Source organism: Cavia porcellus, unplaced genomic scaffold (assembly GCF_034190915.1).
Source record: "Cavia porcellus strain 051 isolate PalLab524CR breed Dunkin Hartley unplaced genomic scaffold, mCavPor4.1 scaffold_44, whole genome shotgun sequence".
Classification (NCBI taxonomy): Eukaryota; Metazoa; Chordata; class Mammalia; order Rodentia; family Caviidae; genus Cavia; species Cavia porcellus.
In genome coordinates this window covers 2,402,943-3,556,375 of record NW_026947527.1, presented here as the reverse complement: position 1 = coordinate 3,556,375, position 1,153,433 = coordinate 2,402,943, and positions in this window count along the sequence as shown.

The window sequence follows — 1,153,433 nt, the reverse complement described above, 5'->3', positions numbered from 1 at the left end:
CATGCTGACCATGCTGTGCTGCTTTTCTCCATCCTACATTGCCACTCACAGCCTATCCTAATTCAGGCCCTCCGATTCACACCACCTTCTGATGTTTTTTCACTCCTACTTGTGAATGGCTTGTTAGAAAGCCTTACAATGCGCACCACCCCGTGATGTTTTTAAGAAACCTATCCTAAATTGCCATTACATGTTTCCTGACCTCCCCATGTTGACCACCCCGTGGTGCTTTTCTCCATTCTTCATTGCCATTCACTGCCTAACCTAATTCAGCCCCTCCGATTCACACCACCCCGTGATGTTTTTCTCACTCCTACTAGAGAATGGCCTGTTAGAAACCCTTACAATGCGCACCACCCAACATTTTTTTTCAGAAACCTATCCTACATTGCCACTGCATGTTTCCTCACCTCCCCATGATGACCACACTGTGGTGCTTTTCTCCATCCTACATTGCCACTCTATGCTTATCCTAATTCAGGCCCTCCGATTCACACCACCCAGTGATGTTTTTCTCACTCCTACAAGAGAATGGCCTGTTAAAAACACTTACAATGCACACCACCAGGCGATGATTTTCAGAAACCTATCCTACATTGCCAATGCATGTTTCCTGACCTCCCCATGCTGACCACCCCGTGGTGCTTTTCTCCATTATACATTGCCACTCCCAGGCTATCCTGATTCAGGCACTCCAATTCACACCACCCCGTTATATTTTTCTCAATCCTACTTGTGAATGGCCTGTTAGAAACCCTTACAATGCGCACCACCCCGCGATGTTTTTCAGAAACATATCTTACATTGCCAATTGCTATTTCCTAACCTCCCCATGCTGACGACACCGTGGTGCTTTTCTCCATCCTACATTGCCACTCACAGCCTATACTAATTCAGGCCCTTCGATTCACACCACCCTGTGATGTTTTTTTCACTCCTACTTGTGAATGGCTTGTTAGAAATCCTTACAATGGGCACCACCCCTGATGTTTTTCAGAAACCTATCCTAAATTGCCACTGCATGTTTCCTGACCTCCCCAACATGACCACCCCGTGGTGCTTTTCTCCATCCTACATTGCGACTCACGGCCTATCCTGATTCAGGCCCTCTGATTCACACAACCCCGTGATGTTTTTTTCACTCCTACTAGTGAAAGGCCTTTTAGAGATTCTTACAATGAGCACCACCCTGCGATGTTTTTCGGAATCCTATCCTACATTGCCACTGCATGTTTCCTGACCTCCCCATGCTGACCACCCCGTGGTGCTTTTCTCCATCCGTAATTGCCACTCACTGTCTATTTTGATTCAGGCCCTCCGATTTACACCACACCATGATGTATTTGTCACTTCTACTATTGAATGGCCTGTTAGAAACCCTTCCAATGCGCCCCACCCCGCGATGTTTTTTAGAAACCTATCCTACATTGCCACTGCATGTTTTCTGACCTCCCCATCCTGACCACCCCTTGGGCCTTTTCTCCATCCTACATTGACACTCACTGCCTATGCTGATTCAGGCCCTCCGATTCACACCACCCTGTTATGTTTTTCTCACTTCTACTTGTGAATGGCCTGTTAGAAATCCTTACAATGCGCACCACCCCGCGATGTTTTTCAGAAACCAATCTTACATTGCCACTGCCTGTTTCCTTGCCTCCCCATGCTGAAAAAACCATTTTGCTTTTCTCCATCCTACATTGCCTCTCACAGCCTATCCTAATTCAGGCCCTTCGAATCACACCACCCCGTGATGTTTTTTTCACTCCTATTTGTGAATGGCCTGTTAGAAACCCTTACAATGTGCACCACCCCGCGATGTTTTTCTCACTCCTACTAGAGAATGGCCTGTTAGAAACCCTTACAATGCGCACCACCCAACATTTTTTTGGGTGGTGTTTTTCAGAAACCTATCCTACATTGCCACTGCATGTTTCCTGACCTCCCCATATTGATCACCCCTTGGTGCTTTTCTCCATCCTTCATTGCCACTCACTGCCTATCCTAATTCAGGCCCTCCGATTCACACAACCCTGTAATGTTTTTTTCAATCCTACTAGTGAAAGACCTTTTAGAAACCCTTACAATGAGCACCACCCCGCAATGTTTTTCAGAAAACTATCCTACATTGCCACTGCATGTTTCCTGACCTCCCCATCCTGAGCACCCCGTGGTGGCCTTCTCCATCCTACATTGCCACTCACTGCCTATCCTGATTCAGGCCCTCCGATTCACACCAGCCCATTATATTTTTCTCACTCCTACTAGGGAATGCCCTGTTAGAAACCCTTACAATGCGCCCCACCCCGCGATGTTTTTCAGAAACCTATCCTACATTGCCACTGCATGTTTCCTGAGCTCCCCATGATGACCATGCTGTGCTGCTTTTCTCCATGCTACATTGCCACTCACAGCCTATCCTAATTCAGGCCCTCCTATTCACACCACCTTCTGATGTTTTTTCACTCCTACTTGTGAATGGCTTGTTAGAAAGCCTTACAATGCGCACCACCCCGTGATGTTTTTAAGAAACCTATCCTAAATTGCCGTTACATGTTTCCTGACCTCCCCATGTTGACCACCCCGTGGTGCTTTTCTCCATTATTCATTGCCATTCACTGCCTAACCTAATTCAGCCCCTCCGATTCACACCACCCAGTGATGTTTTTATCACTCCTACTAGAGAATGGCCTGTTAGAAACCCTTACAATGCGCACCACCCAACATTTTTTTTCAGAAACCTATCCTACATTGCCACTGCATGTTTCCTCACCTCCCAATGCTGACCAACCTGTGGTGCTTTTCTCCCTCCTACATTGCCACTCAATGCTTATCCTAATTCAGGCCCTCCGATTCACACCACCCAGTGATGTTTCTCTCAGTCCTACAAGAGAATGGCCTGTTAAAAACCCTTACAATGCACACCACCCGGCGATGTTTTTCAGAAACCTATCCTACATTGCCAAAGCATGTTTCCTGACCTCCCGATGCTGACCACACCGTGGTGCTTTTCTCCATACTACATTATCACTCACAGCCTGTACTAATTCAGGCCCTTCGATTGACACCACCCGGTGATGTTTTTTTCACTCCTACTTGTGAATGGCTTGTTAGAAATTCTTACAATGGGCACCACCACGCGATGTTTTTCAGAAAACTATCCTAAATTGCCACTGCATGTTTCCTGACCTCCCCAACCTGACCACCCCATGGTGCTTTTCTCCATCCTACATTGCGACTCACAGCCTATCCTGATTCAGGCCCTCTGATGCACACAACCCCGTGATGTTTTTCTCACTCCTACTAGTGAAAGGCCTTTTAGAGATTCTTACAATGAGCACCACCCTGCGATGTTTTTCGGAATCCTATCCTACATTGCCACTGCATGTTTCCTGACCTCCCCATGCTGACCACCCCGTGGTGCTTTTCTCCATCCGATATTGCCACTCACTGTCTATCTTGATTCAGGCCCTCCGATTTACACCACACCATGATGTATTTGTCACTTCTACTATTGAATGGCCTGTTAGAAACCCTTACAATGCGCCCCACCCCGCGATGTTTTTTAGAAACCTATCCTACATTGCCACTGCATGTTTTCTGACCTCCCCATCCTGACCACCCCTTGGGACTTTTCTCCATCCTACATTGACACTCACTGCCTTAGCTGATTCAGGCCCTCTGATTCAAACCACGCTGTGATGTTTTTCTCAATCCTACTCGTGAATGGCCTGTTAGAAACCCTTGCAATGCACACTACCCCGCAATTTTTTTCAGAAAACTATTCTACATTGCCACTGCATGTCTCCTGTCTTCCCCATCCTGACCACCGCGTGGTGCTTTTCTCCATCCTACATTGCCAGTCACGTCCTATCCTGATTCAGGTGCAGCGATTCACACCACCCCGTGATGTCTTTCTGACTCCTGCTAGTGAAAGGCCTTTTAGAAACCCTTACAATCAGCACCACCCCGCGATGTTTTTCGGAATCCTATCCTAAATTGCCACTGCATGTTTCCTGACCTTCCCATTCTGACCACCCCGTGGTGCTTTTCTCCATCCGATATTGCCGCTGACTGTCTATCTAGATTCAGGCACTCCAATTCACAGGACACCATGATGTATTTCTCATTCCTACTAGTGAATGGCCTGTTAGATACCCTTACAATGCGCCCCATCCCGCGATGTTTTTCAGAAACTTATCCTACATTGCCACTGCATGTTTTCTGACCTGCCATCCTGACCACCCCATGGTCCTTTTCTCCATCATACATTGCCACTCTCTGGCTATCTTGATTCAGGCCCTCCGATTCACACCACCCTGTGATGTTTTCTCACTACCACTAGTGAATGGCCTGTTAGAAACACTTACAATGCGCACACCCAGTGATGTTTTTCAGAAAACTATCCTACATTGCCACTGCATGTTTCCTGACCTCCCCATGCTGACCACCCCGTGGTACTTTTCTCCATCCTACATTGCCACTCTCTGCCTATCTTGATTCAGGCCTTCCGATTCACACCACCCGGTGATATTTTTCTCACTCCTACTAGTCAATGGCCTGTTAGAAATCCTTACATTTCGCACCAACACGAAATGTTTTTCAGAAATCTATCCCACATTGCCACCGCATGTTTCCTGACCTCCCCATGCTGACCACCCCGTGGTGCTTTTCTACATCATACATTGCCACTCACTGCCTATCCTAATTCAGAGCATCTGATTGAAACCAGCCCGTGATGTTTTTCTCACTCCTACTAGTGAATGGCCTGTTAGAAACCCTTACAATGCGCACCACCCCATGATGTTTTTCTGAAAACTCTTCTCCATTGCCACAGCATGTTTCCTGACCTCCTCAAGCTGACCAACCTGTGGTGTTTTCTCCATCCTACATTGCCAGTCACTGCGTATCCTAATTCAGGCCCTCCGATTCACACCACCCCATGATGTTTTTCTCACTCCTACTAGTGAATGGCCTGTTAGAAACCCTTACAATGCGCACCACCCACGATGTTTTTCAGAAACCTATCCTACATTGCCATCGCATGTTTCCTGACCTCACCATGTTGACCACCCCATGGTGCTTTTCTCCATTCTTCATTGCCACTCAGTGCCTATCCTAATTCAAGCCCTCCGATTCACACCACCCCGAGATGATTTTCTCACTCCTACTAGTGAATGGCCTGCTACAAACCCTTACAATATGCAAAACCCTGCAATGTTTTTCAGAAACCTATCCTACATTGCCACTTCAGGTTTCCTGACCTCACCAGGATCACCAACCCGTTTTGCTTTTCTCCATTCTTCATTGCCACTCAGTGCCTATCCTACTTCAGGCCCTCCGATTCACACAACCGTGTGATGTTTTCTTCACTCCTACTTGTGAATGGCTTGTTAAAAGCCTTACAATGCGCAATACCTGGCGATGATCTTCAGAAACCTATGCTAAATTGCCAATGCATGTTTTCTGACTTCCCATGCTGACCACCCCGTGGTGCTTTTCTCCTTCCTACATTGCAATAACTGCCTAGCCTGATTCAGAACATCTGATTCACACGACCCCATGATGTTTTTCTCACTCCTACTAGTGAATGGCCTGTTAGAAACCCTTACAATGCACACCGCCCCAATTTTTTTTTCAGATACCTATTCTACATTGCCACATCATGTTTCCTCACCTCCCCATGCTGACCACCCTGTGGTGCTTTTCTCCATCCTACATTGCCACTCACTGCCTATCCTGATTCAGGCCACCCGATTCACACCACCCGGTGATATTTTTCTCACTCCTACTACTCAATGGCCTGTTAGAAACCCTTACAATGCGCACCACCCCTCGATGTTTTTCAGAAACCTATCCTACATTGCCATTGCATGTTTCCTGACCTCCCCATGTTGACCAGCCCGTGGTGCTTTTCTCTATTCTTCATTGCCACTCAGTGCCTATCCTAGTTCAGGCCCTCCGATTCACACCACCCCGAGATTATTTTCCCACTCCTACTAGTGATTGGCCTGCTACAAACCCTTACAATGTGCACAACCCTGCGATATTTTTCAGAAACCAATCCTACATTGCCATTTCATGTTTCCTGACCTCCCCATGCTGACCACCCCGTGGTGCTTTTCTCCATCCTACATTGCACTCACTGCCTATCCTAATTCAGAACATCTGATTCACACGACCCCGTGATGTTTTTCTCACTCCTACTAGTGAATGGCCAGTTAGAAACCATTACAATCTGCACCACCCATGATGTTTTTCAGAAAATTATACTACATTGCCACTGCATGTTTCCTGACATCCCTAGGATAACCACCCCGTGGTGCTTTTCACCATCTTACATTGCCACTCACTGCCTATCCTAAATCAGGCCCTCCGATTCACAACACACGGAGATATTTTTTCTCAATCCTACTTTTCAATGGCCTGTTAGAAACCCTTACAATGCGCACCAATCTGTAATGTTTTTCAGAAAGCTATCCCACATTGCTACTGCATGTTTCCTGACCTCCCCATGCTGACCACCCCATGGTGCTTTTCTACATCCTACATTGCCACTCACTGCCTATCCTTAATCAGGCCCTCTGATTCACACCACCCCGTTATGTTTTTCTGAATCCTACTAGTGAATAGCCTGTTAGAAACCCTTACAATGTGCACAACCCCGCGATGTTTTTCAGAAACCTATACTACATTGCCACTGAATGTTTCCTGACCTCCCCATGCTTACCATGCCGTGGTGCTTCTCTCCATCCTACATTGCCACTCACTGCCTGTCCTGATTCAGACCTTCCGATTCACATCACCCCATGATGTATTTCTCACTCCTACTAGTGAATGGCCTGTTAGAAACACTTACATTGTGCACCGCCCCGCGATGCTTTTCAGAAACCTATCCAACATTGCCACCGCATGTTTCCTGACCACCCCATGCTGACCACTCCGTGGTGCTTTTCTCTATTCTTCATAGCCATTCAGTGCCTATCGTAATTCAGGCCCTCCGATTCACACCACCCCGAGATGATTTTCTCACTCCTACTAGTGAATGGCTGTTGGGAGCCGCCGACACCGGTCGCCTTACTTGGCGGACGTAGGGCCTGGGTGTGGGAGCGGAGCCTGAGCTAGATTGCCCCTCCCATCGAGTGAGTCAAGTTGGCGCCTGCTTCCTGCCCCCTGATTGCGCTGGCGACTTAAACAACCCGCTCTGTAAGATAGTCTGCCTAGCAACAACTGATGTTAGCCAATCAGCCCGCATCGCGCGCTTTGAACTGATTGGCCACTGTCACCCTATAAAAGTGAATGCCTCTCCCGCCACGAGACAGGAAGCACAGAGAAAGCACAGAGAGAGATAGAGAAAGTCCACCGGCGAGAAAGGGCTGGTGGCAGAGAGGAGGCCTCGCGGGGCCCACGCGGAGACAAATAAAGGCAAGGTTGCACACCGCCAGACTTTGTCGTGTGTCTTTCCTGCCGGCCGGGAGCGACCCCGACATTTGGTGACCCGCTCGGGGACTGATCAACCCCGAGACACGGTGGTGGTGTGCAACGCTCCAGCGTGGTGCTGCCGGACAGGTGAGTTGGGGATAAGCCTGGGCTCTGGGTGGCGCGCACCTACAGGGCTTTTAGACTCCCCTCAGGCTCACGCGTAGGTGACGGGTTCTCTAAGTCACACGCGGTGAGTAACAGCCCTTAGAGGTTGAGGATGGGTAATTTACCGAGCGCGGAGGCGCGGCCCTTGGTAAAGGCCCTTAGGAAGCTTTTAAAAGCTAGAGACCTCAGGGTAGGTCAAAAAACACTGGAACTATTCATAGCAGAGATAGATAGGGTGGCTCCCTGGTTTTTACCCACGGGGCATTTAAACCTGCCGTCATGGGAGAAGTTAGGCGGGGACCTCGCCTCGGCGGAATTGGGAGGCGATATTTCGCCGGCTATTCGCCCCCTGTGGGAAATGATACATGCGTGCCTTGACTCCTATGCCGAGTTGCGCCGCAAATTGTGTGCGTGCGCCGCTCGAAAAAAGCAGAGAGAGGAAAAAGGACCCCCGAGAGCCCTCTGGCGGGGAGGAGATAGAGAGCCATCCGCTCCGCCCTGGAGCTCTTCTCCAGAAGCGGCTCCCCGCCGAGAGGCCGCTACAGGGAACCCTCCCTTCTCTCAGCCGGCACAGGAAGTGACGCCCCGTTCCACTCTGTCGCGACCGCCGTCCTATGACGTTGCGCTGCGGGGCGGACGGTATTTTCATGGGCGGCTACTCTGCTGAGCAGGCTGAGAAAAACGCCGGTTGAGGAAACGGGGGCTGGGGATTTAGCTTAGCGGCATAAGCGCCTGCCTTGTAAGCAGGCAATCGCGAGTTCGATCCCTGGCACCGATAAAAAAAAAAAAAAAAAAAAAAAAAAAAAAAAAACGAAAAAGACCAAAAATAAAAAAAAAATAAAAAATAAAAAATAAAAAACAAAAAGGGGGAGTAAGCCAAGGCCTGCCTCCAAAGGCGCGGTTATCTATGGCATGACAATGGATGGGCCCGGATCCGGTGGTTAGCTGGAACCGAGGCGCGGTTTGTGTTTTTCCGCAGGAACCGGGACGAAAACCACTGTGGGTCCCAGAGAGGTTGACGCGACAAGTCCCTCGACTAAAGATCAGGCCTGTTCCACCAGAGGCCAACCGCAGACCCAACAACAAGATGAGCCCTAAAAAAACTGCAGGACAATCCCTTTTTGGGGAGCCTGGAATGGCTTGCTCCCCTATGTTTTACCATTGTTAGGTCCCCTGTGCTCCTTGCTTCTGTTCTTACTTGTAGGACCATTCTTGCTCCGATGGGTCACATCATTTATTAATGGGCGCCTTGCGGCGGCCCGGCGTCAAGTACGCCTGGTTGCCCATGCAGCCCTGGCAGCAGCCCGTGATGGGCACAATGACCCCCAGGCCTACGCATGGCTCGCTCTGGCCTACGACCGGGTCTAGGTGTGGCGGGTCTTCCGCATTCCTTCCCTAATGACACCACACAGCAGGGTAGGTGAGTCAATGACGGGTAAGAGCGTGCCTCCCCAGCACGACTCGACCTAAGCCAGGCCCTACCCCATGGCGCACGAAAGCCGCTGGATTACTAGAATCTGACCAGATCTAGATGCCTCTCCGAGGGGATCACACGGAGGGGCATGAGTGCATGCCTATGTGCATCCAGGTTCCGTCCAGTTCACTCCTGGCCCTGGAAAAAGGACGAGGGTCTCAAGGCCTTGGCAGACCCGGGGGCGGCCGACCAGGGTCCAAGCCAAGGGCCTACGGTGGGCCTCAACACAGGGCATAAGCCTCTGCACTCGATCCAGGGCGGGCTGCGATGCATACATTCATTCAAAGTAAATAAAATAGGGGGAGATGTTGGGAGCCGCCGACACCGGTCGCCTTACTTGGCGGACGTAGGGCCTGTGGGTGGGAGCGGAGCCTGAGCTAGATTGCCCCTCCCATCGAGTGAGTCAAGTTGGCGCCTGCTTCCTGCCCCCTGATTGCGCTGGCGACTTAAACAACCCGCTCTGTAAGATAGTCTGCCTAGCAACAACTGATGTTAGCCAATCAGCCCGCATCGCGCGCTTTGAACTGATTGGCCACTGTCACCCTATAAAAGTGAATGCCTCTCCCGCCACGAGACAGGAAGCACAGAGAAAGCACAGAGAGAGATAGAGAAAGTCCACCGGCGAGAAAGGGCTGGTGGCAGAGAGGAGGCCTCGCGGGGCCCACGCGGAGACAAATAAAGGCAAGGTTGCACACCGCCAGACTTTGTCGTGTGTCTTTCCTGCCGGCCGGGAGCGACCCCGACAAATGGCCTGTTAGAAACCCTTACAATGCTCAACACCTGCGATGTTTTTCAGAAACCTATCCTACATTGCCATTTCATGTTTCCTGACCTCACCATGCTCAGCAACCCGTGGTGATTTTCTCCATTCTTCATTGCCACTCAGTGCCTATCCTAATTCAGGCCCTCCGATTCACACCACCCGGTGATATTTTTCTCACTCCTACGAGTCAATGGCCTGTTAGAAACCCTTACAATGCGCAATAACCCGTAATGTTTTTCAGAAAGCTATACCACATTGCTACTGCATTTTTCCTGACCTCCCCATGCTGACCAACCCGTGGTGCTTTTCTACATCCTACATTGCCACTCACTGCCTATCCTTAATCAGGCCCTCTGATTCACACCACCCCGTTATGTTTTTCTCAATCCTACTAGTGAATAGCCTGTTAGAAACCCTTACAATGTGCACAACCCCGCGATGTTTTTGAGAAACCTATACTACATTGCCACTGAATGTTTCTTGACCTCCCCATGCTGACCATGCCATGGTGCTTTTCTCCATCCTACATTGCCACTCACTGCCTATCCTGATTCAGGCCTTACGATTCACACCTCCAAACGATGTATTTCTCACTCCTACCAGTGAATGGCCTGTTAGAAATCCTTACATTGCGCACCACCCCGCGATGTTTTTCAGAAACCTATCCTACATTGCCAACGCATGTTTCCTGACCTCCCCATGTTGACCACTCCGTGGTGTTTTTTCCATTTTACATTGCAACTCACTTCCTATCCTAATTCAGAGCATCTGATTCAAACCCCCCCCCCCCGTGATGTTTTCAGTCCTACTATTGAATGGCCTGTTAGAAACCCTTACAATGCGCACCAGCCCATGATGTTTTTCTGAAAACTCTTCTACATTGCCACAGCATGTTTCCTGACTTCCTCATGCTGACCACCCTGTGGTGCTTTTCTCCATCCTACATTGCCACTCTCTGCCTATCCTAATTCAGAATATCTGATTCACACGACCCCGTGATGTTTTTCCCACTCCTTCTAGTGAATGGCCTGTTAGAAAAACTTACAATGCTCAACACCTGCGATTTTTTTCAGAAACCTATCCTACATTGCCATCGCATGTTTCCTGACCTCACCATGCTCACCAACCCGTGGTGCTTTTCTCCATTCTACATTGCCACTCACTGCCTATCCTAATTCAGGCACTCCGATTCACACCACCTCGTGATGTTTTTCTCACTCCTACTAGTGAATGGCCTGTTTGCAACCCTTACATTGCGCACCACCCCTCGATATTTTTGAGAAACCTATCCTACATTGCCATTGCATGTTTCCTGACCTCCCCATGTTGACCACCCCGTGGTGCTTTTCTCTATTCTTCATTGCCACTCAATGCCTATCCTAATTCAGGACCTCCGATTCACACCACCTCGAGATGATTTTCTCACTCCTACTAGTGAATGGCCTCCTTACAATGTGCACAACCCTGCGATGTTTTTGAGAAACCTATCCTACATTGCCATTTCAGGTTTCCTGACATCACCATGCTCACGAACCCGTGGTGCTTTTTTCCATTTTTCATTGCCACTCAGTGCCTATCCTAATTCAGGCCCTCCAATTAACACCACTCGGTGATGTTTTTTTCACTTCTACTTGTGAATGGCTTGTTAGAAAGCCTTAAAATGCGCACCACCCCGCGATGTTTTTCAGAAACCTCTCCAACATTGCCATTGCATGTTTCCTAACCTCCCCATGTTGACCACCCTGTTGTGCTTTCCTGCATTCTTCATTGCCACTCCCTGCCTATCCAAATTCAGGCCCTGCAATTTACACGACCTTGTTATGTTTTTCTCACTCCTACTAGTGAATGGCCTGTTAGAAACCCTTACAATGCGCACCACCCCATGATGATTTTCTGAAAACACTTCTACATTGCCACAGCATGTTTTCTGACCTCCTCAAGCTGACCAACCTGTGTTGTTTTCTCCATCCTACATTGCCAGTCACTGCCTATCCTAATTCAGGCCCTCCGATTCACACCACCCCATGATGTTTTTCTCACTCCTACTAGTGAATGGCCTGTTAGAAAGCGTTACAATGCGCACCACCCATGATGTTTTTCAGAAACCTATCCTACATTGCCATCGCATGTTTCCGGACCTCACCATGTTGACCACCCCATGGTGCTTTTCTCCATTCTTCATTGCCACTCAGTGCCTATCCTATTTCAGGCCCTCCGATTCACACAACCGTGTGATGTTTTCTTCACTCCTACTTGTGAATGGCTTGTTAAAAGCCTTACAATGCGCAATACCCGGCGATGTTCTTCAGAAACCTATCCTAAATTGCCAAAGCATGTTTTCTGACCTCCCCATGCTGACCACCCCGTGGTGCTTTTCTCCATCCTACATTGCACTCACTGCCTATCCTGATTCAGGCCACCCGATTCACACCACCCGGTGATATTTTTCTCACTCCTACTACTCAATGGCCTGTTAGAAACCCTTACAATGTGCACCAACCCGTAATGATTTTCAGAAAGCTATCCACATTGATACTGCATGTTTCCTGACCTCCCCATTCTGACCACCCCGTGGTGCTTTTCTCCATTCTACATTGCACTCACTGCCTATCCTGATTCAGGCCACCCGATTCACACCACCCGGTGATATTTTTCTCACTCCTACTACTCAATGGCCTGTTAGAAACCCTTACAATGTGCACCAACCCGTAATGATTTTCAGAAAGCTATCCACATTGATACTGCATGTTTCCTGACCTCCCCATGCTGACCAACCCGTGGTGCTTTTCTACATCCTACATTGCCACTCACTGCCTATGCTTAATCAGGCCCTCTGATTCACACCACCCCGTTATGTTTTTCTCAATCCTACTAGTGAGTAGCCTGTTAGAAACCCTTACAATGTGCACAACCCCGCGATTTTTTTCAGAAACCTATACTACATTGCCACTGAATGTTTCCTGACCTCCCCATGCTGACCATGCCGTGGTGCTTTTCTCCATCCTACATTGCCACTCACTGCCTATCCTGATTCAGGCCTTCCGATTCACACCACCAAATGATGTATTTCTCACTCCTACTAGTGAATGGCCTGTTAGAAACCCTTACATTGCGCACCACCCCGCGATGTTTTTCAGAAACCTATCCTGTATTGCCACCGCATGTTTCCTGACCTCCACATGCTGACCACTCCGTGGTGTTTTTTCCATTTTGCATTGCCACTCACTGCCTATCCTAATTCAGAGCATCTGATTCAAACCACCCTGTCATATTTTTCTCACTCCTACTAGTGAATGGCCTGTTAGAAACCCTTACAATGTGCACCAGCTCATGATGTTTTTCTGAAAACTCTTCTACATTGCCACAGCATGTTTCCTGACCTCCTCATGCTGACCACACTGTGGTGCTTTTCTCCATCCTACATTGCCACTCACTGCCTACCCTAATTCAGAACATCTGATTCACAGGACCCCGTGATATTTCTCTCACTCCTTCTAGTGAATGGCCTGTTAGAAACCCTTACAATGCTCAACACCTGCGATGTTTTTCAGAAACCTATCCTACATTGCCATTGCATGTTTCCTGACCTCACCATGCTCACCAACCCGTGGTGCTTTTCTCCATTCTACATTGCCACTCACTGCCTATCCTAATTCAGGCACTCCGATTAACACCACCCCGTGATGTTTTTCTCACTCCTACTAGTGAATGGCCTGTTTGCAACCCTTACAATGCGCACCACCCCTCGATGTTTTTCAGAAACCTATCCTACATTGCCATTGCATGTTTCCTGACCTCCCCATGTTGACCAGCCCGTGGTGCTTTTCTCTATTCTTCATTGCCACTCAGTGCCTATCCTAGTTCAGGCCCTCCGATTCACACCATCCTGAGATTATTTTCCCACTCCTACTAGTGATTGGCCTGCTACAAACCCTTACAATGTGCACAACCCTGCGATATTTTTCAGAAATCAATCCTACATTGCCATTTCATGTTTCCTGACCTCACCATGCTCACCAACCCGTGGTGCTTTTCTCCATTCTTCATTGCCACTCAGTGCCTATCCTAATTCAGGCCGTCCGATTCACACCACCCCGTGATGTTTTTTTCACTCCTACTTGTGAATGGCTTGTTAGAAAGCCTTACAATACGCACCACCCCGCGATGTTTTTCAGAAACCTATCCAACATTGCCATTGCATGTTTCCTGACCTCCCCATGTTGACCACCCCGTGGTGCTTTCCTGCATTCTTCATTGCCACTCACTGCCTATCCTAATTCAGGCCCTCCTATTTACACCACCTCGTGATTTTTTTCTCACTCCTACTAGTGAATGGCCTGTTAGAAAGCCTTACAATGCACAACACCCGGCGATGATTTTCAGAAACCTATCCTACATTGCCAATGCATGTTTCCAGACCTCCCCATGCTGACCACCCCGTGGTGCTTTTCTCCATCCTACATTGCACTCACAGCCTATCCTAATTCAGAACATCTGATTCACACGACCCCGTGATGTTTTTCTCACTCCTACTAGTGAATGGCCAGTTAGAAACCATTACAATCTGCAACACCCGTGATGTTTTTCAGAAAATTATACTACATTGCCACTGCATGTTTCCTGACATCCCTAGGATAACCACCCCGTGGTGCTTTTCACCATCCTACATTGCCACTCACTGCCTATCCTAAATCAGGCCCTCCGATTCACAACACACGGAGATATTTTTCTCAATCCTACTAGTGAATAGCCTGTTAGAAACCCTTACAATGCGCACAACCCCGCGATGTTTTTCAGAAACCTATACTACATTGCCACTGAATGTTTCCTGACCTCCCCATGCTGACCATGCCGTGGTGCTTCTCTCCATCCTACATTGCCACTCACTGCCTGTCCTGATTCAGACCTTCCGATTCACATCACCCCATGATGTATTTCTCACTCCTACTAGTGAATGGCCTGTTAGAAACACTTACATTGTGCACCGCCCCGCGATGCTTTTCAGAAACCTATCCAACATTGCCACCGCATGTTTCCTGACCACCCCATGCTGACCACTCCGTGGTGCTTTTCTCTATTCTTCATAGCCATTCAGTGCCTATCGTAATTCAGGCCCTCCGATTCACACCACCCCGAGATGATTTTCTCACTCCTACTAGTGAATGGCTGTTGGGAGCCGCCGACACCGGTCGCCTTACTTGGCGGACGTAGGGCCTGGGTGTGGGAGCGGAGCCTGAGCTAGATTGCCCCTCCCATCGAGTGAGTCAAGTTGGCGCCTGCTTCCTGCCCCCTGATTGCGCTGGCGACTTAAACAACCCGCTCTGTAAGATAGTCTGCCTAGCAACAACTGATGTTAGCCAATCAGCCCGCATCGCACGCTTTGAACTGATTGGCCACTGTCACCCTATAAAAGTGAATGCCTCTCCCGCCACGAGACAGGAAGCACAGAGAAAGCACAGAGAGAGATAGAGAAAGTCCACCGGCGAGAAAGGGCTGGTGGCAGAGAGGAGGCCTCGCGGGGCCCACGCGGAGACAAATAAAGGCAAGGTTGCACACCGCCAGACTTTGTCGTGTGTCTTTCCTGCCGGCCGGGAGCGACCCCGACATTTGGTGACCCGCTCGGGGACTGATCAACCCCGAGACACGGTGGTGGTGTGCAACGCTCCAGCGTGGTGCTGCCGGACAGGTGAGTTGGGGATAAGCCTGGGCTCTGGGTGGCGCGCACCTACAGGGCTTTTAGACTCCCCTCAGGCTCACGCGTAGGTGACGGGTTCTCTAAGTCACACGCGGTGAGTAACAGCCCTTAGAGGTTGAGGATGGGTAATTTACCGAGCGCGGAGGCGCGGCCCTTGGTAAAGGCCCTTAGGAAGCTTTTAAAAGCTAGAGACCTCAGGGTAGGTCAAAAAACACTGGAACTATTCATAGCAGAGATAGATAGGGTGGCTCCCTGGTTTTTACCCACGGGGCATTTAAACCTGCCGTCATGGGAGAAGTTAGGCGGGGACCTCGCCTCGGCGGAATTGGGAGGCGATATTTCGCCGGCTATTCGCCCCCTGTGGGAAATGATACATGCGTGCCTTGACTCCTATGCCGAGTTGCGCCGCAAATTGTGTGCGTGCGCCGCTCGAAAAAAGCAGAGAGAGGAAAAAGGACCCCCGAGAGCCCTCTGGCGGGGAGGAGATAGAGAGCCATCCGCTCCGCCCTGGAGCTCTTCTCCAGAAGCGGCTCCCCGCCGAGAGGCCGCTACAGGGAACCCTCCCTTCTCTCAGCCGGCACAGGAAGTGACGCCCCGTTCCACTCTGTCGCGACCGCCGTCCTATGACGTTGCGCTGCGGGGCGGACGGTATTTTCATGGGCGGCTACTCTGCTGAGCAGGCTGAGAAAAACGCCGGTTGAGGAAACGGGGGCTGGGGATTTAGCTTAGCGGCATAAGCGCCTGCCTTGTAAGCAGGCAATCGCGAGTTCGATCCCTGGCACCGATAAAAAAAAAAAAAAAAAAAAAAAAAAAAAAAAAAAAAAAACGAAAAAGACCAAAAATAAAAAAAAAATAAAAAATAAAAAATAAAAAACAAAAAGGGGGAGTAAGCCAAGGCCTGCCTCCAAAGGCGCGGTTATCTATGGCATGACAATGGATGGGCCCGGATCCGGTGGTTAGCTGGAACCGAGGCGCGGTTTGTGTTTTTCCGCAGGAACCGGGACGAAAACCACTGTGGGTCCCAGAGAGGTTGACGCGACAAGTCCCTCGACTAAAGATCAGGCCTGTTCCACCAGAGGCCAACCGTAGACCCAACAACAAGATGAGCCCTAAAAAAACTGCAGGACAATCCCTTTTTGGGGAGCCTGGAATGGCTTGCTCCCCTATGTTTTACCATTGTTAGGTCCCCTGTGCTCCTTGCTTCTGTTCTTACTTGTAGGACCATTCTTGCTCCGATGGGTCACATCATTTATTAATGGGCGCCTTGCGGCGGCCCGGCGTCAAGTACGCCTGGTTGCCCATGCAGCCCTGGCAGCAGCCCGTGATGGGCACAATGACCCCCAGGCCTACGCATGGCTCGCTCTGGCCTACGACCGGGTCTAGGTGTGGCGGGTCTTCCGCATTCCTTCCCTAATGACACCACACAGCAGGGTAGGTGAGTCAATGACGGGTAAGAGCGTGCCTCCCCAGCACGACTCGACCTAAGCCAGGCCCTACCCCATGGCGCACGAAAGCCGCTGGATTACTAGAATCTGACCAGATCTAGATGCCTCTCCGAGGGGATCACACGGAGGGGCATGAGTGCATGCCTATGTGCATCCAGGTTCCGTCCAGTTCACTCCTGGCCCTGGAAAAAGGACGAGGGTCTCAAGGCCTTGGCAGACCCGGGGGCGGCCGACCAGGGTCCAAGCCAAGGGCCTACGGTGGGCCTCAACACAGGGCATAAGCCTCTGCACTCGATCCAGGGCGGGCTGCGATGCATACATTCATTCAAAGTAAATAAAATAGGGGGAGATGTTGGGAGCCGCCGACACCGGTCGCCTTACTTGGCGGACGTAGGGCCTGTGGGTGGGAGCGGAGCCTGAGCTAGATTGCCCCTCCCATCGAGTGAGTCAAGTTGGCGCCTGCTTCCTGCCCCCTGATTGCGCTGGCGACTTAAACAACCCGCTCTGTAAGATAGTCTGCCTAGCAACAACTGATGTTAGCCAATCAGCCCGCATCGCGCGCTTTGAACTGATTGGCCACTGTCACCCTATAAAAGTGAATGCCTCTCCCGCCACGAGACAGGAAGCACAGAGAAAGCACAGAGAGAGATAGAGAAAGTCCACCGGCGAGAAAGGGCTGGTGGCAGAGAGGAGGCCTCGCGGGGCCCACGCGGAGACAAATAAAGGCAAGGTTGCACACCGCCAGACTTTGTCGTGTGTCTTTCCTGCCGGCCGGGAGCGACCCCGACAAATGGCCTGTTAGAAACCCTTACAATGCTCAACAACTGCGATGTTTTTCAGAAACCTATCCTACATTGCCATTTCATGTTTCCTGACCTCACCATGCTCAGCAACCCGTGGTGATTTTCTCCATTCTTCATTGCCACTCAGTGCCTATCCTAATTCAGGCCCTCCGATTCACACCACCCGGTGATATTTTTCTCACTCCTACGAGTCAATGGCCTGTTAGAAACCCTTACAATGCGCAATAACCCGTAATGTTTTTCAGAAAGCTATACCACATTGCTACTGCATTTTTCCTGACCTCCCCATGCTGACCAACCCGTGGTGCTTTTCTACATCCTACATTGCCACTCACTGCCTATCCTTAATCAGGCCCTCTGATTCACACCACCCCGTTATGTTTTTCTCAATCCTACTAGTGAATAGCCTGTTAGAAACCCTTACAATGTGCACAACCCCGCGATGTTTTTGAGAAACCTATACTACATTGCCACTGAATGTTTCTTGACCTCCCCATGCTGACCATGCCATGGTGCTTTTCTCCATCCTACATTGCCACTCACTGCCTATCCTGATTCAGGCCTTACGATTCACACCTCCAAACGATGTATTTCTCACTCCTACCAGTGAATGGCCTGTTAGAAACCCTTACATTGCGCACCACCCCGCGATGTTTTTCAGAAACCTATCCTACATTGCCAACGCATGTTTCCTGACCTCCCCATGTTGACCACTCCGTGGTGTTTTTTCCATTTTACATTGCAACTCACTTCCTATCCTAATTCAGAGCATCTGATTCAAACCCCCCCCCCGTGATGTTTTCAGTCCTACTATTGAATGGCCTGTTAGAAACCCTTACAATGCGCACCAGCCCATGATGTTTTTCTGAAAACTCTTCTACATTGCCACAGCATGTTTCCTGACTTCCTCATGCTGACCACCCTGTGGTGCTTTTCTCCATCCTACATTGCCACTCTCTGCCTATCCTAATTCAGAATATCTGATTCACACGACCCCGTGATGTTTTTCCCACTCCTTCTAGTGAATGGCCTGTTAGAAAAACTTACAATGCTCAACACCTGCGATTTTTTTCAGAAACCTATCCTACATTGCCATCGCATGTTTCCTGACCTCACCATGCTCACCAACCCGTGGTGCTTTTCTCCATTCTACATTGCCACTCACTGCCTATCCTAATTCAGGCACTCCGATTCACACCACCTCGTGATGTTTTTCTCACTCCTACTAGTGAATGGCCTGTTTGCAACCCTTACATTGCGCACCACCCCTCGATATTTTTGAGAAACCTATCCTACATTGCCATTGCATGTTTCCTGACCTCCCCATGTTGACCACCCCGTGGTGCTTTTCTCTATTCTTCATTGCCACTCAATGCCTATCCTAATTCAGGACCTCCGATTCACACCACCTCGAGATGATTTTCTCACTCCTACTAGTGAATGGCCTCCTTACAATGTGCACAACCCTGCGATGTTTTTGAGAAACCTATCCTACATTGCCATTTCAGGTTTCCTGACATCACCATGCTCACGAACCCGTGGTGCTTTTTTCCATTTTTCATTGCCACTCAGTGCCTATCCTAATTCAGGCCCTCCAATTAACACCACTCGGTGATGTTTTTTTCACTTCTACTTGTGAATGGCTTGTTAGAAAGCCTTAAAATGCGCACCACCCCGCGATGTTTTTCAGAAACCTCTCCAACATTGCCATTGCATGTTTCCTAACCTCCCCATGTTGACCACCCTGTTGTGCTTTCCTGCATTCTTCATTGCCACTCCCTGCCTATCCAAATTCAGGCCCTGCAATTTACACGACCTTGTTATGTTTTTCTCACTCCTACTAGTGAATGGCCTGTTAGAAACCCTTACAATGCGCACCACCCCATGATGATTTTCTGAAAACACTTCTACATTGCCACAGCATGTTTTCTGACCTCCTCAAGCTGACCAACCTGTGTTGTTTTCTCCATCCTACATTGCCAGTCACTGCCTATCCTAATTCAGGCCCTCCGATTCACACCACCCCATGATGTTTTTCTCACTCCTACTAGTGAATGGCCTGTTAGAAAGCGTTACAATGCGCACCACCCATGATGTTTTTCAGAAACCTATCCTACATTGCCATCGCATGTTTCCGGACCTCACCATGTTGACCACCCCATGGTGCTTTTCTCCATTCTTCATTGCCACTCAGTGCCTATCCTATTTCAGGCCCTCCGATTCACACAACCGTGTGATGTTTTCTTCACTCCTACTTGTGAATGGCTTGTTAAAAGCCTTACAATGCGCAATACCCGGCGATGTTCTTCAGAAACCTATCCTAAATTGCCAAAGCATGTTTTCTGACCTCCCCATGCTGACCACCCCGTGGTGCTTTTCTCCATCCTACATTGCACTCACTGCCTATCCTGATTCAGGCCACCCGATTCACACCACCCGGTGATATTTTTCTCACTCCTACTACTCAATGGCCTGTTAGAAACCCTTACAATGTGCACCAACCCGTAATGATTTTCAGAAAGCTATCCACATTGATACTGCATGTTTCCTGACCTCCCCATTCTGACCACCCCGTGGTGCTTTTCTCCATCCTACATTGCACTCACTGCCTATCCTGATTCAGGCCACCCGATTCACACCACCCGGTGATATTTTTCTCACTCCTACTACTCAATGGCCTGTTAGAAACCCTTACAATGTGCACCAACCCGTAATGATTTTCAGAAAGCTATCCACATTGATACTGCATGTTTCCTGACCTCCCCATTCTGACCAACCCGTGGTGCTTTTCTACATCATACATTGCCACTCACTGCCTATGCTTAATCAGGCCCTCTGATTCACACCACCCCGTTATGTTTTTCTCAAACCTACTAGTGAGTAGCCTGTTAGAAACCCTTACAATGTGCACAACCCCGCGATTTTTTTCAGAAACCTATACTACATTGCCACTGAATGTTTCTTGACCTCCCCATGCTGACCATGCCGTGGTGCTTTTCTCCATCCTACATTGCCACTCACTGCCTATCCTGATTCAGGCCTTCCGATTCACACCACCAAATGATGTATTTCTCACTCCTACTAGTGAATGGCCTGTTAGAAACACTTATATTGCGCACCACCCCGCGAGTTTTTCAGAAACCTATCCCACATTGCCACCGCATGTTTCCTGACCTCCACATGCTGACCACTCCGTGGTGTTTTTTCCATTTTACATTGCCACTCACTGCCTATCCTAATTCAGAGCATCTGATTCAAACCACCGGGTGATGATTTTCTCACTCCTACTAGTGAATGGCCTGTTAGAAACCCTTACAATGCGCACCAGCGCATGATGTTTTTCTGAAAACTCTTCTACATTGCCACAGCATGTTTCCTGACCTCCTCATGCTGACCACACTGTGGTGCTTTTCTCCATCCTACATTGCCACTCACTGCCTATCCTAATTCAGAACATCTGATTCACACGACCCCGTGATATTTCTCTGACTCCTTCTAGTGAATGGCCTGTTAGAAACCCTTACAATGCTCAACACCTGCGATGTTTTTAAGAAACCTATCCTACATTGCCATTGCATGTTTCCTGACCTCACCATGCTCACCAACCCGTGGTGCTTTTCTCCATTCTACATTGCCACTCACTGCCTATCCTAATTCAGGCACTCCGATTAACCCCACCTCGTGATGTTTTTCTCACTCCTACTAGTGAATGGCCTGTTTGCAACCCTTACAATGCGCACCACCCCTCGATGATTTTCAGAAACCTATCCTACATTGCCATTGCATGTTTCCTAACTTCCCCATGTTGACCAGCCCGTGGTGCTTTTCTCTATTCTTCATTGCCACTCAGTGCCTATCCTAGTTCAGGCCCTCCGATTCACACCACCCCGAGATTATTTTCCCACTCCTACTAGTGATTGGCCTGCTACAAACCCTTACAATGTGCACAACCCTGCGATATTTTTCAGAAACCAATCCTACATTGCCATTTCATGTTTCCTGACCTCACCATGCTCACCAACCCGTGGTGCTTTTCTCCATTCTTCATTGCCACTCAGTGCCTATCCTAATTCAGGCCCTCCGATTCACACCATCCCGTGATGTATTTTTCACTCCTTCTTGTGAATGGCTTGTTAGAAAGCCTTACAATGCGCACCACCCCGCGATGTTTTTCAGAAACCTCTCCAACATTGCCATTGCATGTTTCCTGAACTCCCCATGTTGACCACCCCGTGGTGCTTTCCTGCATTCTTCATTGCCACTCACTGCCTATCCTAATTCAGGCCCTCCTATTTACACCACCCCGTGATTTTTTTCTCACTCCAACTAGTGAATGGCCTGTTAGAAAGCCTTACAATGCGAAACACCCGGCGATGTTTTTCAGAAACCTATCCTACATTGCCAATGCATGTTTCCTGACCTCCCCATGCTGAACACCCCGTGGTGCTTTTCTATATCCTATTTTGCCACTCACTGCCTATCCTTAATCTGGCCCTCTGATTCACACTACCCCGTTATGTTTTTCTGAAACCTACTAGTGAATAGCCTGTTAGAAACCCTTACAATGCGCACAACCCCGCGATGTTTTTCAGAAACCTATACTACATTGCCACTGAATGTTTCCTGACCTCCCCATGCTGACCACTCCGTGGTGCTTTTCTCTATTCTTCATAGCCATTCAGTGCCTATACTAATTCAGGCCCTCCGATTCACACCACCCTGTGATGTTTTCTCACTTCCACTAGTGAATGGCCTGTTAGAAACCTTTACAATGTGCACACCCAGTGATGTTTTTCAGAAAACTATCCTACATTGCCACTGCATGTTTCCTGACCTCCCCATGCTGACCACCCCGTGGTGCTTTTCTCCATCCTACATTGCCACTCACTGCCTATCTTGATTCAGGCCTTCCGATTCACACCACCCGGTGATATTTTTCTCACTCCTACTAGTCAATGGCCTGTTAGAAATCCTTACATTTCGCACCAACCCGAAATGTTTTTCAGAAAGCTATCCCACATTGCCACCACATGTTTCCTGACCTCCCCATGCTGACCACCCCGTGGTGCTTTTCTACATCATACATTGCCACTCACTGCCTATCCTAATTCGGAGCATCTGATTGAAACCAGCCCGTGATGTTTTTCTCACTCCTACTAGTGAATGGCCTGTTAGAAACCCTTACAATGCGCACCACTCCATGATGTTTTTCTGAAAACTCTTCTACATTGCCACAGCATGTTTCCTGACCTCCTCAAACTGACCAACCTGTGGTGTTTTCTCCATCCTACATTGCCAGTCACTGCGTATCCTAATTCAGGCCCTCCGATTCACACCACCCCATGATGTTTTTCTCACTCCTACTAGTGAATGGCCTGTTAGAAAGCGTTACAATGCGCACCACCCACGATGTTTTTCAGAAACCTATCCTACATTGCCATCGCATGTTTCCTGACCTCACCATGTTGACCACCCCATGGTGCTTTTCTCCATTCTTCATTGCCACTCAGTGCCTATCCTAATTCAAGCCCTCCGATTCACACCACCCCGAGATGATTTTCTCACTCCTACTAGTGAATGGCCTGCTACAAACCCTTACAATATGCAAAACCCTGCAATGTTTTTCAGAAACCTATCCTACATTGCCATTTCAGGTTTCCTGACCTCACCAGGATCACCAACCCGTGGTGCTTTTCTCCATTCTTCATTGCCACTCAGTGCCTATTCTACTTCAGGCCCTCCAATTCACACAACCGTGTGATGTTTTCTTCACTCCTACTTGTGAATGGCTTGTTAAAAGCCTTACAATGCGCAATACCCTGCGATGTTCTTCAGAAACCTATCCTAAATTGCCAATGCATGTTTTCTGACCTCCCCATGCTGACCAACCCGTGGTGCTTTTCTCCATCCTACATTGCAATAACTGCCTAGCCTAATTCAGAACATCTGATTCACACGACCGCATGATGTTTTTCTCACTCCTACTAATGAATGGCCTTTTAGAAACCCTTACAATGCACACCGCCCCAATTTTTTTTTCAGAAACCTATTCTACATTGCCACTGCATGTTTCCTCACCTCCCCATGCTGAACACCCTGTGGTGCTTTTCTCCATCCTACATTGCCACTCACTGCCTATCCTGATTCAGGCCACCCGATTCACACCACCCGGTGATATTTTACTCACTCCTACTACTCAATGGCCTGTTAGAAACCCTTACAATGTGCACCAACCCGTAATGATTTTCAGAAAGCTATCCACATTGATACTGCATGTTTCCTGACCTCCCCATGCTGACCAACCCGTGGTGCTTTTCTACATCCTACATTGCCACTCACTGCCTATGCTTAATCAGGCCCTCTGATTCACACCACCCCGTTATGTTTTTCTCAATCCTACTAGTGAGTAGCCTGTTAGAAAGCCTTACAATGTGCACAACCCCGCGATTTTTTTCAGAAACCTATACTACATTGCCACTGAATGTTTCCTGACCTCCCCATGCTGACCATGCCGTGGTGCTTTTCTCCATCCTACATTGCCACTCACTGCCTATCCTGATTCAGGCCTTCCGATTCACACCACCAAATGATGTATTTCTCACTCCTACTAGTGAATGGCCTGTTAGAAACCCTTACATTGCGCACCACCCCGCGATGTTTTTCAGAAACCTATCCTATATTGCCACCGCATGTTTCCTGACCTCCACATGCTGACCACTCCGTGGTGTTTTTTCCATTTTGCATTGCCACTCACTGCCTATCCTAATTCAGAGCATCTGATTCAAACCACCCTGTCATATTTTTCTCACTCCTACTAGTGAATGGCCTGTTAGAAACCCTTACAATGTGCACCAGCTCATGATGTTTTTCTGAAAACTCTTCTACATTGCCACAGCATGTTTCCTGACCTCCTCATGCTGACCACACTGTGGTGCTTTTCTCCATCCTACATTGCCACTCACTGCCTACCCTAATTCAGAACATCTGATTCACAGGACCCCGTGATATTTCTCTCACTCCTTCTAGTGAATGGCCTGTTAGAAACCCTTACAATGCTCAACACCTGCGATGTTTTTCAGAAACCTATCCTACATTGCCATTGCATGTTTCCTGACCTCACCATGCTCACCAACCCGTGGTGCTTTTCTCCATTCTACATTGCCACTCACTGCCTATCCTAATTCAGGCACTCCGATTAACACCACCCCGTGATGTTTTTCTCACTCCTACTAGTGAATGGCCTGTTTGCAACCCTTACAATGCGCACCACCCCTCGATGTTTTTCAGAAACCTATCCTACATTGCCATTGCATGTTTCCTGACCTCCCCATGTTGACCAGCCCGTGGTGCTTTTCTCTATTCTTCATTGCCACTCAGTGCCTATCCTAGTTCAGGCCCTCCGATTCACACCACCCTGAGATTATTTTCCCACTCCTACTAGTGATTGGCCTGCTACAAACCCTTACAATGTGCACAACCCTGCGATATTTTTCAGAAATCAATCCTACATTGCCATTTCATGTTTCCTGACCTCACCATGCTCACCAACCCGTGGTGCTTTTCTCCATTCTTCATTGCCACTCAGTGCCTATCCTAATTCAGGCCGTCCGATTCACACCACCCCGTGATGTTTTTTTCACTCCTACTTGTGAATGGCTTGTTAGAAAGCCTTACAATACGCACCACCCCGCGATGTTTTTCAGAAACCTATCCAACATTGCCATTGCATGTTTCCTGACCTCCCCATGTTGACCACCCCGTGGTGCTTTTCTCTATTCTTCATAGCCATTCAGTGCCTATACTAATTCAGGCCCTCCGATTCACACCACCCTGTGATGTTTTCTCACTTCCACTAGTGAATGGCCTGTTAGAAACCTTTACAATGTGCACACCCAGTGATGTTTTTCAGAAAACTATCCTACATTGCCACTGCATGTTTCCTGACCTCCCCATGCTGACCACCCCGTGGTGCTTTTCTCCATCCTACATTGCCACTCACTGCCTATCTTGATTCAGGCCTTCCGATTCACACCACCCGGTGATATTTTTCTCACTCCTACTAGTCAATGGCCTGTTAGAAATCCTTACATTTCGCACCAACCCGAAATGTTTTTCAGAAAGCTATCCCACATTGCCACCACATGTTTCCTGACCTCCCCATGCTGACCACCCCGTGGTGCTTTTCTACATCATACATTGCCACTCACTGCCTATCCTAATTCGGAGCATCTGATTGAAACCAGCCCGTGATGTTTTTCTCACTCCTACTAGTGAATGGCCTGTTAGAAACCCTTACAATGCGCACCACTCCATGATGTTTTTCTGAAAACTCTTCTACATTGCCACAGCATGTTTCCTGACCTCCTCAAACTGACCAACCTGTGGTGTTTTCTCCATCCTACATTGCCAGTCACTGCGTATCCTAATTCAGGCCCTCCGATTCACACCACCCCATGATGTTTTTCTCACTCCTACTAGTGAATGGCCTGTTAGAAAGCGTTACAATGCGCACCACCCACGATGTTTTTCAGAAACCTATCCTACATTGCCATCGCATGTTTCCTGACCTCACCATGTTGACCACCCCATGGTGCTTTTCTCCATTCTTCATTGCCACTCAGTGCCTATCCTAATTCAAGCCCTCCGATTCACACCACCCCGAGATGATTTTCTCACTCCTACTAGTGAATGGCCTGCTACAAACCCTTACAATATGCAAAACCCTGCAATGTTTTTCAGAAACCTATCCTACATTGCCATTTCAGGTTTCCTGACCTCACCAGGATCACCAACCCGTGGTGCTTTTCTCCATTCTTCATTGCCACTCAGTGCCTATTCTACTTCAGGCCCTCCAATTCACACAACCGTGTGATGTTTTCTTCACTCCTACTTGTGAATGGCTTGTTAAAAGCCTTACAATGCGCAATACCCTGCGATGTTCTTCAGAAACCTATCCTAAATTGCCAATGCATGTTTTCTGACCTCCCCATGCTGACCAACCCGTGGTGCTTTTCTCCATCCTACATTGCAATAACTGCCTAGCCTAATTCAGAACATCTGATTCACACGACCGCATGATGTTTTTCTCACTCCTACTAATGAATGGCCTTTTAGAAACCCTTACAATGCACACCGCCCCAATTTTTTTTTCAGAAACCTATTCTACATTGCCACTGCATGTTTCCTCACCTCCCCATGCTGAACACCCTGTGGTGCTTTTCTCCATCCTACATTGCCACTCACTGCCTATCCTGATTCAGGCCACCCGATTCACACCACCCGGTGATATTTTACTCACTCCTACTACTCAATGGCCTGTTAGAAACCCTTACAATGTGCACCAACCCGTAATGATTTTCAGAAAGCTATCCACATTGATACTGCATGTTTCCTGACCTCCCCATGCTGACCAACCCGTGGTGCTTTTCTACATCCTACATTGCCACTCACTGCCTATGCTTAATCAGGCCCTCTGATTCACACCACCCCGTTATGTTTTTCTCAATCCTACTAGTGAGTAGCCTGTTAGAAAGCCTTACAATGTGCACAACCCCGCGATTTTTTTCAGAAACCTATACTACATTGCCACTGAATGTTTCCTGACCTCCCCATGCTGACCATGCCGTGGTGCTTTTCTCCATCCTACATTGCCACTCACTGCCTATCCTGATTCAGGCCTTCCGATTCACACCACCAAATGATGTATTTCTCACTCCTACTAGTGAATGGCCTGTTAGAAACCCTTACATTGCGCACCACCCCGCGATGTTTTTCAGAAACCTATCCTATATTGCCACCGCATGTTTCCTGACCTCCACATGCTGACCACTCCGTGGTGTTTTTTCCATTTTGCATTGCCACTCACTGCCTATCCTAATTCAGAGCATCTGATTCAAACCACCCTGTCATATTTTTCTCACTCCTACTAGTGAATGGCCTGTTAGAAACCCTTACAATGTGCACCAGCTCATGATGTTTTTCTGAAAACTCTTCTACATTGCCACAGCATGTTTCCTGACCTCCTCATGCTGACCACACTGTGGTGCTTTTCTCCATCCTACATTGCCACTCACTGCCTACCCTAATTCAGAACATCTGATTCACAGGACCCCGTGATATTTCTCTCACTCCTTCTAGTGAATGGCCTGTTAGAAACCCTTACAATGCTCAACACCTGCGATGTTTTTCAGAAACCTATCCTACATTGCCATTGCATGTTTCCTGACCTCACCATGCTCACCAACCCGTGGTGCTTTTCTCCATTCTACATTGCCACTCACTGCCTATCCTAATTCAGGCACTCCGATTAACACCACCCCGTGATGTTTTTCTCACTCCTACTAGTGAATGGCCTGTTTGCAACCCTTACAATGCGCACCACCCCTCGATGTTTTTCAGAAACCTATCCTACATTGCCATTGCATGTTTCCTGACCTCCCCATGTTGACCAGCCCGTGGTGCTTTTCTCTATTCTTCATTGCCACTCAGTGCCTATCCTAGTTCAGGCCCTCCGATTCACACCACCCTGAGATTATTTTCCCACTCCTACTAGTGATTGGCCTGCTACAAACCCTTACAATGTGCACAACCCTGCGATATTTTTCAGAAATCAATCCTACATTGCCATTTCATGTTTCCTGACCTCACCATGCTCACCAACCCGTGGTGCTTTTCTCCATTCTTCATTGCCACTCAGTGCCTATCCTAATTCAGGCCGTCCGATTCACACCACCCCGTGATGTTTTTTTCACTCCTACTTGTGAATGGCTTGTTAGAAAGCCTTACAATACGCACCACCCCGCGATGTTTTTCAGAAACCTATCCAACATTGCCATTGCATGTTTCCTGACCTCCCCATGTTGACCACCCCGTGGTGCTTTCCTGCATTCTTCATTGCCACTCACTGCCTATCCTAATTCAGGCCCTCCTATTTACACCACCTCGTGATTTTTTTCTCACTCCTACTAGTGAATGGCCTGTTAGAAAGCCTTACAATGCGCAACACCCGGCGATGATTTTCAGAAACCTATCCTACATTGCCAATGCATGTTTCCAGACCTCCCCATGCTGACCACCCCGTGGTGCTTTTCTCCATCCTACATTGCACTCACAGCCTATCCTAATTCAGAACATCTGATTCACACGACCCCGTGATGTTTTTCTCACTCCTACTAGTGAATGGCCAGTTAGAAACCATTACAATCTGCAACACCCGTGATGTTTTTCAGAAAATTATACTACATTGCCACTGCATGTTTCCTGACATCCCTAGGATAACCACCCCGTGGTGCTTTTCACCATCCTACATTGCCACTCACTGCCTATCCTAAATCAGGCCCTCCGATTCACAACACACGGAGATATTTTTCTCAATCCTACTAGTGAATAGCCTGTTAGAAACCCTTACAATGCGCACAACCCCGCGATGTTTTTCAGAAACCTATACTACATTGCCACTGAATGTTTCCTGACCTCCCCATGCTGACCATGCCGTGGTGCTTCTCTCCATTCTACATTGCCCCTCACTGCCTGTCCTGATTCAGACCTTCCGATTCACATCACCCCATGATGTATTTCTCACTCCTACTAGTGAATGGCCTGTTAGAAACACTTACATTGTGCACCGCCCCGCGATGCTTTTCCGAAACCTATCCAACATTGCCACCGCATGTTTCCTGACCACCCCATGCTGACCACTCCGTGGTGCTTTTCTCTATTCTTCATAGCCATTCAGTGCCTATCCTAATTCAGGCCCTCCGATTCACACCACCCCGAGATGATTTTCTCACTCCTACTAGTGAATGGCCTGTTAGAAACCCTTACAATGCTCAACACCTGCGATGTTTTTCAGAAACCTATCCTACATTGCCATTTCATGTTTCCTGACCTCACCATGCTCAGCAACCCGTGGTGATTTTCTCCATTCTTCATTGCCACTCAGTGCCTATCCTAATTCAGGCCCTCCGATTCACACCACCCGGTGATATTTTTCTCACTCCTACGAGTCAATGGCCTGTTAGAAACCCTTACAATGCGCAATAACCCGTAATGTTTTTCAGAAAGCTATCCACATTGATACTACATGTTTACTGACCTCCCCATGCTGACCAACCCGTGGTGGTTTTCTACATCCTACTTTGCAATAACTGCCTAGCCTAATTCAGAACATCTGATTCACACCCCCCCATGATGTTTTTCTCACTCCTACTAGTGAATGGCCTGTTAGAAACCCTTACAATGCACACCGCCCCAATTTTTTTTCAGAAACCTATTCTACATTGCCACTGCATGTTTCCTCACCTCCCCATGTTGACCACCCTGTGGTGCTTTTCTCCATCCTACATTGCCACTCACTGCCTATCCTGATTCAGGCCACCCGATTCACACCACCCGGTGATATTTTTCTCACTCCTACTACTCAATGGCCTGTTAGAAACCCTTACAATGTGCACCAACCCATAATGATTTTCAGAAAGCTATCCACATTGATACTACATGTTTACTGACCTCCCCATGCTGACCAACCCGTGGTGGTTTTCTACATCCTACATTGCCACTCACTGCCTATCCTTAATCAGGCACTCTGATTCACACCACCCCGTTATGTTTTTCTCAATCCTACTAGTGAGTAGCCTTTTAGAAACCCTTACAATGTGCACAACCCTGCGATTTTTCTCAGAAACCTATACTACATTGCCACTGAATGTTTCCTGACCTCCCCATGCTGACCATGCCGTGGTGCTTTTCTCCATCCTACATTGCCACTCACTGCCTATCCTGATTCAGGCCTTCCGATTCACACCACCAAATGATGTATTTCTCACTCCTACTAGTGAATGGCCTGTTAGAAACACTTAAATTGCGCACCACCCCGCAATGTTTTTCAGAAACCTGTTCTACGTTGCCACCGCATGTTTCCTGACCTCCACATGCTGACCATTCCGTGGTGTTTTTTCCATTTTACATTGCCACTCACTGCCTATCCTAATTCAGAGCATCTGATTCAAACCACCCTGTGATGTTTTTCTCACTCCTACTAGTGAATGGCCTGTTAGAAACCCTTACAATGCGCACCAGCGCATGATGTTTTTCTGAAAACACTTCTACATTGCCACAACATGTTTCCTGACCTCCTCATGCTGACCACACTGTGGTGCTTTTCTCCATCCTACATTGCCACTCACTGCCTATCCTAATTCAGAACATCTGATTCACACGACCCCGTGATATTTCTCTCACTCCTTCTAGTGAATGGCCTGTTAGAAACCCTTATAATGCTCAACACCTGTGATGTTTTTCAGAAACCTATCCTACATTGCCATTGCATGTTTCCTGACCTCACCATGCTCACCAACCCGTGGTGCTTTTCTCCATTCTACATTGCCACTCACTGCCTATCCTAATTCAGGCACTCCGATTAACACCACCCCGTGATGTTTTTCTCACTCCTACTAGTGAATGGCCTGTTTGCAACCCTTACAATGCGCACCACCCCTCGATGTTTTTCAAAAACCTATCCTACATTGCCATTGCATGTTTCCTGACCTCACCATGCTCACCAACCGGTGGTGCTTTTCTCCATTCTTCATTGCCACTCAGTGCCAATCCTAATTCAGGCCCTCCGATTCACACCACCCCGTGATGTTTTTTTCACTCCTACTTGTGAATGGCTTGTTAGAAAGCCTTACAATGCGCACCACCCCGCGATGTTTTTCAGAAACCTATCCAACATTGCCATTGCATGTTTCCTGACCTCCCCATGTTGACCACCCCGTGGTGCTTTCCTGCATTCTTCATTGCCACTCACTGCCCATCCTAATTCAGGCCCTCCTATTTACACCACCCCGTGATTTTTTTCTCACTCCTACTAGTGAATGGCCTGTTAGAAAGCCTTACAATGCGCAACACCCGGCGATGATTTTCAGAAACCTCTCCTACATTGCCAATGCATGTTTCCTGACCTCCCCCTGCTGACCACCCCTTGGTGCTTTTCTCCATCCTACATTGCACTCACTGCCTATCCTAATTCAGAACATCTGATTCACACGACCCCGTGATGTTTTTCTCACTCCTACTAGTGAATGGCCAGTTAGAAACCATTACAATCTGCAACACCCGTGATGTTTTTCAGAAAATTATACTACATTGCCACTGCATGTTTCCTGACATCCCTAGGATAACCACCCCGTGGTGCTTTTCACCATCCTACATTGCCACTCACTGCCTATCCTAAATCAGGCCCTCCGATTCACAACACATGGAGATATTTTTCTCAATCCTACTTGTCAATGGCCTGTTAGAAACCCTTACAATGCGCACCAATCTGTAATGTTTTTCAGAAAGCTATCCCACATTGCTACTGCATGTTTCCTGACCTCCCCATGCTGACCACCCCGTGGTGCTTTTCTACATCCTACATTGCCACTCACTGCCTATTCTTAATCAGGCCCTCTGATTCACACCACCCCATTATGTTTTTCTGAATCCTACTAGTGAATAGCCTGTTAGAAACCCTTACAATGCGCACAACCCCGCGATGTTTTTCAGAAACCTATACTACATTGCCACTGAATGTTTCCTGACCTCCCCATGCTGACCATGCCGTGGTGCCTTTCTCCATCCTACGTTGCCACTCACTGCCTATCCTGATTCAGACCTTCCGATTCACACCACCCCATGATATATTTCTCACTCCTATTAGTGAATGGCCTGTTAGAAACACTTACATTGTGCACCACCCCGCGATGCTTTTCAGAAACGTATCCAACATTGCCACCGCATGTTTCCTGACCACCCCATGCTGACCACTCCGTGGTGCTTTTCTCTATTCTTCATAGCCATTCAGTGCCTATCCTAATTCAGGCCCTCCGAGTCACACCACCCCGAGATGATTTTCTCACTCCTACTAGTGAATGACCTGTTAGAAACCCTTACAATGCTCAACACCTGCGATGTTTTTCAGAAACCTATCCTACATTGCCATTTCATGTTTCCTGACCTCACCATGCTCAGCAACTCGTGGTGATTTTCTCCATTCTTCATTGCCACTCAGTGCCTATACTAATTCAGGCCCTCCGATTCACACCACCCGGTGATATTTTTCTCACTCCTACGAGTCAATGGCCTGTTAGAAACCCTTACATTGCGCACCACCCCGCGATGTTTTTCAGAAACCTATCCTACATTGCCAACGCATGTTTCCTGACCTCCCCATGTTGACCACTCCGTGGTGTTTTTTCCATTTTACATTGCCACTCACTGCCTATCCTGATTCAGAGCATCTGATTCAAAACCCCCCCGTGATGTTTTCAGTCCTACTAGTGAATGGCCTGTTAGAAACCCTTACAATGCGCACCAGCCCATGATGTTTTTCTGAAAACACTTCTACATTGCCACAGCATGTTTCCTGACTTCCTCATGCTGACCACCCTGTGGTGCTTTTCTCCATCCTACATTGCCACTCACTGCCTATCCTAATTCAGAATATCTGATTCACACGACCCCGTGATGTTTTTCCCACTCCTTCTAGTGAATGGCCTGTTAGAAAACCTTACAATGCTCAACACCTCGATGTTTTTCAGAAACCTATCCTACATTGCCATCGCATGTTTCCTGACCTCACCGTGCTCACCAACCCGTGGTGCTTTTCTCCATTCTACATTGCCCCTCACTGCCTATCCTAATTCAGGCACTCCGATTCACACCACCTCGTGATGTTTTTCTCACTCCTACTAGTGAATGGCCTGTTTGCAACCCTTACAATGCGCACCACCCCTCGATGTTTTTCAGAAACCTATCCTACATTGCCATTGCATGTTTCCTGACCTCCCCATGTTGACCACTCCGTGGTGCTTTTCTCTATCCTTCATTGCCACTCAATGCCTATCCTAATTCAGGCCCTCCGATTCACACCACCTCGAGATGATTTTCTCACTCCTACTAGTGAATGGCCTCCTTACAATGTGCACAACCCTGCAATGTTTTTGAGAAACCTATCCTACATTGCCATTTCATGTTTCCTGACATCACCATGCTCACCAACCCGTGGTGCTTTTTTCCATTTTTCATTGCCACTCAGTGCCTATCCTAATTCAGGCCCTCCAATTAACACCACCCGGTGATGTTTTTTTCATTCCTACTTGTGAATGGCTTTTTAGAAAGCCTTAAAATGCGCACCACCCCGCGATGTTTTTCAGAAACCTCTCCAACATTGCCATTGCATGTTTCCTAACCTCCCCATGTTGACCACCCCGTGGTGCTTTCCTGCATTCTTCATTGCCACTCACTGCCTATCCTAATTCAGGCCCTGCAATTTACACGACCTCGTTATGTTTTTCTCACTCCTACTAGTGAATGGCCTGTTAGAAAGCGTTACAATGCGCACCACCTACGATGATTTTCAGAAACCTATCCTACATTGCCATCGCATGTTTCCTGACCTCACCATGTTGACCACCCCGTGGTGCTTTTCTCCATTCTTCATTGCCACTCAGTGCCTATCCTAATTCAGGCCCTCCGATTCACACAACCCTGTGATGTTTTCTTCACTCCTACTTGTGAATGGCTTGTTAAAAGCCTTACAATGTGCAACACCGGGCGACGTTTTTCAGAAACCTATCCTACATTGCCAATGCATGTTTTCTGACCTCCCCATGCTGACCACCCCGTGGTGCTTTTCTCCATCCTACATTGCACTCACTGCCTATACTAATTCAGAACATCTGATTCACACGACCCCATGATGTTTTTCTCACTCCTACTAGTGAATGGCCTGTTAGAAACCCTTACAATGCACACCGCCCCAATTTTTTTTTTCAGAAACCTATTCTACATTGCCACTGCATGTTTCCTCACTTCCCCATGCTGATCACCCTGTGCTGCATTTCTCCATCCTACATTGCCACTCACTGCCTATCCTGATTCAGGCCATCCGATTCACACCACCCGGTGATAGTTTTCTCACTCCTACTAGTCAATGGCCTGTTAGAAACCCTTACAATGTGCACCAAACTGTAATGATTTTCAGAAAGTTATCCACATTGATACTGCATGTTTCCTGCCCTCCCCATGCTGACCAACCCGTGGTGCTTTTCTACATCCTACATTGCCACTCACTGCCTATCCTTAATCAGGCCCTCTGATTCACACCACCCCGTTATGTTTTTTTCAATCCTACTAGTGAGTAGCATGTTAGAAACCCTTACAATGTGCACAACCCCGCGATGTTTTTGAGAAACCTATACTACATTGCCACTGAATGTTTCCTGACCTCCCCATGCTGACCATGCCGTGGTGCTGTTCTCCATCCTACATTGCCACTCACTGCCTTTCCTGATTCAGGCCTTCTGATTCACACCACCAAATGATGTATTTCTCACTCCTACTAGTAAATGGCCTGTTAGAAACCCTTACATTGCGCACCACCCCGCGATGTTTTTCAGAAACCTCTCCTACATTGCCACTGCATGTTTCCTGACCTCCCCATGTTGACCAGCCCGTGGTGCTTTTTTCTATTCTTCATTGCCACTCAGTGCCTATCCTAGTTCAGGCCCTCCGATTCACACCACCCCGAGATTATTTTCTAACTCCTACTAGTGAATGGCCTGCTACAAACCCTTACAATGTGCACAACCCTGCGATGTTTTTCAGAAACCTATCCTACATTGCCATTTCATGTTTCCTGACCTCATCATGCTCACCAACCCGTGGTGCTTTTCTCCATTCTTCATTGCCACTCAGTGCCTATCCTAATTCAGGCCCTCCGATTCACACCACCCCAAGATGTTTTTTTCACTCCTACTTGTGAATGGCTTGTTAGAAAGCCTTACAATGCGCACCACCACGTGATGTTTTTCAGAAACCTATCCAACATTGCCATTTCATGTTTCCTGACCTCCCCATGTTGACCACCGCGTGGTGCTTTCCTGCATTCTTCATTGCCACTCAGTGCCTATCCTAATTCAGGCCCTCCAATTTACACCACCCCATGATGTTTTTCTCACTCCTACTAATGAATGGCCTGTTAGAAAGCCTTACAATGCGAAACACCCGGCGATGTTTTTCAGAAACCTATCCTACATTGCCAATGCATGTTTCCTGACCTCCCCATGCTGACCACCCCGTGGTGCTTTTCTCCATCCTACATTGCACTCACTGCCTATCCTCATTCAGAGCATCTGATTCAAACCGCCCCATGATGTTTTTCTCACTCCTACTAGTGAATGGCCTGTTAGAAACCCTTACAATGCACACCAGTGCATGATGTTTTTCTGAAAACTCTTCTACATTGCCACAGCATGTTTCCTGACCTCCTCATGCTGACCACACTGTGGTGCTTTTCTCCATCCTACATTGCCACTCACTGCCTATCCTAATTCAGAACATCTGATTCACATGACCCCATGATATTTCTCTCACTCCTACTAGTGAATGGCCTGTTAGAAACCCTTACAATGCTCAACACCTCGATGTTTTTCAGAAACCTATCCTACATTGCCATTGCATGTTTCCTGACCTAACCATGCTCACCAACCCGTGGTGCTTTTCTTCATTCTAAATTGCCACTCACTGCCTATCCTAATTTAGGCACTCCAATTAACACCACCCCGTGATGTTTTTCTCACTCCCACTAGTGAATGGCCTGTTTGCAACCCTTACAATGCGCACCACCCCTAGATGTTTTTCAGAAACCTATCCTACATTGCCATTGCATGTTTCCTGACCTCACCATGCTCACCAACCGGTGGTGCTTTTCTCCATTCTTCATTGCCACTCAGTGCCTATCCTAGTTCAGGCCCTCCGATTCACACCACCCCGAGATTATTTTCTAACTCCTACTAGTGAATGGCCTGCTACAAACCCTTACAATGTGCACAACCCTGCGATGTTTTTCAGAAACCTATCCTACATTGCCATTTCATGTTTCCTGACCTCATCATGCTCACAAACCCGTGGTGCTTTCCTGCATTCTTCATTGCCACTCAGTGCCTATCCTAATTCAGGCCCTCCAATTTACACCACCCCATGATGTTTTTCTCACTCCTACTAGTGAATGGCCTGTTAGAAAGCCTTACAATGCGAAACACCCGGCGATGTTTTTCAGAAACCTATCCTACATTGCCAATGCATGTTTCCTGACTTCCCCATGCTGACCACCCCGTGGTGCTTTTCTCCATCCTACATTGCACTCACTGCCTATCCTCATTCAGAACATCTGATTCACACGACCCCGTGATGTTTTTCTCACTCCTATTAGTGAATTGCCAGTTAGAAACCATTACAATCTGCACCACCCGTGATGTTTTTCAGAAAATTATACTACATTGCCACTGCATGTTTCCTGACATCCCCATGCTGACCACCCCGTGGTGCTTTTCACCATCCTACATTGCCACTCACTGCCTATCCTATATCAGGCCCTCTGATTCACAACACCCAGAGATATTTTTCTCACACCTACTTGTCAATGGCCTGTTAGAAACCCTTACAATGCGCACCAATCTGTAATGTTTTTCAGAAAGCTATCCCACATTGCTCCTGCATGTTTCCTGACCTCCCCATGCTGACCACTCCGTGGTGCTTTTCTACATCCTACATTGCCACTCACTGCCTATCCTTAATCAGGCCCTCTGACTCACACCACCCCATTATGTTTTTCTCAATCCTACTAGTGAATAGCCTGTTAGAAACCCTTACAATGCGCACAACCCTGCGATGTTTTTCAGAAACCTATACTACATTGCCACTGAATGTTTCCTGACCTCCCCATGCTGACCATGCTGTGGTGCTTTTCACCATCCTACATTGCCACTCACTGCCTAACCTGATTCAGACCTTCCGATTCACACCACCCCATGATGTATTTCTCACTCCTACTAGTGAATGGCCTGTTAGAAACACTTACATTGTGCACCACTTCGCGAAGTTTTTCAGAAACCTATCCTACATTGCCACCGCATGTTTCCTGACCACCCCATGCTGACCACTCCGTTTTGTTTTTTCCATTTTCCATTGCCACTCACTGCCTGTCCTAATTCAGAGCATCTGATTCAAACCACCCCTTGATGTTTTTCTCACTCCTACTAGTGAATGGCCTGTTAGAAACCCTTACAATGCACACCAACCCATGATGTTTTTCTGAAAACTCTTCAAAATTGCCACAGCATGTTTCCTGACCTCCTCATGCTGACCACCCTGTGGTGCATTTCTCCATCCTACATTGCCACTCCCTGCAAATCCTAATTCAGAACATCTGATTCACACGACCCCGTGATGTTTTTCTCACTCCTACTAGTTAATGGCCTGTTAGAAACCCTTACAATGCTCAACACCTGCGATGTTTTTCAGAAATCTATCCTACATTGCCATCGCATGTTTCCTGACCTCACCATGCTCACCAACCCGTGGTGCTTTTCTCCATCCTACATTGCCACTCACTGCCTATCGTAATTCAGGCCCTCCGATTCACACCATTCCGTGATGTTTTTCTCACGACTACTAGTGAATGGCCTGTTAGAAACCCTTACAATGCGCACCACCCCTCGATGTTTTTCAGAAACCTATCCTACTTTGCCATTGCATGTTTCCTGACCTCCCCATGTTGACCACCCCGTGGTGCTTTTCACCATTCTTCATAGCCATTCAGTGCCTATCCTAATTCAGGCCCTCCGATTCACACCACCCCGAGATGATTTTCTCACTCCTACTAGTGAATGGCCTGCTAGAAACCCTTGCAATGTGCACAACCCTGCGATGTTTTTCAGAAACCTATCCTACATTGCCATTTCATGTTTCCTGACCTCACAATGCTCACCAACCCGTTGAGATTTTCTCCATTCTTCAATGCCACTCAGTGCCTATCCTAATTCGGGCCTTCCGATTCACACCACCCGGTGATATCTTTCTCACTCCTACGAGTCAGTGGTCTGTTAGAAACCCTTACAATGCGCACCAAACCGTAATGTTTTTCAGAAAGTTATCCCACATTGCTACTGAATGTTTCCTGACCTCCCCATGCTGACCAACCCGTGGTGCTTTTCTGCATCCTACATTGCCGCTCACTGCCTATCCTAATTCACAAAATCTGATTCACACGACCCCGTGATGTTTTTATCACTCCTTCTAGTGAATGGCCTGTTAGAAACCCTTACAATGCTCAACACCTGCGATGCTTTTCAGAAACCTATCCTACATTTCCAATGCATGTTTCCTGACTTCCCCATGCTGACTACCCCGTGGTGCTTTTCTCCATCCTACATTGCACTCACTGCCTATCCTAATTCAGAACATCTGTTTCACACTACCCCGTTATGTTTTTCTCACTCCTACTTGTGAATGGCCAGTTAGAAACCCTAACAATCCGCACCACTCCGTGATGTTTTTCATAAAATTATCCTACCTTGCCACTGCATGTTTCCTGACATCCCCATGATAACCACCCGGTGGTGCTTTTCTCCATCCTACATTGCCACTCACTGCCTATCCTAATTCAGGCCCTCCGATTCACACCACCCCGTGATGTTTTTCGCACTCCTACTAGTGAATGGCCTGTTAGAAACCCTTACAATGCGCACAACCCCACTTTTTTTTTTCAGAAACCTATCCTGCATTGCCACTGCATGTTTCCTCACCTCCCCATGCGGACCACCCTATGGTGCTTTACTCCATCCTACATTGCCACTCACTGCCTATCCTAAATCAGGCCCTCCGATTCACACCACCCGGAGATATTTTTCTCAATCCTACTAGTCAATGGCATGTTAGAAACCCTTACAATGCGCACCAACCAGTAATGTTTTTCAGAAAGCTATCCCACATTGCCACAGCATGTTTCCCGACCTCCCCATGCTGACAACCCTGTGGTGCTTTTCTCCATCCTACATTGCACTCCCTGCTTATCCTAATTCAGAACATCTGATTTACACGATCCCGTGATATTTTTCTCACTCCTACTAGTGAATGGCCAGTTAGAAACCCTTACAATCCGCACCACCCCGTGATGTTTTTCAGAAAATTATCCTACATTGCCAAAGCATGTTTCATGACATCCCCATGATAACCACAACATTGTGCTTTTCTCCATCCTACATTGCCACTCACTGCCTATCCTAATTCAGGCCCTCCGATTCACACCACCCGTGATGTTTTTCTCACTCCTCCTAGTGATTCGCCTGTTAGAAACCCTTACAATGCGCACCACCCCACTTTTTTTTTTTTTTCAGAAACCTATCCTACATTGCCACTGCATGTTTCCTCACCTCCCCATGCTGACCACCCTGTGGTGCTTTTCTCCATCCTACATTGACACTCAATGCTTATTCTAATTCAGGCCCTCCGATTCACACCACACCATGATTTATTTCTCACTCCTACTAGTTAACGGCCTTTTAGAAACCCTTGCAATGAGCACCACCCCGCGATGTTTTTCAGAAACCTATCCTCCATTGCTACTGCATGTTTCCTGACTTCCCCATGCTGACCACCCCGTGGTGCTTTTCTGCATCCGACATTGCCACTCACTGTCTATCTTGATTCAGGCTCTCCGATTCACACCACAACATGATGTATTTCTCACTCCTACTAATGAATGGCCTGTTAGAAACCCTTACAATGAGCACTGCCCTGCAACGTTATTCAGAAACCTATCCTACATTGCCATTGCATGTTTCATGACCTACACGTGCTGACCATCCTGTGGTGCTTTTCTCCATCCTACATTGCACTCACTGCCTATCCTATTTCAGAACATCTGATTCACACCACCCCGTAATGTTTTTCTCACTCCTACTAGTGAATGGCCTGTTACAAACCCTTACAATGCGCGCCACCGCATGATGTTTTTCAGAAAACTATCCTATATTGCCACTGCGTGTTTCCTGACCTCCCCATGATAACCACCCCATGGTGCTTTTCTCCATCCTACATTGCCACTCACTGCCTATCCTAATTATGGCCCTCCGATTCACACCACCTCATGATGTTTTTCTCTCTCCTACAAGTGAATGGCCTGTTGGAAACTGTTACAATGCGCACCACCCTGCTTTTTTTTTTCAGAAACCTATCCGACATTGCCACTGCATGTTTCCTCACCTCCCCATGCTGATCACCCTCTGGTGCTTTTCTCCATCCTACATTGCCACTCAACGCCTATTCTAATTCAGGACCTCCGATTTACACCACCCCCTGATGTTGTTCTCACTCGTACTAGATAATGGCCTGGTAGAAATCCTTACAATGCGCACCACCCCGTGATGTTTTTCAGAAACCTATCCTACATTGCTACTGCATGTTTCCTAACATTCCCAAGTCGACCACCCCGTGGTGCTTTTCTCCATTCTTCATTGCCACTCACTGCCTATCCTAATCCAGGCCCTCCGATTCACACCACTGCTTGATGTTTTTCTCACTCCTACCAGTAAATGCCCTGTTAGAAAACCTTACAATTCTCACCACCCGCGATGTTTTTCAGAAACCTATCCTACATTGCCACTGCATGTGTCCTGGCCTCCCCATGCTGACCACACCGTGGTGCTTTTCTCCATCCTACATTGCCACTCACTGCCTATCCTGATTCAGGCCCTCTGATTCAAACCACGCTGTGATGTTTTTCTCACTCCTACTAGTGAATGGCCTGTTAGAAACACTTACAATTCGCACCACCCCGTGATGTTTTTCAGAAACCTATCCTACATTGCCACTGCATGTGTCCTGACCTCCCCATGATGACCATCCCATGGTGCTTTTCTCCATCCTACATTGCCTCTCACTGCCAATCATAATTCTGGCCCTCCGATTCACACCACCCCATGATGTTTTTCTCACTCCTACTAGTGAATGGCCTGTTTGAAACCCTTACATTGCGCACCATTCCGCTTATTTTTTTTTTTTTTTTTGGAAACCTATCCTACATTGCCAATGCATGTTTCCTCACCTCCCCATGCTGACCACCCTGTGGTGCTTTTCTCCATCCCACATTGCCACTCAATGCCTATCCTAATTGAGGCCCTCCGTTTCACACCACCCCGTGATGTTGTTCTCACTCATACTAATGAAAGGCCTGTTAGAAACCATTACAATGCGTACCACGCATCGATGTTTATCAGAAACCTATTCGACATTGCCACTGCATGTTTCCTTGCCTCCCCATGCTGACAAACCCGTGGTGTTTTCTCCATCCTACATTGCCACTCACAGACTATCCTAATTCAGTCCCTCCGATTCACACCACCCCGTGATGTTTTTCTCACTCCTTCTTGTGAATGGCTTGTTAGAAATCCTTACAATGCTCACCACCCCGCTATGTTTTTCAGAAACCTATCCTACATTGCCACCGCATGTTTCATGACATCCGCATGCTGACCACCCTGTGGTGCTTTTCTCCATCCTACATTGCCACTCAATGCCTATCCTAATTGAGGCCCTCCGTTTCACACCACCCCGTGATGTTGTTCTCACTCATACTAATGAATGGCCTGTTAGAAACCCTTACAATGCGCACCAAGCTGTAATGTTTTTCAGAAAGCTATCCCACATTGCTACTGCATGTTTCCTGACCTGCCATGCCGACCACCCCGTGGTGCTTTTCTACATCCTACATTGCCCCTCACTGCCTATCTTTAATCAGGCCCTCTGATTCACACCACCCCTTTATGTTTTTCTGAATCCTACTAGTGAATAGTCTGTTAGAAACACTTACAATGCGCACAACCCCGCGAAGTTTTTCAGAAACCTATACTACATTGCCACTGAATGTTTCCTGACCTCCCCATGCTGACCATGCCCTGGTGCTTTTCTCCATCCTACATTGCCACTCACTGCCTATCCTAATTCAGACCTTCCGATTCACACCACCCCATGATGTATTTCTCACTCTTACTAGTGAATGGCCTGTTAGAAACCCTTACAATGTGCACAACCCCGCGATGTTTTTTCAGAAACCTATCCTAAATTGCCATTTCATGTTTCCTGACCTCACCATGCTCACCAACCCGTGGTGATTTTCTCCATTCTTCATTGGCACTCAGTGCCTATCCTAATTCAGGCCCTCCGATTCACACCACCCCGTGATGTTTTTTTCACTCCTCCTTGTGAATGGCTTGTTAGAAAGCCTTACAATGCGCACCACCCTGCGATGTTTTTCAGAAACCTATCCAACATTGCTACTGCATGTTTCCTGACCTCCCCATGCTGACCACCCCATGGTGCTTTTCTCCATCCGACATTGCCACTCACTTTCTATCTTGATTCAGGCCCTCCGATTCACACCACAGCATGATGTATTTCTCACTGCTACTAGTGAATGGCCTGTTAGAAACACTTACAATTGGCCCCACCCCCCGATGTTTTTCAGAAACCTATCCTACATAGCCACTGCATGTTTCCTGACCTCACCATCCTGACCACACTGCGGTGCTTTTCTCCATCCTACATTGCCACTCACTGCCTATCCTGATTCAGGCCCTCTGATTCACACCACTCTGTGATGTTTTTCTCACTTCTACTAGTGAATGGACTTTTAGAAACACTTACAATGCGCACCACCCCGAGAGGTTTTTCAGAAACCTGTCTTACATTGCCACTGCATGTTTCCTGACTTCCTCATGCTGACCACCCCGTGTTGCTTTTCTCCTTCCTACATTGCTAATCACTGTCCAACTTGATTCAGACCCTCCGATTCACACCACCCCGTGATGTTTTTCTCACTCCTACTAGTGAAAGGCCTTTTAGAAACCCTTACAATGAGCACCACCCTGCAACGTTTTTCAGAAACCTATCCTACATTGCCACTGTAAGTTTCCTGACCTCCCAATCCTGACCACCCCGAGGTGCTTTTCTCCATCCTACCTTGCCACTCACGGCCTATCATGAATCAGGCCCTCTAGTTCAAACCACTCCGTTATATTGTTTTTTCGCTCCTACTAGTGAATGGCCTGTTAGAAACCCTTATAATGCGCACCACCCCGCGATGTTTTCCAGAAACCTATCCTACATTGCCACTGCATGCTTCCTCACCTCCCCATGCTGACCAAACCGAGTTGCTTTTCTCCATTTTATGTTACCACTCACTGCCTATCCAAATTATGGCCCTCCGATTCACACCACCCCGTGATGTTTTTCTCACTCCTACTACTGAGTGGCCTGTTAGAAAGCGTTACAATGTGCACCACCCGTGATGTTTTTCAGAAACCTATCCTACATTGCCACTGCATGTGTCCTGACCTCCCCATGATGACCATCCCATGGTGCTTTTCTCCATCCTACATTGCCACTCACTGCCTATCATAATTCTGGCCCTCCGATTCACACCACCCATGATGTTTTTCTCACTCCTACTAGTAAATGGCCTGTTTGAAACCCTTACATTGCGCACCATTACGCTTTTTTTTTCCAGAAACCTATCCTACATTGCCACTGCATGTTTCCTCACCTCCCCATGCTGACCACCCTGTGGTGCTTTTCTCCATCCTACATTGCCACTCAATGCCTATCCTAATTGAGGCCCTCCGTTTCACACCACCCCGTGATGTTGTTCTCACTCATACTAGTGAACGGCCTGTTAGAAACCCTTACAATGCGTACCACCCAGCGATGTTTATCAGAAACCTATTCAACATTGCCACTGCATGTTTCCTTGCCTCCCCATGCTGACAAACCCGTGGTGTTTTCTCCATCCTACATTGCCACTCACAGACTATCCTAATTCAGTCCCTCCGTTTCACACCACCCCGTGATGTTTTTCTCACTCCTACTTGTGAATGGCTTGTTAGAAATCCTTACAATGCCCACCACCCCGCTATGTTTTTCAGAAACCTATCCTACATTGCCACTGCATGTTTCCTGACCTCCGCATGCTGACCACACCGTGGTGCTTTTCTCCATCCTACATTGCCACTCACTGCCTATCCTAATTCAGGCCCTCCGATTCACACCACCCGTGATGTTTTTCTCACTCCTCCTAGTGATTGGCCTGTTAGAAACCCTTACAATGCGCACCACCCCACTTTTCTTTTCAGAAACTTATCCTACATTGCCACTGCATGTTTCCTCACCTCCCCATGCTGACCACCCTATGGTGCTTTTCTCCATCCTACATTGCCACTCACTCCCTATCCTAAATCAGGCCCTCCGATTCAAACGACCCAGAGATATTTTTCTCACTCCTCCTAGTCAATGGCCTGTTAGAAACCCTTACAATGCTCACCAACCTGTAATGTTTTTCAGAAAGCTATCCCACATGGCTACTGCATATTTCCTGACCTCCCCATGCCGACCACCCCATGGTGCTTTGCTACATCCTACATTGCCACTCACTGCCTATTCTTAATCAGGCCCTCTGATTCACACCACCCCGTTATGTTTTTCTGAATCCTACTAGTGAATAGCCTGTTAGAAACACTTACAATGCGTACAACCCCGCGATGTTTTTCAGAAACCTATACTACATTGCCACTGAATGTTTCCTAACCAACCCATGCTGACCATGACGTGGTGCTTTTCTCCCTCCTACATTGCCACTCCCTGCCTATCCTAATTCAGATCATCTGATTCACACGACCCCGTGATGTTTTTCTCACTCCTACTAGTGAATGGCCTGTTAGAAACCCTTACAATGCTCAACACCTGTGATGTTATTCAGAAACCTATCCTACATTGCCATCGCATGTTTCCTGACCTCACCATGTTGACCACCCCGTGGTGCTTTTCTCCATTCTTCATTGCCACTCAGTGCCTATCCTAATTCAGGCCCTCCGATTCACACCACCCCGTGATGTTTTTTTCACTCTTCCTTGTGAATGGCTTGTTAGAAAGCCTTACAATGCGCACCACCCCGCGATGTTTTTCAGAAACCTATCCAACATTGCCATTGCATGTTTCCTGACCTCCCCATGTTGACCACCCCGTGGTGCTTTTCTGCATTCTTCATTGCCACTCACTGCCTATCCTAATTCAGGCCCTCTGATTCACAACAACCCGTGATGTTTTTCTCACTCCTACTAGTCAATGGACTGTTAGAAACCCTTACAATGCGAACCACCCCACTTTTTCTTCCAGAAACTTATCCTACATTGCCACTGCATGTTTGCTCACCTCCCCATGCTGACCACCCTGTGGTGCTTTTCTCCATCCTACATTGACACTCAATGCTTATTCTAATTCAGGCCCTCCAATTCACACCACACCATGATTTATTTCTCACTCCTACTAGTTAACGGCCTTTTAGAAACCCTTGCAATGAGCACCACCCCGCGATGTTTTTCAGAAACCTATCCTCCATTGCTACTGCATGTTTCCTGACTTCCCCATGCTGACCACCCCGTGGTGCTTTTCTGCATCCGACATTGCCACTCACTGTCTATCTTGATTCAGGCTCTCCGATTCACACCACAACATGATGTATTTCTCACTCCTACTAATGAATGGCCTGTTAGAAACCCTTACAATGAGCACTGCCCTGCAATGTTATTCAGAAACCTATCCTACATTGCCATTGCATGTTTCATGACCTACACGTGCTGACCATCCTGTGGTGCTTTTCTCCATCCTACATTGCACTCACTGCCTATCCTATTTCAGAACATCTGATTCACACCACCCCGTAATGTTTTTCTCACTCCTACTAGTGAATGGCCTGTTACAAACCCTTACAATGCGCGCCACCGCATGATGTTTTTCAGAAAACTATCCTATATTGCCACTGCGTGTTTCCTGACCTCCCCATGATGACCACCCCATGGTGCTTTTCTCCATCCTACATTGCCACTCACTGCCTATCCTAATTATGGCCCTCCGATTCACACCACCTCATGATGTTTTTCTCTCTCCTACAAGTGAATGGCCTGTTGGAAACCGTTACAATGCGCACCACCCCGCTTTTTTTTTTCAGAAACCTATCCGACATTGCCACTGCATGTTTCCTCACCTCCCCATGCTGATCACCCTCTGGTGCTTTTCTCCATCCTACATTGCCACTCAACGCCTATTCTAATTCAGGACCTCCGATTTACACCACCCCCTGATGTTGTTCTCACTCGTACTAGATAATGGCCTGGTAGAAATCCTTACAATGCGCACCACCCCGTGATGTTTTTCAGAAACCTATCCTACATTGCTACTGCATGTTTCCTAACATTCCCAAGTCGACCACCCCGTGGTGCTTTTCTCCATTCTTCATTGCCACTCACTGCCTATCCTAATTCAGGCCCTCCGATTCACACCACTGCTTGATGTTTTTCTCACTCCTACCAGTAAATGCCCTGTTAGAAAACCTTACAATTCTCACCACCCGCGATGTTTTCAGAAACCTATCCTACATTGCCACTGCATGTGTCCTGGCCTCCCCATGCTGACCACACCGTGGTGCTTTTCTCCATCCTACATTGCCACTCACTGCCTATCCTGATTCAGGCCCTCTGATTCAAACCACGCTGTGATGTTTTTCTCACTCCTACTAGTGAATGGCCTGTTAGAAACACTTACAATTCGCACCACCCCGTGATGTTTTTCAGAAACCTATCCTACATTGCCACTGCATGTGTCCTGACCTCCCCATGATGACCATCCCATGGTGCTTTTCTCCATCCTACATTGCCTCTCACTGCCAATCATAATTCTGGCCCTCCGATTCACACCACCCCATGATGTTTTTCTCACTCCTACTAGTGAATGGCCTGTTTGAAACCCTTACATTGCGCACCATTCCGCTTATTTTTTTTTTTTTTTTTCGGAAACCTATCCTACATTGCCACTGCATGTTTCCTCACCTCCCCATGCTGACCACCCTGTGGTGCTTTTCTCCATCCCACATTGCCACTCAATGCCTATCCTAATTGAGGCCCTCCGTTTCACACCACCCCGTGATGTTGTTCTCACTCATACTAATGAAAGGCCTGTTAGAAACCATTACAATGCGTACCACGCATCGATGTTTATCAGAAACCTATTCGACATTGCCACTGCATGTTTCCTTGCCTCCCCATGCTGACAAACCCGTGGTGTTTTCTCCATCCTACATTGCCACTCACAGACTATCCTAATTCAGTCCCTCCGATTCACACCACCCCGTGATGTTTTTCTCACTCCTTCTTGTGAATGGCTTGTTAGAAATCCTTACAATGCTCACCACCCCGCTATGTTTTTCAGAAACCTATCCTACATTGCCACCGCATGTTTCATGACATCCGCATGCTGACCACCCTGTGGTGCTTTTCTCCATCCTACATTGCCACTCAATGCCTATCCTAATTGAGGCCCTCCGTTTCACACCACCCCGTGATGTTGTTCTCACTCATACTAATGAATGGCCTGTTAGAAACCCTTACAATGCGCACCAAGCTGTAATGTTTTTCAGAAAGCTATCCCACATTGCTACTGCATGTTTCCTGACCTGCCATGCCGACCACCCCGTGGTGCTTTTCTACATCCTACATTGCCCCTCACTGCCTATCTTTAATCAGGCCCTCTGATTCACACCACCCCTTTATGTTTTTCTGAATCCTACTAGTGAATAGTCTGTTAGAAACACTTACAATGCGCACAACCCCGCGAAGTTTTTCAGAAACCTATACTACATTGCCACTGAATGTTTCCTGACCTCCCCATGCTGACCATGCCCTGGTGCTTTTCTCCATCCTACATTGCCACTCACTGCCTATCCTAATTCAGACCTTCCGATTCACACCACCCCATGATGTATTTCTCACTCTTACTAGTGAATGGCCTGTTAGAAACCCTTACAATGTGCACAACCCCGCGATGTTTTTTCAGAAACCTATCCTAAATTGCCATTTCATGTTTCCTGACCTCACCATGCTCACCAACCCGTGGTGATTTTCTCCATTCTTCATTGGCACTCAGTGCCTATCCTAATTCAGGCCCTCCGATTCACACCACCCCGTGATGTTTTTTTCACTCCTCCTTGTGAATGGCTTGTTAGAAAGCCTTACAATGCGCACCACCCTGCGATGTTTTTCAGAAACCTATCCAACATTGCTACTGCATGTTTCCTGACCTCCCCATGCTGACCACCCCATGGTGCTTTTCTCCATCCGACATTGCCACTCACTTTCTATCTTGATTCAGGCCCTCCGATTCACACCACAGCATGATGTATTTCTCACTGCTACTAGTGAATGGCCTGTTAGAAACACTTACAATTGGCCCCACCCCCCGATGTTTTTCAGAAACCTATCCTACATAGCCACTGCATGTTTCCTGACCTCACCATCCTGACCACACTGCGGTGCTTTTCTCCATCCTACATTGCCACTCACTGCCTATCCTGATTCAGGCCCTCTGATTCACACCACTCTGTGATGTTTTTCTCACTTCTACTAGTGAATGGACTTTTAGAAACACTTACAATGCGCACCACCCCGAGAGGTTTTTCAGAAACCTGTCTTACATTGCCACTGCATGTTTCCTGACTTCCTCATGCTGACCACCCCGTGTTGCTTTTCTCCTTCCTACATTGCTAATCACTGTCCAACTTGATTCAGACCCTCCGATTCACACCACCCCGTGATGTTTTTCTCACTCCTACTAGTGAAAGGCCTTTTAGAAACCCTTACAATGAGCACCACCCTGCAACGTTTTTCAGAAACCTATCCTACATTGCCACTGTAAGTTTCCTGACCTCCCAATCCTGACCACCCCGAGGTGCTTTTCTCCATCCTACCTTGCCACTCACGGCCTATCATGAATCAGGCCCTCTAGTTCAAACCACTCCGTTATATTGTTTTTTCGCTCCTACTAGTGAATGGCCTGTTAGAAACCCTTATAATGCGCACCACCCCGCGATGTTTTCCAGAAACCTATCCTACATTGCCACTGCATGCTTCCTCACCTCCCCATGCTGACCAAACCGAGTTGCTTTTCTCCATTTTATGTTACCACTCACTGCCTATCCAAATTATGGCCCTCCGATTCACACCACCCCGTGATGTTTTTCTCACTCCTACTACTGAGTGGCCTGTTAGAAAGCGTTACAATGTGCACCACCCGTGATGTTTTTCAGAAACCTATCCTACATTGCCACTGCATGTGTCCTGACCTCCCCATGATGACCATCCCATGGTGCTTTTCTCCATCCTACATTGCCACTCACTGCCTATCATAATTCTGGCCCTCCGATTCACACCACCCATGATGTTTTTCTCACTCCTACTAGTAAATGGCCTGTTTGAAACCCTTACATTGCGCACCATTACGCTTTTTTTTTCCAGAAACCTATCCTACATTGCCACTGCATGTTTCCTCACCTCCCCATGCTGACCACCCTGTGGTGCTTTTCTCCATCCTACATTGCCACTCAATGCCTATCCTAATTGAGGCCCTCCGTTTCACACCACCCCGTGATGTTGTTCTCACTCATACTAGTGAACGGCCTGTTAGAAACCCTTACAATGCGTACCACCCAGCGATGTTTATCAGAAACCTATTCAACATTGCCACTGCATGTTTCCTTGCCTCCCCATGCTGACAAACCCGTGGTGTTTTCTCCATCCTACATTGCCACTCACAGACTATCCTAATTCAGTCCCTCCGTTTCACACCACCCCGTGATGTTTTTCTCACTCCTACTTGTGAATGGCTTGTTAGAAATCCTTACAATGCCCACCACCCCGCTATGTTTTTCAGAAACCTATCCTACATTGCCACTGCATGTTTCCTGACCTCCGCATGCTGACCACACCGTGGTGCTTTTCTCCATCCTACATTGCCACTCACTGCCTATCCTAATTCAGGCCCTCCGATTCACACCACCCGTGATGTTTTTCTCACTCCTCCTAGTGATTGGCCTGTTAGAAACCCTTACAATGCGCACCACCCCACTTTTTTTTTCAGAAACCTATCCTACATTGCCACTGCATGTTTCCTCACCTCCCCATGCTGACCACCCTATGGTGCTTTTCTCCATCCTACATTGCCACTCACTCCCTATCCTAAATCAGGCCCTCCGATTCAAACGACCCAGAGATATTTTTCTCACTCCTCCTAGTCAATGGCCTGTTAGAAACCCTTACAATGCTCACCAACCTGTAATGTTTTTCAGAAAGCTATCCCACATGGCTACTGCATATTTCCTGACCTCCCCATGCCGACCACCCCATGGTGCTTTGCTACATCCTACATTGCCACTCACTGCCTATTCTTAATCAGGCCCTCTGATTCACACCACCCCGTTATGTTTTTCTGAATCCTACTAGTGAATAGCCTGTTAGAAACACTTACAATGCGTACAACCCCGCGATGTTTTTCAGAAACCTATACTACATTGCCACTGAATGTTTCCTAACCAACCCATGCTGACCATGACGTGGTGCTTTTCTCCATCCTACATTGCCACTCCCTGCCTATCCTAATTCAGATCATCTGATTCACACGACCCCGTGATGTTTTTCTCACTCCTACTAGTGAATGGCCTGTTAGAAACCCTTACAATGCTCAACACCTGTGATGTTATTCAGAAACCTATCCTACATTGCCATCGCATGTTTCCTGACCTCACCATGTTGACCACCCCGTGGTGCTTTTCTCCATTCTTCATTGCCACTCAGTGCCTATCCTAATTCAGGCCCTCCGATTCACACCACCCCGTGATGTTTTTTTCACTCTTCCTTGTGAATGGCTTGTTAGAAAGCCTTACAATGCGCACCACCCCGCGATGTTTTTCAGAAACCTATCCAACATTGCCATTGCATGTTTCCTGACCTCCCCATGTTGACCACCCCGTGGTGCTTTTCTGCATTCTTCATTGCCACTCACTGCCTATCCTAATTCAGGCCCTCTGATTCACAACAACCCGTGATGTTTTTCTCACTCCTACTAGTCAATGGACTGTTAGAAACCCTTACAATGCGAACCACCCCACTTTTTCTTCCAGAAACTTATCCTACATTGCCACTGCATGTTTGCTCACCTCCCCATGCTGACCACCCTGTGGTGCTTTTCTCCATCCTACATTGACACTCAATGCTTATTCTAATTCAGGCCCTCCAATTCACACCACACCATGATTTATTTCTCACTCCTACTAGTTAACGGCCTTTTAGAAACCCTTGCAATGAGCACCACCCCGCGATGTTTTTCAGAAACCTATCCTCCATTGCTACTGCATGTTTCCTGACTTCCCCATGCTGACCACCCCGTGGTGCTTTTCTGCATCCGACATTGCCACTCACTGTCTATCTTGATTCAGGCTCTCCGATTCACACCACAACATGATGTATTTCTCACTCCTACTAATGAATGGCCTGTTAGAAACCCTTACAATGAGCACTGCCCTGCAATGTTATTCAGAAACCTATCCTACATTGCCATTGCATGTTTCATGACCTACACGTGCTGACCATCCTGTGGTGCTTTTCTCCATCCTACATTGCACTCACTGCCTATCCTATTTCAGAACATCTGATTCACACCACCCCGTAATGTTTTTCTCACTCCTACTAGTGAATGGCCTGTTACAAACCCTTACAATGCGCGCCACCGCATGATGTTTTTCAGAAAACTATCCTATATTGCCACTGCGTGTTTCCTGACCTCCCCATGATGACCACCCCATGGTGCTTTTCTCCATCCTACATTGCCACTCACTGCCTATCCTAATTATGGCCCTCCGATTCACACCACCTCATGATGTTTTTCTCTCTCCTACAAGTGAATGGCCTGTTGGAAACCGTTACAATGCGCACCACCCCGCTTTTTTTTTTCAGAAACCTATCCGACATTGCCACTGCATGTTTCCTCACCTCCCCATGCTGATCACCCTCTGGTGCTTTTCTCCATCCTACATTGCCACTCAACGCCTATTCTAATTCAGGACCTCCGATTTACACCACCCCCTGATGTTGTTCTCACTCGTACTAGATAATGGCCTGGTAGAAATCCTTACAATGCGCACAACCCCGTGATGTTTTTCAGAAACCTATCCTACATTGCTACTGCATGTTTCCTAACATTCCCAAGTCGACCACCCCGTGGTGCTTTTCTCCATTCTTCATTGCCACTCACTGCCTATCCTAATTCAGGCCCTCCGATTCACACCACTGCTTGATGTTTTTCTCACTCCTACCAGTAAATGCCCTGTTAGAAAACCTTACAATTCTCACCACCCGCGATGTTTTCAGAAACCTATCCTACATTGCCACTGCATGTGTCCTGGCCTCCCCATGCTGACCACACCGTGGTGCTTTTCTCCATCCTACATTGCCACTCACTGCCTATCCTGATTCAGGCCCTCTGATTCAAACCACGCTGTGATGTTTTTCTCACTCCTACTAGTGAATGGCCTGTTAGAAACACTTACAATTCGCACCACCCCGTGATGTTTTTCAGAAACCTATCCTACATTGCCACTGCATGTGTCCTGACCTCCCCATGATGACCATCCCATGGTGCTTTTCTCCATCCTACATTGCCTCTCACTGCCAATCATAATTCTGGCCCTCCGATTCACACCACCCCATGATGTTTTTCTCACTCCTACTAGTGAATGGCCTGTTTGAAACCCTTACATTGCGCACCATTCCGCTTATTTTTTTTTTTTTTTTTCGGAAACCTATCCTACATTGCCACTGCATGTTTCCTCACCTCCCCATGCTGACCACCCTGTGGTGCTTTTCTCCATCCCACATTGCCACTCAATGCCTATCCTAATTGAGGCCCTCCGTTTCACACCACCCCGTGATGTTGTTCTCACTCATACTAATGAAAGGCCTGTTAGAAACCATTACAATGCGTACCACGCATCGATGTTTATCAGAAACCTATTCGACATTGCCACTGCATGTTTCCTTGCCTCCCCATGCTGACAAACCCGTGGTGTTTTCTCCATCCTACATTGCCACTCACAGACTATCCTAATTCAGTCCCTCCGATTCACACCACCCCGTGATGTTTTTCTCACTCCTTCTTGTGAATGGCTTGTTAGAAATCCTTACAATGCTCACCACCCCGCTATGTTTTTCAGAAACCTATCCTACATTGCCACCGCATGTTTCATGACATCCGCATGCTGACCACCCTGTGGTGCTTTTCTCCATCCTACATTGCCACTCAATGCCTATCCTAATTGAGGCCCTCCGTTTCACACCACCCCGTGATGTTGTTCTCACTCATACTAATGAATGGCCTGTTAGAAACCCTTACAATGCGCACCAAGCTGTAATGTTTTTCAGAAAGCTATCCCACATTGCTACTGCATGTTTCCTGACCTGCCATGCCGACCACCCCGTGGTGCTTTTCTACATGCTACATTGCCCCTCACTGCCTATCTTTAATCAGGCCCTCTGATTCACACCACCCCTTTATGTTTTTCTGAATCCTACTAGTGAATAGTCTGTTAGAAACACTTACAATGCGCACAACCCCGCGAAGTTTTTCAGAAACCTATACTACATTGCCACTGAATGTTTCCTGACCTCCCCATGCTGACCATGCCCTGGTGCTTTTCTCCATCCTACATTGCCACTCACTGCCTATCCTAATTCAGACCTTCCGATTCACACCACCCCATGATGTATTTCTCACTCTTACTAGTGAATGGCCTGTTAGAAACCCTTACAATGTGCACAACCCCGCGATGTTTTTTCAGAAACCTATCCTAAATTGCCATTTCATGTTTCCTGACCTCACCATGCTCACCAACCCGTGGTGATTTTCTCCATTCTTCATTGGCACTCAGTGCCTATCCTAATTCAGGCCCTCCGATTCACACCACCCCGTGATGTTTTTTTCACTCCTCCTTGTGAATGGCTTGTTAGAAAGCCTTACAATGCGCACCACCCTGCGATGTTTTTCAGAAACCTATCCAACATTGCTACTGCATGTTTCCTGACCTCCCCATGCTGACCACCCCATGGTGCTTTTCTCCATCCGACATTGCCACTCACTTTCTATCTTGATTCAGGCCCTCCGATTCACACCACAGCATGATGTATTTCTCACTGCTACTAGTGAATGGCCTGTTAGAAACACTTACAATTGGCCCCACCCCCCGATGTTTTTCAGAAACCTATCCTACATAGCCACTGCATGTTTCCTGACCTCACCATCCTGACCACACTGCGGTGCTTTTCTCCATCCTACATTGCCACTCACTGCCTATCCTGATTCAGGCCCTCTGATTCACACCACTCTGTGATGTTTTTCTCACTTCTACTAGTGAATGGACTTTTAGAAACACTTACAATGCGCACCACCCCGAGAGGTTTTTCAGAAACCTGTCTTACATTGCCACTGCATGTTTCCTGACTTCCTCATGCTGACCACCCCGTGTTGCTTTTCTCCTTCCTACATTGCTAATCACTGTCCAACTTGATTCAGACCCTCCGATTCACACCACCCCGTGATGTTTTTCTCACTCCTACTAGTGAAAGGCCTTTTAGAAACCCTTACAATGAGCACCACCCTGCAACGTTTTTCAGAAACCTATCCTACATTGCCACTGTAAGTTTCCTGACCTCCCAATCCTGACCACCCCGAGGTGCTTTTCTCCATCCTACCTTGCCACTCACGGCCTATCATGAATCAGGCCCTCTAGTTCAAACCACTCCGTTATATTGTTTTTTCGCTCCTACTAGTGAATGGCCTGTTAGAAACCCTTATAATGCGCACCACCCCGCGATGTTTTCCAGAAACCTATCCTACATTGCCACTGCATGCTTCCTCACCTCCCCATGCTGACCAAACCGAGTTGCTTTTCTCCATTTTATGTTACCACTCACTGCCTATCCAAATTATGGCCCTCCGATTCACACCACCCCGTGATGTTTTTCTCACTCCTACTACTGAGTGGCCTGTTAGAAAGCGTTACAATGTGCACCACCCGTGATGTTTTTCAGAAACCTATCCTACATTGCCACTGCATGTGTCCTGACCTCCCCATGATGACCATCCCATGGTGCTTTTCTCCATCCTACATTGCCACTCACTGCCTATCATAATTCTGGCCCTCCGATTCACACCACCCATGATGTTTTTCTCACTCCTACTAGTAAATGGCCTGTTTGAAACCCTTACATTGCGCACCATTACGCTTTTTTTTTCCAGAAACCTATCCTACATTGCCACTGCATGTTTCCTCACCTCCCCATGCTGACCACCCTGTGGTGCTTTTCTCCATCCTACATTGCCACTCAATGCCTATCCTAATTGAGGCCCTCCGTTTCACACCACCCCGTGATGTTGTTCTCACTCATACTAGTGAACGGCCTGTTAGAAACCCTTACAATGCGTACCACCCAGCGATGTTTATCAGAAACCTATTCAACATTGCCACTGCATGTTTCCTTGCCTCCCCATGCTGACAAACCCGTGGTGTTTTCTCCATCCTACATTGCCACTCACAGACTATCCTAATTCAGTCCCTCCGTTTCACACCACCCCGTGATGTTTTTCTCACTCCTACTTGTGAATGGCTTGTTAGAAATCCTTACAATGCCCACCACCCCGCTATGTTTTTCAGAAACCTATCCTACATTGCCACTGCATGTTTCCTGACCTCCGCATGCTGACCACACCGTGGTGCTTTTCTCCATCCTACATTGCCACTCACTGCCTATCCTAATTCAGGCCCTCCGATTCACACCACCCGTGATGTTTTTCTCACTCCTCCTAGTGATTGGCCTGTTAGAAACCCTTACAATGCGCACCACCCCACTTTTTTTTTCAGAAACCTATCCTACATTGCCACTGCATGTTTCCTCACCTCCCCATGCTGACCACCCTATGGTGCTTTTCTCCATCCTACATTGCCACTCACTCCCTATCCTAAATCAGGCCCTCCGATTCAAACGACCCAGAGATATTTTTCTCACTCCTCCTAGTCAATGGCCTGTTAGAAACCCTTACAATGCTCACCAACCTGTAATGTTTTTCAGAAAGCTATCCCACATGGCTACTGCATATTTCCTGACCTCCCCATGCCGACCACCCCATGGTGCTTTGCTACATCCTACATTGCCACTCACTGCCTATTCTTAATCAGGCCCTCTGATTCACACCACCCCGTTATGTTTTTCTGAATCCTACTAGTGAATAGCCTGTTAGAAACACTTACAATGCGTACAACCCCGCGATGTTTTTCAGAAACCTATACTACATTGCCACTGAATGTTTCCTAACCAACCCATGCTGACCATGACGTGGTGCTTTTCTCCATCCTACATTGCCACTCCCTGCCTATCCTAATTCAGATCATCTGATTCACACGACCCCGTGATGTTTTTCTCACTCCTACTAGTGAATGGCCTGTTAGAAACCCTTACAATGCTCAACACCTGTGATGTTATTCAGAAACCTATCCTACATTGCCATCGCATGTTTCCTGACCTCACCATGTTGACCACCCCGTGGTGCTTTTCTCCATTCTTCATTGCCACTCAGTGCCTATCCTAATTCAGGCCCTCCGATTCACACCACCCCGTGATGTTTTTTTCACTCTTCCTTGTGAATGGCTTGTTAGAAAGCCTTACAATGCGCACCACCCCGCGATGTTTTTCAGAAACCTATCCAACATTGCCATTGCATGTTTCCTGACCTCCCCATGTTGACCACCCCGTGGTGCTTTTCTGCATTCTTCATTGCCACTCACTGCCTATCCTAATTCAGGCCCTCTGATTCACAACAACCCGTGATGTTTTTCTCACTCCTACTAGTCAATGGACTGTTAGAAACCCTTACAATGCGAACCACCCCACTTTTTCTTCCAGAAACTTATCCTACATTGCCACTGCATGTTTGCTCACCTCCCCATGCTGACCACCCTGTGGTGCTTTTCTCCATCCTACATTGACACTCAATGCTTATTCTAATTCAGGCCCTCCAATTCACACCACACCATGATTTATTTCTCACTCCTACTAGTTAACGGCCTTTTAGAAACCCTTGCAATGAGCACCACCCCGCGATGTTTTTCAGAAACCTATCCTCCATTGCTACTGCATGTTTCCTGACTTCCCCATGCTGACCACCCCGTGGTGCTTTTCTGCATCCGACATTGCCACTCACTGTCTATCTTGATTCAGGCTCTCCGATTCACACCACAACATGATGTATTTCTCACTCCTACTAATGAATGGCCTGTTAGAAACCCTTACAATGAGCACTGCCCTGCAATGTTATTCAGAAACCTATCCTACATTGCCATTGCATGTTTCATGACCTACACGTGCTGACCATCCTGTGGTGCTTTTCTCCATCCTACATTGCACTCACTGCCTATCCTATTTCAGAACATCTGATTCACACCACCCCGTAATGTTTTTCTCACTCCTACTAGTGAATGGCCTGTTACAAACCCTTACAATGCGCGCCACCGCATGATGTTTTTCAGAAAACTATCCTATATTGCCACTGCGTGTTTCCTGACCTCCCCATGATGACCACCCCATGGTGCTTTTCTCCATCCTACATTGCCACTCACTGCCTATCCTAATTATGGCCCTCCGATTCACACCACCTCATGATGTTTTTCTCTCTCCTACAAGTGAATGGCCTGTTGGAAACCGTTACAATGCGCACCACCCCGCTTTTTTTTTTCAGAAACCTATCCGACATTGCCACTGCATGTTTCCTCACCTCCCCATGCTGATCACCCTCTGGTGCTTTTCTCCATCCTACATTGCCACTCAACGCCTATTCTAATTCAGGACCTCCGATTTACACCACCCCCTGATGTTGTTCTCACTCGTACTAGATAATGGCCTGGTAGAAATCCTTACAATGCGCACAACCCCGCAAAGTTTTTCAGAAACCTATACTACATTGCCACTGAATGTTTCCTGACCTCCCCATGCTGACCATGCCCTGGTGCTTTTCTCCATCCTACATTGCCACTCACTGCCTATCCTAATTCAGACCTTCCGATTCACACCACCCCATGATGTATTTCTCACTCTTACTAGTGAATGGCCTGTTAGAAACCCTTACAATGTGCACAACCCCGCGATGTTTTTTCAGAAACCTATCCTAAATTGCCATTTCATGTTTCCTGACCTCACCATGCTCACCAACCCGTGGTGATTTTCTCCATTCTTCATTGGCACTCAGTGCCTATCCTAATTCAGGCCCTCCGATTCACACTACCCCGTGATGTTTTTTTCACTCCTCCTTGTGAATGGCTTGTTAGAAAGCCTTACAATGCGCACCACCCTGCGATGTTTTTCAGAAACCTATCCAACATTGCTACTGCATGTTTCCTGACCTCCCCATGCTGACCACCCCATGGTGCTTTTCTCCATCCGACATTGCCACTCACTTTCTATCTTGATTCAGGCCCTCCGATTCACACCACAGCATGATGTATTTCTCACTGCTACTAGTGAATGGCCTGTTAGAAACACTTACAATTGGCCCCACCCCCCGATGTTTTTCAGAAACCTATCCTACATAGCCACTGCATGTTTCCTGACCTCACCATCCTGACCACACTGCGGTGCTTTTCTCCATCCTACATTGCCACTCACTGCCTATCCTGATTCAGGCCCTCTGATTCACACCACTCTGTGATGTTTTTCTCACTTCTACTAGTGAATGGACTTTTAGAAACACTTACAATGCGCACCACCCCGAGAGGTTTTTCAGAAACCTGTCTTACATTGCCACTGCATGTTTCCTGACTTCCTCATGCTGACCACCCCGTGTTGCTTTTCTCCTTCCTACATTGCTAATCACTGTCCAACTTGATTCAGACCCTCCGATTCACACCACCCCGTGATGTTTTTCTCACTCCTACTAGTGAAAGGCCTTTTAGAAACCCTTACAATGAGCACCACCCTGCAACGTTTTTCAGAAACCTATCCTACATTGCCACTGTAAGTTTCCTGACCTCCCAATCCTGACCACCCCGAGGTGCTTTTCTCCATCCTACCTTGCCACTCACTGCCTATCATGAATCAGGCCCTCTAGTTCAAACCACTCCGTTATATTGTTTTTTCGCTCCTACTAGTGAATGGCCTGTTAGAAACCCTTATAATGCGCACCACCCCGCGATGTTTTCCAGAAACCTATCCTACATTGCCACTGCATGCTTCCTCACTTCCCCATGCTGACCAAACCGAGTTGCTTTTCTCCATTTTATGTTACCACTCACTGCCTATCCAAATTATGGCCCTCCGATTCACACCACCCCGTGATGTTTTTCTCACTCCTACTACTGAGTGGCCTGTTAGAAAGCGTTACAATGTGCACCACCCGTGATGTTTTTCAGAAACCTATCCTACATTGCCACTGCATGTGTCCTGACCTCCCCATGATGACCATCCCATGGTGCTTTTCTCCATCCTGCATTGCCACTCACTGCCTATCATAATTCTGGCCCTCCGATTCACACCACCCATGATGTTTTTCTCACTCCTACTAGTAAATGGCCTGTTTGAAACCCTTACATTGCGCACCATTACGCTTTTTTTTTCCAGAAACCTATCCTACATTGCCACAGCATGTTTCCTCACCTCCCCATGCTGACCACCCTGTGGTGCTTTTCTCCATCCTACATTGCCACTCAATGCCTATCCTAATTGAGGCCCTCCGTTTCACACCACCCCGTGATGTTGTTCTCACTCATACTAGTGAACGGCCTGTTAGAAACCCTTACAATGCGTACCACCCAGCGATGTTTATCAGAAACCTATTCAACATTGCCACTGCATGTTTCCTTGCCTCCCCATGCTGACAAACCCGTGGTGTTTTCTCCATCCTACATTGCCACTCACAGACTATCCTAATTCAGTCCCTCCGTTTCACACCACCCCGTGATGTTTTTCTCACTCCTACTTGTGAATGGCTTGTTAGAAATCCTTACAATGCCCACCACCCCGCTATGTTTTTCAGAAACCTATCCTACATTGCCACTGCATGTTTCCTGACCTCCGCATGCTGACCACACCGTGGTGCTTTTCTCCATCCTACATTGCCACTCACTGCCTATCCTAATTCAGGCCCTCCGATTCACACCACCCGTGATGTTTTTCTCACTCCTCCTAGTGATTGGCCTGTTAGAAACCCTTACAATGCGCACCACCCCACTTTTTTTTTCAGAAACCTATCCTACATTGCCACTGCATGTTTCCTCACCTCCCCATGCTGACCACCCTATGGTGCTTTTCTCCATCCTACATTGCCACTCACTCCCTATCCTAAATCAGGCCCTCCGATTCAAACGACCCAGAGATATTTTTCTCACTCCTCCTAGTCAATGGCCTGTTAGAAACCCTTACAATGCTCACCAACCTGTAATGTTTTTCAGAAAGCTATCCCACATGGCTACTGCATATTTCCTGACCTCCCCATGCCGACCACCCCATGGTGCTTTGCTACATCCTACATTGCCACTCACTGCCTATTCTTAATCAGGCCCTCTGATTCACACCACCCCGTTATGTTTTTCTGAATCCTACTAGTGAATAGCCTGTTAGAAACACTTACAATGCGTACAACCCCGCGATGTTTTTCAGAAACCTATACTACATTGCCACTGAATGTTTCCTAACCTCCCCATGCTGACCATGACGTGGTGCTTTTCTCCCTCCTACATTGCCACTCCCTGCCTATCCTAATTCAGATCATCTGATTCACACGACCCCGTGATGTTTTTCTCACTCCTACTAGTGAATGGCCTGTTAGAAACCCTTACAATGCTCAACACCTGTGATGTTATTCAGAAACCTATCCTACATTGCCATCGCATGTTTCCTGACCTCACCATGTTGACCACCCCGTGGTGCTTTTCTCCATTCTTCATTGCCACTCAGTGCCTATCCTAATTCAGGCCCTCCGATTCACACCACCCCGTGATGTTTTTTTCACTCTTCCTTGTGAATGGCTTGTTAGAAAGCCTTACAATGCGCACCACCCCGCGATGTTTTTCAGAAACCTATCCAACATTGCCATTGCATGTTTCCTGACCTCCCCATGTTGACCACCCCGTGGTGCTTTTCTGCATTCTTCATTGCCACTCACTGCCTATCCTAATTCAGGCCCTCTGATTCACAACAACCCGTGATGTTTTTCTCACTCCTACTAGTCAATGGACTGTTAGAAACCCTTACAATGCGAACCACCCCACTTTTTCTTCCAGAAACTTATCCTACATTGCCACTGCATGTTTGCTCACCTCCCCATGCTGACCACCCTGTGGTGCTTTTCTCCATCCTACATTGACACTCAATGCTTATTCTAATTCAGGCCCTCCAATTCACACCACACCATGACTTATTTCTCACTCCTACTAGTTAACGGCCTTTTAGAAACCCTTGCAATGAGCACCACCCCGCGATGTTTTTCAGAAACCTATCCTCCATTGCTACTGCATGTTTCCTGACTTCCCCATGCTGACCACCCCGTGGTGCTTTTCTGCATCCGACATTGCCACTCACTGTCTATCTTGATTCAGGCTCTCCGATTCACACCACAACATGATGTATTTCTCACTCCTACTAATGAATGGCCTGTTAGAAACCCTTACAATGAGCACTGCCCTGCAATGTTATTCAGAAACCTATCCTACATTGCCATTGCATGTTTCATGACCTACACGTGCTGACCATCCTGTGGTGCTTTTCTCCATCCTACATTGCACTCACTGCCTATCCTATTTCAGAACATCTGATTCACACCACCCCGTAATGTTTTTCTCACTCCTACTAGTGAATGGCCTGTTACAAACCCTTACAATGCGCGCCACCGCATGATGTTTTTCAGAAAACTATCCTATATTGCCACTGCGTGTTTCCTGACCTCCCCATGATGACCACCCCATGGTGCTTTTCTCCATCCTACATTGCCACTCACTGCCTATCCTAATTATGGCCCTCCGATTCACACCACCTCATGATGTTTTTCTCTCTCCTACAAGTGAATGGCCTGTTGGAAACCGTTACAATGCGCACCACCCCGCTTTTTTTTTTCAGAAACCTATCCGACATTGCCACTGCATGTTTCCTCACCTCCCCATGCTGATCACCCTCTGGTGCTTTTCTCCATCCTACATTGCCACTCAACGCCTATTCTAATTCAGGACCTCCGATTTACACCACCCCCTGATGTTGTTCTCACTCGTACTAGATAATGGCCTGGTAGAAATCCTTACAATGCGCACCACCCCGTGATGTTTTTCAGAAACCTATCCTACATTGCTACTGCATGTTTCCTAACATTCCCAAGTCGACCACCCCGTGGTGCTTTTCTCCATTCTTCATTGCCACTCACTGCCTATCCTAATTCAGGCCCTCCGATTCACACCACTGCTTGATGTTTTTCTCACTCCTACCAGTAAATGCCCTGTTAGAAAACCTTACAATTCTCACCACCCGCGATGTTTTCAGAAACCTATCCTACATTGCCACTGCATGTGTCCTGGCCTCCCCATGCTGACCACACCGTGGTGCTTTTCTCCATCCTACATTGCCACTCACTGCCTATCCTGATTCAGGCCCTCTGATTCAAACCACGCTGTGATGTTTTTCTCACTCCTACTAGTGAATGGCCTGTTAGAAACACTTACAATTCGCACCACCCCGTGATGTTTTTCAGAAACCTATCCTACATTGCCACTGCATGTGTCCTGACCTCCCCATGATGACCATCCCATGGTGCTTTTCTCCATCCTACATTGCCTCTCACTGCCAATCATAATTCTGGCCCTCCGATTCACACCACCCCATGATGTTTTTCTCACTCCTACTAGTGAATGGCCTGTTTGAAACCCTTACATTGCGCACCATTCCGCTTATTTTTTTTTTTTTTCGGAAACCTATCCTACATTGCCACTGCATGTTTCCTCACCTCCCCATGCTGACCACCCTGTGGTGCTTTTCTCCATCCCACATTGCCACTCAATGCCTATCCTAATTGAGGCCCTCCGTTTCACACCACCCCGTGATGTTGTTCTCACTCATACTAATGAAAGGCCTGTTAGAAACCATTACAATGCGTACCACGCATCGATGTTTATCAGAAACCTATTCGACATTGCCACTGCATGTTTCCTTGCCTCCCCATGCTGACAAACCCGTGGTGTTTTCTCCATCCTACATTGCCACTCACAGACTATCCTAATTCAGTCCCTCCGATTCACACCACCCCGTGATGTTTTTCTCACTCCTTCTTGTGAATGGCTTGTTAGAAATCCTTACAATACTCACCACCCCGCTATGTTTTTCAGAAACCTATCCTACATTGCCACCGCATGTTTCATGACATCCGCATGCTGACCACCCTGTGGTGCTTTTCTCCATCCTACATTGCCACTCAATGCCTATCCTAATTGAGGCCCTCCGTTTCACACCACCCCGTGATGTTGTTCTCACTCATACTAATGAATGGCCTGTTAGAAACCCTTACAATGCGCACCAAGCTGTAATGTTTTTCAGAAAGCTATCCCACATTGCTACTGCATGTTTCCTGACCTGCCATGCCGACCACCCCGTGGTGCTTTTCTACATGCTACATTGCCCCTCACTGCCTATCTTTAATCAGGCCCTCTGATTCACACCACCCCTTTATGTTTTTCTGAATCCTACTAGTGAATAGTCTGTTAGAAACACTTACAATGCGCACAACCCCGCAAAGTTTTTCAGAAACCTATACTACATTGCCACTGAATGTTTCCTGACCTCCCCATGCTGACCATGCCCTGGTGCTTTTCTCCATCCTACATTGCCACTCACTGCCTATCCTAATTCAGACCTTCCGATTCACACCACCCCATGATGTATTTCTCACTCTTACTAGTGAATGGCCTGTTAGAAACCCTTACAATGTGCACAACCCCGCGATGTTTTTTCAGAAACCTATCCTAAATTGCCATTTCATGTTTCCTGACCTCACCATGCTCACCAACCCGTGGTGATTTTCTCCATTCTTCATTGGCACTCAGTGCCTATCCTAATTCAGGCCCTCCGATTCACACCACCCCGTGATGTTTTTTTCACTCCTCCTTGTGAATGGCTTGTTAGAAAGCCTTACAATGCGCACCACCCTGCGATGTTTTTCAGAAACCTATCCAACATTGCTACTGCATGTTTCCTGACCTCCCCATGCTGACCACCCCATGGTGCTTTTCTCCATCCGACATTGCCACTCACTTTCTATCTTGATTCAGGCCCTCCGATTCACACCACAGCATGATGTATTTCTCACTGCTACTAGTGAATGGCCTGTTAGAAACACTTACAATTGGCCCCACCCCCCGATGTTTTTCAGAAACCTATCCTACATAGCCCCTGCATGTTTCCTGACCTCACCATCCTGACCACACTGCGGTGCTTTTCTCCATCCTACATTGCCACTCACTGCCTATCCTGATTCAGGCCCTCTAATTCACACCACTCTGTGATGTTTTTCTCACTTCTACTAGTGAATGGACTTTTAGAAACACTTACAATGCGCACCACCCCGAGAGGTTTTTCAGAAACCTGTCCTACATTGCCACTGCATGTTTCCTGATTCCTCATGCTGACCACCCCGTGTTGCTTTTCTCCTTCCTACATTGCTAATCACTGTCCAACTTGATTCAGACCCTCCGATTCACACCACCCCGTGATGTTTTTCTCACTCCTACTAGTGAAAGGCCTTTTAGAAACCCTTACAATGAGCACCACCCTGCAACGTTTTTCAGAAACCTATCCTACATTGCCACTGTAAGTTTCCTGACCTCCCAATCCTGACCACCCCGAGGTGCTTTTCTCCATCCTACCTTGCCACTCACTGCCTATCATGAATCAGGCCCTCTAGTTCAAACCACTCCGTTATATTGTTTTTTCGCTCCTACTAGTGAATAGCCTGTTAGAAACCCTTATAATGCGCACCACCCCGCGATGTTTTCCAGAAACCTATCCTACATTGCCACTGCATGTTTCCTCACCTTCCCATGCTGACCAAACCGAGTTGCTTTTCTCCATTTTATGTTACCACTCACTGCCTATCCAAATTATGGCCCTCCGATTCACACCACCCCGTGATGTTTTTCTCACTCCTACTACTGAGTGGCCTGTTAGAAAGCGTTACAATGTGCACCACCCGTGATGTTTTTCAGAAACCTATCCTACATTGCCACTGCATGTGTCCTGACCTCCCCATGATGACCATCCCATGGTGCTTTTCTCCATCCTACATTGCCACTCACTGCCTATCATAATTCTGGCCCTCCGATTCACACCACCCATGATGTTTTTCTCACTCCTACTAGTAAATGGCCTGTTTGAAACCCTTACATTGCGCACCATTCCGCTTTTTTTTTTCAGAAACCTATCCTACATTGCCAGTGCATGTTTCCTCACCTCCCCATGCTGACCACCCTGTGGTGCTTTTCTCCATCCTACATTGCCACTCAATGCCTATCCTAATTGAGGCCCTCCGTTTCACACCACCCCGTGATGTTGTTCTCACTCATACTAGTGAACGGCCTGTTAGAAACCCTTACAATGCGTACCACCCAGCGATGTTTATCAGAAACCTATTCGACATTGCCACTGCATGTTTCCTTGCCTCCCCATGCTGACAAACCCGTGGTGTTTTCTCCATCCTACATTGCCACTCACAGACTATCCTAATTCAGTCCCTCTGTTTCACACCACCCCATGATGTTTTTCTCACTCCTACTTGTGAATGGCTTGTTAGAAATCCTTACAATGCCCACCACCCCGCTATGTTTTTCAGAAACCTATCCTACATTGCCACTGCATGTTTCCTGACCTCCGCATGCTGACCACACCGTGGTGCTTTTCTCCATCCTACATTGCCACTCACTGCCTATCCTAATTCAGGCCCTCCGATTCACACCACCCGTGATGTTTTTCTCACTCCTCCTAGTGATTGGCCTGTTAGAAACCCTTACAATGCGCACCACCCCACTTTTTTTTTTTTCAGAAACCTATCCTACATTGCCACTGCATGTTTCCTCACCTCCCCATGCTGACCACCCTATGGTGCTTTTCTCCATCCTACATTGCCACTCACTCCCTATCCTAAATGAGGCCCTCCGATTCAAACGACCCGGAGATATTTTTCTCACTCCTCCTAGTCAATGGCCTGTTAGAAACCCTTACAATGCGCACCAACCTGTAATGTTTTTCAGAAAGCTATCCCACATGGCTACTGCATATTTCCTGACCTCCCCATGCCGACCACCCCATGGTGCTTTGCTACATCCTACATTGCCACTCACTGCCTATTCTTAATCAGGCCCTCTGATTCACACCACCCCGTTATGTTTTTCTGAATCCTACTAGTGAATAGCCTGTTAGAAACACTTACAATGCGTACAACCCCGCGATGTTTTTCAGAAACCTATACTACATTGCCACTGAATGTTTCCTAACCAACCCATGCTGACCATGACGTGGTGCTTTTCTCCATCCTACATTGCCAATCCCTGCCTATCCTAATTCAGATCATCTGATTCACACGACCCCGTGATGTTTTTCTCACTCCTACTAGTGAATGGCCTGTTAGAAACCCTTACAATGCTCAACACCTGTGATGTTATTCAGAAACCTATCCTACATTGCCATCGCATGTTTCCTGACCTCACCATGTTGACCACCCCGTGGTGCTTTTCTCCATTCTTCATTGCCACTCAGTGCCTATCCTAATTCAGGCCCTCCGATTCACACCACCCCGTGATGTTTTTTTCACTCCTCCTTGTGAATGGCTTGTTAGAAATCCTTACAATTCTCAACACCCCGCGATGTTTTTCAGAAACCTATCCTACATTGCCAATGCATGTTTCCTGACCTCCCCATGATGACCAAACCGTGGTGCTTTTCTCCATTCTTCATTGCCACTCACTGCCTATTCTAATTCAGGACCTACGATTCACACCACCCCTTGATGTTTTTCTCACTCCTACTAGTGAATGGCCTGCTAAAAACCATTACAATGCCCACCACCCGGCGATGATTTTCAGAAACCTATCCTACATTGGCATTGCATGTTTCCTGACCTCCCTATGCACACGAACCCGTGGTGCTTTTCTCCATCCTACATTGCCACTCACTGTCTATCTTGATTCAGGCTCTCCGATTCACACCACACCATGAAGTATTTTTACTCCTACCAGTGAATGCCCTGTTAGAAAACCTTACAATTCTCACAACCCGCGATGTTTTTCAGAAACCTATCCTACATTGCCACTGCATGTGTCCTGACCTCCCCATGCTGACCACACCGTGGTGCTTTTCTCCATCCTACATTGCCACTCACTGCCTATTCTAATTCAGGCCCTCCGATTCACACCACCCCGTGATGTTTTTCTCACTCCTACTAGTCAATGGACTGTTAGAAACCCTTACAATGCGAACCACCCCACTTTTTCTTCCAGAAACTTATTCTACATTGCCACTGCATGTTTGCTCACCTCCCCATGCTGACCACCCTGTGGTGCTTTTCTCCATCCTACATTGACACTCAATGCTTATTCTAATTCAGGCCCTCCGATTCACACCACACCATGATTTATTTCTCACTCCTACTAGTTAACGGCCTTTTAGAAACCCTTGCAATGAGCACCACCCCGCGATGTTTTTCAGAAACCTATCCTCCATTGCTACTGCATGTTTCCTGACTTCCCCATGCTGACCACCCCGGGGTGCCTTTCTGCATCCGACATTGCCACTCACTGTCTATCTTGATTCAGGCTTTCCGATTCACACCACAACATGATGTATTTCTCACTCCTACTAATGAATGGCCTGTTAGAAACCCTTACAATGAGCACTGCCCTGCAATGTTATTCAGAAACCTATCCTACATTGCCATTGCATGTTTCATGACCTCCACGTGCTGACCATCCTGTGGTGCTTTTCTCCATCCTACATTGCACTCACTGCCTATCCTATTTCAGAACATCTGATTCACACCACCCCGTAATGTTTTTCTCACTCCTACTAGTGAATGGCCTGTTACAAACCCTTACAATGCGCGCCACCGCATGATGTTTTTCAGAAAACTATCCTATATTGCCACTGCGTGTTTCCTGACCTCCACATGATGACCACCCCATGGTGCTTTTCTCCATCCTACATTGCCACTCACTGCCTATCCTAATTATGGCCCTCCGATTCACACCACCTCATGATGTTTTTCTCTCTCCTACAAGTGAATGGCCTGTTGGAAACCGTTACAATGCGCACCACCCCGCTTATTTTTTCAGAAACCTATCCGACATTGCCACTGCATGTTTCCTCACCTCCCCATGCTGATCACCCTCTGGTGCTTTTCTCCATCCTACATTGCCACTCAACGCCTATTCTAATTCAGGACCTCCAATTTACACCACCCCCTGATGTTGTTCTCACTCGTACTAGATAATGGCCTGGTAGAAATCCTTACAATGCGCACCACCCCGTGATGTTTTTCAGAAACCTATCCTACATTGCTACTGCATGTTTCCTAACATTCCCAAGTCGACCACCCCGTGGTGCTTTTCTCCATTCTTCATTGCCACTCACTGCCTATCCTAATTCAGGCCCTCCGATTCACACCACTGCTTGATGTTTTTCTCACTCCTACCAGTAAATGCCCTGTTAGAAAACCTTACAATTCTCACCACCCGCGATGTTTTTCAGAAACCTATCCTACATTGCCACTGCATGTGTCCTGGCCTCCCCATGCTGACCACACCGTGGTGCTTTTCTCCATCCTACATTGCCACTCACTGCCTATCCTGATTCAGGCCCTCTGATTCAAACCACGCTGTGATGTTTTTCTCACTCCTACTAGCGAATGGCCTGTTAGAAACACTTACAATTCGCACCACCCCGTGATGTTTTTCAGAAACCTATCCTACATTGCCACTGCATGTGTCCTGACCTCCCCATGATGACCATCCCATGGTGCTTTTCTCCATCCTACATTGCCTCTCACTGCCAATCATAATTCTGGCCCTCCGATTCACACCACCCCATGATGTTTTTCTCACTCCTACTAGTGAATGGCCTGTTTGAAACCCTTACATTGCGCACCATTCCGCTTATTTTTTTTTTTTTTCGGAAACCTATCCTACATTGCCACTGCATGTTTCCTCACCTCCCCATGCTGACCACCCTGTGGTGCTTTTCTCCATGCTACATTGCCACTCAATGCCTATCCTAATTGAGGCCCTCCGTTTCACACCACCCCGTGGTGTTGTTCTCACTCATACTAATGAAAGGCCTGTTAGAAACCATTACAATGCGTAACACCCAGCGATGTTTATCAGAAACCTATTCGACATTGCCACTGCATGTTTCCTTGCCTCCCCATGCTGACAAACCCGTGGTGTTTTCTCCATCCTACATTGCCACTCACAGACTATCCTAATTCAGTCCCTCCGATTCACACCACCCCGTGATGTTTTTCTCACTCCTTCTTGTGAATGGCTTGTTAGAAATCCTTACAATGCTCACCACCCCGCTATGTTTTTCAGAAACCTATCCTACATTGCCACCGCATGTTTCATGACATCCGCATGCTGACCACCCTGTGGTGCTTTTCTCCATCCTACATTGCCACTCAATGCCTATCCTAATTGAGGCCCTCCGTTTCACACCACCCCGTGATGTTGTTCTCACTCATACTAATGAATGGCCTGTTAGAAACCCTTACAATGCGCACCAACCTGTAATGTTTTTCAGAAAGCTATCCCACATTGCTACTGCATGTTTCCTGACCTGCCATGCCGACCACCCCGTGGTGCTTTTCTACATCCTACATTGCCCCTCACTGCCTATCTTTAATCAGGCCCTCTGATTCACACCACCCCTTTATGTTTTTCTGAATCCTACTAGTGAATAGTCTGTTAGAAACACTTACAATGCGCACAACCCCGCGAAGTTTTTCAGAAACCTATACTACATTGCCACTGAATGTTTCCTGACCTCCCCATGCTGACCATGCCGTGGTGCTTTTCTCCATCCTACATTGCCACTCACTGCCTATCCTAATTCAGACCTTCCGATTCACACCACCCCATGATGTATTTCTCACTCTTACTAGTGAATGGCCTGTTAGAAACCCTTACAATGTGCACAACCCCGCGATGTTTTTTCAGAAACCTATCCTAAATTGCCATTTCATGTTTCCTGACCTCACCATGCTCACCAACCCGTGGTGATTTTCTCCATTCTTCATTGGCACTCAGTGCCTATCCTAATTCAGGCCCTCCGATTCACACCACCCCGTGATGTTTTTTTCACTCCTCCTTGTGAATGGCTTGTTAGAAAGCCTTACAATGCGCACCACCCTGCGATGTTTTTCAGAAACCTATCCAACATTGCTACTGCATGTTTCCTGACCTCCCCATGCTGACCACCCCATGGTGCTTTTCTCCATCCGACATTGCCACTCACTTTCTATCTTGATTCAGGCCCTCCGATTCACACCACAGCATGATGTATTTCTCACTGCTACTAGTGAATGGCCTGTTAGAAACACTTACAATTGGCCCCACCCCCCGATGTTTTTCAGAAACCTATCCTACATAGCCACTGCATGTTTCCTGACCTCACCATCCTGACCACACTGCGGTGCTTTTCTCCATCCTACATTGCCACTCACTGCCTATCCTGATTCAGGCCCTCTGATTCACACCACTCTGTGATGTTTTTCTCACTTCTACTAGTGAATGGACTTTTAGAAACACTTACAATGCGCACCACCCCGAGATGTTTTTTAGAAACCTGTCCTACATTGCCACTGCATGTTTCCTGACTTCCTCATGCTGACCACCCCGTGTTGCTTTTCTCCTTCCTACATTGCTAATCACTGTCCAACTTGATTCAGACCCTCCGATTCACACCACCCCGTGATGTTTTTCTCACTCCTACTAGTGAAAGGCCTTTTAGAAACCCTTACAATGAGCACCACCCTGCAACGTTTTTCAGAAACCTATCCTACATTGCCACTGTAAGTTTCCTGACCTCCCAATCCTGACCACCCCGAGGTGCTTTTCTCCATCCTACCTTGCCACTCACTGCCTATCATGAATCAGGCCCTCTAGTTCAAACCACTCCGTTATATTGTTTTTTCGCTCCTACTAGTGAATGGCCTGTTAGAAACCCTTATAATGCGCACCACCCCGCGATGTTTTCCAGAAACCTATCCTACATTGCCACTGCATGTTTCCTCACCTCCCCATGCTGACCAAACCGAGTTGCTTTTCTCCATTTTATGTTACCACTCACTGCCTATCCAAATTATGGCCCTCCGATTCACACCACCCCGTGATGTTTTTCTCACTCCTACTACTGAGTGGCCTGTTAGAAAGCGTTACAATGTGCACCACCCGTGATGTTTTTCAGAAACCTATCCTACATTGCCACTGCATGTGTCCTGACCTCCCCATGATGACCATCCCATGGTGCTTTTCTCCATCCTACATTGCCACTCACTGCCTATCATAATTCTGGCCCTCCGATTCACACCACCCATGATGTTTTTCTCACTCCTACTAGTAAATGACCTGTTTGAAACCCTTACATTGCGCACCATTCCGCTTTTTTTTTTCAGAAACCTATCCTACATTGCCACTGCATGTTTCCTCACCTCCCCATGCTGACCACCCTGTGGTGCTTTTCTCCATCCTACATTGCCACTCAATGTCTATCCTAATTGAGGCCCTCCGTTTCACACCACCCCGTGATGTTGTTCTCACTCATACTAGTGAACGGCCTGTTAGAAACCCTTACAATGCGTACCACCCAGCGATGTTTATCAGAAACCTATTCGACATTGCCACTGCATGTTTCCTTGCCTCCCCATGCTGACAAACCCGTGGTGTTTTCTCCATCCTACATTGCCACTCACAGACTATCCTAATTCAGTCCCTCCGTTTCACACCACCCCGTGATGTTTTTCTCACTCCTACTTGTGAATGGCTTGTTAGAAATCCTTACAATGCACACCACCCCGCTATGTTTTTCAGAAACCTATCCTACATTGCCACTGCATGTTTCCTGACCTCCGCATGCTGACCACACCGTGGTGCTTTTCTCCATCCTACATTGCCACTCACTGCCTATCCTAATTCAGGCCCTCCGATTCACACCACCCGTGATGTTTTTCTCACTCCTCCTAGTGATTGGCCTTTTAGAAACCCTTACAATGCGCACCACCCCACTTTTTTTTTTCAGAAACCTATCCTACATTGCCACTGCATGTTTCCTCACCTCCCCATGCTGACCACCCTATGGTGCTTTTCTCCATCCTACATTGCCACTCACTCCCTATCCTAAATCAGGCCCTCCGATTCAAACGACCCGGAGATATTTTTCTCACTCCTCCTAGTCAATGGCCTGTTAGAAACCCTTACAATGCGCACCAACCTGTAATGGTTTTCAGAAAGCTATCCCACATGGCTACTGCATATTTCCTGACCTCCCCATGCCGACCACCCCATGGTGCTTTTCTACAACCTACATTGCCACTCACTGCCTATTCTTAATCAGGCCCTCTGATTCACACCACCCCGTTATGTTTTTCTGAATCCTACTAGTGAATAGCCTGTTAGAAACACTTACAATGCGTACAACCCCGCGATGTTTTTCAGAAAACCATACTACATTGCCACTGAATGTTTCCTAACCTCCCCATGCTGACCATGACGTGGTGCTTTTCTCCATCCTACATTGCCACTCCCTGCCTATCCTAATTCAGATCATCTGATTCACACGACCCCGTGATGTTTTTCTCACTCCTACTAGTGAATGGCCTGTTAGAAACCCTTACAATGCTCAACACCTGTGATGTTATTCAGAAACTTTTCCTACATTGCCATCGCATGTTTCCTGACCTCACCATGTTGACCACACCGTGGTGCTTTTCTCCATTCTTCATTGCCACTCAGTGCCTATCCTAATTCAGGCCCTCCGATTCACACCACCCCGTGATGTTTTTTTCACTCCTCCTTGTGAATGGTTTGTTAGAAAACTTTACAATTCGCAACACCCCGCGATGTTTTTCAGAAACCTATCCTACATTGCCAATGCATGTTTCCTGACCTCCCCATGATGACCAAACCGTGGTGCTTTTCTCCATTTTTCATTGCCACTCACTGCCTATTCTAATTCAGGACCTACGATTCACACCACCCCTTGATGTTTTTCTCACTCCTACTAGTGAATGGCCTGCTACAAACCATTACAATGCCCACCACCCGGCGATGATTTTCAGAAACCTATCCTACATTGGCATTGCATGTTTCCTGACCTCCCTATGCACACGAACCCGTGGTGCTTTTCTCCTTCCTACATTGCCACTCACTGTCTATCTTGATTCAGGCTCTCCGATTCACACCACACCATGAAGTATTTTTACTCCTACCAGTGAATGCCCTGTTAGAAAACCTTACAATTCTCACAACCCGCGATGTTTTTCAAAAACCTATCCTACATTGCCACTGCATGTGTCCTGACCTCCCCATGCTGACCACACCGTGGTGCTTTTCTCCATCCTACATTGCCACTCACTGCCTGTCCTGATTCAGGCCCTCTGAATCAAACCACGCTGTGATGTTTTTCTCACTCCTACTAGTGAATGGCCTGTTAGAAACCCTTACAATGCGCACCACACCGCGATGTATTTCAGAAACCTATCCTACATTGACACTGCATGTTTCCTGACATCCCCATGCTGACCACACCGTGGTGCTTTTCTCTAAACTAATTCAGGCCCTCCGATTCACACCACCCCGTGATGTTTTTCTCACTCCTACTAGCGAATGGCCTATTTGAAACCCTTATATGGCGCACCATTCCGCTTTTTTTTCCAGAAACCTATCCTACATTGCAACTGCATGTTTCCTCACCTCCCCATGCTGAACAACCTGTGGTGATTTTCTCCATCCAAAATTGCCACTCAATGCCTATCCTAATTGAGGCCCTCCGATTTACACACCCCGTGATGTTGTTCTCACTCCTACTAGTGAACGGCCTGTTAGAAACCCTTACAATGCGTACCACCCAGCGATGTTTATCAGAAACCTATTCGACATTGCCACTGCATGTTTCCTTGCCTCCCGATGCTGACAAACCCGTGGTGTTTTCTCCATCCTACATTGCCACTCACAGTCTACCTAATTCAGTCCCTCCGATTCACACTACCCCGTGATGTTTTTCTCACTCCTACTTGTGAATGGCTTGTTAGAAATCCCTACAATGTGCACCACCCCGCGAAGTTTTTCAGAAACCTATCCTACATTGCCACTGCATGTTTCCTGACCTCCCCATGCTGACCACACCGTGGTGCTTTTCTCCATCCTACATTGCCACTCACTGCCTATTCTAATTCAGGCCCTCCGATTCACACCACCCCTGATGTTTTTCTCACTCCTACTAGTGAATGGCCTGTTAGAAACCCTTACAATGCGCACCACCCCACATTTTTTTTTTCAGAAAACTAACCTACATTGCCACTGCATGTTTCCTCACCTCCCCATGCTGACCACCCTATGGTGCTTTTCTCCATCCTATATTGCCACTCACTGCCTATCCTAAATCAGGCCCTCTGATTCACACCACCCTGAGATATTTTTCTCACTCCTACTAGTTAATGGCCTGTTAGAAACCCTTACAATGCGCACCAATCTGTAATGTTTTTCAGAAAGCTATCCCACATTGCCACTGCATGTTTCCTCACCTCCCCATGCTGATCACCCTCTGGTGCTTTTCTCCATCCTACATTGCCACTCACTGCCTATCATAATTCTGGCCCTCCGATTCACACCACCCATGATGTTTTTCTCACTCCTACTAGTAAATGGCCTGTTTGAAACCCTTAAATTGCGCACCATTCCGCTTTTTTTTTTTTCAGAAACCTATCCTACATTACCACAGCATGTTTCCTCACCTCCCCATGCTGACTACCCTGTGGTGCTTTTCTCCATCCTACATTGCCACTCAATGCCTATCCTAATTGAGGCCCTCCGTTTCACACCACCCCGTGATGTTGTTCTCACTCATACTAGTGAACGGCCTGTTAGAAACCCTTACAATGCGTACCACCCAGCGATGTTTTTCAGAAACCTATCCTACATTGCCACTGCATGTTTCCTGACCTCCTATGCTGCCCACACCGTGGTGCTTTTCTCCATTTTACGTTGCAACTCACTGCCAAAACTAATTCAGGCGCTCCGATTCACACCATCCCGTGATGTTTTTCTGACTCCTACTAGTGAATGGCCTTTTAGAAAGCCTTACAATGCGCACCACTCCGCTGTTTTTTTCAGAAACGTATCCTACATTGCCACTGCATGTTTCCTGAGCTCCCCATGCTGACCATGCTGTGCTGATTTTTTCTATCCTACATTGCCACTCACTGCCTATCCTAATTCAGGCCCTCCGATTCATACCACCCGTGATGTTTTTCTCACTCCTCCTAGTGATTGGCCTGTTAGAAACCCTTACAATGCGCACCACCCCAGTTTTTTTTTCAGAAACCTATCCTACATTGCCACTGCATGTTTCCTCACCTCCCCATGCTGACCACCCTATGGTGCTTTTCTCCATCCTACATTGCCACTCACTCTCTATCCTAAATCAGGCCCTCCGATTCAAACGACCCGGAGATATTTTTCTCACTCCTCCTAGTCAATGGCCTGTTAGAAACCCTTACAATGCGCACCAACCTGTAATGTTTTTCAGAAAGCTATCCCACATGGCTACTGCATATTTCCTGACCTCCCCATGCCGACCACCCCATGGTGCTTTTCTACATCCTACATTGCCACTCACTGCCTATTCTTAATCAGGCCCTCTGATTCACACCACCCCGTTATGTTTTTCTGAATCCTACTAGTGAATAGCCTGTTAGAAACACTTACAATGCGCACCACCCCGCGATGTTTTTCAGAAACCTATACTACATTGCCACTGAATGTTTCCTGACCTCCCCATGCTGACCATGCCGTGGTGGTTTTCTCCATCCTACATTGCCAGTCACTGCCTATCCTGGCTCAGACCTTCCGATTCACACCACTCCATGATGTATTTCTCACTCCTACTAGTGAATGGCCTGTTAGAAACCCTTACATTGCGCACCACCCCATGATGTTTTTCAGAAACCTAACCTACATTGCCACCGCATGTTTCCTGACCACCCCATGCTGACCATTCCTTGGCCTTTTTCCATTTTCCATTGCCACTCACTGCCTATCCAAATTCAGAGCATCTGATTCAAACCACCCCATGATGTTTTTCTCACTCCTACTAGTGAATGGCCTGTTAGAAACCCTTACAATGCGCACCACCCCATGATGTTTTTCTGAAAACTCTTCTACATTGCCACAGCATGTTTCCTGACCTCCTCATGCTGACCACCCTGTGGTGCTTTTCTCCATCCTACATTGCCACTCCCTGCCTATCCTAATTCACAACATCTGATTCACACGACCCCGTGATGTTTTTCTCACTCCTACTAGTGAATGGCCTGTTAGAAACCCTTACAATGCTCAACACCTGCGATGTTTTTCAGAAACCTATCCTACATTGCCATCGCATGTTTCCTGACCTCACCATGTTGACCACCCCGTGGTGCTTTTCTCCATTCTTTATTGCCACTCAGTGCCTATCCTAATTCAGGCCCTCCGATTTACACCACCACGAGATGATTTTCTCATTCCTACTAGTGAATGGCCTGCTAGAAACCCTTACAATGTGCACAACCCCGCGATGGTTTTTCAGAAACCTATCCTACATTGCCATTTCATGTTTCCTGACCTCACCATGCTCACCAACCCGTGGTGATTTTCTCAATTCTTCATTGCCACTCAGTGCCTATCCTAATTTAGGCCCTCCGATTCACACCACCCCGTGATGTTTTTTTCACTCCTCCTTGTGAATGGCTTATTAGAAAGCCTTACAATGCGCATCAACCCTCGATGTTTTTCAGAAACCTATCCAACATTGCTACTGCATGTTTACTGACCTCCCCATGTTGACCACCCCATGGTGCTTTTCCCATCCAACATTGCCACTCACTTTCTATCTTGATTCAGGCCCTACGATTCACAACACCCCTTGATGTTTTTCTCACTCCTACTAGTGAATGGCCTGCTACAAACCATTACAATGCCCACCACCCGGCGATGATTTTCAGAAACCTATCCTACATTGCCATTGCATGTTTTCTGACCTCCCTATGCACACCAACCCGTGGTGCTTTTCTCCATCCTACATTGCCACTCACTGTCTATCTTGATTCAGACTCTCCGATTCACACCACACCATGATGTATTTTCACTCCTACTTGTGAATGGCCCGTTAGAAAACCTTACAATGCGCACTACCCCACGATGTTTTTCAGAAACCTATCCTACATTGCCACTGCATGTTTCCTGACCTCCCCATCCTGACCACGCCGTGGTGCTTTTCTCCATCCTACATTGCCACTCACTGCCTATCATAATTCAGGCTTTCCTGTTCACACCACCCCGTGATGTTTTTCTTACTCCTACTAATGAATGTCCTGATAGAAACCATTACAAAGCGCACCACCCCGTGATGTTTTTCAGAAACCTATCCTACATTGCCATTGCATGTTTCCTGACCTCCCCATGCTGACCAACCCGTGGTGCTTTTCTCGAACCTACCTTGTCACTCACTGCCTATCCTAATTCAGGCACTCTGATTCACACCACCCGTGATGTTTTTTTCACTCCTACAAGTGAAGGGCCATTAAGAAAGCCTTACAATGCGCACCACCCAAGATGTTTTTCAGAAACCTATCCTACATTGCCACTGCACATTTCGTGCCCTCCCCATGCTGACCTCCCCTGGTGCTTTTCTCCACCCTAAATTGCCACTTGCTACCTATCCTGATTCAGCCCCTCCGATTCAAACCACACCATGATGTTTTTCTCGCTCCTACTAGTTAATGGCCTGTTAGAAACCCTTACAATGCGCAACACCCCGCCATGTTTTTCAGAAAACTATCCTACATTGCCAATGCATGTTTCCTTATCTCCCCATGCTGACCAACCCTTGGTGCTTTTCTCCATCCTACATTGCCACTCACTGCCTATCCTAATTCAGGCCCTCCGATTCACATGACCCCGTGATGTTTTTCTCACTCCTACTAGTGAATGGCCTATTAGAAACCCTTACAATATTCACCACCCCGCGTTGATTTTCAGAAACCTCTTCTATATTGGCACTGCATGTTTCGAACCTCCCCATGCTGACCAACCCGTGGTGCTTTTCTCCATTTTCCATTGCCACTCAATGCCTTTCATAATTCAGGCCCAACGATTCACACCACCCCCTGATGTTTTTCTCACTCCTACTAGTGAATGGCCTGTTAGAAACCCTTACCATGCGCACCACCCCGCGATGTTTTTCAGAAACCTATCCTACAGTGCCACTGCATGTTTCCTGACATCCCCATGCTGACCACCTCGTGGTGCTTTTCTCCAACCTACATTGCCACTCACTGCCTATACAGATTCAGGCCCTCTGATTCACACCACCCCGTGATGTTTTTCTCACTCCTACTAGTGAATGGCCTGTTAGAAACCCTTACAATGCGCACCACCCCCTAATGTTTTTCGGAAACGTATCCTACAGTGCCACTGCATGTTTCCTTACGTCCCAATCCTGACCAACCCGTGGTGGTTTTCTCCATTTTACCTTACCACTCACTGCCTATCCTGATTCAGACCCTCCGATTCACACCACACTATGATGTAGTTCTCACTTCTACAATTTAATGGCCTGTTAGAAACCTTTACAATCCGCACCACCCCACGATGTTTTTCAGATACCTATCCTACATTGCCACTGTATGTTTCATTATCTCACCATGCTGACCAACCTGTGGTCCTTTCTCCATTTTAAATTACCACTCACTGCCTATCCTGATTCAGGCCCTCTGATTCACACCACACCATGATGTATTTCTCACTCCTACTAGCTAATGGCTTGGTAGAAACCCTTACAATGCGCACCACCCCACGATGTTTTTCAGAAACCTATCCTACATTGCCACTGCATGTTTCCTGACCTCCCCATCAGGACCACACCGTGTTGCTTTTCTCCATCCTACATTGCCACTCACTGCCTATCCTGATTCAGGCCATCCGATTCACACCGCCCCGTGATGTTTTTCTCAGTCCTACTAGTAAATTTCCTGTAATAAACCTTACAATGCGCACCACCCTGCGATGTTTATCAGAAAACTATCTTATATTGTCACTGCATGTTTCCTTATTTCCCCATGCTGACCACCCCGTGGTGCTTTTCTCCATTTTACATTGCCACTCACTGCCTTTTCTAATTTAAGCCCTCCGATTCACATCACCCCCTGATGTTTTTCTCACTCCTACTAGTGAATGGCCTGTTAGAAACCCTTACAATGCGCACCACCCCGCGATGTTTTTCAGAAACCTATCCTACATTGCCACTGCATGTTTCCTGACCTCCCCATCCTGACCAGCCCGTGGTGCTTTTCTCCATCCTACATTGCCACTCACTGCCTATACAGATTCAGGCCCTCTGATTCAAACGACACCGTGATTTTTTTCTCACTCCTAGTAGTGAATGGCCTGTTAGAAACCCTTATAATGCCCACCACCCGCGTTCTTTTTGAGAAACCTATCCTACATTGCCACTGCATGTTTCCTGACCTCACCATGCTGACCACCCCGTGGTGCTTTTCTCCATCCTACATTGCCACTCACTGCCTATACAGATTCAGGCCCTCTGATTCACACGACACCGTGATTTTTTTCTAACTCCTAGTAGTGAATGGCCTGTTAGAAACCCTTATAATGCCCACCACCCACGTTCTTTTTGAGAAACCTATCCTACATTGCCACAGCATGTTTCCTGACCTCACCATGCTGACCACCCCGCGGTGCTTTTCTTCATCCTTCATTGCCACTCACTGCATATCCTCATTTAGGACCACCGATTCACACCACCCCGTGATGTTTTTTTCACACTTACTAGTGAATGGCCTGTTAGAAACACTTACAATGCGCACCACCCGCGTTGTTTTTCAGAAACCTATCCTACAGTGCCACTGCATGTTTCCGGACCTCCCCATCCTGCCCACCTTCTGGTGCTGTTCTCCATGCTACGTTGTCAATCACTGCCTATCCTTATTCAAAACATCTGATTCCACACCACCCCGTTATGTTTTTCTCACTCCTACCAATGAATGGCCTGTTAGAAACCCTTACAATGCGCACCACCCCGTGATGTTTTTCAGAAAAATATCCTACATTGCCAATGCATGGTTCCTGCCCTCCCCATGCTGACCACCCCTGGTGCTTTTCTCCATCCTACATTGCCACTTACTGCCTATCCTGATTCAGCCCCTCTGATTCACACCACACCGTGATGTTTTCCTCGCTCCTACTAGTCAATGGCCTGTTAGAAAACCTTACAATTTGCAACACCCCGCGATGTTTTTCAGAAACCTATCCTACATTGCCAGTGCATGTTTCCTGACCTCCCCATGATGACCAAACCGTGGTGCTTTTCTCCATCCTTCATTGGCACTCACCTCCTATCCTAATTCAGGCTCTCGGATTCACACCGCCCCGTGATGTCTTTCTCACTCCTACTAGTCAATGGCCTGTTCGAAACCATCACAATTCTCACCACCCCGCGATGTTTTTCAGAAACCTATCCCACATTGCCACTGCATGTTTCCTGACCTCCCCATGATGACCAACCCGTGGTGCTTTTCTCCCTTTTACGTTACCACTCACTGCCTATCCTGATTCAGGCCCTCCGATTCACACCACACCATGATGTAGTTCTCATTCCTACAAGTTAATGGCCTGTTAGAAACCATTACAATGCGCACCACCCCATTATGTATTTCAGATACCTATCCTACATAGCCACTGCATGTTTCCTGACTTCCCCATCCTGACCACGCCGTGGTGCTTTTCTGTATCCTACATTGCCATTCACTGCCTATAATTATTCAGGCCCTCCGATTCACACCACCCCGTGCTGTTTTTCTCAGTCCTACTAATAAATTTCCTGTTAGAAACTTTACAATGCGCACCACCATGCGATGTTTTTCAGAAACATATCCTAAATTGCCACTGCATGTTTCCTGACCTCCCCATGCTGATCACCATGTGGTGCTTTTCTCAATTTTACATTGCCACTCACTGCGTATCCTGAGTCAGGCCCTCCGATACACACCAACCTGTGATGTTTTTGTCACTCTTATTAGTGAATGGCCTGTTAGAAACCATTTCAATGCGCACCACCACAGGATTTTTTTCAGAAACCTATCTTACATTGCCACTGCATGTTTCTTGCCCTACCCAAGCTGACCACACATGGTGCTTTTCTCCATGCTACATTACCACTCACTGTCTATCCTGATTCAGGCCCTTTGACTCACACCACACCATGATGTATTTCTCATTCCTACTAGTGAATGGCCTGTTAGAAACCCTTACAATGGGCACCACCCCGCAATGTTTTTCAGAAACCTATCGTACATTGCCACTGCATGTTTCCTGACTACCCCATGCTGACCACCCCTTGTTGCTTTTCTCCATCTTACATTGCCACTCACTGCCTATCCTGATTCAGGCCCTCCGATTCACACCACCCCGTGTTGTTTTTCTCACTCCTACTAGTGAATGGCCTGTTAGAAACCGTTACAATGTGCACCACCCACGTTATTTTTCAGAAATCTATCCTACATTGCCACTGCCTTTTTCCTGACCTCCCCATGCTGACCACCCCATGGTGCTTTACTCCATCATTCATTGCCACTCACTGCCTATCCTAACTCAGGCCCTCTGATTCACACCACCCCGTGATGTTTTTCTCACTCCTACTAGTGAATGGTCTGTTAGAAACCCTTAAAATTCTCACCACCCCAAGATGTTTTTAGGAAATGAATCCTACATTGCCATTGCATGTTTCCTGATCTCCCCCTGCTGACCAACCCGTGGTGCTTTTCTCCATTTTACATTACCACTCACTGCCTATCCTGATTCAGGCCCTCCGCTTCACACCACACCATGATGTATTTCTCACTCCTACTAGTTAATGGCCTCTTAGAAACCCTTACATGCGCACCACCCCACGACGTTTTTCAGATACCTATCCTCATAGCCACTGCATGTTTTCTTACCTCCCCCTCCTGATCACCCCGTGGTGCTTTTCTCCCTCCTACATTGCCACTCACTGCCTATCCTGATTCAGGCTCTCCGAATCACACCACCCTCTGATGTTTTTCTCAATCCTACTAGTAAATTTCCTGTTAGAAAACTTACAGTGCGCACCACCCTGCGATGTTTACCAGAAACCTATCCTACATTGCCACTGCATGTTTCCTGACCTCCCCATGCTGATCACCCCGTGGTGCTTTTCTTAATTTTCATTTCGACTCACTGCCTATCGTGATTCAGGCCCTCCGATACACACCAACCCGTGATATTTTTCTCACTCCTACTAGTGAATGGCCTTATAGAAACCATTTCAATGGGCACCACCACACGATTTTTTTCAGAAACTTATCTTACATCGCAACTGCATGTTTCCTGACCTCCCCGCTGACGATCCCTGGTGCTTCTCCATGCTCTATTACCACTCACTGTCTATCCTGATTCTGGCCCTCTGATTGACACCACACCATAATGTATTTCTCACTCCTACTAGTGAATGGCCTGTTAGAAACCCTTACAATGCGCACAACCCCGCGATATTTTTCAGAAACCTATCCTACATTGCCATTGCATGTTTCCTGACCTCCCCATGCTGACCACCCCGTGGTGCTTTTCTCCATCCTACATTGCCACTCACTGCCTATCATAACTCAGGCCTTCCGATTCAAACCACCCCATTATGTGTTTCTCACTCCTACTAGTGAATCGTCTGTTAGAAATCCTTACAATTCTCACCACCCGGCAATGTTTTTCAGAAAACTATCTTACATTGCCACTGCATGTTTCCTGACCTCCGCATGCTGACCAACCTGTGGTGCTTTTCTCCATCCTACATAACCAATCAATGCCTATCCTAATTCAGGCCCTCGAATCACACCACCCCGTGAAGTTGTTCTCACTCCTACTAGTGAATGGCCTGTTAGAAACCAATACAATGCGCACCACCCTGCTTTTTTTTCAGAAAACTATCCTACATTGCCACTGCATGTTTCCTGACCTCCCCATGCTGACCACCCTGTGGTGCTTTTCTCCATCCTACATAGCCAATCAATGCCTATCCTAATTCAGGCCCTCCGATTCACACCACCCCGTGAAGTTGTTCTCACTCCTACTAGTGAATGGCCTGTTAGAAACCCATACAATGGGCACCACCCCGCGATGTTTATCAGAAACCTATTCTACATTGCCAATGCATGTTGCCATGCCTCCCCATGCTGCCAAACCCATGTTGCATTTCTCCATCCTACATTGCCACTCACAGCCTATCCTAATTCAGGCCCTCTGATTCACACCACCCCGTGATGTTTTTTTTCACTCCTCCTTGTCAGGGGCTTGTTAGAAAGCCTTACAATGCGCACCACCCCAAGATGTTTTTCAGAAACCTATCCTACATTGCCACTGCGTGTTTCCTGACTTCCGCATGCAGACCACCCAGTGGTGCTTTTCTCCATCCTACATTGCCACACACTGCCTATCATAATTCAATCCTCAGATTCACACCACCGCGTGATGTTTTTCTCACTCCTACTAGTGAATGGCCTGTTAGAAACCCTTACAATGCGCACCACCCGCGTTCTTTTTCAGAAACATATCCTACTTTGTCACTGCATGTTTCCTGACCTCACCATGCTGACCACCCCGTGGTGCTTTTCTTCATCCTACATTACCACTCACTGCATATCCTAAATCAGGAGATCGGATTCACACCACCCCGTGATGTTTTTCTCACTCCTACTAGTGAATGGCCTGTTAGAAACACTTACAATGCGCACAACCCCCTGATGTTTTTCGGAAACCTATCCTATAGTGCCACTGCATGTTTCCTTAAGTCCCAATTCTGACCAACCCGTGGTGGTTTTCTCCATTTTACCTTACCACTCACTGCCTATCCTGATTCAGACACTCCGATTCACACCACACCATGATGTAGTTCTCACTTCTACAATTTAATGGCCTGTTAGAAACCGTTACAATGCGCTCCACCCCACGATGTTTTTCACATACCTATCCTACATTGCCACTGCATGTTTCATGATCTCCCCATGCTGACCAACCTGTGGTTCTTTCTCCATTTTACATTACCACTCACTGCTTATCCTGATTCAGGCCCTCTGATTCACACCACACCATGATGTATTTCTTACTCCTACTAGCTAATGGCCTGGTAGAAACCCTTACAATGCGCACCACCCCACGATGTTTTTCAGATATCTATCCTCATAGCCACTGCATGTTTCCTGACCTCCCCATCCTGATCACCCCGTGGTGCTTTTCTCCATCCTACATTGCCACTCACTGCCTATCCTGATTCAGGCCCTCCGATTCACACCACCCCGTGATGTTTTTCTCAGTCCTACTAGTAAATTTCCTGTTAGAAACCTTACAATGCGCACCACCCTGCGATGTTTTTCAGAAACCTATACTACATTGCCTCTGCATGTTTCCTGACCTAGCCATTCTGATCACCCCATGGTGCTTTTCTCAATTTTACATTGCCAATCACTGCCTATCCTGATTCAGGCCCTCCGATACACACCAACCTGTGATGTTTTTCTCACTCCTATTAGTGAATGGTTAGTTAGAAAACATTTCAATGCGCACCACCACACGATTACTTTCAGAAACCTAACTTTGATTGCCACTGCATGTTTCCTGCCCTCCTCATGCTGACCACCCGTGGTTCTTTTCTCCATGCTACATTACCACTCACTGTCTATCCTTATTCAGGCCATTTGATTCACACCACAACATGATGTATTTCTCACTTCTACTAGTGAATGGCCTGTTAGAAACAGTTACAATTGCCACTTCCCCGCAATGTTTTTCAGAAACCTATCCTACATTGCCTCTGCATGTTTCCTAAACTCCCCAAGCTGACCACCCCTTGTTGCTTTTCTCCATCCTACATTGCCTCTCACTGCCTATCCTGATTCAGGCCCTCTGATTCACACCACCCCGTGATGTTTTTCTCACTCCTACTAGTGAATGCCATGTTAGAAACCCTTACAATGCGCACCACCCGCGTTGTTTTTCAGAAACCTATCATACATTCCCACTGCGTGTTTCCTGACCTTCCCATGCTGACCACCCCCTGGTGCTTTTCTCCATCCTACGTTGCCAATCACTGCCTATCATAATTCAGGCCCTCCAATTCAAACCACCCCGTGATGCTTTTCTCACTCCTACTATTAAATGGCCTGTTAGAAACACGTACAATGCGCACCACCCCGCGATGATTTTCAAAACCTATCCTACATTGCCATTGCATGATTCCTGACCTACCCATGCTGAACACCCCGTGGTGCTTTTCTTCATCCTACATTGCCACTCACTGCCTATCCTAATTCAGGCTCTCCGATTCACACCAGCCCGGGATGTTTTTCTGACTCCTACTACTGAATGGCCTGTTAGAAACACTTACATTGCGCACCACCCAGGCGATGTTTTTCAGACACCTATCCTACAGTGCCACTGCATGTTTCCTGACCTCCCCATTCTGACCACCTTCTGGTGCTTTTCTTCATGCTAAATTGCCAATAACTGCCTATTCTAATTCAGAACATCTGATTCACACCACACCGTGATGTTTTTCTCACTCCTACTAGTGAATGGCCTGTTAGAAACCCTTACAATGCGCACCACCCCGTGATGATTTAAAGAAAAATATCCTACAATGCCACTGCATGTTTACTGCCCTCACCATGCTGACCACCACTGGTGATTTTCTCCATCCTACATTGCCACTTTGTGCCTATCCTGATTGAGCCCCTCTGATTCACAACACAACGTGATGTTTTTCTTGCTCTTACTAGTCATTGGCCTGTTAGCAACCCTTACAATTCGCATCAACACGAGATGTTTTTCAGAAATCTATCCTACATTGACAATGCATGTTTCCTGACCCCCCCATGATGACCGACCCGTGGTGCCTTTCTCCATCCTACATTGCCACTCAGTGCCTATCCTAATTCAGGCCCTCCGATTCACAACACCCCGTGATGTTTTTCTCATTCTTACTGGTGAATGGCCTGTTAGAAACCCTTACAATTCTCACCACCCCGCGATGTTTTTTAGAAACCTATCCTACATTGCCACTGCATGTTTCCTGACCTCCCCATGCTGACCAACCCGTGGTGCTTTTCTCGAACCTGCCTTGTCACTCACTGCCTATCCTAATTCAGGCACTCCGATTCACACCACCCATGATGATTTTCTCACTCCTACAATTGAAGGGCCTTTAAGAAAGAATTACAATGCGCACCACCCAAGATGTTTTTCAGAAACCTATCCTACATTGCCACTGCATGTTTCGTGCCCTCCTCATGCTGACCTCCCCTGGTGCTTTTCTCCATCCTACATTGCCATTTGCTACCTATCCTGATTCAGCCCCTCATATTAACACCACACCGTGGTGTTTTTCTCGCTCCTACTAGTGAATGGCCTGTTAGAAACCCTTACAATGCGCAACACCCCGCCATGTTTTTCAGAAAATTATCCTACATTGCCAATGCATGTTTCCTTATCTCCCCATGCTGACCAACCCGTGGTGCTTTTCTCCATCCTACATTGCCACTCACTGCCTATCTATATTCAGGCCCTCCGATTCACACCACCCCGTGATGTTTTTCTCAATCCTACTTGTCAATGTCCTGTTAGAAACCCTTACAATATTCACCACCCCGCGTTGTTTTTCAGAAACCTCTTCTATATTGCCACTGCATGTTTCGAACCTCCCCATGCTGACCAACCCGTGGTGCTTTTCTCCATTTTACATTGCCACTCAATGCCTTTCGTAATTCAGGCCCTCCGATTCACACCACCCCCTGATGTTTTTCTCACTCCTACTAGTGAATGGCCTGTTAGAAACACTTACAATGCGCACAACCCCCTGATGTTTTTCGGAAACCTATCCTACAGTTTCCACTGCATGTTTCCTTACATCCCAATCCTGACAAACCCGTGGTGGTTTTCTCCATTTTACCTCACCACTCACTGCCTATCCTGATTCAGACCTTCCGATTCACACCACACCATGATGTAGTTCTCATTTCTACAATTAAATGTCCTGTTAGAAACCCTTACAATGCGCACCACCCTACGATGTTTTTCAGATGCCTATCCTACATTGCCACTGCATGTTTCCTGCCATCCCCATGCTGACCTCCCCTGGTGCTTTTCTCCATCCAACATTGCCACTTGCTACCTATCCTGATTCAGCCGCTCCAATTCACACCACACCGTGGTGTTTTTCTCGCTCCTACTAGTGAATGGCCTGTTAGAAACCCTTACAATGTGCAACACCCCGCCATGTTTTTCAGAAAACTATCCTACATTGCCAATGCATGTTTCCTTATCTCCCCATGCTGACCAACCCGTGGTGCTTTTCTCCATCCTACATTGCCACTCACTGCCTATCCTAATTCAGGCCCTCCGCTTCACACCAACCCATGATGTTTTTCTCACGCCTACTAGTGAATGGCCTGTTAGAAACCCTTACAATGCACACCACCCCGCGATGTTTTTCAGAAACCTATCCTACATTGCCACTGCATGTTTCCTGACATCCCCATCCTGACCACCGCGTGGTGCTTTTCTCCATCCTACAATGCCACTCACTGCCTATAGAGATTCAGGCCCTCTGATTCACACCACCCCGTGATGTTTTTCTCACTCCTACTAGTGAATGGCCTGATAGAAACCCTTACAATTCTCACCACCCGCGATGTTTTTCAGAAACCTATCCTACATTGCCACTGCATGTGTGCTGACCTCCCCATGCTGACCATCCCGTGGTGCTTTTGTCCATCCTATACTGCCACTCACTGCCGAACCTGATTCAGGCCCTCTGATTCAAATCACACCGTGATGTTTTTCTCACTCCTACTAGGGAATGGCCTGTCAGAAATCCTCACAATGCGCACCACCCCGCATTGTTTTGCAGAAACATCTCGTACATTGCCACTGCATGTTTCCTGACCTCAGCATGCTGACCACCCTGTGGTGCTTTTCTCCATTTTGCATTGCCACTCACTGCCTATCCTAATTCAGGCCCTCCGATTCACACCACCCCATGATGTTTTTCTGACTCCTACTAGTGAATGGACTGTTAGAAAGCCTTACAATGCGCACCTGCCGGCGATGTTTTTCAGAAACCTATCCTACAAGGCCAATGCATGTTTCCTGACCTCCCCATGCTGACCACCCCGTGGTGCTTTTCTCCATCCTACATTGGCACTCACTGCCTATCCTAATTCAGGCCTTCCGATTCACACCACCCCGTGATGTTTTTCTCACTCCTACTATTGAATGGCCTGTTAGAAACCCTTACAATGCACACCACACCATGATGTTTTTCAGAAAAATATCCTACATTGCCACAGCGTGTTTCCTGACCTCCCCATGCTGACCTCACCATGGTGCTTTTCTCCATCCTACATTGATACTCTCTGCCTATCCTAAATTAGGCCCTCTGATTCACACCACCCCGTGATGTTTTTCTCACTCCTTCTAGTGAATGGCCTGTTAAAAACCTGTACAATGCGCACCACCTGCGATGTTTTTCAGAAACCTATTCTACATTGCCACTGCGTGTTTCCTTGCCTCCCCATGCTGACCACCCCGTGGAGCTTTTCTCCATCCTACATTGCCACTCACAGCCTATCGTAATTCAGGCCCTCCGATTCACACGACCTAGTGATGTATTTTTCACTCCTCCTTGTCAATGGCTTGTTAATGCGCACCACCCCCACGGTGTTTTTCAGAAACTTATCCTACATTGCCACTGCAATGTTCCTGACCTCCGCATGTTGAGAACCTCTTCGTGCTTTTCTCCATTCTTCCTTGCCACTCATTGCCTACCCTATTTCAGGCCCTCCGATTCACACCACCCCGTGATGTTTTTCTCACTCCTGCTAGTGAATGGCCTGTTAGAAACCATTACAATGCGCCCCACCCCGCGATGTTTTTCAGAAACCTATTCTACTTTGCCACTGCATGTTTCCTGACTTCTCCTTCCTGACCACCCAGTGTTGCTTTTCTCCATCCTACATTGAAACTCGCTGCCTAACCTGATACAGGCCCTCCGATTCACACCACCCCGTGATGTTTTTCTCACTTCTACTAGTGAATGTACTGTTAGAAAGCCTTACAGTGCACACCACCGGTCGAAGTTTTTCAGAAACCTATCCTACATTGCCAATGCATGTTTCCTGACCTCCCAATGCTGACCACCCCGTGGTGCTTTTCTCCATTCTACATTGCCACTCACTGTGTATCCTAATTCAGAACATCTGAATCACACCACCCCGTGATGTGTTTCTCAATCCTACTAGTGAATGGCCAGTTAGAAACCCTTACAATGTGCACCACCCCGAGATGTTATTCAGAAAACTGTCCTACATTGCCACTGCTTCTTTCCTGATCTCGCCTTGCTGACCACTCCATGTTGCTTTTCTCCATCCTACATTGCCACTCACTGCCTATCCTAATTCAGGCACTCCGATTCACACCACCCCGTGATGTTTTTCTCACTCCTACTAGTGAATGGCCTGTTAGAAACCCTTACATTGCCCACCACCCCACGATGTTTTTCAGAAAAATATCCTACATTGCCACTGCATGTTTACTGCCCTCCCCATGCTGACCACCACTGGTGCTTTTCTCCATCCTACATTGCCACTTGCTGCCTATCCTGTTTCAGCCCCTCTGATTCACACCACACCGTGATGTTATTCTTACTCTTACTAGTCAATGGCCTGTTAGAAACCCTTCCAATTCGCACCACCCGCGATGTTTTTCAGAAACATATCCTACATTGCCATTTCATGTTTCATGATCTCACCATGCTGACCAACCGGTGGTGCTTTCTCCATTTTACATTACCACTCACTGCCTATCCTGATTAAGGCCCTCTGATTCACACCACACCATGATGAATTTCTCACTCCTACTAGCTAATGGCTTGGTAGAAACCCTTACAATGCGCACCACCCCACGATGTTTTTCAGAAACCTATCCTACATTGCCACTGCATGTTTCCTGACCTCCCCATCAGGACCACACCGTGTTGCTTTTCTCCATCCTACATTGCCACTCACTGCCTATCCTGATTCAGGCCATCCGATTCACACTGCCCCGTGATGTTTTTCTCAGTCCTACTAGTAAATTTCCTGTAATAAACCTTACAATGCGCACCACCCTGCGATGTTTATCAGAAACCTATCTTTTATTGTCACTGCATGTTTCCTTAACTCCCCATGCTGACCACCCGATGGTGCTTTTCTCCATTTTACATTGCCACTCACTGCCTTTTCTAATTTAAGCCCTCCGATTCACATCACCCCCTGATGTTTTTCTCACTCCTACTAGTGAATGGCCTGTTACAAACCCTTACAATGCGCACCACCCCGCGATGTTTTTCAGAAACCTATCCTACATTGCCACTGCATGTTTCCTGACCTCACCATCCTGACCAGCCCGTGGTGCTTTTCTCCATCCTACATTGCCACTCACTGCCTATACAGATTCAGGCCCTCTGATTCAAACGACACCGTGATATTTTTCTCACTCCTAGTAGTGAATGGCCTGTTAGAAACCCTTATAATGCCCACCACCCGCGTTCTTTTTGAGAAACCTATCCTACATTGCCACTGCATGTTTCCTGACCTCACCATGCTGACCACCCCGTGGTGCTTTTCTCCATCCTACATTGCCACTCACTGCCTATACAGATTCAGGCCCTCTGATTCACACGACACCGTGATTTTTTTCTAACTCCTAGTAGTGAATGGCCTGTTAGAAACCCTTATAATGCCCACCACCCACGTTCTTTTTGAGAAACCTATCCTACATTGCCACTGCATGTTTCCTGACCTCACCATGCTGACCACCCCGTGGTGCTTTTCTTCATCCTTCATTGCCACTCACTGCATATCCTCATTTAGGACCACCGATTCACACCACCCCGTGATGTTTTTCTCACACTTACTAGTGAATGGCCTGTTAGAAACACTTACAATGCGCACCACCCGCGTTGTTTTTCAGAAACCTATCCTACAGTGCCACTGCATGTTTCCTGACCTCCCCATCCTGCCCACCTTCTGGTGCTTTTCTCCATGCTACATTGTCAATCACTGCCTATCCTTATTCAAAACATCTGATTCCACACCACCCCGTTATGTTTTTCTAACTCCTACCAATGAATGGAATGTTAGAAACCCTTACAATGCGCACCACCCCGTGATGTTTTTCAGAAAAATATCCTACATTGCCAATGCATGGTTCCTGCCCTCTGCATGCTGACCACCCCTGGTGCTTTTCTCCATCCTACATTGCCACTTACTGCCTATCCTGATTCAGCCCCTCTGATTCACACCACACCGTGATGTTTTCCTCGCTCCTACTATTCAATGGCCTGTTAGAAAACCTTACAATTCGCAACACCCCGCGATGTTTTTCAGAAACCTATCCTACATTGCCAGTGCATGTTTCCTGACCTCCCCATGATGACCAAACCGTGGTGCTTTTCTCCATCCTTCATTGGCACTCACCTCCTATCCTAATTCAGGCTCTCGGATTCACACCGCCCCGTGATGTTTTTCTCACTCCTACTAGTGAATGGCCTGTTAGAAACAATTACAATGCGCACCACACCACGATGTTTTTCAGAAACCTATCCTACAGTGCCACTGCATGGTTCCTGACCTCCTCATCCTGACCACCTTCTGGTGTTTTTCTCCATGCTACATTGTCAATCACTGCCTATCCTAATTCAGAACATCTGATTCACACCACCCCGTGATGTTTTTCTCACTCCTACTAGCGAATGGCCTGTTAGAAACCCTTACAATGCACACCATGCCATGATGTTTTTCAGAAAAATATCCTACATTGCCACTGCATGTTTCCTGCCCTCCCCATGCTGACCACCCCTGGTGCTTTTCTCCGTCCTACATTGCCAATTACTGCCTATCCTGATTCCGCCCCTCTGATTCACACCACACCATGATGTTTTTCTCGCTCCTACTAGTCAATGGCCTGTTAGAAAACCATATAATTCGCACCACCCCGTGATGTTTTTCAGAAACCAATCCTACATTGCGTATGCATGTTTCCTGACCTCCCCATGATGACCAACCCGTGGTGCTTTTCTCCATACTTCATTGCCACTCACCGCGTTTCCTAATTCAGGCCCTCCGATTCAAACCACCCCGTGATGTTTTTCTCACTCCTTCTATTGAATGGTCTGTTAGAAACACGTACAATGCACACCACCCAGGCAATGTTTCTCAGAAACCTATCCTACATTGCCACTGCATGTTTCCTGACCTCCCCATGCTGAACACCCCGTGGTGCTTTTCTTCATCCTACATTGCCACTCACTGCCTATCCTAATCCAGGACCTCCTATTCACACCAGCCCGGGATGTTTTTCTGACTCCTACTAGTGAATGGCCTGTTAGAAACACTTACAATGCGCACCACCAGGGCGATGTTTCTCAGAAACCTATCCTACATTGCCACTGCATGTTTCCTGACCTCCCCATCCTGACCAACTTGTGGAGCTTTTCTCCATCCTACATTGCCACTCACTGCCTATCCTAATTCAGAACATCTCATTCACACCACCCCGTGATGTTTTTTCACTCCTACTAGTGCATGGCCTGTAAGAAACCCTTACAATGCGTACCACCACGTGATGTTTTTCAGAAAAATATCCTACATTGCCATTGCATGTTTACGGCCCTCCCCAAGCTGACCACCCCTGGTGATTTTCTCCATCATACATTGCCACTTAATTCCTATCCCGATTCAAACCCTCTGATTCACACCACACAGTGATGTTTTTCTCGCTCTTACTAGTCAATGGCCTGTTAGAAACCCTTACAAATCTCACCACCCCGCAAACTTTTTCAGAAACCTATCTTACATTGCCACTGCATGTTTCCTGACCTCCCCATGCTGACCACCCCATGGTGCTTTTCTTCATCCTACATTGCCACTCACTGCATATCCTAATTCAGAACATCTGATTCACACCACCCCGTGATGTTTTTCTCTGTTCTACTAGCGAATAGCCTTTTAGAAACCCTTACAATGCACACCACCCCATGATGTTTTTCAGAAAAATATCCTACATTGCCACTGCATGTTTCCTGCCCTCCCCATGCTGATCACCCCGTGGTGCTTTTCTCCATCCTACATTGCCACTTACTGCCTGTCCTGATTCAGGCCCTCTGATTCAGACCACACCGTGATGATTTTCTCGCTCATGCTAGTCAATGGCCTGTGAGAAAACCTTACAATTCGCACCACCCCGCGATGTTTTTCAGAAACCAATCCTACATTGCTATGCATGTTTCCTGACCTCCCCGTGATAACCAACCCCTGGTGCTTTTCTCTATACTTCATATCCACTCACCGCCTATCCTAATTGAGGCCCTCCGATTCACACCACCCATGATGTTTTTCTCACTCCTACTAGTGAATGGCCTGTTAGAAACCCTTACAATTCTCACCACCCCGCAATGTTTTTCAGAAACCTATTCTACATTGCCACTGCATGTTTGATGACCTCCCCAAGCTGACCAACCCGTGGTGCTTTTCTTCATTCTACATTGCCACTCACTGCCTATCCTAATTCAGGACCTCCGATTCACACCAGACCGGGATGTTTTTCTGACTCCTACTAGTGAATGGCCTGTTACAAAAACACTTACAATGCGCACCACCCAGGCGATGTTTTTCAGAAACCTGTCCTATATTGCCACTGCATGTTTCCTGAACTCCCCATCCTGACCAACTTGTGGAGCTTTTCTCCATGCTACACTGCCAATCACTGCCTATCCTAATTCACAACATCTGATTCACACCAGCCCGTGATGTTTATCTCACTCCTACTAGTGAATGGCCACTTAGAAACCATTGCAATGCGCACCACCCCACGATGTTTTTCCGAAAAATATCCTACATTGCCACTGCATGTTTACTGCCCTCCCCATGCTGACCACCCCTGGTGCTTTTCTCCATGCTACATTGCCACTTACTGCCTATCCTGATTCAGCCCCTCTGATACACCCCACACCGTGATGTTTTTCAGGCTCCTACTGGTCAATGGCCTGTTAGAAACCCTTACAATTTGCACCACCCCGCGATGTTTTTCAGAAACCTATCCTACATTGCCACTGCATGTTTCCTGACCTCCCTATGCTGACCACCCCGTGGTGCTTTTCTTCATTCTACATTGCCACTCACTGCCTATCCTAATTCAGGACCTCCGATTCACACCAGACCGGGATGTTTTTCTGACTCCTACTAGTGAATGGCCTGTTACAAAAACACTTACAATGCGCACCACCCAGGCGATGTTTTTCAGAAAAATATCCTACATTGCCACTGCATGTTTCCTGCCCTCCCCATGCTGATCACCCCGTGGTGCTTTTCTCCATCCTACATTGCCACTACTGCCTGTCCTGATTCAGCCCCTCTGATTCAGACCACACCGTGATGATTTTCTCGCTCGTGCTAGTCAATGGCCTGTGAGAAAACCTTACAATTCGCACCACCCCACGATGTTTTTCTGAAACCAATCCTACATTGCTATGCATGTTTCCTGACCTCCCCGTGATAACCAACCCCTGGTGCTTTTCTCTATACTTCATATCCACTCACTGCCTAACCTAATTGAGGCCCTCCGATTCACACCACCCATGATGTTTTTCTCACTCCTACTAGTGAATGGCCTGTTAGAAACCCTTACAATTCTCACCACCCCGCAATGTTTTTCAGAAACCTATTCCAGATTGCCACTGCATGTTTGCTGACCTCCCCAAGCTGACCAAACCGTGGTGCTTTTCTCCACTTTACAATACCACTCACTGCCTATCCTGATTCAGGCCCTTCGATTCACACCACATCATGATGTATTTCTCACTCCTACTAGTTAATGGCAAGTTAGAAACCCTTACAATGTGCACCACCCCACGATGTTTTTCAGAAACCTATCCTATATAGCCACTGCATATTTCCTGATTTCCCCATCCTGACCACCCCGTGGTGCGTTTCTCCATCCTACATTGCCACTCACTGCCTATCCTGATTCAGGCCCTCCGATTCACACCACCCTATGATGTTTTTCTCAATCCTACTAGTAAATTTCCTGTTAGAAAACTTACAGTGCGCACCACCCTGCGATGTTTACCAGAAACCTATCCTACATTGCCACTGCATGTTTCCTGACCTCCCCATGCTGATCACCCCGTGGTGCTTTTCTTAATTTTACATTGCCACTCACTGCCTATCCTGATTCAGGCCCTCCGATACACACCAACCCGTGATGTTTTTCTCACTCCTACTAGTGAATGGCCTGTTAGAAACACGTACAATGTGCACCACCCCGCGATGATTTTCAAAACCTATTCTACATTGCCACTGCATGTTTCCTGACCTCCCTATGCTGACCACCCCGTGGTGCTTTTCTTCATTCTACATTGCCACTCACTGCCTATCCTAATTCAGGACCTCCGATTCACACCAGACCGGGATGTTTTTCTGACTCCTACTAGTGAATGGCCTGTTACAAAAACACTTACAATGCGCACCACCCAGGCGATGTTTTTCAGAAACCTGTCCTATATTGCCACTGCATGTTTCCTGAACTCCCCATCCTGACCAACTTGTGGAGCTTTTCTCCATGCTACACTGCCAATCACTGCCTATCCTAATTCACAACATCTGATTCACACCAGCCCGTGATGTTTATCTCACTCCTACTAGTGAATGGCCACTTAGAAACCATTGCAATGCGCACCACCCCACGATGTTTTTCCGAAAAATATCCTACATTGCCACTGCATGTTTACTGCCCTCCACATGCTGACCACCCCTGGTGCTTTTCTCCATGCTACATTGCCACTTACTGCCTATCCTGATTCAGCCCCTCTGATACACCCCACACCGTGATGTTTTTCAGGCTCCTACTGGTCAATGGCCTGTTAGAAACCCTTACAATTTGCACCACCCCGCGATGTTTTTCAGAAACCTATCCTACATTGCCACTGCATGTTTCCTGACCTCCCTATGCTGACCACCCCATGGTGCTTTTCTTCATTCTACATTGCCACTCACTGCCTATCCTAATTCAGGACCTCCGATTCACACCAGACCGGGATGTTTTTCTGACTCCTACTAGTGAATGGCCTGTTACAAAAACACTTACAATGCGCACCACCCAGGCGATGTTTTTCAGAAAAATATCCTACATTGCCACTGCATGTTTCCTGCCCTCCCCATGCTGATCACCCCGTGGTGCTTTTCTCCATCCTACATTGCCACTACTGCCTGTCCTGATTCAGCCCCTCTGATTCAGACCACACCGTGATGATTTTCTCGCTCGTGCTAGTCAATGGCCTGTGAGAAAACCTTACAATTCGCACCACCCCACGATGTTTTTCTGAAACCAATCCTACATTGCTATGCATGTTTCCTGACCTCCCCGTGATAACCAACCCCTGGTGCTTTTCTCTATACTTCATATCCACTCACTGCCTAACCTAATTGAGGCCCTCCGATTCACACCACCCATGATGTTTTTCTCACTCCTACTAGTGAATGGCCTGTTAGAAACCCTTACAATTCTCACCACCCCGCAATGTTTTTCAGAAACCTATTCCAGATTGCCACTGCATGTTTGCTGACCTCCCCAAGCTGACCAAACCGTGGTGCTTTTCTCCATTTTACAATACCACTCACTGCCTATCCTGATTCAGGCCCTTCGATTCACACCACATCATGATGTATTTCTCACTCCTACTAGTTAATGGCAAGTTAGAAACCCTTACAATGTGCACCACCCCACGATGTTTTTCAGAAACCTATCCTATATAGCCACTGCATATTTCCTGATTTCCCCATCCTGACCACCCCGTGGTGCGTTTCTCCATCCTACATTGCCACTCACTGCCTATCCTGATTCAGGCCCTCCGATTCACACCACCCTATGATGTTTTTCTCAATCCTACTAGTAAATTTCCTGTTAGAAAACTTACAGTGCGCACCACCCTGCGATGTTTACCAGAAACCTATCCTACATTGCCACTGCATGTTTCCTGACCTCCCCATGCTGATCACCCCGTGGTGCTTTTCTTAATTTTACATTGCCACTCACTGCCTATCCTGATTCAGGCCCTCCGATACACACCAACCCGTGATGTTTTTCTCACTCCTACTAGTGAATGGCCTGTTAGAAACACGTACAATGTGCACCACCCCGCGATGATTTTCAAAACCTATTCTACATTGCCACTGCATGTTTCCTGACCTCCCTATGCTGACCACCCCGTGGTGCTTTTCTTCATTCTACATTGCCACTCACTGCCTATCCTAATTCAGGACCTCCGATTCACACCAGACCGGGATGTTTTTCTGACTCCTACTAGTGAATGGCCTGTTACAAAAACACTTACAATGCGCACCACCCAGGCGATGTTTTTCAGAAACCTATCCTATATTGCCACTGCATGTTTCCTGAACTCCCCATCCTGACCAACTTGTGGAGCTTTTCTCCATGCTACACTGCCAATCACTGCCTATCCTAATTCACAACATCTGATTCACACCAGCCCGTGATGTTTATCTCACTCCTACTAGTGAATGGCCTCTTAGAAACCATTACAATGCGCACCACCCCACGATGTTTTTCCGAAAAATATCCTACATTGCCACTGCATGTTTACTGCCCTCCCCATGCTGACCACCCCTGGTGCTTTTCTCCATGCTACATTGCCACTTACTGCCTATCCTGATTCAGCCCCTCTGATACACCCCACACCGTGATGTTTTTCAGGCTCCTACTGGTCAATGGCCTGTTAGAAACCCTTACAATTTGCACCACCCCGCGATGTTTTTCAGAAACCTATCCTACATTGCCAATGCATGTTTCCTGACCTCCCCATGATGACCAAACAGTGGTGGTTTTCTCAATCTGACATTGCCACTCACTGCCTTTCCTAATTCAGGCCCTCCGATTCACACCAGCCCGTGATGTTTTTCTCATTCCTACTAGTGAATGGCCTGTTAGAAACCCTTATAATTCTCACCACCCCGTGATGTTTTTCAGAAACCTATCCTACATTGCCACTGCATGTTTCCTGATCTAACCATGCTGACCAACCCGTGGTGCTTTTCTCCATGTTACATTACCATTTACTGCCTATCCTGATTCAGGCCCTGTGATTCACACCACAGCATGATGTATTTCTCTATCCTACTAGCTAATGGCCTGTTAGAAACCCTTACAATGCGCCCCACCCGACTAGGTTTTTCAGAAACCTATCCTACATTGCCACTGCATGTTTCCTGACGTCTCCAACTTGACCACCCCGTGGTGCTTTTCTCCATCCTACATTTCCACTCTCTGCCTATCCTCATTCAGGCCCTCCGAATCACACCACCCCGTGATGTTTTTCTCAGTCCTACTAGTAAATTTCCTGTTAGAAATGTTACAATGCGCACCAGCCTGCGATGTTTATCAGAAACCTATCCTACATTGATACTGCATGGTTTCTGACTTCCCCATGCTGATCACGCCGTGGTGCTTTTCTCCATTTTACATTGTCACTCAATGCCTATCTTGATTATGTCCCTCCGATACACACCAACCCGTGATGTTTTTCTCACGCCTACTAGTTAATGGCCTGTTAGAAACCATTTCAATGCGCAACACCACACGATTTTTTTCAGAAACCTATCCTACATTGCCACTGCATGTTTCCTGACGTCCATTTGCTGACGACCCCTGGTGCTTTTCTCCATGCTACATTAACACTCACTGTCTATCCTGATTGAGGCCCTCTGATTCACACCACACCATGATGTATTTCTCACTCCTACTATTGAATGGCCTGGTAGAAAACTTTACAACGCGCAACACCCCGCGATGTTTTTCAGAAACCTATCTTACATTGCCACTGCATGTTTCCTGACCTCCCCATGCTGACCACCCCTTGGTGCTTTTCTCCATCCTACATTGCCACTCACTGCCTATCCTGATTCAGGCCCTCCGATTCACACCAACCCGTGATGTTTTTCTCACTCCTACCTTTCAATGGCCTGTTAGAAAGCCTTACAATGCGCACCACCCACGTTGTTTTTCGGAAACCTATCCTACATTGCCACTGCATGTTTCCTGACTTCCCCATGCTGATCACCCCGAGGTGCTTTTCTTAGTTTTAAATTGCCACTCACAGCCTATCCTGATTCAGGCCTTCCGATACACACCAACCCGTGATGATGTTCTCACTGCTACTAGTGAATGGCCTGTTAGAAACCATTTCAATGCGCACCACCACACGATATTTTTAAGAAAACTATCCTACATTGCCACTGCATGTTTCCTGACCTCCCCACGCTGACCACCCCGTGGTGCTTTTCACCATCCTACATTGCCACTCACTACCTATCCTAATTCAGGCCCTCTGATTCACACCACGCCGTGATATTTTTCTCACTCCTGCTAGTGATTGGCCTGTTAGAAATCCTTACAATGCGCATCCACCTGCGATGTTTTTCACAAACCTATACTAAATTGAAACTGCATGTTTCCTTACCTCCCCATGTTGACAAACCCATGGTGCTTTTCTCCATTCTACATTGACACTCACTGCCTATCCTAATTCAGGCCCTCCGATTCACAGCACTCCATGATGTTTTTGCCACTCCTACTTGTGAATGGCTTGTTAGAAACCCTTACAATGTGCACCACCCCGCGATTTTTTTCATAAACCTTTCCTACATTGCCAATGCATTTTTCCTGACCTCCCCATGCTGACCAGCCCGTGTTGCTTTTCTCCATTTTACATTGCCACTCACTGCCTATCCTAATTCAGGCACTCCGATTCACACCAGCCCGTGATGTTTTTCACACTCGTACTAGTGAATGTCCTGTTAGAAACCCGTATAATGCGCACCACCCCGCGATGTTTTTTAGAAACCTATCCCACATTGCCACTGCATGTTTCCAGACTTCCCCATCATGACCACCCCGAGGAGCTTTTCTCCATCCTACATTGCCACTCACTGCCTATCCTAATTCAGGCCCTCCGATTCACACCACCCCTGATGTTTTTCTCACTCCTACAAGTGAAGGGCCTTTAAGAAAGCCTTACAATGCCCACCACCCCAAGATGTTTTTCAGGAACCTATCCTACATTGCCACTGCAAGTTTCCTGACCTCCCCATTCTGACCACCCCGTGGTGCTTTTCTCCATCCTACATTGCCACTTACTGCCTGTCCTGATTCAGCCCCTCTGATTCAGACCACACCGTGATGATTTTCTCGCTCGTGCTAGTCAATGGCCTGTGAGAAAACCTTACATTTCGCACCACCCCGCGATGTTTTTCAGAAACCAATCCTACATTGCTATGCATGTTTCCTGACCTCCCCGTGATAACCAACCACTGGTGCTTTTCTCTATACTTCATATCCACTCACCGCCTATCCTAATTGAGGCCCTCCGATTCACACCACCCATGATGTTTTTCTCACTCCTACTAGTGAATGGCCTTTTAGAAACCCTTTCAATTCTCAGCACCCCGCAATGTTTTTCAGAAACCTATTCTACATTGCCACTGCATGTTTGCTGACCTCCCCAAGCTGACCAACCCGTGGTGCTTTTCTCCATTTTACAATACTACTCACTGCCTATTCTGATTCAGGCCCTTCGATTCACACCACAGAATGATGTATTTCTCACTCCTACTAGTTAATGGCAAGTTAGAAACCCTTACAATGCGCACCACCCCACAATGTTTTTCAGAAACCTATCCTATATAGCCACTGCATATTTCCTGATTTCCCCATCCTGAGCACCCCGTGGTGCGTTTCTCCATCCTACATTGCCACTCACTGCCTATCCTGATTCAGGCCCTCCGATTCACACCACCCTATGATGTTTTTCTCAATCCTACTAGTAAATTTCCTGTTAGAAAACTTACAGTGCGCACCACCCTGCGATGTTTACCAGAAACCTATCCTACATTGCCACTGCATGTTTCCTGACCTCCCCATGCTGATCACCCCGTGGTGCTTTTCTTAATTTTACATTGCCACTCACTGCCTATCCTGATTCAGGCCCTCCGATACACACCAACCCATGATGTTTTCCTCACTCCTACTAGTGAATGGCCTGTTAGAAACACGTACAATGTGCACCACCCTGCGATGATTTTCAAAACCTATTCTACAATGCCACTGCATGTTTCCTGACCTCCCTATGCTGACCACCCCGTGGTGCTTTTCTTCATTCTACATTGCCACTCACTGCCTATCCTAATTCAGGACCTCCGATTCACACCAGACCGGGATGTTTTTCTGACTCCTACTAGTGAATTGCCTGTTACAAAAACACTTACAATGCGCACCACCCAGGCGATGTTTTTCAGAAAAATATCCTACATTGCCAGTGCATGTTTCCTGCCCTCCCCATGCTGATCACCCCGTGGTGCTTTTCTCCATCCTACATTGCCACTTACTGCCTGTGCTGATTCAGCCCCTCTGATTCAGACCACACCGTGATGATTTTCTCGCTCGTGCTAGTCAATGGCCTGTGAGAAAACCTTACAATTCGCACCACCCCGCGATGTTTTTCAGAAACCAATCCTACATTGCTATGCATGTTTCCTGACTTCCCCGTGATAACCAACCCCTGGTGCTTTTCTCTATACTTCATATCCACTCACCGCCTATACTAATTGAGGCCCTCCAATTCACACCACCCATGATGTTTTTCTCACTCCTACTAGTGAATGGCCTGTTAGAAACCCTTACAATTCTCACCACCCCGCAATGTTTTTCAGAAACCTATTCTACATTGCCACTGCATGTTTGCTGACCTCCCCAAGCTGACCAACCCGTGGTGCTTTTCTCCATTTTACAATACCACTCACTGCCTATCCTGATTCAGGCCCTTCGATTCACACCACAGCATGATGTATTTCTCACTCCTACTAGTTAATGGCAAGTTAGAAACCCTTACAATGCGCACCACCCCACGATGTTTTTCAGAAACCTATCCTATATAGCCACTGCATATTTCCTGATTTCCCCATCCTGACCACCCCGTGGTGCGTTTCTCCATCCTACATTGCCACTCACTGCCTATCCTGATTCAGGCCCTCCGATTCACACAACCCTATGATGTTTTTCTCAATCCTACTAGTAAATTTCCTGTTAGAAAACTTACAGTGCGCACCACCCTGCGATGTTTACCAGAAACCTATCCTACATTGCCACTGCATGTTTCCTGACCTCCCCATGCTGATCACCCCGTGGTGCTTTTCTTAATTTTACATTGCCACTCACTGCCTATCCTGATTCAGGCCCTCCGATACACACCAACCCGTGATGTTTTTCTCACTCCTACTAGTGAATGGCCTGTTAGAAACACGTACAATGTGCACCACCCCGCGATGATTTTCAAAACCTATTCTACATTGCCACTGCATGTTTCCTGACCTCCCTATGCTGACCACCCCGTGGTGCTTTTCTTCATTCTACATTGCCACTCACTGCCTATCCTAATTCAGGATCTCCGATTCACACCAGACCGGGATGTTTTTCTGACTCCTACTAGTGAATGGCCTGTTACAAAAACACTTACAATGCGCACCACCCAGGCGATGTTTTTCAGAAACCTATCCTATATTGCCACTGCATGTTTTCTGAACTCCCATCCTGACCAACTTGTGGAGCTTTTCTCCATGCTACACTGCCAATCACTGCCTATCCTAATTCACAACATCTGATTCACACCAGCCCGTGATGTTTATCTCACTCCTGCTAGTGAATGGCCTGTTAGAAATCCTTACAAGGCGCACCAACCTGCGAAGTTTTTCACAAACCTATACTAAATTGCCACTGCATGTTTCCTTACCTCCCCATGCTGACAAACCCATGGGGCTTTTCTCCATTCCACATTGACACTCACTGCCTATCCTAATTCAGGCCCTCCAATTCACACCACCCCGTGATGTTTTTTTCACTCCTACTTGTGAATGGCTTGTTAGAAACCCTTACAATGTGCACCACCCCACGATGTTTTTAGAAACCTATCCTACATTGCCACTTCATTTTTCCTGACCTCCCCATAATGACCACCCCAAGGTGTTATCTCCATCCTACATTGCCACTCACTGTCTATCCTAATTCAGGCCGTCCGATTCACACCACCCCTGATGTTTTTCTCACTCCTACAAGTGAAGGCCCTTTAAGAAAGCCTTAAAATGCGCACCACCCCAAGATGTTTTTCAGAAACCTATCCTACATTGTCACTGCAAGTTTCCTGACCTCCCCATTCTGACCACCCCGTGGTGCTTTTCTCCATCCTACATTGCCACTTCCTGCCTATCCTGATTCAGGCCCTCGGATTCACACGACGCCGTGATGTTTTTCTCACTCCTACTGATGAATGGCCTTTTAGAAACTCTTACAATGCGCACCACCCGCGTTGTTTTTCAGAAACCTATCCTACATTGCCACTGCATGTTTCCTGACCTCCCCATGCTGACCAACCCTTAGTGCTTTTCTCCATCCTACATTGTCACTCACTGCCTATCATAATTCAGGCCCTCGGATTCAAACCACCCTGTGATGTTTTTCTCACTCCTACTATTGAATGGCCTGTTAGAAACACTTACAATGCGCACCACCGCGCGATGTTTTTCAGAAACCTATCTAACATTGCCAATGCATGTTTCCTGACCTCCACATCATGACCACCCCAAGGTGCTTTTCTCCATCCTACATTGCCACTCACTTCATATCCTAATTCAGGCCCTCCGATTCACACCACTCCTGATGATTTTCTCACTCCTACAAGTGAAGGGCCTTTAAGAAAGCCTTACAATGCGCACCACCCCAAGATGTTTTTCAGGAACCTACCCTACATTGCCACTGCATGTTTTCTGACCTCCCCATGCTGACCACCCCGTGGTGCTTTTCTCCATCCTACATTGCTACTCACTTCATATCCTAATTCAAGCCCTCCGATTCACAGCACCCCTGATGTTTTTCTCACTCCTATCACTGAATGGCCTGTTAGAAACACTTACAATGCGCACCACCCCGCGATGTTTTTCAGAAACCTATCTAACACTGCCACTGCATTTTTCCTGACCTCCCCATGCTGACCACACCTGGTGCTTTTCCCCATGCTACATTGCGACTCACTGGTTATCCTGATTCAGGCCCTCTGATTCACACCACACTTTGATGTATTTCTCACTCCTACTAGTGAATGGCCTGTGAGAAACCATTACAATACGCACTACCCCGCGATGTTTTTCAGAAACCTCTCCTACATTGAACGGCATGTTTCCTGACCTGTCCATCCTGACCAACACATTGTGCTTTTCTCCATGCTACATTGCCACTCACTGCCTATCCTGATTCATACCCTCTGATTCACACCACCACGTGATGTTTTTCTCACTCCTACTAATGAATGGCCTCTAAGAAATCGTTACAATTCGCACCACCCGTGATGTTTTTCAGAAACCTATCCTACATTGCCACTGCATGTTTCATGATCTCCCCATCCTGACCACCCCGTGATGTTTTCTCCTTCCTACATTGCCACTCACTGCCTAAACAGATTCAGGCCCTCTGATTCACACGACACCGTGATTTTTTCTCACTCCTAGTAGTGAATGGCCTGTTAGAAATCCTTATAATGCCCACCACCTGCGTTCTTTTTGGAAACCTATCCTACATTGCCACTGCATGTTTCCTGACCTCACCATGCTGACCACCCCGTGGTGCTTTTCTTCATCCTACATTGCCACTCACTGCATATCCTCATTTAGGACTACCGATTCACACCACCCTGTGATGTTTTCCTCACACCTACTAGTGAATGGCCTGTGAGAAACACTTACAATGCGCACCACCCGTGTTGTTTTTCAGAAACCTATCCTACAGTGCCACTGCATGTTTCCTGACCTCCCTATCCTGCCCACCTTCTGGTGCTTTTCTCCATGCTACATTGTCAATTACTGCCTATCCTTATTCACAACATCTGATTCACACCACCCCGTTATGTTTTTCTCACTCCTACCAATGAATGGCCTGTTAGAAACCCTTACAATGCGCACCACCCCGTGATGTTTTTCAGAAAAATATCCTACATTGCCACTGCATGTTTCCTGCCCTCCCCATGCTGACCACCCCTGGTGCTTTTCTACATCCTACATTGCCACTTACTGCCTATCCTGATTCAGCCCCTCTGATTCACACCACACCGTGATGTTTTCCTTGCTCCTACTAGTCAATGGCCTGTTAGAAACTCTTACAATTTGCACCACCCCGCGATGTTTTTCAGAAACCTATCCTACACTGCCACTGCATGTTTCCTGACCTCCCAATCATGACCACCTCAAGGTCCTTTTCGCCATCCTACATTGCCACTCACTTCCTATCCTAATTCAGGCCCTCCGATTCACACCACTCCCGATGTTTTTCTCACTCCTACAAGTGAACGCCTTTAAGAAAGCCTTAAAATGCGCACCACCCCAAGATGTTTTTCAGAAACCTATCCTACATTGCCACTGCAAGTTTCCTGACCTCCCCATTCTGACCACGCCGTGATGGTTTTCTCCATCCTACATTGCCACTCACTGCCTATTCTCATTCAGGCCCTCGGAATGACACCACGCCTTGTCGTTTTTCTCACTCCTACCACTGAATGATCTTTTAGAAACTCTTACAATGTGCACCACCCGCGTTGTTTTTCAGAATCCTATCCTACATTGCCACTGCATGTTTCATGACCTCCCCATGCTGACCACACCGTGGTGCTTTTCTCCATCCTACATTGCCACTCACTGCCTATACTAATTCAGGCCCTCTGATTCACACCACGTGGTGATGTTTTTCTCACTCCTACTAGTGAACGGCCTGTTAGAAACCCTTACAATTCTCACCACCCACGATGTTTTTCAGAAACCTATCCTACACTGCCACTGCATGTTTCCTGACCTCCCCATGCTGAGAAACCCGTGGTGTTTTTCTCCATTATACATTACCACTCACTGCCTATCCTAATTCAGGCCCTCTGATTCACACCACGCCGTGATATTGTTCGCATTCCTGCTAGTGAATGGCCTGCTAGAAACTCTTACAATGCGCACCAACCTGCGTTGTTTTTCACAAACCTATACTAAATTGCCACTGCATGTTTCCTTACCTCCCCATGCTGACAAACTCATGGTGCTTTTCTCCATTCTACATTGTCACTCACTGCCTATCCTAATTCAGGCCCTCCGATTCACACCACCCCTGATGATTTTCTCACTCCTACAAGTGAAGGGCCTTTAAGAAAGCCTTACAATGCGCACCACCCCAAGATGTTTTTCAGAAAGCTATCCTACATTGCCACTGCAAGATTCCTGACCTCCCCATTCTGACAACCCCGCGTTGCTTTTCTCCATCCTACATTGCCACTCACTGCCAATCCTAATTCAGGCCCTCTGATTCACACCATGCCGTGATATTTTTCTCACTCCTGCTAGTGAATGGCCTGTTAGTAATCCCTACAAGGCGCACCAACCTGCGATGTTTTTCACAAACCTATACTAAATTGCCACTGCATGTTTCCTTACCTCCCCATGCTGACAAACCCATGGGGCTTTTCTCCATTCCACATTGACACTCACTGCCTATCCTAATTCAGGCCCTCCGATTCACACCACACCGTGATGTTTTTTTCACTCCTTCTTGTGAATGGCTTGTTAGAAACCCTTACAATGTGCACCACCCCGCGATTTTTTTCAGAAACCTTTCCTACATTGCCACTGCATGTTTCCTGACCTCCCCGTGCTGACCAACCCGTGGTGCTTTTCTCCATTATACATTACCACTCACTGCCTATCCTAATTCAGGCTCTCCGATTCACACCACGCCGTGATTTTTTCTCATTCCTGCTAGTGAATGTCCTGTTAGAAACCTATACAATGCGCACCACCCCACGAAGTTTTTTAGAAACCTATCCTACATTGCCACTGCATTTTTCCTGACCTCCCCATCATGACCACCCCAAGGTGTTTTCTCCATCCTACATTGCCCCCCACTGCCTATCCTAATTCAGGCCCTCCGATTCACACCACCCCTGATGTTTTTCTCACTCCTACAAGTGAAGGGCCTTTAAGAAAGCCTTAAAATGCACACCACCCCAAGATGTTTTTCAGAAACCTATCCTACATTGTCACTGCAAGTTTCCTGACCTCCCCATTCTGACCACCCCGTGGTGCTTTTCTCCATCCTACATTGCCACTTCCTGGCTATCCTGATTCAGGCCCTCGGATTCACACCACACCGTGATGTTTTTCTCACTCCTACCGATGAATGGCCTTTTAGAAACTCTTACAATGCGCACCACCCGCGTTGTTTTTCAGAAACCTATCCTACATTGCCACTGCATGTTTCCTGACCTCCCCATGCTGACCAACCCGTAGTGCTTTTCTCCATCCTACATTGTCACTCACTGCCTATCATAATTTAGGCCCTCGGATTCAAACCACCCTGTGATGTTTTTCTCACTCCTACTATTGAATGGCCTGTTAGAAACACTTACAATGCCCACCACCGTGCGATGTTTTTCAGAAACCTATCTAACATTGCCACTGCATTTTTCCTGACCTCCCCATGCTGACCACACCTGGTGCTTTTCCCATTCCTACATTGCCACTCACTGCCTATCCTGATTCAGGCCCTCCGATTCACACCACCCCGTGATGTTTTTCTCAGTCCTACTAGTAAATTTCCTGTAATATTCCTTACAATGGGCACCACCCTGCGATGTTTATCAGAAACCTATCTTATATTGTCACTGCATGTTTCCTTAACTCCCCATGCTGACCACCCCATGGTGCTTTTCTCCATTTTACATTGCCACTCACTGCCTTTCCTAATTTAAGCCCTCCGATTCACATCACCCCCTGATGTTTTTCTCACTCCTACTAGTGAATGGCCTTTTAGAAACCCTTACAATGCGCACCACCCCGCCATGTTTTTCAGAAACCCATCCTACATTGCCACTGCATGTTTCCTGACCTCCCCATCCTGACCACCCCGTGGTGTTTTCTCCATCCTACATTGCCACTCACGGCCTATACAGATTCAGGCCCTCTGATTCACACGACACCGTGAATTTTTTCTCACTCCTAGTAGTGAATGGCCTGTTAGAAACCCTTATAATGCCCACCACCCAGGTTCTTTTTGAGAAACCTATCCTAGATTGCCACTGCATGTTTCCTGACCTCACCATGCTGACCACCCCGTGGTGCTTTTCTTCATTCTACATTGCCACTCACTGCATATCCTCATTTAGGACCACCAATTCACACCACCCCATGATGTTTTTCTCACACCTACTAGTGAATGGCCTGTTAGAAACACTTACAGTGCGCACCACCCGCGTTGTTTTTCAGAAACCTATCCTACAGTGCCACTGCATGTTTCCTGACCTCCCCATCCTGCCCACCTTCTGGTGCTTCTCTCCATGCTACATTGTCAATCACTGCCTATCCTTATTCAAAACATCTGATTCACACAACCCCGTTATGTTTTTCTCACTCCTACAAATGAATGGCCTGTTAGAAACCCTTACAATGCGCACCACCCCGTGATGTTTTTCAGAAAAATATCCTACATTGTCACTGCATGTTTCCTGCCCTCCCCATGCTGACCACCCCTGGTGCTTTTCTCCATCCTACATTGCCACTTACTGCCTATCCTGATTCAGCCCCTCTGATTCACACCACACCGTGATGTTTTCCTCGCTCCTACTAGTCAATGCCCTGTTAGAAAACCTTACAATTCGCAACACCCCGCGATGTTTTTCAGAAACCTATCCTACATTGCCAATGCATGTTTCCTGACCTCCCCATGATGACCAAACCGTGGTGCTTTTCTCCATCCTTCATTGGCACTCACCGCCTATCCTAATTCAGGCTCTCGGATTCACACCGCCCCGTGATGTTTTTCTCACTCCTACTCGTGAATGGCCTGTTAGAAACCATTACAATTCTCACCACCCCGCGATGTTTTTCAGAAACCTATCCCACATTGCCACTGCATGTTTCCTGACCTCCCCATGATGACCAACCTGTGGTGCTTTTCTCCCTTTTACGTTACCACTCACTGCCTATCCTGATTCAGGCCCTCCGATTCACACCACACCATGATGTAGTTCTCACTCCTACAAGTTAATTGCCTGTTAGAAACCATTACAATGCGCACCACCCCATTATGTATTTCAGATACCTATCCTACATAGCCACTGCATGTTTCGTGACTTCCCCATCCTGACCACCCCGTGGTGCTTTTCTGAATCCTACATTGCCATTCACTGCCTATCCTTATTCAGGCCCTCCGATTCACACGACCCCGTGCTGTTTTTCTCAGTCCTACTAATAAATTTCCTGTTAGAAACCTTACAATGCGCACCACCATGCGATGTTTTTCAGAAACATATCCTAAATTGCCACTGCATGTTTCCTGACTTCCCCATGCTGATCACCCTGTGGTGCTTTACTCAATTTTACATTGCCACTCACTGCGTATCCTGAGTCAGGCCCTCCGATACACACCAACCTGTGATGTTTTTGTCACTCTTATTAGTGAATGGCCTGTTAGAAACCATTTCAATGCGCACCACCACAGGATTTTTTTCAGAAACCTATCTTACATTGCCACTGCATGTTTCCTACCCTACCCAAGCTGACCACACATGGTGCTTTTCTCCATGCTACATTACCACTCACTGTCTATCCTGATTCAGGCCCTTTGATTCACACCACACCATGATGTATTTCTCATTCCTACTAGTGAATGGCCTGTTAGAAACCCTTACAATGGGCAGCACCCCGCAATGTTTTTCAGAAACCTATCCTACATTGCCACTGCATGTTTCCTGACTGTCCCATGCTGACCACCCCTTGTTGCTTTTCTCCATCCTACATTGCCACTCACTGCCTAACCTGATTCAGGCCCTCCGATTCACACCACCCGTGTTGTTTTTCTCACTCCTACTAGTGAATGGCCTGTTAGAAACTGTTACAATGTGCACCACCCACGTTGTTTTTCAGAAATCTATCCTACATTGCCACTGGCTATTTCCTGACCTCCCCATGCTGACCACCCCATGGTGCTTTACTCCATCATTCATTGCCACTCACTGCCTATCCTAATTAAGGCCCTCTGATTCACACCACCCCGTGATGTTTTTCTCACTCCTACTAGTGAATGGTCTGTTAGAAACCCTTAAAATTCTCACCACCCCAAGATGTTTTTAGGAAATGTATCCTACATTGCCATTGCATGTTTCCTGATCTCCCCATGCTGACCAACCCGTGGTGCTTTTCTCCATTTTACATTACCACTCACTGCCTATCCTGATTCAGGCCCTCCGCTTCACACCACACCATGATGTATTTCTCACTCCTACTAGTTAATGGCCTCTTAGAAACCCTTACAAAGCGCACCACCTCACGATGTTTTTCAGATACCTATCCTCAGAGCCACTGCATGTTTCCTGACCTCCCCTTCCTGATCACCCCATGGTGCTTTTCTCCCTCCTACATTGCCACTCACTGCCTATCCTGATTCAGGCTCTCCGAATCACACCACCCCGTGATGTTTTTCTCAGTCCTACTAGTAAATTTCCTGTTAGAATCCTTACAATGCGCACCACCCTGTGATGTTTATCATAAACCTATCCTACATTGCCACTGCATGTTTCCTGACCTCCCCATGCTGATCACCCCGTGGTGCTTTTCTTAATTTTCCTTTCGACTCACTGCCTATCCTGATTCAGGCCCTCCGATACACACCAACCCGTGATGTTTTTCTCACTCCTACTAGTGAATGGCCTGATAGAAAACATTTCAATGGGCACCACCACACGATTTTTTTCAGAAACTTATCTTACATCGCCACTGCATGTTTCCTGACTTCCCCGCTGACGACCCCTGGTGCTTCTCCATGCTACATTGCCACTCACTGTATATCCTGATTCTGGCCCTCTGATTCACACCACACCATAATGTATTTCTCACTCCTACTAGTGAATGGCCTGTTAGAAACCCATACAATGCGCACAACCCCGCGATATTTTTCAGAAACCTATCCTACATTGCCACTGCATGTTTCCTGACCTCCCCATGCTGACCACCCCGTGGTGCTTTTCTACATCCTACATTGCCACTCACTGCCTATCATAATTCAGGCCTTCCGATTCAAACCACCCCATGATGTGTTTCTAACTCCTACTAGTGAATCGTCTGTTAGAAACCCTTACAATTCTCACCACCCGGCAATGTTTTTCAGAAACCTATCTTACATTGCCACTGCATGTTTCCTGACCTCCCCATGCTGACCACCCCGTGGTGCTTTTCTTCATCCTACATTGCCACTCACTGCATATCCTAATTCAGGACCTCCGATTCACACCAACCCGTGATGTTTTTCTCACTCCTTCTAGTGAATGGCCTGTTAGAAACAATTACAATGCGCACCACACCACGATGTTTTTCAGAAACCTATCCTACAGTGCCACTGCATGGTTCCTGACCTCCTCATCGTGACCACCTTCTGGTGTTTTTCTCCATGCTACATTGTCAATCACTGCCTATCCTAATTCAGAACATCTGAATCACACCACCCCGTGATGTTTTTCTCACTCCTACTAGCGAATGGCCTGTAAGAAACCCTTACAATGCACACCATGCCATGATGTTTTTCAGAAAAATATCCTACATTGCCACTGAATGTTTCCTGCCCTCCCCATGCTGACCACCCCTGGTGCTTTTCTCCGCCCTACATTGCAAATTACTGCCTATCCTGATTCCACCTCTCTGATTCACACCACACCATGATGTTTTTCTCGCTCCTACTAGTCAATGGCCTGTTAGAAAACCATATAATTCGCACCACCCCGTGATGTTTTTCAGAAACCAATCCTACATTGCGAATGCATGTTTCCTGACCTCCCCATGATGACCAACCCGTGGTGCTTTTCTCCATACTTCATTGCCACTCACCGCCTTTCCTAATTCAGGCCCTCCGATTCAAACCACCCCGTGATGTTTTTCTCACTCCTTCTATTGAATGGACTGTTAGAAACACGTACAATGCGCACCACGCCATGATGATTTTCTTTTTTTTTTTTTTTTTTTTTTACTTAAGAGGAAAAAGAGAAAAACACAAAACAAACCAAAGCAGTGTAAGGGTACACGTAATACAGAACTACAAAACAAAACAAAACAAAACAAAAACAAAGCAAACAAACAAACAAAACAAAAAAAAACATAACAGTAAGAAATCACCTGTTAGTATATTACATATTATCATCTTGAAAATAGTTCCTCAAATCACAGTATCAAAGAATACAAGGTGGACATTCAAACAGGTAGACTGCAAACATCTGTGTTCAATGATCCACAAACATTGATACAGTCAGCTATTTAACACCCCTAAACACACTTGCTGTTATATCCGTTAGAGCTCTTTTTTTTTTCTTCCCCTCTCTTTTTTACAACAAAATTCACACACTTTGGATTTCATTACTCCTTAGTGCTTATTACTTTTGGGGAAGGGGGGGAGAATACAGTCAAATATGGCAAAACAAAGCTGTCAGTCAATACCCTGAATGCGCCCGATCTCGTCTGATCTCGGAAGCTAAGCAGGGTCGGGCCTGGTTAGTACTTGGATGGGAGGCCGCGATGATTTTCAAAACCTATCGTACATTGCCACTGCATGTTTCCTGACTTCCCCATGCTGAACACCCCGTGGTGCTTTTCTTCATCCTACATTGCCACTCACTGCCTATCCTAATCCAGGACCTCCGATTCACACCAGCCCGGGATGTTTTTCTGACTCCTATAGTGAATGGCCTGTTAGAAACACTTACAATGCGCACCACCCAGGCGATGTTTCTCAGAAACCTAACCTACATTGCCACTGCATGTTTCCTGACCTCCGCATCCTGACCAACTTGTGGAGCTTTTCTCCATCCTACATTGCCACTCACTGCCTATCCTAATTCAGAACATCTGATTCACACCACTCCGTGATGTTTTTTCACTCCTACTAGTGCATGGCCTGTAAGAAACCATTACAATGCGCACCACCACGTGATGTTTTTCAGAAAAATATCCTACATTGCCACTGCATGTTTACGGCCCTCCCCATGCTGACCACCCCTGGTGATTTTCTCCATCATACATTGCCACTTACTTTCTATCCTGATTCAGCCCCTCTGATTCACACCACACTGTGATGTTTTTCTCGCTCTTACTAGTCAATGACCTGTTTGAAACCCTTACAATTCTCACCACCCCGCAAAGTTTTTCAGAAACCTATCTTATATTGCCAATACATGTTTCCTGACCTCCCCATGCTGACCACCCCGTGGTGCTTTTCTTCATCCTACATTGCCACTCACTGCATATCCTAATTCAGGACCTCCAATTCACACCAGCCCGTGATGTTTTTCTCACTCCTACTAGTGAATGGCCTGTTAGAAACAATTACAATGCGCACCACCCGACGATGTTTTTCAGAAACCTATCCTACAGGGCCACTGCATGGTTCCTGACCTCCTCATCCTGACCACCTTCTGGTGTTTTTCTCCATGCTACATTGCCACTTACTGCCTGTCCTGATTCAGCCCCTCTGATTCACACCACACCGTGATGATTTTCTCGCTCGTGCTAGGCAATGGCCTGTGAGAAAACCTTACAATTCGCACCACATCGCGATGTTTTTCAGAAACCAGTCCTACATTGCTATGCATGTTTCCTGACCTCCACGTGATAACCAACCCGTGGTGCTTTTCTCTATACTTCATAGCCACTCTCCGCCTATCCTAATTGAGGCCCTCTGATTCACACCACCAATGATTTTTTTCTCACTCCTACTAGTGAATGGCCTGTTAGAAACCCTTACAATTCTCACCACCCCGCGATGTTTTTCAGAAACCAATTCTACATTGCCACTGCATGTTTGCTGACCTCCCCAAGCTGACCAACCCATGGTGCTTTTCTCCATTTTACAATACCACTCACTGCCTATCCTGATTCAGGCCCTCCGATTCACACCACACCATGATGTATTTCTCACTCCTACTAGTTAATGGCAAGTTAGAAACCCTTACAATGCGCACCGCCCCACGATGTTTTTCAGAAACCTATCCTATATAGCCACTGCATATTTCCTGATTTCCCCATCCTGACCACCCCGTGGTGCTTTTCTCCATCCTACATTGCCACTCACTGCCTATCCTGATTCAGGACCTCCGATTCACACCACCCTATGATGTTTTTCTCAATCCTACTAGTAAATTTCCTGTTAGAAAACTTACAGTGCGCACCACCCTGCGATGTTTACCAGAAACCTATCCTATATTGCCACTGCATGTTTCCTGACCTCCCCATGCTGATCACCCCGTGGTGCTTTTCTCAATTTTACATTGCCACTCACTGCCTATCCTGATTCAGGCCCTGTGATACACACCAACCTGTGATGTTTTTCTCACTCCTCCTAGTGAATGGCCTGTTAGAAACCATTTAAATGCGCACAACCACACGATTTTTTTCAGAAACCTATCTTACATTGCCACTGCATGTTTCCTGACCTCCCCATGCTGACCACCCGTGGTGCTTTTATCCATGCTACATTACCACTCACTGTCGATCCTGATTCAGGCCCTTTGATTGACACCACACCAGAATATATTTCTCACTCCTACTAGTGAATGGCCTGTTAGACACCCTTACAATGGGCACCACCCCACGATGTTTTTCAGAAACCTATCCTACATTGACAATGCATGTTCCTGAACTCCCCATGCTGATCACCCCGTGGTGCTTTTCTCAATTTTACATTGCCACTCACTGCCTATCCTGATTCAGGCCCTCCGATACACACCACCCCGTGATGTTTTTCTCACTCCTACTAGTGAATGGCCTGTTTGAAACCATTTAAATGCGCACCACCACACGATTTTTTTCAGAAACCTATCTTACATTGCCACTGCTTGTTTCCTGACCTCCCCATGCTGACCACCCGTGGTGCTTTCCTCCATGCTACATTACCTCTCACTGTCTATCCTGTTTCAGGCCCTTTGATTCACACCACCCCGTGATGTTTTTCTCACTCCTACTAGTGAATGGCCTGTTAGAAACCATTACAATGGGCACCACCCCGAGATGTTTTTAAGAAACCTATCCTACCTTGCCACTGCATGTTTCCTGACCTCCGCATGCTGACAACCCCGTGGTGCTTTTCTCCATCCTACATTGCCACTCACTGCCTATTATAATTCTGGCCCTCCAATTCAAACCACCCCGTGATGTTTTTCCCACTCCTACTATTGAATGGCCCGCTAGAAACACGTACAATGTGCACCACGCCGCGATGATGTTCAAAGCCTATGCTATATTGACACTGTATGTTTCCTGACCTCCCCATGCTGACCAGCCCGTGGTGCTTTTCATCATTCAATATTGCCACTCACTGCCTATCCTAATTCAGGACCTCCGATTCACACCAGACCGGGATGTTTTTCTGATTCCTACTAGTGATAGGCCTGTTACAAAAACACTTACAATGCGCACCACCCAGGGGCTGTTTTTCTGAAACCTATCCTACATTGCCACTGCATGTTTCCTGACCTCCCCATCCTGACCAACTTGAGGAGCTTTTCTCCATGCCACATTGCCAATCACTGCCTATCCTAATTCAGAACATCTGATTCACACCACCCCGCGATGTTTTTCTCACTCCTACTAGTGAATGGCCTGTTAGAAACCCTTACAATGTGCACCACCCCGTGATGTTTTTCAGAAAAATATCCTACATTGCCACTGCATGTTTACTGCCCTCCCCATGCTGACCACCCCTGGTGCTTTTCTCCATCCTACATTGCCACTTACTGCCTATCTTGATTCAGCCCCTCTGATACACACCACACCGTGATGTTTTTCTTTCTCCTACTAGTCAATGGCCTGTAAGAATCCCTTACAATTTGCACCACGCCGCAATGTTTTTCAGAAACCTATCCTACATTGCCAATGCATGTTTCCTGACCTCCCCATGATGACCAAGCAGTGGTGCTTTTCTCAATCTGACATTGCCACTCACTGCCTATCCTAATTTAGGCCATCCGATTCACACCACCCCGTGATGTTTTTCTCAATCCTACTAGTGAATGGCCTGTTAGAAACCCTTACAATTCCCACAACCTCGCGATTTTTTTCAGAAACCTAACCTACATTGCCACTGCATGTTTCCTGACCTCCCCATCCTGACAACCCCATGGTGCTTTACTCCATCCTACATTGCCACGCACTGCCTATCCTGATTCAGGCCCTCCGATTCACACCACCCCGTGATGTTTTTCTCAGTCCTACAAGTAAATTTCCTGTTAGAAACGTTACAATGCTCACCACCAGGCGATGTTTATTAGAAACCTATCGTACATTGCCATTGCATGTTTCCTGACCTCCCCATCCTGATCAACCCGTGGTGCTTTTCTCCATCCTACATTGTCACTCACTGCCTATCATAATTCAGGCCCTCGGATTCAAACCACCCTGTGATGCTTTTCTCACTCCTACTATTGAATGGCCTGTTAGAAACACTTACAATGCGCACCACCCCGCGATGTTTTTCAGAAACCTATCTAACATTGCCACTGCATGTTTCCTGACCTCCCCATGCTGACCACACCGGGTGCTTTTCCCCATGCTACATTGCCAGTCACTGTCTATCCTGATTCAGGCCCTCTGATTCACACCACACTTTGATGTATTTCTCACTCCTACTAGTGAAAGGCCTGTTAATAACCGTTACAATACGCACTACCTCGCGATGTTTTTCAGAAACCTCTCCTACATTGCCACTGCATGTTTCCTGCCCTCTCCATCCTGACCACCACATGGTGCTTTTCTCCATCCTACATTGCCACTCACTGCCAATCCTAATTCCGGCCCTCCGATTCACACCACCCTGTGATGTTTTTCTCACTCCTACTAGTGAATGGAGTGTTAGAAACCCATACAATGCGCACCACCTTCGTTGTTTTTCAGATACCTATCCTACATTGCCACTGCATGTTTCCTGACCTCCCCATGCTGACCACCCCGTGGTGCTTTTCTATATCGTACATTGCCACTCACTGCCTATCATAATTCAGGCCCTACGATTCAAACCACCCCGTGATGTTTTCCTCACTCCTACTATTGAATGGCCTGTTAGAAACACGTACAATGTGCACCACCCCGCGATGATTTTCAAAACCTATTCTACATTGCCACTGCATGTTTCCTGACCTCCCTATGCTGACCAGCCCGTGGTGCTTTTCTTCATTCTACATTGCCACTCACTGCCTATCCTAATTCAGGACCTCTGATTCACACCAGACCGGGATGTTTTTCTGACTCCTACTAGTGAATGGCCTGTTACAAAAACACTTACAATGCGCACCACCCAGGCGATGTTTTTCAGAAACCTATCCTATATTGCCCCTGCATGTTTCCTGACCTCCCCATCCTGACCAACTTGTGGAGCTTTTCTCCATGCTACACTGCCAATCACTGCCTATCCTAATTCAGAACATCTGATTCACACCAGCCCGTGATGTTTATCTCACTCCTACTAGTGAATGGCCTGTTAGAAACCATTACAATGCGCACCAATCCACGATGTTTTTCCGAAAAATATCCTACATTGCCACTGCATGTTTACTGCCCTCCCCATGCTGACCACCCCTGGTGCTTTTCTCCATGCTACATTGCCACTTACTGCCTATCCTGATTTAGCCCCTCTGATATACCCCACACCGTGATGTTTTTCTGGCTCCTACTGGTCAATGGCCTGTTAGAAACCCTTACAATTTGCACCACCCTGCGATGTTTTTCAAAAACCTATCCTACATTGCCACTGCATGTTTCCTTACGTCTCCAACTTGACCACCCCGTGGTGCTTTTCTCCATCCTACATTGCCACTCTCTGCCTATCCTGATTCAGGCCCTCCGAATCACACCACCCCGTGAAGTTCGTCTCAGTCCTACTAGTAAATTTCCTGTTAGAAATGTTACAATGCGCACCAGCCTGCGATGTTTATCAGAAACCTATCCTACATTGATACTGCATGGTTCCTGACTTCCCCATGCTGATCACGCCGTGGTGCTTTCTCAATTTTACATTGTCACTCACTGCCTATCTTGATTATGTCCCTCCGATACACACCAACCCGTGATGTTTTTCTCACGCCTACTAGTTAATGGCCTGTTAGAAACCATTTCAATGCGCACCACCACACGATGTTTTTCAGAAACCTATCCTACATTGCCACTGCATGTTTCCTGACGTCCATTTGCTGATGACCCCTGGTGCTTTTCTCCATGCTACATTAACACACATTGTCTATCCTGATTGAGGCCCTCTGATTCACACCACACCATGATGTATTTCTCACTCCTACTATTGAATGGCCTGGTAGAAAACTTCACAACGCGCACCACCCCATGATGTTTTTCAGAATCCTATCTTACATTGCCACTGCCTGTTTCCTGAACTCCCCGTGCTGACCCCCCCTTGGTACTTTTCTCCATCCTACATTGCCACTCACTGCCTATCCTGATTCAGGCCCTCCGATTCACACCAACCCGTGATGTTTTTCTCACTCCTACCTTTCAATGGCTTGTTAGAAAGCCTTACAATGCGCACCACCCACGTTGTTTTTCGGAAACCTATCCTACATTGCCACTGCATGTTTCCTGACTTCCCCATGCTCGTCACCCCGAGGTGCTTTTCTCAGTTTTACATTGCCACTCACAGCCTATCCTGATTCAGGCCTTCCGATACACACCAACCCGTGATGATTTTCTCACTGCTACTAGTGAATGGCCTGTTAGAAACCATTTCAATGCGCAACACCACACGATTTTTTTCAGAAACCTATCCTACATTGCCACTGCATGTTTCCTGACCTCCACATTCTTATCATCCCTTGGTGGTTTTCTCCATCCTACATTGCCAGTCACTGCCTATCCTGATTCAGGCCCTCCGATTCACACCACCCCGTGATGTTTTTCTCACTCCTACTAATGAATGAGCTGTTAGAAACCCTTACAATGTGTACCACCCGAGTTGTTTTTCAGATACCTAGCCTACATTGCCACTGCATGTTTCCTGACCTCCCCACGCTGACCACCCCGTGGTGCTTTTCACCATCCTACATTGCCACTCACTGCCTATCCTAATTCAGGCCCTCTGATTCACACCACGCCATGATATTTTTCTCACTCCTGCTAGTGAATGGCCTGTTAGAAATCCTTACAATGCGCAGCAACCTGCGATGTTTTCCACAAACCTATACTAAATTGCCACTGCATGTTTCCTTACCTCCCCATGTTGACAAACCCATGGTGCATTTCTCAATTCTACATTGACACTCACTGCCTATCCTAATTCAGTCCCTCCGATTCATTCCACTCCATGATGTTTTTGCCACTCCTACTTGTGAATGGCTTGTTAGAAACCCTTACAATGTGCACCACCCCGTATTTTTTTCATAAACCTTTCCTACATTGCCAATGCATTTTTCCTGACCTCCCCATGATGACAACCCGTGTTGCTTTTCTCCATTTTACATTGCCACTCACTGCCTATCCTAATTCAGGCACTCCGAATCACACCAGCCCCTGATGTTTTTCACACTCATACTAGTGAATGTCCTGTTAGAAACCCGTACAATGCGCACCACCCCGCGATGTTTTTTAGAAACCTATCCTACATTGCCACTGCATGTTTCCAGACTTCCCCATCATGACCACCCCGAGGAGCTTTTCTCCATCCTACATTGCCACTCACTGCCTATCCTAATTCAGGCCCTCCGATTCACACCACCCCTGATGTTTTTCTCACTCCTACAAGTGAAGGGCCTTTAAGAAAGCCTTACAATGCGCACCACCCCAAGATGTTTTTCAGGAACCTATCCTACATTGCCACTGCAAGTTTCTTGACCTCCCCATTCTGACCACACCGTGGTGCTTTTCTCCATCCTACATTGCCACTTACTGCGTATCCTGATTCAGGCCCTCGGATTCACACCACGCCGTGATGTTTTTCTCACTCCTATCAATGAATGGCCTTTTAGAAACTCTGACAATGCGCACCACCCGTGTTGTTTTTCAGAAACCTATCCTATATTGCCACTGCATGTTTCCTGACCTTCCCATGCTGACCACCCCGTAGTGCTTTTCTCCATCCTACATTGTCTCTCACTGCCTATCATAATTCAGGCCCTCAGATTCAAACCACCCTGTGATATTTTTCATACTCCAACTATTGAATGGCCTGTTAGAAACCATTCCAATACGCACCACCCCGTGATGTTTTTCAGAAACCTCTCCTACATTGCCACTGCATGTTTCCTGACCTCTCCATCCTGACCACCACTTGGTGCTTTTCTCCATCCTACATTGCCACTTCCTGCCTATTCTGATTCAGGCCCTCTGATTCACACCACCCCTTGATGTTTTTCTCACTCTTATTAGTGAATGGCTTGTTAGAAACCCTTACAATGCACACCACCCGAGTTGTTTTTCAGAAACCTATCCTACATTGCCACTTCATGTTTTCTGACCTCCCCATGCTGACCATCCCGTGGTGCTTTTCTCCATCCTACATTGCCACTCACTGCCAATCCTAATTCAGGCCCTCTGATTCACACCACCCCGTGATGTTTTTTTCACTCCGACGAGTGAATGGCCTGTGAGAAACCCTTACAATGCGCACCACCCCGCAATGTTTTTCAGAAACCTATCCTACATTGCCACTGCATGTTTCCTGACCTCCCCATCATGACCACCCCAAGGTCCTTTTCGCCATCCTACATTGCCACTCACTTCCTATCCTAATTCAGGCCCTCCGATTCACACCACTCCTGATGTTTTTCTCACTCCTACAAGTGAAGGGCCTTTAAGAAAGCCTTACAATGCGCACCACCCCAAGATGTTTTTCAGGAATCTATCCTACATTGCCACTGCATGTTTCCTGACCTCCACATTCTTATCATCCCTTGGTGGTTTTCTCCATCCTACATTGCCAGTCACTGCCTATCCTGATTCAGGCCCTCCGATTCACACCACCCTGTGATGTTTTTCTCACTCCTACTAATGAATGAGCTGTTAGAAACCCTTACAATGTGTACCACCCGAGTTGTTTTTCAGATACCTAGCCTACATTGCCACTGCATGTTTCCTGACCTCCCCACGCTGACCACCCCGTGGTGCTTTTCACCATCCTACATTGCCACTCACTGCTTATCCTAATTCAGGCCCTCCGATTCACACCACGCCGTGATATTTTTCTCACTCCTGCTAGTGAATGGCCTGTTAGAAATCCTTACAATGCGCACCAACCTGCGATGTTTTCCACAAACCTATACTAAATTGCCACTGCATGTTTCCTTACCTCCCCATGTTGACAAACCCATGGTGCTTTTCTCAATTCTACATTGACACTCACTGCCTATCCTAATTCAGTCCCTCCGATTCATTCCACTCCATGATATTTTTGCCACTCCTACTTGTGAATGGCTTGTTAAAAACCCTTACAATGTGCACCACCCCGCGATTTTTTTCATAAACCTTTCCTACATTGCCAATGCATTTTTCCTGACCTCCCCATGATGACAACCCGTGTTGCTTTTCTCCATTTTACATTGCCACTCACTGCCTATCCTAATTCAGGCACTCCGAATCACACCAGCCCGTGATGTTTTTCACACTCGTACTAGTGAATGTCCTGTTAGAAACCCGTACAATGCGCACTACCCCGCGATGTTTTTTAGAAACCTATCCTACATTGCCATTGCATGTTTCCAGACTTCCCCATCATGACCACCCCGAGGAGCTTTTCTCCATCCTACATTGCCACTCACTGCCTATCCTAATTCAGGCCCTCTGATTCACACCACCCCTGATGTTTTTCTCACTCCTACAAGTGAAGGGCCTTTAAGAAAGCCTTACAATGCGCACCACCCCAAGATGTTTTTCAGGAATCTATCCTACATTGCCACTGCAAGTTTCCTGACCTCCCCATTCTGACCACACCGTGGTGCTTTTCTCCATCCTACATTGCCACTTACTGCCTATCCTGATTCAGGCCCTCGGATTCACACCACGCCGTGATGTTTTTCTCACTCCTATCAATGAATGGCCTTTTAGAAACTCTGACAATGCGCACCACCCGCGTTGTTTTTCAGAAACCTATCCTATATTGCCACTGCATGTTTCCTGACCTTCCCATGCTGACCACCCCGAAGTGCTTTTCTCCATCCTACATTGTCTCTCACTGCCTATCATAATTCAGGCCCTCAGATTCAAACCACCCTGTGATATTTTTCTCACTCCAACTATTGAATGGCCTGTTAGAAACCATTACAATACGCACCACCCCGTGATGTTTTTCAGAAACCTCTCCTACATTGCCACTGCATGTTTCCTGACCTCTCCATCCTGACCACCACTTGGTGCTTTTCTCCATCCTACATTGCCACTTCCTGCCTATTCTGATTCAGGCTCTCTGATTCACACCACCCCTTGATGTTTTTCTCACTCCTATTAGTGAATGGCTTGTTAGAAACCCTTACAATGCGCACCACCCGAGTTGTTTTTCAGAAACCTATCCTACATTGCCACTTCATGTTTTCGGACCTCCCCATGCTGACCATCCCGTGGTGCTTTTCTCCATCCTACATTGCCACTCACTGCCAATCCTAATTCAGGCCCTCTGATTCACACCACCCCGTGATGTTTTTTTCACTCCTACGAGTGAATGGCCTGTGAGAAACCCTTACAATGCGCACCACCCCGTGATGTTTTTCAGAAACCTATCCTACACTGCCACTGCATGTTTCCTGACCTCCCCATCATGACCACCCCAAGGTCCTTTTCGCCATCCTACATTGCCACTCACTTCCTATCCTAATTCAGGCCCTCCGATTCACACCACTCCTGATGTTTTCTCACTCCTACAAGTGAAGGGCCTTTAAGAAAGCCTTACAATGCGCACCACCCCAAGATGTTTTTCAGAAACCTATCCTACATTGCCACTGCAAGTTTCCTGACCTCCCCATTCTGACCACCCCGTGATGGATTTCTCCATCCTACATTGCCACTCACTGCCTATCCTCATTCAGGCCCTCGGATTGACACCACGCCTTGTCGTTTTTCTCACTCCTACCACTGAATGGTCTTTTAGAAACTCTTACAATGTGCACCACCCGCGTTGTTTTTCAGAATCCTATCGTACATTGCCACTGCATGTTTCCTGACCTCCCCATGCTGACCACACAGTGGTGCTTTTCTCCATCCTACATTGCCATTCACTGCCTATCCTAATTCAGGCCCTCTGATTCACACCACGTCGTGATGTTTTTCTCACTCCTACTAGTGAATGGCCTGTTAGAAACCCTTACAATTCTCACCACCCGCGATGTTTATCAGAAACCTATCCTACATTGCCGCTGCATGTTTCCTGACCTCCCCATGCTGACAAACCCGTGGTGGTTTTCTCCATTATACATTACCACTCACTGCCTATCCTAATTCTTGCCCTCTGATTCACACCATGCCGTGATATTGTTCTCACTCCTGCTAGTGAATGGCCTGCAAGAAATCCTTACAATGCGCACCAACCTGCGATGTTTTTCACAAACCTATACTAAATTGCCACTGCATGTTTCCTTACCTCCCCATGCTGACAAACCCATGGTGCTTTTCTCCATTCTACATTGTCACTCACTGCCTATCCTAATTCAGACCCTCCGATTCATACCACCCCTGATGTTTTTCTCACTCCTACAAGTGAAGGGCCTTTAAGAAAGCCTTACAATGCGCACCACCCCAAGATGTTTTTTTAGAAACCTATCCTACATTGCCAATGCATTTTTCCTCACCTCCCCATCATGACCACCCCAAGGTGTTTTCTCCAATCTACATTGCCACTCACTGCCTATCCTAATTCAGGCCCTCCGATTCACACCACCCCGTGATGTTTTTCTCACTCCTACTAGTGAATGGCCTGTTAGAAACCCTTACAATTCTCACCACACCGCGATGTTTTTCAGAAACCTATCCTACATTACCACTGCATGTTTCCTGACCTCCCCATCGTGACCAACTTCTGGAGCTTTTCTCCATGCTACACTGCCAATCACTGCCTATCCTAATTCAGAACATCTGATTCACACCAGCCCGTGATGTTTATCTCACTCCTACTAGTGAATGGCCTGTTAGAAACCATTACAATGCGCACCACACCACGATGTTTTTCCGAAAAATATCCTACATTGCCACTGCATGTTTACTGCCCTCCCCATGCTGACCACCCCTGGTGCTTTTCTCCATGCTACATTGCTACTTACTGCCTAACCTGATTCAGCCCCTCTGATACACCCCACACCGTGATGTTTTTCTGGCTCCTACTGGTCAATGGCCTGTAAGAAACCCTTACAATTTGCACCACCCTGCGATGCTTTTCAGAAACCTATCCTACATTGCCACTGCATGTTTCCTGATATCTCCAACTTGACCACCCCGTGGTGCTTTTCTCCATCCTACATTGCCAATCTCTGCCTATCCTGATTCAGACCCTCCGAATCACACCACCCCGTGATGTTTTTCTCAGTCCTACTAGTAAATTTCTTGTTAGAAATGTTACAATGCGCACCAGCCTGCGATGTTTATCAGAAACCTATCCTACATTGATACTGCATGGTTCCTGACTTCCTCATGCTGATCACGCCGTGGTGCTTTTCTCAATTTTACATTGTCACTCACTGCCTATCTTGATTATGTCCCTCCGATACACACCAACCCGTGACGATTTTCTCACTGCTACTAGTGAATGGCCTGTTAGAAACCATTTCAATGCGCACCACCACACGATTTTTTTCAGAAACCTATCCTACATTGCCACTGCACGTTTCCTGACCTCCATATTCTGACCATCCCTTGGTGGTTTTCTCCATCCTACATTGCCAGTCACTGCCTATCCTGATTCAGGCCCTCTGATTCACACCACCCCGTGATGTTTTTCTCACTCCTACTAATGAATGAGCTGTTAGAAACCCTTACAATGCGTACCACCCGCGTTGTTTTTCAGATACCTAGCCTACATTGCCACTGCATGTTTCCTGACCTCCCCACGCTGACCACCCCGTGGTGCTTTTCACCATCCTACATTGCCACTCACTGCCAATCCTAATTCAGGCCATCTGATTCACACCACGCCGTGATATTTTTCTCACTCCTGCTAGTGAATGGCCTGTTAGATATCCTTACAATGCGCACCAACCTGCGATGTTTTTCACAAACCTATACTAAATTGCCACTGCATGTTTCCTTACCTCCCCATGTTGACAAACCCATGGTGCTTTTCTCCATTCTACATTGACACTCACTGCCTATCCTAATTCAGGCCCTCCGATTCACACAACCCCTGAATTTTTTCTCACTCCTACAAGTGAAGGGCCTTTAAGAAAGCCTTACAATGCGCACCACCCCAAGATGTTTTTCAGGAACCTACCCTACATTGCCACTGCATATTTTCTGACCTCCCCATGCTGTCCACCCCGTGGTGCTTTTCTCCATCCTACATTGCCACTCACTGCCAATCCTAATTCAGGCCCTCTGATTCACACCACCCCGTGATGTTTTTTTCACTCCTACGAGTGAATGGCCTGTTAGAAACCCTTACAATGCGTACCACCCCACGATGTTTTTCAGAAACCTATCCTACACTGCCACTGCATGTTTCCTGACCTCCCCATCATGACCACCCCAAGGTCCTTTTCGCCATCCTATATTGCCACTCACTTACTATCCTAATTCAGGCCCTCCGATTCACAACACTCCTGATGTTTTTCTCACTCCTACAAGTGAAAGGCCTTTAAGAAAGCCTTACAATGCGCACCACCCCAAGATGTTTTTCAGAAACCTATCCTACATTGCCACTGCAAGTTTCTTGACCTCCCCATTCTGACCACCCCATGATGGTTTTCTCCATCCTACATTGCCACTCACTGCCTATCCTCATTCAGGCCCTCGGATTGACACCACGCCTTGTCGTTTTTCTCACTCCTACCACTGAATGGTCTTTTAGAAACTATTACAATGCGCACCACCCGCGTTGTTTTTCAGAATCCTATCCTACATTGCCACTGCATGTTTCCTGACCTCCCCATGCTGACCACACAGTGGTGCTTTTCTCCATCCTACATTGCCACTCACTGCCTATCCTAATTCAGGCCCTCTGATTCACAACACGTCGTGATGTTTTTCTCACTCCTACTAGTGAATGGCCTGTTAGAAACCCTTACAATTCTCACCACCCGCGATGTTTATCAGAAACCTATCCTACATTGCCACTGCATGTTTCCTGACCTCCCCATGCTGACAAACCCGTGGTGGTTTTCTCCATTATACATTACCACTCACTGCCTATCCTAATTCATGCCCTCTGATTCACACCACGCCGTGATATTGTTCTCACTCCTACTAGTGAATAGCCTGCTAGAAATCCTGACAAGGCGCACCACCCTGCGATGTTTATCAGAAACCTAGCCTTCATGGCCACCGCATGTTTCCTGACCTCCCCATGCTGACCACCCCGTGTTGCTTTTCTCCATTCTACATTGCTACTCCCTGCCTGTCCTAATTCAGGTCCTCCGATTCACACAACCTTGTGATGATTTTCTCACTCCCAGTAGTGGTAGGCCTGTGAGAAACCCTTACAATGCGCACCACCCCACGATGTTTTTTAGAAACCTATCCTACATTGCCATCGCTTGTTTCCTGCCCTCCCCATGCTGACCACCCCGTGGTGCTTTTCTCCATCATACATTGCCACTCACTGCGTATCCTAATTCAGTTCCTCCGATTCACACCACACCGTGATGTTTTTCTAACTCCTACTAGTGAATGGCCTATTATAAACCCTTACAATTCGCACCACACCGCGATGTTTTTCAGAAACCTGTCCTACATTGCCATCGCATGTTCCTGCCCTCCCCATGCTGACCACCCCATCTTGCTTTTCTCCATCCTACATTGCCAGTCAGTGCCTATCCTTATTCAGGCCCTCCGATTCCCACCACACCATGATGTTTTTCTCACTCCTACTAGTGAACAGCCTGTTACAAACCCTTACAATGGACACCAACCCGCGATGTTATTCAGAAACGTATCCTATATTGCCACTGCATGTTTCCTGATCTCACCATGCTGACCACCCCGTCTTGCTTTTCTCCATCCTAAATTGCCACTCACTGCCTATTCTAATTCAGGCCCTCTGAATCACACCACCCCGTGATGTTTTTCTCACTCCTACTAGTGAATCGCCTGTTAGAAACCCTTACAATGCACATCACCCCGCGATGTTTTTCAGAAACATATCCTACATGGCCACCGCATGTTTCCTGACCTCCCCATGCTGACCACCCCGTGTTGCTTTTCTCCATCCTACATTGCTACTCTCTGCCTGTCCTAATTCAGCTCCTCCGATTCAAACCACCCCGTGATGTTTTTCTCACTCTTACTATTGATAGGCCTGTGAGAAACCCTTTCAATGCGCACCACCCCGCGATGTATTTTAGAAACCTATCTTACATTGCCACCGCTTGTTTCCTGATCTCCACATGCTGACCACCCCGTGGTGCTTTTCTCCATCCTACATTGCCACTCACTTCCTATCCTATTTCAGGCCCTCCGATTCACACCACCCCGTGATGTTTTTCGCACTCCTACTAGTGAATGGCCTGTTACAATCCCTTACAATGCGCACCACCCCGCCATGTTTTTCACAAACCTATCCTACATTGCCATGGCATTTTTCCTGAACTCCCCATGCTTTCCATGCTGTCTTGCTTTTCTCCATCCTACATTACCACTCACTGCCTTATCTAATGCCGGCCCTCCGATTCACACCACCCCATGGTGTTATTCTCACTCCTACTAGTGAATGGCCTGTTAGAAATCCTTACCAAGCGCACCACCATGCGATGTTTTTCAGAAACCTATCCTATATTGCCACCGCATGTTTCCTGACATCCCTATGCTGAATAACCCGTGGTACTTTTCTCCATCCTACATTGTCACTCAGTGCCTACCTAATTCAGGCCCTCCGATTCACACCACCCTGTGATGTTTGTCTCACTCCTACTAGTGAATGGCCTGTTAGAAACCCTTACAATGCGGACCACCCCGTGATGTTTTTTGGAAACCTATGCTACATTGCCACCACATGTTTCATGACCTCCCCATGCTGACACCCAATGGTGCTTTTCTCCATCCTACATTTCCACTCACTGCCTATCCGAATTCAGGCCCTCTGATTCACACCACCCCGTGATGTATTTCTCACTCCTACTAGTGAATGCCCTTTTAGAAACCCTTACAATGCGCGCCACCCCGCGATGTTTTTTAGAAACCAGTCCTACATTGCCACAGCATGTTTCCGGAACATCCCCATGCTGACCAACCCGTGGTGATTTTTCTCCATCCTCCATTGGACTCAGTGCCTATGCTGATTTAGGCCCTCCAATTCACACCACCCCGTGATGTTTTTCTCTTACTAGTGAAAGGCCTGTTAGAAAACAATACAATGCGCACCACTCCGCGATGTTTACCAGAAACCTATCCTACATTGCCACCGCATGTTTCCTGACCTCGCCTTGCTAACTACGGGGTGATGCTTTTCTCCATCCTACATTGCCACTCACTGCCTATGCTAACTAAGGCCCTCTGATTCACACCACCCCGTGATGTTAATCTCACTCCTCCAAGTGAATGGCCTGATAGAAAACCAGACAATGCGCACCACCCCGCGATGTTTTTCAGAAACCTATCCTACATTGCCACCACGTGTTCCTAACCTCCCATTGCTGACCACACCGTGGTGCTTTTCTCCATCCTACATTGCCACTCACTTCCTATCCTATTTCAGGCCCTCTGATTCACATCACCCCATGATGTTTTTCTCACTCCTACTAGTGAATGACGTGTTTGAAACCCTTGCAATGTGCACCACGCCGCGATGTTTTTCAGGAACATATCCTACATTGCCACTGCATGTTTCCTGACCTCCCCATGCTGACAACCCCATGGTGCTTTTCTCCAAAGTACATTGCCACTCACTCCCTATTCTAATTCAGGCCCTCCGATTCACACCATCCCGTGATGTGGTTCTCACTCCTACTAGTGAATGGCTTGTTAGAATCCTTTACAATGCGCACCACCCAGCGATGTTTTTAAGAAACCTATCCTACATTGCACTTCATTTTTCCTGACCTCCCATGCTGACCACCAAATGGTGATTTTCTCCGTCCTACATTGCCACTCACTGCCTATCCTAATTTAGGCCCTCATTCACACCACCCCGTGCTGTTGTTCTCACTCGTACTAGTGAATGGCCTGTTACAAACACTTACAATGTGCACCACCCCGGGATGTTTTTCAGATACCTATCCTACATTGCCACCGCATGTTTCCTGACCTCCCCATGCTGACCAACCTGTGGTGCTTTTCTACATCCTACATTGACTCTCACTGCCTATCCAAATTCAGGCCCTCCGTTTCACACCAGCCTGTGATGCTTTTCTCACTCCTACTAGTGAATGGCCTGTTAGAAACCCTTACAATGCACACCACCACGCGATGTTTTTCAGAAATCTATCCTACATTGCCACTGCATGTTTCCTAACCTCCCCATGCTGACCATCCCGTGGTGCTTTTCTCCATTTTACATTGCCACTCACTGCCTATCCTGATTCAGGCACTCCGATTCACACCACACCGTGATATTTTTTTCACTCCTACTAGTGAATTGTCTGTTTGAAAACCTTACAATGCGCAACAACCCACAATGTTTTTCAGGAACCTATCCTACATTGCCACTGCATGTTCCCTGGACTCCCCATGCTGACCAGACCGTGGTGCTTTTCTACATCCTACGTTGCCACTCTCTGCCTATCCTGATTCATGCCCTCAGATTCACACCACCCCGTGATGTTTTTCTCACTCCTACTAGTAAATGGCCTGTTAGAAACCCTTACAATGCGCACCACCCCGCGATGTTTTTCAGAAACCTATCATACATAGCCACTGCATGTTTCCTGACCTCCCCATGCTGACTACTCCGTGCTGCTTTTCTGCATCCTACATAGCCACTGACTTCCTATTCTAATTCAGGCCCTCCAATTCACACCACCCCGTGATGTTGTTCTCACTCCTACTAGTGAATAGCCTGTTAGAAACCCTGACAATGCACACCACCCTGCGATGTTTATCAGAAACCTAGCCATCATGGCCACCGCATGTTTCCTGACCTCCCCATGCTGACCACCCCGTGTTGCTTTTCACCATTCTACATTGCTACTCACTGCCTGTCCTAATTCAGGTACTCCGATTCACACCACCTTGTGAAGTTTTTCTCACTCCTAGTAGTGATATGCCTGTGGGAAACCCTTACAATGCGCACTACCACGCGATGTTTTTTAGAAACCTATCCTACTTGCCATTGCTTGTTTCCTGCCCTCCCCATGCTGACCACCCCGTGGTGCTTTTCTCCATCATACATTGCCACTCACTGCGTATCCTAATTCAGTTCCTCCGATTCACACCACACCGTGATGTTTTTCTAACTCCTACTAGTGAATGGCCTGTTATAAACCCTTACAATTCGCACCACACCGCGATGTTTTTCAGAAACCTGTCCTACATTGCCATCGCATGTTCCTGACCTCCCAATGATGACCACCCCGTGGTGCTTTTCTCCACTTTACATTGCCACTCACTGCCTATCCTGATTCAGGCTCTCCGATTCACGCCAGGCCGTGACATTTTTTTCACTTCTACTAGTGAATGGCCTGTTAGAAACACTTACATTGCGCACCACCCCGCAATATTTTTCAGAAACCTATCCTACATTGCCACTGCATGTTTCCTGACCTCCCCATGCTGACCGCCCCATGGTGCTTTTCTCCATCCTACGTTGCCACTCACTGCCTATACTGATTCAGGCCTTCTGATTCACACCACCCCGTGATGTTTTCTCAATCCTACTGTGAATGGCCTGTTAGAAACACTTACAATGCGCACCACCCCGCGATGTTTTTCAGAAACCTATCCTACATTGCCACTGCATGTTTCCTGAACTCCCCATGCTGACAACACCATGGTGCTTTTCTCCAACGTCAATTGCCACTCACTGCCTATTCTAATTCAGGCCTTCCGAATCACACCATCCCTTGATGTTGTTCTCACTCCTACTAGTGAATGGCCTGTTTGAAACCCTTACAATGTGCACCACCCAGCGATGTTTTTCAGATACCTATCCTACATTGCCATTACTTGTTTGCTGCTCTCCCCATGCTGATCACACTGTGGTGCTTTTCTCCATCATACGTTGCCACTCACTGCCTATCCTAATACAGGCCCTGCGATTCACACCACCCCATGATGTTTTTCTCTCTCATTCTAGTAAATCGCCTGTAAGAAACCCTTACAATTCGCACCACCCCGTGATGTTTTTCAGAAACCTATCTTACATTGCCACCGCATGTTCCTGACCTCCACATGCTGACCACCCCGTGGTGCTTTGCTGCAGCCTACATTGCCACTCACTTCCTATCCTATTTCAGGCCCTCTGTTCACATCACCCCGTGGTGTTTTTCTCAATCCTACTACCGAATGGCCTGTTAGAAACCCTTACAATGCGCACCACCCCGCGATGTTTTTCAAAAAACTATCCTACATTGCCACTGCATGTTTCCTGAACTCCCATTGCTTACCACGCTGTCTTGCTTTTCTCCATCCTACATTACCACTCACTGCCTTATCTAATGCTGGCCCTCCGATTCACACCACCCCGTGATGTTATTCTCACTCCTACTAGTGAATGGCCTGTTAGAAACCCTTACCATGCACACCACCATGAGATGTTTTTCAGAAACCTATCCTACATTGCCACCGCATGTTTCCTGACATCCCTATGCTGAATAACCCGTGGTGCTTTTCTCCATCCTACATTGCCACTCAGTGGCTACCTAATTCAGGCCTTCCGATTCACACCACCCCGTGAGGTTTTTCTCACTCCTACTAGTGAATGGCCTATTAGAAACCCTTACAATGCACACCACCGCACAGTGTTTTTCAGAAACCTTTCCTACATTGCCACCGCATGTTTCCTGGCCTCTCCATGCTGACCACCTCGTGGTGCTTTTCTCCATCCTCCATTGCCACTCACTGCCTATTCCAATTTAGGCCCTCAGATTCACACCATCCCGTGATGTTTTTCTCACTACTACTAGTGAATGGCCGGTTAGAAAATCTTACAATGCCCACCACCCCGCGATGTTTTTAAGAAACCTATCCTACATTCCACCGCATGTTTCCTGACCTCCCAATGCTGACCACTCCTTGGTGCTTTTCTCCATCCTACATTGCCACTCAGTGCCTATCCGAATTCAGGCCCTCCGATTCACACCCCCCAGTGATGTTTTTCTCACTCCTACTAGTGAATTGCCAGTTAGAAACCCTTACAATGCTCACCATCCCGCGATGTATTTCAGAAACCTATCATACATTGCCACTGCATGTTTCCTGACCTCCCCATGCTGACTACTCCGTGCTGCTTTTCTGCATTCTACATAGCCACTGACTGCCTATTCTTATTCAGGCCCTCCGATTCACACCACCCTGTTATATTGTTCTCACTCCTACTAGTGAATAGCCTGTTAGAAACCCTTACAATGCGCACCACCCTGCGATGTTTATTAGAAACCTCTCGTTCATGGCCACCGCATGTTTCCAGACCGCCCCATGCTGACCACCTCGTGTTCCTATTCTCCATCCTACATTGCTACTCACTGCCTGTCCTAATTCAGGTCCTCCGATTCACACCACCCTGTGATGTTTTTCTCACTTCTACTATTGTTAGGCCTGTGAGAAACCCTTACAATGCGCACCATCCCGCGATGTTTTTTACAAACCTATCCTACATTGCCACCGCTTGTTTCCTGATTTCCACATGCTGACCACCCCGTGGTGCTTTTCTTCATCATACATTGCCACTCCCTGCCTATCCTAATACAGGCCCTCCGATTCACACCACCCCGTGATGTTTTTCTCACTCATACTAATGAATGGCCTGTTAGAAACCCTTACAGTGTGCACCTCCCCGCGATGTTTTTCACAAACCTATCCTACATTGCCACTGGATGTTTCCTGAACTCCCCATGCTTAATACGCAGTCTTGCTTTTCTCCATCCTACATTACCACTCACTGCCTTATCTAATGCCAGCCCTCCGATTCACATCACCCCGTGATGTTATTCTCACTCCTACTAGTGAATGGCATGTTAGAAACCCTTACCAAGCGCACCACAATGTGATGTTTTTCAGAAACCTATCCTACATTGGCACCGCATGTTTCCTGACATCCCTACGCTGAATAACCCGTGGTGCTCTTTTGCATCTGACATTGCCACTCAGTGGCTGCCTAATTCAGGCCCTCTGATTCACACCACCCCGTAAGGTTTTTCTCACTCCTACTAGTGAATGGCCTGTTAGAAACCCTTACAATGCTCACCACCCCGCGATGTTTTTCAGAAACCTATCCTACTTTGCCACCGCATGTTTCCTGACCTCAAAATGCTGACCAAACCTTGGTGCTTTTCTCCATCCTACATTGCCACTCAGTGCCTATCCGAATTCAGGCCCTCTGATTTACACCCCCCTGTGATGTTTTTCTCACTCCTACTAGTGAATTACCAGTTAGAAACCCTTACAATGAGCACCATCCCGCGATGTATTTCAGAAACCTATCCTACCTTGCCACCGCATGTTTCCTGACCTCCCCATGCTGACCACCTCGTGATGCTTTTCTCCATCGTACATTGCGACTCATTGCGTATCCTAATTCAGGCCTTCCGATTCACACCACCCCGTGATGTTTTCTAACTCCTACTAGTGAATGGCCTGTTAGAAACCCTTACAATGCGCAACACCCCGCGATGTTTTCTAGAAACCTATCCTACATTGTCACCGCATTTTTCCTGACCTCCCCATGTTGACCACCCTGTGGTGCTTTTCTCCATCCTACATTGCCACTCACTGCCTATCCTAATTCAGGCCCTCAGGTCCACACCACAACGTTATGTTTTTCTCACTCCTACTAGTGAATGACGTGTTTGAAACCCTTACAATGCGCACCACCCCGCGATGTTTTTTAGGAACATATCCTACATTGCCACTGCATGTTTCCTGACCTCCCCATGCTGACAACCCCATGGTGCTTTACTCCAACGTACATTGCCACTCACTGCCTATTCTAATTCAGGTCCTCCGATTCACACCATCCCTTGATGTTGTTCTCACTCCTACTAGTGAATGGCCTGTTAGAAACCCTTACAATGCGCACCACCCAGCGATGTTTTTCAGAAACATATCCTACATTGCACTTCATTTTTCCTGACCTCCCCATGCTGACCACCAAATGGTGATTTTCTCCGTCCTACATTGCCACTCACTTCCTATCCTAATTTAGGCCCTCATTCACACCACCCCGTGCTGTTGTTCTCACTCGTACTAGTGAATGGCCTGTTACAAACACTTACAATGTGCAACACCCCGCGATGTTTTTCAGAAATCTATCCTACATTGCCACTGCATGTTTCCTAACCTCCCCATGCTGACCACCCCGTGTGCTTTTCTCCATTTTACATTGCCACTCACTGCCTATCCGAATTCAGGCCCTCCGATTCACCGCAGCCCGTGATGTTTTTCTCACTCCTACTAGTGAATGGCCTGTTAGAAACCCTTACAATGTTCACTACCACGCGATGTTTTTCAGAAATCTATCCTACATTGCCACTGCATGTTTCCTAACCTCCACATTCTGACCACCCCGTGATGCTTTTCTCTATTTTACATTGCCACTCACTGCCTATTCTGATTCAGGCCCTCTGATTCACACCACGCCGTGATGTTTTTTTCACTCCTACTAGTGAATTGTCTGTTTGAAAACCTTACAAGGTGCAACAACCCACGATGTTTTTCAGAAACCTATCCTACATTGCCACTGCATGTTACCTGGACTCCCCATGCTGACCACACCGTGGTGCTTTTCTACATCCTACATTTCCACTCACTGCCTATCCTGTTTCATGCCCTCAGATTCACACCACCCCGTGATGTTTTTCTCACTCCTACTAGTGAATGGCCTGTTAGAAACCCTTACAATGCGCACCACCCTGCGATGTTTTTCAGAAACCTATCATACATAGGCACTGCATGTTTCCTGACCTCCCCATGCTGACTACTCCGTGCTGCTTTTCTGCATCCTACATAGCCACTGCCTGCCTATTTTTATTCAGGCCCTCCGATTCACACCACCCCGTGATGTTGCTCTCACTCCTACTAGTGAATAGCCTGTTAGAAACCCTGACAATGCGCACCACCCTGCGATGTTTATCAGAAACCTAGCCTTCATGGCCACCACATGTTTCCTGACCTCCCCATGCTGACCACCCCGTGTTGCTTTTCTCCATTCTACATTGCTACTCACTGCCTGTCCTAATTCAGGTCCTCCGATTCACACAACCTTGTGATGATTTTCTCACTCCTAGTAGTGATAGGCCTGTGAGAAACCCTTACAATGCGCACCACCCCACGATGTTTTTTAGAAACCTATCCTACTTGCCATCGCTTGTTTCCGGCCCTCCCCATGCTGACCACCCCGTGGTGCTTTTCTCCGTCATACATTGCCACTCACTGCGTATACTAATTCAGTTCCTCCGATTCACACCACACCGTGATGTTTTTCTAACTCCTACTAGTGAATGGCCTGTTATACACCCTTACAATTCGCACCACACCGCGATGTTTTTCAGAAACCTGTCCTACATTGCCACCGCATGTTCCTGACCTCACCATGCTGACCACCCCGTGGTGCTTTTCTCCATCCTACATTGCCACTCACTTCCTAACCTATTTCAGGCCCTCTGATTCACATCAGCCCGTGATGTTTTTCTCACTCCTACTTGTGAATGGCCTGTTAGAACCCTTTACAATGCACACCACCCCGCAATGTTTTTCACAAACCTATCCTACATTGCCACTGCATGTTTCCTGAACTCCCCATGCTTACCACGCTGTTTTGCTTTTCACCATCCTACATTACCATTCACTGCCTTATCTAATGCCAGCCCTCCGATTCACACCAGCCCGTGATGTTATTCTCACTCCTACTATTGAATGGCCTGTTAGAAACACTTACCAAGCGCACCACCATGTGATGTTTCTCAGAAACCTATCCTACATTGCCACCGCATGTTTCCTGACATCCCTATTCTGAATAACCCGTGATGCTTTTCTCCATCCTACATTGCCACTCAGTGCCTACCTAATTCAGGCCCTCCGATTCACACCACCCCGTGATGTTTTTCTCACTCCTACAAGTGAATGGCCTGTTAGAAACCCTTACAATGCGCACCACCGCGCGGTGTTTTTCAGAAACCTATCCTACATTGCCCTCGCATGTTTCCTTACCTCCCCATGCTGACCACTCCTTGGTGATTCTCTCCATCCTACATTGCCAATCAGTGCCTATCCGAATTCAGGCCCTCCGATTCACACCCCCCGTGATATTTTTCTCACTCCTACTAGTTAATTGCCAGTTACAAACCCTTACAATGCGCACCATCCCGCGATGTATTTCAGAAACCTATCCTACCTTGCCACCGCATGTTTCCTGACCTCCCCATGCTGACCCCCCCATGGTGCTTTTCTCCATCCTACATTGCCACTCACTGCCTATCCTAATTCAGGCCCTCAGGTCCACACCACCCATTTATGTTTTTCTCATTCCTACTAGTGAATGACGTGTTTGAAACCCTTACAATGCGCACCACCCCGCGATGTTTTTCAGGAACATATCCTACATTGCCACCGCATGTTTCCTGACCTCGCCTTGCTAACTACGGGGTGATGCTTTTTTCCAGCCTACGTTGCCACTCACTGCCTATGCTAATTTAGCCCCTCTGAGTCACACCACCCCGTGATGTTTTTCTCACTCCTACTATTGAATTGACTGTTAGAAACTCTTACAATGCGCCCCAACCCGTGATGTTTTGCAAAAACGTATACTACATTGACACTGCAAGTTTCATGACCTCACCATCCTTACGACGTTGTGGTGCTTTTCTCCATCCTCCATTGCAACTCACTGCCTATGCTGATTCAGGCCCACCGATTCACACCAACCCGTGATGTTTTTCTCACTACTACTAATGAATGGTCTGTTAGAAGCCCTTACAATTCGAACCACCCCGTGATGTTTTTCAGAATCCTATCCTACATTGCCACTGCATGTTTCCTGCCCTCCCCATGCTGACCACCCCATCGTGCTTTTCTCCATCCTACATTGCCAGTCAGTGCCTATCCTTATTCAGGCCCTCTGATTCCCACCACACCATGATGTTTTTCTCACTCCTACTAGTGAACGTCCTGTTACAAACCCTTACAATGGACACCAACCCGCGATGTTTTTCAGAAACGTATCCTATATTGCCACTGCATGTTTCCTGATCTCACCATGCTGGCCACCCTGTCTTGCTTTTCTCCATCATAAATTGCCCCTCACTGCCTATTCTAATTCAGGCCCTCCGAATCACACCACCCCGTGATGTTTTTCTCACTCCTACTAGTGAATCGCCTGTTAGAAACCCTTACAATGCGCATCACCGCGCGATGTTTTTCAGAAACGTATCCTACATGGCCACCGCATGTTTCCTGACCTCCCCATGCTGACCACCCCGTGTTGCTTTTCTCCATCCTACATTGCTACTCTCTGCCTGTCCTAATTCAGCTCCTCCGATTCACACCACCCCGTGATGTTTTTCTCACTCTTACTATTGATAGGCCTGTGAGAAACCCTTTCAATGCGCACCACCCCGCGATGTATTTTAGAAAGCTATCTTACATTGCCACCGCTTGTTTCCTGATCTCCACATGCTGACCACCCCGTGGTGCTTTTCTCCATCCTACATTGCCACTCACTTCCTATCCTATTTCAGGCCCTCCGATTCACACCACCCCGTGATGTTTTTCGCACTCCTACTAGTGAATGGCCTGTTAGAAACCCTTACAATGCGCACCAGCCCGCGATGTTTTTTAGAAACCAGTCCTACATTGCCACAGCATGTTTCCGGAACATCCCCATGCTGACCAACCCGTGGTGATTTTCTCCATCCTCCATTGGACTCAGTGCCAATGCTGATTCAGGCCCTACAATTCACACCACCCCGTGATGTTTTTCTCACTCTTACTAGTGAATGGCCTGTTAGAAAACAATACAATGCGCACCACTCCGCGATGTTTACCAGAAACCTATCCTACATTGCCACCGCATGTTTCCTGACCTCGCCTTGCTAACTACGGGGTGATGCTTTTCTCCATCCTACATTGCCACTCACTGCCTATGCTAACTCAGGGCCTCTCATTCACACCCCCCCGTGATGTTAATCTCACTCCTCCTAGTGAATGGCCTGATAGAAAACCAGACAATGCGCACCACCCCGCGATGTTTTTCAGAAACCTATCCTACATTGCCACCGCATGTTCCTGACCTCCCAATGCTGACCACACTGTGGTGCTTTTCTCCTTCCTACATTGCCACTCACTTCCTATCCTATTTCAGGCCCTCTGATTCACATCACCCCATGATGTTTTTCTCACTCCTACTAGTGAATGACGTGTTTGAAACCCTTGCAATGCGCACCACCCCGCGATGTTTTTCAGGAACATATCCTACATTGCCACTGCATGTTTCCTGACCTCCCCATGCTTACAACCCCATGGTGCTTTTCTCCAATGTACATTGCCACTCACTCCCTATTCTAATTCAGGCCCTCCGATTCACACCATCCCGTGATGTGGTTCTCACTCCTACTAGTGAATGGCCTGTTAGAATCCTTTACAATGCGCACCACCCAGCGATGTTTTTAAGAAACCTATCCTACATTGCACTTCATTTTTCCTGACCTCCCCATGCTGACCACCAAATGGTGATTTTCTCCGTCCTACAATTCCACTCACTGCCTATCCTAATTTAGGCCCTCATTCACACCACCCCGTGCTTTTGTTCTCACTCGTACTAGTAAATGGCCTGGTACAAACACTTACAATGCGCACCACTCCGCGATGTTTTTCAGAAACCTATCATACATAGCCACTGCATGTTTCCTGACCTCCCCATGCTGACTACTCCGTGCTGCTTTTCTGCATCCTACATAGCCACTGACTGCCTATTCTTATTCAGGCCCTCCAATTCACACCACCCCGTGATGTTGTTCTCACTCCTACTAGTGAATAGCCTGTTAGAAACCCTGACAATGCACACCACCCTGCGATGTTTATCAGAAACCTAGCCTTCATGGCCACCGCATGTTTCCTGACCTCCCCATGCTGACCACCCCGTGTTGCTTTACTCCATTCTACATTGCTTCTCACTGCCTGTCCTAATTCAGGTACTCTGATTCACACCACCTTGTGATGTTTTTCTCACTTCTAGTAGTGATATGCCTGTGGGAAACCCTTACAATGCGCACTACCCCGCGATGTTTTTTAGAAACCTATCCTACATTGCCATCGCTTGTTTCCTGCCCTCCCCATGCTGACCACCCCGTGGTGCTTTTCTCCATCATACATTGCCACTCACTGCGTATCCTAATTCAGTTCCTCCGATTCACACCACACCGTGATGTTTTTCTAACTCCTACTAGTGAATGGCCTGTTATAAACCCTTACAATTCACACCACACCGCGATGTTTTTCAGAAACCTGTCCTACATTGGCATCGCATGTTCCTGACCTCCCATTGCTGACCACCCCGTGGTGCTTTTCTCCATCCTACATTGCCACTCACTTCCTATCCTATTTCAGGCCCTCTGATTCACATCAGCCCATGATGTTTTTCTCACTCCTACTTGTGAATGTCCTGTTAGAACCCTTTACAATGCGCACCACCACGCGATGTTTTTCACAAACCTATCCTACATTGCCACTGCATGTTTCCTGAACTCCCCATGCTTACCACGCTGTCTTGCTTTTCTCCATCCTACATTACCACTCACTGCCTTACCTAATGCCGGCCCTCCGATTCACACCAGCCCGTGATGTTATTCTCACTCCTACTAGTGAATGGCCTGTTAGAAACACTTACCAAGCGCAACACCATGTGATGTTTTTCAGAAACCTATCCTACATTGCCACCGCATGTTTCCTGACATGCCTATGCTGAATAACCCGTGGTGCTTTTCTCCATCCTACATTGCCACTCAGTGCCTACCTAATTCAGGCCCTCTGAATCACACCACCCCGTGATGTTTTTCTCACTCCTACTAGTGAATCGCCTGTTAGAAACCCTTACAATGCGCACCACCGTGCGGTGTTTTTCAGAAACCTATCCTACATTGCCACTGCATGTTTCCTGACCTCCCAATGCTGAACAATCCTTGCTGCTTTTCTCCATCCTACATTGCCACTAACTGACTATCCTAATTCAGGCCCTCCGATTCACACAACCCCGTGATATTTTTGTCACTCCTACTAGTGAATGGCCTGTTAGAAACCCTTACAATGCACATAAGCCTGTGATGATTTTCAGAAACATATCCTACATTGCCACTGCAAGTTTCCTGACCTCCCCATGCTGACCACCCCGTCTTGCTTTTCTCCACCCTACATTGCCACTCAGTGCCTATTCTAATTCAGGCCTTCCGATAAACACAACCCCGTGATGATTTTCTCACTCCTACTAGTGAATCGCCTGTTACAAACCCTTACAATGCGCACCACCACGAGATGTTTTTGAGAAACGTATCCAACTTTACCACCGCATGTTTCATGAACTCACCATGCTGACCACCCCGTGGTGCTTTTCTCCATGCTACATTGCCACTCACGGCCTGTCCTATATCAGGCCCTCCGATTCACACCACCCCGTGATGTTTTTTCACTCCTACTAGTGAATGGCCGCTTTGAAACCCTTAAAATGCGCACCAACCCGAAATGTTTTTCAGAAACCTATCCTACATGGCCACCGCATGTTTCCTGACTTCCCCATGCTGACCACCCCGTGTTGCTTTTCTCCATCCTAAATTGCTACTCACTGCCTGTACTAATACAGCTATTCTGATTCACACCACCCCGTGATGTTTTTCTCACTCCTACTAGTTATAGGCCTGTGAGAATCCCTTACAATGAGCACCACCCCACGATGTGTTTTAGAAACCTCTCCTACATTGCCACTGCTTGTTTCCTGACCTCCACATGCTGACCACCCCGTGGTGCTTTTCTCCATCCTACCTTGCCACTCACTTCCTATCCTATTTCAGGCCCTCCGATTCACACCACCCCGTGATGTTTTTCTCACTCCTACTAGTGAATGGCCTGTTAGAAACCCTTACAATGCGAACCACCCCACGATGTTTTTCAGAAACCTATCCTACATTGCCACTGCATGTTTCCTGAACTCCCCATGCTTACCACGCTGTCTTGCTTTTCTCCATCCTACATTACCACTCACTGCCTTATCTAATGCCGGCCCTCAGATTCACACGACCACGTGACGTTATTCTCACTCCTACTAGTGAATGGCCTGTTAGAAATCCTTACCAAGCGCATCACCAGGCGATGTTTTTCAGAAACCTATCCTACATTGCCAACGCATGTGTCCTGACATCCCTATGCTGAATAACCCGTGGTGCTTTTCTCCATCCTACATTACCACTCAGTGCCTACCTAATTCAGACCCTCTGATTCACACCACCCCTTGATGTATTTCTCACTCCTACTAGTGAATGCCCTTTTAGAAACCCTTACAATGCGCACCACCCCGCGATGTTTTTTAGAAACCAGTCCTACATTGCCACAGCATGTTTCCTGAACATCCCCATGCTGACCAACCCGTGGTGATTTTCTCTATCCTCCATTTGACTCACTGCCTATGCTGCTTCAGGCCCTCCAATTCACACCACCCTGTGATGTTTTTCTCACTCTTACTAGTGAATGGCCTGTTAGAAAACCATACAATGCGCACCACTCCGCGATGTTTACCAGAAACCTATCCTACATTGCCCCTGCATGTTTCCTGAACTCGCCTTGCTAACTACGGGGTGATGCTTTTCTCCATCCTACATTGCCACTCACTGCCTATGCTAACTCAGGCCCTCTGATTCACAGCACCCCGTGATGTTAATCTCACTCCTCCTAGTGAATGGTCTGTTAGAAAACCATACAATGCGCACCACTCCGTGATGTTTTTCAGAAACCTATCCTACATTGCCACCACATGTTTCCGGACCTCCCAATGCTGACCACCCTTTGGTGCGTTTCTCCATCCTCATTGCCACTCACAGCCTATCCGAATTCAGGCTCTCCGATTCACACCATCTCGTGATATTTTTCTCACTCCTACTAGGGAATTGCCTGTTAGAAACCCTTACAATGCGCACCTCTACGCGATGTTTTTCAGAAACATATCCTACATTGCGACCGCATATTTCCTGACCTCCCCATGCTGAATAACCCGTGGTGCTTTTCTCCATCCTCCATTGTGACTAACTGCCTAATCTAATGCCGGCCCTCCGATTCACACCACCCCGTGATGTTTTTCTCACTCCTACTAGTGAATTGCATGTTAGAAACCCTTACAATGCGCACCAACAAGCGATGTTGTTCAGAAACTTATCCTACATTGCCACTGCATGTTTCATGACCTCCCCATCTTTACAACCTGTGGTGCTTTTCTCCATCCTACAATGCAACTCACTGCCTATGCTCATTCAGGCCCTCTGATTCAAACTACCCCGTGATGTTTTTCTCACTCAGACCAGTGAATGGCCTGTTAGAAAACCTTACAATGCACACCACCCCGCGATGTTTTTCAGAAACCTATCCTACATTGTCACCGCATGTTTCCTGACCTCCCAATGCTGAATAATCCCTGCTGCTTTTCTCCATCCTACATTGCCACTCACTGACTATCCTAATGCAGGCCCTCCGATTCACACCACCCTTTGATATTTTTCTCACTCCTACTAGTGAATGGCCTGTTAGAAACGCTTACAATGCACATAACCCCGTGATGTTTTTCAGCAACTATCCTACATTGCCACTGCAAGTTTCCTGACCTCCCCATGCTGACCACCCTGTCTTGCTTTTCTCCAACCTACATTGCCACTCAGTGCCTATTCTAATTCAGGCCTTCCGATACTCACAACCCCGTGATGTTTTTCTCACTCCTACTAGTGAATCGCCTGTTAGAAACCCTTACAATGCGCACCACCGCAAGATGTTTTTGAGAAACGTATCCAACTTTACCACCGCATGTTCCTGGCCTCACCATGCTGACCACCCCATGGTTCTTTTCTCCATCCTACATTGCCACTCACTGCCTATCCTAATTCAGGCCCTCAGGTTCACACCACCCCGTTATGTTTTTCTCACTCCTACTAGTGAATGATGTGTTTGAAACCCTTACAATACGCACCACCGCGCAATGTTTTTCAGGAACATATCCTACATTGCCACCGCATGTTTCCTGACCTCCCCATGATGACTACTTCGTGGTGCTTTTTTCCAGCCTCCATTGCCACTCACTACCTATGCTGATTCAGGCCCTCGGATTCAAACCACCCTGTGATGTTTTTCTCACACCTACTAGTGAATTGTCTGTTAGAAAACCACACAATGCGCACCGCTCCGCGATGTTTTTCAGAAACCTATCCTACATTGCCAAAGCATGTTTCCTGACCTCCCCATGCTGACCACCCCGTGGTGCTTTTCTCCATCCTAAATTGCCACTCACTGCCTATCCTAATTCAGGCACTCAGATTCACACAACTCCGTGATGTTTTTCTCACTCCTACTAGTGAATTGCCTGTTAGAAACCCTTACAATGCGCCCCAACCCGCGATGTTTTTCAAAAACGTATCCTACATTGCCACTGCAAGTTTTATTACCTCCCCATCCTTACGACCTGTGGTGCATTTCTCCATCCTACATTGCCACTCCCTGCCTATGCTCATTCAGGACCTCTGATTCACACTACCCCGTGATGGATTTCTCACTCCTACTAGTGAATGGACTGTTAGAAATCCTTACAATGCGCACCACCCCGCGATGTTTTTCAGATACCTATCCTACAATGCCACCGCATGTTTCCTGACATCCCAATGCTGACCACTCCTTGGTGCTTTTCTCCATCCTACATTGCCACTCAGTGCCTATCCGAAATCAGGCCCTCCGATTCACACCACCCTGTGATGTTTTTCTCATACCTACTAGTGAATTGCCTGTTAGAAACCCTTACAATGCGCACCACCCCGCGATGTATTTCAGAAACCTATCATACCTTGCCACCGCATGTTTCCTGACCTCCCAATGCTGACCACTCATTGGTGCTTTTCTCCATCCTACATTGCCACTCACTGCCTATGCTGATTCAGGCCTTCCGATTTACAACCTCTGTGATGTTTTCCTCACTCCTAGTTTTGAATGGCCTGTTAGAAACCCTTACAATGCGCATCACCCGGAGATGTTTTTCAGAAACCTATCCTACATTGCCACTGCATGTTTCCTGACCTCCCCATGCTCACCACGCATTCTTTCTTTTCTCCATCTTACATTACCACTCACTGCCTAATCTAATTCAGGCAATCCGATTAACACCAGCCCGTGATGTTTTTCTCACTCCTACTATGGAATGGACAGTTAGAAACACTTACAATGCGCACCACCCCGCGATGTTTTTCAGAAACCTATCCTACATTGCCACCGCATGTTTCCTGACCTCCCCATGCTTAATACACCATGGTGCTTTTCTCCTTCCTACAGTGCCACTCTCTGCCTAATCTAATGCCGGCCCACCGATTCACACCACCCCGTGATGTTTTTCTCACTACTACTAGTAAATGGCCTGTTAGAAGCCCTTACAATGCGAACCACCACGCGATGCTTTTCAGAATCCTATCCTACATTGCCACTGCATGTTTACTGACCTCCCCATGCTGACCACCCCATCTTGCTTTTCTGCATCATACATTGCCACTCACTGCCTATACTTTTTCAGGCCCTCCGATTCACACCACACCGTGATGTTTTTCTCACTCCTACTAGTGAACGGGCTGTTATAAACCCTTACAAAGGACACCACCCCGCGATGATTTTCAGAAACCTATCCTATATTGCCACTGCATGTTTCCTGATCTCACGATGCTGACCACCCCTTCTTGATTTTCTCCATCCTAAATTGCCACTCATTGCCTATTCTAATTCAGGCCCTCCGAATCACACCACCCTGTGATGATTTTCTCACTCCTACTAGTGAATCGCCTGTTAGAAACCCTTACAATGCACATCACCCCGCGATGTTTTTAAGAAACATAACCTACTTTACCACCGCATGTTTCATGAAATCACCATGCTGACCACCCGTATTGCTTTTCTCCATCCTACATTGCCACTCACTGCCTGTCCTATATCAGGACCTCCGATTCACACCACCCCGTGATGTTTTTTGACTCCTACTAGTGAATGGCCTCTTTGAAACCATTAAAATGCGCACCAACTCGAAATGTTTTTCAGAAACCTATCCTACATGGCCACCGCATGTTTCCTGATCTCCCCATGCTGACCACCCCGTGGTGCTTTTCTCCATCCTAAATTGCTACTCACTGCCTGTCCTAATTCAGCTACTCCGATTCACACCACCCCGTGATGTTTTTCTCACTCCTACTAGTTATAGGCCTGTGAGAAACCCTTACAATGCGCTCCACCCCAAGATGTTTTTTAGAAACGTATCCTACATTGCCACCGCTTGTTTCCTGACCTCCACATGCTGACCACCACGTGGTGCTTTTCTCCATCCTACATTGCCACTCACTTCCTATCCTATTTCAGGCCCTCCAATTCATACCACCCCGTGATGTTTTTCGCACTCCTACAGTGAATGGCCTGTTAGAAACACTTACAATCCGCACCACCCTACGATGTTTTTCAGAAACCTATCCTACATTGCCACTGCATGTTTCCTGAACTCCCCATGCTTACCACGCTGTCTTGCTTTTCTCCATCCTACTTTACCACTCACTGCCTTATCCAATGCCGGCCCACCGATTCACACCACCCCGTGATGTTATTCTCATTCCTAGTAGTTAATGGCCTGTTAGAAATCCTTACCAAGTGCACCACCATGCAATGTTTTTCAGAAACCTATCCTACATTACCACCGCATGTTTCCTGACATCCCTATGCTGAATAACCCGTGGTGCTTTTCTCCATCCTACATTGCCACTCAGTGCCTACCTAATTCAGGCCCTCCGTTTCACACCACCCCGTGATGTTTGTCTCACTCCTTCTAGTGAATGGCCTGTTAGAAACCCTTACAATGCGGACCACCCCGGGAAGTTTTTTACAAACCTATGCTACATTGCCACCACATGTTTCCTGACCTCCACATGCTGACAACCAGTGGGAATTTTCTCCATCCTACATTGCCACTCACTGCCTATCCTAATAGAGGCCCCCGATTCACACCACCCCATGATGTTTTTCTCACTCCTACTAGAGAATGCCCTGTTAGAAACCCTTACAATGCGCACCACCCCGCGATGTTTTTTAGAAACCAATGCTACATTGCCACAGCATGTTTCCTAACCTCCCCATGCTGACCAACCCATGGTGATGTTCTCCATCCTCCATTGGAATCACTGCCTATGCTGATTCAGGCCTTCCAATTCACACCACCCCGTGATGTTTTTCTCACTCTTACTAGTGAATGGCCTGTTAGAAAACAATACAATGCGAACCACTCCGCGATGTTTACCAGAAATCTGTCTTACATTGCCACCGCATGTTTCCGGACCTCCCCATCCTGACCAACCCATTGTGCTTTTCTCCATTCTACATTGCCACTCACTGTCTATGCATATTCAGGCCCTCGGATTCACACCACATCATGATGTATTTCTCACTCCTACTAGTGAATGCCCTGTTAGAAACCCTTAAAATGCGCAACAACCTGCGATGTTTATCAGAAACCTATCCTAAATTGCCACTGCATGTTTCCATACCTCCCCATGCTGATAAACCTGTGGTGCTTTTCTCCATCCTACATTGCCAAACACTGCCTATCCTAATTCAGGCCCTCTGATTCACACCAGCCCGTGATGTTTTTCTCACGCCCACTTGTGAATGGCTTGTGAGAAACGCTTACAATGACACCACCCCGTGATGTTTCTCAGAAACCTATCCTACATAGCCACTGCATGTTTCCTGACCTCCCCATGTTGCCCACCCCATGGTGCTTTTCTCCATTCTTCATTGCCACTCACTGCCTATCCACATTCAGGCCCTCCGTTTCACACCAGCCCATGCTATTGTTCTCACTCCTACTATTGAATGGCCGGTTACAAACCCTTACAATGCGCACCACCCCGCGATGTTTTTCAGAAACCTATCCTACATTGCCACTGCATGTTTCCTGACCTCACCATGCTGACCACCCCGTGGTGCTTTTCTCCAGTTTACATTGCCTCTCACTGCCTATCCTGATTCAGGCCCTCCGATTCACACCACAGCATGATGTTTTTTTTTACTCCTACAAGTGAATGGCCTGTTAGATACCCTTACAATGCGCACCACCCCATGACGTTTTTCAGAAACCTATTCTACATTGCCACTGCATGTTGCCTGACCTCCCCATACTGACCACCTCTTGGTTCTTTTCTCCATTTTACATTGCCACACACTGATTATCCTGATTCAGGACCCCCAATTCACACCACTCCATGAGGTTTTTTTTTCACTCCGACTAGTGTATGGCCTGTTAGAAACACTTAAAATGAGCACCAATCCGCGATGTTTTTCAGAAACTTATCCTACATTGCCAAAGCATGTTTCATGTCATCCCCTTGCTGACCACCCCATGGTGCTTCTCTCCATCCTACATTGACACTCACTCCCTATCCTGATTCATGCCATCCGATTCACACCACGCCGTGATGTTTTCCTCACTCCCACTTGTGAATGGCTTGTGAGAAACGCTTAAAATGACACCACCCCGTGATGTTTTTCAGAAACCTATCCTACATTTCCACTGCGTGTTTCCTCACCTCCCCATGTTGCCCACCCCGTGGTGCTTTTCTCCTTCCGACATTGCCAATCACTGCCTATCCTAATTTAAGTCCGCGTTCACACCACCCTGTGATGTTTTTCTCACTCTTACTAGTGAATGGCCTGTTAGAAAACATTACAATGCGCACCACCCAGAGATGTTTTTTCAGAAACCTATCCTACATTGCCACTGCATGTTTCCTGACCTCCCCATGCTGACCACCCGTGGTGCTTTTCTCCATTATAAATGCCACTCACTTTCTATCCGAATTCAGGCCCTCCGATTCACACCACCCCGTGATGTTTTTCTCACTCCTACTAGTGAATGGCCTGTTAGAAACCCTTACAAGGCGCACCTCCCCGCGATGATTTTCAGAAACCTATTCTACATTGCCACTGCATGTTTCCTGACCTCCCCATGTTGACCACCCCTTGGTGCTTTTTTCTATTTTACATTGCCACTCACTGCCTAATCTAATTCAGGCAATCCGATTGACACCACCCAGTGATGTTTTTCTCACTCCTAGTTGTGAATGGCCTGTTAGAAACACTTACAATGCGCATCACCCGGCGATGTTTTTCAGAAACCTATCCTACATTGCCACTGCATGTTTTCAGACCTCCCCATGCTGACCGCCCCGTGGTGCTTTTCTCCATCCTACATTGCCACTCACTGCCTATCCTGATTCAGGCCTTCCGATTCACAACACCCTGTGATGTTTTCGCAATCCTACTAGTGAAAGGCCTGTTATAAACACTTACAATGCGCACCACCCCGAGATGTTTTTCAGAAACCTATCCTACATTGCCAATGCATGTTTCCTGAACTCCCCATGCTGACAACCCCATGGTGCTTTTCTCCAACGTACATTGCCAATCACTGCCTATTCTAATTCAGGCCCTCCGATTCACACCACCTCGTGATGTTGTTCTCACTCCTACTAGTGAATGGGCTGTTAGAAACCCTTACAATGCTCACCACCCTGCGTTGTTTTTCAGAAACCTATCCTACATTGCCACTTCATGTTTCCTAACCTCCGCATGCTGACCACCCCGTGGTGCTTTTCTCCATTTTACATTGCCACTCACTGCCTATCCTGATTCAGGCGTTCCGATTCACACCACCCCGTGATGTTTTTTTCACTCCTACTAGTGAATGGCCTGTTCGAAACCATTACAATGCGCACAAACCTGCCATGTTTGTCAGAAACCTATCCTACATTGCCACTACATGTTTCCTTACCTCCCCATGCTGAGCACCCCATGGTGCTTTTCTCCATTCTACATTGACACTCACTCCCTATCCTGATTCATGCCATCCGATTCACACCACGCCGTGATGTTTTTCTCACTCCCACTTGTGAATGGCTTGTGAGAAACGCTTACAATGACACCACCCCGTGATGTTTTTCAGAAACCTATCCTACATTTCCACTGCATGTTTCCTCACCTCCCCATGTTGCCCACCCCGTGGTGCTTTTCTCCATTCTTCATTCCCACTCGCTGCCTATCCTAATTCAGGCCCTCCGATTCACACCAGCCAGTGCTGTTGTTCTCACTCCTACTAGTGAATGGCCTGTTGCAAACCCTTACAATGCGCACCACCCCGCGATGTTTTTCACAAACCTATCCTACATTGCCACTGCATGTTTTCAGACCTCCCCATGCTGACCGCCCCGTGGTGCTTTTCTCCATCCTACATTGCCACTCACTGCCTATCCTGATTCAGGCCTTCCGATTCACAACACCCTGTGATGTTTTCGCAATCCTACTAGTGAAAGGCCTGTTATAAACACTTACAATGCGCACCACAACGAGATGTTTTTCAGAAACCTATCCTACATTGGCAATGCATGTTTCCTGAACTCCCCATGCTGACAACCCCAGGGTGCTTTTCTCCAACGTACATTGCCACTCACTGCCTATTCTAATTCAGGCCCTCCGATTCACACCACCTCGTGATGTTGTTCTCACTCCTACTAGTGAATGGGCTGTTAGAAACCCTTACAATGCTCACCACGCTGCGTTGTTTTTCAGAAACCTATCCTACATTGCCACTTCATGTTTCCTAACCTCCGCATGCTGACCACCCCGTGGTGCTTTTCTCCATTTTACATTGCCACTCACTGCCTATCCTGATTCAGGCCCTCAGATTCACACCACCCCGTGATGTTTTTTTCACTCCTACTAGTGAATGGCCTGTTCGAAACCATTACGATGCGCACCAACCGGCGATGTTTGTCAGAAACCTATCCTACATTGCACTACATGTTTCCTTACCTCCCCATGCTGAGCAACCCATGGTGCTTTTCTCCATCCTACATTGACACTCACTCCCTATCCTGATTCATGCCATCCGATTCACACCACGCCGTGATGTTTTTCTCACACCCACTTGTGAATGGCTTGTGAGAAACGCTTACAATGACACCACCCCGTGATGTTTTTCAGAAACCTATCCTACATTTCCACTGCATGTTTCCTCACTTCCCCATGTTGCCCACCCCGTGGTGCTTTTCTCCATTCTTCATTCCCACTCACTGCCTATCCTAATTCAGGCCCTCCGATTAACACCAGCCCGTGCTGTTGTTCTCACTCCTACTAGTAAATGGCCTGTTACAAACCCTTACAATGCGCACCACCCCGCGATGTTTTTCACAAACCTATCCTACATTGCCACTGCATGTTTTCAGACCTCCCCATGCTGACCGCCCCGTGGTGCTTTTCTCCATCCTACATTGCCACTCACTGCCTATCCTGATTCAGGCCATCCGATTCACAACACCCTGTGATGTTTTCGCAATCCTACTAGTGAAAGGACTGTTATAAACATTTACAATGCGCACCACCCCGCGATGATTTTCAGAAACCTATCCTACATTGCCACTGCATGTTTCCTGAACTCCCCATGCTGACAACCCCATGGTGCTTTTCTCCAACGTACATTGCCACTCACTGCCTATTATAATTCAGGCCCTCCGATTCACACCACCTCGTGATGTTGTTCTCACTCCTACTAGTGAATGGGCTGTTAGAAACCCTTACAATGCTCACCACCCTGCGTTGTTTTTCAGAAACCTATCCTACATTGCCACTTCATGTTTCCTAACCTCCGCATGCTGACCACCCCGTGGTGCTTTTCTCCATTTTACATTGCCACTCACTGCCTATCCTGATTCAGGCCCTCCGATTCACACCACCCCGTGAGGTTTTTTTCAATCCTACTAGTGAATGGCCTGTTCGAAACCATTACAATGCGCACCAGCCTGCGATGTTTGTCAGAAACCTATCCTACATTGCCACTACATGTTTCCTTACCTCCCCGTGCTGAGCACCCCATGGTTCTTTTCTCCATCCTACATTGACACTCACTCCCTATCCTGATTCATGCCATCTGATTCACACCACGCCGTGATGTTTTTCTCACTCCCACTTGTGAATGGCTTGTGAGAAACGCTTACAATGACACCACCCCGTGATGTTTTTCAGAAACCTATCGTACATTTCCACTGCATGTTTCCTCACCTCCCCATGTTGCCCACCCTGCGGTGCTTTTCTCCATTCTTCATTCCCACTCACTGCCTATCCTAATTCAGGCCCTCCGATTCACACCAGCCAGTGCTGTTGTTCTCACTCCTACTATTGAATGGCCTGTTACACACCCTTACAATGCGCACCACCCCGCGATGTTTTTCACAAACCTATCCTACATTGCCACTGCATGTTTCATTACCTCCCCATGCTGACCACCCCATGGTGCTTTTCTCCTTCCGACATTGCCAATCACTGCCTATCCTAATTTAAGTCCGCATTCACACCACCCTGTGATGTTTTTCTCACTCTTACTAGTGAATGGCCTGTTAGAAAACATTACAATGCGCACCACCCAGCGATGTTTTTTCAGAAACCTATCCTACATTGCCACTGCATGTTTCCTGACCTCCCCATGCTGACCACCCGTGGTGCTTTTCTCCATTATAAATGCCACTCACTGCCTATCCGAATTCAGGCCCTCCGATTCACACCACCCCGTGATGTTTTTCTCACTCCTACTAGTGAATGGCCTGTTAGAAACCCTTACAAGGCGCACCTCCCCGCGATGATTTTCAGAAACCTATTCTACATTGCCACTGCATGTTTCCTGACCTCCCCATGTTGACCACCCCTTGGTGCTTTTTTCTATTTTACATTGCCACTCACTGCCTAATCTAATTCAGGCAATCCGATTGACACCACCCAGTGATGTTTTTCTCACTCCTAGTTGTGAATGGCCTGTTAGAAACCCTTACAATGCGCATCACCCGGCGATGTTTTTCAGAAACCTATCCTACATTCCCACTGCATGTTTTCAGACGTCCCCATGCTGACCACCCCGTGGTGCTTTTCTCCATCCTACATTGCCACTCACTGCCTATCCTGATTCAGGCCTTCCGATTCACAACACCCTGTGATGTTTTCGCATTCCTACTAGTGAAAGGCCTGTTATAAACACTTACAATGCGCACCACCCCGAGATGTTTTTCAGAAACCTATCCTACATTGTGACTGCATGTTTCCTGAACTCCCCATGCTGACAACCCCATGGTGCTTTTCTCCAACGTACATTGCCAATCACTGCCTATTCTAATTCAGGCCCTCCGATTCACACCACCTCGTGATGTTGTTCTCACTCCTACTAGTGAATGGGCTGTTAGAAACCCTTACAATGCTCACCACCCTGCGTTGTTTTTCAGAAACCTATCCTACATTGCCACTTCATGTTTCCTAACCTCCGCATGCTGACCATCCCGTGGTGCTTTTCTCCATTTTACATTGCCACTCACTGCCTATCCTGATTCAGGCGTTCTGATTCACATCACCCCGTGATGTTTTTTTCACTCCTACTAGTGAATGGCCTGTTCGAAACCATTACAATGCGCACAAACCTGCGATGTTTGTCAGAAACCTATCCTACATTGCCACTACATGTTTCCTTACCTCCCCATGCTGAGCACCCCATGGTGCTTTTCTCCATTCTACATTGACACTCACTCCCTATCCTGATTCATGCCATCCGATTCACACCACGCCGTGATGTTTTTCTCACTCCCACTTGTGAATGACTTGTGAGAAACGCTTACAATGACACCACCCCGTGATGTTTTTCAGAAACCTATCCTACATTTCCACTGCATATTTCCTCACCTCCCCATGTTGCCCACCCCGTGGTGCTTTTCTCCATTCTTCATTCCCACTCGCTGCCTATCCTAATTCAGGCCCTCCGATTCACACCAGCCAGTGCTGTTGTTCTCACTCCTACTAGTGAATGGCCTGTTACAAACCCTTACAATGCGCACCACCCCGCGATGTTTTTCACAAACCTATCCTACATTGCCACTGCATGTTTTCAGACCTCCCCATGCTGACCGCCCCGTGGTGCTTTTCTCCATCCTACATTGCCACTCACTGCCTATCCTGATTCAGGCCTTCCGATTCACAACACCCTGTGATGTTTTCGCAATCCTACTAGTGAAAGGCCTGTTATAAACACTTACAATGCGCACCACCCCGAGATGTTTTTCAGAAACCTATCCTACATTGCCAATGCATGTTTCCTGAACTCCCCATGCTGACAACCCCATGGTGCTTTTCTCCAACGTACATTGCCACTCAATGCCTATTCTAATTCAGGCCCTCCGATTCACACCATCTCGTGATGTTGTTCTCACTCCTACTAGTGAATGGGCTGTTAGAAACCCTTACAATGCTCACCACCCTGCGTTGTTTTTCAGAAACCTATCCTACATTGCCACTTCATGTTTCCTAACCTCCGCATGCTGACCACCCCGTGGTGCTTTTCTCCATTTTACATTGCCACTCACTGCCTATCCTGATTCAGGCCCTCCGATTCACACCACCCCGTGATGTTTTTTTCACTCCTACTAGTTAATGGCCTGTTCGAAACCATTACGATGCGCACCATCCTGCGATGTTTGTCAGAAACCTATCCTACATTGCACTACATGTTTCCTTACATCCCCATGCTGAGCACCCCATGGTGCTTTTCTCCATCCTACATTGACACTCACTCCCTATCCTGATTCATGCCATCCGATTCACACCACGCCGTGATGTTTTTCTCACGCCCACTTGTGAATGGCTTGTGAGAAACGCTTACAATGACACCACCCCGTGATGTTTTTCAGAAACCTATCCTACATTTCCACTGCATGTTTCCTCACTTCCCCATGTTGCCCACCCCGTGGTGCTTTTCTCCATTCTTCATTCCCACTCACTGCCTATCCTAATTCAGGCCCTCCGATTAACACCAGCCCGTGCTGTTGTTCTCACTCCTACTAGTGAATGGCCTGTTACAAACCCTTACAATGCGCACCACCCCGCGATGTTTTTCACAAACCTATCCTACATTGCCACTGCATGTTTTCAGACCTCCCCATGCTGACAGCCCCGTGGTGCTTTTCTCCGTCCTACATTGCCACTCACTGCCTATCCTGATTCAGGCCATCCGAATCACAACACCCTGTGATGTTTTCGCAATCCTACTAGTGAAAGGACTGTTATAAACACTTACAATGCGCACCACCCTGCGATGATTTTCAGAAACCTATCCTACATTGCCACTGCATGTTTCCTGAACTCCCCATGCTGACAACCCCATGGTGCTTTTCTCCAATGTACATTGCCACTCACTGCCTATTATAATTCAGGCCCTCTGATTCACACCACCTCGTGATGTTGTTCTCACTCCTACTAGTGAATGGGCTGTTAGAAACCCTTACAATGCTCACCACCCTGCGTTGTTTTTCAGAAACCTATCCTACATTGCCACTTCATGTTTCCTAACCTCCGCATGCTGACCACCCCGTGGTGCTTTTCTCCATTTTACATTGCCACTCACTGCCTATCCTGATTCAGGCCCTCCGATTCACACCACCCCGTGATGTTTTTTTAAATCCTACTAGTGAATGGCCTGTTAGAAACTCTTACAAGGTGCACCTCCCCGCGATGATTTTCAGAAACCTATTCTACATTGCCACTGCATGTTTCATGACCTCCCCATGTTGACCACCCCTTGGTGCTTTTTTCTATTTTACATTGCCACTCACTGCCTATCCTAATACAGGCCCCCCGATTCACACCACCCCATGATGTTTTTCTCACTCCTACTAGTGAATGCCCTGTTAGAAACCCTTACAAGGCGCACCTCCCCGCGATGATTTTCAGAAACCTATTCTACATTGCCACTGCATGTTTCCTGACCTCCCCATGTTGACCACCCCTTGGTGCTTTTTTCTATTTTACATTGCCACTCACTGCCTAATCTAATTCAGGCAATCCGATTGACACCACCCAGTGATGTTTTTCTCACTCCTAGTTGTGAATGGCCTGTTAGAAACCCTTACAATGCGCATCACCCGGCGATGTTTTTCAGAAACCTATCCTACAATGCCACTGCATGTTTCCTGACCTCCCCATGCTCACCACGCCTTCTTTCTTTTCTCCATCTTACATTACCACTCACTGCCTAATCTAATTGAGGCAATCCGATTAACACCACCCTGTGATGTTTTTCTCACTCCTACTATGGAATGGCCTGTTAGAAACCCTTACAATGCGCCCGACCCCACGATGTTTTTCAGAAACCTATCCTACATTACCACCGCATGTTTCATGACCTCCCCATGCTGAATACCCCGTGGTGCTTTTCTCCATCCTACATTGCCACTCACTGCCTAATCTAATTCCGACCCACCGATTCACACCACCCCGTGATGTTTTTCTCACTCCTACTAGGGAATGGCCTCTTAGAAATCCTTAGAATGCGCACTACCCAGAAATGTTTTTCACAAACCTATCCTACATAGCCAACGCATGTTTCCTGACCTCCCCATGCTGACCTCCCCGTGTTGCTTTTCTCCATCCTACATTGCTACTCCCTGCCTGTCCTAATTCAGCTCCTCCGACTCACACCACCCCATGATGTTTTTCTCACTCTTACTATTGATAGGCCTGTGAGAAACCCTTACAATGCGCAACACCCCGCGATGTTTTTTAGAAACCTATCCTACATTGCCACCGCTTGTTTCCTGATCTCCATATGCTGACAACCCCGTGGGGCTTTTCTGCATCCTACATTGCCACTCACTTCCTATACTATTTCAGGCCCTCCGATTCACACCACCCCGTGATGTTTGTCTCACTCTTACTAGTGAATGGCCTGTTAGAAACCCTTACAATGCGGACCACCCCGCGATGTTTTTTGGAAACCTATGCTACATTGCCACGACATGTTTCATGACCTCCCCATGCTGACACCCAATGGTGCTTTTCTCCATCCTCCATTTCCACTCACTGCCTATCCTAATACAGGCCCCCCGATTCACACCACCCCATGATGTTTTTCTCACTCCTACTAGTGAATGCCCTGTTAGAAACCCTTACAAGGCGCACCTCCCCGCGATGATTTTCAGAAACCTATTCTACATTGCCACTGCATGTTTCCTGACCTCCCCATGTTGACCACCCCTTGGTGCTTTTTTCTATTTTACATTGCCACTCACTGCCTAATCTAATTCAGGCAATCCGATTGACACCACCCAGTGATGTTTTTCTCACTCCTAGTTGTGAATGGCCTGTTAGAAACCCTTACAATGCGCATCACCCGGCGATGTTTTTCAGAAACCTATCCTACAATGCCACTGCATGTTTCCTGACCTCCCCATGCTCACCACGCCTTCTTTCTTTTCTCCATCTTACATTACCACTCACTGCCTAATCTAATTGAGGCAATCCGATTAACACTACCCCGTGATGTTTTTCTCACTCCTACTATGGAATGGCCTGTTAGAAACCCTTACAATGCGCCCGACCCCATGATGTTTTTCAGAAACCTATCCTACATTACCACCGCATGTTTCATTACCTCCCCATGCTGACCACCCCGTGGTGCTTTTCTCCATGCTACATTGCCACTCACGTCCTATCCTATTTCAGGCCCTCCGATTCACACCACCCTGTGATGTTTTTCTCACTCCTACTAGTGAATGGCCTGTTAGAATCCCTTACAATGCGCACCACGCCGCGACGATTTTCACAAACCTATCCTACATTGCCACTGCATGTTTCGTGAACTCCACATGCTTACCACGCTCTCTTGGTTTTCTACACCCTACATTACCACTCACTACTTTATCTAATGCCGGCCCTCCGATTCACACGAACACGTGATGTTATTCTCACTCCTACTAGTGAATGGCCTGTTAGAAATCCTTACCAAGCGCACCACCATGCGATGTTTTTCAGAAACCTATCCTACATTGCCACCGTATGTTTCCTGACATTCCTATGCTGAATAACCCGTGGTGCTTTTCTCCATCCTACATTGCCACTCAGTGCCTATCTTATTCAGGCCCTGCGATTCACACCACCCCGTGATGTTTGTCTCACTCCTACTAGAGAATGCCCTGTTAGAAACCCTTACAATGCGCACCACCCCGCGATGTTTTTTAGAAACCAAACATACATTGCCACAGCATGTTTCCTAACCTCCCCATGCTGACCAACCCGTGGTGATTTTCTCTATCCTCCATTGAACTCACTGCCTATGCTGATTCAGGCCCTCCAATTCACACCACCCCGTGATGTTTTTCTCACTCTTACTAGTGAATGGCCTGTTAGAAAACCATACAATGCGCACCGCTGCGCGATGTTTACCAGAAACCTATCCTACATTGCCACCCCATGTTTACTGACCTCACCTTACTAACTACGGGGTGATGCTTTTCTCAATCCTACATTATCACTCCCTGCCTATGCTAACTCAGGCCCTCTGATTCACACCACCCAGTGATGTTAATCACACTCCACTTAGTGAATGGTTTGTTAGAAAACCATACAATGCGCACCACTCCGTGATGTTTTTCAGAAACCTATCCTACATTCCCACCGCATGTTTCCGGACTTCCCAATGCTGACCACACCTTGGTGCGTTTCTCCATCCTGCATTTCCACTCACAGCCTATCCGAATTCAGGCTCTCCGATTCACACCATCTCGTGATGTTTTTCTAACTCCTACTAGGGAATGTCCTGTTAGAAACCCTTACAATGCGCACCACCAAGCGATGTTTTTCAGAAACCTATCCTACATTGCCACCGCATATTTCCTACCTCCCCATGCTGAATAACCGGTGGTGCTTTTCTCCATCCTACATTGCGAATCACTGCCTAAACTAATGCCGGCCCTCCGATTCACACCACTCCGTGATGTTTTTCTCACTCCTACTAGTGAATTGCGTGTTAGAAACCCTTACAATGCACACCAACCCGCGATGTTTTTCAGAAACTTATCCTACATTGCCACTGCATGTTTCATGACCTCCCCATCTTTACAACCTGTGGTGCTTTTCTCCATCCTACAATGCCACTCACTGCCTATGCTCATTCAGGCCCTCTGATTCAAACTACCCCATGATGTTTTTCTCACTCCTACCAGTGAATGGCCTGTTAGAAAACCTTACAATGCACACCACACCGCGCTGTTTTTCAGAAACCTGTCCTACATTGTCACCGCATGCTTCCTGACCTCCCATTGCTGAATAATCCCTGGTGCTTTTCTCCATCCTACATTGCCACTCACTGAGTATCCTAATTCAGGCCCTCCGATTCACACCACCCTGTGATGTTTTTCTCACTCCTTCTAATGTATGGCCTGTTAGAAACCCTTAAAATGTGAACCACCCGTGATGTTTTTCAGAAACCTATCCTACACTGTCACTGCATGTTTCCGGACCTCCTCATGCTGACTACCCCGTCTTGCTTTTCTCCATTCTACATTGCGACTCACTCCCTATCCTTATTCAGGCCCTCTGATTTTCACCGCACCGTGATGTTTTTCTCACTCCTACTAGTGAATGGCCTGTTAGAAACCCTTACAATGCGCACCACCCCGCGATGTTTTTTAGAAACCTATCCTACATTGCCTCTGCGTGTTTCCTGACCTCCCCATGCAGACCACCCTGTGTTGCTTTTCTCCATCCTAAATTGCTACTCACTTCCTATCCAAATTCAGTCCCTCCGATTCATACCAGCCCGTGATGTCATTCTCACTCTTACTAGTGAATGGCCTGATAGAAAGCCTTACACTGCTTGCCACCCCGCGATGTTTTTTATAAACCTATCCTACATTGCCACCGCTTGTTTCCTGAACTCCACATGCTGACCACACCGTGGTGCTTTTCTCCATCCTACATTGCCACTCACTTCCTATCCTATTTCAAGCCCTCCGATACACACCACCCCGTGATGTTTTTCTCACTCCTACTAGTGAATGGCCTGTTAGAAACCCTTACAAGGCGCACCTACCCGCGATGTTTTTCAAAAACCTATTCTACGTTGCCACTGCATGTTTCCTGACCTCCACATGTTGACCACCCCTTGGTGCTTTTTTCTATTTTACATTGCCACTCACTGCCTAATCTAATTCAGGAGATCTGATTAACACCACCCGGTAATGTTTTTCTCACTCCTAGTTGTGAATGGCCTGTTAGAAACCCTTACAATGCGCATCACACCGCGATGTTTTTCAGAAACCTATCCTGCATTGCTACTGCATGTTTCCTGAACTCCCCATGCTGACAACCCCATGGAGCTTTACTCCAACGTACATTGCCCCTCACTGCCTATTCTAATTCAGGCACTCCTATTCACACCACCTCGTGATGTTGTTCTCACTCCTACTGGTTAATGGCCTGTTAGAAACCCTTACAATGTGCACGACCCTGTGATGTTTTTCAGAAACCTATCCTACATTGCCACCGCATGTTTCCTGACCTCCCCATGCTCACCACGCCTTCTTTTTTTTCTCCATCTTACATTACCACTCACAGCCTAATCTAATTCAGGCAATCCGATTAACACCACCCCGTGATGTTTTTCTCACTCCTACAATGGAATGGCCTGGTAGAATCCCTTACAATGCGCACCACCCCGTGATGTTTTTCAGAAACCTATCCTACATTGCCACCGCATGTTTTCTGACCTCCCCATGCTGAATACCCCGTGGTGCTTTTCTCCATCCTACATTGCCACTCATTGCCTAATCTAATTCCGGCCCACCGATTCACACCACCCCGTGATGTTTTTCTCACTACTAGTAGTGAATGGCCTGTTAAAACCCCTTACAATGCGAACCGCCCCGCGATGATTTCAGAATCGTATCCTACATTGCCACTACATGTTTACTGACCTCCCCATGCTGACCACCCCATCTTGCTTTTCTCCATCCTACATTGCCACTCACTGCCTATACTTATTCAGGCCCTCATTTTCCCACCACACCGTGATGTTTTTCTCACTCCTAGTAGTGAACGGCCTGTTATAAACCCTTACAATGGACACTGCCCCGCGATGTTTTTCAGAAACCTATCCTATATTGCCACTGCATGTTTCCTGATCTCACCATGCTGACCACCCCGTCTTGCTTTTCTCCATCCTAAATTGCTACTCACTGCCTGTCCTAATTCAGCTACTATGAATCACACCACCCTGTGATGTTTTTCTCACACTTACTAGTGATAGGCCTGTGAGAAACCCTTACAATGCGCACCACCCGGCGATGTTTTTTAGAAACCTATCCTACATTGCCACCGCTTGTTTCCTCAACTCCACATGCTGACCACCCCGTGGTGCTTTTCTCAATCCTACATTGCCACTCACTTCCCATCCTATTTCAGGCTCTCCGATTCACACCACCCCGTGATGTTTTTCTCACTCCTACTAGTGAATGGCCTGTTAGAAACCCTTACAATGTGCACCAACCCGCGATGTTTTTCACAAACCTATCCAACATTGCCACTGCATGTTTGGTGAACTCACCATGCTTACCACGCTGTCTTGCTTTTCTCCACCCTACATTACCACTCACTGCCTAATCTAATTCCGGCCCACCGATTCACACCACCCCGTGATGTTTTTCTCACTACTAGTAGTGAATGGCCTGGTAAAACCCCTTACAATGTGAACCACCCCCGATGATTTCAGAATCCTATCCTACATTGCCACTGCAAGTTTACTGACCTCCCCATGCTGACCACCCCATCTTGCTTTTCTCCATCCTACATTGCCACTCACTGCCTATACTTATTCAGGCCCTCCGTTTCCCACCACACCGTGATGTTTTTCTCACTCCTACTAGTGAACGGCCTGTTATAAACCCTTACAATGGACACCGCCCCGCGATGTTTTTCAGAAACCTATCCTATATTGCCACTGCATGTTTCCTGATCTCACCATGCTGACCACTCCGTCTTGCTTTTCTCCATCCTAAATTGCTACTCACTGCCTATCCTAATTCAGCTACTACGATTCACACCACCCTGTGATGTTTTTCTCACTCTTACTAGTGATAGGCCTGTGAGAAACCCTTACAATGCGAACCACCCGGCGATGTTTTTTAGAAACCTATCCTGCATTGCCACCACTTGTTTCCTCAACTCCACATGCTGACCACCCCGTGGTGCTTTTCTCCATCCTACATTGCCACTCACGTCCTATCCTATTTCAGGCCCTCCGATTCACACCACCCTGTGATGTTTTTCTCACTCCTACTAGTGAATGGCCTGTTAGAATCCCTTACAATGCGCACCATCCCGCGACGATTTTCACAAACCTATCCTTCATTGCCACTGCATGTTTCGTGAACTCCACATGCTTACCACGCTGTCTTGCTTTTCTCCACCCTACATTACCACTCACTACTTTATCTAATGCCGGCCCTCCGATCACACGAACACGTGATGTTATTCTCACTCCTACTAGTGAATGGCCTGTTAGAAATCCTTACCAAGCGCACCACCATGCGATGTTTTTCAGAAACCTATCCTACATTGCCACCGTATGTTTCCTGACATTCCTATGCTGAATAACCCGTGGTGCTTTTCTCCATCCTACATTGCCACTCAGTGCCTATCTTATTCAGGCCCTCCGATTCACACCACCCCGTGATGTTTGTCTCACTCCTACTAGAGAATGCCCTGTTAGAAACCCTTACAATGCGCACCACCCCGCGATGTTTTTTAGAAACCAAACATACATTGCCACAGCATGTTTCCTAACCTCCCCATGCTGACCAACCCGTGGTGATTTTCTCTATCCTCCATTGAACTCACTGCCTATGCTGATTCAGGCCCTCCAATTCACACCACCCCGTGATGTTTTTCTCACTCTTACTAGTGAATGGCCTGTTAGAAAACCATACAATGCGCACCGCTGCGCGATGTTTACCAGAAACCTATCCTACATTGCCACCCCATGTTTACTGACCTCACCTTACTAACTACGGGGTGATGCTTTTCTCAATCCTACATTATCACTCACTGCCTATGCTAACTCAGGCCCTCTGATTCACACCACCCAGTGATGTTAATCACACTCCTCTTAGTGAATGGCTTGTTAGAAAACCATACAATGCGCACCACTCCGTGATGTTTTTCAGAAACCTATACTACATTGCCACCGCATGTTTCCGGACTTCCAAATGCTGACCACACCTTGGTGCGTTTCTCCATCCTGCATTTCCACTCACAGCCTATCCGAATTCAGGCTCTCCGATTCACACCATCTCGTGATGTTTTTCTAACTCCTACTAGGGAATGTCCTGTTAGAAACCCTTACAATGCGCACCACCAAGCGATGTTTTTCAGAAACCTATCCTACATTGCCACCACATATTTCCTACCTCCCCATGCTGAATAACCGGTGGTGCTTTTCTCCATCCTACATTGCGAATCACTGCCTAAACTAATGCCGGCCCTCCGATTCACACCACTCCGTGATGTTTTTCTCACTCCTACTAGTGAATTGCGTGTTAGAAACCCTTACAATGCACACCAACCCGCGATGTTTTTCAGAAACTTATCCTACATTGCCACTGCATGTTTCATGACCTCCCCATCTTTACAACCTGTGGTGCTTTTCTCCATCCTACAATGCCACTCACTGCCTATGCTCATTCAGGCCCTCTGATTCAAACTACCCCATGATGTTTTTCTCACTCCTACCAGTGAATGGCCTGTTAGAAAACCTTACAATGCACACCACACCGCGCTGTTTTTCAGAAACCTCTCCTACATTGTCACCGCATGCTTCCTGACCTCCCATTGCTGAATAATCCCTGGTGCTTTTCTCCATCCTACATTGCCACTCACTGAGTATCCTAATTCAGGCCCTCCGATTCACACCACCCTGTGATGTTTTTCTCACTCCTTCTAATGTATGGCCTGTTAGAAACCCTTAAAATGTGAACCACCCGTGATGTTTTTCAGAAACCTATCCTACACTGTCACTGCATGTTTCCTGACCTCCTCATGCTGACTACCCCGTCTTGCTTTTCTCCATTCTACATTGCGACTCACTCCCTATCCTTATTCAGACCCTCTGATTTTCACCGCACCGTGATGTTTTTCTCACTCCTACTAGTGAATGGCCTGTTAGAAACCCTTACAATGCGCACCACCCCGCGATGTTTTTTAGAAACCTATCCTACATTGCCTCTGCGTGTTTCCTGACCTCCCCAAGCAGACCACCCTGTGTTGCTTTTCTCCATCCTAAATTGCTACTCACTGCCTATCCGAATTCAGTCCCTCTGATTCACACCAGCCCGTGGTGTCTTTCTCACTTTTACTAGTGAATGGCCTGATAGAAAGCCTTACACTGCTCGCCACCCCGCGATGTTTTTTATAAACCTATTCTAAATTGCCACCGCTTGTTTCCTGAACTCCACATGCTGAACACCCCGTGGTGCTTTTCTCCATCCTACATTGCCACTCACTTCCTATCCTATTTCAAGCCCTCCGATTCACACCACCTCGTGATGTTTTTCTCACTCCTACTAGTGAATGACCTGTTAGAAACTCTTACAATGCGCACCATCCCGCGATGTTTTTTAGAAACCTATCCTACATTGCCTCTGCGTGTTTCCTGACCTCCCCATGGAGACCACGCCGTGGTGCTTTTCTCCATTTTACATTACCACTCACTGCCTATCCTGATTCAGGCCCTCCGATTCACACCAGGCCGTGATGTTTTTTTCACTCTACTAGTGAATGTCCTGTTAAAAACCATTACAATGTGCACCAACCCGCGATGCTTTTCAGAAACCTATCCTGCATAGCCACTGCATGTTTCCTGACCTCCCCATGTTGCCCACCCGGTGGTGCTTTTCTCCATTCTTCACTGCCACTCACTGCCTATCCCAATTCAGGCCCTCCGTTTCACACCACCCCGTGCTGTTGTTCTCACTCCTACTAGTGAATGGCCTGTTACAAACCCTTACAATGCTCACCACCCCGCAATGTTTTTTAGAAACCTATCCTACATTGCCACTGCATGTATCCTTACCTCCCCATGCTGACCACCCCATGGTGCTTTTCTCCATCCTACATTGACACTCACTCCTTATTCTGACTCAGGCCATCAGATTCACACCACGCCGTGATGTTTTTCTCACTCCCACTTGTGAATGGCTTGTTAGAAATGCTTACAATGACACCACCCCGTGATGTTTTTCAGAAACCTATCCTACATTTCAACTGCATGTTTCCTCACCTCCCCATGTTGCCCACCCCGTGGTGCTTTTCTCCATTCTTCATTCCCACTCACTGCCTATCCTAATTCAGGCACTCCGATTCACACCAGCCCGTGCTGTTGTTCTCATTCCTACTAGTGAATGGCCTGTTACAAACCCTTACAATGCGCATCACCCCGCAATGTTTTTCACAAACCTATCGTACATTGCCACTGCATGTTTTCAGACCTCCCCATGCTGACCGCCCCATGGTGCTTTTCTCCATCCTACATTGCCACTCACTGCCTATCCAGTTTCAGGCCTTCCGATTCACAACACCCTGTGATGTTTTCGCAATCCTACTAGTAAAAGGCCTATTAGAAACACTTACAATGCGCACCACCCCGCGATGTTTTTCAGAAACCTATCCTACATTGCCACTGCATGTTTCCAGAACTCCCCATGCTGACAACCCCATGGTGCTTTTCTCCAACGTACATTGCCCCTCACTGCCTATACTAATTCAGGCCCTCCGATTCACACCACCTTGTGATGTTGTTCTCACTCCTACTAGTGAATGGCCTGTTAGAAACCCTTACAATGTGCACGACCCTACGATGTTTATCTGAACCCTATCCTAAATTGCCACTGCATGTTTCATTACCTCCCCATGCTGCCCACCCCATGGTACTTTTCTCCTTCCGACATTGCCAATCACTGCCTATCCTAATTTAAGCCCAGGTTCACACCACCCTGTGATGTTTTTCTCACTCTTACTAGTGAATGGCCTGTTAGAAAACATTACAAAGCGCACCACCCAGCGATGTTTTTTCAGAAACCTATCCTACATTGCCACTGCATGTTTCCTGACCTCCCCATGCTGACCATCCCGTGGTGCTTTTCTCCATCCTAAATGCCACTCACTGCCTATGCGAATTTAGGCCCTCCAATTCACATCACCCTGTGATGTTTTCGCAATCCTACTAGTGAAAGGCCTGTTAGAAACACTTACAATGCGCACCACCCTGCGATGTTTTTCAGAAACCTATCCTACATTGCTACTGCATGTTTCCTGAACTCCCCATGCTGACAATCCCATGGTGCTTTACTCCAACGTACATTGCCACTCACTGCCTATTCTAATTCAGGCCCTCCTATTCACACCACCTCGTGATGTTGTTCTCACTCCTACTGGTGAATGGCCTGTTAGAAACCCTTACAATGTGCACGACCCTGCGATGTTTATCTGAAACCTATTCTAAATTGCCACTGCATGTTTCATTACCTCCCCATGCTGACCACCCCATGGTGCTTTTCTCCTTCCGACATTGCCAATAACTGCCTCTCCTAATTTAAGCCCGCGTTCACACCACCCTGTGATGTTTTTCTCACTCTTACTAGTGAATGGGCTGTTAGAAAACATTACAATGCGCACCACCTAGCGATGTTTTTCCAGAAAGCTATCCTACATTGCCACTGCATGTTTCCTGACCTCCCCATGTTGATCACCCCTTGGTGTTTTTTCTATTTTACATTGCCACTCACTGCCTAATCTAATTCAGGCAATCCGATTAACACCACCCTGTGATGTTTTTCTCACTCCTAGTTGTGAATTTCCTGTTAGAAACCGTTAAAATGCATATCACCCGGCGATGTTTTTCAGAAACCTATGATACATTGCCACTGCATGTTTCCTGAACTCCCCATGATCACCACGCCTTCTTTCTTTTCTCCATCTTACATTACCAATCACTGCCTAATCTAATTCAGGCAATCCGATTAACACCACCCCATGATGTTTTTTCTCACTCCTACTATGGATTGGCCTGTTAGAAACCCTTACAATATGCCCCACCCCGCGATGTTTTTCAGAAACCTATTCTACAATGCCACCGCATGTTTCCTGACTTCCCCATGCTGAATACCCCGTGGTGCTTTTCTCCATCCTACGTTGCCACTCACTGCCGAATCTAATTCCGGCACACCGATTCACACCACCCCGTGATGTTTTTCTCACTACTACTAGTGAATGGCCTGTTAGAACCCCTTACAATGCGACCCACCCCACGATGATTTCAGAATCCTATCCTACATTGCCACTGCATGTTTACTGACCTCCCCATGCTAACCACCCCATTTTGCTTTTCTCCATCCTACATTGCCACTCACTGCCTATACTTATTAAGGCCCTCCGATTCCCACCACACCGTGATGTTTTTCTCACTCCTACTAGTGAACGGCCTGTTATAAACCCTTACAATGGACACCGCCCCGCGATGTTTTTCAGAAACCTATCCCATATTGCCACTGCATGTTTCCTGACCTCCCCATGCTGACCACCCCGTGGTGCTTTTCTCCATCCTACATTGCCACTCACTGCCTAACCTGAATAAGACTCTATGATTCACACCACCCCGTGATGTTTTTTCTCACTCGTAATAGTGAATGTAAGTTTACACACCCATACAATGCGCACCACCCCGCGCTGTTTTTCAGAAACATATCCTACATTGCCACTGCATGTTTCCTGACCTCCTAATGCTGACTACCCCGTGGTGCTTATCTCTATCCTACATTACACTCACTGCCTATCCTAATTCAGACCCTATGATTCACACCACCCCGTGATGTTTTTCTCACTCCTACTAGTGAATGTAATGTTACAGACCCATACAATGCGCACCACCCCGCGATGTTTTTCAGAAACCTAGACTACTTTGCCACTGCATCTTTCATGACCTCCCCATGCTGACCAAGGCGTTGTGCTTTTCTCCTTCCTACATTGTCACTCACTGCCTATGCTAATTCAGACCCTTTGATTTACACCACCGCGTGATGTTTTTCTCACTCCTACTAGTGAATGTAATGCCTCAAACCCATACAATGCGCACCACCCCGCGATGTTTTTCAGAAACATATCCTACATTGCCACTGCATGTTTCCTGACCGCACCATGCTGACCACCCCGTGGTGCATTTCTCGATCCTACATTGCCACTCACTGCCTATTCAAATTCAGACCCTATGATTCACACCACCCCGTGATGTTTTTCTCACTCCTACTAGTTAATGGCCTCTTTGAAACCCTTAAAATGCGCACCAACATGAAATGTTTTTCAGAAACCTATCGTACATGGCCAACGCATGTTTCCTGACCTCCTCATGTGGACCACCCCGTGTTGCTTTTCTCCATCCTAAATTGCTACTCACTACCTGTCCTAATTCAGCTACTATGATTCACACCACCCTGTGATATTTTTCTCACTCTTACTAGTGATAGGCCTGTGAGAAACCCTTACAATGCGCACGACCCCGCGATGTTTTTTAGAAACCTATCCTACATTGCCACCGCTTGTTTCCTCAACTCCACATGCTGACAACTCCATGGTGCTTTTCCCAAACGTACATTGCCACTCACTGCCTATTCTAATTCAGGCCCTCCGATTCACACCACCTCGTGATGTTGTTCTCACTCCTACTAGTGAATGGCCTGTTAGAAACCCTTACAATATGCACGACCCTGCGATGCTTATCTGAAACCTATCCTAAATTGCCACTGCATGTTTCATTACCTCCCCATGCTGACCACCCCATGGTGCTTTTCTCTTTCCGACATTGCCAATCACTGCCTAACCTAATTTATGTCCTCGTTCACACCACCCTGTGATGTTTTTCTCACTCTTACTAGTGAATGGCCTGTAAGAAAACATTACAATGCGCACCACCCAGCGATGTTTTTTTAGAAAACTATCGTACATTGCCACTGCATGTTTCCTGACCTCACCATGCTGACCACCCCTTGGTGCTTTTCTCCATCCTAAATGCCACTAACTGCCTATCCGAATTCAGGCCCTCCGATTCACAACACCCCGTGATGTTTTTCTCACTCCCACTAGTGAATGGCCTGTTAGAAACCCTTACAAGGAGCACCTACCCGCGATGTTTTTCAAAAACCTATTCTACATTGCCACTGCATGTTTCCTGACCTCCCCATGTTGACCACCCCTTGGTGCTTTTTTCTATTTTACATTGCCACTTACTGCCTAATCTAATTCAGGAGATCTGATTAACACCACCCGGTTATGTTTTTCTCACTCCTAGTTGTGAATGAAACCCTTACAATGCGCATCACACCGCGGTGTTTTTCAGAAACCTATCCTACATTGCCACCGCATGTTTCCTGACCTCCCCATGCTCACCACGCCTTCTTTCTTTTCTCCATCTTACATTACCACTCACAGCCTAATCTAATTCAGGCAATCCGATTAACACCACCCCGTGATGTTTTTCTCACTCCTACAATGGAATGGCCTGTTAGAAACACTTACAATGCGCCCCACCCTGAGATGTTTTTCAGAAACCTATCCTACATTGCCACTGCATGTTTTCTGACCTCCCCATGCTGAATACCCTGTGGTGCTTTTCTCCATCCTATATTGCCACTCACTGCCTAATCTAATTCCGGCCCACCGATTCACACCACCCCGTGATGTTTTTCTCACTACTAGTAGTGAATGGCCTGTTAAAACCCCTTACAATGCGAACCACACCGCGATGATTTCAGAATCCTATCCTACATTGGCACTGCATGTTTACTGACCTCCTCATGCTGACCACCCCATCTTGCTTTTCTCCATCCTACATTGCCACTCACTGCCTATAATTATTCAGGCCCTCCGTTTCCCACCACACCGTGATGTTTTTCTCACTCCTACTAGTGAACGGCCTGTTATAAACCCCTAAAATGGACACCGCCCCGCGATGTTTTTCAGAAACCTATCCTATATTGCCACTGCATGTTTCCTGATCTCACCATGCTGACCACTCCGTCTTGCTTTTCTCCATCCTAAATTGCTACTCACTGCCTGTCTAATTCAGCTACTACGATTCACACCACCCTGTGATGTTTTTCTCACTCTTACTAGTGATAGGCCTGTGAGAAACCCTTACAATGCACACCACCCCGATATGTTTTGTAGAAACCTATCCGACATTGCCACCGCTTGTTTCCTCAACTCCACATGCTGACCACCCCGTGGTGCTTTTCTCCATCCTAAATGCCACTCACTGCCTATGCGAATTTAGGCCCTAGGATTCACAACACCCTGTGAGGTTTTCGCAATCCTACTAGTGAAAGGCCTGTTAGAAACACTTACAATGCGCACCACCCTGCGATGTTTTTCAGAAACTTATCCTACATTGCTACTGTATGTTTCCTGAACTCCCCATGCTGACAACCCCATGGTGCTTTACTCCAACGTACATTGCCACTCACTGCCTATTCTAATTCTGGCCCTCCTATTCACACCACCTCGTGATGTTGTTCTCCCTCCTACTGGTGAATGGCCTGTTAGAAACCCTTACAATGTGCACGACCCTGTGATGTTTATCTGAAACCTATTCTAAATTGCCACTGCATGTTTCATTACCTCCCCATGCTGACCACCCCATGGTGCTTTACTCCTTCCGACATTGCCAATAACTGCCTATCCTAATTTAAGCCCGCGTTCACACCACCCTGTGATGTTTTTCTCACTCTTACTAGTGAATGGCGTGTTAGAAAACATTACAATGCGCACCACCCAGCGATGTTTTTTCAGAAACCTATCCTACATTGCCACTGCATGTTTCCTGACCTCCCCATGTTGACCACCCCTTGGTGCTTTTTTCTATTTTACATTTCCACTCACTGCCTAATCTAATTCAGGCAATCCGATTAACACCACCCTGTGATGTTTTTCTCACTCCTAGTTGTGAATTGCCTGTTAGAAACCATTACAAGGCGCATCACCCGGCGATGTTTTTCAGAAACATATCCTACATTGCCACTGCATGTTTCCTGAACTCCCCATGCTCACCACGCCTTCTTTCTTTTCTCCAACTTACATTACCACTCACTGCCTAATCTAATTCAGGCAATCCGATTAACACCACCCCATGATGTTTTTTCTCACTCGTACTATGGAATGGCTGTTAGAAACCCTTACAATGCGCCCCACCCCGCGATGTTTTTCAGAAACCTATCCTACAATGCCACCGCATGTTTCCTGACCTCCCCATGCTGAATACCCCGTGGTGCTTTTCTCCATCCTACGTTGCCACTCACTGCCTAATCTAATTCCGGCACACCGATTCACACCACCCCGTGATGTTTTTCTCACTACTACTAGTGAATGTCCTGTTAGAACTCCTTACAATGCGACACACCCCACGATGATTTCAGAATACTATCCTACATTGCCACTGCATGTTTACTGACCTCCCCATGCTGACCACCCCATCTTGCTTTTTTCCATCCTACATTGCCACTCACTGCCTATACTTATTTAGTCCCTCTGATTCCCACCACACCGTGATGTTTTTCTCACTCCTACTAGTGAACGGCCTGTTATAAACTCTTACAATGGATACCGCCCCGTGATGTTTTTCAGAAACCTATCCCATATTGCCACTGCATGTTTCCTGATCTCACCATGCTGACCACTCCGTCTTGATTTTCTCCATCCTAAATTGCCACTCACTGCCTATTCTAATTCAGGCCCTCCGAATCACACCACCCCGTGATGTTTTTCTCACTCCTACTAGTGAATCGCCTGTTAGACACCCGTACAGCGCGCATCACCCCGCAATGTGTTTCAGAAACATATCCTACTTTACCACCGCATGTTTCATGAACTCACCATGCTGACCACCCCGTGGTGCTTTTCTCCATGCTACATTGCCACTCACTGCCTGTCCTATATCAGGCCCTACGATTCACACCACCCCGTGATGTTTTTCTCACTCCTCCTAGTGAATGGCCTCTTAGTAACCCTTAAAATGCGCACCACCCTGAAGTGTTTTTCAGAAACCTATCCTACATGGCCACCGCATGTTTCCTGACCTCCTCATGTTGACCACCCCGTGTTGCTTTTCTCCATCCTAAATTGCTACTCACTACCTGTCCTAATTCAGCTACTATGATTCACACCACCCTGTGATATTTTTCTCACTCTTACTAGTGATAGGCCTGTGAGAAACCCTTACAATGCGCACCACCCCGCAATGTTTTCTAGAAACCTATCCTACATTGCCACCGCTTGTTTCCTCAACTCCACATGCTGACAACCGCATGGTGCTTTTCTCCAACGTACATTGCCACTCACTGCCTATTCTAATTCAGGTTCTCCGATTCACACCACCTAGTGATGTTGTTCTCACTCCTACTAGTGAATGGCCTGTTAGAAACCCTTACAATTTGCACGACCCTGCGATGTTTATCTGAAACCTATCCTAAATTGCCACTGCATGTTTCATTACCTCCTCATGCTGACCACCCCATGGTGCTTTTCTCCTTCCGACATTGCCAATCACTGCCTAACCTAATTTAAGTCCTCGTTCACACCACCCTGTGATGTTTTTCTCACTCTTACTAGTGAATGGCCTTTGAGAAAACATTACAATGCGCACCAACCAGCGATGTTTTTTCACAAAACTATCCTACATTGCCACTGCATGTTTCCTGACCTCTCCATGCTGAATAACCCGTGGTGCTTTTCTACATCCTACATTGCCACTCAGTGCCTATCTAATTCAGGCCCTCCGATTCACACCACCCCGTGATGTTTGTCTCACTCCTACTAGTGAATGCCCTGTTAGAAATCCTTACAATGCGCACCACCCCGCGATGTTTTTTAGAAACCAAACATACATTGCCACAGCATGTTTCCTAACCTCCCCATGCTGACCAACCCGTGGTGATTTTCTCCGTCCTCCATTGGACTCACTGCCTATGCTGATTCAGGCCCTCCAATTCACACCACCCCGTGATGTTTTTCTCACTCTTACTAGTGAATGGCCTGTTAGAAAACCATACAATGCGCACCACTCCGCGATGTTTACCAGAAACCTATCCTACATTGCCACCCCATGTTTCCTGACCTCGCCTTGCTAACTACGGGGTGATGCTTTTCTCAATCCTATATTATCACTCACTGCCTATGCTAACTCAGGCCCTCTGATTCACACCACCCAGTCATGTTAATCACAATCCTCCTAGTGAATGGCTTGTTAGAAAACCATACAATGCGCACCACTCCGTGATGTTTTTCAGAAACCTATCCTACATTGCCACCACATGTTTCCGGACTTCCCAATGCTGACCACACCTTGGTGCGTTTCTCCATCCTGCATTGCCACTCACAGCCTATCCGAATTCAGGCTCTCCGATTCACACCATCTCGTGATGTTTTTCTCACTCCAACTAGGGAATGGCCTGTTAGAAACCCTTACAATGCGCACCACCAATCAATGTTTTTCAGAAACCTATCCTACATTGCCACCGCATATTTCCTACCTCCCCATGCTGAATAACCCGTGGTGCTTTTCTCCATCCTACATTGCGAATCACTGCCTAAACTAATGCCGGCCCTCCGATTCACACCACTCCGTGATGTTTTTCTCACTCCTACTAGTGAATTGCATGTTAGAAACCCTTACAATGTGCACCAAATCGTGATGTTTTTCAGAAACTTATCCTACATTGCCACTGCATGTTTCATAACCTCCCCATCTTTACAACCTGTGGTGCTTTTCTCCATCCTACAATGCCACTCACTGCCTATGCTCATTCAGGCCCTCTGATTCAAACTACCCCGTGATGTTTTTCTCACTCCTACCAGTGAATGGCCTGTTAGAAATCCTTACAAAGCACACCACAGCGCGATGTTTTTCAGAAACCTGTCCTACATTGTCACCGCATGCTTCCTGACCTCCCATTGCTGAATAATCCCTGGTGCTTTTCTCCATCCGACATTGCCACTCAATGACTATCCTAATTCAGGCCCTCCGATTCACACCACCCCGTGATGTTTTTCTCACTCCTTCTAGTGTATGGCCTGTTAGAAACCCTTAAAATGCGAACCACCCGTGATGTTTTTCAGAAACCTATCCTACATTGTCACTGCATGTTTCCTGACCTCCTCATCCTGACTACCCCGTCTTGCTTTTCTCCATTCTACATTGCGACTCACTGCCTATCCTTATTCAGGCCCTCCGATTTTCACCTTACCGTGATGTTTTTCTCACTCCTACTAGTGAATGGCCTGTTAGAAACCCTTACAATGCGCACAACCCCGCGATGTTTTTTAGAAACCTATCCTACATTGCCTCTGCGTGTTTCCTGACCTCCCCATGCAGACCACCTCGTGATGCTTTTCTCCATCCTACATTGCCACTCACTGCCTATCCGAATTCAGTCCTTCCGATTCACACCAGCCCGTGATGTCTTTCTCACTCTTACTAGTGAGTGGCCTGATAGAAAGCCTTACACTGCTCGCCACCCCGCGATGTTTTTTATAAACCTATCCGACATTGCCTCTGCGTGTTTCCTGACCTCCCCATGCAGACCACCCCGTGGTGCTTTTCTCCATTTTACATTATCACTCACTGCCTATCCCGATTCAGGCCCTCCGATTCACACCAGGCCGTGATGTTTTTTCCACTCTTCTAGTGAATGGCCTGTTAAAAACCATTACAATGTGCACCAAGCCGCGATGCTTTTCAGAAACATATCATACATTGCCACTGCATGTTTCCTGAACTCTCAATGCTGACCACCCCGTGGTGCTTTTCTACATCATACATTGCCACACACTGCCTATCCTGATTCAGGCCATCCGATTCACACCACCCCGTGATGTTTTTTTCACTCCTACCAGTGAATAGCCTGTTAGAAACCCTTACAATGTGCACCACCCTGCGATTTTTATCAGAAACATATCCTAAATTGACACTGCATGTTTCATTACCTCCCCATGCTGACAAACCCGTGGTTCTTTTCTCCAACCTACATTGCCATACACTGCCTATTCTAATTCAGGCCCTCCAATTCACACCACCCGTGATGTTGTTCTCACTCCTACTAGTGAATGGCCTATTAGATACCCTTACAATGCGCACCACCTTGTGATGTTTATCAGAAACCTATCCTAATTTGCCACTGCATGTTTCCATACCTCCCCATGCTGACAAACCCTTGGTGCTTTTCTCCATCCTACATTGCCACACACTGCTTTTCCTAATTCAGGCCCTCTGATTCACACCAGCACGTGATGTTTTTCTCACTCCTATTTGTGAATGGCTTGTTAGAAACTCTTACAATGCGCACCACCCCGTGATGTTTTTCAGAAACCTATCCTACATTGCCACTGCATGTTTCCTGACCTCCCCATCCTGACCACACCATGGTGCTTTTCTCCATACGTCATTGCCACTCACTGCCTATCCGTATTCAGGCCCTCCAATTCACACCGCCCCGTGATGTCTTCCTCACTCCTACTAGTGAATGGGCTGTTAGAAACCCTTACAATGCTCACCACCCCGCGATGTTTTTCGGAAACCTATCCTACATTGCCACTGCATGTTTCTTACCTCCCCATGCTGACCACCCCATGGTGCTTTTCTCCATCCTACATTGACACTCACTCTCTATCCTGATTCAGGCCCTCCGATTCACACCAGCCCGTGCTGTTGTTCTCACTCCTACTATGGAATGGCCTGTTAGAAACCCTTACAATGCGCACCACCCTGCAATGTTTTTCAAAAACCTATCCTACATTGCCACCGCATGTTTCCTGACCTCCCCATGCTGAATACCCCGTGATGCTTTTCTCCATCGTACATAGCCACTCACTGGCCAATCTAATGCCGGCCCACCGAGTCAAACCACCCCGTGACCTTTTTCTCACTACTACTAGTGAATTGCCTGTTAGAACCCCTTACATTGCGAACCACCCCGCGATGTTTTTCAGAAACGTGTCCTACTTTACCACCGCATGTTTCATGAACTCACCATGCTGACCACCACTTGGTGCTTTTCTCCATCCTACATTGCCACTCACTGCCTGTCCTATATCAGGCCCTCCGATTCACACCACCCCGTGATGTTTTTCTCACTCCTCCTAGTTAATGGCCTCTTATAAACCCTTAAAATGCGCACCACCCCGAAGTGTTTTTCAGAAACCTATCCTACATGGCAACCGCATGTTTCCTGACCTCCCCATGCTGACCACCCCGTGTTGCTTTTCTCCATCCTACATTGCTACTCACTGCCTGTCCTAATTCAGCTCCTCCGATTCACAACACCCCATGATGTTTTTCTCACTCCTACTATTGATAGGCCTGTGAGAAACCCTTACAATGCGCACCACCCCGCGATGTTTTTTAGAAACCTATCCTACATTGCCATCGCTTGTTTCCTGACCTCCACATGCTGACCACCCCGTGGTGCTTTTCTCCATCCTACATTGCCACTCACTTTCTATTCTATTTCAGGCCCTCCGATTCACACCAGCCCGGGAGGTATTTCACACTCCTACTAGTGAATGGCCTGTTATAAACCCTTAAAATGCACACCACCCCGCGATGCTTTTCAGAACCCATCCTACATTGCCACTGCATGTTTCCTGAACTCCCCATGCTTACCATGCTGTCTTGCTTTTCTCCATCCTGCATTACCACTCACTGCCTTATCTAATGCCGACCCTCCGATTCACACCACCCCTTGATGCTATTCTCACTCCTACTAGTGAATGGCCAGTTAGAAATCCTTACCAAGCGCAACATCATGTGATGATTTTCAGAAACCTATCCTACATTACCACCACATGTTTCTTGACATCCAATGCTGAATAACCCGTGATGCTTTTCTCCATCCTTCATTGCCACTCACTGACTATCCTAATTCAGGCCCTCAGATTCACACCACCCCGTGATGTTTTTCTCACTCCTACTAGTGAATGGCCTGTTAGAAACCCTTACAATGCACATATCCCCGAGATGTTTTTCAGAAACCTATCCTACATTCCCACTGCATGTTTCCTTACCTCCCCAAGCTGACCACCCCGTCTTGCTTTTCTCCATCCTACATTGCCACTCAGTGCCTATTCTAATTCAGGCCTTCCGATACACACAACTCCGTGATGTTTTTCTCACTCTTACTAGTGAATCGCCTGTTAGAAACCCTTACAATGCGCACCACCCCGCGATGTATTTCAGAAACCTATCCTACCTTGCCACCACATGTTTCCTGACCTCCCAATGCTGACCACTCATTGGTGCTTTTCTCTATCCTACATTGCCACTCACTGCCTATCCTAATTCAGGCACTCCGATTCACACCACCCCATGATTTTTTTCTCACTCCTACTAGAAAATTGCCTGTTAGAAACCCTTACAATGCGCACCACCAGACGATGTTTTTCAGAAACCTATCCTACATTGCATACTCATGTTTCCTGACCTCCCCATGCTCACCATGCCTTCTGTCTTTTCTCCATCTGACATTACCACTCACTGCCTAATCTAATTCAGGCAATCCGATTGACACCACACCGTGATGTTTTTCTCACTCCTACTATGCAATGGCCTGTTAGAAACCCTTACAATGCACACCACCCCGCGATGTATTTCAGAAACCTATCCTACATTGCCACCGCATGTTTCCTAACCTCCCCATGCTGAATACCCCGTAGTGCTTTTCTCCATCCTACATTGCCACTCACTGCCTAATCTAATGCCAGCCCACCGATTCACACCAACCCGTGATGTTTTTCTCACTACTACTAGTGAATGGCCTGTTAGAACCCCTTACAATGTGAACCACCCCGCGATGTTTTTCAGAATCCTATCCTACATTGCCACTGCATGTTTACAAACCTCCCCATGCTGACCACCCCTTCTTGCTTTTCTCCATCCTACGTTGTCACTCACTGCCTATCGTACTTCAGGCCCTCTGATTCCCACCACACCCTGAAGTTTTTCTCACTCCTACTAGTGAACGGCCTGTTATAAACCCTTACAATGGACAACACCCTGCGATGTTTTTCAGAAACTTATCCTATATTGCCACTGCATGTTTCCTGATCTCACCATGCTGACCACACCGTCTTGCTTTTCTCCATCCTCAATTGCCACTCACTGCCTATTCTAATTCAGGCCCTCTGAATCATACCACCCCGTGATGTTTTTCTCACTCCTACTAGGGAATCGCCTGTTAGAAACCCTTACAATGCGCATCACCCCGCAATGTTTTTCAGAAACATATCCTACTTTACCACCGCATGTTTCATGAACTCAGTATGCTGACCTCCCCGTGGTGCTTTTCTCCATCCTACATTGCCACTCACTGCCTCTTCTGTATCAGGCCCGCCGATTCACACCACCCCGTGATGTTTTTTGACTCCTACTAGTGAATGGCCTCTTTGAAACCCTTAAAATGCGCACCAACCCGAAATGTTTTTCAGAAACCTATCCTACATGGCCACCGCATGTTTCCTGACCTCCTCATGCTGACCACCCCGTTGGGCTTCTGCATCCTACATTGCAACTCACTGCCTATCCTAATTCAGGCCCTCAGATTCACACCAGCCCGTGCTGTTGTTCTCACTCCTAGTATGGAATGGCCTGTTAGAAACCCTTACAATGCGCACCACCCTGCGATGTTTTTCCGAAACCTATCCTATATTGCCACCTCATGTTTCCTGACCTCCCCATGCTGAATACCCTGTGATGCTTTTCTCCATCCTACATTGCCACTCACTGCCTAATCTAATGCCGGCCCACCGATTCACACCAACCCGTGACATTTGTCTCACTACTACTAGTGAATGGCCTGTTAGAACCCCTTACATTGCGAACCATCCCGCGACGTTTTTCAGAAACGTATCCTACTTTACCACCGCATGTTTCATGAACTCACCATGCTGACCACCCCGTGGTGCTTTTCTCCATCCTACATTGCCACTCACTGCCTGTCCTATATCAGGCCCTACGATTCACACCACCCCGTGATGTTTTTCTCACTCCTCCTAGTGAATGGCCTCTTAGTAACCCTTAAAATGCGCACCACCCTGAAGTGTTTTTCAGAAACCTATCCTACATGGCCACCGCATGTTTCCTGACCTCCCCATGCTGACCACTCCGTGTTGCTTTTCTCCATCCTACATTGCTACTCACTGCCTGTCCTAATTCAGCTCCTCCGATTCACAACACCCCATGATGTTTTTCTCACTCCTACTATTGATAGGCCTGTGAGAAACCCTTACAATGCGCACCACCCCGCGATGTTTTTAAGAAACCTATCCTACATTGCCACCGCTTGTTTCCTGACCTCCCCATGCTGACCACCCCGTGGTGCTTTTCTCCATCCTACATTGCCACTCACATTCTATCCTATTTCAGGCCCTCCGATTCACACCACCCCGTGATGTATTTCTCACTCCTATGAGTGAATGGCCTGTTAGAAACCCTTACAATGCACACCACCCCGCGATGCTTTTCAGAACCCATCCTACATTGCCACTGCATGTTTCCTGAACTCCCCATGCTTACCACGCTGTCTTGCTTTTCTCCATCCTGCATTACCACTCACTGCCTTATCTAATGCCAGCGCTCTGATTCACACCACCCCTTGATGCTATTCTCACTCCTACTAGTGAATGGCCTGTTAGAAATCCTTACCAAGCGCACCATCATGTGATGATTTTCAGAAACCTATCCTACATTACCACCGCATGTTTCCTGACATCCAATGCTAAATAACCGTGATGCTTTTCTCCAACCTGCATTGCCATTCACTGCCTATGTTAATTCAGGCCCTCCATTTCACACCACCCTGTGATGTTTGTCTCACTCCTACTAGTGAATGGCCTGTTAGAAACCCATACAATGCGGACAACCCCGCGATATTTTTTTGGAAACCTATGCTACATTGCCACCACATGTTTCCTGACCTCCCCATGCTGACACCCAATGGTGCTTTTCTCCATCCTACATTGCCACTCACTGCCTATCCTAATACAGGCCCCCCAATTCACACCACCCCATGATGTTTTTCTCACTCCCACTAGTGAATGCCCTGTTAGAAACCCTTACAATGCACACCACCCCGCGATGTTTTTTAGAAACCAATCCTACATTGCCACAGCATGTTTCCTAACCTCCCCATGCTGACCAACCTGTGGTGATTTTCTCCATCCTCCCTTGGACTCACTGCCTATGCTGATTCAGGCCCTCCAACTCACACCACCCCGTGATGGTTTTCTCACTCTTACTAGTGAATGGCCAGTTAGAAAACCATACAATGAGCACCACTCCCCGATGTTTACCAGAAACCTATCCTACATTGCCACCGCATTTTTCCTGACCTCGCCTTGCTAACTACGGGGTGATGCTTTTCTCCATCCTACATTGCCACTCACTGCCTATGCTAACAAAGGCCCTCTGATTCACACCACCCTGTGATGTTAATCTCACTCCTCCTAGTGAATGGCCTCTTAGAAAACCATTCAATGCGCACCACTCCACGATGTTTTTCCGAAACCTATCCTACATTGCCACCGCATGTTTCCGGACCTCCCAATGCTGACAAGCCCTTGGTGCGTTCCTCCATCCTGCATTGCCACTCACAGCCTATCCGAATTCAGGCTCTCCGATTCACACCATTCCGTGATGTTTTTCTCACTCCTACTAGGGAATGGCCTGTTAGAAACACTTACAATGCACACCACCACGCGATGTTTTTCAGAAACCTATCCTACATTGCCACCGCATATTTCCTGACCTCCCCATGCTGAATAACCCGTGGTGCTTTTCTCCATCCTACATTGCGACTCACTGCCTAATCTAATGCCGGCCCTCCGATTCACACCACCCCGTGATGTTTTTCTCTCTCCTACTGGTGAATTGCTTGTTAGAAACCCTTACAATGCGCACCAACCCGTGATGTTTTTCAGAAACTTATCCTACATTGAAACTGCATGTTTCATGACCTCCCCATCTTTACAACCTGTGGTGCTTTTCTCCATCCTACAATGCCTCTCACTGCCTATGCTCATTCAGGCCCTCTGATTCAAACTACCCTGTGATGTTTTTCTCACTGATACCAGTGAACGGCCTGTTAGAAAACCTTACAATGCACACCACCCCGCGATGTTTTTCAGAAACTTAGCCTACATTGTCACCGCATGTTTCCTGACCTCCCAATGCTGAATAATCCCTGGTGCTTTTCTCCATCCTACATTGCCACTCACTGACTATCCTAATTCAGGCCCTCAATTCACACCACGGCGTGATGTTTTTCTCACTCCTACTAGGGAATGGCCTGTTAGAAACCCGTTCAATGCACATAACCCCGAGATGATTTTCAGAAACCTATCCTACATTACCACTGCATGTTTCCTTACCTCCCCATGCTGACCACACCGTGTTGCATTTCTCCATCCTACATTGCCACTCAGTGCCTATTCTAATTCAGGCCTTCCGATACACACAACCCCGTGAAGTTTTTCTCACTCATACTAGTGAATCGCCTGTTAGAAACCCTTACAATGCGCACCACCCCGCGATGTATTTCAGAAACCTATCCTACCTTGCCACCACATGTTTCCTGACCTCCCAATGCTGACCACTCATTGGTGCTTTTCTCTATCCTACATTGCCACTCACTGCCTATCCTAATTCAGGCACTCCGATTCACACCACCCCATGATTTTTTTCTCACTCCTACTAGAAAATTACCTGTTAGAAACCCTTACAATGCGCACCACCAGACGATGTTTTTCAGAAACCTATCCTACATTGCAAACGCATGTTTCCTGACCTCCCCATGCTCACCACGCCTTCTTTCTTTTCTCCATCTGACATTACCACTCACTGCCTAATCTAATTCAGGCAATCCAATTAACACCACCCCGTGATGTTTTTCTCACTCCGACTATGGTATGGCCTGTTAGAAACCCTTACAATGCGCACCACCCCGCGATGTTTTTCTGAAACCTATCCTACATTGCGACCGCATGTTTCCTGACCTCCCCATAATGAACACCCCGTGGTGCTTTACTCCATCCTTCATTGCCACTCACTGCCTAATCTAATTCAGGCCCTCCGATTCACAGCACCTGACGATGTTTTTCTCACTCCTACTAGTGAATGGCCTGTTAGAAACCCTTACAATGCGCACCACTACTTGATGTTTTTCAGAAACCTATCCTACATTGCCACCGCATGTTTCCAAAACTCCTCATGCTGAATAACCCGTGGTGCTTTTCTCCATCCTATATTGCCACTCAATGCCTATTCTAATTCAGGCCCTCCGATTCTCAACACCGCGTGATGTTTTTCTCCCTCCTACTAGTGAATGGCCTGTCAGAATCCCTTACAATGCGCACCACCCAGAGATATTTTTCAGAAACGTATCCTACATTGCCACTTCATGTTTCCTGACCTCCAAATGCTCACCGCCCCATCTTGCTTTGGTAGATCCTACACTGGCACTCACTGCCTAATCAAATTCAGGCCCTCCGATTCACACCACCCCATCATGTTTTTCTCACTCCTACTGGTGAATGGCCTGTTAGAAACCCTTACAATGCGCACCACCCTTAGACGTTTTTCAGAAACCTATCCTACATGGCCACCGGATATTTCTTGACCTCCCCATGCTGACCACCCTGTGGTGCTTTTCTCCATCCTACATTGCTACTCACTGCCTCTCCCAATTCAGGTCCTCCGATTCACATCAACCCGTTCTGTTTTTCTCACTCCTACTAGTGAATGGCCTCTTTGAAACCGTTACAATGCGCAATAACCTGAAATGTTTTTCAGAAACCTATCGTACATGGCCACTGCATGTTTCCTGACCTCCTCATGTTGACCACCCCGTGTTGCTTTTCTCCATCCTAAATTGCTACTCACTACCTGTCCTAATTCAGCTACTATGATTCACACCACCCTGTGATATTTTTCTCACTCTTACTAGTGATAGGCCTGTGAGAAACCCTTACAATGCACACCACCCCGCGATGTTTTCTAGAAACCTATCCTACATTGCCACCGCTTGTTTACCTCAACTCCACATGCTGACAACCGCATTGTGCTTTTCTCCAACGTACATTGCCACTCACTGCCTATTCTAATTCAGGCCCTCCGATTCACACCACCTCGTGATGTTGTTCTCACTCCTACTAGTGAATGGCCTGTTAGAAACCCTTACAATTTGCACGACCCTGCGATGTTTATCTGAAACCTATCCTAAATTGCCACTGCATGTTTCATTACCTCCCCATGCTGACCACCCCATGGTGCTTTTCTCCTTCCGACATTGCCAATCACTGCCTAACGTAATTTAAGTCCTCGTTCACACCACCCTGTGATGTTTTTCTCACTCTTACTAGTGAATGGCCTTTGAGAAAACATTACAATGCGCACCAACCAGCGATGTTTTTTCAGAAAACTATCCTACATTGCCACTGCATGTTTCCTGACCTCCCCATTCTGACCACCCCTTGGTGCTTTTCTCCATCCTAAATGCCAATAACTGCCTATCCGAATTCAGGCCCTCCGATTCACAACACCCCGTGATGTTTTTCTCACTCCTACTAGTGAATGGCCTGTTAGAAACCCTTAAAAGGCGCACCTACCCGCGATGTTTTTCAAAAACCTATTCTAGATTGCCACTGCATGTTTCATGACCTCCCCATGTTGACCACCCCTTGGTGCATTTTTTCTATTTTACATTGCCACTCACTGCCTAATCTAATTCAGGAGATCTGATTAACACCACCCGGTTATGTTTTTCTCACTCCTAGTTGTGAATGGCCTGTTAGAAACCCTTACAATGCGCATCACACCGCGGTGTTTTTCAGAAACCTATCTTACATTGCCACCTCATGTTTCCTGACCTCCCCATGCTCACCACGCCTTCTTTATTTTCTCCATCTTACATTACCACTCACAGCCTAATCTAATTCAGGCAATCCGATTAACACCACCCCGTGATGTTTTTCTCACTCCTACAATGGAATGGCCTGTTAGAAACCCTTACAATGCGCCCCACCCCGCGATGTTTTTCAGAAACCTATCCTACATTGCCACTGCATGTTTTCTGACCTCCCCATGCTGAATACCCCGTGGTGCTTTTCTCCATCCTACATTGCCACTCACTGCCTAATCTAATTCCGGCCCACTGATTCACACCACTCCGTGATGTTTTTCTCACTACTAGTAGTGAATGGCCTGGTAAAACCCCTTACAATGTGAACCACACCACGATGATTTCAGAATCCTATCCTACATTGCCACTGCATGTTTACTGACCTCCACATGCTGACCACCCCATCTTGCTTTTCTCCATCCTACATTGCCACTCACTGCCTATTCTAATTCAGGCCCTCTGAATCACACCACCCCGTGATGTTTTTCTCACACCTACTAGGGAATCGCCTGTTAGAAACCCTAACAATGCGCAACACCCCGCAATGTTTTTCAGAAACATATCCTACTTTACCAACGCGTGTTTCATGAACTCAGTATGCTGACCTCCCCGTGGTGCTTTTCTCCATCCTACATTGCCACTCACTGACTGTTCTGTATTAGGCCCTCCGATTCACACCACCCCGTGATGTTTTTCTCACTCCTACTAGTGAATGGCCTCTTTGAAACCCTTAAAATGTGCACCAACCCGAAATGTTTTTCAGAAACCTATCCTACATGGCCACCGCATGTTTCCTGACCTCCTCATGCTGACCTCCCCGTAGTGCTTCTCCATCCTACATTGCCACTCACTGCCTATCCTAATTCAGGCCCTCAGATTCACACCACCCCATGATGTTTTTCTCACTCCTATAAGTGAATGTTCTGTTCGAAACCCTGACAATGCGCACCACCCTGTGATGTTTTTCTGAAATCTATCCTACATTGCCACCGCATGTTTCCTGACCTCCCCATGCTGAACACCCCGTGGTGCTTTTCTCCATCCTCCATTTCCACACACTGCCTAATCTAATTCAGTCCCTCCGATTCACAGCACCTGACGATGTTTTTCTCACTCCTACTAGTGAATGGCCTGTTAGAAACCCTTTCAATGCGCACCACTTCTTGATGTTTTTCAGAAACCTATCCTACATTGCCACCGCATGTTTCCAAAACTCCTCATGCTGAATAACCCGTGGTGCTTTTCTCCATCCTATATTGCCACTCAATGCCTATTCTAATTCAGGCCCTCCGATTCTCAACACCGCGTGATGTTTTTCTCCCTCCTACTAGTGAATGGCCTGTCAGAATCCCTTACAATGCGCACCACCCAGAGATATATTTCAGAAACATATCCTACATTGCCATTTCATGTTTCCTGACCTCCAAATGCTCACCGCCCCGTCTTGCTTTGGTAGATCCTACACTGCCACTCACTGCCTAATCAAATTGAGGCCCTCCGATTCACACCACCCCATCATGTTTTTCTCACTCCTACTGGTGAATGGCCTTTTAGAATACCTTACAATGCGCACCACCCTTAGAGGTTTTTCAGAAACCTATCATACATGGCCACCGGATATTTCCTGACCTCCCCATGCTGACCACCCTGTGGTGCTTTTCTCCATCCTACATTGCTACTCACTGCCTCTCCCAATTCAGGTCCGCCGATTCACATCAACCCGTTCTGTTTTTCTCACTCCTACTAGTGAATGGCCTGTTAGAAACCTTTACAATGCGCACCACCACGCCATGTTTTTTAGAAACCTATCCTACATTGCCACTTCATGTATCCTGATGTCCCATTGCTCACCGCCTTGTCTTGATTTGCTCGATCCTACATTGCCACTCACTGCCTAATCTTATTCAGGCCCTGCGATTCACACCACCCCATGATGTTTTTCTCACTCCTACTAGTGAATCGCCTGTTAGAAACCCTTACAATGCGCACCAACTCTTGCTGTTTTTCAGAAACCTATCCTACATTTACACCGCATGTTTCCTAACCTCCTCATTCTGAATAACCCGTGGTGTTTTCTCCATCCTACATTGCCACTGAATGCCTATTCTAATTCAGGCCCTCCGATTCACACCACCACATGATGTTTTTCTCATTCCTACTAGTGAATCGCCTGTTAGAAACCCTTACAATGCGCACCACCCCGCGATGTTTTTCTGAAACGTATCCTACTTTACCACGGCATGTTTCCTGAACTCACCATGCTGACGACCCTGTGGTGCTTTTCTAAATCCTACTTTAAAACTAACTCCTATTCTATATCAGGCCCTCCGATTCACACCAATCCGTGATGATTTTCTCACGCCTAACAGTGAATGGCCTGTTAGAAACCCTTACAAGGCACACCACCCCGCGATGTTTTTCAGAAACGTATCCTACATTGCCACCGCATGTTTCCTGACCTCCCCATGCTGACCACCAAGTGGTGCTTTTCTACATTCAATCTTGCCACTCACTGCCTATTGTAATTCAGGCTCTCCGATTCACATCACCCTGTGATGTTTTTCTCACTCCTACTAGTGAATGGACTGTTAGAAACCCTTACAATGTGACCACCCCGCTATGTTTTTGACAAACGTATGCTACATTGCCAAGGCATGTTTCTTGACCTCCCCAGATTGACCATCCCGTGGTGCTTTTCTCCATCCTACATTGCCACTCACTGCCTATCGTATTTCAGGCTCTCTGATTCACACCACCCCGTGATGTTTTTCTCACCCCTACTAGTGAATGGCCTGTTAGAAACCCTTACAATGCACACCACACCGCAATGTTTTTCAGAAACCTATCCTACATTGAAACTGCATGTTTCCTGACCTCCCCATGCTAACCACCCTGTTTTGCTTTTCTCCATCCTACATTGCCACTCACTGCCTATCGTAATTCAGGCCCTCCGATTCACACCACTCCGTGATGTTTTTTACACTCCTACTAGTGAATGGCCTCTTTGAAACCCTTAAAATGCGCACCACCCTGCGATGTTTTTCAGAAACCTATCCTACATTGCCACCGCATGTTTCCTGACCTCCCCATGCTGACCATCCCGTGGTGCTTTTCTCCATTCTACATTGCCACTCACTGCCTATTATAATTCAGGCCATCTGATTCACACCACCCCGTGATGTTTTTATCACTCCTACTAGTGAATGGCCTGTTTGAAACCCTTACAATGCGCACCACCCCGCGATGTTTTTCTGAAACCTATCCTACATTGCCACCGCATGTTTCCTGACCTCGCCATGCTGACCACCACGTGGTGCTTTTCTCCATCCTACATTGCCACTCACTGCCTATCCTAATTCAGGCCTTCATATTCACATCACTCCGTGATGATAGTCTCACTGCTACTAGAGAATGGCCTGTTAGAAACCGTTACAATGCGCACCACCCCACCATGTTTTTCAGAAACCTATCTTAAATTGCCACTTAAGCTTTCTTGATCTCCTCATGCTCACCGCCCTGTCTTGCTTTGCTAGATCCTACATTGCCACTCACTGCCTAATCTAATTCAGGCCCTGCGATTCACACCACCCCATGATGATTTTCATACTCGTACTAGTGAATGGCCTGTTAGAATCCCTTACAATGCGCACCACCTCTTGATGTTTTTCAGATACCTATCCTACATTGCCACCGCATGTTTCCAAACCTCCTCATGCTGAATAACTAGTGGTGCTTTTCTCCATCCTACAATGCCACTCAATGCCTATTCTAATTCAGGCCCTCCGATTCACACCATCCCGTGTTGTTTTTCTCACTCCTAATAGTGAATGGCCTGTCAGAAACCCTTACAATGCGCAGGACCCAGAGATGTTTTTCAGAAACCTATCCTACATTGACACTTCATGTTTCCTGACCTCCACATCCTCACCACCCAGTCTTGCTTTGCTAGATCCTACACTGCCACTCACTGCCTAATCAAACTCAGGGATTCCGATTCACACCACCCCATGATGTTTTTCTCACTCCTTCTAGTGAATGGCCTGTTAGAAACCCTTACAATGCGCACCACCCAGAGATGTTTTTCAGAATCCTATCCTACATGGCCACCGGTTATTTCCTGACCTCCCCTTGCTGACCACCCTGTGGTGCTTTTCTCCATCCTACATTGCTACTCACTGCGTATCCTAATTCAGGTCGTCCGATTCACACCACACCGTGATGTTTTTCTCACTACTACTAGTGAATGGACTGTTAGAACCCCTTATAATGTGAACCACCCCGCAATGTTTTTCAGAATCCTATCCTACATTGCCACTGCATGTTTACTGACCTCCCCATGCTGACCACCCCTTCTTGCTTTTCTCCACCCTACGTTGTCACTCACTGCCTATCGTAATTCAGGCCCTCTGATTCCCACCATACCGTGATGTTTTTCTCACTCCTACTAGTGAACGGCCTGTTATAAACCCTTACAATGGAAAACACCCCGCGATGTTTTTCAGAAACCTACCCTATATTGCCACTGCATGTTTACTGACCTCACCATGCTGACCACCCCGTCTTGCTTTTCTCCATCCTAAATTGCCACTCACTGCCTATTCTAATTCAGGCCCTCTGAATCACACCACCCCGTGATGTTTTTCTCACTCCTTCTAGGGAATCGCCTGTTAGAAACCCTTACAATGCGCATCACCCCGCGATCTTTTTCAGAAACATATCCTACTTTACCACCGCATGTTTCATGAACTCAGTATGCTGACCTCCCCGTGGTGCTTTTCTCCATCCTACATTGCCACTCACTGCCTGTTCTGTATAAGGCCCTCCGATTCACACCACCCCGTGATGTTTTTCTCACTCCTACTAGTGAATGGCCTCTTTGAAACCCTTAAAATGGGCACCAACCCGAAATGTTTTTCAGAAACCTATCCTACATGGCCACCGCATGTTTCCTGACCTCCTCATGCTGACCACCCCATCGTGCTTCTCCATCCTACATTGCCACTCACTTCCTATCCTATTTCAGGCCCTCAGATTCACACCATCCCATGATGTTTTTCTCACTCCTATAAGTGAATGTTCTGTTCGAAACCCTTACAATGCGCACAACCCCGCGATGTTTTCTGAAACATATCCTACATTGCCACCGCATGTTTCCTGACCTCCCCATGCTGAACACCCCGTGGTGCTTTTCTCCATCCTTCATTGCCACTCACTGCCTAATCTAATTCAGTCCCTCCGATTCACAGCACCCGACGATGTTTTTCTCACTCCTACTAGTCAATGGCCTGTTAGAAACCCTTACAATGCGCACCACTTCTTGATGTTTTTCAGAAACCTATCCTACATTGCCACCGCATGTTTCCAAAACTCCTCATGCTGAATAACCCGTGGTGCTTTTCTCCATCCTATATTGCCACTCAATGCCTATTCTAATTCAGGCCCTCCGATTCTCAACACCGCGTGATGTTTTGCTCCCTCCTACTAGTGAATGGCCTGTCAGAATCCCTTACAATGCGCACCACCCAGAGATATATTTCAGAAACTTATCCTACATTGCCACTTCATGTTTCCTGACCTCCAAATGCTCACCGCCCCGTCTTGCTTTGGTAGATCCTACACTGCCACTCACTGCCTAATCAAATTCAGGCCCTCCGATTCACACCACCCCATCATGTTTTTCTCACTCCTACTGGTGAATGGACTGTTAGAAACCCTTACAATGCGCACCACCCCGCGATGTTTTTCAGAAACGTATCCTACTTTACCACGGCATGTTTCCTGAACTCACCAAGCTGACCACCCTGTGGTACTTTTCTAAATCCTACTTTGAAACTCACTCCTATTCCATATCAGACCCTCGGATTCACACCACCCCGTGATGTTTTTCTCACTCCTACTAGTGAATGGCCTCTTAGAATCCATTACAATGCGCACCAGCTTGTGATGTTTTTCAGAAACATATCATACCTGGCCACCGGATGTTTCCTGACCTCCCCGTGCTGACCATCCCGTGGTGCTTTTCTCCATCCTACATTGCTGCTCACTGCCTATCCTAATTAAGGTAAAGGGATTCACACCACCCCGTGATGTTTTTCTCACGCCTACTAGTGAATGGCCTGTTAGAACCCTTACAATGTGCACCACCCCGCGATGTTTTTCAGAAACCTATCCTACATTGCCACCGCATGTTTCCTGACCTCCCCATGCTGACCACCCCGTGGTGCTTTTCTCCATTCAATCTTGCCACTCACTGCCTATTCTAATTCAGGCTCTCCGATTCACATCTCCCTGTGATGTTTTTCTCACTCCTACTAGTGAATGGACTGTTAGAAACCCTTACAATGTGACCACCCCGCTATGTTTTTGACAAACGTATGCTACATTGCAAGGCTTGTTTCCTGACCTCCCAAGATTGAACATCCCGTGGTGCTTTTCTCCATCCTACATTGCCACTCACTGCCTATCGTAATTCAGGCTCTCTGATTTACACCACCCCGTGATGTTTTTCTCACCCCTACTAGTGAATGGCCTGTTAGAAACACTTACAATGCACACCACCCTGCAATGTTTATCAGAAACCCATCCTACATTGAAACTGCATGTTTCCTGACCTCCCCATGCTAACCACCCTGTTTGCTTTTCTCCATCCTACATTGCCCCTCACTGCCTATCATAATTCAGGCCCTCCGATTCACACCACTCCGTGATGTTTTTCTCACGCCTACTAGTGAATGGCCTGTTAGAAACCCTTACAATGCGCACCACCCCGCGATGTTTTTCAGAAACCTATCCTACATTGCCACCGCATGTTTCCTGACCTCCCCATGCTGACCTACCCGTGGTGCTTTTCTAAATTCAATCTTGCCACTCTCTGCCTATTCTAATTCAGGCTCTCCGATTCACATCTCCCCGTGATGTTTTTCTCACTCATACTAGTTAATGGACTGTTAGAAACCCTTACAATGTGATCACCCTGCTATGTTTTTGACAAACGTATGCTACATTGTAAGGCATGTTTCCTGACCTCCCCAGATTGAACATCCCGTGGTGCTTTTCTCCATCCTACATTGCCACTCACTGCCTATCGTAATTCAGGCTCTCTGATTCACACCACCCTGTGATGTTTTTCTCACCCCTACTAGTGAATGGCCTGTTAGAAACACTTACAATGCACAACACCCTGCAATGTTTATCAGAAACCTATCCTACATTGAAACTGCATGTTTCCTGACCTCCCCATGCTAACCACCATGTTTGCTTTTCTCCATCCTACATTGCCCCTCACTGCCTATCATAATTCAGGCCCTCCGATTCACACCACTCCGTGATGTTTTTCTCACGCCTACTAGTGAATGGCCTGTTAGAAACCCTTACAATGCGCACCACCCCGCGATGTTTTTCAGAAACCTATCCTACATTGCCACCGCATGTTTCCTGACCTCCCCATGCTGACCATCCCGTGGTGCTTTTCTCCATCCTACATTGCCACTCACTGCCTATCATAATTCAGGCCATCTGATTCACACCACCCCGTGATGTTTTTATCACTCCTACTAGTGAATGGCCTGTTCGAAACCCTTACAATGCGCACCACCCCGCGATGTTTTTCTGAAACCTATCCTACATTGCCACCGCATGTTTCCTGACCTCGCCATGCTGACCACCACGTGGTGCTTTTCTCCATCCTACATTGCCACTCACTGCCTATCCTAATTCAGGCCTTCATATTCACATCACTCCGTGATGATAGTCTCACTGCTACTAGAGAATGGCCTGTTAGAAACCGTTACAATGCGCACCACCCCGCCATGTTTTTCAGAAACCTATCTTAAATTGCCACTTAACCTTTCTTGATCTCCTCATGCTCACCGCCCTGTCTTGCTTTGCTAGATCCTACATTGCCACTCACTGCCTAATCTAATTCAGGCCCTGCGATTCACACCACCCCATGATGTTTTTCATACTCGTACTAGTGAATGGCCTGTTAGAATCCCTTACAATGCGCACCACCTCTTGATGTTTTTCAGATACCTATCCTACATTGCCACCGCATGTTTCCAAACCTCCTCATGCTGAATAACTAGTGGTGCTTTTCTCCATCCTACAATGCCACTCAATGCCTATTCTAATTCAGGCCCTCCGATTCACACCATCCCGTGTTGTTTTTCTCACTCCTAATAGTGAATGGCCTGTCAGAAACCCTTACAATGCGCAGGACCCAGAGATGTTTTTCAGAAACCTATCCTACATTGACACTTCATGTTTCCTGACCTCCACATCCTCACCACCCAGTCTTGCTTTGCAAGATCCTACACTGCCACTCACTGCCTAATCAAACTCAGGGCTTCCGATTCACACCACCCCATGATGTTTTTCTCACTCCTTCTAGTGAATGGCCTGTTAGAAACCCTTACAATGCGCACCACCCAGAGATGTTTTTCAGAATCCTATCCTACATGGCCACCGGATATTTCCTGACCTCCCCTTGCTGACCACCCTGTGGTGCTTTTCTCCATCCTACATTGCTACTCGCTGCCTAACCTAATTCAGGTCGTCCGATTCACACCACACCGTGATGTTTTTCTCACTACTACTAGTGAATGGACTGTTAGAACCCCTTATAATGTGAACCACCCCGCAATGTTTTTCAGAATCCTATCCTACATTGCCACTGCATGTTTACTGACCTCCCCATGCTGACCACCCCTTCTTGCTTTTCTCCATCCTACGTTGTCACTCACTGCCTATCGTAATTCAGGCCCTCTGATTCCCACCACACCGTGATGTTTTTCTCACTCCTACTAGTGAACGGCCTGTTATAAACTCTTACAATGGAAAACACCCCGCGATGTTTTTCAGAAACCTATCCTATATTGCCACTGCATGTTTACTGACCTCACCATGCTGACCACCCCGTCTTGCTTTTCTCCATCCTAAATTGCCACTCACTGCCTATTCTAATTCAGGCCCTCTGAATCACACCACCCCGTGATGTTTTTCTCACTCCTTCTAGGGAATCGCCTGTTAGAAACCCTTACAATGCGCATCACCCCGCGATGTTTTTCAGAAACATATCCTACTTTACCACCGCATGTTTCATGAACTCAGTATGCTGACCTCCCCGTGGTGCTTTTCTCCATCCTACATTGCCACTCACTGCCTGTTCTGTATTAGGCCCTCCGATTCACACCACCCTGTGATGTTTTTCTCACTCCTACTAGTGAATGGCCTCTTTGAAACCCTTAAAATGCGCACCAACTCGAAATGTTTTTCAGAAACCTATCCTACATGGCCACCGCATGTTTCCTGACCTCCTCATGCTGACCACCCCATCGTGCTTCTCCATTCTACATTGCCACTCACTGCCTATCCTAATTCAGGCCCTCAGATTCACACCACCCCATGATGTTTTTCTCACTCCTATAAGTGAATGTTCTGTTCGAAACCCTTACAATGCGCATAACCCCGCGATGTTTTCTGAAACATATCCTACATTGCCACCGCATGTTTCCTGACCTCCCCATGCTGAACACCCCGTGGTGCTTTTCTCCATCCTTCATTGCCACTCACTGCCTAATCTAATTCAGTCCCTCCGATTCACAGCACCCGACGATGTTTTTCTCACTCCTACTAGTGAATGGCCTGTTAGAAACCCTTACAATGCGCACCACTTCTTGATGTTTTTCAGAAACCTATCCTACATTGCCACCGCATGTTTCCAAAACTCCTCATGCTGAATAACCCGTGGTGCTTTTCTCCATCCTATATTGCCACTCAATGCCTATTCTAATTCAGGCCCTCCGATTCTCAACACCGCGTGATGTTTTGCTCCCTCCTACTAGTGAATGGCCTGTCAGAATCCCTTACAATGCGCACCACCCAGAGATATATTTCAGAAACTTATCCTACATTGCCACTTCATGTTTCCTGACCTCCAAATGCTCACCGCCCCGTCTTGCTTTGGTAGATCCTACACTGCCACTCACTGCCTAATCAAATTCAGGCCCTCCGATTCACACCACCCCATCATGTTTTTCTCACTCCTACTGGTGAATGGACTGTTAGAAACCCTTACAATGCGCACCACCCCGCGATGTTTTTCAGAAACGTATCTTACTTTACCACGGCATGTTTCCTGACCTCCCCATGCTGAACACCAAGTGGTGCTTTTCTCCATTCAATCTTGCCACTCACTGCCTATTCTAATTCAGGCTCTCCGATTCACATCACCCTGTGATGTTTTTCACACTCCTACTAGTGAATGGACTGTTAGAAACCCTTACAATGTGACCACCCCGCTATGTTTTTGACAAACGTATGCTACATTGCCAAGGCATGTTTCCTGACCTCCCCATATTGACCATCCCGTGGTGCTTTTCTCCATCCTACATTGCCACTCACTGCCTATCGTATTTCAGGCTCTCTGATTCCCACCACCCCGTGATGTTTTTCTCACCCCTACTAGTGAATGGCCTGTTAGAAACCGTTACAATGCACACCACCCCGCAATGTTTTTCAGAAACCTATCCTACATTGAAATGGCATGTTTCCTGACCTCCCCATGCTAACCACCCTGTTTTGCTTTTCTCCATCCTACATTGCCACTCACTGCCTATCGTAATTCAGGCCCTCCGATTCACACCACTCCGTGATGTTTTTCTCACGCCTACTAGTGAATGGCCTGTTAGAAACCCTTACAATGCGCACCACCCCGCCATGTTTTTCAGAAACCTATCCTACATTACCACCGCATGTTTCCTGACCTCCCCATGCTGACCATCCCGTGGTACTTTTCTCCATTCTACATTGCCACTCACTGCCTATCATAATTCAGGCCATCTGATTCACACCACCCCGTGATGTTTTTATCACTCCTACTAGTGAATGGCCTGTTCGAAAGCCTTACAATGCGCACCACCCCGCAATGTTTTTCTGAAACCTATCCTACATTGCCACCGCATGTTTCCTGACTTCGCCATGCTGACCACCACGTGGTGCTTTTCTCCATCCTACATTGCCACTCACTGCCTATCCTAATTCAGGCCTTCATATTCACATCACTCCGTGATGATTGTCTCACTGCTACTAGTGAATGGCCTGTTAGAAACCGTTACAATGCGCACCACCCCGCCATGTTTTTCAGAAACCTATCTTAAATTGCCACTTAACCTTTCTTGATCTCCTCATGCTCACCGCCCCGTCTTGCTTTGCTAGATCCTACATTGCCACTCACTGCCTAATCGAATTCAGGCCCTGCGATTCACACCACCCCATGATGTTTTTCTCACTCGTACTAGTGAATGCCCTGTTAGAAACCCTTACAATGCACACCACCCCGCGATGTTTTTTAGAAACCAATCCTACATTGCCACAGCATGTTTCCTAACCTCCCCATGCTGACCAACCCGTGGTGATTTTCTCCATCCTCCATTGGATTCACTGCCTATGCTGATTCAGGCCCTCCAACTCACACCACCCCGTGATGTTTTTCTCACTCTTACTAGTGAATGGCCAGTTAGAAAACCATACAATGCGCACCACTCCCCGATGATTACCAGAAACCTATCCTACATCGCCACCGCATGTTTCCTGACCTCACCTTGCTAACTACGGGGTGATGCTTTTCTCCATCCTACATTGCCACTCACTGCCTATGCTAACTCAGGCCTTCTGATTCACACCACCCCGTGATTTTAATCTCACTCCTTCTAGTGAATGGCCTGTTAGAAAACCATACAATGCGCACCACTCCACGATGTTTTTCCGAAACCTATCCTACATTGCCACCGCAAGTTTCCGGACCTCCCAATGCTGACAAGCCCTTGGTGCGTTTCTCCATCCTGCATTGCCACTCACAGCCTATCCGAATTCAGGCTCTCCGATTCACACCATTCCGTGATGTTTTTCTCACTCCTACTAGGGAATGGCCTGTTAGAAACACTTACAATGCACACCACCACGCGATGTTTTTTAGAAACCTATCCTACATTGCCACCGCTTATTTCCTGACCTCCCCATGCTGAATATTCCGTGGTGCTTTTCTCCATCCTACATTGCGACTCACTGCCTAATCTAATGCCGGCCCTTCGACTCACACCACCCCGTGATGTTTTTCTCACTCCTACTAATGAATTGCATGTTAGAAACCCTTACAATGCGCACCAACCCACGATGTTTTTCAGAAACTTATCCTACATTGAAACTGCATGTTTCATGACCTCCCCATCTTTACAACCTGTGGTGCTTTTCTCCATCCTACAATGCCTCTCACTGCCTATGCTCATTCAGGCCCTCTGATTCAAACTATCCCGTGATGTTTTTCTCACTCATACCAGTGAACGGCCTGTTAGAAAACCTTACAATGCACACCACCCCGCGTTGTTTTTCAGAAACTTATCCTACATTGTCACCACATGTTTCCTGACCTCCCAATGCTGAATAATCCCTGGTGCTTTTCTCCATCCTACATTGCCACTCACTGACTATCCTAATTCAGGCCCTCCGATTCACTCCACCCCGTGATGTTTTTTTCACTCCTACTAGTGAATGGCCTGTTAGAAACCCTTACAATGCACATAACCCCAAGATGTTTTTCAGAAACCTATCCTACATTACCACTGCATGTTTCCTTACCTCCCCATGCTGACCACACCGTCTTGCTTTTCTCCATACTACATTGCCACTCAGTGCCTATTCTAATTAGGCCTTCCGATACACACAACCCCGTAATGTTTTTCTCACTCATACTAGTGAATCGCCTGTTAGAAACCCTTACAATGCGCACCACCATGCGATGTATTTCAGAAACCTATTCTACCTTGCACCACATGTTTCCTGACCTCCCAATGCTGACCACTCATTGGTGCTTTTCTCTATCCTACATTGCCACTCACTGCCTATCCTAATTCAGGCACTCCGATTCACACCACCCCATGATTTTTTTCTCACTCCTACTAGAAAATTGCCTGTTAGAAACCCTTACAATGCGCACCACCAGACGATGTTTTTCAGAAACCTATCCTACATTGCAAACGCATGTTTCCTGACCTCCCCATGCTCACCACGCCTTCTTTCTTTTCTCCATCTGACATTACCACTCACTGCCTAATCTAATTCAGGCAATCCGATTAACACCACCCTGTGATGTTTTTCTCACTCCTACTAGGGAATGGCCTGTTAGAAATCCTTACAAAGCGCACCACCCCGCGATGTATTTCAGAAACCTATCCTACATTGCCACCGCATGTTTCCTAACCTCCCCATGCTGAATACCCCGTAGTGCTTTTCTCCATCCTACAATGCCACTCACTGCCTAATCTAATGCCGGCCCACCGATTCACACCACCCCGTGATGTTTTTCTCACTACTACTAGTGAATGGCCTGTTAGAACACCTTACAATGTGAACCACCCCGCGATGCTTTTCAGAATCCTATCCTACATGGCCACCACATGTTTCCTGACCTCCTCATGCTGACCACCCCGTCATGCTTCTCCATCCTACATTGCCACTCACTGCCTATCTTAATTCAGGCCCTCAGATTCACACCACCCCATGATGTTTTTCTCACTCCTATAAGTGAATGTTCTGTTCGAAACCCTTACAATGCACAACCCCCGCGATGTTTTTCTGAAACCTATCCTACATTGCCACCGCATGTTTCCTGACCTCCCCATGCTGAACACCCCGTGGTGCTTTTCTCCATCCTTCATTGCAAATCACTGCCTAATCTAATTCAGGCCCTCCGATTCACAGCACCTGACGATGTTTTTCTCACACCTACTAGTGAATGGCCTGTTAGAAACCCTTACAATGCGCACCACTTCTTGATGTTTTTCAGAAACCTATCCTACATTGCCACCGCATGTTTCCAAAACTCCTCATGCTGAATAACCCGTGGTGCTTTTCTCCATCCTATATTGCCACTCAATGCCTATTCTAATTCAGGCCCTCCGATTCTCAACAGCGCGTGATGTTTTTCTCCCTCCTACTAGTGAATGGCCTGTCAGAATCCCTTACAATGCGCACCACCCAGAGATATTTTTCAGAAACGTATCCTACATTGCCACTTCATATATCCTGACCTCCAAATGCTCACCGCCCCGTCTTGCTCTGGTAGATGCTCCACTGCCACTCACTGCCTAATCAAATTCAGGCCCTCCGATTCACACCACCCCATCATGTTTTTCTCACTCCTACTGGTGAATGGCCTGTTAGAAACCCTTACAATGCGCAACACGCTTAGACGTTTTTCAGAAACCTATCCTACATGGCCACCGGATATTTCCTGACCTCCACATGCTGACCACCCTGTGGTGCTTTTCTCCATCCTACATTGCTACTCACTGCCTCTCCCAATTCAGGTCCTCCGATTCACATCAACCCGTTCTGTTTTTCTCACTCCTACTAGTGAATGGCCTGTTAGAAACACTTACAATGCGCACCACCCCGCCATGTTTTTTAGAAACCTATCCTACATTGCCACTTCATGTATCCTGATCTCCCCATGCTCACCGCATTGTCTTGATTTGCTGGATCCTTCATTGCCACTCACTGCCTAATCTTATTCAGGCCCTGCGATTCACACCACCCCATGATGTTTTTCTCACTCCTACTATTGAATCACCTGTTAGAAACCCTTACAATGCGCACCACCTCTTGCTGTTTTTCAGAAACCTATCCTACATTTACACCGCATGTTTCCTAACCTCCTCATTCTGAATAACCCGTGGTGTTTTCTCCATCCTACATGCCACTCAATGCCTATTCTAATTCAGGCCCTCCTATTCACACCACCGCGTGATGTTTTTCTCACTCCTACTAGTGAATCGCCTGTTAGAAACCCTTACAATGCGCACCACCCCGCGATGTTTTACAGAATCGTATCCTACTTTACCACGGCATGTTTCCTGAACTCACCATGCTGACAACCCTGTGGTGCTTTTCTAAATCCTACTTTGAAACTCACTCTTATTCTATATCAGGCACTCCGATTCACACCACCCCGTGATGTTTTTCTCACTCCTACTAGTGAATGGCCTCTTAGAAAACCTTACAATGCGCACCACCTTGAGATGTTTTTCAGAAACATATCATACCTGGCCACCGGATGTTTCCTGACCTCCCCGTGCTGACCATCCCATGGTGCTTTTCTCCATCTTTCATTGCTACTCACTGCCTATCCTAATTCAGGTAAACGGATTCACACCACCCCGTGATGTTTTTCTCACTCCTACTAGTGAATGGTCTGTTAGAAACTCTTAAAATACGCACCACCGCTCGATGTTTTTTCGAAACGTATCCTACATTGCCACCGCATGTTTCCTGACCTCCCCATGCTAACCACCCCGTGGTGCTTTTCCCCATTCTACATTGCCACTCACTGCCTATTCTAATTCAGGCCCTCCGATTCACACCACACCGTGATGTTTTTCTCACGCCTAATAGTCAATGGCCTGTTAGAAACCCTTACAATGCGCACAACCCCGCGATGTTTTTCAGAAACCGATCCTACATTGCCACCGCATGTTTCCTGACCTCCCCATGCTGACCACCCCGTGGTGCTTTTCTCCATTCCATCTTGCCATTCACTGCCTATTCTAATTCAGGCTCTCCGATTCACATCTCATCGTGATGTTTTTCTCAATCCTACTAGTGAATGCACTGTTAGAAACCCTTACAATGTGACCACCCCGCTATGTTTATGAAAAACGTATGCTACATTGCCAAGGCATGTTTCCTGACCTCCCCAGACTGACCATCCCGTGGTGCTTTTCTCAATCCTACATTGCCACTCACTTCCTATCGTAATTCAGGCTCTCTGATTCACACCACCCCGTGAAGTTTTTCTCACCCCTACTTGTGAATGGCATGTTAGAAACCCTTACAATGCACACCACCCCGCAATGTTTTTTCAGAAACCTATCCTACATTGAAATTGCATGTTTCCTGACCTGCCCATGCTAACCACCCTATTTTGCTTTTCTCCATCCTACATTGCCACTCACTGCCTATCGTAATTCAGGCCCTCGAATTCACACCTCTCCGTGATGTTTTTCTCACGCCTACCAGTGAATGGCCTGTTAGAAAAATTTACAATGCGCACCACCCCGCGATGTTTTTCAGAAACCTATCCTACATTTTCACCGCATGTTTCCTGACCTCCCCATGCTGACCACCCCGTGGTGCTTTTCTCCATTCAATCTTGCCACTCACTGCCTATTCTAATTCAGGCTCTCCTATTCACATCTCCCCGTGATGTTTTTCTCACTCCGACTAGGGAATGGACTGTAAGAAACCCTTAAAATGTGACCACCCTGTTATGTTTTTGACAAACGTATGCTACATTGCCACCGCATGTTTCCTGACCTCCCCAGACTGACCATCCCGTGGTGCTTTTCTCCATCCTACATTGCCACTCACTGCCTATCGTAATTCAGGCTCTCTGATTCACACCACCCCGTGATGCTTTTCTCACCCCTACTAGTGAAAGGCCTATTAGAAACCCTTACAATGCACACCATATGCAATGTTTTTCAGAAACCTATCCTACATTGAAACTGCATGTTTCCTGACCTCCCCATGGTAACCACCCTGTTTTGCTTTTCTCCATCCTACATTGCCACTCACTGCCTATCGTAATTCAGGCCCTCCAATTCACACCACTCCGTGATGTTTTTCTCACGCCTACTAGTGAATGGCCTGTTAGAAACCCTTACAATGTGCACCACCACGCGATGTTTTTCAGAAACCTATCCTACATTGCCACCGCATGTTTCCTGATCTCCCCATGCTAACCACCAAGTGGTGCTTTTCTCCATTCAATCTTGCCACTCACTGCCTATTCTAATTCAGGCTCTCCGATTCACATCACCCTGTGATGTTTTTCTCACTCCTATTAGTGAATGGACTGTTAGAAACCCTTACAATGTGACCACCCCGCTATGTTTTTGACAAACGTATGCTACATTGCCAAGGCATGTTTCCTGACCTCCCCAGATTGACCATCCTGTGGAGCTTTTCTCCATCCTACATTGCCACTCACTGCCTATCGTATTTCAGGCTCTCTGATTCCCACCACCCCGTGATGTTTTTCTCACCCCTACTAGTGAATGGCCTGTTAGAAACCGTTACAATGCACACCACCCCGCAATGTTTTTCAGAAACCTATCCTACATTGAAACTGCATGTTTCCTGACCTCCCCATGCTAACCACCCTGTTTTGCTTTTCTCCATCCTACATTGCCACTCACTGCCTATCGTAATTCAGGCCCTCCGATTCACACCACTCCGTGATGTTTTTCTCACGCCTACTAGTGAATGGCCTGTTAGAAACCCTTACAATGCGCACCACCCCGCGATGTTTTTCAGAAACCTATCCTACATTGCCACCGCATGTTTCCTGACCTCCCCATGCTGACCATCCCATGGTGATTTTCTCCATTCTACATTGCCACTCACTACCTATCATAATTCAGGCCATCTGATTCACACCACCCCGTGATGTTTTTATCACTCCTACTAGTGAATGGCCTGTTCGAAACCCTTACAATGCGCACCACCCCGCGATGTTTTTCTGAAACCTATCCTACATTGCCACCGCATGTTTCCTGACCTCGCCATGCTGACCACCACGTGGTGCTTTTCTCCATCCTACATTGCCACTCACTGCCTATCCTAATTCAGGCCTTCATATTCACATCACTCCGTGATGATTGTCTCACTGCTACTAGTGAATGGCCTGTTAGAAACCATTACAATGCGCACCACCCCGCCATGTTTTTCAGAAACCTATCTTAAATTGCCACTTAACCTTTCTTGATCTCCTCATGCTCACCGCCCCGTCTTGCTTTGCTAGATCCTACAAGCCACTCACTGCCTAATCGAATTCAGGCCCTGCGATTCACACCACCCCATGATGTTTTTCTCACTCGTACTAGTGAATGCCCTGTTAGAAACCCTTACAATGCACACCACCCCGCGATGTTTTTTAGAAACCAATCCTACATTGCCACAGCATGTTTCCTAACCCCCACATGCTGACCAACCCGTGGTGATTTTCTCCATCCTCCATTGGATTCACTGCCTATGCTGATTCAGGCTCTCCAACTCACACCACCCCGTGATGTTTTTCTCACTCTTACTAGTGAATGGCCAGTTAGAAAACCATACAATGTGCACCACTCCCCGATGTTTACCAGAAACCTATCCTACATTGCCACCGCATGTTTCCTGACCTCACCTTGCTAACTACGGGGTGATGCTTTTCTCCATCCTACATTGCCACTCACTGCCTATGCTAACTCAGGCCCTCTGATTCACACCACCGCGTGATTTTAATCTCACTCCTCCTAGTGAATGGCCTGTTAGAAAACCATACAATGCGCACCACTCCACGATGTTTTTCCGAAACCTATCCTACATTGCCACCGCAAGTTTCCGGACCTCCCAATGCTGACAAGCCCTTGGTGCGTTTCTCCATCCTGCATTGCCACTCACAGCCTATCCGAATTCAGGCTCTCCGATTCACACCATTCCGTGATGTTTTTCTCACTCCTACTAGAAAATGGCCTGTTAGAAACCCTTACAATGCACACCACCACACGATGTTTTTCAGAAACCTATCCTACATTGCCACCGCATATTTCCTGACCTCCCCATGCTGAATATCCCGTGGTGCTTTTCTCCATCCTACATTGCGACTCACTGCCTAATCTAATGCCGGCCCTCCGATTCACACCACCCCGTGATGTTTTTCTCACTCCTACTAATGAATTGCATGTTAGAAACCCTTACAATGCGCACCAACCCGCGATGTTTTTCAGAAACTTATCCTACATTGAAACTGCATGTTTCATGACCTCCCCATCTTTACAACCTGTGGTGCTTTTCTCCCTCCTACAATGCCTCTCACTGCCTATGCTCATTCAGGCCCTCTGATTCAAACTACCCCGTGATGTTTTTCTCACTCATACCAGTGAATGGCCTGTTAGAAAACCTTACAATGCACACCACCCCGCGATGTTTTTCAGAAACGTATCCTACATTGTCACAGCATGTTTCCTGACCTCCCAATGCTGAATAATCCCTGGTGCTTTTCTCCATCCTACATTGCCACTCACTGACTATCCTAATTCAGGCCCTCCGATTCACACCACCCCGTGATGTTTTTCTCACTCCTACTAGTGAATGGCTTGTTAGAAACCCTTACAATGCACATAACCTCAAGATGTTTTTCAGAAACCTATCCTACATTACCATTGCATGTTTCCTTACCTCCCCATGCTGACCACACCGTCTTGCTTTTCTCCATCCTACATTGCCACTCAGTGCCTATTCTAATTCAGGCCTTCCGATACAAACAACCCTGTAATGTTTTTCTCACTCATACTAGTGAATCGCCTGTTAGAAACCCTTACAATGCGCACCACCCCGCGATGTATTTCAGAAACCTATCCTACCTTGCACCACATGTTTCCTGACCTCCCAATGCTGACCACTCATTGGTGCTTTTCTCTATCCTACATTGCCACTCACTGCCTATCCTAATTCAGGCAGTCCGATTCACACCACCCCATGATTTTTTTCTCACTCCTTCTAGAAAATTGCCTGTTAGAAACCCTTACAATGCGCACGACCAGACGATGTTTTTCAGAAACCTATCCTACATTGCAAGCGCATGTTTCCTGACCTCCGCATGCTCACCACGCCTTCTTTCTTTTCTGCATCTGACATTACCACTCACTGCCTAATCTAATTCAGGCAATCCGATTAACACCACCCTGTGATGTTTTTCACACTCCTACTATGGAATGGCCTGTTAGAAATCCTTACAATGCGCACCACCCCGCGATGTATTTCAGAAACCTATCCTACATTGCCACCGGATGTTTCCTAACCTCCCCATGCTGAATACCCCGTAGTGCTTTTCTCCATCCTACAATGCCACTCACTGCCTAATCTAATGCCGACCCACCGATTCACACCACCCCGTGATGTTTTTCTCACTACTACTAGTGAATGGCCTGTTAGAACCCCTTACAATGTGAACCACCCCGCACGTTTTTCAGAATCCTATCCTACATGGCCACCACATGTTTCCTGACCTCCTCATGCTGACCACACCGTCATGCTTCTCCATCCTACATTGCCACTCACTGCCTATCTTAATTCAGGCCCTCAGATTCACACCACCCCATGATGTTTTTCTCACTCCTATAAGTGAATGTTCTGTTCGAAACCCTTACAATGCGCACCCCCCGCGATGTTTTTCTGAAACCTATCCTACATTGCCACCGCATGTTTCCTGACCTCCCCATGCTGAACACCCCGTGGTGCTTTTCTCCATCCTTCATTGCAACTCACTGCCTAATCTAATGCCGGCCCTCCGATTCACAGCACCTGACGATGTTTTTCTCACTCCTACTAGTGAATGGCCTGTTAGAAACCCTTACAATGCGCACCACTTCTTGATGTTTTTCAGAAACCTATTCTACATTGCCACCGCATGTTTCCAAAACTCCTCATGCTGAATAACCCGTGGTGCTTTTCTCCATCCTATATTGCCACTCAATGCCTATTCTAATTCAGGCCCTCCGATTCTCAACAACGCGTGATGTTTTTCTCCCTCCTACTAGTGAATGGCCTGTCAGAATCCCTTACAATGCGCACCACCCAGAGATATTTTTCAGAAACGTATCCTACATTGCCACTTCATGTTTCCTGACCTCCAAATGCTCACCGCCCCGTCTTGCTCTGGTAGATGCTCCACTGCCACTCACTGCCTAATCAAATTCAGGCCCTCCGATTCACACCACTCCATCATGTTTTTCTCACTCCTACTGGTGAATGGCCTGTTAGAAACCCTTACAATGCGCACCACGCTTAGACGTTTTTCAGAAACCTATCCTACATGGCCACCGGATATTTCCTGACCTCCACATGCTGACCACCCTGTGGTGCTTTTCTCCATCCTACATTGCTACTCACTGCCTCTCCCAATTCAGGTCCTCCGATTCACATCAACCCGTTCTGTTTTTCTCACTCCTACTAGTGAATGGCCTGTTAGAAACACTTACAATGCGCACCACCCCGCCATGTTTTTTAGAAACCTATCCTACATTGCCACTTCATGTATCCTGATCTCCCCATGCTCACCGCATTGTCTTGATTTGCTGGATCCTTCATTGCCACTCACTGCCTAATCTTATTCAGGCCCTGCGATTCACACCACCCCATGATGTTTTTCTCACTCCTACTAGTGAATCACCTGTTAGAAACCCTTACAATGCTCACCACCTCTTGCTGTTTTTCAGAAACCTATCCTACATTTACACCGCATGTTTCCTAACCTCCTCATTCTGAATAACCCGTGGTGTTTTCTCCATCCTACATGCCACTCAATGCCTATTCTAATTCAGGCCCTCCTATTCACACCACCACGTGATGTTTTTCTCACTCCTACTAGTGAATCGCCTGTTAGAAACCCTTACAATGCGCACCACCCCGCGATGTTTTTCAGAAACGTATCCTACTTTACCACGGCATGTTTCCTGAACTCAACATGCTGACCACCCTGTGGTGCTTTTCTAAATCCTACTTTGAAACTCACTCTTATTCTATATCAGGCACTCCAATTCACACCACCCCGTGATGTTTTTCTCACTCCTACTAGTGAATGGCCTCTTAGAAACCCTTACAATGCGCACCACCTTGAGATGTTTTTCAGAAACATATCATACCTGGCCACCGGATGTTTCCTGACCTCCCCGTGCTGACCATCCCGTGGTGCTTTTCTCCATCCTACATTGCTACGCACTGCCTATCCTAATTCAGGTAAACGGATTCACATCACCCCGTGATGTTTTTCTCACTCCTACTAGTGAATGGCCTGTTAGAAACTCTTAAAATACGCACCACTGCTCGATGTTTTTTCGAAACGTATCCTACATTGCCACCGCATGTTTCCTGACCTCCCCATGCTACCCACCCCGTGGTGCTTTTCCCCATTCTACATTGCCACTCACTGCCTATTCTAATTCAGGCCCTCCGAATCACACCACCCCGTGATGTTTTTCTCACGCCTACTAGTGAATGGCCTGTTAGAAACCCTTACAATGTGCACAACCCCGCGATGTTTTTCAGAAACCTATCCTACATTGCCACCGCATGTTTCCTGACCTCCCCATGCTGACCACCCCGTGGTGCTTTTCTCCATTCCATCTTGCCACTCACTGCCTATTCTAATTCAGGCTCTCCGATTCACATCGCATCGTGATGTTTTTCTCAATCCTACTAGTGAATGGACTGTTAGAAACCCTTACAATGTGACCACCGCGCTATGTTTATGACAATCGTATGCTACATTGCCAAGGCATGTTTCCTGATCTCCCCAGACTGACCATCCCGTGGTGCTTTTCTCCATCCTACATTGCCACTCACTGCCTATCGTAATTCAGGCTCTCTGATTCACACCACCCCGTGATGTTTTTCTCACCCCTACTAGTGAATGGCCTGTTAGAAACCCTTACAATGCACACCACCCTGCAATGTTTTTTCAGAAACCTATCCTACATTGAAACTGCATGTTTCCTGACCTCCCCATGCTAACCACCCTGTTTTGCTTTTCTCCATCCTACATTGCCACTCACTGCCTATCGTAATTCAGGCCCTCCAATTCACACCACTCCGTAATGTTTTTCTCACGCCTACTAGTGAATGGCCTGTTAGAAAACCTTACAATGCGCACCACCCCGCGATGTTTTTCAGAAACCTATCCTACATTGAAACTGCATGTTTCCTGACCTCCCCATGCTGACCACCCCGTGGTGCTTTTCTCCATTCCATCTTGCCACTCACTGCCTATTCTAATTCAGGCTCTCCGATTCACATCTCATCGTGATGTTTTTCTCACTCCTACTAGTGAAAGGACTGTAAGAAACCCTTAAAATGTGACCACCCTGTTATGTTTTTGACAAACGTATGCTACATTGCCACCGCATGTTTCCTGACCTCCCCAGACTGACCATCCCGTGGTGCTTTATTCCATGCTACATTGCCACTCAATGCCTATCGTAATTCAGGCTCTCTGATTCACACCACCCCGAGATGTTTTTCTCACCCCTACTAGTGAAAGGCCTATTAGAAACCCTTACAGTGCACACCACCCCGCAATGTTTTTCAGAAACCTATCCTACATTGAAACTGCATGTTTCCTGACCTCCCCATGGTAACCACCCTGTTTTGCTTTTCTCAATCCTTCATTGCCACTCACTGCCTATCGTAATTCAGGCCCTCCGATTCACACCACTCCGTGATGTTTTTCTCACGCCTACTAGTGAATGGCCTGTTAGAAACCCTTACAATGTGCACCACCCCGCGATGTTTTTCAGAAACCTATCCTACATTGCCACCGCATGTTTCCTGACCTCCCCATGCTGACCACCAAGTGGTGCTTTTCTACATTCAATCTTGCCACTCACTGCCTATTGTAATTCAGGCTCTCCGATTCACATCACCCTGTAATGTTTTTCTCACTCCTACTAGTGAATGGACTGTTAGAAACCCTTATAATGTGACCACCCTGCTATGTTTTTGACAAACGTATGCTACATTGCCACCGCATGTTTCCTGACCTCCCCAGACTGACCATCCCGTGGTGCTTTTCTCCATCCTACATTGCCACTCAATGCCTATCGTAATTCAGGCTCTCTGATTCACACCACCCCGTGATGTTTTTCTCACCCCTACTAGTGAATGGCCTGTTAGAAACCCTTACAATGCACACCACCCCGCAATGTTTTTCAGAAACCTATCCTACTTTGAAACTGCATGTTTCCTGACCTCCCCTTGCTGACCACCACGTGGTGCTTTTCTCCATTCCATCTTGCCACTCACTGCCTATTCTAATTCAGGCTCTCCGATTCACATCTCATCGTGATGTTTTTCTCACTCCTACTAGTGAATGGACTGTAAGAAACCCTTAAAATGTGACCACCCTGTTATGTTTTTGACAAACGTATGCTACATTGCCACCGCATGTTTCCTGACCTCCCCAGACTGACCATCCCGTGGTGCTTTATTCCATGCTACATTGCCACTCAATGCCTATCGTAATTCAGGCTCTCTGATTCACACCACCCCGAGATGTTTTTCTCACCCCTACTAGTGAAAGGCCTATTAGAAACCCTTACAGTGCACACCACCCCGCAATGTTTTTCAGAAACCTATCCTACATTGAAACTGCATGTTTCCTGACCTCCCCATGGTAACCACCCTGTTTTGCTTTTCTCAATCCTACATTGCCACTCACTGCCTATCGTAATTCAGGCCCTCCGATTCACACCACTCCGTGATGTTTTTCTCACGCCTACTAGTGAATGGCCTGTTAGAAACCCTTACAATGTGCACCACCCCGCGATGTTTTTCAGAAACATATCCTACATTGCCACCGCATGTTTCCTGACCTCCCCATGCTGACCACCAAGTGGTGCTTTTCTACATTCAATCTTGCCACTCACTGCCTATTGTAATTCAGGCTCTCCGATTCACATCACCCCGTAATGTTTTTCTCACTCCTACTAGTGAATGGACTGTTAGAAACCCTTATAATGTGACCACCCTGCTATGTTTTTGACAAACGTATGCTACATTGCCACCGCATGTTTCCTGACCTCCCCAGACTGACCATCCCGTGGTGCTTTTCTCCATCCTACATTGCCACTCAATGCCTATCGTAATTCAGGCTCTCTGATTCACACCACCCCGTGATGTTTTTCTCACCCCTACTAGTGAATGGCCTGTTAGAAACCCTTACAATGCACACCACCCCGCAATGTTTTCCAGAAACCTATCCTACATTGAAACTGCATGTTTCCTGACCTCCCCATGCTAACCACTCTGTTTTGCTTTTCTCCATCCTACATTGCCACTCAATGCCTATTCTAATTGAAGCCCTCCGATTCACACCACCCCGTGGAGTTGTTCTCACTCCTACTAGTGAATGGCCTATTAGATACCCTTACAATGCGCACTACCTTGGGATGTTTATCAGAAAGCTATGCGAATTTGTCACTGCATGTTTCCATACCTCCCCATGCTGACAAACCCTTGGTGCTTTTCTCCATCCTACATTGCCACACACTGCATATCCTAATTCAGGCCCTCTGATTCACACCAGCCCGTGATGTTTTTCTCACTCCTACTTGTGAATGTCTTGTTAGAAACGCTTACAATGCGCACCACCCCGTGATGTTTTTCAGAAACCTATCCTATATAGCCACTGCATGTTTCCTGAGCTCCCCAGTCTGACCACCCCGTGGTGCTTTTCTCCAATTTACATTGCCACTCACTGCCTATCCTGATTCAGGCACTCCGTTTCACACCACAGCATTATGTTTTTTTCACTCCTACTAGTGAATGGCCTGTTAGATACCCTTACAATGCGCACCACCCCGTGACGTTTTTCAGAAACCTATTCTACATTGCCACTGCATGTTTCCTGACATCCCCATCTTGACCACACCATGGTGCTTTTCTCCACACGTCATTGCCACTCACTGCCTATCCTAATTCAGGACCTCCGATTCACACCACACCGTGATGTTTTTCTCACTCCTACTAGTGAATGGGCTGTTAGAAACCCTTACAATGCTCACCACCCCGCGATGTTTTTCGGAAACCTATCCTACATTACCACCGCATATTCCCTGACCTCCCCATGCTGAATATCCCGTGGTGCTTTTCTCCATCCTACATTGCGACTCACTGCCTAATCTAATGCCGGCCCTCCGATTCACACCACCCCGTGATGTTATTCTCACTCCTACTAATGAATTGCATGTTAGAAACCCTTACAATGCGCACCAATCCGTGATGTTTTTCAGAAACTTATCGTACATTGAAACTGCATGTTTCATGACCTCCCCATCTTTACAACCTGTGGTGCTTTTCTACATCCTAAAATGCCTCTCACTGCCTATGCTCATTCAGGCCCTCTGATTCAAACTACCCCGTGATGTTTTTCTCACTCATACCAGTTTATGGCCTGTTAGAAAACCTTACAATGCACACCACCCCGCGATGTTTTTCAGAAACTTATCCTACATTGTCACCGCATGTTTCCTGACCTCCCAATGCTGAATAATCCCTGGTGCTTTTCTCCATCCTACATTGCCACTCACTGACTATCCTAATTCAGGCCCTCCGATTCACGCCACCCCGTTATGTTTTTCTCACTCCTACTAGTGAATGGCCTGTTAGAAACCCTTACAATGCACATAACCCCGAGATGTTTTCAGAAACTTATTCTACATTACCACTGCATGTTTCCTTACCTCCCCATGCTGACCACCCCGTCTTGCTTTTCTCCATCCTACATTGCCACTCAGTGCCTATTCTAATTCAGGCCTTCCGATACACACAACCCCGTGATGTTTTTCTCACTCCTACTTGTGAATCGCCTGTTAGAAACCCTTACAATGCGCACCACCCAGCGATGTATTTCAGAAACCTATCCTACCTTGCCACCACATGTTTCCTGACCTCCCAATGCTGACCACTCATTGGTGCTTTTCTCTATCCTACATTGCCACTCACTGCCTATCCTAATTCAGGCACTCCGATTCACACCACCCCATGATTTTTTTCTCACTCCTACTAGAAAATTGCCTCTTAGAAACCCTTACAATGTGCACCACCAGACGATGTATTTCAGAAACCTATCCTACATTGCAAACGCATGTTTCCTGACCTCCACATGCTCATGAAGCCTTCTTTCTTTTCTCCATCTTACATTACCACTCACTGCCTAATCTAATTCAGGCAATCCGATTAACACCACCTCGTGATGTTTTTCTCACTCCTATATGGAATGGCCTGTTAGAAAACCTTACAATGCGCACCACCCCGCGATGCATTTCAGAAACCTATCCTACATTGCCACCTCATGTTTCCTAACCTCCCCATGCTGAATACCCTGTAGTGCTTTTCTCCATCCTACATTGCCACTCACTGCTTAATCTAATGCCGGCCCACTGATTCACACCACCCCGTGATGTTTTTCTCACTACTACTAGTGAATGGCCTGTTAGAACCCCTTACAATGTGAACCACCCCGCGATATTTTTCAGAATCCAATCCTACATAGCCACTGCATGTTTACTGACCTCCCCATGCTGACCATCCCTTCTTGCTTTTCTCCATCCTATGTTGTCACTCACTGCCTATTGTAATTCAGGCCCTCTGAGTCCCACCACACCGTGATGTTTTTCTCACTCCTACTAGTGAACGGCCTGTTATAAACCCTTACAATGGACAACACCCCGCGGTATTTTTCAGAAACCTATCCTATATTGCCACTGCATGTTTCCTGACCTCCCCATGCTGACCAATATGTGGTGCTTTTCTCCATCCTACATTGCTACTCACTGCCTATCCAAATTCAGGTCCTTCGATTCACACAACCCCGTGATGTTTTTCTCACTTGTACTAGTGAATTGCCTTTTAGAAAACCTTACAATGCGCACCAAACCGCCATGTTTTTCAGAAACCTATCCTACATTGCCAATTCATGTTTCATGATCTCCCCATGCTCACCGCCCGTTTTTGCTTTGCTAGACCCTTCATTGCCACTCACTGCCTAATCTAATTCAGGCCCTCCAATTCACACCACCCCATGATGTTTTTCTCACTCCTACTAGTGAATGGCCTGTTAGAATCCCTTACAATGTGACCACCCCGCTATGTTTTTCACAAACGTATGCCACATTGCCACCGCATGTTTCCTGACCTCCCATGTTGACCACCCCGTTGTGCTTCTCCATCCTACATTGCCACTCACTGCCTATCCTAATTTAGGCCCTCGGATTCACACCACCCCATGATGTTTTTCTCACTCCTACTAGTGAATGGACTGTTGGAAAGCCTTACAATGCTCAACGCACTGCGATGGTTTTCAGAAACCTATCCTACATTGCCACCGCATGGTTCCTGACCTCCCCATGCTGAACATCCCGTGGTGCTTTTCTCCATCCTACATTGCCACTCACTGCCTATCCTAATTAAGGCCCTCGGATTCACACCACCCCATGATGTTTTTCTCATTCGTACTAGTGAATGGCCTGTTAGAAACCCTTACAATGCGCACCACCTCTTGATGTTTTTCAGATACCTATCCTACATTGCCACAGCATGTTTCCAAACCTCCTCATGCTGAATAACCAGTGGTGCTTTTCTCCATCCTACATTACAACTCAATGCCTATTCTAATTTAGGCCCTCCGATTCCCACCACCCCGTGATGTTTTTCTCACTCCTAATAGTGAATGGCCTATCAGAAACCCTTACAATGCGCAGGACCCAGAGATGTTTTTCAGAAACCTATCCTACATTGACACTTCATGTTTCCTGACCTCCACATCCTCACCGCCCCGTCTTGCTTTGCTAAATCCTACACTGCCACTCACTGCCTAATCAAATTCAGGCCTTCCGATTCACACCACCCCATGATGTTTTTCTCACTCCTCCTAGTGAATGGCCTGTTAGAAACCCTTACAATGCGCACCACCCAGAGATGTTTTTCAGAATCCTATCCTACATGGCCACCGGATATTTCCTGACCTCCCCATGCTGTCCACCCTGTGGTGCTTTTCTCCATCCTACATTGCCACTCACTGCCTATCGTAATTCAGGTCCTCCTATTCACAACACCCCGTTCTGTTTTTCTCACTCCTCCTAGTGAATGGCCTGTTAGAAACCCTTACAATGAGCAACACCCTGCCATGTTTTCCAGAAACCTATCCTACATTGCCACTTCATGTATCCTGACCTCCCCATGCTCACTGCCCCGTCTTGATTTGTTCGATCCTACATTGCCACTCACTGCCTAATCTAATTCAGGCACTGCGATTCACACCACCCCATGATGTTTTTCTCACTCCTACTAGTGAATGGCCTGTTAGAAACCCTTACAATGCGCAACACCTCTTGATGTTTATCAGAAACCTATCCTAAATTGCCACCCCATGTTTCCTAACCTCTTCATTCTGAATAACCCGTGGTGCTTTTCTCCATCCTACATTGACACTCAATGCCTATTCTAATTCAAGCCCTCTGATTCACACCACCCATGATGTTTTTCTCACTCCTACTAGTGAATGGCCTGTTACAAACACTTACAATGCCCACCACCCCGCAATGTTTTTCAGAACCCTATCCTATATTTAAACTGCATGTTTCCTGACCTCCCTATGCTAACAACCCCGTATCGCTTTTCTCCATCATACATTGCCACTCAATGCCTATTCTAATTCAGGCCCTCCTATTCACACCACCATGTGATGTTATTCTCACTCCAACTAGTGAATCGCCTGTAAGAAACCCTTACAATGCGCACCACCCCGCGATGTTTTTCAGAAACATATCCTACTTTACCAACGCATGTTTCCTGAACTCACCATGCTGACAACCCCGTGGTGCTTTTCTCCATCCTACATTGCCATTCACTCCTTTCCTATATCAGGCCCTCCGATTCACACCACCCCATGATCATTTTCTCACTTCTATTAGTGAATGGCCTCTTAGAAACCCTTACAATGCACACCACTCTGAGATGTTTTTCAGAAACCTATCCTACCTTGCCACCGGACGTTTCCTGAACTCACCATGCTGACCAGCCTGTGGTGCTTTTCTCCATCGTACATTGCCACTCACGGCCTATCGTAATTCACGTCCTCCGATTCACACCACCCCATTCTGTTTTTCTCACTCTTACTAGTGAATGGCCTGTTAGAAACCCTTACAATGTGCACCACCCCGCGATGTTTTTCAGAAACCTATCCTACATTGCCACAGGATGTTTCCTGACCTCACCCTCCTTACCACCTGTGGTGCTTTTGTCCATCTTACATTGCCACTCACTGCCTATGCGCATTCAAGCCTTTTATTCACACTACCCCGTGGTATTTTTCTCACTCCTACTAGTGAATGGCCTGTTAGAATCCCTTACAATGCGCACCACCCCGGGATGTTTTTCAGAAACCTACCCTACATTGCCACCTCATGTTTCCTGACCTCCCAATGCTGACCACTCATTGGTGCTTTTCTCCATCCTACATTGCCACTCAGTGCCTATTCGAATTAAGGCCCTCCGATTTAAAATCCTCTGTGATGTTTTTCTCACACCTACTAGTGGATGGCCTGTTAGAAACCCCAAAAAATGCGCACCCCCCAGCGAAGTTTTTCAGAAACCTATCCTACATTGCCACCGCATGTTTCCTCACCTCCCCATGCTGAATAAACCATGGCGATTTTCTCCATCTTTCATTGCCACTCACTGCCTATCCTAATTCAGTCCCTCCGATTCACACCACCCCGTGATGTTTTTCTCACTCCTACTAATGAATGGCCTGTTAGAAACCCTTACAATGCGGACCACCCCAAGATGGTTTTCAGAAACCTATCCTACATTGCCACAGCATGTTTCCTGACCTCCCCATGCTGAGCACCCCTTGGTGCTTTTCCCCTTTCTCCATTGCCACTCACTGCCTATGCTTATTCAGCCCCTCCAATTCACACCACCGCGTGATGTTTTTCAAAATCCTCGTATTGAATGGCCTGTTAGAAACCCTTGCAATGCGCAACACCCCGCGATGTTTTTCAGAAACCTATGTTACTTTACCACCGCATGTTTCCTGACCTCCCCTTGCTGACCACCCCATGGTGCTTTTCTCAATCCCACATTGCCACCCAATGTCTATCCTATTTCAGGCGCTCCGATTCACACCATCCTGGGATGTTTTTCTCACTCCTACTAGTGAACGGCCTGTTAGAAACCCATACAATGCGCACCACCACGCGATGTTTTTCAGAAACCTATGCTACATTGCCACCGCATGTTTCCTGACCTTCCCATGCTGACACCCCGTGCTGATTTACTCCATCCTACATTGCCACTCACTGCCTATACTAATACAGGCCCCCTTATTCACACAAAACCGTGATGTTTTTCTCACTCCTACTAAAGAATGGGCTGTTAGAAACCCTTACAATGCGCACTAGCCCGCAATGATTTTCAGAAACCTATGCCACATTGCCACCGCATGTTTCCTGCACTCCCCATGTTGACCACCCCATGGTGATTTCTCCATCCTACATTGCCAATCTCTGCGTATCCTAATTCAGTTCCTCCGATTCACACCACCGCATGATGTTTTTCTAACTACTACTAGTGAATGGCCTGTTAGGAACCCTTACAATGCGCACCACCCCACGATGTTTTTCAGAAACCTATTCTACATTCCCAATGCATGTTTCTTGAACTCCCCATGCTCACCACGCAGTCTTACTTTTCTCCATCCTACATTACCATTCACTGCCTAATCTAATGCCGGCCCTCCGATTCACACCACACCTTGATGTTTTTCTTATTCCTACTAGTTATTGGCCTGTTAGAAACCCTTACCATGCGCACCACCCCGCGATATTTTTCAGAAACCTATCTTCCATTGCCACCGCATGTTTCCTGACCTCCCCATGCTGAATACCCCGTGGTGTTTTTCTCCATCGTACATTGCCACTCAGTGCCTATCCTAATTCAGGCCTTCCAATTCACACCAACCTGTGATGTTTTTCTCACTCATACTAGTGAATGGCCTGTTAGAAACGTTACAATCCGCACCACCCTAAGATGTTTTTCAGAAACCTATCCTACATTGCCACCGCATGTTTCCTGACTTCCCCATGCGAACCACCCCATGGTGCTTTTTTCCATCCTAAATTGCCACTAACTGCCTATCCTAATTCAGGCCCTCCGATTCACACTACCCCATGATGTTTTTCTCACTCCTACATGTGAATGGCGTGTTAGAAACCATTACAATGTGCACCACCACGCAATGTTTTACAGAAACCTATCCTACATTGCCACCGCATGAATTCTGACCTCCCAATGCTGAGCACCCCTTGGTGCTTTTTCTCCATCCTACATTGAACTCACTGGCTATTCTAACTCAGGCCCTCCGAATCACACCACCCTGTGATGTTTTTCTCACTCCTACTTGTGAATGGCCTGCTAGAAAACATTGCAATGTGCACCACCCCTAGATGTTTTTCAGAAACCTATCCTACATTGCCACTTCATCTTTCCTGACCTCCCAATGCTCACAATGCCGTCTTGCTTTTCTTCATCCTACATTACCACTCACTGCCTAATCTAAGTCAGGTCCTCCGATTCACACCCCCCTGGGATGTTTTTGTCACACCTACTACTGAATTGCCTGTGAAAAATCCATACGATGCGAATCACCCCGCGATGTTTTTCAGAAACCTATCCTATATTGCCACTTCATGTTTCCTGACCTGCCCATGCTCACCGCCCCATCTTGCTTTTCTCCATCCTACATTACCACTCACTGCCTAATCTATTTCAGGCCCTCCGATTCACACCACCCCATCATGTTTTTCTCACTCCTACTAGTGAATGTCCTGTTAGAAACCATTACAATGTGCACCACACCGCGATGTTTTTCTGAAACCTATACTACATTGCCACCGCATGTTTCCTGACATCCCCATGCTGACCACCCAGTGGTGCTTTTCTCCATTCCACATTGCCTCTCACTGCCTATACTAATTCAGGCTTTCCGATTCACACAACCCCGTGATGTTTTTCTCACTCCTACTAGTGAATGGCCTGTTAGAAACACTTACAATGTGACCACCCCGCTATGTTTTTCACAAACCTATGCTACATTGCCACCGCATGTTTCCAGACCTCCCCATGCTGACCACCCCTTGGTGCTTTTCTCCATCCTACATTGCCACTCACCGCCTATCCTAATTCAGGCCTTCCGATTCACACCACCCTGTGATGATTTTCTCACTTCTACTATTGAATGGACTGTTAGAAAACCTTACAATGCGCACCACCCCGCGATGTTTTTTCTGAAACCTATCCTACATTGCCACCGCATGTTTCCTGACCTCCCCATGCAGACCATCCCGTGGTGCTTTTCTCCATCCTACATTGCCACTCACAACCTATCGTGATTCAGGCCCTCTGATTCACACCACGCCGTGATGTTTTTATCACTCCTACTAGTGAATGGCCTGTTAGAAACTCTTACAATGCGCAACACCCCATGTTGTTTTTCTGAAACCTATCGTACATTGCCACCGCATGTTTCCTAACATCCCCATGCTGACCATCCCGTGGTGCTTTTCTCCATCCTACATGGCCACTTACAACCTATCGTAATTCAGGCCCTCTGATTCACACCACCCAGGTATGTTTTTATCACTCCTACTAGTGAATGGCCTGTTAGAAACCCCTACAATGCGCACCACCCTGCGATGTTTTTCAGAAAGCTATCGTATATTGCCACCACATGTTTCCTAACCTCCTCATGCTGAATAATCCGTGGTGCTTTTCTCCATCCGACATTGCCACTCAATGCCTATTCTAATTGAGGCCCTCCGATTCACACCACCCCGTGATGTTTTTCTCACTCCTACTAGTGAATGGCCTGTTAGAAACCCTTACTATGCACACCACCGCGAAAAGTTTTTCAGAAACCTATCCTACACTGAAACTGCATGTTTCCTGACCTCCCCATGCTAACCACCCCATCTTGCTTTTCTCCATCCTACATTGCCACTCAATGCCTATTCTAATTCACTCCCTCCGATTCATACCACCCCGTGATCTTTTTCTCACTCCTACTAGTGAATGGCCTGTTAGAAACCCTTACAATGCACACCATGTAGCGATGTTTTTCTGGAAAATATCCTACATTGCCACCGCATGTTTCCTTACCTCTCAATGCCGACCACCCCGTAGTGCTTTTCTCCATGGTACATTGCCACTCACTCCTATCCTATATAAGGCCCTCCGACTCAAACCACCCCATGATGTTTTTGTCACTCCTACTAGTGAATTGCCTGTTAGAAAACCTTACAATGCGCACCACACCGCGATGTTTTTAAAGAACATATCCTACATTGCCACCGCATGTTCCCTGACCTCCTCATGCTGACCACTTCGTGGTGCTTTTCTCCATCCTCCATTGCCACTCACTGCCTATACAGATTCAGGCCCTCTGATTCACACCACCCCGTGATGTTTTTCTCACTCCTACTAGTGAATGGCCTGTTAGAAACCCTTACATGCACACCATGCAGCGATGTTTTTCAGGAAAATATCCTACGTTGCCACCGCATGTTTCCCTTACCTCTCAATGCAGACCATCCCATGGTGCCTTTCTCCATCCTCCATTGCCAATCAAATCCTATGCTAATTCAGGCCGTCTGATTCAACCCACCCCGTGATGTTTTTCTCACTCCTACTAGTGAATGGCCTGTTGGAAAACCTGACAATGCGCACCACACCGTGAAGTTTTTCAGAAACCTATCCTACATTGCCACCGCATGTTTCCTGACCTCGCCTTTCTAAGTAAGGGGCGATGCTTTCCTCCATCCTACATTGCCACTCACTGCCTATGCTAATTATGGCCCTCTAGTTCACACCTCCCCGTCATGTTTTTCTCACTCCTACTAGTGAATGGCCAGTTAGAAAACCATACAAAGCGCACCACTCCGCGATGTTTTTCAGAAAGCTATCCTACATTGCCAGCGCATGTTTCCTGACATTCGAATGTTGACTACCCCTTGGTGCTTTTCTCCATCCTACATTGCCACTCACTGGCTATACTAACTCAGGCCCTCCAATTCACACCACCCTGTGATGTTTTTCTCACTCCTACCTTTGAATGGCCTGTTAGAAACCCTTAAAATGCGCACCACCCTGCAATGTTTTTCAGAAACCTATCCTACATTGCCACCGCATGTTTCCTGACCTCCCCATGCTGAATACCCCGTGGTGCTTTTCTCCATCCTACATTCCCACTCAGTACCTATCCTAATTCAGGCCCTCCGATTCACACCACCCCGTGATGTTTTTCTCACTTCTACTAGTGAACGGCCTGTTAGAAACCCTTACAATGCGCACCACCACACAATGTTTTTCAGAAACCTATCCTACATTGCCACCACGTGTTTCCTGACCTCGCCTTGCTAAGTACGGGGTGATGCTTTTCTCCATCCTACATTGCCACTCACTGCCTATGCTAATTCTGGCCCTCTAATTCACACCACCCCGTGATGTTTTTCTCACTCCTACTAGTGAATGGCCTGTTAGAAAACCATACAATGCGCACCACCACGCGATGTTTTTCAGAAACCTATCCTACATTGCCACCGCACGTTTCCTGACCTAACCATGGTGACCACCCCGTGGTACTTTTCTCCATTCTCCATTGCCACTAACTCCCTATCCTAATTCAGGTTCTCCGATTCACACCACCCCGTGATGTTTTTCTCACTCCTACTAGTGAATGGCCTGTTAGAATACTTTACAATGCGCACCACACCGCGATGTTTTTCAGAAACCTATCCAACTTTGCCACTGCATGTTTCCTGACCTCCACATGCTGACCCCCCCCGTGGTGCTTTTCTCCCCACCAGATTGCCACTCACTACCTATCCGAATTCAGTCCGTCCGATTGACACCACCCCGTGATGTTTTTATCACTCCTACTAGTGAATGGCCTGTTAGAAAGCCTTACAATGCGCACCACCCCGCGATGTTTTTCAGAAACCTATCCTACATTGCCACAGCATGTTTCCTGTCCTCACCATGCTGACAACCCCGTGGTGCTTTTCTCCATCCTACATTGCCACTCACTGCCTATCCGAATTCAGGCACTCCGATTCACACCACACCGAGATGTTTTTCTCAAGCCTACAAGTGAATGGCCTGTTAGAAACCCTTACAATGTGCACGACACCGAGATGTTTTTTAGAAAGTTATCCTACATGGCCACCGCATATTTCCTTAACTCCCCATGCTTACCACCCCGTGGTGGTTTTCTGCATCCTACATTGCCCCTCACTGCCTATCGTAATTTGGGCCCTCCGATTCACACAACCCCGTGATGTTTTTCTCACTCCTACTTGTGAATGACCTGTTAGAAACGCTTACAATGCGCACCACCAAGCGATGTTTTTCAGAAACCTATCCTACATTGCCACAGCATGTTTCCTGGCCTCGCCTTGCTAAGTAAGGAGTGATGCTTTCCTCCATCCTACATTGCCACTCACTGCCTATGCTAATTATGGTCCTCTAGTTAACACCACGCCGTGATGTTTTTCTCACCCTACTAGTGAATGGCCAGTTAGAAAACCATACAATGCGCACCACTCCGCGATGTTTTTCAGAAAGCTATCCTACATTGCCACCGCATGTTTCCTGACCTCCGAATTTTGACCACCCCTTGGTGCATTTCTCCATCCTACATTGCCACTCACTGGCTATTCTAACTCAGGCATTCCGATTCACACCACCCTGTGATGTTTTTCTCACTACTACCTTTGAATGGCCTGTTAGAAACCCTTACAATGCGCACCACCCTGCAATGTTTTTCCGAATCCTATCCTACTTTGCCACCGCATGTTTCCTGAACTCCCCATGCTGAATACCCCGTGGTGCTTTTCTCCATCCTTATTCCCACTCAGAGCCTATCCTAATTCAGGCCCTCCGATTCACACCACCCCGTGATGTTTTTCTCACTTCTACTAGTGAATGGCCTGTTAGAAATCCTTACAATGCGCACCACCGTGCAATGTTTTTCAGAAACCTATCCTACATTGCCACCACATGTTTCCTGACCTCGCCTTGCTAAGTATGGGGTGATGCTTTTCTCCATCCTCCATTGCCACTCGCTGCCTATGCTAATTCTGGCCCTCTGTTTCACACCACCCCATGATGTTTTTCTCACTCCTACTAGTGAATGGCCTGTTAGAAAACCATACAATGCGCACCACCACGCGATCTTTTTCAGAAACCTATCCTACATTGCCACCGCATGTTTCCTGACCTAACCATGGTGACTACCCCGTGGTACTTTTCTCCATTCTCCATTGCCACTAACTGCCTATCCTAATTCAGGTCCTAAGATTCACACCACCTCGTGATGTTTTTCTAACTCCTACTAGTGAATGGCCTGTTAGAAACCCTTACAATGCGCACCACCCCGCAATGTTTTTCAGAAAGCTATCATACATTGCCACCACATGATTTCTGACCTCCGAATGCTGACCACCCCTTGGTGCTTTTCCCCATCCTACATTGCCCCTCACTGGCTATTCTAACTCAGGCCCTCTGATTCACACCACCCTGTGATGTTTTTCTCACTCCTAACTTTGAATGGCCAGTTAAAAACCCTTACAATGCGCACCACACTGCGATGTTTTTCAGAAACCTATCCTACATTGCCACCGCATGGTTCCTGACCTCCCATGCTGAATACCCCGTGGTGCTTTTGTACAAACTACATTGCTACTCACAGCCTATCGAATTCAGCCTCTCCGATTCACACAACCCCGTGATGTTTTCCTGACTCTTATTAGTGAATGGCCTGTTAGAAACCCTTACAATGCGCACCACCTCACAATGTTTTTCAGAAAGTTGTCCTACATGGCCACCGCATATTTCCTTACCTCCCCATGTAACCATCCTGTGGTTATTTTCTGCATCCTACATTGCCACTCACTGCCTATCCGAATTCAGGCCCTCCGATTCACACCCCCCTGTGATGTTTTTCTCACACATACTAGTGAATGGCCTGTTACAAACCCTTACAATGCACACCACCCCGCGATGTTTTTCAGAAACCTATCCTACATTGCCACCGCATGTTTCCCGACCTCCTCATGATGAATAACCCGTTTTGCTTTTCTCCATCCTACATTGCCACTGACTGCCTATCCTAATTCAGGCCCTCCGATTCACACCACACCATGATATTTTTCTCACTCATACTAGTGAATGGCCTGTTAGAAACCCTTACAATGCACACCACCCCGCAATGTTTTTCAGAAACCTATCCTACATTGCCACTGCATGTTTCCTTGCCTCCCCATGCTCACCACGCCGTCTTGCTTTTTTCCATCCTACATTACCACTCACTGCCTAATCTAATTCAGGCCCTCTGATTCACACCACCCCGGGATATTTTTCTCACTCCTACTAGGTAATGGCCTGTTAGAAACCCTTTAAATGCGCACCCCCACGTGATGTTTTTAAGAATCCTGTCTTACATTGCCACCGCATGTTTCCTGACCTCCCAATGCTGATCACACCTTGATGCTTTTCTCCATCCTACATTGCCACTCAGTGCCTATCCGAATTCAGGCCCTCCGATTCACACCCCCCTGTGATGTTTTTCTCACACTTACTAGTGAATGGCCTGTTACAAACCCTTACAATTGCCACCGCATGTTTCCTGACCTCCTCATGCTGAATAACCAGTTTTGCTTTTCTCCATCCTACATTGCCACTGACTGCCTATCTTAATTGAGGCCCTGACATTCACACCACCCCATGATGTTTTTCTCAATCCTACTAGTGAATGGCCTGTTAGAAACGCTTAAAATGCACACCACCCCGCGATGTTTTTCAGAAACCTATCCTATATTGCCACTGCATGTTTCCTGACCTCAATATGCTGACTACCCCGTCTTGCTTTTCTATCCCAAATTGTCACTCCCTGCCTATTCTAATTCAGGCCCTCCGATTCACACCACCCCATGATGTTTTCCTCACTCCTACTAGTGAATCGCCTGTTAGAAACCCTTACAATGTGCACCACCCAACGATGTTTTCCAGAAACATATCCTACTTTACCACCGCATGTCACCTCACCATGCTGACCACCCCATGGTGCTTTTCTCCATCCTACATTGCCACTCACTGCCTATCCTAATTCAGGTCCTCCGATTCACACCACCCCGTGATGTTTTTCTCACTCCTACTAGTGAATGGCCTCTTAGAAACCCTTAGAATGCGCACCACCACGTGATGTTTTTCAGAAACCTATCTTACATTGCCACAGCATGTTCCTGACCTCCCCATGATCACCACCCCATCTTGCTTTTCTTGATCCTACATTGCCACTCACTGCCTAATCTAATTAAGTCTCTCCGATTCACACCACCCCGTGATGTTTGTCTCACTCCTTCTAGTGAATGGCCTGTTAGAAACCCTTACAATGCGAACCACACCGCGATCTTTATTAGAAACCTATGCTACAATGCCACCGCATGTTTCCTGACCTCATCATGCTGACCCTCAATGGTGGTTTTCTCCATCCTACATTGCCACTGTCTGCCTATCCTAATACAGGCCCCCCGATTCCCACCACCCTATGATGTTTTTCTCACTCCTACTAAGGAATGGCCTTTTAGAAACCCCTACAATGCGCACTACCCTGCGATGTTTTTTAGAAACCTATCCTAGATTGCCACAGCATGTTTACTAACCTCATTCTGACCAACCCGTGGTGATTTTCTCCATCGTACATTGTCACTCACTGCCTATCGTTATTCAGGCGCTCCGATTCACACCACCCCGTGATGTTTTTCTCACTCCTACTAGTGAATGGCCTGTTAGAAACCCTTACAATGCGCACCACCCAGAGATGTTTTTCAGAAACGTATTCTACATTGCCAATGCATGTTCCCTGAACTGCCCATGTTCATCACTCCGTCTCGCTTTTCTCCAACCTACATTACCACTCACTGCCTAATCTAATGCGGCCCCTCCGATTCACACCATCCCGTGATATTTTTCTCACTTCTACTAGTGAATGGCCTGTTAGAAACCCTTAAAATGCGCACCACCACGCAATGTTTTTCAGAAACCTGTCCTACATTGTCACCGCAGGTATCCTGACCTACCCATTCTGACCTCCTCTTGGTGCTTTTCTCAATCCTACATTGCTACTCACTGCCTATGCTAATTCAGGCTCTCCAATTCACACCACCCCGTGATGTTTTTGTTACTCCTACTAGTGAATGGACTGTTAGAAACCGTTACAATGCGCACCACCCCGCGATGTTCTTTAGAAACCTATCCTACATTGCCACGTCATGTTTCCTGACCTCCCCTTGCTGACCACCCCGTGGTGCTTTACTCCATCCTACATTGCCACTCACTGCGTATCCAAATTCAGGCCTTCATATTCACACCACTCCGTGTAGTTTGTCTCACTGCTACTAGTGAATGGCCTGTTAGAAACACTTACAATGCGCACCACCCTGCGATGTTTTTCAGAAACCTACCCTACGTTGCCAATTCATGTTTCTTGACCTCCACATGCTCACCGCTCCGTCTTGCTTTGCTAGATCCTACATTAACACTCAATGCCTAATCTATTTCAGGCCATGCGATTCACACCACCCCATGATGTTTTACTCACTCCTACTAGTGAATGGCCTGTTAGAATCCCTTACAATGCGCACCACCTCTTGATGTTTTTCAGAAGCATCTCCACATTGCCACCGCATGTTTCCTAAACTCCTCATGCTGAATAACCCGTGGTGCTTTTCTCCATCCTACGTTGCCACTCAATGCCTATTCTAATTGAAGCCCTCCGATTTCACACAACCCCGTGATGTTTTTCTCACTCCTACTAGTGAATGGCGTTGTTAGAAAACCTTACAATGCACACCACCCCGAAATGTTTTTCAGAAAACTATCCTACACTGAAACTGCATGTTTCCTGACCTCCCCATGCTAACCACACATTCTTGCTTTTCTCCATCCTACATTGCCACTCAATGCCTATTGTAATTCACGCCCTCCGATTCACACCACCCCGTGATGTTTTTCTCACTCCTACTAGTGAATCACCTGTTAGAAACGCTGACAATGCGCACCACCCGGCGATGATTTTCAAAAACGTATCCTACTTTACCACCGCATGTTTCCTGAACTCACCATGCTGACCACCCCGTGGTGCTTTTCTCCATCCTACATTGCCACTCACTCCTATCCTATGTCAGGCCTTTGATTCACACCACCCCATGATGTTTTTCTCACTCCTACTAGTGAATGGCCTGTTAGAAACCCTTACAATGCGTACCACACCGCGATGTTTTTCAGGAACATATCCTACATTGCCACCGCATGTTTCCTGACCTCCCCATGCTGACCACATTGTGGTGCTTTTCTCTATCCTCCTTTGCCACTCACTGCCTATGCTAATTCAGGCCCTCCGATTCACACCTACCCGTGATGTTTTTCTCACTCCTACTAGTGAATGGCTTGTTAGAAAACCTTACAATGCACAGCAACCCGCGATGTTTTTCAGAAACCTATCCTACTTTGCCACCGCATGTTTCCTGACATCACCATGCTGACCAACCCTTGGTGTTTTCTCCATCCTACAATGCCACTCACTGCCTATCCGAATTCAGGCCCTCGGGTTCACAGCCCCCAGTGATATTTTTCTCACTCCTACTGGTGAATGGCCTGATAGAAACCCTTACAATGCGCACCACAAGCGATGTTTTTCTGATACCTATCCTACATTGCCACCGCATGTTTCCTGACCTCCCCATGCTGAATAACCCCAGATGGTTTTCTCCATCCTACATTGCCACTCACTGTCTAACCTAATTCTGGCCCTGAGATTCACACAACCCCGTGACGTTATTCGCACTCCTACTAGTGAATGGCCTGTTAGAAACCCTTACAATGCGCACCATGCAGCGATGCTTTTCTTGAAAATATCCTACATTTCCACCGCATGTTTCCTTACCTCCATATACCGACCACCCCGTGGTGCTTTTCTCCATCCTCCATTGGCAATCATTGCCTATGTTAATTCAGGCCCTCTGATACAACCCACCCTGTGATGTTTTTCTCACTCCTACAAGTGAATGGCCTTTTGAAAACCTGACAATTCGCACCACCCCGTGATGTTTTTCAGAAACCTATGCTACATTGCCACCGCATGTTTCCTGACCTCCCCATGCTGACAAGCCCGTGGTGCTTTTCTCCATCCTACATTGCCACTCACTGCCTATCCGAATTCAGGCCCTCCGATTCACACCACCCCGAGATGTTTTTCAACTCCTACTAGTGAATGGCCTGTTAGAAACTCTTACAATGCGCACCACACCGAGATGTTTTTCAGAAAGTTATCCTACATGGACAACGCGTATTTCCTTACCTCCCTATGCTTACCACCCCGTGGTGGTTTTCTGCATCCTACATTGCCACTCACTGCCTATCGTAATTCAGCCTCTCCGATTCATACCACCCCGGGATGTTTTTCTCACTCCTACTAGGGAATGGCCTGTTATAAACCCTTTAAAATGCGGACCACCACATGATGTTTTTTCAGAAACCTATCATACATTGCCACCGCATGTTTCCTGACCTCCACAACCTGAATACCCCGTGGTGCTTTTCTGCATCCTACATTGCCACAAAGAGTCTATCCTAATTCAGGCCCTCTGACTCACACCACCCCGTGATGTTTTTCTCACTTCTACTAGTGAATGGCCTGTTAGAAACCCTTACAATGCGCACCACACCGCGATGTTTTTCAGGATCATATCCTACATTGCCACGGCATGTTTCCTGACCTCCCCATGCTGACCACCTCGTGGTGCTATTCTCCATCCTCCATTGCCACTCATTGCCTATGCTAATTCATGGCCTCCGTTTCACACCACCCCGTGATGTTTTTCTCACTCCTACTAGTGAATGGCATTTTAGAAAACCTTACAATTCGCAACAACCCACGATGTTTTTCAGAAACCTATCCTACTTTGCCACTGCATGTTTCCTGACATTACCATGCTGACCAACCCTTGGTATTTTCTCCATCCTACAATGCCACTCACTGCCTATCCGAATTCAGGCCCTCGGGTTCACAGCCCCCGGTGATATTTTTCTCACTCCTACTAGTGAATGGTCTGATAGAAACCCTTAAAATTCGCACCACCCAGAGATGTTTTTCAGAAAATTATTCTACATTGCCAATGCATGTTCCCTGAACTGCCCATGCTCATCACTCCATCTTGCTTTTCTCCAACCTACATTACCACTCACTGCGTAATCCAATGCCGGCCCTCCGATTCACACCATCCCGTGATATTTTTCTCACTTCTACTAGTGAATGTCCTGTTAGAAACCCTTAAAATGCACACCACCATGCAATGTTTTTCAGAAACCTGTCCTACATTGTCACCGCAGGTTTCCTGACCTACCCATTCTGACCTCCTCTTGGTGCTTTTGTCAATCCTACATTGCCACTCACTGCCTATGCTAATTCAGGCCCTCCGATTCACACCACCCCATGATGTTTTTCTCACTCCTACTAGTGAATGGCCTGTTAGAAACCCTTACAATGCGCACCACACCGCGTTGTTTTTCAGGAACATATCCTACATTGCCACCGCATGTTTCCTGACCTCCCCATGCTGACCACCTCGTGGTGCTATTCTCCATCCTCCATTGCCACTCACTGCCTATGCTAATTCAGGCCCTCCGATTCACACCACCACTTGATGTTTTTCTCACTCCTACTAGTGAATGGCCTTTTAGAAAACCTTACAATTCGCACCAACCCACGGTGTTTTCCAGAAACCTATCCTACTTTGCCATCGCATGTTTCCTGACATTCACATGCTGACCAAAACCTTGGTATTTCTCCATCCTACAATGCCACTCACTGCCTATCTGAATTTAGGCACTCGGGTTCAGAGCCCTCGGTGATATTTTTCTCACTCCTACTAGTGAATGGCCTAATAGAAACCCTTACAATGCGCACCACCACGCGATGTTTTTCATAAATCTATCCTACATTGCCACCGCATGTTTCCTGACCTCCACATGCTGAATACCCCGTCGTCCTTTTCTTCATCCTACATTGCCACTCACTGTCTAACCTAATTCTGGCCCTCAGATTCACACCACCCCGTGATGTTTTTCACATTCCTACTAGTGAATGGCCTGTTAGAAACCCTTACAATGTGCACCATGTAGCGATGTTTTTCAGGAAAATATCCCACATTGCCACCGCATGTTTCCTTACCTCCCCTTGCCGACCACCCCGTGGTGCTTTTCTCCATCCTCCATTGCCAATCACTGCCTATGCTAATTCAGGCCCTCTGATTCAACCCACCCCGTGATGTTTTTCTCACTCCTACTAGTGAATGGCCTGTTGGAAAACCTGACAATGCGCACCACCCCGTGATGTTTTTCAGAAACCTATCCTACATTGCCAGCGCATGTTTCCTGACCTCCCCATGCTGAATAACCCGTGGTGCTTTTCTTCATCCTACATTGCCACTCACTGTCTAACCTAATTCTAGCCCTCAGATTCACACCACCCCGTGATGTTTTTCTCACTCCTACTAGTGAATGGCCTGTTAGAAACCCTTACAATGCGCACCACACCGAGATGTTTTTCAGAAAGTTATCCTACATGGACACCGCATATTTCCTTACCTCCCTATGCTTACCACCCCGTGGTGGTTTGCTGCATCCTACATTGCGACTCACTGTCTATCGTAATTCAGGCTCTCCGATTCACACCACCCCGGGATGTTTTTCTCACTCCTACTAGGGAATGGCCTGTTATAAACCCTTAAAATGCGGACCACCACATGATGTTTTTTCAGAAACCTATCATACATTGCCACCGCATGTTTCCTGACCTCCACATCCTGAATACCCCGTGGTGCTTTTCTGCATCCTACATTGCCACAAAGTGCCTATCCTAATTCAGGCCCTCTGATTCACACCACCCCGTGATGTTTTTCTCACTTCTACTAGTGAATGGCCTGTTAGAAACCCTTACAATGCGCACCACACCGCGATGTTTTTCAGGAACATATCCTACATTGCCACGGCATGTTTCCTGACCTCCCCATGCTGACCACCTCGTGGTGCTATTCTCCATCCTCCATTTCCACTCATTGCCTATGCTAATCCATGCCCTCCGATTCACACCACCCCGTGATGTTTTTCTCACGACTACTAGTGAATGGCATTTTAGAAAACCTTACAATTCGCAACAACCAACGATGTTTTTCAGAAACCTATCCTACTTTGCCACTGCATGTTTCCTGACATTCCCATGCTGACCAACCCTTGGTATTTTCTCCATCCTACAATGCCACTCACTGCCTATCCGAATTCAGGCCCTCGGGTTCACAGCCCCCGGTGATATTTTTCTCACTCCTACTAGTGAATGGCCTGATAGAAATCCTGACAATGCGCACCACCACATGATGTTTTTCAGAAACCTATCCTACATTGCCACTGCATGTTTCTTGACCTTCCCATGATCACCGCCCCATCTTGCTTTGCTTGATCCTACATTGCCACTCACTGCTTAATCTAATTAAGTCTCTCCGATTCACACCACCCCGTGATGTTTGTCTCACTCCTTCTAGTGAATGGCCTGTTAGAAACCCTTACAATGCGGACCACACCGCGATCTTTATTAGAAACCTATGCTACAATGCCATCGCATATTTCCTGACCTCATCATGCTGACACTCAATGGTGCTTCTCTCCATCCTACATTGCCACTCTCTGCCTATCCTAATACAGGCCCCCCGAATCCCACCACCCTATGATGTTTTCCTCACTCCTACTAGGGAATGGCCTGTTAGAAACCCTTACAATGCGCACTACCCCTTGATGTTTTTTAGAAACCTATCCTACATTGACAGAGCATGTTTCCTAACCTCATTCTGACCAACCCGTGGTGATTTTCTCCATCCTACATTGGCACTCACTGCCTATCGATATTCAGGCCATCCGATTCACACCACCCTGTGATGTTTTTCTCACTCCTACTAGTGAATGGCCTGTTAGAAACCCTTACAATGCGCACCACCCAGAGATGTTTTTCAGAAACGTATCCTACATTGCCAATGCATGTTCCCTGAACTCCCCATGCTCATCACGCCCTCTTGCTTTTCTCCAACCTACATTACCACTGACTGCCTAATCTAATGCCGGCCCACCAATTCACACCATCCCGTGATATTTTTCGCACTTCTACTAGTGAATGTCCTGTTAGATACCCTTACAATGCGCACCACCACGCAATGTTTTTCAGAAACCTATCCTACATTGCCAGCGCATGTTTCCTGACCTACCCATTCTGACCTCCTCTTGGTGTTTTTCTCCATTCTACATTGGCACTCACTGCCTATGCTAATTCTGGCCCTCCGATTCACACCACCACGTGATGTTTTTCTCACTCATACTAGTGAATGGCCTGTTAGAAATCCATACAATGCGCACCACTCCGCGATGTTTTTCAGAAAGCTATCCTACATTGCCACCGCATGTGTCCTGACCTCCGAATGCTGACTAACCCTTGGTGCTTTTCTCCATCCTACATTGCCACTAACTGGCTATTCTAACTCAGGCTCTCTGATTCACACCACCGTGTGATGTTTTTCTCACTCCTACCTTTGAATGGCCTGTTAGAAACCCTTACAATGCGCACCACTGCGCGATGTTTTTCGGAAACCTATCCTACATTGCCACCGCATGTTTCCTGACCTCCCCATGATGAATACCCCGTGGTGCTTTTCTCCATCCTACATTGCCACTCACTGCCTTTTCTAAATGAGGCCCTCAGATTCACATCACCCTGTGATGTTTTTCTCACTCCTACTAGTGAATTGCCTGTTAGAAAACCTTACAATGCGCACCACACCGCGATGTTTTTCAGGAACATATCCTACATTGCCACTTCATGTTTCGTGACCTCCCCATGCTCACCGCCACGGCTTGCTTTGCTAGATCCTACATTGCCACTCACTGCCTAATCTAATTCATGCCCTCCGATTCACACAACCCCGGGACGTTTTCTCACTCCTACTAGGGAATTGCCATTTAGAAACCCTTAAAATGCGCACCACCATGTGATGTTTTTCTGAAACCTATCCTATATTGCCACCGCATGTTTCCTGACCTCCCCATGCTGAGTACCCCGTGGTGCTTTTCTCCATCCTACATTGCCACCCAGTGCCTATCCTAATTCAGGCCCTCCTATTCACACCACCCCGTGATGTTTTTCTCACTTCTACTAGTGAATGGCCTGTTAGAAACCCTTACAATGCGCACCACCGCGCGATGTTTTTCAGAAACCTATCCTACATTGCCACTGCATGTTTCCTGACCTCCCCATGCTGACCCCCCAGTGGTGCTTTTCTCCATCCTGCATTGCCACTCACTGCGTTTTCTAATTCAGGCCCTCAGATTCACACCACCTCATGATGTTTTTCTCACTCCTACTAGTGAATTGCCTGTTAGAAACCCTTACAATGCGCACCACACCGCGATGTTTTTCAGGAACATATCCTATATTGCCACCGCATGTTTCCTGACCTCCCCATGCTGACCACCTCCTGGTGCTATTCTCCATCCTCCATTGCCACTCACTGCCTATGCTAATTCAGGCCCTCCGATTCACACCACCCCGTGATGTTTTTCTCACTCCTACTAGTGAATAGCCTTTTAGAAAACCTTACAATTCGCACCAACCCACGATGTTTTTCAAAAACATATCCTACTTTGCCACCGCATGTTTCCTGTCATCCCCATGCTGACCAACCCTTGGTATTTTCTCCATCCTACAATGCCACTCACTGCCTATCCGAATTCAGGCCCTCGGGTTCACAGGCCCCGGTGATATTTTTCCCACTCCTACTAGTGAATAGCCTGATACAAACCCTTACAATGCGCACCAACACACAATATTTTTCAGAAATCTATCCTACTTTGCCACCGCATGTTTCCTTACCTCCCCATGCTGAATACCCCGTGGTGCTTTTCTCCATCATCTATTGCCAAACACTGCCTATGCTAATTCAGGCCCTCTGATTCATCCTACCCCGTGATGTTTTTCTGACTCCTACTAGTGAATGGCCTGTTGGAAAACCTGACAATCCGCACAACCCCGTGATGTTTTTCAGAAACCTATCCTACATTGCCACCGCATGTTTCCTGACCTCCCCATGCTGACAACCCCGTGGTGCTTTTCTCCATCCTACATTGCCACTCAATGCCTATCCGAATTCAAGCCCTCTGATTCACACCGAGATGTTTTTCTCACTCCTACTAGAAAATGGCCTGTTAGAAACCCTTACAATGCGCACCACACAGAGATGTTTTTCAGAAAGTTATCCTACATGGCCACTGCATATTTCCTTACCTTCCCATACTTACCACCCCGTGGTGGTTTTCTGCATCCTACGTTGCCCCTCACTGCCTATCGTAATTGAGGCCCTCCGATTCACACCACCCCGTGATGTTTTTCTCACTCCTACTTGTGAATGACCTGTTAGAAACCCTTAAAATGCCCACCACACCGCGATGTTTTTCAGAAACCTATCCTACATTGTCACTGCATGTTTCCTGACCTCGCCTTGCTAAGTACAGGATCATGCTTTTCTCCATCCTACATTGCCACTCACTGCATATGCTAATTCTGGTACTCTAATTCACACCACCCCGGTATGTTTTTCTCACTCCTACTAGGGAATGGCCTGTTAGCAACCCTTATAATGCGCACCACCACGTGATATTTTTCAGAAACCTATCCTAGATTGCCACCGCATGTTTCCTGACCTCCCAATGCTGAATACCCCGTGGTGCTTTTCTCCATCCTACATTGCCACTCAGTGCCTATCCTAATTCAGGCCCTCCGATTCACAACACCCCGTGATGTTTCTCTCACTTCTACTAGTGAATGGCCTGATAGAAACCCTTACAATGTGCACCACCGCGCGATGCTTTTCAGAAACCTATCCTACTTTGCCAAAGCTAGTTTCCTGACCTCCCCATGCTGACCAACCCGTGGGGCTTCTCTCCATTCTACATTGCCACTCACTGCCTATCCTAATCCTGGCCCCCCGATTCACATCACCCCGTGATGTTTGTCTCACTCCTACAGGTGAATGGCCTGTAAGAAACCCTTACAATGCGCACCACCACGCGATATTTTTCAGAAACCAAATGTACATTGCCACCGCATGTTTCCTGACCTCCCCATGATGAATACCCAGTGGTGCTTTTCTCCATCCTGCATTGCCACTCACTGCCTTTTCTAATTCAGGCCCTCAGATTCACACCACCCCGTGATGTTTTTCTCACTCCTACTAGTGAATGGCCTGTTAGAAACCCTTACAATGCGCACCACTGCGCGATGTTTTTCAGAAACCTATTGTACATTGCCACCGCGTGTTTCCTGACCTCCCCATGATGAATACCCAGTGGTGCTTTTCTCCATCCTGCATTGCCACTCACTGCCTTTTCTAATTCAGGCCCTCAGATTCACACCACCCCGTGATGTTTTTCTCACTCCTACTAGTGAATTGCCTGTTAGAAAACCTTAGAATGCGCACCACCGCGCAATGTTTTTCAGGAACATATCCTACATTGCCACTTCATGTTTCGTGACCTCCCCATGCTGACAACCCCGTGGTGCTTTTCTCCATCCTACATTGCTACTCAATGCCTATGTTAATTCTGGCACTCTAATTCACACCACCCCGGTATGTTTTTCTCACTCCTACTAGGGAATGGCCTGTTAGAAACCCTTATAATGCGCACCACCACGTGATGTTTTTCAGAAACTTATCCTACATTGCCACCGCATGTTTCCTGACCTCCCCATGCTGAATACCCCGTGGTGCTTTTCTCCATCCTACATTACCACTCAGTGCCTATCCTAATTCAGGCCCTCCGATTCACACCACCCCGTGATGTTTCTCTCACTTCTACCAGTGAATGGCCTGTTAGAAACCCTTACAATGCGCACCAATGCGCGATGTTTTTTAGAAACCTATCCTAAATTATCATCGCATGTTTCCTGACCTCCCCACGCTGACCACACAGTGGTGCTTTTTTCCATCCTGCATTGCCACTCACTGCCTTAACTAATTCAGGCCCTCAGATTCACACCACCCCGTGATGTTTTTCTCACTCCTACGAGTGAATGGCCTGTTAGATACCCTTACAATGCGCACCAATGCGCGATGTTTTTTAGAAACCTATCCTAAATTATCATCGCATGTTTCCTGACCTCCCCATGCTGACCACACAGTGGTGCTTTTTTCCATCCTGCATTGCCACTCACTGCCTTAACTAATTCAGGCCCTCAGATTCACACCACCCCGTGATGTTTTTCTCACTCCTACGAGTGAATGGCCTGTTAGATACCCTTACAATGCGCACCACACCGCGATGTTTTTCAGGAACATATGATACATTGCCACCGCATGTTTCCTGACCTCCCCATGCTGACCACCTCGTGGTGCTATTCTCCATCCTACATTGCCACTCAGTGCCTATCCTAATTCAGGCCCTCCGATTCACACAACACCGTGATGTTTCTCTCACTTCTACTAGTGAATGGACTGTTAGAAACCCTTACAATTCGCACCAACCCGCGATGGTTTTCAGAAACCTATCGTACTTTGCCACCGCATGTTTCCTGACATGCCCATGCTGACCAACCCTTGGTATATTCTCCCTCCTACAATGCCACTCACTGCCTATCCGAATTCAGGCCCTCCGGTACACAGCCCCCGGTGATATTTTTCTCACTCCTTCTAGTGAATGGCCGTATAGAAACCCTTACAATGCGCAACACCACGCGATGTTTTTCAGAAATCTATACTACATTGCCACCGCATGTTTCCTGACCTCCCCATGCTGAATACCCCGTGGTGCTTTTCTCCATCCTACATTGCCACTCAGTGCCTATCCTAATTCAGTCCCTCCGATTCACACCACCCCGTGATGTTTTTCTCACTTCTACTAGTGAATGGCCTGTTAGAAACCCTTACAATGCGCACCACCGCGCGATGTTTTTCCGAAACCTATCCTACATTGCCACCGCATGTTTCCTGACCTCCCCATGCTGACCACCCAGTGGTGCTTTTCTCCATCTTTCATTGCACTCACTGCCTTTCCTAATTCAGGCCCTCAGATTTACACCACCCCGTGATGTTTTTTCTCACTCCTACTAGTGAATTGCCTGTTAGAAACCCTTAAAATGCGCACATCACCGCGATGTTTTTCAGGAACATATCCTACATTGCCACCGCATGTTTCCTGACCTCCCCATGCTGACCACCTCGTGGTGCTATTCTCCATCCTCCATTGCCACTCATTGCCTATGCTAATTCAGGCCCTCCGATTCACACCACCCCGTGATGTATTTCACACTCCTACTAGTGAATGGCCTGTTAGAAACTGTTACAATGTGCACCACACGCGATGTTTTTCAGAAACCTATCCTACTTTTCCACCACATGTTTCCTGACCTCCCCATGCTCACCACCCCGTGGTGCTTTTCTTCATCCTACATTGCCACTCACTGCCTCTCCGAATTAGGCCCTCCAATTCAGACAGCCACGTGATGATTTTATCACTCCTACTAGTGAATTGCCTGTTAGAAACAAGTACAATGCGCACCACACCGCGATGTTTTTCAGAAACCTATCCTACATTGCTACCGCATGTTTCGTGACCTCCCCATGCTGACCACCCCTTGGTGATTTTCTGCATCATACATTGCAAATCACTGCCTATCCGAATTCAGGCACTCCGATTCACACCCCCCTGTGATGTTTTTCTCACACCTACTGCTGAATGGCCTGTTAGAAAGCTATACAATGCGCACCACCCCGTGATGTTTTCAGAAACCTATGCTATATTGTCACTTCATGTTTCTTGACCTCCCAATGCTCACCGCCCCGTCTTGATTTTCTCCATTCTACATTACCACTCACTGCCTAATCTGATTCAGTCACTCAGAGTCACACCACCCCATGATTTTTTCTCACTCCTACTACTGAATGGCCTGTTAGAAACCCTAACAATGCGGACAACCCATGATGATTCTCAGAAACCTATCCTACATTGCCACAGCATGTTTCCTAACCTCCCCATGCTGAGCACCACTTGGTGCTTTTCTCCTTTCTCCATTGCCACTCACTGCCTATGCTTATTCTGGCCCTGCGATTCACACCACCGCGTGATGTTTTTCAAAATCCTCCTAGTGAATGGCCTGTTAGAAACCCTTCCAATGTGCACCACCCCGTGATGTTTTTCAGAAACCTATCCTACTTTACCAGCGCATGTTTCCTGACATCCCCATGCTGACCAACCCGTGGTGCTTTTCTTCATCCTACATTGCCACTACCTGCCTATCCGAATTAGGCCCTCCAATTCACACCACTTCGTGATGATTTTCTCACTCCTACTAGTGAATTTCCGGTTAGAAACAGTTACAATGCCCAACACACCACGATGTTTTTCAGAAACCAATCCTACATTGCTACCGCATGTTTCCTGACCTCCCCATGCTGACCACCCCGTGGTGCTTTCTCCATCCTACATTGCCACTCACTGCCTATCCGAATTCAGGCACTCTGATACACACCATCCCGTGATGTTTTTCTCACTCCTACTAGGGAATGGCCTGTTAGAAACCCTTACAATGCGCACCACCCGCGATGTTTTTCAGAAACCTATCCTACATTGCCACAGCATATTTCCTTACCTCCCCATGCTGACCACCACTTGGTGATTTTCTGCATCCTACTTGCCACTTACTGCCTATCATAATTAAGGCCCTTCGATTCACACCACCCCGTGATATTTTTCTCACTCCTACTTGTGAATGACCTATTAGAAACCCTTACAATGCGCAGCACCCCGCGATGTTTTTAAGAAACATATCCTACTTTACCACCGCATGTTTCCAGACCTCACCGTGCTGACCACCCCGTGGTGCTTTTCTCCATCCCACATTGCCACTCAATGCCTACCATAATTCAGGCCCTCTGCTTCACATCTCCCCGTGATGTTTTTTTCACTCCTACTTGTGAATGGCCTGCTAGAAACCATTACAATGCGCACCACACCTAGATGTTTTTCAGAAACCTATCCTACATTGCCACTTCATCTTTCCTGACCTCCCAATGCACACAACGCCGTCTTGCTTTTCTTCATCTTACATTACCACTCACTGCCTAATCTAATTCAGGTCTTCCGATTCACACCCCCCTGTGATGTTTTTCTCACACCTACTACTGAATGGCCTGTTAGAAAGCCATGCAATGCGCACCACCCCGCGATGTTTTTCAGAAACCTATCCTATATTGCCACTTCATGTTTCCTGACCTCCCCATGCTCAATGCCCCGTCTTGCTTAGCTAGATCCTACATTGCCACTCACTGCCTAATCTAATTCAGGCAATGCGATTCACACCTCGCCATGAAGTTTTTCTCACTCCTACTAGTGAATGGCCTGTTAGAAACACTTACAATGCGCACCACCTCTTGATGTTTTTCAGAAACCTATCCTACATTGCCACCGCATATTTCCTAACCTCCTCATGCTGAGTAACCCATGGTGCTTTTCTCCATCCTACATTGCCCCTCACTGCGTATCATAATTCAGTTATTCCGATTCACACCACCCCGTGATGTTTTTCTAAGTCTTACTAGTGAATGGCCTGTTAGGAACCCTTATAATGCGTCCCACCCCACGATGTTTTTCACAAACCTATCCTACATTGCCACGGCATGTTTCTTGATATCCCCATGCTCACCATGCAGTCTTACTTTTCTCCATCCTACATTACCATTCACTGCCTAATCTAATGCTGACCCTCCAATTCATACCACCCCATGATGTTTTTCTCACTCCTACTAGTGAATGGCCTGTTAGAAACCCTTACCATGCATACCACCCGGCGATGTTTTTCAGAAACCTATCATACATTGCCACCGCATGTTTCCTGACCTCCCAATGCGGACCACCCCATGGTGCTATTCTCCATCCTACATTTCCACTCACTGCCTAATCTAATTCAGGCCCTCCGATTCACACCATCCCGTGATGTTTTTCTCACTCCTACTTGTTAATGGCCTGTTAGAAACCCTTACAATGCGCACCACCCTGAGATGTTTTTCAGAAACTTATCAGGCAATGCCACTATATGTTTAGTGACCTCCCCATGCTGACCACCTCGTGGTGCTTTTCTCCATCCTACATTGCCACTCAATGGCTATTCTAATTCAGGCCCTCCGATTCACACCACCCCGTGATGTTTTTCTCACTCCTACTAGTGAATCGCCCGTTAGAAACCCTTACAATGCGCACCACCCCGCGATGTTTTTCAGAAACGTATCCGACTTTACCACCACATGTTTCCTGAACTCACCATGCTGACCACCCCGTTGTGTCTTTCTCCATCCTACATTGCCACTCACTCCTATCCTATATCAGGCCCTCCGATTCACACCACCCCATGATGTTTTTCTCGCTCCTACTAGTGAATGGCCTCTTAGAAACCCTTACAATGCGCACCACCATGAGATGTTTTTCAGAAACCTATCCTACATGGCCACTGGATGTTTCCTGACCTCCGCAGTCTGAACATCCCGTGGTGCTTTTCTCCATCCTACATTGCCACTCACTGCCTATCGTAATTCAGGTCCTCCTATTCACAACACCCCGTTCTGTTTTTCTCACTCCTCCTAGTGAATGGCCTGTTAGAAACCCTTACAATGGGCACCACACCGCATTGTTTTTCAGAAACCTATCCTACATTGCCACTTCATGTTTCCTGACCTCCCTATACTCACCGCCCCGTCTTGCTTTGCTAGATCCTACATTGCCATTCCCTGCCTAATCTAATTCTGGCCCTCCAATTCACACCACCCCATGATGTTTTTCGCAATCCTACTAGTAAATGGCCTGTTAGAAACTCTTACAATGTGATCACCCCGCTATGTTTTTCACAAACGTATGCTACATTGAAACTGCATGTTTCCTGACCTCCTCGTGCTGACCACCCCGTTGTTCTTCTCCATCCTACATTGCCACTCACTGCCTCTCCTAATTCAGGCCCTCCGATTCACACCACCGCTTGATGTTTTTCTCGTTCCTACTAGTGAATGGACTGTTAGAACCCCTTACAATGTGACCACCCCGCTATGTTTTTGACAAACGTATGCTACATTGCCACCGCATGTTTCCTGACCTCCGCAGACTGACCATCCCGTGGTGCTTTTCTCCATCCTACATTGCCACTCACTGCCTATCGTAATTCAGACTCTCTGATTTACACCACCCCGTGATGTTTTTCTCACCCCTACTAGTGAATGGCCTGTTAGAAACCCTTACAATGCACACCACCACGCAATGTTTTTCAGAAACGTATCCTACATTGAAACTGCATGTTTCCTGACCTCCCCATGCTAACCACCTTGTTTTGCTTTTCTCCATCCTACATTGCCATTCAATGCCTATTCTAATTCAAGCCCTGCGATTCACATCACCCCGTGATGTTTTTCTCACTCCTACTAGTGAAACGCCTGTTAGAAACCCATACAATGCGCACCACCCCGTGATGTTTTTCAGAAACCTATCCTACTTTACCACCGCATGTTTCCTGAACTCACAATGCTGACCACCCCTTGGTGCTTTTCTCCATCCTACATTGCCACTCACTCCTATCCTATATCAGGCCCTCTGATTCACACCACACCGTGATGTTTTTCTCACTCCTACTAGTGAATGTCCTCTTAAACACTTACAATGTGCACGACCATGAGATGTGTTTCAGAAACCTATCCTACATGGCCACCGCATGTTTCCTGACCTCCCCATGCTGACCACCACGTGGTGCTTTTCTCCATCCTACATTGCTACTCACTGCCTATCGTAATTCAGGTCCTCCTATTCACAACACCCCGTTCTGTTTTTCTCACTCCTCCTAGTGAATGGCCTGTTAGAAACCCTTACAATGGGCACCACCCCGCCATGTTTTTCAGAAACCTATCCTACATTGCCACTTCATGTATCCTGACCTCCCCATGCTCACCACCCCATCTTGCTTTGCTAGATCCTACATTGCCACTCACTTCCTATCCTAATACAGGCCACTCGATTCACACCACCCCGTGATGTTTTTCTCCCTCCTACTAGTGAATGGCCTGTTAGAAACCCTTACAATGCGCAAAACCCAGAGATGTTTTTCAGAAACTTATCCAACATTGCCACTTCATGTTTCCTGACCTCCACATGCTCACCACCCCATCTTGCTTTGCTAGATCATACACTGCCACTCACTGCCTAATCAAATTAAGGCCCTCCTATTCACATCACCCCATGATGTTTTTCACACTCCTACTAGAGAATGGCCTGTTAGAAACCCTTACAATGTGCACCACCCAGAGATGTTTTTCAGAATCCTATCCTACATGGCCACCGGATATTTCCTGACCTCACCATGCTGACCACCCTGTGGTGCTTTTCTCCATCCTACATTGCTACTCACTGCCTATCCCAATTCAGGTCTTCCGAATCACACCACCCCGTTCTGTTTTTCTCACTCCAACTAGTGAATGTCCTTTAGAAACACTTAAAATGCGCAACACCCCGCCATGTTTTCCAGAAACCTATCCTACATTGCCACTTCATGTATCCTGACCTCCCCAAGCTCACTGCCCCGTCTCGCTTTTCTCCATCATACATTGCCACTCAATGCCTATTCTAATTAAGGCCCTCCGATTCACATCACCATGTGATGTTTTTCTCACTCCTACTAGTGAATCGCCTGTTAGAAACTCTTACAATGAGCACCACCCCATGATGTTTTTCAGAAACATATCCTACTTTACCACCACATGTTTCCTGAACTCACCATGCTGACCACCCCGTGGTGCTTTTCTCCTTCCTACATTGCCATTCACTCCTTTCCTATATCAGGCCCTCCGATTCACACCACCCCGTGATCTTTTTCTCACTCCTATTAGTGAATGGCCTCTTAGAAACCGTTACAATGTGCACCACTCTGAGATGTTTTTCAGAAACCTATCCTACCTTGCCACCGGATGTTTTACTGACCTCCCCATGCTAACCACCCCGTGGTGCTTTTCCCCATTCTACATTGCCACTCACGGCCTATCGTAATTCAGGCCCTCCGATTCACACCACCCCGTGATGTTTTTCTCACGCATACTAGTGAATGGCCTGTTAGAAACCCTTACAATGCGCACCACCCCGCGATGTTTTTCAGAAACCTATCCTACATTGCCACAGCATGTTTCCTGACCTCCCCATGCTGACCACCCCGTGGTGCTTTTTTCCATTCTACCTTGCCACTCACTGCCTATTCTAATTCAGGCTCTCTGATTCACATCTCCCCGTGATGTTTTTCTCACTCCACTAGTGAATGGCCTGTTAGAAACCCTTACAATGTGACCACCCTGCTATGTTTTTGACAAACGTATGCTACATTGCCACCGCATGTTTCCTGACCTCCCCAGACTGACCATCCCGTGGTGCTTTTCTCCATCCTACTTTTCCACTCACTGCCTATCGTAATTCAGGAACTCTGATTCACACCACCCCATGATGTTTTTATCACTCCTACTATGGAATGGCCTGTTAGAAACCCTTACAATGCGCACCACCCCGTGATGTTGTTCTGAAACCTATACTACATTGCCACCGCATGTTTCCTGACCTCCCAATGCTGACCATCCCATGGTGCTTTTCGCCATCCTTCATTGCCACTCACTGCCTATCCTAAGTCATGCCTTCATATTCACATCACTCCGTGATGATTATCTCACTGCTACTGGTGAATGGCCTGTCAGAAACCCTTAAAATGCGCACCACCCCTCGATGTTTTTCAGAAATCTATCCTACATTGCCACTTCATGTTTCCTCACCTCCCCATGCTCACCACCCCGTCTTGTTTGCTAGATCCTTCATTGCGACTCACTGCCTAATCTAATTCAGGCCCTGCGATTCACACCACCCCATGATGTTTTTCTCACTCCTACTAGTGAATGGCATGTTAGAAACCCTTACAATGCGCATCACCTCTTGATGCTTTTCAGAATCCTATTCTACATTGCCACCGCATGTTTCCTAACCTCCTCATGCTGAATACCTCGTGGAGCTTTTCTCCATTCTACATAGCCACGCAATGCCTATTCTGATTCAGGCCCTCCAAATCACACCACACCGTGATGTTTTTTTCACTCCTACTAGTGAATGGCCTGTTAGAAACCATTACAATGAACACCATCCCGCGATGTTTTTCAGAAACGTATCCTACTTTACCACCGCATGTTTCCTGAACTCACCATGCTGACCACACCTTGGTGCTTTTCTCCATCCTACTTTGCCACTCACGCCTATCCTATATCAGGCCCTCCGATTCACACCACCCCATGATGTTTTTCTCACTCCTACTAGTGAATGGCCTCTTAAATCCTTACAATGTGCACGACCATGAGATGTTTTTCAGAAACCTATCCTACATGGCCACCGCATGTTTCCTGACCTTCCCATGCTGACCACCCTGTGGTGCTTATCTCCGTCCTACATTGCTACTCGCTGCATATCCTAATTCAGGTCCTTCAATTCACACCACCCCGTGATGTTTTTCTCACTCGTACTAGTGAATTGCCTTTTAGAAAATCTTACAATGCCCACCACCCCGCCATGTTTTTCCGAAACCTATCCTACATTGCCACTTCATGTTTCCTGACCTCCCCATGCTCAACGTCCCGTCTTGCTTTGCTAGATCCTACATTGCCACTCACTGCCTATTCTAATTCAGGCCCTGCGATTCACACCACCCCAGGATGTTTTTCTCACTCCTACTAGTGAATGGCCTGTTAGAAACCCTTACAATGCGCACCACTTCTTGATGTTTTTCAGACACCTATCCTACATTGCCACTGGATGTTTCCTAACCTCCTCATGCTGAATAACCCGTGGTGCTTTTCTCCATCCTACCTTGCCACTCAATGACTATTCTAATTCTGGCCCTCCGATTCACACCACCCTGTGATGTTTTTCTCACTCCTACTAGTGAATGGCCCCTTAGAAACCCTTACAATGTGCACCACCCCTCGATGTTTTTCAGAAACTTGTCCTACTTTACCACCACATATTTCCTGAACTCACCATGCTGACCACACCATTGTGCTTCTCCGTCCTACATTGCCTCTCACTGCCTATCCTGATTCTGGCCCTCCGATTCACACCACCCCGTGATGTTTTTCTCACTCCTACTAGTGAATGGCCTGTTAGAAACCCTTACAATGTGACCACCCCGCTATGTTTTTCACAAACATATGCCACATTGCCACCGCATGTTTCCTGTCCTCCCCATTTTGACCACCCCGTTGTGCTTCTCCATCCTACATTGCCACTCACTGCCTATCCTAATTAAGGCCCTCCGATTCACACCACCCCATGATGTTTTTCTCACTAGTACTAGTGAATGGACTGTTGGAAAACCTTACAATGCTCAACACACCGCGATGCTTTTCAGAAACCTATCCTACATTGCCACCGCATTTTTCCTGACCTCCCCATGCTGACCATCCCGTGGTGCTTTTCTCCATTCTACATTGCCACTCACTGCCTATCATAATTCAGGCCATCTGATGCACATCACCCCGTGATGTTTTTCTCACTCCTACTAGTGAATGGCCTGTTAGAAACTCTTACAATGCGCACCACCACGCGATGTTTTGAAGAAACCTATGCTACATTGCCACTTCATGATTCCTGACCTCCCCATGCTCACCGCCCTGTCTTGCTTTGCTAGATCCTACACTGCCACTCACCGCCTAATCAAATTCAGGCCCTCCGATTCACACCACCCCGTGTTGTTTTTCTCACTCCTACTAGTGCATGGCCTGTTAGAAACCCTTCCAATGCGCACCACCCCGTGATGTTTTCCTGAAACCTATCCTACATTGTCACCGCATGTTTCCTGACCTCCCCATGCTGACCATCCCGTGGTGCTTTTCTCCATCCTACATAGCCATTCACTGCCTAACCTAATTCAGGCCTTCATATTCCCCTCACTCCGTGATGACTGTCTCACGGCTACTAGTGAATGACCTGTTAGAAACCCATACAACTCGCACCACCTCTTGATGTTTTTCAGGAACCTATCCTACATTGCCACCGCATGTTTCCTGACCTGCCCATGCTGACCATCCCATGGTGCTTTTCTCCATCCTACATTGCCACTCAATGCCTATTGTAATTCAGGCCCTCTGATTCACACCACCCCTGAAGTTTTTCTCACTCCTACTAGTGAATGGCCTGTTAGAAACCCTTACAATGTGCACCACCCCGCTATGTTTTTCACAAACCTACGCTACATTGCCACTGCATGTTGCCTGACCTCCCCATGCTAACCACCCCGTCTTGAATTTCTCCATGCTACATTGCCACTCAATGCCTATTCTAATTCAGGCCCTCTGATTCACACCACCCCGTGATGTTTTTCTCACTCCTACTAGTGAATCGCCTGTTAAAAACCCTTACAGAGCGCACCACCCCGCGATGTTTTTCAGAAACGTATCCTACTTTACCACCGCATGTTTCCTGAACTCACCATGCTGACCACCCTGTGGAGCTTTTCTCCATCCTACATTGCCACTACTCCTATCCTATATCAGTCCCTCCGGTTCACACCACCCCGTGATGTTTTTCTCACTCCTACTAGAGAATGGCCTCTTAGAAACCCTAACAATGCTCACCACACTGAGATGTTTTTCACAAATATATCCTACATGGCCAACGGATGTTTCCTGACCTCCCCATGCTGACCACCCAGTGTTGCTTTTATCCATCGTACATTACCACGCACTGCCTATCATAATTCAGGTCCTCCGATTCACACCACCCCATTCTGTTTTTCTCACTCCTACTAGTGAATGGGTGTTAGAAACCCTTACAATGTGCACAACCCCACCATGTTTTTCAGAAACCTATCCAATATTGCCACTTCATGTTTCCAGACCACCCCATGCTCACCGCCCTGTCTTGCTTTGCTAGATCCTACATTGCCACTCACTGCCATATCTAATTCAGGCCCTCCAATTCACACCACCCCATGATGTTGTTTTCACTCCTAATAGTGAATGGCCTGTTAGAAACCCTTATAATGCGCACCACCCCTCGATGTTTTTCAGAAACCTATCCTACAATGCCACTGCATGTTTCCTGACCTCCCCATGCTGACAACCCCGTGGTACTTTTCTCCATTCTACATTGCCACTCACTCCCTATGCTAATATAGGCCCCCCGATTCACACCACCCTATGATGTTTTTCTCACTCTTACTAATGAATGGCATGTTAAAAACATTTACAATGCACACATGCCTGCTATGTTTATCAGAAACCTTTGAAACAATGCCACCACATGTTTCCTAACCTCCCCATAATGACCAACCCTTGGTGATTTTCTGTATCCTACATTGTCACTCACTGCCTGTTGTAATTCCGTCCCTCCGATTCACACCACCCCATGATGTTTTTCTCACTTCTACTATTGAATGGCCTGTTAGAAACCCTTACAATGCGCACCACCCAGAGATGTTTTTCAGAATCCTATCCTACATTGCAACTTCATATATCCAGATCTCCCCATGCTGAACACCCCGTGGTGCTTTTCTCCATCCTTCATTGCCACTCACTGCCTATGCTTATTCAGGCCCTCAGATTCTCACCACCCCATGATGTTTTTCTCACTCCTACTAGTGAATGTTCTGTTCGAGATCCTTACAATGCGCACCACCCCGCGATGTTTTTCTGAAACCTATCATACATTGCCACCACATGTTTCCAGACCTCCCCATGCTGAACACCCCGTGGTGCTTTTCTCCATCCTTCATTGCCACTCACTGCCTATCCTAATTCAGGCCCTCAGATTCTCACCACCCCATGATGTTTTTCTCACTCCTACTAGGGAATGTTCTGTTCGAAAACCTTACAATGCGGACCACCCGGCGATGTTTTTCTGAAACCTATCATACATTGCCACCGCATGTTTCCTGACCTCCTCATGCTGCACACCCCATGGTGCTTTTCTCCATCCTTCATTGCCACTCACTGCCTATTCTAATTCAGGCCCTCCAATTCTCAACACCACGTGATGTTTTTCTCCCTCCTACTAGTGAATGGCCTGTCAGAATCCCTTACAATGCGCACCACCCTTAGATGTTTTTCAGAAACCTATCCTACATCGCCACCGGATATTTCCTGACCTCCCCATGCTGACCACCCTGTGGTGCTTTTCTCCATCCTACATTGCTACTCACTGCCTCTCCCAATTCAGGTCCTCCGATTCACATCAACCCATTCTGTTTTTCTCACTCCTACTAGTGAATGGCCTGTTACAAACACTTGCAATGCGCACCACCCCGCCATGTTTTTCAGAAACCTATACTATATTGCCACTTCATGTATCCTGAAATCCCCATGCTCACCGCCTTGTCTTGATTTGCTCGATCCTACATTGCCACTCACTGCCTAACCTAATCCAGACCCTGCGATTCACACCACCCCATGATGTTTTTCTCACTCCTACTAGTGAATGGCCTGTTAGAAACCCTTACAATGCACACCACCTCTTGCTGTTTTTCAGAAACCTATCCTACATTGCCACCGCATGTTTCCTAACCTCTTCATTCTTAATAACCCGTGGTGTTTTCTCCATCCTACATTGCCACTCAATGCCTATTCTAATTCAGGCCCTCCGATTCACACCACCCCGTGATGTTTTTCTCACTCTTTCTAGTGAATGGCCTGTTAGAAACTCTTACAATGCGCACCACCTTGAGATGTTTTTCAGAAACCTATCCTACCTGGCCACCGGATGTTTAATGAACTCCCCGTGCTGACCATCCCGTGGTGCTTTTCTCCATCCTACATTGCTACTCACTGCCTATCCTAATTCAGGTAAACGGATTCACACCACCCCCTGATGTTTTTCTCACTCCTACTAGTGAATGGCCTCTTAAACCCTTACAATGTGCACGACCCTGAGATGTCTTTCAGAAACCTATCCTACATGGCCACCGCATGTTTCCTGACCTTCCCATGGTGACCACCCTGTGGTGCTTATCTCCGTCCTACATTGCTACAAACTGCATATCCTAATTCAGGTCCTTCGATTCACACCACCCCGTGATGTTTTTCTCACTCGTACTAGTGAATTGCCTTTTAGAAAACCTTACAATGCCCACCACCCCACCATGTTTTTCCAAAACCTATCCTACATTGCCACTTCATGTTTCCTGACCTCCCCATTCTCACCGCCCTGTCTTGCTTTGCTAGATCCTACATTACCACTCACTGCCTATCCTAATACAGGCCACTCGATTCACACCACCCCGTGATGTTTTTCTCACTCCTACTAGTGAATGGCCTGTTAGAAACCCTTACAATGCGCACCACCCAGAGATGTTTTTCAGAAACCTATCCAAATTGCCACTTCATGTTTCCTGACCTCCACATGCTCACCGGCCAGTCTTGCTTTGCTAGATCATTCACTGCCACTCACTGCCTAATCAAATTAAGGCCCTCCTATTCACACCACCCCATGATGTTTTCCACACTCCTACTTGTGAATGGCCATTTAGAAACCCTTACAATGCACACCACCCCGCGATGTTTTTCAGAAAACTATCCTACATTGCCACCGCATGTTTCCTGACTTCCCCATGCTGAACACCCTGTGGTGCTTTTCTCCATCCTACATTGCTACTCACTGCGTATCCTAATTCAGGTCCTCCGATTCACACCACCCCATTCTCTTTTTCTCACTCCTACTAGTGAATGGCCTGTTTTAAACCCTTACAATTCACACCACTCTGCCATGTTTTTCAGAAACCTATTCTACATTGTCACTTCGTGTTTCCTGACCTCCCCATGCTCACTACCCCGTCTTTCTTTTCTAGATCCTACATTGCCACTCACTGCCTATTGAAATTCAGGCCCTGCGATTCACACCACCCCATGATGTGTTTTTCACTCCTACTAGTGAATGGCCTGTTAGAAAACCTTACAATGCGCATCACCTCTTGATGTTTTTCAGAAACCTATCCTACATTGCCATTGGATCTTTCCTAACCTCCTCATGCTGAGTAACCCGTGGTGCTTTTCTCCATCCAACCTTGCCACTCAATGACTATTCTAATTCAGGCCCTCCTATTCACACCACCCTGTGATGTTTTTCTCACTCCTACTAGTGAATGGCGTGTTAGAAACCCTTGCAATGCGCACCACCCCCTGATGTTTTTCAGAAACCTATCCTACTTTACCACCACATATTTCCTGAACTCACCATGCTGACCACCCTGTTGTGCTTCTCCGTCCTACATTGCCACTCACTGCCTATCCTAATTAAGTCCCTCCGATTCACACCACCCCATGATGTTTTTTCTCACTCCTACTAGTGAATGGACTGTTGGAAACCCTTACAATCCTCAACACACAGCGATGGTTTTCAGAAACCTATCCTACATTGCCACCGCATGTCTCCTGACCTCCCCATGCTGACAATCCCGTGGTGTCTTTCTCCATCCTACATTGCCACTCTCTCCTATCCTATATCAGGCCCTCCGATTCACACCACCCCGTGATGTTTTTCTCACTCCTACTAGTGAATGGCCTCTTAGAAACCCTTACAATGCCCACCACCCTGAGATGCTATTCAGAAACCTATCCTACATGGCCAACGGATTTTTCCTGACCTCCCCATGCTGACCACCCTGTGGTGCTTTTCTCCATCCTACATTGCTACTCCCTGCATATCCTAATTCAGGTCATCCGATTCACACCACCCCATTCTGTTTTTCTAACTCATACTAGTGAATTGCCTTTTAGACACCCTTACAATGCGCACCACCCCACCATGTTTTTCAGAAACCTATCCTACATTGCCACTTCATGTTTCCTGACTCCACATGCTCAAGGCCCTGTCTTGCTTTGCTAGATCCTACAATGCAACTCACTGCCTAATCAAATTCAGGCCCACCGATTCACACCACCCCATGATGTTTTTCACACTCCTACTAGTGAGTTGCCTGTTAGAAATCCTTACAATGTGCACCACCCCGCCATGTTTTTCAGAAACCTATCCTACATTGCCACCACATGTTTCCTGACCTCCCCATGCTGACCACCCCGTGGTGCTTTTCCCCATCCTACATTGCTACTCACTGCCTATCCTAATTAAGGCCCTCCGATTCACACCACCCCATTCTGTTTTTCTCACTCCTACTAGTGAATGGACTGTTGGAAAATCTTACAATGCTCAACACACCGCGATGGTTTTCAGAAACCTATCCTACAGTGCCACCGCATGTTTCCTGACCTCCACATGCTGACCATCCCGTGGTGCTTTTCTCCATCCTACATTGCCACTCACTGCCTATCCTAAGTCAGGCCTTAATATTCACATCAATTCGTGATGATTGTCTCACTGCTACTACTGAATGGCCTGTTAGAAACCCTTCAAATGCGCACCACGCCGCGATGTTTTTCAGAAATCTATCCTACATTGCGACTTCATGTTTCCTCAACTCCCCATGCAGACCACCCCGTCTTGTTTGCTAGATCCTTCATTGCCACTCACTGCCATATCTAATTCAGGCCCTCCAATTCACACCACCCCATGATTTTTTCTCACTCCTACTAGTGAATGGCATGTTAGAAACCCTTACAATGTGCATCACCTCTTGATGCTTTTCAGAATCCTATCCTACATTGCCACCGCATGTTTCCTAACCTTCTCATGCTGAATAACCTGTGGAGCTTTTCTCCATCATACATTGCCACTCAATGCCTATTCTAATTCAGGCCCTCCGAATCACACCACCCCGTGATGTTTTTCTCACCCCTAGTAGTGAATGGCCTGTTAGAAACCCTTACAATGCGCACCACCCCCCGATGTTTTTCAGAAACCTATCCTACTTTACCACCACATATTTGCTGAACTCACCATGCTGACCACACCTTTGTGCTTCTCCGTCCTACATTGCCACTCACTGCCTATCCTAATTAAGTCCCTCCGATTCACACCACCCCATGATGCTTTTCTCACTCCTACTAGTGAATGGACTGTTGGAAACCCTTACAATGCTCAACACACCACGATGGTTTTCAGAAACCTATCATACATTGCAACCGCATGTCTCCTGACCTCCTCATGCTGACCATCCTGTGGTGTTTTTCTCCATCCTACATTGCCACTCTCTACTATCCTATATCAGGCCCTCTGATTCACACCACCCCGTGATGTTTTTCTCACTCCTACTAGTGAATGGCCTCTTAGAAACCCTTACAATGCGCACCACCCTGAGATGTTTTTCAAAAACCTATCCTACATGGCCAAAGGATTTTTCCTGACCTCCCCATGCTGACCACCCTCTGGTGCTTTTCTCCATCCTACATTGCTACTCCCTGCCTATCCTAATTCAGGTCCTCCGATTCACACCACCCCATTCTGTTTTTCTCACTCCTAGTAGTGAATTGCCTTTTAGAAACCCTCACAATGCGCTCCACCCCAACAATGTTTTTCAGAAACCTATCCTACATTGCCACTTCATGTTTCCTGACTCCTCATGCTCACCGCCCTGTCTTGCTTTGCTAGATCCTACAATGCAGCTCACTGCCTAATCAAATTCAGGCCCTCCGATTCACACCACAGCATGATGTTTTTCTCACTCCTACTAGTGAATGGCCTGTTAGAAACACTTACAATGTGCACCACCCTGCTATGTTTTTCAGAAACGGATCCTACATTGCCACCGCATGTTTCCTGACCTCCCCATGCTGACCACCCCGTGGTGCTTTTCCCCATCCTACATTGTTACTCACTGCCTATCCTAATTAAGGCCCTCCGATTCACACCACCCCATGATGTTTTTCTCACTCCTACTAGTGAATGGACTGTTGGAAAACCTTACAATGCTCAACACACCGCGATGGTTTTCAGAAACCTATCCTACATTGCCACCGCATGTTTCCTGACCTCCCCATGCTGACCACCCCTTGGTGCTTTTCTCCAACCTACATTGCCACTCACTGCCTATCCTAATTCAGGCCTTCATATTCACATCACTCCGTGATGATTGTCTCACTGCTACTAGTGAATGGCCTGTTAGAAATCATTACAATGCACACCACACAGCCATGTTTTTCAGAAACCTATCCTACATTGCCACTTAACGTTTCCTGATCTCCTCATGCTCACCGCCCCGTCTTGCTTTGCTAGATCCTACATTGCCACTCACTGCCATATCTAATTCAGGCCCTCCAATTCACACCACCTCATGATGTTTTTCTCACTCCTAGTAGTGAATGGCTAGTTAGAAACCCTTACAATGTGCACCACCCCGCGACGCTTTTCCATAACCTATCCTACATTGCCACCGCATGTTTCCTTACGTCCCCATGCTGACTACCCTGTGGTAATTTTCTCCATCCTACATTGCCACTCACTGCCTATCCTGATTCTGGCCCTCCGATTCCAACCACCCCGTGATGTTTTTCTCACTCCTACTAGTGAATGGCCTGTTAGAAACCTTTACAATGCGCACCAGGCCGCTATGTTTTTCAGAAACCTATGAAACATTTCCACCGCATGTTTCCTAACCTCCCCATACTGACCAACCCATGGTGATTTTCTGTATCCTACATTGTCACTCACTGCCTATTGTAATTCAGGCCCTCTGATTCACACCACCCCGTGATGTTTTTCTCACTCCTACTAGTGAATGGCCTGTTAGAAACCCTTATAATGCACACCACACCGCACACTTTTTCAGAAACCAATCCTACATTGAAACTGCAGGTTTCCTGACCTCCCCATGCTAACCACCCCATCTTGCTTTTCTCCAACCTACATTGCTACTGATTGCCTATCCTAATTAAGGCCCTCCGATTCACACCACCCCGTGATGTTTTTCTCACTCTTTCAAGTGAATGGCTCTTAGAAACACTTACAATGCACACCACCCCGAAATGTTTTTCAGAAACCTATCCTACATTTAAACTGCATGTTTCCTGACCTCCCCATGCTAACCTCTCCATCTTGCTTTTCTCCATCTTACATTGCCACTCAATGCCTATTCTAATTCAGGCCCTCCGATTCACACCACCACGTGATGTTTTTCTCACTCCTACAAGTGAATCGCCTGTTACAAACCCTACAATGCGCACCACCCCGCGATGTTTTTCAGAAACGTATCCTACTTTACCACCGCATGTTTCCTGAACTCACCATGCTGACCACCCCGTGGTGCTTTTCTAAATCCTACTTTGCCACTCACTCCTATAGTAAATCAGGCACTCCGATTCACACCACCCCGTGATGTTTTTCTCACTCCTACTAGTGAATGGCCTCTTAGAAACCCTTACAATGCGCACCACCTTGAGATGTTTTTCAGAAACCTATCCTACCTGGCCACCGGATGTTTCCTGACCTCCCCATGCTGACCATCCCGTGGTGCTTTTCTCCATCCTACATTGCTACTCACTGCCTATCCTAATTCAGGTACATGGATTCACACCAACCCGTGATGTTTTTCTCACTCCTACTAGTGAATGGCCTGTTACAAACCCTTAAAATACGCACCACCGCTCGATGTTTTTCAAAACGTATCCTACATTGCCACCGCATGTTTCCTGACCTCCCCATGCTAACAACCCCGTGGTGCTATTCCCCATCCTACATTCCCACTCACTGCCTATCGTAATTCAGGACCTCCGATTCACACCACCCCGTGATGTTTTTCTCACGCCTACTAGTGAATGGCCTGTTAGAAACCCTTACAATGCGCACCACCCCGCGATGTTTTTCAGAAACCTATCCTACATTGCCACCGCATGTTTCCTGACCTCCCCATGCTGACCAGCCCGTGGTGCTTTTCTCCATTCTACATTGCCACTCACTGCCTATTCTAATTCAGGCTCTCCGATTCACATCTCCCCGTGATGTTTTTCTCACTCCTACTAGTGAATGGCCTGTTAGAAACCCTTACAATTTGACCACGCCGCTATGTTTTTGACAAACGTATGCTACATTGCCACCACATGTTTCCTGACCTTCCCAGACTGAACATCCCGTGGTGCTTTTCTCCATCCTACATTGCCACTCACTGCATATCGTAATTCAGGATCTCTGATTCACACAACCCCCTGATATTTTTATCACTGCTCCTAGGGAATGGCCTGTTAGAAACCCTTACAATGCGCACCACCCCGTGATGTTGTTCTGAAACCTATACTACATTGCCACAGCATGTTTCCTGACCTCCCCATGCTGACCATCCCGTGGTGCTTTTCGCCATTCTACATTGCCACTCACTGCCTATCCTAAGTCAGGCCTTCATATTCACATCACTCCGTGATGATTGTCTCACTGCTACTAGTGAATGGCCTGTTAGAAACCCTTAAAATGCGCACCACCCCACGATGTTTTTCAGAAATCTATCCTACATTGCCACTTCATGTTTCCTCAACTCCCCATGCTCACCACCCCGTCTTGTTTGCTAGATCCTTCATTGCCACTCACGGCCTAATCTAATTCAGGCCCTGCGATTCACACTACCCCATGATGTTTTTCTCACTCCTACTAGTGAATGGCCTGTTAGAAAGCCTTACAATGCGCATCACCTGTTGATGCTTTTCAGAATCCTATCCTACATTGCCACCGCATGTTTCCTAACCTCCTCACGCTGAATAACCCATGGAGCTTTTCTCCATCCTACATTGCCACTCAATTCCTATTCTAATTCAGGCCCACATATTCACACCACCCCGTGATGTTTTTCTCACCCCTAGTAGTGAATGGCCTGTTAGAAACCCTTACAATGCACACCTCCCCGCAATGTTTTTCCGAAACCTATCCTACATTGAAACTGCATGTTTCCTGACCTCCCCATGCTAACCACCCTGTTTTGCTTTTCTCCAACCTACATTGCCACTCAATGCCTATTCTAATTCAGGCCCTCCTATTCACACCACCCATGATGTTTTTCTCACTCCTACTAGTGAAACGCCTGTTAGAAACCCTTACAATGCGCACCACAACGCGATTTTTTTCAGAAACGTATCTTACTTTACCACCGCATGTTTCCTGAACTCACCTTGCTGACCATCCCGTGGTCCTTTTCTCCATCCTACATTGCCACTCACTCCTATCCTATATAAGGCCCTCCGATTCACATCACCCCGTGATGTTCTTCTCATTCCTACTAGTGAATGGCCTCTTAAACACTTACAATGTGCACGACCCTGAGATGTTTTTCAGAAACGTATCCTACATGGCCACCGCATGTTTCTTGAACTCCCCATGCTGACCACCCCGTGGTGCTTTTCTCCATCCTACATTGCCACTCACTGCCTATCCTAATTCATGTCCTTCGATTCACACCACCCGTGATGTTTTTCTCACTCATACTAGTGAATTGCCTTTTAGAAAATGTCACAATGCGCACCACCCGCCATGTTTTTCAGAAACCTATCCTACATTGCCACTTCATGTTTCATGACCTCCCCATGATCACCGTCCCGTCTTGCTTTGCTAGATCCTACATTGCCACTCACCGCCTATGCTAATACAGGCCACTCGATACACACCACCCCGTGCTGTTTTTCTCACTCCTACTAGTGAATGGCCTGTTAGAAACCCTTACAATGCACACCACCCCGTGATGTTTTTCAGAAAACTTTCCTACATTGCCAACGCATGTTTCCTGACCTCCCCATGCTGAACACCCTGTGGTGCTTTTCTCCGTCCTACATTGCTACTCACTGCCTATCCTAATTCAGGTCCTCCGATTCACACCACCGCATTTTCTTTTTCTCACTCCTACTAGTGAATGGCCTGTTAGAAACCCTTACACTGCTCACCACACCACGATGGTTTTCAGAAACCTCTCCTACATTGCCACCGCATGTCTCCTGACCTCCCCATGCTGACAATCCCGTGGTGCTTTTCTCCATCCTACATTGCCACTCACTCCTATCCTATATCAGGCCCTGCGATTCACACCACCCCCTGATGTTTTTCTTACACCTACTAGTGAATGGCCTCTTAGAAACCCTTACAATTCGCACCACCCTGAGTTGTTTTTCAGAAACCTAACCGACATGGCCAACGGATGTTTCCTGACCTCCCCATGCTGACCACCCTGTGGTGCTTTTCTCCATCCTACATTGCTGCTCTCTGCCTATTCTAATTCAGGTCCTCCGATTCACACCACCCCATTCTGTTTTTCTCACTATTACTAGTGAATGTCCTGTTGGAAACCCTTACAATGTGTACCACCCCACCATGTTTTTCAGAAACCTATCCTACATTGCCACTTCATGTTTCCTGACCTCCACATGCTCACCGCCCCGTCTTGCTTTGCTAGATCCTACAATGCCACTCAATGCCTAATCTAATGCAGGCCCTCCGATTCACACCACCCCATGATGTTTTTCACACTCCTGCTAGTGAATGGCCTGTTAGAAACCCTTACAATGTGCACCACCCCGCGATGTTTTTCAGAAACCTATCCTACATGGCCACCGCATATTTCCACCCTTCCCATGCTGACCACCCCGTGGTGCTTTTCCCCATCCTACATTGCTACTCACTGACTATCCTAATTCAGGTCCTCCGATTCACACCACCCCGTTCTGTTTTTCTCACTATTATTAGTGCATGGCCTGTTGGAAACCCTTACAATGCGCACCACTCCACCATGTTTTTCAGAAACGTTTCCTACATTGCCACTTCATGTTTCATGATCTCCCCATGATCATGCCGGTTTTGCTTTGCTAGATCCTACATTGCCACTCACTGCCTAATCTAATTCAGGCCGTCCAATTCACACCACCCCATGATGTTTTTCTCACTCCTACTGGTGAATGGCCTGTTAGAAACCCTTACAATGTGACCACACCATAATGTTTTTCAAAAACGTATGCTACATTTCCACCGCATGTTTCCTGACCTCCCCATGCTGGCCACCCCGTTGTGCTTTTCTCCATCCTACATTGCCACTCACTCCGATCCTATATCAGGCCCTCCAATTCACACCACCCCGTGGTGTTTTTCTCACTTCTACTAGTGAATGGCCTCTTAGAAACCCTTGCAATTCGCACCACCTCCTGCTGTGTTTCAGAAACCTATCCTTCATGGCCACCGCATGGTTCCTAACCTCATTCTGAATAAACCGTGGTGTTTTCTCCATCCTACATTGCCCCTCAATGCCTATTCTAATTCAGGCCCTCCGATTCACACCACCCCGTGATGTTTTTCTCTTTCTAGTGAATGGCTCTTAGAAACACTTACAATGCACACCACCCCGCAATGTTTTTCAGAAACCAATCCTACATTTAAACTGCATGTTTCCTGACCTCCCCATGCTAACCACTCCGTCTTGCTTTTCTCCTTCTTACATTGCCACTCAATGCCTATTCTAATTCAGGCCCTCCGATTCACACCACCATGTGATGTTTTTCTCACTCCTACTAGTGAATCGCCTGTTACAAACCCTACAATGCGCACCACCCCGCGATGTTTTTCAGAAACGTATCCTACTTTACCACCGCATGTTTCCTGAACTCACCATGCTGACCACCCCGTGGTGCTTTTCTAAATCCTACTTTGCCACTCACTCCTATAGTAAATCAGGCACTCCGATTCACACCACCCCGTGATGTTTTTCTCACTCCTACTAGTAAATGGCCTCTTAGAAACCCTTACAATGCGCACCACCTTGAGATGTTTTTCAGAAATCTATCCTACCTGGCCACCGGATGTTTCCTGATCTCCCCATGCTGACCATCCCATGGTGCTTTTCTCCATCCTACATTGCTACTCACTGCCTATCCTAATTTAGGTACACGGATTCACACCAACCCGTGATGTTTTTCTCACTCCTACTAGTGAATGGCCTGTTACAAACCCTTAAAATACGCACCACCGCTCGATGTTTTTCGAAACGTATCCTACATTGGCACCGCATGTTTCCTGACCTCCCCATGCTGACCAGCCCGTGGTGCTTGTCTCCATTCTACATTGCCACTCACTGCCTATTCTAATTCAGGCTCTCCGATTCACATCTCCCCGTGATGTTTTTCTCACTCCTACTAGTGAATGGCCTGTTAGAAACCCTTACAATTTGACCACGCCGCTATGTTTTTGACAAATGTATGCTACATTGCCACCGCATGTTTCCTGACCTCCCCAGACTGAACATCCCGTGGTGCTTTTCTCCATCCTACATTGCCACTCACTGCATATCGTAATTCAGGATCTCTGATTCACACAACCCCCTGATATTTTTATCACTGCTCCTAGGGAATGGCCTGTTAGAAACCCTTACAATGCGCACCACCCCGTGATGTTGTTCTGAAACCTATACTACATTGCCACCGCATGTTTCCTGACCTCCCCATGCTGACCATCCCGTGGTGCTTTTCGCCATCCTACATTGCCACTCACTGCCTATCCTAAGTCAGGCCTTCATATTCACATCACTCCGTGATGATTGTCTCACTGCTACTAGTGAATGGCCTGTTAGAAACCCTTAAAATGCGCACCACCCCGCGATGTTTTTCAGAAATCTATCCTACATTGCCACTTCATGTTTCCTCAACTCCCCATGCTCACCACCCCGTCTTGTTTGCTAGATCCTTCATTGCCACTCACGGCCTAATCTAATTCAGGCCCTGCGATTCACACCACCCCATGATGTTTTTCACACTCCTGCTAGTGAATGGCCTGTTAGAAACCCTTACAATGTGCACCACCCCGCGATGTTTTTCAGAAACCTATCCTACATGGCCACCGCATGTTTCCACCCTCCCCATGCTGACCACCCCGTGGTGCTTTTCCCCATCCTACATTGCTACTCACTGACTATCCTAATTCAGGTCCTCCGATTCACACCACCCCGTTCTGTTTTTCTCACTATTATTAGTGCATGGCCTGTTGGAAACCCTTACAATGCGCACCACTCCGCCATGTTTTTCAGAAACCTATCCTACATTGCCACTTCATGTTTCATGATCTCCCCATGCTCATGCCGGTTTTTGCTTTGCTAGATCCTACATTGCCACTCACTGCCTAATCTAATTCAGGCCCTCCAATTCACACCACCCCATGATGTTTTTCTCACTCCTACAAGTGAATGGCCTGTTAGAAACCCTTACAATGTGACCACCCCGCTATGTTTTTCAAAAACGTATGCTACATTTCCACCGCATGTTTCCTGACCTCCCTATGTTGACCACCCCATTGTGCTTCTCCATTCTACATTGCCACTCACTGCTTATCCTAACTAAGGCCCTCCGATTCAAACCACCCCATGATGTTTTTCTCACTCCTACTAGTGAATGGACTGTTGGAAAATCTTACAATGCTCAACACACCGCGATGGTTTTCAGAAACCTATCCTACATTGCCAACGCATGTTTCCTGACCTCCCGATGCTGACCATCCCGTGGTGCTTTTCTCCATTCTACATTGCCACTCACTGCCTATCCTAATTCAGGCCTTCATATTCACATCACTCCGTGATGATTGTCTCACTGCTACTAGTGAATGGCCTGTTAGAAACCGTTACAATGCACGCCACCGCGCCCTGTTTTTCAGAAACCTATCTTAAATTGCCACTTAACGTTTCCTGATCTCCTCATGCTCACCACCCTTTCTTCCTTTGCTAGATCCTACATTGCCACTGACTGCCTAATCCAATTCAGGCACTCCAATTCACACCACCCCATGATGTTTTTCTCACTCGTACTAGTGAATGGCCTGTAAGAAACCCTTACAAGGCGCACCACCTCTTGATGTTTTTCAGAAACCTATCCTACATTGCCACCGCATGTTTCCAAACCTCCTCATGCTGAATAACCCGTGGTGCTTTTCTCCATCCTACATTGCCAATCTAATTCAGGCCCTCCTATTCACACCACCCCGTCATGTTTTTCTCACTCCTAATAGTGAATGGCCTGTCAGAAACCCTTACAATGCACACGATCCAGAGATGTTTTTCAGAAACCTCTCCTACACTGACACTTCATGTTTCCTGACATCCACATCCTCACCGCCCTGTCTTGCTTTGCTAGATCCTACACTGCCACTCACTGCCTAATAAAATTTAGGCCTTCCGATTCACACCACCCCATGATGTTTTTCTCACACCCTTACAATGCGCCCAACCAAGAGATGTTTTACAGAATCCTATCGTACATGGCCACCGGATATTTCCTGACCTCCCCATGCTGACCACCCTGTGGTGCTTTTCTCCATCCTACATTGCTACTCACTGCCTATGCTAATTCAGGTCCTCCGATTCACACCACCCCGTTCTGTTTTTCTCACTCCTACTAGTGAATGGCCTGTTGGAAAAGCTTGCAATGCGCACCACCCTGCCACGTTTTCCAGAAACCTATCCTACATTGCCACTTCATGTTTCCTGACCTCCCCATGCTGACCATCCCATGGTGCTTTTGCTCGATCCTACATTGCCACTCACTGCCTAATCTAATTGAGGCCTTGCGATTCACACAACCCCATGATGTTTTTCTCACTACTACTAGTGAATGGCCTGTTAGAAACCCTTACAATGCGCAACACCTCTTGATGTTTATCAGAAACCTATCCAACATTGCCACCGCATGTTTCCTGACCTCTTCATTCTGAATAACCCGTGGTGCTTTTCTCCATCCTACATTGGTACTCAATGCCTATTCTAATTCAGGCCCTCTGATTCACACAACCCGTGATGTTTTTCTCACTCCTACTAGTGAATGGCCTGTTACAAACACTTACAATGCACACCACACTGAAATGTTTTTCAGAAACCTATCCTACATTGAAACTGCATGTTTCCTGACCTCCCCATGCTAACCACCCCGTCTTGCTTTTCTCCATCATACATTACCAATCAATGCCTATTCTAATTCAGGCACTCCGATTCACACCACCATGTGATGATTTTCTCACTCCTACTAGTGAATTGCCCGTTAGAATCCCTTAAAATGCGCACCAGCCCGCTTTGTTTTTCAGAAACCTATGAAACATTGCCACCGCATGTTTCCTAACCTCCCCATGCTGACCAACCCGTGGTGATTTTCTGTATCCTACATTGTCACTCAATGCCTATTGTAATTCAGGCCATCCGATTCACAGCACCCCATGATGTTTTTCTCACTCCTTTGAGTGAATGGCCTGTTAGAAACCCTTACAATGCGCACCACCCAGAGATGTTTTTCAGAATCCTATCCTACATTGCCACTTCATGTTTCCTGACCTCCCCATGCTGACCATCCCATGGTGCTTTTCTCCATCCTACATTGCCACTCAATGCCTATTCTAATTCAGGCCCTCCGATTCACACCACCCCGTGATGTTTTTCTCCCTCCTACTAGTGAATGGCCTGTTGGAAAACCTTACAATGTGCACCACCCCGCTATGTTTTTCACCAACCAATGCTACATTGCCACTGCATGTTGCCTGACCTCCCCATGCTGACCACCCTGTGGTGCTTTTCTCCATCCTACATTGCTGCTCCCTGCCTATTCTAATTCAGGTCCTCCGATTCACACCACCCCATTCTGTTTTTCTCACTATTACTAGTGAATGTCCTGTTGGAAACCCTTACAATGTGTACCACCCCACCATGTTTTTCAGAAACCTATCCTACATTGCCACTTCATGTTTCCTGACCTCCACATGCTCACCGCCCCGTCTTGCTTTGCTAGATCCTACAATGCCACTCAATGCCTAATCTAATGCAGGCCCTCCGATTCACACCACCCCATGATGTTTTTCACACTCCTGCTAGTGAATGGCCTGTTAGAAACCCTTACAATGTGCACCACCCCGCGATGTTTTTCAGAAACCTATCCTACATGGCCACCGCATATTTCCACCCTTCCCATGCTGACCACCCCGTGGTGCTTTTCCCCATCCTACATTGCTACTCACTGACTATCCTAATTCAGGTCCTCCGATTCACACCACCCCGTTCTGTTTTTCTCACTATTATTAGTGCATGGCCTGTTGGAAACCCTTACAATGCGCACCACTCCACCATGTTTTTCAGAAACGTTTCCTACATTGCCACTTCATGTTTCATGATCTCCCCATGATCATGCCGGTTTTGCTTTGCTAGATCCTACATTGCCACTCACTGCCTAATCTAATTCAGGCCGTCCAATTCACACCACCCCATGATGTTTTTCTCACTCCTACTGGTGAATGGCCTGTTAGAAACCCTTACAATGTGACCACACCATAATGTTTTTCAAAAACGTATGCTACATTTCCACCGCATGTTTCCTGACCTCCCCATGCTGGCCACCCCGTTGTGCTTTTCTCCATCCTACATTGCCACTCACTCCGATCCTATATCAGGCCCTCCAATTCACACCACCCCGTGGTGTTTTTCTCACTTCTACTAGTGAATAGCCTCTTAGAAACCCTTGCAATTCGCACCACCTCCTGCTGTGTTTCAGAAACCTATCCTTCATGGCCACCGCATGGTTCCTAACCTCATTCTGAATAAACCGTGGTGTTTTCTCCATCCTACATTGCCCCTCAATGCCTATTCTAATTCAGGCCCTCCGATTCACACCACCCCGTGATGTTTTTCTCTTTCTAGTGAATGGCTCTTAGAAACACTTACAATGCACACCACCCTGCAATGTTTTTCAGAAACCAATCCTACATTTAAACTGCATGTTTCCTGACCTCCCCATGCTAACCACTCTGTCTTGCTTTTCTCCTTCTTACATTGCCACTCAATGCCTATTCTAATTCAGGCCCTCCGATTCACACCACCATGTGATGTTTTTCTCACTCCTACTAGTGAATCGCCTGTTACAAACCCTACAATGCGCACCACCCCGCGATGTTTTTCAGAAACGTATCCTACTTTACCACCGCATGTTTCCTGAACTCACCATGCTGACCACCCCGTGGTGCTTTTCTAAATCCTACTTTGCCACTCACTCCTATAGTAAATCAGGCACTCCGATTCACACCACCCCGTGATGTTTTTCTCACTCCTACTAGTAAATGGCCTCTTAGAAACCCTTACAATGCGCACCACCTTGAGATGTTTTTCAGAAATCTATCCTACCTGGCCACCGGATGTTTCCTGACCTCCCCATGCTGACCATCCCATGGTGCTTTTCTCCATCCTACATTGCTACTCACTGCCTATCCTAATTTAGGTACACGGATTCACACCAACCCGTGATGTTTTTCTCACTCCTACTAGTGAATGGCCTGTTACAAACCCTTAAAATACGCACCACCGCTCGATGTTTTTCGAAACGTATCCTACATTGGCACCGCATGTTTCCTGACCTCCCCATGCTGACCAGCCCGTGGTGCTTGTCTCCATTCTACATTGCCACTCACTGCCTATTCTAATTCAGGCTCTCCGATTCACATCTCCCCGTGATGTTTTTCTCACTCCTACTAGTGAATGGCCTGTTAGAAACCCTTACAATTTGACCACGCCGCTATGTTTTTGACAAACGTATGCTACATTGGCACCGCATGTTTCCTGACCTCCCCAGACTGAACATCCCGTGGTGCTTTTCTCCATTCTACATTGCCACTCACTGCATATCGTAATTCAGGATCTCTGATTCACACAACCCCCTGATATTTTTATCACTGCTCCTAGGGAATGGCCTGTTAGAAACCCTTACAATGCGCACCACCCCGTGATGTTGTTCTGAAACCTATACTACATTGCCACCGCATGTTTCCTGACCTCCCCATGCTGACCATCCCGTGGTGCTTTTCGCCATCCTACATTGCCACTCACTGCCTATCCTAAGTCAGGCCTTCATATTCACATCACTCCGTGATGATTGTCTCACTGCTACTAGTGAATGGCCTGTTAGAAACCCTTAAAATGCGCACCACCCCGCGATGTTTTTCAGAAATCTATCCTACATTGCCACTTCATGTTTCCTCAACTCCCCATGCTCACCACCCCGTCTTGTTTGCTAGATCCTTCATTGCCACTCACGGCCTAATCTAATTCAGGCCCTGCGATTCACACCACCCCATGATGTTTTTCACACTCCTGCTAGTGAATGGCCTGTTAGAAACCCTTACAATGTGCACCACCCCGCGATGTTTTTCAGAAACCTATCCTACATGGCCACCGCATGTTTCCACCCTCCCCATGCTGACCACCCCGTGGTGCTTTTCCCCATCCTACATTGCTACTCACTGACTATCCTAATTCAGGTCCTCCGATTCACACCACCCCGTTCTGTTTTTCTCACTATTATTAGTGCATGGCCTGTTGGAAACCCTTACAATGCGCACCACTCCGCCATGTTTTTCAGAAACCTATCCTACATTGCCACTTCATGTTTCATGATCTCCCCATGCTCATGCCGGTTTTTGCTTTGCTAGATCCTACATTGCCACTCACTGCCTAATCTAATTCAGGCCCTCCAATTCACACCACCCCATGATGTTTTTCTCACTCCTACAAGTGAATGGCCTGTTAGAAACCCTTACAATGTGACCACCCCGCTATGTTTTTCAAAAACGTATGCTACATTTCCACCGCATGTTTCCTGACCTCCCCATGTTGACCACCCCATTGTGCTTCTCCATTCTACATTGCCACTCACTGCTTATCCTAACTAAGGCCCTCCGATTCAAACCACCCCATGATGTTTTTCTCACTCCTACTAGTGAATGGACTGTTGGAAAATCTTACAATGCTCAACACACCGCGATGGTTTTCAGAAACCTATCCTACATTGCCAACGCATGTTTCCTGACCTCCCGATGCTGACCATCCCGTGGTGCTTTTCTCCATTCTACATTGCCACTCACTGCCTATCCTAATTCAGGCCTTCATATTCACATCACTCCGTGATGATTGTCTCACTGCTACTAGTGAATGGCCTGTTAGAAACCGTTACAATGCACGCCACCGCGCCCTGTTTTTCAGAAACCTATCTTAAATTGCCACTTAACGTTTCCTGATCTCCTCATGCTCACCACCCTTTCTTCCTTTGCTAGATCCTACATTGCCACTGACTGCCTAATCCAATTCAGGCACTCCAATTCACACCACCCCATGATGTTTTTCTCACTCGTACTAGTGAATGGCCTGTAAGAAACCCTTACAAGGCGCACCACCTCTTGATGTTTTTCAGAAACCTATCCTACATTGCCACCGCATGTTTCCAAACCTCCTCATGCTGAATAACCCGTGGTGCTTTTCTCCATCCTACATTGCCAATCTAATTCAGGCCCTCCTATTCACACCACCCCGTCATGTTTTTCTCACTCCTAATAGTGAATGGCCTGTCAGAAACCCTTACAATGCACACGATCCAGAGATGTTTTTCAGAAACCTCTCCTACACTGACACTTCATGTTTCCTGACATCCACATCCTCACCGCCCTGTCTTGCTTTGCTAGATCCTACACTGCCACTCACTGCCTAATAAAATTTAGGCCTTCCGATTCACACCACCCCATGATGTTTTTCTCACACCCTTACAATGCGCCCAACCAAGAGATGTTTTACAGAATCCTATCGTACATGGCCACCGGATATTTCCTGACCTCCCCATGCTGACCACCCTGTGGTGCTTTTCTCCATCCTACATTGCTACTCACTGCCTATGCTAATTCAGGTCCTCCGATTCACACCACCCCGTTCTGTTTTTCTCACTCCTACTAGTGAATGGCCTGTTGGAAAAGCTTGCAATGCGCACCACCCTGCCACGTTTTCCAGAAACCTATCCTACATTGCCACTTCATGTTTCCTGACCTCCCCATGCTGACCATCCCATGGTGCTTTTGCTCGATCCTACATTGCCACTCACTGCCTAATCTAATTGAGGCCTTGCGATTCACACAACCCCATGATGTTTTTCTCACTACTACTAGTGAATGGCCTGTTAGAAACCCTTACAATGCGCAACACCTCTTGATGTTTATCAGAAACCTATCCAACATTGCCACCGCATGTTTCCTGACCTCTTCATTCTGAATAACCCGTGGTGCTTTTCTCCATCCTACATTGGTACTCAATGCCTATTCTAATTCAGGCCCTCTGATTCACACAACCCGTGATGTTTTTCTCACTCCTACTAGTGAATGGCCTGTTACAAACACTTACAATGCACACCACACTGAAATGTTTTTCAGAAACCTATCCTACATTGAAACTGCATGTTTCCTGACCTCCCCATGCTAACCACCCCGTCTTGCTTTTCTCCATCATACATTACCAATCAATGCCTATTCTAATTCAGGCACTCCGATTCACACCACCATGTGATGATTTTCTCACTCCTACTAGTGAATTGCCCGTTAGAATCCCTTAAAATGCGCACCAGCCCGCTTTGTTTTTCAGAAACCTATGAAACATTGCCACCGCATGTTTCCTAACCTCCCCATGCTGACCAACCCGTGGTGATTTTCTGTATCCTACATTGTCACTCAATGCCTATTGTAATTCAGGCCATCCGATTCACAGCACCCCATGATGTTTTTCTCACTCCTTTGAGTGAATGGCCTGTTAGAAACCCTTACAATGCGCACCACCCAGAGATGTTTTTCAGAATCCTATCCTACATTGCCACTTCATGTTTCCTGACCTCCCCATGCTGACCATCCCATGGTGCTTTTCTCCATCCTACATTGCCACTCAATGCCTATTCTAATTCAGGCCCTCCGATTCACACCACCCCGTGATGTTTTTCTCCCTCCTACTAGTGAATGGCCTGTTGGAAAACCTTACAATGTGCACCACCCCGCTATGTTTTTCACCAACCAATGCTACATTGCCACTGCATGTTGCCTGACCTCCCCATGCTGACCACCCTGTGGTGCTTTTCTCCATCCTACATTGCTGCTCCCTGCCTATTCTAATTCAGGTCCTCCGATTCACACCACCCCATTCTGTTTTTCTCACTATTACTAGTGAATGTCCTGTTGGAAACCCTTACAATGTGTACCACCCCACCATGTTTTTCAGAAACCTATCCTACATTGCCACTTCATGTTTCCTGACCTCCACATGCTCACCGCCCCGTCTTGCTTTGCTAGATCCTACAATGCCACTCAATGCCTAATCTAATGCAGGCCCTCCGATTCACACCACCCCATGATGTTTTTCACACTCCTGCTAGTGAATGGCCTGTTAGAAACCCTTACAATGTGCACCACCCCGCGATGTTTTTCAGAAACCTATCCTACATGGCCACCGCATATTTCCACCCTTCCCATGCTGACCACCCCGTGGTGCTTTTCCCCATCCTACATTGCTACTCACTGACTATCCTAATTCAGGTCCTCCGATTCACACCACCCCGTTCTGTTTTTCTCACTATTATTAGTGCATGGCCTGTTGGAAACCCTTACAATGCGCACCACTCCACCATGTTTTTCAGAAACGTTTCCTACATTGCCACTTCATGTTTCATGATCTCCCCATGATCATGCCGGTTTTGCTTTGCTAGATCCTACATTGCCACTCACTGCCTAATCTAATTCAGGCCGTCCAATTCACACCACCCCATGATGTTTTTCTCACTCCTACTGGTGAATGGCCTGTTAGAAACCCTTACAATGTGACCACACCATAATGTTTTTCAAAAACGTATGCTACATTTCCACCGCATGTTTCCTGACCTCCCCATGCTGGCCACCCCGTTGTGCTTTTCTCCATCCTACATTGCCACTCACTCCGATCCTATATCAGGCCCTCCAATTCACACCACCCCGTGGTGTTTTTCTCACTTCTACTAGTGAATAGCCTCTTAGAAACCCTTGCAATTCGCACCACCTCCTGCTGTGTTTCAGAAACCTATCCTTCATGGCCACCGCATGGTTCCTAACCTCATTCTGAATAAACCGTGGTGTTTTCTCCATCCTACATTGCCCCTCAATGCCTATTCTAATTCAGGCCCTCCGATTCACACCACCCCGTGATGTTTTTCTCTTTCTAGTGAATGGCTCTTAGAAACACTTACAATGCACACCACCCTGCAATGTTTTTCAGAAACCAATCCTACATTTAAACTGCATGTTTCCTGACCTCCCCATGCTAACCACTCTGTCTTGCTTTTCTCCTTCTTACATTGCCACTCAATGCCTATTCTAATTCAGGCCCTCCGATTCACACCACCATGTGATGTTTTTCTCACTCCTACTAGTGAATCGCCTGTTACAAACCCTACAATGCGCACCACCCCGCGATGTTTTTCAGAAACGTATCCTACTTTACCACCGCATGTTTCCTGAACTCACCATGCTGACCACCCCGTGGTGCTTTTCTAAATCCTACTTTGCCACTCACTCCTATAGTAAATCAGGCACTCCGATTCACACCACCCCGTGATGTTTTTCTCACTCCTACTAGTAAATGGCCTCTTAGAAACCCTTACAATGCGCACCACCTTGAGATGTTTTTCAGAAATCTATCCTACCTGGCCACCGGATGTTTCCTGACCTCCCCATGCTGACCATCCCATGGTGCTTTTCTCCATCCTACATTGCTACTCACTGCCTATCCTAATTTAGGTACACGGATTCACACCAACCCGTGATGTTTTTCTCACTCCTACTAGTGAATGGCCTGTTACAAACCCTTAAAATACGCACCACCGCTCGATGTTTTTCGAAACGTATCCTACATTGGCACCGCATGTTTCCTGACCTCCCCATGCTGACCAGCCCGTGGTGCTTGTCTCCATTCTACATTGCCACTCACTGCCTATTCTAATTCAGGCTCTCCGATTCACATCTCCCCGTGATGTTTTTCTCACTCCTACTAGTGAATGGCCTGTTAGAAACCCTTACAATTTGACCACGCCGCTATGTTTTTGACAAACGTATGCTACATTGGCACCGCATGTTTCCTGACCTCCCCAGACTGAACATCCCGTGGTGCTTTTCTCCATTCTACATTGCCACTCACTGCATATCGTAATTCAGGATCTCTGATTCACACAACCCCCTGATATTTTTATCACTGCTCCTAGGGAATGGCCTGTTAGAAACCCTTACAATGCGCACCACCCCGTGATGTTGTTCTGAAACCTATACTACATTGCCACCGCATGTTTCCTGACCTCCCCATGCTGACCATCCCGTGGTGCTTTTCGCCATCCTACATTGCCACTCACTGCCTATCCTAAGTCAGGCCTTCATATTCACATCACTCCGTGATGATTGTCTCACTGCTACTAGTGAATGGCCTGTTAGAAACCCTTAAAATGCGCACCACCCCGCGATGTTTTTCAGAAATCTATCCTACATTGCCACTTCATGTTTCCTCAACTCCCCATGCTCACCACCCCGTCTTGTTTGCTAGATCCTTCATTGCCACTCACGGCCTAATCTAATTCAGGCCCTGCGATTCACACCACCCCATGATGTTTTTCACACTCCTGCTAGTGAATGGCCTGTTAGAAACCCTTACAATGTGCACCACCCCGCGATGTTTTTCAGAAACCTATCCTACATGGCCACCGCATGTTTCCACCCTCCCCATGCTGACCACCCCGTGGTGCTTTTCCCCATCCTACATTGCTACTCACTGACTATCCTAATTCAGGTCCTCCGATTCACACCACCCCGTTCTGTTTTTCTCACTATTATTAGTGCATGGCCTGTTGGAAACCCTTACAATGCGCACCACTCCGCCATGTTTTTCAGAAACCTATCCTACATTGCCACTTCATGTTTCATGATCTCCCCATGCTCATGCCGGTTTTTGCTTTGCTAGATCCTACATTGCCACTCACTGCCTAATCTAATTCAGGCCCTCCAATTCACACCACCCCATGATGTTTTTCTCACTCCTACAAGTGAATGGCCTGTTAGAAACCCTTACAATGTGACCACCCCGCTATGTTTTTCAAAAACGTATGCTACATTTCCACCGCATGTTTCCTGACCTCCCCATGTTGACCACCCCATTGTGCTTCTCCATTCTACATTGCCACTCACTGCTTATCCTAACTAAGGCCCTCCGATTCAAACCACCCCATGATGTTTTTCTCACTCCTACTAGTGAATGGACTGTTGGAAAATCTTACAATGCTCAACACACCGCGATGGTTTTCAGAAACCTATCCTACATTGCCAACGCATGTTTCCTGACCTCCCGATGCTGACCATCCCGTGGTGCTTTTCTCCATTCTACATTGCCACTCACTGCCTATCCTAATTCAGGCCTTCATATTCACATCACTCCGTGATGATTGTCTCACTGCTACTAGTGAATGGCCTGTTAGAAACCGTTACAATGCACGCCACCGCGCCCTGTTTTTCAGAAACCTATCTTAAATTGCCACTTAACGTTTCCTGATCTCCTCATGCTCACCACCCTTTCTTCCTTTGCTAGATCCTACATTGCCACTGACTGCCTAATCCAATTCAGGCACTCCAATTCACACCACCCCATGATGTTTTTCTCACTCGTACTAGTGAATGGCCTGTAAGAAACCCTTACAAGGCGCACCACCTCTTGATGTTTTTCAGAAACCTATCCTACATTGCCACCGCATGTTTCCAAACCTCCTCATGCTGAATAACCCGTGGTGCTTTTCTCCATCCTACATTGCCAATCTAATTCAGGCCCTCCTATTCACACCACCCCGTCATGTTTTTCTCACTCCTAATAGTGAATGGCCTGTCAGAAACCCTTACAATGCACACGATCCAGAGATGTTTTTCAGAAACCTCTCCTACACTGACACTTCATGTTTCCTGACATCCACATCCTCACCGCCCTGTCTTGCTTTGCTAGATCCTACACTGCCACTCACTGCCTAATAAAATTTAGGCCTTCCGATTCACACCACCCCATGATGTTTTTCTCACACCCTTACAATGCGCCCAACCAAGAGATGTTTTACAGAATCCTATCGTACATGGCCACCGGATATTTCCTGACCTCCCCATGCTGACCACCCTGTGGTGCTTTTCTCCATCCTACATTGCTACTCACTGCCTATGCTAATTCAGGTCCTCCGATTCACACCACCCCGTTCTGTTTTTCTCACTCCTACTAGTGAATGGCCTGTTGGAAAAGCTTGCAATGTGCACCACCCTGCCACGTTTTCCAGAAACCTATCCTACATTGCCACTTCATGTTTCCTGACCTCCCCATGCTGACCATCCCATGGTGCTTTTGCTCGATCCTACATTGCCACTCACTGCCTAATCTAATTGAGGCCTTGCGATTCACACAACCCCATGATGTTTTTCTCACTACTACTAGTGAATGGCCTGTTAGAAACCCTTACAATGCGCAACACCTCTTGATGTTTATCAGAAACCTATCCAACATTGCCACCGCATGTTTCCTGACCTCTTCATTCTGAATAACCCGTGGTGCTTTTCTCCATCCTACATTGGCACTCAATGCCTATTCTAATTCAGGCCCTCTGATTCACACAACCCGTGATGTTTTTCTCACTCCTACTAGTGAATGGCCTGTTACAAACACTTACAATGCACACCACACTGAAATGTTTTTCAGAAACCTATCCTACATTGAAACTGCATGTTTCCTGACCTCCCCATGCTAACCACCCCGTCTTGCTTTTCTCCATCATACATTACCAATCAATGCCTATTCTAATTCAGGAACTCCGATTCACACCACCATGTGATGATTTTCTCACTCCTACTAGTGAATTGCCCGTTCGAATCCCTTAAAATGCGCACCAGCCCGCTTTGTTTTTCAGAAACCTATGAAACATTGCCACCGCATGTTTCCTAACCTCCCCATGCTGACCAACCCGTGGTGATTTTCTGTATCCTACATTGTCACTCAATGCCTATTGTAATTCAGGCCATCCGATTCACAGCACCCCATGATGTTTTTCTCACTCCTATGAGTGAATGGCCTGTTAGAAACCCTTACAATGCGCACCACCCCGAGATATTTTTCAGAAACCTATCCTACATTGCGACCTCAGGTTTCCCGATCTCCCCATGCTGACCACCCGTGGTGCTTTTCTCCATCCTACATTGCCACACACTGCCTATCCTAATTCAGGCCCTCCGATTCATACCACCCCGTGATGTTTTTCTCACTCCTACTAGTGAATTGTCTGTTCCAAACCCTCATAATTCGCACCACCCCGCGATGTTTTTCAGAAAGCTATCCTACATTGCCACTGCATGTTTCCTGACCTCCCAATGCTCACCGCCCCGTCTTGCTTTGCTAGATCTTACATTGCCACTCACTGCCTAATCTAACTCAGGCCCTCCGATTCACACCAAACAGTCATGTTTTTCTCACTCCTACTAGTGAATGACCTATAAGAAAACCTTACAATGCGCAACACCCCGCGATTTTTTACAGGAACATATCCTACATTGCCACCGCATATTTCCTGACCTACCCATGCTGACCATCCCGTGGTGCTTTTCTGTATCCTACATTGCCACTCACTGCCTATCCTAATTTAGGCGAAAGGTTACACACCACTCCGCGATGATTTTCTCACTCCTACTAGTGAATGGCCTGTTTGAAACCCTTACAATGGCGCACCACCACGCAATGTTTTTCACAAACCCATGCTACATTGCTACCGCATGTTTCCTGACCTCCCCATGCTGACCACCCCGTGGTGCTTTTCTCCAAACTACATTGCCACTCACTGCCTATCCTAATACAGGCCCTCCGATTGACACCACCCCGGGAACTTTTTCTCTATCCTACCAGTGAATGGCCTTTTAGCAAACCTTACAATGCGCACCACTTCGCGATGTGTTTCAGAAACCTATCCTACATTGCCACCGCATGTTTCCTGACCTTCCCATGCTGACCACCCCGTGGTGCTCTTCTCCACGCTCCATTGCCACTCACTGCCTATGCTAATTCAGGCCCTCTGATTCAAACACCCCTGTGATGTTTTTTTCACTCCTACTTGTGAATGGCTTGTTAGAAAACCATACAATGCGCACCACCCCGCGACGTTTTTCAGAAACCTATCCTACATTGCCACCGCATATTTCCTGACCTCCCAGTGCTGACCACCCTTGGTGCTTTACTCCATCCTACATTGCCACTCACTGGCTATTCTAACTTAGGCCCTCTGACTCACACCCCCCTGTGATGTTTTTCTCAGTCCTACTTGTGAATGGCCTGTTAGAAACCCTTACAATGCACACCACCCCTCGATGTTTTTCAGAAACCTATCCTACATTGAAACTGCATGTTTCCTGACCTCCCCATGCTAACCACCCCGTCTCGCTTTTCTCGATCATACATTGCCACTCAATGCCTATTCTAATTCAGGCACTCCGATTAACACCACCATGTGATGTTTTTCTCACTCCTACTATTGAATCGCCCATTAGAAACCCTTACAATGCGCACCAGCCCGCTATGTTTTTCAGAAACCTATGAAACATTGCCACCGCATGTTTCCTTACCTCCCCATGCTGACTAACCCGTGGTGATTTTCAGTATCCTACATTGTCACTCACTGCCTATTGTAATTCAGGCCATCCGATTCACACCACCCTGTGATGTTTTTCTCACTCCTACTGGTGAATGGCCTGTTAGAAACCCTTACAACGCGCACAACCCAGAGATGTTTTTCAGAATCCTATCCTACATTGCCACTTCATGTTTCCTGACCTCCCCATGCTGACCATCCCATGGTGCTTTTCTCCATCCTATATTGACACTCAATGCCTATTCTAATTCAGGCCCTCCGAATCACACCACCCCTGATGTTTTTCCCACTCCTACTAGTGAATCGCCTGTTAAAAACCCTTACAATGCTCACCACCCTGAAATGTTTTTCAGAAATCTATCCTATATGGCCAACGGATGTTTCCTGACCTCCCCATGCTGAGCATCCCGTGGTGCTTTTCCCCATCCTACATTGCCACTCACTGACTATCCAAATACAGGCCCCTAGATTCACACCACCCCGTGATGTTTTTCTCACTCCTATTAGTGAATGGCCTCTTCGAAACATTTACAATGCGCACCAGCCCGCTATGTTTTTCAGAAACCTATGCAACATTGCCACCGCATGTTTCCTGACCTCCACATGCTGACCAACCCGTGGTGATTTTCTGTATCCTACATTGTGACTCACTGCCTATCGTAATTCAGGCCCTCCGATTCATGCCACCCCATGATATTTTTCTCACTCCTACTAGTGAATGGCCTGTTAGAAACCCTTACAATGCGCACCACCACGCGATGTTTTTCAGAAACCTATCCTACCTTGCCACTTCGTGTTTCCTGACGTCACCATGCTCACCGCCCCGTCTTGCTTTGCTAGATCCTACACTGCCACTCACTGATTAATCAAATTCAGTCCCTCTGATTCACACCACCACATGATGTTTTTCTCAGACCTACTAGTGAATGGCCTGTTAGAAAACCTTACAATGCGCACCACACCGGGATGGTTTTCAGAAACCTATCCTACATGGCCACTGCATGTTTCCTGACCCCCACATGCTGACCATCCCAAGGTGCTTTTCTCCATCCTACATTGCCACTCACTGCCTATCCGAATTCAGGCCCTCTGATTCACACCGCCCCGTGATGTTTTTATCACTGCTACAAGTGAATGGCCTGTTATAAACCATTAAATGAGCACCACCCCGCGATGTTTTCCTGAAACCTATCCTACATTGCCACCGCATGTTTGCTGACCTCCCCATGCTGACCATCCCGTGGTGCTTTTCTCCATCCTACATAGCCATTCACTGCCTATCCGAATTCAGGCCCTCTGATTCACACCGCCCCGTGATGTTTTTATCACTGCTACAAGTGAATGGCCTGTTATAAACCATTAAATGAGCACCACCCCGCGATGTTTTCCTGAAACCTATCCTACATGGCCACCGCATATTTCCACCCTTCCCATGCTGACCACCCCGTGGTGCTTTTCCCCATCCTACATTGCTACTCACTGACTATCCTAATTCAGGTCCTCCGATTCACACCACCCCGTTCTGTTTTTCTCACTATTATTAGTGCATGGCCTGTTGGAAACCCTTACAATGCGCACCACTCCACCATGTTTTTCAGAAACGTTTCCTACATTGCCACTTCATGTTTCATGATCTCCCCATGATCATGCCGGTTTTGCTTTGCTAGATCCTACATTGCCACTCACTGCCTAATCTAATTCAGGCCGTCCAATTCACACCACCCCATGATGTTTTTCTCACTCCTACTGGTGAATGGCCTGTTAGAAACCCTTACAATGTGACCACACCATAATGTTTTTCAAAAACGTATGCTACATTTCCACCGCATGTTTCCTGACCTCCCCATGCTGGCCACCCCGTTGTGCTTTTCTCCATCCTACATTGCCACTCACTCCGATCCTATATCAGGCCCTCCAATTCACACCACCCAGTGGTGTTTTTCTCACTTCTACTAGTGAATGGCCTCTTAGAAACCCTTGCAATTCGCACCACCTCCTGCTGTGTTTCAGAAACCTATCCTTCATGGCCACCGCATGGTTCCTAACCTCCTCATTCTGAATAAACCGTGGTGTTTTCTCCATCCTACATTGCCCCTCAATGCCTATTCTAATTCAGGCCCTCCGATTCACACCACCCCGTGATGTTTTTCTCTTTCTAGTGAATGGCTCTTAGAAACACTTACAATGCACACCACCCCGCAATGTTTTTCAGAAACCAATCCTACATTTAAACTGCATGTTTCCTGACCTCCCCATGCTAACCACTCCGTCTTGCTTTTCTCCTTCTTACATTGCCACTCAATGCCTATTCTAATTCAGGCCCTCCGATTCACACCACCATGTGATGTTTTTCTCACTCCTACTAGTGAATCGCCTGTTACAAACCCTACAATGCGCACCACCCCGCGATGTTTTTCAGAAACGTATCCTACTTTACCACCGCATGTTTCCTGAACTCACCATGCTGACCACCCCGTGGTGCTTTTCTAAATCCTACTTTGCCACTCACTCCTATAGTAAATCAGGCACTCCGATTCACACCACCCCGTGATGTTTTTCTCACTCCTACTAGTAAATGGCCTCTTAGAAACCCTTACAATGCGCACCACCTTGAGATGTTTTTCAGAAACCTATCCTACCTGGCCACCGGATGTTTCCTGACCTCCCCATGCTGACCATCCCATGGTGCTTTTCTCCATCCTACATTGCTACTCACTGCCTATCCTAATTTAGGTACACGGATTCACACCAACCCGTGATGTTTTTCTCACTCCTACTAGTGAATGGCCTGTTACAAACCCTTAAAATACGCACCACCGCTCGATGTTTTTCGAAACGTATCCTACATTGGCACCGCATGTTTCCTGACCTCCCCATGCTGACCAGCCCGTGGTGCTTGTCTCCATTCTACATTGCCACTCACTGCCTATTCTAATTCAGGCTCTCCGATTCACATCTCCCCGTGATGTTTTTCTCACTCCTACTAGTGAATGGCCTGTTAGAAACCCTTACAATTTGACCACGCCGCTATGTTTTTGACAAACGTATGCTACATTGCCACCGCATGTTTCCTGACCTCCCCAGACTGAACATCCCGTGGTGCTTTTCTCCATCCTACATTGCCACTCACTGCATATCGTAATTCAGGATCTCTGATTCACACAACCCCCTGATATTTTTATCACTGCTCCTAGGGAATGGCCTGTTAGAAACCCTTACAATGCGCACCACCCCGTGATGTTGTTCTGAAACCTATACTACATTGCCACCGCATGTTTCCTGACCTCCCCATGCTGACGATCCCGTGGTGCTTTTCGCCATCCTACATTGCCACTCACTGCCTATCCTAAGTCAGGCCTTCATATTCACATCACTCCGTGATGATTGTCTCACTGCTACTAGTGAATGGCCTGTTAGAAACCCTTAAAATGCGCACCACCCCGCGATGTTTTTCAGAAATCTATCCTACATTGCCACTTCATGTTTCCTCAACTCCCCATGCTCACCACCCCGTCTTGTTTGCTAGATCCTTCATTGCCACTCACGGCCTAATCTAATTCAGGCCCTGCGATTCACACCACCCCATGATGTTTTTCACACTCCTGCTAGTGAATGGCCTGTTAGAAACCCTTACAATGTGCACCACCCCGCGATGTTTTTCAGAAACCTATCCTACATGGCCACCGCATGTTTCCACCCTCCCCATGCTGACCACCCCGTGGTGCTTTTCCCCATCCTACATTGCTACTCACTGACTATCCTAATTCAGGTCCTCCGATTCACACCACCCCGTTCTGTTTTTCTCACTATTATTAGTGCATGGCCTGTTGGAAACCCTTACAATGCGCACCACTCCGCCATGTTTTTCAGAAACCTATCCTACATTGCCACTTCATGTTTCATGATCTCCCCATGCTCATGCCGGTTTTTGCTTTGCTAGATCCTACATTGCCACTCACTGCCTAATCTAATTCAGGCCCTCCAATTCACACCACCCCATGATGTTTTTCTCACTCCTACAAGTGAATGGCCTGTTAGAAACCCTTACAATGTGACCACCCCGCTATGTTTTTCAAAAACGTATGCTACATTTCCACCGCATGTTTCCTGACCTCCCCATGTTGACCACCCCATTGTGCTTCTCCATTCTACATTGCCACTCACTGCTTATCCTAACTAAGGCCCTCCGATTCAAACCACCCCATGATGTTTTTCTCACTCCTACTAGTGAATGGACTGTTGGAAAATCTTACAATGCTCAACACACCGCGATGGTTTTCAGAAACCTATCCTACATTGCCAACGCATGTTTCCTGACCTCCCGATGCTGACCATCCCGTGGTGCTTTTCTCCATTCTACATTGCCACTCACTGCCTATCCTAATTCAGGCCTTCATATTCACATCACTCCGTGATGATTGTCTCACTGCTACTAGTGAATGGCCTGTTAGAAACCGTTACAATGCACGCCACCGCGCCCTGTTTTTCAGAAACCTATCTTAAATTGCCACTTAACGTTTCCTGATCTCCTCATGCTCACCACCCTTTCTTCCTTTGCTAGATCCTACATTGCCACTGACTGCCTAATCCAATTCAGGCACTCCAATTCACACCACCCCATGATGTTTTTCTCACTCGTACTAGTGAATGGCCTGTAAGAAACCCTTACAAGGCGCACCACCTCTTGATGTTTTTCAGAAACCTATCCTACATTGCCACCGCATGTTTCCAAACCTCCTCATGCTGAATAACCCGTGGTGCTTTTCTCCATTCTACATTGCCAATCTAATTCAGGCCCTCCTATTCACACCACCCCGTCATGTTTTTCTCACTCCTAATAGTGAATGCCCTGTCAGAAACCCTTACAATGCACACGATCCAGAGATGTTTTTCAGAAACCTCTCCTACACTGACACTTCATGTTTCCTGACATCCACATCCTCACCGCCCTGTCTTGCTTTGCTAGATCCTACACTGCCACTCACTGCCTAATAAAATTTAGGCCTTCCGATTCACACCACCCCATGATGTTTTTCTCACACCCTGACAATGCGCCCAACCAAGAGATGTTTTACAGAATCCTATCGTACATGGCCACCGGATATTTCCTGACCTCCCCATGCTGACCACCCTGTGGTGCTTTTCTCCATCCTACATTGCTACTCACTGCCTATGCTAATTCAGGTCCTCCGATTCACACCACCCCGTTCTGTTTTTCTCACTCCTACTAGTGAATGGCCTGTTGGAAAAGCTTGCAATGCGCACCACCCTGCCACGTTTTCCAGAAACCTATCCTACATTGCCACTTCATGTTTCCTGACCTCCCCATGCTGACCATCCCATGGTGCTTTTGCTCGATCCTACATTGCCACTCACTGCCTAATCTAATTGAGGCCTTGCGATTCACACAACCCCATGATGTTTTTCTCACTACTACTAGTGAATGGCCTGTTAGAAACCCTTACAATGCGCAACACCTCTTGATGTTTATCAGAAACCTATCCAACATTGCCACCGCATGTTTCCTGACCTCTTCATTCTGAATAACCCGTGGTGCTTTTCTCCATCCTACATTGGCACTCAATGCCTATTCTAATTCAGGCCCTCTGATTCACACAACCCGTGATGTTTTTCTCACTCCTACTAGTGAATGGCCTGTTACAAACACTTACAATGCACACCACACTGAAATGTTTTTCAGAAACCTATCCTACATTGAAACTGCATGTTTCCTGACCTCCCCATGCTAACCACCCCGTCTTGCTTTTCTCCATCATACATTACCAATCAATGCCTATTCTAATTCAGGCACTCCGATTCACACCACCATGTGATGATTTTCTCACTCCTACTAGTGAATTGCCCGTTAGAATCCCTTAAAAGGCGCACCAGCCCGCTTTGTTTTTCAGAAACCTATGAAACATTGCCACCGCATGTTTCCTAACCTCCCCATGCTGACCAACCCGTGGTGATTTTCTGTATCCTACATTGTCACTCAATGCCTATTGTAATTCAGGCCATCCGATTCACAGCACCCCATGATGTTTTTCTCACTCCTATGAGTGAATGGCCTGTTAGAAACCCTTACAATGCGCACCACCCAGAGATGTTTTTCAGAATCCTATCCTACATTGCCACTTCATGTTTCCTGACCTCCCCATGCTGACCATCCCATGGTGCTTTTCTCCATCCTACATTGCCACTCAATGCCTATTCTAATTCAGGCCCTCCGATTCACACCACCCTGTGATGTTTTTCTCCCTCCTACTAGTGAATGGCCTGTTGGAAAACCTTACAATGTGCACCACCCCGCTATGTTTTTCACAAACCAATGCTACATTGCCACTGCATGTTGCCTGACCTCCCCATGCTAACCACCCCGTCTTGCTTTTCTCCATCCTACATTGCCACTCAATGCCTATTCTAATTCAGGCCCTCAGAATCACACCACCCCGTGATGTTTTTCTTACTCCTACTAGTGAATCGCCTGTTAAAAACCCTTACAATGCTCACCACCCTGAAATGTTTTTCAGAAATCTATCCTACATGGCCAACGGATGTTTCCTGAACTCCCCATGCTGAGCACCCCGTGGTGCTTTTCCCCATCCTACATTGCCACTCACTGCCTATCCAAATACAGGCCCCCAGATTCACACCACCCCGTGATGTTTTTCTCACTCCTATTAGTGAATGGCCTCTTCGAAATCTTTACAATGCGCACCAGCCCGCTATGTTTTTCAGAAACCTCTGCTACATTGCCACCGCCTGTTTCATAACCTCCACATGCTGACCAACCCGTGGTGATTTTTTTGTATCCTACATTGTGACTCACTGCCTATCGTAATTCAGGCCCTCCGATTCACGCCACCCCATGATGTTTTTCTCACTCCTACTAGTGAATGGCCTGTTAGAAACCCTTACAATGCGCACCACCACGCGATGTTTTTCGAAACCTATCCTACCTTGCCACTTCGTGTTTCCTGACCTCCCCATGCTCACCGCCCCGTCTTGCTTTGCTAGATCCTCCACTGCCACTCACTGCCTAATCAAATTCAGGCCCTCCGATTCACACCACCCCATGATGTTTTTCTCAGTCCTACTAGTGAATGGCCTGTTAGAAACCCTTACAATGCGCACCACACCGGGATGGTTTTCAGAAACCTATCCAACATTGCCACTGCATGTTTCCTGTCCTCCCCATGCTGACCATCTCGTGGTGCTTTTCTCCATCCTACATTGCCACTCACTGCCTATCTGAATTCAGGCTCTCTGATTCACACTGCCCCGTGATGTTTTGATCACTGCTACAAGTGAATGGCCTGCTATAAGCCATTACAATGAGCACCACCCCGCGATGTTTTCCTGAAACCTATCCTACATTGCCACCGCATGTTTCCTGACCTCCCCATGCTGACCATCCCGTGGTGCTTTTCTCCATCCTACATAGCCATTCACTGCCTAACCTAATTCAGGCCTTCATATTCACCTGGCTCCCTGATGACTGTATCACTGCTACTAGTGAATGGCCTGTTAGAAACCCTTACAACGCGCACGACCTCTTGAGGTTTTTCAGAAACCTATCCTACATGGCCACCGCATGTTTCCTGACCTGCCCATGCTGACCATCCCGTGGTGCTTTTCTCCATCCTACATTGCCACTCAATGCCTATTTTAATTCAGGCCTTCTGATTCACACCACCCCGTGATGTTTTTATCACTCCTACTACTGAATGGCCTGTTAGAAACCCTTACAATGTGCACCACCCCGCTATGTTTTTCACAAACCTATGCTACATTGCCACTGCATATTGTCTGACCTCCCCACGCTAACCACCCCGTCTTGCTTTTCTGCATCCTACAATGCCACTCTGTGCCTATTCTAATTCAGGCCCTCTGATTCACACCACCCCGTGATGTTTTCTCACTCTTACTAGTGAATCGCCTGTTAAAAACTCTTACAATGCGCACCACCCCGCATGTTTTTCAGAAACGTATCCTACTTTACCACCGCATGTTTCCTGAACTCACCATGCTGACCACCCCGTGGTGCTTTTCTCCATCCTACATTGCCACTCACTCCTATACTATATCAGGCCCTCAGATTCACACCACCTCGTGATATTTTTCTTACTCCTACTAGTGAATGGCCTCTTAGAAACCCTAACAATGCTCACCACCCTGAGATGTTTTTCAGAAATATATCCTACATGGCCAACGGATGTTTCCTGACGTCCCCATGCTGACCACTCTGTGGTACTTTTCTCCATCGTACATTGCCACTCACTGCCTATCGTAATTCAGGTCCTCCAATTCCCACCACCCCATTCTGTTTTTCTCACTCCTACTAGTGAATGGCCTGTTAGAAACCCTTACAATGTGCACCACACCACCATGTTTTTCAGAAACCTATCCAATATTGCCACTTCAGGTCTCCTGACCTCCGCATGCTCACCGCCCCGTCTTGCTTTGCTAGATCCTACATTGCCACTCACTGCCATATCTAATTCAGGCCCTCCAATTCACTCCACCCCATGATGTTTTTCTCACTCCTAATAGTGAATGGCCAGTTAGAAACTCTTACAATGCGCACCACACCTCGATGTTTTTCAGAAACCTATCATACAATGCCACTGCATGTTTCCTGACCACCCCATGCTGACCACCCCGTAGTACTTTTCTCCATCTTACATTGCCATTCACTGCCTATCCTAATACAGGCCCCCAATTCACACCACCCCAATAAGTTTTTCTCACTCCTACTAGTGAATGGCCTGTTAGAAACCCTTACAATGCGCACCACCCCGCGATGTTTTTCTGAAAAATATCCTACATTGCCACCGCATGTTTCCTGACCTCCCCATGCTGACCATCCCGTGGTGCTTTTCTCCATCCTACATGGCCACACACTGCCTATGCTAATTCATGTCCTCCGATTCACACCACCCCGTGATGTTTTTCTCACTCCTACTAGTGAATGGCCTGTTAGAAACCCTTACAATGCGCACCACCCAGAGATGTTTTTCAGAAACCTATCCAACATTGCCACTGCATGTTTCTTGACCTCCACATGCTTACCGCCCCGTCTTGCTTTGCTAGATCCTACACTGCCACTCACTGCCTAATCAAATTTAGGCCCTCCGATTCACACCACCCCATGATGTTTTTCTCACTCCTACTAGTGATGGCCTGTTAGAACCCCTTACAATGTGCACCACCCCGCAATGTTTTTCAGAAACCTATCCTACATTGGCACCGCATGTTTCCTTACCTCGCCTTGCTAACTACGGGGTGATGCCTTTCTCCATCCTACATTGCCACTCACTGCCTATGCTAATTCAGGCCCTCTGATTCAAACCCCCCTGTGATGTTTTTCTCACTCCTACTTGTGAATGACCTGTTAGAAAACCATACAATGTGCACCACCACACGATGTTTTTCAGAAACCTATCCTACATTGCCACCGCATATTTCTTGACCTCCCAGTGCTGACAACCCTTGGTGCTTTACTCCATCCTACATTGCCACTCACTGGCTATTCTAACTTAGGCCCTCTGACTCACACACCCCTGTGATGTTTTTCTCACTCCTACTTGTGAATGGCCTGTTAGAAACCCTTACAATGCACACCACCCCTCGATGTTTTTCAGAAACCTATCCTACATTGCCACTGCATGTTTCCTGAACTCCCCATGCTCCCCACGCCGTCTTGCATTACTTCATTATACATTACCACTCACTGCCTAATCTAATTCACGCCCTCCATTTCACACCACCTCATGATGTTTTTCTCACTCCTACTAGTGAATGGCCTGTTAGAAACCCTTACAATGCGAACCACCACGTGATGTTTTATAGAAACTTATTCTACATTCCATCGCATGTTTCCTGACCACCCCATGCTGAATACCCTGTGATGCTTTTCTAAATCCTACATTGCCACTCAATGCCTATCCTAATTCAGACACTGCGATTCACACCACCCGGTGATGCTTTTCTCACTCCTACTAGTGAGTGGCCTGTTAGAAACCCTTACAATGCGCACCACCCCTTCATGCTTTTCAGAAACCTATCCTACATTGCCACCGCATGTTTCCTGACCTCCCCATTCTGACCACGCCGTGGTACTTTTCCCCATCCTACATTGCCAATCACTGCCTATGCTAATTCAGGCCAACCGATTCACACCACCCCCTGATGTTTTTCTCACTTCTACTAGTGAATGGCCTGTTAGAAACCCTTACAATGCGCACCACCCCGAGATGTTTTTCAGAAACCTATACTTCATTGCCACCGCATGTTTCCTGACCTTCCCATGCTGACCAACCCGAGGTGCTTTTTCCATCCTTCATTGCCACTCACTGCCTATCCTATTTCAGGCCCTCCGAAGCAAACCACCCCGTGACGTTTTTCTCACTCCTACTAGTGAAAGGCCTGTTAGAAACCCTTACAATGCGCACCACCCTGCGATGTTTTACAGAAACCTATCCTACATTGCCACCGCATGTTTGCTGATCTCCCCAAGCTGAATAGCCTGTGGTGCTTTTCTCCATCCTACATTGCCACTCACTGCCTATCCTAATTCAGACACTCCGATTCACACCACCCCATGAAGTTTTTCTCACTCCTACTAGTGAAAGGCCTGTTAGAAACTGTTACAATGCGCCTCACCCCGCGATGTTTTTCAGAAACCTATCCTACATTGCCACCACATGTTTAATGACCTCCCCATTCGGACCACCCCGTGGTGCTTTTCCCCATCCTACATTGCCAATCACTGCCTATCCGAATTCAGGCCCTCCAATTCACACCCTCCTGTGATGCTTTTAACACTCCTACTAATGAAGGGTCTTTTAGAAACCCTTACATTGCGCACCACCCCGAGATATTTTTCAGAAACCTATCCTACATTGCGACTTCATGTTTCCCGGTCTCCCCATGCTGACCAACCGTGGTGATTTTCTCCATCCTACATTGCCACACACTGCCTATCCTAATTCAGGCCCTCCGATTCATACCACCCCGTGATGTTTTTCTCACTTCTACTAGTGAATTGTCTGTTTCAAACCCTCACAATTCACACCACCCCGTGATGTTTTTCAGAAAGCTATCCTACATTGCCACTGCATGTTTCCTGACTTCCCAATGCTCACCGCCTTGTCTTGATTTGCTCGATCCTACATTGCCACTCACTGCCTAATCTAATTCAGGCCCTGCGATTCACACCACCCCATGATGTTTTTCTCACTCCTACTAGTGAATGGCCTGTTAGAAACCCTTACAATGCACACCACCTCTTGCTGTTTTTCAGAAACCTATCGTACATTGCCACCGCATGTTTCCTAACCTCTTCATTCTTAATAACCCGTGGTGTGTTCTCCATCCTACATTGCCACTCAATGCCTATTCTAATTCAGGCCCTCCGATTCACACCACCCCGTGATGTTTCTCTCACTCTTTCTAGTGAATGGCCTGTTAGAAACCCTTACAATGCGCACCACCTTGAGATGTTTTTCAGAAACCTATCCTACCTGGCTACCGGATGTTTAATGAACTCCCCGTGCTGACCATCCCGTGGTGTTTTTCTCCATCCTACATTGCTACTCACTCCCTATCCTAATTCGGGTAAACGGATTCACACCACCCCGTGATGTTTTTCTCACTCCTACTAGTGAATGGCCTCTTAAACCCTTACAATGTGCACGACCCTGAGATGTCTGTCATAAACCTATCCTACATGGCCACCGCATGTTTCCTGACTTTCCCATGCTGACCAACCTGTGGTGCTTATCTCCGTCCTACATTGCTACAAACTGCATATCCTAATTCAGGTCCTTCGATTCATACCACCCCGTGATGTTTTTCTCACTCGTACTAGTGAATTGCCTTTTAGAAAACCTTACAATGCCCACCACCCCACCATGTTGTTCCGAAACCTATCCTACATTGCCACTTCATGTTTCCTGACCTCCCCATGCTCACCGCCCCGTCTTGCTTTGCTAGATCCTACATTGCCACTCACTGCCTATCCTAATACAGGCCACTCGATTCATACAACCCCGTGATGTTTTTCTCACTCCTACTAGTGAATGGCCTGTTAGAAACCCTTACAATGCGCACCACCCAGAGATGTTTTTCAGAAACCTATCCAAATTGCCACTTCATGTTTCCTGACCTCCACATGCTCACCGCCCAGTCTTGCTTTGCTAGATCATACACTGCCACTCACTGCCTAATCAAATTAAGGCCCTCCTATTCACACCACCCCATGATGTTTTTCACACTCCTACTTGTGAATGGCCATTTAGAAACCCTTACAATGCACACCACCCCGCGATGTTTTTCAGAAAACTATCCTACATTGACACCGCATGTTTCCTAACCTCCCCATGCTGAACACCCTGTGGTGCTTTTCTCCATCCTACATTGCTACTCACTGCCTATCCTAATTCAGGTCCTCCGATTCACACCACCCCATTCTCTTTTTCTCACTCCTACTAGTGAATGGCCTGTTATAAACCCTTACAATTCACACCACTCCGCCATGTTTTTCAGAAACCTATTCTACATCGCCACTTCATGTTTCCTGACCTCCCCATGCTCACCGCCCCGTCTTTCTTTTCTAGATCCTACATTGCCACTCACTGCCTATTGAAATTCAGGCCTTGCGATTCACACCACCCCATGATGTTTTTCTCACTCCTACTAGTGAATGGCTTGTTAGAAACCCTTACAATGCGCACCACCTCTTGATGTTTTTCAAACCTATCCTACATTGCCATTGGATGTTTCCTAACCTCCTCATGCTGAGTAACCCGTGGTGCTTTTCTCCATCCAACCTTGCCACTCAATGACTATTCTAATTCAGGCCCTCCGATTCACACCACCCTGTGATGTTTTTCTCACTCCTAGCAGTGAATGGCCTGTTAGAAACCCTTACAATGCGCACCACCCCCCGATGTTTATAAGAAACCTATCCTACTTTACCATCACATATTTCCTGAACTCACCATGCTGACCATCCCGTTGTGCTTCTCCATCCTACATTGCCACTCACTGCCTATCCTAATTTAGTCCCTCCGATTCACACCACCTCATGATGTTTTTCTCACTCCTACTAGTGAATGGACTGTTGGAAACCCTTACAATGCTCAACACACCGCGATGGTTTTCAGAAACCTATCCTACATTGCCACCACATATCTCCTGACCTCCCCATGCTGACAATCCCGTGGTGTTTTTCTCCATCCTACATTGCCACTCTCTCCTATCCTATATCAGGCCCTCCGATTCACACCACCCCGTGATGATTTTCTCACTCCTACTAGTGAATGGCCTCTTAGAAACCCTTACTATGCGCACCACCCCCCGATGTTTTTCAGAAACCTATCCTACTTTACCACCACATATTTCCTGAACTCACCATGCTGACCACCCCGTTTTGCTTCTCCGTCCTACATTGCCACTTTCTGCCTATCCTCATGCTGAATAAGCCGTGGTGCTTTTCTCCATCCTACATTGCCACTCAATGCCTATTCTAATTCAGGCCCTCTGATTCACACCACCCCGTGATGTTTTTCTCACTCCTAATAAAGAATGGCCTGTCAGAAACCCTTACAATGCGCACGACCCAGAGATGTTTTTCAGAAACCTATCCTACATTGACACTTCATGTTTCCTGACCTGCACATGCTCACTGCCCCGTTTTGCTTTCCTAGATCCTACACTGCCACTCACTGCCTAATCAAATTCAGCCCTTCCGATTCACACCAACCCATGATGTTTTTCTCACTCCTACTAGTGAATGTACTGTTAGAAACCCTTACAATGCGCACCACCCCGCCACGTTTTCCAGAAACCTATCCTACATTGCCACTTCATGTATCCTGACTTCACCATGCTCACTGCCCCGTCTTGATTTGCTTAATCCTATATTGCCACTCACTGCCTAATCTAATTGAGGCCCTGCGATTCACACCACCCCATGTTGTTTTTCTCACTCCTACTAGTGAATGGCCTGTTAGAAACACTTAAAATGCGCAACACCTCTTGATGTTTATCAGAAACCTATCCTATATTGCCACCGCCTGTTTCCTAACCTCTTCATTCTGAATAACCCGTGGTGCTTTTCTCCATCCTACATTGACACTCAATGCCTATTCTAATTCAGGCCCTCTGATTCACACAACCCGTGATGTTTTTCTCACTCCTACTAGTGAATGGCCTGTTACAAACACTTACAATGCCCACCACCCCGCAATGTTTTTCAGAAACCTATCCTACATTGAAACTGCATGTTTCCTGACTACCCCATGCTAACCGGGCGTCTCGCTTTTCTCCATCATACATTGTCACTCAATGCCTATTCTAATTCAGGCCCTCTGATTCACACCACCATGTGATGTTTTTCTCACTACTACTAGTGATTCGCCTGTTAGAAACCCTTACAATTAGCACCAACCCGCGATGTTTTTCAGAAACATATCCTACTTTACCACCGCATGTTTCCTGAACTCCACATGCTGACCACCCCGTGGTGCTTTTCTCCATCCTACATTGCCATTCACTCCTTTCCTATATCAGGCCCTCCGATTCACACCACCCCGTGATCTTTTTCTCACTCCTATTAGTGAATGGCTTCTTAGAAACCCTTACAATGCGCCCCACCCTGAGATGTTTTTCAGAAACCTATCCTACCTTGCCACCGGATGTTTCCTGAACTCACCATGCTGACCAGCCCATGGTGCTTTTCTCCATCGTAAATTGCCACTCACTGCCAATCGTAATGCAGGTCCTCCGATTCACACCACCCCATTCTGTTTTTCACACTCCTACTAGTGAATGGCCTGTTAGAAACCCTTACAATGTGCACCACCCCACCATGTTTTTCAGAAACCTATCCTACATTGCCAATTCATGTTTGCTGACCTCCCCATGCTCACCGCCCCGTCTTGCTTTGCTAGATCCTACATTGCCACTCACTGCCATATCTAATTCATGCACTCCAATTCACACCACCCCATGATGTTTTTCTCACTCCTAATAGTGAATGGCCTGTTAGAAACGTTACAATGCGCACCACCCCGCGATGTTTTTCAGAAAACTATCCTACACTGCCACCGCATGTTTCCTGACCTCCCCATGCTGACGACCCCGTGGTGCTTTTCTCCATCCTCCATTGCCACTCACTGCCTATCCTGATTCTGGCCCTCGGATTCACACCACCCTGTGATGTTTTTCTCACTCCTACTAGTGAATGGCCTGTTAGAAACCTTTACAATGCGCACCAGCCTGCTATGATTTTCAGAAACCTATGAAACATTGCCACTGCATGTTTCCTAACCTCCCCATGCTGACCAACCGTGGTGATTTTCTGTATCCTACATTGTCACTCACTGCCTATTGTAATTCAGGCCCTCCAATTCACACCACCCCGTGATGTTTTTCTCACTCCTACTAGTGAATGGCCTGTTAGAAACCCTTACAATGAGCCCCACCCAGAGATGTTTTTCAGAATCCTATCTTACAATGTCACGGCATGTTTCCTGACCTCCCGATTCTGACTACCCCGTGGTGATTTTCTCCATCCTACATTGCCACACACTGCCTATCCTAATTCATGTCCTCCGATTCACACCATCCCGTGATGTTTTTCTCAATCCTACTAGTGAATGGCCTGTTAGAAACTCTTGCAATGCGCACCACCACGCGATGTTTTGAAGAAACCTATCGTACATTGCCACTCCATGTTTCCTGACCTCCCCATGCTCACCGCCCCGTCTTGCTTTGCTAGATCCTACACTGCCACTCACTGCCTCATCAAATTCAGGCCCTCCGATTCACACCACCCCATGATGTTTTTCTCACTCCTACTAGTGAATGGCCTGTTAGAAACCCTTACAATGCGCACCACACCGCGATGGTTTTCAGAAACCTATCCTACATTTCCACTTCATGTTTCCTGATCTCCCCATGCTGACCATCCCGTGGTGCCTTTCTCCATCCTACATTGCCACTCACTGCCTATCGTAATTCAGGCACTCTGATTCACACCACCCTGTGATGTTTTATCACTCCTACTAGTGCATGGCCTGTTAGAAACCCTTACAATGCGCACCACCCCGCGATGTTTTCCTGAAACCTATCCCACATTGCCACCGTATGTTTCCTGACCTCCCCATGCTGACCATCCCGTGGTGCTTTTCTCCATCCTACATAGCCATTCACTGCCTAACCTAATTCAGGCCTTCACATTAACCTCACTCCGTGATGACTGTCTCACTGCTACTAGTGAATGGCCTGTTAGAAACCCTTACAACGCTCACCAACTCTTGATGTTTTTCAGAAACCTATCCTACATTGCCACCGCGTGTTTCCTGACCTGCACATGCTGACCATCCCTTGGTGCTTTTCTCCATCCTACATTGCCACTCAATGCCTATTGTTATTGAGGCCCTCCGATTCACACCACCCCGTGAAGTTTTTCTCACTCCTACTAGTGAATGGCCTGTTGGAAACCCTTACATTATGCACCACCCCGCTATGTTTTTCACAAACCTATGCTACATTGCCACTGCATGTTGCCTGACCTCCCAATGCTAACCACCCCGTCTTGATTTTCTCCATCCTACATTGCCACTCAATGCCTATCCTAATTCAGGCCCTCCGATTCACACCACCCGTGATGTTTTTCTCACTCCTACTAGTGAATGGGTGTTAGAAAATATTACAATGTGCACCACCCCACCATGTTTTTCAGAAACCTATCCAATATTGCCACTTCATGTTTCCTGACCTCCCCATGCTCACCGCCCCATCTTACTTTGCTAGATCCTACATTGCCACCCACTACCATATCTAATTCAGGCCCTCCAATTCACACCACCCCATGATATTGTTCTCACTCCTAATAGTGAATGGCCTGTTAGAAACCCTTATAATGCCCACCACAGCCCGATGTTTTTCAGAAACATACCCTACAATGCCACTGCATGTTTCCTGACCTCCCCATGCTGACCACCACGTGGTACTTTTCTCCATCCTACATTGCCACTCACTGCCTAGCCTAATACAGGCCCCCCGATTCACACCACCCGGTGATGTTTTTCTCACTCCTACTAGTGAATGGCCTGTTAGAAAACTTTACAATGCGCACCAGCCCGCTATGTTTTTCAGAAACCTATGAAACATTGCCACCGCATGTTTCCTAACCTCCCCATACTGACCAACCCATGGTGATTTTCTGTATCCTACATTGTCACTCACTGCCTATTGTAATTCAGGCCATCGGATTCACACCACCCCGTGATGTTTTTCACACTCCTACTAGTGAATGGCCTGTTAGAAACCTTTATAATGCACACCACACCGCAATCTTTTTCAGAAACCAATCCTACATTGAAACTGCAGGTTTCCTGACCTCCCCATGCTAACCACCCCATCTTGCTTTTCTCCAACCTACATTGCTACTGACTGCCTATCCTAATTCAGGCCCGCCGATTCACACCACACCATGATGTTTTTCTTACTGCTACTGGTGAATGGCCTGTTAGAAATCCTTACAATGCACACCACCCCGCGATGCTTTTCTGAAATCTATCATACTTTTCCACTGCATATTTCCTGACCTCCCAATGCTGACCACCCCATCTTGCTTTTCTCCATCCTATATTGCCACTCCTTGCCTATTCTAATTCAGGCCCTCTGATTCACACCACCCCGTGATGTTTTTCTCACTCCTACTAGTGAATCGCCCGTTAGAAACCCGTACAATGCGCACCACCCCGCGATGTTTTTCAGAAATGTATCCTACTTTACCACCACATGTTTCCTGAAATCAACATGCTGGCCACCGTGTTGTGCTTTTCTCCATCCTACATTGCCACTCACTCCGATCCTATATCAGGCCCTCCAATTCACAACACCCTGTGGTGTTTTTCTCACTCCTACTAGTGAATGGCCTCTTAGAAACCCTTACAATGCGCACCACCTCCTGCTGTGTTTCAGAAACCTATCCTTCATGGCCACCGCATGGTTCCTAACCTCCACATTCTGAATAACCCGTGGTGTTTTCTCCATCCTACATTGCCCCTCAATGCCTATTCTAATTCAGGCCCTCCGATTCACACCACCCCGTGATGTTTTTCTCACTCTTTCTAGTGAATGGCCTCTTAGAAACACTAACAATGCACACCACGCCGCAATGTTTTTCAGAAACCTATCCTACATTTAAACTGCATGTTTCCTGACCTCCCCATGCTAACCATTCTGTCTTGCTTTTCTCCATCTTACATTGCCAATCAATGCCTATTCTAATTCAGGCCCTCCGATTCACACCACCACGTGATGTTTTTCTCACTCCTACTAGTGAATCGCCTGTTACAAACCCTACAATGCACACCATCCCGCGATGTTTTTCAGAAACGTATCCTACTTTACCACGGCATGTTTCCTGAACTCACCATGCTGACCACCCCGTGGTGCTTTTCTAAATCCTACTTTGCCACTCACTCCTATCCTAAATCAGGCACTCCGATTCACACAACCCCGTGATGTTTTTCTCACTCCGAATAGTGAATGGCCTCTTAGAAACCCTTACAATGCGCACCACCTTGAGATGTTTTTCAGAAACCTATCCTACCTGGCCACCGGATGTTTCCTGACCTCCCCATGCTGACCATCCCGTCGTGCTTATCTCCATCCTACATTGCTACTCACTGCCTATCCTAATTCAGGTACACGGATTCACACCACCCCGTGATGTTTTTCTCACTCCTACTAGTGAATGGCCTGTTACAAACCCTTAAAATACGCACCACTGCTCGATGTTTTTCGAAACGTATCCTACATTGCCACCGCATGTTTCCTGACCTCCCCATGCAAACAACCCCGTGGTGCTATTCACCATTCTACATTCCCACTCACTGCCTATCGTAATTCAGGCCCTCCAATTCACACCACCCCGTGATGTTTTTCTCACGCCTACTAGTAAATGGCCTATTAGAAACCCTTACAATGCGCACCACCCCGCGATGTTTTTCAGAAACCTATCCTACATTGCCACCGCATGTTTACTGACCTTCATGCTGACCAGCCCGTGGTGCTTTTCTCCATTCTGCATTGCCACTCACTGCCTATTCTAATTCAGGCTCTCCGATTCACATCTCCCCGTGATGTTTTTCTCACTCCTACTAGTGAATGGCCTGTTAGAAACCCTTACAATTTGACCACGCCGCTATGTTTTTGACAAACGTATGCTACATTGCCAACGCATGTTTCCTGACCTCCCCAGACTGAACATCCCGTGGTGCTTTTCTCCATCCTACATTGCCACTCACTGCATATCGTAATTCAGGCTCTCTGATTCTCACAACCCCGTGATATTTTTATCACTCCTCCTAGGGAATGGCCTGTTAGAAACCCTTACAATGCGCACCACCCCGTGATGTTGTTCTGAAAACTATACTACATTGCCACCGCATGTTTCCTGTCCTCCCCATGCTGACCACCCATGGTGCTTTTCTCCATCCTACATTGCCACTCACTGCCTATCCTAAGTCAGGCCTTCATATTCACATCACTCCGTGATGATTGTCTCACTGCTATTAGTGAATGGCCTGTTAGAAACCCTTAAAATGCGCACCACCCCGTGATGTTTTTCAGAAATCTATCCTACATTGCCACTTCATGTTTCCTCAACTCCCCATGCTCACCACCCCGTCTTGTTTGCTAGATCCTTCATTGCCACTCACGGCCTAATCTAATTCAGGCCCTGCGATTCACACTACCCCATGATGTTTTTCTCACTCCTACTAGTGAATGGCCTGTTAGAAAGCCTTACAATGCGCATCACCTGTTGATGCTTTTCAGAAACCTATCCTTCATGGCCACCGCATGGTTCCTAACCTCCTCATTCTGAATAACCCGTGGTGTTTTCTCCATCCTAAATTGCCCCTCAATGCCTATTCTAATTCAGGCCTCCCGATTCACACCACCCCTTTCTGTTTTTCTCACTCCTACTAGTGAATGGCCTGTTGGAAAAGCTTGCAATGCACACCACCCCGCCACGTTTTCCAGAAACCTATCCTACATTGCCACTTCATGTATCCTGACCTCCCAATGCTCACTGCCACGTCTTGATTTGCTCGATCCTACATTGCCACTCACTGCCTAATCTAATTGAGGCCCTGCGATTCACACAACCCCATGATGTTTTTCTCACTCCTACTAGTGAATGGCCTGTTAGAAACCCTTCCAATGCGCAAAACCTCTTGATGTTTATCAGAAACCTATCCTACATTGACCCCGCATGTTTCCTGACCTCTTCATTCTGAATAACCCGTGGTGCTTTTCTCCATCCTACATTGGCACTCAATGCCTATTCTAATTCAGGCCCTCTGATTCACACAACCCGTGATGTTTTTCTCACTCCTACTAGTGAATGGCCTGTTACAAACACTTACAATGCACACCACACTGAAAGGTTTTTCAGAAACCTATCCTACATTGAAACTGCATGTTTCCTGACCTCCCCATGCTAACCACCCCGTCTCGCTTTTCTCCAACATACATTGCCACTCAATGCCTATTTTAATTCAGGCATTCCGATTCACACCACCATGTGATGTTTTTCTCACTCCTACTAGTGAATCGCCCGTTAGAAACCCTTACAATGCGCACCAGCCCACTATGTTTTTCAGAAACCTATGAAACATTGCCACCGCATGTTTCCTTACCTCCCCATGCTGACTAACCCGTGGTGATTTTCTGTATCCTACATTGTCACTCACTGCCTATTGTAATTCAGGCCATCGGATTCACACCACCCCGTGATGTTTTTCTCACTCCTACTAGTGAATGGCCTGTTAGAAACCCTTTCAACGCGCACCACCCAGAGATGTTTTTCAGAATCCTATCCTACATTGCCACTTCATGTTTCCTGACCTCCCCATGCTGACCATCCCGTGGTGCTTTTCTCCATCCTACATTGACACTCAATGCCTATTCAAATTCAGGCCCTCCGATTCACACCAGCCCGTGATGTTTTTCTCCCTCCTACTAGTGAATGGCCTGTTGGAAAACCTTACAATGTGCACCACCCCGCTATGTTTTTCACAAACCAATGCTACATTGCCGCTGCATGTTGCCTGACCTCCCCATGCTAACCACCCCGTCTTGCTTTTCTCCATCCTACATTGCCACTCAATGCCTATTCTAATTCAGGCCCTCCGAATCACACCACCCCGTTATGTTTTTCTCACTCCTACTAGTGAATCGCCTGTTAAAAACCCTTACAATGCTCACCACCCTGAAATGTTTTTCAGAAATCTATCCTACATGGCCATCGGATGTTTCCTGACCTCCCCATGCTGAGCATCCCGTGGTGCTTTTCCCCATCCTACATTGCCACTCACTGACTATCCAAATACAGGCCCCTAGATTCACACCACCCCGTGATGTTTTTCTCACTCCTATTAGTGAATGGCCTCTTGGAAACATTTACAATGCGCACCAGCCCGCTATGTTTTTCAGAAACCTATGCTACATTGCCACCGCATGTTTCCTGACCTCCACATGCTGACCAACCCGTGGTGATTTTCTGTATCCTACATTGTGACTCACTGCCTATCGTAATTCAGGCCCTCCGATTCACGCCACCCCATGATATTTTTCTCACTCCTACTAGTGAATGGCCTGTTAGAAACCCTTACAATGCGCACCACCACGCGATGTTTTTCAGAAACCTATCCTACCTTGCCACTTCGTGTTTCCTGACGTCACCATGCTCACCGCCCCGTCTTGCTTTGCTAGATCCTACACTGCCACTCACTGATTAATCAAATTCAGTCCCTCTGATTAACACCACCCCATGATGTTTTTCTCAGACCTACTAGTGAATGGCCTGTTAGAAAACCTTACAATGCGCACCACACCGGGATGGTTTTCAGAAACCTATCCTACATTGCCACTGCATGTTTCCTGACCCCCCCATGCTGACCATCCCGAGGTGCTTTTCTCCATCCTACATTGCCACTCACTGCCTATCCGAATTCAGGCCCTCTGATTCACACCACCCCGTGATGTTTTTATCACTGCTACAAGTGAATGGCCTGTTATAAACCATTACAATGAGCACCACCCCGCGATGTTTTCCTGAAACCTATCCTATATTGCCACCGCATGTTTCCTGACCTCCCCATGCTGACCATCCCGTGGTGCTTTTCTCCATCCTACATAGCCATTCACTGCCTAACCTAATTCAGGCCTTCATATTCACCTCGCTCCGTGATGACTGTCTCACTGCTACTAGTGAATGGCCTGTTAGAAACCCTTACAACGCGCACCAACTCTTGATGTTTTTCAGAAACCTATGCTACATTGCCACCGCATGTTTCCTGACCTGCCCATGCTGACCATCCCGTGGTGCTTTTCTCCATCCTACATTGCCACTCAATGCCTATTTTAATTCAGGCCTTCCGATTCACACCACCCCGTGATGTTTTTCTCACTCCTACTACTGAATGGCCTGTTAGAAACCCTTACAATGTGCACCACCCCGCGATGTTTTTCTGAAACATGTCTTACATTGCCACCGCATGTTTCCTGACCTCCCAGTGCTGACCACCACTTGTTGTTTTCTCCATCCTACATTGCCACTCACTGCCTATCCGAAGTCAGGCCCTCCAATTCACACCCTCCTGTGATGCTTTTCACACTCCTACTAGTGAAGGGTCTGTTAGAAACCCTTACATAGCGCCCCACCCCAAGATATTTTTCAGAAACCTATCCTACATTGCGACCTCATGTTTCCCGATCTCCCCATGCTGACCACCCGTGGTGCTTTTCTCCATCCTACATTGCCACACACTGCCTATCCTAATTCAGGCCCTCCGATTCATACCACCCCGTGATGTTTTTCTCACTCCTACTAGTGAATTGTCTGTTCCAAACCCTCACAATTCGCACCACCCCGCGATGTTTTTCAGAAAGCTATCCTACATTGCCACTGCATGTTTCCTGACCTCCCAATGCTCACCGCCCCGTCTTGCTTTGCTAGATCTTACATTGCCACTCACTGCCTAATCTAACTCAGGCCCTCCGATTCACACCAAACAGTCACGTTTTTCTCACTCCTACTAGTGAATGACCTATAAGAAAACCTTACAATGCGCAACACCCCGCGATTTTTTACAGGAACATATCCTACATTGCCACCGCATATTTCCTGACCTACCCATGCTGACCACCCCGTGGTGCTTTTCTGTATCCTACATTGCCACTCACTGCCTATCCTAATTTAGGCCCAAGGTTACACACCATTCCACGATGATTTTCTCACTCCTACTAGTGAATGGCCTGTTTGAAACCCTTACAATGCGCACCACCACGCAATGTTTTTCAGAAACCCATGCTACATTGCTACCGCATGTTTCCTGACCTCCCCATGCTGACCACCCCGTGGTGCTTTTCTCCAAACTACATTGCCACTCACTGCCTATCCTAATACAAGCCCTCCGATTGACACCACCCCGGGAACTTTTTCTCTATCCTACCAGTGAATGGCCTTTTAGCAACCCTTACAATGCGCACCACTCCGCGATGTGTTTCAGAAACCTATCCTACATTGCCACCACATGTTCCCTGACCTTCCCATGCTGACCACCCCGTGGTGCTCTTCTCCACCCTCCATTGCCACTCACTGCCTATGCTAATTCAGGCCCTCTGGTTCACACCACCCCGTTTGTTTTTCTCACTCCTACTAGTGAATGGCCTGTTAGAAACACTTACAATGCGCACCACCCCGCGATGTTTTTCAGAAACCTATCCTACATTGCCACCGCATGTTTCCTGACCTCCCCATGCTGACCAACCCGGGGTGCTTTTCTCCATCCTACATTGCCACACACTGCCTATCCTATTTCAGGCCCTCCGAAGCAAACCACCCCGTGACGTTTTTATCACTCCTACTAGTGAAAGGCCTGATAGAAACCCTTACAATGACCAGGACCACGCGATGTTTTTCAGAAACCTATCCTACATTGCCACTGCATGTTTCCTGAACTCCGCATGCTCACCACGCCGTCTTGCATTACTCCATTATACATTACCACTCACTGCCTAATCTAATTCAGGCCCTCCATTTCACACCCCCTCATGATATTTTTCTCACTCCTACTAGTGAATGGCCTGTTTGAAACCCTTACAATGCACACCACCCCTCGATGTTTTTCAGAAACCTATCCTACATTGCCACTGCATGTTTCCTGAACTCCCCATGCTCACCACGCCGTCTTGCGTTACTCCATTATACATTACCACTCACTGCCTAATCTAATTCAGGCCCTCCATTTCACACCACCTCATGATGTTTTTCTCACTCCTACTAGTGAATGGCCTGTTAGAAACCCTTACAATGCGCACCACCACGCGATGTTTTATAGAAACCTATTCTACATTCCAACGCATGTTTCTTGACCACCCCATGCTAAATACCCTGTGATGCTTTTCTAAATCCTAAATTGCCACCCACTGCCTATCCTAATTCAGACACTGTGATTCACACTACCCGGTGATGCTTTTCTCACTCCTACTAGTGAATGGCCTATTAGAAACCCTTACAATGCGCACCACACCGCGATGATTTTCAGAAACCTATCCTACATTGCTACCGCATGTTTCCTGACCTCCCCAGTCTGACCACGCCGTGGTGCTTTTCCCCATCCTACATTGCCAATCACTGCCTATGCTAATTCAGGCCCACCGATTCACACCAACCCGTGATGTTTTTCTCACTCCTACTAGTGAATGGCCTGTTAGAAACCCTTACAATGCGCACCACACCGCGATGTTTTTCAGAAACCTATCCTACATTGCCACCGCATGTTTGCTGAGCTCCCCATGCTGAATAGCCTGTGGTGCTTTTCTCCATCCTACATTGCCACTCACTGCCTATCCTAATTCAGACACTCCGATTCACAACACCCCATGATGTTTTTCTCACTCCTACTAGTGAATGGCCTGTTAGAAACTCTTACAATGCGCCTCACCCCGCGATGTTTTTCAGAAACCTATCCTACATTGCCACCACATGTTTAATGACCTCCCCATTCTGACCACCCCGTGGTGCTTTTCCCCATCCTACATTGCCAATCACTGCCTATGCTAATTCAGGACCTCTGATTCACACCACCCCGTGATGTTTTCCTCACTCTTACTAGTGAATGGCCTGTTAGCAAACCTTACAATGCGCACCACCCCCAATGTTGTTCAGAAACCTATGCTACATTGCCACCGCATGTTTCCTGACCTCCCAGTGCTGACCACCACTTGTTGTTTTCTCCATCCTACATTGCCACTCACTGCCTATCCGAATTCAGGCCCTCCAATTCACACCCTCCTGTGATGCTTTTCACACTCCTACTAGTGAAGGGTCTGTTAGAAACCCTAACATTGCGCACCACCCCGAGATATTTTTCAGAAACCTATCCTACATTGCGACCTCATGTTTCCCGATCTCCCCATGCTGACCACCCGTGGTGCTTTTCTCCATCCTACATTGCCACACACTGCCTATCCTAATTCAGGCCCTCCGATTCATATCACCTCGTGAAGTTTTTCTCACTCCTACTAGTGAATTGTCTGTTCCAAACCCTCACAATTCGCACCACCCCGCGATGTTTTTCAGAAAGCTATCCTACATTGCCACTGCATGTTTCCTGACCTCCCAATGCTCACCGCCCCGTCTTGCTTTGCTAGATCTTACATTGCCACTCACTGCCTAATCTAACTCAGGCCCTCCGATTCACACCACCCAGTCATGTTTTTCTCACTCCTACTAGTGAATGACCTATAAGAAAACCTTACAATGCACAACACCCCGCGATTTTTTACAGGAACATATCCTACATTGCCACCGCATATTTCCTGACCTACCCATGCTGACCACCCCGTGGTGCTTTTCTGTATCCTACATTGCCACTCACTGCCTATCCTAATTTAGGCCCAAGGTTACACACCACTCCGTTTGTTTATCTCACTCCTACTAGTGAATGGCCTGTTAGAAACACTTACAATGCGCACCATCCCGCGATGTTTTTCAGAAACCTATCCTACATTGCCACCGCATGTTTCCTGACCTCCCCATGCTGACCAACCCAGGGTGCTTTTCTCCATCCTACATTGCCACACACTGCCTATCCTATTTCAGGCCCTCCGAAGCAAACCACCCCGTGACGTTTTTATCACTCCTACTAGTGAAAGGCCTGATAGAAACCCTTACAATGCCCAGGACCACGCGATGTTTTTCAGAAACCTATCCTACATTGCCACTGCATGTTTCCTGAACTCCCCATGCTCACCACGCCGTCTTGCATTACTCCATTATACATTACCACTCACTGCCTAATCTAATTCAGGCCCTCCATTTCACACCCCCTCATGATATTTTTCTCACTCCTACTAGTGAATGGCCTGTTTGAAACCCTTACAATGCGCACCACCACGCGATGTTTTATAGAAACCTATTCTACATTCCAACGCATGTTTCCTGACCACCCCATGCTGAATAACCTGTGATGCTTTTCTAAATCCTACATTGCCACTCACTGCCTATCCTAATTCAGACACTGCGATTCACACCACCCGGTGATGTTTTTCTCACTCCTACTAGTGAATGGCCTGTTAGAAACCCTTACAATGTGCACCACCCCACCATGTTTTTCAGAAACCTATCCAACCTTGCCACTTCATGTTTCCTGACCTCCGCATGCTCACCGCCCCGTCTTGCTTTGCTAGATCCTACATTGGCACACACTGCCATATCTAATTCAGGCCCTCCAATTCACAGAACCCCATGATGTTTTTCTCACTCATAATAGTGAATGGCCTGTTAGAAACCCTTACAATGCGCACCACCCCTCGATGTTTTTCAGAAACCTATCCTACAATCCCACTGCATGTTTCCTGACCTCCCTATGCTGACCACCCCGTAGTTTTCTCCATCCTACCTTGCCACTCACTGCCTATCCTAATACAGGCCCCCCGACTCACACCACCCCGTGATGTTTTTCTCACTTCTACTAGTGAATGGCCTGTTAGAAACCTTTACAATGCGCACCAACCCGTTTTTCAGAAACCTATGGAACATTGCTACCGCATGTTTCCTAACTTCCCCATGCTGACCAACTCGTGGTGATTTTCTGTATCCTACATTGTCACTCACTGCCTATGGTAATTCATGCCCTCCGATTCACACCACCCCGTGATGTTTTTCTCACTCCTACTAGTGAATGGCCTCTTAGAAACCCTAACAATGCTCACCACCCTGAGATGTTTTTCAGAAATATATCCTACATGGCCAACAGATGTTTCCTGACATCCCCATGCTGACCACTCTGTGCTACTTTTCTCCATCGTACATTACCACTCACTGCCTATCGTAATTCAGGTCCTCCGATTCACACCACCCCATTCTGTTTTTCTCACTCCTACTAGTGAATGGCCTGTTAGAAATCCTTACAATGCGCACCACCCAGAGATGTTTTTCAGAAACCTATCCAACATTGCCACTGCATGTTTCCTGACCTCCACATGCTCTCCGCCACGTCTTGCTTTGCGAGATCCTACACTGCCACTCACTGCCTAATCAAATTCAGGCCCTCCGATTCACACCACCCCATGATGTTTTTCTCACTCCTACTAATGTATGGCGTGTTAGAAACCCTTACAATGCACACCACACCGCGATGATTTTCAGAAACCTATCCTACATTGCTACCGCATGTTTCCTGACCTCCCCATGCTGAACGTCCCGTGCCCTTTCTCCATCCTACATTGCCACTCACTGCCTATCGTAATTCAGACCCTCCGATTCACACCACCCCGTGATGTTTATATCACTCCTACTAGTGAATGGCCTGTTAGAAACACTTACAATGCGCACCATCCCGCGATGTTTTTCAGAAACCTATCCTACATTGCCACCGCATGTTTCTTGACCTCCCCATGCTGACCACCCCGTGGTGCTTTTCTCCAAACTACATTGCCACTCACTGCCTATCCTAATTTAGGCCCAAGGTTACACACCACTCCGCGATGATTTTCTCACTCCTACTAGTGAATGGCCTGTTTGAAACCCTTACAATGCGCACCACCACGCAATGTATTTCAGAAACCCATGCTACATTGCTACCGCATGTTTCCTGACCTCCCCATGCTGACCACCCCGTGGTGCTTTTCTCCAAACTACATTGCCACTCACTGCCTATCCTAATACAGGCCCTCCGATTGACACCACCCCGGGAACTTTTTCTCTATCCTACCAGTGAATGGCCTTTTAGCATCCCTTACAATGCGCACCACTCCGCGATGTGTTTCAGAAACCTATCCTACATTGCCACCGCATGTTTCCGGACCTTCCCATGCTGACCACCCCGTGGTGCTCTTCTCCACCCTCCATTGCCACTCACTGCCTATGCTAATTCAGGCCCTCTGGTTCACACCACCCCGTTTGTTTTTCTCACTCCTACTAGTGAATGGCCTGTTAGAAACACTTACAATGCGCACCATCCCGCGATGTTTTTCAGAAACCTATCCTACTTTGCCACCGCATGTTTCTTGACCTCCCCATGCTGACCAACCCTGGGTGCTTTTCTCCATCCTACATAGCCATTCACTGCCTAACCTAATTCAGGCCTTCATATTCACCTCACTCCATGATGACTGTCTGACTGCTACTAGTGAATGGCCTGTTAGAAACCCTTACAACGCGCACCAACTCTTGATGTTTTTCAGAAACCTATCCTACATTGCCACCGCATGTTTCCTGACCTGCCCATGCTGACCATCCCGTGGTGCTTTTCTCCATCCTACATTGCCACTCAATGCCTATTTTAATTCAGGCCTTCCGATTCACACCACCCCATGATGTTTTTCTCACTCCTACTACTGAATGGCCTGTTAGAAACCCTTACAATTTGCACCACCCCGCTATGTTTTTCACAAACCTATGCTACATTGCCACTGCATGTTGCTTGACCTCCCCATGCTAACCACCCCGTGTTGCTTTTCTCCATCCTACCATGCCACTCAATGCCTATTCTAATTCAGGCCCTCTGATTCACACCACCCCGTGATGTTTTTCTCACTCTTACTAATGAATCGCCTGTTAAAAACTCTTACAATGCGCACCACCCTGCGATGTTTTTCAGAAACGTATCCTACTTTACCACCGCATGTTTCCTGAACTCACCATGCTGACCACCCCGTGGTGCTTTTCTCCATCCTACATTGCCACTCACTCCTATCCTATATCAGGCCCTCGGATTCACACTACCTTGTGATGTTTTTCTCACTCCTACTAGTGAATGGCCTCTTAGAAACCCTAACAATGCTCACCACCCTGAGATGTTTTTCAGAAATATATCCTACATGGCCAACAGATGTTTCCTGACCTCCCCATGCTGACCACCCCATGGTGCTTTTCTCCATCGTACATTGCCACTCACTGCCTATCGTAATTCAGGTCCTCCGATTCACACCACCCCATTCTGTTTTTCTCACAATGTGCACCACCCCACCATGTTTTTCAGAAACCTATCCAACATTGAAACTTCATGTTTCCTGACCTCCGCATGCTCACCGCCCCGTCTTGCTTTGCTAGATCCTACATTGCCACTCACTGCCATATCTAATTGAGGCCCTCCAATTCACACCACCCCATGATGTTTTTCTCACTCCTAATAATGAATGGCCTGTTAGAAACCCTTACAATGCTCACCACCCCTCGATGTTTTTCAGAAACCTATCATACAATGCCACTGCATGTTTCCTGACCACCCCATGCTGACCACCCCGTAGTACTTTTCTCCATCCTACATTGCCACTCACTGCCTATCCTAATACAGGCCCCCAATTCACACCACCCCGATATGTTTTTCTCACTACTACTAGTGAATGGCCTGTTAGAAACCCTTACAATGCGCACCACCCCGCGATGTTTTTCTGAAACATGTCCTACATTGCCACCGCATGATTTCTGACCTCCCAGTGCTGACCACCACTTGTTGTTTTCTCCATCCTACATTGCCACTCACTGCCTATCCGAATTCAGGCCCTCCAATTCACACCCTCCTGTGATGCTTTTCACACTCCTACTAGTGTGGGGTCTGTTAGAAACCCTTACATTGCGCACCACCCCGAGATATTTTTCAGAAACCTATCCTACATTGCGACCTCAGGTTTCCCGATCTCCCCATGCTGACCACCCGTGGTGCTTTTCTCCATCCTACATTGCCACACACTGCCTATCCTAATTCAGGCCCTCCGATTCATACCACCCCGTGATGTTTTTCTCACTCCTACTAGTGAATTGTCTGTTCCAAACCCTCATAATTCGCACCACCCCGCGATGTTTTTCAGAAAGCTATCCTACATTGCCACTGCATGTTTCCTGACCTCCCAATGCTCACCGCCCCGTCTTGCTTTGCTAGATCTTACATTGCCACTCACTGCCTAATCTAACTCAGGCCCTCCGATTCACACCAAACAGTCATGTTTTTCTCACTCCTACTAGTGAATGACCTATAAGAAAACCTTACAATGCGCAACACCCCGCGATTTTTTACAGGAACATATCCTACATTGCCACCGCATATTTCCTGACCTACCCATGCTGACCATCCCGTGGTGCTTTTCTGTATCCTACATTGCCACTCACTGCCTATCCTAATTTAGGCGAAAGGTTACACACCACTCCGCGATGATTTTCTCACTCCTACTAGTGAATGGCCTGTTTGAAACCCTTACAATGGCGCACCACCACGCAATGTTTTTCACAAACCCATGCTACATTGCTACCGCATGTTTCCTGACCTCCCCATGCTGACCACCCCGTGGTGCTTTTCTCCAAACTACATTGCCACTCACTGCCTATCCTAATACAGGCCCTCCGATTGACACCACCCCGGGAACTTTTTCTCTATCCTACCAGTGAATGGCCTTTTAGCAAACCTTACAATGCGCACCACTTCGCGATGTGTTTCAGAAACCTATCCTACATTGCCACCGCATGTTTCCTGACCTTCCCATGCTGACCACCCCGTGGTGCTCTTCTCCACGTTCCATTGCCACTCACTGCCTATGCTAATTCAGGCCCTCTGATTCAAACACCCCTGTGATGTTTTTTTCACTCCTACTTGTGAATGGCTTGTTAGAAAACCATACAATGCGCACCACCCCGCGACGTTTTTCAGAAACCTATCCTACATTGCCACCGCATATTTCCTGACCTCCCAGTGCTGACCACCCTTGGTGCTTTACTCCATCCTACATTGCCACTCACTGGCTATTCTAACTTAGGCCCTCTGACTCACACCCCCCTGTGATGTTTTTCTCAGTCCTACACTGAATGGCCTGTTAGAAACCCTTACAATGCACACCACCCCTCGATGTTTTTCAGAAACCTATCCTACATTGAAACTGCATGTTTCCTGACCTCCCCATGCTAACCACCCCGTCTCGCTTTTCTCGATCATACATTGCCACTCAATGCCTATTCTAATTCAGGCACTCCGATTAACACCACCATGTGATGTTTTTCTCACTCCTACTATTGAATCGCCCATTAGAAACCCTTACAATGCGCACCAGCCCGCTATGTTTTTCAGAAACCTATGAAACATTGCCACCGCATGTTTCCTTACCTCCCCATGCTGACTAACCCGTGGTGATTTTCAGTATCCTACATTGTCACTCACTGCCTATTGTAATTCAGGCCATCCGATTCACACCACCCTGTGATGTTTTTCTCACTCCTACTGGTGAATGGCCTGTTAGAAACCCTTACAACGCGCACAACCCAGAGATGTTTTTCAGAATCCTATCCTACATTGCCACTTCATGTTTCCTGACCTCCCCATGCTGACCATCCCATGGTGCTTTTCTCCATCCTATATTGACACTCAATGCCTATTCTAATTCAGGCCCTCCGATTCACACCAGCCCGTGATGTTTTTCTCCCTCCTACTAGTGAATGGCCTGTTGGAAAACCTTACAATGTGCACCACCCCGCTATGTTTTTCACAAACCAATGCTACATTGCCGCTGCATGTTGTCTGACCTCCCCATGCTAACCACCCCGTCTTGCTTTTCTCCATCCTACATTGCCACTCAATGCCTATTCTAATTCAGGCCCTCTGATTCACACCACCCCGTGATGTTTTTCTCACTCTTACTAATGAATCGCCTGTTAAAAACTCTTACAATGCGCACCACCCTGCGATGTTTTTCAGAAACGTATCCTACTTTACCACCGCATGTTTCCTGAACTCACCATGCTGACCACCCCGTGGTGCTTTTCTCCATCCTACATTGCCACTCACTCCTATCCTATATCAGGCCCTCGGATTCACACTACCTTGTGATGTTTTTCTCACTCCTACTAGTGAATGGCCTCTTAGAAACCCTAACAATGCTCACCACCCTGAGATGTTTTTCAGAAATATATCCTACATGGCCAACAGATGTTTCCTGACCTCCCCATGCTGACCACCCCATGGTGCTTTTCTCCATCGTACATTGCCACTCACTGCCTATCGTAATTCAGGTCCTCCGATTCACACCACCCCATTCTGTTTTTCTCACAATGTGCACCACCCCACCATGTTTTTCAGAAACCTATCCAACATTGAAACTTCATGTTTCCTGACCTCCGCATGCTCACCGCCCCGTCTTGCTTTGCTAGATCCTACATTGCCACTCACTGCCATATCTAATTGAGGCCCTCCAATTCACACCACCCCATGATGTTTTTCTCACTCCTAATAATGAATGGCCTGTTAGAAACCCTTACAATGCTCACCACCCCTCGATGTTTTTCAGAAACCTATCATACAATGCCACTGCATGTTTCCTGACCACCCCATGCTGACCACCCCGTAGTACTTTTCTCCATCCTACATTGCCACTCACTGCCTATCCTAATACAGGCCCCCAATTCACACCACCCCGATATGTTTTTCTCACTACTACTAGTGAATGGCCTGTTAGAAACCCTTACAATGCGCACCACCCCGCGATGTTTTTCTGAAACATGTCCTACATTGCCACCGCATGATTTCTGACCTCCCAGTGCTGACCACCACTTGTTGTTTTCTCCATCCTACATTGCCACTCACTGCCTATCCGAATTCAGGCCCTCCAATTCACACCCTCCTGTGATGCTTTTCACACTCCTACTAGTGTGGGGTCTGTTAGAAACCCTTACATTGCGCACCACCCCGAGATATTTTTCAGAAACCTATCCTACATTGCGACCTCAGGTTTCCCGATCTCCCCATGCTGACCACCCGTGGTGCTTTTCTCCATCCTACATTGCCACACACTGCCTATCCTAATTCAGGCCCTCCGATTCATACCACCCCGTGATGTTTTTCTCACTCCTACTAGTGAATTGTCTGTTCCAAACCCTCATAATTCGCACCACCCCGCGATGTTTTTCAGAAAGCTATCCTACATTGCCACTGCATGTTTCCTGACCTCCCAATGCTCACCGCCCCGTCTTGCTTTGCTAGATCTTACATTGCCACTCACTGCCTAATCTAACTCAGGCCCTCCGATTCACACCAAACAGTCATGTTTTTCTCACTCCTACTAGTGAATGACCTATAAGAAAACCTTACAATGCGCAACACCCCGCGATTTTTTACAGGAACATATCCTACATTGCCACCGCATATTTCCTGACCTACCCATGCTGACCATCCCGTGGTGCTTTTCTGTATCCTACATTGCCACTCACTGCCTATCCTAATTTAGGCGAAAGGTTACACACCACTCCGCGATGATTTTCTCACTCCTACTAGTGAATGGCCTGTTTGAAACCCTTACAATGGCGCACCACCACGCAATGTTTTTCACAAACCCATGCTACATTGCTACCGCATGTTTCCTGACCTCCCCATGCTGACCACCCCGTGGTGCTTTTCTCCAAACTACATTGCCACTCACTGCCTATCCTAATACAGGCCCTCCGATTGACACCACCCCGGGAACTTTTTCTCTATCCTACCAGTGAATGGCCTTTTAGCAAACCTTACAATGCGCACCACTTCGCGATGTGTTTCAGAAACCTATCCTACATTGCCACCGCATGTTTCCTGACCTTCCCATGCTGACCACCCCGTGGTGCTCTTCTCCACGTTCCATTGCCACTCACTGCCTATGCTAATTCAGGCCCTCTGATTCAAACACCCCTGTGATGTTTTTTTCACTCCTACTTGTGAATGGCTTGTTAGAAAACCATACAATGCGCACCACCCCGCGACGTTTTTCAGAAACCTATCCTACATTGCCACCGCATATTTCCTGACCTCCCAGTGCTGACCACCCTTGGTGCTTTACTCCATCCTACATTGCCACTCACTGGCTATTCTAACTTAGGCCCTCTGACTCACACCCCCCTGTGATGTTTTTCTCAGTCCTACACTGAATGGCCTGTTAGAAACCCTTACAATGCACACCACCCCTCGATGTTTTTCAGAAACCTATCCTACATTGAAACTGCATGTTTCCTGACCTCCCCATGCTAACCACCCCGTCTCGCTTTTCTCGATCATACATTGCCACTCAATGCCTATTCTAATTCAGGCACTCCGATTAACACCACCATGTGATGTTTTTCTCACTCCTACTATTGAATCGCCCATTAGAAACCCTTACAATGCGCACCAGCCCGCTATGTTTTTCAGAAACCTATGAAACATTGCCACCGCATGTTTCCTTACCTCCCCATGCTGACTAACCCGTGGTGATTTTCAGTATCCTACATTGTCACTCACTGCCTATTGTAATTCAGGCCATCCGATTCACACCACCCTGTGATGTTTTTCTCACTCCTACTGGTGAATGGCCTGTTAGAAACCCTTACAACGCGCACAACCCAGAGATGTTTTTCAGAATCCTATCCTACATTGCCACTTCATGTTTCCTGACCTCCCCATGCTGACCATCCCATGGTGCTTTTCTCCATCCTATATTGACACTCAATGCCTATTCTAATTCAGGCCCTCCGATTCACACCAGCCCGTGATGTTTTTCTCCCTCCTACTAGTGAATGGCCTGTTGGAAAACCTTACAATGTGCACCACCCCGCTATGTTTTTCACAAACCAATGCTACATTGCCGCTGCATGTTGTCTGACCTCCCCATGCTAACCACCCCGTCTTGCTTTTCTCCATCCTACATTGCCACTCAATGCCTATTCTAATTCAGGCCCTCTGATTCACACCACCCCGTGATGTTTTTCTCACTCTTACTAATGAATCGCCTGTTAAAAACTCTTACAATGCGCACCACCCTGCGATGTTTTTCAGAAACGTATCCTACTTTACCACCGCATGTTTCCTGAACTCACCATGCTGACCACCCCGTGGTGCTTTTCTCCATCCTACATTGCCACTCACTCCTATCCTATATCAGGCCCTCGGATTCACACTACCTTGTGATGTTTTTCTCACTCCTACTAGTGAATGGCCTCTTAGAAACCCTAACAATGCTCACCACCCTGAGATGTTTTTCAGAAATATATCCTACATGGCCAACAGATGTTTCCTGACCTCCCCATGCTGACCACCCCATGGTGCTTTTCTCCATCGTACATTGCCACTCACTGCCTATCGTAATTCAGGTCCTCCGATTCACACCACCCCATTCTGTTTTTCTCACAATGTGCACCACCCCACCATGTTTTTCAGAAACCTATCCAACATTGAAACTTCATGTTTCCTGACCTCCGCATGCTCACCGCCCCGTCTTGCTTTGCTAGATCCTACATTGCCACTCACTGCCATATCTAATTGAGGCCCTCCAATTCACACCACCCCATGATGTTTTTCTCACTCCTAATAATGAATGGCCTGTTAGAAACCCTTACAATGCTCACCACCCCTCGATGTTTTTCAGAAACCTATCATACAATGCCACTGCATGTTTCCTGACCACCCCATGCTGACCACCCCGTAGTACTTTTCTCCATCCTACATTGCCACTCACTGCCTATCCTAATACAGGCCCCCAATTCACACCACCCCGATATGTTTTTCTCACTACTACTAGTGAATGGCCTGTTAGAAACCCTTACAATGCGCACCACCCCGCGATGTTTTTCTGAAACATGTCCTACATTGCCACCGCATGATTTCTGACCTCCCAGTGCTGACCACCACTTGTTGTTTTCTCCATCCTACATTGCCACTCACTGCCTATCCGAATTCAGGCCCTCCAATTCACACCCTCCTGTGATGCTTTTCACACTCCTACTAGTGTGGGGTCTGTTAGAAACCCTTACATTGCGCACCACCCCGAGATATTTTTCAGAAACCTATCCTACATTGCGACCTCAGGTTTCCCGATCTCCCCATGCTGACCACCCGTGGTGCTTTTCTCCATCCTACATTGCCACACACTGCCTATCCTAATTCAGGCCCTCCGATTCATACCACCCCGTGATGTTTTTCTCACTCCTACTAGTGAATTGTCTGTTCCAAACCCTCATAATTCGCACCACCCCGCGATGTTTTTCAGAAAGCTATCCTACATTGCCACTGCATGTTTCCTGACCTCCCAATGCTCACCGCCCCGTCTTGCTTTGCTAGATCTTACATTGCCACTCACTGCCTAATCTAACTCAGGCCCTCCGATTCACACCAAACAGTCATGTTTTTCTCACTCCTACTAGTGAATGACCTATAAGAAAACCTTACAATGCGCAACACCCCGCGATTTTTTACAGGAACATATCCTACATTGCCACCGCATATTTCCTGACCTACCCATGCTGACCATCCCGTGGTGCTTTTCTGTATCCTACATTGCCACTCACTGCCTATCCTAATTTAGGCGAAAGGTTACACACCACTCCGCGATGATTTTCTCACTCCTACTAGTGAATGGCCTGTTTGAAACCCTTACAATGGCGCACCACCACGCAATGTTTTTCACAAACCCATGCTACATTGCTACCGCATGTTTCCTGACCTCCCCATGCTGACCACCCCGTGGTGCTTTTCTCCAAACTACATTGCCACTCACTGCCTATCCTAATACAGGCCCTCCGATTGACACCACCCCGGGAACTTTTTCTCTATCCTACCAGTGAATGGCCTTTTAGCAAACCTTACAATGCGCACCACTTCGCGATGTGTTTCAGAAACCTATCCTACATTGCCACCGCATGTTTCCTGACCTTCCCATGCTGACCACCCCGTGGTGCTCTTCTCCACGCTCCATTGCCACTCACTGCCTATGCTAATTCAGGCCCTCTGATTCAAACACCCCTGTGATGTTTTTTTCACTCCTACTTGTGAATGGCTTGTTAGAAAACCATACAATGCGCACCACCCCGCGACGTTTTTCAGAAACCTATCCTACATTGCCACCGCATATTTCCTGACCTCCCAGTGCTGACCACCCTTGGTGCTTTACTCCATCCTACATTGCCACTCACTGGCTCTTCTAACTTAGGCCCTCTGACTCACACCCCCCTGTGATGTTTTTCTCAGTCCTACTTGTGAATGGCCTGTTAGAAACCCTTACAATGCACACCACCCCTCGATGTTTTTCAGAAACCTATCCTACATTGAAACTGCATGTTTCCTGACCTCCCCATGCTAACCACCCCGTCTCGCTTTTCTCGATCATACATTGCCACTCAATGCCTATTCTAATTCAGGCACTCCGATTAACACCACCATGTGATGTTTTTCTCACTCCTACTATTGAATCGCCCATTAGAAACCCTTACAATGCGCACCAGCCCGCTATGTTTTTCAGAAACCTATGAAACATTGCCACCGCATGTTTCCTTACCTCCCCATGCTGACTAACCCGTGGTGATTTTCAGTATCCTACATTGTCACTCACTGCCTATTGTAATTCAGGCCATCCGATTCACACCACCCTGTGATGTTTTTCTCACTCCTACTGGTGAATGGCCTGTTAGAAACCCTTACAACGCGCACAACCCAGAGATGTTTTTCAGAATCCTATCCTACATTGCCACTTCATGTTTCCTGACCTCCCCATGCTGACCATCCCATGGTGCTTTTCTCCATCCTATATTGACACTCAATGCCTATTCTAATTCAGGCCCTCCGATTCACACCAGCCCGTGATGTTTTTCTCCCTCCTACTAGTGAATGGCCTGTTGGAAAACCTTACAATGTGCACCACCCCGCTATGTTTTTCACAAACCAATGCTACATTGCCGCTGCATGTTGTCTGACCTCCCCATGCTAACCACCCCGTCTTGCTTTTCTCCATCCTACATTGCCACTCAATGCCTATTCTAATTCAGGCCCTCCGAATCACACCACCCCTGATGTTTTTCCCACTCCTACTAGTGAATCGCCTGTTAAAAACCCTTACAATGCTCACCACCCTGAAATGTTTTTCAGAAATCTATCCTATATGGCCAACGGATGTTTCCTGACCTCCCCATGCTGAGCATCCCGTGGTGCTTTTCCCCATCCTACATTGCCACTCACTGACTATCCAAATACAGGCCCCTAGATTCACACCACCCCGTGATGTTTTTCTCACTCCTATTAGTGAATGGCCTCTTCGAAACATTTACAATGCGCACCAGCCCGCTATGTTTTTCAGAAACCTATGCTACATTGCCACCGCATGTTTCCTGACCTCCACATGCTGACCAACCCGTGGTGATTTTCTGTATCCTACATTGTGACTCACTGCCTATCGTAATTCAGGCCCTCCGATTCATGCCACCCCATGATATTTTTCTCACTCCTACTAGTGAATGGCCTGTTAGAAACCCTTACAATGCGCACCACCACGCGATGTTTTTCAGAAACCTATCCTACCTTGCCACTTCGTGTTTCCTGACGTCACCATGCTCACCGCCCCGTCTTGCTTTGCTAGATCCTACACTGCCACTCACTGATTAATCAAATTCAGTCCCTCTGATTCACACCACCCCATGATGTTTTTCTCAGACCTACTAGTGAATGGCCTGTTAGAAAACCTTACAATGCGCACCACACCGGGATGGTTTTCAGAAACCTATCCTACATGGCCACTGCATGTTTCCTGACCCCCACATGCTGACCATCCCAAGGTGCTTTTCTCCATCCTACATTGCCACTCACTGCCTATCCGAATTCAGGCCCTCTGATTCACACCGCCCCGTGATGTTTTTATCACTGCTACAAGTGAATGGCCTGTTATAAACCATTAAATGAGAACCACCCCGCGATGTTTTCCTGAAACCTATCCTACATTGCCACCGCATGTTTGCTGACCTCCCCATGCTGACCATCCCGTGGTGCTTTTCTCCATCCTACATAGCCATTCACTGCCTATCCGAATTCAGGCCCTCTGATTCACACCGCCCCGTGATGTTTTTATCACTGCTACAAGTGAATGGCCTGTTATAAACCATTAAATGAGCACCACCCCGCGATGTTTTCCTGAAACCTATCCTACATGGCCACCGCATATTTCCACCCTTCCCATGCTGACCACCCCGTGGTGCTTTTCCCCATCCTACATTGCTACTCACTGACTATCCTAATTCAGGTCCTCCGATTCACACCACCCCGTTCTGTTTTTCTCACTATTATTAGTGCATGGCCTGTTGGAAACCCTTACAATGCGCACCACTCCACCATGTTTTTCAGAAACGTTTCCTACATTGCCACTTCATGTTTCATGATCTCCCCATGATCATGCCGGTTTTGCTTTGCTAGATCCTACATTGCCACTCACTGCCTAATCTAATTCAGGCCGTCCAATTCACACCACCCCATGATGTTTTTCTCACTCCTACTGGTGAATGGCCTGTTAGAAACCCTTACAATGTGACCACACCATAATGTTTTTCAAAAACGTATGCTACATTTCCACCGCATGTTTCCTGACCTCCCCATGCTGGCCACCCCGTTGTGCTTTTCTCCATCCTACATTGCCACTCACTCCGATCCTATATCAGGCCCTCCAATTCACACCACCCAGTGGTGTTTTTCTCACTTCTACTAGTGAATGGCCTCTTAGAAACCCTTGCAATTCGCACCACCTCCTGCTGTGTTTCAGAAACCTATCCTTCATGGCCACCGCATGGTTCCTAACCTCCTCATTCTGAATAAACCGTGGTGTTTTCTCCATCCTACATTGCCCCTCAATGCCTATTCTAATTCAGGCCCTCCGATTCACACCACCCCGTGATGTTTTTCTCTTTCTAGTGAATGGCTCTTAGAAACACTTACAATGCACACCACCCCGCAATGTTTTTCAGAAACCAATCCTACATTTAAACTGCATGTTTCCTGACCTCCCCATGCTAACCACTCCGTCTTGCTTTTCTCCTTCTTACATTGCCACTCAATGCCTATTCTAATTCAGGCCCTCCGATTCACACCACCATGTGATGTTTTTCTCACTCCTACTAGTGAATCGCCTGTTACAAACCCTACAATGCGCACCACCCCGCGATGTTTTTCAGAAACGTATCCTACTTTACCACCGCATGTTTCCTGAACTCACCATGCTGACCACCCCGTGGTGCTTTTCTAAATCCTACTTTGCCACTCACTCCTATAGTAAATCAGGCACTCCGATTCACACCACCCCGTGATGTTTTTCTCACTCCTACTAGTAAATGGCCTCTTAGAAACCCTTACAATGCGCACCACCTTGAGATGTTTTTCAGAAACCTATCCTACCTGGCCACCGGATGTTTCCTGACCTCCCCATGCTGACCATCCCATGGTGCTTTTCTCCATCCTACATTGCTACTCACTGCCTATCCTAATTTAGGTACACGGATTCACACCAACCCGTGATGTTTTTCTCACTCCTACTAGTGAATGGCCTGTTACAAACCCTTAAAATACGCACCACCGCTCGATGTTTTTCGAAACGTATCCTACATTGGCACCGCATGTTTCCTGACCTCCCCATGCTGACCAGCCCGTGGTGCTTGTCTCCATTCTACATTGCCACTCACTGCCTATTCTAATTCAGGCTCTCCGATTCACATCTCCCCGTGATGTTTTTCTCACTCCTACTAGTGAATGGCCTGTTAGAAACCCTTACAATTTGACCACGCCGCTATGTTTTTGACAAACGTATGCTACATTGCCACCGCATGTTTCCTGACCTCCCCAGACTGAACATCCCGTGGTGCTTTTCTCCATCCTACATTGCCACTCACTGCATATCGTAATTCAGGATCTCTGATTCACACAACCCCCTGATATTTTTATCACTGCTCCTAGGGAATGGCCTGTTAGAAACCCTTACAATGCGCACCACCCCGTGATGTTGTTCTGAAACCTATACTACATTGCCACCGCATGTTTCCTGACCTCCCCATGCTGACGATCCCGTGGTGCTTTTCGCCATCCTACATTGCCACTCACTGCCTATCCTAAGTCAGGCCTTCATATTCACATCACTCCGTGATGATTGTCTCACTGCTACTAGTGAATGGCCTGTTAGAAACCCTTAAAATGCGCACCACCCCGCGATGTTTTTCAGAAATCTATCCTACATTGCCACTTCATGTTTCCTCAACTCTCCATGCTCACCACCCCGTCTTGTTTGCTAGATCCTTCATTGCCACTCACGGCCTAATCTAATTCAGGCCCTGCGATTCACACCACCCCATGATGTTTTTCACACTCCTGCTAGTGAATGGCCTGTTAGAAACCCTTACAATGTGCACCACCCCGCGATGTTTTTCAGAAACCTATCCTACATGGCCACCGCATGTTTCCACCCTCCCCATGCTGACCACCCCGTGGTGCTTTTCCCCATCCTACATTGCTACTCACTGACTATCCTAATTCAGGTCCTCCGATTCACACCACCCCGTTCTGTTTTTCTCACTATTATTAGTGCATGGCCTGTTGGAAACCCTTACAATGCGCACCACTCCGCCATGTTTTTCAGAAACCTATCCTACATTGCCACTTCATGTTTCATGATCTCCCCATGCTCATGCCGGTTTTTGCTTTGCTAGATCCTACATTGCCACTCACTGCCTAATCTAATTCAGGCCCTCCAATTCACACCACCCCATGATGTTTTTCTCACTCCTACAAGTGAATGGCCTGTTAGAAACCCTTACAATGTGACCACCCCGCTATGTTTTTCAAAAACGTATGCTACATTTCCACCGCATGTTTCCTGACCTCCCTATGTTGACCACCCCATTGTGCTTCTCCATTCTACATTGCCACTCACTGCTTATCCTAACTAAGGCCCTCCGATTCAAACCACCCCATGATGTTTTTCTCACTCCTACTAGTGAATGGACTGTTGGAAAATCTTACAATGCTCAACACACCGCGATGGTTTTCAGAAACCTATCCTACATTGCCAACGCATGTTTCCTGACCTCCCGATGCTGACCATCCCGTGGTGCTTTTCTCCATTCTACATTGCCACTCACTGCCTATCCTAATTCAGGCCTTCATATTCACATCACTCCGTGATGATTGTCTCACTGCTACTAGTGAATGGCCTGTTAGAAACCGTTACAATGCACGCCACCGCGCCCTGTTTTTCAGAAACCTATCTTAAATTGCCACTTAACGTTTCCTGATCTCCTCATGCTCACCACCCTTTCTTCCTTTGCTAGATCCTACATTGCCACTGACTGCCTAATCCAATTCAGGCACTCCAATTCACACCACCCCATGATGTTTTTCTCACTCGTACTAGTGAATGGCCTGTAAGAAACCCTTACAAGGCGCACCACCTCTTGATGTTTTTCAGAAACCTATCCTACATTGCCACCGCATGTTTCCAAACCTCCTCATGCTGAATAACCCGTGGTGCTTTTCTCCATCCTACATTGCCAATCTAATTCAGGCCCTCCTATTCACACCACCCCGTCATGTTTTTCTCACTCCTAATAGTGAATGGCCTGTCAGAAACCCTTACAATGCACACGATCCAGAGATGTTTTTCAGAAACCTCTCCTACACTGACACTTCATGTTTCCTGACATCCACATCCTCACCGCCCTGTCTTGCTTTGCTAGATCCTACACTGCCACTCACTGCCTAATAAAATTTAGGCCTTCCGATTCACACCACCCCATGATGTTTTTCTCACACCCTGACAATGCGCCCAACCAAGAGATGTTTTACAGAATCCTATCGTACATGGCCACCGGATATTTCCTGACCTCCCCATGCTGACCACCCTGTGGTGCTTTTCTCCATCCTACATTGCTACTCACTGCCTATGCTAATTCAGGTCCTCCGATTCACACCACCCCGTTCTGTTTTTCTCACTCCTACTAGTGAATGGCCTGTTGGAAAAGCTTGCAATGCGCACCACCCTGCCACGTTTTCCAGAAACCTATCCTACATTGCCACTTCATGTTTCCTGACCTCCCCATGCTGACCATCCCATGGTGCTTTTGCTCGATCCTACATTGCCACTCACTGCCTAATCTAATTGAGGCCTTGCGATTCACACAACCCCATGATGTTTTTCTCACTACTACTAGTGAATGGCCTGTTAGAAACCCTTACAATGCGCAACACCTCTTGATGTTTATCAGAAACCTATCCAACATTGCCACCGCATGTTTCCTGACCTCTTCATTCTGAATAACCCGTGGTGCTTTTCTCCATCCTACATTGGCACTCAATGCCTATTCTAATTCAGGCCCTCTGATTCACACAACCCGTGATGTTTTTCTCACTCCTACTAGTGAATGGCCTGTTACAAACACTTACAATGCACACCACACTGAAATGTTTTTCAGAAACCTATCCTACATTGAAACTGCATGTTTCCTGACCTCCCCATGCTAACCACCCCGTCTTGCTTTTCTCCATCATACATTACCAATCAATGCCTATTCTAATTCAGGCACTCCGATTCACACCACCATGTGATGATTTTCTCACTCCTACTAGTGAATTGCCCGTTAGAATCCCTTAAAAGGCGCACCAGCCCGCTTTGTTTTTCAGAAACCTATGAAACATTGCCACCGCATGTTTCCTAACCTCCCCATGCTGACCAACCCGTGGTGATTTTCTGTATCCTACATTGTCACTCAATGCCTATTGTAATTCAGGCCATCCGATTCACAGCACCCCATGATGTTTTTCTCACTCCTATGAGTGAATGGCCTGTTAGAAACCCTTACAATGCGCACCACCCAGAGATGTTTTTCAGAATCCTATCCTACATTGCCACTTCATGTTTCCTGACCTCCCCATGCTGACCATCCCATGGTGCTTTTCTCCATCCTACATTGCCACTCAATGCCTATTCTAATTCAGGCCCTCCGATTCACACCACCCTGTGATGTTTTTCTCCCTCCTACTAGTGAATGGCCTGTTGGAAAACCTTACAATGTGCACCACCCCGCTATGTTTTTCACAAACCAATGCTACATTGCCACTGCATGTTGCCTGACCTCCCCATGCTAACCACCCCGTCTTGCTTTTCTCCATCCTACATTGCCACTCAATGCCTATTCTAATTCAGGCCCTCAGAATCACACCACCCCGTGATGTTTTTCTTACTCCTACTAGTGAATCGCCTGTTAAAAACCCTTACAATGCTCACCACCCTGAAATGTTTTTCAGAAATCTATCCTACATGGCCAACGGATGTTTCCTGAACTCCCCATGCTGAGCACCCCGTGGTGCTTTTCCCCATCCTTCATTGCCACTCACTGCCTATCCAAATACAGGCCCCCAGATTCACACCACCCCGTGATGTTTTTCTCACTCCTATTAGTGAATGGCCTCTTCGAAATCTTTACAATGCGCACCAGCCCGCTATGTTTTTCAGAAACCTCTGCTACATTGCCACCGCCTGTTTCATAACCTCCACATGCTGACCAACCCGTGGTGATTTTTTTGTATCCTACATTGTGACTCACTGCCTATCGTAATTCAGGCCCTCCGATTCACGCCACCCCATGATGTTTTTCTCACTCCTACTAGTGAATGGCCTGTTAGAAACCCTTACAATGCGCACCACCACGCGATGTTTTTCGAAACCTATCCTACCTTGCCACTTCGTGTTTCCTGACCTCCCCATGCTCACCGCCCCGTCTTGCTTTGCTAGATCCTCCACTGCCACTCACTGCCTAATCAAATTCAGGCCCTCCGATTCACACCACCCCATGATGTTTTTCTCAGTCCTACTAGTGAATGGCCTGTTAGAAACCCTTACAATGCGCACCACACCGGGATGGTTTTCAGAAACCTATCCAACATTGCCACTGCATGTTTCCTGTCCTCCCCATGCTGACCATCTCGTGGTGCTTTTCTCCATCCTACATTGCCACTCACTGCCTATCTGAATTCAGGCTCTCTGATTCACACTGCCCCGTGATGTTTTGATCACTGCTACAAGTGAATGGCCTGCTATAAGCCATTACAATGAGCACCACCCCGCGATGTTTTCCTGAAACCTATCCTACATTGCCACCGCATGTTTCCTGACCTCCCCATGCTGACCATCCCGTGGTGCTTTTCTCCATCCTACATAGCCATTCACTGCCTAACCTAATTCAGGCCTTCATATTCACCTGGCTCCCTGATGACTGTATCACTGCTACTAGTGAATGGCCTGTTAGAAACCCTTACAACGCGCACGACCTCTTGAGGTTTTTCAGAAACCTATCCTACATGGCCACCGCATGTTTCCTGACCTGCCCATGCTGACCATCCCGTGGTGCTTTTCTCCATCCTACATTGCCACTCAATGCCTATTTTAATTCAGGCCTTCTGATTCACACCACCCCGTGATGTTTTTATCACTCCTACTACTGAATGGCCTGTTAGAAACCCTTACAATGTGCACCACACCGCTATGTTTTTCACAAACCTATGCTACATTGCCACTGCATATTGTCTGACCTCCCCACGCTAACCACCCCGTCTTGCTTTTCTGCATCCTACAATGCCACTCTGTGCCTATTCTAATTCAGGCCCTCTGATTCACACCACCCCGTGATGTTTTCTCACTCTTACTAGTGAATCGCCTGTTAAAAACTCTTACAATGCGCACCACCCCGCATGTTTTTCAGAAACGTATCCTACTTTACCACCGCATGTTTCCTGAACTCACCATGCTGACCACCCCGTGGTGCTTTTCTCCATCCTACATTGCCACTCACTCCTATACTATATCAGGCCCTCAGATTCACACCACCTCGTGATATTTTTCTTACTCCTACTAGTGAATGGCCTCTTAGAAACCCTAACAATGCTCACCACCCTGAGATGTTTTTCAGAAATATATCCTACATGGCCAACGGATGTTTCCTGACGTCCCCATGCTGACCACTCTGTGGTACTTTTCTCCATCGTACATTGCCACTCACTGCCTATCGTAATTCAGGTCCTCCAATTCCCACCACCCCATTCTGTTTTTCTCACTCCTACTAGTGAATGGCCTGTTAGAAACCCTTACAATGTGCACCACACCACCATGTTTTTCAGAAACCTATCCAATATTGCCACTTCAGGTCTCCTGACCTCCGCATGCTCACCGCCCCGTCTTGCTTTGCTAGATCCTACATTGCCACTCACTGCCATATCTAATTCAGGCCCTCCAATTCACTCCACCCCATGATGTTTTTCTCACTCCTAATAGTGAATGGCCAGTTAGAAACTCTTACAATGCGCACCACACCTCGATGTTTTTCAGAAACCTATCATACAATGCCACTGCATGTTTCCTGACCACCCCATGCTGACCACCCCGTAGTACTTTTCTCCATCTTACATTGCCATTCACTGCCTATCCTAATACAGGCCCCCAATTCACACCACCCCAATAAGTTTTTCTCACTCCTACTAGTGAATGGCCTGTTAGAAACCCTTACAATGCGCACCACCCCGCGATGTTTTTCTGAAAAATATCCTACATTGCCACCGCATGTTTCCTGACCTCCCCATGCTGACCATCCCGTGGTGCTTTTCTCCATCCTACATGGCCACACACTGCCTATGCTAATTCATGTCCTCCGATTCACACCACCCCGTGATGTTTTTCTCACTCCTACTAGTGAATGGCCTGTTAGAAACCCTTACAATGCGCACCACCCAGAGATGTTTTTCAGAAACCTATCCAACATTGCCACTGCATGTTTCTTGACCTCCACATGCTTACCGCCCCGTCTTGCTTTGCTAGATCCTACACTGCCACTCACTGCCTAATCAAATTTAGGCCCTCCGATTCACACCACCCCATGATGTTTTTCTCACTCCTACTAGTGATGGCCTGTTAGAACCCCTTACAATGTGCACCACCCCGCAATGTTTTTCAGAAACCTATCCTACATTGGCACCGCATGTTTCCTTACCTCGCCTTGCTAACTACGGGGTGATGCCTTTCTCCATCCTACATTGCCACTCACTGCCTATGCTAATTCAGGCCCTCTGATTCAAACCCCCCTGTGATGTTTTTCTCACTCCTACTTGTGAATGACCTGTTAGAAAACCATACAATGTGCACCACCACACGATGTTTTTCAGAAACCTATCCTACATTGCCACCGCATATTTCTTGACCTCCCAGTGCTGACAACCCTTGGTGCTTTACTCCATCCTACATTGCCACTCACTGGCTATTCTAACTTAGGCCCTCTGACTCACACACCCCTGTGATGTTTTTCTCACTCCTACTTGTGAATGGCCTGTTAGAAACCCTTACAATGCACACCACCCCTCGATGTTTTTCAGAAACCTATCCTACATTGCCACTGCATGTTTCCTGAACTCCCCATGCTCCCCACGCCGTCTTGCATTACTTCATTATACATTACCACTCACTGCCTAATCTAATTCACGCCCTCCATTTCACACCACCTCATGATGTTTTTCTCACTCCTACTAGTGAATGGCCTGTTAGAAACCCTTACAATGCGAACCACCACGTGATGTTTTATAGAAACTTATTCTACATTCCATCGCATGTTTCCTGACCACCCCATGCTGAATACCCTGTGATGCTTTTCTAAATCCTACATTGCCACTCAATGCCTATCCTAATTCAGACACTGCGATTCACACCACCCGGTGATGCTTTTCTCACTCCTACTAGTGAGTGGCCTGTTAGAAACCCTTACAATGCGCACCACCCCTTCATGCTTTTCAGAAACCTATCCTACATTGCCACCGCATGTTTCCTGACCTCCCCATTCTGACCACGCCGTGGTACTTTTCCCCATCCTACATTGCCAATCACTGCCTATGCTAATTCAGGCCCACCGATTCACACCACCCCCTGATGTTTTTCTCACTTCTACTAGTGAATGGCCTGTTAGAAACCCTTACAATGCGCACCACCCCGAGATGTTTTTCAGAAACCTATACTTCATTGCCACCGCATGTTTCCTGACCTTCCCATGCTGACCAACCCGAGGTGCTTTTTCCATCCTTCATTGCCACTCACTGCCTATCCTATTTCAGGCCCTCCGAAGCAAACCACCCCGTGACGTTTTTCTCACTCCTACTAGTGAAAGGCCTGTTAGAAACCCTTACAATGCGCACCACCCTGCGATGTTTTACAGAAACCTATCCTACATTGCCACCGCATGTTTGCTGATCTCCCCAAGCTGAATAGCCTGTGGTGCTTTTCTCCATCCTACATTGCCACTCACTGCCTATCCTAATTCAGACACTCCAATTCACACCACCCCATGAAGTTTTTCTCACTCCTACTAGTGAAAGGCCTGTTAGAAACTGTTACAATGCGCCTCACCCCGCGATGTTTTTCAGAAACCTATCCTACATTGCCACCACATGTTTAATGACCTCCCCATTCGGACCACCCCGTGGTGCTTTTCCCCATCCTACATTGCCAATCACTGCCTATCCGAATTCAGGCCCTCCAATTCACACCCTCCTGTGATGCTTTTAACACTCCTACTAATGAAGGGTCTTTTAGAAACCCTTACATTGCGCACCACCCCGAGATATTTTTCAGAAACCTATCCTACATTGCGACTTCATGTTTCCCGATCTCCCCATGCTGACCAACCGTGGTGATTTTCTCCATCCTACATTGCCACACACTGCCTATCCTAATTCAGGCCCTCCGATTCATACCACCCCGTGATGTTTTTCTCACTTCTACTAGTGAATTGTCTGTTTCAAACCCTCACAATTCACACCACCCCGTGATGTTTTTCAGAAAGCTATCCTACATTGCCACTGCATGTTTCCTGACTTCCCAATGCTCACCGCCTTGTCTTGATTTGCTCGATCCTACATTGCCACTCACTGCCTAATCTAATTCAGGCCCTGCGATTCACACCACCCCATGATGTTTTTCTCACTCCTACTAGTGAATGGCCTGTTAGAAACCCTTACAATGCACACCACCTCTTGCTGTTTTTCAGAAACCTATCGTACATTGCCACCGCATGTTTCCTAACCTCTTCATTCTTAATAACCCGTGGTGTGTTCTCCATCCTACATTGCCACTCAATGCCTATTCTAATTCAGGCCCTCCGATTCACACCACCCCGTGATGTTTCTCTCACTCTTTCTAGTGAATGGCCTGTTAGAAACCCTTACAATGCGCACCACCTTGAGATGTTTTTCAGAAACCTATCCTACCTGGCTACCGGATGTTTAATGAACTCCCCGTGCTGACCATCCCGTGGTGTTTTTCTCCATCCTACATTGCTACTCACTCCCTATCCTAATTCGGGTAAACGGATTCACACCACCCCGTGATGTTTTTCTCACTCCTACTAGTGAATGGCCTCTTAAACCCTTACAATGTGCACGACCCTGAGATGTCTGTCATAAACCTATCCTACATGGCCACCGCATGTTTCCTGACTTTCCCATGCTGACCAACCTGTGGTGCTTATCTCCGTCCTACATTGCTACAAACTGCATATCCTAATTCAGGTCCTTCGATTCATACCACCCCGTGATGTTTTTCTCACTCGTACTAGTGAATTGCCTTTTAGAAAACCTTACAATGCCCACCACCCCACCATGTTGTTCCGAAACCTATCCTACATTGCCACTTCATGTTTCCTGACCTCCCCATGCTCACCGCCCCGTCTTGCTTTGCTAGATCCTACATTGCCACTCACTGCCTATCCTAATACAGGCCACTCGATTCATACAACCCCGTGATGTTTTTCTCACTCCTACTAGTGAATGGCCTGTTAGAAACCCTTACAATGCGCACCACCCAGAGATGTTTTTCAGAAACCTATCCAAATTGCCACTTCATGTTTCCTGACCTCCACATGCTCACCGCCCAGTCTTGCTTTGCTAGATCATACACTGCCACTCACTGCCTAATCAAATTAAGGCCCTCCTATTCACACCACCCCATGATGTTTTTCACACTCCTACTTGTGAATGGCCATTTAGAAACCCTTACAATGCACACCACCCCGCGATGTTTTTCAGAAAACTATCCTACATTGACACCGCATGTTTCCTAACCTCCCCATGCTGAACACCCTGTGGTGCTTTTCTCCATCCTACATTGCTACTCACTGCCTATCCTAATTCAGGTCCTCCGATTCACACCACCCCATTCTCTTTTTCTCACTCCTACTAGTGAATGGCCTGTTATAAACCCTTACAATTCACACCACTCCGCCATGTTTTTCAGAAACCTATTCTACATCGCCACTTCATGTTTCCTGACCTCCCCATGCTCACCGCCCCGTCTTTCTTTTCTAGATCCTACATTGCCACTCACTGCCTATTGAAATTCAGGCCTTGCGATTCACACCACCCCATGATGTTTTTCTCACTCCTACTAGTGAATGGCTTGTTAGAAACCCTTACAATGCGCACCACCTCTTGATGTTTTTCAAACCTATCCTACATTGCCATTGGATGTTTCCTAACCTCCTCATGCTGAGTAACCCGTGGTGCTTTTCTCCATCCAACCTTGCCACTCAATGACTATTCTAATTCAGGCCCTCCGATTCACACCACCCTGTGATGTTTTTCTCACTCCTAGCAGTGAATGGCCTGTTAGAAACCCTTACAATGCGCACCACCCCCCGATGTTTATAAGAAACCTATCCTACTTTACCATCACATATTTCCTGAACTCACCATGCTGACCATCCCGTTGTGCTTCTCCATCCTACATTGCCACTCACTGCCTATCCTAATTTAGTCCCTCCGATTCACACCACCTCATGATGTTTTTCTCACTCCTACTAGTGAATGGACTGTTGGAAACCCTTACAATGCTCAACACACCGCGATGGTTTTCAGAAACCTATCCTACATTGCCACCACATATCTCCTGACCTCCCCATGCTGACAATCCCGTGGTGTTTTTCTCCATCCTACATTGCCACTCTCTCCTATCCTATATCAGGCCCTCCGATTCACACCACCCCGTGATGATTTTCTCACTCCTACTAGTGAATGGCCTCTTAGAAACCCTTACTATGCGCACCACCCCCCGATGTTTTTCAGAAACCTATCCTACTTTACCACCACATATTTCCTGAACTCACCATGCTGACCACCCCGTTTTGCTTCTCCGTCCTACATTGCCACTTTCTGCCTATCCTCATGCTGAATAAGCCGTGGTGCTTTTCTCCATCCTACATTGCCACTCAATGCCTATTCTAATTCAGGCCCTCTGATTCACACCACCCCGTGATGTTTTTCTCACTCCTAATAAAGAATGGCCTGTCAGAAACCCTTACAATGCGCACGACCCAGAGATGTTTTTCAGAAACCTATCCTACATTGACACTTCATGTTTCCTGACCTGCACATGCTCACTGCCCCGTTTTGCTTTCCTAGATCCTACACTGCCACTCACTGCCTAATCAAATTCAGCCCTTCCGATTCACACCAACCCATGATGTTTTTCTCACTCCTACTAGTGAATGTACTGTTAGAAACCCTTACAATGCGCACCACCCCGCCACGTTTTCCAGAAACCTATCCTACATTGCCACTTCATGTATCCTGACTTCACCATGCTCACTGCCCCGTCTTGATTTGCTTAATCCTATATTGCCACTCACTGCCTAATCTAATTGAGGCCCTGCGATTCACACCACCCCATGTTGTTTTTCTCACTCCTACTAGTGAATGGCCTGTTAGAAACACTTAAAATGCGCAACACCTCTTGATGTTTATCAGAAACCTATCCTATATTGCCACCGCCTGTTTCCTAACCTCTTCATTCTGAATAACCCGTGGTGCTTTTCTCCATCCTACATTGACACTCAATGCCTATTCTAATTCAGGCCCTCTGATTCACACAACCCGTGATGTTTTTCTCACTCCTACTAGTGAATGGCCTGTTACAAACACTTACAATGCCCACCACCCCGCAATGTTTTTCAGAAACCTATCCTACATTGAAACTGCATGTTTCCTGACTACCCCATGCTAACCGGGCGTCTCGCTTTTCTCCATCATACATTGTCACTCAATGCCTATTCTAATTCAGGCCCTCTGATTCACACCACCATGTGATGTTTTTCTCACTACTACTAGTGATTCGCCTGTTAGAAACCCTTACAATTAGCACCAACCCGCGATGTTTTTCAGAAACATATCCTACTTTACCACCGCATGTTTCCTGAACTCCACATGCTGACCACCCCGTGGTGCTTTTCTCCATCCTACATTGCCATTCACTCCTTTCCTATATCAGGCCCTCCGATTCACACCACCCCGTGATCTTTTTCTCACTCCTATTAGTGAATGGCTTCTTAGAAACCCTTACAATGCGCCCCACCCTGAGATGTTTTTCAGAAACCTATCCTACCTTGCCACCCGATGTTTCCTGAACTCACCATGCTGACCAGCCCATGGTGCTTTTCTCCATCGTAAATTGCCACTCACTGCCAATCGTAATGCAGGTCCTCCGATTCACACCACCCCATTCTGTTTTTCACACTCCTACTAGTGAATGGCCTGTTAGAAACCCTTACAATGTGCACCACCCCACCATGTTTTTCAGAAACCTATCCTACATTGCCAATTCATGTTTGCTGACCTCCCCATGCTCACCGCCCCGTCTTGCTTTGCTAGATCCTACATTGCCACTCACTGCCATATCTAATTCATGCACTCCAATTCACACCACCCCATGATGTTTTTCTCACTCCTAATAGTGAATGGCCTGTTAGAAACGTTACAATGCGCACCACCCCGCGATGTTTTTCAGAAAACTATCCTACACTGCCACCGCATGTTTCCTGACCTCCCCATGCTGACGACCCCGTGGTGCTTTTCTCCATCCTCCATTGCCACTCACTGCCTATCCTGATTCTGGCCCTCGGATTCACACCACCCTGTGATGTTTTTCTCACTCCTACTAGTGAATGGCCTGTTAGAAACCTTTACAATGCGCACCAGCCTGCTATGATTTTCAGAAACCTATGAAACATTGCCACTGCATGTTTCCTAACCTCCCCATGCTGACCAACCGTGGTGATTTTCTGTATCCTACATTGTCACTCACTGCCTATTGTAATTCAGGCCCTCCAATTCACACCACCCCGTGATGTTTTTCTCACTCCTACTAGTGAATGGCCTGTTAGAAACCCTTACAATGAGCCCCACCCAGAGATGTTTTTCAGAATCCTATCTTACAATGTCACGGCATGTTTCCTGACCTCCCGATTCTGACTACCCCGTGGTGATTTTCTCCATCCTACATTGCCACACACTGCCTATCCTAATTCATGTCCTCCGATTCACACCATCCCGTGATGTTTTTCTCAATCCTACTAGTGAATGGCCTGTTAGAAACTCTTGCAATGCGCACCACCACGCGATGTTTTGAAGAAACCTATCGTACATTGCCACTCCATGTTTCCTGACCTCCCCATGCTCACCGCCCCGTCTTGCTTTGCTAGATCCTACACTGCCACTCACTGCCTCATCAAATTCAGGCCCTCCGATTCACACCACCCCATGATGTTTTTCTCACTCCTACTAGTGAATGGCCTGTTAGAAACCCTTACAATGCGCACCACACCGCGATGGTTTTCAGAAACCTATCCTACATTTCCACTTCATGTTTCCTGATCTCCCCATGCTGACCATCCCGTGGTGCCTTTCTCCATCCTACATTGCCACTCACTGCCTATCGTAATTCAGGCACTCTGATTCACACCACCCTGTGATGTTTTATCACTCCTACTAGTGCATGGCCTGTTAGAAACCCTTACAATGCGCACCACCCCGCGATGTTTTCCTGAAACCTATCCCACATTGCCACCGTATGTTTCCTGACCTCCCCATGCTGACCATCCCGTGGTGCTTTTCTCCATCCTACATAGCCATTCACTGCCTAACCTAATTCAGGCCTTCACATTAACCTCACTCCGTGATGACTGTCTCACTGCTACTAGTGAATGGCCTGTTAGAAACCCTTACAACGCTCACCAACTCTTGATGTTTTTCAGAAACCTATCCTACATTGCCACCGCGTGTTTCCTGACCTGCACATGCTGACCATCCCTTGGTGCTTTTCTCCATCCTACATTGCCACTCAATGCCTATTGTTATTGAGGCCCTCCGATTCACACCACCCCGTGAAGTTTTTCTCACTCCTACTAGTGAATGGCCTGTTGGAAACCCTTACATTATGCACCACCCCGCTATGTTTTTCACAAACCTATGCTACATTGCCACTGCATGTTGCCTGACCTCCCAATGCTAACCACCCCGTCTTGATTTTCTCCATCCTACATTGCCACTCAATGCCTATCCTAATTCAGGCCCTCCGATTCACACCACCCGTGATGTTTTTCTCACTCCTACTAGTGAATGGGTGTTAGAAAATATTACAATGTGCACCACCCCACCATGTTTTTCAGAAACCTATCCAATATTGCCACTTCATGTTTCCTGACCTCCCCATGCTCACCGCCCCATCTTACTTTGCTAGATCCTACATTGCCACCCACTACCATATCTAATTCAGGCCCTCCAATTCACACCACCCCATGATATTGTTCTCACTCCTAATAGTGAATGGCCTGTTAGAAACCCTTATAATGCCCACCACAGCCCGATGTTTTTCAGAAACATACCCTACAATGCCACTGCATGTTTCCTGACCTCCCCATGCTGACCACCACGTGGTACTTTTCTCCATCCTACATTGCCACTCACTGCCTAGCCTAATACAGGCCCCCCGATTCACACCACCCGGTGATGTTTTTCTCACTCCTACTAGTGAATGGCCTGTTAGAAAACTTTACAATGCGCACCAGCCCGCTATGTTTTTCAGAAACCTATGAAACATTGCCACCGCATGTTTCCTAACCTCCCCATACTGACCAACCCATGGTGATTTTCTGTATCCTACATTGTCACTCACTGCCTATTGTAATTCAGGCCCTCTGATTCACACCACCCCGTGATGTTTTTCACACTCCTACTAGTGAATGGCCTGTTAGAAACCTTTATAATGCACACCACACCGCAATCTTTTTCAGAAACCAATCCTACATTGAAACTGCAGGTTTCCTGACCTCCCCATGCTAACCACCCCATCTTGCTTTTCTCCAACCTACATTGCTACTGACTGCCTATCCTAATTCAGGCCCGCCGATTCACACCACACCATGATGTTTTTCTTACTGCTACTGGTGAATGGCCTGTTAGAAATCCTTACAATGCACACCACCCCGCGATGCTTTTCTGAAATCTATCATACTTTTCCACTGCATATTTCCTGACCTCCCAATGCTGACCACCCCATCTTGCTTTTCTCCATCCTATATTGCCACTCCTTGCCTATTCTAATTCAGGCCCTCTGATTCACACCACCCCGTGATGTTTTTCTCACTCCTACTAGTGAATCGCCCGTTAGAAACCCGTACAATGCGCACCACCCCGCGATGTTTTTCAGAAATGTATCCTACTTTACCACCACATGTTTCCTGAAATCAACATGCTGGCCACCGTGTTGTGCTTTTCTCCATCCTACATTGCCACTCACTCCGATCCTATATCAGGCCCTCCAATTCACAACACCCCGTGGTGTTTTTCTCACTCCTACTAGTGAATGGCCTCTTAGAAACCCTTACAATGCGCACCACCTCCTGCTGTGTTTCAGAAACCTATCCTTCATGGCCACCGCATGGTTCCTAACCTCCACATTCTGAATAACCCGTGGTGTTTTCTCCATCCTACATTGCCCCTCAATGCCTATTCTAATTCAGGCCCTCCGATTCACACCACCCCGTGATGTTTTTCTCACTCTTTCTAGTGAATGGCCTCTTAGAAACACTAACAATGCACACCACGCCGCAATGTTTTTCAGAAACCTATCCTACATTTAAACTGCATGTTTCCTGACCTCCCCATGCTAACCATTCTGTCTTGCTTTTCTCCATCTTACATTGCCAATCAATGCCTATTCTAATTCAGGCCCTCCGATTCACACCACCACGTGATGTTTTTCTCACTCCTACTAGTGAATCGCCTGTTACAAACCCTACAATGCACACCATCCCGCGATGTTTTTCAGAAACGTATCCTACTTTACCACGGCATGTTTCCTGAACTCACCATGCTGACCACCCCGTGGTGCTTTTCTAAATCCTACTTTGCCACTCACTCCTATCCTAAATCAGGCACTCCGATTCACACAACCCCGTGATGTTTTTCTCACTCCGAATAGTGAATGGCCTCTTAGAAACCCTTACAATGCGCACCACCTTGAGATGTTTTTCAGAAACCTATCCTACCTGGCCACCGGATGTTTCCTGACCTCCCCATGCTGACCATCCCGTCGTGCTTATCTCCATCCTACATTGCTACTCACTGCCTATCCTAATTCAGGTACACGGATTCACACCACCCCGTGATGTTTTTCTCACTCCTACTAGTGAATGGCCTGTTACAAACCCTTAAAATACGCACCACTGCTCGATGTTTTTCGAAACGTATCCTACATTGCCACCGCATGTTTCCTGACCTCCCCATGCAAACAACCCCGTGGTGCTATTCACCATTCTACATTCCCACTCACTGCCTATCGTAATTCAGGCCCTCCAATTCACACCACCCCGTGATGTTTTTCTCACGCCTACTAGTAAATGGCCTATTAGAAACCCTTACAATGCGCACCACCCCGCGATGTTTTTCAGAAACCTATCCTACATTGCCACCGCATGTTTACTGACCTTCATGCTGACCAGCCCGTGGTGCTTTTCTCCATTCTGCATTGCCACTCACTGCCTATTCTAATTCAGGCTCTCCGATTCACATCTCCCCGTGATGTTTTTCTCACTCCTACTAGTGAATGGCCTGTTAGAAACCCTTACAATTTGACCACGCCGCTATGTTTTTGACAAACGTATGCTACATTGCCAACGCATGTTTCCTGACCTCCCCAGACTGAACATCCCGTGGTGCTTTTCTCCATCCTACATTGCCACTCACTGCATATCGTAATTCAGGCTCTCTGATTCTCACAACCCCGTGATATTTTTATCACTCCTCCTAGGGAATGGCCTGTTAGAAACCCTTACAATGCGCACCACCCCGTGATGTTGTTCTGAAAACTATACTACATTGCCACCGCATGTTTCCTGTCCTCCCCATGCTGACCACCCATGGTGCTTTTCTCCATCCTACATTGCCACTCACTGCCTATCCTAAGTCAGGCCTTCATATTCACATCACTCCGTGATGATTGTCTCACTGCTATTAGTGAATGGCCTGTTAGAAACCCTTAAAATGCGCACCACCCCGTGATGTTTTTCAGAAATCTATCCTACATTGCCACTTCATGTTTCCTCAACTCCCCATGCTCACCACCCCGTCTTGTTTGCTAGATCCTTCATTGCCACTCACGGCCTAATCTAATTCAGGCCCTGCGATTCACACTACCCCATGATGTTTTTCTCACTCCTACTAGTGAATGGCCTGTTAGAAAGCCTTACAATGCGCATCACCTGTTGATGCTTTTCAGAAACCTATCCTTCATGGCCACCGCATGGTTCCTAACCTCCTCATTCTGAATAACCCGTGGTGTTTTCTCCATCCTAAATTGCCCCTCAATGCCTATTCTAATTCAGGCCTCCCGATTCACACCACCCCTTTCTGTTTTTCTCACTCCTACTAGTGAATGGCCTGTTGGAAAAGCTTGCAATGCACACCACCCCGCCACGTTTTCCAGAAACCTATCCTACATTGCCACTTCATGTATCCTGACCTCCCAATGCTCACTGCCACGTCTTGATTTGCTCGATCCTACATTGCCACTCACTGCCTAATCTAATTGAGGCCCTGCGATTCACACAACCCCATGATGTTTTTCTCACTCCTACTAGTGAATGGCCTGTTAGAAACCCTTCCAATGCGCAAAACCTCTTGATGTTTATCAGAAACCTATCCTACATTGACCCCGCATGTTTCCTGACCTCTTCATTCTGAATAACCCGTGGTGCTTTTCTCCATCCTACATTGGCACTCAATGCCTATTCTAATTCAGGCCCTCTGATTCACACAACCCGTGATGTTTTTCTCACTCCTACTAGTGAATGGCCTGTTACAAACACTTACAATGCACACCACACTGAAAGGTTTTTCAGAAACCTATCCTACATTGAAACTGCATGTTTCCTGACCTCCCCATGCTAACCACCCCGTCTCGCTTTTCTCCAACATACATTGCCACTCAATGCCTATTCTAATTCAGGCAGTCCGATTCACACCACCATGTGATGTTTTTCTCACTCCTACTAGTGAATCGCCCGTTAGAAACCCTTACAATGCGCACCAGCCCACTATGTTTTTCAGAAACCTATGAAACATTGCCACCGCATGTTTCCTTACCTCCCCATGCTGACTAACCCGTGGTGATTTTCTGTATCCTACATTGTCACTCAATGCCTATTGTAATTCAGGCCATCGGATTCACACCACCCCGTGATGTTTTTCTCACTCCTACTAGTGAATGGCCTGTTAGAAACCCTTTCAACGCGCACCACCCAGAGATGTTTTTCAGAATCCTATCCTACATTGCCACTTCATGTTTCCTGACCTCCCCATGCTGACCATCCCGTGGTGCTTTTCTCCATCCTACATTGACACTCAATGCCTATTCAAATTCAGGCCCTCCGATTCACACCAGCCCGTGATGTTTTTCTCCCTCCTACTAGTGAATGGCCTGTTGGAAAACCTTACAATGTGCACCACCCCGCTATGTTTTTCACAAACCAATGCTACATTGCCGCTGCATGTTGCCTGACCTCCCCATGCTAACCACCCCGTCTTGCTTTTCTCCATCCTACATTGCCACTCAATGCCTATTCTAATTCAGGCCCTCCGAATCACACCACCCCGTTATGTTTTTCTCACTCCTACTATTGAATCGCCTGTTAAAAACCCTTACAATGCTCACCACCCTGAAATGTTTTTCAGAAATCTATCCTACATGGCCATCGGATGTTTCCTGACCTCCCCATGCTGAGCATCCCGTGGTGCTTTTCCCCATCCTACATTGCCACTCACTGACTATCCAAATACAGGCCCCTAGATTCACACCACCCCGTGATGTTTTTCTCACTCCTATTAGTGAATGGCCTCTTGGAAACATTTACAATGCGCACCAGCCCGCTATGTTTTTCAGAAACCTATGCTACATTGCCACCGCATGTTTCCTGACCTCCACATGCTGACCAACCCGTGGTGATTTTCTGTATCCTACATTGTGACTCACTGCCTATCGTAATTCAGGCCCTCCGATTCACGCCACCCCATGATATTTTTCTCACTCCTACTAGTGAATGGCCTGTTAGAAACCCTTACAATGCGCACCACCACGCGATGTTTTTCAGAAACCTATCCTACCTTGCCACTTCGTGTTTCCTGACGTCACCATGCTCACCGCCCCGTCTTGCTTTGCTAGATCCTACACTGCCACTCACTGATTAATCAAATTCAGTCCCTCTGATTAACACCACCCCATGATGTTTTTCTCAGACCTACTAGTGAATGGCCTGTTAGAAAACCTTACAATGCGCACCACACCGGGATGGTTTTCAGAAACCTATCCTACATTGCCACTGCATGTTTCCTGACCCCCCCATGCTGACCATCCCGAGGTGCTTTTCTCCATCCTACATTGCCACTCACTGCCTATCCGAATTCAGGCCCTCTGATTCACACCACCCCGTGATGTTTTTATCACTGCTACAAGTGAATGGCCTGTTATAAACCATTACAATGAGCACCACCCCGCGATGTTTTCCTGAAACCTATCCTATATTGCCACCGCATGTTTCCTGACCTCCCCATGCTGACCATCCCGTGGTGCTTTTCTCCATCCTACATAGCCATTCACTGCCTAACCTAATTCAGGCCTTCATATTCACCTCGCTCCGTGATGACTGTCTCACTGCTACTAGTGAATGGCCTGTTAGAAACCCTTACAACGCGCACCAACTCTTGATGTTTTTCAGAAACCTATGCTACATTGCCACCGCATGTTTCCTGACCTGCCCATGCTGACCATCCCGTGGTGCTTTTCTCCATCCTACATTGCCACTCAATGCCTATTTTAATTCAGGCCTTCCGATTCACACCACCCCGTGATGTTTTTCTCACTCCTACTACTGAATGGCCTGTTAGAAACCCTTACAATGTGCACCACCCCGCGATGTTTTTCTGAAACATGTCCTACATTGCCACCGCATGTTTCCTGACCTCCCAGTGCTGACCACCACTTGTTGTTTTCTCCATCCTACATTGCCACTCACTGCCTATCCGAAGTCAGGCCCTCCAATTCACACCCTCCTGTGATGCTTTTCACACTCCTACTAGTGAAGGGTCTGTTAGAAACCCTTACATAGCGCCCCACCCCAAGATATTTTTCAGAAACCTATCCTACATTGCGACCTCATGTTTCCCGATCTCCCCATGCTGACCACCCGTGGTGCTTTTCTCCATCCTACATTGCCACACACTGCCTATCCTAATTCAGGCCCTCCGATTCATACCACCCCGTGATGTTTTTCTCACTCCTACTAGTGAATTGTCTGTTCCAAACCCTCACAATTCGCACCACCCCGCGATGTTTTTCAGAAAGCTATCCTACATTGCCACTGCATGTTTCCTGACCTCCCAATGCTCACCGCCCCGTCTTGCTTTGCTAGATCTTACATTGCCACTCACTGCCTAATCTAACTCAGGCCCTCCGATTCACACCAAACAGTCACGTTTTTCTCACTCCTACTAGTGAATGACCTATAAGAAAACCTTACAATGCGCAACACCCCGCGATTTTTTACAGGAACATATCCTACATTGCCACCGCATATTTCCTGACCTACCCATGCTGACCACCCCGTGGTGCTTTTCTGTATCCTACATTGCCACTCACTGCCTATCCTAATTTAGGCCCAAGGTTACACACCATTCCACGATGATTTTCTCACTCCTACTAGTGAATGGCCTGTTTGAAACCCTTACAATGCGCACCACCACGCAATGTTTTTCAGAAACCCATGCTACATTGCTACCGCATGTTTCCTGACCTCCCCATGCTGACCACCCCGTGGTGCTTTTCTCCAAACTACATTGCCACTCACTGCCTATCCTAATACAAGCCCTCCGATTGACACCACCCCGGGAACTTTTTCTCTATCCTACCAGTGAATGGCCTTTTAGCAACCCTTACAATGCGCACCACTCCGCGATGTGTTTCAGAAACCTATCCTACATTGCCACCACATGTTACCTGACCTTCCCATGCTGACCACCCCGTGGTGCTCTTCTCCACCCTCCATTGCCACTCACTGCCTATGCTAATTCAGGCCCTCTGGTTCACACCACCCCGTTTGTTTTTCTCACTCCTACTAGTGAATGGCCTGTTAGAAACACTTACAATGCGCACCACCCCGCGATGTTTTTCAGAAACCTATCCTACATTGCCACCGCATGTTTCCTGACCTCCCCATGCTGACCAACCCGGGGTGCTTTTCTCCATCCTACATTGCCACACACTGCCTATCCTATTTCAGGCCCTCCGAAGCAAACCACCCCGTGACGTTTTTATCACTCCTACTAGTGAAAGGCCTGATAGAAACCCTTACAATGACCAGGACCACGCGATGTTTTTCAGAAACCTATCCTACATTGCCACTGCATGTTTCCTGAACTCCGCATGCTCACCACACCGTCTTGCATTACTCCATTATACATTACCACTCACTGCCTAATCTAATTCAGGCCCTCCATTTCACACCCCCTCATGATATTTTTCTCACTCCTACTAGTGAATGGCCTGTTTGAAACCCTTACAATGCACACCACCCCTCGATGTTTTTCAGAAACCTATCCTACATTGCCACTGCATGTTTCCTGAACTCCCCATGCTCACCACGCCGTCTTGCATTACTCCATTATACATTACCACTCACTGCCTAATCTAATTCAGGCCCTCCATTTCACACCACCTCATGATGTTTTTCTCACTCCTACTAGTGAATGGCCTGTTAGAAACCCTTACAATGCGCACCACCACGCGATGTTTTATAGAAACCTATTCTACATTCCAACGCATGTTTCTTGACCACCCCATGCTAAATACCCTGTGATGCTTTTCTAAATCCTAAATTGCCACCCACTGCCTATCCTAATTCAGACACTGTGATTCACACTACCCGGTGATGCTTTTCTCACTCCTACTAGTGAATGGCCTATTAGAAACCCTTACAATGCGCACCACACCGCGATGATTTTCAGAAACCTATCCTACATTGCTACCGCATGTTTCCTGACCTCCCCAGTCTGACCACGCCGTGGTGCTTTTCCCCATCCTACATTGCCAATCACTGCCTATGCTAATTCAGGCCCACCGATTCACACCAACCCGTGATGTTTTTCTCACTCCTACTAGTGAATGGCCTGTTACAAACACTTACAATGCACACCACACTGAAATGTTTTTCAGAAACCTATCCTACATTGAAACTGCATGTTTCCTGACCTCCCCATGCTAACCACCCCGTCTTGCTTTTCTCCATCATACATTACCAATCAATGCCTATTCTAATTCAGGCACTCCGATTCACACCACCATGTGATGATTTTCTCACTCCTACTAGTGAATTGCCCGTTAGAATCCCTTAAAATGCGCACCAGCCCGCTTTGTTTTTCAGAAACCTATGAAACATTTCCACCGCGTGTTTCCTAACCTCCCCATGCTGACCAACCCGTGGTGATTTTCTGTATCCTACATTGTCACTCAATGCCTATTGTAATTCAGGCCATCCGATTCACAGCACCCCATGATGTTTTTCTCACTCCTATGAGTGAATGGCCTGTTAGAAACCCTTACAATGCGCACCACCCAGAGATGTTTTTCAGAATCCTATCCTACATTGCCACTTCATGTTTCCTGACCTCCCCATGCTGACCATCCCATGGTGCTTTTCTCCATCCTACATTGCCACTCAATGCCTATTCTAATTCAGGCCCTCCGATTCACACCACCCTGTGATGTTTTTCTCCCTCCTACTAGTGAATGGCCTGTTGGAAAACCTTACAATGTGCACCACCCCGCTATGTTTTTCACAAACCAATGCTACATTGCCACTGCATGTTGCCTGACCTCCCCATGCTAACCACCCCGTCTTGCTTTTCTCCATCCTACATTGCCACTCAATGCCTATTCTAATTCAGGCCCTCAGAATCACACCACCCCGTGATGTTTTTCTTACTCCTACTAGTGAATCGCCTGTTAAAAACCCTTACAATGCTCACCACCCTGAAATGTTTTTCAGAAATCTATCCTACATGGCCAACGGATGTTTCCTGAACTCCCCATGCTGAGCACCCCGTGGTGCTTTTCCCCATCCTACATTGCCACTCACTGCCTATCCAAATACAGGCCCCCAGATTCACACCACCCCGTGATGTTTTTCTCACTCCTATTAGTGAATGGCCTCTTCGAAATCTTTACAATGCGCACCAGCCCGCTATGTTTTTCAGAAACCTCTGCTACATTGCCACCGCCTGTTTCATAACCTCCACATGCTGACCAACCCGTGGTGATTTTTTTGTATCCTACATTGTGACTCACTGCCTATCGTAATTCAGGCCCTCCGATTCACGCCACCCCATGATGTTTTTCTCACTCCTACTAGTGAATGGCCTGTTAGAAACCCTTACAATGCGCACCACCACGCGATGTTTTTCGAAACCTATCCTACCTTGCCACTTCGTGTTTCCTGACCTCCCCATGCTCACCGCCCCGTCTTGCTTTGCTAGATCCTCCACTGCCACTCACTGCCTAATCAAATTCAGGCCCTCCGATTCACACCACCCCATGATGTTTTTCTCAGTCCTACTAGTGAATGGCCTGTTAGAAACCCTTACAATGCGCACCACACCGGGATGGTTTTCAGAAACCTATCCAACATTGCCACTGCATGTTTCCTGTCCTCCCCATGCTGACCATCTCGTGGTGCTTTTCTCCATCCTACATTGCCACTCACTGCCTATCTGAATTCAGGCTCTCTGATTCACACTGCCCCGTGATGTTTTGATCACTGCTACAAGTGAATGGCCTGCTATAAGCCATTACAATGAGCACCACCCCGCGATGTTTTCCTGAAACCTATCCTACATTGCCACCGCATGTTTCCTGACCTCCCCATGCTGACCATCCCGTGGTGCTTTTCTCCATCCTACATAGCCATTCACTGCCTAACCTAATTCAGGCCTTCATATTCACCTGGCTCCCTGATGACTGTATCACTGCTACTAGTGAATGGCCTGTTAGAAACCCTTACAACGCGCACGACCTCTTGAGGTTTTTCAGAAACCTATCCTACATGGCCACCGCATGTTTCCTGACCTGCCCATGCTGACCATCCCGTGGTGCTTTTCTCCATCCTACATTGCCACTCAATGCCTATTTTAATTCAGGCCTTCTGATTCACACCACCCCGTGATGTTTTTATCACTCCTACTACTGAATGGCCTGTTAGAAACCCTTACAATGTGCACCACCCCGCTATGTTTTTCACAAACCTATGCTACATTGCCACTGCATATTGTCTGACCTCCCCACGCTAACCACCCCGTCTTGCTTTTCTGCATCCTACAATGCCACTCTGTGCCTATTCTAATTCAGGCCCTCTGATTCACACCACCCCGTGATGTTTTCTCACTCTTACTAGTGAATCGCCTGTTAAAAACTCTTACAATGCGCACCACCCCGCATGTTTTTCAGAAACGTATCCTACTTTACCACCGCATGTTTCCTGAACTCACCATGCTGACCACCCCGTGGTGCTTTTCTCCATCCTACATTGCCACTCACTCCTATACTATATCACGCCCTCAGATTCACACCACCTCGTGATATTTTTCTTACTCCTACTAGTGAATGGCCTCTTAGAAACCCTAACAATGCTCACCACCCTGAGATGTTTTTCAGAAATATATCCTACATGGCCAACGGATGTTTCCTGACGTCCCCATGCTGACCACTCTGTGGTACTTTTCTCCATCGTACATTGCCACTCACTGCCTATCGTAATTCAGGTCCTCCAATTCCCACCACCCCATTCTGTTTTTCTCACTCCTACTAGTGAATGGCCTGTTAGAAACCCTTACAATGTGCACCACACCACCATGTTTTTCAGAAACCTATCCAATATTGCCACTTCAGGTCTCCTGACCTCCGCATGCTCACCGCCCCGTCTTGCTTTGCTAGATCCTACATTGCCACTCACTGCCATATCTAATTCAGGCCCTCCAATTCACTCCACCCCATGATGTTTTTCTCACTCCTAATAGTGAATGGCCAGTTAGAAACTCTTACAATGCGCACCACACCTCGATGTTTTTCAGAAACCTATCATACAATGCCACTGCATGTTTCCTGACCACCCCATGCTGACCACCCCGTAGTACTTTTCTCCATCTTACATTGCCATTCACTGCCTATCCTAATACAGGCCCCCAATTCACACCACCCCAATAAGTTTTTCTCACTCCTACTAGTGAATGGCCTGTTAGAAACCCTTACAATGCGCACCACCCCGCGATGTTTTTCTGAAAAATATCCTACATTGCCACCGCATGTTTCCTGACCTCCCCATGCTGACCATCCCGTGGTGCTTTTCTCCATCCTACATGGCCACACACTGCCTATGCTAATTCATGTCCTCCGATTCACACCACCCCGTGATGTTTTTCTCACTCCTACTAGTAAATGGCCTGTTAGAAACCCTTACAATGCGCACCACCCAGAGATGTTTTTCAGAAACCTATCCAACATTGCCACTGCATGTTTCTTGACCTCCACATGCTTACCGCCCCGTCTTGCTTTGCTAGATCCTACACTGCCACTCACTGCCTAATCAAATTTAGGCCCTCCGATTCACACTACCCCATGATGTTTTTCTCACTCCTACTAGTGATGGCCTGTTAGAACCCCTTACAATGTGCACCACCCCGCAATGTTTTTCAGAAACCTATCCTACATTGGCACCGCATGTTTCCTTACCTCGCCTTGCTAACTACGGGGTGATGCCTTTCTCCATCCTACATTGCCACTCACTGCCTATGCTAATTCAGGCCCTCTGATTCAAACCCCCCTGTGATGTTTTTCTCACTCCTACTTGTGAATGACCTGTTAGAAAACCATACAATGTGCACCACCACACGATGTTTTTCAGAAACCTATCCTACATTGCCACCGCATATTTCTTGACCTCCCAGTGCTGACAACCCTTGGTGCTTTACTCCATCCTACATTGCCACTCACTGGCTATTCTAACTTAGGCCCTCTGACTCACACACCCCTGTGATGTTTTTCTCACTCCTACTTGTGAATGGCCTGTTAGAAACCCTTACAATGCACACCACCCCTCGATGTTTTTCAGAAACCTATCCTACATTGCCACTGCATGTTTCCTGAACTCCCCATGCTCCCCACGCCGTCTTGCATTACTTCATTATACATTACCACTCACTGCCTAATCTAATTCACGCCCTCCATTTCACACCACCTCATGATGTTTTTCTCACTCCTACTAGTGAATGGCCTGTTAGAAACCCTTACAATGCGAACCACCACGTGATGTTTTATAGAAACTTATTCTACATTCCATCGCATGTTTCCTGACCACCCCATGCTGAATACCCTGTGATGCTTTTCTAAATCCTACATTGCCACTCAATGCCTATCCTAATTCAGACACTGCGATTCACACCACCCGGTGATGCTTTTCTCACTCCTACTAGTGAGTGGCCTGTTAGAAACCCTTACAATGCGCACCACCCCTTCATGCTTTTCAGAAACCTATCCTACATTGCCACCGCATGTTTCCTGACCTCCCCATTCTGACCACGCCGTGGTACTTTTCCCCATCCTACATTGCCAATCACTGCCTATGCTAATTCAGGCCCACCGATTCACACCACCCCCTGATGTTTTTCTCACTTCTACTAGTGAATGGCCTGTTAGAAACCCTTACAATGCGCACCACCCCGAGATGTTTTTCAGAAACCTATACTTCATTGCCACCGCATGTTTCCTGACCTTCCCATGCTGACCAACCCGAGGTGCTTTTTCCATCCTTCATTGCCACTCACTGCCTATCCTATTTCAGGCCCTCCGAAGCAATCCACCCCGTGACGTTTTTCTCACTCCTACTAGTGAAAGGCCTGTTAGAAACCCTTACAATGCGCACCACCCTGCGATGTTTTACAGAAACCTATCCTACATTGCCACCGCATGTTTGCTGATCTCCCCAAGCTGAATAGCCTGTGGTGCTTTTCTCCATCCTACATTGCCACTCACTGCCTATCCTAATTCAGACACTCCGATTCACACCACCCCATGAAGTTTTTCTCACTCCTACTAGTGAAAGGCCTGTTAGAAACTGTTACAATGCGCCTCACCCCGCGATGTTTTTCAGAAACCTATCCTACATTGCCACCACATGTTTAATGACCTCCCCCTTCGGACCACCCCGTGGTGCTTTTCCCCATCCTACATTGCCAATCACTGCCTATCCGAATTCAGGCCCTCCAATTCACACCCTCCTGTGATGCTTTTAACACTCCTACTAATGAAGGGTCTTTTAGAAACCCTTACATTGCGCACCACCCCGAGATATTTTTCAGAAACCTATCCTACATTGCGACTTCATGTTTCCCGATCTCCCCATGCTGACCAACCGTGGTGATTTTCTCCATCCTACATTGCCACACACTGCCTATCCTAATTCAGGCCCTCCGATTCATACCACCCCGTGATGTTTTTCTCACTTCTACTAGTGAATTGTCTGTTTCAAACCCTCACAATTCACACCACCCCGTGATGTTTTTCAGAAAGCTATCCTACATTGCCACTGCATGTTTCCTGACTTCCCAATGCTCACCGCCTTGTCTTGATTTGCTCGATCCTACATTGCCACTCACTGCCTAATCTAATTCAGGCCCTGCGATTCACACCACCCCATGATGTTTTTCTCACTCCTACTAGTGAATGGCCTGTTAGAAACCCTTACAATGCACACCACCTCTTGCTGTTTTTCAGAAACCTATCGTACATTGCCACCGCATGTTTCCTAACCTCTTCATTCTTAATAACCCGTGGTGTGTTCTCCATCCTACATTGCCACTCAATGCCTATTCTAATTCAGGCCCTCCGATTCACACCACCCCGTGATGTTTCTCTCACTCTTTCTAGTGAATGGCCTGTTAGAAACCCTTACAATGCGCACCACCTTGAGATGTTTTTCAGAAACCTATCCTACCTGGCTACCGGATGTTTAATGAACTCCCCGTGCTGACCATCCCGTGGTGTTTTTCTCCATCCTACATTGCTACTCACTCCCTATCCTAATTCGGGTAAACGGATTCACACCACCCCGTGATGTTTTTCTCACTCCTACTAGTGAATGGCCTCTTAAACCCTTACAATGTGCACGACCCTGAGATGTCTGTCATAAACCTATCCTACATGGCCACCGCATGTTTCCTGACTTTCCCATGCTGACCAACCTGTGGTGCTTATCTCCGTCCTACATTGCTACAAACTGCATATCCTAATTCAGGTCCTTCGATTCATACCACCCCGTGATGTTTTTCTCACTCGTACTAGTGAATTGCCTTTTAGAAAACCTTACAATGCCCACCACCCCACCATGTTGTTCCGAAACCTATCCTACATTGCCACTTCATGTTTCCTGACCTCCCCATGCTCACCGCCCCGTCTTGCTTTGCTAGATCCTACATTGCCACTCACTGCCTATCCTAATACAGGCCACTCGATTCATACAACCCCGTGATGTTTTTCTCACTCCTACTAGTGAATGGCCTGTTAGAAACCCTTACAATGCGCACCACCCAGAGATGTTTTTCAGAAACCTATCCAAATTGCCACTTCATGTTTCCTGACCTCCACATGCTCACCGCCCAGTCTTGCTTTGCTAGATCATACACTGCCACTCACTGCCTAATCAAATTAAGGCCCTCCTATTCACACCACCCCATGATGTTTTTCACACTCCTACTTATGAATGGCCATTTAGAAACCCTTACAATGCACACCACCCCGCGATGTTTTTCAGAAAACTATCCTACATTGACACCGCATGTTTCCTAACCTCCCCATGCTGAACACCCTGTGGTGCTTTTCTCCATCCTACATTGCTACTCACTGCCTATCCTAATTCAGGTCCTCCGATTCACACCACCCCATTCTCTTTTTCTCACTCCTACTAGTGAATGGCCTGTTATAAACCCTTACAATTCACACCACTCCGCCATGTTTTTCAGAAACCTATTCTACATCGCCACTTCATGTTTCCTGACCTCCCCATGCTCACCGCCCCGTCTTTCTTTTCTAGATCCTACATTGCCACTCACTGCCTATTGAAATTCAGGCCTTGCGATTCACACCACCCCATGATGTTTTTCTCACTCCTACTAGTGAATGGCTTGTTAGAAACCCTTACAATGCGCACCACCTCTTGATGTTTTTCAAACCTATCCTACATTGCCATTGGATGTTTCCTAACCTCCTCATGCTGAGTAACCCGTGGTGCTTTTCTCCATCCAACCTTGCCACTCAATGACTATTCTAATTCAGGCCCTCCGATTCACACCACCCTGTGATGTTTTTCTCACTCCTAGCAGTGAATGGCCTGTTAGAAACCCTTACAATGCGCACCACCCCCCGATGTTTATAAGAAACCTATCCTACTTTACCATCACATATTTCCTGAACTCACCATGCTGACCATCCCGTTGTGCTTCTCCATCCTACATTGCCACTCACTGCCTATCCTAATTTAGTCCCTCCGATTCACACCACCTCATGATGTTTTTCTCACTCCTACTAGTGAATGGACTGTTGGAAACCCTTACAATGCTCAACACACCGCGATGGTTTTCAGAAACCTATCCTACATTGCCACCACATATCTCCTGACCTCCCCATGCTGACAATCCCGTGGTGTTTTTCTCCATCCTACATTGCCACTCTCTCCTATCCTATATCAGGCCCTCCGATTCACACCACCCCGTGATGATTTTCTCACTCCTACTAGTGAATGGCCTCTTAGAAACCCTTACTATGCGCACCACCCCCCGATGTTTTTCAGAAACCTATCCTACTTTACCACCACATATTTCCTGAACTCACCATGCTGACCACCCCGTTTTGCTTCTCCGTCCTACATTGCCACTTTCTGCCTATCCTCATGCTGAATAAGCCGTGGTGCTTTTCTCCATCCTACATTGCCACTCAATGCCTATTCTAATTCAGGCCCTCTGATTCACACCACCCCGTGATGTTTTTCTCACTCCTAATAAAGAATGGCCTGTCAGAAACCCTTACAATGCGCACGACCCAGAGATGTTTTTCAGAAACCTATCCTACATTGACACTTCATGTTTCCTGACCTGCACATGCTCACTGCCCCGTTTTGCTTTCCTAGATCCTACACTGCCACTCACTGCCTAATCAAATTCAGCCCTTCCGATTCACACCAACCCATGATGTTTTTCTCACTCCTACTAGTGAATGTACTGTTAGAAACCCTTACAATGCGCACCACCCCGCCACGTTTTCCAGAAACCTATCCTACATTGCCACTTCATGTATCCTGACTTCACCATGCTCACTGCCCCGTCTTGATTTGCTTAATCCTATATTGCCACTCACTGCCTAATCTAATTGAGGCCCTGCGATTCACACCACCCCATGTTGTTTTTCTCACTCCTACTAGTGAATGGCCTGTTAGAAACACTTAAAATGCGCAACACCTCTTGATGTTTATCAGAAACCTATCCTATATTGCCACCGCCTGTTTCCTAACCTCTTCATTCTGAATAACCCGTGGTGCTTTTCTCCATCCTACATTGACACTCAATGCCTATTCTAATTCAGGCCCTCTGATTCACACAACCCGTGATGTTTTTCTCACTCCTACTAGTGAATGGCCTGTTACAAACACTTACAATGCCCACCACCCCGCAATGTTTTTCAGAAACCTATCCTACATTGAAACTGCATGTTTCCTGACTACCCCATGCTAACCGGGCGTCTCGCTTTTCTCCATCATACATTGTCACTCAATGCCTATTCTAATTCAGGCCCTCTGATTCACACCACCATGTGATGTTTTTCTCACTACTACTAGTGATTCGCCTGTTAGAAACCCTTACAATTAGCACCAACCCGCGATGTTTTTCAGAAACATATCCTACTTTACCACCGCATGTTTCCTGAACTCCACATGCTGACCACCCCGTGGTGCTTTTCTCCATCCTACATTGCCATTCACTCCTTTCCTATATCAGGCCCTCCGATTCACACCACCCCGTGATCTTTTTCTCACTCCTATTAGTGAATGGCTTCTTAGAAACCCTTACAATGCGCCCCACCCTGAGATGTTTTTCAGAAACCTATCCTACCTTGCCACCCGATGTTTCCTGAACTCACCATGCTGACCAGCCCATGGTGCTTTTCTCCATCGTAAATTGCCACTCACTGCCAATCGTAATGCAGGTCCTCCGATTCACACCACCCCATTCTGTTTTTCACACTCCTACTAGTGAATGGCCTGTTAGAAACCCTTACAATGTGCACCACCCCACCATGTTTTTCAGAAACCTATCCTACATTGCCAATTCATGTTTGCTGACCTCCCCATGCTCACCGCCCCGTCTTGCTTTGCTAGATCCTACATTGCCACTCACTGCCATATCTAATTCATGCACTCCAATTCACACCACCCCATGATGTTTTTCTCACTCCTAATAGTGAATGGCCTGTTAGAAACGTTACAATGCGCACCACCCCGCGATGTTTTTCAGAAAACTATCCTACACTGCCACCGCATGTTTCCTGACCTCCCCATGCTGACGACCCCGTGGTGCTTTTCTCCATCCTCCATTGCCACTCACTGCCTATCCTGATTCTGGCCCTCGGATTCACACCACCCTGTGATGTTTTTCTCACTCCTACTAGTGAATGGCCTGTTAGAAACCTTTACAATGCGCACCAGCCTGCTATGATTTTCAGAAACCTATGAAACATTGCCACTGCATGTTTCCTAACCTCCCCATGCTGACCAACCGTGGTGATTTTCTGTATCCTACATTGTCACTCACTGCCTATTGTAATTCAGGCCCTCCAATTCACACCACCCCGTGATGTTTTTCTCACTCCTACTAGTGAATGGCCTGTTAGAAACCCTTACAATGAGCCCCACCCAGAGATGTTTTTCAGAATCCTATCTTACAATGTCACGGCATGTTTCCTGACCTCCCGATTCTGACTACCCCGTGGTGATTTTCTCCATCCTACATTGCCACACACTGCCTATCCTAATTCATGTCCTCCGATTCACACCATCCCGTGATGTTTTTCTCAATCCTACTAGTGAATGGCCTGTTAGAAACTCTTGCAATGCGCACCACCACGCGATGTTTTGAAGAAACCTATCGTACATTGCCACTCCATGTTTCCTGACCTCCCCATGCTCACCGCCCCGTCTTGCTTTGCTAGATCCTACACTGCCACTCACTGCCTCATCAAATTCAGGCCCTCCGATTCACACCACCCCATGATGTTTTTCTCACTCCTACTAGTGAATGGCCTGTTAGAAACCCTTACAATGCGCACCACACCGCGATGGTTTTCAGAAACCTATCCTACATTTCCACTTCATGTTTCCTGATCTCCCCATGCTGACCATCCCGTGGTGCCTTTCTCCATCCTACATTGCCACTCACTGCCTATCGTAATTCAGGCACTCTGATTCACACCACCCTGTGATGTTTTATCACTCCTACTAGTGCATGGCCTGTTAGAAACCCTTACAATGCGCACCACCCCGCGATGTTTTCCTGAAACCTATCCCACATTGCCACCGTATGTTTCCTGACCTCCCCATGCTGACCATCCCGTGGTGCTTTTCTCCATCCTACATAGCCATTCACTGCCTAAACTAATTCAGGCCTTCACATTAACCTCACTCCGTGATGACTGTCTCACTGCTACTAGTGAATGGCCTGTTAGAAACCCTTACAACGCTCACCAAATCTTGATGTTTTTCAGAAACCTATCCTACATTGCCACCGCGTGTTTCCTGACCTGCACATGCTGACCATCCCTTGGTGCTTTTCTCCATCCTACATTGCCACTCAATGCCTATTGTTATTGAGGCCCTCCGATTCACACCACCCCGTGAAGTTTTTCTCACTCCTACTAGTGAATGGCCTGTTAGAAACCCTTACATTATGCACCACCCCGCTATGTTTTTCACAAACCTATGCTACATTGCCACTGCATGTTGCCTGACCTCCCAATGCTAACCACCCCGTCTTGATTTTCTCCATCCTACATTGCCACTCAATGCCTATCCTAATTCAGGCCCTCCGATTCACACCACCCGTGATGTTTTTCTCACTCCTACTATTGAATGGGTGTTAGAAAATATTACAATGTGCACCACCCCACCATGTTTTTCAGAAACCTATCCAATATTGCCACTTCATGTTTCCTGACCTCCCCATGCTCACCGCCCCATCTTACTTTGCTAGATCCTACATTGCCACCCACTACCATATCTAATTCAGGCCCTCCAATTCACACCACCCCATGATATTGTTCTCACTCCTAATAGTGAATGGCCTGTTAGAAACCCTTATAATGCCCACCACAGCCCGATGTTTTTCAGAAACATACCCTACAATGCCACTGCATGTTTCCTGACCTCCCCATGCTGACCACCACGTGGTACTTTTCTCCATCCTACATTGCCACTCACTGCCTAGCCTAATACAGGCCCCCCGATTCACACCACCCGGTGATGTTTTTCTCACTCCTACTAGTGAATGGCCTGTTAGAAAACTTTACAATGCGCACCAGCCCGCTATGTTTTTCAGAAACCTATGAAACATTGCCACCGCATGTTTCCTAACCTCCCCATACTGACCAACCCATGGTGATTTTCTGTATCCTACATTGTCACTCACTGCCTATTGTAATTCAGGCCCTCTGATTCACACCACCCCGTGATGTTTTTCACACTCCTACTAGTGAATGGCCTGTTAGAAACCTTTATAATGCACACCACACCGCAATCTTTTTCAGAAACCAATCCTACATTGAAACTGCAGGTTTCCTGACCTCCCCATGCTAACCACCCCATCTTGCTTTTCTCCAACCTACATTGCTACTGACTGCCTATCCTAATTCAGGCCCGCCGATTCACACCACACCATGATGTTTTTCTTACTGCTACTGGTGAATGGCCTGTTAGAAATCCTTACAATGCACACCACCCCGCGATGCTTTTCTGAAATCTATCATACTTTTCCACTGCATATTTCCTGACCTCCCAATGCTGACCACCCCATCTTGCTTTTCTCCATCCTATATTGCCACTCCTTGCCTATTCTAATTCAGGCCCTCTGATTCACACCACCCCGTGATGTTTTTCTCACTCCTACTAGTGAATCGCCCGTTAGAAACCCGTACAATGCGCACCACCCCGCGATGTTTTTCAGAAATGTATCCTACTTTACCACCACATGTTTCCTGAAATCAACATGCTGGCCACCGTGTTGTGCTTTTCTCCATCCTACATTGCCACTCACTCCGATCCTATATCAGGCCCTCCAATTCACAACACCCCGTGGTGTTTTTCTCACTCCTACTAGTGAATGGCCTCTTAGAAACCCTTACAATGCGCACCACCTCCTGCTGTGTTTCAGAAACCTATCCTTCATGGCCACCGCATGGTTCCTAACCTCCACATTCTGAATAACCCGTGGTGTTTTCTCCATCCTACATTGCCCCTCAATGCCTATTCTAATTCAGGCCCTCCGATTCACACCACCCCGTGATGTTTTTCTCACTCTTTCTAGTGAATGGCCTCTTAGAAACACTAACAATGCACACCACGCCGCAATGTTTTTCAGAAACCTATCCTACATTTAAACTGCATGTTTCCTGACCTCCCCATGCTAACCATTCTGTCTTGCTTTTCTCCATCTTACATTGCCAATCAATGCCTATTCTAATTCAGGCCCTCCGATTCACACCACCACGTGATGTTTTTCTCACTCCTACTAGTGAATCGCCTGTTACAAACCCTACAATGCACACCATCCCGCGATGTTTTTCAGAAACGTATCCTACTTTACCACGGCATGTTTCCTGAACTCACCATGCTGACCACCCCGTGGTGCTTTTCTAAATCCTACTTTGCCACTCACTCCTATCCTAAATCAGGCACTCCGATTCACACAACCCCGTGATGTTTTTCTCACTCCGAATAGTGAATGGCCTCTTAGAAACCCTTACAATGCGCACCACCTTGAGATGTTTTTCAGAAACCTATCCTACCTGGCCACCGGATGTTTCCTGACCTCCCCATGCTGACCATCCCGTCGTGCTTATCTCCATCCTACATTGCTACTCACTGCCTATCCTAATTCAGGTACACGGATTCACACCACCCTGTGATGTTTTTCTCACTCCTACTAGTGAATGGCCTGTTACAAACCCTTAAAATACGCACCACTGCTCGATGTTTTTCGAAACGTATCCTACATTGCCACCGCATGTTTCCTGACCTCCCCATGCAAACAACCCCGTGGTGCTATTCACCATTCTACATTCCCACTCACTGCCTATCGTAATTCCGGCCCTCCAATTCACACCACCCCGTGATGTTTTTCTCACGCCTACTAGTAAATGGCCTATTAGAAACCCTTACAATGCGCACCACCCCGCGATGTTTTTCAGAAACCTATCCTACATTGCCACCGCATGTTTACTGACCTTCATGCTGACCAGCCCGTGGTGCTTTTCTCCATTCTGCATTGCCACTCACTGCCTATTCTAATTCAGGCTCTCCGATTCACATCTCCCCGTGATGTTTTTCTCACTCCTACTAGTGAATGGCCTGTTAGAAACCCTTACAATTTGACCACGCCGCTATGTTTTTGACAAACGTATGCTACATTGCCAACGCATGTTTCCTGACCTCCCCAGACTGAACATCCCGTGGTGCTTTTCTCCATCCTACATTGCCACTCACTGCATATCGTAATTCAGGCTCTCTGATTCTCACAACCCCGTGATATTTTTATCACTCCTCCTAGGGAATGGCCTGTTAGAAACCCTTACAATGCGCACCACCCCGTGATGTTGTTCTGAAAACTATACTACATTGCCACCGCATGTTTCCTGTCCTCCCCATGCTGACCACCCATGGTGCTTTTCTCCATCCTACATTGCCACTCACTGCCTATCCTAAGTCAGGCCTTCATATTCACATCACTCCGTGATGATTGTCTCACTGCTATTAGTGAATGGCCTGTTAGAAACCCTTAAAATGCGCACCACCCCGTGATGTTTTTCAGAAATCTATCCTACATTGCCACTTCATGTTTCCTCAACTCCCCATGCTCACCACCCCGTCTTGTTTGCTAGATCCTTCATTGCCACTCACGGCCTAATCTAATTCAGGCCCTGCGATTCACACTACCCCATGATGTTTTTCTCACTCCTACTAGTGAATGGCCTGTTAGAAAGCCTTACAATGCGCATCACCTGTTGATGCTTTTCAGAAACCTATCCTTCATGGCCACCGCATGGTTCCTAACCTCCTCATTCTGAATAACCCGTGGTGTTTTCTCCATCCTAAATTGCCCCTCAATGCCTATTCTAATTCAGGCCTCCCGATTCACACCACCCCTTTCTGTTTTTCTCACTCCTACTAGTGAATGGCCTGTTGGAAAAGCTTGCAATGTACACCACCCCGCCACGTTTTCCAGAAACCTATCCTACATTGCCACTTCATGTATCCTGACCTCCCAATGCTCACTGCCACGTCTTGATTTGCTCGATCCTACATTGCCACTCACTGCCTAATCTAATTGAGGCCCTGCGATTCACACAACCCCATGATGTTTTTCTCACTCCTACTAGTGAATGGCCTGTTAGAAACCCTTCCAATGCGCAAAACCTCTTGATGTTTATCAGAAACCTATCCTACATTGACCCCGCATGTTTCCTGACCTCTTCATTCTGAATAACCCGTGGTGCTTTTCTCCATCCTACATTGGCACTCAATGCCTATTCTAATTCAGGCCCTCTGATTCACACAACCCGTGATGTTTTTCTCACTCCTACTAGTGAATGGCCTGTTACAAACACTTACAATGCACACCACACTGAAAGGTTTTTCAGAAACCTATCCTACATTGAAACTGCATGTTTCCTGACCTCCCCATGCTAACCACCCCGTCTCGCTTTTCTCCAACATACATTGCCACTCAATGCCTATTCTAATTCAGGCAGTCCGATTCACACCACCATGTGATGTTTTTCTCACTCCTACTAGTGAATCGCCCGTTAGAAACCCTTACAATGCGCACCAGCCCACTATGTTTTTCAGAAACCTATGAAACATTGCCACCGCATGTTTCCTTACCTCCCCATGCTGACTAACCCGTGGTGATTTTCTGTATCCTACATTGTCACTCACTGCCTATTGTAATTCAGGCCATCGGATTCACACCACCCCGTGATGTTTTTCTCACTCCTACTAGTGAATGGCCTGTTAGAAACCCTTTCAACGCGCACCACCCAGAGATGTTTTTCAGAATCCTATCCTACATTGCCACTTCATGTTTCCTGACCTCCCCATGCTGACCATCCCGTGGTGCTTTTCTCCATCCTACATTGACACTCAATGCCTATTCAAATTCAGGCCCTCCGATTCACACCAGCCCGTGATGTTTTTCTCCCTCCTACTAGTGAATGGCCTGTTGGAAAACCTTACAATGTGCACCACCCCGCTATGTTTTTCACAAACCAATGCTACATTGCCGCTGCATGTTGCCTGACCTCCCCATGCTAACCACCCCGTCTTGCTTTTCTCCATCCTACATTGCCACTCAATGCCTATTCTAATTCAGGCCCTCCGAATCACACCACCCCGTTATGTTTTTCTCACTCCTACTAGTGAATCGCCTGTTAAAAACCCTTACAATGCTCACCACCCTGAAATGTTTTTCAGAAATCTATCCTACATGGCCATCGGATGTTTCCTGACCTCCCCATGCTGAGCATCCCGTGGTGCTTTTCCCCATCCTACATTGCCACTCACTGACTATCCAAATACAGGCCCCTAGATTCACACCACCCCGTGATGTTTTTCTCACTCCTATTAGTGAATGGCCTCTTGGAAACATTTACAATGCGCACCAGCCCGCTATGTTTTTCAGAAACCTATGCTACATTGCCACCGCATGTTTCCTGACCTCCACATGCTGACCAACCCGTGGTGATTTTCTGTATCCTACATTGTGACTCACTGCCTATCGTAATTCAGGCCCTCCGATTCACGCCACCCCATGATATTTTTCTCACTCCTACTAGTGAATGGCCTGTTAGAAACCCTTACAATGCGCACCACCACGCGATGTTTTTCAGAAACCTATCCTACCTTGCCACTTCGTGTTTCCTGACGTCACCATGCTCACCGCCCCGTCTTGCTTTGCTAGATCCTACACTGCCACTCACTGATTAATCAAATTCAGTCCCTCTGATTAACACCACCCCATGATGTTTTTCTCAGACCTACTAGTGAATGGCCTGTTAGAAAACCTTACAATGCGCACCACACCGGGATGGTTTTCAGAAACCTATCCTACATTGCCACTGCATGTTTCCTGACCCCCCCATGCTGACCATCCCGAGGTGCTTTTCTCCATCCTACATTGCCACTCACTGCCTATCCGAATTCAGGCCCTCTGATTCACACCACCCCGTGATGTTTTTATCACTGCTACAAGTGAATGGCCTGTTATAAACCATTACAATGAGCACCACCCCGCGATGTTTTCCTGAAACCTATCCTATATTGCCACCGCATGTTTCCTGACCTCCCCATGCTGACCATCCCGTGGTGCTTTTCTCCATCCTACATAGCCATTCACTGCCTAACCTAATTCAGGCCTTCATATTCACCTCGCTCCGTGATGACTGTCTCACTGCTACTAGTGAATGGCCTGTTAGAAACCCTTACAACGCGCACCAACTCTTGATGTTTTTCAGAAACCTATGCTACATTGCCACCGCATGTTTCCTGACCTGCCCATGCTGACCATCCCGTGGTGCTTTTCTCCATCCTACATTGCCACTCAATGCCTATTTTAATTCAGGCCTTCCGATTCACACCACCCCGTGATGTTTTTCTCACTCCTACTACTGAATGGCCTGTTAGAAACCCTTACAATGTGCACCACCCCGCGATGTTTTTCTGAAACATGTCCTACATTGCCACCGCATGTTTCCTGACCTCCCAGTGCTGACCACCACTTGTTGTTTTCTCCATCCTACATTGCCACTCACTGCCTATCCGAAGTCAGGCCCTCCAATTCACACCCTCCTGTGATGCTTTTCACACTCCTACTAGTGAAGGGTCTGTTAGAAACCCTTACATAGCGCCCCACCCCAAGATATTTTTCAGAAACCTATCCTACATTGCGACCTCATGTTTCCCGATCTCCCCATGCTGACCACCCGTGGTGCTTTTCTCCATCCTACATTGCCACACACTGCCTATCCTAATTCAGGCCCTCCGATTCATACCACCCCGTGATGTTTTTCTCACTCCTACTAGTGAATTGTCTGTTCCAAACCCTCACAATTCGCACCACCCCGCGATGTTTTTCAGAAAGCTATCCTACATTGCCACTGCATGTTTCCTGACCTCCCAATGCTCACCGCCCCGTCTTGCTTTGCTAGATCTTACATTGCCACTCACTGCCTAATCTAACTCAGGCCCTCCGATTCACACCAAACAGTCACGTTTTTCTCACTCCTACTAGTGAATGACCTATAAGAAAACCTTACAATGCGCAACACCCCGCGATTTTTTACAGGAACATATCCTACATTGCCACCGCATATTTCCTGACCTACCCATGCTGACCACCCCGTGGTGCTTTTCTGTATCCTACATTGCCACTCACTGCCTATCCTAATTTAGGCCCAAGGTTACACACCATTCCACGATGATTTTCTCACTCCTACTAGTGAATGGCCTGTTTGAAACCCTTACAATGCGCACCACCACGCAATGTTTTTCAGAAACCCATGCTACATTGCTACCGCATGTTTCCTGACCTCCCCATGCTGACCACCCCGTGGTGCTTTTCTCCAAACTACATTGCCACTCACTGCCTATCCTAATACAAGCCCTCCGATTGACACCACCCCGGGAACTTTTTCTCTATCCTACCAGTGAATGGCCTTTTAGCAACCCTTACAATGCGCACCACTCTGCAATGTGTTTCAGAAACCTATCCTACATTGCCACCACATGTTCCCTGACCTTCCCATGCTGACCACCCCGTGGTGCTCTTCTCCACCCTCCATTGCCACTCACTGCCTATGCTAATTCAGGCCCTCTGGTTCACACCACCCCGTTTGTTTTTCTCACTCCTACTAGTGAATGGCCTGTTAGAAACACTTACAATGCGCACCACCCCGCGATGTTTTTCAGAAACCTATCCTACATTGCCACCGCATGTTTCCTGACCTCCCCATGCTGACCAACCCGGGGTGCTTTTCTCCATCCTACATTGCCACACACTGCCTATCCTATTTCAGGCCCTCCGAAGCAAACCACCCCGTGACGTTTTTATCACTCCTACTAGTGAAAGGCCTGATAGAAACCCTTACAATGACCAGGACCACGCGATGTTTTTCAGAAACCTATCCTACATTGCCACTGCATGTTTCCTGAACTCCGCATGCTCACCACGCCGTCTTGCATTACTCCATTATACATTACCACTCACTGCCTAATCTAATTCAGGCCCTCCATTTCACACCCCCTCATGATATTTTTCTCACTCCTACTAGTGAATGGCCTGTTTGAAACCCTTACAATGCACACCACCCCTCGATGTTTTTCAGAAACCTATCCTACATTGCCACTGCATGTTTCCTGAACTCCCCATGCTCACCACGCCGTCTTGCATTACTCCATTATACATTACCACTCACTGCCTAATCTAATTCAGGCCCTCCATTTCACACCACCTCATGATGTTTTTCTCACTCCTACTAGTGAATGGCCTGTTAGAAACCCTTACAATGCGCACCACCACGCGATGTTTTATAGAAACCTATTCTACATTCCAACGCATGTTTCTTGACCACCCCATGCTAAATACCCTGTGATGCTTTTCTAAATCCTAAATTGCCACCCACTGCCTATCCTAATTCAGACACTGTGATTCACACTACCCGGTGATGCTTTTCTCACTCCTACTAGTGAATGGCCTATTAGAAACCCTTACAATGCGCACCACACCGCGATGATTTTCAGAAACCTATCCTACATTGCTACCGCATGTTTCCTGACCTCCCCAGTCTGACCACGCCGTGGTGCTTTTCCCCATCCTACATTGCCAATCACTGCCTATGCTAATTCAGGCCCACCGATTCACACCAACCCGTGATGTTTTTCTCACTCCTACTAGTGAATGGCCTGTTAGAAACCCTTACAATGCGCACCACACCGCGATGTTTTTCAGAAACCTATCCTACATTGCCACCGCATGTTTGCTGAGCTCCCCATGCTGAATAGCCTGTGGTGCTTTTCTCCATCCTACATTGCCACTCACTGCCTATCCTAATTCAGACACTCCGATTCACAACACCCCATGATGTTTTTCTCACTCCTACTAGTGAATGGCCTGTTAGAAACTCTTACAATGCGCCTCACCCCGCGATGTTTTTCAGAAACCTATCCTACATTGCCACCACATGTTTAATGACCTCCCCATTCTGACCACCCCGTGGTGCTTTTCCCCATCCTACATTGCCAATCACTGCCTATGCTAATTCAGGACCTCTGATTCACACCACCCCGTGATGTTTTCCTCACTCTTACTAGTGAATGGCCTGTTAGCAAACCTTACAATGCGCACCACCCCCGATGTTGTTCAGAAACCTATGCTACATTGCCACCGCATGTTTCCTGACCTCCCAGTGCTGACCACCACTTGTTGTTTTCTCCATCCTACATTGCCACTCACTGCCTATCCGAATTCAGGCCCTCCAATTCACACCCTCCTGTGATGCTTTTCACACTCCTACTAGTGAAGGGTCTGTTAGAAACCCTAACATTGCGCACCACCCCGAGATATTTTTCAGAAACCTATCCTACATTGCGACCTCATGTTTCCCGATCTCCCCATGCTGACCACCCGTGGTGCTTTTCTCCATCCTACATTGCCACACACTGCCTATCCTAATTCAGGCCCTCCGATTCATATCACCTCGTGAAGTTTTTCTCACTCCTACTAGTGAATTGTCTGTTCCAAACCCTCACAATTCGCACCACCCCGCGATGTTTTTCAGAAAGCTATCCTACATTGCCACTGCATGTTTCCTGACCTCCCAATGCTCACCGCCCCGTCTTGCTTTGCTAGATCTTACATTGCCACTCACTGCCTAATCTAACTCAGGCCCTCCGATTCACACCACCCAGTCATGTTTTTCTAACTCCTACTAGTGAATGACCTATAAGAAAACCTTACAATGCACAACACCCCGCGATTTTTTACAGGAACATATCCTACATTGCCACCGCATATTTCCTGACCTACCCATGCTGACCACCCCGTGGTGCTTTTCTGTATCCTACATTGCCACTCACTGCCTATCCTAATTTAGGCCCAAGGTTACACACCACTCCGTTTGTTTATCTCACTCCTACTAGTGAATGGCCTGTTAGAAACACTTACAATGCGCACCATCCCGCGATGTTTTTCAGAAACCTATCCTACATTGCCACCGCATGTTTCCTGACCTCCCCATGCTGACCAACCCAGGGTGCTTTTCTCCATCCTACATTGCCACACACTGCCTATCCTATTTCAGGCCCTCCGAAGCAAACCACCCCGTGACGTTTTTATCACTCCTACTAGTGAAAGGCCTGATAGAAACCCTTACAATGCCCAGGACCACGCGATGTTTTTCAGAAACCTATCCTACATTGCCACTGCATGTTTCCTGAACTCCCCATGCTCACCACGCCGTCTTGCATTACTCCATTATACATTACCACTCACTGCCTAATCTAATTCAGGCCCTCCATTTCACACCCCCTCATGATATTTTTCTCACTCCTACTAGTGAATGGCCTGTTTGAAACCCTTACAATGCGCACCACCACGCGATGTTTTATAGAAACCTATTCTACATTCCAACGCATGTTTCCTGACCACCCCATGCTGAATAACCTGTGATGCTTTTCTAAATCCTACATTGCCACTCACTGCCTATCCTAATTCAGACACTGCGATTCACACCACCCGGTGATGTTTTTCTCACTCCTACTAGTGAATGGCCTGTTAGAAACCCTTACAATGTGCACCACCCCACCATGTTTTTCAGAAACCTATCCAACCTTGCCACTTCATGTTTCCTGACCTCCGCATGCTCACCGCCCCGTCTTGCTTTGCTAGATCCTACATTGGCACACACTGCCATATCTAATTCAGGCCCTCCAATTCACAGAACCCCATGATGTTTTTCTCACTCCTAATAGTGAATGGCCTGTTAGAAACCCTTACAATGCGCACCACCCCTCGATGTTTTTCAGAAACCTATCCTACAATCCCACTGCATGTTTCCTGACCTCCCTATGCTGACCACCCCGTAGTTTTCTCCATCCTACCTTGCCACTCACTGCCTATCCTAATACAGGCCCCCCGACTCACACCACCCCGTGATGTTTTTCTCACTTCTACTAGTGAATGGCCTGTTAGAAACCTTTACAATGCGCACCAACCCGTTTTTCAGAAACCTATGGAACATTGCTACCGCATGTTTCCTAACTTCCCCATGCTGACCAACTCGTGGTGATTTTCTGTATCCTACATTGTCACTCACTGCCTATGGTAATTCAGGCCGTCCGATTCACACCACCCCGTGATGTTTTTCTCACTCCTACTAGTGAATGGCCTCTTAGAAACCCTAACAATGCTCACCACCCTGAGATGTTTTTCAGAAATATATCCTACATGGCCAACAGATGTTTCCTGACATCCCCATGCTGACCACTCTGTGCTACTTTTCTCCATTGTACATTACCACTCACTGCCTATCGTAATTCAGGTCCTCCGATTCACACCACCCCATTCTGTTTTTCTCACTCCTACTAGTGAATGGCCTGTTAGAAATCCTTACAATGCGCACCACCCAGAGATGTTTTTCAGAAACCTATCCAACATTGCCACTGCATGTTTCCTGACCTCCACATGCTCTCCGCCCCGTCTTGCTTTGCGAGATCCTACACTGCCACTCACTGCCTAATCAAATTCAGGCCCTCCGATTCACACCACCCCATGATGTTTTTCTCACTCCTACTAATGTATGGCGTGTTAGAAACCCTTACAATGCACACCACACCGCGATGATTTTCAGAAACCTATCCTACATTGCTACCGCATGTTTCCTGACCTCCCCATGCTGAACGTCCCGTGCCCTTTCTCCATCCTACATTGCCACTCACTGCCTATCGTAATTCAGACCCTCCGATTCACACCACCCCGTGATGTTTATATCACTCCTACTAGTGAATGGCCTGTTAGAAACACTTACAATGCGCACCATCCCGCGATGTTTTTCAGAAACCTATCCTACATTGCCACCGCATGTTTCTTGACCTCCCCATGCTGACCACCCCGTGGTGCTTTTCTCCAAACTACATTGCCACTCACTGCCTATCCTAATTTAGGCCCAAGTTTACACACCACTCCGCGATGATTTTCTCACTCCTACTAGTGAATGGCCTGTTTGAAACCCTTACAATGCGCACCACCACGCAATGTATTTCCCAAACCCATGCTACATTGCTACCGCATGTTTCCTGACCTCCCCATGCTGACCAACCCGTGGTGCTTTTCTCCAAACTACATTGCCACTCACTGCCTATCCTAATACAGGCCCTCCGATTGACACCACCCCGGGAACTTTTTCTCTATCCTACCAGTGAATGGCCTTTTAGCATCCCTTACAATGCGCACCACTCCGCGATGTGTTTCAGAAACCTATCCTACATTGCCACCGCATGTTTCCGGACCTTCCCATGCTGACCACCCCGTGGTGCTCTTCTCCACCCTCCATTGCCACTCACTGCCTATGCTAATTCAGGCCCTCTGGTTCACACCACCCCGTTTGTTTTTCTCACTCCTACTAGTGAATGGCCTGTTAGAAACACTTACAATGCGCACCATCCCGCGATGTTTTTCAGAAACCTATCCTACTTTGCCACCGCATGTTTCTTGACCTCCCCATGCTGACCAACCCTGGGTGCTTTTCTCCATCCTACATAGCCATTCACTGCCTAACCTAATTCAGGCCTTCATATTCACCTCACTCCATGATGACTGTCTGACTGCTACTAGTGAATGGCCTGTTAGAAACCCTTACAACGCGCACCAACTCTTGATGTTTTTCAGAAACCTATCCTACATTGCCACCGCATGTTTCCTGACCTGCCCATGCTGACCATCCCGTGGTGCTTTTCTCCATCCTACATTGCCACTCAATGCCTATTTTAATTCAGGCCTTCCGATTCACACCACCCCATGATGTTTTTCTCACTCCTACTACTGAATGGCCTGTTAGAAACCCTTACAATTTGCACCACCCCGCTATGTTTTTCACAAACCTATGCTACATTGCCACTGCATGTTGCTTGACCTCCCCATGCTAACCACCCCGTGTTGCTTTTCTCCATCCTACCATGCCACTCAATGCCTATTCTAATTCAGGCCCTCTGATTCACACCACCCCGTGATGTTTTTCTCACTCTTACTAATGAATCGCCTGTTAAAAACTCTTACAATGCGCACCACCCTGCGATGTTTTTCAGAAACGTATCCTACTTTACCACCGCATGTTTCCTGAACTCACCATGCTGACCACCCCGTGGTGCTTTTCTCCATCCTACATTGCCACTCACTCCTATCCTATATCAGGCCCTCGGATTCACACTACCTTGTGATGTTTTTCTCACTCCTACTAGTGAATGGCCTCTTAGAAACCCTAACAATGCTCACCACCCTGAGATGTTTTTCAGAAATATATCCTACATGGCCAACAGATGTTTCCTGACCTCCCCATGCTGACCACCCCATGGTGCTTTTCTCCATCGTACATTGCCACTCACTGCCTATCGTAATTCAGGTCCTCCGATTCACACCACCCCATTCTGTTTTTCTCACAATGTGCACCACCCCACCATGTTTTTCAGAAACCTATCCAACATTGAAACTTCATGTTTCCTGACCTCCGCATGCTCACCGCCCCGTCTTGCTTTGCTAGATCCTACATTGCCACTCACTGCCATATCTAATTGAGGCCCTCCAATTCACACCACCCCATGATGTTTTTCTCACTCCTAATAATGAATGGCCTGTTAGAAACCCTTACAATGCTCACCACCCCTCGATGTTTTTCAGAAACCTATCATACAATGCCACTGCATGTTTCCTGACCACCCCATGCTGACCACCCCGTAGTACTTTTCTCCATCCTACATTGCCACTCACTGCCTATCCTAATACAGGCCCCCAATTCACACCACCCCGATATGTTTTTCTCACTACTACTAGTGAATGGCCTGTTAGAAACCCTTACAATGCGCACCACCCCGCGATGTTTTTCTGAAACATGTCCTACATTGCCACCGCATGATTTCTGACCTCCCAGTGCTGACCACCACTTGTTGTTTTCTCCATCCTACATTGCCACTCACTGCCTATCCGAATTCAGGCCCTCCAATTCACACCCTCCTGTGATGCTTTTCACACTCCTACTAGTGTGGGGTCTGTTAGAAACCCTTACATTGCGCACCACCCCGAGATATTTTTCAGAAACCTATCCTACATTGCGACCTCAGGTTTCCCGATCTCCCCATGCTGACCACCCGTGGTGCTTTTCTCCATCCTACATTGCCACACACTGCCTATCCTAATTCAGGCCCTCCGATTCATACCACCCCGTGATGTTTTTCTCACTCCTACTAGTGAATTGTCTGTTCCAAACCCTCATAATTCGCACCACCCCGCGATGTTTTTCAGAAAGCTATCCTACATTGCCACTGCATGTTTCCTGACCTCCCAATGCTCACCGCCCCGTCTTGCTTTGCTAGATCTTACATTGCCACTCACTGCCTAATCTAACTCAGGCCCTCCGATTCACACCAAACAGTCATGTTTTTCTCACTCCTACTAGTGAATGACCTATAAGAAAACCTTACAATGCGCAACACCCCGCGATTTTTTACAGGAACATATCCTACATTGCCACCGCATATTTCCTGACCTACCCATGCTGACCATCCCGTGGTGCTTTTCTGTATCCTACATTGCCACTCACTGCCTATCCTAATTTAGGCGAAAGGTTACACACCACTCCGCGATGATTTTCTCACTCCTACTAGTGAATGGCCTGTTTGAAACCCTTACAATGGCGCACCACCACGCAATGTTTTTCACAAACCCATGCTACATTGCTACCGCATGTTTCCTGACCTCCCCATGCTGACCACCCCGTGGTGCTTTTCTCCAAACTACATTGCCACTCACTGCCTATCCTAATACAGGCCCTCCGATTGACACCACCCCGGGAACTTTTTCTCTATCCTACCAGTGAATGGCCTTTTAGCAAACCTTACAATGCGCACCACTTCGCGATGTGTTTCAGAAACCTATCCTACATTGCCACCGCATGTTTCCTGACCTTCCCATGCTGACCACCCCGTGGTGCTCTTCTCCACGCTCCATTGCCACTCACTGCCTATGCTAATTCAGGCCCTCTGATTCAAACACCCCTGTGATGTTTTTTTCACTCCTACTTGTGAATGGCTTGTTAGAAAACCATACAATGCGCACCACCCCGCGACGTTTTTCAGAAACCTATCCTACATTGCCACCGCATATTTCCTGACCTCCCAGTGCTGACCACCCTTGGTGCTTTACTCCATCCTACATTGCCACTCACTGGCTATTCTAACTTAGGCCCTCTGACTCACACCCCCCTGTGATGTTTTTCTCAGTCCTACTTGTGAATGGCCTGTTAGAAACCCTTACAATGCACACCACCCCTCGATGTTTTTCAGAAACCTATCCTACATTGAAACTGCATGTTTCCTGACCTCCCCATGCTAACCACCCCGTCTCGCTTTTCTCGATCATACATTGCCACTCAATGCCTATTCTAATTCAGGCACTCCGATTAACACCACCATGTGATGTTTTTCTCACTCCTACTATTGAATCGCCCATTAGAAACCCTTACAATGCGCACCAGCCCGCTATGTTTTTCAGAAACCTATGAAACATTGCCACCGCATGTTTCCTTACCTCCCCATGCTGACTAACCCGTGGTGATTTTCAGTATCCTACATTGTCACTCACTGCCTATTGTAATTCAGGCCATCCGATTCACACCACCCTGTGATGTTTTTCTCACTCCTACTGGTGAATGGCCTGTTAGAAACCCTTACAACGCGCACAACCCAGAGATGTTTTTCAGAATCCTATCCTACATTGCCACTTCATGTTTCCTGACCTCCCCATGCTGACCATCCCATGGTGCTTTTCTCCATCCTATATTGACACTCAATGCCTATTCTAATTCAGGCCCTCCGATTCACACCAGCCCGTGATGTTTTTCTCCCTCCTACTAGTGAATGGCCTGTTGGAAAACCTTACAATGTGCACCACCCCGCTATGTTTTTCACAAACCAATGCTACATTGCCGCTGCATGTTGTCTGACCTCCCCATGCTAACCACCCCGTCTTGCTTTTCTCCATCCTACATTGCCACTCAATGCCTATTCTAATTCAGGCCCTCTGATTCACACCACCCCGTGATGTTTTTCTCACTCTTACTAATGAATCGCCTGTTAAAAACTCTTACAATGCGCACCACCCTGCGATGTTTTTCAGAAACGTATCCTACTTTACCACCGCATGTTTCCTGAACTCACCATGCTGACCACCCCGTGGTGCTTTTCTCCATCCTACATTGCCACTCACTCCTATCCTATATCAGGCCCTCGGATTCACACTACCTTGTGATGTTTTTCTCACTCCTACTAGTGAATGGCCTCTTAGAAACCCTAACAATGCTCACCACCCTGAGATGTTTTTCAGAAATATATCCTACATGGCCAACAGATGTTTCCTGACCTCCCCATGCTGACCACCCCATGGTGCTTTTCTCCATCGTACATTGCCACTCACTGCCTATCGTAATTCAGGTCCTCCGATTCACACCACCCCATTCTGTTTTTCTCACAATGTGCACCACCCCACCATGTTTTTCAGAAACCTATCCAACATTGAAACTTCATGTTTCCTGACCTCCGCATGCTCACCGCCCCGTCTTGCTTTGCTAGATCCTACATTGCCACTCACTGCCATATCTAATTGAGGCCCTCCAATTCACACCACCCCATGATGTTTTTCTCACTCCTAATAATGAATGGCCTGTTAGAAACCCTTACAATGCTCACCACCCCTCGATGTTTTTCAGAAACCTATCATACAATGCCACTGCATGTTTCCTGACCACCCCATGCTGACCACCCCGTAGTACTTTTCTCCATCCTACATTGCCACTCACTGCCTATCCTAATACAGGCCCCCAATTCACACCACCCCGATATGTTTTTCTCACTACTACTAGTGAATGGCCTGTTAGAAACCCTTACAATGCGCACCACCCCGCGATGTTTTTCTGAAACATGTCCTACATTGCCACCGCATGATTTCTGACCTCCCAGTGCTGACCACCACTTGTTGTTTTCTCCATCCTACATTGCCACTCACTGCCTATCCGAATTCAGGCCCTCCAATTCACACCCTCCTGTGATGCTTTTCACACTCCTACTAGTGTGGGGTCTGTTAGAAACCCTTACATTGCGCACCACCCCGAGATATTTTTCAGAAACCTATCCTACATTGCGACCTCAGGTTTCCCGATCTCCCCATGCTGACCACCCGTGGTGCTTTTCTCCATCCTACATTGCCACACACTGCCTATCCTAATTCAGGCCCTCCGATTCATACCACCCCGTGATGTTTTTCTCACTCCTACTAGTGAATTGTCTGTTCCAAACCCTCATAATTCGCACCACCCCGCGATGTTTTTCAGAAAGCTATCCTACATTGCCACTGCATGTTTCCTGACCTCCCAATGCTCACCGCCCCGTCTTGCTTTGCTAGATCTTACATTGCCACTCACTGCCTAATCTAACTCAGGCCCTCCGATTCACACCAAACAGTCATGTTTTTCTCACTCCTACTAGTGAATGACCTATAAGAAAACCTTACAATGCGCAACACCCCGCGATTTTTTACAGGAACATATCCTACATTGCCACCGCATATTTCCTGACCTACCCATGCTGACCATCCCGTGGTGCTTTTCTGTATCCTACATTGCCACTCACTGCCTATCCTAATTTAGGCGAAAGGTTACACACCACTCCGCGATGATTTTCTCACTCCTACTAGTGAATGGCCTGTTTGAAACCCTTACAATGGCGCACCACCACGCAATGTTTTTCAGAAACCCATGCTACATTGCTACCGCATGTTTCCTGACCTCCCCATGCTGACCACCCCGTGGTGCTTTTCTCCAAACTACATTGCCACTCACTGCCTATCCTAATACAGGCCCTCCGATTGACACCACCCCGGGAACTTTTTCTCTATCCTACCAGTGAATGGCCTTTTAGCAAACCTTACAATGCGCACCACTTCGCGATGTGTTTCAGAAACCTATCCTACATTGCCACCGCATGTTTCCTGACCTTCCCATGCTGACCACCCCGTGGTGCTCTTCTCCACGCTCCATTGCCACTCACTGCCTATGCTAATTCAGGCCCTCTGATTCAAACACCCCTGTGATGTTTTTTTCACTCCTACTTGTGAATGGCTTGTTAGAAAACCATACAATGCGCACCACCCCGCGACGTTTTTCAGAAACCTATCCTACATTGCCACCGCATATTTCCTGACCTCCCAGTGCTGACCACCCTTGGTGCTTTACTCCATCCTACATTGCCACTCACTGGCTATTCTAACTTAGGCCCTCTGACTCACACCCCCCTGTGATGTTTTTCTCAGTCCTACTTGTGAATGGCCTGTTAGAAACCCTTACAATGCACACCACCCCTCGATGTTTTTCAGAAACCTATCCTACATTGAAACTGCATGTTTCCTGACCTCCCCATGCTAACCACCCCGTCTCGCTTTTCTCGATCATACATTGCCACTCAATGCCTATTCTAATTCAGGCACTCCGATTAACACCACCATGTGATGTTTTTCTCACTCCTACTATTGAATCGCCCATTAGAAACCCTTACAATGCGCACCAGCCCGCTATGTTTTTCAGAAACCTATGAAACATTGCCACCGCATGTTTCCTTACCTCCCCATGCTGACTAACCCGTGGTGATTTTCAGTATCCTACATTGTCACTCACTGCCTATTGTAATTCAGGCCATCCGATTCACACCACCCTGTGATGTTTTTCTCACTCCTACTGGTGAATGGCCTGTTAGAAACCCTTACAACGCGCACAACCCAGAGATGTTTTTCAGAATCCTATCCTACATTGCCACTTCATGTTTCCTGACCTCCCCATGCTGACCATCCCATGGTGCTTTTCTCCATCCTATATTGACACTCAATGCCTATTCTAATTCAGGCCCTCCGAATCACACCACCCCTGATGTTTTTCCCACTCCTACTAGTGAATCGCCTGTTAAAAACCCTTACAATGCTCACCACCCTGAAATGTTTTTCAGAAATCTATCCTATATGGCCAACGGATGTTTCCTGACCTCCCCATGCTGAGCATCCCGTGGTGCTTTTCCCCATCCTACATTGCCACTCACTGACTATCCAAATACAAGCCCCTAGATTCACACCACCCCGTGATGTTTTTCTCACTCCTATTAGTGAATGGCCTCTTCGAAACATTTACAATGCGCACCAGCCCGCTATGTTTTTCAGAAACCTATGCTACATTGCCACCGCATGTTTCCTGACCTCCACATGCTGACCAACCCGTGGTGATTTTCTGTATCCTACATTGTGACTCACTGCCTATCGTAATTCAGGCCCTCCGATTCATGCCACCCCATGATATTTTTCTCACTCCTACTAGTGAATGGCCTGTTAGAAACCCTTACAATGCGCACCACCACGCGATGTTTTTCAGAAACCTATCCTACCTTGCCACTTCGTGTTTCCTGACGTCACCATGCTCACCGCCCCGTCTTGCTTTGCTAGATCCTACACTGCCACTCACTGATTAATCAAATTCAGTCCCTCTGATTCACACCACCCCATGATGTTTTTCTCAGACCTACTAGTGAATGGCCTGTTAGAAAACCTTACAATGCGCACCACACCGGGATGGTTTTCAGAAACCTATCCTACATGGCCACTGCATGTTTCCTGACCCCCACATGCTGACCATCCCAAGGTGCTTTTCTCCATCCTACATTGCCACTCACTGCCTATCCGAATTCAGGCCCTCTGATTCACACCGCCCCGTGATGTTTTTATCACTGCTACAAGTGAATGGCCTGTTATAAACCATTAAATGAGCACCACCCCGCGATGTTTTCCTGAAACCTATCCTACATTGCCACCGCATGTTTGCTGACCTCCCCATGCTGACCATCCCGTGGTGCTTTTCTCCATCCTACATAGCCATTCACTGCCTAACCTAATTCAGGCCTTCATATTCACCTCACTCCGTGATGACTGTCTCACTGCTACTAGTGAATGGCCTGTTAGAAACCCTTACAACGCGCACCAACTCTTGATGTTTTTCAGAAACCTATCCTACATTGCCACCGCATGTTTCCTGACCTGCCCATGCTGACCATCCCGTGGTGCTTTTCTCCATCCTACATTGCCACTCAATGCCTATTTTAATTCAGGCCTTCCGATTCACACCACCCCATGATGTTTTTCTCACTCCTACTACTGAATGGCCTGTTAGAAACCCTTACAATTTGCACCACCCCGCTATGTTTTTCACAAACCTATGCTACATTGCCACTGCATGTTGCCTGACCTCCCCATGCTAACCACCCCGTGTTGCTTTTCTCCATCCTACCATGCCACTCAATGCCTATTCTAATTCAGGCCCTCTGATTCACACCACCCCGTGATGTTTTTCTCACTCTTACTAATGAATCGCCTGTTAAAAACTCTTACAATGCGCACCACCCTGCGATGTTTTTCAGAAACGTATCCTACTTTACCACCGCATGTTTCCTGAACTCAACATCCTGACCACCCCGTGGTGCTTTTCTCCATGCTACATTGCCACTCACTCCTATCCTATATCAGGCCCTCGGATTCACACCACCTCGTGATGTTTTTCTCACTCCTACTAGGGAATGGCCTCTTAGAAACCCTAACAATGCTCACCACCCTGAGATGTTTTTCAGAAATATATCCTACATGGCCAACAGATGTTTCCTGACCTCCCCATGCTGACCACCCCGTGGTGCTTTTCTCCATCGTACATTGCCACTCAGTGCCTATCGTAATTCAGGTCCTCCGATTCGCACCATCCCATTCTGTTTTTCTCACTCCTACTAGTGAATGGCCTGTTAGAAACCCTTACAATGTGCACCACCCCACCATGTTTTTCAGAAACCTATCCAACATTGCCACTTCATGTTTCCTGACCTCCGCATGCTCACCGCCCCGTCTTGCTTTGCTAGATCCTACATTGCCACTCACTGCCATATCTAATTGAGGCCCTCCAATTCACACCACCCCATGATGTTTTTCTCACTCCTAATAATGAATGGCCTGTTAGAAACCCTTACAATGCGCACCACACCTCGATGTTTTTCAGAAACCTATCATACAATGCCACTGCATGTTTCCTGACCACCCCATGCTGACCACCCCGTAGTACTTTTCTCCATCCTACATTGCCACTCACTGCCTATCCTAATACAGGCCCCCAATTCACACCACCCCGATATGTTTTTCTCACTACTACTAGTGAATGGCCTGTTAGAAACCCTTACAATGCGCACCACCCCGCGATGTTTTTCTGAAACATGTCCTACATTGCCACCGCATGTTTCCTGACCTCCCAGTGCTGACCACCACTTGTTGTTTTCTCCATCCTACATTGCCACTCACTGCCTATCCGAATTCAGGCCCTCCAATTCACACCCTCCTGTGATGCTTTTCACACTCCTACTAGTGAGGGGTCTGTTAGAAACCCTTACATTGCGCACCACCCCGAGATATTTTTCAGAAACCTATCCTACATTGCGAACTCATGTTTCCCGATCTCCCCATGCTGACCACCCATGGTGCTTTTCTCCATCCTACATTGCCACTCACTGCCTATGCTAATTCAGGCCCTCTGATTCAAACCCCCCTGTGATGTTTTTTTCACTCCTACTTGTGAATGGCTTGTTAGAAAACCATAGAATGCGCACCACCACGAGACGTTTTTCAGAAACCTATCCTACATTGCCACCGCATATTTCCTGACCTCCCAGTGCTGACCACCCTTGGTGCTTTACTCCATCCTACATTGCCACTCACTGGCTATTCTAACTTAGGCCCTCTGACTCACACCCCCCTGTGATGTTTTTCTCAGTCCTACTTGTGAATGGCCTGTTAGAAACCCTTACAATGCACACCACCCCTCGATGTTTTTCAGAAACCTATCCTACATTGCCACTGCATGTTTCCTGAACTCCCCATGCTCACCACGCCGTCTTGCATTACTCCATTATACATTACCACTCACTGCCTAATCTAATTCACGCCCTCCATTTCACACCACCTCATGATGTTTTTCTCACTCCTACTAGTGAATGGCCTGATAGAAACCCTTACAATGCGCATCACCATGCAATGTTTTATAGAAACCTATTCTACATTCCAACGCATGTTTCCTGACCACCCCATACTAAATACCCTGTGATGCTTTTCTAAATCCTACATTGCCACCCACTGCCTATCCTAATTCAGACACTGTGATTCACACCACCCGGTGATGCTTTTCTCACTCCTACTAGTGAATGGCCTATTAGAAACCCTTACAATGAGCACCACCCCTCCATGCTTTTCAGAAACCTATCTTACATTGCCACCGCATGTTTCCTGACCTCCTCAGTCTGACCACGCCGTGGTGCTTTTCCCCATCCTACATTGACAATCACTGCCTATGCTAATTCAGGCCCACCGATTCACACCACCCCGTGATGTTTTTCTCACTCCTACAAGTGAATGGCCTGTTAGAAACCCTTACAATGCGCACCACCCCGCGATGTTTTTCAGAAACCTATCCTACATTGCCACCGCATGTTTGCGGAGCTCCCCATGCTGAATAGCCTGTGGTGCTTTTCTCCATCCTACATTGCCACTCACTGCCTATCCTAATTCAGACACTCCGATTCACAACACCCCATGATGTTTTTCTCACTCCTACTAATGAATGGCCTGTTAGAAACTCTTACAATGCGCCTCACCCCGCGATGTTTTACAGAAACCTATCCTACATTATACCACATGTTTAATGACCTGCTCATTCTGACCACCCCGTGGTGCTTTTCCCCATCCTACATTGCCAATCACTGCCTATGCTAATTCAGGACCTCTGATTCACACCACCCCGTGATGATTTCCTCACTCTTACTAGTGAATGGCCTGTTAGCAAACCTTACAATGCGCACCACCCCCGATGTTGTTCAGAAACCTATCCTACATTGCCACCGCATGTTTCCTGACCTCCCAGTGCTGACCACCACTTGTTCTTTTCTCCATCGTACATTGCCACTCACTGTCTATCCGAATTCAGGCCCTCCAATTCACACCCTCCTGTGATGCTTTTCACACTCCTACTAGTGAAGGGTCTGTTAGAAACCCTAACATTGCGCACCACCCCGAGATATTTTTCAGAAACCTATCCTACATTGCGACCTCATGTTTCCCGATCTCCCCATGCTGACCACCCGTGGTGCTTTTCTCCATCCTACATTGCCACACACTGCCTATCCTAATTCAGGCCCTCCGATTCATACCACCCCGTGATGTTTTTCTCACTCCTACTAGTGAATTGTCTGTTCCAAACCCTCACAATTCGCACCACCCCGCGATGTTTTTCAGAAAGCTATCCTACATTGCCACTGCATGTTTCCTGACCTCCCAATGCTCACCGCCCCGTCTTGCTTTGCTAGATCTTACATTGCCAATCACTGCCTAATCTAACTCAGGCCCTCTGATTCACACCAAACAGTCATGTTTTTCTCAGTCCTACTATTGAATGACCTATAAGAAAACCTTACAATGCGCAACACCCCGTGATTTTTTACAGGACCATATCCTACATTGCCACCGCATATTTCCTGACCTACCCATGCTGACCACCCCGTGGTGCTTTTCTGTATCCTACATTGCCACTCAATGCCTATCCTAATATAGGCCCAAGGTTACACACCACTCCGCGATGATTTTCTCACTCCTACTAGTGAATGGCCTGTTTGAAACCCTTACAATGCGCACCACCACGCAATGTATTTCCGAAACCCATGCTACATTGCTACCGCATGTTTCCTGACCTCCCCATGCTGACCACCCCGTGGTGCTTTTCTCCAAACTACATTGCCACTCACTGCCTATCCTAATACAGGCCCTCCGATTGACACCACCCCGGGAACTTTTTCTCTATCCTACCAGTGAATGGCCTGTTAGCAACCCTTACAATGCGCACCACTCCGCGATGTGTTTCAGAAACCTATCCTACATTGCCACCGCATGTTTCCTGACCTTCCCATGCTGACCACCCCGTGGTGCTCTTCTCCACCCTCCATTGCCACTCACTGCCTATGCTAATTCAGGCCCTCTGGTTCACACCACCCCGTTTGTTTTTCTCACTCCTACTAGTGAATGGCCTGTTAGAAACACTTACAATGCGCACCATCCCGCGATGTTTTTCAGAAACCTATCCTACATTGCCACCGCATGTTTCTTGACCTCCCCATGCTGACCAACCCGGGGTGCTTTTCTCCATCCTACATTGCCACACACTGCCTATCCTATTTCAGGCCCTCCGAAGCAAACCACCCCGTGACGTTTTTATCACTCCTACTAGTGAAAGGCCTGATAGAAACCCTTACAATGCCCAGGACCACGTGATGTTTTTCAGAAACCTATCCTACATTGCCACTGCATGTTTCCTGAACTCCCCATGCTCACCACGCCGTCTTGCATTACTCCATTATACATTACCACTCACTGCCTAATCTAATTCAGGGCCTCCATTTCACAACCCCTCATGATATTTTACTCACTCCTACTAGTGAATGGCCTGTTTGAAACCCTTACAATGCGCAAAACCACGCGATGTTTTATAGAAACCTATTCTACATTCCAACGCATGTTTCCTGACCACCCCATGCTGAATAACCTGTGATGCTTTTCTAAATCCTACATTGCCAATCACTGCCTATCCTAATTCAGACACTGCGATTCACACCACCCGGTGATGTTTTTCTCAATCCTACTAGTGAATGGCCTGTAAGAAACCCTTACAATGCGCACCACCCTGCGATGTTTTTCAGTAACCTATCCTACATTGCCACTGCATGTTTCTGAACTCCCCATGCTGACCACTCTGGTACTTTTCTCCATTGTACATTACCACTCACTGCCTATCGTAATTCAGGTCCTCCGATTCACACCACCCCATTCTGTTTTTCCCACTCCTACTAGTGAATGGCCTGTTAGAAACCCTTACAATGTGCACCACCCCACCATGTTTTTCAGAAACCTATCCAACCTTGCCACTTCATGTTTCCTGACCTCTGCATGCTCACCGCCCCGTCTTGCTTTGCTAGATCCTACATTGCCACTCACTGCCATATCTAATTCAGGCCCTCCAATTCACAGAACGCCATGATGTTTTTCTCACTCCTAATAGTGAATGGCCTGTTAGAAACCCTTACAATGCGCAGCACCCCTCGATGTTTTTCAGAAACCTATCCTACAATGCCACTGCATGTGTCCTGACCTCCCCATGCTGACCACCCCGTGGTGCTTTTCTCCATCCTACATGGCCACTCACTGCCTATCCTGATTCAGCCCTTCCGATTCACCCCACGACATGAGGTTTTTCTCACTCCTACTAGTGAATGGCTTGTTAGAAACCCTTGCAATGCGGACAAACCCGCGATGTTTTTCAGAAAGCTATCCCACATTGCCACTGCATGTTTGCTGACCTCCCCATGCTGACCACCCCTTGGTGCTTTCTACATCTTACATTACCACTCACTGCCTATCCTAATACAGGCCCCCCGACTCACACCACCCCGTGATGTTTTTCTCACTTCTACTAGTGAATGGCCTGTTAGAAACCCTTACAATTTGCACCACCCCGCTATGTTTTTCACAAACCTATGCTACATTGCCACTGCATGTTGCCTGACCTCCCCATGCTAACCACCCCGTGTTGCTTTTCTCCATCCTACCATGCCACTCAATGCCTATTCTAATTCAGGCCCTCTGATTCACACCACCCCGTGATGTTTTTCTCACTCTTACTAATGAATCGCCTGTTAAAAACTCTTACAATGCGCACCACCCTGCGATGTTTTTCAGAAACATATCCTACTTTACCACCGCATGTTTCCTGAACTCAACATCCTGACCACCCCGTGGTGCTTTTCTCCATGCTACATTGCCACTCACTCCTATCCTATATCAGGCCCTCGGATTCACACCACCTCGTGATGTTTTTCTCACTCCTACTAGGGAATGGCCTCTTAGAAACCCTAACAATGCTCACCACCCTGAGATGTTTTTCAGAAATATATCCTACATGGCCAACAGATGTTTCCTGACCTCCCCATGCTGACCACCCCGTGGTGCTTTTCTCCATCGTACATTGCCACTCAGTGCCTATCGTAATTCAGGTCCTCCGATTCACACCACCCCATTCTGTTTTTCTCACTCCTACTAGTGAATGGCCTGTTAGAAACCCTTACAATGTGCACCACCCCACCATGTTTTTCAGAAACCTATCCAACATTGCCACTTCATGTTTCCTGACCTCCGCATGCTCACCGCCCCGTCTTGCTTTGCTAGATCCTACATTGCCACTCACTGCCATATCTAATTGAGGCCCTCCAATTCACACCACCCCATGATGTTTTTCTCACTCCTAATAATGAATGGCCTGTTAGAAACCCTTACAATGCGCACCACACCTCGATGTTTTTCAGAAACCTATCATACAATGCCACTGCATGTTTCCTGACCACCCCATGCTGACCACCCCGTAGTACTTTTCTCCATCCTACATTGCCACTCACTGCCTATCCTAATACAGGCCCCCAATTCACACCACCCCGATATGTTTTTCTCACTACTACTAGTGAATGGCCTGTTAGAAACCCTTACAATGCGCACCACCCCGCGATGTTTTTCTGAAACATGTCCTACATTGCCACCGCATGTTTCCTGACCTCCCAGTGCTGACCACCACTTGTTGTTTTCTCCATCCTACATTGCCACTCACTGCCTATCCGAATTCAGGCCCTCCAATTCACACCCTCCTGTGATGCTTTTCACACTCCTACTAGTGAGGGGTCTGTTAGAAACCCTTACATTGCGCACCACCCCGAGATATTTTTCAGAAACCTATCCTACATTGCGACCTCATGTTTCCCGATCTCCCCATGCTGACCACCCGTGGTGCTTTTCTCCATCCTACATTGCCACTCACTGCCTATGCTAATTCAGGCCCTCTGATTCAAACCCCCCTGTGATGTTTTTCTCACTCCTACTTGTGAATGGCTTGTTAGAAAACCATACAATGCGCACCACCACGAGACGTTTTTCAGAAACCTATCCTACATTGCCACCGCATATTTCCTGACCTCCCAGTGCTGACCACCCTTGGTGCTTTACTCCATCCTACATTGCCACTCACTGGCTATTCTAACTTAGGCCCTCTGACTCACACCCCCCTGTGATGTTTTTCTCACTCCTACTTGTGAATGGCCTGTTAGAAACCCTTACAATGCACACCACCCCTCGATGTTTTTCAGAAACCTATCCTACATTGCCACTGCATGTTTCCTGAACTCCCCATGCTCACCACGCCGTCTTGCATTACTCCATTATACATTACCACTCACTGCCTAATCTAATTCACGCCCTCCATTTCACACCACCTCATGATGTTTTTCTCACTCCTACTAGTGAATGGCCTGATAGAAACCCTTACAATGCGCATCACCATGCAATGTTTTATAGAAACCTATTCTACATTCCAACGCATGTTTCCTGACCACCCCATACTAAATACCCTGTGATGCTTTTCTAAATCCTACATTGCCACCCACTGCCTATCCTAATTCAGACACTGTGATTCACACCACCCGGTGATGCTTTTCTCACTCCTACTAGTGAATGGCCTATTAGAAACCCTTACAATGAGCACCACCCCTCCATGCTTTTCAGAAACCTATCTTACATTGCCACCGCATGTTTCCTGACCTCCTCAGTCTGACCACGCCGTGGTGCTTTTCCCCATCCTACATTGACAATCACTGCCTATGCTAATTCAGGCCCACCGATTCACACCACCCCGTGATGTTTTTCTCACTCCTACAAGTGAATGGCCTGTTAGAAACCCTTACAATGCGCACCACCCCGCGATGTTTTTCAGAAACCTATCCTACATTGCCACCGCATGTTTGCGGAGCTCCCCATGCTGAATAGCCTGTGGTGCTTTTCTCCATCCTACATTGCCACTCACTGCCTATCCTAATTCAGACACTCCGATTCACAACACCCCATGATGTTTTTCTCACTCCTACTAATGAATGGCCTGTTAGAAACTCTTACAATGCGCCTCACCCCGCGATGTTTTACAGAAACCTATCCTACATTATACCACATGTTTAATGACCTCCCCATTCTGACCACCCCGTGGTGCTTTTCCCCATCCTACATTGCCAATCACTGCCTATGCTAATTCAGGACCTCTGATTCACACCACCCCGTGATGATTTCCTCACTCTTACTAGTGAATGGCCTGTTAGCAAACCTTACAATGCGCACCACCCCCGATGTTGTTCAGAAACCTATCCTACATTGCCACCGCATGTTTCCTGACCTCCCAGTGCTGACCACCACTTGTTCTTTTCTCCATCGTACATTGCCACTCACTGTCTATCCGAATTCAGGCCCTCCAATTCACACCCTCCTGTGATGCTTTTCACACTCCTACTAGTGAAGGGTCTGTTAGAAACCCTAACATTGCGCACCACCCCGAGATATTTTTCAGAAACCTATCCTACATTGCGACCTCATGTTTCCCGATCTCCCCATGCTGACCACCCGTGGTGCTTTTCTCCATCCTACATTGCCACACACTGCCTATCCTAATTCAGGCCCTCCGATTCATACCACCCCGTGATGTTTTTCTCACTCCTACTAGTGAATTGTCTGTTCCAAACCCTCACAATTCGCACCACCCCGCGATGTTTTTCAGAAAGCTATCCTACATTGCCACTGCATGTTTCCTGACCTCCCAATGCTCACCGCCCCGTCTTGCTTTGCTAGATCTTACATTGCCAATCACTGCCTAATCTAACTCAGGCCCTCTGATTCACACCAAACAGTCATGTTTTTCTCAGTCCTACTATTGAATGACCTATAAGAAAACCTTACAATGCGCAACACCCCGTGATTTTTTACAGGACCATATCCTACATTGCCACCGCATATTTCCTGACCTACCCATGCTGACCACCCCGTGGTGCTTTTCTGTATCCTACATTGCCACTCAATGCCTATCCTAATATAGGCCCAAGGTTACACACCACTCCGCGATGATTTTCTCACTCCTACTAGTGAATGGCCTGTTTGAAACCCTTACAATGCGCACCAACACGCAATGTATTTCAGAAACCCATGCTACATTGCTACCGCATGTTTCCTGACCTCCCCATGCTGACCACCCCGTGGTGCTTTTCTCCAAACTACATTGCCACTCACTGCCTATCCTAATACAGGCCCTCCGATTGACACCACCCCGGGAACTTTTTCTCTATCCTACCAGTGAATGGCCTGTTAGCAACCCTTACAATGCGCACCACTCCGCGATGTGTTTCAGAAACCTATCCTACATTGCCACCGCATGTTTCCTGACCTTCCCATGCTGACCACCCCGTGGTGCTCTTCTCCACCCTCCATTGCCACTCACTGCCTATGCTAATTCAGGCCCTCTGGTTCACACCACCCCGTTTGTTTTTCTCACTCCTACTAGTGAATGGCCTGTTAGAAACACTTACAATGCGCACCATCCCGCGATGTTTTTCAGAAACCTATCCTACATTGCCACCGCATGTTTCTTGACCTCCCCATGCTGACCAACCCGGGGTGCTTTTCTCCATCCTACATTGCCACACACTGCCTATCCTATTTCAGGCCCTCCGAAGCAAACCACCCCGTGACGTTTTTATCACTCCTACTAGTGAAAGGCCTGATAGAAACCCTTACAATGCCCAGGACCACGTGATGTTTTTCAGAAACCTATCCTACATTGCCACTGCATGTTTCCTGAACTCCCCATGCTCACCACGCCGTCTTGCATTACTCCATTATACATTACCACTCACTGCCTAATCTAATTCAGGGCCTCCATTTCACAACCCCTCATGATATTTTACTCACTCCTACTAGTGAATGGCCTGTTTGAAACCCTTACAATGCGCAAAACCACGCGATGTTTTATAGAAACCTATTCTACATTCCAACGCATGTTTCCTGACCACCCCATGCTGAATAACCTGTGATGCTTTTCTAAATCCTACATTGCCAATCACTGCCTATCCTAATTCAGACACTGCGATTCACACCACCCGGTGATGTTTTTCTCAATCCTACTAGTGAATGGCCTGTAAGAAACCCTTACAATGCGCACCACCCTGCGATGTTTTTCAGTAACCTATCCTACATTGCCACTGCATGTTTCTGAACTCCCCATGCTGACCACTCTGGTACTTTTCTCCATTGTACATTACCACTCACTGCCTATCGTAATTCAGGTCCTCCGATTCACACCACCCCATTCTGTTTTTCCCACTCCTACTAGTGAATGGCCTGTTAGAAACCCTTACAATGTGCACCACCCCACCATGTTTTTCAGAAACCTATCCAACCTTGCCACTTCATGTTTCCTGACCTCTGCATGCTCACCGCCCCGTCTTGCTTTGCTAGATCCTACATTGCCACTCACTGCCATATCTAATTCAGGCCCTCCAATTCACAGAACGCCATGATGTTTTTCTCACTCCTAATAGTGAATGGCCTGTTAGAAACCCTTACAATGCGCAGCACCCCTCGATGTTTTTCAGAAACCTATCCTACAATGCCACTGCATGTGTCCTGACCTCCCCATGCTGACCACCCCGTGGTGCTTTTCTCCATCCTACATGGCCACTCACTGCCTATCCTGATTCAGCCCTTCCGATTCACCCCACGACATGAGGTTTTTCTCACTCCTACTAGTGAATGGCTTGTTAGAAACCCTTGCAATGCGGACAAACCCGCGATGTTTTTCAGAAAGCTATCCCACATTGCCACTGCATGTTTGCTGACCTCCCCATGCTGACCACCCCTTGGTGCTTTCTACATCTTACATTACCACTCACTGCCTATCCTAATACAGGCCCCCCGACTCACACCACCCCGTGATGTTTTTCTCACTTCTACTAGTGAATGGCCTGTTAGAAACCTTTACAATGCACACCAACCCTAGATGCTTTTCAGAAACCTATCCGATATTGCCACTTCATGTTTCCTGACCACCCCATTCTCACCGCCCATCTTGCTTTGCTACATCCTACATTGCCACTCACTGCCTATCCTAATATAGCCCGCCCAATTCACACCACCCCGTGATGTTTTTCTCACTCCTACTAGTGAATGGCCTGTTAGAAAACCTTACAATGCGCACCACCCAGAGATGTTTTTCAAAAACCTATCCTGCATGGCCAACGGATGTTTCCTGACCTCCCCATGCTGACCAACCCGTGGTGCTTTTCTCCATTCTTCATTGCCACTCACTGCCTTTCCTAATTCAGGCACTCCGATTCACACCACCCCATGATGTTTTTCTCACTCCTACTAGTGAATGGCCTCTTAGAAACCCTTACAATGTGCACCACACCGCGATGGTTTTCAGAAATCTATCTTACATTGCCACCGAATGTTTCCTGAACACCCCATGCTGACCACCCCGTGGTGGTTTTCCCCATTCTATGTTGCCACTCACTGCCTATCCTAATTCAGGCCTTCTGATTCACATCACTCCGTGATGTTTGTCTCACTGCTACTAGTGAATGGCCCGTTAGAAAACCTTACAAAGAGTACCACCCCGCGACGTTTTTCATAAGTCCATCCTATATTGCCACTTCTTGTTTCCTGACCTCCCCATGCTCACCGCCCCATCTTGCTTTGCTAGATCCTACATTGCCACTCACTGTCTAATCTAATTCAGGCCCTAGAATTCACACCACCGCATGATGTTTTTCTCAGTCCTACTAGTGAATGGCCTGTTAGAAACCCTTACAATGCGCACCACCCCACGATGTTTTACAAAAACGTATCCTACATTGCCACAGCATGTTTCCTGACCTCACCTTGCTAACTACGGGGTGATGCTTTTCTCCATCCTACATTGCCACTCACAGAATATGCTAATTCAGGCCCTCTGATTCACACCACCCAATGATGTTTTTCTCACTCCTACTAGTGAATGGCCTGTTAGAAAACCATACAATGCGCACCACTCCTCTATGTTTTTCAGAAACCTCTCCTACATTGCCACCGCATGTTTCCTGACCTCCCAATGCTGACCACCCCTTGGTGCTTTTCTCCATCCTATATTGCCACTCACTGGCTATTCTAACTCAGGCCCTCCAATTCACAACCCCTGTGATGTTTTTCTCACTCCTACTAGTGAATGTCCTCTTAGAAACCCTTACAATGCGCACACCCCGCGAATTTTTTGAGAAACTTGTCCTACATTGTCACTGCATGTTTCCTGACATCCCCATGCTCACCACGGCTTCTTGCTTTTCTCCATCCTACATTACCACACACTGCGTAATCTAATTCAGGCCCTCCTATTCACACCACCCCATGATGTTTTTCTCACTCATACTAGTGAATGGCCTGTTATAAACCCTTACATTGTGACCACCCCGTTATGTTTTTCACAAACGTATGCTACATTGCCTCCGCATGTTTCCTGACCTCCCCATGCTGACCACCCAGTTGTGCTTCTCCATCCTACATTGCCACTCAATGCCTATCCTAATTCAGGCCTTCCGATTCACATCACTCCGTGATGTTTTTCTCACTCCTACTAGTGAATGGCCTGTTAGAAACCCTTACAATGCGCACAACCCAGAGATGTTTTTCAGAATCCTATCGTACACGGCCACCGGATATTTCCTGACCTCCCCATGCTGACCACCCTGTGGTGCTTTTCTCCATCCTACATTGCTACTCACTTCCTATGCTAATTCAGGTCCTCCGATTCACACCTGCCCGTTCTGTTTTTCTCACTCCTACTAGTGAATGGCCTGTTGGAAACCCTTGCAATGCGCACAACCCCCCCCCCACGTTTTCCAGAAACCTATCCTACATTGCCACTTCATGTATCCTGACCTCCCAATGCTCACTGCCACGTCTTGATTTGCTCGATCCTACATTGCCACTCACTGCCTAATCTAATTGAGGCCCTGCGATTCACACAACCCCATGATGTTTTTCTCACTCCTACTAGTGAATGGCCTGTTAGAAACCCTTACAATGCGCAACAGCTCTTGATGTTTATCAGAAACCTATCCTACATTGCCAACACATGTTTCCTGACCTCTTCATTCTGAATAACCCGTGGTGCTTTTCTCCATCCTACATTGGCACTCAATGCCTATTCTAATTGAGGCCCTCTGATTCACACAACCCGTGATGTTTTTCTCACTCCTACAAGTGAATGGCCTGTTACAAACACTTACAATGCACACCACACTGAAATGTTTTTCAGAAACCTATCCTACATTGAAACTGCATGTTTCCTGACCTCCCCATGCTAACCACCCCGTCTCGCTTTTCTCGATCATAAATTGCCACTCAATTCCTATTCTAATTCAGGCACTCCGATTAACACCACCATGTGATGTTTTTCTCACTCCTACTAGTGAATCGCCCATTAGAAACCCTTACAATGCGCACCAGCCCGCTATGTTTTTCAGAAACCTATGAAACATTGCCACCGCATGTTTCCTTACCTCCCCATGCTGACTAACCCGTGGTGATTTTCTGTATCCTACATTGTCACTCACTGCCTATTGTAATTCAGGCCATCCGATTCACACCACCCTGTGATGTTTTTCTCACTCCTACTAGTGAATGGCCTGTTAGAAACCCTTACAACGCGCACCACCCAGAGATGTTTTTCAGAATCCTATCCTACATTGCCACTTCATGTTTCCTGACCTCCCCATGCTGACCATCCCATGGTGCTTTTCTCCATCCTACATTGACACTCAATGCCTATTCTAATTCAGGCCCTCCGATTCACACCACCCCGTGATGTTTTTCTCCCTCCTACTAGTGAATGTAAAGTAACACACACCCATACAATGCGCACCACCCCGTGATGTTTTTCTCACTCCTACTAGTGAATGTAATGTAACACACACCCATACAATGCGCACCACCCCGTGATGTTTTTCTCACTCCTACTAGTGAATGTAATGTAACACACCCCCATACAATGCGCACCACCCCGTTCTGTTTTTCTCACTCCTACTAGTGAATGGCCTGTTAGAAACCATTACGATGCGCACCACTCCGCGATGTTTTTCAGAAACCTATCCTACATTGCCACCGCATGTTTCCTGACCTCCCCATGATGATCACCCCATGGTGCTTTTCTCCATTCTACATTGCCAATCACTGCCTATTCTAATTCAGGCTCTCAGATACACACCTCTCCGTGATGTTTTTCTCACTCCTACTAGTGAATGACCTTTTAGAAACCCTTACAATGAGACCACCCCACTATGATTTACACATACGTATACTACATTGCCACCGCATGTTTCCTGAACTCCTCATGCTGACCACCCAGTTGTGCTTCACCATCCTACATTGCCACTCACTGCCTATCCTAATTCAGGCCTTCCCATTCACACCACCCCATGATGTTTTTCTCACTCCTACTAGTGAATGGCCTGTTAGAAACCCTTACAATGCGCACCACACAGCGATGGTTTTCAGAAATCTATCCTACATTGCCACCGAATGTTTCCTGACCTCCCCATGCTGACATGACGTGGTGCTTTTCTCCATCCTACATTACCACTCACTGCCTTTCGTAATTGTTGCCCTCTGATTCACACCACCCGGTGATGTTTTTATCACTCCTACTTGTGAATGGCCTTTTAGAAACCCTTACAATGAGCACCACCCCGCGATGTTATTCTGAAACCTATCCTACATTGCCACCCCATGTTTCCTTATCTCCCCATGCTGATCACCCCGTGGTGCTTTTCCCCACCCTACATTGCCACTCACTGCCTATCCTAATTCAGGCCTTCCGATACACATCACTCCGTGATGTTTGTCTCACTGCTACTAGTGAATGTCCTGTTAGCAAACCTTACAATGCGCACCACCCCTCGATGTTTTTCAGAAGTCTAACCGACATTGCCACTTCTTGTTTCCTGACATCCCCATGCTCACCGCCCCGTCTTGCCTTGCTAGATCCTACATTGCCACTCATTGCGTAATCTAATTCAGGCCTTCGAATTCACACCACCCCATGATGTTTTTCTCACTCCTACTAGTGATTTGCCAGTTAGAAACCCTTACAATGCGCACCACCCCATGATGTTTTACAGAAGCCTATCCTATATTGCCACCGCATGTTTCCTAACCTCACCTTGCTAACTACGGGGTGATGCTTTTCTCCATCCCACATTGCCACACGCTGCCTATGCTAATTCAGGCCCTCTGATTCACACCACCCCGTGATGTTTTTCTCACTCCTACTATTGAATGGCCTGTAACAAACCTTTACAGTGTGTGCCACCCCGCGATGTATTTCAGAAACTTATTCTACATTGCCACCGCATGTTTCCTGACCTCCCCATGCTGACCACCCAGTTGTGCTTCTCCTTCCTACATTGCCACTCAATGCCTATCCTAATTCAGGCCTTCCGATTCACATCACTCCGTGATGTTTTTCTCACTCCTACTAGTGAATGGCCTGTTAGAAAACCTTACAATGCCCACCACCCAGAGATGCTTTTCAGGAACCTATCCTACATTGCCACTTCGTGTTTCTTGACCTCCCCATGCTCACCGCCCTTCTTGGTTTGCTAGATCCTACATTGCCACACACTGCCTATCCTAATTCAGGTCCTCTGATTCACACCACCCCGTGATGTTTTTCACACACCTACTAGTAAATGGCCTGTTAGAAACTCTTACAATGCGCAAAACCACGCGATGTTTTGAAGAAACCTATCCTACATTCCCACTTCATGTTTCCTGACCTCTCCATGCTCACATCCCCGTCTTGCTTTGCTAGATCCTACACTGCCACTCACTGCCTAATCAAATTCAGGCACTCCGATTCACACCACCCCATGATGTTTTTCTCACTCCTACTTGTGAATGGCCTGTTAGAAACCCTTACAATGTGCACCACACCGCGATGGTTTTCAGAAACCTATCCTACATTTCCACTTCATTTTTACTGACCTCCCCATGCTGACCATGCCGTGGTGCCTTTCTCCATCCTACATTGCCACTAACTGCCTGTCATAATTCAGGCCCTCTGATTCACACCACGCCGTGATGTTTTTATCACTCCTACTAGTGAATGGCCTGTTAGAAACCCTTACAATGCGCACCACCCCGCGATGTTTTTCTGAAACATATCCTACATTGCCACCGCATGTTTCCTGACCTCCCCATGCTGACCATCCCGTGGTGCTTTTCTCCATCCTACATAGCCAGTCACTGACAAACCTGATTCAGGCCTTCATATTCACCTCATTCCGTGATGACTGTCTCACTGCTACTAGTGAATGGCCTGTTAGAAACCCTTACAACGCGCACCACATCTTGATGTTTTTCAGAAACTTATCCTACATTGCCACTGCATGTTTCCTGACCTGCCCATGCTGACCATCCCGTGGTGCTTTTCTCCATCCTACATTGCCACTCAATGCCTATTCTAATTCAGGCCCTCCGATTCACACCACCCCGTGATATTTTTCTCACTCCTACTAGTGAATGGCCTGTTAGAAAACCTTACAGTGTGCACCACCCCGCTATGTTTTTCACAAACCTATGCTACATTGCCGCTGCATGTTGCCTCCTGACCCCCCCATGCTAACCACTCCGTCTTGCTTTTCTCGATCCTACATTGCCACTCAATGCCTATTCTAATTCAGGCCCTCCGAATCACACCACCCCGTGATGTTTTTCTCACTCCTACTAGTGAATCACCTGTTAAAAACCCTTACAATGCTCACCACCCTGAAATGTTTTTCAGAAATCTATCCTACATGGCCAACGGATGTTTCCTGACCTCCCCATGCTGAGCATCCCGTGGTGCTTTTCCCCATCCTTCATTGCCACTCACTGACTATCCAAATACAGGCCCCTAGATTCACACCACCCCGTGATGTTTTTCTCACTCCTATTAGTGAATGGCCTCTTCGAAACATTTACAATGCGCACCAGCCCGCTATGTTTTTCAGAAACCTATGCTAGATTGCCACCGCATGTTTCCTGACCTCCACATGCTGACCAACCCGTGGTGATTTTCTGTATCCTACATTGTGACTCACTGCCTATCGTAATTCAGGCCCACCGATTCACGCCACCCCATGATATTTTTCTCACTCCTACTAGTGAATGGCCTGTTAGAAACCCTTACAATGCGCACCACCACGCGATGTTTTTCAGAAACCTATCCTACCTTGCCACTTCGTGTTTCCTGACGTCACCATGCTCACCGCCCCGTCTTGCTTTGCTAGATCCTACACTGCCACTCACTGATTAATCAAATTCAGTCCCTCTGATTCACACCACCCCATGATGTTTTTCTCAGACCTACTAGTGAATGGCCTGTTAGAAAACCTTACAATGCGCACCACACTGGGATGGTTTTCAGAAACCTATCCTACATTGCCACTGCATGTTTCCTGACCCCCCCATGCTGACCATCCCGAGGTGCTTTTCTCCATCCTACATTGCCACTCACTGCCTATCCGAATTCAGGCCCTCTGATTCACACCGCCCCGTGATGTTTTTATCACTGCTACAAGTGAATGGCCTGTTATAAACCATTACAATGAGCACCACCCCGCGATGTTTTCCTGAAACCTATCATACATTGCCACCGCATGTTCCCTGACCTCCCCATGCTGACCATCCCGTGGTGCTTTTCTCCATCCTACATAGCCATTCACTGCCTAACCTAATTCACGCCTTCATATTCACCTCACTCCGTGATGACTGTCTCACTGCTACTAGTGAATGGCCTGTTAGAAACCCTTACAACGCGCACCAACTCTTGATGTTTTTCAGAAACCTATCCTACATTGCCACCGCATGTTTCCTGACCTGCCCATGCTGACCATCCCGTGGTGCTTTTCTCCATCCTACATTGCCACTCAATGCCTATTTTAATTCAGTCCTTCCGATTCACACCACCCCGTGATGTTTTTCTCACTCCTACTACTGAATGGCCTGTTAGAAACCCTTACAATTTGCACCACCCCGCTATGTTTTTCACAAACCTATGTTACATTGCCACTGCATGTTGCCTGACCTCCCCATGATAACCACCCCGTGTTGCTTTTCTCCATCCTACCATGCCACTCAATGCCTATTCTAATTCAGGCCCTCTGATTCACACCACCCCGTGATGTTTTTCTCACTCTTACTAATGAATCGCCTGTTAAAAACTCTTACAATGCGCACCACCCTGCGATGTTTTTCAGAAACGTATCCTACTTTACCACCGCATGTTTCTTGAACTCACCATGCTGACCACCCCGTCGTGCTTCTCCATCCTACATTGCCACTCAATGCCTCTCCTAATTCAGGCCTTCAGATTCACATCACTCCGTGATGTTTGTCTCACTGCTACTAGTGAATGGCCTGTTAGAATCCCTTACAATGCGCACCACCCAGAGATGTTTTTCAGAAACCTATCCTACATTTCCATTTCATGTTTCCTGAACTAGCTATTTTCACCGCCCCGTCTTGCTTTTCTAGATCCTATTTTGCCACTCACTGCCTAATTCAGGCCCTCCGATTCACACCACCCCGTGATGTTTTTCTCACTCCTACTAGTGAATGGCCTGTTAGAAACAATTACAATGCGCACCACCCCGCGATGTTTTTCAGAAACCTATCCTACATTGGCCCCGCATATTTCCTGATCTCGCCTTGCTAACTACGGGGTGATGCTTTTCTCAATCCTACATTGCCACTCACTGCTTATGCTAATTCAGGCCCTCTGATTCACACCACTCGGTGATGTTTTTCTCACTCCTACTAGTGAATGGCCTGTTAGAAAACCATACAATGGGCACAACACCACGATGTTTTTCAGAAACCTGTCCTACATTGACACCGAATGTTTCCTGACCTCCCAATGCTGACCATGCTTGTTGCTTTTCTCCATCCTACATTGCCACTCACTAGCTATTCTAACATAGGCCCTCCGACCCACACTCCCCTGTGATGTTTTTCTCCCTCCTACTTGTGAATGGCCTGTTAGAAACCCTTACAATGCACACCACCCTGCGATGTTTTTCAGAAATCTATCCTACATTGTCACTGCATGTTTCCTGACCTCACCATGCTCAACACGGCTTCTTGGCTTTCTCCATCCTACATTACTACACCCTGCCTAATCTAATTCAGGCCCTCAATTCACACCACCCCATGATGTTTTCCTCACTCCTCCTAGTGAATGGCCTGTAAGAAACCTTTACAGTTTGCACCACCCCGCGAAGTTTTTCGGAAACCTATCCTAAATTGGCCCCGCATGTTTCCTGACCTCCATATGCTGAATACCCCGTGGTGATTTTCGCCATCCTACATGGCCACACACTGCCCATGATAATTCAGGTCCTCCGATTCACACCACCCCGTGATGTTTTTCTCACTCCTACTACTGAATGGCTTGTTAGAAATCCTTACAATGCGCACCAGCGAGAGATGTTTTTCAGAGACCTATCCAACATTGCCACTTCATGTTTCCTGACCTCCACATGCTCAACGCCCCATCTTGCTTTGCTAGATCCTACACTGCCACTCACTGCCTAATCAAATTTAGGCCCTCCGATTCACACCACCCCATGATATTTTTCACACTCCTACTAGTGAATGGCCAGTTAGAAAGCCTTACAATGTGCACCACCCCGCGATGTTTTTCAGAAACCTATCCTACATTGGCACCGCATGTTTCCTTACCTCGCCTTGCTAACTACGGTGTGATGCCTTTCTCCATCCTACATTGCCACTCACTGCCTATGCTAATTCAGGCCCTCTGATTCACACCCCCATGTGATGTTTTTCTCGCTCCTACCTGTGAATGGCCTGTTAGAAAACCATACAATGCGCACCACACCGCGATGTTTTTCAGAAACCTATCCTACATTGCCACCGCATATTTCCTGACCTCCCAGTGCTGACCACCCTTGGTGCTTTTCTCCATCCTACATTGCCACTCACTGGCTATTCTTACTTAGGCCCTCTTACTCACACCCCCCTGTGATGTTTTTCTCACTCCTACTTGTGAATGGCCTGTTAGAAACCCTTACAATGCACACCACCCCACGATGTTTTTCAGAACCCTATCCTACATTGTCACTGCATGTTTCCTGACCTCCCCATGCTCACCACGGCTTCTTGCTTTTCTCCATCCTACATTACCACACACTGCCTAATCTAATTCACGCCCTCCTATTCACACCACCCCATGATGTTTTTCTCACTCCTACTATTGAATGGCCTGTAACAAACCTTTACAGTGCGCACCACCCCGCGAGGTATTTCAGAAACTTATTCTACATTGCCACCGCATGTTTCCTGACCTCCCCATGCTGACTACCCCGTCGTGATTTTCTCCATCCTACATTGCCACACACTGCCTATCCTAATTCAGGGCCTCCTTTTCACACCACCCTGTTCTGTTTTTCTCACTCCTACTAGTGAATGGCCTGTTAGAAACCATTACGATGCGCACCACCCCGCGATGTTTTTCAGAAACCTATCCTACATTGCCACCGCATGTTTCCTGACCTCCCCATGATGATCACCCCATGGTGCTTTTCTCCATTCTACATTGCCAATCACTGCCTATTCTAATTCAGGCTCTCAGATACACACCTCTCCGTGATGTTTTTCTCACTCCTACTAGTGAATGACCTTTTAGAAACCCTTACAATGAGACCACCCCGCTATGATTTACACATACGTATACTACATTGCCACCGCATGTTTCCTGAACTCCTCATGCTGACCACCCAGTTGTGCTTCACCATCCTACATTGCCACTCACTGCCTATCCTAATTCAGGCCTTCCCATTCACACCACCCCATGATGTTTTTCTCACTCCTACTAGTGAATGGCCTGTTAGAAACCCTTACAATGCGCACCACACAGCGATGGTTTTCAGAAATCTATCCTACATTGCCACCGAATGTTTCCTGACCTCCCCATGCTGACATGCCGTGGTGCTTTTCTCCATCCTACATTACCACTCACTGCCTTTCGTAATTGTTGCCCTCTGATTCACACCACCCCGTGATGTTTTTATCACTCCTACTTGTGAATGGCCTGTTAGAAACCCTTACAATGCGCACCACCCCGCGATGTTATTCTGAAACCTATCCTACATTGCCACCCCATGTTTCCTTATCTCCCCATGCTGATCACCCCGTGGTGCTTTTCCCCACCCTACATTGCCACTCACTGCCTATCCTAATTCAGGCCTTCCGATACACATCACTCCGTGATGTTTGTCTCACTGCTACTAGTGAATGTCCTGTTAGAAAACCTTACAATGCGCACCACCCCTCGATGTTTTTCAGAAGTCTAACCGACATTGCCACTTCTTGTTTCCTGACATCCCCATGCTCACCGCCCCGTCTTGCCTTGCTAGATCCTACATTGCCACTCATTGCGTAATCTAATTCAGGCCTTCGAATTCACACCACCCCATGATGTTTTTCTCACTCCTACTAGTGATTTGCCAGTTAGAAACCCTTACAATGCGCACCACCCCATGATGTTTTACAGAAGCCTATCCTATATTGCCACCGCATGTTTCCTAACCTCACCTTGCTAACTACGGGGTGATGCTTTTCTCCATCCCACATTGCCACACGCTGCCTATGCTAATTCAGGCCCTCTGATTCACACCACCCCGTGATGTTTTTCTCACTCCTACTATTGAATGGCCTGTAACAAACTTTTACAGTGTGTGCCACCCCGCGATGTATTTCAGAAACTTATTCTACATTGCCACCGCATGTTTCCTGACCTCCCCATGCTGACCTCCCAGTTGTGCTTCTCCTTCCTACATTGCTACTCAATGCCTATCCTAATTCAGGCCTTCCGATTCACATCACTCCGTGATGTTTTTCTCACTCCTACTAGTGAATGGCCTGTTAGAAAACCTTACAATGCCCACCACCCAGAGATGCTTTTCAGGAACCTATCCTACATTGCCACTTCGTGTTTCTTGACCTCCCCATGCTCACCGTCCTTCTTGGTTTGCTAGATCCTACATTGCCACTCAATGCCTAATCTAATTCAGGCCCTCCGATTCACACCACCCCATGATGTTTTTCTCACTCCTACTATTGAATGGCCTGTTAGAAACACTTACAATGCGCACCACCCTGCGATGTTTTTCAGAAACCTATCCTACATTGGCCCCGCATGTTTCCTTATCTCGCCTTGCTAAATGCAGGGTGATGTTTTCTCCATCCTACATTGCCACTCACTGCCTATACTAATTCAGGCCCTCTGATTCACACCAACCAGTGATCTTTTTTCTCACTCCTACTAGTGAATGGCCTGTTAGAAAACCATACAATGCACTCCACACCACGATGTTTTTCAGAAACCTGTCCTACATTGCCACCGCATGTTTCCTGACCTCCCAATGCTGACCACCCTTGGTGCTTTTCTCCATCCTACATTGCCACTCACTGGCTCTTCTAACTTAGGCCCTCCGACTCACACCCCCCTGTGATGTTTTTCTCACTCCTACCTGTGAATGGCCTGTTAGAAACCCTTACAATGCACACTACCCCGCGATGTTTTTCAAAAACCTATCCTACATTGTCACTGCATGTTTCCGGACCTCCCCATGCTCAGCACGGCTTCTTGCTTTTCTCCATCCTACATTACCACACACTGCCTAATCTAATTCAGGCCCTCCTATTAACACCACCCCGTGATGTTTTTCTCACTCGTACTAGTGAATGGCCTGTTAGAAACCCTTACAATGCACACCACCCAGAGATGTTTTTCAGAAACCTATCCAACATTGCCACTTCATGTTTCCTGACCTCCACATGCTCACTGCCCCGTCTTGCTTTGCTAGATCCTACACTGCCACTCACTACCTAATCAAATTTAGGCCCTCCGATTCACACCAACCCATGATGTTTTTCACAATTGTACTAGTGTTTGGCCACTTAGAAACCCTTACAATGCGCACCACGCCACCGATGTTTTTGAGAAACCTATCCTACATTGCCACCGCATGTTTCCTGACTTACCCATGCTGACCACCCCTTGGTGCTTTTCTCCATTCTACATTGCCACTCACTGCCTATCCTAATTCAGGATCTCCGATTCACAACTCCGCGTGATGTTTTTCTCACTCCTACTAGTGAATGGCCTGTTAGAAACCCTTACAATGTGACCACCCCGCTATGTTTTTCACAAACGTATGCTACATTGCCACCGCATGTTTCCTGACCTCCCCATGGTGACCACCCAGTTGTGCTTCTCCATCCTACATTGCCACTCACTGCCAATCCTGATTCAGGCCTTCTGATTCACATGACTCCGTGATGTTTGTCTCACTGCTAGTAGTGAATGGCCTGTTAGAAAACCTTACAATGCCCACCTCCCAGAGATGTTTTTCAGGAACCTATCCTACATTGCCACTTCGTGTTTCTTGACCTCCCCATGCTCACCGCCCTTCTTGGTTTGCTAGATCCTACATTGCCACTCAATGCCTAATCTAATTCAGGCCCTCCGATTCACACCACCCCGTGATGTTTTTCTCACTCCTACTAGTGAATGGCCTGTTGGAAAACAATACAATGTGCACCACACCGCGATGTTTTTCAGAAACCTATCCTACTTTGCCACCGCATATTTCCTGACCTCCCAATGCTGACCACCCTTGGTGCTTTTCTCCATCCTACATTGCCACTCACTGGCTATTCTAACTTAGGCCCTCCGACTCACACCCACTGTGATATTTTTCTCACTCCTACTTGTGAATGGCCTGTTAGAAACCCTTAAAATGCACACCACCCCCGATGTTTTTCAGAAACCTATCCTACATTGTCACTGCATGTTTTGGAACCTCCCCATGCTCACCACGGCTTCTTGCTTTTCTCCATCCTACATTACCACACACTGCCTAATCTAATTCAGGCCCTCCTATTCACACCACCCCATGATGTTTTTCTCACTCCTACTAGTGAATGGCCTGTAAGAAACCTTTACAGTGCGCGCCACCCCGCGATGTTTTTCAGAAACCTATCCTACATTGCCACCGCATGTTTCCTGACCACCCCATGCTGACTGACCCTTCGTGATTTTCTCCATCCTACATTGCCACACACTGCCTATCCTAATTCAGGTTCTCCGATTCACGTCACCCCGTACTGTTTTTCTCACTCCTACTAGTGAATGGCCTGTTAGAAACCCTTACAATGCGCACCACCCCGCGATGTTTTTCAGAAACCTATCCGACTTTGCCACTTCATCTTTCCTGACCCCCCCATGCTCACCGCCCCATCTTGCTTTACTAGATCCCACCTTGCCACTCACTGCCTATTCTAATACAGGCCCCCGATTCACAACACCCCGTGATGTTTTCTCACTCCTACTAGAGAAGGGCCTGTTAGAAACCCTTACAAGGCGCACCACCCAGAGATGATTTTCAGAAACCTATGCAACATTGCCACTTCATGTTTCCTGACCTCCACATGCTCACCGGCCCATCTTGCTTTGCTACATGCTACACTGCCACTCACTGTCTAATCAAATTCAGGCCCTCCAATTCACACCACCCCATGATGTTTTTCACACTCCTACTAGTGAATGGCCTGTTACAAAACCTTACAATGTGCACTTCTCCGTGATGTTTTTCAGAAACCTATCCTACATTGTCACAGCATGTTTCCTTACCTCCCCATGCTGACCAGCCCGTGGTGCTTCTCTCCATTGTACATTGCCACTCACTGCCTATCCTAATTCAGGCTCTCCGATTCACACCTCCCCGTGAAGTTTTTCTCACTCCTTCTAGTGAATGGCCTGTTAGAAACCCTTACAATGTGACGACCACGCTATGCTTTTCACAAACGTATGCTACATGGCCACCGCATGTTTCCTGACATCCCCAGGCTGACCAGCCCGTTGTGCTTCTCCATCCTACATTTCCACTCACTGCCTATCCTAATTCAGGCCTTCCTATTCACATCACTCACTGATGTTTGTCTCACTGCTACTAGTGAATGGCCTGTTAGAAACCCTTACAATGCGCACCACCCAGAGAAGTTTTTCAGAATCCTATCCTACATTGCCACGGCATGTTTCCTGACCTCCCGATTCTGACTACCCCGTGGTGATTTTCTCCATCCTACATTGCCACACACTGCCTATCCTAATTCAGGTCCTCTGATTCACACCACCCCGTGATGTTTTTCACACACCTACTAGTAAATGGCCTGTTAGAAACTCTTACAATGCGCAAAACCACGCGATGTTTTGAAGAAACCTATCCTACATTCCCACTTCATGTTTCCTGACCTCTCCATGCTCACATCCCCGTCTTGCTTTGCTAGATCCTACACTGCCACTCACTGCCTAATCAAATTCAGGCACTCCGATTCACACCACCCCATGATGTTTTTCTCACTCCTACTTGTGAATGGCCTGTTAGAAACCCTTACAATGTGCACCACACCGCGATGGTTTTCAGAAACCTATCCTACATTTCCACTTCATTTTTCCTGACCTCCCCATGCTGACCATCCCGTGGTGCCTTTCTCCATCCTACATTGCCACTAACTGCCTGTCATAATTCAGGCCCTCTGATTCACACCACGCCGTGATGTTTTTATCACTCCTACTAGTGAATGGCCTGTTAGAAACCCTTACAATGCGCACCACCCCGCGATGTTTTTCTGAAACATATCCTACATTGCCACCGCATGTTTCCTGACCTCCCCATGCTGACCATCCCGTGGTGCTTTTCTCCATCCTACATAGCCAGTCACTGACAAACCTGATTCAGGCCTTCATATTCACCTCATTCCGTGATGACTGTCTCACTGCTACTAGTGAATGGCCTGTTAGAAACCCTTACAACGCGCACCACATCTTGATGTTTTTCAGAAACTTATCCTACATTGCCACTGCATGTTTCCTGACCTGCCCATGCTGACCATCCCGTGGTGCTTTTCTCCATCCTACATTGCCACTCAATGCCTATTCTAATTCAGGCCCTCCGAATCACACCACCCCGTGATGTTTTTCTCACTCCTACTAGTGAATCGCCTGTTAAAAACCCTTACAATGCGCACCACTCCGCGATGTTTTTCAGAAACGTATCCTACTTTACCACCGCATGTTTCCTGAACTCACCATGCTGACCTCCCCGTGGTGCTTTTCTCCATTCTACATTGCCACTCACTCCTATACTATATCAGGCCCTCCGATTCACACCACCCCGTGATGTTTTTCTCACTCCTACTAGTGAATGGCCTCTTAGAAACCCCAACAATGCTCACCACCCTGAAATGTTTTTCAGAAATATATCCTACATGGCCAACGGATGTTTCCTGACCTCCCCATGCTGAGCACCCCGTGGTGCTTTTCCCCATCTTACATTGCCACTCACTGCCTATCCTAATACAGGCCCCCCGATTCACACCACCCCGTGATGTTTTTCTCACTCCTACTAGTGAATGGCCTCTTAGAAACCTTTACAATGCGCACCAGCCCGCTATGTTTTTCAGAAACCTATGCTACATTACCACGGCATGTTTCCTAACCTCCGTATGCTGACCAACCCGTGGTGATTTTCTGTATCCTACATTGTGACTCACTGCGTATCGTAATTCAGGCCCTCCGATTCATGCCACCCCGTGATGTTTTTCTCACTCCTACTAGTGAAACGCCTGTTAGAAACCCTTACAATGCGCACCACCACGCGATATTTTTCAGAAACCTATCCTACCTTGCCACTTCATGTTTCCTGACCTCCCCATGCTCACCGCCCTGTCTTGCTTTACTAGATCCTACCTTGCCACTCACTGCCTATTCTAATACAGGCCCCCCGATTCACAACACCCCGTGATGTTTTTCTCACTCCTACTAGAGAATGGCCTGTTAGAAAACCTTACAGTGCGCACCACCCAGAGATGTTTTTCAGATACCTATCCAACATTGCCACTTCATGTTTCCTGACCTCCACATGCTCAACAGCCCGTCGTTTTTTCTACATACTACACAGCGACTCACTGTCTAATCAAATTCAGGCCCTCCAATTCACACCAACCCATGATGTTTTTCACACTCCTACTAGTGAATGGCCTGTTACAAAACCTTACAATGCACACCACTCCGCCATGTTTTTCAGAAACCTATCCTACATTGCCACCACATGTTTCCTTACCTCCCCATGCTGACCAGCCCGTGGTGCTTCTCTCCATTCTACATTGCCAATCACTGCCTATCCTAATTCAGGCTCTCCGATTCACACACCCCGTTAAGTTTTTCTCACTCCTTCTAGTGAATGGCCTGTTAGAAACCCTTACAATGTGACGACCATGCTATGTTTTTCACAAACGTATGCTACATTGCCACCGCATGTTTCCTGACTTCCCCATGCTGACCAACCCGTTGTGCTTCCCCATCCTGCATTGCCACTCACTGCCTATTGTATTGCAGGCCTTCCGATTCACATCACTCCGTGATGTTTGTCTCACTGCTACTAGTGATTGGCCTGTTAGAAAACCTTACAATGCGCACCACCCCACGATGTTTTTCAGAATCCTATACTACATTGCCACCCCATGTTTCCTTATCTCCCCATGCTGATCACCCCGTGGTGCTTTTCCCCACCCTACATTGCCATTCACTGCCTATCCTAATTCAGGCCTTCCGATACACATCACTCCGTGATGTTTGTCTCACTGCTACTAGTGAATGTCCTGTTAGAAAACCTTACAATGCGCACCACCCCTCGATGTTTTTCAGAAGTCTAACCGACATTGCCACTTCTTGTTTCCTGAAATCCCCATGCTCACCGCCCCGTCTTGCCTTGCTAGATCCTACATTGCCACTCATTGCCTAATCTAATTCAGGCCTTCGAATTCACACCACCCCATGATGTTTTTCTCACTCCTACTAGTGAATTGCCAGTTAGAAACCCTTACAATGCGCACCACCCCATGATGTTTTACAGAAGCCTATCCTATATTGCCACCGCATGTTTCCTAACCTCACCTTGCTATCTACGGGGTGATGCTTTTCTCCATCCCACATTGCCACACGCTGCCTATGCTAATTCAGGCCCTCTGATTCACACCACCCCGTGATGTTTTTCTCACTCCTACTAGTGAATGGCCTGTTAGAAAACCATACAATGCGCACCACTCCTCGAAGTTTTTCAGAAACCTATCCTACATTGTCACTGCATGTTTCCTGACCTCCCCATGCTCACCACGGCTTCTTGCTTTTCTCCATCCTACATTACCACACACTGCCTAATCTAATTCAGGCCGTCCTATTCACACCACCCCATGATGTTTTTCTCACTCCTACTAGTGAATGGCCTGTTAGAAACACTTACAATGTGACCACCCCGCTAAGTTTTTCGCTAACGTATGCTACATTGCCACCGCATGTTTCCTGACCTCAGCATGCTGACCACCCAGTTGTGCTTCTCCTTCCTACATTGCCACTCAATGCCTATCCTAATTCAGGCCTTCCGATTCACATCACTCCGTGATGTTCTTCTCACTATTACTAGTGATTGGCCTGCTAGAAAACCTTACAATGCCCACCACCCGGAGATGCTTTTCAGGAAACTATCCAACATTGCCACTTTGTGTTTCTTGACCTCCCCATGCTCACCGTCCTTCTTGGTTTGCTAGATCCTACATTGCCACTCAATGCCTAATCTAATTCAGGCCCTCCGATTCACACCACCCCATGATGATTTTCTCACTCCTACTATTGAATGGCCTGTTAGAAACACTTACAATGCGCACCACCCTGCGATGTTTTTCAGAAACCTATCCTACATTGGCCCCGCATGTTTCCTGATCTCGCCTTGCTAAATGCGGGGTGATGTTTTCTCCATCCTACATTGCCACTCACTGCCTATGCTAATTCAGGCCCTCTGATTCACACCAACCAGTGATCTTTTTTCGCACTCCTACTAGTGAATGGCCTGTTAGAAAACCATACAATGCACTCCACACCACGATGTTTTTCAGAAACCTGTGCTACATTGCCACCGCATGTTTCCTGACCTCCCAATGCTGACCACCCTTGGTGCTTTTCTCCATCCTACATTGCCACTCACTGGCTATTCTAACTTAGGCCCTCCGACTCACACCCCCCTGTGATGTTTTTCTCACTCCTACCTGTGAATGGCCTGTTAGAAACCCTTACAATGCACACCACCCCGCGATGTTTTTCAAAAACCTATCCTACATTGTCACTGCATGTTTCCGGACCTTCCCATGCTCAGCACGGCTTCTTGCTTTTCTCCATCCTACATTACCACACACTGCCTAATCTAATTCAGGCCCTCCTATTAACACCACCCCGTGATGTTTTTCTCACTCGTACTGGTGAATGGCCTGTTAGAAACCCTTACAATGCACACCACCCAGAGATGTTTTTCAGAAACCTATCCAACATTGCCACTTCATGTTTCCTGACCTCCACATGCTCACTGCCCCGTCTTGCTTTGCTAGATCCTACACTGCCACTCACTGCCTAATCAAATTTACGCCCTCCGATTCACACCAACCCATGATGTTTTTCACAATTGTACTAGTGATTGGCCACTTAGAAACCCTTACAATGCGCACCACGCCACCGATGTTTTTGAGAAACCTATCCTACATTGCCACCGCATGTTTCCTGACTTCCCCATGCTGACCACCCCTTGGTGCTTTTCTCCATTCTACATTGCCACTCACTGCCTATCCTAATTCAGGATCTCCGATTCACACCTCCGCGTGATGTTTTTCTCACTCCTACTAGTGAATGGCCTGTTAGAAACCCTTACAATGTGACCACCCCGCTATGTTTTTCACAAACGTATGCTACATTGCCACCGCATGTTTCCTGACCTCCCCATGGTGACCACCCAGTTGTGCTTCTCCATCCTACATTGCCACTCACTGCCAATCCTGATTCAGGCCTTCTGATTCACATCACTCTGTGATGTTTGTCTCACTGCTAGTAGTGAATGGCCTGTTAGAAAACCTTACAATGCCCACCTCCCAGAGATGTTTTTCAGGAACCTATCCTACATTGCCACTTCGTGTTTCTTGACCTCCCCATGCTCACCACCCTTCTTGGTTTGCTAGATCCTACATTGCCACTCAATGCCTAATCTAATTCAGGCCCTCCGATTCACACCACCCCATGATGATTTTCTCACTCTTACTAGTGAATGGCCTGTTAGAAACACTTACAATGCGCACCACCCCGCGATGTTTTTCAGAAACCTTTCCTACATTGGCCCCGCATGTTTCCTGATCTCGCCTTGCTAAATACGGGGTGATGCTTTTCTCCATCCTACATTGCCACTCACTGCGTATGCTAATTCAGGCCATCTGATTCACACCACCCCGTGATGTTTTTCTCACTCCTACTAGTGAATGGCCTGTTGGAAAACAATACAATGTGCACCACACCGCGATGTTTTTCAGAAACCTATCCTACTTTGCCACCGCATATTTCCTGACCTCCCAATGCTGACCACCCTTGGTGCTTTTCTCCATCCTACATTGCCACTCACTGGCTATTCTAACTTAGGCCCTCCGACTCACACCCACTGTGATATTTTTCTCACTCCTACTTGTGAATGGCATGTTAGAAACCCTTAAAATGCACACCACCCCCGATGTTTTTCAGAAACCTATCCTACATTGTCACTGCATGTTTTGGAACCTCCCCATGCTCACCACGGCTTCTTGCTTTTCTCCATCCTACATTACCACACACTGCCTAATCTAATTCAGGCCCTCCTATTCACACCACCCCATGATGTTTTTCTCACTCCTACTAGTGAATGGCCTGTAAGAAACCTTTACAGTGCGCGCCACCCCGCGATGTTTTTCAGAAACCTATCCTACATTGCCACCGCATGTTTCCTGACCACCCCATGCTGACTGACCCTTCGTGATTTTCTCCATCCTACATTGCCACACACTGCCTATCCTAATTCAGGTCCTCCGATTCACGTCACCCCGTACTGTTTTTCTCACTCCTACTAGTGAATGGCCTGTTAGAAACCCTTACAATGCGCACCACCCCGCGATGTTTTTCAGAAACCTATCCGACTTTGCCACTTCATCTTTCCTGACCCCCCCATGCTCACTGCCCTGTCTTGCTTTACTAGATCCCACGTTGCCACTCACTGCCTATTCTAATACAGGCCCCCCGATTCACAACACCCCATGATGTTTTCTCACTCCTACTAGAGAATGGCCTGTTAGAAACCCTTACAATGCGCACCACCCAGAGATGATTTTAAGAAACCTATCCTACATTGCCACCGCATGTTTCCTGACCACCCCATGCTGACTGACCCTTCGTGATTTTCTCCATCCTACATTGCCACACACTGCCTATCCTAATTCAGGGCCTCCTTTTCACACCACCCCGTTCTGTTTTTCTCACTCCTACTAGTGAATGGCCTGTTAGAAACCCTTAGAATGTGACCACCACGCTATATTGTTAACAAACGTATGCTACATTGCCACCACGTGTTTCCTGACCTCCCCATGTTGACCAACCCGTTGTGCTTCCCCATCCTACATTGCCACTCACTGCCTATCCTAATTCAGGCCTTCGAATTCACATCACTCCGTGATGTTTGTCTCAATGCTAATAGTGAATGGCCTGTTAGAAAACCTTACAATGCGCACCACCCCGCGATATTTTGCAGAAGTCTATCCTACATTGCCACTTAATGTTTCCTGACCTCACCATGCTCATCGCCCCGTCTTGCTTTGCTAAATCCTACATTGCCACTCACTGCCTAATCTAATTCAGGCCCTCCGATTCCCACCACCCCATGATGTTTTTCTCACTCCTACTAGTGAATGGCCTGTTAGAAACCCTTACAATGTGCACCACCCCACGATGTTTTTCAGAAACCTATCATACATTGCCACCGCATGTTTCCTGACCTCCCAATGCTGAACAGCCCTTGGTGCTTTTCTCTATCCTACATTGCCCCTCACTGGCTTTTCTAATTCAGGCCCTCCTATTCACAAACCCTGTGATGTTTTTCTCACTCCTACTTGTGAATGTCCTGTTAGAAAACCTTACAATGCGCACCACCCGGCGATGTTTTTCAGAAACCTATCCTACATTGTCACTGCATGTTTCCTGACCTCCCCAAGTTCACCACGGCTTCTTGCTTTTCTCCATCCTACATTACAACACACTGCCTAATCTAATTCAGGCCCTCCTATTCACACCACCCCATGACGTTTTTCTCACTCCTACTAGTGAATGTCCTGTTAGAAACCATTACGATGCGCACCACCCCGCGATGTTTTTTAAGAAACCTATCCTACATTGCCACCGCATGTTTCCTGACCTCCCCATGATGATCACCCCATGGTGCTTTTCTCCATTCTACATTGCCAATCACTGCCTATCCTAATTCAGGCTCTCAGATACACACCTCTCCGTGATGTTTTTCTCACTCCTACTAGTGAATGGCCTTTTAGAAACCCTTACAATGAGACCACCCCGCTATGATTTCCACATACGTATACTACATTGCCACCGCATGTTTCCTGAACTCCTCATGCTGACCACGCAGTTGTGCTTCACCATCCTACATTGCCACTCACTGCCTATCCTAATTCAGGCCTTCCCATTTACACCACCCCATGATGTTTTTCTCACTCCTACTAGTGAATGGCCTGTTAGAAACCCTTACAATGCGCACCACACAGCGATGGTTTTCAGAAATCTATCCTACATTGCCACCGAATGTTTCCTGACCTCCCCATGCTGACATGCCGTGGTGCTTTTCTCCATCCTACATTACCACTCACTGCCTTTCGTAATTGTTGCCCTCTGATTCACACCACCCCGTGATGTTTTTATCACTCCTACTTGTGAATGGCCTGTTAGAAACCCTTACAATGCGCACCACCCCGCGATGTTATTCCGAAACCTATCCTACATTGCCACCCCATGTTTCCTTATCTCCCCATGCTGATCACCCCGTGGTGCTTTTCCCCACCCTACATTGCCACTCACTGCCTATCCTAATTCAGGCCTTCCGATACACATCACTCCGTGATGTTTGTCTCACTGCTACTAGTGAATGTCCTGTTAGAAAACCTTACAATGCGCACCACCCCTCGATGTTTTTCAGAAGTCTAACCGACATTGCCACTTCTTGTTTCCTGACATCCACATGCTCACCGCCCCGTCTTGCCTTGCTAGATCCTACATTGCCACTCATTGCGTAATCTAATTCAGGCCTTCGAATTCACACCACCCCATGATGTTTTTCTCACTCCTACTAGTGAATGGCCTGTTAGAAACCCTTACAATGTGACCACCCCGCTAAGTTTTTCGCTAACGTATGCTACATTGCCACCGCATGTTTCCTGACCTCCCCATGCTGACCACCCAGTTGTGCTTCTCCTTCCTACATTGCCATTCAATGCCTATCCTAATTCAGGCCTTCCGATTCACATCACTCCGTGATGTTTTTCTCACTCCTAGTAGTGAATGGCCTGTTAGAAAACCTTACAATGCCCACCACCCAGAGATGCTTTTCAGGAACCTATCCTACATTGCCGCTTCGTGTTTCTTGACCTCCCCATGCTCACCGTCCTTCTTGGTTTGCTAGATCCTACATTGCCACTCAATGCCTAATCTAATTCAGGCCCTCCGATTCACACCACCCCATGATGATTTTCTCACTCCTACTATTGAATGGCCTGTTAGAAACACTTACAATGCGCACCACCCTGCGATGTTTTTCAGAAACCTATCCTACATTGGCCCCGCATGTTTCCTGATCTCGCCTTGCTAAATGCGGGGTGATGTTTTCTCCATCCTACATTGCCACTCACTGCCTATGCTAATTCAGGCCCTCTGATTCACACCAACCAGTGATCTTTTTTCGCACTCCTGCTAGTGAATGGCCTGTTAGAAAACCATACAATGCACTCCACACCACGATGTTTTTCAGAAACCTGTCCTACATTGCCACCGCATGTTTCCTGACCTCCCAATGCTGACCACCCTTGGTGCTTTTCTCCATCCTACATTGCCACTCACTGGCTATTCTAACTTAGGCCCTCCGACTCACACCCCCCTGTGATGTTTTTCTCACTCCTACCTGTGAATGGTCTGTTAGAAACCCTTACAATGCACACCACCCCGCGATGTTTTTCAAAAACCTATCCTACATTGTCACTGCATGTTTCCGGACCTCCCCATGCTCAGCACGGCTTCTTGCTTTTCTCCATCCTACATTACCACACACTGCCTAATCTAATTCAGGCCCTCCTATTAACACCACCCCGTGATGTTTTTCTCACTCGTACTGGTGAATGGCCTGTTAGAAACCCTTACAATGCACACCACCCAGAGATGTTTTTCAGAAACCTATCCAACATTGCCACTTCATGTTTCCTGACCTCCACATGCTCACTGCCCCGTCTTGCTTTGCTAGATCCTACACTGCCACTCACTGCCTAATCAAATTTAGGCCCTCCGATTCACACCAACCCATGATGTTTTTCACAATTGTACTAGTGATTGGCCACTTAGAAACCCTTACAAGGCGCACCACGCCACCGATGTTTTTGAGAAACCTATCCTACATTGCCACCGCATGTTTCCTGACTTCCCCATGCTGACCACCCCTTGGTGCTTTTCTCCATTCTACATTGCCACTCACTGCCTATCCTAATTCAGGATCTCCGATTCACACCTCCGCGTGATGTTTTTCTCACTCCTACTAGTGAATGGCCTGTTAGAAACCCTTACAATGTGACCACCCCGCTATGTTTTTTCACAAACGTATGCTACATTGCCACCGCATGTTTCCTGACCTCCCCATGGTGACCACACAGTTGTGCTTCTCCATCCTACATTGCCACTCACTGCCAATCCTGATTCAGGCCTTCTGATTCACATCACTCTGTGATGTTTGTCTCACTGCTAGTAGTGAATGGCCTGTTAGAAAACCTTACAATGCCCACCTCCCAGAGATGTTTTTCAGAAACCTATCCTACATTGCCACTTCGTGTTTCTTGACCTCCCCATGCTCACCGCCCTTCTTGGTTTGCTAGATCCTACATTGCCACTCAATGCCTAATCTAATTCAGGCCCTCCGATTCACACCACCCCATGATGATTTTCTCACTCTTACTAGTGAATGGCCTGTTAGAAACACTTACAATGCGCACCACCCCGCGATGTTTTTCAGAAACCTTTCCTACATTGGCCCCGCATGTTTCCTGATCTCGCCTTGCTAAATACGGGGTGATGCTTTTCTCCATCCTACATTGCCACTCACTGCGTATGCTAATTCAGGCCCTCTGATTCACACCACCCCGTGATGTTTTTCTCACTCCTACTAGTGAATGGCCTGTTGGAAAACAATACAATGTGCACCACACCGCGATGTTTTTCAGAAACCTATCCTACTTTGCCACCGCATATTTCCTGACCTCCCAATGCTGACCACCCTTGGTGCTTTTCTCCATCCTACATTGCCACTCACTGGCTATTCTAACTTAGGCCCTCCGACTCACACCCACTGTGATATTTTTCTCACTCCTACTTGTGAATGGCATGTTAGAAACCCTTAAAATGCACACCACCCCCGATGTTTTTCAGAAACCTATCCTACATTGTCACTGCATGTTTTGGAACCTCCCCATGCTCACCACGGCTTCTTGCTTTTCTCCATCCTACATTACCACACACTGCCTAATCTAATTCAGGCCCTCCTATTCACACCACCCCATGATGTTTTTCTCACTCCTACTAGTGAATGGCCTGTAAGAAACCTTTACAGTGCGCGCCACCCCGCGATGTTTTTCAGAAACCTATCCTACATTGCCACCGCATGTTTCCTGACCACCCCATGCTGACTGACCCTTCGTGATTTTCTCCATCCTACATTGCCACACACTGCCTATCCTAATTCAGGTCCTCCGATTCACGTCACCCCGTACTGTTTTTCTCACTCCTACTAGTGAATGGCCTGTTAGAAACCCTTACAATGCGCACCACCCCGCGATGTTTTTCAGAAACCTATCCGACTTTGCCACTTCATCTTTCCTGACCCCCCCATGCTCACTGCCCTGTCTTGCTTTACTAGATCCCACCTTGCCACTCACTGCCTATTCTAATACAGGCCCCCCGATTCACAACACCCCATGATGTTTTCTCACTCCTACTAGAGAATGGCCTGTTAGAAACCCTTACAATGCGCACCACCCAGAGATGATTTTAAGAAACCTATCCTACATTGCCACCGCATGTTTCTTGACCACCCCATGCTGACTGACCCTTCGTGATTTTCTCCATCCTACATTGCCACACACTGCCTATCCTAATTCAGGGCCTCCTTTTCACACCACCCCGTTCTGTTTTTCTCACTCCTACTAGTGAATGGCCTGTTAGAAACCCTTAGAATGTGACCACCACGCTATATTGTTAACAAACGTATGCTACATTGCCACCACGTGTTTCCTGACCTCCCCATGTTGACCAACCCGTTGTGCTTCCCCATCCTACATTGCCACTCACTGCCTATCCTAATTCAGGCCTTCGAATTCACATCACTCCGTGATGTTTGTCTCAATGCTAATAGTGAATGGCCTGTTAGAAAACCTTACAATGCGCACCACCCCGCGATATTTTGCAGAAGTCTATCCTACATTGCCACTTAATGTTTCCTGACCTCACCATGCTCATCGCCCCGTCTTGCTTTGCTAAATCCTACATTGCCACTCACTGCCTAATCTAATTCAGGCCCTCCGATTCCCACCACCCCATGATGTTTTTCTCACTCCTACTAGTGAATGGCCTGTTAGAAACCCTTACAATGTGCACCACCCCACGATGTTTTTCAGAAACCTATCATACATTGCCACCGCATGTTTCCTGACCTCCCAATGCTGAACAGCCCTTGGTGCTTTTCTCTATCCTACATTGCCCCTCACTGGCTTTTCTAATTCAGGCCCTCCTATTCACAAACCCTGTGATGTTTTTCTCACTCCTACTTGTGAATGTCCTGTTAGAAAACCTTACAATGCGCACCACCCGGCGATGTTTTTCAGAAACCTATCCTACATTGTCACTGCATGTTTCCTGACCTCCCCAAATTCACCACGGCTTCTTGCTTTTCTCCATCCTACATTACCACACACTGCCTAATCTAATTCAGGCCCTCCTATTCACACCACCCCATGACGTTTTTCTCACTCCTACTAGTGAATGTCCTGTTAGAAACCATTACGATGCGCACCACCCCGCGATGTTTTTCAGAAACCTATCCTACATTGCCACCGCATGTTTCCTGACCTCCCCATGATGATCACCCCATGGTGCTTTTCTCCATTCTACATTGCCAATCACTGCCTATCCTAATTCAGGCTCTCAGATACACACCTCTCCGTGATGTTTTTCTCACTCCTACTAGTGAATGGCCTTTTAGAAACCCTTACAATGAGACCACCCCGCTATGATTTCCACATACGTATACTACATTGCCACCGCATGTTTCCTGAACTCCTCATGCTGACCACGCAGTTGTGCTTCACCATCCTACATTGCCACTCACTGCCTATCCTAATTCAGGCCTTCCCATTTACACCACCCCATGATGTTTTTCTCACTCCTACTAGTGAATGGCCTGTTAGAAACCCTTACAATGCGCACCACACAGCGATGGTTTTCAGAAATCTATCCTACATTGCCACCGAATGTTTCCTGACCTCCCCATGCTGACATGCCGTGGTGCTTTTCTCCATCCTACATTACCACTCACTGCCTTTCATAATTGTTGCCCTCTGATTCACACCACCCCGTGATGTTTTTATCACTCCTACTTGTGAATGGCCTGTTAGAAACCCTTACAATGCGCACCACCCCGCGATGTTATTCCGAAACCTATCCTACATTGCCACCCCATGTTTCCTTATCTCCCCATGCTGATCACCCCGTGGTGCTTTTCCCCACCCTACATTGCCACTCACTGCCTATCCTAATTCAGGCCTTCCGATACACATCACTCCGTGATGTTTGTCTCACTGCTACTAGTGAATGTCCTGTTAGAAAACCTTACAATGCGCACCACCCCTCGATGTTTTTCAGAAGTCTAACCGACATTGCCACTTCTTGTTTCCTGACATCCCCATGCTCACCGCCCCGTCTTGCCTTGCTAGATCCTACATTGCCACTCATTGCGTAATCTAATTCAGGCCTTCGAATTCACACCACCCCATGATGTTTTTCTCACTCCTACTAGTGAATGGCCTGTTAGAAACCCTTACAATGTGACCACCCCGCTAAGTTTTTCGCTAACGTATGCTACATTGCCACCGCATGTTTCCTGACCTCCCCATGCTGACCACCCAGTTGTGCTTCTCCTTCCTACATTGCCATTCAATGCCTATCCTAATCCAGGCCTTCCGATTCACATCACTCCGTGATGTTTTTCTCACTCCTACTAGTGAATGGCCTGTTAGAAAACCTTACAATGCCCACCACCCAGAGATGCTTTTCAGGAACCTATCCTACATTGCCACTTCGTGTTTCTTGACCTCCCCATGCTCACCGTCCTTCTTGGTTTGCTAGATCCTACATTGCCACTCAATGCCTAATCTAATTCAGGCCCTCCGATTCACACCACCCCATGATGATTTTCTCACTCCTACTATTGAATGGCCTGTTAGAAACACTTACAATGCGCACCACCCTGCGATGTTTTTCAGAAACCTATCCTACATTGGCCCCGCATGTTTCCTGATCTCGCCTTGCTAAATGCGGGGTGATGTTTTCTCCATCCTACATTGCCACTCACTGCCTATGCTAATTCAGGCCCTCTGATTCACACCAACCAGTGATCTTTTTTCGCACTCCTGCTAGTGAATGGCCTGTTAGAAAACCATACAATGCACTCCACACCACGATGTTTTTCAGAAACCTGTCCTACATTGCCACCGCATGTTTCCTGACCTCCCAATGCTGACCACCCTTGGTGCTTTTCTCCATCCTACATTGCCACTCACTGGCTATTCTAACTTAGGCCCTCCGACTCACACCCCCCTGTGATGTTTTTCTCACTCCTACCTGTGAATGGTCTGTTAGAAACCCTTACAATGCACACCACCCCGCGATGTTTTTCAAAAACCTATCCTACATTGTCACTGCATGTTTCCGGACCTCCCCATGCTCAGCACGGCTTCTTGCTTTTCTCCATCCTACATTACCACACACTGCCTAATCTAATTCAGGCCCTCCTATTAACACCACCCCGTGATGTTTTTCTCACTCGTACTAGTGAATGGCCTGTTAGAAACCCTTACAATGCACACCACCCAGAGATGTTTTTCAGAAACCTATCCAACATTGCCACTTCATGTTTCCTGACCTCCACATGCTCACTGCCCCGTCTTGCTTTGCTAGATCCTACACTGCCACTTACTGCCTAATCAAATTTAGGCCCTCCGATTCACACCAACCCATGATGTTTTTCACAATTGTACTAGTGATTGGCCACTTAGAAACCCTTACAATGCGCACCACGCCAATGATGTTTTTGAGAAACCTATCCTACATTGCCACCGCATGTTTCCTGACTTCCCCATGCTGACCACCCCTTGGTGCTTTTCTCCATTCTACATTGCCACTCACTGCCTATCCTAATTCAGGATCTCCGATTCACACCTCCGCGTGATGTTTTTCTCACTCCTACTAGTGAATGGCCTGTTAGAAACCCTTACAATGTGACCACCCCGCTATGTTTTTCACAAACGTATGCTACATTGCCACCGCATGTTTCCTGACCTCCCCATGGTGACCACCCAGTTGTGCTTCTCCATCCTACATTGCCACTCACTGCCAATCCTGATTCAGGCCTTCTGATTCACATCACTCCGTGATGTTTGTCTCACTGCTAGTAGTGAATGGCCTGTTAGAAAACCTTACAATGCCCACCTCCCAGAGATGTTTTTCAGGAACCTATCCTACATTGCCACTTCGTGTTTCTTGACCTCCCCATGCTCACCGCCCTTCTTGGTTTGCTAGATCCTACATTGCCACTCAATGCCTAATCTAATTCAGGCCCTCCGATTCACACCACCCCATGATGTTTTTCTCACTCCTACTATTGAATGGCCTGTAACAAACCTTTACAGTGTGTGCCACCCCGCGATGTATTTCAGAAACTTATTCTACATTGCCACCGCATGTTTCCTGACCTCCCCATGCTGACTACCCCGTCGTGATTTTCTCCATCCTACATTGCCACACACTGCCTATCCTAATTCAGGGCCTCCTTTTCACACCACCCCGTTCTGTTTTTCTCACTCCTACTAGTGAATGGCCTGTTAGAAACCCTTACAATGCGCAACACCCCGAGATGTGTTTCAGAAACCTATCCTACTTTGCCACTTCATCTTTCCTGACCTCCCCATGCTCACCGCCCCGTCTTGCTTTACTAGATCCTACATTGTCACTCACTGCCTAACCTAATTCAGGCCTTCCGATTCACATCACTCCGTGATGTTTTTCTCCCTGCTACTAGTGAATGGCCTGTTAGAAAACCTTACAATACGCACCACCCTGCAATGTTTTTCAGAAACGTATCCTACATTGCCACCGCATGTTTCCTTACCTCCGCATGCTGACCAGCCCGTGGTGCTTCTCTCCATTCTACATTGCCACTCACTAACTAACCTAAAACAGGGTCTCTGATTCACACCACCCCGTGAAGTTTTTCTCACTCCTACTAATGAATGGCCTGTTAGAAACCCTTAGAATGTGACCACCACGCTATATTTTTAACAAACGTATGCTACATTGTCACCACATGTTTCCTGACCTCCCCATGTTGACCAACCCGTTGTGCTTCCCCATCCTACATTGCCACTCACTGCCTATCCTAATTCAGGCCTTCGAATTCACATCACTCCGTGATGTTTGTCTCAATGCTACTAGTGAATGGCCTGTTAGAAAACCATACAATGCGCACCACCCCGCGATATTTTGCAGAAGTCTATCCTACATTGCCACTTATTGTTTCCTGACCTCACCATGCTCATCGCCCCATCTTGCTTTGCTAAATCCTACATTGCCACTCACTGCCTAATCTAATTCAGGCCCTCCGATTCCCACCACCCCATGATGTTTTTCTCACTCCTACTAGTGAATGGCCTGTTAGAAACCCTTACAATGTGCACCACCCCACGATGTTTTTCAGAAACCTATCATACATTGCCACCGCATGTTTCCTGACCTCCCAATGCTGAACAGCCCTTGGTGCTTTTCTCTATCCTACATTGCCCCTCACTGGCTTTTCTAATTCAGGCCCTCCTATTCACAAACCCTGTGATGTTTTTCTCACTCCTACTTGTGAATGTCCTGTTAGAAACCCTTACAATGCGCACCACCCGGCGATGTTTTTCAGAAACCTATCCTACATTGTCACTGCATGTTTCCTGACCTCCCCAAGTTCACCACGGCTTCTTGCTTTTCTCCATCCTACATTACCACACACTGCCTAATCTAATTCAGGCCCTCCTATTCACACCACCCCATGACGTTTTTCTCACTCCTACTAGTGAATGTCCTGTTAGAAACCATTACGATGCGCACCACCCCACGATGTTTTTCAGAACCCTATCCTACATTGTCACTGCATGTTTCCTGACCTCCCCATGCTCACCACGGCTTCTTGCTTTTCTCCATCCTACATTACCACACACTGCCTAATCTAATTCAGGCCTCCTATTCACACCACCCCATGATGTTTTTCTCACTCCTACTATTGAATGGCCTGTAACAAACCTTTACAGTGTGTGCCACCCCGCGATGTATTTCAGAAACTTATTCTACATTGCCACCGCATGTTTCCTGACCTCCCCATGCTGACCACCCAGTTGTGCTTCTCCTTCCTACATTGCCACTCAATGCCTATCCTAATTCAGGCCTTCCGATTCACATCACTCCGTGATGTTTTTCTCACTCCTACTAGTGAATGGCCTGTTAGAAAACCTTACAATGCCCACCACCCAGAGATGCTTTTCAGGAACCTATCCTACATTGCCACTTCGTGTTTCTTGACCTCCCCATGCTCACCGTCCTTCTTGGTTTGCTAGATCCTACATTGCCACTCAATGCCTAATCTAATTCAGGCCGTCCGATTCACACCACCCCATGATGATTTTCTCACTCCTACTATTGAATGGCCTGTTAGAAACACTTACAATGCGCACCACCCTGCGATGTTTTTCAGAAACCTATCCTACATTGGCCCCGCATGTTTCCTTATCTCGCCTTGCTAAATGCAGGGTGATGTTTTCTCCATCCTACATTGCCACTCACTGCCTATGCTAATTCAGGCCCTCTGATTCACACCAACCCGTGATCTTTTTTCGCACTCCTACTAGTGAATGGCCTGTTAGAAAACCATACAATGCACTCCACACCACGATGTTTTTCAGAAACCTGTCCTACATTGCCACCGCATGTTTCCTGACCTCCCAATGCTGACCACCCTTGGTGCTTTTCTCCATCCTACATTGCCACTCACTGGCTATTCTAACTTAGGCCCTCCGACTCACACCCCCCTGTGATGTTTTTCTCACTCCTACCTGTGAATGGCCTGTTAGAAACCCTTACAATGCACACCACCCCGCGATGTTTTTCAAAAACCTATCCTACATTGTCACTGCATGTTTCCGGACCTCCCCATGCTCAGCACGGCTTCTTGCTTTTCTCCATCCTACATTACCACACACTGCCTAATCTAATTCAGGCCCTCCTATTAACACCACCCCGTGATGTTTTTCTCACTCGTACTAGTGAATGGCCTGTTAGAAACCCTTACAATGCACACCACCCAGAGATGTTTTTCAGAAACCTATCCAACATTGCCACTTCATGTTTCCTGACCTCCACATGCTCACTGCCCCGTCTTGCTTTGCTAGATCCTACACTGCCACTCACTACCTAATCAAATTTAGGCCCTCCGATTCACACCAACCCATGGTGTTTTTCACAATTGTACTAGTGTTTGGCCACTTAGAAACCCTTACAATGCGCACCACGCCACCGATGTTTTTGAGAAACCTATCCTACATTGCCACCGCATGTTTCCTGACTTACCCATGCTGACCACCCCTTGGTGCTTTTCTCCATTCTACATTGCCACTCACTGCCTATCCTAATTCAGGATCTCCGATTCACAACTCAGCGTGATGTTTTTCTCACTCCTACTAGTGAATGGCCTGTTAGAAACCCTTACAATGTGACCACCCCGCTATGTTTTTCACAAACGTATGCTACATTGCCACCGCATGTTTCCTGACCTCCCCATGGTGACCACCCAGTTGTGCTTCTCCATCCTACATTGCCACTCACTGCCAATCCTGATTCAGGTCTTCTGATTCACATGACTCCGTGATGTTTGTCTCACTGCTAGTAGTGAATGGCCTGTTAGAAAACCTTACAATGCCCACCTCCCAGAGATGTTTTTCAGGAACCTATCCTACATTGCCACTTCGTGTTTCTTGACCTCCCCATGCTCACCGCCCTTCTTGGTTTGCTAGATCCTACATTGCCACTCAATGCCTAATCTAATTCAGGCCCTCCGATTCACACCACCCCATGATGATTTTCTCACTCTTACTAGTGAATGGCCTGTTAGAAACACTTACAATGCGCACCACCCCGCGATGTTTTTCAGAAACCTTTCCTACATTGGCCCCGCATGTTTCCTGATCTCGCCTTGCTAAATACGGGGTGATGCTTTTCTCCATCCTACATTGCCACTCACTGCGTATGCTAATTCAGGCCCTCTGATTCACACCACCCCGTGATGTTTTTCTCACTCCTACTAGTGAATGGCCTGTTGGAAAACAATACAATGTGCACCACACCGCGATGTTTTTCAGAAACCTATCCTACTTTGCCACCGCATATTTCCTGACCTCCCAATGCTGACCACCCTTGGTGCTTTTCTCCATCCTACATTGCCACTCACTGGCTATTCTAACTTAGGCCCTCCGACTCACACCCACTGTGATATTTTTCTCACTCCTACTTGTGAATGGCATGTTAGAAACCCTTAAAATGCACACCACCCCCGATGTTTTTCAGAAACCTATCCTACATTGTCACTGCATGTTTTGGAACCTCCCCATGCTCACCACGGCTTCTTGCTTTTCTCCATCCTACATTACCACACACTGCCTAATCTAATTCAGGCCCTCCTATTCACACCACCCCATGATGTTTTTCTCACTCCTACTAGTGAATGGCCTGTAAGAAACCTTTACAGTGCGTGCCACCCCGCGATGTTTTTCAGAAACCTATCCTACATTGCCACCGCATGTTTCCTGACCACCCCATGCTGACTGACCCTTCGTGATTTTCTCCATCCTACATTGCCACACACTGCCTATCCTAATTCAGGTCCTCCGATTCACGTCACCCCGTACTGTTTTTCTCACTCCTACTAGTGAATGGCCTGTTAGAAACCCTTACAATGCGCACCACCCCGCGATGTTTTTCAGAAACCTATCCGACTTTGCCACTTCATCTTTCCTGACCCCCCCATGCTCACTGCCCTGTCTTGCTTTACTAGATCCCACATTGCCACTCACTGCCTATTCTAATACAGGCCCCCCGATTCACAACACCCCGTGATGTTTTCTCACTCCTACTAGAGAATGGCCTGTTAGAAACCCTTACAATGCGCACCACCCAGAGATGATTTTCAGAAACCTATGCAACATTGCCACTTCATGTTTACTGACCTCCACATGCTCACCGGCCCATCTTGCTTTGCTACATGCTACACTGCCACTCACTGTCTAATCAAATTCAGGCCCTCCAATTCACACCACCCAATGATGTTTTTCACACTCCTACTAGTGAATGGCCTGTTACAAAACCTTACAATGTGCACTTCTCCGTGATGTTTTTCAGAAACCTATCCTACATTGTCACAGCATGTTTCCTTACCTCCCCATGCTGACCAGCCCGTGGTGCTTCTCTCCATTGTACATTGCCACTCACTGCCTATCCTAATTCAGGCTCTCCGATTCACACCTCCCCGTGAAGTTTTTCTCACTCCTTCTAGTGAATGGCCTGTTAGAAACCCTTACAATGTGACGACCACGCTATGCTTTTCACAAACGTATGCTACATGGCCACCGCATGTTTCCTGACCTCCCCAGGCTGACCAGCCCATTGTGCTTCTCCATCCTACATTTCCACTCACTGCCTATCCTAATTCAGGCCTTCCTATTCACATCACTCACTGATGTTTGTCTCACTGCTACTCGTGAATGGCCTGTTAGAAACCATTACAATGCGCACCACCCAGAGAAGTTTTTCAGAATCCTATCCTACATTGCCACGGCATGTTTCCTGACCTAACGATTCTGACTACCCTGTGGTGATTTTCTCCATCCTACATTGCCACACACTGCCTATCCTAATTCAGGTCCTCTGATTCACACCACCCCGTGATGTTTTTCACACACCTACTAGTAAATGGCCTGTTAGAAACTCTTACAATGCGCAAAACCACGCGATGTTTTGAAGAAACCTATCCTACATTGCCACTTCATGTTTCTTGACCTCTCCATGCTCACATCCCCGTCTTGCTTTGCTAGATCCTACACTGCCACTCACTGCCTAATCAAATTCAGGCACTCCGATTCACACCACCCCATGATGTTTTTCTCACTCCTACTTGTGAATGGCCTGTTAGAAACCCTTACAATGTGCACCACACCGCGATGGTTTTCAGAAACCTATCCTACATTTCCACTTCATTTTTCCTGACCTCCCCATGCTGACCATCCCGTGGTGCCTTTCTCCATCCTACATTGCCACTAACTGCCTGTCATAATTCAGGCCCTCTGATTCACACCACGCCATGATGTTTTTATCACTCCTACTAGTGAATGGCCTGTTAGAAACCCTTACAATGCGCACCACCCCGCGATGTTTTTCTGAAACATATCCTACATTGCCACCGCATGTTTCCTGACCTCCCCATGCTGACCATCCCGTGGTGCTTTTCTCCATCCTACATAGCCAGTCACTGACAAACCTGATTCAGGCCTTCATATTCACCTCATTCCGTGATGACTGTCTCACTGCTACTAGTGAATGGCCTGTTAGAAACCCTAACAACGCGCACCACATTTTGACGTTTTTCAGAAACCTATCCTACATTGCCACTGCATGTTTCCTGACCTGCCCATGCTGACCATCCCGTGGTGCTTTTCTCCATCCTACATTGCCACTCAATGCCTATTCTAATTCAGGCCCTCCGATTCACACCACCCCGTGATGTTTTTCTCACTCCTCCTAGTGAATGGCCTCTTAGAAACCCTAACAATGCTCACCACCCTTAAATGTTTTTCAGAAATATATCCTACATGGCCAAAGGATGTTTCCTGACCTCCCCATGCTGAGCACCCCGTGGTGCTTTTCCCCATCCTACATTGCCACTCACTGCCTAACCTAAATCAGGCCCCCCGATTCACACCACCCCGTGATGTTTTTCTCACTCCTACTAGTGAATGGCCTCTTAGAAACCTTTACAATGCGCACCAGCCTGCTATGTTTTTCAGAAACCTATGCTACATTACCACGGCATGTTTCCTAACCTCCGTATGCTGACCAACCCGTGGTGATTTTCTGTATCCTACATTGTGACTCACTGCCTATCGTAATTCAGGCCCTCCGATTCATGCCACCCCGTGATGTTTTTCTCACTCCTACTAGTGAAACGCCTGTTAGAAACCCTTACAATGCGCACCACCACGCGATATTTTTCAGAAACCTATCCTACCTTGCCACTTCATGTTTCCTGACCTCCCCATACTCACCGCCCCGTCTTGCTTTACTAGATCCTACCTTGCCACTCACTGCCTATTCTAATACAGGCCCCCCGATTCACAACACCCCGTGATGTTTTTCTCACTCCTACTAGAGAATGGCCTGTTAGAAAACCTTACAGTGCGCACCACCCAGAGATGTTTTTCAGATACCTATCCAACATTGCCACTTCATGTTTCCTGACCTCCACATGCTCAACAGCCCGTCGTTTTTTCTACATACTACACAGCGACTCACTGTCTAACCAAATTCAGGCCCTCCAATTCACACCACGCCATGATGTTTTTCACACTCCTACTAGTGAATGGCCTGTTACAAAACCTTACAATGCACACCACTCCGCCATGTTTTTCAGAAACCTATCCTACATTGCCACCACATGTTTCCTTACCTCCCCATGCTGACCAGCCCGTGGTGCTTCTCTCCATTCTACATTGCCACTCACTGCCTATCCTAATTCAGGCTCTCCGATTCACACACCCCGTTAAGTTTTTCTCACTCCTTCTAGTGAATGGCCTGTTAGAAACCCTTACAATGTGACGACCACGCTATGTTTTTCACAAACGTATGCTACATTGCCACCGCATGTTTCCTGACTTCCCCATGCTGACCAACCCGTTGTGCTTCCCCATCCTGCATTGCCACTCACTGCCTATCGTATTTCAGGCCTTCCGATTCACATCACTCCGTGATGTTTGTCTCACTGCTACTAGTGAATGGCCTGTTAGAAAACCTTACAATGCGCACCACCCCACGATGTTTTTCAGAAACCTATACTACATTGCCACCGCATGTTTCCTGACCGCCCAATGCTGACCACTTCTTGGTGCTTTTCTCCATCCTACATTGCCACTCACTGGCTATTCTAACTCAGGCCCTCCGATTCACAACCCCTGTGATGTTTTTCTCACTCCTACTTGTGAATGTCCTGTTAGAAACCCTTACAATGTGCACCAACCCGCGATGTTTTCCTGAAACCTATCCTACATTGCCACCGCATGTTTCCTGACCTCCCCATGCTGACCATCCCGTTGTGCTTTTCTCCATCCTACATAGACATTCACTGCCTAACCTAATTCAGGCCTTCATATTCACCTCACTCCGTGATGACTGTCTCACTGCTACTAGTGAATGGACTGTTAGAAACCCTTACAACGCGCACCACCTCTTGATGTTTTTCAGAAACCTATCCTACATTGCCACCGCATGTTTCCTGACCTGCCCATGCTGACCATCCCATGGTGCTTTTCTCCATCCTACATTTCCACTCAATGCCTATTTTAATTCAGGCCTTCCGATTCACACCACCCCGTGATGTTTTTCTCACTCCTACTACTGAATGGCCTGTTAGAAACCCTTACAATGCGCACCACCCCGCTATGTTTTTCACAAACCTATGCTACATTGCCACTGCATGTTGCCTGACCTCTCCATGCTAACGACCCCGTCTTGCTTTTCTCCATCCTACAATGCCACTCAATGCCTATTCTAATTCAGGCCCTCTGATTCACACCACCCCGTGATGTTTTTCTCACTCTTACTAGTGAATCGCCTGTCAAAAACTCTTACAATGCGCACCACCCCGCGATGTTTTTCAGAAACGTATCCTACTTTACCACCGCATGTTTCCTGAACTCACCATGCTGACCACCCCGTGGTGCTTTTCTCCATCCTACATTGCCACTCACTCCTATCCTATATCAGGCCCTCGGATTCACACCACCCCGTGATATTTTTCTCACTCCTACTAGTGAATGGCCTCTTAGAAACCCTAACAATGCTCACCACCCTGAGATGTTTTTCAGAAATATATCCTACATGGCCAACGGATGTTTCCTGACCTCCCCATGCTGACCACTCTGTGGTACTTTTCTCCATCGTAAATTACCACTAACTGCCTATCGTAATTCAGGTCCTCCGATTCACACCACCCCATTCTGTTTTTCTCACTCTTACTAGTGAATGGCCTGTTAGAAACCCTTACAATGTGCACCACCCCACCATGTTTTTCAGATACCTATCCAACATTGCCATTTCATGTTTCCTGACCTCCGCATGCTCACCACCCCGTCTTGCTTTGCTAGATCCTACATTGCCACTCACTGCCATATCTAATTCAGGCCCTCCAATTCACACCACCCCATGATGTTTTTCTCACTCCTAATAGTGAATGGCCTGTTAGAAACCCTTACAATGCACACCACCCCTCGATGTTTTTCAGAAACCTATCCTACAATGCCACTGCATGTTTCCTGACCTCCCCATGCTGACCACCCCGTGGTACTTTTCTCCATCCTACATTGCCACTCACTGCCTATCCTAATACAGGCCCCCCGACTCACACCACCCCGTGATGTTTTTCTCAAACGTACTAGTGAATGACCTGTTAGAAACCTTTACAATGCGCACCAGCCCGCTATGTTTTTCAGAAACCTATGGAACATTGCCACCGCATGTTTCCTAACTTCCCCATGCTGACCAACCCGTGGTGATTTTCTGTATCCTACATTGTCACTCACTGCCTATTGTAATTCAGGCCCTCCGATTCACACCACCCCGTGATGTTTTTCTCACTTCTACTAGTGAATGACCTGTTAGAAACCCTTACAATCCTCACCACCCAGAGAAGTTTTTCAGAATCCTATCCTACATTGCCACGGCATGTTTCCTGACCTCCCGATTCTGACTACGCCCTGGTGATTTTCTCCATTCTATATTGCCACTAACTGGCTATTCTAACTCAGGCCCTCCGATTCACAACCCCTGTGATGTTTTTCTCACTCTTACTAGTGAATGTCCTCTTAGAAACCCTTACAATGCGCACACCCCTCGAAGATTTTCAGAAACATATCCTACATTGTCACTGCATGTTGCCTGACCTCCCCATGCTCACCCCGGCTTCTTGCTTTTCACCATCCTACATTACCACACACTGCCTAATCTAATTCAGGCCCTCCTATTCACACCACCCCATGATGTTTTTCTCACTCCTACTAGTGAATGGCCTGTTATAAACCCTTACAATATGGCCACCCCGTTATGTTTTTCACAAATGTATGCTACATTGCCACCCCATGTTTCCTTACCTCCCCATGCTGACCACCCCGTGGTGCTTTTCCCCAACCTACATTGCCACTCACTGCCTATCCTAATTCAGGCCTTCCGATATACATCACTCCGTGATGATTGTCTCACTGCTACTAGTGAATGGCCTGTTAGAAAACCTTACAATGCGCACCCCCCCTCGATGTTTTGAAGAAGTCTAACCGACATTGCCACTTCTTGTTTCCTGACATCCCCATGCTCACCGCCCCGTCTTGCCTTGCTAGATCCTACATTGCCACTCATTGCCTAATCTAATTCAGGCCTTCGAATTCACACCACCCCATGATGTTTTTCTCATTCCTACTAGTGAATGGCCAGTTAGAAACCCTTACAATGCGCACCACCCCATGATGTTTTACAGAAGCCTATCCTATATTGCCACCGCATGTTTCCTAACCTCACCTTGCTAACTACGGGGTGATGCTTTTCTCCATCCCACATTGCCACACGCTGCCTATGCTAATTCAGGCCCTCTGATTCACACTACCCCGTGATGTTTTTATCACTCCTACTAGTGAATGGCCTGTTAGAAAACCTTACAATGCGCACCACCCCGCGATGTTTTTCTGAAACATATCCTACATTGCCACCGCATATTTCCTGACCTCCCCATGCTGACCATCCCGTGGTGCTTTTCTCCATCCTGCATAGCCAGTCACTGACAAACCTGATTCAGGCCTTCATATTCACCTCAATCCGTGATGACTGTCTCACTGCTACTAGTGAATGGCCTGTTAGAAACCCTTACAACGCGCACCACATCTTGATGTTTTTCAGAAACCTATCCTACATTGCCACTGCATGTTTCCTGACCTGCCCATGCTGACCATCCCGTGGTGCTTTTCTCCATCCTACATTGCCACTCAATGCCTATTCTAATTCAGGCCCTCCGATTCACACCACCCCGTGATGTTTTTCTCACTCCTACTAGTGAATGGCCTGTTAGAAAACCTTACAGTGTGCACCACCCCGCTATGTTTTTCACAAACCTATGCTACATTGCCACTGCATGTTGCCTCCTGACCCCCCATGCTAACCACCCCGTCTTGCTTTTCGCCATCCTACATTGCCACTCAATGCCTATTCTAATTCAGGCCCTCCGAATCACACCACCCCGTGATGTTTTTCTCACTCCTACTAGTGAATCGCCTGTTAAAAACCCTTACAATGCGCACCACTCCGCGATGTTTTTCAGAAACGTATCCTACTTTACCACCGCATGTTTCCTGAACTCACCATGCTGACCACCCCGTGGTGCTTTTCTCCATGCTACATTGCCACTCACTCCTATACTATATCAGGCCCTCCGATTCACACCACCCCGTGATGTTTTTCTCACTCCTACTAGTGAATGGCCTCTTAGAAACCCTAACAATGCTCACCACCCTGAAATGTTTTTCAGAAATATATCCTACATGGCCAACGGATGTTTCCTGACCTCCCCATGCTGAGCACCCCGTGGTGCTTTTCCCCATCCTACATTGCCACTCACTGCCTATCCTAATACAGGCCCCCCGATTCACACCACCCCGTGATGTTTTTCTCACTCCTACTAGTGAATGGCCTCTTAGAAACCTTTACAATGCGCACCAGCCTGCTATGTTTTTCAGAAACCTATGCTACATTACCACGGCATGTTTCCTAACCTCCGTAGGCTGACCAACCCGTGGTGATTTTCTCTATCCTACATTGTGACTCACTGCCTATCGTAATTCCGGCCCTCCGATTCACGCCACCCCGTGATGGTTTTCTCACTCCTACTAGTGAAACGACTGTTAGAAACCCTTACAATGCGCACCACCACGCGATATTTTTCAGAAACCTATCCTCCCTTGCCACTTCATGTTTCCTGACCTCCCCATGCTCACCGCCCCGTCTTGCTTTACTAGATCCTACCTTGCCACTCACTGCCTATTCTAATACAGGCCGCCCGATTCACAACACCCCGTGATGTTTTTCTCACTCCTACTAGAGAATGGCCTGTTAGAAACCCTTACAATGCGCACCACCCAGAGATGTTTTTCAGATACCTATCCAACATTGCCACTTCATGTTTCCTGACCTCGACATGCTCAACGGCCCGTCGTTTTTTCTACATACTACAGTGCGACTCACTGTCTAATCAAATTCAGTCCCTCCAATTCACACCACCCCATGATGTTTTTCACACTCCTACTAGTGAATGGCCTGTTACAAAACCTTACAATGCGCACCACTCCGCCATGTTTTTCAGAAACCTATCTTACATTGCCACCACATGTTTCCTTACCTCCCCATGCTGACCAGCCCGTGGTGCTTCTCTCCATTCTACATTGCCACTCAGTGCCTATCCTAATTCAGGCTCTCCGATTCACACACCCCGTGAAGTTTTTCTCACTCCTTCTAGTGAATGGCCTGTTAGAAACCCTTACAATATGACGACCACGCTATGTTTTTCACAAACGTATGCTACATTGCCACCGCATGTTTCCTGACTTCCCCATGCTGACCAACCCGTTGTGCTTCCCCATCCTGCTTTGCCACTCACTGCCCATCGTATTTCAGGCGTTCCGATTCACATCACTCCTTTATGTGTGTCTCACTGCTACAAGTGAATGGCCTGTTAGAAAACCTTACAATGCGCACCACCCCACGATGTTTTTCAGAAACCTATACTACATTGCCACCGCATGTTTCCTGACCTCCCAATGCTGACCACTCCTTGGTGCTTTTCTCCATCCTACATTGCCACTCACTGGCTATTCTAACTCAGGCCCTCCGATTCACAACCCCTGTGATGTTTTTCTCACTCCTACTTGTGAATGTCCTGTTAGAAACCCTTACAATGTGCACCAACCCGCGATGTTTTCCTGAAACCTATCCTACATTGCCACCGCATGTTTCCTGACCTCCCCATGCTGACCATCCCGTGGTGCTTTTCTCCATCCTACATAGACATTCACTGCCTAACCTAATTCAGGCCTTCATATTCACCTCACTCCGTGATGACTGTCTCACTGCTACTAGTGAATGGCCTGTTAGAAACCCTTACAACGCGCACCACCTCTTGATGTTTTTCAGAAACCTATCCTACATTGCCACCGCATGTTTCCTGACCTGCCCATGCTGACCATCCCATGGTGCTTTTCTCCATCCTACATTGCCACTTAATGCCTATTTTAATTCAGGCCTTCCGATTCACACCACCCCGTGATGTTTTTCTCACTCCTACTACTGAATGGCCTGTTAGAAACCCTTACAATGCGCATCACCCCGCTATGTTTTTCACAAACCTATGTTACATTGCCACTGCATGTTGCCTGACCTCTCCATGCTAACGACCCCGTCTTGCTTTTCTCCATCCTACAATGCCACTCAATGCCTATTCTAATTCAGGCCCTCTGATTCACACCACCCCGTGATGTTTTTCTCACTCTTACTAGTGAATCGCCTGTTAAAAACTCTTACAATGCGCACCACCCCGCGATGTTTTTCAGAAACGTATCCTACTTTACCACCGCATGTTTCCTGAACTCACCATGCTGACCACCCCGTGGTGCTTTTCTCCATCCTACATTGCCACTCACTCCTATCCTATATCAGGCCCTCGGATTCACACCACCCAGTGATATTTTTCTCACTCCTACTAGTGAATGGCCTCTTAGAAACCCTAACAATGCTCACCACACTGAGATGTTTTTCAGAAATATATCCTACATGGCCAACAGATGTTTCCTGACCTCCCCATGCTGACCACTCTGTGGTACTTTTCTCCATCGTACATTACCACTCACTGCCTATCGTAATTCAGGTCCTCCGATTCACACCACCCCATTCTGTTTTTCTCACTCTTACTAGTGAATGGCCTGTTAGAAACCCTTACAATGTGCACCACCCCACCATGTTTTTCAGAAACCTATCCAACATGCAGTTTCATGTTTCCTGACCTCCGCATGCTCACCACCCCGTCTTGCTTTGCTAGATCCTACATTGCCACTCACTGCCATATCTAATTCAGGCCCTCCAATTCACACCACCCCATGATGTTTTTCTCACTCCTAATAGTGAATGGCCTGTTAGAAACCCTTACAATGCACACCACCCCTCGATGTTTTTCAGAAACCTATCCTACAATGCCACTGCATGTTTCCTGACCTCCCCATGCTGACCACCCCGTGGTACTTTTCTCCATCCTACATTGCCACTCACTGCCTATCCTAATACAGGCCCCCCGACTCACACCACCCCGTGATGTTTTTCTCACTCGTACTAGTGAATGACCTGTTAGAAACCTTTACAATGCACACCAGCCCGCTATGTTTTTCAGAAACCTATGGAACATTGCCACCACATGTTTCCTAACTTCCCCATGCTGACCAACTCGTGGTGATTTTCTGTATCCTACATTGTCACTCACTGCCTATTGTAATTCAGGCCCTCCGATTCACACCACCCCGTGATGTTTTTCTCACTTCTACTACTGAATGGCCTGTTAGAAACCCTTACAATCCTCACCACCCAGAGAAGTTTTTCAGAATCCTATCCTACATTGCCACGGCATGTTTCCTGACCTCCCGATTCTGACTACGCCGTGGTGATTTTCTCCATCCTATATTGCCACTAACTGGCTATTCTAACTCAGGCCCTCCGATTCACAACCCCTGTGATGTTTTTCTCACTCTTACTAGTGAATGTCCTCTTAGAAACCCTTACAATGCGCACACCCCGCGAAGTTTTTCAGAAACATATCCTACATTGTCACTGCATGTTTCCTGACCTCCCCATGCTCACCACGGCTTCTTGATTTTCACCATGCTACATTACCACACACTGCCTAATCTAATTCAGGCCCTCCTATTCACACCACCCCATGATGTTTTTCTCACTCCTACTAGTGAATGGCCTGTTATAAACCCTTACAATATGACCACCCCGTTATGTTTTTCACAAATGTATGCTACATTGCCACCCCATGTTTCCTTACCTCCCCATGCTGACCACCCCGTGGTGCTTTTCCCCAACCTACATTGCCACTCAATGCCTATCCTAATTCAGGCCTTCCGATACACATCACTCCGTGATGATTGTCTCACTGCTACTAGTGAATGGCCTGTTAGAAAACCTTACAATGCGCACCCCCCCTCGATGTTTTGAAGAAGTCTAACCGACATTGACACTTCTTGTTTCCTGACATCCCCATGCTCACCGCCCCGTCTTGCCTTGCTAGATCCTACATTGCCACTCATTGCCTAATCTAATTCAGGCCTTCGAATTCACACCACCCCATGATGTTTTTCTCATTTCTACTAGTGAATGGCCAGTTAGAAACCCTTACAATGCGCACCACCCCATGATGTTTTACAGAAGCCTATCCTATATTGCCACCGCAAGTTTCCTAACTTCACCTTGCTAACTACGGGGTGATGCTTTTCTCCATCCCACATTGCCACACGCTGCCTATGCTAATTCAGGCCCTCTGATTCACAATACCCCGTGATGTTTTTATCACTCCTACTAGTGAATGCCCTGTTAGAAAACTTTACAATGCGCACCACCCCGCGATGTTTTTCTGAAACATATCCTACATTGCCACCACATGTTTCCTGACCTCCCCATGCTGACCATCCCGTGGTGCTTTTCTCCATCCTGCATAGCCAGTCACTGACAAACCTGATTCAGGCCTTCATATTCACCTCAATCCGTGATGACTGTCTCACTGCTACTAGTGAATGGCCTGTTAGAAACCCTTACAACGCACACCACATCTTGATGTTTTTCAGAAACCTATCCTACATTGCCACTGCATGTTTCCTGACCTGCCCATGCTGACCATCCCGTGGTGCTTTTCTCCATCCTACATTGCCACTCAATGCCTATTCTAATTCAGGCCCTCCGATTCACACCACCCCGTGATGTTTTTCTCACTCCTACTAGTGAATGGCCTGTTAGAAAACCTTACAGTGTGCACCACCCCGCTATGTTTTTCACAAACCTATGCTACATTGCCACTGCATGTTGCCTCCTGACCCCCCATGCTAACCACCCCGTCTTGCTTTTCGCCATCCTACATTGCCACTCAATGCCTATTCTAATTCAGGCCCTCCGAATCACACCACCCCGTGATGTTTTTCTCACTCCTACTAGTGAATCGCCTGTTAAAAACCCTTACAATGCGCACCACTCCGCGATGTTTTTCAGAAACGTATCCTACTTTACCACCGCATGTTTCCTGAACTCACCATGCTGACCACCCTGTGGTGCTTTTCTAAATCCTACTGTGAAACTCACTCTTATTCTATATCAGGCACTCCAATTCACACCACCCCGTGATGTTTTTCTCACTCCTACTAGTGAATGGCCTCTTAGAAACCCTAACAATGCTCACCACCCTGAAATGTTTTTCAGAAATATATCCTACATGGCCAACGGATGTTTCCTGACCTCCCCATGCTGAGCACCCCGTGGTGCTTTTCCCCATCCTACATTGCCACTCACTGCCTATCCTAATACAGGCCCCCCGATTCACACCACCCCGTGATGTTTTTCTCACTCCTACTAGTGAATGGCCTCTTAGAAACCTTTACAATGCGCACCAGCCTGCTATGTTTTTCAGAAACCTATGCTACATTACCACGGCATGTTTCCTAACCTCCGTATGCTGACCAACCCGTGGTGATTTTCTCTATCCTACATTGTGACTCACTGCCTATCGTAATTCAGGCCCTCCGATTCACGCCACCCCGTGATGTTTTTCTCACTCCTACTAGTGAAACGACTGTTAGAAACCCTTACAATGCGCACCACCACGCGATATTTTTCAGAAACCTATCCTACCTTGCCACTTCATGTTTCCTGACCTCCCCATGCTCACCGCCCCGTCTTGCTTTACTAGATCCTACCTTGCCACTCACTGCCTATTCTAATACAGGCCGCCCGATTCACAACACCCCGTGATGTTTTTCTCACTCCTACTAGAGAATGGCCTGTTAGAAACCCTTACAATGCGCACCACCCAGAGATGTTTTTCAGATACCTATCCAACATTGCCACTTCATGTTTCCTGACCTCCACATGCTCAACGGCCCGTCGTTTTTTCTACATACTACAGTGCGACTCACTGTCTAATCAAATTCAGGCCCTCCAATTCACACCACCCCATGATGTTTTTCACACTCCTACTAGTGAATGGCCTGTTACAAAACCTTACAATGCGCACCACTCCTCCATGTTTTTCAGAAACCTATCTTACATTGCCAACACATGTTTCCTTACCTCCCCATGCTGACCAGCCCGTGGTGCTTCTCTCCATTCTACATTGCCACTCAGTGCCTATCCTAATTCAGGCTCTCCGATTCACACACCCCGTGAAGTTTTTCTCACTCCTTCTAGTGAATGGCCTGTTAGAAACCCTTACAATATGACGACCACGCTATGTTTTTCACAAACGTATGCTACATTGCCACCGCATGTTTCCTGACTTCCCCATGCTGACCAACCCGTTGTGCTTCCCCATCCTGCTTTGCCACTCACTGCCTATCGTATTTCAGGCCTTCCGATTCACATCACTCCTTTATGTGTGTCTCACTGCTACTAGTGAATGGCCTGTTAGAAAACCTTACAATGCGCACCACCCCACGATGTTTTTCAGAAACCTATACTACATTGCCACCGCATGTTTCCTGACCTCCCAATCCTGACCACTCCTTCGTGCTTTTCTCCATCCTACATTGCCACTCACTGGCTATTCTAACTCAGGCCCTCCGATTCACAACCCCTGTGATGTTTTTCTCACTCCTACTTGTGAATGTCCTGTTAGAAACCCTTACAATGTGCACCAACCCGCGATGTTTTCCTGAAACCTATCCTACATTGCCACCGCATGTTTCCTGACCTCCCCATGCTGACCATCCCGTGGTGCTTTTCTCCATCCTACATAGACATTCACTGCCTAACCTAATTCAGGCCTTCATATTCACCTCACTCCGTGATGACTGTCTCACTGCTACTAGTGAATGGCCTGTTAGAAACCCTTACAACGCGCACCACGTCTTGATGCTTTTCAGAAACCTATCCTACATTGCCACCGCCTGTTTCCTGACCTGCCCATGCTGACCATCCCATGGTGCTTTTCTCCATCCTACATTGCCACTCAATGCCTATTTTAATTCAGGCCTTCCGATTCACACCACCCCGTGATGTTTTTCTCACTCCTACTACTGAATGGCCTGTTAGAAACCCTTACAATGCGCATCACCCCGCTATGTTTTTCACAAACCTATGCTACATTGCCACTGCATGTTGCCTGACCTCTCCATGCTAACGACCCCGTCTTGCTTTTCTCCATCCTACAATGCCACTCAATGCCTATTCTAATTCAGGCCCTCTGATTCACACCACCCCGTGATGTTTTTCTCACTCTTACTAGTGAATCGCCTGTTAAAAACTCTTACAATGCGCACCACCCCGCGATGTTTTTCAGAAATGTATCCTACTTTACCACCGCATGTTTCCTGAACTCACCATGCTGACCACCCCGTGGTGCTTTTCTCCATCCTACATTGCCACTCACTCCTATCCTATATCAGGCCCTCGGATTCACACCACCCAGTGATATTTTTCTCACTCCTACTAGTGAATGGCCTCTTAGAAACCCTAACAATGCTAACCACACTGAGATGTTTTTCAGAAATATATCCTACATGGCCAACAGATGTTTCCTGACCTCTCCATGCTGACCACTCTGTGGTACTTTTCTCCATCGTACTTTACCACTCACTGCATATCGTAATTCAGGTCCTCCGATTCACACCACCCCATTCTGTTTTTCTCACTCTTACTAGTGAATGGCCTGTTAGAAACCCTTACAATGTGCACCACCCCACCATGTTTTTCAGAAACCTATCCAACATGCAGTTTCATGTTTCCTGACCTCCTCATGCTCACCACCCCGTCTTGCTTTGCTAGATCCTACATTGCCACTCACTGCCATATCTAATTCAGGCCCTCCAATTCACACCACCCCATGATGTTTTTCTCACTCCTAATAGTGAATGGCCTGTTAGAAACCCTTACAATGCACACCACCCCTCGATGTTTTTCAGAAACCTATCCTACAATGCCACTGCATGTTTCCTGACGTCCCCATGCTCACCACCCCGTGGTACTTTTCTCCATCCTACATTGCCACTCACTGCCTATCCTAATACAGGCCCCCCGACTCACACCACCCCGTGATGTTTTTCTCACTCGTACTAGTGAATGACCTGTTAGAAACCTTTACAATGCACACCAGCCCGCTATGTTTTTCAGAAACCTATGGAACATTGCCACCACATGTTTCCTAACTTCCCCATGCTGACCAACTCGTGGTGATTTTCTGTATCCTACATTGTCACTCACTGCCTATTGTAATTCAGGCCCTCCGATTCACACCACCCCGTGATGTTTTTCTCACTTCTACTACTGAATGGCCTGTTAGAAACCCTTACAATCCTCACCACCCAGAGAAGTTTTTCAGAATCCTATCCTACATTGCCACAGCATGTTTCCTGACCTCCCGATTCTGACTACGCCGTGGTGATTTTCTCCATCCTATATTGCCACTAACTGGCTATTCTAACTCAGGCCCTCCGATTCACAACCCCTGTGATGTTTTTCTCACTCTTACTAGTGAATGTCCTCTTAGAAACCCTTACAATGCGCACACCCCGCGAAGTTTTTCAGAAACATATCCTACATTGTCACTGCATGTTTCCTGACCTCCCCATGCTCACCACGGCTTCTTACTTTTCACCATCCTACATTACCACACACTGCCTAATCTAATTCAGGCCCTCCTATTCACACCACCCCATGATGTTTTTCTCACTCCTACTAGTGAATGGCCTGTTATAAACCCTTACAATATGACCACCCCGTTATGTTTTTCACAAATGTATGCTACATTGCCACCCCATGTTTCCTTACCTCCCCATGCTGACCACCCCGTGGTGCTTTTCCCCAACCTACATTGCCACTCACTGCCTATCCTAATTCAGGCCTTCCGATACACATCACTCCGTGATGATTGTCTCACTGCTACTAGTGAATGGCCTGTTAGAAAACCTTACAATGCGCACCCCCCCTGGATGTTTTTCAGAAGTCTAACCGACATTGACACTTCTTGTTTCCTGACATCCCCATGCTCACCGCCCCGTCTTGCCTTGCTAGATCCTACATTGCCACTCATTGCCTAATCTAATTCAGGCCTTCGAATTCACACCACCCCATGATGTTTTTCTCATTCCTACTAGTGAATGGCCAGTTAGAAACCCTTACAATGCGCACCACCCCATGATGTTTTACAGAAGCCTATCCTATATTGCCACCGCATGTTTCCTAACCTCACCTTGCTAACTACGGGGTGATGCTTTTCTCCATCCCACATTGCCACACGCTGCCTATGCTAATTCAGGCCCTCTGATTCACACTACCCCGTGATGTTTTTCGCACTCCTACTAGTGAATGGCCTGTTAGAAAACCATAAATTGCGCACCACTCCTCAAAGTTTTTCAGAAACCTATCCTACATTGCCACCGCATGTTTCCTGACCTCACAGTGCTGACCAGTCCTTGGTGCTTTTCTCCATCCTATTGCCACTCACTGGCTATTCTAACTCAGGCCCTCCGATTCACACCACCCCGTGATTTTTTTCTCACTCCTACTAGTGAATGGACTGTTGGAAAACCATACAATGCGCACCACACCGCGATGTTTTTCTAAAACCTATCCTACTTTGCCACCGCATATTTCCTGACCTCACAATGCTGACCACCCTTGATTCTTTTCTCCATCCTACATTGCCACTCACTGGCTATTCTAACTTAGGCCCTCCGACTCACACCGACTTTGATATTTTTCTCACTCCTACATGTGAATGGCCTGTTAGAAACCCTTACAATGCACACCACCCCGCGATGTTTTTCAGAAACCTATCCTACATTGTCACTGCATGTTTTGTGACCTCCCCATGCTCACCACGGATTCTTGCTTTTCTCCATCCTACATTACCACACACTGCCTAATCTAATTCAGGCCCTCCTATTCACACCACCCCATGATGTTTTTCTCATTGCTACTAGTGTATGGCCTGTAAGAAACATTTACAGTGCGCGCCACCCCGCGATGTTTTTCAGAAACCTATCCTACTTTGCCACCGCATGTTTCCTGACCTCCCCATGCTGACCATCCCGTGGTGCTTTTCTCCATCCTACATAGCCAGTCACTGACAAAACTAATTCAGGCCTTCATATTCACCTCAATCCGTGATGACTGTCTCACTGCTACTAGTGAATGGCCTGTTAGAAACCCTTACAACGCGCACCACATCTTGATGTTTTTCAGAAACCTATCCTACATTGCCACTGCATGTTTCCTGACCTGCCCATGCTGACCATCCCGTGGTGCTTTTCTCCATCCTACATTGCCACTCAATGCCTATTCTAATTCAGGCCCTCCGATTCACACCACCCCGTGATGTTTTTCTCACTCCTACTAGTGAATCGCCTGTTAAAAACCCTTACAATGCGCACCACTCCACGATGTTTTTCAGAAACGTATCCTACTTTACCACCGCATGTTTCCTGAACTCACCATGCTGACCACCCCGTGGTGCTTGTCTCCATCCTACATTGCCACTCACTCCTATACTATATCAGGCCCTCCGATTCACACCACCCCGTGATGTTTTTCTCACTCCTACTAGTGAATGGCCTCTTAGAAACCCTAACAATGCTCACCACCCTGAAATGTTTTTCAGAAATATATCCTACATGTCCAACGGATGTTTCCTGACCTCCCCATGCTGAGCACCCCGTGGTGCTTTACCCCATCCTACATTGCCACTCACTGCCTTTCCTAATACAGGCCCCCCGATTCACACAACCCCGTGATGTTTTTCTCACTCCTACTAGTGAATGACCTCTTAGAAACCTTTACAATGCCCACTAGCCCGCTATGTTTCTCAGAAACCTATGCTACATTACCACGGCATGTATCCTAACCTCCCTATGCTGACCAACCCGTGGTGATTTTCTGTATCCTACATTGTGACTCACTGCCTATCATAATTCAGGCCCTCCGATTCACGCCACCCCGTGATGTTTTTCTCACTCCTACTAGTGAAACGCCTGTTAGAAACCTTTAAAATGCGCACCACCATGCGATATTTTTCAGAAACCTATCCTACGTTGCCACTTCATGTTTCCTGACCTCCCTATGCTCACCGCCCCGTCTTGCTTTACTAGATCCTACCTTGCCAGTCACTGCCTATCCTAATACAGGCCCCCCGACTCACACCACCCCGTGATGTTTTTCTCACTCCTACTAGTGAATGGCCTGTTAGAAACTTTTACAATACACACCAGCCCGCTATGTTTTTCAGAAACCTATGGAACATTGCCACCGCATGTTTCCTAACTTCCCCATGCTGACCAACCCGTGGTGATTTTCTGTATCCTACATTGTCACTCACTGCCTATTGTAATTCAGGCCCTCCGATTCACACCACCCCGTGATGTTTTTCTCACTTCTACTAGTGAATGGCCTGTGAGAAACCCTTACAATTCTCACCACCCAGAGAAGTTTTTCAGAATCCTATCCTACATTGCCACGGCATGTTTTCTGACCTCCCGATTCTGACAACCCCGTGGTGATTTTCTCCATCCTATATTGCCACTCACTGGCTATTCTAACTCAGGCCCTCCGATTCACAACCCCTGTGATGTTTTTCTCACTCCTACTAGTGAATGTCCTCTTTGAAACCCTTACAATGCGCACACACCGCGAAGTTTTTCAGAAACATATCCTACATTGTCACTGCATGTTTCCTGACCTCCCCATGCTCACCACGGCTTCTTGCTTTTCTCCATCCTACATTACCACACACTGCCTAATCTAATTCAGGCCCTCCTATTCACACCACCCCATGATGTTTTTCTCACTCCTACTAGTGAATGGCCTGTTATAAACCCTTACAATATGACCACCCCGTTATGTTTTTCACAAACGTATGCTACATTGCCTCCACATGTTTCCTGACCTCCCCATGCTGACCACCCAGTTGTGCTTCTCCTACCTACATTGCCACTCAATGCCGATCCTAATTCAGGCCTTCCGATTCACATCACTCCGTGATGTTTTTCTCACTCCTACTAGTGAATGGCCTGTTAGAAAACCTTACAATGCCCACCACCCAGAGATGCTTTTCAGGAACCTATCCTATATTGCCTCTTCGTGTTTCTTGACCTCCCCATGCTCACCGTCCTTCTTGGTTTGCTAGATTCTACATTGCCACTCAATGCCTAATCTAATTCAGGCCCTCCGATTCACACCACCCCATGATGATTTTCTCACTCCTACTAGTGAATGGCCTGTTAGAAACACTTACAATGCACACCACCCTGCGATGTTTTTCAGAAACCTATCCTACATTGGCCCCGCATGTTTCCTGATCTCGCCTTGCTAAATGCGGGGTGATGTTTTCTCCATCCTACATTGCCACTCACTGCCTATGCTATTTCAGGCCCTCTGATTCACACCAACCAGTGATATTTTTTCTCACTCCTACTAGTGAATGGCCTGTTAGAAAACCATACAATGCACTCCACACCACGATGTTTTTCAGAAACCTGTCCTACATTGCCACCGCATGTTTCCTGACTTCCCAATGCTGACCACCCTTGGTGCTTTTCTCCATCCTACATTGCCACACACTGGCTATTCTAACTTAGGCCCTCCGACTCACACCGCCCTGTGATGTTTTTCTCACTCCTACCTGTGAATGGCCTGTTAGAAACCCTTACAATGCACACCACCCCGCGATGTTTTACAAAAACCTATCCTACATTGTCACTGCATGTTTCCGGACCTCCCCATGCTCAGCACGGCTTCTTGCTTTTCTCCATCCTACATTACCACACACTGCCTAATCTAATTCAGGCCCTCCTATTAACACCACCCCGTGATGTTTTTTCTCACTCGTACTAGTGAATGGCCTATTAGAAACACTTACAATGCACACCACCCAGAGATGTTTTTCAGAAACCTATCCAACATTGCCACTTCATGTTTCCTGACCTCCACATGCTCACTGCCCCATCTTGCTTTGCTAGATCCTACACTGCCACTCACTGCCTAATCAAATTTAGGCCCTCCGATTCACACCAACCCATGATGTTTTTCACAATTGTACTAGTGATTGGCCACTTAGAAACCCTTACAATGCGCACCACGCCACCGATGTTTTTGAGAAACCTATCCTACATTGCCACCGCATGTTTCCTGACTTACCCATGCTGACCACCCCTTGGTGCTTTTCTCCATTCTACATTGCCACTCACTGCCTATCCTAATTCAGGATCTCCGATTCACACCTCCGCGTGATGTTTTTCTCACTCCTACTAGTGAATGGCCTGTTAGAAACCCTTACAATGTGACCACCCCGTTATGTTTTTCAAAAACGTATGCTACATTGCCACCGCATGTTTCCTGACCTCCCCATGGTGACCACCCAGTTGTGCTTCTCCATCCTACATTGCCACTCACTGCCAATCCTGATTCAGGCCTTCTGATTCACATCACTCCGTGATGTTTGTCTCACTGCTAGTAGTGAATGGCCTGTTAGAAAACCTTACAATGCCCACCTCCCAGAGATGTTTTTCAGGAACCTATCCTACATTGCCACTTCGTGTTTCTTGACCTCCCCATGCTCACCGCCCTTCTTGGTTTGCTAGATCCTACATTTCCACTCAATGCCTAATCTAATTCAGGCCCTCCGATTCACACCACCCCATGATGATTTTCTCACTCTTACTAGTGAATGGCCTGTTAGAAACCCTTACAATGCGCACCACCCCGCGATGTTTTCCAGAAACCTTTCCTACATTGGCCCCGCATGTTTCCTGATCTCGCCTTGCTAAATACGGGGTGATGCTTTTCTCCATCCTACATTGCCACTCACTGCGTATGCTAATTCAGGCCCTCTGATTCACACCACCCCGTGATGTTTTTCTCACTCCTACTAGTGAATGGCCTTTTGGAAAACAATACAATGTGCACCACACCGCGATGTTTTTCAGAAACCTATCCTACTTTGCCACCGCATATTTCCTGACCTCCCAATGCTGACCACCCTTGGTGCTTTTCTCCATCCTACATTGCCACTCACTGGCTATTCTAACTTAGGCCTTCCGACTCACACACACTGTGATATTTTTCTCACTCCTGCTTGTGAATGGCCTGTTAGAAACCCTTAAAATGCACACCACCCCCGATGTTTTTCAGAAACCTATCCTACATTGTCACTGCATGTTTTAGAACCTCCCCATGCTCACCATGGCTTATTGCTTTTCTCCATCCTACATTACCACACACTGCCTAATCTAATTCAGGCCCTCCTATTCACACCACCCCATGATGTTTTTCTCACTGCTACTAGTGAATGGCCTGTAAGAAACCTTTACAGTGCGCGCCACCCCGCGATGTTTTTCAGAAACCTATCCTACATTGCCACCGCATGTTTCCTGACCACCCCATGCTGACTGACCCTTCGTGATTTTCTCCATCCTACATTGCCACACACTGCCTATCCTAATTCAGGTCCTGTGATTCACATCACCCCGTACTGTTTTTCTCACTCCTACTAGTGAATGGCCTGTTAGAAACCCTTACAATGCGCACCACCCTGCGATGTTTTTCAGAAACCTATCCGACTTTGCCACTTCATCTTTCCTGACCCCCCCATGTTCACCGCCCCGTCTTGCTTTACTAGATCCTACCTTGCCACTCACTGCCTATTCTAATACAGGCCCCCCGATTCACAACACCTCGTGATGTTTTCTCACTCCTACTAGAGAATGGCCTGTTAGAAACCCTTACAATGCGCACCACCCAGAGATGATTTTCAGAAACCTATGCAACATTGCCACTTCATGTTTCCTGACCTCCACATGCTCACCGGCCCATCTTGCTTTGCTACATCCTACACTGCCACTCACTGTCTAATCAAATTCAGGCCCTCCAATTCACACCACCCCATGATGTTTTTCACACTCCTACTAGTGAATGGCCTGTTACAAAACCTTTCAATGTGCACTTCTCCGTGATGTTTTTCAGAAACCTATCCTACATTGTCACAGCATGTTTCCTTACCTTCCCATGCTGACCAACCCGTGGTGCTTCTCTCCATTGTACATTGCCACTCACTGCCTATCCTAATTCAGGCTCTCCGATTCACACCACCCCGTGAAGTTTTTCTCACTCCTTCTAGTGAATGGCCTGTTAGAAACCCTTACAATTTGACGACCACGCTATGCTTTTCACACACGTATGCTACATGGCCACCGCATGTTTCCTGACCTCCCCAGGCTGACCAGCCCGTTGTGCTTCTCCATCCTACATTTCCACTCACTGCCTATCCTAATTCAGGCCTTCCGATTCACATCACTCTGTGATGTTTGTCTCACTGCTACTAGTGAATGGCCAGTTAGAAACCCTTACAATGCGCACCACCCAGAGAAGTTTTTCAGAATCCTATCTTACATTGCCACGGCATGTTTCCTGACCTCCCGATTCTGACTACCCCATGGTGATTTTCTCCATCCTACATTGCCACACACTGCCTATCCTAATTCAGGTCCTCTGATTCACACCACCCCGTGATGTTTTTCACACACCTACTAGTAAATGGCCTGTTAGAAACTCTTACAATGCGCAAAACCACGCGATATTTTGAAGAAACCTATCCTACATTGCCACTTCATGTTTCCTGACCTCTCCATGCTCACAGCCCCGTCTTGCTTTGCTAGATCCTACAGTGCCACTCACTGCCTAATCAAATTCAGGCACTCCGATTCAGAACACCCCACGATGTTTTTCTCACTCCTACTTGTGAATGGCCTGTTAGAAACCCTTACAATGCGCACCACACCGCGATGGTTTTCAGAAACCTATCCTACATTTCCAGTTCATTTTTCCTGACCTCCCCATGCTGACCATCCCGTGGTGCCTTTCTCCATCCTACATTGCCACTAACTGCCTATCATAATTCAGGCCCTCTGATTCACACCACGCCGTGATGTTTTTATCACTCCTACTAGTGAATGGCCTGTTAGAAACCCTTACAATGCGCACCACCCCGCGATGTTTTTCTGAAACATATCCTACATTGCCACTGCATGTTTCCTGACCTGCCCATGCTGACCATCCCGTGGTGCTTTTCTCCATCCTACATTGCCACTCAATGCCTATTCTAATTCAGGCCCTCCGATTCACACCACCCCGTGATGTTTTTCTCACTCCTACTAGTGAATGGCCTGTTAGAAAACCTTACAGTGTGCACCACCACGCTATGTTTTTCACAAACCTATGCTACATTGCCACTGCATGTTGCCTCCTGACCCCCCCATGCTAACCACCCCGTCTTGCTTTTCGCCATCCTACATTGCCACTCAATGCCTATTCTAATTCAGGCCCTCCGAATCACACCACCCCGTGATGTTTTTCTCACTCCTACTAGTGAATGGCCTCTTAGAAACCCTAACAATGCTCACCACCCTGAAATGTTTTTCAGAAATATATCCTACATGGCCAACGGATGTTTCCTGACCTCCCCATGCTGAGCACCCCGTGGTGCTTTTCCCCATCCTACATTGCCACTCACTGCCTATCCTAATACAGGCCCCCCGATTCACACCACCCCGTGATGTTTTTCTCACTTCCACTAGTGAATGGCCTGTTAGAAACCCTTACAATTCTCACCACCCAGAGAAGTTTTTCAGAATCCTATCCTACATTGCCACGGCATGTTTTCTGACCTCCCGATTCTGACAACCCCGTGGTGATTTTCTCCATCCTTTATTGCCACTCACTGGCTATTCTAACTCAGGCCCTCCGATTCACAACCCCTGTTATGTTTTTCTCACTCCTACTAGTGAATGTCCTCTTAGAAACCCTTACAATGCGCACACACCGCGAAGTTTTTCAGAAACATATCCTACATTGTCACTGCATGTTTCCTGACCTCCCCATGCTCACCACGGCTTCTTGCTTTTCTCCATCCTACATTACCACACACTGCCTAATCTAATTCAGGCCCTCCTATTCACACCACCCCATGATGTTTTTCTCACTCCTACTAGTGAATGGCCTGTTATAAACCCTTACAATATGACCACCCCGTTATGTTTTTCACAAACGTATGCTACATTGCCTCCGCATGTTTCCTGACCTCCCCATGCTGACCACCCAGTTGTGCTTCTCCTACCTACATTGCCACTCAATGCCGATCCTAATTCAGGCCTTCCGATTCACATCACTCCTTGATGTTTTTCTCACTCCTACTAGTGAATGGCCTGTTAGAAAACCTTACAATGCCCACCACCCAGAGATGCTTTTCAGGAACCTATCCTACATTGCCACTTCGTGTTTCTTGACCTCCCCATGCTCACCGTCCTTCTTGGTTTGCTAGATTCTACATGGCCACTCAATGCCTAATCTAATTCAGGCCCTCCGATTCACACCACCCCATGATGATTTTCTCACTCCTACTATTGAATGGCCTATTAGAAACACTTACAATGCGCACCACCCTGCGATGTTTTTCAGAAACCTATCCTACATTGGCCCCGCATGTTTCCTGATCTCGCCTTGCTAAATGCGGGGTGATGTTTTCTCCATCCTACATTGCCACTCACTGCCTATGCTATTTCAGGCCCTCTGATTCACACCAACCAGTGATCTTTTTTCTCACTCCTACTAGTGAATGGCCTGTTAGAAAACCATACAATGCACTCCACACCACGATGTTTTTCAGAAACCTGTCCTACATTGCCACCGCATGTTTCCTGACTTCCCAATGCTGACCACCCTTGGTGCTTTTCTCCATCCGACATTGCCACTCACTGGCTATTCTAACTTAGGCCCTCCGACTCACACCCCCCTGTGATGTTTTTCTCACTCCTACCTGTGAATGGCCTGTTAGAAACCCTTACAATGCACACCACCCCACGATGTTTTTCAAAAACCTATCCTACATTGTCACTGCATGTTTCCGGACCTCCCCATGCTCAGCACGGCTTCTTGCTTTTCTCCATCCTACATTACCACACACTGCCTAATCTAATTCAGGCCCTCCTATTAACACCACCCCGTGATGTTTTTCTCACTCGTACTAGTGAATGGCCTGTTAGAAACCCTTACAATGCACACCACCCAGAGATGTTTTTCAGAAACCTATCCAACATTGCCACTTCATGTTTCCTGACCTCCACATGCTCACTGCCCCGTCTTGCTTTGCTAGATCCTACACTGCCACTCACTGCCTAATCAAATTTAGGCCCTCCGATTCACACCAACCCATGATGTTTTTCACAATTGTACTAGTGATTGGCCACTTAGAAACCCTTACAATGCGCACCACGCCACCGATGTTTTTGAGAAACCTATCCTACATTGTCACCGCATGTTTCCTGACTTACCCATGCTGACCACCCCTTGGTGCTTTTCTCCATTCTACATTGCCACTCACTGCCTATCCTAATTCAGGATCTCCGATTCACACCTCCGCGTGATGTTTTTCTCACTCCTACTAGTGAATGGCCTGTTAGAAACCCTTACAATGTGACCACCCCGCTATGTTTTTCACAAACGTATGCTACATTGCCACCGCATGTTTCCTGACCTCCCCATGGTGACCACCCAGTTGTGCTTCTCCATCCTACATTGCCACTCACTGCCAATCCTGATTCAGGCCTTCTGATTCACATCACTCCGTGATGTTTGTCTCACTGCTAGTAGTGAATGGCCTGTTAGAAAACCTTACAATGCCCACCACCCAGAGATGCTTTTCAGGAACCTATCCTACATTGCCACTTCGTGTTTCTTGACCTCCCCATGCTCACCGCCCTTCTTGGTTTGCTAGATCCTACATTGCCACTCAATGCCTAATCTAATTCAGGCCCTCCGATTCACACCACCCCATGATGATTTTCTCACTCCTACTAGTGAATGGCCTGTTAGAAACACTTACAATGCGCACCACCCCGCGATGTTTTTCAGAAACCTTTCCTACATTGGCCCCGCATGTTTCCTGATCTCGCCTTGCTAAATACGGGGTGATGCTTTTCTCCATCCTACATTGCCTCTCACTGCGTATGATAATTCAGGCCCTCTGATTCACACCACCCCGTGATGTTTTTCTCACTCCTACTAGTGAATGGCCTGTTGGAAAACAATACAATGTGCACCACACCGCGATGTTTTTCAGAAACCTATCCTACTTTGCCACCGCATATTTCCTGACCTCCCAATGCTGACCACCCTTGGTGCTTTTCTCCATCCTACATTGCCACTCACTGGCTATTCTAACTTAGGCCCTCCGACTCACAGCCACTGTGATATTTTTCTCACTCCTACTTGTGAATGGCCTGTTAGAAAACCTTAAAATGCACACCACCCCCGATGTTTTTCAGAAACCTATCCTACATTGTCACTGCATGTTTTGGAACCTCCCCATGCTCACCACGGCTTCTTGCTTTTCTCCATCCTACATTACCACACACTGCCTAATCTAATTCAGGCCCTCCTATTCACACCACCCCATGATGTTTTTCTCACTCCTACTAGTGAATGGCCTGTAAGAAACCTTTACAGTGCGCGCCACCCCGCGATGTTTTTCAGAAACCTATCCTACATTGCCACCGCATGTTTCCTGACCACCCCATGCTGACTGACCCTTCGTGATTTTCTATATCCTACATTGCCACACACTGCCTATCCTAATTCAGGTCCTCCGATTCACGTCACCCCGTACTGTTTTTCTCACTCCTACTAGTGAATGGCCTGTTAGAAACCCTTACAATGCGCACCACCCCGCGATGTTTTTCAGAAACCTATCCGACTTTGCCACTTCATCTTTCCTGACCCCCCCATGCTCACCGCCCCGTCTTGCTTTATTAGATCCTACCTTGCCACTCACTGCCTATTCTAATACAGGCCCCCCGATTCACAACACCCCGTGATGTTTTCTCACTCCTACTAGAGAATGGCCTGTTAAAAACCCTTACAATGCGCACCACACCGCGATGGTTTTCAGAAACCTATCCTACATTTCCACTTCATTTTTCCTGACCTCCCCATGCTGACCATCCCGTGGTGCCTTTCTCCATCCTACATTGCCACTAACTGCCTATCATAATTCAGGCCCTCTGATTCACACCACGCCATGATGTTTTTATCACTCCTACTAGTGAATGGCCTGTTAGAAACCCTTACAATGCGCACCACCCCGCGATGTTTTTCTGAAACATATCCTACATTGCCACTGCATGTTTCCTGACCTGCCCATGCTGACCATCCCGTGGTGCTTTTCTCCATCCTACATTGCCACTCAATGCCTATTCTAATTCAGGCCCTCCGATTCACACCACCCCGTGATGTTTTTCTCACTCCTACTAGTGAATGGCCTGTTAGAAAACCTTACAGTGTGCACCACCACGCTATGTTTTTCACAAACCTATGCTACATTGCCACTGCATGTTGCCTCCTGACCCCCCCATGCTAACCACCCCGTCTTGCTTTTCGCCATCCTACATTGCCACTCAATGCCTATTCTAATTCAGGCCCTCCGAATCACACCACCCCGTGATGTTTTTCTCACTCCTACTAGTGAATGGCCTCTTAGAAACCCTAACAATGCTCACCACCCTGAAATGTTTTTCAGAAATATATCCTACATGGCCAACGGATGTTTCCTGACCTCCCCATGCTGAGCACCCAGTGGTGCTTTTCCCCATCCTACATTGCCACTCACTGCCTATCCTAATACAGGCCCCCCGATTCACACCACCCCGTGATGTTTTTCTCACTTCTACTAGTGAATGGCCTGTTAGAAACCCTTACAATTCTCACCACCCACAGAAGTTTTTCAGAATCCTATCCTACATTGCCACGGCATGTTTTCTGACCTCCCGATTCTGACAACCCCGTGGTGATTTTCTCCATCCTATATTGCCACTCACTGGCTATTCTAACTCAGGCCCTCCGATTCACAACTCCTGTTATGTTTTTCTCACTCCTACTAGTGAATGTCCTCTTAGAAACCCTTACAATGTGCACACCCCGTGAAGTTTTTCAGAAACATATCCTACATTGTCACTGCATGTTTCCTGACCTCCCCATGCTCACCACGGCTTCTTGCTTTTCTCCATCCTACATTACCACACACTGCCTAATCTAATTCAGGCCCTCCTATTCACACCACCCCATGATGTTTTTCTCACTCCTACTAGTGAATGGCCTGTTATAAACCCTTACAATATGACCACCCCGTTATGTTTTTCACAAACGTATGATACATTGCCTCCGCATGTTTCCTGACCTCCCCATGCTGACCACCCAGTTGTGCTTCTCCTACCTACATTGCCACTCAATGCCGATCCTAATTCAGGCCTTCCGATTCACATCACTCCGTGATGTTTTTCTCACTCCTACTAGTGAATGGCCTGTTAGAAAACCTTACAATGCCCACCACCCAGAGATGCTTTTCAGGAACCTATCCTACATTGCCACTTCGTGTTTCTTGACCTCCCCATGCTCACCGTCCTTCTTGGTTTGCTAGATCCTACATTGCCACTCAATGCCTAATCTAATTCAGGCCCTCCGATTCACACCACCCCATGATGATTTTCTCACTCCTACTATTGAATGGCCTATTAGAAACACTTACAATGCGCACCACCCTGCGATGTTTTTCAGAAACCTATCCTACATTGGCCCCGCATGTTTCCTGATCTCGCCTTGCCAAATGCGGGGTGATGTTTTCTCCATCCTACATTGCCACTCACTGCCTATGCTATTTCAGGCCCTCTGATTCACACCAACCAGTGATCTTTTTTCTCACTCCTACTAGTGAATGGCCTGTTAGAAAACCATACAATGCACTCCACACCACGATGTTTTTCAGAAACCTGTCCTACATTGCCACCGCATGTTTCCTGACTTCCCAATGCTGACAACCCTTGGTGCTTTTCTCCATCCTACATTGCCACTCACTGGCTATTCTAACTTAGGCCCTCCGACTCACACCCCCCTGTGATGTTTTTCTCACTCCTACCTGTCAATGGCCTGTTAGAAACCCTTACAATGCACACCACCCCGCGATGTTTTTCAAAAACCTATCCTACATTTTCACTGCATGTTTCCGGACCTCCCCATGCTCAGCACGGCTTCTTGCTTTTCTCCATCCTACATTACCACACACTGCCTAATCTAATTCAGGCCCTCCTATTAACACCACCCCGTGATGTTTTTCTCACTCGTACTAGTGAATGGCCTGTTAGAAACCCTTACAATGCACACCACCCAGAGATGTTTTTCAGAAACCTATCCAACATTGCCACTTCATGTTTCCTGACCTCCACATGCTCACTGCCCCGTCTTGCTTTGCTAGATCCTACACTGCCACTCACTGCCTAATCAAATTTAGGCCCTCCGATTCACACCAACCCATGATGTTTTTCACAATTATACTAGTGATTGGCCACTTAGAAACCCTTACAATGCGCACCACGCCACCGATGTTTTTGAGAAACCTATCCTACATTGCCACCGCATGTTTCCTGACTTACCCATGCTGACCACCCCTTGGTGCTTTTCTCCATTCTACATTGCCACTCACTGCCTATCCTAATTCAGGATCTCTGATTCACACCTCCGCGTGATGTTTTTCTCACTCCTACTAGTGAATGGCCTGTTAGAAACCCTTACAATGTGACCACCCCGCTATGTTTTTCACAAACGTTATGCTACATTGCCACCGCATGTTTCCTGAGCTCCCCATGGTGACCACCCAGTTGTGCTTCTCCATCCTACATTGCCACTCACTGCCAATCCTGATTCAGGCCTTCTGATTCACATCACTCCGTGATGTTTGTCTCACTGCTAGTAGTAAATGGCCTGTTAGAAAACCTTACAATGCCCACCACCCAGAGATGCTTTTCAGGAACCTATCCTACATTGCCACTTCGTGTTTCTTGACCTCCCCATGCTCACCGCCCTTCTTGGTTTGCTAGATCCTACATTGCCACTCAATGCCTAATCTAATTCAGGCCCTCCGATTCACACCACCCCATGATGATTTTCTCACTCCTACTAGTGAATGGCCTGTTAGAAACACTTACAATGCGCACCACCCCGCGATGTTTTTCAGAAACCTTTCCTACATTGGCCCCGCATGTTTCCTGATCTCGCCTTGCTAAATACGGGGTGATGCTTTTCTCCATCCTACATTGCCACTCACTGCGTATGCTAATTCAGGCCCTCTGATTCACACCATCCCGTTATGTTTTTCTCACTCCTACTAGTGAATGGCCTGTTGGAAAACAATACAATGTGCACCACACCGCGATGTTTTTCAGAAACCTATCCTACTTTGCCACCGCATATTTCCTGACCTCCCAATGCTGACCACCCTTGGTGCTTTTCTCCATCCTACATTGCCACTCAGTGGCTATTCTAACTTAGGCCCTCCGACTCACACCCACTGTGATATTTTTCTCACTCCTACTTGTGAATGGCCTGTTAGAAACCCTTAAAATGCACACCACCCCCAATGTTTTTCAGAAACCTATCCTACATTGTCACTGCATGTTTTGGAACCTCCCCATGCTCACCACGGCTTCTTGCTTTTCTCCATCCTACATTACCACACACTGCCTAATGTAATTCAGGCCCTCCTATTCACACCACCCCATGATGTTTTTCTCACTCCTACTAGTGTATGGCCTGTAAGAAACATTTACAGTGCGTGCCACCCCGCGATGTTTTTCAGAAACCTATCCTACTTTGCCACCGCATGTTTCCTGACCACCCCATGCTGACTGCCCCGTCGTGATTTTCTTCATCCTACATTGCCACACACTGCCTATCCTAATTCAGGTCCTCCGATTCACACCACCCGGTACTGTTTTTCTCACTCCTACTAGTGAATGGCCTGTTAGAAACCCTTACAATGAGCACCACACCGTGATGTTTTTCAGAAACCTATTCGACTTTGCCACTTCATCTTTCCTGACTTACCCATGCTCACTGTCCCATCTTGCTTTACTAGATCCTACCTTGCCACTCACTGCCTATACTAATACAGGCCCCCCGATTCACAACACCCCGTGATGTTTTTCTCATTCCTACTAGAGAATGGCCTGTTAGAAACCCTTACAATGCGCACCACCCAGAGATAATTTTCAGAAACCTATGCAACATTGCCACTTCATGTTTCCTGACCTCCCCATGCTGACCAGCCCGTGGTGCTTCTCTCCATTCTACATTGCCACTCACTGCCTATCCTAATTCAGGCTCTCCGATTCACACCTCCCCGTGAAGTTTTTCTCATTCCTTCTAGTGAATGGCCTGTTAGAAACCCTTACAATGTGAGGACCACGCTATGCTTTTCACAAACATATGCTACATTGCCACCGCATGATTCCTGACCACCCCAGGGTGACCAACCCGTTGTGCTTCTCCATCCTACATTGCCACTCACTGCCTATCCTAATACAGGCCTTCCGATTCACATCACTCAGTGATGTTTGTCTCACTGCTACTAGTGAATGGCCTGTTAGAAAACCTTACCATGTGCACCACTCCGCGATGTTTTTCAGAACTCTATCCCACATTGCCAATTCATGTTTCCTGACCTCACCATGCTCACCGCCCCGTCTTGCTTTGCTCGATCCTACATTGCCACTCACGGCCTATCCTAATTCAGGCCCTACGATTCACACCACCCCTATGATGTTTTTCTCACTTCTACTAGTGAATGGCCTGTTAGAAACCCTTACAATGCGCACCACCCAGAGAAGTTTTTCAGAATCCTATCCTACATTGCCACGGCATGTTTCCTGACCTCCCGATTCTGACTACCCCGTGGTGATTTTCTCCATCCTACATTGCCACACACTGCCTATCCTAATTCAGGTCCTCTGATTCACACCACCCCGTCATGTTTTTCACACTCCTACTAGTGAATGGCCTGTTAGAAACTCTTACAGTGCGCAAAACCACGCGATGTTTTGAAGAAACCTATCCTACATTGCCACTTCATGTTTCCTGACCTCCCCATGCTCACAGCCCCGTCTTGCTTTGCTAGATCCTACACTGCCACTTACTGCCTAATCAAATTCAGGCCCTCCGATTCACACCACCCCATGATGTTTTTCTCACTCCTACTTGTGAATGGCCTATTAGAAACCCTTACAATGCGCACCACACCACGATGGTTTTCAGAAACCTATCCTACATTTCCACTTCATTTTTCCTGACCTCCCCATGCTGACCATCCCGTGGTGCATTTCTCCATCCTACATTGCCACTAACTGCCTATCATAATTCAGGCCCTCTGATTCACACCACGCCGTGTTGTTTTTATCACTCCTACTATTGAATGGCCTGTTAGAAAACCTTACAATGCGCACCACCCGGCGATGTTTTTCTAAAACATATCCTACATTGCCACCGCATGTTTTCTGACCTCCCCATGCTGACCATCCTGTGGTGCTTTTCTCCATCCTACATAGCCAGTCACTGACAAAACTAATTCAGGCCTTCATATTCACCTCAATCCGTGATGACTGTCTCACTGCTACTAGTGAATGGCCTGTTAGAAACCCTTAAAACGCGCACCACATCTTGATGTTTTTCAGAAACCTATCCTACATTGCTACTGCATGTTTCCTGACATGCCCATGCTGACCATCCCGTGGTGCTTTTCTCCATCCTACATTGCCACTCAATGCCTATTCTAATTCAGGCCCTCCGATTCACACCACCCCGTGATGTTTTTCTCACTCCTACTAGTGAATCGCCTGTTAAAAACCCTTACAATGCGCACCACTCCGCGATGTTTTTCAGAAACGTATCCTACTTTACCACCGCATGTTTCCTGAACTCACCATGCTGACCAGCCCGTGGTGCTTTTCTCCATCCTACATTGCCACTCACTCCTATACTATATCAGGCCCTCCGATTTACACCACCCCGTGATGTTTTTCTCACTCCTACTAGTGAATGGACTCTTAGAAACCCTAACAATGCTCACCACCCTGAAATGTTTTTCAGAAATATATCCTACATGGCCAACGGATGTTTCCTGACCTCCCCATGCTGAGCACCCCGTGGTGCTTTTCCCCATCCTACATTGCCACTCACTGTGTATCCTAATACAGGCCCCCCGATTCACACAACCCCGTGATGTTTTTCTCACTCCTACTAGTGAATGGCCTCTTAGAAACCTTTACAATGCCCACCAGCCCGCTATGTTTCTCAGAAACCTATGCTACATTACCAGGGCATGTATCCTAACCACCCTATGCTGACCAACCCGTGGTGATTTTCTGTATCCTACATTGTGACTCACTGCCTATCATAATTCAGGCCCTCTGATTCACGCCACCCCGTGATGTTTTTCTCACTCCTACTAGTGAAACGCCTGTTAGAAACCTTTAAAATGCGCACCACCATGCGATATTTTTCAGAAACCTATCCTACGTTGCCACTTCATGTTTCCTGACTTCCCTATGCTCACCGCCCCGTCTTACATTACTAAATCCTACCTTGCCAGTCACTGCCTATCCTAATACAGGCCCCCCAACTCACACCACCCCGTGATGTTTTTCTCACTCTTACTAGTGAATGGCCTGTTAGAAACCTTTACAATACGCACCAGCCCGCTATGTTTTTCAGAAACCTATGGAACATTGTCACCGCATGTTTCCTAACTTCCCCATGATGACCAACCCGTGGTGATTTTCTGTATCCTACATTGTCACTCACTGCCTATTGTAATTCAGGCCCTCCGATTCACACCACCCCATGATGATTTTCTCACTCCTACTAGTGAATGGCCTATTAGAAACACTTACAATGCGCACCACCCCGCGATGTTTTTCAGAAACCTATCCTATATTGGCCCCGCATGTTTCCTGATCTCGCCTTGCTAAATGCGGGGTGATGTTTTCTCCATCCTACATTGCCACTCACTGCCTATGCTAATTCAGGCCCTCTGATTCACACCAACCAGTGACCTTTTTTCTCACTCCTACTAGTGAATGGCCTGTTAGAAAACCATACAATGCACTCCACACCACGATGTTTTTCAGAAACCTGTCCTACATTGCCACCGCATGTTTCCTGACCTCCCAATGCTGACCACCCTTGGTGCTTTTCTCCATCCTACATTGCCACTCACTGGCTATTCTAACTTAGGCCCTCCGACTCACACCCCCCTGTGATGTTTTTCTCACTCCTACCTGTGAATGGCCTGTTAGAAACCCTTACAATGCACACCACCCCGCGATGTTTTTCAAAAACCTATCCTACATTGTCACTGCATGTTTCCGGACCTCCACATGCTCAGCACGGCTTCTTGCTTTTCTCCATCCTACATTACCACACACTGCCTAATCTAATTCAGGCCCTCCTATTAACACCACCCCGTGATGTTTTTCTCACTCGTACTAGTGAATGGCCTGTTAGAAACCCTTACAATGCACACCACCCAGAGATGTTTTTCAGAAACCTATCCAACATTGCCACTTCATGTTTCCTGACCTCCACATGCTCACTGCCTCGTTTTGCTTTGCTAGATCCTACACTGCCACTCACTGCCTAATCAAATTTAGGCCCTCCGATTCACACCAACCCATGATGTTTTTCACAATTGTACTAGTGAGTGGCCACTTAGAAACCCTTACAATGTGCACCACGCCACCGATGTTTTTGAGAAACCTATCCTACATTGCCACCGCATGTTTCCTGACTTACCCATGCTGACCACCCCTTGGTGCTTTTCTCCATTCTACATTGCCACTCACTGCCTATCCTAATTCAGGATCTCCGATTCACACCTCCGTGTGATGTTTTTCTCACTCCTACTAGTGAATGGCCTGTTAGAAACCCTTACAATGTGACCACCCCGCTATGTTTTTCACAAACGTATGCTACATTGCCACCGCATGTTTCCTGACCTCCCCATGGTGACCACCCAGTTGTGCTTCTCCATCCTACATTGCCACTCACTGCCAATCCTGATTCAGGCCTTCTGATTCACATCACTCCGTGATGTTTGTCTCACTCCTACTAGTGAATGGCCTGTTAGAAAAACTTACAATGCCCACCACCCAGAGATGTTTTTCAGGAACCTATCCTACATTGCCACTTCGTGTTTCTTGACCTCCCCATGCTCACCGCCCTTCTTGGTTTGCTAGATCCTACATTGCCACTCAATGCCTAATCTAATTCAGGCCCTCCGATTCACACCACCCCATGATGATTTTCTCACTCCTACTAGTGAATGGCCTGTTAGAAACACTTACAATGCGCACCACCCTGCGATGTTTTTCAGAAACCTTTCCTACATTGGCCCAGCATGTTTCCTGATCTCGCCTTGCTAAATACGGGGTGATGGTTTTCTCCATCCTACATTGCCACTCACTGCGTATGCTAATTCAGGCCCTCTGATTCACACCACCCCGTGATGTTTTTCTCACTCCTACTAGTGAATGGCCTGTTGGAAAACAATACAATGTGCACCACACCGCGATGTTTTTCAGAAACCTATCCTACTTTGCCACCGCATATTTCCTGACCTCCCAATGCTGACCACCCTTGGTGCTTTTCTCCATCCTACATTGCCACTCACTGGCTATTCTAACTTAGGCCCTCCGACTCACACCCACTGTGATATTTTTCTCACTCCTACTTGTGAATGGCCTGTTAGAAACCCTTAAAATGCACACCACCCCCGATGTTTTTTAAAAACCTATCCTACATTGTCACTGCATGTTTTGGAACATCCCCATGCTCACCACGGCTTCTTGCTTTTCTCCATCCTACATTACCACACACTGCCTAATCTAATTCAGGCCCTCCTATTCACACCACCCCATGATGTTTTTCTCACTCCTACTAGTGAATGGCCTGTAAGAAACCTTTACAGTGCGCGCCACCCCGCGATGTTTTTCAGAAACCTATCCTACATTGCCACCGCATGTTTCCTGACCACCCCATGCTGACTGACCCTTCTTGATTTTTTCCATCCTACATTGCCACACACTGCCTATCCTAATTCAGGTCCTCCGATTCACATCACCCCGTACTGTTTTTCTCACTCCTACTAGTGAATGGCCTGTTAGAAACCCTTACAATGCGCACCACCCCGCGATGTTTTTCAGAAACCTATCCGACTTTGCAACTTCATCTTTCCTGACCCCCCCATGCTCACCGCCCTGTCTTGCTTTACTAGATCCTACCTTGCCACTCACTGCCTATTCTAATACAGGCCCCCCGATTCACAACACCCCGTGATGTTTTCTCACTCCTACTAGAGAATGGCCTGTTAGAAACCCATACAATGCGCACCACCCAGAGATGATTTTCAGAAACCTATGCAACATTGCCACTTCATGTTTCCTGATCTCCACATGCTCACCGGCCCATCTTGCTTTGCTACATCCTACACTGCCACTCACTGTCTAATCAAATTCAGGCCCTCCAATTCACACCACCCCATGATGTTTTTCACACTCCTACTAGTGAATGGCCTGTTACAAAACCTTACAATGTGCAATTCTCCGTGATGTTTTTCAGAAACCTATCCTATATTGTCACAGCATGTTTCCTTACCTCCCCATGCTGACCAGCCCGTGGTGCTTCTCTCCATTGTACATTGCCACTCACTGCCTATCCTAATTCAGGCCCTCCAATTCACACCACCCCATGATGTTTTTCACACTCCTACTAGTGAATGGCCTGTTACAAAACCTTACAATGTGCACTTCTCCGTGATGTTTTTCAGAAACCTATCCTATATTGTCACAGCATGTTTCCTTACCTCCCCATGCTGACCAGCCCGTGGTGCTTCTCTCCATTGTACATTGCCACTCACTGCCTATCCTAATTCAGGCTCTCCGATTCACACCACCCCGTGAAGTTTTTCTCACTCCTTCTAGTGAATGGCCTGTTAGAAACCCTTACAATGTGACGACCACGCTATGCTTTTCACACACGTATGCTACATGGCCACCGCATGTTTCCTGACCTCCCCAGGCTGACCATCCCGTGGTGCTTTTCTCCATCCTACATAGCCAGTCACTGACAAACCTGATTCAGGCCTTCATATTCACCTCAATCCGTGATGACTGTCTCACTGCTACTAGTGAATGGCCTGTTAGAAACCCTTACAACGTGCACCACATCTTGATGTTTTTCAGAAACCTATTCTACATTGCCAACGAATGTTTCCTGACCTCCCCATGCTGACATCCCGTGGTGCTTTTCTAAATCCTACATTGCCACTCAATGCCTTTCGTAATTGTGGCACTCTGATTCACACCTCCCTGTGATGTTTTTCTCACTCCTACTAGTGAATGGCCTGTTAGAAACCCTTACAATGTGACCACCCCGCTATGTTTTTCACAAACGTATGCTACATTGCCACCGCATGTTTCCTGACCTCCCCATGCTGACCACCCAGTTGTGCTTCTCCATCCTACATTGCCACTCACTGCCTATCCTAATTCAGGCCTTCTGATTCACATCACTCCGTGATGTTTGTCTCACTGCTAGTAGTGAATGGCCTGTTAGAAACCCTTACAATGTGCGCCACCCCGTGATGCTTTTCAGAAACCTATCCTACATTGCCACCGCATGTTTCCTGACCTCCCCATGCTGACTGCCCCGTCGTGATTTTCTCCATCCTACATTGCCACACACTGCCTATCCTAATTCAGGTCCTCCGATTCACACCACCCCGTACTGTTTTTCTCACTCCTACTAGTGAATGGCCTGTTAGAAACCCTTACAATGCGCACCACCCCGTGATGTTTTTCAGAAACATATCCGAATTTGCCACTTCATCTTTCCTCACCTACCCATGCTCACCGCCCCATCTTGCTTTACTAGATCCTACCTTGCCACTCACTGCCTATACTATTACAGGCCCCCCGATTCACAACACACCGTGATGTTTTTCTCATTCCTACTAGAGAATGGCCTGTTAAAAACCCTTACAATGCGCACCACCCAGAGATGTTTTTCAGAAACCTATCCAACATTGCCACTTCATGTTTCCTGACCTCCTCATGCTCACCGGCCCGTCGTGCTTTGCTACATTCTACACTGCCACTCACTGCCTAATCAAATTTGGGCCCTCCGATTCACACCACCCCATGATGTTTTTCACACTCCTACTAGAGAATGGCAAGTTAGAAACCCTTACAATGTGCATCACGCCAGCGATGTTTTTCAGAAACCTATCCTACATTGCCACCGCATGTTTCCTGACCTCCCCATGCTGACCACCCCGTGGTGCTTTTATCCATTCTACATTGCCACTCACTGCCTATCCTAATTCAGGATCTCTGATTCACAACTCCCGGTGATGATTTTCTCACTCCTACTATTGAATGGCCTGTTAGAAACCCTTACAATGTGACCACACCGCTATGTTTTTCACAAACGTATGCTACATTGCCATCGCATGTTTCCTGACCTCCCCATGCTGACCACCCAGTTGTGCTTCTCCATCCTACATTGCCACTCGCTGCCTATCCTAATTCAGGCCTTCCGATTCACATCACTCTGTGATGTTTGTCTCACTGCTAGTAGTGAAGGACGTGTTAGAAACCTTAAAATGTGCACCACCCCGCGATGTTTTTCAGAAACCTTTCCTACATTGGCACCGCATGTTTCCTTACCCCGCCTTGCTAACTACGGGGTGATGCCTTTCTCCATCCTACATTGCCACTCACTGCCTATGCTAATTCAGGCCCTCTGATTCACACCAGCCCGTGATGTTTTTCTCACTCCTACTAGTGAATGGCCTGTTAGAAAACCATACAATGCGCACCACCCCGCGATGGTTTTCAGAAACCTATCCTACATTGCCACCGCATATTTCCTGACCTCCCAGTGCTGACCACCCTTGGTGCTTTTCTCCATCCTACATTGCCACTCACTGGCTATTCTAACTTAGGCCCTCTGACTCACACCCCCCTGTGATGTTTTTCTCACTCCCACTTGTGAATGGCCTGTTAGAAACCCTTACAATGCACACCACCATGCGATGTTTTTCAGAACCCCATCCTACATTGTCACTGCATGTTTCCTGACCTCCCCATGCTCACCACGGCATCTTGCTTTTCTCCATCCTACATTACCACACACTGCCTAATCTAATTCAGGCCCTCCTATTCACACCACCCTGTGATGTTTTTCTCACTCCTACTAGTGAATGGCTTGTAACAAACCTTTACAGTGTGCGCCACCCCGCGATGTATTTCAGAAACATATCCTACAATGCCACCGCATGTTTCCTGACCTCCGCATGCTGAATACCCCGTCGTGATTTTCTCCATCCTACATTGCCACACACTGCCTATCCTAATTCAGGTCCTCCTTTTCACACCACCCCGTTCTGTTTTTCTCACTCCTACTAGTGAATGGCCTGTTAGAAACACTTACAATGCGCACCACAACGAGATGTTTTACAGAAACCTATCCAACTTTGCCACTTCATCTTTCCTGACCTCCTCATGCTCACTGACCCGTCTTTCTTTACTAGATCCTACATTGCCACTCACTGCCTATACTAATTCAGGCCTTCCGATTCACATCACTGCGTCATGTTTTTCTCCCTGCTACTAGTGAATGGCCTGTTAGAAAACCATACAATGCGCACCACCCCGCGATGTTTTTCAGAAACGTATCCTACATTGCCACCGCTTGTTTCCTTACCGCCTCATGCTGACCAGCCCGTGGTGCTTCTCTCCATTCTACATTGCCACTCACTGCCTATCCTAATTCAGGCTCTCCGATTCACACCACCCCTTGAAGGTTTTCTCACTCCTACTAATGAATGGCCTGTTAGAAACACTTACAATGTGACCACCACGCTATATTTTTAACAAACGTATGCTACATTGCCACCACATGTTTCCTGACCTCCCCATGCTGACCAACCCGTTGTGCTTCCCCATCCTACATTGCCACTCACTGCCTATCCTAATTCAGGCCTTCGAATTCACATCACTCCGTGATGTTTGTCTCACTGCTACTAGTGAATGGCCTGTTAGAACACCGTACAATGCGCACCACCCCGCGATGTTTTTCATAAGTCTATCCTACATTGCCACTTCATGTTTCCTGACCTCACCATGCTCACCGCCCCGTCTTTCTTTGCTAGATCCTATATTGCAACTCACTGCCTAATCTAATTCAGGCCCTCCGATTCACACCACCACATGTTGTTTTTCTCACTCCTACTAGAGAATGGCCGGTTAGAAACACTTACAATGCACACAACCCCACGATGTTTTTCAGAAACTTATCCTACATTGCCACCGCATGTTTCCTGACCTCCCAATGCTGACCATCCCTTGGTGCTTTTCTCCATCCCACATTGCCCCTCACTGGCTTTTCTAACTCAGGCACTCCTATGCACAAACCCGGTGATGATTTTCTCACTCCTACTTGTGAATGTCCTGTTAGAAACCCTTACAATGCGCACCACCCTGCGATGTTTTTCAGAAACCTATCCTACATTGTCACTGCATGTTTCCTGACCTCCCCATGCTCACCACGGCTACTTGCTTTTCTCCATCCTACATTACCACACACTGCCTAATCTAATTCAGGCCCTCCTATTCACACCACCCCATGATGTTTTTCTCACTCCTACTAGTGAATGTCCTGTTAGAAACCCTTACAATGCGCACCACCCCGCGATGTTTTTCAGAAACCTATCCTACATTGCCACCGCATGTTTCCTGACCTCCCCATGCTGACAACCCCGTGGTGCTTTTCTCCATTCTACATTGCCACTCACTGCCTATCCTAATTCAGGCCTTCCCATTTACACCACCCCATGTTGTTTTTCTCACTCCTACTATTGAATGGCCTGTTAGAAACCCTTACAGTGCGCACCACACCACGATGGTTTTCAGAAATCTATCCTACATTGCCACCGAATGTTTCCTGACCTCCCCATGCTGACATCCCGTGGTGCTTTTCTCCATCCTACATTGCCACTCACTGCCTTTCGTAATTGTGGCCCTCTGATTCACACCACCCCGGGATGTTTTTATCACTCCTACTTGTGAAGGGCCTGTTCGAAACCCTTACAATGCGCACCACCCCGCGATGTTATTCTGAAACCTATCCTACATTGCCACCCCATGTTTCCTTACCTCCCCATGCTGACCACCCCGTGGTGCTTTCCCCATCCTACATTGCCACTCACTGCCTATCCTAATTCAGGCCTTCCAATACACATCACTCCGTGATGTTTGTCTCACTGCTACTAGTGAATGGCCTGTTAGAAAACCTTTCAATGCGCACCACCCCTCGATGTTTTTCAGAAGTCTAACCGACATTGCCACTTCTTTTTGCCTGACCTCCCCATGCTCACCGCCCCGTCTTGCCTTGCTAGATCCTACATTGCCACTCATTGCCTAATCTAATTCAGGCCCTCGAATTCAACCACCCCATGATGTTTTTCTCACTCCTACTAGTGAATGGCTTGTTAGAAACCCTTACAATGCGCAAACCCCACGATGTTTTTCAGAAACCTATCCTACATTGTCACTGCATGTTTCCTGACCTCCCCATGCTCACCACGGCTTCTTGCTTTTCTCCATCCTACATTACCACACACTTCCTAATCTAATTCAGGCCCTCCTATTCACACCACCCCATGATGTTTTTCTCACTCCTACTAGTGAATGGCCTGTTAGAATCACTTACAATGTGACCACCCCGCTATGTTTTTCACTAACGTATGCTACATTGCCACCGCATGTTTCCTGACCTCCCCATGCTGACCACCCAGTTGTGCTTCTCCATCCTACATTGCCACTCAATGCCTATCCTAATTCAGGCCTTAGGATTCACAGCACTCTGTGATGATTATCTCACAGCTACTAGTGAATGGCCTGTTAGAAACACTTACAATGGGCACCACCCCACGATGTTTTTCAGAAACCTATCCTACATTGGCCCCGCATGTTTTCTGATCTCGCCTTGCTAACTACGGGGTGATGTTTTCTCCATCCTACATTGCCACTCACTGCCTAATCAAATTTAGGCCCTCCGATTCACACCACCCCATGATGTTTTTCACACTCCTACTAGTGAATGGCCAGTTAGAAACCCTTACAATGCGCATCACGCCAGCGATATTTTTCAGAAACCTATCCTACATTGTCACCGCATGTTTCCTGACCTCCCCATGCTGACCACCCCGTGGTGCTTTTCTCCATTCTACATTGCCACTCACTGCCTAAACTAATTCAGGATCTCCGATTCACACCTCCCTGTGATGTTTTTCTCACTCCTACTATTGAGTGGCCTGTTAGAAACCCTTACAATGTGACCACCCCGCTATGTTTTTCACAAACGTATGCTACATTGCCATCGCATGTTTCCTGACCTCCCCATGCTGACCACCCAGTTGTGCTTCTCCATCCTACAATGCCACTCACTGCCTATCCTAATTCAGGCCTTCCGATTCACATCACTCTGTGATGTTTGTCTCACTGCTAGTAGTGAATGGCCTGTTAGAAACCTTAAAATGCGCACCACCCAGAGATGTTTTTCAGAAACCTATCCTACATTGCCACTTCATGTTTCTTGACCTGCCCATTCTCACCGCCCCTTCTTGCTTTGCTAGATCCTACCTTGCCACTCACTGCCTAATCTAATTCAGGCCCTCCGATTCACGGTGACTACCCTGTGAGGTTTTTCTCACTCCCACTAGTGAATGGCCTGTTAGAATCCCTTACAATGTGCACCACCCCGCGATGTTTTTCAGAAACCTATCCTACATTGGCACCGCATGTTTTCTTACCTCGCCTTGCTAACTACAGGGTGCTGCCTTTCTCCATCCTACATTGCCACTCACTGCCTATGCTAATTCAGGCCCTCGGATTCACACCACCCCGTGATGTTTTTCTCACTCCTACTAGTGAATGGCCTGTTAGAAAACCATACAATGCGCACCACCACGTGATGTTTTTCAGAAACGTATCCTACATTGCCACCACATATTTCCTGACCTCCCAGTGCTGACCACTCTTGGTGCTTTTCTCCATCCTACATTGCCACTCACTGGCTATTCTAACTTAGGCCCTCTGACTCACACCCCCCTGTGATGTTTTTCTCACTCCTACTTGTGAATGGCTTGTTAGAAACACTTACAATGCACACCACCACGCGATGTTTTTCAGAACCCTATCCTACATTGTCACTGCATGTTTCCTGACCTCCCCATGCTCACCACAGCATCTTGCTTTTCTCCATCCTACATTACCACACACTGCCTAATCTAATTCAGGCCCTCCTATTCACACCACCCTGTGATGTTTTTCTCACTCCTACTAGTGAATGGCCTGTAACAAACCTTTACAGTGTGCGCCACCCCGCGATGTATTTCAGAAACATATCCTACAATGCCACCGCATGTTTCCTGACCTCCGCATGCTGAATACCCCGTCGTGATTTTCTCCATCCTACATTGCCACACACTGCCTATCCTAATTCAGGTCCTCCTTTTCACACCACCCCGTTCTGTTTTTCTCACTCCTACTAGTGAATGGCCTGTTAGAAACACTTACAATGCGCACCACAACGAGATGTTTTACAGAAACCTATCCAACTTTGCCACTTCATCTTTCCTGACCTCCTCATTCTCACTGACCCGTCTTGCTTTACTAGATCCTACATTGACACTCACTGCCTATACTAATTCAGGCCTTCCGATTCACATCACTGCGTCATGTTTTTCTCCCTGCTACTAGTGAATGGCCTGTTAGAAAACCATACAATGCGCACCACCCCGCGATGTTTTTCAGAAACGTATCCTACATTGCCACCGCTTGTTTCCTTACCGCCTCATGCTGACCAGCCCGTGGTGCTTCTCTCCATTCTACATTGCCACTCACTGCCTATCCTAATTCAGGCTCTCCGATTCACACCACCCCGTGAAGGTTTTCTCACTCCTACTAGTGAATGGCCTGTTAGAAACACTTACAATGTGACCACCACGCTATATTTTTAACAAACGTATGCTACATTGCCACCACATGTTTCCTGACCTCCCCATGCTGACCAACCCGTTGTGCTTCCCCATCCTACATTGCCACTCACTGCCTATCCTAATTCAGGCCTTCGAATTCACATCACTCCGTGATGTTTGTCTCACTGCTACTAGTGAATGGCCTGTTAGAACACGGTACAATGCGCACCAACCCGCGATGTTTTTCATAAGTCTATCCTACATTGCCACTTCATGTTTCCTGACCTCACCATGCTCACCGCCCCGTCTTTCTTTGCTAGATCCTATATTGCAACTCACTGCCTAATCTAATTCAGGCCCTCCGATTCACACCACCACATGTTGTTTTTCTCACTCCTACTAGAGAATGGCCGGTTAGAAACCCTTACAATGCACACAACCCCACGATGTTTTTCAGAAACTTATCCTACATTGCCACCGCATGTTTCCTGACCTCCCAATGCTGACCACCCCTTGGTGCTTTTCTCCATCCCACATTGCCCCTCACTGGCTTTTCTAACTCAGGCACTCCTATGCACAAACCCGGTGATGGTTTTCTCACTCCTACTTGTGAATGTCCTGTTAGAAACCCTTACAATGCGCACCACCCCGCGATATTTTTCAGAAACCTATCCTACATTGTCACTGCATGTTTCCTGACCTCCCCATGCTCACCACGGCTTCTTGCTTTTCTCCATCCTACATTACCACACACTGCCTAATCTAATTCAGGCCCTCCTATTCACACCACCCCATGAGGTTTTTCTCACTCCTACTAGTGAATGTCCTGTTAGAAACCTTTACAATGCGCACCACCCCGCGATGTTTTTCAGAAACCTATCCTAAATTGCCACCGCATGTTTCCTGACCTCCCCATGCTGACAACCCCGTGGTGCTTTTCTCCATTCTACATTGCCAATCACTGCCTATCCTAATTCAGGCCTTCCCATTTACACCACCCCATGTTGTTTTTCTCACTCCTACTATTGAATGGCCTGTTAGAAACCCTTACAGTGCGCACCACACCACGATGGTTTTCAGAAATCTATCCTACATTGCCACCGAATGTTTCCTGACCTATCCATGCTGACATCCCGTGGTGCTTTTCTCCATCCTACATTACCACACACTGCCTAATCTAATTCAGGCCCTCCTATTCACACCACCCCATGATGTTTTTCTCACTCCTACTAGTGAATGTCCTGTTAGAAACCCTTACAATGCGCACCACCCAGAGAAGTTTTTCAGAATCCTATCCTACATTGCCACGGCATGTTTCCTGACCTCCCGATTTTGACAACCCCGTGGTGATTTTCTCCATCCTATATTGCCACTCATTTTCTATTCTAACTCAGGCCCTCCGATTCACAACCCCTGTGATGTTTTTCTCACTCCTACTAGTGAATGTCCTCTTAGAAACCCTTACAATGCGCACACCCCGCGAAGTTTTTCAGAAACATATCCTACATTGTCACTGCATGTTTCCTGACCTCCCCATGCTCACCACGGCTTCTTGCTTTTCTCCATCCTACATTACCACACACTGCCTAATCTAATTCAGGCCCTCCTATTCACACCACCCCATGATGTTTTTCTCACTCCTACTAGTGAATGGCCTGTTATAAACCCTTACAATATGACCACCCCGTTATGTTTTTCACAAACGTATGCTACATTGCCTCCGCATGTTTCCTGAACTTCCCATGCTGACCACCCAGTTGTGCTTCTCCATCCTACATTGCCACCCCATGCCTATCCTAATTCAGGCCTTCCCATTCACATCACTCCGTGATGTTTGTCTCACTGTTACTAGTGAATGGCCTGTTAGAAACCCTTACAATACGCACCACCCAGAGATGTTTTTCAGAAATCTATCCTACATTTCCATTTCATGTTTCCTGAACTCCCCATTTTCACCGCCCCGTCTTGCTTTTCTAGATCCTATTTTCCCACTCACTGCCTAATCTAATTCAGGCCCTCCGATTCACACCGCCCCGTGATGTTTTTCTCACTCCTACTAGTCAATGGCCTGTTAGAAACACTTACAATGCGCACCACCCCGCGATGTTTTTCAGAAACCTATCCTACATTGGCCCCGCATGTTTCCTGATCTCGCCTTGCTAACTATGGTGTGACGCTTTTCTCCATCCTACATTGCCACTCACTGCCTATGCTAATTCAGGCCCTCTGATTCACACCACCCGGTGATGTTTTTCTCACTCCTAGTAGTGAATGGCCTGTTAGAAGACCATACAATGCGCACCACACCACGATGTTTTTCAGAAACTTGTCCTACATTGACACGGCATGTTTCCTGACCTCCCAATGCTGACCACGCTTGGTGCTTTTCTCCATCCTACATTGCCACTCACTGGCTATTCCAACATAGGCCCTCCGACTCACACTCCCTGTGATGTTTTTCTCACTCCTACTAGTGAATGGCCTGTAACAAACCTTTACAGTGCGAGCCACCCAGCGATGTATTTCAAAAACGTATCCTACATTGCCACCGCATGTGTCCTGACCTCCCCATGCTGACTACCCCGTCGTGATTTTCTCCATCCTACATTGCCACACACTGCCTATCCTAATTCAGGTCCTCCTTTTCACACCACCCCGTTCTGTTTTTCTCACTCCTACTAGAGAATGGGCTGTTAGAAACCCTTACAATGTGCACCACCCCGAGATGTTTTTCAGAAACCTATCCTACATTGCCACTTCATGTTTCTTGACCTGCCCATGCTCGCCGCCCCTTCTTGCTTTGCTAGATCCTACATTGCCACTCACTGCCTATCCTAAATCAGGCCTTCCGATTCACATCACTCCGTGAAGTTTTTCTCACTCCTACTAATGAATGGCCTGTTAGAAACCCTTACAATGTGACCACCACGCTATATTTTTAACAAACGTATGCTACATTGCCACCACATGTTTCCTGACCACCCATGCTGACCAACCCGTTGTGCTTCCCCATCCTACATTGCCACTCACTGCCTATTCTAATTCAGGCCTTCGAATTCACATCACTCCGTGATGTTTGTCTCACTGCTACTAGTGAATGGCCTTTTAGAACACCGTACAATGCGCACCACCCCGCGATGTTTTTCATAAGTCTATCCTACATTGCCACTTCATGTTTCCTGACCTCACCATGCTCACCGCCCCGTCTTTCTTTGCTAGATCCTACATTGCAACTCACTGCCTTATCTCATTCAGGCCCTCCGATTCACAGCACCCCATGTTGCTTTTCTCACTCCTACTAGTGAATGGCCGGTTAGAAACCCTTACAATGCGCACCACCCCACGATGTTTTTCAGAAACCTATCCTACATTGCCACCGCATGTTTCCTGACCTCCCAATCCTGACCACCCCTTGATGCTTTCCTCCATCCTACATTGCCCCTCACTGGCTTTTCTAACTCAGGCCCTCCTATGCGCAAACACTGTGATGTTTTTCTCACTCCTACTTGTGAATGTCCTGTTAGAAACCCTTACAATGCGCCACACCCCGCGATATTTTTCAGAATCCTATCCTACATTACCACCGCATGTTTCCTGACCTCCCCATGCTGACCACCACATGGTGCTTTTCTCCATTCTACATTGCCACTTACTGCCTATCCTAATTCAGGCTCTCCGATTCACACCTCTCCGTAATGTTTTTCTCACTCCTACTAGTGAATGGCCTTTTAGAAACCCTTACGATGTGACCACCCCGCTATGTTTTTCACATACGTATACTACATTGCCACCGCATGTTTCCTGATATCCCCATGCTGACCACCCAATTGTGCTTCTCCATCCTACATTGCCACTCCCTACCTATCCTAATTGAGGCCTTCCCATTCACACCACCCCATGATGTTTTTCTCACTCCTACTAGTGAATGGCCTGTTAGAAACCCTTACAATGCGCACCACACCGCGATGATTTTCAGAAATCTATTCTACATTGCCAACGAATGTTTCCTGACCTCCCCATGCTGACCACCCAGTTGTGCTTCTCCATCCTACATTGCCACTCACTGCCTATCCTAATTCAGGCCTTCTGATTCACATCACTCCATGATGTTTGTCTCACTGCTAGTAGTGAATGGCCTGTTAGAAACCCTTACAATGCGCACCACCCAGAGATGTTTTTCAGGAACCTATCCTACATTGCCACTTCATGTTTCTTGACCTCCCAATGCTAACCGCCCCTTCTTGCTTTGCTAGATCCTACATTGCCACTCAATGCCTAATCTAATTCAGGCCCTCCGATTCACACCACACCGTGATGATTTTCTCACTCCTACTAGTGAATGGCCTGTTAGAAACCCTTACAATGCTCACCACCCCGCGATGTTTATTAGAAACCTATCCTACATTGGCCCGACATGTTTCCTGATCTCGCCCTGCTAACTACAGGGTGATGCTTTTCTCCATCCTACATTGCCACTCACTGCCTATGCTAATTCAGGCCCTCTGATTCACACCACCCCGTGATGTTTTTCTCACTCCTACTAGTGAATGGCCTGTTGGAAAACCATACAATGCGCACCACCCCGCGATATTTTTCAGAAAACTATCCTACATTGCCACCGGATGTTCCTGACCTCCCCATGCTGACAACTTCGTGGTGCTTTTCTCCATCCTACATTGCCACTCACTGCCTATACTTATTCAGGCCCTCCTATTCACACCACCCCGTGACGTTTTTATCACTCCTACTAGTGAAAGGCCTGATAGAAAACCTTACAATGCCCATGACCACAGGATGTTTTTCAGAAACCTATCCTACTTTGCCACTGCATGTTTCCTGAACACCCCATGCTCACCACGCAGTCTTGCTTTTCTCCATCCTGCATTACCACTCATTGCCTAATCTAATGCCGGCTCTCCGATTCACATCACCCTGTGATGTTTTTCTAACTCCTACTAGTGAATGGCCTATTAGAAACCCTTACCATGCGCAACACCCCGCGATGTTTTTCAGAAACCTATCCTACATTGCCAGGGCATGTTTCCTGACCTCCCCATGCTGAATACTCCGTGGTGCTTTTCAACATCCTACATTTCCACTCAGTGCCTATCCTAATTCAGGCCCTCCGATTCCCACCACCCCATGATGTTTTTCTCTCTCATCCTAGGTAATGGCCTGTTAGAAACCCTTATAATGCGCACCACCCCGCGATGTTTTTCAGAAACCTATCCTACATTGCCACCGCATGTTTCCTGACCTCGCCTTGCTAACTAAGGGGTGATGCTTTTCTCCATCCTACATTGCTACTCACTGCCTATCGTAATTCAGGCCCTTTTATTCCACCACCCCGTTTTGACATTATCACTCCTACTAGTGAATGACCTGTTAGAAACTCTTACAATGAGCACCACCCTGCGATGTTTTTCCAAAACCTATCCTACATTGCCACCGAATGTTTCCTAAACTCCCCATGTTGAACACCACATGTTGCTTTTCTCCATCCTACATTGCCACTCACTGCCTAATCTAATTCAGCTCCTCCGATTCACACCACCTGATTATGTTTTTCTCACTCCTATTAGGGAATAACCTATTAGAAAACCTTACAATGCGCACTACCCCGCGATGTTTTTCAGAAACCTATCCTACATTGCCACTGCATGTTTCTCGACCTCCCCATGCTGACCTCCCCGTGGTGCTTTTCTCCATTCGACATTGCCACACACTGCCTATCAGAATTCAGGCTTTCCGATTCACACCACCCCATGATGTTTTTCTCACTCCTACTAGTAAATGGCATGTTAGAAACCCTTACAATGTGACCACCCCGCTATGTTTTTTACAAACCAATGCTACATTGCCACCGCATGTTTCCTGACCTCCCAATGCTGACCACCCCTTGATGCTTTTCTCGATCCTACATTGCCTCTCTCTGGCTATTCTAACTCAGGCCCTCCAATTCACACACCCTGTGATGTTTTTCTTACTCCTACTTGTGAATGGCCTGTTAGAAACCCTTGTATTGCGAACCACCCCGCAATGTTTTTCAGAAACCTATCCTCATTGACACTGCATGTTTTCTGACCTCCCCATGCTCACCACGGTTTCTTGCTTTTCTCCATCCCACATTACCACACACTGCATAATCTAATTCAGGCCATCCTATTCACACCACACTGTGATGTTTTTCTCACTCCTACTAGTGAATGGCCTGTTAGAAACCTTTACAATGCGCACCACCCTGGGATGTTTTTCAGAAACCTATCCTACATTGCCACTGCATGTTTCCTGACCTCCCGATGCTGACTACCCCGTGGTGATTTTCTCCATCCTACATTGTCACACACTGCCAATCCTAATTCAGGTCCTCCGATTCACACCACCCATTATGTTTTTCTCACTCATACTAGTAAATGGCCTGATAGAAACCCTTACAATGCGCACCACCACGTAATGTTTTTCAGAAACCTATCCTACATTGCCATTTCATGTTTCCGGATCTCCCCATGCTCACCGCCCCATCTTGTTTTGCTAGATCCTACATTGCAACTCACTGCCTAATCTAATTCAGGCCCTCCGATTCACACCACCCCGTGATGTTTTTCTCACTCCTACTAGTGAATGGCCTGTTAGAAACCCTTACAATGCGCACGACCTCGCGATGTTTTTCTGAAACCTATCCTACATTACCACCGCATGTTTCCTGACCTCCCCATGCTGACCACACTGTGGTGCTTTTCTCCATCCGACATTGCCACACACTGCCTATCCGAATTCAGGCTCTCCGATTCACTCCACCCCGTGATGTTTTTCTCACTTCTACTAGTTAATGGCCTATTAGAAACCCTTACAATGTGACCAGCACGCTATGTTTTTCACAAACCTATTCTACATTGCCACCGCATGTTTCCTGACCTCCCCATGATGACCACCCCATTGTACTTTTACATCCTACATTGCCACTCACTGCCTATCCTAAGTCAGACCCTCCGATTCACAACACCCTGCGATGTTTTTCTCACTCCTACTAGTGAATGGCCAGTTTGAAACCCGTAAATTGAGCCCCACCCTGCGATGTTTTTCAGAAACCTATCCTACATTGCCACCGCATGTTTCCTGACTTCCCCATTCTGACCACCCCGTGGTGCTTTTCCCCATCCTACATTGCCAGTCACTGCCTATGCTAATTCAGGCCCTCAGATTCACCCTCACCCCGTGATGTTTTTCTCACTCCTACTAGTTAATGGCCTGTTAGAAACCCTTACAATGCCCACCACCCCGCGATGTTTTTCAGAAACCTCTCCTACCTTGCCACCACATGTTTCCTGACCTCCCCCATCTGACAACCCCGTGGTGCTTTTCCCCATCCTACATTGCCTATCACTGCCTATGCTAGTTCATGCCCTCCGATTCACACCACCCCGTGATGTTTTTCTCACTCCTACTAGTGAATGGCCTGTTAGAAACCCTTACAATGCGCACCACCCCGCGATGTTTTTCAGAAACCTATCCTTCATTGCCACCGCATGTTTCCTGTCCTCCCCATGCTGACCAACCCGAGGTGCTTTTCAACATCCTTCATTGCCACTCACTGCCTATCCTCTTTTGGCCCTCCGAAGCAAACCACCCCGTGACGTTTTTAACACTCCTACTAGTGAAAGGCCTGTTAGAAACACTTACAATGCGCACCACCCCGCGATGTTTTTCAGAAACATATCCTACATTGCCACCGCATTTTCCTGACTTCCCCATGCTGACCACCCCGTGGTGCTTTTCTCCAACCAACATTGTCACTCACTGCCTATCGTAATTCAGGCCCTCCGAATCACCCTAAACCCGTAATGTTTTTCTCACTCCTACTAGTGAATGGCCTGTTAGAAACCCTTACAATGCCCACCACCCCGCAATGTTTTTCAGAAACCTCTCCTACCTTGCCACCGCATGTTTCCTGAAATCCCAATGCTGAATACCCCGTGGTGCTTTTCTCCATCCTACATTGCCACTCACTGCCTATCCTAATTCAGGCCCTCTGATTCACACATTTCCGTGATGTTTTTCTCACTGCTACTAGTGAATGGCCTGTTAGAAACCCTTACAATGCGCCCCAAAAGGCAATGTTTTTCAGAAACCTATCCTACATTGCCACCGCATGTTTCCTGTCCTCACCATGCGGACCACCCTGTGATGCTCTTCTCCACCCTCCATTGCCACTCACTGCCTATGCTAATCCAGGTCCTCAGATTCACACCACCCCGTGATGTTTTTGTCACTCCTATTAGTGAATGGCCTGTTAGAAACACTAACAATGCGCACTATCTCGCGATGTTTTTCAGAAACCTATCCTACATTGCCACTGCATGTTTCCTGACCTCCCCATGCTGACCAACCCGGGGTGCTTTTCTCCATCCTACATTGCCACACAAAGCCTATCCTATTTCAGGCCCTCCGAAGCAAACCACCCCGTGACGTTTTTATCATTCCTACTTGTGAAAGGCCTGATAGAAACACTTACAATGGCCACGACCAAGCGATGTTTTTCAGAAACCTATCCTACATTGCCACTGCATGTTTCCTGAACTCCCCATGACCACCATGCCGTCTTGCATTTCTGCATTCTACATTACCACTCACTGCCTAATCTAATTCAGGCCCTCCGATTCACACCTCCCCATGATGTTTTTCTCACTCCTACTAGTGAATGGCCTGTTAGAAACACTTACAATGCGCACCAGCACGCGATGTTTTACAGAAACCTATTCTGCATTGCCACCGCATGTTTCCTGACCTCCCCATGCTGAAAACCCTGTGGTGCTTTTCTAAATCCTACATTGCCGCTCACTGCCTATTCTAATTCAGACAGTCCGATTCACACCACCTCGTGATGTTTTTCTCACTCCTACTAGTGAATGGCCTTTTAGAAACCCTTACAATGCGCCCCACCCGGCAAAGCTTTTCAGAAACCTATCCTACATTGCCACCACTTGTTTCCTGACCTCCCCTGTTTAACTACCCCTTGGTGCTTTTCCCCATCCTACATTGCCAATCACCGCCTATGCTATTTCAGGCCCTCAGATTCACACCACCCCGTGATGTTTTTCTCACTCCTACTAGTGAATGGCCTGTTAGAAACCCTTACAATGCGCACCACCCCCGATGTTTTTCAGAAACATATCCTTCATTGCCACCACATGTTTCCTGACCTCACCATGCTGACCAACCCGAGGTGGTTTTCTGCATCCTTCATTGCCACTCACTGCCTATCCTATTTCAGGCCCTCCGAAGCAAACCACCCCGTGACGTTTTTAACACTCCTACTAGTGAAAGGCCTGTTAGAAACCCTTACAATGCTCACCACCCCGCGATGTTTTTCAGAAACCTATCCTACAATGCCCCCGCATGTTTGCTGAGCTCCCCATGCTGAATACCCTGTGGTGCTTTTCTCCATCCTACATTGCCACTCACTGCCTATCCTAATTCAGACACTCAGATTCACACCACCCCGTGATGTTTTTCTCACTCTTACTAGTGAATGGCCTGTTAGAAACTCTTACAATGCGCGCCACCCCGCGATGTTTTTCAGAAACCTATCCTACATTGCCACCACATGTTTCCTGACCTCCGCATTCTGACCACCCCGTGGTGCTTTTCCAGATCCTACATTGCCAATCACTGCCTATGCTAATTCAGGAACTCTGATTCACACTACCCCGTTATGTTTTTCTCACTCCTACTAGTGAATGGCCTGTTAGCAAACCTTACAATGCGCACCACCCACGATGTTTTTCAGAAACCTATCCTACATTGCCACCGCATGTTTCCTGACCTCCCCATGCTGACCACCCGTGGTGCTTTTCTCCAACCTACATTGTCACTCACTGCCCATCGTAATTCAGGCCCTCAGATTCACACCTCCCCGTGATGTTTTTCTAACTCCTATTCTTGAATAGCCTGTTAGAAACCCTTACAATGCACACCACCCCACGATGTTTTGCAGAAAACTATCCTGCTTTGCCACTGCATTTTTCCTCACCTCCCCATGCTGACCACACCGTGGTGCTTTTCTCCATCCTTCATTGCCACTCACTGCCTATCCGAATTCAGGCCCTCCAATTCCCAACACCCCTTGATGTTTTTCTCACTCCTACTAGTGAATGGCCTGTGAGAAACCCTTACAATGCGCTCCACCCCGCGAAGTTTTTCGAAACCTATCCTACATTGCCACCGCATGTTTCCTGACCTCCCCATGCTGACCAACCCGGGGTGCTTTTCTCCATCTTACATTGCCACACACTGCCTATCCTATTTCAGGCCCTCCAAAGCAAACCGCCCCGTGACGTTTTTATCACTCCTACTAGTGAAAGGCCTGACAGAAACCCTTACAATGCCCATGACCACAGGATGTTTTTCAGAAACCTATCCTACATTGCCACTGCATGTTTCCTGAACTCCCCATGATCACCATGCCGTCTTGCATTTCTGCATTCTACATTACCACTCACTGACTAATCTAATTCAGACCCTCCAATTCACACATCCCCATGATGTTTTTCTCACTCGTACTAGTGAATGGCCTGTTAGAAACCCTTACAATGTGCCCCAGCCCTCGATGCTTTTCAGAAACCTCTCCTACATTGCCACCGCATGTTTTCTGACCTCCCCATGCTGACCAACCCGGGGTGGTTTTCTCCATCCTACATTGTCACACACTGCATATCCTGTTTCAGGCCCTCAGATTCACACCACCTCGTGATGTTTTTCTCACTCCTACTAGTGAATGTCCTGTTAGAAACTCTTACAATGCGCGCCACCCCGCGATGTTTTTCAGAAACCTATCCTACATTGCCACCACATGTTTCCTGAACTCCGCATTCTGACCACCCCGTGGTGCTTTTCCAGATCCTACATTGCCAATCACTGCCTATGCTAATTCAGGAACTCTGATTCACACTACCCCGTGATGTTTTTCTCACTCCTAATAGTGAATGGCCTGTTAGCAAACCTTACAATGCGCACCACCACCGATGTTTTTCAGAAACCTATCCTACATTGCCACCACATGTTTCCTGACCTTCCCATGCTGACCACCCTGTGGTGCTCTTCTCCACCCTCCATTGCCACTCACTGCCTATGCTAATTCAGGGCCTCTGATTCACACCACCCCGTGATGTTTTTGTCACTCCTACTAGTGAATGGCCTGTTAGAAACACTTACAATGCACACCACCCCACGATGTTTTGCAGAAAACTATCCTGCTTTGCCACTGCATTTTTCCTCACATCCCCATGCTGACCACCTCATGGTACTTTTCTCCATCCTTCATTGCCACTCACTACCTATCCGAATTCAGGCCCTCCAATTCCCACCACCCCTTGATGTTTTTCTCACTCCTACTAGGGAATGGCCTGTGAGAAACCATAACAATGCGAACCACCCCGCGAAGATTTTCCGAAACCTATCCTACATTGCCACCGCATGTTTCCTGACCTCCCCATGCTGAATACCCTGTGATGCTTTTCTAAATCCTACATTGCCACTCACTGCCTATCCTAATTCAGAAACTCCGATTCACACCACCCCGTGATGTTTTTCTCACTCCTACTAGTGAATGGCCTGTTAGAAACCCTTACACTGCGCACCACCCCTCCATGCTTTTCAGAAACCTATTGTACATTGCCACCGCATGTTTCCTGACCTCCCCAGTATGACTACCCCGTGGTGCTTTTCCCCATCCTACATTGTCAATCACTGCCTATGCTAATTCAGGCCCACCGATTCACACCACCCTGTGATGTTTTTCTCACTCCTACTAGTGAATGGCCTGTTAGAAACCCTTACATTGCGCACAACCCCGAGATGTTTTTCAGAAACCTATCCTTCATTGCCACCGCATGTTTCCTGACCTCCCCATGCTGACCAACCCGAGGTGCTTTTCTCCATCCTTCATTGCCACTCACTGCCTATCCTATTTCAGACCCTCCGAAGCAAACCACCCCGTGACGTTTTTAACACTCCTACTAGTGAATGGCCTGTTAGCAAACCTTACAATGCGCACCACCCCCGATGTTTTTCAGAAACCTATCCTACATTGCCACCGCATATTTCCTGACCTCCCAATGCTGACCACCACTTGTTGTTTTCTCCATCCTACATTGCCACTCACTACCTAACCGAATTCAGGCCCTCCGATTCATAACACCCCGTGATGTTTTTCTCTCTCCTACTAGTGAATTGCCTGTGTGAAACCCTCACAATGCGCACCACCCCGCGATGATTTTCAGAAACCTATCCTATATTGCCACTGCATGTTTCCTGACCTCCGCATGCTCACCGCCCCGTCTTGGTTTGCTAGATGCTACATTGCCACTCACTGCCTAAACTAACTCAGGCCCTCCGATTCACACCAAACTGTGATGTTTTTCTCACTCCTACTAGTGAATGGCCTGTTAGAAACACTTACAATGCACACCACCCCACGGTGTTTTTCAGAAACTTATTCTACATTGCTGCCGCATTTTTCCTGACCTCCCCATGCTGACAACCCCGTGGTGCTTTTCTCCATCCTACATTGCAACGCACTGCCTATGTTAATTCAGGCCCTCCGATTCACACCAACCCGTGATGTTTTTCTAACTCCTACTAGTGAATGGCCTGTTTCAAACACTTACAATGCACCACCCCGCGATATTTTTCAGAAACCTATCCTATATTGCCACAGCATGTTTCCTGACCTCCACATGTTGAGCACCCCGTGGTGCTTTTCTCCATGCTACATTGCCACTCACTGCCTAATCTAATTCAGACACTCCAATTCACACCACCCTGTGATGTTTTTATCATTCCTACTAGTGAATGGCCTGTTAGAAACCTTTACAATGCGCACCAACCTGGGATGTTTTTCAGAAACCTATCCTACATTGCCACCGCATGTTTCCTGACCTCCCCATGCTGACCACCCCGTGGTGCTTTTCTCCATTCTGCATTGTCACTCAATGCCTATCGTAAGTCAGACCCTCCGATTCACACCACCCTGTGATGTTTTTCTCACTCCTACTAGTGAATTGCCTGTTAGAAATCCTTGCAATGCACACCACCCCGCGATGTTTTTAAGAAAACTATCCTGCATTGACACCGCATTTTTCCTCACCTCCCAATGCGGACCACCCCGTGGTGCTTTTCTCCATCCTACATTGCCACTCACTGCCTTTGCTAATTCAGGCCCTCTGATTCACACCACCCCGTGATGTTTTTGTCACTCCTACTAGTGAATGGCCTGTTAGAAACACTTACAATGCACACCACCCCACGATGTTTTGCAGAAAACTATCCTGCTTTGCCACTGCATTTTTCCTCACATCCCCATGCTGACCACCTCATGGTACTTTTCTCCATCCTTCATTGCCACTCACTACCTATCCGAATTCAGGCCCTCCAATTCCCACCACCCCTTGATGTTTTTCTCACTCCTACTAGGGAATGGCCTGTGAGAAACCATAACAATGCGAACCACCCCGCGAAGATTTTCCGAAACCTATCCTACATTGCCACCGCATGTTTCCTGACCTCCCCATGCTGAATACCCTGTGATGCTTTTCTAAATCCTACATTGCCACTCACTGCCTATCCTAATTCAGAAACTCCGATTCACACCACCCCGTGATGTTTTTCTCACTCCTACTAGTGAATGGCCTGTTAGAAACCCTTACACTGCGCACCACCCCTCCATGCTTTTCAGAAACCTATTGTACATTGCCACCGCATGTTTCCTGACCTCCCCAGTATGACTACCCCGTGGTGCTTTTCCCCATCCTACATTGTCAATCACTGCCTATGCTAATTCAGGCCCACCGATTCACACCACCCTGTGATGTTTTTCTCACTCCTACTAGTGAATGGCCTGTTAGAAACCCTTACATTGCGCACAACCCCGAGATGTTTTTCAGAAACCTATCCTTCATTGCCACCGCATGTTTCCTGACCTCCCCATGCTGACCAACCCGAGGTGCTTTTCTCCATCCTTCATTGCCACTCACTGCCTATCCTATTTCAGACCCTCCGAAGCAAACCACCCCGTGACGTTTTTAACACTCCTACTAGTGAATGGCCTGTTAGCAAACCTTACAATGCGCACCACCCCCGATGTTTTTCAGAAACCTATCCTACATTGCCACCGCATATTTCCTGACCTCCCAATGCTGACCACCACTTGTTGTTTTCTCCATCCTACATTGCCACTCACTACCTAACCGAATTCAGGCCCTCCGATTCATAACACCCCGTGATGTTTTTCTCTCTCCTACTAGTGAATTGCCTGTGTGAAACCCTCACAATGCGCACCACCCCGCGATGATTTTCAGAAACCTATCCTATATTGCCACTGCATGTTTCCTGACCTCCGCATGCTCACCGCCCCGTCTTGGTTTGCTAGATGCTACATTGCCACTCACTGCCTAAACTAACTCAGGCCCTCCGATTCACACCAAACTGTGATGTTTTTCTCACTCCTACTAGTGAATGGCCTGTTAGAAACACTTACAATGCACACCACCCCACGGTGTTTTTCAGAAACTTATTCTACATTGCTGCCGCATTTTTCCTGACCTCCCCATGCTGACAACCCCGTGGTGCTTTTCTCCATCCTACATTGCAACGCACTGCCTATGTTAATTCAGGCCCTCTGATTCACACCAACCCGTGATGTTTTTCTAACTCCTACTAGTGAATGGCCTGTTTCAAACACTTACAATGCACCACCCCGCGATATTTTTCAGAAACCTATCCTATATTGCCACAGCATGTTTCCTGACCTCCACATGTTGAGCACCCCGTGGTGCTTTTCTCCATGCTACATTGCCACTCACTGCCTAATCTAATTCAGACACTCCAATTCACACCACCCTGTGATGTTTTTATCATTCCTACTAGTGAATGGCCTGTTAGAAACCTTTACAATGCGCACCAACCTGGGATGTTTTTCAGAAACCTATCCTACATTGCCACCGCATGTTTCCTGACCTCCCCATGCTGACCACCCCGTGGTGCTTTTCTCCATTCTGCATTGTCACTCAATGCCTATCGTAAGTCAGACCCTCCGATTCACACCACCCTGTGATGTTTTTCTCACTCCTACTAGTGAATTGCCTGTTAGAAATCCTTGCAATGCACACCACCCCGCGATGTTTTTAAGAAAACTATCCTGCATTGACACCGCATTTTTCCTCACCTCCCAATGCGGACCACCCCGTGGTGCTTTTCTCCATCCTACATTGCCACTCACTGCCTTTGCTAATTCAGGCCCTCTGATTCACACCACCCCGTGATGTTTTTCTCACTCCTACTAGTGAATGGCCTGTTAGAAACACTTACAATGCGCACCACCCCACGATGTTTTTCAGACACCTATTCTACATTGCTGCCGCATTTTTCCTGACCTCCCCATGCTGACAACCCCATGGTGCTTTTCTCCATCCTACATTGCCACTCACTGCCTATGTTAATTCAGGCCCTCCAATTCACACCACCTCGTGATGTTTTTCTAACTCCTCTTAGTGAATGGCCTGTTTGAAACCCTTACAACGCGCACCACCACGCAATGTTTTTCAGACACCCATGCGACATTGCTACCGCATGTTTCCTGACCTCCCCATGCTGACCACCCCGTGGTGCTTTTCTCTAAACTACATTGCCACTCACTGCCTATCCTAATAGAGGCCCTCCGATTGACACCAACCCGGGAACTTTTTCTCTATCCTACCAGTGAATGGCCTTTTAGCAACCTTTACAATGCGCACCACTCTGCGATGTGTTTCACAAACATATCCTACATTGCCACCGCATGTTTCCTGACCTCCCCATGCTGACCACCCCGTGGTGCTCTTCTCCACCCTCCATTGCCACTCACTGCCTATGCTAATTCAGGCCCTCTGGTTCACACCACCCCGTTTGTTTTTCTCACTCCTACTAGTGAATGGCCTGTTAGAAACACTTACAATGCACACCATCCCGCGATGTTTTTCAGAAACCTATCCTACATTGCCACGGCATGTTTCCTGACTTCCCCATGCTGACCAACCCGAGGTGCTTTTCTCCATCCAACATTGCCACACACTGCCTATCCTATTTCAGGCCCTCCGAAGCAAACCACCCCGTGACGTTTTTATCACTCCTACTAGTGAAAGGCCTGATAGAAACCCTTACAATGCCCAGGAACACGCGATGTTTTTCAGAAACCTATCCTACATTGCCACTGCATGTTTCCTCAACTCCCCATGCTCACCACGCCGTCTTGCATTACTCCATTATACATTACCACTCACTGCCTAATCTAATTCAGGCCCTCCATTTCACACCACCTCATGATGTTTTCCTCACTCCTACTAGTGAATGGCCTGTTAGAAACCCTTACAATGCGTACCACCACGCGATGTTTTATAGAAACATATTCTACATTCCAACGCATGTTTCCTGACCACCCCATGCTGAATACCCTGTGATGCTTTTCTAAATCCTACATTGCCACTCACTGCCTATCCTAATTCAGACACTGCGATTCACACCACCCGGTGATGCTTTTCTCACTCCTACTAGTGAATGGCCTGTTAGAAACCTTTACAATGCGCACCACCCTGGGATGTTTTTCAGAAACCTATCCTACATTGCCACCGCATGTTTCCTGACCTCCCCCTGCTGACCACCCCGGGGTGCTTTTCTCCATCCTACATTGTCACTCAATGCCTATCGTAAGTCAGACCCTCCGATTCACACCACTCCGTGATGTTTTTCTCACTCCTACTAGTGAATTGCCTGTTAGAAATCCTTGCAATGCACACCACCCCGCGATGTTTTTCAGAAAACTATCCTGCATTGACACCGCATTTTTCCTCACCTCCCAATGCGGACCACACCGTGGTGCTTTTCTCCATCCTACATTGCCACTCACTGCCTATGCTAGTTCAGGCCCTCTGATTCACTCCACCCGTGATGTTTTTCTCACTCCTACTAGTGAATGGCCTGTTAGAAACACTTACAATGCACACCACTCCACGATGTTTTTCAGAAACCTATCCTACATTGGCACTGCATGTTTCCTGACCTCCCCAAGCTCACCGCTCTGTCTTGCTTTGTTAGATCCTACATTGCCACTCACTGCCTAATCTAATTCAGGCCCTCCGATTCACACCACCCCGTGATGTTTTTCTCACTCCTACTAGTGAATGGCCTGTTATAAACACTTACAATGCGCACCACCCCACGATGTTTTTCAGAAACCTATTCTACATTGCTGCCGCATTTTTCCTGACCTCCCCATGCTGACAACCCCGTGGTGCTTTTCTCCATCCTACATTGCCACTCACTGCCTATGTTAATTCAGGCCCTCCGATTCACACCACCCCTTGATGTTTTTCTAACTCCTACTAGTGAATGGCCTGTTAGAAACCCTTAAAATGCGCACCAACCCGCGTTTTTTTCAGAAACCTATCCTACATTGCCACTGCATGTTTCCTGAGCTCCCCTTGTTGAGCACCCCGTGGTGCTTTTCTCCATCCTACATTGCCACTCACTGTCTATCCTAATTCAGGCCCTACGATTCGCACCACCCCGTGATGTTTTTCTCACTCCTACTAATGAATGGCCTGCTAGAAACCATTTCAATGCGCCCCACCCCGCGATGTTTTTCAGAAACCTATCCTGCATTGCCACCGCATGTTTCCTGACCTCCCAATGCTGACCACCACTTGTTGTTTTCTCCATCCTACATTGCCACTCACTGCCTATCCGAATTCAAGCCCTCCAATTCACACCCTCCTGTGATGCTTTTCACACTCCTACTAGTGAAGGGTCTGTTAGAAACCCTTACATTGCGCACCACCCCGAGATATTTTTCTGAAACCTATCCTACATTGCGACCTCATGTTTCCCGATCTCTCCATGCTGACCACCCGTGGTGCTTTTCTCCATCCTACATTGCCACACACTGCCTATCCTAATTCAGGCCCTCCGATTCATACCACCCCATGATGTTTTTCTCACTCCTACTAGTGAATTGTCTGTTCCAAACCCTCACAATTCGCACCACCCCGCGATGTTTTTCAGAAAGCTATCCTACATTGCCACGGCATGTCTCCTGACCTCCCAATGCTCACCGCCCCGTCTTGCTTTGCTAGATCCTACATTGCCACTCACTGCCTAATCTAACTCAGGCCCTCCGAATCACACCACCCAGTCATGTTTTTCTCACTCCTACTAGTGAATGACCTATAAGAAATCCTTACAATGCGCAACACCCCGCGATTTTTTACAGGAACATATCCTACATTGCCACCGCATATCTCCTGACCTACCCATGCTTACCACCCCGTGGTGCTTTTCTGTATCCTACATTGCCACTCACTGCCTATCCTAATTCAGGCCCAAGGTTACACACCACTCCGCGATGATTTTCTCACTCCTACTAGTGAATGGCCTGTTTGAAACCCTTACAACGCGCACCACCACGCAATGTTTTTCAGAAACCCATGCTACATTGCTACCGCATGTTTCCTGACCTCCCCATGCTGACCACCCCGTGGAGCTTTTCTCCAAACTACATTGCCACTCACTGCCTATCCTAATACAGGCCCTCCGATTGACACCACCCCGGGAACTTTTTCTCTATCCTACCAGTGAATGGCCTTTTAGCAACCCTTACAATGCGCACCACTCTGCGATGTGTTTCAGAAACCTATCCTACATTACCACCGCATGTTTCCTGACCTCCCCATTCTGACCACCCCTTGGTGTTTTCTCCATCCTACATTGCCACTCACTGCCTATCGTAATTCAGGCCCTTCGATTCACCCAACCCCATGGTGTTTTTCTCACTCCTACTAGTGAATGGCCTGTTAGAATCCCTTACCATGCGCACCACCCCGCAATGTTTTTCAGAAACTTTTCCTACATTGCCAAAGCATGTTTCCTGACCTCATCATGCTGACCACCCCATGGTGATTTTCTCTGTCCTACATGGCCACTCAATGCCTATCGTACATCAGGCCCTCCGATTCACACCACCCCGTGATGTTTTTCTACCTCCTACTAGTGAATATCATGTTAGAAACCCTTACAATGCAAACCACCCCACGATGTTTTTCAGAAACCTATCCTACATTGCCACCGCATGTTTCCTGCCCTCCCCATGCTGACCACCCCGTGGTGCTTTTCTCCATCCTACAATGTCACTCACTACCTATCCTAATTCTGGCCTTCCGATTCACACCACCCCGTGATGTTTTTCTCAATCCTACTTGTGAATTGCCTTGTAGAATCCCTTACAATGCGCACAACTCCGCGATGCTTTTCAGAAACCTATCCAGCATTGCCACTGCATTTTTGCTCACCTCCCTTTTCTGACCACCCCGTGGTGCTTTTCTCCATCCTACATTGCCACTCACTGCCTCTCCGAATTCAGGCCATCCGATTCACACCACTCGCTGATGCTTTTCTCTCTCCGACTAGTGAATGGCTTGTTAGAAACCCTTACAATGCGCACCACTATGCGATGTTTTTCAGAAACCTATCCTACATTGCCACAGCCTGTTTCCTGACCTCCCCATTGTCACCACGCCGTGTTGCTTTTCTCCACACTCCACTGCCACTCACTGCCTATCCGAATTCAGGCCATCCGAAGCAAACCACCCCGTGACGTTTTTCTCACTCCTACTAGTGAAAGGCCTGATAGAAACCCTTACAATGCTCACCACCCCGTGATGTTTCTCAGAAACCTATCCTACAATGCCACTGCATGTTTCCTGACCTCCCCATGCGGACCACCACTTGGTGTTTTCTCCATTCTACATTGCCACACACTGCCTATCCTATTTCAGGCCCTCCGAAGCAAACAACCCCGTGACGTTTTTATCACTCCTACTAGTGAAAGGCCTGCTAGAAACCCTTACAATGCGAACCACCCCGCGATGTTTTTCAGTAACCTATCCTACATTGCCACTGCATGTTTCCTGAATTCCCCATGCTCACCACGCCATCTTGCTTTTCTCTATTCTACATTATCACACACTGCCTAATCTAATTCAGACACTCCGATTCACACCACCCCGTGATGTTTTTCTCACTCCTATTAGTGAATGGCTTGTTAGAAACCCTTACAATGCGCACCACCCCAAAATGTTTTTCAGAAACCTATCCTACATTGCCACTGCATGAATCCTGACCTCCACATGCTGACCACCCCGTTGTGCTTTTCTCCATTCTACATTGCCATTCACTGGCTATCCTGATTCAGGCCTTCCGGTTAACACCACACTGTGATGTTTTTCTCACTCGAACTATTGAATGGCCTGTTACAAAAACTTAAAATGAGCATCACCCCGCGATCTTTTTCCAAAACCTATCCTACTTTGCACTGCATGTCTCCTGACCTCCCCATGCTGACCACCCTGTGGTGCTTTTCTCCATCCTACATTACCACTCACTGCCTATCCTAATTCAGGACCTCCGATTCACACCACCCCGTGATGTGTTTCTCACTACTACTAGTGAATGGCCTGTTAGAAAACCTTACAATGCGCACCACCCCGCGATGTTTTTCAGAAACCTATCCTACATTGCCACTGCATGTTTCTTGACCTCCCCATGCTCACCAACCCGTGGTGCTTTTCTCCATCCTACATTGCCACTCACTGCCTATCCTTATTCAGGCCCTCTGAGTCACACCACCTTGTGATGTTTTTCCACTCCTACTAGTGAATGGTCTGTTAGAAACCCTTGCAATGCACACCACCCCGCGATGTTTTTCAGAAACCTATCCTACATTGCCACTGCATGTTTCCTGACCTCCCATGCTGACCACACCTGGTGCTTTTCTCCATCCTACATTGCCACTCACTACCTATACTGATTCAGGCCCTCCGATTCACACCACACCGTGATGTTTTTCTTACTCCTACTAGTGAATGGCCTGTTAGAAACCCTTACAATGCGCACCATCCTGCAATGTTTTTCAGAAACCTATCCTACATTGCCACTGTATGATTCCTGAGCTCCCCATGCTGACCACCCGGTGGTGCTTTTCTCCATCCTACATTGTCACTCCCTGCCTATCCTAATTCAGGCCCTCCGATTTACACCACCCCTGATGTTTTTCTCACTACTACTACTGAATGGCCTGTTCAAAACCCTTACAATGTGCACCACCCCGCGATGTTTTTCAGAAAACAATCCTACTTTGCCACTGCATGTTTCCTGACCTCCCCATGCTAACCATCCCGTGGTGTTTTTCTCCATCCTACATTGCCACTCTCTGCATATCCTAATTCAGGCCCTCCGATTAACATCACCCGATGATGTTTTTCTCACTCCTACTAGTGAATGGCCTGTTAGAAACCCTTACAATGCGCACCACCTACATTGCCACTGCAAGTTTTCCTGACCTCTGCATGTTGACTGCCCATGGTGCTTTTCTCCATGCTACATTGCCACTCACTGCCTATCCTAACTCAGGCCCTTTGATTCACACCACAATGTGATGTTTTTCTCACTCCTACTAGTGAATGGCCTGTAAGAAACCCTTATAATGCGCACCAAGCCGCTATTTTTTTTCAGAAACCTATCCTAAATTGCCACTGCATGTTTGCTGACCTCTCCATGCCGACCACCCCGTGGTGCTTTTCTCCATCCTACATTGCCACTCCCTGCCTATTTTGATTCAGGCCCTCTGATTCACAGCACCCCGTGATGTTGTTCTCACTCCTACTAGTGAATGGCTTGTTAGAAACCCTTACAATGCGCACCACCCCAAAATGTTTTTCAGAAACCTATCCTACATTGCCACTGCATGAATCCTGACCTCCACATGCTGACCACCCCGTGGTGCTTCTCTCCATCCTACATTGCGAACCCACTGCCTATTCAGATTCAGGCCCTGGCATTCACACCACACCGTGATGTTTTTCTTACTCCTACTAGTGAATGGCCTGTTAGAAACCCTTACAATGCGCACCATCCCGCAATGTTTTTCAGAAACCTATCCTACATTGCCACTGTATGATTCCTGACTTCCCCATGCTGACCATCCGGTGGTGCTTTTCTCCATCCTACATTGCGAACCCACTGCCTATTCAGATTCAGGCCCTGCCATTCACACCACCCCTTGATGTTTTCTCACTCCTACTAGTGAATGGCCTTTTAATAACCATTACAATGCGCAACACCCCGCGATGTTTTTCAGAAACCTATCCTATTTGCCACTGCATGTTTCTTGACCTCCACATTCTGACCACCACTCGCGCTTTTCACCAACCTACATTGTCACTCACTGCCTATCCTGATTCAGGCACTCCGATTCACACCACCCCTTGATGATTTTCTGCCTCCTACAAGTGAATGGCCTTTTAGAAACCCTTACAACGCGCATCACCCTGCGATGTTATTCAGAAACCTATCCTATTTGCCACTGCATGTTTCCTGACCTCCCATCCTGACCACCAGTTGGTGTTTTTCTCCATCGTACATTGCCAATCACTGCCTAATCTAATTCAGGCCCTCCGATTCGCACAACCCCTTGAGGTTTTTCTCACACCTACTAGTGAATTGTCTGTTAGAAACCCTTACAATGCGCACCATCCCGCGATGTTTTTCAAAAACCTATCCTACATTGCCACTGCATGTTTCCTGACCTCCCCATGCTAACCACCCCGTGGTGTTTTTCTCCATCCTACATTGCCACTCCCTGCCTATCCTAATTCAGGCCCTCCGATTAACATCACCCCATGATGTTTTTCTCACTCCTACTAGTGAATGGCCTGTTAGAAAACCTTACAATGCGCACCACCCCGCGATGTTTTTCAGAAACCTATCCTACATTGCCACTGCATGATTCCTGACCTCCACATGCTGACAACCCCGTTGTGCTTTTCTCCATTCTACATTGACACTCACTGCCTATCCTGATTCAGGCACTCCGGTTCACACCACACTGTGATGTTTTTCTCACTCGTACTAGTGAATGGCCTGTTACAAACCCTTAAAATGAGCATCACCCCCGTGATGTTTTTCGAAACCTATCCTACTTTGCCACTGCATGTCTCCTGACCTCACCATGCTGACCACCCTGTGGTGCTTTTCTCCATCCTACATTACCACTCACTGCCTATCCTAATTCAGGACCTCCGATTCACATCACCCCGTGATGTCTTTCTCACTCCTACTAGTGAATGGCCTGTTAGAAAACCTTACAATGCGCACCACCCTGCGATGTTTTTCAGAAACCTATCCTACATTGCCACTGCATATTTCCTGACCTCCCCATGCTCACCAACCCATGGTGCTTTTCTCCATCCTACATTGCCACTCACTGACTATCCTAATTCAGGCCCTCCGATTCACACCACCCTGTGATGTTTTTCTCACTCCTACTAGTGAATGGTCCATTAGAAACCCTTACAATGCGCACCACCCCGTGATGTTTTTCAGAAACCTATCCTACATTGCCACTGCATGTTTCCTGACCTCCCATGCTGACCACTCCTGGTGCTTTTCTCCATCCTACATTGCCACTCACTGCCTATTCTGATTCAGGCCCTCCGATTCACACCACCCCGTGATGTTTTCTCACTCCTACTAGTGAATGGCGTTTTAGAAACCATTACAATGCGCAACACCCCGCGATGTTTTTCAGAAACCTATCCTATTTGCCACTGCATGTTTCTTGGCCTCCCCATGCTGACCACCACTGGCACTTTTCTGCATCCTACATTGTCACTCACTGCCTATCCTGATTCAGGCACTCCAATTCACACCACACTGTGAAGTTTTTCTCACTCCTACTAGTGAATGGCCTGTTAGAAAACATTACTTTGCGCACCACCCCGCGATGTTTTTCAGAAACCTACATTGCCACTGCATGATTCCTGACCTCCCTATGCTGACCACCCCGTGGTGCTTTTCTCCATCATACATTGCATGTTTCCTGACCTCCCCATGCTGACCATCCCGTGGTGTTTTTCTCCATTCTACATTGCCACTCACTGCCTATCCTGATTCAGGCCCTCCGATTCACACTACACTGTGAAGTTTTTCTCACTCCTACTAGTGAATGGCCTGTTAGAAATTCTTACAATGCGCACCACCCCGCAATGTTTTTCAGAAACCTATCCTACATTGCCACTGCATGATTCCTGACCTCCACATGCTGAACCACCCCATGTTGCTTTTCTCCATTCTGCATTGCCACTCACTACCTATCCTGATTCAGGCCCTCCGATTAACACCACACTGTGATGTTTTTCTCACTCGTACTTGTGAATGGCCTGTTACAAAACCTTACAATGCGAATCGCCCCGCGATGTTTTCCGAAACCTATCGTACTTTGCCACTGCATGTCTCCTGACCTCCCCATGCTGACCACCCCGTGGTGCTTTTCTCCATCCTACATTGCCACTCACTACCTATCCTGAGCCAGACCCTCTGATTCACACCACGTCGTGACATTTTTCTCAATCCTTCTAGTGAATGGCCTTTTAGAAACTCTTACAATGCGCATCACCCCGCGATGTTTTCAGAAACCTATCCTATTTGCCACTGAATGTTTCCTGACCTCCCCATGCTGAACACCCCTGGAGCTTTTCTCCATCCTTCATTGCCACTCAGTGCCTATTCTAATTCCGGCCCTCCAATTCACACCACCCCTGATGTTTTTCTCACTCCTACTAGTGGATGGCATGTTAGAAACCCTTACAATGCGCACCACCCGCCGATGTTTTTAAGAAATCTATCCTACATTGCCACTGCATCTTTCCTGATCTCCCCATGCACACCAACCCGTGGTGATTTTACCCCTCCTACATTGCCCCTCACTGCCTATCCTAATTCAGGCCCTCCGATTCACACCACCCCTGATGTTTTTCTCACTGCTACTAGTGAATGGCCTGTTAGAAACCCTTACAATGCGCACCACCCCGCGATGTTTTTGAGAAACCTATCCTACATTGCCACTGCATGTTTCCTGACCTCCACATGCTGACCAACCCTGGAGCTTTTCTCCATCCTCCATTGCCACTCACTGCCTATACTGATTCAGGAACTTTGATCCACACCACAACGTGATGTTTTTATCACTCCTACTAATGAATGGCCTGTTAGAAACCCATACTTTGCGCACAACCCCGCGATGTTTTTCAGAAACCTATCCTACATTGCCACTGCATGATTCCTGACCTCCCCATGCTGACCACCCCGTGGTGCTTTTCTCCATCCTACATTGCGAACTCACTGTCTATTCAGATACAGGCCCTCCGATGCACACCACCCCGTGACGTTTTCTCACTCCTACTAGTGAATGGCCTGTTAGAAACCCTTACAATGCGCACCACCACGTGATGTTTTATAGAAACCTATTCTACATTCCAATGCATGTTTCCTGACCACCCCATGCTGAATACCCTGTGATGCTTTTCTAAATCCTACATTGCCACTCACTGCCTATCCTAATTCAGACACTGCGATTCACACCACCCGGTGATGCTTTTCTCACTCCTACTAGTGAATACCCTGTTAGAAACCTTTACAATGCGCACCACCCTGGGATGTTTTTCAGAAACCTATCCTACATTGCCACCGCATGTTTCCTGACCTCCCCATGCTGACCACCCCGTGGTGCTTTTCTCCATCCTACATTGTTACTCAATGCCTATCGTAAGTCAGACCCTCCGATTCACACCACCCCGTGATGTTTTTCTCACTCCTACTAGTGAATTGCCTGTTAGAAATCCTTGCAATGCACACCACCCCGCGATGTTTTTCAGAAAACTATCCTGCATTGACACCGCATTTTTACTCACCTCCCAATGCGGACCACCCCGTGGTGCTTTTCTCCATCCTACATTGCCTCTCACTGCCTATGCTAATTCAGGCCCTCTGATTCACTCCACCCGTGATGTTTTTCTCACTCCTACTAGTGAATGGCCTGTTAGAAACACTTACAATGCACACCACTCCACGATGTTTTTCAGAAACCTATCCTACATTGGCACTGCATGTTTCCTGACCTCCCCAAGCTCACCGCTCTGTCTTGCTTTGCTAGATCCTACATTGCCACTCACTGCCTAATCTAATTCAGGCCCTCCGATTCACACCACCCCGTGATGTTTTTCTCACTCCTACTAGTGAATGTCCTGTTATAAACACTTACAATGCGCACCACCCCACGATGTTTTTCAGAAACCTATTCTACATTGCTGCCGCATTTTTCCTGACCTCCCCATGCTGACAACCCCGTGGTGCTTTTCTCCATCCTACATTGCCACTCACTGCCTATGTTAATTCAGGCCCTCCGATTCACACCACCCCTTGATGTTTTTATCACTCCTACTAGTGAATGGCCTGTTAGAAACCCTTAAAATGCGCACCAACCCGCGTTTTTTTTCAGAAACCTATCCTACATTGCCACTGCATGTTTCCTGAGCTCCCCTTGTTGAGCACCCCGTGGTGCTTTTCTCCATCCTACATTGCCACTCACTGTCTATCCTAATTCAGGCCCTACGATTCGCACCACCCCGTGATGTTTTTCTCACTCCTACTAATGAATGGCCTGCTAGAAACCATTTCAATGCGCCCCACCCCGCGATGTTTTTCAGAAACCTATCCTGCATTGCCACCGCATGTTTCCTGACCTCCCAATGCTGACCACCACTTGTTGTTTTCTCCATCCTACATTGCCACTCACTGCCTATCCGAATTCAAGCCCTCCAATTCACACCCTCCTGTGATGCTTTTCACACTCCTACTAGTGAAGGGTCTGTTAGAAACCCTTACATTGCGCACCACCCGGAGATATTTTTCTGAAACCTATCCTACATTGCGACCTCATGTTTCCCGATCTCTCCATGCTGACCACCCGTGGTGCTTTTCTCCATCCTACATTGCCACACACTGCCTATCCTAATTCAGGCCCTCCGATTCATACCACCCCGTGATGTTTTTCTCACTCCTACTAGTGAATTGTCTGTTCCAAACCCTCACAATTCGCACCACCCCGCGATGTTTTTCAGAAAGCTATCCTACATTGCCACTGCATGTCTCCTGACTTCCCAATGCTCACCGCCCCGTCTTGCTTTGCTAGATCCTACATTGGCACTCACTGCCTAATCTAACTCAGGCCCTCCTAATCACACCACCCAGTCATGTTTTTCTCACTCCTACTAGTGAATGACCTATAAGAAATCCTTACAATGCGCAACACCCCGCGATTTTTTACAGGAACATATCCTACATTGCCACCGCATATCTCCTGACCTACCCATGCTTACCACCCCGTGGTGCTTTTCTGTATCCTACATTGCCACTCACTGCCTATCCTAATTCAGGCCCAAGGTTACACACCACTCCGCGATGATTTTCTCACTCCTACTAGTGAATGGCCTGTTTGAAACCCTTACAACGCGCACCACCACGCAATGTTTTTCAGAAACCCATGCTACATTGCTACCGCATGTTTCCTGACCTCCCCATGCTGACCACCCCGTGGAGCTTTTCTCCAAACTACATTGCCACTCACTGCCTATCCTAATACAGGCCCTCCGATTGACACCACCCCGGGAACTTTTTCTCTATCCTACCAGTGAATGGCCTTTTAGCAACCCTTACAATGCGCACCACTCTGCGATGTGTTTCAGAAACCTATCCTACATTACCACCGCATGTTTCCTGACCTCCCCATTCTGACCACCCCTTGGTGTTTTCTCCATCCTACATTGCCACTCACTGCCTATCGTAATTCAGGCCCTTCGATTCACCCCACCCCATGGTGTTTTTCTCACTCCTACTAGTGAATGGCCTGTTAGAATCCCTTACCATGCGCACCACCCCGCAATGTTTTTCAGAAACTTTTCCTACATTGCCAAAGCATGTTTCCTGACCTCATCATGCTGACCACCCCATGGTGATTTTCTCTGTCCTACATGGCCACTCAATGCCTATCGTACATCAGGCCCTCCGATTCACACCACCCCGTGATGTTTTTCTACCTCCTACTAGTGAATATCATGTTAGAAACCCTTACAATGCAAACCACCCCACGATGTTTTTCAGAAACCTATCCTACATTGCCACCGCATGTTTCCTGCCCTCCCCATGCTGACCACCCCGTGGTGCTTTTCTCCATCCTACAATGTCACTCACTACCTATCCTAATTCTGGCCTTCCGATTCACACCACCCCGTGATGTTTTTCTCAATCCTACTTGTGAATTGCCTTGTAGAATCCCTTACAATGCGCACAACTCCGCGATGCTTTTCAGAAACCTATCCAGCATTGCCACTGCATTTTTGCTCACCTCCCTTTTCTGACCACCCCGTGGTGCTTTTCTCCATCCTACATTGCCACTCACTGCCTCTCCGAATTCAGGCCATCCGATTCACACCACTCGCTGATGCTTTTCTCTCTCCGACTAGTGAATGGCTTGTTAGAAACCCTTACAATGCGCACCACTATGCGATGTTTTTCAGAAACCTATCCTACATTGCCACAGCCTGTTTCCTGACCTCCCCATTGTCACCACGCCGTGTTGCTTTTCTCCACACTCCACTGCCACTCACTGCCTATCCGAATTCAGGCCATCCGAAGCAAACCACCCCGTGACGTTTTTCTCACTCCTACTAGTGAAAGGCCTGATAGAAACCCTTACAATGCTCACCACCCCGTGATGTTTCTCAGAAACCTATCCTACAATGCCACTGCATGTTTCCTGACCTCCCCATGCGGACCACCACTTGGTGTTTTCTCCATTCTACATTGCCACACACTGCCTATCCTATTTCAGGCCCTCCGAAGCAAACAACCCCGTGACGTTTTTATCACTCCTACTAGTGAAAGCCCTGCTAGAAACCCTTACAATGCGAACCACCCCGTGATGTTTTTCAGTAACCTATCCTACATTGCCACTGCATGTTTCCTGAATTCCCCATGCTCACCACGCCATCTTGCTTTTCTCTATTCTACATTATCACACACTGCCTAATCTAATTCAGACACTCTGATTCACACCACCCCGTGATGTTTTTCTCTCTCCTATTAGTGAATGGCTTGTTAGAAACCTTTACAATGCGCACCACCCCAAAATGTTTTTCAGAAACCTATCCTACATTGCCACTGCATGAATCCTGACCTCCACATGCTGACCACCCCGTTGTGCTTTTCTCCATTCTACATTGCCATTCACTGCCTATCCTGATTCAGGCCTTCCGGTTAACACCACACTGTGATGTTTTTCTCACTCGAACTATTGAATGGCCTGTTACAAAAACTTAAAATGAGCATCACCCCGCGATCTTTTTCCAAAACCTATCCTACTTTGCACTGCATGTCTCCTGACCTCCCCATGCTGACCACCCTGTGGTGCTTTTCTCCATCCTACATTACCACTCACTGAATATCCTAATTCAGGACCTCCGATTCACACCACCCCGTGATGTGTTTCTCACTACTACTAGTGAATGGCCTGTTAGAAAACCTTACAATGCGCACCACCCCGCGATGTTTTTCAGAAACCTATCCTACATTGCCACTGCATGTTTCTTGACCTCCCCATGCTCACCAACCCGTGGTGCTTTTCTCCATCCTACATTGCCACTCACTGCCTATCCTTATTCAGGCCCTCTGATTCACACCACACCGTGATGTTTTTCCACTCCTACTAGTGAATGGTCTGTTAGAAACCCTTGCAATGCGCACCACCCCGCGATGTTTTTCAGAAACCTATCCTACATTGCCACTGCATGTTTCCTGACCTCCCCATGCCAACCACCCCGTGGTACTTTTCTCCATCCTACATTGCCACTCACTACCTATACTGATTCAGGCCCTCCGATTCACACCACACCGTGATGTTTTTCTTACTCCTACTAGTGAATGGCCTGTTAGAAACCCTTACAATGCGCACCATCCCGCAATGTTTTTCAGAAACCTATCCTACATTGCCACTGTATGATTCCTGACCTCCCCATGCTGACCACCCGGTGGTGCTTTTCTCCATCCTACATTGTCACTCCCTGCCTATCCTAATTCAGGCCCTCCGATTCACACCACCCCTGATGTTTTTCTCACTACTACTACTGAATGGCCTGTTCAAAACCCTTACAATGTGCACCACCACGCGATGTTTTTCAGAAAACAATCCTACTTTGCCACTGCATGTTTCCTGACCTCCCCATGCTAACCATCCCGTGGTGTTTTTCTCCATCCTACATTGCCACTCTCTGCCTATCCTAATTCAGGCCCTCCGATTAACATCACCCGATGATGTTTTTCTCACTCCTACTAGTGAATGGCCTGTTAGAAACCCTTACAATGCGCACCACCTACATTGCCACTGCAAGTTTTCCTGACCTCTGCATGTTGACTGCCCATGGTGCTTTTCTCCATGCTACATTGCCACTCACTGCCTATCCTAACTCAGGCCCTTTGATTCACACCACAATGTGATGTTTTTCTCACTCCTACTAGTGAATGGCCTGTAAGAAACCCTTATAATGCGCACCAACCCGCTATTTTTTTTCAGAAACCTATCCTAAATTGCCACTGCATGTTTGCTGACCTCTCCATGCCGACCACCCCGTGGTGCTTTTCTCCATCCTACATTGCCACTCCCTGCCTATTTTCATTCAGGCCCGCTGATTCACAGCACCCCGTGATGTTGTTCTCACTCCTACTAGTGAATGGCTTGTTAGAAACCCTTACAATGCGCACCACCCCAAAATGTTTTTCAGAAACCTATCCTACATTGCCACTGCATGAATCCTGACCTCCACATGCTGACCACCCCGTGGTGCTTCTCTCCATCCTACATTGCGAACCCACTGCCTATTCAGATTCAGGCCCTGGCATTCACACCACACCGTGATGTTTTTCTTACTCCTACTAGTGAATGGCCTGTTAGAAACCCTTACAATGCGCACCATCCCGCAATGTTTTTCAGAAACCTATCCTACATTGCCACTGTATGATTCCTGACCTCCCCATGCTGACCATCCGGTGGTGCTTTTCTCCATCCTACATTGCGAACCCACTGCCTATTCAGATTCAGGCCCTGCCATTCACACCACCCCTTGATGTTTTCTCACTCCTACTAGTGAATGGCCTTTTAATAACCATTACAATGCGCAACACCCCGCGATGTTTTTCAGAAACCTATCCTATTTGCCACTGCATGTTTCTTGACCTCCACATTCTGACCACCACTCGCGCTTTTCACCAACCTACATTGTCACTCACTGCCTATCCTGATTCAGGCACTCCGATTCACACCACCCCTTGATGATTTTCTGCCTCCTACAAGTGAATGGCCTTTTAGAAACCCTTACAACGCGCATCACCCTGCGATGTTTTTCAGAAACCTATCCTATTTGCCACTGCATGTTTCCTGACCTCCCATCCTGACCACCAGTTGGTGTTTTTCTCCATCGTACATTGCCACTCACTGCCTAATCTAATTCAGGCCCTCCGATTCACATCACCCCGTGATGTCTTTCTCACTCCTACTAGTGAATGGCCTGTTAGAAAACCTTACAATGCGCACCACCCTGCGATGTTTTTCAGAAACCTATCCTACATTGCCACTGCATATTTCCTGACCTCCCCATGCTCACCAACCCATGGTGCTTTTCTCCATCCTACATTGCCACTCACTGACTATCCTAATTCAGGCCCTCCGATTCACACCACCCTGTGATGTTTTTCTCACTCCTACTAGTGAATGGTCCATTAGAAACCCTTACAATGCGCACCACCCCGTGATGTTTTTCAGAAACCTATCCTACATTGCCACTGCATGTTTCCTGACATCCCATGCTGACCACTCCTGGTGCTTTTCTCCATCCTACATTGCCACTCACTGCCTATTCTGATTCAGGCCCTCCGATTCACACCACCCCGTGATGTTTTCTCACTCCTACTAGTGAATGGCGTTTTAGAAACCATTACAATGCGCAACACCCCGCGATGTTTTTCAGAAACCTATCCTATTTGCCACTGCATGTTTCTTGGCCTCCCCATGCTGACCACCACTGGCACTTTTCTGCATCCTACATTGTCACTCACTGCCTATCCTGATTCAGGCACTCCAATTCACACCACACTGTGAAGTTTTTCTCACTCCTACTAGTGAATGGCCTGTTAGAAAACATTACTTTGCGCACCACCCCGCGATGTTTTTCAGAAACCTACATTGCCACTGCATGATTCCTGACCTCCCTATGCTGACCACCCCGTGGTGCTTTTCTCCATCATACATTGCATGTTTCCTAACCTCCCCATGCTGACCATCCCGTGGTGTTTTTCTCCATTCTACATTGCCACTCACTGCCTATCCTGATTCAGGCCCTCCGATTCACACTACACTGTGAAGTTTTTCTCACTCCTACTAGTGAATGGCCTGTTAGAAATTCTTACAATGCGCACCACCCCGCAATGTTTTTCAGAAACCTATCCTACATTGCCACTGCATGATTCCTGACCTCCACATGCTGAACCACCCCATGTTGCTTTTCTCCATTCTGCATTGCCACTCACTACCTATCCTGATTCAGGCCCTCCGATTAACACCACACTGTGATGTTTTTCTCACTCGTACTTGTGAATGGCCTGTTACAAAACCTTACAATGCGAATCGCCCCGCGATGTTTTCCGAAACCTATCGTACTTTGCCACTGCATGTCTCATGACCTCCCCATGCTGACCACCCCGTGGTGCTTTTCTCCATCCTACATTGCCACTCACTACCTATCCTGAGCCAGACCCTCTGATTCACACCACGTCGTGACATTTTTCTCAATCCTTCTAGTGAATGGCCTTTTAGAAACTCTTACAATGCGCAACACCCCGCGATGTTTTTCAGAAACCTATCCTATTTGCCACTGCATGTTTCTTGGCCTCCCCATGCTGACCACCACTGGCACTTTTCTGCATCCTACATTGTCACTCACTGCCTATCCTGATTCAGGCACTCCAATTCACACCACACTGTGAAGTTTTTCTCACTCCTACTAGTGAATGGCCTGTTAGAAAACATTACTTTGCGCACCACCCCGCGATGTTTTTCAGAAACCTACATTGCCACTGCATGATTCCTGACCTCCCTATGCTGACCACCCCGTGGTGCTTTTCTCCATCATACATTGCATGTTTCCTGACCTCCCCATGCTGACCATCCCGTGGTGTTTTTCTCCATTCTACATTGCCACTCACTGCCTATCCTGATTCAGGCCCTCCGATTCACACTACACTGTGAAGTTTTTCTCACTCCTACTAGTGAATGGCCTGTTAGAAATTCTTACAATGCGCACCACCCCGCAATGTTTTTCAGAAACCTATCCTACATTGCCACTGCATGATTCCTGACCTCCACATGCTGAACCACCCCGTGTTGCTTTTCTCCATTCTGCATTGCCACTCACTACCTATCCTGATTCAGGCCCTCCGATTAACACCACACTGTGATGTTTTTCTCACTCGTACTTGTGAATGGCCTGTTACAAAACCTTACAATGCGAATCGCCCCGCGATGTTTTCCGAAACCTATCGTACTTTGCCACTGCATGTCTCCTGTCCTCCCCATGCTGACCACCCCGTGGTGCTTTTCTCCATCCTACATTGCCACTCACTACCTATCCTGAGCCAGACCCTCTGATTCACACCACGTCGTGACATTTTTCTCAATCCTTCTAGTGAATGGCCTTTTAGAAACTCTTACAATGCGCATCACCCTGCGATGTTTTTCAGAAACCTATCCTATTTGCCACTGAATGTTTCCTGACCTCCCCATGCTGAACACCCCTGGAGCATTTCTCCATCCTTCATTGCCACTCAGTGCCTATTCTAATTCCGGCCCTCCAATTCACACCACCCCTGATGTTTTTCTCACTCCTACTAGTGGATGGCATGTTAGAAACCCTTACAATGTGACCACCCCGCTATGTTTTTCACAAACGTATGCTACATTGCCACCGCATGTTTCCTGACCTCCCCATGGTGACCACCCAGTTGTGCTTCTCCATCCTACATTGCCACTCACTGCCAATCCTGATTCAGGCCTTCTGATTCACATCACTCTGTGATGTTTGTCTCACTGCTAGTAGTGAATGGCCTGTTAGAAAACCTTACAATGCCCACCTCCCAGAGATGTTTTTCAGGAACCTATCCTACATTGCCACTTCGTGTTTCTTGACCTCCCCATGCTCACCGCCCTTCTTGGTTTGCTTGATCCTACATTGCCACTCAATGCCTAATCTAATTCAGGCCCTCCGATTCACACCACCCCATGATGATTTTCTCACTCTTACTAGTGAATGGCCTGTTAGAAACACTTACAATGCGCACCACCCCGCGATGTTTTTCAGAAACCTTTCCTACATTGGCCCCGCATGTTTCCTGATCTCGCCTTGCTAAATACGGGGTGATGCTTTTCTCCATCCTACATTGCCACTCACTGCGTATGCTAATTCAGGCCCTCTGATTCACACCACCCCGTGATGTTTTTCTCACTCCTACTAGTGAATGGCCTGTTGGAAAACAATACAATGTGCACCACACCGCGATGTTTTTCAGAAACCTATCCTACTTTGCCACCGCATATTTCCTGACCTCCCAATGCTGACCACCCTTGGTGCTTTTCTCCATCCTACATTGCCACTCACTGGCTATTCTAACTTAGGCCCTCCAACTCACACCCACTGTGATATTTTTCTCACTCCTACTTGTGAATGGCATGTTAGAAACCCTTAAAATGCACACCACCCCCGATGTTTTTCAGAAACCTATCCTACATTGTCACTGCATGTTTTGGAACCTCCCCATGCTCACCACGGCTTCTTGCTTTTCTCCATCCTACATTACCACACACTGCCTAATCTAATTCAGGCCCTCCTATTCACACCACCCCATGATGTTTTTCTCACTCCTACTAGTGAATGGCCTGTAAGAAACCTTTACACAGCGCGCCACCCCGCGATGTTTTTCAGAAACCTATCCTACATTGCCACCGCATGTTTCCTGACCACCCCATGCTGACTGACCCTTCGTGATTTTCTATATCCTACATTGCCACACACTGCCTATCCTAATTCAGGTCCTCCGATTCACGTCACCCCGTACTGTTTTTCTCACTCCTACTAGTGAATGGCCTGTTAGAAACCCTTACAATGCGCACCACCCTGCGATGTTTTTCAGAAACCTATCCGACTTTGCCACTTCATCTTTCCTGACACCCCCATGCTCACCGCCCCGTCTTGCTTTACTAGATCCTACCTTGCCACTCACTGCCTATTCTAATACAGGCCCCCCGATTCACAACACCCCGTGATGTTTTCTCACTCCTACTAGAGAATGGCCTGTTAGAAACCCTTACAATGCGCACCACACCGCGATGGTTTTCAGAAACCTATCCTACATTTCCAGTTCATTTTTCCTGACCTCCCCATGCTGACCATCCCGTGGTGCCTTTCTCCATCCTACATTGCCACTAACTGCCTATCATAATTCAGGCCCTCTGATTCACACCACGCCGTGATGTTTTTATCACTCCTACTAGTGAATGGCCTGTTAGAAACCCTTACAATGCGCACCACCCCGCGATGTTTTTCTGAAACATATCCTACATTGCCACTTCTTATTTCCTGACCTCCCCATGCTCACCGCCCCGTCTTGCCTTGCTAGATCCTACATTGCCACTCATTGCCTAATCTAATTCAGGCCATCGAATTCACACCACCCCATGATGTTTTTCTCACTCCTACTAGTGAATGGCTTGTTAGAAACCCTTACAATGCGCAAACCCCACGATGTTTTTCAGAAACCTATCCTACATTGTCACTGCATGTTTCCTGACCTCCCCATGCTCACCACGGCTTCTTGCTTTTCTCCATCCTACATTACAACACACTTCCTAATCTAATTCAGTCCCTCCTATTCACACCACCCCATGATGTTTTTCTCACTCCTACTAGTGAATGGCCTGTTAGAAACACTTACAATGTGACCACCCCGCTATGTTTTTCACTAACGTATGCTACATTGCCACCGCATGTTTCCTGACCTCCCCATGCTGACCACCCAGTTGTGCTTCTCCGTCCTACATTGCCACTCAATGCCTATCCTAATTCAGGCCTTAGGATTCACATCACTCCGTGATGTTTATCTCACAGCTACTAGTGAATGGCCTGTTAGTAACACTTACAATGGGCACCACCCCACGATGTTTTTCAGAAACCTATCCTACATTGGCCCCGCATGTTTTCTGATCTCGCCTTGCTAACTATGGGGTGATGTTTTCTCCATCCTACATTGCCACTCACTGCCTAATCAAATTTAGGCCCTCCGATTCACACCACCCCATGATGTTTTTCACACTCCTACTAGTGAATGGCCAGTTAGAAACCCTTACAATGCGCATCACGCCAGCGATGTTTGTCAGAAACCTATCCTACATTGCCACCGCATGTTTCCTGACCTCCCCATGCTGACCACCCCGTGGTGCTTTTCTCCATTCTACATTGCCACTCACTGCCTAAACTAATTCAGGATCTCCGATTCACACCTCCCTGTGATGTTTTTCTCACTCCTACTATTGAATGGCCTGTTAGAAACCCTCACAATGTGACCACCCCGCTATGTTTTTCACAAACGTATGCTACATTGCCATCGCATGTTTCCTGACCTCCCCATGCTGACCACCCAGTTGTGCTTCTCCATCCTACATTGCCACTCACTGCCTATCCTAATTCAGGCCTTCCGATTCACATCACTCTGTGATGTTTGTCTCACTGCTAGTAGTGTATGGCCTGTTAGAAACCTTAAAATGCGCACCACCCAGAGATGTTTTTCAGAAACCTATCCTACATTGCCACTTCATGTTTCTTGACCTGCCCATGCTCACCACCCCTTCTTGCTTTGCTAGATCCTACCTTGCCACTCACTGCCTAATCTAATTCAGGCCCTCCGATTCACACTACCCTGTGAGGTTTTTCTCACTCCCACTAGTGAATGGCCTGTTAGAACCCCTTACAATGTGCACCACCCCGCGATGTTTTTCAGAAACCTATCCTACATTGGCACCGCATGTTTTCTTACCTCGCCTTGCTAACTACAGGGTGCTGCCTTTCTCCATCCTACATTGCCACTCACTGCCTATGCTAATTCAGGCCCTCGGATTCACACCACCCCGTGATGTTTTTCTCACTCCTACTAGTGAATGGCCTGTTAGAAAACCATACAATGCGCACCACCACGTGATGTTTTTCAGAAACCTATCCTACATTGCCACCACATATTTCCTGACCTCCCAGTGCTGATCACCCTTGGTGCTTTTCTCCATCCTACATTGCCACTCACTGGCTATTCTAACTTAGGCCCTCTGACTCACACCCCCCTGTGATGTTTTTCTCACTCCTACTTGTGAATGGCCTGTTAGAAACCCTTACAATGCACACCACCACGCGATGTTTTTCAGAACCCCATCCTACATTGTCACTGCATGTTTCCTGACCTCCCCATGCTCACCACGGCATCTTGCTTTTCTCCATCCTACATTACCACACACTGCCTAATCTAATTCAGGCCCTCCTATTCACACCACCCTGTGATGTTTTTCTCACTCCTACTAGTGAATGGCTTGTAACAAACCTTTACAGTGTGCGCCACCCCGCGATGTATTTCAGAAACATATCCTACAATGCCACCGCATGTTTCCTGACCTCCGCATGCTGAATACCCCGTCGTGATTTTCTCCATCCTACATTGCCACACACTGCCTATCCTAATTCAGGTCCTCCTTTTCACACCACCCCGTTCTGTTTTTCTCACTCCTACTAGTGAATGGCCTGTTAGAAACACTTACAATGCGCACCACAACGAGATGTTTTACAGAAACCTATCCAACTTTGCCACTTCATCTTTCCTGACCTCCTCATGCTCACTGACCCGTCTTGCTTTACTAGATCCTACATTGCCACTCACTGCCTATACTAATTCAGGCCTTCCGATTCACATCACTGCGTCATGTTTTTCTCCCTGCTACTAGTAAATGGCCTGTTAGAAAACCATACAATGCGCACCACCCCGCGATGTTTTTCAGAAATGTATCCTACATTGCCACCGCTTGTTTCCTTACCGCCTCATGCTGACCAGCCCGTGGTGCTTCTCTCCATTCTACATTGCCACTCACTGCCTATCCTAATTCAGGCTCTCCGATTCACACCACCCCGTGAAGGTTTTCTCACTCCTACTAGTGAATGGCCTGTTAGTAACACTTACAATGTGACCACCACGCTATATTTTTAACAAACGTATGCTACATTGCCACCACATGTTTCCTGACCTCCCCATGCTGACCAACCCGTTGTGCTTCCCCATCCTACATTGCCACTCACTGCCTATCCTAATTCAGAACTTCGAATTCACATCACTCCGTGATGTTTGTCTCACTGCTACTAGTGAATGGCCTGTTAGAGAACCTTACAATGCGCACCACCCCGCGACGTTTTTCAGAAACCTATCCTACATTGCCACTTCATGTTTCCTGACCTCACCATGCTCACCGCCCCGTCTTTCTTTACTAGATCCTATATTGCAACTCACTGCCTAATCTAATTCAGGCCCTCCTATTCACACCACCCCATGATGTTTTTCTCACTCCTACTAGAGAATGGCCGGTTAGAAACCCTTACAATGCACACCACCCCACGATGTTTTTCAGAAACCTATCCTACATTGCCACCGCATGTTTCCTGACCTCCAAATGCTGACCACCCCTTGGTGCTTTTCTCCATCCCACATTGCCCCTCACTGGCTTTTCTAACTCAGGCACTCCTATGCACAAACCCGGTGATGTTTTTCACACTCCTACTTGTGAATGTCCTGTTAGAAACCCTTATAATGCGCACCACCCCGTGATGTTTTTCAGAAACCTATCCTACATTGTCACTGCATGTTTCCTGACCTCCCCATGCTCACGACGGCTTCTTGCTTTTCTCCATCCTACATTACCACACACTGCCTAATCTAATTCAGGCCCTCCTATTCACACCACCCCATGATGTTTTTCTCACTCCTACTAGTGAATGTCCTGTTAGAAACCCTTACAATGCGCACCACCTCGCGATGTTTTTCAGAAACCTATCCTACATTGCCACCGCATGTTTCCTGACCTCCCCATGCTGACCACCCCGTGGTGCTTTTCTCCATTCTACATTGCCACTCACTGCCTATCCTAATTCAGGCCTTCCCATTTACACCACCCCATGTTGTTTTTCTCACTCCTACTATTGAATGGCCTGTTAGAAACCCTTACAGTGCGCACCACACCACGATGGTTTTCAGAAATCTATCCTACATTGCCACCGAATGTTTCCTGACCTCCCCATGCTGACATCCCGTGGTGCTTTTCTCCATCCTACATTGCCACTCACTGCCTTTCGTAATTGTGGCCCTCTGATTCACACCACCCCGGGATGTTTTTATCACTCCTACTTGTGAAGGGCCTGTTCGAAACCCTTACAATGCGCACCACCCCGCGATGTTATTCTGAAACCTATCCTACATTGCCACCCCATGTTTCCTTACCTCCCCATGCTGACCACCCCGTGGTGCTTTCCCCATCCTACATTGCCACTCACTGCCTATCCTAATTCAGGCCTTCCGATACACATCACTCCGTGATTTTTGTCTCACTGCTACTAGTGAATGGCCTGTTAGAAAACCTTTCAATGCGCACCACCCCTCGATGTTTTTCAGAAGTCTAACCGACATTGCCACTTCTTGTTTCCTGACCTCCCCATGCTCACCGCCCCGTCTTGCCTTGCTAGATCCTACATTGCCACTCATTGCCTAATCTAATTCAGGCCCTCGAATTCACACCACCCCATGATGTTTTTCTCACTCCTACTAGTGAATGGCTTGTTAGAAACCCTTACAATGCGCAAACCCCACGATGTTTTTCAGAAACCTATCCTACATTGTCACTGCATGTTTCCTGACCTCCCCATGCTCACCACGGCTTCTTGCTTTTCTCCATCCTACATTACCACACACTTCCTAATCTAATTCAGGCCCTCCTATTCACACCACCCCATGATGTTTTTCTCACTCCTACTAGTGAATGGCCTGTTAGAATCACTTACAATGTGACCACCCCGCTATGTTTTTCACTAACGTATGCTACATTGCCACCGCATGTTTCCTGACCTCCCCATGCTGACCACCCAGTTGGGCTTCTCCATCCTACATTGCCACTCACTGCCTATCCTAATTCAGGCCTTCCGATTCACATCACTCTGTGATGTTTGTCTCACTGCTAGTAGTGAATGGCCTGTTAGAAACCTTAAAATGCGCACCACCCAGAGATGTTTTTCAGAAACCTATCCTACATTGCCACTTCATGTTTCTTGACATGCCCATGCTCACCGCCCCTTCTTGCTTTGCTAGATCCTACCTTGCCACTCACTGCCTAATGTAATTCAGGCCCTCCGATTCACACTACCCTGTGAGGTTTTTCTCACTCCCACTAGTGAATGGCCTGTTAGAAACACTTACAATGCACACCACCACGCGATGTTTTTCAGAACCCTATCCTACATTGTCACTGCATGTTTCCTGACCTCCCCATGCTCACCACGGCATCTTGCTTTTCTCCATCCTACATTACCACACACTGCGTAATCTAATTCAGGCCCTCCTATTCACACCACCCTGTGATGTTTTTCTCACTCCTACTAGTGAATGGCCTGTAACAAACCTTTACAGTGTACGACACCCCGCGATGTATTTCAGAAACATATCCTACAATGCCACCGCATGTTTCCTGACCTCCGCATGCTGAATACCCCGTCGTGATTTTCTCCATCCTACATTGCCACACACTGCCTATCCTAATTCAGGTCCTCCTTTTCACACCACCCCGTTCTGTTTTTCTCACTCCTACTAGTGAATGGCCTGTTAGAAACACTTACAATGCGCACCACAACGAGATGTTTTACAGAAACCTATCCAACTTTGCCACTTCATCTTTCCTGACCTCCTCATGCTCACTGACCCTTCTTCCTTTACTAGATCCTACATTGCCACTCACTGCCTATACTAATTCAGGCCTTCCGATTCACATCACTGCGTCATGTTTTTCTCCCTGCTACTAGTGAATGGCCTGTTAGAAAACCATACAATGCGCACCACCCCGCGATGTTTTTCAGAAACGTATCCTACATTGCCACCGCTTGTTTCCTTACCGCCTCATGCTGACCAGCCCGTGGTGCTTCTCTCCATTCTACATTGTCACTCACTGCCTATCCTAATTCAGGCTCTCCGATTCACACCACCCCGTGAAGGTTTTCTCACTCCTACTAGTGAATGGCCTGTTAGAAACACTTACAATGTGACCACCACGCTATATTTTTAACAAACGGATGCTACATTGCCACCACATGTTTCCTGACCTCCCCATGCTGACCAACCCGTTGTGCTTCCCCATCCTACATTGCCACTCACTGCCTATCCTAATTCAGGCCTTCGAATTCACATCACTCCGTGATGTTTGTCTCACTGCTACTAGTGAATGGCCTGTTAGAACACCGTACAATGCGCACCACCCCGCGATGTTTTTCATAAGTCTATCCTACATTGCCACTTCATGTTTCCTGACCTCACCATGCTCACCGCCCCGTCTTTCTTTGCTAGATCCTATATTGCAACTCACTGCCTAATCTAATTCAGGCCCTCCGATTCACACCACCACATGTTGTTTTTCTCACTCCTACTAGAGAATGGCCGGTTAGAAACACTTACAATGCACACAACCCCACGATGTTTTTCAGAAACTTATCCTACATTGCCACCGCATGTTTCCTGACCTCCAAATGCTGACCACCCCTTGGTGCTTTTCTCCATCCCACATTGCCCCTCACTGGCTTTTCTAACTCAGGCACTCCTATGCACAACCCCGTGATGGTTATCTCACTCCTACTTGTGAATGTCCTGTTAGAAACCCTTACAATGCGCACCACCCTGCGATGTTTTTCAGAAACCTATCCTACATTGTCACTGCATGTTTCCTGACCTCCCCTTGCTCACCACGGCTTCTTGCTTTTCTCCATCCTACATTACCACACACTGCCTAATCTAATTCAGGCCCTCCTATTCACACCACCCCATGATGTTTTTCTCACTCCTACTAGTGAATGTCCTGTTAGAAACCCTTACAATGCGCACCACCCCGCGATGTTTTTCAGAAACCTATCCTACATTGCCACCGCATGTTTCCTGACCTCCCCATGCTGACAACCCCGTGGTGCTTTTCTCCATTCTACATTGCCACTCACTGCCTATCCTAATTCAGGCCTTCCCATTTACACCACCCCATGTTGTTTTTCTCACTCCTACTATTGAATGGCCTGTTAGAAACCCTTACAGTGCGCACCACACCACGATGGTTTTCAGAAATCTATCCTACATTGCCACCGAATGTTTCCTGACCTCCCCATGCTGACATCCCGTGGTGCTTTTCTCCATCCTACATTGCCACTCACTGCCTTTCGTAATTGTGGCCCTCTGATTCACACCACCCCGGGATGTTTTTATCACTCCTACTTGTGAAGGGCCTGTTCGAAACCCTTACAATGCGCACCACCCCGCGATGTTATTCTGAAACCTATCCTACATTGCCACCCCATGTTTCCTTACCTCCCCATGCTGACCACCCCGTGGTGCTTTCCCCATCCTACATTGCCATTCACTGCCTATCCTAATTCAGGCCTTCCGATACACATCACTCCGTGATGTTTGTCTCACTGCTACTAGTGAATGGCCTGTTAGAAAACCTTTCAATGCGCACCACCCCTCGATGTTTTTCAGAAGTCTAACCGACATTGCCACTTCTTGTTTCCTGACCTCCCCATGCTCACCGCCCCGTCTTGCCTTGCTAGATCATACATTGCCACTCATTGCCTAATCTAATTCAGGCCCTCGAATTCACACCACCCCATGATGTTTTTCTCACTCCTACTAGTGAATGGCTTGTTAGAAACCCTTACAATGCGCAAACCCCACGATGTTTTTCAGAAACCTATCCTACATTGTCACTGCATGTTTCCTGACTTCCCCATGCTCACCACGGCTTCTTGCTTTTCTCCATCCTACATTACCACACACTTCCTAATCTAATTCAGGCCCTCCTATTCACACAACCCCATGATGTTTTTCTCACTCCTACTAGTGAATGGCCTGTTAGAATCACTTACAATGTGACCACCCCGCTATGTTTTTCACTAACGTATGCTACATTGCCACCGCATGTTTCCTGACCTCCCCATGCTGACCACCCAGTTGTGCTTCTCCATCCTACATTGCCACTCAATGCCTACCCTAATTCAGGCCTTAGGATTCACAGCACTCTGTGATGTTTATCTCACAGCTACTAGTGAATGGCCTGTTAGAAACACTTACAATGGGCACCACCCCACGATGTTTTTCAGAAACCTATCCTACATTGGCCCCGCATGTTTTCTGATCTCGCCTTGCTAACTACGGGGTGATGTTTTCTCCATCCTACATTGCCACTCACTGCCTAATCAAATTTAGGCCCTCCGATTCACACCACCCCATGATGTTTTTCACACTCCTACTAGTGAATGGCCAGTTAGAAACCCTTACAATGCGCATCACGCCAGCGATATTTTTCAGAAACCTATCCTACATTGTCACCGCATGTTTCCTGACCTCCCCATGCTGACCACCCCGTGGTGCTTTTCTCCATTCTACATTGCCACTCACTGCCTAAACTAATTCAGGATCTCCGATTCACACCTCCCTGTGATGTTTTTCTCACTCCTACTATTGAGTGGCCTGTTAGAAACCCTTACAATGTGACCACCCCGCTATGTTTTTCACAAACGTATGCTACATTGCCATCGCATGTTTCCTGACCTCCCCATGCTGACCACCCAGTTGTGCTTCTCCATCCTACAATGCCACTCACTGCCTATCCTAATTCAGGCCTTCCGATTCACATCACTCTGTGATGTTTGTCTCACTGCTAGTAGTGAATGGCCTGTTAGAAACCTTAAAATGCGCACCACCCAGAGATGTTTTTCAGAAACCTATCCTACATTGCCACTTCATGTTTCTTGACCTGCCCATGCTCACCGCCCCTTCTTGCTTTGCTAGATCCTACCTTGCCACTCACTGCCTAATCTAATTCAGGCCCTCCGATTCACGGTGACTACCCTGTGAGGTTTTTCTCACTCCCACTAGTGAATGGCCTGTTAGAATCCCTTACAATGTGCACCACCCCGCGATGTTTTTCAGAAACCTATCCTACATTGGCACCGCATGTTTTCTTACCTCGCCTTGCTAACTACAGGGTGCTGCCTTTCTCCATCCTACATTGCCACTCACTGCCTATGCTAATTCAGGCCCTCGGATTCACACCACCCCGTGATGTTTTTCTCACTCCTACTAGTGAATGGCCTGTTAGAAAACCATACAATGCGCACCACCACGTGATGTTTTTCAGAAACGTATCCTACATTGCCACCACATATTTCCTGACCTCCCAGTGCTGACCACTCTTGGTGCTTTTCTCCATCCTACATTGCCACTCACTGGCTATTCTAACTTAGGCCCTCTGACTCACACCCCCCTGTGATGTTTTTCTCACTCCTACTTGTGAATGGCTTGTTAGAAACACTTACAATGCACACCACCACGCGATGTTTTTCAGAACCCTATCCTACATTGTCACTGCATGTTTCCTGACCTCCCCATGCTCACCACAGCATCTTGCTTTTCTCCATCCTACATTACCACACACTGCCTAATCTAATTCAGGCCCTCCTATTCACACCACCCTGTGATGTTTTTCTCACTCCTACTAGTGAATGGCCTGTAACAATCCTTTACAGTGTGCGCCACCCCGCGATGTATTTCAGAAACATATCCTACAATGCCACCGCATGTTTCCTGACCTCCGCATGCTGAATACCCCGTCGTGATTTTCTCCATCCTACATTGCCACACACTGCCTATCCTAATTCAGGTCCTCCTTTTCACACCACCCCGTTCTGTTTTTCTCACTCCTACTAGTGAATGGCCTGTTAGAAACACTTACAATGCGCACCACAACGAGATGTTTTACAGAAACCTATCCAACTTTGCCACTTCATCTTTCCTGACCTCCTCATTCTCACTGACCCGTCTTGCTTTACTAGATCCTACATTGACACTCACTGCCTATACTAATTCAGGCCTTCCGATTCACATCACTGCGTCATGTTTTTCTCCCTGCTACTAGTGAATGGCCTGTTAGAAAACCATACAATGCGCACCACCCCGCGATGTTTTTCAGAAACGTATCCTACATTGCCACCGCTTGTTTCCTTACCGCCTCATGCTGACCAGCCCGTGGTGCTTCTCTCCATTCTACATTGCCACTCACTGCCTATCCTAATTCAGGCTCTCCGATTCACACCACCCCGTGAAGGTTTTCTCACTCCTACTAGTGAATGGCCTGTTAGAAACACTTACAATGTGACCACCACGCTATATTTTTAACAAACGTATGCTACATTGCCACCACATGTTTCCTGACCTCCCCATGCTGACCAACCCGTTGTGCTTCCCCATCCTACATTGCCACTCACTGCCTATCCTAATTCAGGCCTTCGAATTCACATCACTCCGTGATGTTTGTCTCACTGCTACTAGTGAATGGCCTGTTAGAACACGGTACAATGCGCACCACCCCGCGATGTTTTTCATAAGTCTATCCTACATTGCCACTTCATGTTTCCTGACCTCACCATGCTCACCGCCCCGTCTTTCTTTGCTAGATCCTATATTGCAACTCACTGCCTAATCTAATTCAGGCCCTCCGATTCACACCACCACATGTTGTTTTTCTCACTCCTACTAGAGAATGGCCGGTTAGAAACCCTTACAATGCACACAACCCCACGATGTTTTTCAGAAACTTATCCTACATTGCCACCGCATGTTTCCTGACCTCCCAATGCTGACCACCCCTTGGTGCTTTTCTCCATCCCACATTGCCCCTCACTGGCTTTTCTAACTCAGGCACTCCTATGCACAAACCCGGTGATGGTTTTCTCACTCCTACTTGTGAATGTCCTGTTAGAAACCCTTACAATGCGCACCACCCCGCGATGTTTTTCAGAAACCTATCCTACATTGTCACTGCATGTTTCCTGACCTCCCCATGCTCACCACGGCTTCTTGCTTTTCTCCATCCTACATTACCACACACTGCCTAATCTAATTCAGGCCCTCCTATTCACACCACCCCATGATGTTTTTCCCACTCCTACTAGTGAATGTCCTGTTAGAAACCTTTACAATGCGCACCACCCTGCGATGTTTTTCAGAAACCTATCCTAAATTGCCACCGCATGTTTCCTGACCTCCCCATGCTGACAACCCCGTGGTGCTTTTCTCCATTCTACATTGCCACTCACTGCCTATCCTAATTCAGGCCTTCCCATTTACACCACCCCATGTTGTTTTTCTCACTCCTACTATTGAATGGCCTGTTAGAAACCCTTACAGTGCGCACCACACCACGATGGTTTTCAGAAATCTATCCTACATTGCCACCGAATGTTTCCTGACCTCCCCATGCTGACATCCCGTGGTGCTTTTCTCCATCCTACATTACCACACACTGCCTAATCTAATTCAGGCCCTCCTATTCACACCACCCCATGATGTTTTTCTCACTCCTACTAGTGAATGTCCTGTTAGAAACCCTTACAATGCGCACCACCCAGAGAAGTTTTTCAGAATCCTATCCTACATTGCCACGGCATGTTTCCTGACCTCCCGATTCTGACAACCCCGTGGTGATTTTCTCCATCCTATATTGCCACTCACTGGCTATTCTAACTCAGGCCCTCCGATTCACAACCCCTGTGATGTTTTTCTCACTCCTACTAGTGAATGTCCTCTTAGAAACCCTTACAATGCGCACACCCCGCGAAGTTTTTCAGAAACATATCCTACATTGTCACTGCATGTTTCCTGACCTCCCCATGCTCACCACGGCTTCTTGCTTTTCTCCATCCTACATTACCACACACTGCCTAATCTATTTCAGGCCCTCCTATTCACACCACCCCATGATGTTTTTCTCACTCCTACTAGTGAATGGCCTGTTATAAACCCTTACAATATGACCACCCCGTTATGTTTTTCACAAACGTATGCTACATTGCCTCCGCATGTTTCCTGACCTTCCCATGCTGACCACCCAGTTGTGCTTCTCCATCCTACATTGCCACCCCATGCCTATCCTAATTCAGGCCTTCCCATTCACATCACTCCGTGATGTTTGTCTCACTGTTACTAGTGAATGGCCTGTTAGAAACCCTTACAATACGCACCACCCAGAGATGTTTTTCAGAAATCTATCCTACATTTCCGTTTCATGTTTCCTAAACTCCCCATTTTCACCGCCCCGTCTTGCTTTTCTAGATCCTATTTTCCCACTCACTGCCTAATCTAATTCAGGCCCTCCGATTCACACCGCCCCGTGATGTTTTTCTCACTCCTACTAGTCAATGGCCTGTTAGAAACACTTACAATGCGCACCACCCCGCGATGTTTTTCAGAAACCTATCCTACATTGGCCCCGCATGTTTCCTGATCTCGCCTTGCTAACTATGGTGTGACGCTTTTCTCCATCCTACATTGCCACTCACTGCCTATGCTAATTCAGGCCCTCTGATTCACACCACCCGGTGATGTTTTTCTCACTCCTACTAGTGAATGGCCTGTTAGAAGACCATACAATGCGCACCACACCACGATGTTTTTCAGAAACCTGTCCTACATTGACACCGCATGTTTCCTGACCTCCCAATGCTGACCACGCTTGGTGCTTTTCTCCATCCTACATTGCCACTCACTGGCAATTCTAACATAGGCCCTCCGACTCACACTCCCTGTGATGTTTTTCTCACTCCTACTAGTGAATGGCCTGTAACACAACTTTACAGTGCGAGCCACCCCGCGATGTATTTCAAAAACGTATCCTACATTGCCAACGCATGTGTCCTGACCTCCCCATGCTGACTACCCCGTCGTGATTTTCTCCATCCTACATTGCCACACACTGCCTATCCTAATTCAGGTCCTCCTTTTCACACCACCCCGTTCTGTTTTTCTCACTCCTACTAGAGAATGGGCTCTTAGAAACCCTTACAATGTGCACCACCCCGAGATGTTTTTCAGAAACCTATCCTACATTGCCACTTCATGTTTCTTGACCTGCCCATGCTCACCGCCCCTTCTTGCTTTGCTAGATCCTACATTGCCACTCACTGCCTATCCTAAATCAGGCCTTCCGATTCACATCACTCCGTGAAGTTTTTCTCACTCTTACTAATGAATGGCCTGTTAGAAACCCTTACAATGTGACCACCACGCTATATTTTTAACAAACGTATGCTACATTGCCACCACATGTTTCGTGACCACCCATGCTGACCAACCCGTTGTGCTTCCCCATCCTACATTGCCACTCACTGCCTATTCTAATTCAGGCCTTCGAATTCACATCACTCCGTGATGTTTGTCTCACTGCTACTAGTGAATGGCCTTTTAGAACACCGTACAATGCGCACCACCCCGCGATGTTTTTCATAAGTCTATCCTACATTGCCACTTCATGTTTCCTGACCTCACCATGCTCACCGCCCCGTCTTTCTTTGCTAGATCCTACATTGCAACTCACTGCCTTATCTCATTTAGGCCCTCCGATTCACAGCACCCCATGTTGCTTTTCTCACTCCTACTAGTGAATGGCCGGTTAGAAACCCTTACAATGCGCACCACCCCACGATGTTTTTCAGAAACCTATCCTACATTGCCACCGCATGTTTCCTGACCTCCCAATCCTGACCACCCCTTGATGCTTTCCTCCATCCTACATTGCCCCTCACTGGCTTTTCTAACTCAGGCCCTCCTATTCGCAAACCCTGTGATGTTTTTCTCACTCCTACTTGTGAATGTCCTGTTAGAAACCCTTACAATGCGCACCACCCCGCGATGTTTTTCAGAAACCTATCCTACATTGTCACTGCATGTTTCCAGACCTCCCCATGCTCACCACGGCTTCTTGCTTTTCTCCATCCTACATTTCCACACACTGCCTTATCTAATTCCGGCCCTCATATAAACACCACCCCATGATGTTTTTCTCACTCCTACTAGTGAAGTCCTGTTAGAAACCCTTACAATGCGCCACACCCCGCGATATTTTTCAGAATCCTATCCTACATTACCACCGCATGTTTCCTGACCTCCCCATGCTGACCACCACATGGTGCTTTTCTCCATTCTACATTGCCACTTACTGCCTATCCTAATTCAGGCTCTCCGATTCACACCTCTCCGTGATATTTTTCTCACTCCTACTAGTGAATGGCCTTTTAGAAACCCTTACGATGTGACCACCCCGCTATGTTTTTCACATACGTATACTACATTGCCACCGCATGTTTCCTGATATCCCCATGCTGACCACCCAATTGTGCTTCTCCATCCTACATTGCCACTCCCTACCTATCCTAATTGAGGCCTTCCCATTCACACCACCCCATGATGTTTTTCTCACTCCTACTAGTGAATGGCCTGTTAGAAACCCTTACAATGCGCACCACACCGCGATGATTTTCAGAAATCTATTCTACATTGCCAACGAATGTTTCCTGACCTCCCCATGCTGACCACCCAGTTGTGCTTCTCCATCCTACATTGCCACTCACTGCCTATCCTAATTCAGGCCTTCTGATTCACATCACTCCATGATGTTTGTCTCACTGCTAGTAGTGAATGGCCTGTTAGAAACCCTTACAATGCGCACCACCCAGAGATGTTTTTCAGGAACCTATCCTATATTGCCACTTCATGTTTCTTGACCTCCCCATGCTAACCACCCCTTCTTGCTTTGCTAGATCCTACATTGCCACTCAATGCCTAATCTAATTCAGGCCCTCCGATTCACACCACACCGTGATGATTTTCTCACTCCTACTAGTGAATGGCCTGTTAGAAACCCTTACAATGCGCACCACCCCGCGATGTTTATTAGAAACCTATCCTACATTGGCCCGACATGTTTCCTGATCTCGCCCTGCTAACTACACGGTGATGCTTTTCTCCATCCTACATTGCCACTCACTGCCTATGCTAATTCAGGCCCTCTGATTCACACCACCCCGTGATGTTTTTCTCACTCCTACTAGTGAATGGCCTGTTGGAAAACCATACAATGCGCACCACCCCGCGATATTTTTCAGAAAACTATCCTACATTGCCACCGGATGTTCCTGACCTCCCCATGCTGACAACTTCGTGGTGCTTTTCTCCATCCTACATTGCCACTCACTGCCTATACTTATTCAGGCCCTCCTATTCACACCACCCCGTGACGTTTTTATCACTCCTACTAGTGAAAGGCCTGATAGAAAACCTTACAATGCCCATGACCACAGGATGTTTTTCAGAAACCTATCCTACTTTGCCACTGCATGTTTCCTGAACACCCCATGCTCACCACGCAGTCTTGCTTTTCTCCATCCTGCATTACCACTCATTGCCTAATCTAATGCCGGCTCTCCGATTCACATCACCCTGTGATGTTTTTCTAACTCCTACTAGTGAATGGCCTATTAGAAACCCTTACCATGCGCAACACCCCGCGATGTTTTTCAGAAACCTATCCTACATTGCCAGGGCATGTTTCCTGACCTCCCCATGCTGAATACTCCGTGGTGCTTTTCAACATCCTACATTTCCACTCAGTGCCTATCCTAATTCAGGCCCTCCGATTCCCACCACCCCATGATGTTTTTCTCTCTCATCCTAGGTAATGGCCTGTTAGAAACCCTTATAATGCGCACCACCCCGCGATGTTTTTCAGAAACCTATCCTACATTGCCACCGCATGTTTCCTGACCTCGCCTTGCTAACTAAGGGGTGATGCTTTTCTCCATCCTACATTGCTACTCACTGCCTATCGTAATTCAGGCCCTTTTATTCCACCACCCCGTTTTGACATTATCACTCCTACTAGTGAATGACCTGTTAGAAACTCTTACAATGAGCACCACCCTGCGATGTTTTTCCAAAACCTATCCTACATTGCCACCGAATGTTTCCTAAACTCCCCATGTTGAACACCACATGTTGCTTTTCTCCATCCTACATTGCCACTCACTGCCTAATCTAATTCAGCTCCTCCGATTCACACCACCTGATTATGTTTTTCTCACTCCTATTAGGGAATAACCTATTAGAAAACCTTACAATGCGCACTACCCCGCGATGTTTTTCAGAAACCTATCCTACATTGCCACTGCATGTTTCTCGACCTCCCCATGCTGACCTCCCCGTGGTGCTTTTCTCCATTCGACATTGCCACACACTGCCTATCAGAATTCAGGCTTTCCGATTCACACCACCCCATGATGTTTTTCTCACTCCTACTAGTAAATGGCATGTTAGAAACCCTTACAATGTGACCACCCCGCTATGTTTTTTACAAACCAATGCTACATTGCCACCGCATGTTTCCTGACCTCCCAATGCTGACCACCCCTTGATGCTTTTCTCGATCCTACATTGCCTCTCTCTGGCTATTCTAACTCAGGCCCTCCAATTCACACACCCTGTGATGTTTTTCTTACTCCTACTTGTGAATGGCCTGTTAGAAACCCTTGTATTGCGAACCACCCCGCAATGTTTTTCAGAAACCTATCCTCATTGACACTGCATGTTTTCTGACCTCCCCATGCTCACCACGGTTTCTTGCTTTTCTCCATCCCACATTACCACACACTGCATAATCTAATTCAGGCCATCCTATTCACACCACACTGTGATGTTTTTCTCACTCCTACTAGTGAATGGCCTGTTAGAAACCTTTACAATGCGCACCACCCTGGGATGTTTTTCAGAAACCTATCCTACATTGCCACTGCATGTTTCCTGACCTCCCGATGCTGACTACCCCGTGGTGATTTTCTCCATCCTACATTGTCACACACTGCCAATCCTAATTCAGGTCCTCCGATTCACACCACCCATTATGTTTTTCTCACTCATACTAGTAAATGGCCTGATAGAAACCCTTACAATGCGCACCACCACGTAATGTTTTTCAGAAACCTATCCTACATTGCCATTTCATGTTTCCGGATCTCCCCATGCTCACCGCCCCATCTTGTTTTGCTAGATCCTACATTGCAACTCACTGCCTAATCTAATTCAGGCCCTCCGATTCACACCACCCCGTGATGTTTTTCTCACTCCTACTAGTGAATGGCCTGTTAGAAACCCTTACAATGCGCACGACCTCGCGATGTTTTTCTGAAACCTATCCTACATTACCACCGCATGTTTCCTGACCTCCCCATGCTGACCACACTGTGGTGCTTTTCTCCATCCGACATTGCCACACACTGCCTATCCGAATTCAGGCTCTCCGATTCACTCCACCCCGTGATGTTTTTCTCACTTCTACTAGTTAATGGCCTATTAGAAACCCTTACAATGTGACCAGCACGCTATGTTTTTCACAAACCTATTCTACATTGCCACCGCATGTTTCCTGACCTCCCCATGATGACCACCCCATTGTACTTTTACATCCTACATTGCCACTCACTGCCTATCCTAAGTCAGACCCTCCGATTCACAACACCCTGCGATGTTTTTCTCACTCCTACTAGTGAATGGCCAGTTTGAAACCCGTAAATTGAGCCCCACCCTGCGATGTTTTTCAGAAACCTATCCTACATTGCCACCGCATGTTTCCTGACTTCCCCATTCTGACCACCCCGTGGTGCTTTTCCCCATCCTACATTGCCAGTCACTGCCTATGCTAATTCAGGCCCTCAGATTCACCCTCACCCCGTGATGTTTTTCTCACTCCTACTAGTTAATGGCCTGTTAGAAACCCTTACAATGCCCACCACCCCGCGATGTTTTTCAGAAACCTCTCCTACCTTGCCACCACATGTTTCCTGACCTCCCCCATCTGACAACCCCGTGGTGCTTTTCCCCATCCTACATTGCCTATCACTGCCTATGCTAGTTCATGCCCTCCGATTCACACCACCCCGTGATGTTTTTCTCACTCCTACTAGTGAATGACCTGTTAGAAACCCTTACAATGCGCACCACCCCGCGATGTTTTTCAGAAACCTATCCTTCATTGCCACCGCATGTTTCCTGTCCTCCCCATGCTGACCAACCCGAGGTGCTTTTCAACATCCTTCATTGCCACTCACTGCCTATCCTCTTTTGGCCCTCCGAAGCAAACCACCCCGTGACGTTTTTAACACTCCTACTAGTGAAAGGCCTGTTAGAAACACTTACAATGCGCACCACCCCGCGATGTTTTTCAGAAACATATCCTACATTGCCACCGCATTTTCCTGACTTCCCCATGCTGACCACCCCGTGGTGCTTTTCTCCAACCAACATTGTCACTCACTGCCTATCGTAATTCAGGCCCTCCGAATCACCCTAAACCCGTAATGTTTTTCTCACTCCTACTAGTGAATGGCCTGTTAGAAACCCTTACAATGCCCACCACCCCGCAATGTTTTTCAGAAACCTCTCCTACCTTGCCACCGCATGTTTCCTGAAATCCCAATGCTGAATACCCCGTGGTGCTTTTCTCCATCCTACATTGCCACTCACTGCCTATCCTAATTCAGGCCCTCTGATTCACACATTTCCGTGATGTTTTTCTCACTGCTACTAGTGAATGGCCTGTTAGAAACCCTTACAATGCGCCCCAAAAGGCAATGTTTTTCAGAAACCTATCCTACATTGCCACCGCATGTTTCCTGTCCTCCCCATGCGGACCACTCTGTAATGCTCTTCTCCACCCTCCATTGCCACTCACTGCCTATGCTAATCCAGGTCCTCAGATTCACACCACCCCGTGATGTTTTTGTCACTCCTATTAGTGAATGGCCTGTTAGAAACACTAACAATGCGCACTATCTCGCGATGTTTTTCAGAAACCTATCCTACATTGCCACTGCATGTTTCCTGACCTCCCCATGCTGACCAACCCGGGGTGCTTTTCTCCATCCTACATTGCCACACAAAGCCTATCCTATTTCAGGCCCTCCGAAGCAAACCACCCCGTGACGTTTTTATCATTCCTACTTGTGAAAGGCCTGATAGAAACACTTACAATGGCCACGACCAAGCGATGTTTTTCAGAAACCTATCCTACATTGCCACTGCATGTTTCCTGAACTCCCCATGACCACCATGCCGTCTTGCATTTCTGCATTCTACATTACCACTCACTGCCTAATCTAATTCAGGCCCTCCGATTCACACCTCCCCATGATGTTTTTCTCACTCCTACTAGTGAATGGCCTGTTAGAAACACTTACAATGCGCACCAGCACGCGATGTTTTACAGAAACCTATTCTGCATTGCCACCGCATGTTTCCTGACCTCCCCATGCTGAAAACCCTGTGGTGCTTTTCTAAATCCTACATTGCCGCTCACTGCCTATTCTAATTCAGACAGTCCGATTCACACCACCTCGTGATGTTTTTCTCACTCCTACTAGTGAATGGCCTTTTAGAAACCCTTACAATGCGCCCCACCCGGCAAAGCTTTTCAGAAACCTATCCTACATTGCCACCACTTGTTTCCTGACCTCCCCTGTTTAACTACCCCGTGGTGCTTTTCCCCATCCTACATTGCCAATCACCGCCTATGCTATTTCAGGCCCTCAGATTCACACCACCCCGTGATGTTTTTCTCACTCCTACTAGTGAATGGCCTGTTAGAAACCCTTACAATGCGCACCACCCCCGATGTTTTTCAGAAACATATCCTTCATTGCCACCACATGTTTCCTGACCTCACCATGCTGACCAACCCGAGGTGGTTTTCTGCATCCTTCATTGCCACTCACTGCCTATCCTATTTCAGGCCCTCCGAAGCAAACCACCCCGTGACGTTTTTAACACTCCTACTAGTGAAAGGCCTGTTAGAAACCCTTACAATGCTCACCACCCCGCGATGTTTTTCAGAAACCTATCCTACAATGCCCCCGCATGTTTGCTGAGCTCCCCATGCTGAATACCCTGTGGTGCTTTTCTCCATCCTACATTGCCACTCACTGCCTATCCTAATTCAGACACTCAGATTCACACCACCCCGTGATGTTTTTCTCACTCTTACTAGTGAATGGCCTGTTAGAAACTCTTACAATGCGCGCCACCCCGCGATGTTTTTCAGAAACCTATCCTACATTGCCACCACATGTTTCCTGACCTCCGCATTCTGACCACCCCGTGGTGCTTTTCCAGATCCTACATTGCCAATCACTGCCTATGCTAATTCAGGAACTCTGATTCACACTACCCCGTTATGTTTTTCTCACTCCTACTAGTGAATGGCCTGTTAGCAAACCTTACAATGCGCACCACCCACGATGTTTTTCAGAAACCTATCCTACATTGCCACCGCATGTTTCCTGACCTCCCCATGCTGACCACCCGTGGTGCTTTTCTCCAACCTACATTGTCACTCACTGCCCATCGTAATTCAGGCCCTCAGATTCACACCTCCCCGTGATGTTTTTCTAACTCCTATTCTTGAATAGCCTGTTAGAAACCCTTACAATGCACACCACCCCACGATGTTTTGCAGAAAACTATCCTGCTTTGCCACTGCATTTTTCCTCACCTCCCCATGCTGACCACACCGTGGTGCTTTTCTCCATCCTTCATTGCCACTCACTGCCTATCCGAATTCAGGCCCTCCAATTCCCAACACCCCTTGATGTTTTTCTCACTCCTACTAGTGAATGGCCTGTGAGAAACCCTTACAATGCGCTCCACCCCGCGAAGTTTTTCCGAAACCTATCCTACATTGCCACCGCATGTTTCCTGACCTCCCCATGCTGACCAACCCGGGGTGCTTTTCTCCATCTTACATTGCCACACACTGCCTATCCTATTTCAGGCCCTCCAAAGCAAACCGCCCCGTGACGTTTTTATCACTCCTACTAGTGAAAGGCCTGACAGAAACCCTTACAATGCCCATGACCACAGGATGTTTTTCAGAAACCTATCCTACATTGCCACTGCATGTTTCCTGAACTCCCCATGATCACCATGCCGTCTTGCATTTCTGCATTCTACATTACCACTCACTGACTAATCTAATTCAGACCCTCCAATTCACACATCCCCATGATGTTTTTCTCACTCGTACTAGTGAATGGCCTGTTAGAAACCCTTACAATGTGCCCCAGCCCTCGATGCTTTTCAGAAACCTCTCCTACATTGCCACCGCATGTTTTCTGACCTCCCCATGCTGACCAACCCGGGGTGGTTTTCTCCATCCTACATTGTCACACACTGCATATCCTGTTTCAGGCCCTCAGATTCACACCACCTCGTGATGTTTTTCTCACTCCTACTAGTGAATGTCCTGTTAGAAACTCTTACAATGCGCGCCACCCCGCGATGTTTTTCAGAAACCTATCCTACATTGCCACCACATGTTTCCTGAACTCCGCATTCTGACCACCCCGTGGTGCTTTTCCAGATCCTACATTGCCAATCACTGCCTATGCTAATTCAGGAACTCTGATTCACACTACCCCGTGATGTTTTTCTCACTCCTAATAGTGAATGGCCTGTTAGCAAACCTTACAATGCGCACCACCACCGATGTTTTTCAGAAACCTATCCTACATTGCCACCACATGTTTCCTGACCTTCCCATGCTGACCACCCTGTGGTGCTCTTCTCCACCCTCCATTGCCACTCACTGCCTATGCTAATTCAGGGCCTCTGATTCACACCACCCCGTGATGTTTTTGTCACTCCTACTAGTGAATGGCCTGTTAGAAACACTTACAATGCACACCACCCCACGATGTTTTGCAGAAAACTATCCTGCTTTGCCACTGCATTTTTCCTCACATCCCCATGCTGACAACCTCATGGTACTTTTCTCCATCCTTCATTGCCACTCACTACCTATCCGAATTCAGGCCCTCCAATTCCCACCACCCCTTGATGTTTTTCTCACTCCTACTAGGGAATGGCCTGTGAGAAACCATAACAATGCGAACCACCCCGCGAAGATTTTCCGAAACCTATCCTACATTGCCACCGCATGTTTCCTGACCTCCCCATGCTGAATACCCTGTGATGCTTTTCTAAATCCTACATTGCCACTCACTGCCTATCCTAATTCAGAAACTCCGATTCACACCACCCCGTGATGTTTTTCTCACTCCTACTAGTGAATGGCCTGTTAGAAACCCTTACACTGCGCACCACCTCTCCATGCTTTTCAGAAACCTATTGTACATTGCCACCGCATGTTTCCTGACCTCCCCAGTATGACTACCCCGTGGTGCTTTTCCCCATCCTACATTGTCAATCACTGCCTATGCTAATTCAGGCCCACCGATTCACACCACCCTGTGATGTTTTTCTCACTCCTACTAGTGAATGGCCTGTTAGAAACCCTTACATTGCGCACAACCCCGAGATGTTTTTCAGAAACCTATCCTTCATTGCCACCGCATGTTTCCTGACCTCCCCATGCTGACCAACCCGAGGTGCTTTTCTCCATCCTTCATTGCCACTCACTGCCTATCCTATTTCAGACCCTCCGAAGCAAACCACCCCGTGACGTTTTTAACACTCCTACTAGTGAATGGCCTGTTAGCAAACCTTACAATGCGCACCACCCCCGATGTTTTTCAGAAACCTATCCTACATTGCCACCGCATATTTCCTGACCTCCCAATGCTGACCACCACTTGTTGTTTTCTCCATCCTACATTGCCACTCACTACCTAACCGAATTCAGGCCCTCCGATTCATAACACCCCGTGATGTTTTTCTCTCTCCTACTAGTGAATTGCCTGTGCGAAACCCTCACAATGCGCACCACCCCGCGATGATTTTCAGAAACCTATCCTATATTGCCACTGCATGTTTCCTGACCTCCGCATGCTCACCGCCCCGTCTTGGTTTGCTAGATGCTACATTGCCACTCACTGCCTAAACTAACTCAGGCCCTCCGATTCACACCAAACTGTGATGTTTTTCTCACTCCTACTAGTGAATGGCCTGTTAGAAACACTTACAATGCACACCACCCCACGGTGTTTTTCAGAAACTTATTCTACATTGCTGCCGCATTTTTCCTGACCTCCCCATGCTGACAACCCCGTGGTGCTTTTCTCCATCCTACATTGCAACGCACTGCCTATGTTAATTCAGGCCCTCCGATTCACACCAACCCGTGATGTTTTTCTAACTCCTACTAGTGAATGGCCTGTTTCAAACACTTACAATGCACCACCCCGCGATATTTTTCAGAAACCTATCCTATATTGCCACAGCATGTTTCCTGACCTCCACATGTTGAGCACCCCGTGGTGCTTTTCTCCATGCTACATTGCCACTCACTGCCTAATCTAATTCAGACACTCCAATTCACACCACCCTGTGATGTTTTTATCATTCCTACTAGTGAAAGGCCTGTTAGAAACCTTTACAATGCGCACCAACCTGGGATGTTTTTCAGAAACCTATCCTACATTGCCACCGCATGTTTCCTGACCTCCCCATGCTGACCACCCCGTGGTGCTTTTCTCCATCCTGCATTGTCACTCAATGCCTATCGTAAGTCAGACCCTCCGATTCACACCACCCTGTGATGTTTTTCTCACTCCTACTAGTGAATTGCCTGTTAGAAATCCTTGCAATGCACACCACCCCGCGATGTTTTTCAGAAAACTATCCTGCATTGACACCGCATTTTTCCTCACCTCCCAATGCGGACCACCCCGTGGTGCTTTTCTCCATCCTACATTGCCACTCACTGCCTTTGCTAATTCAGGCCCTCTGATTCACACCACTCCGTGATGTTTTTCTCACTCCTACTAGTGAATGGCCTGTTAGAAACACTTACAATGCGCACCACCCCACGATGTTTTTCAGACACCTATTCTACATTGCTGCCGCATTTTTCCTGACCTCCCCATGCTGACAACCCCATGGTGCTTTTCTCCATCCTACATTGCCACTCACTGCCTATGTTAATTCAGGCCCTCCAATTCACACCACCTCGTGATGTTTTTCTAACTCCTCTTAGTGAATGGCCTGTTTGAAACCCTTACAACGCGCACCACCACGCAATGTTTTTCAGACACCCATGCGACATTGCTACCGCATGTTTCCTGACCTCCCCATGCTGACCACCCCGTGGTGCTTTTCTCTAAACTACATTGCCACTCACTGCCTATCCTAATACAGGCCCTCCGATTGACACCACCCCGGGAACTTTTTCTCTATCCTACCAGTGAATGGCCTTTTAGCAACCTTTACAATGCGCACCACTCTGCGATGTGTTTCACAAACATATCCTACATTGCCACCGCATGTTTCCTGACCTCCCCATGCTGACCACCCCTTGGTGCTCTTCTCCACCCTCCATTGCCACTCACTGCCTATGCTAATTCAGGCCCTCTGGTTCACACCACCCCGTTTGTTTTTCTCACTCCTACTAGTGAATGGCCTGTTAGAAACACTTACAATGCACACCATCCCGCGATGTTTTTCAGAAACCTATCCTACATTGCCACGGCATGTTTCCTGACCTCCCCATGCTGACCAACCCGAGGTGCTTTTCTCCATCCAACATTGCCACACACTGCCTATCCTATTTCAGGCCCTCCGAAGCAAACCACCCCGTGACGTTTTTATCACTCCTACTAGTGAAAGGCCTGATAGAAACCCTTACAATGCCCAGGAACACGCGATGTTTTTCAGAAACCTATCCTACATTGCCACTGCATGTTTCCTCAACTCCCCATGCTCACCACGCCGTCTTGCATTACTCCATTATACATTACCACTCACTGCCTAATCTAATTCAGGCCCTCCATTTCACACCACCTCATGATGTTTTTCTCACTCCTACTAGTGAATGGCCTGTTAGAAACCCTTACAATGCGTACCACCACGCGATGTTTTATAGAAACCTATTCTACATTCCAACGCATGTTTCCTGACCACCCCATGCTGAATACCCTGTGATGCTTTTCTAAATCCTACATTGCCACTCACTGCCTATCCTAATTCAGACACTGCGATTCACACCACCCGGTGATGCTTTTCTCACTCCTACTAGTGAATGGCCTGTTAGAAACCTTTACAATGCGCACCACCTTGGGATGTTTTTCAGAAACCTATCCTACATTGCCACCGCATGTTTCCTGACCTCCCCATGCTGACCACCCCGGGGTGCTTTTCTCCATCCTACATTGTCACTCAATGCCTATCGTAAGTCAGACCCTCCGATTCACACCACCCCGTGATGTTTTTCTCACTCCTACTAGTGAATTGCCTGTTAGAAATCCTTGCAATGCACACCACCCCGCGATGTTTTTCAGAAAACTATCCTGCATTGACACCGCATTTTTCCTCACCTCCCAATGCGGACCACACCGTGGTGCTTTTCTCCATCCTACATTGCCACTCACTGCCTATGCTAATTCAGGCCCTCTGATTCACTCCACCCGTGATGTTTTTCTCACTCCTACTAGTGAATGGCCTGTTAGAAACACTTACAATGCACACCACTCCACGATGTTTTTCAGAAACCTATCCTACATTGGCACTGCATGTTTCCTGACCTCCCCAAGCTCACCGCTCTGTTTTGCTTTGCTAGATCCTACATTGCCACTCACTGCCTAATCTAATTCAGGCCCTCCGATTCACACCACCCCGTGATGTTTTTCTCACTCCTACTAGTGAATGGCCTGTTAGAAACACTTACAATGCGCACCACCCCACGATGATTTTCAGAAACCTATTCTACATTGCTGCCGCATTTTTCCTGACCTCCCCATGCTGACAACCCCGTGGTGCTTTTCTCCATCCTACATTGCCACTCACTGCCTATGTTATTTCAGGCCCTCCGATTCACACCACCCCGTGATGTTTTTCTAACTCCTTCTAGTGAATGGCCTGTTAGAAACCCTTAAAATGCGCACCAACCCGCGTTTTTTTTCAGAAACCTATCCTACATTGCCACTGCATGTTTCCTGAGCTCCCCTTGTTGAGCACCCCGTGGTGCTTTTCTCCATCCTACATTGCCACTCACTGTCTATCCTAATTCAGGCCCTACGATTCGCACCACCCCGTGATGTTTTTCTCACTCCTACTAATGAATGGCCTGCTAGAAACCATTTCAATGCGCCCCACCCCGCGATGTTTTTCAGAAACCTATCCTGCATTGCCACCGCATGTTTCCTGACCTCCCAATGCTGACCACCACTTGTTGTTTTCTCCATCCTACATTGCCACTCACTGCCTATCCGAATTCAAGCCCTCCAATTCACACCCTCCTGTGATGCTTTTCATACTCCTACTAGTGAAGGGTCTGTTAGAAACCCTTACATTGCGCACCACCCCGAGATATTTTTCTGAAACCTATCCTACATTGCGACCTCATGTTTCCCGATCTCTCCATGCTGACCACCCGTGGTGCTTTTCTCCATCCTACATTGCCACACACTGCCTATCCTAATTCAGGCCCTCCGATTCATACCACCCCGTGATGTTTTTCTCACTCCTACTAGTGAATTGTCTGTTCCAAACCCTCACAATTCGCACCACCCCGCGATGTTTTTCAGAAAGCTATCCTACATTGCCACTGCATGTCTCCTGACATCCCAATGCTCCCCGCCCCGTCTTGCTTTGCTAGATCCTACATTGCCACTCACTGCCTAATCTAACTCAGGCCCTCCTAATCACACCACCCAGTCATGTTTTTCTCACTCCTACTAGTGAATGACCTATAAGAAATCCTTATAATGCGCAACACCCCGCGATTTTTTACAGGAACATATCCTACATTGCCACCGCATATCTCCTGACCTACCCATGCTTACCACCCCGTGGTGCTTTTCTGTATCCTACATTGCCACTCACTGCCTATCCTAATTCAGGCCCAAGGTTACACACCACTCCGCGATGATTTTCTCACTCCTACTAGTGAATGGCCTGTTTGAAACCCTTACAACGCGCACCACCACGCAATGTTTTTCAGAAACCCATGCTACATTGCTACCGCATGTTTCCTGACCTCCCCATGCTGACCACCCCGTGGAGCTTTTCTCCAAACTACATTGCCACTCACTGCCTATCCTAATACAGGCCCTCCGATTGACACCACCCCGGGAACTTTTTCTCTATCCTACCAGTGAATGGCCTTTTAGCAACCCTTACAATGCGCACCACTCTGCAATGTGTTTCAGAAACCTATCCTACATTACCACCGCATGTTTCCTGACCTCCCCATTCTGACCACCCCTTGGTGTTTTCTCCATCCTACATTGCCACTCACTGCCTATCGTAATTCAGGCCCTTCGATTCACCCCACCCCATGGTGTTTTTCTCACTCCTACTAGTGAATGGCCTGTTAGAATCCCTTACCATGCGCACCACCCCGCAATGTTTTTCAGAAACTTTTCCTACATTGCCAAAGCCTGTTTCCTGACCTCATCATGCTGACCACCCCATGGTGATTTTCTCTGTCCTACATGGCCACTCAATGCCTATCGTACATCAGGCCCTCCGATTCACACCACCCCGTGATGTTTTTCTACCTCCTACTAGTGAATATCATGTTAGAAACCCTTACAATGCAAACCACCCCACGATGTTTTTCAGAAACCTATCCTACATTGCCACCGCATGTTTCCTGCCCTCCCCATGCTGACCACCCCGTGGTGCTTTTCTCCATCCTACAATGTCACTCACTACCTATCCTAATTCTGGCCTTCCGATTCACACCACCCCGTGATGTTTTTCTCAATCCTACTTGTGAATTGCCTTGTAGAATCCCTTACAATGCGCACAACTCCGCGATGCTTTTCAGAAACCTATCCAGCATTGCCACTGCATTTTTGCTCACCTCCCTTTTCTGACCACCCCGTGGTGCTTTTCTCCATCCTACATTGCCACTCACTGCCTCTCCGAATTCAGGCCATCCGATTCACACCACTCGCTGATGCTTTTCTCTCTCCGACTAGTGAATGGCTTGTTAGAAACCCTTACAATGCGCACCACTATGCGATGTTTTTCAGAAACCTATCCTACATTGCCACAGCCTGTTTCCTGACCTCCCCATTGTCACCACGCCGTGTTGCTTTTCTCCACACTCCACTGCCACTCACTGCCTATCCGAATTCAGGCCATCCGAAGCAAACCACCCCGTGACGTTTTTCTCACTCCTACTAGTGAAAGGCCTGATAGAAACCCTTACAATGCTCACCACCCCGTGATGTTTCTCAGAAACCTATCCTACAATGCCACTGCATGTTTCCTGACCTCCCCATGCGGACCACCACTTGGTGTTTTCTCCATTCTACATTGCCACACACTGCCTATCCTATTTCAGGCCCTCCGAAGCAAACAACCCCGTGACGTTTTTATCACTCCTACTAGTGAAAGGCCTGCTAGAAACCCTTACAATGCGAACCACCCCGCGATGTTTTTCAGTAACCTATCCTACATTGCCACTGCATGTTTCCTGAATTCCCCATGCTCACCACGCCATCTTGCTTTTCTCTATTCTACATTATCACACACTGCCTAATCTAATTCAGACACTCCGATTCACACCACCCCGTGATGTTTTTCTCACTCCTATTAGTGAATGGCTTGTTAGAAACCCTTACAATGCGCACCACCCCAAAATGTTTTTCAGAAACCTATCCTACATTGCCACTGCATGAATCCTGACCTCCACATGCTGACCACCCCGTTGTGCTTTTCTCCATTCTACATTGCCATTCACTGCCTATCCTGATTCAGGCCTTCCGGTTAACACCACACTGTGATGTTTTTCTCACTCGAACTATTGAATGGCCTGTTACAAAAACTTAAAATGAGCATCACCCCGCGATCTTTTTCCAAAACCTATCCTACTTTGCACTGCATGTCTCCTGACCTCCCCATGCTGACCACCCTGTGGTGCTTTTCTCCATCCTACATTACCACTCACTGCCTATCCTAATTCAGGACCTCCGATTCACACCACCCCGTGATGTGTTTCTCACTACTACTAGTGAATGGCCTGTTAGAAAACCTTACAATGCGCACCACCCTGCGATGTTTTTCAGAAACCTATCCTACATTGCCACTGCATGTTTCTTGACCTCCCCATGCTCACCAACCCGTGGTGCTTTTCTCCATCCTACATTGCCACTCACTGCCTATCCTTATTCAGGCCCTCTGATTCACACCACACCGTGATGTTTTTCCACTCCTACTAGTGAATGGTCTGTTAGAAACCCTTGCAATGCGCACCACCCCGCGATGTTTTTCAGAAACCTATCCTACATTGCCACTGCATGTTTCCTGACCTCCCATGCTGACCACCCCTGGTGCTTTTCTCCATCCTACATTGCCACTCACTGCCTATCCTTATTCAGGCCCTCTGATTCACACCACACCGTGATGTTTTTCCACTCCTACTAGTGAATGGTCTGTTAGAAACCCTTGCAATGCGCACCACCCCGCGATGTTTTTCAGAAACCTATCCTACATTGCCACTGCATGTTTCCTGACCTCCCATGCTGACCACCCCTGGTGCTTTTCTCCATCCTACATTGCCACTCACTACCTATACTGATTCAGGCCCTCCGATTCACACCACACCGTGATGTTTTTCTTACTCCTACTAGTGAATGGCCTGTTAGAAACCCTTACAATGCGCACCATCCCGCAATGTTTTTCAGAAACCTATCCTACATTGCCACTGTATGATTCCTGACCTCCCCATGCTGACCACCCGGTGGTGCTTTTCTCCATCCTACATTGTCACTCCCTTCCTATCCTAATTCAGGCCCTCCGATTCACACCACCCCTGATGTTTTTCTCACTACTACTACTGAATGGCCTGTTCAAAACCCTTACAATGTGCACCACCACGCGATGTTTTTCAGAAAACAATCCTACTTTGCCACTGCATGTTTCCTGACCTCCCCATGCTAACCATCCCGTGGTGTTTTTCTCCATCCTACATTGCCACTCTCTGCCTATCCTAATTCAGGCCCTCCGATTAACATCACCCGATGATGTTTTTCTCACTCCTACTAGTGAATGGCCTGTTAGAAACCCTTACAATGCGCACCACCTACATTGCCACTGCAAGTTTTCCTGACCTCTGCATGTTGACTGCCCATGGTGCTTTTCTCCATGCTACATTGCCACTCACTGCCTATCCTAACTCAGGCCCTTTGATTCACACCACAATGTGATGTTTTTCTCACTCCTACTAGTGAATGGCCTGTAAGAAACCCTTATAATGCGCACCAACCCGCTATTTTTTTTCAGAAACCTATCCTAAATTGCCACTGCATGTTTGCTGACCTCTCCATGCCGACCACCCCGTGGTGCTTTTCTCCATCCTACATTGCCACTCCCTGCCTATTTTCATTCAGGCCCTCTGATTCACAGCACCCCGTGATGTTGTTCTCACTCCTACTAGTGAATGGCTTGTTAGAAACCCTTACAATGCGCACCACCCCAAAATGTTTTTCAGAAACCTATCCTACATTGCCACTGCATGAATCCTGACCTCCACATGCTGACCACCCCGTGGTGCTTCTCTCCATCCTACATTGCGAACCCACTGCCTATTCAAATTCAGGCCCTGGCATTCACACCACACCGTGATGTTTTTCTTACTCCTACTAGTGAATGGCCTGTTAGAAACCCTTACAATGCGCACCATCCCGCAATGTTTTTCAGAAACCTATCCTACATTGCCACTGTATGATTCCTGACCTCCCCATGCTGACCATCCGGTGGTGCTTTTCTCCATCCTACATTGCGAACCCACTGCCTATTCAGATTCAGGCCCTGCCATTCACACCACCCCTTGATGTTTTCTCACTCCTACTAGTGAATGGCCTTTTAATAACCATTACAATGCGCAACACCCCGCGATGTTTTTCAGAAACCTATCTTATTTGCCACTGCATGTTTCTTGACCTCCACATTCTGACCACCACTCGCGCTTTTCACCAACCTACATTGTCACTCACTGCCTATCCTGATTCAGGCACTCCGATTCACACCACCCCTTGATGATTTTCTGCCTCCTACAAGTGAATGGCCTTTTAGAAACCCTTACAACGCGCATCACCCTGCGATGTTTTTCAGAAACCTATCCTATTTGCCACTGCATGTTTCCTGACCTCCCATCCTGACCACCAGTTGGTGTTTTTCTCCATCGTACATTGTCACTCACTGCCTAATCTAATTCAGGCCCTCCGATTCGCACAACCCCTTGAGGTTTTTCTCACACCTACTAGTGAATTGTCTGTTAGAAACCCTTACAATGCACACCATCCCGCGATGTTTTTCAAAAACCTATCCTACATTGCCACTGCATGTTTCCTGACCTCCCCATGCTAACCACCCCGTGGTGTTTTTCTCCATCCTACATTGCCACTCCCTGCCTATCCTAATTCAGGCCCTCCGATTAACATCACCCCATGATGTTTTTCTCACTCCTACTAGTGAATGGCCTGTTAGAAAACCTTACAATGCGCACCACCCCGCGATGTTTTTCAGAAACCTATCCTACATTGCCACTGCATGATTCCTGACCTCCACATGCAGACAACCCCGTTGTGCTTTTCTCCATTCTACATTGACACTCACTGCCTATCCTGATTCAGGCACTCCGGTTAACACCACACTGTGATGTTTTTCTCACTCGTACTAGTGACTGGCCTGTTACAAACCCTTAAAATGAGCATCACCCCCGTGATGTTTTTCGAAACCTATCCTACTTTGCCACTGCATGTCTCCTGACCTCAACATGCTGACCACCCTGTGGTGCTTTTCTCCATCCTACATTACCACTCACTGCCTATCCTAATTCAGGACCTCCGATTCACATCACCCCGTGATGTCTTTCTCACTCCTACTAGTGAATGGCCTGTTAGAAAACCTTACAATGCGCACCACCCTGCGATGTTTTTCAGAAACCTATCCTACATTGCCACTGCATATTTCCTGACCTCCCCATGCTCACCAACCCATGGTGCTTTTCTCCATCCTACATTGCCACTCACTGACTATCCTAATTCAGGCCCTCCGATTCACACCACCCTGTGATGTTTTTCTCACTCCTGCTAGTGAATGGTCCATTAGAAACCCTTACAATGCGCACCACCCCGTGATGTTTTTCAGAAACCTATCCTACATTGCCACTGCATGTTTCCTGACCTCCCATGCTGACCACTCCTGGTGCTTTTCTCCATCCTACATTGCCACTCACTGCCTATTCTGATTCAGGCCCTCCGATTCACACCACCCCGTGATGTTTTCTCACTCCTACTAGTGAATGGCGTTTTAGAAACCATTACAATGCGCAACACCCCGCGATGTTTTTCAGAAACCTATCCTATTTGCCACTTCATGTTTCTTGGCCTCCCCATGCTGACCACCACTGGCACTTTTCTGCATCCTACATTGTCACTCACTGCCTATCCTGATTCAGGCACTCCAATTCACACCACACTGTGAAGTTTTTCTCACTCCTACTAGTGAATGGCCTGTTAGAAAACATTACATTGCGCACCAACCCGCGATGTTTTTCAGAAACCTACATTGCCACTGCATGATTCCTGACCTCCCTATGCTGACCACCCCGTGGTGCTTTTCTCCATCATACATTGCATGTTTCCTGACCTCCCCATGCTGACCATCCCGTGGTGTTTTTCTCCATTCTACATTGCCACTCACTGCCTATCCTGATTCAGGCCCTCCGATTCACACTACACTGTGAAGTTTTTCTCACTCCTACTAGTGAATGGCCTGTTAGAAATTCTTACAATGCGCACCACCCCGCAATGTTTTTCAGAAACCTATCCTACATTGCCACTGCATGATTCCTGACCTCCACATGCTGAACCACCCCGTGTTGCTTTTCTCCATTCTGCATTGCCACTCACTACCTATCCTGATTCAGGCCCTCCGATTAACACCACACTGTGATGTTTTTCTCACTCGTACTTGTGAATGGCCTGTTACAAAACCTTACAATGCGAAACGCCCCGCGATGTTTTCCGAAACCTATCGTACTTTGCCACTGCATGTCTCCTGACCTCCCCATGCTGACCACCCCGTGGTGCTTTTCTCCATCCTACATTGCCACTCACTACCTATCCTGAGCCAGACCCTCTGATTCACACCACGTCGTGACATTTTTCTCAATCCTTCTAGTGAATGGCCTTTTAGAAACTCTTACAATGCGCATCACCCCGCGATGTTTTTCAGAAACCTATCCTATTTGCCACTGAATGTTTCCTGACCTCCCCATGCTGAACACCCCTGGAGCTTTTCTCCATCCTTCATTGCCACTCAGTGCCTATTCTAATTCCGGCCCTCCAATTCACACCACCCCTGATGTTTTTCTCACTCCTACTAGTGGATGGCATGTTAGAAACCCTTACAATGCGCACCACCCGCCGATGTTTTTAAGAAATCTATCCTACATTGCCACTGCATCTTTCCTGATCTCCCCATGCACACCAACCCGTGGTGATTTTACCCCTCCTACATTGCCCCTCACTGCCTATCCTAATTCAGGCCCTCCGATTCACACCACCCCTGATGTTTTTCTCACTGCTACTAGTGAATGGCCTGTTAGAAACCCTTACAATGCGCACCACCCCGCGATGTTTTTGAGAAACCTATCCTACATTGCCACTGCATGTTTCCTGACCTCCACATGCTGACCAACCCTGGAGCTTTTCTCCATCCTCCATTGCCAGTCACTGCCTATACTGATTCAGGAACTTTGATCCACACCACAACGTGATGTTTTTATCACTCCTACTAATGAATGGCCTGTTAGAAACCCATACTTTGCGCACAACCCCGCGATGTTTTTCAGAAACCTATCCTACATTGCCACTGCATGATTCCTGACCTCCCCATGCTGACCACCCCGTGGTGCTTTTCTCCATCCTACATTGCGAACTCACTGTCTATTCAGATACAGGCCCTCCGATGCACACCACCCCGTGACGTTTTCTCACTCCTACTAGTGAATGGCCTGTTAGAAACCCTTACAATGCGCACCACCAGGCGATGTTTTATAGAAACCTATTCTACATTCCAACGCATGTTTCCTGACCACCCCATGCTGAATACCCTGTGATGCTTTTCTAAATCCTACATTGCCACTCACTGCCTATCCTAATTCAGACACTGCGATTCACACCACCCGGTGATGCTTTTCTCACTCCTACTAGTGAATACCCTGTTAGAAACCTTTACAATGCGCACCACCCTGGGATGTTTTTCAGAAACCTATCCTACATTGCCACCGCATGTTTCCTGACCTCCCCATGCTGACCACCCCGTGGTGCTTTTCTCCATCCTACATTGTTACTCAATGCCTATTGTAAGTCAGACCCTCCGATTCACACCACCCCGTGATGTTTTTCTCACTCCTACTAGTGAATTGCCTGTTAGAAATCCTTGCAATGCACACCACCCCGAGATGTTTTTCAGAAAACTATCCTGCATTGACACCGCATTTTTACTCACCTCCCAATGCGGACCACCCCGTGGTGCTTTTCTCCATCCTACATTGCCACTCACTGCCTATGCTAATTCAGGCCCTCTGATTCACTCCACCCGTGATGTTTTTCTCACTCCTACTAGTGAATGGCCTGTTAGAAACACTTACAATGCACACCACTCCACGATGTTTTTCAGAAACCTATCCTACATTGGCACTGCATGTTTCCTGACCTCCCCAAGCTCACCGCTCTGTCTTGCTTTGCTAGATCCTACATTGCCACTCACTGCCTAATCTAATTCAGGCCCTCCGATTCACACCACCCCGTGATGTTTTTCTCACTCCTACTAGTGAATGTCCTGTTATAAACACTTACAATGCGCACCACCCCACGATGTTTTTCAGAAACCTATTCTACATTGCTGCCGCATTTTTCCTGACCTCCCCATGCTGACAACCCCGTGGTGCTTTTCTCCATCCTACATTGCCACTCACTGCCTATGTTATTTCAGGCCCTCCGATTCACACCACCCCGTGATGTTTTTCTAACTCCTACTAGTGAATGGCCTGTTAGAAACTCTTAAAATGCGCACCAACCCGCGTTTTTTTTCAGAAACCTATCCTACATTGCCACTGCATGTTTCCTGAGCTCCCCTTGTTGAGCACCCCGTGGTGCTTTTCTCCATCCTACATTGCCACTCACTGTCTATCCTAATTCAGGCCCTACGATTCGCACCACCCCGTGATGTTTTTCTCACTCCTACTAATGAATGGCCTGCTAGAAACCATTTCAATGCGCCCCACCCCGCAATGTTTTTCAGAAACCTATCCTGCATTGCCACCGCATGTTTCCTGACCTCCCAATGCTGACCACCACTTGTTGTTTTCTCCATCCTACATTGCCACTCACTGCCTATCCGAATTCAAGCCCTCCAATTCACACCCTCCTGTGATGCTTTTCACACTCCTACTAGTGAAGGGTCTGTTAGAAACCCTTACATTGCGCACCACCCCGAGATATTTTTCTGAAACCTATCCTACATTGCGACCTCATGTTTCCCGATCTCTCCATGCTGACCACCCGTGGTGCTTTTCTCCATCCTACATTGCCACACACTGCCTATCCTAATTCAGGCCCTCCGATTCATACCACCCCGTGATGTTTTTCTCACTCCTACTAGTGAATTGTCTGTTCCAAACCCTCACAATTCGCACCACCCCGCGATGTTTTTCAGAAAGCTATCCTACATTGCCACTGCATGTCTCCTGACTTCCCAATGCTCACCGCCCCGTCTTGCTTTGCTAGATCCTACATTGCCACTCACTGCCTAATCTAACTCAGGCCCTCCTAATCACACCACCCAGTCATGTTTTTCTCACTCCTACTAGTGAATGACCTATAAGAAATCCTTACAATGTGCAACACCCCGCGATTTTTTACAGGAACATATCCTACATTGCCACCGCATATTTCCTGACCTACCCATGCTTACCACCCCGTGGTGCTTTTCTGTATCCTACATTGCCACTCACTGCCTATCCTAATTCAGGCCCAAGGTTACACACCACTCCGCGATGATTTTCTCACTCCTACTAGTGAATGGCCTGTTTGAAACCCTTACAACGCGCACCACCACGCAATGTTTTTCAGAAACCCATGCTACATTGCTACCGCATGTTTCCTGACCTCCCCATGCTGACCACCCCGTGGAGCTTTTCTCCAAACTACATTGCCACTCACTGCCTATCCTAATACAGGCCCTCCGATTGACACCACCCCGGGAACTTTTTCTCTATCCTACCAGTGAATGGCCTTTTAGCAACCCTTACAATGCGCACCACTCTGCGATGTGTTTCAGAAACCTATCCTACATTACCACCGCATGTTTCCTGACCTCCCCATTCTGACCACCCCTTGGTGTTTTCTCCATCCTACATTGCCACTCACTGCCTATCGTAATTCAGGCCCTTCGATTCACCCCACCCCATGGTGTTTTTCTCACTCCTACTAGTGAATGGCCTGTTAGAATCCCTTACCATGCGCAACACCCCGCAATGTTTTTCAGAAACTTTTCCTACATTGCCAAAGCCTGTTTCCTGACCTCATCATGCTGACCACCCCATGGTGATTTTCTCTGTCCTACATGGCCACTCAATGCCTATCGTACATCAGGCCCTCCGATTCACACCACCCCGTGATGTTTTTCTACCTCCTACTAGTGAATATCATGTTAGAAACCCTTACAATGCAAACCACCCCACGATGTTTTTCAGAAACCTATCCTACATTGCCACCGCATGTTTCCTGCCCTCCCCATGCTGACCACCCCGTGGTGCTTTTCTCCATCCTACAATGTCACTCACTACCTATCCTAATTCTGGCCTTCCGATTCACACCACCCCGTGATGTTTTTCTCAATCCTACTTGTGAATTGCCTTGTAGAATCCCTTACAATGCGCACAACTCCGCGATGCTTTTCAGAAACCTATCCAGCATTGCCACTGCATTTTTGCTCACCTCCCTTTTCTGACCACCCCGTGGTGCTTTTCTCCATCCTACATTGCCACTCACTGCCTCTCCGAATTCAGGCCATCCGATTCACACCACTCGCTGATGCTTTTCTCTCTCCGACTAGTGAATGGCTTGTTAGAAACCCTTACAATGCGCACCACTATGCGATGTTTTTCAGAAACCTATCCTACATTGCCACAGCCTGTTTCCTGACCTCCCCATTGTCACCACGCCGTGTTGCTTTTCTCCACACTCCACTGCCACTCACTGCCTATCCGAATTCAGGCCATCCGAAGCAAACCACCCCGTGACGTTTTTCTCACTCCTACTAGTGAAAGGCCTGATAGAAACCCTTACAATGCTCACCACCCCGTGATGTTTCTCAGAAACCTATCCTACAATGCCACTGCATGTTTCCTGACCTCCCCATGCGGACCACCACTTGGTGTTTTCTCCATTCTACATTGCCACACACTGCCTATCCTATTTCAGGCCCTCCGAAGCAAACAACCCCGTGACGTTTTTATCACTCCTACTAGTGAAAGGCCTGCTAGAAACCCTTACAATGCGAACCACCCCGCGATGTTTTTCAGTAACCTATCCTACATTGCCACTGCATGTTTCCTGAATTCCCCATGCTCACCACGCCATCTTGCTTTTCTCTATTCTACATTATCACACACTGCCTAATCTAATTCAGACACTCCGATTCACACCACCCCATGATGTTTTTCTCACTCCTATTAGTGAATGGCTTGTTAGAAACCCTTACAATGCGCACCACCCCAAAATGTTTTTCAGAAACCTATCCTACATTGCCACTGCATGAATCCTGACCTCCACATGCTGACCACCCCGTTGTGCTTTTCTCCATTCTACATTGCCATTCACTGGCTATCCTGATTCAGGCCTTCCGGTTAACACCACACTGTGATGTTTTTCTCACTCGAACTATTGAATGGCCTGTTACAAAAACTTAAAATGAGCATCACCCCGCGATCTTTTTCCAAAACCTATCCTACTTTGCACTGCATGTCTCCTGACCTCCCCATGCTGACCACCCTGTGGTGCTTTTCTCCATCCTACATTACCACTCACTGCCTATCCTAATTCAGGACCTCCGATTCACACCACCCCGTGATGTGTTTCTCACTACTACTAGTGAATGGCCTGTTAGAAAACCTTACAATGCGCACCACCCCGCGATGTTTTTCAGAAACCTATCCTACATTGCCACTGCATGTTTCTTGACCTCCCCATGCTCACCAACCCGTGGTGCTTTTCTCCATCCTACATTGCCACTCACTGCCTATCCTTATTCAGGCCCTCTGATTCACACCACACCGTGATGTTTTTCCACTCCTACTAGTGAATGGTCTGTTAGAAACCCTTGCAATGCGCACCACCCCGCGATGTTTTTCAGAAACTTATCCTACATTGCCACTGCATGTTTCCTGACCTCCCATGCTGACCACCCCTGGTGCTTTTCTCCATCCTACATTGCCACTCACTGCCTATCCTTATTCAGGCCCTCTGATTCACACCACACCGTGATGTTTTTCCACTCCTACTAGTGAATGGTCTGTTAGAAACCATTGCAATGCGCACCACCCCGCGATGTTTTTCAGAAACCTATCCTACATTGCCACTGCATGTTTCCTGACCTCCCATGCTGACCACCCCTGGTGCTTTTCTCCATCCTACATTGCCACTCACTACCTATACTGATTCAGGCCCTCCGATTCACACCACACCGTGATGTTTTTCTTACTTCTACTAGTGAATGGCCTGTTAGAAACCCTTACAATGCGCACCATCCCGCAATGTTTTTCAGAAACCTATCCTACATTGCCACTGTATGATTCCTGACCTCCCCATGCTGACCATCCGGTGGTGCTTTTCTCCATCCTACATTGCGAACCCACTGCCTATTCAGATTCAGGCCCTGCCATTCACACCACCCCTTGATGTTTTCTCACTCCTACTAGTGAATGGCCTTTTAATAACCATTACAATGCCCAACACCCCGCGATGTTTTTCAGAAACCTATCCTATTTGCCACTGCATGTTTCTTGACCTCCACATTCTGACCACCACTCGCGCTTTTCACCAACCTACATTGTCACTCACTGCCTATCCTGATTCAGGCACTCCGATTCACACCACCCCTTGATGATTTTCTGCCTCCTACAAGTGAATGGCCTTTTAGAAACCCTTACAACGCGCATCACCCTGCGATGTTTTTCAGAAACCTATCCTATTTGCCACTGCATGTTTCCTGACCTCCCATCCTGACCACCAGTTGGTGTTTTTCTCCATCGTACATTGCCACTCACTGCCTAATCTAATTCAGGCCCTCCGATTCGCACAACCCCTTGAGGTTTTTCTCACACCTACTAGTGAATTGTCTGTTAGAAACCCTTACAATGCGCACCATCCCGCGATGTTTTTCAAAAACCTATCCTACATTGCCACTGCATGTTTCCTGACCTCCCCATGCTAACCACCCCGTGGTGTTTTTCTCCATCCTACATTGCCACTCCCTGCCTATCCTAATTCAGGCCCTCCGATTAACATCACCCCATGATGTTTTTCTCACTCCTACTAGTGAATGGCCTGTTAGAAAACCTTACAATGCGCACCACCCCGCGATGTTTTTCAGAAACCTATCCTACATTGCCACTGCATGATTCCTGACCTCCACATGCTGACAACCCCGTTGTGCTTTTCTCCATTCTACATTGACACTCACTGCCTATCCTGATTCAGGCACTCCGGTTAACACCACACTGTGATGTTTTTCTCACTCGTACTAGTGAATGGCCTGTTACAAACCCTTAAAATGAGCATCACACCCGTGATGTTTTTCGAAACCTATCCTACTTTGCCACTGCATGTCTCCTGACCTCACCATGCTGACCACCCTGTGGTGCTTTTCTCCATCCTACATTACCACTCACTGCCTATCCTTATTCAGGCCCTCTGAGTCACACCACCTTGTGATGTTTTTCCACTCCTACTAGTGAATGGTCTGTTAGAAACCCTTGCAATGCGCACCACCCCGCGATGTTTTTCAGAAACCTATCCTACATTGCCACTGCATGTTTCCTGACCTCCCATGCTGACCACACCTGGTGCTTTTCTCCATCCTACATTGCCACTCACTACCTATACTGATTCAGGCCCTCCGATTCACACCACACCGTGATGTTTTTCTTACTCCTACTAGTGAATGGCCTGTTAGAAACCCTTACAATGCGCACCATCCTGCAATGTTTTTCAGAAACCTATCCTACATTGCCACTGTATGATTCCTGACCTCCCCATGCTGACCACCCGGTGGTGCTTTTCTCCATCCTACATTGTCACTCCCTGCCTATCCTAATTCAGGCCCTCCGATTTACACCACCCCTGATGTTTTTCTCACTACTACTACTGAATGGCCTGTTCAAAACCCTTACAATGTGCACCACCCCGCGATGTTTTTCAGAAAACAATCCTACTTTGCCACTGCATGTTTCCTGACCTCCCCATGCTAACCATCCCGTGGTGTTTTTCTCCATCCTACATTGCCACTCTCTGCCTATCCTAATTCAGGCCCTCCGATTAACATCACCCGATGATGTTTTTCTCACTCCTACTAGTGAATGGCCTGTTAGAAACCCTTACAATGCGCACCACCTACATTGCCACTGCAAGTTTTCCTGACCTCTGCATGTTGACTGCCCATGGTGCTTTTCTCCATGCTACATTGCCACTCACTGCCTATCCTAACTCAGGCCCTTTGATTCACACCACAATGTGATGTTTTTCTCACTCCTACTAGTGAATGGCCTGTAAGAAACCCTTATAATGCGCACCAACCCGCTATTTTTTTTCAGAAACCTATCCTAAATTGCCACTGCATGTTTGCTGACCTCTCCATGCCGACCACCCCGTGGTGCTTTTCTCCTTCCTACATTGCCACTCCCTGCCTATTTTCATTCAGGCCCTCTGATTCACAGCACCCCGTGATGTTGTTCTCACTCCTACTAGTGAATGGCTTGTTAGAAACCCTTACAATGCGCACCACCCCAAAATGTTTTTCAGAAACCTATCCTACATTGCCACTGCATGAATCCTGACCTCCACATGCTGACCACCCCGTGGTGCTTCTCTCCATCCTACATTGCGAACCCACTGCCTATTCAGATTCAGGCCCTGGCATTCACACCACACCGTGATGTTTTTCTTACTCCTACTAGTGAATGGCCTGTTAGAAACCCTTACAATGCGCACCATCCCGCAATGTTTTTCAGAAACCTATCCTACATTGCCACTGTATGATTCCTGACCTCCCCATGCTGACCATCCGGTGGTGCTTTTCTCCATCCTACATTGCGAACCCACTGCCTATTCAGATTCAGGCCCTGCCATTCACACCACCCCTTGATGTTTTCTCACTCCTACTAGTGAATGGCCTTTTAATAACCATTACAATGCGAAACACACCGCGATGTTTTTCAGAAACCTATCCTATTTGCCACTGCATGTTTCTTGACCTCCACATTCTGACCACCACTCGCGCTTTTCACCAACCTACATTGTCACTCACTGCCTATCCTGATTCAGGCACTCCGATTCACACCACCCCTTGATGATTTTCTGCCTCCTACAAGTGAATGGCCTTTTAGAAACCCTTACAACGCGCATCACCCTGCGATGTTTTTCAGAAACCTATCCTATTTGCCACTGCATGTTTCCTGACCTCCCATCCTGACCACCAGTTGGTGTTTTTCTCCATCGTACATTGCCACTCACTGCCTAATCTAATTCAGGCCCTCCGATTCGCACAACCCCTTGAGGTTTTTCTCACACCTACTAGTGAATTGTCTGTTAGAAACCCTTACAATGCGCACCATCCCGCGATGTTTTTCAAAAACCTATCCTACATTGCCACTGCATGTTTCCTGACCTCCCCATGCTAACCACCCCGTGGTGTTTTTCTCCATCCTACATTGCAACTCCCTGCCTATCCTAATTCAGGCCCTCCGATTAACATCACCCCATGATGTTTTTCTCACTCCTACTAGTGAATGGCCTGTTAGAAAACCTTACAATGCGCACCACCCCGCGATGTTTTTCAGAAACCTATCCTACATTGCCACTGCATGATTCCTGACCTCCACATGCTGACAACCCCATTGTGCTTTTCTCCATTCTACATTGACACTCACTGCCTATCCTGATTCAGGCACTCCGGTTAACACCACACTGTGATGTTTTTCTCACTCGTACTAGTGACTGGCCTGTTACAAACCCTTAAAATGAGCATCACCCCCGTGATGTTTTTCGAAACCTATCCTACTTTGCCACTGCATGTCTCCTGACCTCACTATGCTGACCACCTCGTAGTGCTTTTCTCCATCCTACATTACCACTCACTGCCTATCCTAATTCAGGACCTCCGATTCACATCACCCCGTGATGTCTTTCTCACTCCTACTAGTGAATGGCCTGTTAGAAAACCTTACAATGCGCACCACCCTGCGATGTTTTTCAGAAACCTATCCTACATTGCCACTGCATATTTCCTGACCTCCCCATGCTCACCAACCCATGGTGCTTTTCTCCATCCTACATTGCCACTCACTGACTATCCTAATTCAGGCCCTCCGATTCACACCACCCTGTGATGTTTTTCTCACTCCTACTAGTGAATGGTCCATTAGAAACCCTTACAATGCGCACCACCCCGTGATGTTTTTCAGAAACCTATCCTACATTGCCACTGCATGTTTCCTGACCTCCCATGCTGACCACTCCTGGTGCTTTTCTCCATCCTTCATTGCCACTCACTGCCTATTCTGATTCAGGCCCTCCGATTCACACCACCCCGTGATGTTTTCTCACTCCTACTAGTGAATGGCGTTTTAGAAACCATTACAATGCGCAACACCCCGCGATGTTTTTCAGAAACCTATCCTATTTGCCACTGCATGTTTCTTGGCCTCCCCATGCTGACCACCACTGGCACTTTTCTGCATCCTACATTGTCACTCACTGCCTATCCTGATTCAGGCACTCCAATTCACACCACACTGTGAAGTTTTTCTCACTCCTACTAGTGAATGGCCTGTTAGAAAACATTACTTTGCGCACCACCCCGCGATGTTTTTCAGAAACCTACATTGCCACTGCATGATTCCTGACCTCCCTATGCTGACCACCCCGTGGTGCTTTTCTCCATCATACATTGCATGTTTCCTGACCTCCCCATGCTGACCATCCCGTGGTGCTTTTCTCCATTCTACATTGCCACTCACTGCCTATCCTGATTCAGGCCCTCCGATTCACACTACACTGTGAAGTTTTTCTCACTCCTACTAGTGAATGGCCTGTTAGAAATTCTTACAATGCGCACCACCCCGCAATGTTTTTCAGAAACCTATCCTACATTGCCACTGCATGATTCCTGACCTCCACATGCTGACCACCCCGTGTTGCTTTTCTCCATTTTGCATTGCCACTCACTACCTATCCTGATTCAGGCCCTCCGATTAACACCACACTGTGATGTTTTTCTCACTCGTACTTGTGAATGGCCTGTTACAAAACCTTACAATGCGAATCGCCCCGCGATGTTTGCCGAAACCTATCGTACTTTGCCACTGCATGTCTCCTGACCTCCCCATGCTGACCACCCCGTGGTGCTTTTCTCCATCTTACATTGCCACTCACTACCTATCCTGAGCCAGACCCTCTGATTCACACCACGTCGTGACATTTTTCTCAATCCTTCTAGTGAATGGCCTTTTAGAGACTCTTACAATGCGCATCACCCCGCGATGTTTTTCAGAAACCTATCCTATTTGCCACTGAATGTTTCCTGACCTCCCCATGCTGACCACCCCTGGAGCTTTTCTCCATCCTTCATTGCCACTCAGTGCCTATTCTAATTCCGGCCCGCCAATTCACACCACCCCTCATGTTTTTCTCACTCCTACTAGTGGATGGCATGTTAGAAACCCTTACAATGCGCACCACCCGCCAATGTTTTTAAGAAATCTATCCTACATTGCCACTGCATGTTTCCTGATCTCCCCATGCACACCAACCCGTGGTGATTTTACCCCTCCTACATTGCCCCTCACTGCCTATCCTAATTCAGGCCCTCCGATTCACACCACCCCTGATGTTTTTCTCACTCCTACTAGTGAATGGCCTGTTAGAAACCCTTACAATGCGCACCACCCCGCGATGTTTTTGAGAAACCTATCCTACATTGCCACTGCATGTTTCCTGACCTCCACATGCTGACCAACCCTGGAGCTTTTCTCCATCCTCCATTGCCACTCACTGCCTATACTGATTCAGGAACTTTGACCCACACCACACCGTGATGTTTTTATCACTCCTACTAATGAATGGCCTGTTAGAAACCCATACTTTGCGCACAACCCCGCGATGTTTTTCAGAAACCTATCCTACATTGCCACTGCATGATTCCTGACCTCCCCATGCTGACCACCCCGTGGTGCTTTTCTCCATCCTACATTGCGAACTCACTGTCTATTCAGATACAGGCCCTCCGATGCACACCACCCCGTGACGTTTTCTCACTCCTACTAGTGAATGGCCTTTTAGAAACCATTACAATGCGCATCACCCCGCGATGTTTTTCAGAAAACTATCCTATTTGCCACTGCATGTTTCTTGACCTCCACATGCTGAACACCACTGGTGCTTTTCTCCATCCTACATTGCCACTCAATGGCTATGCTGATTCAAGCCCTCCGATTAACACAACCCTGTGATGTTTTTCTCACACTTACTAGTCAGTGGCCTGTTAGAACTCCTTGCAATGTGCACCACCCCGCGATGTTTTTCAGAAACCTGTCCTACTTTGCAACTGCATGTTTCCTGACATCCTCATGCTGACCACTCCTTGGTGCTTTTCTCCATCCTACATTGCCACTCCCTGCCTATCCTAATTAAGGCCCTCTGATTCACACCACCCCGTGATGTTTTTCTCAATCCTACTTGTTAATGGCCTGTTAGAAACCCTTACAAAGCGCACCACCCCGCGATTTTTTTCAGAAACCTATCCTACATTGCCACTGCCTGTTTCCTGACGTCCCTATGTTGACCACCCGGTGGGGTTACTCCATCCTTCATTGCCACTTACTGATTATCCTAATTCAGGCCCTCCGATTCACACCACCCCTAATGTTTTTCTCACTCCTACTAGTGAATGGCCTGTTAGAAACCCTTACAATGCGCACCACCCCGTGATGTTTTTCAGAAACCTATCCTACATTGCCACTGCATGTTTCCTGCCCTCCCCATGCTGACCACCCCTGGTGCTTTTCTCCATCCTACATTGCCAATTACTGCCTATCATGATTCCACCCCTCAGATTCACACCACACCCTGATGTTTTTCTTGCCCCTACTAGTGAATGGCCTGTTAGAAACCATTACAATGCAAACCACACCGCGATGTTTTTCAGAAAGCTATCCTACAGTGCCACTGCATGATTCCTGACCTCCCCATGCTGATCACCCCGTGGTGATTTTCTCAATCCTACATTGCCAATCCATGGCTATCCTGATTCAGGCCCTCTGATCCACACCACACCGTTATGTTTTTCTCACTCCTATTAGTGAATGGCCTTTTAGAAACCCTTAAAATTCGCATAACCCCGTGAAGTTTTTCAGAAACCTATCCTATTTGCCACTGCATTTTTCCTGGACTCCCGATGCTGACCACCCTTGGAGCTTTTCTCCATCCTACATTTCCACTCACTGCCTATCTTAATTCAGGCTCCCGATTGATACCACTCCGTGATGTTTTTCACACTCCTACTAGAGAATGGCATGTTAGAAACCCTTGCAATGCCCACCACCACGCGATGTTTTTCAGAAACCTATCCTACATTGCCACTGCATGTTTCCTGACGTCTCCATGTTGACCACCCGGTGGTGGTTTTCTCCATCCTTCATTGCCACTCCGTACCTATCCTAATTCAGGCCCTCCGATTCACACCACCCCTGATGTTTTTCTCACTCCTCCTAGTGAATGACGTGTTAAAAACGCTTACAATGCGCACCACCCCGCAATGTTTTTCAGAAACCTATCCTACATTGCCACTGCATGTTTCCTTATGTCCCCATGCTGACCGCCTATGGTTCTTTTCTCCATCCTACATTGCCACTCACTGCCTATCCTAATTCAGGCACTCCGATTCACACCACCGCTGATTTTTTTCTCACTCCTACTAGTGAAGGGCTTTTAAGAAACCCTTACAATGCCTACCACCCCACGATGTTTTTCAGAAACCTATCCTATATTGCCACTGCATGTTTCCTGACCTCCACATGCTAACCAACCCTGGAGCTTTTCTCCATCCTCCACTGCCACTCACTGCCTATACTGATTCAGTCCCTCCGATTCACACCACACCGTGAAGTTTTTCTCACTCCTACTAATGAATGGCCTGTTAGAAACCCTTACTTTGCAACAACCCCGTGATGTTTTTCAGAAATCTATCCTACATTGCCACTGCATGATTCCTGACCTCCCCATGCTGACCACGCCGTGGTGCTTTTCTCCATCCTACATTGCCACTCAATGCCTATCCTGATTCAAGCCCTCCGATTAACACCACCCCGTGATGTTTTTCTCACTCTTACTAGTCAGTGGCCTGTTAGAAACCCTTACAATGCGCACCACTCCGCGATGTTTTTCAGAATCCTGTCCTACATTGCCACTGCATGTGTCCTGACCTCCCCATGCTGACCACCCCGTGGTGCTTTGCTCCATCCTACATTGCCACTCACAGTATATACTGATTCAGGCCCTCCGATTCCCACCACACCATGAAGTTTTTCTCACACCTAATAGTGAATGGCTGTTAGAAACTCTTACAATGCACACCACCCCGCGATGTTTTTCAGAAACCTATCCTTCATTGCCAATGCATGTTTCCTGACCTCCCCATGCTGAGCACCCCTTGGTGCTTTTGTCCATCTTACTTTGCCACCTACTGCCTGTCCTGATTCAGTCACTGCGATTTACACCACCCCGTGATGTTTTTCTCACTCCTACAAGTGAATGGCCTGTTTGAAACACTTACAATGCGCACCACCCCAGAATGTTTTTCAGAAACCTATCCTTCATTGCCACTGCATGTTTCCTGACCTCCCCATGCTGACCACGCCGTGGTGATTTTCTCCATCCTACATTGCCAATCACTGCCTATACTGATTCAGCCCCGCCGTTTCAAACGACCCTGTGATGGTTTTCTCACTCCTACTACTGAATTGCCTATTAGAAACCCTTACAATGCGCACCACCGCGCGATGTTTTTCAGAAACCTATCTACATTGCCACTGCATGTTTCCTGACCTCCACATGCTGACCACGCTGTGGGGCTTTCTCAATGCTGCATTGTCACTCAGAGCCTATCCTAATTCAGGCCCTCCGATTCACACCATCCTATGATGTTTTCCTCACTCCTACTAGTGTATGGCCTGTTAGATACCCTTACAATGCGCATCACGCCGCGATGTTTTTCAGAAACCTATCCTACATTGCCACTGCATGTTTCCTGCCCTCCCCATGCTGACCACCCCGTGGTGCTTTTTTCCATCATACATTGCCACTCACTGTCTATCCTAATTCAGGTGCTCTGATCCGCAAAAACGTGATGTTTTTCTCACTCCTACTAATTAATTGCCTGTTGGAAAACCTTACAAAGTGCACCACCCTGCGATGTTTTTCAGAAACCTATCCTACAATTCCAATGCATGTTTCCTGACCTCCCCATGCTGACCAACCCGTGGTGCTTTTCTACATCATATATTGCCACTCACTGCCTAACTTAATTTAGGCCCCTGATTCACACCACCCCGTGATATTTTTCACACTCCTACTAGAGAATGGCCTGTTAGAAAACCATACAATGCGCACCACGCCGCGATGTTTTTCAGAAACCTAACCTACATTGCCACTGCATGTTTCCTGACGTCCCTATGTTGACCACCCGGTGGTGTTACTCCATCCTTCAATGCCACTCACTGTATATCCTAATTCAGGCCCTCCGATTCACACCACCCCTAATGTTTTTCTCACTCCTACTAGTGAATGGCCTGTTAAAAACCCTTACAATGCGCACCAGCCCGGAATGTTTTTCAGAAACCTATCCTACATTGCCACTGCCTATTTCCTGACCTCCCCATACTGACCATGCCGTGGTGCTTTTCTCCATTCTCCATTGCCTATCACTGGCTATACAGATTCAGCCCCTCCGTTTCAAACCACCCTGTGATTGTTTTCTCACTCCTACTACTGAATTGCCTATTAGAAACCCTTACAATGCGCACCACCCCGCGATGTTTTTCAGAAACCTATCTACATTGCCACTGCATGTTTCCTGACGTCCCCATTCTAACCAAGCTGTGGGGCTTTCTCCATGCTGCATTGTCACTCAGAGCCTATCCTAATTCAGGCCCTCCGATTCACACCATCCTATGATGGTTTCCTCACTCCTACTAGTGTATGGCCTGTTAGATACCCTTACAATGCGCACCATGCTGCGATGTTTTTCAGAAACCTATCCTACATTGCCACTGCATGTTTCCTGACATCCCCATGCTGACCACCCCGTTGTGCTTTTTTCCATCATACATTGCTACTCACTGTCTATACTAATTCAGGCCATCCGATCCGCAATGCCCCGTGATGTTTTTCTCACTCCTACTCGTGAATTGCCTTATAGAAACCCTTACAAAGCGCACCACCCCGCGATGTTTTTCAGAAACCTATCCTACATTGCCACAGCATGTTTCCTGATGTCCCTATGTTGACCACCCGGTGGTGTTACTCCATCCTTCATTGCCACTCACGGCCTATCATAAATCAGGCCCTCCGATTCACACCACAGCTAATGTTTTTCTCACTCCTACTAGTGAATGGCCTGTTAGAAACCCTTAAAATTCGCATCACACCGCGATGTTTTTCAGAAACTTATCCTATTTGCCACTGCGTTTTTCCTGACCTCCCGATGCTGACCAGCCCTGGAGCTTTTCTCCATCCTACATTGCCACTCACTGCCTATATTAATTCAGGCACCCGATTCACACCACTCCATGATGTTTTGAACACTCCTACGAGAGATTGGCCTTTTAGAAACCCTTACTATGCGCACCACCACGCGATGTCATTCAGAACCCTATCCTACCTTGCCAATGCATGTTTCCTGACCTCCCCAGGCTTACCAACCCGTGGTGCTTTTCTCCATCCCACATTGCCACTCACTGCCTATCCTAATTCAGGCCATCCGATTCACACCATCCCGTGATGTTATTAGCACTCCTACTAGTGAATGGCTGTTAGAAACCCTTACAATTCTCACCACCTCGCGAGGTTTTTCAGAAACCTATCCTACATTACCACTGCATGTTTCCTGACCTCCCCATGCTGACCAACCCGTGGTGCTATTCTCCTCCCTACATTGCCACTCACTGCCAATCCTGATTCAGGCCCTGCGATTCACACAACCCCGTGTTTTTTTCTCACTCCTACTAGTGAGTGGCCTGTTAGAAACCCTTACAATGCGCACCACCCCGCGATGTTTTTCAGAAACCTATGCTACATTGCCACTGCATGATTCCTGACCTCCCCATGCTGACCACGCCATGGTGCTTTTCTCCATCCTAAATTGCAACTCAATGGCTATCCTGATTCAAGCCCTCCGATTAACACCACCCCGTGATGTTTTTCTCACTCTGACTAGTCAGTGGCCTGTTAGAAACCCTTAAAATGCGCACCACCCCACGTTGTTTTTCAGAAACCTGTCCTACATTGCCACTGCATGTTTCCTGAACTCCCCATGCTGACCAACCCGTGGTACTTTTCTCCATCCTACATTGCCACTCACTGCCTATCTTAATTCAGGCCCCCGATTCACACCACTCCGTGCTGTTCTTAGCACTCCTACTAGAGAATGGCTTGTTAGAAACCCTTACAATGCGCACCACCACGCGATGTCATTCAGAAACCTATCCTACTTTGCCAATGCATGTTTCCTGACCTCCCCAGGCTGACCAACCCATGGTGCTATTCTCCTCCCTACATTGCCCCTCACTGCCAATCCTGATTCAGGCCCTGCTATTCACACAACCCCGTGTTTTTTTTCTCACTCCTACTAGTGAATGGCCTGTTCGAAACCCTTACAATGCGCACCACCCCGCGTTGTTTTTCAGAAACATATCCTACATTGCCACTACATGTTTCCTAAACGCCCATGCTGACCACCCCTGGTGCTTTTCTCCATCCTACCTTGCCACTCACTGCCTATACTGATTCAGGCCTTCCGATTCACACCACACCGTGATCTTTTTCTCACTCCTTCTAGTGAATGACCTGTTAGAAACCCTTACAATGCAAACCACCCAGCAATGATTTTCAGAAACCTATCTTACATTGCCACTGCATGATTCCTGACCTCCCCATGCTGACCACCCCGTGGTGCTTTTCTCCATCCTACATTGCAAACTCACTGCCTATTCAGATTCAGGCCCTCTGATTCACACCACCCCACGACGTTTTCTCACTCCTTCTAGTGAATGGCCTTATAGAAACCATTACAATGCGCATCACCCCGCGATGTTTTTCAGAAACCGATCCTATTTGCCACTGCATGTTCTTGACCTGCACATGCTGAACACCACTGGCGCTTTTCTCCATCGTACATTGCCACTCACTGCCTATAATGATTCAGCCCCTCCGATTCACACCACAACGTGAAGTTTTTCTCACTCCTACTAGTGAATGGCCTGTTAGAAACCCGTACTTTGCGACAACCCCGCGATGTTTTTCAGAAACCTATCCTACATTGCCACTGCATGATTCCTGACCTCCCCATACTGATCACCCCGTGGTGCTTTTCTCCATCCTACATTGCCACTCAATGGCTATCCTGATTCAAGCCCTACGATTAACACCACCCCGTGATGTTTTTCTCACTCTTACTAGTCAGTGGCCTGTTAGAAACCCTTACAATGCGCACCACCGAGCGATGTTTTTCAGAAACCTGTCCTACATTGCCACTGCATGTTTCCTGTCCTTCGCATGCCGACCACCCCGCGGTACTTTTATCCATCCAACATTGCCACTCCCTGCCTATACTAATTCAGGCCCTCCGATTCACATCATGCCATGATGTTTTTCTCACTCCTACTAGTGTATGGCCTGTTAGATACCGTTACAATGCGCACCACCCCGCGATGTTTTTCAGAAACCTATTCTACATTGCCACTGCATGTTTCCTGACCTCCCGATGCTGACCACCCATGGAGCTTTTCTCAATCCTACATTGCTACTCACTGCCTATCCTGATTCAGGCCCTCCGATTCACAACACACCGCGATGTTTTTCTCACAACTATTATTTATTGGCCTTTTAGATACCCTTAAAATTCGCATCAACCCGCGATGTTTTTCAGAAACCGATCCTATTTGCCACTGCATTTTTCCTGACCTCCCGATGCTGACCACCCATGGAGCTTTTCTCCACCCTACATTTCCACTCACTGCCTATCTTAATTCAGGCACCCGATTCACACCACTCCATTATATTTTTAACACTCCTACTAGAGAATGGCCTGTTAGAAACCCTTACAATGCGCACCACCACGCGATGTTTTTCAGAAACCTATCCTAAATTGCCACTGCATGTTTCCTGACGTCCCCATGTTGACCACCCGGTGGTGCTTTTCTCCATCCTTCATTGCCACTCAGTACCTATCCTAATTCAGGCCCTCCGATTCACACAACCCCTGATGTTTTTCTCACTCCTCCTAGTGAATTGCGTGTTAAAAACCCTTACAATGCGCACCACCCCGCGATGTTTTTCAGAAACCTAACCTACATTGCCAGTGCATGTTTCCTGATGTCCCCATGCCTACCGCCTATGGTTCTTTTCTCCATCGTACATTGCCACTCACTGCCTATCCTAATTCAGGCCCTCCGATTCACACCACCGCTGATGTTATTCTCGCTCCTACTAGTGAAGGGCCTTTAAAAACCTTTACAGTGCCTACCGCACCACGATGTTTTTCAAAAACCTATCCTACATTGCCACTGCATGTTTCCTGACCTCCACATGCTGACCAACCCGGGAGCTTTTCTCCATCCTCCATTGCCACTCACTGCCTATACTGATTCAGGCCCTCCGATTCACACCACACCGTGAAGTTTTTCTCACTCCTACTTGTGAATGGCCTGTTAGAAACACTTACGTTGCGACAACCCTGCGATGTTTTTCAGAAACCTATCCTACATTGCCACGGCATGATTCCTGACCTCCCCATGCTGACCATGCCGTGGTGCTTTTCTCCATCCTACATTGCCACTCAATGGCTATCCTGATTCAAGCCCTCCGATTAACACCACCCCGTGATGTTTTTCTCACTCTTACTAGTCAGTGGCCTGTTAGAAACCCCTACAATGCGCACCACCCAGCGATGTTTTTCAGAAACCTGTCCTACATTGCCACTGCATGTTTCCTGACCTCCCCATGCTGACCACCCCGTGGTGCTTTCCTCCATCCTACATTGCCACTCACTGTATATACTGATTCAGGCCCTCCGATTCCCACCACACCATGAAGTTTTTCTCACACCTACTAGTGAATGGCTGTTAGAAATCCTTACAATGCACACCACGCCGCGATATTTTTCAGAAACCTATCCTTCATTGCCAATGCATGTTTCCTGACCTCCCCATGCTGAGCACCCCTAGGTGTTTTCCTCCATCATACATTGCCACTCACTGTCTATACTAATTCAGGCCCTCTGATCCGCAACACCCCGTGATGTTTTTCTCACTCCTACTCGTGAATTGCCTGTTAGAAACCCTTACAAAGCGCACCACCCCGCGATGTTTTTCAGAAACCTATCCTACATTGCCACAGCATGTTTCCTTACGTCCCTATGTTGACCAACCGATGGTGTTACTCCATCCTTCATTGCCACTCACTGCCTATCCTTATTCAGGCCCTCCGATTCACACCACACCTAATGTTTTTCTCAGTCCTACTAGTGAATGGCCTGTTAGAAACCCTTACAATGCGCACCACCCCGCGTTGTTTTTCAGAAACCTATCCTACATTGCCACTGCATGTTTCCTGACCTCCCATGCTGACCACCCCTGGTGCTTTTCTCCATGCTACATTGCAACTCACTGCCTATACTGATTCAGGCCCTCCGATTCACACCACACCGTGATCTTTTTCTCACTCCTTCTAGTGAATGGCCTGTTAGAAACCCTTACAATGCGCACCACAACACAATGTTTTTCAGAAACCTATCCTACATTGCCACTTCATGATTCCTGACCTCCCCATGCTGACCAGCCCGTGGTGCTTTTCTCCATCCTACATTGCGAACTCACTGCCTATTCAGATTCAGGCCCTCCGATTCACACCACCCCGTGACGTTTTCTCACTCCTACTAGTGATTGGCCTTTTAGAAACCATTACAATGCGCATCACCCCGCGATGTTTTTCAGAAACCTATGCTATTTGCCCCTGCATGTTTCTTGACCGCAACATGCTGAACACTACTGGCGCTTTTCTCCATACTACCTTGCCACCCACTGCCTATACTGATTCAGGCCCTCCGATTCACACCACACCGTGAAGTTTTTCTCACTCCTACTATTGAATGGCCTGTTAGAAACCCTTACTATGCGAAAACCCCGCGATGTTTTTCAGAAATCTATCCTACATTGCCACTGCATGATTCCTTACCTCCCCATGCTGACCACCCCATGGTGCTTTTCTCCATCCTACATTGCCACTCAATGGCTATCCTGATTCAAGCCCTCCGATTAACACCACCCTGTGTGGTTTTTCTCACTCTTATAGTCAGTGGCCTGTTAGAAACCCTTACAATGCGCACCACCCCGCGTTGTTTTTCAGAAACCTGTCCTACATTGCCACTGCATGTTTCCTGACCTCCCCATGCCGACCACCCCGTGGTACTTTTCTCCATCCTACATTGCCACTCACTGCCTATCTTAATTCAGGCCACCGATTCACACCACTCTGTGCTGTTTTTAACACTCCTACTAGAGAATGGCTTGTTAGAAACCCGTACAATGCGCACCACCACGCCATGTCATTCAGAAACTTATCCTACTTTACCAATGCATGTTTCCTGACATCCCCAGGCTGACCAACCCGTGGTGCTTTTCTCCATCCTACATTGCCCCTCACTGCCTATCCTAATTCAGGCCATCTGATTCACACCATCCCGTGATGCTATTCGCACTCCTACTACTGAATGACCTGTTAGAAACCCTTACAATTCTCACCACCCCGCGATGTTTTTCAGAAACCTATCCTACATTGCCACTGCAGGTTTCCTGACCTCCCCATGCTGACCAACCCGTGGTACTATTCTCCTCCCTACATTGCCCCTCACTGCCAATTCTTATTCAGGCCGTGCTATTCACACAACCCCGTGTTTTTTTTCTTACTCCTACTAGTGAATGGCCTGTTAGAAACCCTTACAATGCGCACCACCCCGAGTTGTTTTTCAGAAACCTATCCTACATTGCCACTGCATGTTTCCTGACCTCCCATGCTGACCACCCCTGGTGCTTTTCTCCATCCTACATTGCCACTCACTGCCTATACTGATTCAGGACCTCCGATTCACAACACCCCGTGACGTTTTCTCACTCCTTCTAGTGAATGGCCTTTTCGAAACCATTACAGTGCGCATCACCCCGCGATGTTTTTCAGAAACCTATCCTATTTGCCACTTCATGTTTCTTGACCTCCACATGCTGAACACCACTTGTGCTTTTCTCCATCCTACATTGCCACTCACTGCCTATATTGATTCAGGCCCTCCGATTCACACCACACCGTGAAGTTTTTCTCACTCCTACCAGTGAATGGCCTGTTAGAAACACTTACTTTGTGACAACCCCGCGATTTTTTCAGAAACGTGTCCTACATTGCCACTGCATGATTCCTGACCTCCCCATGCTGACCACGCAGTGGTGCTTTTCTCTATCCTACATTGCCACTCAATGCCTATCCTGAATCAAGCCCTCCGATTCACACCACCCCGTGATGTTTTTCTCACTCTTACTAGTCAGGGGCCTGCTAGAAACCCTTACAATGCGCACCACACAGCGATGCTTTTCAGAAACCTGTCCTACATTGCCACTGCATGTTTCCTGACATCCCCATGCAGACCACCCCGTGGTACTTTTCTCCATCCTACATTGCCACTCCCTGCCTATCCTAATTCAAGCTCTCCGATTCACACCATCCCAGGATGGTTTTCTCACTCCTACTAGTGTATGGCCTGTTAGATACCCTTACAATGTGCACCACCCCGTGATGTTTTTCAGAAACCTATCCTACATTGCCACTGCATGATTCCTGACCTCCCCATGCTGACCTCGCTGTGGTGCTTTTCTCCATCCTACATTGTCACTCAATGGCTATCCTGATTCAAGCCCTCCGATTAACACCACCCCGTGATGTTTTTCTCACTCTGACTAGTCAGTGGCCTGTTAGAAACCCTTACGATGCGCACCACCCCGCGTTGTTTTTCAGAAACCTGTCCTACATTGCCACTGCATGTTTCCTGACCTCCCCATGCCAACCACCCCGTGGTACTTTTCTCCATCCTACATTGCCACTCACTGCCTATCTTAATTCAGGCCCCCGATTCACACCACTTCGTGCTGTTTTTAACACTCCTACTAGAGAATGGCCTGTTAGAAACCCTTACAATGCGCACCACCAGGCGATGTCATTCAGAAACCTATCCTACATTGCCAATGCATGTTTCCTGACCTCCCCAGGCTGACCAACCCGTGGTGCTTTTCTCCATCCTACATTGCCACTCACTGCCTATCCTAATTCAGGCCATCCGATTCACACCATCCCGTGACGTTATTTGCACTCCTACTAGAAAATGGCCTGTTAGAAACCCTTACAAATCTCACCACCCCGAGATGTTTTTCAGAAACCTATCCTACATTGCCACTGCATGTTTCCTGACGTCCCTATGTTGACCACCCAGTGGTGTTACTCCATCCTTCAATGCCACTCACTGTATATCCTAATTCAGGCCCTCCGATTCACACCACCCCTAATGTTTTTCTCACTCCTACTAGTTAATGGCCTGTTAAAAACCCTTACAATGCGCACCACCCCACGATGTTTTTCAGAAACCTATCCTACATTGCCAATGCATGTTTCCTGCCCTCACCATGCTGACCACCCCTGGTGCTTTTCTCCATTCTACATTGCCACTTACTGACTATCCTGATTTCGCCCCTCCGATTCACTCCACACCCTGATGTTTTTCTTGCCCCTACTAGTGAATGGCCTGTTAGAAACCCTTACAATGCGCACCACACCGCGACATTTTTCAGAAACTTATCATATAGTGCCACTGCATGATTCCTGACCTACCCATGCTGACCACCCCTTGGTGATTTTCTCAATCCTACATTGCTACTCACTGCCTATCCTGATTCAGGCCCTCCGATTCTCAACACACCGTTGTGTTTTTCTCACACCTATTAGTGAATGGCCTTTTAGAAACCCTTAAAATTCGCATCACCCCGCGATGTTTTTCAGAAACCGATCCTATTTGCCACTGCATTTTTCCTGACCTCCCGATGCTGACCACCCCTGGAGCTTTTCTGGATCCTACATTTCCACGCACTGCCTATCTTAATTCAGGCCCCTGATTCACACCACTCCATTATGTTTTTAACACTCCTACTAGAGAATGGCCTGTTAGAAACCCTTACATTGCGCACCACCACGCGATGTTTTTCAGAAACCTAACCTACATTGCCACTGCATGTTTCCTGACGTCCCCATGTTGACCACCCGGTGGTGCTTTTCTCCATCCTTCATTGCCACTCAATGGCTATCCTGATTCAAGCCCTCCGATTAACACCACCCCGTGATGTTTTTCTCACTCTTACTAGTCAGTGGCCTGTTAGAAACCCCTACAATGCGCACCACCCCGCGATGTTTTTCAGAAACCTGTCCTACATTGCCACTGCATGTTTCCTGACCTCCCCATGCTGACCACCCCGTGGTGCTTTCCTCCATCCTACATTGCCACTCACTGTATATACTGATTCAGGCCCTCCGATTCCCACCACACCATGAAGTTTTTCTCACACCTACTAGTGAATGGCTGTTAGAAACCCTTACAATGCACACCACGCCGCGATGTTTTTCAGAAACCTATCCTTCATTGCCAATTCATGTTTCCTGACCTCCCCATGCTGAGCACCCCTTGGTGTTTTCCTCCATCACACATTGCCACTCACTGCCTATCCTAATTCAGGCCCTCTGATTCACACCACACCTAATGTTTTTCTCAGTCCTACTAGTGAATGGCCTGTTAGAAACCCTTACAATGCGCACCACCCCGCGTTGTTTTTCAGAAACCTATCCTACATTGCCACTGCATGTTTCCTGACCTCCCATGCTGACCACCCCTGGTGCTTTTCTCCATGCTACATTGCCACTCACTGCCTATACTGATTCAGGCCCTCCGATTCACACCACACCGTGATCTTTTTCTCACTCCTTCTAGTGAATGGCCTGTTAGAAACCCTTACAATGCGCACCACACCGCAATGTTTTTCAGAAACCTATCCTACATTGCCACTGCATGATTCCTGACCTCCCCATGCTGACCAGCCCGTGGTGCTTTTCTCCATCCTACATTGCGAACTCACTGCCTATTTAGATTCAGGCCCTCCGATTCACACCACCCCGTGACGTTTTCACACTCCTACTAGAGATTGGCTTGTTAGAAACCCGTACAATGCGCACCACCACGCGATGTCATTCAGAAACTTATCCTACTTTACCAATGCATGTTTCCTGACCTCCCCAGGCTGACCAACCCGTGGTGCTTTTCTCCATCCTACATTGCCACTCACTGCCTATCCTAATTCAGGCCATCTGATTCACACCATCCCGTGATGCTATTCGCACTCCTACTACTGAATGACCTGTTAGAAACCCTTACAATTCTCACCACCCCGCAATGTTTTTCAGAAACCTATCCTACATTGCCACTGCAGGTTTCCTGACCTCCCCATGCTGACCAACCCGTGGTACTATTCTCCTCCCTACATTGCCCCTCACTGCCAATCCTGATTCAGGCCGTGCTATTCACACAACCCCATGTTTGTTTTCTTACTCCTACTAGTGAATGGCCTGTTAGAAACCCTTACAATGCGCACCACCCCGAGTTGTTTTTCAGAAACCTATCCTACATTGCCACTGCATGTTTCCTGACCTCCCATGCTGACCACCCCTGGGGCTTTTCTCCATCCTACATTGCCACTGACTGCCTATACTGATTCAGGACCTCCGATTCACACCACCCCGTGACGTTTTCTCACTCCTTCTAGTGAATGGCCTTTTCGAAACCATTACAGTGCGCATCACCCCGCGATGTTTTTCAGAAACCTGTCCTATTTGCCACTTCATGTTTCTTGACCTCCACATGCTGAACACCACTTGCGCTTTTCTCCATCCTACATTGCCACTCACTGCCTATACTGATTCAGGCCCTCCGATTCACACCACACCGTGAAGTTTTTCTCACTCCTACTAGTGAATGGCCTGTTAGAAACCCTTACTTTGCGACAACCCCGCGATTTTTTCAGAAACCTATCCTACATTGCCACTGCATGATTCCTGACCTCCCCATGCTTACCACGCAGTGGTGCTTTTCTCTATCCTACATTGCCACTCAATGCCTATCCTGAATCAAGCCCTCCGGTTCACACCACCCCGTGATGTTTTTCTCACTCTTACTAGTCAGGGGCCTGTTATAAACCCTTACAATGCGCACCACACAGCGATGTTTTTCAGAAACCTGTCCTACATTGCCACTGCATGTTTCCTGACATCCCCATGCCGACCACCCCGTGGTACTTTTCTCCATCCTACATTGCCACTCCCTGCCTATCCTAATTCAAGCCCTCCTATTCACACCATCCCAGGATGGTTTTCTCACTCCTACTAGTGTATGGCCTGTTAGATACCCTTACAATGTGCACCACCCCGTGATGTTTTTCAGAAACCTATCCTACATTGCCACTGCATGACTCCTGAACTCCCCATGCTGACCACGCCGTGGTGCTTTTCTCCATCCTACATTGTCACTCAATGGCTATCCTGATTCAAGCCCTCCGATTAACACCACCCCGTGATGTTTTTCTCACTCTGACTAGTCAGTGGCCTGTTAGAAACCCTTACGATGCGCACCACCCCGCGTTGTTTTTCAGAAACCTGTCCTACATTGCCACTGCATGTTTCCTGACATCCCCATGCTAACCACCTCGTGGTACTTTTCTCCATCCTACATTGCCACTCACTGCCTATCTTAATTCAGGCCCCCGATTCACACCACTCCGTGCTGTTTTTAACACTTCTACTAGAAAATGGCCTGTTAGAAACCCTTACAATGCGCACCACCAGGCGATGTCATTCAGAAACCTATCCTATATTGCCAATGCATGTTTCCTGACCTCCCCAGGCTGACCAACCCGTGGTGCTTTTCTCCATCCTACATTGCCACTCACTGCCTATCCTAATTCAGGCCATCCGATTCACACCATCCCGTGATGTTATTCGCACTCCTACTAGTGAATGGCCTGTTAGAAACCCTTACAATGCGCACCACACCGCGACATTTTTCAGAAACTTATCATATAGTGCCACTGCATGATTCCTGACCTACCCATGCTGACCACCCCTTGGTGATTTTCTCAATCCTACATTGCTACTCACTGCCTATCCTGATTCAGGCCCTCCGATTCACAACACACCGTTGTGTTTTTCTCACACCTATTAGTGAATGGCCTTTTAGAAACCCTTAAAATTCGCATCACCCCGCGATGTTTTTCAGAAACCGATCCTATTTGCCACTGCATTTTTCCTGACCTCCCGATGCTGACCACCCCTGGAGCTTTTCTCGATCCTACATTTCCTCTCACTGCCTATCTTAATTCAGGCCCCCGATTCACACCACTCCGTTATGTTTTTAACACTCCTACTAGAGAATGGCCTGTTAGAAACCCTTACATTGCGCACCACCACGCGATGTTTTTCAGAAACCTAACCTACATTGCCACTGCATGTTTCCTGACGTCCCCATGTTGACCACCCGGTGGTGCTTTTCTCCATCCTTCATTGCCACTCAGTACCTATCCTAATTCAGGTCCTCCGCTTCACACCACCCCTGATGTTTTTCTCACTCCTACTAGTGAAGGGCCTTTAAGAAACCCTTACAATGCGCAACACTCCACGATGTTTTTCAGAAACCTATCCTACATTGCCACTGCATGTTTCCTGCCCTCTCCATGCTGACCACCCCGTGGTGCTTTTCTCCATCATACATTGCCACTTACTGCCTATCCTGATTCAGCCCCTGCGATTCACACCACACCGTGATGTTCTTCTCGCTCCTACTTGTGAATGGCCTTTTAGAAACCCTTACAATGTGCACCACCGCGCGATGTTTTTCAGAAACCTATCCTACGTTGCCAATGCATGTTTCCTGCCCTCCCCATGCTGACCAACACATGGTGCTTTTTTCCATGTTGCATTGGCAATCACTGCCTATCCTAATTAGGCCCTCCGACTCACACCACCCCATAATTTTTTTCTCACCCCTACCAGTGAATGACCTGTTAGAAACCCTTACAATGCAAACCACAACGCGATGTTTTTCAGAAACCTATCTACATTGCCACTGCATGTTTACTGACCTCCCCATGCTGACCACGCTGTGGGGCTTTCTCCATGCTGCATTGTCACTCAGTGCCTATCCTAATTCAGGCACTCCGATTCACACCATCCCATGATGTTTTCCTCACTCCTACTAGTGTAATGCCTGTTAGATACCCTTACAATTCGCACCACCCCGCGATGTTTTTCAGAAACCTATCCTACATTGCCACTGCATGTTTCCTGCCCTCCGTATGCTGACAACCCTTGCTGCTTTTCTCCATCCTACATTGCCACTTACTGCCTATCCTGATTCCGCCCCTCCGATTCACACCACACCGTGATGTTTTTCTCGCCCCTACTAGGGAATGGCCTGTTAGAAACCCTTACAATTTGCACCACCGCACGATGTTTTTCAACAAGCTATGCTACATTGCTACTGCATGTTTCCTGATCTCCCCATGATGACCACCCCATGGTGATTTTCTCCATCCTACATTGCCACTTACTGCCTATCCTGATTGAGCCCCTCTGATTCACACCACACCGTGATGTTTTTCTCACTCCTACTAGTGAATGGCCTGTTAGAAACCCTTACAATGGGCACCACCCCTCGATGTTTTTTAGAAACCTTTACTACTTTGCCACTGCATGTTTCGTGACCTCCCCATGCTGACCACCCCTGGTGCTTTTCTCCATCCTACATTGCCACTCAGTGCCTATACTGATTCAGGCCCTCCAATTCACACCACACCGTGATGTTTTTCTCACTCCTACTAGTTTATTGCCTGTTAGAAACCCTTACAATGCGCATCACCCCGCAATGTTTTTGAGAAACCTATCCTACATTGCCATTGCATGATTCCTGAAATCCACATCCTGACCACCCCGTGGTGCTTTTCTCAATCCTACATTGCCACTCACTGCCTATCCTGATTCGGGCCATCTGATTCACACCACCCCGTGATGTTTTTCACACTCCTACTAGAGAATTGCCTGTTAGAAACCCTTACAATGGGCACCACACCTCGATGTTTTTTAGAAACCTATCCTACATTGCCACTGCATGTTTCATGACCTCCCCATGCTGACCACCCCTGATGCTTTTCTCCATCCTACATTTCCACTCAGTGCCTATACTGATTCAGGCCCTCCAATTCACACCACACCGTGATGTTTTTCTCACTCCTAATAGTGAATTGCCTGTTAGAAACCCTTACAATGCACACCACCCCGCAATGTTTTTGAGAAACCTATCCTACATTGCCATTGCATGATTCCTGACCTCCACATCCTGACCACCCCGTGGTGCTTTTCTCAATTCTACATTGCCACTCACTGCCTATCCTGATTCGGGCCATCCAATTCACACCACCCCGTGATGTTTTTCACACTCCTACTATCGAATGGCCTGTTAGAATCCCTTACAATGGGCACCACACCTCGATCTTTTTTAGAAACATATCCTACATTGCCACTGCATGTTTCATGACCTCCCCATGCTGACCACCCCTGGTGCTTTTCTCCATGCTACATTGCCATTCAGTGCCTATACTGATTCTGGCCCTCCAGTTCCCACCACACCGTGATGTTTTTCTCACTCCTAATAGTGAATGGCCTGTTAGAAACCCTTAGAATGCGCACCAGCAGGCGATGTCATTCAGAAACCTATCCTACATTGCCAATGCATGTTTCCTGACCTCCCCAGGCTGACGAACCCGTGGTGCTTTTCTCCTTCCTACATTGCCACTCACTGCCTATCCTAATTCAGGCCATCCGATTCACACCATCCCGTGATGTTATTCGCACTCCTACTAGTGAATGGCCTGTTAGAAACAGTTACAAATAACACCACCCCGAGATGTTTTTCAGAAACCTATCCTACATTGCCACTGCAAGTTTCCTGACGTCCCTATGTTGACCACCCAGTGGTGTTACTCCATCCTTCAATGCCACTCACTTTATATCCTAATTCAGGCCCTCCGATTCACACCACCCCTAATGTTTTTCTCACTCCTACTAGTGAATGGCCTGTTAAAAACCCTTACAATGCGCACCACCCCATGATGTTTTTCAGAAACCTATTTTACATTGCCACTGCATGTTTCCTGCCCTCCACATGCTGAACAACCCTGGAGCTTTTCTCCATCCTCCATTGCCACTCACTGCCTATACTGATTCCGGCCCTCCGATTCACACCACACCGTGAAGTTTTTCTCACTCCTACTTGTGAATGGCCTGTTAGAAACCCTTACAATGCGCACCACACCGCAATGTTTTTCAGAATCCTATCCTACATTGCCACTTCATGATTCCTGACCTCCCCATGCTGACCAGCCCGTGGTGCTTTTCTCCATCCTACATTGCGAACTCACTGCCTAGTCAGATTCAGGCCCTCCGATTCACACCACCCAGTGACGTTTTCTCACTCCTACTAGTGAATGGCCTTTTAGAAACCATTACAATGCACATCACCCCGCGATGTTTTTCAGAAACCTATGCTACTTGCCACTGCATGTTTCTTGACCGCAACATGCTGAACACTACTTTCGCTTTTCTCCATCCTACCTTGCCACTCACTGTCTATACTGATTCAGGCCCTCCGATTCACACCACACCGTGAAGTTTTTCTCACACCTACTAGTAAATGGCCTGATAGAAACCCTTACTTTGCGACAACCCCGCGATGTTTTTCAGAAACCTATCCTACATTGCCACTGCATGATTCCTGACCTCCCCATGCTGACCACGCCATGGTGCTTTTCTCCATCCTACATTGCCACTCAATGGCTATCCTGATTCAAGCCTCCGATTAACACCACCCCGTAAGGTTTTTCTCACTCTTATAGTCAGTGGCCTGTTAGAAACCCTTACAATGTGCACCACCCCGCGTTGTTTTTCAGAAACCTGTCCTACATTGCCACTGCATGTTTCCTGACCTCCCCATGCCGACCACCCCGTGGTACTTTTCTCCATCCTACATTGCCACTCACTGCCTATCTTAATTCAGGCCCCCGATTCACACCACTCCGTGCTGTTTTTAACACTCCTACTAGAGAATGGCTTGTTAGAAACCCGTACAATGCGCACCACCACGCGATGTCATTCAGAAACCTATCCTACTTTACCAAGGCATGTTTCCTGACCTCCCCAGGCTGACCAACCTGTGGTGCTTTTCTCCATCCTACATTGCCACTCACTGCCTATCCTAATTCAGGCCATCTGATTCACACCATCCGTGATGCTATTCGCACTCCTACTACTGAATGACCTGTTAGAAACCCTTACAATTCTCACCACCCCACGATGTTGTTCAGAAACCTATCCTACATTGCCACTGCAGGTTTCCTGACTTCCCCATGCTGACCAACCCGTGGTGCTATTCTCCTCCCTACATTGCCCCTCACTGCCAATCCTGATTCAGGCCCTGCTATTCACACAACCCCGTGTTTTTTTTCTTACTCCTACTAGTGAATGGCCTGTTAGAAACCCTTACAATGCGCACCACCCCGAGTTGATTTTCAGAAACCTATCCTACATTGCCACTGCATGTTTCCTGACCTCCCATGCTGACCACCCCTGGTGCTTTTCTCCATCCTACAATGCCACTCACTGCCTATACTGATTCAGGCCCTCTGATTCACACCACCCCGTGACGTTTTCTCAGTCCTTCTAGTGAATGGCCTTTTTGAAACCATTACAATGCGCATCACCCCGCGATGATTTTCAGAAACCTATCCTATTTGCCACTGCATGTTTCTTGACCTCCACATGCAGAACACCACTTGCGCTTTTCTCCATCCTACATTGCCACTCACTGCCTATACTGATTCAGGCCCTCCGATTCCCAACACACCGTGAAGTTTTTCTCACTCCTACTAGTGAATGGCCTGTTAGAAACACTTACTTTGCGACAACCCCGCGATGTTTTTCAGAAACCTATCCTACATTGCCACTGCATTTTTCCTGACCTCCCGATGCTGACCACCCCTGGAGCTTTTCTCGATCCTACATTTCCTCGCACTGCCTATCTTAATTCAGGCCCCCGATTCACACCACTCCGTTATGTTTTTAACACTCCTACTAGAGAATGGCCTGTTAGAAACCCTTACATTACGCACCACCACGCGATGTTTTTCAGAAACCTAACCTACATTGCCACTGCATGTTTCCTGACGTCCCCATGTTGACCACCCGGTGGTGCTTTTCTCCATCCTTCATTGCCACTCAGTACCTATCCTAATTCAGGTCCTCCGCTTCACACCACCCCTGATGTTTTTCTCACTCCTACTAGTGAAGGGCCTTTAAGAAACCCTTACAATGCGCAACACTCCACGATGTTTTTCAGAAACCTATCCTACATTGCCACTGCATGTTTCCTGCCCTCTCCATGCTGACCACCCCGTGGTGCTTTTCTCCATCATACATTGCCACTTACTGCCTATCCTGATTCAGCCCCTGCGATTCACACCACACCGTGATGTTCTTCTCGCTCCTACTTGTGAATGGCCTTTTAGAAACCCTTACAATGTGCACCACCGCGCGATGTTTTTCAGAAACCTATCCTACGTTGCCAATGCATGTTTCCTGCCCTCCCCATGCTGACCAACACATGGTGCTTTTTTCCATGCTGCATTGGCAATCACTGCCTATCCTAATTAGGCCCTCCGACTCACACCACCCCATAATTTTTTTCTCACCCCTACCAGTGAATGACCTGTTAGAAACCCTTACAATGCAAACCACAACGCGATGTTTTTCAGAAACCTATCTACATTGCCACTGCATGTTTCCTGACCTCCCCATGCTGACCACGCTGTGGGGCTTTCTCCATGCTGCATTGTTACTCAGTGCCTATCCTAATTCAGGCACTCCGATTCACACCATCCCATGATGTTTTCCTCACTCCTACTAGTGTAATGCCTGTTAGATACCCTTACAATTCGCACCACCCCGCGATGTTTTTCAGAAACCTATCCTACATTGCCACTGCATGTTTCCTGCCCTCTCCATGCTGACCACCCCGTGGTGCTTTTCTCCATCATACATTGCCACTTACTGCCTATCCTGATTCCGCCCCTCCGATTCACACCACACCGTGATGTTTTTCTCGCCCCTACTAGGGAATGGCCTGTTAGAAACCCTTACAATTTGCACCACCGCGCGATGTTTTTCAACAAGCTATGCTACATTTTTACTGCATGTTTCCTGATCTCCCCATGATGACCACCCCATGGTGATTTTCTCCATCCTACATTGCCACTTACTGCCTATCCTGATTGAGCCCCTCCGATTCACACCACACCGTGATGTTTTTCTCACTCCTACTAGTGAATGGCCTGTTAGAAACCCTTACAATGGGCACCACCCCTCGATGTTTTTTAGAAACCTTTACTACTTTGCCACTGCATGTTTCGTGACCTCCCCATGCTGACCACCCCTGGTGCTTTTCTCCATCCTACATTGCCACTCAGTGCCTATACTGATTCAGGCCCTCCAATTCACACCACACCGTGATGTTTTTCTCACTCCTACTAGTTTATTGCCTGTTAGAAACCCTTACAATGCGCATCACCCCGCAATGTTTTTGAGAAACCTATCCTACATTGCCATTGCATGATTCCTGAAATCCACATCCTGACCACCCCGTGGTGCTTTTCTCAATCCTACATTGCCACTCACTGCCTATCCTGATTCGGGCCATCTGATTCACACCACCCCGTGATGTTTTTCACACTCCTACTAGAGAATTGCCTGTTAGAAACCCTTACAATGGGCACCACACCTCGATGTTTTTTAGAAACCTATCCTACATTGCCACTGCATGTTTCATGACCTCCCCATGCTGACCACCCCTGGTGCTTTTCTCCATCCTACATTTCCACTCAGTGCCTATACTGATTCAGGCCCTCCAATTCACACCACACCGTGATGTTTTTCTCACTCCTAATAGTGAATTGCCTGTTAGAAACCCTTACAATGCGCACCACCCCGCAATGTTTTTGAGAAACCTATCCTACATTGCCATTGCATGATTCCTGACCTCCACATCCTGACCACCCCGTGGTGCTTTTCTCAATTCTACATTGCCACTCACTGCCTATCCTGATTCGGGCCATCCAATTCACACCACCCCGTGATGTTTTTCACACTCCTACTATCGAATGGCCTGTTAGAAACCCTTACAATGGGCACCACACCTCGATCTTTTTTAGAAACATATCCTACATTGCCACTGCATGTTTCATGACCTCCCCATGCTGACCACCCCTGGTGCTTTTCTCCATGCTACATTGCCATTCAGTGCCTATACTGATTCTGGCCCTCCAATTCCCACCACACCGTGATGTTTTTCTCACTCCTAATAGTGAATGGCCTGTTAGAAACCCTTAGAATGCGCACCAGCAGGCGATGTCATTCAGAAACCTATCCTACATTGCCAATGCATGTTTCCTGACCTCCCCAGGCTGACCAACCCGTGGTGCTTTTCTCCTTCCTACATTGCCACTCACTGCCTATCCTAATTCAGGCCATCCGATTCACACCATCCCGTGATGTTATTCGCACTCCTACTAGTGAATGGCCTGTTAGAAACAGTTACAAATAACACCACCCCGAGATGTTTTTCAGAAACCTATCCTACATTGCCACTGCAAGTTTCCTGACGTCCCTATGTTGACCACCCAGTGGTGTTACTCCATCCTTCAATGCCACTCACTTTATATCCTAATTCAGGCCCTCCGATTCACACCACCCCTAATGTTTTTCTCACTCCTACTAGTGAATGGCCTGTTAAAAACCCTTACAATGCGCACCACCCCATGATGTTTTTCAGAAACATATTCTACATTGCCACTGCATGTTTCCTGCCCTCCACATGCTGAACAACCCTGGAGCTTTTCTCCATCCTCCATTGCCACTCACTGCCTATACTGATTCCGGCCCTCCGATTCACACCACACCGTGAAGTTTTTCTCACTCCTACTTGTGAATGGCCTGTTAGAAACCCTTACAATGCGCACCACACCGCAATGTTTTTCAGAATCCTATCCTACATTGCCACTTCATGATTCCTGACCTCCCCATGCTGACCAGCCCGTGGTGCTTTTCTCCATCCTACATTGCGAACTCACTGCCTAGTCAGATTCAGGCCCTCCGATTCACACCACCCAGTGACGTTTTCTCACTCCTACTAGTGAATGGCCTTTTAGAAACCATTACAATGCACATCACCCCGCGATGTTTTTCAGAAACCTATGCTACTTGCCACTGCATGTTTCTTGACCGCAACATGCTGAACACTACTGGCGCTTTACTCCATCCTACCTTGCCACTCACTGCCTATACTGATTCAGGCCCTCCGATTCACACCACACCGTGAAGTTTTTCTCACACCTACTAGTAAATGGCCTGATAGAAACCCTTACTTTGCGACAACCCCGCGATGTTTTTCAGAAACCTATCCTACATTGCCACTGCATGATTCCTGACCTCCCCATGCTGACCACGCCGTGGTGCTTTTCTCCATCCTACATTGCCACTCAATGGCTATCCTGATTCAAGCCTCCGATTAACACCACCCCGTAAGGTTTTTCTCACTCTTATAGTCAGTGGCCTGTTAGAAACCCTTACAATGTGCACCACCCCGCGTTGTTTTTCAGAAACCTGTCCTACATTGCCACTGCATGTTTCCTGACCTCCCCATGCCGACCACCCCGTGGTACTTTTCTCCATCCTACATTGCCACTCACTGCCTATCTTAATTCAGGCCCCCGATTCACACCACTCCGTGCTGTTTTTAACACTCCTACTAGAGAATGGCTTGTTAGAAACCCGTACAATGCGCACCACCACGCGATCTCATTCAGAAAGCTATCCTACTTTACCAAGGCATGTTTCCTGACCTCCCCAGGCTGACCAACCTGTGGTGCTTTTCTCCATCCTACATTGCCACTCACTGCCTATCCTAATTCAGGCCATCTGATTCACACCATCCGTGATGCTATTCGCACTCCTACTACTGAATGACCTGTTAGAAACCCTTACAATTCTCACCACCCCACGATGTTGTTCAGAAACCTATCCTACATTGCCACTGCAGGTTTCCTGACTTCCCCATGCTGACCAACCCGTGGTGCTATTCTCCTCCCTACATTGCCCCTCACTGCCAATCCTGATTCAGGCCCTGCTATTCACACAACCCCGTGTTTTTTTTCTTACTCCTACTAGTGAATGGCCTGTTAGAAACCCTTACAATGCGCACCACCCCGAGTTGATTTTCAGAAACCTATCCTACATTGCCACTGCATGTTTCCTGACCTCCCATGATGACCACCCCTGGTGCTTTTCTCCATCCTACATTGCCACTCACTGCCTATACTGATTCAGGCCCTCTGATTCACACCACCCCGTGACGTTTTCTCAGTCCTTCTAGTGAATGGCCTTTTCGAAACCATTACAATGCGCATCACCCCGCGATGTTTTTCAGAAACCTATCCTATTTGCCACTGCATGTTTCTTGACCTCCACATGCAGAACACCACTTGCGCTTTTCTCCATCCTACATTGCCACTCACTGCCTATACTGATTCAGGCCCTCCGATTCCCAACACACCGTGAAGTTTTTCTCACTCCTACTAGTGAATGGCCTGTTAGAAACACTTACTTTGCGACAACCCCGCGATGTTTTTAAGAAACCTATCCTACATTGCCACTGCATGATTCCTGACCTCCCCATGCTGACCACGCAGTGGTGCTTTTCTCTATCCTACATTGGCACTCAATGCCTATCCTGAATCAAGCCCTCCGATTCACACCACCCCGTGATGTTTTTCTCACTCTTACTAGTCAGTGGCCTGTTAGAAACCCTTACAATGCGCACCACACAGCGATGTTTTTCAGAAACCTGTCCTACATTGCCACTGCATGTTTCCTGACATCCCCATGCCGACCACCCCGTGGTACTTTTCTCCAACCTACATTGCCACTCCCTGCCTATCCTAATTCAAGCCCTCCGATTCACACCATCCCAGGATGTTTTTCTCACTCCTACTAGTGTATGGCCTGTTAGATACCCTTACAATGTGCACCACCCCGCGATGTTTTTCAGAAACCTATCCTACATTGCCACTGCATGACTCCTGACCTCCCCATGCTGACCACGCAGTGGTGCTTTTCTCCATCCTACATTGTCACTCAATGGCTATCCTTATTCAAGCCCTCCGATTAACACCACCCCGTGATGTTTTTCTCACTCTGACTAGTCAGTGGCCTGTTAGAAACCCTTACTTTGCGACAACCCCGCGATGTTTTTCAGAAACCTATCCTACATTGCCACTGCATGTTTCCTGACCTCCCATGCTGACCACCCCTGGTGATTTTCTCCATGCTACATTGCCACTCACTGGCTATACTGATTCAGGCCCTCCGATTCACCCCACTCCGTGATCTTTTTCTCACTCCATCTAGTGAATGGCCTGATAGAAACCCTTACAATGCGCACCACACCGCAATGTTTTTCAGAAACCTATCCTACATTGCCACTGCATGATTCCTGACCTCCCCATGCTGACCAGCCCGTGGTGCTTTTCTCCATCCTACATTGCGAACTCACTGCCTATTCAGATTCAGGCCCTCCGATTCACACCACCCCGTGACGTTTTCTCACTTCTACTAGTGAATGGCCTTTTAGAAACCATTACAATGCACATCACCCCGCGATGTTTTTTCAGAAACCTATTCTATTTGCCACTGCATGTTTCTTGACCGCAACATGCTGAACACTACTGGCACTTTTCTCCATCCTACATTGCCACTCAATGGCTATCCTGATTCAAGCCCTCCGATTAACACAACCCCGTGAGGTTTTTCTCACTCTTATAGTCAGTGGCCTCTTAGAAACCCTTACAATGCACACCACCCTGCGTTGTTTTTCAGAAACCTGTCCTACATTGCCACTGCATGTTTCGTGACCTCCCCATGCCGACCACCCCGTGGTACTTTTCTCCATCCTACATTGCCACTCACTGCCTATCTTAATTCAGGCCCCCGATTCACACCACTCCGTGCTGTTTTTAACACTCCTACTAGAGAATGGCTTGTTAGAAACCCGTACTATGCGCACCACCACGCGATGTCATTCAGAAACCTATCCTACTTTACCAATGCATGTTTCCTGACCTCCCCAGGCTGACCAACCCGTTTTGCTTTTCTCCATCCTACATTGCCACTCACTGCCTATCCTAATTCAGGCCATCTGATTCACACCATCCGTGATGCTATTCGCACTCCTACTACTGAATGATCTGTTAGAAACCCTTACAATTCTCACCACCCCGCGATGTTTTTCAGAAACCTATCCTACATTGCCACTGCATGTTTCCTGACCTCCCCATGCAGACCAACCCGTGGTGCTATTCTCCTCCCTACATTGCCCTTCACTGCCAATCCTTATTCAGGCCCTGCTATTCAGACAACCCCGTGTTTTTTTTCTTACTCCTACTAGTGAATGGCCTGTTAGAAACCCTTGCAATGCGCACCACACCACAATGTTTTTCAGAAACCTATCCTACATTGCCACTGCATGTTTCCTGACCTCCCATGCTGACCACCCCTGGTGCTTTTCTCCATCCTACATTGCCACTCACTGCCTATACTGATTCAGGCCCTCTGATTCACACCACCCCGTGACGTTTTCTCACTCCTTCTAGTGAATGGCCTTTTCGAAACCATTACAATGTGCACCACCCCGCGATGTTTTTCAGAAACCTATCCTACATTGCCACTGCATGACTCCTGACCTCCCCATGCTGACCACGCCGTGGTGCTTTTCTCCATCCTACATTGTCACTCAATGGCTATCCTGATTCAAGCCCTCCGATTAACATCACCCCGTGATGTTTTTCTCACTCTGACTAGTCAGTGGCCTGTTAGAAACCCTTACGATGTGCACCACCCCGCGTTGTTTTTCAGAAACCTGTCCTACATTGCCACTGCATGTTTCCTGACCTCCCCATGCCGACCACCCCGTGGTACTTTTCTCCATCCTACATTGCCACTCACTGCCTATCTTAATTCAGGCCCCCGATTCACACCACTCCTTGCTGTTTTTAACACTCCTACTAGAGAATGGCCTGTTAGAAACCCTTCAATGCGCACCACCAGGCGATGTCATTCAGAAACCTATCCTACATTGCCAATGCATGTTTCCTGACCTCCCCAGGCTGACCAACCCGTGGTGCTTTCCTCCATCCTACATTGCCACTCACTGCCTATCCTAATTCAGGCCATCCGATTCACACCATCCCATGATGTTATTCGCACTCCTACCAGTGAATGGCCTGTTAGAAACCCTTACAATTCTCACCACCCCGAGATGTTTTTCAGAAACCTATCCTACATTGCCACTGCATGTTTCCTGACGTCCCTATGTTGACCACCCAGTGGTGTTACTCCATCCTTCAATGCCACTCACTGTATATCCTAATTCAGGCCCTCCGATTCACACCACCCCTAATGTTTTTCTCACTCCTACTAGTTAATGGCCTGTTAAAAACCCTTACAATGCACACCACCCCACGATGTTTTTCAGAAACCTATCCTACATTGCCAATGCATGTTTCCTGCCCTCCCCATGCTGACCACCCCTGGTGCTTTTCTCCATTCTACATTGCCACTTACTGACTATCCTGATTTCGCCCCTCCGATTCACTCCACACCCTGATGTTTTTCTTGCCCCTACTAGTGAATGGTCTGTTAGAAACACTTACAATGCGCACTACACCGCGACGTTTTTCAGAAACTTATCATATAGTGCCACTGCATGTTTCCTGACCTACCCATGCTGACCACCCCTTGGTGATTTTCTCAATCCTACATTGCTACTCACTGCCTATCCTGATTCAGGCCCTCCGATTCACAACACACCTTTGTGTTTTTCTCACACCGATTAGTGAATGGCCTTTTAGAAACCCTTAAAATTCGCATCACCCCGAGATGTTTTTCAGAAACCGATCCTATTTGCCACTGCATTTTTCCTGACCTCCCGATGCTGACCACCCCTGGAGCTTTTCTCCATTCTTCATTGCCACTCAGTACCTATCCTAATTCAGGCCCTCCGATTCACACCACCCCTGATGTTTTACTCACTCCTACTAGTGAAGGGCCTTTAAGAAACCCTGACAATGCGCACCACCCGGCGATGTTTTTCAGAAACCTATCCTACATTGCCACTGCATGTTTCCTGCCCTCTCCATGCTGACCACACTGTGGTGCTTTTCTCGGTCATACATTGCCACTTACTGCCTATCCTGATTCAGCCCCTGCGATTCACACCACACCGTGATGTTCTTCTCTCTCCTACTTTTGAATGGCCTGTTAGAAACCCTTACAATGCGCACCACCCCTCGATGTTTTTCAGAAACCTATCCTACGTTGCCAATGCATGTTTCCTGACCTCCCCATGCTGACCAACCCATGGTGCTTTTTTCCATGCAACATTGGCAATCACTGCCTATCCTAATTAGGCCCTCCGATTCACACCACCCCATAATGTTTTTCTCACCCCTACTAGTGAATGGCCTGTTAGAAACCCTTACAATGCACACCACACCGCGATGTTTTTCAGAAACCTATCTACATTGCCACTGCATGTTTCCTGACCTCCCCATGCTGACCACGCTGTGGGGCTTTCTCCATCCTGCATTGTCACTCAGTGCCTATCCTAATTCACACCCTCCGAATCACACCATCCCATGATGTTTTCCTCACTCCTACTCGTGTATGGCCTGTTAGATACCCTTACAATTCGCACCACCCCGCGATGTTTTTCAGAAACCTATCCTACATTGCCACTGCATGTTTCCTGCCCTCCCTATGCTGACAACCCCTGGTGCTTTTCTCCATCCTACATTGCCACTTACTGTCTATCCTGATTTCGCCACTCCGATTCACACCACACCGTGATGCTTTTCTCGCGCCTACTAGGGAATGGCCTGTTAGAAACCCTTACAATTTTCACCACCCCGCGATGTTTTTCAAAAAACTATCCTACATTGCCACTGCCTGTTTCCTGACCTCCCCATGCTGACCACCCCAGGTGCTTTTCTCCATCCTACATTTCCACTCAGTGCCTATACTGATTCAGGCACTCCAATTCACACCACACCGTGATGTTTTTCTCACTCCTACTAGTGAATTGCCTGTTAGAAACCCTTACAATGCGCATCACCCCGCAATGTTTTTGAGAAACCTATCCTACATTGCCATTGCATGATTCCTGACCTCCACATCCTGACCACCCCGTGGTGCTTTTCTCAATCCTACATTGCCACTCACTGCCTATCCTGATTCGGGCCATCCGATTCACACCACCCCTTGATGTTTTTCACACTCCTACTATCGAATGGCCTGTTAGAAACCCTTACAATGGGCACCACACCTCGATGTTTTTTAGAAACCTATCCTACATTGACACTGCATGTTTCATGACCTCCCCATGCTGACCACCCCTGGTGTTTTCTCCATCCTACATTGCCATTCAGTGCCTATACTGATTCAGGCCATCCAATTCACACCACACCGTGATGTTTTTCTCTCTCCTAAAAGTAAATGGCCTGTTAGAAAACCTTAGAATGCGCACCACCAGGCGATGTCATTCAGAAACCTATCCTACATTGCCAATGCATGTTTCCTGACCTCCCCAGGCTGACCAACCCGTGGTGCTTTTCTCCATCCTACATTGCCACTCACTGCCTATCCTAATTCAGGCCATCCGATTCACACCATCCCGTGAGTGAGTGGCAGTGAGTGCCAATGGCACTCCGTTATGTTTTTCAGAACACGATGTTTTCCACGATGTTTTTCAGAAACCTATCCTACATTGCCACTGCATGTTTCCTGACCTCCACCTGCTGACCAACCCTGGAGGGTTTCTCGATCCTCCATTGCCACTCACTGCCTATACTGATTCAGGCCCTCCGATTCACACCACTCCGTGTTGTTTTTAACACTCCTACTAGTGAATGCCTTTTTAGATACCCTTACAATTCGCACCACCCCGCGATGTTTTTCAGAAACCTATCCTACATTGCCACTGCATGTTTCCTGCCCTCCCTATGCTGACAAACCCTGGTGCTTTTCTCCATCCTACATTGCCACTTACTGTCTATCCTGATTTCGCCACTCCGATTCACACCACACCGTGATGCTTTTCTCGCCCCTACTAGGGAATGGCCTGTTAGAAACCCTTACAATTTGCACCACCCCGCGATGTTTTTCAAAAACTATCCTACATTGCCACTGCCTGTTTCCTGACCTCCCCATGCTGAACACCCCTGGTGCTTTCCTCCATCCTACATTGCCACTCACTGCCTATACTGATTCAGGCCCTCCGATTCACACCACACCGTGTTGTTTTTAACACTCCTACTAGTGAATGCCTTGTTAGAAACCCTTACAATGCGCACCACCCCGCGATGTTTTTCGAAACCTATCCTACATTGCCACTGCATGTTTCCTAACCTCCCCATGCTGATCAACCGGTGGTACTTTTCTACAACATATATTGCCACTCACTGCCTATCTTAATTCTGGCCCCTGATCACATCACCCCGTGATGTTTTTCACACTCCCACTAGGGAATGGCCTGTTAGAAACCCATACAATGCGCACCACCCCGCGATGTTTTTCAGAAACCTAACCTACATTGCCACTGCATGTTTCCTGACGTCCCCATGTTGACCACACGGTGGTGTTACTCCATCCTTAATTGCCATTCACTGCCTATCCTAATTCAGGCCCTCCAATTCACACCACCCCTAATATTTTTTTCACCCCTACTAGTGAATGGCCTGTTAGAAACCCTTACAATGCGCACCACCTCGCGATTTTTTTCAGAAACCTATCCTACAATGCCACTGCATGTTTCCTGCCCTGCCCATGCTGACCACCCCTGGTGCTTTTCTCCATCCTACATTGCCACTCACTGCCTATCCTGATTCCGCCCCTCTGATTCACACCACACCGTGATGTTTTTCTTGCCCCTACTAATGAATGCCCTGTTAGAAACCCTTACAATGCAAACCACACCGCGATGGCTTTCAGAAACCTATCCTACAGTGCCACTGCATGATTCCTGACCTACCCATGCTGACCACCCCGTGGTGATTTTCTCGATCCTACATTGCCAATCCCTGCCGACCCTGATTCAGGCCCTCCGATTCACAACACACCGTGATGTTTTTCTCACTCCTATTAGTGAATGGCCTTGTAGAAACCCTTAAAATTCGCATAACCCCGCGATGTTTTTCAGAAACCGATCCTATTTGCCACTGCATTTTTCCTGAACTCCCGATGCTGACCACCCCGGGAGCTTTTCTCCATCCTACATTTCCACTCACTGCCTATCTTAATTCAGGCCGCCGATTCATACCACTCTGTGATGTTTTTAACACTCCCACTAGAGAATGGCATGTTAGAAACCCTTACAATGCGCACCAGACCACGATGTTTTTCAGAAACTTATCCTACAGTGCTACTGCATGTTTCCTGCTGTCCCCATGCTGACCGCCTATGGTTCTTTTCTCCATCCTACATTGCCACTCACTGCCTATCCTAATTCAGGCACTCCGATTCACACCACCGCTGATGTTTTTCTCGCTCCTACTAGTGAATGGCCTTTAAGAAACCCTTACAATGCCTACCACCCCACGATGTTTTTCAGAAACTTAAACTACATTGCCACTGCATGTTTCGTGCCCTCCACATGCTGAACAACCCTGGAGCTTTTCTCCTTCCTCCATTGCCACTCACTGCCTATACTGATTCAGGCCCTCCGATTCACACCACACCGTGAAGTTTTCTCACTCCTACTAGTGAATGGCCTGTTAGAAACACTTACTATGCGACAACCCCGCGATGTTTTTCAGAAACCTATCCTACATTGCCGCTGCATGATTCCTGACCTCCCCAAGCTGACCACGCCGTGGTGCTTTTCTCCATCCTACATTGACACTCAATGCCTATCCTGATTCAATCCCTCTAATTAACACCACCCCGTGATGTTTTTCTCACTCTTACTAGTCAGTGGCCTGTTAGAAACCCTTACAATGCGCACAACCCCGCGATGTTTTTTAGAAACCTGTCCTATATTGCCACTGCATGTTTCCTGACCTCCCCATGCTGACCACCCCGTGGTGCTTTGCTCCATCCTACATTGCCTCTCACTGTATATACTGATTCAGGCCCTCCGATTCCCACCACACCGTGAAGTTTTTCTCACACCTACTAGTGAATGGCTGTTAGAAACCCTTACAATGTGAACCACCCCGCAATGTTTTTCAGAAACCTATCCTCATTGCCACAGTAAGTTTCCTAACCTCACCATGTTGACCGCCCCATGGTGCTTTTCTCCATCCTACATTGCCAGTCACTGCCTATCCTAATTCAGGCCCTGCAATTCACACCACACCGTGATGTTTTTCTCACTCCTACTAGTGAAGGGCCTGTAAGAAACCCTTACAATGCGCACCAAACTTCTATTTTTTTCAGAAACCTATCCTACATTGCCACTGCATGTTTCTTGACCTCCCAATGCCGACCAACGCGTGTTGCTTTTCTCCTTCCTACATTGCCACTCAGTGCCTAATTTGATTCAGGCCCTCTGATTCACAGCACCCCGTGATGTTGTTCTCACTCCTAATAGTGAATGGCCTGTTAGAAACCCTTACAATGCGCACCATCCCGCGATGTTTTTCAGAAACCTATCCTACATTGCCACTGCATGATTCCTGATCTCCACATGCTGACCACCCCGTGGTGCTTTTCTCCATCCTACATTGCCACTCACTGCCTATCCTAATTCAGGCCCTCAGATTCACATCATCCCATTATGTTTTTCTCACTCCTACTATTGTATGGCCTGTTAGATACCCTTATAATGCGCACCACCCCGCGATGTTTTTCAGAAACCTATCCTACATTGCCACTGCGTGTTTCCTGACCTCCCCATGCTGACCACCCCGTGGTGCCTTTTTCCATCATACATTGCCACTTACTGTCTATCCTAATTCAGGTGCTCTGATCTGCAAAACCCCGTGATGTTTTTCTCACTCCTACAAGTGAATTGCCTGTTGGAAACCCTTACAAAGCGCACCACTCTGCGATGTTTTTCAGAAACCTATCCTACAATTCCAATGCATGTTTCCTGACCTCCCCATGCTGACCAACCCGTGGTGCTTTTCTACATCATAAATTGCCACTCACTGCCTAACTTATTTCAGGCCCCTGATTCACACCACCCCGTGATGTTTTTCACACTCCTACTAGAGAATGCCCTGTTAGAAACCCATACAATGCGCACCACGCCGTGATGTTATTCCGAAACCTAAACTACATTGCCATTGCATGTTTCCTGACGTCCCTATGTTGACCACCCGGTGGTGTTACTCCATCCTTCAATGCCAGTCACTGTATATCCTAATTCAGGCCCTCCGATTCACACCACCCATAATGTTTTTCTCACTCCTACTAGTGAATGGCCTGTTAAAATCCCTTACAATGCGCACCACCCCGCGATGTTTTTCAGAAACCTATCCTGCATTGCCACTGCATGTTTCCTGCCCTCCCCATGCTGACCACCCCTGGTGCTTTTCTCCATCCTACATTGCCACTTACTGCCTATCCTGATTCCGCCCCTCCGATTCACACCACACCCTGATGTTTTTCTTGCCCCTACTAGTGAATGGCCTGTTAGAAACCCTTAGAATGCGCTCCACACCGCGACGTTTTTCAGAAACTTAACATATAGTGCCACTGGATGATTCCTGACCTACCCATGCTGACCACCCCGTGGTGATTTTCTCAATCCTACATTTCTACTCACTGCCTATCCTAATTCAGGCCCTCCGATTCACAACAAACCATGATGTTTTTCTCACACCTATAAGTGAATGGCCTTTTACAAACCCTTAAAATTCGTATCACCCCGCGATGTTTTTCAGAAACCGATCCTATTTGTCACTGCATTTTTCCTGACCTCCCGATGCTGACCACCACTGGAGCTTTTCTCCATCCTACATTTCCACTCACTGCCTAACTTAATTCAGGCCCCAGATTCACACCACTCCGTTATGTTTTTAACACTCCTACTAGAGAATGGCCTGTTAGAAACCCTTACAATGTGCACCACCACGCGATGTTTTACAGAAACCTATCCTACATTGCCACTGCATGTTTCCTGATGTCCCCATGTTGACTACCCGGTGGTGCTTTTCTCCATCCTTTATTGCCACTCAGTACCTATCCTAATTCAGGCCCTCCGATTCACACCACCCCTGATGTTTTTCTCACTCCTCCTAGGGAATGGCGTGTTAAAAACCCTTACAATGCGCACCACCCCGCGATGTTTTTCAGAAACCTATCCTACATTGCCACTGCATGTTTCCTGATGTCCCAATGCTGACAGCCTATGGTTCTTTTCTCCATCCTACATTGCCACTCACTGCCTATCCTAATTCAGGCCCTCCGATTCACACCATCGCTGATGTTTTTCTCGCTCCTTCTAGTGAAGGGCCTTAAAGAAACCCTTACAATGCCTCCCACACCACGATGTTTTTCAGAAACCTATCCTACATTGCCACTGCATGTTTCCTGACCTCCACATGCTGACCAACCCTGGAGCTTTTCTCGATCCTCCATTGCCACTCACTGCCTATACTGATTCAGGCCCTCCCATTCACACCACTCCATGTTGTTTTTAACACTCCTACTAGTGAATGGATTGTTAGAAACCCTTACAACGCGCACCACCCCGCGATGTTTTTCAGAAACCTATCCTACATTGCCACTGCATGTTTCCTAACCTCCCCATGCTGATCAACCGGTGGTACTTTTCTACATCATATATTGCCATTCACTGCCTATCTTAATTCTGGCCCCTGATCACACCACCGCGTGGTGTTTTTCACACTCCTACTAGGGAATGGCCTGTTAGAAACCCATACAATGCGCACCACCCTGCGATGTTTTTCATAAACCTAACCTACATTGCCACTGCATGTTTCCTGACGTCCCCATATTGACCACATGGTGGTGTTACTCCATCCTTCATTGCCATTCACTGCCTATCCTAATTCAGGCCCTCCGATTCACGCCACACCGTGATGGTTTTCTCACTCCTGTTAGTGAATGGCCTTTTAGAAACCCTTAAAATTCGCATAACCACGCGATGTTTTTCAGAAATCTATCCTATTTGCCACTGCATTTTTCCTGAACTCCCGATGCTGACCAGCCCAGGAGCTTTTCTCCATCCTACGTTTCCACTCACTGCCTATCTTAATTCAGGCCCCCGATTCATACCACTCCGTGATGTTTTTAAAACTCCTACTAGAGAATGGCATGTTAGAAACCCTTACAATGCGCACCACCACGCGAATGTTTTTCAGAAACCTATCCTACATTGCCACTGCATGATTCCTGACGTCCCCATGTTGACCACCCGGTGGTGCTTTTCTCCATCCTTCATTGCCACTCAGTACCTAACCTAATTCAGGCCTTCCGATTCACACCACCACGGATGTTTTTCTCACTTCTCCTATTGAATGGTGTGTTAAAAACCCTTACAATGCGCACCACCCTGCGATGTTTTTCAGAAAACTATCCTACATTGCCACTGCATGTTTCCTGATGTCCCCCTGCTGACCGCCTATGGTTCTTTTCTCCATCCTACATTGCCACTCACTGCCTATGCTAATTCAGGCCCTCCGATTCACACCAACGCTGATGTTTTTCTCGGTCCTACTAGTGAAGGGCCTTTAAGAAACACTTACAATGCCTACCACCCCACGAAGTTTTTCAGAAACCTGTCCTACATTGCCACTGCATGTTTCCTGACGTCCCCGTGTTGACCACCTGGTGGTGCTTTTCTCCATCCTTCATTGCCACTCAGTACCTATCCTAATTCAGGCACTCCGATTCACACCACCCCTGATGTTTTTCTCACTCCTCCTAGTGAATGGCGTGTTAAAAACCCTAACAGTGCGCACCACCCCGCGATGTTTTTCAGAAACCTATCCTACATTGCCACTGCATGTTTCCTGACCTCCCCATGCTGACCACGCTGTGGGGCTTTCTCCATGCTGCATTTTCACTCAGTGCCTATCCTAATTCAGGCCCTCCGATTCACTCCATCCCATGATGTTTTCCTCACTCTTACTAGTGTATGGCCTGTTAGATACCCTTACAATTCGCACCACCCCACGATGTTTTTCAGAAACCTATAATACATTGCCACTGCATGTTTCCTGCCCTCCCTATGCTGACCACCCCTGGTGCTTTTCTCGATCCTACATTGCCACTTACTGTCTATCCTGATTTCGCCACTCCGATTCACACCACACCGTGATGTTTTTCTCGCCCCTACTAGGGAATGGCCTGTTAGAAACCCTTACAATTTGCACCACTGCGAGATGTTTTTCAAAAAGCTATGCTACATTGCCACTGCATGTTTCCTGATCTCCCCATGCTGACCACTCCATGGTGCTTTTCTCCATCCTACATTGCCACTCAGTGCCTATACTGATTCAGGCCCTCCAATTCACACCACACCGTGATGTTTTTCTCACTCCTACTAGTGAATTGCCTGTTAGAAACCCTTACAATGCGCATCACCCCGCAATGTTTTTGAGAAACCTATCCTACATTGCCATTGCATGATTCCTGACCTCCACATCCTGACCACCCCGTGGTGCTTTTCTCAATCCTCCATAGCCACTCACTGCCTATCCTGATTCGGGCCATCCGATTCACACCACCCCGTGATGTTTTTCACACTCCTACTATCGAATGGCCTGTTAGAAACCCTTACAATGGGCACCACACCTCGATGTTTTTTAGAAACCTATCCTACATTGCCACTGCATGTTTCATGACCTCCCCGTCCTGACCACCCCTGGTGCTTTTCTCCATCCTACATTGCCACTCAGTGCCTATACTGATTCAGGCCCTCCAATTCACACCACACCGTGATGTTTTTCTCACTCCTAATAGTGAATTGCCTGATAGAAACCCTTACAATGCGCACCACCCCGCAATGTTTTTGAGAAACCTATCCTACATTGCCATTGCATGATTCCTGTCCTCCACATCCTGACCACCCCGTGGTGCTTTTCTCAATCCTACATTGCCACTCACTGCCTATCCTGATTCGGGCCATCCGATTCACACCACCCCGTGATGTTTTTCACACTCATACTAGTGAATGGCCTGTAAGAAACCCTTACAATGCGCACCATCCCGCTATGTTTTTTAGAAACCTATCCTACATTGCCACTGCATGTTTCCTGACTTCCCCATGCTGACCTACCCGTGGGGCTTTTCTCCATCCTACATTGTCATTTACTGCCTATCCTAATTCAGGCCCTCCAATTCACACCACCCCTGATGTTTTTCTCACTCCTACTAGTGAAGGGCCTTTAAGAAACCCTTACATTGCGCAACACTCCACGATGTTTTTCAGAAACCTATCCTACATTGCCACTGCATGTTTCCTGCCCTCTCCATGCTGAACACCCCGTGGTGCTTTTCTCCGTCACACATTGCCACTTACTGCCTATTCTGATTCAGCCCCTGCGATTCACACCACACCGTGATGTTCTTCTCGCTCCTACTTGTGAATGGCCTGTTAGAAACACTTACAATGCGCACCACCCCGCGATGTTTTTCAGAAACCTATCCTACGTTGCCAATGCATGTTTCCTGACCTCCCCATGCTGACTAACCCATGGTGCTTTTTTCCATGCTACATTGGCAATCACTGCCTATCCTAATTAGGCCCTCCGATTCACACCACCCCATAATGTTTTTCTCACCCCTACTAGTGAATGGCCTGTTAGAAACCCTTACAATGCACACCACACCGTGATGTTTTTCAGAAACCTATCTACATTGCCACTGCATGTTTCCTGACCTCCCCATGCTGACCACGCTGTGGGTCTTTCTCCATGCTGCATTGTCACTCAGTGCCTATACTAATTCCGGCCCTCCGATTCACACCATCCCATGATGTTTTCCTCACTCCTACTAGTGTAATGCCTGTTAGATACCTTTACAATTCGCACCACCCCGCGATGTTTTTCAAAAACCTATAATACATTGCCACTGCATGTTTCCTGCCCTCCCTATGCTGACCACCCCTGGTGCTTTTCTCCATCCTACATTGCCACTTACTGTCTATCCTGATTTCACCCCTCTGATTCACACCACACCGTGATGTTTTTCTCGCCCCTACTAGGGAATGGCCTGTTAGAAACCCTTACAATTTGCACCACTGCGCGATGTTTTTCAAAAAGCTATGCTACATTGCCACTGCATGTTTCCTGACGTCCCCGTGTTGACCACCTGGTGGTGCTTTTCTCCATCCTTCATTGCCACTCAGTACCTATTCTTATTCAGGCCCTCCGATTCACACAACCCCTGATGTTTTTCTCACTCCTCCTAGTGAATGGCGTGTTAAAAACCCTTACAATGCGCACCACCCCGCGATGTTTTTCAGAAACCTATCCTACATTGCCACTGCATGTTTCCTGATGTCCCAATGCTGACAGCCTATGGTTCTTTTCTCCATCCTACATTGCCACTCACTGCCTATCCTAATTCAGGCCCTCCGATTCACACCATCGCTGATGTTTTTCTCGCTCCTTCTAGTGAAGGGCCTTAAAGAAACCCTTACAATGCCTACCACACCACGATGTTTTTCAGAAACCTATCCTACATTGCCACTGCATGTTTCCTGACCTCCACATGCTGACCAACCCTGGAGCTTTTCTCGATCCTCCATTGCCACTCACTGCCTATACTGATTCAGGCCCTCCCATTCACACCACTCCATGTTGTTTTTAACACTCCTACTAGTGAATGGATTGTTAGAAACCCTTACAACGCGCACCACCCCGCGATGTTTTTCAGAAACCTATCCTACATTGCCACTGCATGTTTCCTAACCTCCCCATGCTGATCAACCGGTGGTACTTTTCTACATCATATATTGCCATTCACTGCCTATCTTAATTCTGGCCCCTGATCACACCACCGCGTGGTGTTTTTCACACTCCTACTAGCGAATGGCCTGTTAGAAACCCATACAATGCGCACCACACTGCGATGTTTTTCAGAAACCTAACCTACATTGCCACTGCATGTTTCCTGACGTCCCCATATTGACCACATGGTGGTGTTACTCCATCCTTCATTGCCATTCACTGCCTATCCTAATTCAGGCCCTCCGATTCACACCACACCGTGATGTTTTTCTCACTCCTGTTAGTGAATGGCCTTTTAGAAACCCTTAAAATTCGCATAACCATGCGATGTTTTTCAGAAATCTATCCTATTTGCCACTGCATTTTTCCTGAACTCCCGATGCTGACCAGCCCAGGAGCTTTTCTCCATCCTACGTTTCCACTCACTGCCTATCTTAATTCAGGCCCCCGATTCATACCACTCCGTGATGTTTTTAAAACTCCTACTAGAGAATGGCATGTTAGAAACCCTTACAATGCGCACCACCACGCGAATGTTTTTCAGAAACCTATCCTACATTGCCACTGCATGATTCCTGACGTCCCCATGTTGACCACCCGGTGGTGCTTTTCTCCATCCTTCATTGCCACTCAGTACCTAACCTAATTCAGGCCTTCCGATTCACACCACCACGGATGTTTTTCTCACTTCTCCTATTGAATGGTGTGTTAAAAACCCTTACAATGCGCACCACCCTGCGATGTTTTTCAGAAAACTATCCTACATTGCCACTGCATGTTTCCTGATGTCCCCCTGCTGACCGCCTATGGTTCTTTTCTCCATCCTACATTGCCACTCACTGCCTATGCTAATTCAGGCCCTCCGATTCACACCAACGCTGATGTTTTTCTCGGTCCTACTAGTGAAGGGCCTTTAAGAAACACTTACAATGCCTACCACCCCACGAAGTTTTTCAGAAACCTGTCCTACATTGCCACTGCATGTTTCCTGACGTCCCCGTGTTGACCACCTGGTGGTGCTTTTCTCCATCCTTCATTGCCACTCAGTACCTATCCTAATTCAGGCACTCCGATTCACACCACCCCTGATGTTTTTCTCACTCCTCCTAGTGAATGGCGTGTTAAAAACCCTAACAGTGCGCACCACCCCGCGATGTTTTTCAGAAACCTATCCTACATTGCCACTGCATGTTTCCTGACCTCCCCATGCTGACCACGCTGTGGGGCTTTCTCCATGCTGCATTTTCACTCAGTGCCTATCCTAATTCAGGCCCTCCGATTCACTCCATCCCATGATGTTTTCCTCACTCTTACTAGTGTATGGCCTGTTAGATACCCTTACAATTCGCACCACCCCACGATGTTTTTCAGAAACCTATAATACATTGCCACTGCATGTTTCCTGCCCTCCCTATGCTGACCACCCCTGGTGCTTTTCTCGATCCTACATTGCCACTTACTGTCTATCCTGATTTCGCCACTCCGATTCACACCACACCGTGATGTTTTTCTCGCCCCTACTAGGGAATGGCCTGTTAGAAACCCTTACAATTTGCACCACTGCGAGATGTTTTTCAAAAAGCTATGCTACATTGCCACTGCATGTTTCCTGATCTCCCCATGCTGACCACTCCATGGTGCTTTTCTCCATCCTACATTGCCACTCAGTGCCTATACTGATTCAGGCCCTCCAATTCACACCACACCGTGATGTTTTTCTCACTCCTACTAGTGAATTGCCTGTTAGAAACCCTTACAATGCGCATCACCCCGCAATGTTTTTGAGAAACCTATCCTACATTGCCATTGCATGATTCCTGACCTCCACATCCTGACCACCCCGTGGTGCTTTTCTCAATCCTCCATAGCCACTCACTGCCTATCCTGATTCGGGCCATCCGATTCACACCACCCCGTGATGTTTTTCACACTCCTACTATCGAATGGCCTGTTAGAAACCCTTACAATGGGCACCACACCTCGATGTTTTTTAGAAACCTATCCTACATTGCCACTGCATGTTTCATGACCTCCCCGTCCTGACCACCCCTGGTGCTTTTCTCCATCCTACATTGCCACTCAGTGCCTATACTGATTCAGGCCCTCCAATTCACACCACACCGTGATGTTTTTCTCACTCCTAATAGTGAATTGCCTGATAGAAACCCTTACAATGCGCACCACCCCGCAATGTTTTTGAGAAACCTATCCTACATTGCCATTGCATGATTCCTGACCTCCACATCCTGACCACCCCGTGGTGCTTTTCTCAATCCTACATTGCCACTCACTGCCTATCCTGATTCGGGCCATCCGATTCACACCACCCCGTGATGTTTTTCACACTCATACTAGTGAATGGCCTGTAAGAAACCCTTACAATGCGCACCATCCCGCTATGTTTTTTAGAAACCTATCCTACATTGCCACTGCATGTTTCCTGACTTCCCCATGCTGACCTACCCGTGGGGCTTTTCTCCATCCTACATTGTCATTTACTGCCTATCCTAATTCAGGCCCTCCAATTCACACCACCCCTGATGTTTTTCTCACTCCTACTAGTGAAGGGCCTTTAAGAAACCCTTACATTGCGCAACACTCCACGATGTTTTTCAGAAACCTATCCTACATTGCCACTGCATGTTTCCTGCCCTCTCCATGCTGAACACCCCGTGGTGCTTTTCTCCGTCACACATTGCCACTTACTGCCTATTCTGATTCAGCCCCTGCGATTCACACCACACCGTGATGTTCTTCTCGCTCCTACTTGTGAATGGCCTGTTAGAAACACTTACAATGCGCACCACCCCGCGATGTTTTTCAGAAACCTATCCTACGTTGCCAATGCATGTTTCCTGACCTCCCCATGCTGACTAACCCATGGTGCTTTTTTCCATGCTACATTGGCAATCACTGCCTATCCTAATTAGGCCCTCCGATTCACACCACCCCATAATGTTTTTCTCACCCCTACTAGTGAATGGCCTGTTAGAAACCCTTACAATGCACACCACACCGTGATGTTTTTCAGAAACCTATCTACATTGCCACTGCATGTTTCCTGACCTCCCCATGCTGACCACGCTGTGGGTCTTTCTCCATGCTGCATTGTCACTCAGTGCCTATACTAATTCCGGCCCTCCGATTCACACCATCCCATGATGTTTTCCTCACTCCTACTAGTGTAATGCCTGTTAGATACCTTTACAATTCGCACCACCCCGCGATGTTTTTCAAAAACCTATAATACATTGCCACTGCATGTTTCCTGCCCTCCCTATGCTGACCACCCCTGGTGCTTTTCTCCATCCTACATTGCCACTTACTGTCTATCCTGATTTCACCCCTCTGATTCACACCACACCGTGATGTTTTTCTCGCCCCTACTAGGGAATGGCCTGTTAGAAACCCTTACAATTTGCACCACTGCGCGATGTTTTTCAAAAAGCTATGCTACATTGCCACTGCATGTTTCCTGATCTCCCCATGCTGACCACCCCATGGTGCTTTTCTCCATCCTACATTGCCACTTACTGCCTATCCTGAATGAGCCCTTCCGATTCACACCACACCGTGATGTTTTTCTCACTCCTACTAGTGAATGGCCTGTTAGAAACCCTTACAATGGGCACCACCCCTCGATGTTTTTCAAAAAGCTATGCAACATTGCCACTGCATGTTTCCTGATCTCCCCATGCTGACCACCCCATGGTGCTTTTCTCCATCCTACATTGCCACTTACTGCCTATCCTGAATGAGCCCTTCCGATTCACACCACACCGTGATGTTTTTCTCACTCCTACTAGTGAATGGCCTGTTAGAAACCCTTACAATGGGCACCACCCCTCGATGTTTTTTAGAAATGTATCCTACATTGCCACTGCATGTTTCATGTCCTCCCCATGCTGACCACCAATGGTGCTTTTCTCCATCCTACATTTCCACTCAGTGCCTATACTGACTCAGGCCCTCCAATTCACACCACACCGTGATGTTTTTCTCACTCCTACTAGTGAATTGCCCGTTAGAAAACCTTACAATGCGCATCACCCCGCAATGTTTTTGAGAAACCTATCCTACATTGCCATTGCATGATTCCTGACCTCCACATCCTGACCACACCGTGGTGCTTTTCTCAATCCTACATTGGCACTCCCTGCCTATCCTGATTCGGGCCATCCGATTCACACCACCTCGTGATGTTTTTCACACTCCTACTAGAGAATGGCCTGTTAGAAACCTTTACAATGCCCACCATCCCGCGATGCTTTTCAGAAACCTATCCTACATTGCCACTGCATGTTTTCTGACTTCCCCATCCTGACCTACCCGTGGGGGTTTTCTCCATCCTACATTGTCATTCACTGCCTATCTTAATTCAGGCCCTCCAATTCACACCACCCCTGATGTTTTTCTCACTCCTACTAGTGAAGGGCCTTAAAGAAACCTTTACAATGCGCAACACTCCACGATGTTTTTCAGAAACCTAGCCTACATTGCCACTGCATGTTTCCTGCCCTCTCCATGCTGACCACCCCGTGGTGCTTTTCGCCTTCATACATTGCCACTTACTGCCTATCCTGATTCAGCCCCTGCGATTCACACCACACCGTGATGTTTTTCTCGCTCCTACTTTTGAATGGCCTGTTAGAAACCCTTACAATGCGCACCACCCCACGATGTTTTTCAGAAACCTATCCTACATTGCCAATGCATGTTTCCTGACCTCCCCATGCTGACCAACCCGTGGTGCTTTTCTACATCCTAAATTGCCACTCAATGCCTATCCTGATTCAAGCCCTCCGATTAACACCACCCCGTGATGTTTTTCTCACTCTTACTAGTCAGTGGCCTGTTAGAAACACTTACAATGCGCACCACCCCGCAATGTTTTTCAGAAACCTGTCCTACATTGCCACTGCATGTTTCCGGACCTCCCCAAGCTGACCACCCCGTTGTGCTTTTTTCCATCATACATTGCCACTCACTGTCTATCCTAATTCAGGACCTCCGAAACGCAACACCCCGTGATGTTTTACTCACTCCTACTAGAGAATTGCCTGTTAGAATCCCTTACAAAGCGCACCACCCCGCGATGTTTTCCAGATACCTATCCTACATTTCCAATGCATGTTTCCTGACCTCCCCATGGTGACCACCCCGTGGTGCTTTTCTAAATCATATATTGGCACTAACTGCCTAACTTAATTCAGGCCCCTGATTCACTCCACCCCTGATGTTTTTCACACTCCTAATAGAGAATGGCCTTTTAGAAAACCTTACAATGCGCACCACCCCGCGATGTTTTTCAGAAACCTATCTTGCATTGCCACTGCATGTTTCCTGCCCTCCCCATGCTGACCACCCCTGGTGCTTTTCTCCATCCTACAATGCCACTTACTGCCTATCCTAATTCAGTCCCTCTGATTAACACCACCCCTGACGTTTTTCTCACTCCTCCTCGTGAATGGCGTGTTAAAAACCCTTACAATGTGCACCACCCCGCGATGTTTTTCAGAAAACTATCCTACATTGCCACTGCATGTTTCCTGATGTCCCCATGCTGATGGCCTATGGTTCTTTTCTCCATCCTACATTGCCACTCACTGCCTATCCTAATTCAGGCCCTCCGATTCACACCACTGCAGATATTTTTCTCGCTCCTACTAGTGAAGTGCCTTTAAGAAACCCTTACAATGCCTACCACACCAAGATGTTTTTCAGAAACCTATCCTACATTGCCACTGCATGTTTCCTGACCTCCACATGCTGACCAACCCTGGAGGTTTCCTCCATCCTCCTTTGCCATTCACTGCCTATACTGATTCAGGCCCTCCGATTCACACCACTCCGTGATGTTTTTAACCCTCCAAATAGTGAATGGCTTGTTAGAAACCCTTACAATGCGCACCATCCCACGATGTTTTTCCGAAACCTATCCTACATTGCCACTGCATGTTTCCTGACCTCCCCTTGCTGACCAACCCGTGGTACTTTTCTACATCATATATTGCCACTCACTGCCTATCTTAATTCTGGCCCCTGATCACAGCACCCCGTGATGTTTTTCACACTCCTATTAGAGAATGGCCTGTTAGAAACCCATACAATGCGCACCACCCCGCGATGTTTTTCAGAAACCTAACCTACATTGCCACTGCATGTTTCCTGACGTCCCAATGTTGACCACACGGTGGTGTTACTCCATTCTTCATTGCCATTCACTGCCTATCCTAATTATGGCCCTCTGATTCACAGCACCCCGTGATGTTTTTCTCAATCCTACTAGTGAATGGCCTGTTAGAAACCCTTACAATGCGCACCATCCCGCGATGTTTTTCAGAAACCTATCCTACATTGCCACTGCATGATTCCTGATCTCCACATGCTGACCACCCCGTGGTGCTTTTCCCCATTCTACATTGCCACTCACTGCCTATCCTGATTCAAGCCCTCCAATTAACACAACACTGTGATGTTTTTCTCACTCGTACTAGTGAATGGCCTGTTACAAAACCTTTCAATGCGCATCACCCCGCTAAGATTTCCCGAAACCCATCCTACTTTGACACTGCATGTCTCGTGACCTCCCCATGCTGACCACCCCGTGGTGCTTTTCTCCATCCTTCATTGCCACTCACTGCCTATCCTGGTTCAGGCCCTCCGATTCTCACCACACCTTGATGTTTCTCTGACTCCTACTAGTGAATGGCCTTTTAGAATCCCTTACAATGCGCATCACCCCGCGATGTTGTTCAGAAACCTATCCTATTTGCCATTGCATGTTTCCTGACCTCCCCATGCTGATCACCCCTGGAGCTTTTCTTCATCCTACATGGCCACTCACTGCCTCTACAGATTCAGGCGCTCCGATTCACCCCACACTGTGAAGTTTTTCTCACTCATACTAGTGAATGGCCTGTTAGAAACCCTTACAATGCACAACACCCCGCAATGTTTTTCGGAAACCTATCCTACATTGACACTGCATGATTCGTGACCTCCTCATGCTGACCAGCCCGTGGTGCTTTTCTCCATGCTACATTGCCACTCACTTCCTATCCTGATTCAGGCATTCCGATTCACACCACCCCTTGATGTTTTTCTGACTCATACTAGTAAATGGCCTTTTAGAAACCCTTACATTGCGCATCACCCAGTGATGTTTTTCAGAAACTTATCCTATTTTCCACTGCATATTTCCTGACCTCCCCATGCTGAACACCCCTGGAGCTTTTCTCCATCCTACATTGCCACTCACTGCCTAAACTGATTCAGGCCCTCCGATTCACACCACACCGTGAGGTTTTTCTCACTCCTACTAGTGAATGGCCTGTTAGAAACCCTTACAATGCACACCACCCCGCGATGTTTTTCAGAAACCTATCCTACGTTGCCAATGCATGTTTCCTGACCTCCCCATGCTGACTAACCCGTGGTGCTTTTTTCCATGCTACATTGGCAATCACTGCCTATCCTAATTAAGCCCTCCGATTCACACCACCCCCTAATGTTTTTCTCACCCCTACTAGTGAATGGCCTGTTAGAAACCCTTACAATGCACACCACACCGTGATGTTTTTCAGAAACCTATCTACATTGCCACTGCATGTTTCCTGACCTCCCCATGCTGACCACGCTGTGGGTCTTTCTCCATGCTGCCTTGTCACTCAGTGCCTATACTAATTCAGGCCCTCCGATTCACACCATCCCATGATGTTTTCCTCACTCCTACTAGTGTAATGCCTGTTAGATACCCTTACAATTCGCACCACCCCGCGATGTTTTTCAAAAACCTATAATACATTGCCATTGCATGTTTCCTGCCCTCCCTATGCTGACCACCCCTGGTGCTTTTCTCCATCCTACATTGCCACTTACTGTCTATCCTGATTTCGCCCCTCCGATTCACACCACACCGTGATGTTTTTCTCGCCCCTACTAGGGAATGGCCTGTTAGAAACCTTTACAATTTGCACCACTGCGCGATGTTTTTCAAAAAGCTATGCTACATTGCCACTGCATGTTTCCTGATCTCCCCATGCTGACCACCCCATGGTGCTTTTCTCCATCCTACATTGCCACTTACTGCCTATCCTGAATGAGCCCTTCCGATTCACACCACACCGTGATGTTTTTCTCACTCCTACTAGTGAATGGCCTGTTAGAAACCCTTACAATGGGCACCACCCCTCGATGTTTTTCAAAAAGCTATGCTACATTGCCACTGCATGTTTCCTGATCTCCCCATGCTGACCACCCCATGGTGCTTTTCTCCATCCTACATTGCCACTTACTGCCTATCCTGAATGAGCCCTTCCGATTCACACCACACCGTGATGTTTTTCTCACTCCTACTAGTGAATGGCCTGTTAGAAACCCTTACAATGGGCACCACCCCTCGATGTTTTTTAGAAATGTATCCTACATTGCCACTGCATGTTTCATGTCCTCCCCATGCTGACCACCGCTGGTGCTTTTCTCCATCCTACATTTCCACTCAGTGCCTATACTGACTCAGGCCCTCCAATTCACACCACACCGTGATGTTTTTCTCACTCCTACTAGTGAATTGCCCGTTAGAAAACCTTACAATGCGCATCACCCCGCAATGTTTTTGAGAAACCTATCCTACATTGCCATTGCATGATTCCTGACCTCCACATCCTGACCACACCGTGGTGCTTTTCTCAATCCTACATTGGCACTCCCTGCCTATCCTGATTCGGGCCATCCGATTCACACCACCTCGTGATGTTTTTCACACTCCTACTAGAGAATGGCCTGTTAGAAACCCTTACAATGCCCACCATCCCGCGATGCTTTTCAGAAACCTATCCTACATTGCCACTGCATGTTTTCTGACTTCCCCATGCTGACCTACCCGTGGGGCTTTTCTCCATCCTACATTGTCATTCACTGCCTATCTTAATTCAGGCCCTCCAATTCACACCACCCCTGATGTTTTTCTCACTCCTACTAGTGAAGGGCCTTAAAGAAACCTTTACAATGCGCAACACTCCACGATGTTTTTCAGAAACCTAGCCTACATTGCCACTGCATGTTTCCTGCCCTCTCCATCCTGACCACCCCGTGGTGCTTTTCGCCATCATACATTGCCACTTACTGCCTATCCTGATTCAGCCCCTGCGATTCACACCACACCGTGATGTTTTTCTCGCTCCTACTTTTGAATGGCCTGTTAGAAACCCTTACAATGCGCACCACCCCGCGATGTTTTTCAGAAACCTATCCTACATTGCCAATGCATGTTTCCTGACCACCCCATGCTGACCAACCCGTGGTGCTTTTTTCCATGCTACATTGGCAATCACTGCCTATCCTAATTAGACCCTCCGATTCACACCACCCCATAATGTTTTTCTCACCCCTACTAGTGAATGGCCTGTTAGAAACACTTACAATGCAAACCATCCCGCGATGTTTTTCAGAAACCTATCCTACATTGCCACTGCATGTTTCCTGACCTCCCCATGCTGACCAACCCGTGGTGCTTTTCTACATCCTAAATTGCCACTCACTGCCTATCCTAATTCAGGCCCTCCGATTCACAGCACCCCTGATGTTTTTCTCACTCCTATTAGTGAATGGCCTGTTAGAAACCCTTACAATGCGCACCACCCCGCGATGTTTTTCACAAACCTATCCTACATTGCCACTGCATGTTTCCTGCCCTCCCCATGCTGACCACCCCTGGAGCTTTTCTCCATCCTACATTGCCACTTACTGACTATCCTGATTCAGCCCCTCCGATTCACACCACACCGTGATGTTTTTCTCGCCCCTACTAGGGAATGGTTTGTTAGAAACCCATACAATTTGCACCACCCCACGATGTTTTTCAAAAAACTATCCTACATTGCCACTGCATGTTTCCTGACCTTCCCATGCTGACCAACCCGTGGTGCTTTTCTCCTTCCTACATTGCCACTCCCTACCTATCCTAATTCAGGCCTTCCGATTCACACCACAACTGATGATTTTCTCACTCCTACCAGTGAATGGCCTGTAAGAAACCCGTAAAATTTGCACCAACCCGCTATTTTTTTCAGAAACCTATCCTACATTGCCAATGCCTGATTCCTGTCCTCCACATGCTGACCACCCCGTGGTGCTTTTCTCCATTCTACATTACCACTCACTGCCTATCCTGATTCAGACCCTCAGATTAACACCAACCCGTGCTGTTTTTCTCACTCCTACTAGTGAATGGCGTTTTAGAAACAATTACAATTCGCATCACCCTGCGATGCTTTTCAGAAACGTATCTTATTTGCCAATGCATGTTTCATAACCTCCCCATGTTGACAACCCCTGGAGCTTTTCTCCATCCTTGATTGCCACTCAGTGCCTATCCTAATTCAGGCTCTCCGATTCACACCACCCCTGATGTTTTTCTCACTCCTACTAGTGAATGGCTTGTTAGAAACCCTTACAATACGCACCACTCCACGATGTTTTTCAGAAACCTATCCTACATTGCCACTGCATGTTTCCTGACGTCCCCATGCCGACCACCCCGTGGTGTTTTCTCCTTCCTCCATTGACACTCAGTGCCTATTTTGATTCAGGCCCTCTGTTTCACAGCACCCCGTAATGTTGTTCTCACTCCTTCTAGTGAATGGCCTGTTCGAAACCCTTACAATGCGCACCACCACGCGATGTTTTTCAGAAACTTATCCTACGTTGCCTCTGCATGTTTCCTGACCTCACATGCTGACCAACCCTGGAGCTTTTCTCCATCCTCGATTGCCACTCACTGCCTATACTGATTCAGGCCCTCCGATTCACACTCACTGTGTTTTTCTCACTCCTACTAGTGAATGGCCTGTTAGAAACCCTTACTTTGCGAACAACCCCGCGATGTTTTTCAGAAACCTATCTTGCATTGCCACTGCATGTTTCCTGCCCTCCCCATGCTGACCACCCCTGGTGCTTTTCTCCATCCTACAATGCCACTTACTGCCTATCCTAATTCAGTCCCTCTGATTAACACCACCCCTGACGTTTTTCTCACTCCTCCTAGTGAATGGCGTGTTAAAAACCCTTACAATGTGCACCACCCCGCGATGTTTTTCCGAAAACTATCCTACATTGCCACTGCATGTTTCCTGATGTCCCCATGCTGATGGCCTATGGTTCTTTTCTCCATCCTACATTGCCACTCACTGCCTATCCTAATTCAGGCCCTCCGATTCACACCACTGCAGATGTTTTTCTCGCTCCTACTAGTGAAGTGCCTTTAAGAAACCCTTACAATGCCTACCACACCACGATGTTTTTCAGAAACCTATCCTACATTGCCACTGCATGTTTCCTGACCTCCACATGCTGACCAACCCTGGAGGTTTCCTCCATCCTCCTTTGCCACTCACTGCCTATACTGATTCAGGCCCTCTGATTCACACCACTCCGTGATGTTTTTAACCCTCCAAATAGTGAATGGCTTGTTAGAAACCCTTACAATGCGCACCATCCCACGATGTTTTTCCGAAACCTATCCTACATTGCCACTGCATGTTTCCTGACCTCCCCTTGCTGACCAACCCGTGGTACTTTTCTACATCATATATTGCCACTCACTGCCTATCTTAATTCTGGCCCCTGATCACAGCACCCCGTGATGTTTTTCACACTCCTATTAGAGAATGGCCTGTTAGAAACCCATACAATGTGCACCACCCCGCGATGTTTTTCAGAAACCTAACCTACATTGCCACTGCATGTTTCCTGACGTCCCAATGTTGACCACACGGTGGTGTTACTCCATCCTTCATTGCCATTCACTGCCTATCCTAATTATGGCCCTCTGATTCACAGCACCCCGTGATGTTTTTCTCAATCCTACTAGTGAATGGCCTGTTAGAAACCCTTACAATGCGCACCATCCCGCGATGTTTTTCAGAAACCTATCCTACATTGCCACTGCATGATTCCTGATCTCCACATGCTGACCACACCATGGTGCTTTTCCCCATTCTACATTGCCACTCACTGCCTATCCTGATTCAAGCCCTCCGATTAACACAACACTGTGATGTTTTTCTTACTCGTACTAGTGAATGGCCTGTTACAAAACCTTACAATGCGCATCACCCCGCTAAGATTTCCTGAAACCCATCCTACTTTGACACTGCATGTCTCGTGACCTCCCCATGCTGACCACCCCGTGGTGCTTTTCTCCATCCTTCATTGCCACTCACTGCCTATCCTGGTTCAGGCCCTCCGCTTCTCACCACACCTTGATGTTTCTCTGACTCCTACTAGTGAATGGCCTTTTAGAATCCCTTACAATGCGCATCACCCCGCGATGTTGTTCAGAAACCTATCCTATTTGCCACTGCATGTTTCCTGACCTCCCCATGCTGATCACCCCTGGAGCTTTTCTTCGTCCTACATGGCCACTCACTGCCTCTACAGATTCAGGCCCTCCGATTCACCCCACACTGTGAAGTTTTTCTCACTCATACTAGTGAATGGCCTGTTAGAAACCCTTACAATGCACAACACCCCGCAATGTTTTTCGGAAACCTATCCTACATTGACACTGCATGATTCGTGACCTCCTCATGCTGACCAGCCCGTGGTGCTTTTCTCCATGCTACATTGCCACTCACTTCCTATCCTGATTCAGGCATTCCGATTCACACCACCCCTTGATGTTTTTCTGACTCATACTAGTAAATGGCCTTTTAGAAACCCTTACAATGCGCATCACCCAGTGTTGTTTTTCAGAAACTTATCCTATTTTCCACTGCATATTTCCTGACCTCCCCATGCTGAACACCCCTGGAGCTTTTCTCCATCCTACATTGCCACTCACTGCCTAAACTGATTCAGGCCCTCTGATTCACACCACACCGTGAGGGTTTTCTCACTCCTACTAGTGAATGGCCTGTTAGAAACCCTTACAATGCGCACCACCCTGCGATGTTTTTCAGAAACCTTTCCTACAGTGCCACTCCATGATTCATGACCTCCCCATGCTGACCACACCGTGGTGATTGTCTCCATACTACATTGCCACTCACAGCCTATTCTGATTCAGGTCGTCCGATTCACACTGCCCCTAATGTTTTTCTCACTCCTACTATTGAATGGCCTGTTAGAAACCCTTACAATGCGCACCACCCCACCATGCTTTTCAGAAACCTATCCTACATTGCCACTGCATGATTCCGGACCTCCACATGCTGACCACCCCGTGTTGCTTTTCTCCATTCTACATTGTCACTCACTGCCTATCCTGATTCAGGCCCTCCGATTAACACCACACTTTGATGTTTTTCTCACTCGTACTAGTGAATGGCCTGTTACAAAAAGTTACAATGCGAATCACCCCGCGATGTTTTTCCGAAACCTATCCTACTTTGCCACTGCATGTCTCCTGACCTCCCCATGCTGACCACCCCGTGGTGCTTTTCTAAATCCTAAATTGCCACTCACGGCCTATCCTAATTCAGGCCCTTCGATTCACAGCACCCCTGATGTTTTTCTCACTCCAATCACTGAATGGCCTGTTAAAAACACTTACAATGCGCACCACCCCTTGATGTTTTTCAGAAACCTATCCTACATTGCCACTGCATATTTCCTGCCCTCCCCATGCTGACCACCCCTGGTGCTTTTCTCCATCCTACATTGCCACTTACTGCCTATCCTGATTCCGCCCCTCCGATTCACACCACACCGTGATGTTTTTCTTGCCCCTACTAGTGAATGGGCTGTTAGAAAACCTTACAATGCACACCACACCGCGACGTTTTTCAGAAACTTATCCTACAGTGCCAGTGCATGATTCCTGACCTCCCCATGCTGACCACCCCGTGGTGATTTTGTCCATCGTACATTGCTACTCACTGCCTATCCTGATTCAGGCCCTCCGATTCACACCACAGGGTGATGTTTTTCTAACACCTATTAGTGAATGGCCTTTTAGAAACCCTAAAAATTCGCATCACTCTGCGATGTTTTTCAGGAACCGATCCTATTTGCCAGTGCATTTTTCCTGACCTCCCCATGTTGACCACCGCTGGAGCTTTTCTCCATCCTACATTTCCACTCAGCGCCTATCTTAATTCTGGCCTCTGATCACACCACCCCGGGATGTTTTTCACACTCCTACTAGAGAATGGCCTGTAGAAACCCATACAATGCGCACCACACCGCGATGTTTTTCAGAAACCTAACCTACATTGCCACTGCATGTTTCCTGACGTCCCCATGTTGACCACACGGTGGTGTTACTCCATCCTTCATTGCCACTCACTGCCTATCCTAATTCAGGCCCTCCGATTCACACCACCCCTAATGTTTTTCTTACTCCTACTAGTGAATGGCCTGTTAGAAACACTTACAATGGGCACCACCCCGCGAAGTCATTCATAAACCTATCCTACATTGCCAATGCATGTTTCCTGACCTCCCCAGGCTGACCAACCCGTGGTGCTTTTCTCCATCCTACATTGCCACTAACTGCCTATCCTAATTCAGGCCATCCGATTTACACCATCCCGTGATGTTATTCGCACTCCTACGAGTGAATGGCCTGTTAGAGACCCTTACAATTCTCCCCACCCCGCGATGTTTTTCAGAAACCTATCCTACATTGCCACTGCATGTTTCCTGACCTCCCCATGCTGAGCAACCCGTGGTGCTATTCTCCTTCCTACATTGCCCCTCACTGCCAAACCTGATTCAGGCCCTGCGATTCACACAACCTCGTGTTTTTTTTCTCACTCTTACTAGTGAGTGGCCTGTTAGAAACCCTTACTTTGCAACAACCCCGCCATGTTTTTCAGAAACCTATCCTACAATGCCACTGAATTATTCCTCACTTCCCCATGCTGACCACGCCGTGGTGCTTTTCTCGATGCTACATTGCCACTCAATGGCTATCCTTATTCAAGCCGTCCAATTAATACCACCCCGTGATGTTTTTCTCACTCTTACTAGTCAGTGGCCTGTTAGAAACCCTTACAATGCGCTACACCCCGCGATGTTTTTCAGAAACCTATCCTACATTGCCACTGCATGTTTCCTGCCCTCCGCATGCTGACCACCCCTGGTGCTTTTCTCCATCCTACATTGCCACTTACTGCCTATCCTGATTCCGCCCCTCCGATTCACACCACACCGTGATGTTTTTCTTGCCCCTACTAGTGAATGGGCAGTTAGAAACCCTTACAATGCACACCACACCGCGACGTTTTTCAGAACTTATCCTACAGTGCCAGTGCATGATTCCTGACCTCCCCATGATGACCACCCCGTGGTGATTTTGTCCATCGTACATTGCTACTCACTGCCTATCCTGATTCAGGCCCTCCGATTCACACCACAGGGTGATGTTTTTCTAACACCTATTAGTGAATGGCCTTTTAGAAACCCTTAAAATTCGCATCACCCTGCGATGTTTTTCAGGAACCGATCCTATTTGCCAGTGCATTTTTCCTGACCTCCCCATGCTGACCACCGCTGGAGCTTTTCTCCATCCTACATTTCCACTCAGTGCCTATCTTAATTCTGGCCTCTGATCACACCACCCCGGGATGTTTTTCACACTCCTACTAGAGAATGGCCTGTAGAAACCCATACAATGCGCACCACACCGCGATGTTTTTCAGAAACCTAACCTACATTGCCACTGCATGTTTCCTGACATCCCCATGTTGACCACACGGTGGTGTTACTCCATCCTTCATTGCCATTCACTGCCTCTCCTAATTCAGGCCCTCCGATTCATACTACCCCTAATATTTTTTTCACTCCTACTAGTGAATGGCCTGTTAGAAACCCTTACCATGCGCACCATCTCGCGGTTTTTTTCAGAAACCTATCCTACATTGCCACTGCATGTTTCCTGCCCTCCCCATGCTGACCACCCCTGGTGCTTTGCTCCATCTTACATTGCCACTTACTGCCTATCCTGATTCCGGCCCTCTGATAATCACCACACCATGATGTTTTTCTCGCCCCTACTAGTGAATGGCTTGTTAAAAACCCTTACAATGCGCACCACCCCACGATGTTTTTCAGAAACCTATCCTGCCTTGACACAGCATGTTTCTTGACCTCCCGAAGCTGAACAACCCGTGGTGCTGTTCTCCATCCTACATTGCCACTCCCTGCCTATCCTAATTAAGGCCCTCCAATTCACACCACCCCGTGATGTTTTTCTCAATCCTACTAGTGAATGGACCATTAGAAACCCTTACAATGCGCATCACCCTGCAATGTTTTTCAGAAGCCTATCCTTCATTGCCACTGTAAGTTTCCTAAACTCCCCATGTTGACCGTCCCAAGGTGCTTTTCTCCATCCTACATTGCCACTCACTGCTTATCCTAATTCAGGCCCTGCAATTCACACCACACCGTGATGTTTTTCTCACTCCTACTAGTGAAGGGCCTGTAAGAAACCCTTACAATTCACACCAAACAGCTATTTTTTTCAGAAACCTATCCTGCATTGCCACTGCATGGTTCTTGACCTCCCCATGCTGACCAGCCCGTGGTGCTTTTCTCCATCCTACATTGCCACTCACTGCCTATCCTGATTCAGGCCCTCGAATTCTCACCACCCCATGATGTTTTTCTGACTCCTACTAGTGAATGGCCTTTTAGAATCCCTTACAATGCGCATTACCCCGCGATGTTGTTCAGAAACCTATCCTATTTGCCACTGCATGTTTCCTGACATCCCCATTCTGATCATCCCTGGAGCTTTTCTTCATCCTACATGGCCACTCACTGCCTATACAGATTCAGGCCCTCCGATTCACACCACCCGGTGATGTTTTTCTCACTCCTACTAGTGAATGGCTTGTTAGAAACCCTTACAATGTGCACCACCCCGTGATGTTTTTCAGAAACCTATCTTACATTGCCATTGCATGATTCCTGACCTTCTTATGCTGACTACCCCGTGGTGCTTTTCTCAATCCTACCTTGCCACTCACTGCCTATTCTGATTCAGGCCGTCCGATTCACACCAGTCCGTGATGTTTTTCACACTCCTACTAGTGAATGGCCTGTTAGAAACCCTTACAATGCGCACCACACCGCGATGTTTTTCAGAAACCTATCCTACATTGCCACTGCATGTTTCCTGACTTCGCCATGCTGACCTACCCGTGGGGCTTTTCTCCATCCTACATTGCCATTCACTGCCTATCCTAATTCAGGCCCTCCGATTCACACCACCGATTATGTTTTACTCACTCCTACTAGTGAAGGGCCTTTAAGAAACCCTTACAATGCGCACCACCCCACGATGTTTTTCAGAAACCTATCCTCCATTGCCACTGCATGTTTCCTGCCCACCCCATGCTGACCACCCGTCGTGCTTTGCTCCATCCTACATTGCCACTTACTGCCTATCCTGATTCAGCCCCTGTGATTCACACCACACCGTAATGTTTTTCTCGCTCCTACTAGTGAATGGCCTTTTAGAAAACCTTACACTGTGCACCACCCCGTGATGTTTTTCAGAAACCTATCCTACATTGCCAATGCATGTTTCCTGACCTCCCCATGCTGACCAACCCGTGGTGCCTTTTTCCATCCTACATTGCCAATCACTGCCTATCGTAATTCAGGCCTTCTGATTCACACCACCCCGTGATGTTTTTCCTACCCCTACTAGTGAATAGCCTTTTAGAAACCCTTACAATGCACACCATCCTGCGATGTTTTTCAGAAACCTATCCTACATTTCCACTGCAGGTTTCGTGACCTCCCCATGCTGACCACCCCTGGTTCTTTTACCCATCCTACATTGCCTCTCACTGCCTATCCTAATTCAGGCCCTCTGATTCACACCACCCCGTTTTGTTTTTATCACTCCTACTATTGAATGGCCTGTTAGAAACCCTTACAATGCGCAACACCCAGTGATGTTTTCAGAAACCTATCCTACATTGCCACTGCATGTTTTCTTATCTCCCCATGCACCAACCCGTTGTGCTTTACTCCATCCAAATTGTCACTCACTGCCTATTCTAATTCACGCCCTCCGATTCACACAACTCCTGATGTTTTTCTCACTCCTACTAGTGAAGGGCCTTTAAGACACTTTTACAATGCGCACCACCCCACGATGTTTTTCAGAAACCTATCCTACATTGCCACTGCATGTTTCCTACCCTCCCCATGCTGACCACACCGTGGTGCTTTTCTCCATTCTACATTGCCACTCACTGCCTATCCTGATTCAGGCCCTCTGATTCACAGCACCCCGTGATGTTTTTCTCACTCCAACTAGTGAATGGCGTGTTAGAAACCCTTACAATGCGCACTACCGCACGATGTTTTTCAGAAACGTATCCTACATTGCCAATGCATGTTTCCTGATCTCCCCAGGCTGACCAACCCGTGGTGCTTTTCTCCATTCTACATTGCCACTCACTGCCTATCCTAATTCAGGCCCTCCGATTCTCACCACCCCGTGATGTTTTTCAGAAACCCATCCTCCATGCCACATCATGTTTCCTGACTTCCCCATGCTGACCAACCCATGGGGCTTTTATCCATCCTACATTGCCACTCACTGCCTATCCTTGTTCAGACCCTCCGATTAAAACCACACTGTGATGTTTTTCTCGCTCGTACTATTGAATGGCCTGTGAAAAAATCTTACAATTCGCATCACCCCGCGATGTTTTTCCAAAACCTATCCTACTTTGCCACTGCATGTCACGTGACCTCCCCATGCAGACCACCCCGTTGTGCTTTTCTCCATCCTACATTGCCACTCACTGCCTATTCAGATTCAGGCCCTCCGATTCACAACACCCCGTGATGTTTTTCTCACTCCTACTAGTGAATGGCCTGTAAGAAACCCTTAAAATGCGCATAACCCCGCGATGTTTTTCAGAAACCTATCCTATTTGCCACTGCATGGTTGCTGACTTCCCCATGCTGACCACCTGTGGAGCTTTTCTCCATCCTTCATTGCCACTCATTGCCTATCCTGTTTCAGGCCCTCTTATTCACACCACCCCTGACGTTTTTCTCACTCCTACTTCTGAATGGCGTGTTAGAAACCCTTACAATGTGCACCCCCCCGAGATGTTTTTCAGAAACCTATCCTACATTTCCACTGCATGTTTCCTGACGTCCCCATGCTGACCACCCCTGGTTCTTTTATCCATCCTACATTGCCTCTCACTGCCTATCCTAATTCAGGCCCTCCGATTCACACCACCCCGTGATGTTTTTCACACTCCTACTAGTGAATGGCCTTTAAGAAACCCTTACAATGCGCACCACCACGCGATGTTTTTGATAAACCTATCCTACATTGCCAATGCATGTTTCCTGACCTACCCTTGGTGACCACCCCGTGGTGCTTTTCTCCATCCTACATTGCCACTCACTGCCTATACTGATTCAGGTCCTCAGATTCACACCACCCCTTGATGGTTTTCTAACTCCTACTAGTGAATGGCCTTTTAGAAACCCTTACAATGCGCATCACCCCGCAATGTTTTTCAGAAACCTATCCTATTTGCCACTGCATGTTTCCTGACTTCCCCATGCTGACCACCCCTGGAGCTTTTCTCCATCCTATATTGCCACTCACTGCCTATACTTATTCAGGCCCTCCGATTCACACCACACCGTGATGATTTTCTCACTCCTAATAGTGAATGGCTTGTTGGAAACCCTTACATTTCGCACCACCCCGCAATGTTTTTCAGAAACCTATCCTACATTGCCACTGCATGTTTCCTACCCTCCCCATGCTGACCACACCGTGGTGCTTTTCTCCATTCTACATTGCCACTCACTGCCTATCCTGATTCAGGCCCTCTGATTCACAGCACCCCGTGATGTTTTTCTCACTCCGACTAGTGAATGGTGTGTTAGATACCCTTACAATGCGCACTACCGCACGATGTTTTTCATAAACCTATCCTACATTGACACTGATTGTTTCCTGATCTCACAATGCTGACCAACCCGTGATGCTTTTCTCCATCCTACATTGTCATTCACTGCCTATCCTAATTCAGGCCCTCGGATTGACACCAACCAATTATATTTTTCTCACACCTACTTGTGAAGGGCCTTTAAGAAACCCTTACAATGCGCAAAACCCCACGATGTTTTTCAGAAACCTATCCTACATTGCCAATGCATGTTTCCTGACCTCCCCATGCTGACCAACCCGTGCTGCTTTTTTCCATCCTACATTGCGAATCACTGCCTATCCTAATTCAGGCCCTCCAATTCACACCACCCAATGATGTTTTTCTCACCCCTACTAGTGAATGGCCTTTTAGAAACCCTTACAATGCACACCATCCCGCGATGTTTTTCAGAAACCTATCCTACATTGCCACTGCATGTTTCCTGACCTCCCCATGCTTACCAACCCGTGGTGCTTTTCTACATCCTAAATTGCCACTCACTGCGTATCCTAATTCAAGCCCTCCGATTCACAGCACCCCTGATGTTTTTCTCACTCCTATCACTGAATGGCCTGTTAGAAACCCTTAAAATGCGACCACCCCGGAATGTTTTTCAGAAACCTCTCCTACATTGCCACTGCATGTTTCCTGACCTCCCCATGCTGACCACTCCTGATGCTTTTCTCCATCCTACATTGCCACTGACTGCCTATATTGATTCAGCCCCTCCAATTCAAACCACCCTGTGTTGGTTTTCTCACTCCTACTACCTAATTGCCTATTAGAAACCCTTACAATGCGCACCACACCGCGATGTTTTTCAGAAACCTATCTACATTGCCATTGCATGTTTCCTGACCTCCCCATGCTGACCACGCTGTGGGGCTTTCTCCATGCTGCATTGTCACTCAGTGCCTATCCTAATTCAGGCCCTCTAATTCACAACATCCATTGATGTTTTTCTCACTCCTACTAGTGAATTTCCTGTTAGAAACCCTTACAAATTGCACCACCCCGAGATGTTTTTCAGAAACCTATCCAACATTTCCAATGCATGTTTCCTGACCTCCCAATAGTGACCAATCCTTGGTGCTTTTCTACATCATATATTGCCACTCACAGCCTATCTTAATTCAGGCCCCTGATTCACACCACCCCGTGATGTTTTTCACACTCCTAATAGAGAATGACCTGTTAGAAACCCATACAATGAGCACCACCCCGCGATGTTTTTCAGAAACCTAAACTACATTGCCACAGCATGTTTCCTGACGTCACTATGTTGACCACCCAGTGGTGTTAATCCATCCTTCATTGCCACTCACTGCCTATCCTAATTCAGGACCTCCGATTCACACCACCCCTAATGTTTTTCTCACTGCTACTAGTGAATGGCCTGTTAGAAACACTTACAATGGGCACCACCCCGCGATGTCATTCAGAAACCTATCCTACATTGCCAATGCAAGTTTCCTGACCTCCCCAGGCTGACCAACCCGTGGTGCTTTTCTCCATCCTACATTGCCACTAACTGCCTATCCTAATTCAGGCCATCCGATTCACACCATCCCGTGATGTTATTCGCACTCCTACGAGTGAATGGCCTGTTAGAAACCCTTACAATTCTCCCCACCCCGCGATGTTTTTCAGAAACCTATCCTACATTGCCACTGCATGTTCCCTGACCTCCCCATGCTGAGCAACCTGTGGTGCTATTCTCCTTCCTACATTGCCCCTCACTGCCAAACCTGATTCAGGCCCTGCGATTCACACAACCTCGTGTTTTTTTTCTCACTCCTACTAGTGAGTGGCCTGTTAGAAACCCTTACTTTGCAACAACCCCGCGATGTTTTTCAGAAACCTATCCTACATTGCCACTGAATTATTCCTGACTTCCCCATGCTGACCACGCCGTGGTGCTTTTCTCGATGCTACATTGCCACTCAATGGCTATCCTTATTCAAGCCGTCCAATTAATACCACCCCGTGATGTTTTTCTCACTCTTACTAGTCAGTGGCCTGTTAGAAACCCTTACAATGCGCTACACCCCGCGATGTTTTTCAGAAACCTATCCTACATTGCCACTGCATGTTTCCTGCCCTCCGCATGCTGACCACCCCTGGTGCTTTTCTCCATCCTACATTGCCACTTACTGCCTATCCTGATTCCGCCCCTCCGATTCACACCACACCGTGATGTTTTTCTTGCCCCTACTAGTGAATGGGCTGTTAGAAACCCTTACAATGCACACCACACCGCGACGTTTTTCAGAAACTTATCCTACAGTGCCAGTGCATGATTCCTGACCTCCCCATGCTGACCACCCCGTGGTGATTTTGTCCATCGTACATTGCTACTCACTGCCTATCCTGATTCAGGCCCTCCGATTCACACCACAGGGTGATGTTTTTCTAACACCTATTAGTGAATGGCCTTTTAGAAACCCTTAAAATTCGCATCACCCTGCGATGTTTTTCAGGAACCGATCCTATTTGCCAGTGCATTTTTCCTGACCTCCCCATGCTGACCACCGCTGGAGCTTTTCTCCATCCTACATTTCCACTCAGTGCCTATCTTAATTCTGGCCTCTGATCACACCACCCCGGGATGTTTTTCACACTCCTACTAGAGAATGGCCTGTAGAAACCCATACAATGCGCACCACACCGCGATGTTTTTCAGAAACCTAACCTACATTGCCACTGCATGTTTCCTGACGTCCCCATGTTGACCACACGGTGGTGTTACTCCATCCTTCATTGCCATTCACTGCCTCTCCTAATTCAGGCCCTCCGATTCATACCACCCCTAATATTTTTTTCACTCCTACTAGTGAATGGCCTGTTAGAAACCCTTACCATGCGCACCATCTCGCGGTTTTTTTCAGAAACCTATCCTACATTGCCACTGCATGTTTCCTGCCCTCCCCATGCTGACCACCCCTGGTGCTTTTCTCCATCTTACATTGCCACTTACTGCCTATCCTGATTCCGCCCCTCTGATAATCACCACACCATGATGTTTTTCTCGCACCTACTAGTGAATGGCTTGTTAAAAACCCTTACAATGCGCACCACCCCACGATGTTTTTCAGAAACCTATCCTGCCTTGACACAGCATGTTTCTTGACCTCCCGAAGCTGACCAACCCGTGGTGCTGTTCTCCATCCTACATTGCCACTCCCTGCCTATCCTAATTAAGGCCCTCCAATTCACACCACCCCATGATGTTTTTCTCAATCCTACTAGTGAATGGACCATTAGAAACCCTTACAATGCGCATCACCCTGCAATGTTTTTCAGAAACCTATCCTTCATTGCCACTGTAAGTTTCCTAACTTCCCCATGTTGACCGCCCCATGGTGCTTTTCTCCATCCTACATTGCCACTCACTGCGTATCCTAATTCAGGCCCTGCAATTCACACCACACCGTGATGTTTTTCTCACTCCTACTAGTGAAGGGCCTGTAAGAAACCCTTACAATGCACACCAAACTGCTATTTTTTTCAGAAACCTATCCTGCATTGCCACTGCATGGTTCTTGACCTCCCAATGCCGACCACCCCGTGGTGATTTTCTCCTTCCTACATTGCCAGTTAGTGCCTATTTTGACTCAGGCCCTCTGATTCACAGCACCCCGTGATGTTGTTCTCACTGCTACTAGTGAATGGCCTGTTAGAAAACCTTACAATGCGCAGAATCCCGCGATGTTTTTCAGAAACCTATCCTACATTGCCACTGCATGATTCCTGATCTCCACATGCTGACCACCCCATGGTGCTTTTCCCCATTCTACATTGCCACTCACTGCCTATCCTGATTCAGGCCCTCCGATTAACACCACACTGTGATGTTTTTCTCACTCGTACTAGTGAATGGCCTGTTACAAAACCTTATAATGTGCATCACCCCGTGATGATTTTCCAAAACTCATCCTACTTTGCCACTGCATGTCTCCTGACCTCCCCATGCTGACCACCCCGTGGTGCTTTTCTCCATCCTTCATTGCCCCTCACTGCCTATTCAGATTCAGGCCCACCAATTCACACCACCCCGTGATGTTTTTCTCACTTCTACTAGTGAATGGCCTTTTAGAAAGCCTTACAATGCGCATCACCCCGCGATGTTTTTCAGAAACCTATCCTATTTGACACTGCATGTTTCCTGACCTCCCCATGCTGGCCACCCCTGGAGCTTTTCTCGTTCCTTCATTACCACTCAGTGCCAATCCTAATTCAGGCCCTCCGATTCACAACACCCCTGATGATTTTCTCACTCCTACTAGTGAATGGCGTGTTAGAAACTCTTATAATGCACATCACCCCGCAATGTTTTTCAGAAACCTATCCTACATTGCCACTTCATGATTCCTGACCTCCCCATGCTGACCAGCCCGTGGTGCTTTTCTCCATTCCTACATTGACACTCACTGCCTATCCTGATTCAGGCCCTCGAATTCTCACCACCCCATGATGTTTTTCTGACTCCTACTAGTGAATGGCCTTTTAGAATCCCTTACAATGCGCATTACCCCGCGATGTTGTTCAGAAACCTATCCTATTTGCCACTGCATGTTTCCTGACATCCCCATTCTGATCATCCCTGGAGCTTTTCTTCATCCTACATGGCCACTCACTGCCTATACAGATTCAGGCCCTCCGATTCACACCACCCGGTGATGTTTTTCTGACTCCTACTAGTGAATGGCTTGTTAGAAACCCTTACAATGTGCACCACCCCGTGATGTTTTTCAGAAACCTATCCTACATTGCCATTGCATGATTCCTGACCTCCTTATGCTGACCACCCCGTGGTGCTTTTCTCAATCCTACCTTGCCACTCACTGCCTATTCTGATTCAGGCCGTCCGATTCACACCAGTCCGTGATGTTTTTCAAACTCCTACTAGTGAATGGCCTGTTAGAAACCCTTACAATGCGCACCACCCCGCGATGTTTTTCAGAAACCTATCCTCCATTGCCACTGCATGTTTCCTGCCCACCCCATGCTGACCATCCCTGGCGCTTTGCTCCATCCTACATTGCCACTTACTGCCTATCCTGATTCAGCCCCTCCGATTCACACCACACCGACATGTTTTTCTCCCTCCTACTAGTGAATGGCCTGTTTGAAAACCTTAAAATGCGCACCACCCGCGATGTTTTTCAGAAACCTATCCTACATTGCCAATGCATGTTTCCTCACATCCCCATGCTGACCAACCCGTGGTGCTTTTCTCAATCCTAAATTGCCACTCACTTCCTATCCTGATTCAGGCCCTCCTATTCACACCACCGAATGATGTTTTTCACACTCGTACTAGTGAATGGCCTGTTAAAAACCCTTACAATGCGCACCACCCCGCGATCCTTTTCAGAAACCTATCCTACATTGCCACTGCATGTTTACTGGCTTCCCCATGCTGACCTACACGTGGGGCTTTTCTCCATCCTACATTGTCATTCACTGCCTATCCTAATCAAGGCCCTCTGATTCACACTAACCCATTATATTTTTCTCACACCTACTAGTGACGGGCCTTTAAGAAACCCTTACAATGCGCAACACCCCACGATGTTTTTCAGAAACCTATCTTACATTGCCACTGCATGTTTCCTGCCTCTCCATGCTGACCACCCCTGGTGCTTTGCTCCATCCTACATTGCCACTTACTGCCTATCCTGATTCAGCCCCTGTGATTCACACCACACCGTAATGTTTTTCTCTCTCCTACTAGTAAATGGCCTTTTAGAAACACTTACATTGCACACCTCCCCGTGATGTTTTTTAGAAACCTATCCTACATTGCCAATGCATGTTTCCTGACCTTCCCATGCTGACCAACCCGTGGTGCCTTTTTCCATCCTACATTGCCAATCACTGCCTATCGTAATTCAGGCCCTCTGATTCACACCACCCCGTGATGTTTTTCACACCCCTACTAGTGAATGGCCTTTTAGAAACCCTTACAATGCACACCATCCCGCGATGTTTTTCAGAAACCTATCCTACATTGCCACTGCATGTTTTCTTATCTCCCCATGCACCAACCCGTTGTGCTTTACTCCATCCAAATTGTCACTCACTGCCTATTCTAATTCACGCCCTCCGATTCACACAACTCCTGATGTTTTTCTCACTCCTACTAGTGAAGGGCCTTTAAGACACTTTTACAATGCGCACCACCCCACGATGTTTTTCAGAAACCTATCCTACATTGCCACTGCATGTTTCCTACCCTCCCCATGCTGACAACACCGTGGTGCTTTTCTCCATTCTACATTGCCACTCACTGCCTATCCTGATTCAGGCCCTCTGATTCACAGCACCCCGTGATGTTTTTCTCACTCCGACTAGTGAATGGCGTGTTAGAAACCCTTACAATGCGCACTACCGCACGATGTTTTTCAGAAACGTATCCTACATTGCCAATGGATGTTTCCTGATCTCCCCAGTCTGACCAACCCATGGTGCTTTTCTCCATTCTACATTGCCACTCACTGCCTATCCTAATTCAGGCCCTCCGATTCTCACCACCCCGTGATGTTTTTCAGAAACCCATCCTCCATGCCACTTCATGTTTCCTGACTTCCCCATGCTGACCAACCCATGGGGCTTTTCTCCATCCTACATTGCCACTCACTGCCTATCCTTGTTCAGGCCCTCCGATTAACACCACACTGTGATGTATTTCTCGCTCGTACTATTGAATGGCCTGTGAAAAAATCTTACAATTCGCATCACCCCGCGATGTTTTTCCAAAACCTATCCTACTTTGCACTGCATGTCACGTGACCTCCCCATGCAGACCACCCTGTTGTGCTTTTCTCCATCCTACATTGCCACTCACTACCTATTCAGATTCAGGCCCTCCGATTCACAACACCCCGTGATGTTTTTCTCACTCCTACTAGTGAATGGCCTGTAAGAAACCCTTAAAATGCGCATCACCCCGCGATGTTTTTCAGAAACCTATCCTATTTGCCACTGCATGGTTGCTGACTTCCCCATGCTGACCACCCGTGGAGCTTTTCTCCATCCTTCATTGCCACTCATTGCCTATCCTGTTTCAGGCCCTCTTATTCACACCACCCCTGACGTTTTTCTCACTCCTACTTCTGAATGGCGTGTTAGAAACCCTTACAATGTGCACCCCCCCGAGATGTTTTTCAGAAACCTATCCTACATTTCCACTGCATGTTTCCTGACGTCCCCATGCTGACCACCCCTGGTTCTTTTATCCATCCTACATTGCCTCTCACTGCCTATCCTAATTCAGGCCCTCCGATTCACACCACCCCGTGATGTTTTTCACACTCCTACTAGTGAATGGCCTTTAAGAAACCCTTACAATGCGCAACACCACGCGATGTTTTTGATAAACCTATCCTACATTGCCAATGCATGTTTCCTGACCTACCCTTGGTGACCACCCCGTGGTGCTTTTCTCCATCCTACATTGCCACTCACTGCCTATCCTGATTCAGGTCCTCAGATCCACACCACCCCTTGATGTTTTTCATACTCCTACTAGTGAATGGCCTTTTAGAAACCCTTACAATGCGCATCACCCCGCGATGTTTTTCAGAAACCTATCCTATTTGCCACTGCATGTTTCCTGACTTCCCCATGCTGACCACCCCTGGAGCTTTTCTCCATCCTATATTGCCACTCACTGCCTATACTTATTCAGGCCCTCCGATTCACACCACACCGTGATGATTTTCTCACTCCTACTAGTGAATGGCTTGTTGGAAACCCTTACATTTCGCACCACCCCGCAATGTTTTTCAGAAACCTATCCTACATTGCCACTGCATGTTTCCTACCCTCCCCATGCTGACCACACCGTGGTGCTTTTCTCCATTCTACATTGCCACTCACTGCCTATCCTGATTCAGGCCCTCTGATTCACAGCACCCCGTGATGTTTTTCTCACTCCGACTAGTGAATGGTGTGTTAGATACCCTTACAATGCGCACTACCGCACGATGTTTTTCATAAACCTATCCTACATTGACACTGATTGTTTCCTGATCTCACAATGCTGACCAACCCATGATGCTTTTCTCCATCCTGCATTGTCACTCACTGCCTATCCTAATTCAGGCCCTCCGATTCGCACCACCCCTGATGTTTTTCTCACTCCTACTAGTGAAGGGCCTTTAAGAAACCCTTATAATGCGTACCACCCCACGATGTTTTTCAGAAACCTATCCTACATTGCCACTGCATGTTTCCTGCCCTCCCCATGCTGACCACCCCTGGTGCTTTTCTGCATCCTACATTGCCACTATCTGCCTATCCTGATTCAGCCCCTCTGATTCACATCACACCGTGATGTTTTTCTCGCTCCTCCTGGTCAATGGCCTGTTAGAGATCCTAACAATGCGCACCACCCCGCGATCTTTTTCAGAAACCTATCCTACATTGCCACTGCATGTTTACTGACTTCCCCATGCTGACCTACACGTGGGGCTTTTCTCCATCCTACATTGTCATTCACTGCCTATCCTAATTCAGGCCCTCGGATTGACACCAACCCATTATATTTTTCTCACACCTACTTGTGAAGGGCCTTTAAGAAACCCTTACAATGCGCAAAACCCCACGATGTTTTTCAGAAACCTATCCTACATTGCCAATGCATGTTTCCTGACCTCCCCATGCTGACCAACCCGTGCTGCTTTTTTCCATCCTACATTGCCAATCACTGCCTATCCTAATTCAGGCCCTCCGATTCACACCACCCCATGATGTTTTTCTCACCCCTACTAGTGAATGGCCTTTTAGAAACCCTTACAATGCACACCATCCCGCGATGTTTTTCAGAAACCTATCCTACATTGCCACTGCATGTTTCCTGACCTCCCCATGCTTACCAACCCGTGGTGCTTTTCTACATCCTAAATTGCCACTCACTGCGTATCCTAATTCAAGCCCTCCGATTCACAGCACCCCTGATGTTTTTCTCACTCCTATCACTGAATGGCCTGTTAGAAACACTTACAATGCGCACCACCCCGCGATGTTTTTCAGAAACCTATCCTCCATTGCCACTGCATGTTTCCTGCCCTCCCCATGCTGAACACCCCTGGTGCTTTTCTCCATCCTACATTGCCACTTACTGTCGATCCTGATTTCGCCCCATGATTCACACCACACCGTGATGTTTTTCTCACCCCTACTAGGGAATGGCCTGTTAGAAACCCTTACAATTTGCACCACCCCGCAATGTTTTTCAAAAAAATATCCTACATTGCCACTGCATGTTTCATGACCTCCCCATGCTGACCACCCCGTGTTGCTTTTCTCCATTCTACATTGCCACGGCCTGCCTATACTAATTCAGACCCTCCGATTCACACCACACCGTGATGTTTTTCTCACTCCTACTAGTGAATGGCCTGTAAGAAACCCTTAAAATTCGCACCAACCCGCTATTTTTTTGAGAAACCTATCCTACATTGCCTCTGCATGTTTCATGCCCTCCCCATGCGACCACCCTATGGTGCTTTTCTCCTTCCTACATTGACACTCAGGGCCTATTTTGATTGAGGCCCTCTGATTCACAGCACCCCGTGATCTTGTTCTCACTCCTTCTAGTGAATGGCCTGTTAGAAACCCTTACAGTGCGCACCACCCCGTGATGTTTTCAGAAACCTATCCTACATTGCCACTGCATGTTTTCTTATCTAACCATGCACCAAACCGTGGTGCTTTTCTCCATCCAAATTGTCACTCACTGCCTATCCTAATTCAGGCCCTCCGATTCACACAACTCCTGATGTTTTTCTCACTCCTACTAGTGAAGGGCCTTTAAGACACTTTTACAATGCGCACCACCCCTAGAAGTTTTTCAGAAACCTATCCTGCATTGCCACTGCATGTTTCCTACCCTCCCCATGCTGACCACACCGTGGTGCTTTTCTCCATTCTACATTGCCACTCACTGCCTATCCTGATTCAGGCCCTCTGATTCACAGCACCCCGTGATGTTTTTCTCACTCCGACTAGTGAATGGCGTGTTAGAAACCCTTACAATGCGCACTACCGCACGATGTTTTTCAGAAACGTATCCTACATTGCCAATGCATGTTTCCTGATCTCCCCAGGCTGACCAACCCGTGGTGCTTTTCTCCATTCTACATTGCCACTCACTGCCTATCCTAATTCAGGCCCTCCGATTCTCACCACCCCGTGATGTTTTTCAGAAACCCATCCTCCATGCCACTTCATGTTTCCTGACTTCCCCATGCTGACCAACCCATGGGGCTTTTCTCCATCCTACATTGCCACTCACTGCCTATCCTTGTTCAGGCCCTCCGATTAACACCACACTGTGATGTTTTTCTCGCTCGTACTATTGAATGGCCTGTGAAAAAATCTTACAATTCGCATCACCCCGCGATGTTTTTCCAAAACCTATCCTACTTTGCCACTGCATGTCACGTGACCTCCCCATGCAGACCACCCCGTTGTGCTTTTCTCCATCCTACATTGCCACTCACTGCCTATTCAGATTCAGGCCCTCCGATTCACAACACCCCGTGATGTTTTTCTCACTCCTACTAGTGAATTGCCTGTAAGAAACCCTTAAAATGCGCATCACCCCGCGATGTTTTTCAGAAACCTATCCTACTATTTGCCACTGCATGGTTGCTGACTTCCCCATGCTGACCACCCGTGGAGCTTTTCTCCATCCTTCATTGCCACTCATTGCCTATCCTGTTTCAGGCCCTCTTATTCACACCACCCCTGACGTTTTTCTCACTCCTACTTCTGAATGGCGTGTTAGAAACCCTTACAATGTGCACCCCCCCGAGAGGTTTTTCAGAAACCTATCCTACATTTCCACTGCATGTTTCCTGACGTCCCCATGCTGACCACCCCTGGTTCTTTTATCCATCCTACATTGCCTCTCACTGCCTATCCTAATTCAGGCCCTCCGATTCACACCACCCCGTGATGTTTTTCACACTCCTACTAGTGAATGGCCTTTAAGAAACCCTTACAATGCACACCACCACGCGATGTTTTTGATAAACCTATCCTACATTGCCAATGCATGTTTCCTGACCTACACTTGGTGACCACCCCGTGGTGCTTTTCTCCATCCTACATTGCCACTCACTGCCTATCCTGATTCAGGTCCTCAGATCCACACCACCCCGTGATGTTTTTCTCACTCCGACTAGTGAATGGTGTGTTAGATACCCTTACAATGCGCACTACCGCACGATGTTTTTCATAAACCTATCCTACATTGACACTGATTGTTTCCTGATCTCACAATGCTGACCAACCCGTGATGCTTTTCTCCATCCTGCATTGTCACTCACTGCCTATCCTAATTCAGGCCCTCCGATTCGCACCACCCCTGATGTTTTTCTCACTCCTACTAGTGAAGGGCCTTTAAGAAACCCTTATAATGCGTACCACCCCACGATGTTTTTCAGAAACCTATCCTACATTGCCACTGCATGTTTCCTGCCCTCCCCATGCTGACCACCCCTGGTGCTTTTCTGCATCCTACATTGCCACTATCTGCCTATCCTGATTCAGCCCCTCTGATTCACATCACACCGTGATGTTTTTCTCGCTCCTCCTGGTCAATGGCCTGTTAGAAATCCTAACAATGCGCACCACCCTGCGATCTTTTTCAGAAACCTATCCTACATTGCCACTGCATGTTTACTGACTTCCCCATGCTGACCTACACGTGGGGCTTTTCTCCATCCTACATTGTCATTCACTGCCTATCCTAATTCAGGCCCTCGGATTGACACCAACCCATTATATTTTTCTCACACCTACTTGTGAAGGGCCTTTAAGAAACCCTTACAATGCGCAAAACCCCACGATGTTTTTCAGAAACCTATCCTACATTGCCAATGCATGTTTCCTGACCTCCCCATGCTGACCAACCCGTGCTGCTTTTTTCCATCCTACATTGCCAATCACTGCCTATCCTAATTCAGGCCCTCCGATTCACACCACCCCATGATGTTTTTCTCACCCCTACTAGTGAATGGCCTTTTAGAAACCCTTACAATGCACACCATCCCGCGATGTTTTTCAGAAACCTATCCTACATTGCCACTGCATGTTTCCTGACCTCCCCATGCTTACCAACCCGTGGTGCTTTTCTACATCCTAAATTGCCACTCACTGCGTATCCTAATTCAAGCCCTCCGATTCACAGCACCCCTGATGTTTTTCTCACTCCTATCACTGAATGGCCTGTTAGAAACACTTACAATGCGCACCACCCCGCGATGTTTTTCAGAAACCTATCCTCCATTGCCACTGCATGTTTCCTGCCCTCCCCATGCTGAACACCCCTGGTGCTTTTCTCCATCCTACATTGCCACTTACTGTCGATCCTGATTTCGCCCCACGATTCACACCACACCGTGATGTTTTTCTCACCCCTACTAGGGAATGGCCTGTTAGAAACCCTTACAATTTGCACCACCCCGCAATGTTTTTCAAAAAAATATCCTACATTGCCACTGCATGTTTCCTGACCTCCCCATGCTGACCACCCCGTGTTGCTTTTCTCCATTCTACATTGCCACGGCCTGCCTATACTAATTCAGACCCTCCGATTCACACCACACCGTGATGTTTTTCTCACTCCTACTAGTGAATGGCCTGTAAGAAACCCTTAAAATTTGCACCAACCCGCTATTTTTTTGAGAAACCTATCCTACATTGCCTCTGCATGTTTCATGCCCTCCCCATGCGACCACCCTATGGTGCTTTTCTCCTTCCTACATTGACACTCAGGGCCTATTTTGATTGAGGCCCTCTGATTCACAGCACCCCGTGATCTTGTTCTCACTCCTTCTAGTGAATGGCCTGTTAGAAACCCTTACAGTGCGCACCACCCCGTGATGTTTTCAGAAACCTATCCTACATTGCCACTGCATGTTTTCTTATCTAACCATGCACCAAACCGTGGTGCTTTTCTCCATCCAAATTGTCACTCACTGCCTATCCTAATTCAGGCCCTCCGATTCACACAACTCCTGATGTTTTTCTCACTCCTACTAGTGAAGGGCCTTTAAGACACTTTTACAATGCGCACCACCCCTAGAAGTTTTTCAGAAACCTATCCTGCATTGCCACTGCATGTTTCCTACCCTCCCCATGCTGACCACACCGTGGTGCTTTTCTCCATTCTACATTGCCACTCACTGCCTATCCTGATTCAGGCCCTCTGATTCACAGCACCCCGTGATGTTTTTCTCACTCCGACTAGTGAATGGCGTGTTAGAAACCCTTACAATGCGCACTACCGCACGATGTTTTTCAGAAACGTATCCTACATTGCCAATGCATGTTTCCTGATCTCCCCAGGCTGACCAACCCGTGGTGCTTTTCTCCATTCTACATTGCCACTCACTGCCTATCCTAATTCAGGCCCTCCGATTCTCACCACCCCGTGATGTTTTTCAGAAACCCATCCTCCATGCCACTTCATGTTTCCTGACTTCCCCATGCTGACCAACCCATGGGGCTTTTCTCCATCCTACATTGCCACTCACTGCCTATCCTTGTTCAGGCCCTCCGATTAACACCACACTGTGATGTTTTTCTCGCTCGTACTATTGAATGGCCTGTGAAAAAATCTTACAATTCGCATCACCCCGCGATGTTTTTCCAAAACCTATCCTACTTTGCCACTGCATGTCACGTGACCTCCCCATGCAGACCACCCCGTTGTGCTTTTCTCCATCCTACATTGCCACTCACTGCCTATTCAGATTCAGGCCCTCCGATTCACAACACCCCGTGATGTTTTTCTCACTCCTACTAGTGAATTGCCTGTAAGAAACCCTTAAAATGCGCATCACCCCGCGATGTTTTTCAGAAACCTATCCTACTATTTGCCACTGCATGGTTGCTGACTTCCCCATGCTGACCACCCGTGGAGCTTTTCTCCATCCTTCATTGCCACTCATTGCCTATCCTGTTTCAGGCCCTCTTATTCACACCACCCCTGACGTTTTTCTCACTCCTACTTCTGAATGGCGTGTTAGAAACCCTTACAATGTGCACTCCCCCGAGAGGTTTTTCAGAAACCTATCCTACATTTCCACTGCATGTTTCCTGACGTCCCCATGCTGACCACCCCTGGTTCTTTTATCCATCCTACATTGCCTCTCACTGCCTATCCTAATTCAGGCCCTCCGATTCACACCACCCCGTGATGTTTTTCACACTCCTACTAGTGAATGGCCTTTTAGAAACCCTTACAATGCGCACCACCACGCGATGTTTTTGATAAACCTATCCTACATTGCCAATGCATGTTTCCTGACCTACCCTTGGTGACCACCCCGTGGTGCTTTTCTCCATCCTACATTGCCACTCACTGCCTATCCTGATTCAGGTCCTCAGATCCACACCACCCCTTGATGTTTTTCTAACTCCTACTAGTGAATGGCCTTTTAGAAACCCTTACAATGCGCATCACCCCGCGATGTTTTTCAGAAACCTATCCTATTTGCCACTGCATGTTTCCTGACTTCCCCATGCTGACCACCCCTGGTGCTTTTCTCCATCCTATATTGCCACTCACTGCCTATACTTATTCAGGCCCTCCGATTCACACCACACCGTGATGATTTTCTCACTCCTACTAGTGAATGGCTTGTTGGAAACCCTTACATTTCGCACCACCCCACAATGTTTTTCAGAAACCTATCCTACATTGCCACTGCATGTTTCCTACCCTCCCCATGCTGACCACACCGTGGTGCTTTTCTCCATTCTACATTGCCACTCACTGCCTATCCTGATTCAGGCCCTCTGATTCACAGCACCCCGTGATGTTTTTCTCACTCCGACTAGTGAATGGTGTGTTAGATACCCTTACAATGCGCACTACCGCACGATGTTTTTCATAAACCTATCCTACATTGACACTGATTGTTTCCTGATCTCACAATGCTGACCAACCCGTGATGCTTTTCTCCATCCTGCATTGTCACTCACTGCCTATCCTAATTCAGGCCCTCCGATTCGCACCACCCCTGATGTTTTTCTCACTCCTACTAGTGAAGGGCCTTTAAGAAACCCTTATAATGCGTACCACCCCACGATGTTTTTCAGAAACCTATCCTACATTGCCACTGCATGTTTCCTGCCCTCCCCATGCTGACCACCCCTGGTGCTTTTCTGCATCCTACATTGCCACTATCTGCCTATCCTGATTCAGCCCCTCTGATTCACATCACACCGTGATGTTTTTCTCGCTCCTCCTGGTCAATGGCCTGTTAGAAATCCCAACAATGCGCACCACCCCGCGATCTTTTTCAGAAACCTATCCTACATTGCCACTGCATGTTTACTGACTTCCCCATGCTGACCTACACGTGGGGCTTTTCTCCATCCTACATTGTCATTCACTGCCTATCCTAATTCAGGCCCTCGGATTGACACCAACCCATTATATTTTTCTCACACCTACTTGTGAAGGGCCTTTAAGAAACCCTTACAATGCGCAAAACCCCACGATGTTTTTCAGAAACCTATCCTACATTGCCAATGCATGTTTCCTGACCTCCCCATGCTGACCAACCCGTGCTGCTTTTTTCCATCCTACATTGCCAATCACTGCCTATCCTAATTCAGGCCCTCCGATTCACACCACCCCATGATGTTTTTCTCACCCCTACTAGTGAATGGCCTTTTAGAAACCCTTACAATGCACACCATCCCGCGATGTTTTTCAGAAACCTATCCTACATTGCCACTGCATGTTTCCTGACCTCCCCATGCTTACCAACCCGTGGTGCTTTTCTACATCCTAAATTGCCACTCACTGCGTATCCTAATTCAAGCCCTCCGATTCACAGCACCCCTGATGTTTTTCTCACTCCTATCACTGAATGGCCTGTTAGAAACACTTACAATGCGCACCACCCCGCAATGTTTTTCAGAAACCTATCCTCCATTGCCACTGCATGTTTCCTGCCCTCCCCATGCTGAACACCCCTGGTGCTTTTCTCCATCCTACATTGCCACTTACTGTCGATCCTGATTTCGCCCCACGATTCACACCACACCGTGATGTTTTTCTCACCCCTACTAGGGAATGGCCTGTTAGAAACCCTTACAATTTGCACCACCCCGCAATGTTTTTCAAAAAAATATCCTACATTGCCACTGCATGTTTCCTGACCTCCCCATGCTGACCACCCCGTGTTGCTTTTCTCCATTCTACATTGCCACGGCCTGCCTATACTAATTCAGACCCTCCGATTCACACCACACCGTGATGTTTTTCTCACTCCTACTAGTGAATGGCCTGTAAGAAACCCTTAAAATTCGCACCAACCCGCTATTTTTTTGAGAAACCTATCCTACATTGCCTCTGCATGTTTCATGCCCTCCCCATGCGACCACCCTATGGTGCTTTTCTCCTTCCTAAATTGACACTCAGGGCCTATTTTGATTGAGGCCCTCTGATTCACAGCACCCCGTGATCTTGTTCTCACTCCTTCTAGTGAATGGCCTGTTAGAAACCCTTACAGTGCGCACCACCCCGTGATGTTTTCAGAAACCTATCCTACATTGCCACTGCATGTTTTCTTATCTAACCATGCACCAAACCGTGGTGCTTTTCTCCATCCAAATTGTCACTCACTGCCTATCCTAATTCAGGCCCTCCGATTCACACAACTCCTGATGTTTTTCTCACTCCTACTAGTGAAGGGCCTTTAAGACACTTTTACAATGCGCACCACCCCTAGAAGTTTTTCAGAAACCTATCCTGCATTGCCACTGCATGTTTCCTACCCTCCCCATGCTGACCACACCGTGGTGCTTTTCTCCATTCTACATTGCCACTCACTGCCTATCCTGATTCAGGCCCTCTGATTCACAGCACCCCGTGATGTTTTTCACACTCCGACTAGTGAGTGGCGTGTTAGAAACCCTTACAATGTGCACTACTGCACGATGTTTTTCAGAAACGTATCCTACATTGCCAATGCATGTTTCCTGATCTCCCCAGGCTGACCAACCCGTGGGGCTTTTCTCCATTCTACATTGCCACTCACTGCCTATCCTAATTCAGGCCCTCCGATTATCACCACCCCGTGATGTTTTTCAGAAACCCATCCTCCATGCCACTGCATGTTTCCTGACTTCCCCATGCTGACCACCCCTGGAGCTTTTCTCCATCCTATATTGCCACTCACTGCCTATACTTATTCAGGCCCTCCGATTCACACCACACCGTGATGATTTTCTCACTCCTACTAGTGAATGGCTTGTTGGAAACCCTCACATTTCGCACCACCCCGCAATGTTTTTCAGAAACCTATCCTACATTGCCACTGCATGTTTCCTACCCTCCCCATGCTGACCACACCGTGGTGCTTTTCTCCATTCTACATTGCCACTCACTGCCTATCCTGATTCAGGCCCTCTGATTCACAGCACCCCGTGATGTTTTTCTCACTCCGACTAGTGAATGGTGTGTTAGATACCCTTACAATGCGCACTACCGCACGATGTTTTTCATAAACCTATCCTACATTGACACTGATTGTTTCCTGATCTCACAATGCTGACCAACCCGTGATGCTTTTCTCCATCCTGCATTGTCACTCACTGCCTATCCTAATTCAGGCCCTCCGATTCGCACCACCCCTGATGTTTTTCTCACTCCTACTAGTGAAGGGCCTTTAAGAAACCCTTATAATGCGTACCACCCCATGATGTTTTTCAGAAACCTATCCTACATTGCCACTGCATGTTTCCTGCCCTCCCTATGCTGACCACCCCTGGTGCTTTTCTGCATCCTACATTGCCACTATCTGCCTATCCTGATTCAGCCCCTCTGATTCACATCACACCGTGATGTTTTTCTCGCTCCTCCTGGTCTATGGCCTGTTAGAAATCCTAACAATGCGCACCACCCCGCAATCTTTTTCAGAAACCTATCCTACATTGCCACTGCATGTTTACTGACTTCCCCATGCTGACCTACACGTGGGGCTTTTCTCCATCCTACATTGTCATTCACTGCCTATCCTAATTCAGGCGCTCGGATTCAAACCACCCCTGATGTTTTTCTCACTCCTACTAGTGAAGAGCCTTTAAGAAACCCTTACAATGCTCACCACCACATGATGTTTTTCAGAAACCTATCCTACATTGCCCCTGCATGTTTCCTGCCCTCCCCATGCTGACCACCCCTGGTGCTTTGCTCCAACCTACATTTCCACTTACTGCCTATCCTTATTCAGCCCTCCGATTCACACCACACCGACATGTTTTTCTCCCTCCTACTAGTGAATGGCCTGTTAGAAACCCTTAAAATGCGCACCTCCTTGTGATGTTTTACAGAAACCTATCCTACATTGCCATTGCATGATTCCTGACCTCCACATGCTGACCAACCCGTGGTGCTTCTCTCAATCCTACATTGCCACTCACTGCCTATCCTGATTCAGGCCCTCCGATTCACACCACCTGTGATGTTTTTCTCACTCCTACTAGAGTGGATGGCATGTTAGAAACCCTTACAATGCGCACCACACCGCGATGTTTTTCAGAAACCTATCCTACATTGCCACTGCATGTTTCCGGACTTCCCCATGCTGACCTACCCGTGGGGCTTTTCTCCATCCTACATTGTCATTCACTGCCTATCCTAAGTCAGGCACTCCGATTCAAACCACCTCTGATGTTTTTCTCACTCCTACTAGTGAAGAGCCTTTAAGAAACCCTTACAATGCTCACCACCACACGATGTTTTTCAGAAACCTATCCTTCATTGCCACTGCATGTTTCCTGACCTCCCCATGATGACCACCCCGTGGTGCTTTTCTAAATCCTAAATTGCCACTCACGGCCTATCCTAATTCAGGCCCTCCGATTCACAGCACCCCTGATGTTTTTCTCACTCCAATCACTGAATGGCCTGTTAGAAACACTTACAATGCTCACCACCCCTTGATGTTTTTCAGAAACCTATCCTACATTGCCACTGCATATTTCCTGCCCTCCCCATGCTGACCAGCCCTGGTGCTTTTCTCCATCCTACATTGCCACTTACTGCCTATCCTTATTTCGCCCCTCCGATTCACACCACACCGTGATGTTTTTCTCGCCCCTACTAGGGAATGGCCTGTTAGAAACCCTTACAATTTGCACCACCCCGCGATGTTTTTCAAAAACTATCCTACATTGCCACTGCATGTTTCCTGACCTCCCCATGCTGATCACCTTGTGGTGCTTTTCTCCATCCTACATTGCCACGGACTGCCTATTCTAATTCAGCCCCTCCGATTCACACCACACCGTGATGTTTTTCTCAATCCTACTAGTGAATGGCATGTAAGAAACCCTTAAAATTCGCACCAACCCGCTATTTTTTTCAGAAAACTATCCTACATTGCGACTGCATATTTCCTGACCTCCTCATGCTGACCAACCTGTGGTGCTTTTCTCCATCATACATTGCCACTAACTGCCTATCCTGATTCAGCCCCTGCGATTCACACCACACCGTGATGTTTTTCTCGCTCCTACTAGTGAATGGCCTGTTAGAAACGCTTACAATGCGCACCACCTAAGATGTTTTTCAGAAACCTATCCTACATTGCCAATGCATGTTTCCTGACCTCCCCATGCTGACCAACCCGTGGTGCTTTTTTCCATCCTACATTGCCAATCACTGCCTATCCTAATTAGGCCCTCCGATTCACACCACCCAATAATGTTTTTCTCACTCCTACTAGTGAATGGCCTGTTGGAAACCTTTACAATGCACACGATCCCGTGATGTTTTTCAGAAACCTATCCTACAATGCCACTGCATGTTTCCTGCTCTCCCCATGCTGACCACCCCTAGTGCTTTTCTCCATTCTACATTGCCACTTACTGCCTATCCTGATTTCACCCCTCCGATTCACACTACACCGTGATGGTTTTCTCGCCCCTACTAGGGAATGGCCTGTTAGAAACCCATACAATTTGCACCACCCTGCGATGTTTTTCAGAAAACTCTCCTACACTGCCACTGCAAATTTCCTGACCTCCCCATGCTGACCACCCCGTGGTGCTTTTCTCCATCCTACATTGCCACTCCCTGCCTATCCTAATTCAGGCCATCCGATTCACACCACAACTGAAGTTTTTCTCACTCCTACTAGTGAAAGGCCTGTAAGAAACCTTAAAGTTCGCACCAACCCGCTATTTTTTTCAGAAACTTATCCTACATTGCGACTGCATGTATCCTGATCTCCATATGCCGACCACCCTGTGGTGCTATTCTCCTTCCAACATTGACACTCAGGGCCTCTTTTGATTCAGGCCCTCTGATTCACAGCACCCCGTGATGTTGTTCTCATTCCTACTAGTGAATGGCCTGTTAGAAACCCTTACAATGCGCACCACCCCGCAATGTTTTTCAGAAACCTATCCTACATTGCCACTGCCTGATTTCTGACCTCCACATGCTGACCACCCCGTGGTGCTTTTCTCCATTCTACATTGCCACTCACTGCCTATCCTGATTCAGGCCCTCAGATTAACACCACCTCGTGCTGTTTTACTCACTCCTACTTGTGAATGGCCTTTAAGCAACCTTTACAATGCGCACCACCCCGCCATGTTTTTCAGAAACCTGTCCTACATTGCCACTGCATGTTTCATGAACTCCCCATGCTGACCACCCCGTGGTGCTTTTCTCAATCCTACATTGCCACTCACTGTATATACTGATTCAGGCCCTCCGATTCCCACCACACCATGAAGTTTTTCTCACACCTACTAGTGAATGGCCTGTTAGAAACCCTTACAATGCACACCATCCCGCGATATTTTTTCAGAAACCTATACTTCATTGCCAATGCATGTTTCCTGAACTCCCCATGCTGACCACCCCTGGTGCTTTTGTCCATCTTACATTGCCACTCACTGCCTATCCTGATTCAGGCCCTGCAATTTACACCACCCCGTGAAGTTTTTCTCACTCCTACAAGTGAATGGCCTGTTAGAAACCCTTAAAATGCGCACCACCCCGGAATGTTTTTCAGAAACCTCTCCTACATTGCCACTGCATGTTTCCTGACCTCCCCATGCTGACCATTCCTGATGCTTTTCTCCATCCTACATTGCCACTGACTGCCTAAATTGATTCAGCCCCTCCAATTCAAACCACCCTGTGATGGTTTTCTCACTCCTACTACCTAATTGCCTATTAGAAACCCTTACAATGCGCACCACACCGCGATGTTTTTCAGAAACCTATCTACATTGCCATTGCATGTTTCCTGACCTCCCCATGCTGACCACGCTGTGGGGCTTTCTCCATGCTGCATTGTCACTCAGTGCCTATCCTAATTCAGGCCCTCTAATTCACACCAACCCATGATGTTTTTCTCACTCCTACTAGTGAATTTCCTGTTAGAAACCCTTACAAATTGCACCACCCCAAGATGTTTTTCAGAAACCTATCCTACATTTCCAATGCATGTTTCCTGACCTCCCCATAGTGACCAATCCGTGGTGCTTTTCTACATTATATATTGCCACTCACTGCCTATCTTAATTCAGGCCCCTGATTCACACCAGCCCGTGATGTTTTTCACACTCCTAATAGAGAATGACCTGTTAGAAACCCATACAATGAGCAGCACCCCGCGATGTTTTTCAGAAACCTAAACTACATTGCCACAGCATGTTTCCTGACATCACTATGTTGACCACCCAGTGGTGTTACTCCATCCTTCATTGCCACTCACTGCCTATCCTAATTCAGGACCTCCGATTCACACCACCCCTAATGTTTTTCTCGCTCCTACTAGTGAATGGCCTGTTAGAAACACTTACAATGGGCACCACCCCGCGATGTCATTCAGAAACCTATCCTACATTGCCAATGCATGTTTCCTGACCTCCCAAGGCTGACCAACCCGTGGTGGTTTTCTCCATCCTACATTGCCACTATCTGCCTATCCTAATTCAGGCCATCCGATTCACACCATCCCGTGATGTTATTCGCACTCCTACGAGTGAATGGCCTGTTAGAAACCCTTACAATTCTCACACCCCGCGATGTTTTTCAGAAACCTATCCTACATTGCCACTGCATGTTCCCTGACCTCCCCATGCTGAGCAACCCGTGGTGCTATTCTCCTTCCTACATTGCCCCTCACTGCCAAACCTGATTCAGGCCCTGCGATTCACACAACCTCGTGTTTTTTTTTCTCACTCCTACTAGTGAGTGGCCTGTTAGAAACTCTTACTTTGCAATAACCCCGCGATGTTTTTCAGAAACCTATCCTACATTGCCACTGAATTATTCCTGACTTCCCCATGCTGACCACGCCGTGGTGCTTTTCTCGATGCTACATTGCCACTCAATGGCTATCCTTATTCAAGCCGTCCAATTAATACCACCCCGTGATGTTTTTCTCACTCTTACTAGTCAGTGGCCTGTTAGAAACCCTTACAATGCGCTACACCCCGCGATGTTTTTCAGAAACCTATCCTACATTGCCACTGCATGTTTCCTGCCCTCCGCATGCTGACCACCCCTGGTGCTTTTCTCCATCCTACATTGCCACTTACTGCCTATCCTGATTCCGCCCCTCCGATTCACACCACACCCTGATGTTTTTCTTGCCCCTACTAGTGAATGGGCTGTTAGAAACCCTTACAATGCACACCACACCGCGACGTTTTTCAGAAACTTATCCTACAGTGCCAGTGCATGATTCCTGACCTCCCCATGCTGACCACCCCGTGGTGATTTTGTCCATCGTACATTGCTACTCACTGCCTATCCTGATTCAGGCCCTCCGATTCACACCACAGGGTGATGTTTTTCTAACACCTATTAGTGAATGGCCTTTTAGAAACCCTTAAAATTCGCATCACCCTGCGATGTTTTTCAGGAACCGATCCTATTTGCCAGTGCATTTTTCCTGACCTCCCCATGCTGACCACCGCTGGAGCTTTTCTCCATCCTACATTTCCACTCAGTGCCTATCTTAATTCTGGCCTCTGATCACACCACCCCGGGATGTTTTTCACACTCCTACTAGAGAATGGCCTGTAGAAACCCATACAATGCGCACCACACCGCGATGTTTTTCAGAAACCTAACCTACATTGCCACTGCATGTTTCCTGACGTCCCCATGTTGACCACACGGTGGTGTTACTCCATCCTTCATTGCCATTCACTGCCTCTCCTAATTCAGGCCCTCCGATTCATACCACCCCTAATATTTTTTTCACTCCTACTAGTGAATGGCCTGTTAGAAACCCTTACCATGCGCACCATCTCGCGGTTTTTTTCAGAAACCTATCCTACATTGCCACTGCATGTTTCCTGCCCTCCCCATGCTGACCACCCCTGGTGCTTTTCTCCATCTTACATTGCCACTTACTGCCTATCCTGATTCCGCCCCTCTGATAATCACCACACCATGATGTTTTTCTCGCATCTACTAGTGAATGGCTTGTTAAAAACCCTTACAATGCGCACCACCCCACGATGTTTTTCAGAAACCTATCCTGCCTTGACACAGCATGTTTCTTGACCTCCCGAAGCTGAACAACCCGTGGTGCTGTTCTCCATCCTACATTGCCACTCCCTGCCTATCCTAATTAAGGCCCTCCAATTCACACCACCCCGTGATGTTTTTCTCAATCCTACTAGTGAATGGACCATTAGAAACCCTTACAATGCGCATCACACTGCAATGTTTTTCAGAAACCTATCCTTCATTGCCACTGTAAGTTTCCTAACCTCCCCATGTTGACCGCCCCATGGTGCTTTTCTCCATCCTACATTGCCACTCACTGCGTATCCTAATTCAGGCCCTGCAATTCACACCACACCGTGATGTTTTTCTCACTCCTACTAGTGAAGGGCCTGTAAGAAACCCTTACAATGCACACCAAACTGCTATTTTTTTCAGAAACCTATCCTGCATTGCCACTGCATGGTTCTTGACCTCCCAATGCCGACCACCCCGTGGTGCTTTTCTCCTTCCTACATTGCCAGTCAGTGCCTATTTTGACTCAGGCCCTCTGATTCACAGCACCCCGTGATGTTGTTCTCACTGCTACTAGTGAATGGCCTGTTAGAAAACCTTACAATGCGCAGCATCCCGCGATGTTTTTCAGAAACCTATCCTACATTGCCACTGCATGATTCCTTATCTCCACATGCTGACCACCCCATGGTGCTTTTCCCCATTCTACATTGCCACTCACTGCCTATCCTGATTCAGGCCCTCCGATTAACACCACACTGTGATGTTTTTCTCACTCGTACTAGTGAATGGCCTGTTACAAAACCTTATAATGTGCATCACCCCGTGATGATTTTCCAAAACCCATCCTACTTTGCCACTGCATGTCTCTTGACCTCCCCATGCTGACCACCCCGTGGTGCTTTTCTCCATCCTTCATTGCCCCTCACTGCCTATTCAGATTCAGGCCCACCAATTCACACCAGCCCGTGATGTTTTTCTCACTTCTACTAGTGAATGGCCTTTTAGAAACCCTTACAATGCGCATCACCCCGCGATGTTTTTCAGAAACCTATCCTATTTGACACTCCATGTTTCCTGACCTCCCCATGCTGGCCACCCCTGGAGCTTTTCTCGTTCCTTCATTACCACTCAGTGCCAATCCTAATTCAGGCCCTGCGATTCACAACACCCCTGATGATTTTCTCACTCCTACTAGTGAATGGCATGTTAGAAACCCTTATAATGCACACCACCCCGCAATGTTTTTCAAAAACCTATCCTACATTGCCACTGCATGATTCCTGACCTCCCCATGCTGACCAGCCCGTGGTGCTTTTCTCCATCCTACATTGCCACTCACGGCCTATCCTGATTCAGGCCCTCGAATTCTCACCACCCCATGATGTTTTTCTGACTCCTACTAGTGAATGGCCTTTTAGAATCCCTTACAAAGCGCATTACCCGCGATGTTGTTCATAAACCTATCCTATTTGCCACTGCATGTTTCCTGACATCCCCATTTGATCATACCTGGAGCTTCTCTTCATCCTACATGGCCACTCACTGCCTATACAGATTCAGGCCCTCCGATTCACACCACCCGGTGATGTTTTTCTCACTCCTACTAGTGAATGGCTTGTTAGAAACCCTTACAATGTGCACCACCCCGTGATGTTTTTCAGAAACCTATCCTACATTGCCATTGCATGATTCCTGACCTCCTTATGCTGACCACCCCGTGGTGCTTTTCTCAATCCTACCTTGCCACTCACTGCCTATTCTGATTCAAGCCGTCCGATTCACACCAGTCCGTGATGTTTTTCACACTCCTACTAGTGAATGGCCTGTTAGAAACCCTTACAATGCGCACCACCCCGCGATGTTTTTCAGAAACCTATCCTACATTGCCACTGCATGTTTCCTGACTTCGCCATGCTGACCTACCCATGGGCCTTTTCTCCATCCTACATTGTCATTCACTGCCTATCCTAATTCAGGCCCTCCGATTCACACCACCCCTGATGTTTTACTCACTCCTACTAGTGAAGGGCCTTTAAGAAACCCTTACAATGCGCACCACCCCACGATGTTTTTCAGAAACCTATCCTCCATTGCCACTGCATGTTTCCTGCCCAACCCATGCTGACCATCCCTGGTGCTTTGCTCCATCCCACATTGCCACTTACTGCCTATCCTGATTCAGCCCCTCTGATTCACACCACACCGACATGTTTTTCTCCCTCCTACTAGTGAATGGCCTGTTTGAAAACCTTAAAATGCGCACCACCGCTCGATGTTTTTCAGAAACCTATCCTACATTGCCAATGCATGTTTCCTCACCTCCCCATGCTGACCAACCCGTGGTGCTTTTCTCAATCCTAAATTGCCACTCACTTCCTATCCTGATTCAGGCCCTCCTCTTCACACCACCCAGTGATGTTTTTCACACTCGTACTAGTGAATGGCCTGTTAGAAACCCTTACAATGCGCACCACCCCGCGATGTTTTTCAGAAACCTATCCTACATTGCCACTGCATGTTTCCTGACTTCGCCATGCTGACCTACCCATGGGGCTATTCTCCATCCTACATTGCCACTCACTGCCTATCCTGATTCAGGCCCTCTGATTCACAGCACCCCGTGATGTTTTTCTCACTCCGACTAGTGAATGGCGTGTTAGAAACCCTTACAATGCGCACTACCGCACGATGTTTTTCAGAAACGTATCCTACATTGCCAATGCATGTTTCCTGATCTCCCCAGGCTGACCAACCCGTGGTGCTTTTCTCCATTCTACATTGCCACTCACTGCCTATCCTAATTCAGGCCCTCCGATTCTCACCACCCCGTGATGTGTTTCAGAAACCCATCCTCTATGCCACTTCATGTTTCCTGACTTCCCCATGCTGACCAACCCATGGGGCTTTTCTCCATCCTACATTGCCACTCACTGCCTATCCTTGTTCAGGCCCTCCGATTAACACCACACTGTGATGTTTTTCTCGCTCGTACTATTGAATGGCCTGTGAAAAAATCTTACAATTCGCATCACCCCGCGATGTTTTTCCAAAACCTATCCTACTTTGCCACTGCATGTCACGTGACCTCCCCATGCAGACCACCCCGTTGTGCTTTTCTCCATCCTACATTGCCACTCACTGCCTATTCAGATTCAGGCCCTCCGATTCACAACACCCCGTGATGTTTTTCTCACTCGTACTAGTGAATGGCCTGTAAGAAACCCTTAAAATGCGCATCACCCCGCGATGTTTTTCAGAAACCTATCCTACTATTTGCCACTGCATGGTTGCTGACTTCCCCATGCTGACCACCCGTGGAGCTTTTCTCCATCCTTCATTGCCACTCATTGCCTATCCTGTTTCAGGCCCTCTTATTCACACCACCCCTGACGTTTTTCTCACTCCTACTTGTGAATGGCGTGTTAGAAACCCTTACAATGTGCACCCCCCCGAGATGTTTTTCAGAAACCTATCCTACATTTCCACTGCATGTTTCCTGACGTCCCCATGCTGACCACCCCTGGTTCTTTTATCCATCCTACATTGCCTCTCACTGCCTATCCTAATTCAGGCCCTCCGATTCACACCACCCCGTGATGTTTTTCACACTCCTACTAGTGAATGGCCTTTAAGAAACCCTTACAATGCGCACCACCACGCGATATTTTTGATAAACCTATCCTACATTTCAAATGCATGTTTCCTGACCTACCCTTGGTGACCACCCCGTGGTGCTTTTCTCCATCCTACATTGCCACTCACTGCCTATCCTGATTCAGGTCCTCAGATTCACACCACCCCTTGATGTTTTTCTAACTCCTACTAGTGAATGGCCTTTTACAAACCCTTACAATGTGCATCACCCCGCGATATTTTTCAGAAACCTATCCTATTTGCCACTGCATGTTTCCTGACTTCCCCATGCTGACCAGCCCTGGAGCTTTTCTCCATCCTATATTGCCACTCACTGCCTATACTTATTCAGGCCCTCCGATTCACACCACACCGCGATGATTTTCTCACTCCTACTAGTGAATGGCTTGTTGGAAACCCTTACATTTCGCACCACCCCTAGAAGTTTTTCAGAAACCTATCCTACATTGCCACTGCATGTTTCCTACCCTCCCCATGCTGACCACACCGTGGTGCTTTTCTCCATTCTACATTGCCACTCACTGCCTATCCTGATTCAGGCCCTCTGATTCACTGCACCCCGTGATGTTTTTCTCACTCCGACTAGTGAATGGTGTGTTAGATATCCTTACAATGCGCACTACCGCACGATGTTTTTCATAAACCTATCCTACATTGACACTGATTGTTTCCTGATCTCCCAATGCTGACCAACCCGTGATGCTTTTCTCCATCCTGCATTGTCACTCACTGCCTATCCTAATTCAGGCCCTCCGATTCGCACCACCCCTGATGTTTTTCTCACTCCTACTAGTGAAGGTCCTTTAAGAAACCCTTATAATGCATACCACCCCACGATGTTTTTCAGAAACCTATCCTACATTGCCACTGCATGTTTCCTGCCCTCCCCATGCTGACCACCCCTGGTGCTTTTCTGCATCCTACATTGCCACTATCTGCCTATCCTGATTCAGCCCCTCTGATTCACATCACACCGTGATGTTTTTCTCACTCCTCCTGGTCAATGGCCTGTTAGAAATCCTAACAATGCGCACCACCCCGCGATCTTTTTCAGAAACCTATCCTACATTGCCACTGCATGTTTACTAACTTCCCCATGCTGACCTACACGTGGGGCTTTTCTCCATCCTACATTGTCATTCACTGCCTATCCTAATTCAGGCGCTCGGATTGACACCAACCCATTATATTTTTCTCACACCTACTTGTGAAGGGCCTTTAAGAAACCCTTACAATGCGCAAAACCCCACGATGTTTTTCAGAAACCTATCCTACATTGCCAATGCATGTTTCCTGACCTCCCCATGCTGACCAACCCGTGCTGCTTTTTTCCATCCTACATTGCCAATCACTGCCTATCCTAATTCAGGCCCTCCGATTCACACCACCCCATGATGTTTTTCTCACCCCTACTAGTGAATGGCCTTTTAGAAACCCTTACAATGCACACCATCCCGCGATGTTTTTCAGAAACCTATCCTACATTGCCACTGCATGTTTCCTGACCTCCCCATGCTTACCAACCCGTGGTGCTTTTCTACATCCTAAATTGCCACTCACTGCGTATCCTAATTCAAGCCCTCCGATTCACAGCACCCCTGATGTTTTTCTCACTCCTATCACTGAATGGCCTGTTAGAAACACTTACAATGCGCACCACCCCGCGATGTTTTTCAGAAACCTATCCTCCATTGCCACTGCATGTTTCCTGCCCTCCCCATGCTGAACACCCCTGGTGCTTTTCTCCATCCTACATTGCCACTTACTGTCGATCCTAATTTCGCCCCACGATTCACACCACACCGTGATGTTTTTCTCACCCCTACTAGGGAATGGCCTGTTAGAAACCCTTACAATTTGCACCACCCCGCGATGTTTTTCAAAAAAATATCCTACATTGCCACTGCATGTTTCCTGACCTCCCCATGCTGACCACCCCGTGTTGCTTTTCTCCATTCTACATTGCCACGGCCTGCCTATACTAATTCAGGCCCTCCGATTCACACCACACCGTGATGTTTTTCTCACTCCTACTAGTGAATGGCCTGTAAGAAACCCTTAAAATTCGCACCAACCCGCTATTTTTTTGAGAAACCTATCCTACATTGCCTCTGCATGTTTCATGCCCTCCCCATGCGACCACCCTATGGTACTTTTCTCCTTCCTACATTGACACTCAGGGCCTATTTTGATTGAGGCCCTCTGATGCACAGCAACCCGTGATCTTGTTCTCACTCCTTCTAGTGAATGACCTGTTAGAAACCCTTACAGTGCGCACCACACCGTGATGTTTTCAGAAACCTATCCTACATTGCCACTGCATGTTTTCTTATCTCCCCATGCACCAACCCGTGGTGCTTTTCTCCATCCAAATTGTCACTCACTGCCTATCCTAATTCAGGCCCTCCGATTCACACAACTCCTGATGTTTTTCTCACCCCTACTAGTGAATGGCCTGTTAGAAACCCTTACAATGTGCACCACCCCGCGATGTTTTTCAGAAACCTATCCTACACTGCCACTGCAAGTTTCCTGACCTCCCCATGTTGACCGCCCCATGGTGCTTTTCTCCATCCTATATTGCCACTCACTGCCTATCCTGATTAAGGCCCTCCTATTAACACCACACTGTGATGATTTTCTCACTCGTACTAGTGAATGTCCTGTTACAAAATCTTACAATGCGCATCACCCCGTGAAGTTTTTCCGAAACCTATCCTACTTTGCCCATGCCTGTAACCTGACCTCCCCATGCTGACCACCCCGTGGTGCTTTTCTCCATCCTACATTGCCACTCACCGCCTATACTTATTCAGGCCCACTGTTTCACACCACCCCATGATGTTTTTCTCACTCCTATTAGTGAATTGCCTTTTAGAAACCCTTAAAATTCGCATCACCCCGCGACGTTTTTCAGAAACCTATCCTACATTGCCACTTCATGATCCCTGACCTCACATGCTGACCACCCCTGGAGCTTTTCTCCATCCTACATTGCCACTCACTGCCTATCCTGATTCAGGCCTTCTGATTCACACCATACCGTGAAGTTTTTCTCACTCCTACTAGTGAATGGCTTTTTGGAAATCCTTACATTTCGCGCCACCCCGCGATGTTTTTCGGAAACCTGTCCTACATTGCCACTGCATGATTCCTGACCTCCCCATGCTGACCACCCAGTGGTGCTTTTCTCCAACTTACATTGCCACTCAATGCCTATCCTGATTAAAGCCCTCCGATTCTCAACACCCGGTGATGTTTTTGTCACTCTTACTAGTCAGTTGCCTGTTAGAAACCCTTACAATGTGCACCACCGCGCAATGTTTTTCAGAAACTTAACCTAAAGTGCCACTGCATGATTCCTGACCTCCCAATGCTGACAACCCCGTGGTGATTTTCTCCATTCTACAGTGCCACTCAATGCCTATACTTATTCAGGCCCTCCGATTCACACCACTCCGTGATGTTTTTAACACTCCTACTAGAGAATGGCCTGTTAGAAACCCTTACAAAGTGCACCTCCACGCTATGTATTTCAGAAACCTATACTACATTGCCACTGCATGTTTCCTGACGTCCCCATGTTGACCACCCAGTGGTGCTTTTCTCCATCCTTCCTTGCCACTCACTGCCTATCCTAATTCAGGCCCTTCGATTCACACCACACCTGATGTTTTTCTCACTCCTCCTAGTGAGTGGCGTGTTAGAAACCCTTAAAATTCGCATCACCCCGCGATGTTTTTCAGAAACCTATCCTACATTGCCACTTCATGATTCCTGACCTCACATGCTGACCACCCCTGGAGCTTTTCTCCATCCTACATTGCCACTCATTGCCTATCCTAATTCAGGCCCCCCGATTTAAACCACCCAGTGATGTTTTTCACACTCCAACTAGAGAATGGCCTGTTAGAAACCCTTACAACGCGCACCGCCACGCGATGTTTTTCAGAAACCTACGCTACATTGCCAGTGCATGTTTCCTGACCTCTCCATGCTGACCAACCCGTGGTGCTTTACTACATCATATATTGCCACTCACTGCCTATCTTAATTCAGGCCCCCTATTCACACCACCCCTTGATGTTTTTCACACTCCTACTAAAGAATGGCCTCTTAGAAAGCCATACAATGCACACCACCCCGCGATGTTTTCCAGAAATCTATCCTACATTGCCACTGCAATTTTCCTGAGCTCCCCATGCTGACAACCCCGTGGTGCTTTTCTAAATCCTACATTGCCACTCACTGCCTATCCTAATTCAGGCCCTGCGATTCACACCACCCCGTGATGTTTTTCTTATCCTACTAGTGAATGGCCTGTTAGAAAGCCTTACAGTGCGCACCACGCCGCGATGTTTTTCAGAAACCTATCCTACATTGCCACTGCATGTTTCCTAACCTCCCGTTACTGACCACCCCATGGTGCTTTTTTCCATCCTACATTGCCACTCACTGTCTATCCTAATTCAGGACCTCCGATTCCGACCACCCCGGGATTTTTTTCTCATTCCTACTAGTGAATGGCCTGTTAGAAACACTTACAATGCGCACCACCCAACCATGTTTTTCAGAAACCTATCCTACATTGCCAATGCATGTTTCCTGACCTCTAATGCTGACCACCCCATCGTTCTTTTCTCCATCCTACATTGCCACTCACTGCCTATCCTGATTCAGGCCCTCCGATTCTCATCACCCCTTGATGTTTTTATGACTCCTACTAGTGAATGGCCTTTTAGAAACCCTTACAATGCGCATCACCCCACGATGTTTTTCAGAAACCTATCCTATTTGCCACTGCATGTTTCCTGACCTCCCCATGCTGACCACCCCTGGAGCTTTTCTCCATCCTACATTGCCACTCACTGCCTATCCTGATTCAGGCCCTCCGATTCACACCACACCGTGAAGTTTTTCTCACTCCTACTAGTGAATGGCTTGTTGGAAACCCTTACATTTCGCGCCACCCCGCGATGTTTTTCAGAAACCTATCCTACATTGCCACTGCATGAATCCTGACCGCCCCATGCTGACCACCCCGTGGTGCTTTTCACCACCTTGCATTGCCACTCAATGTCTATCCTGATTCAAGCCCTCCGATTCACAACACTCGGTGATGTTTTGTCACTCTTACTAGTCAGTTGCCTTTTAGAAACCCTTACAATGCACACCACCCCGCAATGTTTTTTAAGAAACCTATCCTAATGTGCCACTGCATGATTCCTGACCTCCCAATGCTGACCACCCGGTGGTGAATTTCTCCATTCTACATTGCCACTCACTGCCTATACTTATTCAGGCCAACCGATTCACACCACCCCAGGATGTTTTTCTCACTCCTATTAGTGAATTGCCTTTTAGAAACCCTTAAAATTCGCATCACCCCGCGATGTTTTTCAGAAACCTATCCTTTTGCCACTGCATGATTCCTGACCTCCAGATTCTGACCACCCCTGGAGCTTTTCTCCATCCTACATTTCCATTCACTGCCTATCCTAATTCAGGCCCCCTGATTCAAACCACCCCGTGATGTTTTTCACACTCCTACTAGAGAATGGCCTCTTAGAAACCCATACAATGCGCACCACCCTGCGACGTTTTTCAGAAACCTAACCTACATTGCCACTGCATGTTTCCTGACGTCCCTATGCTGACCACCCCTGGTGCTTTTCTCCACCCTACATTGCCACTCACTGCCTATCCTAATTCAGGCCCTTCGATTCACACCACCCCGTGATGTTTTTCACACCACTACTGGTGAATGGACTGTTAGAAACACTTACAATGCACACCACCCCGCAATGTTTTTCAGAAACCTATCCTACATTGCCATTGCATGTTTCTTGCTCTCCCCATGCTGACCACCCGTGGTGCTTTTCTCCATCCTACATTGTCACTCACTGCGTATCCTAATTCAGGCCCTCCGATTCGCACCACCCCTCATGTTTTTCTCACTCCTACTAGTGAAGGGCATTTAAGAAACCCTTACAATGCGCACCACCCCACGATGTTTTTTAAAAACCTATCCTACATTGCCAGTGCATGTTTCCTGCTCTCCCCATGCTGACCACCCCTGGTGCTTTTCTCCATCCTACATTGACACTTACTTCCTATCCTGATTCATCCCCTCCGATTCACACCACACCGTGATGTTTTTCTCGCTCCTACTAGTCAATGGCCTGTTAGAAAGCATTACAATGCATACCACCACAAGATGTTTTTCAGAAACCTATCCTACATTACCAGTGCATGTTTCCTGACCTCCACAGGCTGACCCAACCGTGGTGCTTTTTTCCATCCTACATTGACACTCACTGCCTATCCTAATTCAGCCCCTCCGATTCACACCACCCCGTGATGTTTTTTTCACTCCTACTAGTGAATGGCCTGTTAGATACCCTTACAATTCTCACGACCCCACGATGTTTTTCAGAAACCTATCCTACTTTGCCACTGCACGTTTCCTGACCTCCGGATGCTGACCAAACCTTGGTGCTATTTTCCTCCTTACATTGCCACTCACTGCCTATCCTGATTCAGGCCCTGTGATTCACACAACCCCATGATGTTTTTCTGACTTCTACTAGTGAATGGCCTGTTAGAAATCCTTACAATGTGCACCAAAACGCGATATTTTTCAGAAACCTATCCTACATTGCCACTGCAATTTTCCTGAGCTCCCCATGCTGACAACCCCGTGGTGCTTTTCTCCAAGCTACATTGCCACTCACTGTCTATCCTAACTCAGGCCCTCCGATTCACACCACCCCGTGAGGTTTTTATTATCCTACTAGTGAAGGGCCTGTTAGAAACCCTTTCAATGCGCACCAACACGCTATGATTTTCAGAAACCTATCCTACATTGCCACTGAATGTTTCATCACCTCCCCATGCTGACCACCCCTGGTGCTTTTCTCCACCTTACATTGCCACTCAATGCCTATCCTGATTCAAGCCCTCCGATTCACAACACCCCATCATGTTTTTCTCACACTTACTAGTCAGTGGCCTGTTAGAAACCCTTACAATGCGCACCTACCGCCATGTGTTTCAGAAAGCTTTCCTACATGGCTACTGCATGTTTCCTGACATCCCAATTCTGACAGCCTATGGTGCTTTACTCCATCCTACATTGCCACTCACTGCCTATCCTAATTCAGGCACCACGATTCACACAACCCCATGATGTTTTTCAAACTCCTCCTGGAGAATGGCCTGTTAGAAACCCTTACGAAGCGCACAACCACGCAATGTTTTTCAGAAACCTATCCTACATTGCCACTGCATGTTTCCTGACCTCTCCATGCTGTCCAACCCGTGGTGCTCTACTACATCATATATTGCCACTCACTGCCTATCGTAATTCAGGCCCCCTATTGACACCACCCCGTTATGTTTTTCACACTCCGACTAGAGAATGGCCTCTTAGAAACCCATACAATGCGCACCACCCCGGGATGTTTTTCAGAAACCAAACCTATATTGCCACTGCATGTTTCCTGACGTCCCATGCTGACCACCCCTGGTGCTTTTCTCCGACTTACATTGCCACTCACTGCCTATCCTAATTCAGGCCCTTCGATTCACACGACCCCGTGATGTTTTTCACACCCCTACTAGTGAATGGCCTCTTAGAAACCCTTACAATGTGCACCACGCCGCAATGTTTTTCAGAAACCTATCCTACATTGCCACTGCATGTTTCCTGACCTCCCCATGCTGAGCAACCTGTGGTGCTTTTCTCCATCCTACATTGCCACTCACTGCCTATCTTAATTCATTGCCCTACAATTCACACCACTCCGTGATGTATTTTTCACTCCTAGTAGTGAATGGCCTGTTAGAAACATTTACAATGCGCACCACCCTGCGATGTTTTTCAGAAACCAATCCTACATTGACACTGCATGTTTCCTGATCTCACCATGCTGACCACCCCGTGGTGCTTTTCTCCATTCTACATTGTCACTCACTGCCTATCCTAATTCAGGCCCTCCGATTCGCACCCCCCCTGATGTTTTTCTCACTCGTACTAGTGAAAGGCCTTTAAGAAACCCTTACAATGCGCACCAACCCACGACGTTTTTCAGAAACCTATCCTACATTGCCACTGCATGTTTCCTGCAATCCCCATGCTGACCATCCCTGGTGCTTTTCTCCATCCTACATTGCCACTTACTGCCTATCCTAAATCATCCCCTCCGATTCACACCACACGGTGATGTTGTTCTCGCTCCTACTAGTCAATGGCCTGTTAGAAACTCTTACAACTTTCACCACCCCACGATGTTTTACATAAACATATCCTACATTGCCACTGCACGTTTCCTGACCACCCCATGCTGACCAAACCGTGGTGATATTTTCCTCGCTACATTGCTACTCATTGCCTATCCTGATTCAGGCCCTGTGATTCACACAACCCGGTGATGTTATTCTCACTTCTACTGGTGAATGGCCTGTTAGAAACCCTTACAATGCGCACCACCCTGCGATGTTTTTCAGAAACCAATCCTACATTGACACTGCATGTTTCCTGATCTCACCATGCTGACCACCCCGTGGTGCTTTTCTCCATTCTACATTGTCACTCACTGCCTATCCTAATTCAGGCCCTCCGATTCGCACCCCCCCTGATGTTTTTCTCACTCGTACTAGTGAAAGGCCTTTAAGAAACCCTTACAATGCGTACCACCCCAAGATGTTTTTCAGAAACCTATCCTACATTGCCAGTGCATGTTTCGTGCCCTCCCCATGCTGACCTCCCCTGGTGCTTTTCTGCATCCTGCATTGCCACTAACTGCGTATCCTGATTCAGCCCCTCTGATTCACACCACACCATGATGTTTTTCTCGCTCCTCCTGGTCAATGGCTTGTTAGAAATCCTTACAATGCGCACCACCCCGCGATGTTTTTCAGAAACCTATCCTACATTGCCAATGCATGTTTCCTGACCTCAGCAGATTGACCAACCCGTGGTGCTTTTCTCCATCCACATTGCCACTCACTGACTATCCTAATTCAGCCACTCCGATTCACACCACCCCGTGATGTTTTTCTCACTCCTACTAGTGAATTGCCTGTTAGAAACCCTTACAATTCTCACAACCCCACGATGTTTTTCAGAAACCTATCCTACATTGCCACTTCATGTTTCCTACCTCCCCATGCTTACAACCCTGTGGTGCTTTTCTCCATCCTACATTGCCTCTCACTGTCTATCTTAATTCAGGCCCTCTGATTCACACCACCCTGTGATGTTTTTCTCACTCCTACTAGTGAAAGGCCTGTTAGAAACCGTTACAATGCGCACCACCCCGCAATGTTTTTCAGAAACCTATCCTACATTTCCACTGCATGATTCCTGACCTTCCCATGCTGACCACCCCGTGGGGCTTTTCTCCATCCTACTTTGCCACTGAATGCCTAGCCTGATTCAGGCCCTGTGATTCACACTACCCCTTGATGTTTTTCTGACTCCTAATAGTGAATGGCCTTTTAGAAACCATTACAATGCGCATCAACCCGCGATTTTTTTCAGAAACCTATCCTATTTGCCACTGCATGTTTCCTAACCTCCCCATTCTGACCACCCCGGGAGCTTTTCTCCATCCTACATTGCCACTCACTGCCAATAGTGATTCAGGCTCTCCGATTCACACCACACTGTGAAGTTTTTCTCACTCCTACTAGTGAATGGCCTGTTAGAAACCGTTACAATGCGCACCACCCCGCAATGTTTTTCAGCAACCTATCCTACATTGCCACTGCATGTTTCCTGACCTCCCCATGCTGACCACCCCGTGGTGATTTTATCCATCCTACACTGCCACTCACTGCCAACTTAATTCAGGCCACCGATTTAAACCACTCCGTGATGTTTTTAACACTCCTACTAGAGAATGGCCTGTTAGAAACGCTTACAAAGCGCACCACCACGCGATGTTTTTCAGAAACCTATCCTACATTGCCACTGCATGTTTCCTGACGTCCCCATGCTGACCACCCGGTGCTTCTTTTCTCCACCTTACATTGCCACTCAATGCCTATCCTGATTCAAGCCCTCCGATTCACACCACCCCGTGATGTTTTTCTTGCTCTTACTATTCAGTGGCCTGATAGAAACCCTTAAAATGCGCACCACACCGCGATGTTTTTCAGAAACCTATCCTACAGTGCCAATGCATGATTCCAAACCTCCCCATGCCGACCACCACTGGTGATTTTCTCCATCCTACATTGCCACTCACTGCCTATCCAGATTCAGGCCCTCCGATTCACACCACCCCTGATGTTTTTCTCACTCCTACTAGTGAATGGACTGTTAGAAACCCGTACAATTCGCACCACCCCATGATGTTTTTCAGAAACCTATTCCACAATGCCACTGCATGTTTCCTGAGCTCCCCATGCTGACCACCCCTGATCTTTTTCTCCATCCTACATAGCCACTCACTGCCTATATTAATTCAGGCCTTACGATTCCCACCACCCCGTGATGTTTTTTTCACTCCTACTTGTGAATGGCTTGTTAGAAACCATTACATTGCGCACCACCTCGCGATGTTTTTCAGAAACCTATCCTACATTGGCACTGTATGTTTCCTGACCTCCCCATGCTGACCACCCCTGGTGCTTTTCACCATCCTACATTGCCACTTACTGCCTATCCTGTTTCAGCCCCCCAATTCACACTGCACCGCGATGTTTTTCTCGCTCCTACCAGTGAATGGCCTCTTAGAAACCCTTACAATGTGCACCACCCCGCGATGTTTTTCAGAAACCTATCCTACATTGCCAATGCATGTTTCCTGACCTCCCATGCCTACCAACCCGTGGTGCTCTTCTCCATCCTACATTGCCACTCACTGCCTATACTAATTCAGGCCCTCCGATTCACACCACCCCGTGATGTTTTTCTCACTCCTACAATTGAATTGCCTGTTAGAAACACTTACAATGCGCACCACCCCGCGATGTTTTTCAGAGACCTACCCTACATTGCCACTGTATGTTTCCTGACCTCCCCATGCTGACCACGCCGTGGTGCATTTCTCCATGCTACATTGCTACTCACTGTCTATCTTAATTCAGTGCCCTCCGATTCACACCACTCCGTGATGTTTGTCTCACTCCTACTAGTCAATGGCATGTTAGAAACCCTTATAAAGCGCAACACCCTGGGTTGTTTTTCAGAAACATATCCTACATTGGTGCTGCATGTTTCCTGACCTCCACATGCTGACCAACCCATGGTGCTTTTCTCCATCGTACATTGTAACTCACTGCCTATCCTAATTCAGGCCCTCTGATTAACATTACCCCTGACGTTTTTCTCACTCCTACTAGTGAAGAGCCTGTTAGAAACCCTTACAATGCGCACCACCCCACGATGTTTTTCAGAAACCTATCCTACATTGCCACTGCATGTTTCCTGATCTCCCCATGCTGACCAACCCATGGGGATTTTCTCCATTTTACATTACCACTCACTGCCTGTCCTGATTCAGGCTCTCCGACTCACACCACACCATGATGTATTTCTCACTCCTACTAGTTAATGGCCTGTTAGAAACCCTTACAATGCACACCACCCCACGATGTTTTTCAGAAACCTATCCTACATTGCCACTGTATGTTTCCTGACCTCGCCATCCTGACCACACTGTGGTGCTTTTCTTCATCCTATATTGCCACTCAGTGCCTATCCTGATCCTGGCCCTCCAATTCACACCACCCCGTGATGCTTTTCTCACTCCGACTATTAAATGGCCTGTTAGAAACCTTACAATGCGCACCACCCTGCGATGTTTATCAGAAACCTATCCTACATTGTCACTGCATGTTTCCTAACCTCCCCATGTTGACCACCCCGTGGTGCTTTTCTCGATTCTTCATTGGCCTCACTGCCTATCCTAATTCAGGCCCTCCGATTCACACCACTCTGTGATGGTTTTCTCACTCCTACTAGTGAATGGACTTCTACAAACCCTTATAATGCGAATGACCCCGCAATGATTTTCAGAAAATTATCCTACATTGCTATTGCATGTTTCCTGACCTCCCCATGCTCACCAACCTGTGGTGCTTTTCTCCATCCTACATTGCCACTCACTGTCTGTCTTAATTCAGGCCCCCCGATTCACACCACACCATGATGTATTTCTCACTCCTACTCGTGAATGGCCTGTTAGAATACCTTACAAGGTGCACTACCCCGCGATGTTTTTCAGAAACCTATCCTACATTGCCACTGCATGTTTCCTGACCTCCCCATGCTGACCACACCATGGTGCTTTTCTCCATCTTACATTGCCACTCACTGCCTATCCTGATTCAGGCCTTCCAATTCACACCACCCCGTGATGTATTTCTCACTCCTACTAGTGAATGACCTGTTAGAAACCCTCACAATGAGCACCACCCTGCGATGTTTTTCATAAACCTATACTACATTGCCACTGCATGTTTCCTGACCTCCCAATGCTCACCATGACGTGGTGCTTTTCTCCATCCTACATTGCCACTCACTGCCTATCCTGATATAGGCCTTCCAATTCACACCAACCCGTGATATATTTCTCACTCCTAGTATTGAATGGCCTGTTAGAAACCCTTACAATGCACAGCACCCAGCGATGTTTTTCAGAAACCTATCCTACTTTGCCAATGCGTGTTTCCTGACTTCCCCATGCTGACCATCCCGTGGTGCTTTTCTCCATGCTACATTGCCACTCACACTGCCTATCCTGATTCAGGGCTTCCGATTCACCCCACCCTATGATGTTTTTCTCACTCCTACTAGTGAATGGCCTGTTAGAAACCCTTACAATGCGCACCTCGACGCGATGCTTTTCAGGAACTGATCCTAAATTGCCACTGCATGTTTCATGACCTCCCCATCCTGACCACCCCGTGTTGCTTTTCTCCATGGTACATTGCCACTCACTGTCGATCCTGATTCAGGCGCTGCGATTCACAGAACCCCGTGATGTATTTCTCACTCCTACTTGTGAATGGTCTGTTAGAATCCCTTACAATGCGCACCACCCCGCGATGCTTTTCAGAAACCTATCCTACATTGCCACTGCATGTTTCCTGACCTTCCCATGCTCACCGTGCCGTGGTGCTTTTCTCCATCCTACATTGCCACTCACTGCCTATCCTGATTCAGGTCCTCTGATTCACACCACCCGAGGTTGTTTTTCAAACTTCTACTAGTGAATGGCATTTAGAAACCCTTACAATGCGCACCACCCGTCGATGTTTTTCAGAAACCTATCTTAATTTCCACTGCATGTTTCCAGACCTCCACATGCTGTCCACTCCATGGTGCTTTTCACCATCCTACATTGCCACTCACTGGCTATCCTGATTAAGTCCCCCCTATTCACAACACCCTGTGATGTTTTTCTCACTCCTACAAGTGAATGGCCTGTTAGAAAGCCTAACAATGAGCACCACCTGCGGATGTTTTTCAGAAACCTAACCTACATTGCCAATGCATGTTTCCTGACCTCCACATGATCACCAGAACGTGGTGCTATTCTCCATCCTACATTTCCACTAACTCCCTATTATAATTCAGGCCCTCCAATTCACACCACCCCGTGATGTTTTTCTCACTCCTACTAGTGAATGGCTTGTTAGAAACACTTACAATGCGCCACACCCCACAATGTTTTTCAGAAACCTATACTACATTGCCACTGCTTGTCTCCTGACCTCCCCATTCTCACAACCCTGTGGTGCTTTTCTCCATCCTACATTGCCACTCACTGCCTATCCTGATTCAGGCCCTCCGATTCACACCACCCCATGATGTTGTTCAAACTTCTACTAGTGAATGGCCTGTTAGAAACCCTTACAATGCGAACCACCCCGCGATGTTTTTCAGAAACCTATCCTACATTTCCACTGCATGTTTGCTGACCTCCCCATGCTGTCCACCCCGTGGTGCTTTTCAACATCCTACATTGCCACTCACTGCCTATCATAATTCAGGCCCTCCGATTCACACCAGCCCGTGATGTTTTTCTCACTCCTACTAGTGAATGGCCTGTTAGAAACACTTACAATGCGCACCATCCCGTGATGTTTTTCAGAAAAATATCCTACATTGCCACTGCATGTTTCCTGACCTCCCCATACTGACCACCTCGTGGTGCTTTTCTCCATGCTACATTGCCACTCACTGCCTATCCCAATTCAGGCACTCCGATTCACACCAGCCCGTAATGTTTTTCTCACTGCTACTAGTGAATGGCCTGTTAGAAACCCTTACAATGCGCACCATCCCGTGATGTTTTTCAGAAAAATATCCTACATTGCCACTGCATGTTTCCTGACCTCCCCATGCTGACCACCCCTGGTGCTTTTCTAGATGCTACATAGCCACTCACTGTCTCTCCTGATTCAGGCCCTCTGATTCACACCACACCATGATGTATTTCTCACTCCTAATAGTGAATGGCCTGTTGGAAAACCTTAAAATGCGCATCGCCCCGCGATGTTTTTCAAATACCTACCTATATTGTCACAGCATGTTTCCTGACCTCCCCATCCTGACCTCCCCATGGTGCTTTTCTCCATTCTTCATTGCCCTCACTGCCTATCCTAATTCAGGCCCTCCGATTCACACCACTCTGTGATGGTTTTCTCACTCCTACTAGTGAATGGACTGCTACAAACCCTTACAATGCGAACGACCCCACGATGATTTTCAGAAACTTATCCTACATTGCCATTGCATGTTTCTTGACCTCCCCATGCTCACCAAGCTGTGGTGCTTTTCTGCATCCTACATTGCCACTTACTGTCTATTTTGATTCAGGCCCTCCGATTCACACCACACCATGATGTATTTCTCACTCCTACGAGTGAATGGCCTGTTAGAATCCCTTACAAGGTGCACAACCCCGAGATGTTTTTCAGAAACCTTTCCTACATTGCCACTGCATGTTTCCGGACCTCCCCATTCTGACCACACCATGGTGCTTTTCTCCATCCTACATTGCCACTCACTGCCTATCCTGATTCAGGCCCTCCGATTCACACCACCCCGTGATGTTTTTCTCACTTCTACTAGTGAATGGCAGGTTAGAAACCCTTACAATGCGCACCACCCTGCAATGTTTTTCAGAAACCTATCCTACATTGCCACTGCATGTTTCCTGACCTCCCGATCCTGACCACCCCATGGTGCTTTTCTCCATCGTACATTGCCACTCACTGCCTATTATAATTCAGGCCCTCCGATTTACACCACCCCGTGATATTTTTATCACTCCTACTAGTGAATGGCCTGTTAGAAACCCTTACAATTCTCACCACCGCGATGTTTTTCAGAAACCTATCCTACATTGCCACTGCATGTTTCCTGACATCCCCATGCTCACCATGCCGTGGTGCTTTTCTCCATTATACATTGCCACTCACTGCCTATGCTGATTCAGGCCTTCCAATTCACACCACCCCGTGATGTAATTCTCACTCCTACTAGTGAAAGGCCTGTTAGAAACCCTTACAATGCGCACCACCCCGCGATGTTTTTCAGAAACCTATCCTACATTGCCATTGCATGTTTCCTGACTTCCCCATGATGACCAGCCCGTGGTGCTTTTCTCCAACCTACATTGCCACTCACTCCCTATCATAATTCAGGCCCTCCGATTCACACCACCCCGTGATGTTTTTCTCACTCCTACTAGTGAATAGCCTGTTAGAAACCCTTACAATGCGCCCCACCCCACAATGTTTTTCAGAAAACTATACTACATTGCCAATGCATGTTTCCTGACCTCCCCATACTGACCACGCTGTGGTGATTTTCTCCTTCCTTCGTTGCCATTCACTGCCTATCCTAATTCAGAACATCAATTTCACACCACCCCGTGATATTTTTCCCACTCCTACTAGTGAATGGCCTGTTAGAAACCCTTACAATTCGAACCACCCTGCGATGTTTTTCAGAAACCTATCCTACTTTACCACTGGATGTTTCCTGAGCTCCCCATGTTGACCATCCAGTGGTGTTTTCTCCATGCTACATTGCCACTCACACTGCCTAACCTGATTCAGGGCTTCCGATTCACACCACCCCATGATGTTTTTCTCACTCCTACTAATGAATGGCCTGTTAGAAACCCTAACAATGCGCACCACCCCGCGATGTTTTTCAGAAACCTATCCTACATTGCCAATGCATGTTTCCTGACCTCCCCATCCTCATCACCCCGTGTTGCTTTACTTCATGGTACATTGCCAATCACTGTCGAACCAGATTCAGGCCCTCTGATTCACATCACACCATGATGTATTTCTCAATCTTACTAGTGAATGGCCAGGTAGAACCCCTTACCATGCGCACCACCCCGTGATGTTTTTCAGGAAACTATCCTACATTGCCACTGCATGTTTCCTGACCTTCCCATGCTGACCACACTGTGGTGCTTTTCTAACCTTTACATTGCCACTCACTGCCTATCCTAATGCAGGCCCTCCGATTCACACCACCCCATGATGTATTTCTCACTCCTACTAGTGAATGGCCTGTTACAAACCCTTACAATGCACACCACCACGCGATGTTTTTCAGAAACCTATCCTACATTGCCACTGCATGTTTCCTGTCCTTCCCATGCTCACCGTGCCGTGGGGCTTTTCTCGATCCTAGATTGCCACTCACTGCCTATCCTGATTGAGTACCTCCGATTCACACCACCCGAAGTTGTTTTTCAAACTTCTACTAGTGAATGGCCTTTTAGAAACCCTTACAATGCACACCACCCCGCGATGTTTTTCAGAAACCTATCCTACATTTCCATTGCATGTTTCCAGACCTCCCCATGTTGACCACCCCTTGGTGCTTTTCACCATCCTACATTGCCACTCACTGCCTATCCTGAGTCAGGCCCCCTTTTCACATCACCCTTTGATGTTTTTCTCACTCCTACTAGTGAATGGCCGGTTAGATACCCTTACAATGTGCACCACCCCGCTTTTTTTTTTTTCAGAAACCTATCCTACATTGCCACTGCATATTTCCTCACCTCCCCATGCTGACCACCCTATGGTACTTTTTCCATCTTACATTGCCACTCAATGCCTATCCTAATTCAGGCTCTCCATTTCACACCACCCGGTGATATTTTTCTCACTCCCACTAGTGAATGGCCTGTTAGAAACCCTTACAATGCGCTCCACCCCGCTTTTATTTTTAGAAACCAATCCTACATTGCCAATGCATGCTTCATGTCCTCCGGATCCTGACCACCCCGTGGTGTTTTTCTCCATCCTACATTGCCAATCACTCCCTATCATAATTCAGGCCCTCCGCTTCACACCACCCCATGATGTTTTTCTCACTCCTACTAGTGAATGGCCTGCTGGAAACCCTTACAGTGCGTCCCACCCCACGATGTTTTTCAGAAACCTATACTACTTTGCCACTGCATTTTTCCTGACCTCCCCATCCTGACAACCCTGTGGTGCTTTTCTCCATCCTACATTGCCACCCACTGCCTATCCTGATTCAGGCCCTCCGATTCACACCACCCCGTGATGTTTTTCTCACTTCTACTAGTGAATGGCCGGTTAGAAACCCTTACAATGAGCACCACCCTGCGATGTTTTTCAGAAACCTATCCTACATTGCCACTGCCTGTTTCCTGACCTCCCGATCCTGACCACCCCATGGTGCTTTTCTCCATCCTACATTGCCACTCACTGCCTATTATAATTCAGGCCCTCGGATTTACACCACCCCGTGATGTTTTTTTCTCTCCTACTAGTGAATGGCCTGTTAGAAACCCTTACAATTCCCACCACCGCGATGTTTTTCAGAAACCTATCCTACATTGCCACTGCATGTTTCCAGACCTCCCCATGCTGACCACCCCATTGTGCTTTTCACCATCCTACATTGCCACTCAATGCCTATCCTAATTCAGGCTCTCCAATTCACACCACCCGGTGATATTTTTCTCACTCCCACTAGTGAATGGCCTGTTAGAAACCCTTACAATGCACTCCACCCCGCTTTTTTTTTTAGAAACCAATCCTACATTGCCACTGCATGCTTCATGACCTCCGGATCCTGACCACCCCGTGGTGCTTTTCTCCATCCTACATTGCCATTCACTGTCTATCTTGATTCAGGCCCTCCGGTCAACACCACACCATGATGCATTTCTCACTCCTACTAGTGAATGGCCTGTTAGAAACCCTTACAATGCGCACCACCCCGCGATGTTTTTCAGAAACCTATCCTACATTGCCAATGCATGTTTCCTGACTTCCCCATGATGAGCAGCCCGTGGTGCTTTTCTCCAACCGACATTGCCACTCACTCCCTATCATAATTCAGGCCCTCCGATTCACACCACCACGTGATGTTTTTGTCACTCCTACTAGTGAATGGCCGGTTAGAAAGCCTTACAATGCGCACCACCGGCGATGTTTTTCAGAAACCTATCCTACATTGCCAATGCGTGTTTCCTGACCTCCACATGCTGACCACGCCGTGGTGCTTTTCTCCTTCCTTCGTTGCCATTCACTGCCTATCCTAATTCAGAACATCCAACTCACACCACCCCGTGATATTTTTTTCACTCCTACCAGTGAATGGCCTGTTAGAAACCCTTAGAATTTGCACCACCCCGCGATGTTTTTCAGAAACCTATCCTACATTACCACTGCATGTTTCCTGAGCACCCCATGTTGACCATCCATTGGTGCTTTTCTACATGCTACATTGCCACTCACACTGCCTAACCTGATTCAGGGCTTCCGATTCACACCACCCCATGATGTTTTTCTCACTCCTTCTAGTGATTGGCATGTTAGAAACCCTAACAATGCGCACCACCCGCGATGTTTTTCAGAAACCTATCCTACATTGCCAATGCAGGTTTCCTGACCTCCCCATCCTCACCACCCCGTGTTGCTTTTCTCCATGGTACATTGCCAATCACTGTCGAACCTAATTCAGGCCCTCCGATTCACACCACAACATGATGTATTTCTCAATCTTACTAGTGAATGGCCAGGTAGAATCCCTTACAATGCGCACCACCCTGTGATGTTTTTCAGGAAACTATCCTACATTGCCACTGCATGTTTCCTGACCTTCCCATGCTGACCACACTGTGGTGCTTTTCTAAAGTTTACATTGCCACTCACTGCCTATCCTAATTCAGGCCCTCCGATTCACACCACCCCATGATGTATTTCTCACTCCTACTAGTTAATGGCCTGTTAGAAACCCTTACAATGCACACCACCACGCGATGTTTTTCAGAAACCTATCCTACATTGCCACTGCATGTTTCCTGACCTTCCCATGCTCACCGTGCCGTGGTGCTTTTCTCGATCCTACATTGCCACTCACTGCCTATCCTGATTGAATACCTCCGATTCACACCACCCGAGGTTGTTCTTCAAACTTCTACTAGTGAATGGCCTTTTAGAAACCCTTACAATGCACACCACCCCGCGATGTTTTTGAGAAACCTATCCTACATTTCCACTGCATGTTTCCAGACCTCCCCATGCTGACCACCCCATGGTGCTTTTCACCATCCTACATTACCACTCACTGCCTATCCTGAGTCAGGCCCCCCTATTCACATCACCCTTTGATGTTTTTCTCACTCCTACTAGTGAATGGCCTGTTAGAAACCTTTACAATGCGCACCACCCCGCTTTTTTTTTTTTTTTTTTTTCAGAAACCTATCCTACATTTCCACTGCATGCTTCATGACCTCCGGATCCTGACCACCCCGGGGTGCTTTTCTCCATCTTACATTGCCACTCACTCCCTATAATAATTCAGGTCCTCCGATTCACACCACCCCATGATGTTTTTCTCACTCCAACTAGTGAAGGGCCTGCTGGAAACCCTTACAATGCGCCCCACCCCACGATGTTTTTCAGAAACATATACTACTTTGCCACTGCATTTTTCCTGACATCCCCATCCTGACAACCCTGTGGTGCTTTTCTCCTTCCTACATTGCAGCTCACTGCCTATCCTGATTTAGGCCCTCCGATTCACACCACCCCGTGATGTTTTTCACACTTCTACTAGTGAATGGCCTCTTAGCAAATCTTACAATGCTCACCACCCAGCGATGTTTTTCAGAAACCTATGCTACATTACCACTGCATGTTTCCTGATCTCCCCATGCTGTCCACCCCGGGGTGCTTTTCACCATCCTACATTGCCACTCACTGCCTATCATAATTCAGGTCCTCTGATTCACACCAGCCCGTGATGTTTTTCTCACTCCTACTAGTGAATGGCCTGTTAGAAAAAATTACAATGCCCACCACCCTGCGATGTTTTTCAGAAACCTATAATAAATTGCCACTGCATGTTTCCTGACTTCCCCATCCTGACCACCTCGTGGTGCTTTTCTCCATGCTACGTTTCCACTCACTGCCTATGCTAATTCAGGACCTCCGATTCACACCAGCCCGTGATCTTTTTCTCACTGCTACTAGTGAATGGCCTGTTAGAAACAGTTACAATGCGCACCATCCCGTGATGTTTTTCAGAAAAATATCCTACATTGCCACTGCATGTTTCCTGACCTCCCCATGGGGACCACCCCTGGTGCTTTTCTCCATGCTACATTGCCACTCACTGTCTATCCTGATTCCGGCGCTCTGATTCACACCACACCATGATGTATTTCTCACGCCTATTAGCGAATGGCCTGTTGGAAACCCTTACAATGCGCATCACCCCGCGATGTTTTTCGGAAACCTACCCTATATTGTCAGAGCATGTTTCCTGACCTCACAATCCTGACCTCCCCATGGTGCTTTTCTCCAACCTACAATGCCACTCACTGCCTATACTGATTCAGGCCCACTGATCCACACCATCCCGTGATGTTTTTCTCACTCCTACAAGTGAATGGCCTGTTAGAAACCCTTACAATGTGCACCACCCCCACTTGTTTTTCCGAAACCTATCCTACATTGCCACTGCATGTTTCCTGACTTCCCCATGCTGACCACCACGTGGTGCTTTTCTCCATCCTACATTGCCACTCAGTGCCTATCCTAATTGAGGCCCTCTGATTCACACCACACCATGATGTATTTCTCACTCCTACTAGTGAATGGCCTGTTAGAAACCCTTACAATTCTCAGCACCCCGCGATGTTTTTCAGAAACCTATCCTACTTTGCCATTGCATGTTTCCTTGCCTCCCCATGCTGACAAAACTGTGGTATTTTTCTCCAACCTACATTGCCACTCACAGCCTATCCTAAATCAGGCCGTCCGATTTACACCACCCCGTGATGTTTTTTTCACTCCTACTTCTGAATGGCTTGTTAAAAAGCCTTACAATGCGCACCACCCCCCGATGTTTTTCAGAAACCTATCCTACATTGCCACTGCATGTTTCTTGACCTCCCCATGTTGACCACCCCGTGGTGCTTTTCTCCATTCTTCATTGCCCTCACTGCCTATCCTAATTCAGGCTCTCTGATTCACACCACTCTGTGATGGTTTTCTCTCTCCTACTAGTGAATGGCCTGCTACAAACCATTACAATGCGAACAACCCCGCGATGATTTTCAGAAACTTATCCTACATTGCCATTGCATGTTTCCTGACCTCCCCATGCTCACCAAACTGTGGTGCTTTTCTCCATCCTTCATTGCCACTCACTGTCTATCTTGATTCAGGCCCTCCAATTTACACCACACCATGATGTATTTCTCACTCCTACTAGTGAATGGCCTGTTAGAAATCCTTACAATTCTCACCACCGCGATGTTTTTCAGAAAAATATCCTACATTGCCAATGCGTGTTTCCTGACCTCCCAATGCTGACCACGCCGTGGTGCTTTTCTCCTTCCTTCGTTGCCATTCACTGCCTATCCTAATTCAGAACATCCAACTCACACCACCCCGTGATAATTTTTTCACTCCTACCAGTGAATGGCCTGTTAGAAACCCTTAGAATTTGCACCACCCCGCGATGTTTTTCAGAAACCTATCCTACATTACCACTGCATGTTTCCTGAGCACCCCATGTTGACCATCCCGTGGTGCTTTTCTCCATGCTACATTGCAACTCACACTGCCTATCCTGATTCAGGGCTTCCGATTCACACCACCCCATGATGTTTTTCTCACTCCTACCAGTGAATGGCCTGTTAGAAACCCTTAAAATGCGCACCACCCCGTGATGTTTTTCAGAAACCTATCCTACATTGCCAATGCATGTTTCCTGACCTCCCCATCCTGACCATCCCGTGTTGCTTTTCTCCATGGTACATTGCAACTCACTGTCGATCCTGATTCAGGCCCTCCGATTCACACCACACCATGATGTATTTCTCACTCTTACTAGTTTATGGCCTGGTAGAATCCCTTACAATGTGCACCACCCCGTGATTTTTTTCAGAAAACTATCCTACAATGCCTCTGAATGTTTCCTGACCTCCCCATGCTGACCACACCGTGGTGCTTTTCTCCACTTTACATTGCCACTCACTGCCTATCCTATTTCAGGCCCTCCGATTCACACCACCCCATGATGTATTTCTCACTCCTACTAGTGAATGGCCTATTAGAAACACTTACAATGCACACCACCACGCGATGTTTTTCAGAAACCTATCCTACATTGCCAATGCATGTTTCCTGTCCTTCCCATGCTCACCGTGCCGTGGTGCTTTTCTCGATCCTACATTGCCACTCACTGCCTATCCTGATTGAGTACCTCTGATTCACACCACCCGAGGTTGTTTTTCAAACTTCTACTAGTGAATGGCCTTTTAGAAACCCTTACAATGCACACCACCCCGCGATGTTTTTCAGAAACCTATCCTACATTTCCACTGCATGTTTCCAGACCTCCCCATGCTGACCACCCCTTGGTGCTTTTCACCATCCTACATTGCCACTCACTGCCTATCCTGAGTCAGACACCCTATTCACATCACCCTTTGATGTTTTTCTCACTCCTACCAGTGAATGGCCGGTTAGAAACCCTTACAATGCGCACCACCCCGCTTTTTTTTTTTTTTTTCAGAAACCTATCCTACATTGCCACTGCATATTTCCTCACGTCCCCATGCTGACCACCCTATGGTACTTTTTCCATCTTACATTGCCACTCAATGCCTATCCTAATTCAGGCTCTCCATTTCACACCACCCGGTGATATTTTTCTCACTCCCACTAGTGAATGGCCTGTTAGAAACGCTTACAATGCGCTCCACCCCGCTTTTTTTTTTAGAAACCAATCCTACATTGCCAATGCATGCTTCATGTCCTCTGGATCCTGACCACCCCGTGGTGTTTTTCTCCATCCTACATTGCCAATCACTCCCTATCATAATTCAGGCCCTCCGCTTCACACCACCCCATGATGTTTTTCTCACTCCTACTAGTGAATGGCCGGTTAGAAACCCTTACAATGCGCACCACCCCGCTTTTTTTTTTTTCAGAAACCTATCCTACATTGCCACTGCATGTTTCCAGACCTCCCCATGATGACCACCCCTTGGTGCTTTTCACCATCCTACATTGCCACTCACTGCCTATCCTGAGTCAGGCTCTCCATTTCACACCACCCGGTGATATTTTTCTCACTCCCACTAGTGAATGGCCTGTTAGAAACCCTTACAATGCGCTCCACCCCGCTTTTTTTTTTAGAAACAAATCCTACATTGCCAATGCATGCTTCATGTCCTCCGGATCCTGACCACCCCGTGGTGTTTTTCTCCATCCTACATTGCCAATCACTCCCTATCATAATTCAGGCCCTCCGCTTCACACCACCCCATGATGTTTTTCTCACTCCTACTAGTGAATGGCCTGCTGGAAACCCTTAAAATGCGTCCAACCCCACGATGTTTTTCAGAAACCTATACTACTTTGCCACTGCATTTTTCCTGACCTCCCCATCCTGACAACCCTGTGGTGCTTTTCTCCTTCCTACATTGCAGCTCACTGCCTATCCTGATTCAGGCCCTCCGATTCACTCCAGCCCGTGATGTTTTTCAAACTTCTACTAGTGAATGGCCTGTTAGAAAATCTTACAATGCGCACCACCCAGCGATGTTTTTCAGAAACCTATGCTACATTACCACTGCATGTTTCCTGATCTCCACATGCTGTCCACCCCGGGGTGCTTTTCACCATCCTACATTGCCACTCATTACCTATCATAATTCAGGCCCTCTGATTCACAGCAGCCCGTGATGGTTTTCTCACTCCTTCTTGTGAATGGCCTGTTAGTAAAAATTACAATGCCCACCACCCTGCGATGTTTTTCAGCAACCTATAATAAATTGCCACTGCATGTTTCCTGACTTCCCCATCCTGACCACCTCGTGGTGCTTTTCTCCATGCTACGTTTCCACTCACTGCCTATCCTAATGCAGGACCTCCGATTCACACCAGCCCCTGATCTTTTTTTCACTGTTACTAGTGAATGGCCTGTTAGAAACAGTTACAATGCGCACCATCCCGTGATGTTTTTCAGAAAAATATCCTACATTGCCTCTGCATGTTTCCTGACCACCCCATGTTGATCACCCCTGGTGCTTTTCTAGATGCTACATAGCCACTCACTGTCTCTCCTGATTCAGGCCCTCTGATTCACACCACACCATGATGTATTTCTCACTCCTACTAGTGAATGGACTGTTGGAAAACCTTACAATGCGCATCGCCCCGCGATGTTTTTCAAATACCTACCCTATATTGTCACAGCATGTTTCCTGACCTCCCCATCCTGACCTCCCCATGGTGCTTTTCTCCATTCTTCATTGCCCTCACTGCCTATCCTAATTCAGGCCCTCCGATTCACACCACTCTGTGATGGTTTTCTCACTCCTACTAGTGAATGGACTGCTACAAACCCTTACAATGCGAATGACCCCGCGATGATTTTCAGAAACGTATCCTACATTGCCATTGCATGTTTCCTGACCTCCCCATGCTCACCAACCTGTAGGTGCTTTTCTCCATCCTACATTGCCACTCACTGTCTATCTTGATTCAGGCACTCCGATTCACAGCACACCATGATGTATTTCTCACTCCTACTTGTGAATGGCCTGTTAGAATCCCTTACAAGGTGCACAACCCCGAGATGTTTTTCAGAAACCTATCCTACATTGCCACTGCATGTTTCCTGACCTCCCCATGCTGACCACACCATGGTGCTTTTCTCCATCCTACATTGCCACCCACTGCCTATCCTGATTCACTCCCTCCGATTCACACCACCCCGTGATGTTTTTCTCACTTCTACTAGTGAATGGCCGGTTAGAAACCCTTACAATGAGCACCACCCTGCGATGTTTTTCAGAAACCTATCCTACATTGCCACTGCCTGTTTCCTGACCTCCCGATCCTGACCACCCCATTGTGCTTTTCTCCATCCTACATTGCCACTCACTGCCTATTATAATTCAGGCCCTCCGATTTACACCACCCCGTGATGTTTTTATCACTCCTACTAGTGAATGGCCTGTTAGAAACCCTTACAATTCTCACCACCGCGATGTTTTTCAGAAACCTATCCTACATTGCCACTGCATGTTTCCAGACCTCCCCATGCTGACCACCCCATTGTGCTTTTCACCATCCTTCATTGCCACTCAATGCCTATCCTAATTCAGGCTCTCCAATTCACACCACCCGGTGATATTTTTCTCACTCCCACTAGTGAATGGCCTGTTAGAAACCCTTACAATGCACCCCACCCCGCTTTTTTTTTTAGAAACCAATCCTACATTGCCACTGCATGCTTCATGACCTCCGGATCCTGACCACCCCGTGGTGCTTTTCTCCATCCTACATTGCCATTCACTGTCTATCTTGATTCAGGCCCTCCGGTCAACACCACACCATGATGCATTTCTCACTCCTACTAGTGAATGGCCTGTTAGAAACCCTTACAATGCGCACCACCCCGCGATGTTTTTCAGAAACCTATCCTACATTGCCAATGCATGTTTCCTGACTTCCCCATGATGAGCAGCCCGTGGTGCTTTTCTCCAATCTACATTGCCACTCACTCCCTATCATAATTCAGGCCCTCCGATTCACACCACTACGTGATGTTTTTGTCACTCCTACTAGTGAATAGCCTGTAAGAAACCCTTACAATGCGCCCCACCCCACAATGTATTTCAGAAACCTATACTACATTGCCACTGCATGTATCCTGACCTCCCCATGCTGACCACGCCGTGGTGATTTTCTCCTTCCTTCGTTGCCATTCACTGCCTATCCTAATTCAGAACATCCATTTCACACCACCCCGTGATATTTTTCTCACTCCTACTAGTGAATGGCCTGTTAGAAACCCTTACAATTCGAACCACCCCGCGATGTTTTTCAGAAACCTATCCTACATTACCACCGCATGTTTCCTGAGCTCCATATGTTGACCATCCAGTGGTGCTTTTCTACATGCTACATTGCCACTCACACTGCCTAAGCTGATTCAGGGCTTCCGATTCACACCACCCCATGATGTTTTTCTCACTCCTACCAGTGAATGGCATGTTAGAAACCCTAACAATGCGCACCACCCGCGATGTTTTACAGAAACCTATCCTACATTGCCAATGCATGTTTCCTGACCTCCCCATCCTGACCACCCCGTGTTGCTTTTCTCCATGGTACATTGCCAATCACTGTCGAACCTAATTCAGGCCCTCCGATTCACACCACCCCATGATGTATTTCTCACTCCTACTAGTTAATGGCCTGTTAGAAACCCTTACAATGCACACCACCACGCGATGTTTTTCAGAAACCTATCCTACATTGCCACTGCATGTTTCCTGACCTTCCGATGCTCACCGTGCCGTGGTGCTTTTCTCGATCCTACATTGCCACTCACTGCCTATCCTGATTGAGTCCCTCCGATTCACACCACCCGAGGTTGTTTTTCAAACTTCTACTAGTGAATGGCCTTTTAGAAACCCTTACAATGCACACCACCCCGCGATGTTTTTGAGAAACCTATCCTACATTTCCACTGCATGTTTCCAGACCTCCCCATGCTGACCACCCCATGGTGCTTTTCACCATCTTACATTGCCACTCACTGCCTATCCTGAGTCAGGCCCCCCTATTCACATCACCCTTTGATGTTTTTCTCACTCCTACTAGTGAATGGCCTGTTAGAAACCTTTACAATGCGCACCACCCCGCTTTTTTTTTTTTTCAGAAACCTATCCTACATTGCCACTGCATGCTTCATGACCTCCGGATCCTGACCACCCCGTGGTGCTTTTCTCCATCTTACATTGCCACTCACTCCCTATCATAATTCAGGTCCTCCGATTCACACCACCCCATGATGTTTTTCTCACTCCAACTAGTGAAGGGCCTGCTGGAAACCCTTACAATGCGCCCCACCCCACGATGTTTTTCAGAAACATATACTACTTTGCCACTGCATTTTTCCTGACCTCCCCATCCTGACAACCCTGTGGTGCTTTTCTCCTTCCTACATTGCAGCTCACTGCCTATCCTGATTTAGGCCCTCCGATTCACACCACCCCGTGATGTTTTTCAAACTTCTACTAGTGAATGGCCTCTTAGAAAATCTTACAATGCTCACCACCCAGCGATGTTTTTCAGAAACCTATGCTACATTACCACTGCATGTTTCCTGATCTCCCCATGCTGTCCACCCCGGGGTGCTTTTCACCATCCTACATTGCCACTCACTGCCTATCATAATTCAGGTCCTCTGATTCACACCAGCCCGTGATGTTTTTCTCACTCCTACTAGTGAATGGCCTGTTAGAAAAAATTACAATGCCCACCACCCTGCGATGTTTTTCAGAAACCTATAATAAATTGCCACTGCATGTTTCCTGACTTCCCCATCCTGACCACCTCGTGGTGCTTTTCTCCATGCTACATTTCCACTCACTGCCTATGCTAATTCAGGACCTCCGATTCACACCAGCCCGTGATCTTTTTATCACTGCTACTAGTGAATGGCCTGTTAGAAACCCTTAAATGCGCACGACCCCGTGATGTTTTTCAGAAAAACATCCTACATTGCCACTGCATGTTTCCTGACCTCCCCATGGGGACCACCCCTGGTGCTTTTCTCCATGCTACATTGCCACTCACTGTCTATTCTGATTCCGGCCCTCTGATTCACACCACACCATGATGTATTTCTCACTCCTATTAGCGAATGGCCTGTTGGAAACCCTTACAATGCGCATCACCCCGCGATGTTTTTTGGAAACCTACCCTATATTGTCAGAGCATGTTTCCTGACCTCACAATCCTGACCTCCCCGTGGTGCTTTTCTCCAACCTACAATGCCACTCACTGCCTATACTGATTCAGGCCCATTGATCCACACCATCCCGTGATGCTTTTCTCACTCCTACAAGTGAATGGCCTGTTAGAAACCCTTACAATGTGCACCACCCCCGTTGTTTTTCAGAAACCTATCCTACATTGCCACTGCATGTTTCCTGACTTCCCCATGCTGACCACCACGTGGTGCTTTTCTCCATCCTACATTGCCACTCAGTGCCTATGCTAATTGAGGCCCTCTGATTCACACACCATGATGTATTTCTCACTCCTACTAGTGAATGGCCTGTTGGAAACCCTTACAATTCTCAGCACTCTGCGATGTTTTTCAGAAACCTATCCTACTTTGCCATTGCATGTTTCCTTGCCTCCCCATGCTGACAAACCTGTGGTATTTTTCTCCATCCTACATTGCCACTCACAGCCTATCCTAAATCAGGCCGTCCGATTTACACCACCCCGTGATGTTTTTTTCACTCCTACTTCTGAATGGCTTTTTTAAAACCCTTACAATGCGCACCACCCCCCGATGTTTTTCAGAAACCTATCCTACATTGCCACTGCATGTTTCCTGACCTCCCCATGTTGACCACCCCGTGGTGCTTTTCTCCATTCTTCATTGCCCTCACTGCCTATCCTAATTCAGGCTCTCTGATTCACACCACTCTGTGATGGTTTTCTCTCTCCTACTAGTGAATGGCCTGCTACAAACTATTACAATGCGAACGACCCCGCGATGATTTTCAGAAACTTATCCTACATTGCCATTGCATGTTTCCTGACCTCCCCATGCTCACCAAACTGTGGTGCTTTTCTCCATCCTTCATTGCCACTCACTGTCTATCTTGATTCAGGCCCTCCAATTTACACCACACCATGATGTATTTCTCACTCCTACTAGTGAATGGCCTGTAAGAAATCCTTACAATTCTCACCACCGCGATGTTTTTCAGAAAAATATCCTACATTGCCACTGCATGATTCCTGATCTACCCATGCTCACCATGCCGTGGTGCTTTTCTCCATCCTACATTGCCACTCACTGCCTATCCTGATTCAGGCCTTCCAATTTACACCAACCCGTGAAGTATTTCTTACTCCTACTAGTGAATGGCCTATTAGAAACCCTTACAATGCACACCAACCCGCGATGTTTTTCAGACACCTATACTAAATTGCCACTGCATCTTTCCTGACCTCCCCATGCTCACCAGGACGTGGTGCTTTTCTCCATCCTACATTGCCACTCACTGCCTATCCTGATTCAGGCCTTCCAATTCACACCACCCCGTGATATATTTCTCACTCCTACTAGTGAATGGCCTGTTAGAAAGCCTTACAATGCGCACCACTGGCGATGTTTTTCAAAACCTATCCTACATTGCCAATGCGTGTTTCCTAACCTCCCCATGCTGACCACGCCGTGGTGCTTTTCTCCTTCCTTCGTTGCCATTCACTGCCTATCGTAATTCAGAACATCCAACTCACACCACCCCGTGATATTTTTTTCACTCCTATGAGTGAATGGCCTGTTAGAAACCCTTACAATTTGCAACACCCCGCGATGTTTTTCAGAAACCTATCCTACATTACCACTGCATGTTTCCTGAGCACCCCATGTTGACCATCCCGTGGTGCTTTACTCCATGCTACATTGCAACTCACACTGCCTATCCTGATTCAGGGCTTCCGATTCACACCACCCCATGATGTTTTTCTCACTCCTACCAGTGAATGGCCTGTTAGAAACCCTTACAATGCGCACCACCCCGTGATGTTTTTCAGAAACCTATCCTACATTGCCAATGCATGTTTCCTGACCTCCCCATCCTGACCATCCCTTGTTGCTTTTCTCCATGGTACATTGCAACTCACTGTCGATCCTGATTCAGGCCCTCCGATTCACACCACACCATGATGTATTTCTCACTCTTACTAGTGAATGGCCTGGTAGAATCCCTTACAATGTGCACCACCCCGTGATTTTTTTCAGAAAACTAACCTACAATGCCACTGATTGTTTCCTGACCTCCCCATGCTGACCACACCATGGTACTTTTCTCCACTTTACATTGCCACTCACTGCCTATCCTATTTCAGGACCTCCGATTCACACACCCCATGATCTATTTCTCACTCCTACTAGTAAATGGCCTATTAGAAACCCTTACAATGCACACCACCACGCGATGTTTTTCAGAAATGTATCCTACATTGCCACTGCATGTTTCCTGACCTTCCCATGCTCACCGTGCCGTGGTGCTTTTCTCGATCCTACATTGCCACTCACTGCCTATCCTGATTGAGGCCCTCCAATTCACACCACCCGGGGTTGTTTTTCAAACTTCTACTAGTGAATGGCCTTTTAGAAACCCTTACAATGCGCACCACCCCGTGATGTTTTTCAGAAACCTATCCTACATTTCCACTGCATGTTTTCTGACCTCCCCATGCTGACCACCCCATGGTGCTTTTCACCATACTACATTGCCACTCACTGCGTATCCTGATTCAGGCCCCCCTATTCACACCACCCCGTGATGTTTTTCTCACTCCTACTAGTGAATGACCTGTTTGAAAGCCTAAGAATGCACACCACCCGGGGATGTTTTTCAGAAACCTATCCTACATTGCCAATGCATGTTTCCTGACCTCCCCATGGTGACCAGCCCATGGTGCTTTTCTCCATCCTACATTGCCACTCACTTCCTATTCTAATTCAGGCACTCCGATTCACAACACCCTGTGATGGTTTTCTCACTCCTACTAGTGAATGGACTTCTATAAACCCTTACAATGCGAACGACCCCGCGTAGATTTTCAGAAACTTATCCTACATTGCCATTTCATGTTTCCTGACCTCCACATGCTCACAAACCTGTGTTGCTTTTCTCCATCCTACATTGCCACTCACTGTCTATCTTGATTCAGGCCGTCCGATTCACACCACACCATGATGTATTTCTCACTCCTACTTGTGAATGGCATGTTAGAATCCCTTACAATGTGCACTACCCCGAGATGTTTTTCAGAAACCTATCCTACATTGCCACTGCATGTTTCCTGACCTTCCCATGCTGACCACACCGTGGTGCTTTTCTAAACTTTACATTGCCACTCACTGCCTATCCTAATTCAGACCCTCAGATTCACACCACCCCATGATGTTTTTCTCACTCCTACTAGAGAATGGCCTGTTAGAAACCCTTATAATGCACACCACCACGCGATGTTTTTCAGAAACCTATCCTATATTGCCACTGCATGTTTCCCGACCTTCCCATGCTCACCGTGCCGTGGTGCTTTTCTCGATCCTACATTGCCACTCACTGCCTATCCTGATTGAGGCTTTCCGATTCACACCACCCGGGGTTGTTTTTCAAACTTCTACTAGTGAATCGCCTTTTAGAAACACTTACCATGCACAACACCACCCGGTGTTTTTCAGAAACCTATCCTACATTTCCACTGCAAGTCTCCAGACCTCCCCATGCTGAGCACCCCATGGTGCTTTTCACCATCCTACATTGCCACTCACTGCGTATTCTGATTCAGGCCCCCCTATTCAAACAACCCCGTGATGTTTTTCTCACTCCTACTGGTGAATGGCCTGTTAGAAACCCTTACAATGCGCACCAACCCGCTTTTTTTTTTCAGAAACCTATCCTACATTGCCACTGCATATTTCCTCTCCTCCCCATGCTGACCACCCTCTGGTGCTTTATCCATCCTACATTGCCACTCAATGCCTATCCTAATTCAGGCCCTCCGATTCACACCACCCCGTGATATTTTTCTCACTCCCACTAGTGAATGGCCTGTTAGAAACCCTTACAATGCCCTCCACCCTGCTTTTTTTTTTCAGAAACCAATCCTACATTGCCACTGCATGCTTCATGACCTCCGGATCCTGACAACCCCGTGGTGCTTTTCTCCATCCTACATTGCCACTCACTCCCTATCATAATTCAGGCCCTCCGATTCACACCACCCCGTGATGTTTTTCTCACTCCAACAAGTGAATGGCCTGCTGGAAACCCTTACAATGCGCCCCACCCCACGATGTTTTTCAGAAACCTATACTATTTTGCCACTGCATTTTTCCTGACCTCCCCATCCTGACAACCCTGTGGTGCTTTTCTCCTTCCTAAATTGCCGTTCACTGCCTATCCTAATTCAGGCCCTCCGATTCACACAATTCCTGATGATTTTCTCGCTCCTACTAGTGAATGGCCTGTTAGAAAGCCTTAAAATGCTCACCACCCAGCGATGTTTTTCAGAAACCTATCCTTCATTTCCACTGCATGTTTCCTGACCTCCCCATGCTGACAACCCCTGTTGCTTTTCTCCATGCTACATTGCCACTCACTGTCTATCCTGATTCAGGCCCTCTGATTCACACCACAGCATGATGTATTTCTGACTCCTACTAGTGAATGGCCTGTTAGAAACCCTTACAATGTGCACAACCCCGCGATGTTTTTAAGAAACCTATCCTATATTGCCAATGCATGTTTCCTGACTTCCCCTTGATGACCAGCCTGTGGTGCTTTTCTCCTTCCTATATTGCCACTCACTCCCTATCATAATTCAGGCCCTCCGATTCACACCACCCCTTGATGTTTTTCTCACTCCTACTAGTGAATAGCCTGTTAGCAACCCTTACAATGTGCCCCACCCCACAATGTTTTTCAGAAAAATATCCTACATTGCCACTGCATGTTTCCTGACCTCCCCATCCTGACAACCCTGTGGTGCTTTTCTCCATCCTGCATTGCCACTCACTGCCTATCCAGATTCAGGCCCTCCGATTCACACCAACCCATGTTGTTTTTCAAACTTCTACTACTGAATGGCCTGTTAGAAACCCTTACAATGCGCACCACCCCGTGATGTTTTCCAGAAAAATATCCTACATTGACACTGCATGTTTCCTGACCTCCCCATGGCGACCACCCCTGGTGCTTTTCTCCATGCTACATTGCCACTCACTGTCTAACATGATTAATGCCCTCCGATTCACACCACACCATGATGTATTTCTCACTCCTACTATTGAATGGCCTGTTGGAAACCCTTACAATGCACATCACCCTGCGATGTTTTTCAGAAACCTACCCTATATTGTCACAGCATGTTTCCTGACCTCGCCATCCTGACCTCCCCGTGGTGCTTTTCTCCATCCTACATTGCCATTCACGGCCTATACTGATTCAGGCCCATTGATGCACACCATCCCGTAATGTTTTTCTCACTCCTACAAGTGAATGTCCTGTTAGAAACCCTTACAATGTGCACCGCCCGCGTTGTTTTTCAGAAACCTATCCTACATTGCCACTGCGTGTTTCCTGACTTGCCCATGCTGACCACCACGTGGTGCTTTTCTCCATCCTACATTGCCACTCACTGCCTATCCTAATTCAGGCCCTCTGATTCACACGACACCATGATGTATTTCTCACTCCTACTAGTGAGTGGCCTGTTAGAAACCCTTATAATTCTCAGCACCCCGCCAAGTTTTTCAGAAACCTATCCTACTTTGCCATTGCATGTTTCCTTGCCTCCCCATGCTGACAAATCTGTGGTATTTTTCTCCATCCTACATTGCCACTCACAGCCTATCCTAAATCAGGCCGTCCGATTTACACCACCCCGTGATGTTTTTTTCACTTCTACTTCTGAATGGCTTGTTAAAAACCCTTACAATGCACACCACCCCCCGATGTTTTTCAGAAACCTATCCTACATTGCCACTGCATGTTTCCTGACCTCCCCATGTTGACCACCCCGTGGTGCTTTTCTCCATTCTTCATTGCCCTCACTGCCTATGCTAATTCAGGCCCTCTGATTCACACCACTCTGTGATGGTTTTCTCTCTCCTACTAGTGAATGGCCTGCTACAAACCGTTACAATGCGAACGACCCCGCGATGATTTTCAGAAACTTATCCTACATTGCCATTGCATGCTTCCTGACCTCCTCATGCTCACCAACCTGTGGTGCTTTTCTCCATCCTACATTGCCACTCACGGCCTATCCTGATTCAGGCCCTCCGATTCACACCACCCCGTGATGTTTTTCTCACTTCTACTAGTAAATGGCCTGTTAGAAACCCTTACAATGCGCACCACCCTGCGACGTTTTTCAGAAACCTATCCCATATTGCCACTGCATGTTTCCTGACCTTCCCATGCTCACCATGCCGTGGTGTTTTCTCCATCCTACATTGCAACTCACTGCCTATCCTGATTGAGTCCCTCCGATTCACACCACCCCGTGATGTATTTCTCACTCCTACTAGTGAATGGCCTGTTAGATATCCTTACACTGCGCACCACCCCGCGATGTTTTTTAGAAATCTATCCTACATTGTCACTGCATGTTTCCTGACCTCCCGATCCTGACCACCCCATGGTGCTTTTCTCCATCCTACATTGCCACTCACTGCCTATTATAATTCAGGCCCTCAGATTCACACAACCCCGTGATGTTTTTCTCACTCCTACTAGTGAATGGCCTGTTAGAAACACTTACAATTCTCACCACCGCGATGTTTTTCAGAAACCTATCCTACATTGCCACTCCATGTTTCCTGACCTACCCATGCTCACCATGCCGTGGTGCTTTTCTCCATCCTACATTGCCACTCACTGCCTACCTGATTCAGGCCTTCCAATTCACACAACCCCGTGAAGTATTTCTCACTCCTACTAGTGAATGGCCTGTTAGAGACCCTTACAATGCACACCAACCCGCGATGTTTTTCAGACACCTATACTAAATTGACACTGCATGTTTCCTGACCTCCGCATGCTCACCAGGACGTGGTGCTTTTCTCCATCCTACATTGCCACTCACTGACTATCCTGATTCAGGCCTTCAAATTCACACCACCCCGTGATATATTTCTCACTCCTACTAGTGAATGGCCTGTTAGAAACCCTTACAATGCGCCCCACCCCACAATGTTTTTCAGAAAAATATCCTACATTGCCACTGCATGTTTCCTGACCTCCCCATCCTGACAACCCTGTGGTGCTTTTCTCCATCCTGCATTGCCACTCACTGCCTATCCTGATTCAGGCCCTCCCATTCACACCACCCCATTATGTTTTTCAAATTTCTACTAGTGATTGGCCTGTTAGAAACCCTTACAATGCGCACCACCCCGCAATGTTTTTCATAAACCTATCCTACATTGCCACTGCATGTTTCCTGACCTACCAATCCTGACCACCTCGTGGTGCTTTTCTCCATGCTACATTGCCATTCACTGCCTATCCTAATTCAGGCCCTCCGATTCACACCAGCCTGTGATGTTTTTCTCACTGCTACTAGTGAATGGCCTGTTAGAAACCCTTACAATGAGCACCACCCCGTGATATTTTTCAGAAAAATATCCTATATTGCCACTGCATGTTTCCTGACCTCCCCATGCTGACCAGCCCTGGTGCTTTTCTCCATGCTACATAGCCACTCACGGTCTATCCTGATTCAGGCCCTATGATTCACTCCACACCATGATGTATTTCTCACTCCTACTAGTGAATGGCCTGTTGGAAAAACTTACAATGCGCATCGCCCTGCTATGTTTTTCAAATACCTACCCTATATTGTCACAGCATGTTTCCTGACCTCCCAATCCTGACCTCCCCGTGGTGCTTTTCTCCATTCTTCATTGCCCTCACTGCCTATCGTAATTCAGGCCCTCCGATTCACACCACTCTGTGATGGTTTTCTCACTCCTACTAGTGAATGGACTGCTATAAACCCTTACAATGCGAACGACCCCGCGATGATTTTCAGAAACCTATCCTACATTGCCACTGCATGTTTTCTGACCTTCCCATGCTGACCACACCGTGGTGCTTTTCTAAACTTTACCTTGCCACTCACTGCCTATTCTAATTCAGGCCCTCCGATTCACACCACCCCATGATGTATTTCTCAGTCCTACTAGTGAATGGCCTGTTAGAAACCCTTACAATGCGCCCCACCCCACGATGTTTTTCAGAAATCTATACTACTTTGCCTCTGCATTTTCCCTGACCTCCCCATCCTGACAACCCTGTGGTGCTTTTCTCCTTCCTACATTGCAGCTCACTGCCTATCCTGATTCAGGCCCTCCGGTTCACACTACCCCGTGATGTTTTTCAAACTTCTACTAGTGAATGGCCTGTTAGAAAATCTTACAATGCGCACCACCCAGTGATGTTTTTCAGAAACCTATGCTACATTTCCACTGCATGTTTCCTGACCTACCCATCCTGACCACTTCGTGGTGCTTTTCTCCATGCTACATTCCCACTCACTACCTATCCTAATTCAGGCACTCCGATTTACACCAGCCCATGATCTCTTTCTCACTGCTACTAGTGAATGGCCTATTAGAAACCCTTAAATGCGCACCACCCCGTGATGTTTTTCAGAAAAATATCCTACATTGACACTGCAAGTTTCCAGACCTCCACATGGGGACTACCCCTCGTGCTTTTCTCCATGCTACATTGCCAGTCACCGTCTATCCTGATTCAGGCCTTCTGATTCACACCACACCATGATGTATTTCACACTCCTACTAGTGAATGGCCTGTTGGAAACCCTTACAATGCGCATCACCCTGCGATGTTTTTCAGAAACCTACCCTATATTGTCACAGCATGTTTCCTGACCTTGCCATCCTGACCTCCCCGTGGTGCTTTTCTCCATCCTACATTGCCACTCACTGCCTATACTGATTCAGGCCCACTGATCCACACCATCCTGTGATGTTTTTCTCACTCCTACAAGTGAATGGCCTGTTAGAATCCCTTACAATGTGCACCACCCGCGTTGTTTTTCAGAAACCTATCATACATTGCCACTGCATGTTTCGTGACTTCCCCATGCTGACCACCACGTGGTGCTTTTCTCCATCCTATATTGCCACTCACTGCCTATCCTAATTCAGGCCCTCTGATTCACACGACACCATGATGTATTTCTCACTCCTACTAGTGAATGGCCTGTGAGAAACCTTTACAATTCTCAGCACCCCGCGATGTTTTTCAGAAACCTATCCTACTTTGCCATTGCATGTTTCCTTGCCTCCCCATGCTGACAAACCTGTTGTGTTTTTCTCCATCCTACATTGCCACTCACAGCCTATACTAAATCAGGCCGTCCGATTTACACCACCCCGTGATGTTTTTTTCACTCCTACTTCTGAATGGCTTTTTAAAAACCCTTACAATGCGCACCACCCCCCGATGTTTTTCAGAAACCTATCCTACATTGCCACTGCATGTTTCCTTGCCTCCCCATGCTGACAAACCTGTGGTGTTTTTCTCCATCCTACATTGCCACTCACAGCCTATACTAAATCAGGCCGTCCGATTTACACCACCCCGTGATGTTTTTTTCACTCCTACTTCTGAATGGCTTTTTAAAAACCCTTACAATGCGCACCACCCCCCGATGTTTTTCAGAAACCTATCCTACATTGCCACTGCATGTTTCCTGACCTCCCAATGTTGACCACCCCGTGGTGCTTTTCTCCATTCTTCATTGCCCTCATGCCTACCATATTCAGGCCCTCTGTTTCACACCACTCTGTGATGGTTTTCTCTCTCCTACTAGTGAATGGCCTGCTACAAACCGTTACAATGCGAACGACCACAGGATGATTTTCAGAAACTTATCCTACATTGCCATTGCATGTTTCCTGACCTCCCCATGCTCACCAACCTGTGGTGCTTTTCTCCATCCTTCATTGCCACTCACTGCCTATCCTGATTGAGGCCCTGCGATTCACACCACCCCGTGATGTATTTCTCACTCCTACTAGTGAATGGCCTGTTAGAAATCCTTACACTGCACACCATCCCGCGATGTTTTTCAGAATCCAGTCCGACATTGTATCTGCATGTTTCCTGACCTCCCGATCCTGACCACCCCATGGTGCTTTTCTCCATCCTACATTGCCACTCAGTGCCTATCATAATTCAGGCCCTCCGATTCACACCAGCCCGTGATGTTTTTCTCACTCCTACTAGTGAATGGCCTGTTAGAAACATTTACAATGCCCACCACCCTGCGATGTTTTTCAGAAACCTGTACTAAATTGCAACTGCATGTTTCCTGACTTCCCCATCCTGACCACCTCGTGGTGCTTTTCTCCATGCTACATTTCCACTCACTGCCTATGCAAATTCAGGCCCTCTGATTCACACCAGCCCGTGATCTCTTTCTCACTGCTACTAGTGAATGGCCTATTAGAAACCTTTAAATGCGCACCACCCCATGATGTTTTTCAGAAAAATATCCTACATTGACACTGCATGTTTACTGACCTCCCCATGGGGACCACCCCTGGTGCTTTTCTCCATGCTTCATTGCCACTCACTGTCTATCCTGATTCAGGCCCTCTGCTTCACACCACACCATGATGTATTTCTCACTCCTACTAATGAATGGCCTGTTAGAAACCTTTACAATTCTCAGCACCCCGCGATGTTTTTCAGAAACCTATCCTACTTTGCCATTACATGTTTCCTTGCCTCCCCATGCTGACAAACCTGTGGTATTTTTCTCCATCCTACATTGCCACTCACAGCCTATCCTAAATCAGGCCGTCCGATTTACACCACCCCGTGATGTTTTTTTCACTCCTACTTCTGAATGGCTTGTTAAAAACCCTTACAATGCGCACCACCTCCCGATGTTTTTCAGAAACCTATCCTACATTGCCACTGCTTGTTTCCTGACCTCCCCATTTTGACCACCCCGTGGTGATTTTCTCCGTTCTTCATTGCCCTCACTGCCTTTCCTAATTCAGGCCCTCTGATTCACACCACTCTGTGATGGTTTTCTCTCTCCTACTAGTGAATGGCCTGCTACAAACCGTTACAATGCGAACGACCCCGCGATGATTTTCAGAAACTTATCCTACATTGCCATTGCATGTTTCCTGACCTCCCCATGCTCATCAACCTGTGGTGCTTTTCTCCATCCTTCATTGCCACTCACTGTCTATCTTGATTCAGGCCCTCCAATTCACACCACATCATGATGTATTTCTCACTCCTACTAGTGAATGCCCTGTTAGAATCCCTTACAAGGTGCACTACCCCGCGATGTTTTTCGGAAACCTATCCTACATTGCCACTGCATGTTTCCTGACCTCCCCATGCTGACCACACCGTGGTGCTTTTCTCCATCCTACATTGCCACTCACTGCCTATTATAATTCAGTCCCTCAGATTCACACAACCCCGTGATGTTTTTTCTCACTCCTACTAGTGAATGGCCTGTTAGAAACACTTACAATTCTCACCACAGCAATGTTTTTCAGAAACCTATCCTACATTGCCACTGCATGTTTCCTGACCTACCCATGCTCACCATGCCGTGGTGCTTTTCTCCATCCTACATTGCCACTCACTACCTATCCTGATTCAGGCCTTCCAATTCACACAACCCCGTGAAGTATTTCTCTCTCCTACTAGTGAATGGCCTGTTAGAAACCCTTACAATGCACACCAACCCGCGATGTTTTTCAGACACCTATACTAAATTGCCACTGCATGTTTCCTGACCTCCCTATGCTCACCAGGACATGGTGCTTTTCTCCATCCTATATTGCCACTCACTTACTATCCTGATTCAGGCCTTCCAATTCACACCACCCCGTGATATATTTCTCACTCCTACTAGTGAATGGCCTGTTAGATAGCCTTACAATGCGCACCACCCGGCGATGTTTTTCAGAAACCTATCCTACTTTGCCAATGCGTGTTTCCTGACCTCCCCATGGTGACCACGCCGTGGTGCTTTTCTCCTTCCTTCGTTGCCATTCACTGCCTATCCTAATTCAGAACATCCAATTCTACCACCCCGTGATATTTTTCTCACTCCTACTATTGAATGGCCTGTAAGAAACACTTACAATTTGCACCACCCCGCGATGTTTTTCAGAAACCTATCCTACATTACCACTGCATGTTTCCTGAGCTCCCCATGTTGACCATCCCGTGGTGCTTTTCTCCATGCTACATTGCAACTAACACTGCCTATCCGGATTCAGGGCTTCTGATTCACACCACCCCGTGATGTTTGTCTCACTCCTACCAGTGAATGGCCAGTTAGAAACCCTTACAATGCGCACCACCCCGCGATGTTTTTCAGAAACCTATCCTACATTGCTTATGCATGTTTCCTGACCTCCCCATCCTGACCATCCCGTGTTGCTTTTCTCCATGGTACATTGCAACTCACTGTCGATCCTGATTCAGACCCTCCGATTCACACCACACCATGATGTATTTCTCACTCTTACTAGTGAATGGCCTGGTAGAATCCCTTACAATGCGCACCACTCCATCATGTTTTTCAGAAAACTATCCTACAATGAAACTGCATGTTTCCTGACCTCCCCATGCTGACCACACCGTGGTGCTTTTCTCCACTTCACATTACTACTCACTGCCTATCCTAATTCAGGCCCTCCGATTCACACACCCCATGATGTATTTCTCACTCCTATTAGTGACTGGCCTGTTAGAAACCCTTACAATGCACACGACCACACGATGTTTTTCAGAAACGTATCCTACATTGCCACTGCATGTTTCCTAACCTTCCCATGCTCACCGTGCGGTGGTGCTTTTCTCGATCCTACATTGCCACTCACTGCCTACCCTGATTGAGGCCCTCCAATTCACACCACCCGGGGTTGTTTTTCAAACTTCTACTAGTGAATGGCCTTTTAGAAACCCTTACAATGCGCACCACCACGCGGTGTTTTTCAGAAACCTATCCTACATTTCCACTGCATGTTTCCAGACCTCCCCATGCTGACCACCCCATGGTGATTTTCACCATCCTACATTGCCACTCACTGCCTATCCTGATTCAGGCCCCCCTATTCACACCAACCCGTGATGTTTTACTCACTCCTACTAGTGAATGGCCTGTTAGAAACCCTTACAATGCGCACCAACTCGCTTTTTTTTTCAGAAACCTATCCTACATTGCCACTGCATATTTCCTCTCCTCCCCATGCTGACCACCCTCTGGTGCTTTATCCATCCTACATTGCCACTCAATGCCTATCGTAATTCAGGCCCTCCGATTCACACAATTCCTGATGATTTTCTCACTCCTACTAGTGAATGGCCTGTTAGAAAGCCTTAAAATGCTCACCACCCAGCGATGTTTTTCAGAAACCTATCCTTCATTGCCACTGCATGTTTCCTGACCTCCCCATGCTGACAACCGTTGGTGCTTTTCTCCATGCTACATTGCCACTCACTGTCTATCCTGATTCAGGCCCTCTGATTCACACCACACCATGATGTATTTCTGACTCCTAGTAGTGAATGGCCTGTTGGAAACGCTTACAGTGCGCATCACCCCGCAATGTTTTTCAGAAACCTACCCTATATTGTCACAGGATGTTTCCTGACCTCCCCATCCTGACAACCCTGTGGTGCTTTTCTCCTTCCTACATTGCAGCTCACTGCCTATCCTTATTCCGGCCTTCCGATTCACACAACCCCGTGATGTTTTACAAACTTCTACTAGTGAATGGCCTGTTAGAAAATCTTACGATGCGCACCACCCAGCGATGTTTTTCAGAAACCTATGCTACATTTCCACTGCATGTTTCCTGACCTACCCATGCTGTCCACCCAATGGTGCTTTTCACCATCCTACATTGCCACTCACTGCCTATCATAATTCAGGCCCTCCGATTCACACCAGCCCGTGATGTTTTTCTCACTCCTACTAGTGAATGGCTTGTTAGAAACCCTTACAATGCGCACCACCCCGCGATGTTTTTAAGAAACCTATCCTACATTGCCAATGCGTGTTTCCTGACCTCCCCCTCCTGACAACCCTGTGGTGCTTTTCTCCTTCCTACATTGCAGCTCACTGCCTATCCTGATTCAGGCCCTCCGATTCACACCACCCCGTGATGTTTTTCAAACTTCGACTAGCGAATGGCCTGTTAGAAAATCTTACAATGCGCACCACCCAGCGATGTTTTTCAGAAACCTATGCTACATTTCCACTGCATGTTTCCTGACCTACCCATGCTGTCCACCCCGAGGTGCTTTTCACCATCCTACATTGCCACTCATTGCCTATCATAATTCAGGCCCTCCAATTCACACCAGACCGTGATGTTTTTCTCACTTCTACTAGTGAATGGCCTGTTAGAAACACTTACAATGCCCACCACCCTGCGATGTTTTTCAGAAAACTATACTAAATTGCCACTGCATGTTTCCTGACCTCCCCATCCTGACCACCTCGTGGTGCTTTTCTACAAGATACATTTCCACTCACTGCCTATGCTGATTCAGGAACTCCGATTCACACCAGCCCGTCATGTTTTTCTCACTGCTACTAGTAAATGGGCTGTTAGAAACCCTTAAATGTGCACCACCCCGTGATGTTTTTCAGAAAAATATCCTACATTGCCACTGCATGTTTCCTGACCTCCCCATCGGGACCAACCCTGGTGCTTTTCTCCATGTTACATTGCCACTCACTTTCTATCCTGATTAAGGCCCTCTAATTCACTCCACACCATGATGTATTTCTCACTCCTACTAGTGAATGGCCTGTTGGAAACCCTTACAATGCGCATCACCCTGCGATGTTTTTCATAAACCTACCCTATATTGTCACAGCATGTTTCCTGACCTCGCCATCCTGACCTCCCCGTGGTGCTTTTCTCCATCCTACATTGCCACTCACTGCCTTTCCTAATTCAGGCCCTCTGATTCACACCACACCATGATATATTTCTCACTCCTACTAGTGAATGGCCTGTTAGAAACCCTTACAATTCTCAGCACCCCGCGATGTTTTTCAGAAATCTATCGTACTTTGCCATTGCATGTTTCCTTGCCTCCCCATGCTGACAAACCTGGGGTATTTTTCTCCATCCTACATTGCCACTCACAGCCTATCCTAAATCAGGCTGTCCGATTCACACAACACCGTGATGTTTTTTTCACTCCTACTTCTGAATGGCTTGTTAAAAACCCTTACAATGCGCACCACCCCCCGATGTTTTTCAGAAACCTATCCTACTTTGCCATTGCATATTTCCTGACTTCCCCATGCTCACCAACCTGTGGTGCTTTTCTCCTTCCTACATTGCCACTCACTGTCTATTTGATTCAGGCCCTCCAATTCACACCTCAACATGATGTATTTCTCACTCCTACTAGAGAATGGCCTGTTAGAATCACTTACAAGGTGCACTACCCCGCGATGATTTTTGGATACCTATCCTATATTGCCACTGCATGTTTCCTGACCTCCCCATGCTGACCACACCGTGGTGCTTTTCTCCATCCTACATTTCCACTCACGGCCTATCCTGATTCAGGCCCTCCGATTCACACCACCCCGTGATGTTTTTCTCACTTCTACTAGTGAATGGCCTGCGAGAAACCATTACAATGCGCACCACCCTGCGATGTTTTTCAGAAACCTATCCCACATTGCCACTGCATGTGTCCTGACTTCCCCATGCTCACCATGCCGTGGTGCTTTTCTCCATCCTACATTTCCACTCACTGCCTATCCTGATTGAGGCCCTCCGATTCACACCACCCCGTGATGTATTTCTCACTCCTACTAGTGATTGGCCTGTTAAAAATTCTTATACTGTGCACCAGCCCGCGATGTTTTTCAGAAACCTATCCTACATTGCCACTGCATGTTTCCTGACCTCCCCATGCTGACCACACCATGGTGCTTTTCTCCATCCTACATTGCCACTCACGGCCTTCCTGATTCAGGCCCTCCGATTCATACCACCCCGTGATGTTTTTCTCACTTCTACTAGTGAATGGCCGGTTAGAAACCCTTACAATGCGCACCACCCTGCAATGTTTTTCAGAAACCTATCCTACATTGCCACTGCATGTTTCCTGACCTCCCGATCCTGACCACCCCATAGTGCTTTTCTCCAACCTACATTGCCACTCACTGCCTATTATAATTCTGGCCGTCCGATTCACACCACCCCGTGATGTTTTTGTCACTCCTACTAGTGAATGGCCTGTTAGAAACACTTACAATTCTCACCACCGCGATGTTTTTCAGAAACCTATCCTACATTGCCTCTCCATGTTTCCTGACCTACCCATGCTCACCATGCCGTGGTGCTTTTCTCCATCCTACATTGCCACTCACAGCCTATCCTGATTCAGACCTTCCAATTCACACCACCCCGTGAATTATTTCTCACTCCTACTAGTGAATGCCCTGTTAGAAACCCTTGCAATGAACACCAACCCGCGATGTTTTTCAGACACCTATACTAAATTGCCACTGCATGTTTCCTGACCTCCCCATCCTGACCATCCCATGTTGCTTTTCTCCATGGTACATTGCAACTCACTGTCGATCCTGATTCAGGCCCTCCGATTCACACCGCACCATGATGTATTTCTCACTCTTACTAGTGAATGGCCTGGTAGAATCCCTTACAATGCGCACCACCCCGTGATGTTTTTCAGAAAACTATCCTACAATGCCACTGCATGTTTCCTGACCTCCCCATGCTCACCACACCGTGGTGCTTTTCTCCACTTTACATTGCCACTCACTTCCTATCCTAATTCAGGCCCTCCGATTCACACACCCCATGATGTATTTCTCACTCCTACTAGTGAATGGCCTGTTAGAACCCGTTACAATGCACACCACCACGCGATGTTTTTCAGAAACGTATCCTACATTGCCACTGCATGTTTCCTGACCTTCCCATGCTCACCGTGCCGTGGGGATTTTCTCAATCCTACATTGCCACTCACTGCCTATTCTGATTGAGGCCCTCGGATTCACACCAGCCGGGGTTGTTTTTCAAAATTCTACTAGTGAATGGCCTTTTAGAAACCCTTACAATGCGCTCCACCCCCTTTTTTTTTTTCAGAAACCAATCCTACATTGCTACTGCATGCTTCACGACTTCCAGATCCTGACCACCCCGTGGTGCTTTTCTCCATGCTACATTGCCACTCACTCCCTATCATAATTCAGGCCCTCGGATTCACACCACCCCGTGATGTTTTTCTCACTCCTACAAGTGAATGGCCTGCTGGAAACCCTTACAATGCGCCCAACCCCACGATGTTTTTCAGAATCCTATTCTACATTGCCACTGCATTTTTCCTGACCTCCCAATCCTGAAAACCCTGTGGTGCGTTTCTCCTTCCTACATTGCCGCTCACTGCCTATCCTAATTCAGGCCCTCCGATTCACACAACCCCTGATGATTTTCTCACTCCTACTAGTGAATGGCCTGTTAGAAAGCCTTAAAATGCTCACCACCCAGCGATGTTTTTCAGAAACCTATCCTACATTGCCACTGCATGTTTCCTGACCTACCCATGCTCACCATGCCGTGGTGCTTTTCTCCATCCTACATTGCCACTCACAGCCTATCCTGATTCAGACCTTCCAATTCACACCACCCCGTGAATTATTTCTCACTCCTACTAGTGAATGCCCTGTTAGAAACCCTTGCAATGAACACCAACCCGCGATGTTTTTCAGACACCTATACTAAATTGCCACTGCATGTTTCCTGACCTCCCCATCCTGACCATCCCATGTTGCTTTTCTCCATGGTACATTGCAACTCACTGTCGATCCTGATTCAGGCCCTCCGATTCACACCGCACCATGATGTATTTCTCACTCTTACTAGTGAATGGCCTGGTAGAATCCCTTACAATGCGCACCACCCCGTGATGTTTTTCAGAAAACTATCCTACAATGCCACTGCATGTTTCCTGACCTCCCCATGCTCACCACACCGTGGTGCTTTTCTCCACTTTACATTGCCACTCACTTCCTATCCTAATTCAGGCCCTCCGATTCACACACCCCATGATGTATTTCTCACTCCTACTAGTGAATGGCCTGTTAGAACCCGTTACAATGCACACCACCACGCGATGTTTTTCAGAAACGTATCCTACATTGCCACTGCATGTTTCCTGACCTTCCCATGCTCACCGTGCCGTGGGGATTTTCTCAATCCTACATTGCCACTCACTGCCTATTCTGATTGAGGCCCTCGGATTCACACCAGCCGGGGTTGTTTTTCAAAATTCTACTAGTGAATGGCCTTTTAGAAACCCTTACAATGCGCTCCACCCCCTTTTTTTTTTCAGAAACCAATCCTACATTGCTACTGCATGCTTCACGACTTCCGGATCCTGACCACCCCGTGGTGCTTTTCTCCATGCTACATTGCCACTCACTCCCTATCATAATTCAGGCCCTCGGATTCACACCACCCCGTGATGTTTTTCTCACTCCTACAAGTGAATGGCCTGCTGGAAACCCTTACAATGCGCCCAACCCCACGATGTTTTTCAGAATCCTATTCTACATTGCCACTGCATTTTTCCTGACCTCCCAATCCTGAAAACCCTGTGGTGCGTTTCTCCTTCCTACATTGCCGCTCACTGCCTATCCTAATTCAGGCCCTCCGATTCACACAACCCCTGATGATTTTCTCACTCCTACTAGTGAATGGCCTGTTAGAAAGCCTTAAAATGCTCACCACCCAGCGATGTTTTTCAGAAACCTATCCTACATTGCCACTGCATGTTTCCTGACATCCCCATGCTGAGAACACCGTGGTGCTTTTCTCCATTGCCACTCACGGCCTATCCTGATTCAGGCCCTCCGATTCACACCACCCCGTGATGTTTTTCTCACTTCTACTAGAGAATGGCCTGTTAGAAACCCTTACAATGCGCACCACCGTGCGATGTTTTTCAGAAACCTATCCCACATTGCCACTGCATGTTTCCTGACCTCCCCATGCTCACCATGACTTGGTGCTTTTCTCCATACTACATTGCCACCCACTGCCTATCCTGATTCAGGCCTTCCAATTCACACCACCGCGTGATATATTTCTCACTCCTACTAGTGAATGTCGTGTTAGAAAGCCTTACAATGCGCACCACCCGGCGATGTTTTTCAGAAACCTATCCTACATTGCCAATGCGTGTTTCCTGACCTCCACATATTGACCACCCCGTGGTGCTTTTCTCCTTTCTACGTTGCCATTCACTGGCTATCCTAATTGAGAACATCCAATTCACACCACCCCGTGATATTTTTCTCACTCCTACTAGTGAATAGCCTGTTATGAACCCTTACAATTCGCACCACCCCGTGATGTTTTTCAGAAACCTATCCTACATTACCACTGCATGTTTCCTGAGCTCCCAATTTTGACCATCCCGTGGTGTTTTTCTCCATCCTGCATTGCCACTCACACTGATTATACTGATGCAGCGCTTCCGATTCACACCACCCCATGATGTTTTTCTCACTCCTACTAGGGAATGGCCTGTTAGAAACCCTTACAATGCGCACCACCCCGCGACGTTTATCAGAAACATATCCTACAATGCCACTGCATGTTTCCTGACATCTCCATGCTGACCACCACGTGGTGCATTTCTCCATCCTATATTGCCACTCACTGCCTCTCCTAATTCAGACCCTTCGATTCACAACCCCCTGTGATGTTTTTCTCACTACTACTAGTGAATGGTCTGTTAGAAACACTTACAATGCGCACCACCCCGCGATGATTTTCAAAACATATCCTACATTGCCACTGCAGGGTTGCTGACCTCCCCATGCTGACAACCCCATGGTGCTATACTTCATCCTACATTGCCACTCACTGCCTATTCTTATTCAGGCCCTCTGATTCACACCACCCCATGATGTTTTTCTCAATTCAGACTAGTGAATGGCCTGTTAGAAACCCTTAAAATGCGCACCACCAAGCGATGTTTTTCAGAAACCTATCCTACCTTGCCACTGAATGTTTCCTGACCTCCCCATCCTCACACCCCGTGTTGCTTTTCTCCATGGTACATTGCCACTCACTGTCGATCCTGATTCAGGCCCTCCGATTCACACCACACCATGATGTATTTCTCACTCTTGCTAGTGAATGGCCTGGTTGAAACCCTTACAATTCGCACCACCCCGTGATGTTTTTCAGAAAACTATCCTACATTACCACTGCATGTTTCCCGACTTCCCCATGCTGACCAGACCGTGGTGTTTTCTCCACTTTACATTGCGACTCACTGCCTATTCTAATTAAGGCCTTCCGATTCACACCACCCCGTCATGTTTTTCTCACTCCTACTAGTGAATGGCCTGTTAGAAAACCTTACAATGCACAACACCCCGCAATGTTTTTCAGAAACCTATCCTACATTGGCAATGCATGTTTCCTGACCTCCCCATGCTGACCACCCCGTGGTGCTTTTCTCCATCCTACATTGCCACTCACTGCCTAACCTTGTCAGAACATCTGATTCACACCACCCGTTGATGTTTTTCTCACTCCTACTAGTGAATGGCCTGTTAGAAACCCTTACAATGCGCACCACCCCGCGATGTTTTTAAGAAACCTATCCTACATTGCCGCTACATGTTTCCTGACCTCCCCATGCTCACCATGCCGTGGTGCTTTTCTCCATCCTACATTGCCACTCTCTGCCTATCCTGATTCAGGCCTTCCAATTCACACCACCCCATGATGTATTTCTAACTCCTACTAGTGAATGGCCTGTTACAAACCCTTACAATTCGCACCACCCCGCGATGTTTTTCAGAAACCTATCATCCATTTCCACTGTATGTTTCCTGAGCTCCCTATGTTGACCATCCCGTGGTGCTTTTCTCCATCCTACATTGCCACTCACACTGCCTCTCCTAATGCAGCGCTTCCGATTCACACAACCCCATGATGATTTTCTCACTCCAACTAGTGAAGGGCCTGTTAGAAACCCTTACAATGCGCACCACCCCGCGATGTTTATCAGAAACCTATCCTACAATGCCACTGCATGTTGCCTGACATCTCCATGCTGACCACCACGTGGTGCTTTTCTCCATCCTATATTGCCACTCACTGCCTCTCCTAATTCAGACCCTCCGATTCACAACCCCCCGTGATGTTTTTCTCACTTCTACTAGTCAATGGTCTGTTAGAAACACTTACAATGCGCACCACCCCGCGATGATTTTCAAAACCTATCCTACATTGCCACTGCATGGTTGCTGACCTCCCCATGCTGACAACCCCATGGTGCTATTCTTCATCCTACATTGCCACTCACTGCCTATCCTTATTCAGGCCCTCCGATTCACACCACCCCATGATGTTTTTCTCAATTCTACTAGTGAATGGCCTGTTAGAAACCCTTACAATGCGCACCACCCCGCGATGTTTTTCAGAAACCTAACCTACATTGCCACTGCATGTTTCCTGACCTCCCCATCCTGACCATCCTGTGTTGCTTTTCTCCATGGTACATTGCCACTCACTGTCGATCCTGATTCAGACCCTCCGATTCACACCACACCATGATGTATTTCTCACTCTTGCTACTGAATGGCCTGGTTGAAACCCTTACAATTCGCACCACCCCGTAATGTTTTTCAGAAAACTATCCTACATTACCACTGCATGTTTCCTGACTACCCCATGCTGACCAGACCGTGGTGTTTTCTCCACTTTACATTACCACTCACTGCGTATCCTAATTCAGGCCTTCCGATTCACACCACCCCGTCATGTTTTTCTCACTCCTACTAGTGAATGGCCTGTTAGAAAGCCTTACAATGCACAACACCACGCAATTTTTTTCAGAAACCTATCCTACATTGGCAATGCATGTTTCCTGACCTCCCCATGCTGACCACCCGGTGGTGCTTTTCTCCATCCTACATTGCCACTCACTGCCTAAACTTGTTCAGAACATCTGATTAGCACCAACCCTTGATGTTTTTCTCACTCCTACTAGTGAATGGCCTGTTATTAACCCTTACAATGCGCACCACCCCGTGATGTTTTTCAGAAAACTATCCTACATTGCCACTGCATGTTTCCTGACCTCCCCATGCTGATCACCCCATGGAGCTTTTCTCCATCCTACATTGCCACTCACTACCTATCCTGATTCAGGCCCTGCGATTCACACCACCGCGTTATATTATTCTCACTCCTACTAGTGAATGGCCTGTTAGAAACCCTTACAATGCGCACTACCCTACGATGTTTTTCAGGAACCTATACTACATTGCCACTGCATGTTTCCTGACCTACACATCTTGACCACCCTGTGGTGCTTTTCTCCATCCTACATTGCCACTCACTGCCTATCCTGATTCAGGCCCTCCGATTCACACCACCCCGTGATGTTTTTCAAACTTCTACTAGTGAATGGCCTGTTAGAAACCCTTAGAATGTGTACCACACCGCGATGTTTTTTAGAAACCTATCCTACTTTCCACTGCATGTTTCCTCACCTCCCCATGCTGACCACCCCGTGGTGCTTTTCACCATCCTACATTGCCACTCACTGCCTATCCTGATTCAGGCCCCCCTATTCACACCACGCCATGATGTTTTTCTCACTACTAGTGAATGGCTTGTTAGAAACCCTTACAATGCGCACCACCCCGCGATGTTTTTTCAGAAACCTATCCTACATTGCAACTGCATGTTTCATGACCTCTGGATCCTGACCACCCCATGGTGCTTTTCTCCATCCTACATTGCCAGTCACTACCTATCATAATTCAGGCCCTCCGATTCACACCACGCCCTGATGTTTTTCTCACTCCTATTAGTGAATGGCCTATTAGAAACCCTTACAATGCGCACCACCCCATGATGTTTTTCAGGAACCTATACTACATTGCAACTGCATGTTTCCTGAGCTACCCATCCTGACCACCCTGTGGTGCTCTTCTCCATCCTACATTGCTACTCACTGCCGATCCTGATTCAGGCCCTCCGATTCACACCACCCCGTTATATTATTCTCACTCGGACTAGTGAATGGCCTGTTAGAAACCCATACAATGCACACCAACCCGCGATGTTTTTCAGAAAGCTATCCCACATTGCCACTGCATGTTTCCTGACCTCCCCATGCTGACCACCCCGTGGTGTTTTTCTACATCCTACATTGCCACTCACTGCCTATCCTGACTCAGGCCCTCCGATTCACACCACCCCGCTATGTTTTTCTCACTCCTACTAGAGAATGGCCTGTTAGAAACCCTTATAATGCGCACCACCCCGCGATGTATTTAAGAAACCTATACTACATTGCCGCTACATGTTTCCTGACCTCCCCATGCACACCATGCCATGGTGCTTTTCTCCATCCTACATTGCCACTCACTGCCTATCCTGATTCAGGCCTTAAAATTCACACCACCCCATGATGTATTTCTATCTCGTACTAGTCAATGGCCTGTTAGAAACCCTTACAATTCGCACCACCCCGTGATGTTTTTCAGAAAACTATCCTACATTACCACTGCATATTTTACCGACATCCCCATGCTGACCAGACCGTGGTGTTTTCTCCACTTTACATTGCCTCTCACTGCCTATCCTAATTAAGGCCTTCCGATTCACACCACCCCATCATGTTTTTCTCACTCCTACTAGTGAATGGCCTGTTAGAAAGCCTTACAATGCACAACTCCCCACAATGTTTTTCAGAAACCTATCCTACATTGGCAATGCATGTTTCCTGACCTCCCCATGCTGACCACCCCGTGGTGCTTTTCTCCATCCTACATTGCCACTCACTGCCTAACCTTGTCAGAACATCTGATTCACACCACCCGTTGATGTTTTTCTCACTCCTACTAGTGAATGGCCTGTTAGAAACCCTTACAATGCGCACCACCCCGCTTTTTTTTTCAGAAACCTATCCTACATTGCCACTGCATGTTTCATGACCTCCGGATCCTGACCACCCCGTGGTGCTTTTCTCCATCCTACATTGCCAGTCACTACGTATCTTAATTCAGGCCCTCCGATTCACACCACGCCGTGATGTTTTTCTTACTCCTATTAGTTAATGGCCTGTTAGAAACCCTTACAATGCGCACCACCCCACGATGTTTTTCAGGAATCTATACTACATTGCCACTGCATGTTTCCTGACCTACACATCCTGACCACCCTGTGGTGCTTTTCTCCATCCTACATTGCTACTCAGTGCCGATCCTGATTCTGGCCCTCCGTTTCACACCACGCCGTGATGTTTTTCTCACTCAGACTAGTGAATGGCCTGTTAGAAACCCATACAATGCACACCAACCCGCGATGTTTTTCAGAAAGCTATCCTACATTGCCACTGCATGTTTCCTGACGTCCCGATGCTGACCACCCCGTGGTGCTTTTCTCCATCCTACATTGCCACTCACTGCCTAACCTTGTCAGAACATCTGATTCACACCACCCGTTGATGTTTTTCTCACTCCTACTAGTGAATGGCCTGTTAGAAACCCTTACAATGCGCACCACCCCGCGATGTTTTTCAGAAACCTATCCTACATTGCAACTGCATGTTTCATGACCTCTGGATCCTGACCACCCCATGGTGCTTTTCTCCATCCTACATTGCCAGTCACTACCTATCATAATTCAGGCCCTCCGATTCACACCACGCCCTGATGTTTTTCTCACTCCTATTAGTGAATGGCCTATTAGAAACCCTTACAATGCGCACCACCCCATGATGTTTTTCAGGAACCTATACTACATTGCAACTGCATGTTTCCTGAGCTACCCATCCTGACCACCCTGTGGTGCTCTTCTCCATCCTACATTGCTACTCACTGCCGATCCTGATTCAGGCCCTCCGATTCACACCACCCCGTTATATTTTTCTCACTCGGACTAGTGAATGGCCTGTTAGAAACCCATACAATGCACACCAACCCGCGATGTTTTTCAGAAAGCTATCCCACATTGCCACTGCATGTTTCCTGACCTCCCCATGCTGACCACCCCGTGGTGTTTTTCTACATCCTACATTGCCACTCACTGCCTATCCTGACTCAGGCCCTCCGATTCACACCACCCCGCTATGTTTTTCTCACTCCTACTAGAGAATGGCCTGTTAGAAACCCTTACAATGCGCACCACCCCGCGATGTTTTTAAGAAACCTATACTACATTGCCGCTACATGTTTCCTGACCTCCCCATGCTCACCATGCCATGGTGCTTTTCTCCATCCTACATTGCCACTCACTGCCTATCCTGATTCAGGCCTTCCAATTCACACCACCCCATGATGTATTTCTAACTCGTACTAGTCAATGGCCTGTTAGAAACCCTTACAATTCACACCACCCCGTGATGTTTTTCAGAAAACTATCCTACATTACCACTGCATGTTTCCCGACTTCCCCATGCTGACCAGACCGTGGTGTTTTCTCCACTTTACATTGCCACTCACAGCCTATCCTAATTAAGGCCTTCCGATTCACACAACCCCGTCATGTTTTTCTCACTCCTACTAGTGAATGGCCTGTTAGAAAACCTTACAATGCACAACACCCCGCAATGTTTTTCAGAAACCTATCCTACATTGGCAATGCATGTTTCCTGACCTCCCCATGCTGACCTCCCCGTGGTGCTTTTCTCCATCCTACATTGCCACTCACTGCCTATCCTAATTCAGGCCCTCTGATTCACACCACACCATGATACATTTCTCACTCCTACTAGTGAATGGCCTGTTAGAAACCCTTACAATTTTCAGCACCCTGCGATGTTTTTCAGAAACCTATCGTACTTTGCCATTGCATGTTTCCTTGCCTGCCCATGCTGACAAACCTGGGGTATTTTTCTCCATCCTACATTGCCACTCACAGCCTATCCTAAATCAGGCGGTCCGATTCACACAACACCGTGATGTTTTTTTCACTCCTACTTCTGAATGGCTTGTTAAAAACCCTTACAATGCGCGCCACCCCCCGATGTTTTTCAGAAACCTATCCTACTTTGCCATTGCATATTTCCTGACTTCCCCATGCTCACCAACCTGTGGTGCTTTTCTCCTTCCTACATTGCCACTCACTGTCTATTTGATTCAGGCCCTCCAATTCACACCTCACCATGATGTATTTCTCACTCCTACTAGAGAATGGCCTGTTAGAATCCCTTACAAGGTGCACTACCCCGCGATGATTTTTGGATACCTATCCTATATTGCCACTGCATGTTTCCTGACCTCCCCATGCTGACCACACCGTGGTGCTTCTCTCCATCCTACATTTCCACTCACGGCCTATCCTGATTCAGGCCCTCCGATTCACACCACCCCGTGATGTTTTTCTCACTTCTACTAGTGAATGGCCTGCGAGAAACCATTACAATGCGCACCACCCTGCGATGTTTTTCAGAAACCTATCCCACATTGCCACTGCATGTGTCCTGACTTCCCCATGCTCACCATGCCGTGGTGCTTTTCTCCATCCTACATTTCCACTCACTGCCTATCCTGATTGAGGCCCTCCGATTCACACCACCCCGTGATGTATTTCTCACTCCTACTAGTGATTGGCCTGTTAAAAATTCTTATACTGTGCACCAGCCCGCGATGTTTTTCAGAAACCTATCCTACATTGCCACTGCATGTTTCCTGACCTCCCCATGCTGACCACACCATGGTGCTTTTCTCCATCCTACATTGCCACTCACGGCCTTCCTGATTCAGGCCCTCCGATTCATACCACCCCGTGATGTTTTTCTCACTTCTACTAGTGAATGGCCGGTTAGAAACCCTTACAATGCGCACCACCCTGCAATGTTTTTCAGAAACCTATCCTACATTGCCACTGCATGTTTCCTGACCTCCCGATCCTGACCACCCCATAGTGCTTTTCTCCAACCTACATTGCCACTCACTGCCTATTATAATTCTGGCCGTCCGATTCACACCACCCCGTGATGTTTTTGTCACTCCTACTAGTGAATGGCCTGTTAGAAACACTTACAATTCTCACCACCGCGATGTTTTTCAGAAACCTATCCTACATTGCCTCTGCATGTTTCCTGACCTACCCATGCTCACCATGCCGTGGTGCTTTTCTCCATCCTACATTGCCACTCACAGCCTATCCTGATTCAGACCTTCCAATTCACACCACCCCGTGAATTATTTCTCACTCCTACTAGTGAATGCCCTGTTAGAAACCCTTGCAATGAACACCAACCCGCGATGTTTTTCAGACACCTATACTAAATTGCCACTGCATGTTTCCTGACCTCCCCATCCTGACCATCCCATGTTGCTTTTCTCCATGGTACATTGCAACTCACTGTCGATCCTGATTCAGGCCCTCCGATTCACACCGCACCATGATGTATTTCTCACTCTTACTAGTGAATGGCCTGGTAGAATCCCTTACAATGCGCACCACCCCGTGATGTTTTTCAGAAAACTATCCTACAATGCCACTGCATGTTTCCTGACCTCCCCATGCTCACCACACCGTGGTGCTTTTCTCCACTTTACATTGCCACTCACTTCCTATCCTAATTCAGGCCCTCCGATTCACACACCCCATGATGTATTTCTCACTCCTACTAGTGAATGGCCTGTTAGAACCCGTTACAATGCACACCACCACGCGATGTTTTTCAGAAACGTATCTTACATTGCCACTGCATGTTTCCTGACCTTCCCATGCTCACCGTGCCGTGGGGATTTTCTCAATCCTACATTGCCACTCACTGCCTATTCTGATTGAGGCCCTCGGATTCACACCAGCCGGGGTTGTTTTTCAAAATTCTACTAGTGAATGGCCTTTTAGAAACCCTTACAATGCGCTCCACCCCCTTTTTTTTTTCAGAAACCAATCCTACATTGCTACTGCATGCTTCACCACTTCCGGATCCTGACCACCCCGTGGTGCTTTTCTCCATGCTACATTGCCACTCACTCCCTATCATAATTCAGGCCCTCGGATTCACACCACCCCGTGATGTTTTTCTCACTCCTACAAGTGAATGGCCTGCTGGAAACCCTTACAATGCGCCCAACCCCACGATGTTTTTCAGAATCCTATTCTACATTGCCACTGCATTTTTCCTGACCTCCCAATCCTGAAAACCCTGTGGTGCGTTTCTCCTTCCTACATTGCCGCTCACTGCCTATCCTAATTCAGGCCCTCCGATTCACACAACCCCTGATGATTTTCTCACTCCTACTAGTGAATGGCCTGTTAGAAAGCCTTAAAATGCTCACCACCCAGCGATGTTTTTCAGAAACCTATCCTACATTGCCACTGCATGTTTCCTGACATCCCCATGCTGACAACACCGTGGTGCTTTTCTCCATTGCCACTCACGGCCTATCCTGATTCAGGCCCTCCGATTCACACCACCCCGTGATGTTTTTCTCACTTCTACTAGAGAATGGCCTGTTAGAAACCCTTACAATGCACACCACCGTGCGATGTTTTTCAGAAACCTATCCCACATTGCCACTGCATGTTTCCTGACCTCCCCATGCTCACCATGACTTGGTGCTTTTCTCCATACTACATTGCCACCCACTGCCTATCCTGATTCAGGCCTTCCAATTCACACCACCGCGTGATATATTTCTCACTCCTACTAGTGAATGTCGTGTTAGAAAGCCTTACAATGCGCACCACCCGGCGATGTTTTTCAGAAACCTATCCTACATTGCCAATGCGTGTTTCCTGACCTCCACATATTGACCACCCCGTGGTGCTTTTCTCCTTTCTACGTTGCCATTCACTGGCTATCCTAATTGAGAACATCCAATTCACACCACCCCGTGATATTTTTCTCACTCCTACTAGTGAATAGCCTGTTATGAACCCTTACAATTCGCACCACCCCGTGATGTTTTTCAGAAACCTATCCTACATTACCACTGCATGTTTCCTGAGCTCCCAATTTTGACCATCCCGTGGTGTTTTTCTCCATCCTACATTGCCACTCACACTGCCTATACTGATGCAGCGCTTCCGATTCACACCACCCCATGATGTTTTTCTCACTCCTACTAGGGAATGGCCTGTTAGAAACCCTTACAATGCGCACCACCCCGCGACGTTTATCAGAAACATATCCTACAATGCCACTGCATGTTTCCTGACATCTCCATGCTGACCACCACGTGGTGCATTTCTCCATCCTATATTGCCACTCACTGCCTCTCCTAATTCAGACCCTTCGATTCACAACCCCCTGTGATGTTTTTCTCACTACTACTAGTGAATGGTCTGTTAGAAACACTTACAATGCGCACCACCCCGCGATGATTTTCAAAACATATCCTACATTGCCACTGCAGGGTTGCTGACCTCCCCATGCTGACAACCCCATGGTGCTATACTTCATCCTACATTGCCACTCACTGCCTATTCTTATTCAGGCCCTCTGATTCACACCACCCCATGATGTTTTTCTCAATTCAGACTAGTGAATGGCCTGTTAGAAACCCTTAAAATGCGCACCACCAAGCGATGTTTTTCAGAAACCTATCCTACCTTGCCACTGAATGTTTCCTGACCTCCCCATCCTCACACCCCGTGTTGCTTTTCTCCATGGTACATTGCCACTCACTGTCGATCCTGATTCAGGCCCTCCGATTCACACCACACCATGATGTATTTCTCACTCTTGCTAGTGAATGGCCTGGTTGAAACCCTTACAATTCGCACCACCCCGTGATGTTTTTCAGAAAACTATCCTACATTACCACTGCATGTTTCCCGACTTCCCCATGCTGACCAGACCGTGGTGTTTTCTCCACTTTACATTGCGACTCACTGCCTATTCTAATTAAGGCCTTCCGATTCACACCACCCCGTCATGTTTTTCTCACTCCTACTAGTGAATGGCCTGTTAGAAAACCTTACAATGCACAACACCCCGCAATGTTTTTCAGAAACCTATCCTACATTGGCAATGCATGTTTCCTGACCTCCCCATGCTGACCACCCCGTGGTGCTTTTCTCCATCCTACATTGCCACTCACTGCCTAACCTTGTCAGAACATCTGATTCACACCACCCGTTGATGTTTTTCTCACTCCTACTAGTGAATGGCCTGTTAGAAACCCTTACAATGCGCACCACCCCGCGATGTTTTTAAGAAACCTATCCTACATTGCCGCTACATGTTTCCTGACCTCCCCATGCTCACCATGCCGTGGTGCTTTTCTCCATCCTACATTGCCACTCTCTGCCTATCCTGATTCAGGCCTTCCAATTCACACCACCCCATGATGTATTTCTAACTCCTACTAGTGAATGGCCTGTTACAAACCCTTACAATTCGCACCACCCCGCGATGTTTTTCAGAAACCTATCATCCATTTCCACTGTATGTTTCCTGAGCTCCCTATGTTGACCATCCCGTGGTGCTTTTCTCCATCCTACATTGCCACTCACACTGCCTCTCCTAATGCAGCGCTTCCGATTCACAAAACCCCATGATGATTTTCTCACTCCAACTAGTGAAGGGCCTGTTAGAAACCCTTACAATGCGCACCACCCCGCGATGTTTATCAGAAACCTATCCTACAATGCCACTGCATGTTGCCTGACATCTCCATGCTGACCACCACGTGGTGCTTTTCTCCATCCTATATTGCCACTCACTGCCTCTCCTAATTCAGACCCTCCGATTCACACCCCCCGTGATGTTTTTCTCACTTCTACTAGTGAATGGTCTGTTAGAAACACTTACAATGTGCACCACCCCGCGATGATTTTCAAAACCTATCCTACATTGCCACTGCATGGTTGCTGACCTCCCCATGCTGACAACCCCATGGTGCTATTCTTCATCCTACATTGCCACTCACTGCCTATCCTTATTCAGGCCCTCCGATTCACACCACCCCATGATGTTTTTCTCAATTCTACTAGTGAATGGCCTGTTAGAAACCCTTACAATGCGCACCACCCTGCGATGTTTTTCAGAAACCTATCCTACATTGCCACTGCATGTTTCCTGACCTCCCCATCCTGACCATCCTGTGTTGCTTTTCTCCATGGAACATTGCCACTCTCTGTCGATCCTGATTCAGACCCTCCGATTCACACCACACCATGATGTATTTCTCACTCTTGCTACTGAATGGCCTGGTTGAAACCCTTACAATTCGCACCACGCCATAATGTTTTTCAGAAAACTATCCTATATTACCACTGCATGTTTCCTGACTACCCCATGCTGACCAGACCGTGGTGTTTTCTCCACTTTACATTACCACTCACTGCGTATCCTAATTCAGGCCTTCCGATTCACACCACCCCGTCATGTTTTTCTCACTCCTACTAGTGAATGGCCTGTTAGAAAGCCTTACAATGCACAACACCACGCAATTTTTTTCAGAAACCTATCCTACATTGGCAATGCATGTTTCCTGACCTCCCCATGCTGACCACCCGGTGGTGCTTTTCTCCATCCTACATTGCCACTCACTGCCTAAACTTGTTCAGAACATCTGATTAGCACCAACCCTTGATGTTTTTCTCACTCCTCCTAGTGAATGGCCTGTTATTAACCCTTACAATGCGCACCACCCCGTGATGTTTTTCAGAAAACTATCCTACATTGCCACTGCATGTTTCCTGACCTCCCCATGCTGATCACCCCATGGAGCTTTTCTCCATCCTACATTGCCACTCACTACCTATCCTGATTCAGGCCCTGCGATTCACACCACCGCGTTATATTTTTCTCACTCCTACTAGTGAATGGCCTGTTAGATACCCTTACAATGCGCAATACCCTACGATGTTTTTCAGGAACCTATACTACATTGCCACTGCATGTTTCCTGACCTACACATCTTGACCACCCTGTGGTGCTTTTCTCCATCCTACATTGCCACTCACTGCCTATCCTGATTCAGGCCCTCCGATTCACAACACCCCGTGATGTTTTTCAAACTTCTACTAGTGAATGGCCTGTTAGAAACCCTTAGAATGTGTACCACACCGCGATGTTTTTTAGAAACCTATCCTATTTTCCACTGCATGTTTCCTCACATCCCCATGCTGACCACCCCGTGGTGCTTTTCTCCATCCTACATTGCCACTCACTGCCTAACCTTGTCAGAACATCTGATTCACACCACCCGTTGATGTTTTTCTCACTCCTACTAGTGAATGGCCTGTTAGAAACCCTTACAATGTGCACCACCCCGCTTTTTTTTCATAAACCTATCCTACATTGCCACTGCATGTTTCATGACCTCCGTATCCTGACCACCCCGTGGTGCTTTTCTCCATCCTACATTGCCAGTCACTACGTATCTTAATTCAGGCCCTCCGATTCACACCACGCCGTGATGTTTTTCTTACTCCTGTTAGTGAATGGCCTGTTAGAAACCCTTACAATGCGCACCACCCCACGATGTTTTTCAGGAACCTATACTACATTGCCACTGCATGTTTTCTGACCTACACATCCTGACCACCCTGTGGTGCTTTTCTCCATCCTACATTGCTACTCACTGCCGATCCTGATTCAGGCCCTCCGATTCACACCACCCCGTTATATTTTTCTCACTCGGACTAGTGAATGGCCTGTTAGAAACCCATACAATGCACACCAACCCGCGATGTTTTTCAGAAAGCTATCCCACATTGCCACTGCATGTTTCCTGACCTGCCCATGCTGACCACCCCGTGGTGTTTTTCTACATCCTACATTGCCACTCACTGCCTATCCTGACTCAGGCCCTCCGATTCACACCACCCCGCTATGTTTTTCTCACTCCTACTAGAGAATGGCCTGTTAGAAACCCTTACAATGCGCACCACCCCGCGATGTTTTTAAGAAACCTATACTACATTGCCGCTACATGTTTCCTGACCTCCCCATGCTCACCATGCCATGGCGCTTTTCTCCATCCTACATTGCCACTCACTGCCTATCCGGATTCAGGCCTTCCAATTCACACCACCCCATGATGTATTTCTAACTCGTACTAGTCAATGGCCTGTTAGAAACCCTTACAATTCGCACCACCCCGTGATGTTTTTCAGAAAACTATCCTACATTACCACTGCATGTTTCCCGACTTTCCCATGCTGACCAGACCGTGGTGTTTTCTCCACTTTACATTGCCACTCACTGCCTATCCTAATTAAGGCCTTCCGATTCACACAACCCCGTCATGTTTTTCTCACTCCTACTAGTGAATGGCCTGTTAGAAAACCTTACAATGCACAACACCCCGCAATGTTTTTCAGAAACCTATCCTACATTGGCAATGCATGTTTCCTGACCTCCCCATGCTGACCACAACGTGGTGCTTTTCTCCATCCTACATTGCCACTCACTGCCTAACCTTGTCAGAACATCTGATTCACACCACCCGTTGATGTTTTTCTCACTCCTACTAGTGAATGGCCTGTTAGAAACCCTTACAATGCGCACCACCCCGCTTTTTTTTCAGAAACCTATCCTACATTGCCACTGCATGTTTCATGACCTCCGTATCCTGACCACCCCGTGGTGCTTTTCTCCATCCTACATTGCCAGTCACTACGTATCTTAATTCAGGCCCTCCGATTCACACCACGCCGTGATGTTTTTCTTACTCCTATTAGTGAATGGCCTGTTAGAAACCCTTACAATGCGCACCACCCCACGATGTTTTTCAGGAACCTATACTACATTGCCACTGCATGTTTTCTGACCTACACATCCTGACCACCCTGTGGTGCTTTTCTCCATCCTACATTGCTACTCAGTGCCAATCCTGATTCTGGCGCTCCGTTTCACACCACGCCGTGATGTTTTTCTCACTCGGAGTAGTGAATGGCCTGTTAGAAACCCATACAATGCACACCAACCCGCGATGTTTTTCAGAAAGCTATCCTACATTGCCACTGCATGTTTCCTGACGTCCCCATGCTGACCACCCCTTGGTGTTTTTCTACATCCTACATTGCCACTCACTGCCTATCCTGACTCAGGCCCTGCGATTCACACCACCACGCTATGTTTTTCTCACTCCTACTAGAGAATGGCCTGTTAGAAACCCTTACAATGCGCACTACCCTACGATGTTTTTCAGGAACCTATACTACATTGCCACTGCATGTTTCCTGACCTACACATCTTGACCACCCTGTGGTGCTTTTCTCCATCCTACATTGCCACTCACTGCCTATCCTGATTCAGGCCCTCCGATTCACACCACCACGCTATGTTTTTCTCACTCCTACTAGAGAATGGCCTGTTAGAAGCCCTTACAATGCGCACCACCCCGCGATGTTTTTAAGAAACCTATACTACATTGCCGCTACATGTTTCCTGACCTCCCCATGCTCACCATGCCATGGTGCTTTTCTCCATCCTACATTGCCACTCACTGCCTATCCTGATTCAGGCCTTCCAATTCACACCACCCCATGATGTATTTCTAACTCCTACTAGTGAATGGCCTGTTACAAACCCTTACAATTCGCACCACCCCGCGATGTTTTTCAGAAACCTATCATCCATTTCCACTGTATGTTTCCTGAGCTCCCTATGTTGACCATCCCGTGGTGCTTTTCTCCATCCTACATTGCCACTCACACTGCCTATCCTAATGCAGCGCTTCCGATTCACACAACCCCATGATGTTTTTCTCACTCCAACTAGTGAAGGGCCTGTTAGAAACCCTTACAATGCGCACCACCCCGCGATGTTTATCAGAAACCTATCCTACAATGCCACTGCATGTTGCCTGACATCTCCATGCTGACCACCACGTGGTGCTTTTCTCCATCCTATATTGCCACTCACTGCCTCTCCTAATTCAGACCCTCCGATTCACAACCCCCCGTGATGTTTTTCTCACTTCTACTAGTGAATGGTCTGTTAGAAACACTTACAATGCGCACCACCCCGCGATGATTTTCAAAACCTATCCTACATTGCCACTGCATGGTTGCTGACCTCCCCATGCTGACAACCCCATGGTGCTATTCTTCATCCTACATTGCCACTCACTGCCTATCCTTATTCAGGCCCTCCGATTCACACCACCCCATGATGTTTTTCTCAATTCTACTAGTGAATGGCCTGTTAGAAACCCTTACAATGCGCACCACCCCGCGATGTTTTTCAGAAACCTAACCTACATTGCCACTGCATGTTTCCTGACCTCCCCATCCTGACCATCCTGTGTTGCTTTTCTCCATGGTACATTGCCACTCACTGTCGATCCTGATTCAGACCCTCCGATTCACACCACACCATGATGTATTTCTCACTCTTGCTACTGAATGGCCTGGTTGAAACCCTTACAATTCGCACCACCCCGTAATGTTTTTCAGAAAACTATCCTACATTACCACTGCATGTTTCCTGACTACCCCATGCTGACCAGACCGTGGTGTTTTCTCCACTTTACATTACCACTCACTGCGTATCCTAATTCAGGCCTTCCGATTCACACCACCCCGTCATGTTTTTCTCACTCCTAGTAGTGAATGGCCTGTTAGAAAGCCTTACAATGCACAACACCACGCAATTTTTTTCAGAAACCTATCCTACATTGGCAATGTATGTTTCCTGACCTCCCCATGCTGACCACCCGGTGGTGCTTTTTTCCATCCTACATTGCCACTTCCTGCCTAAACTTGTTCAGAACATCTGATTAGCACCAACCCTTGATGTTTATCTCACTCCTACTAGTGAATGGCCTGTTATTAACCCTTACAATGCGCACCACCCCGTGATGTTTTTCAGAAAACTATCCTACATTGCCACTGCATGTTTCCTGACCTCCCCATGCTGATCACCCCATGGAGCTTTTCTCCATCCTACATTGCCACTCACTACCTATCCTGATTCAGGCCCTGCGATTCACACCACCGCGTTATATTATTCTCACTCCTACTAGTGAATGGCCTGTTAGAAACCCTTACAATGCGCACTACCCTACGATGTTTTTCAGGAACCTATACTACATTGCCACTGCATGTTTCCTGACCTACACATCTTGACCACCCTGTGGTGCTTTTCTCCATCCTACATTGCCACTCACTGCCTATCCTGATTCAGGACCTCCGATTCACACCACCCCGTGATGTTTTTCAAACTTCTACTAGTGAATGGCCTGTTAGAAACCCTTAGAATGTGTACCACACCGCGATGTTTTTTAGAAACCTATCCTACTTTCCACTGCATGTTTCCTCACCTCCCCATGCTGACCACCCCGTGGTGCTTTTCACCATCCTACATTGCCACTCACTGCCTATCCTGATTCAGGCCCCCCTATTCACACCACGCCATGATGTTTTTCTCACTACTAGTGAATGGCTTGTTAGAAACCCTTACAATGCGCACCACCCCGCGATGTTTTTCAGAAACCTATCCTACATTGCAACTGCATGTTTCATGACCTCTGGATCCTGACCACCCCATGGTGCTTTTCTCCATCCTACATTGCCAGTCACTACCTATCATAATTCAGGCCCTCCGATTCACACCACGCCCTGATGTTTTTCTCACTCCTATTAGTGAATGGCCTATTAGAAACCCTTACAATGCGCACCACCCCATGATGTTTTTCAGGAACCTATACTACATTGCAACTGCATGTTTCCTGAGCTACCCATCCTGACCACCCTGTGGTGCTCTTCTCCATCCTACATTGCTACTCACTGCCGATCCTGATTCAGGCCCTCCGATTCACACCACCCCGTTATATTTTTCTCACTCGGACTAGTGAATGGCCTGTTAGAAACCCATACAATGCACACCAACCCGCGATGTTTTTCAGAAAGCTATCCCACATTGCCACTGCATGTTTCCTGACCTGCCCATGCTGACCACCCCGTGGTGTTTTTCTACATCCTACATTGCCACTCACTGCCTATCCTGACTCAGGCCCTCCGATTCACACCACCCCGCTATGTTTTTCTCACTCCTACTAGAGAATGGCCTGTTAGAAACCCTTACAATGCGCACCACCCCGCGATGTTTTTAAGAAACCTATACTACATTGCCGCTACATGTTTCCTGACCTCCCCATGCTCACCATGCCATGGCGCTTTTCTCCATCCTACATTGCCACTCACTGCCTATCCGGATTCAGGCCTTCCAATTCACACCACCCCATGATGTATTTCTAACTCGTACTAGTCAATGGCCTGTTAGAAACCCTTACAATTCGCACCACCCCGTGATGTTTTTCAGAAAACTATCCTACATTACCACTGCATGTTTCCCGACTTTCCCATGCTGACCAGACCGTGGTGTTTTCTCCACTTTACATTGCCACTCACTGCCTATCCTAATTAAGGCCTTCCGATTCACACAACCCCGTCATGTTTTTCTCACTCCTACTATTGAATGGCCTGTTAGAAAACCTTACAATGCACAACACCCCGCAATGTTTTTCAGAAACCTATCCTACATTGGCAATGCATGTTTCCTGACCTTCCCATGCTGACCACAACGTGGTGCTTTTCTCCATCCTACATTGCCACTCACTGCCTAACCTTGTCAGAACATCTGATTCACACCACCCGTTGATGTTTTTCTCACTCCTACTAGTGAATGGCCTGTTAGAAACCCTTACAATGCGCACCACCCCGCTTTTTTTTCAGAAACCTATCCTACATTGCCACTGCATGTTTCATGACCTCCGTATCCTGACCACCCCGTGGTGCTTTTCTCCATCCTACATTGCCAGTCACTACGTATCTTAATTCAGGCCCTCCGATTCACACCACGCCGTGATGTTTTTCTTACTCCTATTAGTGAATGGCCTGTTAGAAACCCTTACAATGCGCACCACCCCACGATGTTTTTCAGGAACCTATACTACATTGCCACTGCATGTTTTCTGACCTACACATCCTGACCACCCTGTGGTGCTTTTCTCCATCCTACATTGCTACTCAGTGCCAATCCTGATTCTGGCGCTCCGTTTCACACCACGCCGTGATGTTTTTCTCACTCGGAGTAGTGAATGGCCTGTTAGAAACCCATACAATGCACACCAACCCGCGATGTTTTTCAGAAAGCTATCCTACATTGCCACTGCATGTTTCCTGACGTCCCCATGCTGACCACCCCTTGGTGTTTTTCTACATCCTACATTGCCACTCACTGCCTATCCTGACTCAGGCCCTGCGATTCACACCACCACGCTATGTTTTTCTCACTCCTACTAGAGAATGGCCTGTTAGAAACCCTTACAATGCGCACTACCCTACGATGTTTTTCAGGAACCTATACTACATTGCCACTGCATGTTTCCTGACCTACACATCTTGACCACCCTGTGGTGCTTTTCTCCATCCTACATTGCCACTCACTGCCTATCCTGATTCAGGCCCTCCGATTCACACCACCACGCTATGTTTTTCTCACTCCTACTAGAGAATGGCCTGTTAGAAGCCCTTACAATGCGCACCACCCCGCGATGTTTTTAAGAAACCTATACTACATTGCCGCTACATGTTTCCTGACCTCCCCATGCTCACCATGCCATGGTGCTTTTCTCCATCCTACATTGCCACTCACTGCCTATCCTGATTCAGGCCTTCCAATTCACACCACCCCATGATGTATTTCTAACTCCTACTAGTGAATGGCCTGTTACAAACCCTTACAATTCGCACCACCCCGCGATGTTTTTCAGAAACCTATCATCCATTTCCACTGTATGTTTCCTGAGCTCCCTATGTTGACCATCCCGTGGTGCTTTTCTCCATCCTACATTGCCACTCACACTGCCTATCCTAATGCAGCGCTTCCGATTCACACAACCCCATGATGTTTTTCTCACTCCAACTAGTGAAGGGCCTGTTAGAAACCCTTACAATGCGCACCACCCCGCGATGTTTATCAGAAACCTATCCTACAATGCCACTGCATGTTGCCTGACATCTCCATGCTGACCACCACGTGGTGCTTTTCTCCATCCTATATTGCCACTCACTGCCTCTCCTAATTCAGACCCTCCGATTCACAACCCCCCGTGATGTTTTTCTCACTTCTACTAGTGAATGGTCTGTTAGAAACACTTACAATGCGCACCACCCCGCGATGATTTTCAAAACCTATCCTACATTGCCACTGCATGGTTGCTGACCTCCCCATGCTGACAACCCCATGGTGCTATTCTTCATCCTACATTGCCACTCACTGCCTATCCTTATTCAGGCCCTCCGATTCACACCACCCCATGATGTTTTTCTCAATTCTACTAGTGAATGGCCTGTTAGAAACCCTTACAATGCGCACCACCCCGCGATGTTTTTCAGAAACCTAACCTACATTGCCACTGCATGTTTCCTGACCTCCCCATCCTGACCATCCTGTGTTGCTTTTCTCCATGGTACATTGCCACTCACTGTCGATCCTGATTCAGACCCTCCGATTCACACCACACCATGATGTATTTCTCACTCTTGCTACTGAATGGCCTGGTTGAAACCCTTACAATTCGCACCACCCCGTAATGTTTTTCAGAAAACTATCCTACATTACCACTGCATGTTTCCTGACTACCCCATGCTGACCAGACCGTGGTGTTTTCTCCACTTTACATTACCACTCACTGCGTATCCTAATTCAGGCCTTCCGATTCACACCACCCCGTCATGTTTTTCTCACTCCTAGTAGTGAATGGCCTGTTAGAAAGCCTTACAATGCACAACACCACGCAATTTTTTTCAGAAACCTATCCTACATTGGCAATGTATGTTTCCTGACCTCCCCATGCTGACCACCCGGTGGTGCTTTTTTCCATCCTACATTGCCACTTCCTGCCTAAACTTGTTCAGAACATCTGATTAGCACCAACCCTTGATGTTTATCTCACTCCTACTAGTGAATGGCCTGTTATTAACCCTTACAATGCGCACCACCCCGTGATGTTTTTCAGAAAACTATCCTACATTGCCACTGCATGTTTCCTGACCTCCCCATGCTGATCACCCCATGGAGCTTTTCTCCATCCTACATTGCCACTCACTACCTATCCTGATTCAGGCCCTGCGATTCACACCACCGCGTTATATTATTCTCACTCCTACTAGTGAATGGCCTGTTAGAAACCCTTACAATGCGCACTACCCTACGATGTTTTTCAGGAACCTATACTACATTGCCACTGCATGTTTCCTGACCTACACATCTTGACCACCCTGTGGTGCTTTTCTCCATCCTACATTGCCACTCACTGCCTATCCTGATTCAGGACCTCCGATTCACACCACCCCGTGATGTTTTTCAAACTTCTACTAGTGAATGGCCTGTTAGAAACCCTTAGAATGTGTACCACACCGCGATGTTTTTTAGAAACCTATCCTACTTTCCACTGCATGTTTCCTCACCTCCCCATGCTGACCACCCCGTGGTGCTTTTCACCATCCTACATTGCCACTCACTGCCTATCCTGATTCAGGCCCCCCTATTCACACCACGCCATGATGTTTTTCTCACTACTAGTGAATGGCTTGTTAGAAACCCTTACAATGCGCACCACCCCGCGATGTTTTTCAGAAACCTATCCTACATTGCAACTGCATGTTTCATGACCTCTGGATCCTGACCACCCCATGGTGCTTTTCTCCATCCTACATTGCCAGTCACTACCTATCATAATTCAGGCCCTCCGATTCACACCACGCCCTGATGTTTTTCTCACTCCTATTAGTGAATGGCCTATTAGAAACCCTTACAATGCGCACCACCCCATGATGTTTTTCAGGAACCTATACTACATTGCAACTGCATGTTTCCTGAGCTACCCATCCTGACCACCCTGTGGTGCTCTTCTCCATCCTACATTGCTACTCACTGCCGATCCTGATTCAGGCCCTCCGATTCACACCACCCCGTTATATTTTTCTCACTCGGACTAGTGAATGGCCTGTTAGAAACCCATACAATGCACACCAACCCGCGATGTTTTTCAGAAAGCTATCCCACATTGCCACTGCATGTTTCCTGACCTGCCCATGCTGACCACCCCGTGGTGTTTTTCTACATCCTACATTGCCACTCACTGCCTATCCTGACTCAGGCCCTCCGATTCACACCACCCCGCTATGTTTTTCTCACTCCTACTAGAGAATGGCCTGTTAGAAACCCTTACAATGCGCACCACCCCGCGATGTTTTTAAGAAACCTATACTACATTGCCGCTACATGTTTCCTGACCTCCCCATGCTCACCATGCCATGGCGCTTTTCTCCATCCTACATTGCCACTCACTGCCTATCCGGATTCAGGCCTTCCAATTCACACCACCCCATGATGTATTTCTAACTCGTACTAGTCAATGGCCTGTTAGAAACCCTTACAATTCGCACCACCCCGTGATGTTTTTCAGAAAACTATCCTACATTACCACTGCATGTTTCCCGACTTTCCCATGCTGACCAGACCGTGGTGTTTTCTCCACTTTACATTGCCACTCACTGCCTATCCTAATTAAGGCCTTCCGATTCACACAACCCCGTCATGTTTTTCTCACTCCTACTATTGAATGGCCTGTTAGAAAACCTTACAATGCACAACACCCCGCAATGTTTTTCAGAAACCTATCCTACATTGGCAATGCATGTTTCCTGACCTTCCCATGCTGACCACAACGTGGTGCTTTTCTCCATCCTACATTGCCACTCACTGCCTAACCTTGTCAGAACATCTGATTCACACCACCCGTTGATGTTTTTCTCACTCCTACTAGTGAATGGCCTGTTAGAAACCCTTACAATGCGCACCACCCCGCTTTTTTTTCAGAAACCTATCCTACATTGCCACTGCATGTTTCATGACCTCCGTATCCTGACCACCCCGTGGTGCTTTTCTCCATCCTACATTGCCAGTCACTACGTATCTTAATTCAGGCCCTCCGATTCACACCACGCCGTGATGTTTTTCTTACTCCTATTAGTGAATGGCCTGTTAGAAACCCTTACAATGCGCACCACCCCACGATGTTTTTCAGGAACCTATACTACATTGCCACTGCATGTTTTCTGAGCTACACATCCTGACCACCCTGTGGTGCTTTTCTCCATCCTACATTGCTACTCAGTGCCAATCCTGATTCTGGCGCTCCGTTTCACACCACGCCGTGATGTTTTTGTCACTCGGACTAGTGAATGGCCTGTTAGAAACCCATACAATGCACACCAACCCGCGATGTTTTTCAGAAAGCTATCCTACATTGCCACTGCATGTTTCCTGACGTCCCCATGCTGACCACCCCGTGGTGTTTTTCTACATCCTACATTGCCACTCACTGCCTATCCTGACTCAGGCCCTGCGATTCACACCACCACGCTATGTTTTTCTCACTCCTACTAGAGAATGGCCTGTTAGAAACCCTTACAATGCGCACCACCCCGCGATGTTTTTAAGAAACCTATCCTACATTGCCGCTACATGTTTCCTGACCTCCCCATGCTCACCATGCCGTGGTGCTTTTCTCCATCCTACATTGCCACTCTCTGCCTATCCTGATTCAGGCCTTCCAATTCACACCACCCCATGATGTATTTCTAACTCCTACTAGTGAATGGCCTGTTACAAACCCTTACAATTCGCACCACCCCGCGATGTTTTTCAGAAACCTATCATCCATTTCCACTGTATGTTTCCTGAGCTCCCTATGTTGACCATCCCGTGGTGCTTTTCTCCATCCTACATTGCCACTCATACTGCCTATCCTAATGCAGCGCTTCCGATTCACACAACCCCATGATGTTTTTCTCACTCCAACTAGTGAAGGGCCTGTTAGAAACCCTTACAATGCGCACCACCCCGCGATGTTTATCAGAAACCTATCCTACAATGCCACTGCATGTTGCCTGACATCTCCATGCTGACCACCACGTGGTGCTTTTCTCCATCCTATATTGCCACTCATTGCCTCTCCTAATTCAAACCCTCCGATTCACAACCCCCCGTGATGTTTTTCTCACTTCTACTAGTGAATGGTCTGTTAGAAACACTTACAATGCGCACCACCCCGCGATGATTTTCAAAACCTATCCTACATTGCCACTGCATGGTTGCTGACCTCCCCATGCTGACAACCCCATGGTGCTATTCTTCATCCTACATTGCCACTCACTGCCTATCCTTATTCAGGCCCTCCGATTCACACCACCCCATGATGTTTTTCTCAATTCTACTAGTGAATGGCCTGTTAGAAACCCTTACAATGTGCACCACCCCGCGATGTTTTTCAGAAACCTAAACTACATTGCCACTGCATGTTTCCTGACCTCCCCATCCTGACCATCCTGTGTTGCTTTTCTCCATGGTACATTGCCACTCACTGTCGATCCTGATTCAGACCCTCCGATTCACACCACACCATGATGTATTTCTCACTCTTGCTACTGAATGGCCTGGTTGAAACCCTTACAATTCGCACCACCCCGTAATGTTTTTCAGAAAACTATCCTACATTACCACTGCATGTTTCCTGACTACCCCATGCTGACCAGACCGTGGTGTTTTCTCCACTTTACATTACCACTCACTGCGTATCCTAATTCAGGCCTTCCGATTCACACCACCCCGTCATGTTTTTCTCACTCCTACTAGTGAATGGCCTGTTAGAAAGCCTTACAATGCACAACACCACGCAATTTTTTTCAGAAACCTATCCTACATTGGCAATGTATGTTTCCTGACCTCCCCATGCTGACCACCCAGTGGTGCTTTTTTCCATCCTACATTGCCACTCACTGCCTAAACTTGTTCAGAACATCTGATTAGCACCAACCCTTGATGTTTATCTCACTCCTACTTGTGAATGGCCTGTTATTAACCCTTACAATGCGCACCACCCCGTAATGTTTTTCAGAAAACTATCCTACATTGCCACTGCATGTTTCCTGACCTCCCCATGCTGATCAGCCCATGGAGCTTTTCTCCATCCTACATTGCCACTCACTACCTATCCTGATTCAGGCCCTGCGATTCACACCACCGCGTTATATTATTCTCACTCCTACTAGTGAATGGCCTGTTAGAAACCCTTACAATGCGCACTACCCTACGATGTTTTTCAGGAACCTATACTACATTGCCACTGCATGTTTCCTGACCTACACATCTTGACCACCCTGTGGTGCTTTTCTCCATCCTACATTGCCACTCACTGCCTATCCTGATTCAGGCCCTCCGATTCACACCACCCCGTGATGTTTTTCAAACTTCTACTAGTGAATGGCCTGTTAGAAACCCTTAGAATGTGTACCACACCGCGATGTTTTTTAGAAACCTATCCTACTTTCCACTGCATGTTTCCTCACCTCCCCATGCTGACCACCCCGTGGTGCTTTTCACCATCCTTCATTGCCACTCACTGCCTATCCTGATTCAGGCCCCCCTATTCACACCACGCCATGATGTTTTTCTCACTACTAGTGAATGGCTTGTTAGAAACCCTTACAATGCGCACCACCCCGCGATGTTTTTCAGAAACCTATCCTACATTGCAACTGCATGTTTCATGACCTCTGGATCCTGACCACCCCATGGTGCTTTTCTCCATCCTACATTGCCAGTCACTACCTATCATAATTCAGGCCCTCCGATTCACACCACGCCCTGATGTTTTTCTCACTCCTATTAGTGAATGGCCTATTAGAAACCCTTACAATGCGCACCACCCCATGATGTTTTTCAGGAACCTATACTACATTGCAACTGCATGTTTCCTGAGCTACCCATCCTGACCACCCTGTGGTGCTCTTCTCCATCCTACATTGCTACTCACTGCCGATCCTGATTCAGGCCCTCCGATTCACACCACCCCGTTATATTATTCTCACTCGGACTAGTGAATGGCCTGGTAGAAACCCATACAATGCACACCAACCCGCGATGTTTTTCAGAAAGCTATCCCACATTGCCACTGCATGTTTCCTGACCTCCCCATGCTGACCACCCCGTGGTGTTTTTCTACATCCTACATTGCCACTCACTGCCTATCCTGACTCAGGCCTTCCGATTCACACCACCCCGCTATGTTTTTCTCACTCCTACTAGAGAATGGCCTGTTAGAAACCCTTACAATGCGCACCACCCCGCGATGTATTTAAGAAACCTATACTACATTGCCGCTACATGTTTCCTGACCTCCCCATGCTCACCATGCCATGGTGCTTTTCTCCATCCTACATTGCCACTCACTGCCTATCCTGATTCAGGCCTTCCAATTCACACCACCCCATGATGTATTTCTAACTCGTACTAGTCAATGGCCTGTTAGAAACCCTTACAATTCGCACCACCCCGTGATGTTTTTCAGAAAACTATCCTACATTACCACTGCATGTTTTCCGACATCCCCATGCTGACCAGACCGTGGTGTTTTCTCCACTTTACATTGCCAATCACTGCCTATCCTAATTAAGGCCTTCCGATTCACACCACCCCGTCATGTTTTTCTCACTCCTACTAGTGAATGGCCTGTTAGAAAACCTTACAATGCACAACACCCCACAATGTTTTTCAGAAACCTATCCTACATTGGCAATGCATGTTTCCTGACCTCCCCATGCTGACCACCCCGTGGTGCTTTTCTCCATCCTACATTGCCACTCACTGCCTAACCTTGTCAGAACATCTGATTCACACCACCCGTTGATGTTTTTCTCACTCCTACTAGTGAATGGCCTGTTAGAAACACTTACAATGCGCACCACCCCGCTTTTTTTTTCAGAAACCTATCCTACATTGCCACTGCATGTTTCATGACCTCCGGATCCTGACCACCCCGTGGTGCTTTTCTCCATCCTACATTGCCAGTCACTACGTATCTTAATTCAGGCCCTCCGATTCACACCACGCCGTGATGTTTTTCTTACTCCTATTAGTTAATGGCCTGTTAGAAACCCTTACAATGCGCACCACCCCACGATGTTTTTCAGGAACCTATACTACATTGCCACTGCATGTTTCCTGACCTACACATCCTGACCACCCTGTGGTGCTTTTCTCCATCCTACATTGCTACTCAGTGCCGATCCTGATTCTGGCCCTCCGTTTCACACCACGCCGTGATGTTTTTCTCACTCGGACTAGTGAATGGCCTGTTAGAAACCCATACAATGCACACCAACCCGCGATGTTTTTCAGAAAGCTATCCTACATTGCCACTGCATGTTTCCTGACGTCCCCATGCTGACCGCCCCGTGGTGTTTTTCTACATCCTACATTGCCACTCACTGCCTATACTGACTCAGGCCCTGCGATTCACACCACCACGCTATGTTTTTCTCACTCCTACTAGAGAATGGCCTGTTAGAAACCCTTACAATGCGCACCACCCCACGATGTTTTTAAGAAACCTATCCTACATTGCCGCTACATGTTTCCTGACCTCCCCATGCTCACCATGCCGTGGTGCTTTTCTCCATCCTACATTGCCACTCTCTGCCTATCCTGATTCAGGCCTTCCAATTCACACCACCCCATGATGTATTTCTAACTCCTACTAGTGAATGGCCTGTTACAAACCCTTACAATTCGCACCACCCCGCGATGTTTTTCAGAAACCTATCATCCATTTCCACTGTATGTTTCCTGAGCTCCCTATGTTGACCATCCCGTGGTGCTTTTCTCCATCCTACATTGCCACTCACACTGCCTATCCTAATGCAGCGCTTCCGATTCACACAACCCCATGATGTTTTTCTCACTCCAACTAGTGAAGGGCCTGTTAGAAACCCTTACAATGCGCACCACCCCGCGATGTTTATCAGAAACCTATCCTACAATGCCACTGCATGTTGCCTGACATCTCCATGCTGACCACCACGTGGTGCTTTTCTCCATCCTATATTGCCACTCACTGCCTCTCCTAATTCAGACCCTCCGATTCACAACCCCCCGTGATGTTTTTCTCACTTCTACTAGTGAATGGTCTGTTAGAAACACTTACAATGCGCACCACCCCGCGATGATTTTCAAAACCTATCCTACATTGCCACTGCATGGTTGCTGACCTCCCCATGCTGACAACCCCATGGTGCTATTCTTCATCCTACATTGCCACTCACTGCCTATCCTTATTCAGGCCCTCCGATTCACACCACCCCATGATGTTTTTCTCAATTCTACTAGTGAATGGCCTGTTAGAAACCCTTACAATGCGCACCACCCCGCGATGTTTTTCAGAAACCTAACCTACATTGCCACTGCATGTTTCCTGACCTCCCCATCCTGACCATCCTGTGTTGCTTTTCTCCATGGTACATTGCCACTCACTGTCGATCCTGATTCAGACCCTCCGATTCACACCACACCATGATGTATTTCTCACTCTTGCTACTGAATGGCCTGGTTGAAACCCTTACAATTCGCACCACCCCGTAATGTTTTTCAGAAAACTATCCTACATTACCACTGCATGTTTCCTGACTACCCCATGCTGACCAGACCGTGGTGTTTTCTCCACTTTACATTACCACTCACTGCGTATCCTAATTCAGGCCTTCCGATTCACACCACCCCGTCATGTTTTTCTCACTCCTACTAGTGAATGGCCTGTTAGAAAGCCTTACAATGCACAACACCACGCAATTTTTTTCAGAAACCTATCCTACATTGGCAATGTATGTTTCCTGACCTCCCCATGCTGACCACCCAGTGGTGCTTTTTTCCATCCTACATTGCCACTCACTGCCTAAACTTGTTCAGAACATCTGATTAGCACCAACCCTTGATGTTTATCTCACTCCTACTTGTGAATGGCCTGTTATTAACCCTTACAATGCGCACCACCCCGTAATGTTTTTCAGAAAACTATCCTACATTGCCACTGCATGTTTCCTGACCTCCCCATGCTGATCAGCCCATGGAGCTTTTCTCCATCCTACATTGCCACTCACTACCTATCCTGATTCAGGCCCTGCGATTCACACCACCGCGTTATATTATTCTCACTCCTACTAGTGAATGGCCTGTTAGAAACCCTTACAATGCGCACTACCCTACGATGTTTTTCAGGAACCTATACTACATTGCCACTGCATGTTTCCTGACCTACACATCTTGACCACCCTGTGGTGCTTTTCTCCATCCTACATTGCCACTCACTGCCTATCCTGATTCAGGCCCTCCGATTCACACCACCCCGTGATGTTTTTCAAACTTCTACTAGTGAATGGCCTGTTAGAAACCCTTAGAATGTGTACCACACCGCGATGTTTTTTAGAAACCTATCCTACTTTCCACTGCATGTTTCCTCACCTCCCCATGCTGACCACCCCGTGGTGCTTTTCACCATCCTTCATTGCCACTCACTGCCTATCCTGATTCAGGCCCCCCTATTCACACCACGCCATGATGTTTTTCTCACTACTAGTGAATGGCTTGTTAGAAACCCTTACAATGCGCACCACCCCGCGATGTTTTTCAGAAACCTATCCTACATTGCAACTGCATGTTTCATGACCTCTGGATCCTGACCACCCCATGGTGCTTTTCTCCATCCTACATTGCCAGTCACTACCTATCATAATTCAGGCCCTCCGATTCACACCACGCCCTGATGTTTTTCTCACTCCTATTAGTGAATGGCCTATTAGAAACCCTTACAATGCGCACCACCCCATGATGTTTTTCAGGAACCTATACTACATTGCAACTGCATGTTTCCTGAGCTACCCATCCTGACCACCCTGTGGTGCTCTTCTCCATCCTACATTGCTACTCACTGCCGATCCTGATTCAGGCCCTCCGATTCACACCACCCCGTTATATTATTCTCACTCGGACTAGTGAATGGCCTGGTAGAAACCCATACAATGCACACCAACCCGCGATGTTTTTCAGAAAGCTATCCCACATTGCCACTGCATGTTTCCTGACCTCCCCATGCTGACCACCCCGTGGTGTTTTTCTACATCCTACATTGCCACTCACTGCCTATCCTGACTCAGGCCTTCCGATTCACACCACCCCGCTATGTTTTTCTCACTCCTACTAGAGAATGGCCTGTTAGAAACCCTTACAATGCGCACCACCCCGCGATGTATTTAAGAAACCTATACTACATTGCCGCTACATGTTTCCTGACCTCCCCATGCTCACCATGCCGTGGTGCTTTTCTCCATCCTACATTGCCACTCTCTGCCTATCCTGATTCAGGCCTTCCAATTCACACCACCCCATGATGTATTTCTAACTCCTACTAGTGAATGGCCTGTTACAAACCCTTACAATTCGCACCACCCCGCGATGTTTTTCAGAAACCTATGATCCATTTCCACTGTATGTTTCCTGAGCTCCCTATGTTGACCATCCCGTGGTGCTTTTCTCCATCCTACATTGCCACTCACACTGCCTATCCTAATGCAGCGCTTCCGATTCACACAACCCCATGATGTTTTTCTCACTCCAACTAGTGAAGGGCCTGGTAGAAACCCTTACAATGCGCACCACCCCGCGATGTTTATCAGAAACCTATCCTACAGTGCCACTGCATGTTGCCTGACCTCCCCATCCTGACCATCCTGTGTTGCTTTTCTCCATGGTACATTGCCACTCACTGTCGATCCTGATTCAGACCTTCCGATTCACACCACACCATGATGTATTTCTCACTCTTGCTACTGAATGGCCTGGTTGAAACCCTTACAATTCGCACCACGCCGTAATGTTTTTCAGAAAACTATCCTATATTACCACTGCATGTTTCCTGACTACCCCATGCTGACCAGACCGTGGTGTTTTCTCCACTTTACATTACCACTCACTGCGTATCCTAATTCAGGCCTTCCGATTCACACCACCCCGTCATGTTTTTCTCACTCCTACTAGTGAATGGCCTGTTAGAAAGCCTTACAATGCACAACACCACGCAATTTTTTTCAGAAACCTATCCTACATTGGCAATGCATGTTTCCTGACCTCCCCATGCTGACCATCCCGTGGTGCTTTTCTCCATCCTACATTGCCACTCACTGCCTAAACTTGTTCAGAACATCTGATTAGCACCAACCCTTGATGTTTTTCTCACTCCTACTAGTGAATGGCCTGTTATTAACCCTTACAATGCGCACCACCCCGTGATGTTTTTCAGAAAACTATCCTACATTGCCACTGCATGTTTCCTGACCTCCCCATGCTGATCACCCCATGGAGCTTTTCTCCATCCTACATTGCCACTCACTGCCTATCCTGATTCAGGCCCTGCGATTCACACCACCGCGTTATATTTTTCTCACTCCTACTAGTGAATGGCCTGTTAGAAACCCTTACAATGCGCACTACCCTACGATGTTTTTCAGGAACCTATACTACATTGCCACTGCATGTTTCCTGACCTACACATCTTGACCACCCTGTGGTGCTTTTCTCCATCCTACATTGCCACTCACTGCCTATCCTGATTCAGGCCCTCCGATTCACACCACCCCGTGATGTTCTTCAAACTTCTACTAGTGAATGGCCTGTTAGAAACCCTTAGAATGTGTACCACACCGCGATGTTTTTTAGAAACCTATCCTACTTTCCACTGCATGTTTCCTCACCTCCCCATGCTGACCACCCCGTGGTGCTTTTCACCATCCTACATTGCCACTCACTGCCTATCCTGATTCAGGCCCCCCTATTCACACCACGCCATGATGTTTTTCTCACTACTAGTGAATGGCTTGTTAGAAACCCTTACAATGCGCACCACCCCGCGATGTTTTTCAGAAACCTATCCTACATTGCAACTGCATGTTTCATGACCTCTGGATCCTGACCACCCCATGGTGCTTTTCTCCATCCTACATTGCCAGTCACTACCTATCATAATTCAGGCCCTCCGATTCACACCACGCCCTGATGTTTTTCTCACTCCTATTAGTGAATGGCCTATTAGAAACCCTTACAATGCGCACCACCCCATGATGTTTTTCAGGAACCTATACTACATTGCAACTGCATGTTTCCTGAGCTACCCATCCTGACCACCCTGTGGTGGTCTTCTCCATCCTACATTGCTACTCACTGCCGATCCTGATTCAGGCCCTCCGATTCACACCACCCCGTTATATTTTTCTCACTCGGACTAGTGAATGGCCTGTTAGAAACCCATACAATGCACACCAACCCGCGATGTTTTTCAGAAAGCTATCCCACATTGCCACTGCATGTTTCCTGACCTCCTCATGCTGACCACCTCGTGGTGTTTTTCTACATCCTACATTGCCACTCACCCTGCCTATCCTAATGCAGCGCTTCCGATTCACACAACCCCATGATGTTTTTCTCACTCCTACTAGTGAAGGGCCTGTTAGAAACCCTTACAGTGCGCACCACCCCGCGATGTTTATCAGAAACCTATCCTACAATGACACTGCATGTTTCCTGACATCTCCATGCTGACCACCACGTGGTGCTTTTCTCCATCCTATAATGCCACTAACTGCCTCTCCTAATTCAGACCCTCCAATTCACAACCCCCCGTGATGTTTTTCTCACTTCTACTAGTGAATGGTCTGTTAGAAACACTTAAAATGCGCATCACCCCGGGATGATTTTCAAAACCTATCCTACATTGCCACTGCAGGGTTGCTGACCTCCCCATGCTGACAACCCCATGGTGCTATTCTTCATCCTACATTGCCACTCACTGCCTATCCTTATTCAGGCCCTCCGATTCACACCACCCCATGATGTTTTTCTCAATTCTACTAGTGAATGGCCTTTTAGAAACCCTTACAATGCGCACCACCCCGCGATGTTTTTCAGAAACCTATCCTACATTGCCACTGCATGTTTCCTGACCTCCCCATCCTGACCATCCTGTGTTGCTTTTCTCCATGGTACATTGCCACTCACTGTCGATCCTGATTCAGGCCCTCCGATTCACACCACACCATGATGTATTTCTCACTCTTGCTACTAAATGGCCTGGTTGAAACCCTTACAATTCGCACCACCCAGTGATGTTTTTCAGAAAACTATCCTACATTACCACTGCATGTTTCCTGACTTCCCCATGCTGACCAGACCGTCGTGTTTTCTCCACTTTACATTGCCACTCACTGCGTATCCTTATTCAGGCCTTCCGATTCACACCACCCCGTCATGTTTTTCTCACTCCTACTAGTGAATGGCCTGTTAGAAAGCCTTACAATGCACAACACCCCGCAAAGTTTTTCAGAAACCTATCCTACATTGGCAATGCATGTTTCCTGACCTCCCCATGCTGACCACCCCGTGGTGCTTTTCTCCATCCTACATTGCCACTCACTGCCAAACTTGTTCAGAACATCTGATTCACACCAACCCTTGATGTTTTTCTCACTCCTACTAGTGAATGGCCTGTTAGAAACCCTTACAATGCGAACCACCCTGTGATGTTTTTCAGAAATCTATCCTACATTGACACTGCATGTTTCCTGACCTCCCCATGCTGATCACCCCGTGGAGCTTTTCTCAATCCTACATTGCCACTCACTGCCTATCCTGATTCAGGCCCTCCGATTCACACCACCCCGTTATGTTTTTCTCACTCCTACTAGAGAATGGCCTGTTAGAAACCCTTACAATGCGAACCACCCCGCGATGTTTTTTAGAAACCTATCCTACATTGCCACTGCATGTTTCCTGACCTCCCCATCCTGACCACGCGTGTTGCTTTTCTCCATGGTACATTGCCACTCACTGTCGATCCTGATTCAGGCCCTCCGATTCACACCTCACCATGATGTATTCCTCACTCTTGCTAGTGAATGGCCTGGTTGAAACCCTTACAATTCGCACCACCCCGTGATGTTTTTCAGAAAACTATCCTACATTACCACTGCATGTTTCCTGACTTCCCCATGCTGACCAGACCGTGGTGTTTTCTCCACTTTACATTGCCACTCACTGCGTATCCTAATTCAGGCCTTCCGATTCACACCACCCCGTCATGTTTTTCTCACTCCTACTAGTGAATGGCCTGTTAGAAAGCCTTACAATGAACAACACCCCGCAAAGTTTTTCAGAAACCTATCCTACATTGGCAATGCATGTTTCCTGACCTCCCCATGCTGACCACCCCGTGGTGCTTTTCTCCATCCTACATTGCCACTCACTGCCAAACTTGTTCAGAACATCTGATTCACACCAACCCTTGATGTTTTTCTCACTCCTACTAGTGAATGGCCTGTTAGAAACCCTTACAATGCGAACCACCCTGTGATGTTTTTCAGAAAACTATCCTACATTGACACTGCATGTTTCCTGACCTCCCCATGCTGATCACCCCGTGGAGCTTTTCTCAATCCTACATTGCCACTCACTGCCTATCCTGATTCAGGCCCTCCGATTCACACCACCCCGTTATGTTTTTCTCACTCCTACTAGAGAATGGCCTGTTAGAAACCCTTACAATGCGCACCACCCCGCGATGTTTTTTAGAAACCTATCCTACATTGCCACTGCATGTTTCCTGACCTCCCCATCCTGACCACGCGTGTTGCTTTTCTCCATGGTACATTGCCACTCACTGTCGATCCTGATTCAGGCCCTCCGATTCACACCACACCATGATGTATTTCTCACTCTTGCTAGTGAATGGCCTGGTTGAAACCCTTACAATTCGCACCACCCCGTGATGTTTTTCAGAAAACTATCCTACATTACCACTGCATGTTTCCCGACTTTCCAATGCTGACCAGACCTTGGTGTTTTCTCCACTTTACATTGCCACTCACTGCCTAACCTAATTAAGGCCTTCCGATTCACACCACCCCGTCATGTTTTTCTCACTCCTACTAGTGAATGGCCTGTTAGAAAACCTTACAATGCACAACACCCCGCAATGTTTTTCAGAAACCTATCCTTCATTGGCAATGCATGTTTCCTGACCTCCCCATGCTGACCACCCAGTGGTGCTTTTCTCCATCCTACATTGCCACTCACTGCCTAACCTTGTCAGAACATCTGATTCACACCACCCGTTGATGTTTTTCTCACTCCTACTAGTGAATGGCCTGTTAGAAACCCTTACAATGCGCACCACCCCGCTTTTTTTTTCAGAAACCTATCCTACATTGCCACTGCATGTTTCATGACCTCCGTATCCTGACCACCCCGTGGTGCTTTTCTCCATCCTACATTGCCAGTCACTACGTATCTTAATTCAGGCCCTCCGATTCACACCACGCCGTGATGTTTTTCTTACTCCTATTAGTGAATGGCCTGTTAGAAACCCTTACAATGCGCACCACCCCACGATGTTTTTCAGGAACCTATACTACATTTCCACTGCATGTTTCCTGACCTACCCATCCTGACCACCCTGTGGTGCTTTTCTCCATCCTACATTGCTACTCAGTGCCGATCCTGATTCTGGCCCTCTGTTTCACACCACGCCGTGATGTTTTTCTCACTCGGACTAGTGAATGGCCTGTTAGAAACCCATACAATGCACACCAACCCGCGATGTTTTTCAGAAAGCTATCCTATATTGCCACTGCATGTTTCCTGACGTCCCCATGCTGACCACCCCGTGGTGTTTTTCTACATCCTACATTGCCACTCACTGCCTATCCTGACTCAGGCCCTGCGATTCACACCACCACGCTATGTTTTTCTCACTCCTACTAGAGAATGGCCTGTTAGAAACCCTTTCAATGCGCACCACCCCGCGATGTTTTTAAGAAACCTATCCTACATTGCGGCTACATGTTTCCTGACCTCCCCATGCTCACCATGCCGTGGTGCTTTTCTCCATCCTACATTCCCACTCTCTGCCTATCCTGATTCAGGCCTTCCAATTCACACCACCCCATGATGTATTTCTAACTCCTACTAGTGAATGGCCTGTTACAAACCCTTACAATTCGCACCACCCCGCGATGTTTTTCAGAAACCTATCATCCATTTCCACTGTATGTTTCCTGAGCTCCCTATGTTGACCATCCCGTGGTGCTTTTCTCCATCCTACATTGCCACTCACACTGCCTATCCTAATGCAGCGCTTCCGATTCACACAACCCCATGATGTTTTTCTCACTCCAACTAGTGAAGGGCCTGTTAGAAACCCTTGCAATGCGCACCACCCCGTGATGTTTATCAGAAACCTATCCTACAATGCCACTGCATGTTGCCTGATATCTCCATGCTGACCACCACGTGGTGCTTTTCTCCATCCTATATTGCCACTCACTGCCTCTCCTAATTCAGACCCTCCGATTCACAACCCCCCGTGATGTTTTTCTCACTTCTACTAGTGAATGGTCTGTTAGAAACACTTACAATGCGCACCACCCCGCGATGATTTTCAAAAACTATCCTACATTGCCACTGCATGGTTGCTGACCTCCCCATGCTGACAACCCCATGGTGCTATTCTTCATCCTACATTGCCACTCACTGCCTATCCTTATTCAGGCCCTCCGATTCACACCACCCCATGATGTTTTTCTCAATTCTACTAGTGAATGGCCTGTTAGAAACCCTTACAATGCGCACCACCCCGCGATGTTTTTCAGAAACCTATCCTACATTGCCACTGCATGTTTCCTGACCTCCCCATCCTGACCATCCTGTGTTGCTTTTCTCCATGGTACATTGCCACTCACTGTCGATCCTGATTCAGGCCCTCCGATTCACACCACACCATGATGTATTTCTCACTCTTGCTACTGAATGGCCTGGTTGAAACCCTTACAATTCGCACCACCCCGTAATGTTTTTCAGAAAACTATCCTATATTACCACTGCATGTTTCCTGACTACCCCATGCTGACCAGACCGTGGTGTTTTCTCCACTTTACATTACCACTCACTGCGTATCCTAATTCAGGCCTTCCGATTCACACCACCCCGTCATGTTTTTCTCACTCCTAGTAGTGAATGGCCTGTTAGAAAGCCTTACAATGCACAACACCACGCAATTTTTTTCAGAAACCTATCCTACATTGGCAATGCATGTTTCCTGACCTCCCCATGCTGACCACCCCGTGGTGCTTTTCTCCATCCTACATTGCCACTCACTGCCTAAACTTGTTCAGAACATCTGATTAGCACCAACCCTTGATGTTTTTCTCACTCCTACTAGTGAATGGCCTGTTATTAACCCTTACAATGCGCACCACCCCGTGATGTTTTTCAGAAAACTATCCTACATTGCCACTGCATGTTTCCTGACCTCCCCAAGCTAATCACCCCATGGAGCTTTTCTCCATCCTACATTGCCACTCACTGCCTATCCTGATTCAGGCCCTGCGATTCACACCACCGCGTTATATTTTTCTCACTCCTACTAGTGAATGGCCTGTTAGAAACCCTTACAATGCGCACTACCCTACGATGTTTTTCAGGAACCTATACTACATTGCCACTGCATGTTTCCTGACCTACACATCTTGACCACCCTGTGGTGCTTTTCTCCATCCTACATTGCCACTCACTGCCTATCCTGATTCAGGACCTCCGATTCACACCACCCCGTGATGTTTTTCAAACTTCTACTAGTGCATGGCCTGTTAGAAACCCTTAGAATGTGTACCACACCGCGATGTTTTTTAGAAACCTATCCTACTTTCCACTGCATGTTTCCTCACCTCCCCATGCTGACCACCCCGTGGTGCTTTTCACCATCCTACATTGCCACTCACTGCCTATCCTGATTCAGGCCCCCCTATTCACACCACGCCATGATGTTTTTCTCACTACTAGTGAATGGCTTGTTAGAAACCCTTACAATGCGCACCACCCCGCGATGTTTTTCAGAAACCTATCCTACATTGCAACTGCATGTTTCATGACCTCTGGATCCTGACCACCCCATGGTGCTTTTCTCCATCCTACATTGCCAGTCACTACCTATCATAATTCAGGCCCTCCGATTCACACCACGCCCTGATGTTTTTCTCACTCCTATTAGTGAATGGCCTATTAGAAACCCTTACAATGCGCACCACACCATGATGTTTTTCAGGAACCTATACTACATTGCAACTGCATGTTTCCTGAGCTACCCATCCTGACCACCCTGTGGTGCTCTTCTCCATCCTACATTGCTACTCACTGCCGATCCTGATTCAGGCCCTCCGATTCACACCACCCCGTTATATTTTTCTCACTCGGACTAGTGAATGGCCTGTTAGAAACCCATACAATGCACACCAGCCCGCGATGTTTTTCAGAAAGCTATCCCACATTGCCACTGCATGTTTCCTGACCTCCCCATGCTGACCACCCCGTGGTGTTTTTCTACATCCTACATTGCCACTCACTGCCTATCCTGACTCAGGCCCTCCGATTCACACCACCCCGCTATGTTTTTCTCACTCCTACTAGAGAATGGCCTGTTAGAAACCCTTACAATGCTCACCACCCCGCGATGTTTTTAAGAAACCTATACTACATTGCCGCTACATGTTTCCTGACCTCCCCATGCTCACCATGCCATGGTGCTTTTCTCCATCCTACATTGCCACTCACTGCCTATCCTGATTCAGGCCTTCCAATTCACACCACCCCATGATTTATTTCTAACTCGTACTAGTCAATGGCCTGTTAGAAACCCTTACAATTCGCACCACCCCGCGATGTTTTTCAGAAATGATTCCTCCATTTCCACTGCATGTTTCCTGAGCTCCCTATGTTGACCATCCCGTGGTGCTTTTCTCCATCCTACATTGCCACTCACCCTGCCTATCCTAATGCAGCGCTTCCGATTCACACAACCCCATGATGTTTTTCTCCCTCCTACTAGTGAAGGGCCTGTTAGAAACCCTTACAATGCGCACCACCCCGCGATGTTAATCAGAAACCTATCCTACAATGACACTGCATGTTTCCTGACATCTCCATGCTGACCACCACGTGGTGCTTTTCTCCATCCTATAATGCCACTAACTGCCTCTCCTAATTCAGACCCTCCAATTCACAACCCCCCGTGATGTTTTTCTCACTTCTACTAGTGAATGGTCTGTTAGAAACACTTAAAATGCACATCACCCCGCGATGATTTTCAAAACCTATCCTACATTGCCACTGCAGGGTTGCTGACCTCCCCATGCTGACAACCCCATGGTGCTATTCTTCATCCTACATTGCCACTCACTGCCTATCCTTATTCAGGCCCTCCGATTCACACCACCCCATGATGTTTTTCTCAATTCTACTAGAGAATGGCCTGTTAGAAACCCTTACAATGCGCACCACCCCGCGATGTTTTTCAGAAACCTATCCTACATTGCCACTGCATGTTTCCTGACCTCCCCATCCGGACCACCCGGGTTGCTTTTCTCCATGGTACATTGCCACTCACTGTCGATCCTGATTCAGGCCCTCCGATTCACACCACACCATGATGTATTTCTCACTCTTGCTAGTGAATGGCCTGGTTGAAACCCTTACAATTCGCACCACCCGGTGATGTTTTTCAGAAAACTATCCTACATTACCACTGCATGTTTCCTGACTTCCCCATGCTGACCAGACCGTGGTGTTTTCTCCACTTTACATTGCCACTCACTGCGTATACTTATTCAGGCCTTCCCATTCACACCACCCCATCATGTTTTTCTCACTCCTACTAGTGAATGGCCTGTTAGAAAGCCTTACAATGCACAACACCCCGCAAAGTTTTTCAGAAACCTATCCTACATTGGCAATGCATGTTTCCTGACCTCCCCATGCTGACCACCCCGTGGTGCTTTTCTCCATCCTACATTGCCACTCACTGCCAAACTTGTTCAGAACATCTGATTCACACCAACCCTTGATGTTTTTCTCACTCCTACTAGTGAATGGCCTGTTAGAAACCCTTACAATGCGAACCACCCTGTGATGTTTTTCAGAAAACTATCCTACATTGACACTGCATGTTTCCTGACCTCCCCATGCTGATCACCCCGTGGAGCTTTTCTCAATCCTACATTGCCACTCACTGCCTATCCTGATTCAGGCCCTCCGATTCACACCACCCCGTTATGTTTTTCTCACTCCTACTAGAGAATGGCCTGTTAGAAACCCTTACAATGCGCACCACCCCGCGATGTTTTTTAGAAACCTATCCAAATTGCCACTGCATGTTTCCTGACCTCCCCATCCTGACCACGCGTGTTGCTTTTCTCCATGGTACATTGCCACTCACTGTCGATCCTGATTCAGGCCCTCCGATTCACACCTCACAATGATGTATTCCTCACTCTTGCTAGTGAATGGCCTGGTTGAAACCCTTACAATTCGCACCACCCCGTAATGTTTTTCAGAAAACTATCCTATATTACCACTGCATGTTTCCTGACTACCCCATGCTGACCAGACCGTGGTGTGTTCTCCACTTTACATTACCACTCACTGCGTATCCTAATTCAGGCCTTCCGATTCACACCACCCCGTCATGTTTTTCTCACTCCTACTAGTGAATGGCCTGTTAGAAAGACTTACAATGCACAACACCACGCAATTTTTTTCAGAAACCTATCCTACATTGGCAATGCATGTTTCCTGACCTCCCCATGCTGACCACCCCGTGGTGCTTTTCTCCATCCTACATTGCCACTCACTGCCTAAACTTGTTCAGAACATCTGATTAGCACCAACCCTTGATGTTTTTCTCACTCCTACTAGTGAATGGCCTGTTAGAAACCCTTACAATGCGCACCACCCCGTGATGTTTTTCAGAAAACTATCCTACATTGCCACTGCATGTTTCCTGACCTCCCCATGCTGATCACCCCATGGAGCTTTTCTCCATCCTACATTGCCACTCACTGCCTATCCTGATTCAGTCCCTGCGATTCACACCACCGCGTTATATTTTTCTCCCTCCTACTAGTGAATGGCCTGTTAGAAACCCTTACAATGCGCACTACCCTACGATGTTTTTCAGGAACCTATACTACATTGCCACTGCATGTTTCCTGACCTACACATCTTGACCACCCTGTGGTGCTTTTCTCCATCCTACATTGCCACTCACTGCCTATCCTGATTCAGGCCCTCCGATTCACACCACCCCGTGATGTTTTTCAAACTTCTACTAGTGAATGGCCTGTTAGAAACCCTTAGAATGTGTACCACACCGCGATGTTTTTTAGAAACCTATCCTACTTTCCACTGCATGTTTCCTCACCTCCCCATGCTGACCACCCCATGGTGCTTTTCACCATCCTACATTGCCACTCACTGCCTATCCTGATTCAGGCCCCCCTATTCACACCTCGCCATGATGTTTTTCTCACTACTAGTGAATGGCTTGTTAGAAACCCTTACAATGCGCACCACCCCGCGATGTTTTTCAGAAACCTATCCTACATTGCCACTGCATGTTTCATGACCTCTGGATCCTGACCACCCCATGGTGCTTTTCTCCATCCTACATTGCCAGTCACTACCTATCATAATTCAGGCCCTCCCATTCACACCACGCCCTGATGTTTTTCTCAATCCTATTAGTGAATGGCCTATTAGAAACCCTTACAATGCGCACCACCCCATGATGTTTTTCAGGAACCTATACTACATTGCAACTGCATGTTTCCTGAGCTACCCATCCTGACCACCCTGTGGTGCTCTTCTCCATCCTACATTGCTACTCACTGCCGAACCTGATTCAGGCCCTCCGATTCACACCACCCCGTTATATTTTTCTCACTCGGACTAGTGAATGGCTTGTTAGAAACCCATACAATGCACACCAGCCCGCGATGTTTTTCAGAAAGCTATCCCACATTGCCACTGCATGTTTCCTGACCTCCCCATGCTGACCACCCCGTGGTGTTTTTCTACATCCTACATTGCCACTCACTGCCTATCCTGACTCAGGCCCTCCGATTCACACCACCCCGCAATGTTTTTCTCACTCCTACTAGAGAATGGCCTGTTAGAAACCCTTACAATGCGCACCACCCCGCGATGTTTTTAAGAAACCTATACTACATTGCCGCTACATGTTTCCTGACCTCCCCATGCTCACCATGCCATGGTGCTTTTCTCCATCCTACATTGCCACTCACTGCCTATCCTGATTCAGGCCTTCCAATTCACACCACCCCATGATTTATTTCTAACTCGTACTAGTCAATGGCCTGTTAGAAACCCTTACAATTCGCACCACCCCGCGATGTTTTTCAGAAATGATTCCTCCATTTCCACTGCATGTTTCCTGAGCTCCCTATGTTGACCATCCCGTGGTGCTTTTCTCCATCCTACATTGCCACTCACCCTGCCTATCCTAATGCAGCGCTTCCGATTCACACAACCCCATGATGTTTTTCTCACTCCTACTAGTGAAGGGCCTGTTAGAAACCCTTACAATGCGCACCACCCCGCGATGTTTATCAGAAACCTATCCTACAATGACACTGCATGTTTCCTGACATCTCCATGCTGACCACCACGTGGTGCTTTTCTCCATCCTATAATGCCACTAACTGCCTCTCCTAATTCAGACCCTCCAATTCACAACCCCCCGTGATGTTTTTCTCACTTCTACTAGTGAATGGTCTGTTAGAAACACTTAAAATGCGCAGCACCCCGCGATGATTTTCAAAACCTATCCTACATTGCCACTGCAGGGTTGCTGACCTCCCCATGCTGACAACCCCATGGTGCTATTCTTCATCCTACATTGCCACTCACTGCCTATCCTTATTCAGGCCCTCCGATTCACACCACCCCATGATGTTTTTCTCAATTCTACTAGTGAATGGCCTGTTAGAAACCCTTACAATGCGCACCACCCCGCGATGTTTTTCAGAAACCTATCCTACATTGCCACTGCATGTTTCCTGACCTCCCCATCCTGACCACGCGGGTTGCTTTTCTCCATGGTACATTCCCACTCACTGTCGATCCTTATTCAGGCCCTCCGATTCACAACACACCATGATGTATTTCTCACTCTTGCTAGTGAATGGCCTGGTTGAAACCCTTACAATTCGCACCACCCCTTGATGTTTTTCAGAAAACTATCCTACATTACCACTGCATGTTTCCTGACTTCCCCATGCTGACCAGACCGTGGTGTTTTCTCCACTTTACATTGCCACTCACTGCGTATACTTATTCAGGCCTTCCGATTCACACCACCCCGTCATGTTTTTCTCACTCCTACTAGTGAATGGCCTGTTAGAAAGCCTTACAATGCACAACACCCCGCAAAGTTTTTCAGAAACCTATCCTACATTGGCAATGCATGTTTCCTGACCTCCCCATGCTGACCACCCCGTGGTGCTTTTCTCCATCCTACATTGCCACTCACTGCCAAACTTGTTCAGAACATCTGATTCACACCAACCCTTGATGTTTTTCTCACTCCTACTAGTGAATGGCCTGTTAGAAACCCTTACAATGCGAACCACCCTGTGATGTTTTTCAGAAAACTATCCTACATTGACACTGCATGTTTCCTGACCTCCCCATGCTGATCACCCCGTGGAGCTTTTCTCAATCCTACATTGCCACTCACTGCCTATCCTGATTCAGGCCCTCCGATTCACACCACCCCGTTATGTTTTTCTCACTCCTACTAGAGAATGGCCTGTTAGAAACCCTTACAATGCGCACCACCCCGCGATGTTTTTTAGAAACCTATCCTACATTGCCACTGCATGTTTCCTGACCTCCCCATCCTGACCACGCGGGTTGCTTTTCTCCATGGTACATTGCCACTCACTGTCGATCCTGATTCAGTCCCTCCGATTCACACCTCACCATGATGTATTCCTCACTCTTGCTAGTGAATGGCCTGGTTGAAACCCTTACAATTCGCACCACCCCGTGATGTTTTTCAGAAAACTATCCTACATTACCACTACATGTTTCCTGACTGCCCCATGCTGACCAGACCGTGGTGTTTTCTCCACTTCACTTTGCCACTCACTGCGTATCCTAATTCAGGCCTTCTGATTCACACCACCCCGTCATGTTTTTCTCACTCCTACTAGTGAATGGCCTGTTAGAAAGCCTTACAATGCACAACACCCCGCAAAGTTTTTCAGAAACCTATCCTACATTGGCAATGCATGTTTCCTGACCTCCCCATGCTGACCACCCCGTGGTGCTTTTCTCCATCCTACATTGCCACTCACTGCCTATCCTGATTCAGGCCCCCTATTCACACCACGCCATGATGTTTTTCTCACTACTAGTGAATGGCCTGTTAGAAACCCTTACAATGCGCACTACCCTACGATGTTTTTCAGGAACCTATACTACATTGCCACTGCATGTTTCCTGACCTACACATCTTGACCACCCTGTGGTGCTTTTCTCCATCCTACATTGCCACTCACTGCCTATCCTGATTCAGGCCCTCCGATTCACACCACCCCGTGATGTTTTTCAAACTTCTACTAGTGAATGGCCTGTTAGAAACCCTTAGAATGTGTACCACACCGCGATGTTTTTTATAAACCTATCCTACTTTCCACTGCATGTTTCCTCACCTCCCCATGCTGACCACCCCGTGGTGCTTTTCACCATCCTACATTGCCACTCACTGCCTATCCTGATTCAGGCCCCCCTATTCACACCACGCCATGATGTTTTTCTCACTACTAGTGAATGGCTTGTTAGAAACCCTTACAATGCGCACCACCCCGCGATGTTTTTCAGAAACCTATCCTACATTGCCACTGCATGTTTCATGACCTCTGGATCCTGACCACCCCATGGTGCTTTTCTCCATCCTACATTGCCAGTCACTACCTATCATAATTCAGGCCCTCCGATTCACACCACGCCCTGATGTTTTTCTCCTATTAGTGAATGGCCTATTAGAAACCCTTACAATGCGCACCACCCCATGATGTTTTTCAGGAACCTATACTACATTGCAACTGCATGTTTCCTGAGCTACCCATCCTGACCACCCTGTGGTGCTCTTCTCCATCCTACATTGCTACTCACTGCCGATCCTGATTCAGGCCCTCCGATTCACACTACGCCGTGATGTTTTTCTCACTCGGACTAGTGAATGGCCTGTTAGAAACCCATACAATGCACACCAACCCGCGATGTTTTTCAGAAAGCTATCCCACATTGCCACTGCATGTTTCCTGACCTCCCCATGCTGACCACCCCGTGGTGTTTTTCTACATCCTACATTGCCACTCACTGCCTATCCTGACTCAGGCCCTCCGATTCACACCACCCCGCAATGTTTTTCTCACTCCTACTAGAGAATGGCCTGTTAGAAACCCTTACAATGCGCACCACCCCGCGATGTTTTTAAGAAACCTATACTACATTGCCGCTACATGTTTCCTGACCTCCCCATGCTCACCATGCCATGGTGCTTTTCTCCATCCTACATTGCCACTCACTGCCTATCCTGATTCAGGCCTTCCAATTCACACCACCCCATGATGTATTTCTAACTCGTACTAGTCAATGGCCTGTTAGAAACCCTTACAATTCGCACCACCCCGCGATGTTTTTCAGAAACGATTCCTCCATTTCCACTGCATGTTTCCTGAGCTCCCTATGTTGACCATCCCGTGGTGCTTTTCTCCATCCTACATTGTCACTCACCCTGCCTATCCTAATGCAGTGCTTCCGATTCACACAACCCCATGATGTTTTTCTCACTCCTACTAGTGAAGGGCCTTTTAGAAACCCTTACAATGCGCACCACCCCGCGATGTTTATCAGAAACCTATCCTACAATGCCACTGCACGTTTCCTGACTTCTCCATGCTGACCACCACGTGGTGCTTTTCTCCATCCTATAATGCCACTAACTGCCTCTCCTAATTCAGACCCTCCAATTCACAACCCCCCGTGATGTTTTTCTCACTTCTACTAGTGAATGGTCTGTTAGAAACACTTAAAATGCGCATCACCCCGCGATGATTTTCAAAACCTATCCTACATTGCCACTGCAGGGTTGCTGACCTCCCCATGCTGACAACCCCATGGTGCTATTCTTCATCCTACATGGCCACTCACTGCCTATCCTTATTCAGGCCCTCCGATTCACACCACCCCATGATGTTTTTCTCAATTCTACTAGTGAATGGCCTGTTAGAAACCCTTACAATGCGCACCACCCCGCGATGTTTTTCAGAAACCTATCCTACATTGCCACTGCATGTTTCCTGACCTCCCCATCCTGACCACCCGGGTTGCTTTTCAACATGGTACATTGCCACTCACTGTCGATCCTGATTCAGGCCGTCTGATTCACACCACACCATGATGTATTTCTCACTCTTGCTAGTGAATGGCCTGGTTGAAACCCTTACAATTCGCACCACCCCGTGATGTTTTTCAGAAAACTATCCTACATTACCACTGCATGTTTCCTGACTTCCCCATGCTGACCAGACCGTGGTGTTTTCTCCACTTTACATTGCCACTCACTGCGTATCCTTATTCAGGCCTTCCGATTCACACCACCCCGTCATGTTTTTCTCACTCCTACTAGTGAATGGCCTGTTAGAAAGCCTTACAATGCACAACACCCCGCAAAGTTTTTCAGAAACCTATCCTACATTGGCAATGCATGTTTCCTGACCTCCCCATGCTGACCACCCCGTGGTGCTTTTCTCCATCCTACATTGCCACTCACTGCCAAACTTGTTCAGAACATCTGATTCACACCAACCCTTGATGTTTTTCTCACTCCTACTAGTGAATGGCCTGTTAGAAACCCTTACAATGCGAACCACCCTGTGATGTTTTTCAGAAAACTATCCTACATTGACACTGCATGTTTCCTAACCTCCCCATGCTGATCACCCCGTGGAGCTTTTCTCAATCCTACATTGCCACTCACTGCCTATCCTGATTCAGGCCCTCCGATTCACACCACCCCGTTATGTTTTTCTCACTCCTACTAGAGAATGGCCTGTTAGAAACCCTTACAATGCGCACCACCCCGCGATGTTTTTTAGAAACCTATCCTACATTGCCACTGCATGTTTCCTGACCTCCCCATCCTGACCACGCGGGTTGCTTTTCTCCATGGTACAAGCCACTCACTGTCGATCCTGATTCAGGCCCTTCGATTCACACCTCACCATGATGTATTCCTCACTCTTGCTAGTGAATGGCCTGGTTGAAACCCTTACAATTCGCACCACCCCGTGATGTTTTTCAGAAAACTATCCTACATTACCACTACATGTTTCCTGACTTCCCCATGCTGACCAGACCGTGGTGTTTTCTCCACTTTACATTGCCACTCACTGCGTATCCTAATTCAGGCCTTCTGATTCACACCACCCCGTCATGTTTTTCTCACTCCTACTAGTGAATGGCCTGTTAGAAAGCCTTACAATGCACAACACCCCGCAAAGTTTTTCAGAAACCTATCCTACATTGGCAATGCATGTTTCCTGACCTCCCCATGCTGACCACCCCGTGGTGCTTTTCTCCATCCTACATTGCCACTCACTGCCTATCCTGATTCAGGCCCCCCTATTCACACCACGCCATGATGTTTTTCTCACTACTAGTGAATGGCCTGTTAGAAACCCTTACAATGCGCACTACCCTACGATGTTTTGCAGGAACCTATACTACATTGCCACTGCATGTTTCCTGACCTACACATCTTGACCACCCTGTGGTGCTTTTCTCCATCCTACATTGCCACTCACTGCCTATCCTGATTCAGGCCCTCCGATTCACACCACCCCGTGATGTTTTTCAAACTTCTACTAGTTAATGGCCTGTTAGAAACCCTTAGAATGTGTACCACACCGCGATGTTTTTTAGAAACCTATCCTACTTTCCACTGCATGTTTCCTCACCTCCCCATGCTGACCACCCCGTGGTGCTTTTCACCATCCTACATTGCCACTCACTGCCTATCCTGATTCAGGCCCCCCTATTCACACCACGCCATGATGTTTTTCTCACTACTAGTGAATGGCTTGTTAGAAACCCTTACAATGCGCACCACCCCGCGATGTTTTTCAGAAACCTATCCTACATTGCCACTGCATGTTTCATGACCTCTGGATCCTGACCACCCCATGGTGCTTTTCTCCATCCTACATTGCCAGTCACTACCTATCATAATTCAGGCCCTCCGATTCACACCACGCCCTGATGTTTTTCTCACTCACTCCTATTAGTGAATGGCCTATTAGAAACCCTTACAATGCGCACCACCCCATGATGTTTTTCAGGAACCTATACTACATTGCAACTGCATGTTTCCTGAGCTACCCATCCTGACCACCCTGTGGTGCTCTTCTCCATCCTACATTGCTACTCACTGCCGATCCTGATTCAGGCCCTCCGATTCACACTACGCCGTGATGTTTTTCTCACTCGGACTAGTGAATGGCCTGTTAGAAAACCATACAATGCACACCAACCCGCGATGTTTTTCAGAAAGCTATCCCACATTGCCACTGCATGTTTCCTGACCTCCCCATGCTGACCACCCCGTGGTGTTTTTCTACATCCTACATTGCCACTCACTGCCTATCCTGACTCAGGCCCTCCGATTCACACCACCCCGCTATGTTTTTCTCACTCCTACTAGAGAATGGCCTGTTAGAAACCCTTACAATGCGCACCACCCCGCGATGTTTTTAAGAAACCTATACTACATTGCCGCTACATGTTTCCTGACCTCCCCATGCTCACCATGCCATGGTGCTTTTCTCCATCCTACATTGCCACTCACTGCCTATCCTGATTCAGGCCTTCCAATTCACACCACCCCATGATGTATTTCTAACTCGTACTAGACAATGGCCTGTTAGAAACCCTTACAATTCGCACCACCCCGCGATGTTTTTCAGAAACGATTCCTCCATTTCCACTGCATGTTTCCTGAGCTCCCTATGTTGACCATCCCGTGGTGCTTTTCTCCATCCTACATTGCCACTCACCCTGCCTATCCTAATGCAGTGCTTCCGATTCACACAACCCCATGATGTTTTTCTCACTCCTACTAGTGAAGGGCCTGTTAGAAACCCTTACAATGCACACCACCCAGCGATGATTATCAGAAACCTATCCTACAATGCCACTGCACGTTTCCTGACATCTCCATGCTGACCACCACGTGGTGCTTTTCTCCATCCTATAATGCCACTAACTGCCTCTCCTAATTCAGACCCTCCAATTCACAACCCCCCGTGATGTTTTTCTCACTTCTACTAGTGAATGGTCTGTTAGAAACACTTAAAATGCGCAGCACCCCGCGATGATTTTCAAAACCTATCCTACATTGCCACTGCAGGGTTGCTGACCTCCCCATGCTGACAACCCCATGGTGCTATTCTTCATCCTACATGGCCACTCACTGCCTATCCTTATTCAGGCCCTCCGATTCACACCACCCCATGATGTTTTTCTCAATTCTACTAGTGAATGGCCTGTTAGAAACCCTTACAATGCGCACCACCCCGCGATGTTTTTCAGAAACCTATCCTACATTGCCACTGCATGTTTCCTGACCTCCCCATCCTGACCACCCGGGTTGCTTTTCTCCATGGTACATTGCCACTCACTGTCGATCCTGATTCAGGCCCTCCGATTCACACCACACCATGATGTATTTCTCACTCTTGCTAGTGAATGGCCTGGTTGAAACCCTTACAATTCGCACCACCCCTTGATGTTTTTCAGAAAACTATCCTACATTACCACTGCATGTTTCCTGACTTCCCCATGCTGACCAGACCGTGGTGTTTTCTCCACTTTACATTGCCACTCACTGCGTATCCTTATTCAGGCCTTCCGATTCACACCACCCCGTCATGTTTTTCTCACTCCTACTAGTGAATGGCCTGTTAGAAAGCCTTACAATGCACAACACCCCGCAAAGTTTTTCAGAAACCTATCCTACATTGGCAATGCATGTTTCCAGACCTCCCCATGCTGACCACCCCGTGGTGCTTTTCTCCATCCTACATTGCCACTCACTGCCAAACTTGTTCAGAACATCTGATTCACACCAACCCTTGATGTTTTTCTCACTCCTACTAGTGAATGGCCTGTTAGAAACCCTTACAATGCGAACCACCCTGTGATGTTTTTCAGAAAACTATCCTACATTGACACTGCATGTTTCCTGACCTCCCCATGCTGATCACCCCGTGGAGCTTTTCTCAATCCTACATTGCCACTCACTGCCTATCCTGATTCAGGCCCTCCGATTCACACCACCCCGTTATGTTTTTCTCACTCCTACTAGAGAATGGCCTGTTAGAAACCCTTACAATGCGCACCACCCTGCGATGTTTTTTAGAAACCTATCCTACATTGCCACTGCATGTTTCCTGACCTCCGCATCCTGACCACGCGGGTTGCTTTTCTCCATGGTACATTGCCACTCACTGTCGATCCTGATTCAGGCCCTCCGATTCACACCTCACCATGATGTATTCCTCACTCTTGCTAGTGAATGGCCTGGTTGAATCCTTTACAATTCGCACCACCCCGTGATGTTTTTCAGAAAACTATCCTACATTACCACTACATGTTTCCTGACTTCCCCATGCTGACCAGACCGTGGTGTTTTCTCCACTTTACATTGCCACTCACTGCGTATCCTAATTCAGGCCTTCTGATTCACACCACCCCATCATGTTTTTCTCACTCCTACTAGTGAATGGCCTGTTAGAAAGCCTTACAATGCACAACACCGCGCAAAGTTTTTCAGAAACCTATCCTAAATTGGCAATGCATGTTTCCTGACCTCCCCATGCTGACCACCCCGTGGTGCTTTTCTCCATCCTACATTGCCACTCACTGCCTATCCTGATTCAGACCCCCTATTCACACCACGCCATGATGTTTTTCTCACTACTAGTGAATGGCCTGTTAGAAACCCTTACAATGCGCACTACCCTACGATGTTTTTCAGGAACCTATACTACATTGCCACTGCATGTTTCCTGACCTACACATCTTGACCACCCTGTGGTGCTTTTCTCCATCCTACATTGCCACTCACTGCCTATCCTGATTCAGGCCCTCCGATTCACACCACCCCGTGATGTTTTTCAAACTTCTACTAGTGAATGGCCTGTTAGAAACCCTTAGAATGTGTACCACACCGCGATGTTTTTTAGAAACCTATCCTACTTTCCACTGCATGTTTCCTCACCTCCCCATGCTGACCACCCCGTGGTGCTTTTCACCATCCTACATTGCCACTCACTGCCTATCCTGATTCAGGCCCCCCTATTCACACCACGCCATGATGTTTTTCTCACTACTAGTGAATGGCTTGTTAGAAACCCTTACAATGCGCACCACCCCGCGATGTTTTTCAGAAACCTATCCTACATTGCCACTGCATGTTTCATGACCTCTGGATCCTGACCACCCCATGGTGCTTTTCTCCATCCTACATTGCCAGTCACTACCTATCATAATTCAGGCCCTCCGATTCACACCACGCCCTGATGTTTTTCTCACTCACTCCTATTAGTGAATGGCCTATTAGAAACCCTTACAATGCGCACCACCCCATGATGTTTTTCAGGAACCTATACTACATTGCAACTGCATGTTTCCTGAGCTACCCATCCTGACCACCCTGTGGTGCTCTTCTCCATCCTACATTGCTACTCACTGCCGATCCTGATTCAGGCCCTCCGATTCACACTACGCCGTGATGTTTTTCTCACTCGGACTAGTGAATGGCCTGTTAGAAACCCATACAATGCACACCAACCCGCGATGTTTTTCAGAAAACTATCCCACATTGCCACTGCATGTTTCCTGACCTCCCCATGCTGACCACCCCGTGGTGTTTTTCTACATCCTACATTGCCACTCACTGCCTATCCTGACTCAGGCCCTCCGATTCACACCACCCCGCTATGTTTTTCTCACTCCTACTAGAGAATGGCCTGTTAGAAACCCTTACAATGCGCACCACCCCGCGATGTTTTTAAGAAACCTATACTACATTGCCGCTACATGTTTCCTGACCTCCCCATGCTCACCATGCCATGGTGCTTTTCTCCATCCTACATTGCCACTCACTGCCTATCCTGATTCAGGCCTTCCAATTCACACCACCCCATGATGTATTTCTAACTCGTACTAGTCAATGGCCTGTTAGAAACCCTTACAATTCGCACCACCCCGCGATGTTTTTCAGAAACGATTCCTCCATTTCCACTGCATGTTTCCTGAGCTCCCTATGTTGACCATCCCGTGGTGCTTTTCTCCATCCTACATTGCCACTCACCCTGCCTATCCTAATGCAGTGCTTCCGATTCACACAACCCCATGATGTTTTTCTCACTCCTACTAGTGAAGGGCCTGTTAGAAACCCTTACAATGCGCACCACCCCGCGATGTTTATCAGAAACCTATCCTACAATGCCACTGCACGTTTCCTGACATCTCCATGCTGACCACCACGTGGTGCTTTTCTCCATCCTATAATGCCACTAACTGCCTCTCCTAATTCAGACCGTCCAATTCACAACCCCCCGTGATGTTTTTCTCACTTCTACTAGTGAATGGTCTGTTAGAAACACTTAAAATGCGCATCACCCCGCGATGATTTTCAAAACCTATCCTACATTGCCACTGCAGGGTTGCTGACCTCCCCATGCTGACAACCCCATGGTGCTATTCTTCATCCTACATGGCCACTCACTGCCTATCCTTATTCAGGCCCTCCGATTCACACCACCCCGTGATGTTTTTCTCAATTCTACTAGTGAATGGCCTGTTAGAAACCCTTACAATGCGCACCACCCCGCGATGTTTTTCAGAAACCTATCCTACATTGCCACTGCATGTTTCCTGACCTCCCCATCCTGACCACCCGGGTTGCTTTTCTCCATGGTACATTGCCACTCACTGTCGATCCTGATTCAGGCCCTCCGATTCACACCACACCATGATGTATTTCTCACTCTTGCTAGTGAATGGCCTGGTTGAAACCCTTACAATTCGCACCACCCCGTGATGTTTTTCAGAAAACTATCCTACATTACCACTGCATGTTTCCTGACTTCCCCATGCTGACCAGACCGTGGTGTTTTCTCCACTTTACATTGCCACTCACTGCGTATCCTTATTCAGGCCTTCCGATTCACACCACCCCGTCATGATTTTCTCACTCCTACTAGTGAATGGCCTGTTAGAAAGCCTTACAATGCACAACACCCCGCAAAGTTTTTCAGAAACCTATCCTACATTGGCAATGCATGTTTCCTGACCTCCCCATGCTGACTACCCCGTGGTGCTTTTCTCCATCCTACATTGCCACTCACTGCCAAACTTGTTCAGAACATCTGATTCACACCAACCCTTGATGTTTTTCTCACTCCTACTAGTGAATGGCCTGTTAGAAACCCTTACAATGCGAACCACCCTGTGATGTTTTTCAGAAAACTATCCTACATTGACACTGCATGTTTCCTGACCTCCCCATGCTGATCACCCCGTGGAGCTTTTCTCAATCCTAAATTGCCACTCACTGCCTATCCTGATTCAGGCCCTCCGATTCACACCACCCCGTTATGTTTTTCTCACTCCTACTAGAGAATGGCCTGTTAGAAACCCTTACAATGCGCACCACCCCGCGATGTTTTTTAGAAACCTATCCTACATTGCCACTGCATGTTTCCTGACCTCCCCATCCTGACCACGCGGGTTGCTTTTCTCCATGGTAATTTGCCACTCACTGTCGATCCTGATTCAGGCCCTCTGATTCACACCTCACCATGATGTATTCCTCACTCTTGCTAGTGAATGGCCTGGTTGAAACCCTTACAATTCGCACCACCCCGTGATGTTTTTCAGAAAACTATCCTACATTACCACTACATGTTTCCTGACTTCCCCATGCTGACCAGACCGTGGTGTTTTCTCCACTTTACATTGCCACTCACTGCGTATCCTAATTCAGGCCTTCTGATTCACACCACCCCGTCATGTTTTTCTCACTCCTACTAGTGAATGGCCTGTTAGAAAGCCTTACAATGCACAACACCCCGCAAAGTTTTTCAGAAACCTATCCTACATTGGCAATGCATGTTTCCTGACCTCCCCATGCTGACCACCCCGTGGTGCTTTTCTCCATCCTACATTGCCACTCACTGCCTATCCTGATTCAGGCCCCCCTATTCACACCACGCCATGATGTTTTTCTCACTACTAGTGAATGGCCTGTTAGAAACCCTTACAATGCGCACTACCCTACGATGTTTTGCAGGAACCTATACTACATTGCCACTGCATGTTTCCTGACCTACACATCTTGACCACCCTGTGGTGCTTTTCTCCATCCTACATTGCCACTCACTGCCTATCCTGATTCAGGCCCTCCGATTCACACCACCCCGTGATGTTTTTCAAACTTCTACTAGTGAATGGCCTGTTAGAAACCCTTAGAATGTGTACCACACCGCGATGTTTTTTAGAAACCTATCCTACTTTCCACTGCATGTTTCCTCACCTCCCTATGCTGACCACCCCGTGGTGCTTTTCACCATCCTACATTGCCACTCACTGCCTATCCTGATTCAGGCCCCCCTATTCACACCACGCCATGATGTTTTTCTCACTACTAGTGAATGGCTTGTTAGAAACCCATACAATGCGCACCACCCCGCGATGTTTTTCAGAAACCTATACTACATTGCCACTGCATGTTTCCTGACCTACACATCTTGACCAGCCTGTGGTGCTTTTCTCCATCCTACATTGCCACTCACTGCCTATCCTGATTCAGGCCCTCCGATTCACACCACCCCGTGATGTTTTTCAAACTTCTACTAGTGAATGGCCTGTTAGAAACCCTTACAATGCGCACTACCCTACGATGTTTTTCAGGAACCTATCCTACATTGCCACTGCATGTTTCCTGACCTCCCCATCCTGACCACCCGGTTTGCTTTTCTCCATGGTACATTGCCACTCACTGTCGATCCTGATTCAGGCCCTCCGATTCACACCACACCATGATGTATTTCTCACTCTTGCTAGTGAATGGCCTGGTTGAAACCCTTACAATTCGCACCACCCCGTGATGTTTTTCAGAAAACTATCCTACATTACCACTGCATGTTTCCTGACTTCCCCATGCTGACCAGACCGTGCTGTTTTGTCCACTTTACATTGCCACTCACTGCGTATCCTTATTCAGGCCTTCCGATTCACACCACCCCGTCATGTTGTTCTCACTCCTACTAGTGAATGGCCTGTTAGAAACCCTTACAATGCGAACCACCCTGTGATGTTTTTCAGAAAACTATCCTACATTGACACTGCATGTTTCCTGACCTCCCCATGCTGATCACCCCGTGGAGCTTTTCTCAATCCTACATTGCCACTCACTGCCTATCCTGATTCAGGCCCTCCGATTCACACCACCCCGTTATGTTTTTCTCACTCCTACTAGAGAATGGCCTGTTAGAAACCCTTACAATGCGCACCACCCCGCGATGTTTTTTAGAAACCTATCATACATTGCCACTGCATGTTTCCTGACCTCCCCATACTGACCACGCGGGTTGCTCTTCTCCATGGTACATTGCCACTCACTGTCGATCCTGATTCAGGCCCTCCGATTCACACCTCACCATGATGTATTCCTCACTCTTGCTAGTGAATGGCCTGGTTGAAACCCTTACAATTTGCACCACCCCGTGATGTTTTTCAGAAAACTATCCTACATTACCACTACATGTTTCCTGACTTCCCCATGCTGACCAGACCGTGGTGTTTTCTCCACTTTACATTGCCACTCACTGCGTATCCTAATTCAGGCCTTCTGATTCACACCACCCCGTCATGTTTTTCTCACTCCTACTAGTGAATGGCCTGTTAGAAAGCCTTACAATGCACAACACCCCGCAAAGTTTTTCAGAAACCTATCCTACATTGGCAATGCATGTTTCCTGACCTCCCCATGCTGACCACCCCGTGGTGCTTTTCTCCATCCTACATTGCCACTCACTGCCTATCCTGATTCAGGCCCCCCTATTCACACCACGCCATGATGTTTTTCTCACTACTAGTGAATGGCCTGTTAGAAACCCTTACAATGCGCACTACCCTACGATGTTTTGCAGGAACCTATACTACATTTCCACTGCATGTTTCCTGACCTACACATCTTGACCACCCTGTGGTGCTTTTCTCCATCCCACATTGCCACTCACTGCCTATCCTGATTCAGGCCCTCCGATTCACACCACCCCGTGATGTTTTTCAAACTTCTACTAGTGAATGGCCTGTTAGAAACCCTTAGAATGTGTACCACACCGCGATGTTTTTTAGAAACCTATCCTACTTTCCACTGCCTGTTTCCTCACCTCCCCATGCTGACCGCCCCGTGGTGCTTTTCACCATCCTACATTGCCACTCACTGCCTATCCTGATTCAGGCCCCCCTATTCACACCACGCCATGATGTTTTTCTCACTACTAGTGAATGGCTTGTTAGAAACCCTTACAATGCGCACCACCCCGCGATGTTTTTCAGAAACCTATCCTACATTGCCACTGCATGTTTCATGACCTCTGGATCCTGACCACCCCATGGTGCTTTTCTCCATCCTACATTGCCAGTCACTACCTATCATAATTCAGGCCCTCCGATTCACACCACGCCCTGATGTTTTTCTCACTCACTCCTATTAGTGAATGGCCTATTAGAAACCCTTACAATGCGCACCACCCCATGATGTTTTTCAGGAACCTATACTACATTGCAACTGCATGTTTCCTGAGCTACCCATCCTGACCACCCTGTGGTGCTCTTCTCCATCCTACATTGCTACTCACTGCCGATCCTGATTCAGGCCCTCCGATTCACACTACGCCGTGATGTTTTTCTCACTCGGACTAGTGAATGGCCTGTTAGAAACCCATACAATGCACATCAACCCGCGATGTTTTTCAGAAAGCTATCCCACATTGCCACTGCATGTTTCCTGACCTCCCCATGCTGACCACCCCGTGGTGTTTTTCTACATCCTACATTGCCACTCACTGCCTATCCTGACTCAGGCCCTCCGATTCACACCACCCCGCTATGTTTTTCTCACTCCTACTAGAGAATGGCCTGTTAGAAACCCTTACAATGCGCACCACCCCGCGATGTTTTTAAGAAACCTATACTACATTGCCGCTACATGTTTCCTGACCTCCCCATGCTCACCATGCCATGGTGCTTTTCTCCATCCTACATTGCCACTCACTGCCTATCCTGATTCAGGCCTTCCAATTCACACCACCCCATGATGTATTTCTAACTCGTACTAGTCAATGGCCTGTTAGAAACCCTTACAATTCGCACCACCCCGCGATGTTTTTCAGAAACGATTCCTCCATTTCCACTGCATGTTTCCTGAGCTCCCTATGTTGACCATCCCGTGGTGCTTTTCTCCATCCTACATTGCCACTCACCCTGCCTATCCTAATGCAGTGCTTCCGATTCACACAACCCCATGATGTTTTTCTCACTCCTACTAGTGAAGGGCCTGTTAGAAACCCTTACAATGCGCACCACCCCGCGATGTTTATCAGAAACCTATCCTACAATGCCACTGCACGTTTCCTGACATCTCCATGCTGACCACCACGTGGTGCTTTTCTCCATCCTATAATGCCACTAACTGCCTCTCCTAATTCAGACCCTCCAATTCACAACCCCCCGTGATGTTTTTCTCACTTCTACTAGTGAATGGTCTGTTAGAAACACTTAAAATGCGCATCACCCCGCGATGATTTTCAAAACCTATCCTACATTGCCACTGCAGGGTTGCTGACCTCCCCATGCTGACAACCCCATGGTGCTATTCTTCATCCTACATGGCCACTCACTGCCTATCCTTATTCAGGCCCTCCGATTCACACCACCCCATGATGTTTTTCTCAATTCTACTAGTGAATGGCCTGTTAGAAACCCTTCCAATGCGCACCACCCCGCGATGTTTTTCAGAAACCTATCCTACATTGCCACTGCATGTTTCCTGACCTCCCCATCCTGACCACCCGGGTTGCTTTTCTCCATGGTACATTGCCACTCACTGTCGATCCTGATTCAGGCCCTCCGGTTCACACCACACCATGATGTATTTCTCATTCTTGCTAGTGAATGGCCTGGTTGAAACCCTTACAATTCGCACCACCCCGTGATGTTTTTCAGAAAACTATCCTACATTACCACTGCATGTTTCCTGACTTCCCCATGCTGACCAGACCGTGGTGTTTTCTCCACTTTACATTGCCACTCACTGCGTATCCTTATTCAGGCCTTCCGATTCACACCACCCCGTCATGTTTTTCTCACTCCTACTAGTGAATGGCCTGTTAGAAAGCCTTACAATGCACAACACCCCGCAAAGTTTTTCAGAAACCTATCCTACATTGGCAATGCATGTTTCCTGACCTCCCCATGCTGACCACCCCGTGGTGCTTTTCTCCATCCTACATTGCCACTCACTGCCAAACTTGTTCAGAACATCTGATTCACACCAACCCTTGATGTTTTTCTCACTCCTACTAGTGAATGGCCTGTTAGAAACCCTTACAATGCGAACCACCCTGTGATGTTTTTCAGAAAACTATCCTACATTGACACTGCATGTTTCCTGACCTCCCCATGCTGATCACCCCGTGGAGCTTTTCTCAATCCTAAATTGCCACTCACTGCCTATCCTGATTCAGGCCCTCCGATTCACACCACCCCGTTATGTTTTTCTCACTCCTACTAGAGAATGGCCTGTTAGAAACCCTTACAATGCGCACCACCCCGCGATGTTTTTTAGAAACCTATCCTACATTGCCACTGCATGTTTCCTGACCTCCCCATCCTGACCACGCGGGTTGCTTTTCTCCATGGTAATTTGCCACTCACTGTCGATCCTGATTCAGGCCCTCTGATTCACACCTCACCATGATGTATTCCTCACTCTTGCTAGTGAATGGCCTGGTTGAAACCCTTACAATTCGCACCACCCCGTGATGTTTTTCAGAAAACTATCCTACATTACCACTACATGTTTCCTGACTTCCCCATGCTGACCAGACCGTGGTGTTTTCTCCACTTTACATTGCCACTCACTGCGTATCCTAATTCAGGCCTTCTGATTCACACCACCCCGTCATGTTTTTCTCACTCCTACTAGTGAATGGCCTGTTAGAAAGCCTTACAATGCACAACACCCCGCAAAGTTTTTCAGAAACCTATCCTACATTGGCAATGCATGTTTCCTGACCTCCCCATGCTGACCACCCCGTGGTGCTTTTCTCCATCCTACATTGCCACTCACTGCCTATCCTGATTCAGGCCCCCCTATTCACACCACGCCATGATGTTTTTCTCACTACTAGTGAATGGCCTGTTAGAAACCCTTACAATGCGCACTACCCTACGATGTTTTTCAGGAACCTATACTACATTGCCACTGCATGTTTCATGACCTACACATCTTGACCACCCTGTGGTGCTTTTCTCCATCCTACATTGCCACTCACTGCCTATCCTGATTCAGGCCCTCCGATTCACACCACCCCGTGATGTTTTTCAAACTTCTACTAGTGAATGGCCTGTTAGAAACCCTTAGAATGTGTACCACACCGCGATGTTTTTTAGAAACCTATCCTACCTTCCACTGCATGTTTCCTCACCTCCCCATGCTGACCACCCCGTGGTGCTTTTCACCATCCTACATTGCCACTCACTGCCTATCCTGATTCAGGCCCCCCTATTCACACCACGCCATGATGTTTTTCTCACTACTTGTGAATGGCTTGTTAGAAACCCATACAATGCGCACCATCCCGCGATGTTTTTCAGAAACCTATACTACATTGCCACTGCATGTTTCCTGACCTACACATCTTGACCAGCCTGTTGTGCTTTTCTCCATCCTACATTGCCACTCACTGCCTATCCTGATTCAGGCCCTCCGATTCACACCACCCCGTGATGTTTTTCAAACTTCTACTAGTGAATGGCCTGTTAGAAACCCTTACAATGCGCACTACCCTACGATGTTTTTCAGGAACCTATCCTACATTGCCACTGCATGTTTCCTGACCTCCCCATCCTGACCACCCGGGTTGCTTTTCTCCATGGTACATTGCCACTCACTGTCGATCCTGATTCAGGCCCTCCGATTCACACCACACCATGATGTATTTCTCACTCTTGCTAGTGAATGGCCTGGTTGAAACCCTTACAATTCGCACCACCCCGTGATGTTTTTCAGAAAACTATCCTACATTACCACTGCATGTTTCCTGACTTCCCCATGCTGACCAGACCGTGCTGTTTTGTCCACTTTACATTGCCACTCACTGCGTATCCTTATTCAGGCCTTCCGATTCACACCACCCCGTCATGTTGTTCTCACTCCTACTAGTGAATGGCCTGTTAGAAACCCTTACAATGCGAACCACCCTGTGATGTTTTTCAGAAAACTATCCTACATTGACACTGCATGTTTCCTGACCTCCCCATGCTGATCACCCCGTGGAGCTTTTCTCAATCCTACATTGCCACTCACTGCCTATCCTGATTCAGGCCCTCCGATTCACACCACCCCGTTATGTTTTTCTCACTCCTACTAGAGAATGGCCTGTTAGAAACCCTTACAATGCGCACCACCCCGCGATGTTTTTTAGAAACCTATCCTACATTGCCACTGCATGTTTCCTGACCTCCCCATCCTGACCACGCGGGTTGCTCTTCTCCATGGTACATTGCCACTCACTGTCGATCCTGATTCAGGCCCTCCGATTCACACCTCACCATGATGTATTCCTCACTCTTGCTAGTGAATGGCCTGGTTGAAACCCTTACAATTTGCACCACCCCGTGATGTTTTTCAGAAAACTATCCTACATTACCACTACATGTTTCCTGACTTCCCCATGCTGACCAGACCGTGGTGTTTTCTCCACTTTACATTGCCACTCACTGCGTATCCTAATTCAGGCCTTCTGATTCACACCACCCCGTCATGTTTTTCTCACTCCTACTAGTGAATGGCGTGTTAGAAAGCCTTACAATGCACAACACCCCGCAAAGTTTTTCAGAAACCTATCCTACATTGGCAATGCATGTTTCCTGACCTCCCCATGCTGACCACCCCGTGGTGCTTTTCTCCATCCTACATTGCCACTCACTGCCTATCCTGATTCAGGCCCCCCTATTCACACCACGCCATGATGTTTTTCTCACTACTAGTGAATGGCCTGTTAGAAACCCTTACAATGCGCACTACCCTACGATGTTTTGCAGGAACCTATACTACATTGCCACTGCATGTTTCCTGACCTACACATCTTGACCACCCTGTGGTGCTTTTCTCCATCCCACATTGCCACTCACTGCCTATCCTGATTCAGGCCCTCCGATTCACACCACCCCGTGATGTTTTTCAAACTTCTACTAGTGAATGGCCTGTTAGAAACCCTTAGAATATGTACCACACCGCGATGTTTTTTAGAAACCTATCCTACTTTCCACTGCCTGTTTCCTCACCTCCCCATGCTGACCGCCCCGTGGTGCTTTTCACCATCCTACATTGCCACTCACTGCCTATCCTGATTCAGGCCCCCCTATTCACACCACGCCATGATGTTTTTCTCACTACTAGTGAATGGCTTGTTAGAAACCCTTACAATGCGCACCACCCCGCGATGTTTTTCAGAAACCTATCCTACATTGCCACTGCATGTTTCATGACCTCTGGATCCTGACCACCCCATGGTGCTTTTCTCCATCCTACATTGCCAGTCACTACCTATCATAATTCAGGCCCTCCGATTCACACCACGCCCTGATGTTTTTCTCACTCACTCCTATTAGTGAATGGCCTATTAGAAACCCTTACAATGCGCACCACCCCATGATGTTTTTCAGGAACCTATACTACATTGCAACTGCATGTTTCCTGAGCTACCCATCCTGACCACCCTGTGGTGCTCTTCTCCATCCTACATTGCTACTCACTGCCGATCCTGATTCAGGCCCTCCGATTCACACTACGCCGTGATGTTTTTCTCACTCGGACTAGTGAATGGCCTGTTAGAAACCCATACAATGCACACCAGCCCGCGACGTTTTTCAGAAAGCTATCCCACATTGCCACTGCATGCTTCCTGACCTCCCCATGCTGACCACCCCGTGGTGTTTTTCTACATCCTACATTGCCACTCACTGCCTATCCTGACTCAGGCCCTCCGATTCACACCACCCCGCTATGTTTTTCTCACTCCTACTAGAGAATGGCCTGTTAGAAACCCTTACAATGCGCACCACCCCGCGATGTTTTTAAGAAACCTATACTACATTGCCGCTACATGTTTCCTGACCTCCCCATGCTCACCATGCCATGGTGCTTTTCTCCATCCTACATTGCCACTCACTGCCTATCCTGATTCAGGCCTTCCAATTCACACCACCCCATGATGTATTTCTAACTCGTACTAGTCAATGGCCTGTTAGAAACCCTTACAATTCGCACCACCCCGCGATGTTTTTCAGAAACGATTCCTCCATTTCCACTGCATGTTTCCTGAGCTCCCTATGTTGACCATCCCGTGGTGCTTTTCTCCATCCTACATTGCCACTCACCCTGCCTATCCTAATGCAGTGCTTCCGATTCACACAACCCCATGATGTTTTTCTCACTCCTACTAGTGAAGGGCCTGTTAGAAACCCTTACAATGCGCACCACCCCGCGATGTTTATCAGAAACCTATCCTACAATGCCACTGCACGTTTCCTGACATCTCCATGCTGACCACCACGTGGTGCTTTTCTCCATCCTATAATGCCACTAACTGCCTCTCCTAATTCAGACCCTCCAATTCACAACCCCCCGTGATGTTTTTCTCACTTCTACTAGTGAATGGTCTGTTAGAAACACTTAAAATGCGCATCACCCCGCGATGATTTTCAAAACCTATCCTACATTGCCACTGCAGGGTTGCTGACCTCCCCATGCTGACAACCCCATGGTGCTATTCTTCATCCTACATTGCCACTCACTGCCTATCCTTATTCAGGCCCTCCGATTCACACCACCCCATGATGTTTTTCTCAATTCTACTAGTGAATGGCCTGTTAGAAACCCTTACAATGCGCACCACCCCGCGATGTTTTTCAGAAACCTATCCTACATTGCCACTGCATGTTTCCTGACCTCCCCATCCTGACCACCCGGGTTGCTTTTCTCCATGGTACATTGCCACTCACTGTCAATCCTGATTCAGGCCCTCCGATTCACACCACACCATGATGTATTTCTCACTCTTGCTAGTGAATGGCCTGGTTGAAACCCTTACAATTCGCACCACCCCGTGATGTTTTTCAGAAAACTATCCTACATTACCACTGCATGTTTCCTGACTTCCCCATGCTGACCAGACCGTGGTGTTTTCTCCACTTTACATTGCCACTCACTGCGTATCCTTATTCAGGCCTTCCGATTCACACCACCCCGTCATGTTTTTCTCACTCCTACTAGTGAATGGCCTGTTAGAAAGCCTTACAATGCACAACACCCCGCAAAGTTTTTCAGAAACCTATCCTACATTGGCAATGCATGTTTCCTGACCTCCCCATGCTGACCACCCCGTGGTGCTTTTCTCCATCCTACATTGCCACTCACTGCCAAACTTGTTCAGAACATCTGATTCACACCAACCCTTGATGTTTTTCTCACTCCTACTAGTGAATGGCCTGTTAGAAACCCTTACAATGCGAACCACCCCGTGATGTTTTTCAGAAAACTATCCTACATTGACACTGCATGTTTCCTGACCTCCCCATGCTGATCACCCCGTGGAGCTTTTCTCAATCCTACATTGCCACTCACTGCCTATCCTGATTCAGGCCCTCCGATTCACACCAACCCGTTATGTTTTTCTCACTCCTACTAGAGAATGGCCTGTTAGAAACCCTTACAATTCGCACCACCCCGTGATGTTTTTCAGAAAACTATCCTACATTGACACTGCATGTTTCCTGACCTCCCCATGTCGTTCACCCCGTGGAGCTTTTCTCAATCCTACATTGCCACTCACTGTCCATCCTGATTCAGGCCCTCCGATTCACACCACACCATGATGTATTCCTCACTCTTGCTAGTGAATGGCCTGGTTGAAACCCTTACAATTCGCACCACCCCGTGATGTTTTTCAGAAAACTATCCTACATTACCACTGCATGTTTCCTGACTTCCCCATGCTGACCAGACCGTGGTGTTTTCTCCACTTTACATTGCCACTCACTGCGTATCCTAATTCAGGCCTTCTGATTCACACCACCCCGTCATGTTTTTCTCACTCCTACTAGTGAATGGCCTGTTAGAAAGCCTTACAATGCACAACACCCCGCAAAGTTTTTCAGAAACCTATCCTACATTGGCAATGCATGTTTCCTGACCTCCCCATGCTGACCACCCCGTGGTGCTTTTCTCCATCCTACATTGCCACTCACTGCCAAACTTGTTCAGAACATCTGATTCACACCAACCCTTGATGTTTTTCTCACTCCTACTAGTGAATGGCCTGTTAGAAACCCTTACAATGCGAACCACCCCGTGATGTTTTTCAGAAAACTATCCTACATTGCCACTGCATGTTTCCTGACCTCCCCATACTGATCAACCCGTGGAGCTTTTCTCCATCCTACATTGCCACTCACTGCCTATCCTGATTCAGGCCCTCCGATTCACACCACCCGTTATATTTTTCTCACTCCTACTAGTGAATGGCCTGTTAGAAACCCTTACAATGCGCACCACACCACGATGTTTTTCAGGAACCTATACTATATTGCCACTGCACGTTTCCTGACCTACCCATCTTGACCACCCTGTGGTGCTTTTCTCCATCCTACATTGCCACTCACTGCCTATCCTGATTCAGGCCCTCCGATTCACACCACCCCGTGATGTTTTTCAAACTTCTACTAGTGAATGGCCTGTTAGAAACCCTTAGTATGTGTACCACACTGCGATGTTTTTCAGAAACCTATCCTACTTTCCACTGCATGTTTCCTCACCTCCGCATGCTGACCACCCCGTGATGCTTTTCACCATCCTACATTGCCACTCACTTCCTAGCCTGATTCAGGCCCCCCTATTCACAGCACGCCATGAGGTTTTTCTCACTACTAGTGAATGGCTTGTTCGAAACTGTTACAATGCGCACCACCCCGCTTTTTTTTTTCAGAAACCTATCCTACATAGCCACTGCATGTTTCATGACCTCCGGATCCTGACCACCCCGGTGTGCTTTTCTCCATCCTACATTGCCAGTCACTACCTATCATAATTCAGGCCCTCCGATTCACACCACGCTGTGATGTTTTTCTCACTCCTATTAGTGAATGGCCTATTAGAAACCCTTACAATGCGCATCACCCCACAATGTTTTTCAGGAACCTATACTACATTGCCACTGCATGTTTCCTGACCTACCCATCCTGACCACCCTGTGGTGCTTTTCTCCGTCCTACATTGCTACTCATTGCCGATTCTGATTCAGGCCCTCCGATTCACACCACGCCGTGATGTTATTCTCACTCGGACTAGTGAATGGCCTGTTAGAAACCCATACAATGCACACCAACCCGCGATGTTTTTCAGAAAGCTATCCCACATTGCCACTGCATGTTTCCTGACCTCCCCATGCTGACCACCCCATGGTTCTTTTCTCCATCCTACATTGCCACTCACTGCCTATCCTGATTGAGGGCCTCCGATTCACACTACCCTGTGATGTTTTTCTCACTCCTACTTGTGAATGGCCTGTTAGAAACCCTTACAATGCGCAACACCGCGCGATGTTTTTCAGAAACCTATCCTACATTACCACTGAATGTTTCGTGACATCCCCATGTTGACCACCCTGTGGTGCTTTTCTCCAATCTACTTTGCCACTCACTGCCTATCCTGATTCAGTCCCTGCAATTCACACCACCCCGTGATGTTTTTCTCACTTCTACTAGTGAATGGCCTGTTAGATACCCTTATAATGCGCACCACCCTGCGATGCTTTTCAGAAACCTATCCTACATTGCCCCTGCATGTGTCCTGACCTCTCCATGCTGTCCACGCAGTGGTGCTTTTCTCCATCCTACATTGCCACTCACTGCCGATCCTGATTCAGGCCTTCCGATTCACACCACGCCGTGATGTTTTTCTCACTCGGACTAGTGAATGGCCTGTTAGAAACCCTTACAATGCGCACCACCCCGTGATGTTTTTAAGAAACCTATACTACATTGCCGCTACATGTTTCCTGACCTCCCCATGCTCAACATGCCATGGTGCTTTTCTCCATCCTACATTGCCACTCACTGCCTATCCTGATTCAGGCCTTCCAATTCACACCACCCCATGATGTATTTCTAACTCGTACTAGTCAATGGCCTGTTAGAAACCCTTACAATTCGCACCACCCCGCGATGTTTTTCAGAAATGATTCCTCCATTTCCACTGCATGTTTCCTGAGCTCCCTATGTTGACCATCCCGTGGTGCTTTTCTCCATCCTACATTGCCACTCACCCTGCCTATCCTAATGCAGTGCTTCCGATTCACACAACCCCATGATGTTTTTCTCACTCCTACTAGTGAAGGGCCTGTTAGAAACCCTTACAATGCGCACCACCCCGCGATGTTTATCAGAAACCTATCCTACCATGCCACTGCACGTTTCCTGACATCTCCATGCTGACCACCACGTGGTGCTTTTCTCCATCCTATAATGCCACGAACTGCCTCTCCTAATTCAGACCCTCCAATTCACAACCCCCCGTGATGTTTTTCTCACTTCTACTAGTGAATGGTCTGTTAGAAACACTTAAAATGCGCAGCACCCCGTGATGATTTTCAAAACCTATCCTACATTGCCACTGCAGGGTTGCTGACCTCCCCATGCTGACAACCCCATGGTGCTATTCTTCATCCTACATTGCCACTCACTGCCTATCCTTATTCAGGCCCTCCGATTCACACCACCCCATGATGTTTTTCTCAATTCTACTAGTGAATGGCCTGTTAGAAACCCTTACAATGCGCACCACCCCGCGATGTTTTTCAGAAACCTATCCTACATTGCCACTGCATGTTTCCTGACCTCCCCATCCTGACCACCCGGGTTGCTTTTCTCCATGGTACATTGCCACTCACTGTCGATCCTGATTCAGGCCCTCCGATTCACACCACACCATGATGTATTTCTCACTCTTGCTAGTGAATGGCCTGGTTGAAACCCTTACAATTCGCACCACCCCGTGATGTTTTTCAGAAAACTATCCTACATTACCACTGCATGTTTCCTGACTTCCCCATGCTGACCAGACCGTGGTGTTTTCTCCACTTTACATTGCCACTCACTGCGTATCCTTATTCAGGCCTTCCGATTCACACCACCCCGTCATGTTTTTCTCACTCCTACTAGTGAATGGCCTGTTAGAAAGCCTTACAATGCACAACACCCCGCAAAGTTTTTCAGAAACCTATCCTACATTGGCAATGCATGTTTCCTGACCTCCCAATGCTGACCACCCCGTGGTGCTTTTCTCCATCCTACATTGCCACTCACTGCCAAACTTGTTCAGAACATCTGATTCACACCAACCCTTGATGTTTTTCTCACTCCTACTAGTGAATGGCCTGTTAGAAACCCTTACAATGCGAACCACCCCGTGATGTTTTTCAGAAAACTATCCTACATTGACACTGCATGTTTCCTGACCTCCCCATGCTGATCACCCCGTGGAGCTTTTCTCAATCCTACATTGCCACTCACTGCCTATCCTGATTCAGGCCCTCCGATTCACACCAACCCGTTATGTTTTTCTCACTCCTACTAGAGAATGGCCTGTTAGAAACCCTTACAATTCGCACCACCCCGTGATGTTTTTCAGAAAACTATCCTACATTGACACTGCATGTTTCCTGACCTCCCCATGTCGTTCACCCCGTGGAGCTTTTCTCAATCCTACATTGCCACTCACTGTCGATCCTGATTCAGGCCCTCCGATTCACACAACACCATGATGTATTCCTCACTTTTGCTAGTGAATGGCCTGGTTGAAACCCTTACAATTCCCACCACCCCGTGATGTTTTTCAGAAAACTATCCTACATTACCACTGCATGTTTCCTGACTTCCCCATGCTGACCAGACCGTGGTGTTTTCTCCACTTTACATTGCCACTCACTGCGTATCCTAATTCAGGCCTTCTGATTCACACCACCCCGTCATGTTTTTCTCACTCCTACTAGTGAATGGCCTGTTAGAAAGCCTTACAATGCACAACACCCCGCAAAGTTTTTCAGAAACCTATCCTACATTGGCAATGCATGTTTCCTGACCTCCCCATGCTGACCACCCCGTGGTGCTTTTCTCCATCCTACATTGCCACTCACTGCCAAACTTGTTCAGAACATCTGATTCACACCAACCCTTGATGTTTTTCTCACTCCTACTAGTGAATGGCCTGTTAGAAACCCTTACAATGCGAACCACCCCGTGATGTTTTTCAGAAAACTATCCTACATTGCCACTGCATGTTTCCTGACCTCCCCATACTGATCAACCCGTGGAGCTTTTCTCCATCCTACATTGCCACTCACTGCCTATCCTGATTCAGGCCCTCCGATTCACACCACCCGTTATATTTTGCTTACTCCTACTAGTGAATGGCCTGTTAGAAACCCTTACAATGCGCACCACACCACGATGTTTTTCAGGAACCTATACTATATTGCCACTGCATGTTTCCTGACCTACACATCTTGACCACCCTGTGGTGCTTTTCTCCATCCTACATTGCCACTCACTGCCTATCCTGATTCAGGCCCTCCGATTCACACCACCCCGTGATGTTTTTCAAACTTCTACTAGTGAATGGCCTGTTAGAAACCCTTAGAATGTGTACCACACTGCGATGTTTTTCAGAAACCTATCCTACTTTCCACTGCATGTTTCCTCACCTCCGCATGCTGACCACCCCGTGGTGCTTTTCACCATCCTACATTGCCACTCACTTCCTAGCCTGATTCAGGCCCCCCTATTCACAGCACGCCATGAGGTTTTTCTCACTACTAGTGAATGGCTTGTTCGAAACTGTTACAATGCGCACCACCCCGCTTTTTTTTTTCAGAAACCTATCCTACATAGCCACTGCATGTTTCATGACCTCCGGATCCTGACCACCCCGGTGTGCTTTTCTCCATCCTACATTGCCAGTCACTACCTATCATAATTCAGGCCCTCCGATTCACACCACGCTGTGATGTTTTTCTCACTCCTATTAGTGAATGGCCTATTAGAAACCCTTACAATGCGCATCACCCCACAATGTTTTTCAGGAACCTATGCTACATTGCCACTGCATGTTTCCTGACCTACCCATCCTGACCACCCTGTGGTGCTTTTCACCATCCTACATTGCCACTCAATGCCTATCCTAATTCAGGCCCTCCGATTCACACCACCCCGTTTTATTTTTCTCACTCCTACTAGTGAATGTCCTGTTAGAAACACTTACAATGCGCACCACCCACGATGTTTTTCAGAAACCTATCCTACATTGCCACTGCATGTTTCCTGACCTCCCCATACTGACCAGACCGCGGTGCTTTTCTCCATTTTACATTGCTACTCACTGCCTTTCCTAATTCAGGCCCTCCGATTCACACCACCCCATTATATTTTTCTCAGTCCTACTAGTGAATGGCCTGTTAGAAACCCTTAGAATGTGTACCACACTGCGATGTTTTTCAGAAACCTATCCTACTTTCCACTGCATGTTTCCTCACCTCCCCATGCTGACCACTCCGTGGTGCTTTTCCCCATCCTACATTGCCACTCACTGCCTATCCTGATACAGGCCCCCCTATTCACAACACGCCATGATGTTTTTCTCACTACTAGTGAATGGCTTGTTAGAAAACCTTACAATGCGCACCACCCCGCTTTTTTTTTTCAGAAACCTATCCTACATTGTCACTGCATGTTTCATGACCTCCTGATCCTGACCACCCCGTGGTGCTTTTCTCCATCCTACATTACCAGTCACTACCTATCTTAATTCAGGCCCTCCGATTCACACCACGCCGTGATGTTTTTCTCACTCCTATTTGTGAATGGCCTGTTAGAAACCCTTACAATGCGCACCACACCACGATGTTTTTCAGGAAACTATACTACACTGCCACTGCATGTTTCCTGACCTACCCATCCTGACCACCCTGTGGTGCTTTTCTCCATCCTACATTGCTACTCACTGCCGATCCTGATTCAGGCCGTCCGATTCACACCACGCCGTGATGTTTTTCTCACTCGGACTAGTGAATGGCCTGTTAGAAACCCATACAATGCACACCAACCCGCGATGTTTTTCAGGAAGCTATCCCACATTGCCACTGCATGTTTCCTGACCTCTCTATGCTGACCACCCCGTGGTGTTTTTCTACATCCTACATTGCCATTCACTGCCTATCCTGACTCAGGCCCTCCGATTCACACCACCCCGCTATGTTTTTCTCACTCCTACTAGAGAATGGCCTGTTAGAAACCCTTACAATCCGCACCACCCCACGATGTTTTTAAGAAACCTATACTACATTGCCGGTACATGTTTCCTGACCTCCCCATGCTCACCATGCCGTGGTGCTTTTCTCCATCCTACATTGCCACTCACTGCCTATCCTGATTCAGGCCTTCCAATTCACACCACCCCATGATATATTTCTAACTCGTACTAGTGAATGGCCTGTTAGAAACCCTTACAATTCGCACCACCCCGCGATGTTTTTCAGAAACCTATCCTCCATTTCCACTGCATGTTTCATGAGCTCCCTATGTTGACCATCCCGTGGTGCTTTTCTCCATCCTACATTGCCACTCACACTGCCTATCCTAATGCAGCGCTTCCGATTCACACAACCCCAAGATGTTTTTCTCACTCCTACTAGTGAAGGGCCTGTTAGAAACTCTTACAATGCGCACCACCCCGCGATGTTTTTCCGAAACCTATCCTACATTGCCACTGCATGTTTCCTGACCTCCCCATCCTGACCACCCGTGTTGCTTTTCTCCATGGTACATTGCCACTCACTGTCGATCCTTATTCAGGCCCTCCGATTCACACCTCACCATGATGTATTTCTCACTCTTGCTAGTGAATGGCCTGGTTGAAACCCTTAGAATTCGCACCACCCCGTGATGTTTTTCAGAAAACTATCCTACATTACCACTGCATGTTTAATGACTTCCCCATGCTGACCAGACCGTGGTGTTTTCTCCACTTTACATTGCCACTCACTGCCTATCCTAATTCAGGCCTTCCGAATCACACCACCCCGTCATGTTTTTCTCACTCCTACTAGTGAATGGCCAGTTAGAAAGCCTTACAATGCACAACACCCCGCAATGTTTTTCAGAAACCTATCCTACATTGGCAATGCATGTTTCCTGACCTCCCCATGCTGACCACCCCGTGGTGCTTTTCTCCATCCTACATTGCCACTCACTGCCTAAACTTGTTCAGAACTTCTGATTCACACCAACCCTTGATGTTTTTCTCACTCCTCCTAGTGAATGGCCTGTTAGAAACCCTTACAATGCGCACCACCCCGTGATGTTTTTCAGAAAACTATCCTACATTGCCACTGCATGTTTCCTGACCTCCCCATGCTGATCACCCCATGGAGCTTTTCTCCATCCTACATTGCCACTCACTGCTTATCCTGATTCAGGCCCTCCGATTCACACCACCCCATTATATTTTTCTCACTCCTACTAGTGAATGGCCTGTTAGAAACCTTTAGAATGTGTACCACACTGCGATGTTTTTCAGAAACCTACCCTACTTTCCACTGCATGTTTCCTCACCTCCCCATGCTGACCACCCCGTGGTGCTTTTCACCATCCTACATTGCCACTCACTGCCTATCCTGATTCAGGCCCCCCTATTCACACCACGCCATGATGTTTTTCTCACCACTAGTGAATGGCTTGTTAGAAACCCTTACAATGCGCACCACCCCGCTTTTTTTTTCAGAAACTTATCCTACATTGCCACTGCATGTTTCATGACCTCCGGATCCTGACCACCCCGTGGTGCCTTTCTCCATCCTACATTGCCAGTCACTACCTATCATAATTCAGGCCCTCCGATTCACACCACGCCGTGATGTTTTTCTCACTCGGACTAGTGAATGGCCTGTTAGAAACCCATACAATGTACACCAACCCGCGATGTTTTTCAGAAAGCTATCCCACATTGCCACTGCATGTTTCCTGGCCTCCCCATGCTGACCACCACGTGGTGTTTTTCTACATCCTACATTGCCACTCACTGCCTATCCTGACTCAGGCCCTCCGATTCACACCACCCCGTTATATTTTTCTCACTCCTACTAGTGAATGGCCTGTTAGAAACCCTTACACTGCGCACCACACCACGATGTTTTTCAGGAACCTATACTACATTGCCACTGCATGTTTCCTGACCTACACATCTTGACCACCCCGGTGTGCTTTTCTCCATCCTACATTGCCAGTCACTACCTATCATAATTCAGGCCCTCCGATTCACACCACGCTGTGATGTTTTTCTCACTCCTATTAGTGAATGGCCTATTAGAAACCCTTACAATGCGCATCACCCCACAATGTTTTTCAGGAACCTATGCTACATTGCCACTGCATGTTTCCTGACCTACCCATCCTGACCACCCTGTGGTGCTTTTCACCATCCTACATTGCCACTCAATGCCTATCCTAATTCAGGCCCTCCGATTCACACCACCCCGTTTTATTTTTCTCACTCCTACTAGTGAATGTCCTGTTAGAAACACTTACAATGCGCACCACCCACGATGTTTTTCAGAAACCTATCCTACATTGCCACTGCATGTTTCCTGACCTCCCCATACTGACCAGACCGCGGTGCTTTTCTCCATTTTACATTGCTACTCACTGCCTTTCCTAATTCAGGCCCTCCGATTCACACCACCCCATTATATTTTTCTCAGTCCTACTAGTGAATGGCCTGTTAGAAACCCTTAGAATGTGTACCACACTGCGATGTTTTTCAGAAACCTATCCTACTTTCCACTGCATGTTTCCTCACCTCCCCATGCTGACCACTCCGTGGTGCTTTTCCCCATCCTACATTGCCACTCACTGCCTATCCTGATACAGGCCCCCCTATTCACAACACGCCATGATGTTTTTCTCACTACTAGTGAATGGCTTGTTAGAAAACCTTACAATGCGCACCACCCCGCTTTTTTTTTTCAGAAACCTATCCTACATTGTCACTGCATGTTTCATGACCTCCTGATCCTGACCACCCCGTGGTGCTTTTCTCCATCCTACATTACCAGTCACTACCTATCTTAATTCAGGCCCTCCGATTCACACCACGCCGTGATGTTTTTCTCACTCCTATTTGTGAATGGCCTGTTAGAAACCCTTACAATGCGCACCACACCACGATGTTTTTCAGGAAACTATACTACACTGCCACTGCATGTTTCCTGACCTACCCATCCTGACCACCCTGTGGTGCTTTTCTCCATCCTACATTGCTACTCACTGCCGATCCTGATTCAGGCCGTCCGATTCACACCACGCCGTGATGTTTTTCTCACTCGGACTAGTGAATGGCCTGTTAGAAACCCATACAATGCACACCAACCCGCGATGTTTTTCAGGAAGCTATCCCACATTGCCACTGCATGTTTCCTGACCTCTCTATGCTGACCACCCCGTGGTGTTTTTCTACATCCTACATTGCCATTCACTGCCTATCCTGACTCAGGCCCTCCGATTCACACCACCCCGCTATGTTTTTCTCACTCCTACTAGAGAATGGCCTGTTAGAAACCCTTACAATCCGCACCACCCCACGATGTTTTTAAGAAACCTATACTACATTGCCGGTACATGTTTCCTGACCTCCCCATGCTCACCATGCCGTGGTGCTTTTCTCCATCCTACATTGCCACTCACTGCCTATCCTGATTCAGGCCTTCCAATTCACACCACCCCATGATATATTTCTAACTCGTACTAGTGAATGGCCTGTTAGAAACCCTTACAATTCGCACCACCCCGCGATGTTTTTCAGAAACCTATCCTCCATTTCCACTGCATGTTTCATGAGCTCCCTATGTTGACCATCCCGTGGTGCTTTTCTCCATCCTACATTGCCACTCACACTGCCTATCCTAATGCAGCGCTTCCGATTCACACAACCCCAAGATGTTTTTCTCACTCCTACTAGTGAAGGGCCTGTTAGAAACTCTTACAATGCGCACCACCCCGCGATGTTTTTCCGAAACCTATCCTACATTGCCACTGCATGTTTCCTGACCTCCCCATCCTGACCACCCGTGTTGCTTTTCTCCATGGTACATTGCCACTCACTGTCGATCCTTATTCAGGCCCTCCGATTCACACCTCACCATGATGTATTTCTCACTCTTGCTAGTGAATGGCCTGGTTGAAACCCTTAGAATTCGCACCACCCCGTGATGTTTTTCAGAAAACTATCCTACATTACCACTGCATGTTTACTGACTTCCCCATGCTGACCAGACCGTGGTGTTTTCTCCACTTTACATTGCCACTCACTGCCTATCCTAATTCAGGCCTTCCGAATCACACCACCCCGTCATGTTTTTCTCACTCCTACTAGTGAATGGCCAGTTAGAAAGCCTTACAATGCACAACACCCCGCAATGTTTTTCAGAAACCTATCCTACATTGGCAATGCATGTTTCCTGACCTCCCCATGCTGACCACCCCGTGGTGCTTTTCTCCATCCTACATTGCCACTCACTGCCTAAACTTGTTCAGAACTTCTGATTCACACCAACCCTTGATGTTTTTCTCACTCCTCCTAGTGAATGGCCTGTTAGAAACCCTTACAATGCGCACCACCCCGTGATGTTTTTCAGAAAACTATCCTACATTGCCACTGCATGTTTCCTGACCTCCCCATGCTGATCACCCCATGGAGCTTTTCTCCATCCTACATTGCCACTCACTGCTTATCCTGATTCAGGCCCTCCGATTCACACCACCCCATTATATTTTTCTCACTCCTACTAGTGAATGGCCTGTTAGAAACCTTTAGAATGTGTACCACACTGCGATGTTTTTCAGAAACCTACCCTACTTTCCACTGCATGTTTCCTCACCTCCCCATGCTGACCACCCCGTGGTGCTTTTCACCATCCTACATTGCCACTCACTGCCTATCCTGATTCAGGCCCCCCTATTCACACCACGCCATGATGTTTTTCTCACCACTAGTGAATGGCTTGTTAGAGACCCTTACAATGCGCACCACCCCGCTTTTTTTTTCAGAAACTTATCCTACATTGCCACTGCATGTTTCATGACCTCCGGATCCTGACCACCCCGTGGTGCCTTTCTCCATCCTACATTGCCAGTCACTACCTATCATAATTCAGGCCCTCCGATTCACACCACGCCGTGATGTTTTTCTCACTCGGACTAGTGAATGGCCTGTTAGAAACCCATACAATGTACACCAACCCGCGATGTTTTTCAGAAAGCTATCCCACATTGCCACTGCATGTTTCCTGGCCTCCCCATGCTGACCACCACGTGGTGTTTTTCTACATCCTACATTGCCACTCACTGCCTATCCTGACTCAGGCCCTCCGATTCACACCACCCCGTGATGTTTTTCTCACTCCTACTAGAGAATGGCCTGTTAGAAACCCTAACAATGCGCACCACCCCGCGATGTTTTTAAGAAACCTATACTACATTGCTGCTACATGTTTCCTGACCTCCCATGCTCACCATGCCGTGCTGCTTTTCTCCATCCTACATTGCCACTCACTGCCTATCCTGATTCAGGCCTTCCAATTCACACCACCCCATGATGTATTTCTATCTCCTACTAGTGAATGACCTGTTAGAAACCCTTACAATTCTCACCACCCCGCGATGTTTTTCAGAAACCTATCCTACATTTTCACTGCATGTTTCCTGAGCTCCCTATGTTGACCATCCCGTGGTGCTTTTCTCCATCCTACATTGCCACTCACACTGCCTATCCTGCTGCATCGCTTCAGATTCACACCACCTCATGATGTTTTTCTCACTCCTAATAGTGAATGGCCTGTTAGAAACCCTTACAATGCGCACCATCCCGCGATGTTTATCAGAAACCTATCCTACAATACCACTGCATGTTTCCTGACATCACCATGCTGACCACCACGTGGTGCTTTTCTCCATTCTATATTGCCACTCACTGCCTCTCCTAATTCAGACCCTCCGATTCACAACCCCCCGTGATGTTTTTCTCACTTCTACTAGTGAATGGTCTGTTAGAAACACTTACAATACGCACCACCCCGCGATGATTTTCAAAACCTATCCTACATTGCCACTGCAGGGTTGCTGACCTCCCCATGCTGACAACCCCATGGTGCTATTCTTCATCCTACATTGCCACTCACTGCCTATCCTTATTCAGGCCCTCCAATTCACACCACCCCATGATGTTTTTCTCAATTCTACTAGTGAATGGCCTGTTAGAAACCCTTACAATGCGCACCACCCCGCGATGTTTTTCAGAAACCTATCCTACATTGCCACTGCATGTTTCCTGACCTCCAGATCCTGACCATCCCGTGTTGCTTTCTCCATGGTACATTGCCACTCACTGTTGATCCTGATTCAGGCCCTCCGATTCACACCACACCATGATGAATTTCTCACTCTTGCTAGTGAGTGGCCTGGTTGAAACCCTTACAATTCGCACCACCCCGTGATGTTTTTCAGAAAACTATCCTACATTACCACTGCATGTTTCCTGACTTCCCCATGCTTACCAGACCATGGTGTTTTCTCCTCTTTACATTGCCACTCACTGCCTAAACTTGTTCAGAACATCTGATTCACACCAACCCTTGATGTTTTTCTCACTCCTACTAGTGAATGGCCTGATAGAAACCCAGACAATGCGAACCACCCCGTGATGTTTTTCAGAAAACTATCGTACATTGCCACTGCATGTTTCCTGACCTCCCCATGCTGATCACCCCGTGGAGCTTTTCTCCATCCTACATTGCCACTCACTGCCTATCCTGATTCAGGCCCTCCGATTCACACCACCCCGTTATATTTTTCTCACTCCTACTAGTGAATGGCCTGTTAGAAACCCTTACACTGCGCACCACACCACGATGTTTTTCAGGAACCTATACTACATTGCCACTGCATGTTTCCTGACCTACACATCTTGACCACCCTGTGGTGCTTTTCTCCATCCTACATTGCCACTCACTGCCTATCCTGATTCAGGCCCTCCGATTCACACAACCCCGTGATGTTTTTCAAACTTCTACTAGTGAATGGCCTGTTAGAAACCCTTAGAATGTGTACCACACCGCGATGTTTTTCAGAAACATATACTACTTTCCACTGCCTGTTTCCTCACCTCCCCATGCTGACCACCCCGTGGTGCTTTTCACCATCCTACATTGCCACTCACTGCCTATCCTGATTCAGGCCCCCCTATTCACACCACGCCATGATGTTTTTCTCACTACTAGTGAATGGCTTGTTAGAAACCCTTACAATGCGCACCACCCCGCTTTTTTTTTTCAGAAACCTATCCTACATTGCCACTGCATGTTTCATGACCTCTGGATCCTGACCACCCCGTGGTGCTTTTCTCCATCCTACATTGCCAGTCACTACCTATCATAATTCAGGCCCTCCGATTCACACCACGCTGTGATGTTTTTCTCACTCCTATTAGTGAATAGCCTGTTAGAAACCCTTACAATGCGCACCACCCCACGATGTTTTTCAGGAACCTATACTACATTGCCACTGCATGTTTCCTGACCTACCCATCCTGACCACCCAGTGGTGCTTTTCTCCATCCTACATTGCTACTCATTGCCGATCCTGATTCAGGCCCTCCGATTCACACCACACCGTGATGTTTTTCTCACTCGGACTAGTGAATGGCCTGTTAGAAACCCATACAATGCACACCAACCCGCGATGTTTTTCAGAAAGCTATCCCACATTACCACTGCATGTTTCCTGACCTCCCCATGCTGACCACCCCGTGGTGATTTTCTCCATCCTACATTGCTACTCACTGCTTATCCTGATTGAGGGCCTCCGATTCACACTACCTTGTGATGTTTTTCTCACTCCTACTGGTGAATGGCCTGTTAGAAACCTTACAATGCGCACCACCACGCGATGTTTTTCAGAAACCTATACTACAATGCCGCTACATGTTTCCTGACCTCCCCATGCTCACCATGCCGTGGTGCATTTCTCCTTTCTACTTTGCCACTCACTGCCTATCCTGATTCAGGCCCTCCGATTCACACCACCCCGTGATGTTTTTCTCACTTCTACTAGTGAATGGCCTGTTAGATACCCTTATAATGCGCACCACCCTGCGATGCTTTTCAGAAACCTATCCTACATTGCCCCAGCATGTGTCCTGACCTCTCCATGCTGTCCACCCAGTGGTGCTTTTCTCCATCCTACATTGCCACTCACTGCCGATCCTGATTCAGTCCCTCCGATTCACAGCACGCTGTGATGTTTTTCTCACTCGTACTAGTGAATGGCCTGTTAGAAACCCTTACAATGCACACCAACCCACGAAGTTTTTCAGAAACCTATACTACACTGCCGCTACATGTTTCCTGACCTCCCCATGCTCACCATGCCGTGGTGCATTTCTCCATTCTACATTGCCACTCACTGCCTATCCTGATTCAGGCCTTCCAATTCACACCACCCCATGATGTATTTCTCGCTCCTACTAGTGAATGGAGTGTTAGAAACCCTTACAATGTGTACCACCCCGCGATGTTTTTCAGAAACGTATCCTACATTGCCATTGCATGTTTCCTGACCTTCCCATGCTCACCGTGCCCTGCTTTTCACCATCCTACATTGCCACTCCATGCCTATCCTAATTCAGGCCCTCCGATTCAAACCACCCTGTTTTATTTTTCTCACTCCTACTAGTGAATGTCCTGTTAGAAACCCTTACAATACGCACCACCCACGATGTTTTTCAGAAACCTATCCTACATTGCCACTGCATGTTTCCTGACCTCCCCATACTGACCAGACCGCGGTGCTTTTCTCCATTTTACATTGCTACTCAATGCCTTTCCTAAGTCAGGCCCTCCGATTCACACCACCCCGTTATATTTTTCTCACTCCAAATAGTGAATGGCCTGTTAGAAACCCTTACAATGCACACCAACCGACATTGTTTTTCAGAAACCTATCCTACATTGCCAATGCATGTTTCCTGACCTCCCCATGCTGACCACCCCGTGGTGCTTTTCTCCATCGTACATTGCCACTCAATGCCTCTCCTAATTCAGGCCTTCCGATTCACACCACCCGGTGATGTTTTTCTCATTCCTACTAGTGAATGGCCTGTTAGAAACCCTTACAATGCGCACCACCCAGCGATGTTTATCAGAAACCTATTCTACATTGCCACTGCATGTTTCCTTGCCTCCCCATGCTGACAAACCCGTGGTTTTTTTCTCCATCCTACCTTGCCCCTCACAGCCTATCCTAATTCAGGCCCTCCAATTCACACCACCCCGTGGTGTTTTTCTCACTCCTACTAGTGAATGGCCTGCTACAAACCCATACAATGCGTACCACCATGCGTTGTTTTTCAGAAACCTATCCTACATTGCCATTGCATGTTTCCTGACCTCCACATGCTCACCAACCCGTGGTGCTTTTCTCCATTCTACATTGCCACTCACTATCTATCTTGATTTTGGCCTTCCAATTCACACCACCCCGTGATGTTTTTCTCACTTCTACTAGTGAATGGCCTGTTAGAAACCCTTACAATGCGCACCACCCCGCGATGATTTTCAGAAACCTATCCTACATTTCCACTGCATGTTTCCTGACCTCCCCATGGTGACCACCCCGTGGTGCTTTTCTCCATCCTACATTGCCACTCACTGCCTAACTTAATTCAGGCCTTCCAATTCACACCACCCGGTGATGTTTTTCTCACTCCTACTAGTGAATGGCCTGTTAGAAACCCTTACAATGCACACCACCCTTCATTGTTTTTCAGAAACCTATCCTTCATTGCCAATGCATGTTTCCTGACCTCCCCATGCTGACTAACCCTTGGTGCTTTTCTTCATCCTACATTGCCACTCCATGCCTCTCCTGATTCAGGCCCTCTGATTCAAACCACACCGTTTAATTTTCTCACTCCTACTAGTGAATGGCCTGTTATAAACCCTTACATAGCGCACCACCCCGCGATGTTTTTCATAAACCTATCCTACACTGCCACTGCATGTTTCCTGACCTCCCAATACTGACCACCCCGTGGTGCTTTTCTCCATTTTACATTGCTACTCACTGCCTTTCCTAATTCAGGCCCTCCGATTCACCCCACCCCGTGATGATTTTCTCATTCCTACTAGTGAATGGACTGTTAGAAAACCTTACAATGCGCACCACCCAGCGATGTTTCTCAGAAACCTATTCTACATTGCCACTGCATGTTTCCTTGCCTCGCCATGCTGACAAACCCGGGGTATTTTTCTCCATCCTACATTGCCACTCACAGCCTATCTGAATTTAGCCACTACGATTCACACCACACCGTGACGTTTTTTTAACTCCTACTTGTGAATGGCTTGCTAGAAATCTTTAAATGCGCACCACCCTGCGATGTTTTTCAGAAAACTATCCTACATTGCCACTGCATGTTTCCTGACCTCCCCATGTTGACCACCCTGTGGTGCTTTTCTCCATCCTGCATTGCAATTCAATGCCTCTCCTAATTAAGGGCCTCCGATTCACACCACCCCATGACATTTTTTTCACTCCTACTTCTGAATGGCCTGTTAGAAAGCCTTACAATGCGCACCAACCCACGATGTTTTCCAGAAACCTATCCTACATTGCCACTACATGTTTCCTGACCTCCCCATGTTGACCACCCCGTGGTGCTTTTCTCCATTCTTTATTTCCACTCACTGCCTATCCTAATTCAGGCCCTCCGATTCACACCACCCGTGATGTTTTTCTCACTCCTACTAGTGTATGGCCTGCTACAAACCCTTACAATGCGCACCATCCCGCCTAGTTTTTCAGAAAAACTATCCTACATTGCCATTGCATGTTTCCTGACCTCACCATGCTCACCAACCCGTGGTGTTTTCTCCATCCTACATTGCCACTAACTGTCTATATTGATTCAGGCCTTCTAATTCACACCACCCTGTGATGGTTTTCTCACTTCTACTAGTGAATGGCCTGTTAGAAACCCTTAAAATGCGAACCACCCCGCGATGTTTTTCAAAAACCTATCCTACGTTTCCACTGCATGTTTCCTGACCTGCCCATGGTGACCACACCGTGGTGCTTTTATCCATCCTACATTGCCACTCACTGCCTATCATAATTCAGGACCTCCGATTCACACCACCCCGTTATATTTTTCTCACTCCTACTAGTGAATGGCCTGTTAGAAACACTTACAATGCACACCAACCGACATTGTTTATCAGAAACCTATTGTACATTGCCACTGCATGTTTCCTTGCCTCCCCATGCTGACAAACCAGTGGTTTTTTTCTCCAACCTACATTGCCACTCACAGCCTATCCGAATTCAGGCCCTCCGATTCACACCACCCCGTGATGTTTTTCTCACTCCTACTAGTGAATGGCCTGTTATAAACCCTTACAATGCGCAATACCTCGCTTTTTTTTTCCCGAAACCTATCCTACATTGCCACTGGATGTTTCCTCATCTCCCAATGCTGAACACCTTGTGGTCCTTTTATCCATCCTACATTGCCACTCAATGCCTATGCTAATTCAGGCCCTCCGATTCACACCACCCTGTGATGTTGTTCTCACTGCTACTAGTGCATGACCTGTTAGAAACCCTTACAATGCGCACTACCCGCGATGTTTTTCAGAAACCTGTCCTACATTGCCACTGCATGTTTCCTTGCCTCACCATGCTGACAAACCCGTGGTGCTTTTCTCTAATCTTTATTGGCATGCACTGCCTATCCTAATTCAGGCCGTCCGATTCACACCACCCCGTGATGTTTTTTTCACTCCTACTAGTGAATGGCCTGCTACAAACCCACACAATGCGTACCACCACGCGTTGTTTTTCATAAACCTATCCTACATTGCCATTCCATGTTTCCTGACATCCCCATGCTCACCAACACGTGATGCTTTTTTCCATCCTACATTGACACTCAATGTGTATCTTAATTCAGGCCCACGGATTCACACCAAACCATGATGTATTTCTCACTCCTACTAGTCAATGGCCTGTTAGAAACCCTTACAATGCGCACCACCCCGCGATGTTTTTCAGAAACCTGTCCTACATTGCCACTTCATGTTTCCTTGCCTCACCATGCTGACAAACCCGTGGTGCTTTTCTACCTCGTAAGTTGCCACTCACAGCCTATGCTAATTCAGGCCCTCCGATTCACACCACCCCGTGATGTTTTTCTCACTCCTACTAGTGAATGGCCTGCTACAAACCCATACAATGCATACCACCACGCGTTGTTTTTCATAAACCTATCCTACATTGCCATTCCATGTTTCCTGACCTCCCCATGCTCACCAACCCGTGATGCTTTTTTCCATCCTACACTCATTGCCACTCACTGCCTATCCTAATTCAGGCCCTTCGATTCACACCACCCCGTTATGTTTTTCTCACTCCTACTAGTGCATGGCCTGTTAGAAACCCTTACAATGCTCACCACCCTGCTTTTATTTTCAGAAATCTATCCTACATTGCCACTGCATTCTTCCTCACCTCCCTATGCTGACCACCCTGTTATGCTTTTCTCCATGCTACATTGCCACTCAATGCCTATCCTAATTTAGGTCCTCCGATTCACACCACACCGTGATGTTGTTCTCACTCCTACCTGTGAATGGATTGTTAGAAACCCTTACAATGCGCACCACCCAGCGATGTTTATCAGAAACCTATTCTACATTGCCACTGCGTGTTTCCTTGCCTCCCCATGCTGACAAACCCGTGGTTTTTTTCTCCATCCTACATTGCCACTCACAGCCTATCCTAATTCAGCCCCTACGATTCACAGCACTCCGTGATGATTTTTTCACTCCTACGTGTGAATGGCTTGTTAGAAATCCTTAAAATGCGAATCTCCCCGCTATGTTTTTTCAAAAAACTATCCTACATTGCCACTGCATGTTTTCTGACCTTCCCATGCTGACCACCCTGTGGTGCTTTTCTCCATCGTACATTGCAACGCAATGCCTATCCTAATTCAGGCCCTCCGATTCACACCACCCCGTGACGTTTTTTTTTCACTCCTACTTTTGAATGGCTTGTTAGAAAGCCGTACAATGCGCACAAACCCACGATGTTTTTCAGAAACCTATCCTACATTGCCACTGCATGTTTTCTGACCTCCCCATGTTGACCACCCCGTGGCGCCTTTCTCCATTCTTCATTGCCACTCACTGCCTATGCTAATTCAGGCACTCTGATTCACACCACCCCGTGATGTATTTCTCACTCCTACTAGTGAATGTAATGTAACACACACACATACAATGCGCACCACCCCTCGATGTTTTTCAGAAACCTATCCTACATTGCCATTGCATGTTTCCTGACCTCCCCATGTTGACCACTCCGTGGTGCTTTTCTCCATTTTTCATTTCCACTCACTGCCTATCCTAATTCAGGCCCTCCGATTCACACCACCCCGTGATGTTTTTCTCACTCCTACTTGTGAATGGCCTGCTACAAACCCTTACAATGCGCACCACACCGCGATGTTTTTCAGAAAATCTATCGTACATTGCCATTGCATGTTTCCTGACCTCCCCATGCTCACCAACCCGTGGTGCTTTTCTCCATCCTACATTGCCACTAACTGTCTATCCTGATTCAGGCCTTCTAATTCACACCACCCCGTGATGTTTTTCTCACTTCTACTAGTGAATGGCCTGTTAGAAACCCTTACAATGCGCACCACCCCGCGATGTTTTTTAGAAACCTATCCTACATTTCCACTGCATGTTTCCTGACCAGCCCATGGTGACCACCCCGTGGTGCTTTTATCCATCCTACATTGCCACTCACTGCCTATAATAATACAGGCCCTCCGATTCACACCACCCCGTTATATTTTTCTCACTCCTACTAGTGATTGGCCTGTTAGAAACCCTTACAATGCACACCAACCGACATTGTTTTTCAGAAACCTATCCTACATTGCCAATGCATGTTTCCTGACCTCCCCTTGCTAACCAACCCGTGGTGCTTTTCTCCATCCTACATAGCCACTCACTGCCTAAATTAATGCCGGCCCTACGATTCACACCACCCCATGATGTTTTTTTTCACTCCTACTAGTGAATGGCCTGTTAGAAATCTTTACAATGCGCACCACCCCGTGATGTTTTTCAGAAAACTATCCTACATTGCAAATGCATGTTTCCTGACCTCCCCATGATGACCACCCCGTGGTGCTTTTCTCCATCCCACATTGCCACTCACTGCCTATCCTAATTCAGGCCCTCTGATTCACACCACCCCATGATGTTTTTCTCACTCCTACTAGTGAATGGCCTTTTATAAACCCTTACAATGCGCACCACCCCGCTTTTTTTTTTCAGAAACCTGTCCTGCATTGCCACTGGATGTTTCCTCACCTTCCAATGCTGAACACCTTGGGGTGCTTTTCTCCATCCTACATTGACACTCAATGCCTATCCTAATTCAGGCCCTCTGATTCACACCACCCCATGATGTTTTTCTCACTCCTACTAGTGAATGGCCTGTTAGAAACCCACACAATGCGCACCACCCCGCGATGTTTTTCAGAAACCTATCCTACATTGCCATTGCATGTTCCCTGACCTCCCAATGCTGACCACCCCGCGATGATTTTCTCCATTCTTCATTGCCACTCACTGCCTTTCCTAATTCAGCCCCTAATATTCACACCACACTGTGATGTTTTTTTCACCCGTACTTGTGAATGGCTTGTTAGAAATCCTTAAAATGCGCACCACCCCGCGATGTTTTTCAGAAAACTATCCTACATTGCCACTGCATGTTTCCTGACCTCTCCATACTGACCACCCTGTGGTGCTTTTCTCCATCCTGCATTGCAATTCAATGCCTATCCTAATTAAGGGCCTCCGATTCACAGCACCCCGTGACGTTTTTTCACTCCTACTTCTCAATGGCTTGTTAGAAAGCCTTACAATGGGCACCAACCCACGATGTTTTTCAGAAACCTTTCCTACATTGCCACTGCATGTTTCCTGACCTCCCCATGTTGACCACCCCGTGGTGCTTTTCTCCATTCTTCATTGCCACTCACTGCCTATCCTAATTCAGGCCCTCCGAATCACACCACCCTGTAATGTTTTTTCTCACTCCTACTAGTGAATGGCCTGCTACAAACCCATACAATGCGTACCACCACGCGTTGTTTTTCAGAAACCTATCCTACATTGCCATTGCATGTTTCCTGACCTCCCCATGCTCACCAACCTGTGGTGCTTTTTTCCTTCCTACATTGCCACTCAATGTTTATCTTGATTCAGGCCCTCGAATTCACACCACACCAAGATGATTTTCTCACACTACTAGTGCATGGCCTGTTAGAAACCCTTACAATGCGCACCACCCTGCTTTTATTTTCAGAAACCTATCCTACATTGCCACTGCATGCTTCCTCACTTGCTTATGCTGACCACCCTGTTGTGCTTTTCTCCATCCTACATTGCCACTCAATGCCTCTCCTGATTCAGGCCCTGTGATTCAAACCACCCCGTTTTATTTTTCTCACTCCTACAAGTGAATGGACGTGTTAGAAACCATTACATAGCGCACCACCCCGCGATGTTTTTCAGAAACCTATCCTACATTGCCACTGCATGTTTCCTGACCTCTCCATGTTGACCACCCCGTGGTGCTTTTCTCCAATCTTCATTGACATGCACTGCCTATCCTAAATCAGGCCCTCCAATTCACACCACCCAGTGATGTTTTTCTCACTCCTACTAGTGAATGGCCTGCTACAAACCCATACAATGCGTACCACCACGCGTTGTTTTTCAGAAACCTATCCTACATTGCCATTGCATGTTTCCTGACCTCCCCATGCTCACCAACCCGTGGTGCTTTTTTCCATCATACATTGCCACTCAATGTCTATCTTGATTCAGGCCCTCCCTTTCACACCACACCATGATGTATTTCTCACTCCTACTAGTGAATGGCCTGTTAGAAAGCCGTACAATGCGCACCACCCCGCGATGTTTTTCAGAAACCTGTCCTACATTGGCACTGCATGTTTCCTGACCTCCCCATCCTGACCACACCGTGGTACATTTCTCTATTTTACGTTGCCACTCACTGCCTATACTTATTCAGGCCCTCCGATTCCACCCACCCCATGATGTTTTTCTCATTCCTACTTGTGAATGGCCTGTTAGAAAGCCTTACAATACGCACCACCCGTCGATGTTTTTCAGAAACCTATCCTACATTGCCAATGCATGTTTCCTGACTTCCCATGCTGACCTCCCCGTGGTCCTTTTCTCCATCCTCCATAGCCAATCACTGCCTATCTTATTCAGGCTCTACGATTCACACCACCCCGTGATGTTTTTTTCACTCCTACTTGTGAATGGCTTTTTAGAAATCCTTACAATGCGCACTACCCTGTGATGTTTTTCAGAAAATCTTCCTACGTTGCCAATGCATGTTTCCTGACCTCCCCATGATGACCACCCCGTGGTGCTTTTCTCCATCCTACATTGCCACTCAGTGCCTATCCTAATTCAGGCCCTCCGATTCACACCACCCCGTGATGTTTTTCTCACTCCTACTAGTGAATGGCCTGTTAGAAACCCTTACAATGCGCACCACCCCGCGATGTTTTTCAGAAACCTATTCTACATTGCCAGTGCATGTTTCCTTGCCTCCCCATGCTGACAAACCCATGGTGCTTTTCTGCATCCTACGTTGCCACTCACAGCCTATCATAATTCAGGCCCTCCGATTCACTCCACCCCGTGATGTTTTTTTCACTTCTACTTGTGAATGCCTTGTTAGAAATTATTATAATGCGCACCATTCCGCGATGTTTTTCAGAAACCTATCCTACATTGCCACTGCATGTTTCCTGACCTCCCGATGTTTACCACCCCGTGGTGCTTTTCTCCAATCTTCATTGCCACGCACTGCCTATCCTAATTCAGGCCCTTCAATTCACACCACCCCGTGATGCTTTTCTCACTCCTACTAGTGAATGACCTGCTACAAACCCTTAAAATGCGTACCACCCCGCATTGTTTTTCAGAAACCTATCCTACATTGCCATTGCATGTTTCCTGACCTCCGCATGGTCACCAACCCGTGGTGCTTTTCTCCATCCTACATTGCGACTCACTGTCTATCTTAATTCAGGCCCTCTGATTCACACAACACCATGATGTATTTCTCACTCCTACTAGTGAATGGCTTGTTAGAAAGCCTTACAATGCGCACCACCCCGCGATGTTTTTCAGAAACCTGTCCTATATTGCCAGTGCATGTTTCCTGACCACCCCATGTTGACCAACCCGTGGTGTTTTTCTCCATTCTTCATTGCCACTCAATGCCTATCCTATTCAGGAACTCTGATTCACACCACCCAGTGATGTTTTTCTCACTCCAAGTAGTGAATGGCCTGCTACAAACCCTTACAATGCGCACCACCCCGCGATGCTTTTCAGAAAAACCATCGTACATTGCCATTGCATGTTTCCTGACCTCCCCATGGTCACCAACCCGTGGTGCTTTTCTCCATCCTACATAGCCACTCACTGCCTAAATTAATGCCGGCCCTACGATTCACACTACCCCATGATGTTATTTTTCACTCCTACTAGTGAATGGCCTGTTAGAAATCCTTACAATGCGCAGCACCCCGTGATGTTTTTCAGAAAACTATCCTACATTGCAAATGCATGTTTCCTGACCTCCCCATGATGACCACCCCGTGGTGCTTTTCTCCATCCCACATTGCCACTCACTGCCTATCCTAATTCAGGCCCTTTGATTCACACCACCCCATGATGTTTTTCTCACTCCTACTAGTGAATGGCCTTTTATATTTCCTTACAATGCGCACCACCCCGCTTTTTTTTTCAGAAACCTGTCCTGCATTGCCACTGGATGTTTCCTCACCTTCCAATGCTGAACACCTTGTGGTGCTTTTCTCCAATCTTCATTGCCACGCACTGCCTATTCTAATTCAGGCCCTTCAATTCACACCACCCCGTGATGCTTTTCTCACTCCTACTAGTGAATGACCTGCTACAAACCCTTAAAATGCGTACCACCCCGCATTGTTTTTCAGAAACCTATCCTACATTGCCATTGCATGTTTCCTGACCTCCGCATGGTCACCAACCCGTGGTGCTTTTCTCCATCCTACATTGCGACTCACTGTCTATCTTAATTCAGGCCCTCTGATTCACACAACACCATGATGTATTTCTCACTCCTACTAGTGAATGGCTTGTTAGAAAGCCTTACAATGCGCACCACCCCGCGATGTTTTTCAGAAACCTGTCCTATATTGCCAGTGCATGTTTCCTGACCACCCCATGTTGACCAACCCGTGGTGTTTTTCTCCATTCTTCATTGCCACTCAATGCCTATCCTATTCAGGAACTCTGATTCACACCACCCAGTGATGTTTTTCTCACTCCAAGTAGTGAATGGCCTGCTACAAACCCTTACAATGCGCACCACCCCGCGATGCTTTTCAGAAAAACCATCGTACATTGCCATTGCATGTTTCCTGACCTCCCCATGGTCACCAACCCGTGGTGCTTTTCTCCATCCTACATAGCCACTCACTGCCTAAATTAATGCCGGCCCTACGATTCACACTACCCCATGATGTTATTTTTCACTCCTACTAGTGAATGGCCTGTTAGAAATCCTTACAATGCGCAGCACCCCGTGATGTTTTTCAGAAAACTATCCTACATTGCAAATGCATGTTTCCTGACCTCCCCATGATGACCACCCCGTGGTGCTTTTCTCCATCCCACATTGCCACTCACTGCCTATCCTAATTCAGGCCCTTTGATTCACACCACCCCATGATGTTTTTCTCACTCCTACTAGTGAATGGCCTTTTATATTTCCTTACAATGCGCACCACCCCGCTTTTTTTTTCAGAAACCTGTCCTGCATTGCCACTGGATGTTTCCTCACCTTCCAATGCTGAACACCTTGTGGTGCTTTTCTCCATCCTACATTGACACTCAATGCCTATCCTAATTCAGGCCCTCCGATTCACACCACCCTGTGAGGTTGTTCTCACTCCTACTAGTGAATGGCCTGTTAGAAACACTTACAATGCGCACCACCCTGCTATGTTTATCAGAAACCTATTCTACATTGCCACTGCATGTTTCCTTGCCTCACCATGCTGACAAACCCATGGTGCTTTTCTTCCTCCTACGTTGCCACTCACAGCCTATGCTAATTCACGCCCTCCGATTCACACTACCCCGTGATGTTTTTTTCACTCCTACTTGTGAATGGCTTGTTAGAAATTCTTGTAATGCGCACCACCCCGCGATGTTTTTCAGAAACCTATCCTACATTGCCACTGCATGTTTCCTGACCTCCCCATGTTGACCACCCCGTGGTGCTTTTCTCCAATCTTCATTGACATGCATTGCCTATCCTAATTCAGGCCCTCCGATTCACACCACCCCGTGATGTTATTCTCACTCCTACTAGTGAATGGACTGCTAAAAACCCATACAATGCGTACCACCACGCGTTGTTTTACAGAAACCTATCCTATATTGCCATTGCATGTTTCCAGACGTCCCCATGCCCAACAACCCGTGATGCTTTTTTCCATACTACATTGCCACTCAATGTGTATCTTGATTCAGGCCCTCGGAATCACACCACACCATGATGTATTTCTCACTCCTACTAGTGAATGGCCTAGTAGAAAGCCTTACAATGCGCACCACCACGCGATGTTTTTCAGAATCCTGTCCTACATTGCCACTGCATGTTTCCTGACCTTCCCATGTTGACCAATCCGTCGTGCTTTTCTCCATCCTACATTGCCACTCACTGCCTATCCTAATTCAGGCCCTCCAATTCACACCACCCCGTGATGTTTTTCTCACTCCTACTAGTGCATGGCCTGTTAGAAACCCTTACAATGCGCACCACCCTGCTTTTATTTTCAGAAATCTATCCTACATTGCCACTGCATGCTTCCTCACCTCCCTATGCTGACCACCCTGTTGTGCTTTTCTCCATGCTACATTGCCACTCAATGCCTATCCTAATTTAGGCCCTCCGATTCACACCGCCCCGAATGTTGTTCTCACTCCTACCAGTGAATGGATTGTTAGAAACACTTACAATGCGCACCACCCAGCGATGTTTATCAGAAACCTATTCTACATTGCCACTGCATGTTTCCTTGCCTCCCCATGCTGACAAACCTGTGGTTTTTTTCTCCAACCTACATTGCCACTCACAGCCTATTCTAATTCTGCCCCTACGATTCACAGCACACCGTGATGATTTTTTCACTCCTACTTGTGAATGTCTTGTTAGAAATCCTTAAAATGCGCATCACCCCGCGATGTTTCTCAGAATCCTGTCCTACTTTGCCACTGCATGTTTCCTGACCTCCCCATGCTGACCACCCTGTGGTGCTTTTCTCCATGGTACATTGCAACACAATGCCTATTCCAATTCAGGCCCTCCGATTCACACCACTCCATGAGGTTTTTTTTCACTCCTACTTTTGAATGGCTTGTTAGAAAGCCGTACAATGCACACCAACCCACGATGTTTTTCAGAAACCTATCCTACATTGCCACTGCATGTTTTCTGACCTCCCAATGTTGACCACCCCGTGGTGCTTTTCTCCATTCTTCATTGCCAATCACTGCCTATCCTAATTCAGGCACTCTGATTCACACCACCCCGTGATGTTTTTCTCACTCCTACTGGTGAATGGCCTGTTAGAAACACTTACAATGTGCCCCACCCCGCGATGTTTTTCAGAAACCTATCCTACATTGCCACAGCATGTTTCCTGACATCCCCTTCCTAACCACCCTGTGGAGCTTTTCTCCATCCTACATTGCCACTCACTGCCTGTCCTGATTCAGGCCCTCCGATTCACACCACCCCGTGAAGTTTTTCTCACTTCTACTAGTGAATGGCTTGTTAGAAACCCTTCCAATGCGCACCACCTTGCGATGTTTTTCCGAAACCTATCCTACATTTCCACTGCATGTTTCCTGACTTCCCCATGCTGACCACCCCGTGTTGCTTTTCTCCATCCTACATTGCCACTCACTGCCTATCATAATTCAGACAATCTGACTCACACCACCCCATTATATTTTCCTCACACCTACTAGTGAATGGCCTATAGAAACCCTTACAATGCGCACCACCCTGCGATGTTTTTCCGAAACCTGTCCTACATTGCCACTGCATGTTTTTGGCCTCCCCACGATGACCAAACCGTGGTGCTTTTCTCCATTTTACGTTGCCACACACTGCCTATTCTAATTCAGGCCCTCTGATTCACACCACTCCGTGATGTTTTTCTCACTCCTACTAGTGAATGGCCTGTTAGAATACCATACAAAGCGCACCACACGGCGATGTTTTTCAGAACCCTATCCTACTTTGCCAATGCATTTTTCCTGACCTCCCCATGCTGATCACCCCGTGGTGCTTTTCTCCAACCTACATTGCCACTCACTGCCTATCCTAATTCAGAACATCTGATTCACACCACCCCGTGATGTTTTTCTCATTCCTACTAGTGAATGGCCTGTTAGAAACCCTTACTCTGCGCACCACCCCGTGATGTTTTTGTGAAAACTATCCTACATTGCCATTGCATGTTTCCTGACCTCCCCATGCTGACCACCCTGTGGTGCTTTTCTCTATCCTACATTGCAACTCAATGCCTATCCTAATTCCGGCCCAGGGATTCACACCACCCAGTGACGTTTTTCTTCACTCCTACTTCTGAAAGGCTTGTTAGAAAGCCTTACAATGCGCACCACGCCGCGATGTTTTTCAGAAAAACAATGCTACATTGCCATTGCATGTTTCCTGACCTCCCCAGGCTCACCAACGTGTGGTGCTTTTCTCCATCCTACATTTCCACTAACTGTCTTACTTGATTCAGGCCTTCCAATTCACACCACCCCTGATGTTTTTCTCACTTCTACTAGTGAATGGCCTGTTAGAAACCCTTACAATGCGCACCACCCCGCGATGTTTTTCAGAAACCTATCCTACATTTCCACTGCATGTTTCCTGACCTGCCCATGGTGAACACCCCTTGGTGCTTTTCTCCATCCTACATTGCCACTCACTGCCTATCATAATTCAGTCCCTCCTATTCACACCACCGCGTTATATTTTTCTCCCTCCTACTTGTGAGTGGCCTCTTAGAAACCCTTGCAATGCACACCAACCGACATTGTTTTTCAGAAACCTATCCTACATTGCCAGTGCATGTTTCCTGACCTCCCCATGCTGACCACCCCGTGGTACTTTTCTGCATCGTACAATGCCACTCAATGCTTCTCCTGATTCAGGCCCTCCGATTCACACCACCCCGTGATGTTTTTCTCACTCCTACTAGTGAACGGCCTGTTAGAAACCCTTACAATGCGCACCAACCCGCGATATTTTTAAGAAACCTATCCTAAATTGACACTGCATGTTTCCTGACCTCCCCATGCTGACCACAACGTGGTGCTTTTCTCCATTTTACGTTGCCACTCACTGCCTATACTAATTCAGGCCCCCCGATTCACACCACCCCGTGATGTTTTTCTCATTCCTACTAGTGAATGGCCTGTTAGAAAGCCTTACAATGCGCACCACCCCGTGATGTTTTTCAGAAAACTATCCTACATTGCCAATGCATGTTTCCTGACCTCCCAATGATGACCACCCCGTGGTGCTTTTCTCCATCCCACATTGCCACTCACTGCCTATCCTAATTCAGGCCCTCCGATTCACACCACCCCGTGTTTTTTTTCTCATTCCTACTAGTGAATGCCCTGTTAGAAAGCCTTACAATGCACACCACCCCGTGATATTTTTCAGAAACCTATCCTACATTGCCAATGCATGTTTCCTGACTCCCCATGCTGACAACTCCGTGGTGCTTTTCTCCATCCTACATAGCCACTCACTGCCTAAATTAATTCAGACCCTACGATTCACACCTCCCCATGATGTTTTTTTCACTCCTACTAGTGAATGGCCTGTTAGAAATCCTTACAATGCGCACCACACCGCATTTTTTTTCAGAAACCTATCCTACATTGCCACTGGATGTTTCCTCACCTCCCAATGCTGAACACCTTGTGGTGCTTTTCTCCGTCCTACATTGCCACTCAATGCCTATCCTAATTCAGGCCCTCCGATTCACACCACCCCGTGATTTTGTTCTCACTCCTACTAGTGAATGGCCTGTTAGAAACACTTACAATGCGCTCCTCCTTGCGATGTTTATCAGAAACCTATTCTGCATTGCCACTGCATGTTTCCTTGCCTCCCCATGCTGACAAACCCGTGGTGCTTTTCTCCATCCTACTTTGCCACTCACAGCCTATGCTAATTCAGGCCCTCCGATTCACACCACCCCGTAATGTTTTTTTCACTCCTACTTTTGAATGGCTTGTTAGAAAGCCTTACAAAGCGCACCAAACCAAGATGTTTTTCAGAATCCTATCTTACATTGAGACTGCATGTTTCCTGGACTCCCAATGTTGACCACCCCGTGGTACTTTTCTCCATTCTTCATTGCCACTCACTGCCTATCCTAATTCAGGCCCTCCGATTCACACCACCCCGTGATGTTTTTCTCACTCCTACTATTGAATGGCCTGCTACAAACCTTACAATGCACACCCCCCGCGTTTCCACTGCATGTTTCCTGACCTGCGCGTGGTGACCACCCCGTGGTGCTTTTATCCAAATTACATTGCCACTCACTGCCTATCATAATTCAGGCTCTCCGATTCACACCACCCCGTTATATTTTTCTGACTCCTACTAGTGAATGGCCTGTAAGAAACCCTTACAATGCACACCAACCGACATTGTTTTTCAGAAACCTATCCTACATTGCCACTGCATGTTTCCTGGCCTCCCCATGCTGACAAACCCGTGGTGCTTTCCTCCCTCCTACGTTGCCACTCACAGCTTATGCTAATTCAGGCCCTCAGATTCACACCACCCTGTGATATTTTTCTCACTCCTACTATTGAATGGCCAGCTACAAACCTTTCAATGCACACCACCCCGCGATGTTTTTCAGAAAAACTATCCTACATTGCCATTGCATGTTTCCTGACCTTCACATGCTCACTAACCGTGGTGCTTTTCTCATTCTACATTGCCACTCACTGTGTATCTTGATTCAGGCCTTCCAATTCACACCACCCCGTGATGTTTTTCTCACTCCTACTAGTGAATGGCCTGTTAGAAACCCTTACAATGCACAACACCCTTCATTGTTTTTCAGAAACCTATGCTACATTGCCAATGCATGTTTCCTGACCTGCCCATGGTGACCACCCCGTGGTGCTTTTCTCCATCCTACATTGCCACTCACTGCCTATCTTAATTCAGGCCCTCCGATTCACACCACCCCGTGATGTTTTTCTCACTCCTACTAGTGAATGGCGTGTTAGAAACCCTTACAATGCACAACACCCTTCATTGTTTTTCAGAAACCTATCCTACATTGCCAATGCATGTTTCCTGACCTCCCCATGCTGACTACCCCTTGGTGCTTTTCTCCATCCTACATTGCCACTCAATGCCTCTCCTGATTCAGGCCCTCTGATTCAAACCACCCCGTTTTATTTTTCTCACTCCTACTAGTGAATGTCCTGTTAGAAACCCTTACGTACCGCACCAGCCCGAGATGTTTTTCAGAAACCTATCCTACATTGCCACTGCATGTTTCCTGACCTCCCCATACTGACCACCCCGTCGTGCTTTTCTCCATTTTACATTGCTACTCATTGCCTTTCCTAATTCAGGCCCTCCGATTCACACCACCCCGTGATGTTTTTGTCATTCCTACTAGTGAATGGATTGTTAGAAAACCTTACAATGCGCACCACCCAGCGATTTTTCTCAGAAACCTATTCTACCTTGCCACTGCATGTTTGCTTGCCTCGCCATGCTGACAAACCTGTGGTTTTTTTCTCCATCATACATTGCCACTCACAGCCTATCCGAATTCAGCCCCTACGATTCACACCACACCGTGATGTTTTTTTCACTCCTACTAGTTAATGGCCTGTTATGAACCCTTACAATGCGCACTACCCCGATTTTTTTTCCAGAAACCTATCCTACATTGCCACTGGATGTTTCCTCACCTCCCAATGCAGAACACTTTGTGGTGTTTTTCTCCGTCCTACATTGCCACTCAATGCCTATCCTAAATCAGGCCCTCCGATTCACACCGCCCTGTGATGTTGTTCTCACTCCTACTAGTGAATGGCCTGTTAGAAACACTTACAATGCGCACCACCCTGCTATGTTTATCAGAAACCTATTCTACATTGCTACTGCATGTTTCTTTGCCTCCCCATGCTGACAAACCCGTGGTGCTTTTCTCCCTCCTACGTTGCCATTCACAGCCTATGCTAATTCAGGCCCTCCGATTCACACCACCCCGGGATGTTTTTTTCACTCCTACATGTGAATGGCTTGTTAGAAATTCTTATCATGCGCACAACCCCGCGATGTTTTTCAGAAATCTATCCTACATTTCCACTGCATGTTTCCTGACCTCCCCATGTTGACCACCCGGTGGTGCTTTTCTCCAATCTTCATTGACATGCACTGCCTATCCTAATTCAGGCCCTCCGATTCACACCACCCCGTGATGCTTTTCTCACTCCTACTAGTAAATGGCCTGCTACAAACCCATACAATGCGTACCACCACGCGTTGTTTTTCAGAAACCTATCCTACATTGCCATTGCATGTTTCCTGTCTTCCCCATGCTCACCAACCCGTGGTGCTTTTTTCCATCCTACATTGCCACTCAATGCCTCTCCTGATTCAGGCCCTCTGATTCAAACCACCCCGTTTTATTTTTCTCATCCTACTAGTGAATGGCCTGTTAGAAACCCTTACGTAGCGCACCACCCGGTGATGTTTTCAAGAAACCTATCCTACATTGCCAATGCATGTTTCCTGACTTCCCTATGCTGACCACCCCGTGGTGCTTTTCTCCATCCTACATTTCCACTCAATGCCTCTCCTGATTCAGGCCCTCCGATTCACACCACCCCGTTATATTTTTCTCACTGCTACTAGTGAATGGCCTGTTAGAAAGCCTTACAATGCGCACCACCCCGCGATGTTTTTCAGAAACCTATCCTACATTGCCACTGCATGTTTCCTGACCTCCCCATGTTGACTACCCCGTGGTGCTTTTCTCCATTCTTCAATGCCACTCACAGCCTATCCCAATTCAGGCCCTCGGATTCACACCAACCCGCGATGTTTTTCTCACTCCTACTAGTGAATGGCCTGCTACAAACCCTTACAATGCGCACCACCCCGTGATGTTTTTCAGAAAAACTATCCTACATTGCCATTGCATGTTTCCTGACCTCCCCATGCTCACCAACCCGTGGTGCTTTTCTCCATCCTACATTGCCACTGTCTATCTTGATTCAGGCCTTCTAATTCACACCACCCCGTGATGTTTTTCTCACTTCTACTAGTGAATGGCCTCTTAGAAACCCTTAAAATGCCCACCACCCCGCGATGTTTTTCAGAAAACTATCCTATATTTCCACTGCATGTTTCCTGACCTGTCCATGGTGACCACCCCGTGGTCCTTCTATCTATCCTACATTGCCACTCACTGCCTATCATAATTCAGGCCCTCCGATTCACACCACCCCGTTATATTTTTCTCACTCCTACTAGTGAATGGCCTGTTAGAAACCCTTACAATGCACACAAACAGACATTGTTTTTCAGAAACCTATTCTACATTGCCAATGCATGTTTCCTGACCTCCCAATTCTGAACACCCCTTGGTGCTTCTCTCCATCGTACACTGCCACTCAATACCTCTCCTGATTCAGGCCCCCCAATTAACACCACCCTGTGATGTTTTTCTCATTACTACTAGTGAATGGCCTGTTAGAAACCCTTACAATGCGCACCACAACCTGATGTTTATCAGAAACCTATTCTACGTTGCCACTGCATGTTTGCTTGCCTCCCCATGCTGACAAAACCATGGTTTTTTTCAATATCCTTCATTGCCACTCACAGCCTATCCGAATTCAGGCCCTCCGATTCACACCACCCCGTGATGATTTTCTCACTCCTACTAGTGATTGGCCTGTTATAAACCCTTACAATGCGCACTACCCCACTTTTTTTTTCCAGAAACCTATCCTACATTGCCACTGGATGATTCCTCACCTCCCAATGCTGAACACCTTGTGGTGCTTTTCTCCGTCCTACATTGCCACTCAATGCCTATCCTAATTCAGGCCCTCTGATTCACACCACCCTGTGATGTTGTTCTCACTCCTACTAGTGAATGGCCTGTTGGAAACACTGACAATGTGCACCACCCTGCGATGTTTATCAGAAACCTATTCTAAAATGCCACTGCATGTTTCCTTGCCTCACCTAGCTGACAAACCCGTGGTGCTTTTCTCCCTCCTACGTTGCGACTCACAGGCTATGCTAATTCACGTCCTCCGATTTACACCACCCCGTGATGTTTTTTTCACTCCTACTTGTGAATGGCTTGTTAGAAATTCTTATAATGCGCACCACCCCGCGATGTTTTTCAGAAACCAATCCTACATTGCCACTGCATGATTCCTGACCTCCCCATGTTGACCACCCCGTGGGGCTTTTCTCCAATCTTCATTGACATGCACTGCCTGTCCTAATTCAGGCCCTACGATTCACACCACCCCGTGATGTTATTCTCACTCCTACTAGTGAATGGTCTGCTACAAATCCCTACAATGCGTACCACCACGCGTTGTTTTTCAGAAAACTATCCTACATTGCCACTACATGTTTCCTGACCTCCCCATGTTGACCACACTGTGCTGATTTTCTCCATCCTGCATTGCAACTCAATGCCTCTCCTAATTAAGGGCCTCTGATTCACACCACCCCGTGATGTTTTTTTCACTCCTACTTGTGAATGGCTTGTTAGAAATTCTTATAATGCGCACCACCCTGCGATGTTTTTCAGAAACCTATCCTACATTGCCACAGCATGTTTCCTGACCTCCCCATGTTGACCACCCCGTGGTGCTTTTCTCCAATCTTCATTGACCTGCACTGCCTATTCTAATTCACTCCCTCCGATTCACACCACCCCGTGATGTTTTTCTCACTCCTACTAGTGAATGGCCTGCTACAAACCCATACAATGCGTACCACCACGCGTTGTTTTTCAGAAACCTATCCTACATTGCCATTGCATGTTTCCTGACCTCCACATGCTCACCAACCCGTGGTGCTTTTTTCCATCCTACATTGCCACGAAATGTCTATCTTGATTCAGGCCCTCGGATTCACACCTCACCATGATGTTTTTCTCACTCCTACTAGTGCATGGCCTGTTAGAAACCGTTACAATGCGCACCACCCTGCTTTTATTTTCAGAAACCTATCCTACATTGCCAATGCATGTTTCCTGACCTGCCCATGGTAACCACCCCGTGGTGCTTTTCTCCATCCTACATTGCCACTCACTGCCTATCTTAATTCAGGCCCTCCTATTCACACCACCCCGTGATGTTTTTCTCACTCCTACTAGTGAATGGCCTGTTAGAAACCCTTACAATGCACACCACCCTTCATTGTTTTTCAGAAACCTATCCTACATTGCCAATGCATGTTTCCTGACCTCCCCATGCTGACTACCCCTTGGTGCTTTTCTCCATCCTACATTGCACCTCAATGCCTCCCCTGATTCAGGCCATCTGATTCAAACCACCCCGTTTTATTTTTATCACTCCTACTAGTGAATGGCCTGTTAGAAACCCCTTACGTAGCGCACCACCCCTCGATGTTTTTCATAAACCTATCCTACATTGCCACTGCATGTTTCCTGACCTCCCCATACTGACCACCCTGTGGTGCTTTTCTCCGTTTTACATTGCTACTTATTGCCTTTCCTAATTCAGGCCCTCCGATTCACACCACCCCGTGATGTTTTTCTCGTTCCTACTAGTGAATGGATTGTTAAAAACCCTTACAATGCGCACCACCCAGCGATGTTTCTCAGAAACCTATTCTACATTGCCAATGCATGTTTCCTTGCCTCGCCATGCTGACAAACCCGTGGTTTTTTTCTCCATCCTACATTGCCACTCACAGCCTATCCGAATTAAACCCCTACGATTCACACCACCCCGTGAAGTTTTTCTCACTTCTACTAGTGAATGGCTTGTTAGAAACCCTTCCAATGCGCACCACCTTGCGATGTTTTTCCGAAACCTATCCTACATTTCCACTGCATGTTTCCTGACTTCCCCATGCTGACCACCCCGTGTTGCTTTTCTCCATCCTACATTGCCACTCACTGCCTATCATAATTCAGACAATCTGACTCACACCACCCCGTTATATTTTCCTCACACCTACTAGTGAATGGCCTATAGAAACCCTTACAATGCGCACCACCCTGCGATGTTTTTCCGAAACCTGTCCTACATTGCCACTGCATGTTTTTGGCCTCCCCACGATGACCAAACCGTGGTGCTTTTCTCCATTTTACGTTGCCACACACTGCCTATTCTAATTCAGGCCCTCTGATTCACACCACTCCGTGATGTTTTTCTCACTCCTACTAGTGAATGGCCTGTTAGAATACCATACAAAGCGCACCACACGGCGATGTTTTTCAGAACCCTATCCTACTTTGCCAATGCATTTTTCCTGACCTCCCCATGCTGATCACCCCGTGGTGCTTTTCTCCAACCTACATTGCCACTCACTGCCTATCCTAATTCAGAACATCTGATTCACACCACCCCGTGATGTTTTTCTCATTCCTACTAGTGAATGGCCTGTTAGAAACCCTTACTCTGCGCACCACCCCGTGATGTTTTTGTGAAAACTATCCTACATTGCCACTGCATGTTTCCTGACCTCCCCATGCTGACCACCCTGTGGTGCTTTTCTCTATCCTACATTGCAACTCAATGCCTATCCTAATTCCGGCCCAGGGATTCACACCACCCAGTGACGTTTTTCTTCACTCCTACTTCTGAAAGGCTTGTTAGAAAGCCTTACAATGCGCACCACGCCGCGATGTTTTTCAGAAAAACAATGCTACATTGCCATTGCATGTTTCCTGACCTCCCCAGGCTCACCAACGCGTGGTGCTTTTCTCCATCCTACATTTCCACTAACTGTCTTACTTGATTCAGGCCTTCCAATTCACACCACCCCTGATGTTTTTCTCACTTCTACTAGTGAATGGCCTGTTAGAAACCCTTACAATGCGCACCACCCCGCGATGTTTTTCAGAAACCTATCCTACATTTCCACTGCATGTTTCCTGACCTGCCCATGGTGAACACCCCTTGGTGCTTTTCTCCATCCTACATTGCCACTCACTGCCTATCATAATTCAGTCCCTCCTATTCACACCACCGCGTTATATTTTTCTCCCTCCTACTTGTGAGTGGCCTCTTAGAAACCCTTGCAATGCACACCAACCGACATTGTTTTTCAGAAACCTATCCTACATTGCCAGTGCATGTTTCCTGACCTCCCCATGCTGACCACCCCGTGGTACTTTTCTGCATCGTACAATGCCACTCAATGCTTCTCCTGATTCAGGCCCTCCGATTCACACCACCCCGTGATGTTTTTCTCACTCCTACTAGTGAACGGCCTGTTAGAAACCCTTACAATGCGCACCAACCCGCGATATTTTTAAGAAACCTATCCTAAATTGACACTGCATGTTTCCTGACCTCCCCATGCTGACCACAACGTGGTGCTTTTCTCCATTTTACGTTGCCACTCACTGCCTATACTAATTCAGGCCCCCCGATTCACACCACCCCGTGATGTTTTTCTCATTCCTACTAGTGAATGGCCTGTTAGAAAGCCTTACAATGCGCACCACCCCGTGATGTTTTTCAGAAAACTATCCTACATTGCCAATGCATGTTTCCTGACCTCCCAATGATGACCACCCCGTGGTGCTTTTCTCCATCCCACATTGCCACTCACTGCCTATCCTAATTCAGGCCCTCCGATTCACACCACCCCGTGTTTTTTTTCTCATTCCTACTAGTGAATGCCCTGTTAGAAAGCCTTACAATGCACACCACCCCGTGATATTTTTCAGAAACCTATCCTACATTGCCAATGCATGTTTCCTGACTCCCCATGCTGACAACTCCGTGGTGCTTTTCTCCATCCTACATAGCCACTCACTGCCTAAATTAATTCAGACCCTACGATTCACACCTCCCCATGATGTTTTTTTCACTCCTACTAGTGAATGGCCTGTTAGAAATCCTTACAATGCGCACCACACCGCATTTTTTTTCAGAAACCTATCCTACATTGCCACTGGATGTTTCCTCACCTCCCAATGCTGAACACCTTGTGGTGCTTTTCTCCGTCCTACATTGCCACTCAATGCCTATCCTAATTCAGGCCCTCCGATTCACACCACCCCGTGATTTTGTTCTCACTCCTACTAGTGAATGGCCTGTTAGAAACACTTACAATGTGCTCCTCCCTGCGATGTTTATCAGAAACCTATTCTGCATTGCCACTGCATGTTTCCTTGCCTCCCCATGCTGACAAACCCGTGGTGCTTTTCTCCATCCTACTTTGCCACTCACAGCCTATGCTAATTCAGGCCCTCCGATTCACACCACCCCGTAATGTTTTTTTCACTCCTACTTTTGAATGGCTTGTTAGAAAGCCTTACAAAGCGCACCAAACCAAGATGTTTTTCAGAATCCTATCTTACATTGAGACTGCATGTTTCCTGGACTCCCAATGTTGACCACCCCGTGGTACTTTTCTCCATTCTTCATTGCCACTCACTGCCTATCCTAATTCAGGCCCTCCGATTCACACCACCCCGTGATGTTTTTCTCACTCCTACTATTGAATGGCCTGCTACAAACCTTACAATGCACACCCCCCGCGTTTCCACTGCATGTTTCCTGACCTGCGCGTGGTGACCACCCCGTGGTGCTTTTATCCAAATTACATTGCCACTCACTGCCTATCATAATTCAGGCTCTCCGATTCACACCACCCCGTTATATTTTTCTGACTCCTACTAGTGAATGGCCTGTAAGAAACCCTTACAATGCACACCAACCGACATTGTTTTTCAGAAACCTATCCTACATTGCCACTGCATGTTTCCTGGCCTCCCCATGCTGACAAACCCGTGGTGCTTTCCTCCCTCCTACGTTGCCACTCACAGCTTATGCTAATTCAGGCCCTCAGATTCACACCACCCTGTGATATTTTTCTCACTCCTACTATTGAATGGCCAGCTACAAACCTTTCAATGCACACCACCCCGCGATGTTTTTCAGAAAAACTATCCTACATTGCCATTGCATGTTTCCTGACCTTCACATGCTCACTAACCGTGGTGCTTTTCTCATTCTACATTGCCACTCACTGTGTATCTTGATTCAGGCCTTCCAATTCACACCACCCCGTGATGTTTTTCTCACTCCTACTAGTGAATGGCCTGTTAGAAACCCTTACAATGCACAACACCCTTCATTGTTTTTCAGAAACCTATGCTACATTGCCAATGCATGTTTCCTGACCTGCCCATGGTGACCACCCCGTGGTGCTTTTCTCCATCCTACATTGCCACTCACTGCCTATCTTAATTCAGGCCCTCCGATTCACACCACCCCGTGATGTTTTTCTCACTCCTACTAGTGAATGGCGTGTTAGAAACCCTTACAATGCACAACACCCTTCATTGTTTTTCAGAAACCTATCCTACATTGCCAATGCATGTTTCCTGACCTCCCCATGCTGACTACCCCTTGGTGCTTTTCTCCATCCTACATTGCCACTCAATGCCTCTCCTGATTCAGGCCCTCTGATTCAAACCACCCCGTTTTATTTTTCTCACTCCTACTAGTGAATGTCCTGTTAGAAACCCTTACGTACCGCACCAGCCCGAGATGTTTTTCAGAAACCTATCCTACATTGCCACTGCATGTTTCCTGACCTCCCCATACTGACCACCCCGTCGTGCTTTTCTCCATTTTACATTGCTACTCATTGCCTTTCCTAATTCAGGCCCTCCGATTCACACCACCCCGTGATGTTTTTGTCATTCCTACTAGTGAATGGATTGTTAGAAAACCTTACAATGCGCACCACCCAGCGATTTTTCTCAGAAACCTATTCTACCTTGCCACTGCATGTTTGCTTGCCTCGCCATGCTGACAAACCTGTGGTTTTTTTCTCCATCATACATTGCCACTCACAGCCTATCCGAATTCAGCCCCTACGATTCACACCACACCGTGATGTTTTTTTCACTCCTACTAGTTAATGGCCTGTTATGAACCCTTACAATGCGCACTACCCCGATTTTTTTTCCAGAAACCTATCCTACATTGCCACTGGATGTTTCCTCACCTCCCAATGCAGAACACTTTGTGGTGTTTTTCTCCGTCCTACATTGCCACTCAATGCCTATCCTAAATCAGGCCCTCCGATTCACACCGCCCTGTGATGTTGTTCTCACTCCTACTAGTGAATGGCCTGTTAGAAACACTTACAATGCGCACCACCCTGCTATGTTTATCAGAAACCTATTCTACATTGCTACTGCATGTTTCTTTGCCTCCCCATGCTGACAAACCCGTGGTGCTTTTCTCCCTCCTACGTTGCCATTCACAGCCTATGCTAATTCAGGCCCTCCGATTCACACCACCCCGGGATGTTTTTTTCACTCCTACATGTGAATGGCTTGTTAGAAATTCTTATCATGCGCACAACCCCGCGATGTTTTTCAGAAATCTATCCTACATTTCCACTGCATGTTTCCTGACCTCCCCATGTTGACCACCCGGTGGTGCTTTTCTCCAATCTTCATTGACATGCACTGCCTATCCTAATTCAGGCCCTCCGATTCACACCACCCCGTGATGCTTTTCTCACTCCTACTAGTAAATGGCCTGCTACAAACCCATACAATGCGTACCACCACGCGTTGTTTTTCAGAAACCTATCCTACATTGCCATTGCATGTTTCCTGTCTTCCCCATGCTCACCAACCCGTGGTGCTTTTTTCCATCCTACATTGCCACTCAATGCCTCTCCTGATTCAGGCCCTCTGATTCAAACCACCCCGTTTTATTTTTCTCATCCTACTAGTGAATGGCCTGTTAGAAACCCTTACGTAGCGCACCACCCGGTGATGTTTTCAAGAAACCTATCCTACATTGCCAATGCATGTTTCCTGACTTCCCTATGCTGACCACCCCGTGGTGCTTTTCTCCATCCTACATTTCCACTCAATGCCTCTCCTGATTCAGGCCCTCCGATTCACACCACCCCGTTATATTTTTCTCACTGCTACTAGTGAATGGCCTGTTAGAAAGCCTTACAATGCGCACCACCCCGCGATGTTTTTCAGAAACCTATCCTACATTGCCACTGCATGTTTCCTGACCTCCCCATGTTGACTACCCCGTGGTGCTTTTCTCCATTCTTCAATGCCACTCACAGCCTATCCCAATTCAGGCCCTCGGATTCACACCAACCCGCGATGTTTTTCTCACTCCTACTAGTGAATGGCCTGCTACAAACCCTTACAATGCGCACCACCCCGTGATGTTTTTCAGAAAAACTATCCTACATTGCCATTGCATGTTTCCTGACCTCCCCATGCTCACCAACCCGTGGTGCTTTTCTCCATCCTACATTGCCACTGTCTATCTTGATTCAGGCCTTCTAATTCACACCACCCCGTGATGTTTTTCTCACTTCTACTAGTGAATGGCCTCTTAGAAACCCTTAAAATGCCCACCACCCCGCGATGTTTTTCAGAAAACTATCCTATATTTCCACTGCATGTTTCCTGACCTGTCCATGGTGACCACCCCGTGGTCCTTCTATCTATCCTACATTGCCACTCACTGCCTATCATAATTCAGGCCCTCCGATTCACACCACCCCGTTATATTTTTCTCACTCCTACTAGTGAATGGCCTGTTAGAAACCCTTACAATGCACACAAACAGACATTGTTTTTCAGAAACCTATTCTACATTGCCAATGCATGTTTCCTGACCTCCCAATTCTGAACACCCCTTGGTGCTTCTCTCCATCGTACACTGCCACTCAATACCTCTCCTGATTCAGGCCCCCCAATTAACACCACCCTGTGATGTTTTTCTCATTACTACTAGTGAATGGCCTGTTAGAAACCCTTACAATGCGCACCACAACCTGATGTTTATCAGAAACCTATTAGACGTTGCCACTGCATGTTTGCTTGCCTCCCCATGCTGACAAAACCATGGTTTTTTTCAATATCCTTCATTGCCACTCACAGCCTATCCGAATTCAGGCCCTCCGATTCACACCACCCCGTGATGATTTTCTCACTCCTACTAGTGATTGGCCTGTTATAAACCCTTACAATGCGCACTACCCCACTTTTTTTTTCCAGAAACCTATCCTACATTGCCACTGGATGATTCCTCACCTCCCAATGCTGAACACCTTGTGGTGCTTTTCTCCGTCCTACATTGCCACTCAATGCCTATCCTAATTCAGGCCCTCTGATTCACACCACCCTGTGATGTTGTTCTCACTCCTACTAGTGAATGGCCTGTTGGAAACACTGACAATGTGCACCACCCTGCGATGTTTATCAGAAACCTATTCTAAAATGCCACTGCATGTTTCCTTGCCTCACCTAGCTGACAAACCCGTGGTGCTTTTCTCCCTCCTACGTTGCGACTCACAGGCTATGCTAATTCACGTCCTCCGATTTACACCACCCCGTGATGTTTTTTTCACTCCTACTTGTGAATGGCTTGTTAGAAATTCTTATAATGCGCACCACCCCGCGATGTTTTTCAGAAACCAATCCTACATTGCCACTGCATGATTCCTGACCTCCCCATGTTGACCACCCCGTGGGGCTTTTCTCCAATCTTCATTGACATGCACTGCCTGTCCTAATTCAGGCCCTACGATTCACACCACCCCGTGATGTTATTCTCACTCCTACTAGTGAATGGTCTGCTACAAATCCCTACAATGCGTACCACCACGCGTTGTTTTTCAGAAAACTATCCTACATTGCCACTACATGTTTCCTGACCTCCCCATGTTGACCACACTGTGCTGATTTTCTCCATCCTGCATTGCAACTCAATGCCTCTCCTAATTAAGGGCCTCTGATTCACACCACCCCGTGATGTTTTTTTCACTCCTACTTGTGAATGGCTTGTTAGAAATTCTTATAATGCGCACCACCCTGCGATGTTTTTCAGAAACCTATCCTACATTGCCACAGCATGTTTCCTGACCTCCCCATGTTGACCACCCCGTGGTGCTTTTCTCCAATCTTCATTGACCTGCACTGCCTATTCTAATTCACTCCCTCCGATTCACACCACCCCGTGATGTTTTTCTCACTCCTACTAGTGAATGGCCTGCTACAAACCCATACAATGCGTACCACCACGCGTTGTTTTTCAGAAACCTATCCTACATTGCCATTGCATGTTTCCTGACCTCCACATGCTCACCAACCCGTGGTGCTTTTTTCCATCCTACATTGCCACGAAATGTCTATCTTGATTCAGGCCCTCGGATTCACACCTCACCATGATGTTTTTCTCACTCCTACTAGTGCATGGCCTGTTAGAAACCGTTACAATGCGCACCACCCTGCTTTTATTTTCAGAAACCTATCCTACATTGCCAATGCATGTTTCCTGACCTGCCCATGGTAACCACCCCGTGGTGCTTTTCTCCATCCTACATTGCCACTCACTGCCTATCTTAATTCAGGCCCTCCTATTCACACCACCCCGTGATGTTTTTCTCACTCCTACTAGTGAATGGCCTGTTAGAAACCCTTACAATGCACACCACCCTTCATTGTTTTTCAGAAACCTATCCTACATTGCCAATGCATGTTTCCTGACCTCCCCATGCTGACTACCCCTTGGTGCTTTTCTCCATCCTACATTGCACCTCAATGCCTCCCCTGATTCAGGCCATCTGATTCAAACCACCCCGTTTTATTTTTATCACTCCTACTAGTGAATGGCCTGTTAGAAACCCCTTACGTAGCGCACCACCCCTCGATGTTTTTCATAAACCTATCCTACATTGCCACTGCATGTTTCCTGACCTCCCCATACTGACCACCCTGTGGTGCTTTTCTCCGTTTTACATTGCTACTTATTGCCTTTCCTAATTCAGGCCCTCCGATTCACACCACCCCGTGATGTTTTTCTCGTTCCTACTAGTGAATGGATTGTTAAAAACCCTTACAATGCGCACCACCCAGCGATGTTTCTCAGAAACCTATTCTACATTGCCAATGCATGTTTCCTTGCCTCGCCATGCTGACAAACCCGTGGTTTTTTTCTCCATCCTACATTGCCACTCACAGCCTATCCGAATTCAACCCCTACGATTCACACCACCCCGTGAAGTTTTTCTCACTTCTACTAGTGAATGGCTTGTTAGAAACCCTTCCAATGCGCACCACCTTGCGATGTTTTTCCGAAACCTATCCTACATTTCCACTGCATGTTTCCTGACTTCCCCATGCTGACCACCCCGTGTTGCTTTTCTCCATCCTACATTGCCACTCACTGCCTATCATAATTCAGACAATCTGACTCACACCACCCCGTTATATTTTCCTCACACCTACTAGTGAATGGCCTATAGAAACCCTTACAATGCGCACCACCCTGCGATGTTTTTCCGAAACCTGTCCTACATTGCCACTGCATGTTTTTGGCCTCCCCACGATGACCAAACCGTGGTGCTTTTCTCCATTTTACGTTGCCACACACTGCCTATTCTAATTCAGGCCCTCTGATTCACACCACTCCGTGATGTTTTTCTCACTCCTACTAGTGAATGGCCTGTTAGAATACCATACAAAGCGCACCACACGGCGATGTTTTTCAGAACCCTATCCTACTTTGCCAATGCATTTTTCCTGACCTCCCCATGCTGATCACCCCGTGGTGCTTTTCTCCAACCTACATTGCCACTCACTGCCTATCCTAATTCAGAACATCTGATTCACACCACCCCGTGATGTTTTTCTCATTCCTACTAGTGAATGGCCTGTTAGAAACCCTTACTCTGCGCACCACCCCGTGATGTTTTTGTGAAAACTATCCTACATTGCCACTGCATGTTTCCTGACCTCCCCATGCTGACCACCCTGTGGTGCTTTTCTCTATCCTACATTGCAACTCAATGCCTATCCTAATTCCGGCCCAGGGATTCACACCACCCAGTGACGTTTTTCTTCACTCCTACTTCTGAAAGGCTTGTTAGAAAGCCTTACAATGCGCACCACGCCGCGATGTTTTTCAGAAAAACAATGCTACATTGCCATTGCATGTTTCCTGACCTCCCCAGGCTCACCAACGCGTGGTGCTTTTCTCCATCCTACATTTCCACTAACTGTCTTACTTGATTCAGGCCTTCCAATTCACACCACCCCTGATGTTTTTCTCACTTCTACTAGTGAATGGCCTGTTAGAAACCCTTACAATGCGCACCACCCCGCGATGTTTTTCAGAAACCTATCCTACATTTCCACTGCATGTTTCCTGACCTGCCCATGGTGAACACCCCTTGGTGCTTTTCTCCATCCTACATTGCCACTCACTGCCTATCATAATTCAGTCCCTCCTATTCACACCACCGCGTTATATTTTTCTCCCTCCTACTTGTGAGTGGCCTCTTAGAAACCCTTGCAATGCACACCAACCGACATTGTTTTTCAGAAACCTATCCTACATTGCCAGTGCATGTTTCCTGACCTCCCCATGCTGACCACCCCGTGGTACTTTTCTGCATCGTACAATGCCACTCAATGCTTCTCCTGATTCAGGCCCTCCGATTCACACCACGCCGTGATGTTTTTCTCACTCCTACTAGTGAACGGCCTGTTAGAAACCCTTACAATGCGCACCAACCCGCGATATTTTTAAGAAACCTATCCTAAATTGACACTGCATGTTTCCTGACCTCCCCATGCTGACCACAACGTGGTGCTTTTCTCCATTTTACGTTGCCACTCACTGCCTATACTAATTCAGGCCCCCCGATTCACACCACCCCGTGATGTTTTTCTCATTCCTACTAGTGAATGGCCTGTTAGAAAGCCTTACAATGCGCACCACCCCGTGATGTTTTTCAGAAAACTATCCTACATTGCCAATGCATGTTTCCTGACCTCCCAATGATGACCACCCCGTGGTGCTTTTCTCCATCCCACATTGCCACTCACTGCCTATCCTAATTCAGGCCCTCCGATTCACACCACCCCGTGTTTTTTTTCTCATTCCTACTAGTGAATGCCCTGTTAGAAAGCCTTACAATGCACACCACCCCGTGATATTTTTCAGAAACCTATCCTACATTGCCAATGCATGTTTCCTGACTCCCCATGCTGACAACTCCGTGGTGCTTTTCTCCATCCTACATAGCCACTCACTGCCTAAATTAATTCAGACCCTACGATTCACACCTCCCCATGATGTTTTTTTCACTCCTACTAGTGAATGGCCTGTTAGAAATCCTTACAATGCGCACCACACCGCATTTTTTTTCAGAAACCTATCCTACATTGCCACTGGATGTTTCCTCACCTCCCAATGCTGAACACCTTGTGGTGCTTTTCTCCGTCCTACATTGCCACTCAATGCCTATCCTAATTCAGGCCCTCCGATTCACACCACCCCGTGATTTTGTTCTCACTCCTACTAGTGAATGGCCTGTTAGAAACACTTACAATGTGCTCCTCCCTGCGATGTTTATCAGAAACCTATTCTGCATTGCCACTGCATGTTTCCTTGCCTCCCCATGCTGACAAACCCGTGGTGCTTTTCTCCATCCTACTTTGCCACTCACAGCCTATGCTAATTCAGGCCCTCCGATTCACACCACCCCGTAATGTTTTTTTCACTCCTACTTTTGAATGGCTTGTTAGAAAGCCTTACAAAGCGCACCAAACCAAGATGTTTTTCAGAATCCTATCTTACATTGAGACTGCATGTTTCCTGGACTCCCAATGTTGACCACCCCGTGGTACTTTTCTCCATTCTTCATTGCCACTCACTGCCTATCCTAATTCAGGCCCTCCGATTCACACCACCCCGTGATGTTTTTCTCACTCCTACTATTGAATGGCCTGCTACAAACCTTACAATGCACACCCCCCGCGTTTCCACTGCATGTTTCCTGACCTGCGCGTGGTGACCACCCCGTGGTGCTTTTATCCAAATTACATTGCCACTCACTGCCTATCATAATTCAGGCTCTCCGATTCACACCACCCCGTTATATTTTTCTGACTCCTACTAGTGAATGGCCTGTAAGAAACCCTTACAATGCACACCAACCGACATTGTTTTTCAGAAACCTATCCTACATTGCCACTGCATGTTTCCTGGCCTCCCCATGCTGACAAACCCGTGGTGCTTTCCTCCCTCCTACGTTGCCACTCACAGCTTATGCTAATTCAGGCCCTCAGATTCACACCACCCTGTGATATTTTTCTCACTCCTACTATTGAATGGCCAGCTACAAACCTTTCAATGCACACCACCCCGCGATGTTTTTCAGAAAAACTATCCTACATTGCCATTGCATGTTTCCTGACCTTCACATGCTCACTAACCGTGGTGCTTTTCTCATTCTACATTGCCACTCACTGTGTATCTTGATTCAGGCCTTCCAATTCACACCACCCCGTGATGTTTTTCTCACTCCTACTAGTGAATGGCCTGTTAGAAACCCTTACAATGCACAACACCCTTCATTGTTTTTCAGAAACCTATGCTACATTGCCAATGCATGTTTCCTGACCTGCCCATGGTGACCACCCCGTGGTGCTTTTCTCCATCCTACATTGCCACTCACTGCCTATCTTAATTCAGGCCCTCCGATTCACACCACCCCGTGATGTTTTTCTCACTCCTACTAGTGAATGGCGTGTTAGAAACCCTTACAATGCACAACACCCTTCATTGTTTTTCAGAAACCTATCCTACATTGCCAATGCATGTTTCCTGACCTCCCCATGCTGACTACCCCTTGGTGCTTTTCTCCATCCTACATTGCCACTCAATGCCTCTCCTGATTCAGGCCCTCTGATTCAAACCACCCCGTTTTATTTTTCTCACTCCTACTAGTGAATGTCCTGTTAGAAACCCTTACGTACCGCACCAGCCCGAGATGTTTTTCAGAAACCTATCCTACATTGCCACTGCATGTTTCCTGACCTCCCCATACTGACCACCCCGTCGTGCTTTTCTCCATTTTACATTGCTACTCATTGCCTTTCCTAATTCGGGCCCTCCGATTCACACCACCCCGTGATGTTTTTGTCATTCCTACTAGTGAATGGATTGTTAGAAAACCTTACAATGCGCACCACCCAGCGATTTTTCTCAGAAACCTATTCTACCTTGCCACTGCATGTTTGCTTGCCTCGCCATGCTGACAAACCTGTGGTTTTTTTCTCCATCATACATTGCCACTCACAGCCTATCCGAATTCAGCCCCTACGATTCACACCACACCGTGATGTTTTTTTCACTCCTACTAGTTAATGGCCTGTTATGAACCCTTACAATGCGCACTACCCCGATTTTTTTTCCAGAAACCTATCCTACATTGCCACTGGATGTTTCCTCACCTCCCAATGCAGAACACTTTGTGGTGTTTTTCTCCGTCCTACATTGCCACTCAATGCCTATCCTAAATCAGGCCCTCCGATTCACACCGCCCTGTGATGTTGTTCTCACTCTTACTAGTGAATGGCCTGATAGAAACACTTACAATGCGCACCACCCTGCTATGTTTATCAGAAACCTATTCTACATTGCTACTGCATGTTTCTTTGCCTCCCCATGCTGACAAACCCGTGGTGCTTTTCTCCCTCCTACGTTGCCATTCACAGCCTATGCTAATTCAGGCCCTCCGATTCACACCACCCCGGGATGTTTTTTTCACTCCTACATGTGAATGGCTTGTTAGAAATTCTTATCATGCGCACAACCCCGCGATGTTTTTCAGAAATCTATCCTACATTTCCACTGCATGTTTCCTGACCTCCCCATGTTGACCACCCGGTGGTGCTTTTCTCCAATCTTCATTGACATGCACTGCCTATCCTAATTCAGGCCCTCCGATTCACACCACCCCGTGATGCTTTTCTCACTCCTACTAGTAAATGGCCTGCTACAAACCCATACAATGCGTACCACCACGCGTTGTTTTTCAGAAACCTATCCTACATTGCCATTGCATGTTTCCTGTCTTCCCCATGCTCACCAACCCGTGGTGCTTTTTTCCATCCTACATTGCCACTCAATGCCTCTCCTGATTCAGGCCCTCTGATTCAAACCACCCCGTTTTATTTTTCTCATCCTACTAGTGAATGGCCTGTTAGAAACCCTTACGTAGCGCACCACCCGGTGATGTTTTCAAGAAACCTATCCTACATTGCCAATGCATGTTTCCTGACTTCCCTATGCTGACCACCCCGTGGTGCTTTTCTCCATCCTACATTTCCACTCAATGCCTCTCCTGATTCAGGCCCTCCGATTCACACCACCCCGTTATATTTTTCTCACTGCTACTAGTGAATGGCCTGTTAGAAAGCCTTACAATGCGCACCACCCCGCGATGTTTTTCAGAAACCTATCCTACATTGCCACTGCATGTTTCCTGACCTCCCCATGTTGACTACCCTGTGGTGCTTTTCTCCATTCTTCAATGCCACTCACAGCCTATCCCAATTCAGGCCCTCGGATTCACACCAACCCGCGATGTTTTTCTCACTCCTACTAGTGAATGGCCTGCTACAAACCCTTACAATGCGCACCACCCCGTGATGTTTTTCAGAAAAACTATCCTACATTGCCATTGCATGTTTCCTGACCTCCCCATGCTCACCAACCCGTGGTGCTTTTCTCCATCCTACATTGACACTAACTGTCTATCTTGATTCAGGCCTTCTAATTCACACCACCCCGTGATGTTTTTCTCACTTCTACTAGTGAATGGCCTCTTAGAAACCCTTAAAATGCCCACCACCCCGCGATGTTTTTCAGAAAACTATCCTATATTTCCACTGCATGTTTCCTGACCTGTCCATGGTGACCACCCCGTGGTCCTTCTATCTATCCTACATTGCCACTCACTGCCTATCATAATTCAGGCCCTCCGATTCACACCACCCCGTTATATTTTTCTCACTCCTACTAGTGAATGGCCTGTTAGAAACCCTTACAATGCACACAAACAGACATTGTTTTTCAGAAACCTATCCTACATTGCCAATGCATGTTTCCTGACCTCCCAATTCTGAACACCCCTTGGTGCTTCTCTCCATCGTACACTGCCACTCAATACCTCTCCTGATTCAGGCCCCCCAATTAACACCACCCTGTGATGTTTTTCTCATTACTACTAGTGAATGGCCTGTTAGAAACCCTTACAATGCGCACCACAACCTGATGTTTATCAGAAACCTATTCTACGTTGCCACTGCATGTTTGCTTGCCTCCCCATGCTGACAAAACCATGGTTTTTTTCAATATCCTTCATTGCCACTCACAGCCTATCCGAATTCAGGCCCTCCGATTCACACCACCCCGTGATGATTTTCTCACTCCTACTAGTGATTGGCCTGTTATAAACCCTTACAATGCGCACTACCCCACTTTTTTTTTCCAGAAACCTATCCTACATTGCCACTGGATGATTCCTCACCTCCCAATGCTGAACACCTTGTGGTGCTTTTCTCCGTCCTACATTGCCACTCAATGCCTATCCTAATTCAGGCCCTCTGATTCACACCACCCTGTGATGTTGTTCTCACTCCTACTAGTGAATGGCCTGTTGGAAACACTGACAATGTGCACCACCCTGCGATGTTTATCAGAAACCTATTCTAAAATGCCACTGCATGTTTCCTTGCCTCACCTAGCTGACAAACCCGTGGTGCTTTTCTCCCTCCTACGTTGCGACTCACAGGCTATGCTAATTCACGTCCTCCGATTCACACCACCCCGTGATGTTTTTTTCACTCCTACTTGTGAATGGCTTGTTAGAAATTCTTATAATGCGCACCACCCCGCGATGTTTTTCAGAAACCAATCCTACATTGCCACTGCATGATTCCTGACCTCCCCATGTTGACCACCCCGTGGGGCTTTTCTCCAATCTTCATTGACATGCACTGCCTGTCCTAATTCAGGCCCTACGATTCACACCACCCCGTGATGTTATTCTCACTCCTACTAGTGAATGGTCTGCTACAAATCCCTACAATGCGTACCACCACGCGTTGTTTTTCAGAAAACTATCCTACATTGCCACTACATGTTTTCTGACCTCCCCATGTTGACCACACTGTGCTGATTTTCTCCATCCTGCATTGCAACTCAATGCCTCTCCTAATTAAGGGCCTCTGATTCACACCACCCCGTGATGTTTTTTTCACACCTACTTGTGAATGGCTTGTTAGAAATTCTTATAATGCGCACCACCCTGCGATGTTTTTCAGAAACCTATCCTACCTTGCCACAGCATGTTTCCTGACCTCCCCATGTTGACCACCCCGTGGTGCTTTTCTCCAATCTTCATTGACCTGCACTGCCTATTCTAATTCACTCCCTCCGATTCACACCACCCCGTGATGTTTTTCTCACTCCTACTAGTGAATGGCCTGCTACAAACCCATACAATGCGTACCACCACGCGTTGTTTTTCAGAAACCTATCCTACATTGCCATTGCATGTTTCCTGACCTCCACATGCTCACCAACCCGTGGTGCTTTTTTCCATCCTACATTGCCACGAAATGTCTATCTTGATTCAGGCCCTCGGATTCACACCTCACCATGATGTTTTTCTCACTCCTACTAGTGCATGGCCTGTTAGAAACCGTTACAATGCGCACCACCCTGCTTTTATTTTCAGAAACCTATCCTACATTGCCAATGCATGTTTCCTGACCTGCCCATGGTAACCACCCCGTGGTGCTTTTCTCCATCCTACATTGCCACTCACTGCCTATCTTAATTCAGGCCCTCCTATTCACACCACCCCGTGATGTTTTTCTCACTCCTACTAGTGAATGGCCTGTTAGAAACCCTTACAATGCACACCACCCTTCATTGTTTTTCAGAAACCTATCCTACATTGCCAATGCATGTTTCCTGACCTCCCCATGCTGACTACCCCTTGGTGCTTTTCTCCATCCTACATTGCACCTCAATGCCTCCCCTGATTCAGGCCATCTGATTCAAACCACCCCGTTTTATTTTTATCACTCCTACTAGTGAATGGCCTGTTAGAAACCCCTTACGTAGCGCACCACCCCTCGATGTTTTTCATAAACCTATCCTACATTGCCACTGCATGTTTCCTGACCTCCCCATACTGACCACCCTGTGGTGCTTTTCTCCGTTTTACATTGCTACTTATTGCCTTTCCTAATTCAGGCCCTCCGATTCACACCACCCCGTGATGTTTTTCTCGTTCCTACTAGTGAATGGATTGTTAGAAACCCTTACAATGCGCACCACCCAGCGATGTTTCTCAGAAACCTATTCTACATTGCCAATGCATGTTTCCTTGCCTCGCCATGCTGACAAACCCGTGGTTTTTTTCTCCATCCTACATTGCCACTCACAGCCTATCCGAATTCAACCCCTACGATTCACACCACACCGTGATGTTTTTTTCACTCCTACTTGTGAATGGCTTGTTAGAAATCCTTAAAATGCGCACCACCCCGCGATGTTTTTCAGAAAACTATCCTACATTGCCACTGCATGTTTCCTGACCTGCCCATGCTGACCACCCTGTGGTGCTTTTCTCCATCCTGCATTGCAACTCAATGCCTCTCCTAATTAAGGGCCTCTGATTCACACCACCCCGTGACGTTATTTTCACTCCTAGTTCTGAATGGCCTGTTAGAAAGCCTTACAATGCGCACTAACCCACGATGTTTTTCAGAAAAACTCTCCTACATTGCCATTGCATGTTTCCTGACCTCCCCATGCTGACCACACGGTGGTGCTTTTCTCCATTTTACGTTGCCACTCACTGCCTATCCTAATTCAGGCACCCTGATTCACACCACCCCGTGATATTTTTCTCATTCCTACTAGTGAATGGCCTGTTAGAAAGCCTTACTATGCTCACCACCCGGCGATGTTTTTCAGAAACCTATCCTACATTGCCAATGCATGTTTCCTGACTCCCCATGCTGACCACCCGGTGGTGCTTTTCTCCATCCTACATAGCCACTCACTGCCTAAATTAATTCAGGCCCTACGATTCACACCACCCCATGATGTTTTTTTCACTCCTACTAGTGAATGGCCTGTTAGAAATCCTTACAATGGGCACCACCCCGTGATGTTTTTCAGAAGACTATCCTACATTGCCAATGCATGTTTCCTGACCTCCCCATGATGACCACCCCGTGGTGCTTTTCTCCAACCCACATTGCCACTCACTGCCTATCCTAATTCAGGCCCTCTGATTCACACCACCCCATGATGTTTTTCTCACTCGTACTAGTGAATGGCCTGTTATAAACACTTACAATGCGCAACACCCCGCGATGTTTTTCAGAAACGTATCCTACATTTCCACTGAATGTTTCCTGACCTCCACATGCTGACCACTCCGTGGTTCTTTTCTCCATCCTACATTGCCACTCACTGCCTATCATAATTCAGGCCCTCTGGTTCACACCACCCCGTGATGTTTTTCTCACTCCTAGTAGTGAATGGCCTGTTAGATACCCTTACAATGCGCACCACCCGGCGATGTTTTCAAGAAACCTATCCTACATTGCCAATGCATGTTTCCTGAACTCCCTATGCTGAGCACCCCGTGGTTTTTTCTCCATCCTACATTTGCACTCAATGCCTCTCCTGATTCAGGCCCTCCGATTCACACCACCCCGTTATATTTTGCTCACTCCTACTAGTGAATGGCCTGTTAGAAAGCCTTACAATGTGCACCACCCCGCGATGTTTTTCAGAAACCTATCCTACATTGCCACTGCATGTTTCATGACCTCCCCATGTTGACTACCCCGTGGTGCTTTTCTCCATTCTTCATTGCAACTCACAGCCTATCCCAATTCAGGCCCTCCGATTCACACCAACCCGCGATGTTTTTCTCACTCCTACTAGTGAATGGCCTGCTACAAACCCTTACAATGCGCGCCACGACGTGATGTTTTTCAGAAAAACTATCCTACATTGCCATTGCATGTTTCCTGACCTCCCCATGCTCACCAACCCGTAGTGCTTTTCTCCATCCTACATTGCCACTAACTGTCTATCTTGATTCAGGCCTTCTAATTCACACCACCCCGAAATGTTTTTCTCACTTCTACTAGTGAATGGCCTGTTAGAAACCCTTAAAATGCCCACCACCCCGTGATGTTTTTCAGAAAACTATCCTACATTGCCACTGCATGTTTCCTTGCCTCCCCATGCTGACAGACCCGTGGTGCTTTTCTCCATCCTACATTGCCACTCACATGCTATCCTAATTCAGGCCCTCCGATTCACAACACCCCGTTATATTTTTCTCACTCCTACTAGGGAATGGCCTGTTAGAAACCCTTACAATGCGCAGCAAACCACGATGTTTTTCAGAAACATATACTACATTGCCACTGCATGTTTCCGGACCTCCCCATGCTGACCACACCGTGGTGCTTTTCTCCATTTTACATTGCCACTCACTGCCTATCCTAATTCAGGCCCTCCGATTCACACCACCCCGTGATGTTTTTCTCACTCCTACTAGTGAATGGCCTGTTAGAAACACTTACAATGCACACCACCCCAATTTTTTTTTCAGAATCCTATCCTACATTGCCACTTCATGTGTCCTGACCTCCCCATGATGACCACCCCTTGGTCATTTTCTCCACCGACATTGCCACTCACTGCATATCCTGATTCAGGCCCTCCGATTCACACCACGCCGTGATGTTTTTCTCACTCCTACTAGTGAATGGCCTGTTAGAAACCCATACAATGTGCACCAACCCGTAATATTTTTCAGAAAGCTATCCCACATTGCCACTGCATGTTTCCTGACCTCCCCATGCTGACCACCCCGTGGTGCATTTCTACATCCTACATTGCCACGCACTGCCTATTCTTATTCAGGCCCTCTGATTCACAGCACCCCGTTATGTTTTTCTCACTCCTACTAGTGAATGGCCTGCTACAAAACCTTATAGTGCGGACCACCGCGCGATGTTTTTCAGAAACCTATACTACATTGCCACTGAATGTTTACTGACCTCCCCATGCTGACCATGCCGTGGTGCTTTACTCCATCCTACATTGCCACTCACTGCCTTACCTGATTCAGCCCTTCCGATTCACACGCTCCCGTGATGTATTTCTCACTCCTACCAGTGAATGGCCGGTTAGAAACCGTTACAATGCGCACCCCCCCGCGATGTTTTTCAGAATCCTATCCTACATTGCACGGCATGTTTCCTGACCTCCCCATGATGACCATCCTGTTGTGATTTTCTCCATCCTACATTGTCACTCACTGCCTTTACTAATTCAGGCCCTCCGATTCACACCACCCCATGATGTTGTTCTCACTCCTACTAGTGAATGGCCTGTTAGAAAACCTTACAATGCGCACCACTCAGCGATGTTTATCAGAAACCTATTCTACATTGCCACTGTATGTTTCCTTGCCTCCCCATGCTGACAAACCCGTGGTGTTAATCTCCATCCTATATTGCCACTCACTGTCTATCCTAATTCAGAACGTCTGATTCACGCCACCCAGTGATGTTTTTCTCACTCCTACTAGTAAATGGCCTGTTAGAAACCCTTATAATTTGTACCACCCTGCGATGTTTTTTAAGAAAACTGTCATACATTGCCACTGCATGTTTCCTGACCTCCCCATGCTGACTTCCCCGTCGTGCTTTTCTCCATCCTACATTGCCACTCAATGCCTATAATAATTCAGGACCTCTGATTCACACCACCCCGTGCTGTTTTTCTCACCCTACTCGTGAATGGCCTGTTCGAAAGCCTTACAATTCTCACCACCTGCGATGTTTTTCAGAAACCTATCCTACATTGCCACAGCATGTGTCCTGACCTCCCCATGCTGATAACCCCGTGGTGCTTTTCTACATTCTTCATTGCCACTCACAGCCTATCCTTATTCAGGCCCTCTGACTCACACCACACCATGATGTATTTCTCACACCTACTAGTGAATGGCTTGTTAGAAACCCTTACAATGCACACAACCCAGCGATGTTTATCAGAAACCTATTCTACATTGCCACTGCATGTTTCCTTGCCTCCCCATGGAGACAAAACCGTGGTGCTTATCTCCACCCTACATTGCCACTCACTGCCTGTCCTAATTCAGAACATCTGACTCACACCACCCCGTGATGTTTTTCTCACTCCTACTAGTGAATGTCCTGTTAGAAGCCCTTACAATGCGCACCACCCAGCGATGTTTATCAGAAAACTATTCTACATTGCCACTGCATGTTTCCTTGCCTCCCCATGCTGACAGACCCGTGGTGCTTTTCTCCATCCTACATTGCCCCTCACATGCTATCCTAATTCAGGCCCTCCGATTCACAGCACCCCGTTATATTTTTCTCACTCCTACTAGGGAATGTCCTGTTAGAAATACTTACAATGCGCAGCAAACCGCGATGTTTTTCAGAAACATATCCTACATTGCCACTGCATGTTTCCGGACCTCCCCATACTGACCACACCGTGGTGCTTTTCTCCATTTTACATTGCCACTCACTGCCTATCCTAATTCAGGCCCTCCGATTCACACCACCCCGTGATGTTTTTCTCACTCCTACTAGTGAATGGCCTGTTAGAAACACTTACAATGCGCACCACCCCACTTTTTTTTTCAGAATCCTATCCTACATTGCCACGGCATGTTTCCTGACCTCCCCATGATGACCATCCTGTGGTGATTTTCTCCATTCTACATTGTCACTCACTGCCTTTACTAATTCAGGCCCTCTGATTCACACCACCCCATGATGTTTTTCTCACTCCTACTAGTGAATGGCCTGTTATAAACCCTTACAATGCGCACCACCCCGCTTTTTTTTTCAGAAACCTATCCTACATTGCCACTGGATGTTTCCTCACCTCCCAATGCTGAACACCTTGTGGTGCTTTTCTCCGCCCTACATTGCCACTCTATGCCTATCCTAATTCAGGCCCTAAGATTCATACCACTCCATGATGTTGTTCTCACTCCTACTAGTGAATGGATTGTTAGAAAACCTTACAATGCGCACCACCCATTGATGTTTATCAGAAACCTCTTCTACATTGCCACTGCATGTTTCTTTGCCTCCCCATGCTGACAAACCCGTGGATTTTTGCTCCATCCTACATTGCGACTCACTGTCTATCCTAATTCAGCCCCTACGATTCACAGCACACCGTGATGATTTTTTCACTCCTACTTGTGAATGTCTTGTTAGAAATCCTTAAAATGCGCGCCACCCCGCGATGTTTTTTCAGAAAACTATCCTAAATTGCCACTGCATGTTTCCTGACCTCCCCATACTGACCACCCTGTGGTGCTTTTTTCCATCCTACATTGCAACTCAATGCCTATCCTAATTCAGACCCTCCGATTCACACCAACCCGTGACGTTTATTTGCACTCCTACTTTTGAATGGCTTGTTAGAAAGCCTTACAATGCGCACCAACCCACGATGTTTTTCAGAAACCTATCCTACATTTCCACTGCATGTTTCCTGACTTACGCATGCTGACCACCCCGTGTTGCTTTTCTCCATCATACATTGCCACTCAAAGCCTATCATAATTCAGGCAATCTGATTCACACCACCCCGTTATATTTTTCTCACACCTACTAGTGAATGGCCTGTAGAAACCCTTACAATGCGCACCACCCTGCGATGTGTTTCCGAAACCTATCCTACATTGCCACTGCATGTTTTCTGACCTCCCATCCTGACCACACCGTGGAGCTTTTCTCCATGTTACGTTGCCACTCACTGCCTATCCTAATTCAGGCCCTCCGATTCACACCAAGCCATGATGTTTTTCTCACTCCTACTAGTGAATGGCCTGTTAGAATGCCTTACAATGCGCACCACCCGGCGATGTTTTTCAGAAACCTATCCTACTTTGCCAATGCATTTTTCCTGAACTCCCCATGCTGACCAACCCCTGGTGCTTTTCTCCAACCTACATTGCCACTCACTTCCTATCCTAATTCAGAACATCTTATTCACACCACCCCGTGATGTTTTACTCATTCCTACTAGTGAATGGCCTGTTAGAAACCCTTACAATGTGCACCACCCCGTGATGTTTTTGTGAAAAGTATCCTACATTGCCACTGCATGTTTCCTGACCTCCCCATGCTGACCACCCCGTGGTACTTTTCTGCATCGTACATTGCCACTCAATGCCTCTCCTGATTCAGGCCCTCCGATTCACACCACCCCGTGATGTTTTTCTCACTCCTACTAGTTAATGGCCTGTTAGAAACCCTTACAATGCGCACCAACCCGCGATATTTTTAAGAAACCTATCCTAAATTGACACTGCATGTTTCCTGACCTCCCCATGCTGACCACAACGTGGTGCTTTTCTCCATTTTACGTTGCCACTCACTGCCTATACTAATTCAGTCCCCCCGATTCACACCACCCCGTGATGTTTTTCTCATTCCTACTAGTGAATGGCCTGTTAGAAAGCCTTACAATGCGCACCACCCCGTGATGTTTTTCAGAAAACTATCCTACATTGCCAATGCATGTTTCCTGACCTCCCAATGATGACCACCCCGTGGTGCTTTTCTCCATCCCACATTGCCACTCACTGCCTATCCTAATTCAGGCCCTCCGATTCACACCACCCCGTGTTTTTTTTCTCATTCCTACTAGTGAATGCCCTGTTAGAAAGCCTTACAATGCACACCACCCCGTGATATTTTTCGGAAACCTATCCTACATTGCCAATGCATGTTTCCTGACTCCCCATGCTGACAACTCCGTGGTGCTTTTCTCCATCCTACATAGCCACTCACTGCCTAAATTAATTCAGACCCTATGATTCACACCTCCGCATGATGTTTTTTTCACTCCTACTAGTGAATGGCCTGTTAGAAATCCTTACAATGCACACCACGCCGCTTTTTTTTTTCAGAAACCTATCCTACATTGCCACTGGATGTTTCCTCACCTCCCAATGCTGAACACCTTGTGGTGCTTTTCTCCGTCCTACATTGCCACTCAAAGCCTATCCTAATTCAGGCCCTCCGATTCACACCACCCTGTGATTTTGTTCTCACTCCTACTAGTGAATGGCCTGTTAGAAACACTTACAATGCGCACCTCCCTGCGATGTTTATCAGAAACCTATTCTACATTGCCACTGCATGTTTCCTTTCCTCCCCATGCTGACAAACCCGTGGTGCTTTTCTCCATCCTACGTTGCCACTCACAGCCTATGCTAATTCAGGCCCTCTGATTCACACCACCCCGTAATGTTTTTTTCACTCCTACTTTTGAATGGCTTGTTAGAAAGCCTTACAAAGCGCACCAAACCAAGATGTTTTTCAGAATCCTATCTTACATTGAGACTGCATGTTTCCTGGACTCCCAATGTTGACCACCCCGTGGTACTTTTCTCCAATCTTCATTGCCACTCACTGCCTATCCTAATTCAGGCCCTCCGATTCACACCACCCTGTGATATTTTTCTCACTCCTACTATTGAATGGCCAGCTACAAACCTTTCAATGCACACCACCCCGCGATGTTTTTCAGAAAAACTATCCTACATTGCCATTGCATGTTTCCTGACCTTCACATGCTCACTAACCATGGTGCTTTTCTCATTCTACATTGCCACTCACTGTGTATCTTGATTCAGGCCTTCCAATTCACACCACCCCGTGATGTTTTTCTCACTCCTACTAGTGAATGGCCTGTTAGAAACCCTTACAATGCACAACACCCTTCATTGTTTTTCAGAAACCTATGCTACATTGCCAATGCATGTTTCCTGACCTGCCCATGGTGACCACCCCGTGGTGCTTTTCTCCATCCTACATTGCCACTCACTGCCTATCTTAATTCAGGCCCTCCGATTCACACCACCCCGTGATGTTTTTCTCACTCCTACTAGTGAATGGCGTGTTAGAAACCCTTACAATGCACAACACCCTTCATTGTTTTTCAGAAACCTATCCTACATTGCCAATGCATGTTTCCTGACCTCCCCATGCTGACTACCCCTTGGTGCTTTTCTCCATCCTACATTGCCACTCAATGCCTCTCCTGATTCAGGCCCTCTGATTCAAACCACCCCGTTTTATTTTTCTCACTCCTACTAGTGAATGTCCTGTTAGAAACCCTTACGTACCGCACCAGCCCGAGATGTTTTTCAGAAACCTATCCTACATTGCCACTGCATGTTTCCTGACCTCCCCATACTGACCACCCCGTCGTGCTTTTCTCCATTTTACATTGCTACTCATTGCCTTTCCTAATTCAGGCCCTCCGATTCACACCACCCCGTGATGTTTTTGTCATTCCTACTAGTGAATGGATTGTTAGAAAACCTTACAATGCGCACCACCCAGCGATTTTTCTCAGAAACCTATTCTACCTTGCCACAGCATGTTTGCTTGCCTCGCCATGCTGACAAACCTGTGGTTTTTTTCTCCATCATACATTGCCACTCACAGCCTATCCGAATTCAGCCCCTACGATTCACACCACACCGTGATGTTTTTTTCACTCCTACTAGTTAATGGCCTGTTATGAACCCTTACAATGCGCACTACCCCGATTTTTTTTCCAGAAACCTATCCTACATTGCCACTGGATGTTTCCTCACCTCCCAATGCAGAACACTTTGTGGTGCTTTTCTCCGTCCTACATTGCCACTCAATGCCTATCCTAAATCAGGCCCTCCGATTCACACCGCCCTGTGATGTTGTTCTCACTCCTACTAGTGAATGGCCTGTTAGAAACACTTACAATGCGCACCACCCTGCTATGTTTATCAGAAACCTATTCTACATTGCTACTGCATGTTTCTTTGCCTCCCCATGCTGACAAACCCGTGGTGCTTTTCTCCCTCCTACGTTGCCATTCACAGCCTATGCTAATTCAGGCCCTCCGATTCACACCACCCCGGGATGTTTTTTTCACTCCTACATGTGAATGGCTTGTTAGAAATTCTTATCATGCGCACAACCCCGCGATGTTTTTCAGAAATCTATCCTACATTTCCACTGCATGTTTCCTGACCTCCCCATGTTGACCACCCGGTGGTGCTTTTCTCCAATCTTCATTGACATGCACTGCCTATCCTAATTCAGGCCCTCCGATTCACACCACCCCGTGATGCTTTTCTCACTCCTACTAGTAAATGGCCTGCTACAAACCCATACAATGCGTACCACCACGCGTTGTTTTTCAGAAACCTATCCTACATTGCCATTGCATGTTTCCTGTCCTCCCCATGTTCACCAACCCGTGGTGCTTTTTTCCATCCTACATTGCCACTCAATGCCTCTCCTGATTCAGGCCCTCTGATTCAAACCACCCCGTTTTATTTTTCTCATCCTACTAGTGAATGGCCTGTTAGAAACCCTTACGTAGCGCACCACCCGGTGATGTTTTCAAGAAACCTATCCTACATTGCCAATGCATGTTTCCTGACTTCCCTATGCTGACCACCCCGTGGTGCTTTTCTCCATCCTACATTTCCACTCAATGCCTCTCCTGATTCAGGCCCTCCGATTCACACCACCCCGTTATATTTTTCTCACTGCTACTAGTGAATGGCCTGTTAGAAAGCCTTACAATGCGCACCACCCCGCGATGTTTTTCAGAAACCTATCCTACATTGCCACTGCATGTTTCCTGACCTCCCCATGTTGACTACCCCGTGGTGCTTTTCTCCATTCTTCAATGCCACTCACAGCCTATCCCAATTCAGGCCCTCGGATTCACACCAACCCGCGATGTTTTTCTCACTCCTACTAGTGAATGGCCTGCTACAAACCCTTACAATGCGCACCACCCCGTGATGTTTTTCAGAAAAACTATCCTACATTGCCATTGCATGTTTCCTGACCTCCCCATGCTCACCAACCCGTGGTGCTTTTCTCCATCCTACATTGCCACTAACTGTCTATCTTGATTCAGGCCTTCTAATTCACACCACCCCGTGATGTTTTTCTCACTTCTACTAGTGAATGAACTCTTAGAAACCCTTAAAATGCCCACCACCCCGCGATGTTTTTCAGAAAACTATCCTATATTTCCACTGCATGTTTCCTGACCTGTCCATGGTGACCACCCCGTGGTCCTTCTATCCATCCTACATTGCCACTCACTGCCTATCATAATTCAGGCCCTCCGATTCACACCACCCCGTTATATTTTTCTCACTCCTACTAGTGAATGGCCTGTTAGAAACCCTTACAATGCACACAAACAGACATTGTTTTTCAGAAACCTATCCTACATTGCCAATGCATGTTTCCTGACCTCCCCATTCTGAACACCCCTTGGTGCTTCTCTCCATCGTACACTGCCACTCAATGCCTCTCCTGATTCAGGCCCCCCAATTAACACCACCCTGTGATGTTTTTCTCATTACTACTAGTGAATGGCCTGTTAGAAACCCTTACAATGCGCACCACAACCTGATGTTTATCAGAAACCTATTCTACGTTGCCACTGCATGTTTGCTTGCCTCCCCATGCTGACAAAACCATGGTTTTTTTCAATATCATACATTGCCACTCACAGCCTATCCGAATTCAGGCCCTCCGATTCACACCACCCCGTGATGATTTTCTCACTCCTACTAGTGATTGGCCTGTTATAAACCCTTACAATGCGCACTACCCCACTTTTTTTTTCCAGAAACCTATCCTACATTGCCACTGGATGATTCCTCACCTCCCAATGCTGAACACCTTGTGGTGCTTTTCTCCGTCCTACATTGCCACTCAATGCCTATCCTAATTCAGGCCCTCTGATTCACACCACCCTGTGATGTTGTTCTCACTCCTACTAGTGAATGGCCTGTTGGAAACACTGACAATGTGCACCACCCTGCGATGTTTATCAGAAACCTATTCTAAAATGCCACTGCATGTTTCCTTGCCTCACCTAGCTGACAAACCCGTGGTGCTTTTCTCCCTCCTACGTTGCGACTCACAGGCTATGCTAATTCACGTCCTCCGATTCACACCACCCCGTGATGTTTTTTTCACTCCTACTTGTGAATGGCTTGTTAGAAATTCTTATAATGCGCACCACCCCGCGATGTTTTTCAGAAACCAATCCTACATTGCCACTGCATGATTCCTGACCTCCCCATGTTGACCACCCCGTGGGGCTTTTCTCCAATCTTCATTGACATGCACTGCCTGTCCTAATTCAGGCCCTACGATTCACACCACCCCGTGATGTTATTCTCACTCCTACTAGTGAATGGCCTGCTACAAATCCCTACAATGCGTACCACCACGCGTTGTTTTTCAGAAAACTATCCTACATTGCCACTACATGTTTCCTGACCTCCCCATGTTGACCACACTGTGCTGATTTTCTCCATCCTGCATTGCAACTCAATGCCTCTCCTAATTAAGGGCCTCTGATTCACACCACCCCGTGATGTTTTTTTCACTCCTACTTGTGAATGGCTTGTTAGAAATTCTTATAATGCGCACCACCCTGCGATGTTTTTCAGAAACCTATCCTACATTGCCACTGCATGTTTCCTGACCTCCCCATGTTGACCACCCCGTGGTGCTTTTCTCCAATCTTCATTGACCTGCACTGCCTATTCTAATTCACTCCCTCCGATTCACACCACCCCGTGATGTTTTTCTCACTCCTACTAGTGAATGGCCTGCTACAAACCCATACAATGCGTACCACCACGCGTTGTTTTTCAGAAACCTATCCTACATTGCCATTGCATGTTTCCTGACCTCCACATGCTCACCAACCCGTGGTGCTTTTTTCCATCCTACATTGCCACGAAATGTCTATCTTGATTCAGGCCCTCGGATTCACACCTCACCATGATGTTTTTCTCACTCCTACTAGTGCATGGCCTGTTAGAAACCCTTACAATGCGCACCACCCAGCTTTTATTTTCAGAAACCTATCCTACATTGCCAATGCATGTTTCCTGACCTGCCCATGGTAACCACCCCGTGGTGCTTTTCTCCATCCTACATTGCCACTCACTGCCTATCTTAATTCAGGCCCTCCTATTCACACCACCCCGTGATGTTTTTCTCACTCCTACTAGTGAATGGCCTGTTAGAAACCCTTACAATGCACACCACCCTTCATTGTTTTTCAGAAACCTATCCTACATTGCCAATGCATGTTTCCTGACCTCCCCATGCTGACTACCCCTTGGTGCTTTTCTCCATCCTACATTGCACCTCAATGCCTCCCCTGATTCAGGCCATCTGATTCAAACCACCCCGTTTTATTTTTATCACTCCTACTAGTGAATGGCCTGTTAGAAACCCTTACGTAGCGCACCACCCTTCGATGTTTTTCATAAACCTATCCTACATTGCCACTGCATGTTTCCTGACCTCCCCATACTGACCACCCTGTGGTGCTTTTCTCCATTTTACATTGCTACTTATTGCCTTTCCTAATTCAGGCCCTCCGATTAAACCACCCCGTGATGTTTTTCTCGTTCCTACTAGTGAATGGATTGTTAGAAACCCTTACAATGCGCACCACCCAGCGATGTTTCTCAGAAACCTATTCTACATTGCCAATGCATGTTTCCTTGCCTCGCCATGCTGACAAACCCGTGGTTTTTTTCTCCATCCTACATTGCCACTCACAGCCTATCCGAATTCAACCCCTACGATTCACACCACACCGTGATGTTTTTTTCACTCCTACTTGTGAATGGCTTGTTAGAAATCCTTAAAATGCGCACCACCCCGCGATGTTTTTCAGAAAACTATCCTACATTGCCACTGCATGTTTCCTGACCTGCCCATGCTGACCACCCTGTGGTGCTTTTCTCCATCCTGCATTGCAACTCAATGCCTCTCCTAATTAAGGGCCTCTGATTCACACCACCCCGTGACGTTATTTTCACTCCTAGTTCTGAATGGCCTGTTAGAAAGCCTTACAATGCGCACTAACCCACGATGTTTTTCAGAAAAACTCTCCTACATTGCCATTGCATGTTTCCTGACCTCCCCATGCTGACCACACGGTGGTGCTTTTCTCCATTTTACGTTGCCACTCACTGCCTATCCTAATTCGGGCACCCTGATTCACACCACCCCGTGATGTTTTTCTCATTCCTACTAGTGAATGGCCTGTTAGAAAGCCTTACTATGCGCACCACCCGGCGATGTTTTTCAGAAACCTATTCTACATTGCCAATGCATGTTTCCTGACTCCCCATGCTGACCACCCGGTGGTGCTTTTCTCCATCCTACATAGCCACTCACTGCCTAAATTAATTCAGGCCCTACGATTCACACCACCCCATGATGTTTTTTTCACTCCTACTAGTGAATGGCCTGTTAGAAATCCTTACAATGGGCACCACCCCGTGATGTTTTTCAGAAGACTATCCTACATTGCCAATGCATGTTTCCTGACCTCCCCATGATGACCACCCCGTGGTGCTTTTCTCCAACCCACATTGCCACTCACTGCCTATCCTAATTCAGGCCCTCTGATTCACACCACCCCATGATGTTTTTCTCACTCGTACTAGTGAATGGCCTGTTATAAACACTTACAATGCGCAACACCCCGCGATGTTTTTCAGAAACGTATCCTACATTTCCACTGAATGTTTCCTGACCTCCACATGCTGACCACTCCGTGGTTCTTTTCTCCATCCTACATTGCCACTCACTGCCTATCATAGTTCAGGCCCTCTTGTTCACACCACCCCGTGATGTTTTTCTCACTCCTAGTAGTGAATGGCCTGTTAGATACCCTTACAATGCGCACCACCCGGCGATGTTTTCAAGAAACCTATCCTACATTGCCAATGCATGTTTCCTGAACTCCCTATGCTGAGCACCCCGTGGTTTTTTCTCCATCCTACATTTGCACTCAATGCCTCTCCTGATTCAGGCCCTCCGATTCACACCACCCCGTTATATTTTGCTCACTCCTACTAGTGAATGGCCTGTTAGAAAGCCTTACAATGTGCACCACCCCGCGATGTTTTTCAGAAACCTATCCTACATTGCCACTGCATGTTTCCTGACCTCCCCATGTTGACTACCCCGTGGTGCTTTTCTCCATTCTTCATTGCAACTCACAGCCTATCCCAATTCAGACCCTCCGATTCACACCAACCCGCGATGTTTTTCTCACTCCTACTAGTGAATGGCCTGCAACAAACCCTTACAATGCGCGCCACGACGTGATGTTTTTCAGAAAAACTATCCTACATTGCCATTGCATGTTTCCTGACCTCCCCATGCTCACCAACCCGTGGTGCTTTTCTCCATCCTACATTGCCACTAACTGTCTATCTTGATTCAGGCCTTCTAATTCACACCACCCCGAAATGTTTTTCTCACTTCTACTAGTGAATGGCCTGTTAGAAACCCTTAAAATGCCCACCACCCCGTGATGTTTTTCAGAAAACTATCCTACATTGCCACTGCATGTTTCCTTGCCTCCCCATGCTGACAGACCCGTGGTGCTTTTCTCCATCCTACATTGCCACTCACATGCTATCCTAATTCAGGCCCTCCGATTCACAGCACCCCGTTATATTTTTCTCACTCCTACTAGGGAATGGCCTGTTAGAAACCCTTACAATGCGCAGCAAACCGCAATGTTTTTCAGAAACATATACTACATTGCCACTGCATGTTTCCGGACCTCCCCATGCTGACCACACCGTGGTGCTTTTCTCCATTTTACATTGCCACTCACTGCCTATCCTAATTCAGGCCCTCCGATTCACACCACCCCGTGATGTTTTTCTCACTCCTACTAGTGAATGGCCTGTTAGAAACACTTACAATGCACACCACCCCAATTTTTTTTTCAGAATCCTATCCTACATTGCCACTTCATGTGTCCTGACCTCCCCATGATGACCACCCCTTGGTCATTTTCTCCACCGACATTGCCACTCACTGCATATCCTGATTCAGGCCCTCCGATTCACACCACGCCGTGATGTTTTTCTCACTCCTACTAGTGAATGGCCTGTTAGAAACCCATACAATGTGCACCAACCCGTAATATTTTTCAGAAAGCTATCCCATATTGCCACTGCATGTTTCCTGACCTCCCCATGCTGACCACCCCGTGGTGCATTTCTACATCCTACATTGCCACGCACTGCCTATTCTTATTCAGGCCCTCTGATTCACAGCACCCCGTTATGTTTTTCTCACTCCTACTAGTGAAAGGCCTGCTACAAAACCTTATAGTGCGGACCACCGCGCGATGTTTTTCAGAAACCTATACTACATTGCCACTGAATGTTTACTGACCTCCCCATGCTGACCATGCCGTGGTGCTTTACTCCATCCTACATTGCCACTCACTGCCTTACCTGTTTCAGGCCTTCCGATTCACACGCTCCCGTGATGTATTTCTCACTCCTACCAGTGAATGGCCGGTTAGAAACCGTTACAATGTGCACCCCCCCGCGATGTTTTTCAGAATCCTATCCTACATTGCCACGGCATGTTTCCTGACCTCCCCATGATGACCATCCTGTTGTGATTTTCTCCATCCTACATTGTCACTCACTGCCTTTACTAATTCAGGCCCTCCGATTCACACCACCCCATGATGTTGTTCTCACTCCTACTAGTGAATGGCCTGTTAGAAAACCTTACAATGCGCACCACTCAGCGATGTTTATCAGAAACCTATTCTACATTGCCACTGTATGTTTCCTTGCCTCCCCTTGCTGACAAACCCGTGGTGTTAATCTCCATCCTATATTGCCACTCACTGCCTATCCTAATTCAGAACGTCTGATTCACGCCACCCAGTGATGTTTTTCTCACTCCTACTAGTAAATGGCCTGTTAGAAACCCTTATAATTTGTACCACCCCGTGTTGTTTTTTAAGAAAACTGTCATACATTGCCACTGCATGTTTCCTGACCTCCCCATGCTGACTTCCCCGTCGTGCTTTTCTCCATCCTACATTGCCACTCAATGCCTATAATAATTCAGGACCTCTGATTCACACCACCCCGTGCTGTTTTTCTCACCCTACTCGTGAATGGCCTGTTCGAAAGCCTTACAATTCTCACCACCCGCGATGTTTTTCAGAAACCTATCCTACATTGCCACAGCATGTGTCCTGACCTCCCCATGCTGATAACCCCGTGGTGCTTTTCTACATTGTTCATTGCCACTCACAGCCTATCCTTATTCAGGCCCTCTGACTCACACCACACCATGATGTATTTCTCACACCTACTAGTGAATGGCTTGTTAGAAACCCTTACAATGCACACCACCCAGCGATGTTTATCAGAAACCTATTCTACATTGCCACTGCATGTTTCCTTGCCTCCCCATGGAGACAAAACCGTGGTGCTTATCTCCACCCTACATTGCCACTCACTGCCTGTCCTAATTCAGAACATCTGACTCACACCACCCCGTGATGTTTTTCTCACTCCTACTAGTGAATGTCCTGTTAGAAGCCCTTACAATGCGCACCACCCAGCGATGTTTATCAGAAAACTATTCTACATTGCCACTGCATGTTTCCTTGCCTCCCCATGCTGACAGACCCGTGGTGCTTTTCTCCATCCTATATTGCCACTCACATGCTATCCTAATTCAGGCCCTCCGATTCACAGCACCCCGTTATATTTTTCTCACTCCTACTAGGGAATGTCCTGTTAGAAATACTTACAATGCGCAGCAAACCGCGATGTTTTTCAGAAACATATCCTACATTGCCACTGCATGTTTCCGGACCTCCCCATACTGACCACACCGTGGTGCTTTTCTCCATTTTACATTGCCACTCACTGCCTATCCTAATTCAGGCCCTCCGATTCACACCACCCCGTGATGTTTTTCTCACTCCTACTAGTGAATGGCCTGTTAGAAACACTTACAATGCGCACCACCCCACTTTTTTTTTCAGAATCCTATCCTACATTGCCACGGCATGTTTCCTGACCTCCCCATGATGACCATCCTGTGGTGATTTTCTCCATTCTACATTGTCACTCACTGCCTTTACTAATTCAGGCCCTCTGATTCACACCACCCCATGATGTTTTTCTCACTCCTACTAGTGAATGGCCTGTTATAAACCCTTACAATGCACACCACCCCGCTTTTTTTTTTCAGAAACCTATCCTACATTGCCACTGGATGTTTCCTCACCTCCCAATGCTGAACACCTTCTGGTGCTTTTCTCCGCCCTACATTGCCACTCTATGCCTATCCTAATTCAGGCCCTAAGATTCACACCACTCCATGATGTTGTTCTCACTCCTACTAGTGAATGGCCTATTAGAAAACCTTACAATGCGCACCACTCAGCCATGTTTATCAGAAACCTATTCTACATTGCCACTGTATGTTTCCTTGCCTCCCCATGCTGACAAATCCGTGGTATTAATCTCCATCCTATATTGCCACTCACTGCCTATCCTAATTCAGAACGTCTGATTCACGCCACCCAGTGATGTTTTTCTCACTCCTACTAGTGAATGGCCTGTTACAAACCCTTACTATTCGTACCATCCCATGATGTTTTTTTAAGAAAACTGTCCTACATTGCCACTGCATGTTTCCTGACCTCCCCATGCTGACCTCCCCATCGTGCTTTTCTCCATCCTACATTGCCACTCAATGCCTATAATAATTCAGTACCTCTTATTCACACCACCCCGTGCTGTTTTTCTCACCCTACTCGTGAATGGCCTGTTCGAAAGCCTTACAATTCTCACCACCCGCGATGTTTTTCAGAAACCTATCCTACATTGCCTCAGCATGTGTCCTGACCTCCCCATGCTGATAACCCCGTGGTGCTTTTCTACATTCTTCATGGACACTCACGGCCTATAATAATTCAGGCCCTCTGACTCACACCACACCATGATGTATTTCTCACTCCTACTACTGAATGGCCTGCTACAAACCCTTACAATGCGTACCACCGCGCAATGTTTTCAGAAAAACTATCCTACATTACCTTTGCATGTTTCCTGACCTCCCCATGCTCACCAACCCGTGGTGCTTTTCTCCATCCTACATTGCCAGTCACTGTCTATCTTGATTCAGGCCTTCTAATTCACACCACCCCATGATGTTTTTCTCACTCTTAGTAGTGAATGGACTGTTAGATACCCTTACAATGCGCACCACCCGGCGATGTTTTCAAGAAACCTATCCTACATTGCCAATGCATGTTTCCTGACCTCCAAATGCTGACCGACCTGTGGTGCCTTTCTCCATCCTACATTGCCACTCAAATCCTCTCCTGATTCAGGCCCTCCGATTCACAGCACCCCGTTATATTTTTCTCACTCCTACTAGTGAATGGCCTGTTAGAAAGCCTTACAATTCTCACCACCCGCGATGTTTTGCAGAAACCTTTCCTACCTTGCCACAGCATGTGTCCTGACCTCCCCATGCTGATAACCCCGTGGTGCTTTTCTACATTCTTCATTGCCACTCACAGCTTATCCTTATTCAGGCCCTCTGACTCACACCACACCATGATGTATTTCTCACACCTACTAGTGAATGGCTTGTTAGAATCCCTTACAATGCGCACCACCCAGCGATGTTTATCAGAAAACTATTCTACATTGCCACTGCATGTTTCCTTGCCTCCCCATGCTGACAGACCCGTGGTGCTTTTCTCCATCCTACATTGCCACTCACATGCTATCCTAATTCAGGCCCTCCGATTCACAGCACCCCGTTATATTTTTCTCACTCTTACTAGGGAATGGCCTGTTAGAAACCCTTACAATGCGCAGCAAACCGCGATGTTTTTCAGAAACATATCCTACATTGCCACTGCATGTTTCCGGACCTCCCCATGCTGACCACACCGTGGTGCTTTTCTCCATTTTACATTGCCACTCACTGCCTATCCTAATTCAGGCCCTCCGATTCACACCACCCCGTGATGTTTTTCTCACTCCTACTAGTGAATGGCCTGTTAGAAACACTTACAATGCGCACCACCCCAATTTTTTTTTCAGAATCCTATCCTACATTGCCACTTCATGTGTCCTGACCTCCCCATGATGACCACCCCTTGGTCATTTTCTCCACCGACATTGCCACTCACTGAATATCCTGATTCAGGCCCTCCTATTCACACCACGCCGTGATGTTTTTCTCACTCCTACTAGTGAATGGCCTGTTAGAAACCCATACAATGTGCACCAACCCGTCATATTTTTCAGAAAGCTATCCCACATTGCCACTGCATGTTTCCTGACCTCCCCATGCTGACCACCCCGTGGTGCATTTCTACATCCTTCATTGCCACGCACTGCCTATTCTTTTTCAGGCCCTCCGATTCACAGCACCCCGTTATGTTTTTCTCACTCCTACTAGTGAATGGCCTGCTACAAAACCTTATAGTGCGGACCACCGCGCGATGTTTTTCAGAAACCTATACTACATTGCCACTGAATGTTTACTGACCTCCCCATGCTGACCATGCCGTGGTGCTTTACTCCATCCTACATTGCCACTCTCTGCCTTACCTGTTTCAGGCCTTCCGATTCACACGCTCCTGTGATGTATTTCTCACTCCTACCAGTGAATGGCCGGTTAGAAACTGTTACAATGCGCACCCCCCCGCGATGTTTTTCTGAAACATATCCTACATTGCCACTGCATGTTTCCGGACTTCCCCATACAGACCACACCGTGGTGCTTTTCTCCATTTTACATTGCCACTCACTGCCTATCCTAATTCAGGCCCTCCAATTCACACCACCCCGTGATGTTTTTCTCACTCCTACTAGTGAATGGCCTGTTAGAAACACTTACAATGCGCACCACCCCACTTTTTTTTTCAGAATCCTATCCTACATTGCCACGGCATGTTTCCTGACCTCCCCATGATGACCATCCTGTTGTGATTTTCTCCATCCTACATTGTCACTCACTGCCTTTACTAATTCAGGCCCTCCGATTCACACCACCCCATGATGTTGTTCTCACTCCTACTAGTGAATGGCCTGTTAGAAAACCTTACAATGCGCACCACTCAGCGATGTTTATCAGAAACCTATTCTACATTGCCACTGTATGTTTCCTTGCTTCCCCATGCTGACAAACCCGTGGTGTTAATCTCCATCCTATATTGCCACTCACTGCCTATCCTAATTCAGAACGTCTGATTCACGCCACCCAGTGATGTTTTTCTCACTCCTACTAGTAAATGGCCTGTTAGAAAACCTTACAATTTGTACCACCCCGCGATGTTTTTTAAGAAAACTGTCATACATTGCCACTGCATGTTTCCTGACCACCAAATCCTGACCACCGCGTGGTGCTTTTCTACATCCCACATTGCCACTCACTGCCTGTCCTTATTCAGGCCCTCCAATTCACACCACACCATGATGCATTTCTCACTCCTACTAGTGAATGGCCTGTTAGAAACGCTTACAATGCGCACCACCCCGCGATGTTTTTCAGAAACCTATACTACATTGCCACTGAATGTTTCCTGACCTCCCCATGCTGACCATGCCGTGGTGCTTTTCTCTATCATACATTGCCACTCACTGCCTATGCTGATTCAGGCCTTCCGATACACACCACCCCGTGATGTATTTCTCATTTCTACTAGTGAATGTCCTGTTAGAAAACCTTACAATGCGCACCACGCTGCGATGTTTTTCAGAAACCTATCCTACATTGCCACTGCATGTTTCCTGACGTCCCCATATTAACCACCCCGTGGTGCTTTTCTCCAATCTTCATTGCCACGCACTGCCTATCCTAATTCATACCCTCCGATTCACACCACCCAGTGATGTTTTTCTCACTCCTACTAGTGAATGGCCTGTTAGAAACCCTTACAATGCGCACCACCCTGCGATGTTTATCAGAAACCTATTCTACATTGCCACTGCATGTTTCCTTGCCTCCCCATGCTGACAAACCCGTGGTGCTTTTCTCCATCCTACATTGCCACTCACAGCCTATCCTAATTCAGTGCCTCTGATTCACACCACCTAGTGATATTTTTTGCACTCCTACTTGTGAATGGCTTGTTAGAAAAGCTTACAATGGGCACCACACCGCGATGGTTTTCAGAAACCTATCCTACATTGCCATTGCATGTTTCCTGACCTCCCCATATTGACCACCCCCTGGTGCTTTTCTCCATTCTTCATTGCCACTCACTGCCTATCCTAATTCAGGCCCTCCGATTAACACCACCCCGTGATGATTTTCTCACTCCTACTAGTAAATGGCCTGCTACAAACCCTTATAATGCGCACAACCCTGCGATGATTTTCAGAAACCTGTCCTACATTGCTATTGGATGTTTCCTGACCTCCCCATGCTCACCAACCCGTGGTGCTTTTCTCCATCCTACATTGCCATTCACTGTCTAACTTGATTCAGACCCTCCAATTCACACCACACCATGATGTATTTCTCACTCCTACTAGTGAATGGCCTGTTAGATCCCCTTACAATGTGCCCAACCCTGCGATGTTTTTCAGAAATGGATCCTGCATTGCCACTGCATGTTTCCTGACCTCCCCATCCTGACAACCCCGTGGTGCTTTTCTCTATCCTACATTGCCACTCACTGCCTATCCTAATTCAGAACATCTGATACACACCAGATCGTGACGTTTGTCTCACTCCTACTAGTGAATGGCCTGTTAGAAACCCTTACTCTGCGCACCACCCCGTGATGTTTTTGTGAAAACTATCCTACATTGCCACTGCATGTTTCCTGACCTCCCCTTGTTGACTACCCCGTGGTGCTTTTCTCCATTCTTCATTGCCACTCACAGCCTATCCCAATTCAGGCCCTCCGATTCACACCAACCCGCGATGTTTTTCTCACTCCTACTAGTGAATGGCCTCCTACAAACCCTTACAATGCGCGCCACGCTGTGATGTTTATCAGAAACATATTCTACATTGCCACTGCATGTTTCATTGCCTCCCCATGCTGACAAACCCATGGTTTTTTTCTCCATCCTAGATTGCCACTCACAGCCTATCCTAATTCAGGGCCTCCGATTCACACCACCCCGTGATTTTTTTCTCACTAATACTAGTGAATGGTCTGATACAAACCCTTACAATGCGTATCACCCAGCGTTGTTTTTCAGAAACCTATCCTACATTGCCATTGCATGTTTCCTGACCTCCCCATGCTCACCAACCCGTGGTGCTTTTCTCCATCCTACATTGCCACTCCCTGTCTATTTTGATTCACACCTTCCAATTCACAACACCCCATGATGTTTTTCTCACTTCTACTAGTGAATGGCCTGTTAGAAACCCTTACAAAGCGCACCACCCCACGATGTTTTTCAGAAACGTATCCTACATTTCCACTGCATGTTTCCTGACCTCCCCAAGATGACCACCCCGTGGTGATTTTCTCCATCCTACAGTGCCACTCACTGCCTAGACTGATTCAGGCCTTCCGATTCACACCACGCCGTGATATTTTTCTCACTCCCACTAGTGAATGGTCTGTTAGAAACCCTTACAATGGGCACCAACCCGTGATGTTTTTCAGACAGCTATCCCACATTGCCACTGCATGTTTCTTGACCTCCCCAGCCTGAACACACCGTGGTCCTTTTCTCCATCCAACATTGCCACTAATGCCTATACTGATTCAGGCCCTCCGATTCACACCACCCTTTGATGTTTTTCTTACTTCTACTAGAGAATGGCATGTTAGAATCCCTTACAATCCGCACCACCCCGCGATGTTTTTCAGAAACCTGTCCTACAGTGACTCTGCATGTTTCCTTGCCTCCCCATGCTGACCACGCCGTGGTACTTTTCTCCATTTTACATTGCCACTCACTGCCTATTCTAATTCAGGCCCTCCGATTCACACCACCCCGTGATGTATTTATCACTCCTACTAGTGAATGGCCTGTTAGAATGACTTACAATTCTCACCACCCTCGATGTTTTTCAGAATCATATCCTAAATTGCCACTGCATGTATCCTGACCTCCCCATGCTGACCACTCCGTGGTGCTTTTCTCCATCCTACATTGCCACTCACTGCCTATACTGATTCATGCCTTCCGATTCACACCACGCTGTGTTGTTTTTGTCACTCCTACTAGTGAATGGCCTGTTAGAAACCCATACAATGTGCCCCACCCCGCGATGTATTTCAGAAAAATATACTACATTGCCACTGCATGTTTCCTGACATCCCCTTCCTGAATACCCTGTGGTGCTTTTCTCCATCCTACATTGCGACTCACTGCCTATCCTGATTCAGGCCCTCCGATTCACACCACCCCGTTATATTTTTCTCACACCTACTAGTGAATGGCCTGTAGAAACCCTTACATTGCGCACCACCCGGCGATGTTTTTCTGAAACATATCCTACATTGCCATTGCATGTTTCCTGACCTCCCCATGCTGAACACACCGTGGTGCTTTTCTCCATTTTACGTTGCCACTTACTGCATATACTAATTCAGGCCCTCCGATTCACACCACCCTGTGATGTTTTAATCGCTCCTACTAGTGAATGGCCTGTTAGAATGCCTTACAATGCGCACCATTCGGCGAAGTATTTCTGAAACCTATCCTACATTGCCAGTGCATGTTTCCTGACCTCCTCATGCTGACCACCCCGTATTGCTTTTCTCCATCCTACATTTCCACTCACTGCCTATCCTAATTCAGAACATCTGATTCACACCACCCCGTGATGTTTTTCTCACTCCTACTAGTGATTGGCCTGTTAGAAAACCTTACAATGTGCACCACCCAGCGATGTTCATCAGACACCTATTCTACATTGCCACTGCATGTTTCCTTGCCTCCCCATGCTGACAAACCAATGGTTTTTTTCTCTTCCTACATTGCCACTCACAGCCTATCCTAATTCAGCCCCTACAATTCACACCACACCGTGATGTATTTTTCACTCCTACTTGTGAATGGCTTGTTAGAAATCCTTAAAATGCGAACCACCGCGCGATGTTTTTCAGAAACCTATCCTACATTGCTCCTGCATGTTTCCTGACCTCCTCATGTTGACCACCCTTGGGTGATTTTCTGCATTCTTCATTGCCACTCACTGCCTATCCTAATTCAGGCCCTCCGATTCACACAACCCCGTGATGTTTTTCTCACTCCTACTAGTGAATGGTGTGTTAGAAACCCTTACAATGCGCACTACCCGCGATGTTTTTCAGAAACCTATCCTACATTGCCACTGCATTTTTCCTGACCGCCCATCTTGACCACCCCGTGGTGCTTTTCTCGATCCTACATTGCAATTCATGGCCTATCCTGATTCAGGCCCTCTGATTCACACCACCCCGTGATGATTTTTTCAATTCTACTAGTGAAAGGCCTTTTAGAAACCCTTACAATAAGCACCATCTCGCGATGTTTTTCAGAAACCTATCCTACATTGACCCTGCATGTTTCCTGACCTCCCCATGCTGACCACCCCATGGTGCTTTTCTCCATCCCACATTGCCACTCACTGCCTGTCCTTATTCAGGCCCTCCAATTCACACCACACCATGATGCATTTCTCACTCCTACAAGTGTATGGCCTGTTAGAAAACCTTACAAAGCGCACCACCTGGCGATGTTTTTCAGAAACCTATCCTACATTGCCAAAGCATTTTTCCTGACCTCCCCATGCTTACCACTCCGTGGTGCTTTTCTCCATCCTACATTGCCTCTCAATGCCTATCCTGATTCAGGCACTCCGACTTACACCACCCTCTTATATTTTTCTCACTCCTACTAGTGAATGGCCTGTTTGAAACATTTACAATGTGCACCACCCCGCGATGTTTTTCAGAAACCTATCCTACATTGCCACTGCATGTTTCCTGACTTCCACATGCTGACCACGCCGTGGTGCTTTTCTCCATCCTACATTGTCACTCACTGCCTATCCTAATTTAGAACATCTTATTCACACCACCCCGTGAAGTTTTTCTCACTCCTACCAGTGAACGGCCTGCTACAAACCCTTACAATGTGCACAACCCCACGATGTTTTTCAGAAACCTATCCTACATTGCCATTGCATCTTTCCTGACCTCCCCATGCTCACCTACCCGTGGTGCTTTTCTCCATCCTACATGGCCACTCACTGTCTATCTTGATTCAGGCCCTCCGATTCACACCACACCATGATGTATTTCTTACTACTACTAGTGAATCTCCTGTTAGATAACCTTACATTGTGCACTACCCTGTGATGTTTTTCAGAAACCTATCCTATATTGTCACTGCATGTTTCCTGACCTCCCCATGCTGAACACCCTGTGGTGCTTTTCTCCATCCTACATTGCCACTCACTGCCTATCCTGATTCAGGCCATCCGATTCACACCACCCCATGATGTTTTTCTCAGTACTACTAGTGAATGGCCTGTTAGAAACCCTTACAATGCGCACCACCCCGCGATGTTTTTCAGAAACATATCCTACATTGCCACTGCATGTTTCCTGACCTCCCCATGCTGACCACCCCTTGGTGCTTTTCTCCATCCTACATTGCCACTCACTGCCTATCGTAATTCAGATGCTCCGATTCACACCACCCCTTTATATTTTTCTCACACCTACTAGTGAATGGCCTGTAGAAACCATTACAATGCGCCCCACCCGGCGATGTTTTTCTGAAACCTATCCTACATTGCCAATGCATGTTTCCTGACCTCCGCATGCTGAACACACCGTGGTGCTTTTCTCCATTTTACGTTGCCACTCACTGCATATACTAATTCATGCCCTCCGATTCACACCACCCTGTGATATTTTAATCGCTATTACTAGTGAATGGCCTGTTAGAATGCCTTACAATGCGCACCACTCGGCGATGTATTTCTGAAACCTATCCTACATTGCCAATGCATGTTTCCGGACCTCCCCATGCTTACCACCCCGTATTGCTTTTCTCCATCCTACATTGCCACTCACTGCCTATCCTAATTCAGAACATCTGATTCACACCACCCCGTGATATTTTTCTCACTCCTACTACTGATTGGCCTGTTAGAAAATCTTACAATGCGCACCACCCAGCAATGTTTATCAGACACCTATTGTACATTGCCACTGCATGTTTCCTTGCCTCCCCATGCTGACAAACCAATGGTTTTTTTCTCCTTCCTACATTGCCACTCACAGCCTATCCTAGTTCAGCCCCTACGATTCACACCACACCGTGATGTATTTTTCACTCCTACTTGTGAATGGCTTGTTAGAAATCCTTAAAATGTGCACAACCCCGCGATGTTTTTCAGAAACTTATCCTACATTGCTCCTGCATGTTTCCTGACCTCCTCATGTTGACCACCCTTGGGTGCTTTTCTCCATTCTTCATTGCCACTCACTGGCTATCCTAATTCAGGCCCTCCAATTCACACAACCCCGTGATGTTTTTCTCACTCCTACTAGTGAATGGCCTGCTACAAACCCTTACAGTGCGCACCACCCCGCGATGTTTTTTAGAAACCTATCCTACATTGCCATTGCATGTTTCCTTACCGACACATGCTCACCAACCCATGGTGCTTTTCTGCGTACTACATTGCCACTCACTTTCTATCTTGATTCAAGCCCTCCGATTCACACCACACCATGATGTATTTCTCACTCCTACTAGTGAATGGTCTGTTATAAACCCTTACAATAGGCTCTACCCGCGATGTTTTCAGAAACCTATCCTACATTGCCACTGCATTTTTCCTGACCGCCCATCTTGACCACCCCGTGGTGCTTTTCTCGATCCTACATTGCAATTCACGGCCTATCCTGATTCAGGCCCTGTGATTCACACCACCCCGTGATGATTTTCTCAATCTTACTAGTGAAAGGCCTTTTAGAAACCCTTACAATAAGCACCATCTCGTGATGTTTTTCAGAAACCTATCCTACATTGACACTGCATGTTTCCTGACCTGCCCATGCTGACCACCCCTTGGTGCTTTCCTCCATCCTACATTGCCACTCACTGTCTTTCATAATTCAGGCCCTCCGATTCACACCACCCCATGATGTTTTTCTCACTCCTACTAGGGAATGGCCTGTTAGAAAACCTTACACTGCGCACCACCCGGCGATGTTTTTCAGAAACCTATCCTACATTGCCAAAGCATGTTTCCTGACCTCCCCATTCTGACCAAGCCGTGGTGCTTTTCTCCATTCTTCATTGCCACTCAATGCCTATCCTGATTCAGGCCCTACGACTTACACCACCTTGTTATATTTTTCTCACTTCTACTAGAGAATGGCCTGTTAGAAACACTTACAATGCGCACCACCCCGCGATGTTTTTCAGAAAGCTATCCTACATTGCCAGTGCATGTTCGCTGACCTCCCCATGCTGACCACCCCATGGTGCTTTTCTGCATCCCACATTGCCAGTCACTGCCTATCATAATTCAGGCCCTACGATTCTCACCACCCCATGATGTTTTTCTCACTCCTACTGGTGAATGGCCTTTAGAAACCCTTACATTCTCAGCACCCGCGATTTTTTTCAGACACCTATCCTACATTGCCACTGCATGTGTCCTGACCTCCACATGCTGACCACACCGTGGTGCTTTTCTCCATCCTACATTGTCTCTCACAGCCTATGCTGATTCAGGCCCTCTGATTTAAACAAAACCTTGATGTTTTTCTCTCTCCTACTAGTGAATGGCCTGTTAGAAACCCTTACAATGCGCACCACCCTGTGATGTTTTTCAGAAACCTATCTTACATTGACACTGCATGTTTCCTGGCCTCCGCATGCTCACCACACCGTGGTGCTTTTCTCCATTTTACATTGCCATTCACTGCCTATCCTGATTCCGGCCCTCCGAATCACATCACCCCGTAATGTTTTTCTCACTCCTACTAGTGAATGGCCTGTCAGAAACCCTTACAATGCATACCTCCCGGTGATGTTTTTCAGAAAACTATCCTACATTGCCACTGCATGTTTCCTGACCTCTGGATGATCACCACCCCGTGGTGCTTTTCTCCATTCTTCATTTCCACTCAGTGCCTATCGTAATTCAGGCCCTCCGATTCACACAACCCCGTGATGTTTTTCTCACTCCTACTTGTGAGTGGCCTGCTACAAACAATTACAATGTGCACATCCCGCGATGTTTTTCAGAAACCTATCCTACATTGCCCCTGAATGTTTCCTGACCTCCCCAGCCTGACCACACAGTGGTCCTTTTCTCCATCCAACATTGCCACTACTGCCTATCCTGATTCAGGCCCTCCTATTCAATCCACCCTGAGATGTTTTTCTCACTTCTACTAGAGTATGGCCTGTTAGAATCCCTTACAATTCTCACCACTCGCGATGTTTTTCAGAAACCTATCTTACATTGCCACTGTAAGTGTTCTGACCTCCCCATGCTGACCACACCGTGGTGCTTTTCTCCATCCTACATTGCCAATCACTGCCTATGCTGATTCAGGCTTTCTGATTCAAACCACTCCGTGATGTTTTTCTCACTCCTACTAGTGAATGGCCTGTTAGAAACCATTACAATGCGCACCACCCCGCGATGTTTTTCAGAAACCTGTCCTAAATTGACACTGCATGTTTCCTTGCCTCCCCATGCTAACCACACCGTGGTGCTTTTCTCCATTTTACATTGCCACTCACTGCCTATTCTAATTCAGGCCCTCCGATTCACACCACCCCGTGATGTATTTCTCACTCCTACTAGTGAATGGCCTTTTAGAAACACTTAAAATTCTCCCCACCCTCGATGTTTTTCAGAAATATATCCTAAATTGCCACTTCATGTATCCTGTCCTCCGATGCTGACCACACCGTGGTCATTTTCTCCATCCTACCTTGCCACTCACTGCCTATCCTCATTCAGAACATCTGATTCACACCACCCTGTAATGATTTTTTCACTCCGACTAGTGAATGTCTTTTAGATACCCTTACAATGCGCACCACCCCGCGATGTTTTTCAGAAACCTATCTTACATTGCCACTGTAAGTGTTCTGACCTCCCCATGCTGACCACGCCTTGGTGCTTTTCTCCATCCTACATTGCCACTCACTGCCTATCATAATTCAAGCCCTCTTTTTCACACCACCCCGAGATGTTTTTCTCACTCCTACTAGTGAATGGCCTGTTATAAACCCTTACAATACGCACCGCCCGGCGATGTTTTTCAGAAACCTATCCTACACTGCCAATGCATGTTTCCTGACCTCCCCATGCTGACCACCCTGTGGTGCTTTTCTAAATCCTACATTGCCACTCACTGCCTATACTAATTAAGGCACTCTGATTCACACCACCCCGTGATGTTTTTCTCACTCCTACTAGTGAATGGCCTGTTAGAAACATTTACAATGCGACCAACCCTGCGAAGATTTTCTAAAACCTATCGTACATTGCCACTTCATGTTTCCTGACCTCCGAATCCTGACCAACCTGTGGTGCTTTTCTCCATCCTGCATTGCCACTCACTGCCTATCCTGATTCAGGCCCTCTGCTTCACACGACCACGTGATGTTTTTCTCACTTCTACTAGTGAATGGCCTGTTAGAAACCCTTACAATCACACCAGACCGCGATGTTTTTCAGAAACCTATCCTACATTGCCTTTGCATGTTTCCTGACCTCCAAATCCTGACCATCCCGTGGTGCTTTTCTCCATCCTACATTGCCACTCACAGCATATCATAATTGAGGCCCTCCGATTCACACCACCCCATGATGTTTTTCTCACTCCTACTATTGAATGGCCTTTTAGAAACCCTTACAATGCGCACCACCCCGGGTTGTTTTTCAGAAACCTATCCTATGTTGCCAATGCATGTTTCCTGACCTCCCCATGCTGACCACCCCGTGGTGCTTTTCTCGATCATACATTGCCACTCATGGCCTATCCTAATTCAGGCACTCCGATTCACACCACTCCGTGAAGTTTTTCTCAATCCTACTAGTGAATGGCCTGTTAGAAACCCTTACAATGCGAAATACCCCGCGATGTTTTTCATAAACCTATCCTACAATGCCACTGCATGTTTCCTGATCTCCCCATCCTGATCACCCCGTGGTGCTTTTCTCCATCCTCCATTGGCACTCATGGCCTATGTGATTCAGTCCCTGCGATTCACACCACCCCGTGTTGTTTTTATCAGTCCTACTAGTGAAAGGCCTTTAAGAAACCTTTACAATGAGCACCACCCTGCAATGTTTTTCAGAAACCTATCCTATATTGCCACTGCATGTTTCCTGACCTCCCCATCTTGACCACCTCGTGGTGCTTTTCTCCATCCTACATTGCCACTTACTGCCTACCACGATTCAGGCCCTCCGATTCATACCACCCGGTGATGTTTTTCACACTCCTACTTGTGAATGGCCTGTCAGAAACCCTTACAATGAACACCACCCCGCTTTCTTTTTCAGAAACCTATCCTACATTGCCACTACATGTTTCCTCACCTCCCCATGCTGACCACCCTGTGGTGCTTTTCTCCATCCTACATTGCCACACAATGCCTATCCTAATTCAGGCCCTCCGATTCACACCACCCCCTGATGTTGTTCTCACTCCTACTCGTGAAAGGCATGTTAGAAACCCTTACAATGCGCACCACACAGCGATGTTTTTCAGAAACCTATCCAACATTGCCACTGCATGTTTCCTGACCTCCCCATCCTGACCACCTCGTGGTGCTTTTCTCCATCCTACTTTGCCAATCTGTGCCTATCCTAATTCAGGCCTTCTGATTCACTCCACCCGTTATACTGTTCTCACTCCTAATAGTGAATGACCCGTTAGAAACCTTTACAATGTGCACCACCAGCGATGTTTATCAGAAAACTATTCTACATTGCCACTGCATGGTTCCTTGCCTCCCAATGCTGACAAACCCGTGGTGCTTTTCTCCATCCTACATTGCCACTCACAGCCTATCCTAATTCAGGCCCTCAGATTCACACCACCCCATGATGTTTTTTTCACTCTTACTTCTGAATGGCTTGTTAGAAACCCTTACATTGCGCACCACCCCGCGATGTTTTTCAGAAACGAATCCTACATTGCCATTGCATGTTTCTTGACATCGCCATGTTGACCACCCCGTGGTGCTTTTCTCCATTCTTCATTGCCACTCACTGCCTATCCTAATTCAGGCACTCCGATTCAAACCACCCCGTGATGTTTTTCTCACTCGTACTAGTGAATGGCCTACTACATATCCTTACAATGCGCACAACCCCGTAATATTTTTCAGAAACCTATTCTACATTGCCATTGCATGTTTCCTGACTTCCTCATGCTCACCAACCCGAGGTGATTTTCTCCTTCCTACATTGCCACGCACTGTCTAACTTGATTCAGGCCCTCCGATTCACACCACACCATGATGTATTTCTCACTCATACTAGTGAATGGCCTGTTAGAAAACCCTTACAATGCGAAATAAGCCGCGATGTTTTTCATAAACCTAACCTACGATGCCACTGCAAGTTTCCTGACCTCCCCATCCTGACCAGCCCATGGTGCTTTTCTCCATCCTACATTGCCACTCACTGCCTATCATAATAAAGGCCCTCCGTTTCACACCACCCCGTGATGTTTTTCTCACTCCTACTAGTGAATGGCCTGTTACAAACACTTACAATGCGCACCACCCCGCGATGCTTTTCAGAAAGCTATCCTACATTGCCAGGGCATGTTCCATGACCTCCCCATGCTGACCACTCCGTGGTGCTTTTCTCCATCCTACATTGACACTCTGTGCCTATCCCAATTCAGGCCTTCTGATTCACACCACCCGTTATGGTGTTCTCACTCCTATTAGTGAAAGGCCCGTTAGAAACCCTTACAATGTGCACCACCAGCGATGTTTATCAGAAAACTATTCTACATTGCCACTGCATGGTTCCTTGCCTCCCCATGCTGACAAACCCGTGGTGCTTTTCTCCATCCTACATTGCCACTCACAGCCTATCCTAATTCAGGCCCTCAGATTCACACCACCCCGTGATGTTTTTTTCACTCTTAGTTGTGAATGGCTTGTTAGGAACCCTTACATTGCGCACCACCCCACGATGTTTTTCAGAAACGAATCATACATTGCCATTGCATGTTTCCTTGCCTCCCCATTCTGACCACCCCGTGGTGCTTTTCTCCATCCCACATTGCCACTCACTGCCTATCCTAATTCAGGCCCTCCGATTCAAACCACCCCGTGATGTTTTTCTCACTCGTACTAGTGAATGGCCTACTACATATCCTTACAATACGCACAACCCCGTAATGTTTTTCAGAAACCTATCCTACATTGCCATTGCATGTTTCCTGACTTCCTCATGCTCACCAACCCGAGGTGCTTTTCTCATTCCTACATTGCCACGCACTGTCTAACTGATTCAGACCCTCCGATTCACACCACACCATGATGTATTTCTCACTCCTACTAGTGAATGGCCTGTTAGAAAACCCTTACAATGCGAAATAAGCCGCGATGTTTTTCATAAACCTATCCTACGATGCCACTGCAAGTTTCCTGACCTTCCCATCCTGACCACCCCATGGTGCTTTTCTCCATCCTACATTGACACTCACTGCCTATCATAATTCAGGCCCTCCGTTTCACACCACCCCGTGATGTTTTTCTCACTCCTACTAGTGAATGGCCTGTTAGAAACCCTTATAATGCGCACCACCCCGCGATGTTTTTCAGAAACCTGTCCTACATTGACACTGCATGTTTCCTTGCCTCCCCATTCTGACCATGCCGTGGTGCTTTTCTCCATTTTACATTGCCACTCACTGCCTATCCTAATTCAGAACATCTGATTCACACCACCCCATAATGTTTTTTTCACTCTGACTAGTGAATGGCCTATTAGAAACCCTTACAATGCGCACCACCCCGTGATGTTTTTCAGAAACCTATCCTACATTGCCACTGCATGTTTCCTGACTTCCCCATGCTGACCACCCTGTGGTGCTTTTCTCCATCCTACATTGCCACTCACTGCCTATCATAATTCAAGCCCTCCGTTTCACACCACCCCGTGATGTTTTTCTCACTCCCACTACTGCATGGCCAGTTAGAAACCCTTACAATACGCACCGCACAGCGTTGTTTTTCCGAAACCTATCGTACACTGCCAATGCATGATTCCTGACCTCCGCATCCTGACCACCCTGTGGTGCTTTTCTCCATCCTACATTGCCACTCACAGCCTATCCTGATTCAGGCCCTCGCATTCACACCACCCCGTTATATTTTTCTCACTCCTACTAAGGAATGGCCTGTTAGAAACCCTTACAATGCGCCCCACACCGCGATGTTTTTCAGAAACCTATCCTACATTGCAACTGCATGTTTCCTGACCTCCTCATGCTGACCACCCCGTGGTGCTTTTCTCCATCCTACATTGCCACTCACTGCCTACCCTAATTCAGAACATCTGGTTCACACCACCCCGTAATGTTTTTTTCACTCCTACTAGTGAATGGCCTGTTATAAACCCTTACAATGCGCACCACCCAGCGATGTTTATCAGAAACCTCTTCTACATTGCCACTGCATGTTTGCTTGCCTCCCCATGCTGACCAAACCATGGTGCTTTTCTCCATCCTACATTGCCACTCACTTCCTATCCTGATTCAGGTCCTCCGATTCACAACACCCCGTGATGTTTTTCTCACTTCTACTATTGAATGGGCTGTTAGAAACCCTTACAATGCGCACCACTCCGCGATGTTTTTCAGAAACCTATCCAACATTGACATTGCATGTTTCTTGACCTCGCCATGTTGACCACCCCGTGGTGCTTTTCTCCATTCTTCATTGCCACTCACTGCCTATCCTAATTCAGGCCCTCCGTTTCACACCACCCCGTGATGTTTTTCTCACTCGTACTAGTGAATGGCCTGCTACAAATCCCTACAATGCGCACAACCCAGTGATGTTTTTCAGAAACCTATCCTACATTGATATTGCATGTTTCCTGACTTCCTCATGCTCACCAACCCGTGGTGCTTTTCTCCATCCTACATTGCCACTCACTGTCTAACTTGATTCAGGCCCTCTGATTCACACCACACCATGATGTATTTTTCACTCCTACTATTGAATGGCCTGTTAGAAACCCTTACAATGCGAAATAACCCGCGATGGTTTTCATAAACCTATCCTACAATGCCACTGCATGTTTCCTGATCTCCCCATCCTGATCACCCCGTGGTGCTTTTCTCCATCCTACATTGGCACTCACGGCCTATGTGATTCAGTCCCTGTGATTCACACCACCCCGTGATGTTTTTATCACTCCTACTAGTGAAAGGCCTTTAAGAAACCTTTACAATGAGCACCACCCTGCAATGTTTTTCAGAAACCTATCCTATATTGCCACTGCATGTTTCCTGACCTCCCCATCTTGACCACCCCGTGGTGCTTTTCTCCATCCTACATTGCCACTCACTGCCTACCACGATTCAGGCCCTCCGATTCATACCACCCCGTGATGTTTTTCACACTCCTACTTGTGAATGGCCTGTTAGAAACACTTACAATGAACACCACCCCGCTTTCTTTTTCAGAAACCTATCCTACATTGCCACTACATGTTTCCTCACCTCCCCATGCTGACCACCCTGTGGTGCTTTTCTCCATCCTACATTGCCACACAATGCCTATCCTAATTCAGGCCCTCCGATTCACACCACCCCCTGATGTTGTTCTCACTCCTACTAGTGAATGGCATGTTAGAAACCCTTACAATGTGCACCACACAGCGATGTTTTTCAGAAACCTATCCAACATTGCCACTGCATGTTTCCTGAACTCCCCATCCTGACCACCTTGTGGTGCTTTTCTCCATCCTACATTGCCAATCACGGACTATCCTGATTCAGGCCCTCCGATTCACAACACCCCGTGACGTTTTTCACACTCCTACTTGTGAATGGCCTGTTAGAAACACTTACAATGAACACCACCCCGATTTCTTTTTCAGAAACCTATCCTACATTGCCACTACATGTTTCCTCACCTCCCCATGCTGACCACCCTGTGGTGCTTTTCTCCATCTGACATTGCCACTCACTGTCTATCTTTATTCAGGGCCTCTGATTCACACCACACCATAAAGTATTTTTCACTCCTACCAATGAATGGCCTGTTATAAATCCTTACAATTCGCACATCCCGCGATGTTTTTGTGAAACTGTCCTACATTGCCACTACATGTTTCCTGACCTCCCCATCCTGACCACCCCGTGGTCCTTTTCTCCATTCTACATTGCCACTCACTGCCTATCTCGATTCAGGCCCTCCGATTGACACCACCCTGTGATATTTTTCTCACTTCTACTAGAGAATGGCCTGTTAGAAACCCTTACAATGCGCACCACCCCGCGATGTTTTTCAGAAACCTATCCTACATTGCCAGGGCATGTTCCATGACCTCCCCATGCTGACCACCCCGTGGTGCTTTTCTCCATCCCACATTGCCACTCACTGCCTATCCTAATTCAGACCCTCCGATTCACACCACCCCGTGATGTTTTTCTCTCTCCTACTAGTGAATGGCCTGTTAGAAACACTTAAAATGCGCACAACCCCGCGAAGTTTTTCAGAAACCTATCCTACATTACCACTTCATGTTTCCTGACCTCCCGATCCTGACCACCCTGTGGTGCTTTTCTCCATTCTACATTGCCACTCACTGCCTATCCTGATTCAGGCCCTGCGATTCACAACACCCCGTGATGTTTTTCTCACTTCTACTAATGTATGCCCTGTTAGAAACATATACAATGCACACCTCCCTGAGATGTTTTTCAGAAACCTATCCTACATTGCCACTGCATGTTTCCTGACCTCCACATGCTGACCACCCCGTGGTGCTTTTCTGCATCCTACATTCCCACTCACTGCCTATCATAATTCAGGCCCTCCCATTCACACCACCCCATGATGTTTTTCTCAGTCCTACTAGTGAATGGCCTGTTAGAAACCCTTACAATGCGCACCTCCCGGCGATGTTTTTCAGAAACCTATCCTACTTTGCCAATGCATGTGTCCTGACCTCCCCATCCTGACCACCCCTTGGAGCTTTTCTCCATCCTACATTGCCACTCACTGCCTATTCTAATTCAGGCACTCCGAATCACACCACCCCGTGATGTTTTTCTCAATCCTACTAGTGAAAGGCCTTTGAGAAACCCTTACAATGCGCACCACCCCGCTATTTTTTTTGAGAAACAAATCCTACATTGCCACTGCATGTTTCCTGACCTCCACATGCTGACCACACTGTGGTGCTTTTCTCCATCCTACATTGCCACTCAATGCCTATCCCTATTCAGGCCCTCTGATTCACACCACCCGTGATGCTGTTCTCAGTCCTACTAGTGAATAGCCTGTTAGAAACCCTTACAATGCGCACCCCCCAGAAATGTTTATCAGAAAACTATTCTACATCGCCACTGCATGGTTCCTTGAATCCCCATGCTGACAAACCCGTGGTGCTTTTCTCCATCCTACATTGCCACTCACAGCCTATCCTAATTCAGGCCCTCAGATTCACAACACCCCGTGATGTTTTTTTCACTCTTACTGGTGAATGGCTTGTTAAAAACCCTTACAATGCGCACCACCCCGCGATGTTTTTCATAAACAAATCCTACGTTGCCATTGCATGTTTCTTTACCTCGACATGTTGAAAACCCCGTGGTGCATTTCTCCATACTTCATTGCCACTCACTGCCTATCCTAACTCAGGCCCTCCGATTCACACCACCCTGTGATGTTTTTCTCACTCGTACTAGTGAATGGCCTGCTACAAATCCTTGCAATGCGTACAACCCCATGTTGTTTTTCAGAAACCTATCCTACATTGCCATTGCATGTTTCCTGAATTCCTCATGCTCACCAACCCGTGGTGCTTTTCTCCATCCTACATTGCCACTCACTGTCTAACTTGATTCAGGCCCTCCGATTCACACCACACCATGATGTATTTCTCACTCCTAATAGTGAATGGCCTGTTAGAAACCCTTACAATGCGAAATACCCCGCGATGTTTTTCATAAACCTATCCTACAATGCCACTGCATGTTTCCTGACCTCCCCATCCTGATCACGCCATGGGGCTTTTCTCCATCCTACATTGGCACTCACGACCTATGTGATTCAGTCCCTGGGATTCACACCACCCTGTGATGTTTTTCTCACTCCTACTAGTGAAAGGCCTTTAAGAAACCCTTACAATGAGCACCACCCTGCAATGTTTTTCAGAAACCTATACTATATTGCCACTGCATGTTTCCTGACCTCGCCATCTTGACCACCCGTGGTGCTTTTCTCCATCCTACATTGCCACTCACTGCCTATCATGATTCAGGCCCTCCGATTCATACCACCCCGTGATGTTTTTCACACTCCTACTTGTGAATGGCCTGTTAGAAACCCTTACAATGAACACCACCCCGCTTTCTTTTTCAGAAACCTATCCTACATTGCCACTGCATGTTTCCTCACCTCCCCATGCTGACCACCCTGTGGTGCTTTTCTCCATCCTACATTGCCACACAATTCTATCCTAATTCAGGCCCTCCGATTCACACCACCCCGTGATGTTGTTCTCACTCCTACTAGTGAATGGCATGTTAGAAACCCTTACAATGCGCACCAACCAGCGATGTTTTTCAGAAACCTATCCAACATTGCCACTGCATGTTTCCTGACCTCCCCATCCTGACCAACTCGTGTTGCTTTTCTCCATCCTACATTGCCAATCGCGGCCTATCCTGATTCAGGCCCTCCGATTCACACCACCCCGTGATGTTTTTCTCACTCCTACTAGTGAAAGGCGTTTTAGAAACACTTACAGCAAGCACCACCCCGCAATGTTTTTCAGAAACCTATCCTACTTTGCAATTGCATGTTTCCTGACCTCCCCATGCTGACCACCCAGTGGTGCTTTTCTCCATCTGACATTGCCACTCACTGTCTATCTTGATTCAGGGTCTCCGATTGGCACCACACCATAAAGTATTTATCACTCCTACCAATGAATGGCCTGTTAGAAATCCTTACAATTCAAGGGGCTGGGGATTTAGCTCAGCGGCATAAGCGCCTGCCTTGCAAGCAGGCGGTCGTGAGTTCGATCCCTGGTACCGATAAAAACGAAAAAGACAAAAAAAAAAAAAAAAAAAAAAAAAAAGAAATCCTTACAATTCACACATCCCGCGATGTTTTTCAGAAACCTGTCCTACATTGCCACTGCATGTTTCCTGACCTCCCCATCCTGACCACCCCGTGGTCCTTTTCTCCATTCTACATTGCCACTCACTGCCTATACCGATTCAGGCACTCCGATTCACACCACCCTGTGATGTTTTTCTCAGTTCTACTAGAGAATTGCCTGTTAGAAACACTTACAATGCGCACCACCCCGCGATGTTTTTCAGAAAGCTATCCTAAATTGCCAGTGCATGTTCCATGACCTCCCCATGCTGACTACCCCATGGAAAGGCTTTTCGGCATCCCACATTGCCACTCACTGCCTATCCTAATTCAGGCCCTCCGATTCACACCACCCCGTGATGTTTTTCTCACTCCTACTAGTGAATGGCCTGCTACAAATCCTTGCAATGCGCACAACACCGTGTTGTTTTTCAGAAACCTATCCTGCATTGCCATTCCATGTTTCCTGATTTCCTCATGCTCACCAACCCGTGGTGCTTTTCTCCATCCTAATATGCCACTCACTGTCTAACTTGATTCAGGCCCTCTGATTCACACCACACCATGATGTATTTCTCACTCCTAATAGTGAATGGCCTGTTAGAAACCCTTACAATGCGAAATACCCCGCGATGTTTTTCATAAACCTATCCTACAATGCCACTGCATGTTTCCTGACCTCCCAATCCTGATCACCCCATGGGGCTTTTCTCCATCCTACATTGGCACTCACGGCCTATGTGATTCAGTCCCTGCGATTCATACCACCCCGTGATGTTTTTCTCACTCCTACTAGTGAAAGGCCTTTAAGAAACCCTTACAATGAGCACCACCCTGCAATGTTTTTCAGAAACCTATCCTATATTGCCACTGCATGTTTCCTGACCTCGCCATCTTGACCACCCCGTGGTGCTTTTCTCCATCCTACATTGCCACTCACTGCCTATCATGATTCAGGCCCTCTGATTCATACCACCCCGTGATGTTTTTCACACTCCTACTTGTGAATGGCCTGTTAGAAACCCTTACAATGAACACCACCCCGCTTTCTTTTTCAGAAACCTATCCCACATTGCCACTGCATGTTTCCTCACCTCACCATGCTGACCACCCTGTGGTGCTTTTCTCCATCCTACATAGCCACTCACTGCCTATATTAATTCAGGCCCTACGATTCACACCACCCCGTGATGTTTTTTTCACTCCTCCTTGTGAATGGCTTGTTAGAAATCCTTACAATGCGCACCACCCCATGATGTTTTTCAGAAAACTATGCTACATTGCCAATGCATGTTTCCTGACCTCTCCATGATGACCACCCCGTGGTGCATTTCTCCATCCTACATTGCCACTCACGGCCTAACCTTATTCAGGCCCTCCGATTCACACCTCCCCGTGATGTTTTTCTCACTCCTCCTAGTGAATGGCGTGTTAGAAACCCTTACAATGTGCACCACTCCGCGATGTTTTTTAGAAAGCTATCCTACATTGCCACTGCATATTTCCTGACGTCGCCATGCTGACAGCCTATGGTGCTTTTCTCCATCCTACATTGCCACTCACTGCCTATACTAATTCAGGCACCCCGATTCACACAACCCCGTGATGTTTTTCACACTCCTACTAAAGAATGGACTGTGAGAACACCCTTAAAAAGCGCACCACCACGCGATGTTTTTCAGAAACCTATTCTACATTGCCACTGCATGTTTCCTGACCTCTCCATGCTGACCAACCCGTGGTGCTTTACTACATCATATATTGCCACTCACTGCCTATCGTAATTCAGGCCCCCTATTGACACCACCCCATGATGTTTTTCACACTCCTATTAGAGAATGGCCTCTTAGAAACCAATGCAATGCGCACCAACCCGCAATGTTTTTCAGAAATCTATCCTACATTGCCACTGCATGTTTTGCAGACCTCCCCATGCTGACCACCCTGTGGTGCTTTTCTCCATCCTACATTGCCACTCACAGCCTATTCTAAATCAGGCAGTCCGATTCACACCACCCCGTGATGTTTTTTTAACTCCTAGTTATGAATGGCTTGTTAAAAAGCCTTACAATGCGCACCACCCCCGATGTTTTCCAGAAACCTATCCTACATTGCTATTGCATGTTTCCTGACCTCTCCATGTTGGCCACCCCGTTGTCCTTTTCTCCATTCTTCATTGCCCTCACTGCCTATCCTAATTCAGGCCCTCAGATTCCACCAATCTGTGATGGTTTTCTCACTCCTACTAGTGAATGGCCTGCTACAAACCCTTACAATGCGAACGACCCTGCGATGATTTTCAGAAACTTATCCTACATTGCCATTGCATGTTTCCTGACCTCCCCATATTCACCAACCTGTGGTGCTTTTCTCCATCCTACATTGCCAGTCACTGTCTATGTTGATTCAGGCCCTCCGATTCATACCACACCCTGATGTATTTCTCACTCCTATAGTGAATGGCCTGTTAGAATCCCGTACAAGGTGCACTACCCCGCGATGTTTTTCAGAAACCTATCCTACATTGCCACTGCATGTTTCCTCACCTCCCCATGTTGACCACCCCCGTGGTGCTTTTCTCCATACTACATTGCCACTCACTGCCTATCCTGATTGAGGGCCTCTGATTCACACTACCCCGTGATGTTTTTCTCACTCCTACTAATGAATGGCCTGTTAGAAACCCTGACAAGGCGCACCACCCCGCGATGTTTTTCAGAAACCTATCCTACATTGCCACTGAATGTTCAGTGACAACCACTTTCTGACCACCCTGTGGTCCTTTTCTGCATCCTACATTGCCACTCACTGCCTATCCTGATTCAGGCCCTCCGATTCACGCCACCCCGTGATGTTTTTCTCACTTCTACCAGTGAATGGCCTGTTAGATACCCTTACAATGCGCACCACTCTGCGATGTTTTTCAGAAACCTATCCTACATCGCCACTGCAAGTTTCCTGACCTGCCGATCCTGACCAACCGTGGTGCTTTTCTCCATCCTACATTGCCACTCACTGCCTATCATATTTCAGACCCTCAGATACACACCACCCTGTGATGTTTTTCTCACTCCTAATAGTGAATGGCCTGTTAGAAACGTTTACAATGCGCACCAGCCTGCGATGTTTATCAGAAACCTATCTTACATTGCCACTGCATGATTCCTGACCTCCCCGTGCTGACCATCCCGTGGTGGTTTTCTCAATTTTACATTGCCACTCACTGCCTATCCTGATTCAGGTCCTCCGATTCACACCACCCCGTGCTGTTTTTCTCACTCCTACAAGTGAATCGCCTGCTATTAACCATTTCAATGTGCACCACCACACGATTTTTTTCAAAAACCTATCTTACATTGCCACTGCATGTTTCTTGACTTCCCATCCTGCCACCCCTGGTGCTTTTCTCCATTTTACATTGCCAGTCACTGCCTATCATAATTCAGGCCCTCCAATTCACACCACCCCATGATGTTTTATCACTGCTACTAGTGAATGGCCTGTTAGAAACTATTACAATGCGCACCACCCCGTGATGTTTTTCAGAAAACTATCCTATATTGCCACTGCATGTTCCCTGACCTCCCCATGTTGACCACCCCGTGGTGCTTTTCTCCATCCTACATTGCCACTCACTGCCTATCCTAATTCAGGCCCTCCGATTCACACCACGCCGTGATGTTTTTCTCACTCCTACTAGTGAATGGCCTGTTAGAAACTATTACAATGCGCACCAACCCGAAACGTTTTTCAGAAAGCTAACCCACATTGCCACTGCATGTTTCCTGACTTCCACATGCTGACCACCCCGTGGTGCTTTTCTACATCCTACATTGCCACTCACTACCTATCCTTATTCATGCCCTCCGATTCACACCACCCTGTGATGTTTTTCTCACTCCTACTAGTGAATGGCCTGTTAGAAACCCTTACAATGCGCACCACCCGTCGTTGTCTTTCAGAAACCTATCCTACATTGCCAATGCATGTTTCCTGTCTCCCCATGCTGACCTCCCCGTGGTGTTTTCTCTATCTTTCATAGCCACTCACTGCCTATATTAATTCAGGCCCTACGATTCATACCACCCCGTGATGTATTTTTCACTCCTACTTGTGAATGGCTTGTTAGAAATCCTTACAATGCGCACCACCCCGTGATGTTTTTCAGAAAACTATCCTACATGTCCAATGCATGTTTCCTGACTTCTCCATGATGACCACCCCGTGGTGCTTTTCTCCATGGTACATTGCCACTCATTGCCTATCCTAATTCAGGCCCTCCGATTCACACCTCCCCGTGATGTTTTTCTCACTCCTCCTAGTAAATGGCGTGTTAGAAACCCTTACAATGTCCACCACTCCGCGATGGTTTTTAGAAAGCTATCCTACATTGCCACTGCATGTTTCCTGACGTCCCCATGCTGACAGCGTATGGTGCTTTTCTCCATCCTACATTGCCACTCACTGCCTATCCTAATTCAGGCACCCCAATTCACACCACCCCGTGATGTTTTTCACACTCCTACTAGAGAATGGACTGTTAGAACACCCTTAAAAAGCGCACCACCACGCGATGTTTTTCAGAAACCTATCCTACATTGCCACTGCATGTTTCCTGACCTCTCCATGCTGACCAACCAGTGGTGCTTTACTACATCATATATTGCCACTCAGTGCCTATCGTAATTCAGGCCCCCTATTGACACCACCCCGTGATGTTTTTCACACTCCTATTAGAAAATGGCCTCTTAGAAACCCATGCAATGCGCACCACCCCGCGATGTTTTTCAGAAACCTATTCTACATTGCCACTGCATGGTTCCTTGCCTCCACATGCTGAAAAACCCGTGGTGCTTTTCTCCATCCTACATTGTACTCACAGCGTATCCTAATTCAGGCCCTCAGATTCACACCACCTCGTGATGTTTTTTTCACTCTTACTTGTGAATGGCTTGTTAGAAACCCTTACAATGCGCACCACCCCGCGATGTTTTTCAGAAACAAATCCTACGTTGCCATTGCATGTTTCGTTACCTCGCCATGTTGACCACACCATGGTGCTTTTCTCCATTCTTCATTGCCACTCACTGCCTATCCTAATTCAGGCAATCCGATTCACACCACCCCGTGATGTTTTTCTCACTCGTACTTGTAAATGGCCTGCTACAAAACCTTACAATGCGCACAACCCCGTGATGTTTTTCAGAATCCTATCCTACATTGCCATTGCATGTTTCCTGACTTCCTCATGCTCACCAACCCGTGGTGCTTTTCTCCATCCTACATTGCCACTCACTGTCTAACTTGATTCAGGCCCTCCGATTCACACCACACCATGATGTATTTCTCACTCCTACTAGTGAATGGCCTGTTAGAAACCCTTACAATGTGAAATACGCCGCGATGTTTTTCATAAACCTATCCAACAATGCACTGCATGATTCCTGACCTCCCCATCCTGACCTCCCCGTGGTGCTTTTCTCCATCCTACATTGGCACTCACGGCCTATATGATTGAGTCCCTGCGATTCACACCACCTCGTGATGTTTTTCTCACTCCTACTAGTGAAAGGCCTTTAAGAAACCCTTACAATGAGCACCACCCTGCAATGTTTTTCAGAAACCTATCCTATATTGCCACTGCATGTTTCCTGACCTCCCCATCTTGACCACCCCGTGGTGCTTTTCTCCATCCTACATTGCCACTCACTGCCTATCATGATTCAGGCCCTCCGATTCATACTACCCCGTAATGTTTTTCTCACTCTTACTTGTGAATGGCCTGTTAGAAACCCTTACTATGCACACCACCCCGCTTTCTTTTTCAGAAACCTATCGTACATTGAAACTGCATGTTTCCACACCTCCACATGCTGACGACCCTGTGGTGCTTTTCTCCATCCTACATTGCCACACAATGCCTATCCTAATTCAGGCCTTCCGATTCACACCACCCCCTGATGTTGTTCTCACTCCTACTAGTGAATGGCGTGTTAGAAACCCTTACTATGCACACCACCCCGCTTTCTTTTTCAGAAACCTATCCTACATTGCCACTGCATGTTTCCTGACCTCCCCATCCTGACCAATTCGTGGTGCTTTTCTCCATCCTACATTGCCAATCACGGCCTATCCTGATTCAGGTCCTCCGATTCACACCACCCGGTGATGTTTTTCTCACTCCTACTAGTGAAAGGCCTTTTAGAAACACTGACAACGAACACCACCCCGAGATGTTTTTCAGAAACCTATCCTACTTTGCCACTGCATGTTTCCTGACCTCCCCATGCTGACCACCCAGTGGTGCTTTTCTCCATCTGACATTGCCACTCACTGTTGATCTTGATTCAAGCCCTACGATTCACACCACACCATGAAGTATTTCTCCCTCCTACTAGTGAATGGCCTGTTTGAACTCCTTACAATTTGCACATCCCGCGATGCTTTTCAGAAACCTGTCCTACATTGACACTGCATGTTTCCTGACCTCCCAATCCTGACCACCCCATGGTCCTTTTCTCCATTCTACATTGCCACTCACTGCCTATCCCGATTCAGGCCCTCCGGTTCACACCACCCTGTGATGTTTTTCTCACTTCTACTAGAGAATGGCCTGTTAGAAACCCTTACAATGCGCCCAACCCCACGATGTTTTTCAGAAACCTATCATACATTGCCACTGCGTGTTTCCTGACCTCCCCCTCCTGACCACCCTGTGGTGCTTTTCTCCATCCTACTTTGCCACTCACTTCCTATCCTGATTCAGGCCCTCCGATTCACACCCACACGTGATGTTTTTCTCACTTCTACTAGTGAATGGCCTGTTAGAAACCCTTTCAATGCGCAACACCCAGCGATGTTTTTCAGAAACCTGTCCTACATTGCCACTGCATGTTTCCTGACCTCCCCATGCTGACCACCCTTTGGTGCTTTTCTCCATCCTACATTGCCACTCACTGCATATCCTGATGTAGGCCCTCGGATTCACACCACCCCGTTATACTTTTCTCACTCCTACTTGGGAGTGGCCTGTTAGAAACCCTTACAATGCGCACCACCCCACGATGTTTTTCTGAAACCTATCCTACATTGCCACTGCATGTTTCCTGAGCTCCCCATGCTGACAACACCGTGGTGCTTTTCTCCATTTTACATTGCCACTCACTTCCTATCATAATTCAGGACCTCCGTTTCACACCACCCCGTGATGATTTTGTCACTCCTACTAGTGAATGGCCTGTTAGAAACCCTTACAATATGCACCGCCCGGCGATGTTTTTCAGAAGCCTATCCTACATTGCCAATGCATGTTTCCTGAACTCCCCATGCTGACCACTCCGTGGTGCTTTTCTCCATCCTACATTGCCACTCACTGCATATCCTAATTTAGGCCCTCGGATTCACACTACCCCGTTATATTTTTCTCACTCCTACTAGGGAATGGCCTGTTAGAAACCCTTACAATGCGCACCACACCGCGATGTTTTTCAAAAACCTATACTACATTGCCACTGCATGTTTGCTGACCTCCCCATGCTGACCACACCCTGGTGCTTTTCTGCATTTTACATTGCCACTCACGGCCTATACTAATTCAGGACCTCTGATTCACACCACCCCGTGATGTTTTTCTCACTCCTACTAGTGAATGGCCTGTTAGAAACCCTGACTATGCGCACTAACCCGCGATGTTTTTCAGAAAGCTATCACACATTGCCACTGCATGTTTCCTTTCCTCCGCATGGTGACCACCCCATTGTGCTTTTCTACATCCTACATTGCCAGTCACTGCCTATCCTTATTCAGGCCCTCCGTTTCACACCACCCCTTTATGTTTTTCTCACTCCTATTAGTGAATGGCCTGTTAGAAAGCCTTACAATGCGCACCACCCCGCTTTTTTTTTGCAGAAACCTATCCTAAATTACCACTGCATGTTTCCTGACCTCCCCATGCTAACCACCCCGTGGTGCTTTTCTCCATTCTACATTGCCACTCACTGCCTATCCTCATTCAGGCACTCCGATTCACACTACCCCGTGATGTTTTTGGCGCTCCTACTTGTGAATTGCTTGTTAGAAACCCTTACAATGCGCACCACACCGCGATGTTTTTCAGAAACCTATCCTACATTGCCATTGCATGTTTCCTGACTTCCTCATGCTCACCAACCCGTGGTGCTTTTCTCCATCCTACATTGCCACTCACTGTCTAACTTGATTCAGGCCCTCCGATTCACACCACACCATGATGTATTTCTCACTCCTACTAGTGAATGGCCTGTTAGAAACCCTTACAATGTGAAATACGCCGCGATGTTTTTCATAAACCTATCCTACAATGCCACTGCATGTTTCCTGACCTCCCCATCCTGACCACCCCGTGGTGCTTTTCTCCATCCTACATTGGCACTCACGGCCTATATGATTGAGACCCTGCGATTCACACCACCTCGTGATGTTTTTCTCACTCCTACTAGTGAAAGGCCTTTAAGAAACCCTTACAATGAGCACCACCCTGCAATGTTTTTCAGAAACCTATCCTATATTGCCACTGCATGTTTCCTGACCTCCCCATCTTGACCACCCCGTGGTGCTTTTCTCCATCCTACATTGCCACTCACTGCCTATCATGATTCAGGCCCTCTGATTCATACCACCCCGTAATGTTTTTCTCACTCTTACTTGTGAATGGCCTGTTAGAAACCCTTACTATGCACACCACCCCGCTTTCTTTTTCAGAAACCTATCGTACATTGAAACTGCATGTTTCCTCACCTCCACATGCTGACGACCCTGTGGTGCTTTTCTCCATCCTACATTGCCACACAATGCCTATCCTAATTCAGGCCTTCCGATTCACACCACCCCCTGATGTTGTTCTCACTCCTACTAGTGAATGGCGTGTTAGAAACCCTTACTATGCACACCACCCCGCTTTCTTTTTCAGAAACCTATCCTACATTGCCACTGCATGTTTCCTGACCTCCCCATCCTGACCAATTCGTGGTGCTTTTCTCCATCCTACATTGCCAATCACGGCCTATCCTGATTCAGGTCCTCCGATTCACACCACCCCGTGATGTTTTTCTCACTCCTACTAGTGAAAGGCCTTTTAGAAACACTGACAACGAACACCACCCCGAGATGTTTTTCAGAAACCTATCCTACTTTGCCACTGCATGTTTCCTGACCTCCCCATGCTGACCACCCAGTGGTGCTTTTCTCCATCTGACATTGCCACTCACTGTCGATCTTGATTCAAGCCCTACGATTCACACCACACCATGAAGTATTTCTCCCTCCTACTAGTGAATGGCCTGTTTGAACTCCTTACAATTTGCACATCCCGCGATGCTTTTCAGAAACCTGTCCTACATTGACACTGCATGTTTCCTGACCTCCCAATCCTGACCACCCCATGGTCCTTTTCTCCATTCTACATTGCCACTCACTGCCTATCCCGATTCAGGCCCTCCGGTTCACACCACCCTGTGATGTTTTTCTCACTTCTACTAGAGAATGGCCTGTTAGAAACCCTTACAATGCGCCCAACCCCACGATGTTTTTCAGAAACCTATCATACATTGCCACTGCGTGTTTCCTGACCTCCCCCTCCTGACCACCCTGTGGTGCTTTTCTCCATCCTACTTTGCCACTCACTTCCTATTCTGATTCAGGCCCTCCGATTCACACCCACACGTGATGTTTTTCTCACTTCTACTAGTGAATGGCCTGTTAGAAACCCTTTCAATGCGCAACACCCAGCGATGTTTTTCAGAAACCTATCCTACATTGCCACTGCATGTTTCCTGACCTCCCCATGCTGACCACCCTTTGGTGCTTTTCTCCATCCTACATTGCCACTCACTGCATATCCTGATGTAGGCCCTCGGATTCACACCACCCCGTTATACTTTTCTCACTCCTACTTGGGAGTGGCCTGTTAGAAACCCTTACAATGCGCACCACCCCACGATGTTTTTCAGAAACCTATCCTACATTGCCACTGCATGTTTCCTGAGCTCCCCATGCTGACAACACCGTGGTGCTTTTCTCCATTTTACATTGCCACTCACTTCCTATCATAATTCAGGACCTCCGTTTCACACCACCCCGTGATGATTTTGTCACTCCTACTAGTGAATGGCCTGTTAGAAACCCTTACAATATGCACCGCCCGGCGATGTTTTTCAGAAGCCTATCCTACATTGCCAATGCATGTTTCCTGAACTCCCCATGCTGACCACTCCGTGGTGCTTTTCTCCATCCTACATTGCCACTCACTGCATATCCTAATTTAGGCCCTCGGATTCACACTACCCCGTTATATTTTTCTCACTCCTACTAGGGAATGGCCTGTTAGAAACCCTTACAATGCGCACCACACCGCGATGTTTTTCAAAAACCTATACTACATTGCCACTGCATGTTTGCTGACCTCCCCATGCTGACCACACCCTGGTGCTTTTCTGCATTTTGCATTGCCACTCACGGCCTATACTAATTCAGGACCTCTGATTCACACCACCCCGTGATGTTTTTCTCACTCCTACTAGTGAATGGCCTGTTAGAAACCCTGACTATGCGCACTAACCCGCGATGTTTTTCAGAAAGCTATCACACATTGCCACTGCATGTTTCCTTTCCTCCGCATGCTGACCACCCCATTGTGCTTTTCTACATCCTACATTGCCAGTCACTGCCTATCCTTATTCAGGCCCTCCGTTTCAAACCACCCCTTTATGTTTTTCTCACTCCTATTAGTGAATGGCCTGTTAGAAAGCCTTACAATGCGCACCACCCCGCTTTTTTTTTGCAGAAACCTATCCTAAATTACCACTGCATGTTTCCTGACCTCCCCATGCTAACCACCCCGTGGTGCTTTTCTCCATCCTACATTGCCACTCACTGCCTATCCTAATTCAGGCACTCCGATTCACACTACCCCGTGATGTTTTTGGCGCTCCTACTTGTGAATTGCTTGTTAGAAACCCTTACAATGCGCACCACACCGCGATGTTTTTCAGAAACCTATCCTACATTGCCATTGCATGTTTCCTGACTTCCTCATGCTCACCAACCCGTGGTGCTTTTCTCCATCCTACATTGCCACTCACTGTCTAACTTGATTCAGGCCCTCCGATTCACACCACACCATGATGTATTTCTCACTCCTACTAGTGAATGGCCTGTTAGAAACCCTTACAATGTGAAATACACCGCGATGTTTTTCATAAACCTATCCTACAATGCCACTGCATGTTTCCTGACCTCCCCATCCTGACCACCCCGTGGAGCTTTTCTCCATCCTACATTGGCACTCACGGCCTATATGATTGAGACCCTGCGATTCACACCACCTCGTGATGTTTTTCTCACTCCTACTAGTGAAAGGCCTTTAAGAAACCCTTACAATGAGCACCACCCTGCAATGTTTTTCAGAAACCTATCCTATATTGCCACTGCATGTTTCCTGACCTCCCCATCTTGACCACCCCGTGGTGCTTTTCTCCATCCTACATTGCCACTCACTGCCTATCATGATTCAGGCCCTCTGATTCATACCACCCCGTGATGTTTTTCTCACTCTTACTTGTGAATGGCCTGTTAGAAACCCTTACTATGCACACCACCCCGCTTTCTTTTTCAGAAACCTATCGTACATTGAAACTGCATGTTTCCTCACCTCCACATGCTGACGACCCTGTGGTGCTTTTCTCCATCCTACATTGCCACACAATGACTATCCTAATTCAGGCCCTCCGATTCACACCCCCCCCGATGTTGTTCTCACTCCTACTAGTGAATGGCCTGTTAGAAACCCTTACTATGCACACCACCCCGCTTTCTTTTTCAGAAACCTATCCTACATTGCCACTGCATGTTTCCTGACCTCCCCATCCTGACCAACTCGTGGTGCTTTTCTCCATCCTACATTGCCAATCACGGCCTATCCTGATTCAGGCCCTCCGATTCACACCACCCCGTGATGTTTTTCTCACTCTTACTAGTGAAAGGCCTTTTAGAAACCCTTACAACGAACACAACCCCGAGATGTTTTTCAGAAACCTATCCTACTTTGCCACTGCATGTTTCCTGACCTCCCCATGCTGACCACCCAGTGGTGCTTTTCTCCATCTGACATTGACACTCACTGTCTATCTTGATTCAGGCCCTCCGATTCACACCACAGCATGAAGTATTTCTCCCTCCTACTAGTGAATGGCCTGTTAGAACTCCTTACAATTTGCACATCCCGCGATGCTTTTCAGAAACCTGTCCTACATTGACACTGCATGTTTCCTGACCTCCCAATCCTGACCACCCCATGGTCCTTTTCTCCATTCTACATTGCCACTCACTGCCTATCCTGATTCAGGCCCTCCGGTTCACACCACCCTGTGATGTTTTTCTCACTTCTACTAGAGAATGGCCTGTTAGAAACCCTTACAATGCGCCCAACCCCACGATGTTTTTCAGAAACCTATCCTACATTGCCACTGCGTGTTTCCTGACCTCCCCCTCCTGACCACCCTGTAGTGCTTTTCTCCATCCTACTTTGCCACTCACTTCCTATCCTGATTCAGGCCCTCCGATTCACACCCACACGTGATGTTTTTCTCATTTCTACTAGTGAATGGCCTGTTAGAAACCCTTACAATGCGCAACACCCAGCGATGTTTTTCAGAAACCTATCCTACATTGCCACTGCATGTTTCCTGACCTCCCCATGCTGACCACCCTTTGGTGCTTTTCTCCATCCTACATTGCCACTCACTGCATATCCTGATGTAGGCCCTCGGATTCACACCACCCCGTTATACTTTTCTCACTCCTACTTGGGAGTGGCCTGTTAGAAACCCTTACAATGCGCACCACCCCTCGATGTTTTTCAGAAACCTATCCTACATTGCCACTGCATGTTTCCTGAGCTCCCCATGCTGACAACACCGTGGTGCTTTTCTCCATTTTACATTGCCACTCACTTCCTATCATAATTCAGGACCTCCGTTTCACACCACCCCGTGATGATTTTGTCACTCCTACTAGTGAATGGCCTGTTAGAAAACGTTACAATATGCACCGCCCGGCGATGTTTTTCAGAAGCCTATCCTACATTGCCAATGCATGTTTCCTGAACTCCCCATGCTGACCACTCCGTGGTGCTTTTCTCCATCCTACATTGCCACTCACTGCATATCCTAATTTAGGCCCTCGGATTCACACTACCCCGTTATATTTTTCTCACTCCTACTAGTGAATGGCCTGTTTGAAACCCTTACAATGCACACCACACCGCGATGTTTTTCACAAACCTATACTACATTGCCACTGCATGTTTGCTGACCTCCCCATGCTGACCACACCCTGGTGCTTTTCTGCATTTTACATTGCCACTCACTGCCTATACTAATTCAGGACCTCTGATTCACACCACCCCGTGATGTTTTTCTCACTCCTACTAGTGAATGGCCTGTTAGAAACCCTGACTATGCGCACTAACCCGCGATGTTTTTCAGAAAGCTATCACACATTGCCACTGCATGTTTCCTTTCCTCCGCATGCTGACCACGCCATTGTGCTTTTCTACATCCTACATTGCCAGTCACTGCCTATCCTTATTCAGGCCCTCCGTTTCACACCACCCCTTTATGTTTTTCTCACTCCTATTAGTGAATGGCCTGTTAGAAAGCCTTACAATGCGCACCACCCCGCTTTTTTTTGCAGAAACCTATCCTAAATTACCACTGCATGTTTCCTGACCCCATGCTAACCACCCCGTGGTGCTTTTCTCCATCCTACATTGCCACTCACTGCCTATCCTAATTCAGGCACTCCGATTCACACTACCCCGTGATGTTTTTGGCGCTCCTACTTGTGAATTGCTTGTTAGAAACCCTTACAATGCGCACCACACCGCGATGTTTTTCAGAAACCTATCCTACATTGCCATTGCATGTTTCCTGACTTCCTCATGCTCACCAACCCGTGGTGCTTTTCTCCATCCTACATTGCCACTCACTGTCTAACTTGATTCAGGCCCTCCAATTCACACCACACCATGATGTATTTCTCACTCCTACTAGTGAATGGCCTGTTAGAAACCCTTACAATGTGAAATACGCCGCGATGTTTTTCATAAACCTATCCTACAATGCCACTGCATGTTTCCTGACCTCCCCATCCTGACCACCCCGTGGTGCTTTTCTCCATCCTACATTGGCACTCATGGCCTATATGATTGAGACCCTGCGATTCACACCACCTCTTGATGTTTTTCTCACTCCTACTAGTGAAAGGCCTTTAAGAAACCCTTACAATGAGCACCACCCTGCAATGTTTTTCAGAAACCTATCCTATATTGCCACTGCATGTTTCCTGACCTCCCCATCTTGACCACCCCGTGGTGCTTTTCTCCATCCTACATTGCCACTCACTGCCTATCATGATTCAGGCCCTCTGATTCATACCACCCCGTGATGTTTTTCTCACTCTTACTTGTGAATGGCCTGTTAGAAAGCCTTACTATGCACACCACCCCGCTTTCTTTTTCAGAAACCTATCGTACATTGAAACTGCATGTTTCCTCACCTCCACATGCTGACGACCCTGTGGTGCTTTTCTCCATCCTACATTGCCACTCACTGCATATCCTAATTTAGGCCCTCGGATTCACACTACCCCGTTATATTTTTCTCACTCCTACTAGTGAATGGCCTGTTTGAAACCCTTACAATGCACACCACACCGCGATGTTTTTCACAAACCTATACTACATTGCCACTGCATGTTTGCTGACCTCCCCATGCTGACCACACCCTGGTGCTTTTCTGCATTTTACATTGCCACTCACTGCCTATACTAATTCAGGACCTCTGATTCACACCACCCCGTGATGTTTTTCTCACTCCTACTAGTGAATGGCCTGTTAGAAACCCTGACTATGCGCACTAACCCGCGATGTTTTTCAGAAAGCTATCACACATTGCCACTGCATGTTTCCTTTCCTCCGCATGCTGACCACGCCATTGTGCTTTTCTACATCCTACATTGCCAGTCACTGCCTATCCTTATTCAGGCCCTCCGTTTCACACCACCCCTTTATGTTTTTCTCACTCCTATTAGTGAATGGCCTGTTAGAAAGCCTTACAATGCGCACCACCCCGCTTTTTTTTGCAGAAACCTATCCTAAATTACCACTGCATGTTTCCTGACCCCATGCTAACCACCCCGTGGTGCTTTTCTCCATCCTACATTGCCACTCACTGCCTATCCTAATTCAGGCACTCCGATTCACACTACCCCGTGATGTTTTTGGCGCTCCTACTTGTGAATTGCTTGTTAGAAACCCTTACAATGCGCACCACACCGCGATGTTTTTCAGAAACCTATCCTACATTGCCATTGCATGTTTCCTGACTTCCTCATGCTCACCAACCCGTGGTGCTTTTCTCCATCCTACATTGCCACTCACTGTCTAACTTGATTCAGGCCCTCAAATTCACACCACACCATGATGTATTTCTCACTCCTACTAGTGAATGGCCTGTTAGAAACCCTTACAATGTGAAATACGCCGCGATGTTTTTCATAAACCTATCCTACAATGCCACTGCATGTTTCCTGACCTCCCCATCCTGACCACCCCGTGGTGCTTTTCTCCATCCTACATTGGCACTCATGGCCTATATGATTGAGACCCTGCGATTCACACCACCTCGTGATGTTTTTCTCACTCCTACTAGTGAAAGGCCTTTAAGAAACCCTTACAATGAGCACCACCCTGCAATGTTTTTCAGAAACCTATCCTATATTGCCACTGCATGTTTCCTGACCTCCCCATCTTGACCACCCCGTGGTGCTTTTCTCCATCCTACATTGCCACTCACTGCCTATCATGATTCAGGCCCTCCGATTCATACCACCCCGTGATATTTTTCTCACTCTTACTTGTGAATGGCCTGTTAGAAACCCTTACTATGCACACCACCCCGCTTTCTTTTTCAGAAACCTATCGTACATTGAAACTGCATGTTTCCTCACCTCCACATGCTGACGACCCTGTGGTGCTTTTCTCCATCCTACATTGCCACACAATGCCTATCCTAATTCAGGCCCTCCGATTCACACCACCCCCTGATGTTGTTCTCACTCCTACTAGTGAATGGCCTGTTAGAAACCCTTACTATGCACACCACCCCGCTTTCTTTTTCAGAAACCTATCCTACATTGCCACTGCATGTTTCCTGACCTCCCCATCCTGACCAACTCGTGGTGCTTTTCTCCATCCTACATTGCCAATCACGGCCTATCCTGATTCAGGCCCTCCGATTCACACCACCCTGTGATGTTTTTCTCACTCCTACTAGTGAAAGGCCTTTTAGAAACACTTACAACAAACACAAACCCGAGATGTTTTTCAGAAACCTATCCTACTTTGCCACTGCATGTTTCCTGACCTCCCCATGCTGACCACCCAGTGGTGCTTTTCTCCATCTGACATTGCCACTCACTGTCTATCTTGATTCAGGCCCTCCGATTCACACCACAGCATGAAGTATTTCTCCCTCCTACTAGTGAATGGCCTGTTAGAACTCCTTACAATTTGCACATCCCGTGATGCTTTTCAGAAACCTGTCCTACATTGACACTGCATGTTTCCTGACCTCCCAATCCTGACCACCCCATGGTCCTTTTCTCCATTCTACATTGCCACTCACATCCTATCCCGATTCAGGCCCTCCGGTTCACACCACCCTGTGATGTTTTTCTCACTTCTACTAGAGAATGGCCTGTTAGAAACCCTTGCAATGCGCCCAACCCCACGATGTTTTTCAGAAACCTATCTTAGATTGCCACTGCATGTTTCCTGACCTCCCCATGCTGACCACCCTTTGGTGCTTTTCTCCATCCTACATTGCCACTCACTGCATATCCTGATTCAGGCCCTCGGATTCACACCACCCCATTATACTTTTCTCACTCCTACTTGGGAATGGCCTGTTAGAAACCCTTACAATCCGCACCACCCCGCGATGTTTTTCAGAAACCTATCCTACATTGCCACTGCATGTTTCCTGAGCTCCCCTTGCTGACAACACCGTGGTGCTTTTCTCCATTTTACATTGCCACTCACTTCCTATCATAATTCAGGCCCTCCGTTTCACACCACCCCGTGATGTTTTTTTCACTCCTAGTTATGAATGGCTTGTTAAAAAGCCTTACAATGCGCACCACCCCCGATGTTTTTCAGAAACCTATCCTACATTGCTATTGCATGTTTCCTGACCTCCCCATGTTGGCCACCCCGTGGTGCTTTTCTCCATTCTTCATTGCCCTCACTGCCTATCCTAATTCAGGCCCTCTGATTCACACCACTCTGTGATGGTTTTCTCACTCCTACTAGTGAATGTCCTGCTACAAACCCTTACCATGCGAATGACCCCGCGATGATTTTCAGAAACTTATCCTACATTGCCATTGCATGTTTCCTGACCTCCCCATATTCACCAACCTGTGGTGCTTTTCTCCATCCTACATTGCCAGTCACTGTTTATATTGAATCAGGCCCTCCGATTCACACCACACCCTGATGTATTTCTCACTCCTACTAGTGAATGGCCTGTTAGAATCCCGTACAAGGTGCACTACCCCGCGATGTTTTTCAGAAACCTATCCTACATTGCCACTGCATGTTTCCTCACCTCCCCATGCTGACCACCCCCGTGGTGCTTTTCTCCATACTACATTGCCACTCACTGCCTATCCTGATTGAGGGCCTCTGATTCACACTACCCCGTGATGTTTTTCTCACTCCTACTAATGAATGGCCTGTTAGAAACCCTGACAAGGCGCACCACCCCGTGATGTTTTTCAGAAACCTACCTTACATTGCCACTGAATGTTTCATGACATCCCCTTTCTGAGCACCCTGTGGTGCTTTTCTGCATCCTACATTGCCACTCACTGCATATCCTGATTCAGGCCCTCCGATTCACACCACCCCGTGATATTTTTCTCACTTCTACTAGTGAATGGCCTGTTAGATACCCTTACAATGCGCACCACTCTGCGATGTTTTTCAGAAACCTAGCCTACATCGCCACTGCAAGTTTCCTGACCTGCCGATCCTGACCAACCGTGGTGCTTTTCTCCATCCTACATTGCCACTCACTGCCTATCATATTTCAGGCCCTCAGATACACACCACCCTGTGATGTTTTTCTCACTCCTACTAGTGAATGGCCTGTTAGAAACGTTTACAATGCGCACCACCCTGCGATGTTTATCAGAAAATTATCTTACATTGCCACTGCATGATTCCTGACCTCCCCGTGCTGACCATCCCGTGGTGGTTTTCTCAATTTTACATTGCCCCTCACTGCCTATCCTTATTCAGGCCCTCCGATTCACACCACCCCGTGATGTTTTTCTCACTCCTACAAGGGAATGGCCTGCTAGAAACCATTTCAATGCGCACCACCACACGATTGTTTTCAAAAACCTATCTTACATTGCCACTGCATGTTTCTTGACCTCCCATCCTGGCCACCTCTGGTGCTTTTCTCCATCCTACATTGCCACTCACTGTCTAACTTGATTCAGGCCCTCTGATTCACACCACACCGTGATGTATTTCTCAGTCCTACTAATGAATGGCCTGTTAGATACAGTTACATGCGCCAAACCCCGCGATGTTTTTCAGAAACCGATCCTGCATTACCACTGCATGTTTCCTGACCTCCACATCCTGAGCACACCGTCGTGCTTTTCTCCATCCTACATTGCCTCCCACGGCCTATCCTGATTCAGGCCCTGCGATTCACACCACCCTGTTATATTTCTCTCAATCCTACCAGTGAATGGCCAGTTAGAAACCCTTACAATGCGCACCACCCGTTGTTGTCTTTCAGAAACCTATCCTACATTGCCAATGCATGTTTCCTGTCTCCCTATGCTGACCTCCCCGTGGTGTTTTCTCTATCTTTCATAGCCATTCACTGCCTATATTAATTCAGGCCCTACGATACACACCACCCCGTGATGTATTTTTCACTCCTACTTGTGAATGGCTTGTTAGAAATCCTTACAATGCGCACCACCCCGTGATGTTTTTCAGAAAACTATCCTACATTGCCAATGCATGTTTCCTGACTTCTCCATGATGACCACCCCGTGGTGCTTTTCTCCATGCTACATTGCCACTCACTGCCTATCCTAATTCAGGCCCTCCGATTCACACCTCCCCGTGATGTTTTTTTCACTCCTCCTAGTGAATGGCGTGTTAGAAACCCTTACAATGTCCACCACTCCACGATGTTTTTTAGAAAGCTATCCTACATTGCCACTGCATGTTTCCTGACGTCCCCATGCTGACAGCGTATGGCGCTTTTCTCCATCCTACATTGCCACTCACTGCCTATCCTAATTCAGGCACCCCGATTCACACCACCACGTGATGTTTTTCACACTCCTACTAGAGAATGGACTGTTAGAACACCCTTAAAAAGCGCACCACCACGCGATGTTTATCAGAAACCTATCCTACATTGCCACTGCATGTTTCCTGACCTCTCCATGCTGACCAACCCGTGGTGCTTTACTACATCATATATTGCCACTCACTGCCTATCGTAATTCAGGCCCCCTATTGACACCACCCCGTGATGTTTTTCAAACTCCTATTAGAGAATGGCCTCTTAGAAACCCATGCAATGCACACCACCCCGCGATGTTTTTCAGAAACAAATCCTACGTTGCCATTGCATGTTTCGTTACCTCGCCATGTTGACCACACCATGGTGCTTTTCTCCATTCTTCATTGCCACTCACAGCCTATCCTAATTCAGGCCCTCCGATTCACACCACCCCGTGATGTTTCTCTCACTCGTACTTGTAAATGGCCTGCTACAAATCCTTACAATGCGCACAACCCCGTGATGTTTTTCAGAAACCTATACTACATTGCCATTGCATGTTTCCTGACTTCCTCATGCTCACCAACCCGTGGTGCTTTTCTCCATCCTACATTGCCACTCACTGTCTAACTTGATTCAGGCCCTCTGATTCACATCACACCATGATGTATTTCTCACTCCTACTAGTGAATGGCCTGTTAGAAACCCTTACAATGTGAAATACGCTGCGATGTTTTTCATAAACCTATCCTACAATGCACTGCATGATTCCTGACCTCCCCATCCTGACCACCCCGTGGTGCTTTTCTCCATCCTACATTGGCACTCACGGCCTAGATGATTGAGTCCCTGCGATTCACACCACCTCGTGATGTTTTTCTTACTCCTACTAGTGAAAGGCCTTTAAGAAACCCTTACAATGAGCACCACCCTGCAATGTTTTTCAGAAACCTATCCTATATTGCCACTGCATGTTTCCTGACCTCCCCATCTTGACCACCCCGTGGTGCTTTTCTCCATCCTACATTGCCACTCACTGCCTATCATGATTCAGGCCCTCCGATTCATACCACCCCGTGATGTTTTTCTCACTCTTACTTGTGAATGGCCTGTTAGAAACCCTTACTATGCACACCACCCCGCTTTCTTTTTCAGAAAACTATCGTACATTGAAACTGCATGTTTCCTCACCTCCACATGCTGACGACCCTGTGGTGCTTTTCTCCATCCTACATTGCCACACAATGCCTATCCTAATTCAGGCCCTCCGATTCACACCACCCCCTGATGTTGTTCTCACTCCTACTAGTGAATGGCCTGTTAGAAACCCTTACTATGCACACCACCCCGCTTTCTTTTTCAGAAACCTATCCTACATTGCCACTGCATGTTTCCTGACCTCCCCATCCTGACCAACTCGTGGTGCTTTTCTCCATCCTACATTGCCAATCATGGCCTATCCTGATTCAGGCGCTCCGATTCACACCACCCCGTGATGTTTTTCTCACTCCTACTAGTGAAAGGCCTTTTAGAAACACTTACATCGAACACCACCCCGAGATGTTTTTCAGAAACCTATCCTACTTTGCCACTGCATGTTTCCTGACCTCCCCATGCTGACCACCCAGTGGTGCTTTTCTCCATCTGACATTGCCACTCACTGTCTATCTTGATTCAAGCCCTCCGATTCACACCACACCATGAAGTATTTCTCCCTCCTACTAGTGAATGGCCTGTTAGAACTCCTTACAATTTGCACATCCCGTGACGCTTTTCAGAAACCTGTCCTACATTGACACTGCATGTTTCCTGACCTCCCAATCCTGACCACCCCATGGTCCTTTTCTCCATTCTACATTGCCACTCACTGCCTATCCCGATTCAGGCCCTCCGGTTCACACCACCCTGTGATGTTTTTCTCACTTCTACTAGAGAATGGCCTGTTAGAAACCCTTACAATGCGCCCAACCCCACGATGTTTTTCAGAAACCTATCCTACATTGCCACTGCATGTTTCCTGACCTCCCCCTCCTGACCACCCTGTGGTGCTTTTCTCCATCCTACTTTGCCACTCACTTCCTATCCTGATTCAGGCCCTCCGATTCACACCCACACGTGATGTTTTTCTCACTTCTACTAGTGAATGGCCTGTTAGAAACCCTTACAATGCGCAACACCCAGCGATGTTTTTCAGAAACCTATCCTACATTGCCACTGCATGTCTCCTGACCAACCCATGCTGACCACCCTTTGGTGCTTTTCTCCATTCTACATTGCCACTCACTGCATATCCTGATGTAGGCCCTCGGATTCACACCACCCCGTTATACTTTTCTCACTCCTACTTGGGAGTGGCCTGTTAGAAACCCTTACAATGCGCACCACCCCACGATGTTTTTCTGAAACCTATCCTACATTGCCACTGCATGTTTCCTGAGCTCCCCATGCTGACAACACCGTGGTGCTTTTCTCCATTTTACATTGCCACTCACTTCCTATCATAATTCAGGACCTCCGTTTCACACCACCCCGTGATGATTTTGTCACTCCTACTAGTGAATGGCCTGTTAGAAACCCTTACAATATGCACCGCCCGGCGATGTTTTTCAGAAGCCTATCCTACATTGCCAATGCATGTTTCCTGAACTCCCCATGCTGACCACTCCGTGGTGCTTTTCTCCATCCTACATTGCCACTCACTGCATATCCTAATTTAGGCCCTCGGATTCACACTACCCCGTTATATTTTTCTCACTCCTACTAGGAAATGGCCTGTAAAGAAAACCTTACAATGCGCACCACACCGCGATGTTTTTCACAAACCTATACTACATTGCCACTGCATGTTTGCTGACCTCCCCATGCTGACCACACCCTGGTGCTTTTCTGCATTTTACATTGCCACTCACTGCCTATACTAATTCAGGACCTCTGATTCACACCACCCCATGATGTTTTTCTCACTCCTACTAGTGAATGGCCTGTTAGAAACCCTGACTATGCGCACTAACCCGCGATGTTTTTCAGAAAGCTATCACACATTGCCACTGCATGTTTCCTTTCCTCCGCATGCTGACCACCCCATTGTGCTTTTCTACATCCTACATGGCCAGTCACTGCCTATCCTTATTCAGGCCCTCCGTTTCACACCACCCCTTTATGTTTTTCTCACTCCTATTAGTGAATGGCCTGTTAGAAAGCCTTACAATGCGCACCACCCCGCTTTATTTTGCAGAAACCTATCCTAAATTACCACTACATGTTTCCTGACCTCCCCATGCTAACCACCCCGTGGTGCTTTTCTCCACCTACATTGCCACTCACTGCCTATCCTAATTCAGGCACTCCGATTCACACTACCCCGTTATGTTTTTGGCGCTCCTACTTGTGAATTGCTTGTTAGAAACCCTTACAATGCGCACCACACCGCGATGTTTTTCAGAAACCTATCTAACATTGCCATTGCATGTTTCCTGACTTCCTCATGCTCACCAACCCGTGGTGCTTTTCTCCATCCTACATTGCCACTCACTGTCTAACTTGATTCAGGCCCTCCGATTCACACCACACTATGATGTATTTCTCACTCCTACTAGTGAATGGCCTGTTAGAAACCCTTACAATGTGAAATACGCCGCGATGTTTTTCATAAACCTATCCTACAATGCCCCTGCATGTTTCCTGACCTCCCCATCCTGACCACCCCGTGGTGCTTTTCTCCATCCTACATTGGCACTCACGGCCTATATGATTGAGACCCTGCGATTCACACCACCTCGTGATGTTTTTCTCACTCCTACTAGTGAAAGGCCTTTAAGAAACCCTTACAATGAGCACCACCCTGCAATGTTTTTCAGAAACCTATCCTATATTGCCGCTGCATGTTTCCTGACCTCCCCATCTTGACCACCCCGTGGTGCTTTTCTCCATCCTACATTGCCACTCACTGCCTATTATGATTCAGGCCCTCCGATTCATACCACCCCGTGATGTTTTTCTCACTCTTACTTGTGAATGGCCTGTTAGAAACCCTTACTATGCACACCACCCCGCTTTCTTTTTCAAAAACCTATCGTACATTGAAACTGCATGTTTCCTCACCTCCACATGCTGACGACCCTGTGGTGCTTTTCTCCATCCGACATTGCCACACAATGCCTATCCTAATTCAGGCCCTCCGATTCACACCACCCCCTGATGTTGTTCTCACTCCTACTAGTGAATGGCCTGTTAGAAACCCTTACTATGCACACCACCCCGCTTTCTTTTTCAGAAACCTATCCTACATTGCCACTGCATGTTTCCTGACCTCCCCATCCTGACCAACTCGTGGTGCTTTTCTCCATCCTACATTGCCAATCACGGCCTATCCTGATTCAGGCCCTCCGATTCTCACCACCCCCTGATGTTTTTCTCACTCCTACTAGTGAAAGGCCTTTTAGAAACACTTACAACGAACACAACCCCGAGATGTTTTTCAGAAACCTATCCTACTTTGCCACTGCATGTTTCCTGACCTCCCCATGCTGACCACCCAGTGGTGCTTTTCTCCATCTGACATTGCCACTCACTGTCTATCTTGATTCAGGCCCTCCGATTCACACCACAGCATGAAGTATTTCTCCCTCCTACTAGTGAATGGCCTGTTAGAACTCCATACAATTTGCACATCCCGTGATGCTTCTCAGAAACCTGTCCTACATTGACACTGCATGTTTCCTGACCTCCCAATCCTGACCACCCCATGGTCCTTTTCTCCATTCTACATTGCCACTCACTGCCTATCCCGATTCAGGCCCTCCGGTTCACACCACCCTGTGATGTTTTTCTCACTTCTACTAGAGAATGGCCTGTTAGAAACCCTTACAATGCGCCCAACCCCACGATGTTTTTCAGAAACCTATCCTACATTGCCACTGCATGTTTCCTGACCTCCCCCTCCTGACCACCCTGTGGTGCTTTTCTCCATCCTACTTTGCCACTCACTTCCTATCCTGATTCAGGCCCTCCGATTCACACCCACACGTGATGTTTTTCTCACTTCTACTAGTGAATGGCCTGTTAGAAACCCTTACAATGCGCAACACCCAGCGATGTTTTTCAGAAACCTATCCTACATTGCCACTGCATGTCTCCTGACCAACCCATGCTGACCACCCTTTGGTGCTTTTCTCCATTCTACATTGCCAGTCACTGCATATCCTGATGTAGGCCCTCGGATTCACACCACCCCGTTATACTTTTCTCACTCCTACTTGGGAGTGGCCTGTTAGAAACCCTTACAATGCGCACCACCCCACGATGTTTTTCTGAAACCTATCCTACATTGCCACTGCATGTTTCCTGAGCTCCCCATGCTGACAACACCGTGGTGCTTTTCTCCATTTTACATTGCCACTCACTTCCTATCATAATTCAGGACCTCCGTTTCACACCACCCCGTGATGATTTTGTCACTCCTACTAGTGAATGGCCTGTTAGAAACCCTTACAATATGCACCGCCCGGCGATGTTTTTCAGAAGCCTATCCTACATTGCCAATGCATGTTTCCTGAACTCCCCATGCTGACCACTCCGTGGTGCTTTTCTCCATCCTACATTGCCACTCACTGCATATCCTAATTTAGGCCCTCGGATTCACACTACCCCGTTATATTTTTCTCACTCCTACTAGGAAATGGCCTGTAAAGAAAACCTTACAATGCGCACCACACCGCGATGTTTTTCACAAACCTATACTACATTGCCACTGCATGTTTGCTGACCTCCCCATGCTGACCACACCCTGGTGCTTTTCTGCATTTTACATTGCCACTCACTGCCTATACTAATTCAGGACCTCTGATTCACACCACCCCATGATGTTTTTCTCACTCCTACTAGTGAATGGCCTGTTAGAAACCCTGACTATGCGCACTAACCCGCGATGTTTTTCAGAAAGCTATCACACATTGCCACTGCATGTTTCCTTTCCTCCGCATGCTGACCACCCCATTGTGCTTTTCTACATCCTACATGGCCAGTCACTGCCTATCCTTATTCAGGCCCTCCGTTTCACACCACCCCTTTATGTTTTTCTCACTCCTATTAGTGAATGGCCTGTTAGAAAGCCTTACAATGCGCACCACCCCGCTTTATTTTGCAGAAACCTATCCTAAATTACCACTACATGTTTCCTGACCTCCCCATGCTAACCACCCCGTGGTGCTTTTCTCCACCTACATTGCCACTCACTGCCTATCCTAATTCAGGCACTCCGATTCACACTACCCCGTTATGTTTTTGGCGCTCCTACTTGTGAATTGCTTGTTAGAAACCCTTACAATGCGCACCACACCGCGATGTTTTTCAGAAACCTATCTAACATTGCCATTGCATGTTTCCTGACTTCCTCATGCTCACCAACCCGTGGTGCTTTTCTCCATCCTACATTGCCACTCACTGTCTAACTTGATTCAGGCCCTCTGATTCACACCACACTATGATGTATTTCTCACTCCTACTAGTGAATGGCCTGTTAGAAACCCTTACAATGTGAAATACGCCGCGATGTTTTTCATAAACCTATCCTACAATGCCCCTGCATGTTTCCTGACCTCCCCATCCTGACCACCCCGTGGTGCTTTTCTCCATCCTACATTGGCACTCACGGCCTATATGATTGAGACCCTGCGATTCACACCACCTCGTGATGTTTTTCTCACTCCTACTAGTGAAAGGCCTTTAAGAAACCCTTACAATGAGCACCACCCTGCAATGTTTTTCAGAAACCTATCCTATATTGCCGCTGCATGTTTCCTGACCTCCCCATCTTGACCACCCCGTGGTGCTTTTCTCCATCCTACATTGCCACTCACTGCCTATTATGATTCAGGCCCTCCGATTCATACCACCCCGTGATGTTTTTCTCACTCTTACTTGTGAATGGCCTGTTAGATACCCTTACTATGCACACCACCCCGCTTTCTTTTTCAAAAACCTATCGTACATTGAAACTGCATGTTTCCTCACCTCCACATGCTGACGACCCTGTGGTGCTTTTCTCCATCCGACATTGCCACACAATGCCTATCCTAATTCAGGCCCTCCGATTCACACCACCCCCTGATGTTGTTCTCACTCCTACTAGTGAATGGCCTGTTAGAAACCCTTACTATGCACACCACCCCGCTTTCTTTTTCAGAAACCTATCCTACATTGCCACTGCATGTTTCCTGACCTCCCCATCCTGACCAACTCGTGGTGCTTTTCTCCATCCTACATTGCCAATCACGGCCTATCCTGATTCAGGCCCTCCGATTCTCACCACCCCCTGATGTTTTTCTCACTCCTACTAGTGAAAGGCCTTTTAGAAACACTTACAACGAACACAACCCCGAGATGTTTTTCAGAAACCTATCCTACTTTGCCACTGCATGTTTCCTGACCTCCCCATGCTGACCACCCAGTGGTGCTTTTCTCCATCTGACATTGCCACTCACTGTCTATCTTGATTCAGGCCCTCCGATTCACACCACAGCATGAAGTATTTCTCCCTCCTACTAGTGAATGGCCTGTTAGAACTCCATACAATTTGCACATCCCGTGATGCTTTTCAGAAACCTGTCCTACATTGACACTGCATGTTTCCTGACCTCCCAATCCTGACCACCCCATGGTCCTTTTCTCCATTCTACATTGCCACTCACTGCCTATCCCGATTCAGGCCCTCCGGTTCACACCACCCTGTGATGTTTTTCTCACTTCTACTAGAGAATGGCCTGTTAGAAACCCTTACAATGCGCCCAACCCCACGATGTTTTTCAGAAACCTATCCTACATAGCCACTGCGTGTTTCCTGACCTCCCCCTCCTGACCACCCTGTGGTGCTTTTCTCCATCCTACTTTGCCACTCACTTCCTATCCTGATTCAGGCCCTCCGATTCACACCCACACGTGATGTTTTTCTCACTTCTACTAGTGAATGGCCTGTTAGAAACCCTTACAATGCGCAACACCCAGCGATGTTTTTCAGAAACCTATCCTACATTGCCACTACATGTTTCCTGACCTCCCCATGCTGACCACCCTTTGGTGCTTTTCTCCATCCTACATTGCCACTCACTGCATATCCTGATTCAGGCCCTCCGATTTACACCCACACGTGATGTTTTACTCACTTCTACTAGTGAATGGCCTGTTAGAAACCCTTCCAATGCGCAACACCCTGCGATGTTTTTCAGAAACCTATCCTACATTGCCACTGCATGTTTCCTGACCTCCCCATGCTGACAACCCCGTGGTGATTTTCTCCATCCTACATTGCCACTCACTGCCTATCCTGATGTAGGCTCTCGGATTCACACCATCCCATTATACTTTTCTCACTCCTACTTGGGAATGGCCTGTTAGAAACCCTTACAATGCGCAACACCCCGCGATGTTTTTCAGAAACCTATCCTACATTGCCACTGCATGTTTCCTGACCTCCCCATGCTGACCACCCCGTGGTGCTTTTCTCCATCCTACATTGCCACTCACTGCATATCCTGATGTAGGCCCTCGGATTCACACCATCCCATTATACTTTTCTCACTCCTACTTGGGAATGGCCTGCTAGAAACCATTTCAATGCGCACCACCACACGATTGTTTTCAAAAACCTATCTTACATTGAAACTGCATGTTTCTTGACCTCCCATCCTGGCCACCTCTGGTTTTTTTCTCCATTTTACATTGCCAGTCACTGCCTATCCTAATTCAGGCCCTCCAATTCACACCAACCCGTGATGTTTTTCTCACTGCTACTAGTGAATGGCCTGTTAGAAACTCTTACAATGCTCACCACACCGTGATGTTTTTCAGAAAACTATCCTACATTGCCACTGCATGTTCCCTGACTTCCCCATGCTGACCACCCCGTGGTGCTTTTCTCGAACCTACATTGCCATTCACTGCCTATCCTAATTCAGGCCCTCCGATTCACACCACGCCGTGATGTTTTTCTCACTCCTACTAGTGAATGGCCTGTTAGAAACTATTACAATGCGCACCAACCCGAAACGTTTTTCAGAAAGCTATCCCACATTGCCACTGCATGTTTCCTGACTTCCACATGCTGACCACCCCGTGGTGCTTTTCTACATCCTACATTGCCACTCACTACCTATCCTTATTCAGGCCCTCCGATTCACACCACCCCGTGATGTTTTTCTCACTCCTACTAGTGAATGGCCTGTTAGAAAGCCTTACAATGCGCAAAACCCTGTGATGTTTTTCAGAAAACTATCCTACATTGCCATTGCATGTTTCCTGACCTCCCCATGCTCGCCAACCCGTGGTGCTTTTCCCCATCCTACATTGCCACTCACTGTCTAACTTGATTCAGGCCCTCTGATTCACACCATTCTGTGATGTATTTCTCACTCCTACTAATGAATGGCCTGTTAGATACCGTTACATGCGCCAAACCCCGCGATGTTTTTCAGAAACCGATCCTGCATTACGACTGCATGTTTCCTGACCTCCACATCCTGAGCACCCCGTCGTGCTTTTCTCCATCCTACATTGCCTCCCACGGCCTATCCTGATTCAGGCCCTGCGATTCACACCACCCCGTTATATTTCTCTCAATCCTACAAGTGAATGGCCAGTTAGAAGCCCTTACAATGCGCACCACCCCGCGATGTTTTTCAGAAACCTATCCTAAATTGCCACTGCATGTTTCCTCACCACCCCATGCTGACCACACCGTGGTGCTTTTCTCCATTTTACTTTGCCACTCACTGCCTATCCTAATTCAGGCCCTCCGATTCCGCCCACCCCGTGATGTTTTTCTCATGCCTACTAGTGAATGGCCTGTTAGAAAACCTTACAATGCGCACCACCCGTCGTTGTCTTTCAGAAACCTATCCTACATTGCAAATGCATGTTTCCTGTCTCCCCATGCTGACCTCCATGTGGTGCTTTTCTCTACCTTTCATAGTCACTCACTGCCTATATTAATTCAGGCCCTACGATTCATACCACCCCATGATGTATTTTTCACTCCTACTTGTGAATGGCTTGTTAGAAATCCTTACAATGCGCACCACCCCGTGATGTTTTTCAGAAAACTATCCTACATTGCCAATGGATGTTTCCTGACCTCTCCTTGATGACCACCCCGTGGTGCTTTTCTCCATGCTACATTGCCACTCACTGCCTATCCTAATTCACGCCCTCCGATTCACACCTCCCCGTGATGTTTTTCTCACTCCTATTAGTGAATGGCGTGTTAGAAACCCTTACAATGTCCACCACTCCGCGATGTTTTTTAGAAAGCTATCCTACATTGCCACTGCATGTTTCCTGACGTCCCCATGCTGACAGCGTATGGTGCTTTTCTCCATCCTACATTGTAACTCACTGCCTATCCTAATTCAGGCACCCCGATTCACACCACCCCGTGATGTTTTTCACACTCCTACTAGAGAATGGACTGTTAGAACACCCTTAAAAAGCGCACCACCCCGCGATGTTTTTCAGAAACCTATCCTACATTGCCACTGCATGTTTCCTGACCTCTCCATCCTGACCAACCCGTGGTGCTTTACTACATCATATATTGCCACTCACTGCCTATCGTAATTCAGGCCCCCTATTGACACCACCCCGTGAAGTTTTTCTCACTCCTATTAGAGAATGGCCTCTTAAAAACCCATGCAATGCGCACCACCCCGCGATGTTTTTCAGAAACCTATTCTACATTGCCACTGCATGGTTCCTTGCCTCCCCAAGCTGACAAACCCGTGGTGCTTTTCTCCATCCTACATTGCCACTCACAGCCTATCCTAATTCAGGCCCTCAGATTCACACCACCTCGTGATGTTTTTTTCACTCTTACTTGTGAATGGCTTGTTAGAAACCCTTACAATGCGCACCACCCCGCGATGTTTTTCAGAAACAAATCCTACGTTGCCATTGCATGTTTCATTACCTCGCCATGTTGACCACACCGTGGTGATTTTCTCCATTCTTCATTGCCACTCACTGCCTATACTAATTCAGGCCCTCCGATTCACACCACCCCGTGATGTTTTTCTCACTCCTACAAGTGAAAGGCCTTTTAGAAACACTTACAACGAGCACCACCCCCCGATGTTTTTCAGAAACCTATCCTACTTTGCCACTGCATGTTTCCTGACCTCCCCATGCTGACCACCCAGTGGTGCTTTTCTCCATCTGACATTGCCACTCACTGTCTACTTGATTCAGGCCCTCCGATTCACACCACACCATGAAGTATTTCTCACTCCTTCTAGTGAATGGCCTGTTAGAAATCCTTACAATTTGCACATCCCGCGATGCTTTTCAGAAACCTGTCCTACATTGACACTGCATGTTTCCTGACCTCCGGCATCCTGACCACCCCATGGTCCTTTTCTCCATTCTACATTGCCACTCACTGCCTATCCCGATTCAGTCCCTCCGGTTCACACCACCCGGTGATGTTTTTCTCACTTCCACTAGAGAATGGCCTGTTAGAAACCCTTACAATGTGCCCCACCCCATGATGTTTTTCAGAAACTTATCCTACATTGCCACTGCGTGTTTCCTGACCTCCCCATCCTGACCACACTGCGGTGCTTTTCTACATCCTACATTGCCACTCACTGCATATCCTGATGTAGGCCCTCGGATTCACACCACCCCGTTATACTTTTCTCACTCCTACTTGGGAATGGCCTGTTAGAAACCCTTACAATGCGCACCACCCCGCGATGTTTTTCAGAAACCTATCCTACATTGCCACTGCATGTTTCCTGAGCTCCCCATGCTGACAACACCGTGGTGCTTTTCTCCATTTTACATTGCCACTCACTGCCTATCATAATTCAGGCCCTCCGTTTGACATCACCCTGTGATGTTTTTGTCACTCCTACTAGTGAATCGCCTGTTAGAAACCCTTACAATATGCAGCCCCCGGCGATGTTTTTCAGAAGCCTATCCTACATTGCCACTACATGTTTCCTGACCTCCCCATGCTGACCACCCTTTGGTGCTTTTCTTCATCCTACATTGCCACTCACTGCATATCCTGATTTAGGCCTTTGGATTCACACTACCCCGTTATATTTTTCTCACTCCTACTAGGGAATGGCCTGTTAAAAACCCTTACATTGCGCACCACCCCGCGATGTTTTTCAGAAATCTATCCTACATTGCCACTGCATGTTTCCTGACCTCCCCATGCTGACCACACCCTGGTGCTTTTCTCCATTTTGCATTCCCACTCACTGCCTATACTAATTCAGGCCCTCCGATTCACACCCACACGTGATGTTTTTCTCACTTCTACTAGTGAATGGCCTGTTAGAAACCCTTACAAATCGCAACACCCAGCGATGTTTTTCAGAAACCTATCCTACATTGCCACTACATGTTTCCTGACCTCCCCATGCTGACCACCCTTTGCTGCTTTTCTCCATCCTACATTGCCACTCACTGCATATCCTGATTCAGGCCCTCCGATTTACACCCACACGTGATGTTTTTCTCACTTCTACTAGTGAATGGCCTGTTAGAAACCCTTCCAATGCGCAACACCCCACGATGTTTTTCAGAAACCTATCCTACATTGCCACTGCATGTTTCCTGACCTCCCCATGCTGACCACCCCGTGGTGCTTTTCTCCATCCTACATTGCCACTCACTGCATATCCTGATGTAGGCCCTCGGATTCACACCATCCCATTATACTTTTCTCACTCCTACTTGGGAATGGCCTGCTAGAAACCATTTCAATGCGCACCACCACACGATTGTTTTCAAAAACCTATCTTACATTGAAACTGCATGTTTCTTGACCTCCCATCCTGGCCACCTCTGGTTTTTTTCTCCATTTTACATTGCCAGTCACTGCCTATCCTAATTCAGGCCCTCCAATTCACACCAACCCGTGATGTTTTTCTCACTGCTACTAGTGAATGGCCTGTTAGAAACTCTTACAATGCTCACCACACCGTGATGTTTTTCAGAAAACTATCCTACATTGCCACTGCATGTTCCCTGACTTCCCCATGCTGACCACCCCGTGGTGCTTTTCTCGAACCTACATTGCCATTCACTGCCTATCCTAATTCAGGCCCTCCGATTCACACCACGCCGTGATGTTTTTCTCACTCCTACTAGTGAATGGCCTGTTAGATACCGTTACATGCGCCAAACCCCGCGATGTTTTTCAGAAACCGATCCTGCATTAGGACTGCATGTTTCCTGACCTCCACAGCCTGAGCACCCCGTCGTGTTTTCTCCATCCTACATTGCCTCCCACGGCCTATCCTGATTCAGGCCCTGCGATTCACACCACCCCGTTATATTTCTCTCAATCCTACAAGTGAATGGCCAGTTGAAGCCCTTACAGTGCGCACCACCCCGCGATGTTTTTCAGAAACCTATCCTAAATTGCCACTGCATGTTTCCTCACCACCCCATGCTGACCACACCGTGGTGCTTTTCTCCATTTTACGTTGCCACTCACTGCCTATCCTAATTCAGGCCCTCCGATTCCGCCCACCCCGTGATGTTTTTCTCATGCCTACTAGTGAATGGCCTGTTAGAAAACCTTACAATGCGAACCACCCGTCGTTGTCTTTCAGAAACCTATCCTACATTGCCAATGCATGTTTCCTGTCTCCCCATGCTGACCTCCATGTGGTGCTTTTCTCTACCTTTCATAGTCACTCACTGCCTATATTAATTCAGGCCCTACGATTCATACCACCCCATGATGTATTTTTCACTCCTACTTGTGAATGGCTTGTTAGAAATCCTTACAATGCGCACCACCCCGTGATGTTTTTCAGAAAACTATCCTACATTGCCAATGGATGTTTCCTGACCTCTCCTTGATGACCACCCCGTGGTGCTTTTCTCCATGCTACATTGCCACTCACTGCCTATCCTAATTCACGCCCTCCGATTCACACCTCCCCGTGAAGTTTTTCTCACTCCTATTAGTGAATGGCGTGTTAGAAACCCTTACAATGTCCACCACTCCGCGATGTTTTTTAGAAAGCTATCCTACATTGCCACTGCATGTTTCCTGACGTCCCCATGCTGACAGCGTATGGTGCTTTTCTCCATCCTACATTGTAACTCACTGCCTATCCTAATTCAGGCACCCCGATTCACACCACCCCGTGATGTTTTTCACACTCCTACTAGAGAATGGACTGTTAGAACACCCTTAAAAAGCGCACCACCCCGCGATGTTTTTCAGAAACCTATCCTACATTGCCACTGCATGTTTCCTGACCTCTCCATGCTGACCAACCCGTGGTGCTTTACTACATCATATATTGCCACTCACTGCCTATCGTAATTCAGGCCCCCTATTGACACCACCCCGTGAAGTTTTTCTCACTCCTATTAGAGAATGGCCTCTTAAAAACCCATGCAATGCGCACCACCCCGCGATGTTTTTCAGAAACCTATTCTACATTGCCACTGCATGGTTCCTTGCCTCCCCATGCTGACCACCCTTTGGTGCTTTTCTCCATCCTACATTGCCACTCACTGCATATCCTGATTCAGGCCCTCGGATTCACACCACCCCATTATACTTTTCTCACTCTTACTTGTGAATGGCTTGTTAGAAACCCTTACAATGCGCACCACCCCGCGATGTTTTTCAGAAACAAATCCTACGTTGCCATTGCATGTTTCATTACCTCGCCATGTTGACCACACCGTGGTGATTTTTTCCATTCTTCATTGCCACTCACTGCCTATACTAATTCAGGCCCTCCGATTCACACCACCCCGTGATGTTTTTCTCACTCCTACAAGTGAAAGGCCTTTTAGAAACACTTACAACGAGCACCACCCCCCGATGTTTTTCAGAAACCTATCCTACTTTGCCACGGCATGTTTCCTGACCTCCCCATGCTGACCCCCCAGTGGTGCTTTTCTCCATCTGACATTGCCACTCACTGTCTACTTGATTCAGGCCCTCCGATTCACACCACACCATGAAGTATTTCTCACTCCTTCTAGTGAATGGCCTGTTAGAAATCCTTACAATTTGCACATCCCGCGATGCTTTTCAGAAACCTGTCCTACATTGACACTGCATGTTTCCTGACCTCCGCATCCTGACCACCCCATGGTCCTTTTCTCCATTCTACATTGACACTCACTGCCTATCCCGATTCAGTCCCTCCGGTTCACACCACCCGGTGATGTTTTTCTCACTTCCACTAGAGAATGGCCTGTTAGAAACCCTTACAATGCGCCCCACCCCGTGATGTTTTTCAGAAACTTATCCTACATTGCCACTGCGTGTTTCCTGACCTCCCCATCCTGACCACACTGCGGTGCTTTTCTACATCCTACATTGCCACTCACTGCATATCCTGATGTAGGCCCTCGGATTCACACCACCCCGTAATACTTTTCTCACTCCTACTTGGGAATGGCCTGTTAGAAACCCTTACAATGCGCACCACCCCGCGATGTTTTTCAGAAACCTATCCTACATTGCCACTGCATGTTTCCTGAGCTCCCCATGCTGACAACACCGTGGTGCTTTTCTCCATTTTACATTGCCACTCACTGCCTATCATAATTCAGGCCCTCCGTTTGACATCACCCTGTGATGTTTTTGTCACTCCTACTAGTGAATCGCCTGTTAGAAACCCTTACAATATGCAGCACCCGGCGATGTTTTTCAGAAGCCTATCCTACATTGCCAATGCATTTTTCCTGAACTCCCCATGCTGACCACTCCATGTTGCTTTTCTCCATCCTACATTGCCACTCACTGCATATCCTAATTTAGGCCTTTGGATTCACACTACCCCGTTATATTTTTCTCACTCCTACTAGGGAATGGCCTGTTAGAAACCCTTACAATGCGCACCACCCCGCGATGTTTTTCAGAAACCTATCCTACATTGCCACTGCATGTTTCCTGACCTCCCCATGCTGACCACACCCTGGTGCTTTTCTCCATTTTGCATTCCCACTCACTGCCTATACTAATTCAGGACCTCCGATTCACAGCACACCGTGATGTTTTCTCATTCCTACTAGTGAATGGCCTGTTAAAAACCCTGACTATGCGCACCAACCCGCGATGTTTTTCACAAAGCTATCACACATTGCCACTGCATGTTTCCTGACCTCCGCATGCTGACCACCCCATGGAGTTTCTCTACATCCTACATTGAAAGTCACTGCCTATCCTTATTCAGGCCCTCCGTTTCACACCACCCCTTTATGTTTTTCTCACTCCTACTAGTGACTGGCCTGTTAGAAAGCCTTACAATGCACACCACGCGGCGATGTTTTGCAGAAACCTATCCTACATTGCCAATGCATGTTTCCTGACCTCCGCATGCTGACCACCCCGTGGAGCTTTTCTCCATCCTACATTGCCACTCACTGCCTATCCTAATTCAGGCCCTCCGATTCACACCACCTCATTATGTTTTTCTCACTCCTACTAGTGAATGGACTCTTAGAAACCTTTACAATGCGCACCACCCCGCTTTTTTTTGCAGAAACCTATCCTACATTACCACTGCATGTTTCGTGACCTCCCCATGCTAACCACCTCGTGGTGCTTTTCTCCATTCTACATTGCCACTCACAGCCGAACCTAGTTCAGGCCCTCCGATTCACACCACCCCGTGATGTTTTTGGCGCTCCTATTTGTGAATTGCTTGTTAGAAACCCTTAGAATGCGCACCACACCGAAATGTTTTTCAGAAACCTATCCTACATTGTCATTGCGCATTTCCTGACCTCCCCATGCTCAACAAACCGTGGTGATTTTCTCCATCCTACATTGCCACTCACTGTCTAAATTGATTCAGGCCCTCCGATTCACACCACACCGTGATGTATTTCTCACTCCTACTAGTGAATTGCCTGTTAGAAACCCTTACCATGCGCACCACCCCGTGATGTTTATCAGAAACCTATCCTACATGGCCACTGCATGTTTCCTGACCTCCCCATGCTGACCACACTGTGGTGCTTTTCTCCATTTTATGTTGCCACTCACTACCTATACTAATTCAGGCCTACCGTTTCACACCACCACGTGTTTTTTTTCTCACTCTTACTAATGAATGGCCTGTTAGAAACCCTTACAATGCGCACCACACAGCAATGTTTGTCAGAAACCTATCCTACATTGACACTACATGTTTCCTGACTTCCCCATGCCGAGCACACCATGGTGGTTTTCTCCATTTTACATTGCCACTCACTGCCTATCCTAATTCAGGCCCTCCGATTCAAACCACCCAGTGATGTTTTTCTCACTCCTACTAGTGAATGGCCTGTTAGAAAGCCTTATAATGGGCACCACCCCGTGATGTTTTTCAGAAAACTATCCTACCTTGCCACTGCATGTTTCCTGACTTCCCCGTGCCCCCACTCCGTGGTGCTTTTCTCCATCCTACATTGCCACTCACTGCCTATCCTAATTCAGAACATCTGATTCACACCACCCCGCGATGTTTTTCTCACTCCTACTAGTGAAAGGCCTGTTAGAAACCCTAACAATGCACACCACACTGTGATGTTTTTTCAGAAAACTATCCTACATTTCCACTGCATGTTTCCTGTCCTCCCCATGATGACTACCCCGTGGTGCTTTTCTCCATTTAACATTGCCACTCACTGCCTCTCCTAAATCAGGCCCTCCGATTCACACCACCCCGTGATGTTTTTCTGACTCCTACTAGAGAATGTCCTGTTAGAAACCCTTACAATGCGCTACAACCCTCTTTTTTTTTTCAGAAACCTATCCTGCATTGCCACTGCATGTGTCCTGACTTCCCTATGATGACCACCCCGTGGTGCTTTTCTCCATCCTACATTGCCACTCACTGCCTATCCTGATTCAGGCCCTCCGATTCACACCACGCCGTGATGTTTTTCTCACTCCTACTAGTGAATGGCCTGTTAGAAACAATTACAATGCGCACCAACCCGAAACGTTATTCAGAAAGCTATCCCACATTGCCACTGCATGTTTCCTGACCTCCCCATGCTGACCACCCCGTGGTGCTTTTCTACATCCTACATTGCCACTCACTACCTATCCTTATTCAGGCCCTCCGATTCTCACCACTCCGTGAGGTTTTTTCACTCCTACTAGGGGATGGCCTGTTAGAAAACCTTACAATGCGCACCACCCCGTGATGATTTTCAGAAAACTATCCTACATTGCCACTGCATGTTTCCTGACCTCCCCATGCTGACCACCCTGTGGTGCTTTTCTCCATTTTACATTGCCACTCACTGCCTATCATAATTCAGGCCCTCCGATTCACACCACACCGTGATGTATTTCTCACTCCCACTAGTGAATGGCCTGTTAGATACCTTTACATGCTCCAAACCCCACGATGTTTTTCAGAAACCGATCCTGTATTACCACTGCATGTTTCCTGACCTCAACTTCCTGACCACCCCGTCGTGCTTTTCTCCATCCTACATTGCCTCCCACGGCCTATCCTGATTCAGGCCCGGTGATTCACACCACCCCATTATATTTCTCTCAATCCTACCAGTGAATTGCCAGTTAGAAACCGTTACAATGCGCACCACCCCGCGATGTTTTTCAGAAACCTCACCTAAATTGCCACTGCATGTTTCCTCACCTCCCCATGCTGACCACACCGTGGTGATTTTTTTCCATTTTACGTTGCCACTCACTGCCTATCCTAATTCAGGCCCTCCGAATCCCCCCACCCCGTGATGTTTTTCTCATGCCTACTAGTAAATGGCCTGTTAGAAAGCCTTACAATGCGCACCACCCGTCGATGTCTTTCAGAAACCTATCCTACATTGCCAATGCATGTTTCCTGACTCCCCATGCAGACCTCCCCTGGTGCTTTTCCCCATCCTTCATAGCCACTCACTGCCTATATTAATTCAGGCTGTACGATTCACACCACACCGTGATGTTTTTTTCACTCCTACTTGTGAATGGCTTGTTAGAAATCCTTACAATGCGCACCACCCCGTGATGTTTTTCAGAAAACTATCCTACATTGCCAATGCATGTTTCCTGACCTCTCCATGATGACCACCCCGTGGTGCTTTTCTAAATCCTACATTGCCACTCACTGCCTATACTAATTCAGGCCCTCCGATTCACACCTCCCCGTGATGTTTTTCTCATTCCTCCTAGTGAATGGCGTGTTAGAAACCTTTACAATGCGCACCACCCTGCGATGTTTATCAGAAACCTATCTTACATTGCCACTGCATGATTCCTGACCTCCCCGTGCTGACCATCCCGTGGTGGTTTTCTCAATTTTACATTGCCACTCACTGCCTATCCTGATTCAGGCCCTCCAATTCACACCACCCCGTGATGTTTTTCTCACTCCTACAAGTGAATGGCCTGCTAGAAACCATTTCAATGCGCACCACCACACTATTGTTTTCAAAAACCTATCTTACATTGCCAATGCATGTTTCTTGACCTCCCATCCTGGCCACCTCTGGTGCTTTTCTCCATTTTACATTGCCAGTCACTGCCTATCATAATTCAGGCCCTCCAATTCACACCAACCCGTGATGTTTTTCTCACTGCTACTAGTGAATGGCCTGTTAGAAACTCTTACAATGCGCACCACCCCGTGATGTTTTTCAGAAAACTATCCTACATTGCCATTGCATGTTCCCTGACTTCCCCATGCTGACCACCCCGTGGTGCTTTTCTCCATCCTACATTGCCATTCACTGCCTATCTTAATTCAGGCCCTCCGATTCACACCACGCCGTGATGTTTTTCTCACTCCTGCTAGTGAATGGCCTGTTAGAAACTATTACAATGCGCACCAATCCGAAACGTTTTTCAGAAAGCTATCCCACATTGCCACTGCATGTTTCCTGACTTCCACATGCTGACCACCCCGTGGTGCTTTTCTACATCCTACATTGCCACTCACTACCTATCCTTATTCAGGCCCTCTGATTCACACCACCCCGTGATGTTTTTCTCACTCCTACTAGTGAATGGCCTGTTAGAAAGCCTTACAATGCGCAAAACCCCATGATGTTTTTCAGAAAACTATCCTACATTGCTACTGCATGTTTCCTGACCTCCCCATGCTGACCAGCCTCTGGTGCTTTTCTCCATTTTACATTGCCACTCACTGCCTATCCTAATTCAGACCCTCCGATTCCGCCCACCCCGTGATGTTTTTCTCATGCCTACTAGTGAATGGCCTGTTAGAAAACCTTACAATGCGCACCGCATGTCGTTGTCTTTCGGAAACCTATCCTACATTGCCAATGCATGTTTCCTGTCTCCCCATGCTGACCTCCACGTGGTGCTTTTCTCTACGTTTCATAGTCACTCACTGCCTATATTAATTCAGGCCCTACGATTCACACCACCCCGTGATGTATTTTTCACTCCTACTTGTGAATGGCTTGTTAGAAATCCTTACAATGCGCACCACCCCGTGATGTTTTTCAGAAAACTATCCTACATTGCCAATGCATGTTTCCTGACCTCTCCATGATGACCACCCCGTGGTGCTTTTCTCCATGCTACATTGCCACTCACTGCCTATCCTAATTCACGCCCTCCGATTCACACCTCCCCTTGAAGTTTTTCTCACTCCTATTAGTGAATGGCGTGTTAGAAACCCTTACAATGTCCACCACTCCGCGATGTTTTTTAGAAAGCTATCCTGCATTGCCACTGCATGTTTCCTGATGTCCCCATGCTGACAGCGTATGGTGCTTTTCTCCATCCTACATTGCCACTCACTGCCTATCCTAATTCAGGCACCCCAATTCACACCACCCCGTGATGTTTTTCACACTCCTACTAGAGAATGGACTGTTAGAACACCCTTAAAAAGCGCACCACCACGCGATGTTTTTCAGAAACCTATCCTACATTGCCACTGCATGTTTCCTGACCTCTCCATGCTGACCAACCCGTGGTGCTTTACTACATCATATATTGCCACTCACTGCCTATCGTAATTCAGGCCCCCTATTGACACCACCCCGTGAAGTTTTTCTCACTCCTATTAGAGAATGGCCTCTTAAAAACCCATGCAATGCGCACCACCCCGCGATGTTTTTCAGAAACCTATTCTACATTGCCACTGCATGGTTCCTTGCCTCCCCATGCTGACAAACCCGTGGTGCTGTTCTCCATCCTACATTGCCACTCACAGCCTATCCTAATTCAGGCCCTCAGATTCACACCACCTCGTGATGTTTTTTTCACTCTTACTTGTGAATGGCTTGTTAGAAACCCTTACAATGCGCACCACCCCGCGATGTTTTTCAGAAACAAATCCTACGTTGCCATTGCATGTTTCATTACCTCGCCATGTTGACCACACCGTGGTGATTTTCTCCATTCTTCATTGCCACTCACTGCCTATACTAATTCAGGCCCTCCGATTCACACCACCCCGTGATGTTTTTCTCACTCCTACAAGTGAAAGGCCTTTTACAAACACTTACAACGAGCACCACCCCCCGATGTTTTTCAGAAACCTATCCTACTTTGCCACTGCATGTTTCCTGACCTCCCCATGCTGACCACCCAGTGGTGCTTTTCTCCATCTGACATTGCCACTCACTGTCTACTTGATTCAGGCCCTCCGATTCACACCACACCATGAAGTATTTCTCACTCCTTCTAGTGAATGGCCTGTTAGAAATCCTTACAATTTGCACATCCCGCGATGCTTTTCAGAAACCTGTCCTACATTGACACTGCATGTTTCCTGACCTCCGCATCCTGACCACCCCATGGTCCTTTTCTCCATTCTACATTGCCACTCACTGCCTATCCCGATTCAGTCCCTCCGGTTCACACCACCCTGTGATGTTTTTCTCACTTCCACTAGAGAATGGCCTGTTAGAAACCCTTACAAAGCGCCCCACCCCACGATGTTTTTCAGAAACCTATCCTACATTGCCACTGCGTGTTTCCTGACCTCCCCATCCTGACCACACTGCGGTGCTTTTCTACATCCTACATTGCCACTCACTGCATATCCTGATGTAGGCCCTCGGATTCACACCACCCCGTTATACTTTTCTCACTCCTACTTGGGAATGGCCTGTTAGAACCCTTACAATGCGCACCACCCCGCGATGTTTTTCAGAAACCTATCCTACATTGCCACTGCATGTTTCCTGAGCTCCCCATGCTGACAACACCGTGGTGCTTTTCTCCATTTTACATTGCCACTCACTGCCTATCATAATTCAGGCCCTCCGTTTCACATCACCCCGTGATGTTTTTGCCACTCCTACTAGTGTATCGCCTGTTAGAAACCCTTACAATATGCACCACCCTGCGATGTTTTTCAGAAGCCTATCCTACATTGCCAATGCATGTTTCCTGTACTCCCCATGCTGACCAGTCCATGTTGCTTTTCTCCATCCTACATTGCCACTCACTGCATATCCTGATTTAGACCTTCGGATTCACACTACCCCGTTATATTTTTCTCACTCCTACTAGGGAATGGCCTGTTAGAAACCCTTACAATGCGCACCACCCCGCGATGTTTTTCAGAAACCTATCCTACATTGCCACTGCATGTTTCCTGACCTCCCCATGCTGACCACACCCTGGTGCTTTTCTCCATTTTGCATTCCCACTCACTGCCTATACTAATTCAGGACCTCCGATTCACAGCACACCGTGATGTTTTTCTCACTCCTACTAGTGAATGGCCTGTTAAAAACCCTGACTATGCGCACCAACCCGCGATGTTTTTCAGAAAGCTATCACACATTGCCACTGCATGTTTCCTGACCTCCGCATGCTGACCACCCCATGGTGTTTCTCTACATCCTACATTGACAGTCACTGCCTATCCTTATTCAGGCCCTCCGTTTCACACCACCCCTTTATGTTTTTCTCACTCCTACTAGTGACTGGCCTGTTAGAAAGCCTTACAATGCACACCACGTGGCGATGTTTTGCAGAAACCTATCCTACATTGCCAATGCATGTTTCCTGACCTCCGCATGCTGACCACCCCGTGGAGCTTTTCTCCATCCTACTTTGCCACTCACTGCCTATCCTAATTCAGGCCCTCCGATTCACACCACCTCATTATGTTTTTCTCACTCCTACTAGTGAATGGCCTTTTAGAAACCTTTACAATGCGCACAACCCTGCGATGTTTATCAGAAACCTATCCTACATTGCCACTGCATGATTCCTGACCTCCCCGTGCTGTCCACGCCATGGTGGTTTTCTCAATTTTACTTTGCCACTCACTGCCTATCCTGATTCAGGCCCCCGGATTCACACCACCCCGTGACGTTTTTCTCACTCCTACTAGTGAATGGCCTGCTAGAAACCATTTCAATGCGCACCACCACACGATTTTTTTCAGAAACTTATCTTACATTGCCAATGCATGTTTCTTGATCTCCCATCCTGACCACCCCTCGTGTTTGTCTCCATTTTAAATTGCCACTCACTGCCTATACTAATTCAGGCCCACCGATTCAAAGCAGCCCGTGGTGTTTTTTTCACTCCTACTAGTGAATGGCCAGTTACAAACACTTACAATGCGCACAACACTGCGATGTTTTTCAGAAACCTATACTAAATTGCCACTGCATGTTTCCTGACCTCCACATCCTGACCAACTCATGCTGATTTTCTCCCTGCTACATTGCCACTCACTGCCTATCCTAATTCAGGCCTTCTTATTCACACCAGCCCGTGATGTTTTTCTCACTGCTAATAGTGAATGGCCTATTAGAAACCCTTACAATGCGCACCACCCGTGTTGTTTTTCAGATACCTATCCCACATTGCTACTGCATGTTTCCTGACCTCCCCATGCTGACCACCCCGTGGTGCTTTTCTCCATCCTACATTGCCACTCACTGCCTATCCTAATTCAGGCCCTCCGATTCACAACAGCCCGTGATGTTTTTCTCACTGCTACTAGTGAATGGCCTGTTAGAAACCCTTAAAATGCGCACCACCGATGGATGTTTATCAGAAACCTATTCTACATTGCCACTGCATGTTTCCTTCCCTCCCCATGCTGACAAACCTGTGGTGCTTTTCTCCATCCTACATTGCCTCTCGCAGCCTATCCTAAATCAGGCAGTCCGATTCACAAGACCCCATGATGTTTTTTTCCCTCCTACTTCTGAATGGCTTGTTAAAAATCCTTACAATGCGCACCACCCCCTGATGTTTTTCAGAAACCTAACCTACATTGCCACTTCATGTTTCCTGACCTCCCCATGTTGACCACCCCGTGGTGCTTTTCTCCATTCTTCATTGCCCTCACTGCCTATCCTAATTCAGGCCTTCCGATTCACACCACTCTGTGATGGTTTTCTCACTCCTAATAGTGAATGGCCTGCTACAAACCCTTACAATGCGAACGACCCCTCGATGATTTTCAGAAAGTTATCCTACATTGCCTTTGCATGTTTCTTGACATCCCCATGTTCACTAACCTGTGGTACTTTTCTACATCCTACAATGCCACTCACTGTCTATCTTGATTCAGGCCCTCCGGTTCACACCACAACATGATGTTTTTCTCGCTCATACTAGTGAATGGCCTGTTAGAAACACTTACAATGCGCACCACCCCATGATATTTTTAAGAAACCTATCCTACATTGCCAATGCATGTTTCCTGACCTCCCCATGCTGACCAACCCATGGTGATTTTGTCAATTTTACATTGCCACTCACTGCCTATCCTGATTCAGACCTTCATACTCACACCACGCCGTGATTTTTTTCTAACTCCTCCTAGTGAATGGCCTGTTAGAAAGCCTTACAATGTGCACCACCGCGTGATGTTTTTCAGAAAACTATCCTACATTGCCACTGCATGTTTCCTGACATTCCCCATGCTGACCACCCTGTGGTGCTTTTCTCCATTTTACATTGCCACTCACTGCCTATCCTAATTCAGACCCTCCAATTCACACCACCCCGTGATGTTTTTCTCACTCCTACTAGTGAATTGCCTGTTACAAACCTTTACAATGTTCATCACCCGTCGATGTTTTTCAGAAACCTATCCTACATTGCAATTGCATGTTTCCTGACCTCCCCATGCTCGTCAACCCGTGGTGCTTTTCTCCATTCTACATTGCCACTCACTGTCTAACTTGATTCAGGCCCTCCGTTGCACACCACACCGTGATGTATATCTCACTCCTACTAGTGAATGGCCTGATAGATACACTTACATGCGCCAAACCCCGCGATGTTTTTCAGAAACCGATCCTGCATTACCACTGCATGTTTCCTGACCTCCACATACTGACCACCCCGTCGTGCTTTTCTCCATCCCACATTGCCTCCCACGGCCTATCCTGATTCAGGCCCTGCGATTCACACCACCCCGTTATATTTCTCTCAATCCTACCAGTGAATGGCCTGTTAGAAACCCTTACAATGCGCACCACCCCGCGATGTTTTTCAGAAGCCTATCCGAAATTGCCACTGCATGTTTCCTCACCTCCCCATGCTGACCACACCGTGGTGCTTTTCTCCATTTTACGTTGCCACTCACTGCCTATCCTAATTCAGGCCCTCCGATTCCCCCCACCCCGTGATGTTTTTCTCATGCCTACTAGTGAATGGCCTGTTAGAAAGCCTTACAATGCGCACCACCCATCGATGTCTTTCAGAAACCTATCCTACATTGCCAATGCATGTTTCCTGACCTCCGCATGCTGACCACCCCGTGGAGCTTTTCTCCATCCTACATTGCCACTCACTGCCTATCCTAATTCAGGCCCTCCGATTCACACCACCTCATTATGTTTTTCTCACTCCTACTAGTGAATGGACTCTTAGAAACCTTTACAATGCGCACCACCCCGCTTTTTTTTGCAGAAACCTATCCTACATTACCACTGCATGTTTCGTGACCTCCCCATGCTAACCACCTCGTGGTGCTTTTCTCCATTCTACATTGCCACTCACAGCCGAACCTAGTTCAGGCCCTCCGATTCACACCACCCCGTGATGTTTTTGGCGCTCCTATTTGTGAATTGCTTGTTAGAAACCCTTAGAATGCGCACCACACCGAAATGTTTTTCAGAAACCTATCCTACATTGTCATTGCGCATTTCCTGACCTCCCCATGCTCAACAAACCGTGGTGATTTTCTCCATCCTACATTGCCACTCACTGTCTAAATTGATTCAGGCCCTCCGTTTCACACCACACCGTGATGTATTTCTCACTCCTACTAGTGAATTGCCTGTTAGAAACCCTTACCATGCGCACCACCCCGTGATGTTTATCAGAAACCTATCCTACATGGCCACTGCATGTTTCCTGACCTCCCCATGCTGACCACACTGTGGTGCTTTTCTCCATTTTATGTTGCCACTCACTACCTATACTAATTCAGGCCTACCGTTTCACACCACCACGTGTTTTTTTTCTCACTCTTACTAATGAATGGCCTGTTAGAAACCCTTACAATGCGCACCACACAGCGATGTTTGTCAGAAACCTATCCTACATTGACACTACATGTTTCCTGACTTCCCCATGCCGACCACACCATGGTGGTTTTCTCCATTTTACATTGCCACTCACTGCCTATCCTAATTCAGGCCCTCCGATTCACACCACCCAGTGTTGTTTTTCTCACTCCTACTAGTGAATGGCCTGTTAGAAAGCCTTATAATGAGCACCACCCCGTGATGTTTTTCAGAAAACTATCCTACCTTGCCACTGCATGTTTCCTGACTTCCCCGTGCCCCCACTCCGTGGTGCTTTTCTCCATCCTACATTGCCACTCACTGCCTATCCTAATTCAGAACATCTGATTCACACCACCCCGCGATGTTTTTCTCACTCCTACTAGTGAAAGGCCTGTTAGAAACCCTAACAATGCACACCACACTGTGATGTTTTTTCAGAAAACTATCCTACATTTCCACTGCATGTTTCCTGTCCTCCCCATGATGACTACCCCGTGGTGCTTTTCTCCATTTAACATTGCCACTCACTGCCTCTCCTAAATCAGGCCCTCCGATTCACACCACCCCGTGATGTTTTTCTGACTCCTACTAGAGAATGTCCTGTTAGAAACCCTTACAATGCGCTACAACCCTCTTTTTTTTTTTTTCAGAAACCTATCCTGCATTGCCACTGCATGTGTCCTGACTTCCCTATGATGACCACCCCGTGGTGCTTTTCTCCATCCTACATTGCCACTCACTGCCTATCGTAATTCAGGCCCCCTATTGACACCACCCCGTGATGTTTTTCTCACTCCTATTAGAGAATGGCCTCTTAGAAACCCATGCAATGCGCACCACCCCGCGATGTTTTTCAGAAACCTATTCTACATTGCCACTGCATGGTTCCTTGCCTCCCCATGCTGACAAACCCGTGGTGCTTTTCTCCATCCTACATTGCCACTCACAGCCTATCCTAATTCAGGCCCTCAGATTCACACCACCTCGTGATGTTTTTTTCACTCTTACTTGTGAATGGCTTGTTAGAAACCCTTACAATGCGCACCACCCCGCGATGTTTTTCAGAAACAAATCCTACGTTGCCATTGCATGTTTCATTACCTCGCCGTGTTGACCACACCGTGGTGCTTTTCTCCATTCTTCATTGCCACTCACTGCCTATCCTAATTCAGGCCCTCCGATTCACACCACCCTGTGATGTTTTTCTCACTCCTACAAGTGAAAGGCCTTTTAGAAACACTTACAACGAGCACCACCCCCCGATGTTTTTCAGAAACCTATCCTACTTTGCCACTGCATGTTTCCTGACCTCCCCATGCTGACCACCCAGTGGTGTTTTTCTCCATCTGACATTGCCACTCACTGTCTACTTGATTCAGGCCCTCCGATTCACACCACACCATGAAGTATTTCTCACTCCTTCTAGTGAATGGCCTGTTAGAAATCCTTACAATTTGCACATCCCGCGATGCTTTTCAGAAACCTGTCCTACATTGACACTGCATGTTTCCTGACCTCCGCATCCTGACCACCCCATGGTCCTTTTCTCCATTCTACATTGCCACTCACTGCCTATCCCGATTCAGTCCCTCCGGTTCACACCACCCTGTGATGTTTTTCTCACTTCCACTAGAGAATGGCCTGTTAGAAACCCTTACAAAGCGCCCCACCCCACGATGTTTTTCAGAAACCTATCCTACATTGCCACTGCGTGTTTCCTGACCTCCCCATCCTGACCACACTGCGGTGCTTTTCTACATCCTACATTGCCACTCACTGCATATCCTGATGTAGGCCCTCGGATTCACACCACCCCGTTATACTTTTCTCACTCCTACTTGGGAATGGCCTGTTAGAACCCTTACAATGCGCACCACCCCGCGATGTTTTTCAGAAACCTATCCTACATTGCCACGGCATGTTTCCTGAGCTCCCCATGCTGACAACACCGTGGTGCTTTTCTCCATTTTACATTGCCACTCACTGCCTATCATAATTCAGGCCCTCCGTTTCACATCACCCCGTGATGTTTTTGTCACTCCTACTAGTGAATCGCCTGTTAGAAACCCTTACAATATGCACAACCCTGCGATGTTTTTTAGAAGCCTATCCTACATTGCCAATGCATGTTTCCTGAACTCCCCATGCTGACCAGTCCATGTTGCTTTTCTCCATCCTACATTGCCACTCACTGCATATCCTGATTTAGGCCTTCGGATTCACACTACCCCGTTATATTTTTCTCACTCCTACTAGGGAATGGCCTGTTAGAAACCCTTACAATGCGCACCACCCCGCGATGTTTTTCAGAAACCTATCCTACATTGCCACTGCATGTTTCCTGACCTCCCCATGCTGACCACACCCTGGTGCTTTTCTCCATTTTGCATTCCCACTCACTGCCTATACTAATTCAGGACCTCCGATTCACAGCACACCGTGATGTTTTTCTCACTCCTACTAGTGAATGGCCTGTTAAAAACCCTGACTATGCGCACCAACCCGCGATGTTTTTCAGAAAGCTATCACACATTGCCACTGCATGTTTCCTGACCTCCGCATGCTGACCACCCCATGGTGTTTCTCTACATCCTACATTGACAGTCACTGCCTATCCTTATTCAGGCCCTCCGTTTCACACCACCCCTTTATGTTTTTCTCACTCCTACTAGTGACTGGCCTGTTAGAAAGCCTTACAATGCACACCACGTGGCGATGTTTTGCAGAAACCTATCCTACATTGCCAATGCATGTTTCCTGACCTCCGCATGCTGACCACCCCGTGGAGCTTTTCTCCATCCTACTTTGCCACTCACTGCCTATCCTAATTCAGGCCCTCCGATTCACACCACCTCATTATGTTTTTCTCACTCCTACTAGTGAATGGCCTGTTAGAAACCTTTACAATGCGCACAACCCTGCGATGTTTATCAGAAACCTATCCTACATTGCCACTGCATGATTCCTGACCTCCCCGTGCTGACCACGCCATGGTGGTTTTCTCAATTTTACTTTGCCACTCACTGCCTATCCTGATTCAGGCCCCCGGATTCACACCACCCCGTGACGTTTTTCTCACTCCTACTAGTGAATGGCCTGCTAGAAACCATTTCAATGCGCACCACCACACGATTTTTTTCAGAAACTTATCTTACATTGCCAATGCATGTTTCTTGATCTCCCAACCTGACCACCCCTCGTGTTTGTCTCCATTTTAAATTGCCACTCACTGCCTATACTAATTCAGGCCCACCGATTCAAACCAGCCCGTGATGTTTTTCTCACTCCTACTAGTGAATGGCCAGTTACAAACACTTACAATGCGCACAACACTGCGATGTTTTTCAGAAACCTATACTAAATTGCCACTGCATGTTTCCTGACCTCCACATCCTGACCAACTCATGCTGATTTTCTCCCTGCTACATTGCCACTCACTGCCTATCCTAATTCAGGCCTTCTTATTCACACCAGCCCGTGATGTTTTTCTCACTGCTAATAGTGAATGGCCTATTAGAAACCCTTACAATGCGCACCACCCGTGTTGTTTTTCAGATACCTATCCCACATTGCTACTGCATGTTTCCTGACCTCCCCATGCTGACCACCCTGTGGTGCTTTTCTCCATCCTACATTGCCACTCACTGCCTATCCTAATTCAGGCCCTCCGATTCACAACAGCCCGTGATGTTTTTCTCACTGCTACTAGTGAATGGCCTGTTAGAAACCCTTAAAATGCGCACCACCGATGGATGTTTATCAGAAACCTATTCTACATTGCCACTGCATGTTTCCTTGCCTCCCCATGCTGACAAACCTGTGGTGCTTTTCTCCATCCTACATTGCCTCTCGCAGCCTATCCTAAATCAGGCAGTCCGATTCACAAGACCCCATGATGTTTTTTTCCCTCCTACTTCTGAATGGCTTGTTAAAAATCCTTACAATGCGCACCACCCCCTGATGTTTTTCAGAAACCTAACCTACATTGCCACTGCATGTTTCCTGACCTCCCCATGTTGACCACCCTGTGGTGCTTTTCTCCATTCTTCATTGCCCTCACTGCCTATCCTAATTCAGGCCTTCCGATTCACACCACTCTGTGATGGTTTTCTCACTCCTAATAGTGAATGGCCTGCTACAAACCCTTACAATGCGAACGACCCCTCGATGATTTTCAGAAAGTTATCCTACATTGCCTTTGCATGTTTCTTGACATCCCCATGTTCACTAACCTGTGGTACTTTTCTACATCCTACATTGCGACTCACTGTCTATCTTGATTCAGGCCCTCCGATTCACACCACAACATGATGTTTTTCTCGCTCATACTAGTGAATGGCCTGTTAGAAACACTTACAATGCGCACCACCCCATGATATTTTTAAGAAACCTATCCTACATTGCCAATGCATGTTTTCTGACCTCCCCATGCTGACCAACCCATGGTGATTTTGTCAATTTTACATTGCCACTCACTGCCTATCCTGATTCAGACCTTCATACTCACACCACGCCGTGATTTTTTTCTAACTCCTCCTAGTGAATGGCCTGTTAGAAAGCCTTACAATGCGCACCACCGCGTGATGTTTTTCAGAAAACTATCCTACATTGCCACTGCATGTTTCCTGACATTCCCCATGCTGACCACCCTGTGGTGCTTTTCTCCATTTTACATTGCCACTCACTGCCTATCCTAATTCAGACCCTCCGATTCACACCACCCCGTGATGTTTTTCTCACTCCTACTAGTGAATTCCCTGTTACAAACCTTTACAATGTTCATCACCCGTCGATGTTTTTCAGAAACCTATCCTACATTGCCATTGCATGTTTCCTGACCTCCCCATGCTCGTCAACCCGTGGTGCTTTTCTCCATTCTACATTGCCACTCACTGTCTAACTTGATTCAGGCCCTCCGATGCACACCACACCGTGATGTATATCTCACTCCTACTAGTGAATGGCCTGATAGATACACTTACATGCGCCAAACCCCGCGATGTTTTTCAGAAACCGATCCTGCATTACCACTGCATGTTTCCTGACCTCCACATACTGACCACCCCGTCGTGCTTTTCTCCATCCCACATTGCCTCCCACGGCCTATCCTGATTCAGGCCCTGCGATTCACACCACCCCGTTATATTTCTCTCAATCCTACCAGTGAATGGCCTGTTAGAAACCCTTACAATGCGCACCACCCCGCGATGTTTTTCAGAAACCTATCCGAAATTGCCACTGCATGTTTCCTCACCTCCCCATGCTGACCACACCGTGGTGCTTTTCTCCATTTTACGTTGCCACTCACTGCCTATCCTAATTCAGGCCCTCCGATTCCCCCCACCCCGTGATGTTTTTCTCATGCCTACTAGTGAATGGCCTGTTAGAAAGCCTTACAATGCGCACCACCCATCGATGTCTTTCAGAAACCTATCCTACATTGCCAATGCATGTTTCCTGACTCCCCATGCTGACCTCCCCGTGGTGCTTTTCTCCATCCTTCATAGCCACTCACTGCCTATATTAATTCAGGCCCTACGATTCACACAACCCCGTGATGTTTTTTTCACTCCTACTTGTGAATGGATTGTTAGAAATCCTTACAATGCGCACCACCCCGTGATGTTTTTCAGAAAACTATCCTACATTGCCAATGCATGTTTCCTGATGTCTCCATGATGACCACCCCGTGGTGCTTTTCTCCATCCTACATTTCCACTCACTGCCTATCCTAATTAAGGCCCTCCGATTCACACCGCCCTGTGATGTTTTTCTCACTCCTCCTAGTGAATGGCGTGTTAGAAACCCTTAAAATATCCACCACTCCGCGATATTTTTTAGAAAGCTATCCTACATTGCCACTGCATGTTTCCTGACGTCCCAATGCTGACAGTCTATGGTGCTTTTCTCCATCCTACATTGCCACTCACTGCCTATCATAATTCAGGCCCCCTAATGACACCACCCCGTGATGTTTTTCACACTCCTATTAGAGAATGGCCTCTTAGAAACCCATGCAATGCGCACCACCCCACGATGTTTTTCAGAAACCTATTCTACATTGCCACTGCATGGTTCCTTGCCTCCCCATGGTGACAAACCCGTGCTGCTTTTCTCCATCCTACATTGGCACTCACAGCCTATCCTAATCCAGGCCCTCAGATTCACACCATCCCGTGATGTTTTTTTCACTCTTACTTGTGAATGGCGTGTTAGAAACCCTTACAATGCGCACCACCCCGCGATGTTTTTCAGAAACAAATCCTACGTTGCCATTGCATGTTTCGTTACCTCGCCATGTTGACCACACCGTGGTGCTTTTCTCCATTCTTCATTGCCACTCACTGCCTATCCTAATTCAGTCCCTCAGATTCACACCACCCCGTGATGTTTTTCTCACTCGTGCTAGTAAATGGCCTGCTACAAATCCTTACAATTCGCACAACCCCGTGATGTTTTTCAGAAACTATCCTACATTGCCATTGCATGTTTCCTGACTTCTTCATGCTCACCAACCCGTGGGGCTTTTCTCCATCCTACATTGCCACTCACTGTCTAACTTTATTCAGGCCCTCCGATTCACACCACACCATGATGTATTTCTCACTCCTACTAGTGAATGGCCTGTTAGAAAGCCTTACAATGCAAAATACGCCGCGATGTTTTTCATAAATCTATCCTACATTGCCACTGCATGTTTCCTGACCTCCCCATCCTGAGCACGCCGTGGTGCTTTTCTCCATCCTACATTGGCACTCACGGCTTGTATAATTCAGTCCCTGCGATTCACACCACCTCGTGATGTTTTTCTCACTCCTACTAGTGAAAGGCCTTTAAGAAACCCTTACAATGCGCACCACCCTGCAATGTTTTTCAGAAACCTAACCTATATTTCCACTGCATTTTTCCTGTCCTCCACATCCTGACCAACTCGTGGTGCTTTTCTCCATCCTACATTGCCAATCACGGCCTATCCTGATTCAGGCCCTCCGATTCACACCACCCCGTGATGTTTTTCTCACTCCTACAAATGAAAGGCCTTTTAGAAACACTTACAACGAGCACCACCCCGCGATGTTTTTCAGAAACCTATCCTACTTTGCCACTGCATGTTTCATGACCTCCCCATGCTGACCACCCAGTGGTGCTTTTCTCCATCTGACATTGCCACTCACTGTCTACTTGATTCAGGCCCTCGGATTCACACCACACCATGAAGTATTTCTCACTCCTACTAGTGAATGGCCTGTTAGAAATCCTTACAATTTGCACAACCCGCGATGCTTTTCAGAAACCTGTCCTACATTGACACTGCATGTTTCCTGACCTCCCCATCCTGACCACCCCATGGTCCTTTTCTCCATTCTACATTGCCACTCACTGCCTATCCCGATTCAGGCCCACCGGTTCACACCACCCTGTGATGTTTTTCTCACTTCTACTAGAGAATGGCCTGTTCGAAACCCTTACAATGCGCAAAACCCCATGATGTTTTTCAGAAAACTATCCTACATTGCTACTGCATGTTTCCTGACCTCCGCATGCTGACCACCCCGTGGAGCTTTTCTCCATCCTACTTTGCCACTCACTGCCTATCCTAATTCAGGCCCTCCGATTCACACCACCTCATTATGTTTTTCTCACTCCTACTAGTGAATGGACTCTTAGAAACCTTTACAATGCGCACCACCCCGCTTTTTTTGCAGAAACCTATCCTACATTACCACTGCATGTTTCGTGACCTCCCCATGCTAACCACCTCGTGGTTCTTTTCTCCATTCTACATTGCCACTCACAGCCGAACCTAATTCAGGCCCTCCGATTCACAGCACCCCGTGATGTTTTTGGCGCTCCTATTTGTGAATTGCTTGTTAGAATCCCTTACAATGCGCACCACACCGCAATGTTTTTCAGAAACCTATCCTACATTGCCATTGCGCGTTTCCTGACCTCCCCATGCTAAAACAAACCGTGGTGATTTTCTCCATCCTGTTAGAAACCCTTACAATATGCACCGCCCAGCGATGTTTTTCAGAAGCCTATGCTGACCACTCCGTGGTGCTTTTCTCCATCCTACATTGCCACTCACTGCATATCCTAATTTATTCCCTTGGATTCACACTACCCCGTTATATTTTTCTCACTCCTACTAGGGAATGGACTGTTCGACACCCTTAAAATGCGCACCACCTCGCGATGTTTTTCAGAAACCTATCCTACATTGCCACTGCATGTTTCCTGACCTCCCCATGCTGACCACCCCGTGGTGCTTTTCTCCATCCTACAATGCCACTCACTGCCTATCCTGATTGAGGACCTCTGATTCACACTACCCCGTGATGTTTTTCTCACTCCTACTAGTGAATGGCCTGTTAGAAACCCTGACAATGCGCACCACCCCGCGATGTTTTTCTGTAACCTATCCTACATTGCCACTGAATGTTTCGTGACATCCCCTTGCTGACCACCCTGTGGGGCTTGTCTGCCTCCTACATTGCCACTCACTGCCTATCCTGATTCAGGCCCTCCGATTCACACCACCCTGTGATGTTTTTCTCACTTCTACTAGTGAATGGCCTGTTAGATACCCTTACAATGCGCACCACTCTGTGATGTTTTTCAGAAACCTATCCTACATCGCCACTGCAAGTTTCCTGACCTTCCGATCCTGACCAACTGTTGTGCTTTTCTCCATCCTACATTGCAACTCACTGCCTATCATATTTCAGGCCCTCAGATACACAGCACCCCGTGATGTTTTTCTCACTCCTACTAGTGAATGGCCTGTTAGAAACCTTTACAATGCGCACAACCCTGCGATGTTTATCAGAAACCTATCCTACATTGCCACTGCATGATTCCTGACCTCCCCTTGCTGACCACGCCATGGTGGTTTTCTCAATTTTGCTTTGCCACTCACTGCCTATCCTGATTCAGGCCCCCGGATTCACACCACCCCGTGATGTTTTTCTCACTCCTACTAGTGAATGGCCTGCTAGAAACCATTTCAATGCGCACCACCACACGATTTTTTTCAGAAACTTATCTTACATTGCCAATGCATGTTTCTTGATCTCCCATCCTGACCACCCCTCGTGTTTTTCTCCATTTTACATTGCCACTCACTGCCTATACTAATTCAGGCCCACCGATTCAAACCAGCCTGTGATGTTTTTCTCACTCCTACTAGTGAATGGCCAGTTAGAAACACTTACAATGCGCACAACACTGCGATGTTTTTCAGAAACCTATACTAAATTGCCACTGCATGTTTCCTGACCTCCACATCCTGACCAACTCGTGCTGATTTTCTCCATGCTACATTGCCACTCACTGCCTATCCCGATTCAGGCCCACCGGTTCACACAACCCTGTGATGTTTTTCTCACTTCTACTAGAGAATGGCCTGTTCGAAACCCTTACAATGCGCCCCACCACACGATGTTTTTCAGAAACCTATCCTACATTGCCACTCCGTGTTTCCTGACCTCCCCATCCTGACCACCCTGTGGTGCTTTTCTCCATCCTACTTTGCCACTCACTTCCTATCCTGATTCAGGCCCTCCAATTCACACCCACACGTGATGTTTTTCTCACTTCTACTAGTGAAAGGCCTGTTAGAAACCCTTACAATGCGCACCACCCCGCAATGTTTTTCAGAAACCTATCCTATATTGCCACTGCATGTTTCCTGACCTCCCCATGCTGACCAGTCCGTGGTGCTTTTCTACATCCTACATTGCCACTCACTGCATATCCTGATGTAGGCCCTCGGATTCACACCACCCCGTTATACTTTTCTCACTCCTACTTGGGAATGGCCTGTTAGAAACCCTTACAATGCGCACCACCCCGTGATGTTTTTCAGAAACCTATCCTACATAGCTACTGCATGTTTCCTGACCTCCCCATGCTGACAACACCGTGGTGCTTTTCTCCATTTTACATTGCCACTCACTGCCTATACTAATTCAGGACCTCCGATTCGCACCACACCGTGATGTTTTTCTCACTCCTACTAGTGAATGGCCTGTTAGAAACCCTGACTAAGCGCACCAACCCGCGATGTTTTTCAGAAAGCTATCACACATTGCCACTGCATGTTTCCTGACCTCCGCATTCTGACCACCAGATGGTGTTTTTCTACATCCTACATTTCCAGTCACGGCCTATCCTAATTCAGGCCCTCCGTTTCACACCACCCCTTTATGTTTTTCTCACTCCTACTAGTGACTGGCCTGTTAGAAAGCCTTACAATGCGCACCACGCGGCGATGTTTTGCAGAAACCTATCCTACATTGCCAATGCATGTTTCCTGACCTCCGCAATCTGACCACCCCGTGGAGCTTTTCTCCATCCTACATTGCCACTCACTGCCTATCCTAATTCAGGCCCTCCGATTCACACCACCTCATTATGTTTTTCTCACTCCTACTAGTGAATGGACTGTTAGAAACCTTTACAATGCGCACCACCCCGCTTTTTTTTGCAGAAACCTATCCTACATTACCACTGCATGTTTCCTGACCTCCCCATGCTAACCACCCCGTGGTGCTTTTCTCCATCCTACATTGCCACTCACAGCCGATTCTAATTCAGGCCCTCAGATTCACACCACCCCGTGATGTTTTTGGCGATCCTACTTGTGAATTGCTTGTCAGAAACCCTTACAATGCGCACCACACCGCGATGTTTTTCAGAAACCTATGCTACATTGCCATTGTGTGTTTCCTGATGTCCCCATGCTCACCAACCCGTGGTGCTTTTCTCCATCCTACATTGCCACTCACTGTCTAAATTGATTCAGGCCCTCCGATTCACACCACACCGTGATGTATTTCTCACTCCTACTAGTGAATTTCCTGTTAGAAACCCTTACCATGCGCACCACAACGCGATGTTTACCAGAAACCTATCCTACATGGCCACTGCATGTTTCCTGACATCCCCATGCTGACCACATCGTGGTGCTTTTCTCCATTTTATGTTGCCACTCACTGCCTACTCTAATTCAGGCCTACCGATTCACACCACCACGTGATGTTTTTCTCACTCTTACTAATGAATGGCCTGTTAGAAACCCTTACAATGCGCACCACTCAGCGATGTTTGTCAGAAACCTATCCTACATGGCCACTGCATGTTTCCTGAACTACCCATGCTCACCATGACGTGGTGTTTTCTCCATCCTATATTGCCACTCAGTGCCTATCCTGATTCAGGCCTTCCAATTCACACCATCCCGTGATATATTTCTCACTCCTATTAGTGAATGGCCTGTTAGAAAGCCTTACAATCCACACCACCCGGCGATGTTTTTCAGAAACCAACCTACATTGCCAATGCGTGTTTCCTGACCTCCCCATGCTGACCACCCCGTGGTGCTTTTCTCCTTCCTACGTTGCAATTCAATGCCTATCCTAATTCAGAACATCCAATTCACACCACCCCGTGATATTATTCTCACTCTACTAGTGAATGGCGTGTTAGAAAACCTTACAATTCGCACCACCCCACGATGTTTTTCAGAAACCTATCCTACATTACCACTGCATGTTTCCTGAGCTCCCCATGTTGACCATTCCGTGGTGCTTTTCTCCATCCTACATTGCCACTCACACTGCCGATCCTGAGTCAGGGCTTCCGATTCACACCACCCCATGATGTTTTTCTCACTCCTACTAGTGAATCGCCTGTTAGAAACACTTACAATGCGCACAACCCTGCGATGTTTTTCAGAAACCTATACTAAATTGCCACTGTATGTTTCCTGACCTCCACATCCTGAATAACTCGTGCTGTTTTTCTCCATGCTACATTGCCACTCACTGCCTATCCTAATTCAGTCCTTCTTATTCACACCAGCCCGTGATGTTTTTCTCACTGCTACTAGTGAATGGCCTGTTAGAAACCCTTACAATGCGCACCACCCTTGTTTTTTTTCAGATACGTATCCCACATTGCTCCTGCATGTTTCCTGACCTCCCCATGCTGACCACCCCTGGTGCTTTTCTCCATCCTACATTGCGACTTACTGCCTAACCTGATTCAGCCCCATCAATTCACACCACCTCGTGATGTTTTTCTTGTTCCTACTACTCAATGGCCTGTTAGAAACCCTTACAATGCGCACCACCTAGTGATGTTTTTCAGAAACCTTTCCTACATTGCCACTGCATGTTTGCTGACCTCCCCATGCTGACCACCCCGTGGTGCTTTTCTCCTTCCTACATTGCCACTCACTGCATATTCTGATTTAGGCCTTCGGATTCACACCTCCCCGTTATATTTTTCTAACTCCTACTATGGAATGGCCTGTTAGAAACCCTTACAATGCGCACCACCCCGCGATGTTTTTCAGAAACCTATCCTACATTGCCAATGCATGTTTCCTGACCTCCCCATGCTGACCACACCCTGGTGCTTTTCTCCATTTTACATTGCCTCTCACTGCCTATACTAATTCAGGCCCTCCGATTCACACCACCCCGTGATGTTTTTCTCACTCCTACTAGTGAAAGGCCTGTTAGAAACCCTGACAATGCGCACCAACCCGGGATGTTTTTCAGAAAGCTATCCTACATTGCCACTGCATGTTTCCTGACGTCCCCATGCTTACAGCCTATGGTGCTTTTCTCCATCCTACATTGCCCATCACAGCGTATTCTAAATCAGGCAGTCCGATTCACAACACCCCGTGATGTTTTTTTACTCCTACATATGAATGGCTTGTTAAAAAGCCTTACAGTGCGCACCACCCCCTGATGTTTTTCAGAAACCTATCCTACATTGCCATTGCATGTTTCCTGACCTCCCCATGTTGACCACCCCGTGGTGCTTTTCTCCATTCTTCATTGCCCTCACTGCCTATCCTAATTCAGGTCCTCCGATTCACACCACTCTGTGATGGTTTTCTCACTCCTACTAGAGAATGGCCTGCTACAAACCCTTACAATGCGAACGACCCCGCGATGATTTTCAGAAACTTATCCTACATTGCCATTGCATGTTTCCTGACCTCCCCATATTCACCAACCTGTGGTGCTTTTCTCCATCCTACATTGCCACTCACTGTCTAACTTGATTCAGGCCCACCGATTCACACCACACCGTGATGTATTTCTCACTCCTACTAGTGAATGGCCTGTTAGATACCCTTACAATGCGCCAAACCCCGCGATGTTTTTCAGCAACCGATCATGCATTGCCACTGCATGTTTCCTGACCTCCACATCCTGACCACCCCTTTTGCTTTTCTCCATTCTACATTGCCTCCCACAGCCTATCCTGATTCAGGCCCTGCGATACACACCACCCCGTGATTTTTTTCTCACTCCTACTAGTGAAAAGCATTTTAGAAACCCTTAAAATGCGCACCACCCCGCTATGTTTTTCAGAAACCTATCCTACAAAGCCACTGAATGTTTCGTGACATCCCCTTGCTGACCACCCTCTGGTGCTTGTCTGCATCCTACATTGCCACTCACTGCCTATCCTGATTCAGGCCCTCCGATTCACCCCACCCTGTGATCTTTTTCTCACTTCTACCAGTGAATGGCCTGTTAGATACCCTTACAATGCGTACCACTCTGTGATGTTTTTCAGAAACCTATCCTACATCGCCACTGCAAGTTTCCTGACCTCCCGATCCTGACCAACCATGGTGCTTTTCTCCATCCTACATGGCCACTCACTGCCTATCATATTTCAGGTCCTCAGATACACAGCACCCCGTGATGTTTTTCTCACTCCTACTAGTGAATGGCCTGTTAGAAACCCTTACAATTCTCACCACTGCGATGCTTTTCAGAAACCTATCCTACATTGCCACTGCATGTTTCCTGACCTCCCCATGCTGACCACCCCAAGGTGCTTTTCTCCATCCTACGTTGCCACTCACTGCCTATCCTGATTCAGGGCTTCCAATTCACACCACCCCGTGATGTATTTCTCACTCCTACTAGTGAATGGCCTGTTAGAAACCCTTACAATGCGCACCACCCCGTGATGTTTTTCAGACACCTAAACTACATTGCCACTGCATGTTTCCTGAACTACCCATGCTCACCATGACGTGGTGCTTTTCTCCATCCTATATTGCCACTCACTGCCTATCCTGATTCAGGCCTTCCAATTCACACCACCCCGTGATATATTTCTCACTCCTATTAGTGAATGGCCTTTTAGAAAGCCTTACAATCCACACCACCCGGCGATGTTTTTCAGAAACCAACCTACATTGCCAATGCGTGTTTCCTGACCTCCCCATGCTAACCACCCCGTGGTGCTTTTCTCCTTCCTACGTTGCAATTCAATGCCTATCCTAATTCAGAACATCCAATTCACACCACCCCGTGATATTATTCTCACTCTACTAGTGAATGGCGTGTTAGAAACCCTTACAATTCGCACCACCCCGCGATGTTTTTTAGAAACCTATCCTACATTACCACTGCATGTTTCCTGAGCTCCCCATGTTGATCATTCCGTGGTGCTTTTCTCCATCCTACATTGCCACTCACACTGCCTATCCTGAGTCAGGGCTTCCGATTCACACCACCCCATGATGTTTTTCTCACTCCTACTAGTGAATGGCCTGTTAGAAACACTTATAATGCGCACCACAACGTGATGTTTTTCAGAAAGCTATCTTACATTGCCACTGCATGTTTCCTTGTCTCCCCATGCTGACAAACCTGTGGTGCTTTTCTCCATCCTACATTGCCTCTCGCAGCCTATCCTAAATCAGGCATTCCGATTCACAAGACCCCGTGATGTTTTTTTTCCCTCCTACTTCTGAATGGCTTGTTAAAAATCCTTACAATGTGCACCACGCCCTGATGTTTTTCAGAAAACTATCCTACATTGCCACTGCATGTTTCCTGACCTCCCCATGTTGACCACCCCATGGTGCTTTTCTCCATCCTACGTTGCCACTCACTGCCTATCCTGATTCAGGCCTTCCAATTCACACCACCCCGTGATGTATTTCTCACTCCTACTAGTGAATGGCCTGTTAGAAACCCTTACAATGCGCACCACCCCGTGATGTTTTTCAGACACCTAAACTACATTGCCACTGCATGTTTCCTGAACTACCCATGCTCACCATGACGTGGTGCTATTCTCCATCCTATATTGCCACTCAGTGCCTATCCTGATTCAGGCCTTCCAATTCACACCACCCCGTGATATATTTCTCACTCCTATTAGTGAATGGCCTGCTAGAAAGCCTTACAATCCACACCACCCGGCGATGTTTTTCAGAAACCAACCTACATTGCCAATGCGTGTTTCCTGACCTCCCCATGCTGACCACCCCGTGGTGCTTTTCTCCTTCCTACGTTGCAATTCAATGCCTATCCTAATTCAGAACATCCAATTCACACCACCCCGTGATATTATTCTCACTCTACTAGTGAATGGCGTGTTAGAAACCCTTACAATTCGCACCACCCCGCGATGTTTTTCAGAAACCTATCCTACATTACCACTGCATGTTTCCTGAGCGCCCCATGTTGACCATTCCGTGGTGCTTTTCTCCATCCTACATTGCCACTCACACTGCCTATTGTGAGTCAGGGCTTCCGATTCACACCACCCCATGATGTTTTTCTCACTCCTACTAGTGAATGGCCTGTTAGAAACACTTACAATGCGCACAACCCTGCGATGTTTTTCAGAAACCTATACTAAATTGCCACTGTATGTTTCCTGACCTCCACATCCTGAATAACTCGTGCTGTTTTTCTCCATGCTACATTGCCACTCACTGCCTATCCTAATTCAGTCCTTCTTATTCACACCAGCCCGTGATGTTTTTCTCACTGCTACTAGTGAATGGCCTGTTAGAAAGCCTTACAATGCGCACCACCCGTGTTGTTTTTCAGATATGTATCCCACATTGCTACTGCATGTTTCCTGACCTCCCCATGCTGACCACCCTGTGGTGCTTTTCTCCATCCTACATTGCCACTCACTGCCTATGCTAATTCAGGCCCTCCGATTCACAACACCCCGTGATGTTTTTCTCACTGCTAGTAGTGAATGGCCTGTTAGAAACCCTTACAATGCGCACCACCGATGGATGTTTATCAGAAACCTATTCTACATTGCCACTGCATGTTTCCTTGCCTCCCCATGCTGACAAACCTGTGGTGCTTTTCTCCATCCTACATTGCCTCTCGCAGCCTATCCTAAATCAGGCAGTCCGATTCACAAGACCCCGTGATGTTTTTTTCCCTCCTACTTCTGAATGGCTTGTTAAAAATCCTTACAATGCGCACCACGCCCTGATGTTTTTCAGAAAACTATCCTACATTGCCACTGCATGTTTCCTGACCTCCCCATGTTGACCACCCCATGGTGCTTTTCTCCATTCTTCATTGCCCTCACTGCCTATCCTAATTCAGGCCCTCCGATTCACACCACTCTGTGATGGTTTTCTCACTCCTAATAGTGAATGGCCTGCTACAAACCCTTACAATGCGAACGAACCCACGATGATTTTCAGAAAGTTAACCTACATTGCCATTGCATGTTTCTTGATATCCCCATGTTCACCAACCTGTGGTGCTTTTCTACATCCTACATTGCCACTCACTGTCTATCTTGATTCAAGCCCTCTGATTCACACCACAACATGATGTTTTTCTCGCTCCTACTAGAGAATGGCCTGTTAGAAACCCTTACAATGCGCACCACCCCGCGATATTTTTCAGAAACCTATCCTACATTGCCACTGCATGTTCCCTGACCTCCCCATGCTTACCACGCCGTGGTGCTTTTGTCCATGCTACATTGCCACTCACTGCCTGTCTTACTTCAGTGCCTTCCAATTTACACCACTCCGTGATGTTTTTCTCACTCATACTAGTGATCGGCCTTTAAGAAATCCTTACAATGCGCACCACCCCACGATGTTTTACAGAAACCTATCCAACTTTGCCACTGCAGGTTTCCTGCCCTCCCCATGCTGACCACCCCTCTTGCTTTTCTCCATCCTACATTGCGACTTACTGCCTATCCTGATTCAGCCCCATCAATTCACACCACCTCGTGATGTTTTTCTCGTTCCTACTACTCAATGGCCTGTTAGAAACCCTTACAATGCGCACCACCTAGTGATGTTTTTCAGAAACCTTTCCTACATTGCCACTGCATGTTTGCTGACCTCCCCATGCTGACCACCCCGTGGTGCTTTTCTCCATCCTACATTGCCACTCACTGCCTATCCTAATTCACGCCCTCCGATTCACAACAGCCCGTGATGTTTTTCTCACTGCTACTAGTGAATGGCCTGTTAGAACACCTTACAATGCGCATCACCCCGCTTTTTCTTTTCAGAAACCTATCCTACATTGCCACTGCATGTTTCCTTGCCTCCCCATGCTGACAAACCTGTGGTGCTTTTCTCCATCCTACATTGCCACTCACAGCCTATCCTAAATCAGACCGTCCGATTCACACCACCCCGTGATGTTTTTTTCACTCCTACTTCTGAATGGCTTGTTAAAAATCCTTACAATGCGCACCACCCCCAGATATTTTTTCAGAAACCTATCCTACATTGCCACTGCAGGTGTCCTGACTTCCCCATGTTGACAACCCCGTGGTGCTTTTCTCCATTCTTCCTTGCCCTCACTGCCTATCCTAATTCAGGCCCTCCTATTCACACCACTCTGTGATGGTTTTCTCACTCCTAATAGTGAATGGCCTGCTACAAACCATTACAATGCGAACAACCCCGCGATGATTTTCAGAAACTTATCCTACATTGCCATTGCATGTTTCCTGACCTCCCCATGTTCACCAACCTGTGGTGCTTTCCTCCATCCTAAATTGCCACTCACTGTCTATCCTGATTCAGGCCTTCCAATTCACACCACCCCGTGATGTATTTCTCACTCCTACTAGTGAATGGCATGTTAAACCCTTACAATGCGCACCACCCCGCGATGTTCTTCAGAAACGTATCCTACATTGCCACTGCATGTTTCCTGACCTCCCAATGCTGACCACCCTGTGGTGCTTTTCACAATCCTACATTGAAATTCCATGCCTATCCTAATTCAGGCCCCCCGATTCACACCACCCCGTGATGTTTTTCTCACTATTACTAGTGAATGGCCTGTTAGAAACCCTTACAATGCGCACCACACGGCGATGTTTTTCAGAAACCTACCCTACATTGCCACAGCATGTTTCCTGGCCTCCCCATGCTGACCACCCTGTGGTGCTTTTCACAATCCTACATTGAAACTCAATGCCTATCCTAATTCAGGCCCTCCGATTCACACCACCCCGTGACGTTTTTTTCACTCCTACTTCTGAATGGCTTGTTAGAAAGCCTTACAATGCGCACTAACCCACGACGTTTTTCAGAAACCTATGCTACATTGCCACTGCATGTTTCCTGACCTCCCCATGTTGAGCACCTCGTGGTGCTTTTCTCCATTCTTCATTGCCACTCACTGCCTATCCTAATTCAGGCCCTCCGATTCACACCACTCCGTGATGTTTTTCTCAATCCTACTAGTGAATGGCCTACTGCAAACCCTTACAATTCGTAACACCCCGCTATGTTTTTCAGAAAAACTATCCTACATTGCCATTGCATGTTTCCTGACCTCCCCATGCTCACCAACCCATGGTGCTTTTCTCCATCCTACATTGCCACTCACTGTCTATCTTGATTCAGGCATTCGAATTCACACCACTCCGTGATGTTTTTCTCACTTCTACTAGTGAATGGCCAGTTAGAAACCCTTACAATGCGCACCACCCTTGATCTTTTTCATGAACGTATCCTACGTTTCCACTGCATGTTTCCTGACCTCATCATGCTGACAACCCCCTGGTGCTTTTCTCCATCCTACATTGCCACTCACTGTCTATCTTGATTCAGGCCTTCCAATTCACACCACCCCGTGATGTTTTTCTCATTTCTACTAGTGAATGGCCTGTTAGAATGCCTAACAATGCGCACCACCTGGCGATGTTTTTCAGAAACCTATCCTTCATTGTCAATGTATGTTTTCTGACATCCACATGCTGACCACCCCGTGGTACTTTTCTCCTTCCTATGTTGCCACTCACTGCCTATCCTGATTCAGGCCCCCTGATTCACACCACCCCGTGATGTTTTTGTCACTATTACTAGTGAATGGCCTGTTAGAAACCCTGACCATGTGCACCACCGATTTTCTTTTCAGAAACCTATCCTACATTGCCACTGCATGATTCCTCACCTCCCCATGCTGACCACTCTGTGGTGCTTTTCTCCATCCTTCATTTCCAGTCAATGCCTATCCTAATTCAGGACCTCCACTTCACACCACCCCTTGATGTTGTTCTCACTCCTACTAGTGAATGGCCTGTTAGAAACCCTACAATGTGCACCACCCCGTGATGTTTATCAGAAACATATTCTACATTTCCACTGCATGTTTCCTTACCTCCCCATGCTGACAAACCCGTGGTGCTTTTCTCCATCCTACATTGCCACACAAAGCCTATCCCATTTCAGGCCCTCTGATTCACACCACCCCGTGATGTTTTTTTCACTCCTAGTTGAATGGCTTGTTAGAAACCCTGACAATGCGCACCAACCCGCAATGTTTTTCAGAAAGCTATCACACATTGCCACTGCATGTTTCCTGACCTCCCCATGCTGACCACCCCGTGGTGTTTTTCTACATCCTACATTGCCACCCACTACCTATCCTGATTCAGGCCCTCCGATTCGCACCACCCCGTTATGTTTTTCTCACTCCTACTAGTGAATGGCCTGTTAGAAACCCTTACAATGCGCACCACCCTGTGATGTTTTTCAGAAATCTATACTACATTGCCACTGCATGTTTCCTGACCTCACCATGCTCACCATACCGTGGTGCTTTTCTCCATCCTACATTGCCACTCCCTGCCTATCCTTGTTGGGAGCCGCGTCTGTGATAGTTCGCCATGCGCTGTGCACGTGAGGCCTGTAGGAAAGAACAAAGCCTGAGCTAGATTACCCCTCCCATCGAGTGTGCTACCCGCTCTGTAAGATAGTCTGCCTAGCAACAACTGATGTTAGCCAATCAGCCCGCATCGCGCGCTTTGAACTGATTGGCCACTGTAACCTTATAAAAGTGAGTGCCTCTCCCGCCAGAGGGCGAAGCACGGAAGGAGCCGCGGAGAGCGGCCCGGTAGAGGCTTCAGAGCGAAGCACGGAAGGAGTCGTGGAGAGTGGACCAGAGGAGGCTTCAGCTGGCAGCGATCCCAGGGCAGGCTGTACGGAGAGAAAATAAAAGAAAAGGTTGTCCACTGCCAGACTTTGTCGTGTGTCCTTCCTGCCGGCCAGGAGCGACACCGACAACTGGTGGCCCGTACGGGGACCTGATCACCCCCGAGACGTGGTACTGGACAACGCTCCAACACAGTGCTGCAGGACAGGTGAGTAGAGGATAAACCTGGGCCCTGGGTGGCGCGCACCTACAGGGTTTGTAGACTCCTCTCAGGCTCACGCGTAAGTGGCGGATTCCTTGGGCCTCACGCGGTGAGTAACATATTAAAAAAAATGGGTAACATGCCAAGTAGCGGCACTAAGAGCGAGGGTGGTTGCGAGGAAAGCTCTCAAGAGCTTACAGAAGTACGCAGGGTAGTTGAGCAGGCCCAGTCAGGGAGCTCCCGAGAGGGGTCCGTCAAGGGAACAAGGATGCTAAGGAGGAGGAAAGTTGAATGGCAAGGAGGCCAAAGAGACCAGCTGTCAGGAGGCTAAGTCGCTTGATGGGGAGACGCAAGGCTCTTTCGCTGCGTTGCGCCGCGAATTGCGTTCCGCTCAGCTAGGCTTACGAAAAAGCAGAGAGCTTCTGAGCGCCCCCTGGCAGGGGAGGGAGACAGAACCTTCTGCTCCGCCCTGGAACTCGTTCTCAGAAGCGGTCCCTCACCGCGAGGCCGCCGCATGGGAACTCCCCCCTCTTCCGTCAGTACAGGATGTAACGCACAGGCCGCCATCTTATGATGCTCCGCTGCCGGCAGGACGTTATTTCCACAGACAGCTGTGGCGTGGGGGTCATGTGTCTAATGAAGACCACCCGTTCCCAGGGATAGATATCGGCCCCTATGGGATATATCCTGTACAAATGGCCCTAGGCCAGGGACGTAATGTGTGGGAACCCTTTGAAATAAAACAGATTAGAGAACCTAAAAGTGCTGTAACAACCTTCGGACCTACTGCACCGTATACCATTGCCATGCTGGAGAACCTATCCGCCGGGCCCCTTACCCCCGCGGATTGGGTCCAGTTGGCAAAAGCCTGCCTGCCCTCGGGTAGTTACCTAGACTGCTCATATCATATTTGCAACTGCAGAGACAGGCGAAAAGGTATCTAATGTGATTAATCATTGCTTAGCGGCTTGGGCCGCATGGGGCAAACCCAAACTACTAAAGACAGACAATGGACCAGCCTATACAGGAAGAGCCTTCAATGAGTTTTGTAAAACTATGGAAGTACAATTAAAACATGGTATCCCATACAATCCTCAAGGTCAAGGAATTATTGAGAGAGCTCACAAAAGCCTCAAAGAAGTTTTATATAAACAAAAAGGGGGAGTAAGCCAAGGCCTGCCTCCAAAGGCGCCGTTATCTATGGCATTATTCACATACAATTTTTTAAACTTAAACAGTGAAAATTGCTCCCCAGCTATGGCACATTGTACCCCATCCCCAAAAAATAAAGGATGGGTTAGATGGAAAGATGTCCTGACGGGTCAATGGATGGGCCCGGATCCGGTGGTTAGCTGGAACCGAGGCGCGGTTTGTGTTTTTCCGCAGGAACCAGGACGGGAACCACTGTGGGTCACAGAGAGACTGACACGTGCGACAAGTCCATCGGCCGAAGACCAGACTTGCCCCAGCAGGGACCAGCCGTAGAATTAGTCAAGATGAGCCAAAAAAGGGCTGCCCTCTACACTGGGAGTGCTATCTGCTCTCTGCTTCTGCTTTTACTTATAGGACCATTCTTGCTCAGATGGGTCACATCGTTTATTAATGGCCGCCTTGCGGCAGCCCGATGTCAAATCCACGTGGTTGCCCATGCTGCTCTGGCAGCGGTCCAGAACGGGCAAAACGACCCCCAGGCATACGCATGGCTCGCTCGCATGGCCTACGACCGCGTTTAAAAGTGACAGGCTTCCCACATTCTCCTCCCTAGACAACAACATGTAGCAGGGTGGGTGAGTCAATGACGGGTAAGAGCGTGCCTCCCCAGCACGACTCAAGCTAAGCCAGGCCCTACCCCATGGCGCATGAAAGCCGCTGGATTGCTAGATTCCGCCCAGAACTAGATGTCACTCCAAGGGGGTCACATGGAGTGGCATGAGTGCATGCCTATGTGCAACCAGGTTCCGTCCGGTTCATTCCTGGCCCTAGAAAAAATGACGAGAGCCTCAAGGCCTTGGTGGACCCTGGGACGGCCGACCAGGGTCTACGCCAAGGGCTTATGGTGGGCCACAGTTCGGGGCATAGGCCTCTGCACTCTATCAAGGACGGGCTGTGATGCGCGTATTCATTTAAAATAAAATAGGGGGAGATGTTGGGAGCCACGTCTGTGATAGTTCGCCATGCGCGGTGGACATGAGGCCTGTAGTAAAGAGCAAAGCCTGAGCTAGATTACCCCTCCCATCGAGTGTGCTACCCGCTCTGTAAGATAGTCTGCCTAGCAACAACTGATGTTAGCCAATCAGCCCGCATCGCGCGCTTTGAACTGATTGGCCACTGTAACCTTATAAAAGTGAGTGCCTCTCCCGCCAGAGGGCGAAGCACGGAAGGAGCCGCGGAGAGCGGACCGGTAGAGGCTTCGGAGCGAAGCACGGAAGGAGCCGCGGAGAGCGGACCAGAGGAGGCTTCAGCTGGCAGCGATCCCAGGGCAGGCTGTACGGAGAGAAAATAAAAGAAAAGGTTGACCACAGCCAGACTTTGTCGTGTGTCCTTCCTGCCAGCCGAGAGCGACACTGACATATCCTCATTCAGGCCTTCCATTTAACACCACCCCGTGATGTTTTTTTCAATCCTACTAGTGAATGGCCTGTTACAAACACTTACAATGCGTACCACCTGGTGATGTTTTTCAGAAAAACTATCCTACATTGCCATTGCATGTTTCCTGACCTCCCCATGCTAACCACCCTGTGGTGCTTTCCACAATCCTACATTCAAACTCAATGCCTATCCTAATTAAGGACCTCCGATTCACACCACCCCGTGATGTTTTTTCACTCCTACTTCCGAATGGCTTGTTAGAAAGTCTCACAATGCGCACCAACACACGATGTTTTTCAGAAACCTATCCTACATTGCCACTGCATGGTTCCTGACATCCCCATGTTGACCACCCCGTGGTGCTTTTCTCCATTCTTCATTGCCACTCAATTTCTCTCCTGATTCAGGCCCTCCGATTCACACCACCCCGTTATATTTTACTCACTACTACTAGTGAATTTCCTGTTAGAAACCCTTACAATGCGCACCACCCCGCGATGATTTTCAGAAACCTATCCTTCATTGCCACTGCATGTTTCCTGACCTCCCCATGCTGACGAAACCGTGGTGCTTTTCTCAATTTTACGTTGCCACTCACTGCCTATCCTAAATCAGGCCCTCCGTTTCACACCACCCCGTGATGTTTTTCTCATTCCTACTAGTGAATGGCCTGTTAGAAAGCCTTACAATGTGCACCACCCGGCCATGTTTTTCAGAAACATATCCTACATAGCCAATGCATGTTTCCTGACCTCCCCATGCTGACCACCCCGTGGTGCTTCTCCCCATCCTACATTGCCACTCACTGCCTATCCTAATTCAGGCCCTCCGATTCACACCACCCGTGATGTTTTTCTCACTCCTATTAGTGAATGGCCTGTTAGAAACCCTAACAATGAGCACCACCCCGCTTTTCTTTTCAGAAACCTATCCTACATTGCCACGGCATGATTCGTCACATCCCCATGCTGACCAGCCTGTGGTGCTTTTCTCCGTCCTACATTGCCACTCAATGCCTATCCTAATTCAGGCCCTCCAATTAACACCAACCCGTGATGTTGTTCTCACTCCTACTAGTGAATGGCCTGTTAGAAACCCTTACAATGCACACCACACAGTGATGATTATCAGAAACCTATTCTACATTGCCACTGCATGTTTCCATGCCTCCCCATGCTCACAAACCCGTGGTGCTTTCCTCCATCCTACATTGCCACACACAGCCTATCCTAATTCAGGCCCTGTGATTCACACCACCCCGTGATGTTTTTTTCACTCCTATTTGTGATTGCCTGTTAGAAACCCTGACAATGCGCACCAACCCGTGATGTTTTTCAGAAAGCTATCACACATTGCCACTGCATGTTTCCTGACCTCCCCATGCTGACCACCCCGTGGGGTTTTTCCACATCCTGACCAACTCGTGGTGCTTTTCTCCATCCTACATTGCCAATCACGGCCTATCCTGATTCAGGCCTTCCAATTCACACCACCCCGTTATGTTTTTCTCACTCCTACTAGTGAATGGCCTGTTACAAACCCTTACAATGGGCACCACCCTGCGTTGTTTTTCAGAAATCTATCCTACATTGCCACTGCTTGTTTCATGACATCATGATCCTGACCACCCCGTGGTGCTTTTCTCCCTCCTACATTGCAACTCACTGCCTATCCTAATTCAGGCCCTCCGATTCACACCACCCCGTGATGTTTTTCTCACTCCTACTAGTGAATGGCCTGTTAGAAATCCTGACAATGAGCACCACACTGTTTTCTTTTCAGAAACCTATCCTACATTGCCACTGCATGATTCCTCCCCTACCCATGCTGACCACCCTGTGGTGCTTTTCTCCATCCTACATTGCCACTCAATGCCTATCCTAATTCAGGCCCTCCAATTCACACCACCCCGTGATGTTGTTCTCACTCCTACTAGTGAATGGCCTGTTAGAAACCCTGACAATGCGCACCAATCCGCGATGTTTTTCAGAAAGCTATCACACATTGCTACTGCATGTTTCCTGACCTCCCCAAGCTGACCACCCCGTGGGGTTTTTCTACATCCTACATTGCCACTCACTGCCTATCCTGATTCAAGCCCTCAGATTCACAACACCCCGTTATGTTTTTCTCACTCCTACTAGTGAATGGCCTGTTAGAAACCCTTACAATGGGCACTACCCCACGGTGCTTTTCAGAAACCTATCCTACATTGCCACTGCATGTTTCCTAACCTCCCCATGCTGACCACTCTGTGGTGCTTTTCACAATCCTACATTGAAACTCAATGCCTATCCTAATTCAGGACCTACGATTCACACCACCCCGTGACGTTTTTTTCACTCCTACTTCTGAATGGCTAGTTAGAAAGCCTTACAATACTCACCAACCCACGATGTTTTTCAGAAACCTATCCTACATTGCCACTGCATGTTTCCTGACCTCCCCATGTTGACCACCCCGTGGTGCTTTCCTCCATTCTTCATTGCCACTCACTGCCTATCCTAATTCTGGCCCTCCGTTTCACACCACGCCGTGATGTTTTTCTCAATCCTACTAGTGAATGGCCTGCTACAAACCCTTACAATGCGTACCACCCCGTGATGTTTTTCAGAAAAACTAGACATTTTCATTTCATGTTTCCTGACTTCCCCATGCTCACCAAGCCATGGTGCTTTTCTCCATCCTACATTGCCACTCACTGTCTATCTTGATTCAGGCCTTCCTATTCACACCACCCCGTGATGTTTTTCTCACTCCTACTAGTGAATGGCCTGTTAGAAACCCTTAAAATGCGCACCACCCGGCTATGTTTTTCAGAAACCTATCTTACATTGCCAATGCATGTTTCCTGACCTCCCCATGCCGACCACCCCATGGTGCTTTTCTCCATCCTACATTGCCACTCAATGCCTCTCCTGATTCAGGCCCTCCGATTCACACCACCCCGTTATATTTTTCTGACTCCTACTAGTGAATTCCCTGTTAGTAACCCTTACAATGTGCACCACCCTGCGATGTTTTTCAGAAACCTATCCTACATTGTCACTGTAAGTTTCCTGATCTCCCCATGCTCACCAACCCATGGTGCTTTTCTCCATTTTACGTTGCCACTCACTGCCTATCCTAATTCAGGCCCTCCGATTCACACCACACCGTGATGTTTTTTCTCATTCCTACTAGGGAAAGGCCTGTTAGAAAGCCTTACAATGCGCACCACCCGGCGATGTTTTTCAGAAACCTATCCTGCATAGCCAATGCATGTTTCCTGACTCCCCATGCTGACCAACCCGTGATGCTTTTCTCCTTCCTACGTTGCCACTCACTGCCTATCCTAATTCACATCTGATTCACACCACCCCGTGATGTTTTTCTCACTCCTACTAGTGAATGGCCTGTTAGATACCCTTACAATTCGCACCAACCCGTGATGTTTTCCAGAAAACAATCCTACATTGCTACTGTACGTTTCCTGACCTCCCCATGCTGACCACCCTGTGCTGTTTTGCTCCATCCTACATTGCCACACACTGCCTATCCTGATTCAGGCCCTGCGAATCACACCACCCCGTGATGTTTTTCTCACTTCTACTAGTGAATGGCCAGTTAGAAACCCTTACAATGGGCACCACCCAGCTTTTTATTTCTGAAACCTATCCTACATTTCCACTACATGTTTCCAGACCTCCCAATGCTGACCAACCCATGGTGCTTTTCTCCATCGTACATTGCCACTCACTGCCTATCCTAATTCAGACCCTCCGTTTCACACCACCCCGTGATGTTTTTCTCACTCCTACTAGTGAATGGCCTGTTAGAAACCCTTACAATGCGCACCACACGATGATGTTTTTCATAAACCTATCCTACATTGCCAATGCATGTTTCCTGACCTCCCCATGCTGACCACCCCGTGTTGCTTTCCTCCATCCTACATTGCCACTCACTGCCTATCCTAATTCAGGCCCTCCGATTCACACCACCCCGTGACGTTTTTCTCACACCTACTAGTGAATGGCCTGTTAGAAACCCTGACCATGAGCACCACCCCGCTTTTCTTTTCAGAAACTGAACCTACATTGCCACTGCATGATTCCTCACCGCCCCATGCTGACCACCCTGTGGTGCTTTTCTCCATCCTACATTGCCACTCAATGCCTATTCTATATCAGGCACTCCAATTCACACCACCCCATGATGTTGTTCTCACTCCTACTAGTGAATGGACTTTTAGAAACCCTTACAATGCGCACCACCCTGTGATGCTTATCAGAAACCTATTCTACATTGCCACTGCATGTTTCCTTGCCTCCAAAGGCTGACAAACCCGTGGTGCTTTTCTCCATCCTACATTGCCACACACAGCCTATCCTAATTCAGGCACTTTGATTCACCCCACCACATGATGTTTTTTTCACTCCTAGTTGTGAATGGCCTGTTAGAAACCCTGACAATGCGCACCAACCCGCGATGTTTTTCAGAAAGCTATCACACATTGCCACTGCATGTTTGCTGAGCTCCTCATGCTGACCACCCCGTGGTGTTTTTCTACATCCTACATTGTCACTCACTGCCTATCCTGATTCAGGCCCTCCGATTTGCAACACCCCGTTATGTTTTTCTCACTCCTACTAGTGAATGGCCTTTTAGAAACCCTTACAATGCGCACCACCCCGCGATGTTTTTCAGAAATCTATACTACATTGCCACTGCATGTTTCCTGACCTCACCATGCTCACCATACCGTACTGCTTTTCTCCATCCTACATTGCCACTCACTGCCTATCCTCATTCAGGCTTTCCCATTCACACCACTCCGTGAAGTATTTCTCACTCCTACTAGTGAATGGCCTCTTACAAACCCTTACAATGCGCACCACCCAAAGATGTTTTTCAGAAACCTGTCCTACATTGCCACTGCATGTTACCTGACCTCCCCATGTTGACCACCCCGTGGTGCTTTTCTCCATTCTTCATTGCCACTCACTGCCTATCCTAATTCAGTCCCTCCTATTCACAGCACCCGTGATGTTTTTCTCAATCCTACTAGTGAATGGCCTGCTACAAACCCTTACAATGCGTACCACCCTGCGATGTTTTTCAGAAAAACTATCCTACATTGCCATTGCATGTTTCCTGACCTCCCCATGCTCACCAACCCATGGTGCTTTTCTCCATCCTACATTGCCACTCACTGTCTATCTCGATTCAGGTCTTTCAATTCACACCACCCCGTGATGTTTTTCTCACTTCTACTAGTGAATGGCCTGTTAGAAACCCTTACAATGCGCACCACCCGGTGATCATTTCCAGAAACGTATGCTAGATTTCCACTGCATGTTTCCTGACCTCACCATGCTGACCGCCCCGTGGTGCTTTTCTCCATCCTACATTGCCACTCACTGCCTATCATAATTCAGGCCCTCCAATTTACAGCACCCCGTGATGTTTTTCTCACCCCTACTAGTGAATCTCCTGTTAGAAACACTTATAATGCGCACCACCCGGCGATGTTTTTAAGAAACCTATCCTACATTGCCAATGCATGTTTCCTGACCTCCCCATGCTGACCACACCGTGGTGCTTTTCTCCATCCTATATTGCCACTCAATTTCTCTCCTGATTCAGGCCCTCCGAATCACACCACCCCGTTATATTTTAATCATTCCTACTAGTGAATTTCCTGTTAGAAACCCTTACAATGCACACCATCCCGCGATGTTTTTCAGAATCCTATCCTACATTGCCCATGCTGACCACACCGTGGTCCTTGATAGACATACTAACAATGAGCACCACACCGCTTTTCTTTTCAGAAACCTATCCTACATTGCCACTGCATGATTCCTCACCTCCCCATGCTGACCACCCTGTGGTGCTTTTCTCCATCCTACATTGCCACTCAATGCCTGTCCTAATTCAGGCCCTCCAATTCATACCATCCCGTGATGTTGTTCTCACTCCTACTAGTGAATGGCCTGTTAGAAACCCTTACAATGCGCACCACCCAGTGATGTTTATCAGAAACCTATTCTACATTGCCACTGCAGGTTTCCTTGCCTCCCCATGCTGACAAAACCGTGGTGCTTTTCTCCATCCTATATTGCCACACACAGCCTATCCTAATTCAGGCCCTGTGATTCACTCCACCCCGTGATGTTTTTTTCACTCCTAGTTGTGAATGGCCTGTTAGAAACCCTTACAATGCGCACCAACCCGCGATGTTTTTCTGAAAGCTATCACACATTGCAACTGCATGTTTCCTGACCTCCCCATGCTGACCACCCCTTGGTATTTTTCTACATCCTACATTGCAACTCACTGCCTATCCTGATTCCAGCCCTCTGTTTCACACCACCCCATCACGTTTTTCTCACTCCTACTAGTGAATGGCCTGTTAGAAAGCCTTACAATGCGCACCACCCGGCGATGTTTTTCTGAAACCTTTCCTACATAGCCAATGCATGTTTCCTGACCTCCCCATGATCACCAACCCGTGGTGCTTTTCTCCATCCTACATTGCCACTCACTGTCTATTTTGATTCAGGCCTTCCAATTCACACCACCCCGTGATGTTTTTCTCACTTCTACTAGTGAATGGCCTGTTAGAAAGCCTTACAATGCACACCACATGGCGATGTTTTTCAGAAACCTATCCTACATAGCCAATGCATGTTTCCTGACCTCCCTATGATGACAACCCCGTGGGGCTTTTCTCCATCCTACATTGCCACTCACTGCCTATCCTAATTCAGGGCCTCCAATTCACACCACCCTGTGATGTTTTTCTCAATCCCAATAGTGAATGGCTTGTTAGAAACACTTACAATGCGCACCACTCCGTGATGTTTTTCAGAAAACTATTCTACATTGCCACTGCATGTTTCCTTGCCTCCCAATGCTGACAAACCCGTGGTGCTTTTCTCCCTCCTACTTTGCCACTCACAGCCTATCCTAATTCAGGCCCTCCGATTCACACCACCCCGTGATGTTTTTCTAACTTCTACTAGTGAATGGCCTGTTAGAAACCCTTACAATGCGCACCACCCCACAATCTTTTTCAGAAAAGTATCCTACTTTCCATTTCATGTTTCCTGACCTCCCCGTGCAGACCACCCCGTTTTGATTTTCTCCATCCTACATTGCCACTCACTGCCTATTATAATTCAGGCCCTCCAATTCACACCACCCCGTGATGTTTTTCTCACTCCTATTACTGAAAGGCTTGTTAGAAAACCTTACAATGCACACTACCCTGCAGTGTTTTTCAGAAACTTATCCTACATTGCCAATGCATGTTTCCTGACCTCCCCATGCTGAGCACCCCGTGGTGGTTTTCTCCATCCTACATTGCCACTCAATGACTATCCTAATTCAGGCCCTCCGATTCACACCACCCCGTGATGTTTTTCTCACTTTTACTAGTGAATGGCCTCTTAGAAACTCTTACAATGCGCACCACCCCTTGATCTTATTCAGAAACGTATCCTACATTTCCACTGCAAGTTTCCTGACCTCCCAGTGCTGACCACCCCATGGTGCTTTTCTCCATCCTACATTGCCACTCACTGCCTATCATCATTCAGCCCCTCCGATTCACACCACCCCGTGATGTTTTTCTCACTCCTACTAGTGAATGGCCTGTTAGAAACCCTTACAATGTGCACCACCAGGCAATGTTTTTCAGAAACCTATCCTACATTGCCACTGCATGTTTTCTGACCTCCCCATGCTGACCACACCGTGGTGCTTTTCTCCATTTTCATTGCCACTCACTGCCTATTCTAATTCAGGCCCTCCGATTCACACCACCCCGTGATGTATTTCTCACTCCTACTAGTGAATGGCCTGTAGAAAACCCTTACAATGCGCACCACCCGGGGATGTTTTTCAGAAACCTATCCTACATTGCCACTGCATGTTTCCTTGCCTCCCCATGCTGACAAAACCAAGGTGCTTTCTCCATCCTACACTGCCACTCACACCTTATCCTAATTCAGGCCCTCTGATTCACACCACTGCGTGATGTGTTATTCACTCCTAGTTGTGAATGGCTTGTTAGAAATACTTACAATGCACAACACCCCGCGATGTTTTTCAGGAACCTATCCTACATTGCCACTGCTTGTTTAATGACATCCCGATCCTGACCACCCCATGGTGCTTTTCTCCCTCCTACATTCCCACTCACTGCCTATCCTAATTCAGAACCTCTGATTCACACCACCCCGTTATGTTTTTCTCACTCCTACTAGTGAATGTCCTGTTAGAAACCCTTGCATTGCGCACCAACCCGCGATGTTTTTCAGAAAGATATCCCACATTGCCACTGCATGTTTCCTGACTTCCTATGCTGATCACCCCTTGGTGCCTTTCTACTTCCTACATTGCCACTCACTGCCTATCCTGATTCGGGCCTTCCGATTCACACCACTCCGTGATGTTTTTCTCACTCCTAGTAGTGAATGGCCTGTTAGAAAGCCTAGCAATGCGCACCACCCGGAGATGTTTTTCAGAAACCTATCCTACATTGCCACTGCATGTTTCCTGACCTCCACATTCTGACCACCCCGTGGTGCTTTTCTCCATTCTACATTGCCACTCACTGCCTATCCTAATTCAGGCCCTCTGATTCATACCACCCCGTGAGGTTTTTCTCAAACCTACTAGTGAATGGACTGCTACAAACCCTTACAATGCGTACCACCCCGCGATGTTTTTCAGAAAAACTATCCTACATTGCCATTGCATGTTTCCTCACCTCCCCATGCTCAACAACCCATGGTGCTTTTCTCCATCCTACATTGCCACTCACTGTCTATCTTGATTCAGGCCTTCCAATTCACACCACCCCGTGATGTTTTTCTCACTTCTACTAGTGAATGGCCTGTTAGAAACCCTTCCAATGCACACCACCCCGTGAAGTTGTTCAGAAACGTATCCTACATTTCCACTGCATGTTTCCTGACCTCACCATGCTGACCACCCCGTGGTGCTTTTCTCCATCCTACATTGGCACTCACTGCCTATCCTTATTCAGGCCCCCCTATACACACCACCCCGTGATGTTTTTCTCACTCCTAGTAGTGAAAGGCCTGTTAGAAAACTTTACAATGTGCACCACCCGGCGTTGTTTTTCAGAAACCTATCCTAAATTGACACTGCATGTTTCCTGACCTCCCCATGCTGACCACACCGTGGTGCTTTTCTCCATTTTACGTTGCCACTCATTGCCTATCCTAATTCAGGCCCTCCGATTCACACCATCCCGTGTTGTTTTTCTCAATCCTACTAGTGAATGGCCTGTTAGAAACCCTTACAATGCGCACCACCCGGCGATGTTTTTCAGAAAACCTTCCTACGTTGCCAATGCAAGTTTCCTGACCTCCCCATGATGATCACCCCGTGGTGCTTTTCTCTATCCTACATTGCCACTCACTGCCTATCCTTATTCAGGCCCCCCTATACACACCACCCCGTGATGTTTTTCTCACTCCTACTAGTGAATGGCCAGTTAGAAACCATTACAATGCGCATCACTCGGGGCCGTATTTCAGAAACCTATCGTACATTGCCACTGCATGTTTCCTGACCACCCCATGCTGACCACCTTGTGGTGCTTTTCACAATCCTACATTGAAACTCAATGCCTATCCTAATTCAGGCCGAATAATTCACACAATCCCGTGACGTTTTTTTCACTCCTACCTCTTAATGGCTTTTTAGAAAGCCTTACAATGCGCACCAACCCACGATGTATTTCAGAAACCTATCCTACATTGCCACTGCATGTTTCCTGACCTCCCCATGTTGACCACCCCGTGGTGCTTTTTTCCATTCTTCATTGCCACTCACATCCTATCCTAATTCAGGCCCTCCAAATCTTACCACCCCGTGATGTTTTTCTCAATCCTAGTAGTGAATGGCCTGCTACAAACCCTTACAATGCGTACCACCCCGCGATGTTTTTCAGAAAAACTATCCTACATTGCCATTGCATGTTTCCTGACCTCCCCATGCTCACCAATCCATGGTGCTTTTCTCCATTATACATTGCCACTCACTGTCTATCTTGATTCAGGCCTTCCAATTCACACCACCCCGTGATGTTTTTCTCATTTCTAGTAGTGAATGGCCTGTTAGAATCCCTTACAATGTGCACCACTCGGCGATGTTTTTCTGAAACCTATGCTACATTGCCAATGCATGTTTCCTGACCTCCCCACACTGACCACCCCATGGAGCTTTTCTCCATCCTTCATTGCTACTCAATTCCTCTGCTGATTCAGGCCCTCCGATTCACACCACCTCGTTATATTTTTCTCACTCCTACTAGTGACTTCCCTGTTAGAAACCCTTACAATGCGCACCACCCCGCGATGTTTTTCAGAAACCAATCCTACATTGCCACTGCATGTTTCCTGACCTCCCTACGCTGACCACACCATGGTGCTTTTCTCCATTTTACATTGCCACTCACTGACTATCCTAATTCAGGCCCTCCGATTCACACCACCGCGTGATGTTTTTCTCAATCCTACTAGTGAATGGCCTGTTAGAAAGCCTTACAATGCACACCACTCAGCGATGTTTTTCAGAAACCTATGCTACATTGTCAATGCATGTTTCCTGAGTCCCCATGCTGACCAACCCATGGTGCTTTTCTCCAACCTACATAACCAGTCACTGCCTATCTTAATTCAGGCTCTACGATTCACTCCAGAGCGTAAAGTTTTTTTCACTCCTAATTGTAAATGGCTTTTTAGAAATCCTTACAATGCGCACCACCCCGTGATGTTTTTCATAAAACGTTCCTACGTTGCCAATGCATGTTTCCTGACCTCTCCATGATGACCACCCCGTGGTGCTTTTCTCTATCCTACATTGCCACTCACTGCCTTTCCTGATTCAGGCCCCCCTATTCACACCTCCCGTGATGTTTTCTCACTCCTACTAGTGAATGGCCAGTTACAAACCCTTACAATGTGCACCTATCGGGGATGTTTTTCAGAAACCTATCCTACATTGCCACTGCATGTTTCCTGACCTCCCCATAATGACCACCGCGTCGTGCTTTTCTCCATCCTACATTGCCACTCACTGCCTATCCTGATTTAAGCACGCCAATTAACACCACCCCGTTATATTTTTCTCACTCTTACTAGTGAATGGCGTGTTAGAAACCCTTACAATGCACACCACTCCGTGATGTTTTTCAGAAAACTATCCTACATTGCCACTGCATGTTTCCTGACCTCCCCATGCTGACCACCCTGTGGTGCTTTTCTCCATCGTACATTGCAATTCAATGCCTATCCTAATTCAGGCCCTCCGATTCACACCACCCCGCGACGTTTTTTTCATTCCTACTAGTGATTGGCCTGCTACAAACCCTTACAACGCGTACTACCCCACAATGTTTTTCAGTAAAGCTATCCTACATTGCCATTGCATGTTTCCTGACTTACCCATGATCACCAACCCGTGGTGCTTTTCTCCATCCTACATTGCCACTCACTGTCTATCTTGATTCAGTTCTTCCAATTCACACCACCCCATGATGTTTTTCTCACTTCTACTAGTGAATGGCCTGTTAGAAACCCTTACAATGCGCACCTCCCCGCGATCTTTTTCAGAAAAGTATCCTACATTTCCACTGCATGTTTCCTGACCTCGCCGTGCAGACCACCCCGTGGTGCTTTTCTCCATCCTACATTGCCACTCACTGCCTATCATAATCCAGGCCCTCCAATTCACACCACCCCTCATGTTTTTCTCACTGCTATTAGTGAATGGCCTGTTAGAAAGCCTTACAATGTGCACCACCACACGATTTTTTTCAGAAACCTATCTTACATTGCCACTGCATGTTTCCTAACCTCCAATTGCTGACAACCCCTGGTGCTTTTCTCCATGCTACATTACCACTCACTGTCTATCCTGATTCAGGCCCTCCGATTCACACCACTCCGTTATATTTTTCTCACACTTACTAGTGAACGGCCTGTAGAAACTGTTACAATGCGCACCACGCCGCAATGTTTTTCTGAAACCTATCCTACATTGCCATTGCATGTTTCCTGACCTCCCCATGATGACCACACCGTGGTGCTTTTCTCCCTTTTACGTTGCCACTCACTGCATATCCTAATTCAGGGCCTCTGATACACACCACGCCGTGAGGTTTTTCTCACTCCTACTAGTGAATGGCCTGTTAAAATGCCTTACAATGCGCACCACCCGGCGATGTTTTTCAGAAACCTATCCTACATTGCCAATGCATGTTTCCTGACCTCCGCATACGGACCTCCCTGTGGTGCTTGTCTCCATCCTGCATCGCCACTCACTGCCTATCCTGATTCAAGCCCTCAGAATCACACCACTCCGTGATGTTTTTCAAACTTCTACTAGAGGATGGCCTGTTAGAATCCCTTACAATGCGCACCACCCCGTGATGTTTTTCAGAAACCTATCCTACGTTTCCACAGCATGTTTCCTGACCTCCCAATGCTGACCACCCCGTGGTGCTTTTCACCATCCTACGTTGCCACTCACTGCCTATCCTGATTCAGGCCCCGTATTCACACCACCCCGTGATGTTTATCTCACTCCTACTAGTGAATGGCCTGTTAGAAACCCTTACAATGCGCACCACCCGGGGATGTTTTTCAGAAACATATCCTACATTGCCAATGCATGTTTTCTGACCTCCCCATGATGACCGCATTGTGGTGCTTTTCTCCATCCTACATTGCCACTCATTGCTTATCCTGATTCAGGGCCTCCAATTCACACCACCCCATTATATTTTTCTCACTCCTACTAGTGAATGGCCTGTTAGAAACCCTTACAATGCGCACCACCCCGCAATGTTTTTCAGAAAAACTATCCTACATTGCCATTGCATGTTTCCTGACCTCCCCATGCTCACCAACCCATGGTGCTTTTCTCCATCCTACATTGCCACTCCCTGTCTATCTTGATTCAAGCCTTCCAATTCACACGCCCCGTGATGTTTTTCTCACTTCTACTAGTGAATGGCCTGTTAGAAACCCTTACAATGCGCACCACCCCGCAATGTTTTTCAGAAACGTATCCTACATTTCCACTGCATGTTTCCTGTCCTCAGCATGCTGACCACCCCGTGGTGCATTTCTCCATCCTACATTGCCACTCACTGTCTATCATAATTCAGGCCCTCCGATTTACAGCACCCCGTGTTGTTTTTCTCACTCCTACTAGTGTATGGCCTGTTAGAATCCCTTACAATGGGCACCACCTAGTGATCTTTTTCAGAAACATATCCTACATTTCCACTGCATGTTTCCTGACCTCACCATGCTGACCATCCCATGCTGCTTTTCTCCAGCCTACATTGCCACACACTGCCTATCCTGATTGAGGCCCTCCGATTCACACCACCTCGTGATGTTTTTCTCACTCCTACTAGTGAATGGCCCGTTAGAAACCCTGACAATGAGCACCACCCCGCTTTTCTTTTCAGAAACCTATCCTACATTGCCACTGCATTATTCCTCACCTCCCCATGCTGACCACCCTGTGGTGCTTTTCCCCATCCTATATTGCCACTCACTGCCTATCCTAAATCAGGCCCTCCGATTCACACCACCCCGTTATGTTTTTCTCACTCCTATTAGTGAATAGCGTGTTAGAAACCCTTACAATGCGCACCACCCCGCGGTGTTTTTCACTAATCTATGCTACATTGCCACTGCATGTTTCCGGACCTCACCATGCTCACCATACCGTGGTGCTTTTCTCCATCCTACATTGCCACTCACTGCCTATCCTCATTCAGTTCTTCCAATTCACACCACCCCGTGATGTATTTCTCACTCCTACTAGTGAATGGTGTCTTAGAAACCCTTACAATGCGCACCACTCCGCGATGTTTTTCAGAAACCTATCCTACATTGCCACTGTATGTTTCCTGACCTCCCCATAGTGACCACCCCGTGGTGCTTTTCCCCATCCTAAATTGCCACTCACTGCCTATCATAATTGAGGTCCTCCGATTCACACCGCCCCGTTATATTATTCTCACATCTACTAGTGAATGGCCTGTAGAAACCCTTACAATGCGCACCACGCGGCGATGTTTATCAGAAACCTATTCTACATTGCCTCTGCATGTTTCCTTGCCTCCCCATGCTGACAAACCCGTGGTGCTTTTCTCCATCCTACATTGCCACTCACAGCCTATACTAATTCAGGCCCTCTGATTCACACCACCGGGTGATGTTTTTTTCACTCCTAGTTGTGAATGGCTTTTTAGAAATCCTTACAATGCACACCTCCCCGCGATGTTTTTCAGAATCCTATCCTACATTGCCAATGCATGTTTCCTGACCTCCCCATGATGACCACCCCGTGGTGCTTTTCTCTATCCTACATTGCCACTCATTGCCTTTCCTTATTCAGGCCCCCCTATTCACACCACCCCGTGATGTTTTCTCACTCCTACTAGTGAATAGCCAGTTAGAAACCCTTACAATGTGCACCTATCGGGGATGTTTTTCAGAAACCTATCCTACATTGCCACTTCATGTTTCCTGACCTCCCCATAATGACCACCGCATGGTGATTTTCTCCATCCTACATTGCCACTCACTGCCTATCCTGATTTAAGCACGCCAATTAACACCAACCCGTTATATTTTTCTCACTCTTACTTGTGAATGGCGTGTTAGAAACCCTTACAATGCGCACCACTCCGTGATGTTTTTCAGAAAACTATCCTACATTGCCAATGCATGTTTCCTGACCTCCCCATGCTGACCACACTGTGGTGCTTTTCTCCATCCTACATTGAAACTCAATGCCTATCCTAATTCAGGCCCTCCGATTCACACCACCCCGTGACGTTTTTTTCATTCCTACTAGTGATTGGCCTGCTACAAACGCTTACGATTCGTACTACCCCACGATGTTTTTCATTAAAGCTATCCTACATTGCCATTGCATGTTTCCTGACTTACCCATGATCACCAACCCGTGGTGCTTTTCTCCATCCTACATTGCCACTCACTGTCTATCTTGATTCAGGTCTTCCAATTCACACCACCCCATGATGTTTTTCTAACTTCTACTAGTGAATGGCCTGTTAGAAACCCTTACAATGTGCACCACCCCGCGATCTTTTTCAGAAACGTATCCTACATTTCCACTGCATGTTTCCTTACCTCCCCGTGCAGACCACCCCGTGGTGCTTTTCTCCATCCTACATTGCCACTCACTGCCTATCATAATCCAGGCCCTCCAATTCACACCACCCCGTCATGTTTTTCTCACTGCTATTAGTGAATGGCCTGTTAGAAAGCCTTACAATGTGCACCACCACACGATTTTTTTCAGAAACCTATCATACATTGCCACTGCATGTTTCCTAACCTCCACTTGCTGACCACCCCTGGTGCTTTTCTCCATGCTACATTACCACTCACTGTCTATCCTGATTCAGGCCCTCCGATTCACACCACCCCGTTATATTTTTCTCACACCTACTAGTGAACGGCCTGTAGAAACCCTTACAATGCGCACCACGCCGCAATGTTTTTCCGAAACCTATCCTACATTGCCATTGCATGTTTCCTGACCTCCCCATGATGACCACACCGAGGTGATTTTCTCCATTTTACGTTGCCACTCACTGCATATCCTAATTCAGGGCCTCTGATACACACCACCCCGTGAGGTTTTTCTCACTCCTACTAGTGAATGTCCTGTTAGAATGCCTTGCAATGCGCACCACCCGGCGATGTTTTTCAGAAACCTATCCTACATTGCCACAGCTTGTTTGATGACATCCCGATCCTGACCACCCCGTGGTGCTTTTATCCCTCCTACATTTCCACTGACTGCGTATCCTAATTTAGGCCCTCTGATTCACACCACCCCGTGATGTTTTGCTCACTCCTACTAGTGAATGTCCTGTTAGAAACCCTTACAATGCGCACCAACACGCCATGTTTTTCAGAAAGCTATTTCTTACATTGCCACTGCATGTTTCCTGACCTCCCCATGCTGATCACCCCTTGGTGGTTTTCTACATCCTACATTGCCACTCACTGCCTATCCTGATTAAGACCCTCCGATTCTCACCACCCCGTCATGTTTTTCTCACTCCTACTAGTGAATGGCCTGTTAGAAAGCTTAACAATGCGCACCACCCGGCGATGCTTTTCAGAAACCTATCCTACATTGTCAATGCACGTTTTCTGAACTCACCATTCTGACCACCCCGTGGTGCTTTTCTCCTTCCTTCGTTGCCACTCAATGCCTATACTAATTCAGAACATCTGATTCACACCACCCCGTGATGTTTTTCTCACACCTACTAGTGAATGGCCTGTTAGAAACCCTTACAATGCGCACCACCCCGCGATGTTTTTCAGAAAACTATGCTACATTTCCACTGCATGATTCCAGACCTCCCAATGCTGACCACCCCGTGGTGCTTTTATCCATCCTACATTGCCACTCACTGCCTATCCTGATTCAGGCCCCCCGATTCACACCACCCAGTGATGTTTTTCTCAGTATTAATAGTGAATGGCCTATTAGAAACCCTTACAATGCGCACCACACGGCGATGTTTTTCAGAAACCTATCCTACATTGCCAATGCACGTTTCCTGACCTCTCCATGCTGACCACCCCGTGGTGCTTTTCTCCATCCTACATTGCCAATCACTGCCTATCCTAATTCAGGCCCTCCGATTCAGAGCACCCCGTGATGTTTTTCTCACTCCTACTAGTGAATGGCGTGTTAGAAACCCTTACAATGCTCACCACTCCGTGATGTTTTTCAGAAAACTATCCTACATTGCCACTGCATGTTTCCTGACCTCCCCATGCTGACCACCCTGTGTTGCTTTTATACATCCTACATTGCAACTCAATTCCTATCCTAATTCAGGACCTCCGATTGACACCACCCCGCGACGTTTTTTTCACTCCTACTAGTGAATGGCCTGCTACAAACCCTTACAATGCGTACTACCCCGCGATGTTTTTCAGTAAAGCTATCCCACATTGCCATTGCATGTTTCCTGACTTCCCAATTGCTCACCAACCCGTGGTGCTTTTCTCCATCCTACATTGCCACTCACTGTCTGTCTTGATTCAGGCCTTCCAATTCACACCACCCAGTGATGTTTTTCTCACTCCTATTAGTGAATGGCCTGTTAGAGACCCTTACAATGCGCACCACCAGGCAATGTTTTTCAGAAACCTATCCTACATTTCCAATGCATGTTTCCTGACCTCCCCATGCTGACCACACCGTGGTGCTTTCCTACATTTTACGTTGCCACTCACTGCGTATCCTAATTCAGGCCCTCTGATTCACACCACCCCGTGATGTTTTTCTCATTCCTACTAGTGAATCGCCTGTTAGAAAGCCTTACAATGCGCACCACCCGTTCATGTTTTTCAGAAACCTATCCTACATTGCCACTGCATGTGTCCTGACCTCCCCATGATGACCACCCCGTGGTGCTTTTCTCCATCCTACATTGCCACTCACTGCCTATCCTATTTCAGCCCCTCCGATTCACACCACACCATGATGTATTTCTCACTCCTATTAGTGATGGCCTGTTAGAAACCCTTACAATGCGCACCACCACATGATTTCTTTCAGAAACCTATCTTACATTTCCACTGCATGTTTCCTAACCTCCCGTTGCTGACAACCCCTGTTGGTTTTCTCCATGCTACTTTAACACTCACTGTCTATCCTGATTCAGGCCCACCGATTCACACCACCCCATGATGTTTTTCTCACTTCTACTATTGATGGCCTTTTAGAAACCCTTACAATGCGCACCACAACGCGATGTTTTTCAAAAAGATATCCTACATTGCCACTGCATGTTTCCTGACCTCCCCATGCTGACCACCTTGTGGTGCTTTTCACAATCCTACATTGAAACTCAATGCCTATCCTAATTCAGGCCGAATAATTCACACAACCCCGTGACGTTTTTTTCACTCCTACCTCTGAATGGCTTTTTAGAAAGCCTTACAATGTGCACCAACCCACGATGTTTTTCAGAAACCTATCCTACATTGCCACTGCATGTTTCCTGACCTCCCAATTTTGACCACCCCGTGGTGCTTTTCTCCATTCTTCATTGCCACTCACATCCTATCCTAATTCAGGCCCTCCAAATCACACCACCCCGTGATGTTTTTCTCAATCCTAATAGTGAATGGCCTGTTACAAACCCTTACAATGCGTACCACCCCGCGATGTTTTTCAGAAAAACTATCCTACATTGCCATTGCATGTTTCCTGACCTCCCCATGCTCACCAATCCATGGTGCTTTTCTCCATTATACATTGCCACTCACTGTCTATCTTGATTTAGACCTTCCAATTCACACCACCCTGTGATGTTTTTCTCACTTCTAGTAGTGAATGGCCTGTTAGAAACCCTTACAATGTGCACCACTCGGCGATGTTTTTCAGAAACCTATGCTACATTGCCAATGCATGTTTCCTGAGCTCCCCACACTGACCACCCCATGGTGCTTTTCTCCATCCTTCATTGCCACTCAATTCCTCTCCTGATTCAGGCCCTCCGATTCACACCACCCCGTTATATTTTTCTCACTCCTACAAGTGACTTCCCTGTTAGAAACCCTTACAATGCGCACCACCCCGCGATGTTTTTCAGAAACCAAAACTACATTGCCACTGCATGTTTCCTGACCTCCCTATGGTGACCACACCGTGGTGCTTTTCTCCATTTTACGTTGCCACTCACTGCCTATCCTAATTCAGGCCCTCCGATTCACACCACCCCGTGATGTTATTCTCACTCCTACAAGTGAAAGGCCTTTTAGAAACACTTACAATGCGCACCACTCCGTGATGTTTTTCAGAAAACTATCCTACATTGCCACTGCATGTTTCCTGACCTCCCCATGCTGACCACCCTGTGGTGCTTTTCTCCATCCTACATTGCAACTCAATGCCTATCCTAATTGAGGCCCTCCGATTCACACCACCCCGTGACGTTTTTTTTATTCCTACTAGTGATTGGCCTGCTACAAACCCTTACGATGCGTACTACCCCACGATGTTTTTCAGTAAAGCTATCCTACATTGCCATTGCATGTTTCCTGACTTACCCATGATCACCAACCCGTGGTGCTTTTCTCCATCCTACATTGCCACTCAGTGTCTATCTTGATTCAGGTCTTCCAATTCACACCACCCCATGATGTTTTTCTCACTTCTACTAGTGAATGGCTTGTTAGAAACCTTTGCAATGCGCACCACCCCGGGATCTTTTTCAGAAACGTACCCTACATTTCCACTGCATGTTTCCTGACCTTCCCGTGCAGACCACCCTGTGGTGCTGTTCTCCATCCTACATTGCCACTCACTGCCTGTCATAATCCAGGCCCTGCAATTCACACCACCCCATCATGTTTTTCTCACTGCTATTAGTGAATGGCCTGTTAGAAAGTCTTACAATGTGCACCACCACACGATTTTTTTCAGAAACCTATCATACATTGCCACTGCATGTTTCCTAACCTCCACTTGCTGACCACCCCTGGTGCTTTTCTCCATGCTACATTACCACTCACTGTCTATCGTGATTCAGGCCCTCCGATTCACACCACCCCGTTATATTTTTCCTACACCTACTAGTGAATGGCCTGTAGAAACGCTTACAATGCGCACCACGCCGCAATGTTTTTCCCAAACCTATCCTACATTGCCATTGCATGTTTCCTGACCTCCCCATGATGACCACACCGTGGTGCTTTTCTCCATTTTACGTTGCCACTCACTGCGTATCCTAATACAGGGCCTCTGATACACTCCACCCCGTGAGGTTTTTCTCACTCCTACTCGTGAATGGCCTGTTAGAATGCCTTACAATGCGCACCACCCCGCGATGTTTTTCAGAAACCTATCCTACATTGCCAATGCATGTTTCCTGACCTCCGCATACTGACCACCCTGTGGTGCTTGTCTCCATCCTGCATCGCCACTCACTGCCTATCCTGATTCAAGCCCTCAGAATCACACCACTCCTTGATGTTTTTCAAACTTCTACTAGTGAATGTCCTGCTAGAAACCCTTACAATGCGCACCACCCCGCGATGTTTTTCAGAAAACTATGCTACATTTCCACTGCATGATTCTAGACCTCCCAATGCTGACCACCCCGTGGTGCTTTTCTCCATCCTACATTCCCACTCACTGCCTATCCTGATTCAGGCCCCCCGATTCACTCCACCCCGTGATGTTGTTCTCACTCCTACTAGGGAATGGCCGGTTAGAAACCCTTACAATGCGCACCAGCAAGTGATGTTTATCAGAAACATATTCTACATTGCCACTGCATGTTTCCTTGCCTCCCCCTGCTCACAAACCCAAGGTGCTTTTCTCCATCCTACATTGCCACTCACAGCCTATCCTAATTCAGGCACTCTGATACGCACCACCCCGTGATCTTTTTTTCACTCCTAGTTGTGAATGGCCTGTTAGAAACCCTGACAATGCGCTCCAACCCGCCATGTTTTTCAGAAAGCTATCACACATTGCCACTGCATGTTTCCTGACCTCCCCATGCTGACCACCCGAGGTATTTTTCTACATCCTACATTGCCACTCACTGCCTATGCTGATTCAGGCCCTCCGATTCACACCACCCCGTTATGTTTTTCTCACTCCTACTAGTGAATGGCATGTTAGAAACACTGACAATGTTCCTGACCCCGCGATGATTTTCAGAAACCTATCCTACATTGCCACTGCATGTTTCCTGACCTCCCTATGATTACCACACCGTGGTGCTTTTCTCCATTTTACGTTGCCATTCACTGCCTATCCTAATTCAGGCCCTCGGATTCACACCACCCCGTGGTGTTTTTCTCACTCCTACTAGTGAATGGCCTGTTAGAATACCTTACAATGCGCACCACCCGGCGATGTTTTTCAGAAACCTATCCTACATTGCCAATGCATGTTTCCTGACCTCCCCATCCTGACCACCCTGTGGTGCTTTTCTCAATCCTGCATTGCCACTCACTGCCTATCCTGATTCAGGCCCTCGGATTCACACCACCCCGTGATGTTTTTCAAACTTCTACTAGTGAATGGCCTGTTAGAAACCCTTACAAAGCGCACCACCCCGCGATGTTTTTCAGAAACCTATCCTACATTGCCACTGCATGTTTCCTGATCTCCCCATGCTGACCACACCGTGGTGCTTTTCTCCATCCTACATTGCCACTCACTGCCTATCGTGATTCAGGCCCTCCAATTCACACCACCCCATTATATTTTTCTCACCCCTACTAATGAATGGCCTGATAGAAAAACCTTACAATGCGCACCACCCTGCGTTGTTTTTCAGAAACCTATCCTACATTGAGAATGCATGTTTCCTCACCTCCCCATGATGACCAGCCCGTGTGCTTTTCTCCATCCTTCATTGCCACTCTCTGCCTATCCTAATTCAGTCCCTCCAATTCACCCCACCCCTTGATATTTTTCTCATTCCTACTAGTGAATGGAGTGTTACAAACCCTTACAATGCGTACCACCCCGCTTTTTTTTTCAGAAACCTATTCTACATTGCCACTGCATTTTTCCTGACCTCCCCATGCTGACCACCCTGTGGTGCTTTTCTCCATCCTACATTGCCACTCAATTCCTATCCTAATTCAGGCCCTCTGATTCACACCATACCATGATCTTGTTCTCACTCCTACTAGTGAATGGCCTGTTAGAAACCCTTACAATGCGCACCACCGAGCGATGTTTATTAGAAACCTATTCTACATTGCCACTGCATGTTTCCTTGCCTCCCCATGCTGACAAACCCGTGGTGCTTTTCTCCATCCTACATTGAAACTCACAGCCTATCCTAATTCAGGCCCTCTGATTCACACCACCCCGTGATGTTTTTTTCACTCCTAGTTGGGAATGGCTTGTTAGAAATCCTTACAATGCACACCACGCCGCGATGTTTTTCAGAAACTTATCCTACATTGCCACTGTTTGTTTCCTGACATCCCGATCCGGACCACCCCGTGGTGCTTTTCTCCTTCCTACGTTGCCACTCACTGCCTATCCTAATTCAGAACATCTGATTCACACGACTTCGTGATGTTTTTCTCACTCCTACTAGTGAATGGCCAGTTAGAAACCCTTACAATGCGCACCATCACTTGATGTTTTCCAGAAAACTATCCTACATTGCTGCTGTACGTTTCCTGACCTCCCCATGCTGACCACCCTGTGGTGTTTTCCCCATCCTACATTGCCACTCACGGGCTATCCTGATTCAGGCCCCCCGATTCAAACCACCCCGTGATGTATTTCTCAGTATTACTAGTGAATGGCCTGTTAGAAACCCTTACAATGCGCACCACATGGCGATGTTTTTCAGAATCCTATGCTACATTGCCAATGCATGTTTCCTGACTTACCCATGATGACCATCCCGTCGTGCTTTTCTCCATCCTACATTGCCACTCACTGCCTATCCTAATTCAGGCCCTCCGATTCACACCACCCCGTGATGTTTTTCTCACTCATACTAGTGTATGGCCTGTTAGAAACCCTGACAATGAGCACCACCCCGCTTTTCTTTTCAGAAACCTATCCTACATTGCCACTGCATGATTCCTCACTTCACCATGCTGACCACCCTGTGGTGCTTTTCTCCATCCTACATTGCCACTCAATGCCTATCCTAATTCAGGCTCTCCAATTCACACCACTCCGTGATGTTGTTCTCACTCCTACTAGTGAATGGCCTGTTAGAAACCCTGACAATGCGCACAAACCCGCGATGTTTTTGAGAGAGCTATCACACTTTGCCACTGCATGTTTTCTGACCTCCACATGATGACCACCCCGTCATGTTTTTCTACATTCTACATTGCCACTCACTGCGTATCCTGATTCAGGCCCTCAGATTCACACCAGCCCGTTATGTTTTTCTCACTTCCTACTAGTGAATGGCCTGTTAGAAACCCTTACAATGCGCACCACCCCGCGATGTTTTTCAGAAATCTATACTACATTGCCACTGCGTGTTTCCTGACCTCACCATGCTCACCATACCGTGGGGCTTTTCTCCATCCTACATTGCCATTCACTGCCTATACTCATTCAGGCCTTCCAATTCAAACCACCCTGTGATGTATTTCTCATTCCTACTAGTGAATGGCCTTTTAGAAACCCTTACAATGCGCACCACAAAGGAACGTTTTTGAGAAAGATATCCTACATTGCCACTGCATGTTTTCTGACCTCTCCATGCTGACCACCCTGTGGTGCTTTTCACAATCCTACATTGAAACTCAATGCCTATCCTAATTCAGGCCCTACGATTCAGAAACCTATCCTACATTGCCATTTTTCAGAAACCTATCCTACATTGCCACTGCATGTTTCCTGACCTCCCCATGTTGACCACCCCATGGTGCTTTTCTCCATTCTTCATTGCCACTCACTGCCTATCCTAATTCAGGCTCTTCGATTCATACCACCCCGTGATGTTTTTCTCAATCCTACAAGTGAATGACATGCCACAAACCCTTACAATGCGTACCACTCCGCGATGTTTTTCAGAAAAACTATCTTACATTGCCATTTCATGTTTCCTGACCTCCCCATGCTCACCAACCCATATTGCTTTTATCCATCCTACATTGCCACTCACTGTCTATCTTGATTCAGGGCTTCGAATTCACACCACCCCGTGATGTTTTTCTCACTCCTACTAGTGAATGGCCTGTTAGAAACCTTTACAATGTGCACCACCCTGCGATGTTTATCAGAAACCTATTCTACATTGCCACTGAAGTTTTCCTTGCCTCCCCATGCTGACAAACCCGTGGTGCTTTTCTCCATCCTCCATTGCCACTCACAGCCTATCCTAATTCAGGCCCTCTGATTCACACCACCGCGTGATGTTTTTTTCACTCCTTGTTGTGAATGGCTTGTTAGAAATCCTTACAATGCACACGACCCCGCGATGTTTTTCAGAAACCTATCCTACATTGCTACTGCTTGTTTCATGACATCCCGATCCGGACCACCCCGTGGTGCTTTTCTCCCTCCTACATTTCCACTCTCTGCCTTCCCTAATTCAGGCCATCTGATTCACACCACCCCGTGATGTTTTTCTCATTGCTACTAGTGAATGGCTGGTTAGAAACCCTTACAATGCGCACCAACCCGAGATGTTTTTCAGAAAGCTATCCCACATTGCCACTGCATGTTTCCTGACCTCCCCATGCTGACCACTCCGTGGTGCTATTCTCCTTTCCTACGTTGCCACTCACTGCCTATCCTAACTCAGAACATCTGATTCACACCACCCCGTGATGTTTTTCTCACTCCTACTAGTGAATGCCCTGTTAGAAACCCTTACAATGCGCACCACCCCGCGATGTTTTTCAGAAAACTATGCTACATTTCCACTGCATGATTCCAGACCTCCCAATGCTGACCACCCCGTGGTGCTTTTATCCATCCTACATTGCCACTCACTGCCTATCCTGATTCAGGCCCCCCGATTCACACCACCCAGTGATGTTTTTCTCAGTATTAATAGTGAATGGCCTATTAGAAACCCTTACAATGCGCACCACACGGCGATGTTTTTCAGAAACCTATCCTACATTGCCAATGCACGTTTCCTGACCTCTCCATGCTGACCACCCCGTGGTGCTTTTCTCCATCCTACATTGCCAATCACTGCCTATCCTAATTCAGGCCCTCTGATTCAGACCACCCCGTGATGTTTTTCTCACTCCTACTAGTGAATGGCGTGTTAGAAACCCTTACAATGCTCACCACTCCGTGATGTTTTTCAGAAAACTATCCTACATTGCCACTGCATGTTTCCTGACCTCCCCATGCTGACCACCCTGTGTTGCTTTTATACATCCTACATTGCAACTCAATTCCTATCCTAATTCAGGACCTCCGATTGACACCACCCCGCGACGTTTTTTTCACTCCTACTAGTGAATGGCCTGCTACAAACCCTTACAATGCGTACTACCCCGCGATGTTTTTCAGTAAAGCTATCCCACATTGCCATTGCATGTTTCCTGACTTCCCCATGCTCACCAACCCGTGGTGCTTTTCTCCATCCTACATTGCCACTCACTGTCTGTCTTGATTCAGGCCTTCCAATTCACACCACCCAGTGATGTTTTTCTCACTCCTATTAGTGAATGGCCTGTTAGAGACCCTTACAATGCGCACCACCAGGCAATGTTTTTCAGAAACCTATCCTACATTGCCAATGCATGTTTCCTGACCTCCCCATGCTGACCACACCGTGGTGCTTTCCTACATTTTACGTTGCCACTCACTGCGTATCCTAATTCAGGCCCTCTGATTCACACCACCCCGTGATGTTTTTCTCATTCCTACTAGTGAATCGCCTGTTAGAAAGCCTTACAATGCGCACCACCCGTTCATGTTTTTCAGAAACCTATCCTACATTGCCACTGCATGTGTCCTGACCTCCCCATGATGACCACCCCGTGGTGCTTTTCTCCATCCTACATTGCCACTCACTGCCTATCCTATTTCAGCCCCTCCGATTCACACCACACCATGATGTATTTCTCACTCCTATTAGTGATGGCCTGTTAGAAACCCTTACAATGCGCACCACCACATGATTTCTTTCAGAAACCTATCTTACATTTCCACTGCATGTTTCCTAACCTCCCGTTGCTGACCACCCCTGTTGGTTTTCTCCATGCTACTTTAACACTCACTGTCTATCCTGATTCAGGCCCACCGATTCACACCACCCCATGATGTTTTTCTCACTTCTACTATTGATGGCCTTTTAGAAACCCTTACAATGCGCACCACAACGCGATGTTTTTCAAAAAGATATCCTACATTGCCACTGCATGTTTCCTGACCTCCCCATGCTGACCACCTTGTGGTGCTTTTCACAATCCTACATTGAAACTCAATGCCTATCCTAATTCAGGCCGAATAATTCACACAACCCCGTGACGTTTTTTTCACTCCTACCTCTGAATGGCTTTTTAGAAAGCCTTACAATGTGCACCAACCCACGATGTTTTTCAGAAACCTATCCTACATTGCCACTGCATGTTTCCTGACCTCCCAATTTTGACCACCCCGTGGTGCTTTTCTCCATTCTTCATTGCCACTCACATCCTATCCTAATTCAGGCCCTCCAAATCACACCACCCCGTGATGTTTTTCTCAATCCTAATAGTGAATGGCCTGTTACAAACCCTTACAATGCGTACCACCCCGCGATGTTTTTCAGAAAAACTATCCTACATTGCCATTGCATGTTTCCTGACCTCCCCATGCTCACCAATCCATGGTGCTTTTCTCCATTATACATTGCCACTCACTGTCTATCTTGATTTAGACCTTCCAATTCACACCACCCTGTGATGTTTTTCTCACTTCTAGTAGTGAATGGCCTGTTAGAAACCCTTACAATGTGCACCACTCGGCGATGTTTTTCAGAAACCTATGCTACATTGCCAATGCATGTTTCCTGAGCTCCCCACACTGACCACCCCATGGTGCTTTTCTCCATCCTTCATTGCCACTCAATTCCTCTCCTGATTCAGGCCCTCCGATTCACACCACCCCGTTATATTTTTCTCACTCCTACAAGTGACTTCCCTGTTAGAAACCCTTACAATGCGCACCACCCCGCGATGTTTTTCAGAAACCAAAACTACATTGCCACTGCATGTTTCCTGACCTCCCTATGCTGACCACACCGTGGTGCTTTTCTCCATTTTACGTTGCCACTCACTGCCTATCCTAATTCAGGCCCTCCGATTCACACCACCCCGTGATGTTATTCTCACTCCTACAAGTGAAAGGCCTTTTAGAAACACTTACAATGCGCACCACTCCGTGATGTTTTTCAGAAAACTATCCTACATTGCCACTGCATGTTTCCTGACCTCCCCATGCTGACCACCCTGTGGTGCTTTTCTCCATCCTACATTGCAACTCAATGCCTATTCTAATTGAGGCCCTCCGATTCACACCACCCCGTGACGTTTTTTTCATTCCTACTAGTGATTGGCCTGCTACAAACCCTTACGATGCGTACTACCCCACGATGTTTTTCAGTAAAGCTATCCTACATTGCCATTGCATGTTTCCTGACTTACCCATGATCACCAACCCGTGGTGCTTTTCTCCATCCTACATTGCCACTCAGTGTCTATCTTGATTCAGGTCTTCCAATTCACACCACCCCATGATGTTTTTCTCACTTCTACTAGTGAATGGCTTGTTAGAAACCTTTGCAATGCGCACCACCCCGGGATCTTTTTCAGAAACGTATCCTACATTTCCACTGCATGTTTCCTGACCTTCCCGTGCAGACCACCCTGTGGTGCTGTTCTCCATCCTACATTGCCACTCACTGCCTGTCATAATCCAGGCCCTGCAATTCACACCACCCCATCATGTTTTTCTCACTGCTATTAGTGAATGGCCTGTTAGAAAGTCTTACAATGTGCACCACCACACGATTTTTTTCAGAAACCTATCATACATTGCCACTGCATGTTTCCTAACCTCCACTTGCTGACCACCCCTGGTGCTTTTCTCCATGCTACATTACCACTCACTGTCTATCGTGATTCAGGCCCTCCGATTCACACCACCCCGTTATATTTTTCTCACACCTACTAGTGAATGGCCTGTAGAAACGCTTACAATGCGCACCACGCCGCAATGTTTTTCCCAAACCTATCCTACATTGCCATTGCATGTTTCCTGACCTCCCCATGATGACCACACCGTGGTGCTTTTCTCCATTTTACGTTGCCACTCACTGCGTATCCTAATACAGGGCCTCTGATACACTCCACCCCGTGAGGTTTTTCTCACTCCTACTCGTGAATGGCCTGTTAGAATGCCTTACAATGCGCACCACCCCGCGATGTTTTTCAGAAACCTATCCTACATTGCCAATGCATGTTTCCTGACCTCCGCATACTGACCACCCTGTGGTGCTTGTCTCCATCCTGCATCGCCACTCACTGCCTATCCTGATTCAAGCCCTCAGAATCACACCACTCCGTGATGTTTTTCAAACTTCTATTAGTGAATGTCCTGCTAGAAACCCTTACAATGCGCACCACCCCGCGATGTTTTTCAGAAAACTATGCTACATTTCCACTGCATGATTCTAGACCTCCCAATGCTGACCACCCCGTGGTGCTTTTCTCCATCCTACATTCCCACTCACTGCCTATCCTGATTCAGGCCCCCCGATTCACTCCACCCTGTGATGTTGTTCTCACTCCTACTAGGGAATGGCCGGTTAGAAACCCTTACAATGCGCACCAGCAAGTGATGTTTATCAGAAACATATTCTACATTGCCACTGCATGTTTCCTTGCCTCCCCCTGCTCACAAACCCAAGGTGCTTTTCTCCATCCTACATTGCCACTCACAGCCTATCCTAATTCAGGCACTCTGATACGCACCACCCCGTGATCTTTTTTTCACTCCTAGTTGTGAATGGCCTGTTAGAAACCCTGACAATGCGCTCCAACCCGCCATGTTTTTCAGAAAGCTATCACACATTGCCACTGCATGTTTCCTGACCTCCCCATGCTGACCACCCGAGGTATTTTTCTACATCCTACATTGCCACTCACTGCCTATGCTGATTCAGGCCCTCCGATTCACACCACCCCGTTATGTTTTTCTCACTCCTACTAGTGAATGGCATGTTAGAAACACTGACAATGTTCCTGACCCCGCGATGATTTTCAGAAACCTATCCTACATTGCCACTGCATGTTTCCTGACCTCCCTATGATTACCACACCGTGGTGCTTTTCTCCATTTTACGTTGCCATTCACTGCCTATCCTAATTCAGGCCCTCGGATTCACACCACCCCGTGGTGTTTTTCTCACTCCTACTAGTGAATGGCCTGTTAGAATACCTTACAATGCGCACCACCCGGCGATGTTTTTCAGAAACCTATCCTACATTGCCAATGCATGTTTCCTGACCTCCCCATCCTGACCACCCTGTGGTGCTTTTCTCAATCCTGCATTGCCACTCACTGCCTATCCTGATTCAGGCCCTCGGATTCACACCACCCCGTGATGTTTTTCAAACTTCTACTAGTGAATGGCCTGTTAGAAACCCTTACAAAGCGCACCACCCCGCGATGTTTTTCAGAAACCTATCCTACATTGCCACTGCATGTTTCCTGATCTCCCCATGCTGACCACACCGTGGTGCTTTTCTCCATCCTACATTGCCACTCACTGCCTATCGTGATTCAGGCCCTCCAATTCACACCACCCCATTATATTTTTCTCACCCCTACTAATGAATGGCCTGATAGAAAAACCTTACAATGCGCACCACCCTGCGTTGTTTTTCAGAAACCTATCCTACATTGAGAATGCATGTTTCCTCACCTCCCCATGATGACCAGCCCGTGTGCTTTTCTCCATCCTACATTGCCACTCTCTGCCTATCCTAATTCAGTCCCTCCAATTCACCCCACCCCTTGATATTTTTCTCATTCCTACTAGTGAATGGAGTGTTACAAACCCTTACAATGCGTACCACCCCGCTTTTTTTTTCAGAAACCTATTCTACATTGCCACTGCATTTTTCCTGACCTCCCCATGCTGACCACCCTGTGGTGCTTTTCTCCATCCTACATTGCCACTCAATTCCTATCCTAATTCAGGCCCTCTGATTCACACCATACCATGATCTTGTTCTCACTCCTACTAGTGAATGGCCTGTTAGAAACCCTTACAATGCGCACCACCGAGCGATGTTTATTAGAAACCTATTCTACATTGCCACTGCATGTTTCCTTGCCTCCCCATGCTGACAAACCCGTGGTGCTTTTCTCCATCCTACATTGAAACTCACAGCCTATCCTAATTCAGGCCCTCTGATTCACACCACCCCGTGATGTTTTTTTCACTCCTAGTTGGGAATGGCTTGTTAGAAATCCTTACAATGCACACCACGCCGCGATGTTTTTCAGAAACTTATCCTACATTGCCACTGTTTGTTTCCTGACATCCCGATCCGGACCACCCCGTGGTGCTTTTCTCCTTCCTACGTTGCCACTCACTGCCTATCCTAATTCAGAACATCTGATTCACACGACTTCGTGATGTTTTTCTCACTCCTACTAGTGAATGGCCAGTTAGAAACCCTTACAATGCGCACCATCACTTGATGTTTTCCAGAAAACTATCCTACATTGCTGCTGTACGTTTCCTGACCTCCCCATGCTGACCACCCTGTGGTGTTTTCCCCATCCTACATTGCCACTCACGGGCTATCCTGATTCAGGCCCCCCGATTCAAACCACCCCGTGATGTATTTCTCAGTATTACTAGTGAATGGCCTGTTAGAAACCCTTACAATGCGCACCACATGGCGATGTTTTTCAGAATCCTATGCTACATTGCCAATGCATGTTTCCTGACTTACCCATGATGACCATCCCGTCGTGCTTTTCTCCATCCTACATTGCCACTCACTGCCTATCCTAATTCAGGCCCTCCGATTCACACCACCCCGTGATGTTTTTCTCACTCATACTAGTGTATGGCCTGTTAGAAACCCTGACAATGAGCACCACCCCGCTTTTCTTTTCAGAAACCTATCCTACATTGCCACTGCATGATTCCTCACTTCACCATGCTGACCACCCTGTGGTGCTTTTCTCCATCCTACATTGCCACTCAATGCCTATCCTAATTCAGGCTCTCCAATTCACACCACTCCGTGATGTTGTTCTCACTCCTACTAGTGAATGGCCTGTTAGAAACCCTGACAATGCGCACAAACCCGCGATGTTTTTGAGAGAGCTATCACACATTGCCACTGCATGTTTTCTGACCTCCACATGATGACCACCCCGTCATGTTTTTCTACATTCTACATTGCCACTCACTGCCTATCCTGATTCAGGCCCTCAGATTCACACCAGCCCGTTATGTTTTTCTCACTTCCTACTAGTGAATGGCCTGTTAGAAACCCTTACAATGCGCACCACCCCGCGATGTTTTTCAGAAATCTATACTACATTGCCACTGCGTGTTTCCTGACCTCACCATGCTCACCCTACCGTGGGGCTTTTCTCCATCCTACATTGCCATTCACTGCCTATACTCATTCAGGCCTTCCAATTCAAACCACCCTGTGATGTATTTCTCATTCCTACTAGTGAATGGCCTTTTAGAAACCCTTACAATGCGCACCACAAAGGAACGTTTTTGAGAAAGATATCCTACATTGCCACTGCATGTTTTCTGACCTCTCCATGCTGACCACCCTGTGGTGCTTTTCACAATCCTACATTGAAACTCAATGCCTATCCTAATTCAGGCCCTACGATTCAGAAACCTATCCTACATTGCCATTTTTCAGAAACCTATCCTACATTGCCACTGCATGTTTCCTGACCTCCCCATGTTGACCACCCCATGGTGCTTTTCTCCATTCTTCATTGCCACTCACTGCCTATCCTAATTCAGGCTCTTCGATTCATACCACCCCGTGATGTTTTTCTCAATCCTACAAGTGAATGACATGCCACAAACCCTTACAATGCGTACCACTCCGCGATGTTTTTCAGAAAAACTATCTTACATTGCCATTTCATGTTTCCTGACCTCCCCATGCTCACCAACCCATATTGCTTTTATCCATCCTACATTGCCACTCACTGTCTATCTTGATTCAGGGCTTCGAATTCACACCACCCCGTGATGTTTTTCTCACTCCTACTAGTGAATGGCCTGTTAGAAACCTTTACAATGTGCACCACCCTGCGATGTTTATCAGAAACCTATTCTACATTGCCACTGAAGTTTTCCTTGCCTCCCCATGCTGACAAACCCGTGGTGCTTTTCTCCATCCTCCATTGCCACTCACAGCCTATCCTAATTCAGGCCCTCTGATTCACACCACCGCGTGATGTTTTTTTCACTCCTTGTTGTGAATGGCTTGTTAGAAATCCTTACAATGCACACCACCCCGCGATGTTTTTCAGAAACCTATCCTACATTGCTACTGCTTGTTTCATGACATCCCGATCCGGACCACCCCATGGTGGTTTTCTCCCTCCTACATTTCCACTCTCTGCCTTCCCTAATTCAGGCCATCTGATTCACACCACCCCGTGATGTTTTTCTCATTGCTACTAGTGAATGGCTGGTTAGAAACCCTTACAATGCGCACCAACCCAAGATGTTTTTCAGAAAGCTATCCCACATTGCCACTGCATGTTTCCTGACCTCCCCATGCTGACCACTCCGTGGTGCTGTTCTCCTTTCCTACGTTGCCACTCACTGCCTATCCTAACTCAGAACATCTGATTCACACCACCCCGTGATGTTTTTCTCACTCCTACTAGTGAATGCCCTGTTAGAAACCCTTACAATGCGCACCACCACATGATGTTTTCCAGAAAACTATCCTACATTGCTACTGTACGTTTCCTGACCTCCCCAAGCTGACCACCCCGTGGTGCTTTTCTCCATCCTACATTGCCACTCACTGCCTATCCTGATTCAGGCCCCCCGATTCACACCACCCGTGATGATTTTCTCACTATTACTAGTGAATGGCCTGTTAGAAACCCTTACAATGCGCACCACCCCGCGATGTTTTTCAGAAGCTATCCTACATTGCCACCGCAAGTTTCCTGACCTCCACATTCTGACCACCCCGTGGTGCTTTTCTCCATCCTACATTGCCACTCACTGCCTATCCTAATTCAGGCCCTCCGATTCACACCATCCCGTGATGTTTTTCTCACTCCTACTAGTGCATGACCTTTTAGAAACCCTTACAATGCGCACCACCCTGCTTTTATTTTCAGACACCTATCCTATATTGCCACTGCATGTTTCCTCACCTCCCTATGCTGACCACCCTGTGGTGCTTTTCTCCATCCTACATTGCCACTCAATGCCTATCCTAATTCAGGCCCTCCGATTCACACCAGCCCGTGATGTTGTTCTCACTCCTACTAGTGAATGGATTGTTAGAAACCCTTACATGCGCACCACCCAGTGATGTTTATCAGAAACCTATTCTACATTGCCACTGCATGTTTCCTTGCCTTGCCATGCTGACAAACCCATGGTTTTTTTCTCCATACTGCATTGCCACTCACAGCCTATCCTAATTCAGCCCCTAGGATTCACACCACACCGTGATGTTTTTTTCACTTCTGCTTGTGAATGGCTTGTTACAAATCCTTATAATGCGCACCACCCCGCGATGTTTTTCAGAAAACTATCCTACATTGCCACTGCATGTTTCCTGATCTCCCCTTGCTGACCACCCTATGGTGCTTCTCTCCATCCTGCATTGCAACTCATTGCCTATCCTAATTCAGGCCCTCCGATTCACACCACCACGTGACGGTTTTTTCACTCCTACTTCTGAATGGCCTGTTAGAAATCCTTACAATGCGCACCACTCCGCGATGTTTTTCAGAAAACTATCCTACATTGCCACTGCATGTTTCCTGACCGCCCCATGCTGACCTCCCTGTGGTGGTTTTCTCCATCCTGCATAGCCACTCACTGCCTATCCTAATTGAGGCCCTCCGATTCACACCACCCCATGATGTGTTTCTCACTCCTACTAGTGCATGGCCTGTTAGAAACCCTTACAATGCACACCACCCTGCTTTTATTTTCAGAACCATATCCTACATTGCCACTGCCTGTTTCCTCACCTCCCTATGCTGACCACCCTGTGGTGCCTTTCTACATCCTACATAGCAAATCAATGCCTATTCTGATTCAGGCCCTCCGATTCACACCACCCCGTGACTTTTTTTTTCACTCCTACTTTTGAATGGCTTGTTAGATAGCCTTACAATGCACACCAACCCACGATGTTTTTCAGAAACGTATCCTACATTTCCACTGCATGTTTCCAGACCTCCCCATGCTGACCACCTTGTGGTGCTTTTCTCCATCCTACATTTCCACACACTGCCTATCATAATTCAGGCCCTCGGATTCACACCACCCCGTCATGTTTTTCTCACTCCTACTAGTGAATGGCCTGTTAGAAAGCGGAACAATGCGCACCACCCGGCGATGCTTTTAAGAAACCCATCCTACATTGCCACAGCATGTTTCCTGACCTCCCCATGCTAAACACCCTGTGGTGCTCTTCTCCATCCTACATTGCAACTCAATGCCTATCCTAATTCAGGCCCTCCGATTCACACCACCCCGTGACGTTTTTTTCACTCCTACATTTGAATGGCTTGTTAGAAAGCCTTACAATGCGCACCAACCCACGATGTTTTTCAGAAACGTAACCTACATTTCCAATGCATGTTTTCCTCACCTCCCCATGCTGACCACCTCGTGGTGCTTTTCTCCATCCTATATTGCCACACACTGCCTATCATAATTGAGGCCCTCCAATTCACACCACCCCATGGTGTTTTTCTCACTTCTACTAGTGAATGGCCTGTTAGAAACCTTTTCAATGCGCACCACCCGGCAATGTTTTACAGAAACCTATCCTACATTGCCAATGCATGTTTCCTCACCTCCCCATGCTGACCACCCCGTGGTGCTTTTCTCCATCCTACATAGCAACTCAATGCCTCTCCTGATTCAGGCCCTCCGATTCACACCACCTCTTTTTATTTTTCTCACTCCTACTAGTGAATGGCCTGTTAAAAACCCTTACAATGCGCACCACTCCGCGATGTTTTTCAGAAACCTATTCTACATTGCCAATGCATATTTCCTTGCCTCCCCATGCTGACAAACCCGTGGTTTTTTTCTCCATCCTACATTGCCACTCACAGCCTATCCTAATTCAGCACCTACAATTCACACCACACCGTGATGTTTTTTTCACTCCTACTTGTGAATGGATTGTTAGAAATCCTTAAAATGCGCACCACCCCGCGATGTTTTTCAGAAAACTACCCTACATTGCCACTGCATGTTTCCTGACCTAACCATGCTGACCACACTGTGGTGCTTTTCTCCATCCTCCATTGCCACTCACTGCCTATCGTGATTCAGGCCCTCCAATTCACACCACCCCATTATATTTTTCTCAACCCTACTAATGAATGGCCTGTTAGAAAAACCTTACAATGCGCACCACCCCGCTGTTTTTTTCAGAAACCTATCCTAAATTGCAACTGGATGTTTCCTCACCTCCCCGTGCTGAACACCTTGTGGTGCTTTTCTCCGTCCTAAATTGCCACTCAATGCCTATCCTAATTCAGGCCCTCTGATTCACACCACCCAGTGATGTTGTTCTCACTCCTACTAGTGAATGGACTGTTAGAAACCCTTTCAATGGGCACCACCCCGCGATGTTTTCCAGAGACATATCCTACATTGCCACTGCATGTTTCCTGACCTCCCCATGTTGACCACCCCATGGTGCTTTTCTCCATCCTACATTGCCACTCACTGTCTATCTTGATTAAGGCCCTCCGATTCACACTACAACATGATGTATTTCTCACTCCTACTAGTGAATGGCCTGTTACAAAGCCTTACAATGCGCAACACCCCGTGTTGTTTTTCACAAACCTGTCCTACATTGCCACTGCATGTTTCCTGACATCCCCATGTTGACCAATCCGTTGTGCTTTTCTCCATCCTACATTGCCACTCTCCGCCTATCCTAATTCAGCCCCTACGATTAACACCACACCGTGATGTTTTTTACACTCCTACTTTGAATGCTTGTTAGAAATCCTTAAAATGCGCAACACCCCGCGATGTTTTTCAGAAAACTATCCTACATTGCCACTGCATGTTTCCTGACTCCCCATGCTGACCACCCCGTGGTGCTTTTCTCCATCCTACATAGCCAATCACTGCCTATATTAATTCATGCCCTATGATTCACACCATCCTGTGATGTTTTTTTCACTCCTACTTGTGAATGGCCTGTTAGACACCCTTACAATGTGCACCACCCCGCTTTTTTTTTTCAGAAACCTATCCTAAATTGTCACTGGATGTTTCCTCAACTCCCCATGCTGAACACCTTGTGCTGCTTTTCTCCATCCTAAATTGCCACACAATGCCTATTCTAATTCAGGCCCTCTGATTCATACCCCCCAGTGATGTTGTTCTCACTCCTACAGGTGAATGGACTGTTAGATACCCATACAATGCGCACCATCCCGCGATGTTTTTCAGAGACATATCCTACATTGCCAATGCATGTTTCCTGACCTCCCCATGCTGACCACCCCGTGGTGCTTTTCTCCATCCTACATTGCCACTCACTGCCTATCATAATTCAGGCCCTCCGATTCACACCACCCCGTGATGTTTTTCTCACTCCTACTAGTGAATGGCCAATTAGAAACCCTTACAATGCGCATCACCCGGCAATGTTTTTCAGAAACCTATCCTACATTGCCAATGCATGTTTCCTGACCTCCCCATACTGACCAGACCGTGATGCTTTTCTCCATTTTACGTTGCCCCTCACTGCCTTTCCTAAATCAGGCCCTCCCATTCACACCACCCCGTGATGTTTTTCTCATTCCTACTAGTGAATGGATTGTTAGAAACCCTTACAATGCGCACCACCCAGCGATGTTTTTCAGAAACCTATCCTACATTGCCACTGGATGTTTCCAAACCTCCCCATACTTAACACCTTGTGGTGCTTTTCTCCGTCCTACATTGCCACTTAATGCCTATCTTAATACAGACCCTCCGATTCACACCACCCCGTGATTTTGTTCCCACTCCTACTAGTGAATGGCCTGCTACAAACCCTTACAACGCGTACCACGACGCATTGCTTTTCAGAAACCTATCCTACATTGCCATTGCATGTTTCCTGACCTCCCCAAGCTCACCAACCCGTGGTGCTTTTCTCCATCCTACATTTCCACACACTGCCTATCATAATTCAGGCCCTCTGATTCATACCACCCCGTGATGATTTTCTCACTTCTAATAGTGAATGGTCTGTTAGAAACGCTTACAATGCGAACCACACGGCAATGTTTTACAGAAACCTATCCTACATTGCCAATGCATGTTTCCTGACCTCCCCATGATGACCACCCCGTGGTGCTTTTCTCCATCCTACATTGCCACTCAATGGCTCTCCTGATTCAGGCCCTCCGATTCAGACCACCCTATGATGTTTTTCTCACTCCTACTAGTTAAGGGCCTGTTAGAAACCCTTACAATGCGCACCACCCCGCGATGTTTTTCAGAAGCTATCCTACATTGCCACCGCAAGTTTCCTGACCTCCACATTCTGACCACCCCGTGGTGCTTTTCTCCATCCTACATTGCCACTCACTGCCTATCCTAATTCAGGCCCTCCGATTCACACCATCCCGTGATGTTTTTCTCACTCCTACTAGTGCATGACCTTTTAGAAACCCTTACAATGCGCACCACCCTGCTTTTATTTTCAGACACCTATCCTATATTGCCACTGCATGTTTCCTCACCTCCCTATGCTGACCACCCTGTGGTGCTTTTCTCCATCCTACATTGCCACTCAATGCCTATCCTAATTCAGGCCCTCCGATTCACACCAGCCCGTGATGTTGTTCTCACTCCTACTAGTGAATGGATTGTTAGAAACCCTTACATGCGCACCACCCAGTGATGTTTATCAGAAACATATTCTACATTGCCACTGCATGTTTCCTTGCCTTGCCATGCTGACAAACCCATGGTTTTTTTCTCCATACTGCATTGCCACTCACAGCCTATCCTAATTCAGCCCCTAGGATTCACACCACACCGTGATGTTTTTTTCACTTCTGCTTGTGAATGGCTTGTTACAAATCCTTATAATGCGCACCACCCCGCGATGTTTTTCAGAAAACTATCCTACATTGCCACTGCATGTTTCCTGATCTCCCCTTGCTGACCACCCTATGGTGCTTCTCTCCATCCTGCATTGCAACTCATTGCCTATCCTAATTCAGGCCCTCCGATTCACACCACCACGTGACGGTTTTTTCACTCCTACTTCTGAATGGCCTGTTAGAAATCCTTACAATGCGCACCACTCCGCGATGTTTTTCAGAAAACTATCCTACATTGCCACTGCATGTTTCCTGACCGCCCCATGCTGACCTCCCTGTGGTGGTTTTCTCCATCCTGCATAGCCACTCACTGCCTATCCTAATTGAGGCCCTCCGATTCACACCACCCCATGATGTGTTTCTCACTCCTACTAGTGCATGGCCTGTTAGAAACCCTTACAATGCACACCACCCTGCTTTTATTTTCAGAAACATATCCTACATTGCCACTGCCTGTTTCCTCACCTCCCTATGCTGACCACCCTGTGGTGCCTTTCTACATCCTACATAGCAAATCAATGCCTATTCTGATTCAGGCCCTCCGATTCACACCACCCCGTGACTTTTTTTTTCACTCCTACTTTTGAATGGCTTGTTAGATAGCCTTACAATGCACACCAACCCACGATGTTTTTCAGAAACGTATCCTACATTTCCACTGCATGTTTCCAGACCTCCCCATGCTGACCACCTTGTGGTGCTTTTCTCCATCCTACATTTCCACACACTGCCTATCATAATTCAGGCCCTCGGATTCACACCACCCCGTCATGTTTTTCTCACTCCTACTAGTGAATGGCCTGTTAGAAAGCGGAACAATGCGCACCACCCGGCGATGCTTTTAAGAAACCCATCCTACATTGCCACAGCATGTTTCCTGACCTCCCCATGCTAAACACCCTGTGGTGCTCTTCTCCATCCTACATTGCAACTCAATGCCTATCCTAATTCAGGCCCTCCGATTCACACCACCCCGTGACGTTTTTTTCACTCCTACATTTGAATGGCTTTTTAGAAAGCCTTACAATGCGCACCAACCCACGATGTTTTTCAGAAACGTAACCTACATTTCCAATGCATGTTTTCCTCACCTCCCCATGCTGACCACCTCGTGGTGCTTTTCTCCATCCTATATTGCCACACACTGCCTATCATAATTGAGGCCCTCCAATTCACACCACCCCATGGTGTTTTTCTCACTTCTACTAGTGAATGGCCTGTTAGAAACCTTTTCAATGCGCACCACCCGGCAATGTTTTACAGAAACCTATCCTACATTGCCAATGCATGTTTCCTCACCTCCCCATGCTGACCACCCCGTGGTGCTTTTCTCCATCCTACATAGCAACTCAATGCCTCTCCTGATTCAGGCCCTCCGATTCACACCACCTCTTTTTATTTTTCTCACTCCTACTAGTGAATGGCCTGTTAAAAACCCTTACAATGCGCACCACTCCGCGATGTTTTTCAGAAACCTATTCTACATTGCCAATGCATATTTCCTTGCCTCCCCATGCTGACAAACCCGTGGTTTTTTTCTCCATCCTACATTGCCACTCACAGCCTATCCTAATTCAGCACCTACAATTCACACCACACCGTGATGTTTTTTTCACTCCTACTTGTGAATGGATTGTTAGAAATCCTTAAAATGCGCACCACCCCGCGATGTTTTTCAGAAAACTACCCTACATTGCCACTGCATGTTTCCTGACCTAACCATGCTGACCACACTGTGGTGCTTTTCTCCATCCTCCATTGCCACTCACTGCCTATCGTGATTCAGGCCCTCCAATTCACACCACCCCATTATATTTTTCTCAACCCTACTAATGAATGGCCTGTTAGAAAAACCTTACAATGCGCACCACCCCGCTGTTTTTTTCAGAAACCTATCCTAAATTGCAACTGGATGTTTCCTCACCTCCCCGTGCTGAACACCTTGTGGTGCTTTTCTCCGTCCTAAATTGCCACTCAATGCCTATGCTAATTCAGGCCCTCTGATTCACACCACCCAGTGATGTTGTTCTCACTCCTACTAGTGAATGGACTGTTAGAAACCCTTTCAATGGGCACCACCCCGCGATGTTTTCCAGAGACATATCCTACATTGCCACTGCATGTTTCCTGACCTCCCCATGTTGACCACCCCATGGTGCTTTTCTCCATCCTACATTGGACTCACTGTCTATCTTGATTAAGGCCCTCCGATTCACACTACAACATGATGTATTTCTCACTCCTACTAGTGAATGGCCTGTTACAAAGCCTTACAATGCGCAACACCCCGTGTTGTTTTTCACAAACCTGTCCTACATTGCCACTGCATGTTTCCTGACATCCCCATGTTGACCAATCCGTTGTGCTTTTCTCCATCCTACATTGCCACTCTCCGCCTATCCTAATTCAGCCCCTACGATTAACACCACACCGTGATGTTTTTTACACTCCTACTTTGAATGCTTGTTAGAAATCCTTAAAATGCGCAACACCCCGCGATGTTTTTCAGAAAACTATCCTACATTGCCACTGCATGTTTCCTGACTCCCCATGCTGACCACCCCGTGGTGCTTTTCTCCATCCTACATAGCCAATCACTGCCTATATTAATTCATGCCCTATGATTCACACCATCCTGTGATGTTTTTTTCACTCCTACTTGTGAATGGCCTGTTAGACACCCTTACAATGTGCACCACCCCGCTTTTTTTTCCAGAAACCTATCCTAAATTGTCAATGGATGTTTCCTCAACTCCCCATGCTGAACACCTTGTGCTGCTTTTCTCCATCCTAAATTGCCACACAATGCCTATTCTAATTCAGGCCCTCTGATTCACACCCCACTTTGTTCTCACTCCTACAGGTGAATGGACTGTTAGATACCCATACAATGCGCACCATCCCGCGATGTTTTTCAGAGACATATCCTACATTGCCAATGCATGTTTCCTGACCTCCCCATGCTGACCACCCCGTGGTGCTTTTCTCCATCCTACATTGCCACTCACTGCCTATCATAATTCAGGCCCTCCGATTCACACCACCCCGTGATGTTTTTCTCACTCCTACTAGTGAATGGCCAATTAGAAACCCTTACAATGCGCATCACCCGGCAATGTTTTTCAGAAACCTATCCTACATTGCCAATGCATGTTTCCTGACCTCCCCATACTGACCACACCGTGATGCTTTTCTCCATTTTACGTTGCCACTCACTGCCTTTCCTAAATCAGGCCCTCCCATTCACACCACCCCGTGATGTTTTTCTCATTCCTACTAGTGAATGGATTGTTAGAAACCCTTACAATGCGCACCACCCAGCGATGTTTTTCAGAAACCTATCCTACATTGCCACTGGATGTTTCCAAACCTCCCCATACTTAACACCTTGTGGTGCTTTTCTCCATCCTACATTGCCACTTAATGCCTATCTTAATACAGACCCTCCGATTCACACCACCCCGTGATTTTGTTCCCACTCCTACTAGTGAATGGCCTGTTACAAACCCTTACAATGCGTACCACGACGCGTTGTTTTTCAGAAACCTATCCTACATTGCCATTGCATGTTTCCTGACCTCCCCAAGCTCACCAACCCGTGGTGCTTTTCTCCATCCTACATTTCCACACACTGCCTATCATAATTCAGGCCCTCTGATTCATACCACCCCGTGATGTTTTTCTCACTTCTAATAGTGAATGGTCTGTTAGAAACGCTTACAATGCGAACCACACGGCAATGTTTTACAGAAACCTATCCTACATTGCCAATGCATGTTTCCTGACCTCCCCATGATGACCACCCCGTGGTGCTTTTCTCCATCCTACATTGCCACTCAATGGCTCTCCTGATTCAGGCCCTCCGATTCAGACCACCCTATGATGTTTTTCTCACTCCTACTAGTTAATGGCCTGTTAGAAACCCTTACAATGCGCACCACCCCGCGATGTTTTTCAGAAGCTATCCTACATTGCCACCGCAAGTTTCCTGACCTCCACATTCTGATCACCCCGTGGTGCTTTTCTCCATCCTACATTGCCACTCACTGCCTATCCTAATTCAGGCCCTCCGATTCACACCATCCCGTGATGTTTTTCTCACTCCTACTAGTGCATGACCTTTTAGAAACCCTTACAATGCGCACCACCCTGCTTTTATTTTCAGACACCTATCCTATATTGCCACTGCATGTTTCCTCACCTCCCTATGCTGACCACCCTGTGGTGCTTTTCTCCATCCTACATTGCCACTCAATGCCTATCCTAATTCAGGCCCTCCGATTCACACCAGCCCGTGATGTTGTTCTCACTCCTACTAGTGAATGGATTGTTAGAAACCCTTACATGCGCACCACCCAGTGATGTTTATCAGAAACCTATTCTACATTGCCACTGCATGTTTCCTTGCCTTGCCATGCTGACAAACCCATGGTTTTTTTCTCCATACTGCATTGCCACTCACAGCCTATCCTAATTCAGCCCCTAGGATTCACACCACACCGTGATGTTTTTTTCACTTCTGCTTGTGAATGGCTTGTTACAAATCCTTATAATGCGCACCACCCCGCGATGTTTTTCAGAAAGCTATCCTACATTGCCACTGCATGTTTCCTGATCTCCCCTTGCTGACCACCCTATGGTGCTTCTCTCCATCCTGCATTGCAACGCATTGCCTATCCTAATTCAGGCCCTCCGATTCACACCACCACGTGACGGTTTTTTCACTCCTACTTCTGAATGGCCTGTTAGAAATCCTTACAATGCGCACCACTCCGCGATGTTTTTCAGAAAACTATCCTACATTGCCACTGCATGTTTCCTGACCGCCCCATGCTGACCTCCCTGTGGTGGTTTTCTCCATCCTGCATAGCCACTCACTGCCTATCCTAATTGAGGCCCTCCGATTCACACCACCCCATGATGTGTTTCTCACTCCTACTAGTGCATGGCCTGTTAGAAACCCTTACAATGCACACCACCCTGCTTTTATTTTCAGAAACATATCCTACATTGCCACTGCCTGTTTCCTCACCTCCCTATGCTGACCACCCTGTGGTGCCTTTCTACATCCTACATAGCAAATCAATGCCTATTCTGATTCAGGCCCTCCGATTCACACCACCCCGTGACTTTTTTTTTCACTCCTACTTTTGAATGGCTTGTTAGATAGCCTTACAATGCACACCAACCCACGATGTTTTTCAGAAATGTATCCTACATTTCCACTGCATGTTTCCAGACCTCCCCATGCTGACCACCTTGTGGTGCTTTTCTCCATCCTACATTTCCACACACTGCCTATCATAATTCAGGCCCTCGGATTCACACCACCCCGTCATGTTTTTCTCACTCCTACTAGTGAATGGCCTGTTAGAAAGCGGAACAATGCGCACCACCCGGCGATGCTTTTAAGAAACCCATCCTACATTGCAACAGCATGTTTCCTGACCTCCCCATGCTAAACACCCTGTGGTGCTCTTCTCCATCCTACATTGCAACTCAATGCCTATCCTAATTCAGGCCCTCCGATTCACACCACCCCGTGACGTTTTTTTCACTCCTACATTTGAATGGCTTGTTAGAAAGCCTTACAATGCGCACCAACCCACGATGTTTTTCAGAAACGTAAACTACATTTCCAATGCATGTTTTCCTCACCTCCCCATGCTGACCACCTCGTGGTGCTTTTCTCCATCCTATATTGCCACACACTGCCTATCATAATTGAGGCCCTCCAATTCACACCACCCCATGGTGTTTTTCTCACTTCTACTAGTGAATGGCCTGTTAGAAACCTTTTCAATGCGCACCACCCGGCAATGTTTTACAGAAACCTATCCTACATTGCCAATGCATGTTTCCTCACCTCCCCATGCTGACCACCCCGTGGTGCTTTTCTCCATCCTACATAGCAACTCAATGCCTCTCCTGATTCAGGCCCTCCGATTCACACCACCTCTTTTTATTTTTCTCACTCCTACTAGTGAATGGCCTGTTAAAAACCCTTACAATGCGCACCACTCCGCGATGTTTTTCAGAAACCTATTCTACATTGCCAATGCATATTTCCTTGCCTCCCCATGCTGACAAACCCGTGGTTTTTTTCTCCATCCTACATTGCCACTCACAGCCTATCCTAATTCAGCACCTACAATTCACACCACACCGTGATGTTTTTTTCACTCCTACTTGTGAATGGATTGTTAGAAATCCTTAAAATGCGCACCACCCCGCGATGTTTTTCAGAAAACTACCCTACATTGCCACTGCATGTTTCCTGACCTAACCATGCTGACCACACTGTGGTGCTTTTCTCCATCCTCCATTGCCACTCACTGCCTATCGTGATTCAGGCCCTCCAATTCACACCACCCCATTATATTTTTCTCAACCCTACTAATGAATGGCCTGTTAGAAAAACCTTACAATGCGCACCACCCCGCTGTTTTTTTCAGAAACCTATCCTAAATTGCAACTGGATGTTTCCTCACCTCCCCGTGCTGAACACCTTGTGGTGCTTTTCTCCGTCCTAAATTGCCACTCAATGCCTATCCTAATTCAGGCCCTCTGATTCACACCACCCAGTGATGTTGTTCTCACTCCTACTAGTGAATGGACTGTTAGAAACCCTTTCAATGGGCACCACCCCGCGATGTTTTCCAGAGACATATCCTACATTGCCACTGCATGTTTCCTGACCTCCCCATGTTGACCACCCCATGGTGCTTTTCTCCATCCTACATTGCCACTCACTGTCTATCTTGATTAAGGCCCTCCGATTCACACTACAACATGATGTATTTCTCACTCCTACTAGTGAATGGCCTGTTACAAAGCCTTACAATGCGCAACACCCCGTGTTGTTTTTCACAAACCTGTCCTACATTGCCACTGCATGTTTCCTGACATCCCCATGTTGACCAATCCGTTGTGCTTTTCTCCATCCTACATTGCCACTCTCCGCCTATCCTAATTCAGCCCCTACGATTAACACCACACCGTGATGTTTTTTACACTCCTACTTTGAATGCTTGTTAGAAATCCTTAAAATGCGCAACACCCCGCGATGTTTTTCAGAAAACTATCCTACATTGCCACTGCATGTTTCCTGACTCCCCATGCTGACCACCCCGTGGTGCTTTTCTCCATCCTACATAGCCAATCACTGCCTATATTAATTCATGCCCTATGATTCACACCATCCTGTGATGTTTTTTTCACTCCTACTTGTGAATGGCCTGTTAGACACCCTTACAATGTGCACCACCCCGCTTTTTTTTTCAGAAACCTATCCTAAATTGTCAATGGATGTTTCCTCAACTCCCCATGCTGAACACCTTGTGCTGCTTTTCTCCATCCTAAATTGCCACACAATGCCTATTCTAATTCAGGCCCTCTGATTCACACCCCCCAGTGATGTTGTTCTCACTCCTACAGGTGAATGGACTGTTAGATACCCATACAATGCGCACCATCCCGCGATGTTTTTCAGAGACATATCCTACATTGCCAATGCATGTTTCCTGACCTCCCCATGCTGACCACCCCGTGGTGCTTTTCTCCATCCTACATTGCCACTCACTGCCTATCATAATTCAGGCCCTCCGATTCACACCACCCCGTGATGTTTTTCTCACTCCTACTAGTGAATGGCCAATTAGAAACCCTTACAATGCGCATCACCCGGCAATGTTTTTCAGAAACCTATCCTACATTGCCAATGCATGTTTCCTGACCTCCCCATACTGACCACACCGTGATGCTTTTCTCCATTTTACGTTGCCACTCACTGCCTTTCCTAAATCAGGCCCTCCCATTCACACCACCCCGTGATGTTTTTCTCATTCCTACTAGTGAATGGATTGTTAGAAACCCTTACAATGCGCACCACCCAGCGATGTTTTTCAGAAACCTATCCTACATTGCCACTGGATGTTTCCAAACCTCCCCATACTTAACACCTTGTGGTGCTTTTCTCCGTCCTACATTGCCACTTAATGCCTATCTTAATACAGACCCTCCGATTCACACCACCCCGTGATTTTGTTCCCACTCCTACTAGTGAATGGCCTGCTACAAACCCTTACAACGCGTACCACGACGCGTTGTTTTTCAGAAACCTATCCTACATTGCCATTGCATGTTTCCTGACCTCCCCAAGCTCACCAACCCGTGGTGCTTTTCTCCATCCTACATTTCCACACACTGCCTATCATAATTCAGGCCCTCTGATTCATACCACCCCGTGATGTTTTTCTCACTTCTAATAGTGAATGGTCTGTTAGAAACCCTTACAATGCGAACCACACGGCAATGTTTTACAGAAACCTATCCTACATTGCCAATGCATGTTTCCTGACCTCCCCATGATGACCACCCCGTGGTGCTTTTCTCCATCCTACATTGCCACTCAATGGCTCTCCTGATTCAGGCCCTCCGATTCAGACCACCCTATGATGTTTTTCTCACTCCTACTAGTTAATGGCCTGTTAGAAACCCTTACAATGCGCACCACCCCGCGATGTTTTTCAGAAGCTATCCTACATTGCCACCGCAAGTTTCCTGACCTCCACATTCTGATCACCCCGTGGTGCTTTTCTCCATCCTACATTGCCACTCACTGCCTATCCTAATTCAGGCCCTCCGATTCACACCATCCTGTGATGTTTTTCTCACTCCTACTAGTGCATGACCTTTTAGAAACCCTTACAATGCGCACCACCCTGCTTTTATTTTCAGACACCTATCCTATATTGCCACTGCATGTTTCCTCACCTCCCTATGCTGACCACCCTGTGGTGCTTTTCTCCATCCTACATTGCCACTCAATGCCTATCCTAATTCAGGCCCTCCGATTCACACCAGCCCGTGATGTTGTTCTCACTCCTACTAGTGAATGGATTGTTAGAAACCCTTACATGCGCACCACCCAGTGATGTTTATCAGAAACCTATTCTACATTGCCACTGCATGTTTCCTTGCCTTGCCATGCTGACAAACCCATGGTTTTTTTCTCCATACTGCATTGCCACTCACAGCCTATCCTAATTCAGCCCCTAGGATTCACACCACACCGTGATGTTTTTTTCACTTCTGCTTGTGAATGGCTTGTTACAAATCCTTATAATGCGCACCACCCCGCGATGTTTTTCAGAAAACTATCCTACATTGCCACTGCATGTTTCCTGACCTCCCCTTGCTGACAACCCTATGGTGCTTTTCTCCATCCTGCATTGCAACTCATTGCCTATCCTAATTCAGGCACTCCGATTCACACCACCACGTGACGGTTTTTTCACTCCTACTTCTGAATGGCCTGTTAGAAATCCTTACAATGCGCACCACTCCGCGATGTTTTTCAGAAAACTATCCTACATTGCCACTGCATGTTTCCTGACCGCCCCATGCTGACCTCCCTGTGGTGGTTTTCTCCATCCTGCATAGCCACTCACTGCCTATCCTAATTGAGGCCCTCCGATTCACACCACCCCATGATGTGTTTCTCACTCCTACTAGTGCATGGCCTGTTAGAAACCCTTACAATACACACCACCCTGCTTTTATTTTCAGAACCATATCCTACATTGCCACTGCCTGTTTCCTCACCTCCCTATGCTGACCACCCTGTGGTGCCTTTCTACATCCTACATAGCAAATCAATGCCTATTCTGATTCAGGCCCTCCGATTCACACCACCCCGTGACTTTTTTTTTCACTCCTACTTTTGAATGGCTTGTTAGATAGCCTTACAATGCACACCAACCCACGATGTTTTTCAGAAACGTATCCTACATTTCCACTGCATGTTTCCAGACCTCCCCATGCTGACCACCTTGTGGTGCTTTTCTCCATCCTACATTTCCACACACTGCCTATCATAATTCAGGCCCTCGGATTCACACCACCCCGTCATGTTTTTCTCACTCCTACTAGTGAATGGCCTGTTAGAAAGCGGAACAATGCGCACCACCCGGCGATGCTTTTAAGAAACCCATCCTACATTGCCACAGCATGTTTCCTGACCTCCCCATGCTAAACACCCTGTGGTGCTCTTCTCCATCCTACATTGCAACTCAATGCCTATCCTAATTCAGGCCCTCCGATTCACACCACCCCGTGACGTTTTTTTCACTCCTACATTTGAATGGCTTGTTAGAAAGCCTTACAATGCGCACCAACCCACGATGTTTTTCAGAAACGTAACCTACATTTCCAATGCATGTTTTCCTCACCTCCCCATGCTGACCACCTCGTGGTGCTTTTCTCCATCCTATATTGCCACACACTGCCTATCATAATTGAGGCCCTCCAATTCACACCACCCCATGGTGTTTTTCTCACATCTACTAGTGAATGGCCTGTTAGAAACCTTTTCAATGCGCACCACCCGGCAATGTTTTACAGAAACCTATCCTACATTGCCAATGCATGTTTCCTCACCTCCCCATGCTGACCACCCCGTGGTGCTTTTCTCCATCCTACATAGCAACTCAATGCCTCTCCTGATTCAGGCCCTCCGATTCACACCACCTCTTTTTATTTTTCTCACTCCTACTAGTGAATGGCCTGTTAAAAACCCTTACAATGCGCACCACTCCGCGATGTTTTTCAGAAACCTATTCTACATTGCGAATGCATATTTCCTTGCCTCCCCATGCTGACAAACCCGTGGTTTTTTTCTCCATCCTACATTGCCACTCACAGCCTATCCTAATTCAGCACCTACAATTCACACCACACCGTGATGTTTTTTTCACTCCTACTTGTGAATGGATTGTTAGAAATCCTTAAAATGCGCACCACCCCGCGATGTTTTTCAGAAAACTACCCTACATTGCCACTGCATGTTTCCTGACCTAACCATGCTGACCACACTGTGGTGCTTTTCTCCATCCTCCATTGCCACTCACTGCCTATCGTGATTCAGGCCCTCCAATTCACACCACCCCATTATATTTTTCTCAACCCTACTAATGAATGGCCTGTTAGAAAAACCTTACAATGCGCACCACCCCGCTGTTTTTTTCAGAAACCTATCCTAAATTGCAACTGGATGTTTCCTCACCTCCCCGTGCTGAACACCTTGTGGTGCTTTTCTCCGTCCTAAATTGCCACTCAATGCCTATCCTAATTCAGGCCCTCTGATTCACACCACCCAGTGATGTTGTTCTTACTCCTACTAGTGAATGGACTGTTAGAAACCCTTTCAATGGGCACCACCCCGCGATGTTTTCCAGAGACATATCCTACATTGCCACTGCATGTTTCCTGACCTCCCCATGTTGACCACCCCATGGTGCTTTTCTCCATCCTACATTGCCACTCACTGTCTATCTTGATTAAGGCCCTCCGATTCACACTACAACATGATGTATTTCTCACTCCTACTAGTGAATGGCCTGTTACAAAGCCTTACAATGCGCAACACCCCGTGTTGTTTTTCACAAACCTGTCCTACATTGCCACTGCATGTTTCCTGACATCCCCATGTTGACCAATCCGTTGTGCTTTTCTCCATCCTACATTGCCACTCTCCGCCTATCCTAATTCAGCCCCTACGATTAACACCACACCGTGATGTTTTTTACACTCCTACTTTGAATGCTTGTTAGAAATCCTTAAAATGCGCAACACCCCGCGATGTTTTTCAGAAAACTATCCTACATTGCCACTGCATGTTTCCTGACTCCCCATGCTGACCACCCCGTGGTGCTTTTCTCCATCCTACATAGCCAATCACTGCCTATATTAATTCATGCCCTATGATTCACACCATCCTGTGATGTTTTTTTCACTCCTACTTGTGAATGGCCTGTTAGGCACCCTTACAATGTGCACCACCCCGCTTTTTTTTCAGAAACCTATCCTAAATTGTCACTGGATGTTTCCTCACCTCCCCATGCTGAACACCTTGTGCTGCTTTTCTCCATCCTAAATTGCCACACAATGCCTATTCTAATTCAGGCCCTCTGATTCACACCCCCCAGTGATGTTGTTCTCACTCCTACAGGTGAATGGACTGTTAGATACCCATACAATGCGCATCACCCCGCGATGTTTTTCCGAAACTTATTCTATATTGCCACTGCATGTTTCCTTGCCACCCCATGCTGACAAACCCGTGGTTTTTTTCTCCATACTGCATTGCCACTCACAGCCTATCCTAATTCAGCCCCTAGGATTCACACCACACCGTGATGTTTTTTTCACTTCTGCTTGTGAATGGCTTGTTACAAATCTTTATAATGCGCACCACCCCACGATGTTTTTCAGAAAACTATCCTACATTGCCACTGCATGTTTCCTGACCTCCCCTTGCTGACCACACTATGGTGCTTTTCTCCATCCTGCATTGCAACTCATTGCCTATCCTTATTCAGGCCCTCCGATTCACACCACCACGTGATGGTTTTTTCACTCCTACTTCTGAATGGCCTGTTAGAAATCCTTACAATGCGCACCACTCCGCGATGTTTTTCAGAAACCTATCCTACATTGCCACTGCATGTTTCCTGACCGCCCCATGCTGACCTCCCTGTGGTGGTTTTCTCCATCCTGCATAGCCACTCACTGCCTATCCTAATTGAGGCCCTCCGATTCACACCACCCCATGATGTGTTTCTCACTCCTACTAGTGCATGGCCTGTTAGAAACCCTTACAATGCACACCACCCTGCTTTTATTTTCAGAACCATATCCTACATTGCCACTGCCTGTTTCCTCACCTCCCTATCCTGACCACCCTGTGGTGCCTTTCTACATCCTACATAGCAAATCAATGCCTATTCTGATTCAGGCCCTCCGATTCACACCACCCCGTGACTTTTTTTTTCACTCCTACTTTTGAATGGCTTGTTAGATAGCCTTACAATGCACACCAACCCACGATGTTTTTCAGAAACGTATCCTACATTTCCACTGCATGTTTCCAGACCTCCCCATGCTGACCACCTTGTGGTGCTTTTCTCCATCCTACATTTCCACACACTGCCTATCATAATTCAGGCCCTCGGATTCACACCACCCCGTGATGTTTTTCTCACTCCTACTAGTGAATGGCCTGTTAGAAAGCGGAACAATGCGCACCACCCGGCGATGCTTTTAAGAAACCCATCCTACATTGCCACAGCATGTTTCCTGACCTCCCCATGCTAAACACCCTGTGGTGCTCTTCTCCATCCTACATTGCAACTCAATGCCTATCCTAATTCAGGCCCTCCGATTCACACCACCCCGTGACGTTTTTTTCACTCCTACATTTGAATGGCTTTTTAGAAAGCCTTACAATGCGCACCAACCCACGATGTTTTTCAGAAACGTATCCTACATTTCCAATGCATGTTTCCTCACCTCCCCATGCTGACCACCTCGTGGTGCTTTTCTCCATCCTATATTGCCACACACTGCCTATCATAATTGAGGCCCTCCAATTCACACCACCCCATGGTGTTTTTCTCACTTCTACTAGTGAATGGCCTGTTAGAAACCTTTTCAATGCGCACCACCCCGCAATGTTTTACAGAACCCTATCCTACATTGCCAATGCATGTTTCCTCACCTCCCCATGCTGACCACCCGTGGTGCTTTTCTCCATCTTACATAGCAACTCAATGACTCTCCTGATTCAGGCCCTCCGATTCACACCACCTCTTTTTATTTTTCTCACTCCTACTAATGAATGGCCTGTTAAAAACCTTACAATGCGCCCCACTCCGCGATGTTTTTCAGAAACATATTCTACATTGCCAATGCATATTTCCTTGCCTCCCCATGCTGACAAACCCGTGGTTTTTTTCTCCATCCTACATTGCCACTCACAGTCTATCGTAATTCAGCACCTACAATTCACACCACACCGTGATGTTTTTTTCACTCCTACTTGTGAATGGATTGTTAGAAATCCTTAAAATGTGCACCACCCCGCGATGTTTTTCAGAAAACTACCCTACATTGCCACTGCATGTTTCCTGACCTAACCATGCTGACCACACTGTGGTGCTTTTCTCCATCCTGCATTGCAACTCAATGCCTATCCTAATTTAGGCCCTCCGATTAACACTACCCTGTGACGTTTTTTTCACTCCTACTTCTGAATGGCTTGATAGAAAGCCTTACAAAGTGCACCAACCCACGGTGTTTTTCAGAAACCTATCCTACATTGCCACTGCATGTTTCCTGACGTCCCCATGTTGACCACCCCGTGGGGCTTTTCTCCATTCTTCAATGCCACTCACTGCCTATCCTAATTCAGGCTCTCCGATTCACACCACCCCGTGATGTTTTTCTCATTCCTACTAGTGAATGGCCTGTTAAAAAGCCTTAAAATGCACACAACCCGGCGATGTTTTTCAGAAACCTATCCTACATTGACAATGCATGTTTCCTGACTCCCCATGCTGACCACCCTGTGGTGCTTTTCTCCATCCTGCATAGCCACTCACTGCCTATATTAATTCAGGCCCTACGATTCACACCACCCGGTGATGTTTTTCTCACTCCTACTAGTGAATTGCCTGTTAGAAACACTTACAATGCGCACCACTCCCGATGTTTTCAGAAACCTATCCTACATTGCCACCGCATGTTTCTTTACCCCCCATGCTGACCAACGCGGGGTGCTGTTCTCCATCCTACATTGCCACTCCCTGCCTATCTGAAATCAGGCCCGCTAATTTACACCCTCCTGTGATGTTTTTCACACTCCTACCAGTGAATGGCCTGTTAGAAACCCTTACAATGTGCAGCACCTTGCGATATTTTTCAGAAACTATCCTACATTGCCTCCGCATGTTTCCTGACCTCCACATGCTGACCACCCCGTGGTGCTTTTCTCCATCCTACATTGCCACTCACTGCCTATCCTAATTCAGGCCCTCCGATTCACACCACCGCGTGATGTTTTTCTCACTCCTACTAGTGCATGGCCTGTTAGAAACCCTTACAATGCACACCACCCTGCTTTTATTTTCAGAAACCTGTCCTACATTGCCACTGCCTGTTTCCTCACCTCCCTATGCTGACCACCCTGTGGTGCTTTTCTCCATCCTACATTGCCACTCACTGCCTATCATAATTCAGGCCCTCCGATTAACACCACCCCGTTATGTTGTTCTCACTCCTACTAGTGAATGGATTGTTAGAAACACTTTCATGCGCACCACCCAGCGATTTTTATCAGAAACCTATTCTACATTGCCACTGCATGTTTCCTTGCCACCCCATGATGACAAACCCGTTGTTTTTTTCTCCATCCTACATTGCCACTCCCAGGCTATCCTAATTCAGCCCCTACGATTCACACCACACAGTGATGTTTTTTTCACTCCTACTTGTGAATGGCTTGTTAGAAATCTTTTAATGCACACCACCCCAGGATGTTTTTCAGAAAACTATCATACATTGCCTCTGCATGTTTCCTGACCTCCCCTTGCTTACAACCCTGTGGTGCTTTTCTCCATCCTACATTGCAACTCAATGCCTATCCTAAGTCAGGCCCTCCGATTCACACCACCCCGTGATGTTTTTCTCACTCCTACTAGTGAATGGCCTGCCTAAAACCCTTACAATGCGCACCACCCCGCGATGTTTTTCAGAAAAACTATCCTACATTGCCATTTCATGTTTCCTGACCTCCCGATGCTCACCACCCCGTGGTGCATTTCTCCATCATAAATTGATACTCACTGTCTATGTTGATTCAGGCCTTCCAATTCACACCACCCCGTGATGTTTTTCTCTCTTCTACTAGTGAATGGCCTGTTAGAAACCCTTACAATGCGCACCACCCCGCTATGTATTTCAGAAACGTATCCTACATTTCCACTGCATGTTTTCTGACCTCCCCATGCTGACCACCCCGTGGTGCTTTTCTCCATCCTACATTGCCTCTCACTGCCTATCATAATTCAGGCCCTCGGATTCACAACACCCCGTGATGTTTTTCTCACTCCTACTAGTGAATGGCCTGTTAGAAACCTTTACAATGCGCACCACCCTGCAAAGTTTTTCAGAAACCTATCCTACATTGACACTGCATGTTTCCTGACTTCCCCTTGCTGACGACACCGTGGTGCTTTTCTCCATTTTAAGTTGCCACTCACTGCCTATCCTAATTCAGGCCCTCCGATTCACACCAACCCGTGATGTTTTTCTCATTCGTACTAGTGAATGGCCTGTTAGAAAGCCTTACAATGCGCACCACCCGGCGATGTTTTTCAGAAACCTATCATATATTGACAATGCATGTTTCCTGACTCCCCATGCTGACCACCCCGTGGTGCTTTTCTCCATCCTACATAGCCACTCACAGCCTATATTAATTCAGGCCCTACGATTCACACCATCCCGTGATGTTTTTTTCACTCCTACTTGTGAATGGCATGTTAGAAACCCTTACAATGCAGACCACCCCGCTGTTTCTTTCAGAAACCTATCCTAAATTGCCACTGGATGTTTCCTCACCTCCCCATGCTGAACAACTTGTGGTGCTTTTCTCCATCCTAAATTGCTACTCAGTGCCTATCCTAATTCAGGCCCTCTGATTCACACCACCCAGTGATGTTTTTCTCACTCCTACTAATGAATGGACTGTTAGAAACCCTTACAATGCGCACCACCCCGTGATGTTTTTCAGAGACATATCCTACATTGCCACTGCATGTTTCCTGTCCTCCCCATGTTGACCACCCCATGGTGCTTTTCTCCATCCTACATTGCCACTCACGGTCTATCTTGATTAAGGCCCTCCGATTCACACCACACCATGATGTATTTCTCACTCCTACTAGTGAATGGCCTGTTAGAAAGCCTTAGAATGCGCACCACCCCGTGTTGTTTTTCACAAACCTGTCCTACATTGCCACTGCATGTTTCCTGACATCCCCATGTTGACCAATCCGTTGTGCTTTTCTCCATCCTACATTGCCACTCACGGCCTATCCAATTCAGGCCCTCCGATTCACACCACCCCGTGATGTTTTTCTCACTCCTACTAGTGGATGGCCTGTTAGAAACCCTTACAATGCCCACCACCCTGCTTTTATATTCAGAAACCTATCCTACATTGCCATTGCATGTTTCCTTGCCTCCCCATGCTGACAAACCCGTGGTTTTTTTCTCCATCCTACATTGCCACTCTCCGCCTATCCTAATTCATCCCCTACGATTAACACTACACCGTAATGTTTTTTTCTCTTCTACTTTGAATGCTTGTTAGAAATCCTTAAAATGCACAATACCCCGCGATGTTTTTCAGAAAACTATCCTACATTGCCACTGCATGTTTCCTGAATCCCCATGCTAACAACCCCGTGGTGCTTTTCTCCATCCTACATAGCCAAGCACTGCCTATATTAATTCATGCCCTACGATTCACACCATCCCGTGATGTTTTTTTCACTCCTACATGTGAATGGCCTGTTAGACACCCTTACAATGTGCACCACCCCGCTTTTTTTTTTTTCAGAAACCTATCCTAAATTGTCACTGGATGTTTCCTCACCTCCCCATGCTGAACACCTTGTGGTGCTTTTCTCCATCCTAAATTGCCACTCAATGCCTATTCTAATTCAGGCCCTCTGATTCACACCACCCAGTGATGTGGTTCTCACTCCTACTAGTGAATGGACTGTTAGATACCCTTACAATGCGCACCACCCCGCGATGTTTTTCAGAGACATATCCTACATTGCCAATGCATGTTTCCTGACCTCCCCATGCTGACCACCCCGTGGTGCTTTTCTCCATCCTACATTGCCACTCACTGCCTATCATAATTCAGGCCCTCCAATTCACACCACCCCGTGATGTTTTTCTCACTCCTACTAGTGAATGGCCAGTTAGAAACCCTTACAATGCGCACCACCAGGCAATGTTTTTCAGAAACCTATCCTACATTGCCACTGCATGTTTCCTTGCCTCCCCATGCTGACAAACCCGTGGTGCTTTTCTCCATCCTACATTGCCACTCACTGCCTTTCCTAAACCAGGCCCTCCGATTCACACCACCCCGTGATGTTTTTCTCATTCCTACTAGTGAATGGATTGTTAGAAACCCTTACAATGCGCACCACCCAGCGATGTTTTTCAGAAACCTATTCTACATTGCCACTGGATGTTTCCTCACCTCCCCATGCTGAACACCTTGTGGTGCTTTTCTCCGTCCTACATTGCCACTCAATTCCTATCTTAATTCAGGCCCTCCGATTCACACCACCCCGTGATTTTGTTCCCACTCCTACTAGTGAATGGCCTGTTAGAAACACTTACAATGCACACCACCACGCGATGTTTATCAGAAACCTATCCTGCATTGCCACAGTATGTTTCCTGACCTCCCCATGTTGACCACCCTGTGGAGCTTTTCTCCAATCTTCATTGTCACGCAGTGCCTATCCTTATTCAGGCTCTCCAATTCACACCACCCCGTGATGTTTTTCTCACTCCTACTACTGAATGGCCTGCTACAAACCCTTAAAACGCGTACCACGACGCGTTGTTTTTCAGAAAACTACCCTACATTGCCATTGCATGTTTCCTGACCTCCCCAAGCTCACCAACCCGTGGTGCTTTTCTCCATTCTACATTGCCACACACTGCCTATCATAATTCAGGCCCTCCAATTCATACCACCCCGTGATGTTTTTCTCACTTCTACTAGTGAATGGCCTGTTAGAAACCCTTACAATGCGCACCACCCCGCCATGTTTTTCAGAAACCTGTCCTACATTGCCACTGCATGTTTCCTGACCTCCCCATGTTGACCAATCCGTCGGACTTTTCTCCATCCTACATTGCCACTCACTGCCTATCCTAATTCAGGCCCTCCGATTCACACCATCCCGTGATGTTTTTCTCACTCCTACTATTGCATGGCCTTTTAGAAACCCTTACAATGCGCACCACCCTGCTTTTATTTTCAGAAACCTATCCTACATTGCCACTGCATGTTTCCTCACCTCCCTATGCTGACCACCCTGTGGTGCTTTTCTCCATCCTACATTGCAACTCAAGGCCTATACTAATTCAGGCCCTCCGATTCACACCAGCCCGTGATGTTGTTCTCACTCCTACTAGTGAATGGATTGTTAGAAACCCTTACATGCGCACCACCCAGCGATGTTTATCAGAAACCTATTCTACATTGCCACTGCATGTTTCCTTGCCTCCCCATGCTGACAAACCCGTGGTTTTTTCTCCATACTTCATTGCCACGCACAGCCTATCCTAATTAAGCCCCTACGATTCACACCACACCGTGATGTTTTTTTCACTTCTGCTTGTGAATGGCTTGTTACAAATCCTTATAATGCGCACCACCCCGCGATGTTTTTCAGAAAATTATCCCACATTGCCAATGCATGTTTCCTGACCTCCCCTTGCTGACCAACCTATGGTGCTTTTCTTCATCCTGCATAGCCACTCACTGCCTATCCTAATTCAGACCCTCTGATTCACACCACCCCATGATGTGTTTCTCACTGCTACTAGTGCATGGCCTGTTAGAAACCCTTACAATGCACACCACCCTGCTTTTATTTTCAGAAACATATCCTACATTGCCACTGCCTGTTTCCTCACCTCCCTATGCTGACCACCCTGTGGTGCCTTTCTACATCCTACATAGCAACTCAATGCCTATCCTAATTCAAGCCCTCCGATACACACCACCCCGTGACGTTTTTTTCACTCCTACTTTTGAATGGCTTGTTAGAAAGCCTTACAATGCACACCAATCCACGATGTTTTTCAGAAACGTATCCTACATTTCCACTTCATGTTTCCTGACCTCCCCATGCTGACCACCTCGTGGTGCTTTTCTCCATCCTACATTTCCACACACTGCCTACCATAATTCAGGCCCTCCGATTCACACCAGCCCGTGATGTTGTTCTCACTCCTACTAGTGAATGGATTGTTAGAAACCCTTACATGCGCACCACCCAGCGATGTTTATCAGAAACCTATTCTACATTGCCACTGCATGTTTCCTTGCCTCGCCATGCTGACAAAATCGTGGTTTTTTTCTCCATACTGCATTGCCACTCACAGCCTATCCTAATTCAGCCCCTAGTATTCTCACCACACCGCGATGTTTTTTTCACTTCTGCTTGTGAATATCTTGTTACAAATCCTTAATGCGCACCACCCCGCGATGTTTTTCAGAAAACTATCCTACATTGCCACTGCATATTTCCTGACCTCCCCTTGCTGACCACACTATGGTGCTTTTCTCCATCCTGCATTGCAACTCATTGCCTATCCTAATTCAGGCCCTCCGATTCACACCACCACGTGACGTTTTTTTCACTCCTACTTCTGAATGGCCTGTTAGAAATCCTTACAATGCGCACCACCCCGCGATGTTTTTCAGAAACCTATCCTACATTGCCACTGCATGTTTCCTGACCTCCCCATGCTGACCACCTTGTGGTGCTTTTCTCCATCCTACATTTCCACACACTGCCTATCATAATTCAGGCCCTCCGATTAACACCACCCCGTGACGTTTTTTTCACTCCTACTTCTGAATGGCTTGATAGAAAGCCTTACAAAGTGCACCAACCCACGATGTTTTTCAGAAACCTATCCTACATTGCCACTGCATGTTTCCTGACGTCCCCATGTTGACCTCCCCGTGGTGCTTTTCTCCATTCTTCAATGCCACTCACTGCCTATCCTAATTCAGGCTCTCCGATTCACACCACCCCGTGATGTTTTTCTCATTGCTACTAGGGAATGGCCTGTTAGAAAGCCTTAAAATGCACACAACCCGGCGATGTTTTTCAGAAACCTATCCTACATTGACAATGCATGTTTCCTGACTCCCCATGCTGACCACCCTGTGGTGCTTTTCTCCATCCTGCATAGCCACTCACTGCCTATATTAATTCAGGCCCTACGATTCACACCAACCCGTGATGTTTTTCTCACTCCTACTAGTGAATTGCCTGTTAGAAACGCTTACAATGCGCACCACTCCCGATGTTTTCAGAAACCTATCCTACATTGCCACCGCATGTTTCTTTACCCCACATGCTGACCAACCCGGGGTGCTATTCTCCATCCTACATTGCCACTCCCTGCCTATCTGAATTCAGGCCCTCTAATTCACACCCTCCTGTGATGTTTTTCACACTCCTACCAGTGAATGGCCTGTTAGAAACCCTTACAATGCGCAGCACCTTGCGATATTTTTCAGAAACTATCCTACATTGCCTCCGCATGTTTCCTGACCTCCACATGCTGACCACCCCGTGGAGCTTTTCTCCATGCTACATTGCCACTCACTGCCTATCCTAATTCAGGCCCTCTGAATCACACCACCCCGTGATGTTTTTCTCACTCCTATTAGTGCATGGCCTGTTAGAAACCCTTACAATGCACACCACCCTGCTTTTATTTTCAGAAACCTATCCTACATTGCCACTACCTGTTTCCTCACCTCCCTATGCTGACCACCCTGTGGTGCTTTTCTCCATCCTACATTGCCACTCACTGCCTATCATAATTCAGGCCCTCCGATTAACTCCACCCCGTGATGTTGTTCTCACTCCTACTAGTGAATGGATTGTTAGAAACCCTTTCATGCGCACCACCCAGCGATGTTTATGAGAAACCTATTCTACATTGCCACTGCATGTTTCCTTGCCTCCCCATGCTGACAAACCCGTTGTTTTTTTCTCCATCCTGCATTGCCACTCCCAGCCTATCCTAATTCAGCCCCTACGATTCACACCACACCGTGATGTTTTTTTCACTCCTACTTGTGAATGGCTTGTTAGAAATCCTTATAATGCGCACCACCCCACGATGTTTTTCAGAAAACTATCCTACATTGCCACTGCATGTTTCCTGACCTCCCCTTGCTGACCACCCTGTGGTGCTTTTCTCCATCCTACATTGCAACTCAATGCCTATCATAATTCAGGCCCTCTGATTCACACCACCACGTGACGTTTTTTTCACTCCTACTTCTGAATGCCCTGTTAGAAACCCTTACAATGCACACCACCCCGCGATGGCTTTCAGAAACGTATCCTACATTTCCACTGCCTGTTTCCTGACCTCCATATCCTGACCACCCCGTCGTGCTTTTCTCCATCCTACATTGCCACTCACTGCCTATCCTAAGTCAGGCCCTCCGATTCACACCACCCCGTGATGTTTTTCTCACTCCTACTATTGAATGGAGTGCTACAAACCCTTACAATGCGCACCACCCCGCGATGTTTTTCAGAAAAAACTATCCTACATTGCCATTTCATGTTTCCTGACCTCCCGATGCTCACCAGCGCGTGGTGCTTTTCTCCATCATAAATTGCCACTCACTGTCTATGTTGATTCAGGCCTTCCAATTCACACCACCCCGTGATGTTTTTCTCTCTTCTACTAGTGAATGGCCTGTTAGAAACCCTTACAATGCGCACCACCCCGGTAGGTTTTTCAGAAACGTATCCTACATTTCCACTGCATGTTTTCTGACCTCCCCATGCTGACCACCCCGTGGTGCTTTGCTCCATCCTACATTGCCACTCACTGCCTATCACAATTCAGGCCCTCGGATTCACACCAACCCGTGATGTTTTTCTCACTCCTACTAGTGAATGGCCTGTTAGAAACCCTTACAATGCGCACCACCCCGCGAAGTCTTTCAGAAACCTATCCTACATTGACACTGCATGTTTCCTGACTTCCCCATTCTGACGACACCGTGGTGCTTTTCTCCATTTTAAGTTGCCACTCACTGCCTATCCTAATTCAGGCCCTCCAATTCACACCACCCCGTGATGTTTTTCTGATTCGTACTAGTGAATGGCGTGTTAGAAAGCCTTACAATGCGACCACCCGGCGATGTTTATGAGAAACCTATCATATATTGACAATGCATGTTTCCTGACTCCCCATGCTGATCACCCTGTGGTGCTTTTCTCCACCCTACATAGCCACTCACTGCCTATATTAATTCAGGCCCTACGATTCACACCACCCCGTGATGTTTTTTTCACTCCTACTTGTGAATGGCATGTGAGAAACCCTTACAATGCACACCACCCCGCTGTTTTTTTCAGAAACCTATCCTAAATTGCCACTGGATGTTTCCTCACCTCCCCATGCTGAACAACTTGTGGTGCTTTTCTCCGTCCTAAATTGCCACTCAATGCCTATCCTAATTCAGGTCCTCTGATTCACACCACCCAGTGATGTTGTTCTCACTACTACTAGTGAATGGACTGTTAGAAACCCTTACAATGCGCACCACCCCGCGATGTTTTTCAGAGACATATCCTACATTGCCACTGCATGTTTCCTGACCACCCCATGTTGACCACCCCATGGTGCTTTTCTCCATCCTACATTGCCACTCACTGTCTATCTTGATTAAGGCCCTCCGATTCACACCATACCATGATGTATTTCTCACTCCTACTAGTGAATGGCCTGTTAGAAAGCCTTACAATGCGCACCACCCCGTGTTGTTTTTTACAAACCTGTCCTACATTGCCACTGCATGTTTCCTGACATCCCCATGTTTACCAATCCGTTGTGCTTTTCTCCATCCTACATTGCCACTCACGGCCTATCCTAATTCAGGCCCTCCGATTCACACCACCCCGTGTTGTTTTTCTCACTCCTACTAGTGCATGGCCTGTTAGAAACCCTTACAATGCGCACCACCCTGCTTTTATATTCAGAAACCTATCCTACATTGCCATTGCATGTTTCCTTGCCTCCCCATGCTGACAAACCCGTGGTTTTTTTCTCCATCCTACATTGCCACTCTCCGCCTATCCTAATTCAGCCCCTACGATTAACACTACACCGTGATGTTTTTTTCACTCCTACTTTGAATGCTTGTTAGAAATCCTTAAAATGCACAATACCCCGCGATGTTTTTCAGAAAACTATCCTACATTGCCACTGCATGTTGCCTGACTCCCCATGCTGACCACCCCGTGGTGTTTTTCTCCATCCTACAGAGCCAATCACTGCCTATATTAATTCATGCCCTACGATTCACACCATCCCGTGATGTTTTTTTCACTCCTACTTGTGAATGGCCTGTTAGATACCCTTACAATGTGCAACACCCCGCTTTTTTTTTTCAGAAACCTATCCTAAATTTTCACTGGATGTTTCCTCACCTCCCCATGCGGAACACCTTGTGGTGCTTTTCTCCATTTAAATTGCCACTCAATGCCTATTCTAATTCAGGCCCTCTGATTCACACCACCCAGTGATGTGGTTCTCACTCCTACTAGTGAATGGACTGTTAGATACCCTTACAATGCGCACCACCCCGCGATGTTTTTCAGAGACATATCCTACATTGCCAATGCATGTTTCCTGACCTCCCCATTCTGACCACCCCGTGGTACTTTTCTCCATCCAACATTGCCACTCACTGCCTATCATAATTCAGGCCCTCCGATTCACACCACCCCGTGATGTTTTTCTCACTCCTACTAGTGAATGGCCAGTTAGAAACCCTTACAATGCGCACCACCAGGCAATGTTTTTCAGATACCTATCATACATTGCCAATGCATGTTTCCTGACCTCCCCATACTGACCACACCGTGGTGCTTTTCTCCATTTTATGTTGCCACTCACTGCCTTTCCTAAATCAGGCCCTCCGATTCACAACACCCCGTGATGTTTTTCTCATTCCTACTAGTGAATGGATTGTTAGAAACCCTTACAATGCGCACCACCCAGCGATGTTTTTCAGAAACCTATCCTACATTGCCACTGGATGTTTCCTCACCTCCCCATGCTGAACACCTTGTGGTGCTTTTCTCCGTCCTACATTGCCACTCAATTCCTATCTTAATTCAGGCCCTCCGATTCACACCACCCCGTGATTTTGTTCCCACTCCTACTAGTGAATGGCCTGTTAGAAACACTTACAATGCACACCACCACGCGATATTTATCAGAAACCTATCCTGCATTGCCACTGTATGTTTCCTGACCTCCCCATGTTGACCACCCTGTGGAGCTTTTCTCCAATCTTCATTGTCACGCAGTGCCTATCCTTATTCAGGGCCTCCAATTCACACCACCCCGTGATGTTTTTCTCACTGCTACTACTGAATGGCCTGCTACAAACCCTTACAACGCGTACCATGACGCGTTGTTTTTCAGAAACCTATCCTACATTGCCATTGCATGTTTCCTGACCTCCCCAAGCTCACCAACCCGTGGTGCTTTTCTCCATCCTACATTGCCACACACTGCCTATCATAATTCAGGCCCTCCGATTCATACCACCCCGTGACGTTTTTCTCACTTCTACTAGTGAATGGCCTGTTAGAAACGCTTACAATGCGAACCACATGGCAATGTTTTACAGAAACCTATCCTACATTGCCAATGCATGTTTCCTGATCTCCCCATGCTGACCACCCCTTGGTGCTTTTCTCCATCCTACATTGCCACTCAATGGCTCTCCTGATTCAGGCCCTCCGATTCAGACCACCGCAAGATGCTTTTCTCACTCCTACTGGTTAATGGCCTGTTAGAAACCCTTACAATGCGCACCACCCCGCGATGATTTTCAGAAACCTGTCCTATATTGCCACTGCATGTTTCCTGACCACTCCATGTTGACCAATCCGTCGGGATTTTCTCCATCCTACATTGCCACTCACTGCCTATCCTAATTCAGGCCCTCCGATTCACACCATCCCGTGATGTTTTTCTCACTCATACTGGTGAATGGCCTTTTAGAAACCCTTACAGTGCGCACCACCCTGCTTTTATTTTCAGAAACCTATCCTACATTGCCACTGCATGTTTCCTCACCTCCCTATGCTGACCACCCTGTGGTGCTTTTCTCCATCCTACATTGCCACTCAATGCCTATCCTAATTCAGGCCCTCCGATTCACACCAGCCCGTGATGTTGTTCTCTCCTCTACTAGTGAATGGATTGTTAGAAACCCTTACATGCGCACCACCCAGCGATGTCTATCAGAAACCTATTCTACATTGCCACTCCATGTTTCCTTGCCTCCCCATGCTGACAAACCCGTGGTTTTTTTCTCCATACTGCATTGCCACTCACAGCCTATCCTAATTAAGCCCCTACGATTCACACCACACTGTGATGTTTTTTTCACTTCTGCTTGTAAATGGCTTGTTACAAATCCTTATAATGCGCACCACCCCGCGATGTTTTTCAGAAAACTATCCTACATTGCCACTGCATGTTTCCTGACCTTCCCTTGCTGACCACCCTATGGTGCTTTTATCCATCCTGCATAGCCACTCACTGCCTATCCTAATTCAGGCCCTCCGATTCACACCACCCCATGATGTGTTTCTCACTCCTACTAGTCCATGGCCTGTTAGAAACCCTTACAATGCACACCACCCTGCTTTTATTTTCAGAAACATATCCTACATTGCCACTGCCTGTTTCCTCACCTCCCTATGCTGACCACCCTGTGGTGCCTTTCTACATCCTACATAGCAACTCAATGCCTATCCTCATTCAGGCCCTCTGATTCACACCACCCCGTGACGTTTTTTTCACTCCTACTTTTGAATGGCTTGTTAGAAAGCCTTACAATGCCCACCAATCCACGATGTTTTTCAGAAACGTATCCTACATTTCCACTGCATGTTTCCTGACCTCCCCATGCTGACCACCGCATGGTGCTTTTCTCCATCCTACATTTCCACACACTGCCTAACATAATTCAGGCCCTCCGATTCACACCACCCCGTCATGTTTTTCTCACTCCTACTTGTGAATGGCCTGTTAGAAAGCGTAACAATGCGCACCACCCGGCGATGCTTTTCAGAAACCTATCCTACATTGCCACAGCATGTTTCCTGACCTCCCCATGCTAAACACCCTGTGGTGCTCTTCTCCATCCTGCATTGCAACTCAATGCCTATCCTAATTCAAGCCCTCCGATTCACACCACCGCGTGACGTTTTTTTCACTCCTACTTTTGAATGGCTTGTTAGAAAGCCTTACAATGCGCACCAACCCACGATGTTTTTTAGAAACGTATTCTACATTTCCAATGCATGTTTCCTGACCTTCCCATGCTGACCACCTCGTTCTGATTTTCTCTATCCTACATTGCCACACACTGCCTATCATAATTGAGGCCCTCCGATTCACAGCACCCCATGATGTTTTTCTCACTTCTACTAGTGAATGGCCTGTTGGAAACCTTTTCAATGCGCACCACCCGGCAATGTTTTACAGAAACCTATCCTACATTGCCAATGCATGTTTCCTCACCTCCCCATGCTGACCATCCCGTGGTGCTTTTCTCCATCCTACATAGCCACTCAATGCCTCTCCTGATTCAGGCCATCCGATTCAAACCACCTCTATTTATTTTTCTCACTCCTACTAGTGAATGGCCTGTTAAAAACCCTTACAATGCGCACCACCCCATTATGTTTTTCAGAAACCTATCCTACATTGCCAATGCATTTTTCCTTGCATCCCCATGCTGACAAACCGTGGTTTTTTTCTCCATCGTACATTGCCACTCACAGCCTATCCTAATTCAGCACCTACAATTCACACCACACCGTGATGTTTTTTCACTCCTACTTGTGAATGGATTGTTAGAAATCCTTAAAATGGGCACCACCCCGCGATGTTTTTCAGAAAACTATCCTACATTGCCACTGCATGTTTCCTGACCTAACCATGCTGACCACACTGTGGTGCTTTTCTCCATCCTGCTTTGCAACACAATGCCTATCCTAATTCAGGCCCTCTGATTAACACCACCCCGTGACTTTTTTTCCCTCCTACTTCTGAATGGCTTGATAGAAAGCCTTACAAAGTGCACCAACCCACGATGTTTTTCAGAAACCTATCCTACATTGCCACTGCATGTTTCCTGACGTCCCCATGTTGACCACCCCGTTGTGCTTTTCTCCATCCTTCATTGCCACTCACTGCCTATCCTAATTCAGGCTCTCCGATTCACACCACCCCGTGATGTTTTTCTCATTCCTACTAGTGAATGGCCTGTTAGAAAGCCTTAATATGCGCACAACCCGGCGATGTTTTTCAGAAAACTATCCTACATTGACAATGCATGTTTCCTGACTCCCCATGCTGACCACCCTGTGGTGCTTTTCTCCATCCTGCATAGCCACTCACTGCCTATATTATTTCAGGCCCTATGATTCACACCACCCGGTGATGTTTTTCTCACACCTACTAGTGAATTGCCTGTTAGAAACCCTTACAATGCGCACCACCCCCGATGTTTTCAGAAACCTATCCTACATTGCCACTGCATGTTTCTTTACCCACCATGCTGACCAACCCGGGGTGCTGTTCTCCATCCTACATTGCCACTCCCTGCCTATCTGAATTCAGGCCCTCCAATTCACACCCTCCTGTGATTTTTTTCACACTCCTACCAGTGAATGGCCTGTTAGAAACCCTTACAATGCGCAGCACCTTGCGATATTTTTCAGAAACTATCCTACATTGCCTCCGCATGTTTCCTGACCTTCACATGCTGACCACCCCGTGGTGCTTTTCTCCATCCTACATTGCCACTCACTGCCTATCCTAATTCAGGCCCTCTGATTCACACCACCCCATGATGTTTTTCTCACTCCTACTAGTGAATGGCCTGTTAGAAACCCTTACAATGCGCAGCACCTTGCGATATTTTTCAGAAACCTGTCCTACATTGCCGCTGCATGTTTCCTGACCTCCCCATGTTGACCAATCTGTCGTGCTTTTCTACATCCTAAATTGCAACTCACTGCCTATCATAATTCAGGCCCTCCGATTAACACCACCCCGTGATGTTGTTCTCACTCCTACCAGTGAATGGATTGTTAGAAACCCTTTCATGCGCACCACCCAGCGATGTTTATCAGAAACCTATTCTACATTGCCACTGCATGTTTCCTTGCCTCCCCATGCTGACAAACCCGTTGTTTTTTTCTCCATCCTGCATTGCCACTCCCAGCCTATCCTAATTCAGCCCCTACGATTCACACCACACCGTGATGTTTTTTTCACTCCTACTTGTGAATGGCTTGTTAGAAATCCTTATAATGCGCACCACCCCACGATGTTTTTCAGAAAACTATCCTACATTGCCACTGCATGTTTCCTGACCTCCCCTTGCTGACCACCCTGTGGTGCTCTTCTCCATCCTACATTGCAACTCAATGCCCTCCGATTCACACCACCACGTGATGTTTTTCTCACTCCTACTAGTGAATGGCCTGCTACATACCCTTACAATGCGCACCACCCCCTGATGCTTTTCAGAAAAACTATCCTACATTGCCATTTCATGTTTCCCAACCTCCCCATGCTCACCAACCCGTGGTGCTTTTCTCCATCATAAATTGCCACTCACTGTCTATCTTGATTCAGGCCTTCCAATTCACACCACACCGTGATGTTTTTCTCACTTCTAATAGGGATAGGCCTGTCAGAAACCCTTACAATGCGCACCAACCGGCGATGTTTTTCAGAAACCTATCCTACAATGCCAATACATGTTTCCTGACCTCCCCATGCTGACCACCCCGTAGTACTTTTTTCCATCCTACATAGACACTCACTGCCTATATTACCCATGAAGATTTTCTCACTCCTACTAGTGAATGGCCTGCTACAAACCCTTACAATGCGTACCACCACGCGTTGTTTTTCAGAAACCTATCCTACATTGCCACTGCATGTTTCCTGACCTCCCCATGCTCATCAACCCATGGTGCTTTTCTCCATCCTACATTGCCACTCACTGCCTATCATAATTCAGGCCCTCGGATTTACAGCACCCCGTGATGTTTTTCTCACTCCTACTAGTGAATGGCCTGTTAGAAACCCTTACAATGCGCACCACCCTGATTTTTTTTCAGAAACCTATCCTATATTGCCACTGCATGTTTCCTGAATCCCCAGGCTGACCACCACGTGGTGCTTTTCTGCATCCTACATAGCCATTCACTGCCTATATTAATTCAGGCCCTACGATTCACACCACCCCGTGATGTTTTTTTCACTCCTACTTGTGAATGGCTTGTTAGAAACCCTTACAATCCGCACCACACCCTTTTTTTTTCAGAAACCTATCCTACATTGCCACTGGATGTTTCCTCACGTCCCCATGCTGAACACCTTGTGGTGCTTTTCTCCGTCCTACATTGCCACTCAATGCCTATTCTAATTCAGGCCCTCCCATTCACACCACCCCGTGATGATTTTCTCACTCCTACTAGTGAATGGCGTGCTACAAACCTTAACAATGGGCACCATTCCGCGATGTTTTTCAGAAGCCTATCCTACATTTCCGCAGCATGTTTCCTGACCTACCCATGCTCACCATGCGGTGGTGCTTTTCTGCATCCTATATTGCCACTCACTGCCTATCCTGATTCAGGTCTTCCAATTCTCAAAACCCCGTGATGTATTTCTCACTCCTACTAGTTAAGGGCCTCTTAGAAACCCTTACAATGCGCACCACCCCACGAAGTTTTTCAGACACCAATACTACATTGCTACTACATGTTTCCTGACCTCCCCATGCTGACCACCCGGTGGTGCTTTTCTCCTTCCTACGTTGCCCCTCACTGCCTAACCTAATTGAGAACATGTGATTCACACCATCCCATGATGTTTTTCTCTCTCCTACTAATGAATGGCGTATTAGAAAAGCTTACAATGCGCAAGACCCATTGATGTTTTTCAGAAACTTATCCTACATTGCCAATGCATGTTTCCTGACCTCCCCATGCTGACCACCCTGTGTTGTTTTTCTCCATTCTACATGGGAACTCAATGCCTATCCTAATTCAGGCCCTCCTATTCACACCGCCCCCCGTGACGTTTTTTTTCACTCCTACTTCTGAATGGCTTGTTAGAAAGCGTTACAATGCGCACCAACCCAGGATGTTTTTCAGAAACCTATCCTACATTGCCACTTCATGTTTCCTGACCTCCCCATGTTGACCACCTGTGGTGCTCTTCCACATTCTTCACTGCCACTCACTGCCTATCCTAATTCAGGCCCTCTGATTCACACCACCCCGTGATGTTTTTCTCACTCCTACAAGTGCATGGCCTGTTAGGTACACTTACAATGCGCACCACCCTGCTTTTATTTTAAGAAACCTATCCTACATTGCCACTGCATGTTTCCTCACCTCCCTATGCTGACCACCCTGTGGTGTTTTCTCCATCCTACATTGCCACTCATTGCTGATCCTAATTCAGGCCCTCCGATTCACACCACCCCGTGATGTTGTTCTCAATCCTACTAGTGAATGGATTGTTAGAAACCTTTACAATGCGCACCATCCAGGGATGTTTATCAGAAACCTATTCTACATTGCCACTGCATGTTTCCTTGCCTCCCCATGCTGACAAACCCTTGGTTTTTTCTTCATCCTACATTGCCACTCACAGCCTATCCTAATTCAGCCCCTACGATTCACATCACCCCGTAAAATTTTTCTCACTTCTACTAGTGAATGGTCTGTAAGAAACCCTTACAATGCGCACCACCCGCGATGTTTTTCAGAAACCTATCGTACATTCCCATTGCATGTTTCCTGACCTCCCCATGCTGACCACACCGTTTTGCTTTTATCCATTTTACGTTGCCACTCACTGCCTATCCTAATTCAGGCCTTACGAATCACACCACTCCGTGAAATTTTTCTCATTCCTACTAGTGAATGGCCTGTTAGAAAGCCTTACAATGCACACCACCCGGCGATGTCTTTCAGAAACCTATCCTACATTGCCAATGCATGTTTCCTGACTCCACATGCTGACCACCCCGTGGTGCTTTTCTCCATCCTACATTGCCACTCACTGCCTATATTAATTCAGGCCCTAGGATTCACACCACCCAGTGATGTTTTTATCACTCCTACTTGTGAATGGCTTGTTAGAAATCCTTACAATGCGCACCACCCCGTCATGTTTTTCAGAAAACTATCCTACATTGCCAATGCATGTTTCCTGATCTCCCCATGATGACCACCCCGTGGTGCTTTTATCCATCCCACATTTCTCCTCACTGCCTATCTTAATTCAGGCCCTCTGATTCACACCACCCCATGATGTTTTTCTCACTTTTACTAGTGAATGGCCTGTTAGAAGCCCTTACAATGCCACCACGCCGCGATGTTTTTCAGAAACCTATCCTACATTGCCACTGCATGTTTCCTAACCTCCCCATGCAGACCACCGCTTGTGCTTTTCTCCATCCTACATTGCCACTCAATGCCTCTACTGATTCAGGCCCTCCGATTCACACCACCCCGTTATATTTTTCTCACTCCTACTAGGAATTGGCCTGTTAGAAACCCTTACAATGCGCACCACCCCTCGATGTTTTTCAGAACCCTATCTTACATAGCCACTGCATGTTTCCTGACCTCCCCATGCTGACCACACCGTGGTGCTTTCATCCATTTTACGTTGCCACACACTGCCTATCCTAATTCAGGTCCTCCAATTCACACCACCCCGTGATGTTTTTCTCATTCCTACTAGTGAAAGGCCTGTTAGACAGCCTTACAATGCGCACAACCCGGCGATGTTTTTCAGAAACCTATCCTACATTGCCAATGCATGTTTCCTGACTCCCCATGCTGACCACCCCGTGGTGCTTTTCTCCATCCTACATAGCCACTCACTTCCTATATTAATTCAGGCCCTAAGATTCACGCCACCCCGTGATGTTTTTTTCACTCCTACTTGTGAATGGCTTATTAGAAACCCTTAAAATGTGCACCACCCCGCTTTTTTTTCCAGAAACCTATCCTACATTGCCACTTGATGTTTCCTCACCTCCCCATGATGAACACCTTGTGGTGCTTTTCTCTGTCCTACATTGCCACTCAATGCCTATCCTAATTCAGACCCTCCGATTCACACCACCCCGTGATGTTGTTCTCACTCCTACTAGTGAATGGCCTGTTAGAAACACTTACAATGCGCACCACCCTACGGTGTTTATCATTAACCTATTCTACATTGCCACTGCATGTTTCCTTGCCTCCCCATGCTGACATACAGTGCTGCTTTTCTCCTATCTTCATTGCCACGCACTGCCTATCCTAATACAGGCCCTCGGATTCACACAACCCCGTGATGATTTTCTCACCCCTACTAATGAATGGCCTGCTACAAACCCTTACAATACGTACCACCATGCATTGTTTTTCAGAAACCTATCCTATATTGCCATTGCATGTTTCCTGACCTACACATGCTGACCACCCCTGGTGCTTTTCACCATCCTACATTGCCACTTACTCCCTATCCTGTTTCAGCCCCTCCGATTCACACCACACCATGATGTATTTCTCACTCCTACTAGTGAATGGCCTGTTAGAGAGCCTTACAATGTGCACCACCCAGCCATGTTTTTCAGAAACCTGTCCTACATTGCCACTGCATGTTTCCTGAACTCCCCATGTTGACCACCCCGTGGTGATTTTCTCCATTCTTCATTGCCACTCAATGCCTATACTAATTCAGACACTCTGATTCACACCAGCCCCTGATGTTTTTCTCACTCCTACTAGTGCATGTCCTGTTAGAAACCCTTACAATGCGCACCACTCTGCGATGTTTTTCAGAAATGTATCCTACGTTTCCACGGCATGTTTCCTGACCTCCCCATGCTGACCACCCCGTGGTGCTTTTCTCCATTCTACGTTGCCTCTCACAGCCTATGCTAATTCACGCCCTCCGATTCACACCACCCCGTGTTGTTTTTTTCACTCCTACTTGTGAATGGCTTGTTATAAACCCTTACAATGCTAACCACCATGCTTATATTTTCAGAAACATTTCCTACAGTGCCACTGCCTGTTTCCACCCCTCCCTATGCTAACCACACTGTGGTGCTTTTCTCCATCGAACATTGCCACTCAATGCCTATCCAAATTCAGGCCCTCCCATTCATACCACCCCGTGATGTTGTTCTCACTCCTACTAGTGAATGGATTGTTAGAAAGCCTTACAATGCGCACCACCCAGCGATGTTTATCAGAAACCTATTCTACATTTCCACTGCATGTTTCCTTGTCTCCCCATGCAGACAAACCCGTGGTTTTTTTATCCATCCTGCATTGCCACTCACAGCCTATCCTAATTCAGCCCCTAAGATTCACACCACACCGTGATATTTTTTTCACTCCTACTTGTGAATGGGTTGTTAGAAATGCTTAAAATGCGCACCACCCCGCGATGTTTTTGAGAAAACTATCCTACATATCCACTGCATGTTTCCTGACCTCCCCATGCTGACCACCCTGTGGTGGTTTTGTGCATCCTACATTGCAACTCAATGCCTATCCTAATTAAGTCCCTCCGATTCACACCACCCCGCGACGTTTTTTTCACTCCTACTTCTGAATCGCCTGTTAGAAACCCTTACAATGCGAACCACCCCGCGATGTTTTTCAGAAACGTATCCTACATTTCCACTGCATGTTTCCTGACCTCCCCATGCTGACAACCCCGTGGTGCTTTTCTCCATCCTACATTGCCTCTCACAGCCTATCATAGTTTAGGCCCTCGGATTCACACCACCTCGTGATGTTTTTCACACTCCTACTAGTGAATGGCCTGTTAGAAACACTTACAATGCCACCACGCGGCGATGTTTTTCAGAAACCTATCCTACATTGCCACTGCATGTTTCCTGACCTCCCCATGCTGACCACCCCGTTGTGCTTTTCTCCATCCTACATTGCCACTCAATGCCTCTCCTGATTCAGGCCCTCCGATTCACACCACCCCGTTATATTTTTCTCACTCCTACTAGTAAAAGGCCTGTTAGAAAGCCTTACAATGCGCACAACCCGGCGATGTTTTTCAGAAACCTATCCTACATTGCCAATGCATGTTTCCTGACTCCCCATGCTGACCACCCCGTGGTGCTTTTCTCCATCCTACATAGCCACTCACTTCCTATATTAATTCAGGCCCTAAGATTCATGCCACCCCGTGATGTTTTTTTCACTCCTACTTGTGAATGGCTTATTAGAAACCCTTACAATGTGCACCACCCCGCTTTTTTTTTCAGAAACCTATCCTACATTGCCACTTGATGTTTCCTCACCTACCCATGATGAACACCTTGTGGTGCTTTTCTCTGTCCTACATTGCCACTCAATGCCTATCCTAATTCAGACCCTCCGATTCACAACTCCCCGTGATGTTGTTCTCACTCCTACTAGTGAATGGCCTGTTAGAAACACTTACAATGCGCACCACCCTGCGATGTTTATCATTAACCTATTCTACATTGCCACTGCATGTTTCCTTGCCTCCCCATGCTGACATACCGTGGGGCTTTTCTCCAATCTTCATTGCCACGCACTGCCTATCCTAATTCAGGCCCTCTGATTCACACAACCCCGTGATGATTTTCTCACTCCTACTAGTGAATGGCCTGCTACAAACCCTTACAATGCGTACCACCCTGCGTTGTTTTTCAGAAACCTATCCTACATTGCCATTGCATGTTTCCTGACCTACTCATGCTGACAACCCCTCGTGCTTTTCACCATCCTACATTGCCACTTACTGCCTATCCTGTTTCAGCCCCTCCGATTCACACCACACCATGATGTATTTCTCACTCCTACTAGTGAATGGCCTGTTAGAGAGCCTTACAATGTGCACCACCCAGTGATGTTTTTCAGAAACCTGTCCTACGTTGCCACTGCATTTTTCCTGAAATCCCCATGTTGACCACCCCGTGGTGCTTTTCTCCATTCTTCATTGCCACTCACTGCCTGTCCTAATTCAGACACTCTGATTCACACCAGCCCCTGATGTTTTTCTCATTCCTACTAGTGCATGGCCTGTTAGATATCCTTACAATGCGCACCACCCTGGTTTTTTTTTCAGAAACCTATCCTACATTGCCACTGCATGTTTCCTCACCTCCCTATGCTGACCACCCTGTGGTGCTTTTCTCCATCTTACATTGCCACTCAATGTGTATCCTAACTCAGGCCCTCTGATTCACACCATCCCGTTATGTTGTTCTCACTCCTACTAGTGAATGGATTGTTAGAAACCCTTACAATGCGCAACACCCAACGATGTTTATCAGAAACCTGTTCTACATTGCCAGTGCATGTTTCCTTGCCTCCCCATGCTGACATTCCCGTGGTTTTTTTCTCCATCCTACATTGCCACTCACAGCCTACCCTAATTCAGCCCCTACGATTCACACCACACGGTGATGTATTTTTCACTCCTACTTGTGAATGGCTTGTTAGAAATCCTTAAAAGGCGCACCACCCCGCGATGTTTTTCAGAAACCTATCCTACGTTGCCACTGAATGTTTCCTGACCTCCTCATGTTGACCACCCTGTGGTTCTTTTCTCCATTTTGATTGCCACGCACTGCCTATCTTAATTCAGGCCCTAGCATTCACACCACCCCGTGTTGTTTTTTTCACTCCTACTTGGGAATGGCTTGTTAGAAATTCTTATAATGCGCACCACCCCATTATGTTTTTCAGAAACCTATCCTACATTGCCACAGCATGTTTCCTGACCTCCCCATGCTCACCATGCGGTGGTGCTTTTCTCCATCCTACATTGCCACTCACTGCCTATCCTGATTCAGGTCTTCCAATTCACACCACCATGTGATGTGTTTCTCACTCCTACTAGTGAATGGCCTGTTAGAAACCCTTACAATGCGCACTACACTGCGATGTTTTTCTGACACCGATACTACAATGCCACTGCATGTTTCCTGACCTCCCCATGCTGACCATCCCGTAGTGCTTTTCTCCTTCCTATGTTGCCCCTCACTGCCTATCCTAATTCAGAACATCTGATTCACACCACCCCGTGATGTTTTTCTCACTCCTACTAGTGAATGTCGTGTTAGAAACCCTTACAATGCGCACCATCCCTTGATGTTTTTCAGAAAACAATCCTACATTGCCACTGCATGTTTCCTGACCTCCCCATGCTGACCACCCTGTGGTGCTTTTCTCCATCCTACATTGCAACTCAATGCCTATCCTAATTCAGGCCCTCCGATTCACACCACCCCGTGACGTTTTTTTCACTCCTACTTCTGAATGGCTTGTAAGAAAGCCTTACAATGCGCACCAACCCACAATGTTTTTCAGAAACCATCCTATATTGCCATTGCATTTTTCCTGACTTGCCCATGCTCACCAACCCGTGGTGCTTTTCTCCATCCTACATTGCCACACACTGTCTATCTTGATTCAGGCTTTCCAATTCACACCACCCCATGATGTTTTTCTCACTTCTACTAGTGAATGGCCTGTTAGAAAACCTTGCAATGCGCACCACCCCGCGATATTCTTCAGAAACGTTTCCTACATTTCCACTGCATGTTTCCTGACCACCCCATGATGACCACCCCCGGTGCTTTTGTCCATCCTACATAGCCACTCACTGCCTATCTTAATTCAGGCCCTACGACTCACACCACCCCGTGATGTTTTTTTCACTCATACTTGTGATTTGCTTGTTAGAAATCCTTACAATGCGCACCACCCCGTGATGTTTTTCAGAAAACTATCCTACCTTGCCAATGCATGTTTGTGACCTCCCCATGATGACCACCCCGAGGTGCTTTTCTCCATCCTTCATTGCCACTCACTGCCTATCCTAATTCAGGCCCTCCGATTCACACCACCCCGTGATGTTTTTTTCACTCCTACTAGTGAATGGCCTGTTAGAAACACTTACAATGCACACCACCCCCCATTTTTTTTTCAGAAACCTATCCTACATTGCCACTGCATGATTCCTCACCTCCCCATGCTCACCATATTGTGGTGCTTTTCTCCATCCTACATTGCCAATCAATGCCTATTCTAATTCAGGCCCTCCAATTCACACCACCCCGTGATGTTGTTCTCACTCCTACTAGTGAATGGCCTGTTGGAAACCCTTACAATGCGCACCAACCATTGATGTTTATCAGAAACCTATTCTACATTGCCACTGCATGTTTCCTTGCCTCTCTATGCTGACAAACCCGTGGTGCTTTTCTCCATCCTACATTGCCACACACAGCCTATGCTAATTCAGGCCCTCTGATTCACACCACCCCGTGATGTTTTTTTCACTCCTAGTTGTGAATGGCCTGTTAGAAACCCGTACAATGCGCACCACCGCGCGATGTTTTTCAGAAATCTATCCTACATTGCCACTTCATGTTTCATGACCTCCCCAGGCTGACCACACCGTGGTGCTTTTCTCCATTTTACTTTGCCACTCACTGCCTATCCTAATTCAGGCCCTCCGATTCACACCACCCCGTGATGATTTTCTCATTCCTACTAGAGAATCCCCTGTTAGAAAGCCTTACAGTGCGCACCACCCGTCGATGTTTTTGAGAAACCTATCCTACATTGCCACTGCATGTTTCCTTACCTCCTCATGATGACCATCCCATGGAGCTATTCTCCATCCTACATTGCCACTCACTGCCTATCCTAATTCAGCCCCTCCGATTCACACCACCCCGTGATGTTTTTCTCACTCCTACTAGTGAGTGGCCTGTTAGAAACCCTTACAATGTGCACCACCCCGTGATGTTTTTCAGAAAACTATCCTACATTGCCACTGCATTTTTCCTTGCCTCTCTATGCTGACAAACCCGTGGTGCTTTTCTCCATCCTACATTGCCACACACAGCCTATGCTAATTCAGGCCCTCTGATTCACACCACCCCGTGATGTTTTTTTCACTCCTAGTTGTGAATGGCCTGTTAGAAACCCTTACAATGCGCACCACCGCGTGATGTATTTCAGAAATCTATCCTACATTGCCACTTCATGTTTCATGACCTCCCCATGCTGACCACACCGTGGTGCTTTTCTCCATTTTACTTTGCCACTCACTGCCTATCCTAATTCAGGCCCTCCGATTCACACCACCCCGTGATGTTTTTCTCATTCCTACTAGAGAATCCCCTGTTAGAAAGCCTTACAGTGCGCACCACCCGTCGATGTTTTTGAGAAACCTATCCTACATTGCCACTGCATGTTTCCTTACCTCCCCATGATGACCATCCCATGGAGCTATTCTCCATCCTACATTGCCACTCACTGCCTATCCTAATTCAGGCCCTCCGATTCACACTACCCCGTGATGTTTTTCTCACTCCTACTAGTGAGTGGCCTGTTAGAAACCCTTACAATGTGCACCACCCCGCTTTTTTTTTCAGAAACTCATCCTACATTGCCCCTGGATGTTTCCTCACCTCCCCATGCCGAACACCGTGTGGTGCTTTTCTCTGTCCTACATTGCCACTCAGTGCCTATCCTAATTCAGGCCTACCGATTCACACCACCCCGTGATGTTGTTCTCATTCCTACTAGTGAATGGCCTGTTAGAAACACTTACAATGCGCACCACACTGCGATGTTTATCAGAAACCTATTCTACACTGCCAATGCATGTTTCCTTGCCTCCCCATGCTGACAAACCCGTGGTGCTTTTTTCCATCCTACGTTGCCACTCACCACCTATCCTAATTCAGGCCCTCTGATTCAGACCATCCCGTGATGTTTTTTTCACTCCTACTTGTGAATGGCTTGTTAGAAATTCTCCTAATGCGCACCACCCCGCGATGTTTTTCCGAAACCTATCCTACATTGCTAATGCATGTTTCCTGACCTCCCCATGTTGACCACCCCGTGGTGCTTTTCTCCAATCTTCATTGCCACGCACTGCCTATCCTAATTCAGGCCCTCCGATTCACAACACCCCGTGAAGTTTTTCTCACTTCTACTAGTGATGGCCTGTTAGAAACCCTTACAATACGCACCACCCGTGATGATTTTCAGAAACCTATCCTACATTTACACTGCATGTTTCCTGACCTCCCCGTGCTGACCACCCCGTGGTGCTTTTCTCCATCTTACATTGCCAGTCACTGCCTATCATAATTTAGGCCCTCCAATAAACACCAAACCGTTATATTTTTCTCACTCCTACTAGTGAATGGCCTGTAGAAACCCTTACAATGCGCACCACCCCGTGATGTTTTTCAGAAACCTATTCTACATTGCCACTGCATGTTTCCTCACCTCCCCATGATGACCACCCCGTCGTGCTTTTCTCCATCCTACGTTGCCACTCACTGCCTATCCTAATTGAGGCCCTCCGATTCATACCACCCCATGATGTTTTTCTCACTCCTACTAGTGAATGGCCTGTTAGAAATCCTTAAAATGCGCACCACCGGGCGATGTTTTTCAGAAACCTATCCTACATTGCCAATGCATGTTTCCTGTCCTCCACATGCTGACCACCCTGTGGTGCTTTTCTTCATCCTGCATTGCAACTCAATGCCTATCCTTATTCAGGCCCTCAGATTCACACCACACCGTGATGTATTTCTCACTCCTGCTAGTGAATGGCTTGTTAAAAAGCCTTACAATGCACACCAGTCCGCGTTGTTTTTCAGAAACCTGTCCTACATTGCCACTGCATGTTTCCTGACCTCCCCATGTTGACCAATCCGTAGTGCTTTTCTCCATCCTACATTGCCACTCACTGCCTATCCTAATTCAGGCCCTCCGATTCACACCACCCCGTGATGTTTTTCTCACTCCTACTAGTGCATGTCTTGTTAGAAACCCTTACAATGCGCACCACCCTGCTTTTATATTCAGAAAGCTATCCTACATTGACACTGCATGTTTCCTTGCCTCCCCATGCTGACAAACCCGTGGTTTTTTTTTCTCCAACCCACATTGCCACTCCCCGCCTATCCTAATTTAGCCCCTACGATTAACAACACACCGTGATGTGTTTTTCACTCCTACTTGTGAATGGCTTGTTAGAAATCCTTAAAATGCGCACGACCCGGCGATGTTTTACAGAAATCTATCCTACATTGCCACTGCATGTTTCCTGAGCTCCCCATGCTGACCACCCTTTGGTGCTGTTCTCCATCCTACATTGCAACTCAATGCCTATCCTAATTCAGGCCCTCCGATTCACACCAACCCGTGATGTTTTTCTCACTCCTACTCGTGAATGGCCTGCTAGACACCCTTACAATGCGCACCACCCTGCGATGTTTTTCAGAAAAACTATCCTACATTGCCATTGCATGTTTCCTGACCTCCCCATGCTGACCACCCCGTGGTGCTTTTCTCCATCCTACATTGCCACTCACTGCCTTTCATAATTCAGGCCCTCCGATTCACACAACCCCGTGATGTTTTTCTCAATCCTACTAGTGAATGACATGTTAGAAACCCTTACAATGCGCACCACCCAGCAATGTTTTTCAGAAACCTCTCCTACATTGCCACTGCATGGTTCCTGACCTCCCCATGCTGACCACCCTGTGGTGCTTTTCTCCATCCTGCATTGCAACTCAATGCCTGTCCTAATTCAGACACTCCGATTCACAACATCCCGTGACATTTTTTTACTCCTACTTCTGAGAGGCTTGTTAGAAAGCCTTACTATGCGCACCAACACACGATGTTTTTCAGGAACCTATCCAAAATTGCCACTGCATGTTACCTGACCCCCCATGTTGACCACCCCGTGGTGCTTTTCTCCATTCTTCATTGCCACTCTTTCCCTATCCTAATTCACGATCTCCGATGCACACCACCCCGTGATGTTTTTCTCCTACTGGTGAAAGGCCTGCTACAGACCCTTACAATGCACACCACCCCGCGATGTTTTTCTGAAAAACTATCCTACATTGCCATTGCCTGTTTCCTGACCTCCACAACTCACCAACCCGTGGTGCTTTTCTCCATCGTACATTGCAACTCACTGCCTATAATAATTCAGGCCCTCCGATTCACACCACCCCGTGATGTTTTTCTCAATCCTACTAGTGAATGGCCTGTTAGAAACCCTTACAATGCCCACCAACCCAGCGATGTCTTTCAGAAACCTATCCTACATTGCAACTGCATGTTTCCTGACCTCCCCAAGCTCAACAACCCGTGGTGCTTTTCTCCATCCTACATTGCCACTCACTGTCTATCTTGATTCAGGCCCTAAGATTCACACCACACCATGATGTATTTCTCACTCCTACTAGTGAATGGCCTGTTAGAAAGCCTTACAATGCGCAACACACCGCGTTGTTTTTCAGAAACCGGTCCTACATTGCCGCTGCATGTTTCCTGACCTCCCCATGTTGACCAATCCATCGTGCTTTTCTCCATCCTACATTGCCACTCACTGCCTATCCTAATTCATGCCCTCCGATTCACACCACCTCTTGATGTTTTTCTCACTTCTACTAGTGCATGGCCTGTTAGAAACCCTTACAATGCGCACCACCCTGCTTTTATTTTCAGAAACCTATCCTACATTGCCACTGCATGTTTCCTCACCTCCCTATGCTGACCACCCTGTGGTGCTTTTCTCAATCCTACATTGCCACTCAATGCGTATCCTAATTCAGGCCCTCCGATTCACACCACCCCGTGATGTTGTTCTCACTCCTACTAGTGAATGGATTGTTAGAAACCCTTACAATGTGCACCACCAGGCGATGTTTATCTGAAACCTATTCTACATTGCCACTGCATGTTTCCTTGCCTCCCCATGCTGACAAATCCGTGGTTTTTTGCTCCATCCTACATGCCACTCACAGCCTATCCTTATTCTGCCCCTGCAATTCACACCACACCGTGATGTTTTTTTCACTCCTACTTGTGAATGGCTTGTTAGAAATCCTTAAAATGCGCACCACCTCGTGATGTTTTTCAGAAAACTATCCTACATTGCCACTGCATGTTTCCTGACCTCCCCATGTTGACCACCCCATGGTACTTTTCTCCAATCTTCATTGCCACGCACTGCCTGTCCTAATTCAGGCCCTGCGATTGACACCACCTCGTTTTATTTTTCTCACTCCTACTAGTGTATGACCTGTTAGAAACCCTTACAATGCGCACCACCCAGCGATGTTTTTCAGAAACCTATCCTACATTGCCACTGCATGTATCCTGACCTCCCCATGCTGACCACCCTGTGGTGCTTTTCTCCATCCTGCATTGCAACTCAATGCCTATCCTAATTCAGGCCCTCCGATTAACACCACCGCGTGACGTTTTTTTCACTCCTATTTCTGAATGGCTTGTTAGAAAGCCTTACAAAGCGCACCAACCCATGATGTTTTTCAAAAACCTATCCTACATTGCCACTGCATGTTTCCTGACCTCCCCATGTTTACCACCCTGTGGGGCTTTTCTCCATTCTTCATTGCCACTCACTGCCTATCCTAATTCATACCCTCTGATTCACACCACTCCGTGATGTTTTTCTCACTCCTACTAGTGAATGGCCTGCTACAAACCCTTACAATGGGCACCACCCCGTGATATTTTTCAGAAAATCTATCCTACATTGCCATTGCATCTTTCCTGACCTCCCGATGGTGACCACCCGGTGGTGCTTTTCTCCATCCTACATTGCCACTCAATGCCTTTATTGATTCAGGCCCTCCGATTCACACCACCCCGTTATATGTTTCTCACTCCTACTAGTGAATGGCCTGTTAGAAACCCTTACAATGCGCACCACTCTGCGATGTTTTTCAGAAACGTATCCTACATTGCCACTGCATGTTTCCTGACCTCCCCATGCTGACCACACCGTGATGCTTTTCTCCATTTTACGTTGCCACTCACAGCCGATCCTAATTCAGGCCCTCCGATTCACACCACCCCGTGTTGTTTTTCTCATTCCTACTAGTGAATGGCCTGTTAGAAAGCCTTACAATGCGCACCACCTGGCGATGTTTTTCAGAAACGTATCCTACATTTCCAATGCATGTTTCCTGACTCCCCATGCTGACCACCCCGTGGTGCTTTTCTCCATCCTACATTGCCACTCACAGCCAATCCTAATTCAGGCCCTCCGATTCACACCACACCATGATGTATTTCTCACTCCTACTAGTGAATGGCCTGTTAGAAAGCCTTACAATGCGCACCACCCCGCGACATTTTTCAGAAATGTATCATACGTTTCCACGGCATGTTTCCTGACCTCCCCATGCTGACCACCCCGTGGTGCTTTTCTCCATTCTACGTTGCCTCTCACAGCCTATGCTAATTCACGCCCTCCGATTCACACCACCCCGTGTTGTTTTTTTCACTCCTACTTGTGAATGGCTTGTTATAAACCCTTACAATGCTAACCACCATGCTTATATTTTCAGAAACATTTCCTACAGTGCCACTGCCTGTTTCCACCCCTCCCTATGCTAACCACACTGTGGTGCTTTTCTCCATCGAACATTGCCACTCAATGCCTATCCAAATTCAGGCCCTCCCATTCATACCACCCCGTGATGTTGTTCTCACTCCTACTAGTGAATGGATTGTTAGAAAGCCTTACAATGCGCACCACCCAGCGATGTTTATCAGAAACCTATTCTACATTTCCACTGCATGTTTCCTTGTCTCCCCATGCAGACAAACCCGTGGTTTTTTTATCCATCCTGCATTGCCACTCACAGCCTATCCTAATTCAGCCCCTAAGATTCACACCACACCGTGATATTTTTTTCACTCCTACTGGTGAATGGGTTGTTAGAAATGCTTAAAATGCGCACCACCCCGCGATGTTTTTGAGAAAACTATCCTACATATCCACTGCATGTTTCCTGACCTCCCCATGCTGACCACCCTGTGGTGGTTTTGTGCATCCTACATTGCAACTCAATGCCTATCCTAATTAAGTCCCTCCGATTCACACCACCCCGCGACGTTTTTTTCACTCCTACTTCTGAATCGCCTGTTAGAAACCCTTACAATGCGAACCACCCCGCGATGTTTTTCAGAAACGTATCCTACATTTCCACTGCATGTTTCCTGACCTCCCCATGCTGACAACCCCGTGGTGCTTTTCTCCATCCTACATTGCCTCTCACAGCCTATCATAGTTTAGGCCCTCGGATTCACACCACCTCGTGATGTTTTTCACACTCCTACTAGTGAATGGCCTGTTAGAAACACTTACAATGCCACCACGCGGCGACGTTTTTCAGAAACCTATCCTACATTGCCACTGCATGTTTCCTGACCTCCCCATGCTGACCACCCCGTTGTGCTTTTCTCCATCCTACATTGCCACTCAATGCCTCTCCTGATTCAGGCCCTCCGATTCACACCACCCCGTTATATTTTTCTCACTCCTACTAGTGAAAGGCCTGTTAGAAAGCCTTACAATGCGCACAACCCGGCGATGTTTTTCAGAAACCTATCCTACATTGCCAATGCATGTTTCCTGACTCCCCATGCTGACCACCCCGTGGTGCTTTTCTCCATCCTACATAGCCACTCACTTCCTATATTAATTCAGGCCCTAAGATTCATGACACCCCGTGATGTTTTTTTCACTCCTACTTGTGAATGGCTTATTAGAAACCCTTACAATGTGCACCACCCCGCTTTTGTTTTCAGAAACCTATCCTACATTGCCACTTGATGTTTCCTCACCTACCCATGATGAACACCTTGTGGTGCTTTTCTCTGTCCTACATTGCCACTCAATGCCTATCCTAATTCAGACCCTCCGATTCACACCACCCCGTGATGTTGTTCTCACTCCTACTAGTGAATGGCCTGATAGAAACACTTACAATGCACACCACCCTGCGATGTTTATCATTAGCCCATTCTACATTGCCACTGCATGTTTCCTTGCCTCCCCATGCTGACATACCGTGGTGCTTTTCTCCAATCTTCATTGCAACGCACTGCCTATCCTAATTCAGGCCCTCTGATTCACACAACCCCGTGATGATTTTCTCACTCCTACTAGTGAATGGCCTGCTACAAACCCTTACAATGCGTACCACCCTGAGTTGTTTTTCAGAAACCTATCCTACATTGCCATTGCATATTTCCTGACCTACCCATGCTGACAACCCCTGGTGCTTTTCACCATCCTACATTGCCACTTACTGCCTATCCTGTTTCAGCCCCTCCGATTCACACCACACCATGATGTATTTCTCACTCCTACTAGTGAATGGCCTGTTAGAGAGCCTTACAATGTGCACCACCCAGCGATGTTTTTCAGAAACCTGTCCTACGTTGCCACTGCATTTTTCCTGAACTCCCCATGTTGACCACCCCGTGGTGCTTTTCTCCATTCTTCATTGCCACTCACTGCCTATCCTAATTCAGATACTCTGATTCACACCAGCCCCTGATGTTTTTCTCACTCCTACTAGTGCATGGCCTGTTAGATACCCTTACAATGCGCACCACCCTGGTTTTTTTTTCAGAAACCTATCCTACATTGCCTCTGCATGTTTCCTCACCTCCCTATGCTCACCACCATGTGGTGCTTTTCTCCATCTTACATTGCCACTCAATGTGTATCCTAACTCAGGCCTTCCGATTCAAACCACCCTGTGATGTTGTTCTCACTCCTACTAGTGACTGGATTGTTAGAAACCCTTACAATGCGCAACACCCAACGATGTTTATCAGAAACCTGTTCTAGATTGCCACTGCATGTTTCCTTGCCTCCCCATGCTGACATTCCCGTGGTTTTTTTCTCCATCCTACATTGCCACTCACAGCCTACCCTAATTCAGCCCCTACGATTCACACCAAACGGTGATGTATTTTTCACTCCTACTTGTGAATGGCTTGTTGGAAATCCTTAAAAGGCGCACCACCCCGCGATGTTTTTCAGAAACCTATCCTACGTTGCCACTGAATGTTTCCTGACCTCCTCATGTTGACCACCCTGTGGTTCTTTTCTCCATTTTGATTGCCACGCACTGCCTATCTTAATTCAGGCCCTAGCATTCACACCACCCCGTGTTGTTTTTTTCACTCCTACTTGGGAATGGCTTGTTAGAAATTCTTATAATGCGCACCACCCCATTATGTTTTTCAGAAACCTATCCTACATTGCCACTGCATGTTTCCTGACCTCCCCATGCTCACCATGCGGTTTTGCTTTTCTCCATCCTACATTGCCACTCACTGCCTATCCTGATTCAGGTCTTCCAATTCACACCACCCTGTGATGTGTTTCGCACTCCTACTAGGGAATGGCCTGTTAGAAACCCTTACAATGCGCACTACACTGCGATGTTTTTCTGACACCGATACTACAATGCCACTGCATGTTTCCTGACCTCCCCATGCTGACCATCCCGTAGTGCTTTTCTCCTTCCTACGTTGCCCCTCACTGCTTATCCTAATTCAGAACATCTGATTCACACCACCCCTTGATGTTTTTCTCACTCCTACTAGTGAATGTCGTGTTAGAAACCCTTACAATGCGCACCATCCCTTGATGTTTTTCAGAAAACAATCCTACATTGCCACTGCATGTTTCCTGACCTCCCCATGCTGACCACCCTGTGGTGCTTTTCTCCATCCTACATTGCAACTCAATGCCTATCCTAATTCAGGCCCTCCGATTCACACCACCCTGTGACGTTTTTTTCACTCCTACTTCTGAATGGCTTGTAAGAAAGCCTTACAATGCGCACCAACCCACAATGTTTTTCAGAAACCATCCTACATTGCCATTGCATTTTTCCTGACTTCCCCATGCTCACCAACCCGTGGTGCTTTTCTCCATCCTACATTGCCACACACTGTCTATCTTGATTCAGGCTTTCCAATTCACACCACCCCATGATGTTTTTCTCACTTCTACTAGTGAATGGCCTGTTAGAAAACCTTACAATGCGCACCAACCCGTGATATTTTTCCGAATCGTTTCCTACATTTCCACTGCATGTTTCCTGACCACGCCATGATGACCACCCCGCGGTGCTTTTGTCCATCCTACATAGCCACTCACTGCCTATCTTAATTCAGGCCCTACGACTCACACCACCCTGTGATGTTTTTTTCACTCATACTTGTGATTGGCTTATTAGAAATCCTTACAATGCGCACCACCCCATGATGTTTTTCAGAAAACTATCCTACCTTGCCAATGCATGTTTGTGACCTCCCCATGATGACCACCCCGAGCTGCTTTTCTCCATCCTTCATTGCCACTCACTGCCTATCCTAATTCAGGCCCTCTGATTCACACCACCCCGTGATGTTTTTTTCACTCCTAGTTCTGAATGGCCTGTTAGAAACCCTTACAATACGAACCACCCTGCGATGTTTTTCAGAAACGTATCCTACATTTCCACTGCATGTTTCCTGACCTCCCCATGCTGACAACCCCGTGGTGCTTTTCTCCATCCTACATTGCTTCTCACAGCCTATCATAATTTAGGCCCTCGGATTCACACCACCTCGTGATGTTTTTCACTCTCCTACTAGTGAATGGCCTGTTAGAAACCCTTACAATGCCACCACGCGGAGATGTTTTTCAGAAACCTATCCTACATTGCCACTGCATGTTTCCTGACCTTCCCATGCTGACCACCCCGTTGTGTTTTTCTCCATCCTACATTGCCACTCAATGCCTCTCCTGATTCAGGCCCTCTGATTCACACCACCCCATTATATTTTTCTCACTCCTACTAGTGATTGGCCTGTTAGAAACCCTTACAATGCACACCACCCCTCGATGTTTTTCAGAAACCTATCCTACATAGCCACTGCATGTTTCCTGACCTCCCCATGCTGACCACACCGTGGTGCTTTCCTCCATTTTACGTTGCCACACACTGCCTATCCTAAATCAGATCCTCCAATTCACACCACCCCGTGATGTTTTTCTCATTCCTACTAGTGAAAGGCCTGTTAGAAACCCTTGCAATGCGCACCACCCCTCGATGTTTTTCAGAAACCTATCCTACATTGCCAATGCATGTTTCCTGACTCCCCATGCTGACCACCCCGTGGTGCTTTTCTCCATCCTACATAGCCACTCACTTCCTATATTAATTCAGGCCCTAAGATTCACGCCACCCCGTGATGTTTTTTTCACTCCTACTTGTGAATGGCTTATTATAAACCCTTACAATGTGCACCACCCCGCTTTTTTTTTCAGAAACATATCCTACATTGCCACTTGATGTTTCCTCACCTCCCCATGATGAACACCTTGTGGTGCTTTTCTCTGTCCTACATTGCAACTCAATGCCTATCCTAATTCAGACCCTCCGATTCACACCACCCCGTGATGTTGTTCTCACTCCTACTAGTGAATGGCCTGTTAGAAACACTTACAATGCGCACCACCCTGCGATGTTTATCATTAACCTATTCTACATGGCCACTGCATGTTTCCTTGCCTCCCCATGCTGACATACCGTGGTGCTTTTCTCCAATCTTCATTGCCACGCACTGCCTATCCTAATTCAGGCCCTCTGATTCACACAACCCTGTGATGATTTTCTCACTCCTACTAGTGAATGGCCTGCTACAAACCCTTACAATGCGTACCACCCTGCGTTGTTTTTCAGAAACCTATCCTACATTGCCATTGCATGTTTCCTGACCTACCCATGCTGACCAACCCTGGTGCTTTTCACCATCCTACATTGCCACTTACTGCCTATCCTGTTTCAGCCCCTCCGATTCACACCACACCATGATGTATTTCTCACTCCTACTAGAGAATGGCCTGTTAGAGAGCCTTACAATGTGCACCACCCAGCGATGTTTTTCAGAAACCTGTCCTACGTTGCCACTACATGTTTCCTGAACTCCCCATGTTGACCACCCCGTGGTGCTTTTCTCCATTCTTCATTGCCACTCACTGCCTATCCTAATTCAGACACTCTGATTCACACCAGCCCCTGATGTTTTTCTCACTCCTACTAGTGCATGGCCTGTTAGATACCCTTACAATGCGCACCACCCGGCGATGTTTTTCAGAAACCTATCCTACGTTGCCAATGAATGTTTCCTGACCTCCCCATGCTGACCACCCAGTGGTGCTTTTCTCCATCCTACATTGCCACTCACTGCCTATCCTGATTCAGGCACTCCGATTCACATCACATCGTGACGTTTTTTTCACTCCTACTTCTGTATGGCCTGTTAGAAAGCCTTACAATGCGCACCACCCCGCGATGTTTTTCACAAACCTATCCTACATTGCCAATGCATGTTTCCTGACTCCCCATGCTGACCACCCCGTGGTGCTTTTCTCCATCTTACATAGCCACTCACTGCCTATATTAATTCAGGCCCTACGATTCACACCACCCCTTGATGTTTTTTTCACTCCTACTTGTGAATGGCTTGTTAGAAATCCTTACGATGCGCACCACCCCATGATGTTTTTCAGAAAACTATCTTACATTGCCAATGCATGTTTCCTGACCTCCCCATGCTGACCTCCCCGTGGGGCGTTTCTCCATCCTACATTGCCACTCAATGCGTTTCCTGATTGAGGGCCTCCGATTCACACCACCCCTTTTTATTTTTCTCACTCCTACTAGTGAATGGCCTGTTAGAAACCCTTACAATGCGGACCACCCCGCGATGTTTTTCAGAAACCTATCCTACATTGCCACTCCATGTTTCCTGACCTCCCGATGCTGACCACACCGTGGTGCTTTTCTCCATTTTACGTTGTCACTCACTGCCTATCCTAATTCAGTCTCTCCGATTCACACCACCCCGTGATGTTTTTCTCATTCCTACTAGTGAATGGCCTGTTAGAAATCCTTGAAATGCGCACCACCCGGAGATGTTTTTCAGAAACCTATCCGAGATTGCCAATGCATGTTTCCAGACTCCCCAAGCTAACCACCCCGTGCTGCATTTCTCCATCATGCATAGCCACTCACTGCCTTTCCTAATTCAGGCCCTCCGATTCACACCACCCCATGATTTTTTTCTCATTCCTACTAGTGAATGGATTGTTAGAAACCCTTACAATGCGCACCACCCAGCGATGTTTATCTGAAACCTATTCTACATTGCCACTGCATGTTTCCTTGCCTCCCCATGCTGACAAACCCGTGTATTTTTTCTCCATCCTACATTGGCACTCACAGCTTATCCAAATTCAGCCCCTACAATTCACACCACACCGTGATGTTTTTTTCACTCCTACTTGTGAATGGCTTGTTACAAATCCTTAAAATGCGCACCACCCCGCGATGTTTTTCAGAAAACTATCCTACATTGCCACTGCATATTTCCATACCTCCCCATGCTGACCACCCTGTGGTGCTTTTCTCCATCCTGCATTGCAACTCAATGCCTGTCCTAATTTGGACACTCCGATTCACACCATCCCGTGACTTTTTTTTACTCCTACTTCTGAATGGCTTGTTAGAAAGCCTTACTATGCGCACCAACCCACGATGTTTTTCAGAAACTTATCCTAAATTGCCACTGCATGTTACCTGACCCCCCATGTTGACCACCCCGTGGTGCTTTTCTCGATTTTTCATTGCCACTCTTTCCCTATGCTAATTCACGATCTCCGATGCACACCACCCCGTGATGTTTTTCTCACTCCTACTGGTGAAAGGCCTGCTACAGACCCTTACAATGCGCACCACCCCGCGATGTTTTTCTGAAAAACTATCCTACATTGCCATTGCATTTTCCTGACCTCCCCAACTCACCAACCCGTGGTGCTTTTCTCCATCCTACATTGCCACTCACTGCCTATAATAATTCAGGCCCTCCGATTCACACCACCCTGTGATGTTTTTCTCAATCCTACTAGTGAATGGCCTGTTAGTAACCCTTACAATGCGCACCACCCGGCGATGTTTTTCAGAAACCTATCCTACATTGCCAATGCATGTTTCCTGACCTCCACTTGCTGACCACCCCGTGGTGCTTTTCTCCATCCTGCATTGCAACTCAATGCCTGTCCTAATTCAGACAATCCGATTCACACCATCCCGTGACTTTTTTTACTCCTACTTCTGAATGTCTTGTTAGAAAGCCTTACAATGCACACCAGTCCGCGTTGTTTTTCAGAAACCTGTCCTACATTGCCACTACATGTTTCCTGACCTCCCCAAGTTGACCAATCCGTAGTGCTTTTCTCCATCCTACATTGCCACTCACTGCCTATCCTAATTCAGGCCCTCCGATTCACACCACCCCGTGATGTTTTTCTCACTCCTACTAGTGCATGGCCTGTTAGAAACCCTTACAATGCACACCACCCTGCGATGTTTTTCAGAAAAACTATCCTACATTGCCATTGCATGTTTCCTGACCTCCCCATGCTGACCACCCCGTGGTGCTTTTCTCCATCCTATATTGCCACTCACTGCCTATCCTAATTCAGGCCCTCCGATTCACACCACCCCGTGATGTTTTTCTCAATCCTACTAGTGAATGGCCTGTTAGAAACCCTTACAATGCGCACCACCCAGCAATGTTTTTCAGAAACCTCTCCTACATTGCCACTGCATGTTTCCTGACCTCCCCATACTGACCACACCGTGGTGCTTTTCTCCATTTTACGTTGCCACTCACTGCCTTTCCTAATTCAGGCCCTCTGATTCACACCACTCCGTGATGTTTTTCTCATTCCTACTAGTGAATGGATTGTTAGAAACCCTTACAATGCGCACCACCCAGCGATGTTTATCAGAAACCTATTCTACATTGCCACTGCATGTTTCCTTGCCTCACCATGCTTACAAACCCGTGGTTTTTTTCTCCATCCTACCTTGCCACTCACAGACTTTGTCAATTCAGCCCCTATGATGCACACCATACCGTTATGTTTTTTTCACTCCTACTTGTGAATGGCTTGTTAGGAATCCTTAAAATGAGCACCACGCCGTGAAGTTTTTCAGAAAACTATCCTACATTGTCACTGCATGTTTCCTGACCTCCCCATGCTGACCACCCTGTGGTGCTCTTCTCCACCCTACATTTCAACTCAATGCCTATCCTAATTCAGGCCCTCCGATTCACACCACCACGTGACGATTTTTTCACTCCTACTAGTGAACGGCCTGCTACAAATCCTTACAATGCTCACCAACCCGCGATGTTTTTCAGAAAAACTATCCTACATTGCCATTGCATGTTTCATGACCTCCCCATGCTGACGACCCCTTGGTGCTTTTCTCCATCCTACATTGCCACTCACTGCCTATCATAATTCAGGCCCTCCGATTCAAACCACCCCGTGATGTTTTTCTCACTCCTACTAGTGCATGGCCTGTTAGAAACCCTTACAATGCGCACCACCCTGTTTTTATTTTCAGAAACCTATCCTACATTGCCAATGCATGTTTCCTGACCTCCCCATGCTGACCACCCAGTGGTGCTTTTCTCCATCCTACATTGCCACTCAATGTCTCTCCTGATTCAGGCCCTCCGATTCACAACACCCCGTGTTATTTTTCTCACTCCTACTAGTGAATGGCCTGTTAGAAACCCTTACAATGCGCACCACCCCGCAATGTTTTTCAGAAAGCTATCCTACATTGCCACTGCATGTTTCCTGACCTCCCCATACTGACCACGCCGTGGTGCTTTTCTCCATTTTACCTTGCCACTCACTGCCTATCCTAATTCAGGCACTCCGATTCACATCACATCGTGACGTTTTTTTCACTCCTACTTCTGTATGGCCTGTTAGAAAGCCTTACAATGCGCACCACCCCGCGATGTTTTTCAGAAACCTATCCTACATTGCCAATGCATGTTTCCTGACTCCCCATGCTGACCACCCCATGGTGCTTTTCTCCATCTTACATAGCCACTCACTGCCTATATTAATTCAGGCCCTACGATTCACACCACCCCTTGATGTTTTTTTCACTCCTACTTGTGAATGGCTTGTTAGAAATCCTTACGATGCGCACCACCCCATGATGTTTTTCAGAAAACTATCTTACATTGCCAATGCATGTTTCCTGACCTCCCCATGCTGACCTCCCCGTGGGGCGTTTCTCCATCCTACATTGCCACTCAATGCGTTTCCTGATTGAGGGCCTCCGATTCACACCACCCCTTTATATTTTTCTCACTCCTACTAGTGAATGGCCTGTTAGAAACCCTTACAATGCGGACCACCCCGCGATGTTTTTCAGAAAACTATCCTACACTGCCAATCATGTTTCCTGATCTCCCCATACTGACCACACTGTTGTGCTTTTCTCCACTTTACCTTGCCACTCACTGCCTATCCTAATTCAGGCACTCCGATTCACATCACACCGTGACGTTTTTTTCACTCCTACTTCTATATGGCCTGTTAGAAAGCCTTTCAATACGCACCACTCCGCGATGTTTTTCAGAAACCTATCCTACATTGCCAATGCATGTTTCCTGACTCCCCATGCTGACCACCCCGTGGTGCTTTTCTCCATTCTACCTAGCCACTCACTGCCTATATTAATTCAGGCCCTACGATTCACACCACCCCGTGATGTTTTTTTCACTCCTACTTTGTATGGCTTGTTAGAAATCCTTACGATGCGCACCACCCCATGATGTTTTTCAGAAAACTATCCTACATTGTCAATGCATGTTTCCTTACCTCCCCATGCTGACCTCCCCTGGGGCTTTTCTCCATCCTACATTGCCACTCAATGCCTTTCCTGATTCAGGCCCTCCGATTCACACCACCCCTTTATATTTTTCTCACTCCTACTAGTGAATGGCCTGTTAGAAACCCTTTCAATGCGCACCACCCCGCGATGTTTTTCAGAAACCTATCCTACATTGCCACTCCATGTTTCCTGACCTCACGATGCTGACCACACCGTGGTGCTTTTCTCCATTTTACGTTGTCACTCACTGCCTATCCTAATTCAGTCTCTCCGATTCACACCACCCCGTGATGTTTTTCTCATTCCTACTAGTGAATGGCCTGTTAGAAATCCTTGAAATGCGCACCACCCGGAGATGTTTTTCAGAAACCTATCCGAGATTGCCAATGCATGTTTCCAGACTCCCCAAGCTAACCACCCCGTGCTGCATTTCTCCATCAGGCATAGCCACTCACTGCCTTTCCTAATTCAGGCCCTCCGATTCACACCACCCCATGATTTTTTTCTCATTCCTACCAGTGAATGGATTGTTAGAAACCCTTACAATGCGCACCACCCAGCGATGTTTATCTGAAACCTATTCTACATTGCCACTGCATGTTTCCTTGCCTCCCCATGCTGACAAACCCGTGTATTTTTTCTCCATCCTACATTGGCACTCACAGCTTATCCAAATCAGCCCCTACAATTCACACGACACCGTGATGTTTTTTTCACTCCTACTTGTGAATGGCTTGTTACAAATCCTTAAAATGCGCACCACCCCGCGATGTTTTTCAGAAAACTATCCTACATTGCCACTGCATATTTCCATACCTCCCCATGCTGACCACCCTGTGGTGCTTTTCTCCATCCTGCATTGCAACTCAATGCCTGTCCTAATTCAGACACTCCGATTCACACCATCCCGTGACTTTTTTTTACTCCTACTTCTGAATGGCTTGTTAGAAAGCCTTACTATGCGCACCAACCCACGATGTTTTTCAGAAACTTATCCTAAATTGCCACTGCATGTTACCTGACCCCCCATGTTGACCACCCCGTGGTGCTTTTCTCGATTTTTCATTGCCACTCTTTCCCTATGCTAATTCACGATCTCCGATGCACACCACCCCGTGATGTTTTTCTCACTCCTACTGGTGAAAGGCCTGCTACAGACCCTTACAATGCGCACCACCCCGCGATGTTTTTCTGAAAAACTATCCTACATTGCCATTGCATGTTTCCTGACCTCCCCAACTCACCATCCTACATTGTCACTTACTGCCTATCCTGTTTCAGCCCCTCCGATTCAAGCCACATCCATGATGTATTTCTCACTCCTACTAGCGAATGGCCTGTTAGAAAGACTTACAATGCGCTCCACCCCACGATGTTTTTCAGAAACATGTCCTACATTGCCACTGGATGTTTCCTGAACTCCCCATGTTAAGCAACCCGTGGTGCTTTTCTCCATTCTTCATTGCCACTCACTGCCTATCCTAATTCAGGCACTCTGATTCACACCACCCCGTGAAGTTTTTCTCATTCCTACTAGTGAATGGCCTGTTAGAAACCCTTACAATGTGCCCCACCCTGTGATGTTTTTCAGAAACCTATCCTACATTGCCACTGCATGTTTCCTGACCTCCCCATGCTGACGACCCCGTGGTGCTTTTCTCCATCCTACATTGCCACTCACTGCCTATCATAATTCAGGTCCTCCGATTCACACCACCCCGTTAAATTTTTCTCACACCTACTAGTGAATGGCCTGAAGAAACCCTTACAATGCGCACCACCCTGCTTTTTTTTTCAGAAACCTATCCTACATTGCCACTGCATGTTTCCTGACCTCACCATGATGACCACACCGTGGTGCTTTTGTCCATTTTACGTTGCCACTCACTGCCTATCCTAATTCAGGCCCTCCGATTCACACCACCCCGTGATGTTTTTCTCACTCCTACTAGTGAATGGCCTGTTAGAATGCCTTACAATTCACACCAACTGTCGATGTTTTTCAGAAACCTGTCCTACATTGCCACTGCATGTTTCCTGACCTCCCCATGCTGACCACCCCGTGGTGCTTTTCTCGATCCTACATTGCCACTCACTGCCTTTCATAATTCAGGCCCTCCGATTTACACCACCCTGTAATGTTTCTCTAACTCCTACTAGTGCATGGCCTGTTAGAAACCCTAACAATGTGCACCACCCTGCTTTTTTTTTTTTCAGAAACCTATCCTACATTACCACTGCATATTTCCTCACCTCCCTATTATGACGACCCTGTGGTTCTTTCATCCATCCTACATTGCCACTCAATGCTTATCCTAATTCAGGCCCTCCAATTCACATCACCCCGTGATGTTTTTCTCACTCCTACTAGTGAATGGCCTGTTAGAAACCCTTACAATGCGCACCACCACGCGATGTTTATCAGAAACGTATTCTACATTGCCAATGCATGTTTCCTTGCCTCCCCATGCTGACAAACCAGTGGATTTTTTCTCCATCCTGCATTGCCACTCACAGCCTATCCTAATTCATGCCCTCCGATTCACAACACCCTGTGATGCTTTTGTCAATCCTACTAGTGAATGGCCTGTTAGTATGCCTTTCAAAGCGCACCACCTGGCGATGTTTTTCAGAAACCTATCCTACATTGCCAATGCATGTTTCCTGACCTCCCCATGCTGAGCACCCCGTGGTGCTTTTCTCCATCCTACATTGCCACTCACTGCCTATCCTAATTCAGAACATTTGATTCACAACACCCCGTGATGTTTTTCTCACTCCTACTAGTGAATGGCCTGTTAGAAACCCTTACGATGCGCACCACCCCGTGATGTTTTTCAGAAAACTATCCTACATTGCCACTGCATGTTTCCTTGCCCCCCCATGCTGACAACGCAATGGTTTTTTTCTCCTTCCTACATTGCCACTCACAGCCTATCCTAATTCAGCCCCTACAATTCACACCACCCCGTTATTTTTTTCTCACTCCTACTAGGGAATGGCCTGTTAGAAAAGCTTACAATGCACACCACCCGGCGATGTTTTTCAGAAACCTTACCTACATTGCCCCTGCATGTTTCCTGACGTCCTCATGCTGACCAACCCGTGGTGCTTTTCTCCATCCTACATTGCCACTCACGGCCTATCATTATTCAGAATATCTGATTTACACCACCCCGTAATGTTTTTTTCACTCCTACTAGTGAATGGCCAAAAGAAACCCTTACAATGCGCACCACCGCGTGATTTTTTTCAAAAAACTATCCTACATTGCCATTGCATGTTTCCAGACCTCCCCATGTTGACCACTCCATGGTGCTTTTCTCCATTCTTCTCTGCCACTCACCACCTATGCTAATTCAGGACCTCCAATTCACACCACCCCGTGATGATTTTCTCACTCCTACTAGTGAATGGCTTGCTACAAACCCTTACAATGCGCACAAACCCGCGTTGTTTTTCAGAAACCTATCCTACATTGCCATTGCATGCTTCCTGATCTCGCCATGTTCACCAACCCGTGGTGCTTTTCTCCATCCTACATTGCCACTAACTGTGTAACTAGATTCAGGCCCTGCGATTCACACCACACCATGATGCGTTTCTCACTCCTATTGGTGAATGGACTGTTAGATACCCATACAATTCGCCCAACCCCGTGATGTTTTTCTGAAACCGATCCTGCGTTGCCACTGCATGTTTCCTGACCTCCCCATTCTGAGCACCCCGTGGTGCTTTTCTCCATCCTAGATTGCCACCGACGGCCTATCCTGATTCAGGCCCTGCGATTCACACCACCCCTGATGTTTTTCTCACTCCTACTAGTGAAAGGCATTTTAGACACCCTTACAATGAGCACCACCCCGCAATGTTTTTCAGAAACCTATCCTACATTGTCACTGCATGTTTCCTGACCTCCCCATACTGACCACACCGTGGTGCTTTTCTCCATTTTACATTGCCTCAAACTGCCTATCCTAATTCAGGCCCTCTGATTCACACCACCCCGTGATATTTTTCTCACTCCTACTAGTGAATGGCCTGTTAGAAAGCCTTACAATACGCACCACCCGGCGATGTTTTTCAGAAACCTATCCTAAATAGCCAATGCATGTTTCCTTACCTCCCCATGCTGACCACCCCCTGGTGCTTTTCTCCATACTACTTTGCCACTCCCTGCCTATACTAATTCAAAACATCTGATTCGAATAACCCTGTGATGTTTTTCTCACTCCTACTAGTGAATGGCCTATTAGAAACCCTTACAATGCGCACCACCCCGTGATGTTTTTCAGAAAACTATCCTACATTGCCACTGCATGTTTCCGGACCTCCCCATGCTGACCACACTATGGTGCTTTTCTCCACCCTACATTGCCACTCACTGCCTATTCTAATTCAGGCCCTCCGATTCACACCACCCCATGATGTTTTTCTCACTCCTACTAGTGAATGGCCTGTTAGAAACACTTACAATGCGCACCACCCCGCTTTTTTTTTCCAGAAACCTATCCTACATTCCCACGGCATGTGTCCTGACTTCCCCATGATGACCACGCGTTGGTGATTGTCCCCATCCTACATTGCCAATCACTGCCTATCCTAATTCAGAACGTCTGATTCACACCACCCAGTGATGTTTTTCTCAATCCTACTAGTGTATGGCCTGTTAGAAACCCCTACAATGCGCACAACCCCGATGTTTTTTAAGAAAAATATCCTAAATTGCCAATGCATGTTTCCTGACCTCACCATGCTGACCTCCCCGTGGTGCTTTTCTCCATGCTACATTGCCATTCACTGCCTATCATAATTCAGGCCCTCTGATTCACACTACCCCGTGATGTTTTTCTCACTCCTACTAGTGAATGGCCTGTAAGAAACACTTACAATGCGCACCACCCACGATGTATTTCAGAAACCTATCCTACATTACCACTGCATGTGTCCTGACCTCCCCATGATGACCACCCGGCGGTGCTTTTCTCCATCCTACATTGCCACTCACTGCCTATCCTGATTCAGGCCCTCCGATTCACACAACGCCGTGATCTTTTTCTCACTCATACTAGTGATTGGCCAATTAGAAACCCTTACAATGCGCACCAACCCGTGATGTTTTTCAGAAACCTATCCTACATTGCTCCTGCATGTTTCCTGACCTCCTCATGTTGACCACCCTTGGGTGATTTTCTCCATTCTTCATTGCCACTCACTGCCTATCCTAATTCAGGCCCTACGATTCACACAACCCCGTGATGTTTTTCTCACTCCTACTAGTGAATGGTCTGTTAGAAACCCTTACAATGCGCACTACCCGCGATGTTTTTCAGAAACCTATCCTACATTGCCACTGCATTTTTCCTGACCGCCCATCTTGACCACCCCGTGGTGCTTTTCTCGATCCTACATTGCAATTCACAGCCTATCCTGATTCAGGCCCTCTGATTCACACCACCCCGTGATGATTTTTTCAATTCTACTAGTGAAAGGCCTTTTAGAAACCCTTACAATAAGCACCATCTCGCGATGTTTTTCAGAAAACTATCCTACATTGACCCTGCATGTTTCCTGACCTCCCCATGCTGACCAACCCATGGTGCTTTTCTCCATCCTACATTGCCACTCACTGCCTTTCATAATTCAGGCCCTCCGATTCACACAACCCCGTGATGTTTTTCTCACTCCTACAAGTGTATGGCCTGTTAGAAAACCTTACAAAGCGCACCACTTGGCGATGTTTTTCAGAAAGCTATCCTACATTGCCACTGCATGTTTCCTGACCACCAAACCCTGACCACCCCGTGGTGCTTTTCTACATCCCACATTGCCACTCACTGCCTGTCCTTATTCAGGCCCTCCAATTCACACCACACCATGATGCATTTCTCACTCCTACTAGTGAATGGCCTGTTAGAAACGCTTACAATGCGCACCACCCCGCGATGTTTTTCAGAAACCTATACTACATTGCCACTGAATGTTTCCTGACCTCCCCATGCTGACCATGCCGTGGTGCTTTTCTCTATCCTACATTGCCACTCACTGCCTATGCTCATTCAAGCCTTCCAATACACACCACCCCGTGATGCATTTCTCACTTCTACTGGTGAATGTCCTGTTAGAAAACCTTACAATGCGCACCACGCTGCGATGTTTTTCAGAAACCTATCCTACATTGCCACTGCATGTTTCCTGACGTCCCCATATTAACCACCCCATGGTGCTTTTCTCCAATCTTCATTGCCACGCACTGCCTATCCTAATTCATACCCTCCGATTCACACCACCCAGTGATGTTTTTCTCACTCCTACTAGTGAATAGCCTGTTAGAAACCCTTACAATGCGCACCACCCTGCGATGTTTATCAGAAACCTATTCTACATTGCCACTGCATGTTTCCTTACCTCCCCATGCTGACAAACCCGTGGTGCTTTTCTCTATCCTACATTGCCACTCACAGCCTATCCTAATTCAGTGCCTCTGATTCACACCACCTAGTGATGTTTTTTGCACTCCTACTTGTGAATGGCTTGTTAGAAAAGCTTACAATGGGCACCACACCGCGATGGTTTTCAGAAACCTATCCTACATTGCCATTGCATGTTTCCTGACCTCCCCATATTGACCACCCCCTGGTGCTTTTCTCCATTCTTCATTGCCACTCACTGCCTACCCTAATTCAGGCCCTCCGATTCACACCACCCCGTGATGATTTTCTCACTCCTACTAGTAAATGGCCTGCTACAAACCCTTATAATGCGCACAACCCTGCGATGTTTTTCAGAAACCTATCCTACATTGCCATTGGATGTTTCCTGACCTCCCCATGCTCACCAACCCGTGATGCTTTTCTCCATCCTACATTGCCATTCACTGTCTAACTTGATACAGGCCCTCCAATTCACACCACACCATGATGTATTTCTCACTCCTACTAGTGAATGGCCTGTTAGATCCCCTTACAATGTGCCCAACCCTGCGATGTTTTTCAGAAATGGATCCTGCATTGCCACTGCATGTTTCCTGACCTCCCCATCCTGACAACCCCGTGGTGCTTTTCTCTATCCTACATTGCCACTCACTGCCTATCCTAATTCAGAACATCTGATACACACCACATCGTGACGTTTGTCTCACTCCTTCTAGTGAATGGCCTGTTAGAAACCCTTACAATGTGCACCACCCAGCGATGTTTATCAGAAACATATTCTACATTGCCACTGCATGTTTCATTGCCTCCCCATGCTGACAAACCCGTGGTTTTTTTCTCCATCCTAGATTGCCACTCACAGCCTATCCTAATTCAGCCCCTCCGATTCACACCACCCCGTGATTTTTTTCTCACTAATACTAGTGAATGGTCTGATACAAAACCTTACAATGCGTATCACCTCGCGTTGTTTTTCAGAAACCTATCCTACATTGCCATTGCATGTTTCCTGACCTCCCCATGCTCACCAACCCATGGTGCTTTTCTCCATCCTACATTGCCACTCCCTGTCTATTTTGATTCACACCTTCCAATTCACAACACCCCATGATGTTTTTCTCACTTCTACTAGTGAATGGCCTGTTAGAAACCCTTACAAAGCGCACCACCCCACGATGTTTTTCAGAAACGTATCCTACATTTCCACTGCATGTTTCCTGACCTCCCCAAGATGACCACCCCGTGGTGATTTTCTCCATCCTACAGTGCCACTCACTGCCTATCATAAATCAGGCCCTCCAATTCACACCAGCCCATGATGTTTTTCTCACTCCTACTAGTGAATGGCCTGTTAGAAACCTTACAATGCGCTCCACCCCGCGATGTTTTTCAGGAAACTATACTAAATTGCCACTGGATGTTTCCTGACCTCCCCAAGTTGACCTCCCCGTGGTGCTTTTCTCCAATCTTCATTGCCACGCACTGCCTACCCTAATTCAGTCCCCCTGATTTACACCACCCCGTGAGGTTTTTCTCTCTCCTACTAGTGAATGGCCTGCTACAAACCCATACACTGCGTACCACCCCGCGATGTTTTTCAGAAACCTGTCCTACATTGCCACTGCATGTTTCCTGACCTCGCCATGCTGACCACTCCGTGGTGCTTTTCTCCATCCTACATTGCCACTCACTGCCTAGACTGATTCAGGCCTTCCGATTCACACCACGCCGTGATATTTTTCTGACTCCCACTAGTGAATGGTCTGTTAGAAACCCTTCAATGGGCACCAACCCGTGATGTTTTTCAGACAGCTATCCCACATTGCCACTGCATGTTTCTTGACCTCCCCAGCCTGAACACCCCGTGGCCCTTTTCTCCATCCAACATTGCCATTACTGCCTATACTGATTCAGGCCCTCCGATTCACACCAACCTTTGATGTTTTTGTTACTTCTAGAGAATGGCATGTTAGAATCCCTTACAATCCGCACCACCCCGCGATGTTTTTCAGAAACCTGTCCTACAGTGACACTGCATGTTTCCTTGCCTCCCCATGCTGACCACGCCGTGGTGCTTTTCTCCATTTTACATTGCCACTCACTGCCTATTCTAATTCAGGCCCTCCGATTCACACCACCCCGTGATGTATTTATCACTCCTACTAGTGAATGGCCTGTTAGAATGACTTACAATTCTCACCACCCTCGATGTTTTTCAGAATCATATCCTAAATTGCCACTGCATGTATCCTGACCTCCCCATGCTGACCACTCCGTGGTGCTTTTCTCCATCCTACATTGCCACTCACTGCCTATACTGATTCATGCCCTCCGATTCACACCACGCCGTGTTGTTTTTGTCACTCCTACTAGTGAATGGCCTGTTAGAAACCCTTACAATGTGCCCCACCCCGCGATGTATTTCAGAAAAATATACTACATTGCCACTGCATGTTTCCTGACATCCCCTTCCTGAATACCCTGTGGTGCTTTTCTCCATCCTACATTGCCACTCACTGCCTATCCTGATTCAGGCCCTCCGATTCACACCACCCCGTTATATTTTTCTCACACCTACTAGTGAATGGCCTGTAGAAACTCTTACAATGCGCACCACCCGGCGATGTTTTTCTGAAACCTATCCTACATTGCCATTGCATGTTTCCTGACCTCCCCATGCTGAACACACCGTGCTGCTTTTCTCCATTTTACGTTGCCACTTACTGCATATACTAATTCAGGCCCTCCGATTCACACCACCCTGTGATGTTTTAATCGCTCCTACTAGTGAATGGCCTGTTAGAATGCCTTACAATGCGCACCACTCGGCGAAGTATTTCTGAAACCTATCCTACATTGCCAATGCATGTTTCCTGACCTCCTCATGCTGACCACCCCGTATTGCTTTTCTCCATCCTACATTTCCACTCACTGCCTATCCTAATTCAGAACATCTGATTCACACTACCCCGTGATGTTTTTCTCACTCCTACTAGTGATTGGCCTGTTAGAAAACCTTACAATGTGCACCACCCAGCGATGTTTATCAGACACCTATTCTACATTGCCACTGCATGTTTCCTTGCCTCCCCATGCTGACAAACCAATGGTTTTTTTCTCCTTCCTACATTGCCACTCACAGCCTATCCTAATTCAGCCCCTACAATTCACACCACACCGTGATGTATTTTTCACTCCTACTTGTGAATGGCTTGTTAGAAATCCTTAAAATGCGCACCACCCTGCGATGTTTTTCAGAAACCTATCCTACATTGCTCCTGCATGTTTCCTAACCTCCTCATGTTGACCACCCTTGGGTGCTTTTCTCCATTCTTCATTGCCACTCACTGCCTATCCTAATTCAGGCCCTCCGATTCACACAGCCCCATGATGTTTTTCTCACTCCTACTAGTGAATGGCCTGCTACAAACCCTTACAATGCGCACCACCCCGCGATGTTTTTTAGAGACCTATCCTACATTGCCATTGCATGTTTCCTGACCGCCCCATGCTCACCAACCCGTGGTGCTTTTCTCCGTCCTACATTGCCACTCAGTTTCTATGTTGATTCAAGCCCTCCTATTCACAGCACACCATGATGTATTTCTCACTCCTACAAGTGAATCGTCTGTTAGAAACCCTTACAATGCGAACTACCCACGATGTTTTTCAGAAACCTATCCTACATTGCCACTGCATTTTTCCTGCCCGCCCATCTTGACCACCCCGTGGTGCTTTTCTCGATCCTACATTGCAATTCACGGCCTATCCTGATTCAGGCCCTCTGATTCACACCACCCCATGATGATTTTCTCATTCCTACTAGAGAAAGGCCTTTTAGAAACCCTTACAATAAGCACCATCTCGCGATGTTTTTCAGACACCTATCCTACATTGAACCTGCATGTTTCCTGACCTCCATCCTACATTGCCACTCACTGCCTTTCATAATTCAGGCCCTCCGATTCACACAACCCCGTGATGTTTTTCTCACTCCTACAAGTGTATGGCCTGTTAGAAAACCTTTCAAAGCGCACCACCTGGCGATGTTTTTCAGAAACCTATCCTACATTGCCAAAGCATGTTTCCTGACCTCCCCATGCTCACCTACCCGTGGTGCTTTTCTCCATCCTACATTGACACTCACTGTCTATCTTGATTCAGGCCCTCCGATTCACACCAAACCATGATGTATTTTTCACTACTACTAGAGAATCTCCTGTTAGATACCCTTACATTGTGCACTACACTGTGATGTTTTTCAGAAACCTATCCTATATTGTCACTGCATGTTTCCTGACCTCCCCATGCTGAACACCCTGTGGTTCTTTTCTCCATCCGACATTGCCACTCACTGTCTATCTTGATTCAGGCCCTCCGATTCAAAACAAACCATGATGTATTTCTCACTCCTTCTAGTGAATGGCCTGTTAGAAACCCTTACAATGTGCCCCACTCAGCGATGTATTTCAGATCAATATACTGTATTGCCACTGCATGTTTCCTGACATCCCCTTCCTGACCACCCTGTGGTGCTTTTCTCCATCCTACATTGCCACTCACTGCCTATCCTGATTCAGGCCATCCGATTCACACCACCCCATGATGTTTTTCTCACTTCTACTAGTGAAAGGCCTGTTAGAAAACCTTACAATGCGCACCACCCCGCGACGTTTTTCAGAAACCTGTCCTACAGTGCCACTGCATGTTTCCTGAACTCCCCATGTTGACAAACCCGTGGTGCTTTTCCCAATCTTCATTGCCAAGCACTGCCTATCCTAATTCAGGCTCTCGGATTCACACCACCCCGTGATGTTTTTCTCACTCCTACTTGTGAATGGCCTGCTACAAACCCTTACAATGCGCACTACCCCGAGATGTTTTTCAGAAACCTGTCCTACAGTGCCACCGCATGTTTCCTGAACTCCCCATGTTGACCACCCCGTGGTGCTTTTTTCCATTCTTCATTGACACTCACTGCCTATCCTAATTCAGGCACTCTGATTCACACCACCCCATGAAGTTTTTCTCATTCCTACTAGTGAATGGCCTGTAAGAAACCCTTACAATGCGCACCAAACCGCGATGTTTCTCAGACACCGATACTACATTGCCACTGCATGTTACCCGACCTCCACATGATGACCACACCGTGGTGCTTTTGTCCATTTTACTTTGCCACTCACCACCTATCCTAATTCAGGCCCTCCGATTCACACCACCCCGTGTTGTTTTTCTCTCTCCTACTAGTGAATGGACTGTTAGAATGCCTTACATTGCGCACCACCTGTCAATGTTTTTCAGAAACCTATCCTATATTGCCACTGCATGTTTCCTGACCTCCCCATGCTGACCACCCCGTGGTGCTTTTCTCGATCCTACATTTCCACTCACTGCCTATCCTAACTCAGAATATCTGATTCACACCACCCCGTGATATTTTTTTCACTCCTACTAGTGAATGGCCTGTTAGAAACAATTACAATGCGCACAACCCCGTGATGTTTTTCAGAAAACTATCCTACATTGCCACTGCATGTTGCCTTACCTGTCCATGATGACCACCCCGTGGGGCTTTTCTCCATCATACATTGCCACTCACTGCCTATCCTGATTCAGGCCCTCCGATTCGCACTAGCCCGTGATGTTTTTCTCACTCCTACTAGTGCATGGCCTGTTAGATGCCCTTAAAATGCGCACCACCCTGCTTTTTTTTCAGAAACCTATCCTACATTGCCACTGCATGTTTCCTCACCTCCCTATCCTGACCACCCTGCGGTGCTTTTCTCCATCCTACATTGCCAATCAATGTCTATCCTAATTCAGGCCCTCCGATTCACACCACCCCGTGATGTTGTTCTCACTCCTACTAGTGAATGTATTGTTAGAAACCCTTACAATGCGCACCACCCAGCGATGTTGATCAGAAACCTATTCTACATTGCCACTGCATGTTTCCTTGCCTTCCCATGCTGACAAACTCGTGGTTTTTTTCTCCAACCTACGTTGCCACTCACAGCCTATCCTAATTCAGCCCCTACGATTCACACCACACGGTGATGTATTTTTCTCTCCTACTTGTGAATGGCTTGTTAGAAATCCTTAAAATGCGCACCACACCACGATGTTTTTCAGAAACCTATCCTACGTTGCCACTGAATATTTCCTGACCCCCTCATCTTGACCACCCTGTGGTTCTTTTCTCCATTCTTCATTGACACTCACTGCCTATCCTAATTCAGGCCCTAGCATTCACACCACCCCGTGATGTTTTTCTCACTCCTACTAGTGAATGGCCTGCTACAAACCCTTACAATGCGCACCATCCTGCGATGTTTTTCAGAAACCTATCCAGATAGCCACAGCATGTTTCCTGACCTCCCCATGCTCATCATGAGGTGGTGCTTTTTTCATCCTACATTGCCACTCACTGCCTGTCCTTATTCAGGCCCTCCAATTCACACCACACCATGATGCATTTCTCACTCCTACTACTTAATGGCCTGTTAGAAACACTTACAATGCGCACCACACTGCGATGTTTTTCAGACACCGATACTACATTGCCACTGCATGTTACCTGACCTCCCCATGCTGACCACCCCGTGGTGCTTTTCTCCTTCCTACGTTGCCCCTCACTGCCTATCCTAATTCAGAACATCTGATTCACACCACCCCGTGCTGTTTTTCTCACTCCTACTAGTGAATGGCATGTTAGAAACCCTTATAATGTGCACCACCCCTTGATGTTTTTCAGAAAACAATCCTACATTGCCACTGCATGTTTACTGACCTAGCCATGCTGACCACACTGTGGTGCTTTTCTCCATCCTACATTGCAACTCAATGCCTATCCTAATTCAGGCCCTCCGATTCACACCATCCCGTGATGTTTTTCTCACTCCTACTAGAGAATGGCCTGCTACAAACCCTTACAATGCGCAGCACCCCGCGATGTTTTTCAGAAAAATTATCCTACATTGCCATTGCATGTTTCCTTACCGCCCCATGCCTACCAACCCGTTGTGCTTTTCTCCATCCTACATTGCCACTCACTGCCTATCCTGATTCAGGCCTTCCGATTCACACCACCACGTGATGTTTTTCTCACTTCTACTAGTGAATGGCCTTTTAGAAACCCTTCAATGCGCACCACCCCGCGATGTTTTTCAGAAACCTATCCTACATTTCCACTGCATGTTTCCTGACCTCCCCATGGTGACCACCCCGTGGTGCTTTTCCCCATCCTACATTGCCACTCACTGCCTATCATAATTGAGGTCCTCCGATTCACACCACCACGTTATATTTTTCTCACATCTAAAAGAGAATGGCCTGTAGAAACCCTTACAATGCGCACCATCCATCGAAGTTTTTCCGAAAACTATCCTACATTTCCACTGCATGTTTCCTGACCTCCGCATGTTGACCACCCCTTGGTGCTTGTCTACATCCTACATTGCACTCACTGCCTATCCTAATACAGGCCCTCCGATTCACACCACCCCGTGATGTTGTTCTCACTCCTACTAGTGAATGGATTGTTAGAAACCCTTACAATGCGCACCACCCAGCGATGTCTATCAGAAACCTATTCTACATTGCCACTGCATGCTTCCTTGCCTCCCCATGCTGAGAAACCCGTGGTTTTTTCTCCATCCTACATTGCCACTCACAGCCTATCCTAATTCTGCCCCTACGATTCACACCACACCGTGTTGTATTTTTCACTCCTACTTGTGAATGGCTTGTTAGAAATCCTTAAAATGCGCACCACCCCACGATGTTTTTCAGAAACCTATTCTACATTGCCACTGCATGTTTCCTGACCTCCTCATGTTGACCACCCTGTGGTGCTTTTCTCCATTCTTCATTGCCACTCACTGCCTATCCTAATTCAGGCCCTCCGATTCACACCACCTAGCGATGATTTTCTCACTCCTACTAGTGAATGTCCTGCTACAAACCCTTACAATGCGCACCACCCCGGGATGTTTTTCAGAAACCTATCCTACATTGCCACTGCATGTTTCCTGACATCCCATCCTGACCACCCCGTGGTGCTTTTCTCGATCCTACATTGCCCCTCACTGTCAATCCTGATTCAGGCCCTCAGACTCACACCACCCCGTGACGATTTTCTCACTCCTAGTAGTGAAAGGCCTGTTAGAAACCCTTACAATGCGCCCCACCCCGCGATGTTTTTCAGAAACCTATCCTACATTGCCAAAGCATGTTTCCTGAGCTCCCCATGCTGACCACCCCGTGGTGCCTTTCTCCATACTACATTGCCAATCAATGCCTATCCTGATTTAGGCCCTCGGATTTACACCACCCTGTTATATTTTTCTCACTCCTACTAGTGAATGGCCTGTTAGAAACATTTACAATGCGCACCACCCCAAGGTATTTTTCAGAAACCTATCCTACATTGCCACTGCATGTTTACTGACCTCCACATGCTGACCATCACGTGGTACTTTTCTCCATCCTACATTGCCACTCACTGTCTATCCTTATTCAGGCCCTCCGATTCACTCCACCCCGATATGTTTTTCTCACTGCTATTAGTGAATGGCCTGCTAGATGGCCTTACAATGCGCACCACCCGGTGATATTTTGCAGAAACCTATCCTACATTGTCAAGGCATGTTTCCTGACTTCCGCATGCTGACCACCCCGTGGTGATTTTCTCCATCCTACATTGCCACTCACTGCCTATCCTAATTCAGAACATCTGATTCAAACTACCCCGTGATGTTTTTCTCACTCCTACTAGTGAATGGCCTGCTACAAACCCTTACAATGCGCTTCACCCCGCGATGTTTTTGAGAAAAACTATCCAACATTGCCATTGCATGTTTCCTGTCCTCCCCATGCTGACCAACCCGTGGTGCCTTTCTCCATCCTACATTGCCACTCAATGCCTATCCTTATTCAGGCCCTCGGACTTACACCACCCTGTTATATTTTTCTCACTCCTACTAGTGAATGGCCTGTTAGAAACCTTACAATGCTCACCACCCCGCGATGTTTTTTAGAAACCCCTCCTACATTGCCACTGCATGTTTCCTGAACTCCCCATGTTGACCGCCCTGTGGTGCTTTTCTCCATTCTTCATTGCCACTCACTGCCTATCCTAATTCAGGCACTCTGATTCACACCACCCCGTGAAGATTTTCTCATTCCTACTAGTGAATGGCCTGTTAGAAAGTCTTACAATGTGACCCACCCCGCGATGTTTTTCAGAAACCTATCCTACATTGCCACTGCATGTTTCCTGACCTCCCCATGATGACGACCCCGTGGTGCTTTTCTCCATCCTACATTGTACTCACTGCCTATTATAATTCAGGTCCTCTGATTCACACAACCCCGTTAAATTTTTCTCACACCTACTAGTGAATGGACTGAAGAAACCCTTACAATGCGCACCACCCTGCTTATTTTTTCAGAAACCTATCCTACATTGCCACTGCATGTTTACTGACCTCCCCATGATGACCACTCCGTGGGGCTTTTGTCCATTTTACGTTGCCACTAACTGCCTATGCTAATTCAGTCCCTCCAATTCACACCACCCCGTGATGTTTTTCTCACTCCTACTAGTGAATGGCCTGTTAGAATGCCTTACAATGCGCACCACCTCTCGATGTTTTTCAGAAACCTAACCTACATTGCCATTGCATGTTTCCTGACCTCCCCAGGCTGACGACCCCGTGGTGCTTTTCTCCATCCTACATTGCCACTCACTGCATATCATAATTCAGGTCCTCCGATTCTCACCACCCCATTAAATTTTTCTCACACCTACTAGTGAATGGCCTGAAGAAACATTTACAATGTGCACCACCCTGCTTTTTTTTTTTCAGAAACCTATCCTACATTGCCACTGCATGTTTCCTGACTTCCCCATGCTGACCAACCCATGGTGCTTTTGTCCATTTTACGTTGCCACTCACTACCTATCCTAACTCAGAATATCTGATTCACACCACCCCGTGATGTATTTCTCACTCCTACTACTTAATGGCCAGTTAGAAACCCTTACAATGCGCACCACCCCGCGATGTTTTTCAGAAACCTATCCTACATTGCCACTGCATGTTTCCTGACCTCCCCATGCTGACCACCCAGTGGTGCTTTTCGCCATCCTACATTGCCACTCACTGCCTATCATAATTGAGGTCCTCCGAGTCACACCTCCACGTTATATTTTTCTCACATCAACAGTTAATGGCCTGTAGACACCCTTACAATGCGCACCACCCTTCGATGTTTTTCCGAAAACTATCCTACATTCCCACTGCATGTTTCCTGACCTCCCCATGCTGACCACACCGTGGTGCTTTTCTCCATTTTACGTTGCCACTCACTGACTATCCTAATTCACGCCCTCCGATTCACACCACCCCGTGATGTTTTTCTCACTCCTACTAGTGAATGGCCTGTTAGAATGCCTTACAATGCGCACCACCTCTCGATGTTTTTCAGAAACCTATTCTACATTGCCACTGCATGTTTCCTTGCCTCCCCATGCTGACAAACCCGTGTAATTTTTCTCCATCCTACATTGGCACTCACAGCTTATCCAAATTCAGCCCCTACAATTCACACCACACCGTGATGTTTGTTTCACTCCTACTTGTGAATGGCTTGTTACAAATCCTTAAAATGCGCACCACCCCGCGATGTTTTTCAGAAAACTATCCTACATTGCCACTGCATATTTCCATACCTCCCCATGCTGACCACCCTGTGGTGCTTTTCTCCATCCTGCATTGCAACTCAATGCCTGTCCTAATTCAGGCTCTCCGATTCACACCATCCCGTGACGTTTTTTTTACTCCTACTTCTGAATGGCTTGTTAGAAAACCTCACTATGCGCACCAACCCACGATGTTTTTCAGAAACCTATCCTAAATTGCCACTGCATGTTACCTGACCCCCCATGTTGACCACCCCGTGGTGCTTTTCTCCATTCTTCATTGCCACTCTTTGCCTATCCTAATTCAGGATCTCCGATGCACACCACCCTGTGATGTTTTTCTCACTCCTACTGGTGAAAGGCCTGCTACAGACCCTTACAATGCGCACCACCCCGCGATGTTTTTCTGAAAAACTATTGTACATTGCCATTGCATGTTTCCTGACCTCCCCAACTCACCAACCCGTGGTGCTTTTCTCCATCCTACATTGGCACTCACTGCCTATAATAATTCAGGCCCTCTGATTGACACCACCCCGTGATGTTTTACTCAATCCTACTAGTGAATGGCCTGTTAGTAAACCTTACAATGCGCACCACCCGGAGATGTTTTTCAGAAACCTATCCTACATTGCCAATGCATGTTTCCTGACCTCCACATGCTGACCACACTGTGGTGCTTTTCTTCATCCTGCATTGCAACTCAATGCCTATCCTTATTCGGGCCCTCAGATTCACACAACACCATGATGTATTTCTCACTCCTGCTAGTGAATGGCCTGTTAGAAAGCCTTACAATGCACACCAGTCCGCGTTGTTTTTCAGAAACCTGTCCTACATTGCCACTGCATGTTTCCTGACCTCCAAATGTTGACCAATCCGTAGTGCTTTTCTCCATCCTACATTGCCACTCACTGCTTATCCTAATTCAGGCCCTCCGATTCACACCACCCCGTGATGTTTTTCTCACTCCTACTAGTGCATGGCCTGTTAGAAACCCTTACAATGCGCACCACCCTGCTTTTATATTCAGAAACCTATCCCATATTGACACTGCATGTTTCCTTGCCTCCCCATGCTGCCAAACCCGTGGTTTTTTTTCTCCATCCTACATTGCCACTCTCCGCCTATCCTAATTCAGCCCCTACGATTAACACCACACCGTGATGTGTTTTTCACTCCTACTTGTGAATGGCTTGTTACAAATCCTTAAAATGCGCACCACCCGGTGATGTTTTACAGAAAACTATCCTACATTGCCACTGCATGTTTCCTGACCTCCCCATGCCTACCACCCTGTGGTGCTGTTCTCCATCCTACATTGCAACTCAATGCCTATCCTAATTCAGGCACTCCGATTCACACCAACCCGTGATGTTTTTCTCACTCCTACTAGTGAATGGCCTGCTAGAAACCCTTACAATGCACACCACCCTGCGATGTTTTTCAGAAAAACTATCCTACATTGCCATTGCATGTTTCTTGACCTCCCCATGCTGACCAAACCGTGGTGCTTTTCTCCATCCTACATTGCCGCTCACTGCCTATCCTAATTCAGGCCCTCCAATTCACACCACCCCGTGATGTTTTTCTCACTCCTACTAGTGAATGGCCTGTAGAAACCCTTACAATGCGCACCACCCGGCGATGTTTTTCCGAAACATATCTTACATTGCCACTGCATGTTTCCATACCTCCCCATGCTGACCACACCGTGGTGCTTTACTCCATTTTACGTTGCCACTCACTGCCTATGCTAATTCAGGCCCTCCGATTCACACCACCCTGTGATGTTTTTCTCACTCCGACTATTGAATGGATTGTTAGAAACCTTTGCAATGCGCACCACTCAGCGATGTTTATCAGAAACCTATTCTACATTGCCACTGCATGCTTCCTTGCCTCTCCATGCTGAGAAACCCGTGGTTTTTATTCTCCTTCCTACATTGCCACTCACAGCCTATCCTAATTCCGCCCCTACGATTCACACCACACCGTGTTGTATTTTTCACTCCTACTTGTGAATGGCTTGTTAGAAATCCTTAAAATGCGCACCACCCCACGACGTTTTTCAGAAACCTATCCTACATTGCCACTGCATGTTTCCTGACCTCCTCATGTTGACCACCCCGTGGTGCTTTTCCCCAATTTCATTGCCACGCACTGCCTATCCTAATTCAGGCCATCGGATTCACACCACCCCGTGATGTTTTTCTCACTCCTACTAGTGAATGGCCTGCTACAAACCCTTACAATGCGTACCACCCAGCGTTGTTTTCCAGAAACCTAACATAGTTTGCCATTGCATGTTTCCTGACCGCCCCATGCTGACCTACCCTTGTGCTTTTCACCATCCTACATAGCCACTTACTGCCTATCCTGGTTCAGCCCCTCCGAGTCACACCACATCCATGATGTATTTCTCACTCCTACTAGTGAATGGCCTGTTAGAAAGCCTTACAATGCGCACCTCCCCGCGAGGTTTTTCAGAAACCTGTCCTACAGTGCCGCTGCATGTTTCCTGAACTCCCCATGTTGACCACCCCGTGTTGCTTTTTCCATTCTTCATTGCCACACACTGCCTATCCTAATTCAGGCACTCTGATTCATACCACCCCGTGAAGTTTTTCTCATTCCTACTAGTGAATGGCCTGTAAGAAACCCTTACAATGCGCACCACACCGCGATGTTTTTCAGACACCGATACTACATTGCCACTGCATGTTACCTGACCTCCTCATGATGACCACACCGTGGTGCTTTTGTCCATTTTACGTTGCCACTCATCGCCTATCCTAATTCAGGCCCTCCGATTCACACCACCCCGTGATGTTTTTCTCACTCCTACTAGTGAATGGCCTGTTAGAATGCCTTACAATGCACACCACCTGTCGATGTTTTTCCGAAACCTATCCTACATTGCCAATGCATGTTTCCTGACCTCCCCATGCTTACCACCCCGTGGTGCTTTTCTCGATCCAACATTTCCACTCACTGCCTATCCTAACTCAGAATATCTGATTCACACCACCCCGTGATGTTTTTCTCACTCCTACTAGTGAATGGCCTGTTAGAAACCCTTACAATTTCGCACCACCCCGTGATGCTTTTCAGAAAACTATCCTACATGGCCACTGCATGTTTCCTTACCTGTCCATGATGACCAACCCGCGGTGCTTTTCTCCATCCTACATTGCCACTCACTGCCTACCCTGATTCAGGCCCTCCGATTCACACTAGCCCGTGATGTTTTTATCACTCCTACTAGTGCATGGCCTGTTAGAAACCCTTACAATGCGCACCACCCTGCTTTTTTTTCAGAAACCTATCCTACATTGCCACTGCATGTTTCCTCACCTCCCTCTGCTGACCACCCTGCGGTGCTTTTCTCCATCCTACATTGCCACTCAATGTCTATCCTAATTCAGGCCATCCGATTCACACCACCCCGTGAGGTTGTTCTCACTCCTACTAGTGAATGGATTGTTAGAAACCCTTACAATGCGCACCACCCAGCGATGTTGATCAGAAACCTATTGTACATTGCCACTGCATGCTTCCTTGCCTCCCCATGCTGAGAAACCCGTGGTTTTTTTCTCCATCCTACATTGCCGCTCACAGCCTGTCCTAATTCTGCGCCTACGATTCACACCACACCCTGTTGTATTTTTCACTCCTACTTGTGAATGGCTTGTTAGAAATCCTTAAAATGCGCACCACCCCGCGACGTTTTTCAGAAACCTATCCTACGTTGCCACCGAATGTTTCCTGACCTCCTCATGTTGACCACCCTGTGGTTCTTTTCTCCATTCTTCATTGCCAGTCACTGCCTATCCTGATTCAGGCCCTAACATTCACACCACCCCGTGATATTTTTCTCACTCCTACTAGTGAATGGCCTGCTACAAACCCTTACAATGCGCACCATCCTGCGATGTTTTTCAGAAACCTATCCTACATTGCCACAGCATGTTTCATGACCTCCCCATGCTCACCATGCGGTGGTGCTTTTCTCCATCCTACATTGCCACTCACTGCCTATCCTGATTCTGGCCATCCGATTCACACCACCCCATGATGTTTTTCTCCCTCCTACTAGTGAATGGCCTGTTAGAAACACTTACAATGAGCACCACCCTGCGATGTTTATCAGAAACCTATTCTACATTGCCACTGCATGTTTCCTTGCCTCCCCATGCTGACAAAGCCCTGGTGCTTTTCTCCATCATACGTTGCCACTCATAGCCTATGCTAATTCAGGCCGTCCTATTCACACCACCCTGTGATGTTTTTTTCACTCCTACTTGTGAATGGCTTGTTAGAAATACTTTAATGCGCACCACCCCACGATGTTTTTCAGAAAACTATCCTTCATTGCCACTGCATGTTCCCTGACCTCCCCATGCTGACCAACCCGCGGTGCTTTTCTCCATCCTACATTGCCACTCACTGCCTATCCTAATTCAGACCCTCCGATTCACACCACCCCGTGATGTTTTTCTCACTCCTACTAGTGAATGTAATGTAACACACACCCATACAATGCGCACCACCCCGCAATGTTTTTCAGAAACCTATCCTACATTGCCACTGCATGTTCCCTGACCTCCCCATGCTGACCAACCCGCGGTGCTTTTCTCCATCCTACATTGCCACTCACTGCCTATCCTAATTCAGACCCTCCGATTCACACCACCCCGTGATGTTTTTCTCACTCCTACTAGTGAATGTAATGTAACACACACCCATACAACACGCACCACCCCGTGATGCTTTTCTCACTCCTACTTGTGAATGTAATGTAACACACACCCATACAATGCGCACCACCCCGCGATGTTTTTCAGAAACCTATCCTACATTGCCACTGCATGTTCCCTGACCTCCCCATGCTGACCACCCCGCGGTGCTTTTCTCCATCCTACATTGCCACTCACAGCCTATCCTAATTCAGACCCTCCGATTCACACCACCCAGTGATGTTTTTCTCACTCCTACTAGTTAATGTAATGTAACACACACCCATACAATGCGCACCACCCCGTGATGTTTTTCTCACTGCTACTAGTGAATGTAATGTAACACACACCCATACAATGCGCACCACCCCGCGATGTTTTCCTCACTCCTACTAGTGAATGTAATGTAACACACACCCATACAATGCGCACCACCCCGCGATGTTTTTCAGAAACCTATCCTACATTGCCACTGCATGTTCCCTGACCTCCCCATGCTGACCACCCCGCGGTGCGTTTCTCCATCCTACATTGCCACTCACTTACTATCCTAATTCAGACCCTCAGATTCACACCAACCCGTGATGTTTTTCTCACTCCTACTAGTGAATGTAATGTAACACACACCCATACAATGCGCACCACCCTGCGATGTTTTTCTCACTGCTACTAGTGAATGTAATGTAACACACACCCATACAATGCGCACCACCCCGCGATGTTTTTCAGAAACCTATCCTACATTGCCACTGCATATTCCCTGACCTCCCCATGCTGACCACCCCGCGGTGCTTTTCTCCATCCTACATTGCCACTCACTGTCTATCTTGATTCAGGACCTCCGATTCACACAACACCATGATGTATTTGTCACTCCTACTAGTGAATGGCCTGTTAGAAAACCTTGCAATGTGCACAACCCCGCGATGTTTTTCAGAAACCTGTCCTACATTGCCACTGCATGTTTCCTGACCTCCCCATGTTGACCACCCCGTGGTGCTTTTCTCCATTCTTCATTGCCACTCATGGCCTATCCTGTTTCAGCCCCTCCGATTCACACCACCCCGTGATGTTTTTCTCACTTCTACTAGTGCATGGCCTGGTAGAAACCCTTAAAATGCACACCACCCCACGAGGTTTTTCAGAAACGTATCCTACATTTCCACTGCATGTTTCCTGACATCCCCATGCTGACCACCCTTTGGTACTTTTCTCCATCCTACATTGCCACTCACTGCGTGTCATATTTCAGGCCCTCCGATTCACACCCCCCCCCCGTTAAATTTTTCTCACTCCTACTAGTGAATGGCCTGTTAGAAAGCCTTACAATGCAGACCACCCGCCGATGTTTTTCAGAAACGTATCCTACACTGCCAATGCATGTTTCCTGACTCCCCATGCTGACCACCCTTTGGTGATTTCTCCATCCTACATAGCCACTCACTGCCTACATTAATTCAGGCCCTACGATTCACACCACCTCGTGATGTTTTTTTCGCTCCTACTTGTGAATGGCTTGTTAGAAATCCTTACAATGCGCACCATCCCCTAATGCTTTTCAGAAAACTATCCTACATTGCCAATGCATGTTTGTGACCTCCCCATGATGATCACCCCGTGATGCTTTTCTCCATCCTACATTGCCACTCACTGCCTATCCTTATTGAGGCCCTCCGATTCACACCACCCCGATATGTTTTTCTCACTGCTACTAGTGAATGGCCTGCTAGATGGCCTTACAATGTGCACCACCCGGCGATGTTTTGCAGAAACCTATCCTACATTGCCAAGGCATGTTTCCTGACTTCCGCATGCTGACAACCCCGTGGTGCTTTTCTCCATCCTACATTGCCACTCACTGCCTATCCTAATTCAGAACATCTGATTCAAACCACCCCGTGTTGTTTTTCTCACTCCTACTAGTGAATGGCCTTTTAGAAACCCTTACAATGCGCACCACCCAGTGATGTTTTTCAGAAACCTTTCCTACATTGCCACCGCATGTTTCCTGACCTCCCCATGCTTATCACCCTGTGTGTTTTCTCTATCCTACATTGCCACTCACTGCCTAGCCTAATTCAGGGCCTCCGATTCACACCACCGTGTGATTTTGTTCTCACTCCTACTAGTGAATGGCCTGTTAGAAACCCTTACAATGTGCACCACCCAGCGATGCTTATCAGAAACCTATTCTACATTGCCACTGCATGATTCCTTGCCTCCCCATCCTGACCACCCCGTGGTGCTTTTCTCGATCCTATTTTGCCACTCACTGTCCATCCTGATTCAGGCCCTCAGATTCACACCACCCTGTGATGATTTTCTCTCTCCTACTAGTGAAAGGCCTGTTTGAAACCCTTACAATGCGCACCAGCCGAAGATGTTTTTCAGAAACCTATCCTACATTGCCAAAGCATGTTTCCTGAGCTCCCCATGCTGACCCCCCCATGGTGCCTTTCTCCATCCTACATTGCCAATCAATGCCTATCCTGATTCAGACCCTCGGATTTACACCACCCTGTTATATTTTTCTCACTCCTACTTGTGAATGGCCTGTTAGAAACATTTACAACGCGCACCACCCCGAGATATTTTTCACAAACCTATCCTACATTGCCACTGCATGTTTCCTTGCCTCACCACGCTGACAAACCCGTGGTGCTTTTCCCCAATCTTCCTTGCCACGCACTGCCTATCCTAATTCAGGCCCTCGGATTCACACCACCCCGTGATGTTTTTCTCACTCCTACTAGTGAATGACCTGCTACAAACCCTTACAATGCGTACCACCCAGCGTTGCTTTTCAGAAACCTATCCTACTTTGCCATTGCATGTTTCATGACCACCCCATGCTGACCACCCCTGGGGCTTTTCACCATCCTACATTGCCACTTACTGCCTATCCTGTTTCAGCCCCTCCGATTCACACCACATCCATGATGTATTTCTCACTCCTACTAGTGAATGGACTGTTAGAAAGCCTTACAATGTGCACCACCCCGCGATGTTTTTCAGAAACCTGTCCTACATTGCCACTGCATGTTTCCTGAACTCTCCATGTTGACCACCCCGTGGTGCTTTTCTCCATTCTTCATTGCCACTCACTGCCTATTCTAATTCAGGCACTCTGATTCACACCAGCCCATGAAGTTTTTCTCATTCCTACTAGTGAATGGCCTGTTAGAAACCCTTACAATGAGCCCCACCCCGCGATGTTTTTCAGAAACCTATCCTACATTGCCACTGCATGTCTCCTGATCTCCCCATGCTGACCACCCCGTGGTGCTTTTCTCCATCCTACATTGCCACTCACTGCCTATCATAATTCAGGTCCTACGATTCACACCACCCCGTTAAATTTTTCTCACACCTACTAGTGAATTGCCTGAAGAAACCCTTACAATATGCACCACCCTGCTTTTTTTCAGAAACCTATCCTACATTGCCACTGCATATTTCCTGACCTCCCCATGATGTCCACAGCGTGGTGCTTTTGTCCATTTTATGTTGCCACTCACTGCCTCTCCTAATTCAAGCCCTCCGATTCACACCACCCCTTGATGTTTTTCTCACTCATACTTGTGAATGGCCTGTTAGAATGCCTTACAATGCGCACCACCTGTCGATGTTTTTCAGAAACCTATCCTACATTGCCACTGCATGTTTCCTCACCTCCCTATGCTGACCACCCTGCGGTGCGTTTCTCCATCCTACATTGCCACTCAATGTCTATCCTAATTCTGTCCCTCCGATTCACACCACGCTGAGATGTTGTTCTCACTCCTATTAGTGAATGGATTGTTAGAAACCCTTACAATGCGCACCACCCAGCGATGTTTATCAGAAACCTATTCTACATTGCCACTGCATGTTTCATTGCCTCCCCATGCTGACAAACCCGTGGTTTTTTTCTCCATCCTATGTTGCCACTCACAGCCTATCCTAATTCAGCCCCTATGATTCACACCACACAGTAATGTATTTTTCACTCCTACTTGTCAATGGCTTGTTAGAAATCCTTAAAATGCGCACCACCACGCGATGTTGTTCAGAAACCTATCCTACGTTTCCACTGAATGTTTCCTGACCTCCTCATGTTGACCACCCTGTGGTTCTTTTCTCCATTCTTCATTGCCACTCACTGCCTATCCTAATTCAGGCCCTAAAATTCACACCACCCCGTGATATTTTTCTCACTCCTACTAGTGAATGGCCTGCTACAAACCCTTACATTGCGCACCATCCTGCGATGTTTTTCAGAAACCTATCCTACATTGCCACAGCATGTTTCCTGACCTCCCCATGCTCACCATGCTTTGGTGCTTTTCTCCATCCTACATTGCCACTCACTGCCTATCCTGATTCATTCCCTCCGATTCACACCACCCCATGATGTTCTCACTCCTACTAGTGAATGGCCTGTTAGAAATACTTACAATGAGCACCACCCTGCGATGTTTATCAGAAACCTATTCTACATTGCCAGTGCATGTTTCCTTGCCTCCCCATGCTGACAAAGCCGTGGTGCTTTTCTCCATCCTACGTTGCCACTCACAGCCTATCCTAATTCAGGCCGTCCGATTCACACCATCCCGTGATGTTTTTTTCACTCTTACATGTGAATGGATTGTTAGAAATACTTATAATGCGCACCACCCCGCGATGTTTTTCAGAAAACTATCCTACATTGCCACTGCATGTTTCATGACATCCCCATGCTCACCAACCCGTGGTGCTTTTCTCCATCCTACATTGCCACACAGTCTATCTTGATTCAGGACCTCCGATTCACACCACACCATGATGTATTTCTCACTCCTACTAGTGAATGGCCTGTTAGAAAACCTTACAATGCGCACAACCCCGCGATGTTTTTCAGAAACCTGTCCTACATTGCCACTGCATGTTTCATGACCTCCCCATGTTGACCACCCCGTGGTGCTTTTCTCCATTCTTCATTGCAACTCACTGCCTATCCTGTTTCAGCCCCTCCGATTCACACCACCCCATGGGGTTTTTCTCACTTCTACTAGTGAATGGCCTGGTAGTAACTCTTAAAATGCGCACCACCCCACGAGGTTTTTCAGAAACATATCCTACATTTCCACTGCATGTTTCCTGACCTCCCCATGTTGACCACCCTTTGGTGCTTTTCTCCACCCTACATTGCCACTCACTGCCTGTCATAATTCAGGCCCTCCGTTTCACACCACCTCGTGACGTTTTTCTCACTCCTACTTGTGAATGGCTTGTTAGAAATACTTAAAATGCGCTACAGCCCGCGATGTTTTTCAGAAAACTATTCTACATTGCCATTGCATGTTTCCTCACCTCCCCAGGCTGAGCACCCTGTGGTGCTTTTCTCCATCCTACATAGCAACTAAATGCCTACCCTAATTCAGGCCCACCGATTCACACCATCCCCTGAAATTTTTTTCACTCCTACTTCTGAATGGCTTGTTAGAAAGCCTTACAATGCGCACCAACCCACGATGTTTTTCAGAAACCTATCCTACATTGCCACTGCATGTTTCCTGACCTCCACAAGTTGACCACGCCGTGGTGCTTTTCTCCATTCTTCATTGCCACTCACTACCTCTCCTGATTGAGGCCCTCCGATTCACACCACCCCGTGATGTTTTTCTCACTCCTACTAGTGAATGGCCTGCTACAAACCCTTACAATGCGCTCCACCCCGCGATGTTTTTCATAAACCTGTCCTAGATTGCCAATGCATGTTTCCTGACCTCCCCATGCTGACGACCCCGTGGTGCTTTTCCCCATCCTACATTGCCACTCACTGCCTATCATAATTCAGGTCCTCTGATTCACACCACCCCATTAAATTTTTCTCACACCTATTAGTGAAAGGCCTGAAGAAACCCTTACAATGCGCACCACCCTGCTTTTTTTTCAGAAACCTATCCTACATTGCCACTGCATGTTTCCTGACCTCCCCATGCTGACCAACCCGTGGTGCTTTTGTCCATTTTATGTTGCCACTCACTGCCTATCCTAACTCAGAATATCTGATTCACACCACCCCGTGATGTTTTTCTCACTCCTACTAGTGAATGGCCTGTTAAAAACCCTTACAATGCGCACCACCCTGCTTTTTTTTTTTCAGAAACCTATCCTACATTGCCACTGCATGTTTCCTGACCTCCACATGCTGACCATCACGTGGTACTTTTCTCCATCCTACATTGCCACTCACTGCCTATCCTTATTGAGGCCCTCCGATTCACACCACCCCGATATGTTTTTCTCACTGCTACTAGTGAATGGCCTGCTAGATGGCCTTACAATGTGCACCACCCGGCGATGTTTTGCAGAAACCTATCCTACATTGCCAAGGCATGTTTCCTGACTTCCGCATGCTGACAACCCCGTGGTGCTTTTCTCCATCCTACATTGCCACTCACTGCCTATCCTAATTCAGAACATCTGATTCAAACCACCCCGTGTTGTTTTTCTCACTCCTACTAGTGAATGGCCTTTTAGAAACCCTTACAATGCGCACCACCCAGTGATGTTTTTCAGAAACCTATCCTACATTGCCACCGCATGTTTCCTGACCTCCCCATGCTTATCACCCTGTGTGTTTTCTCTATCCTACATTGCCACTCACTGCCTAGCCTAATTCAGGGCCTCCGATTCACACCACCGTGTGATTTTGTTCTCACTCCTACTAGTGAATGGCCTGTTAGAAACCCTTACAATGTGCACCACCCAGCGATGCTTATCAGAAACCTATTCTACATTGCCACTGCATGATTCCTTGCCTCCCCATCCTGACCACCCCGTGGTGCTTTTCTCGATCCTATTTTGCCACTCACTGTTTATCCTGATTCAGGCCCTCAGATTCACACCACCCTGTGATGATTTTCTCTCTCCTACTAGTGAAAGGCCTGTTAGAAACCCTTACAATGCGCACCAGCCGAAGATGTTTTTCAGAAACCTAACCTACATTGCCAAAGCATGTTTCCTGAGCTCCCCATGCTGACCACCCCATGGTGCCTTTCTCCATCCTACATTGCCAATCAATGCCTATCCTGATTCAGACCCTCGGATTTACACCACCCTGTTATATTTTTCTCACTCCTACTTGTGAATGGCCTGTTAGAAACATTTACAACGCACACCACCCCGAGATATTTTTCACAAACCTATCCTACATTGCCACTGCATGTTTCCTTGCCTCACCACGCTGACAAACCCGTGGTGCTTTTCCCCAATCTTCCTTGCCACGCACTGCCTATCCTTATTCAGGCCCTCGGATTCACACCACCCCGTGATGTTTTTCTCACTCCTACTAGTGAATGACCTGCTACAAACCCTTACAATGCGTACCACCCAGCGTTGCTTTTCAGAAACCTATCCTACTTTGCCATTGCATGTTTCATGACCACCCCATGCTGACCACCGCTGATGCTTTTCACCATCCTACATTGCCACTTACTGCCTATCCTGTTTCAGCCCCTCCGATTCACACCACATCCATGATGTATTTCTCACTCCTACTAGTGAATGGCCTGTTAGAAAGCCTTACAATGTGCACCACCCCGCGATGTTTTTCAGAAACCTGTCCTACATTGCCACTGCATGTTTCCTGAACTCTCCATGTTGACCACCCCGTGGTGCTTTTCTCCATTCTTCATTGCCACTCACTGCCTATTCTAATTCAGGCACTCTGATTCACACCAGCCCATGAAGTTTTTCTCATTCCTACTAGAGAATGGCCTGTTAGAAACCCTTACAATGAGCCCCACCCCGCGATGTTTTTCAGAAACCTATCCTACATTGCCACTGCATGTTTCCTGACCTCCCCAGGCTGAGCACCCTGTGGTGCTTTTCTCCATCCTACATAGCAACTAAATGCCTACCCTAATTCAGGCCCTCCGATTCACACGATCCCGTGACATTTTTTTCACTCCTACTTCTGAATGGCTTGTTAGAAAGCCTTACAATGCGCACCAACACACGAGGTTTTTCAGAAACCTTTCCTACATTGCCACTGCATGTTTCCTGACTTCCCCATGCTGACCACCCCGTGGTGCTTTTCTTCATTCTACATTGCCACTCAATGCCTCTCCTGATTCAGGCCCTCCGATTCACACCCCCCCCCCGTTAAATTTTTCTCACTCCTACTAGTGAATGGCCTGTTAGAAAGCCTTACAATGCGGACCACCCGGCGATGTTTTTCAGAAACCTATCCTACATTGCCAATGCATGTTTCCTGACTCCCCATGCTGACCACCCTTTGGTGCTTTTCTCCATCCTACATAGCCAATCACTGCCTACATTAATTCAGGCCCTGCAATTCACACCACCTCGTGATGCTTTTTTCGCTCCTACTTGTGAATGGCTTGTTAGAAATCCTTACAATGCGCACCATCCCCTGATGTTTTTCAGAAAACTATCCTACATTGCCAATGCATGTTTGTGACCTCCCCATGATGATCACCCCGTGGTGCTTTTCTCCATCCTACATTGCCACTCACTGCCTATCCTAATTCACGCCCTCCGATTCACACCACCCCGTGATGTTTTTTTTCACTCCTACTAGTAAATGGACTGTTGTAAACCCTTACAATGTGCACCACCCCAATTTTTTTTTTCAGAAACCTATCCTACATTGCCATTGCATGTTTCCTGACCTCACCATGCTCACCAACCCATAGTGCTTTTCTCCATCCTACTTTGCCACTCACTGTCTATCCTGATTCAGGCCCTCCGATTCACACCACACCATGATGTATGTCTCACTCCTACTAGTGAATGGGCTGTTAGAAAGCTTTACAATGCGCACCACCCCGCGATGTTTTTCATAAACCTGTCCTACACTGCCACTGAATGTTTCCTGACCTCCCCATGTTGACCACCCCGTGGTGCTTTTCTCCATCCTTCATTGTCACTCAATGCGTTTCCTGATTCAGGCCCTCCGATTCACACCATCCCGTTATATTTTTCTCACTCCTACTAGTGAATGGCGTGTTAGAAACCCTTAAAATGCGCTCCACCTCGCTTTTTTTTTTCAGAAACCTATCCTACATTGCCACTGCATGTTTCCTGACCTCCCATCCTGACCACCCCGTGGTGCTTTTCTCCATTCTTCATTGCCACTCACTGCCTATACTAATTCAGGCCCTCTGATTCACACCACCCCGTGATGTTTTTCTCACTCCTCCTAGTGAATGGCCTGCTACAAACCCTTACAATGTTCCACCCCGCGATATTTTTCAGAAAAACGGTCCTACATTGCCATTGCATGTTTCCTGAGCTCCCCATGCTGACCACCCCGTGGTGCCTTTCTCCATCCTACATTGCCACTCAATGCATATCCTGATACAGGCCCTCCGATTTACACCACCCTGTTATATTTTTCTCTCTCATATTTGTGAATGACTTGTTAGAAATCCTTAAAATGCGATACACTCCGTGATGTTTTTCAGAAAACTATTCTACATTGCCACTGCATGTTTCCTGACCTCCCCATGCTGACCACCCTCCGCTGCTTTTCTCCATCCTACATTGCAACTAAATGCCTACCCCAATTCAGGCCCTCCGATTCACACCATACCGTGACGTTTTTTCACTCCTTCTTCTGAATGGCTTGTTAGAAAATCTTACAATGTGCACCAACCCACGATGTTTTTCAGAAACCTATCCTACATTGCCACTGCATGTTTCCTGACCTCCACATGTTGACCACGCCGTGGTGCTTTTCTCCATTCTTCATTGCCACTCACTGCCTCTCCTGATTGAGACCCTCCGATTCACACCACCCCGTGATGTTTTACTCACTCCTACTAGTGAATAGCCTGTTAGAAAGCCTTAAAATGCGCACCATGCCCTGATGTTTTTCAGAAAACTATCCTACATTGCCAATGCATGTTTGTGACCTCCCCATGATGACCACCCTTTAGTGCTTTTCTCCATCCTACATTGCCACTCACTGCCTATCCTAATTCAGTCCCTCCGATTCACACCACCCCGTGATGTTTTTCTCACTCCTACCAGTGAATGGCCTGTTAGAATGCCTTAGAATGTGCAACACACGGAGATGTTTATCAGAAACCTATTCTACATTGCCTCTGCATGCTTCCTTGCCTCGCCATGCTGACAAACCCTTGGTTTTTTTCTCCATCCTACAATGCCACTCACAGCCTATACTAATTCAGCCCCAACGATTCATACCACACCGTGTACTATTTTTCACTCCTACTTGTGAATGGCTTATTAGAAATCCTTAAAATGCACACCACCCCGCGATGTTTTCAGAAACCTATCCTACATTGCCATTGCATGTTTCCTGACCTCCTCATGTTGACCACCCTGTGGTGCTTTTCTCCATTCTTCATTGCCACACACTGCCTATCCTAATTCAGGCCCTCCGATTCACACCACCTAGTGATGTTTTTCTCACTCCTACTAGTGAATGGCCTGTTACAAACCTTACAATGCACACCACCCCACGATGTTTTTCAGAAACCTATCCTACATTGCCACTGCATGTTTCCTGACGTCCCATCCTAACCACCCCGTGGTGCTTTTCTCGATCCTACATTGCCACTCACTGTCTATCCTGATTCAGGTCCTCCGATTCACACCACCCCGTGATGATTTTCTCACTCCTACTAGTGAAAGGCCTGTTAGAAACCCTTACAATGCGCACCAGCCAGCGATGTTTTACAGAAACCTATCCTACATTGCCAAAGCATGTTTCCTGAGCTCCCCATGCTGACCACCCTGTGGTGCCTTTCTCCATCCTACATTGCCAATCAATGCCTATCCTGATTCAGGCCCTCGGATTTACACCACCCTGTTATATATTTCTCACTCCTACTAGTCAATGTCTTGTTAGAAACATTTACAATGCGCACCACCCCGAGATATTTTTCAGAAACCTATCCTACATTGCCACTGCACGTTTCCTGACCTCCACATGCTGACCATCACGTGGTACTTTTCTCCATCCTACATTGGCACTCACTGCCTATCATAATTCAGGCCCTCCGATTCACACCACCCCGTGATGTTTTTCTCACTCCTACTAGTGAATGGCCTGTTAGAAACCCTTACAATTCGCACTACCCACGATGTTTTTCAGAAACTTATCCTACATTGCCACTGCATGTTTCCTGACCTCCCATCCTGACCACCCCGTGGTGCTTTTCTCCATTCTTCATTGCCACTCACTGCCTATCCTAATTCAGGCCCTCCGATTCACACAACACCATGATGTATATCTCACTCCTACTAGTGAATGGCCTGTTAGAAAGCTTTACAATTCGCACCACCCCGCGATGTTTTTCATAAACCTGTCCTACATTGCCACTGCATGTTTCCTGACTTCCCCATGCTGACCACACTGTGGTGCTTTTCTCCATTTTACGTTGCCACTCACTTCCTATCCTAATTCAGGCCCTCCGATTCACACCACCCTGTGATGTTTTTCTCACTCCTACTAGTGAAGGGCCTGTTAGAATGCCTTACAATGTGCACCACCCGGCGATGTTTTTCTCAAACCTATCGAAATTGCCAATGCATGTTTTCTGACCTCCCCATGCTGACCACCCCGTGGTGCTTTTCTCCATCCTACATTGCCACTCACTGACTATCCTAATTCAGAAAATCTGAGTCACACCACCCCGTGATGTTTTTCTCGCTCCTACAAGTAAATGGACTGTTAGAAACCCTCACAATGTGCCCCACCCCGCGATGTTTTTCAGAAACCTATCCTACATTGCCACTGCATGTTTCCTGACATCCCTTCCGGCCACCCTGTGGTGCTTTTCTCCATCCTACATTGCCACTCACTGCCTATCATAATTCAGGTCCTCCGATTCATACCATCCCATGATGTTTTTCTCCCACCTACTAGTGAATGGTTGTAGAAACCCTTACAATGCGCACCACCCAGCGATGTTTTTCCGAAACCTATCCTACATTGCTAATGCATGTTTCCTAACCTCCCCATGCTGACCACACCGTGGTGCTTTACTCCATTTTATGTTGCAACTCACTGCCTATCCTAATTCAGGCCCTCCGATGCACACAACCCTGTGATGTTTTTCTCACTCCTACTAGTGAATGCCCTCTACAAACCCTTATTATGCGCACAACCCTGCGAGGTTTTTCAGAAACCTACCTACATTTCCATTGCATGTTTCCTGACCTCCCCATGCTCACCAACCCGTTGTGCTTTTCTCCATCCTACATTGCCACTCACTATCTATCTTGATTCAGGCCCTCCGATTCACACCACACCATGATGTATTTCTCACTCCTACTAGTGAATGGCCTGTTAGAAACCCTTACAATGCACACCACCCTGCTTTTTTTTTTTCAGAAACCTATCCTACATTGCCACTGGATATTTCCTCACCGCCCCATGCTGAACACCTTGTGGTGATTTTCTCAGTCCTAGATTGCCACTCAATGCCTATCCTAATTCTGGCACTCCATTCACACCACCCCGTGATGTTGTTCTCATTCCTAATAGTGAATGGCCTGTTAGAAACACTTACAATGCGCACCACCCTGTGATGTTTATCAGAAACCTATTCTACATTGCCACTGCATATTTCCTTGCCTCCCCATGCTCACAAACCCGTGGTGCTTTTCTCAAATCTTCATTGCCAGGCACTGCCTATCCTAATTCAGGCCCTTCGATTCACACCACCCCATGATGTTTTTCTCACTCCTACTAGTGAATGGCCTGCTACAAACCCTTACAATGTGCACCACCCCGCGATGTATTTCAGAAACCTATCTTACATTGCTACTGCATGTTTCCTGACCTCCACATGTTGACTACCCCGTGGTGCTTTTCTCCAATCTTCATTGCCACGCACTGCCTATCCTAATTCCGGCCCTCCGATTCAAACCACTCCGTGATGTTTTTCTCACTCCTACTAGTGAGTGGCCTGCTACAAACCCTTACAATGCGTACCACCATGTGTTGTTTTTCAGAATCCTATCCTACATTGACATTGCATGTTTCCTGACCTCCCTATATTCACTAACCCGTGGTGCTTTTCTCCATCCTACATTGCCACTCACTGTCTACTTGATTCAGGCCCTGCGATTCACAACACAACATGATGTATTTCTCAATCCTTCTGTGAATGGCCTGTTAGAAACCCTTACAATGCGCACCACCCTGCTTTTTTTTTCAGAAACCTATCCTACATTGCCACTGGATATTTCCTCACCGCCCCATGCTGAACAGCTTGTGGTGCTTTTCTCTGTCCTACATTGCCACTCAATGCCTATCCTAATTCAGGCACTCCATTCACACAACCCCGTGATGTTGTTCTCACTCCTACTAGTGAATGGCCTGTTAGAAACACTTACAATGCGCACCACCCTGCTTTTTTTTTCAGAAACCTATTCTACATTGCGACTGCATGTTTCCTTGCCTCCCCATGCTGACAAACCCGTGGTGCTTTTCTCCAATCTTCATTGCCACGCACTGCCTATCCTAATTCAGGCCCTTTGATTCACACCACCCCGTGATGTTTTTCTCAGTCCTACTAGTGAATGGCCTGCTACAAACCCTTACAATGTGCACCACCCCGCGATGTTTTTCAGAAATCTATCCAACATTGCTATTGCATGTTTCCTGACCTCCACATGTTGACCACTCCGTGGTGCTTTTCTCCAATCTTCATTGCCACGCACTGCCTATCCTAATTCAGGCCCTCCGATTCAAACCACCCCGTGATGTTTTTCTCACTCCTACTCGTGAATGGCCTGCTACAAACCCTTACAATGCGTACCACCACGCGTTGTTTTCAGAAACCTATCCTACATTTACATTGCATGTTTCCTGACCTCCCCATATTCACTAACCCGTGGTGCTTTTCTCCATCCTACATTGCAACTCACTATCTATCTTGATTCAGGCCCTCCGATTCACACCACACCATGATGTATATCTCACTCCTACTAGTGAATGGACTGTTAGAAAGCTTTACAATTCGCACCACCCTGCGATGTTTTTCATAAACCTGTCCTACATTGCCACTGCATGTTTCCTGACTTCCCCATGTTGACCACGCCGTGGTGCTTTTCTCCATTATTCATTGCCACTCACTACCTATCCTAATTGAGGCACTCTGATTCACACCACCCCGTGATGTTTTTCTCTCTCCTACTAGTGAAAGGCCTGTTAGAAACCCTTACAATGGGCACCACCCGGCGATGTTTTTCAGAAAACTATCCTATATTGCCACTGCATGTTTTCTGACATCCCCTTCCTGACCACCCCGTGGTGCTTTTCTCCATCCTACATTGCCACTCACTGCCTATCATAATTCAGCCCTCCGATTCACACCACACCATGATGTATATCTCACTCCTACTAGTGAATGGCCTGTTAGAAAGCTTTACAATTCGCACCACCCCGCTATGTTTTTCATAAACCTGTCCTACATTGCCACTGCATGTTTCCTGACTTCCCCAAGCAGACCACACTGTGGTGCTTTTCTCCATTTTACGTTGCCACTCACTGCCTATCCTAATTCAGGCCCTCCGATTCACACCACCCTGTGATGTTTTTCTCACTCCTACTAGTGAAGGGCCTGTTAGAATGCCTTACAATGCGCACCACCCGGCGATGTTTTTCTGAAACCTATCGAAATTGCCAATGCATGTTTTCTGACCTCCCCATGCTGACCACCCCGTGGTGCTTTTCTCCATCCTACATTGCCACTCACTGCCTATCATAATTCAGGTCCTCCGATTCATACCATCCCATTATGTTTTTCTCCCACCTACTAGTGAATGGTTGTAGAAACCCTTACAATGCGCACCACCCAGCGATGTTTTTCCGAAACCTATCCTACATTGCTAATGCATGTTTCCTAACCTCCCCATGCTGACCACACCGTGGTGCTTTACTCCATTTTATGTTGCAACTCACTGCCTATTCTAATTCAGGCCCTCCGATGCACACAACCCTGTGATGTTTTTCTCACTCCTACTAGTGAATGCCCTCTACAAACCCTTACAATGCACACCACCCCGTGATGATTTTTAGAAACCTATCCTACATTGACATTGCATGTTTCCTGACCTCTTCATGCTGACCACCCTGTGGTGCTTTTCAACATCCTAAATTGCAACTCAATGCCTCACCTGATTCACGCTCTACGATTCACACCACACTGTGATGTTTTTCTCACTCCTACTAGTGAATGACCTGTTATAAACCCTTACAATGCGCACAACCCCGCGATGTTTTTCAGAAACCTATCCTGCATTGCCTCTGCATGCTTCCTTGCCTCGCCATGCTGACAAACCCGTGGTTTTTTCTCCATCCTACATTGCCATTCACAGCCTATACTAATTCAGCCCCTACGATTCACACCACACCGTGTAGTATTTTTCACTCCTACTTGTGAATGGCTTATTAGAAATCCTTAAAATCCGGACCACCCCGCGATGTTTTTCAGGAACCTATCCTACATTGCCACTGCATGTTGCCTGACCTCCTCATGTTGACCACCCTGTGGTGCTTTTCTCCATTCTTCATTGCCACTCACTGCCTATCCTAATTCAGGCCCTCCGATTCACACCACCTAGTGATGTTTTTCTCACTCCTACTAGTGAATGGCCTGCTAAAAACCCTTACAATGTGCACCACCCCGCGATGTTTTTCAGAAACCTATCCTACATTGCCACTGCATGTTTCCTGACTTCCCCATGTTGACCACCCCGTGGTGCTTTTCTGCATTGTTCATAGCCACTCACTGCCTATATTAATTCAGGCCCTATGATTCACACCACCCCGTGATGTTTTTTTCACTCCAACTTGTGAATGGCTTTTTAGAAATCCTTACAATGCGCACCACCCCGTGATGTTTTTCAGAAACCTATCCTACATTGCCATTGCATGTTTCCTGACCTCTCCATGATGACCACCCCGTGGTGCTTTTCTCCATCCTACATTGCCACTCACGGCCTATCCTAATTCAGGCCCTCCGATTCACACCACCCCGTGATGTTTTTCTCACTCCTACTAGTGAATGGCCTGTTAGAAACCCTTACAATGCGCACCACCCTGCTTTTTTTTTCAGAAACCTATCCTACATTGCCACTGGATATTTCCTCACCGCCCCATGCTGAACACTTTGTGGTGCTTTTCTCCCTCCTACATTGCCACTCAATGCCTATCCTAATTCAGGCACTCCATTCACACCACCCTGTGATGTTGTTCTCACTCCTACTATGAATGGCCTGTTAGAAACACTTACAATGCGCACAACCCTGCGATGTTTATCAGAAACCTATTCTACATTGCCACTGCATGTTTCCTTGCCTCCCCATGCTGACAAACCCATGGTGCTTTTCTCCAATCTTCATTGCCACGCACTGCCTATCCTAATTCAGGCCCTCCGATTCACACCACCCCGATATGTTTTTCTCACTCCTACTAGTGAATGGCCTGCTCCAAACCCTTACATTGTGCACCACCCCGCGATGTTTTTCAGAAAGCTATCCTACATTGCTACTGCATGTTTCCTGACCTCCACATGTTGACCACCCCGTGGTGCTTTTCTCCAATCTTCATTGCCACGCACAGCCTATCCTAATTCAGGCTCTCCGATTCAGACCACCCCGTGATGTTTTTCTCACTCCTACTAGTGCATGGCCTGTTAGAAACCCTTACAGTGCGCACCACCCTGCTTTTATTTTCAGAAACGTATTCTACATTGCCACTGACTGTTTCCTCACCTCCCTATGCTGACCACCCTGTGGTGCTTTTCTCCATCCTACTTTGCCACTCAATGCCTATCCTAATTCAAGGCCTCCGATTCACACCACCCCGTGATGTTGTTATCACTCCTACTAGTGAATGGATTGTTAGAAATCCTTACAATGCGCCCCACCCAGCGATGTTTATCAGAAACCTGTTCTACATTGCCACTGCATGTTTCCTTGCCTCCACATGCTGACAAACCCGTGGATTTTTCTCCATCCTGCATTGCCACTCACAGCCTATCCTAATTCAGCCCCTACGAATCACACCACTCCGTGATGTTTTTTTCACTCCTACTTGTAAATGGCTTGTTAGAAATCCTTAAAATGTGCACCACCCAGCGATGTTTTTCAGAAAACTATCCTACATTGCCACTGCATGTTTCCTGACCTCCCCATGCTGACCACCATGTGGTGCTTTTCTACATCCTACATTGCAACTCAATGCCTATCCTAATTCAGACCCCCCGATTCACACCACCCCGTGATGTTTTTTTCACTCCTACTTCTGAATGGCTTCTTAGAAAGCCTTACAATGCGCACCACCCCGCGATGTTTTTCAGAAAATCTATCCTACATTGCCATTGCATGTTTCCTGACCTCCCCATGCTCACCAACCCGTGGTGCTTTTCTCCATCCTACATTGCCACTCACTGTCTATCTTGATTCAGGCCTTCCAATTTATACCACCCCGTGATGTTTTTCTCACTTCTACTTGTGAATGGCTTGTTAGAAATCCTTACAATACACACCACCCCGTGATGTTTTTCAGAAAACTATCCTACATTGCCAATGCATGTTTCCTGACCTCTCCATGATGACCACACCGTGGTGCTTTTCTCCATCCAACATTGCCACTCACTGCCTATCCTAATTCAGGACCTCCTATTCACACCAGCCCGTGATGTTTTTCTCACTCCTACTAGTGCATGGCCTGTTAGAAACCCTTACAATGCGCACCACCCTGCTTTTTTTTCAGAAACCTATCCTACATTGACATTGCATGTTTCCTGACCTCCCCATGCTGACCACCCTCTGGTGTTTTTCTCCATCCTACATTGCAACTAAATGCCTACCCTAATTCAGGCCCTCCGATTCACAACATCCCGTGACGTTTTTTTCACTCCTACTAGTGAATGGCCTGCCACAAACCCTTACAATGCGCACCACCGCGCATGTTTTTCAGAAAAACTATCCTTCATTGTCATTGCATGTTTCCTGACATCCCCATGCTCACAAACCCGTGGTGCTTTTCTCCATCATACATTGCCACTCACTGTCTATCTTGATTCAGGCCTTCCAATTCACACCACCCCGTGATGATTTTCTCACTTCTATTAGTGAATGGCCTGTTAGAAACCATTACAATGCGCACCACCCCACGATGTTTTTCAGAAATGTATCCTACTTTTTCACTGCATGTTTCCTGAACTCCCCATGCTGACCACCCTGTGGTGCTTTTCTCCATCCTACATTGCCACTCAATGCCTCTCCTGATTCAGGCCCTCCGATTCACACCACCCCGTTAAATTTTTCTCACTCCTACTAGTGAATGGCCTGTTAGAATGCCTTACAATGTGCACCACCTGGCGATGTTTTTCAGAAACCTATCCTACATTGCCAATGCATGTTTCCTGACTCCCCATGCTGACCACCCTTTGGTGCTCTTCTCCATCCTACATAGCCACTCACTGCCTATATTAATTGTGGCCCTATGATTCACACCACCCCGTGATGTTTTTTTCGCTCCTACTTGTGAATGGCTTGTTAGAAATCCTTACAATGCGCACCATCCCCTGATGTTTTTCAGAAAACTATCATACATTGCCAATGCATGTTTGTGACCTCCCCATGATTACCACCCCGTGGTGCTTTTCTCCATCGTACATTGCCACTCACTGCCCATCCTATTTCAGGCCCTCCGATTCACACCACCCCGTGATGATTTTGTCACTCCTACTAGTGAATGGCCTGATACAAACCCTTATTATGCGCACAACCCTGCGAGGTTTTTCAGAAACCTACCTACATTTCCATTGCATGTTTCCTGACCTCCCCATGCTCACCAACCCGTTGTGCTTTTCTCCATCCTACATTGCCACTCACTATCTATCTTGATTCAGGCGCTCCGATTCACACCACACCATGATGTATTTCTCACTCCTACTAGTGAATGGCCTGTTAGAAACCCTTCCAATGCGCACCACCCTGCTTTTTTTTTCAGAAACCTATCCTACATTGCCACTGGATATTTCCTGACCGCCCCATGCTGAACACCTTGTGGTGCTTTTCTCAGTCCTAGATTGCCACTCAATGCCTATCCTAATTCTGGCAATCCATTCACACCACCCCGTGATGTTGTTCTCACTCCTAATAGTGAATGGCCTGTTAGAAACATTTACAATGCGCACTACCCTCTGATGTTTATCAGAAACCTATTCTACATTGCCACTGCATGTTTCCTTGCCTCCCCATGCTCACAAACCCGTGGTGCTTTTCTCAAATCTTCATTGCCACGCACTGCCTATCCTAATTCAGGCCCTTCGATTCACACCACCTCGTGATGTTTTTCTCACTCCTACTAGTGAATGGCCTGCTACAAACCCTTACAATGTGCACCACCCCGCGATGTATTTCAGAAACCTATCCTACATTGCTACTGCATGTTTCCTGTCCTCCACATGTTGACTACCCCGTGGTGCTTTTCTCCAATCTTCATTGCCACGCACTGCCTATCCTAATTCAGGCCCTCCGATTCAAACCACTCCGTGATGTTTTTCTCACTCCTACTAGTGTGTGGCCTGCTACAAACCCTTACAATGCGTACCACCATGCGTTGTTTTTCAGAAACCTATCCTACATTGACATTGCATGTTTCCTGACCTCCCTATATTCACTATCCCGTGGTGCTTTTCTCCATCCTACATTGCCACTCACTGTCTACTTGATTCAGGCCCTCCGATTCACAACACAACATGATGTATTTCTCAATCCTTCTGTGAATGGCCTGTTAGAAACCCTTACAATGCGCACCACCCTGCTTTTTTTTTCAGAAACCTATCCTACATTGCCACTGGATATTTCCTCACCGCCCCATGCTGAACACCTTGTGGTGCTTTTCTCCGTCCTACATTGCCACTCAATGCCTATCCTAATTCAGGCACTCCATTCACACAACCCCGTGATGTTGTTCTCACTCCTACTAGTGAATGGCCTGTTAGAAACACTTACAATGCGCACCACACTGCGATGTTTATCAGAAACCTATTCTACATTGCGACTGCATGTTTCCTTGCCTCCCCATGCTGACAAACCCGTGGTGCTTTTCTCCAATCTTCATTGCCACGCACTGCCTATCCTAATTCAGGCCCTTCGATTCACACCACCCTGTGATGTTTTTCTCACTCCTACTAGGGAATGGCCTGCTACAAACCCTTACAATGTGCACCACCCCGCGATGTTTTTCAGAAATCTATCCAACATTGCGACTGCATGTTTCCTGACCTCCACATGTTGACCACCCTGTGGTGCTTTTCTCCAATCTTCATTGCCACGCACTCCCTATCCTAATTCAGGCCCTCCGATTCAAACCACCCTGTGATGTTTTTCTCACTCCTACTAGTGAATGGCCTGCTACAAACCCTTACAATGCGTACCACCACGCGTTGTTTTTCAGAAACCTATCCTACATTGACATTGCATGTTTCCTGACCTCCCCATATTCACTAACCCATGGTGCTTTTCTCCATCCTACATTGCCACTCACTGTCTATTTGATTCAGGCCCTCTGATTCACAGCACAACATGATGTATTTCTGAATCCTACTAGTGAATGGCCTGTTAGAAAGCCTTACAATGAGCAACACCCCGCGATGTTTTTCAGAAACCTGTCCTACATTGCGACTGCATGTTTCCTGACCTCCCCATGTTGACCAATCCGTCGTGCTTTTCTCCATCCTACATTGCCACTCACTGCCTATCCTAATTCAGTCTCTTCGATTCACACCACCCTGTGATGTTTTTCTCACTCCTACTAGTGCATGACCTGTCAGAAACCCTTACAATGCGCACCACCCTGCTTATATTTTCAGAATCCTATCCTACATTGCCACTGCCTGTTTCCTCACCTCCCTGTGCTGACCACCCTGTGGTGATTTTCTCCATCCTACATTGCCACTCAATGCCTATCCTAATTCAGGCCCTCCGATTCACACCACCCCGTGATGTTGTTCTCACTCCTACTAGTTAATGAATGGTTAGAAACCCTTACAATGGGCACCACCCAACGATGTTTATCAGAAACATGTTCTACATTGTCACTGAATGTTTCCTTGCCTCCACATGTTCACAAACACGTGGTTTTTTTTTTTCCATCCTGCATTTCCACTCACAGCCTATACTAATTCAGCCCCTACGATTCACACCACACCGTGATGTTTTTTTCACTCCTACTTGTGAATGGCTTGTTAGAAATCCTTAAAATGCGCACCACACCGCGATATTTTTCAGAAAACTATCCTATGTTGCCACTGCATGTTTCCTGACCTCCCCATGCTGACCACCCTGTGGTGCCTTTCTACATCCTACATTGCAACTCAATGCCTATCCTAATTCAGGCTCTCCGATTCACACCACCCCATGATGTTTTTCTCACTCCTACTAGTGAATGGCCTGCTACAAACCCTTACAATGTGCACCACCCCGCGATGTTGTTCAGAAATCTATCCAACATTGCTACTGCATGTTTCCTGACCTCTACATGTTGACCACCCCGTGGTGCTTTTCTCCAATCTTCATTGCCACGCACTGCCTATCCTAATTCAGGCCCTCCGTTTCAAACCACCCCGTGATGTTTTTCTCACACCTACTAGTGAATGGCCTGCTACAAACCCTTACAATGCGTACCACCACGCGTTGTTTTTCAGAAACCTATCCTACATTGACATTGCATGTTTCCTCACCTCCCCATATTCACTAACCCATGGAGCTTTTCTCCATCCTACATTGCCACTCACTGTCTATTTGATGCAGGCCCTCCGATTCACAACACAACATGATGTATTTCTGAATCCTACTAGTGAATGGCCTGTTAGAAAGCCTTACAAAGCGCAACACCCCGCGATGTTTTTCAGAAACTTGTCCTACATTGCGACTTCATGTTTCCTGACCTCCCCATGTTGACCAATCTGTCGTGCTTTTCTCCATCCTACATTGCCACTCAATGCATATCCTGATACAGGCCCTCCGATTTACACCACCCTGTTATATTTTTCTCACTCCTACTTGTGAATGGCTTGTTAGAAATCCTTAAAATGCGCTACACCCCGCGATGTTTTTCAGAAAACTATTCTACATTGCCAGTGCATGTTTCCTGACCTCCCCATGCTGACCACCCTCTGGTGCTTTTCTCCATCCTACATTGCAACTAAATGCCTACCCTAATTCAGGCCCTCCGATTCACACCATCCTGTGACGTTTTTTTCACTCGTACTCGTGAATGGCCTGCCACAAACCCTTACAATGCGCACCACCGCGCATGTTTTTCAGAAAATCTATCCTACATTGTCATTGCATGTATCCTGACATCCCCATGCTCACAAACCCGTGGTGCTTTTCTCCATCATACATTGCCACTCACTGTCTATCTTGATTCAGGCCTTCCAATTCACACCACCCCGTGATGTTTTTCTCACTTCTATTAGTGAATGGCCTGTTAGAAACCCTTACAATGCGCACCACCCCACGATGTTTTTCAGAAATGTATCCTACTTTTCCACTGCATGTTTCCTGACCTCCCCATGCTGACCACCCTGTGGTGCTTTTCTCCATCCTACATTGCCACTCAATGCCTCTCCTGATTCAGGCCCTCTGATTCACACCACCCTGTTAAATTTTTCTCACTCCTACAAGTGAATAGCCTGTTAGAATGCCTTACAATGCGCACCACCCGGCGATGTTTTTCAGAAACCTATCCTACATTGCCAATGAATGTTTCCTGACTCCCCATGTTGACCACCCTTTGGTGCTTTTCTCCATCCTACATAGCCACTCACTGCCTATATTAATTCTGGCCCTATGATTCACACAACCCCGTGATGTTTTTTTCGCTCCTACTTGTGAATGGCTTGTTAGATATCCTTACAATGCGCACAATCCCCTGATGTTTTTCAGAAAACTATCATACATTGCCAATGCATGTTTGTGACCTCCCCATGATGACAATCCCGTGGTGCTTTTCTCCATCTTACATTGCCACTCACTGCCTATCCTATTTCAGGTCCTCCGATTCACACCACCCCGTGATGATTTTGTCACTCCTACTAGTGAATGGCCTGCTACAAACCCTTATTATGCGCACAACCCCGCGAGGTTTTTCTGAAACCTTCCTACATTGCCATTGCATGTTTCATGACCTCCCCATGCTCACCAACCCGTGGTGCTTTTCCCCATCCTACATTGCCACTCACTATCTATCTTGATTCAGGCCCTCCGATTCACACCACCCCATGATGTATATCTCACTCCTACTAGTGAATGGACTGTTAGAAAGCTTTACAATTCGCACCACCCCGCGATGTTTTTCATAAACCTGTCCTACATTGCCACTGCATGTTTCCTGACCTCCCCATGTTGACCACGCCGTGGTGCTTTTCTCCATTATTCATTGCCACTCACTACCTATCCTAATTGAGGCACTCTGATTCACACCACCCCGTGATGTTTTTCTCTCTCCTACTAGTGAATGGCCTGTTAAAAACCCTTACAATGGGCACCACCCGGCGATGTTTTTCAGAAACCTATCCTATATTGCCACTGCATGTTTTCTGACATCCCCTTCCTGACCACCCCGTGGTGCTTTTCTCCATCCTACATTGCCACTCACTGCCTATCATAATTCAGGCCCTCCGATTCACACCACACCATGATGTATATCTCACTCCTACTAGGGAATGGCCTGTTAGAAAGCTTTACAATTCGCACCACCCCACGATGTTTTTCATAAACCTGTCCTACTTTGCCACTGCATGTTTCCTGACTTCCCCATGCTGACCACACCGTCGTGCTTTTCTCCATTTTACGTTGCCACTCACTGCCTATCCTAATTCAGGCCCTCCGATTCACACCACCCTGTGATGTTTTTCTCACTCCTACTAGTGAAGGGCCTGTTAGAATGCCTTACAATGCGCACCACCCGGCGATGTTTTTCTGAAACCTATCGAAATTGCCAATGCATGTTTTCTGACCTCCCCATGCTGACCACCCCGTGGTGCTTTTCTCCATCCTACATTGTCACTCACTGACTATCCTAATTCAGAAAATCTGATTCACACCACCCCGTGATGTTTTTCTCGCTCCTACAAGTAAATGGACTGTTAGAAACCCTTACAATGTGCCCCACCCCGCGATGTTTTTCAGAAACCTATCCTACATTGCCACTGCATGTTTCCTGACATCCCTTCTGGACCACCCTGTGGTGCTTTTCTCCATCCTACATTGCCACTCACTGCCTATCATAATTCAGGTCCTCCGATTCATACCATCCCATGATGTTTTTCTCCCACCTACTAGTGAATGGTTGTAGAAACCCTTACAATGCGCACCACCCAGCGATGTTTTTCCGAAACCTATCCTACATTGCTAATGCATGTTTCCTAACCTCCCTATGCTGACCACACCGTGGTGCTATACGCCATTTTATGTTGCAATTCACTGCCTATTCTAATTCAGGCCCTCCGATGCACACAACCCTGTGATGTTTTTCTCAATCCTACTAGTGAATGCCCTCTACAAACCCTTACAATGCACACCAACCCGCGATGATTTTTAGAAACCTATTCTATATTGACATTGCATGTTTCCTGACCTCTTCATGCTGACCACCCTGTGGTGCTTTTCAACATCCTAAATTGCAACTCAATGCCTCACCTGATTCACGCTCTATGATTCACACCACCGTGTGATGTTTTTCTCACTCCTACTAGTGAATGACCTGTTATAAACCCTTACAATGCGCACAACCCCGCGATGTTTTTCAGAAACCTATCCTGCATTGCCTCTGCATGCTTCCTTGCCTCGCCATGCTGACAAACCCGTGGTTTTTTCTCCATCCTACATTGCCACTCACAGCCTATACTAATTCATCCCCTACGATTCACACCACACCGTGTAGTATTTTTCACTCCTACTTGTGAATGGCTTATTAGAAATCCTTAAAATCCGCACCACCCCGCGATGTTTTTCAGGAACCTATCCTACATTGCCACTGCATGTTGCCTGACCTCCTCATGTTGACCACCCTGTGGTGCTTTTCTCCATTCTTCATTGCCAGTCACCGCCTATCCTAATTCAGGCCCTCCGATTCACACCACCTAGTGATGTTTTTCTCACTCCTACTAGTGAATGGCCTGCTAAAAACCCTTACAATGCGCACCACCCCGCGATGTTTTCCAGAAACCTATCCTACATTGCCACTGCATGTTTCCTGAGTTCCCCATGTTGACCAACCCGTGGTGCTTTTCTGCATTCTTCATAGCCACTCACTGCCTATATTAATTCAGGCTCTACGATTCACACCACCCCGTGATGTTTTTTTCACTCCAACTTGTGAATGGCTTTTTAGAAATCCTTACAATGCGCACCACCCCGTGATGTTTTTCAGAAACCTATCCTACATTGCCATTGCATGTTTCCTGACCTCTCCATGATGACCACCCCGTGGTGCTTTTCTCCATCCTACATTGCCACTCACGGCCTATCCTAATTCAGGCCCTCCGATTCACACCACCCCGTGATGTTTTTCTCACTCCTACTAGTGAATGGCCTGTTAGAAACCCTTACAATGCGCACCACCCTGCTTTTTTTTTCAGAAACCTATCCTACATTGCCACTGGATATTTCCTCACCGCCCCATGCTGAACACCTTGTGGTGCTTTTCTCCGTCCTACATTGCCACTCAATGCCTATGCTAATTCAGGCACTCCATTCACACCACCCTGTGATGTTGTTCTCACTCCTACTATGAATGGCCTGTTAGAAACACTTACAATGCGCACCACCCTGCGATGTTTATCAGAAACCTATTCTACATTGCCACTGCATGTTTCCTTGCCTCCCCATGCTGACAAACCCATGGTGCTTTTCTCCAATCTTCATTGCCACGCACTGCCTATCCTAATTCAGGCCCTCCGATTCACACCACCCCGTGATGTTTTTCTCACTCCTACTAGTGAATGGCCTGCTCCAAACCCTTACATTGTGCACAACCCCGCGATGTTTTTCAGAAACCTATCCTACATTGCTACTGCATGTTTCCTGACCTCCACATGTTGACCACCCCGTGGTGCTTTTCTCCAATCTTCATTGCCCTGCACTGCCTATCCTAATTCAGGCCCTCCAATTCAAACCACCCTGTGATGTTTTTCTCACTCCTACTAGTGAATGGCCTGCTACAAACCCTTACAATGCGTACCACCACGCGTTGTTTTTCAGAAACCTATCCTAAATTGACATTGCATGTTTCCTGACCTCCCCATATTCACTAACGCGTGGTGCTTTTCTCCATCCTACATTGCCACTCACTGTCTATTTGATTCAGGCCCTCCGATTCACAACACAACATGATGTATTTCTGAATCCTACTAGTGAATGTCCTGTTAGAAAGCCTTACAATGCGAACCACCCTGCTTTTTTTTTCAGAAACCTATCCTACATTGCCACCGGATATTTCCTCACCGCCCCATGCTGAACACCTTGTGGTGCTTTTCTCTGTCCTACATTGCCACTCAATGCCTATCCTAATTAAGGCACTCCATTCACACCACCCCGTGATGTTATTCTCACTCCTACTTCTGAATGGCTTGTTAGAAATTCTTATAATGCGCACCACCCCGCGATGTTTTTCAGAAACCTATCCTACATTGCTACTGCATCTTTCCTGACCTCCACATGTTGACCACCCCGTGGGGCTTTTCTCCAATCTTCATTGCCACGCACAGCCTATCCTAATTCAGGCTCTCCGATTCAGACCACCCCGTGATGTTTTTCTCACTCCTACTAGTGCATGGCCTGTTAGAAACCCTTACAGTGCGCACCACCCTGCTTTTATTTTCAGAAACGTATTCTACATTGCCACTGCATGTTTCCTTGCCTCCACATGCTGACAAACCCGTGGATTTTTCTCCATCCTGCATTGCCACTCACAGCCTATCCTAATTCAGCCCCTACGAATCACACCACTCCGTGATGTTTTTTTCACTCCTACTTGTAAATGGCTTGTTAGAAATCCTTAAAATGTGCACCACCCAGCGATGTTTTTCAGAAAACTATCCTACATTGCCACTGCATGTTTCCTGACCTCCCCATGCTGACCACCATGTGGTGCTTTTCTACATCCTACATTGCAACTCAATGCCTATCCTAATTCAGGCCCCCCGATTCACACCAGCCCGTGATGTTTTTCTCACTCCTACTAGTTCTTGGCCTGTTAGAAACCCTTACAATGCGCACCACCCTGCTTTTTTTTTCAGAAACCTATCCTACATTGCCACTGCATGTTTCCTGACCTCCTCATGTTGACCACCTGTGGTGCTTTTCTCCATTCTTCATTGCCACTCACTGCCTATCTTAATTCAGGCCCTCCAATTCACATCCCCCCATGATGTTTTTCTCACTCCTACTAGTGAATGGCCTGCTACAAAACCTTAGAATGCACACCACGCCGCGATGTTTTTTACAAACCTATCCTACATTGCCATTGAATGTTTCCTGACCGCCGATGCTCACCAAGCCGTGGTGCTTTTCTCCATCCTACATTGCCACTCACTGCCTATCCTAATTCAGGCCCTCCGATTCACACCACCCCGTGATGTTTTTCTCACTCCTACTAGTGAATGTCCTGTTAGAAACCCTTACAATGCGCACAACCCGGCGATGTTTTTCAGAATCCTATCCTACATTGCCATAGCATGTTTCCTGACCTCCCCATGCTGACCACCCCATGGTGCCTTTATGCATCCTACATTGCCACTCAATACCTATCCTGATTCAGGCCCTCCGATTTACACCACCCTGTTATATTTTTCTCACTCCTACTAGTGAGTGGCCTGTTAGAAACATTTACAATGCGCACAACCCCACGATAATTTTCAGAGACCTATCCTACATTGCCACTGCATGTTTCCTGACCTCCACCTGCTGACCACCCCGTGGTGCTTTTCTCCATCCTACATTGCCACTCACTGGCTATCCTAATTCAGAACATCTGATTCACACCACCCCGTGATGTTTTTCTCACTCCTACTAGCGAATGCCCTGTTAGAAACACTTACAATGCGCACCACCTCGTGATGTTTTTCAGAAACGTATCCTATATTTCCACTGCATGTTTCCTGACCTCCCCATGCTGACCACTCCGTGGTGCTTTTCTCCATCCTTCGTTGCCACTCACAGCCTATCCTAATTCAGGCCCTCCGATTCACACCACCCCGTGATGTTATTTTCACTCCTACGTGTGAATGGCTTGTTAGAAATCCTTAAAATGCGCACCACCCCACGATGTTTTTCAGAAAACTATCCTACATTGCCACTGCATGTTTCCTGACCTCACTATGCTGACCACCCTGTGGTGATTTTCTACCTCCTACATTGCAACTCTATGCCTATCCTAATTCAGGACCTCCGATTCACACCACCCCATGATGTTTTTTTCACTCCTTCTTCTGAATTGCTTGTTAGAAAGCCTTACAATGTGCACCATCCTACGATGTTTTTCAGAAACCTATCCTACATTGCCACTGCATGTTTCCTGACCTCACCATGTTGACCACCCCGTGGTGCTTTTCTCCGTTCTTCATAGCCACTCAATGCCTATATTAATTCAGGCCCTACGCTTCACACCACCCCGTGAAGTTTTTTTTCACTCCTACTTGTGAATGGCTTGTTAGAAATCCTTACAATGCGCACCAACCCGTGATGTTTTTCAGAATACTATCCTACATTCCCAATCCATGTTTATTGACCTCTCCATGATGACCACCCGGTGGTGTTTTCTCCATCCTACATTGCCACTCACTGCCTATCCTAATTCAGGCGCTCTGATTCACACCACCCCGTGATGTTTTTCTCACTTCTACTAGTGAATGGCCTGTTAGAAATCCTTACAATGCGCACCACCCTGCTTTTTTTTTTCAGAAACCTATTTTACATTGCCACTGGATGTTTCCTCATCGCCCCATGCTGAACACTTTGTGGTGCTTTTCTCCGTCCTACATTGCCACTCAATGCCTATCCTAATTAAGGCACTCCGATTCACACAACCCCGTGATGTTGTTCTCACTCCTACTAGTGAATGGCCTGTTAGAAAAACTTACAATGCGCACCACCCTGCGATGTTTTTCAGAAACCTATTCTACATTGCCATTGCATGTTTCATTGCCTCCCCATGCTGACAAACCCGTGGTGCTTTTCTCCAATCTTCATTGCCACACACTGCCTATCCTAATTTAGGCCCTCCGATTCACACCACCCCATGAGGTTTTTCTCACTCCTACTAGTGAATGGCCTGCTACAAACCCTTAAAATGCGTACCACCCGGCGTTGTTTTTCAGAAACCTATCCTACATTGCCATTGCATGTTTCCTGACCTCTCCATGCTCACCAACCCGTGGTGATTTTCTCCATCCTACATTGCCACTCATTCTCTATCTTGATTCAGGCCCTCCGAATCACAACACACCATGATGTATTTCTCATTCCTACTAGTGCCTGGCCTGTTAGAATGCCTTACAATGCGCTCCACCCCGCGATGCTTTTCAGAAAGCTGTCCTACATTGCCACGGCATGTTTCATGAACTCCCCATGTTGACCACCCCGTGGCGCTTTTCTCCAATCTTCATTGCCACTCACTGCCTATCCTAATTCAGGCACTCTGATTCACACCACCCCGAGATGTTTTTCTCACTCCTACTAGTGAACTGCCTGTTAGAAACCCTTACAGTGCGCACCACCCGGCGATGTTTTTCTGAAACCTATTCTACATTGCCACTGCATGTTTCCTGACCTCCCCATGCTGACCACACCGTGGTGCTGTTCTCCATTTTACATTGCCACTCATGGCCTATCCTAATTCAGGGACTCCGATTCACACCACCCCGTGATGTTTTTTTCACTTCTACTAGTGAATGGCCTGTTAAAATGCCTTAAAAAGCGCACCACCCGGCGATGTTTTTCAAAAACCTATCCTACATTGCCAAAGCATGTTTACTGACCTCCCCATCCTGAACACCCCGTGGTGCTTTTCTAGATCCTACATTGCCACTGACTTCCTATCGTGATTCAGGCCCTCCGATTTACACCACCCCGTTATATTTTTCTCACTCCTACTAGAAAATGGCCTGTTAGAAACATTTACAATGCGCACCACCCTGCGATGTTTTTCAGAAACCTATTCTACATTGCCACTGCATGTTTCCTGACCTCCCCATGCTGACCACACCGTGGTGCTTTTCTCCATCCTACATTGCCACGCACTGCCTATCCTAATTCAGGCCCTCCGATTCACACCACCCCGTGATGTTGTTCTCACTCCTACTTAGTGAATGGATTGTAAGAAAACCTTACAATGCGCACCACCCAGCGATGTTTATCAGAAACCTATTCTACATTGCCACTGCATGCTTCCTTGCCTCCCCATGCTGACAAACCCGTGGTTTTTTTCTCTATCCTACATTGCCACTCACAGCCTATCCTAATTCTGCCCCTACAATTCACACCACACCGTGATGTTTTTTTCACTGCTACTTGTGAATGGGTTCTTAGAAATCCTTAAAATGCGCACCACCCCGCGAGGTTTTTCAGAAACCGATGCTACATTGCCACTGCATGTTTCCTGACCTCCTCATGTTGACCACCCTGTGGTGCTTTTCAACATCCTACATTGCAAGTCAATGCCTCACCTGATTCACGCCCTAGGATTCACACCACCCTGTGATGTTTTTGTCACTCCTACTAGTGAATGACCTGTTAGAAACCCTTACAATGCGCACCACCCCGCGATGTTTTTCAGAAACCTATCCTGCGTTGTCTCTGCATGCTTCTGTGCCTCGCCATGCTGACAAACCCATAGTTTTTTCTCCATCCTACATTGCCACTCACAGCCTATACGAATTCAGCCCCTACGATTCACACCACACCGTGATGTTTTTTTCACTCCTACTTGTGAATGGATGGTTAGCAATCATTAAAATGCGCACCACCCCACGATGTTTTTCAGAAAACTATCCTACATTGCCACTGCATGTTTCCTGACTTATCCATGCTGACCACCCTGTGGTGTCTTTCTACATCCTACATTGCAACTCAATGCCGATCCTAATTCAGGACCTCCAATACACACCACCCCGTGATGTTTTTTTTACTCCTTCTTCTGAATGGCTTGTTAGAAAGCCTTACAATGTGCACTATCCCACGATGTTTTTCAGAAACCTATCCTACATAGCCATTGCATGTTTCCTTGCCTCCCCATGCTGACAAACCCGTGGTGCTTTTCTCCAATCTTCATTGCCACACACTGCCTATCCTAATTGAGGCCTTCCGATTCACACCACCCAATGAGGTTTTTCTCACTCCTACTAGTGAATGGCCGGGTACAAACCCTTACAATGCGCACCACCCCGCGATGTTTTTTAGAAACCTATCCTACACTGCCATTGCATGTTTCCTGACCACCACATGCTCACCAACCTATGGTGCTTTTCGCAATCCTACGTTGCCTCTCACGGCCTATCCTGATTCAGGCCCTCTGATTGACACGACCCCGTGATGATTTTCTCACTCCTACTAGTGAAAGGCCTTTTAGAAACCCTTACAATGAGAACCACCTCGCGATCTTTTTTAGAAACCTATCCTACATTGACACTGCATGTTTCCTGACCTCCCCATGCTGACCACCCCGTGGTGCTTATCTCCATTCTACATTGCCACTCACTGCCTATCATAATTCAGGCCCTCCAATTCACACCACCCCGTGATGCTTTTCTCACTCCTACTAGTGAATGTCCTGTTAGAAAACTTTACAATGCGCACCACCCCGCAATGTTTTTCAGAATCCTGTCCTACATTGCCACTGCATGTTTCCTGACCTCCCCGTGTTGACCACCCACTGGTGCATTTCTACATTCTTCATTGCCACTCACTACCTATCCTAAATCAGGCACTCTGATTCACACAACTCTGTGATCTTTTTCTCACTCTTACTAGTGAATGGCCTGTTAGATACGCTTACAATGCGCACTACCCTGCGATGTTTTTCAGAAACCTCTCCTACATTGCCACTGCATGATTCCTCACCTCCGCATCCTGACCAACCCGTGGTGCTTTTCACCATCATACATTGCCACTCATGGCCTATACTGATTCAGGCCCTCCGATTCACAACACCGCGTGATGTTTTTCTCACTCCTACTAGTGAAAGGCCATTTAGAAACCCTTACAATGCGCACCACCCGGCGATGTTTTTCAGAAAGCTATCCTACATTGCCACTGCATGTTTCCTGAACTCCCCATGCTGACCACCCTGTGGTTCTTTTCTCCATTTGACATTGCAACTCACTGTCTATCTTGATTTAGGTCCTCCGATTCACACCACAACATGATGTATTTCTCACTCCTACTAGTGAATGGCCTGTTAGAAACACTTACAATGCGCACCACCCCGTGATGTTTTTCAGAAAACTATCCTACATTGCCCCTGCATGTTTCCTGACCTCCCCAGCCTGACCACCCCGTGGTCTTTTTCTCCATCCTACATTGCCAATACGGCCTATCCTGATTGAGGCACTCCGATTCACACCACCCTGTGATGTTTTTCTAACTTCTACTAGAGAATGGCCTGTTTGAAACCCTTACAATTCTCACCACTCGTGATGTTTTTCAGAAACCTATTCTACATTGCCACTGCATGTGTCCTGACCTCCCAATGCTGACCACACCGTGGTGCTTTTCTCCATCCTACATTGCCACTCACTGCCTATGCTGATTCAGGCCCTCTGATTCAAACCATTCCGTTATGTTTTTTTCATTCCTACTAGTGAATGGACTGTTAGAAACCCTTACCATGCGCACCACCCCGCCATGATTTTTAGAAACCTGTCCTATATTGACACTGCATGTTTCCTTGCCTCGACATGCTGACCACGTCGTGGTGCTTTTCTCCATTTTACATTGCCACGCACTGCCTTTTCTAATTCAGGTCCTCCAATTCACACCACCCCGTGATGTATTTCTCACTCCTACTAGTGAATGGCCTGTTAGAAACACTTACAATACTCACCACCCTCGATGTTTTTCAGAAACATATCCTACATTTCCACTGCATGTATCCTGACTTCGCCATGCTGACCACTCCGTGGTGCTTTTCTCCAACCTACATTGCCACTCACTGCCTATACTGATTCAGGCCCTCCGATTCACACCACCCCGTGATGTTTTTCTCACTCCCACTAGTGAATGGCTGTTAGAAACCCTTACAATGTGCACCACCCATCAATGTTTATCAGAAATCTCTTCTACATTGCCACTGAATGTTTCCTTGCCTCCCATGCTAACAAACCAGTGGTGCTTTTCTCCATCCTACATTGCCACTAACATCCTATCCTGATTCAGTCCCTCTGATTCATACCACCCCGTTATGTTTTTTTCTCTGCTACTTCTGAATGGCTTGTTAGAAAGCCTTACAATGCGCACCACCCAGCAATGTTTTTCAGAAACCTCTCCTACATTGCCACTGCATGTTTCCTGACCTCCCCATGTTGACCACCCCGTGGTGCTTTTCTCTATTCTTCATTGCCACTCACTGCCTATCCTTATACGGGCACTCTGATTCACACCACCCCGTGATGTTTTTCTCACTCCTATTAGTGAATGGCGTTTTAGAAACCCTTACAATGCGAACTACCCCGCGATGTTTTTCATAAACCTATCCTACAATGCCACTGCATGTTTCCTGACCTCCCCATCCTGACCACCCCGTGGTTCTTTTCTCCATCCTACATTGGCACTCATATCCTATACTGATTCAGTCCCTGCGATTAACACCACCCCGTGATGTTTTTCTCACTCCTACTAGTGAAAAGCCTTAAAGAAACCATTACAATGAGCACCACCCTGCAATGTTTTTCAGAAAACTGTCCTATATTGCCACTGCATGTTTCCTGACCTCCCCATCTTGACCACCCCGTCGTGCTTTTCTCCATCATACATTGCCACTCACTGCCTATCCTGATTCAGGCCCTCATATTCATACCACCCCGTGATGTTTTTCTCACTCCTACTTGTGAATGGCTTGATTGAAACCCTTACAATGCAAACCAACCCGCTTTATTTTTTCAGAATCCTATCCTACATTGCCACTGCATGTTTCCTCACCTCCCCATGCTGACCACCCTGTGGTGCTTTTCTCCATCCTACATTGCCACACAATGCCTATCCTAAAACAGTCCCTGCGATTCACACCACCCCGTGATGTTTTTCTCACTCCTACTCGTGAAAGGCCTTTAAGAAACACTTACAATGCGCACCACCCAGCGATTTTATCAGAAACCTGTCCTACATTGCCATTGCATGTTTCCTGCCCTCCCCATGCTCACCAACCTGTGGTGCTTTTCTCTACCCTACATTGCCATTCAGTGTCTATCTTAATTCAGGCCTTCCAATTCACACCACACCATGATGTATTTCTCACTCCTATTAGTGAATGGCCTGTTAGAAACCCTTACAATGCGCACTACCCCGCGATGTTTTTCAGAAACCTATCCTACATTGCCACTGCATGTTTCCTGACCTTCCCATCCTGACCACCCCGTGGTGCTTTTCTCCATCCTACATTGCCACTACTGCCTATCCTGATTCAGGCCCTCCGATTCACACCACCACGTGATGTTTTTCTCACTCCTACTAGTGAATGTCCTGTTAGAAAACTTTACAATGCGCACCACCCCGCAATGTTTTTCAGAAACCTATCCTACATTGTCACTGCATGTGTCCTGACCACCTCATGCTGACACACCGTGGTGCTTTTCTCCATGATCCATTGCCACTCACTGCCTATGCTGATTCAGGCCTTCTGATTCAAACCACTCCATGATGTTTTTCTCACTCCTACTAGTGAATGGCCTGTTAGAATCCCTTACAATGCGCACCACACTGCCATGTTTTTCAGAAACATGTCCTACATTGACACTGCATGTTTCCTTGCCTTCCCATGCTGACAAACGAGTGGTGCTTTTCTCCATCCTACATTGCCACTCACATCCTATCCTAATTGAGGCCCTCTGACTCATACCACCACGTTATGTTTTTTTCACTCCTACTTGTGAATGGCTTGTTAGAAAGCCTTACATTGCGCACCACCCCACGATGTTTTTCAGAAACCTGTCCTACATTGCCACTGCCTGTTTCCTGAGCTCCCAATATTGACCACCCCATGGTGCTTTTCTCCATTCTTCATTGCCACTCCCTGCCTATCCTAATCCAGGCACTCTGATTCACACCACCCCATGATGATTTTCTCACTCCTATTAGTGAATGGCCTGTCAGAAACTCTTACAATGCGCCCCACCCCTCGATGTTTTTCAGAAACCTACCCTACATTGCCACTGCGTGTTTCCTGACCTCCCCATCCTGACCACCCTGTGGTGCTTTTTTCCATCCTACTTTGCCACTCACTTCCTATCCTGATTCAGGCACTCCGATTCACACTCCCCGTGATGTTTTTCTCACTTCTACTAGTGAATGGCCTGATAGAAACCCTTACAATGCACACCACCCCGCTTTTTCTTTCAGAATCCTGTCCTACATTGGCACTGCATGTTTCCTGACCTCCCGATGTTGAACACCCCGTGGTGCTTTTCTCCATTCTTCATTGCCACTCACTACCTTCCCTAATTCACGCACTCTGATTCACACCACCCCGTGATGTTTTTCTCACTTCTACTAGTGAATGGCCTGTTAGAAACCCTTACAATGCGCAAAACCCCGCGATGTTTTTCAGAAACGTATTCTACATTGCCACTGCATGTTTCTTGACCTCCCCATGCTGACCACACCGTTGTGCTTTTCTCCATTTTACGTTGGCACTCACTGCCTATCCTAATTCAGGCCATCCGATACACACCACCCTGTGATGTTTTTCTCACTCCTACTAGTGAATGTCCTGTAGAAACCCTTACAATGCGCACCACTCCACGATGTTTTTCAGAAACCTATCCTACATTGCCACTGCATGTTTCCTGACCTTCCCATCCTGACCACCCCGTGGTGCTTTTCTCCATCCTACATTGCCACTACTGCCTATCCTGATTCAGGCCCTCCGATTCACACCACCACGTGATGTTTTTCTCACTCCTACTAGTGAATGTCCTGTTAGAAAACTTTACAATGCGCACCACCCCGCAATGTTTTTCAGAAACCTATCCTACATTGTCACTGCATGTGTCCTGACCACCTCATGCTGACACACCGTGGTGCTTTTCTCCATGATCCATTGCCACTCACTGCCTATGCTGATTCAGGCCTTCTGATTCAAACCACTCCATGATGTTTTTCTCACTCCTACTAGTGAATGGCCTGTTAGAATCCCTTACAATGCGCACCACACTGCCATGTTTTTCAGAAACATGTCCTACATTGACACTGCATGTTTCCTTGCCTTCCCATGCTGACAAACGAGTGGTGCTTTTCTCCATCCTACATTGCCACTCACATCCTATCCTAATTGAGGCCCTCTGACTCATACCACCACGTTATGTTTTTTTCACTCCTACTTGTGAATGGCTTGTTAGAAAGCCTTACATTGCGCACCACCCCACGATGTTTTTCAGAAACCTGTCCTACATTGCCACTGCCTGTTTCCTGAGCTCCCAATATTGACCACCCCATGGTGCTTTTCTCCATTCTTCATTGCCACTCCCTGCCTATCCTAATCCAGGCACTCTGATTCACACCACCCCATGATGATTTTCTCACTCCTATTAGTGAATGGCCTGTCAGAAACTCTTACAATGCGCCCCACCCCTCGATGTTTTTCAGAAACCTACCCTACATTGCCACTGCGTGTTTCCTGACCTCCCCATCCTGACCACCCTGTGGTGCTTTTTTCCATCCTACTTTGCCACTCACTTCCTATCCTGATTCAGGCACTCCGATTCACACTCCCCGTGATGTTTTTCTCACTTCTACTAGTGAATGGCCTGATAGAAACCCTTACAATGCACACCACCCCGCTTTTTCTTTCAGAATCCTGTCCTACATTGGCACTGCATGTTTCCTGACCTCCCGATGTTGAACACCCCGTGGTGCTTTTCTCCATTCTTCATTGCCACTCACTACCTTCCCTAATTCACGCACTCTGATTCACACCACCCCGTGATGTTTTTCTCACTTCTACTAGTGAATGGCCTGTTAGAAACCCTTACAATGCGCAAAACCCCGCGATGTTTTTCAGAAACGTATTCTACATTGCCACTGCATGTTTCTTGACCTCCCCATGCTGACCACACCGTTGTGCTTTTCTCCATTTTACGTTGGCACTCACTGCCTATCCTAATTCAGGCCATCCGATACACACCACCCTGTGATGTTTTTCTCACTCCTACTAGTGAATGTCCTGTAGAAACCCTTACAATGCGCACCACTCCACGATGTTTTTCAGAAACCTATTCTACATTTCCAAAGCATGATTCCTGACCTCCCCATGCTGACCACCCCGTGGTGCTTTTCTCCATCCTACATTGCCACTCAATGCCTATCCTGATTCAGGCCCTCCGACTTACACCAACCCGTTATATTTTTCTCACTCCTACTAGTGAATGGGCTGCTAGAAATATTCACAATGCGCACCACCCCGCGATGTTTTTCAGAAACCAATCCTACATTGCCACTGCAGGTGTCCTGACCTCCCAATGCTGACCACACCGTGGTGCTTTTCTCCATCCTACATTGTCACTCACTGTCTATTTGATGCAGGCCCTCCGATTCACAACACAACATGATGTATTTCTGAATCCTACTAATGAATGGCCTGTTAGAAAGCCTTACAAAGCGCAACACCCCGCGATGTTCTTCAGAAACCTGTCCTACATTGCGACTGCATGTTTCCTGACCTCCCCATGTTGACCAATCCGTCGTGCTTTTCTCCATCCTACATTGCCACTCAATGCATATCCTGATACAGGCCCTCCGATTTACACCACCCTGTTATATTTTTCTCACTCTTACTTGTGAATGGCTTGTTAGAAATCCTTAAAATGCGCTACACCCCGCGATGTTTTTCAGAAAACTATTCTACATTGCCACTGCATGTTTCCTGACCTCCCCATGCTGACCACCCTCTGGTGCTTTTCTCCATCCTACATTGCAACTAAATGCCTACCCTAATTCAGGCCCTCCAATTCACACCATCCCGTGACGTTTTTTTCACTCGTACTCGTGAATGGCCTGCCACAAACCCTTACAATGCACACCACCGCGCATGTTTTTCAGAAAATATATCCTACATTGTCATTGCATGTATCCTGACATCCCCATGCTCACAAACCCGTGGTGCTTTTCTCCATCATACATTGCCACTCACTGTCTATCTTGATTCAGGCCTTCCAATTCACACCACCCCGTGATGTTTTTCTCACTTCTATTAGTGAATGGCCTGTTAGAAACCCTTACAATGCGCACCACCCCACGATGTTTTTCAGAAATGTATCCTACTTTTCCACTGCATGTTTCCTGACCTCCCCATGCAGACCACCCTGTGGTGCTTTTCTCCATCCTACATTGCCACTCAATGCCTCTCCTGATTCAGGCCCTCCGATTCACACCACCCCGTTAAATTTTTCTCACTCCTACTAGTGAATGGCCTGTTAGAATGCCTTACAATGCGCACCACCCGGCGATGTTTTTCAGAAACCTATCCTACATTGCCAATGCATGTTTCATGACTCCCCATGCTGACCACCCTTTGGTGCTTTTCTCCATCCTACATAGCCACTCACTGCCTATATTAATTCTGGCCCTATGATTCACACAACCCCGTGATGTTTTTTTCGCTCCTACTTGTGAATGGCTTGTTAGATATCCTTACAATGCGCACCATCCTCTGATGTTTTTCAGAAAACTATCATACATTGCCAATGCATGTTTGTGACCTCCCCATGATGACAATCCCGTGGTGCTTTTCTCCATCTTACATTGCCACTCACTGCCTATCCTATTTCAGGTCCTCCGATTCACACCACCCCGTGATGATTTTGTCACTCCTACTAGTGAATGGCCTTCTACAAACCCTTATTATGCGCACAACCCCGCGAGGTTTTTCAGAAACCTTCCTACATTGCCATTGCATGTTTCATGACCTCCCCATGCTCACCAACCCGTTGTGCTTTTCTCCATCCTACATTGCCACTCACTATCTATCTTGATTCAGGCCCTCCGATTCACACCACACCATGATGTATATCTCACTCCTACTAGTGAATGGACTGTTAGAAAGCTTTACAATTCGCACCACCCCGCGATGTTTTTCATAAACCTGTCCTACATTACCACTGCATGTTTCCTGACCTCCCCTTGTTGACCACGCCGTGGTGCTTTTCTCCATTATTCATTGCCACTCACTACCTATCCTAATTGAGGCACTCTGATTCACACCACCCCGTGATGTTTTTCTCTCTCCTACTAGTGAAAGGCCTGTTAGAAACCCTTACAATGGGCACCACCCGGCGATGTTTTTCAGAAACCTATCCTATATTGCCACTGCATGTTTTCTGACATCCCCTTCCTGACCACCCCGTGGTGCTTTTCTCCATCCTACATTGCCACTCACTGCCTATCATAATTCAGGCCCTCCGATTCACACCACACCATGATGTATATCTCACTCCTACTAGTGAATGGCCTGTTAGAAAGCTTTACAATTCGCACCACCCCGCGATGTTTTTCATAAACCTGACCTACATTGCCACTGCATGTTTCCTGACTTCCCCATGCTGACCACACTGTGGTGCTTTTCTCCATTTTACGTTGCCACTCACTGCCTATCCTAATTCAGGCCCTCCGATTCACACCACCCTGTGATGTTTTTCTCACTCCTACTAGTGAAGGGCCTGTTAGAATGCCTTACAATGCGCACCACCCGGCTATGATTTTCTGAAACCTATCGAAATTGCCAATGCATGTTTTCTGACCTCCCCATGCTGACCACCCCGTGGTGCTTTTCTCCATCCTACATTGCCACTCACTGACTATCCTAATTCAGAAAATCTGAGTCACACCACCCCGTGATGTTTTTCTCGCTCCTACAAGTAAATGGACTGTTCGAAACCCTTACAATATGCCCCACCCCGCGATGTTTTTCAGAAACCTATCCTACATTGTCACTGCATGTTTCCTGACATCCCTTCCGGACCACCCTGTGGTGCTTTTCTCCATCCTACATTGCCACTCACTGCCTATCATAATTCAGGTCCTCCGATTCATACCATCCCATGATGTTTTTCTCCCACCTACTAGTGAATGGTTGTAGAAACCCTTACAATGCGCACCACCCAGCGATGTTTTTCCGAAACCTATCCTACATTGCTAATGCATGTTTCCTAACCTCCCCATGCTGACCACACCGTGGTGCTTTACTCCATTTTATGTTGCAACACACTGCCTATCCTAATTCAGGCCCTCCGATGCACACAACCCTGTGATGTTTTTCTCACTCCTACTAGTGAATGCCTTCTACAAACCCTTACAATGCACACCACCCCGCGATGATTTTTAGAAACCTATCCTACATTGACATTGCATGTTTCCTGACCTCTTCATGCTGACCACCCTGTGGTGCTTTTCAACATCCTAAATTGCAACTCAATGCCTCACCTGATTCACGCTCTACGATTCACACCACACTGTGATGTTTTTCTCACTCCTACTAGTGAATGACCTGCTAAAAACCCTTACAATGCGCACCACCCCGCGATGTTTTTCAGAAAACTATCCTACATTGCCACTGCATGTTTCCTGACTTCCCCATGTTGACCACCCCGTGGTGCTTTGCTGCATTCTTCATAGCCACTCACTGCCTATATTAATTCAGGCCCTACGATTCACACCACCCCGTGATGTTTTTTTCACTCCAACTTGTGAATGGCTTTTTAGAAACCCTTACAATGCGAACTAACCCGCGATGTTTTTCATAAACCTATCCTACAATGCCACTGCATGTTTCCTGACCTCCCTATCTGGACTACCCCGTGGTTCTTTTCTCCATCCTTCATTGGCACTCATGGCCTATACTGATTCATTCCCTGCGATTCACACCAGCCCGTGATGTTTTTCTCACTTCTACTAGTGAAAGGCCTTTAAGAAACCCTTACAATGAGCACCACCCTGCAATGTTTTTCAGAAACCTGTCCTTTATTGCCACTGCATGTTTCCTCACCTCCCCATGCTGACCACCCTGTGGTTCTTTTCTCCATCCTACATCGCCACACAATGCCTATCCTAATTCAGTCCCTGCGATTCACACCACCCCGTGATGTTTTTCTCACTCCTACTAGTGAAAGGCTTTTAAGAAACACTTACAATGCGCACCACCCAGCGATGTTTATCAGAAACCTATCCTACATTGCCATTGCATGTTTCCTGCCCTCCCCATGCTCACCAACCCGTGGTGCTTTTCTCTAGCCTACATTGCCATTCACTGTCTATCTTGATTCAGGCCCTCCGATTCACACCACACCATGATGTATTTCTCACTCCTACTAGTGAATGGCCTGTTAGAAACCCTTACAATGTGCACTACCCCGCGATGTTTTTCAGAAACCTATCCTACATTGCCATTGCATGTTTCCTGACCTCCTCATCCTGACCACCCCGTGGTGCTTTTCTCCATCCTACATTGCCAATCACGGCCTATCCTGATTCAGGCCCTCCGATTCACACCACCCCTTGATGTTTTTCTCACTTCTACTAGTGAAAAGCCTTTTAGAAACACTTACAACGAGCACCACCCCGCGATGTTTTTCAGAAACCAATCCTACTTTGCCACTGCATGTTTCCTGACCTCCCCATGCTGACCACACCGTGGTGCTTTTCTCCATCCGACATTGCCACTCACTGTCTATATTGATTCAGGCCCTCCGATTCACACCACACCATGAAGTATTTCTCCCTCCTACTAGTGATTGGCCTGTTAGAAATCCTTACAATTCGCACATCCCGTGCTGATTTTCTCAAACCTGTCCTACATTGCCACTGCATGTTTCCTGACCTCCCCATCCTGACCACCCCGTGGTCCTTTTCTCCATTCTACATTGCCAATCACGGACTATCCTGATTCAGGCCCTCCGATTCACACCACCCCGTGATGTTTTTCTCACTCCTACTATTGAAAGGCCTTTTAGAAACACTTACAACGAGCACCACACTGCGATGTTTTTCAGAAACCTATCCTACTTTGCCACTTCATGTTTCCTGACCTCCCCATGCTGACCACACCGTGGTGCTTTTATCCATCCGACATTGCCACTCACTGTCTATATCGATTCAGGCCCTCCGATTCACACCACACCATGAAGTATTTCTCACTCCTACTAGTGAATGGCCTGTTAGAAACAATTACAATGCGCACCACCCCACGATGTTTTTCAGAAACCTATCCTACATTGCCACTGCATGTTTCCTGACCTCCACATGCTGACCACCCCGTGGTGCTTTTCTCCATCCTACATTGCCACTCACTGCCTATCCTAATTCAGAACATATGATTCACACCACCCCGTGATGTTTTTCTCACTCCTCTTAGTGAATGGCCTGCTACAAACCCTTACAATGCACACCACCCGGCGATGTTTTTCAGAAACCTATTCTACGTTGCATTGCATGTTTCCTGACCTCCCTATGCTCACCTACCCGTGGTGCTTTTCTCCATCCTACATTGCCACTCACTGCCTATGCTGATTCAGGCCTTCTGATTCAAACCATTCCGTGATGTTTTTTTCATTCCTACTAGTGAATGGCCTGTTAGATACCCTTACAATTCGCACAACCCCTCCATGATTTTTAGAAACCTGTCCTATATTGACACTGCATGTTTCCTTGCCTCCCCATGCTGACCACGCCGTGGTGCTTTTCTCCATTTTACATTGCCACTCTCTGCCTTTTCTAATTCAGGCCCTCCAATTCACACCACCCCGTTATGTATTTCTCACCCCTACAAGTGAATGGCCTGTTAGAAACACTTACAATTCTCACCACCCTCGATGTTTTTCAGAAACATATCCTACATTTAAACTGCATGTATCCTGACTTCCCCATGCTGACCACTCCGTGGTGCTTTTCTCCAACCTACATTGCCACTCACTGCCTATACTGATTCAGGCCCTCCGATTCACACCACGCCGTGATGTTTTTCTCACTCCCACTAGTGAATGGCTGTTAGAAACCCTTACAATGCGCACCACCCAGCAATGTTTATCAGAAACCTCTTCTACATTGCCACTGCATGTTTCCTTGCCTCTCATGCTGACAAACCCGTGGTGCTTTTTTCCATCCTACATTGCCACTCTCATCCTACCCTGATTCAGGCCCTCTGATTCATACCACCCCGTTCTGTTTTTTTCACTCCTACTTGTGAATGGCTTGTTAGAAAGCCTTACAATGTGCACCACCCCGCGATGTTTTTCAGAAACTTGTCTTATATTGCCACTGCATGTTTCCTGACCTCCCCATGTTGACCACCCCGTGGTGCTTTTCTCCATTCTTCATTGCCACTCACGGCCTATCCTAATACGGGCACTCTGATTCACACCACCCCATGACGTTTTTCTCACTCCTATTGGTGAATGGCATTTTAGAAACCCTTACAATGCGAACTAACCCGCGATGTTTTTCATAAACCTATCCTACAATGCCACTGCATGTTTCCTGACCTCCCGATCCTGACTACCCCATGGTTCTTTTCTCCATCCTTCATTGGCACTCATGGCCTATACTGATTCATTCCCTGCGATTCACACCAGCCCGTGATGTTTTTCTCACTTCTACTAGTGAAAGGCCTTTAAGAAACCCTTACAATGAGCACCACCCTGCAATGTTTTACAGAAACCTGTCCTATATTGCCACTGCATGTTTCCTGACCTCCCCATGCTGACCACACCGTGGTGCTTTTCTCCATCCGACATTGCCACTCACTGTCTATATTTATTCAGGCCCTCCGATTCACACCACAACATGAAGTATTTCTCCCTCCTACTAGTGATTGGCCCGTTAGAAATCCTTACAATTCGCACATCCCGTGCTGATTTTCTGAAACCTGTCCTACATTGCCACTGCATGTTTCCTGACCTCCCCATCCTGACCACCCTGTGGTCCTTTTCTCCATTCTACATTGCCAATAACGGCCTATCCTGATTCAGGCCCTCCGATTCACACCATCCCTTGATGTTTTTCTCACTCCTACTAGTGAAAGGCCTTTTAGAAACACTTACAACGAGCACCACCTTGCGATGTTTTTCAGAAACCTATCCTACTTTGCCAATGCATGTTTCCTGACCTCCCCTTGGTGACCACACCGTGGTGCTTTTCTCCATCCGACATTGCCACTCACTGTCTATATTTATTCAGGCCCTCCGATTCACACCACACCATGAAGTATTTCTCACTCCTACTAGTGAATGGCCTGTTAGAAATCCTTACAATTTGCACATCCCGTGCTGATTTTCAGAAACCTATCCTACATTGCCACTGCATGTTTCCTGACCTCCCCATCCTGACCACCCCGTGGTCCTTTTCTCCATTCTACATTGCCACTCACTGCCTATCCTGATTCAGGCCCTCTGATTCATACCACCATGTGATGTTTTTCTCATTTCTACTAGAGAATGGCCTGTTAGAAACCCTTACAATGCGCACCACCACGCGATGTTTTCCAGAAAGCTATCCTACATTGTCAGTGCATGTTCCCTGACCTCCCCATGATGACCACCACGTGGTGCTTTTCTCCATTCTTCATTGCCACTCACTACCTATCCTAATTCAGGCACTCTAATTCACACCACTCCGTGATGTTTTTCTCACTCCTCCTAGTGAATTGCCTGTTACAAACCCATACAATGTGCCCCACGCCGCGATGTTTTTCAGAAACCTATCCAACATTGCCTTTGCATGTTTCCTGACCTCCCCATGCTGACCACCCTCTGGTGCTTTTCTCCATCCCACATTGCCACTCACTGCCTCTCCTAATTAAGGCCCTCCGATTCACACCACCCCGTGATGTTTTTCTCACTCCTACTAGTGTATGCCCTGTTAGAAACCCTTACAATTCTCACCACCCGCGATGTTTTTCCCACACCTATCCTACATTGCCAGTGCATGTGTCCTGACTTCCACATGTTGACCACACCGTGGTGCTTTTCTCCATCCTACATTGCCACTCACTGACTATGCTGATTCAGGCCCTCTGATTTAAACAACGCCGTGATGTTTTTCTCACTCCTACTAGTGAATGGCCTGTTAGAAACCCTTACAATGCGCACCACACCACGATGTTTTTCAGAAAACTATACTACATTGCCACTGCATGTTTCCTGGCCTCCCAATGCTGACCACACCATGGTGCTTTTCTCCATTTTACATTGCCATTCACTGCCTATTCTAATTCAGGCCGTCCGATTCACACCACCCCGTGATGTATTTCTCACTCCTACTAGTGAATGGCCTGTTAGAAACACTTACAATTCTCAACACCCTCGATGTTTTTAAGAAACATATCCTACATTGCCACTGCATGTTTCCTGACCTCCCCATGCTGACCACACCGTGGTGCTTTTCTCCATTTTACATTGGCACTCACTGCCTATACTAATTCAGGCCCTCCGATTGATACTACCCCGTGATGTTTTTCTCAGTCCTACTAGTGAATGGCCTGTTAGAAAGCCTTACGATGCGCACCACCTGGGGATGTTTTTCAGAAACCTATCCAACATTGCCGATGCATGTTTCCTGACCTCCCCATGCTGACCACCCCATGGTGCTTTTCTCCATCGTACATTGCCACGCACTGCCTATTCTAATTCAGAATGTCTGATTCACACCACACCGTGATGTTTTTCTCACTCCTACTAGTGAATGGCCTATTAGAAACCCGTACAATGGGCACCACCCCGTGATGTTTTTCAGAAAACTATCCTACATTGCCACGGCATGTTTCCTGACATCCTCATGCTGACCACCCCATGGTGCTTTTCTCAATCCTACATTGCCACTCACTGCCTGTCCTAAATCAGGGCCTCTGATTCACACCACCCCGTGATGTTTTTCTCACTCCTACTAGTGAATGGCCTGTTAGAAACCCTTACAATGCGCACCACCCCGCTGTTTTTTTCAGAAACCTATCCTACATTTCCACTGCATTTTTCGTGACCTTCTCATGCTGACCAACTCGTTGTGCTTTTCTCCATCCTAAATTGTCACACACTGCCTATTATAATTCAGGCCCTCTGATTCACACCACCCTATGTTGTTTTTCTCACTCCTACTAATGAATGGCCTGTTGAAAGCCTTACAATTCTCACCACCCGCGATGTTTTTCAGAAACCTATCCTACATTGCCACTGCATTGGTCCTGACCTCGCCATGATGACCACCCCATGGTGATTTTCTCCATTCTACATTGCCACTCACTGCCTATCCTGATTCAGGCCCTCCGATTCCCACCACACCATGATGTTTTACTCACTCCTACTAGGGAATGGCCTGTTAGAAACCCTTACAATGCGCACCAACCCGTAATGTTTTTCAGAAAGCTATCCCAAATTCCCACTGTATGTTTCCTGACCTCACCATGCTGACCACCCCGTGGTGCTTTTCTACATCCTACATTGCCACTCACTGCCTATCCTTATTCAGGCCCTCCGATGCACACCACCCCGTTATGTTTTCCTCACCCCTACTAGTGAATCGCCTGTTAGAAAACCTTACAATGCGCACCACCCCGCGATGTTTTTCAGGAAACTATACTACGTTGCCACTGAATGTTACCTGACCTCCCCATGCTGACCATGCCGTGATGCTTTACTCCATCCTACATTGCCACTCACTTGCATACCTGTTTCAGTCCTTCCGATTCACATCCTCTCGTGATGTATTTCTCACAACGACCAGTGAATGGCCGGTTAGAAACCCTTACAATGCGCACCACCCGGCGATGTTTTTCAGAAACCTATCCTACATTGCCACCGCATGTTTGTGGCCTCCCCATGCTGACCACACCGTGGTGCTTTTCTCCATTTTACATTGCCACTCACTGCCTATCCTAATTCAGGCCCTCCAATTCACACCACGCCGTGATTTTTTTCTCACTCCTACTAGTGAATGGCCTGTTAGAAAGCCTTACAATGCGCACCCCCCAGCGATGCTTTTCAGAAAACTATTCTACATTTCCATTGCATGTTTCCTGACCACCCCATGCTGACCACCCCTTGGTGCGTTTCTCCATGCTACATTGCCACTCACTGCCTATCCTAATTCAGAACATCTGATTCAAAGCACCCTGTGTTGTTTTTCTCAATCCTACTAGTTAATGGCCTTTTAGAAACCCTTACAATGCGCACCACCCCGTACTGTTTTTCAGAAAACTATCGTACATTTCCACTGCATGTTTCCGGACCTCCCCATGCTGACCACACTATGGTGCTTTTCTCCATCCTACATTGCCAATCACTGCCTATCCTAATTCAGGCCCTCCGATTCACACCACCCCGTGATGTTTTTCTCACTCCTACTAGTGAATGGCCTGTTAGAAACACTTACAATGCGCACCAAACCGCTTTTTTTTTTTTTCAGAAACCTATCCAATATTGCCACGGCATGTTTCCTGACATCCCCATGCTGACCACCCAGTGGTGATTTTCTCCATCCTACATTGTCACTCACTGCCTATCCTAATTCAGGCCCTCCGATTCACACCACCCCGTGATGTTGTTCTCACTCTTACTAGTGAAAGGCCTGTTAGAAACCGTTACAATGCGCACCACCCAGCGATGTTTATCAGAAACCTATTCTACATTGCCACTGCATGTTTCTTGCCTCCCCATGGAGACAAACAAGTGGTGTTAATCTCCATCCTACAATGCCACTCACTACCTATCCTAATTCGGAACATCTTATTCACACCACCCATTGTTGTTTTTCTCACTCCTACTAGTGAAGGGCCTGTTAGAAACACTTACAATGCACACCACTCCGTGATGTTTTTCAGAAACCTGTCCTACATTGCCACTGCATGTTTCCTGACTTCCCTATGCTAACCTCCCCGTGGTGCTTTTCTCCATCCTACATTACCACTCACTGCCTATCTTAATTCAGGCCCTCTCATTGACACCACCCGTGATGTTTTTCTCATTCCTACTAGTGAATGGCCTGTTAGAAAGCCTTACAATTCTCACCACCCGCGATGTTTTTCAGAAACCTATCCTACATTGCCACTGCATGTGTCCTGACCTCCCCATGATGACCACCCCTTGGTGCTTTTCTCCATCCTACATTGCCACTCGCTGTCTATCTTAATTCAGGCCCTCCCATTCACACCACACCATGATGTATTTCTCACTCCTACTAGTGAATGGTCTGTTAAAAACCCTTACAATGCGCACTACCCCGCGATTTTTTTCAGAAATCTATCCTACTTTGCCACTGCATGTTTCCTGACCTCCCCATCCTGACAACCCCGTGGTGCTTTTCTCCATCCTACATTGCCTAGCACGGCCTATCCTGATTCAGGCCCTCCGATTCACACCACCCCGTGATGTTTTTCTCACACCTACTAGTGAAAGGCCGTTTAGAATCACTTACAACTAGCAGCACCCCGCGATGTTTTTCAGAAACCTAACCTACATTGCCAATGCATGTTTCCTGACCTCCCCATTTTGACCACCCCGTGGTGCTTTTCTCCATCCGACATTGCCACTCACTGTCTAAATTGATTCAGGCCCTCCGATTCACACCACACCATGAAGTATTTCTCACTCCTACTAGTGAATGGCAGGTTAGAAATCCTTAAAATTCGCACATCCCGCAATGATTTTCAGAAACCTGTCCTACATTGCCACTGCATGTTTCCTCACCTCCCCATCCTAATCACCCCGTGGTCCTTTTCTCCATTCTACATTGCCACTCACTGCCTATCCTGATTCAGGCCATCCGATTCACATCACCCTGTGATGTTTTTCTCACTTCTACTAGAGAATGGCCTGTTAGAAAACCTTACAATTCGTACCACCCCGCAATGTTTTTCAGAAAGCTATCCTACATTGCCAGTGTATGTTCCCTGACCTACCCATTCTGACCACCCCGTGGTGCATTTTTCCATCCCACATTGCCACTCACTGCCTCTCCTAATTCAGGCCCTCCGATTCACACCACCCTGTGATGTTTTTCTCACTCCTACTAGTGAATGGCCTCTTAGAAACCCTTACAATTCTCACCACCAGCGATGTTTTTCAGACACCTATCCTACATTGCCAGTGCATGTGTCCTAACCTCCCCATGCTGAACACACCGTGGTGCTTTTCTCCATCCTACATTGCCACTCACTGCCTATGCTGATTCAGGACCTCTGATTTAAATAATGCCGTGATGTTTTTCTCACTCCTACTAGTGAATGGCCTGTTAGAAACTCTTACAATGCGCACCACCCAGCGATGTTTATCACAAACCTATTCTACGTTGCCATTGCATTTTTCCTTGCCTCTCCATGATGACAAACCCGTGGTGCTTTTCTCCATCCTACATTGCCACTCACATCCTATCCTAATTCAGGCCCTCTGATTCATACCACCACGTTATAGTTTTTCACTTCTACTTGTGAATGGCTTGTTAGAAAGCCTTACAGTGCGCACCACGCCACGATGTTTTTCAGAAACCTGACGTACATTGCCACTGCATGATTCCTGACCTCCCCATGCAGACCACTCCGTGGTGCTTTTCTCCATCCTACATTGCCATTCACTGCCTATCCTGATTCAGGCCCTCCGATTCACACCACGCTGTGATGTTTTTCTCACTCCTACTAGTGAATGGCCTGTTAGAAACTCTTACAATGCGCACCACCCAGCGATGTTTATCAGAAACCTATTGTACATTGCCACTGCATGTTTCCTTGCCTCCCCATGATGACAAATCCGTGGTGCTTTTCTCCATCCTACATTGCCACTCACATCCTATCCTAATTCAGACCCTCCGATTCATACCACCTCGTTATGTTTTTTTCACTTCTACTTGGGAACGGCTTGTTAGAAAGCCTTACAGTGCGCACTACCCCGCGATGTTTTACAGAAACCTGTCCTACATTTCCACTGCATGTTTCCTGACCTCCCCATGTTGACCACCCCATGGTGCTTTTCTCCATTCTTCATTGCCACTCACTGCCTATCCTAATCCAGGCACTCTATTCACACCACCCCGTGATGATTTTCTCACTCGTATTAGTGAATGGCCTATTAGAAACCCTTACAATGCGCACCACCCCGCGATTTTTTTCAGAAACCTAACCTACATTGCCACTGCATGTTTCCTGACTTCCCCACGCTGACCACCCCGTGGTGCTTTTCTCCATCATACATTGCCACTCACTGCCTATCATAATTCAGGCCCTCTGATTCACACCACCCCGTGATGTTTTTCTCACTCCTACGAGTGAATGGCCTGTTAGAAACACTTACAATGCACACCATCCCGTGATGGTTTTCAGATAACTATTCTAGATTGCCACTGCATGTTTCCTGACCTCCCCATGCTAACCTCCCCGTGGTGCTTTTCTCCATCCTACATTGCGACTCACTGCCTATCATAATTCAGGCCCTCTGATTCACACCACCCCGTGATGTTTTTCTCACTCCTACTAGTGAATGGCCTGTTACAAAGCCTTACAATTCTCACCACCCGCGATGTTTTTCAGAAACCTATCCTACATTGACACTGCATGTGTCCTGACCTCCCCATGATGACCACCCCTTGGTGCTTTTCTCCATCCTACATTGCCACTCACTGCCTAACATAATTCAGGCCCTCTGATTCACACCACCCCGTGATGTTTTTATCACTCCTACTAGTGAATGGCCTGTTAGAAAGCCTTACAATTCTCACCACCCGCGATGTTTTTCAGAAACCTATCCTACATTGACACTGCATGTGTCCTGACCTCCCCATGATGACCACCCCTTGGTGCTTTTCTCCATCCTACATTGCCACTCACTGCCAATCCTGATTCAGGCCCTCATAGTCACACCACGCCGTGATGTTTTTCTCACTCCTACTCGTGAATGGCCTGTAGAAAACCTTTACAAAGCGCACCAAAAGTAATGTTTTTCAGAAAGCTATCCCACATTGCCACTGCATGTTTCCTGAACTCCCCATGCTGATCACTCCGTGGTGCTTTTCTACATCCTATATTGCCACTCACTGCCTATTCTTATTAAGGCCCTCCGACTCACACCACACCATGATGTATTTCTCACTCCTACTAGTGAATGGCCTGTTAGAAACACATACAATGCGCAACACCCCGTGATGTTTTTCAGAAAACTATCCTACATTGCCACTGCATGTTTCCTGACCTCCCCATGCTGACCTCCCCGTGGTGCTTTTCTCCATCCTACATTGTAACTCACTGCCTATCGTAATTCAGGCCCTCCGACTCACACCACACCATGATGATTTTCTCACTCCTACTAGTGAATGGCCTTTTAGAAACCCTTACAGTGTGCACCACCCAGCGATGTTTATCAGAAACCTATTCTACATTGCCACTGCACGTTTCCTTGCCTCCCCATGCAGACAAACCCGTGGTGCTTTTCTCCATCCTACATTGCCACTCACGGCCTATGCTAAACCAGTCCCTCCGAATCACACCACCCCGTGATGTTTTTCTCACTCGTAGTATTGAATGGCCAGTTAGAAACCATTACAATGCACACAACCCGCGATGTTTTTCAGAAACCTATTTTACATTGCCAGTGCATGTGTCCTGACCTCCGCATGCTGACCACCCCATAGTGATTTTCTCCATCCTACGTTGCCACTCACTGCCTATCCTAATTCAGGCCCTCCGATTCACACCACCCCGTGATGTTTTTCTCACTCCTACTAGTGAATGGCCTGTTAGAAACCCTTACAATTCTCACCACCCGCAATGTTTTTCAGAATCGTATCCTACATTGCCACTACATGTGTCCTGACCACACCATGATGACCACCCCGTTGTGCTTTTCTCCATCCTACATTGCCACTCACTGCCTATCCTAATACAGGCACTCTGATTCACACCACCCCGTGATGTTTTTCTCACTCCTATTAGTGAATGGCCTGTTAGAAACCCTTACAATGCGAACTACCCCGCGATGTTTTACATAAACCTATCCTACAATGCCACTGCATGTTTCCTGACCTTCCCATCCTGACCACCCCGTGGTCCTTTTCTCCATTCTACATTGCCAATCACGGCCTATCCTGATTCAGTCCCTCCGATTCACACCACCCCGTGATGTTTTTCTCACTCCTACTAGTGAAAGGCCTTTTAGAAACACTTACAACGAGCACCACCCTGCGATGTTTTTCAGAAACCTATCCTACTTTGCCACTGCATGTTTCCTGACCTCCCCATGCTGACCACACCGTGGTGCTTTTCTCCATCCGACATTGCCACTCACTGACTATATTGATTCAGGCCCTCCGATTCACACCACACCATGAAGTATTTCTCACTACTACTAGTGAATGGCCTGTTAGAAATCCTTACAATTTGCACATCCCGTGCTGATTTTCAGAAACCTATCCTACATTGCCACTGCATGTTTCCTGACCTCCCCATCCTGACCACCCGGTGGTCCTTTTCTCCATTCTACATTGCCACTCACTGCCTATCCTGATTCAGGCCCTCCGATTCATACCACCATGTGATGTTTTTCTCATTTCTACTAGAGAATGGCCTGTTAGAAACCCTTACAATGCGCTCCACCACGCGATGTTTTCCAGAAAGCTATCCTACATTGTCAGTGCATGTTCCCGGACCTCCCCATGATGACCACCCCGTGGTGCTTTTCTCCATTCTTCATTGCCACTCACTACCTATCCTAATTCAGGCATTCTATTTCACACCACTCCGTGATGTTTTTCTCACTCCTCCTAGTGAGTTGCCTGTTACAAACCCATACAATGTGCCCCACGCCGCGATGTTTTTTAGAAACCTATCCAACATTGCCACTGCATGTTTCCTGACCTCCCCATGCTGACCACCCTGTGGTGCTTTTCTCCATCCCACATTGCCACTCACTGCCTCTCCTAATTAAGGCCCTCCGATTCACACCACCCCGTGATGTTTTTCTCACTCCTACTAGTGTATGGCCTGTTAGAAACCCTTACAATTCTCACCACCCGCGATGTTTTTCCCACACCTATCCTACATTGCCAGTGCATGTGTCCTGACTTCCACATGTTGACCACACCGTGGTGCTTTTCTCCATCCTACATTGCCACTCACTGACTATGCTGATTCAGGCCCTCTGATTTAAACAACGCCGTGATGTTTTTCTCACTCCTACTAGTGAATGGCCTGTTAGAAACCCTTACAATGCGCACCACACCACGATGTTTTTCAGAAAACTATACTACATTGCCACTGCATGTTTCCTGGCCTCCCAATGCTGACCACACCATGGTGCTTTTCTCCATTTTACATTGCCATTCACTGCCTATTCTAATTCAGGCCGTCCGATTCACACCACCCCGTGATGTATTTCTCACTCCTACTAGTGAATCGCCTGTTAGAAACACTTACAATTCTCACCACCCTCGATGTTTTTAAGAAACATATCCTACATTGCCACTGCATGTTTCCTGACCTCCCCATGCTGACCACACCGTGGTGCTTTTCTCCATTTTACATTGCCACTCACTGCCTATACTAATTCAGGCCCTCCAATTTATACTACCCCGTGATGTTTTTCTCAGTCCTACTAGTGAATGGCCTGTTAGAAAGCCTTACGATGCGCACCACCTGGGGATGTTTTTCAGAAACGTATAAAACATTGCCAATGCATGTTTCCTGACCTCCCCATGCTGACCACCCCATGGTGCTTTTCTCCATCGTACATTGCCACGCACTGCGTATGCTAATTCAGAATGTCTGATTCACACCACACCGTGATGTTTTTCTCACTCCTACTAGTGAATGGCCTATTAGAAACCCGTACAATGGGCACCACCCCGTGATGTTTTTCAGAAAACTATCCTACATTGCCACGGCATGTTTCCTGACATCCTCATGCTGACCACCCCATGGTGCTTTTCTCAATCCTACATTGCCACTCACTGCCTGTCCTAAATCAGGGCCTCTGATTCACACCAACCCGTGATGTTTTTCTCACTCCTACTAGTGTATGGCCTGTTAGAAACCCTTACAATTCTCACCACCCGCGATGTTTTTCCCACACCTATCCTACATTGCCAGTGCATGTGTCCTGACTTCCACATGTTGACCACACCGTGGTGCTTTTCTCCATCCTACATTGCCACTCACTGACTATGCTGATTCAGGCCCTCTGATTTAAACAACGCCGTGATGTTTTTCTCACTCCTACTAGTGAATGGCCTGTTAGAAACCCTTACAATGCGCACCACACCACGATGTTTTTCAGAAAACTATACTACATTGCCACTGCATGTTTCCTGACCTTCTCATGCTGACCAACTTGTTGTGCTTTTCTCCATCCTAAATTGTCACACACTGCCTATTATAATTCAGGCCCTCTGATTCACACCACCCCATGTTGTTTTTCTCACTCCTACTTAATGAATGGCCTGTTGAAAGCCTTACAATTCTCACCACCCGCGATGTTTTTCAGAAACCTATCCTACATTGCCACTGCATGTGTCCTGACCTCGCCATGATGACCACCCCATGGTGCTTTTCTCCATTCTACATTGCCACTCACTGCCTATCCTGATTCAGGCCCTCCGATTCCCACCACGCCATGATGTTTTACTCACTCCCACTAGGGAATGGCCTGTTAGAAAGCCTTACAATGTGCACCCCCCAGCGATGCTTTTCAGAAAACTATTCTACATTTCCATTGCATGTTTCCTGACCACCCCATGCTGACCACCCCTTGGTGCTTTTCTCCATCCTACATTGCCACTCACTGCCTATCCTAATTCAGAACATCTGATTCAAAGCACCCTGTGTTGTTTTTCTCAATCCTACTAGTTAATGGCCTTTTAGAAACCCTTACAATGCGCACCACCCCGTACTGTTTTTCAGAAAACTATCGTACATTTCCACTGCATGTTTCCGGACTTCCCCATGCTGACCACACTATGGTGCTTTTCTCTATCCTACATTGCCAATCACTGCCTATCCTAATTCAGGCCCTCCGATTCACACCACCCCGTGATGTTGTTCTCACTCCTACTAGTGAAAGGCCTGTTAGAAACCCTTACAATGCGCACCACGCAGCGATGTTTATCAGAAACCTATTCTACATTGCCACTGCATGTTTCCTTGCCTCCCCATGGAGACAAACAAGTGGTGTTAATCTCCATCCTACAATGCCACTCACTACCTATCCTAATTCGGAACGTCTGATTCACACCTCCCATTGTTGTTTTTCTCACTCCTACTCGTGAAGGGCCTGTTAGAAATCCTTACAATTTGCACATCCCGTGCTGATTTTCAGAAACCTATCCTACATTGCCACTGCATGTTTCCTGACCTCCCCATCCTGACCACCCGGTGGTCCTTTTCTCCATTCTACATTGCCACTCACTGCCTATCCTGATTCAGGCCCTCCGATTCATACCACCATGTGATGTTTTTCTCATTTCTACTAGAGAATGGCCTGTTAGAAACCCTTACAATGCGCTCCACCACGCGATGTTTTCCAGAAAGCTATCCTACATTGTCAGTGCATGTTCCCTGACCTCCCCATGATGACCACCCCGTGGTGCTTTTCTCCATTCTTCATTGCCACTCACTACCTATCCTAATTCAGGCACTCTAATTCACACCACTCCGTGATGTTTTTCTCACTCCTCCTAGTGAATTGACTGTTACAAACCCATACAATGTGCCCCACGCCGCGATGTTTTTCAGAAACCTTTTCAACATTGCCACTGCATGTTTCCTGACCTCCCCATGCTGACCACCCTGTGGTGCTTTTCTCCATCCCACATTGCCACTCACTGCCTCTCCTAATTAAGGCCCTCCGATTCACACCACCCCGTGATGTTTTTCTCACTCCTACTAGTGTATGGCCTGTTAGAAACCCTTACAATTCTCACCACCCGCGATGTTTTTCCCACACCTATCCTACATTGCCAGTGCATGTGTCCTGACTTCCACATGTTGACCACACCGTGGTGCTTTTCTCCATCCTACATTGCCACTCACTGACTATGCTGATTCAGGCCCTCTGATTTAAACAACGCCGTGATGTTTTTCTCACTCCTACTAGTGAATGGCCTGTTAGAAACCCTTACAATGCGCACCACACCACGATGTTTTTCAGAAAACTATACTACATTGCCACTGCATGTTTCCTGGCCTCCCAATGCTGACCACACCATGGTGCTTTTCTCCATTTTACATTGCCATTCACTGCCTATTCTAATTCAGGCCGTCCGATTCACACCACCCCGTGATGTATTTCTCACTCCTACTAGTGAATCGCCTGTTAGAAACACTTACAATTCTCACCACCCTCGATGTTTTTAAGAAACATATCCTACATTGCCACTGCATGTTTCCTGACCTCCCCATGCTGACCACACCGTGGTGCTTTTCTCCATTTTACATTGCCACTCACTGCCTATACTAATTCAGGCCCTCCAATTTATACTACCCCGTGATGTTTTTCTCAGTCCTACTAGTGAATGGCCTGTTAGAAAGCCTTACAATGCGCACCACCTGGGGATGTTTTTCAGAAACCTATAAAACATTGCCAATGCATGTTTCCTGACCTCCCCATGCTGACCACCCCATGGTGCTTTTCTCCATCGTACATTGCCACGCACTGCCTATTCTAATTCAGAATGTCTGATTCACACCACACCGTGATGTTTTTCTCACTCCTACTAGTGAATGGCCTATTAGAAACCCGTACAATGGGCACCACCCCGTGATGTTTTTCAGAAAACTATCCTACATTGCCACGGCATGTTTCCTGACATCCTCATGCTGACCACCCCATGGTGCTTTTCTCAATCCTACATTGCCACTCACTGCCTGTCCTAAATCAGGGCCTCTGATTCACACCAACCCGTGATGTTTTTCTCACTCCTACGAGTGAATGGCCTGTTAGAAACCCTTACAATGCGCACCACCCCGCTGTTTTTTACAGAAACCTATCCTACATTTCCACTGCATGTTTCCTGACCTTCTCATGCTGACCAACTCGTTGTGCTTTTCTCCATCCTAAATTGTCACACACTGCCTATTATAATTCAGGCCCTCTGATTCACACAACCCCATGTTGTTTTTCTCACTCCTACTAATGAATGGCCTGTTGAAAGCCTTACAATTCTCACCACCCGCGATGTTTTTCAGAAACCTACCCTACATTGCCACTGCATGTGTCCTGACCTCGCCATGATGACCACCCCATGGTGCTTTTCTCCATTCTACATTGCCACTCACTGCCTATCCTGATTCAGGCCCTCCGATTCCCACCACGCCATGATGTTTTACTCACTCCCACTAGGGAATGGCCTGTTAGAAAGCCTTACAATGTGCACCCCCCAGCGATGCTTTTCAGAAAACTATTCTACATTTCCATTGCATGTTTCCTGACCACCCCATGCTGACCACCCCTTGGTGCTTTTCTCCATCCTACATTGCCACTCACTGCCTATCCTAATTCAGAACATCTGATTCAAAGCACCCTGTGTTGTTTTTCTCAATCCTACTAGTTAATGGCCTTTTAGAAACCCTTACAATGCGCACCACCCCGTACTGTTTTTCAGAAAACTATCGTACATTTCCACTGCATGTTTCCGGACCTCCCCATGCTGACCACACTATGGTGCTTTTCTCCATCCTACATTGCCAATCACTGCCTATCCTAATTCAGGCCCTCCGATTCACACCACCCCGTGATGTTTTTCTCACTCCTACTAGTGAATGGCCTGTTAGAAACACTTACAATGCGCACCAAACCACTTTTTTTTTTTTTTTTCAGAAACCTATCCAATATTGCCACGGCATGTTTCCTGACATCCCCATTTTGACCACCCCGTGGTGCTTTTCTCCATCCGACATTGCCACTCACTGTCTAAATTGATTCAGGCCCTCCGATTCACACCACACCATGAAGTATTTCTCACTCCTACTAGTGAATGGCAGGTTAGAAATCCTTAAAATTCGCACATCCCGCAATGATTTTCAGAAACCTGTCCTACATTGCCACTGCATGTTTCCTCACCTCCCCATCCTAATCACCCCGTGGTCCTTTTCTCCATTCTACATTGCCACTCACTGCCTATCCTGATTCAGGCCCTCCGATTCACATCACCCTGTGATGTTTTTCTCACTTCTACTAGAGAATGGCCTGTTAGAAAACCTTACAATGCGTACCACCCCGCGATGTTTTTCAGAAAGCTATCCTACATTGCCAGTGTATGTTCCCTGACCTACCCATTCTGACCACCCCGTGGTGCATTTTTCCATCCCACATTGCCACTCACTGCCTCTCCTAATTCAGGCCCTCCGATTCACACCACCCTGTGATGTTTTTCTCACTCCTACTAGTGAATGGCCTCTTAGAAACCCTTACAATTCTCACCACCCGCGATGTTTTTCAGACACCTATGCTACATTGCCAGTGCATGTGTCCTAACCTCCCCATGCTGAACACACCGTGGTGCTTTTCTCCATCCTACATTGCCACTCCCTGCCTATGCTGATTCAGGACCTCTGATTTAAATAACGCCGTGATGTTTTTCTCACTCCTACTAGTGAATGGCCTGTTAGAAACTCTTACAATGCGCACCACCCAGCGATGTTTATCACAAACCTATTGTACGTTGCCATTGCATGTTTCCTTGCCTCTCCATGATGACAAACCCGTGGTGCTTTTCTCCATCCTACATTGCCACTCACATCCTATCCTAATTCAGGCCCTCTGATTCATACCACCACGTTATAGTTTTTCACTTCTACTTGTGAATGGCTTGTTAGAAAGCCTTACAGTGCGCACCACGCCATGATGTTTTTCAGAAACCTGACGTACATTGCCACTGCATGATTCCTGACCTCCCCATGCTGACCACTCCGTGGTGCTTTTCTCCATCCTACATTGCCATTCACTGCCTATCCTGATTCAGGCCCTCCGATTCACACCACGCTGTGATGTTTTTCTCACTCCTACTAGTGAATGGCCTGTTAGAAACTCTTACAATGCGCACCACCCAGCGATGTTTATCAGAAACCTATTGTACATTGCCACTGCATGTTTCCTTGCCTCCCCATGATGACAAATCCGTGGTGCTTTTCTCAATCCTACATTGCCACTCACATCCTATCCTAATTCAGGCCCTCCGATTCATACCACCTCGTTATGTTTTTTTCACTTCTACTTGGGAACGGCTTGTTAGAAAGCCTTACAGTGCGCACTACCCCGCGATGTTTTACAGAAACCTGTCCTACATTTCCACTGCATGTTTCCTGACCTCCCAATGTTGACCACCACATGGTGCTTTTCTCCATTCTTCATTGCCACTCACTGCCTATCCTAATCCAGGCACTCTATTCACACCACCCGGTGATGATTTTCTCACTCCTATTAGTGAATGGCCTATTAGAAACCCTTACAATGCGCACCACCCCGCGATTTTTTTCAGAAACCTATCCTACATTGCCACTGCATGTTTCCTGACTTCCCCACCCTGACCACCCCGTGGTGCTTTTCTCCATCATACATTGCCACTCACTGCCTATCATAATTCAGGCCCTCTGATTCACACCACCCCGTGATGTTTTTCTCACTCCTACGAGTGAATGGCCTGTTAGAAACACTTACAATGCACACCACCCTGTGATGCTTTTCAGATAACTATCCTACATTTCCACTGCATGTTTCCTGACCTTCTCATGCTGACCAACTCGTTGTGCTTTTCTCCATCCTAAATTGTCACACACTGCCTATTATAATTCAGGCCCTCTGATTCACACCTCCCCATGTTGTTTTTCTCACTCCTACTAATGAATGGCCTGTTGAAAGCCTTACAATTCTCACCACCCGCGATGTTTTTCAGAAACCTATCCTACATTGCCACTGCATGTGTCCTGACCTCGCCATGATGACCACCCCATTGTGCTTTTCTCCATTCTACATTGCCACTCACTGCCTATCCTGATTCAGGCCCTCCGATTCCCATCACGCCATGATGTTTTACTCACTCCTACTAGGGAATGTCCTTTTAGAAACCTTTACAATGCGCACCAACCCGTAATGTTTTTCAGAAAGCTATCCCACATTGCCACTGTATGTTTCCTGACCTCACCATGCTGACCACCCTGTGGTGCTTTTCTACATCCTACATTGCCACTCACTGCCTATCCTTATTCAGGCCCTCCGATGCACACCACCCCGTTATGTTTTCCTCACCCCTACTAGTGAATGGCCTGTTAGAAACCCTTACAATGCGCACCACCCCGCGATGTTTTTCAGGAAACTATACTACTTTGCCACTGAATGTTTCCTGACCTCCCCATGCTGACCATGCCGTGATGCTTTACTCCATCCTACATTGCCACTCACTTGCATACCTGTTTCAGGCCTTCCGATTCACACCCTCTCGTGATGTATTTCTCACAACGACCAGTGAATGGCCGGTTAGAAACCCTTACAATGCGCACCACCCGGCGATGTTTTTCAGAAACCTATCCTACATTGCCACCGCATGTTTGTGGCCTCCCCATGCTGACCACACCGTGGTGCTTTTCTCCATTTTACATTGCCACTCACTGCCTATCCTAATTCAGGCCCTCCAATTCACACCACGCCGTGATTTTTTTCTCACTCCTACTAGTGAATGGCCTGTTAGAAAGGCTTACAATGCGCACCCCCCAGCGATGTTTTTCAGAAAACTATTCTACATTTCCATTGCATGTTTCCTGACCACCCCATGCTGACCACCCCTTGGTGCTTTTCTCCATCCTACATTGCCACTCACTGCCTATCCTAATTCAGAACATCTGATTCAAAGCACCCTGTGTTGTTTTTCTCAATCCTACTAGTTAATGGCCTTTTAGAAACCCTTACAATGCGCACCACCCCGTACTGTTTTTCAGAAAACTATCGTACATTTCCACTGCATGTTTCCGGACCTCCCCATGCTGACCACACTATGGTGCTTTTCTCCATCCTACATTGCCAATCACTGCCTATCCAAATTCAGGCCCTCCGATTCACACCACCCCGTGATGTTTTTCTCACTCCTACTAGTGAATGGCCTGTTAGAAACACTTACAATGCGCACCAAACCGCTTTTTTTTTTTCAGAAACCTATCCAATATTGCCACGGCATGTTTCCTGACATCCCCATGCTGACCACCCAGTGGTGATTTTCTCCATCCTACATTGTCACTCACTGCCTATCCTAATTCAGGCCCTCCGATTCACACCACCCCGTGATGTTGTTCTCACTCCTACTAGTGAAAGGCCTGTTAGAAACCCTTACAATGCGCACCACCCAGCGATGTTTATCAGAAACCTATTCTACATTGCCACTGCATGTTTCCTTGCCTCCCCATGGAGACAAACAAGTGGTGTTAATCTCCATCCTACAATGCCACTCACTGCCTATCCTAATTCAGAATGTCTGATTCACACCACCCATTGTTGTTTTTCTCACTCCTACTAGTGAAGGGCCTGTTAGAAACACTTACAATGCACACAACCCGCGATGTTTTTCAGAAACCTATCATACATTGCCAGTGCATGTGTCCTGACCTCCGCATGCTGACCACTCCGTAGTGATTTTCTCCATCCTACGTTGCCACTCACTGCCTATCCTAATTCAGGCCCTCCGATTCACACCACCCCGTGATGTTTTTCTCACTCCTACTAGTGAATGGCCTGTTAGAAACCCTTATAATTCTCACCACCCACAATGTTTTTCAGAATCTTATCCTACATTGCCACTACATGTGTCCTGACCACACCATGATGACCATCCGTGGTGCTTTTCTCCATCCTACATTGCCACTCACTGCCTATCCTAATACAGGCACTCTGATTCACACCACCCCGTGATGTTTTTCTCACTCCTATTAGTGAATGGCTTGTTAGAAACCCTTACAATGCCAACTACCCCGCGATGTTTTGCATAAACCTATCCTACAATGCCACTGCATGTTTCCTGACCTTCCCATCCTGACCACCCCGTGGTGCTTTTCTCCATCCTACATTGGCACTCACGGCCTATCCTGATTCAGTCCCTGCAATTCACACCACCCCGTGATGTTTTTCTCACTCCTACTATTGAAAGGCCTTTAAGATACCCTTACAATGAGCACCACCCTACAATGTTTTTCAGAAACCTATCCTATATTGCCACTGCATGTTTCCTGACCTCCCCATCTTGACCACGCCATGGTGCTTTTCTCCATCCTACATTGCCACTCACTGCCTATCCTGATTCAGGCCCTCCGATTCATACCACCCCGTGATGTTTTTCTCACTCCTACTTGTGAATGGCCTGATTGAAACCCTTACAATGCGCACCAACCCGAAACGTTTTTCAGAAAGCTATCCCACATTGCCACTGCATGTTTCCTTACCTCCCCATGCTGACCACCATGTGGTGCTTTTCTCCATCCTACATTGCAACACAATGCCTATCCTAATTCAGGTCCTCTGATTCACACCACCCCATGATGTTGTTTTCACTCCTAATAGTGAATGGCATGTTAGAAACCCTTACAATGCGCACCACCCAGCGATGTTTATGAGAAACCTATTCTACATTACCACTGCATGTTTTCTTGCCTCCCCATGCTGACAAACCCGTGGTACTTTTCTCCATCCTACATTGCCACTCTGAGCCTATCCTAATTTATCTCCTCGGATTCACACCACGCCGTGATGTTTATTTCACTCCTAGTTGTGAATGGCTTCTTAGAAATCCTTAATGCACACCACCCCGCGATGTTTTTCAGAAATGTATCCTACTTTTCCACTGCATGGTGCTTTTCTCCATCCTACATTGCCACTCATTGCCTCTCCTGATTCAGGCCCTCCGATTCACACCACCCCATGATGTTTTTCTCACTCCTACTAGTGAATGTCCTGTTAGAAAACTTTACAATGCGCACCACCCCGCAATGTTTTTCTGAAACCTATTCTACATTGCCACTGCATGTGTCCTGACCTCCCCATGCTGACCACACCGTGGTGCTTTTCTCCATGATCCATTGCCACTCACTGCCTATGCTGATTCAGGCCTTCTGATTCAAACCACTCCGTGATGTTTTTCTCACTCCTACTAGTGAATGGCCTGTTAGAATCCCTTACAATGCGCACCACACTGCCATGTTTTTCAGAAACATGTCCTACATTGACACTGCATGTTTCCTTGCCTTCCCATGCTGACAAACGAGTGGTGCTTTTCTCCATCCTACATTGCCACTCACATCCCATCCTAATTGAGGCACTCTGACTCATACCACCACGTTATGTTTTTTTCACTCCTACTTGTGAATGGCTTGTTAGAAAGCCTTACATTTCGCACCACCCCGCGATGTTTTTCAGAAACCTGTCCTACATTGCCAATGCCTGTTTCCTGACCTCCCAATGTTGACCACCCCATGGTGCTTTTCTCCATTCTTCATTGCCACTCCCTGCCTATCCTAATCCAGGCACTCTGATTCACACCACCCCATGATGATTTTCTCACTCCTATTAGTGAATGGCCTGTCAGAAACTCTTACAATGTGCCCCACCCCGCGATGTTTTTCAGAAACCTATCCTACATTGCCACTGCGTGTTTCCTGACCTCCCCATCCTGACCACCCTGTGGTGCTTTTCTCCATCCTACTTTGCCAATCACTTCCTATCCTGATTCAGGCATTCCGATTCACACCCCCCGTGATGTTTTTCTCACTTCTACTAGTGAATGGCCTGATAGAAACCCTTACAAGGCGCACCACCCCGCTTTTTCTTTCAGAAACCTGTCCTACATTGGCACTGCATGTTTCCTGACCTCCCGATGTTGACAACCCCGTGGTGCTTTTGTCCATTCTTCATTGCCACTCACTACCTTCCCTAATTCACGCACTCTGATTCACACCACCCCGTGATGTTTTTCTCACTTCTACTAGTGAATGGCCTGTTAGAAACCCTTACAATGCGCAAAACCCCGCGATGTTTTTCAGAAAAACTATCCTACATTGCCATTGCATGTTTCCTGACCTCCCCATGCTCACCTACCCGTGGTGCTTTTCTCCATCGTACATTGCCACTCACTGTCTATCTTGATTCAGGCCTTCCAATTCATACCACCCCGTCATGTTTTTCTCACTTCTACTTGTGAATGGCTTGTTAGAAATCCTTACAATGCGCACCACACCGTGATGTTTTTCACAAAACTATCCTACATTTCCAATGCATGTTTCCTGACCACCCCATGCTGACCACCCCTTGGTGCTTTTCTCCATCCTACATTGCCACTCACTGCCTATCCTAATTCAGAACATCTGATTCAAAGCACCCTGTGATGTTTTTCTCAATCCTACTAGTGAATGGCCTGTTAGAAACACTTACAATGCACATCACCCCGTGGTGTTTTTCAGAAACCTATCCTACATTGCCACTGCATGTTTCCTGCCCTCCCCATGCTGACCACCCTGTGGTGCTTTTCTCCATCCTACATTGCCACTCACGGCCTATCATAATTCAAGTCCTCCGATTCACACCACCCCGTTATATTTTTCTCACACCTACTAGTGAATGGCCAGTAGAAACCCTTACAATGCGCACCACCCGGTGATGTTTTTCTGAAACCTATTCTACATTGCCACTGCATGTTTCCTGACCTCCCCATGCTGACCACACCGTGGTGCTATTCTCCATTTTACATTGCCACTCACTGCCTATCCTAATTCAGGGCCTCCGATTCACACCACCCCGTGATGTTCTTCTCACTGCTATTAGTGAATGACCTGTTAGAATGCCTTACAACGCGCACCACCTGGCAATGTTTTTCATAAACCTATCCTACATTGCCAAAGCATGTTTACTGACTTCCCCATGCTGACCACCCCGTGGTGCTTTTCTCCATCCTACATTGCCACTGACTTTCTATCGTGATTCAGGCCCTCCGATTTACACCACCCCGTTATTTTTTTCTCACTCCTACTAGAAAATGGCCTGTTAGAAACATTTACAATGCGCACCACCCTGCGATGTTTTTCAGAAACCTATCCTACATTGCCACTGCATGTTTCCTGACCTCCCCATGCTGACCACAACGTGGTGCTTTTCTCCATCCTACATTGCCACGCACTGCCTATCCTAATTCAGGCCCTCCGATTCACACCACCCCGTGATGTTGTTCTCACTCCTACTAGTGAATGGATTGTAAGAAAACCTTACAATGCGCACTACCCAGCGATGTTTATCAGAAACCTATTCTACATTGCCACTGCATGCTTCCTTGCCTCCCCATGCTGACAAACCCGTGGTTTTTTTTCTCTATCCTACATTGCCACTCACAGACTATCCTAATTCTGGCCCTATGATTACACCACACCGTGATGTTTTTTTCACTCCTACTTGTGAATGTGTTCTTAGAAATCCTTAAAATGCGCACCACCCCGCGAGGTTTTTCAGAAACCTAACCTACATTGCCACTGCATGTTTCCTGACCTCCTCATGTTGACCACCCTGTGGTGCTTTTCAACATCCTACATTGCAACTCAATGCCTCACCTGATTCACACCCTACGATTCACACCACCCTGTGATGTTTTTCTCACTCCTACTAGTGAATGACCTGTTAGAAACCCTTACAATGCGCACCACCCCGCGATGTTTTTCAGAAACCTATCCTGAGTTGTCTCTGCATGTTCTGTGCCTCGCCATGCTGACAAACCCGTGGTTTTTTTCTCCATCCTACATTGCCACTCACAGCCTATACTAATTCAGCCCCTACGATTCACCCCACACTGTGTAGTATTTTTCACTCCTACTTGTGAATGGCTTATTAGAAATCCTTAAAATGCGCACCACCCCGCGATGTTTTTCAGAAACCTATCCTACATTGCCACTGAATGTTTCCTGACCTCCTCATGTTGACCACCCTGTGGTGCTTTTCTCCATTCTTCATTGCCACTCACTGCCTATCCTAATTCAGGTCCTCCGATTCACACCACCTAGTGATGTTTTTCTCACTCCTAATAGTGAATGGCCTGCTACAAAACCTTACAATGCGCACCAGCACGCGATGTTTTTCAGAAACCTATCCTACATTGCCACTGCATGTTTCCTGACCTCCCCATGTTGACCACCCGTGGTGCTTTTCTCCATTCTTCATAGCCAATCACTGCCTATATTAATTCAGGTCCTACGATTCACACCACCCCGTGATGTTTTTTTCACTCCTACTTGTGAATGGCTTGTTAGAAATTATTATAATGCGCACCACCCCGCGATCTTTTTCAGGAACCTATCCTACATTGCCACTGCATGTTTAATGACCTCCACATGTTGACCACCCCGTGGTGCTTTTCTCCAATCTTCATTGCCACGCACTGCCTATCCTAATTCAGGCCCTCCGATTCACACCACCCCGTGATGTTTTTCTCACTCCTACTAGTGAATGGCCTGCTACAAACACTTACAATGCGTACCACCACACGTTGTTTTTCAGAAACCTATCATACATTGACATTGCATGTTTCCTGACCTCCCCATGCTCACTAACCCGTGGTGCTTTTCTCCATCCTACATTGCCACTCACTGTCTATTTGATTCAGGCCCTCCGATTCACAACACACCATGATGTATTTCTCACTCCTACTAGAGAATGGCCTGTTAGAAAGCCTTACAATGCGCAACACCCCGCGAAGTTTTTCAGAAACCTGTCTTACATTGCCAATGCCTGTTTCCTCACCTCCTTATGCTGAACACCCTGTGGTGCTATTTTCCATTCTACATTGCCACTCAATGCCTATCCTAATTCAGGCCCTCCGATTCACACCACCCCGTGATGTTGTTCTCACTCCTACTAGTGAAATGATTGTTAGAAACACTTACAATACGCACCACCCGCGATGTTTATCAGAAAACTGTTCTACACTGCCACTGCATGTTTCTTTGCCTCCACATGCTGACACACCAGTGGTTTTTTTCTCCATCCTGCATTGCCACTCACAGCCTATCCTAATTCAGCCCCTACGATTCACACCACACCGTGATGTTTTTTTCACTCCTATTTGTGAATGGCTTGTTAGAAATCCTTAAAATGTGCACCACCCCGCGATGTTTTTCAGAAAACTATACTACATTGCCACTGCATGTTTCCTGACCTCCCCATGCTGACCACCCTGTGGTGCTTTTCTACATCCTACATTGCAACTCAATGCCTATCCTAATTCAGGCCCTCCGATTCACACCACTCCGTGATGTTTTTTTCTCTCCTACTTCTGAATGGCTTGTTAGAAAGCCTTACAATGCGCACCATCCCACGATGTTTTTCAGAAACCTATCCTAAATTGCCACTGTATGTTTCCTGACCTCCCCATGTTCACCATGCCGTGGTGCTTTTCTCCATCCTACCTTGTCACTCACTGTCTATCTTGATTCAGGCCTTCCAATTCTCACCACCCCGTGATATTTTTCTCACTTCTACTTGTGAATTGCTTGTTAGAAATTCTTATAATGCGCACCACCCCGCGATCTTTTTCAGAAACCTGTCCTACATTGCCAATGCATGTTTCCTGAACTCCCCATGTTGACCAATCCGTCGTGCTTTTCTCCATCCTACATTGCCACTCACTGCCTATCCTAATTCAGGCCCTCCGATTCAAACCACCCCGTGACGTTTTTCTCACTCCTACTAGTGCATGGCCTGTTAGAAACCCTTACAATGCGCACCACCCTGCGTTTATTTTCAGAAACCTCTCCTACATTGCCACTCCCTGTTTCCTCACCTAACTATGCTGACCACACTGTGGTGCTTTTCTCCATCCTACATTGCCACTCAATGCCTATCCTAATTCAGGCTGTCCGATTAACACCACCCTGTGATGTTGTTCTCACTCCTACTAGTGAATGGATTGTTAGAAACCCTTACAATGCGCACCACCCAGCGATGTTTATCAGAAACCTGTACTACGTTGCCATTGCATGTTTCCTTGCCTCCACATGCTGACAAACCCGTGGTTGTTTTTTCCATCCTGCATTTCCACTCACAGCCTATCCTAATTAAGCCCCTATGATTCACACCACACCGTGATGTTTTTTCACTCCTACTTGTGAATGGCTTGTAAGAAATCCTTAAAATTTGCACCACCCCGCGATGTTTTTCAGAAAACTATCCTACATTGCCACTGCATGTTTCCTGAACTCCCCATGCTGACCACCCTGTGGTGCTTTTCTACATCCTACATTGCAACTCAATGCCTATCCTAATTCAGGCCCTCCGATTCACACCACTCCGTGATGTTTTTTTCACTCCTATTTCTGAATGCCTTGTTAGAAAGCCTTACAATGCGCACCATCCCACGATGTTTTTCAGAAACCTATCCTAAATTGCCACTGTATGTTTCCTGACCTCCCCATGTTGACCATCCCGTGGTGCTTTTCTCCATCCTACATTGCCACTCACTGTCTATCTTGATTCAGGCCTTCCAATTCACACCACCCCGTGATATTTTTCTCACTACTACTTGTGAATTGCTTGTTAGAAATCCTTACAATGCGCACCACCCCGTGATGTTTTTCAGAAAACTATCCTACATTGCCAATGCATGTTTACTGACCTCCCCATGATGACCACCCCGTGGTGCTTTTCTCCATCCAACATTGCCACTCACTGCCTATCCTAATTCAGGACCTCCGATTCACACCAGCCAGTGATGTTTTTCTCACTCCTACTAGTGAATGGCCTGTTAGAAACCCTTACAATGCGCACCACCCTGCTTTTTTTTTTTCAGAAACCTATCCTACATTGCCACTGCATGTTTCCTGACCTCCTCATGTTGACCACACTGTGGTGCTTTTCTCCATTCTTCATTGCCACTCACTGCCTATCCTAATTCAGGCCCTCCAATTCACACCCAACGCCGTGATGTTTTTCTCACTCCTACTAGTGAATGGCCTGCTACAAAACATTACAATGCGCACCACCACGCGATGTTTTTTACAACCCTGTCCTACATTGCCATTGCATGTTTCCTGACCGCCCCATGCTCACCAAGCCGTGGTGCTTTTCTCCATCCTACATTGGCACTCACTGTCTATCTTGATTCAGGCCCTCAGATTCACACCACACCATGATGTATTTCTCACTCCTACTAGTGAATGGCCTGTTAGAAACCCTTACAATGCGCACTACCCGTGATGTTTTTCAGAAACCTATCCTATATTGCCACTGCATGTTTCCTGACCTCCCATCCTGACCACCCAGTGGTGCTTTTCTCGATCCTACGTTGCCACTCACGGCCTATCATGATTCAGGCCCTCTGATTCACACCACCCCGTGATGATTTTCTCAATCCTACTAGTGAAAGGCCTTTTAGAAACCCTTACAATGAGCACCACCTCACGATGTTTTTCAGAAACGTATCCTACATTGACACTGCATGTTTTCTGACCACCACATGCAGACCACCCCGTGGTGATTTTCTCCATCCTACATTGCCACTCACTGCCTATCCTAATTCAGGCCCTCCGATTCACATCACCCCCTGATTTTTTTCTCACTTCTGCTAGTGAATGTCCTGTTAGAAACCCTTACATAGCGCACAACCCGGCGATGTTTTCAGAAACCTATCCTACATTGCCAAAGCATGTTTCCTGACCTCCCCATGCTGACCACCCCGTGGTGCCTTTCTGCATCCTACATTGCCACTCAATGCCTATCCTGATTTAGGCCCTCCGATTTACACCACCCTGTTATATTTTTCTCACTCCTACTAATGAATGGCTGTTAGAAACATTTACAATGCACACCACAACGCGATAATTTTCAGAAACCAATCCTATATTGCCACTGCAGGTTTCCTGACCTCCACATGCTGACCACCCCGTGGTGCTTTTCTCCATCCTACATTGCCACTCACTGCCTTTCCTAATTCAGAACATCTGATTCACACCACCCCGTGATGTTTTTCTCACTGTTACTAGAGAATGGCCTGTTAAAAACACTTACAATGCGCACCACCTCGTGATGTTTTTCAGAAACTTATCCTATATTTCCACTGCATGTTTCCTGACCTCCCCATGCTGACCACCCCGTGGTGCTTTTCTCCATTCTACGTTGCCACTCACAGCCTATCCTAATTCAGGCCCTCCGATTCACACCACCCCGTGATGTTTTTTTCACTCCTACTTGTGAATGGCTTGTTAGAAATTCTTATAATGCGCACCACCCCGCGATCTTTTTCAGAAACCTGTCCTACATTGCCAATGCATGTTTCCTGAACTCCCCATGTTGACCAATCCGTCGTGCTTTTCTCCATCCTACATTGCCACTCACTGCCTATCCTAATTCAGGCCCTCCGATTCACACCACCCCGTGATGTTTTTCTCACTCCTACTAGTGCATGGCCTGTTAGAAACCCTTACAATGCGCACCATCCTGCTTTTATTTTCAGAAACCTATCCTACATTGCCACTCCCTGTTTCCTCACCTCCCTATGCTGACCACCCTGTGGTGCTTTTCTCCATCCTACATTGCCACTCAATGCCTATCCTAATTCAGGCCATCCGATTCACACCACCCTGTGATGTTGTTCTCACTCCTACTAGTGAATGGATTGTTAGAAATCCTTACAATGCGCACCACCCAGCGATGTTTATCAGAAACCTGTTCTACGTTGCCACTGCATGTTTCCTTTCCTCCACATGCTGACAAACCCGTGGTTTTTTTCTCCATCCTGCATTTCCACTCACAGCCTATCCTAATTAACCCCCTATGATTCACACCACACCGTGATGTTTTTTTCACTCCTACTTGTGAATGTCTTGTTAAAAATCCTTAAAATGCGCACCACCCCGCGATGTTTTTTCAGAAAACTACCCTACATTGCCACAGCATGTTTCATGACCTCCTCATGCTGACCACCCTGTGGTGCTTTTCTACATCCTACATTGCAACTCAATGCCTATCCTAATTCAGGCCCTCTGATTCAAACCACCCCGTGATGATTTTTTCACTCCTACTTCTGAATGGCTTGTTAGAAAGCCTTACAATGCGCACCATCCCACGATGTTTTCCAGAAACCTATCCTACATTTCCACTGCATGTTTCCTGACCTCCCCATGTTGACCATCCCATGGTGCTTTTCTCCATTCTTCATTGCCACTCACTGCCTATCCTAATTCAGTCCCTCCGATTCACACCACCCCGTGATGTTTTTCTCATTCCTACTAGTGAATGGCCTGCTACAAAACCTTACAATGCGCACCACCCCGCGATGTTTTTACAAACCTATCCTACATTGCCATTGCATATTTCCGGACCGCCCCATGCTCACCAAGCCGTGGTGCTTTTCTCCATCCTACATTGGCACAAACTGTCTATCTTGATTCAGGCCCTTTGATTCACACCACCCCGTGATAATTTTCTCACTCCTACTAGTGAAAGGCCTTTTAGAAACCCTTACAATGAGCACCACCTCAGGATGCTTTTCCCGAAACCTATCCTACATTGGCACTGCATGTTTCTTGACCACCCCATGATGACCACCCCGTGGTGCTTTTCTCCATCCTACATTGACACTCACTGCCTACCATAATTCAGGCCCTCCGATTCACACGACCCCGTGATGATTTTCTCACTCCTACTAGAGAATGGCCTGTTAGAAACCCTTACAATGCGCACCACCTGGCGATGTTTTTCAGAAACCTATCCTACATTGCCAAAGCATGTTTCCTGACCTCCCCATGCTGACCACCCCGTGGTGCCTTTCTGCATCTTACATTGCCACTCAATGCCTATCCTGATTCAGGCCCTCCGATTTACACCACCCTGTTATATTTTTCTCACTCGTACTAGTGAATGGCCTGTTAGAAAATTTTACAAGCGCACCACCCCGCGATATTTTTCAGAAAGCTATCCTACATTGCCACTGCATGTTTCCTGGCCTCCACATGCTGACCACCCCGTGGTGCTTTTCTCCATCCTACATTGCCAGTCACTGCCTATCCTAATTCAGAACATCTGATTCACACCACCCCGTGATGTTTTTCTCACTCCTACTAGTGAATGGCCTGTTAGAAAGCCTTACAATGCGCACCACCCCGTGATGTTTTTCTCACTTCTACTTGTGAATGGCTTGTTAGAAATCCTTACAATGCGCACCACCCCGTGATGTTTTTCACAAAACTATCCTACATTGCCAATGCATGTTTCCTGACCTCCCCATGATGACCACCCCGTGGTGCTTTTCTCCATCCAACATTGCCACTCACTGCCTATCCTAATTCAGGACCTGCGACTCACACCAGCCCGTGATGTTTTTCTCACTCCTACTAGTGCATGGCCTGTTAGAAACCCTTACAATGCGCACCACCATGCTTTTTTTTCAGAAACCTATCCTACATTGCCACTGCATGTTTCCTGACCTCCTCATGTTGACCACCCTGTGGTGCTTTTCTCCATTCTTTATTGCCACTCACTGCCTATCCTAATTCAGGCCCTCCAATTCACACCCCCCCGTGATGTTTTTCTCACTCTTACTAGTGAATGGCCTGCTACAAAACCTTACAATGTGCACCAACCCGCGATGTTTTTTACAAACCTATCCTACATTGCCATTGCATGTTTCCTGACCGCCCAATGCTCACCAAGCCGTGGTGCTTTTCTCCATCCTACATTGGCACTCACTGTCTATATTGATTCAGGCCCTCGGATTCACACCACACCATGATGTATTTCTCACTCCTACTAGTGAATGCCCTTTTAGAAACCCTTACAATGCGCACTGCCCCCGATGTTTTTCAGAAACCTATCCTACATTGCCACTTCATGTTTCCTGACCTCCAATCCTGACCACCCCGTGGTTCTTTTCTCGATCCTACATTGCCACTCACGGCCTATCCTGATTCAGGCCCTCTTATTCACAACACCCCGTGATGATATTCTCAATCCTACTAGTGAAAGGCCTTTTAGAAACCCTTACAATGTTCACCACCTCAAGATGTTTTTCAGAAACATATCCTACATTGACACTGCATGTTTCCTGACCACCACATGCTGACCACCCCGTGGTGATTTTCTCCATCCTACATTGCCACTCACTGCCTATCATAATTCAGGCCCTCCGATTCACACCACCCCGTGATGTTTTTCTCACTCCTACTAGTGAATGGCCTGCTACAAACACTTACAATGCGTATCACCACACGTTGTTTTTCAGAAACCTATCATACATTGACATTGCATGTTTCCTGACCTCCCCATGCTCACTAACCCGTGGTGCTTTTCTCCATCCTACATTGCCACTCACTGTCTATTTGATTCAGGCCCTCCGATTCAAAACACACCATGATGTATTTCTCACTCCTACTAGTGCATGGCCTGTTAGAAACCCTTACAATGCGCACCACCCTGCTTTTATTTTCAGAAACCTATCCTACATTGCCACTGCCTGTTTCCTCACCTAACTATGCTGACCACCCTGTGGTGCTTTTCTCCATCCTACATTGCCACTCAATGCCTATCCTAATTCAGGCCGTCCGATTCACACCACCCTGTGATGTTGTTCTCACTCCTACTAGTGAATGGATTGTTAGAAACCCTTACAATGCGCACCACCCAGCGATGTTTATCAGAAACCTGTTCTACGTTGCCACTGCATGTTTCCTTGCCTCCACATGCTGACAAACCCGTGGTTTTTTTCTCCATCCTGCATTTCCACTCACAGCCTATCCTAATTAAGCCACTATGATTCACACCACACCGTGATGTTTTTTTCACTCCTACTTGTGAATGGCTTGTTAGAAATCCTTAAAATTTGCACCACCCCGCGATGTTTTTCAGAAAACTATCCTACATTGCCACTGCATGTTTCCTGAACTCCCCATGCTGACCACCCTGTGGTGCTTTTCTACATCCTACATTGCAACTCAATGCCTATCCTAATTCAGGCCCTCCGATTCACACCACTCCGTGATGTTTTTTTCACTCCTACTTCTGAATGGCTTGTTAGAAAGCCTTACAATGCGCACCATCCCACGATGTTTTTCAGAAACCTATCCTAAATTGCCACTGTATGTCTCCTGACCTCCCCATGTTGACCATCCTGTGGTGCTTTTCTCCATCCAACATTGCCACTCACTGCCTATCCTAATTCAGGACCTCCGATTCACAACAGCCCGTGATGTTTTTCTCACTCCTACTAGTGCATGGCCTGTTAGAAACCCTTACAATACGCACCACCCTGCTTTTTTTTTCAGAAACCTATCCTACATTGCCACTGCATGTTTCCTGACCTCCTCATTTTGACCACACTGTGGTGCTTTTCTCCATTCTTCATTGCCACTCACTGCCTATCCTAATTCAGGCCCTCCAATTCACACCCAACGCCGTGATGTTTTTCTCACTCCTACTAGTGAATGGCCTGCTACAAAACCTTACAATGCACACCACCACGCGATGTTTTTTACAAACCTATTCTACATTGCCATTGCATGTTTCCTGACCGCCCAATGCTCACCAAGCCGTGGTGCTTTTCTCCATCCTACATTGCCACTCACTGCCTATCCTAATTCAGGCCCTCCGATTCACACCACGCCTTGATGTTTTTCTCACTCCTACTAGTGAATGGCCTGTTAGAAATCCTTACAATGCGCACCACCCCGTGATGTTTTTCAGAAACCTATCCTACATTGCCACTGCATGTTTCCTGACCTCCCCATGTTGACCACCCCGTGGCGCTTTTCTCCATTCTTCATTGCCACTCACTGCCTATTCAGGCACTCTGATTCACACCACCCCGTTATATTTTTCTCACACCTACTAGTGAATGGCCAGTAGAAACCCTTACAATGCTGACCATGCCGTGGTGCTTTTCTCCATCCTACATTGCCACTCAATGCCTATCCTGATTCAGTCCCTGCGATTCACACCACCCCGTGATGTTTTTCTCACTCCTACTAGTGAAAGGCCTTTAAGAAACACTTACAATGCCCACCACCCAGCGATGTTTATCAGAAACCTATCCTACATTGCCATTGCATGTTTCCTGCCCTCCCCATGCTCACCAATCCGTGGTGCTTTTCTCTAGCCGACATTGCCATTCACTGTCTATCATGATTCAGGCTCTCCGATTAACACCACACCATGATGTATTTCTCACTCCTACTAGTGAATGGCCTGTTAGAAACCCTTATAATCCGCACTACCCCGCGATGTTTTTCAGAAACCTATCCTACATTGCCACTGCATGTTTCCTGACCTCCCCATCCTGACCAACCCGTGGTGCTTTTCTCCATCCTACATTGCCAATCACGGCCTATCCTGATTCAGGCCCTCCGATTCACACCACCCCGTGATGTTTTTCTCACTCCTACTAGTGAAAGGCCTTTTAGAAACACTTACAACGAGCACCACCCCGCGATGTTTTTCAGAAACCTATCCTACTTTGCCACTGCATGTTTCCTGACTTCCCCATGCTGACCACACCGTGGTGCTTTTCTCCATCCGACATTGCCACTCACTGTCTATATTGATTCAGGCCCTCCGATTCACACCACACCATGAAGTATTTCTCACTCCTACTAGTGAATACCCTGTTAGAAATCCTTACAATTCGCACATCCCACGCTGATTTTCAGAAACCTGTCCTACATTGCCACTGCATGTTTCCTGACCTCCCCATCCTGACCACCCTGTGGTCCTTTTCTCCATTCTACATTGCCACTCACTGCCTATCCTGATTCAGGCCCTCCGATTCATACCACCATGTTATATTTTTCTCACTTCTACTAGAGAATGGCCTGTTAGAAACCCTTACAATGCGCACCACCACACGATGTTTTTCAGAAAGCTATCCTACATTGTCAGTGCATATTCCCTGACCTCCCCATGCTGGCCACCCCGTGATGCTTTTCTCCATTGTTCATTGCCACTCACTACCTATCCTAATTCAGGCACTCTGATTCACACCACTCCGTGATGTTTTTCTCACTCCTCCTAGTGAATTGCCTGTAACAAACCCATACAATGTGCCCCACCATGCGATGTTTTTCAGAAACCTATCCAACATTGCCACTGCATGTTTCCTGACCTCCCCGTGCTGACCACCCCGTGGTGCTTTTCTCCATCCCACATTACCACTCACTGCCTCTCCTAATACAGGCCCTCCGATTCACACCACCCCGTGATGTTTTTCTCACTCCTACTAGTGAATGTTCTGTTAGAAACCCTTATAATTCTCACCACCCGCGATGTTTTTCCCACACCTATCCTACATTGCCAGTGCATGTGTCCTGACATCCATATGTTGACCACATCGTGGTGCTTTTCTCCATCCTACATTGCCACTCACTGACTATGCTGATTCAGGCCCTCTGATTTAAACAACGCCGTGATGTTTTTCTCACTCCTACTAGTGAATGGCCTGTTAGAAACCCTTACAATGCGCACCACACAACGATGTTTTTCAGAAAACTATACTACATTGCCACTGCATCTTTCCTGGCCTCCCCATGCTGACCACTCCGTGGTGCTTTTCTCCATTTTACATTGCCATTCACTGCCTATCCTAATTCAGGCCATCCGATTCACACCACCCCGTGATGTATTTCTCACTCCTACTAGTGAATGGCCTGTTAGAAACACTTACAATTCTCACCACTCTCGATGTTTTTAAGAAACATATCCTACATTGCCACTGCATGTTTCCTGACCTCCCCATGCTGCCCACACCGTGGTGCTTTTCTCCATTTTACATTGCCACTCACTGCCTATGCAAATTCAGGCCCTCCGATTTATACCTCCCCGTGATGTTTTTCTCACTCCTACTAGTGAATGGCCTGTTAGAAAGCCTTGCGATTCGCACCACCTGGCGATGTTTTTCAGAAACCTATCCAACATTGCCAATGCATGTTTCCTGACCTCCCCATGCTGACCACCCCATGGTGCTTTTCTCCATCGTACATTGCCACGCACTGCCTATTCTAATTCAGAATGTCTGATTCACACCACACCGTGATGTTTTTCTGAAACCTACTAGTGAATGGTCTGTTAGAAACCCGTACAATGGGCACCACCCCGTGATGTTTTTCAGAAAACTATCCTACATTGCCAAGGCATGTTTCCTGACATCCTCATGCTGACCACCCCATGGTGCTTTTCTCAATCTTACATTGCCACTCACTGCCTGTCCTAAATCAGGGCCTCTGATTCACACCACCCCGTGATGTTTTTCTCACTCCTACTAGTGAATGGCCTGTTAGAAACCCTTACAATGCGCACCACCCCGGTGTTTTTTTCAGAAACCTATCCTACATTGCCACTGCATGTTTCCTGACCTTCGCATGCTGACCAACCCGTGGGGCTTTTCTCCATCCTACATTGTCACACACTGCCTATTATAATTCAGGCCCTCTGATTCACACCACCCCATGTTGTTTTTCTCACCCCTTCTAATGAATGGCCTGTTTGAAAGCCTTACAATTCTCACCACCCGCGATGTTTTTCAGAAACCTATCCTACATTGCCACTGCATGTGTCCTGACCTCCCCCTGATGACCACCCCTTGGTGCTTTTCTCCATCCTACATTGCCACTCACTGCCTATCCTGATTCAGGCTCTCCGATTCCCACCGCGCCATGATGTTTTTCTCACTCCTACTAGTGAATGGCCTGTTAGAAAGCCTTACAATGCGCACCCCCCAGCGATGTTTTTCAGAAAACTATTCTACATTTCCAATGCATGTTTCCTGACCACCCCATGCTGACCACCCCTTGGTGCTTTTCTCCATCCTACATTGCCACTCACTGCCTTTCCTAATTCAGAACATCTGATTCACACCACCCCGTGATGTTTTTCTCACTGTTACTAGAGAATGGCCTGTTAAAAACACTTACAATGCGCACCACCTCGTAATGTTTTTCAGAAACTTATCCTATATTTCCACTGCATGTTTCCTGACCTCCCCATGCTGACCACCCCGTGGTGCTTTTCTCCATTCTACGTTGCCACTCACAGCCTATCCTAATTCAGGCCCTCCGATTCACACTACCCCATGATGTTTTTTTCACTCCTACTTGTGAATGGCTTGTTAGAAATTCTTATAATGCGCACCACCCCGCGATCTTTTTCAGAAACCTGTCCTACATTGCCAATGCATGTTTCCTGAACTCCCCATGTTGACCAATCCGTCGTACTTTTCTCCATCCTACATTGCCACTCACTGCCTATCCTAATTCAGGCCCTCCGATTCACACCACCCCGTGATGTTTTTCTCACTCCTACTAGTGCATGGCCTGTTAGAAACCCTTACAATGCGAACCATTCTGCTTTTATTTTCAGAAACCTATCCTACATTGCCACTCCCTGTTTCCTCACCTCCCTATGCTGACCACCCTGTGGTGCTTTTCTCCATCCTACATTGCCACTCAATGCCTATCCTAATTCAGGCCGTCCGATTCACACCACCCTGTGATGTTGTTCTCACTCCTACTAGTGAATGGATTGTTAGAAATCCTTACAATGCGCACCACCCAGCGATGTTTATCAGAAACCTGTTCTACGTTGCCACTGCATGTTTCCTTGCCTCCACATGCTGACAAACCCGTGGTTTTTTTCTCCATCCTGCATTTCCACTCACAGCCTATCCTAATTAACCCCCTATGATTCACACCACACCGTGATGTTTTTTTCACTCCTACTTGTGAATGTCTTGTTAAAAATCCTTAAAATGCGCACCACCCCGTGATGTTTTTTCAGAAAACTACCCTACATTGCCACAGCATGTTTCATGACCTCCTCATGCTGACCACCCTGTGGTGCTTTTCTACATCCTACATTGCAACTCAATGCCTATCCTAATTCAGGCCCTCTGATTCAAACCACCCCGTGATGATTTTTTCACTCCTACTTCTGAATGGCTTGTTAGAAAGCCTTACAATGCGCACCATCCCACGATGTTTTCCAGAAACCTATCCTACATTTCCACTGCATGTTTCCTGACCTCCCCATGTTGACCATCCCATGGTGCTTTTCTCCATTCTTCATTGCCACTCACTGCCTATCCTAATTCAGTCCCTCCGATTCACACCACCCCGTGATGTTTTTCTCATTCCTACTAGTGAATGGCCTGCTACAAAACCTTACAATGCGCACCACCCCGCGATGTTTTTTACAAACCTATCCTACATTGCCATTGCATATTTCCGGACCGCCCCATGCTCACCAAGCCGTGGTGCTTTTCTCCATCCTACATTGGCACAAACTGTCTATCTTGATTCAGGCCCTTTGATTCACACCACCCCGTGATAATTTTCTCACTCCTACTAGTGAAAGGCCTTTTAGAAACCCTTACAATGAGCACCACCTCAGGATGCTTTTCCCGAAACCTATCCTACATTGGCACTGCATGTTTCTTGACCACCCCATGATGACCACCCCGTGGTGCTTTTCTCCATCCTACATTGACACTCACTGCCTACCATAATTCAGGCCCTCCGATTCACACCACCCCGTGATGATTTTCTCACTCCTACTAGTGAATGGCCTGTTAGAAACCCTTACAATGCGCACCAACCGGCGATGTTTTTCAGAAACCTATCCTACATTGCCAAAGCATGTTTCCTGACCTCCCCATGCTGACCACCCCGTGGTGCCTTTCTGCATCTTACATTGCCACTCAATGCCTATCCTGATTCAGGCCCTCCGATTTACACCACCCTGTTATATTTTTCTCACTCGTACTAGTGAATGGCCTGTTAGAAAATTTTACAAGCGCACCACCCCGCGATATTTTTCAGAAAGCTATCCTACATTGCCACTGCATGTTTCCTGGCCTCCACAAGCTGACCACCCCGTGGTGCTTTTCTCCATCCTACATTGCCAGTCACTGCCTATCCTAATTCAGAACATCTGATTCACACCACCCCGTGATGTTTTTCTCACTCCTACTAGTGAATGGCCTGTTAGAAAGCCTTACAATGCGCACCACCCCGTGATGTTTTTCTCACTTCTACTTGTGAATGGCTTGTTAGAAATCCTTACAATGCGCACCACCCCGTGATGTTTTTCACAAAACTATCCTACATTGCCAATGCATGTTTCCTGACCTCCCCATGATGACCACCCCGTGGTGCTTTTCTCCATCCAACATTGCCACTCACTGCCTATCCTAATTCAGGACCTGCGACTCACACCAGCCCGTGATGTTTTTCTCACTCCTACTAGTGCATGGCCTGTTAGAAACCCTTACAATGCGCACCACCATGCTTTTTTTTCAGAAACCTATCCTACATTGCCACTGCATGTTTCCTGACCTCCTCATGTTGACCACCCTGTGGTGCTTTTCTCCATTCTTTATTGCCACTCACTGCCTATCCTAATTCAGGCCCTCCAATTCACACCCCCCCGTGATGTTTTTCTCACTCTTACTAGTGAATGGCCTGCTACAAAACCTTACAATGTGCACCAACCCGCGATGTTTTTTACAAACCTATCCTACATTGCCATTGCATGTTTCCTGACCGCCCAATGCTCACCAAGCCGTGGTGCTTTTCTCCATCCTACATTGGCACTCACTGTCTATATTGATTCAGGCCCTCGGATTCGCACCACACCATGATGTATTTCTCACTCCTACTAGTGAATGCCCTTTTAGAAACCCTTACAATGCGCACTGCCCCCGATGTTTTTCAGAAACCTATCCTACATTGCCACTTCATGTTTCCTGACCTCCAATCCTGACCACCCCGTGGTTCTTTTCTCGATCCTACATTGCCACTCACGGCCTATCCTGATTCAGGCCCTCTTATTCACAACACCCCGTGATGATATTCTCAATCCTACTAGTGAAAGGCCTTTTAGAATCCCTTACAATGTTCACCACCTCAAGATGTTTTTCAGAAACATATCCTACATTGACACTGCATGTTTCCTGACCACCACATGCTGACCACCCCGTGGTGATTTTCTCCATCCTACATTGCCACTCACTGCCTATCATAATTCAGGCCCTCCGATTCACACCACCCCGTGATGTTTTTCTCACTCCTACTAGTGAATGTCCTGTTAGAAACCCTTACAATGCGCACCACCCGGCGATGTTTTTCAGAAACCTATCCTACATTGCCAAAGCATGTTTCCTGACCTCCCCATGCTAACCACCCCGTGGTGCCTTTCTGCATCCTACATTGCCACTCAATGCCTATCCTGATTCAGGCCCTCCGATTTACACCACCCTGTTATAATTTTCTCACTCCTACTAGTGCGTCGCCTGTTAGAAACATTTATAATGAGCAACACTGCGCGATAATATTCAGAAAGCTATCCTACATTGCCACTGCATGTTTCTGACCTCCACATGCTGACCACCCCGTGGTGCTTTTCTCCATCCTACATTGCCCCTCACTGCCTATCCTAATTCAGTACATCTGATTCACACCACCCCGTGATGTTTTTCTCACTCCTACTAGTGAATGGCCTGTTAGAAACACTTACAATGCGCACCACCTCGTGATGTTTTTCAGAAACGTATCCTATATTTCCACTGCATGTTTCCTGACCTCCCCATGCTGACCAACCGAGGTGCTTTTCTCCATTCTACGTTGCCACTCACAGCCTATCCTAATTCAGGCCCTCCGATTCACACCACCCCGTGATGTTTTTTTCACTCCTACTTGTGAATGGCTTGTTAGAAATTCTTATAGTGGGCACCACCCCGCTATCTTTTTCAGAAACCTGTCCTACATTGCCACTGCATGTTTCCTGACCTCCACATGTTGACCACCCCATGGTGCTTTTCTCCAATCTTCATTGCCACGCACTGCCTATCCTAATTCAGGCCCTCTGATTCACACCACCCCGTGATGTTTTTCTCACTCCTACTAGTGAATGGCCTGCTACAAACACTTACAATGCGTACCACCACACGTTGTTTTTCAGAAACCTATCATACATTGACATTGCATGTTTCCTGACCTCCCCATGCTCACTAACCCGTGGTGCTTTTCTCCATCCTACATTGCCACTCACTGTCTATTTGATTCAGGCCCTCCGATTCAAAACACACCATGATGTATTTCTCACTCCTACTAGTGCATGGCCTGTTAGAAACCCTTACAGTGCGCACCACCCTGCTTTTATTTTCAGAAACCTATCCTACATTGCCACTGCCTGTTTCCTCACCTAACTATGCTGACCACCCTGTGGTGCTTTTCTCCATCCTACATTGCCACTCAATGCCTATCCTAATTCAGGCCGTCCGATTCACACCACCCTGTGATGTTGTTCTCACTCCTACTAGTGAATGGATTGTTAGAAACCCTTACAATGCGCACCACCCAGCGATGTTTATCAGAAACCTGTTCTACGTTGCCACTGCATGTTTCCTTGCCTCCACATGCTGACAAACCCGTGGTTTTTTCCTCCATCCTGCATTTCCACTCACAGCCTATCCTAATTAAGCCCCTATGATTCACACCACACCGTGATGTTTTTTTCACTCCTACTTGTGAATGGCTTGTTAGAAATCCTTAAAATTTGCACCACCCCGCGATGTTTTTCAGAAAACTATCCTACATTGCCACTGCATGTTTCCTGAACTCCCCATGCTGACCACCCTGTGGTGCTTTTCTACATCCTACATTGCAACTCAATGCCTATCCTAATTCAGGCCCTCCGATTCACACCACTCCGTGATGTTTTTTTCACTCCTACTTCTGAATGGCTTGTTAGAAAGCCTTACAATGCGCACCATCCCACGATGTTTTTCAGAAACCTATCCTAAATTGCCACTGTATGTCTCCTGACCTCCCCATGTTGACCATCCCGTGGTGCTTTTCTCCATCCTACATTGCCACTCACTGTCTATCTTGATTCAGGCCTTCCAATTCACACCACCCCGTGATATTTTTCTCACTTCTACTTCTGAATTGCTTGTTAGAAATCCTTACAATCAACACCACCCCGTGATGTTTTTCAGAAAACTATCCTACATTGCCAATGCATGTTTACTGACCTCCCCATGATGACCAAGCCGTGGTGCTTTTCTCCATCCAACATTGCCACTCTCTGCCTATCCTAATTCAGGACCTCTGATTCACACCAGCCCGTGATGTTTTTCTCACTCCTACTAGTGCATGGCCTGTTAGAAACCCTTACAATACGCACCACCCTGCTTTTTTTTTCAGAAACCTATCCTACATTGCCACTGCATGTTTCCTGACCTCCTCATTTTGACCACACTGTGGTGCTTTTCTCCATTCTTCATTGCCACTCACTGCCTATCCTAATTCAGGCCCTCCAATTCACACCCAACGCCGTGATGTTTTTCTCACTCCTACTAGTGAATGGCCTGCTACAAAACCTTACAATGCACACCACCACGCGATGTTTTTTACAAACCTATTCTACATTGCCATTGCATGTTTCCTGACCGCCCAATGCTCACCAAGCCGTGGTGCTTTTCTCCATCCTACATTGCCACTCACTGCCTATCCTAATTCAGGCCCTCCGATTCACACCACGCCTTGATGTTTTTCTCACTCCTACTAGTGAATGGCCTGTTAGAAATCCTTACAATGCGCACCACCCCGTGATGTTTTTCAGAAACCTATCCTACATTGCCACTGCATGTTTCCTGACCTCCCCATGTTGACCACCCCGTGGCGCTTTTCTCCATTCTTCATTGCCACTCACTGCCTATTCAGGCACTCTGATTCACACCACCCCGTTATATTTTTCTCACACCTACTAGTGAATGGCCAGTAGAAACCCTTACAATGCTGACCATGCCGTGGTGCTTTTCTCCATCCTACATTGCCACTCAATGCCTATCCTGATTCAGTCCCTGCGATTCACACCACCCCGTGATGTTTTTCTCACTCCTACTAGTGAAAGGCCTTTAAGAAACACTTACAATGCCCACCACCCAGCGATGTTTATCAGAAACCTATCCTACATTGCCATTGCATGTTTCCTGCCCTCCCCATGCTCACCAATCCGTGGTGCTTTTCTCTAGCCGACATTGCCATTCACTGTCTATCTTGATTCAGGCTCTCCGATTAACACCACACCATGATGTATTTCTCACTCCTACTAGTGAATGGCCTGTTAGAAACCCATATAATCCGCACTACCCCGCGATGTTTTTCAGAAACCTATCCTACATTGCCACTGCATGTTTCCTGACCTCCCCATCCTGACCAACCCGTGGTGCTTTTCTCCATCCTACATTGCCAATCACGGCCTATCCTGATTCAGGCCCTCCGATTCACACCACCCCGTGATGTTTTTCTCACTCCTACTAGTGAAAGGCCTTTTAGAAACACTTACAACGAGCACCACCCAGCGATGTTTTTCAGAAACCTATCCTACTTTGCCACTGCATGTTTCCTGACTTCCCCATGCTGACCACACCGTGGTGCTTTTCTCCATCCGACATTGCCACTCACTGTCTATATTGATTCAGGCCCTCCGATTCACACCACACCATGAAGTATTTCTCACTCCTACTAGTGAATACCCTGTTAGAAATCCTTACAATTCGCACATCCCACGCTGATTTTCAGAAACCTGTCCTACATTGCCACTGCATGTTTCCTGACCTCCCCATCCTGACCACCCCGTGGTCCTTTTCTCCATTCTACATTGCCACTCACTGCCTATCCTGATTCAGGCCCTCCGATTCATACCACCATGTTATATTTTTCTCACTTCTACTAGAGAATGGCCTGTTAGAAACCCTTACAATGCGCACCACCACACGATGTTTTTCAGAAAGCTATCCTACATTGTCAGTGCATATTCCCTGACCTCCCCATGCTGGCCACCCCGTGATGCTTTTCTCCATTGTTCATTGCCACTCACTACCTATCCTAATTCAGGCACTCTGATTCACACCACTCCGTGATGTTTTTCTCACTCCTCCTAGTGAATTGCCTGTAACAAACCCATACAATGTGCCCCACCATGCGATGTTTTTCAGAAACCTATCCAACATTGCCACTGCATGTTTCCTGACCTCCCCGTGCTGACCACCCCGTGGTGCTTTTCTCCATCCCACATTACCACTCACTGCCTCTCCTAATACAGGCCCTCCGATTCACACCACCCCGTGATGTTTTTCTCACTCCTACTAGTGAATGTTCTGTTAGAAACCCTTATAATTCTCACCACCCGCGATGTTTTTCCCACACCTATCCTACATTGCCAGTGCATGTGTCCTGACATCCACATGTTGACCACATCGTGGTGCTTTTCTCCATCCTACATTGCCACTCACTGACTATGCTGATTCAGGCCCTCTGATTTAAACAACGCCGTGATGTTTTTCTCACTCCTACTAGTGAATGGCCTGTTAGAAACCCTTACAATGCGCACCACACAACGATGTTTTTCAGAAAACTATACTACATTGCCACTGCATCTTTCCTGGCCTCCCCATGCTGACCACTCCGTGGTGCTTTTCTCCATTTTACATTGCCATTCACTGCCTATCCTAATTCAGGCCATCCGATTCACACCACCCCGTGATGTATTTCTCACTCCTACTAGTGAATGGCCTGTTAGAAACACTTACAATTCTCACCACTCTCGATGTTTTTAAGAAACATATCCTACATTGCCACTGCATGTTTCCTGACCTCCCCATGCTGCCCACACCGTGGTGCTTTTCTCCATTTTACATTGCCACTCACTGCCTATGCAAATTCAGGCCCTCCGATTTATACCTCCCCGTGATGTTTTTCTCACTCCTACTAGTGAATGGCCTGTTAGAAAGCCTTGCGATGCGCACCACCTGGCGATGTTTTTCAGAAACCTATCCAACATTGCCAATGCATGTTTCCTGACCTCCCCATGCTGACCACCCCATGGTGCTTTTCTCCATCGTACATTGCCACGCACTGCCTATTCTAATTCAGAATGTCTGATTCACACCACACCGTGATGTTTTTCTGAAACCTACTAGTGAATGGTCTGTTAGAAACCCGTACAATGGGCACCACCCCGTGATGTTTTTCAGAAAACTATCCTACATTGCCAAGGCATGTTTCCTGACATCCTCATGCTGACCACCCCATGGTGCTTTTCTCAATCTTACATTGCCACTCACTGCCTGTCCTAAATCAGGGCCTCTGATTCACACCACCCCGTGATGTTTTTCTCACTCCTACTAGTGAATGGCCTGTTAGAAACCCTTACAATGCGCACCACCCCGGTGTTTTTTTCAGAAACCTATCCTACATTGCCACTGCATGTTTCCTGACCTTCGCATGCTGACCAACCCGTGGGGCTTTTCTCCATCCTACATTGTCACACACTGCCTATTATAATTCAGGCCCTCTGATTCACACCACCCCATGTTGTTTTTCTCACTCCTTCTAATGAATGGCCTGTTTGAAAGCCTTACAATTCTCACCACCCGCGATGTTTTTCAGAAACCTATCCTACATTGCCACTGCATGTGTCCTGACCTCCCCCTGATGACCACCCCTTGGTGCTTTTCTCCATCCTACATTGCCACTCACTGCCTATCCTGATTCAGGCTCTCCGATTCCCACCGCGCCATGATGTTTTTCTCACTCCTACTAGTGAATGGCCTGTTAGAAAGCCTTACAATGCGCACCCCCCAGCGATGTTTTTCAGAAAACTATTCTACATTTCCAATGCATGTTTCCTGACCACCCCATGCTGACCACCCCTTGGTGCTTTTCTCCATCCTACATTGCCACTCACTGCCTTTCCTAATTCAGAACATCTGATTCACACCACCCCGTGATGTTTTTCTCACTGTTACTAGAGAATGGCCTGTTAAAAACACTTACAATGCGCACCACCTCGTGATGTTTTTCAGAAACTTATCCTATATTTCCACTGCATGTTTCCTGACCTCCCCATGCTGACCACCCCGTGGTGCTTTTCTCCATTCTACGTTGCCACTCACAGCCTATCCTAATTCAGGCCCTCTGATTCACACCACCCCATGATGTTTTTTTCACTCCTACTTGTGAATGGCTTGTTAGAAATTCTTATAATGCGCACCACCCCGTGATCTTTTTCAGAAACCTGTCCTACATTGCCAATGCATGTTTCCTGAACTCCCCATGTTGACCAATCCGTCGTACTTTTCTCCATCCTACATTGCCACTCACTGCCTATCCTAATTCAGGCCCTCCGATTCACACCACCCCGTGATGTTTTTCTCACTCCTACTAGTGCATGGCCTGTTAGAAACCCTTACAATGCGAACCATTCTGCTTTTATTTTCAGAAACCTATCCTACATTGCCACTCCCTGTTTCCTCACCTCCCTATGCTGACCACCCTGTGGTGCTTTTCTCCATCCTACATTGCCACTCAATGCCTATCCTAATTCAGGCCGTCCGATTCACACCACCCTGTGATGTTGTTCTCACTCCTACTAGTGAATGGATTGTTAGAAATCCTTACAATGCGCACCACCCAGCGATGTTTATCAGAAACCTGTTCTACGTTGCCACTGCATGTTTCCTTGCCTCCACATGCTGACAAACCCGTGGTTTTTTTCTCCATCCTGCATTTCCACTCACAGCCTATCCTAATTAACCCCCTATGATTCACACCACACCGTGATGTTTTTTTCACTCCTACTTGTGAATGTCTTGTTAAAAATCCTTAAAATGCGCACCACCCCGTGATGTTTTTTCAGAAAACTACCCTACATTGCCACAGCATGTTTCATGACCTCCTCATGCTGACCACCCTGTGGTGCTTTTCTACATCCTACATTGCAACTCAATGCCTATCCTAATTCAGGCCCTCTGATTCAAACCACCCCGTGATGATTTTTTCACTCCTACTTCTGAATGGCTTGTTAGAAAGCCTTACAATGCGCACCATCCCACGATGTTTTCCAGAAACCTATCCTACATTTCCACTGCATGTTTCCTGACCTCCCCATGTTGACCATCCCATGGTGCTTTTCTCCATTCTTCATTGCCACTCACTGCCTATCCTAATTCAGTCCCTCCGATTCACACCACCCCGTGATGTTTTTCTCATTCCTACTAGTGAATGGCCTGCTACAAAACCTTACAATGCGCACCACCCCGCGATGTTTTTTACAAACCTATCCTACATTGCCATTGCATATTTCCGGACCGCCCCATGCTCACCAAGCCGTGGTGCTTTTCTCCATCCTACATTGGCACAAACTGTCTATCTTGATTCAGGCCCTTTGATTCACACCACCCCGTGATAATTTTCTCACTCCTACTAGTGAAAGGCCTTTTAGAAACCCTTACAATGAGCACCACCTCAGGATGCTTTTCCCGAAACCTATCCTACATTGGCACTGCATGTTTCTTGACCACCCCATGATGACCACCCCGTGGTGCTTTTCTCCATCCTACATTGACACTCACTGCCTACCATAATTCAGGCCCTCCGATTCACACCACCCCGTGATGATTTTCTCACTCCTACTAGTGAATGGCCTGTTAGAAACCCTTACAATGCGCACCAACCGGCGATGTTTTTCAGAAACCTATCCTACATTGCCAAAGCATGTTTCCTGACCTCCCCATGCTGACCACCCCGTGGTGCCTTTCTGCATCTTACATTGCCACTCAATGCCTATCCTGATTCAGGCCCTCCGATTTACACCACCCTGTTATATTTTTCTCACTCGTACTAGTGAATGGCCTGTTAGAAAATTTTACAAGCGCACCACCCCGCGATATTTTTCAGAAAGCTATCCTACATTGCCACTGCATGTTTCCTGGCCTCCACAAGCTGACCACCCCGTGGTGCTTTTCTCCATCCTACATTGCCAGTCACTGCCTATCCTAATTCAGAACATCTGATTCACACCACCCCGTGATGTTTTTCTCACTCCTACTAGTGAATGGCCTGTTAGAAAGCCTTACAATGCGCACCACCCCGTGATGTTTTTCTCACTTCTACTTGTGAATGGCTTGTTAGAAATCCTTACAATGCGCACCACCCCGTGATGTTTTTCACAAAACTATCCTACATTGCCAATGCATGTTTCCTGACCTCCCCATGATGACCACCCCGTGGTGCTTTTCTCCATCCAACATTGCCACTCACTGCCTATCCTAATTCAGGACCTGCGACTCACACCAGCCCGTGATGTTTTTCTCACTCCTACTAGTGCATGGCCTGTTAGAAACCCTTACAATGCGCACCACCATGCTTTTTTTTCAGAAACCTATCCTACATTGCCACTGCATGTTTCCTGACCTCCTCATGTTGACCACCCTGTGGTGCTTTTCTCCATTCTTTATTGCCACTCACTGCCTATCCTAATTCAGGCCCTCCAATTCACACCCCCCCGTGATGTTTTTCTCACTCTTACTAGTGAATGGCCTGCTACAAAACCTTACAATGTGCACCAACCCGCGATGTTTTTTACAAACCTATCCTACATTGCCATTGCATGTTTCCTGACCGCCCAATGCTCACCAAGCCGTGGTGCTTTTCTCCATCCTACATTGGCACTCACTGTCTATATTGATTCAGGCCCTCGGATTCGCACCACACCATGATGTATTTCTCACTCCTACTAGTGAATGCCCTTTTAGAAACCCTTACAATGCGCACTGCCCCCGATGTTTTTCAGAAACCTATCCTACATTGCCACTTCATGTTTCCTGACCTCCAATCCTGACCACCCCGTGGTTCTTTTCTCGATCCTACATTGCCACTCACGGCCTATCCTGATTCAGGCCCTCTTATTCACAACACCCCGTGATGATATTCTCAATCCTACTAGTGAAAGGCCTTTTAGAATCCCTTACAATGTTCACCACCTCAAGATGTTTTTCAGAAACATATCCTACATTGACACTGCATGTTTCCTGACCACCACATGCTGACCACCCCGTGGTGATTTTCTCCATCCTACATTGCCACTCACTGCCTATCATAATTCAGGCCCTCCGATTCACACCACCCCGTGATGTTTTTCTCACTCCTACTAGTGAATGTCCTGTTAGAAACCCTTACAATGCGCACCACCCGGCGATGTTTTTCAGAAACCTATCCTACATTGCCAAAGCATGTTTCCTGACCTCCCCATGCTAACCACCCCGTGGTGCCTTTCTGCATCCTACATTGCCACTCAATGCCTATCCTGATTCAGGCCCTCCGATTTACACCACCCTGTTATAATTTTCTCACTCCTACTAGTGCGTCGCCTGTTAGAAACATTTATAATGAGCAACACTGCGCGATAATATTCAGAAAGCTATCCTACATTGCCACTGCATGTTTCTGACCTCCACATGCTGACCACCCCGTGGTGCTTTTCTCCATCCTACATTGCCCCTCACTGCCTATCCTAATTCAGTACATCTGATTCACACCACCCCGTGATGTTTTTCTCACTCCTACTAGTGAATGGCCTGTTAGAAACACTTACAATGCGCACCACCTCGTGATGTTTTTCAGAAACGTATCCTATATTTCCACTGCATGTTTCCTGACCTCCCCATGCTGACCAACCGAGGTGCTTTTCTCCATTCTACGTTGCCACTCACAGCCTATCCTAATTCAGGCCCTCCGATTCACACCACCCCGTGATGTTTTTTTCACTCCTACTTGTGAATGGCTTGTTAGAAATTCTTATAGTGGGCACCACCCCGCTATCTTTTTCAGAAACCTGTCCTACATTGCCACTGCATGTTTCCTGACCTCCACATGTTGACCACCCCATGGTGCTTTTCTCCAATCTTCCTTGCCACGCACTGCCTATCCTAATTCAGGCCCTCTGATTCACACCACCCCGTGATGTTTTTCTCACTCCTACTAGTGAATGGCCTGCTACAAACACTTACAATGCGTACCACCACACGTTGTTTTTCAGAAACCTATCATACATTGACATTGCATGTTTCCTGACCTCCCCATGCTCACTAACCCGTGGTGCTTTTCTCCATCCTACATTGCCACTCACTGTCTATTTGATTCAGGCCCTCCGATTCAAAACACACCATGATGTATTTCTCACTCCTACTAGTGCATGGCCTGTTAGAAACCCTTACAGTGCGCACCACCCTGCTTTTATTTTCAGAAACCTATCCTACATTGCCACTGCCTGTTTCCTCACCTAACTATGCTGACCACCCTGTGGTGCTTTTCTCCATCCTACATTGCCACTCAATGCCTATCCTAATTCAGGCCGTCCGATTCACACCACCCTGTGATGTTGTTCTCACTCCTACTAGTGAATGGATTGTTAGAAACCCTTACAATGCGCACCACCCAGCGATGTTTATCAGAAACCTGTTCTACGTTGCCACTGCATGTTTCCTTGCCTCCACATGCTGACAAACCCGTGGTTTTTTTCTCCATCCTGCATTTCCACTCACAGCCTATCCTAATTAAGCCCCTATGATTCACACCACACCGTGATGTTTTTTTCACTCCTACTTGTGAATGGCTTGTTAGAAATCCTTAAAATTTGCACCACCCCGCGATGTTTTTCAGAAAACTATCCTACATTGCCACTGCATGTTTCCTGAACTCCCCATGCTGACCACCCTGTGGTGCTTTTCTACATCCTACATTGCAACTCAATGCCTATCCTAATTCAGGCCCTCCGATTCACACCACTCCGTGATGTTTTTTTCACTCCTACTTCTGAATGGCTTGTTAGAAAGCCTTACAATGCGCACCATCCCACGATGTTTTTCAGAAACCTATCCTAAATTGCCACTGTATGTCTCCTGACCTCCCCATGTTGACCATCCCGTGGTGCTTTTCTCCATCCTACATTGCCACTCACTGTCTATCTTGATTCAGGCCTTCCAATTCACACCACCCCGTGATATTTTTCTCACTTCTACTTCTGAATTGCTTGTTAGAAATCCTTACAATCAACACCACCCCGTGATGTTTTTCAGAAAACTATCCTACATTGCCAATGCATGTTTACTGACCTCCCCATGATGACCAAGCCGTGGTGCTTTTCTCCATCCAACATTGCCACTCTCTGCCTATCCTAATTCAGGACCTCTGATTCACACCAGCCCGTGATGTTTTTCTCACTCCTACTAGTGCATGGCCTGTTAGAAACCCTTACAATACGCACCACCCTGCTTTTTTTTTCAGAAACCTATCCTACATTGCCACTGCATGTTTCCTGACCTCCTCATTTTGACCACACTGTGGTGCTTTTCTCCATTCTTCATTGCCACTCACTGCCTATCCTAATTCAGGCCCTCCAATTCACACCCAACGCCGTGATGTTTTTCTCACTCCTACTAGTGAATGGCCTGCTACAAAACCTTACAATGCACACCACCACGCGATGTTTTTTACAAACCTATTCTACATTGCCATTGCATGTTTCCTGACCGCCCAATGCTCACCAAGCCGTGGTGCTTTTCTCCATCCTACATTGCCACTCACTGCCTATCCTAATTCAGGCCCTCCGATTCACACCACGCCTTGATGTTTTTCTCACTCCTACTAGTGAATGGCCTGTTAGAAATCCTTACAATGCGCACCACCCCGTGATGTTTTTCAGAAACCTATCCTACATTGCCACTGCATGTTTCCTGACCTCCCCATGTTGACCACCCCGTGGCGCTTTTCTCCATTCTTCATTGCCACTCACTGCCTATTCAGGCACTCTGATTCACACCACCCCGTTATATTTTTCTCACAGCTACTAGTGAATGGCCAGTAGAAACCCTTACAATGCTGACCATGCCGTGGTGCTTTTCTCCATCCTACATTGCCACTCAATGCCTATCCTGATTCAGTCCCTGCGATTCACACCACCCCGTGATGTTTTTCTCACTCCTACTAGTGAAAGGCCTTTAAGAAACACTTACAATGCCCACCACCCAGCGATGTTTATCAGAAACCTATCCTACATTGCCATTGCATGTTTCCTGCCCTCCCCATGCTCACCAATCCGTGGTGCTTTTCTCTAGCCGACATTGCCATTCACTGTCTATCTTGATTCAGGCTCTCCGATTAACACCACACCATGATGTATTTCTCACTCCTACTAGTGAATGGCCTGTTAGAAACCCATATAATCCGCACTACCCCGCGATGTTTTTCAGAAACCTATCCTACATTGCCACTGCATGTTTCCTGACCTCCCCATCCTGACCAACCCGTGGTGCTTTTCTCCATCCTACATTGCCAATCACGGCCTATCCTGATTCAGGCCCTCCGATTCACACCACCCCGTGATGTTTTTCTCACTCCTACTAGTGAAAGGCCTTTTAGAAACACTTACAACGAGCACCACCCAGCGATGTTTTTCAGAAACCTATCCTACTTTGCCACTGCATGTTTCCTGACTTCCCCATGCTGACCACACCGTGGTGCTTTTCTCCATCCGACATTGCCACTCACTGTCTATATTGATTCAGGCCCTCCGATTCACACCACACCATGAAGTATTTCTCACTCCTACTAGTGAATACCCTGTTAGAAATCCTTACAATTCGCACATCCCACGCTGATTTTCAGAAACCTGTCCTACATTGCCACTGCATGTTTCCTGACCTCCCCATCCTGACCACCCCGTGGTCCTTTTCTCCATTCTACATTGCCACTCACTGCCTATCCTGATTCAGGCCCTCCGATTCATACCACCATGTTATATTTTTCTCACTTCTACTAGAGAATGGCCTGTTAGAAACCCTTACAATGCGCACCACCACACGATGTTTTTCAGAAAGCTATCCTACATTGTCAGTGCATATTCCCTGACCTCCCCATGCTGGCCACCCCGTGATGCTTTTCTCCATTGTTCATTGCCACTCACTACCTATCCTAATTCAGGCACTCTGATTCACACCACTCCGTGATGTTTTTCTCACTCCTCCTAGTGAATTGCCTGTAACAAACCCATACAATGTGCCCCACCATGCGATGTTTTTCAGAAACCTATCCAACATTGCCACTGCATGTTTCCTGACCTCCCCGTGCTGACCACCCCGTGGTGCTTTTCTCCATCCCACATTACCACTCACTGCCTCTCCTAATACAGGCCCTCCGATTCACACCACCCCGTGATGTTTTTCTCACTCCTACTAGTGAATGTTCTGTTAGAAACCCTTATAATTCTCACCACCCGCGATGTTTTTCCCACACCTATCCTACATTGCCAGTGCATGTGTCCTGACATCCACATGTTGACCACATCGTGGTGCTTTTCTCCATCCTACATTGCCACTCACTGACTATGCTGATTCAGGCCCTCTGATTTAAACAACGCCGTGATGTTTTTCTCACTCCTACTAGTGAATGGCCTGTTAGAAACCCTTACAATGCGCACCACACAACGATGTTTTTCAGAAAACTATACTACATTGCCACTGCATCTTTCCTGGCCTCCCCATGCTGACCACTCCGTGGTGCTTTTCTCCATTTTACATTGCCATTCACTGCCTATCCTAATTCAGGCCATCCGATTCACACCACCCCGTGATGTATTTCTCACTCCTACTAGTGAATGGCCTGTTAGAAACACTTACAATTCTCACCACTCTCGATGTTTTTAAGAAACATATCCTACATTGCCACTGCATGTTTCCTGACCTCCCCATGCTGCCCACACCGTGGTGCTTTTCTCCGTTTTACATTGCCACTCACTGCCTATGCAAATTCAGGCCCTCCGATTTATACCTCCCCGTGATGTTTTTCTCACTCCTACTAGTGAATGGCCTGTTAGAAAGCCTTGCGATGCGCACCACCTGGCGATGTTTTTCAGAAACCTATCCAACATTGCCAATGCATGTTTCCTGACCTCCCCATGCTGACCACCCCATGGTGCTTTTCTCCATCGTACATTGCCACGCACTGCCTATTCTAATTCAGAATGTCTGATTCACACCACACCGTGATGTTTTTCTGAAACCTACTAGTGAATGGTCTGTTAGAAACCCGTACAATGGGCACCACCCCGTGATGTTTTTCAGAAAACTATCCTACATTGCCAAGGCATGTTTCCTGACATCCTCATGCTGACCACCCCATGGTGCTTTTCTCAATCTTACATTGCCACTCACTGCCTGTCCTAAATCAGGGCCTCTGATTCACACCACCCCGTGATGTTTTTCTCACTCCTACTAGTGAATGGCCTGTTAGAAACCCTTACAATGCGCACCACCCCGGTGTTTTTTTCAGAAACCTATCCTACATTGCCACTGCATGTTTCCTGACCTTCGCATGCTGACCAACCCGTGGGGCTTTTCTCCATCCTACATTGTCACACACTGCCTATTATAATTCAGGCCCTCTGATTCACACCACCCCATGTTGTTTTTCTCACTCCTTCTAATGAATGGCCTGTTTGAAAGCCTTACAATTCTCACCACCCGCGATGTTTTTCAGAAACCTATCCTACATTGCCACTGCATGTGTCCTGACCTCCCCCTGATGACCACCCCTTGGTGCTTTTCTCCATCCTACATTGCCACTCACTGCCTATCCTGATTCAGGCTCTCCGATTCCCACCGCGCCATGATGTTTTTCTCACTCCTACTAGTGAATGGCCTGTTAGAAAGCCTTACAATGCGCACCCCCCAGCGATGTTTTTCAGAAAACTATTCTACATTTCCAATGCATGTTTCCTGACCACCCCATGCTGACCACCCCTTGGTGCTTTTCTCCATCCTACATTGCCACTCACTGCCTTTCCTAATTCAGAACATCTGATTCACACCACCCCGTGATGTTTTTCTCACTGTTACTAGAGAATGGCCTGTTAAAAACACTTACAATGCGCACCACCTCGTGATGTTTTTCAGAAACTTATCCTATATTTCCACTGCATGTTTCCTGACCTCCCCATGCTGACCACCCCGTGGTGCTTTTCTCCATTCTACGTTGCCACTCACAGCCTATCCTAATTCAGGCCCTCTGATTCACACCACCCCATGATGTTTTTTTCACTCCTACTTGTGAATGGCTTGTTAGAAATTCTTATAATGCGCACCACCCCGCGATCTTTTTCAGAAACCTGTCCTACATTGCCAATGCATGTTTCCTGAACTCCCCATGTTGACCAATCCGTCGTACTTTTCTCCATCCTACATTGCCACTCACTGCCTATCCTAATTCAGGCCCTCCGATTCACACCACCCCGTGATGTTTTTCTCACTCCTACTAGTGCATGGCCTGTTAGAAACCCTTACAATGCGAACCATTCTGCTTTTATTTTCAGAAACCTATCCTACATTGCCACTCCCTGTTTCCTCACCTCCCTATGCTGACCACCCTGTGGTGCTTTTCTCCATCCTACATTGCCACTCAATGCCTATCCTAATTCAGGCCGTCCGATTCACACCACCCTGTGATGTTGTTCTCACTCCTACTAGTGAATGGATTGTTAGAAATCCTTACAATGCGCACCACCCAGCGATGTTTATCAGAAACCTGTTCTACGTTGCCACTGCATGTTTCCTTGCCTCCACATGCTGACAAACCCGTGGTTTTTTTCTCCATCCTGCATTTCCACTCACAGCCTATCCTAATTAACCCCCTATGATTCACACCACACCGTGATGTTTTTTTCACTCCTACTTGTGAATGTCTTGTTAAAAATCCTTAAAATGCGCACCACCCCGTGATGTTTTTTCAGAAAACTACCCTACATTGCCACAGCATGTTTCATGACCTCCTCATGCTGACCACCCTGTGGTGCTTTTCTACATCCTACATTGCAACTCAATGCCTATCCTAATTCAGGCCCTCTGATTCAAACCACCCCGTGATGATTTTTTCACTCCTACTTCTGAATGGCTTGTTAGAAAGCCTTACAATGCGCACCATCCCACGATGTTTTCCAGAAACCTATCCTACATTTCCACTGCATGTTTCCTGACCTCCCCATGTTGACCATCCCATGGTGCTTTTCTCCATTCTTCATTGCCACTCACTGCCTATCCTAATTCAGTCCCTCCGATTCACACCACCCCGTGATGTTTTTCTCATTCCTACTAGTGAATGGCCTGCTACAAAACCTTACAATGCGCACCACCCCGCGATGTTTTTTACAAACCTATCCTACATTGCCATTGCATATTTCCGGACCGCCCCATGCTCACCAAGCCGTGGTGCTTTTCTCCATCCTACATTGGCACAAACTGTCTATCTTGATTCAGGCCCTTTGATTCACACCACCCCGTGATAATTTTCTCACTCCTACTAGTGAAAGGCCTTTTAGAAACCCTTACAATGAGCACCACCTCAGGATGCTTTTCCCGAAACCTATCCTACATTGGCACTGCATGTTTCTTGACCACCCCATGATGACCACCCCGTGGTGCTTTTCTCCATCCTACATTGACACTCACTGCCTACCATAATTCAGGCCCTCCGATTCACACCACCCCGTGATGATTTTCTCACTCCTACTAGTGAATGGCCTGTTAGAAACCCTTACAATGCGCACCAACCGGCGATGTTTTTCAGAAACCTATCCTACATTGCCAAAGCATGTTTCCTGACCTCCCCATGCTGACCACCCCGTGGTGCCTTTCTGCATCTTACATTGCCACTCAATGCCTATCCTGATTCAGGCCCTCCGATTTACACCACCCTGTTATATTTTTCTCACTCGTACTAGTGAATGGCCTGTTAGAAAATTTTACAAGCGCACCACCCCGCGATATTTTTCAGAAAGCTATCCTACATTGCCACTGCATGTTTCCTGGCCTCCACAAGCTGACCACCCCGTGGTGCTTTTCTCCATCCTACATTGCCAGTCACTGCCTATCCTAATTCAGAACATCTGATTCACACCACCCCGTGATGTTTTTCTCACTCCTACTAGTGAATGGCCTGTTAGAAAGCCTTACAATGCGCACCACCCCGTGATGTTTTTCTCACTTCTACTTGTGAATGGCTTGTTAGAAATCCTTACAATGCGCACCACCCCGTGATGTTTTTCACAAAACTATCCTACATTGCCAATGCATGTTTCCTGACCTCCCCATGATGACCAACCCGTGGTGCTTTTCTCCATCCAACATTGCCACTCACTGCCTATCCTAATTCAGGACCTGCGACTCACACCAGCCCGTGATGTTTTTCTCACTCCTACTAGTGCATGGCCTGTTAGAAACCCTTACAATGCGCACCACCATGCTTTTTTTTCAGAAACCTATCCTACATTGCCACTGCATGTTTCCTGACCTCCTCATGTTGACCACCCTGTGGTGCTTTTCTCCATTCTTTATTGCCACTCACTGCCTATCCTAATTCAGGCCCTCCAATTCACACCCCCCCGTGATGTTTTTCTCACTCTTACTAGTGAATGGCCTGCTACAAAACCTTACAATGTGCACCAACCCGCGATGTTTTTTACAAACCTATCCTACATTGCCATTGCATGTTTCCTGACCGCCCAATGCTCACCAAGCCGTGGTGCTTTTCTCCATCCTACATTGGCACTCACTGTCTATATTGATTCAGGCCCTCGGATTCACACCACACCATGATGTATTTCTCACTCCTACTAGTGAATGCCCTTTTAGAAACCCTTACAATGCGCACTGCCCCCGATGTTTTTCAGAAACCTATCCTACATTGCCACTTCATGTTTCCTGACCTCCAATCCTGACCACCCCGTGGTTCTCTTCTCGATCCCACATTGCCACTCACGGCCTATCCTGATTCAGGCCCTCTTATTCACAACACCCCGTGATGATATTCTCAATCCTACTAGTGAAAGGCCTTTTAGAATCCCTTACAAAGTTCACCACCTCAAGATGTTTTTCAGAAACATATCCTACATTGACACTGCATGTTTCCTGACCACCACATGCTGACCACCCCGTGGTGACTTTCTCCATCCTACATTGCCACTCACTGCCTATCATAATTCAGGCCCTCCGATTCACACCACCCCGTGATGTTTTTCTCACTCCTACTAGTGAATGTCCTGTTAGAAACCCTTACAATGCGCACCACCCGGCGATGATTTCAGAAACCTATCCTACATTGCCAAAGCATGTTTCCTGACCTCCCCATGCTAACCACCCCGTGGTGCCTTTCTGCATCCTACATTGCCACTCAATGCCTATCCTGATTCAGGCCCTCCGATTTACACCACCCTGTTATAATTTTCTCACTCCTACTAGTGCGTGGCCTGTTAGAAACATTTATAATGAGCAACACTGCGCGATAATATTCAGAAACCTATCCTACATTGCCACTGCATGTTTCTGACCTCCACATGCTGACCACCCCGTGGTGCTTTTCTCCATCCTACATTGCCCCTCACTGCCTATCCTAATTCAGTACATCTGATTCACACCACCCCGTGATGTTTTTCTCACTCCTACTAGTGAATGGCCTGTTAGAAACACTTACAATGCGCACCACCTCGTGATGTTTTTCAGAAACGTATCCTATATTTCCACTGCATGTTTCCTGACCTCCCCATGCTGACCAACCGAGGTGCTTTTCTCCATTCTACGTTGCCACTCACAGCCTATCCTAATTCAGGCCCTCCGATTCACACCACCCCGTGATGTTTTTTTCACTCCTACTTGTGAATGGCTTGTTAGAAATTCTTATAGTGGGCACCACCCCGCTATCTTTTTCAGAAACCTGTCCTACATTGCCACTGCATGTTTCCTGACCTCCAAATGTTGACCACCCCATGGTGCTTTTCTCCAATCTTCATTGCCACGCACTGCCTATCCTAATTCAGGCCCTCTGATTCACACCACCCCGTGATGTTTTTCTCACTCCTACTAGTGAATGGCCTGCTACAAACACTTACAATGCGTACCACCACACGTTGTTTTTCAGAAACCTATCATACATTGACATTGCATGTTTCCTGACCTCCCCATGCTCACTAACCCGTGGTGCTTTTCTCCATCCTACATTGCCACTCACTGTCTATTTGATTCAGGCCCTCCGATTCAAAACACACCATGATGTATTTCTCACTCCTACTAGTGCATGGCCTGTTAGAAACCCTTACAGTGCGCACCACCCTGCTTTTATTTTTAGAAACCTATCCTACATTGCCACTGCCTGTTTCCTCACCTAACTATGCTGACCACCCTGTGGTGCTTTTCTCCATCCTACATTGCCACTCAATGCCTATCCTAATTCAGGCCGTCCGATTCACACCACCCTGTGATGTTGTTCTCACTCCTACTAGTGAATGGATTGTTAGAAACCCTTACAATGCGCACCACCCAGCGATGTTTATCAGAAACCTGTTCTACGTTGCCACTGCATGTTTCCTTGCCTCCACATGCTGACAAACCCGTGGTTTTTTTCTCCATCCTGCATTTCCACTCACAGCCTATCCTAATTAAGCCCCTATGATTCACACCACACCGTGATGTTTTTTTCACTCCTACTTGTGAATGGCTTGTTAGAAATCCTTAAAATTTGCACCACCCCGCGATGTTTTTCAGAAAACTATCCTACATTGCCACTGCATGTTTCCTGAACTCCCCATGCTGACCACCCTGTGGTGCTTTTCTACATCCTACATTGCAACTCAATGCCTATCCTAATTCAGGCCCTCCGATTCACACCACTCCGTGATGTTTTTTTCACTCCTACTTCTGAATGGCTTGTTAGAAAGCCTTACAATGCGCACCATCCCACGATGTTTTTCAGAAACCTATCCTAAATTGCCACTGTATGTCTCCTGACCTCCCCATGTTGACCATCCCGTGGTGCTTTTCTCCATCCTACATTGCCACTCACTGTCTATCTTGATTCAGGCCTTCCAATTCACACCACCCCGTGATATTTTTCTCACTTCTACTTCTGAATTGCTTGTTAGAAATCCTTACAATCAACACCACCCCGTGATGTTTTTCAGAAAACTATCCTACATTGCCAATGCATGTTTACTGACCTCCCCATGATGACCACCCCGTGGTGCTTTTCTCCATCCAACATTGCCACTCACTGCCTATCCTAATTCAGGACCTCTGATTCACACCAGCCCGTGATGTTTTTCTCACTCCTACTAGTGCATGGCCTGTTAGAAACCCTTACAATACGCACCACCCTGCTTTTTTTTTCAGAAACCTATCCTACATTGCCACTGCATGTTTCCTGACCTCCTCATTTTGACCACACTGTGGTGCTTTTCTCCATTCTTCATTGCCACTCACTGCCTATCCTAATTCAGGCCCTCCAATTCACACCCAACGCCGTGATGTTTTTCTCACTCCTACTAGTGAATGGCCTGCTACAAAACCTTACAATGCACACCACCACGCGATGTTTTTTACAAACCTATTCTACATTGCCATTGCATGTTTCCTGACCGCCCAATGCTCACCAAGCCGTGGTGCTTTTCTCCATCCTACATTGCCACTCACTGCCTATCCTAATTCAGGCCCTCCGATTCACACCACGCCTTGATGTTTTTCTCACTCCTACTAGTGAATGGCCTGTTAGAAATCCTTACAATGCGCACCACCCCGTGATGTTTTTCAGAAACCTATCCTACATTGCCACTGCATGTTTCCTGACCTCCCCATGTTGACCACCCCGTGGCGCTTTTCTCCATTCTTCATTGCCACTCACTGCCTATTCAGGCACTCTGATTCACACCACCCCGTTATATTTTTCTCACACCTACTAGTGAATGGCCAGTAGAAACCCTTACAATGCTGACCATGCCGTGGTGCTTTTCTCCATCCTACATTGCCACTCAATGCCTATCCTGATTCAGTCCCTGCGATTCACACCACCCCGTGATGTTTTTCTCACTCCTACTAGTGAAAGGCCTTTAAGAAACACTTACAATGCCCACCACCCAGCGATGTTTATCAGAAACCTATCCTACATTGCCATTGCATGTTTCCTGCCCTCCCCATGCTCACCAATCCGTGGTGCTTTTCTCTAGCCGACATTGCCATTCACTGTCTATCTTGATTCAGGCTCTCCGATTAACACCACACCATGATGTATTTCTCACTCCTACTAGTGAATGGCCTGTTAGAAACCCTTATAATCCGCACTACCCCGCGATGTTTTTCAGAAACCTATCCTACATTGCCACTGCATGTTTCCTGACCTCCCCATCCTGACCAACCCGTGGTGCTTTTCTCCATCCTACATTGCCAATCACGGCCTATCCTGATTCAGGCCCTCCGATTCACACCACCCCGTGATGTTTTTCTCACTCCTACTAGTGAAAGGCCTTTTAGAAACACTTACAATGAGCACCACCCCGCGATGTTTTTCAGAAACCTATCCTACTTTGCCACTGCATGTTTCCTGACTTCCCCATGCTGACCACACCGTGGTGCTTTTCTCCATCCGACATTGCCACTCACTGTCTATATTGATTCAGGCCCTCCGATTCACACCACACCATGAAGTATTTCTCACTCCTACTAGTGAATACCCTGTTAGAAATCCTTACAATTCGCACATCCCACGCTGATTTTCAGAAACCTGTCCTACATTGCCACTGCATGTTTCCTGACCTCCCCATCCTGACCACCCCGTGGTCCTTTTCTCCATTCTACATTGCCACTCACTGCCTATCCTGATTCAGGCCCTCCGATTCATACCACCATGTTATATTTTTCTCACTTCTACTAGAGAATGGCCTGTTAGAAACCCTTACAATGCGCACCACCACACGATGTTTTTCAGAAAGCTATCCTACATTGTCAGTGCATATTCCCTGACCTCCCCATGCTGGCCACCCCGTGATGCTTTTCTCCATTGTTCATTGCCACTCACTACCTATCCTAATTCAGGCACTCTGATTCACACCACTCCGTGATGTTTTTCTCACTCCTCCTAGTGAATTGCCTGTAACAAACCCATACAATGTGCCCCACCATGCGATGTTTTTCAGAAACCTATCCAACATTGCCACTGCATGTTTCCTGACCTCCCCGTGCTGACCACCCCGTGGTGCTTTTCTCCATCCCACATTACCACTCACTGCCTCTCCTAATACAGGCCCTCCGATTCACACCACCCCGTGATGTTTTTCTCACTCCTACTAGTGAATGTTCTGTTAGAAACCCTTATAATTCTCACCACCCGCGATGTTTTTCCCACACCTATCCTACATTGCCAGTGCATGTGTCCTGACATCCACATGTTGACCACATCGTGGTGCTTTTCTCCATCCTACATTGCCACTCACTGACTATGCTGATTCAGGCCCTCTGATTTAAACAACGCCGTGATGTTTTTCTCACTCCTACTAGTGAATGGCCTGTTAGAAACCCTTACAATGCGCACCACACAACGATGTTTTTCAGAAAACTATACTACATTGCCACTGCATCTTTCCTGGCCTCCCCATGCTGACCACTCCGTGGTGCTTTTCTCCATTTTACATTGCCATTCACTGCCTATCCTAATTCAGGCCATCCGATTCACACCACCCCGTGATGTATTTCTCACTCCTACTAGTGAATGGCCTGTTAGAAACACTTACAATTCTCACCACTCTCGATGTTTTTAAGAAACATATCCTACATTGCCACTGCATGTTTCCTGACCTCCCCATGCTGCCCACACCGTGGTGCTTTTCTCCATTTTACATTGCCACTCACTGCCTATGCAAATTCAGGCCCTCCGATTTATACCTCCCCGTGATGTTTTTCTCACTCCTACTAGTGAATGGCCTGTTAGAAAGCCTTGCGATGCGCACCACCTGGCGATGTTTTTCAGAAACCTATCCAACATTGCCAATGCATGTTTCCTGACCTCCCCATGCTGACCACCCCATGGTGCTTTTCTCCATCGTACATTGCCACGCACTGCCTATTCTAATTCAGAATGTCTGATTCACACCACACCGTGATGTTTTTCTGAAACCTACTAGTGAATGGTCTGTTAGAAACCCGTACAATGGGCACCACCCCGTGATGTTTTTCAGAAAACTATCCTACATTGCCAAGGCATGTTTCCTGACATCCTCATGCTGACCACCCCATGGTGCTTTTCTCAATCTTACATTGCCACTCACTGCCTGTCCTAAATCAGGGCCTCTGATTCACACCACCCCGTGATGTTTTTCTCACTCCTACTAGTGAATGGCCTGTTAGAAACCCTTACAATGCGCACCACCCCGGTGTTTTTTTCAGAAACCTATCCTACATTGCCACTGCATGTTTCCTGACCTTCGCATGCTGACCAACCCGTGGGGCTTTTCTCCATCCTACATTGTCACACACTGCCTATTATAATTCAGGCCCTCTGATTCACACCACCCCATGTTGTTTTTCTCACTCCTTCTAATGAATGGCCTGTTTGAAAGCCTTACAATTCTCACCACCCACGATGTTTTTCAGAAACCTATCCTACATTGCCACTGCATGTGTCCTGACCTCCCCCTGATGACCACCCCTTGGTGCTTTTCTCCATCCTACATTGCCACTCACTGCCTATCCTGATTCAGGCTCTCCGATTCCCACCGCGCCATGATGTTTTTCTCACTCCTACTAGTGAATGGCCTGTTAGAAAGCCTTACAATGCGCACCCCCCAGCGATGTTTTTCAGAAAACTATTCTACATTTCCAATGCATGTTTCCTGACCACCCCATGCTGACCACCCCTTGGTGCTTTTCTCCATCCTACATTGCCACTCACTGCCTTTCCTAATTCAGAACATCTGATTCACACCACCCCGTGATGTTTTTCTCACTGTTACTAGAGAATGGCCTGTTAAAAACACTTACAATGCGCACCACCTCGTGATGTTTTTCAGAAACTTATCCTATATTTCCACTGCATGTTTCCTGACCTCCCCATGCTGACCACCCCGTGGTGCTTTTCTCCATTCTACGTTGCCACTCACAGCCTATCCTAATTCAGGCCCTCCGATTCACACCACCCCATGATGTTTTTTTCACTCCTACTTGTGAATGGCTTGTTAGAAATTCTTATAATGCGCACCACCCCGCGATCTTTTTCAGAAACCTGTCCTACATTGCCAATGCATGTTTCCTGAACTCCCCATGTTGACCAATCCGTCGTACTTTTCTCCATCCTACATTGCCACTCACTGCCTATCCTAATTCAGGCCCTCCGATTCACACCACCCCATGATGTTTTTCTCACTCCTACTAGTGCATGGCCTGTTAGAAACCCTTACAATGCGAACCATTCTGCTTTTATTTTCAGAAACCTATCCTACATTGCCACTCCCTGTTTCCTCACCTCCCTATGCTGACCACCCTGTGGTGCTTTTCTCCATCCTACATTGCCACTCAATGCCTATCCTAATTCAGGCCGTCCGATTCACACCACCCTGTGATGTTGTTCTCACTCCTACTAGTGAATGGATTGTTAGAAATCCTTACAATGCGCACCACCCAGCGATGTTTATCAGAAACCTGTTCTACGTTGCCACTGCATGTTTCCTTGCCTCCACATGCTGACAAACCCGTGGTTTTTTTCTCCATCCTGCATTTCCACTCACAGCCTATCCTAATTAACCCCCTATGATTCACACCACACCGTGATGTTTTTTTCACTCCTACTTGTGAATGTCTTGTTAAAAATCCTTAAAATGCGCACCACCCCGTGATGTTTTTTCAGAAAACTACCCTACATTGCCACAGCATGTTTCATGACCTCCTCATGCTGACCACCCTGTGGTGCTTTTCTACATCCTACATTGCAACTCAATGCCTATCCTAATTCAGGCCCTCTGATTCAAACCACCCCGTGATGATTTTTTCACTCCTACTTCTGAATGGCTTGTTAGAAAGCCTTACAATGCGCACCATCCCACGATGTTTTCCAGAAACCTATCCTACATTTCCACTGCATGTTTCCTGACCTCCCCATGTTGACCATCCCATGGTGCTTTTCTCCATTCTTCATTGCCACTCACTGCCTATCCTAATTCAGTCCCTCCGATTCACACCACCCCGTGATGTTTTTCTCATTCCTACTAGTGAATGGCCTGCTACAAAACCTTACAATGCGCACCACCCCGCGATGTTTTTTACAAACCTATCCTACATTGCCATTGCATATTTCCGGACCGCCCCATGCTCACCAAGCCGTGGTGCTTTTCTCCATCCTACATTGGCACAAACTGTCTATCTTGATTCAGGCCCTTTGATTCACACCACCCCGTGATAATTTTCTCACTCCTACTAGTGAAAGGCCTTTTAGAAACCCTTACAATGAGCACCACCTCAGGATGCTTTTCCCGAAACCTATCCTACATTGGCACTGCATGTTTCTTGACCACCCCATGATGACCACCCCGTGGTGCTTTTCTCCATCCTACATTGACACTCACTGCCTACCATAATTCAGGCCCTCCGATTCACACCACCCCGTGATGATTTTCTCACTCCTACTAGTGAATGGCCTGTTAGAAACCCTTACAATGCGCACCAACCGGCGATGTTTTTCAGAAACCTATCCTACATTGCCAAAGCATGTTTCCTGACCTCCCCATGCTGACCACCCCGTGGTGCCTTTCTGCATCTTACATTGCCACTCAATGCCTATCCTGATTCAGGCCCTCCGATTTACACCACCCTGTTATATTTTTCTCACTCGTACTAGTGAATGGCCTGTTAGAAAATTTTACAAGCGCACCACCCCGCGATATTTTTCAGAAAGCTATCCTACATTGCCACTGCATGTTTCCTGGCCTCCACAAGCTGACCACCCCGTGGTGCTTTTCTCCATCCTACATTGCCAGTCACTGCCTATCCTAATTCAGAACATCTGATTCACACCACCCCGTGATGTTTTTCTCACTCCTACTAGTGAATGGCCTGTTAGAAAGCCTTACAATGCGCACCACCCCGTGATGTTTTTCTCACTTCTACTTGTGAATGGCTTGTTAGAAATCCTTACAATGCGCACCACCCCGTGATGTTTTTCACAAAACTATCCTACATTGCCAATGCATGTTTCCTGACCTCCCCATGATGACCACCCCGTGGTGCTTTTCTCCATCCAACATTGCCACTCACTGCCTATCCTAATTCAGGACCTGCGACTCACACCAGCCCGTGATGTTTTTCTCACTCCTACTAGTGCATGGCCTGTTAGAAACCCTTACAATGCGCACCACCATGCTTTTTTTTCAGAAACCTATCCTACATTGCCACTGCATGTTTCCTGACCTCCTCATGTTGACCACCCTGTGGTGCTTTTCTCCATTCTTTATTGCCACTCACTGCCTATCCTAATTCAGGCCCTCCAATTCACACCCCCCCGTGATGTTTTTCTCACTCTTACTAGTGAATGGCCTGCTACAAAACCTTACAATGTGCACCAACCCGCGATGTTTTTTACAAACCTATCCTACATTGCCATTGCATGTTTCCTGACCGCCCAATGCTCACCAAGCCGTGGTGCTTTTCTCCATCCTACATTGGCACTCACTGTCTATATTGATTCAGGCCCTCGGATTCACACCACACCATGATGTATTTCTCACTCCTACTAGTGAATGCCCTTTTAGAAACCCTTACAATGCGCACTGCCCCCGATGTTTTTCAGAAACCTATCCTACATTGCCACTTCATGTTTCCTGACCTCCAATCCTGACCACCCCGTGGTTCTTTTCTCGATCCTAAATTGCCACTCACGGCCTATCCTGATTCAGGCCCTCTTATTCACAACACCCCGTGATGATATTCTCAATCCTACTAGTGAAAGGCCTTTTAGAATCCCTTACAATGTTCACCACCTCAAGATGTTTTTCAGAAACATATCCTACATTGACACTGCATGTTTCCTGACCACCACATGCTGACCACCCCGTGGTGATTTTCTCCATCCTACATTGCCACTCACTGCCTATCATAATTCAGGCCCTCCGATTCACACCACCCCGTGATGTTTTTCTCACTCCTACTAGTGAATGGCCTGTTAGAAACACTTACAATTCTCACCACTCTCGATGTTTTTAAGAAACATATCCTACATTGCCACTGCATGTTTCCTGACCTCCCCATGCTGCCCACACCGTGGTGCTTTTCTCCATTTTACATTGCCACTCACTGCCTACGCAAATTCAGGCCCTCCGATTTATACCTCCCCGTGATGTTTTTCTCACTCCTACTAGTGAATGGCCTGTTAGAAAGCCTTGCGATGCTCACCACCTGGCGATGTTTTTCAGAAACCTATCCAACATTGCCAATGCATGTTTCCTGACCTCCCCATGCTGACCACCCCATGGTGCTTTTCTCCATCGTACATTGCCACGCACTGCCTATTCTAATTCAGAATGTCTGATTCACACCACACCGTGATGTTTTTCTGAAACCTACTAGTGAATGGTCTGTTAGAAACCCGTACAATGGGCACCACCCCGTGATGTTTTTCAGAAAACTATCCTACATTGCCAAGGCATGTTTCCTGACATCCTCATGCTGACCACCCCATGGTGCTTTTCTCAATCTTACATTGCCACTCACTGCCTGTCCTAAATCAGGGCCTCTGATTCACACCACCCCGTGATGTTTTTCTCACTCCTACTAGTGAATGGCCTGTTAGAAACCCTTACAATGCGCACCACCCCGGTGTTTTTTTCAGAAACCTATCCTACATTGCCACTGCATGTTTCCTGACCTTCGCATGCTGACCAACCCGTGGGGCTTTTCTCCATCCTACATTGTCACACACTGCCTATTATAATTCAGGCCCTCTGATTCACACCACCCCATGTTGTTTTTCTCACTCCTTCTAATGAATGGCCTGTTTGAAAGCCTTACAATTCTCACCACCCGCGATGTTTTTCAGAAACCTATCCTACATTGCCACTGCATGTGTCCTGACCTCCCCCTGATGACCACCCCTTGGTGCTTTTCTCCATCCTACATTGCCACTCACTGCCTATCCTGATTCAGGCTCTCCGATTCCCACCGCGCCATGATGTTTTTCTCACTCCTACTAGTGAATGGCCTGTTAGAAAGCCTTACAATGCGCACCCCCCAGCGATGTTTTTCAGAAAACTATTCTACATTTCCAATGCATGTTTCCTGACCACCCCATGCTGACCACCCCTTGGTGCTTTTCTCCATCCTACATTGCCACTCACTGCCTTTCCTAATTCAGAACATCTGATTCACACCACCCCGTGGTGTTTTTCTCACTGTTACTAGAGAATGGCCTGTTAAAAACACTTACAATGCGCACCACCTCGTGATGTTTTTCAGAAACTTATCCTATATTTCCACTGCATGTTTCCTGACCTCCCCATGCTGACCACCCCGTGGTGCTTTTCTCCATTCTACGTTGCCACTCACAGCCTATCCTAATTCAGGCCCTCCGATTCACACCACCCCATGATGTTTTTTTCACTCCTACTTGTGAATGGCTTGTTAGAAATTCTTATAATGCGCACCACCCCGCGATCTTTTTCAGAAACCTGTCCTACATTGCCAATGCATGTTTCCTGAACTCCCCATGTTGACCAATCCGTCGTACTTTTCTCCATCCTACATTGCCACTCACTGCCTATCCTAATTCAGGCCCTCCGATTCACACCACCCCGTGATGTTTTTCTCACTCCTACTAGTGCATGGCCTGTTAGAAACCCTTACAATGCGAACCATTCTGCTTTTATTTTCAGAAACCTATCCTACATTGCCACTCCCTGTTTCCTCACCTCCCTATGCTGACCACCCTGTGGTGCTTTTCTCCATCCTACATTGCCACTCAATGCCTATCCTAATTCAGGCCGTCCGATTCACACCACCCTGTGATGTTGTTCTCACTCCTACTAGTGAATGGATTGTTAGAAATCCTTACAATGCGCACCACCCAGCGATGTTTATCAGAAACCTGTTCTACGTTGCCACTGCATGTTTCCTTGCCTCCACATGCTGACAAACCCGTGGTTTTTGTCTCCATCCTGCATTTCCACTCACAGCCTATCCTAATTAACCCCCTATGATTCACACCACACCGTGATTTTTTTTCACTCCTACTTGTGAATGTCTTGTTAAAAATCCTTAAAATGCGCACCACCCCGTGATGTTTTTTCAGAAAACTACCCTACATTGCCACAGCATGTTTCATGACCTCCTCATGCTGACCACCCTGTGGTGCTTTTCTACATCCTACATTGCAACTCAATGCCTATCCTAATTCAGGCCCTCTGATTCAAACCACCCCGTGATGATTTTTTCACTCCTACTTCTGAATGGCTTGTTAGAAAGCCTTACAATGCGCACCATCCCACGATGTTTTCCAGAAACCTATCCTACATTTCCACTGCATGTTTCCTGACCTCCCCATGTTGACCATCCCATGGTGCTTTTCTCCATTCTTCATTGCCACTCACTGCCTATCCTAATTCAGTCCCTCCGATTCACACCACCCCGTGATGTTTTTCTCATTCCTACTAGTGAATGGCCTGCTACAAAACCTTACAATGCGCACCACCCCGCGATGTTTTTTACAAACCTATCCTACATTGCCATTGCATATTTCCGGACCGCCCCATGCTCACCAAGCCGTGGTGCTTTTCTCCATCCTACATTGGCACAAACTGTCTATCTTGATTCAGGCCCTTTGATTCACACCACGCCGTGATAATTTTCTCACTCCTACTAGTGAAAGGCCTTTTAGAAACCCTTACAATGAGCACCACCTCAGGATGCTTTTCCCGAAACCTATCCTACATTGGCACTGCATGTTTCTTGACCACCCCATGATGACCACCCCGTGGTGCTTTTCTCCATCCTACATTGACACTCACTGCCTACCATAATTCAGGCCCTCCGATTCACACCACCCCGTGATGATTTTCTCACTCCTACTAGTGAATGGCCTGTTAGAAACCCTTACAATGCGCACCAACCGGCGATGTTTTTCAGAAACCTATCCTACATTGCCAAAGCATGTTTCCTAACCTCCCCATGCTGACCACCCCGTGGTGCCTTTCTGCATCTTACATTGCCACTCAATGCCTATCCTGATTCAGGCCCTCCGATTTACACCACCCTGTTATATTTTTCTCACTCGTACTAGTGAATGGCCTGTTAGAAAATTTTACAAGCGCACCACCCCGCGATATTTTTCAGAAAGCTATCCTACATTGCCACTGCATGTTTCCTGGCCTCCACAAGCTGACCACCCCGTGGTGCTTTTCTCCATCCTACATTGCCAGTCACTGCCTATCCTAATTCAGAACATCTGATTCACACCACCCCGTGATGTTTTTCTCACTCCTACTAGTGAATGGCCTGTTAGAAAGCCTTACAATGCGCACCACCCCGTGATGTTTTTCTCACTTCTACTTGTGAATGGCTTGTTAGAAATCCTTACAATGCGCACCACCCCGTGATGTTTTTCACAAAACTATCCTACATTGCCAATGCATGTTTCCTGACCTCCCCATGATGACCACCCCGTGGTGCTTTTCTCCATCCAACATTGCCACTCACTGCCTATCCTAATTCAGGACCTGCGACTCACACCAGCCCGTGATGTTTTTCTCACTCCTACTAGTGCATGGCCTGTTAGAAACCCTTACAATGCGCACCACCATGCTTTTTTTTCAGAAACCTATCCTACATTGCCACTGCATGTTTCCTGACCTCCTCATGTTGACCACCCTGTGGTGCTTTTCTCCATTCTTTATTGCCACTCACTGCCTATCCTAATTCAGGCCCTCCAATTCACACCCCCCCGTGATGTTTTTCTCACTCTTACTAGTGAATGGCCTGCTACAAAACCTTACAATGTGCACCAACCCGCGATGTTTTTTACAAACCTATCCTACATTGCCATTGCATGTTTCCTGACCGCCCAATGCTCACCAAGCCGTGGTGCTTTTCTCCATCCTACATTGGCACTCACTGTCTATATTGATTCAGGCCCTCGGATTCACACCACACCATGATGTATTTCTCACTCCTACTAGTGAATGCCCTTTTAGAAACCCTTACAATGCGCACTGCCCCCGATGTTTTTCAGAAACCTATCCTACATTGCCACTTCATGTTTCCTGACCTCCAATCCTGACCACCCCGTGGTTCTTTTCTCGATCCTACATTGCCACTCACGGCCTATCCTGATTCAGGCCCTCTTATTCACAACACCCCGTGATGATATTCTCAATCCTACTAGTGAAAGGCCTTTTAGAATCCCTTACAAAGTTCACCACCTCAAGATGTTTTTCAGAAACATATCCTACATTGACACTGCATGTTTCCTGACCACCACATGCTGACCACCCCGTGGTGACTTTCTCCATCCTACATTGCCACTCACTGCCTATCATAATTCAGGCCCTCCGATTCACACCACCCCGTGATGTTTTTCTCACTCCTACTAGTGAATGTCCTGTTAGAAACCCTTACAATGCGCACCACCCGGCGATGATTTCAGAAACCTATCCTACATTGCCAAAGCATGTTTCCTGACCTCCCCATGCTAACCACCCCGTGGTGCCTTTCTGCATCCTACATTGCCACTCAATGCCTATCCTGATTCAGGCCCTCCGATTTACACCACCCTGTTATAATTTTCTCACTCCTACTAGTGCGTGGCCTGTTAGAAACATTTATAATGAGCAACACTGCGCGATAATATTCAGAAACCTATCCTACATTGCCACTGCATGTTTCTGACCTCCACATGCTGACCACCCCGTGGTGCTTTTCTCCATCCTACATTGCCCCTCACTGCCTATCCTAATTCAGTACATCTGATTCACACCACCCCGTGATGTTTTTCTCACTCCTACTAGTGAATGGCCTGTTAGAAACACTTACAATGCGCACCACCTCGTGATGTTTTTCAGAAACGTATCCTATATTTCCACTGCATGTTTCCTGACCTCCCCATGCTGACCAACCGAGGTGCTTTTCTCCATTCTACGTTGCCACTCACAGCCTATCCTAATTCAGGCCCTCCGATTCACACCACCCCGTGATGTTTTTTTCACTCCTACTTGTGAATGGCTTGTTAGAAATTCTTATAGTGGGCACCACCCCGCTATCTTTTTCAGAAACCTGTCCTACATTGCCACTGCATGTTTCCTGACCTCCAAATGTTGACCACCCCATGGTGCTTTTCTCCAATCTTCATTGCCACGCACTGCCTATCCTAATTCAGGCCCTCTGATTCACACCACCCCGTGATGTTTTTCTCACTCCTACTAGTGAATGGCCTGCTACAAACACTTACAATGCGTACCACCACACGTTGTTTTTCAGAAACCTATCATACATTGACATTGCATGTTTCCTGACCTCCCCATGCTCACTAACCCGTGGTGCTTTTCTCCATCCTACATTGCCACTCACTGTCTATTTGATTCAGGCCCTCCGATTCAAAACACACCATGATGTATTTCTCACTCCTACTAGTGCATGGCCTGTTAGAAACCCTTACAGTGCGCACCACCCTGCTTTTATTTTTAGAAACCTATCCTACATTGCCACTGCCTGTTTCCTCACCTAACTATGCTGACCACCCTGTGGTGCTTTTCTCCATCCTACATTGCCACTCAATGCCTATCCTAATTCAGGCCGTCCGATTCACACCACCCTGTGATGTTGTTCTCACTCCTACTAGTGAATGGATTGTTAGAAACCCTTACAATGCGCACCACCCAGCGATGTTTATCAGAAACCTGTTCTACGTTGCCACTGCATGTTTCCTTGCCTCCACATGCTGACAAACCCGTGGTTTTTTTCTCCATCCTGCATTTCCACTCACAGCCTATCCTAATTAAGCCCCTATGATTCACACCACACCGTGATGTTTTTTTCACTCCTACTTGTGAATGGCTTGTTAGAAATCCTTAAAATTTGCACCACCCCGCGATGTTTTTCAGAAAACTATCCTACATTGCCACTGCATGTTTCCTGAACTCCCCATGCTGACCACCCTGTGGTGCTTTTCTACATCCTACATTGCAACTCAATGCCTATCCTAATTCAGGCCCTCCGATTCACACCACTCCGTGATGTTTTTTTCACTCCTACTTCTGAATGGCTTGTTAGAAAGCCTTACAATGCGCACCATCCCACGATGTTTTTCAGAAACCTATCCTAAATTGCCACTGTATGTCTCCTGACCTCCCCATGTTGACCATCCCGTGGTGCTTTTCTCCATCCTACATTGCCACTCACTGTCTATCTTGATTCAGGCCTTCCAATTCACACCACCCCGTGATATTTTTCTCACTTCTACTTCTGAATTGCTTGTTAGAAATCCTTACAATCAACACCACCCCGTGATGTTTTTCAGAAAACTATCCTACATTGCCAATGCATGTTTACTGACCTCCCCATGATGACCACCCCGTGGTGCTTTTCTCCATCCAACATTGCCACTCACTGCCTATCCTAATTCAGGACCTCTGATTCACACCAGCCCGTGATGTTTTTCTCACTCCTACTAGTGCATGGCCTGTTAGAAACCCTTACAATACGCACCACCCTGCTTTTTTTTTCAGAAACCTATCCTACATTGCCACTGCATGTTTCCTGACCTCCTCATTTTGACCACACTGTGGTGCTTTTCTCCATTCTTCATTGCCACTCACTGCCTATCCTAATTCAGGCCCTCCAATTCACACCCAACGCCGTGATGTTTTTCTCACTCCTACTAGTGAATGGCCTGCTACAAAACCTTACAATGCACACCACCACGCGATGTTTTTTACAAACCTATTCTACATTGCCATTGCATGTTTCCTGACCGCCCAATGCTCACCAAGCCGTGGTGCTTTTCTCCATCCTACATTGCCACTCACTGCCTATCCTAATTCAGGCCCTCCGATTCACACCACGCCTTGATGTTTTTCTCACTCCTACTAGTGAATGGCCTGTTAGAAATCCTTACAATGCGCACCACCCCGTGATGTTTTTCAGAAACCTATCCTACATTGCCACTGCATGTTTCCCCATGTTGACCACCCCGTGGCGCTTTTCTCCATTCTTCATTGCCACTCACTGCCTATTCAGGCACTCTGATTCACACCACCCCGTTATATTTTTCTCACACCTACTAGTGAATGGCCAGTAGAAACCCTTACAATGCTGACCATGCCGTGGTGCTTTTCTCCATCCTACATTGCCACTCAATGCCTATCCTGATTCAGTCCCTGCGATTCACACCACCCCGTGATGTTTTTCTCACTCCTACTAGTGAAAGGCCTTTAAGAAACACTTACAATGCCCACCACCCAGCGATGTTTATCAGAAACCTATCCTACATTGCCATTGCATGTTTCCTGCCCTCCCCATGCTCACCAATCCGTGGTGCTTTTCTCTAGCCGACATTGCCATTCACTGTCTATCTTGATTCAGGCTCTCCGATTAACACCACACCATGATGTATTTCTCACTCCTACTAGTGAATGGCCTGTTAGAAACCCTTATAATCCACACTACCCCGCGATGTTTTTCAGAAACCTATCCTACATTGCCACTGCATGTTTCCTGACCTCCCCATCCTGACCAACCCGTGGTGCTTTTCTCCATCCTACATTGCCAATCACGGCCTATCCTGATTCAGGCCCTCCGATTCACACCACCCCGTGATGTTTTTCTCACTCCTACTAGTGAAAGGCCTTTTAGAAACACTTACAATGAGCACCACCCCGCGATGTTTTTCAGAAACCTATCCTACTTTGCCACTGCATGTTTCCTGACTTCCCCATGCTGACCACACCGTGGTGCTTTTCTCCATCCGACATTGCCACTCACTGTCTATATTGATTCAGGCCCTCCGATTCACACCACACCATGAAGTATTTCTCACTCCTACTAGTGAATACCCTGTTAGAAATCCTTACAATTCGCACATCCCACGCTGATTTTCAGAAACCTGTCCTACATTGCCACTGCATGTTTCCTGACCTCCCCATCCTGACCACCCCGTGGTCCTTTTCTCCATTCTACATTGCCACTCACTGCCTATCCTGATTCAGGCCCTCCGATTCATACCACCATGTTATATTTTTCTCACTTCTACTAGAGAATGGCCTGTTAGAAACCCTTACAATGCGCACCACCACACGATGTTTTTCAGAAAGCTATCCTACATTGTCAGTGCATATTCCCTGACCTCCCCATGCTGGCCACCCCGTGATGCTTTTCTCCATTGTTCATTGCCACTCACTACCTATCCTAATTCAGGCACTCTGATTCACACCACTCCGTGATGTTTTTCTCACTCCTCCTAGTGAATTGCCTGTAACAAACCCATACAATGTGCCCCACCATGCGATGTTTTTCAGAAACCTATCCAACATTGCCACTGCATGTTTCCTGACCTCCCCGTGCTGACCACCCCGTGGTGCTTTTCTCCATCCCACATTACCACTCACTGCCTCTCCTAATACAGGCCCTCCGATTCACACCACCCCGTGATGTTTTTCTCACTCCTACTAGTGAATGTTCTGTTAGAAACCCTTATAATTCTCACCACCCGCGATGTTTTTCCCACACCTATCCTACATTGCCAGTGCATGTGTCCTGACATCCACATGTTGACCACATCGTGGTGCTTTTCTCCATCCTACATTGCCACTCACTGACTATGCTGATTCAGGCCCTCTGATTTAAACAACGCCGTGATGTTTTTCTCACTCCTACTAGTGAATGGCCTGTTAGAAACCCTTACAATGCGCACCACACAACGATGTTTTTCAGAAAACTATACTACATTGCCACTGCATCTTTCCTGGCCTCCCCATGCTGACCACTCCGTGGTGCTTTTCTCCATTTTACATTGCCATTCACTGCCTATCCTAATTCAGGCCATCCGATTCACACCACCCCGTGATGTATTTCTCACTCCTACTAGTGAATGGCCTGTTAGAAACACTTACAATTCTCACCACTCTCGATGTTTTTAAGAAACATATCCTACATTGCCACTGCATGTTTCCTGACCTCCCCATGCTGCCCACACCGTGGTGCTTTTCTCCATTTTACATTGCCACTCACTGCCTATGCAAATTCAGGCCCTCCGATTTATACCTCCCCGTGATGTTTTTCTCACTCCTACTAGTGAATGGCCTGTTAGAAAGCCTTGCGATGCGCACCACCTGGCGATGTTTTTCAGAAACCTATCCAACATTGCCAATGCATGTTTCCTGACCTCCCCATGCTGACCACCCCATGGTGCTTTTCTCCATCGTACATTGCCACGCACTGCCTATTCTAATTCAGAATGTCTGATTCACACCACACCGTGATGTTTTTCTGAAACCTACTAGTGAATGGTCTGTTAGAAACCCGTACAATGGGCACCACCCCGTGATGTTTTTCAGAAAACTATCCTACATTGCCAAGGCATGTTTCCTGACATCCTCATGCTGACCACCCCATGGTGCTTTTCTCAATCTTACATTGCCACTCACTGCCTGTCCTAAATCAGGGCCTCTGATTCACACCACCCCGTGATGTTTTTCTCACTCCTACTAGTGAATGGCCTGTTAGAAACCCTTACAATGCGCACCACCCCGGTGTTTTTTTCAGAAACCTATCCTACATTGCCACTGCATGTTTCCTGACCTTCGCATGCTGACCAACCCGTGGGGCTTTTCTCCATCCTACATTGTCACACACTGCCTATTATAATTCAGGCCCTCTGATTCACACCACCCCATGTTGTTTTTCTCACTCCTTCTAATGAATGGCCTGTTTGAAAGCCTTACAATTCTCACCACCCGCGATGTTTTTCAGAAACCTATCCTACATTGCCACTGCATGTGTCCTGACCTCCCCCTGATGACCACCCCTTGGTGCTTTTCTCCATCCTACATTGCCACTCACTGCCTATCCTGATTCAGGCTCTCCGATTCCCACCGCGCCATGATGTTTTTCTCACTCCTACTAGTGAATGGCCTGTTAGAAAGCCTTACAATGCGCACCCCCCAGCGATGTTTTTCAGAAAACTATTCTACATTTCCAATGCATGTTTCCTGACCACCCCATGCTGACCACCCCTTGGTGCTTTTCTCCATCCTACATTGCCACTCACTGCCTTTCCTAATTCAGAACATCTGATTCACACCACCCCGTGATGTTTTTCTCACTGTTACTAGAGAATGGCCTGTTAAAAACACTTACAATGCGCACCACCTCGTGATGTTTTTCAGAAACTTATCCTATATTTCCACTGCATGTTTCCTGACCTCCCCATGCTGACCACCCCGTGGTGCTTTTCTCCATTCTACGTTGCCACTCACAGCCTATCCTAATTCAGGCCCTCCGATTCACACCACCCCATGATGTTTTTTTCACTCCTACTTGTGAATGGCTTGTTAGAAATTCTTATAATGCGCACCACCCCGCGATCTTTTTCAGAAACCTGTCCTACATTGCCAATGCATGTTTCCTGAACTCCCCATGTTGACCAATCCGTCGTACTTTTCTCCATCCTACATTGCCACTCACTGCCTATCCTAATTCAGGCCCTCCGATTCACACCACCCCGTGATGTTTTTCTCACTCCTACTAGTGCATGGCCTGTTAGAAACCCTTACAATGCGAACCATTCTGCTTTTATTTTCAGAAACCTATCCTACATTGCCACTCCCTGTTTCCTCACCTCCCTATGCTGACCACCCTGTGGTGCTTTTTTCCATCCTACATTGCCACTCAATGCCTATCCTAATTCAGGCCGTCCGATTCACACCACCCTGTGATGTTGTTCTCACTCCTACTAGTGAATGGATTGTTAGAAATCCTTACAATGCGCACCACCCAGCGATGTTTATCAGAAACCTGTTCTACGTTGCCACTGCATGTTTCCTTGCCTCCACATGCTGACAAACCCGTGGTTTTTTTCTCCATCCTGCATTTCCACTCACAGCCTATCCTAATTAACCCCCTATGATTCACACCACACCGTGATGTTTTTTTCACTCCTACTTGTGAATGTCTTGTTAAAAATCCTTAAAATGCGCACCACCCCGTGATGTTTTTTCAGAAAACTACCCTACATTGCCACAGCATGTTTCATGACCTCCTCATGCTGACCACCCTGTGGTGCTTTTCTACATCCTACATTGCAACTCAATGCCTATCCTAATTCAGGCCCTCTGATTCAAACCACCCCGTGATGATTTTTTCACTCCTACTTCTGAATGGCTTGTTAGAAAGCCTTACAATGCGCACCATCCCACGATGTTTTCCAGAAACCTATCCTACATTTCCACTGCATGTTTCCTGACCTCCCCATGTTGACCATCCCATGGTGCTTTTCTCCATTCTTCATTGCCACTCACTGCCTATCCTAATTCAGTCCCTCCGATTCACACCACCCCGTGATGTTTTTCTCATTCCTACTAGTGAATGGCCTGCTACAAAACCTTACAATGCGCACCACCCCGCGATGTTTTTTACAAACCTATCCTACATTGCCATTGCATATTTCCGGACCGCCCCATGCTCACCAAGCCGTGGTGCTTTTCTCCATCCTACATTGGCACAAACTGTCTATCTTGATTCAGGCCCTTTGATTCACACCACCCCGTGATAATTTTCTCACTCCTACTAGTGAAAGGCCTTTTAGAAACCCTTACAATGAGCACCACCTCAGGATGCTTTTCCCGAAACCTATCCTACATTGGCACTGCATGTTTCTTGACCACCCCATGATGACCACCCCGTGGTGCTTTTCTCCATCCTACATTGACACTCACTGCCTACCATAATTCAGGCCCTCCGATTCACACCACCCCGTGATGATTTTCTCACTCCTACTAGTGAATGGCCTGTTAGAAACCCTTACAATGCGCACCAACCGGCGATGTTTTTCAGAAACCTATCCTACATTGCCAAAGCATGTTTCCTGACCTCCCCATGCTGACCACCCCGTGGTGCCTTTCTGCATCTTACATTGCCACTCAATGCCTATCCTGATTCAGGCCCTCCGATTTACACCACCCTGTTATATTTTTCTCACTCGTACTAGTGAATGGCCTGTTAGAAAATTTTACAAGCGCACCACCCCGCGATATTTTTCAGAAAGCTATCCTACATTGCCACTGCATGTTTCCTGGCCTCCACAAGCTGACCACCCCGTGGTGCTTTTCTCCATCCTACATTGCCAGTCACTGCCTATCCTAATTCAGAACATCTGATTCACACCACCCCGTGATGTTTTTCTCACTCCTACTAGTGAATGGCCTGTTAGAAAGCCTTACAATGCGCACCACACCGTGATGTTTTTCTCACTTCTACTTGTGAATGGCTTGTTAGAAATCCTTACAATGCGCACCACCCCGTGATGTTTTTCACAAAACTATCCTACATTGCCAATGCATGTTTCCTGACCTCCCCATGATGACCACCCCGTGGTGCTTTTCTCCATCCAACATTGCCACTCACTGCCTATCCTAATTCAGGACCTGCGACTCACACCAGCCCGTGATGTTTTTCTCACTCCTACTAGTGCATGGCCTGTTAGAAACCCTTACAATGCGCACCACCATGCTTTTTTTTCAGAAACCTATCCTACATTGCCACTGCATGTTTCCTGACCTCCTCATGTTGACCACCCTGTGGTGCTTTTCTCCATTCTTTATTGCCACTCACTGCCTATCCTAATTCAGGCCCTCCAATTCACACCCCCCCGTGATGTTTTTCTCACTCTTACTAGTGAATGGCCTGCTACAAAACCTTACAATGTGCACCAACCCGCGATGTTTTTTACAAACCTATCCTACATTGCCATTGCATGTTTCCTGACCGCCCAATGCTCACCAAGCCGTGGTGCTTTTCTCCATCCTACATTGGCACTCACTGTCTATATTGATTCAGGCCCTCGGATTCGCACCACACCATGATGTATTTCTCACTCCTACTAGTGAATGCCCTTTTAGAAACCCTTACAATGCGCACTGCCCCCGATGTTTTTCAGAAACCTATCCTACATTGCCACTTCATGTTTCCTGACCTCCAATCCTGACCACCCCGTGGTTCTTTTCTCGATCCTACATTGCCACTCACGGCCTATCCTGATTCAGGCCCTCTTATTCACAACACCCCGTGATGATATTCTCAATCCTACTAGTGAAAGGCCTTTTAGAATCCCTTACAATGTTCACCACCTCAAGATGTTTTTCAGAAACATATCCTACATTGACACTGCATGTTTCCTGACCACCACATGCTGACCACCCCGTGGTGATTTTCTCCATCCTACATTGCCACTCACTGCCTATCATAATTCAGGCCCTCCGATTCACACCACCCCGTGATGTTTTTCTCACTCCTACTAGTGAATGGCCTGTTAGAAACACTTACAATTCTCACCACTCTCGATGTTTTTAAGAAACATATCCTACATTGCCACTGCATGTTTCCTGACCTCCCCATGCTGCCCACACCGTGGTGCTTTTCTCCATTTTACATTGCCACTCACTGCCTACGCAAATTCAGGCCCTCCGATTTATACCTCCCCGTGATGTTTTTCTCACTCCTACTAGTGAATGGCCTGTTAGAAAGCCTTGCGATGCTCACCACCTGGCGATGTTTTTCAGAAACCTATCCAACATTGCCAATGCATGTTTCCTGACCTCCCCATGCTGACCACCCCATGGTGCTTTTCTCCATCGTACATTGCCACGCACTGCCTATTCTAATTCAGAATGTCTGATTCACACCACACCGTGATGTTTTTCTGAAACCTACTAGTGAATGGTCTGTTAGAAACCCGTACAATGGGCACCACCCCGTGATGTTTTTCAGAAAACTATCCTACATTGCCAAGGCATGTTTCCTGACATCCTCATGCTGACCACCCCATGGTGCTTTTCTCAATCTTACATTGCCACTCACTGCCTGTCCTAAATCAGGGCCTCTGATTCACACCACCCCGTGATGTTTTTCTCACTCCTACTAGTGAATGGCCTGTTAGAAACCCTTACAATGCGCACCACCCCGGTGTTTTTTTCAGAAACCTATCCTACATTGCCACTGCATGTTTCCTGACCTTCGCATGCTGACCAACCCGTGGGGCTTTTCTCCATCCTACATTGTCACACACTGCCTATTATAATTCAGGCCCTCTGATTCACACCACCCCATGTTGTTTTTCTCACTCCTTCTAATGAATGGCCTGTTTGAAAGCCTTACAATTCTCACCACCCGCGATGTTTTTCAGAAACCTATCCTACATTGCCACTGCATGTGTCCTGACCTCCCCCTGATGACCACCCCTTGGTGCTTTTCTCCATCCTACATTGCCACTCACTGCCTATCCTGATTCAGGCTCTCCGATTCCCACCGCGCCATGATGTTTTTCTCACTCCTACTAGTGAATGGCCTGTTAGAAAGCCTTACAATGCGCACCCCCCAGCGATGTTTTTCAGAAAACTATTCTACATTTCCAATGCATGTTTCCTGACCACCCCATGCTGACCACCCCTTGGTGCTTTTCTCCATCCTACATTGCCACTCACTGCCTTTCCTAATTCAGAACATCTGATTCACACCACCCCGTGGTGTTTTTCTCACTGTTACTAGAGAATGGCCTGTTAAAAACACTTACAATGCGCACCACCTCGTGATGTTTTTCAGAAACTTATCCTATATTTCCACTGCATGTTTCCTGACCTCCCCATGCTGACCACCCCGTGGTGCTTTTCTCCATTCTACGTTGCCACTCACAGCCTATCCTAATTCAGGCCCTCCGATTCACACCACCCCATGATGTTTTTTTCACTCCTACTTGTGAATGGCTTGTTAGAAATTCTTATAATGCGCACCACCCCGCGATCTTTTTCAGAAACCTGTCCTACATTGCCAATGCATGTTTCCTGAACTCCCCATGTTGACCAATCCGTCGTACTTTTCTCCATCCTACATTGCCACTCACTGCCTATCCTAATTCAGGCCCTCCGATTCACACCACCCCGTGATGTTTTTCTCACTCCTACTAGTGCATGGCCTGTTAGAAACCCTTACAATGCGAACCATTCTGCTTTTATTTTCAGAAACCTATCCTACATTGCCACTCCCTGTTTCCTCACCTCCCTATGCTGACCACCCTGTGGTGCTTTTCTCCATCCTACATTGCCACTCAATGCCTATCCTAATTCAGGCCGTCCGATTCACACCACCCTGTGATGTTGTTCTCACTCCTACTAGTGAATGGATTGTTAGAAATCCTTACAATGCGCACCACCCAGCGATGTTTATCAGAAACCTGTTCTACGTTGCCACTGCATGTTTCCTTGCCTCCACATGCTGACAAACCCGTGGTTTTTTTCTCCATCCTGCATTTCCACTCACAGCCTATCCTAATTAACCCCCTATGATTCACACCACACCGTGATTTTTTTTCACTCCTACTTGTGAATGTCTTGTTAAAAATCCTTAAAATGCGCACCACCCCGTGATGTTTTTTCAGAAAACTACCCTACATTGCCACAGCATGTTTCATGACCTCCTCATGCTGACCACCCTGTGGTGCTTTTCTACATCCTACATTGCAACTCAATGCCTATCCTAATTCAGGCCCTCTGATTCAAACCACCCCGTGATGATTTTTTCACTCCTACTTCTGAATGGCTTGTTAGAAAGCCTTACAATGCGCACCATCCCACGATGTTTTCCAGAAACCTATCCTACATTTCCACTGCATGTTTCCTGACCTCCCCATGTTGACCATCCCATGGTGCTTTTCTCCATTCTTCATTGCCACTCACTGCCTATCCTAATTCAGTCCCTCCGATTCACACCACCCCGTGATGTTTTTCTCATTCCTACTAGTGAATGGCCTGCTACAAAACCTTACAATGCGCACCACCCCGCGATGTTTTTTACAAACCTATCCTACATTGCCATTGCATATTTCCGGACCGCCCCATGCTCACCAAGCCGTGGTGCTTTTCTCCATCCTACATTGGCACAAACTGTCTATCTTGATTCAGGCCCTTTGATTCACACCACGCCGTGATAATTTTCTCACTCCTACTAGTGAAAGGCCTTTTAGAAACCCTTACAATGAGCACCACCTCAGGATGCTTTTCCCGAAACCTATCCTACATTGGCACTGCATGTTTCTTGACCACCCCATGATGACCACCCCGTGGTGCTTTTCTCCATCCTACATTGACACTCACTGCCTACCATAATTCAGGCCCTCCGATTCACACCACCCCGTGATGATTTTCTCACTCCTACTAGTGAATGGCCTGTTAGAAACCCTTACAATGCGCACCAACCGGCGATGTTTTTCAGAAACCTATCCTACATTGCCAAAGCATGTTTCCTAACCTCCCCATGCTGACCACCCCGTGGTGCCTTTCTGCATCTTACATTGCCACTCAATGCCTATCCTGATTCAGGCCCTCCGATTTACACCACCCTGTTATATTTTTCTCACTCGTACTAGTGAATGGCCTGTTAGAAAATTTTACAAGCGCACCACCCCGCGATATTTTTCAGAAAGCTATCCTACATTGCCACTGCATGTTTCCTGGCCTCCACAAGCTGACCACCCCGTGGTGCTTTTCTCCATCCTACATTGCCAGTCACTGCCTATCCTAATTCAGAACATCTGATTCACACCACCCCGTGATGTTTTTCTCACTCCTACTAGTGAATGGCCTGTTAGAAAGCCTTACAATGCGCACCACCCCGTGATGTTTTTCTCACTTCTACTTGTGAATGGCTTGTTAGAAATCCTTACAATGCGCACCACCCCGTGATGTTTTTCACAAAACTATCCTACATTGCCAATGCATGTTTCCTGACCTCCCCATGATGACCACCCCGTGGTGCTTTTCTCCATCCAACATTGCCACTCACTGCCTATCCTAATTCAGGACCTGCGACTCACACCAGCCCGTGATGTTTTTCTCACTCCTACTAGTGCATGGCCTGTTAGAAACCCTTACAATGCGCACCACCATGCTTTTTTTTCAGAAACCTATCCTACATTGCCACTGCATGTTTCCTGACCTCCTCATGTTGACCACCCTGTGGTGCTTTTCTCCATTCTTTATTGCCACTCACTGCCTATCCTAATTCAGGCCCTCCAATTCACACCCCCCCGTGATGTTTTTCTCACTCTTACTAGTGAATGGCCTGCTACAAAACCTTACAATGTGCACCAACCCGCGATGTTTTTTACAAACCTATCCTACATTGCCATTGCATGTTTCCTGACCGCCCAATGCTCACCAAGCCGTGGTGCTTTTCTCCATCCTACATTGGCACTCACTGTCTATATTGATTCAGGCCCTCGGATTCACACCACACCATGATGTATTTCTCACTCCTACTAGTGAATGCCCTTTTAGAAACCCTTACAATGCGCACTGCCCCCGATGTTTTTCAGAAACCTATCCTACATTGCCACTTCATGTTTCCTGACCTCCAATCCTGACCACCCCGTGGTTCTTTTCTCGATCCTACATTGCCACTCACGGCCTATCCTGATTCAGGCCCTCTTATTCACAACACCCCGTGATGATATTCTCAATCCTACTAGTGAAAGGCCTTTTAGAATCCCTTACAAAGTTCACCACCTCAAGATGTTTTTCAGAAACATATCCTACATTGACACTGCATGTTTCCTGACCACCACATGCTGACCACCCCGTGGTGACTTTCTCCATCCTACATTGCCACTCACTGCCTATCATAATTCAGGCCCTCCGATTCACACCACCCCGTGATGTTTTTCTCACTCCTACTAGTGAATGTCCTGTTAGAAACCCTTACAATGCGCACCACCCGGCGATGATTTCAGAAACCTATCCTACATTGCCAAAGCATGTTTCCTGACCTCCCCATGCTAACCACCCCGTGGTGCCTTTCTGCATCCTACATTGCCACTCAATGCCTATCCTGATTCAGGCCCTCCGATTTACACCACCCTGTTATAATTTTCTCACTCCTACTAGTGCGTGGCCTGTTAGAAACATTTATAATGAGCAACACTGCGCGATAATATTCAGAAACCTATCCTACATTGCCACTGCATGTTTCTGACCTCCACATGCTGACCACCCCGTGGTGCTTTTCTCCATCCTACATTGCCCCTCACTGCCTATCCTAATTCAGTACATCTGATTCACACCACCCCGTGATGTTTTTCTCACTCCTACTAGTGAATGGCCTGTTAGAAACACTTACAATGCGCACCACCTCGTGATGTTTTTCAGAAACGTATCCTATATTTCCACTGCATGTTTCCTGACCTCCCCATGCTGACCAACCGAGGTGCTTTTCTCCATTCTACGTTGCCACTCACAGCCTATCCTAATTCAGGCCCTCCGATTCACACCACCCCGTGATGTTTTTTTCACTCCTACTTGTGAATGGCTTGTTAGAAATTCTTATAGTGGGCACCACCCCGCTATCTTTTTCAGAAACCTGTCCTACATTGCCACTGCATGTTTCCTGACCTCCAAATGTTGACCACCCCATGGTGCTTTTCTCCAATCTTCATTGCCACGCACTGCCTATCCTAATTCAGGCCCTCTGATTCACACCACCCCGTGATGTTTTTCTCACTTCTACTAGTGAATGGCCTGCTACAAACACTTACAATGCGTACCACCACACGTTGTTTTTCAGAAACCTATCATACATTGACATTGCATGTTTCCTGACCTCCCCATGCTCACTAACCCGTGGTGCTTTTCTCCATCCTACATTGCCACTCACTGTCTATTTGATTCAGGCCCTCCGATTCAAAACACACCATGATGTATTTCTCACTCCTACTAGTGCATGGCCTGTTAGAAACCCTTACAGTGCGCACCACCCTGCTTTTATTTTTAGAAACCTATCCTACATTGCCACTGCCTGTTTCCTCACCTAACTATGCTGACCACCCTGTGGTGCTTTTCTCCATCCTACATTGCCACTCAATGCCTATCCTAATTCAGGCCGTCCGATTCACACCACCCTGTGATGTTGTTCTCACTCCTACTAGTGAATGGATTGTTAGAAACCCTTACAATGCGCACCACCCAGCGATGTTTATCAGAAACCTGTTCTACGTTGCCACTGCATGTTTCCTTGCCTCCACATGCTGACAAACCCGTGGTTTTTTTCTCCATCCTGCATTTCCACTCACAGCCTATCCTAATTAAGCCCCTATGATTCACACCACACCGTGATGTTTTTTTCACTCCTACTTGTGAATGGCTTGTTAGAAATCCTTAAAATTTGCACCACCCCGCGATGTTTTTCAGAAAACTATCCTACATTGCCACTGCATGTTTCCTGAACTCCCCATGCTGACCACCCTGTGGTGCTTTTCTACATCCTACATTGCAACTCAATGCCTATCCTAATTCAGGCCCTCCGATTCACACCACTCCGTGATGTTTTTTTCACTCCTACTTCTGAATGGCTTGTTAGAAAGCCTTACAATGCGCACCATCCCACGATGTTTTTCAGAAACCTATCCTAAATTGCCACTGTATGTCTCCTGACCTCCCCATGTTGACCATCCCGTGGTGCTTTTCTCCATCCTACATTGCCACTCACTGTCTATCTTGATTCAGGCCTTCCAATTCACACCACCCCGTGATATTTTTCTCACTTCTACTTCTGAATTGCTTGTTAGAAATCCTTACAATCAACACCACCCCGTGATGTTTTTCAGAAAACTATCCTACATTGCCAATGCATGTTTACTGACCTCCCCATGATGACCACCCCGTGGTGCTTTTCTCCATCCAACATTGCCACTCACTGCCTATCCTAATTCAGGACCTCTGATTCACACCAGCCCGTGATGTTTTTCTCACTCCTACTAGTGCATGGCCTGTTAGAAACCCTTACAATACGCACCACCCTGCTTTTTTTTTCAGAAACCTATCCTACATTGCCACTGCATGTTTCCTGACCTCCTCATTTTGACCACACTGTGGTGCTTTTCTCCATTCTTCATTGCCACTCACTGCCTATCCTAATTCAGGCCCTCCAATTCACACCCAACGCCGTGATGTTTTTCTCACTCCTACTAGTGAATGGCCTGCTACAAAACCTTACAATGCACACCACCACGCGATGTTTTTTACAAACCTATTCTACATTGCCATTGCATGTTTCCTGACCGCCCAATGCTCACCAAGCCGTGGTGCTTTTCTCCATCCTACATTGCCACTCACTGCCTATCCTAATTCAGGCCCTCCGATTCACACCACGCCTTGATGTTTTTCTCACTCCTACTAGTGAATGGCCTGTTAGAAATCCTTACAATGCGCACCACCCCGTGATGTTTTTCAGAAACCTATCCTACATTGCCACTGCATGTTTCCTGACCTCCCCATGTTGACCACCCCGTGGCGCTTTTCTCCATTCTTCATTGCCACTCACTGCCTATTCAGGCACTCTGATTCACACCACCCCGTTATATTTTTCTCACACCTACTAGTGAATGGCCAGTAGAAACCCTTACAATGCTGACCATGCCGTGGTGCTTTTCTCCATCCTACATTGCCACTCAATGCCTATCCTGATTCAGTCCCTGCGATTCACACCACCCCGTGATGTTTTTCTCACTCCTACTAGTGAAAGGCCTTTAAGAAACACTTACAATGCCCACCACCCAGCGATGTTTATCAGAAACCTATCCTACATTGCCATTGCATGTTTCCTGCCCTCCCCATGCTCACCAATCCGTGGTGCTTTTCTCTAGCCGACATTGCCATTCACTGTCTATCTTGATTCAGGCTCTCCGATTAACACCACACCATGATGTATTTCTCACTCCTACTAGTGAATGGCCTGTTAGAAACCCTTATAATCCACACTACCCCGCGATGTTTTTCAGAAACCTATCCTACATTGCCACTGCATGTTTCCTGACCTCCCCATCCTGACCAACCCGTGGTGCTTTTCTCCATCCTACATTGCCAATCACGGCCTATCCTGATTCAGGCCCTCCGATTCACACCACCCCGTGATGTTTTTCTCACTCCTACTAGTGAAAGGCCTTTTAGAAACACTTACAATGAGCACCACCCCGTGATGTTTTTCAGAAACCTATCCTACTTTGCCACTGCATGTTTCCTGACTTCCCCATGCTGACCACACCGTGGTGCTTTTCTCCATCCGACATTGCCACTCACTGTCTATATTGATTCAGGCCCTCCGATTCACACCACACCATGAAGTATTTCTCACTCCTACTAGTGAATACCCTGTTAGAAATCCTTACAATTCGCACATCCCACGCTGATTTTCAGAAACCTGTCCTACATTGCCACTGCATGTTTCCTGACCTCCCCATCCTGACCACCCCGTGGTCCTTTTCTCCATTCTACATTGCCACTCACTGCCTATCCTGATTCAGGCCCTCCGATTCATACCACCATGTTATATTTTTCTCACTTCTACTAGAGAATGGCCTGTTAGAAACCCTTACAATGCGCACCACCACACGATGTTTTTCAGAAAGCTATCCTACATTGTCAGTGCATATTCCCTGACCTCCCCATGCTGGCCACCCCGTGATGCTTTTCTCCATTGTTCATTGCCACTCACTACCTATCCTAATTCAGGCACTCTGATTCACACCACTCCGTGATGTTTTTCTCACTCCTCCTAGTGAATTGCCTGTAACAAACCCATACAATGTGCCCCACCATGCGATGTTTTTCAGAAACCTATCCAACATTGCCACTGCATGTTTCCTGACCTCCCCGTGCTGACCACCCCGTGGTGCTTTTCTCCATCCCACATTACCACTCACTGCCTCTCCTAATACAGGCCCTCCGATTCACACCACCCCGTGATGTTTTTCTCACTCCTACTAGTGAATGTTCTGTTAGAAACCCTTATAATTCTCACCACCCGCGATGTTTTTCCCACACCTATCCTACATTGCCAGTGCATGTGTCCTGACATCCACATGTTGACCACATCGTGGTGCTTTTCTCCATCCTACATTGCCACTCACTGACTATGCTGATTCAGGCCCTCTGATTTAAACAACGCCGTGATGTTTTTCTCACTCCTACTAGTGAATGGCCTGTTAGAAACCCTTACAATGCGCACCACACAACGATGTTTTTCAGAAAACTATACTACATTGCCACTGCATCTTTCCTGGCCTCCCCATGCTGACCACTCCGTGGTGCTTTTCTCCATTTTACATTGCCATTCACTGCCTATCCTAATTCAGGCCATCCGATTCACACCACCCCGTGATGTATTTCTCACTCCTACTAGTGAATGGCCTGTTAGAAACACTTACAATTCTCACCACTCTCGATGTTTTTAAGAAACATATCCTACATTGCCACTGCATGTTTCCTGACCTCCCCATGCTGCCCACACCGTGGTGCTTTTCTCCATTTTACATTGCCACTCACTGCCTATGCAAATTCAGGCCCTCCGATTTATACCTCCCCGTGATGTTTTTCTCACTCCTACTAGTGAATGGCCTGTTAGAAAGCCTTGCGATGCGCACCACCTGGCGATGTTTTTCAGAAACCTATCCAACATTGCCAATGCATGTTTCCTGACCTCCCCATGCTGACCACCCCATGGTGCTTTTCTCCATCGTACATTGCCACGCACTGCCTATTCTAATTCAGAATGTCTGATTCACACCACACCGTGATGTTTTTCTGAAACCTACTAGTGAATGGTCTGTTAGAAACCCGTACAATGGGCACCACCCCGTGATGTTTTTCAGAAAACTATCCTACATTGCCAAGGCATGTTTCCTGACATCCTCATGCTGACCACCCCATGGTGCTTTTCTCAATCTTACATTGCCACTCACTGCCTGTCCTAAATCAGGGCCTCTGATTCACACCACCCCGTGATGTTTTTCTCACTCCTACTAGTGAATGGCCTGTTAGAAACCCTTACAATGCGCACCACCCCGGTGTTTTTTTCAGAAACCTATCCTACATTGCCACTGCATGTTTCCTGACCTTCGCATGCTGACCAACCCGTGGGGCTTTTCTCCATCCTACATTGTCACACACTGCCTATTATAATTCAGGCCCTCTGATTCACACCACCCCATGTTGTTTTTCTCACTCCTTCTAATGAATGGCCTGTTTGAAAGCCTTACAATTCTCACCACCCGCGATGTTTTTCAGAAACCTATCCTACATTGCCACTGCATGTGTCCTGACCTCCCCCTGATGACCACCCCTTGGTGCTTTTCTCCATCCTACATTGCCACTCACTGCCTATCCTGATTCAGGCTCTCCGATTCCCACCGCGCCATGATGTTTTTCTCACTCCTACTAGTGAATGGCCTGTTAGAAAGCCTTACAATGCGCACCCCCCAGCGATGTTTTTCAGAAAACTATTCTACATTTCCAATGCATGTTTCCTGACCACCCCATGCTGACCACCCCTTGGTGCTTTTCTCCATCCTACATTGCCACTCACTGCCTTTCCTAATTCAGAACATCTGATTCACACCACCCCGTGATGTTTTTCTCACTGTTACTAGAGAATGGCCTGTTAAAAACACTTACAATGCGCACCACCTCGTGATGTTTTTCAGAAACTTATCCTATATTTCCACTGCATGTTTCCTGACCTCCCCATGCTGACCACCCCGTGGTGCTTTTCTCCATTCTACGTTGCCACTCACAGCCTATCCTAATTCAGGCCCTCCGATTCACACCACCCCATGATGTTTTTTTCACTCCTACTTGTGAATGGCTTGTTAGAAATTCTTATAATGCGCACCACCCCGCGATCTTTTTCAGAAACCTGTCCTACATTGCCAATGCATGTTTCCTGAACTCCCCATGTTGACCAATCCGTCGTACTTTTCTCCATCCTACATTGCCACTCACTGCCTATCCTAATTCAGGCCCTCCGATTCACACCACCCCGTGATGTTTTTCTCACTCCTACTAGTGCATGGCCTGTTAGAAACCCTTACAATGCGAACCATTCTGCTTTTATTTTCAGAAACCTATCCTACATTGCCACTCCCTGTTTCCTCACCTCCCTATGCTGACCACCCTGTGGTGCTTTTCTCCATCCTACATTGCCACTCAATGCCTATCCTAATTCAGGCCGTCCGATTCACACCACCCTGTGATGTTGTTCTCACTCCTACTAGTGAATGGATTGTTAGAAATCCTTACAATGCGCACCACCCAGCGATGTTTATCAGAAACCTGTTCTACGTTGCCACTGCATGTTTCCTTGCCTCCACATGCTGACAAACCCGTGGTTTTTTTCTCCATCCTGCATTTCCACTCACAGCCTATCCTAATTAACCCCCTATGATTCACACCACACCGTGATGTTTTTTTCACTCCTACTTGTGAATGTCTTGTTAAAAATCCTTAAAATGCGCACCACCCCGTGATGTTTTTTCAGAAAACTACCCTACATTGCCACAGCATGTTTCATGACCTCCTCATGCTGACCACCCTGTGGTGCTTTTCTACATCCTACATTGCAACTCAATGCCTATCCTAATTCAGGCCCTCTGATTCAAACCACCCCGTGATGATTTTTTCACTCCTACTTCTGAATGGCTTGTTAGAAAGCCTTACAATGCGCACCATCCCACGATGTTTTCCAGAAACCTATCCTACATTTCCACTGCATGTTTCCTGACCTCCCCATGTTGACCATCCCATGGTGCTTTTCTCCATTCTTCATTGCCACTCACTGCCTATCCTAATTCAGTCCCTCCGATTCACACCACCCCGTGATGTTTTTCTCATTCCTACTAGTGAATGGCCTGCTACAAAACCTTACAATGCGCACCACCCCGCGATGTTTTTTACAAACCTATCCTACATTGCCATTGCATATTTCCGGACCGCCCCATGCTCACCAAGCCGTGGTGCTTTTCTCCATCCTACATTGGCACAAACTGTCTATCTTGATTCAGGCCCTTTGATTCACACCACCCCGTGATAATTTTCTCACTCCTACTAGTGAAAGGCCTTTTAGAAACCCTTACAATGAGCACCACCTCAGGATGCTTTTCCCGAAACCTATCCTACATTGGCACTGCATGTTTCTTGACCACCCCATGATGACCACCCCGTGGTGCTTTTCTCCATCCTACATTGACACTCACTGCCTACCATAATTCAGGCCCTCCGATTCACACCACCCCGTGATGATTTTCTCACTCCTACTAGTGAATGGCCTGTTAGAAACCCTTACAATGCGCACCAACCGGCGATGTTTTTCAGAAACCTATCCTACATTGCCAAAGCATGTTTCCTGACCTCCCCATGCTGACCACCCCGTGGTGCCTTTCTGCATCTTACATTGCCACTCAATGCCTATCCTGATTCAGGCCCTCCGATTTACACCACCCTGTTATATTTTTCTCACTCGTACTAGTGAATGGCCTGTTAGAAAATTTTACAAGCGCACCACCCCGCGATATTTTTCAGAAAGCTATCCTACATTGCCACTGCATGTTTCCTGGCCTCCACAAGCTGACCACCCCGTGGTGCTTTTCTCCATCCTACATTGCCAGTCACTGCCTATCCTAATTCAGAACATCTGATTCACACCACCCCGTGATGTTTTTCTCACTCCTACTAGTGAATGGCCTGTTAGAAAGCCTTACAATGCGCACCACCCCGTGATGTTTTTCTCACTTCTACTTGTGAATGGCTTGTTAGAAATCCTTACAATGCGCACCACCCCGTGATGTTTTTCACAAAACTATCCTACATTGCCAATGCATGTTTCCTGACCTCCCCATGATGACCACCCCGTGGTGGTTTTCTCCATCCAACATTGCCACTCACTGCCTATCCTAATTCAGGACCTGCGACTCACACCAGCCCGTGATGTTTTTCTCACTCCTACTAGTGCATGGCCTGTTAGAAACCCTTACAATGCGCACCACCATGCTTTTTTTTCAGAAACCTATCCTACATTGCCACTGCATGTTTCCTGACCTCCTCATGTTGACCACCCTGTGGTGCTTTTCTCCATTCTTTATTGCCACTCACTGCCTATCCTAATTCAGGCCCTCCAATTCACACCCCCCCGTGATGTTTTTCTCACTCTTACTAGTGAATGGCCTGCTACAAAACCTTACAATGTGCACCAACCCGCGATGTTTTTTACAAACCTATCCTACATTGCCATTGCATGTTTCCTGACCGCCCAATGCTCACCAAGCCGTGGTGCTTTTCTCCATCCTACATTGGCACTCACTGTCTATATTGATTCAGGCCCTCGGATTCGCACCACACCATGATGTATTTCTCACTCCTACTAGTGAATGCCCTTTTAGAAACCCTTACAATGCGCACTGCCCCCGATGTTTTTCAGAAACCTATCCTACATTGCCACTTCATGTTTCCTGACCTCCAATCCTGACCACCCCGTGGTTCTTTTCTCGATCCTACATTGCCACTCACGGCCTATCCTGATTCAGGCCCTCTTATTCACAACACCCCGTGATGATATTCTCAATCCTACTAGTGAAAGGCCTTTTAGAATCCCTTACAATGTTCACCACCTCAAGATGTTTTTCAGAAACATATCCTACATTGACACTGCATGTTTCCTGACCACCACATGCTGACCACCCCGTGGTGATTTTCTCCATCCTACATTGCCACTCACTGCCTATCATAATTCAGGCCCTCCGATTCACACCACCCCGTGATGTTTTTCTCACTCCTACTAGTGAATGTCCTGTTAGAAACCCTTACAATGCGCACCACCCGGCGATGTTTTTCAGAAACCTATCCTACATTGCCAAAGCATGTTTCCTGACCTCCCCATGCTAACCACCCCGTGGTGCCTTTCTGCATGCTACATTGCCACTCAATGCCTATCCTGATTCAGGCCCTCCGATTTACACCACCCTGTTATAATTTTCTCACTCCTACTAGTGCGTGGCCTGTTAGAAACATTTATAATGAGCAACACTGCGCGATAATATTCAGAAACCTATCCTACATTGCCACTGCATGTTTCTGACCTCCACATGCTGACCACCCCGTGGTGCTTTTCTCCATCCTACATTGCCCCTCACTGCCTATCCTAATTCAGTACATCTGATTCACACCACCCCGTGATGTTTTTCTCACTCCTACTAGTGAATGGCCTGTTAGAAACACTTACAATGCGCACCACCTCGTGATGTTTTTCAGAAACGTATCCTATATTTCCACTGCATGTTTCCTGACCTCCCCATGCTGACCAACCGAGGTGCTTTTCTCCATTCTACGTTGCCACTCACAGCCTATCCTAATTCAGGCCCTCCGATTCACACCACCCCGTGATGTTTTTTTCACTCCTACTTGTGAATGGCTTGTTAGAAATTCTTATAGTGGGCACCACCCCGCTATCTTTTTCAGAAACCTGTCCTACATTGCCACTGCATGTTTCCTGACCTCCACATGTTGACCACCCCATGGTGCTTTTCTCCAATCTTCATTGCCACGCACTGCCTATCCTAATTCAGGCCCTCTGATTCACACCACCCCGTGATGTTTTTCTCACTCCTACTAGTGAAAGGCCTTTAAGAAACACTTACAATGCCCACCACCCAGCGATGTTTATCAGAAACCTATCCTACATTGCCATTGCATGTTTCCTGCCCTCCCCATGCTCACCAATCTGTGGTGCTTTTCTCTAGCCGACATTGCCATTCACTGTCTATCTTGATTCAGGCTCTCCGATTAACACCACACCATGATGTATTACTCACTCCTACTAGTGAATGGCCTGTTAGAAACCCTTTTAATCCGCACTACCCCGCGATGTTTTTCAGAAACCTATCCTACATTGCCACTGCATGTTTCCTGACCTCCCCATCCTGACCAACCCGTGGTGCTTTTCTCCATCCTACATTGCCAATCACGGCCTATCCTGATTCAGGCCCTCCGATTCACACCACCCCGTGATGTTTTTCTCACTCCTACTAGTGAAAGGCCTTTTAGAAACACTTACAACGAGCACCACCCCGCGATGTTTTTCAGAAACCTATCCTACTTTGCCACTGCATGTTTCCTGACTTCCCCATGCTGACCACACCGTGGTGCTTTTCTCCATCCGACATTGCCACTCACTGTCTATATTGATTCAGGCCCTCCGATTCACACCACACCATGAAGTATTTCTCACTCCTACTAGTGAATACCCTGTTAGAAATCCTTACAATTCGCACATCCCACGCTGATTTTCAGAAACCTGTCCTACATTGCCACTGCATGTTTCCTGACCTCCCCATCCTGACCACCCCGTGGTCCTTTTCTCCATTCTACATTGCCACTCACTGCCTATCCTGATTCAGGCCCTCCGATTCATACCACCATGTTATATTTTTCTCACTTCTACTAGAGAATGGCCTGTTAGAAACCCTTACAATGCGCACCACCACACGATGTTTTTCAGAAAGCTATCCTACATTGTCAGTGCATATTCCCTGACCTCCCCATGCTGGCCACCCCGTGATGCTTTTCTCCATTGTTCATTGCCACTCACTACCTATCCTAATTCAGGCACTCTGATTCACACCACTCCGTGATGTTTTTCTCACTCCTCCTAGTGAATTGCCTGTAACAAACCCATACAATGTGCCCCACCATGCGATGTTTTTCAGAAACCTATCCAACATTGCCACTGCATGTTTCCTGACCTCCCCGTGCTGACCACCCCGTGGTGCTTTTCTCCATCCCACATTACCACTCACTGCCTCTCCTAATACAGGCCCTCCGATTCACACCACCCCGTGATGTTTTTCTCACTCCTACTAGTGAATGTTCTGTTAGAAACCCTTATAATTCTCACCACCCGCGATGTTTTTCCCACACCTATCCTACATTGCCAGTGCATGTGTCCTGACATCCACATGTTGACCACATCGTGGTGCTTTTCTCCATCCTACATTGCCACTCACTGACTATGCTGATTCAGGCCCTCTGATTTAAACAACGCCGTGATGTTTTTCTCACTCCTACTAGTGAATGGCCTGTTAGAAACCCTTACAATGCGCACCACACAACGATGTTTTTCAGAAAACTATACTACATTGCCACTGCATCTTTCCTGGCCTCCCCATGCTGACCACTCCGTGGTGCTTTTCTCCATTTTACATTGCCATTCACTGCCTATCCTAATTCAGGCCATCCGATTCACACCACCCCGTGATGTATTTCTCACTCCTACTAGTGAATGGCCTGTTAGAAACACTTACAATTCTCACCACTCTCGATGTTTTTAAGAAACATATCCTACATTGCCACTGCATGTTTCCTGACCTCCCCATGCTGCCCACACCGTGGTGCTTTTCTCCATTTTACATTGCCACTCACTGCCTATGCAAATTCAGGCCCTCCGATTTATACCTCCCCGTGATGTTTTTCTCACTCCTACTAGTGAATGGCCTGTTAGAAAGCCTTGCGATGCGCACCACCTGGCGATGTTTTTCAGAAACCTATCCAACATTGCCAATGCATGTTTCCTGACCTCCCCATGCTGACCACCCCATGGTGCTTTTCTCCATCGTACATTGCCACGCACTGCCTATTCTAATTCAGAATGTCTGATTCACACCACACCGTGATGTTTTTCTGAAACCTACTAGTGAATGGTCTGTTAGAAACCCGTACAATGGGCACCACCCCGTGATGTTTTTCAGAAAACTATCCTACATTGCCAAGGCATGTTTCCTGACATCCTCATGCTGACCACCCCATGGTGCTTTTCTCAATCTTACATTGCCACTCACTGCCTGTCCTAAATCAGGGCCTCTGATTCACACCACCCCGTGATGTTTTTCTCACTCCTACTAGTGAATGGCCTGTTAGAAACCCTTACAATGCGCACCACCCCGGTGTTTTTTTCAGAAACCTATCCTACATTGCCACTGCATGTTTCCTGACCTTCGCATGCTGACCAACCCGTGGGGCTTTTCTCCATCCTACATTGTCACACACTGCCTATTATAATTCAGGCCCTCTGATTCACACCACCCCATGTTGTTTTTCTCACTCCTTCTAATGAATGGCCTGTTTGAAAGCCTTACAATTCTCACCACCCGCGATGTTTTTCAGAAACCTATCCTACATTGCCACTGCATGTGTCCTGACCTCCCCCTGATGACCACCCCTTGGTGCTTTTCTCCATCCTACATTGCCACTCACTGCCTATCCTGATTCAGGCTCTCCGATTCCCACCGCGCCATGATGTTTTTCTCACTCCTACTAGTGAATGGCCTGTTAGAAAGCCTTACAATGCGCACCCCCCAGCGATGTTTTTCAGAAAACTATTCTACATTTCCAATGCATGTTTCCTGACCACCCCATGCTGACCACCCCTTGGTGCTTTTCTCCATCCTACATTGCCACTCACTGCCTTTCCTAATTCAGAACATCTGATTCACACCACCCCGTGATGTTTTTCTCACTGTTACTAGAGAATGGCCTGTTAAAAACACTTACAATGCGCACCACCTCGTGATGTTTTTCAGAAACTTATCCTATATTTCCACTGCATGTTTCCTGACCTCCCCATGCTGACCACCCCGTGGTGCTTTTCTCCATTCTACGTTGCCACTCACAGCCTATCCTAATTCAGGCCCTCCGATTCACACCACCCCATGATGTTTTTTTCACTCCTACTTGTGAATGGCTTGTTAGAAATTCTTATAATGCGCACCACCCCGCGATCTTTTTCAGAAACCTGTCCTACATTGCCAATGCATGTTTCCTGAACTCCCCATGTTGACCAATCCGTCGTACTTTTCTCCATCCTACATTGCCACTCACTGCCTATCCTAATTCAGGCCCTCCGATTCACACCACCCCGTGATGTTTTTCTCACTCCTACTAGTGCATGGCCTGTTAGAAACCCTTACAATGCGAACCATTCTGCTTTTATTTTCAGAAACCTATCCTACATTGCCACTCCCTGTTTCCTCACCTCCCTATGCTGACCACCCTGTGGTGCTTTTCTCCATCCTACATTGCCACTCAATGCCTATCCTAATTCAGGCCGTCCGATTCACACCACCCTGTGATGTTGTTCTCACTCCTACTAGTGAATGGATTGTTAGAAATCCTTACAATGCGCACCACCCAGCGATGTTTATCAGAAACCTGTTCTACGTTGCCACTGCATGTTTCCTTGCCTCCACATGCTGACAAACCCGTGGTTTTTTTCTCCATCCTGCATTTCCACTCACAGCCTATCCTAATTAACCCCCTATGATTCACACCACACCGTGATGTTTTTTTCACTCCTACTTGTGAATGTCTTGTTAAAAATCCTTAAAATGCGCACCACCCCGTGATGTTTTTTCAGAAAACTACCCTACATTGCCACAGCATGTTTCATGACCTTCTCATGCTGACCACCCTGTGGTGCTTTTCTACATCCTACATTGCAACTCAATGCCTATCCTAATTCAGGCCCTCTGATTCAAACCACCCCGTGATGATTTTTTCACTCCTACTTCTGAATGGCTTGTTAGAAAGCCTTACAATGCGCACCATCCCACGATGTTTTCCAGAAACCTATCCTACATTTCCACTGCATGTTTCCTGACCTCCCCATGTTGACCATCCCATGGTGCTTTTCTCCATTCTTCATTGCCACTCACTGCCTATCCTAATTCAGTCCCTCCGATTCACACCACCCCGTGATGTTTTTCTCATTCCTACTAGTGAATGGCCTGCTACAAAACCTTACAATGCGCACCACCCCGCGATGTTTTTTACAAACCTATCCTACATTGCCATTGCATATTTCCGGACCGCCCCATGCTCACCAAGCCGTGGTGCTTTTCTCCATCCTACATTGGCACAAACTGTCTATCTTGATTCAGGCCCTTTGATTCACACCACCCCGTGATAATTTTCTCACTCCTACTAGTGAAAGGCCTTTTAGAAACCCTTACAATGAGCACCACCTCAGGATGCTTTTCCCGAAACCTATCCTACATTGGCACTGCATGTTTCTTGACCACCCCATGATGACCACCCCGTGGTGCTTTTCTCCATCCTACATTGACACTCACTGCCTACCATAATTCAGGCCCTCCGATTCACACCACCCCGTGATGATTTTCTCACTCCTACTAGTGAATGGCCTGTTAGAAACCCTTACAATGCGCACCAACCGGCGATGTTTTTCAGAAACCTATCCTACATTGCCAAAGCATGTTTCCTGACCTCCCCATGCTGACCACCCCGTGGTGCCTTTCTGCATCTTACATTGCCACTCAATGCCTATCCTGATTCAGGCCCTCCGATTTACACCACCCTGTTATATTTTTCTCACTCGTACTAGTGAATGGCCTGTTAGAAAATTTTACAAGCGCACCACCCCGCGATATTTTTCAGAAAGCTATCCTACATTGCCACTGCATGTTTCCTGGCCTCCACAAGCTGACCACCCCGTGGTGCTTTTCTCCATCCTACATTGCCAGTCACTGCCTATCCTAATTCAGAACATCTGATTCACACCACCCCGTGATGTTTTTCTCACTCCTACTAGTGAATGGCCTGTTAGAAAGCCTTACAATGCGCACCACCCCGTGATGTTTTTCTCACTTCTACTTGTGAATGGCTTGTTAGAAATCCTTACAATGCGCACCACCCCGTGATGTTTTTCACAAAACTATCCTACATTGCCAATGCATGTTTCCTGACCTCCCCATGATGACCACCCCGTGGTGGTTTTCTCCATCCAACATTGCCACTCACTGCCTATCCTAATTCAGGACCTGCGACTCACACCAGCCCGTGATGTTTTTCTCACTCCTACTAGTGCATGGCCTGTTAGAAACCCTTACAATGCGCACCACCATGCTTTTTTTTCAGAAACCTATCCTACATTGCCACTGCATGTTTCCTGACCTCCTCATGTTGACCACCCTGTGGTGCTTTTCTCCATTCTTTATTGCCACTCACTGCCTATCCTAATTCAGGCCCTCCAATTCACACCCCCCCGTGATGTTTTTCTCACTCTTACTAGTGAATGGCCTGCTACAAAACCTTACAATGTGCACCAAACCGCGATGTTTTTTACAAACCTATCCTACATTGCCATTGCATGTTTCCTGACCGCCCAATGCTCACCAAGCCGTGGTGCTTTTCTCCATCCTACATTGGCACTCACTGTCTATATTGATTCAGGCCCTCGGATTCGCACCACACCATGATGTATTTCTCACTCCTACTAGTGAATGCCCTTTTAGAAACCCTTACAATGCGCACTGCCCCCGATGTTTTTCAGAAACCTATCCTACATTGCCACTTCATGTTTCCTGACCTCCAATCCTGACCACCCCGTGGTTCTTTTCTCGATCCTACATTGCCACTCACGGCCTATCCTGATTCAGGCCCTCTTATTCACAACACCCCGTGATGATATTCTCAATCCTACTAGTGAAAGGCCTTTTAGAATCCCTTACAATGTTCACCACCTCAAGATGTTTTTCAGAAACATATCCTACATTGACACTGCATGTTTCCTGACCACCACATGCTGACCACCCCGTGGTGATTTTCTCCATCCTACATTGCCACTCACTGCCTATCATAATTCAGGCCCTCCGATTCACACCACCCCGTGATGTTTTTCTCACTCCTACTAGTGAATGTCCTGTTAGAAACCCTTACAATGCGCACCACCCGGCGATGTTTTTCAGAAACCTATCCTACATTGCCAAAGCATGTTTCCTGACCTCCCCATGCTAACCACCCCGTGGTGCCTTTCTGCATGCTACATTGCCACTCAATGCCTATCCTGATTCAGGCCCTCCGATTTACACCACCCTGTTATAATTTTCTCACTCCTACTAGTGCGTGGCCTGTTAGAAACATTTATAATGAGCAACACTGCGCGATAATATTCAGAAACCTATCCTACATTGCCACTGCATGTTTCTGACCTCCACATGCTGACCACCCCGTGGTGCTTTTCTCCATCCTACATTGCCCCTCACTGCCTATCCTAATTCAGTACATCTGATTCACACCACCCCGTGATGTTTTTCTCACTCCTACTAGTGAATGGCCTGTTAGAAACACTTACAATGCGCACCACCTCGTGATGTTTTTCAGAAACGTATCCTATATTTCCACTGCATGTTTCCTGACCTCCCCATGCTGACCAACCGAGGTGCTTTTCTCCATTCTACGTTGCCACTCACAGCCTATCCTAATTCAGGCCCTCCGATTCACACCACCCCGTGATGTTTTTTTCACTCCTACTTGTGAATGGCTTGTTAGAAATTCTTATAGTGGGCACCACCCCGCTATCTTTTTCAGAAACCTGTCCTACATTGCCACTGCATGTTTCCTGACCTCCACATGTTGACCACCCCATGGTGCTTTTCTCCAATCTTCATTGCCACGCACTGCCTATCCTAATTCAGGCCCTCTGATTCACACCACCCCGTGATGTTTTTCTCACTCCTACTAGTGAAAGGCCTTTAAGAAACACTTACAATGCCCACCACCCAGCGATGTTTATCAGAAACCTATCCTACATTGCCATTGCATGTTTCCTGCCCTCCCCATGCTCACCAATCTGTGGTGCTTTTCTCTAGCCGACATTGCCATTCACTGTCTATCTTGATTCAGGCTCTCCGATTAACACCACACCATGATGTATTACTCACTCCTACTAGTGAATGGCCTGTTAGAAACCCTTATAATCCGCACTACCCCGCGATGTTTTTCAGAAACCTATCCTACATTGCCACTGCATGTTTCCTGACCTCCCCATCCTGACCAACCCGTGGTGCTTTTCTCCATCCTACATTGCCAATCACGGCCTATCCTGATTCAGGCCCTCCGATTCACACCACCCCGTGATGTTTTTCTCACTCCTACTAGTGAAAGGCCTTTTAGAAACACTTACAACGAGCACCACCCCGCGATGTTTTTTAGAAACCTATCCTACTTTGCCACTGCATGTTTCCTGACTTCCCCATGCTGACCACACCGTGGTGCTTTTCTCCATCCGACATTGCCACTCACTGTCTATATTGATTCAGGCCCTCCGATTCACACCACACCATGAAGTATTTCTCACTCCTACTAGTGAATACCCTGTTAGAAATCCTTACAATTCGCACATCCCACGCTGATTTTCAGAAACCTGTCCTACATTGCCACTGCATGTTTCCTGACCTCCCCATCCTGACCACCCCGTGGTCCTTTTCTCCATTCTACATTGCCACTCACTGCCTATCCTGATTCAGGCCCTCCGATTCATACCACCATGTTATATTTTTCTCACTTCTACTAGAGAATGGCCTGTTAGAAACCCTTACAATGCGCACCACCACACGATGTTTTTCAGAAAGCTATCCTACATTGTCAGTGCATATTCCCTGACCTCCCCATGCTGGCCACCCCGTGATGCTTTTCTCCATTGTTCATTGCCACTCACTACCTATCCTAATTCAGGCACTCTGATTCACACCACTCCGTGATGTTTTTCTCACTCCTCCTAGTGAATTGCCTGTAACAAACCCATACAATGTGCCCCACCATGCGATGTTTTTCAGAAACCTATCCAACATTGCCACTGCATGTTTCCTGACCTCCCCGTGCTGACCACCCCGTGGTGCTTTTCTCCATCCCACATTACCACTCACTGCCTCTCCTAATACAGGCCCTCCGATTCACACCACCCCGTGATGTTTTTCTCACTCCTACTAGTGAATGTTCTGTTAGAAACCCTTATAATTCTCACCACCCGCGATGTTTTTCCCACACCTATCCTACATTGCCAGTGCATGTGTCCTGACATCCACATGTTGACCACATCGTGGTGCTTTTCTCCATCCTACATTGCCACTCACTGACTATGCTGATTCAGGCCCTCTGATTTAAACAACGCCGTGATGTTTTTCTCACTCCTACTAGTGAATGGCCTGTTAGAAACCCTTACAATGCGCACCACACAACGATGTTTTTCAGAAAACTATACTACATTGCCACTGCATCTTTCCTGGCCTCCCCATGCTGACCACTCCGTGGTGCTTTTCTCCATTTTACATTGCCATTCACTGCCTATCCTAATTCAGGCCATCCGATTCACACCACCCCGTGATGTATTTCTCACTCCTACTAGTGAATGGCCTGTTAGAAACACTTACAATTCTCACCACTCTCGATGTTTTTAAGAAACATATCCTACATTGCCACTGCATGTTTCCTGACCTCCCCATGCTGCCCACACCGTGGTGCTTTTCTCCATTTTACATTGCCACTCACTGCCTATGCAAATTCAGGCCCTCCGATTTATACCTCCCCGTGATGTTTTTCTCACTCCTACTAGTGAATGGCCTGTTAGAAAGCCTTGCGATGCGCACCACCTGGCGATGTTTTTCAGAAACCTATCCAACATTGCCAATGCATGTTTCCTGACCTCCCCATGCTGACCACCCCATGGTGCTTTTCTCCATCGTACATTGCCACGCACTGCCTATTCTAATTCAGAATGTCTGATTCACACCACACCGTGATGTTTTTCTGAAACCTACTAGTGAATGGTCTGTTAGAAACCCGTACAATGGGCACCACCCCGTGATGTTTTTCAGAAAACTATCCTACATTGCCAAGGCATGTTTCCTGACATCCTCATGCTGACCACCCCATGGTGCTTTTCTCAATCTTACATTGCCACTCACTGCCTGTCCTAAATCAGGGCCTCTGATTCACACCACCCCGTGATGTTTTTCTCACTCCTACTAGTGAATGGCCTGTTAGAAACCCTTACAATGCGCACCACCCCGGTGTTTTTTTCAGAAACCTATCCTACATTGCCACTGCATGTTTCCTGACCTTCGCATGCTGACCAACCCGTGGGGCTTTTCTCCATCCTACATTGTCACACACTGCCTATTATAATTCAGGCCCTCTGATTCACACCACCCCATGTTGTTTTTCTCACTCCTTCTAATGAATGGCCTGTTTGAAAGCCTTACAATTCTCACCACCCGCGATGTTTTTCAGAAACCTATCCTACATTGCCACTGCATGTGTCCTGACCTCCCCCTGATGACCACCCCTTGGTGCTTTTCTCCATCCTACATTGCCACTCACTGCCTATCCTGATTCAGGCTCTCCGATTCCCACCGCGCCATGATGTTTTTCTCACTCCTACTAGTGAATGGCCTGTTAGAAAGCCTTACAATGCGCACCCCCCAGCGATGTTTTTCAGAAAACTATTCTACATTTCCAATGCATGTTTCCTGACCACCCCATGCTGACCACCCCTTGGTGCTTTTCTCCATCCTACATTGCCACTCACTGCCTTTCCTAATTCAGAACATCTGATTCACACCACCCCGTGATGTTTTTCTCACTGTTACTAGAGAATGGCCTGTTAAAAACACTTACAATGCGCACCACCTCGTGATGTTTTTCAGAAACTTATCCTATATTTCCACTGCATGTTTCCTGACCTCCCCATGCTGACCACCCCGTGGTGCTTTTCTCCATTCTACGTTGCCACTCACAGCCTATCCTAATTCAGGCCCTCCGATTCACACCACCCCATGATGTTTTTTTCACTCCTACTTGTGAATGGCTTGTTAGAAATTCTTATAATGCGCACCACCCCGCGATCTTTTTCAGAAACCTGTCCTACATTGCCAATGCATGTTTCCTGAACTCCCCATGTTGACCAATCCGTCGTACTTTTCTCCATCCTACATTGCCACTCACTGCCTATCCTAATTCAGGCCCTCCGATTCACACCACCCCGTGATGTTTTTCTCACTCCTACTAGTGCATGGCCTGTTAGAAACCCTTACAATGCGAACCATTCTGCTTTTATTTTCAGAAACCTATCCTACATTGCCACTCCCTGTTTCCTCACCTCCCTATGCTGACCACCCTGTGGTGCTTTTCTCCATCCTACATTGCCACTCAATGCCTATCCTAATTCAGGCCGTCCGATTCACACCACCCTGTGATGTTGTTCTCACTCCTACTAGTGAATGGATTGTTAGAAATCCTTACAATGCGCACCACCCAGCGATGTTTATCAGAAACCTGTTCTACGTTGCCACTGCATGTTTCCTTGCCTCCACATGCTGACAAACCCGTGGTTTTTTTCTCCATCCTGCATTTCCACTCACAGCCTATCCTAATTAACCCCCTATGATTCACACCACACCGTGATGTTTTTTTCACTCCTACTTGTGAATGTCTTGTTAAAAATCCTTAAAATGCGCACCACCCCGTGATGTTTTTTCAGAAAACTACCCTACATTGCCACAGCATGTTTCATGACCTCCTCATGCTGACCACCCTGTGGTGCTTTTCTACATCCTACATTGCAACTCAATGCCTATCCTAATTCAGGCCCTCTGATTCAAACCACCCCGTGATGATTTTTTCACTCCTACTTCTGAATGGCTTGTTAGAAAGCCTTACAATGCGCACCATCCCACGATGTTTTCCAGAAACCTATCCTACATTTCCACTGCATGTTTCCTGACCTCCCCATGTTGACCATCCCATGGTGCTTTTCTCCATTCTTCATTGCCACTCACTGCCTATCCTAATTCAGTCCCTCCGATTCACACCACCCCGTGATGTTTTTCTCATTCCTACTAGTGAATGGCCTGCTACAAAACCTTACAATGCGCACCACCCCGCGATGTTTTTTACAAACCTATCCTACATTGCCATTGCATATTTCCGGACCGCCCCATGCTCACCAAGCCGTGGTGCTTTTCTCCATCCTACATTGGCACAAACTGTCTATCTTGATTCAGGCCCTTTGATTCACACCACCCCGTGATAATTTTCTCACTCCTACTAGTGAAAGGCCTTTTAGAAACCCTTACAATGAGCACCACCTCAGGATGCTTTTCCCGAAACCTATCCTACATTGGCACTGCATGTTTCTTGACCACCCCATGATGACCACCCCGTGGTGCTTTTCTCCATCCTACATTGACACTCACTGCCTACCATAATTCAGGCCCTCCGATTCACACCACCCCGTGATGATTTTCTCACTCCTACTAGTGAATGGCCTGTTAGAAACCCTTACAATGCGCACCAACCGGCGATGTTTTTCAGAAACCTATCCTACATTGCCAAAGCATGTTTCCTGACCTCCCCATGCTGACCACCCCGTGGTGCCTTTCTGCATCTTACATTGCCACTCAATGCCTATCCTGATTCAGGCCCTCCGATTTACACCACCCTGTTATATTTTTCTCACTCGTACTAGTGAATGGCCTGTTAGAAAATTTTACAAGCGCACCACCCCGCGATATTTTTCAGAAAGCTATCCTACATTGCCACTGCATGTTTCCTGGCCTCCACAAGCTGACCACCCCGTGGTGCTTTTCTCCATCCTACATTGCCAGTCACTGCCTATCCTAATTCAGAACATCTGATTCACACCACCCCGTGATGTTTTTCTCACTCCTACTAGTGAATGGCCTGTTAGAAAGCCTTACAATGCGCACCACCCCGTGATGTTTTTCTCACTTCTACTTGTGAATGGCTTGTTAGAAATCCTTACAATGCGCACCACCCCGTGATGTTTTTCACAAAACTATCCTACATTGCCAATGCATGTTTCCTGACCTCCCCATGATGACCACCCCGTGGTGCTTTTCTCCATCCAACATTGCCACTCACTGCCTATCCTAATTCAGGACCTGCGACTCACACCAGCCCGTGATGTTTTTCTCACTCCTACTAGTGCATGGCCTGTTAGAAACCCTTACAATGCGCACCACCATGCTTTTTTTTCAGAAACCTATCCTACATTGCCACTGCATGTTTCCTGACCTCCTCATGTTGACCACCCTGTGGTGCTTTTCTCCATTCTTTATTGCCACTCACTGCCTATCCTAATTCAGGCCCTCCAATTCACACCCCCCCGTGATGTTTTTCTCACTCTTACTAGTGAATGGCCTGCTACAAAACCTTACAATGTGCACCAACCCGCGATGTTTTTTACAAACCTATCCTACATTGCCATTGCATGTTTCCTGACCGCCCAATGCTCACCAAGCCGTGGTGCTTTTCTCCATCCTACATTGGCACTCACTGTCTATATTGATTCAGGCCCTCGGATTCGCACCACACCATGATGTATTTCTCACTCCTACTAGTGAATGCCCTTTTAGAAACCCTTACAATGCGCACTGCCCCCGATGTTTTTCAGAAACCTATCCTACATTGCCACTTCATGTTTCCTGACCTCCAATCCTGACCACCCCGTGGTTCTTTTCTCGATCCTACATTGCCACTCACGGCCTATCCTGATTCAGGCCCTCTTATTCACAACACCCCGTGATGATATTCTCAATCCTACTAGTGAAAGGCCTTTTAGAATCCCTTACAATGTTCACCACCTCAAGATGTTTTTCAGAAACATATCCTACATTGACACTGCATGTTTCCTGACCACCACATGCTGACCACCCCGTGGTGATTTTCTCCATCCTACATTGCCACTCACTGCCTATCATAATTCAGGCCCTCCGATTCACACCACCCCGTGATGTTTTTCTCACTCCTACTAGTGAATGTCCTGTTAGAAACCCTTACAATGCGCACCACCCGGCGATGTTTTTCAGAAACCTATCCTACATTGCCAAAGCATGTTTCCTGACCTCCCCATGCTAACCACCCCGTGGTGCCTTTCTGCATGCTACATTGCCACTCAATGCCTATCCTGATTCAGGCCCTCCGATTTACACCACCCTGTTATAATTTTCTCACTCCTACTAGTGCGTGGCCT